Genomic DNA, 1,014,462 nt, shown 5'->3' with positions numbered 1-1,014,462 from the left:
AAAGTGATTTTGTAGTATTTCCGTAGAAGTTTTGTTGTCGTAGACAAAGTGACAATGGGGACAAAGTTTGCACCAAAATACATAACCGCTCTTTGAGACCCCCTAGTGGTCGTGGGACCCTAAGCAGTCGATCAGTTCATTAGGCAAGCCTTATTACAAGGTTTTGGTTTTTTGGGGTTCCCTCAGCGGACAATCATGTCAGCTACCGCTCAGTGAGGATCATGTTATGTAAAATAAATACGAGTTTCTCGACCTATGAGTATTTATAAAAATGCATGTTTGTGTGATAGTTTGTGTATTTTTGCTTATCAATCAATCCAATAATGTTTTTTTTTTGTTTTGTTCTTTTCTTGTCGCACTTGCAGCAGAGATACACACACACACACACACACACAAAAACACACATACTGCACACAAATGTAAATGCAAGCTTCTGTTTTTTTTATTTATATATTTTTCATCACTTGCACGCTTGATTAAGTTATTGTTCATAACAAAATCATCCTTTTAAAAATACTTGAGAGCTACCAGGGTGGGTTTTCTCAGATAAGGAGAAAGCTCAGTACAATAAAACAACATTTCTGAATACGGAAATTGAACAAATTTTTACTATTAATTGGTTTTGATAAGGCAGTCATGCTGAAATGTTACCTTTCTCTTACGTAGTACTGAACATGAGTACAGATGCTGCCTTAATTACGAACTAGGTAGGTTCCGGACGATCTTCATAAGTTGAATTTGTTCGTAAGTTGCTTCAGTGCTATATCTTGTATGTTTAAGGTTTATATAAGTATGTTTAAGGCTGTGTAAGTAACCTGTATTGTTTTGGACTGTAAAATAAACATATCATAAAATAATATGCTCTATAGAGATAAATAAAGTGAAGTTTAACCTACTTTTGGAAGATGAGCTTCAAGAATTAGGCAACTTCCTCCTCCGTGGTAGAAAGTGGACGGAAAAAAAAAGCGATCGGACCATTTTCTCAACCGTTTCAAGCTTTCTTATTCCACTTTCATTACAAAATAAATTTCTCCTCTCTTCTTTAAACTTTACACCAACCATTGTGAATTGATGCACAAGATATTAAACAATAAAAATGTCAAAGTTCTTTACGTACGAACTAGGAAGAGGAAGCGGATTCTTTCTTCGGGGTGGATGCTGGGTGACTTCTGACAGCGCCACCACACGCCGGGGCAGTGGAAAGAAGTACTCCGGTAATGTCCTGTACTTGGAAAAAGATGTACACAATACAAAATCTAACTTACAGCAATGTCCGGGTATTTTTTGACATCCCCTCAAAAAAACGTTCGTATCTACCTTTTTTTGTAAGTCGAATTGGCGTAAAGCAGGGGAGCGTCTGTTCTTGTTGTTTAACTTTAATGACTGAGGTGAAAGCTAATTGGACATTCAGTTAAAAAGAACGATTCAGGTAACTTACTTATAAAGATATATTCTTAGATGGTAGGGCGCCCGCTTTGAGACTGGGAGGTCGTTGGTTCGCGCCTCGGCCGAGTCATACCTAAGACTTATAACATTGGTAAAATGGCGGCGCCCTCTGTTGGCTGCGGCTGCATCGGCTCGCTACAACGGGTCAGGTGTATCGACATTTCGTTCTTACAAAAGAATGACAATACAAAGGAAATTATTATTATTATTATTAAGTGTCATTTATCGATCAGTAAATCAAAAAGAAGTTTAAAACTTAGCACATCAATTACAAAAATGTATTTTTATTTTGGGTAAATTTAAAATAAATTGAAATGTCCCAAAACAATAAGTAAAGAAATAATCCAACAAACAAATACATAAATAAATAACACCAGAATCACGACATAAAGTAACAGGACCTTCCTCTTTCAAGAAAGGAAATCCCCATATATATTTCATAAATTTATTAGAGTTTATTAGAAGTCATTGTGCTCTTATAAGCAGGGTTGGGTAGGGTTACTTTAACTTGATTACTTTCAATTACTTTTGGATTACTCCGATACCAAATACGCTAATAAAAGACAAAATAAACTAAATATGAATAAAATTTATAAATTTTGTGAAGGCTTGGTGAGTAACGGAACACATGGAACGGCAAAACTTATGTTGGCAAGCTGTTTGGATTTATTTTCATTTTGTTGCTGTCGCATTTTATGTTAGTTTTGCCGAAGATCAAAGAGATCAAAGCCAGGAGAGAAAGCTTACCACGTGTTGTGAGTCATAATTGTATTCAAATTTAGTTTCTTTTGTCTTTTATTAGCATATTTGGTATTGGAGAAAGTAATTGAAAGTAACCCAGTTAAAGTAACCCTACCCAACCCTGCTTATAAGCATATCTATGAACTTGTTCTGCGACTGCTGCAGTACCTGGTTACACATTAAACGGCACCAAACATAAAATAAATTTAAAAACACTTTTTTTAAACATGGTTCGCAGTTTGCCTTGTTCCAACCATTAAAAAAAGCAGTTCGACACACATAATTGTAAGGGGAAAAAACTACTAACTCTAGAACAACACCGCCATCGCGTGGCGACAAAATTGCGCAGAAAAATGAGAGCTGTTAGGATTATTTTTAAATAATCAGTTGGAGAGGGGTGAGATCAAATGCATGGGTAGGCACAACTACTATTACCCCAAACATGTTTGTGCTGCTCTAATGCACGTTAAATATAAGCGACTGCACATCCAGCAACAACTAACAACTGGTTCCATGATTTAAAACAAAAGCTGTCTGTCAGCTTTCGTCTGGACGCGTTTTTTTCTCTTGTGATTGGTCAAAGTTTTTTTCTCATATATTTGTAGAATACTGAATATAAATGATTAAAAATTGTATTTGATCTTTTTCTTTTTTATTTGTAAATATTTTGATTTTTGGTTTCAGTGTTTTTCAGAGAAATGTTTCACGATTAGTTTTTTAACTGTTAAGTTTATTATTGTATTTTGTAGTTTATTTTTGCACTAAAAAACACTTTATTTGCCGTTTTGTTGTGCCACTCAGGGATTCTCGTTGCTTGACTTTAAAGTTGGTCAGTGTGGCATGGTTAAAATTTCAATTGGTTAAAGGTTTAGTAGAATGATAGGTTTAAGCAAATCAGTATGAATTCATTTTGTGCATATTATTACATTATTGTTGATAATATACCGACCAACGAGTTTTTTTCCACATGAACTAACATTCTCTTGGGGACTGGAGTAGACGATTAGAGAGAAAGAAAAAAGACAGAAAGGAATAAGAGAGAGCAAAGGAGAGAAAAATTGAGAGGATGGGACAAAGAAAGAGAGAGAAGGACAAAGAAAGAGAGAAAGGGAGAAAGAAAGAGAGAGAGAGCGAATGAGAGAGAGAGAGAGAGAGAGAGAGAGAGAGAGAGAGAGAGAGAGAGAGAGAGAGAGAGAGAGAGAGAGAGAGAGAGAGAGAGAGAGAGAGAGAGAGAGAGAGAGAGAGAGAGAAATGCAAGTAAAGCGTTTGTGAGAGGCACCTGGCTTATGCAACATCAAGTGGACATATTTTAACCTGCAGCTCGTTTTTCTCTTGCGCTTCTCCGAACATTGTCCCGTGGGCCGGATTTAATCCATTCGCGGGCTTAATTCGGCCCACGGGCTGCCTGTTTTATTCCACTGGACTACAGCATAGAGAAAATATCCCTCTGAGCGTATTTTATCTCCTATTATTATGTCGGTAGTGTAATAGTTGCAACGTTATTGACCAACAAAAACAAAAAATAATAACTCATATATTTATCTATTTTACTTCACCTTTCGTGGGAGCTTAAACAAAGTTTGGATTTTAAAATATGTTGATCTGATTTTATAATATGAAGGATATTATAAAATCAGACCAACATATTTTAAACTTCATTGAGGTTATAAAGTCTGTCAGCACCCTCTACTGGTAAAAGGTTAACCCAACAAATGATTGACTACTAGATAAAAGTCGGCATGTAAAACATTAAAAGTTCTACTATTTTCCATGGCATTTTACTGATCAAAGTGCAGTATATGTTCCCTATATTAAAAGCTAAACCCCAAATTATTTTATAACAGGTGTTTTCAGTTAAGATACCGTTTCTAGTTTAATTATTTGAAATTACGGTATTTTTCTTCTCAGTATTTAAAATAAAAAGATGAATCTTGCAGGTTTTATTACAGGCGGCGCTATGGCGCATTTCAGTTGTATATGACTTCTATTTCACTTGGTGCGTTATATTCTCAAAAAACGTCCTCGGAATTGTAGTTTGGCAGGATGATGCCACTCGCCGCGTCCAATAATATTCGGCCGCCGCCGCCAGCCATGTTGACTTGATGACAACCTGATGCTAAAACGTCGCGAGCTGCAGTCGGCAGCGTGCATGCTTCACCTGCACCGACTCTCACATCTCTTTCACGAAAGCAAACGCGGTGAGTCCACTGATGCCGATAGCGACTGCTCGTGATGGCAATCCCATTTTATTTCAAAATTGTATCGATGTTAGCGATGCCAGCGCCAGATAAGCTCTTTAGGCGTGAAGCTACGTTAAATGAAATCAGCATTTCTGCAACCTGGGCTTCCCCTGTCTCGCAGAATCAAAAGGAAAGCGATCATGTCGGGGTTTCGTTCTCAAAATGAAGATGAGTGGTAAATTAAGGCTTGTTGGTTTGTCGTCTTTGTTACGTCGCCGACTGTTCACGCACCATAGATCATTTTTACCTAGCTAAGCGTGCAAGCGTTTGTGCAAGACGTGTTGGTTAGCTTTGTGAGTGCAAGGCTGCAGACGTGAGGGGTGTTCCCGCCACGCTGGGTGGTTCCCATCGTGCTGGAGGCTGAAAGGTGCATTCAGTGCATCTCTTTCACAAATAAATACATGCTTAGCAATAGAGTAGGGGTCTCCAAGCTTTTTCCGAGAGCTACCCCCTTTTCCAAATGAATATAGAATAGAATATACCTTTATTGTCATTGTTACAAAATGGGTTGAACATATCGTGACAACGAAATTGGACGTGGCACTCAAGTTCACATTTAACAGTGAGGATAAAGGAAAACAAAGATGATAAAGGAACAAAGAAGATAAGATAGATAGATAGATACTTTATTCATCCCCGTAGGGAAATTCACACTTCCAGCAGTCTACCCCGTTGTTTATTAACAGATGAACATGATGCCCTAGGGGTGCTTGTAGCGAAGTGGATGACGTCACGCCAGTCCAAAAATTCGACATCCCTGCGGCAGATGGAAAACTTTTCTTTGTGAAAATCCAGGGATACACCACCTCGTGTTAGCAAGTCCGCCTCCTCTCCGATTCCCCCGGCTTTCGTGTCTCTGTTTAGCGGCGTTGAAGCCGGATTGCTCCGGGTGGCTACACGTTAGCGTCCGGAATGCTAAACGTGAGCCACATTTCCGCAAAACACAGCAACTGCGCTCCCTGTGCGCTTCGATGTTTTCCACCAGCACTCGATGATCTTATTTGGTCGTGAGTTCGCATTTACCATGATTACGGATGGTACCGAAGACTTATAACGCCGCTAGCCGCTTCGCTAGCTCCGGCTTTTCTCATCACGCCGGCACGAGAATTTTTCAGGGCAAGGAGTTGAAATTCCTTGAATACACGCATTTCTTGTGCGTTAAAACCCATGTCCATAGGATAGAAGTAATCCATAGTGTAGTTGTCAAAACGGGAAGAAAAAACACCGAAGAATGGGGAAAGAAAGTAAAACAATAGGGCAGCTGCTGGAAAAGGCAGCCGCTCATGGCAGCGCCGCTTTGATCAATTTATAATTTACACAATATAAAGGATCAAAGAAGACAAAAGTTATGATTTACACAATATTTACACAAGAAATGTGGGCATGTAGGATGTTACATACAGTTTTGGGATCGTATTAGTGCAATATGCGTGCAAAAAAAGGCAATATTGTGCAAAGTGAGCATAGGCACGAATGCAATTTTACATCTGTATGAGGTAGTGTGTTTGCAAGAGTTTCAGTTTTTTTGTGCAGTGTGTGTTAAGGGTGGTAATGGCTCTGGGGAAGAAACTGTCTCTGAGTCTGTTTGTTTTGGTTTTGTGTGACTTGTAGCGTCTGCCCAAAGGCAGCTGGTCAAAGAAGTGGTGGCCGGGGTGAGAAAAGTCCTTGATGATGTTTTCTGCTCTGCTGAGGTAGCGAGAGCAGGCAATGTCCTCCAGACTGGGTAGAGAGCAACCAACGATTCTCTGGGCTGTGTCGATGACCCTCTGAAGTTTTCCGGTCTGCTGCCACACCGTAATGCACTATGTTAGGATATGCATCCATCCAGCCATTATCTGCACCGCTTATCCTCAGTAGGGTCACTGGGGTGCTGGAGCCCATCCCAGCCATCTTCGGGCAGTGGGCAGGGGACACCCTGAACTGGTTGCCAGCCAGCAGGGCACACAGGGACAGACAACTCACTTGCTCAATCATACCTAGGGACAATTCAGACCGGCCAATTAACCTGACATGCATGTTTTTGGTAGGTGGGAGGAAACCCACGCAAGCACGGGGAGAACATGCAAACTCCACACAGATGGTTCAATCTCATGACCTCAGAACTGTGCCGCATACGCACTAACCAGTGCGCCGCCATGCTGCCCCCAAATGAATATGCATTTCTAAAATTTCTACTTAGCTTGATGACTTGCTAAATAGTTAAAAAGGAAGGAAACAGTTGCCAGATAGATAGCTTAAAAAATGCACATTTTTATGGCTCTTTCTCTTTTATAAAACCCATAAATTTGAATTTAATTTGTTGTATTTCCTGTAAAATAAATCAATAAAAAGATGAATAAATCTAATGGTTTGTTTTGCACAAATAGATTCTCAATCAATTCTCTTAATTAATTCATTACAAAGAAATATAATTAGAAGATATATTTTTTTGTCCATGAAGCTCATTAACTGTTATTTCTTTATTTAAATACAGACTCTGCCCTACTTACGAACGAGATTCCGGACGATTGTTTGCAAGTTGAATTTGTGGGTGTGTTGCTTCAGCGCTATATTTTGTATGGATTGTATGTTTAAGGTTTATATGAGTATGTTTAAGGCTTGTATAGGTAACCTGTATTGTTTTGAAATGAAAAAAATAAACGTTTAATAAAATAATATGCTCTATAACGTTACAAAGCGGGCTGAATTATAAAGCATTGTACTGAAAAACAATGCTACACATTAGGCGTTGAGATTCTTTGGTTTGTGTTCGTATCTACCATTTTGCATAAGTTAAATGGTCGTGAATAGATGAGCGTCAAGTCGTCATGTTTATTTGTATAGCCCTTAATCTTAAAGAGTCTCAAAGGGCTGCACAGATCAAAGACTACACAGATCAAAGACTATTGTGACCAAGCTGCACCATTATCTTTTCTTTTGCCTAGCAATGCTCAATTATTTATTACTGTAGCAGCAAGATGAGAGACAATTAAGTCAGCGCCCCCTAGTTGAGGTTCATGTTACGCGAAATAAATGCAAATGTCTGGAATTTTGAGTATTTAAAGGGGCGCTGTGTAATGTTTAACCATTAAATGCCGTTGTATTGTGTAGTGCAATGGAAAACAAGTGCTACAAAGCACAAAGAATAGAATAGAATATGCCTTTATTGTCATTGTTACAACATGGATATGCTGTGACAAGGAAATTGGACGACTCCAGGTCCACATTTACAGTGAGGATAAGGAAACAAAGAGATAAAGGAACAAAGAACTAACTGACTTTGTTGTAAGTAGGCTTTGTTTTCCTCCTTGGGGGGTGCTGAGGGGGGTGAGGGTCAAACAGAGTTGCTGGATACAACCGGAATGTTTGATGTTTGATCTTACATTTCACATAGTCCAGTGTTTTTCCGAATTGCTCAGTCCACAATTGAATGAATTTGGGAGTACAGTCCATAAACATGCCCGATTAAAGTCGCCGTCGACGATAAAGCTCCGTTGGGGTGTGCAAGCTGCTGTTTATTGATAGCAGCGGGCAGGAGATTTAGCGCTATGCTAACGTTAGCATCCGGTGAAACGGTTAGCGGTGTAAAGTAAACAGCAAACACATAGAAGAATACCAACTACAGACTAAAAGTGACAATTATGTCAGCTCTCACATGCTAATTTCCTGACCTTGACAAATAATTTCGGTTTACATTACTAATATTTTACCACAAACACTAATTGTTCTTGTCCATCCCTGTACGACACAATTGTGTACAGGTCAGTCCAAACAAAATGTTTTAACCCAGGTGTAAAAAAAAAAAGGTATAACCTAAAAGAGACAGTGTCCAAAATTTGTCTTGTAGATGTCGCTTTATTTGTGTAATGAAACCAAAAACTGGTGCTAAACAATAGAAACTACGATGACTTAAAGTTACCAATTATTTAGCAAGGGTTTTTGCTTTTTGGGGTAACCGTAGCAGCAGCATAATGGTCAATCATGTCAGCTCCCTCTAGGTAAGGTTCTTGTTTGTGAAATGAATGGAAATTTCTCGAACTACAAGTATTTAAAAAACAACATATATATAAAATCATAGTTATATAATCAACGTCTTTTTTAACATTAGAAGGTGCTAAATAACACACTATGCCCCTTAAAGAACAAAGCTATTAAGCTGATAACAATTTCTTTACTATAACTTATCATGTTATTGCTATGTTGTTACTGTTTTATTACCAGGTTAACTATTAAAACTGCGTTAAAAGACTAAGTCAACCAATTAAAAAAAAAAAAAACATTTCAACAGAAAATCATAAAAAATACAGTACTGGTAAGCAATTTTCAGAACAGGTCCGTTGGCACCTCAACTCTCCTTGGGAGGCACTCCGATGGCCGCAGGCTCCACATTGGAGACCCTTGCAATGGAGGGTTCACATTTTTATAAGATGAATGGATTGATGGATTTTAAGGTCCTCACACAAACCGTGCATATAACGTTGCAAACCACATACATTGATTGTGGTGCACACGTAAATTGTTGATCTTCAGCCCAAATTGATTCATCAACAGCATAAATCGCACATTAGAAACTAAAATAAATGAAAACTGATATAACGTTAGTTGTAGTAGTACAGTGTACTCAATATGATATTTTAATATACAGTAGCTTGTGATTTTTTTTATCAAACCATCACGTGCTACAGTTTCCTGAAATAAGTTATGAAGTAGAATTAGGGACTTTAAAATGACACATGGTCCATCAATGCTTCAGATACAGTACCCTGAAAAAGTTTTTGCCTTTTCCTTTTTTCATGTCTTTTTGCATATTTGTCACTCACAAAGATTTTAGATCATCAAACTGATTTCAATATCATACACAGACAACCCAAGGAAATACAAAATGCAGTTGTGAAATGGTGATTTAATTTATTATGGAACCAAAAAATTCTGAATCTATCTGGCCCAATATGAAAATGGACTTGCCCCCTGAACTTAATAGCAGGTTGGGCCACCTTTGACATACATTTACAATAATTGTAATCAATGTTCCCTCTAATCTGCGCGCATGCGCGATCGCGTACTGCCCGCACATTCTCAGCGCACAAGAAAATCTAGCCAGCTCACAAAAATCAGGGCTCGAAATTGCTAATTAAGAAGCGAATTAAGACAAAGTTACAGTGCATGAAGGTAAAAATACACGGGTTCCCCTGACGCCGTTTTCTAAATGCGGTATTTTCAAGTCTATCTCGAAGGAGAACGAAGTTGAGTAAAGTCAGTAGAGTTTTTCAAGAACCGGCTTCTTTGGCTCGGCTCACTAAATAGGAACCGTCTCTTTCAGGTTGTTTTTGCTTTTTTAATCCCTACACAACCAAATATTATGTAAAAATGTGCACAAAATGACTTAAAGGAAGGCGGGGGGGATGGATCAAAAAAGAAAACAATACCAAAATGAAAAAGTAGTGAAAAGCTGAGAAAAAAAGAAACAAAACGAAGAGGAAAGAGGAGGAAAAAATCAGAAAAAAGACAGAAAAAAAGAAGAGAAAGAAACAAAGGGAAAAAAAGGAAAAAGTGAAAAATCTCATTGTGCTTATTTTTTCAAAGGATTTTTTTTAAAAATGGGAAAAAAAAACAGGGAAAAAGAAGAAAAAGTTTGTGTTGCATTCAAATAATTTCCAATTATACCAAGTCAAGCTTGTTGCCAACATTGTACTTCGACTAAAAAATGTGATTAAATAAAGTTCTGTATTGTGCAACCGACTAAATAAGCCCCCAAAAATGTTAGTATTATGCGACAAAAGATACCAGGAAAAAAAAGAAATGGAAATCTTGTGAAAGAAATCTTGTGAAAACAAATGACGTTTGTAAGCCGTACAACCTTTGCAATAATACATTAATCAATTCAATAAGAAGTGAAAAAAAAAATTGCATTGCCGGAAACTCAGCAAAATGTAACTTGATGTCAAGTTTTGGACATGTTTGATAATGGATTAGTTGCCACAGTTAGGATTGCCGTTGCTCACTGTTGTTTCAAGCGTTGCTCACAGACTTTGTGTGAACGCTCAGACCGTTGGAAAATTTGAGGGAACATTGATTGTAAGGACTCTTTTACAATGCTGTGGAGGAATTTTGGGCCCCCCTTTTTTTAATAGTTTCAAATCTGCTGTTGTTGGAGGGTTTTCTAGCATGAAATTCCTGCTTAAGGTCACACCACAGCTTCCCAATCGGATCCAGAACCTGAGCCCTTCAGAGGTGGACTTGCTGGTGTGTTTCTGGTTGTTGTCCTGCTCCTTGATCCAAGAGCGCTAGAGTTTGAGGGCACAAAATGATGGCCGGATGTTCTCCTCCAGGATCTTCTAGTAAACGCCTGAAATCATTATTTCGTGAACCACTAGTCTAGTTGTCTTGATTCTGAGACAGCAAAGCAGCCCCAGAACATCACACTGACACCTGCTGTTGGCATAATGTTATTTTGTAAAAATGCTGTGCCATTTTTACACTAGAAGTCTTGAGGATAGTCAAGATGCTTTTTGGCAAATGTGAGTCGACTCTTTCTGTTCTTTTGAGACAGAAGTGTTTTTGCCGGGAAACTCTTGCATAGATACATCTTTTGGCAAGTGTGTTTCTTATGTATGAACACTGACTTTAACTGGGCTGTATTTATAAGGAGACCCCATGTTCTAAATGTGAATTATTCATAGTTCAGGTTACACAAGGCATGTCAAACATATGGTCTACAGGTTTGGATTCTGCCTGTCGTGCGATCTAATCCGGCCCGCCATTAATTTTTTAGTATGTCCAAAAAGAAAAAAATCCCTTGCTTATTTGTACCTAAGGCTATGATTTTTTTTAAATGAATAAAAACCAAATGCGCCTTCCTGTCACTAAAGGGCAGTAAAGGCGTAAAAGAGCTAAAATCTAGCGTTCAGCTTTTACACAAGGTTATTTCAGGAGATAAACATTTGCAACACTCAGTGTCCAAACTGTCAAACCTTCACCATTTGCCACAAGTTTTGCACTGCCAAAAAAACAACAGTGGACACGGAGTGCCGGATTTTCCAGGAGTAATAGACTGAGTATTGTATATATTGCAAACTACAGGCTATTATTGCACCATCCCCTAATCTAAAACCTTCATGAGGGCAAGGAAAACCTCAGAAACCTCAACATGAGGTAAATGAGAAAGTAACAGTGGTTAGAAAAGTGAACATTTTAAAGTTTTAAATTATTTTACGGTTACCTGAAAATAATTGTGAAGGATTATTATCTTTTCATCAGGTAGATTACTGTTTTAGTGTTAATTTAGTTGGAGAGCGAAGCAAAACTGTGAAATGGTTTTCCAACTCTTTGCACCGTGCTGTCATTTGAAATATTACTTTTCATTATTGTAACACTGAAAAAAAACAGTTTACAATGCATGATAATTCTTCTCATTTTAAATATGTTTTTGAATGATATTTTTTAAGAAGTACCACATTCCAAACAAGCATAATTGTCTGAAATGGCTGAAGGCATATAATTTTGCTTATCTCAAGAATTCTTTCCGACCTTAATACAAAAAATGCTTAAAAATGTGCAGAATTGATTGACGTGGCAGATTGCAGAAAATTGTGTTAATTAAAGTAATATTTTTGAAAAGCAAACTTTTGTAATTGTCTGCATTGCAGACTGCAGATATTTCTTTTTAATTTATTTATGTATTTTTTTTATTTCATTTAATAAATAAAAGTGATAAGGGAAAAATTGTATCTTATTTTATTTGGAGTTCCGTGAAGGGTCATGAGCATGAATGAGACTTCTTGGACAGGTGTACAGTGGTGCAAAATATTGCATTAATTCATAATTTCCAATGTCATCTTTTTAGATAAATGTGTTTTTGTAACATTCTCTCGAAGATCGCACATAATAATATAGAAAACGACATGTATTTTTATTACAATAAACTCAGTCTGTTGCTGTAGCAGTCATCACAATGCAGAACTAATGGCCTGTAATTTGACTGAAATGCTGTGACCTAGTTCACAAATGAGACTGGGGTTTTGGGTTTTTGGGGTTTTTTAAGGGTTATTGTTCTATCTTCGTTATTCATTATCCATTATCGGTCAGTTCATAATACGCTACAAAGCCTAGGAACCGGGACACTTACTCTCAGCCAAATGGCCAAGCTAAGGTCCTAGCCCTAAAGCCTTGCTGCGATCATTGCGAATGCACCGTTCCCGGAGGTACTGCAATACCGGGCCGATGCGTGGAGTGGACAGAGCAAGCTCTTATTCCATCTCCGAAATGCAAAAATCAAAGATCATGGCAAGAGGTACGGCCAAATAAGGCCAAGCTAAGGACCTAGCAAAAGGCCAAACTAAGGACTTAGCATCAAAGCCTTCTCCGCAGTCGCCGCATGGCTTTACTTTTCAGCTAAGTGAACTGATGAGCTCAATGATGGCGAACAGCCTGCAGATGGTAGCCACAACGTAAAAACTATTGTAAGCGCCTTTTACACTGCCAACATGAATCACGCTGATGCGGTATAGCCCTTAAATCCACATCATATTCTAATTTTAATTGCGTTGTAACCAATGGGACAAGCATTGCTAGATTTAGGCCATCTTGACACTTTGGTTACAACAGTCAAAACAAAAATAACAAGATGTTTTTTTTTTTTTTAATGTTTAGAATATTTATATGTGTTTAAAAACATATATAGTCTAGGCTGCTTTGAACCCTGTGTTCTGTTGCGTAACATTTCACTTGTAATCAGAGGTGGGAGGGTCAGAGAGGATTACTTAATTCTCTGCAGCTTTTCCAGATTCCATGAGAATAAAAAAACAAGTTTTTGTTGTTGTTGATTGTTTAGGGAATTGCCAAATGCTCAAGGCACTTTAGAATTGTTCTTGACTTGTATCGACGCAAAAGTAGTATGAGCAAATAGTTGACAAAAGAGGTGCAGGTCAAGTCAAGTCATGTTTATTTGTATAGCCCTTAATCATAGTCTCAAAGGGCTGCACAGACCACAGACTATTGCAAACCACAGACTATTATGATACCATCCCCTGATCTAAAACCTACATGAAGGCAAGGAAAAACTCAAAAATCTCAGGATGAGAAAAATGAAGAAACCTTGAAAAGTGACCGCACATGAGGTAATCCTCCTTTCAGGCTGACCAGGTTGCAATTGATGTTACACAGACATTGTCCTAATGAAGCATACACATAGCTCACTCATAAGATATAGAATAAATGTGTTTTAAATCGAGCTTTAAAGTCAAGTAAATGGTAAATGGTATGCATTTGTATAGCGCATTTCAAGTCAATGAAGACCTCCCTTAGCGCTTTTCAATGTGTTTCACACTTACCCATTCACACACACACTCACACACCAATAGCCAAGTCAAGTCATGTTTATTTGTATAGCCCTTAATCACAAAGAGTTTCAAAGGGCTGCATAGACCACCGAATATTGCTAACCACATACTATTATCACACCATCTCCTGATATAAAAACCATATGAGGGCAAGAAAAAACTCAAAAACCTCAACATGAGGAAAATGAAGAAACAGTTCCACTGAGGTTGTAGATCATATTACCCTTGTTTTTAACCAATGAAGAGTGATGTGTCTCAAAAATATTTACACACGTATTATTCAGATCCACAAATATATTTACAATTTACTCAAAATCTATAAACCATATGTCTTGATAAATTCACACGCAAGATTTAAAATTGCATAAGTAAATTGAAGATGTATTCATACTGGATTTCTTCATTGAATGGTAACGGAGAAAACTGAAAATCTGTTTGGCAATGACAAAAGTATGAAACCTGAATGGGTGGGTGTGATTTTGGGTGCATCCCTTAACCACACGGGTTGTAGGTGCGTCACTTCCTGCCGTGTGTCCTGGACAAGTACAGCCTGGTGGCGCCCATCCCTCCAGTAAATAATTTTGATGACCAGTTTTGCTTGAAGATAAACAAGAATGTCCCCTTCAGATTTTTTTTGCTCTTTTTAAGTTTTATTTTTACCTTTTCTTCAAACATAAGGAAAATATTGTATTTATATTTATTTGTTTAAAATTTTCAATTCAGCTGTCATTATCCGTCTCGACAAATTGATAATTGATTATTATTTTTAAATTGTATTCATTATAAACATATCATTTTAATGTAATAGTTTAACTGCAGTTAAAATAAATGTGTTTTTTTAACTTGTCTCAGGCAAGTGGGCCTCAGAATTTATTCAGTGGGCCCTGGCTCAGAAAGGTAGAGAATTCAACTGAACCAAACAAGTTGTTCTTTAGTACCTCACATAGCCTTGGTAATGTTTAACCTTGTTTCCTAATTTTATGAGTTGAGTTGCAAAACTTGTACTTGTTTTCGAGCAATTTATATTTATTTAGTCACCGATATGCATGACTCAGTTATAATGTCTTTTAACGTTATTTTTTATTTTTTTATTTTAGGTAATAAGTGACAGTGGTGGAACTGTGTTTTAAAGTCCGTAGAAAAGTGAATATGGAAAACATTTAACTCAATTACTGTCCGTTTACTCAAAAGGTGGGGTGCATGGTTTGTGTCCTTACGAAAGTTTAAAGTTGAATCTTTTCTCTTATATGTTTGTGTTAACAATGCCCAAATGAGTTCAAAGACCCTTTATGCTTTATTTTCCCCTCCACTTATATGCTTTAATCTTCTTTTTAACAGATAAATGTGGCTTGAGGGTGCTGGTGACGTTGTAATCGTCGCTGCAAATGGTAAATGGTCTGCATTTATATAGCGCTTATCAAGTCAATGAAGACCTCCCAAAGCTTTTTACAATGTGCTTCACACTTACCCATTCACACACCAATAACGGCCATGCAGCCATGCAAGGCGCCAACCTGCTTATTGGGGGCATTAGGGATTCAGTGTCTTGCCCAAGGACACTTCGACATATAACACGGAGGAGTCGGGAATCAAACCTGCGATCTCTTGTTCCCAAGACGAGCGCTTTACAGGTTTTTCTTTTATTTCTATCTGTCAGTGTGCCATGAAAGGGTTAAATTAAGAAAGGGCTTGCTTTACATATATATATATATATATATATATATATACTGGACTGTCTCAGAAAATTAGAATATTGTGATAAAGTTCTTTATTTTCTGTAATGCAATTAAAAAAACAAAAATGTCATACATTCTGGATTCATTACACATCAACTGAACTATTTCAAGCCTTTTATTATTTTAATATTGCTGAATTTGGCTTACAGCTTAAGAAAACTCAAAAATCTCAAAATATTAGAATATCATGAAAAGTATACAAGTAGGCTATTCAACTAATCACCTGAATCATCTAATTAACTCGAAACACCTTGCGAGGGTTTCCTGAGCCTTAAAAACACTCAGCTTGGTTCAGTAAACTAAACCACAAGTATGGGGAAGACTGCTGATCTGACCGCTGTCCAGAGGACCATCATTGATACCCTCCATCAGGAGGGTAAGACACAAAAAGAAATTTCTCAAAGAGCAGGCTGTTCACAGAGTGCAGTTTCAAAGCATATCCACAAAAAAAGTCTGTTGGAAGGGAAAAATGTGGCCGGAAACGCTGCACAACCAAGAGAGATGACCGCAGCCTTAACAAAATTGTGAAGAAGAGCCGCTTCCAGAATTTGGGGGAGCTTCAAAGACAGTGGGCTGAAGCTGGAGTCCAGGTATCAACAGCCACAGTTCACAGACGTGTCCGGGAAATGGGCTACAATAGCCGTATTCCCATGGTCAAGCCACTTCTGAACTCAAGACAACGGAAGAAGCGTCTGACTTGGGCTATGGAGAAGAAGCACTGGACAGTTGCAGAGTGGTCCAAAGTCCTCTTTTCAGACGAAAGCAAGTTTTGCATTTCATTTGGAAGTCAAGGCGCCAGAGTCTGGAGAAAGGCTGGAGAGGAGCAAAATCCAAGTTGCTTGAAATCCAGTGTGAAGTTCCCACAGTCAGCAATGGTTTGGGGAGCCATGTCAGCTGCTGGTGTTGGTCCACTGTGTTTCATCAAGTCCAGAGTAAATGCAACTGTGTACCGAGAGATTTTAGAGCACTACATGCTTCCATCTGCTGAAAAGCTCTATGGAGATGAGGATTTCATTTTCCAGCATGATCTGGCACCTGCCCACAGTGCCAAAACCACCAGTAACTGGTGCACTGACCATGGCATCACTGTCCTTGATTGGCCTACTAATTCCCCTGACCTGAACCCCATCGAGAATTTGTGGGGTATAGTTAAGAAGAAGATGAAAGACACCAGACCTACAAATGCAAATGAGCTGAAGGCCGCTATCGAAGCATCCTGGGCATCAATAACACCTCAGCAATGCCACAGGCTGATTGCCTCCATGCCACGCCGGATTGATGCAGTAATCCGTGCAAAAGGATTCCCAACCAAGTACTGAGTGCATCAATGGACATTTTCAAATGTTTGATTTAGTTTTGCTGTTATAAAATTATTTTTTTACTTGGTCTGAGGAAGTATTCTAATATTTTGAGATAGGATTTTTGAGTTTTTTTCAGCTGTAAGCCAAAATCAGCAATATTCAAATAATAAAAGGCTTGAAATAGTTCAGTTGACGTGTAATGAATCCAGAATGTATGACATTTTTGTTTTTTTAATTGCATTACAGAAAATAAAGAACTTTATCACAATATTCTAATTTTCTGAGACAGTCCAGTATATATAAACCCAGGAGATGGCGACAGAGAGTAAGAAAGTTTAAATCTCCGTACAGCTCCTTAAATATAAATGCAGGTCTGAAATGGTTATCTACGGCACTAAATGTGTTAAATGTAATTAAAGAGTTTCCAATGCAGGGTTACCTCCCTGTGGGCTGGGTGGGTTTGCCACTTTTTACTATCTTATGCTTTTTATTGTTGAAAGTTGACCTCCCTAAAAACATGATTTTCACAGAGTTAAAATTCAAATATGCTATCATCTCTCTTTTGCAGGATGCCATGAATCCAACCAGCCGTGTTGCCTTATAAAGCAGGAATGGGGATACGCAGAATAGGCTTCTCCAAGTTGATATAAGACCCTGGCTGCATTCTTCTATTCCTGCTTTAGGTTGTTTCATGAGCAGTGTGCATTGTGAAGTCAAAGACGCTCAATGCTCAATGCTGATGCTTCCTTCAGCTCCAGAAAGGAGCTCCTCTACCTTGATGCGCTCCCTCTGAGCAGGGGGCCTTCTGTGGACACGCCCAGCCCCGCTGACCCTCAGGTAGACCGTCTCACAGACTCGGGATCCGCCCACACCAATGGTGCCAATTCACCACGCATTTTTACCGGCGCTTCCACCTTTCCTGGACATTATAGTGCTGGAAGTGTATGTGGAGAATCACAGATCCAATTGAATGAAATCCCAGCAGATTCAGATGAACTGTGCGGATGGGGCGCTCTAACACCCAAAGCGATCCAAGTCTTCAACACTCCCCGCTGGGTGTTGTTTTTCCTATGCGTGGCCTCTTTTCTCCAGGGGCTGATCATCAACGGCTTCATCAACACGGTGGTGACGACCATCGAGAGGCGCTTCGATCTGCGGAGCTACGAAGCGGGCCTCATCGCCAGCTCCTACGACATAGCTGCCTGCATATGCCTGGCTTTCGTCAGCTATTTCGGCGGCACGGGGCACAAACCTCGCTGGCTCGGGTGGGGCGTCCTTCTAATGGCCCTGGGTTCTCTGGTCTTTGCCTTGCCTCACTTCACCACACCACCTTACAAGGCCAGTCTTTCCCAGCTGGGTGGAATGTGTTCTGCCAACCGGACCAACCCCTGCCGGGACCAAGAAGGCGGAGGGTTGTCCAGCTATCGATTTGTGTTCATGCTGGGGCAGTTTCTCCATGGGGTCGGAGCCACGCCCCTCTACACGCTGGGAGTCACGTATCTGGATGAGAATGTCAAGTCAAAATATGGTCCTCTTTACACCGGTGAGTCACATTTTGGAAATTGTTGAAAACAGTGGCTCTCGACTGGTATGACTTTAGTACCTAGAGTCTCACCCTGATTACCATATAATCCATATATCAGGCGCACCTAAAATCCCTAATTTCGCCAGAAATTTGAAGTAAAGTCATGTTTCTTGACTTCATTGTATAGCCCTTTATCACAAGGAGTCTCAAAGGGCTGCACAGACCACAGATTATTGCAAACGACAGAACACATATTTTTTGTTGATGACTAAAATAAAGGTGCTATCTTGCTACTAGCACATACCTTGTGCTTTTTCAAGATGTTCCTATCCACAAACTTTTATGTCAATGGGGTTCTATAAACTGACATAGTATGCTATTCTGCCTCAACAATGCACACACAGCTTGGCTACGTTACACTTGCTTACAAAAACCGAAAGGGTGCTATAGTTGTTGGGTAATAATGGAGTTTAACACAGAGGACAAAAAAGAAAGAAAGTTTTGTATGTATAAAAAGCAGAAAAAAATAATGATATTGATGGGTCTGAAGCAGAATGCATTTAATCGTCCAATCTTAAAGACTTGGCGATCTTACTTTTATTTTTTGATTTATATTTCTTTGTGTGTCTTTCAGAGGATCAGTGTCAAAATTAGTTACAATAGAATTGTAAATACAGTAGTTATTTTGTTATTTTATCTTTATAGCACTGAAGACATTTTTAATTTAGATTTTGTTTTGCATTTTCATGGATTCTTTCGTTTGACTCTAAACCAGTGTAAAAGACTTAAATTGTTGTATATTTTGATTTTTTTGCAGATCTGTAAATATGATAATTTATGTGCTTTTTAGAGATCCCATATTTCACTGTTAATTGAATCAAATAAACACATAAATTGTTTGACTATTGATAATAATCTTGCTTACAGAAAAAAAAATGTCAAGAAAAAAATTGAAGAAATATTCTGAAGTATAGTCACTTTCAGTCTCTGTAGTTTATATTCTTCCTTTTGCCTTACATCACTCATTTTAGGTTGCATGAATGATACAATATAGTAACATCTAGTGATCAAATATTACTCAGTGTGGCTTTAGGTATTTTTTAAACACGATAAAATATAGCAAAGCTTAAAAAAATGTTAAATGTATAGTAGAATAAAAAACTGCAGCAACGTTATTAACCAAAATCAATAACCTTTATTACCTCCTGAGCTACAGTGACCTCAAATGATAAGAAAACCTTTACAGTTTCATTTTAGGCAAATTTAAACCAAAAACTGACACCGATGTTTGCCTTGGCTCAAAAAAGGTTGAGAATGCACTGAGTTATAGATAAAGTTGTCTCACTATGTATGAAAATGACCTTTCTAAAGCCCATCTAGAACATCTTCCTGTGACTCTTGTGTTCCTGAATTCTAATGGCTTGTGCAAACTTCATATTGTGACCTTCCTAAAGAAACGTTATCCATCTTTAAACAAAGAAGCTCTGTAACAAAGAGCAGGGCCATTTTCATCACAAACCAGAAATTCTTGTGAGGGACACAAAGGAGAGAGTACCTGAGGTGACATCTCATTCTTTTAGTTTTTTTTGTCCCCAGGGATCTTCTATACTGCTGCCATTGTGGGTCCAGCAGCAGGATATCTGCTGGGAGGTTTCTTCCTCAACATTCACACCGAGCTCCACCTTACGTGAGTCTGCCTCATGTTCAATATTAAATGAGATATTTCCCTAAAATACGAGAATTCTGATTCCCTTTTGTCAACCAATTGCAGATAAATTCAGTATCTTATACAGATAGCTAGATCTACTTCATTTGCCATACATGTACACATCTGACCCGCATCCTCCAAAAATATATAAAATAATACATATGAAGTTAATATAAGTATCGAGTAAATGGTGAAGTCTCTGAAAAGGGATACTGTACAATTGTGCAAAAGTCATAGTTACGAGTACTGTACAATGGTGCAAAGGTGCAAGAGGAGCAGCTGAACAGATGTGCAAAGTGGGTACTAGGTAAACATGGTTACCATACAGTATTAAAAGAATTTTAAATTTGATGTTTTAGAAAATTCTATTATTTTTAACTAAAACTTTAAAAACAGATATGTGAAGGCATCTGGGTAGGCTTTTCTTCTATTTGCGGGATTGACTGTTTAACCATCTAATGACCAGGAGGACAAAGCTGTTGCAGAACCAGATGGTCCTGCATCGCACACTGCAGTACCTCTTGCTAGAGGCTAGCAGAGTGAACAGTCCGTGATTGGGATGAGAGGGGTCCCTGATGTTTGTGGCTCGGGATAGGCAGCACTTCTGGCCAAAGTCCCTAATGGAGGAGAAAGAAGTGCTGGTTATATTCTCCGCTGTCCTCACTATCCTTCATTCTGCAGCCTCCACACCACACAGAGATACAGTTTGTCAGAATACTCTCTATGGTGCTACTGTAGAATGTGGTGAAGGTGGGTGGGGGCTTGTGGGCTCTCCTCATCCTCTGCAGGAAGTACGGGAGCACTGTGCAGCGTTCACAGACCAGGTGAGTTTGTCCGTGATGCGCACACCTAGGAATTCTGTGCTGCTGACCACCTCCACAGCCTTGTTGTTGAGAGGTTGGTCATGGTTTTGCTGTTTTTTTCATAAGTCAACAATGATCCCTTTAGTTCTGGCAAAATTCAGGACCAGGCTGTTTTCTCTGCTCCATCCCACCAACCGCTCCCCTTCCTCTCTGTAGGGCTGGTCATTATCCTCCTTGATGAGGCCCACCACTGTTGTGTCGTCCACAAACTTAACAATTTGGTTTGTGGCTGACCTTGGAACAGTTTCACGTTTCACAATTGAGTTGTACACACTCATTTAGACTAGTCCTGCTTGTTCGGGTAATTTATTTGCCCGTTTGGACTCATAGGACTTGCTTTCATTTTTATTCAACCCCCAATTGTTTGGCAGTTTTATTCTATGAGTGCAACAAACTATTGTTTTGCTATTCAATCAATCTGTTGATTATTTTGTTGATTAATCAGATCACGTTAAGACCTTATTCCTTATTTTAAATTTAATCTACTATGTACTCAACATTAGTTCTAATTAACAAAGTAGAAAGCATATTCAACTATTGCTTAAGCTAAAAAGACTAAAATATGAATCATTCTTCTTTTAAATCATTATAACACTACTGCGAGGCTGAACCAATATTTTTTTGCAGTATGACACAGCAGTTTTAATAGGCCAGGATATTTTAGCAAATCATTTTATAGTAACATGTCATTTCTCTGTAAGAAGCAGTGGCTAACATCCCAGCACTATGATTTGCTATGATTCAAATACATGTTAACAGGACAGAGATAACTCCGGAGAACCCACTTTGGGTTGGCGCTTGGTGGATTGGCTTCTTGCTGGGAGGAGCAGCAGCTCTTTTGGTGGCGTTCCCCATCCTGGCATACCCAAGACAGTTGCCAGGTGCCCATTCTGCACTTTCACAACTGCATACACGCAAACACATTGTTCTATGTAGACAAGCGTGTTTTGGTTATATCGTGTGACGTTCTTGGTGAGTTTGGTTTAAAACCCTACTTTATCCGGCTCTAGGTTCGGAGGTGCACAAAGCCATGCGGGTGTCCGAGGCCCACCAGCTCAAAGACGGCAGTCACACCACCGCCTCAGACCCCCAGTTTGGCAAATCAGTTAAAGACATGCCAAGGTGGGTGTGATACTGCTGCCCTTTCATAGGTTGAAGGGCACTTCCGCCTCGGTCTTGAGAGTATTGGGACACATTATGCTTACATGTGCACGCGCAAAACCGAATGCTAAGCCAATAACGAGGGAAAATGACGAATGGGACGCATCCTAAGTACGAAAAATCAGAGGGTGCCAACTTCGTTTTAGAAGATGTAGTCTTTGAGTAAGCTACTTGATTCCTTCATAGTATTGTCCCAGGGCCTAGAATATCTCAATTCCATTCGGCTTAGAGCTGCGGGGTTAAATTAAAACAATTTGTATCCACTTGGTCTTCTTTTATGCATTCACACACATTTTACAAGCAGAATTGTAGGATATAGTACCATGTTGAGTCAATACTGCACCATTTTCGAACTGCTTCCATTTCCTCTGCAATTTTTATAGTTAAAGTCACCGTTATTCGAAAAGCACTTTCAAACAGTCGTAGGACTCATAAAGTCACCAAAACATAGCATAAATATGAACGTATATTAAACGGAGTGCCTTATTATTGTGTTGCTATTTGAGTTTTGTTTACTATCTAATGTCACATTATGTTCTCGATTGCAGTGTGATTGTTGTGTCTTGTATTTTTCAGATCCGTCTTGCTCCTCTTGAGAAATCCTACTTTCCTTTTTCTGTGCTTGGCCGGTGCCACGGAAGCCACCCTCATTGCTGGCATGTCTACGTTTGGGCCAAAATTCTTGGAGTCGCAGTTCAGCCTCAGCGCATCTGAAGCTGCCACATGGTTTGGTGAGTGATGAGCAATGAAGGGTTTTTTGGGCTTGATGTTAAAATTGGGGTAGGCATAAATTTTCAGTCGACAGCATTAGGTGCTAACATTGTCCTGAGGGGCCAGCCTAAAAGGAAAAATAATGATTTATTGATTTGATTTCAAAAGACCTGCACGGAATTCAGAACTTTTTCACTTGTGGCCGCCATCTGCTGGCTTGTGTCATCATTGCAGCCTCTGTCAAGCTCCTTATGTTGCGTGTGCAAGTACAGGCATTTCTTAGCCACACTCAGATAAAATCTCATCTTTCTTGGGGTTTAGGTTGGTGTTGAAACAGGCCTTTTTTTTACTTTCACTATTTCGATTACCATTACGTTACACTAACAAATGTACGCCCCTATTTTTTTTTGCTCAAATGTTGTTTTTTTTGTAGAAAAATAAGTAATGTGTTAAAAAAAATAATATAACATAAATAAATTTACAAAACACAGAAAAATGTAACTATGATATTTACATTATACAAACATTGGCCTTGAGCACAGCACACATCAATGTGTGTGGCTAAAATGCTTTATAAAGAGTGTTTTTAATGGGGGAATTGAAGGAAGTTAACAAGGATACCCCAGGGACATGAGTGACTTTTTACATGAAAAAACACAGCCTTGAACATCACGAAACTAACTAAAGGCAACCTATTTATGAGCTTGTTAAATTTCAACAATGGGAACCACGCTTGTGTGTCATAAAATCATTAGCACTTGTTTGAAACTCATTGGAAGCTATGTGCAATGCGCATCACACCTGCTAACTACCGTCATGATCGTTCTGTCACCTCTCCAACCTTGTTGGTTCACCCTCCATTTCTCAGTTTATTTTATCCTCTCATTTTTAATGAAGGGCTTCAACGGAAAAAAACTAAACTAAAAACAGCTTTGATGGTAATATTCCATCCATGGAAGCCTCATTGTAGTTCCGGTTATCAATTGTGCAGCTGTTAATGGACGGTGTAGTTCTAACAACGTTCAATGAGGGTTTAGTGCACCATCTTTTGGTGAAATCTTGGCATAGCCGCAAAAGGTACGAAAACATTTTTAGCAGTACTTTTTCAACATTATATTTATACTATTTTTTGGGGCAGGGTTCAAAAGCCTAAGGGGTGATACTCAGCCCATGCTTGTATTTAAACAAGTAAAGTAAATGGTATACTCTACTCCGGGGTGGCACCTTTTTATTCATTCCTTATTTATGTGATTTTAAGGTTCTGTCCATACAAAATCATGCATGGACTTGCTCACACATAATAATAATAATAATAATAATAATTTCCTTGTATTGTCATTCTGTGTAACAATGTACACAGAACGAAATGTCGATTGCACCTGACCCGTTGTAGCGAGCCGATGCAGCCGCAGCCAACAGAGGGCGCCGCCGACCACTTTTTAAGTCTTAGGAATGACTCGGCCGGGGCGCGAACCACCGACCTCCCAGTCTCAAAGCGGGCGCCTTACCATCTAGGCTACTGAGCTGGTACAATGTCATTCAGATTTAATTTTCTCCTATGTTCCAGTCCGGAGCCTTTGTTCTGAAAATGCTGGTCTACTATTAATCTCAAGAAACAAGGAGAGAACCGCAGGTTCAAGAGCGAACTGTTTAAATCTAGGATTAAAACACACCTCCGTTCAATAGCTTATGAATGACCTATATATCATGTTGACAATATCTGTGTATTGTTTGTTATTGTAACATCCGTTGCAGCCTGGTCATCCTGGAAGGGGGATTCCTTCATGTGCTGTCCCTTCTCAAGGTTTCTTCATTTTCCTCATGTTGAAATTTTTGAATTTTTCCTTGCTCTCATGTAGGTTTTAGATCAGGGGATGGTGTAATAGTAGTTGGTGGTTTGCAATAATCCGTGGTCTGTGCAGCCTCTTTGAGACTCTTTGTGATTAAGGGCTGTACAAAATAAACATGACTTGACTTGACTATTTCTCCAGGTTACATGGTGGTACCCGCAGGAGGCGGCGGCACTTTGCTAGGGGGCTATATCGTCAAGAAACTGAACCTCCGTTGCCGCGGCATCATTCGCTTCTGCATGCTGTGTGCCACGGTCAGTCTATTCGGCATCTTCATCTTTCTCATCCACTGCCCCAACGTGCCCCTCGCCGGAGTTACTGCACCATACCGGTCTGGTGTACAGAGCCCAAAAGAACAGTTCATGACACATGACCAAAATCAACAAGCAAGAAACGGGTAAAATGGTTTTTGTGCTGGATATTTGGCAATGCATTTTATGACGTGTGTTTTTAAGGCACAAAGCGAAGGTATCAACCAATATTTTCTTTTGCTTATCGTTCCATTCCTGCTGAACTGATGTTTTCAGAAGTTCTTCAGTAGCAGAGAGCTTGTTGACTGGCTGCAATGAAGGCTGTGGTTGTGGCTGGGAGCTGTACAACCCCGTCTGTGGTGCCGATGACATCATGTATTATTCGCCCTGCCATGCTGGTTGCACCTCCTTCAACCATACAAACAACAAAAAGGTAACGGCATGTTTATAAAGGAATCAATCGGGATTCGTCTGCACCAATTTCAGTATTTTTGTATTGTGTGAGGCGATAAATGCTTGTGTATTCGAATATACTCTATACATGCCCTTTTAAACTTTTTTACCGTACACCACATTTCAGGCTTAAAGCATAAGGATGGAAAAAACAAATTTGTGTTGACAATCAACTAATATTGGGATACAAAGTGGAATGAAATGGATTTTATTTTTTTATACCTATCTATTGGTTGATTGGCATTTTATTTTGTTCCCTTCTATTCATTAAATACAAGGTTACAATGATTAAAAAATGATCAACTTTAAAGGTGGGGTGTGCGTAGTTTAAGGTGTCCTTAAAAAGTTTAAAATTACATATTTTCTTTATGTAGTATGTGTTTTCAATGCCCAACTGAGTTTAAAGAGCCTTTATTTTATTTCACCGCACTTATATAATTCAATATTATTTTTACTATCGGTGTTCTGGCCATGCCTTGCTGTCTGGTGTCCCATTTCATCTGGAGGGACAAAAGCATGACCAACTTAGGTGCTGAGGTGCCTAACTTGTTTGGGCAATTGGGTTGGCCATGGTCCCAAAAAAATTGTGTGTGTTTTTTGCTATTTTTTTCCCCTTTTATTTTCTTTATTATTGTATGTGTTTGTCTTGCTGTCGGTCACCCCTCTTGAGGGATATGGCTAAGGTAGATAGATGGATAGATAGTTCCTACCACGCAGCGGATTACGCTGGAGGAAAGGAGGTAGGGAGAGTTAATTTACGGTTATGGTCGTGCTTTTTTATTCCAGAATGAAAATGGTGAAAGTAAGAAAAGGACTGTTTCAAATACAGTCAAAATGCTTACTCAAACCCCCAAAAAGATGAAAAAAACAATTATATATATATATTCGAGCATGTCTAAGATTGACACGTACGTGCACTCGCAAAACAAGCAGCTTGATAGAAGCTGCAATGATGATTTCAGCCAGAAGATGGCATCAGCAATTGGAATATTTTGAAGTTACGGACAGCACCTTTAAGAAACAACAGAAATACAGAAAGAAAAAGGAGGTGATTGGAAAGAGCTGGATCTTATCTGTGTATTTTAGAATAATTGAATCATTAAATCAAATTCTTAGAAGTATTATCTGTAAAAGGAGTCACTTCTTATCATAATTGTAAAAAAGTCAACATATGGCTTAATATGAAGGTAGATAATGAATGTAAAGATAATAATTTCTCATCACACTGTCTTGTTCAACTTTATCACACATAAAACTAACCTAAACAATTTCAATATATGGATATGTTTTCCCCCTTTTTTCTTTTACTCCTTCTTCCCCCCCGCTTTGCCGAGACTCAGACTCTGTTTCAATTTTTTCTCTGTTTTTTTTTTTTCCGACCAAAAGAATCAATCATGCTTGGGGGATTCCTGTACAACAAAAATTAAACCAAGAACAATGACAAACGCACAGCAAGCGTGGATAATTATAAAGGCAACCTGAGAGAAGTCCGGCCCTGAGCGAACCTGAAGTCATGATTGACATTTTAGGCCCGACCCGACCCCAATTTTGGTTTGGGCTCGCGCTTAATATCTCACCTCTACTCCCAACACACGTTTCACTCCAACGGGCATTACGTTGAGCAGATAAACTTACTCTGCATCTTCAATATTTACCGAGGCTAAACGCAATTCGCTCCATTTAGCCCTAGCCAAATAAGCCTTTTCATTATAAATTTATAAATTCCATCGAGACTGAGAGAAATTTTCTTCTCAAAAAAAAAAAAATCACAGCAAAAGAAAACTGTTATAATTGTGAGATGATGAAGTGAATACCAGACATCATCCTGTGTTGTGCATCTAGGTGTACTCTGGATGCAGTTGTGTGGTGGCGGTTAACAATACCCGAGTCCTGACCGGATTGGCGACAGGGGGAAAGTGCGGCAGCAGCTGCCACCATATGTCAACCTTCCTCTCGTTTTTCTTCATTCTCATGTTGTTCACCTTCCTGATTAGCATTCCGGCGCTTACTGCTACACTCAGGTGAGGAGGTCAAATTGAGCTTTTCTTTCTGTCGATTTCAATGCTCTTGTTTATTTATAAAATGTTTACAATGTGATTGAAACATTGAGATATTTATAAAGAGTATCCTTATGTTTTAGGTGTGTGCCAGACAGTCAGAGATCCTTTGGTCTTGGCATCCAGTGGATTGTGGTGCGCACTTTTGGTGAGATTGTATGCAGATTTCAGGTTACCTGCTAAATTATGTTGTTTTCTGGACTTTCCTGTATACATTTTTAGCTTTTTTCTCCAGTTTTTCAATATGTGGAGGGCTTGAGACCCCCATTCGTAATCATCTCTGCCTGTTTTGTCACAGGTAGTATCCCGGGACCCATCGCCTTTGGCTCCATGATTGACATTTCCTGCTTGCTGTGGCAAGATCAGTGTGGAGAGAAAGGTTCCTGCTACTTGTATAAAAACTCAGCCATGAGCCAATACATGCTCCTTGCTGGTATCATTTATAAGGTGAGTTCCAACCATGGGCGTAACCAGCCTATTTTGGGGGCTGCTCAAGCACCCCCAAATTCAACCCAAGCACCCCTACAAATCATAGAATTTTTAAAACTCATATCCATTAGAAATGACAGGAAATGCTTAAATAAGATCAAAAATAAGATCACAAACAAAGGAAAACAGATATGGGAACAATACAGCATCAGAAATACTCCACTGCCTTGAAATAATAATTATAATAATACATAATACTTCAAAGCGCCTTTTCGGCCACCCAAGGTCACTGTACATAGAGTAACAAATGTCAATAAAGGAAGAATAAAACAAGCAAGTAATAACTAGGAAAATGAAACCTAGTAGAGTTAAAAGGTGGGAGTGTGTGAGGCAGATGGTCAAGAAAAGGCAAGTCTGAAGAGGTGGGGTTTTGAATCTGGGTTTGGAGGGCTGGCGGAGTTCTGGAGTTCAGGCAGCAATGAGTTCCAGAGCTGGGGGGCAGAGTGGTTGAAAGCTTTGCCCCCCATGGAGTTGAGATGGGAAGCGGATGGAGGAGGATGATCTGAGGGTGCGGGATGGCGTGGCAATGTAAAGGAAGTCGGAGATTTAGAGAGGGGAAAGTTTGTAAAAGACCAAGTAGGTTTAGACAAGGATTTTATAGTTGATTCTTTGGTTGATTGGGAGCCAGGGGAGTTACTGAAGGACAGGGTGGATGTGATGGCAAGAGGGGGTTTTGGTGATGATGCATGCAGAAGAGTTATGGACCAGCTGAAGCTTATGGAGGGAATTGCAGTAACCAGGGCGTGAGGTGACAGGTCTATGGACGAGGATGGTAGTGGTGTGGCGGGTGAGGTAGGGAGGTTTGGAGACGGTTGATGGAGCACAGGTGAAAGTAAGCTTGACCGAGTGATGTTATTTATATGAGTGTTAAAGAAGAGTGTGCTGTCGAGGATGACACCCAGACTCCCGGCCTGGGCTGGGAAATGGTTCAGCCCATTTGATTCCTAGCACTGCTCTCGTCCTCCCCGCTCCTTTTTCGCTCCGATAGTGTCACTTGCAGCATAGAGGCAGAGTCTTACCGTGTGCTTTTAGTGATATGAAAAAAAAGGGTTTAGCCAGCCAGACACTGGGTTTTCAGCACACCCACAGGTCTGAACCTAAAATCGCCCCTGGTTCCAAAACTTTCTGTATAACTTTTAATTTGTGTTCTCTTTGGGAAGTTGTAACATCATAATATACCGGTACCACTAGATGGCAGGTAAGGCTTAATTTCAAAATGATTTTTTTACAGACAACATGCACAGTATAAGTATAGTAATGTGTTATGTACAGTTTTAAAAGCTTAGTTATTTTTGTGATGTTAAGGCTGGTTTTTGTGATTTGTGTTGCTATTTAATTATTAAAAATGTATAAATTTTATGTATTTTGCACATATATATGCTGGCATATTTGTATTTAACCTGGTTAAGATAGAGTGACCAAATATTACAAGTCCTCCATAATATACTACACCAAAATTACAAAATCCACATTTTCTACGAAAGGCAATTTTCCTTTCTAAAAGTAGAAGAAAAATTAAGTTTAACGCCATTTTAACTTACTATAAAACTTGTAGAAAAATACTTAAAATTGACATGTTAAATAGCATTTTTGAATTTTTTTAGTGTGTGATATTGTTTCAAGTTTGCATTTTTGTATTGAAAATGTTGATTGGTACAAATACGTTGATATTAAAAATAATAATACACGGGCCAAATTTGTACAATTAAATTCTGGACTTAGTTTTTTTGCTGTTATTTTTATGTAGTAATAACATTTTCTAAAAACACTTTCTACCCAAGAATTGTGCTTTTACATGCTACTAGGAAATATTTTCTGAATCTGAAAATTATCTTTCTGCATTCAGAAATACATTTTTCAATATTTTGCAGTTCTGTCACTGCCTCTACATGCGTGTTAACCTTTTGAGATTAAAAAGCGATGGATTATATCGTGCACAAAACACAATCACAGAGTATTAAAACCTAAAGTTTTAATAAACCTAAACCTAGAGTAATAAAAACAACCCAACATGTGCTTGTTCAAAACAGGAAGTAGCAAATTTATATCAAAATGGAAATCGAATGTGATCGTTTGAGTAGTTTCAAAATAAAGCAGCTTTAGATTAAAAGACTAGTGTTAGGTCAAGATTTGTTGTTGTTTGAATTTTAAAAAAAGGAGTTTATATTTTATTTCAATCGGTAGATGTTTTTAAGGGGAGAGAAGTGGTAGTCTAGCGCATGTTGGTAAGTATTCTTCTATTGTGAAACAGTACTAGCCCTTAGTAGAGTGTTTGGTAGAGATTTTATGCAAAATTAAGCATTGGAAGTGACAAAGGTTGAATACATGCAGCTATGATTTCACTAATTATTGAAATCATTGAACGCAATCACAGTCAACGTTCCTTATTTTATTTACAGTCATCATGTTGTTAATGGGGTGGCCTAAAATGATCAAAAAAAGCAAGGTGGCCAAAGGGCTACTGCCATCATCTTTCAAAATGGTGATTTAAAAAAATAATAATAATTTGGTACACATTTATTCTCTACTATGGTCAACAATACTGGCAGGTCACATATTATTAATTTTATGACAGAGGCCACGGGCCAGTAATAACTTAAATCCAGCCTGTAATTGGCCCCCGGGACAGACATTGGACTAGGCTGCCTTAACCCCTAAGGGTCGTAGGGGCATTCTACTGTGGTGTGTCTCGGGCAAGTTCAGCCCCACATTCTCAAGGCCGTTTTTTTGGCCAAAGGTTTGGTCCCCCACATGAAACTTCCATTGCTACCAGTACCAAGAGGAGCCTCCTGATCTGACTCAGATGCAGCACATTCATCATTTGGTTGTTTTTTCGGTGAAAAGAGTGATCCTGTTTCAGAGATGAGCCTGACCTCGGCATTGACGGCCAGCGGTGTGTGACAATACTGATCCCAGATCCTAAATCCCTGGGGACAAACATTGTACAATACGCATTGCAATAACACATAACATTTAAAATGTATTTATGTAATGTCCTTGAAAGTCTTCTGATACACAAAAGAGCTCGCTGTATTTTTTGCATTAATTTAAACTTTCAGGACGAATTTCAGTTTTCTTCCATTCTCAAACATTTGTCTCTGGTACTGTGAATACAAATAGTGCGATAATGATATGATCTAATGCGAGTTACAGATAATTACACCATTCCTGCCCGCGTGAACTATACTGATTTTAATTTAAACACACCGACCCGAATCCCTGATTCACTCTTGGAATTCTTAAAATGCGACCCTCCCCAAATCAAAACATTTTCTTCTTGGATCTGTACAATTCATGTAAGTCATCCTTTTTGACCACGGTTGAGAGATTTTAATGCCTAGTTATTTATTGCTTTTAGGTTTTGGGGACAATCTTCTTCTTGCTGGCCAGCATCCTTTATAAGCCTCCTCCGGAGTCGCCTCAAAGCAGCCATGATAGTAGCGACCCCGGAAACTGTGAGAAGAGAAACCTTCCCGTGGATGGAGTCATTGCCAACCTGCATGTCAAGTTTTGACTTTCATCAGGAGCTTTTGTTGTTCATCAACATTCGAGTTAATCAGCTGCACTTTAGATAACCAAATGGGTGAAAAACAAAATAGAAATAAAAGTGTCATCAATTACTGTCATTTCTGGACTACAAACTGAACACGATTGAAATACACAATCAATTTGTATGGTGGCTTGGCTTTCTTATGTCCGTAAGTGTAAACTTGCTCAGAAATATGTGACTTAATTCCTTCATTGCCCTCGACAGCTATAAACATTGAAGATCGGTTCTAACTGCACAGCAAGGCAATGAGTTAATGTGTACTTGTGATGGTCAGAAGTATACATTTACTGAGCCCAGTACATATAACGACACCCTTGAATATTTTGAACATTTTTTTTCAATTGTTCATTTAAAATTGGTTCCAAAACTCACTGACAGAAAATGTCGTAAGGTAAACCCACCCCATAACTGTTTGAGACCAATCTGGTTTGTTTTTGAAGTATTTTCTAAAATAGATATTTATTTTGATTTGTTGTTTAAATAGGATCTAATACATGTGTTCAAATAATAATAATTTTAAAAGAACATTGTTCTTCAAGGAAACTAAGATTTTCTTATCAACATGGTTGGTTGGTTGGTTCCCTTAACCTCTTGGTTGTAGGCGCACCATTTCCTGTGGTGTATTTTGGACAAGTACAGCCTGGTAGCGCCCATCCCTCTCCAGGCCAACAAATGTTTCCACCCAGTGTCGAACCGGGGACCTTTTGCGAGTTAGCCACTATGGATATATACGCATTAATAAGACGCACATATGCTATTTAAAAGAAAACATAAACAAAAAAAACATGCAGTTTTATTAAAAGATCACTTTTTGCTACACTGGCTGAATTGTGGGACATTTCATTTATGTATCTGTATATGAAGGTTTTACGCCTCTGCCAGAAAATGCTGTTGCCAACCTTTGCTTAAAGGGACATTGTGTAATATTTGATCACTAGATGTCACTATATTGTACACTGCTACCAAAAACAAGTGCTACAAAGCACAACTATGGACACTCAAAAGTGACCAAACCATGCCATTTTTCTTGTTTTTTTTTCGCTCAGCTTCTCACAAGGTTTTGGTTTTGATAAGTACCCAGGGAAGCAAGAAGGCAGACAATCATGTTCGCTCCCTCTATATGAGCCTCATGTTATGTAAAATACAATTTTCTCGGCTCACGAGTATTTAAATGCACGTTTTTTTATGGGAGTTGATTTTTTTTTTAGCCGATTTTTCAAATAAATACAGTTTTGTTTTTAGATTAATTACGTTTTATTTCCACTAGTAGGTGCTAATACACAATGTCCCTTTAATCAAGCCATGACTTGTTACCGAGGCTCAAAAACGTTCCAAAACTTTTCTTGACCTTTCGGCTGTACTGTTCAAGAGCAGTTCAAGTTAGTGACAGCAGTTCATTTCACAGGCAAAACACAAAAGCACATTCCCCCAAAACTGCTGTAAAAGGTCTCGAAAATATTTGTACATTTTGAAGCTTCCTGCAAGTCTATAAATACACACATGCCAAAGTGGCTTTATACCTTCCCACTGCTGTAACGTGCAAATAGACGTGTACCTCATTGCCACATTTTGATTCCACATTGTCAAAACTTCAATGGTCAAAAGTAAATTCTGTTGTTGTGGTTTTTTTTTTGTCTGTTATTGATACAATATGTTGTCTCTTCATATGAATCGACTTAACTATGATCATCTGTTGCCAGTGTTGTACTGAAAGTTACTGTGCATTTCAGATTTTTTTGTAATTTTTTTACGAAAGAAACTCAATTGGAATATGCATTTTATGCAAAGTTTTGAATAAGTTGTGTTTTATAAATCAAGCTTATTAAAAAAAAATCCCATCAATGCAATTTGTGTCTGTGTCGGAACTATTCTCAAGAGTGGATAATGTCCCAAAAATTGTAGTTACATTTTCACCATCCAGTTTAACTAAAAGGTTTAAACGCCCTCTCCAGTGACTTTTTTTTTACAAAAGAAGCATACCATTTTTCGAGATGTACAAAATCTGTATTTTCTTGTATTGAAGACAACGGTCTAATGCCATGAGGGTGTGGACGAGTCTGTCCTTTGGGTGGTTGCAAACATGGGAATGAGCCGTGTTTTCTAAAAATTGTAGATCCTGTAGAGCCAATTCCCATGAAGTTATTTAATGTGTATAAATTGCATATGCACGCCCATTTTCTAGGTTTAGAGATGCTTAGGTTGTGTTCTCCAATGCCATGCCCTGTTAAAAGTTTTAACTTCAACTGTTCATTTGATTTTAGAAACTATTACACCGTTCTGTAAAATTAGGACAATATCAATACTGTATATCTGAATGACGAAAGGCGTTGAATGTGTTGTTGGTGTTGTATTGCATTTACTCATTAACTACAGAACAAACCTAGCTTATGTAATTGATGCACGGATGACTTAAAGATCTGAAAATCCTTTTTTTTCTTCAATAAATTCAACAAAGGGATGACTTCAAATCCTCCGCCTAACATGTCTTGGGGCTGCTCAATTTAAGATTTTTTTAAATACAGTGAAAATAAATTAGATTACTTTTGTGGCCGATTTAGTTTGCAGTTGTCAGAGAGACAAAAAATTTTGGTTTGCATACGGCACCTTTCCCCACAAATTTCATAACTTAAGAAAGGACTAATCGTTCCTGAGTTCAAATATGAGTATGAATAGTGGCTAGTCTTCATGAAGCCTATCGTTGGTTGTTGGCCAGTGCAAGGTGCAACCTGCTTCCAGGTAAAAGTCATCGAATTATTAAGTTCATAACCAGTTACCATGAGTAGGGAAGGTAGAATATTTTTCTTTTATCATTTAAAAAAAGCTGTTTTTTTATTTGTCCAGCTGTTTGCACTATATCGTTTTGGTTCCTGAATCGACCCACAATGACATTTTATACTTTGAAATAAGAACATAGTATTAAAGATAAGTCAAATACTGTATTTTCCGGGCTATAAGTTGCAGTTCAATACGTTGGCTTTTCCTAAGACATTAATAATGAAACAATACAACACGTCAAAAATTATAAAAGTCATTTCACAGGTCCTTAAGCCGTGATTATAGTATGTTGGAAAATCATTACATAGATACACGAAAATATTTTGGGATGGACAAACATTTATTTACATACCCTTTATGCCATGCTTTGGTGTAGCTGATCAATTTGCTTTATGTTTGGAACAATTTGTGGCTTTCATCTTAAACAATGCATAATACAGATTTCTTGTACTTGATGAGCATATGAGAAATAAAACGTACTTTTGTCTTTTTGTGCCGTGCTACGTTGTTTTTCAAGCGTGCAGACTAAATACAAGTGTTGTGTTACTTTTCATGCATAGAAAGCTAACAACACCCTTCTGTATCCTGAAAAATATTGTTATCTAGTCTTTTCACTTACCACGAGGATGAAAATCAACATATTTAATGTTTGAGCAGGTGGTGGCACATCATACTTTGAGTATGTTAAGAATAACCCTTGTTTTCTTGTACAGTATACTGAAAACAAGCATCATTTTCTATGTGTGCAAAAAAAACTACATAGTCCAGAAAATAGTATAGTATGTGTCTCTTTGTTCTCTATTGTTTTGTATTTGATATTTTAAGTTTTCCCTGCAAACATATTGTGTTTTTTTGCTAACATATGTATGATTGTAGAGTAGTAAGTGTGGAATTTTGACATACCGAAGAGAAAGGTCATTTTTGTGTAAATGTAGTTTGTGCATTTGTTGTTTCCACATCTAAAAAAACAGGACCAAAACAACGCAGCTGCAAATTTTATAAGGGGGTGAATCAATTTGCTTTGCTTTTTAAAGGGACATATTGTATTATTGGGTGCCTCCTAGTGGCAAAAAGACTTCATTAAAGGTGGGTGCGGCGTTAACACTACTACGTATGTGTTAACAATGCCCAACTGTGTTTTTTTGTTTCCATTTGTTAGTTTAGCATGAAAATGGTGAGAGTAAGAAGAGGTCTGCTTCATCTACACTTCAAACGCCAACCCAAACCCAAGAAAGATGTATAATAAGGGTTTTTATCGAGTGTGTCAAAGAAATGCATGTACTTGCATGCCCTTCACAAACGAGGCTGCAATGATTACACAAGCCAAGAGATTGCAGCAGCTAGTAAAAAAGTTACAAATTCCATTTAGTTACTTGAAAAAAACTAAGATTGAGTAAGCAAAAATACATGAACTATTATATAAACGTGTATTTTTTAATACTCGCAGGTCAAAAAATATGTACACTGCCGTTTGCTCCCTTCACGATTTCTTAGTTTGTTTGTTTTTTTGCATTTTCATCAGTCACAAATGTTTCAGGTCGTCAACCAAATTTTAATCTCACACAGAAAAAAACTAAGGAAATAAAAAAACACAGTTTTGGAATCTTGGATCTATTTATTTGGACACAAAAAAAAAATATCTAGCCCTATGTAAAAAACTAATTGCGCCCTGAACCCGAGCGAGCTAGGCCACCTTTTGCAGCAATAACAGAAAGCAAAAGTTTATGATAATGAGTCATTCACAACGCTGTGGAGGAATTTTGTCCCACTCCTCTTTGCAAAATTGCTTCAAATTGGAAGGTTTTTGAGCCTAACTCCCCATTTAAGGTCACACCACAGCATGTCAATTGGATATAAATTTGTACTTTGACTTTGCCAATGCAGAACATTCATTTTGATTTGTTTATTAGCCATTCAGAGGTGGACCTGATGTTGTGATTTGTATCGTTGTCCTTCTCCATAATCCAAGAGCGCTTGAGTTTCTTCAGAATCTTTTGGTAACAACAGTTTTCATTCCTCCGTCATCCACAGCAAGTTTTCCTGGTTCTGAGGCAGCAAAGCAGCCCTAGGCCCGCACACTGCGACCACAAAGCTTTATTGTTGGCATCATGTTCATCTCTCATCTCATTAGCTGCACCGCTTATCCTCAGTAGGGTCGCGGGGGTGCTGGAGCCCATCCCAGCAATCATCGGGCAGTGGGCAGGGGACACCCTGAACTGGTTGCCAGCCAATCGCAGGGGCATCATGTTCTTTATGTCAAATACCTGTGCCGTTTTAGGACAGATGTAAAGGGCTGCATACCTTCCAGAAAGTTTCATTTTTGACTTATCAGTCCATCGAATGTTTCTCCAAAAGTCCTGATAGTCAAGATTATTTTTTGGCAAATATGAGATGACTTTGTGTTCTCTTGTGCGGTTTTTGCCAAGGAACTCTCCTATTGATGCCATTTTTGGCCAGGGTCTTTAAAATAGTGAACCCGTGAACAATGACCTTAACTGAAGCCAGTGAGGCCTGCAGTTGCAGTTTATTGAATTATTTTAGAGGATGATTATCCCAGTTTTCTCCATTTGTAGATATTGGCTCTGACAGTGGTTTGCTGGAGCCGTACAGTCTTGGAAATGGCTTTGTGACCATTGCAGGACTGATGGATTTAAATAACTTTTTTTCCAATTTTCTCTGGATTTTTTCGGGATCTGGGCATGTCAATTGTGTTCTTGAAGTTTTGTAGCCTACTTTACTTTGTTTAACAGATTAAAAATAAGTGATTTCTTGATTCAACACAGGTGGTGGCAATCAATTTTGGTTGTGATCTCTCTGGAATTAAACTCAGCTTTCCCAAAACTGTGGTTAGTCACAGTGATTTAGCAAGTAGGGGCAATTACTTTTTCACATAGGGCCAGATAGGCCTAGACCTGCCATGATTGTCTGCCATCTTGCTGATAAGGGCACCCCAAAATTCAAAAATCTAATGAAAGTTTGTGCAAGAATAATGAGACGATAAATAGTGCGGTCTTTGAGTCTCCATATTTTCTATCCTTTAATGTGCTTTGTACCACTTGTTCTCATTTGCACTGCACAATACAGCGAGATCTAGTTGTCAAATATTACACTGTGTACTTTTGGGTTGTGAATTAAATCAATATCAGAGGTAAATGCAACAGTTTCATGTTTGCTCCATTCATCCAATGTTTTATAAAATCTGCTTGCAGTGTTTTATCAGTCAAACACAACATTTTCATAGTGTCCCATTTCAGTAGCAAATCATTATCCATGAATCAAAATCTTCATCAAGATTGGCTTCTGTTTTAAGTGACCAATTTGGCCTTTAACAATTTTTTTAAGTAATTAAGTGACCAAACCCCCTCATTCCAACCCTTAATGCCAAGTTCCAAGCATGGAGGAAATGGCTACCAATGTCTTAGGTATGACTCCGCCAAGGATCCAACCTGTGACCTCCCAGTCTCAGGGCAGGCGCTCAACCCTAAGATCACCGAGCTGGCAGGTCTTTTTTCCTACTTGTGTCCAGGCCAGCTTCTTTCTCCACAAGAAACGTCACCAGTGAAGGACAAGGGCGATGGAGCGTAGAGGTCCGAATCCGTATCGGACTCTCCCTCGGCTAGGAAAGGCCTCACTTTAGCACAGAGCGGAGGCGGAGCTCCTGCATCGATCGCCCCCGTGGATCCTGGCCCAGTACCGGAGCCTGGGAGGAAAGACGCTCCGAAAAAGTCTTCCTTGGCCTGAGAGATGCTGAAACCACTGAAGGAGCGCTCCAGCTCTTCGTGGTCCACAGACGGAATGGAAAGGGACGTATCGCTGCTGGCATTAGCGGCATCCTGGGGACGGCGCCTTTGCCGCCGGTGGCGTTTCCTGCTCAGGGAGCCGCTTTCCTGGCTAGAGCGGTCGTGGAGTGGGGCTGGCGGAGGCGGTAGGCGAAATAGTATTGGGGAGTCGCCTGCCCCGACGGGCGAAGGCGTGTTGGCAACGCTGCTGTTCCAGGCCGGCTGGTTGACGGGATGTTGCAATTGGTGCTGCCACGAGGTAGACGGACGGCTGTGACTAAAGGACGGGGAACCAACAGATTCTGATAAAGGCTCTTTCCGCTCCAACGACCCGTCAGTGTCCTTTGGTTCTGTTTTCTTGTCCATTCTCTGCTTTTTCTTGCTCTCCTCCACGCTGTGGTAAGGAGGCGCCGGATAGAGTTCTTTGGAGTTAAAAAAGGCGTCCGTCTCTGAACGAGTGATTCCCATGCGCTGAATATACGCATGGACCAGAAAATCTAGTTTCCTGTCCATGCAAACCACCTGCCGGCACACAGAAACAGGCCCAGTGATGGGAAAAAATGACTGGAGACCATCCATGAGCTCACCTGTTTTTCAACTTTTACCAGACGTCCCATCATACTCGGGTCCTCTGCTGATTCAGCTTCACCCTTGGAACCCTTGCCCACTATTTGGTCAACTCTAACATCAGAAAAGGGTTCTTCTCAGGTTACAAATACACAGCGTATGACATCAAGTAACATAAGAGGTAACTTGTGTGTTTTCTGGTCTTTAAAATACTCTTATCTCAAAATTAGATGTTTTGGTTAAAAATGAAATACTATTGAATATACTGTAAATTCAAAGTTATCTTTATCGTCATTAACATAAAGTGCCAATGAAATGTTCTATGCAGCTTTAGAATACAGTTTTTACAAAGAAAGTTCATAACAGGATATATATATATATATATATATATATATATATATATATATATATATATATATATATATATATATATATATATATATATATATATATATATATATATATGTATACAAGTTGGTAATGCTTTGGTCCTTCCAGATGGAACGGGACACAAGAAAGTGGCCATGTCACTCGGGTCAGGGTGACACAACACACTCTTCTGTTCAACAGCAGGGCCCGACAGCTTTCGCTGGTTTAGCCCTGCCGCATCATACAGGTGCCCTGCCCATCTCTTAGTACGCGTCTAAACAACCCACTATCCTTTCAAAACACCTATCCACCCATTCCTATCACCAACAAGAGCTATAGCTTCCACTACATTTAGACCTCTTTCCTCCAGGTTTTACTCTTTATAGAAAACTTATTCCCAACCTTTGAACGATAATATACATAGATGTTAAGAGATGCTAAAAACGCCTAAAAGTTACCACATTAAACATAATAAAGATAGTTTTGAGTGTTACTTTCTTCATCATTTTACACAGAAAATCCCCCACAAGTCACCTCACAAAAGTACATGTTGACTTCTCTGTGGTAAATGTATGAAAACATTCACTTTGATGTTGTCATGCTGACAATCAATAAACAGAAAAGGTATTTTCAAACTACAGTGGAACCTCTTCAGTCGGATTCCCCGAGTGTTGTGGATTTTTTTTTTTTTAATTTAAGTTCTTCTTTTAGAAAACATGCACTCCTTAATTAGAATTAGAATTAGAATAACAAAAAAAAACAATGCATCATTAGCTTTTCTGTAGTATGACTACTATGAATGTTAAAATTAATGTTTTTTTTAAACATAGAGCGTCAACAGCAATGCCGAATAAATGAATGCAACTTTGAGGTTCCACTGCACAATAAATGAAGTTAGCATTTCCAAAAGAATCACGTTGTGATCTGAGATGTTCTCTGAGTGAATACATGCATGACAAATGTGGCACAAGGTTGTCAAGTTGCACTTGGATCGTGATGAGTAGAAGAACCCAGTCTTGGCACATAACACCATGCATGCAACATGTTCTCACAAAAATTTCCGAGTAAATTATGAAAAAAAAAATATATATATAAAATGACTGCTCTCTGAAAAAAAATATATTCCAGTAGGCAAGGTAAAGCTTCACAAGAAAACACTATTGAAATAAACAACAATACTTTTGAGTCTACTACTTTATAAGTACAGTGGCCCCTTTTTAAACGAGCTACTCTAGATACGAGATATTTTTGACATACGAGAAAAATGCCAAGTTACGAGAATTTCCAGACGCTACCACTAGAGGGCGGAGTGATCAACCGCTTACCACCAGCAATGGCTCGTCCCAGTCAGCTCATTCTTTTCATGCAATAGTTGTGTTTTTTGTTTCTTTTGTATCATTTCTGTATCACTACTATCATGCTACTTCACTCCTCCCGCACCTCTCTCATTCATTCCTTCACCACCACACATACACCTCCATTGGGGGGTTTGTTTGCATACTCTTATTTATCTTTTCACGCTATTTTTATGTTCAATTACAATTTGGATATGTTTTAGTGATCAGAGAGACATGTATTATAGCTATTTAGAGTAACTTTTGGTGATTTTGGGAGGCAGGGAACAAATTAATTGTTTTCCAGTTATTTCTTATGGGGAAAATTTGTTCGAGATACAAGAAACTGTAGATATGAGCTCAATCCGGGAGCGAATCATTCTCACATATAGAGGGGCCACTGTATTTTTATATTTACGCATTTATTTGTTTTAAAGGCTGAAAATTAACATTTTACTGTTTTTGCAAACCATCTAAAATTTACAGTGTTAAAACGTTTCAAATAAAACCATTTGTACAAGGAAATGTGAGAACATGCCCCTGCACTTTGTTTTTTTTTTTTTGTGCCATCATGCATCTTCCACTTTTCGCCGTGACAGTGGGGAGCTTTTGCCATTTGTTTGTTCTTAGACACCAAGCAAAAGATCCCATTTGAGCAATGCCACAGTCAGATGACTTTTATTTCTTATATGTTTATCTGTATTCTCTATCAGAATCAAATCTAAAAGTGGCTTGGTCTCAAAAGGGGGTCTTTTATGTCAAAACTATTAGGCTAATGTCCCTGATTTAACATTTAAGAGACAATTTAGCGGATACAAAAGTCTCTAGACCTAACCTAGAACCATCAGTGGACTTCTTATGGCGAGGTGTTGATGGGGGAGGAGCCCCAACAATCATATCTATCCTGCCAAGGCACACATAGATGATATGAGTGCAATCCATTACCAAACCCATGGTGGAAATCCTTATTTTTGGTATGTTCCTGACACAAAAATACAAATACAAGTTTGCACAAGAAAGGCTGGCATTGGCCTAAACCATAACTTATATGTAATTTCATTTTAAAATTCAATGAACCAAAATTTGAAATTTGTTAATATGTCGGGCTGATCGATTCCTAGCCTTACAGCAAGGTATTAATATTTTTGTAGATATTTTAGAATAGGATATATATATATATATATATATATATATATATATATATATATATATATATATATATATATGAATTAAAAAAACGAAAACATTTCGTATTAAAGCACCGATGTTTTGGGCACTTCGTATCAATATAACAGTAGTTTAGCGCTCCCATTGGTAATGGTCCAAAAAATGTGATAGTGAACATCCCCCAATAGTTCTATTATTATTATTATTATCTCCCAAGGAGACAACCTAACAATGCATAATTGGGAAACATTTCTAACAGGGTGAGGGTTAGTGTGGGTACATACATGTTTTCCTTTTGAAGCACAGTATAGTGAAAGCACTTTATAGGGATGCAAGGATAACTAATACAAAGTATTGGTATTTGCACTAGCCGTTTAAATTTATAAGTACTTGCAACAGGAGCCAGTACAATACATTCTAAAACATTTAAAACTGCCTTCAGCAATGCATTAAATAAATCCAATATTAAGGAAAACCTTTATCTTATGATTTGAAAAGATTATTTAAACAAATCTGCCAATTTTTGGTGAGGGAATTTCATATATTAGCAGGATCAGTACCAGGCACTATATGGATTTACAGTAAGTTTTGATTTAAAGAAATTAAAAAAAAAATTGGTACAGTTCTTTAAAGATTCGCAATGGACAGAAACATACCATTTTTGATGTGTTGGAGTCAGTGATTCTAATTAGTGAATTGCACTTTTACAGTGTCACAAATGTTAAGAAGTGAATACATCACATGTCAATAATGAACCAGGCACAATGGCTCATGCATTCATGTGTGTATACGCAAACATAGCAAATTTCAACTCAAATTTTTGAAAAGTTTGATTACAGAGGCTGAAAGAGTTCACTTTTATACAATGCATTTTGTATTCCAAGTGATTCGCATTCTTTATGAAGACATACAGCTTTTGTAACATGAAAATATATAATTTGGTTGGCAATGTCCAACAAAGGTGTGCTTGCCTGGATTGCAGGTTCTTGATGCGGGTCAGCATGTCCAAGTGACCTGCAGAGTACTGCTCGATCACATCCATCACATCGTATGGTCGAAGGCTCTCTTTGAATCTTCTTTTTGAAACCAGGAATGTCATTATGCTAAAGATAAACATGTTTCATTTCACTGAAAGCATCCAAAAGGTATCTAAATTAATTGGTTATAAAATAGTTGGCTATGAATATGATTGAGCGATTAGTTTTATACAGAGGTGGGTTGTAACGGAGTACATTAACTTGTTTTGCGGTACATTTACTCCGTTACATTTACTTGAGTAAGTTTTGGGAAATGTTGTACCTTGTACGCTACATTAGAAGTTGTTACTACTACTTTATAAATCCCCTCCACGTAAGTACACATCTGTCTAAGGCGCATTTATTTTGACGCAAAACTCCTCCAGGCTCAAACGTAGCAGCCTCGTCACGTGACCATATTCAACTTCTGTGGGGAGGAAAAGTTTTTCACGGATGAAAGAGATCAAAAATGTTGCTTAGCAATACAGACTATGAAAACACAGAAGAAGAGGAGCACCCCCTACAATTTGCTATGTCTCCTTTGTTTGGCTAAACAAATGGAGATTTCTGCATTCAAGAATTCAACCTTGAACTTGAAGAAACACGTAGCAGTTCAAATTTCAATTTTACTTTGGTTTTATTTGCAATTTTTACTTGCTTGTTTTATTGTTGTTTGATATCTGGTTTACAGCAAACGCTCCTGAAAAGTGCTACAAAGTAAAATGTATTATTATTATTGTCCTCAACTATCCAGCGTCTTTGATTTAACCTTCCTGTTTTAACAATTATTTTTACATTAAAAACGTATATAAAACGAAACCAATTTCGTTGTCACAATATGTTAACCCATTTTGTAACAATGACAATAAAGGTATATTCTATTCTATTCTATTCTATTCTAGAAAGGCTTTTCTACTGTGCTGTATGCGCAGTTCATATAAATTTAGCCACACACGCACACACATGTGCTTAATTTATTTATTTGATTTATATATTTTTTTATTAAAGCACTTGAATTTACAATGATTATTTTAATCTACTTTTGAATTAAATGTGTATTTTGTTGATTAGACTTTGATAATTTCATGATCTGATTGGTTGTTTTAAAAAATCAATAACTACGACGTTGCTACAGTTACCGTATTTTCCGCACTATAGGGCGCACCGGGTTATAGGGCGCACCCCCAAAAAATAGTTTTTGGTCCTATATCTTCCATAGATAAGGCGCACCGGATTATAAGGCGCTACAATGGGAACGTCGACAAAACAGTCAGATGATTCAGTCAAACTGATTACCCCCTTAACATTCCCAAAGCTAGCAAAGAAGCAAATACGTGTCGTAGACACGTGCGGATGCGGTGTCCATACGATGTCACTTAAATGCGTCATTTCAAATATCATTCGGAAGGTTGAAGTCTTGGGATTCAAGAAATGCCAAACATTTCTATGTTTCTATTTTCTTTTTCGCTCACAACTTTACTGTGCATATGACAATAAACACTTGGAATTGAGTTTCATTCACTCAACTCATCACAGCAACACCAAGATCGTTCTAAAACAAGATACCGGGAAAATATAAAGCCGCATAACTCACCTAAGTTCTCACGTTCAATAATGATACGCAATCATGGTCTTCTTACAACCGTAAGTGAAGTAAATCCAGGAGAGTAGAATATTTACAAATACAGACTAATGAAACATGTTTCTTTATGGCGTACTTTAGCAAGCTTGCTACGCCATTGCTAAACTCGGCCGATTGCAGGGTTTGTTTTGGCCATCTAGCCAATCCGAGGCTCCGAATAACTTCAGCCAATAGCGATCGATTTAACGGATGATTGACACATTGGTTAGCCAATGAAACGCCGGTATATAAATCCCAGCATACACCGCGGACTTGCTATGCCATTGCTAAACTCCGCCGATTGCAGGGTTTGTTTTGGCCATCTAGCCAATCCGAGGCTCCGAATAACTTCAGCCAATAGTGATCGATTCAAATGATGATTGACACATTGGTTAGCCAATGAAACGCCGGTATATAAATCCCAGCATACACCGCGGACTACTCCACGTTCGGGGTAAAATCGAGTCGGCGGCTGTTGAGTAAGTTGCGAGACCTTGCGAATTTAATATTGAGCCAGATATAAGGCGCACTGTGTTATAAGGAGCATGGTCAGCTTTTGAAAAAAATTAAGACTTTTAGGTGCGCCTTATAGTGCGGAAAATACGGTACTCAGTACTTGTGTAGCTTTTACACCAAGTACTTTTTTACTTTTAATCAAGTAAGCATTTGGATGTCTACTTTTACTTTTACTTGAGTAATATTATTCTGAAGTAACAGTACTTTTACTTGAGTAAGATTTTTGGCTACTCTACCCACCTCTGGAATTATATTGCACAGATTAGCAGACATAAAAAAGTAGGCCTTACCAAATAGCTCGTATTGCAACCCTTAAACCTGGCGGCAATTCTGGAGCGAGTAACTCACAGTGACAACTTTTGTCATCGCCAACATCCTCTCCCAAAAAACTCGCCTCTACATGACAAAGAAAAGGCACTTTTATATATAATAGATAAATAAATAATTCAAAATTGGCTTGCGCACAACCTGCGTGGTAGAAAGAAGCAAAGCAAAGCTAGTGCATCCTTTGTGAGCAATATTTGTTGACTTTTGGAACAGAACAAAAATCAGTGCTGAATCAAAAGATGGTGACAAGAGTTCCGATCCAGGTGCCGTTTAAACAGATTTGACGGAAGTCGGGTAAAGGTCTCGTGACGAAATTGAAAAGATTAGCAGTGAATCAGGAAAGTAAAGACGCCACATGCAAAAATGGCCAATCGGGCAATTTGGAGGCATGTTTTCCTTTCATTTAGACACCACTTGACTTGAACCAAATGTTAACTTATCAACTTTACCTGGACTAATTGACTATTTTCTGGGAAGTTTCACATTCTAGAGTAAACCTAAAGAAAATAAATAAGACAATTGGGTTCATGTCAAGTGAAAAATAAATCTCTTGCAGATTTGATAATGCATGCTTTTTAAATAGATTAAGCTTGTCTGGATGACAACCAGCATATAAGCCAATCAAAAGTACCCTGATGTCTTACTTATTAAACCTTCAATTGCTGCAAGAAAGACAAAAAGGGAAAGAAAAGGGAAATGCATTTGTTATAAATTCTAGTGAAAAAAAAATCAATGATTCAGTAATACAGCGACATCTAGTGGTTAAATATTACACAGTGTCCCTTTAAGCGGTAAAACCAAATCAATATCAGAGATAAATGCAATCATTTTTTGCTCCATTTGTGCAATCTACTATAAATCACAGTCAAAATAGTAAAGACTTATGATTGTGTCCCTTGTCAGTAGAAAGTGTCACTTTAACTTTCACATTAAGGCCTCAGATTATCATCTTGAGGGCTCCGATCGGCCAATGGGCTACGAATTTGAGATCCCTGGCTTAAAATGGTTTCTTTATTTGCATTACAGATTAAACAGTTTGTCTGAGCTGAAGCTGGGTCTTTTTTGTTTAGAGCATTTTGGTCCGTTTTGTGTATGCTGCAGACTACAGTTTTACTGTGAGTACAAAACGAATATTTTAAAAAGCCTTTGGAAACACAGTACTAAATACTGGGGACAAATGACCACACTGCAACGCCTGCATGATGAGGTGCCTGCTGAACTCAAGATGCTTGGTTAGAAAAACTGTATTGTAATTTCATTAGCAAGCTTTGATTACTTATTGACCCACCACAAATGCCTTCAAGCAGGCCCCTTTCTTTTGTTCCGGGAATGGGCCACTGTCACTGGGCTGAGACCACGATTTAGCATCCAGCTCTTGTTGTCTTATACAGTATGGTTTGTTGAATCGTTAATGTTGGATGTATAAGTCTGTGTCATCTGTCCCAAGTGCCAAGACTATTGTATCGTCTCACTGCCATTGAAACATTAACATCCAGGGGTAGAGTCAATAATAACGGTTTTGAAAATAGTTCGATGATAACTTTAGCTTTTTCTTGTAACAATTCAAAAGGCATCAATTCGTTAACTACCGTAAATTCAAGACAAAATACCAACTTATTCCCATCAGTAACTGACGTGATGCACTGTTGGAGTTTGTTTTAAACCAGGAATTACAGATTAAAACTAAAACAAACTATACAATCTCCAGTCAAGAGGTAAGATCTAAAGCCGAAATTCAAGTCCGACCCGAATTTTGGTCCAGGTCGGGCCTGAATAGTCGATCATTAAGTTCCGCTTGGACCGGGTTTCTCTCTCGTTGACTTTTCTAAATATATATATATATATATATATATATATATATATATATATATATATATATATACACAGTATATGTTTATTAACATACATACCGAATGTAGGTGGGGTTACTAAACCAATAAAATGGACGGTCTTAAAATATTCCTGTCAACTTCAAAATAGAAATCTGTCAATGATGGTAATTTGAAGGTTAATTTAAGCTAAAATGTTAATATTGTCTCATTTAACTTAGATTTCGCTGCAAAAGACAGGCTTAAATTTGTTATCATAAATACAGCAAAGCAATAAGTATTGGTACCGATTGCCTCCCTGCTTGGCGCTCGGCATTAGGGGTGGGAATTGGGAGGTTTGGTCACCTAATGACTCCCAACACATCAGTTGGATTCAAATGGACCCTTTTGAATCTCATAGTAAGAATGTGGATACCATTAAAAACTGAAGCACCTCTCCTCCTCCCAAATCCTCACAAATGAATATGACATTAAGGTAAATATATTTCCCTATATCGCTCAGAGTTTTCTACAGGTTTGTCTTTTATTTTGTAAACAAAAAATCGAAACGTTATGTGCACGTAAAGAATAATTTACCTTCCGAGTTTTGGCGTAAGGCGTTACCGCGGACCCGGAAGGAATGTTTAGGCCCTCTGTTCTTCTCTGTGAAGCTCCAGCTTTTTGTGACCTTGCTGGGGCTCGCCTCCGGACCATCTTCTTGTTTTGGGGACTGGTCGTTCACTTTGGCCAATGGAGTCTTGGAAGGACTGGGGAACACCTTGTCCTTCAAGCTCGCCTTACGACTGAAAGGAACAAAGTCATGAGACGGTCACTGGGAGCTTTTGTAAAAATCTTTTTACAAAACAATATAACATTTGATTATAGTTTTTCTCCGCCGTGATTGTTTAAATTTCAACTACTTACCTCATAAGAAACTACAGCAATTGAAGCCATGTCCATTCAAGAAATATTCAGCTGGTCAGGCACGCACCAGGAAGCGACAAGCAAGCATGCATGGGAAGCCAAGTGACATCTTAAAAGATTTTGCTCTGGTGTTTCTATGTGCAAAAATCATGCAATAAAGAAAGAAAGTCATACTCAATATTCAGTGTTAAAAAAAGACCCGAAAAAAAATCACTCAAATAAAAATATGCCGTTGATAAAGGGAGCAAGCAAATACAAAGTTTCGCTTGGAAAAAAAACTAGCTTCAATAAGGCCTAAACAAAGATGTTGTTTAAGTTTGTTTCCTTTTATTTGTAGATAAATCACATTCTGTTTTTTGTTTTGTATGCCCCAATCCACACCTACAGTATAATTCAGTGAAATAGTAGTTTGCAACTGAAGAAAATTGTCCAAAAGACGCAACTGGTTACTGTGCATACCGTATTTTCCGGGGTATAAGACCCACCTAAAAGCCCAAATTCGTCAGAAATGTGAAATTACGCCTTATAATCTTATGCCTTTTGACCAGAAAATATGGAGGATAAAACTGGAAATGCATAACTTCAATTGAATTATAAAACATACGGTAACTGTTCTGTGTTTAAGAAACATATGGAGTGGTCTTAAAGTTCCCTCTTGTGGTTAACATGTTAATTGTTTATGGCTAATAGGAAACATAAAAACAGCGCAGAGCTTTGAGGGCAGCTCAGACGCGACATTTTAAATGACTTTTGTAAATCCTCTTTTATTTTGCTTTTGACAATATTTCTTCATAAACATGAAACGTATTGTGATTACTTCAATGAAGATGTTTTCTGTATGGTATTGTTTTGTACAAAATTATGTAGTATTCTTTTTACAATTTTAGTGGCAAACCAGATGTCATAGTGTTAATTTGTCTTCTATTGAATAAATAATTGAACAAATGTGTATTTATATATTTTGTATGTGACCCTAGCTCTTACTGTACTTTTAGTTCCATTTGATTAATAGAGCAGTGTGCCTCATATATAATATAACTATTTTTAGGGGTTCGTTTTGTAACCTAGTGCGCCGTACAGTGCAGAAATTACGGTAATATGAACAATATAATGTGAATATCACGATCACACAAAAACAAATAGATTAGTTAATAAAAAATAGCATTTTTGTATAATTTGGTGATATATTGAAAATATTTTTTCATGAAGTTGCCTAGGTGGGTAATAAGATGTATAAAACTCCTCCACTGACTCAATCATCACATCTTCAAAAAAAGAAGAAAACAAATTAAAGAAGCTGTGTTGGACGGTGGGATTGGGAGTGAGGTGTAGCAGGTTACTTGCAGTGCAGTAAATAGGTAGTATCTGTGAATAAATATACCTAAAGGTTCTCGGACAGCAACCACAAAGTCTGTCTTTGTGTGCATTCTCAATACTGGAGCAGTAAAGGAGACACAAACAAAGCAGAGGATACAGTGGCGAAAACAGTGCTGTGTGATAGCTAAAATATGACACTTTATTGCAATGAGCATATCTGCACAATTACACTTCAATGCTGCCAGTCACAATAAAGTGTTGATGCCACGTCACTGGGCATATCTTCTTAAAATAAATAAATATATAAACGAGCAAAGCATCAAAAAGTGTTTTAAAAACACTTTTTTTCAATTATTGCTGTCAAATCAGCTTTGTGATGGAATGTATTAGGAAGCTGTGAGCGATCATCCCTCAGCATCACATATGCAAATGCGGCATGGCGATTTTTGAAGAAGGTGTTTAGAATACGCAGCCATACCCTTTGCTGCTAAAAAATCACCCCAGAGAACACACACAACACACGCACACAATCCCTGCCAAGAAAAGTGGCTCAGCAACAGGTAAAAGCAGAGTTGAAAAGGAGGAGAAGATATCGGAATCAATCGTATTACAGACCTGGGAGAAGTTTCGGATTGGGACTCCTTCCTGTGAACAAAACACCAACAGTTCTCAAACACTAGTCCAAAAAAAGTGGAGCTGAAATGTTCATTTATTTCATTCATACAATTAACCTCTGTTCACCTTTGCGGTTTTCCTGACTACTTGAGTCAGCTAGGGGTCAAAAATACACGGGAATAGCCAAAATTGAGGGAAAAGTTACACTGAAGAGTACGTATATACTGTACATGCACATGGACACGCGCGCACACAAATAAAAGAGTGATGTTGCTATGATGAATGGACCCGGATCAGATGCACTGAGGTCCCAAAACAAAAATCGCATAATTGACAAAAGGTGTAATTACTTCACTTGGATTTGGGAATATGAACACATTGGAATCAAAAGTTATACCCTAATTGACTACCCTCCAGGTATCACACACAAGCTCAAAAAATCTCATAAAAATAATAAATAAATGATAGTATAAATGACCTTTTAACAGGGATGTCCAACACCACATTTCAGACCAATACTCAACTCTTTATTAGTAATTAATACCAGAAAATAATACCACCAGTACATATTATCATATTATCAAACCTTTTTGACTTCTGTAACATACTGTATAGTTTATACTAAAAAAAATCTCTTGATATATTACTAATCTTGAGTATATTTATCTAAAATATGTATAGTTTATAACTTCTTTTAATTTATATAATCAGGGATATTTTTAGGTTATCTAAATCATTCTATCTATCTATCTATCTATCTATCTATCTATCTATCTATCTATCTATCTATCTATCTATCTATCTATCTATCTATCTATCTATCTATCTATCTATCTATCTATCTATCTATCTATCCTGGTCATATCCCTCGAGCGGGGTGACCGACCGCAAGACAAACATACACAAAAACAAAGAAAAGAAAAAAAGAAAAAGAAAAAGTAAGTGGAAAGGACATTAAAAAAGGGGGAAAAGTACCAAAAAAACACACACAAAAAAATTTTGTGACCATGGCCAACCGAATTGCCCAAACACCCAAACAAGTTAAGCACCTCGGCACCCAAGTCTTTCGTCCCTCCAGATGAAACGGGACAAAAGAAAGTCAGGGTCACACAACACACTCTTTTGTTCTACAGCAGGGCCCGACAGCTTTCGCTGGTTTACCCCTGCTGCATCATTCCTCAACCTCCATGGCTCCATGCCCGTACAAACTGTCGTATTTTCCCGTACAAAAAACTGAAAAACTCTTGCAAAAACACTACCTCATACGAACGTAAATGGTACTCATATCTATGTTTCTTGCACAATGTTGACTGCACTGTGTTTACTGTTCACCTTGCACAATGTTGACTATCTTTTTTTGCACTATGATGACTATTTTTGCACAAGATGCATATGTTGACCATTTTTTGCACTATGATGACTATTTTTGCACCAAATGCATATTGCACAAACCCTACGATACCAAACTGTATGTAACATCCTATATGCCGACATTTCTTGGGTAAATTTTGTGTAAATTATAACTATAACCTTATCCTCCTTGTTTTATAACCTTATCTTCTCTGTTCCTTTATCTTCTTGGTTTTTTTACCTCACTGTGAATGTGTAAAACTGGAATGTCATGCCCAATTTCGTTGTCACAATATGTTTACCCATTTTGTAAAAATGACAATAAAGGTATATTCTATTCTATTCTAAAATACTAAATAATCGTACACCATATTTTTTTTTAGAATGATGCATGATGGGAAATCCCCAGGCGGCAGACGCATGCACACAGTAGCATCAAACCGCTCGCTTCGTTTGCAACGAAAAAAAAACGATACCGAGATAGAGGCCTCCACAGCGAACTCCTTTGACTTGATTGATTTGCCGTTTCGTGATAGTCGGTGTATACCGGATGGTACCCATCATTGACAAATTTGTGTTTTCCCGTATAGCTTTCCTTGTACGTCGTACTGGTCTTAAAATGCATAAAAAACGTACTTTGTACGGCAAAACCGTACAGGTTGAAAGGTATGCAGGTGCCCTGCCCATCCCTTAGAACGCGTCTAGACATCCCACTATCCTTTTACAACACCTCTCCACTCATTCCTATCACTAACAAGAGCTCTAGCTTCCACTAATTTTACACAATGGCTCTTCATTGTACAAGAATACTGGACCTTGAAGTTATGGATTCCCTTTAAATGATTATTGTCTGCTCTGTAGAGAAACTACTGTTGAATATTTGGTGGAAAATTATGCTTACTTGCTTTGTTTACTAATAATACAGATTCACATTAAGTTTCACGATATTAAAAAAGGGAAAAAAAGAACTGTTTGCATGTTCTTTATACCCAGGGTGACACACAATCTTAGTTGTTTTCTTCTGGATCAAAATACACATTTCTATATTGTGCTTATATGTATTTCCTCAAACTTCTGTAAGATAAACTGGATAAGCCAAAAGGAATGAACTGCACATAATACAAAGTTTAATTGGTCATTGCAAAGTCACTGCAACGTTCTTTGCTGATTTGGATTATATGCTATTTACAGTGGCTTGCGAAACCATTTGTCCACAAGACAATGATCCAAAACATAAAGCAAAAGCTACAATGGAATGGTTCACCAAAAAACAGATCAAGGTGTTAGAAAGGTCAAGTCAAAGTCCAGACCTCAATTCAATTGAGAATCTCTGGAAAGAACTGAAAACTGCTGTTCACAAACGCTTTCCATCCAACCTCAGTGAGCTCAAGCTGTTTTGCAAGGAGGAATGGGCAAAAATATCAGTTGCTCGATGTGCAAAACTGATGGAGACATACCCCAAGCGACTTGAAGCTGTAATCGCAACATAAGGTGGCACTATAAAGTATTAACTCAATGGGGCTGAATAATTTTGCACACCCACTTTTTTGTTTTTCATTTGTTAAAAGAAAGTTTAAAATATCCAATAAAGTGTGTTCCACTTCCTGATTGTGTCCCACTTATTGTTGATGCTTCACAAGAAATTACAGTTTTATATCTTGATATTTGAAGTCTGAAATGTGGCAAAAAGGGGGCCAATTAGTTTCGCAAGCTACTGTATATGGGGTGTCCAGCTAGTATCATAGCTAATAATCACTCCAAGAAACTATTTAACTTCAATTTGATCACTGCCTATCTTTATTTGTATTTTAATGTATTTTGTGGATCTCCCTAAAATAATAACTTTTGTTTTTATACATTTAAATGAGCTATATGGAATTTAGAACTATGATCCTCTGCCGCCACGTCCTGGCTGAAGATCATAATTGCAGCTTTAGTTAGCTCATTTATGATACACGTGCAAGTACGTGCATTTTTGGACGCTCTTGAATAAACTTTTTTCTTTTTTTATCTTTTTGGGGTTTAGGTTGGCATTTTGAATTACCGTACTTGAAGAAGGCCTCTTATTACTTTCACTATTTTAATGTGACTCTTACAAAAAAAAAAAACGGGGACAAGCATAATATCATTCCCCAGAAATTCCTCCCTGCCATAATTCCTCCAACCGTGTTCCGCCCTGAACAGCTCTGATGAGAGTAAGGTAAAAGCAAACAGGCGCATTGGAAAATAAAGTATTAAGGCTCTTTGAACTCAGTTGGACATTGTTAACATATACTTAATAGAGAAAAATTATTTAACTTACAACTTTTTAAGGACACCTCGAAAGACACACCCCACCATTAATGATAGTTTATTCATTATGAAACCATGGTTAAGTGGACATACCTGAATGATCTTCCTTTGAGATTCCTTAACAGGTCCAACTGATTCAGAGGTGGAATTAGTCTAAATGGGAAAAATGAACTTTCGTCACTGAGCGATTTGTGAGAAAAAAATGTACACTGTCCTGCTGGCCAAAGATTGATTTTGCCAGCATGGGCTAATTCTAATCAGTCTGGCAGTTTCACTTTGCACTGCTCATCATGTTTTGCACTTTCATTTACAACTTTGATGGAATAGAATTGTGAGCAGACCAAACAGGCTGCAATATCCTGCTCCTGAAAGGAACAGTAGAATCCCAAGGATATATCCGTACTATCCGCAGTGTACACATTTGACGCTTTATAAATGTGTTTTAAATGCAAATAAATAATTGATTCATTAATGTTGTGAACTGCTTATTTTAGAATTTTTTTTATCATGTCTAGACCTGGATGGTGCATCTACAGTACTCTTTATACATGCTGAATTTGTATCAGGATCATTTGAAAAACAAATTGGCCCATTCCCGACCTCTCTAAAGCACCAAAGTGTTTATAAGGTTTCTTATTGCCTAATAAGGGGAATTGCAACTATTAATAAGGAGAGAAATTGGCGGAGGTTCTTGACAAGTATCAGATCAAGAGACTGTTCATGGTACGTAAGCACTTACTGTGAACTTAGAATTAAAGTTACTGTAACTTTAAATGAATCTACACACACTATTTTACAGCATATCTTGTCATGATTGCTGATTGAGCGCAGCTGCGGCGGCTTAATTGGCGTCAACAGCCCCGACAGCTGATTTGTGGACATATTTAGTAGTTTGCATACACAAACTGGGTCGAACTGATGCTGGCGGTGAGCAGTCTCTTGAGGTAACCTCTGGGAAAGCTCCTGACCTGGATTTTCTGTCGTATGCGGAGCAAAATTTTTGTTCCAAATTAAACTGGCATTTCGAAAATCTCTTGTTTAAAAGTGCTCATATAAAAAGGTACCGCTGTATTGTTACTTTAAGTCATAAAAATCCTCATGGCTTTACAAGGGAACAATTGAATAAATCTTAGCCTACCTGTACATTGGGGTTGCTACTGTCTGCTCATAAAAATCCCAAGTGGATAACAAATCCGTGCGGGAAAGGTTGGTCGCGTAAAACCTCCACGCCGCCTGTAAGAAGAAAATATAGCGACCACGAGATCTGACAAAGTCAAACAGACCAATTCGAAGATCGCTTGGTTTCAGAAGTACCTGGATGAGGCTTGAGGCGGGATTGCGTCTTTTTTCAAAATGTTTCTGCCTGTGCTGCTCTTGGACTTTAAGAGCAAAACCTGAACCAAGGATGCCCTGCACAGAGTCACAGTCTCTTACTTATATGTCTTTTTCTATTCTAGGTGCAAAATTTGGAATCAAATTGATTTAAAATCTATATTATATGTCTGTATAATGTTGACATACTACATAATGTATTTTAAGCTACTTTTGGTTCAAACTAAACTAGTGTATTTAAGCTTGAGTTGAAATAAGTTGGCTTTCACTGAAGTTTTTGGAACGTTTTTCTGTAGTTTTTTTGTATCATTTTTGTAGCACTACTTGTAAAAGAAAATGTAAAAAAAGATAAAAGGGGTTATCAGTGTGCAATGCAAGTAAGTGGAAGTAAGCAGCTTCTCCATGTTGACAATTTTAACTTGCTTCTCTGTGAACTGCTGGCAACCACACTCTGATAACAAAAACAATGGGAAAATACTTCCATCCATCCATTATCTACACCGCTTATCCTCAGTAGGGTCGCTGGGGTGCTGGAGCCCATCCCAGCTACCTTCGGGCAGTGGGCAGGGGACACCCTGAACTGGTTGCCAGCCATTCGCAGGGCACACAGACAGACAGACAACTCACTCCTTCATTCACACTTAGGGACATTTGGACCAGCTAATTAACCTGTCATGCATGTCTTTGGAATGTAGGAGAAAACCGGAGTGCCCGGAGGAAACCCACACAAGCACGGAGAGAAAATGCAAACTCCACACAGGAAGGTTCAATCTCATGACCTCAGAACTGTGCTGCACACGTGCTAACCACTGCTCCACTGTGCGACCCTGGGGATATACTTTATTTAACAAAATAATAATAATAATAATAATTTCCTTGTATTGTCATTCTGTGTAACAATGTACACAGAACGAAATGTCGATTGCATCTGACCCGTTGTAGCGAGCCGATGCAGCCGCAGCCAACAGAGGGCGCCGCCGACCACTTTTTAAAATGAACAAGTGCTGTTATTATTTTTAAGGAACTTAAGTATGACTGATTTTCCTTCTGTTCCTTTTTATTGATCTCATTATTGTCATGAAATAAACCCTAAAGTATAAGTATATTTGAGTGTTTTTATTTTACAGAAAAAAGACTATAATAATGTCACTTAAATAGGAAGGAAAAATAATGAATATTTTAATTATTACTTATGCGCTTTTACAAGAAAAACAAGTAAATCCGTGGTAATATAAAAAAGTTACTTAAGAAAATCATGCTCGGTCAACTGAAAAAGTAAGTATTCATAGTTTTTAAGTATTTTTATTTTACTGTAATACAATCAATACTAATAATAAAATATTAATATTAACTGGTATGTAATGTATTATTGTGCTGAGCGTCTTCAGATGCAGATCGAGGCACACAATTTTCCTACCTCAAGGCAGAAGGCCATAGTGAGGCCAAATATTTTTATTTGGTGCACAAATGGAATTAGTGGTAGTATTAGCAAGCTAATGGCAAGCCAAGCCATCCATTATTTTTATCGTTGCTTGGATTTATTATTTTTTTAGAAAGGAGAAATTAACTATTGAAAAGGAGCAGTGCATAGACTTTATTTTTAATCTAGGGTAAGACCATCAAAATTTTTCTATGCTACAGTTTATATATCGGTTTATTGTTGTGCCAATCAAATGATGAATAAGATGTAGTTGCATTTGTTCGTATATTCAACTGTGCCTCACCGGACGTCACTGGATATACAGTATTTCTGGAACATACCCTTTTCACCTTAATCCAGCGCAACTAGAGAAAGGATATACTGTATTTTGTCCCACTGGCACAACTTCCTGTCAAGCGAGTGCTGACATTACAGTAATGTGTTTTTTTTTTCCCCACAAAGGGTACATCGAAGCCGTTTAACTGCTGACTCTGTCGTCTTTGATTCAGAGGTAAAAAGCTGAGCGCGTAATAATGAGTAACAAATACATCCGCAGTTGGCATTATGACACCACAAGGGAGGTTTGTGAAAGTGACGTGAACAAAGAACTTGGAATTATGAAGCACTTCTGTGGGTTGACCAGAAATTGAAAAGCCTTTTAAACGTCAATAAAATGGATTCAAATTGAAGTAGCTAATGCATACCACTTTCAGCTTATAATTAGATTGTTTTCTCTTCTTTTTGGGGGGTAATAATATAGAGCACAATCAGTACATATATAATATATGATTTAATCAACCGCAAATGCCCGTAAAGCTCAAATTCTCTTACCAAACATTTAAAAAATCATATTTCAGAATGGATAAAATCATTTTCAGATTTTTTTTTTTTTTTTTTTTTTTTTTGGTAGTGGACCATTCCCTCATCTAAAACCTACATCAGGGCAAGGAAAAACTCAAAACCTAAGCATGAGGTTTTATGACATATGTTTGTAATGCACTATAAATAACCATAGAACAAGTAACATTATAAATGTTGGAGCGGCAGTAGCTCAGGAGGTAGAGCGCTTGTCTTGGGATCAAGGGATTCCAGTTCGAATCCCGGCTCCTCCGTGTTACATGTCGAAGTGTCCTTGGGTAAGACACTGAACCCCTACTACCCCCAATAAGCAGGTTAGCGCCTTACATGGCTGCAAGGCCGCTATTGGGAAATGTGGAGCACATTGTAAAGGGCTTTGAGAAGTCATTGACTTGAAAAGCGCTATATAAAATGCAGATCATTTCATTTCATTTCATTTCAAATACAAAAATGAGCACTGCTTGATTTCCCCACCCCTGATTTTTGGAATTTTAAGAGCGAATGTGACTTTCATAATTCGCTATTAACTACAGAAGATTCAAATAGTTTGTAAGCTCAGTTTTGTTAAGCTAAAGGAAAAACGGCAGTAAAAATAATCAAAAACGATTGCAGTAATGAATTTATCATTTGGAGACATTCACTTAAAATAATTCAAATCATTTATCTTTTAATATAAAAGTATAAAACGTTCTTTTAAATGTTGGCTTGATTTTTAATAATATAATTTGAACCAAATTATATTTTTATTGTTGAAACTTGTTTCAAAAGTCAAAGTAAAATGAAAGCCAGCCAAAAATAAATCCAAGTCAAAAGAGCTGGTAATAAGGAAAATCCTGCCATATGTAGAAATAAATGCATGGGTAAATAAATAACTACGAATATATGCCTTATAAATAAATGGACACAAAAATAAATTATGTAATACCTTTATATTTGACTTAATTCATTTATGTATTTTTGCATTATGTCTTCTATTTTGTCATTTATTTACAATTTGGTATTTGGTCAATTTTTTTATCGTGTATTTGTTTCTATATTTTTTCATTTATTTTTTTATGTAATTTGTCACGTATTTTGTCACAAGAAAATGCTATTCTAACAAGAGAGTGGGACAAACGGCTAGACTTTTCACCCATTGGTTAATCGCGGATCAACCAACAGATAAAAATTTTGTATATTTAGTTATTACATGATTTATGTAAGTGTTTATTAATATGCAGGGTTGGGTAGGGTTACTTTAACTTGATTACTTTCAATTACTTTTGGATTACTTCAATACCAAATATGCTAATAAAATACTAAAGAAACTAAATATGGATTAAATTACTAAATTTTCTGCAGGCTTGGGGAGTAACGGAATACATGGAACGGCAAAAATGATGTTGGCAAGCTGTTTGGATTTATTTTCATTTTGTTTCTGTCGCATTTTATGTTAGTTTTGCCGGAGATCAAAGAGATCAAAGCCAGGAGAGAAAGCTTACCACGTGTTGTGAGTCATAATTTTATTCATATTTAGTTTATTTTGTATTTTATTAGCATATTTGGTATTGGAGTAATCCAAAAGCAATTGAAAGTAATCAAGTTAAAGTAACCCTACCCAACCCTGTTTATATGACTTATATTTCTAGATATTTTTTCATTCATACATTTATTTTTATATTTGGCACGAACGGTCCTCCATACAGCATACATTATTTTCTTGCAATGTGACTGCGAAACACAAATTCCTGATTTATTTTATTCGAACCCACACTGCATTCATTAATTTAAGTGGAGAAATACATTTATACAGTATACAATGTGATGTGTATCAATCAATTGTCCTGATAACATTTGACGCTGGCAAACTCACACAACTAGGAAAAATATGCATTCCTTACCGCAGGAAGTGCAAAGAAGGCCACGCCGATCATACTAAAGGTGGCTGCTAGCAAGCGCCCGTTCCAAGTCTTCGGAACCTTATCTCCATAGCCAATGGTGGTAAGAGTTATCTGGGGAAAGATTTGAAAAAAAAAAAAAGGTAATATAGATAATCCTAGATACTCCAGTAAAGAGATTCATGAACAGATTTGATCATGATTTCAACAGTGAAGGATAAATAAATCCTACCAGTCCCCACCAAAGGGCATCTGCATAGGTCTCAAACTCTTTGTTGGACTCCTTCTCCACCGAGTACACTAGAAACGAGGCCAAAATGAGACACAAGAATCCAATGTACCACGCCGTGATGAGCTCCTACACACGAAAAAAATCAACAGAAAAAACATGAAATGAATGTGTTGACAAGGGTGCTAAAATCACAGCACGCAATCGTAATAATCCTGGGTGTCATCTTCAATGTCCTTGACTGTAGTGTTAACGCACCAACCCTCGCTCTCTCTCAATACCACCCATTATTGCATTTGTTTTTGTGGGTTTCTCCTGGCTTTTAGTGCCTGCTAATAGTTCACTTTGAAGACACATTAGCAACTGTCACGTTGCGTGTTAAGTGTGTCGGGCAGGCGGCAGATTGTAATCTGAATCAATGCTGACGATATGAGTTGTGATAATATTATAAATAACAACCCATCCAGTCCTTTTTATGACGACCCGTGTTTTTGGAACATTCCTCAGAAAGTTGTTTTTTCATGAGTGATGGCACTCCTGCAAGATACTAACATACAGCATTCTATGTGATGGTTGTGAAACACTTCCTTCAGCACCTACAAAAAATGTTCTAACATACTAAGTCAAACTCTTAGGATATCTTAATTGTTGCTTTTATTGAGCCTTGAAAGTTTAATCTAATAATAAATAAATTGTAACACAACCAATTTATGGACAAAAACCATGACGACTAAGGATATTTAAGCTCTGACTCTGAGTCATTGTATTTCGGACAACTATGATAGAGATGACTGATACCGTGAAAATCAAAATAATGAAATTAGATTGTGAGGAATAAAAATACTCATCTCCTATCTCCATTATGTAATCATCATTTATTCATGTCTGTATCGACAGAACTCAACATCCGTGACACAAATTGGACTATAAAGAAGTCTGCGCCCCAAAAAGATTGTAAAAAGAAATCTAAAACATTCGTCCGAGTACTGATATGTAAACCTTATCCAATAAGATTAAGTCAGCAATGACACAAATCGCCCCAATTTCTGTTCACATGGTCAGATGAGAATATTCCTAATGACAACGTTGTAAATGTGGTTACGACACATTATTTCCAACAATGGATATAAACATAACGACAGTGTTGCGATAATGCAACAGTAAAATTACCATACTTATATGGACATTATCATGTTTAAATATAAGAAGCAGAAAAACCGTGAGGATATATTCATAGTATTCAGTTTTAGCATTTTTCTGGTTGACATGTAACATGGCCATGCGTTCTTATTCAGCAAACTGTTATGTTAAATAACACAACACCATGAGTGACCATGGGGAGGCAGGTAAGGCTCACAATTTAACTTCAGTTATAATATGAATACCATTAATACAATTAGTATGTATTGTATCACTTTCCTTAACTCTGCATCTGTATTTCTCGTGCCTTGTAGCCATCGGCGATATTGATACCAAGGACTCTGATTGGGCGCTCGTTGCATGGACTTTGTTTTATAACAGAGGATTACCTATCCATTTTCATTTTATCATTTTATTCTAAAGAAGCAGTGCATACACTTGATTCATATGTTAGAGTAAGACAGTTATCATCACTTTATCTATGCTAAAACTTTACATATTGCTTTGTTGCTCTTCCATTCAAATTATGAATAAGATTTAGGTTCATTTATTTGTAAATCTGACCGTGCCTGACCAGACACAAACCTCACTCAATGTCACTGTGTCGTATTTATTTAGTTGGATAATTTAACAAAGGAAAGAATACAAGTAATTTGTACAAAAAAGTGTCTAATATAACTTTAAGATATAATTCATCATAACAAGCTGTGTTTATGTAAAAAATAAAAATAAAATATTTTTTTTCTAATTTAAATTATAAGAATTACAGACAAGACACAAACCGTACCGCACATCACCATATGTTATTTATTGCAATTTTTAAAACATGAATATGTTTTAACTTCCGTACTAAAATATTGATTGTAATATTTATCCCTACATTTGGAGATCATTCCCAACATTGCATGTCTGCCCACCTTGCTATGGGCATACACGACTGATCCGAGCAGCTTCCAGGTGCCCCCGCGGCGATCCATTCGTAGCATGCGAAGGATCTGTAAGAACCTCAGACTCCTGATGGCCGACGTGGCAAAAACGTTGCCTTGGGATCCTGCCGCCAGCACAGACACCGAAGCGACCAGCACCATCATGTCTGAAAGTCACATACAACACATGTGCCAAAACATTCAAATTATTTGACAGTGATAGTTGTCACCTATGACGCAGAAAGGCTTCCTGGCAAATTTCAGTCTTCCTCTCCATCCTCTGTATCGACAGCAGCAGCCTGCCGCCCATATCCTCACAATGTACTCCACCCCGAACACGACGATGGTCACGATTTCCTGTGGCAGGAATAAATTATGATTAATGAGGTTGCACAAAGTCTACTTGTGCTTTAAAATGTGAAATAAATACCCACCAGGATGTACAATGCACTCTCTGAGCTATTTTTGAACTCTCTAATGGTGGCAAAAACTGAGAGAAGGAGGCAGGAAAAGACCAGGAGGAAGCTGGGAAGGACAAGAAAAAGAACAAAAAGAGAACATGAGTATGTGAAGAGTCAAAGTAAAACTGTTTATAGTTACATGGCCCAATAGAGTAAAATCTCTTCAGTAACATGTAATGCTACAAAAGGATGACGAAGGAAATACATTTTGTTAAAAGTATGGGTGGGTCTAAAACTACCAAATCACAATTTTGTTTTGGATCTAATAGCTTGGGTTTAGTTCTGTAGCTTTTGGCAAGGCGGTTCTGAAATTGGTAGGAAACTTAACATGAAGGAACTTAAATGGATTTTTAACATATACTGTACATGAAAAAGCAGCATCAATACAAAATTACTGAATTTGCCCCTCCTTTTTTGACACTGCAAAAAACGTTTGTCCATTTGCATATAATTTTGCTCATTCGAATTCGAAAAATATGTTAAATATGAATGGCTAACAAAATCATAATTTAAAAAATCATTATAATGAGTGAAATGACTCAATATGGCAAATAGTAAATACTTTTGCTCCTTTAAAGAAAAATCAAATGTTCTAAAATGTAAAAATGAAAGACAAATAAATAAAAATATGATTTTTATCATATTAATGTATTGTTTTTTACAATTTATAAGAACTCGTAAAGAACCTCAGTAAATGAACTGTTTGCATAATTTAGAATTTGTAGTCTTAATCATAAAAACATATATACAATATGTCAAGATTTTGTATTTGAATAAATCGCTCTACAGGGATGGACACAGCCAGTTTGTACTTGCCCAAGACACACCACAGGAAGTGGTGCCCCGGCGACCGTAGCGGTTAAGGGATTTGTGAAACGTGAAATAAATAGATATTAAAATGCAAATAAATAAAAATGTTTTCTGCAATCTGCAATAAAAAAAAACAAAAGTAATTATTGTGATTATCATCTTGTATTTTACTATGAAAATAAGTTTAAAATATGGTTAAATAAAATAAATAATTCAAGAATTAACACCTCTATGTTCTGCAGTGTACTAAATCAAACATCATAGGGAGCACTATTTGATTAAAATGGATACTCCAGGAAAAAAACTATGAAAACGAGTTGAGAAACACTGATCACATTTAAATTTGGTTGAAACCAATGATAAAATGAAATAATCATGACTCGCTTGAGCTCTTGTTTAGAGACGTTGGTTAAGTTGCTCAATAAAGCTCCCAAATAAAAGCAGAAGTGGATTAGTAAGAAACAAAGGAAGAGTTTTGATGGCAAAAGAAGAAGATACATTTCACTCTACTGCTGCAGGTTGCAGTTATCGATACAATCTGTCAATGAAACGAATAAAGGCAAATTATGAATTCGGAGAGACTAAAGCGATCGGAAAAAAAGCCTTTCTGCGACCACCACTTCCATCTAAAAATGACTTGCATCTATCATTTCATTGGCTGCAACTTAACTGGATTATCTGAGTGCGAGACGTGGCAGGACATCTTCAGGGACCTTCGATAGGAAAGATTGCCTGGAAAGAATCCAATGCTTAGCTAATGGAGAATGCTAGGTGAAATTTGAAACTGAGGCCAATGCTGCAGATGAAAAACAATCTGGCACGACCTACATTCATTACAGTGAAGACAAATGATGGCGTACGCTAGAGCTTTGAATCAGCATGTAACACTGGGAATAGAGAGTTCAATTTTCATGTAAATAGTTCTATACATCAAGACACTTTTCTAGGAATATATGATGAACTCCATCTCATAGACTATATCTGACTCTGGAGTGTTATTTCCTCTAAAAAGTGTTCCCATCACACAGCTACTACCAGGCAGAGGTGATCCTCTTTGATGAACTAGTGTGTTGTTAGCATCTCATACATGATTGATGGCCGCTGTCGTCAAAGCTTTGCTCAAAAGGCAGTCTCCATGAAGGAGTTGCTTTGTGCAGTTGTGATCTCTTGACGATCAGTGTTTTTGTGTTGTGGTTGGTGCATGTTTGTATCCCTTAACCACTAGGGTTGTAAGGGCACCATTTCCTGTGGTGTGTCTTGGTCAAGTACAGCCTGTTGGCGTCTATCACTCTCAAGACCAACCTAGAGAAGTCTTCACTAATTTTCACTAGTGTAATGTAAATGTGTGTTTAATACACACACACACAAGCAACTCTCCTCGTTCCATCCAGTCCGAAACCCAAACTGTATTATGACCATTAATTTGATCCGTTATCCATCACCAAGTTACAGAATAATGGGCTTTATCTCTAGGAAGGCCAATGAACAGAAAACATTTGATGTGTATTGTGATTTTAAGCCATTCCACACACACACACACAAACAAAACTATAGGCATTAAATCAGGGGTGTACTTTAGTTTTCATCAAGGGCCAAATGAGCACAAACATTTCAATTGCATTTAAAAATGTCACTGCACATATATAATACATTATAAATTAAATACAGTGATACCTCTACATACAAGCTTTAAAAAATTCTGTAAACAAGATGTTTTTTGAGATACAAGACAAATTCCAATGGAGGGGGGCCTTGAGTCATATCAAACCACCTGCAGGGTACAGTCTGAACAAAGGACTGGTGTAAAGCTAGAGCTATGGGAATGTTCCTCTAACTTCTATGTTCTACCCATTTCGTATCTAAATGATTGTCAACCATTTTGAAAACGCACTCATGAAAACATTGCAGCCTAGTTCTGTACTCACAAGCCCAGGTTATTCTGTTTTTTCTTTGTTTTTTGGGTTTATTGTAATAAAAACCTCAAACTGCTCACTTCAGGGCTTGTTTTTATCCAACTTGTCTTGCCAGCCAAATGTTGATCCGAACACGCGGAGAAAGAAAAAGTCTTTCAATCCCTTAATAGAGACCATTCTCACCAGGAAGTCAGGGTTCATGTTCATAAAAACTTTGTTTCTCTAGACAAAGCACCCACTGACAGACTACGCGGTGCGCTCAAAGACCAAACACAGGTCCGAATGTCTGAACATTCAAAGGGAAAAATGGGGGTGTCTGAGATGTTTTACATCTAAATATTTCTTTAAAGATATGTTTTTCAAATGAACTTTACTTCGAAATCAATCACTATTACAAAGGTGTCCAAGAAAACAAAACATACAAAAAAGGGACGCCACACTTGTACATACAAGTTTAACACCCATATAGGAGGAAGTGCTGGCCAGATTTGAATAATTTATTGGAATTGTTGCAGACCGCTGATTGGAGCAAAAATCCACATTGATTGTGTTTCGACTGAGGATTTGCAATGTTAAAATCACAAAAGGCTGCAAAAACTTGATTCCGCGTAGTTGCCTTCCTAAGCATTTTATACTTTGTCCTCATCTACCCTCATCCAAATAATCAACCTCCAAACCATCTTGTAATTGTTACATTTGAGATAGATGACAAACATGGATGATTTGAGGGTAAAGTTTTCAGAATTTGAAAGTTTTTCCAGATATACACAGGTATGAATATTGTTTTATTTTTTACACTGAGGAAGCAGCTGCAACCTCTCGCCTTTTGAATTTGCGAGCCATAATGACTACTACAAACTGGAATACCAAGATTATAGAATAATCAGGTTGACGTGACATCCCAATTCAAACAATCTGTCAGAACAATTGTGTTCTGTACTCTGGTAAAATTATGTCACTGTCATCATACACAATTGTGTTTTTCCTTAAAAAAGGCAGGCCCGACTTTAAACTCGAACATTTTTTTAGTGTTAACCAATTTGTTTGTAGAAGCAAGCAGAAAAACGGTGTGTTCCTTCAGGTCAAGCACTCAGCCTAACATTGCCTCCTCCCTAGACACCTCGTCGAAGCTAAATATATAGACTGCGACAAACTTGAGCTAAAGAAATCAGTAAACTCAGTTGGCCTGGATAATGTTGATGGCATGCATCGTGAAAAGAAACTGGATACAAACAAGATACGAAGGGACGAAATGTGATTCATGTGTTTTAAATTAAACCACACCATTAAACATCTCTATCTATCCCTTAATGCTGCTTATTTGGGGTTGGATCCGGTGCACTTTACCATTGTCGCCAGATACTACGATCATATAGATTTAATAAACTGAAGTACTGTTACGTTGAATGGGTGGACCCAAGAGCAGCGAAGCGGGAACAGAGGCAGGCGTGCTCCAAAACCTTAAAACAAAATAACAACTAAGCAACAACAACAAAAAACAGTGGTCTTAGAACAGCTAACAAAAATGTCAAAACCAGAACCAAGAAACAAAGGTTCCAGTGACTTTTATCACATTTAAGACCTCCTGGGCTACATAGTGCAACCTCTTGGCTTTACAGTCATGTGACAACAAATAAAAAATTATTAGAAAGCATAAGTGATTCAGAAAATGAATGAAAGTGGTTGTGCGGATTAAGTCAAAGCTCAACAAGCTCTCCACCTGCCTGTCTTTGCAGGTTGCATATGTTCGCCACTGTCATTCACCTGCATTTTAGCCTAGCTCAGCAAAAAAAGTTGAAACTGACATGTCCCAAATGTTCTCTTCTTTGGTCCTCCTTGAGCAAACAGCTGACCGCTTATATCATTTAAAAAAAAACAACATAAAAAAGGTTTGAGTTATTCTGGCCTCTGAGTTCAACTTTTGCATGAGACTCCATCACTCAAACGGATGCTTATAAGAGGGCAAGCTGGTATATAATGTTGGAATTAACATCTCTTTTAAAGTTCAAACGTTTCAACCTCAATCATCGATTGTCATGTCTTAGATTTACATCCTGAAGGGTGACCATGACATAACTCCATCAGGTTGGATTCCCTGTTTGCAACAACACCGAATTTAAGTAAAATGCAAAACTTTTGGACCTGTTAGGGTTCACTTGTTTGACACTGGGACAATGACTCCAACATACAGGAGAAAACGAAGGGAAAAGCACTGTCACAAGTACAGATGCAAAACTATGTCATGAGTAGAGTGGTGGGTAGTGAGGCCTTCTTTGCTGGGCTAAAAAATACTGTATCTGTTGATGTGATGTTAATTATATTTTGTCCATCAATACTTGTAATTAATGATTGATGCCAGTTTTTGTGCTTTGCTGAAATAAACCCACAAACGACAAATACAGTGAGTTCCCTTTTATGGATTCTGCTCAGCTTAGCTGCATCCAGACTCGTGCTTTCATATTTAAGCATTTAACCAGGTACATTTCAGGATCACTTGTTGCTAGGCACATGAATCTGCCAAGACGCCTTCAATTTTTTGTGTGCAGGCGTCCTGCAGCACAACATAGCTGTGATATCGATGTAGGTTTGGTCGATCAAATTTAAGATTGTTACAGGTAGATGGGTAGAGTAGCAAAAAAATGTTACTCCAGGAAAAGTACTGTTACTTCAGAATAATAGAATAGAATAGAATAGAATAGAATAGAATAGAATAGAATAGAATAGAATAGAATAGAATAGAATAGAATAGAATAGAATAGAATAGACCTTTATTGTCATTGTTACAAAATGGGTTAACATATTGTGACAACGAAATTGGGCATGACACTCCAGTTTTACACATTCACAGTGAAGTATGAGCCAAGAAGATAAAGGAACAGAGAAGAGAAGATTATAAAACAAGGGGGATAAGGTTATAGTTATCATTTACATGGTATTTACACAAGAAATGTCGGCATGTGGGATGTCACATACAGTGTTATCGTGATACCGTTGGTATCGTATGGGTTGTGCAATGTTGCATTTGGTGCAAGTCATGATAGTGCGAAAAAAATAGTCAGCATGTGCACTGGTGCAAACATAGTCATCATAGTGCAGAAAAAAGAAAGGGTCAGACATTGTGCAAGGTGAGCAGTAAACATAGTGCAGTCTACATGTGCCAGAACATAGACATGAGTACCATTATATTCGTATATTCGTATGTGACTCGAGCACAAGTAAAATGTAGGTCATCTAAATAATAACTTGAGGAAAAGTAAAAAGAAATACCTCAAGTACTGAGTAACTGTAGCAACATCTTTTTTTTGGACTATTTTTTATTTCAGACTGGAATGTAAACCGCACAGTCTGCCACAGTGTCAGACAGACGACTACGTACATACTTAAGTAGCAGCTTTAATAGATAGATAGATAGATAGATAGATAGATAGATAGATAGATAGATAGATAGATAGATAGATAGATAGATAGATAGATAGATAGATAGATAGATAGATAGATAGATAGATAGATAGATAGATAGATAGATAGATAGATAGATAGATAGATAGATAGATAGATAGATAGATAGATAGATAGATAGATACTTTGTTCATCCCCGAAGGGAAATTCACATTTCCAGCAGCATCCCTGAGCTGAGAACAATCGAGAACAATCGAAAATAACACGGGAGCTGCTGGAGTGGCTGCCATTCGTGACGGCGCCGGAAGAAACGATTCAATTTGAATCATGTACAAACAAACAAACAATTGAATCATGTACAAACAAACAAACAAACAAAATATTTATGTTTCAATAAGTGGAGTGTTGATAAAATGGGGGGAAAATAATTTCTGATACTGATATAACCAGGTAAAACAAATTTTAAGTTACCTGTCTGCAACGCTTATCACAGAAACATCGAGTTCAGTCTGAAACAAGATACAGGGATAATATATAGCCGGAGTAGCTCACCGAAGTCGTTGTGTTCATAATAATGTGCAGCCTTGGTCCTCTTATATCCGTGAGTGTAGTAAATCCAGGAGAATAAAATATTTACAAATACAGAAAAGGAAAAAATGCTTTCTGTATGCCGTCAACCACGTGCTATACACATTCATCTTTTTCGGCCAATTGCAGGCTTTGTTTTGTCGTTTAAGCCTATGCCAGCCTGTAAATGATAAAAAGGATCCGCCCCTTGACCTCCGAATACCTTTAGCCAATAGTGATCGATTCAACTGATGATTGATATCTTTTTCGGCCAATTGCAGGCTTTGTTTTGCCGTTTAAGCCTATGCCAGCCTGTAAATGATAAAAAGGATCCGCCCCTTGACCTCCGAATAACTTTAACCACTAGTGATCGATTCAACTGATGATTGACACATATTTTTCGGCCAATTGCAGGCTTTGTTTTGCCGTTTAAGCCTATGCCAGCCTGTAAATGATAAAAAGGATCCGCCCCTTGACCTCCGAATAACTTTAGCCAATAGTGATCGATTCAAATGATGATTGTAGGCTAATGTGGCGGAGTAAGACTACACTTTCTTCTTCACAAACCAACTCAAGAAAAGAAAAGGTATAGTGATTTAAAAATACTCCTAGAAGCTCAAAATGTTCCAAAACTTGCTCCGATAAATGTAACGTACTAAATGTCACTCTTTACTACCCACCGATGGGATTGGTTCAAATCAGCCTGCCCTGCATGAAGGCCTGGAGAACCGTTACCGCTTTCACGACATTAGATGGCAGTAATTCACCAAAATAATCTTGCCAACAGCCCACCATAGCACAAGCAAATACTGTACAACCCCCAGCAAAAAGTATGGTGCAGCTTGCATGTCTTCTGGATTAAATGAGGTGCAGGCTAAAGTTTAGAAAAGCACGATGTTGGCTTTCTGAGTTTTGTTTTTTGCTTCACACACTAAATGGCGTTTTGTACTGAACAAATGTATAGTCAACAATACAGAATCCTTAAAAGAAATGTGTTGTCCAAGGGTAAGATTCAAAGCACGACACTGCATGAGCTATGTTAGGAATAACATGTTACTTTGGTCCTTTTTTTTGTAACGAGTACTGTAATGAACTGTTGATAAAACTTATAACTCAAACGTTACAACATGGTGCGTTACTCCTCTTCTTATCAAAAATGGCTCACGAATTTCAACACTATCTAATTGGTATCTGATCTACCTTACTCAGAACAAGTCAATGGACCCCTAATTTGTCAGCATAATGCCGGTAAGAACATCATTTAAGTAGAGTTGGCATGTGTTTATAGCCCTACAAAGTACCAGTAGCACTAATTAGGCCTGCAAGAATAAGTGCAAAGTATTTCTCTGTACTGACATCTCCCTACGATAAATACTTATAGCTGAGCTGTATTTACAACTATCAAATAAAATACTGAAATTGGGGGTCAGTTTAAATGGTAAAGTTCGGTTGCATGTTACGACTCGCAAGTAGTGAATGGTAGGCAGCGTGTGGGGACGGGGGCGTGGCTTACACAGAGAAAAAAATATGCCAAATCAATGCAGCAAACATGACAACAGAATTTGCAGTAAAAGTTTGCTCAATTTTTTATTTGTAGAATTATTTTGCAATACACCATACCTAGAGAAAAAAGAAAATGGTGTGGACATTACCCGGAAATGGAGGAAATCTTAATGGTTTGAAGACAAAAGACAAAATGGATATGGAGTGTCTCGGGTGTGGTAGTTTGCAAGCTTTCAAGTTTTCACAAGAATATAAATTTAAAGGCTTCAGCGCTTCTACAGGTTGGTCTACACCAGTGGTTCCCTAAGTGGGCGGTACTGCCCCGCTGGGTTGGAAAGATCTGGGGGGGGGCATTGGGGAAGAAGAAGGCGGTAGGGGGGGCGGTATGGGGCGGTAGGGGGGCGGCAGGGGGCGGTAGGGAGGCGGTAGGGGGGCGGTAGGGGGGCGGTAGGGCGGTAGGAGGACGGCAGTCCGAAGTTAAAGTCAGAACGTATTGCGGTTGTGAAACCACAGAGCACTGTGGATTTTTCAAGGTTTTGTAGTGAGTGATGGAGTTTTGGCCAACCACAATTGTTACTGTTCGAATTTTAAAAGAGCCGACCAATCAGAGTCATGTTTTAATACAAGCACTACCCAATAAAGGTGATTCAAAGTTTGCAAGCACCACACTATGCCACACCCACCGTGTGAGCTCATTAAGTGTCATGGCGGACTCCGTAAACATAGTCTCAAAGTCAACAAACGAGAAGGAAACAAAGCTTGCACCGAAGAAAGGCGGTACATCACATGTTTGGATCTATTTTGGTTTTGACGAAACTGACGTGGAACAGAAGAAAACACCCGTTGTAGAATTGACTTTGGCGTAGTCGCTAGATCCAGAGGAAACAGAAGTAATTTGTACCAGCACCTTAAAAATTATCACTGCGTGTCAAAAAAGATTACACTGGGGAGCCAAGCAAAGGTTTGGGAACCATTGCTGTAGATGAAGGGCCCGGGTGTGCACTTCAGGAAAAAAAAAAGGTCTTGTGACAAATGGTGGGTCTTTCATTGTTTTGGCAGTTTCTGTGGTTGGAAAAGGTTAGGGGAAATGGATTTGTGTACGTGTAGTTCCTCTACAATGTCCTCTTCTTATCTACACTCAACACATAGCTGATTGAATAAGAAATGATCTGATTACTTAATATTAATAATGATAAATACATGACAGCATAGTTCATGCACAAATAAATGTTCATTTTAAAGTCTGACACACAAAGAATGTTTATATGTTTCCCTCCTTAGTTTTAATTCTGGGTAGAGTTAGAAAAACATAACTATGTATGCTATTCTTGTGTTCCCATTATGTTTACTTTCTTTAAGTGTTAGTCTTCCATTGTTTTGGTTTCTTAATAACATTCGAGTTAGCATAGATGACCATATTAGGGTGATTACACACTTTGAATACTTGACAAGATAGCTGAGAGACAGTAACTGTAGTAGTTTGAAATGCACGCTCGGGTAGCTGGGAGTCAAACAGGCCCAAGTACTGAAATATTTACAGAGTATAGCAAATTGACTGCCTTGAAAAGAGTAGCAAGATTGCGCTTTCATGGAAAAACACAGACAGACACACACATTCACACACTCACAGATACAGCCAGAAAATATGAACTATTACCCTAATAATTCTAACAGCAGACCATAACATGTATACCATTTAGAAGAATCACAGCCTTCATGTGACCTTAATTGTGTGAGTTTCTGGCAGGAAAGCATTGAAGGCAACATTTGGCTCCTGTCCCAAACAGAACTCTGGAAATATTTTTAGCGAAACTGTCAACTCTGTCCCTGTCACATTTGCAATTAAAGGGTGAGTTTGCACTTTTCAAACTGCTTGGGAGATTTAAATGTCCCCTCACTTCACCTCACAAGTCTCTCAGTATATCTGAGCTATTCTTTGTTGCGCCTGCTACACTGCTAGCATGATTTATTTATGACGGGTTTGAGTTGTTCTCCTTGCTTTGTATGGAAGGCTGTGCAAACTCATTCTTGTTTAGTTGTTGCTAACCAGAGGCCCAATACAAACAATTGAGAAAACTTTTCCGAGCCAATACATTTCTGTTTCTGATTTCAAACACATTTTGTCGATCAATGATAAGAAAAAATCATTGAAGAGAGAGTTTTGATTCTTTAACTTGTCGTCGGAGATCATCTGAACTGAGTGTTACATACAAACTGATAGGAACAGACACAACTAAAAGTCATGCCTCTTTGTAATCATACCTACTAAATGTTTTTTGTTTTATATATTTTGAAGCTTGTTACAGTATTTCACAAAAGTGAGTACACCTCTCACATTTCTGCGGAGAATTCATTATAATGTTTAATAGAACATTGCTGAAGAAACATCACTTTGACACAATGAAAATAGGTATGTAGGAAAAGGCCATGGCTTACTGAAAAAATATCCTTTGTTCTGATGAGACAAAGAATAATGCATTTGGCTCAGATGGTGTGAAAGCATGTGTAGCTGCACACCAGATAGATAGACAAAGAGAGAGAGAGAGAGAGAGAGAGAGAGAGAGAGAGAGAGAGAGAGAGAGAGAGAGCGAGAGAGCGAGATAGATAGATAGATAGATAGATAGATAGATAGATAGATAGATAGATAATTAGATAGATAGATACTTTATTCATCCCCGCAGGGAAATTCACAAGGTAAGGAGTACAAACAAGTTTGCGTCGTGCCTAAAGACAGGCATGGTGTTTGGAATGTCATGGTTTGGGGATGTATGAGTGCAACTGGAATTGGGGAGTTGCAAACACGAACTCAAGCATGTACTGTGAAATACTGGAGCAGAGAATGGTCCACTCCCGCCAGAAACTGGGGGTCATTTTCAGGCAATGTTCCAACCTGACAATGACCCCAAATACACTAGGATGACGAAGGTTTCTCTAAAGAAACTAAGGGTAAATGGGATGGACCGACCAAGCATGTCTCCTGAACTAAATCCAATTGAACATCTTTGGGGCGTACTCAGGTCCAAGGTGGAGAAGGACAAGATCTTGAATATCCCCCAGCTCAGTCATGTTGTCATGGAGGAGCAGAAGAGCATTCCAGTTGCAATTTGTCAGCTCCAGTAAAATCCATTGCCAGGAGGATCAAAGTGGTTCATGCTGGCCTAACAAAATATTGAACTTCAGGTGTACTCACTTTTGTTAGCAGGGTTTAACTACTAATGGCTATATTTTGAGTTTTTGGGAGCAAAAATAAATTGACACTGCTATGTAAACTTTAAACAGAGTACCTTTAATTGTGTCAAAGCAATGTTTATTCAGTGTTGTTCAATTAAACATTATGATGAAATCTCTGCAAAAATATGAATGGTGTGCTCATTTTTGTGAGATACTCTATGTATCTTTAAGGAGGGCCACGGATGTTTGAATTGTTTCCTCAAATATTTCATGGCAAATTTGTTAGGAGGTCAGTGGGTGTTGATTATAATGGGTTTCTGGGTTGTGGTGTGATCAACCTGCATGTCTCTGGGACAGAGGAGTGCTATATTTGGAGTATAATTGTTATATTTCTGTAGTATTTTGTTGTATTTGTTTATTATTTTTAAATTATTAATTTAGTATTTTTTGTAGCACTTCCATAGTAATGTTGCTGTAGTAGTATTTTGTATTATAGTATTAATGTAGCAGTCATTTTGTATTATTTATTCAGTTTTTTTAATATTACTGTAGTTTTATTTTTGTAGCATTTCTATTGTCATAATACTGTAATAGTCTTGTGTATGATAATTTTACTGTAGTTGTATTTTTGTAGTATTTCTAAAATAATATTTGGCCTTTCAAAATGAAATCAAAATAATAAATAAGGTCCCTGTTTTGTCGTATTTTTCTAGTATTCTTTTAGTATTTCTGTAGTAGTATTTTAGTTGTAGTCACACAAAGAGATAATGGGGACAAAGCGTGCACCAAAGAATATTTTTATTTCTAGTACATAACTTATAATTATATATATATTGTCATTATATTTTGACCATTTTAGTTTGGCAGGTTGGATGAATGTGGCCCGCGGACTATAGTTGATTATTATGTGTATTATTTAGCGACTCCTAGTGGTAAAAACAATATTGATTTAACTCTCATGTTGTCTCAGAAATAGGCAAAACCAACCTTTGTTAGCGAGTCAATTTTGACCCGCTGTCTAACGTAGTCCTGACTACCAAAAGGAAAGCGCTAAATATAGGTACCGGTAATATAACATCCTAACGAACATCCATAACCATATATTCCATTCGTAATTTGACTTTATGGCTCCAGAGACACATCAGTTATTACATTTTCTAAGCGTGAAACAGGTCGCTCGAGATATGATACTCGTTTTTTTGAGAAATGTGCATTTATTTGACATAACATGAGGCTTACCGTAATTGTTGGTAATTTTGCTGCTACGGGTACACGAAAAGAAAAAGTTCACGACAGGCTTGGCACAAAATTATAAGAAAAATGTTGTGGTTTGATCACTTTGAGTCTTTTTAGTTTGTATTCTTCCTTGTGCTTTGAGCAACTCATTTTCAGTAGCAGCGACATCTAGTGGTCAATTATTGAACATTGTTACTTGGATGCTTAACTTGCTTCATTTTGGATCAAATACAAAGCGTTTTGCTTCAGTAGACTTGGCTTCAATATCATAATATCCATATCACATTTACAATCTGTTGGATCATCGTTTGGCCATGCGAAACACGTGTAAACAAACTTTGCTGGTCTTTATATGTGGTGTTCAATGACAGGTGCCCACTTGCATAAGCAGGGCATTATCGCCATCTACTTTTAAGAAGTGTTATTGACCATCCCGACCCACTGAAAATGATTCTGCAATCCAAAGTTGGGTTCCGACCCACCAGTTGAGAACCACTGCTCTAATATATTTCTGAATTGTCCTCAAGGTCTAAATCAATCAGTCAATCATGCTCTAAATTTTGTCTTTTCAGTCTTTGAATTTTATGTTCTGAATGAGTGTTCACTTTTCAGACAGGCCGCGTGATATTTTCACAAAAAGTACAGATGCAATCAAAATCCACTTAAAGGAGTTGTATGGATTTGGGAACTGTGCAACTCTCTGCTGCCATCTCCTGGCTTGCGTCATCATTTCAGCCTCAGTACGTTTAGTACGTTTATTCATGATGCATGTGCAAGTACGTGCATGTCTTAAACGCGTTCGAATAAACTCTTCTTTTTTCATCTTTCTTCGGGTTGGCATTTGGACTCTACATGGCCGCTATTGGTGTGTGAGTGTGTGTGTGAATGGGTAAGTGTGAAGCACATTGTAAAGCACTTTGGGAGGTCTTCATTGACTTGAAAAGCACCATATAAATCCAGACCATTTACCATTTACTTTCACAATATTCATGTTAAAAAAATGCATGGAGGGTACATGACATCAATCTCCAGCACAACCCCCAGGCTTCATCTCGCAAACCTAATGTGTTACACCCCAAACAGCCCTGCTTAAAGTAAGATAGTGGAAAAAAGAAGCATTATGGCGCTTTTAACTCAACTGGGCATTGTTAACACATATTCAATGGGGAATATTGAGCTTTCAACTATTTGAGAACAACTCAAAGCGACCCACCTCACAACGTACACGAAAAGATGCTGTGAAGTCGTTTGATGCGCAGCATCAGCACCAACTGAACTTTTGACCACAATGAAAATAAGGGGTGAGAGGGGGTCAATGAAAAACATGCATCCTAAGATAACCCCTAAAACGACTCAGAAACAGCAGTCTGCCTCGCTCCCAAAGTAAAGGGCCAAGAAGAAGCATCACTCACACATAAGCGTGGTAGATGAACGCCCATCCCCGCGGTCTTTCCAGCGCATTGTAGAGGAAATTCTGCAGTTTGCGGTAACTAGCGTTCTTCTTCTTCTTTGGGGGTCGCACTCGCCCCGCGGCCGAGATGCTTCCTCTGGGTCTGGACAGGATGCTGCTGCCCCGCTTAGCGCTGCTGTCCGCGCCGGCGATGAGCAGCGCCCCGTCCCGGCTGGATTCGAGACCCCCCGGCTCCAGACCCACAAAGCCGACTTTGTGCTTCCTCTCGCCGGCCTGCGTTGGGTAGACGCCGCCGTTGAGGGATTTCTGCACCATCCTAAAAACGAAACGAGGAGTGGTCCGCAGCGTCGGGATACATCGCTGAGTGAGACGCGTGCGCGCAAGGTACGCGCGTGGTGTCAGAGCGTGTGCACGCGCGCGCTTAATGCTGAGGGCAATGCGGTCCGCGTGAGAGAGCCAAATGGAATATTCTTTCTCCAACTATCCGCAATTTGACTTTAACCTCGTCGACTTCCGCTCTCCTCGAAAACTGCGGTCAGGAAAAATCCTTCAAATTGGTTTTGCGTTGCCAGCGCCTCGATCAACTGCTGAAAAAGTCATCCATGTTGTCTTAGGTGATTGAATGTGCCAGGGTTTTATTTTATTTATTTTATTTACAACACATTTCACTCTCAACAACCGGGCGTCACCTTTTATTGGGAATGATTCAGAGAGCCAACACAAGAAAAAAAAAATTGAATTAGAAGAAAATAATCCAAAACAAAAGAGATGTGTGAAGTATTCTAATATGGCGGATGGATGACAGTTTTGATTCATTTTAAGAATGTATCAGTTTGTTACCATTGGACGAGTGTAACAGTGATTGTGTGGGGTGTCAAAGCTTTAATCTTATTCTATTGTCAATAAAGGGCATAAAGTAAACCGAAAGAAATGGAAACTGTGTTCACAGATAGCTCTGAGGCCACTGAACATTTTGAGTAGTTGGAAAAATTGACTTCGTTTACAGGAAAAACAACAAACTAAATTCTAATTCATGGCTTATACAAAGTGAATGAGCAACAATGGTGCAGGTTTTTTTCCAGCTAGCTATCTGGCTACTTTTTTTTTAGCTTTGTAACTGGCTATCATCCTACATTTTTAACTATGTAGCAAGCTAGATACCTATCTTTTTTACATTTTTTTTAATGCAATCGAGCTAATATTTTACCTTTTTCTGCTAGTCATCAGGCTAAATTTTGGCCTCCTTTCTAGCTGCTCATCTAGCTTCGGTCTGGCTTTTAGATGGATTTCACTCTTTTATCTAGCTAGCTAGCTAGCTCCCTTGGAGGTTTTGAACTTTACATTACGATATTATTATCATTGATAAAATCATATTTGGCATCTCCGTTCTATGTAAAACAAATTACATATTTACTTTTTCCATATTTAGCTTAAAATATTCCCGTGCCCACAAAAATATTTCTATAGAGTTGATGTTATATTTTAGAAGTTTTTGTTGTTGTGTTCTGTGCAGCCTTTTGAGACTTTTAGTGATAAAGGGCTATACAAACAAACACATTACTTAATTGTCTTTAATGTCAATGATGTATACCTGTCAATCTCAACCACTTGTTTTTCTTGTTAAAGGCAGGGTGCGTCATTTAAAAGTTAGATTTTTTTTCCTATTAGGCGTGTATTAACAAGGCCCTCTGAGTTCAAGGAGACCTTCTAAGTTTCTTCCCCAACCGTACCCATCTGCTTTCATCTTACTTTTAGCAAAGCTGTTCCGGCCGCGCAACACATTAAATAGGAGGAGATGGGGAGGCAGAGGTTTGGAGTTGGAGAAGATTGTTACACTTATTTCCGCAGATTTTTGTTAGTGTAGCATGAAAATAGTGAAAGTAAGTAAAGGCCGGTTCGAACCTCGTAACAACCCCTACGCCCGGGGTTCGGTGTCTTGCCCAAGAACACTTTAACATTTAACTCGAAGGAGCCACCCTCAAACATAAAGTAAAAAGTGTATTTCCTCGTAAAACTTGTTTGAAAACAATGGAGAAATACTTTAATGAGCAAAATAAATAAGTGCTATTATTATTTCTCAGGAATTTATGTATGACTGAATTTATTTCTCTTCTTTTTTATTCATTGTTTTTTCCACTCACAAATACATGAAATAAAGTATAAGTATATTATTTAGGCTTTTATTTTACAGAAAAAAACTATAATTGTATTTGAATGAAGGAAAAATTTGGATTTTTTTTTTAGTATTACTTGTGTTTTCAACTAGAAAAACAAGTAAATCTGTAGTAAAATAAGAAAATTACTTAATAAAACCATGCTAATGCTGTTAACGGAAAAAAATCTCAAAGGTATTTTAAGTAGTCATAGTTTTTAAGTATTTTTACTTTACTGCAATGAAATCAATACGGATTGTAGTAAAAAGGGGAAAAAAATAGTCACACAGTAGTGATTGTTTTTTTTTTTTAATGAAAAAATTGTGAATCTGTAGTATAATGAGAAAATCACCTAATAAAATGCTGCAAATTTAGTTGTTTCTTTTATATATGTAACCGCGGTGTACCTGTCCCAGCAAAGATCCACATTCACGCTGGACTGGATGATGAGGTTCTTATTACAGTTTCTGCAGATGAAATGAGTCACAACATTAGCTTTTCTGCTGGCTTTGATCTCTTTGATCTCTTCTTTTGTGGAGCACCAAAATATGTGTCTTACCGTTGGCAGCTCGCTCTGTAGACTGCGAACAAAACCCCGCCTTCCGGTCACATGTCAAACGCCAAAACAAACCCTACCCCATACCAGCAGGTGGCACTGTTGGACTCATCATTGCAGGACACTTACCAAAAACTATACACATATTTCAGCAGGAATTTCAATAAAACAAAAGTTATTATTACGCCTAGACACACATCTAGAGAAAGAGTGAAAAAAGTAATTTAAGATACCAAGAATCTCAGGATGTATATATGCAAGAATATTTATAAGGTATATTTATGATGCACTTAAGTTTTAAGTGCATCATAAAAAGTGCAATGAAAAACAGTGCAATATTATTTAGCAGCAACCAAAATTCCAAAATATGTTCATAAATAAGATAAGAATACCCCCTTATATTGAAATGCAATATATCTATTTTTTTCACTGTCTTGTGACCTTGTATAGGATAGTCTGTTAGTCCTTGTTCTAAAGGACCTTTAGCGCCTATAATAGAGCAACAGGTCAAAGAGGTGGTGGCCAATACGAGACTCTGCTGCAGTATCGAAAGCTGGCCAGGTCCGCTCAGAGAGAAGTCAAGGATTTTCCGGGCTATATCGATCATTCTCTGTGAGGTTTTTCTCCCTGCTGTCGTGCCGCCGGCATACTGCACCATAACGCCCTATGCCAGGATGCTCTCCACCAAGGACGCTGTTTTTGCATAGACAGGAGGGCTGTGATTGGCTGAGGTTGATAGGTATGAAAGGCCTAAAAGTTCTTCCTGAGGCCATTATTAACGATCGCGATGCTCCCCATTAAGCGATAATAAACCTTACAAACCCAACCTGTTTACTATCATCAAGACGAACCATGTATAATAATGCGACAATATTAGCAATTTACGATGACGCCGTCATCTGCTACCAGTGACCGAGACGATCCGGAATACAGCTGAAATGGCCAAGACGAGATTAGTGAAACCACCCGAACAGAATTTTTTTTTATGCCTTTCATGATTTGAAATGATCAAAAACGTGAAAAGAACGTGGAAGACCTAGAGTTGACAAGTATGCCTTCCCTACTTCCGCTCCTGTGTTGGTAGACAAGGAGAGGTTGTCGGAAACGTGCACGCAGTCTCCATCTAGTGGTGTACAACTGTTTATTTTAAAAAATAATAATTTAAATGATGAATAATTTATGATAAAATAATTTGAATGGTTTGAAGAAGACAAAAGTTACCTACATATTGTATAATTGAAACTCCAGTAATCATTATGATTTCAGGATCGGTGACGATCTTTTTAGTAAAATGACACTTCAAAAACAGTCATTCGAACGCTGCTTTATTCGGGCATGTTTTTGCATTATTCTCCTGCTGTCTTCTCCTGTTAGCTGCCGTGACTAACTTCAGCCCGCTTGCTCCTAAAAATGATTGGTCGTTTTTTTGTAAGTTTGCGAAGAGTGGTTTCAATTTTGCTGCATTCTCTGAGTTGACCACTGGATGTCACTAATTATCAAAACACATTGTGTGCAGAAGTAATGGAAGGAGGGGGCCTTGCTTAGCCCAAGGCAGGGGCGATTTTAGGTTTAGAGCTTTGGGGGTGCTGAGCACCCAGTGTGTTTGGATGGTTATATTTTTTCTCAATTTCACATAAAGTGATTGAAAATCTATCTTTATAACTAAAATTAGTTTTACCTGGTTATATCAGTATCAGGAATTATTTTCCCCCCCATTTTATCTATCTATCTATCTATTGAAAATGGCAAAATGTTAGCTAGGTAGCATACAAAGAAAGATAGGTTGGTAACTTGTTAAATTTCTAAAAGGTAGACAGATATCTAGCTAAAAAAAAACTGCACAATTTTTGCTCATTCGCTTTATAAAGAGTGGCGCTAGCAATCAAATAAACCAAACCATTTCAAGGCAGTGGAGTCTTTCCGATGCTGCGTTGTTCACCTTTTTTTGTTTTATGTATATTTTTTAATTTTGAATTTTTCATCATATTTTAGCCCATCCTGTGCTTTTTTAAGGAAAATAGATTTTGAAATTTATACGATTTTTGGGGCTGATTGGTTGAATTTGGGCGCACTAGAGGATCCCCTGTAAAATGGACTGGTTACGCCAATGGCCCAAGGTTTACCCAACCTTCTTAGAATTTCCCAAAGATTTTAAGGGTTTTCTGTCTTTAAATAAAAGAGAATTCCAATTGGTTATTAATCAATGTTGCTGAATAAGTGATTTAAATATCTCAAGTGAGAGTGAAACAAGATAGTTTTATCGTTGTGTTTGTTGACGCAACTCTGATTGAATCGCATCATTCTGTGTTAAAGGTTAAATCCTTGCCTTAGCTTCTTTTAAAAAATGTGTCAGGTGAATAGGTGTTGGCACTAATCAAACATATAGCTACAAAAAAGGCTTTTATTTGATACTTGATAATATTCATAAAATATTAACAAGTGTGTAGTCATTTCATTTGCAAAAGTATATAGTGTCGTCTCTGTACTGTATTCAAGGGTTGTCACTTGTTAGCCATACCAGATTGAAACGTTTTCATGAGCCTACTTTTTTTGCAACCAAGTTGGACTGCTATGCTTGCTGCAGTCTATTATAGAGCACAACAAATCTTGGACACGTTTGAAAGACAAGGAATGGAGATGCGATGAAATGCCAATGAAATAAATCAACCGTAAAGACTGGGTGGAAACATATGTTGGGCTGGAGAGGGACGGGCGCCACCAGGCTGTACTTGCCCAAGACACACAATAGGAAATTGTGCCCCCACGACTCTGTTTAAGGAATTCAACCAACCAACCAAACTATATCTAAGTAAAACTAAATCCCTATTTTCTCCATGGATAAGAGATTGCCTTGAATTATTAGCATCTAAATGTATTTAGACGGCCACACAGTTTACAAAAACACAACTACATAAAACCACATAAAGTACAAAATTGTCCACTACACACTACACAACACAAGAGAAGTCAAATGTAATACTCAAAACATTTTATTTACTAGCTCGTTAAGATTGCATTTACAGTCATCATTTTAAAAACAAAAATCCTTTTTACAGTTATTTTCAAGCAAAATAAAATGGCAAAGATCATATCTATAAATATACACAGTAAGAAACATTAGAATCATGTAAATACAATGCGTCTGTCACCGATGACATGCAGTTATCGGCAAATTCAAACCAAAAATGGACGTGCGTGAGCTGACGCAGCATGTTGTCGAACCAAACTGAATGTGGTCCGGGTTGGAATTTCGCTCCAATAAATAGTCAGTGTAAAAGAAGCCTTCGTTTAACAGAATGCAGCTTTTTAGGACTACTCGAAATGCATTTCTAACCTTTTTCATCGCAGGAACAACACTGTTGGAAGAGGTTACAATCGCCGTAAACAAAGTGTCAATTAAAAGAAAAAAACTGTAGAAGCATATTTTTGAAATAAAACGGATCCACTTTTGTCTGCTTGCACGCAGAAGCTGTAACAGCTTGAAAAAAATGTCACAGCAATGCCTTTTTTGAAGCGCAAGTTAACATCTCTTTACAGTACTTTTTAGCTACTAACACTGTCACAAGCCCTCATTGAGTCTATTGAAATACCGACAGTCTCATGACCATTTAAAATGTTAAACACCAGTATTAAAAGGCAATCCTTCAAGTAGTACATTTAAACGAATATATTATTAATTTACCAATTATATCTCGCAATCCACTGATTTAGCTTGTCCTGATTCTAGTCAATTTTCCCCAACTTATGCTCCCTGAATAGGGACAAAAGACCTCCTGTCAAACGCTATCATAAATATCACAATAAACAAGCAGGGATGGCAGCTCATTGGTCCTTTAAATACTGTTTGATACTGGAATGCTAATAGATTCTCGCAAACGTGATGCGGTATATGTATTTTTTCAGACACAATAAATAACTTTCCTTCATATAGTGCCGCAATACAGTACTTACACTTAGCCTACAGTAATTGCACAGTAACCACATGCTTGGGGTTGGATCCGCCCCCCTAACCAAAAGCTACACATTCCTCTTGGCTATAACTTTCCACTTCTACCCTGCCAGAATTCAGATAACAACACAGTTCAGTCGGAGTCCAAACATTGAGCCCTGTGGAACACCGGTCTTAATAATGAGACCCACAGAGCTGTGCTGTTGCAGTCCAAAGCAAGAATAGACAAGCTCTGATGTGGGGAAAGGAACTACCTCTAGTTTGGTGAAAACTGGTATCTTAAGATCTATGCAGACAGCTGAAGCAAAGATGGTCTGCATCCCCAAAGGACTTGCCATCAAAGTCTCAAAATGTCAAGTAGAGTTGCCCTCCATAGGAAAAGTCAGATGTTTTCAAGCCTGTCAAGTGTTTTGAGATTGGTTTTGGGATCCGTGGAAACAAAGCACCCAAAGGCTTCTACTCAGAAGTGGAGGTGAGACACTTGATCGCCTCACAATTCCGAAATTGTCCCTTTAGTTGCGTTGCCTGTTTTGTTCTACAGTTCTCCATCCGAGGGCGGCAAACATAGCTTGAAGAGTCTGTTCAAAGGACAAAAGACAGATTTAGGACAGTACATCCAAAAGAAAGCCATACATTAAGAAAGGCATTTAGGCTGCAACCTTGGTGCTGACGGTGGCATCTGGTCCATCACTTTCAGGTTTTTGGCAGAAAGCTCAACTCTGGCCCCCTGGTGGAAGGCAGCGAAAAGAGAGATTTTAGTACCACAGAAGATTATTACTATAAAGTTATGGATTTTACTTTCCATTCATTTTGAGAAAATATGAGAAAAAGAAAACTTGAAATTAGCTAAATCATCTGATATGATGGAAGCAGAAGATTATACTCATTTTAACTCTTGCCCTGCTAATGACGTGTCAATTTGTCAATTATATTTTCTCAACATGGGCTTAACACTAAATTGTTAGACCTTGCAAACTGTAGATGTCTGAGATTGGATGAGAGAAATGGATTTATTTGGTTCAAGTTCCCTGGACTGGACTGGACTGGACTGGACTGCCAACACAAAAGCTCTATGTAGGAAAGGGCAAAGCTGACTTTACTTCCTCAGAAGGCTGGCCTCCTTCAAAATCTGCAAAAAGCTCCTGAAAATATTCTATGAGACAGTTGTGGCAAGCGCCCTCTTCTATGCGGCAGCGTGTTGGGGAGGCAGCGTCAAGAAGAAGGATGCCTCTCGTCTCAATAAACTGGCTAGGAAAGCGAGCTCTGTTGTGGGCACAGAGCTGGACAGCCTGACAACAGTAGCTGAGAGACGGGCACTGGAAAAGCTGCGGTCAATCATGGACAATCCATCGCACCCACTACACAGCATTATCTCCAGACAGAAGAGCAGTTTCAGCGACAGACTGCTGTCACTGTCTTGTACTACGGACAGACTGAAGAGATCTTTTCTTCCTCATGCCATGAGGCTCTTTAACTCTACCCGGCAGAGTAAAAGCCCACATTAAACCACACCCCCTACATTGCATATCACAGAATTTTATTGCAATATGTATTCTGTGTAGCACTATTTAGATATTCTATATAACACGCTACAGTGGGCATTTGCACATCACACTGGGTATCTGTATATTGTATTATTTTTGCTTTATCATTGTATTGTTCTCAGCTCAGGGATGCTGCTGAAAATGTGAATTTCCCTTCGGGGATGAATAAAGTATCTATCTATCTATCTATCTTAGTAATGTTAAGCAAACGGTTACAATAGACCGAGGGTCAGCAACCTGTGGCTATAGAGCTGCGTGTGACTCTTAAGCGCTGCTTTAGTGGCTCCTTGGAGCCTTTGAAATAAAATTTAAAATGGAAAAAGACGAGGGCAATAAACATATGTGCATATATTTTTATGTGATGACTTTCTTCACATTTTCCAATGCTCACAAGATATTATGAATAAATATTGTATATTAAATATTTTTTTTTGTGTATGAATCACCTGTTTCTTTTAATTTATAAATAGGTGAATATGAGGTTTTACATTTTTTGCGGCTCCTTAGATAATAATTATTTATTCTGGATAAATATTGTATATTAAATATTTTTTTTGTGTATGAATCACCGGTTTCTTTTAATTTATTAATAGGTGAATATGAGGTTTTACATTTTTTGCGGCTCCTTAGATAATAATTATTTGTCTTTCGCTAAGGCTGATTCAAAATGTTGGGTTGCCAAACTGTAATAGACGATAGATCTTATTCTGAAATTATTTTGGCGTACACACCATCATTCAATACAGTATCACCTGGGTACTAAAAATGTTATCATTTTCTAAAATGACTGGCAGTGAAAGAGAATTGAAATACCTAAATATTATCATTGATTTTTTTCTCCTTTTATATTTTGTTACGGTTGGAAAGACGCAGTTGCATCCTATTGGCAGAAAACTTTGCTAATTAATTTTAAGTATTCCTTTTTCCATTTTACTAGAAAAACATGTTTAAAATTAAAATACAAAAAAAGTTTTAAGAATTGTGTTTTTTCTCATTTTACTAGTATAAGAATTGAAAATGAGATGAAACAAGATCAAGAAAAATAAGACTGAAAATGAACATAACAGTTTTGTCCAAGCATATGAAATATATGGTAAAATGATAAAAGTAAAAATAAATACAAACAACATTTTCTGTAAGTTGGAAAAGATTTATGATCAATATTTTATGAAATTTATTTACTTTGAGTACGGGTGTACACACATCTTTTTCATCCCTAAATAAATTCCATATTTCCATTTATTTACTGCACAATAGTAGTTCATTGGTGAAGTTAAACAAGTTAAATAAAATAAATCATATTAAAATCAGCTGAATTGAATCAATTAATTAGAAAAAAATTGAAGGAAAATCTGTTTATGCAAAGTATTTATTGTAATCAGTGCATCAAAGTTATTGTTATATATGGCGTTACCTGCTTGCGCATGATGTCCATGGTTTGCATGATGCATCGCGGTATGAGGCCGTGGTTCCTGGCGAGCAGCATTGCCTGTTCCAGTGTCACACTTAGTGTACTTCTGCAAACAACAGAGTGAATTACTTGGATAGGAATCAAGCTCACCACGTGACTGGCGGTCGTGTTGTAATAAGGCCAACCTCTGCATGCCGGTGGCGCACATGGTGATGTGGCAAGCTCCGAGGCGATTGCACAGCTCCGAGGACACGCAGAGCACGCTAACGCCAGAAGGATGCCCATGGGCACCGGGGCGCACGTTCACGTAAGACTGCATCAGTCGGCAGAGGTCGTCCAACGTGTTAAGGGGACGCAGGAGCTGCAGGACGGAAGAGGCATTTAATGAGGGATACCTGTGACAATACATTTTAAGGTCCTTTTTTGGTATATTTTATTGGCGCTGGTGGTTAATGAGTTCATTTTTACACACGAAAAATCAGGGCTGCAACGATTAGTCGACGTTGTGAACAAAATCGATATGAAAATAGTCGACAACTAATTCAACTGTTGTCACCAGAGACGTTTTTCCCAAAAGAGAGAGGCATTTTACATGATTAGAATCTATCGTCTATCGCATCTCTGTCTTGGCTAGGTCAACATCAAGTACGGGTACCACAACTTCTAAATGTTGCGCAATAAGAGGCCACCAGACTATATAATGCACCAAAAAAAAACTGGTGATATTTTTTTCATATATAGGGCTCACCGGATTATAAGGCACATGCTAGGGCTAGTGTTGCACAAAAAAGTGGCATATTTTCACTTTAATTGATCACTAAGAGTATATCACTGATCAAAATTGCACTCCAAGACATGTGATTGGATGCAACAGGAATCAAATCCAGATCACAGCGTGTAGTGCGCCAAATCTTAAGTATGAGACCATTATGCATACGTAAGACTCAAGAAAAGGCAATGGGTCTTATCTCATAATCACACCTATTTTAGTTACAGTACTAAATTGTTGATAATATTGTTAGGGGGAGATTATTGTCAAAAATTTAAATCGTTCCGTGGTACAGTTGACTCGTAAAGTCTTTTTGAAGCGCAAAAGAAGTAATTCGGTCATCGTTAAAGACTTGGCCGCACATATTCAAAATGTTTGTCACTTTAAATGCTTAGTTAGAGCTGGGAAAACCTAAAACAAAATTCTCTTTTATTTTCCTACATATCTGGTACCATGACTAAAAATAGTGTAATAATGAGATGAGGTATAATTCTTTTTTGTATGTCCTCTGTATCCATAGTGGTCTGGTGAATAGGATCCGACGTTTTCTCCACTGCGATTCAGGTCCAATTCCCCTTGTATTCAATTGAGAAATACCATCCAGACTCAAACGGCCTGGTGGTTAGGATACAGTGCATAAGATCAGGGGATGGTGTAATTGTAACCTGTGGAGTCCTCTGAGACATTTTGTGATTAAGGGCTATACAAATAAATGTGCCTTTACTTGACTTGAGTGCTCGTACTCTCGCTATCCTGTTCGGATCTATGTTTTATTTTACATTTTTTATACTAATTGTGGTCAGTGTTATAATGTATCAACTGATTTATAATTACATAAATATGATAACACATTTTCACTTTTCTCCACATATAAGGAAAATCGGATTATAAGGTGCACGTTAAAATTTCTGGCCAGTTTGGGTTTTTTGGTTGCGCCTTATAGTCCATATTGCAAAGCAGACCTTGCGTTTCATGGTAGTACCTCGGTGAATGAAACAGTCTGACTCTCCTGGGTAAGATTTAAGTAATAGTTTTGATACACTCATTGTACCTTCTATACACGTATAATGGTGCCCATGGTGGTTAAGGGAAGCTACTATGTATAAGTTGCTTATAAAACTTACCCCGAATACCCAAATGTGCCTGACAAACGTATTTGAAATTTAATGCATGCAACCAGAAGAACAAATGATGTCAAAATGCTAAAAACGACAAACGCCAGTTCTACTTTTGTAAAAGACTTTGCAGTTCTTTACAAACTGCACATCAAATCAGTTTTTTTCATTGTTCTATTGCTGCTAATGAGCCTGTTTTTGGTTTAATGGGATTGAAACGGTTCTCTTACATTTTAATTTATTATACTTTGCTTTTATTACTTTTATTATACTTTATTTATTGATTTATGTTTTCACTAACCGAGCACTGCGCCTAATTGGTTTGAGATAGGACATTTTTATTTAATTATTGTACTAATCCTCAGTAAAAAAAAAAGATGTATTTTTCATTGCCACAATGTTTCTTGTGTCTATTATCATTTGCAAGAGAATTTAATCAACTTTGAGCTAAACTTGATCTAAATATGAGCTAGTCGACCTAAAATTGCCATTAGTTGCAGCCCTACAATTAAAAAAATAAAATTGTTTGACTAGAAGTTCCATTGTCCTTGACTAAAACTAGACACATCCCCTTTTAATAAATCAGCAAATGGTTAATAAAATCGCAACAAAATAATGTTACATGCTCACACTATGCGCTGAACTATTTCAATATTATGACTGGATATGCGCTATCATCAGTCCGGGGCTCTAAAATCTAATCAGTGCTGATGTCAACAGTAAATGGAGGTGATAGAAGATGCTTAAGTGTTGTTAGTTGGAGTTAATGGAGGGCTCTCAACAAGCTAATGGCGTTCCACTGTCGGAGCGGGACACCAGTTCATCTTACTTTTGCAATGCTTGGTCGGAGATCTCTAACTTCAAGGCCCAGTATCTGTGCTTGCATTTATATATTCGGTCACAACATTGAACACAGCCAGATTGAGGAAGCAGAAACAGCAGAGCAAAGGATATTGGACAAGGACAAATGCAGAGGTTTGAAACTAACTGGAAATTTACCTGATCAATCTTCATCGCTGTGGTATTGGAGTCTGTGGGGAGATTGGACTTCTCCAGATAAAAGGCCCTATTGGGACAGAGAAGGTTCATGTTTCAGCTTGAAAGTTTTTCTATTCTTTCAAGGTGGTAGTAGTACAGTGATTAAACAAGCGATTGACATCTTCTGAAGAATTAAAGATAATTTCTTTCTGAGTAATCCCTCGTTGTATTGCGGTATACTTTTTTGCGCTTTCACTACTACATGGACTTTCATCAAGCATTGTGTTCTACATTCTGATTGGCTGAAAAGTCACTCCGCCCCTTTTCTGTCTGTTCGTCAATAATGTTGCGGTTCAAGCTGTACACATACGAAAACAGCTTGATGAACCTACAATACGTACATGTAAATCTTTTTCAATTTTAAGTTTCTCTAAAATCCATCATGTCAATAAAACGCTCTACCCTCTAAAGTTAGAATTCTTGACATGGTCAAGAAAGGTGAAAGCAATTTTCGAAAATGTCCACATGATTGCGACAAAATATAATATGAAGTTAAGAGGATAGTTTTGTAACATTCAAAACTAATCTTTATTTTTTTTTTAATATGGCCTGACAAACAAAATTGGCAAAAACAATGAGAATATATCTTCGCACTAATAACATGAGTGCATCATTCACTTTTTGGGCCAAAATGAGATTTTTGCATAAACCAGGTTCCCATAGAAAGCTGCGTTATCTGCACAAGTGCTGTGGAATGCTCTTCCCCCTGAGATTGCATCTGCAACCTCAGTGGAGCTGTTTAAATCCGAGCTTAAAACACACTTCTATTCTATAGCATTTGAATAACCTATATTTTTTGTTTACAATATCTGTGTATTATTTGTTAATGCAACAACCATTGCAGCCTGGTCATCCTGGAAAGGGGATTACCTCATGTCCCTTCTCAAGGTTTTTTCATTTTCCTCATGTTGAGGTTTTTGAGTTTTTCCTTGCCCTCATGTAGGTTTTAGATCAGTGGCGTCATAATAGTCTGTGGTTTGCAATAATCTGTGGTCTGTGCAGCCCTTTGAGACTCTTTGTGATTAAGGGCTATACAAATAAACATGACTTGACTTGACTTGACAAGTGTCCAAGCCGGTCAACCAATATCATATTTCAGATAACCAGTCAATAATGCAATAAAGTAGAAAGATTGTTTTTAGACTTATAATTTGACAATACATGAGTTTCATGTAAAAATGATTAGAAATAGCGTTCTTTTATTTGTTGTTTGGAATGTTCTTTTCACGCTATATTTTTTCTCCTCCAATTGATAACAAAATAGCATCTGCAGTACAGTAAAGTGAAATGTGTCCTTATACACTAGTGCAATAAAGCAGCAAGATTATTTTACAGATTTTGTAAGGAAAAAGACGTTTAAAAAGAACTATTTTTGTCAAACAAATGCTTAAAGTTGTAAAATGCGTTTGTTCTTGGGTTTTAGTGTATAAAAGAGTATTTAAATAATAAATGAATTCTACTTTGCGGCTTTTCACTATCTCGGGACGTTTTTGGAACGCAAACCCCAAGAAAAACGAGGGATTATTATATTGGGAATCTGGATAAGATTATATGCGTTTGTGCGTGTGCGCACATGAACATGTGTTTGTTTCTGTGTGAATCAGGGCTGTTGGCAGCCATTCGTCCGCTTTCAAGTGAAGTAAAAGTTGAATGCAAGATTTTCATTTCTGTCAACCATGTGTTCTGTTGTGAAATGCTTTGATATAGGATCTAGGGGATTCCCAGCAATGCGAAATGCAACATGACCTAAAGATGTAAAACATTTCTCAACTTAGCTTGCGGGCAATACTACAAAATGTTATTCAAGCATCATCACAAAGGGCATCCTTGTACCTGAGTCTGCGGTAGTAGGCCTTGACTCTTTCTAGAGAAACAGCATTAGTGCGTTGCTGGAACTCCTCCATGGCGGCGTAGTCTTGTTGAGAAACTCCCTCTGGCCGCTCCAGTGCTGGTAAACACGGCAATGAACAGTCAGGTCTTTGCGGCATAGAGAATCTCAAACCTCCTCCATGAACAAAGAGGTAACCCACTGCTCATTAATACCGCATTATAAGGCCCACTAGATTGTAAGGCACACCACAAAAAGTACTCTTTTATTCGATGCTCTCTGTAAAAAAAGGCCCACCGGACTATAGGGCAAATGGGTTTTAAAATATAATAAGGGCCAGAGTGGCACAAATTAGAAAAAAGTACCATATTTGTGCATTGATTGACCAGGCAGAGTATATCACTAATCTCAATTGCATAACATTGAATGCTACGAGAACCGAACCTGGATCACGGAGTGGAGTGCTGTAAATCCTATCCACTAGACCACTTGGGATGCAGACGGCACTTAAAAAGGCTTTAAGTTTTATGTCATGCTAACAGTTTTTGTAGTCACAGTTCCAAATTGTTGATGTCATTGGGCGGGTTGCAAGAGTATTTTCAGACATTAAACTGGCCCATGGTACAGAAAAGGTGGGGACCACTGAAATACAGAATTGTACTGCCAACTTCCTTAGTCTTTAGGAAGCAAAGAAAGGCATAGTGGCAAGTAATTTAGTTGTTTGAACTGAATGGAGAGGAAGTCATTGTGGGGAGTAATTTGTTTGTCCTGAAAGCAATTTAAAAAATGCATCGCCGCATGTATTCAAATCCTTGCCTCCTTGCAATTGTTTGAGATGAGAAAAAAAGTGAAACAACATTCTCTCTATTTTACAAACATCAGGTAAGAGTAAAAATGAAAATGAGACAAGACCTAAAACCTTTTCATGCATCATAAGTGGTCTAGTGGATAGGATCTGGCGCTCTCCCTGTCGCAATCTGGGTTAGATTCATGTTGCATCCAATATTATGCATTGACTCCATATCCCTAGAAGGCTAGGTTTGGGGATTCGATGCTCTTACTATTGGTATCCTGTTAGATCCCGATGCTACCATGAATATGCAATTTTGGTCAGCAATAAAATGTGTTGACTGATCAATAATTACACAAATGTAGTAATGCATTTCCAATGTTGTCCACATATATTGTACACCAGATTATAAAGCACACCTTTTAATTTCTGGCCAATTTAGAGATTTTCGGTATGCCTTATCGTCCGAAAAATATGGTACATCCAACACAAATTATATTTTTGTATTGGTCTGTTTTAACATCAGAAAACAAAAAAACGTAATGTGCTCTCACTATCATTCATTATTCCACAGTATACAATGCTTAATGGAGAAAAGATCAAATTTAAAATATACTACAAACTGCTCTACAAGTTACGTCTTGTAAAGAGATTCGCATGATTTGACTTGTAAAATCGATTTTTAGAGTTTTCTCTCCGTCATCAATTCATTTAAAAAATCAAAAGTAATGTTTATTCATATCACCAATTTATGAATCTAACACGCTGCACCCTAGACGTTTGTCCAGTAGGGGGCAATGTTTATTCCATTATTCTTTCAATGTGGAGCCTTGCTGATTCTTAACAACGAAGCACGAGAACAACATATGAGCTCACTTTTGGCTAAGTGTTTTAACCAATCACTGTCTGTAAAATGGATGGCTTTCTGACGCTTAGCTTCATAATGCAAAAAGCGAAGTAATCGCACCGAGCTGGCTTGAGTATGGATTAAGCACAGAGCACTTCTGAAGTAAAGCAGAAAAGTTTTCTCTTTGCTGGGGAAGCAAATGGCTTTAAGCAAGTTTTATAAAAGCACTTATGCGTGGAGTGGAATCAGTTGAGAGTTCCACAAATTGAAAAGCACATGTTATAAATGACACTTCCTGAAACCCGTTGTGAATTATTTTTCAAAATATTGAAATAATCTGAAAAGCATGTCTCATGATGAATTAATCTGCAGGAGTGTTACTGAGTTTTAATGGAAACAAGACATTTTCATGGTATACCTTTGGTGAAAAGAATGGTGTGAAGTTTGAGGTTGCCGCCATTTTGCAGTCGACTGGGCAGCTCACTAAAGTGCCAACTGTCCAGGTAGAGCGTCACCTTCAGGGACTGTCTGCTTCCCTCCACCTGGTAGCTCACAGGGGAGTCTGCAACACACACGGGACAAAGCGCTATTAGCCACACATGCATGAAAAACATTTGACATTTTTTAATATCATAACTGGACTGAAATGTGTAAGTCAACTTGCTCAAGAAAATGTCAAATTGTTTAAACCTTTTCATTTTGGAGCATGATGAAATCTCAATGACTGTTAATAAATTCCTGAATTGTGAAAAGCAAATTATATCGTTTAAGACTTGTTTGTTCCCTCAATTGCTCCATCCATCTATACCTGGACCCTTCGAAGTATTTGTCAATCCATAAGCCAGGCATCCATCCATAGATCAGTCCACTTTTTTGACAGTCGACCAATTAATTAATCATCCAAGCCATGGACCAGTCAATCAATCAAATTAATCAATCATCCACATATTTGTCGACCAATCTATTAATCAATAATCCACTTATTTGTCAACCAATGCATAAATCAATCAATCATCTATGTCAATCAATCAGTCCATCCATCTATCTATCCCCGGAGCCATTCACTTATTTGTAAATCAATCAGTCAACCCATCAATCTGTCAATTGCTGGACCCATCCACATATTTGTCAAACAATCAATCAATCACTGGATCTGTTCACTAAATAATCCATCAATCAAATCCTTCAACTCATCCATCCATCAATGGATAGGTCAACTTATTTATCCATCCACTTATTTGTCAATCAATGTATAAATCAATGTACCAATGAATCAATCAATCAAATGAAATCTACCATTCCATGTCAATGAATTAGTCTATCCATCTATCTATCCCTGGAGCTATCCACTTATTTGTCAATCCATCCATCCATCCATAGATCAGTCCTATTTTTTGTCAATCAATCAATTAATCAATCAATCAAGCCATGGACCAGTCAGTCAATCAAATCAATCATCCACTTATTTGTCAACCAATGAATAATTTAATCTATCAAGCAATCATCTATGTCATTCAATCAACCCATCAATCTATGAATTGCTGTACCCGTCCACATATTTGTCAATCAATTAATCAATCAATCAATCCCTGTATCTGTCCACTTATTAATCAATCAATCAAATCCTTCAACTCATCCATCCATTCATCCCTGGATACATCATCTTATTCATCCATCCACTCATCAAAGTACGAATCAACGTATAAATCAATGTATCAATTAATCAAATACAATCTACCATTCCATGTCAATCAATTAGTCCATCTATTTATCTATCTATCTATCTATCCCTGGAGCCATCCACTTATTTGTCATTCAATCAATAAATCCATAAATCTATCCATCGCTGGACCCATCCACACATTTGTCAATCAACCCATCAATCAATCAATCAATCAATATATCAATCAATCTCTGAATCTGTCCACTTAGTCATCAACCAAGCCCATCCCATCTCGCCATTAAATTAAATCACGTAGTTTACCATTCAAAACTACAATGTTGTCCAGCATGAATGAAGCTTGTATTGCTGTTGTACGACAACTAAGAGGAAATCCTTCAGACAAGATTTTCTAAATTACCTTTATTCTGAAAGGTACAAAAAAGGAGACGGAGTGCCCCTTTTCACAAATCATCCATACCATTCCTTATTTTATTACAGCATACACCGTCACTACACAACTTTTTAGCATCTGTGAAAGCAATAATGGGACTTTTATAATCGTGACACGCCGCTCAGAAAAATGAAATGATGACATTTACAGAGTCCCCTCTTAGGTCAGAATGTTTCCTTAAAAAGCCTTGGGGCTGTGAAGCCTGTGAAATTGTCCAAACGACGTCTGGTTGGGACAATCTGGTGATCCCACCCCAGGGATGCTCCTGCAAATTAATTTATGACTGCACTACAGCAAGTCTTTAAGGCCTTCAACGGAATTGAACAAACAGCTATTCTCTATATTTTTTTCTTAATGAAAAAAGGTATCTGTTCGAGTCAAAGAGACCATATGCATACATAACGGAACTTTTTTCTATTTCAGTAAAGGCATACAGCTGCTCATCACCAGCGGCCTGACTGAATACGTCTTTGTAACGTACTTGCAACTAGACATTCATCCTCCATTTGCCTGAAGAACACTGTGACTTTGTCCAAGTCTGACAGAGCTGCCTTGGTGTCTTCTAGCATTGTCCGCTCTTCTTTCTGCAGTAGGAAGGAAGAAAGTTGAATAAATGCACCGGCAGAGAAGTTTTGATACGACAAATTGGAAAAAAATACAATTAAACAAAGCCTTGTTCAATTCATAAGCAGTGTCCTAATAGCTTCATGTATACGGCTTCACAATTATGAAATAGAGTATTGACATATATTCCGCACTAAGGGTTATAAGGCACAACCCCAAAAAACATTCTTTTGTGATACGTTTTTCATATATAAAAGGTGCAGGCACCGAACTATAAGACGCATTAAATAAGTACTTAAAACGTTTGTCACTTACAATGCTTAATGTTTAAGCAGAAAGAAAAGTGAAACTAAATTCTCTAAAAGTAGTGTGATAAGAAAATAAGGCTTAATGCCTATTATTCATGTGTGAAACAAATGGAAATGATTCAGCACTCTCCCCACCTAACCATTGCTTCCCGGTTATATCCCCGTTGCACCATTGTTTTGCAATTATGGTCAGCGATAAAATTCATCGACCAATCAATAACTGCACAAATATGGTAACGCGTTTTTAATTTTGTCCACATGTAAAGCGCATCGGATTATTAGGCCAGTTCGGGGTTTATGGATGCGCTTTATAGTCCAGGAAATAGGGTAAGCTGTAAACTGTCAAATAAAAATTTAAGAGCTCCATACTTTGTTGACTCCAAAATAAAACACTTGGAATTTTACTTGAGAGATTTTACTGTACAGACTCCTCATTTGCCGTTAGTGGGGACCGAAGCACCCTCAAAAAGTGAAAATCCACAAAGTGGCGCAGCACCACTAAAGCTCACAAGGGTCAAACTTCCCTTCAAATGAAGTCATTACTGACTGAGAGTATATGTCTAACAAACAACATACAACTATAGATTTTGCAGTTGAATGAATGTTTTTATTGTCTTTACACAAGGGTAAAACAAAATTGGATAGCTTCTCTTCTCAGTTGTAAGAAAGCAATTTAGAGAGCGACTAGCTGCGCGCTAGTATCGGTTGTCCTTGAATTGAGCTAAGTCTCCATGATAATTAAAATACAAGAATCCCGAATCTAGCAGTTTACCACGGGTTGTAGCTTTAGGTCATTGGTTTAATGGGTAATGGATCTGACATTGGTGGTACAAGCAAGGTAGCTTTGAAAAAGTTGTTAACTTAGCCGTAAAAGTAGGCTGAGCATGCAGCAACGCTAGTGTTTTTTCCCCAACGCCGCACCAGTCGCTTCTCTGTAAATGTGGAACTGGAGTCGTCCAATTTCGTTGTCACAGCATATCCCATGTTGTAACAATGACAATAAAGGCTTTTTCTATTCTATTCTATTCTAATAATAATCCATGGAGCACCTGCTGGTGATCACCATGTCTTTGCACGCTTCTAATTTTCCTTAGGAGTAACATTTAATTGATGAATTTATTTGAAACGCACCATGAAAATCTAGCGGTTGCTCTGCTTCCCGGTTTGTTTTGACTAGGAGGCAGCACCCGCCAGCTGTATGACTGACAGCATACACCATCCTATCACAGTCGTGCACACGGTCACACCCACAGAGTACAGAGCGCCCTCCCTAACTTGCCCCTGCTGTCTGCTGTCTATCAGAACACAATGCACGATACGATGATAACAAAGACAATAAATTCAGTTCAAAATCCACAGTGAACCAGCAATGACCGAAGCGTAAAGTAGTGAGGGGTGTCTAAACATTCAACATGACAGCAACAGCATTCCTTACCACATGCGGGGCTAGCGTGGACTGAAAGTGCAGGAGTACGCCGATGGCAGATATTTGCTCCAGCCATTTGCGACTGGTTTCCTTGCTGTCTTCCTGGTACTCGCCGGCGTTGTTAAAGCGATGTCGCAACGCCGCCAGCAGCTGCTCGGCTAGTGTGCACACGGCAGCCGTGGCCGCCTGGCAGAAGATGACGTCCCGCCGGAGCTGAAGAGCCGTGTCTAGTCAAAGAAAGACAGAAATGATGATTGAAAAAAAAAAAAAAAGAAAATATGAGGGGGGGAAAGTGGAAAGCTCGAGCTGCATTTAGTCATGTAGTCTGATGCGGTATTTTGATTGAAATTGCTAGAGCTAGTAATTGGAAAATTGACTAATTCTATTTGATCCCTCCCGACTGCCAGAGGCGGCGCTTCAAGCACTGACTATTCCCTTCGCGCATGCGCAGTTTGAGATATCCATAACGAAATAGTCACAAATAGTCAGCAAAATAGTCCCTGTGTGGTGCTAAGATGTACAAGTTTCAGTGTCAGTAGAGGTTTATTTTGTACGGAGTATCTTCTCATCAACACAGGGATTCCAAGTGACAAGAAGCTCTGGCGGTAGTTCGAGAGTGATATAGCCATAATCACAAACAAGACTTTTTTTATCTTAAGTTATTTCAATTTCTTATCATCAGTAAAATGCTTCAAATGAGGTTCAAAATATAAGAAAGTCTAATGTGGTTTTGGAATTTCACTTTAACTGGTTATCAGTTAAAAGCTATGGATGTTTAATGCAGTTTTGATGAATTAACTGATTAGAAGGTGTTGATGCATGTCCCAAGGAGTAACCTATATAAATTGTATTTTTTATCAAATAATTTTAATTTAATTGGAACACAATTTTTCAAAAATAGTAAGACCTTAATTGGACAGTATATTTTCCCTAAAAATATCAACTCATAGAAGATTATTTTTTTACTGGTGTGACTTGAAGTTTGTAATTACTGATGTGATACTGCCAAAATTTAAGAAGGGCATGGTATTGATACTTGCACATTCAGATTAAAGATATTGACATGCTGCATTACCTGTGCATTTCAGTAAAGCCAGGAGAAGCTGGTTCTTTCCATCTGCATAAAAGATCAGACAACAGTGTAGTGAGAATTGTCATAATGTACCGTTTTCTTTTATTGATACTGTAAGGATGAATACATGCAGAATAAAATCATAATATGTTATCTTATAACGTGTGCAGAAACTGAATGTGGAAATGTGCTTTGAACAAACCATCCACAAATCTCTGCAGGCTCTCCACCAGAGTTTTAATTGAATTGGGAAGATTCCAAGGGTCCTCCTGAATGTTTTTGTGAATGACATAACGACAACGAACTGTCCAGTCTTCTGTCTGGCGGAACTCTGTCCAAATAAAATCAGTAATATTGGATGTAAGTGTGTATCTGTGGCTGGGGATACTATTAAGCAAACACTCCTATACATACGCATATATAAACCTGGCTGGCTGTGGTCAGAGTAAAAGTGCTTGGTCTCCTCACAGGCCTTGGTCATGACATTTCCCTTGAGGAGGCAGTTGATGGAGTCAACCTGTGACCGACAGAAAAAAACCCTAACTTAAAATAAACTCAACACCCATGGGAGGGAAACACATTTGTAGCACAGAAGAAAAACAAAAGGTATTTATTCCTGAAACAGTTTTCTTTTTAAGCAAGAGCACACAAAATGACTCTTTCAATTGGACTTTTTGTGCAGCTTCACTCTTTTTGTACTACCGTACTGTGTACCACTGGGAAGTACTGAAAAGTAGCAAATCTACATCCACGGTATTTAGATACCCTCCACAAATTGTCACATGAGAAACTAATAAAAACGGGATTAATGTCCAGTCTTATGGATTTCTTTTACATTTGTTTTTCAGACTAATAACGCTGTAAAATTAAATCCATGCGCAATTAATCTAAAGGAAATCTAAATATACACACAACCCCACATTGATATATAAATACAGGATTAGGATATGGTTAGCACTTACTGTATATTTTCAGATGTACTTTAGTAAAGTAATTCTGTATAGTCCGGACTATCCTTATGCTTACATTTAATGCACTTAAATGTATTCAAATCATAAGAAATACACTTTACACTACATTTTTGTAAATTCTATCCAAATATTGTTTACTGGACCCGTCGTTCATTTACAAATTAACAGGTTATATGCGCAGCTGTAAGTAAGACAGTATCTTTAAAACAGTTTACGTTTCACCTTTATTTTATTTGTATTCCAAAATAAACGTACCTGGTTAAAAAGATGCTCAAGACAACCATGCAGCTTGTCCTGTTTGTCTGAGGGTATCCTCATGTCACAAGGCAGCTCATCTCCTAGCAAGTAGAACACATTCCCCCAACAACCAACATTAATGCAGTATATTCAGAATTAGTTTTAAATTATCAATTGTCCAAGTAATCGTTATATGGTTTGTCTGCCTCAGAACATATGAAGGCAAAACCCTGCAGCCGACTTTCCCGACTTTGGAGGATACTTTTTTTAAAGGCTGACCATGTTTTTTTTTTAAGATGCGTCATATACACACTCAGGTCAACGGCTTAGCTAGTTAATCAAAATTATAATGCAATAAAGATGATTGTACAGGATCAGTGGCCACCACAAAAATGTCATAGTTAGAATAGGCATTATCACTCTGAATAGGGAGCTTATTTGCACGGGACAACATGTGTCCTATTTATACTGTGGGGTAAATAGGTATTTGGTCAACCACCAATTGTGCAAGTTCTCCCACTTTGCAAATAATGGTTAAAAATAAGTATTGGGTCAATACCAAAAGTTCATCTCAAGTTTGTTACGTACTTTTTGTTGGCAATATCGGAGGCCATACGTTTTCTCTAACTCACAAGCTTTTCACACACTGTTGCTGGTATTATGGCCCATTTCTCTATGCAGCTTTCTAAAGACAGTGATGGTTTGGGGCTGTCGTTGGGCAACACAGACTCTCTCCACTGATTTTCTTTCGGGTTTAGATCTGAAGACTGGCTAGGCCAGTTCAGGACCTTGAAATGCTTCCTACGAAGCCACTCCTTTGTTGCCCTGGCTGTGTGTTTGGGACCATTGTGATACTGAAAGAACCCAGCCACGTCTAATCTTCAATGTCCTTGCTGATAAAAGTAGATTTGAGTTAAAATATCTTGATACATGGCCCCATTCATTATTTCCTAGACACAGATTGTTCGTCCTGGTCTTAGTGTAGAAAAACAGCCCCACGGCATGATATTTTCACCCCCATACTTCACAGTGGGTATGGTGTTCTTCAGATGCAACTCAGTGTTTTTTCTCTTCCAAACACAAGAACCTGTGTTTCTACCATAAATTTATATTTTGGTTACATCTAACCACAACACATTCTCCCAGTCCTCTTCCAGATCATCCAAATGCTCTCTAGCATACCAAAGATGGGCCTGGCAGAGCAGGATTCAAGTCTTAGTACCCTTTGTTGCTTTGGTCCCAGATCTCTGTGAATCAATGGCTAGGTACCCATGTGTGGTTCTGTTTTTTTGCTCACCATTCTCATCATTTTGACGCCAAGGTGTGAAATCTTGCATGGAACCCAGATCGAGGGAGATTATCAGTGGTCTTGTTTGTCTTCGACTTTTTAAAAATCAGTCCCATGGTTAATTTCTTTACACCAAGCGTTTTACCAATTGAAGATTCAGTCTTCCTAACCCGGTGCAGGTCAATACTTATGTCTCTGGTGACCTTCGACAGCTCTTTGGTCTTGGCCATAGTGGAGTTTGGAGTGTGACTGACTGAGGTTTAGACAGGTGTGTTCTATTCTGATAATGAGTTAAAACAGGTGCCATTAATACAGGTAACGAGTGGAATCTCGTTAGACCTCGTCAGAAGAACATAGACCTCTTTGACAGCCAGAAATCCTGCTTGTTTGTAGGTGAGCAAATACTTATTTTCCACTCTAAGAGGGGAAAAAGAAATCCGTTTTTTCCCCATTCTGTTTCTCATGGTTGAGGTTTACCTATGTTGACAATTACAGATGTCTCTGATATTTTCAAGTGGGAGAACTTGAAAAAATCGTGGTCGACTATAAACATATTTGCCTCACTGTAAACATTTTTACATTTACACATTTCTATTCAATATTGCTGCACAGAGTAAATGTGCTCTAAGACATAGAATATGTTGATGTAGACATGTTTCTTTTGTGTACATGTAAGTAGTTCCATGAATTGACACACTTTCCACTGTTTTGGCTCTCCTGTTTGGATCAGGATGATACACTCCAAAAAAAGCCAGGCAGAAAAGAAATGTGTGAGTGTGTTTTGGCTTAATGTTTTCCCCTTTTTTTTACCTGATCCCATTTCATCACTCCCCAGGTAAGAGCTGTTACTCCTCACACTCGTGTAGGACAGAACTGAATCTCGGTTGCTGTTGCATTCACTGACATAAAAAAGGAAAAACACACAGTTAAAATGTAAATATAAGATAAGCATGTCATCTTACTCTGAAAGAAGTCTGCTAAGCGTTATCTTTGATCATACTACAAAAAAAAACTATTTGACAATAAAAGCAATTGTTGCCATATATCCATCATTAAAGGTTATGAAATCTAACTTCAATGTGGAAACTAGGTTACAGTAAGTGGACAGACCTTTTAGAGTTCGCCATTTAAAGACATATTTTGACATGTTCCGACAGAATTGGCAGAACACGGACAATTTATAAAACGGCATTAATAGTGGCTCAGAGGCTGTGTGAATGATTCACAGAGCTTAGAGTGACGGATGGCCGGGAAGTGAGTCTACCGTGCAACCACAAAACAAAACTGGCTTTGTTTGTTATCCTGCATGTCACAGTAGGGGAGCTAAGGCTAGTTATCACCTGCCAGACTGTTTTGGGGTTCCTAATGTGTGTGTGTGTGTTTGTTAGTGTGTGTGCATGCATGCAAGTGTTGGTGCGCCTCTGCGTGGTGGGGCTAGCCGGGACGGCGGCAATTAAGCAGAGAGTGTTAACATGGCAATCTGTCAATGGGGTGGCACGGGTTCACCTTAATTTACTGGCACACTCTTTCAAGCAGTAAGGGTTCTGAGTGTGTTTGTGCTTTAAACATGAATTGAGGTATTTCACAACTCACACTTCTATATCCAAATTGTTGATTGGAAAACTTGAAATTAATTGCATTTCATTGTCATTGAACGTTACAAAGAAAGGTAAAGGAAATTCAGATTGTATTACCAGATACCAGACTTGAAGCCATAACAGATTATTGAAGTACAGGTACTGTATTTTACGGACTACAGGGTGCACCCAAAAGTCCCCTATTGGCCGGAAATTTAAACCTGCACCATATAATCCAGTGCGCCTTATGTAAAGAGAACATGGATATGCATACTGTTGTATTATATCTGTGCAACTATTTATCGCAGACTAGAATTGCAATGGTGATAACGGGGATCAAATTCGGATAGTGACGGTGAGAGTGCTGAATCCTAACCACCAGGCCTTTAGTTACATTGAAGTCGTAGGAAAAGGAAATGGTTTTAGCTCATGTTCAGACTATTTTTAGTCACTGTACAGGACACAAATGCTAGATGTATGAGAAAAAATAAACTGGTTAAAAATAGGTAAAAAATTCAATTTTTTCTTAGCCCAAACTAAGCATTGTAAGTGACAAACGTTTTTTATTGCGTGTGGCCATGCGTTTATTTTTCAGGACGACTCTTCATTCAGTTCAGAATCTTATGGGCTTCCCGAGTCAGTGACACAACACTGAATTTCAGTGGTTTCGAACCTTTTCTGTACCACAGACCAGTTTAATGTCCACCAATATTCTCGCGGACGGGCCCAATAATAACATTAACAACTTCGTACAGTGTAGTGACAGATATGGGTTTTTAAGGCCGGTTACAAGCGTTAAGAGGAGGCCGATAACCTACATTTGAAGCAGATTCATTTGCTTAAAAACTGGCATCATATTTTCTTAAAAGGTATATAAAAACTTACAACTTTAAACATTCAACAGTAAATACATTAGAATTTCAACACAACTAACATGACTAATCTTTCACTTAAACCAGGAAGGAAATAAAATTGGGCTTAGCAGCAACTCCTATAAAAGGTACATAAAGACCTAAATAGGTCCCTGATCTTTTACAATAAATGAATAAACATGTCAATACAACCAACATGACTTAAGTTAACATAAAACAAAAGTGCATCTGAATTTCAATGGAGCTGGCGAATTGGTAAGTGTGGGCACTCTTGTTTTAGAGCCAGATTAACTAATTAACGAACTAATGTTATGGTAACAGCTTATCACTCAGCCTTCCACTTAAGCATGCTTTTTATGCTCTATCTCATTCACAAACACACACGCTTGATTGACAAACTAACATTATGATAAGAGCTAATATATCATTCTTCACCTCAAAGTGTTTTTTTAAAACCAGTTAATTGCACTTTTTACACCATCTCTTAGTCACAAACTTGCCTTTCTACAATGGACATTTTAAAATCTCAATATTATCAGCAATAATCACAGGCGCGTTGGGACGAGTTAGCAGAGCTGTTGCTCTAACAGTATTGTTCCTGCTTCAATGGCTTTTGCTCCTAGTAACCTATAAAATCATAAAGCGCGGGTCGGTAGGGAGAGAGAGGAGCAGGAGAGAGGAGCAGGAGAGAAGGGAAGTAATGCTCAGCTACACTAGGGCCTAAATAAACCAGTTCTATATATAGTTAATCTGCCCGTCGAATAAATAAAAATGCCGAAGCAGATATCCGTCAAATTCACAGATATTGGTGCTGATAATCGACCCACCCGATAATCAGCCCGCCCGATGATTGGTTGGCCTCTAGTACCGTGAAAAATAGTGTGATGATGCCTTTTTGTGTGTCGTCTGTGCCACAAGAAGTCCAGTGAATAGGATATTACACTCTCCCTGCTGTGATCTTGGTTTGAATCTCGTGGCATCCAAATTTTGGAATTGTCACCAGCGATATATTTCGACTGATCAAACAATGCACAAAAATGCTACTCCTTTATTTTTAGTGCAACCCTCACTCTTGCTCTAGTGTTATTTTGTGGCCCTTATTATAGTGTGCCTTATGAACGAAATAAATATCCCAAAAGACCAATTTTTGGGGGATGCCTAATAGTGCGAAAAATATGGTAATTGATTTATATTTTTGTTGTTTTTTTCTTCCCATTTTCAAAAACACAACCAAAAATAAAGCTTCTATTTTATATAGTCTTTCAAGAAAAAATGAATAGTTTAATAAAACTATTAAACAAAAAAATTAATGTGACAAACGATTAAACAAAAAAAAAAAAATGCTACTGACCAAACCGGTCCTTTAATTATAAATCATTTTTTCTTACACTATAAAACTATAACATGACCTTGCATTTGAAAAAGGGCATGAACAGTCTACCATGCCTTTTTCAAATATAGCATATAATTTGACTAAATATTTAATATAATAAAAAATGTATTGAAACAATTAGTTCTAGCCCTTATTCCCAACATAGACATACTTGTGACAGAAGAGTAAAAATATTTGCACAACTGCACACTGTATTTAGATGTTCCATATTTATAACTACAGGAGCAAGTCATAGAGGAAGTCAATACCGCAACGGGCCGCTGCGTATTTGAATGATTTAAGTATCAGGCAAGCACACAATCCTGTCAAAACAATCTCAGTCCTATGACTTATAAGACTACACCAGTCCAAGCTGGCAATGATGTCACTGGATAATTTCATTTTAACTCAAATCCCAGATCATTCTGAAGCATGTGGAAAAAAGGAGCAGAAGACCAATAAAACAAAACAAATTCAAGATCAAGAAGTTTGAAACTCATGACTCCTTTTCTTGAATAAATCAGGCATCACCAACAACATTTATAACTTGTCGTGCCACAGTTTGGAACAACAACCACTTGATTTGTGATATCTGCTTCACACATCTGTGAGCACAAATCAATTTACCAAACACTATACAGGTTCGATGATGAATCAATATATTTCGCAGACTTGAATTTATTGTCAAAAGAGGGAGTATTCAGAAAAAAAAAACCTTGCCTACATTTTTCATCACCTCCTATTGGGATAAGGTAGTTCTGCACATTGTGGTAGTGCCTTAATGAAAGACTGAGCCTGGGGGCCGCACCCCAAACTTTTGCTCTATTATAGACCGTCCCACCACACCAACAACCAATAACTACTTTGTGTGTGGTGGAGGCCTCAGCAGTCTAGCACGCGCACACACATTTACACACAACTTGAATGAGCTCATAACAAGCAAATTACATAATCGGATCAGGTGAAAACATTTTGAGGCCAATTTTAGCCCTGCAATCCTAAATTTAAATGCCAACATCTGGAATAAATTTTCTCAGGCTCCATCGTGAGGAAATGAGCTGTCTTGTGAAGTGTATAAAGGAGTTTAAACGCTTGCTCACGTTTAATCCAGGTGTGAGACAAGTATCTCCTGTGTCTCCACTTGCAAATTGTATACTGGTAGGACGCTGAACCAGTTAGTAAGCAAAAGGGACAACGATCAGTTGACAAAAAAAAAAAACGATATTAGAAATAATCGACTATGAATTTAATTGTCCATTATTGTCGCCTGACACGTTTTTCCGACAAAGTGAAGCATCCTTACATGAAAAGACACGAGACTCGCTCATAAGCAACAGCGTCTCTGTCTCGGGTGGTAACATACAGAAATGAAAGCTTCAGAAAGTACTTAAAGTTTTGGGGCATTTTAGCCTTGATAAAGCAAATTAAAATACTACTAGCCAAGTTTTCAAAGCAGACTTAACATGGCAGTACCTCGGGCATGCACAAACATTTTAAGAGAAAGCATGTCCGACAGTTGAACAAAACAGACTGCGCCTAATTTGTTTAAAATAGGGCATTTTAATTTCATTTCTGCCCAAATCCACAGTATGCCCAATTTCCTATGTTTATTTATTATCATTTGCCAAATAATTAAAGCCTCTTCAAGCTAAATTTAAGAAAAAAAAATAATTATGTGATTATTCGACTACTAGAATTGACTACTAGAATACTAAAATGGTCCCCAGTTGCATTTAGGGGAGGAAGGTGAAGCTGTGCCTCTTCTGTCATCATTGAAAAATAAAATACAAAATATATAAAATTGTCTTAGTGTCAACGTTGTTTCTCATTTAACCTTTCAATTTTTGGATATTTTTTTTCAAAATCACCACATTTTCACATTATGAAAATTATTCAAACAACTAGTATGTTAAGTATTACTGTGCTGAGGATCTGCAAATGTAGAGTGAGGCATGCAATTCTCTTGCCTCATGGCAGAGGGCAATAGTGAGACTAAGCATTCTAATGTGGAGCAGACTTCACACAGAATAGAATTAGTGAGTGTTAGCAAGCTAAACTGCAAATCAAGCCATGGAGGATTTTTTTTTTGGTCGTTGCAAGGACTTTTTCTCATAATGGAGGATTACCTATCAATTGAAGCTTTTTTTTCAAAAGGAGCAACACATGAACTTTATTTATAGGTTAAGGTAAGATATATTGCTTTCTTGCTCTGGTAAAATTTAATGAATAAGATTTAGTTTCATCTACTTGTAAATCTGACTTTGCCTTGCCAGAAACGAACCTCACCGCACGTCACTGTTGCAATAAGAAGACGTGACGATTTTAAAGTAGGCTTCAGTTACCTGTAAGAGTCCCTGTAGCTCATTGTGTCATGACCAGAGTCCTCCTGGTCCTCCTCGTTGACCTTGAAGCAAACCCTTTTGATGCCTTGCTCCACCTTGTCCTGGTCGCAGTTCTCCTCACAGGGGCTCAATGAGGGCGGCTGGCCAGTTTCATAGATGGGGGCTTCTCCCCCAGCTGTCTGGTTCTGTGTGGGCTCGGTGATCGATGACAAGAGACTAGATCAATACAAAAACAAGTTCAGTTACAAAAAACATAAGAAAAATTGAGGCTTTCAGTAATAAGTAATAATAAGTCCCTATTTGAGTTGAATTATTTAATGAAAATGTATTGCTGTTAACTTGAAAAAGAGGTTTGAATTCTAGGAGGGACAGTGTATATTATTTGACCCCTAAATGTTGCTGTAATGTGTAGTGAAACCGAACAGAATACTAACGTGACAAACTAGTAAGAAGCAATTCTGCCGACAAATCGGCACAAGTTGAGCTGTCTGATTTTTTTAAAAAAATGTTTCATCTCCATAAGTGGGGTAACCCACAGTTGACCAACGTTAGCTTCTTGCATCACTTAGTCATTCACATCAGGACATGAGCTGCAACCATTTACAGGCCAAGCTAAGTGTTGTCCGGCTAAGCCAGAGTATTAGGTGCATTTTCTTTTTCCGCTTTTGTTTTATTACATTAATTGCATAAAAAAATTGCCGGCGTTTATAATTGTCACCAATAATAAAAATAAACACTACATAATGTAATGTGATGATCAAAGATTTCACTCAGCTGTTGCAAGTTACAAACCTTCCGAGGTACAGACTCACAAGGAACACGCATTAGTCTTCTATTTGAGTACTGGCCTGGCTCATAAATATTTTGGGACCAAGGAATGTTCTTTTTAAAAATTCTCAGCCTTTAAGAGGGCTGTGAAAAAAAGCTATAACCATGATGCGGGCTTGACAACTTCCAATTCCCAACTCTTTTCTTTTTTCACTTTTTTAAATATCATTGTGGAGGCGAGACTCATGTAAACGTCTGGGTCAATGTTTGTAGAAGATAAGTAAAGATTTCCTGTTGGATCGGAGATGAGAAAAAAAACAACCAACAGTTCCTACTTACACATCTATCTGAGCCACATATTGCTTCATTTCTCTAACAGCAACGTCCAAGCGGCTGTACAAGTGAAGATACGCGTCCTGCGTCTCCGTGTCCTCCTGCTTGAGCAAAAAGCTCAGGCCCCCTTCTCTGTAACCTCTGGTGTAATTTAAACCTTCACCCTCATTCAGAGAGCCCTCTTCATCAACCCCATCCAAACCCGACGAGTTCCAAGATGGTGCTCCCATGCTTGTAACACAATGCTGGGTGTGAGACATTGGGTTCAGCTGGGCTGGATGTGAAAACATAGAGCAGAATAATTCAGGTTATAGAAGGGCAGAGATAAAAGACAAAAAAAAGCAACAAAAATGGATAAATAAAAAATAATCTGGAAAAATGTATTATTAAGTATTAGGAGTAGAACTGAGTAAATGAGAGTTGAGACTTTTAAAAAAGACCAAGAAAACTGACATTGATATCCACAAGAGAAGATAACATTTGTAAAAGCACTGCTTTCTATTTAATAAAGGGTTAGTTACGATACTCTCCCGCACCTGACATCCACAGCAAAGTCAAATGTTTACTCAAGTTAAGACAAAACAAGCTGCAGTAACCGGAGATATCCTGTTCTGAATCCCAAGTGAGTATTATTAGTAACTTTGCCATAAAGGAGTGCCTTGTGCTCTATTTAAAAAGTGACAAGAATGAGAATATCTGATGAATGAGAACATCTGCTCAATGCAACTGCTGGCCAGATGTCGAATGGAGCATACTTAAGGACTGAGGAACAACCAAGAGATGTTGTCTAGACAGCTGTAATGCATTCACATCTTATGTGCGAGTGGAGGGAAATGTCGCAATATTTACAAAAAAAAGGAACTGACAAGGGGAGATAACTTTCAAATGTCCTGTATTACTTTTGAAAATGAAAGTGGCAAGACTGTACTTTTCGTGTTTATGCAGCGTCGTTTTATTCTCTTCCCATTTGACCGCTATGACGCTTTCACATTCCGAAAAGCAGCAAATAGTCATATCAAGTGCATGATCATGGCCGAGGGCTAATGGGATCCTTACAGCAAAGCACTCTTGACTTTACTATGGGAATGGCTGTAGCCGACTAATGGAATTCCATTCTCTAACACTGTGGGATTTAAACGGCTAGAAAGGTCAATTACCCTGAGTGATTGCCCAGTTGCTACTAAGTGGCCTATTGCAACTTGTACCACAAAAATATTAATGTATTAAAAAAATACTATTCCATTATATTCATCTTGTTTAATACAAATGGAATTTCCTGCATTTCTAACAGTGTGTAGAATTATTTAGGAAAAAACATTGCACTACCTTGATCCGGGTCGACACCATACAGAGAGTTCTTCCGTCCAAACCGAATACTGAAGGTCCTGCCAGCGCAAGTGGCACTTTTGGGGTAGGAAACCTGCATTATATTAACGTGGAAGTTGGTCGGAATAAAGTCCATGCAGCTCAGCGGGTGGATTTGAATGCCCGCTTGCCTGAAGGTGGGCCAGGCCTTATTACGAAGTTCAGAGGAAAACTGCAAAAAAATATGAACAACATAACAATTACTGTACTTGTCTAATATGCTCTAAAATTCTTAATCAGTGTCGTGACTGATAAGCGAAAGAGTAAATGGTCATTTGAACATTAAAAGCAAATTGAAAACAACAGTAAAAAAGAACAATTATCATGAAAAAGTATTTGGCCCATTATCATATCAATACTTTTGCATTTTACAACTACTACATTTAAGACGATGTGTGACAAAGATGGTTTCCTCAAGTGTTAAGAATTTACCTAGAATTAACATGGCTTTCGTAAATGAGAGATACCAACACAAGCATGTGTTTTCATTTCTTTAACAAATGTCCTTTTGCAACTACTACAATATTATTTTTCACAAGTGTTCGTGGGAGGGTTGTGCATGTGTGTGTGTGTGTGTGTGTGTGTGTGTGTTCGTGGGGGATTTCATATTAGCCTTCCCACTCGGGACTCTCGCTATGCCCAGTAAAAGTATCAGGGGCTACTGGTGAGGATTCATTTTGTAAGGATTCATTTTGTAAAGAACCGGCAGATTGAATTCAAAATGCTCAAATTCATTGCGAACGGTTAACTTCAACCCAGTAAAATTTAAAAGGAAAAAAAGGGATGATAGAGAAATGTGAAGAGAAAGTAACGATCACAGTCATTAACTCCAACTCATGCAAAGAGACACGTGTTTCTGTACCTGCTTGTAGCAGCTTATGCGCCGTTGGATGCTCTCCAGCTTGGTGTCACAAATGTGCCTGAACTCATACTGTGGCATAGTAACTACTTTGTCACTCTGTGATATGAGCTGGCTGCAGTTACTAACAAACAACTTGTCATCACTAGAGAGAGCTTCAAGAATCTGCATCAATAGACAGTTGTGATTATAAGCATAATAAATATACCAGATATGTTACCTGCACATAGAGTACAAGGTAAATATATAATAATTTACTTTCTACCTACCTTCGCGGTGAGGCTAAAGCAGCCTTTGGGCTCTATTATCTTCTCCAGGACGTGGCTCTTGATCCCAGCAGTGCTGACGTATTCGTAGAGCACTCCATGTTCCAGGTGTACATTATCCACAGTCAAGTTGACCAGCGGTGTGTTGTCTGAGAGAGATAGGTTTCCCAGTCCATAATCTGCGGGCCATCAAAAACAAATAGAACAAACAAATTAACTTGTGTGTTGTTTATTTGAATTGACTAAAACACTACTGCAGTAACACCTAAAAAATAAAATGTTGAATATATTCAATTATATTGTGTCAAAAAGAAAGACAGACAAAGAGACAGACGGACCGAAACATAGACAGACCAAGACAGAGACAAACAGAGACAGATACAGACAGACAGACAGACAGACTCAGAAAGGGAGAGAAAGAAAGAAAGAAAGAAAGAAAGAAAGAAAGAAAGAAAGAAAGAAAGAAAGAAAGAGGAAAGGAGACAGAGGGAGAAAAAGAAAAATAGAGAGAGGAAGAGAGGGAGGGAAAGAAAGAGACAGCAAAAGATAGAAAGAGAATAAAGAGACAGAGAACCAAACAGAAATAGAAAGAGACAGAAATAGAAAGAGAGAAAGAGAGGGAAATCGAGAGAAAGAGAAAAAGGTTGTTTAGAATCCGGTGGAGTGATCAGTTACCGTTTGTTTCGTTTGTGCCATTTTCCTTATTGTGGTTGGAGCCATTCTCAACGAGGTAAGGCCCGAACGTGCGGTCTTCTTTTTCAATCAAAGTTCCAGGCCCTTGAAGTTCTTCCACGTCTTCAAAAGCACGGTACACCCAATGACACTGAGGAAGCAGTACAGCAAAGTGGGTTGAGGTTAAATATACAGTATATACCGAATCAGAAAGTAGGATTTAAATAATTAACACTTGACAGGACATGAAAACCGATGTGAATTCCCATGAGCAAGAATGAAAGACCAATCGAGCTGGATCAACCCAGGATCTCCTAAAAAAAGAGCGTCTAGCGGGGGTTGGTCTGAACTAAACTCAGCTGAAGTCAGGTGCCAAACATGACTTGCCAGCTACTACAAAGCCCTCTAAAGCCTGCAATCTCAATCCAGAAACTGTCAAACAACAAAAGAAACAGTGTGCAACACCATCAGAGGGCACATTGAACCCTACGAAGAACTGATGTCAACTGTGCGCAGATGAAAACTTCAGTGTTATGGTCACTTCACAAGATCCTCTGGACTAGCCATGATAATTCTCCAGGGCATAGTCCAAGGGGGCAAGAGGAGAGAAAGACAGAAAAAGAACTGGTGCAAACTTTGCCAAGACCCAAGAACAGACCATGGACCGTTAACAGCGGAGAAGGCTGGTAAGAGTTGCGTCCTCTTTGGTGCCTCTTCATTTACTCTATATTAAATTATATGTTTGCTTATTATTTAAATCAATGTTTTTTTGGATGAATTACGTTTTTTAAATCACTGGGGGGCTTTATATAAAAGACACTGGGGCTTTACCCTATGCTTATTACATTTAATATAGTACAGTAAAAGATCTCCCCAGAGTGTAGTTCATGCTCCAGCTCAAACTCAGCAGTGCAATCAGGCACATGAACAACATCCTGATATCAAATGGAGATTCAACCATTTAGTAAAACAAGTCCAAAGAGGATTCACACAGTCTGTGCCAGCTCACTCAGTGCGAGCCAAAAGGATTTAGAAAGAGAATAGCAGGCAGGAATGACAAAAAGAAAACAAAACATTACAGAAAAATCAAAACAGTCAGGAGACATCCCACTCTGTCTGAAGCCTGGTGAAAAGCTGCCCAGCACCACTGGCAAAATGCGAGTGTTTTGGGAAATAGTGTTTAGAAATGCTATACAGTATTTTACGCACTATAAGGCGCACCTAAAAGCCTTTATTTTTTTCAAAAGCTGACCATTTGCTTTATAATACAGTGCGCCTTATATATGGATCAATATTAAGTCGCAAGGTCTCGCAACAAAAGGCAAGCAGCCGCTGACTAGATTTTTCCTCGTAGGCGATGTGTGTTGCGGTGTATGCTGGGATACATATGCCGGCGTTTCATTTCCCGGCCAATGTGTCAATCATCATTTGAATCACTATTGGCTAAACTTATTCGGAGGTAAAGGGGGCGGATCCTTTTTATCATTTACAGGCTCGCATAGGCTAAAGGGGCAAAACAAAGCCTGCAATTGGCCGAAAAAGATGAATGTGAATAGCAAGTTTGCTTGAACTACGGCAGACATGGGGACTTGAGACTTAGTGACTTGGACTCGAGTCGACTCGAGTCGCTGTTTTTATGACTTGTGACTTGACTTGGACTTGGCAATCTAAGACTCGGGACTTGACTTGTGACTTGACTTGCCCAAGAAAAAAATACTTGGGACTTACTTGGGACTTGAAGGTGAAGACTTGAGACTTACTTGAGACTTGCACATGTGTGACTTGGTCCCATGTCTGAACTACGGCATAGACAAAACATGGTTTATTAATCTGTATTTGTAAATATTTTACTCTCCTGGATTTACTACACTCACGGATGTAAGAGGACGATGGTTGCACATTATTATTGAGCGCAACGACTTCGGTGAGCTACTCCGGCTATACATTTTCCCAGTATCTTGTTTCAGACTGATCTCGATGTTTCTGTGATGAGTCTATTTTTAAATTAAACTCAATTCCAAGTGTTTATTGTCATATGCACAGTAAAGTTGCGAGCGAAAAAGAAAATAGAAACTAAGGAATAGTTGGCATTTCTTGAATCCCAAGACTTTAACCTTCTGAATGATATTTGCAACGATGCATTTGAGTGACATCGTAAAGACACGTATTTGCTTCTTTGCAAGTTTTCGGAATGTTAAGGGGGTAATAAGTTTGACTGAACTATCTGACTGTTTTGTTGACGTTCCCATTGTAGCGCCTTAAAATCCGGTGCGCCTTATGTATGGAAGATATAGGACCAAAACCTATTTTTTGGGGGTGCGCCCTATAACCTGGTGCGCCTTATAGTGCGGAAAATACTGTAACTTAATGATGTATCTTAAACACACAAGGATAAAGCTACAACACCAGTGTCAGTAATGGGGTAATCTAACTATTTTTTCCACCGTTAATGACGGTCAAAAGTGTTATGTTACTTTAACTGCAGAACGCCATCGGTGGCGTGTCTCCCATACTTGATGCTGTTCTCAGCGGCGCAGTTTCCCACTTTCGTCTGAGTTGTTTGTGTCACGTCTTTTGGCATCATGTAACCATTCAATATAGAAACTACCATATATCTAGATAGTGATCACAAAATAGTATTTACCAATGTGGCGGAAAAAAAGGCGAATTGGTGAATGCTGCAACCGACTCGTGTCGTTCAAGAACCAAAGGGCTCCATGAGTATTCTCTTGGAAGTGGGAGCCGGCTACCCACCAATCGAGAGTCGAGACGCTATTTTTCTCTTGTAATAGCATTTTTTCAGTCATATTCTGCTGATGACTGATTTTGTTGGAGAATAAGAAAGGTTAAAATTGTTTTGTCTTTACCTTTTTCTTTGTAGATTTATACATACTTTAATTCGTGTTTCCTGTTTTTCAGTGTTAATGTGTTTGTATAAAAATGTAAAGTTTATTATTTTTTTATTTCTCTTTTTCGTTCTGTTATTGTATTAGTTTTTTCTTTTTTATATTTTTCCCCTTTTTTAAGGCATTCCGTGCATAATATGATGTAATAATTAGTAATGTAGGGGTTAAAGCAACAAAAACAACCTAAAGAGCTGTTTGGGGCCCGAGAGAGGCTCTTTTTAGCGAGCCAAGCCAAAATGAAATGAAATGAAATGAAATGATCTGCATTTCTATAGCGCTTTTCAAGTCAAGACTTCCCAAAGCGCTTTACAGTGTGCTTCACATTTCCCAATAGCGGCCATGCAGCCATGTAAGGCGCTAACCTGCTTATTGGGGGCATTAGGGGTTCAGTGTCTTACCCAAGGACACTTCGACATGTAACACGGATCCCATGATCCCAGGACGAGTGCTCTACCTCCTGAGCTACTGCCGCCCCCAAAAAGAAAACAGTTCTCTAAGAATAGTCACGATCTACATCTCTTCAATTAACTCCCATCAAAAGACATCACTGCGGTGTTTCGGATATGCTCAGAAAATTTTAAATTCTTTGTCATAAAACTTTTTAAAGTAACGGAAATAGTTACTTTTCCTGGTTACTAGTTAGTACTATTATGAGGTAATTCAGTTACTTTTTGGAAGAAGTAGTGAGTAATTATAACTAATTACTTTAAGTCACGTGTGGAACACTGTACATAACACAACTTGAGTGGATTCAAAATGGGATTTTCTGTTGGCATGGGTACACCATGGTATCTTGCCAATCTGAGCCGTTTATAACTACAATATACCAAAGCCCAATTTCCCCCAAGAGTATATTGAACAGTACCATATCCATTTTTGTCGTGCACAGGTAAAACTTCTCACCGCATGGGGGAGCTGAAGGTCTGTCTGCTGGGCACTGAAGTGTTCCAGAACTTCTTGGAAGTCGCTGCGGTTGACATTGTTGCCGTTGACTTTCAGGATGACTTGACCGGGCTGGAGACCCGCTCCTGCCGCCTCCCATCCTATGTCGTGTGTCATCAAGAGAAGTCAGGGGAGGGATCAGAGACAAATCAAACAGATTGTTTAAAATATAGAAATTATGGTCACATGTAAACTGAAAATGTATTGGATTTTTGAATAAAGCAAACTAAAGGCATGAATCAACTCTTGAAAGATCAATAAAGTCAGACAGTTATATTCATTAATTCAGTGGTCAGCAACCACCAGGCCGCGGACTGGTACGGGGCTGCACAGAAAGAAAAACAAGTTTCATTATTTTTACCTAATTTGGTTTTATTGACACTGCTACATTTCAGACTGAACTTGAAGTGAAGCTTTGCGGTGGTACGTTTGAATTAAAATCAGTGTGGTTGGCACAGGCGGGTGCAGTTGCCTGTCACATTGGAAACAAGGTTTCCTGCCTGCCAAAGATACATTCAAGGATGAATTAAACCAAACTTTTGCGCTTATAGTAAATCAGCGTGGAGAACTGTCATGCTAGAAACAAACTTGCTGCCATGGAAACATTTTAGGCAATATATTTTGAGGATGCATGGGTTTCAATGTCAGGAACACGACACAGAGACCACATCACACAAAGAGTGAAGGGTTAGTTCATCAGGTAAGTTTGCATTTTCAATTACTTGGCAGGCGGATTGTCATGACCTTTAGCATCAAACGTTATGATTGTGACTATAGTGTGTTGCTATTAGCACGTCCGCATCACAGTTCAGAGGTCCGGTGTTCAATTCCAGCTATAGACCACCTTGTTTAGAGTTTGCATGTTCTCTCTGTGCCTTTGGGATCTCTAGTTTCCCTCCCACATTTCAAAAAGATGGCACCCCGCCGACCCTCATTAGGATAAGTGGCTCGGAAAATGAAATGTGATTTGGTTTCATCTTACAAGGAAATCCAAATGTTCCACGTGACTTTATAGTGGATTTACACTCATTATTATTATTATTATCAATGTTGGTATTATTATTAATGTTAGAAATTTTTATTATTATTATTATTGTTATTATCATTTCATGTAATGTATTAACACATTTAATGCTGCCCATCGGCTGGGCTGTGAAGATATTCAGTCTATGGTACAGAAAAGGTTGCCAACTACTGGATTAAGTCATAAACAACTTAAAAAATTCTGATGTAACCCATGAAAATTGCAAAGCTTTTCATCAGCATCATTACAATTACTCAAGTCAAACTCCAGGAATGAATAATAATATATCTAGGTTTCCTGATTCAGAACAATTGTGACTGAACTATTTTGGCAAAAGGGATTACATGCTTTCCCGTTTCCTTTTTTTCCCCAGCAAGACAACCGACATCCACTTTTCCCACAACATGCTGTTCAAAGCCACTAATGGTTTTACAAAATGGGTGTCCAATCAACACCTCTTATCTGCCTTTCTCCCATCTAAAAATATCACTTGCATCACTTCAGTTACCGAGCCACCAAGAGCCCCAGGACTGGACTGAGCACAGGAAAATTAAATTAGGTGATTAGTGTTTGATAGCAAATCTAAAAATCGCAGTCAGAATGACACATCAGTAATAGGGTTTGTTCTCTATCAAGGTTTGAAGCTTGAACATAATGCAGTGTGTGTGACAGGTGGTAATAAAAGCCCAATAAAGGCTAACTGAAGACAGAATGGAACAGGTGGCTAAAAGCTAGTGTTACCTACTTTGACTTTAGTATTTTGTCTTTCTGACACCATAAACGCTTTCAAAGAATTAAGCAGAACAGATTGCGCCAATTTTGGCCAGAACTAGGTGAACAGATCCCCAAACATGGAAGTTCTGTCTGCATTTAGGTTTCTTTTATGTTTAAGAAACGTAAACTCAATAGCATTACAGCAGCTGCATAGTAGTCATTACAAAAACCTCTTGGCCGGTTAATACACAAGAAAACACGAATACACATCAACAACTCACCTTTCCTTACAGCATAGACATAAGGAGGTGTCGAGCCACAAAGTCGAAAGGAAAGACTTTCTGGGTTGTCGGGGACCTTCACGATCCTTGAAGAAAAATGTAATCGATCAGAACCCATGCGGGTGAGCAAGTGCATATTCACTCACTCTTTAGCTTTCGTGGTGACGAGAAGGCGCAGGGAGCGTCGTATGCAGAAGGCCCGGTTGATAATGGCTTCCACCTCAGACAAAGGCCGGAGAAACAACAGGTCTTCATTGATGGTGTGGATCTTCTTGCCCACCTGCAGTCCTGCCATCTGGACGGACATATGTTCATGAATCCATTTTTTCAATAATGGGACAGTATCCTTACCGCCTGAAATATTTACCAAATTGTGACTTATGTGGCACCTGGCTGACGCTACAAATGTGTTTATTTGTTTGTTTATTAAATACAAAACATTCAAGCAGGCTTAGGTTGTTTACTCCCTGAAACGTGGTTCCTTCACTTGTGAGGCCAAACCTGATTCCATCAAATTGTTACGAATCTATTATCTGAGTTCACATTTTTCTTATCAGGAATGTTGGAAGAGCCAACAACATATAAAATACTCTTATTATCTTATCTTTATCTTTCACCCTTCCACCACCTATTTGACTTGATGCCTTCTAGTAGGCACATCAGATCCCTTAAAACAAGTACTAACAGGCTCAGAAAAGAGCTAAATACCCTACACTGAATAATCTATCTCGACAAGGGTGTCAAACTCAATTGCACAGAGGGCCAAAACTCAAACCACACCACTGTTCGCAGGCCGAACAGGATAAATATTTATTGAATACCCTAAAACAATTTGTTTTATATAAATATGAATTTAAAACAGACAAGAAGATTTATTCAAGAATACACAAATTTAAACATTAAATAACAGAAACAAATTTGCTCTCCATAAAAATATCTTCTGTCAAAACTATACAAAGTCAATAAATGGAAATGTACATTCAATTTGTGCTTTTCACTTTGGGAATTTTGCTTTGGTAAAAACATATGCTGGGTCAGTATGTTCTTCTTTAACTCCCCAACTTACTGTATCTTGTGCTCTGCATTCAGGTCTTTTATCTTACTCTGATGTTTTGTCTCGTAGCGCCATTTTACATTAATTTACCTTAATCTCATAAAGCAGACACACGGGTTTAGCGGCAATGTCAGTTGACAAATATTCAGCTTCTCGGTTTTAAAAAGCTGTTTTCTGAATCAACTTTTTGCTCGGCCATTGTGAGGGTTTAGCATCCACGTAATCTACAACAACAGAAACGTCACCCTGCTCATCTCCGTTTAGCCTTCTGTTACATCGCGATGGATAGAATTTCGTCCCTGGGCTGCCTGACACTAAAGACAATATTAATGCACTTGTCTGTCTTGTTTTTCCCAACTGTTGTTTGTTGGTAATGTTAAGTCGATTAATGCATGCGGGAACATTTTCGGGAAGTCTTGTCACAGCAGCAAAAGCGCTGCATTGTGGGATCTCTAGTTTGAGAGTTATCAGCGTTTCATAGAGCTGGGCTATGATAGTAAATGTATATAAAATGATTTAATGAGCTGGATATAATTGTACGCCGGACCCGATAGGGCCTGCGGCCGTGAGTTTGACACCTATGATCTAGACTAGTCGAGACTATTATAGGACACCCGATTTGCATGTGTGTGTGTGTTTGTGTTTGGATGTGGCTTAGGGCTCAATAACAGCTAAAGTCAATAGTACTTTACGCCTCTGGGAGTTATTAGGAGCTAGTTTTTGTGTCAATTATCCATCCATCCATTATCCGCACCACTTATCCTCAGTAGGGTCGCGGAGGTGCTGGAGCCCATCTCAGCTGATCTCAGGCAGTGGGCAGGGGACCCCCTGAACTGGTTGCCAGCCAGTCACAGGGCACACAGTGACAGACAACTCACTCGCTCATTAACACCTAGGGACAATTTAAACCGGCCAATTAATCTAAAATGCATGCTTTTGGAATGTGGGAGGAAACCGGAGTGCCTGGAGGAAACCCACGCGAGCACGGGCATAACATGCAAACTCCAAACAGGAAGGTTTGATCCCATGACTTCAGAACTGTGCCGTGGACGCGCTAACCATTGCGCTGCCGGGCTGCCCACCCCCAATTATTACTAACAAAATTGATAAACATCTGTTTTCATGTACAAGCAAGTCTGGAGCTACATGTGGTCATACTGCTTTTTGGCACTCCCTAGTGGCTTCCTGAGGCTTTTTCAACAAGCCATAACCCCAACAACCTTGCTCAAGTAGAATGCCTGGCAACAACGACCACTGCAACGTTAAGCCTGGCCCCGGGGCCAATACACTTGTTCCAAATAATCTCATTAAACATGTGTGTATTGTACACGTATAAACTGCAATGATAAATATTAAATATCTTGCATCATTCATTTTCCGTTTCAAAGAATATTTCATGAACCTGATACTAATGATACTCCGTTTTTACAGTTTTACTGATTTTGAAAACAATTTTTTCAAAAATCTTTTAACTATTTTTTGGGGGCAAAATAAGAAAAATAATCCTTAAACCGATCATTGTCTGGTATAACAGATAGTAGTATTTTTTCATGACAAGAATTATTTCCCGCATAGGTGATAAAAATGATACCTAATCTAAAAGAAAATGATCCGCTACCCTCCATGGAACAAAATGGTGCCTTTTTTAAAGGATTTTTAACATTTTGCAGGGAAAAAAAAACCCTTTCGAAAATGACACCTAAAATGACCAAATAATCCCGCAGGGGGATACAATGGATTTTTTGCAGCGTACAAACAACGGGTAACACCTAAACCTTATTATTATTGGTAACACACCAAATAATTCATTGTTGTGGACCCTTCATAACCTGATTTGTAAAATGTTACAAAAGAATTGCGAAATAGTGCTTTTTTTCCTGCCCATTTTCCCCTAAAAATGCATATGCATGCTACTGAGCACACTGCATAGTGACCAAGAAAAAGTGTCACGTTATGAGTCTGTGCCCTGTGTTTTTTTGTGTCAGGTCAGAGTCCAGTGTCCACGAGATACATCCGGAAGAGTGGCCTTTACTAGGTTGGGGGCCCTACTCCGGACAACAGCCCATGATGGATAAATGCCCGGGATGAGCAGTGAAGAACATTTGCCTGACTTGATGCAATAGTATCACAGTCAGTGAATGGGCTGTGCATGTGTGCATGTGAGCGTGCACATTTGAGAACCCCTTTCAGAGCCCCATGGGAATCAGCTGAGCTGCATTCACTGTGCAGGCCGTGTCACAACTACCAATGGCGTTATTGTGGAGAGGAGGGGAACACTGAGGATGATGAATAGAAGACCAAGAGAAAAAGAGTGGAGTGTAGAGCAGAGAATCTAGATTGAGGGTTTACTGGGGGAAAAAAAGTCCGGACAGAAAAGAGATTATCCAGACTCTGAGGAGAGCAATGTGGGAAACAGAAAATGTAATGAGAATTGAAACCAAATGACCTGAATTTCAAATGTTTCGTTTGATATCCAGTAGATCTCCTCATGGTGAGGGGATGTTTTAGATTACAATGCAATAGGTAGGATCCCTTTATATTGTTATAGAAACATGAACTGGTACACTTTTCCAAAGAGCTATTTAAGTGGTTAAAGTTTACGCAAAAAAATGTTAACGTACAATATATTTATTTTCTTTTCTGTTGTTGTTGCTTTTTTTTTTTACTGTTTTAGTTGTTTGTTATCAATGTTTTCCCCTTTTAGCTGAACTCACATTTTTTTTTACTTAGTAAAAGTCTTTATGAAAAGAGGTTTCTGGTTGTAGCATCTGAAAATTCTTTCAAAAGAGAAACAACATTGCAGTCATGGGGAATAGCTTACATTTCAACTCATTCTTCAAAGTCCAGTCTTCATTATTTGTAAGTGGTGTCCATTTTTCCCATTTGTCCATGCATTGGGTTTCTATATTCTTATTCGAAATGTGGTCCTCTTCATTACTTATTTCGTCCACGGTGCATCCCCACCTGCTCTGCGGTGGGGAGTTCTTGTGTGTGTGTACCATAATCTTGTAATTACTTTTTGACTTTTTAGTCATTTTTGGCTTTTCAGTAATTTTTTAACCAGGTACTTTCTCTGTAATATTTCTTCTGTTAGATGGCCCAAATAGAGCACATTTTATGTTTGAGGAATCCCATTTCCAAATATTTTCTTTAAAACAAAACAGTTTTTCCCCCCCAGTAATCCTGTATTCTTGGGCCGAGACAAAAAATATGCATGTGGTCATATTGCTTGTATCTAGAGTAGCTTATATGTAGAGGTATCACTTTAAATTGTCTTAATAATCAAACAGAATAAATGTTATAAAAAATAATACTAAAAAAAGGCAAAAATTAGTTCAGCAAGAAGCATCATCTGCCTATCCAAAGCAGTTTCACGGTTTGTTTTCATCCGCAACCATTAACTTGGCACATTGTATGTGACTTGTTGTGTGTCTTATTTTTGTGATGGAGACATGAGTGGGCCTGCCCAGTGGCGCAACATCCAATCACAACAAAGCTCCTCCGGGGAAACGGGAAGAGACAGACAGTAGCCGTCCAAACATTAGACAGCCATTACCTACAGGAACTAATGCAATGGGGCAGTGGGAAGGAACATTGTGTCGCGTGTGTACACATGAGTGTGTTACCTCAGCATGTGAGCCTCTGGTGACGGACTTCACAACAATGGCTTTGTTTTTCTCCTCAATCTCAAAGCCGTAATCCTCCTCCTCTGGGTGAATCTAGCATAGATGGAAGGGCACACTAGAACTTGTCAAATGTAAAATCTTTTGCCAATTCTAGCTCGATCAAACATTTACCTTCTCAAACATGATACAATCGAATGGTACCTCTTTATACGAGCCTAATTCGTTCAACGATAGTGCTTGTAGCTCAATTTACTTGTGTAACGAGCACATTTTCCCTATATGAAGAGCTTAAAAACTATATGGCTTGTTTCCGACCTCCCAAAAGCATCAAAGTGAACCCCAAAACACATTTTCCTGATCAGTAGAACACATTCAAGATATCAATTACGTTAAGATAAATACGATGAAATAAAATGTGAGTTTATTATGAGCACTTAACCCACAGGCAGCCGCCTAAAAAATTTGCACGCTGTGCTGATGAAGGGGCGGGGGACATTTGCAAGGAAGAGAAAGATTGCATACCTGTCAACTTATACATGTTCCTTGTTTTTTTATACATTTTTTGATCATTTCAAATTGTGAACGCTGTATAATAATTCTACCACTGTAAAAAAAACGATCTCATATTGCTCATTTCACCTCTTATCCGAATCGGTCACTAGTAGCAGACGACAACGTCAACGTAGATTGATAATATTGTCACAGACTTCCACATAATCTTGCTGTGAGTAAGTGCCGCGTTGTGTTTGTAAGATTTGTTACCGCTTAATAAAAATAATTTGCAATCAATAATAAGTGGAGCAATTGGCAGAGGTTGACATGTATGAGATTGAGAAAGTTGATTATACTTAAGTACTAACTGTACACTTAAAATACTTAAGTTGTACTTCTGCTTGTAGTAATTTGCATGTGCTTAAAATGATCAAGATTTTTATTACAAATAAAACTTGTGTACTGAAATTCTCGTGTTTAGAGATGCTCATATGAATAGTTACCACTGTACTAACTTCTATTGTTACTATGACAGCGAGACAATTATGACTTTTGTTACTGGCTGTTCTTCATATATTTTCTTGTTTAGGTAGCTAAAATTAGTAAATGTTTGGTAAATAACAAGAAGTTTTTGAGCCTAAACAATCATTAATGCTCGCTAGCTACTTGCCAAAACTAGGGCCACTTTGACACAAGCCACATTGTACACGAGGCCCTTAAGCCGAAAACATTTACACTGCTCACACGTCCTAAGTGTTTCAAGTCACTCGTGGTTGCGGCCACGTTAGCAGTGCGTTACTAGCTGCATTAGCATGAGATGCAAGCGAGTCATCAGCTTTAGGGGCATAGCATCAACTGAGCTGAATGTGACGACATTAAAAAGGAGTCAAGTTAATGTCATTAACAACTGATATTAGCAGAAACAAGTAAGTAACCAAAATATATGACTCACCACTAGAGCAGCGTTAACAAACATAATTGCAGCATTGAACTTTTTTGCTAACACGATACCAAAACCTTGCATTAAGTGCACTGGTGCACTTTTCACTTATGAGCATATTGTATTATGCTTGTATAATGTACAGCAGCTTACTTTTCTGCTTCATGCACTCTATTCCCAGTTAGCGGGCGTTAGCCATTGTCATTAGAAAACGCATTAGCTGACTTCCATTAACTAAGCATTCAGCTTCATGCTGCACACCCCTGATAAAATGGAGATAGCCATGTCAGATGTGAGGAAGACGTTTCTGGGAAATAAAAGCTTTATGCGGTGGGGCACAGATATCGTGACACAGACACAATGGGGATTTCATGACGTCCAAAGATTTTGCTAAAGTGAAACATTGAAATCTTTACTGCACGTCACTGTAGTAGTATTTATTTAGTACGACAATGTAATAAAGCAGAGGCAACACAAGTAACTTGTTAAAAAATATTATAGCTTTAATTTAGAATTATTTGTGTAAGAATTAAGTGATCAAGTCATCCCCCATGTATTTAAATGTGTTTGACTGTATGGGCGCAAGTGTCACACCTGATTACAAACTCTGGCTAATTCATTTAACTGAAAAAATGATCATATAATAAATAGGATAAAGGATAAAGAATTGATGCTTTTTTTTAAATTTGAAAATCCAAACTATCCCCAATTTGAGAACCACGGGTCTCAAGAACGTGACAGGGTGTCCCCCCCAACATGCCACAATCGTTTAATGTACGGTGTGTCTCCATAGAAACTTAAATTGATGTGTATAGCAAACAGGGGTGGATCAAATAACTAGTTTGAAGCTCTAACTCAACACAGTTAGACTCTCCCACTTTAATTCCAAAATACAAAAATGTACATTTGAGTGAGAACTTTAATGTGTTGATTTAGTGTTCAAATAAACTCATGGAATTTTTTTTCAAGTCTTCTCTGTCATTGATGGCTATGAAACACTTCTTTCTTGTACCGAGTCAGCAATGATTCCTTTTAAAATTAAAAAAAGGAAAAGAATGTTACTCAGAAAGTCAGGTTAGGAAAGGATTGCTACATCCAGTAAGGGAGAGAACAGTTTTTCAGAGGAGAATGCAGATTTTCTCATCCCTATTTTGAAACTGACCACAAGAGACTTGACCAAGATGTTCTCAATGAGCTTGAAGTCGTTGCGCTGGAGCTGTTTGCTCTTTGAGCTGGTTCCTTCCGTTTCCTCGTCTGCGTAGAAGCGGAAGAACTGGGAATCGTCTTTGAACTCGCTCTTCTCCAAAACTGAGGAGGAAAAAAAAAGAATACATCCGTACTTTTGGTGATAAAAAGGTATATATGGGATCATAGAATTAAGAACATTTATACAAATATATCATATTTTTCTGATTATAAATCGCTCCGGATTAAAAATGCATAAGAAGAATGTAGAAGTCGTATTGGAGTATAAGCCACATTTTTGTAAGGAATCCATTTGATAAGGTCCAACACCAAAACATACATGTCATTCATCCATCCATTGTCTGCACCGCTTATCCTCAGTAGGGTCGCGGGGGTGCTGGAGCCCATCCCTGCTGTCTTCGGGCAGTGGGCAGGGGACACCCTGAACTGGTTGCCAGCCAGTCACAGGGCACACAGGGACAGACAACTCACTCGCTCATTAACACCTAGGGGCAATATGGACCGGCCGATTCACCTAACATGCATGTCGTTGGAATGTGGGAGGACACCGGAGTGCCCGGAGGAAACCTACGCGCAAGCACGAGGAGAACACGCAAACTCCAAACAGGAGGTTCGATCTCATGACCTCAGAACTGTGCCGCACACGCCCTAGCCACTGCCGTGCTGCCCCTACATGTCATCTTTAAAGTTAATTTAAATTGAAACGAAATTGGTAAGTGTACGGCGTTAGGGTCTGGTGCGCCTCTGACCACCAGAGGGCACCTAATCGGTTTGTAATTGGCACAGGTGTGTCCAATCACCCCACACCTGTCCCTAATTAGCCTGGCGCTTATAAGCACATTTTGGACAGCACCAAGGGTCGGATGAGTTTCACTTTGCACTTTTATTTTCCACTGTCAAGATCACAATCACCTTTTTCCAGTCATCTTGAAGTGTGTTGTTTTTTGTTTCTGGTTCTTACAGTGTTATTGTTGTTTTGGACCATTTGTTATTTTATTGACCATTAGTTTTTATTGATGAATTTGTCTGCAGATGCAGAGTGTGGCAAGCAATTCTCTTGCCTTATGGCTGAGGGCAAAAGTGAGACAATACGATTCGGATTTGGCACACACCTGAGCCTCAAACAATTCAATGTGATAGTATTAATAAGCTGACAGCAAGTCAAGTCAACTATTATATTTTTCTCATTGTATGGGCCTTTTTCATGATAGAAGAATACCTTTGTATGTTTTTTTTTATTCAAAAGGAGCAGCTGAGACATAATTTGTAAATTAAGATAATAGATTTTTCTATGCCACAGTTTATATTTTGCTTTCTTGGTCTGCCAATAAAATGACGAATAAAGATTTTTTTTATTTGTGCATCTTACTGTGCCTCATCAGACATGAACCTTTACTGCACATCACTGTAGTAGTATTTAACAAATGTAATAAAACAGAGGCAATACAAGTAACTTGCTCAGAAAATATTATGGCTTTAATTTAGAGTTAAACTCATCACAACAAATTGTACTGATCTAAAAAAAGAAACACAAATACTTTAGTTTAAAGTATCAGATTTACAAAACACTCATAAGCAGAGAATAGCCATTGTTTTTGTAATGGACAGAATAAAGTTGGTAGGTTTTTAGTTTAGTGTATACATCTATGTGGTTGCCTTGGCATTAAGTTGTGTTGAGACAAGCATGTTAAACATAAACAAAACATTTTCAAAGTTCACAAGTATTCACCCTAACAAGGCCTTACTTGTCAAATGATGCTGACACTGAAGTGTGTCATAGGAAAAACAGGACATACTGTAGTTTGCAGAACTATTGGGGGCCGAATCATTTGGCAGGTAGTGAGCACACTATACAGCCTGGTATAGTGTGCTCACTACTCTGCTCAGATGCACTCTTAACATTGGACCACTTCAACAAGTGAGCAGGACATTAAAAGCACAGATACAACTGTTTGATATCATGCTGCACATTTTGTGATCATGCATAAGCATTGTTTACCCAATGCTCTAATGTCGGCACTCACACGCGTGCACTATTTTTCATGAGCTCAGCGCACAAAAATGGGCGAATCACAACACTATTTTCCAACTGTTGCCAAAACATGCCGGGCGTGTCTTGAATTGTTAAAGACTCTCAAATTCTTTCAACCACAAAATATAGGCTTTGTACACCTTTTTATAGCCAAATTCAAGCCCCTTTTAGGGACTTTTTAAGTCAATTTTCCAATTTCTCCAGTTACCATCAAAAGACAAAATCCGGTGTAATTCATGTATTTGCGATTTTTGCTATTTGCTATTTTTAATCTTGAGTGTGGATTCATCAAGACATATGATTTTAGATCTTGAGTAAATCGCAAATATATTTGTTTTTGAGACAAATATCTCCCCATATTGGTGTTAGGTAAAAATGACCATGAAAATGTACCACAGGGTAACGCCACCTTATTGTTTGCATGGCCCAGAATAAATGTCCATAATTGATTTGCAATCCTTGTACTAAAACATATTTCACAGTGCTCTGTTTAGGTGTAACATGCACCTATGGGACGATGACGCTTTCATAGGACAATGCTGTACAAACTAATGCCAGCTGCAGTTAATTACAAGGAAAATGCAATGGCAAAGCGAAGCCACGACACCATACAGCACCATCTAGTGTTCAAATATTGGTAAATGGACTGCCATGCAAGGCTGATGTGATTGAATGTTACAGTTGGTTAGCTTATCATTGGAAGAAAGCAAATATACTTTCAGCGTCATTTTCATCGGACCCGTTTAGAAAGACGGCAAATAATAGAATAGAATTTACTTTTATTGTCATTCTTTGTAACCATGCACACAGAACGAAATGTCGATACACCTGACCCGTACAGTTAAACTGTAGCGAGCCGATGCAGCCGCAGCCAAACAGGGCGCCGCCATTTTAGACCCAACTGCAGTGTTGGGAGTCGTTAGGTGACCAAACCCCCCAATTCCAACCCTTAATGCCGAGCGCCAAGCAGGGAGGCAATGAGTACCAATGTTGTAAGTCTTAGGTATGACTCTGCCGAGGCTTGAACCAGCGGCCTCCCAGTCTCGGAGCGGGCGCCCTACCATCTAGGCTACCGAGCTGTTCATATTAATAATCAATAATAATAATAATCAATAATAATCAATCATTCTCAATCTTTGAAAACAAAAGATTAAAATTGAAGCATTTTCAAGAATTTCAAGCACCCGTACGAACCCTGAAAATACTGCATTTGGTATGCTTGTATTTCTGACTTCAGTCAAGGTATTAACTGGAAATATTTATGTTAGTGGAATTATTAATTACATCAGTAGATTAAACAGCTCTTGCATTAAGCGCAACAGAGAGAAACAGTTGAAAAACAATTTTCTGGTAATCTAATGTTTTTTTGGGCATGCATGTATGATGTAAATTTTGGTGAAATACTGTGAAAACTAACGAAAACAACAGGCTACGCACAGCCATTGATACACAGCTGTTGAGCGGTTAAAATAACACCTGGCACACAGAGTCCAATAATGCCTCATAAAGTGATTACAAACACATGCTGATGTTGGTCTTGTGCCACCTCAAACCAATATGTCTTATTTCCTCTGAATCATCGAGGCTGTGGCCTAATTTTGAAAAATATTCAACCACATGGAGTACAGCACCTTGCTAAGACACAAATAGGCAAGCACAGTGATGCTGAACCGCAGCGATACACATGCACACACAAAATGATAGTTTTGAACTACAAAGAATTGAATGTGTATTATCAAATATCTAGCATGAACAAGAGAATGGTTAAGGCAGAATGTTTCAACCAGCATTTTAAATTTTATCTTTGCAACAAAGCCTGCCAATGTTCAGTATATTTGCTTTCTTCCAATGATAAGCTAAGCAACTGTAACATTCAATCACATCAGCCTTGCATGGCAGTCCATTTACCAATATTTGAACACTAGATGGTGCTGTATGGTGTCGTGCAACCAGAAACAAGTACTAAAAAGCACAAGGAAGAATACAAACTACGGAGACCAAAAGGCAACATTTTAATTTTCATTATTTTTCCCAGCCTTTTTGAGGTTTTTGGGTACCTGTAGAAGCAAGATGGCGGACAATTATATCAGTTACCTTTCGGCTTATGTAAAATAAATACACATTTCTTCCTAGAAGGTGCTAAATAATACAAACTGTCCTATTAAGTCGACACAATTTTACTCACTGCAAGGTTTTTGTCATCTAAGACTACTTGACGATGAGTAATTTTATATATGAAAGGTATAATGTAATCAAACTTCTCCCCTTACATTTAGTGAGTTTTGGGTTCACTGTATTTCATTGTGTGTAATGTACTCTTTATTAAAGCTGATTCAACAGTTTTGACACTTTTGAGTAATCATGTGAATTTAACACCATAGAGGAATGTAATGATTCCCTTTGCACATTTTTCAAAATTGTCATCCATCCATTATCTGCACCGCTTATCCTCAGTAAGGTCACGGGGATGCTGGAGCCCATCCTCCTCATCTTCGGGCAGTGGGCAGGGGACACCCTGAACTGGTTGCCAGCCAGTCGCAGGGCACTCAAAAGCATCAGTAAAATGCAAACTTTACAGCCAACTGCTATGAATTACATTGATTAACTTGAAAGAATATGACATTTTGGAATATTTATTTTGATTATTTCCAACATTAAGCATAAATCAAAGCAATTATGAACATATATATAAATGGAAAAATCTGATTATTTGTTAAAACTATCAATTGATTTAAAGTAAGATTTATAAACTAATGACTACATATGTGACTTTTACACTTAGTAAGAGAATCTACTAAATTTTGATGTAATATTAGTGTTGATGTGTGAGCATAGGTAAAACTGACCGTGATGCAAGAATCCATTGTTGCAGAGACCCACACCGAGCGTAACCGCATCCTCTCGTGTTGAACAATCTCCCTGGGAAACAGTGACGCACACTGTCATTCACGAGCATCACCTGCTCACATCTTTACAAGGTGTGACGCACGCTGCATTACAAAAATGTTGGGCCTTCACCTTTTTTTTGCATGATGGGTTTTAATAGACTGTACTTAATATCACATTAGTGGGTGAACAGAAAATAAAATTTATGTTTTTTTACAATGTATGCATTTCTTGAAAATTAGACTTAATGGGATAGGAAATTACAACATTTTTGAATAAATGAAAGGCCTTTATTGTCATTATATAGAGATAACGAAATGAGAGGGCTTCTCCTTTCAGTACAAGTAAAACAAATTAAAAATGGGCAAAATAAAATAAAAAAACATAGAAAAACAATAAATGAATGATATATTGACAAATATTGACCCATTTTGGATGGCGTTACTGTATCATGCATTAGAAACCCTTTGAAAACACCCTCCCTCTATAGGAAGATGTCAAACAAGTATGGCTTTGTGTTACACTGACATTTGTGGACAAAAACATCCTGAAGAAAACAGCCATTGCAATAAGAGGGCAAGAGACCGACTTGCATTTTCACCTCTTCACCCAAAAACTAAATTTGTCAATTTCAGTGTCATATTCAAGAATTTAATGCGTGTAGCAACATGCATGAAGGTTAACTTCTAGGTGTGAGCCCCGGAGAAAGGTATTTAACAATCCTTCATGTCACGACATTTTTATTTTTTTTTCCGAATAAAAGATAGTGACAGTACCTGTGAGAGGAGCCAATCCACAAGTTTGCAAGCTGGCACTACGGATTTAAATGTTTTCAAATGATGGTCTCTGTCCCTAATGAAAAACAAGATAATAACAAAACCATGAACACCAAAAAAAAAACCCCCAAGCAAAACAAAAAGTTTCAGTCACATTTGTCATGTTCATAATGTTTTCAAAAGGATTCTCTATCTTCACTTGATACTTCTATAGACAAATACATTAAAATAATGTAAGTCAAGTCATGTTTATTTGTATAGCCCTTAATCACAAGGAGTCTCAAAGGGCTGCTCAGACCACAGATTATTGCAAACTACAAAATATTATTACACAATGTGATCTTAAACCTACATGAGGGCAAGGAAAAACTCAAAAACCTCAGCCTGAGGAAAATGTAGAAACCTTGAGAAGGTTAAGGATGTGATGCAATTTACAGTTTGACTCCCTGCTGATGAATTATGCCACAAGAACATCATTTAAGACCTCCCCAAAGTAATAAAGTGAACCAACCCTAATTTCAGTTTAATCCTGTATTGTATTTTAAATGTTTGAGCAAACTGCACTAACTTGTACAGCATTCATTGATTTGAGTGGATTTAGCATAGATATTAATGTCCTTCTGTTTGTGCAAATGCAACCCTAATTACTGTAATCAGACAGATGAATGAGTGCTTAACCAAGCAGTCCAAGTTTGATTTGCCTTTTATTTTACTCTGCCGCAGTCTTATGTCTGCAAAATAAGATAAGCTTCCAGAAGAAAGAAAATGTAAGTAAGCAGAGAAAAAGGCAGGTACTTACTTGATGACGGGTGTGTAAAGGCTGTGAAGACGACAGTACAGTCTGACGCCCTGGGGGGAAAAAAATGACAACCAACGATGCAATTGAGTCAGAGAACATTACACACCTTTGATAATCAAGCACACAAACAGCTTTAAGGAGGAAAACTTTTGGCAAAGTTGCCCTAAGGCCAGTCTTTTAGAAATTGGTGCCGGAGGGAATACACAGAAATAATGAACTTGTGTTTGTTTTAAGTACATATCAAAAAGGACATACGAAAGGAGATACCTTTGACATGATATCCTCCATCTCGCTGCGAGCCTTGTAGGTGCCGTCGTCGTAGCGGAAACGGTATAAAACTTGCTCGTTTTTAAACTGATGCTTGTCAGACACTGAAATGACAACGCACAAGGAGAAAATCCTTTGTAAAAAGGTTTTTTTTTTCCGAGTTCAATGGGAACGTGAAAATGTTTTAAAATTTACATTAAATCCGGGATTGTCAAGTACTAATTGATGAAAGCCATCAAAAGAAAAAAGGTGGTTGAAAATAATTAACATGAATAATTTCCATAAACGTCCTTCAAGCTATTCATTTCATTCAAAATAAAATTCTTGTCTTTGGTGAATGATTTACAGAAACGGGGAAATTAATGTTTGGCTAAACAGCTGAAGTCATCACAACAAACCAGCAGTTGTTGTTTGTCACTCAAACATGTTTCCCTTTTAAATCGGAATGTGGAGGGACAACAGTTATGTGTAGGATGTGAGAACTCAAGTCAAGCAAATGAATAAGTTCTTTGTTGTGAATAAAAAAGAAAAAAGTGAAAATTCCCTCCCTTTAACTGCTAAAATTGGGCATGACCCACATTACTTTACCAGGTCAACCTCATTTATTGTCAGCAAGTGTGCTGAGCCAGAATCTGCCCCCAAACCTCAGTGTAAACCCACAGACGCCCTGCATGTCATCACGGTATCTCCCATGGGGGTAGACCACAGTGATGGGAGACTTAAGGAGGATTTTCCATGGGAACCTTAAACATATATATCCCTGGGAGCTTGCGATAGACAAGGGACCCTTTAGGAGCTGTGCGGACCAATGCATTTATACATGGTTTATAACTATTTGTTTGTCTTTCATTGCCTGCTGCATAATTTAGGTATGTGGAGCGTCAAATGTTAGGCTGAGAAACGACAGTATGGAATGGAAATTTCAAAGAAGTCAAGTCTTTGGTGGGATGCTTTTTTTTAGTCTTGAACAGGATCTTGGGAATTATCAGTATAACCAAAAATAGGAAAAAATGCTAAAAAGGTACTTAAAGTGCATTGTACATTAAACACCTCTATTAAGTAGCCACTTCTTCTTTATGCATATGCATTCTGATAATAAGACTCTTGCATGCTCATGTGAAAATAGTCAAGTCATGTTTATTTGTATAGCCCTTAATCACAAGGAGTCTCAAAAGGCTGCACAGATTATTGCAAACCACAGCCTATTATTACACCATCCCCTGATCTAAAACCTACTTGAGGACAAGGAAAAATCAACAGTGCAAGGGCAGATTTTCATACAATACTTACTCCCTGGAATCCAGATACAATCCAGGTTATTTAGATGTAAAATGACGTAATCTAGCAGCCCAAAAAATGTCTCCATTGTTGTGTGGCAGGAACATAAAAATATAAAAACAATAACAACAATGACTATGAAAATGGTATTTGCTTGGTGGTTTTCAGAAAAAAAAGTTTTTTGAATTGCAGTTCTGTTCTTTTCAGCATTTGATTAATATTGCTATCCAGCCTGATTAAATGAAAAGAAAAAAAGAAGTAATTTCATTGCAGCTATTTAAGGCAACAAAATGAAAAAATGAAAGGGACAACACAACACAACAAAATAACAGAGTGTAGGTAAATTTGCGTTGCAGTCTCACCATGATGAATGATACCGTTTTCCAACAAGGCTTGTCCTAAGTTGACTCCTTCATCAGGTTTACTGATCTCGCCACTCTCGATCAGCCACGATACAAACTCACTGCGGACAAAGAGGAATGAGTCAATTGAACTTAGTAACTCACATATCTGTACACTCCTTTGTATTGATTATAGCTGGATCAGAGTTTCATTACAAAAACATGCGGCCAAGGAAAAGCATTCATCAATGCAAAGTGTGTGGGGCTACGACATGCACCACTTTCCATTTATCAGGAGAGTGCAAACAGTTTCCGTGTTGAATAACAGGTTCGGTACAAAACATGGCACCCTGCCATGTCGATGAAGGAAACTGTACAAATATGATTATAGGGATGTTGGTTAGTCATTTTTGTCAAAAAATGTATTCACTATAAAAAGGGCTCAAAAAGGTCAACACAAATTACCTCAATCACCTGGTTACTGAGAGTAAATCAATGTACACATAATTAAAAAAAAGACAGTAAAATATTAAAAGCAGGATTAAATAAGCAAAAGCTAAAACATTTCAACACGTCAGCTGTCAAGACATCCCATCAAACAGAGTTCTGAATTTAGAGTGGGGGGGGTTATCTCCTGGGACAAAATGAAGATAGGGTAGCAGCTGGAGGTGGTTTCAATTCATGAAAAAAAATGTTTCTTTATTAATGTTGCGTCTGCAGTAACAGCAGCAGCACCACTAGCTTTGGCGGTAAAAACTCAACATATTTGTAATATTTTTGCTGCAGTTTGCATCCATCGCCAAAAAAAACGGTACTTACTAAGATCATCTGTTGAGCCAGAGGCGCTTTAACAGACTTAGACGTTCGGAATAGTTAGCATCGTTTTACACGAAACTTTGTCTCCATATGACAAGAAGTGCAGTGCATTATTGACCGTGTTATTGATCTCTAAATGGCTCATATACTAATGGGAACACAGACTACTTGAATCAGCGTTTCTCTTTCATGTAATGACTGGGAAGTGCAAACAAACAAGGAGAAAACTCATAGAGGAAGCATTGGCCCAATATTTGTCACCTATAAATCTAGTCTAAGTTCTCAATGGCTAAATGGAAGTAAAATCTCATGGATCTATATATACTGTAAGTGGAAAACATTTCCACATAAATACAACAACAAAAACATGTTTGCAATGTTAATGTTTGAGACTCAAAATTGGCAATCTATATGAATCTTGGGTGGGTTGTTTTATCAAACATTGTGTGCTCAGTGATTTACATAACTAAAGGTTAATTTAGAATATTTTCTTGATCACTCGTAACTATGCATGAGATAGTCAGTAGAGAGGTCCAAAAATCTGTTTCATGTGGAGAGCAAACCCCAACCTAAAAAACATTGGAGAGTGATTGGCGCCACCAGGCTGTACTTGCCCAAGACACACGAAAGGAAGTGGTGCCCCAACGACCCAAAATGCTGAAAAATTAAAATACATGTCTAGACACAAAAGTCCACAGTGGACCAACTAAGTAATCAACACTAAATAAATACATGTCTTTGGCAGTGTATTGTAGTCCCATTAAACATTTGCATATAAATGTGCATGTGTGTAAGCTTTCTAATGTGCTGTGGTTAACATGGAGGGTGCACTCAACAACACTTTCTGTATCATTCACAAATTCAATGCATTCACATTCAGAATATCTTTTGGGTCATCTGAGTAGTTTTTTGTGTATTATACATGTGTGACGGACACCTTAAAGCATGAACACAATTACACATATGCAAGATCACCCAAAAATACAATAGAAGGGTGCTGACACCTTGAGCCATCTGGCATAGCAACCTTTGTCAACAGCCTGCAGCGCACTTGATCCAAATGAGCTATTCTGACCAGTGAACAAGCGGATGCATCCAATGTCAGCACAGTACGTGCATTTTTGGAGGGTTTAGTTGTGGCAACTCCTCATGCTTTGGCAAGCAAACATACATGTCAAAGCCAATGACAGGCAATTAAAGCGGACAGAAAACTCAAGTGTGTGCTGATGTGACGCAAGACTAATTTTGGTCACAGTGCAGTTAAAGAAATTAGCATGATGACTGTGATTATTGTTGTGTGAGTGCATGCCAAAGACACAAAGCAAACATCCTACTACCTAAGAATTATTTTCATGGGACAACATGGTAAAAGTCGTGGTGGGACCCACACATGCAGCTGTTTATTTTTGCAGCAAACTACCCTCAGTGCTGTGAAAATGTATATGCCCCATTCCTGAATTCTGTGTTTTTTTTTGCATTTTTTTATCACTCACAGAGGTTTCAGATTATCAAACTAGTTTTAACAACAAACAGGGATAACCGAAAGAAATACAAAATACAGTTTTGAAATGTTGATTCCATTTATCGAGGCCTATCTGACCCTATTTTAAAAAGTAATTGCCCCCTTGTTAAATCACAAAGTAACTGACTAATCACAGTTTTAGGAAAGCTAAACTCAGTCCACAGGCCACACCCAAAATTGATTTCCACCACCTGTGTTGAATAAAAAAAAAAAAACCTAAATTGAATCTTTCAGACAAAGTGAAGTAGGCTACAAAATCTCAAGAACACAATTGACATGCCGCAATCCACAGAAATTCTAGAAAAAATTGAGGAAAACAGTGATTGAAATCTATCAGTCGGGAAAAGGTCACAAAGCCATTTCTAAGGCTGTCTACACTCCAGCTAACCTCGGTCAGAGCCATTATCAAAGAGTTGTCAAAACTGAAAACAGTGGCAAACCTTCCTAGTAGTGGTTGACCAACAAAGATTACTCCAAGAGTGGGACAACAACTCATCCAGGAGGTTACAAAAGAATTTCGAAAAACATCCAAGGAACTGTAAGCTTTGCTGGCCTCAGGTATAATGTTCATGACACCACTATAACAAAGACACTGGCCAAAAATTGCATCCATCGGACAGTTCCCTGGCGAAAACCACTCCTGTCACAAAAGAACACAAAGAGTCGTCTCACATTTGCCAAAAAGTATCTTGACTGTCAAGACTTTCGGAGAAACATTCTGTGGACTGTTAATTCAAAAATTTAACTTTTTGGAAGGTTTGCAGCCAGTTACATCTCGTGGAAAAATGTCACAATGTGACAAAAAGAACAAGATGCCAACAGTAAAGCAGAGTGGTGGCTGTGTAATGGTCTGGGGCTGCTTCGCTGCCTCAGAACCAGGACAACTTGTTCCAGATAACAATAATGAATTCAGGTGTTTACAAAAAGATATTGAAGGAGGATGTCCGGCCATAAGTCCGAGGTCTCAAACTCAAGCACTTTTAGATCATGCAGCAGGACAACGATCCGAAACACAACAGTGGGTCCACCTCTGAATGGCTGAAAAAAATAATAAATAAGGTTCTGGAGTGGCCGAGTCAAAGTCCAGATTTAAATCTAATTGAGATGCTGTGGTGCGACCTTAAACGGGCAGTTCATGATAGAAAACTCCCCAATATGGCAGATTCAAAACAATTTCGCAAGAAAGAGTGGGTCGAAATTAATCCACAGCGTTGTGAAAGACTCTTTGCCAACATTTGATTTCTGTTATGGCTGCCAAAAGGTGGCCCAACTGGCTGTTAGGTTTAGGGGGGGCAGTAACTTTTTCACAATTGGCCCAAAAGAGTTTTGATTTGTTTTTGTGTCTTCATAAACAGAATCAGTTGCAGTTAGTAAAATACAATAAAAATATTGCTGGCCTGGGTTTGATCTTTTCAACAAGCCTGTTTTTGCAATCCCACTGCAATAGATAAAGCTGATTTTATTGAAAATTGTATTGTATTTATTTCTTCAGCCAGTATAAACCATAAACATGATATATACAGGAAATCATTTGACATGCGAACCTCTCGACGTGACGCGTCGCCTTCGATCGGCGCCGGGTTTTTAGACCCAACTGCTGTGTTGGGAGTCATTAGGTGACCAAACCCCCAATTCCAACCCTTGATGCCGAGCGCCAAGCAGGGAGGCAATGAGTACCAATGTTGTAAGTCTTAGGCTTGAACCGGCGACCTCCCAGTCTCAGAGCAGGCGCCCTACCATCTAAGCTACCGAGCTGGTCAAAAAGAATAAACATACGTGCTGATCAAATTTAGCTAAACTTAAAAGTGCCTTTACTTGATTTATTTTATTTATTCAAGTTAATGTCTTAGCAAGAAAGAATAAATACAAATTCACATAACTACAAAAACAACTTAATTACTGTAATATTTTAAATGCCCTGGCAGGAAAATTTTTTTTTTACATGAAATGTGATCCGCTAATGTGTAATAATGTTGAGAATAATCAGATAGACGATGGCATTATGCTATCAGGACAACAGGCTCTTGTCAAAGTGGACACTCAAAATAATTAAAAAAACGCGCAAACCTTGACTGTTGCCCATTCACTAAGATAAATGCAAAGAACAAAAAAACAAGTTGCCCCCTTCAACTCCACTTGACAGAGTGATAAGTGAGGACAACGTGGACTGGCAAGAAGCATACTGTATAAAGCACAGCTTGACTAACGTTACCGTTTGAACCCAATTCAAAGCGACTGCTGGAACTGGGCTGTGACATGCAAGTGGCTGGCAGAGCATGATAATTATAATGACTCATGATTTTAAAATAGTGGCCCCTGATGGGAACAAACGGAACGCTGGCATATACAGTTAAAGGGCAGCAATGGTAAAATGCGGGTAGAGGCATGTCACAAGCGAACCACTCATTTAGAACCGTAAGTGGGTTTTTTTTTTTTTAACTTTTTATTTCTCACACCAATTTTGACAGAGGTTTGATTCCTCCATCATACATCAACACAAAATATATACACTTGACACACTCATAAATAACAGAAGAAACAACAAAGAAGAAAAAAAATACTATTAATAGAAAGGAAGAATAAATGTTCATACAATACATCCATACAAAAAGAAATATATATATATATATATATATATATATATATATATATATATATATATACATACATATATATAAAATAATAAATCAAAATATACACCAAAAAAAAAAAAAAAAAAAACAACGGACATAATAAATAGGGGGAGGTGTTTAGACATCAAGTAAAATTTGTGTGATAGGCTTCCATCTTTTCTCAAATTGGTCAAGTTTCAGTTGAAGTCTTGCAGTGATTTTTTCCATAATGTACATTTGCTTTAATTTGTCTCTCCATTGTTTTATGTCAGGAGGTTGTGGTTTCAGCCAGGACACTGTGATCATTTTCTTTGCTACCAGAAGCATTACCCTTAGTATATATTTCTGTTGACCAGATAGTAATTCTTCTGGCAAAATTCCTATTACGTAAGCCTTTGGGTCCAACCGCAACTCCCAGCCCGTGATTAATTTTATTTCTCTCTGGATACTTCTCCAAAAATTTAATATTACAGGGCAATTCCAGAAAATATGCGTAAAGTCACCGACCCCCCCACAGTTACGCCAGCATAGATTTGAGGTATTTTTATATTTTGAAGTGATAGAGGGTGTATAGAAGAATCGCATTTTTACTTTCCATTCAAACTCCCTCCATGTCGGGCTGTTGGTTATTTTGTGTCCCTCTTTCAATGTTTTTTCCCATTCGTTGTCTTTTATCGCTACATTAGTTTCTTGTTCCCATTTTTCCTTAACTGCCATGTCCTCATTACTGAGATCCATTCTCAGGGCTTTATATAGTTTTGATATAACCCCCTTTATTGATTGTCCTTTTGTATACGATATTAATAATTCCTCTACCTTAGTTGGCTCCTTACATATTTTCCCCCATTCCTCGTGTTTCTGGAGGTAATGCCTTAGTTGCAAATATTTGTAAAAATCATTTCTGGGTAGGTCAAACTCTTGTTGGAGTTGTTCGAATGATTTCATTGCCTGTGCTTCCAATACTTGGGTAATCAACATCAGTCCTTTTTGGGCCCATTTTTGAAACCCTACCTCCATACCCCCAGGTTTAAAGTCTGGATTTTTCGCTATTTTGGTAGCCCTATTCACAGATCTTGATATTTTTAATTTTTTTTGTATAGTTGACCAAGTTTTAATAGTTCCCTTAATCCATTCATTCTGGATTTTTAATTTCTTCCACCTCGTGACTGATATGTATGGTAACGATTCCACCAGCATATTTGGACAAGATGGTTGCTCCATGTCCACCCATATCGCATCTTTGTCTGTTGTAATCCACAAGATGAGTGCTTTAATTTGAGCTGCCCAATAGTAATATTTAATATTGGGTAGGTCTAGGCCCCCCTTTTCTTTAGGAGCTAACAGGGTTTTGTATTTTATTCTAGGTTTCTTGTTTTGCCAAAGGAATTTTGCTATTAACTTATTTAACATTTTAAATGTGGATGCCGGGATCAGAATTGGAAGGGATTGAAACAGAAATAATAGTCTTGGTAATATGTTCATTCTGATTGTTTCTATCCTGCCGATAAGACTTAAGGGCAAAATTTCCCATTTTTCCAAATCTTTCCTTATTTCTTTTATCAACATTCCATAATTTGCATCAAACAGCTGTGTGGAATGTGGTGTAATGGTCACCCCCAAATATTTAAACCCTTTATTTGTCCATTTAAAATCAAACCTTTCAATCACATCTGTTGGACATTTTCCTGATATCATCATTGCTATTGATTTGCTCTCGTTATTTGAATACCCAGCTACTTCTCCATATATTTTAAGGCTCTCCAACAGTGGTGGTATTGATAACGAAGGTTCCTTCAGCATTACCAACAGGTCGTCTGCAAACAATGATATTTTATGTTCTGTTCCTCCTTCATCCAATATCCCCCTTATTTGCTCATTTTGTCTAATTGATTCTGCGAGTGGTTCTATGCTTATTGCAAACAAGAGTGGGCTTAAGCAATCCCCTTGCCGGACTCCTCTTTTGATTTCAAAGAAATCTGAACAGTGACCATTTACTCTAAGACGAGATTTCGGATTTTTATAGATAATTTTCACCCATTCAACAAATATTTGAGGGAAGCCAAAAGCTATAAGTGATTGATGTAAGAAGCTCCATTTCACCCTATCGAAAGCTTTTTGTGCATCCAAGCTCAGTAACATCGAGGGTTGGGTCTTAGATTTTGTGCTCGTAATTATGTTTAGTATCCTCCTAATATTGTTTGCACCCTGCCTTCCCGGAATAAACCCTGTTTGATCATTTCTAATTAATTTCGCAATAAATTTCTGCATTCTTTTTGCCAGTATGCTTGTAAGAATTTTTAGATCATTACAAAGTAAACTAACTGGTCTATAGCTTTCACACAATATTGGGTCTTTTCCTTCTTTGTGCAGGACTGTTATGATGGCTTCCGACCATGATTTGGGGGGATCTCCTTTTGTTAGAGCATAGTTAAATACTTTCTGCAGTACTGGTGTTAATTCTTCCTTAAAGCTTTTGTAGAACACCCCCGGGAATCCATCCGTTCCTGGTGATTTATTTATTTTTAAGTTATTTATTGTATCTTGTATTTCCTGTTTTGTAATGGGGCGAATAATTTCTAATGTATCCCCCCCTGTTAGTGTTGGTAAATGTAGTTTTCCTAAAAAGTTTTGTGCCGTGTAGTTATCTAAGTCATTTTCTGAGTCCTTGTATAATTCTTTATAATAATCTGCAAATGCTTCTGCTATACCTTTGGGTTTTACTAAACATTGTTTAGAGATAGGATGTTTTATTTGTGATATAATTCTATCTGTTTGGGCCTTTTTAAGTTGGAAGGCTAGCAGTCGACTGGCTCTATTGCCCATTTCATAGTATCTCTGGTTCACAAAGCGCAGAGCCCCTTCTGCTTTATTTGTCAAAAGTTCATCTAATTTGCTTCTGGTTGTTTTTAATACCTGTAATCTGGATTCATTTGGTGTTTTTTTATGTTCTTCTTCTAGTTCCTTAATCTTATCCTCCAATTCCTTCTGATTCTTTAAGCGTATTCGTTTCAGCCGGGACGATATTTCTATTAATTTCCCCCTTATTACAGCTTTCCCTCCTTCCCATAATATTGTTGGAGAAACCTCATTGTTGTCATTGATTTGGAAATATTCTTTTATACACCGTTTTATTTCCTGTACTACGTTTTTATCTGAGAGGAGAGATACATTCATCCTCCAATACCTAAAATGGGGTTCATTGTCTAAACTTAATTTCAAAGTAATTGGAGAATGGTCACTTATAGTAATATTCTCTATACCACACTCTACTACTGTATGCATATGTTGTCTTGAAATGTAAAAGTAATCAATTCTCGAGTAGCTGCCATGCGGGTTTGAATAGAAAGTATAGTCTTTAGTTTGGGGATTCTTCTCTCTCCATGGATCTATCAATCCCAATTCTTTAGTTATGTTATTTAACATCCTCGACGTCTTTGTATTTGTTCCATGTACTGAAGGATACTTGTCCACTTTGCAATTCTGTACAGTGTTAAAGTCACCTCCTATAAGTAACATTCCCTTCGCACAGTTGGTTATTACTTTAGCTAATACTTGAAAAAAAGTCCCCTTTTCCTCAACTGGTGCATAAACATTCATTATTGATATTTCCCAACCGGCCATTGACCCTATAATCATTATATATCGCCCCAGATTGTCCTTCACTTCTTTTTCGACTTTAAACGCCACCCCTTTTCCAAGTAAAATTGCTACTCCCCTCCTTTTACCATAGGATGCGTAGAACACCTGGTTCACCCATTCTCTTTTTAGCTTCTTATGTTCAATCTCGGTCAAATGTGTCTCTTGTAATAATGCTATTGAGCTCTGCAATGTCTTGAGTTGATTCAATATCTTTTTTCTCTTGATGGGGTGGTTTAGCCCATGTACATTATATGAAACAATATTTAGATTGCTCATGTTTTGTATTGAGTCTCACTGATTTTTGAAGCATACAGAAACACTACATTAATTACTAACACCTCCATTGACAAAACAAACCAAATTACTAACAAACATATTGACAAGCACACATAATTTCCCACCAAAAAGAAAAAAAACACACCCAAAAAACAAAAACCCATGTCTTCCAAGAGTCCAATTGGAGAGTTGTGGCTACCCTCCTGGAAATATGCACTCAGTGCGTGAACAACTTTTGTACTGTCGTCCATAGTTATAACTAACTAAATATTTTAAAGTAGCTCTATGCCAATATATGTACATACATTGTTTTAATTTAAAGATAACAATTTTACTTGGTATTTTACTTACTTCTAACTTATTGAATTTATAATAGAAAGGGCATATATGGTCCTTACTCTTTCTCCCCAAATCCGAATATGGCTTCGTTTTGCTCCATAGGAGCTTGTAAGTCACCTTCTATGATGGGGGTGTTCCCTTGTCTTCCTCTCGATTCCGGTCACTGTGGTCCAAATGTTCTTTGACAACATCTTTTGCAGTGTCTCCGTTTTGTCCTCTTCCACTTCGATCCCCATTTCTTTTAGCAATGTTGCTGCCTCCATCAGTGTAGAGAATGTTCTTATTCCTGAGTCCAAAAACATCTTCAGCTGGGCGGGATATGGTGATTGTGCCTTTACGTTCTTTTCCTTTAACTTTTTGATAACGTCCCTTACTTGTTTCCTCTTTTTTTGGATTTCTGTGGTGTAATCTTGGTTGAAGTAAACGGTCTTGCCTTCGTACGTTGTCTTCTGCTTCCATGCTTCTTTCATTACGGATTCTTTCACTATGTAGTCGGTGAAACGTACGATAATTGCCCGTGGCAGTGCTTTACCTTGAAACTTGTTCCCCAGTGAGCGGTGTGCCCTCTCAATGCGCACATCCTTATGTTCGGTTGTCGGAATGTTTGATTTAATAAAGTTTGTTATGAAGCCGATTGTGTCTTTTCTCTCGGCACCCTCGGGAATCCCATGTATCCTAATGTTGTTCCGTCGTGATCTCGACTCCAAGTCCTCACACTTTGTTGCTAGTTTGGTGGTTTGTTGGAGCAAGGAGACTGTTAATTGCTCTAGTTTTGACGTTCGCTCTTCCGTGTTAGCATGTAGCTCCTCCATGCTTTCCACCCTCCGCTCCAGCAACACAGTGCGCTCCAGAAGTTCTTCGATGCTCTTTTCCAGTCTTGTCATCGTAATCTTGCTGTCCCTTGCTGCTTCAGTGTGTTCTTGCCGTAATTTACGGATTTCGTGGAGGATGGCCGAGTCACGTCCCTCGTCGACCGATGCCATTCCTTCTGCTCCCTCGATCTTTTTCTCCTTAGCGCCCTTTTCCTCGACAAGTTTCCCCTTCTTGACCATGTTTTGTTGAATAATTTGTCTTTAATATGAGTCACAATTTATACCTTTTCTGTCTTTCTCCAAGTAAGTATTACATTACTCTTTAGTGATTTTTGTCAGAGCTACTTTCCTTGCTGCCGTCTACCTCATTGCGCCACCGGAAGTTCCGTCTCCGTAAGTGGGTTTTATTTGATGCATTTATTAGATTCTACTCCTTTATGTCATATCTGAGGTCTGCAAAGACCAAGGTTTTGCTATTTAGAAAGCTCTATGTAACAACTCGATTTGGCCCAGCTCTGCTGGATAAGGTCTGACATTACACTTCACAAACCAGCCAATGCATATTAGTATTTTCTGCACTATAACGCACCAGATTATTAGGCACACCAACAAAAAATTAATCTTTGGTCATAATGTTTTCACATATCATGCGCATCAAATTAATATTACAGGTGCTGTAAACCGATGAGGTTGCACTTAGAATGAATAAGTAACATATTTGTGAATTGATTAAAAATATGTTGCTCCTCTAAATGTGATAAATACAATTAGTTAGACTATTAGCATTTCAAAGCACAGAGAGGTATAGAGGATGGTTTTGTTCTCAAATTGTAATTCTTCCCCCCCAAAAACACAGAAGAGCAATATACATTTTTAAGAGAAAAAAATGTATTTGCAAACCCCCCCCAAAAAAAAACTACAGTTATTAATACTTCTATTTAAAAGGGAAAAAACATCACTGTTAACCGTAACAAAAAAAAATACCATTAACATATTTCGATAATGACAAGTTATACAGACATTTACTAGATTACAGTGGGTTTTGATTGGCTTTGTGCAGATATTTTATTGAAGAAATGACATGTCAACGGCACACAATAGTTCAAACACAACCCATATTAATTTATTTACTTTATGTACCACAAATGAGCAGTTTTATTTGTGGCTCTCCAAAGGACGTCTTGATAAGCCTATTTTGTTAATACACGGTGCAGAAACACGGACAAAAACCAGATTGTAAAAGTCTGGTTCGTGACAGTTATTATTCATGAGGGAGATTGGCCTCCCTTTTCGGGACGCCTTAAACTAAAGATTTGGCTTTAGATGAAAAGCTCCAAGATCGGAAGCCTAGGCAGAGATAGAGGATACAGGGAATGTAGGAAAGAGGGTAGAATGTTTGCCAAGACTTTCCAGGAACACTGAATACAAGCACTGAGACATTCTCGCACTCACTTTCCCATGAAGCACTTTGGTACAATGCTGAGCTTCCTGCGTCGGTCCTTAATGAGGTGCCGGCTCTTGGTCATCATCATGTGATAGAGCTTTTCTCCTTTTTCGGCAATCATCACGTAGGCGTCGCGCTCCATTCCAAGTTTGAGACCTGAACAATAGAGAAAGTACAGAAATCAGAGTTACCACAAGACTAAGACGTATTAATATTTCATAAAATGAGAAATCAGCAATTTGGAAATTTCACATTTTACAGCTTGGGAAGGGAACATTTTTTATGTTTTTGCCAATGGCACAACTACAATCAATCTAAGATACAGATATGTAAATACAAAGGTGTGAATTGCACTTTGTTGGGCCAAGAGCCTACAGCTGCTTTTTTCACAACCCTATTCCAGTCAGTATTAGGGTCAAACAAAAACGTATGGTTCATGAAATTAAAAAAAAAAGAAAAGAGAAGCAAGCTTGTATCTGTCAGATGTTTGAATTGATAACATGCCAAACTAATCTTGAAATGAAAAAAAAGCACAGATTGTAATCTCAAATAAACAAACAATTTCAAGGTATAGGATCTTGTGAACATTTTAACAATTATTTGGCTTGTATACAGCAAACTATGCAGTGGAAGGACCTATTGTCAGTTGCATTGCTGATCTTGTAAATATACTTTTCCTAAACCTGTGGGACTTGGTGAACATCTGACATGTTCCTGACCAGGGCCAGATCCATCGTCCACAAAATGAGTGAATTTGAGCTGCGGATCGCCACCTACAGCTTCCTCTAAAATTGGAGTACTTTTGTCATCACGGAGTCTTGGCTTCCCCGACGCCGCAGTCCAACTAGCAAGACGCACACTTCACCGGCACGAACGAGACGGAGACCCCGGTAAAAACAGGGGTGGGGGACTATGCGCTACAATAACAGCCGAATCATCGACACACACTGCTCACTCGATATAGAGTTTCTTGCAGTATCGTGTAGACCAGACCTGGGCACTCCGGTCCTGGAGGGCCATACGTCCTGCCAGATTTTGAAGTTTGCTCTTCTTTAACTCAGGTGATACAAATTATAACCTCGTTAGCAAGCTGGCAAGTGCTCGTTAACGATACTGGTGATTGGAATCACCTGTATTGGATCAGAGAAACCTCAAAAATCATGCAGAACATACGGCCCTCCAGGACCGGAGAGCCCAGGTCTGGTGTAGACCCTTCTATCTAACAAGAGAGCGAACTGTGGTCATTGTGGTTTCTGTTAACGTTCCACCGGATGCTAACGTTAGCATAGCGCTAAATTTCCTGCCCGCTGCCATCAATAAACAGCAGCTTGCACACCCCGACGGAGCTTTTATCGTCGCCGGCGACTTTAATCAGGCATGCTTAAGGACTGTCCTTCCCAAATTCATTCAATACGTGGAATGAGCAACTAGGGGAAAAAACACTGGACCGTGTGTACAGTAAGATCAAACATCTAGTTGTTTTCTTTATCCTCACTGTAAAATGTGGGCCTGGAGTGCCATGTCTAATTTCGTTGTCACAATATATTCAACCCATGTTGTAACAATGACAATAAAGGTATATTCTATTCTATTCTATTCTATTCTATTAATTATTGAACAAGGATCCTGTGCACACACAAATCCCCCGACTCCCTGTTACCGGCATCCGATCGTTGCGAACCTTTAGCTACAGCTAAGGCAAGCCTTCCGAACCTGACTCCCTGTTTTTTGACTCCCGTACGTTTCCCGGCTTCGACCTGTTTCCGTTTGATCACGTCTCTGCTCCTGCGCCCCGGTGACCCGACCTGCTTTTCCCTCTTCGACACCGCTATCGCTCGCCAGAGAAGTGCCACTTCGGCGTCACGAACAACCTGCTCCCCACAATCAACGATCACTGGATCGTGGGTGCCTGCTTACGTCTCTTTTAAAATAAAACTAACGCAATTGGGTTCCCGTCTCCGTTCCTGGTTCATGACACAGAGCACAGAGAAAAACACAGAACAAAACATGCATCACGTGAAATTTTAAGTTGTATAGAGGATTCCTTGGAATGAAACAAGACGGAAATAAAGAACCTGATAGAAACATATCCTTATATCAATAAGTGTACATTGTGGAAAAGGAAGCATGAGTGGAAATGAGGTGCTGTGACCGATCGGGCATCTGTTGGCCCCAGGTCAGTTTCCGGCAGCTTGTAATTCAACACCACAAGCTGCCGCGCTCTCCTGTGTGCTTATTCATCATACTATCAGATCTGACGTTGTTAAAATCCACTCCGGGCTATTATTTAACAGATGCCCGGATTACAAAGACAAATTCATAGTTTTGTTAAACATGAAACACTTCCTGCACTTCCTACCAAACTGTGTTCTAACAATCCAATTTGGAAAGTTGTTAAGTCATCAATACTATCAGGTGGCCTTTTATGTTGCATAGAAAATTGGATTAAAACTAATTAGAGTGTGTAAAACGCAAACATTATAAGGACAGATGGCCCATGATAGTCAGGTGAAGACACTTTTAAAAGAAGACATGGGATGGAAAGTATAGACTGAAGACAATTTGGGTGACAAAAGAGGGTTACACAGCTTGGCTCCAAATAGCTTTTTGTTCCATTATTAACTCATTCACAAATAGCATAGTTAGATTACCAGGAAAAGCTTGTATTTCCCCCCTATTTTTACTAATTGTCAGAGAAAATGCACATTTAATAATTTGCTATAAAATGGCATAGTAAACTACGGAGGTTTCTTACTATTTGTCAGCTTTGCGCTATAATATATATATATATATATATATATATATATATATATATATATATTCCCAAGGCCCTACTGAGGGTAAGCGGTGCAGCTAATGAGATGAGATATATATATATATATATATATATACATATATATATATATATATATTAGTAAAAATGCATTATTTACTGTAATAAAAGTGTCGTTTCTAACAAAATTAAAAATGCTTTAGCATGTTCTTTGAAACAAAATAAAGCATTTTTATCGGTTAAACATAAAATCTGGAACAAAGTTATGCTTTTGACAAAATTCAAAGTTCAATAATGTCTTCAAAATCATTTGTTAAAATGCTGTCATTTTAGAGTAGACACATCTCATAATTAAATAATTACCTTAGATGAAAATTAACATGCAGGAAAGTTAAATCAAATTGCAAGATGATCTAGGCCAGGGGTCGTCAACCTATGACACGCGTGCCACTGCAGGGGTTAACCAGTGGCAGGCGAGCGCACGGCCAAATAATAATGATTATACTTTAAAAATGCCCATTTTTACCAGAAATTTTAGACATTTTCAGTTGCGCTCCGTGTTTTAACGCAGTCAACGAAACACACGCGCGATAAATGAACGAATCATGACGGCTCCTCGAGCGAAAACATCGCGTTCTTTCCAGCCAGTGTGGACAGATGACTGGGGCTTTGTGCAAAAAATTACCGTGCTGTTTTGTGCATTATACCCCGAGAGTGTTGTACCTCGTACATCAAGTGTTAAATGTTATTATGAGATGAAACATGAACATGAATTTAAGGCGGAGACATTAAAACGCGCTGTGTCCAGGTACGCTCGCGCATATGTGTGCTTGTGTGTGCTCAAGTGTGCGCGCGCGTGCCTTCTGCATTGCTGCCGTTATTTCAAGTTTTGATATTTTCTGCAATAAGATTTCATTGATCAATGGTATGATAGCTGTCCATAGCACTTGTTTTTAAATGGAATTCATTGTTGATGAAAAATGGTTGATTCTGGTATATTCTTGTGGCAAAAAGTTGAAGTCATGGATGGCTACAGGCCTTTCTACTTGTTATTCACATTCATTTTTTAGTTGATTGATGAACAAGAATAGTGGTAAATAAGTAAATATAAATTGGCCAGTTATGCCAGTGTTTTTCAACCAGTGTGCCAGGGCACACTAGTGTGCCATGAGACCTTGTCTAGTGTGGCGCTGGAATTTGCCCAATTTTATCTTACCAAAAAATCAGGCCATTATTCAGTATTTTTGTTATCTTCAGACGAGGAACTGTAATAGTCATCCATATCAGTAGGTGGCAGTAGATTTTTTATATACTTTTTATGTACTAATTATCTGCTCTTGAGGTAGCACAGTACATTTAATAACTTGATTTGTTTAACAAAGCGGTTTTAGATATTAATGTAAAAATAAAAAGATAAAGCACACCATTCTTTTTTATTTTAAGTATTACCTTCTTATTTATATAATAATTATCTGCTCATGAGGTAGTACAGTGAAATATTTGACATAACTTCATTTTGGAACATTTTCGACGGACGGAGTGCCTTTGAACTGGTTTATAAATAAAAGTGTACCTTGGTTCAAAAAGGGTTGGAAAACACTGAGTTGTACAATTAAAATGTATATCCATGTTGTATATTTGGACAGGTGTAAAATGACAGCTTTATTGGATATTGAAAAAATGTTATGCAAGTCATTAATCTTGGTGTGGCACACTGATTTACAAGGAAATTTGAAAGTGGCACTCCACACCGAAAGGGTTGCTGACCCCTGATCTAGGCAAATAGACTAATGTTAAAAACAAAAAACTGCCGTACAAACTACATTGGTTGTGTGATGCAAAGCGCCGCAACCAGTAGCGGAAAAATACATACACTTATGTGTTTTCCTTTTCAGTAGATTATGGTATATAAATCTGAGCAAGGGTGTGGCTCACAAATTGTCTGTTTCATCTTGTCTTAGCCTATTTTGTGCACAAGTGGCACAGTTATACTGGAAGAGCCAAGGGCCTTCCCAAATCTGGTCCAAGAATGAACCCTAATCCCCACAATGAATTTTTTTTAAGAGGAAATCTAGTGTCATAGTTTACTTTTTTCCTTACCCTCAGTGACTTAAAAGTTATAAGTGTTACTCACTCTCTCTTTGCTCTCGTTCCCTCAAGATGGAATCCAGCCACTTCTGCTTATCCTCTGCTGTTTTGGCCATGCAGACAAACCACTTGTTTTTTGCTGTGTTGTGGATTTTCCAGCCGTTGGTCACTGTGTAGTTGTTGCTGTGATAATCCGCTGCATAAAAAGATAAATTATACATATAATATAAATATTATATACATATATTTCATTATAGTCAAAATATTAAAAATGGGAGTATTCTGAAAACAAATAGATGCAAGGAAAATATTACAAATTGTATTTTCATATTTCATAAAAAAACGAGAAACACAGAGTATGGCATTGAAGTAATGTATAAACATTTAGCAGGTGATGAGCTAAATACGAACAATGTACATACATGCTAACTTTCATCGGACTTAACCCTGTTAGGACGTTATCCTCCCCGGGCCATGCCGCAAGTAAGCAGCAGCTGAATAATGAATGGTCTCTGGTAAATGGTAAAGTTAGCTTCATGGTCAATGGGCACGTCCTGCTTGTGATATTTTCTTAGTCCAATGTGGAGTTGCAAATTTTCCAAGCCATTGAGGGAATGTTTATTTGAAAAACAACACTTGGATGTGACTGGGAACTAGATTGCATAGTCTTGGATTTATGTTACACGTTAAGCCCATATACAGTATGTTAAGATCTTTGCAAATAAAATTTAAGCAAAAGCTAGGACTTCAGTGAGTTGAGTTTTTATCTTTGTGGGTTTGAGATTGCAAAATATTAGGGCAGCATATATGAGAACATACAAAAAAAGAGGAAACACGTGATACAGAGGAAGAGGATGTCTTTTGTACTACTGCATGCACATTGACAACAGCGCCTGCTAAAATGCACTGATACGTGAACCATATCTAGCCCACAGACTAGGCCTTGGCCTTTTGCATTTACCAGGATTTAAGTTTCACACTGATGTGAGGTAAGTTTTACACTTCAGAGTTATGGACACACCTTTAACAGATTACTGGTCAAAGTGGTACTCTGCAACGTGTGTGCTACACCTTCTCAAAGTCAACACAACAACACTCCACCCAAATGCCACAAACCTTCAGTGTGTATCAGATTTATATTAACTAGCCCTGAAAAATATAGACTACAAGTCAAGATGACACAAGACACATTTGAAGAATGATTTCTTGTTTGAAAATATATGGATATATTTTGAATGATTAAGAACTAAAAAAAACAGCAACCGAAATTGTGCACTACTTAGTGTCTGAGTATAACTGCATAGTAAAGAGGTGTTTTTCCATAACAGATCATGTATGACCAAAACATAAAAATGATGAGTGAACTAAACCCATGAGCTTGATTTTAATCTTAGGCTAAAACTTAGATTTCTGGACCTTACAACAATAGATAAAAAATATTTGTTATTCTTGAATATCCAGAATCTGCAGTGGAATTTTTTTGGTTTATAAAAAGGAACATGAAACAAGAAGTTCGTTTTCTTCCCTGATTAGACCATTTTTCTTACTTTCAGTTATAGTTTTTCTTATTTTTAGAAGAAAACAAGTAAGTTTGTATTTCTTATTTAATTAAAAATCAAGTACAATAAAATAAGAATCAAAAATCTAAATGTGAAAATTGTGATATGGCTGACAATAAAAAAAGGTTTAAAAAAAGAAAAAGAAAAAAACGAATCCTTACAATTATCTTGCAGTGGATAATAGAGCATGATTTTGGGGGGGGAAAAATTAATTTCGATTTTTCAGACCAGTATTTCAATTTCAATGAGATTTTTTTATTTTAGAAGAAAAAAAGCATTACTTATGCTACTTTTTTTTGGGGAGTACTTGACCACTGGATGAATGACCTACCAGAACATAACCCCTTTCAATTAGTGAGATTGAAAAATAAAAATACTAATGGCATCATGTCATGAACATGTTTTATAAGGAATACCTGGGATATGACAATCTTACATATTTTTATTTATTAAGATTTGAAAGAATAACTACCCATGGGGTCATTATTTTATCTCATGTATGCATTCAATGGTTAACACTAGTGACAGGGTGTTGAGAAGCAAAAAAGGGGCCTGATGATGTCACCAGTCACTGGTCCCTTTGGAGTCTACAAATGGCCACTTTTGGAAATGCCTAGACACACCCTTAGAAAAATGTGTAAAATAGAAATGTTTGGTTTTGCAGAATGTGATCAACTTTGACCTGAGACTAAGTAAGGCTTCATGATATTGTCCCATATTTTTCCATCTAATATGCTTATGCTACATCCACCAGCAGGCATGTGATAGCAAAAAAAAATTGAGGTGAGAATAAATACCTTCTGTTTCTGTGAGTTTCAACTGAGACCACTTCAATGTCAGTAGCACTTGCAGTGATTTTATTCAGCTGAGGACAAAACCGTCCAGATTATCCAAAAGTTCACCAACAGAATTCAATTTACTGGGTATGTCTTGAATTGGGATTTTAGGTGAATTTTACCGGATTGTTAATTGTGTTAAATTTGAGTAAACAGCGCCCTCCTCTAGGGAGCTTTGTTAGGGTTGTTGAAAAAAACGCAGTGTCTCGCAATTACATGAACACACTACGTCACATTGCAGCATCGATTATCCATCCATCCATTATCTGCACTGCTTATCCTCAGTAGGGTCGGGGGGTGCTGGACAGTGGGAAGGGGACACCTTGAACTGGTTGCCAGCCAGTCGCAGGGCACACAGGGACAATTTGCTCGCTCATCCACACTTAGGGACAATTTGGACCAGCCAATTAACCTGACATGCATGTTTTTGGAATGTGGGAGGAAACCGGTGTGCCCGGAGGAAACCCACACAAGCACGAGGAAAACATGCAAACTCCACACAGGAGGTTCGATCTCATGACCTCAGAACTGTCCCCCTACGCGCTAACCACTGCGCTGCCGTGCTGCCAGCAGCATCGATTAGATTTTCGTAAAAGGTGCAGCCCTGGTTGATAAAACTTATCCGTTTCCAATGTTAAGCCTTGGTTGAAATCTATGCTTTATTTCAATTTTAACGTTGTCAGGTGCATGTGCGATGCTAGCCATTTTATGAAGCCATTAGATGCAATATATAATTGTATAATTTCCGTGATCGAAGAACCAAGCATATTCACACAACCCGAGTCTCTTCATGTAATATTGCTGAGTAAACACCAACCAGTTCCATCTTCCACGTTTTCCACCTCCATCACCTCAGTGTTGATTCTGCCCCTGAACACATAGAGAGGACCGTTGATAGACTTGGTCCTCTTGGTGGACTTTTTTCCAGAAACCCTAGGAAATGAGACAGCATTGTGGTTACACTCAGCATGGAAAAACATCCACTGGTGGCAGTGAAACAGTGTTTACAACACTAGCATATTTACACAAACCTGAAGCATGAATCTCCTAAACAGAAACCATTTTGTAGTCTTTTAGTTGCATAGTTGACGATCAATAAACCTCCTAAACTTAAACCATGATTATTTTCTCCAAGCACTGTTTCTCACCTGGACTTCCTCTTACAGTAGACTAAAAGATTATCAAAGAGGAAGAACACTCGTTCTTGAATGTTCCCTGCTGAGATTTTCAAAAGATTTCCATGAAGCAGCAACTCTGTGCAGATATCCGTCAAGTTAGTCCCCTGTAAGAAGTAATATTGAAAATAGAGGAAATCAGCATAAGTCCAACAATTCTAATTGACAACATAACAACCCCAACAAACGTGACTTTTTTTAAATTTCATAGTTTGAACACATGCCGTGTGGCAGTATATTTTCCATGCAACCGGAATTTTACATGGGGAGTTATTATCTCCCCTGCAAAAAATCCGTAATGTGACCATATTCCAGGCCATCCTGCACTTAATGCAAATGTTGCATTTTGGTTGCAGGTGGTATGGAAAGGAAACAGTAAACAATAGTAGATGGTGTTTGCCATGCTTTATATTTTCCTAGGGGAAACATAAATCTCATTTCAGTGGGGGTGAGCAGACTAAGCCTTTATTCTGCACTTGGGGTATACCCTAAGCACGGGGCTATCAGGTAAAAGGAATGAGTTGGCAATCTGAATGATTGATTTATTTTGTTTTATCTCGTTTGTTTTCCTAATATTTTCATGTTAAATGTGAAAACAACTAGTTCAAGCAAGTTCAATAGTCTTAAAGGGATTACCAAATACTGTTTTTTTCAATTAGCCACAGAACGTGTAGTGTTCAATAATACGGTTGGGTTAGCCCCCGTTAGCTGTTCCCTGTTATCTTTGCCAGTTTCATCCCATTTTGGCTGCTTGCCATTTGTTGTACAATTGCTGCACCCACCTGCAACACAACACCTAGGGATTTTCCACATAAATTACAAAAACTTTGCTTAAAAGACTCAAATCCTTTTCAACTATAGTGACTGGCTTGCTAGGGTCCTGGTGTTCTTCACATGACATTACAGCTCAGGAAGTCAAAGACGAGACAGACTGTCTTCAAAATGCATTATCTCAGAAAATAATTGGAATATACCAGGGGTGGCGAACACGTGGCTCTAGAGCCGCATGCGGCTCTTGGCCAATAAGAATGAGGCCCTTTGCCTCATCATATTTTCTATATACTGTGGCTCATTGCCTTGTTTCATGATTAGTTGGTTTTTTTGTGTGTATTGAGGGTGGAGACTTTAGTTGAAATCAACACAAGAACAATACTTGTATTGTAAGGAGAGGAGTGTGTTTTGGGAAATAATGTTTTTAATTATGTGTGTTTGTGTGTGTCTGTTTGTCATGGCAGGTCAGTGCGTGGTGTGGCTCTTTGACTCTCACAGTTAAAAATTCCGTCTTTTTGTGTCAAACTTGTTCGCCACCCCTGGAATATACCAATGACATATATATAGATATTATGCAAAAAACATGTATTATTTTCTCATATTTTGTATGTTTTATAATTTGGGTATTGCTTTGAAGCCATGAGCAGTAATAATATTATACTGTATGTAAAAATATTTCAACAACATAATATAATGTTATGAATTGCTAAACACGAAGATAAAATCCAAGCTCATGAAGAAAGAAGCAGTGGAACTGTTATTATGTGGTGGCAAAAGAGCGAAGTACTTTCCAAGCATCCAAATTACATTGATCTGTTGTCATAAGCACTGCCCACAGGGTGCTTATTTGCATGGTATTTAGAGACTGCTATGGTATTCTCCATGCAAAGCAAACAAATAGTGGTAAAGCATACAGGACAAAACAAGACATACTGAAATTGAAAGCTCATCAGGTCTCATTACTCATTGTTAAACGGCTCGTTCCACTTATTATTATCCAAAACTAAATACACCCATATGTGGTAACCACCGCAGGCACTCACACATTTGACATCAGAATTGGCCCACACTGTGGTCTTAAATGTTTAGAAACCGCGGGAAACTCCTTTCAACAAGCCACACCCATGATCGAGTGTCCCTATTGTTTCCCAGGGGGTTGATTTTATGATGGAAGGTTGCCTGGACCTCAGCATAGAAACATATATCAGACTACAATCAACTTTTCTTCATGTTTACACAACCTAGTAAATATACAAGTGAATGTACATGAGGATTTGCTTATATTGGATCTAAAACAGACTGTGTACCAGTGGATTAGTCTTTCATTAAGTGCTAGAGGTAAGATCTAGCCCTACGACCAAGTCTAATTGACAGCATAAGAACAACCACATCAAATGTGATTTTTCTAATTTCGTAGTTTGAACACATGCCGTAATCAGACTTTTACATAATCTCCCCTGCAAAGAATCCTTAATTTTGTGACCACATTCCAGGCCATCCTGCACTCAATGCAAATGTTGCCTTTTGGTTGAAGGTGTTTTGGAAAGAAAACAGTAAACAATAATAGATGGGGTTTGGCTTGCTCTATATTTTCCTAGGGGAAACATAAATCCCGTTTTAGTGGGGGTGGGCAGACTAAGCCTTTATTCTGCACTTCGGGTATACCCTAAGCACAGAGCTATACAGTAAAAGGGATGAGTTGACAATGTAAACGGAGTGATTTTGTTTTATCTTGTTGGTTTTCATGTGAAATGTGAAAATTATGTTCACACAACCAAGTAAATGTACATGTAAATGCACATGGGGATTTGCATATATTGGATTTAAAACAGACTGTATACTAGTGGATTACACTTTCATTGAGTGCTAGGTGTAAGAGCTAGCCCTAAGACCAAGGCTTTGATCAGAAGGATCAAGCCCAAAGCAGACCCGAAGTTTCCTATTTTGTTTGTGAGGACTCGGGGGGAGAGGTGATTTATAATAACAAATTAAAGCTTGTCTTTTGTAACAAAATCTCAGTTAAACAAGATATTGAAGATTTCCATCTTTTATATTTTTGTGTCTGCAGGGATTACATTAACTGACAATTTTCAATGAATGAATTTTTTTTTAATGTAATTGATGGGCACATATTAAGACCATCTGTCATTTTGACGGGTTGAAAATAAAGCCATTAAACAGAGCAGCAGTTCATCTTTAAGAGAAAAGTGTGGCAATTTATGAAAGCAAGCAAGCAAGAGAGCGAGACAAAGAAGGACAATGACGAGTTATTGATAATTTTTTAAAAGGCAGCGAGTGAGAAGCCCGGCTTGACCTGACCTTAATGATGAACATGTAGGCCTATCCCGAAATTTTGGTCAGGTCCGGCGTGAGCAATGGCTTTAGATCTTACCTCTGATAATCGCTACATGTGAAACGCATAAAAGTAAACCCTGAGCAGTGACTAACAAGGGATAAGATGGTGAGTGGTTTTCAGAATGTATTACACGAACACAAGGTAAGTGTCCAAAAGATGGTACTGATGGTAACCTATTAAGTGACATGGTTGCACATGTAGGTAAAAGCCATTCGTGCAAAAAAAAAAAAGGGTTTGTAAGCGGGCTGGGCAAAAAGGTTGAATGAGTAAGTTGTGAACTTTTAAAATAATTATCATATAAAGTCTCCAGCCATGCTTGACCAGTAGTTGGTGATGTCACGTAATTTTGAGACGTTACGCACAGCAACACATTTTTGGGCTGGCCCTTGATGGAAACATTTTTTTTTTTTTTAACATTTTTGGCCTGCCAGACACGCAAACAGTGAGCAGTGTGACTCTGTTAGATCCAGTGGCAGAGCAGTAAACATTGAGAGGATAAACACCAACGGTGTTGTGTCCTCATATTACCTGCCGTTAAATCTTTACAGCATCCTAAGCACTCTTGTGAATAGTCAGTAATATAACATGATTTATAAAACTGCGAAGCTTGTTATTAAATCTACATTACAACTAGTCAAGTCAAGTCAAGTCATTTTTATTTGTCTAGCCCTTAATCACAAAGCGTCTCAAAGGGCTGAACTACTCAAGAGTATTTATTTACATTCCCTCTATACAGAGCAATTCGTTTTGTTTTGTTTTTTTAGTTATTTTCTGGTGGACTATGACCGTTTTCAAATGTTGACATTTTTCTAGAGGGCAAAATTGAGACCGTGGTTTGGTTTTTGCAAGTAAACAGCAGGATGTAAGAGTGAGGCCCACTCTCAGGGTCTATCCTTCCGTTTTTCTAATACTCCCCTCCCTTCAAAGGTCCCTTAATGGAACCGCCCCGCGCAACAGTTAGTGCTGGTAGGTCGAGAGCTCAGCATCCTCCATTTCTTCTGATTGGGCCGAATGCCTGTTGGCATCCTCATTGGCGCCCTGTGTAGGTGGATTGTCCCTGTGGTGCCTCCTGAGACAAGGCCTCTGTTGTGGTGGGTGAGAGAGGCGTGAAAAATGCACTCGACCCTTCATTCGGCTCCCAAGCCCCATCCGTGCCCCTGTGTTGGCTGTTGTGGTAATTAACTCTTTAAACATTATGGTCACTTTAATGTATGTTGCTTTGATTAAAACATACAAAAATGTGTACCACTGCATATTTCTTTGGCATTCCAATTTCCACACAAAGTTTTTTTTAACTTCAGTGGGCCTATTGCAAGATGGCGGAGAAATACGTACCAAACTAACTATTTTCCTAAATCGTTCTCACTTTCAAAATTCTTTAGTGCACAATCATACTTAATCTCCATTTAATTTTTACATGTGATGTTACAGTACAAATTATCCATTAGGATGCTTACATTCGGTCACTCGAATTGACGTTTTTATTGGCAATTTGTAACTTAAAAAATATACAAAGCCTCCCAGGAAAGTATAGCTATATACATGTCACAGCTGCTTAATTTACCCTCTCCAGTTGTCCAACCCATCAAAGTAATTAATTCTCTTAAAATGTGTGACTTGTTAGCAACACAAATTAGTATGTGGATGTAAAAAAGTCAACGATACGTACTGTATGTCACAGAAGAGGCATACGAAGGGGAATGTATTTCTTTCCACCCCTTCCCCTACATATTTCCCAACCTGATTACAATTGTCACGCTCTCTCTATGCTGTCACTCTGCCCTTGTTCTTACCTCCCAGCCTTCAATGTGAGACTGCAGCTGTTCCAGAGCCTCCAGTTTCTCCATCTGTCGCTTAGTCTCATTGATGTTGGAGCAGACAGCCTTCATGGCCTGCAGAGCTTCTTCCACAGCAGGATAGTCAGCATGCTTTTTAGGAGTCCGCTTCAGTAACTCCTGTGGTGGACAAATAGAAGGGTTGATGTGCTGAAATGTTTAAAACAATTTTAAAACTACAAAAAAGTACGTGCATTAACCAGATATTACATAATTTCTCGACTGAAACCAATGATTAGAGCATAAGATTAAATGTTATAAAATGTTCGGTTTTTGGTGATGTTTTACCTTCAGGAGCAAAGGGTACTTGCAGATCCGCTGGATGGGTGTGAGAAGATAGCCTTCCAATGGAATATCTGTGCTCTTCTTCCCCCCCAGTAGCATACAATGCTGTGGAAGAGACATATTTACTTGCAAATACATAAATTAACTTACACCTGCTATAGAGGAGAACAACTTTGAAAAGCTTTTGTATTTTTACAAAAGAAAGGCTAGATACCCATAAGAACTCTTCTCAGCAGTCAGTTTTTGCGTTTTGGGCATTGCAACTTGTAGAAGCTGATGGGAGGATGTAATTTTCACTTTCATTGTTATTAAAAATGAAGTCTTTGTCAATTTATTTAATTTTCAAGTAATTACTGTTACTGTCATAGGAATTCCATCAGTAATAAATCACTTTTTCTGAGGAACCAACTTCCAGATTCATCACAATTCTGTCTGATGGTGGAAAACAGACATACTCTCTATATTTAAGAGCAAAGAAATATGTATAATTCCTTTTACTAAAGTTTATACTGTATTTCAACCTGGATTCGGCTTGTCCAAAATCAACCTTTATTATTTAAAACCGGCTTGCTTCACATTCAAAAATATGTTATTTGGTCTGGTATTATGGCTATTACTTTTGTATTGTTTTCTTCGATTAATGTCATAACACATTTGCAGCATGGAGGCAATTTATGATGACAGCAAAAATAACAAAAACAAAAGGAGTCAAGTACCACAAATACAGATCAGTAAAGCAAAAGGTCTCATCAAGGAGCCAACAATAAAGTCTGAGATTGCAGGTTATATTTCCATTGCTTTTTATACAATGGAGTTTAAATTAAACACGCTGGATGTATAACAACAACTACCGCATTTGCTATTTCCGTTAGTACTATTGGTTGACATATTGTTAATTTGTCACAATTATGCTACAATCCCGTTGGTGAAGGAAGTCGGCTCTATTAAATGTTTTCCTTTTACTTATTCAAAGTAATTTTGTTTTGTTACATTTTTATACATATGGAGCAACGCTTATATGTAGACAAAAACTCGTACAATGACCAAATGCTGAAAATCTGTACCAGATCATACATCCCAAAAGTGTCAATTGTAGCAAATAATTGGGTCAGGACTTTTGTTTTACAAAAGCAGAACATTAAACAATTAAAGATGAAATATTATTTAACTTTGATGTTTAGGAAATTCAACCCAGGCGAGTTATTTGTGTATGCAAGCTCTCTCTCAATACTAGTGAGTTATTGAAGACCCTATTGCAGCGGTCACCAACCTTCTTGAAGCCGAGAGCTACTTTTTGTTGCTGACTGGCACGGAGAGCTACCATTTTTATGTACATTTATAAAATAACAACTTATGTTATTACTTTGTTGCTACTGTGTTATGACCAGGTTATAATAATAAGAGGTTACGTCAACCACTAAAACATCATGTCAGTTAGAAATCAAATATATTAGAAAATCGCAATGACTCATCAATGGTGAGCTATTTTCAGAAGTTGTCCACAGGCTACTCAGGTGATCTTATTGGGCTACCAGGTTGCCCGTGGGCACCGTGTTTGAGACCCATGGAATAGTGTGTCCTGAGACTGATTTTTGATTGTTAGAGGTATTATTTTAACCTTTTCTCTCTTTTCTATGTTTCTCTTCCCCCCTTTTCCTTTTTTCTTCTTTCCTTTTTTTCTCTTTTGTGTCTGTGCAAAAGGATTTGCAAAAAAATGAGGGGAAAGTAATGTGGTGTTTTGGTCCCTTTGAGTCTTGTGCTTTTTAGCACTAGTTTTCGGTTGGACAACACCATTAAGGGACGTGTAGTGGTCAAATATTACACACTGTACCTTTAAGTTCTAAGGAGTTTCTACATCAAACTTTGTAATGTCTGCCGATCTTTTATCAAAACTGGTGATATAACATTGGTTTTATTGTGTCATGTTTTTCTAGATTGAAACATATTTTTGGGACAATGTTTCTGTAGTGCAAGGTTACACTGCCAAATCATTGAGGCCAACAACATTCTTTTTAGCTAAATCCGACACGCAAATACACAGATGATGTGAAATACTTCAGTTAGCCAAAGCGAAAACTGAACAGTAAGTCAAAAGTCAACAGAACATTGTTACGCTGAACCTGCTGTTTGCAGACATACGGGTGAGAGGGAAGCCACGGACTGCCACAAACATCTGGCAGCAACAAAGGCATGTACATCAGTTCATTCTACCAATCCCATCATGGCTGCCAGCGATTTTGCAGCTGTTTGACCCCCACTGGCCTCCTATATCCCCCAACTCCCTCCAAGTCTGTAGAAAATGTCCTCAGCAAATCCTGGTCACCACTTTGAGCTTATTGTCTGGGGCCCAACGTTTGGGGTGTCAAAACATGGAAACAGCTGGCAGCGGAAACACTACAAGAGTATCACACAAAGGTGACCTTGATGGCAGTTCCATCCTGCCTGGACAGGAAGAACCCCTATGACCCTGTTCTGGGCTTTTTTATGCAAGTGTTTAAACATGGAAATGGGTTTGGCGTAACGAGAGGAAAAAAGAGGAGGCGGGAGATGACTAGAGAAGAAATATTGCGTATGACACAGGGACATTTGGAGAAGCAAATGACGAAGCAAAATAGGTCAAACGTGAGGACATGCAAACTTAACCTGCTCGTAAAATATACAGTCCATAAAGTCAAGCATGATAAAATATTTAATCAACTGATATTAAGCCCACTTCACATCCCACCAAAAAATAATCATCAAAGATAGTAGAGTATTTTTCCTAAATAAAACGCAAAATAATGTGTTTTTATTATTTAAAAAAACTTTTAAAATAGACATTGCGATAGTACACTACCGCATCAATGAGTGCAAAAGAGCTTCTTACCAGGAGGAAGGTCCTTATGTGTGGAATCTTGTTCAGTTCCATAAGGAGCCTCAAAGCCTTCTCATGGTTGCTACAATACTCGCCATACACTGAGAAACTCTCTCTCTGCAGAAAAGAAGAAATAATACACAATTGAGATTTTTTTTCTTGTATTTGTCTTTGCTGATTGCTTTGCAAAACAGTAACAAATTGGGTTGAAAAATGTTGGAAACCCCTGATCTACAGTACAAAATGGGCTACGGTTTGTCAAATTACCTTAGTAAACTACAACTGTTGTTGCATGTATAACTTCCCCTGCCTATGTTTACACCCTGACGTAATATCTATCCCTGACGTCAACAAATAGTCACCTCAAGTTAAGTTGTGTTCTTCTATTCACCGGATCAAACTTAAACATGATGATGGTGAAAGACACCACTTGTGCCCAGAATAGCTCTCAAAGTCTTTGATAAACATAAAGCTTGGTTTAAATTCTTCTTTGCTGGAATGTTATTCCTTACGCTGGATGAGAGGTTTGTGTCACGCTCTGAGAAATGAAAGCATAATGGCTGTAGTTCAGAACGTATAATGATGTGTGTGTTCAAGGACTTACTGAAGAGACGCCCAGATTGAGCAAATATTGACGCCTTTCATTTCTTGTCAAACATGGTATTACGTTAAAGACTTTACAGTTGGACTTAACCTAAGGGCAGTGTCTATGTATGATTTATTGACTCCAATAACGGATTTCATGCAGTTAAAAGGAACCAGCATGTACTATCTATAGTTGTGGGACTTGGTCAATGAAACGCTCAGTCTTTGAATAACAATGATTGACAGTTGACCATCTGGAACAATGTGGGAGGTTAATCAAATCCCAGTCATGGTGTTGACCTCGACCGGGGGTCAAGGGCTACGACAGGAGGGTGCCAGACGTGGCCGACCTGAGAGCTATCTGTGTTGAAGGTGACGAAGGTCACGGGCTGCAAAAGGGAAGTGTAATGGATATGCAGCAACAAAAGGGGTGTCGCTTGGTAAGCATGATACCTCCAAAAGCACAACACATAAACACTGAGCCACAAGTCATTTGAGAAACATACACAGTATGAATACAAAATAAATACTTATTTTCATTATTGATGTTGAAAATATCCAAATACATAATGTTTCTTTTGTTCATTCAAGCTATGCAGTCATCTACTTTTTAAGTAATCGATATATTCCTGAGCAGTTAAGGGACTAACGCATTACAAAGGTATACGTTCCTAAAAGTTTTATCAGCAACAAGTGCTGTAACGTGTTATTACAAAATTTAGTAACTAAACTGTAGTTACCACATAGTGCATTACGCTGTCATTTCTTTAAAAGCAAACAATGTAATACTCTGTCTTCTGTTCTTCTCGGTTCATCTTTTGATCAGCCGGCAACACAATGATAAATTAACAATCAAAGAAATGGTGGACGTGTTTTTATCTACCTGCAAAGTACAACTGAATCAAGTAACAGTGGCGCTGTCTCAAGCCTTTTATTTGATATTCTCCCAACTGTATATGCTCATATCTAAGCCGTATTTACTACTGTAAACTAAAATACTGAAGTTAGGGGGTCAGTTAAACTGCCCATATTTGATTGTGTGTCACCAGTAGCGAATGGTTGGCAGTGTGTGGGCAGGAGCCGTGGCTCATACATGAACAACTAAAACAATGGAGAAAACATGAGTGCAGAATGTATAGTTAAAAGAGTGCGGAATTTTGCAAGATTGCCTTAAGAAAGAAAACATCTTGGACATTGCCCAGAAATGGAAATGGAGAGGCAAAATGAGTATGGAGTATCTCGGCTGTGTTAGTTTGCAAGCCCTCAAGATTGCACAAGGCCAAGCGATATGAAGGCTTCACTGCTTCCATAGATTGGTACACACCAGGGCCCGGGAACCTATGGCTCACGAGCCATATATTGCCCTTTTCATGAGTACGTATGGCTTAGAGACAAAATTGATTGCATGCAAATTTTCTCCATGTCAAATAATTGTAGCCTATTGAAATGCACGCAAATTCCAAAACAACATTAAGGTTGGAGCTGTACTGTCCTGTTTATATAGTGCACATTTTAACCATTGTATAAAGTCAAAATGTCACACCAAAGAAAACTTGTTTTTGTGATGTTTTTACAAATAAATGCTTGCACCTTGTTTTGAAACCATTATTCATGAAAGAAATGAAGGTAAAACTGATCCTCAACGATCTTAAGTCATTGTCAGAGGGAGACAAGTTTAAAGTTGTATATTTATTAATATTTGGGACACAGGCTCTGGCATTATTTTTTTTTTTATAAATTGTACTAACCCATCAAATGTGAAATAAAATGAGCTGTGAAATAAGCTTTTGTCAGGAGAGCGGGTTTAGCGGTTTTGTTGAATTTTGCCTCAAAATATATGGTGCGGCTATTTCCAAAGATAAAATCAAAATATTTTGCTTTTCGGGCTCTTTGAGTCAAAAAGGTTCCCGGCCCCTCATGAACACTTTTACTTCTACAGTATTTATTTTATGATGTGGCTCGTTAAAGCAGTATTAGGTGTCGGCTCCAATGTGAGTATTTACTGTAATCGGTAAGTGGATATATTGTATCAGAGTAACGCGCTACTTCTGGGTGTCAGTAATTCTGGGGGTAACAAAATTACTTTTTAAAAGGAGTAACTCGTAACTGTAAGTCATATTTTTTTCAGAAACCCACCCAACACTGTTTCTGAGGGGCATTTTCTTTGAGGAAAAACTGATTTCAGTTGAAGCAACATTTCTAGGGAGCATTTAATGAAATACTTAATGAAATCTGGAGAGGAAATTTCCTCAGTTGGACTAATTAATGCTGACATAACCTGCTAGTTGTAGTTAAATTTGTCAAAGAAATGGATGTGCCATACTGCACAAAAGAAAAATGCAGAAATCTATACGTTAAAATGTTTAAATCATGTGCATGATTACAAATACGAATGTGCTTCTACCATTTCAAGGTGTGATGCAATAATCTAGCCTAGATGTTTTTGTTGGTATGGTGCAAAAAACATTTAAATACAATATATACTATATTATGAGTGGTTTTGGATTTATTGCTTTGTCCTAGTATCTTTAACAATCTGTTTTATCAAATCCTGCATGTAACTTTGCATCATCCTTTCCTACAATCGAGTCGTTTACTACTATAGTAAACTTCAATTTAAAACTAAGACCCAAATTCATGCACAAAGTCTGACCATTCTATGGCCTGGTATGACAGGAAGGAAACAAAAAAATGCTGTGATCAATTTTTCACTGTGACAGACGGAACGACCTTCGCAACTTAGGCTCAAGTGTGAAGGTCTCAACTGATGGGCCAATTGAAGGAGTCACCCACAAATACTTTTAACGGAAGTCTCGTTGTACAGCAAGTATTGCTTCAGTTGGTTGTGCATACAAGTGTAGTGATATCTAGAATGGTTAAAAAAACAGAACAAATAGAACAACTTTGAAAAGTAATTGTCTTATTTTCTTTTAGAGAGGCCAAATTATATAATATGCATTTCTAGATTAACATGTTATTACCATGTTATCACTATTTTATTGCCAGGTGATATTTATTATATAATTATACTGTGTTTTGTCTTACTTTTATCTTATTACCTTAACTTTTCTTAAGTTAATCTTGTATTCTTATCTTTTGATATTTGAAATATTCTTTTATGGATACATGTATATAGTATCCTAGATTTATTACGCTGGTAACTGTGTGGACAGCAAAGTAAGAATTTCATTGTACAGGGAATTGTGGTTCTTTACTGTGTATATGACAAACACTTTGAATGTCTTTGAATCTTTGAATTAGACGTTAAAAAAAGGCCAGTCAACCACAAACACATCATGCCAGCAAGAGATTAAATGTACTTAAAAATCACAATGACACATGATATATTTCCAGAACCAGTCCGTGGGCTACTCAGGTGGTCTCAGGGGGCATCCTGGTGCAAACGACAACCGCGTTGGAGACCCCTTCTCTGAATATATCCTCTCGTCTATTAGAAGCTAAAATACACTAAAAATACATACCCGTACTTGAAAAAAAAGGGAGGGAAAGACTGTTCAGTTCAGCACCTTCAAACAATTTTCTTCATAACTAAACACTTTACGCAAAGTAGAATGAACTTGCTTGTGTTATTTGACTTAATGATCTCTCTACAGGTTTCCTTTTTCGGTATCACTTTGTTGTCTTTTTTTTTTACCCCCTTAAAGCCTTCTTTGTTGTTTTAAGAGAATGTGATAAATGATACACTTAAAATTAACATCTTGTAATACAAGTCACACCACAGGAAATGGTGCCCCTCGACCCTAATGGTTAAGGGATCCAACCAACCAAAAAATATACCTGTCAGTGATTTATCATTTTATATTGCGCTTTTAAAGCAAATCCGTGCAATATAAGCGGTTTATTTTTTATTTTATTTTTCAGTTTTTAGCCAAGTGTGTCAGATTTTCTGTTTTGGTCCCAAATTTCAATTCTAATGCATACTTCGCTGTTGCACCCTAATGACTCTAAATTCTGAATGCAGCATTATGTTAGTTCAATTAAGGTGAAGTTGCTTGGGCAAATAATTATTTACCCATATTTGGCTGCAGCTTTTTGTCACTTGCTGTCAGCTAAAAAAATACATCTGAGTGGATAGTGAGAGCCAACCACCATAACCACCATAACAAGGCATTAGATCTTACTTAAGATGCCAGAAACACTTATTTGCAAAGTGTATTCTGATAAGTTCAACAGTCTCTCCACATCTATCAAACAAAAGTTAGAGATTGGAGAAAACGAAGTCTTTCAAAAATAAAAACTACGGAAGCTCTTTTACATACACCAGAGACTGTTTAACCTATTGGAAAGCAGAAAAAAAAAATCGCACTATGCAAATCACTGTATCTGGCACCGTGATTAAAAATTGTGTTATAATGTGAGGAGCTATAATGCCTTTTTGTATTTTATCTGTAGCTCTGGTGGTTTAGTGGTAACGTGTCAGTGCTTTCACTGACACTACTCTGGTTTAATTACTGTTCCACATAATGATTTGCGATTTTGGTCAGTGACATTTATCTACTGATCAATCTTTGCATTATTATGTACCGAAAGTTTAAAAATAGCCTAAAGGTTTCATACGAATACACACAGCAGCTCTTACTGTTGTGTCAATTTCATATGCCTTACATGTCAATTGTCTGTAGCTAGGCATGATTGTCAAAGATGTAATTCAAAGTCCGAGAATTACTGCAGCAGACTTTGGCACGGTCCCCATCTGCACTAGTTTAAGGCCTTGGTAAAAGTTGACTTGCAAATAGTTTGTCAAAGAAGGCTAAAATGAGTGAAGCCAAGCTGGAGATGAGTGCGACCAGCAGAAAGTTATTGTCCCCTCGCAGACTGACGCAGCGGCTCTTCCTCCCCGGACACACAGAAGTGTCTTTGTTTGTCCCCACAGGCCATACGAGTTCAAACAGAGGGGAGCGGTGGCAGTGGTGACTGGGGTGCGTAGCAGGATGGATGGGTGGAATGATTACAAAGAAAGAGCCAAGGAAACACTGTTTATTTATATCTTTCAGGACTTTCTGTTTTCTACATTCTTTCACATTTGTATGTGGTAGCATTAAAAAAAAGTTTAATAATTACATAAAATCTGATTATTTTTTTGTATTTCATTTGCAACCCTGGTGGTCTAGTGATTAGGATCCGGCGCTCTCACTGCCATGACCTGGGTTTGATTCCCTTTTTCATTCAAAATTTTGTGATTATGGTTAACATATTTCTCGACTGATCAATGATTGCACAAACACGGTATACTACTGTAAATTTTGGGCATAATCTGCAAGTTCTAAAAAAAAAAAAAAGTAGAAAAAGTTATGAGAGAATAAATATGTTAATTATGTGTAAGGTCTGTTGTTTGTCTAAATAGGTGCCATCTTAGGAATAATATTTAATTTGGAGGTAAAAAAAGAAAAGAAAAAAGCATGTTAAATGTCTGATGACCCATTGCAAGTTGCCAAGTGTGGTGTAACTTAAAAAACAAGAACCATAATGACTTGTTTTAGCCACTAACTTTTTTTGAACCCGCAACATGTAAACATGCTGGAGAGGATGCAAGTTTAAGGAGGAGGTTGATGATACAGGCGCATGTGTTTGTCTTGATGAGTAGGGGGTGCTGGAGGCAAAGTTCAAATTACGGTTATTTTCGAAACGTTTGTGGTTTCGGGTGAAAAGTGTTAGTGTTTTGCATGCCTATCGAGTTTTTGTTTATTTGTTTTTGCACGGTTGCACTTACAAACTGGAGGAACACATGTCCCAGTGCATGATTGGGCTGTGGCTCAGGCTGCAGTATGGTCTCCAAAGAGGACAACACTTTCTGGTGTAATTCCAGGATGTCCTCGATATTGGAAAACAGAATCTGTAAGGTGATTACAAAAGTCAGGATAGAGAGGATTGGAGAGATGAAGTTAAAAGGAAAGGGGTGCGGAAGGATGTGACCAACAGATGGATCAAGACGAGGGGCAGAAATTTTGTAGGAAAAATACAAGAAACATAAATTTAGTGTTTAGGAAAATACTGACTCAACATTTAAAAACATTAATCGTACCTTGACGTGTTCCGGGGAGAGACATTGTTGGTCATCTGCAGTTTGCCGAATTCTGTGCAGAAATGCCTGGCAAAAATATGCAAATACGGTTACTATGCTTATAAAAGCGTAGTAAAGGAAAATAACCAGCCTGTTTTGAAAACATGTCGTTTGTCACATAAGTTCTTTGTATGTGAGTGCATGTGTGTAAATCTTTTCAGTATTTTGCGCTGTTTGTACTTTTTTTTTCCTTTTATGTTTGATGACATGCTTGAAGTTTAAAAAAACTGCAATAAATGATCCCAAATTGCAGAGTTGTCAGGCCTTATGTGTACTCTTTTCATTCCGACATTTCCAAAATGTCCAAAATCTTGGTTTGTGGAGACAAACATTGCCAACTGACAAAACAGATTGATGGCCTTTAAGCATTTAAACTAAATGATTTTTAAGCATTTTTGTTCTTACAATCAATACTTTCATGAATTTAAAAAATCTTGTTGTATAAAATGTAATTGAACGTCTAACAATTTCTGATTTCTGTTTGTATAAGCTATGATAATAATACTTATAATAATAATTATTTTCTATTAATAATAATAAAAATAAACACAATGCTAACAACAATAACAATAACAATAATAATGACTCGCTGACATCTGATCTGCCTTTACATTAGAAAAACATGACCGAATCCCTACCTTCTATAAGTACCTTACGCGAGATTGCATTTACTGGGGGGAAAAAAACAGAATTGGATAATAAGCAACAATGCAGGGAAGTATACTGCCAATACAATGTTATGCATAATTATCTGTATCATTTGAAATCATTGGTACAATACTGAATAATTCCTGAATAATTTTATAGTGACAGTTCTAAAAGCAAGATGCTGATTTTCTTGAAATGTATTTAGCTATTGTATTTTTAAGAACTTTTTCTTTTACCAAAATAGAACAAAATACAAAAAAAGCCCACATTTAAAAAAAACAAAAAACTAACAGCATAATATGGGCTCTTTTTGCCTCGATTCAAGGAAATGGCTACAGGCCAAAGCAGGAAGAATAGTGTGTCAAATTCAAGTCAGAAATCGAACACAGACAGAACGTCAAATTTAAGTATAAAATGTGTCGCTATGGTGACGTGTTTATGCCGTTCTAACATGGAAATACAACACTGTATCTGAAATGAGTTGCTAAACATTAGTAGAACATAACATTTACAATTTATTTTAATACATTTCTACAGAGCCAGCTACTGAACGTTGATGTCAAAGACAGAAACCAAAATAACTATTTCACTGTGGAATTTTACTTCCAATACAACATTCATTTGGACAGGTAACTTAAAATTAGTTTTACCTGGTTATATCAGTATCAGAAATTATTTTTCCCCCATTTTATTAACACTCCACTTATTGAAACATAAATATTTTGTTTGTTTGTTGTACATGATTCAATTGTTTGTTTGTTTGTACATGATTCAGATTGAATCGTTTCTTGTACATGATTCAATTGTTTGTTTGTACATGATTCAAATTGAATCGTTTCTCCGGCGCCGTCACGAATGGCAGCCACTCCAGCAGCTCCCGTGTTATTTTCGATTGTTCTCAGTTATTTTCGATTGTTCTCAGCTTAGGGATGCTGCTGGAAAAGTGAATTTCCCTTCGGGGATGAATAAAGTATCTATCTATCTATTTATCTATGAGCCAATAGAATTGTTTCGATTGGAGTAGTAGGGATGTGATTACATGCTCGTCAGTGGCAACTGTGACGATCCAACAAAGACATCAACAAAAGAGGGATGTGAATATTTTCCTTTCTACAGTGTCCTTTTCTTTTGTCACTTATCTTTCATCTGATCATCTTAAACGACCTACACACCTCTGACTTTAGCTCCTGACAAAAAGAGTCAGTGCGACAAAGCAGACATGTCAATTCAAAAACCACAGAATCAAAATGTTCCATGCACACGCCTCCATGCTCATCCTCCTTCCTTTTCCTGGCAACATAATGAATGGTGTTGCACTATGATTGTTGCTAAGGTCCAGGACCTAGCTATGGAATTGAGCTATTGATCACTTATCCCAGAAAGGAACGGTGTGTAAGGATTAATAATCCTAAAATCAAAGTTCTACAATATTGATTTAATTACATAGTGGATGACTGCATTCGTGTGTTGAAAAGTGTCAATGTACTTTGGGAACAATGTTCTGCAAAAACAATGAAGTTGTGGCCATGTAAGATTTTTTAAATATTTTTCAACATATCAATCACTCAATTTTCTCCACCTCTTATCCCCTCTATGGACGCTGGGTTGCTGGAGCCTATCCCAACCATCTTCTCACAGTGGGCAGGGGACACCCTGAACTAATCGCCAGCCAGTCGCAGGGCACACAGAGGGAGACAACACACTCGATCATTCACACCTAGGGACAATTTGGACCAGCCACTTAACCTGACCGGAGTGCCCGGAGAAAAACCCAGAAGGCACATAGAACATGCATACTCCACACACTAACAGGACATGAACCCTGGACAACAGCAAGTCCACTTTTGAATGGCAAAAAGGAAATAAATAAGAGGGTTCTGGAGTGGCCAAGTCAAAGTTGGGATTTAAATCCAATTGAGATGCTGTGGTGTAACCTTAAATAGGCAGTTCGTGCTACACAACCCTCCAATATGACAGATTTGAAACAATTTTGCAAAGAAGAGTGGGCCAAAATTCCTCCACAGCGTTGTGAAAGACTCATGACCAATTATCGTAAACACCTGATTTCTGTTATCTGCCCAAGGTGGCCATATTCGCCATTAGGTTCAAATGGCAATTACTTTTTTACTTTTTTCACATGGGATAGGTTTTCAAAACTGCATTTTGTATTCCCTTGGGTTATCTCCAGATAATATTAAATTGGTTTGATGATCCGAAACGTTTTTGAGTGATACAAATGTAAAAAAAAAACAGAATTCAGGAAGAGGGCAAATACTTTTTCATGGCACTATAAATCAAAACATATTAAGATGTAATTTTCAGTCATTTAATTTCAGTAAAAGGTAGATTTGAGTGGCACATTTCACTTCAACTGCATGGACTTAATTTATTGATTAACCATAGGTTTAATCTAATTGAAATCAATAAAAAAGGGTAGGTGTCCAGTTCCAATTTATACACTGTTTATAATGGAGAAACAAAACCAAATGACTTTACGTATTTGAACTCTCTTCACCGCTCTTGTAGAAAAAAGGACAAAAAATAGATGCTTTAGCCCTATTATGAGACAAAAAATATTGTGAGGCTGTTTTTAGGTCAAAGTAACTACATATTACAGTTTCAAGTTTCAACCAAAATACGTTTATGCTTGATAAAAATGCACTCCAAGTCAACACCAAGTGTTAGTTACAGTAGCCCCACCTTCGTTAAAAGGCTAACACTTATAATCACACATTTGCTCACAAGAGTAATTATAATTTTACCAGATACCAAAATAGAACTCTACACTGTGAGGTGCTACATCTTTAATTTAAAACTAACAATAAAGAGAATCTGTCATGTGTTTGGGTTGGCAGCCGTTATTTAGGAATGAAGAATGTAGTTTTTTGTGCTTAACGCCTTTTTTCAAATTTGCTCATTTCTATCAAGTTCACACTGAAGGGGTTCATTTAAGCAAATCAATCAGGAAGAGAGTTGCCAGGTGATGTAGATTAAAAAAACAAAAAATACAAAAAAACACATTAATGTACAAGTAATATTAGAACAAGAAATTGTGAGTTCAAAACAAATATATCACAGAACAAATGTGCCACACAGATGTGCTGAAATGATGGATTAAAGGAAAGAGGACGGTGGGCCAAAGCAACAAAGAGATCCTTTCAGGCCAGTTTTCACTCTATTGGCCATCCTTACAGAGGATTGTGTTGGCTGTAGTCATTGTTCCATTACAATGCACACAGGTTTGTTTACAGAGATATTCTTGCTTTCTTCATCCACCCTCACGTGGTGTCAGACACTGATACAGTCTAACACCAGATTTTTAAATCCTTTAACATGTCCGACATGCTTTACAAGAAGCTTCGGTTGCTTTCATGTATGTCCATTGTAATTTTCCCTCCACCCCCATTAACTATCAGCAGAGTGGCAGTTAATGACACCACACAGCACAAAAACAAAATAACTAACTATACTTTTTTATCATAAGGAAAATAAGTTTGAAATATTATTTATACTTACAGTACTTGATTCAGCATTAACCCAGGGTGGGTTGAGTTTGAGATATTGCTGTTAACCAAGACATATAACCAACACGTTTCACTTGGATTGGTGAGGGGGTGGCTGACGAAAGTGAGGAATGTACAGTATATTCTGGACTATAAGGCGCGCACCCGAAAAAAAAAAAACATTACCGTAAATTCCGGACTATAAGCCTCTACTTTTTTCCTAAATGTTCAGCCCTGCGGCTTATTCAGTGAAGCGGCTAATTTATGTAATTTTTCTAACGGCCACCAGCGGCGCAGGAAATTAAAAGATAAGATTAAGACAAGTTGAATATGTGCGCCAAGAAAGACTGCATTCTCTAAGTTTTAGCATATATCTTCTGTAAAGTTAAGGTACGTTCCAATACTGAGGATGATGCCCTCAATGACGATTTTTGGAAGTTGGAAGTTCAAGACGATTTGCCGTGAATTATGCACTTAAAGGGTGCCTTATTTTCACAGGGATGTTTGATACATTGCAAGCGTGATCCTACTAGCGTGTTGGTACCTTTCAAAGGCACGGTTTGGGATGAAAGTTATATCATTATTATTAAAGCTTTGAAAACTCTCTTGGTGTACCGTCTTTCTTCGTAAATATGTGTAACCATGTATAATGTGTATTTGCAACTGTATATTATTGTAATGTATTTATTTTAGAGATTTATTCTGTTATGTGTTCTACGGACGAATCAAAAATAAGGGGCGGAGAAAACGCGGCCTGATTGGAAATGTGCTAAAGCTGAGTTACCGGTAGATCTGTCTGTTGTCGCAGCGGACAATAGTGGATATATATTTTTCCCACCCTTAACTTTGGAAATATACATTTTGTTTCCTTGGATTACTTTCAACAAGACCCCGACTTTAGAAGTCTGCATCATACCTTAATTACCGGTATCATTTGCTGTTTGCGATGTCAACTGAGATTCTGAATTTGTATACTATCTATGAAGTTACAGTTTACGAACCTACAGCGTGGCCTGGGTTAAACTTGTGGTATTGCGGGCGCCCGCGATTAATACATGGGTGTGGCTTGCATAAGTACAAAAGTGTCAAATCACTCAAAAAGTGGAGGGTGCGGCTTATAATCAGGTGCGCTCTATAGTCCGGAATTTACGGTAGCCATATATTTTAATGTGCGTCCTACAATTTGCCGAGCCTTATGAATGAAAAAAAAAACTGGAAAGGCATATGGTGTATTATTATATTTGTGCAACTATTTATCAGTCAATATTTATCGCTGGGGCAATGGTGAAAACAGGGATGAACCCAAACAGCAACGACAAGAGTGCTGAATCCTAACCACTAGGCCACTGGGGACATAGAAGATGTAGGAAAGGCAGCAGGTCTTCTCATTATTACACTATTTGATTCATAATACCAAATACAAATGTCTGAGGAATGAGAAAACAGCAAGTTGATAAAAATCGGTCTGAATGTTTTTCACGTTTTCTAGGTCAAACTAACCATTGTAAGTGACAAACGCTGTTTAATAAGAGCAGCCATACATTCATTTATATCTTTTAGGAGAACTTAATTACTTTCCACAATGCCTTTTTATTCATTCAGTTCTGAATTTCTTGCGCTTTGATAAAACTTTGCGAGTCAGCAATACATAAAAGTATTTCAGTGTCCCCAACCTATTCTGTATCACAGATTAATGTCTGAACATATTCTCCCGGCCCTGCCAAATAATAACATCAACAACCTCAAAATAGTGTGATGATGACATAAAACCAAATGTCTTTAAGCACGTTGTCTGAACCCCTAGGAGTCTAGTGGTTATCAGATTTTTGTTGTATCCAATTTTTGCAATTGTGATCAGGGATATATTTCGACTGATCAATAAGTGCACAAATATGGTACTTAATTCATTTTCACAAACACGAGACAGCACAACACACATTTGTGAAAAAATATGGATAAAACACTGATAGTGGCCTGTGGCCAAGGTAGCTATATAGTAAAGCCAGCTTTATTTACCAGGACCTGAGGCAGAAAAAAACTTGTTTGACTAGCGATTAATCATTTATTGACTAACTTTTTTAATTTCGCAAGAAAAACTGGACATTATTGAGGGGTCCATCATATAACAACCATTACCAGAGGTTTCATGTCAGTAGCAAAGGCCTCCATATTCTGGCACTAAAAGACGCACTAAGCTGAATATTAAAAATGTTACATCCCTGATGCGGACAGCAACTCGACGGCATGTAACTCGATGCTCACGCCTGGAAGTAGTTTTTTAGCTCATTACTACTTAAACAATATACTGAGAGGCAAAAGGAGGCCACTGATAGTTCTTGTTTACTCTCTTCCATTACCATCTTAGATGACCTGTCAGGCTTTTTTTCTCTGGGGACCTCAGGGCTCACGTGATAAGCGAGGTCATCCCATCCGTATATTGTTCATATTAAAAAAGACACGAATACATTTTCAGTACGTACAACAACTACGGTTTTAATTTGTTTTAATTTGATTGCCAGTGAAAAATGATTCCGAAATACCATTTAACAGTAATGAGGGTTTGACTTTAAAAAAAAAATGGACAGACTATAATACGATGATAAAAGATAAAAAAGTTGAGGATCTAAATGAAGTTAATTAAAATTACATTGACTTGATGTACAGTACAAACATAACAATATGACTTAGCTTTTCATTTTATCATTGTGATTAAAAAAAGAAAATAACACAAATCTTTGTATCTTAGGAGTCTATAATAGTAATTATAAATTTACTAATTAAAATGTTATTACTTAAAGGTGGGGTGCATTTTTTGAGGTGTCCTTAAAAGAGTTGAAAGTTGAATATTTTCTCAGTTAACAATGACTAACGGAGTTCTTATGCTTCATTTTGCAGCAACGCCTATCTGCTTTTATCTTACTTTTAGCACTGTTCTGTGCAGAGAACATTAGGTAGGAGGACTGCTGGAGAGTGGTGCCTCCCTCGTTTCCGGTTTTCTTTTTTCTTTCTATTTGTTAGTGAAGGATGGAAATGGTTAATGTTAGAATGGGCCTGCCTCAAGTCGAGTCCAAACGCCAACGAAAATCCTCAAAAAGATGGATAAAGAAGAGTTGCACTTACTTGCCCCTGCATTATGAATGAGCTGACTCAGGCTGCAATAATGACAAAACCCAGTAGATGGCGGCAGCGAGTAAAAAAGTTCCACCTTCCTTACAGCTCCTTTAAAACAATAGTTATTTGAGTAATAATCTAATACAAAAACAGTTTTATATGGACATTTTGAGTGCTGAGCCTGACGATGGATCGTTATTTTAATGGAGACGATATGTCATATAAAGAAAATTTATGGCAAGAAGTTCTTGGCTTGGTTCCCGCTGTATTAGTTTGTACAATAATTTGATTGCATGCAGAATGTGCATGCATAATAAACCACAGTTAAATGACGAGTGACACGACATCCGCAATAGTCTAGTCCCCCTGGCCATTAGACTGTTAAATGGTCAATCTAACATATAGTTAACTTAAATCTAAACGGCTGCTAATTTGACTTTTGCACTAGTGGCAGTTTTTTTATAGCTTGCCACTCCTTGCACATTTGATCTCTGCACTATTGTTACTTACAGTGTTATTACTTACAGTGTTATTGTTTACAATATAATGGTACTGTGTACCTGACTTGTTAACCTGACTGCCCATCTTGCACATCTGGTTAGCGTCTCTTCTTGCACTATCGGCACTATGGTAAATAACACAATACAGCTTTATTTATATCTGTACACTGAAGGACACTGAGGGAAACTGTGGGAGTCAGATCCATCGACATTTCGTTCTGTATACACGTGTACTAGAATGACAATAAAGTAGATCTGAATCTGAATCTGAATCTGAATCAGTCAGTATGTTAACAATAGCTGGTTAGATGGGACGCAAATTAATCTTGTGAACTGTCAGCAAGCACTCCAGAGAGATGCTGCACATGACTGCCTCTTGCCAGAAGCACGGCAGGCCCTAAAGGTAAACTGATGATGATGCAACCCCATTGGAGGCAAATAACAAAACCTTGAAGCACTTTAAAGAGAAGCTGCCAAGTAGATTCCCGGTGCACTTAGAACAATCATGTCAGGAAGATACTGTCCAGTTAATGTCCTCATTCATTAATATCCTGAAGACTGAATGTACTGAAACCCTTTAATGAAACACATCATTTCACATACATATTCACAAGAGACGCTAAGGTCTAAGACATTGAGCTCAATTTTATTCCACATATCAAAAATATAACTAAAATTGGTGTTTATCATCTTAAGAATATAGCCAAAATTTGCCCATTTTTCTCTTAGGCTACCACAGAGGTACTGATGCATGCTATTATATATTCTTGTTTCGATTATTTAAAATCCCAGCTCTCCAGGATTTATACAGTACTCTGAGTGGCAGTGTATAGCCTGAAGTGCTTTATAAATAAATGTGATTTGATTGAGCAATATGAGGCTGATACATTGGAACCTCAGTGATTTGCAGAGGCAGTGTAGTACACGTATTAGTAAATCACCCGTTCAAGAGAATTACATAAAAACCGAGATATGAAAAAGAAAAAAAAATAGTTTAGAAAAGGCCAAGCGCATTTGTAGTAGTTATGATCTTCAATTTAATTAAGAGTCATAACACAGCCCCGGGTTTTTTCCTGAAGTATCATAAATATGTGTTCCCAAACCATGTTCGGTCCACACATTGGAATTAGATTTTTAATAGAAATGTGAATTTATATTCATCTATGGAGGCTTATTTAACAATTTCAAATAAGATTGTGTGACCAAATTTTGAGAAGTGACTAATACAGTACAAATACAACTCGTACTTTTCAAATATTCATTTACATCCGCCCAAAGAATTCCATAATTTTAAAAGTATTTTTTTAATATGACAAAAAATGAAAATAATACCAATTTTAGTGGTTTCAATTCATCTTTCAAGTTCCTAGTGCCAAAACCGCCTCAAGATGGCTTAAAACAAGAAGTGAGACAAACAGAAAATAAAGGCCATTCGATTTTTTTCCCATTTATTTCTTTACAGATTAGATTTGAATTTTACAAAAACAAAACACAAAATTCTGAAAGGATATATATTTGACCTTTTTTTTAGTCTGCACGTATGGATCTTTAACATATTCACTGCCACTCAACAGCAATAGACATCAATGATGGCTATTTACCGAGCGAGCGGTAATACTTTTTAAATGTGTTTAAAACACTTTTAAGGAAGTATCACAGTTGTAGAAAAACGTTTTAGTGGGCATCACATCACTGCCTCAAAGTAACGATGGGTATATCTGCTTTATACAGATATCACCCAACCTCTACTTCAAGGAAGATAAGATGGTAAGGCTTTAAAGGTTTTTACGCTTATTTTAGCTCAGCTTCAAAATGAAAACAATAATTTAATCATTGGATGGCAACATTCTAAATTTAATTAAGAGACATTCAACACAATTTTGAACTTTGGCAACCGGAGCTCGTGACTTTTTGTTTTTTTTTAATCAGGTTGATAAACTCTATCAAAAACTATTTAAGGCATTTAATTACCTGCTCCCGTTAAAGAAAATGTAAAAAAAAAAAAATTATATGGACTTTATTTTTAATGGGGGAGGCAATAATATTTAGAAACTTAGCCATGCTGTTTTTTTACAGTCCTATGGAGATAAAAGTCACGTACACAGTAGCTTTTTAATGTTTTGCTATATCTCACTCTGCATCATTTCCTCTGACCCAAAAGCTGTTAAGCAACAATATTTTCTCCCTTTAAACAGGAACCAGTGTGCCCATGAGATGATTGGTGTGAAGATATGCAGAAAGCAAGTAATGGCACTCACATGATGACAAGCAGCATGTGTATTTACACAACTATGTCACTAGATGTATTTTCATCATACCTGCACGTGGTTTTATCAATCTTCAGGAACAGATGTGGACATTACATTGAATGTCATGAGGTTTAGGAGTGATGTAATTGTCTTTTCAAACTTTTTTCAAAATTGTTGCTGAATGTGCACTTCATGTTAGAAAAAAAAACAGAAAGGAAAAACAAAGTGCAGCAGAGTTGCACAGACACACCTCTGTATGTATCCGTGCAGCCCACAAACAGGAAGAAGTGGAAGGAGAAACAAAACAAGCTCCTTTTCAGACTTGCACAAATATCATTCTCTTCAAGCAGATAAGCGGGTGGCACAAAATGCAGGGACAGGAAAATAAACAGTCTGAATAACGAAGAAGTCCCTGTTGAAGCAGATGTTGTTTCAGGACAGGAAGCGTGGTCTTTGTGAAAAAAGGAAGGACACGATTAACTGCTAATACCACTGAACCTCAAGTCAAGTCACACCATGCTTACTGGCTGTCCATACTTAACTGTCTTGTCAATTGTTTTTTTCTTCTGGCATAATGTCCTTTTCACTAGCAATTACAAAGATATTGATGAAAAGCAAGATGCGATAGTCGTATCTCCATTTCATTTGTCACATAGCCACATACGTTCTGCAAAAAAACACATTTAAGGTCAGCCAGCATCCCTGAACCAACAATATTCAACCTTAGAGGTCATTCATCTGACCTGACATCTTGAGTCATGCCAACATCCATCACCCATGCCAACCGACACATTGCAAAAGTCTTTATCGCAGCCAACTGTGCTTGGTGTCACGTATGATCCATCCAGTACAACTGTATGACCTTCTGTCAAATCGTCGCCTGTGTCATGGGTCTGCAACAGTGAATAGGCAGCAAAAAAAAGAGCCAGACAGTAAGGTGTGAAGAGCCAGAAGGACCATATGCTGGTGTGGCCTTGTGCTCGCTCCAACGGACAGTAAGTAAAGGAGCCTGCTGCCCGAACGTCTGCCATGTCAGCGTCAAGACACTTTTTGACCTCCATCATCAAGTCCTTTAATAACAACACACATAATAAAATGTGTTGATTATTTGGCGCAGTATGACCAAAGTGTGCACTCCTGTTTGGAAGAGCAAGACTGAAGTTGTATTCAGAGTCATTTTTAAGAATTGATTATGAATGTAAGGATCCTAAGTTTCTCATGTCTGTCACAAACCTAGGTATTCCTTAGAAAGCCTGTCTATACACTATACTAGGGGTGGACTAACTTTTGGAGTCGCAAGATACATTGGGTGAAATTTATTGGCAGAAAGGCCAAGGAGAAAAAAATTTAGATTATATTTTTTGTATCTACCAATAGTTTAAAATATGACACATGAGAGAAAAAGATAATGTTGGCTTCTCTTCACTTTTGGGCATTTTGTTAACGTACATATTTATTCATATATTTTTCTTGCATTTTTGCACATTCTATTCAGGCTCAAATGTCAAGTCGAGTCAATTCGTGTTAATTTGTATAGCCCTTTATCACAAGGAGTCTCAAAGGGCTGCACAGACCACAGATTATTGCAAACTGCAGACCACACCATCCCCTGATCTAAAACCTACATGAAGGCAAGGAAAAACTCAAAACCATATCATGAGGTAAATGAAGAAACCTTGAGAAGGGACTGCACGAGTCAAAATTCCTCCACAGTGTGTCGAAAGACTCATTACCAATTATCGTAAATGTTGATTTCTGTTATCGCTGCCAAAAGGTAGCCCAACTCGCTAATAGGTTCAGGGGCAATTACTTTTTCACGTAGAGCAAGATAAGTTTTTTTTTGTGTGCATTAATACATTGAATCAACATTTCAAAACTGTATTTAGGATTTTATTGGGTTGTTTTTGATGTGGTATTAAAATTGGTTTGATGATCTGAAACCTTTGTGAGTTATAAATATGAAAAAGACAGAAATCAGGAAATGGAAAGATACTTTTTCACGGCACTGCATTATCATCATATTTTTAAGACTTTTGTTTGAGGGGTCAAATGAAATAGCCTGACGGGCCGCATGTGCCCACAGTCTGTAGTTAGCCCACCCCTGGCATATACCAACTACAATTTTTTTTCTAGCCATCAAGAAGACAACTTTGTCAATTGGGAGGAAAACCAGGTTATTCATCAAAATAATGGAGGAGCATGAGTAGAGTATGGACATGATCATTTTTAATGAAACTTTCATTTTCAATTTAACTTAAAAGATAGGTGGTTGAGTACTGCCCAATTCAAACCTCTTTTATCTCCACCAGTTCCCACAACATCTGAGAAAAGTGCTCCAGCCAACCTTCTTGCAAGTCCTCTCATCACCAGCAACAAACTCTCCACCTCTTCCCATCACGGAAAAAACAAAAAGCAGTAAAACAATGCCTCCATTAAGGGTCCCTTTTGGGGTAGCCCACAGAAAAAAAGGGGGGGCAGGGCTGTTTTGGAGAGGCTTAGAGGCTTTTTTGGGGTCGAAATGGCATGAAATTGAATAAATAAATTTAAAAGACTCGCGTCAGAGGGCAAAGTGCTGCTGAGCTTGAGAATAGCCCCGGGTGCTGCCACAAAGAAGGACTTTAGCAAACCGAAATTGTAGTCTTTTTCTCCCTGAGGCCCGAGATTATAGCCGTACACAGCACACAGCACAAACTCCCACAATGTCCCAATCAATTATTTGCTGTGTTCCAAGAGAAAGCTGGTTTGCCACATACAATCTCTGAAATACAAAGAACACTTCTTTGAATGTTACCCACTTACTAACCTCAGCCCCTACTAACTTCCACTTTAAAGGACTTTCAATTGCAGGGTTGCTTAAGCAGCTCACTAGGGGATGAAACAGCAGTGGCCCCAAGTTCACATTTGTGAATGGGGGATTGGTCAAATTACCAATGCATAACCATGTCATCATTTGGAATGTCAGTTTCCAGTTAAGTGAGTGTCAATCAATAGAACAAGATACTAATATAAGAAAGCGCTAAATTGTATCGACTGTTCTTTTCGACGCACACACATACTAACCTATATTTATCATCAATTGTGGGAGGCAAAAGTCCATCACTATTGTTCTCATTTCATTCCCGGATGCATTCTGTAGGAAAAAAGCAATTATAGCTCATTGGGAATGTAAATTGTACGTACACCTATGGTGAAGGAAATCTGCAAAACATTTCCTCTTGTAAATCAACACCTTGAACTCTTGCAAAGGAGAGAAGGACAGAACAATTACTAGGATGTACTAAGGCTAAAGCTCTTAATGCTGTGATATTTGCTGGTGAAAATGTCATGTCAGTGAAGAAATGCAAAAAATAAAAACCCTTCAGTATTCATGCTGCAAGAAGGATCGGATTATCACTGAGTGGAGCGTTTAAAGTTTTTGGAGGCATGAGCGTAGATATTTGTTTTCTTAAATAGACAATTTGACAGTGACATTCAAAACAGTGAGTACGATATAAGTCATTTTGAAATTCTAAGTGATAAAGCGTTTTGGATCTAATTGTATATATATATATATATATGTATATATATATATATATACACACACACCGCAGCCATATCCCCCTAGTGGGAGGTGGCTAGAGTCATTTCTGACTTTTTGGGAGATTGATACAGAGGAGGGAATTCCCAGCCCCTTCGATCGACCCAACTGAGGTGTTGGGATAAATTTGGTGACCCAACCCCCCAATTCCAACCCCTAATGCTGAACGCCAAGCAGGGAGGCGACGGGTACCAATGTTTAAGTCTTGGGTATGACTCGGCCGGCTTGAACCACAACCTCCCAGTCTCGGGGCGGGCGCCATACCCCAAAGGCCACCAAGCTGTTTTGTTGAATTGTATATATAAAGCTTAGAAAAAACATTGAAGGAAAATGTTAAAGTTGTCTTAGACGCTAAATAAAGGTTCTTCGTGTAGCTATATTTCTTTATTCAATGATTGAAGAATGGAGACCACAATTATTCCTAAAAGGACCTGTTGGGACTGTCTGGTGAGTGATAAATTTTTGATTGGCAATAACCGAAATGTAGAAGCACATGCAGTAAGTGATTACAAAAAGTAGTTGAGGTCAATAGTCCTTTCCCAACAAAGACAAGAGTTGAATCCGATGCATGTATTGGTGGAACAAATTATAAAGGACAAGACGGCATTTCAGAAAAAGATCAGTGACTGCGCTGATATCATCTTGGCTTTGTTTACATATGGCTAACGTTTTTGTGTAGAAAAACTTTAACATTGTAAAATCTGAAAGTTTGGCAGGAAATTCCCCTTGTTTAAATCCTCATGAGACCAGCACCCTAGCAAGTCAGTCACCATATTGGTTCAGATGTTAATTTGTCAAAAGGTTTTTGAGTGTTTTAAGACAAGTTTTGGTAATTTATGAGGAGATAATGCCTAGGCATTGTGTACAGCAAATGGCAAAGCGGCAAAATTGGGGCTAACAGGCAAAAATAACACACAGTGAAAGGGCTAATCCAGCCGGGACACTATAGAGGTCGAATTGGGACCTTTCGGCGGAAAAATGGGAGACAGGCTGACCAAAAACACGCAGTAAGCAGCCAAGACAACTGGGAGCCAACAGCAAAAAAAATGATTACAGCAACAAACACAAACCCAGCTTGGGAAAAAACAATTAGCACGAAAGACTAGCCAACTAGCCGACTGCTAACGGGGCAAACCTGGAAGCATCCGGGAGCCCTCTGGCCAATATCATATTAATTGCAAGACACGAGGCGAAAAACACAATAAGAAAAGTCACAATCACATACCTAAAAGGAGGCAAAGTTGATAAAGGAACGCACTCCGTACACGATGACAGGTACAATGATAGAAGCACAGAACTCAGACAAAACAGTCAATAGTTCACCTGCGACACGGTAAGCAAAGTTCCAATTACTCCAAGCAGAAGTGATCACTGTGCATTCGCTGATTACTACAATCGCCGTCTGTTTTTCAATGGGACCTGCCATTGTTTTGAGTTTATTTGTCATCCGGTGACATCACAGCTCGAGGGGAAACGACAGGGGTGGCGAACCAGTTTGACACAGAGCCGAAATTTTTAACTGTGGAAGTCAAAGAGCCACACCGCGCACTGACCTTCCATGACAGACAGACACACACAAAAACACAAAATTAAAAACATAATTTTTCCCATAACAAACTCCTCTCCTTACAATACAACAAGTATTGTTCCTCTGTTGATTTCAAGGAAGGTGTCCACCCTCAATAGACACAAAAAAAAACTAGACATGAAACAAGGCAAGGAGCCACAGTATATAGAAAATATGATGAGGCAAAGAGCCACGTTCTGATTGGCCAAGAGCCAAATGCGGCTCTAGAGCCGCGTGTTCGCCACCCCTGGGATATGAGGTCAAACTGTCAACTTTGAGAATTTTTTTCAGGAGTTCCATGGCACGAGGAATATTATTGAACTAATTTAAAGATTTGATAAACAATTTAGCTCAATTTTTTAGGAGACCATGTGACGTTTGCCTTATACTATTCCACTGTAGTAGCATCTCTTGATGGCAGAAGGAGGTGTGAGCGCGGGGTGGGGATTTTAACATCATGCCTCTGGGTATTACAGTGGTTTAGACTTGTTAACTTTTAATTCCTTAAATTCCTGATCAAGCCTAAAGCCTAGAAAAACTTGGCTTTTTAACACACAAAACAAACTGCCACTCAACTTTGTGTTTCAAGACAGTGAAAGTGGTTATATGGGTATATATAAGTTTAAACGTGGGCCCACTGTACATCAGGTTGCAATGTGTGGGGTCTTAAAAAAAATCTAGTGGATTTGTTCTTAAATGTCACAAAATCAAAGATCCAATGTCCAATTTAAAAAATCCCTTTGTTCTACTAGTTTTTTTAAAAATGTGTTTCCTATAACAGCAAGATCAAATACCAAGTCATAGTAGGACTTAATACATACCCCAAACTAATGATTGAATGATTTTGATTCATAAAAACTGGTGTATAAAATATGAGTTTCTTACTAGAACTACAGTCACTTTTGTTGACGTAACAAGCCATAAGCAACACCTTGTACTGCCCATGTTTAAAACTTCCTCTAAGCCTGGGCGTCATACAACATAACATCCACTTTACTTACCCAGAAGCAAACCATTGTCTGACTTCTGTTTTCCCACACTATTCTTTTTCTGAATTTCACAACCAAAACAAATGAAACATGCTGGACGACAGCGCTGTTGTTGGAAAAAAATCTGTATGCGTTTATCTGTCTATCTACCCTGTAACGCCGCGATTGACATGGATGAATGGTATTATGGCAATACAGTACATTCTATCCAACGGGATTACAACCTGGGTCATTGCTCTAAAGCTGCAAACACTTTATCAACAGGACCACCAGCGTTACAGATAACACACAAAGAAACATTAAAGCTTATCTCACTATCACACTATTTTTACTCACGGTACCAGAAACACTGATTTGCATGGTGCAGTCTGATCGGTTTAACAGTCTCTCCACGTCTTCACCTCTGCGTCAATAATGTTGTAAGACAGAAACATAAAACAGAAGTCTTTCAACAAAAAACAAGCTATTTTACATACGTATACATATTAAACTGAGAAGTTATTGACGCACAGGTAAAAGGAGTTAGAGACTGTTTAAACTATACGAATGTGCGATGCAAATCAGTATTTCTGTGACATGTAGTAAAAATAGCGTGATAATGAGATAAGCTTTGATGACTTTACTTATTTAAATTGTACCACTAGTGGTCTTGTGGATGAATGTTAGTGCTCTCAACACCACAACTTGGGTTCTAATGCTGTTGCATACAGTAAATTGCAATTTGGGCCAGGGATCATTATTCAAATACAGAAGTAACTGATCAAGTACGCTCTCCCTGCCAAAATCCAGAGTTGATTCCCATTGCAAACAAAAGATTGTGATTCTAATCAGCTATACTTATTGACTGATTATTCATTGAGCTATTATACGCCATAAGGGTATAAAGAGCCCGACGGTTACAAGGTAGCTCTCACTGTACTTAATTTCAGGCGCCTTATAGTCCGGTGCACCATATGGATGAAAAATATATGACAACAAAAAATATTTTTGGGGGCTGCACCATATAATATGGTGTGCCTTATAGAGCAGAAAATACAGTGGTTACACTTCTGATGTTATATGTCTAGCAGTTAAGGGGTTTGACTTTGTAATATTTGGCAACTAGATGGCACTGTGTTGTTTGGTACGAGTAAGGGCTGGTGATACACGGAAGAGCGTGGCGGCATCCTGACGGAAGAACATAGGCTGATCCAAGAGGGGATTCCACAGTGACCACGAAATACAAATTTCTCAAACCTGTGGTTTTTGTTTAATGAAAATTAACATTGATATGATAGTTCATATATTTTTGCCCAGTATTCGAACCTTTTTTTTCTACTGGATGAAAGATTTTGTACCACTAGGAGGCACTAAATATTACACACTGTCCCTTTAACAAACATATATATTGAAAAAAAATTAAAAACATCGGGCATACAAGTTCTGTTCCAGGATCCACTGTAGGTTTGCTCAATTACCTCAAAAATACATTTAAATATCAGCAATTGCCGATATTTGAAAGCTCGATTAATATGGGTGTGACTCTGTGCCTGTGGGGACCAAATGATCCGTTTAAAGCCCAGTTATAAAAATAAACCCTCGCAAAACCTCAGCAGGCCCCAATCGTAACTGTTCTACCTGCTGTTAAAAAAAACCTCCATTACACTGTGCACTGCAATGACTTAATCTCGGGGTGAGGTTTCAGTGGACTGAAACCACTAGCATTGAAGGCCAAAAAGAGAGTTTAGCTATTTATATTAGACGTCCGTGGAAAAAAAAAATCACAGGGAAATGTATTTCTTGTCTGTGTCACTAAAAGAAAAGAGCTGAGACAAAGAACAGCGAAAGTAAATAAATAAAGTAACAAACCTAAAACAAGCAGACACACTGTGTATATTGGAAAGGAAGTCAAAACGACTTGCTCCGGACAGCCTTTCTGCACTCGCGATGTTGTGTATAAGCACACGTGTGCTTCATCCTGTTTGCTTGCCACTCCAACAACAAACCACCGAAAAAAACGCACACACAAGCCAGAAAAACACATAGCATCTGAGCTCTTACAATTTTAAATGTGTGTGGGCCAAAGGAAAGACGGGATCTCCAAAATCTCCCTCATGATTATCGCACAGCAGTGATGAAGACACTAAATCCCCTGCAGCCCCCAACTCAATCAGCAATTACTTTTTTCAGGGTCAAAACAGGGGGCCGCAACCGTTGTCTATCGCGAACAGGCGTTATAGATAAGGTGAGAAGCTCCGTCACCCAAGGCGAGGAGAGGCTCAGTAGCCACCAAGAACAGAGTTGAGGTGGCAGTTGAATATCAATCAATGCTCCCTATGACGATGTTTACATGCTGTAAATATACAGGTTGAAATTAAATTTCAAGTTTCAAAAACATTCATGACAACCCATTTACATGAGCAGAAACCAGAAGCCATTAGGCATAAAAATAGTCCCAAAACTGTAGACAGACTCTCTGAAATAGATCATACCTAGAGCACCAAAAAATGTCATATTTAAGGATCGTATCCTTAGAAGAATTTATATGTAAAAGCAGAAATACCATGCGATTTTAGGGTCTTTCACAATTAACAGAGGACGTTATTAGTTTTACATATCACCTTTGACATGATGGTGGTTCATTTTCTTATCAAATAAAAATGATTTTGGTGGCGATGATTTCTCTACGAAGTAGGACACTTTGTTCACGAAAACCACGCCTACACACCAGTTGGATCCCTCAAATATTAAATGGAAAAACAGTTGCGTATGATTGTTTTTGTTCTCAATTAAGTTGTAGGTGGATGACGTAAAATGTACTTCTTTAAAATCAAACTTTGAAATAGGTTTCCTTTAATGAAGCATCATACTGGGACTATGGCTAATAATTTGAGAAAACAAAATCACGGTGAAAAATTCCGGCAGAATGCACCCAAGCTGTTTTCATAAGATGGGAGTCCTTTGATAAATATTTGGAAATAAAACAGATAATTTGGACAGTTTTGCTAGTGTTTTAATGGCCTCAGAAAAGGAATGTTTTGAAAGTGTTAGTGACAAGAAATATTGGAAATTATGTTGCTCACTATTGACAATCCAGGAAAGACAAAATATGCGAGCCATCCCGGTAATGGGCAAAATTCTGCTTCTACTTCAACATCACATTACACCTGTTATGTTACCTATGCTCAAACGTTTTTTGTTTTTTTTTTCAAATTGTATAGGTTAGTAATGCAGTCTGAAAACGTATGTGTATATTAGATTCCCTAAGATTGTAAAATAAGCTGCATCAGAGACTTTTAAGGAAGCCAAACTCCCAAAAATAATGTTGTATTTAAGCAAATCATACAGAATCAATTTCATTTTTTTATAGTGACTTTAAGGGAGTAAGTCTTAGCCCTACTGTAGCCTAATCTTCTCCGGTGGAAACGAGTCACAAAGGAAGGCGGACGTTCAGAAAAAGACCAAGCAGCTTTTATTGCTACAAACTCCATTGTTATACTTCTATAGGGAAATCCCTCCCCACAAGTGAACTGGAAGTACTGGAGCCATAGACGGCCTACATTTTGGATCAGAACATGATAAGATTCCACACAAAGATGTCCCATAAAAAACCTCACTAATCAGATACTAACAATGGAATTTTGTATCCGAGAAAAAAAGCTGCTACACCATTTGACTCTGGCTCGTTTGCGAGACGGATTTGGCTTGAGCTGCAAATTCAGATGTGCGATGATAACACCTCAAAAAACAAACACAAAACCAAATCCTTTAATCTCTCTTTTCACACTGAAGAACTGAAGACCCCCACTTCCCTTCTACCATCCCGCTCTGATTGCGTTTAGCTCATAGATAAACTCTTTAGTGCCATCTACTCAAGTTTTTGGCTGATGTGTTACTGCAGCTATGAGGCTTATTTTTCACATTTATAATTCCATAGACCTCTGGTAAGAGTGAAAACGTATTTAAAAATAAGTCAGTGTTAATTAGCAGAGAAAATATTTAATATGCGACTTCTAAAAATAAGAATTGATGAAGATCAAATAAATGCCAATATCAAAGCTTAACGATTGGTTCCTTGACCAAACCAAAAATGTGACAATTTATTGCAGTTTTTCTGATATTTTCATCTTAAAGTTCAGGAGTCCTGCAGTTTTTATTACCAAGCTCTTCCCTTGGTTGTTTTCGTGAATGAATTCCCATTTGACCTCCCAGTGTTTAACTAAGCAGAAACATCTTACAGGTTTGCCATGCAGACGTGTCAAATTGTTCACACAGCCACTTACCTTCCCAACAAACAAACACACTTTGATTTCCTGTCACTTATTTGGCCACTTGACTCTCAAAAGACTGCAACAGCTAAATGCCACAGACTTTTCTCCTCCACCAAACCTTTGCTGTTCGGCTGCATGGTCATGCACTCTTTTCTGATTGGATGTATATGTGGGAACAGTTATATCATGTAACAGGCAATATGATACGCTCGCAGTGTGGTTATGTGTATTTTGAAGCATATTTATTGAAAACCGTCAAACAAAACTAGGTTTAAGGAAGGACCAACAGTAAATTTAAAACAAAAAAGGGGACGGGGGGTGTGCATGAATGGTTCCCTATCATTAGCTAAACCATATGTCCTGAGCACGCACAGCCGGACCCCCCTTATCAACACCCCTGTGAGTTAAGTGGTAACAAAGCCTTCGCTCCCACTGAGGTAAGAGAGAAGGCTCAGCTGGAGTCTGGATGGAGCGCAAGTGAAGGATTAGCTGCAGAGGGGTGGCTCATGTAATGAAGACTTTTTTATGTATTCTATTTTACCATTGGCTAACCAACAGGCTCCGCTTCCATACCCTGATGTACACATGAATGTGTTTCATATAAAAATCTGTGAGCTAGCCAAACTCATCCATAACAAATTTGGGCTGGTTGCGACGTTGGCTGACACTTCAAGGGTTGCGCTGGAGACACTATGAAGGTTGAGATTATCATTTGAGTACTAGAATGGTTCTGTCTCGACCAGACAGGCTTGGCTTTTCTTTCATCTCCAAAGGTTACCATGTAAACAATGTATTTATACTGTGATGCGGTACTACCATTACCAATTACAATTTGTAACTTCAAGCAGTGTGCAATGAGAACTTCCCTATGTCTTTAAACAACAAACTGTCATTTCTGTCAGATTCGCTGGCTCTGCATGGCCTCCTTTGACCGATAAAAAAAATCAAAATGCTATTACTAGCAAAAAGTAATCCATCCATACTTAAATTTCCATTTTTAAACTGAAACCTGATGTGCCTAAAAGAGTTACTTTTAAAGTGACAGTGTGTATTCAGCACAAGAGGTCACTGTATCATAGAATTGGGCTGAAGCTTGTACATTCCCACTAACTTGCTTGAAGTATTAATATATTTATGTAAGGAAAGATTAAATTCAGCGAGCAACAGGACATGAAAGCTTGTATGAATCCCTGTGAGCAAAAACGAAAGACGAAGTGAATTGCATTTAGCCTGAGCTGCTAAATGGAGTGATTTGGTCAGTGCTGTTGTAGGCCGGAAACAACTTGCTAACTCTAAAGTCCAACAAGATTAAATATGAAAAAAGGCCAGGAAAAATTGAAGAATGAAAACAGAAATGGATTGCATGACAAACTTTGGAAGGCGAGTGACACGAAAGACAAGCTTTATTTACATGGAACAGCTAACAATAACTATCGCGGCTAGTGGAGAGGTATAAGCCGCAGCCAAGCGAGGGAGAGTGGCTAGTGAGAGAAACAAGTAAAAAAATTGGAAATGAGAAATAAAAAGTAAATTAATGTGTAACAAAAGTAGATGACGAGCTGCAGATGCCTGATCACGGGATTTAACCACGATCACATGAGGGACCCAGCTGCAGGGCATTAGTAGCCGATAAACTTGCGCTAGAAGCAACACCGGGACGAGCTGACGTCAAAAAATTATCATTAATGCTTCCATAGTAATAAGACGGCGGTCAAACATGGCTACCTCGCCACAAAGAGTATCTAATGTAAGTCGTATAATGACAATTTTCTAGACCAATGAGTATTTAAACAAACTATCATATTAATGCAAATGTCTGTTTCATTTAATTTGATGTTTGTTAGTTTTTAGGTATTTTTGCACCACTATGGCTATAGTACACTCTTGCATTTTGAGGAGATCCCTAAAAATTGCTAATTTTATTCAACTGCTAACATTGCATCTTCAAGACCAAGCCATTTTGCAAACCCTGTTTTCAAAAACAAATGTGAAACCCCTGGCGGATGTTCGTACTTAGCCATTGAAGTTTTTATCGGAGGCGCGATTTGCTTTGACAAAAATTAAACGAGCACAACCGTACATAGGGTACACATGAATAATGAATCGAAGCGGAAGTATCAAAACCAAAATAACAGAGCGACACAAGATGTCCTTAAAGCCATATTTGATCACTGGATGGGACTGTTGTCTAATGGAGACGAAATCCAGTGGCACAGCAGGCAAGAAAATGGCAGACAAACATGGCGGCGACTTAAGTAGGGATTCCACTATGTAAGACATACAAATCTCTCGAAGTATGATTTTTTTCTAATTAAAATTAACATTGGTAAGGTAGTTCACATATTTTTGCATAGTATTCAAATCAATGTTTTGTTTTTTACCACAAGAAGGCACTAAAATTAAAAACTGTCCCTTTAACGAACCGTGCCTGTAAAAATGGGACAATACCAGCTTTCACACGACCATTTACAACTTTGCTAAATCTTTGAGGCTACTCCATTATCACAACGCCCGGAAAGGGGTTTTGGTAAAAGGAGGGGGAAAGAGCCAGGTCACCAGATACTCACAGATACTCTATATAACACGCTACATTGGGAATTAACACGTCACATTGGGTATTTGTGTATTGTATTATTTTTGCTTTATTATTGTTTTGTTCTTCAGCGCAGGGATGCTGCTGGAAATGAATAAAGGGGATGAATAAAGTATCTATCTATCTATCTATCTACCATTTCTTCGGCTGGGACCATTTTGCTACAGGAGAGAAGCACTGACCGTCGCCATAAGGAAGATCATTTTTCAATAAACGGGAGAATAAAACGGAGATCCTTGCATCTCACGGGTGTAATGTTGCCGGCCTTACATAAGGGCTGAACACTCTAACATAAATAAAATGAATACAGAAGTGTTGTAAAGTGGTTGCGATTGAATTAAAAGAACTCTTCCAGGGTGGGGAACTGCAGACAAACATGTGACCTAAATAAAACGAAAGAGGAAACGCTGTGTGACCAACACTTGCCAATGATGAAGTTGGACAAAAAACACTGGAATGTACAGAAAATGATGGCTTGTTTGCTGACAGCTTCATTCAAAAGCTACATGAAACTGAGGCTGGCCTTGGACTTAGTTACAAAAAACATGCTATCTGCTGAAAACCTTATTTTCTAGTTCAGTTCAAGCAGAAGCATGTGACTTCTTGAGGAGAAATACTACAAGCAGAGAATACAAAAATGAGCTAAGTGCTACAAGGAAAGCTCGTTTTGCCCATGAATGACAATTTATCCCCTCGTGTTGTCATCATTTTGAGGACCATCTTTGTACTTTTTATACAACTTAGTTTGAATTAACAACAACTTTTCATTTGTTCTACTGTAGGAACAAATCGAGAAAAAGTCATAACATTTAATTTAAATTACATTTCAGTCAGCGGATTTTTGTCTGTGTTTTTTAACAACTCAATGGCGGGTCGTTCTACAGCGCCACCATCCTAACGTACTGCATCGCGGCATGGTACGCAGGATGCAGTGACAGGAAATCCATAAAAAGGATCTTAATCACAGCACAGAAGATCATCGGCTGCCCCCTGCCCAGCCTGGAGGACATCGCCAGCTCTCAGTATTTCAACAGAGCTAAACACACCCTGAAGGACTCATTACACACCAGCAACCACTTTTAAAACCACCCGGTTGACAGTTCAGATCCCACAAGACCTGAACAAACAGACCGAGTTTTAGCTTCTTCTCCAGAGCTATCGGCAAATGGGGCATTTGAAACAGTTTAAAGTAAAATATCCTGGGTTGTGTCTAGTTTTTATTTTAAATGTAAATATTTCATATTAGAGGTGATTAATTTGTATGTTTCTATTTTTTTCCATTTTCTATTTGTATATTTTACTCATTGGAGAGCAACACAAAGATAACAAAAGTGATTGAATTTCTGATTTTAACCCAAAGACAGTTCGAGCGTTATTGCAACACTGTTGATTCATTGGAACTCGGCATTCAAAGACAATGGAGAGGTGCCAACGATGCCCCCGTTGAGATAACATCACAGCAGCATGTCTGGCTTCACAGACAAAGCATAAGAAACACTCAGCTGTCAAAAGCAAAGATTGTTGACAGATGCAAAACAAAGTATTGTTCGGGTTGAATCAAAACAGGAATTGATCAAATAGAGAACCTGCCATCGTTGATGAATACGCCAAACTCAGTTGAGATATTTCGTGATTTGAAACAGAGGCACACTGTTGCTTCAAGACTAAAACAGATGAACTGGACGTGATGTTTGACAACAAATAGGGTCGTGAATAGCGCCGAATTAAAAACATCGATTGACTTGTACGAGTTATTCACGAGACTGACACTCAGCGAGACTATTTTCTACTTTATCCGGTCACGTCAATTTTGAAGGATTCGTAAACGGAGTGTGGGATAGTAATCGAGTGAAGTGTCGAGGACGTAATAGTGCGAAAGGTGAAGCACAATTTACCGACTGGAGGAAGAGTAAAGTCCGCACATAATCCCGCTCCGTGTTCAACGTTTCGTTGAGGACGCAAAGCCTCAATCGCTGCTGTCGGTCCGACTCCTTGACTGCGTGGACGACATTCACCAGATGTCCGTCTTCTTCTTCCATGGTGGGGAAGCTGCCCCTCAAATACGTTAAGAGCTCGTAGGAGAAAGTTAAGTATTCTAACGTCGGAGTATCCGTTTACAGTCCGTTTAAAGCCCGCTCAGTCCATCTCCGAGCGGGCGGCACAAGGTTGCCCCGGCGGAGATGCTCTCAGGCAGCAGCACGCGTGAAGCTCAACCGGCACGAGAGGAGAAGTCTGCTCGTGTGAGGCCAAAGCAGCTGAGGCGAGCTGCGAGCGCGAAGGAGGAGGAGGGGCCGCTTGATTCCAGGGCTTTAACTTTTCTCTAGTGACACGCAGGGGTCACAGCCATAAAAGACCACCGGGGACATCGTTAGGTTGGTGTGTGTGGGTCGGGGTGAGCATTTTTAGCATTTTTGCCGCGGGGCTTTCACTTTTTGGAAAAATATACCTACTAGTGATGGGAATTCTAGCGCTTTTTAGAGGAGCGACTCTCACTTGATTGAGGCGGCTCCTTCGGCTTCCACTCATCAAGAAAACATTCACACGGGTCCGGAATAATAAATTAATGAAGAGAAAATGTGCCTTCGTTGGAGTGCTGGGGGTCGTTTTGGAGGATCACAATTACCTCATTCAATGCAAGACGTTCCCAAGAACACTTCTGCGAAAATAAGTTTTTTGTGAAAGGATTGCATTCCAAGCAGATGTAGCGACCCTCTTTCATGCACGACACAAGGTTTCACAATCTCTGGGTTTATTGCCTGCATTCAATAAACAAAACAATACAAAAGTCAGGGGCTTCTGTTCACGACTGCAATTATCTTCAACGCTTACAAACTTATTTAAGCTACGGCAAGCGCTGAAGCCCATAAAGTGCCAAACGAAAAAAAACAGTCGCAGACGCCCATGACTTAACAACTGAATGAGGTACCGGAATATTAACAGTAATACAACAAAAACACATATTTTGTGAGAATTCAAAAAAACATTCAAAACAATCAAATTTCAACTCTGTTACACAGAACATTCACTTTTTTCTTTTTGCATGTGATAACTCCAATAATCTAAACATCACTCTCCATAAATACAAGGGCACTTGCCTTCATTTCCACTGTAGTTTATTTAACTCTGGTAAACACATGCAGACTGGAAAGAGACAAAATAGCATACAAAATTGTGTTCATTCTTATTTGCATTAATTTAACGTAGTTAGTGGCTTGGAAATTCCGACGATCTAATAAGTTGCCTATGCTTTAATTCAAGTCAAATAGTGTTTATTTGTATACCCCTTAATCACAGAGTCTCAAAGGGCTACACAGACCATGGATCATTGCAAACTACAGACTATGATTAGACCATCCCCTGATCTAAAACTTCCATGAGGGCAAGGAAAAACTCAAAAACCTCAACACGAAGAAAATGAAGAAAGCTTGAGAAGGGACCGCACATGAGCTAATCCCCCTTCCAGGATGACCGGGCTGCAATAAATGTCGCAATAACAAATAATACACAGTTATTGTCGACGTGAAATATAGGTCATTAATATGCTATAGAATAAAAGCTTGTTTTCAGTCTAGATTCAAACACAGAGGTTGCAGATTGACTCTCAGGGGGAAGAGCGTTCCACAGCTTCAAATAATCCATTTTAATCAATTTTAAATTAGTGTTGCAAATCATAATTAAATGTGTTTTAGTGATTGGAAGATTTTTAAGAGCTATTTAGGGTTTGGTTCACTTTTGTACTTTGGGTAGGCCTGAAATGATATTCTTCTGGCATAATTTAACGGCAGTAAGCCAAACTGTAAATTGCATCACATACTTAACCTTCTCGAGGTTTCTTAATTTCCCTCATGCTGAGTGTTTTGAGTTTTTCCTTGCCCTCGTGTAGGCTTTAGATCAGGGGATGGTGTAATCATAGTCTGTAGTTTGAATTAATCGAGAGAGAAAGAGAAAAAAGAGAGAGAGAGACCTTGAATTTATGGAGAGTGATGTTTAGAGGAGGGAGATGGAGACATGGCTAAGGGAGCCGGTGTGGCACAACACCGGCTCCCGGTGTTCACTTCAAAGAACTGGCTTATTGAATTATGTTTTTAGATCATTATTCGCTTTATCAACTGACTATTCAAAATAAAGTCATTCTTACCTTTTTTTCCACTGTGCTTTGTCAGACACACAAAAATCAATATTGGCAGGCTGCAAATGTTCCACTGGTCTTAATTTGCATTGCTGTTTAATGTGGGGGCGCTCTCGTCAGGCCAAAATGTGACATTACACAAACAAAACCTTGAATCGACACTAGGCAGGCTCGGAAAATGGCGTAACTTGTCTACCATCGATTTCACTTGAACAAGCCCACTTTAAACAGCATATCACAGCAAACGTTCGAAGGCCGAATGATTTATGCCTTTGAGACCGTTTTTTGAAAAGTACACATCAGAAAGTGTAGTTAAGGTGAGACCGAATACTCAGCGCGCAGGAGCCTCTTTGCTGTGACAGTCAGACTGTAGCTGGTGGCAACCTGGCGACTTGTCACATGCGCGCCCATATTTCTTCTTCGCCAACTGGCAACAGTAACTGCCCTATATGCAAGCTACGGCCCGCGGACCACATTCGACCCGCCCAAACTAAAGTGGTAAAATAAAAAAACATCACTTCAAGGTATGTATTTAATAATAAATAAAATATTACAAATAAAATGTATTTTTTCCTCTGTGCTATCTTTGTCCCCATTGTCCCTATGTGAGTCTACTAAAAATACAACAAAAAAATGTTGGGAAAAAAAGCTAAAATACTAAAGATCAAATTTAGTAACTAAAAATGGGGACTCGTGATTTAGCATTTATTCTAAAAAGAAATACTAGACATACAACTATAAAAAGTCGACAATAAAACTATAATTCAAAAATCCTACTAGAGAAATACTTCAATAAGACAAATGCAAATTATTACAAAAATGTTAATCAAAAATATAACTACAGTAATACAAAATATTACAGCAATACTACAGAAATACTACTACAAAAATACTAATACAGAAATATTGCAAAATACGACCGAATTACAAAAAAAATCTGCAAAAATATTACAACAGTACAGTAATACTACAAAATTCCAAATAAATACTACAAAATACACCTATGTAATACTACAAACATTACTACAGAAATTCAACAAAAATCCATCTGCAGAAATGGTAGAAAATTGTACTAGAAAAATACTACTAGAGAAGTACTGTGAAAATATTACTCCATTAGTAATACAAATCCTACAATACTACTACAGAAATTCTACAAAAATTCTATTATATGAATAGTGAAAAAGTATTACTACAGTAATACTACAAAATAGAACTACACTATCACTACAAAATTCCTACTGCAGAAATATTGCAAAAAAGTGCACTACAATATTACTACTGGCAAAATACTGTAAAAATATTACTACATAAATAATACGAAATACCACAGAAATACTACAGAATTCAACCACAGTAATACAAAAGAAATACTACACGAATACTACAACAATGAACCTAGAGAAAAACAAAAAAAATACGACAAAAGTCCTACAGCAAAATTCTACTACAGAAATACTGCAACACTATTACTACAGAATACAAAAATAGTACAGCAAGAATACAAAATACTACACAAATACAAGAAACTTCCATTACAATCCTACAGGAGTACAGTGGGACCTCGCTACTTCGCAGTTCGACGTTCGCGGCTTCAGAGCTTCGTGGTCTGTAATGGTTAAAAAAAAATTAAAAAATATTTTTTTAATTTTTTTTTCTGAAGGGCCGTCGCTGCTTCGCAGATTTTCACTTTTTGCGGGGTTTTTCGGCGGAACGTCAGCGGACACGGGATAATGCGGCCGGCTGGATGGGACGGGGGAGGGGGGAGTCGGCGGAGGTCACTCCTGGGCCACGCGACGGAGCGAGTTTGGCGGACGCGGCGCGACGCGAGAAAACGCGGCGGGCGTGATCGGGCTGCCCCTGTAACTGGGGGGAGCCCGCTCGTCCGACGACCCAGAAGCGCGGCGCGACGACAGGCGGCGGACGTGCGCGGGACCGCCGTAACTGTGTCGGTGTCGTGCGTATCGCGCCCGAAAGTACCTGCGCCGCAGGTTAGGGGCTCGCTCGCGGGAGCAACCGAAAGGCACCCGCGGTGCGGCGCAAAAAAAAACCCTGTCGTGAATTTGTCTCCCATCGTCCCGGTGGACGTAAAATCGCCCAGCTGTACGACTCTTAGCGGTGGATCACTCAGCTCGTGCGTCGATGAAGAACGCAGCAAGCTGCGAGAACTAATGTGATTTGCAGCTGCGATTGGCTGGCAACCAGTTCAGGGTGCCCCCTGCCCAGAGATGGCTGGGATGGGCTCCAGCCCCCCCGTGACCCTAATAAGGATAAGCGGTGCAGATAATGAGATAAGATTTATTTATTTATTTTTTGAAGGGGCATCGCTACTTCGCGGATTTTCACTTTTAGCAGGTGGTTTTGGTCCCCATTAACCGGGTCTAAAAAATATATATATTTTTTTTTTTTTCCTTTTTGAAGGGTCGTCGCTACTTCGCAGATTTTCACTTTTTGCGGGTGGTTTTGTTTCCCATTAACCGGGTCTAAAAGATAATTAAAAAAATAATATTTTATTTTTTTTGAAAGTGCGCCGCTACTTCGCAGATTTTCACTTATCGCGAGTGGTTTTGGTCCCCATTAACCGCGATAACCGAGGTCTTACTGTACTACCAAAATCTACAATAATACTACAAAATACAGCTCCAGTTGAACTACAAAATACAACCTAGAGTGATACTACAGAAATACGACAGCAATACTAAAATGAATACAAAATATATTTACAACTTCAGTAATACAACACTTATGCTACAGTAATGCCACAAAAATACTAAACTACACGATCAAGATGAAACAAATCTATTTAAACACATATCATAAGAAAAATAACACAAAGATGTCTCCATGTATATTTGTTCATAAACACAAATGAGAAAAAAATGGATCTGTCTCCAAGCCCAGGCCCCTGGCCAATTTTTTTAACCCAATGCAGCCCGCAACTGCAAAGGTTTGCCCACCCTGGCCTAAAAAGACCTAGTAAAAAAGGACTTTCTTTAAATCTTAAGTAAATATGCAATACTTTTAAAAACCAAGATTCATGCACCATAAAACCACTTTTGCAAATGGTGCCAAAGAAGTAAGACCTACTTGGCACGGAAAAAACACTTTTATGAAACGTATCCAAAAAAAAACCATGGCAATGAAAGTATCAATAATAGCTTTAATGGGTGTATGTTACATTCGGCACTCCTCCCACACAAAAACATACACAACCCGTCACCCCAGCTGAAGTGAGGAATGCAACAGACAACTTGTAAATGCCTTAATCTACAGTATATTGTATTTACAATTCATCCTTCACTGTACATGATAAAAGTCTTTAAATACCATCAACCAGTGAAGTTGTAACAGAATGCACAAGGGGGCACGTCTCGATTGTGGGCTCACTCGCAAAAATTAAAAGGAAAAGGATTTCTTTACTCCTACCAATAAAAGGCATGTGCATAAAGCACCCTGGTAAAAAGCCAGTCATACACAAATGTGATCAGTGAAAAAAATTGCATGGTGCCACTTCATTTACATTCCCACGAGATAAAACTCTTCCTTCAGCAGGTTCTTATCTGCAAAAACACAATTGCTCAAAAAGGTACAAACAAAGAGAAATGTTCAGGTAACCCAAAAGGAATAAGAAAAACACAAATTTGCTCAGTGCAAAAGGACTTCCAAATAGAACAAAATTGTCTTGCCGTGTTCCACATTCTAACAGACAAGACAGTGAGAGGGGCCTTAAACCAAAATGACAAACCATTGTGGGGGACTCACGCGGAAAAAAAAACTGCATAGGTTGCCTGTTTTATAAAAAAATGCAAATGAGGACACTGAAATATTCTCTCAACAGGATTAAAAGGTAAAAAAAAGACACATTTATGCAGCCAAGAGTTCTCAACTGATATGTATAGAAATAACATTTCAGCCTATAAATGTATCGCCAAAGTCATATTTAGGGAGTGACACTTGAACTGCTGTGGTTGTTGAGAAATGCACATCAAATTTGTTTCTTGAAAAGTCATTATTATTTGTATAAATCAAGAGTGAATTCCCGCATAAGCATGGACGCAGCGGTCAGAGGCTTTGATGCCTCATTCAGACATTCTTTGGGCAGTAACACACTATTTTTCTCAAAAGTTTGGAGTTGCTTAGAAATGTCCATTCTGTGACAAAAGGATATATATATATATTTATATATATATATTTGTAAATCATTATTTCTAACATTATAAATGTCTCAATGATACTTTCAATTTATTTTGAAACACATTTGATTAATGAAAGAAGTGTGACTTTTAATAGTAAACAGACAACTGACTGGGTGACCCCGAACTTTAGAACAGTAGTGTAGGTTTATGACATTGGACACAGTGCGTGCTTGTGAATGCTTACACTCTTAAAAAAAGAGCTTCACTGTGTACTATACATGTAGATACAAAATCTTGGTACACTATTGACTCATTTCCTGCTACTATTTGGCTATTTGACTTTATTAGTTATTCAGATACAAACTCCAAATTGACTGGATTTGTTTTGCTTGGTAAATAAATGATAAAAAAAAACTGGGTAATTTATCTTATTATTACTGTTTGCGTTTGAACAGACTTCATAGCAGGCACTCATTTTAAACAAAGTTTTGTCATTTTAGTAATTCAAGGGACAGTGTTTGCTTTAAATGACTCAGATGGGTTGAAGGGGCGCGTCAGTCGGACTGGCTGGACAAACACGCGTGCACCCAGGTGTGGCCTGTGAGACAAGCCACTTTTTTTGCAGTTAGAAAACCAACATCTCTATACAGTAAAAGAACACTCGTGAAGCCCCGTATCCGTTTAATCAAAATAATTTAAAAACAATGCATGAGCTAGTGAGCTGATGCCAGCGTGCACAAGAAAGACTTTTGAAATGACATGTCAGTAGATTCGTAAACATTTCATGTTTCTTCCTTGGCAAAAATTGCAACGCATGTATGGAAATGTGAGTTTTCAAATTTAAATTTTAAAATGATCTCAGTGCAATAGCTAAGGACATTTTGACGTGGTGTTTTTGAATTGCACTTTAGGAAAAATGACTCATTTGGAGACAAAAGCAGAAACTGGAGTCAGTATAGAAAAAAACTTTTGAAAGGAAAGTGTTTTCAGCACAATATACTTATTTTTGAGCCTAAAAATGTGAAAAAGTTGAAATATATCAAATGTCTTTGGGGACAGTGAAATTTTGTTGATGCTTAAAATTGGCAGTCTGTAAAATATGAAAGACGTGACAGTAAATAAAATTTCAACATGGCAATTCCACAATGAACATATCATTGTAACGTCATTGTAAAGTAGCACTGCCAACTACTGCCTGGGCATGCATACTACAATAATTTTGCCCCTTGCCCAGATTTGTTTTAATAATCCTTAAGAACTGAGACCTTAGTTTTACAGTAGAACTACTATTATGGAGATTTCTTATTACTGAGAAAACCACAATGACACGGAAGCGTCCCTTCCTTTATTGTACATCTAAATCAGTCTCTAGATGCATTCGTTACCACTGGCATAAGATTGCATCGAGGATAAGTGTGATTCCCACCCCGAGTATGAATCACATACTTGTGAATGTGCACTCAGACTGCACACAGATAAAGAAGCCCATGTCCTCGGATTTCCGACTGCCTTTTTTTTTGCTGACACCAACATATCTGGTATTCGGAGAAACTTTCACTTCGGACGTAATTTTGCTAGCTAATTTTCAGGCTCAGACACAAAACAACTTGCAGTTTCTGTATAGGTAAAACAAAAAACAAGAAAAAACTATATCATCTACACGCCTGCTTAGTGAGGCGTCAGTCACAGCTGTTCATCAATGAATTGTTGTGACCTTGAAATGAAGCGTTTCACACATTACTCTCAAAGTCAAAGAGTGTTGATGTATAAATTTATATAAATAACAAGGTTGAACAGTATAAATATAAAGATTCTGTGTCAGGGTTACCTTATGCAAGTTCAGCATAATTGTGTGTGTTGTGTGCACTTATGAGCCAGTGTTAAGACCAGACGGGGCAGGGACCGTTAGATGTGAGGCTTTCCCTCTCCCACCTCTCGGAAAAGGGAGGTGTAAAATTCAGGCTCCAGTTGTTTGTTGCGGTAACGCTGCACAATCTCCGTGATTCTCTGCTTCCGCCTCACATGCGGCGGGTTGTACGAGTCACTTTCTAGACGCTTCCGTCGACACACATTGATAATGGTTTGGCGCACTAAAAAGCCTGCAAGGACACAAAAGGAAGTCAAGCGTCGTTTATTGCCAACAGCTGTTCTAACTCATACTGAATTTGTTCTAATGTCTGATCCGAACTTATTGCATTTCATCTCATTTTAACAAATTCATTATGAAAATAAATAAAGTGAGCAGTTAAATAAGTTACCCAATGCCCTGCGGCTGACCACCATGCCATCCACCAGAGGGATGACCATGCTAAATTTGCCCACAGCTCCAAGTAGTCGGATCCGATACAGGCCCGTTTTGAGAGGGTGGATGAAGATCAGAGGCACGTCCTTCTCAAGCAACCCTGACCTTAGGAATGAGCGACATTGATCATATTGACATCATACATAAGATGTACCAATTTATATTATAATAATAAAAAACATGTACCAAAATTATTGCAGCTTTTTTCTATGAGTGATGTAACAGTCATGAGTTTGCGTTATTAATAACGCAAGTAATTGTGAAAAAAACAATGCCAAACATATAATTAAGAATAGTTTTATAATAATGTTCAGTGCCCCAAAATATAGTAAATCGGATCAGATAATTGGAATCAAAAGATTGAACTGTTCTAATCATAATGTCTCAGGGGAATGATAAGACATTTTAAGCATCAATCACAAACTTTTGTTTTTGAAAGAAATGTTCATTCTTTACAAAAAACCCAAAGTGACCACAGTTCCTTTCTTGATTTGGACTTTTTACATGACCCATATTCCATTTCCTGTTTAAAAGCGATGCATTTACTTGTTAACTGACCAACAACATTTTTATTTCAAATGCAATCAAAGGAGAGGACAAGCTTGTACATCAGTAGCGGCCATAGACCACAAACATTACATATCGAGGACCTGATACAAAGTTCACCGGCGCTGGTTAAGAGGGGCAAGAAAAATATACTAATACAATTAAATTACCGTATTTTCCTCACTATGAGGCGCACCGGGTTATAGGGCGCACCCCGAAAAAATAGTTTTTGGTCCTATTTTTGACATACATAAGACGCACCGGATTATAAGGCGCTACAATGGGAACGTCGACAAAACAGTCAGATAGTTCAGTCCAACTTATTACCCCCTTAACATTCCGAAAGCTTGCAAAGACGCAAATACGTGTCGAGAACACGTGCGGATGCGGTGTCAGTACGATGTCACTCAAATGCATTGTTCCATCATTCGGAAGGTTAAAGTCTTGGGATTCAAGAAATGCCAATCATTCCTTAGTTTCTATTTTCGTTTTCGCTCGCAACTTTACTGTGCATATGACAATAAACACTTGGAATTGAGTTTAATTTAAAAATAGACACTCCATTCCATCCATTATCTGCAACGCTTATCACAGAAACATCGAGTTCAGTCTGAAACAAGATACAGGGACAATATAAAACCCGGAGTAGCTCACCGAAGTCGTTGTGTTCATAATAATGTGCAGCCAATGTCCTCTTATATCCGTGAGGGTAGTAAATCCAGGAGAATAAAATCTTTACAAATACAGAATAGAAAAAAATGCTTTCTCTATGCCGTCAGCCTCGTGCTATACACATTCATCTTTTTCGGCCAATTGCAGGCTTTGTTTTGCCGTTTAAGCCAATGCCAGCCTGTAAATGATAAAAAGGATCCGCCCCTTGACCTCCGAATAACTTTAGCCAATAGTGATCGATTCAAATGATGATTGACACATTGGTTAGCCAATGAAACGCCGGTAAATAAATCCCAGCATACACCGCGTACTACTTGGCGTTCGGGGGAAAATCTAGTCGGCGGCTGCAAGTTAGTTGGAAAACTTAATGTTGATCCATAAATAAGGCACACTGTATTATAAGGCGCATGGTCAGCTTTTGAAAAAAATAAAGGCTTTTAGGTGCGCCTTACAGTGCGGAAAATACGGTAACGCTTTATCTAAACATCCATTTTATTACGCTTATACGGGGACGGGCCGCGCCCAGACCTCCCCATCTCCAGTCACTTCATCCAGCTGATCCGATTGGAATCCCGAGGCGTTCCCTGGCTATCCTGGAGACGTAGTCTCTCCAGCGTGTCCCTGGGCCTCCTGCTAGTGGGACATTTCCGGAACACCCACAGAGGGAGGCTTCTAGCATGCATCCTTTTCAGATGCACGAGCAACATCAACATGCACCATCAACCAGTAAATTGAGATCTTTGCCTTTCAGCTCAGCTCCTTCTTCACCACGGCAGACCAGTATAGGGTCCGCACGACGTAGGATGCTGCACCAATCCGTCTGTCGATGTCCCATTCCATCCTAACCTCACTCGTGAGCAAGACCACGAGATAATTGATCTCCACTTGCGGAAGGTTCTCATCTCCAACCCTGAAGGAGCATGCCACCCTTTTCGAGCCGAGAACCATGGTCTAGGACTTGGAGGTGCTGATCCTCATCCCTGCCGCTTCACACTCAACTGTGAACCGCTCCAATGAGAGCTGCAGGTCATGTCTTGAGAAAGACAACAGCACCGCAACGGCCTGAAAGAAAACCACACTGCTCCTCTTGAATCAGAGATTCGACTTCCTGACAGACACTCTTTTCCAGTACCCCTGAAAGGACCTTATCCAGGAGGCTAAAAAGTGTAATTCCCCTGTAGTTGAAACACACTTTTCAGCCCCCCTTCTTGAAAAGGAGCTACCACCCCAGTCTGCCATTCCAGTGGTACTGTCCCAGATGTCCAGACAACCTTCCAGAGGCCTGTCAACTATCCCACGCCCACCACATCCAGAACCTCAATGAACTCCGGGCAGATTTCATCAACTCTTGGGGCCTTGCCACTTAGAAGCTTTTTGACCACCTGAGTGACTTCAACCCCAGAGATAAGAGAGCCCACTTCAGAGTCCTCAGTCTCTGTATCTTCAGAGGAAGAGATGTTGACGGGATTAAGAAGGTCTTCGAAGTATTCTGCCCACCGCTTCTCAACGTCCCAGGTCAAGGTAGGGAGTGCGTCATCTCCACTATACACAGTGTTTACGGCACACCGTTTTCCACCCCTAGGACTCCAGAATTTTCTCAAAGCCTTGCAGAAGTGCTTTTTCATTGTCTTTCCCATCCAAAAAGTCAGCAAGAGAGAAACCCTGCCCAACCTGAACGTAATGATTGACATTAAAAGCCCGACACAGGCCGGAATTTGTGTCTGGTCGGGCTCAGACTTTAAGATCTTACCTCTACTGCCTATCCCTGTCTTACTTATACAATACACACAGTAAATATGGAAAAACACTTAAACTTGTGTCAATACGTAATAAATGTTGCAGTCCTGGCAGGCGCATCAAAAAAATGTTCATGATGTTTTAATAAGATAACCAAAAAAAAAAAAAAAAGGATTAATCCCTTTTGACGATTGCAATTCTAATTTAGAATTTAAATATTCAGAGTACCTGCAGGAGGTGCTGTTGCTCATGCTTGCTTCTAAACCCGTGCTTGTTTCCCCAAGAAGATCGGACAATGGGAAATTTTCTAAAAACACAAACAATGCTTTTCAAAAAAATATTTAAGACCACACAATTAAGTTTTGTATTCAGTATACAAAAACCTTTAGTGTAGCACTATTTACTAAATAGAATTACTAACCAATTATGGTACTGTAAAAACATGCCTACCGATATCATCAAAGCGCTCCACCCAGACAACAAACACCTTTGTCTCTGGACCCAGTGGTGGAAACGATTTGCCACTCGAAGACCTCTTGGTCTTCACCAAAGGACTCAGCTACAGAAAAAAAAAAAAAAACATACACCTTAAACAGACATTAAAATTGGTCAGAGCATAAAAAGGCGAGAAGGGTGTGGAGGAAAAATTGTTTCTATTTTATCCTTACCGACTGCCAGAGGCAGTGCTTCAAGCACGGAATTTCCCCTTCTCACATGCAGTTTGAGAAACACATACTAAAAATTAGTCACTCCATCGCAACTCTCTCATTAGGAATGTCTATAAATTCCAGTCTCATCACTGGTTCATCACCTTTTTATCTTCTCGTGTGGCAGATGCATACACCCATCTTCTGCTTGAAGGAATTGGAATTTTTTGGCATCTTTACTGCAGTTAGCCTTGTGACCAATTTCGTCAGAGCTCCAAGTTGTCGCTATGGCCTTTGCCGGCGGTGTTTACAATTATTCCCCAGTTTGCCTGCTCGCAAGCCGGGAGTTTTTGTTTGGCTAGCTCCTAGCTAGCATTGGGGCGAACGCATCTAATAAGATCCAGCCCTCCGTTGTCGCTATGGCTGATCCGAGGGGTCAGGTTGAATGAGAAAAAATGAAGCACAGCACTGTTCCCTGCTTTCAGCCTGGATGTTTTAATGGTTACAGCCTCCTCGTGTTGGGTACGGGCTGCTATGTCAGTGTTTGATTCTAACCAGGTTCGCGTTGGCGCTGTGGCTGCCGCAGACACTGTTGCTGACGCTGTAGCCGTGGCCAACGCTGTTTTTGGGGCTTCCCGATTGGCAAGCTTCTGGGCCTAGCAGCTGCTTTCTACTGGTCGTTTTGGTCATCAGGGTTGGTGGCACTTCCTAGTCAGTCTTGTATAACGGCTTTAGGGCGCGCGGGGGCCCGTCATCCATCCGGCCCCGCCGAGTGTGCGCTTCGTGCGGGTTGTGGTTGAACCGCCTCCGGTCTGTTGCGTGAGGCTTCTTTTGCCGACCTGGCAGGGGTCGTAGAGCTGGGGCAGGTGCTGTTCGCCCTCCTGGCCAGCGGTCCAGTTGTGCTGGTTGAACCATTTACGCATCTACTCTGCCCGATTCCCCATGCCCGAGGCGCCCGTGTGTGTAGCCGTTCCACGTGTTGATGGCATCCGTTCTTTTGCATGTGGTCATCCTGGAGTGTGGTTTGCCTCCATGGCTTTTGTGTCCGGTTGGTTGCCTTTTCTTCCAGGGTCTTCCCAAGCGGTGGCACCTTCATCCAGATGTGGTGAGTCTGGTTAGACGCCGCTTCGGCCTGGCTGGCACCAGCCTTTTTCCCTCCGAAGCGACGACTAACCATTCCTAGGTGGTCCCTCGCTCTTGTTGGTGGACGGTCTTTTGAGCCTGGTTGCAACTTTCTCGTCCGCCCTGAAGTGGGTGTCACTGGGGGACATCTGTGCTGCCGCCCCTTGGCCGTCGCCTAGCATTTTCGCCAAGTTCTACAGCGTTTTTGTGGCCTCCCCCACACTGCTAGGCATAGTCTTTGGTCCAGCCGAGGCTTCTCAGTAAAGTTTCTGGGTTACTCGTGACCACACTAACCCATTCCCTGCTTGAAGCACTGCCTCTGGCGGTTGGTAGGGACGAAATAGAAAAGTACAAATGCAACTACGGTTCTATGACTCTCTACCAGCCGCCAGAGCATGTCACTCGGAATCCTCATTTTTACGCGAGAAGATTCTGAACGTAACGCACCAATGGTGAGACTGAAATTTATTGACATTCCTAATCGGTATGCATTTCTCAAACTGCGCATGCGCTAAGGTGAAATTCTGTGCTTAAAGCACCACTTCTGGTGATTGTACGGGACTCAGAAACGTAGTTACACTCGTAACCTTCGATTTATTTGTGTACAATGTGCACTCCTATTTTAAGTCGGTATAAAATTTGGTTTGACTTTCTCAGCTCAAACTAAGCATTGAAAGTGACAAAGGTTTTGGAATACACAGGGCCATGATACAAATCATTTATTGACAGCTATAAACACAACAATTAATTTACAATGAATTAATTCAATGTCCTACAAAGTACGATTCATCATCAGATACATCGAAGAGTTGTTTCCTTTGTCTTGATTTTTGGCATTTATTATTATCTTTCAGGGCGTCTGTGTTTTCTGCATTTTCTAATATTTGTCTCTGGTAACGTAAAGAAAAATGTGTGATAGTGATATAAAATCTGATGCATGTTACACACAAATTAATACAGTACTCCTGCACGTGCAAACTACACTGATTTCATCCTGGAAGGGGGATACCACTTGTGAGGCCCCTTCTCAAGGTTTCTCTTTTTCCACACGCTGAGGTTTTGAGTTGTTCCTTGCCCGCATGTTGGTTTAAGATCAGGTCATTGTAATCCTGTGCAGTCCTTAGAGACATTTTTGTGATTAAAGGCTATATAAATAAATTTGACTTGACTTGATTTTATTTCAAACACACCACCTCAAAGGCCCAATTCACTCTGGCAAATCTTAAACACCCCTCTCTCCACCTCAAAAAATATTCTCCAGTAATCTATACAGTTCACAGGGGTCGTCCTTTTTGACTTCAAAACAGTGAATTTCTCCTAAAGATTAGAGATATTCATGCCTGCATAACTTTACCTTGAAAACAAAGCCAAGTTTACCTTTTTGGCAGACTCTAAGTTGTCAGAGTGATTCGGAAACAGCTCCAGCGTGAGATTGGGCTGTTTAAGTATACTGGGCATAAGGTCCATGTTGGTGTCTCCCTCCAGTGTGGAATCACTTTGAGTTGATGACTCCTCTGGAAGATTAAACAGCTTGTATTCAGACCAAGAAAGGTTTTCAAAATTATTTTCCAGTAATCTTGGACAATTATTAAACAGAACAAAAAGACAAATCCAATTTGTATGATTTCACACCCAAACAGTGATATACTGTAATGCAAACTGTTCAAGAACTTAAATACTGACCAGAATGTTCAGTTAGCGATGGGACAACAAAGGCAATTTCAGTCAGAGCATCAGCGTAGTATAAAACTTTCTTTTCTCCATTGAACACCGAACCTCCTGTATCATCAGGAGTCTGAGCTTGGTCTGCAAAAGAAAATAAACATTTCTCAAATCTCTGATGATGAAAAATATGTACCGCTTAATTTACCATTCTGCGGCACATCATTGTCAGAGGGCGAATTGAGGCTCCAGCTAGTATCAAGGTGTCCTGTCCATCCTGGGTGACTCTTTACATCCACAGGCCAACCTAACGACAAAAGGAACTCCAAGAAGTGGGTCTGAACACTGGCCGATGACTCCACATTCCGCAGAATCTGGAGAAAAGGCCAAAATGGTCAATATTTCTTTTACTTACAATAAAAATTGAGAAAAAAAGAGGCAAAATTAATGAAGTTGAAAAAAAGGATTTTTCAATCATATTTTGCATTGATATTTAATAATATAAAGCGATGTGCATGCTTTAAGATTTTTATGTAAAAGGGATAAAGGAATGTGTGTTATTACAAGAAAAAAGTAATAATAATGGTATAATTTGAGTGTTTAAGAGTCCAAAGTCCTGGCAATAATTTAGGTTTACTATTGCTCAAAAAAACCCTGGCTAATGTTAAAAATTAAATAAGAAATTTAGAAATAGTTTAAATTAGTTATGCTTACTTCATGGCTGCTTTTCTGCCCAGCCTTCATGTAGAAAACAAAGACTGTGTCAAAGGGGCGGCAGGGGAGCAGGTCCAGGTAATTGATATCATCAAAGAATCCTGGCAAGGATGACTCCAAGCCAATAAGATGAGGAGGTAGACGACTGTTGTTGGGCTCCTGTCAGAAAACAATCATATAAATTAAGAAAAACAACTTTTGTGAGGATATTTTTATTCTTAATTTGGGTAACTACATGGGCTATACATACCAGTACTTCAAAACTGTTTATAACTCATGCCACTGACAAGAGTAGGAAAACATTCAGCAAAAGGAGGACTAACCTTGAGGGCTTCCAGAGAAAGAAAACCAAAGTGGGAGAGGAAAAGGCGAGCTGTCTGGAACTCCTGTGAGGGTGGGGGAGGTTTGCAGTCTATCTGTGGGTCAGGGAAAGGCTTGGACTTCCAGATCTCCTCACTGTGCTGCTCCAACGTGTTCTCGTAATCTATTTGCTTGGTCATCAGAATGCGAAGCTTGTCATGTTGAACTTCAAGCTGAATAAGGAGGGTGATAACAGATATGCTTGAAGGAAATTATACAATGTATGATGGCACAACCACAATCCCAGACTATAAGTGTCTTTTCCCTATGTCGAAATGTCTCGAGAGAGAGAGAGCAATCTAGCAAAGATATGGACACGAGTCGATTGACACGAACTTCTCTCACCTCTTTGCTAACAATGTCGTCAAGATCTGGAATGCTAACATCAGCTTTGACGAGAGGGATCTTGTCCACCTCTTCCGGGAACGGCCTCTGCTTTACATTGTATTTGATCCCGACATCATTGTTTGGGGTTGGACGGGCCTCGGGAACAAATACCTGCTGTGGAAGGAGGGTAGAAGGGAAACACAGTGCAGGTTGTCACTAGTTCTGAACATTGTAGAATATTCTTTTTTTTTTTTGTTTATTTGCAATGTCATTGCAAATTGATGTGAACAAATATAACTACATCTATGCATTATTTGAAAATTGCATTCTATGATTTTATTAGGTGTTGATTCAGATTTGTCAAGCAGGGGCTTAGTTTTGGTTTATGTTGTTATTATATCCGTTATTTACTGAAACTAATAAAGTAATTTCCTGTGTGAGCTCACTCTTTGATTAGCCCTAGCTCCTCTGGGTTGGTGGAAAAGCTGCATGGTCCATGCATGTCTGCCAGCAGTTCCTCGGATCAGAACAGTCACTGATGGGCTGGGGTCTATTAAATGAGAAAAAATGAAGCCCATTAAAACTTTCAGCTCACTTGACATACATTTTCTATATCAAATAAAATAAAGAACTCCATTACTAACTCTGCTCATTGCCGAGAGGTTGCTCCAGCATGGCAAGAATGACAGAGTTGTCCAAAACAAAGTAGCGGAAGTTACTAGCCCCAGTGGCGCTGAGTCGTGCATAGCGAATTAGGGTGTCTTCGTTAAGGAGACTGCACGTTGAAGCAGTCCCGCTAGGCGAGGGAAAAGCTCCCAATACCTGCATGATGCTGAATGAGTACACCAAATGGCATTTAAAAAATCCTTCAGAACATTTAATGTTTTAAATGAAAAACAAAGCGAAAATATGATAACTGAAAAGCTAGATAACAGCAGTTGCTCAGCAATATACACATTATTAAAAGGAGAAAGAAGGTGTGTGTAATATTTAATGCCTCCTAGTGGTACAAAAAAACTTTCATTCAGTAAAAAAAGCATTGATTTCAATACTGGGCAAAAATACATTAACTATCATGCCAATGTTATATTTTCTAAAAAAAAAAAAAAAAAATCATACGTCAATAAATTTTGATTTATTTTACGTAGTGGAGTCTCTACCTAGAAATCGCCTCCATGTTTGTATGGCATCTTGCTGCTAAGCTGTGCTTTTGATTTTTGTTCGCACTAGACCAGGGGTGGCCGACCCGGTCATCGAGAGCCGCATGTCTTTCACGTTTTGGAGGGTTCTCTTAGACAACTTAGGTGGTGCAAATTTTGAGCTTGCTAGCAAGCCTTGTGGGAGCTCGATAGTGATCCAGGTGATTGAAATCACCTGGATTGGAGAAGAGAAACTCCAGAAAAATGTAGAACATGCAGCTCTCGAGGACCGGGTTGGTCACCCATGCATTAGGCAATACAGTGCCATTTAGTGCTCAAATATTACCCACTGGGACTTTTGATTTTCCAACTTAGTATTCACTACAACACTTCAGATCAGCTCAGTTCAGTCAACACCAAAATTTAAAAAATAAATGATGCAAAAAATTTCCTCAAATTTGCATTAAAACAACCAAAACCAAAACACATTTACACTTCAATAAATTGAATAACATTTGCAATATAGAAAAGGGTCATTTTTTGCGTTAGATTACTACGGGCAAGTCATCCCTTATTTCAAGATCTTCTTGAAACACTCAAATCAACCAAACAATCATATATATTTTGTATGAACATTGATAATGATTTCACCATGAAAGAGTGGCCTCTGCTGCATCTTTAACTCTCATTGAAGCAGGATTATGCTCCTTCTCCCCTTTGTGCCGCACTTCCAGTTCCTGTCGGGACTTGCTGCCAGAGATTCCCAGTTCCACTATCTCCAAAACCTCTACTAAACAATCCTTGTGCAACACAGTTATGATAAAGGTAAGTCAGACATCACTCAATTCATGTAACTAATTTAATGGATGATCAGAGAATAGTTCAAGTTGGTTTATTTATAGATATACCTTTTCATCCAGCATATCTGGGTGTTCAGTGAGCCACACACAAAGAAACTGGAAGGCAGCTACAATCATGGAGTGAAGGTCCCTGGATTGAAGAGGTGCTGGGCGGCTACACTGATACACAATGTACCCACATATAGAGCTTACTGCCCGTTTACGGTCTGCTGAGTCAACTCCCACCTTGACCTAATGAAAACACAAAATTACTTCTTGTGAGCAGTAACTTACCAATTGTGCTCACGAGTTTCTCACGGAGTAAAACACAATTTTTATGTAGGATTTAAGGAGCAGAATACAAACAAATTGATACCACAATGAACACATTTTTATTTCGATCAGGTCACAATAGCAACCCAAAATATGTTGCAAAAAATTTTAAAAGTGCATGCTTACAATGCATCCTGTAGGGCGGACTAACCCGAAAAAAGGCATTTAAACAAAGAACTGGAAGAAAATTTAAAATTTCTTTCTTGGAAATACAATGCTAATTAACAGTTTCGTTAGACTCTTGTTGAAGTGAAATTAAATATTAACAATTAAAAACGATGCTCTCATGATCAATTTCATACTGCAGATCCACTTTCAACATATTTTAGTGAGGGGGCAGTCCTTTGGGAAACTGACAGTCAATACTCCATTGATCCAAGAATTTACAGATGAATCAACTCACAGGTGAATAGTTTACCACGCCTAAGAATGTCCCTACATTTGAATAACCAATATTCAGCATCAAATAGATGTGAGAGTGTTTTTTTATCTAATGACTGATATTTAATTGCATTGATTAAATAAGTTATTAAAAATATAGTTGTTTCCATGTTAGATTATATTCTGATGTTTACATTTCTTTATATTTTTGTTTCAATATTTAAATGTTGTTTTTCCTTTCGGTTTTATTGCTCTTTTTTTTACTTTGAATTGTATTTCTTCCTTTATTTTGTATTATTCATTTTTTAATTTTGGTGGTTTTAGTCCTCCACAACCCAAACATTTAAATTGAATATGGTCTAACATTGGTGGCCATAAGTCATCACCTTGGCAAGGCCAGCAAGAAGTTCCAGAGCAGCTAGGGAAATGCTCATGTCCTGTCTCCATTGAGAATTAAGCCTCTGAGTGACCAGGTGGATACTACGCACCAACAGGCCTGCCGCAGTATCTGGAAGAGCTAAAACATATAACAGCCCGAAATACCAAATAGAGCACAGCAAAGAAAACACACCACATTTCTCAGTGTTAAAAGTGTGCCTTGAAAGAGTAAAAGACAAAGACGAAGTAGTTGGCAGTAGTTGCAAAATGTAAAACATTCTGCCAATTTTCAAGCAGACCTACTTATATGCAGGTAAATACTACAATATGGGGCAGGGCAATGCTTCACTCATTTTCTCAACTTATTCTCTAACAATACGCCTGATGTCTCGACCAACTTAAGAGTGCTGGTGCCATAACTTTTGCTCAGATATTGCTGCTATGCAAAATTTTCAAAAAGGTGTTGCTAAAAGAATGTTAATACATTTTAGAAAAAATGTCGAGTACATTTTTGTCACAAATATTTGGTTCGTTAACATTTGTCATCCCCACATTGTTTAAAAAAGATGTGAGAAAAAAACATTTTTCATGCCCTCATTTGTTGTTGTAATAAAGCACTGCATCACAGCAAGTTAATTTGCAATCACCTACAGAGGCATTTTATCCAATGCCTCTTAACTCTGCAAACCACTTTCACCATGATAGCTATTAGGGGTAAAAAAGTTCAATTAGTTAAGGGAGCAGACAAACTTCAGCTGTAGCATTTTCGGTACAACACGCAATGATTGCCATTCAAAAATGCCACCAATTTAAAGGCTGTCAATTTCTATTGCAGACTAACACATTTGCAAAATGGGGTGACTACAATACCATCTTTTTTTGTGTGATGATGCCTCCTACCATAGTCTCGCAGTAAGGCTTGGGCAGGGCGCTCAGAATCTGGGCTGGTAGCTTCTGTGCTGCCCCCACTGGTGAAGCTAACACCGCTGTTGTTTCTGCTGTGACTTTGGTTTCTTAGGATTGTGTGGCTACTGTCTACACTCCCCTGGCAACATCAAGCAAGAAAGTATTGGATATCAGGACCAACAGACAACACACATAAAATGCATACGTTGAATTAACTTGTAAGAAAAAAACCTTGATATTACAGATAGCTAAGACTTACGGTTTCAGTCTGTGCACCTATGGACTCCAATAATGCAGAATCTTGAACAATATTAAGCATTGCACCTGAGAAAGAAGATCAAAATGTCAATTTTCTTTTTTACGAGTTGACTTCAAGTAATTTGTAAATAAAATGCACACCCAAGATCAGCTGTGTGTTGCCTGGGTCCGTCTCTGTCTGCAGAGCTCCAATCAAAACATTGACAAGACGCAGCCTCAACGACAAAAAAGAAACAGGCTGATCATGAGGAAATCCATCCTCCTCATTAAACTTGCCCTCCAACAGAACCTTTGAAAAGACACAATTTTTCTTAATAAAGAAGTAGATATATTGAACAGAATATTCCAGATTTTTTTAGTGATTCAAGAATTATATGAGCAACAAGTTACCTCTGATTTGATGTTGCCAAAGTGATGCGGCAATGGAAGCATTGCAAGAAGAATGTTGATGGATGCTCTTCTTAGATCAGTAGGATTTACATACATCTTGAATTTGGACAGCTCTCTATCAGAAATGACCACAATATGTAGACTTAAAGTGATATCCTGAATTCAATGTAAATACCTTGAATTCCGGACTATTAGCCGCGACTTTTGACACAAGCTTTCAACCCCGCGGGTTATGCAATGATGCGGCTAATGTATGCATTTTTTTTAACGGCCACAGTAAAGATAAGAGTGAGAAAGGTGGAATATATGTGTCGAGGAAGACGCAAGTTTGATGTAACCTTGAGCTTTGTGCAGGAATAAAATTAGCATGAACAGACCCTCATCGTAGAAAAGTTGTCAATCGAAAGGGGAGGGCTAACTATCGTTATGTTGGGAATAAGTTTACAAGACAAGAAATAATGTGGCAAAACAAACCGATTACAAGAAGCAAGTCCAACAGAGCAGAAATGTTTTGGAGTAAATATTTTACAGGGTTGGATTCTATGGATTGTCCTTGATGTAATGTAGCCATTTTCAGGGACATTCAGAGAGTTAAAAATGGCCCGGGGGACGTACTGGTGAGTTATGCTGGCTTTATAGTTTTCAGGTATCTTGTTTCAGACTGATAGTGATGTTTCTCTGATGAGTATATTTTGAACGGGTTATCATACCTTGAATCTCAAGAATTTACGCTTTTCAATTATATGTGGCATGTCTTATTTCAGTGACTGGTGACATCGTACAGAAAAGTATTTGTTTATCAAAACTCCAGCGGCCCACCGCCAGGTTTTCGGGACATTGAGGGGTTAAGGTACCATATATTATTAAAGCTTTTTATGTGTACCGTCTTTCTTTGTAAATATCTCATGTTTCAATGTGGGCACATGCCGCTTATAGTCAGAAGAGAATCATGTCGAAAATGGTTTGTCCTTTAAAAATGTACTGGGTGCGGCTTATATTCAGGTGCACTCTACAGTCCGGAATTAACGGCACATGACATTTAGGCCCAGTGGGTAACTGAAAAACGTGTATACATGTATGCAATAATCTTGCAACATGATACCAGCCTGACCTATCTGGTACTATCGTCTCCAAAGCTGCAATGAAGTATGGTACAACCACATTGATGCCCTTCAGGTCAGTGCAGAAGAGAGAGGAAGAGTTAAGAATGATGGAGGCCAAGACAGGTCTACAGATGAAATCAGATATCTGAAGACCTTGAATCAGCACCATGTAGAACCTTTAAACAGTAAAAAAAATACATGAATGAATATTGTTTTTTAATTATTATTACAATTTCAAATAAATAAACAACAGACAGTACGAACATGAATGGGTGAAATTCAAAATTGACTTGAACATTTCATACAGAGTATTGTAAAACTGAAAATTTGTTCAAATTAACACTGAAGTAATCATGATTTATAATTATTTAGTCATAGGGTGGAACAATATAATTTGCAAAAAATACATATATATATATATATCTTCCAAGTTATAAATTATTTATCTATAATAGACCTTTAGATTTTTACTGTCATTGGTATCCAAAGCAAAAAAAAATAAAATAATCGTTCTATCTCCAAAATAATCACTACAAATCAAGCCCCTATTATACATGAATGCTTTTTCAAACATTAACAGAGCATTTTCACCCGTTAGAGTCGTCAATATGTTACAATTACTTATAAATAAAATAACACGGGGCTTAACAATATCACAGATTTCCTTAAAAATATTTCATTCAACAAATTGTGACCTGAAGTCTTGTTATACAGTGGGACCTCGGTTATCGCGGTTAATGGGGACCAAAACCACCCGCGATAAGTGAAATCCGCGAAGTAGCGGCGCACCTTGAAAAAAAAAAAGATATATATATATATTTATTATTATTATGTTTTAGACCTGCGAAGCTCTGAACCTGCGAACATGGAACCACGAAGTAGCGACGCCCCTTATAAAATGCTTTAAAAAAAAAAATTATATATATATATATTATATATATATATATATATTATATATATATATATAATGTCGAAACGCGAAGTAGCGAGGTCCCACTGTATTAGCAAAATATTGTATTTTGATTAAACACAATTTCAGAAAATCTTTGAATAGGGTAGAAGATGTTACCTTGATAGGTAAACAGATAGAATTTCTTCACCGGTTTTCTTGCTACAGAAGATGCGACACAAAGTTCCGCAAGCCTCAGCTCGGCCTGCTTCGTAACTCTCAGGGAACTCATTTGCATCAAACATGGGGTTGGAGACCATTGAGTCGGTGGACATTTGGGAATCTTTTCTTCTTAGCTCCAGTCCTACTTGTGTGGCTATTGCTGCATTCGGAGGGAGGAGACATAATGAAAGCAGCCTGAACTGTAGCTGTGTGGCTATTCATGTACATGAAAAGTGCTCATGCACATACTGCACAGGCAAAATAAGATGTTAGCACAAAATAAGTCAACAATAAAATGATTCAAAATTTCTATCACATTCACATAAACTGAATACGCCATGCCAATCCACATCCACACTATTACGTAATTCAACAGCATACACTAGGGGGAATTCTGACACAAAGAGTTTGCCATAAAGTCCTGCCACCCAGGGACAGAAAACATAACTAAGTAAATGGAACATTGAATGTGACTGTTGCAAGACCCCGAACAAAATCCGTGTGTCAGCTCTCTGGCTATTGCAATTAAATGGCTGGCTACCACTATGGGCACAGATCATTCACTTCATGCATTTAGCCACTAGACCAGTAAACCAGAATCAAACAGACATTACAAAATGAACTAAATGAAGCTGAAATTGAGATGATCTGAAACTAAATAGAGGAATTAATGTAATGTTATGGTTGGGACAAGTGGTCAGTTGGTGAAAACCATTCCATCACCAGTCGAATATGCTGAAATAAAGATGATGCTTTCTGTTTTCTTTGTTTTGAGGGGGAATGATGAGAAGTAAAAACATAAAATAATGGGAGTAATGAAAGCGAGGATGGGTCAACTCAACTTAAAAGAAAACAAAAAAATTGTCAAGAAACGCAAACCAAGTGAGGGAAAACAAAGCCGCCGCTCCTACTTACAAGATTTATAAGAAAGGAGAATTTGGATAAAAGAGGCTGCAAGATAACAGAAATAGTGGAGAGACAAAATCAAAGCACAGCCAATTCATTTCAGGCATGAATTGTGTTTTTTGTTGTTATGTCTTTACAAAGAACATTGACTCACTACAATCAGACACCGGAAAAGCGTATAAGAAGAGAAAAAGATGGTGGAGGGAACGGAATAAGCAAGTGCCAGGAATGCTGTTACTTTTCCAATTACTGTCATTGTAAATTTTTTAAACATCGTTTTTAATTTTAATGTCGCCCTGACATCACATGTGACGAAGACCATGGAGCGGCTGCTGCTGCACCACCTGAGGCTACAGGTCTGTCACGCCATCGACCCACTGCAATTTGCTTACCAGGAGAAGGTGGGAGTGGAGGATGCTATAGTATACATGTTACACCGATCCCTCTCTCACCTGGATAGGGCGAAGGGGGCTGTGAGGATTACATTTTTGGACTTCTCCAGTGCCTTCAATACCATACAGCCTCTGCTACTGAGTAGGAAACTGACAGAGATGGGAGTTAGCTCACACCTTGTAGAATGGATTACTGACTACCTGACAGGCAGACCCCGGTATGTGAAACAGGGGGGGCTGTACATCGGACACTGTGGTTGGCAGCACAGGATCTCCGCAGGGGACCGTTCTCTCTCCGTTCCTATTCACTCTATATACATCGGACTTTAAGTACAACTCTGAGTCCTGCCATGTGCAAAAGTTTGCCGACGACACTGCGATCGTGGGATGTATCAGAAATGGGCAGGAGGAGGAGTACAGGAAATTGATTCAGGACTTTGTCCGATGGAGCGACGCAAACCACCTGCACCTAAACACCACCAAGACCAGAGAGATGGGGGTGGACTTCAGGAGAACCAGAACTCACCCGGTTCCTGTAACCATCAAGGGAGAATGTGTAGAATTTGTCCAGACCTACAAATACCTGGGTGTGCAGCTGGACAACAAACTGGACTGGACTGCCAACACAGAAGCTCTATGTAGGAAAGGGCAAAGCCGACTTTACTTCCTCAGAAGGCTGGCCTCCTTCAACATCTGCAAAAAGCTCCTGAAAATATTCTATGAGACAGTAGTGGCAAACGCCCTCTTCTATGCGGCAGCGTGTTGGGGAGGCAGCGTCAAGAAGAAGGATGCCTCTCGTCTCAATAAACTGGCTAGGAAAGCGAGCTCTGTTGTGGGCAAAGAGCTGGACAGCCTAACAACAGTAGCTGAGAGACGAGCACTGAAAAAGCTGAGGTCAATCGTGGACAATCCATCGCATCCACTACACAGCATTATCTCCAGACAGAAGAGCAGTTTCAGCGACAGACTGCTGTCACTGTCTTGTACTACGGACAGACTGAAGAGATCTTTTCTTCCTCATGCCATGAGGCTCTTTAACTCCACCTGGCAGAGTAAAGGCCCACATTAAACCACACCACCTACATTGGATATTACCGAATCTTACTGCAATATGTATTCTGTGTAGCACTATTTAGTTACTCTATATAACACGCTACAGTGGGCATTTGCACGTCACACTGGGTATTTGTATATTGTATTCTTTTGGCTTTATTATTGTACTGTTCTCAGCTCAGGGATGCTGCTGGAAATGTGAATTTCCCTTCGGGGATGAATAAAGTATCTATCTATCTATCTAATTTAAAGAATATCGTGCTGCACTTGATTGCGAGGTGCGTCATGACTACATGGTAAATGGTCTGTATTTATATAGCGCTTTTCAAGTCAATCTTTGTCAATAAAAACTGTTGGGCAGCCAAACATGAACGCCCACCTGGACTTAGAATATTGTGAATTACTTTGCCAACTGCAAGAAGCTTGCAGTTTGCGTCACCTGGTTGAATGTGGGCAAGTAAGTGGGAACAAATCGGGTCATAGAGAATAGGTTCTTTAGTCCAACAGATATTTAACTTTAATCAATTGTTTTTACAAAAAGGTTGCGATGCGATCCATTGCATCACATCTAATCATTAGGTTGAAGTTAAATTTATATTTTCAAGTAATGTAAATGGCTTAAAACGATAATGTTCAAGCCAAGCCCTACACGCACAGAAAAACACAAACATTTTCTAAATCAATGGTCGAGAAAGAAAAAGGAAAGAACATCCAACAAACAATCCAAAAGAAGGCACCAAAAACACACAAAAAAACTACAAAAAAGGCATATTGATGGGCCAGCAGCAAAACACCCAGCTGCCCATGCATGGAATGGAGAAGATAGGAGAGGAACGTATAGTCTCATGCCTTACCAGTCATGCTGGGGTCTCGACTGAGGCCGCTGTGGAGTTTACAGTGGACCAATGCAGCGTCAAACAACCACTGGCCAAACAGATTGAGGATGCTGTTGACTTTTGGTCGCGCAGTTGCAGGAAGTGGCCGTGACTCCCAAGTACTTTGACATGGGCTTGACAACAGAGTCGGTGATGAGGTTTGCTGCTGCTGCTGCTGTTGCGATGCTTTTGTTGGTTGACTTCCGCTGCTCTTTATGGGGAGGTTGTCATATTCAAAACATTAAAGTAAAATCTTCATGTCAAACAAATGACACTGCAAAAGATGGACTCACAGTAGAACTCTTGCTTGTGGTTTTGGTAACAACTGTGTGCCGCTGCTTACGGCTGTGAGGGGGCGTGGTGTTAGCAACAGAGGGGGGCGGAGACATGCTCATTCTATTGACTGGTGTGGGCGGGGCACTGTCAGCTCTAGGACGGGATATGCCTGAAGGGACAGAATGTTTAAATAACTAAGTGTTTTTCTCTGATAGCTGGAATGGGAAGACAAGGGTCACAATCACTTCAGTTTCTTGATGTTATTATAGAGTGAAATGAGGCGACAATGAATCTGTGAGTTGATTTCTGGCTGGATTAATTTGTTAACATGCAAGACAAGTGGTTAGAACCAAATCACAGGTACTTAAAATACATTTTTCTGAATCAACATTTTCCTGCTCATATATGACTGTTACTCCTTCCCCTCCAGTTGTTAATATGATCACCACCGATAGACACAGCATTTTATTATTATGCAACATGGTAGCTGGTGTCTGTACCATGGGAGAGCCGCACTGGACAAAAAGAGAACACCCTCTCCTGCACATGTTTCTTTTCAACTGAGACACCTAAAGTGTAGAGGAAAAACACTGACATGTAGAAATTTCCATGATAAACTGAAATCTGAACTCGAATTTGGGTATAGCTTAAGTAATGGCCATTATGCACATTTACCCAAAAAAATAACATTTTTCCATAATGGTTAAAGTTAATGTTTCATTTGAGTTTTGAGTATTTTTGCACTTTTTTGCATTCATGCAACAAGTTACAAGTTTAAACGAATAAAGTTAACATTTCATGCAACTGTGTGGTTTTAAAAGACTTATTCCCATCTTCTTACCAAGGAAGGCATCAACAAGGCAGCTAACACCCCTCATTGCTCTGAAGAAAATCTGGGGTAGTTGTTTGAGACAGGGATGCAGAACCACCTCGTGGGGGATGCTGCTGGAGTTGAGAAATTGCTCTTGAAACTTGGGAGTGGTACTAACAATCGCTGGGTTGCTCAGGTCCACTGGGTTGCTACAGACAAAAAGATATATACAGTGGATTTTTTTTCACTAGAGTCTGCAATTAAAAGTAACATCAGGCATAAAAAAAAATCTTACCTCTACCTGCAATAAAACTGGACAATAACGGACAAAATGTGAGTGGTGCATGCATGCATGCATGCATGCATACACTACATGCTGAATAATTGGGGCAAACAATTAAGTTTTGTGGTTAAGTGGTCTTGGATGGGGGCATTGGTTATCTTATCTTTTTTATTTGTGCGAATTAAATTTGTTTACAAAACGCAATGCAAGTTAAAAAAATACAAGTTTTGACTCTGAAAGTGTCCTTACAAAGATAACAATTAGAATGCATTGGCTACCGAGAAGAAAGTTTTGAAAGATTTACTAAGTCCACAAATTAATAATTTAGCTATTACTTTATCGCTTTGACTCAAAGTAAAACCTTTAAGGATGTGAGTATATTTTTCATTAAGGAGCATCAACACACTTTTCCCAGATTTAAATCTTTGCCGCTTTAACTTTTGTGAGCACAAATACCTATGAGAAGCTTTTAGTTTGGGAAAACCCTTATGTACCTGAGCATGTGAAGAAAACGATACCACGCCTGTGCCACACAGTCATTGTCCATCTCTAAAGGTATAATGTTTGCATCCTCATCAGGAACTTTAAAAGCTGGGAAGGAAGGTCCATGACTAAAGCGCAAAAGCCTGAACACAGAATGACAAACAAACAATGTATATTTTATATTCAAAAGCTGTGAAAAGAACCTCATCCAATCAATGACCATTGCGCTTGTTAACATAAATTCTTATATACTACACAAAAAATGACAAGGTAATGAGTTTTCTTGCATGAGTGTAAATCCAATTTGCACAAATGTTTCTTTTAAAAAAAGTCCATCTGAATTTCTTTTATTTTGTGTGTTTGCTGAAAATGGAAAATAGCTCATAAAAGCCTACAAGTTGCTGCTAAATGATTGAGAAGTGTAAAAAAAAGGATGAAAAAAAGTTGTATTTTCTTATTGTTGATTCCCCCCATCTGCACGTCACAAATTTAAGTGAATCTTCATCCATGAAAGGTTGCAGTGTGTCATGTATAGCATTAGAACGTGACTTGTTTTTTTACTGACTTGGAGGTGAGAGCACAGGCTACTCGGCTCCACTGTTCTACAACAGGAGGATGATGTCTCCAGTTGGCCAGCATCTCCCTTGCTGTCTTCCAGTATGGCGGAGTAGGAAAGCAGCGGGCGCATGCCAGAAGCCACACCTCAAATAGCACGGCCATTAATTTTTCTGCTAGTTTCTCTGCGACGCCCACTGGTAAAACACAGATCAGGTTTGAGCAGCAGTTAATGAGGTGATTCAAGTTAAGACCTCAGATAAGAAGGATGAGTTTTATTTGTGCAATTTCTCGATAGGAAATATATACGGGTCTCCTATGAATGGTGGATGCAATTTAGTAGGAAAGCAAATCATACTGTACATAGGGAATAAAGGAATTACCTCCGATGGTTGGTGGGGCAAGCAAGGTGTCATTGATGCGAAGTAAGAAAAGCAGAAGCACTTCCCAGGTCTCCCTTGCCATGGAAAAAGATTCCCGTGCCAGTTTTTGGACAGCAGTGAGGACCTGCTGGCATAGCCTTATGTGATTCAGGCTGTGCGGCTCAGGCCTGAAAGTGGATAAAAAGCCATTTGAGTTCAAAATTCACGATTAACGTATTTCTTGCACTACTTGGCACAACAGAATAGCCTTTTTATCATGTTTTGTTTATATACAAGGTGCACTAGACTGAATTAAAACTGCAGCAAGAGCTACCATATTTAAGAATAACTGTTGCGCGCCTATACACTTATGGTTAGGCCTGGGTCATAAAACGGTAACGATAGTTTTCGCCATACAATTTTTGCCACGATATATAACGAAAACGTTTGATAAAAGTCGATATTTTGAACTGTGAATAGACCACCGGAACACCGGAGAAAATAGGAGCGCTGATGCAATGAAAACGCAAGTTCAAGACAAACATTCAGGAGACGTAGAAGTTGACGAGGACCAACCAATCATTTCGCAGGAAAAGCCACTCACACAGTGAAAGCAGATGAACTACAGCGCATTGAAATGAGCCAAAAAAAAGCAAAGGACACCCAGCAGACCCACTCAAAGGATGCTTAAAAAGTCATTCAAAGGAGAGGCCACTAGTCTTCAGATGATTGGAGGTATTTTGGCTACAGGTCTACCTCACATTAGGTGCAAAGTTCTGCGTTTTGATAACCTCATTTTGATAACTTTTATTTTGTTTAATATTTCTATTTGTGAAATAGTGTAGTAGTTTGTTACCACGTGTATTTGTTCTGACATTAAAGACTGTTTTAAGCAGAATCTGGTATTGTCAAATTTCACACATGGGCAATTATTAGACTTAAAATGAGAAAAAAAAGAATAATCAATATCGACTAATAAAATGTTTTATTGTGATAACAACTTTTGTCATATCGCCCAGGCCTACTAAGGGCATATACTAGTGCAATGATTAATCAGTCAAAAATGTTGCTGACCTAACTTTGAGAGCACTAGTGGTACGGATGACAATGTGAAACACATTAAATTGTATCTCATTATCACATTATTTTCACTCAAGGGGCCAGAAACGAATAATGGAGAAAGGAGAAAAAAGAAAGTACACCTGAAAGATATAAATAAACGCAAAAAAGCACAACAGGAGAAATAACTATTTGGTGTATCTGATGATGAATTTGTCTTTTTTTTTCTCTGTTCTGGCACTTTATCCAAAACTAGTGTGATAATGAGATAAAATCTAATGCCTTTCCCTATGTCGTCGGTATTACTGGTGGTCTAGTGGTTAGATTTCGGGGCTCTTCCTGCCGCAACCCGGGTTGGATTCCTGTTGCATACAGTGTTTTGTGATTTTGGTCAACAATGTCTTTACGAATAATCAATGATTCCACAAATGCACATAACCTCGAGTAGTAACGCACACGAATAAATACTGTATGCTTTTCCAATTTTATACACCAGTATTTTGAGGGAATAAGGTTCACATTATAATTCCTGGCCAAATTGGGCTTTTTAGGTGCGCCTGACAATCCGGAAAATGGTACACAATATCTGTATCAATTATGTCTACTTAATTATTATTAGACTTCATCTTAGTGGTTATCTAACTTAAGTACCATGTCAAAAACAATTGTGTCACCACAATAACCAAAACGTTATTATTGATGCATGACGTGATTAAAAACAGACCGTCTCTAAACAAACAGCTATTGCAAAAGGAAACATATTCAAAGCCCACCTTGGTACAAAGACATTGTGGAGATGTTTCAGGATGGTTTGCACATAAATATTTGGTTCTTTAACAATAGGCTGAGGCATCGAGTCTCTGGGTGACACAAGGGCCATCATCCAGTCTGTGTATACATCCACGCACAGTTTGACAGTGTCCCCCTCAAGAGGAAGGGTCAGGCCATAACACAACACCTCCATGGTCCATTTCACCTAGGGAGAAATTATCACAAGTCTAAAACACACCAAACTCCTAAAAAAAGGTGCAGGAATTGAGGGTAAGGCTCAATACAATATTGTCCATGCAAAGCTCACTTTATCTTTATTTAATCAATTGAAACCTTTAACTGTACATGTGCAAAATAATGACCTCAACAGGACAAGTCATGCCAGGTATAGGAGATGTGATTAAACTCAATCACATCAATCAGTTCAACTTCATTACTAAGCAATATATAAAAAATAACCACATCTGTGTTTGAATGCTGTAAATGGTAACTTCAAAACGTATTACTGTAAAACAACACACGCCCAAAAAAAAAAAACAGTTGTAAAGATACAAAATAAACCAAAACACAGCTTGAGAACTTTTTTCTCTCTTCTTTTTTTCCCTTCTCACCTCTTTGTCTGTCTTGAGGATGTTCTCAGTGGCTACAGGGCTGACTGACGTGCAGAGCGGCTTAACCACAGCATTGGCAACCTCGGTGCCCACATTGGTGGGATAGGAGTGCAAAACACTGAGATGGCCTTGGTCGCTTTGCACCACCAGTTGCAGAGAGCGCCACTCAGAGTACATGGTGCCGGCGACTACTGATCTTCTACTTGCACCTCATGCCCACACCTGCAAAAACAAGGTTCACTTCTTTAGTTTTGTTCAAAATAATTGATGGTCAATGTAGCTGCAGCTCCAACAAAAACGCTTCCATGTTGTTTTTGCATATTGTGCACAATCAACACTGCTTGGGAACTTTGAATGTAAGCAAAACGGTATGAGCAAAATAGGAACAGAGCCCAAAAAAGAGTTGCTGCAAAACAGAAATTTTTGCTTTACTTTGGTTTTAAAATGTCAGACAACAGGTTAATACAACATCAAAGTATTTGTAAATATAAACAATAGATAGTGTCATGTTTTTCATTCATTTTCTCATCGCTTATACTCACTAAACATCTTTTGTACAAAGACACACAATAAAACAGGTTTTTATGTGGCACAACAAAGTGGTAGTTGCCGTTTCTCACTTTTCATTGTTTTAGTGTTTTTCACACAAATAGGCACAGTAATCAAGACTTCAACTCACAAAAGATTTTTACTGTTAAATTTCAAATATGATTGTATTAAATTTGACGAAATGTAATCTTTCCATGAAGAAACGTGTGGCACTGTGACAAAAGAAATTGGCCCTATTGGTCAAAATACCTCATTGGATCAATGTCAAAAGTAAGGATATTTAATAACACATTTTTCTGATGATACCAACGCCCATGTCTGGAGAAGCTAATTATACCAATGCCACATACAAATACTATTAGTACATAAAATTCCGTTCTTATTGCAATAAAATAATGTTATTTTTCAAGAAATGCTTACCTTGAAATATCAAAACAATTTATATTGTATTATTTATTGTTGGTTTATCCAACCCTCCATACCGCTTATCCTCAGTAAGGTCGCAGGGGGGCTGGAGCCCATCCCAGCCATCTTCGGGCAGTGGGCAGGGGACACCCAGAGCCACTTGCCAGCCAGTCGCAGGGCATACAGAGACAGACAACTCACTCATTCAGTAACGCCTAGGAACAATCTGGACTAGCCAATTAACCTGACATGCATGTTTTTGCAATGCAATGCATGGAAACCGGAGAGCCCAGAGGAAACCCACACAAGCATGGGGAGATCATGCAAACTCCACACAGGAAGGTTCGATCTCATGACCTCAGGACTGTGCTGCGGATGCGCTAACCACTCAACCGCAGTGCTGCCATGTTGGTTTACCATTCCTTAAATTTCAGGTCCATGCTCTTAAAATGGCCACTCAAAGACAGCAGATACTGGTATTGGCTACCATTGCAAGTACTGATGCCCCTAAAAAGGCTGGTGTCAGCACCAATAATTGGTATCAGTACCCACCCATTCCTAGTGAATAGGTAATAGAACATGATCATTCAGAATATGGGAAATTAAATGTAAGAAAGAGTGATATTGAAGGAACACAGACTTTTTCTTCCTCATCATGTTTGTTTAACTTCTAGGTTGTGCTAGGACAAAAATGAAACACAAGTCAGTGGAAAAGTCTTTTGTCCAGACTGTATCCTGCAGGTGGTTTGATCAGACTCAACGCCGTCCTCCCAACAGTAAATCAGAACACCACTTAATACAATGCAGGGACTGTAAAACGACTACATTAATGTATACACTGAAACAAAGTGGGTTGGTAAATAACTGTTCATATGAATGGTGCATTAATTACAACTTAATGATTAACTGGATTAAAATGATATAACTGGAAAACTCACATTATGATTTTAAATGCAGTGAGACAAATCAATATTATAGCAACATAATATCATTACAACGGAAGTTTAGTTTCTGGAATACAGTCTGTCGTACTTTTGGAGCTTGGTTCCTCAATAGCTGCTTTTAAAACATTCGGTGAATGGGGAGCGGGCTCTGAATCTGCTTTCCCGAGATCAGTCTCTACTTTTGATCTATGTTCCATAACCACATCTGTTAACTAGTCATACAGTATATTGTATGGATGTGTTCAGCCCCCATTAAACCGTCTAAACATCTTCAGCAAGTGTTTTGCACTGTGCAAAATCATAAATGTTAACCAAAGTAGCATGTGTTCATGGTTTAACGCTGCATTTCCATTTCCAAGACAGAATGCGAATTAATATTTGGTGTAACAACGAGCCACAAAAGGCAATTATCATACGCCACGCAAGCATAATTGTTTATTTATTCGGTGGTCAAAGGAAACAATCATAAGACTTTTATTTTCAGTATATGTTCAGCTTCAGGTTAGATTCTAAACCAGGAAACGGTACCCTTAGCCTACTGATGCTAGCTAGCCAAAACATCCCCAAATTTATGATTAACTTGTTTACATTAACTGCCATTTGACATCTGCAAGACGCTACAAAAGAAGAGCAGATGTAGACTGGCGCGTCTACTAAAAACACAGTAAACTAAAGCAAGACTGTCATCTATTCTACTTGCAAGCTAGCTTCGCCGAGTTAGCGCCACCGTTGACATTAGCCCTGTTATCAGCGCTCAATAATAACGCAACCGAAATGCTTCTGTCGGACTCGTCACGCCACAAATGTTTTCTCCTCACCTGGACCAAATGGGGGTGTCATAACAGGTCTGGGGAAACGCGCAGTTGGTTTTGTAGGTTACAAGCAGGGTTTATAGCCTAACAGACTCCATATTCGCAATGTCAAGTCTTGAAGAGTGTCGCTTGACACGGGAAACGGGACGTGGTCCTGACGCCTCCAACTGGTTGCTAGAATAACAGCAGGCTTTACTTCGTGGTCCTCGGGTTACGACAAGGTAGTTACGAACGCGATAACACGGTACAATCAATGTTGTTACCGTGGGCGTATCCAGCCCGTTTTGGGGGGTGTTCAAGCACCCCCAAATTCAAACCGAGCAAAATTTTTAAAACTCTCTTTTCCTTCATAAAGGACAGGATATGTTCAAATATGATGAAAAATGCTACAGATTCTTTTTTAAGTAAAACAAAAAAAATGTACAACGCAGCATTGCAATCTATCTATCTATCTATCTATCTATCTATCTATCTATCTATCTATCTACCCTGATCAAATCCCTCGAGAGGGGTGGTCAGCAGCAAGACAAACACATACAAAAACAAAGAAAATTAAAAAAAGGGACAAGTACCAAAAAACACACACACATATTTTGGGACCATGGCCAACCCAAATGCCCAAACAAGCAAACAAGTTAAGCACCTCGGCACCTGAGTCGATCCTTCTTTCGTCCCTCCAGATGAAACGGGAGACAAAAAGCGGCCATGTCACTCGGGTCAGGGTGACACAACACACTCTTCTGTTCAACAGCAGGGCCCGGCAGCTTTCACTGGTTTACCCCTGCCGCATCACACGGGTGCCCTGCCCAACCCTTAGAAAGCGTCTCAAAATCCCACTATCATTTTGCAACACCCATCCACTCATTTTTTAATCACCAACAAGAGCTCTATCTTCCACTAGATTTAGACCTCTTTCCTGCAGTGCACTCGTAACACCATTTTTTGTAGTATTTCTGTAGTCATAACGTTGTAGTACTGTAGTTTTATTTGTGTGATATTTTTATTATTATTTCTGCATTTGTATTTTTGTAGTGTTCCCATAGTAGTATAGTGTGTCATTTTGTGTGGGTAATGGATTGCTCCTCGTTATTGGAAAAAAATATTCACACAGCTACGGTTTCTTTGGAGAGCGACAATTGTCAGCACTCGTTTACTAAACACTCTGAACACCCAAAACAAAACTCTGGCGCTCACGCACACTCTCGCACAAATTCTCGAGACATTCGTCGCCCTATCGACGACAATCATGCACACCTTACTTGCCACTCTATAGACTTACAAAGACAAAACACCCTATACAGTAGCCTCTTTGTAGTGTACCGGTAGTATTTTTGTAGTATCACTTGAAGCGTATTTTTGTGGTCGTTTTGTAGTATTTGTGCAGTTAGATTTTTGAAGAGTTTTTATCGTGTTACTGTTCTTTAATTTGGAAGTATTTGTAGTGCTTCTACGGTAGTATTTTTGTAGTATTTCTATCGTATATTTTTGTAGTTTATCTGAATTGGTTTTGGAGTTTTAGTGTAGTTGTATTTTGTAGTATTTGTGTCTTAATATTTCTCTAGAGGTGTTTTTGTAGTATTTCTGTCGAAATATCTATGTAGCAGTATTTCTATATTATAGTGTTACTGTGGTGTTGTTTGTAGTATTCACGTAGGAGTATTTTGAAGTATTTCCCTACTAGTATTTTTGTAGTATTTTGAAGCATTTTTAATATTTCTGTAGTCGCATTTTTTAGTATTTCTGTTGTAATGTTTCTGTAATAATATCTTTGTAGTGTACTTTACTGTAGTATTTTTTTGTAGTATTTCTATAGTTTTTTGTTTTTCTCAATAGAATGTAGAGGAAATAATGTTAGACTCGGTTTTAAGCTATAAATTTGATCTTTAGTTTTGTTGTGTTTTTCTAGCAGACACACACAGGAACAATGGGGACAAAGTTGGCACCTCAAAAACATGTTTTATTATTAGTGTCATTTTCAATAGTATTATTTTTATTGATTGCACCTACACTAACGATGTATTTAAGGTGAGTGCAAGCCAGCGCAGACTACAAGGCGAAAAAGTCTCAGACAAAAGCTCCACCATGTGGCTCGCAAAATATATGTGTTCTACGGATCAAAAGAATGATTTTTTTTCTGACTTTGATCGCCATCTTGCTGCTTGCACGTATACTTTGCGCTAATTTAAGATGTTACCATTTACGATCGACCATCACTTCTGGTCAATTGGCTACTGTCAACTGACTTGAAATCCGCCACTCTGCCTCGAAAATGTGCTCGCAGCTTGCATACGTCACACTTGGAAAGGGAAAGGGGTCCATACCTGTCAACTTAGACGATTTGGTCGTTTTATTGTACGATTCTATGCTAAAATATTTCAGTATGGACGTATTTATAAATTGAAACACTTTTTATGTGTCAAATGATCTTTTTGTCCAATGTGCAGATTTTCCTGCATTAAACGCCTTTTTTTCTGAGTCATTAGGATTAGGTATTTATGTATAGTGATCTTACGTACTGTATAGTAAACCACATTTGGCTCATTTGGCGCCAACAGCCGCAGGTCCTGATTGGCTCCCGGTCAGTATTTGAACCCAATCCTCTCTGTCCCCTTTTGTCAGTCCGTCTGCGAACCTCAGTGAACAATAGGCAAGCCTTTTTCGACCCCGACTCCCACCTGTCCAGTTTTTTTGCTCCCGTCTGTCCCCGGCTTCGACCCGTTTGATTCTGACCACGTCTGCTCTCCCGTCCCAGCTTACGACCTCTTTATGTCCCCGACTACGTCTACTCTCCCGTTCTGGCTTGTGACCTCTTTTTGTCCCCGACTACGTCCACTCTCCCGTTCTGGCTTACGACTCGCTCCCGACCCCGCCTTGCACTCCAGTCCCAGCTACCAACCCGTTTTCTCCAGCCCTGACACCGCCATCGCTCGCTACGGAAGATCCACTTCCACGTTTGGAGCACCATCCGAGTACAAGAGCGACTTGCTTCCCGCATCCAGCGAACACCGGATCGTGGGCGCAGCGCTCTCTCTTTCGTTCTCTAATAAAACTTGTGAGAAACGTAACACAATTGGGTCCTATTTCCGTTCTTGTCCTCACAGAGCGAGGCACGCAATTCTCTTGCCTCATGGCAAAGAGCAATAGTGAGACTAAAGATTCTGATTTGGCGTACACCTAGGCTTCAAACAATAAATTAAATGATAATATTAGTAAGCTAAGTTGAAATCAACCTAGTATTTCTTTCTCATTGTATTAACTTTTTATGTTGGAATATTACCTATCAAATCTTTTATTCAAAAAGAGCACTCCATAGAATACATTTATAAGTTTAGGTAATATTTTGTTTCCATGTTATATTTTGTATATTGCTTTCTTGCTTTTAAAATCAAATCATGAATTTATTTGTAAACCTGACTGTGCCTCACCATACAAGAACCTCGCCGCACATCACTGTTACAGACCAATTTTTGGTATAATATTTTGATGTTGTTTTAGAATACACTGATGGAAACGAAAGCACTTTGTCCTCAAAATGATTAATGGATTAACCCAAGGGAATGCCAGATTAATCAATACATTTAAAAATATTTTTGCAATCCTTGTTTCATTCACTCAAAAGCGAAATAAATGCACAAAATTGCACAAAAGTCAACGTTTAAAACTTTATTTCCGATAAATCTGTATATATCAGCTAGTCTCTTTTGCTTGCTTTCATGATATTAAGATTTGTGTTGCCAACAGCAAAACGCTTTAAAACTGTGAAATAAAAAACTTTCAGTAACAGACTTGTTGAAAAAAAAACACAATTTGTGAATCCATCCGAAAAAAATCGAAAGTGGTATAAATGTAACTGGGTAAATTTAGAGAAAAATACATCGTTGACTTAATTACAATAACCAAAAGAGGAACTGACAGTAGAGGGCGCCAAAGACTTATTGAGTAACAGCCTGTGATCATTAAACCCCAGTGTTTTCTGAGAAATAAAATGCTACTAAAATAAAAATTGTAATCTTATTACATAAATCTTGACCTTTCCGAAGTGCAATTCTTTCTCCAAAACAAGCTACATTAGTCACCCGTGAATTCTCACCTTCCCCAAATAGTCTTTAAAGAAGACGTATTGTTTAAAATACATACTTTTAAATATTAATAATAATAATAATAACCAGGCCTTTAATAGGTTAGCTGTGCATTCCATTCTATAATAAAAATACAATAACATGAAAATATATTTCTAAATTGCAAATTTTCTTAGATTTAAGTGAACAGGAGGAACATGAACACTTCAACTTAATGCATCTAGCTGAAAAAAAACACTTAATGTTTTAACTTTGGAAGCTAAAAATAATATAAGCACAAATAGTCCTTAGTGTTCCATATTTGGGCAGACAGCATTCTCCACACTGAACCAGAACACTCCTCAGTGCCTATGGTTATCACTCATCTTGGATCCAGAGCACGTCGAGTAACCAGCGATAGAATCATCTATAAAAAGTAAACATTTTTCTTCTTGCTGTGCGCCTCCATTTTGGGTTATGATCGGTAGCCATACGTTGACGCATCTAGAAAGGCAGAGGGAAGACAACATAGTTGGCCACTATAATCATACTGAATAAAAAAAGCAGCTCCAATAGCACATTATGCCACCACAGAAGTAAAAACAGTATTATTTTTTTCAATAAATCTTAATATTTCATGATGTTAAAGTAGTTCCTATCTAAGTCGATTAGTCTGACTTACCAAGACAAAACACCCTATACCATACCCGTCAACCTCCACTGCGCCATGCCCTTACAAACTGTTGTATTTTCCCTGACAAAATACAAAATAATCTTACACCATATTTTTTTTTTCAAACGTGTTAATTTATGTAGTTTAATATGTTGTATTGTACATGTGTTTCGTTATATCATATATATTCTTAATTAACATTTTGTTCCGAGATACTGAGTTGCTCGACATTAATAAGGTTTATTATAAAAAAAGTTCAAAAATTAAGTAGCTTGGACGTTCACTGTAGAAGGAAAAATACAAGAAAATGTAGGTAGAATTTTCTTATTCAAATTTTTAATTCATTTTCTGCATTAAATTATTGTTGGTAATATATTAATTAAAGGGATAACCACAAACCTGTCTTTTTTCATTTTCTCCTTTTATACTTCCTTTTTTCCTAACTTCCTTATACAACATAATAATTCGTGATATAATACATCAAAGCAAATGAGCCATTCGAGTTGAGCCGAAAAAGCTGGTTCTCTAAAAAGAGACGGACTTCCTTTCACTACACAACTACCACAGAATGATGCATGATGGGAAATCCCCAGGCGGCAGACGCATGCGCACAGTGGCATCAAAGGGCTCGCTTCGTTCGCAACGAAAAAAAACGTTATAGAGATAGAGGCTACTATAGAGGACATGATTTATTTGCCGTTTCATGATAGTCTGTGTATACCGGATGGTAACCATAATTGACAAATTTGCGTTTTTCCGTACAGATTTTCTTGTACGTTCTACACGTCTTAAAATGCATAATAAACGTACTTGGTACGGCAAAAACGTATAGGTCGACAGGTATGCTATACTGTAGATGTTTCTGGATCCAAAGTAGGCCTTTGTAATATTTAAAATACAAAAATACTTAAAGGGATATTTGCCCACTTGATTTTTTCCATATTGTGACGTGCAAACAAAACAAGTGCTTAACAGCACAAAGAGGAATACAATCTTTGGACAGTAAAGGCAACCAAACTCTACCATTCCACTCCCCATTTTTTGGCACAGCCTATTGCAAGGTTTTTGTTTTTTGCGTAACTATTGCAGAAAGCATGGCATACATTCATGTCAGCTCTGTCTAAGTGAGGCTAATAATATTTAAATTGTTTGCACATTTTCAATCTATCAGTATTGTAAAAAATGCACATTTATATGAAAGTTCATGTATTTTTGCTTATTATTTAAATCAATACCAGTAAAATTGCCTGAGATAGAAGATTTTATCTGGTTGTTTGGAATGGTTGGCGGCCGTGAAATGCAGTCCCCAATTTGTCCGCCAAAAGGGCGTTGGTGACCCAACACAGGCAGACCACAAAACAAATGTTTATTGATTTTGTTGGTATTTATTTGGGTTGCCTTGACACAAAACCTAGCTCAAGACACTCGCTGAGGCCTAAAGTACAACTGTGTACATTTTCATGAAAATTGGTTCAGTCGTTTAAGAGCCTATAAATCACATACAAACACACACACAAACATTTCGGTATTCGGTATGTGTTGTTTTCCCTGCCCTTTTTCCAGCTTGGTACTGAATTTTACAAAACACGACAGCCAGGTAAAATGCATAAACATCATTGCAACTAAAACAGCATTCCAGCAAGCTGCTATTTGTGATGGAGAAAATAATGATTTTTTTTTTTTTGTAGCTCTGTTTGAAAGGCCGATTGTTACCAGGCCAACTTGATGGGGAAATATAATGAGCCTTAAGACTGACAAAAGGTCTGGGAGATTCAACATGAGAACAGTGGGGTAAACAAAATAATTATTGAAGAAAAAAACTGCACTCTGACACCCTGAGAACATTTAAAGACTTAGATCAACTGTTCCCCTTCAACCTCAACCTCTGACCCATCTCCACCCCTTGTTGAGGGGGCTATGATGCAGACCACCCAAGCTGTGACATTAAATTCATGTCATAACATTTAAATGCTAAAATTCCCATAGGAATGTTTTTAATGACATTTATGTATGCTTGCTTTTTTTAAAAGACTAGATGTTAAAGTACTTAACAGATCAATAACTGTATTATCAAACAAAATAAAATCTTCTTAGTCTTTGCTCTATTTGTATAAATATTATTAACTTTCACAGGATGTGCATTTTTACCATACAGCCATTGTATTTTCAGTAAGAGTCAAACTGTAGAGGATGAGAACTGAGCCATTAAATAATCCTTTTTCAAAATACTACAAAAATAGAATAATCTCAATATCATTACGGTTCTTTTTTTTCATTTGAAAGAGCTAAAAAGTAATTTTCAGCCACTGAGTGGACCAAACTTGAATTAAACCCAGAGCTGGGCAAAATTCCCCCGCCCCCCTAAAATGCTTTTTTTCTCATGTTATTCTGGACATTTATGGTTTTATTTGATTTTAAGCTAAATAAAGCCTATCAAAAAAAAAAACATTTTAAATGAAAATTTAATTTGAAAAAGGAATCCTGTGCAAAAAAAGCAAGATCAAAACTAATTTTGAACATTCATAGATTTTCATTCAATCCTTGTGCCTAATTGAGAAGTAGTAAATCATTTTGTAAATTTATTGTTAAAGAGAAACCATGTAGTATTCCCCAGTAGACGTAGCTGTATTGTGTAGTGCAACCAAAAATAACTGATACAAAGCACAAGGAGGAATACAAACTACGGAGACTCAAAGTGACCAGACCGCACAACGCCTAGTAATAGCACCAACTTTAAGTAATTCACATTAAAACTCTTATATTTACTCGATACAACAATTTAGCAATTTTAAAAAAAGTTAACTTTCAAAACTGCAAACTACATAGGAAATACTGTAACACCACTTTTTTTCCAAGCTTAAATAAGACCTAAACACCAGTAATATGGACTTCAGGGTGGAAAACCAGAATAACTTTGAAATTACAAAGGCAGATGAACTATTCCGTGTTTATATTGTCACCACTAAACATAAAAAATGTATTGCTCACCAGAGGAGAATTTTGCTGTGCAACACAGTCCCTCTCCCCGTGCTGTCTTATAAATGGGTGACACACACACTCTTGCAGCCGGAGGGACGTTGGTGAGGCGTGTAGACAGAGAGTTGGGTGGCAGGTAGAAAGAAGAACGCTGGTCGACTCTTTGTTTATCTTCCCATGTGAGCCAGTAACCCTTCAATCCATCAAAGCTTCCCCTCCAGTCTACCTGCAGGGAGTGGCTGTCCACTGTTGTCAGCTGCAGGTCAGCAAGTGCTGGAGTCACTGCAATATCCATCCAGAATTAGGAGAAATACAAGATCATCATATCATCCCAGTATCTATATGCACAGATTGGAAGCAAGATACACAAAATAAATCCCCAAATAATTAATAGAAATTACCTTTGGGAAACCATTTATTACAATTGTATCAAATAAACCAAGGGTTGAGAATGTATAGCTCTTTTCATGAGTACATCTGGCTCGGAGATAAAATTGGAGGTGCAGAAATATTTTCTGAATGTTCCAATTTTTGTATACACAAGGCCAAATGGACATATTACACTGAAAGTTCAGAATAAATGGGGCAAAGTTTCAACTAGTTTATAGTGTTACACCGACAGACCAGTTTTAGCTGTACATCTCTAAGGAATCTTTTTTTATATAGCTCAAAACACAATCTATGTTTACTGTTGAGACTCTTTAAGATGAAAACACCCAAAAATACCAGCAAAGCACTCAGAGGAATTTGATTAGGCGAGCGGTAGTTGATACAGCCGCCACTTCTGCAACGTTAGCCTCTATTCTAATCGTGAAGCCACTAATTATGATATTGTTGGCGTAGTTAGCTGCTATAGATAGTAGGCATGTTAAAAAAAGAAAACAACAGAAAAAAGAAAACAAAGGTTGTAGGCATGTTTTGCAGCCACATAGAGAACGATAGTTGCTAATGTTGCTAATGGCTACATCGGTTCAAATATGCACTGCATTCAAGCTAGCAAATGCTAAAAGCATTTTGCACTCTTAGCCAAAGCCATGCTACAATAGCGTGAGTAAACATGAGGCGAGGACAGAAGATAAGGAACTTCAGAACGGCTTAGCTACAAAGTTTAATTAGCAGGAATAATGATTCACACCAAAAAAAAAGGGAGAAAAAAAAATTGTTAAAAAAATAAATAAAATTAATCCAAAATATCCATTCATCGCCTATGTGTTATACCTCACCTTCCTTCGTGCAGACTTTGACTGACATTGCCCTCTCCTTGCCCGATAAATGCCGCGCAGTAATTGTGACCAAATATGTGCTATCTGGTTGGAGGTTTTTAAGGAGCGTGGAGTTTTGTCGTTTGTCCACTGTGACAGTATGTAACTTTCCAGTGGGCAGAACAGAGTATTCTATGTAGTAACTTGTGATGGTCTCCGGCTGGAGAGGACCCCAGCTCACACGAACGCTGGTCGAACCTGATTCTGAGACTGTGACCATAGCTGGACTTTGTGCCTCTGATGGGACAAAAGAAAGACAAACAAAAAATAATATAAGGTTCCTGGTCGAAGTCATATGTCGAAGCATAAAATATTCAAAGTCATACCTGATTGTGTCATAAAAGTGACCGAAAGAGTGTTAAAAGCTTGTTCATTGGACTCTGGTGTCAAAGTGGCAGTGTAGGAGGTGTCAGGCTTCAGACCTGTCAACCTGACAGTGCTGGAATCTGACGATTGGATCAATCTCTGGTACTGACTACCACCAGTGCTTGGACTGGTCCCAGTTCCAGTTCCTCCAGTGCCGGTCCCACCAGATGGAAGTGGACCAAAACGGATCTCATAGTAGCCCGCCAAACCGGACAGAACAGGTCGCCAATGAAGCGTGGCTGCATTGGTGGATATGTCACGGACATTGATACGCTCAGCACGGATAATTTCTGTAGGAAGGACACAATTTAAAAATATTAATTAAAGAAAAAAGAAAAGAAACAAAGGTAGCCTACACACCAACATATCTCTACTAAAATTGTTACACACGGACTTTTGAGGTTCAGTATGTTGATTTGGACAATTGCATAGCATAAGGAGTGACAGCAGAAGAAAATCAGTGTGTTATTAAACCTAAAAATAATGACATTCTTGCTTTAATAACCAGTGCACTAATAGACATTATTTATGCATTCCGCTTTGTACTTACCCCGTGTCCAAAAACTATCATGCACAAAAATATCTCTCAGCGTTCAAGGCCAGATTAAGGAGAGACGATTGAGTAAGAGAGAGTGCTAAAAGTGTCTGAGCATGAGACAGAAACCAAAGCACAGAGCAGCTAGAGTTTCTCAATACATTCATGACCCTTTCAATAATACCTTGATTTAGCCCACCCGGTAGCCAAACAATAAAAACACACTGATGTTTTTATCTTGATAGGGAAAATTATTTGTAAGTCAGTGTTGAGCACATATGACCTTTTCATTTTTAACATGGCTTAAAAAAGAACAATAACGCAAAAATGTAGAGAAGGCCCTAGGGGGTGTCATGGCAGCTTCCAAATCTGGCAAAGAATAACTGGTCAATTTCTTAAGTCTATATATACAAACAAATCTATTCATCTATATGTGTCTTGTCTGTCACAGTGCCGTGGGATCTAACAACTCATTAATCCATGAATAGATCATGCTATCTCATTACACATTCGTTCAGCCATGCTCTGGATTACTTTCCAGTGTCTATGTCTGCAGCAGCACACATGGAACTTGAGTCAAGTACAGCCACTCGTTTTGCAACTTGGAGGAAAAGAATCATGTCCCTTCAAGAGCAATGATTTTCCCCTATTGAGGCCTAATTAGGCCTCTGTGTTTTAGATAACCTAAGAAAAAATGCGTTGGTTTGTAAAGCACATGCCAATCCCCACAATTGTGTCATTAGTTTGACACAACATAAAACTTAAAAACACTATCATATTTATTTGTGTGTAACTTTACTTTCCTTTTTTTTTTTTTTACAAAAAAAAACTGAAAGTTTGGGAGCATGTTATACACAAGGCTTTACAGTAATGGTGATATATCACCGTAGTTGTGCAATCATTGATCAGTTGAAAAATTTAGTTTACCACAATCGCAAAATATCGAAAGCAATGGGGATTAAACCCAGGTTGCGTCAGTTAGAGCGCTTACATCTGGATATTCTGTTATTGATAAGTCAAACTCACCAATGATGGCATCCCGCAGATCTTCTAAGATGATGCTCATGTCATCAATGTCCACAAAGTACAGGTGGTTCTCAGCAGGTGGTGACACAACTTTCCTCAACACCTGATAGTTACCATGGCCAGTTGAGACAACCAGTACCGCCACTCCCTCCTCCCTCAGTTCAGCCATCGGGCCAATCACATCACCGGGTTTTACACCATCTGTCAGCCACACCAGGACCCGAGGCACTCCCTGGCGGGTCCCTTCGATTGCTCCCGGTCGCATCACTCGATCCTTTGCGATCTTCAGAGCCTCCACAGTGTTGGTGTCTCCTCTGAGGGGTTTGGTGCCCTTCAAAGCACCCTGCAGGCCACTTTGAGTGCGGAAGGTGTTGAAGCCGAACTCAAGGCGTGGTTGTGTGCCCACTTGGAGAAGTCCGATTCTTACCTGGTCCTCCCCCAGTGAAAAAGGCAGGAGGAGCTCAGAAAGGAAATCGAGGATGCGGGCGTGTTCATAGGTCGACACGCTGCCAGAGGAATCCAACAGGAACAGAACGTCACCCTCACAGCAGTTAAGAACTGTGGAGAAAAATTATGCAAAACTGACAAAAGTTTACATTAACACATTGTGTTGTTGGGCATTTTTAGATTGGGTTAAAGGAGCTGTATGGAAATTGGAACTGTTTTAACCGTGCCCGCCATCTCCTAGCTTGGGTCATCATTGCAGCCTCTCTGAAGCTCCTTGTGTTGCGAGTGCAAGTAGGAGCATTTGTTCGACACACTTGAATAAACTCTTCTTTTTTCATCTTACATGGGGTTTGGTTTGGCGTTCTGACTGTACTTGAAACAGGCCTTTTTTTACTTTCACCATTTTCATTCTGCACTAAAAGGTGTTAACAAAAAGAGCCTCTTTTGTCAGATGTGATCTGTTGTTACCTGAATCCTATGGAGCTATGATGTTCTTTTTTGTAGCAAAATCCTAAGCATAATATACCTTATATCATTTTGTCTGGAAACCATTACCATAAGACATTTACATTACAGTCAAAATTGTGCATATTATAAATATAACTTTTACTTTACAATATTGTACTGAGGTATAATGCTGACATTCAAAGGGATTGAAGTTGATTAAAGATGTGTCAGGTGAGTGATGAAAGATGTTTGGGCAAGAGAACAGAGAAAGTGGAAAATCAGAAGAAGAGCGGTCGGGGGGTGCTCCAAGAGAGAGACGTGAAGGAATGTTTGGACGGTCATGCACAACGTTGCAATAAGTGACAGCAATAGAAGGAGGTAAGTAAGCAAGTACTGTAGGCGTAAAACACAGGAGAGCGTATCTGTTTTGCACGACATTCTTGGAAGTCAACCAAACCTACAAAAACACCTAGAATGTGGCATCAGGCCGATCCTGATCATGTTCATAACCTCTTGTCTTTTCATCGTGGATAAATCTTCACAGAAAGGCTCATTATTTGGACTTTGGAGCGAGAGGGGATTCTTCATAACCCAACAAGTGCCTCCTTTCACATTATTTGTACCTTTTGCACAGGTATGCTGTTATCTGAAACATCTGTAGATAACGGCTGGATGTATGGCCTTGTCATGCTTAGCAGTTTTGCTAGAGGAACTGAAACTAGGAAATGCTATGGATACAATCAGAAAGAAGACCTCATGTCTTAAGTTAATTATGTTTTGATGGGTTTAAAGATCACGGGTTGTTAGTTCGTTCTACACCAACAACATTCAGGGAAATCTTTTACAGACTGTAGGTTGGGGGGTGGTTATCGTCCTAAATGTTAAGTATTAACAATTTAAAAGAGGGGCTTAGACCTTTGCATCTTCTAACAGGTGCACCATCAAAGCAAATTCTTTACAGATTCGGGGGAAGAAAGTTGTCCTAAATGTTAAGCATTAACAATTTACCATCAAGGTAGATCTCCAATAAGTTGCACCGAGTTCCCCATAAATGCAATACTTGGCAATTTCAATTTCCATCAAGCGAGTAAGCCAACTTGTTCCATTTGCGAAAATAATAACATTGCTACTTAGTGCAAAAAATGTCACTGTACTTAAATATAGGAAATATGTTTGACAGAAGTTAAAGTTTGGTGACATGAGGATTGAAAAATGAGGCTTCTCATGTCAGCACAACTGCATGCCATGATTTCACAACTATCAGAGCACATGGGATGAATTTTAACAGTAAAGCCATATGGTTTTAATGTACTACAGAAAAAAAAGGTTCTGGATGTGCATTTTCAGTTCACACACTAAGACCATTGTGTACAAATTTCATCTACAACTGCGGTAATGGGATCCTCTTTACATGATAGGTTGAGTAGAAGACATGCACAAATTAACGGGTGGACTAATATATATATATAAATACACAACATTCTTTAAACTCTATGCGGCCATCCCTGTTAATGGACATAACACAGTGGCAGCATCTCACTAACAACTACTAAATTAACTCTCAATGACAAACTCAGCAGTAATACCACTAAGTATAGCCTCCTGGATGCTTGAACATTTTTAATGAAGGAACTGTTTACTTTTTTCAAAATACGATTTAGTTAAATCTGACAGACGGACTGACAAATGTCTAGTTTTTGCTTTGTTTTTAAACATATAAAAATAAAAAAACAATACTTAACTCTTTTTGGCACAATTCCGTGCAAAACAATTTTTTTTTCAAAATACATATATACATAGAAAAATACATATACATGCAATTACATATCAAACTATTAGATAGCAACATCTCTCGTGAAATATACATATGGATTACAACCATTTCTAATGAATGTACAACTTTGATATTATTGAAATTGTAACGTTTTCCTGGTCGTTTCCGTTTGTCACTAAAACAACTGAAATACATTTTTTAGGCTAATCAAAAATAATGTTGATAAATATGTATAATGATACATGGCTTAAATTGAATACACTCACAAGTGTGGCCTATTGTCTTGTTAACCAAAATTGTAAATCGAAAATTATGTTCCAGTTCAGGAAATGAAAACGGCCAAATCCTCATCGTTGATCTTCTATTACAGGCATATATGTTCCTTTTTACCTTTCTGCATAGGACTTCCCCGTTAGGACAAGCCCATGCTTTAAGTTAAATTTCAATTTTTCTCACCTGCCTCAGGTGCACCAGCCTGTGCGTCCGAAATTCTCGGGAGCAAACCCACGAGCAAGCATTTCAGCAGGAGCAAGCGGCTCTCCATGTCTCCAAAGGTATTGGTCTACCACCCGATTACATGAGAATTAAGCGCGTATTTGTTTAGCGGCGTTTGACTGTAAATCCAAAATATCAACAAGGGGCGTCAAACTCCAAATTATGAAAGCAGAAATACAATTCAGAGCATGGTTGGATATTTCTTTCTTTTTTCTTTCCTGTTTGATTAATTTTGTTCAAAGTTGAGGCTCTGCAAACTCAAAATAAAATCAGACGCAAAGTTCTCACTCAGAGTTGCCTCGCAGTCCCCCACATCCAAATCAGTCCGAGATAGGATTGTCAAGTCAATGTAATAACAAGCAGTAGTTCCGGTAATTTCAGAATTTCAAAATAAAGCTTTTACACGTTTATCCTACTAGCTATTAAAAGTCTTGATATACAGAAATAAACTCAATCCTATACTGGATATGTTCAACATCAAATGCCTGAATTTATAATGATTGATTCAATTGACTAAATTTTAATAATACTTCCTGCATCATTAGTGAGGAGTGGGCGATACTGGCAGTGTTGGGAACGTTACTTTTATAAAGTAATTAGTTATAGTTGCTCATTACTTCTTCCAAAAGGTGACTGAGGTAGGAACTGAATTACTCTATAGTAAAAGCAACTCATACCTGTCAACCTGTACGGTTTTGCGGTACAAAGTACGTTTATTATGCATTTTAAGACGTGTATGACGTGCGAGAAAATCTGTAAGGAAAGGCGCAACTTTGTCAATGATGGGTACCATCTGGTGTACACCGACTATCACGAAACGGCAAATTAATCAAGTCAAACGAGTTCGCCGCGGAAGCCTCTATCTCTGTATCGTTTTTTTCCCCGTTGCAAACGAAGCGAGCGGTTTGATGTAGTGATAGGAAGTCCGTCTCTTTTTAGAGAACCGGCTTTTTCGGCTCAACTCGTTAAAGAGAGCCGGCTCTCAAAAAGCTCACTTGCTTTGATGCATTATATTACGAATTATTATGTTGTACAAAGAAGTTAAAAAAAAAAAGGAAGTATAAAATGAAAAAAGACGGGTTTGTGATAATCCCTTTAATCAGTATATTACCAACAACAATTTAATGCAGAAAATGAATTCATAATTTGAATAAGAAAATGTGTTATTCTACTTAATTATATTTGCATGTATTTTTTCCTTCTACGGTGAACGTCCAAGCTTTTTTTTTTATAATAAACCTCATTCATGTTGAGCAACCCAGGATCTCACAACAAAATGTTAATTAACAATATATATGATATAACAAAACACATGTACAATATAACATGTTAAACTACATAAATAAACACGTTTGAAAAAATATATATATGGTGTAAGATTATTTTGTATTTTGTAAGGGAAAATACAACAGTTTGTCAGGGCATGGAGCCGTGGAGGTTGACAGGTATTGTAACTAGTTCCCAGGGTAAGTAACTATTCTGTTTCTTTAAAAAGAAGCTCCATGTCAAAGAATTTAAATTTTCCTGAGCAAATTAAACACCGCGGTGACATCTTTGACCGGAGTTAACTTGAAGAGATGGGAATTATGATTTTTTTTTTTTTTTTGTGAACCGTTTTTTGGGGGGACTAAAAAGAGCCGGCTCATTGGGGTCCCAAACGTCTCTTAAGGTTGTTTTTCTTGCTTTAATCCATACATTACCAATTATTATGAAACAGTATGCATTGAATGACTTAAAAAGGGGGGGGGTTAAGAAAAAGTGGCAAAAAGGGAAAAAAGAAATAAAAGGATAAATAGAATAACAAAAGGAAAAAGAGAGATACAAGGAAAAAAAGGATAAATTACATTTTTGTATAAACACGTCAATACTGAAAAACACTGGAAATATAAATTAAAATATTCATAAATCTACAAAAAAAAAAGATAAAATACAAACAATTTTAACCTATTCATGCTCAACAAATTCAAAGTCAACAACACAGAATCCCCCAAAACGTTTATTGACCAATCTTAAGAAAAAAAAATGTATCCTGGAGGGAACCAGCTGTTGATGGGTGGGTATTCGGCTTCCTTCGTTCGCTTCCAAGAGCCGGCTCGTAGAGACGTTTCGTTCATGAACGACACGAGTCGGGTGCTGTCAATTCTCAGCCTTCTTTCGCCCTTTCTTTCAGCGCATTAGTCAATACTAGATTCGTAATTGCTATCTAACTATATGGCAGTCGTTATTTTGAATGGTGACATGATCGAAAAAGACGTGACGTAAACAACTCTGAGGAGAGCGGAAAACCGCACCCCTGAAAACAGCGTCAGGTATGCAAAGGGGTACACGCCGCCATTGGCGTTCTGCAGCTGAAGTATTGCACCGCTTTCGAATGTCAGTAACAATAATGACATTGTAATTAGTTGGATTACTACGTTCCTGAAAAAAAAAAGCCATTACATAACCGCATTATTCAGAGCACTGGATACTGGGAATTTTGATAATGATCCTATCCAAGTAAATACATGGATGTACTGATCAATACTGACCCGATTCTAGCACTGGTTGCTTGGAAAGGTCATGATCATTGAATAATGGAACCCTTCCCCCCTGGGTTTAAACATAATTACGATGAAGACAATGTAATCATGGGCCTTGGGGTTGCTTCTCTAATTAGTTTTCTCCTTGTTTGGCCTGAAATGTTTGGAGGGACGGCCAGGTTTTGGTAGGTTAACAGTCGTTTTATGCTCTCCCTAATTTGATATTAATGCTCACACAGGGCCCTGGGAGATATGTAAATACTGTGAAACATTCTCGTCAAGTCAGGTCATGTTTATTTGTACAGCCCTTACAGTATCCCATTCCTGCTTTGAATTTTTCCACAAGGTTATCCTGCACCTGCCTGGTGTGTTCTTTGATCTTCATAATGCTGCTTGTTCTCCAGTGTGTCCTTCCACAGCTCTCTGAGCCTATCACAGAGCAGGTGCATTTAAACTGTGACTTAATGACACACACGTGCACTCTGCCATTGTTAGTCATTTAGGTCGACAGTGGCTCATTCTAAAGTCGGAACATCTGGAGTCAGTTGGACGAGCAGAGAGGGGCAATATTTTTGCAACACCTACACTTCGGTTTGTTGGTTGCAAATACAAAATATTGAAATAATTTGGTCCCACTTAATGATTGTGTCTCACATGTTGTTGATTCTTAGAAAATATTCACGGTTTTTAGCTTTAATTCTGATGCCCGAAATTTGGCAATATGCAAAAAAGTTATTGAAAGGGCAATACTTTCGTTAGGCACTGTAGACTAATATGAAACAGAATTTTAAAAAAACACAGGTGTCTTCTACACAACATGTCTTACCTTACTTCCGTTTTGTCAGTTTTCTCCAACCAGTAAGAGTGAACAGACTTGCAATCACCATCCAGGTATCAACATTTAGAATGTGAGAAAGAAAGGTTTTTCCTCTAGCAAGTACAGAAATACTTTTTAATACTGGCACATCTTCTCTACGCTTCAATAAATACTGTATATATACAATCATAAACAAGGGGGGGGTGAGCCATACCTGTCAAAATTACCCAGGGTGATGTCGAAGCAGAATACAGAATCACAGATAGTACCGTGGTTTTTATTACAAGCAGGGTTTGGCTCACGGGGAATTAGGCATCGTGTCATGATTACTGATGCGGGGTACCTGAGGTTGCCCCGTTGGCGCCAACAGCCACGGACCCTGATTGGCTGTTGGACTCTTTTTAAACACCCGTTTTCCTGAAAGAACCCGTCAGATCATCTGCGAACCTATGCTCCCATCTACGCAAGCTTTTGTGACTCTCCGATTCTATTCTGCCCTGTTTTCTGTCTGATACGTGTTGCCGACCTCTTTTCTGGACCCATTTACGTTTTTGCTCCTCCGCCCCGGCCATCGACCTGTTTTTCTCGCTGTCAACGTCCCGTCTCCGTTCCTGGTCTATGACACATCGTGGCAGCAGTATCTTGGTCAGAGGCAGTAGTCAAGGCGGCAAAGAAGACAAAGATTTGGTGAACTGGCAACAAACCAAACTATGACAAGAAGTCTTAGAACATGGCAAAAGAGGCAACGAGCTAACACAGAGCTCAAAAACAGAGTACTTAAACAGTGAGCAGGAGAGGTGATTAGGGAGCAATAAGGGCAAGTAACACCAGGAGTTAATGGAAATTTGAAGTGTAGTCGATATTTACACATTGAAAGAAAAGTCAGTTTACTAACAGTCGGTGTTGAGCTACAAAGAGTTGTACCATTTTGATAGGGAGCATTAAGTCTTTACTTACTAAGTTACTATTACAGCATGATACGCATAGTATTCTGGAATGGCCACTCTTTGGCTAATTGCAAACTTCATATAAGTACAAGCTCATCGGCCCAAGTAAATTTACCATTATGTTTTTTTGGGGAGCTTTGATATGCTAAAGCAAGTGGATTGGTCTGTTGGTTGGATCCTTTAACCACTAGGGTCATAGGAACATCATTTCCTGTTGTGTGTCTAGGGCAAATCCAGCCTGGTGGCGCCCATCCCTTTGCAGAACAACATGTACGAATTACTCGTGGTAAGTGGTAGATGGTTTGCATTTATAAAACCACTTTTCAAGTCACTGAAGACCTCCCAAAGCGCTTTACAATGTGCTTCACACCATTTCCTACACACATTCCCACACTGATAGCAGCGTCAGCCATGCAAGGCACCATGAATAACTTCACATGTTTTCCTCATTTTTGTTTTGTGTCTTTACTCGCTATCGTTTTTTTAAAAGTCACAGTGTTTTGTTATTTCAAGCTGAATCTCATCGATGTAAAAAATGTTCAGCCATTGAAACATTTGGAGAACTTAAGCAGAGAAAGGCACCACTTACTGTCAGTGTATGTACTGTGTATATGTTTTGTGTGTCAGAAGTCAAGTGGAAACAAAAGCAGTAGGAGGGCCAGTGGGATAAATGGACTGAGAGGATGCCGGATTTCAAGTAAAATTGAACAAAGGTCTGGATTCTTTGCTGACACTTTGGATTCAAAAACATCTTTGTTCTAGTAAAGATACTGTCTATGAACACAAACCCCCTCTTTGACACACTCACCTTTTAACGGGACACTACACTAAATCAAGTATTTGAGAAATTTCTGGGGAATCTTAGCACTTCTTCCAATTGTATCCTGCACGGTCAATCATAGCAAGTGCGATGGTCTTAAACGGCCATATGATAAATGTATGGAATGTTACGACAATAACACTCAAATGAAGTATCTTCATGCTGCTAAGCTCTAAAATACTGACACTAAGCCCTCAGTCACTTATGACTTCTAAAAACCTGAACAGGTCTTCACAAGTATATTTGCAGTGCACTGCCAATAACTGTGTTATTACCTCACATGGAAGTTCCAATGTAGTCTTCTGACGGTAAAATTCACTTCATTCATATTTATTTTATTTCCTCTTTCTTACTCATGTGCGTACATGCATGACATGTATTAAAACACACATACAGGGCTGACTCTATGTACATAGCTTACAACCACACAACCTCGTGCCAGCACGCCCAAGCATTTTAGTCTGCGTGATGGATTGATAATTTTCATCCATTGTCACGTACCATCTTTGCTTGAAGTGGACACATAGTGATTAAAAAAAAATGCTCCAATCCTTTCCTGAAAACTAAAGCTCAGTTTCTAGCTCTATTGCAAAACATGTGGAATGTTCAGGAAGGAAAGGCAAAAAAAGTTAAATCACGATACAGGAAAACTTTTTGACATTTTGTTCATCTAATTATGGAAGGAAAATAATAGAAATTTAGCAGCACATGTTTTGGGGGAGGAAGAGGCCAAAACCTTAAACAGCCCTCCGCCTCAGTAAAAAAATCCCTTACATATCCTACTCATAATAACTTACAAGGCATGTGTCTTTACACTGTTTTGGAAGGGAGGTTACTTCATGTGCGGCACCTTAATCAAGGTCTCTTCATTTTCCTCATCACGAGGTTTTTTAGTTTTTTTCCTGCACTCATGTAGGTTTCAAATCAGGGGATGTTGAAATGGTGGTCCGGGCCACCCTTTGATGCTTTTTGTGATTAAGGGATGTACAAATAAACATGTCTTGATTTGACTTGACTTGAAAGTAGATTCAAGGGGTGTGAGCATGCAATAAATAGAAGTTTAGACTCTACAATGAGTATTAGTGAACCCACATCAAAAAAATGAAAAGAAAATGATGTTTACCTGTATTCAGATCCTTGTCAAAATGTATATTTTTCACTTCTTCTAGATAAGGTAGTTGTACTTATTTCAAGGATGTTTTATCCATCCATCCATTATCTGCACCGCTTATCTTCTGTAGGGTCACGAGGGTGCTGGAGCCCATCCCAGCTGTCTTCGGGCATTGGGCAGGGGACACCCTAAACTGGTTGCCAGACAGTTGCAGGGCACACAGGGACAGACAATTGGCTCGCTCATTCACACCTAGGGACAATTTGGACAGGCTAATTAACCTGACATGCAGGTTTTTGGAATGTGGGAGAAAACTGGAGTGCCCGGAGGAAACCCACGCAAGCATGGGGAGAACATACAAACTCCACACAGGAGGTTCAATCCCATGACCTCAGAACTGTGCCACACACGAGCTAACCACTGCCCCGCCGTGCTGCCCAAGGATGTTTTATTCTTATATTATTCAAAAACAAGATAAATATTCTTAAACTAAGAGCAATTATACTTAAAACAAAAAAAAAATCTTCTGCCAACCAGGTAAGATTTTTTTTTTTGGTTGGGGATACACTATAGAATGAATTTCCTCTTCAATAAATCATACAGCAGATCACAACTAACAAACCAAAAATAGATGTAGGGAATTTGGTGGTACTTCCTCTCAGTGGGGTTTGAAGAGGATCAAAAACACAGACAAGTGGCCTCTACCTTCCTGAGAAGCAGTGATAGGGTGGTACCTCCCAAAATGCGTCAGTGGTACTTTCCTGCCCTCGTTAAACAGCATCCTGTCTATGTTCACATTAAGTATTTATTTGGTGTCCTCCATTTGTTAGGACATATCTCATTTAACCGTTCTTGTATTTTCCCTATGGAAATGAGCGCATAAGGGAAATCCCAAATAAAAGATTCCAGGAACACGACAAAAATACTTTCTTACACTATTCACAGAATGTTTTGCTCATTTTAAGCCACATTTGTCCTGTTTCAATGTATTGTATAATGTTCCATGTGGAATTTGGCTGTTGTATGCTACGGACACAAATAGCTAATTCTTTAAAATCCCAAATGGGTGAAAAACACCTGAGATTACACTTTTTCTAACACACCGATAACTGCCGTGTACCCTGTTGGTATCAAACAGCAAAAACCTGTCTCAAAATATATTTTCCTGCCAAGATTTTGAAGTGCTCAATCTTAGACACGTCCAAAAAATATGAAAAATTATCTTAAACACAGGCCAAGGTTAAAGAATCTGAGACGCATTTTCCTAGAGTAGTTCAAAGTATATTTTCAAGTTTCCACACGCCGGCTAGCTTCTTTGGAGTTAACCTTAGTACTACTGCTTCCAACCGACTGTATTTTGCACATCTGTTACATGATAAACACACCCATGAGTTTCCACTGTAAAACACCTCATTCTTTGGTTTTGCCGTGTTGCGTCAGTGCAGGTTCACTCTTCAGGAGTATTGGTGCCTCTTGATAATTCAGAACATACAATTGGGTCTATTGTCCAGAAGATGTTTGGATGAATGTATTCATAGGAAAAACACCGATTGAACGAAAAAAAAAACATATAATTTGCCACAAGGAAGAAGATTATACTGTGTGTGACTACATATAACTCATTCCTATATGGATAAAATTGTCACGGTTGCCATGGCGCCCAATTGGTCCCCGCGGTGTGGCGCCAGGTTCTGTCACGGTTGCCGATTGGCTCCGCCCATTGACACCAGCTGAAACGCGTTGACGATTGCTGACGGACTACTTAAAAGCTGTCTTGTGAGTCGCCTGTTGTGAAATGAAATAAAATGATCTGCATTTATACAGCGCTTTTCAAGTCAATGACTTCCCAAAGCGCTTTACAATGTGCTCCACATTTCCCAATAGCGGCCTTGTATTGCAGCCATGTAAGACGCTAACCTACTTATTGGGGGTATTAGGGGTTCAGTGTCTTACCCAAGGACACTTCGACATGTAACACGGACGAGCCAGGATTCGAACTGGGATCCCTTGATCCAAGACAAGCGCTCTACCTCCTGAGCTACTGCCGCCCAAAAGTTCAGCAACTTAACCGGTTAACCAGATCCATATTATTGTGACATGTCCATTGAGAGAAGAAACAGTCATGGAATTGCTTGTGTTGGTATTGAGACTGGAGCCTAAAACCAACACCTAAGGGCCCAGTCACACAGCCGTTTGCGTCTGTATCGCAGGTAAAATTTTGCGGGTTTTTTTTGCCCGTGGTTGCCCGCGATGGAAAATGCGCAAAATTGGCCAACCCGCTGTTCATCGGTGGTATGCCCGCAAAACAGACGCCGGCGACTGTTCCGCTTCCTCATCGCGTCATTTCCGCATCATTTTCTCGTGTGGACCACGGGTATAAAAGCTGCCGAGCCGGCGGTATGCCGAGAAATGCATCCTTGCCGAGATTTGCATCCCCTCGCTACTACAACCACTTTTACCTCGTTTTATCTCACTTTTATATCACTTTTAGGGAATTTAATGGCGAACATATAACCAAAACCACTTCGTCTTGCATTTGTTGGTAATGTAATACAACTTAAACCATTCTGTCTTTGTATTTGTTGTGAATGTAATCGAACGGTAATGCACGCCGTATACAAATCACTTTTGAGCAGGTAACATGTTTATTTTGCCTTTTTCTATTCAAATCGCTCGTATTGAAACTGTTATGCACTCTACCATAAAGCTTATTTCTGCATAATAAGCTTTACGGTAGAGTGCATAACGGTTCTCAAAAGTGATTTATATACGGTGTGCATTACCATTCGATTACGTTCACAACAAAAACAAAGACGGAATGGTTTATGTTGTATTACATTCCCAACAAATGCAAGACAAAGTGGATTTGGTTATATGTTCGCCATTACATTCCCTAAAAGTGAGATAAAACGAGGTAAAAGTGGTTGTAGTAGCGAGGGGATGCAAATCTCAACAGGGATGCATTTCTCGGCATAACACCGGGCTGTAGAAATCATAACCGCTCAAGACACAGTCCCGTGAAGATCAAGATTTCAAGCTATGGCACCAAAGAAGCCAATATGTTATTATTGTAATAGTTTTTCATTTTTATTTTATTTTCTTGTTATGAAATGAAAAGAAATGTCAAGAAATAAAAATGGATTAAGACGAGGTCACTACGGTGACGGGGATCCATGTCCACCCCTTGACGTCTCGAGCACAACTGACGTGTGCTCGGCAAATCGTGCTGTATATACACGGAGAAAGGCGTTTGACCGTCACACGCGTAACACGCTAATTTCACGTAATAACACCGTGATACAGGCGCAGAACATGCTATAACCGTGCTCCACCCACGATTACCTGCTGAAATTTAGCATCCTACCCATGTGTAACCACACCCTGGCCGCGGCCAGAGCACGTCGTTCCGCGTCATTTCTGCGTCAATACCTCGTGTGCCGCCCGCGGTTAACACGTGGTCTAAAGTTTTGAGCAGCGCAAAACTTTTTCGCACGGCCAACCGCGTGTGAATTTCCGACCGCGTGTAAAGCACTGCTGTATCTCGTCTATATGGCGATCTCAAAGCGTCCAACATCGTCTGCTTCACGGGCAGAAATTTCTGGCCGTGATTCAGCCTCGATATGCCCATGAAAGGCTTGGTGACCGGGCCCTAAAGTTTTGAGCATCGCAAAACTTTTTCGCGCTGCCAACCGCGTGTGAATTTCCGACCGACCGCGTATAAAGCACTGCTGTATCTCGTCTGTGCCTTCTGCTTCACAGGCAGAAATTTCTGGCCGTGATTCAGACGCAAACGGCTGTGTGACCGGGCCCTTAGACCACTCTTCCTGTGAGAACATCTGCGAAACTCCTGCTAGACTCTGTGTGATATGCCAAGTCCTGTGAATCTCTGTTTTTGCCTGTGTTTTGATCCTGTTTTATTTTGGGCCGATCTGTTGGATTTTGAACACTCCTTAGTTCTGATTTCAATCAACTTCCGCGACCATCGATCCCCGGATCGAGCGCGCGCTCATTCTTCCTCTCACCAATAAACTGTGAGTAACGTTACGCGATTTGGTTCTCATTCCTGTTTCCTGTCCTGGTTCGTGACAAAAACGATAACATACAGATGCACAATTATTCCTGGCAGTGTGGGAGAAACATGACCTCAACTGAGTTGCAAGTCTCATGGAAGCATGTCACTTGTTTTTTCAAAAATCCTCCACAGAGTAACTACTGATTCCTCTGGCTGTCTGTATTTCAACGTTATGTATGGAAATCGAATTCCATTCAAGCCTTCTATATGCCTCAAGCATTCCCTTGTACTCAGTAACACAAAGGACTTTCACCCTTGAAATAATGAAGTCCCGCTTAGCCAGAAACCACAGAAGAAAGGTCGGCAGCGGTGACTCATCTACTTGAGCCTGCTGCCTGTGGAATACACCAGAAACTGAATACACTTGGTGGGAATGAAAAGGACAATCACACACACATAATAGGCTGGTATTGTGCTGAATGTCACACAAGATAGATAGATAACTTCTCAAATCACAAATACATTTTGTGAAATGTTTTTTTTTCACTTTCTTTCTTCGTTTGTAACGGGCAAAACATTGTTTGGGCCTCTACTGGTTCAAACACAGAACTTAATATCCATAGACTATAACTTGAGAAGCAATGTCCACCTGTTATTATGTATCTCTGGGGGTGGCCATTTTAAGACTCCCTGAAAGATAAAGTTGACATCACTGTTGCCCGGCTTCAGCAAAAGACCAAACGTGGATGTGCTTCAGAAAGCAGGTGAACTGTGATCTGTTGCTGGTTAGATTTTGAGTGTTTGTGATATTAGCTTCAGGGGTATCGAAGTCAAACGGGTGGAAAAGTCAAATTAAAAAATCAAGCTACAAGCCTAAGGCCGGATTGATCGACAATTGAAAATGTTTCAAATGACGCAAATAGTCTAGTAAACCTCATTGAACCTACTGAAACTTAACAAAATATTCCAATATGATAACTTAAATGAAGCAATATTTTCGGGGCTGTCAGTGATCTTTAATTTTCAATCGGCACAGAAGACCAATTCCCCTATATAAAAATCCCCATTACATAGATAGAGATAGATAGATAGATACTTTATTCATCCCCGAAGAGAAATTCACATTTCCAGCAGCATCCCTGAGTTGAGAACAATACAATAATAAAGCAAAAAGAATACAATATACAAATACCCAATGTGACGTGCAAATGCCCACTGTAGCGTGTTATATAGAATATCTAAATAGTGCTACACAGAATACATATTGCAATAAAATTCGGTAATATGCAATGTAGGTGGTGTGGTTTAATGTGGGCTTTTACTCTGCCGGTTAGAGTTAAAGAGCCTGATGGCACGAGGAAGAAAAGATCTCTTCAGTCTGTCCGTAGTACAAGACAGTGACAGCAGTCTGTCGCTGAAACTGCTCTTCTGTCTGGAGATAATGCTGTGTAGTGGATGCGATGGATTGTCCATGATTGACCGCAGCTTTTCCAGTGCCCGTCTCTCAGCTACTGTTGTTAGGCTGTCCAGCTCTTTGCCCACAACAGAGCTCTCTTTCCTAGCCAGTTTTTTGAGACGAGAGGCATCCTTCTTCTTGACGCTGCCTCCCCAACACGCTGTCGCATAGAAGAGGGCGCTTGTCACAACTGTCTCATAGAATATTTTCAGGAGCTTTTTGCAGATTTTGAAGGAGGCCAGCCTTTTGAGGAAGTAAAGTCGGCTTTGCCCTTTCCTACATAAAGCTTCTGTGTTGGCAGTCCAGTCCAGTTTGTTGGGCAGCTGCACACCCAGGTATTTGAAGGTCTGGGCAAATTCTACACATTCTCCTTTGATGGTTACAGGAACCGGGTGAGTTCTGGTTCTCCTGAAGTCCACCACCATCTCTCTGGTCTTGGTGGTGTTCAGGTGCAGGTGGTTTGCGTCGCTCCATCGGACAAAGTCCTGAATCAATTTCCTGTACTCCTCCTCCTGCCCATTTCTGATACATCCCACGATCGCAGTGTCGTCGGCAAACTTTTGCACATGGCAGGACTCAGAGTTGTACTTAAAGTCCGATGTATACAGAGTGAATAGGAACGGAGAGAGCACTGTCCCCTGCGGAGATCCTGTGCTGCTAACCACAGTGTCCGATGTACAGCCTCCCTGTTTCACATACTGGGGTCTGCCTGTCAGGTAGTCAGTAATCCATTCTACAAGGTGTGAGCTAACTTCCATCTCTGTCAGTTTCCTACTCAGTAGTAGAGGCTGTATGGTATTGAAGGCATTTGAGAAGTCCAAAAATGTAATCCTCACAGCCCCCTTAGCCCTATCCAGGTGAGAGAGGGATCGGTGTAACATGTATACTATAGCATCCTCCACTCCCACCTTCTCCTGGTAAGCAAATTGCAGAGGGTCGACGGCGTGACGGACCTGTAGCCTCAGGTGGTGCAGCAGCAACCGCATGAACACAAATGAAAGAAGCCTGTATTATTTAGGCACCATCAGTACCCTATATTTCATATTTTAGCAAAAGTGGGCTAACGTCACTTAAAAAAAGAAATAATGGCAATTTTCTGTCAAGAAACCTCTTGGGGTGTTGTGGAAGTACAATGAAGAAAGACAGAGAGAGGGAACCTACAGAGATTCAGGAACCAGAGTAAAGGAACGTGACATGAATTAAACTGAAATATTTTTTTAATATAATTTGATTGAAATGTAATCAAATACAGTGTATATATTCATTAACCAAAAGCAACACTTTTTTCAAGGAGAAGAAAAATACAAATATGATTTCTGATGTCTAATTTTACCATGACTCAAGATCAGCTGTGGGGCTGAAGTAAACGTTCTCGGTGCCTGATGTGGCCACAGGTCTCCACTTTGACATATGTGCTTATCAGCATTCTCAAAATGTCTTACCAAAAGAATGGATCAGACTTTGTTCAATTTACCATCATAAATCGTCTTCTACAAATATAATATATAAATTAAAACAGACCAAATTTGATTAATGTAGGCCCATACTACATAATTTGGGTTTACTTCAGCTTTTTTTGACAATTCTTAATCCGTATAGACAGCATTAAATCAACTGAGCCAATTTCCATGAACAAATGTTTGCCATGTAATATCAAAACTGTAAGCGATGGATAATAAGTAATAATATATACTAAAAAAATAATAATAACGAATGATTGCCAATGACAATATGTTGTAGTTATAGGCGCCATCTTGTTTAAATTTGGTTCAGCATTTTTATCATATTTTTCACAATTGATAGTTTTCACATGAAGTCACATGCAATACCGAACAGTTCATGGGAGATGTGTCATGAACCAGAACAGAATCAGGACCCAAACGTGTGACGTCACTCACACAATCCTTTTATTTTACGGCAAATGGGGAGTCATGCACGTTAGGCAGCAGTCTGGCGTTAAATGATAGGAAGCCAGAGGCTGACGAGATCATTACCAATTGCCCGAGTTGATATCGGACAAATGGGGTCGATTACAGACACGACGGGACAGACAGTATAGATAATGAAACAGGATATCGAACATAAACAGGACAAACTAGACGAGAACGAAAACTGGAGAAAATAATAAACAGGACAAAAGTAGACGCAAAGAAAACTGGAAACCGAAATTAAACAGGACAAAATAAACGGGAACAATACCAGACAGGAAATACCAAGAGGAACAGGAACGAGTCGAAACCCACGTCTTGCGGGGCAGAAGTTTTTTGACAGACTGACAAAAGAAAAATGAGAGCACTGAGCTTAAATAGACAGAAAGCCAATCTGTTATAGAGCCACAGCTGGTTCCACACGGGCCGGGCCAGTTGGACGCCATGGCAACCATGACAAGATGGGCTTGATGTTGTCACAGGTCTACACTAATTTTGTTGGATGTTCAAATGAAAGGAGAATGTGTAAGGCCTTAATTGTTGTCACTCCAACATTTATTTCTAAGTTTTTTTCTCATTGATTTAAAATCCAGTATCAATATTGTCACACTAACGCCGCTGCTCGTCCTTGCCAATATCCAGCTCATCTTTGAAGAGCTGGAAGACGCTTTACACTGAAAAACAACAGTGACCAGATGATGAAGGAGCTGTTTTTCAGTCAGATCAGGAGGCCTTTCCTGCCACTAGTGACCGTGGAAATCAGTAATATCTGTTTCATGTAGGAGAGCAAACCCCTACCCAAAAAACTGTCCCAAAGAAGGATGGGCGCAGCCAGGTTGTATTTGCCCAAGACACACCAAAGGAAAATGTGCCCCTCCACCCTCAGTGGTTAAGGGATTCGTTAACCCTCAGGTCTCATGAAAACAACTCTTTTACAGTTGAGCAATCAAACTGGTTAATGTCAGGTGGAGGTCAGCCATCAACTCAATGCATTTAAAATGTCTTGTTGAAAAGGCTTGTTTACTTTATACTCCATTTTTTAAACAACAATTCATCAAAACGTAGGAAGGGAAACAGCTGTAGCAAGCGTTTCCATGTAACATCTCGAACTAAAACTCGAAATGATATCAGTTGTTTTCGGATAAACTGGGGTCCTTTTGACTTAATTTACTCCTTTTAATACTCACCTAATCATATTAGTGCGTGTTTTCTCTGTGATAGTCCATTATACTTTTAGTTTTGGGCAAGATATTTGATTTCATTACGTATAATGTTTATTGGATTATTATGATGTCATTTGTTTTAATTGATGGTTTTGTGGGCTGCGACTCATTTTTTGACTGCTATAGAAATATTTTTTATCATTACTGTTAATAATGTGATTGTTGACCAAACTGCAAACCTCATAGTTGGTGTAGTAATTCAATCCACAAAGGATGTCAGCTGGATTGTGCATTCATACTTCCTCTTGTGATTCATCCCGCCCTCACTTCTGCTTCACATCCTGCGCACTCCCTCCACGGAAACTCCAGCTGCCTTCCACCCTGAGAGACACTCCATTCAGAATGCGCTCATGCAAGCACCCCTGCACAAGCCCTCACATGTACCATGACAAGTACACTAGTGGAATAAATCCTCTCATCAACCAACACATGCACACAAAAGGTAGCTGTAGTAACGTTTGAGGTATGTGGGTCCAATTATTAAAAAAAAAAAGAAAAAAAGAGGGAGCGCTTGGCAATATGTTTTTACATTCACATTTAGAGTGGGATTTATCTAGGCCTTCTGAGTTAAAGGCGGGGCTTGTAAATGATCACACAAACAATCTCTGTTTGAAACTAAACTATAAAAAAGGAGGAATTGAGACCAAGGGTGGGTAATACCGGGAATTTTGGTATTGATCCAATCCAAGGGAATACATGTTAATATAGATCGAAACCCATAGGATATCACGCACAAGGTCGTGGTTTTCTTTTATTCAGGGATAAAAACGGTGAAAGTAAAAAAAGTACTGTTTAAAATATAACCCAAATCCCAACCCAAACCCCAAAAATTATGAAAAGGAAGAGTTTATCCGAGCATGTCAAAGAATTTCACATACCTCTACAAGCAACAAAAGGAGCTGCAAGGATTATTTCAGCCAGAAGAAGGCGTCAGCAAGTAGAATACAGTATTTGGAAGTTACATACACCACCTTTAAACAGAATAAAAATAAATACAAATATTTCTATTTTAATAGCATCAGAAAAAAAGCCAAGAGATTCAAACCAAAAAATGCACTAATGTAACAAAAATAAAATATAACATTGTCAACAGGACAATTATACCTTCCATTGCACATTATTTTGAAAATAATGTCATAAAGAACAAATAGTAAAAATAAAAATACCTCTACTACAACAACTATTTCAGAACACAAGTCAAAAGGGTCAAACCCCAAAAATCAGCACTATAACCAAGAAGCCCTTTTTAATCTGTTGCCATAGTGACAATGGATTTACATGTTTTTGTTCAGGAACAGTAACAGGTTTACATTTTTGGTTGCAACTTGTTGTCCTCTTTTTTCATGTGTTTATGTAAATGTGCCACACTAGCAGACCACTATACCACAAAAATTACTCTTGGAATTGTCCCTTTCTGTTTTTGAAAAAAAAGTCCACACAGCGCTGCGCTTCCTGTTTTCCTGCATCATTTCTAGCTTCTGGTATGGGTCGGCACTTATATTTTGCCCTCTATTCTATCTGGCAGGCAGCATGCAGCATAAGGCCATGTAGGGAGGGCTCTAAAGTGTGCCTGTCAGTCACTTACTCATGCATAAACCTGGAGAGTGACAGAGAGCACTGGGTGAGAGAGAAGGGCTGCGCTATCCACAAAGAAAAGCGGTGCTTTGAGAAAATTGATCGATAAATGAAGTATCAATAGCAGGACAATTGTATCCAGGTCTATTACCCTCTTAGTATCGATTATATGAATATTTGTATTGATCCCTCCAGCCCCAATTGAGTTTAAATGCAGCAAAACCCACTATCTACCCACCTGGTCAAATTTTGGCTGACATACCAGAGCAGAAGCTACCGGTAAGGCTGAAACTCAAACTTGAACCAGGTGTTTCGAACATCCTGACGTCCTTCACACTGGCGGAAAGACGATAAACTTTCTTTTGAGCATGTTTACACCGTCCCTCGTCAAAGTCCGCCAATCAAGTCTCTGGTGCATTTCACTTCCGGTAATTTAGTTGTCTTTTAGCTGGCCTCTGTCATTTGCTGCTTAACGTTCTGCTTTGACCTGACATAGTAACACACATGCTCCAGGAGTGCCGTCAATGTTAAGGAGACCACTAAGTGTTGGTTTGAACTTTTGCCGATTGACAGGGTGACAGATGGTAGAAAAGGCTTTTCTTTGTCGAAAAGTGGTGAGCTAGGAAAAAAGGTGGGGGGATTTGTTTGAACGTGTCTGTTTTGAGCCAAGCCTGTCTACTTGACTGTTCAGAAATGAGTAATCCATTGTGAGGCTAAGCACACACAGGCAGAGATTATATGCAGGGGAGGAAGTAGGAGGTTTTGGTTGGAAGGTGGATTGATGGCTAACGTGTGGGAGCATCTGTCTTGTAATAAGAATGTTTGCTACACTTAAAGGGTGAAAGTAGGAACCGATGCAAATCCAAATTACTATATAATTTTTGACCTATTTCATTTTTGGTTTGTTTTTTTTTAAATCTTTTTACGTGGAGTCATACTCATTTGCAACTGTATTATTTGAACATTTTTAACAGTACTTATCCTGGGGATGTCCAAACTTTTTCCTCGAGAGGCAACACATTAAAAAAATTGAAGGCCACAAACGTTGTTCCCTCCAAGCTGCGCGCCTGCGCAATTGCGCACTATCCAGGCCTTTTCAGCACACAAGAAAATCTATATGGCGCATAAAAACTAGGGCTTGAAATTGCCATATTAATTCCCCTAGAAAATTCGGGCCAGTGCATGCGGGTAAAAACAACGCAGGTTGCCTCTGTAAAGATAGGTAAGTGCACATGTGAGCAGGAGCAAAATAGAGGAGGGTATGGGTTAGGGGGACTGGAGAGGCGGGAGCAGAGAAGATCGTCCACACTGTTGAAATGTTGGATGCACCTTGTATGTAACTTTCAGTATGTTTCTCCCTTTGCAAAGTTCGTGTTTCTTTCTGCCTGACAATGGTTGTAAAGAACTTGACATTTTTTGCTTCTGTTGTGTTGTCAAACATCACATGAGTCTGACTGTTCACATTTATAATAACATACACTAGCGGGAGATAGCTAAAGTCAAGAACACATTCACATTTTTGACTCTTTCTGGGAAATTGATACAGAGGAGGGGATTCCCTCACTCAACCGCACTGATGTGTTGGGAGTCATTAGGTGACTAAACCCCCCAATTCCAACCCCTAAAGCTGAGTGCCACGCAGGGAGGCAACAGGTACCAATGTTGTAAGTCTTAGGTATGACTTGGCCGAGGCTTGAACCAGCAACCTCCCAGTCTCGGGGCGGGCGCCCTACCCTCAAGGTCACCGAGCTGGTTCATTTACATGTTAAAAATATTCTCATTTCTTGGGTTTTAGGTTGCTGAAAAATCTGGTTTTACATTCAAATAATTTTCCAAAATATTCAGTCAATATTTTTGCAAACACTTGTTCCACTGAAAAGTGTGATTAAATACAGTGGGCACTGTATTGTGCGACCATCTAAATAAATCTGCAAAATGTTAGTATAATGTGACAAAAATTACAGTTATTTTAAGCGATGTTCCCCGACTTTTTGTGATTGCTCAGACCTGTGGAAGCGTAGAGGGAACATCGTATACAAAGCCTCCTTGGATTGTTTTCCCCACCATAACATATCAACACTAAAACTACCAAGTCACAGTGGCGTGCCGTAGAATTTACAGCTACGCCTTCACTCCAGTCTGAATTAGTGGTGTATCGTTTACGGACGAACCCGCTCTAAGAGACGATTCTTGGAGGTAAAATTTCCTATTCTATTTGTCAGGACTTGGGTGGAGTAGAAGTGATTTGGGTCAACCCCGCCTCCTGCCGCACGCCAGGTTCTGTGTCCAAAGGCACCGCTCTCGCCAAATCAATCTTGCTGTGGTGCAGTCCGCTTGCCGGTGCAAAAAACTAGCAGGACTGTGCGAGAGGGGGGTAGTATGGGAAGGCAGGAGGAAATGGATGCAAAACATGTCCTTTGAAATAAAATCTAAGTTAAACAAGACGGTATAAATGGTCAAGCTCAAGATCTTATCCCAAGGCTGAAAGTTGCGGACAAAACCTTTTCATGCTTGCGCAAGGCTTGCTCAATTCCTAATCAACACAACAGTGTATTTTCTTGTTTAACGGTTTCTCTAGGCCTTCATGAATCCAAATTTGAACCAACTTGGGATCTGATTGGCTAAATCTACAGTTTCAGTCTCACTTGTTCAGTCTCATGAGAGACTTCAGATCCTGTTCTGCCGGCCCCAGGGTAGATTCCTAAGCCTAGCAACAAGTAACGGCTGAAATGTATTGGTTAAATGTTTCAATATGAAATCACACATTTGGGAGCAGAGTAACCAGGAGAAAAAAACAAAGAAATAAAGCTGAGAGACAATATGGAATTATTTAACAATTATTGATGTCACGGTTGCCATGGTGCCCAATTGGCCCCCGCCGTGTGGCTCCAGCGTCTGTCACGGTTGCCAGGGCGCCCAATTGGCCCCGCCCATGGGCAACCGCAGAAACTCGTGGACAGATTGCTCCCTGTCACTACTTAAACGCTGTCCTCTGAGTCGCCTTGCGTCGGAGCGTCTGCAAAACTCTGTTTGGACACGTCAAGCCCTGAGAATCTCCGTTTTTCTTGTGTTTTTGCTCTTGTTTTGCCAAGCCCTGTGAATCTCCGTTTTTTTCCTGGGTTTTTGCTCCTGTTTTGCTCTCGTCACGATCTGTTTGATTTTGACCGATTACGCATTCTGAGAAATCTCCTCCCCGCAACCAACAATCTCCAGATCGAGTGTACGCTCCTTTCTCTTCACCCCAATAAACCGCAAGTCGGTTCTGCTTCCTGACTTCGTGTCCTGGTCCTGACAATTGATGGACAAAATATAACTAACATCACATTAGTCTGATATTTTCAAGGCCAGTAGAGAACGCCTTACAGGCCCTCAAAGCCCGGGACTGCCAAAATATATAGTTTGATTTGTTTTTAATAGAAACCCACAATTTATTTTTTAATGAAGTTAGATTTGAATCTTAAAAATCTTTTAAGACCCAAAACACACATAATGCAGTTTTACCAAAGCCAGTGCCTATCTTCTGAAGAAAATTAAAAAAGGAATGAGAATGAAGTGAGCATTGACAGATTGTAAACCACAAACACCGGTATCTACCGTCTGAAATGATTTGAATAATCTTATGGGGATTATTCTTCCGAATCGTGATACATGCTGGTGTGGTGGTAGAGCTGAACATGCAAAAAAAACAAACAAAAAACCCCATCAAAATTTAAAAAGGGAGTGGGGCCCAACTGGGCACAAACCCCTCCCATCCCCATACCCAACGTTTCGGAAAGATGATTAGATATAAGTGTGAAGACTTGACTCTCATTTGCCACTTTTGTCTATTTGTCATCCCATGTTAGTAGGGTGTTTATACAATCCTTAAGCCAACACAGGATATATTCCATTACATAAACCTTTTGTGTACTGTTGTTGTAATTTTACACGAGAAGCCATTGAGCTGCTCAAATGCTGATGTCAGCCTTTTGCAGATTGGTCACCTGTAACATAAACAGGATGGCTTTCTGAGTTACACAAACTGCACCCATTTTTATTTTTATTTTTTTAATTCCTCACTGACAAGGTCGGGATATCATTTTGACAAAGTGCTCTCACTGCAAAATTTTCTCGTAGCAAAGTTTTCTCGTATGGGCCTTGCACAGACCTAATACAGAATCTTCAGGGAATACAGTTGTTAGTACTTTTGAACACGGTGTTACTAAAACTCCCTTCGGAGCAAAAATATTAAAAAATGTCAAAGTTCAAATTGTAAACCATTTTAGGTAGAAGCATTTCTTTTCCTTTTTTTTTCTTTTTTTGGTGTTGTTTCCCTTCACCTCCAGCTGAACGCCTATTATGAATAATAATTATATATTGTACAGTGTACACTGTAAACCTGATGCCAATCCAGATCATAGGGAGAGAAAAAATACTTGTTGTGTTGAGAGTGTTTACTTCATTCAACCAGCAGACGGCGTTAGAGCTTAATCTGAGATAGATAGATAGATAGATAGATAGATAGATAGATAGATAGATAGATAGATAGATAGATAGATAGATAGATAGATAGATAGATAGATAGATAGATAGATAGATAGATAGATAGATAGATAGATAGATAGATAGATAGATAGATAGATAGATAGATAGATAGATAGATAGATAGATAGATAGATAGATAGATAGATAGATAGATGGGAGGATGGGCGGATGAAAGAATGGGCAAGCCTGTCAATATACCTAAACAAAATGCGTTTCTTCTGATGATCTTCTAAACACTTTTCAAAACAGTTTTGAGTTGCATGAGAAAAACACACTACACTACGCTACACTGAACGGAACGCAAAATCAGGAAAACCGAGTGGGAATCGCATTGACTTAACAGATTCTTCTTTGAAAGCCCCTCCCTGTTAATGCTACGTGGACTAAACGTCACTGTAAACTTTGCCAACATGAGCTACCATGAAGTTTAAACCAACTTAAAAAAAAAATCACGACTTATTTTTGCATTTTAAAAAAAATGGCTCGTTCTTATACTTCTGTTTTTTATCGAACATTTTAAAAAGTGGGTTATCGTGCTTCGTATGCAGGCGTACTTACTTTGTAGAAAAACACCAGTTTGGTCGGAAGACATGATGGCAGAAAGTTCAATGGTGTGAAATGTGACATCTCAACCCAATGGACGCCAAACACGGCTGTGCAGACATACATTTTACCACCGGTATGTAAAATAATGTGATCCTGTCCATGTCACGACCGATTAGGGAGTTACATACTTATATACTCTCATGTTTGTTTGTGAATCATCAGAATATCAAGTGATAAGAACTGCGCGCATCTGTTTTGTTGTTTGCTTACTTGCGGTGTAGCACTTCTCTACATCTTTCTTACGTTCTTTTCAATTCTGCTTGTAGAACTTCCACTTTTATAAATTTGCTAAGTCTGTGGTTTACAATAATCTGTGGTCTTTGCAGGCCTTTGAGACTCTTTGTGATTAAGGGCTATACCAATAAACATGACTTGACTAAGCTCATTGGAGAAATACTAACCCAGCGTGAGCCTGTAAAGTTCAGAAACTTAAGGTCTTTACCTCTATATAATCGCGCTCGTATGTGTGGATCAGTGTTTTTCAACCAGTGTGCCGGGGCACACTAGTGTGCCGTGAGACCTTGCCTAGTGTGCTGCTGGAATTTGCCTTATTGTATCTTTCCAAAAAATCAGGCCATTATTCAGTACTTTGCTATCTTCAGACGAGGAACTGTAATAGTCATCTATATCAGTAGGTGGCAGTAGATTTTTCTATACTTTTTATAGACTAATTATCTGCTCATGAGGTAGCACACTACATTTAAAAACTTAATTTGTTTAGCAAAGCGGTTTAAGAATGCACTGTGAAAAATAAAAACCTAAATAAAGCACATCATTCTTTTTTATTTTAAGCATTATTATTTTTCTTTTTATATACTAATTATGTGCTTATGAGGTAGTACAGTGAAATATTTGACATAACTACATTTTCGACGGACGGTGTGCCTCGGAACTTTTTTATTAATAAAAGTGTACCTTGGTTAAAAAAGGGTTGAAAAATGTATTTATTTACTGTCCTTCAAAGTCTGATTCATACAGCACAGAGTTGTTTCCCTCGTCATGCTTATTTTACGTTTACTTATATTTTTTAGGACGACTTTCCATTTACTGCATTTTTAACAATTGTTTCTGGTACCGTGAATGAAAATAGTGTTATAATGACATAAAATCAAATGTGCGCATTACATTGTTAATTACAGTACTCCTGCTTTAGCAAACTACACTGGTTTTAATTCAAACACACCTCCTCAAAGACCCAATTCACTCTGGGAAATTTCACATTAGCCACTCCCCCACCTTAAAACATTATCTCCTGGGATGTATACAATTCGCCATTTTTGTTGAAACGGTAAATTTATCCTAAAATTGGGCGATGTCTATTTAATACAACTATGATATTTTTGCAGTGCAATTCTAAACACTTTTATCCAACAAAATGTTTTCAAAATATTTTCCTATACTATAACTCATGAGCTGATAATCATATAAAAAGTATATTAAAATAAAACTAGTTATCTGCTTTCACTTACTGATATGGATGAATGTTAAAGTTACTTGGTTGATCACTGGAAGAAAACAAAGGCATGCTTATTTGCAAACTCAAAATTGGGCATTTTCCTGCAGCGCACTAGACAACGTCTCACGACACATTTATGTGCCCCGGTACAGTTGTTAAAAAACACTGGTGTAAATTAAGCATTAGGAATGTTAAAATAACTTGAATTAAATATATGATCTAGTTAGCGTGTTCCCTTAATAATATAATGCCTCAACACTAGTCCCAACATGAAAAGTATTCACTTTAACCTGGTTAATAAAACACTACAGTTGTGGCATTGTGTTTATCTCCTTAGATCCAGGGGCGGCTCAACCAACACAAGATGTGTCCTGTGACCAATACCCGAAGAAAATCATTTGCAGGCAGATGAGTGAACAGGGGCGATTTGCCTATGCTGCTCTGTGCGGTGTCTCACTGGGGCAGTTGTTTGCAGGAAATGAAAACAGGTACCAACTGGACAGAGACATTTAAAAGCAAACAGGTGTTTTGTACGTTTGTGTTTTTTTGTCTTGTGTTAGTGAGTTCAGGAAACAGTACCTGCATGGGATGGTCCTCTGGCTGGACTTGGATGAGTCTGTGATGCCCGTCATGGAGGCTTTCCTGTCAGGTCTAGGCTTTGAGGGCACTGAAACATTTTTGTCTATCTTGCAAGCTGAGGCGCTTATGGCCACAGGCGCCACCCCTATCATACAGGTATAAATGCAAATGAGCTGACATGTTTATTGCACCACTTAGCAGTTTGCCGCTCTACTGATGAAAAACGTACCGGTAAACATCATTACAACAAGAATGAGTAATACCAGTTTTTCAAAACAATGGCAGATGGACACAACTCCTGAGTAGTCGGGCGATAGATAAATCAAATCGATTGGCACTTTTTAAGCACCATATCTCAAATGTCTGTTTTTCTTTTGTGTTGTTATTTACAACATTTTCATGTTGAAGGTTGTAAAACGGCTACCAGTGAATAGCCTAGCATTGCAAGTTTTCCACAAGATAACATTTTGTTATTCTCTAATGTCTGAAAAACAAAACAAAACAAAAATAATAACACTCATTCTCTTATTGCAACATGTTTTTTTCTGTTTTTTATTTTTTTAATGACTTGTTTCTGAATTGCAGGACTTGGTGACATTCTCTGTCAAAGATGGTAAGATACTTGAATTACAAGTACACTGTGTTTACAGGAAAAATACTATAATTATGTAAGAAATTGAATGTATTTTAAATATTCGTAAAAGCATATTACAAGTGAATTATATACTTAGATTATTTTTGGGTTTTTGTAATAAACTCTCTTTTTGACTGTCACCAAAACAAAAAGTATCTGCATACTCTCAGGCCACTACGATGCCAGAGCGAGGGTGCTCATTCGGCACATCGGCTGCTTACTCCGAGTTTCACCACAAGAGCTTGAAGAATTTGAGGAGACGCTTGGAGAAAAGTTGACTGAAGGAGGAGAAGAGAGCGAGTAAGATGCCACACACAAAAGTCTCCCCCCAACACATGTTATATGTTTGACAAATGTAATATTGATGCAAAACACTGTATATTTTATACCAGGGGTCACAAACCTTTTTGAACCTGAGAGCCATTTTTGTTAGTGATTATCACAAAGGGCTACCAGTCGTAAATGCTTTTCTAAAATAGCAATTTATGTTATTACTATGTTATTACAAAGTTGTCATGTCATTACCAGGTTGCAATAATTCAAAGTATGGTTAAGATAGTCACAGTCAACCACTAAAACATTGTTCAAAGACACTGATCATGTCAATTTTTTTTTCATGCCATTTTAAATTTCCTTAAAAAATCACTACGGCCCATCACTGGTGAGCTGTTTTTAGAACCGGTTTGCAGGCAACTCAGGTGATTTGAGGGGGCTACATAGTGCCCTTGGCACACTATGTTGGAGACCCCTGACTTAGACGATTTCAATTCTTTGTTGACAAGAGAGGAATCATCCCGGCGGAGGAAAAGGGAAAGGGGTCGAAAAATTAGACGTTACCTTCTCATCGGACTGGCAACAGTTGGTGGTGGAACTTTAATAGGTGAATATTCATCCATTTTTTATGTTTATAATGTTGCTATAGCAAAATTGGGATGGATTTATGAGAGTAAATTGGGTACATAAAGCAAGATTTGTCAATCATTGCCTTCATCCATGTAGAAAGACAACTTTATCCTTTGATTCAGAACTCTTGGTTATTTTCTCTAAACTAGACCAAAATTTGATATTCCGTCCATCAATTGCCTCTAATAAAAGGTGTTATAAGGAATTATCAACTTTTCTACTCACTGACGCCATTACTGGATTCAGTGTAGCTTCTCTGTAATTCCTTATGTTGAAGCGTGCAAGTACGTGCATTTCCAAGAAGCTTGAATTGACTTTTCTTATTTCATCTTTTTTGGCAGTTTGGGTTGGTGTTTAGACTGTACTTGAATTAGGCCTTTTCTTACTTTCGCCATTTTCATGCTACACTAACAAAAAAAACGGCGGTGACGGGCAATTCACTCTGAAACCCCCTCTTTCCTCCTACCCAAGGTCTTTTGCAGCCCGAACAGCTTTGCTAAGAGTAATATAAAAGCAAATGGGCATGGTGTAAGGTAGCACGGCAGCACAGTGGTTAGCGCGTCCGTGAAACAGTTCTGAGTTCATGAGATCAGATCTTCCTGTGTGGAGTTTGCATGTTCTCCCTGCGCTTGCGTGGGTTTCCTCCAGGCACTAAATTGTCCCTAGGTGTGAATGAGCGAGTGTATTGTCTGTCTCTGTGTGCTATGCGATTGGCTGGCCACCAGTTCAGGGTGTCCCCTGCCCACTGCCCGAAGACGGCTGGGATGGGCTCCAGCACACCCGCGACCCTACTGAGGATAAATGGTGCAGATAATTGGATAGATAGATGGTGTAAACAAAACAATAAGGGCTCATTTAACTCATTTGGGCATTGTTAACTCATAAAATATTCTACTTTCAGCTTTTCAAGGACACATCAAATGGCATACTCCACCTTTAAATAGATGCATCAATTAAATAAATGTAATTTTCCACTTCATTCATTCCGAATAGAAACCTCTTTTTCGTTCACTGTAGAATGATTAGCAATTACAATTTTATAGACTAAAGTTAACTGATCCAAACAGCAAAACTTAAGAAACGATGTCAATTTAAAATGTGTTGTTGTTAGATTCCAATGTACATGCCTCTTAGCTATGGCATTTTTTGTATGGCATCTATTTTTGCATGCAATAGAACACTTTTTTTGTTTGTCAGGTGTGACTGGAGGGCTGGCAGCCCCCTTAGTAGCAGCGGGGGCCGGCGCCGTAATTGGGGCCGGTGGGGCTGCTGCTCTTGGTTCAGCCACCGGCATTGCAATCATGGCATCTCTGTTTGGAGCAGCTGGCGCTGGGCTAACGGGTCAGTGCAATGAGGAGTACACATTTTTTAAATGCCTCATATTGCTCTTATAATTGTTTATTTATACCCTTTTTTGACTTCACCTGCTCTCGTTGAAGTGTGGTCGTTACAATTAAAACATGTTTTTCCATCAGGGTACAAGATGAACAAGTGTGTCGGTGCAATCGAAGAGTTTGAATTTCTGCCGCTCAGCACTGGGAAACATCTTCACCTTACGATAACGGTGACAGGTTGGCTCTGCACTGGTAAATACAGTAAGTTGATTATTGTTTTTTGGGAATTTTGTCTAATTACCAGTGGTGAAAAACAGTAATTGGTTATACTAAGTCATTACTTTATTTCAAAAGTATTTCATGTACCACCAGATTACTGACACCAAAAGTAGCATGTTACTCTGGAAGTCACTAATACGAGTTACAGACAGGCTTGGGGAATAACGGAATGCGTGCAACGGCATTACGTAATCAGGAGACGGGAGAAAAAAATGTAATTGTATTCCGTTACAGTTACATAAAAAAGATGGGATCAAATTACAGTTACATGTAAAAATCAGGGTTACTTTGCAGGATTACCATTATATCTGAAAGCATTTTTATGTTGCACACTGCAAGCGACAATATAGAAGTCCGGTGTGTGTTAGTTTTAACTCTTTTTTTTTAATTGGTTCCTCGTTTGCATTAGCTTTGTTTACATTCACCAGGTCCGGTCGCTCTTCTCTCTTTCCGCTGTTTCATTCAGATTACACACACGCAACCCACTTTAGAAAAGTGAACAGTTTGTGTGTTTAAAACAATATTGGGTCATTGGTTTGCTCTTAACTTAAACAAAACAAAACAGAACATATCTTACCTGCCATCCAAAAGAGAATGTTTTATTTTTGCTCAGTACACTATACTACGCGGTTAAAATGTGAGTACTTTTTTGTTGTACTACTACCTGATCTTGGTTTCCTTTATTTCACTGCTTTGCTGACAAGAGAGGAATCTCTTATTTCGTTTTCAAGGTTACTTTGTTTATTTATTTTAAACAAAATTGAATGATTTTAGTTACATTTAGTTTACTGTAAATTCCGGACTATAAGCCGCTACTTTTTTCCCAAATGTTCAGCCCTGCGGCTTATTCAGTGAAGCGGCCAATTTATGTAATTTTTCTAATGGCCACTAGCGGCACTCGAGTACAAAAGGTAAGATTAAGACCAGTGGAATACGTGCGCCGAGGTAGACTGCATCCTCTTAGTTTATATTCAAAAAGTCCGTATGACAAAGGATCTTTCCGATAATAAGGAAGACGCCCTTGATGGCGACAGTTATGAGGAGAAGATGAGGACGGGTTACCGTGAACTTCGCTATTGCGGTTCGGCTTTTTTTAACAGATATGCTTGATGCAATGCGAGCGTGTTAGTAGTAGCGTGTTGGTACCTTTCACAGGCACGGTTTGGGATGAAAGTTATATTATTATTATTAAAGCTTTGAAATACCTCTCGGTGTACCGTATTTCTTTGTAAATATGTGTAACCATGTATAATATGTATTTGCAACTGTACGTTTTTGTAATGTATTTATTTTAGAGACTTATTGTGATATGTTTTCTACGGGCGAATCAAAAAGGGGCGGAGCAAACGCGGGCTGACGGGAAGTGGGGTAAAGCTGAGTTAAATCTGTTTGATGTTGCAGCGGACAATAGTGGATATATATTTTTCCCACCCTTAACTTTGGAAATATACATTTTTTTCATTGGATTACTTTCAACGGGACCCGGACTTTGAAGGTCTGCATTAAATTCTAACTACCGGTATCATTTTCAGTTCATGTTGCTGATTGTGGTGTATGGATTGTGTACTATATATATATATATAGTTACAGTCGCGGCACCTAAAGTCAGGTTCGGGATAAACTTGTGACTGTGTTACATGTTTTAATGTGGGGCGCATGCGGCTTATATACAGGTGCGGCTTGTGTATGAACAAAACCGGCAATAACTCCAAAATATGGTGCGTGCGGCTTATAATCGGGTGCGCTCTATAGTCCGGATTTTACGGTATTTTATCTTTTAATAGGATTTTTGGTCCTGGTTTAATGCAAAAGTAAACTAAATTAATCAGGTTACATGACTCTAATAAAATATTATTCGGACGATGTTACGGATTACATTTTTCAAGAGGCAATTAGTAACGATAACAGATTATTTTTAAAGTAACCCTCCCACCCTGGTTGCTAATAACTGTATATACTCACACTGTAGCTGACTGCCTGAATGTGCTTTGAAATAGCCAGCAGCAAAAGTGATGATGCGCCAGAGTCCATTGCCTGTAGGAGAGCATTGGTTACCTTAATCAGAGCTGTCTCAGTAGAGTGGTTAGCCCTGAATCCTGATTGCATTGATTCAAAGAGATTGTTCTCGGACATGAAATCATTCAGCTGCTGTGCCACTACTTTTTTAAGTATTTTAGAAAGAAACGGTAGGTTTGACACAGGTCTATAATTACATAAGTTTTCTGGATCAAGGTTGGGTCGTTTCAGTGTGGGTTTAATGACGGCGGACTTAAAAGCCGCTGGAACTACACCTGAGGAGAGTGATATGTTTAAAATATTTAGAACTGAAGGTGCAAGAACGCCAAAGAGACCTTTAATAAGTGAACCTGGAAGCAGGTCAAACTGGCAAGTCGTCGGTTTGGCCGTATTCACCATCTGTTTAAGATTATCGAGTGACAGTTCACTAAAACGGGGCAAAATCCCTGGACAGCCACCATGTCGTGCATCTATAGATTTGAGTGCTTTAGTATGTGTTGAATTAATACTGTCTTTAGCGATTTTTTTTCCTGTATGCTTTGGATCTTCTTAGTAAAGAAGACCATTATGTTGTGGGCAGAATGAGTGGAGCTATCTGGGATAGTCTGTTGCCTTGTAAGTGATGCTACAGTGTCGAAAAGGACCTTGGGATTGTTCTTTTGTGACGCAATCACCTTCGAAAGGTAGGCTGATTTTGCAGAGGCCAGGGCCGCTTTATACTTCAACAAACTATGACACCAGATTTGATGGAAAACTTCAAGCTTGGTAGCGCGCCATTTTCTTTCAGATTTCCTGTATTCTCGTTTAAGGGATCTAGTTTCATCATTAAACCAAGGCGTGCGTCTTTTAGGTCGTGATTTAAGCCGGATGGGCGCTACTGAATCCAGGGCACTAGCCAGGGTAGCATTGAATTCATTTATGAGTGATTCGATAGAGCCTATGCAGGAAGGAAAGGACGCAACTGCTCCTGGAAGAATATCGGAGAGCTCAGAAACTGCTCGTGCTTACATTGCGTCCATTGAATCCTTCAGTTTTTTTGGTACTACATTTAGCTAGCACCTCAAATGTAACTAAATAATGATCCGAGATAACTGTAGTACACGGTAACACCATCATGTTTGAGGTTGAAACTCCTCGAGTCAGAACCAAGTCGAGCGTGTTTCCGTCTTTATGGGTTGGCAAATCAACCAGTTGATTAAAACCAAATGCATCAATTAGAGACTGAAACGCAACAGTGAGTGAACTGAGTGGGGAGTTCATATGAATGTTAAAGTCCCCCATATTTATAATTGTTGGAAACCGGACTGTTGGGTATTGTTAACACATACTTAATGGAGAAAATATTTTACTTTCAATTTTTTAAGGACACCGCGAACAACAGACCCCACATTTATGAGAGATAGCATTAGGCTTTCATTCTTGTGCCAATACTTTGAAAAATGCAGTATTCAAAGTAACATAAATCATTTTAGAGGTTATTTTTTTTCTTTAACACTACGCTCGGGGATTTTAACATTGCATTGTACTACATTGCAATTTGGGGATAACGCTTTATTTAGCACTTTGCTCAATTGTACTTAAAATATAGCTTGCCATTTCACTCGAATGTTACTTTATCATTTAACTATAGACACATCATTTTAGCTAATGTTACCAAAATTATAACATTGCGAAGTTTCTGTTCTGACACTCATGGATTGGCAATGTGATCTTGACCCACAGTCACTCTTTTACAGGTAATAGCTACTTGCAATTTACGCACTGTCAATAATCGTGCTCATTCAGGCTCGTTTCAGGCCCCTTGGTGCAGCCTGGGAGAGTGCGGAGAGCAGTACTGCTTAGTGTGGGAGTCGCGTTTCCTCAGGGACTTGGGCTCAGCCATGACCTCGCTGTTGGACGGGCTGGTCAGCATGATGGCTCAGGAGGCTCTGAAGTACACCGTTCTTTCAGGTGAAGCGAAGAAGACTGACAAGATCATAAGTTGTCTGACATCTTGAAGTGTACTTCAGTGTAGTCTACTGAACTCGTTGAATTTACTTCATTTTAATGTGTCAAGTGCTTTCACACATCTAAATCCATATACAGTGGCCCCTCTAACGACAAGCTACTCAAGATACGAGAAATTGGATACATGAGATCAAGCAAATATCTTGCATTACAAGCTTTAGAAAGACTTTCATTCAGTGTTGTTCCATTGAACATTAAGATGAAATCTGCAGAAATGTGAGGGGTGTACTCAGCAGTGTGACATACTGTACATTTTATTTTCTGTATCTGCTTGACAATTCATAGCAATAGCAACCGAAAGTCTCACTGACCTTACTTTAACTCCTAAAGAGATTTAATTACTGTAAATATATTAAAATTCACATTACACGAAGGAACTGGGATTTGAAATAGAAGTTAAACTGTATTCAACATTTGCTTGATAAGACATCAAATGCAAAACAAATTCTTCTCGCTTCTTGTATTGTGACATTTTATCTTAACGTGCTTTTTTTTCTCGCTTTTTTCTAAGTCTTTTATTACGTTTTAAACAAGTATTACCACGTCTAATCTCGTTGTAAACAATGTTCACTGCATTGTCATCAGTCACAATTAAGACTGTTCTATATGTTTTTTGATGACTTTTTCCAGGTATCGTCACAGCTCTGACATGGCCCGCCTCTTTGCTCGCTGCGGCCAGCGTCATTGACAACCCTTGGTGTGTTTGTCTGAATCGCTCGGCAGAAGTGGGGAAACATCTCGCCCAGGTTTTGAGAAGCAGACAACAGGTAAGAAGACGTGATCTTCAACCATTCCAGGCTTGTCAAGTCTTTGAGTTCAAATGACAGGCACATTATTTTTTGATAAAATGGGTTGTCTTCTTTATTTAAAGGGGAAGAGGCCAGTCAGTCTTATAGGTTTCAGTTTGGGGGCCAGGGTTATCTACTTTTGTCTTCAAGAGCTTGCTAAGGATCAAGGTATGGATATATCTTCTTACATTTAACCTCTTCTGCATTTATACTACTTGTGTCTATAATTGTCCTGTGCCTTGTACGAAACCAAGTACTGTACAACTAATTGGTATACAGTGTAATTTGTATGTGGTTACATTGCCCTGCACAGCAAAGTACAAATCTTGACCTATTGGCAGAAAATATTGTGCTTATTTTAATTGTATTTATTGTAGTTTGAAGTATTTTAACTTTATTCTATTACTAATGCCTTGTAGCATAGTTTGGATTTGATTCCATGGACATGACAATTTTTTTGCATATTAGATGAGTTAAGGTGTCATCAACCAGGGAGTGTTACCCCTTTTTTCAGACATCGGAGTGACTTGTCCATGCATTTTAACAAGGACTACAATGAACAATGAGTTTATATTTAGTTAATCAAGTAGGATTTTATAAAATTTGCTGCAGCAAATCATGTGTTTTTACTCTTAATGCTGACTAACAATTAGGTAAAATATTCATATTCGAGTGTTGTTGATGTGGTCTGTTTTAAGCGCTTGCTGAACTTGCAAATGTGATTTTATCTTGAAAATGACGGCTTTTATTAAAATGGCGTCTAAGTTTTCTAACAATGTAGAACATGTTTGCTATTGTAATGAATGATGTTACAAAATGGCACAACCTATATAAAACTATTGATGTCTGTGCTATCACTTTTCCTCTTGGAGTCAATATGCTTGTCATAAAAAATATTGCTGGAGTTGGTTTGTTAACCAGTATTCAAGCAAAGAGCCACTTGTGGATAACTTCCTCAAAAAATAAAACGATCAAACCACAGAAAGGATCTTTTTTGTTTCAATATTGTAGGTTCTGAAGGTGTTGTGGAGGATGTGTTTCTACTGGGAGCTCCTGTAGATGGCTCAGCAAAGGCTTGGGAAAAAATGACCCAGGTGGTGGCTGGAAAAATAGTCAATGGGTACTGCAGGTAACCTGTTTTTGCATGTCAGAGAAAATGCTGGGTGTTTAGTTGCAATTTATTTTGACCATTTAGCAATTGCTGTTTTGTCAAGGTTGTGAGCCAGACTTTTGTCTTAATTGAAGCCCTCTTACTTACATTTTCCCTTTTGTACACATTTTAGAGGTGATTGGCTCCTGGGGTTTTTGTACCGAAGCTCAGCTGCTCAGCTCTGTGTTGCCGGGCTACAACCACTCAGTGTCGTGGATCGCCGTGTCATTAATGTAGACCTCTCATCTGTGGTGAGTCAATCGGGTTTCTGAAGTGTTAGTAGATTTGTTATGTACATAAAAGTAATTGGGACATGGTAGGAGTTGAACATTAAACCCTAATATGTCATATTTCTTAAAGTTTGTTGAGTAATATATATACCGTTAATTCCGGACTATAAAGCGCACCTGATTATAAGCCGCACCCATCAGATTTTAAGGGGAAAATCGATTTTGTCCATACACAAGCCGCACCTGTATATAAGCCGCATGCACATACATAAAAAAAACACGAAATTAATCCAAACCAAACTTCAAGTACCGCGAATGAAACTAAAAGTCCTTCAATGAAGCACACAGTTCAAACATCACAGCCGCCAAAATGAACGCAAAATGATATGGGTACTTAAAATTTGTTGCAGACTTACCGATTCTAGGTGCCCGTTGATAGTAATCCAAGGAAAAAAAAGTGTATATTTCCAAAGGTAAGGGTGGGACTAATATATATCCATTATTGTCCGCCGTGTCCACAAAAACTCACCTTTACCGGTCCCCACTTTCCCATCAGCCAGCGTTTGCTCCGCCCCTCTTTTTTTAATTTGCTCGTGCAGAATAAGTGTCTCAAATAAATACTAATAAATACATTACGAAAATATACAGTTGCAAATACATATTACACATACAGTATTTACAAAGAAAGACGGTACATCGAGAGAGTTTTCAAAGCTTTAATAATAATAATATAACTTTCATCCTAAACCGTGCCTTTGGGAGGTAGCCTCACGCTACTAAGAACACGCTCGCATGCCATCAAATTAGTCTGTTATGTAATTAAATGACGTATTCGATAGAGTCACGGCTGATAACGGATAATGGATAATTAACAAAGAAAATAGAACAATAACCCTTATAGTCCGGAATTTACGGTAATTTAAGGTGGTGGGGTTTATGGTTTGAGGTGTCCTTCGAAATGTTAAAGATAGAATATTTTCTCTCATGTCATTGTTAATAATGCACTAAAGAGTCCCAATGCTTTTTTCCACAGCGCCTATTTGCTTTTATCATGCTTTTAGCAAAGCTGTTCACATTAGGTAGAAGGAATAGGGGGTAGAGGGAGTGTTTGAGTGCAATGTCATGTTCGACCCGGCAGGGTTTTTTTTTTATTACTATTTGTTAGTTTAGCAAAATGGTTAAAGTAAGAAGAGGCCTTCTTCAAGTACAGTCAAAATGCCAACCCAAGACCGATGAAAACAAAAAGGATTTATTTCACGACCGTACGGCGCAGTCTCCTTAGCTGGTTCTATTTCTGTATTCAACACTACACAGGGCACAGCGCACGTTCGGGCACGGGGGTGCTGGGGCACTTTTTGGAGGAAAACGGTGCGGCGGCTGTGGCGCCAAGAATCACATATGTTTGATATTTTTGGCACTCAGTCACATAATTCTTCAAGTGTGAGGGGCAGGGGGGAAAACCACGACTTGAGGCATGTTCTCCAAATACGAAACTTGCGTGGATCTGAGTTTACTTTTTATCCTCAAGGAAGCGAATGGTCCGCTGGCGAGATGGAAATTCCACCTGTTTTTAGAGAACCGGCTTTTTAAGCTCGCCTCGCTAAAAAGAGCTGACTCTTTTGGCTCCCTGGCCGCTTTTCGGGATTTTTTTGTCTTTTAATTCATATATTACCAATTATTATGTGTTATTATGAATGACGTAAAAGGGGGAAAATAAAGCAAAATTAACTCTCAAACATTAACAGTGGAAAAACACAGGAAATATGAAACAAATATTTATAAATCTATAATGAAAAAGATAAATCCAAAATAATTTTTACCTTTTCATACTCAATAGATTTAAGTCAACAGCATAGAATCCCTGAAAAAAATCACAAGGTAATAAAAGCGTCTCGAAGAGAGGCAGCTCTTGATAGCCGCCGGCCCCCTTTATTCACTTCGAAGTGCCGGCTCATAGAGCCGTTTTGTTCGCAAATTACACGAGTCTGTTAAGAGCACTGTCAAATGTGGGGCTCACATACTTTTTTTCAACGCCGCCTTCATTTGCCTTTTCTTTCGGCACATTAGTAAATACTGTAGTCCTAATTGCTATCTATCAATATGCTATTTTTAATGGTAACATGATCCGAAAATACGTTACGTAAACATCTCGGAGGAGGGAGGACAACCGTGCCACTGAAAACATTGTTAGGTGTGCCATTGGCATTCTGCAACCCAAGGCGTCTACACCCAACTCTGTTGACGTCAGGTATGCGCGGGGCCTGCCCACCTGTCATCCTTTAGCGGTGACGCCCACACTTCCCTCTTTACAGTTTCATCATGTCCTCAGCTTCATCCACCGCTTTACATGACACACAATGGTGCACTGCACGATAGGGCTTGTCGCACAATTTAAAGAAAATCTGAGACTTTTATGTGCGCCGTATGGTCGTGAAAATACGGGACTTGCAAGCGCATTATAAACAAGCTGACAGAGAGTCCATTGTTGACACAAGCCAGGAGATGGCGGCAGCGAGTAAAAAAGTTCTGAATACAGTAGAGCTCCTGTAAAGTTGTCTTGTTAGCAATATAATTAAGGGGCTTTTTGTTTCCTAATTTAATGAGCGAAAGTCTGGAACATACTTGCCAGTCAAAGAAGTACATTTTATTATTTTGTATTTCAGTTGACATAATTATGTTTATATAGTTCAAATTTCTATTTGAGGTTATTCCAGTTTTACATCTTTCGAGTACACCCGACAGCAAAAAAAAACATTTACAGCAGTCTCAAGGTTTCTGCTGTTGGTTAAACAAACATTGTATTTAACCCTGACTCTTAGTCATGTCGACCTGATTTGAAAGAAAAAAACCTCTGAGTTATCAGTTCCAGAACCACATATTTGAGAAAGTTACATTAAGCTAATGAGCATGTTTGCATGCATGCAGTAGTCAGATTGAGATCGAAATGTGGGTTTTTTGACCAATGGTGACAAGAGTTAATCTTGTATATGTGGCGTTTGGTAAAAAACCCAACTGGAAGGGGCGAGGAACGAGAGACGTCATTACGCCGATAGACATTCTTTCCACTTTTAACGTTTTACATTAAACAAAAGATTATTGTATTTATGTCAGTCGACACAGTAGATGAAATACTGTTGTTGGGTACTCCTCGCTCTTTCTTGTTGCTTCTCGTTTGTTTACAAATTGTGCTCATAGATTGTCAGAAGCATAACCTTACACTGATTTGTAGGCATACAGCTGATGCATTTTTTTCGCAGTAGTGAGAGAAAATAACATGTAATCTGAATCGGTGAACATTCGAATTAATGTGCATGTTTACAAGGCTTTACAAAGGCTTAAATATTAGCAATACGGTTTGAATTCAAACCTCACATATGAACGTTGCTGGCTGCAGTATTACCTGGCTCACCGGCGCACTAAACAGCGTTTATGGAGCCACGATTTGAAAAGTCACCATGGTTACGGGATGCAGAGGGCGGTATTTTTGACACCTCCTGAACTTGTGCGCTCATATGATGCTTTGAATTATTATATAAAATAAATAAATAATGAATTAATGCAGAAAGAAACAATGGTCTCACCTGCTAAGCACATGAAGTTTTAACAACATTTTTGAAAAAAATGTTCCGAATACTTTCACGGACCCAGTCCCCCATATGCAGAAATGTGCTGTGCTCTCCCTCGTTTTTCATCCAGAACATGAGTGTCGCATCTAAACTTCCAGGCTCCCACCCCTGCCAGTTGTTCAGACTTTTTTAGTATTAACGTTTTTATGCAGTTTGATTATGCTTTATATCTTTTATATTTTATTATTCATCTCATAATTTATATCTGAATTGTCTATTGCATATAATGTTTCACAACGTTGATATCAATGGGATTTTTTTTAATGGGAATACAGAGTCTGCCCTACTTACAAACGAGATGGACGATTCTAAGTTGAATTTGTTCCTAAGTTGCTTCAACGCTATATTTTGTATGTTTAAGGTTTATATAAATATGTTTAAGGCTTGTATAAGTAACCTGTATTGTTTTGTAATAAGAAAATAAACAGTTGATAAAATAATGTGCTCTATAAAGATAAATAAAGTGAAGTTCAACTTACTTGTGGAAGATGGGCTTCAAGAGTTAAGCTACTTCCTCCTCCGTGGTAGAAAGTGGGCGAAAAAATCGATCCAACCATTTTCTCAACTGCATCAAGCTTTCTTATTCCACTTTCACGGCTTGCCTCTTGTTTACATTTTACACCAACCATATCAAATGGATGCACAAGATATTAAACAATAAAAACGCCAAAGTTCTTAGCGCGCTAGAAATACAGTACACGTCGTATTTTTACACACGAACTAGGAAATTTGTTCTTCGTGGTGGATGCTGGATGACCTCTCAGCGCCAAGCGGCGGAAAGAAACACTACAGTACTGTCCTGTACTCGGAAAAAGGTGCACACAATACAAAATCTAACTTACAGCAATGTCTGGAAATTTTTGAACGTCCCGAGATAAATGTTCGTCATGTACCATTTTTTTGTAAGTTGAATGGTCTTAAGTAGGGGAGCGTCTGTACAAGTGAATTACCAATCCCAGAAATGAAAACACTGGTGAAGAAATTATACATTCTCTGCAGGAAACTTCTGTGTGTCCTCATTAGTCTAAACATGATTCTCTCTTTCATACCATATCGAACGGGTTTACATCCCGTTGTAGATTGCAGAGGTGGTATCAAACACCGCTTTATTCTCATTCCACCATTGTTTGATGCCAAGACTAATGGAACACAATGTTTAAAATATTTATTTTATTCAAATTCCTTTTTAAGGAAATGTTTTTCCATATATGAAAAGTAACATATATCACAATGAAAAAAAAAGCTGTGTGTGGTGTATGTGTATATGTGTGTGTTTATAGATGTATAATTGAAATGAAATTTAGAGGGATGTCTTTGTTTCCCAGGTGAAAGGTCACCTAGACTACATGCGTCAAATGGACACCATTTTAGTGGCTGTGGGAGTTCCCACTAAAGAGGTACCAGGATCCTCCCTCATGATTTCAGAACCCGTGACGGTTTGTAACGACCCATTGGATCAAAGCCAAATTAAGTTACAGCTCCAGGAACCCCAAAGCCGGGTCCGGGAGGTCGAGACTTGTATGTCAGACACTAGTGAGGACTCAACAAGGACAATGGATTTGGCTGTTGGCTGGGACTTCCCTGATATATCAGACCTGTTGAACGACCTCAACAGTGATGACGAAGAATCAGATGATACACCCAGAAAAAGGAACAATGAAGCAGTCCCTCAGGAAAGTGTCACTGACCAATCTGCTATGAATGTAAGTGAAGATCAGGCTGAGGCAGATGATGAACACATGTCATGGAGCTGGGATGACACAAATTGGACTACATGAAGCAGTCAAAAACTCAATGGACCTTAAATTTAAGAAGTTTAGTCAGTCTTTTGTAATCACTTTTAGAAAAAATGTGATTGACAAAGGAATTTTGACTAACGACAGGTGAGAGTAATTGAATCTGTAAATGAAGGAACTTGGCATAGGGATTCACAATATGATGATATTAGAGCATAAAGGAATTCTACAAGATTGGTTCGAGCCTGGGGCAGCACGGCGGCGGGTGTGTGGCACAGTTCTGAGGTCGATCGAACCTCCTGTGTGGAGTTTGCGTGTTCCCCCCGTGCTTGCGTGGGTTTCCTCCGGCCACTACAGTTTCCTCCCTCATTCCAAAAGCATGCATGTCAGGGTTATTGGCCGGTCCAAATTGTCCCGAGGTGTGAATGGAGATTGAGTTGTCTCTCTGTGTGCCCTGCGATTGCCTGGCAACTAGTTTAGGGAGTCCCCGGCCCAATGCCCAAATATAGCTGGGATGGGCTCCAGCACCCCCGTGATCCTACTGAGTATAAGCGGTGCAGATAATGGATGGATGGTTCGAGCCTTTTTTTAGTTTTTTCTTGTTAATAATTCACATTCTACTCAGCAAACTTGATTCATTCATCTGTTTTACATTTGTGGGTTTCGTTTTCTTTTAATTGCATCCATTTCAAAATTAAAAATGGCTGTGAAAGAGCAGCTCCATATATAGTTCACGTTTGCACACACTATGCTGTTGTTTGCTAAGGTCTGGAAATGTATACTGTACATCGGCAAAGCCTATGAATCCCTAAAAGTACAGTGTTGTAATATTGAAATGTCTGCCTATCTTAGGAATCATTGTATGATTAATTCATTTATGATGTTTTCATTTTTTTTGTCAGAATCCTATAACTTCAGTTGAAGTGTATATTTTTAATTCACCTTAATTCTTAGAATATAATTCATAATGAGGGACAGGGAAGCGTCAATATCAACTCACAAGGATATGTGATCAGCTCATATCCCTATTATAATCAGGCCAGCTTTTTGACACCCCCACTTCTTGATTTTAAATAATTCCAACACATTTAGGGGAAGAGGTCTCTTAGACTTAAAGGGGACACAATGGCAAGCTGGGTGTGTAAATAGGCAGATTCTTGAAGGCCAGCGGCTGTAGAAGATCATATCAAGCAAACTCATTTGATCCCCACAGGCAAAGTTTGAGTGGCTTGAGAAAGGGTGATAAGGCCATCTTAAGTAGGCCAGTGCTCTATTTAATTGTGCGATCCCTTTAATTTTTGACTTTGTAGAAAATGCATGGACTCACACTCAGTTTAAGCAGCTTAAAATAGGGAGTCTTTATTTTTGTCCATTTTTTTTTCTTGAAATGTGTTTTATCCAACATTATTAAGCCGTGGCATTGGGGCACAGCAGGCGATAGGGCATAACACTAACATGTCACTGTTGGTAACAACATTTTTAAGAAAAATATTCTGAATACTGGGGCAGCACGGCGGCGCAGTGGTTGGCGCATGCCGCACAGTTCTAAGGTCCTAGGAACCTCCTGTGTGGGTTCAAATCCAGCTACCGGACTTACTGTGCGGAGTTTGTATGTGCTCCCCGTGCTTTCGTGGGTTTCCTCCGGGCACTCCGGTTCCCTCCCACATTCCAAAGACGTGCATTTCAGGTGGATTGGCCGGTCCAAATTGTCCCTAGGTGTGAATGAGCGAGCGAGTTGCCTGTCCCTGTGTGCCCTGCGATTGGCTGGCAACCAGTTCAGGGTGTCCCCTGCCCACTGCCCGATGATTGCAGGGATGGGCTCCAGCATCCCCGCGACCCTACTGAGGATAAGCGGTGCAGCTAATGAGATGAGATGAGATTCTGAATACTTTCACTGAGCCCAGTCCCCCATATACAGAAATGTGCTGTGCTCCCTCCTCGTTTTTCATCCAGAACATGAGTGTCATGGTAGCTTATTTGACCTTGTTTACATCTTTCAAAATAATGTAAAATATTATGTTGCAGTATGCAGCTTCAGCTTGTTTGAAAAGTGTAGACCAGGGGTCTCCAATGTGGTGCCTCTAGGCACAAGGGTGCCCTCCTGAAGGAGGCCCGTTCTGAATATAGTTCACCGGTACTGGGTCATTGGGATTTTCCAGTAAAATGAATGTAGTTGTTGACCGAGCCTATCTTACTTACAATAAATAACCTAGTAACAACATAGCAATAACATGGTAAGTTGCTATTTTAGAAACTAGTAGCCCTCTGTGCTAATTTGTCAGAAAAAGTAGCTCTCAGCTTGAAAAAGGTTAGAGACTCTTGGTGTAGACAAATGAAGTAATGTTAACATCTTTCAGCGTTTTATTTACAATTGATGCCATAATTAATTGTTTACATATTATATGAATTTTCAAGTCAGTCGTTTTACAAGAGTTTATGAAGTAAATGTGTGGGTTTTTTTGTTACCAATTCATGGCTTTTGTTCTTTCTGATATCTCTTGCATTTACATTATCCAAATCCATGTTATTTCCCCCCTTCATGTATAAATAGGGATCAGAATTTTCCGCGGATTTCCGCTGTTTTTGAACCCCAAAGGTCATTCCCGTAAATCGTCTAAATTCGATGAGAAAATATTTTGGGGGGGTGAGGTATGATACGTGACTGTTTCATCACCCCAAGTTAGCAGTTAGAGATCGCGAGAAAAATCGGCAAAAAGAAGCGCAGCGCATTAGATCTATAATACACAACAAATAGATCGACTCCTACCATTGGTCGATAGGTTCGCTGATAACCAATCAGCGGAGCTTTTGTTCAGAGCATTGGCTTTCTCAAACATGGCGCTCCTTCCGGTCTTTTAAAACGGTGAAATGAGTGTTTGAAAAAGTAAATATGAAAATACTAAGAAAAGAAGACGAGGCTTTTGTCTCCGAGATTGATAAAGGAATCAAGAATAAATTTAAGTGGTCATGGCTGGAGAAGACTGTCACAGACTGACATGTATTTTCTTTAAGCATGTTCAGTTTTTGCATTCTATTTTCAAATTAATGATGAATGGTTATTAATGTATATATTTTCATATATATTGTTGATTAGTAGCTAAATGCAAGGTCCATCTTCATCATCAAAACACAACAACAATGGTGATGGTTGTAACATTGTAATCCCCCAATTGTTTTAAACATCTTAAAACTGAAAAAAATACATGGTTTCTGTTTTGTTGGATTTAATTCATTCTAGTGCAATTTTCACATAGCAAATAAGATAAATGCCGTTGGCTTCGGGTGGGTTTGCCCCCCTGAGCCCCCCACCGGGCTCCGCCCTGGACCTGGCCGGGACCTGCGGCCCCTGGACCCTGGCTATTTCAGCTGAAAATGAAAATCTCCATTCTGATACCTGTATAAATGTGGTATCAAACATCTACATCTGTATTACAGTATTTGTGCTTTACTGTTATCCCAGGTGTCATCTGCCAATTTCTTGGCAAAAAAAAAAAAAAAACGCTTGCACATAAACAATTTACAGGTACAGATCACAGAAGAAGATCAACTGGCTCACAACAGCATAACACTCAATATAGGGAACAATTAACTAATTAATAATTCCGATGTAGCCGCTAGCTGGTAAAATTCACGAGTGTCCCCTAAACCAAGCTAGCAAGTGGTTCAGCGTGCAATGGAGATAGTCATCGAGCAGCTTAATCTGATGCTATGGCGAGTTTTGAAATCTGCTCTGCTAGCGTTGCTAATGCTAGAACTCATGGCGAGTTCTCCGCAGCTGCGTGCCCTTTGCATTCCTTTTTTTTGGCAGTTTAATTTGGTTTGATGTCCAGTTGTCTAACATACTTGTTTCTGTTGCTCATTGATTTCTACAAATGAGATACATAGGTAGAAAACTTGCGTTACTCAAATGGACTGTCTACGATTGCTCTGTTGCAGAGGTAGGATAAGGCCTTAAAAGCATCCAACCCAGGCCTGACAAATTAATTTGATTTGCAGGACCTGGTCCAAAGCAAACCCAAAATCTTATATTTACTTTGTGAAGACTCCGGAGAAAGAGGAGAGTCAATTTAAAATAACAAATTAAAGCCTGTAACAAAGTCCAAGTTGGACAAGACTGAATGAAATTGTACAGAAACTAACAATTTTCCATTATTGACGCATTTTTTTTCAAGAGTTTACAAAAACATTTTAGGATTGTTCTGCCAAACCGTCCTATCGTCTAGTGACGTCCTACTTTGGGCTGACCTGACAGCTGCAACTTTGTTTTCTTTATAATTAAGTAAAACCAGCATCACTGAAACTCGGAGTTGCAGACATAACCTTTATTGATGATTTAAAACGAGGGTAGTTTTGCATACATACACCCTGTGAATACCTTGGTCAACAAACACTGTGCTAGAAAGCTACCACAGAAAAACACACATCAGAAAGCTGTATTTTGAAGCAGTGTAAGAGTCAAATGAGACTGAATAAAACGAAAATCGTAAGTACTCACTGCTTTCTAAGGCACAAATTGCTATCACCGTTGTGCCTGCGTATGCACACTGGCTATTGCTACTATGTCTATATGGGTAGCAAGGCATTTGAGATCACCGTCCATCGTTTTGACGGGTTAAAAATTGGGCCATGGTGCACAGCAAAACTACATACTTAAGAATCTAGTGCAGTACTTAGAGAAGCAGGGAGACAGAACAATAACTGGTGGGTATTTTTTTTTTTAAAAGGGGAGGGGGCCGAAAGATGCCCGGCTGCACCCGAACGGAATGATTGACAATTTTAGGCCAGACCCAGCTTGAAATTCGGGCCGGGCTTGGGCTTAAGATCTTAACTATGCACTGTTGAACCCCTTCTGGTTCATGCATGCATCAGTCTAAAGACAATACTTAAACTCGAAAATATTCTAAACCACGATCAGGTCTCAAGATCAGTGGTTTAAGATGACTACCTGATTAGGAAGATTAATGGGCAGTTCCATTCCAGCATGCTCGACATCCAGCAAATTGACCGCGTCTGTACCAGTGGCAGGTGGCGCTGTGGCGTCGGAGGCCAAGGGAGATGGTGGCCCGCTGCAGATGTTAGGGTCTCCCGAGTTGCGTAGGGACAGGGAGAGAGCCAACGATGGTTGCCTTTGCACCCTCGAGGAAGAACAGGGCAAGAGCTTGCCGAGTGCTCGCTTGAAGTCTCTCATGAAGAGAGGGTAGATGATGGGATTCATGGTGCTGTTGCAGTAGCCCAGCCATGTGAGTGCATCGAAAAGCGCCAGTGGCACACACTCGCACACTGCCTGATTGAATACAAACATTTAGTTCACTTTGAGTTACAACGGTCTTAACTATGCCTCTAATTCAACAGTTGTGATGTTGTTTATTTTAGCTTTTGTGCTGTATGGCTTGTAGGTACTTCTGGAAAAGACAATCAACTTTTCAATCAGTACAGCTACATGGTTGCAACTTGTGCCGGTAAAAGTACCAACTATAATGCACACCTGAAAAATTGAAATAATTTGATAGTGCGCCTTATAATCCGGTTCGCCATATGTGCCATTAGTATACGGTGGATACAATTGAAAAGGCAGTTACAATTAAATATAACTGTATAAACTAACTGTTCTGCCTTTGAGAAACAGAGGTGTCTTTGAGTCCCCTCTTGTTATTAACAAGTTAACTGTTCGTTGCTAAAAGGAAAAGGAGGGCAGAACTTTGACAGCAGCCCAACTTTTTTGTGTTACTTTGGACAGTAAATGTCTGCAAGAATGAAATATATTGTGATTACTTGAAGATTTTAGTTTAGGGTAACAGTTTCTACAAAATTACTTACTCTGGTTTCATTTGTGAAATAGTACTGCATTTAGTAACTGTTCTGCCTTTAAGAAACATATAGAGTGGTCTTCGAGTGCCCTCTTGTGGTTAACATATTGCTGCTAAAATTAGTTAAAGTAGGGAAAACAGATGTAATCATATTGTTTATGTTCTAAAAATAAATGATTTATGTTTAAATGTATTTATTTTTTATGCAATACTGGTTCTTACTGTAGTTTAAACTCCACACGCCTTGTAGTCGTTTGCGCCTTATATATGCAAACTATATAATAAGATATTTCTTGTGGGGTGCGCCTTGTAAACCAGTTTACCTTACATTGTGGAAAATATAGTAGATTTAGCTGTCAGCGTTAATGAAAATTTTCAACATTTTAACATATCTATATAAAGTTTCAGTAAAACCTAAAGATGAAACTGTGATCCATAGTAGTGTGAGAGCTTTTCAAAAGGCTTTGTAGTTAAAATATAGAACAGGGAAAAGCAAATTTGATTCCTGAAGTCTTCTTTTCAGCATACTCTGGAGGTTTTTTTCCTAAACAGTAGATTCATGCTCATCACTCAACTCTGAAGGAGCTTGGTAGGCCAATTTAAATGAACTGGTTATCAAGGACTATGTTTGCCAATTCCTGCTTTAGAAAAAAAACTCCCACGCACGCTACAGTGATGTGCAGTGAGGTTTGTGTCTGGTGAGGCACAGTCAGATTTACAAATACATGAACCTACAGCTTATTCATTTGATTGGCAGAGCTTGAAAGTAATATATAAACCATAACATAGAAAACATTTTATGGTCTTACCTTGACTTCTTAATGAAGTCTCTGCGCTCTTCCTTTTGAACAAAAGTATCAATAGATAATCCACCACTATTAAAATAAAGTCCATGCGACATGAACAAAATTACTGTATGGCTTGGCTTGCAATTAGCTTGCTAAATTATCACAGATTCTATTGGTTGGGGCTTAGTTGGGCACCAAATCTGAATCCTAAGTCTCTCTGCCATGAAGCAAGAGAATTGCATGTCCCACTCTGCATCTACAGATGCTCAGTTAAGAGTTACATACTTATCACAAAATAATAATGTGAAAATTTAACGACTTTAAAAAATATCCGAATTTTGTGAAGTTAAGAAATTTAACACAGAGTAAAAATTATATAAAGATTCTGATGTAAACATATTTACCTATGTACAGTATCACTCTTTTGAAATCAAAATTGCATTTGCCTTCCCAACAGATTGTTAAACTTTCCACTAGACTCTCACAACTCTTTTGAAGTAGCATTACTACACCAATTTGAAGTCGGCTATACTTAAAACATCAAAATCCTCCTAAGCAAAGCACTGGCCATGATATTACATATTGTTTTTGTTGCTTTAGCCCATATATTACCGATCTGCAGAGCCGTTTGGGCCCCGAGCCGCTTCTCGAAAAAGACACAGAATTCCCATCACAACGAGCTTATTTGAGTGAGAGTAGCTACTGGGTAAAGAAAATAACCTGGTGAGTTCTCCAAACACGTAGCACAACACACAACTGGGTACACACAGATGACAGACAAAAAGTTGAGATGAGTAAATTGAATAATAGCAGTCCTTCTGTTAATACGTTTTCCTGTCCGAGCTTTTTCGGCTCCACCCATCACCTTTCTGTCCTCCATTTTAATCTGACTCACATTATTAGCGCTGTTCTGAGTTAATTTTACCGTTAGAGAAATGAAGAATGGTGTTGGGCCAAACCAATTTTTAATTAGAGAGGAGAGTACTCACCAGATGATAAAACACACCTCATTTTCTACAATGTTAGCTGCGCTGAATGTGGCCAAATAGCTGACTAAAGAATGAAACCACGAGTAAGGTTAGATAGTGCAAGTGACAGATACATGTTAAAATTGTTTATCTTATCCAGGCAATCCAAACTTGACTTTGACATAAGCCAGCCCTTGAGAAATCTCCTGCTCTTCCCAAATAGTCACTCCGGCACTGGACCTAGGTTTGCCACATCCCTATGCAATTCTTGGAAAACTATTCATACTTGAGTTTCCTGGTAATTTTTCTTGATCGAGCATGTTTGTAATGGATCGATCTTTTATTAACAGATGAAGAGTAAAAGACGGAAACAGCCGTTTGAGAACAGCATACATTAATACCGAAATGAAACGATGGTTGGAGGGGGCAGAAAAAAAAAATGAAAAAAGGAGTGTGTGCGTTTAACACAACACCTTGAATGTGAGATAGAAGAGGAGTGCAGTCACAGACTGCTCTGTGGGATGCAGTTTTGGACCAGGGAGACTAGATTTGGAGGGTTGCTTGTGAAAGGGCACAGATGGGGAATCTGGAGCTTGAAAAACACCATAAGTATCATTAACACTCATTGAGATGGGGAGCTTTTGGATGGCTTTTAGGATAAAAATCAGCAAGCTAAGATGAATAACAAACACAAGTGATGATGACAAAATGCTGTTTTTTTGTTTGGTAACATCAATCTACAATTTGATTTTAGCCTTTGCTGGTTTGTATAGACCAGTGATTCACAACATTTTTTTCATCAAAAAATCTTGAGGCACACAATCCATCGAAAATGTTTAAAAAATAGATATATAATTATTAAATTCATGATCTTTAAAAAAACCTTATATGACTAATGAGTTTTGAAAAAAATATATAGTTTGTGATCACCTTGGCCCAGGTTATTCGTTTTGATTTTTATTTGCTGTAATTTTTGGATTTGGCTACATTTTTTTCAAGTTTTATGATTTATATATTTTGATTTTTTTTTTTTAGAAAAATAACTTAAAATGACCACAAATAATCCACAAATGAACATTTTCTTTACTACAATTTTACTTCCAACTTTTTATAAGTCAAAATAATCATTAAAATCAGCAAAATATGCTCAAGATCTTTACTTCATTGGATGTATTTTATTATTGTTCCTAGTGCCATCTTAAACAGCCTCATCAAACAAAAGTAGTTATTGTATATACTGTACTATTTTATAAGTAGATAGTTTGTGTATATATATTTTCTTTTTTAAAGTAGTCTTTTGCCGCCTACTGATATGGATGAATTTTACAGTTACTCAGTTGATCATTGGATGAAAGCTAAAAGAGGGATCAATGGCATGCTCTCGCAAAGATGAAATTGGACAATTTACTGCAGCACACTAGACAAGGTCTCAAAGCACACTAGTGTGCCCTGGTACAGTGGTTTAGAATATATGCAACAGCTTACAAATACAAAATTAGATTTGTATCTACACTACCGTTAAAAAGTTTGGGGTCACGAAGACAATTTTGTTCCCATGATAAAGTCACTCTTTCATTTATCAAATGAGCTGTCCAAAGTCTTTTGCCCATTTAATTGCTTCCTTTTTTTGGCCAGTCTCAGATATGGCATTTTCTTTGCTAGTCTGCATTAAAGGCCAGCATCTCAGAGTTGTCTCATCACTGTAAATGTTGACACTGGTATTTTGCAGCCACTATTTAACCAAGCTGTTAGTTAAAAATCTTTAAGGAAGGCATCTACTTTGCAAACTAAAGAATCTAATGTACTTGTTATATTGTCACTTATCTTTCTACTCTGGTTAGAGCTTGTTTGTGCTGTTCACAAAGTGAGTAGTACACGCTGCCGTCTTTAGCTTCTTGGCAATTTCTTGTGTGGAATAGCCTTAATTTTTTAGACACAAGAATAGAATATCGAGTTTGACAAAAAAGTTCCCTTTTTCTAGACATTCAGCGAGTTGATGCTCAAGATACTCTATTAGCTCAAAATAATGTCAATTTTATAGCATCTTTAACCCGCAAACTGTGTTCAGCTGTGCTGACATATATGCACCACAGTTTTCTAATTATTCATTAGCCTTCCAACACAATTAGCAAATACAATGTACTAATAGAACACTAGAGTGCTGGTTGCTGGAAATCGGCCTTTATACACAGAGGAAGTTACAAGCATAATGGCCCAGGGTTGCTGGGCTTAGCATTGCCAAGCCTGGCGTTGCGGGCTTGGTGTTGCCGGGGATTCTCCTTGTGCAAGGTTGTTAGGGCCATGGTTTGTTGAAAAATCCACTAGGAAGTATCAAAGAGCAGTACGACCGCATGCAGCTCCAGAGGCGCTTGTACACAAAGGCAGATGTTTATCGATTTTGTTTGTATTCATTGGGGTAGCCTTGACACGAAACATGGTTCAAGACACTCCCAGTGGCCTTAAGTATTACTTTTTAAATTTTCATGAAAATTGTTTCAGCCTATAAGCCACATACAAGCACAGGCACTTCCACACAAATCAGGACTTATATAATAGTCTAGATGGATTGCGCTAAAAAGCAGACATTTGCAGCTAAAATAGTCATTTGCCACATTGACAATGTATGTGATGTAGTTCTGATTGGATTTATGTATAATAATAAAAAAACAGGGCTTCTTCCTTAAATGCCCCCAATAGGCAGGTAGGCGCCTTGCATGGATAATGCCACTATCGGTGTGTGAGTGTGTGTGTGAACCACATTGTAAAGCATTTGCAAAAGGCTAAATAAATGCAGACCATTTACCTCGTAAAATGTGAAGTCTATATATATATATATATATATATATATTTATATATATATATATATATATATTTATATATATATATATATATATATATTGTGTATTTCTCTAAACATTCCCCTAATATTCACTGTCTATATGTCTTTTGCTGTTTTAGTCTCATGACTACCCAATGTTGTGTCAGTCTAATGTCTACCCAATGATGTGTCAGTCTAAAGTCCACCATACTTGTACTAAATAAAGCCGGCTGCGGAGGGGAAGCGGGAGAAGGACGATTGTGAAGCCGAGAACACATCCGCTGTGTTTCTCCCCGATTCTCCCCCGCTGCAGCGGAACAAAAATGTACATTGTCTCTGCCTGAATTTCCTTTTATATCTGATGACCAGCCACACGGGGTTTACCCACAATTTGGACCCCACATAAAATAAGAACATCTTTAAGTGGCCCCTTACTTTTGGACGGTAGTGTACACTCTTTTTTACATAAACCATCATACATACATATTCATTTTGGAAAAATGACAAAACAACCTCTGACTCAGTAGGACACCTCGACAGGGAGAGAGAATAGATAGGGGGAGGTATCTTGCTATTTTGGTGTTAGATATTTAGGAGACACGAGATCAAATATGATATATACCGAGGGATATTATGCTGGGAGATGAGCATTAAAATATTGTTTCTCTTGACTAACCTGAGCCATGTTGATGATGAAAAAAGGTAGCCATGTGCAGAAAAAGAGTCCGAGAAGAACTCCAAGTGTCAGGCTGGCCTTCAGTGCTCTCCGACCTTGCCTGTGAGCCAGATGGCGCTCGCTGTTCCCTGATGGCTACAGTCAAAAAGAAAATGTCTTCTGATCCATTTGAACGAAACATAGGACTTAGCCTTGTGCACAATAACAATCACTAATAAACACATTGGATGCTAAAATATTGCTATCATTTGATTGATTTGATTGATATTTGTCTCGAATGCACAAATTTAAGTGATGACGATGACCTGAAAAGAGACACTATGTAATAAAATCTAACCACTAGATGATGATGTATTTTCTAGTGCAACTGAAAACGAGTGCTGCTAAGCATAAAGAAGCATACTATACAAACTACCGAGACTCAAAGTGACCAGACCGCACCATTTCTCTTCTCTCGGTCTTGCCCAGCCTTTTTTTTTTTTTGTGGCAAAATGGCCGTCAATCTTGTCAGCTTCCTTTCAGATGAGCCTCATGTTATTTGAAATAAATACAGTAATCCCTTTATATAATGCGTTTCACCCTTCACGGTCTTGCTGCTTCGTGATTTTTCATCAGGCATGGTGTTCTGCTTTGTGATTCGCGAAAGCGTCCCTAAGAGAGGTATTGGTAAAACATGAAAATACATGATTAAGCATGTGAAAAGTGTTTCTTGTTTGAATGTATATTAAATTTTAAAATAATTGTAAAAAAAAAAAAAAAAAGGTTTCTACTTCACGGATTTTTTTTCTCTAAATATACGTTTATATGATAATTCAGAGGGCGGCAAGGCGACTGGGGGGTTAGCGCGCAACCCCACGGTGTAGAGGTTCAGGATTAAAGTCCAGCTACCGCAGCCTCCCTGAGTGGAGTTTGCATGTTCTCCCCGTGCCTACATGGGTTTCCTCTGGGCACTTCGGTTTCCTCGCACATTCCAAAAACATGCATGTCAGGTTAATTGGCTGGTTCAAATTGTCCCTAGGTGCGAATGAGCGAGTGAGTTGTCTGTCTCTGTGTGCCCTGCGACTGGCTGGCAACCAATTCAGGATGTCCCCTGCCCAGAGCCCGAAGGTGGCTGGACTCCAGCACCCCTGTGACCCTACTGAGGATAAGCAGTCCAGAAGATGGATGGATAATATATTCAGCCACAATTTGCATGCAGGATTTATTGTAGTGTTGAGCTACAAGCATTGAGGAATATGATAGTAAAACATACATCAAATAATTCTTAATGAGCAATATTATCTTCAAATATAAAGAGAACATTTTACTCCAACATTTTTTTATTTACTTCTGTTTCCATACATTTTTTTCAAGATCATTAGTTTTTCTACTACTATATTTTATGAATATGAAACACTGCCTATCACTAAACACCATGGTAGGACCTAGAGTTGGGCTCAGTGCTTCAAGTGTACGTGTTTGGTTAATAGCAACAAAATGATTCTAGATGGATTTATCATTGAGTTTTAATAGTTGGAGCTCGAGCCTCTTTTCCTGTTAAATTACTGTCAAGCTGTCACAATTTCTACATTAGTAACAAATATTTTGATTCTAACTCTACAGTGAAAAGCTGAAGTTAGAAATGCCTGCAATGAAAAGATTTTTCCACACAATGCATTCTCCAACAATACCCAGTACAACTAGTCCTAACTCTTTAACTGTGATTTTTCCTGTCGCTTGTCTCATCCCTTTATTTCAATGTGGAGGTTGAACACTAAGGGCGACACGGCAGATGAGTGGTTAGCCTGTTCAAATCCAGCTACCAGCCTTCCTGTGCAGAGTTTGCATGTTCTCCTTGTGCCTGTGTGGGTTTCCTCTGGCACGGTTTGCTCTCACCTTGCAAACAAATGCATGGCAGGTTAATTGCTGACTCCAAATTGTCCCTAGGTGTAAATGAGTGGTTGAATTGTCTGTCTTTGTGTTCTCTGCAACTGGCTGGCCACCAGTTCAGGATGTCCCCTGCCCGCTGTCCAATGACCCTTCTGCGGATAGGCGGTGCAGATAATACATAGATGGATGGGTTGGAGGCAGCACGGCGGCGCAGTGGTTAGCGCGTGTGCGGCACAGTTCCCCGTGCTTGCGTGGGTTTCCTCCGGGCACTCCGGTTTCCTCCCACATTCCAAAAACATGCATTTCAGGTTAATTGGCTGGTCCAAATTGTTCTTAGGTGTGAATGAGCGAGTGAGTTCTGTCTCCGTGTGCCCGGCGACTGGCTGGCAACCAGTTCAGGGTGTCCCCTGCCCACTGCCCGAAGATAGCTGGGATGGGCTCCAGCGCCCCTGCGACCCTACTGAGGATAAGAGGTGCAGATAATGGATGGATGGGTTGGGTAAGGGAAGTGGTGCAGTTCCATAATGCACATTGATAGAGAGGCTTAAGTTACCCTTGAGACCAGAGACGACAGTAGTAGTAGTAATTAAAAAGTGACAACCAGCAAATGTTTAACCATGCTCTGTTGTTAAATTGTTATGTTGCGAAGACATTGTATTTTGGCACGCAAAGACGGTTCAATTTACGTACGTATTAAGCAAGAACATATGGAGGAACTGGATCTGGTTAGTTTAAACAAAACGGTTTAAAAAAGCCCAATGGGCCACATGTGCCCCCCAAGACCGTATTTTGCCAAACATAGGCAGGGTTGGGTAGAGTTACTTTAACTGGATTACTTTCAATTACTTTTGGATTACTCCAATACCAAATATGCTAATAAAAGACAAAAAAAAACAACTAAATATGAATAAAATTATGACTCACAACACGTGGTAAGCTTTCTCTCATGGCTTTGATCTCTTTGATCTCCAGCAAAACTAACATAAAATGCGACAGAAACAAAATGAAAATAAATCCAAACATCATTTTTGCCGTTCCATGTATTCTGTTACTCCCCAAGCCTGCACAAAATTTAGTAATTTTATTCATATTTAGCTTCTTTTGTCTTTTATTAGCATATTTGGTATTGGAGTAATCCAAAAGTAATTGAAAGTAATCCAGTTAAAGTAACCCTACCCAACCCTGAACATAGGTTTAATCTAATTGAGGATCACACAATTTATAGTTTGAAAAAACATTTTGTGTTGACTTAATTATTTTCAAAACAAAACTAACATTTTCAAAAAGTGGAAGCCAGAGCCCTGGCATCACCTTGTATCAAAACTTGCACATCACCAGATTGGCATTCATACTTACCGGTACATTCTGTAACACTGCGGCCTCCTGATGACTACAGTCCTCTCCATATTGGTGGGTTCCATCCCCAAAAGAGGGAGGCCGAGACGGTTCCCCCAGAGAGGGATGAGGGTGAGGTTGGTGACTTAAGGCCGCAACCCTCCTGGCTTGCCTACGAGCTGCCAGAAGAATTCGACAGTACGTAAAGCAGATGGCACTAGATGGCAAAAAGAACGTGAGCACGGATGCCACTAGAGCAAATGGCAAGGTGACCTGTAGGCGGCACTGAAAGTAAAGGCCATGGAGCTGGAAGTATGATGTTGGGTACAACAAGTCCGAGTAGGAACTGATGTTGCTGCTTTGACCTTCCAGGTCTGAGGGGAGCTCGCTGAAGTGGCCTAAGCTGTGCCACTTCATCTCGATGGGCAGGAAAGAAGCGAGCGCTGCCAAGCCCCACGCCGCTCCGACTAGGAGCAGTGCCCGAGGCAGGGTCATCCTCTGCTTGTAGCGCAACGGTGAGATGATAAAAAGATACCGATCCAGGCTGATCACGCACAGGTTGAGGATGGAGGCGCTACAGCACATGACGTCAAAGCAGAGCCAGACAGGGCAGAAGGCCGGCCAAAGCACCCAGGCCCCACACAGCACATTGAGCATGGCGGGCGGCATAACCACCAACGCCACCATCAGGTCCGACAGGAACAAGGACACTAAAAAACAGTTGGAGGTGCATCGCAAGGAGCGATGGGCAAAAACTAAGACAATGAGCACCACATTGCCGCACACGGTGACAAAGATGATGATGGTCAGGAGGAAGGCAAGCAGCCAGGGACCGCTGCCGTCGATGCTCAAGAAGCTGCAGTTGTAGCTTCCGACGGAACCCGAGTCAGGCATAGTCTTTGGGAAAACAAGCTCCAGCCTTCCCACTCACAAACCTGGTTAACTGAATGAAGCTCCAGAAAATTTCTGTCCAACTCCAATGGGTCTTGACGTTATCAGAAAATTCCAAACACTCTCTTCAATCCATCACAAAAACCTTTTTTTTGGAGTGCCAAAATGAGTTATCCAACAATATGAAGCATCACAAGAAATTCTTCAAAATTTAATCTGTCCCCACTCTGTGTTCTTGTTTTCACAAGTCTTTGCTGGGCTCTTCCTTCACTTCTATTCTGAAGGCGGAGAAACAAAAAGCCACACTATGATCATCTTTAACGAGGCGCATAGGTATCATGGTCCTTGTAATGCTGCCTTCAAAGTCTCTCGCTCCGTTTAATCCCCGCGTCGTCCACTCTAGCGCGCCTCCCCTCCGAGGAGCACAGATTCTGAGAAGGAGTGTGTCGAAGCGTTGGGCTGTTAATGCATAACCATGCACAATCACAGCCAAGTCATTCTAATTCGACAGCCATCGGTGCTGGTGTGGGCGATGGCACTCCATGTTTGGTCACGGTGTTTTGTACCAAAAGGAGAAGTTGGGATGCTTTATGAAAAGAAATGACTTGTTTTAAGAAGTATTTTCCACCTACATTAGAAAACACCTTTCAAATTAGCAAAATAATATAACACTTAAAGTAGAAATGATGTATCTCATAAAACAGGGTCGTCAAACTCATTTTAGCTTGGGAATCACATTGTAGAAAAAACCGAGGGACGGACGAGTAAATTACTGGCATAAAAAGTGTGCCTAAGCTGGAGGGCTGGGGGTCTTTTGGTGGCTCACAATTAAATGGTTATTTGGGGATGTAAGATTTGATGATCAAACGATTATTGAGGGGTTTTTGTTCACAAGATTTTCTTTTCTTTACTAAGATTTTATCTCTTTTAGAGTTTTGATTCACCATACGTTTGTTAGAAAAAAAGTAAATACATCAATCTTATTCATTTCCACTACAGTTGGTTTAACTCACGGAAACTTATCCAGACTGGAAAATGACAAAATAACATACCAACACAAATTTTAATGATTTAAAAGTATTTTCTGCTTTTTGTTTTAATTTTCTTATCATAATGTCTACCTAAATATGGGAGGTTCAGAACACATTAGTGGCAATGGGGTCTTACTTTTCTCATACTCTGACGGATTCATTATCTACAATTCATAGTCCGACATGTTTTCTTGAATAAGTAAAACCATTTGAGCTGATAAAGGTGAAAACTAAACTCTGAGAATGGGTAAGTGTAAAGAAAAATTGTGGAGCACTTTGGGATGTCTTCAGTGACTTGAAAAGCGACCCATTAATACAGACCATTTACCATTTAGCTTTGCTTTGAGATTTCATATCTATAACCCTTCCATCCATCCATAATCTGCACTGCTTATCCTCAGTAGGGTCGCGGGGGTGCTGGAGCCCAACCCAGCTATCTTCGGGCAGGGGACACCCTGAACTGGTTCTATTATAACCAATAACCTAAAATTGTGAATTAAATAACTGCCATAATGAAGTAACTAAGTCATAGAGAAATCCTTAATTTTGGAATATTTACATTTATAAAAATATTTTTTTTGCACAGCAAAGGGAGGTCAGTGGTTTTGGGATGTGCCATTGGTATAAATGGCCACTTGGGATTTGTCTCTCTGTATATGTCTGCAAAAAAATGTAATAATGAGCTTTGCAAAATCTATGCGTCCATTTTCTGAAGAGGACAGTTTTTCGGCTTGTTATTATAAATGTGGAATGAAATAGAACCTTATCATATTGTGGAGAGTAGTGTAATGGTCCTATAGAGGCAATCATCTAGCCTGGAAAGCCAGACTAACTTTCAGGATAAAGTTGGTTGGTGCGTCAAAGAGTTTGGTCATGTGAATCACCAAAAAAAAGATACAAGTGAAAACCTATATTGTGGAAATTGGCGTGTCGTTTTCAGTCACCAACTAGCAAAAAAGAAAAACCATAAAAGCAATTTGATTTCCCCTTTTGAAATAAATTTACTTGCACATATTTGTTTTCCTTGCATTTGTGTAGGACTCAATCAACAATCCCATTGGGTTGTTTTCATATCATTTTATTACATAAACAGACTGTCCTGATCAAGCATATGTGATACAAAGCCACACTGGGGGAGGGTCTTCCAATAAGCAGACATTGGTGTCTAATAATAGGGGTACAGTGCAAAAGCTGACTCCATCCGCCCATGCATCATTCCAAACGGCTTTCATAGAAGCAAAGCAAATCAATCTTAGGAAAAAAAACAGTCCTTTGACGGCTTGAGACAACTAGTCCTGTTGAAAAACAAAACACAACACTCATTTTAGAAACCTGGGAAAGTTCGTGAGTGAGGGATTTAGAAAAACACAACAATCCACAATGGCTTCGATGAGCAGGTAGTTAGTTGCCTTGCATGGCTCACGCTGCTATCGGTTAGTTAGTGTGTATAAAATGGGAAAGTGTGAAGCACATTGTAAAGCGCTTTGGGAGGTCTTCATTGACTTGAAAATTGCTATACAAATGCAGAACATTTACATTTACAACGGGTGTGGAATAATCTTAACCCAGAATAAGTTAATACTAAACCATAGTGTAGAATCGTCTTGATTGTCATTGATAACAGTGTAGTCAACATTGTTTGCAACGAGATTAGACATGGTTTTTAAGGATAAACAGCTTAAAAACACAATGATTCCAGAAACTCAAAAAAGGAAAATGAGATAAAATAATGTCAGGAGATATAGACAAAAATATTGATACGGTAGTGCTTGGAGACTGGCCTAAGTTGCAAGGGCAATTGCCTTTTTCAATATTAGTGTAATGAAAAATAATGCATCCTAACAATAGTGCAAAGACAAGTAGTGCAATAACATTTAGGAGCAACAAAATATATGTATATGATGTATTGATGTTCATTGACTTTAATAATGTTTATTTTCTATGTGGAAGCCCAAAAAATATTGGAAAAGCTAAAAGCTTAGTTTTACGTTTTTTTTTTCATTTGTGTGCGTCATTGTATAATGGCAAATAATTATAGGAAAATCAAAGACGTTTGACCATGAGTGATACTGGACAGATTGATTGCTCACAGAATAATAGAATGTCTATACATTACAAAATGTGGTCAAATCCTTGTTTTTTGACCAAAACCCTGCATCGTCAGTTTTGTTTCAAACGATTGGATATCAAATAATATTTCGAGCTGGAGCGACAAAGTAACCATGTCATATTTACAGTACATGTTATTATTGAAATTATATAGTTTGGCGTGCTCAGTGCGGTTCAACACTGCAGTCAACAACTAACGTTTTAAACATTTAATAAACAATCCAAATTAAATGGGACATAGGGAAATTGCCAAAGTACATTTGATTGTGTCAGTGTTCTTCCTGTTGTGATTTTCTTTTGTATATGAAATTTGTAGTTACCTTTTTATAAAGCAAGTAATGTAACCTCAGGTCATTCTGACAGTTAGCATATGCCATGCCGAGGCCCATCCCAGAGCCAAGCGTAATAGGCCATGTGTGTCCTAGAATCGGAAAAACCCCAAAAAATGCAGCATTACATGTTAGTTAGTTCATCAGGTAGAGAAGCAAAAAAAAAAGAAAGAAATGTTGAAAAATGCATTAACTTACGCTTGAAGAAGAGGACAGAAAACACAATTCCCAAGCCCAGACCTGTGCCTACAAAATAAAAAAATGAACACACATTGTATCACTGATGACGTCACGGTATGCTGGCTGCGTTTGAAAATTGTTACACTGTGAAAGTTGAAAATGTAAGTCTAAGACTGTTTGTGTACATTGTTTAATATCTGATGGGGTTTTATGTTAACTACCACTGCACCTCCTTTCATTATTTGTCCAAACTTTTTGTGAATTTTGGGTATATGTAAAAGCAAAATGATTAAACATTTATGTCAGCTCCCTCCAGGTGAGGATCATGTTATGTCGGATAAATACAAAGGTCTCGACCTATGAGTAATTTAAAGTCGCATGGGATAGTTCATGCATTTTTGCTTATTATTCAAATCATTATTTTTTATCATCAGGATGCGTTAAATGATACACACTGTCCCTCAAAGTACAAATCCATACATACCAGGAAGAAAAATAATGCTGTGGTTGGTTGGCCAAAATATATGACGAAATGCACAAATAAATGAATACATTTTATGTATGTCATATATTTAGGTAATATTCATGTTCATAAATAAACATGGCATATATTTGAAGCCATTTATTTATTCGTACGTTTATTTATGCATGCAGCAGAAACAGTTCTCCACGATGTGTTCTTATATGTATATGGAAAATATGCAAATGTATATCTACATATGGCAAGACTGGTCATCGATTTCTAACCGTAAAAAATACCAAATAACAAAAATGCTGAAATGAAATGCATTTTAAATTACACCATTATCTACGAACATTTATAATGAAGGTTATTTGATTATATCGATGACCTAAGTACTGAGTTGTGTTTGAGTGCAAGGGGAAATCAATGTTTTTCCCCTGGTCATTGACTTGCCCTTTGCTAGCTAGTTAGCTAACTCGCTACTCAATGACAAATCCTTCTAAAATAGGTCTCTCACTCGTCCTCTCCACATTTGTAACAAATACGGATAAATTTGTAATTATTTACCGAGCTTAATGACTCCGTCGGCAAGGCATCGATCCCACTTTTTCCCCAGCTCTTTCTCAGACATGCTGAGCTTTTAGCATCAAGCTGGCTCCAAGTGTCAAATGCAGGCTTGTGCTGCGTTCATGTACAATCGGATATTTCATCAATCAAAAACCAGAATTTATTTCAAGGAAATCAAAGAGTGGGATACACAAAGGCTAAAATTTGGATAATAATGCAAAAATAAAATAAAAAAGAAAGTGCTTCATCATATTGAGCTCGATTGAATTAGTAATTTATCCTTGATTTACGTAAATGCAGCACGTGGTTCTCGCGATATCAGTGTAGTGTAACGCTGGAAACTCACGAAGAATTCAATGCAGCCAACAAAATAAACCATTTTAGTTTTATCAGTACAATTCTATTTACAATTTTCTAGACAGGACATGATGACAAAAAAGCAAATTTATCATAATATTTCTGAGTTCATGGGACAACTAAAAACAATGTATCAATTGTCAATCCACTAATTTTAAAATAATATAAAATAACCAAATATTTTGGATGACGATTAAAATAAAGTTTTGATCATCTAGTGAAGGGGTCCATTTGCAGAATCTTGCGTTTCACACAAGGCAAATTTGCAAAACTGTAAATATGTGCGTGAAAGTTGAGGTGGTAGATTCCATATTTTCTAGAGAAAATATAATTTTCATCAAACAACAAAATTCTACTTGCCTCATACTATACAATTGCTTCTTTAAAAAAAAAAACTAAATTTACATAATCTTGGCAATTAACCCCGTAATGAAAAGAGGACATCAAAACATCCCCCACAACATAAAAAAGATGTGGTTAAACAAAACATCTGGTGAAGATTATTAACACATTTCACAAGGCCTAGAAAAGACTCGTACATTTTGAATTAATCGTCGGAATTTTCGTGTTTGTTTTCTGGAGTTAATGTCGCTGGCTTGGTGCTTTCCTCTCTTGTCATTGAGTCCTTACTGATGGCCAGGAGGTCTCGAAGCTCCTTGTTCTCAATCTGGTCAACAAAAAGTGAGGGAAATATTGTAATAAAAAATGAAATCAAAAACGCAGCAAAAATGTAACGGTAGTTATATATATATATATATATATATATATATATATTTGTACAAATATAGCTGTTATTTTGAGGCATTGTATTATCCAATAACATTTTCAAGTTTAGGTTAGGCATCCTAAATGACGATTTCCCCATTTTTCCCTGCATAAAATTCTACAATATGCAGACTTTGCAAATCACTCATGGCAACACTACTCTAATAATAGAATCTTTATTGTGGCAAGTCCCCCAAATCACCCAATTTCCAGTGTCCAGTGGATAAAGATTTTCAAACTACATTATTATTGTATGTATTCATGTCAAGTGATAAGTTTTGTAAACTACAACCTGTAACATTTCATATGTTAACAGTTGTAATAAATCATTAAGAAACATAATAGAAAGTTGAAGGACATTCGTTTGAAGTTACGAAAAACCCTACTTACTGCCGTGTCCTGTTGTTAGAATCAAGTATTGCATGTCTGAATTGCAGTTCAGTGCATCTTTTACTAAAAAACATCGATACCACCGACTTTTAATAGTGCTTGTAAATTTTCATCAGACAGATGCTTAGCATATCATATGTGTGATGCTGATTCATTTTTAACTGAAACCATATGTTTTAAGAAAATGTATTCTCGGTACAAGTGCAGGTATGTTGGCTGTGCCCAAACTTGTCAGTAACCCTAACCCTAACACAGGGTGATCATTTATTAAATATTCCCGTTGTATAGCTTACTGTCAATTGAAAATAACAGCGGAAAACAATAAGGGTTGAGGTGATGACTATTACTACTCATCTTTTTTCTGGATTTCATCATCCATCCACCCATTATCTGCACCGCTTATCCTCAGTAGGGTGGCGGGGGTGCTAGATCCCATCCCAGCTATCTTCGGGCAGTGGGCAGGGGACACTCTGAACTGGTTGCCGGCCAGTCACAGGGCACAAAGAGACAGACTACTCGCTCATTCCCACCTAGGGACAATTTGGACTGGCCAATTAACCTGACATGCATGTTTTTGGAATGTGGGAGGAAACCGGAATGCCCAGAGCAAACCCACGCAAGCACAGGGAGAACATGCAAACTCCACACAGGAGGTTCGATCTCATGACCTCAGAACTGTGCCGCACACGCGCTAACCACTTGCAAAAAATATCATTCCTTCAGTTTTATATGTTTGGGATGGCATATACTTAAACTGGGAGAGGCAAACAGTCTGAATAGCAGACGCTCTACATTCACAACAAGAGGTTAAGAACGCATGAAAGATGTGTGCATGTAGACAAATGTTGCACGCTCCATCAAATTCTAAGCCACTAAACTCCTTACCACTGGTAGAGTTCAATAAAACGTAGACATTTTTGTCTGTGTTATAAAGTCCAAACAAAAAAGGGTGTAACAATACAGAAAAGTTAGACAACCGATATTTGTTGGCATATATGACAAAAAAAATAGTTACCTCTAGTTGGGCAAGTTTCTGTCTGATGGAGCAATAACGTTGATCATCCACTTGCATTGCTTGTCTCATAACCTGGCCCATCTCGCATATTCGCTCCACTTGGGTCTGCACTTCCTGGATAAGAGCCAATGCCAGATTAAATCTATATACATTTGCATTCTCTTGTAGTTATAAGTGGATACCACAAAAAAGAAAAGAAAAAAAAGGTAGCTCTACTTTTGCATGGTCTTCATGGAGGGTAAGGACGGGTTTGGTGTCTAGTTCTTCTTCAGCCTTCATCATCTGGAGCATATGCTTACGATAACGTTTCATGATCAATTCTAACGTATCCTGATGCTCCTCAAGAGATAACAAGAGCTCTGCAGACATTGCATGTCAAAATATCACATTGAAAGTACAGTCAGAACTGGGGAATTTAGGTTTTCATTTCCAAACCTTTATTCTCCTGCTGGAGTTCCTTGATTTGTGTATTCTCCTGAGTTAAAAGTATGTGAGGCTTGAATTTCATCATCTCCTGGATCTCTGAAGAGTCATCTGCTTGCTAAAGAGAATATAATGCAATGTAAAGCCATCTGTACATGAATCATCAACAACTAACAATAAATTACTGAAAACTTAGATAACATAGATAATACTGGCCAACATTTTTTGTATTACTTGCATATTTTTTCTATATGTTTGCACTGCTGAATCAGGATTTGCATTTGATTGTCTCCATCAAGTCCAGCTTTTGCTTTTTAAGTTGATTTGAAAAAAAATCAAACCGTGTGACAAAACGTATAACATTTTTGTGTCACCTGCAACTCCTTTTTGTAAATACACATCATCCTTTATCACCCTAAGTAGGGAACTTCAGAAGGAAAATGTCTGCAAAAATATATTGATACCTGAGAAAATATTGATTGAGAATGATACACTGATTTGTGCTTTTGGAGAATGTTCTAAAGTAGAACCCTTTTGGGAAAATATTATTGCATGTGTGGAAAAACGGTTGAATTGTACACTTCTTAAATCACCAAGACTGTCTTCTTTGACCCACTTGGACTTTCAAAATTCTCAAGACTAGATTGTGAATTTCCCTGCGGGGATGAATAAAGTATCTATCTATCTATCTATCATCACCTGCACTTGGACAATTTTGAGACACTGTAAGATCCCGGATAGCTCAGCCAGAAAGATTTGGAAAACACTAAGTATGGATGTAATTTTGGGTGAAAAAAATGCTGGGAACAGCAAATGGGACTAATTAGCACCAAGACTTTAGGAACTTTTTATCCACAACCACAATCTGTTACACCTCATAGTGCATAACACCACACTCCTCGGTAAGTATACTGTTTATCTATTTTATTTTTTCCACATGACTAACTGTTCTTTAGCTTGTCGGTCTTTGGGTTTGTTCGGGGTGGGATTTTTTTTCCCTTTTGTATGGTAAGACACTGAACCCCTAATACACCCAATATGCAGGTTAGCGCCTTACATGGCTGCACGGCCGCTATTGGGAAATGTGAAGCACACTGTAAAGCGCTTTGGGAAGTCTTGACTTGAAAAGCGCTATATAAATGCAGATCATTTCATTTAATTTCATTTAAAATCGAATTAAAATTGTGAAATAAAAATAAATTTCTCACGCTGAGGTTTTTGAAGTTGTTATTAAATCACTCAGGTAGATTTCAGATCAAGTGACGCTGTAAAGCCCCTTGATACTTATTTATTAAGGACAGTACAAATAAATGTGATTTGACTACACTAACGACAACATAATTGCTATTTACCAAAACATTGTACTCCCTCGTGTATCAGTTTCTTCCAATGGCTGCTCTATTCATTCGCCTCACAATATATTCCATTCTCACATTTGGTGATATGACAATTCGAGCTCACATCAGACAAGAAGTAGATCCTGTACTTGTCAGATACAGTAGATATACATATAAAAAAATAACCAATGCAATTATGTCTGACAAGAGTTCATAAACAATAAAGGTTAATCTTTATGGACCAGTTCGTGTTGTGTTTACAGTAAATGAATACCATACCTTGTCTGGAAGAGCATTTCCAACCTCCTTCATGCTCTGCACCTTCTGACTTAGGGCATCGGACTGCTCGATAAGGCCCTCGGCTGCAGTGTCGTGCTCTTTTAGCCTCTCCAACAGTGTCCGCGCGTCACCCATCACTTTCTCTAAAGTGCACGCCATCTCCCTTCAAATATACCGCATATAGGGTACGCTGTCACCCTACTAGCGTTCCCCACTTCCCGTTAGCTAAATCGACCTCGATGTTCAGCCGTCACTTGCGTATTTCTCTTTATGCATCGAATGTAGAGAATAACTCCAAGTTTGCTGAATCTATTTGTTATATATTACACATGCCATTAAATGATAGTCCAATATAGTACAAAACAGAAAAAATGAAGAACGGGAGTTCGATAAACAGGAATGATGAGATCAGTTGAACAGTCAAAACTGGGTTCATGCGATGCACTCTGATGACGTCACTTCCGTATTTACGTTCTCTTTAAGTAGTATCCAGAAATAAAATATCCAGCATTCATGATTCTTATTTGTTTAGTTTATAAATCTTTCCTGAAAATAAGTTAACAGGACACTTACACGCTTTGGCATATTCCCCCTGGGCACACATTTAAGTATTGTCTTATTGTTTATCATTATCTAAAACACAATAAATTGTACAGCTGTTTTTGTACAAATGGTTTGTTTCCTTTTGTTAATTCATGATTGATGCTGTTTTTGTGCCGTGCCTTGAAAAAGCGAAAGGAGCAACTTATTACATATGTAAAATATTTGAATTAATATTATATTTAATACTATTATTTTGTATGGGCAGCACGGCGACACAGTTCTAAGGTCTCTGGTGGGTTCAAATCCAGCTACCAGACTTCCTGTGCGGAGTTTGTATTAACCCCGTGCTTGCGTGGGTTTCCTCCGGGCACTCCGGTTTCCTCCCACATTCCAAAGACATGCATTTCAGGTGGATTGGCCGGTCCAAATTGTCTCTAGTTGTGAATGAGCAAGCGAGTTGTCTGTCCCTGTGCGCCCTGCGATTGGCTGGCAACCAGTTCAGGGTGTCCCCTGCCCACTGCTGGGATAGGCTGCAGCACCCCGCGACCCTACTGAGGATAAGCAGTGCAGCTGATGAGATGAATTGTTTTGTCGGTTCAAACAGAACACAGAATCTAATACAAATTTGTTCAAGCCTTGTGTCTTATCATTTTCTTAAAGGGGATTAGTTTCCTCATGATGAGGTTTTTTAGTTTTTCCTTGCCCTCGTAGGTAGTGGTCTGTTCAGCCCTTTGAGACTTGTGGTTGGGGGCTATGCAAATAAACATGACTTGAATGGACCTAACTTAATCGCACATGAGGTAATCCCCGTTCCAGGATCATTTAAAAGGCAGGACTGCATTCCTGTCAATTTTCATACAACCCCCCATTTTTAATAAGTTCTTTTTTCATGATTTCTACGCCGTAAATTATTTTTTAGTTCGGAAATTTGCATTTAAATATATTATTACGTTTAATAACTACGTGGAGAAACACTTTGAAAGACGCTAAATAAAATAAACGTATTTACACTGTAAGTGAATATGTGTTGTGTTTGTAATGAGCAATTGGCTGAGATTGAAAGGTATGGGACTGTTCGGTCGTAAAGAAAAGCAACCACGACATTGGAGGGTGGTGCAATCTCTCTCTCCTCTTCAAACTCTTTGGTTCTCAAACTTGGAGCAAATATCGCGATAGTGACCGCCGGACTCACTACGTAATGTGCCGTGCTGCTTCTAGCGGCGCTGGTGACAGTGCTGAAAGCTGTTGGGGTAAGTTTTACAAATGTTTTGAAGTCCATGTTTGAATTTGAACACATGTATGGAAATGTCTGGTTTTATACAAAACTTATAGTGTCAACTAATTTAAAAATGACTCGTTTAATTTCGTTTTGTCGTGTGGTTGGGCCTGGGTGGGAGCAGACGTTTTCCCCTTAGCATAAAATCACCCCTCACAAGGACCCGCCAGGGCTAGCATAGCGTGCTAGCTTTAGCCGCTAGCACTGGCTACGGCCTGACTTCGTTCCTCCGGCCAAAACACACTGTTGAAAATATATGAACGTCGTATTATGATATCACTACGACAAGTCTATCATAATTTATTCCCGGAACGATGAACAGGTAAGGCAAGAAATGTAATCAAACTTGGTCTGGAATTCCAATATCTGTTTCTTTGTTGTCCAGTCCTCGTCTGGTTATTTTTTTAATAGTTCCGGTTAACAGAAGTCTCATCCAAAGTGTGCCCGGTTGAGCCCTAATATTTATGTTCCATTCTTGCTTCTATAATATTCCACACGTTTACTGTTTGAATAGGTGATATACCAATAAATTAATCTTCAAACGTAAATCTTATTCAAAAGTTTGGGCAGAGAAGCAAATGACACATTTAGGTGCGTAACTATGGTGAGTATGGTACTGTACATTAGTTTTCGACAATTCCATAATCTGAAAGGAGTAAACGAGCAAAGAGAATGTGTGATGCGAACTTTGCCGTTTTATTCGGTCGGTAACGCCCAGGACACCACTACCAAAAGTTAGCTAAATGCTAATCTGTGTGGTTCCGCTCGTCCAGGCAAGGTCATTGAAATAAGACGGGTCAGCTACAGGCTGTTCGCGCTGTTCAGCTGACCCAATTGAAACGACTGACAGCCGATCGCGATTGCTTGAAGCATGGCGCACGTATTCCTCGAAATGCTGCTGCGTGATGCAACGTGTTTGCCCAGGCTGTTCCCAGCTCCAACTGAGCATGGCGACTGCCGGGGAAGTCACATGGCGACTTCTGTCAGTACGCTTGTTGTTCTCCACCATGTGTGGGGCCCACTGAGTGGCTTGAAGCTTTTGCATTGTAAAATAAAATGTACTTTGAAGACCGTTCAAAGAAATAAATAGCACTGAGGTGTACACGTTTTCTTCTTAATGGTTTATATATGACTTCTCAAATCGATTCATGTTGCCACACTCCCAATTGCGAGACAAAATATATGTAAACAAGTAGTGAATACATAATTTGTATGGACAATATTATTGCAGTTTTTGCACGTTGCATAATAGTTGTCCCAGAACTGCCCACAGCAACAAATCAGTCAGCAGCTGCAGCTAATATGTTTTGGAAAGTCTCAACACTATCTGGACTTTTGCATTGTCGCCTTTTACCTGAAAGGAACCCTCTCATTGGAATCAAAAGAAATAAAACAATCTTATTACAGCAGTGTGTCGCAACCTTTTGAGCAGATTCCCACTTTTTTCATCATAAAAAAATCTTGAGATGCACTGTCTGCATACATGCCAACCTTTTGATATAAACAATACACTGGACAGTCCTGGATGTAACCAGTCCATATTTTCGGGGAATCTTGTCATCAGCGGACCCCTAGGAGACCCGTTATAGGTAAACTATATAGTTTTGGGGTATCTTGTTTTAAACTTAGAGATGTTTTTGCAATGAGTCATCATTTCTTGAATCCCAAAAGTTAAAGCTTTCCAATGATATGTCGCATGACATATTTCAGTAACTGGTGACATCGTAAGATTTCGTCTGTTGATCTTCAAAGGGTTATTTGATCCTGCCAGAGTCTCAAATTTGTTATAAGTCAAGTCATGTTTATTTGTATAGCGCTAAATCGCAAGAATTCGCAAAGGAATGCACAGACCAGATAGGTATATTTAGAATGCAAATATGTTAGATTTCCAGATGCGATAAAAATCCAGGCAGCACCCACTGGTGATCAGCTTTTTTGTGTACTTTTCTGACTTTCCTCAGAGTCCGATTTAGATAATGAATTTATTTTCAATGTAATGAGCCACTAAAGATACGAGCCGGGGCATTTGTTTTGGTGGCCACTTGTGCCCGGTCTTCATTGGCTAGTGCCATTTAAACCTGCTTCTGATAGGCCGGTGCTGTCAAACCACGAAACGTGACAATTCTTGTTGGCCAAACACACCTTCACTCAAATAAACAAACTGAAACTATGAATCCTTGAAAAAAAACAATGTTTTGGGGATGCCCTATCGCACTACGTCACATCGCGATATCGATTTGATTTCGGTGAATCGTGCAGCCCTAATTGATTCTACCATGTATTTCCTTGAATCAGATCAATATGAACTCTCAACTAATCGCCCACCCCTACTACAAACCATCCAAAAATTGTTTCTCAGTCAAAGCAACAATTACAAATGCAGCGCTACTGCTATTTAGGTAGATACTTTATTCATCCCCGCAGGGAAATTTACACTTCCAGTAGTCTCCTTTGTTGTTTATTAACAGATTTAAGGATGCCCTTAGGGTCCTTTGTTGTAGTTTAGCCACAGCGAAGTGGATGACATCACACGCTAGTCAAGTCATTTTTATTTGTATAGCCCTTAATCACAAAGAGTTTCAAAGGGCTTCACAGGTTATTACACAGACTATTTTTTTCAGACTATTATTACACCATCCCCTGATCTGGAACCAACACGAGGGCAAGGAAAAACTCCAAAAACCTCAACATGAGGAAAATGAAGAAACCTTGAGAAGGGACCGCACATGTGGTATCCCCCTTCCAGGATTACCAGACAGCAAAGGATGTTGCAATCACAAATAATACAGAGATATTGTCCACGAAAAGTATAGGTTATTCATATGCTATAGCGTAGAAGTGAGTCTTAAGCTTAGATTTAAACATTTCCACTGAGGTTGCAGATCGGATCTCCGGAGGAAGAGCATTTCACAGCACCGGTGCCTGGATGGAGAACGCTCTCGAACCAGCGGAACACTTCTTGGCTCTTTGGATCACCAGAAGACCGGCACTCTCAGAACGAAGGCTTCGGACTGGAACATAGGGGGAAATCAGATCTGAAAGATATGAGGGAGCAAGTCCATGTATGATTTTGTATAATACTAAGAGAACCTTGAAATCACATCTTAGGCTAACAGGGAGCCATTGCAGGTTAGCCAAAATTGGCGTGATGTGATCGGACTTTTTTGTCCTAGTTAAAAGCCTCGCTGCGGCATTTTGTACCAGCTGAAGACTCTTGATTCTGGACTTCGGGAGACCGGAGAGTAGTGCATTACAGTAATCGAGATGGGAGGTTACAAACACGTGAATTATAATCTCCGCATCCAACTGAGACCGTATAGGACGAATTTTAGCAATGTTACGAAGATGGAAGAAAGCGGTTTTAGTAATTTTCTTCACATGTGTTTGAAAGGACAGATCGGGGTCAAATATGACACCTACATTTTTAACTGAGTCACTCTGTGTGATGTGACATTTGTCAATGTTCACAGCAGTTTTTGAGAATAAGTCGCAGCATTTAGATGGACCAACAACTAACATTTTGGTCTTCCAAATGTTCGACCTCCCTGCAGCAGATGGAGTGCCCAGGGATACACTACTTCGTGTTAGCAAGTCCACCTCCTCTCCGCTTCCTGCAGGCTTTCGTGTCTCTAACAGCGCTGAAGCTCCGGGTAGCGTCCGGGATGCTAGACATGAGCCACGTTTCCGTAAAACACAGCAAACCGCACTCCCTGTGCGCTTTGATGTTTTTCACCAGCACAGCCAGTTCGTCTGTCTTATCTGGTAGAGAGTTCACATTTACCATGATTACGGATGGTACTGAAGATTTATAACGCCGCTTAGCTAGCTCCGGCTCTCCATCCAGGATTTCTTCAGGGCAATGAGGTGATTCCTCGAATACACACATTTTTGTGCGTTAAAACCCATAACGATAGGATGGACAGTAATCCAAAGTGTAGTTGTCAAACGGGACGAAAAACACCGAAGATGGAAGCAGACACTTAAAACAGTAAATCACAAAAAGTGCGAAACAACGCGGAGCTGCTGGAAAGGCTGCCGCTTGCAGCGGCACCGCTTTGATCTTTGAATACGGTAGTTTACCAAATGTCCGATATGATTTTTTTTTTTTTAAAGAATGAGTCATTTATTAATCACAAAAAGAAAATCAAAAAAGTCCCCCTTGTTTGGCCATTCTCTCCTCTCTGCTCCTTTTACTTCACTTATCTTAAGTGATAGTTCAAAAAAGTTATTTTCCTCTGTGAGACAAAGGCAAACATTGCCTTCGCTACACATTACATTTAATTAAATGTTAAACTCATAAGTGATTTGGTCAGTATTCTTCCTTTTACATTAAACTCCTGTCTTACCATTCTTTGTGGGGTGTGAACTGTTTGCTGTGTCATAGACCCCTTTCCAACCTATGTCATCACAGGATCACCACAAGATGTGTGCGCATCGTTGACCCAAAACAATGGGATTAGAATTTAGGGTTTGAATGAAGTGAGAAAAGATTAGTATGTCGCGTTTTTAGAGTCCCAATTTACAAAAACAACATGTCCAGCTGTTCTGTGTACGGCTGCACAAATGACTATTTTTGGGAACACCATTTTCTTGTGGGCAATTTGTAGAGTGAACAGACCTTTTAAAAAGCACTGTTGGAGCCCATGGCTTTCAAGCCTTTGAAATAACTGACAGGACTGATGTCATCATTCGGAATGAGTGGGTTTGCGGTGCCCATTTGATATCTGGTAAGTCTTTGTGGCTTTCTGGCTTAGATTTACTTTAAGGCCAAAGAAAGTCAGAGAAGTGTTGGGGAATGTAATTGTTTGCTAGCAATGGCCACTATAGACTAAGTTTGCTACTAGTGGTGCCAGCAATGGGATCTTTAATAATTTTAATTACAATAATAATAACATCAATTATCAATGCATAACTGTGTCAATGAGTTTTTTGGTTAAAGAGGACCAGAACAAACTGCGAAAAGTTAAAAATCTAAGTTTCGCCACGTCTTCATTAAAGCCCCCATGGTGGAAACTTGAGATGCAACATTACTGACTGTGACTCAAACGACTGTGACAAAATAACAACCATAGGTCTACAAATAACACACTAAACATAGAGTTGAATGAATGGTTCTTTCATCATTTTACAAAATTAAAACGAAATTGGAGGACATTTGTCAAAAGCACGCGCTGCTTCAGGTATGCCAAAGAGCCTCCACTTCTTCACACACACCCTGTCCACCACCGTGGGGTCCGGTCTTTATTACCACCGACCACTACGCGGAAATCTGAAAAATGATATCAATGACCAAAAAGACTAAATCAATCCAATTCAAAATCAACAAAGAGGTTAGCCACAGATAACCGAATCGCGAATTGGCAAGTGGTCTCTGTTAAAATATTGTTGATACAATTATTTGTCGTTATCATTCTCTATATAAGGTGGGTGCAAGCCTAAGAAACTCAATTCTTCTAAAGTTTAAGTTATGTGTGAATTAAGCTACTGTAATTATGAACTGGTCATCTGAAACACTATTTTCGTCCATTTAACTTGCCGTCATAAAAAGGTATTTTACCCGTAACATACATTATATTGACCAGCGTTGTGTCCTAGGTGAAAAAGTTAAATAGAAAAGCTCCACAAAGTGGCTTTCACAAACTATCTCCTATCAAAAGAACGCTTTTTTTTTTTAAAGATTGATTACTAAAATGAAGGCGCTATCTTTCTGCTTGCACATATACTTTGTGCTTATTTGAGATGTAACTATCTACGATCCATGATCTTTTTTTGTCACGCTTCTGTTTTAAGCTGACACGAATTATAATAGAAATAATAGATCTAGCTTCTTTTATTTTGCTCTAAAAATGCACCTGATTGATATGTTGAAATTAAAATGTTCAAAATTTCCTTTTCTGCGGCATACCTCCCGGACACCCCAAGACTGTCTACCACCCACCAGGGTCTCACAAAATTTGATTGGAAACACTGGACAAACTGTCTTTTTTGTTGGAATTCCATTTAGAAATTCTTCATTCTCGTCAAAATCGTAAAAAAATCCACTCACTGAAATCATAAGTGTTTCACGCTGCTCTTTGATGGCCTTAATTGCAGCATGTAAGCAAGGCATGCATGTACTAGTAATACAATATTTTGCGCCACATATTTGATTGGGAAAAAAATATGACCAGTGTATTTGGCCTTGCCCGTCAACTTGTTTTTGAAGCTGCGCTAAGTATTTAGGTCACAAAGTCTCATGTCTAGCCCATTGTTGGAATGCTTTTCCTGGTAGAAGGCTTACTTTGTTCTCTGACTCAGCATGTCCTCTTTGGTACATAAAAACACGGTTGTGGTAAAAACTGATGCGCTAGTTCACATAAGAAGAATGCAGCCATAAATATCTTGACTTCATCTGGAGGTATATTTGAGCACTTGTTGCTCCAGGCTACTTGTGTTCTATTTAGTGAGCTGCAATCACAGGAATCCGAGGAGCATCTATTTTTATACACTGAACTCGGAATCCCCAAAACACTTAATGGCGCAACTATTTTGCATACACAGTCTTGATTTTGTCGAGAGTGGGACTCCCAAATGCTGGATTTATACTTGAGTGTCCTATTCTCTAAAAGTTGTCAACCCTCAACAATTACAATTGTGATTTTCTTACTATTATCGTTATTATTGTTCTAAGGTCATCTTCTATTGAAAGTTAACTACACTTTTCATTACATTTTATTTACAGATTATTGCCGTATGGTAAGAACTAGGAAGAAAATCAGTCATTAAATCGGGTAACCCATATGACCTCACTTGTATTCTTTAAAAGAGGAAGCCAGCGCCCAAAGCTTTTTTACAAGTATGATTTAAATCACAACACTGCATTACGATTATAATTTGCTCCCGTAATATGAGTTAAGCGGAGAGTTGCAGCTGCTTTTATCCATCTCGTATGCCTATTGGTCGACTGAAATTTATATTGTCCAAGTTGGACAGGTAGTGAACAATCGCAGCTCTGTTCCTGAAGGCGGGTGAGTTGTGTTTGTCTACACACTTTTAGTCAAATAAAAGCATTTGGGAGATATTGACACATTTAATCAAATATTTATGAAATTTAAAAGATATATTTAAATACTTCAATGCCATCCTCATGTCTCAAAATGGAGTGCTGTTTGCGTGCTGTTCTCCACTAATTTGACTAACAAAAGATCAAACCCTTTTCTTTTACGAGAGAAAAAGTACACTGCCACCTTTTTACAAATTCTTGAGTTAATCATAGTTGTATATGTATAAGGATTGTGAAATGGTTGTTAAAAGGAGAAGGATGTATTTCAACCAGAATTTTTGTCAATTGATATATTTTAAATATGTGACATCTCAAAGGGCAAAAACAATTTTTTGCCATAATTCAATCCAAATATGTACTTAAGGGGAAGTTGTTTCATAGAAGTAAACATCACTGAATATAAACTTTACAAACTTTTGCAGAACTGATTATGTATGACTCTTTTTTTCAGATCAATTGCGAGGCAAAAGATGTGTAAACAAATCAGATTAATTATTTCAAAAACTACAATAATATTGTATTCATTTTTTTTATGTTTCATAATAGATTGTCCCTGAGCATCCCAGAGCAGCAAATTAGCCAGAAGCAGCAGTCAGCTGGTAGATTTTGGGAGGTCTTAACTTTCTGTACTTGTTTCATGCTGCGGAGATTATGGACATTCATTGCGCTGCTTGGAATGACAATGTTGTGATCTCCTAGAATAGGCTGCATTGACAGACATTGCAGAATTACTCATTTTATATCATTTAATTTGATTCTACACCGATAGTTGATGTTTCCACTAATTTGCATTAAAATAGTTTCAATGCTGGATCGACGAAAAACTGGGTTTTATGGCAAAACACAGTCATCATCATTGTGGTCACATATCTGCAGACGTTCACTTGGTGTCTTTCTTTGTTTAAATGGCTAATAAATGTTGGCCAACTCGCCATGTATTGTAGGGGGTGCCCTGGAGACCTGAAGCAAGCTGTTTGGACTAAGCCCACTCACTCCCTTCATCTATTTGTCATAAATTAATTCAAAAAATAATTTCTATAGCTACGAGACTGTTAGGAGCTGGGTAAAACGTTTTTCTACGTTATAAAAACCAAACGTCTTTTTTGACGACGTGCAAACGTCTTTCAACATATTTGGCACTGAATGAGTTACGCTGTTTTTTATTTTATTTACTTTTTACTTTTATTCACAGTTCAAACCTACAACAACACATAAGATACCACAATGGATATACAGAAATATTGCACATTGAAGGAAATTAATGTAACACCCTTGTCATTGTGCTTCTATCTCAACAGTATGAAGTGAAACGGGACTGAATTTTTTTTGTACCATCCGCAACTGCTTCAAAGTTCAGATCACAAGAAACCGAAGCAAAACTTCCAAAACAAATAAGCAACGTTGCAAATCCCAAACTCGAAGATACGCTGGATCCAGGATCACTTCTACCAACCATTGTAACCAAATCCTGAATTGACCAAAGATCAACATCAGGCCAATCGTCACATTCAGAAGAGAAACAATCCTACGCCCCAATTTATCGTGAGAAGACATCTGATCTGAAACCAGAAGTTTGTGCCTACTCAACAGCTTTGACAAAGCACACGTCCCAACGCTGCTCCTAGCTCTCCTCATCCTCGCCTCACCACCTACTCAACCCCGGTGTGTGGAGTGAGCTGCTGTCTGTTTATTTTCCCCACCACAATTCCACATACTTTACCCTCTTACCCATGGTCTTCACCTAGCATCTTTACAAATCTTTACTTGATTTTTCAAATTTTTGAGCGACTTTTTCTTGCTTTTGCTTAATGCAAGCATCTACAACTTGTACCCCAAGCCTGTAACACGAGTGTGTGCACATGAGTGTGTGTTGGATTGTGAATGAAGAGATCTTCAAAAACTTCTTAAACATCAAGAATCTGCAAAATACCTTTTGAGGCAACTTCTGAAGGTGGGTCTGAAGCATATTTATATCACATGTCAATTTTTATTAAATCGGGCATAAAATGTTCGTCATTTATTGAGCTTTTTATTTTGTTGAGAAATTGAGGGTGGAACAGTAGTTGTCTTCAATCCTGTACGGGTAACTCGTACAATAACTCTTCAAGGTAACCAGTGACAGAGCTTTAGCAACAATTCTCGTTATTTGTGTATACATGCCTAGTTTTCAATATTGCAGTACTGTTACGGTCCAAAATGAGGCTGCATACCAGAGTGTATTTTACATCTGAATGGCATTCTGCCACTAGTGCCCCTTTAGCCAGGCTTAAAATCGCACTCAATTGCATGAGCCATCTTTCTAACTTTAAAGAGCAAAATTATTTTGTTAAATTATTACAGTAAACAAGAAAATATTGAGCTGGGTAAAGCCTTTTTGAAGGTTTTTGCACCACCCATTGGCTTCCATTATGCTCCTTGGGTTGGTGCTTTTGGGGTAGCAGCAACTCTTGAAGATAGCAAAAAGAAAATAAACATTGTTATATGTTGTATGAGCTACTTTATTTGCTCCATGGTTGCCTTGAATAATTTTGAACAAACTTGATTTCCACTGACATATAGTGAACCCAAAGGGTGTTTCAAAGAAGCAGACTTTGCCGAGTTTGTTTGCTTTAGTTTATCTTTTTTTTTTTTTTTGTTTCAACGTTTGCTCATTTTTATGTATTATGTTTGACCTTTCCATACGGATACTTAACCATATCTACCTTACCCCTTTTTCTGAAGTTGTAGACATCTTATTTACTTGCCTCACTCAACTTGTATGTTCCTCTCTTCACCCCTGCAGAAATCCAGCGTTGTATCATTGGGAGGTTTCATTAGAAACTAATAGTTTAACATCAAGCCAAAAGAAATTGCGTTCAAAAACTAATCAAAAACAGCAAAAGTGCTCAAACAGGTGTAATTTGAGGTCATATGAAAATATGGGCAGCCCCTGGAAAGGCTTTGTTGAATTTACCATGCCTGCGTCGCCACCCACCACGTTTGTTAGCGCTGACCTGAGCAACACCTCCCCTGTCGGACTCAGCCTGTCGCCATATGGCCGTTCTGTAAGTTACACCTTTCCACCTCTTTTCGCTAATGCCCCAGCGCCCTTCCATCGAATGCTCATCTACTCTTACCACCGAGTCCCATCAATCAGCCTGCTTTGCCCTGCATCACTTTGCTGTAAATGGCCTACAACCTCCCATCCCTCCCGGGTTCCAGTGACTAGCCTCTGCTCAGGAATTTTTTTTCCCAAGGTGGCCTTTCCAAGAAGTGTATCAGACTTGTCACATTGATATTCTGGCCTCACTTTTTTTCTCCCATATCAATGCAGGTTTCATTTGTTTAATCTCTTGGGCAAATATCTACCTGAAAATAAAGGCAAAGACGATTAAAACATTTTTGTCCATAAGTAGTTGAGAGGAAAATCATTAATAATAATCATTTATTACTGGGCCAAATAAAGAGGCTGATCTTGGACCCTTCCTGTCTTCATAAGTCATCTCTCACGTTACTCCACGGTAGATGCACTGATACTTGCCCTATAATTTGATGATCTCTTTATAATATTTTCAAGTAGGACACGTTTGTGATGTGAACTGATATTGTACTGTTTATTTATTTTTTTTAAAGTACAAGGGAAATTCTAAAGTGATTTGAGGTCTTCCTTTTTGTCTGTGTTTTGTTTTTTTAATCTGGATTGTGTTTTTTATGATTTAGATGTAATTAACCATTTCATTGAGCCTTAGTGTAGCAGAGGTGTTATAGCAGTCTTGGAAAATAAAAAATATTTGGGTGGAGATTAGATAATGTGAGTATGTAAAATGTTGCATTTTGGTACCTCACAACATTTTAAACTTGCGTGTGTATACAAGTACTTGAATGCTAAACACTCCTCTCCCGGCAGCACACCCAATCAAAAGTTACAATGTCAAGATTGGATAGGGGTACTTCTGAGCCACCAGTGGCTCGCAGCACTGGTCCATCCACCTCCACAGCTCCCATGTCTATTCCACGGTCCTCCTCAGTCTCTTGCCACCCCCAATCAGGAAGTAAAAAACACAGACGGACTGCCCTGTATCAGAGATCAGTAAGAGGGCTTGCTAAATGCGCTAATAAATTTGACAGTACTGTCCCATGTAACTTAACAGCATGTGGTTTTCTAGAACTGTTTAACCAAGGTGTGTAGTGTTTTTCTGTTAATGTTAAATTATTGTTTGGTTCAGGAACAAAACCTTTGACTATTATAGGTGTATCATGTAAAATAAATGCTCCATTGTAAAAGTCCCAAATATTTAATGTTCACCAATTAACCTTTAATCGATGGATGACGATCAAGTGTATCTTTTTTTTTTTTTTTTTTGCGATCCGCTAAGTTTAATGCATTATTGTATTTGGTTTTGCATTTTTGCAATGCGAGATAAAAAGCAGCAGCAAACGACAAAAAAATGCGTCAACTGAAAATTACACCATGGTTACTCAATGTTCAGGTTCCAAAAGCTTCTATAACTGGTGAGCTGTAATTTGATTGGTCATATCCCTGAACCGCTGTGACTTCACTCGCAGAGCAGGTCAAAGGCTACATTCGTTACTTATTACAGGACTAATAGAATGCAACTGAATCCGACCAGGATAATTCAAGTGCTACATGGTAGAGTAATTAAAAAAAGTATTTTTCTGTGTCAAAGCTGTGTGCGTTTGCCATTTGGTTTGGAATAGTGGTTAGAAATTTATATTAAAAAATAGACATGAAAATCTAGCCATGGGCTGAGAAATCATGTTTATGAAACTACAGTCGTGTCCACACCCTTTTTGTCTTCACCTTCCAGGGATGAAAAAAATTACGTTGCCGTTTTTGGTCAATTTTCTAATAAAACCTTGGAGAAATGTAAGCGGTCAACAAAGTGTGGTCAAATGCCGGCGTATGTGACTTGCATTGATTTTAGGCTTTTATCAGAGAATTTTGAAAAATTTGTATTTTCATGAGATACCAGATCGAACTGCAGCTGTTGTTATTCATATTTTTTTATACCAGTGATCGTTGTAGTTGGTTCTGTACTTCTAATTTACATCAAGTCAAGCCAAGTCACATTTATATAGCCCTTAATCACAAAAATGTCTCAAAGGACTGCACAGGATTATAATTACACAATTACCTGATCTTAAACCAACATGCGGGCAAGGAACAACTCAAAACCTCAGCATGAGGGAAAAGAGAAACCATGAGAAGGGACCTCACAATTGGTTATCCCCCTTTCAGGATGACCAGGGTGAATTAGATCTAGCATTACAGTACACAAACATAGTAAACACTAGGTAACATGTTGAAAATTTGAAAATGCGACACATGATTTGGTACAAAACATCCTACTTAAACATGTATGAGTCAAATGGCCCTAAATTTCAGTTATCAATGGATCGTTTCTTTTCCTTTCACTACGTTTTTAGTTTATTTTTTGCGGGCGTTGCTGTATGCATGTGCCTGGTGATGTTTTTCTCATTTACTATTGTTTGTCATCAAAGTTGATAGAAAACTAACTGCTTTTCACTTTGTAAATTGTGGCGTTTTTAATGTATTCACCTCAAACTTTCCTCTTCTACAGATGAGTTTTGACCCAGGGATGCTCCATAACAACGGGCACACTGCATATGCTAACGGCACAGGCCCTAGCATTAGAGAGATGGGTGTCATCGAGAAGCTTCTGACATCCTATGGTTTCATCCAGTGCTCTGAACGCCAGGCTCGTCTTTTTTTCCACTGTTCCCAATATTGCGGCAACCTGGAGGACCTCAAAATAGGAGGTGAGATATTTTGGACTTAGATATCTGCATTTTTCGATACTAAATAGTTTTCTTCTGTTTTTCACATCAGATGATGTTGAGTTTGAGGTGTCCTCTGACAGGCGCACTGGCAAGCCCATAGCAGTGAAGCTGCTAAAGATAAAGCCAGAAGTGCTGCCAGAGGAGCGCATTTCAGGCCAGGTGGGGCCAGACCTGCACGTCTATCCCTTTACTGTGCTGCATGGTTATATTCATCCAGTTAAGGAACACCGTTTTATCTTTTGATTTTGTCCTTGTCTGTCGCCTGAAACTGCCCCGAGTTATAATTTTTGTAAAGGTAACGGTATGACTGAGGTAAATCTTCAATGAGAAGCCAAACTCAAGACCATAGCCACTTGTTTATTAAGAACCACAATACTTGAGCTGTATCTACTATTCCGCGGTTAAATTTTTTTGTAATTGGATGTTAGAGTGTGTGGAGGTGAAACACTGGCCTCTTTGCACAAATTAATCTTTTCCATTCCCTCAACATTTCAAACCAGCACAGAATGCCGTTAAATTGGATGAGAGGGTTTTACTTGAATACAAATTAAATTTTTATAGATCTTATTGTCACTTGTCGATTGCATACATTACATTATATTACATGACATCAAAGGCAATAACCGGTCATTCACAAAAGGCCAATTATGGTGCGATTATAATCAAACCATAAATGCTATGTTTCATCAAGTAGTTATTCCCCCCCAACCATTAGTCAAAAATATTGCAAGCATACAGGACTGTCTCAGAAAATTAGAATATTGTGATAAAGTTCTTTATTTTCTGTAATGCAATTAAAAAAACAAAAATGTCATACATTCTGGATTCATTACACATCAACTGAACTATTTCAAGCCTTTTATTATTTGAATATTGCTGATTTTGGCTTACAGCTGAAAAAAACTCAAAAATCCTATCTCAAAATATTAGAATACTTCCTCAGACCAAGTAAAAAAATAATTTTATAACAGCAAAACTAAATCAAACATTTGAAAATGTCCATTGATGCACTCAGTACCTGGTTGGGAATCCTTTTGCACGGATTACTGCATCAATCCGGCGTGGCATGGAGGCAATCAGCCTGTGACATTGCTGAGGTGTTATTGATGCCCAGGATGCTTCGATAGCAGCCTTCAGCTCATTTGCATTTGTAGGTCTGGTGTCTTTCATCTTCTTCTTAACTATACCCCACAAATTCTCGATGGGGTTCAGGTCAGGGGAATTAGTAGGCCAATCAAGGACAGTGATGCCATGGTCAGTGCACCAGTTACTGGTGGTTTTGGCACTGTGGGCAGGTGCCAGATCATGCTGGAAAATGAAATCCTCATCTCCATAGAGCTTTTCAGTAGATGGAAGCATGTAGTGCTCTAAAATCTCTTGGTACACAGTTGCATTTACTCTGGACTTGATGAAACACAGTGGACCAACACCAGCAGCTGACATGGCTCCCCAAACCATTGCTGACTGTGGGAACTTCACACTGGATTTCAAGCAACTTGGATTTTGCTCCTCTCCAGCCTTTCTCCAGACTCTGGCGCCTTGACTTCGAAATGAAATGAAAAACTTGCTTTCGTCTGAAAAGAGGACTTTAGACCACTCTGCAACTGTCCAGTGCTTCTTCTCCATAGCCCAAGTCAGACGCTTCTTCCGTTGTCTTGAGTTCAGAAGTGGCTTGACCATGGGAATACGGCTATTGTAGCCCATTTCCTGGACACGTCTGTGAACTGTGGCTTTTGATACCTGGACTCCAGCTTCAGCCCACTGTCTTTGAAGCTCCCCCAAATTCTGGAAGCGGCTCTTCTTCACAATTTTGTTAAGGCTGCGGTCATCTCTCTTGGTTGTTGAGCGTTTCCGGCCACATTTTTCCCTTCCAACAGACTTTTTGTGGATATGCTTTGAAACTGCACTCTGTGAACAGCCTGCTCTTTGAGAAATTTCTTTTTGTGGGAGGGTATCAATGATGGTCCTCCGGACAGCAGTCAGATCAGCAGTCTTCCCCATACTTGTGATTTAGTTTACTGAACCAAGCTGAGTGTTTTTAAGGCTCAGGAAACCCTCGCAAGGTGTTTCGAGTTAATTAGATGATTCAGGTGATTAGTTGAATAGCCTACTTGTATACTTTTTCATGATATTCTAATATTTTGAGATAGGATTTTTGAGTTTTCTTAAGCTGTAAGCAAAATTCAGCAATATTAAAATAATAAAAGGCTTGAAATAGTTCAGTTGATGTGTAATGAATCCAGTATGTATGACATTTTTGTTTTTTTTATTGCATTACAGAAAATAAAGAACTTTATCACATTCTAATTTTCTGAGACAGTCCTGTAGATCTTATGTGGGTCGTCATTCGTGCAAATGACAAACTAGCAATGATGTGATGCATCTCTGGCAATCAAAATTGGAGCTTTAACCTTACAGTTTAAAGGCAGGCATTTTCATACACTCGTTTGATCATTTTGGGCATAATTTACACTCTTAATACAAAATCTTTTTTGGGTGTGGGCTGTCTATTTAAATTGCCATGCTCAAGTGGTCTGTGATTGTTGGTTAATGCTGTTAATTACTGCTGCTAGTAACATGAATGAATCAAGCAAAATCATTATTAATAAGATACATTTGGGATATACAATACCACTCTGACATTTTTACGATTTCAGAAACAGCCGTATATTTTGTAGGATTAAGTTTCTGTGATAAAATGGCATCAAATACTACAGAACACCGCCTTACATTCCCTGCCTTCTTACCCCTTGAACAAGGCATTTAAATTTGTATTTGTTGTCTTGCTGTTTTTTTTGGAGACTACTGTTGCCAATGCGTCACTAATGGTTTGCACATGTTTTGTTTAGTGACTGGTGGCAGTCAATGTATTGTCCTTCAGTTTGTGTTAGTTTTTTTTTTACCTTAAATCCACAATCAAAACAATAAGAATAGCAAATATTTTTGTTTTATAATCCGTCTGGTGTGAATCTGTGAATCCATTGAAATTGTAGTCACCGAAGTGTTTGTCTCTAAAACAGTTGTACATAAATAAAATGTATTATTAATATTGTCCTTGTCCTGTGTATAGGTTGTGGCTTCGATTCCTGGAACTTCAGATGGGAAATCTGCTCCCAGTGGAAGTGTTTGTTATGAACGAAATGGGGTAATGTGTCATGATTTTATTTCTGGTTTATCAAAGGGTTAAAAGATATCCAGATTTATTTATTTTTGAGTCGATCTGAGTACAGAAATTTATCTGCAGCTTGTATTTTACAGGACAAATATTTTTCAAACGACTGAGCTCTATTAATTTATCTATTTAGCTCAATTAGGACACAGCCAGTAAAGGTTTAAAGCTTTAAATACCTTTTCATATTTGGGTTCTTGTCTTGAAGCTCCTTTCTACTCAGTTCCTAAAAAAAAAAAGATAGTTATACTGACTAATCCTCCTTTTAGAAAACAAGTTTTATCTTTTGTGACTCCAAATGTTGTGCCATTCATTTGACAAAAAGTGGCAAATCAATTTTATTTTGGAAACAGCAGATTTTGACAATTTAATGCATATAATTAGTGTAAGTAGTCCACATCCCATTCCTTTATGCAAAGTTTGACAGTGGCTTGATTTTTCACAGGAAGTATTCTATCTTACCTACACCACTGATGATGTGGAGAGCAATACCCACCTGGAAACCGGTGACAAAGTCAGCTTTTATATGGACACCAACAAGCAGTGAGTTGTAGCTCTGGCTTTGCCAAGTGTTATCGTTTCACGATATATTTTGAACTATATCCACCCCCTGTTTTTCAGCACTGGGGCAGTCAGTGCTCATAATATCCAACTTGTGACAAAAAAGCAAATGAGATGCCAGGGTGTGGTGTGCGCTACCAAGGTAATTTTCTATATTGGCCAGTATCCTACAGTTTCCAGCATTTTAATACATCATGTTTTGTCAACTTGTAAATGTTGCCCACTATGAATTAAAGTTCTGAAATCATGGGCATTTTTAAAAAACAATCTTACTAACTATATGCTGTCTTTTCAGGAAGCATTTGGGTTCATCGAAAGGGCTGATGTGGTGAAGGAGATCTTTTTTCACTACAGTGAATTTAAGGGTGATCTTGATGCCCTGCAAGCAGGAGACGATGTTGAGTTCACGATCAAGGACAGAAATGTAGGCTTCTTCCTGATCTTTACAGGATATAAACAGAAAATTATTAAATGACCATCTCGACATCATTAAGATTGTGTATTTGTGGTCATAGGGTAAGGAAGTTGCCACGGAAGTCAAACTTCTCCCTCAAGGAACTGTCATATTTGAGGATATCAGCATTGAAAGCTTTGAAGGGACAGTCGTCAAGGTCATTCCAAAGGTTCCCAACAAAAATCAGGCAAGTCACTCATCAGTCAAAATTGGTTTTAGTTTTTAAAATTATATCGTTTTTTACTGTTGGATTTTTATCGTTGCTCAGAGTGACCCGCTCCCAGGCCGTATTAGTGCTCAAATTGGATTCGTTGACAAAGAAATGCCATTTGGTGAAAAGGACACAAAGTCAAAGGTGACTCTGTTGGAGGGTGACCATGTACAATTCAATATTTCTACTGACCGCAGAGACAAACTGGAAAGGGCTACAAACATTGACATCCTTCCAGACTCGTTTGATATCACTAAGGAGACTCGTGAAATGGTGAGTGAAATGAAGGTTGGCTGGGGTGGAGTTTGTAGTTGCCTCAAAGTGTTTTCAATCAGCTTCTTTCAAATTAAATTTAAAAATGACTAACATCGAGTCTTATTTCAGGGCGTTATTGCTGCTATACGTGACGGTTTTGGCTTCATTAAATGTGTGGATCGTGATGCACGGATGTTCTTCCACTTCAGTGAAGTTCTAGAAGACAGCCAACTGCATATCTCTGACGAAGTGGAGTTTACTGTTTTGCCTGTATGTTGCTTTTTTCCATTTATTACAGTTAGGGCAGTGTTTGAATACAATTTGTAAATAATAATAATCTTGTCTTTGCAAGGATATGCTTTCTGCTCAGAGGAACCATGCTGTACGCATCAAGAAGCTACCAAAAGGAACTGTGTCTTTTCATACACAGTCTGAGCAGCGCTTTATAGGGGTGGTGCAGAAGGAAGTTGTGTCAGCCTCTTCTAATAATGCCAGTCCCAGCAAGGGCAAGGAGAAGGTACACATTAACTTGAATAAATATTTACCAATGTCAATTTAGCAGTGATTTATTTAGTGTTTAAAAGAATGATACTCGGTAGTTTATCTTTTTCTTTCACCATTTTCCCTTATCCAATGACTACTTCCTCTTCCGCTCAGAAAAAAGAAAAGGTAGGACTCAGGCCCCTGCATGCAGGAAGTAATGATTTTAGAAATTAAAAGATAAAATTCCTTTCGCCAACCATACCCCTTTTTTGCAAGGCTCTAAACATTTTTAGGGAAAAATGCAAATATACTTTCTCAATTTCAAATTTTATGGGCAAAATGGGTACAATTAGATGCAGTCTCTGAGCCATGTTGAGTTTTGAGTAATCTTTCTACTAAGTGCTTGTTCTCTGTTTAAGGGTAAACTGGTAGACAAGGTAATTTAGTGTAATTTTTTGCAGTTGAAGGCATGCATTTGGTCATCTCCATTAACCCTCATTTGCATGTGGAAAAAAGCTATTACACCATTTGATAAAAAAAAAAAAAACTGCTCATACTGCGAAGTATCCAAATTTTGTTTGGTTGTGTGCCACCACAATAATACGTCAGAGCTAGAAGTTTGCAATGAAAATGTAGATGGAGGTGGCAGACTAGCAAAGGAATAGCAAGTGTACAGATTGTTTTGATGTAGTTTTCCTTCAGGGAAAATAGTATGAATTGTGTCCTCAGTGCTGCCAATAAAAACTGAAAGTTATTGGTACAACTTATTAACAGGCGAGCCATTAACCAATCGATATACAAACTTTCTGTAGTGTCCTGCTTAGAGTTGCATTCTGCTTCATCAGTGAAACAGATATTTTATCTACTTATCGTTCTCCATAGCTCTTCAACGCTACGCTGAATTGGTAGAATTTTTACGAAATAGGAAAGTTAAATATAATGTCACTTAGTGATTGGGAAAACGGGCCAAAGGAGGAAAATATTATTTACTTTGCAAAAACCAGTTGTTCTCTTTGTGCAGCCATGTAGTTGAAGCCAGTTACACGGGTTTTCTGGGACCTTTGAGCTCTGCAAACCAGTAAAAACTGTCAAGTTTCAATTATCCAATTATTACTCAGCCCAAGGAAATGGTGTAAACTCTGAAAATACCTGGCAAAGAGATGTGAAAAGTTGATTGCCAAGGCTCCTTAATGGAACATTTTCGAAATACAAATATAGATGGTGATGCCATGAATGAGTTGATGTTAAACATATAAAAATACACCATATTATGTTGTTGTTGTTTTTTTTTTTTTTTTTTTTTTAAATCAAATGGGGATACTCGACCTGCAATAGTGCATTATCACTCCCCCTGTCATTCAGACATCTTTAACAAGCTCATAAACATTTGATCCACTTACCTGTGTTTGTTGTGGCTTAATTATATTTTTCATTAGAAGTTATGTTTGGCATTACGATTTACGTTGTGGTATACTTATGGACTTAGTTCTCATTAATTACCTTATTGTATTCAGCCTTCATTGAATCCGATTTCTACCACAGGAACCAGAAGACGGAGTCATTGCATATGAAGACTGCGGAGTGAAGCTAACTGTTACATACCATACAAAAGATTTGGAAGGAGGATATCGTCCACAAGTTGGAGACAAGGTATCATTTTGTCTTATAACTCAAAGAGCATAATTTTTTGCATTGCAAATTTTTATCTTTCTATAGTGTTGTTGTCCATAAAGAGAAGCCCAAGTACAATTCTTAAATACGTTTTAAATGGTCCAACTTCAAACATGCAACAAGTGTGTGTGTATTCTAGCCCACACATTCCTGTCTAATTTTTAAAGCGATGTCCCTAAATAACCTTCTAATTGCGCCTATTTGTAATGTGTTTGCCTTTTCAGTCAGGTGTGTTTTCAGGAATAAATGTTAGACAACAAAAAGTTATGCTAACAAAATAATTACCATCATTATTGACGTGTCCATTCTCTAATTTTGTGCACTGTCCGTTTTTCCTTTTTTTTTGGTCCGCTAATTTTTACTGATGGGCCTGAATGCCAAATTGAAACTGAGTGAAAAAAAAAGGTAATCAAGAGAAGCTTCGCTGGTTAAAACTGTTTCAACTGCTCAAATGGGTCTGAAGATTTGCAAAAGCCTCACTGCTGACATTTTTTTTTTTTTTGGTCCAGTGGGTCAGATTTAAGACTAACTGGCCATGAGTGGCATGTGGGTCGAAGTTTTCCCATACTTGTTTGTAATCTGCGAACTGTAAGACATAAAGCATTTTAACCTCTAGGTGGAGTTCTCTATCAACGAAGTGAAAAGAAGTGGCCAGCAGAGCGCAGTTTCCATCAGGGTTGTGAACCGTAACACAGGCGGTGGCAAGAGACTGCTAGGATTCATTGCCACATTGAAGGACAACTTCGGCTTCATCGAGACTGCAAATCACGACCAGGAAATCTTCTTTCACTACAGGTTTAACTGAAAATATTTATTCTTTGGAATTGTTTTTGTAGTTTACAAGTGAACTGGCAAATGTTTTGTTAAAGTACTTGTTTGCTTTTAATGTCAGTGAAATGTGTGGGGACTTGGATGATCTGGATTTGGGTGACACAGTGGAGTATTCTCTCTCCAAGGGAAAAGGAAATAAAGTTAGTGCTGAAAAAGTCACCAAAGTGGCTGCTGGTATGAGTTTGATTTTATTTATTTGCTTGTTTGTGTGTCAGTGTATTGATGAATAATAATCTGTATTCTTGCATAAAATTATGTATAATGTAATAATGTTTTCTTTAGTTAATGGGATTGGAGATGATGTTAGCACAACTCTGATGGTGGGGAAAGTCATCCGTCCGATACGCAGTGTGGACCCGTCTCAAACAGAATATCAAGGTCTTATTGAGGTCATAGAGGAAGGTAGGGATAATTTTGCAGTTCTCTTTAAGACAAAATTCTTCTCTTTACCTGATTTTATTTTAAATTTTTGGTCGTTTCAGGTGAGGGTAAAGGCCAGACATATCCATTTGGTATTATGGGTATGGCTAACAAGAGCGTCTGTCTGCAAAAAGGTGAACATGTGAAATTCCAGATTTGCACAATATCCCACACTGGGCAAAAGATGGCCTGTATTGTGGTACCTCAGCGTCGTGCCATGGTGGAGTGTGTCAAAGACCAGGTTGTTATCATGCATCAACTCTGTATCGCATGATTTTTGTTCAAGGAAAACTCAAATTGTTTTTTTCCCCCCGTTTATGTAGTTTGGTTTCATAACATATGAAGTTGGTGAGAGCAAGAAGCTTTTCTTCCATGTTAAAGAAGTCCAGGACGGCTTAGAGCTCCAGACTGGCGATGAAGTGGAGTTCTCTGTTGTCTTCAATCAACGCACAGGAAAATGTAGTGCCTGCAATGTGCGCCGAGTCAGGTAGGACCACTATATTGCATAAATATACCAAAATTAATGGTTGCAGTGATTTTTGTCCTTATGTTGATCCAGAATTTTTGGGGGGGAAGTATTTCGGAAGCCAAATAATTTTTTGTACCCGTAAGTTTGGTAAATCATTAAACTTTAAACACCGAAAATTAATTAGACCAGAGAAACTGTTGTAACTCAGGTGACTTAATTCTTAAAAACGAAATCTTGGATTGCCGATTTACATGTTATAATGTGTCATATTTGCATCTTCCCAGGTATTTAACTTAAGACTAGTCTCCTTTTTAAAAGAAAATATTTGTTCTGAACGACTAATAAAAATGCAACGGCTTATTTTAAGTTTTTAATGCAACCTGCTCATGGTGTCCTCTGCCAACGGCTCAAAGACTGCTAGGAATGGCTCCAACTCCTCTGGTCCCTAGTTAGGACCAGAAAATGAATGGAATGGTAGTTTTCAGTGTTTTGATGTATTTTCGTTACTCTTATTGTAATTTTTTCTTTAACCGCATTTGAGTACCAAGAACTTTATACGTATGTGTTTATATACTGAATGTGGAGGCATGAAGCTAATCCCCCATTGTTTATAAAATTGCCAATGTAGTGAGGGGCCGAAACCAGTGGCTACTCCACGTCCTGACCGTCTGGTCAACAGACTGAAGAGTATCACTCTGGACGATGCCAGCGCCCCTCGTCTTGTCATCATTCGACAGCCACGTGGTCCAGATAATTCAAAGGTACTACAATTTGAAACATGGAGCTCATCTTTCTCCAATTTTGCCTTAATCAAATACCAGATCACTATTTTTTTATGTCTTGTTTTTAGCAAAACAAGTCTTATAACGGAACCCCTCTTTTAACAATTTCAAACCAGAAAAATTGATAAAAGTTACGGTAACTTTGTATTTGTCAAATAAAAATATATATGTTGATAGTATGCATATGTCCTGTATTTTGCGGACTACAGATCACACCTAAAACCCCAGATTGGCCACAGAATTTAAAGTGTGCCTTATGCAGCATAATAATGCTAAAGATTGGAAATGCATACAGTATTAATGTGTGTTACTGCACGAGGTTTTACGGTATACTTTCCGGTTTGAGCAATGATTGATCCTTCTATAATCATGGTAAAAACAAGAAAGGGCATTTTTTTAATACGCCAACCCAAACCTCAAAAAAGGTTGAAAAAGCCCCTTTAAACAGTCTCACCACTTCTGATGATGGATAAAACAAAGTATTTCAACAAACAACTATACAAGCTCTTTTACATATGTATACATGTTATTGACGCACAGGCGAAGAATATGAGAAACCGTTAAATGCAGAAAAAAGTGCTCCATACAAATCCGTGTTTTGGCACCACAAGTACAAATGGCGTGATAATAAGATGAGCTCTAATGCCTTTTCGTATGTCATCTGTACCTCTAGTGGTACAATGTCAGTTCAATTTCCCCAAACCATATTTTGGAGATTTTAATTGGCAACACTTATCGCCTGATCAATCTGCACTATTAACTGCTGTCAATGATTACACATATATTCACAGTAACTCTTATGGTAGTCCCAATGTCATGCACCTTGTAGTCTGGTGCGGCTTATCTATGGAAAAAAAAACTATTACATGACTAATTTTGGGGGTGCACCCATTAGTGTGGAAAATATGGTACTTACAAATTCTCAAACTATGTTTGGGCTGATCAATTTTGTATAACACACAACCGGTCTTAATAGTTTAAGCAGCATATTGTGTAGACGGTGCTAAGTTAATTATTTTCATGATGTATACCATAACACAAAATCCAATTTATCCATTACAGGGCTTCAATGTGGAGCGCAAGTTACGCATCCCCGGTGTCATCGACTGAGCAATACTGTTTGGTGCTGGTAGAAGTGAGGAGAGTTGTTCCATGTCGGGGGAAGACTAGTGAAACCTGATCAGTCACCATATGCTTCTAACCCCAAACGTGCGCAAACAATGCAGCGAATGTCTCACTTAATCCTGGAGCCATCGATAAAAGCGGGGCAAGTTTACCCCAACCACCTCACACCGCCTCGCCTCCATTATATAACGTTGATAAGTGCACATGAGATCTCTGAGTGTGTGTGCATGTGTGATGTATGTAGCTGTGAGTAGGGACAGAGCCTCTAAATCTGACTCTGTGGCCATTTGTGCCCCCATTTTGTTTTTTGTTTTTAATTAGCTTTCTTTGGAATTCTGCACCTATGAACGTGTCCACTTATTGAGTTGGAGTGAATGAACGCATGTCTATGAGTATCTTTTCCACATATTTTCCAGTATTGTTTTGGATCTGTACCTGCATACATTTGAAATGTGAGATTTCTGCTATTGTTTGCTTTCCTACAAAATGCATAAAGCTAAGTTTCCTCAACAAGGAGGATCATATTTCTCACTTGCAAGCTTCAACCGAGGATTTTTCTGTGCTCGTTTTTTTTTGAGCATTTTTAAAATTATCAACTTGAAAGCATGGGGGGGGGTGTATGTGTTATGGGGCGTCCAATGCGAATGAATTTTACCAAATTGGAGCTTTTAAATGCTTTTTGGGAGTATTTTCAAGTTTCACTAAAGCAATTTTTCCCAGGTGTGGAATTCCTTGTCAACCTATAGCTGCGTTTGTTCCTCCGTTTCCGTATTCCGTTATTTTTTCGCACATCTTTCTCTTTCTTCCATTGAAACTCCGTCTACGATGTAAAACAAGGTGCCTAAAAAAGAACTACAAAAGGGGTGGGTGATGTGGCTTGTTTGGTTCTTGGCCAGCCACTGAAACTAAAGAGAACAATCTTTGAATGGCTATGTTAAGTAGAAATGAGATGCATCCAAAACCTGTGGGTTAAGAATACTGTATGTAACGTGTGCGTTTTCCCCTTAAAGCCCGGCTTCATATGCATATATAAGAACAAATTTAATGAGGGACAAATAAAGTATTAGAAAATAAATAAAAGAAATCGGGTTTAATCAATCTGCCGATCACACGGTATCAGTTGAACTGCGTACGGATGTTCTTAAGTACGTTAATGGTCTTGAATGAATACGCAAATTAAAATTTTATGACAACTGAACTGTGTGTTTCACTCAATGGAATTGCAATTTGTTTTACTTTCAACCCATACATTTAGTAAAACAAGAAAAAACATCTTGCAAGTGCGGACCCTCTATCCGTCTGCCTTGGTGAAGAGGGAGCTGAGCATAAAGGAAATGCTCTGGATTTACTGGTCGATCTATGTTTCTACCCTCACCTAAGGTCATGCACTGTGGGTGGTGACTGAATGACCACGATCTGGGGTACAAGTGGCTGAAAAAAGTTTCTTCCCCTGGGTTGCAGGGCTTTCCCTTTGAGAAAAGGTGAGAAGCTCAGTCACCAGGGAGGGACTCAGTGTAGAGCTGCTTCGCCTCCGCTTTAAGAGGAGCCAGTCCAGGCATTTTTATCAGATGCCTCCTGGAAGTCTCCCTTAGGAGGTGATCCCGGCATGTCTCACCAGCTGGAGGTCCCTGGAACGACAAAGGACACACCGGAAAGACTACATCTCTGGGCTGGCCTGGGAATGCCTCGGGATCTCGTCAGATGAGCTGGTTGAAGTGGCTTGAGATAGGGAGGTTTGGGCTTCCTTGCTGATGCTCTTACCCCATCGACCAGACCCAGGATATGCGGAAGATATTGTATGGATGGGGATTTTGCAAGTAGTGGGTAATCAAACACATGTCTGTTAATCTCCCCATGTCAGGAGTTACATGAGAACCCAAATATTCCCTTTCTGAATCCACTTCGCATATCTCCCATGGAGCTCCAAAAGGGTTTGTCCAGTCAAGTCAATACTTTATACCAAAGCCTGTTTAAATAATCCTTCCCAGAGAGTTGGTTGTTCAAAGCACATCCCCGAGACACTTGAGCTAGCCATTAAGTCGGAAATGATTCCATAATTAGTGCCAAATTTGTAAAGGTCACCTGGCATCATTCCTAACCAAGTCCACAGTTAAGATATTTTTTAATTCTATTACACTGATTTGGCAGTCAAAAACTCCACTTATGCAGCTATCGGAAATAAAGACTGATTTGGGTAGCCACAATATTCAGTAAATGTACCATCGTTCTGCAAGATTAAAGGACACACTACTTGTCGGAAAGCCTACAGATGCAAAAACAGTCAACTAATGCAGTGTTTTTGAGCATGTGTGCTGTGAGACCTGCTCTCAGTCCTGCTGGAAAAGTATTTATCTTCCCTAGATCAGCTGGCTAAAATCCAGATTAGTAGGTGGCAGAAGATTATAATAGTGTAATAATAGTCTGTGGTTTGCAATAATCTGTGGCACTTTTGAGACTCTTTGTGATTAAGGGCTATACAAATAAACATTTGTAGGGTTAGGGTTAGCTAACTTTTAACTTAACTTTTGTATTTTAATGTTTCTGTTAATGATGTAGTAAAATATAACATATTTGTATTCACTGTAAACATTGTTTTTACTAAAACCAAGAATGAAGTATAAATTAATCCACTGCCTGATAACTTGCTTATCTTATTTTTGTGTTTTTTTCCTGGCAAAATAATACATCAGCGGGTTAAAATGTAGTGAAAAACAAATTATCAGAAAAACGTTATACTGTCAATTTAGGCAACATTATCAAATTTAAGCTACTATAACTGAAAACTTAAAAGTGGTGCCAGGAATGTATTTTTAAACATTTTGAAGGATCATGTGCCTCTAGATGGTTTCATAAGTGAAGCACATTGTAAAGCGCTTTGGGAAGTCTTCATTGACTTGAAAATCGCTATATAAATACAAACCATCATTAGTTTTTTTTCTCAGAAAAATCAGTTCAATTTATAGTAAAACTTGAAAAGAATGGGCAGGGAAATCTCACCTTTAGGAGAAAAAAAGCATGAGGGAAAGAACTCCGGTGTATTTGATGCTAAATATGACAAAGACATGTAATAAATACATTCTAAATGTTATGTTATTGTGTTCACAATTGTCAAATGTTTTTTATCATTGCTACGTATACTCGACAGCGTTTGTCACTTTCGATTAGAGTGAGCTGACAAAGTAAGCGAAACTTGACAGCAATTTTGAATAAAAAAATGAGGGGTCTGCGATTCACACAAATAAATACTGTATTTTATCTCACCCTTTTAAGCCCTGACCAATATTCATGCCTGCAAACGGGAGAAAAATATAGTAAAATCCTAAATAACAGCAAAACTGATTACCATAATGAATAACGGGTACAGTAATCCCTCGGCTATCGCGGTTAATGGGGACCGAAACCCCCCGCGAAAAGTGAAAATCCGCGAAGTAGCGACGCCCCTTCAAAAATGCTTCATTTTAAAAAATATATATATATTTTTTAATTATTTTATTATTATTATTATTGTTTAGACCTGCGAAGCTCTGAACCCGCGAACGTGGAACTGCGAAGTAGCGAGGTCCCACTGTATTACCTCTGGAGCAACGGTGAACACAAATGACTAGAAAAACTCGATACATCAATTTAAGCTACCTAATTTAAGCTTCAAAGAAAAACATGAAAATGGTGCCAAGAATTAATTTTCAAACATTTTAAATAAGTTATTTTTTTGAATGAAAAGTGTGCCTTCGCATCAAAAAGGTTGTAAAACGCTGAACTGATAGGCTGAGGCCATTTTCCCTTCACGTAATTATCCAAAAGCGCATATCTAACGCCAAGGCAGAAGTGAACCACCTGGTGCGCTGTAACTGAAGTCTTATATGTTATCTCAAGGTTGACTGTAATTTTTATTGATGTTTGTTTTATAATGCATTCAGATATCAGCAAACATTCCAGGTTTAATTTTGCAATAATTGCATGCAATACATTTTTATGAAAACATATGGTCTGCAACCTCAGTGGAGCTGTTTAAATCTAGGCTTAAAACCCACTTATATTCTATAGCTTATGAATAACCTATATTTCATGTCGACAATATCTGTGTATTATTTGTTATTGCAACATCCGTTGTAGCCTCGTCATCCGGGAAGGGGGATTACATCATGTGCGGTTTTCTTCGTTTTCCTCATGCTGAGGTTTTTCAGTTTTTCCTTGCCCTCATGTAGGTTTTAGATCAGGGGATGGTGTAATAATAGTCTGGTCTGTGCAGCCCTTTGAGACTCCTTGTGATTAAGGGCTATCAGATAAACGTGACGTGACTTGACCTATAAAACGACCTTACGTAGACTATTCCATTAGAAACATGACACGACGTCACTATTGTTTTGCAAACATGAAACTGGTCTGAGAAACAAACCAGAGTAACTGAAGTGTCCTCTTAAAAGACGAACAATCTCTGACTCACTCAAATTAACCTTTTGCACCACCCAAAAAAATGGTAAGCTCCGAGCGGTGTACTTCAGTCTTTTTGTTGGATTTGGACTTATGGACTTCAGACCAGCGTGCCCACCACTCCCTGAGCTCAGCCGGTCCCGTGGGCCGGCGCTGCCTTATCTGACTCGGAGGAAAAAAATCAGCCGAAGGTTTGACATTTATGGGCGTCCACTTCCCGTCATTACTTACATCTAATTTTGTCTCAGATCGCCGTCCGTTGGATTTCGCGGTTGGATTGTCGTCGCCAGTGTGGGGACATTCGACATTTCTTGCTCTGCAGAAGTCTAATTTTTGTATTTCGGTCTTGTAGTCGTCCAGTTTGGCTTTGCATTCCAAAACCTTTGCTTTCATGTCACGGAAGTGATCCTGCAAATCTTTTTCAAAGTCTTGCTCTGCCTTTAATTCGTTTTGCCAGAACCTGATCTTCTCCATGTCTTCCTCGGTGTTCTCGTAATCTTCCTTGTTGCTCTTGCGTTCCTCCATCTTTAAAATCTCATTGTCTATGCAGTCAGTCTTAACTTGAAGTTTTTGAAGGTAACCGAGCTGGCATACGATAGTTTCTCTTAATCGATTCCTCTCAGCTTCATTGTCATAGCTGGAGAAGCTCATAAGTTTTGCCACACGTGCTTTCTTGGAGTGTTTTTGTTTATCCCTTGGCTGCGGTGCCATGCAGCAAGATGTCTGTTCCAAGTCGGGCTTTGAATATCTGTAACCATGTTCTTTGTTCTGTTCACTTGAACTGTTTCTCTCAGAAGAAAGTGTGACACTCAGAAAAGCCTGTTTATTTTTTTCTGTATTCTTGCTGCTGTTCTTATCACTTGACGTACTATATACTTTGGCTTTACCCAGATTCTCCAACCATTCCCAGGCCTCCTCGATAAGGGTCAGAGACTTTCTTTTTGGTCTTTTCAGGTGCTCATAGTTCTGGTCTGTGTCTCCACGAAAGCAGGACAGTTGTAAGCTCTGTCGATGCAGGTTCAGAGACCCACTGCGACGCCAACTTTTAGCAACAGTTTCCTTCTTCCGCAGAGGCGGACAAGGCTGGTGCCGGCCCACTTCAGACCGGCTCATTTTGTCGTGAACTGACGGGCCACTGTGGAGCAATGTGAACTGGACTTCCTTGGCGTGTTCTCCATACTTCTTTAGAATCTCCAGAGGGTGCTCATCTGGTCTCACGCATCTTTCGAAGTCTTTAAATCCCTCGCGTAACATGTAGCGTCCAGGCTGGCCTACAAGAAAATGACAACAGGGATTTTGTTTTCAACTTTATGGGACTCATAAAAATGATACCCCATTGTGTGGTCACATACCCATGGCTTGAGCCAACACTGTGACCACCTCCTGGCATGTTGTTTGGTTTGTAACGCCACAAACCCATCGTGGCAAGCTGTCAACAGACACTTTGATTTCCATCGAAAACAATCTGACAACAAGAAAAGTTTTTAACAAAAGGCAAATGATAAAATGAGTTTTTAAATATGAACAATTTCTAAATTATAATAAATGAGTTTTCATTTTTTTAAATAGAAAGGGATATACTGTATTGTTTGAGTCTGTAAACATTATTTTTTGGTAAATTTCCAATTGCCCATGAATCTGCATGTTTTTGGGAAGTGGGAGGAAACTGGAGTGCCTGAAAAAAAACACTGTCTGGCACAAAGGCCGGTAGTGCGAATTGGAGCTGGGACGTATGAATTGATGTGTTATAAACCAATCCATTATGCCCCTAAATAATTTAAGGCACCAACTTTTCCAAAAGACCTGGAACGGTCATGTTCACCCACTTAACAACGTTGAATTTTTCACCTTATTGTCATTATTTCTCATTGCCCTCACCTTTGCCCGGTCATTTGGCGCCAGCTGCTGCTCGTTGCCTGACCGATTCACCTCCTATTTAAACTCAGTACTCCGGTCACTCCCTGTTAGTCCGTCAGCAAACCTCCGCATACGCAAGGCAAGCACTTTGACTCTGGCTCCCGTCTGTCCCATCTTCATCCGTAACCTACTTGTCTGCTCCTGATTTCCCGAGCGTCTCTGGCTATTGACCCGTTTTTGCCCACCGACCACGCTCCGATCTCCCGCTCCGGCTATCGACCCGTTTTGCCCCTGACCACGCTCCAATCTCCCCGGCGAATCCACTCACTTATGGATTCCGATCACGCTCCGATCCCGTGAGCTGCTTGCTCCTCCTGTCCAGCGATTACTGGATAGGTGGCGTTTGTTTCCTCGCACCTGACTTCCTCGATATCCCAATAAACTTTTGTGTGAAGTGTTACGCGTTTGGTTCTATCATCTGTTTCAGTTCTGACATAAATATTGCTTTTGAAAAAGTGCATTAAGTGCCACCCATGTAAACGTATGATTTGTTTATTGAAAAGAAAGTGTTACACATAGTTTGTTGCAGCTCTTCACCAACTCTCAAGGGAATAATTTCCCTATGAAATATGGATAGAAGGACTGTCTTTAACAAAGTTTTGGTCCATTCACTTTCAAGTCAGTTCACATTCATTTTATCACAAAAAGTCTCAAAGGGTTGCACTGAGCACAACAAAAACAAGTGAAATATAACATCAGCCATATAAAATATTTTTATGGGCACGGGAATATTTTAAGCTAAATATGGAAAAAGTAAATATGTAATTTGGTTTACATAGAATCGAAATGCCAAATGATTATATCAATGATAATAATATTGTAATGTAAAGTTCATACTCAGGTAAAAAAAATATAGACGGGAGTTAGCTTGCTAAAAGAGTGAAATACATCTAAATAGCCAGACTAATACTAGATGACTAGCTAGAAAGGAGGCCAAAATTTAGCTTGATGACGAGCATTAGCTCGATTGCATGCAAAAAAAAATGTAAAAAGATAGGTATCTAGATCGCTGAATAGCTAAAAATGTAGAATGTCATTTGAGAAAAATGACAACATACCATGAACTTTTGGAAACAAACGAACTAAAGCATATGACATGCCACTCACTTCCAATCTGGGATGCGTTAGGCAAGTCTATGAACCACACTCTTTTGTTACAAAGATACATTTTTAAAATGTTTTAGGATTGTCATCATGTATCATAGTTAATGTGTTGTATGGATGGCAGCATGTTTCTCCAAAACCTGCGTGCAACATTTAGCATTAATAGTACCGTATTTTCCGCACTATAAGGCGCACCTAAAAGTCTTGTTTTTTTTTTCAAAAGCTGACCATGCGCCTTATAACACAGTGCGCCTTATATATGGCTCAATATTAAATTCGCAAGGTCTCGCAACTACGAGAAACAGCCGCCGACTCCATTTTTCGCGCTGTGCATACTGGGAAATATTAAACGATTGGTAGTTGCCGGGGCTCGTGTTGTATTTGTTTACTAAGTGGCAAAATGGCTACCCCATTAAACTGCTTAATTCATATTCAACAAATACAGTATTTGTCTGAATCCAGGGTTATGACTGGTGAAGATGTAAAGCACAATTTACCTTAAACAAACGCAGAATTATTCAGAATGTCACGTTTGAGAGAGAGCGAGAGAGAGAGAGAGAGAGAGCGAGATTCTCTTTCATACGTGCATTTGTATAAGAAAATGGCTCCTGTTAAGAGACACGCGTACAACGCCGAGTTTAAACTCAAAGCGATCAGTCACGCAGCACAACACGGCAATAGAGCGGCAGCGAGAGAGTTAAACTTAAATGAATCGATGGTACGGAAGTGGAGAAAGGATGAAGATAAGCTCCGCCAAATAAGGAAAACTCAACAAAGTTTCCGTGGCAATAAAGCAAGATGGCCAGAGTTAGAGAAGACACTTGAACAGTGGGTTGTTCAATAAAGAGCGGCAAGCAGAAGTGTCAGTACGATAACTATACGTATGAAGGCAACAGCGCTGGCACAAAAACACCGGACGTGTTGGATGGCCCATTCACTGAAATATGGTCAATTCGAACACAGCAGAAGAAGAATTCGAGGGATTCGTCGATGAGGAGCTTATAGAGTGATCTTTGTTTTTCTTTTGTGTGTTTACGTTTTACATTTTACAGTTATTATGTTATTGCTTTGCACTCGTTGTTTTTGCACATTACGAGTGTCACTTTATTGCGATTGCACTAACGTTTCATTTAAAATAACAGTATCAGACGTTTTTTTCTTTGCGTGTTGACTAAATGGACAAAAAATAAAATGATATGTCGATGTTGTTCAAAGATGTGTCACGAAAATGCTTTACCTCAGAGAAAATAATAAAACGGCTGTTTATTTATTTTGGGAGTGAATGGAGTTGTGGAAAGCTTGTTTGTTAATAAAGTTTGACCTTTTTGAATATTTTGTTGACATTCCCTTGAGCGTGGCAACATCTAGAGGTTGCATGAAGTAACTACATTCTCTACTGTAGTCAAGTCGTCACATTTATTTACCGTAAATAGCCCTTAATCCCAAAAATGTCTCGAAGGACTGCACAGGATTACAATTACAAAATTGCACAATTACCTGATCTTAAACCAGCATGCACTTATAGCGCCTTATAATGGGGTGCGTCTTATGTATGGCATAAGTTTTAAAATATATCATTCATTGAAGGTGCGCCTTATAACATGGTGCGCCATATAGTGCGGAAAATACGGTAGCTTGATAAAGTGGCTATAACACAACCTACCTCTATCGAAGGTCCATGGCTTAAGCTTTGCCTTAAGTTTTTATTGCTATGAGTTTTCTGAAGTGCTCTAGAGCAAGGTGCCACTGGACTTGCTCTAAAAATAGCTCACCAGTATTGGGTCTTTGTTATTTTCTGGGTGAGTATATTTAACCCTATTTCCATCAATTTGCCTGGTAATAACAGTAATAACCCGAGGAGTTGTTGTTTTAGAAATGCATATCACTAATATTAACAAAATGTAGCTCTCGGCTTCAAAAAGGATGGAGACTGCTGCTTAAACCTAATTGGTGCAAACCTTTACTCATTGATCTCATTTTTGGATGCAGTGCCGCCTAAGAGAGGACCACACTAAAATAATTCAACAAATATATACACAGAACATAAACAAACCGTGTTTTTGGTCTTAAATTCTAAAGTATAAGACATTTAAAAGCGGGACTTACTGTTTTGTGCTCCTCGTACGAAAGATGATTGAAACTGTCTGCCAATGTAAGCGCACAGCTAGAGAGGAAAAAACACAACAATTAGGAGTAATGAGAATTCCCAAAGGCATTTAAACAACCTATTTGCTTTATGAGATCCCCCCCATACTCCCACTGACTTATCTTCCATAGTCGTTTTGCACGCATTTGTTTCATTAACAAATGGAGTTTAGAATTTTTTACCATCGAAATGTTTTGATATGTTCTCTTATGCTCCATTGGTTGACCTTTTCTTGGTCTTTTTTTCTGTTTAATTTTGTATCGTGTGTATTTGAGAGGGGCAGTACAGCGGCTGAGTGGTAAATGCGTCTGTGGCACAGGTCTGAGGTCATGGGATCGAATCCTCCTACGCGGAGTTTTCATGTTCTCCCCGTACTTGCGTGGGTTTCCTCCGAGCACTCCGGTTTCCTCCTACATTCCAAAAACATGCATGTCAGGTTAATTGGCCAGTCCAAATTGTCCCTAGGTGTGAATGAGCGAGTGAGTTGTCTGTCTCTATGTACCCTGTGACTGGCTGGCAACCAGTTCAGGGTGTCCCATGCCCACTGCCCGAAGATAGCTGGGATGGGCTCCAGCAACCCAGCGACCCTTCTCAGGATAAGTGGTGCAGATAATGGATGGATGGATGGCTGGTCCAAATTGTTTCTAGGTGTGAATGAGCGAGGGAGTTATCTGTCTCTGTGTGCCCTGCGACCGGCTGGCAACCAGTTCAGGGTGTCTCGTGCCCACTGCCCGAAGACAGCTGGGATAGGCTACAGCACCCCCAGGACCCGACTGAGGATAAACGGTGCAGATAATGGATGGATGTATTTGAGTTTGGTCTTTGCTCCGAGATGAGTGTGCCAAAGTGTCCTTGAGCAAGATGCTGACTGAGTTGATGCTCCTTTATCCCTAAGGAATGGGGGGAACATGTTACGTGGATTTTGTCAGGTCGATGCGCTTGCTGTGGTTCAGTTCAGATACATGCACAATTTTAAATCAAGTCAAGTCATGTTTATTTGTATAACCCTTAATCACAGGGAGTGTTAAGGGGCTGCACAGACCACACATTATTGCAAACGACAGACTATTATGACACCATCCCCTGATCTTAAATCTACATGAGGGCAAGGAAAAATTCAAAAACCTCAACTTGAGGAAAATGAAGACACCTTGAGAAGGGACCGCACATGAGGTAACATGAGGTCCAGGATGACCAGGCTGCAATGGATGTTGCAATAAGAAATATTACACAGATATCATCAACAGGAAATACAGGTCATTCATAAGCTATGGAATCGAAGTGTGTTTTAAGCTAAGATTTAAACATTTCCACTGAGGTTGCAGATCGAATCTCAGGGAGAAGAGCATTCCACAGCACAGGGGCCCGAATGGAGAACGCTCTCGAACCTGCGGATCTCTTCTTGGCTCTTGGGATCACTAGTAGGCCTGCATTTTCAGAGCAAAGGCTCCGGATCGCAACATAGGGGGAAATTATATCTGAAAGATATGAGGGAGCAAATCCATGCACGATTTTGTATATTACCAACAGAACCTTAAAATCACATCTTAAGCTAACGGGGAGCCAATGCAAGTTAGCTTAAATTGGGGTAGTGTGATCAAACTTTCTTGGCTTAGTTAAAAGCCACGCTGCAGCATTTTGTACCAGCTGAAGGCTCTTGATTTTGGACTTTGGGAGACAAAAGAGTAGTGCATCACAGTAATCGAGACGGGAGGCAACAAACGCATGAATTATCATCTCTGCATCCGACTGAGACGGCATAGGGCGAATTTTAGCAATGTTGCGAAGATGAAAAAAAGCTGTTTTAGTAATATTCTTAATGTGTGTTTGAAAGGACAGATCGGGGTTGTTGTGGAATGTGGATAATAAGTAATGATAAGTATGTAGGCACCCCGTGAAGGTCGTGGGATGACGTTTTTGCAAGAGGTCACAAGCTGATATGCTGAGGATGCCGGGACGGACGACCTTTATGAGATATCTTAACTTTATTTGAGAACACTATAAAAGCCAATGTTGAACGTCTGGAACTTGGAACGTGTCTCGAATGCAATAAAGCGCGTTCCCTTTTTGTCATATCTCCTCTCCGCATATTTTTTGGGCCGACGCCCAACAACGTTTCTCTCCAAAAGGGTCAAATACAACACCTACATTTTGGACTGCGTCACTCTGGGTGATATTACATTTGTCAATGTTCAGAACAGTTTTTTGAGAACAAGTCACGGCATTTAGATGGAGCAATAACTAACATTTCGATCTTTTCAGAATTAAGGCGCAAGAAATTGAATGACATCCACTCTTTTATCTCCGTGAGGCAGGCTTCCAAATTTCCACAATTTAGTGTGGCAGATTCCTCCAACGGAAGATATAGTTTTGTGTCATGTGCGTAGCAATGGAAACTGATATTTTACTTGCGAATACTCAAAACCCAGGGATGCACAATGTCCCTTCAAGTGTTTTGAAATAAATAATAATATTTCTCTAATTTATGGTTCTGATTGTAAAATGGGGGCAGCACGGCGACGCAGTGGATAGCGCTTGTGCGGCACAGTTCATGTCATGGGAACCTGTCGTGGGTTCAAATCCAGCTCCAGACTTCCTGTGCTGAGTTTGTATGTTCTCCCCGTGCTTGCGTGGGTTTTCCTCCGGGCACTCCGGTTTCCTCCCACTTTCCAAAAACATGCTTTTCAGGTGAATTGGCCGGTCCAAATTGTCCCTAGGTGTGAATGAGCGAATGAGGTGTCTGTCCCTGTGTGCCCTGCGATTGGCTGGCAACCAGTTCAGGGTGTCCCCCTGCCCACTGCTGGGATGGGCTCCAGCCCCCCCGCGACCCTAATGAGGATAAGCGGTACGGCTGATGAGATGGGATGAGATTCTAAAATGGTGAACTGGTATTAGCCCCGACATGATTGCTGATTTCAAAATTCACACAGTTCTCATCCTCATGATGGTAGTGCCTTCACCAGCAAGAACTCTATGACAGAGCATCTTGTGTTGTAATTTATTTAGCCATTTAGTTAAAAATGTTTGAGAAGCATTTAGTGTAGTTTTGATAATACACAAAAGCCTAACTAAAAAATACACTGAGCAGGTGTTGTTGCCTAAAAGGGGTGATGGTAACTTGATAAGGATCTTTGGATCCCTCCATGTGAACCAGAAGTCCTGAAGCTCCCCGTCAACCCGTTAGATCTTAATCGCAAACTGGCTCTCAGTTCTTTTTTTTTAAAACGCTCACCGTTTGCCTTTAAAGAAGCACCCTTAGATTTAGGCTCACGTTGCAACCCCGATCATGACCCCCCAAGTTCCAGCCCTTTCACACTTCCAGGTGTCAGTATCATGAGAAGCCCTTAAGATCTGATGTACGACAACCACAATTTGTTCTTGTTGAATGAGAATGTTTATGGAGCGGGTTAACAGGCAAGTTTTGAACCCCTAAGGCCTATCTCAAGTGTTTAAAGATCGTTACATCATACGAGCCGCTTAATAAATAAATAAAAATAAAGTTCAACTTGATCTCTTACTCATTCAGCTGTAAAATGAACTCTGACATTTAAGTCATGTCTTCTAAAAATAAATGTCTTATAGACTTTCTTCAAGCTGCAATGCCGTATGATAGATGCTTTTAAATGGGTATGTCAAAGTGTAAAAGCAAGTTTCACCAAAAACTGTTGGCTGGGTAATCATCAATCTTTCGGTCACCCATTCTCCAGGGACCATAGAATTGACAAAATGGAGGTTAATACAAAATGATCCAAACGACTTTGAAATTATCTTCCTCCATCGATGATTTAGAAAATCAAATTTATCCGTTGCCATGCCTTCTTTTTTATTTAAAGATTAAAGCTACACTGGTCTACCAACCTGTCAATATTTTATTTGCATTTTTGAGAGTTCCAACTGCACTTGTGATCTTTGAACACACCCTGAGTTTGTTTGTTTCAAAGGAGGCTTCCGAAAAAGGTCTAAAATTCTCACAACTCGGTATAAAGTTACGACATACTCCTTCCGGCAAAAAACAAAATAAAACAAAAACAAAAACTTGGAACAATATCATACTGTTAATTTTAAAAAAAGCTAATGAAGTATGTACTTTGAATTAATTACCTTAGAAACTAGCTACATTGTTGAAACAATTTGGGTGTGGTCGTATTGGAATTCTAGTTCTAAAGGGACACTGTGTAATATTTGGCCACAAGATAGAGCTGTATTGCATGGCTGAGTACTATTGGTGTGTGAGTGTGTGTGTGAATGGGTGTGAAGCACATTGTAATGCGCTTTGGGAGGTCTTCATTGACTTGAAAAGCGCTATATAAATGCAGATGATTTACCCTTTACCATTTATTGTGGACTGCAACCAAAAATGGGTGCTACAAGCCACAAGGAAGAATCTAAACTACAGAGACTCAAAGTGATCCAATCGCACCATTTTTTGAAATTCTCTTGCACAGCCATTCACCAGGTTTTTGATCTTTGTGCGTACCCTTAGCTGCAAGATGGCGGGGTGAATGTGTTCTAGGTGGGCCTCATGTTATGTCAAATGAATACACATTTTTTTAGCCCTCAAGTATTCTAAAATAAATACAATTTATATGATGGTTCATGCATTTTTGTTTGTCATTCAAATCTTTTTTTTTAGTTCAGTCATCCCAAAACAGGCCACACCCCTTTCCCCCTCCATCTTATTTACCAAGTCTTGATAAAATATTTTGAACCACAGCAAGTTAAAAAACATCATTTATTCGTGAGTTTCGATGCATGACGGGGGACCAAAATAGGATTAAAAATAAAGTATTCCTGTGTTTGATACTTTTCTAAACCAGTCCAAGTGAAGTACTCAACTTTGAGTCGTTACCAATGCTAACGTACTAATCCTGTTTCTGGGAATTTTGACGACGTCCATAACGTCCCCCCCTCTATACAATCACAGGTTATTGTTAAGTATAAGATAGACTGATGTACTTGAAGCTCAGGAGGTAAAATGCTTGTCTTGGGATCAAGTTTGATTCCTGGCTCCTCTGCGTTATATGTTAAGTGTGCTTAGGCAAGACACTGAATATCCCGATAAGCAGGTAGTTGTCTTGCATGGCTGACATGCTATCGGTGTGTGAGTGTCTGTGTGAATGGGTAAGTGTGAAGCACATTGTAAAGCTCTTTGGGAGGTCTTCAGTGACTTGTAAAGCGCTAAATAAATGCAGACCATTTTAATGAATTAGGCTAGGAGGCGCTAAACAATAAACAATGTTGCTTTAAGGAATTGGTTTAAGGTTTTGGCACATGAAGGTTGCCAATTAGGCATTGTTCACAAATCACCCGTTTTTTAATCTATTTTTTAATTTCCTGCTCTTTTTTTCATTATTTAAAAAAAAAAATGAAATAGTTACTTTCCAACATGAGAAGCATTTTCCCAGAACGGGTGTCAGTTATTTATATATTTACATTTCATATGCCGAATGGCCTGGCAGACTCGGCTTCCTTTGCCTACTTGCTCTTTTTAACTTGGTGATTAAAATATAGAGTTAATTAATTTATTCAATAAAATAAGTACTTACTGTCTGCCTGTTGTTCAAAGTTTTGTGTCATCGTTTTATTGCAAAAAAGGATTTTTGTAATAATAAAAATAATTATTCAGTCTTTAGTCTTTGGAGTCTCACGAGAAAGGACGCTTCTCACCAGAATTTTTCCTTTTCCACTGACTTCTACTTCTTACAGGTTTTACACATTTCAGTGTTATTCGAAGGAGAAGGATGGGGAAAAAACCCTCAGAAACTGTCCAATGATTGTTATAATAATATGATTTTGTTTGTTTAAAGGATTGATAGATTTATTCTGGGGACGGGTTTCTTATAAGCCTTCGGGATTAACCTGTTTTCATTTTCAGTTTATGGGTTCATTTTATGATGTGATGTTTTTTGCAACATGATTGAAAATAAAAAATAAACAATAAAACAAATACAATATATGCTGTAACATACGTCTCAAGTAGAGGTAATTCCTCAGTCAGGCATCTCTCTCGCTGACTTTTACCTTTTAATTATCAACCTGTCATTGTTTATTGTTTCTTTTCCTTTGTTAAGGATGCGCACAATAGAGCATGCACGCTCAGCGGCACTGTCGTGTCAAGAACCGGAACAGGAAGAGGACCCAAATGCGTAACGTTTCTCACAGAAGCTTTATTTTACGGGAAATGGGGCAGTCCTGCACGTTAACCCAAACGCCATTGATTCGGCGATCGCTGGGCGGAAGACGTAAGGCAGCAGACTGGCGTGGAACGACAGGAAGACAGAGGCCGACGAGATCGATACCAATTACACGAGCAGAGATCTGACAGATGGGGTCGATACCGGACAGGACGGGACAGACAGGATTTATATCAGACACTGGAGACTGGAGTCCGATAACAAGCAGGACAAGATAGACGGGAACGATACCAGACACTGGAGATCGATATCAAACAAGACAAAATAGACGGGAACACTACCAGACACTGGAGATCGATATTAAACAGGACAAACTAGACGGGAACGATACCAGACAGGAATCACATGCAGGAAACCGGACAGACTCAAAACACACGTCTTGCGGGTGCAGAGGTTCGTTGACGGACTGACAAAGGGTGAGTGTGAGCACTGAGCTTAAATAGGAGGGAAGCCAATCAGTCAACGAGCCGCAGCTGGCGCCAAACGGGCGGGACCAGTAGGCAACGGTGACAGTCGGACCCTGAGAAACGGGCGTGTGGATGGGGACGAAGTCGTCCAAAATCAAGCTTCCTCCTCCAGAGTCCTCACTAATAAAATATGAAAATTCGGGTTTGCTGTGGGCTCGGCCCCTCAAATCAAGTTAACTGGTCTGGCTTGGGCTGGTTCGGGTTTTTATATTTTAGGCCCCATCTTACCTTTACTGTCAACTTAGATGTTTCACCTGTATTTTATTGTATATGTTTTTGATCATTTCAATTTGTACACGCCATGTAAACAATTTTTGCATGGGGAATTTTTTTCAGACTCCCTTCTTATTAGACCAATCTCGTCTTACCCATTCCGCTCTATTCTGGATTGTCTTGGTCATTGATAACAAAACACATCATCATTGTAAATGTCTTATAGTTTTGCGGTATTCTATACACAGGTAAAGGCGGCAGGGCGGCCGGGTGGTTAGCGCGTAGCCCGACGGTGCGGAAGTTCAGGGTTCAAGTCCAGCTACCGCAGCCTTGCGGAGTTTGCATGTTCCCCCCGTGCTTTCGTGGGTTTCCCCGCGGCATTCCTCCCACATTCCCCAAAACATGAATGTTAGGTTAATTGGCCAGTCCAAAGTGTACCTAGGTGGGGATGAGCAAGTGATTTGTTTGGATATGTTTGCCCAGTTCAGGGTTTCCCCTGCTCACTGCCCAGAGATAGCAGGGATGGGCTCCAGCACCCCCGCGACCCTACTGAGGATATGTGGTGCAGATAATGGATGGCTATATACAGGTAGTCTGTCTTTCTGTGTGTAGATAGTTTTTGTATTGGGTTTGGAAGCTTAATCATTGCTTGATTAGGGAAATTGCGATAATTAATTAGGGAAGCAATTGACTGAGGTTGACAGTTAGACAATTTGCTTATATTTGCAGAAAACACCATCAACCTACATTTTTGGGTTTGAACAAATCCATTGACACTAATAACAGCAAACAAATAATGTGAGGTTTGAACAACCCTTCTCGACAATCTTAACAGCAATCAAGCATATTCACAATTTCGTTATGAAACATCTTTGTTAGTGTCAAAAGATACGTCCCGGCCAAAGTCGATTGTTTTTTGGTCTGAAAAAATCCACCGACACCAACAGCAGCGAACAATCAATGTGAGGTTCGGACAACCCATCTTGACAATCTCAACAGCAAACAAGCATATTCACAATTTTGTTATAGCTGACATTATGACGTGACAGTATGTCGTTTTGCGTTTTAAAGCAATCTTTTTTGACATTTGTGTTGATTTTCTTCTCTTTCATTTTGAATGCAGCCCTAAACTTAAAGCGTATGATGATCCTTCCCCTTAAACGCTCGCGCTGCTACGCGTGCCTTTGTAACGCACGCAGGGTCTGTTTGTGCGTCGTCCACGCAATTTAAAATAGAGGCGCACACCTCTGAGCGCGTGTGCCTTTGGGGTGGGTGCAATACATGGGGAGTGCAAACTTTTTGGGCTTGGCAGATTCTGGTTTCACTTGCGACCCCAAGAGTGGGAGCTTCTTAAATTGCCGTGAGCTTCCACCCGGACTGCGCATTCCCACCGCCACAGCAGCGGTCCTTCTTGGTTTATTCTCGAGGAGACGTGTACAGAGCGAGTCACCATGCCGAAAGTTCTGGTGCCGGGTGAGTAGCCAATGTGCATCAAGCGCTGAGGCAAAAAAAAAAAAAAATTGGAAGTGAACGCTTTGTAATCTCGTGAATGCATATGTCAGAGGTCACGCCTTCGCTGTGTTGAAGCCTATATCATCAACAGCAGGTCGGATAACAGACTGGAGGATCTAACTTTAGAAGGCTTGTTCATTCGTGAGCAATGTTGCTTGTCGACCATTTAAAATATCATGCGGCAAACTTTTCTTACCCTTCTAAATAAATAAGAGGGAGAATTTCATTTACATGCCTGAACAATTGAGAGATCAACAACAGAAATTTGATTTAGAGCAGTGGTGAGCAACTACAGGGCCACGGAACGGTAGCGGGCCGTGGGTAGTCTGGTACCAAGCTGCACAGGGAAATTGTTTTTTTTTTGCTTGTACCTTATTTATTCTTGTACACACGTTTTTTTTTACCCAAAATAACACGAGGAATGGGGGAAAATATGTAAGGAGCCAACTAAGGTAGAGGAATTATTAATATCGTATACAAAAGGACAATCAATAAAGGGGGTTATATCAAAACTATATAAAGCCCTGAGAATGGATCTCAGTAATGAGGACATGGCAGTTAAGGAAAAATGGGAACAAGAAACTAATGTAGCGATAAAAGACAACGAATGGGAAAAAACATTGAAAGAGGGACACAAAATAACCAACAGCCCGACATGGAGGGAGTTTGAATGGAAAGTAAAAATGCGATTCTTCTATACACCCTCTATCACTTCAAAATATAAAAATACCTCAAATCTATGCTGGCGTAACTGTGGGGGGGTCGGTGACTTTACGCATATTTTCTGGAATTGCCCTGTAATATTAAATTTTTGGAGAAGTATCCAGAGAGAAATAAAATTAATCACGGGCTGGGAGTTGCGGTTGGACCCAAAGGCTTACGTAATAGGAATTTTGCCAGAAGAATTACTATCTGGTCAACAGAAATATATACTAAGGGTAATGCTTCTGGTAGCAAAGAAAATGATCACAGTGTCCTGGCTGAAACCACAACCTCCTGACATAAAACAATGGAGAGACAAATTAAAGCAAATGTACATTATGGAAAAAATCACTGCAAGACTTCAACTGAAACTTGACCAATTTGAGAAAAGATGGAAGCCTATCACACAAATTTTACTTGATGTCTAAACACCTCCCCCTATTTATTATGTCCGTTGTTTTTTTTTTTTTTTTTTTTTTTTTTTTTTTTTTTTTGGGTGTATATTTTGATTTATTATTTTATATATATGTATGTATATATATATATATATATATATATATATATATATATACATATATATATATATATATTTCTTTTTGTATGGATGTATTGTATGAACATTTATTCTTCCTTTCTATTAATAGTATTTTTTTTCTTCTTTGTTGTTTCTTCTGTTATTTATGAGTGTGTCAAGTGTATATATTTTGTGTTGATGTATGATGGAGGAATCAAACCTCTGTCAAAATTGGTGTGAGAAATAAAAAGTTAAAAAAAAAAAAAAACTCAGTTTGGGTGCGCATTATACACAAGGTTTAACAGTACTGCAGTACCATATCTGAATGATGTTTGCGCGATGATTGATTTTTGGACAGAGATAGCATTGGATGCAACGGTAATCGAACCAGGATCGCAGCGGTGAGAGTGTACAATGTAATACTGGGAGAAAAAAATAGTGTGATGATTAGATAAAATTAAATGCCTTTTCCTATGTTATCCAGTTACTTAGTGATTGCACGGAGGATTTAGGGTTATTATTATTATTATTATTATTACTACTAGAGGTCTTTTTTAGCCAGGCCGCTAGAACATTGTCAGACATTAAACCGGTCCGCGAGGTCCGTGATACAGAAAAGGTTGCAGACCAATCATTTAGAGGGCTTATTTTTATCAGGTCACACAAGATCAGGAAGTTTCATGAATATCGATGGCAGAGTACTGATACCAATACTTGGTTAAGATGTCGATACTAGCAATGGTGGTCGATACCACTATCGGCCTTCTAGTGGCCATTTAATGGAAATCTGGAATCAAAGGAATGGTAAATTACTGATAAACAAATGCAACATTAAAGAAAATGTATGAGGAAAAGGAAAGTGGACTTAATTCCTGAATAAACAATTCTGATTTGAATGATAACTAAAAAAATGCATGAACTATCCTACAAATAGGCAGTTTTTTAAATCACTTGCATTGCTTTCACATAACATGAGCCTCACCTTGAAGTAGCTGACTTCGCTGTTTGCCATATTGCTGCTACAGGTACTAAAAATGATAAAAACCCAGCAAAATTCAGAGCAAAAATAATGACGAAATATTGTGGGGTTTTGTCACTTTGAGTCCCTGTAGTTTGTATTATTCTTTGTGCCTTTTAGCACTCTTTTTTGTGGCACAATCAATATAATAATTTCTAGTGGTCAAATAATAAGTGTTGCCCCTTTAAAGTTGTTTCTTCAAAAATATCATCCATTTTTTCGGAGGGAAGAACATTTTATTTTATGGTATTCGTATTGGTATTAGTAAAAAAAAAAAAGGTATAAAACATCCCTGCTATGACACTTTTGTTCTGTGTGCATAAAAAATGCTACATTGCCAGATTGGTTTTGTTTTTCCTAGGCAATGATGTTTGCACAGTAGCTTTTAATTTCATTGAAATTAAGTACAACAAAGGAAAAACCCAGCCCCTGCTCCCATAATTGCCTTAAGTGAGTATACAGACACTCACACCAACCAAGTAATGCTGTCGAAAACAAGGGAGGCAAAGAGTAACCAAGTGAGGAAAATCGTATGTGTTCAAATGTTGCTAAGCATTATGCATCCATGGCCAGTCCTCAGCACTTATTATTTGAGCACTTGATATCACTATATTAGTTTGTGCAATAAAAAATGAGTGCTCAAAACAACGAGGAATAATACAAACTACAGAGACTCAAAGTGACAAATCCCAACAATTTTTCATCATTTTTTTCCCTGATACTGGACGAAGAGCCCTGACTTTCTAACTACAACCCCACCATCACCTTTTTATCCTTCCTTGGTTCAAAACATTTGAATCTAACAATCTACCTTTTCTTGGAGTTGTTCAAGACACGATGGGCATGATGTATACAAATTAAAAAGTGGAAACATCCACAATGCCACTATTTTGAAAAATATGCAGAAGGTAAAAGGACACAAGAAGAAATAATTGTAAGGATGTTCTAGAGCACTGGTGACTCTCTTGTTTGGACATAAAGAAGAAGAAAAAAAAAAAAGGGGGGGGGGGTGCTCAACACACCTGTGTACCACCTTAGAAAAAAGTGAATTAGGATTGCTTTGCCACCTCGGGAGTCAAGACCTTCACTCATTGCTGTCAGCAATAAAAACAATTCCTTTTGCATTTTCTTAAAAGACTCCGGACTACCGACAACTTAAGTCTGGCAAAATTGCCTCTGCGAGTGGACAGCTCCACAAAAAAAACAAGAATTAACTTCAAACTCAACCAGATGCTGGCTTTACCTGCAAACACTATGTCAAGTCATGTTTATTTGTATAGCCCTTAATCACAGTCTCGAAGGGCTGCACAGACCACAGATTATTGCAAACTACAGAATATTATTACACCATCCCCTGATCTAAAACCTACATGAGGGCAAGGAAAAACTCAAAAACCTCAACATGAGGCAAATGAAGAAACCTGAGAAGGGACCGCACATGAGGTAATCCCCCTTTCCAGGATGACCAGGCTGCAATTGATGATGCAATAAATAATACACAGATATTGTCAACATAAAATATAGGTTAACTATTTCCAAATCCAAATGTTTACATACATTTTTTTTATATTTTTCAAACATTTTCTCGGCTTTAACAGATCAATACCAATGTTCATAAAACCCAATCACACTGAATTAATGTTTTATCTACTCCACTGCTTTACATTATGTTTAATGAACCTTTAGAAGTAGCTGAATGCAAATTAGGAAGCTGATCTATTTTAATTCATTTAAGTTGGCGGCCATTTTGACGGTTTCTGAAGGGTAAAAATGACACGCACATGGCTGGTCTTTAGATGTATAAAAACATGGATTTGCTGCTTATTAATGTTGGTTTAATTAACAATGACTGTGTTTATTTTCGGTTTAATTCCATTTATTATTTGAAACTCTTGTTCTATCTAACACTTTCTTTTTTTTCACCTTGGGTGGCGCTACTATCTTGCTGGTCACGATCAGGTCATCATAGTAAGTACGGAGGGTGAGACATGGTCCCTTAAGGGACCCATCTCGCGGAATGGTTGTCTTTGGAGTAGATAGATGAAAGCATGTAGGCCAAGCTTCATCGGTAGAGGCCATCACGCATCATCTTTCTCTTGGCTTTTTAGATACCATTACGGCCACAGATTGACGGAGTATGAGAAGCATCTGTTTAGATTTTTGCTTGGCAGAAATTGAAATGAACTTGCCCTTTTGCTCTATTGCTGCATGAGATATGCGGAACCTGCATCGTTTCCACAAGCTCAACATCGATTCTGTCCCCAGAGACCGACGACAAGATGCGGGCATTTGCCGAGCAGATCTTTGCCTCGGAGACCAAAGGCGAGGACATCCGAGATGAGATCTCTGTCTTTGACGTGCCCGAGGACTGCCCTATCCTCCACCACGAAATGGCGCACCACTTGCAAGTCGATGACGATCTGGAGAAGCGGTGAGTGCTGGAGACTCTCTGAAGGTGCAGTGCAGCCTTTATCCGCGATGTACTGCAATAAGACAATGCCTTTATTCATACTCAAAACATCTGTCAGATGAACAATGCAAGGTTTTCACATACAGCTACCTATGTTTCCCCGCGTTTTCCATGTTTTAAGATAATTTCAAATTGTTTATGCCGCACAACAATTTTAAACAAAAGTATAAAAGGCGACACTAAAAGAAAAAACTGTTTGTGTTTATTTGGTGAGTAGAATATACTTTTTCCTCCCATTTATTTTGTTCTTATTTTACATAGTCTGTTTTATTGTTACTTCTACTAGTGATGTGCACAGAGGTTCATATCTGGCAAGGCACAGTCACATTTACAAATAAATGAACCTACATCTTCATCATTTGATTTGCAGAGCAAGAAAGCAATACATAAACGATAGCATAAGTTAAAAAAAAAATGTTTTATCCTAAAGGTCGTTTAGGGTGTCCTTAAAAAATATGAAAGTCAAACATTTTTCTCTATTACTTATGTGTTAAAAATGCCCATTTAAGTTTAGGGAGCCCATATGCTTTCCACTGTGCCTATTTTGATTTATCTTACTTTTTGCAAAGCTGTTTGGGGCGGAACACATTTGGTAGGAAGAACAGGGGTTGGGGGAGTGCTGGAGACTGACGTAATGCTCTTCCCTGCTGTGTTCTTTTCATTTCTATTTGTTAGTGTAGCATGAAAATGGTGTAAGTAAAGAATGCCTGCTTCTGGTAGCCGAAAGGCTAAGTAATATGTTTTATCCTAATTGTATTCATATTATGTTGAATTCAGTAGTTTTGAAATATAAAATAACAAAAATGTCAAGTTAAATGAAAAATAACTTAGCACTGATTAAATACAACATTTCATATTTTTGGACTTTTATATTTCCATGATGCCAAGTGAGGCTGTGCCTCCCCCCTTCCCCTGACTACACCTCATTACTACTCATACTAATACTACCCCTAATACTGATAATCCTATTAATAGTACTACTACTACTTCTACTTCTACTACTACTACTATTACTACTACTGATAATAATCATAATTAAAAAAAAAAAATGGAGATTGAATTTGAACCAAGTAAAGCTTGGACACCAGTTATTAGTCGGAGTTCCCCGAGCGATCAGGTTAAAGCTGAATTTCTCGTGCATGCTGCACAAAATTAGAATAAACTGCCAAGCAAAAGTTGATCCAGTCCCGTAGTAATTTTTTTTAAATATGCTTCTTAGCCGGCTGTGGCCAGTACTGTAGCTCCCATAATATAGGAATAGGAGCCCAAAGACTTCAATGTAATTTCCCTAAACTAGGCTACGGCTGGTACAGAAGCTTCTATAGGAACTCACTGGTGCCGTTGGAATGAATGGGGATCCCATTGACTTCAAAGTTATCTCTCCAAGTAATACACCGCCTGGCAAGCTGCAACCAACTGCAGCTCCCATTATGAGTCAATGGGGGCCCATAGACTTCCATGTCCATCCATCCATCCATCCATCCATCCATTTTCTGCACCGTGTATCATCACTAGGGTCGCAGGGGTGCTTAAGCCCATGTCAGTCAACTTTGGGCAGGGGGAAGGGGACACGCTGAAATGGTCGCTAGCCAGTCGCAGGACTTCAATGCTATTTCCCTAAACAATACGCCCCTGGGAGGCCGTGTCCAGCCACCATTGATAATAAACACCTTTTACATTAACTTCTATTTAATATTGAATATTTGAAAATATCTGTACAAAAGGAGAAAACATTTTGAGCTGGGACTTTTTGACACTTACAGAAAGAAGCGCTTTCGCACCATGGCTGTGCCGAGGGCTGCTTCCAACCAGCAAGCGGCGGCCCCTGTTGTGTCTTTAGAAGTGGACACACCCACCTACCTGGAAGTGCCTGACTTCCAAAGAGTGGCTATCATCGGGGACTACGCTTCTGGGGTATTGTACTCTTTATTTACCTTTATTCAATTGCGCTGCTCAAATTTAAATCAAATCGTCCTGACTTGAGGGAATAATTGCAGTCTAAGATCTTATACTTTTGCGTCTCTATCAATTTATTACTTTGTGTGTTGGGTTTTTCCAGCAAAATGTAACCAGAATGTCAATAAAAATCCATCCATTTTCTGCACCGTTTATCCTCAATAGGGTCACGGGGGTGCTGGAGCCCATCTAAGCTGTCTTCGGGCACTGGGCAGGCGACACCCTGGACTGGTTGCAAGCCAGTTACAGAGAACACTGAGACAGACAACCTTTCACACACGCTTACTTATACATTGGGACAATTTGGACCCCACTTATTTGGAAAGTGGGAGTAAACCACAGTGCCCAGAGAAACCGACGCAGGCACGAGGAGAACATACAAACACCACACAGGGAGGCCAGTAGCTGGAATTGAAACAGGGACTTCAGAACTGTGAGGCAGACGCGCTAACTAGATGAAATACAATCACAAAATAAAAGGCCAATTAAAGCACAGCATTTAAAAAAAATCCACCCCATGCAGATCTGTGAAATTCAAGGCCACATTAAAAAATGGCTTTAAGCCAAGGGGCAAACTGATCGAATTTTGAAAATATTGAAAATGACGCATATAGTCTAGTGATCCTAATTGAACCTATGGAAAACCTAACAAATATATTCAACTATGATCCGATAGATATTTTTCTTATGGCTTTGTCAAGTGATATTCAATTTTCAACAGGCAAAAAAGATAAAAGCATTTGGTATAAAAAAACCCTCTTCAAAGTGAAAGAAGCCATTTATTTATATTCAGGGACCATCAGTAGCCTTTAGTTTGTATTTTAGCAAAAGTGGGCTAAAATAACTTCAACAGTAATCTGTCACTCACTCAATTGAAAAACTTTTAAAAACATAATTGGATTGAAAGTGCAAAAATCTATGAACCAAATACTTTTTTGAAGTGGAAGTAATGTACAGAAAAAATGCACACTGATTCCTGTTGTATACTAAAAAAGTGAATCAAGATCTACAAAAGTGAATCAAGATCATCTCATGAGCTGTAGAAAATTTCCCACTGGCAAGATTTGTCCTTGACTTAACTTTATATGTTTTAATTATATTCTAATATGCTTAACTAAGAATGCTCCTGATGTATTTGAAGGTTACCTGAGGGCTGAGCATTTGTGATGTCATGCTCCCCGGAACACAACTGTCAAATTGTCCGCCCCTCAAGATGGATAAACCTGCAAAGTTTAAAAGAGGCTTTAATGACATACTTTGACAGAACCGATACGTCTCTTTGTTGTGTTCAGGTGACGATGGACGACTTTGAACTGTCCTGCAAAGGCCTCTACCGCGCTCTAAGTATCAGAGAGAAGTACATGCGGCTGGCCTATCAGCGCTTTCCATGCACCGCCTCCGAGTACCTCCGTGACATCGAGGGCGAGACCTTCAAGGTGGAGGACCAAATGCAGCCCGGTGAGGACAACGTTTGGTCCATTTTCAGCACCTACAATTTCAATCAATCTGACCTCAAAATAATTGGGCAGAACTTCAAGACTAATTGAAGATCAATGTTTGGTTTTCGTCAGTCTTTACTGCCCCTCCGAAAGATGGCGAAGACCCGTTTGATGCAGCGAGCCTGCCGGAGGACCTGGGTTATGTTGCCCGGATGAAGGATGGCGTCATCTACGTTTATGACGACGCCGAAGCTGCGGACAAACATCAACCCCGAGATCTGCCGTGCGCAGACTACGCCACCTTCATTGATGACATGAACTTCCTCATTGCTCTTATTGCACAGGGTCCCACGTGAGTTCTGCGCACCATCAATAACAGTTATCCAATAACACTTAAGTTCCTATGAAGTAAGAGTCAGAAAACGATCCGCATCACATAAAGTGCCTATGATTTGCTCCGATTTAACTTTGGTTTTTGAGTTTAAGTAAAAGTCAAAAAAAGAAACTATTATTCAGAGGTGTTCTGAGGTGTTTTCCGATATCTGGTTTTCATCAAAATTAACAATTACATTTCATTTTGGATTAAATGGGATTCAAATGACAACTGCCATCTTTTAAAGGGCTTATAATTAACTTCACATTAAGTGTATGGTGCCTTTTTAGGGGGTTTTGACAACAGTTTTACATTTGAATAATTTGGTTGTCTTTCGAATCAACCAATGACATTCAGACGGGTATATTAAATTTTATGTGTGTTTTTGAATAACCTGTGTTCAGATTTAATAAATCGCATACAAGATTTGATAAAGTTAAAATCAAATCACAACTGCCTTTGCAAAATAGGCCATTAATAAATTCTGATTTTTAGGAGGCTATCTTTTAAGACTTATGTATGCATTTAAATGTGGTTGTGTTCAGATTCAGCCATTTAAATTCAAACTTGTACTAAATAAAAATCAGAAGATAACTGCCAGGATTTAAAGGGCCTGTCATTGGTACCAAATAAAGTTTTTTGATGGTTTTGTTTGCATTTGAATGATCTGTTTCTGTATAGAATTACCGTATTTTCTGCACTCTTTAAAAGAAAAATCCCAAAATTAAAAGTGTGCCTTAGAATCCATTGCACCCTGTGGTCCAGAAAATACAGTAACTACCATTAGTTCTGGACTACAAGCCGCTACTTTTTAGCTACCTTTTAGCTACATTTTGAACAGTGCAGCTTAATTTTTTTTTTCATGGCAGCAACAATGTCGAGCTGCTCTTTTTTACAACACGTGCGCTCTAAATGCAAAACACGGTTGTGACGTCTGGAATCATATATGACACCATTGAAATAAGTTCATGTTTTTGCCAAAATGATTTATATAATACATAACTGTAGCAAGAACGGAGGTTTGACTACTTTATTTACAATGTACTCACGATATTTAAACTTTTTCACCCACAAATCAAGTCATGAACTTATCAATCCGAATCCAACAGCAGTGGAAATCATCAATCAAAAATGCTACGGTTTTTTCTTCTGTATACACACAGGATTCATTTTTATGGCTATTTAAGCTTGCGGCTTAACATCCAGCGGCGCTTGAAACTCAATGACGAAATTGAGTTTCGTTTTTAAACTTGAGCATGCCCCTCAGGTGTACTCTGTAGTCCGGAATTTACAGTAATTGCATTCAAACTTAAATGAAATGAGACTTAGCCTTTATTTGAAGGGCCTTAGTTTAACAGTATATAAGGTTCAGTTGCTGTATTTGGCATTTCCTTACATTTTTGATAATGTATTGTATGAGAATGGTGCTGTATTTTCAGCAAGACCTACACTCATCGCCGTCTGAAGTTCCTCCTGTCCAAGTTCAATGTGCATGAGATGCTGAATGAGATGATGGAGATGAAGGAGCTGAAGAAGAACCCTCACAGAGATTTCTACAACTGCAGGAAGGTCGCCAGAAACCCAATCTATCTGCTCCCTTTTATTCCCGATCCTAGTCTTGACAATTTCAATGTGGGTCACTTCAGGTGGACACTCACATCCATGCTGCTGCGTGCATGAACCAGAAACATCTCCTGCGCTTCATCAAGAAGTCATATCGGGTGGACGCCGACCGAGTTGTGCACAACGTTCAAGGCAAAGAGGTTACCTTGAAGGAGCTATTTGAGTACCTCCACCTGCATCCGTACGACCTCACCGTGGACTCTCTGGACGTGCATGCTGTAGGTTCATTGTATGATTAATCATTGGGGGTAGGATTTTATTATAAATTCATCATACCACAAACGGTTAAAAAGTATTGTTGTTGCCTCACTGTTGAAGCAAAATTTGCTGCCGTCACAGAAATAACGTGTAAAAACATGTTTATTTGGCATCTAATTAGGCTTATTTAATTTTTCTTTTTCTTATTTTACTATTTTTTTTTTATTAAACTTAATTTAAAAGTGTAGAGCTACAAGTATTAAGAAATAAATATTGTTAAATTAGTACATTAAATTTGAAAAAGTATTAAATGAGCTTAAATTTTGCCCTTAATTTTCTACCTAAAATTTTGCATTGTGCCTAAAAAGTTGTAATCATTTACAGCTTTACAGATAACGCTAGAAAAGTCAATACAATGTCTGGCATTCTATTCTATTTCTTTTCCAGTATATTCTAGTATATTGTAGTATATTATTATACGATGACAGTAATATGTTTTTGCTTACAGTATTTTGTTCTTAATTCTTTACTTGAATTTTTGCAATGTGTCTTAGAAAAAAAAAAAAATATTTAACTGGCTTTACAGGGACCTCGAAAAAGTGTATGTAGTCTCTTGCATTTTATTCTATTCTATTGTATTCTATTCTATCTCAGTATATTTTTCTAGATTACAAGATAACGACATATATATATATATTTGCTTTTTATTGCATTTTGGGGGTGGACTACCAAGATTGGGTTCTCAGTGTTTCAACTTTTTACAGAAATGTAATTGTTTTTTTCTCTGATAGGGAAGACAAACCTTTCAGCGTTTTGACAAGTTCAATGCCAAGTACAATCCCGTGGGAGCTAGCGAACTGCGAGACCTCTACCTCAAGACAGAGAATCACATCAATGGGGAATACTTTGCAACCATTATTAAGGTCAGCTATAAAATAAATTCAGCGAACAGAATACATGACACATTTCAAAAAAATGATTTAATAACGACAGAAAACATGAAAATAGCCTGTTTAGCACTGATCAGTAAATTCACCTTTACCACATTGCATCAATCCCTAATATATAAAGCTTTTTAACTATAATACAACATGCGCACTGTAAGGTTCATAGCACTTAAATTATTGTTAAAAATATATATTTGTTGAAATGTCCATTCATTTTTTTACAATCAATCTGAAGTGTCTCAAGCACAATGATTACACTGTATTTTTGTCAGGTTTTGAAACGGTGATTGCAGTTAAAGATTAGGCTTAAAATTTGAAAAACAGAAAAATACAGACTTATTTTCTTTTGCACTACACAATACAGCGACATATAATGAACAAATACTACACAGTGTCCCTTTAGAGCCGCGGTCTCAAAGTGCGCTATTTTGTTACAAATTGTCGCTCTCAACTTGAAAAAGGTTGGAGACCTCTGCTTTACAGCGTCAACTTCTGACACCAATAGTTATAGTTCATTTGAGCCCTTTAACTAGGTAACGTGTAATACTATCTCAGCCATTTTTTTCATCTCACTCAATCATGAATTCCAGAGTAATTTGTCAAAGATTCATATTGTTTTAATGTATTATAATAGTAAAACAAGGATATTGGAAGAGAATGAGAGTATAATAATCATACCGGAAAAAATGTAGTAACATTGTTAATAGATGTATGTATGCATGGCATTTTTGTTTATGAAAAATGAGCAGCCTTCTAGATTCCTGTCTCCCTTATAGGTTGAAATTTTGTTTCCATAGGAAGTCGCCACCGACCTGGAAGATGCCAAATACCAATACGCGGAACCTCGCCTGTCAATCTACGGTTGCACGACCAATGAGTGGAACAAACTGTCTAGTTGGTTCGTCAAGCACCGGGTCTACTCCCCTCATCTCAAGTGGATGATTCAAATTCCAAGAATCTAGTGAGCCCCTTCTCTCTTCTTTTTTGTCACCAGCCACAAACCCTCACGACAGCCGTGTCTAAATCCTCTTTTCTATCCTAATGTTTTGGTGCCCCTTCCCCTCTAGTGACATTTTCAGAGGCAGGGACTTCGTCCCTCACTTTGGCAAAATGTTGGAGAACATTTTTCTGCCAGTATTCCAGGCCACCATCGACCCAAAATCTAACCCCGAGCTCAGCCTCTTCCTCAAGCATGTGAGGAACAAAACTGATGGCGATGACTAAAAATAGGAAATGCAATTATTACATGAGTTTTGTTACACAGGTAACCGGTTTTGACAGCGTTGATGATGAGTCCAAGCACAGCGGCCACATGTTCTCCACAAAGAGCCCCAAACCAGAAGAGTGGGACATTGCCAAGAACCCATCCTACACATACTACATCTACTACATGTATGCCAACATCACAGTGCTCAACCAACTACGCAGGTCAGTAAGCTTGACAGTAAGACAGTTTTTTCATCCTGAGGGCCGGGGAAAACACTAGGGTGCTGTGTGAACTTGTCTAATGTGCCACAGGAAATCGCCCAATTTTATCTTTGGAAAAAAACACGCCATTGTTCAGTATCTTGGCTTTCTACCATTGATCAGCTCGATAACTGTAACATTCATCCACATCAGTAGGTGGCAGCGGATTGCTATTTTTTTTCCACGTATAAACAAATGTTCGACTCATGAAGTAGTATAGCAGGGGTGTCAAACTCATTTTAGCTCGGGGACCACATGGTAGTAAAACAATTCTCATGAAAAGTGTGCTTTAGCTGGAGGGCTAGAGGTCTTTTCAGAGGCTAACAATTAATTTCCTATTCAGGGATGTAGATTTGTTGATAAAACAATTATTGAGGATTTTTTTTCCCACAATATTTTTTTTCGTTCACTAAGGTTAAATCTCTCGTGGGACCTAAAAGAACAACAGGATAGATTTTCCCAATGTTCTCTGGTTGATTAAAGGTAGACAGCAAATATAGCAACAGTGGGTAATTTGCGAGTGGCACCTGGCTTTGGCAACATCCCGTGGATATTTTTAAAACTGGCTGTTTTTCTTGTGCTTCTTTCAGCAATGTCTTGCGGGTCACATAAAATGATGTAGCGGGCAACATTTGGCCCTTGGGTCATGAGTTTGACACATGTGAAGTATAGGGATGTCACAAGCCAGAAACTGAGACAGGACCCAATAGCGTTCGTTTTACTCAGTTTTATTGAGAAAGAGAGCAGCGCTTGCTTCCACAATCCGATAATTGTCGGACATGGGTAGCTGATGGCAGGAACGCAGATGTGGCACTTCCATGTCGAGCACGGATAGTCGTGGGCGGCAGGAAAGCTGGTCGATAGCCGGGACGGGGGAGCAAGGGCGGTGAGGAATCCAGAAAAAAGGTCGGCAACAAGTATCAGGCAGGAAACAGGGCAAAACAGGACGATTGCCGGGACGGAACCGCAGGGCAGACACGGGTCCAGAAACAGGTCGGCAACAGGTATCAGGCAAGAGAAAACAGGGCAGGACATTGTCGGAAGGTACAGAGCTTGCCCAGCTGAAAGCATAAGTTCGCAGGACGGTCTGACGGCTTCCTCTTGGAAGCCGGGGGTTTAAAAAGAGTCAGGGAACCAATCAATGACCAGGGCTGTTGGCGCCAACGGGTCATTCGCAGGTGCCCCGGATCAGCAATCTTGACAAGGGAAATATATTCAATAACCTATTTTTTTTACAAAGCTGTTTCAATTTTCATTCCAAAGGTAACAATACATCAAATAAAGTAAAATCCTAGCACAGTTTTGCTGAGTAGAAGGGTTATTTTCTTAGTTTACAAAAAAGAACGTGGTCAAAATTATTTTGTCCAACTAGCTGATAATTTGTGCTAATTTTCTATTTATATATACATATATATTATATATAAACATATATTATATATAGATACATATCATATAATATATATTTATATACAGTATGTCACAGAAGGGAGAACCCCTGTCACATTTCTGCAGAGATTTCATTATAACGCTAAAAATAACATCAGTGAAGAAACATCGTTTAGACACAATGAAAGAAAGTATTTAAACAATGGCCATGGCTTCTTAGAAAGATATCCTTTGGTCTGATGAGACTAAGATGAATTTATTTGGCTCAGATGTTGTGAAGCATGTGTGCTGGCAACCAAGTGAGGTGTACAAACATGTTTGTCTCATGCCTAAAGTTAAGCATAGTGTTAGAAATGTCATGGTTTGGGGCTGCATGAGTGCAATTGGAAATGGGGAGTTGCATTTCAAGAAGGAAAACACAAACTCAGGGATATACCGTAAAATACTGGCGCAGAGAATAATCCCCTCCCTCCAGATACTGGGTGGCAGGGCAATAACCCCAAGTACACTTCTAAGATGACCAAGGCTTTTCTAAAGGGACTAAGGATAAAGGGGATGAATTGGCCAAGCATATCTCCCAATCTAAATCCATTAGAACATCTTTGGGGCATCCTCAAGCAGAAGTTAAGGAAGCACAATATCTTGAATATCCCCTTGAAAAGTTGTCATGGAGGGGTGAAAGGACATTCCTGTGGCTATTTGTGAGGCTCTAGTGAAATCCATGGCTAGGATGATTAAAGTGGTTCTGGAAAATCATGCTGGCCACACAAAATATTGAACTTCAGGAACTTTTTTTTAGGGTGTACTCACTTTTGTTAGCAGGGGTTTAGCAACTAATATACTACTAATATTTTTAGTTTTTGGAGGGGGGAAATAAATTTACACTGCTATTTAAGCTTTACACATACTACCTTTCATTGTTTCATAGCGATGTTTCTTCAGTGCTGTTTAATTAAACATTATGATGAAATATCTGCAGAAATGTGAGAGGTGTACTCACTTTTGTGACATTCTGTAAATATTATTGTTTTTTTCCCCTCCCTTTACATTTCAGGCAGCGGGGAATGAACACATTCATGTTCAGGCCTCATTGTGGGGAAGCTGGCGCCATCACTCATTTGCTGGCAGCCTTCATGACAGCCGATAACATCTCGCACGGCCTCAATCTCAAAAAGGTTTGTGGGTGGAACGTTCGTTAAACAAATAATTTTGTTGCAAAATCATATCCACTCAATTCAAAACATTTCTCAAATTGGTTCATTATTCTTTGCCACTATATGGTGGCCTAGAAGTCTACATCTCAAAAACGTTCACTCAATCTCATTCAAGAAACGATTGTGTGAGTTATCAAGTGTAAACACTGTATCTAAAAAAATTGCATTTTTGATGAGAGTCACTGTGCCCAAAATTGGCATTTCTCACACCTACCAATTATAAATCACTACGCCCCTTTGGCATAAACTTAAAATGAACCTTTACGCCCTTTCAAACCTTAGCATGTTTTAAAAAATGACAGATATTTCAGCTCACTAGTTTGATAAAATGCTTTCACAATTATTCAACACCTCTCAAAAGTGTGATGAACAAAAAGCAGAAATGGCAAATGAAACATAAAAAACACATTGATGGATGCAATCACATCAAATTGAAATGAAATTGAAACAAACTTGCAAAAAGATTTAGTAAGTTACCGTAATATTAATATCAGCCCAAACTTTCATCTACAGTTATTCTTAGCACCAAAATAGGGGACATGTCCTCTACCACTAAATTAGCCTCATGGGATGTGAAATAAATACAAATTTCTTAGCCAAGGAATATTAAAAACAATAAACGCTTACTGTGTATGAAAGTACGTGTATTTTAGCTTATTATTCAAAACAATATTGTTGATATTTAATAAAACAAGGTTATTTTTTTTAACCACTTGGAGGTGCTAAATAATAAACAATGTCATTTTAAAGCTATTCCACGTGTTTACAGCCATACCACCCTGAGAACACCTGATCTCGAGAAGCTAAGCAGGGTTGGGCCTGGTTAGTTCTCAAACAGGAGACAATCTGGGAACACCAGGTGCTGTAAATAGATCATTTGGCGCACGCTCTGCTGCGACAGAACTGACTGTAAACCCAGTTACAGTCGGGGAAAATGAATTTTCCTAAATGGAGCAAATAAATTAAATAAAATGTATTAATATTACTCGAGATATTATTCAATAGACAACGATTTGCCAATTTGAATCAAACACACCTGATTATGATACGTGTAAATGGACTCAGGCCAGGGTTTGCTTAGTTCTGAAACTATTCCTCAACCATCAGAGTCCAGTGCTGCAGTACCTCTACTACCTGACCCAGATACCCATTGCCATGTCCCCACTGAGCAACAATAGCCTGTTCCTGGAGTACGCCAAGAACCCGCTGCTGGAGTTCCAAAAGAAAGGCCTGGTGGTCTCCCTGTCAACTGACGACCCCATGCAGTTCCATTATACCAAGGTCTTTGCCACGTAAAGTGCTGATGGACTGTTTGCTCCTCTTGTTGACCCGTCTTGCCCGCAGGAGCCTCTGATGGAGGAGTACGCCATCGCAGCCCAAGTCTTCAAGTTGAGCACGTGCGACATGTGCGAGATCTCTAGAAACAGCGTCTTGCAAAGCGCCATGTCTGATGAGGTGCGTGAATGAGTGATTGCCACAATACAAACTATCTCTAGCACCTATGCTGTTAGCCAGAGGGAAGAAAAGCCACTAGACTGGTTCTAGGTTTGGTAAGTGGTAAAATAATAAAGGAAACGCCCAAGTCTAAATCAATTTAAAACAAAAGCCAGCAATTCAACAAACAATGAGCAAGGAAATTGACAAAATTGAATCTAATTTATAATAAAATAACACTATTATTTGGTTAAACGTGTTAGATGAGAAATCAAACCTTTTTATAATCTTGGTTTGTTAACCCTCTTTTATTTCTATTTCGGTATGATGACCGGTCATCCACTCTAATTTTGGTTGATAAAACTATTAATAATCACAAAAGGGACATTTATAGGGTTTAAGATTCAACCTAAATCTGTTTTGTGTCAAAATTGAATGTCACACATTAATGCAGTTCAAGCTTCAATGACAAACTGAATGAGGAGACCCTTCTTCATATGAGCAAAGGAAGACAAGAACGATCTTTAAATAAGCAAATAAAACACCATTCTGATGTTTTCCAATTCAGGGAATCTCAAATCCATTGGTATTGCTGCTTTCTCAAGGTTCATGAGTCTAGAGTCAAGATCAAAGCAAAAATCCAATTCCAACCGCAACCTTGGTGCAGAGCTCTATGATGAATAGGATCCTGGCTGGATTCCTGGTCTGGAGTAATCTGTTACCACAAACAATGTTTTCTTAGTGCATCAAAGCAACATTCAATTGGATCAAAGAGAACAGAAACAAATTCACTAAAACTTCTCAAGTTAAATGTCAATGGTCTGCATTTATATAGCACTTTTCAAGTCAATGAAGACCTTCCAAAGCGCTTTACAATGTGCTTCACACTTTTCCCTTTTACACACAAACTAACCGATAGCAGCGTCAGCCATGCAAGGCAATTACCTGCTATCTAGGGCATTAGGGAATCGAACCTATGACCTCTTGATCCAAAGACGAGCGCTCCACCTCCTGAGGCTATTGCCCAGGTTTTTCATCCCTTGCGATTCACACCGTCACAGTTCGAGTTCAACAAAGAAAACGAGAGATCTGTTTTTTTAATTCCAGGCAATGTTGTGCTTGGGATTGCTACCATAATCGCAGGTTATGTCTGTCGTCTACTCATGCATGCATGTTCTGCCCACAGTAAGAAATGACACAAGCACTCGTTATAATGTATTTGATGTATTTTCCTAGAAAGCTTTGTTGAAACAGGGAATAAAAAATCACTTTTGGCTCATTAAAATCATGTATTTTGTTTGGTAATTTAGTTAAATGATCAGATATTTACCACACTGTGGTTCCTATCAATTTTAATAATTGATTTAAAGGTTGAAGATCATTGCAGCTCTCTTAATAGATCCCATTATAAGCATTTCATTATAATCATTCAAATTATAATCATTCAAATGTTTGGTTGACTCAAATGACATGATATAGATTAGGGATGTCAAAGTCAAAAAGGATGCAAAGGCCCCCCAAAAAAACATAGTACAGCCTGGTGGCGCCCATTCCTTTCTAGGCCCACAAAAGTTCCCAGCTATTATAGCAATCGCAATACAATTCATGCAGTGGTGGGCCGTCAGGGCCAGCAAGGCCTTCTCTGCTGGCCTAACATAACCAGACATCATTATCATAATTCAAAAAAGGTAAATTTCATTTTAAATGTATTCGTCAAAAGTGGTAACCATGTTTGGAGTTATTTTCCATATTTTGTACTTGTCGTGATATCCATTTGATTACATCCCTTCCAGTAGTTTTAGGTCCAATCAGAATTCAGCTATGAGCTACAAATGCCCTGCCCGCCACTGAAATTAAAAGAAACAAATCAGTAAAACACAGAAATAGCATAGGGAACGTTTGTTCGATTGAAGCTCTCATCTCTCATCTCTCATCTCTCATTAGCCGTACCGCTTATCCTCATTAGGGTCGCGGGAGGCTGGGGCCCATCCCAGCCATCTCCGGGCAGTGGGCAGGGGACACCCTGAACTGGTTGCCAGCCAATCGCAGGGCACACAGGGACAGACACCTAGGGACAATTTGGACCGGCCAATTCACCTGAAATGCATGTTTTTGGAATGTGGGAGGAAACCGGATTGCCCGGAGGAAACCCACGCAAGCACGGGGAGAACATACAAACTCCGCACAGGAAGTCTGGAGCTGAACCCATGACAGGTTCCCATGACATGAACTGTGCCGCACAAGCGCTAACCACTGCGCCGCCGTGCTGCCCCTATTGAAGCTCATAATTTCAAATTATTTTGCACCAAATTCCAAATTGTAAATGAATATGAATTTATTAAAACCACTGGGTGAAACTTGGACTGTTTTCAACCTTGACATGCACTTTACGTTAGTTGACTGATGATCCGTCCAGGCTGTACCAGCTATTTTCCTAAATTTGCGGGGACTTTTGCTTTCTATTCGTGGTCTTTAGGGCAGATAAATTCAAAACATATAATAATCCAAAGGGTCAAAAGTCAAAATATTTTGCAGCACGTAGAGGAGCAAGTCAACACTAACCATCATCATCCTTTCTCTATTGTCTTTCCTCAGGAGAAATGTCACTTTTTGGGTCAGAACTACTTGAAAGAAGGTCCGGAGGGAAATGACATCCGCAAAACAAATGTGGCCCAGATCCGAATGGCCTACCGCTATGAGACCATCTGCTATGAGCTCAACCTCATCAAGGAGGGTGTCAAGGCAGAATAAACTCATAAATTGGAGGCATGAAGATCAATCAAATGGGGAAAAAATAGCTCACGTTTTGACATAAATGTTTGATCTTAAACAAAAAGCACTGTTGTAATGTACTACAAATGCATACTTGTTTTTCTTCAGGTAGACCTGAATTCAAAGCATTAAAGTGGGATTAAGACTGGGACAAACAAATGTCTCACTATGATGTTTGCAGTGGATCCCTGCCCAAGGATAACACGATGACGTTATTTGCTTTACAGTAGGATCTTGTCCAGGATTAACGTGGTTACTTATTGACTTCATTTTTGGGACACTGACCCAATATATTTTTTTAATGTATGACCTGACAATCCGTCATGTTAATTTTTTTTAGTGATAAATCATGCATTGAGTTTTTTTCTAATAGGTTACAGTAACATTCACTCTGTAACTACAAAATAAAGGCAGCATATTTGCCTTATAAAAAAGATTACTGTCTGCACCGATGCCATATGCAATATGTGATATTGTTAAGGAATGTCAGTGACAGTTGTATTGTTGTATGAAAGGATTGTTATTCTTCTTCAGTTTCTGTAGTGCAGTGGTTATGGTAAATGGTCTGCATTTATACAGCGCTTTTCAAGTCAATGAAGACCTCCCAGATCGCCTTACAATGTGCTTCACATTCACCCATTCACACACACACTCACACACCAATAGGGAGTCAGCCATGCAAGGCGCCTACCTGCTTAGATACTTTATTCCTTACCTGCACAGAGCTTCGGCGTTGGCATTCCAGTCCAGTTTATTGTCCAGCTGCACACCCAGGTATTTGGAGATCTGACAAACTCTACACATTCTCCTTTGATAGTCACAGGTTCGGGGTGAGGTCCAGTCCTCCTGAAGTCCACCACCATCTCCCTGGTCTTGGTGGTGTTCAGGTTCAGGTGGTTAGCTCCATTGGACAAAGTCCTGGATCAATTTAGGGCCATTAGGGATTCAGTGTCTTGCCCAAGGACACTTCGACATATAACACGGAGAATCGACCTCTTGATCCCAAGACGAGCGCTCTACCTCCTGAGCTAATGCCGCCCCGTTAGCACATTTGCCTAGTTTGTTGGCCTGGAGAGGAATGGGTGCCACCAGGTTGTACTATCCCAAGACACCACAGAAAATGGTGCCCCTATAACCATAGTGTTTAAGGGATCCATCACCATACTGAATAAACTATAAAGGTCCAGTGTCCAGGCCTACCATTTTACCACTAGATGTCACACTTTTTTTTAAAAAAAAATCAGTGCTAAAATGCACAAGGAAGATACAAACTACGGATACTCAAAATGACCAGAGGAGTATTTTTAAAAATTGCATGATAAATCGTATGTTTGCTTCAATCAAATCAGTATTGCTACAGTGAGTAATATTTGACCACCAGAGGGCAGTGTGTTGTCTGGTGCATGCGAAGGCCAGCGGCATGGATACAAATACCGGTACATGGCGGCGACCTAAGCGGGAATTCCACTGTGTAAAAGAAATACAAATTATTCGACCTATGATTTTTTTTTTTTTTTATAAAAAAATCATTAGTAAAATAGCTTATGTATTTTGCCCCAGATTCAAATACTTTTTTTTGTTTGCTATTTTTCATTAAATAAAAGTTTTTTGTTCGCTAAAAGCTACAAAATATTAGACACTGTTCCTTTAAAGAAATAGGGTTTTTGTCACTAGTTTGCGCTAAATGCACACAATTCAATTGTAGCTGCCATTGACATCTTTAGAAAGTTAAAAACTATGACGTCAACAAAAGACGTGGCTCAACTTTGTCATTTCATTTTGTCAAGTTAGAGAAAGTACACGTAAAACTAGGAGTGTTAGAATGTTGTACTATTTGTGCACACCTACGGATAGCCACAAGCGTTAACATGCTCAAAAATAAGCTGTGGATATTTATGTTAATGTAGTTAGTATACCTTATGTATGAGCAGTTACTTACAGATTTACTCACATCTGATCGGCAATGTTTATTAATAGTATTTATTTTGTAGGACACAACCGGATCTGATCAATATAGTACCTTAAACAATGTTAACCGTCTGCACTAGGAGGCGAGAGCTAGATGTAAAACTCTACACCCCTCTCTCTCTTTTTGCTCCACTTTCTTTGTTGTTGTTGAACTGCACTGTTATAAGTAACACGCTTTGACCAAAACGTTTCAAGTTTAACTTTGAGCACCATCAAATCCAAGTTTACGCGTCGCAAAACTTCATTGAACGACGGAGACTCAATCAAAGACATGTTATCTCCAACATGTTATCGCTGAAGAGGAAGATGAGTTCAGTCCTCCAGCTAAACGGTAAGTCACGATGAATATTTCATTTCTGAATAAGTCCATTAAAGTATTATTTACTCCTTATGAATATGTGAGTCGACAATGAATTTGCCGTTCTAGTCTAATGCTTGTAATTTGTTGCATTTTTTTCGGAATCTAATGGATGTTTGCACCGATTTTGATTCAAAATGCAATTTACCTACTACGTGCCCTTACAATATTTTAAGTCTTTATCAAGAACTGTGTTGTGTTTTGTTGTATAAGCACAAAATTCACCCCGAAGGGCTGTTTTTAAAGGGGCAGTTTGTATTATTTGACCATTAGATGTCACTACTGTGTAGTGCAACAGAAAAACGAGTGCTAAAATGAACAAGGAATGATAAAAACTATGGAGACTCAGTGACCAAACCAAATATTTTTTTATCTAGTTTTTTATGTTCCGTCTTTGGCACGGTTATTTTTTTATTTTTATTTTTTTTGTGGTTCCCGTAGCAGCATGATTGTGAAGAATTATAACAGCCTTTTCTTGGTGAGGCTTGTGTTATGTAAAATACATTTCGCAACCTATGTATATTTTAAGAAAGTGCACCTCTACATGATAGTACATGGATTTTTGTTTATTATTTAAATATAGTTTTTTAATAAATATCTTGTTTTTTTTACCTCTAAGAGGTGGCCAACAATACACATTGTTACTTTAAAAGGAAAAAAAAAGTTTTTAGCTGTAGGTCTCAACCAAAACATCTGTTTATTACCTAAGTCCATGTTTTTGTGTTTTTTTAGTTGTGCCTGTGAAGAAATACAATAGTACTGATTCTCAAATATCTAACCATAGTACAACAACAAATGATTGCTGCCCAACAGGAAACCATTTTACGCACAAATTCTGGTCTCGTGGAAAAAAACGCAAGTGGGTGGTGTTCCATTTCAAAGGCGCATGATTACTAAATTGTGTATCTTTAACAGCATCATCAAATCAATGTTTTTTTATTTATTTTTTGTATTGTATGTTGATCTCAAAACAACAAAATTTCTGTAAGGAATGAATATTGCAGGATAATTAAAGATGTAAGATCAGAAGTTTAAGACACTCAAGGGCCATATTTGCAGCAAATTTTGCAACAACACCAAAGGGAGGTGATCATTGTGAGACGACCAGGTTGACAAGACAAGACTTGCTTTGGAAAATCCTTTTTGGCAACCCACTCGACACAAAAAAACTATATTGGTTAAGACACGTTTTTTTTTTAATTTACCGCCACTTCCGCATTCATTAGTTAGCATGCATTTTCGATTGGCTACTTTGTCACGTCACGACCTTTACCACACCCACAAGGATTTTCTGTTGAAAATAATAACTCAGGCAAGTGTGACTGATTTGTTTTGGTTTTTTATAGGGATACATTTCTTCTTTACCACACAAAAAACAACATTCTTTTAAGGGACAAAAGATAACGAAGAAAAAAAAGAAAATATTCAAACATCACATTCTCTATCTTTACTAGTTAAAATCTGCTTTAACATGGCTCACTTTTCTCTGTGCACAGTGTGGCAGAATAATTTGCAAGGCTCGACATTTCTTCATGAACTTTGTCAAATTCTTAAAAGAAAGACATACACTTTTTGCTACCTAAAACACATACCATCAGTCCTTTGTTTGTACTATACATATACACTCCCCTCAAGGTAGAGGTGCATTTTGTATGTGACTTGGCATTACTGTCCCTTGTAATCAACATACAAAACAAGAATGATCGTCCTAATTTCTTAATTTAAAAACTATGCTTAGCTCAATTCAAAAGCCTAGCAAATGGATTTCAAGGGTAAAAATATGCAAGACTATTTTTTACCCTTGCTCATAAAGGCTGGTGTCATTTGAATGAAAATGTACAAATTTTAAATAGTTTGGCAGCAAAACACTTAGTACAGCCATGGTTGTTGCTAAAATGTTATCACTTTTGTGTTACTTCGGCTATAAGTGTGACATTTTTTTGGATCGGATCAAATAAAACATTTTACAGGACAATTTTCTTGATCCAAGCTCGATTAGCAAAACTACAAAAGTGAGAAAGTACCCTTTTATTAATTATAAATAATTTTGTCACGTTTCTTATTTCAGACCAAGCTCAATCAAGCTTAGCTTTTGTCTATAATGTGAATCTTGCGGCATAAATATGCATCTTGAGCCTGGAAGCCCACTGTTGTTCAGAATGTCCAGAGACCAATGCTGGGAAAACCAGCCCGCAGTCTTCTGAATGGTGAAGTGTGATTAATCAGCGTGTACAGCTCCACAGTCTAATGGTGGGGTGCTCCACGCTCCTCATTTGCACTCTTGGCAATGTGACACTCACTTTCAGCTGTTCAGCCAGAGAAAATCAGTTCCAAGAACATTTTTAGAGGCAGTCCCAATGCAAATGTTTGGAGTTCTGCAGATTTCCTACACAGTGATAATCACAGTAGGTCCATAACTAACTGCATGGACAATTACCTAACAATATGGTACACACAGTAAGTTACAGGTTCTGGGAAAATGTCAGTCTTTGAGAGAAACAACATCATTCATTTTAATTCGTTGGAGAACAATTCTCTTATTTTTCACCTTTTTAAAAGTGTTTATCTTTTTATTTCCATTACATCATCCAAGGGCATCTCATCCCAACACATATCAATAATATTTTAAAACTTTTGCACCACAATCATGGCTATTCTCCTGATGTGTCTTCTTTTAGCACAGCAAACACAATTTAGACCTTCCTGTGAAAATGTGCAAATAATCCATCCAAGTGGGCCAGTTTGAGGGACGCATTGTCATTGCACGCCACTTGAAGCGCATTCCAGTCCAAGCACACATTCGATTGAGGTCAGGCCAAAACAAAGGCGACACTTGACTGACAGAATGGTTCTGGTTAAGTGTATTCCCTAAATTCCTTCATTATAGCACCAAAGGAATTTGGCACATATCATTATGAAGATTCCGTGAGCTGTGTTGTGGAATTTGACAAGACCCCGCCTTATTCCAAGCTAACACTGACTACATTGATGTCCAGTTAGGTCAAATGCTGCTAACGAATATATTTATCAAGAGTGAGGAATGGTCATTATTACAATTTCCCTTCATTGAGTGTTTGCGAAGACCAAAAAAATATTTTGTATAGTCTTACTGACATTGTGTTTTGAGCCCCAGAGCTGAGATAATTGTTCTTTGGTTGCTTCACATGCATCTTTAAAATAGGGATTACCATCTCCTGTGTGTGTGTAACATAAGAGAAATATGTAATGTTTGCTCGAGTACCTTTAAATATTTGGTATTTGTAGCCAGTAATCACTGTACAAAAGAGTGGCACAGATAAATGGCCAAGAAACCTGAAAACAAGTTTTAAATTCCTGTTTGATTTTAAACATTAAAAAGTTTTCCCTCTACAAATCAAAATTACAGGTTCAGTGCAAACACAATAATTGGGAGCTTCCAAAGTTTTACCTTGATAGATAGACTTTATAATTTATTGTCAGAGTGCCCGTTGCCTCCAAGCAACATTTATCTAATGATGAGTATTGAGTGTTATAACAAACTGAAACAATTATATATATATATATATATATATATATATATATATATATATATATATATATATATATATATATGATGTATTTTTTTGATCCTACCTGTATGCTAATCATAAATGGAACCTTTACTGTTGCGTTCTTTATTTTTTAGGGCATAGTGTTAATGGTATAAAATGTGTTGGTCGTACAGTATGGCTTGTCTGTTAATTCTGGCGCTATTTTGTTGAAAATCTGATGTCATATTTATTGCAGTCAAATGTAATAGAGACAACTGAAGAATACCACTGAGAAGATCATTTCAATTTATGCCGTTGGATGACAACAAAATAGTCAAGTTCACTTGTTTGTATACTGTGTATGTTTAAAAGGCAGTGCTGCACACTGTAAGTAAAGCGTGAATAAATGGATCATGTGCATTGGGACTATTCCAGCTGACCTTGGCCAATGGAGAGAATGCACTTGTACGGTTGCCAGTCAATTGCCAGACAGATGTAAATAAACATTTTATATTCTCAATTTCACAGCCTTTATTTGACCTAGCTTTCTTATTATCTAGAAAAAAGGAAGAGGCGCATAAAGCCCCCTAAAACCTCTTGATGACTTTTCTATAGAAAACTGATCTTATCATTGATGTCATCGCTGAGCCCTGAGCAAGAGTCATATCAGATTTTCTTGCTTAACTAATGTTCCTAATCATAACATCCATCCATCAGTATGCCCTTTTTACTTCAGTGGGGGCATACGCAACATATCAATGTAGTCTCTTCCTGTTTAAGCTTACTCGGTTTACACAATTCTATAACATTAAAAAAACATTTGCCTCATATCCCTCTCGACAGGCTTTTAAACTATGATTAGATTACACTGTTCTTGCTAAAATAATTCTGTAGGCCAATCTGACCAAATTAAGTTGTTTTCATTCTATTCAAATTCTGTTTATGTATATTAGTGGTAAATAAATAAGATCCCAGCACTGGGGACTTGCAAGATGGATACCGCCATACTTTTCTTTGTGTGCTCAAAATGTTTCCCTCCGTCACCCTATCTGTGAATTATTTTTAAACTGCATTTGCAACTTGTTTTTAGTAAAGTACTTCAAAACACCTATGAATTACAATAAATAATTTGAAGCCACTACATATTAAATCAAGCACTGATTAAATTGAATCAAAGGAAATAATTCTTTGTGTCACTAAGAATGCAGAATATGACATTAATGAATAAGAATCCTGCTGATGACTTGGGGGTGGGCTCAGCTCAAGACATTACCCATTAACCCCGTTTTTGTCAATTTCCTTATTCTTACTGGTTGTATTTTTTGAAAGAAGCATTGACAGTGGTCTGTCTGTACTACCCCCTTTCTAACTCACCCATCAGTGATAAAGGCTTGTTGTTTTTGTGTTCTAGGTTTACAAACAGGATGCGGCGACAAACATAAGAACAAGCACATTAAAACTTGCTTTTTGCGCACTCCGATGGAGAGCCGGAGGCTAGTTGACTTTTCACCACTCTAAAGATGCTGGTTGTGGGTGTGACACAGGGCAGACGAGGGGCTGCCAACATTGATCTTCTGCAGAAGAGAGCTGCTGTAGGATGTCAGGGCCGGCAGTCTCCTGAGCAGGTGCGTAACATCAGGGAGAGGATCTCCGAATGGGAAGGTCGCAGCCAGGATGCGTCAAAAACGATCGTCGCCCCAATGGCCCCTGAGGGGGTCCTTAGCAATGGGTGCTCCAAAAAGATGATTCATCCTAAAGAGCTTCCCAAAGCTCAGAGTTCTGCACTAGATTTTCGGGAGACACAGTTAGGGAACTTCACGACTGGTAGAAAGTCTTCGATGCTGTCAGACAAAAGTTGCACAAAAAAATTAACTTCTAGACCAGAAACCAAACGGACGTCTTTAATGGAATACAACACGGACAAAATTCCAGTCAATGGGGAGCTCAAATCAGGCTGTTTGATGACAGAACATCTGACGCAGTTAGTAGAGGACAACGAAGACAATATTCCTGCTGGGAATTTTTATACTTCTCGAGGTTTTTGGCGGAATCTTGAAGGAGACCGATCTCTTTGGGAGAAAGGCAGAACTTCTTTTGGTGAAGCTCCCCCTAAACCACTGCGGACATTCAAGTATCGGGCAGCTGAAAAGGATTTAATAGTGTGGAACAGCAGGCCAAATGGGAGGGCTCGCAGGGTAGCCCCCCCGCCAACCTTCCCACCACCTCCATGCCCCATTGTCATGACCAACGGACTTTCAAGGCATAAGAATAACAGGTAGGTTGATATGCTATTTATTTGGAGGGATTATATGTTACGTTTCCACTGTAATACCGCGTAAGGCAGATACTTTCCTGGGATATTATCAATCAAGGTTTTTTTTTTTTCAACTAATCTTTTTTTGGAGTCAATACTAGATTACATTGTTGATGTTTCAAGGCTTGCTTGAAACACGCCATCTGCTCGCATTGTGCTGTTATAATCAAAACCAAACTTCAATGGATTATTAGTCATTTTCTTGATTGAGCGGTTGCTGTTAGTCCTTATGTAACTATTGATGGAGCGTACACAATGACAAGTTTAGACTTGTTGGCAAATATGACATCAAGCTCAAAACATCTAGAAACAGCCATGCCCATAAAATTGTATGACAGAACTATTGTTGACTATCAGATTGTTGAGAATTATATCCTCCTCTAAATCAGATATCCTCTTCACAGTATAAACACTGTTGATTATGACTTGACTGCGGAAAATTACTTGACTATAAATGATGTCATTATCTATGTAACACAGTTCAACATACGTATATAGTTGTTATATCTTGCAAATGTCATGCTAACCATAATTTAAATGGATGTAGCTTCCCAATTATTTTCAAGCTGTAGCCATAATGATTCAAGAAGTAAACTTTATTTATACCTTATTGTACAGAGCTATCTTTTGTAGCACTTTGTACCCAACTAATTTCGAATCAATAGTTACAAAATGCCTCCAAAGTCAGAAAATAGACTAAAACAACAAGTGTATTGTAAATACACATGAAATGCACTAGATGTATTCATCGATCCATTAGCAACCTGGGTCATCGGGGCATCAATGAGGACGCAACTCTGGACAGCTTTCTCCACTGTTGATGGTTCCTGTTCTGTTTCTGGGTCGTGGCAAAGGTGGCACCAGTCCAGTCCCTAAAGTTGTCAGCACAGTTTTTTTTTTGGTCGACCTCTCCTCCTGCCCCCTTGGACTATGCCCAGGAGAATTCTCTTGGCCAGTTCTGAGAATCTTGTGAAGTGACCATACCACTGAAGTTTTTGCGCACAGTTGACAACAGTTCTTTGTAGGGTCAAATGTGCGGTCTTGATGGTGTTGCGCACCGTTTTGTGTCACATGGGCTATGGAGCCTAAACGTTTTCTAAAGCATTGCATCTCCATGGCCTGTTTTGCTTTAAGAGTCATGTCTAGCAAGCATAGAGTAAAAGGGAAGTAACCAGAGCTTGCATGAGTCTGATCTTTGATTTCACTGCTATGTTCCTGTCCGTCCAGGAAGGTTTAAGTCTGGCAAAAGCAGCAATGGCTAAAGCTATCCTGGCCATGATTTCCCATACAACTGTTCAATGTTCTGAACTAGTTTCTTACCCATGTTGTACTTCCGCATGGTGGCCCATAAACTGGCTTGCCATACTCTGTCAACTGCGTTCTTGAAATCTACAAAGATACGATAGAGGTTTCTCTGGTGTTGTTGAACTTTCTTGGATAGGATGCACTGATTTAAAATCTGTTCTGTGGTGCTCCTTCTCTCCCTGAAACCTGTCTGTTCTTCAGCTTGGATGTTTTCAGCCTGTCCTTTCAGTCTGTTCAGTAGGACCTTTAGCATAACTTTACTTTATGACTTTGCATGAATAATGAGACTGATGGTTCTGTAATTGGAAGTTTCATTTCTTTCATTGGTAGCATTATTAATAGTGATTTTGTTCATGCAAAAGGCGACTGTCATGTTGGCCAGATCTTGTTGCAAATCTTTCTCAAGATGTCTATGGTTAGTTCACCAGGTATTACAAAATGTAAAAAGTGGAAACATCATAATAAAAGAAAATGGAATTAAAGATCAGGTTGCATTTTTGTATTACTTCATTCTTGTTTTATTCTTTTAACTCTTGTTTGATCATAAACAGTAATATATTCTTTCTGCCATAGTTATTCCTTAAGCTCTAGATACGATAAATGTGTTGGCTGGGTTTACCTGGATGGTTTATGATTTTGTATTCGATAATATTATCTAAGTCTCACTGTAATGAACATTGAGTGGAAAATGCAATTTTGGTAACAATTTTAAGTATTTTTTTTAACTACACTTCCATCCCATTTTTTCACAGGAGGTCATTCGAGTATGAAGACGCGCTGCGTCCCACGGTGAAGCAAGTCACACTCAGAAGCCAAGCTCGGCAATGCGGCCTTCATCATGCGTATTCGGATGATAATATTTATGAAGACATCATTTGTAAGTTGAGCTTGAGTGTTTCCCTTTTGCGATAAGGATTTTGTGGATTGAATTCAGAGTTATCCACCACAGAAATATTTGCAATGCACAATACAGGAACTAAAGATAATCTGTACTATACACATACAGTGCCAAACCAATTATTTATACTTGAACCTTCTCTCAGCATGCAGACTGACATCTGATTATTCCTTGCAATTACAGCTTTGTATTTTACACATAACCAATAACACATTCATTTGGGTTTATAGCATTTCATGCAACTGTTTACACTTTCACCCACTCCTTGGTTTCTCTTCAGGTGAGGTGACCAGAGAAAACCCGTATGAGGATGTCAGATCACCAACGAGGTGTCTTCCTATCGCCAGGCCTTATGGTACAAAGGTACAATTAATACACATTTTCATAGATTTGTTTTGGAACCTATCCCTTAGGGTTTCCTCCATTGCTTTAAAAGCTTGCCGGGACACTATTAAAAAAGAATTACACCACCTTCTGGTGTCTTTTAGTCTAATATTTATGAAGTTGGCGGAAGGATTTGGTCTCCACCCCCCCCCTCTGTTTCACTGTATAGTATTAGTCATCTGCAGATTCAAGACATGAACATTGTACAAACTGTTTTACAGCTCCACACAAAACCCCAGACATTTAATGGAAACACCTGCAAAGTGGAGAGGAGGACAATGCCACTACTAAGATCCACTACTGTCGATGCGCCCAAGTGTGCAACCCCCCGACGCATAAGCGTTCACAAAATTCACAAGACACCACAGGTAATAAATGGCTTTACTTTGTCAGCCAATGACGAACACAGTTGTTCTGCTGCAATGTGGTCGAGCAAGTGACGTAATTTGTTGAAGGAGCAGAATATAAATGGAGGCTGTGTTGCTACTAAAAGGAAGTAGGAGACACTAAACTGAGGATATAAGAGTAGAGCAACCTAAAAGCCATTTATGCGAATTAACACAGAGCACATGAGCCATGGCAGTTGAAAGCCACTTGTCAGATACCGTCTTTAACAATAAGGTACAGTAAAATCTTTTTATAATTAATGTATGCTAAAACCCTCTAAACCACTCTATCGAATAATGGTCATACGGAGTTTTACCTTTAAAATTGGTGAGTTGTAATGCTAGGTTACAGTCAAGAAAACAAAGTTAAGTCTAATGTTGCTTTTCTGAACAACTACTTCAAATGTTCCATAATAATGGGGCACCTGAAATGACTCATGTCGCTTGAAATAACTTTCAAGCGACAAGCTGGCTCGAGACAGGTTGTTCGCCTTAACATATTCTGTAGAATAAGAATTTGAATTATTTACCTTTGTTGTGTTGGGTCCAAAATTTTCAATTTTTTTTCGACAAAGTGCTAAGCTTTTCTTAGCAAATCATGCACAAACTCATGATATTTAATAACATTTTTGTGTTTTTCCCTATCTAACAGTACATCAGTAAGATAGAGACGATATTTGATGACAAACGAGGGCGAAAACGAGTGAAAAACCAAGGACTTTCTGTGAGAGGTGAGAACTTCTTTGGTTATTCTAAAACATTGTAAGCCATCTATAGAACTGAGGAGCTTTGTCCAAGTGAGGACGCTTCGTGTGAGGTTTTTGGACAAAGCTTGCTGTCGCTAATCTCTACATTTTTTTTTGGTTTTTTTTTTTTCCCAACTGACCAGGGGAGACCAGTGGGACTGAGAGCGACCCCGACGACAATGGCAGAGGTGTGTCACTCAAAAGTATACTTTACGATTCCATATTATCCATTCAAACCACAGATGAAGTTACAATTGGCAGCAGTACGGCTTCATTTGGAAAGAGAGTTAAAAAAATGCCCCCCCCTACAAATTAGACAAATTAGAATTTCAAATTGAGTAAAAATGCAGTAAAACAGGATTAAAGTATTAAAGAAAAAGTATCGTGTTCCATATTTTAAGTAGTATATTCCTATTTTAAGAACTATTTTAGTACAATGTGAAGTAATAAAATGTATACACTTTGGGGTTGCTTGCAAAATTATAGTTTTTGACGAAAGCAAAGTTTGAAGGATGACAGTTTTAAAAATAGAAATCTTTATTTTTAATATTTTCAATGCCTCAAGTCTCGACTATAATTTCTATTCATTTTCCATTCATTCGATTAATAAAAAAGTGTGACTTTTTGTGGTGTTTAACTTATGGAGTGAGCACAGAATAACTATATATGCATAGTGTTTCTTAAAATTCCCTCACAGTCAGCTATCTTTGGACCCAACTGCTCAAATTATTTGCAAAAACAAGAATATCAGTGTGTGGTGTCAACAGGTCTAAGGAGATCCGTTTACAAGCTGTCGACACTGAAGCGTAGGCCGGGATACCGCACCCTTGAGAAGGACCTGATCCAAGCGCAGGAGCAGCAACTCTTCCAAATCTTTGTGGTGGTGTCTCTGAGGAAAGGCTCCTCAGCCAACACCTATACACCAGAAATTACACAGCAGTTCCCAAAAATGGTTGGTAGCTTCAGATTCAGATTTTCTTTTGTTATTATTTGTACAAAAATAGACGATCCGATCTTGTCCTGCTAAGATCAGAACCATCAGGTAGATTTCTACTGAATTTCAAAATGAATTAATCTGTTTCAGTTTGAAAAGTCATCCAGACTGTCCAAGGAAGCTGAAGATCAACTAAAAGTCATTCCTAAATTTTGCTTCCCAGACATACGTGACTGGAAACCCTCTTCTCACACACCAAGGTCAGACGCAATTCATCTTGATTCTCCTATGAGGACTTTGCTCTACAATCCAACCCTTTTTTGTTTTGTTACATTTCCTTATGTTTATAAAACACATTAAATTAAATATGCCCCATGCTAAATGTAATCAGTATAATATTTGCTGTCAAAAGCCTAATGCATAACCAAATAAAATAATACTTGTAATAGAAGTAAATCTGTCACACAGTTGCTGAGAGAACTTAAACACACTAAAACTAGCTATTACAAATGTTGGCATTTGATTAATACACAAGTGGTTTAATAAATCCTCAAGTACTCTCCGCTGCAATGTGATGCAGAGGAATCTGCTACTGCTTCATTTATTGTACAGTCACAGTAATGAACATATTTGTTAATAGTGCCTTCTGTTTTGATCATATGAACTCTGTAATAAAATCTAAATTATATATATATTTTTAACATTTTATTATTTCTCTGGTTTTATAATAAAAATAATCACTTATCTTTTATGACTGAAATTGGCTTAAAAACATTAAAAATAATACAAGCAAATGGTACAAACAAGAAAAACAATCTGCCAGTAGAACATTTTTTTAAATGGAAACATGACTGCTTCCATAACTTACTAATACCTGATATTAGTAATGGGCCGATACTCGCCCAAATTTGAAAGAATCAGATCGATAATCGATCAATACTGGTATCAGCCGACTTGCGACTGTATGATCTGAAACTGAAGGCAGGTATTATGCAGAGGCTTCCCATCAAGATTTATTTTATTGATTATTCTACACAAAGTAGGTCTTTTATAATCAGATTGGGAAACTACTCGAATATTTCCTATGATACAGACAATTTTTGGGCAATTTGACATACGGATAAAAAGGTATTTTTTGAGCATTTTTTCAAAATTAAATGATAGTGAAAATTGGTACAGTATTAGTGAGCAGTGTTGGGAATACGTTGCGGCATTATTTCTTTCAGTAACGGGGTAATCTAACTAAATTATGTTTCTGACGTTATTACCCCATTACTGGTACTGCCGTTCAAAATTGGTGGGTTATTTTTGCTGCAGAACGCCAATAGCGGGTGCCCTCGCAAACTTGAAGCCATTTTCAGCTACATGATTTTTTACGTGTCTTTTTGGACCATGTCACCTTTCAAAATAGAGACGACCATATATTTGTATTGCGATTAAGAATATACAGTAGTACAAACTAATGCGCCAAATGTGTCACAAAAATGTGAGCCCTATATCTCTAAGCACCAGTGAATGCAGCTGCAACCAACCTGTGTCGTTCGCAAACGAAACGTCTCTATGAGATCGTGGAAGTGAACGAAGGGAGCCTACTTCCTACCAATCAATAGCTGGTTCCCTCCGAGCCTTTTTTTTCTTATGAATGGTCAATATGCATTATTTTTAAGATTCTTTGTTGACTTTAAATCTGTTGATTGTAACAAAAAAAGGTTAAAGTTGTTTTGTATTTTATCTTTTTTTGGTAGTCAAGTCACATTTATTTGTATAGCCCTTAATCACAAGATGTCACAAAGGACTGCACAGGATTACAATCACACCATCCCCTGATCTTAAACCAACATGCGGACAGGGAAAAACTCAAAACCTCAGCACAAGGAAAAAAAAAACCTTTGGAAGGGGCCTCACAAGTGGCAATCCCCCTTCCTGGATGACCAGGGTGCAATAGATTTAGATAGATAGATAGATAGATAGATAGATAGATACTTTGTTCATCCCCGAAGGGAAATTCACATTTCCAGCAGCATCCCTGAAGCATTGGGTAACAGTACACAAAACACAGTGAGCATCAATAAAAGAAAGCAAATAGATAGATAAATACTTTATTCATCCCCGTAGGGAAATTCACGTTTCCAGCAGTATCCTTGTTTTGAAAAATAAAATAATAAAATAAAAGAAATAGAAAACAGGAATACCCAATATAACGTGTTGATATAGAGTATTTAAATAGTGCTACATAAAATACACACTGTAATAAAAATAGGGTAATATGCAAATGTGGGGGTGGGGTTTAATGTGGGCTTTTACTCCCCTGGGTGGAGTAGTTAGATATTGAAATTTGTCCAGAAAGTGCATGACAGCAACAAGGCCTCAAGCCTGTAAAAAAGTCCAAAAAGTACATTTAGATTTATCCATTCATCCATTCAACCATCCATTATCTGCACCGCTTATCCTCAGTAGGGGTGCTGGGCCCATCCCACCTATCTTCGGGCAGTGGGCATGGGGACACCCTGAACTGGTTGCCAGCCAATTGTAGGGCAAGATTTAGATTTATAAACATTGTAATTCTATTTTCTGCGTTTTTCAGTGTTAATGGGTTTAACTAAACATGTGTATTCTTTTTTCTTTTATCTCTTTATTCCATTTGTTATTCTATTTTTGCTTTTGTTTTTTTCCCCTTCATTTTCCCATTCAATTGAATAAACTTACTCTATATTGTTTACTGCTGCTTGTTATTTTATTATATTGCTCACTGTTATATTTGTTGCAAATCAAGAGCAGGATAAATCTGTTGCTGGTGTTGTGCAATAAATATTACAAGGTTCTCTAACACAACTACTGACTCAGACAATTTCCAATTCTTTGACAGACAACAACTTATTTATAAAGTAACAGAAATACTTTCACTGGTCTATAGAGTAATGCAGTTACTAACTCAATTACACTCAGTTTTAAAGTAACATGCCCAACACTGTTAGAGAGTATTGAAGAGTTTAAGACTTGTTTCAGTCTGCATAAAATGATATGACATTTTTTTTAATTCGGTTGAAAAAAATAAATTATTGAATCTCAGTAAATTTGAATCTATGTTTTTATATGTTTATCCAGTGAGACCTTTTCTTTCGTCCTGACCGGAGAAGACGGCAGCCGCTTCTTCTGTTACTGCCGTAAGATCCTGGTGAGTCACTTTCGCATGACGTTACTGAGATGACATGGCAGTCAGCCAAACGTTTCCTCAACTCTGGAGGCCCCGTGCGTGTGAATAGTTGACCAAAATCCTCATGAAAGTGAGAAGAATTCCCAGTCTTGCCACGGGCCCTCAAAACACTTCCTTCCAGGCACGGTCCTTTTTGGTTTGAAATAACGTGACCTTGCTGTTTGTGTTGTTTGGCCTGGCCCATTGTATGCATGTGAGGGTTTTCTTTTCACAATTACATAAGTTTGCCGAGCACTTGTGTGTTTCCTATCTATATACAGTAGACCGGGTTTAAGTTGTTTTCCCCCCTGTGGCTGTAAATGCCTCCAAAACTGTCTTTGTTTGCTGTAAAGTCTCATGTTGTGTATCTGTCGAAGTGTTGACAATCAAGCATTGATGTCATAGGTGTGTCTGATATCTGAAACGTTTGTGTTCTTTAAGCCCCACGGAAAGGGCAAAAGGCTCCCTGAGGTCCATTGTGTCGTCAGCAAGTGGGGCTGTTTCAACCTGTTTGCCAAGGTAAAGCAAACACACTGCAGTTTTGGACATGTCTTATTCAAATAATAACGTGAAAGATACAATTCAAGGGCAGCGCCCATTCTTTTGCATTTGCATTATCATGGATGTGTATTCACACAGATTTTGGAGGAGGTGGAGCGGCGGCGAGAAATCTCCCCGGCATTAGTTTACCCTTTCATGCGTAGTGTGATGGAAGCGCCGTTTCCAGCACCAGGCCGCACAGTCACGGTCAAGAGTTTCTTGCCTGGCGCTGGGAATGAGGTAAGCCAGAGGAGGGGAAGTGTTAATTAGCAGTTTTCTTCCTTTCCGTCTGAGTGATGTGAGGCTGTCAATGCGAGGCGACAGACACGGTCCGAAGCTGGATTCTGTTTTATTGAAATGTAGTGTGCTGTAGGATTTCCTTTACTGTAATTTAGATCGGTCGGACACAAACATGCTTGATATATTGTTAAAATATTTTAGCCAATTCTGATTTATGATCCTAAACCAGCCACAAGAGGTCGCCATTGTGAATACTTATAATTAATTAATTAACTTATAATTAGGACATTATTTTTCTGGGGATGTGTTATTTATTTAAAAAAAACTGTTAAAACAAATGTGAACCTTAAATTCTGCAAAAGACAATTAAGAGTGTTTGTTAGTTTTAAATGTAGAGTCTATTACTTTATATAAATTATTGCCTCGTTGCTCTTTTCTGTTGTAACACTAACCACGGCCCGACCGAAATGTATTTTTTTTTAGGCCCAAAGCCAGGAAAATTTAGGTAACCAGAATTTAAAATTGTAAAATCTATTTAGTAATATTGATTTTTTTTTCTTTACACACCATTTACATGTGTTCTAAAGAGTTATAAAGCTGTGAATTGATTTTTTTATTACATTTTTCTTCTCCATTTTTTAGATGATAACTACATTTCAAAAGCCTGTTTGTTTTGCTATTTCAAAGAAAAATATTATTTAAAAAATATTTCTCACTTTGTGAGGTTTCAAAGTTTCTAATTGTTGTTATGTTTTTATATGGAATACAATTACCTAATAAGAGTCCCATTCGGCAAAAATAACACAAATATTTTGAGCAGCAACTCTTTGTACATAATTATATTTAGTTTAAAGAATGTTTTTTCCCATTAACACATTTGTATAACTGATACAGGGTTCAATAATATCTATCCATCCATTTTCTGGACCGCTTATTCTCACCACAGTTGCAGTGGGTGCTGAAGCCAATCCCAGCCGTCTTCAGGCAGTGTGCAGGGAACACCCTGAGCTGGTTGTCAGCCAGTCGCAGTATACAGAGACATATATCTCACTTGCTCATTCACACCTAGGGACCTGCCAAATTATTGTTTTTAGAATGTGGGAGGAAACCGGAGTGCCTGGAGGAAACCCAACATGCAAACTCTGCACGGGGAGCTGAACTTGAGCCCTGGACCTCCGCACTCTGGGGCTGTGTGCTAACCGTGCTGCCCAATTAAAAAAAAAAAACTTTATATTAATTAGTCTTTATTATCATCAATATCAACATTGTGAAACATTGTATGCAACGAGATGATGGCACCTTTAATATATTTGAAACGTAAAAATATAAATCATTAATTTGTGAAGTGAAATCCCATTTTTTTACGAGATTTTATATCAAAACCCAAGCTTAGTAAAATTGAGCATCTTACACATACAAGGGTTTGTTACAGTTTAGGAAAAACAACTTGAATTTAAGGTTCCACTTTGATCGCAGGTCCTGACTCTGTGTCGTCCGGTGGACTCCAGATTAGAGCACGTAGACTTTGACACGCTGCTCCAAAATCTCTGCGTGGAGAAACTCCTGCAGGTGTTCGCTTCACTTCTACTTGAACGGAGGGTCATCTTTGTTGCTGAAAAACTCAGGTGTGCTCTCTACACAAATGTATAGTTTTCAAACCTTTTTTGACCACATCTACACGTCACTCTAAAATGAATCCCGATTGTGTCGTGCGCTCCGCCAGCGTGCTGTCCCGTTGCGCCCACGCAGCGCTGGCGCTGCTGTACCCCTTCACTTGGCAGCACACATTCGTGCCCGTGCTTCCTACTAGCATGTTAGACATCAGCTGCTCCCCCACACCTTTCCTCATTGGGGTGCTGGCCCCTAGCCTACCACAAGTTCTCGATCTACCCATTGAGGAGGTTGGTCACCGCTCTCTTATTACTTTTCAGACCCTTTTTTAATCAAACGATTTTGAAAACTTTTCCTTTGTGAATGTGAATGTTGCCTAAGTCATGCTTACTCTGACTGTCTTTGCAGGTACTCATTGTGGATTTAGGTGCAGATGATTTTGTTACTCAGGTATGTTGGAAGGAATTTATTTAATGGCCAATGAAATAAGGTTCTCTGTTGTGTCAAATACGCTACAAGTGAAATGCGAATGTATTTCACTGTAATTGTGGCCTTTGTGGCTCTCTGTGATGAAGAAATGTGACTTGACTTGACCTGACTTGATTGGTTTGCAGCTGGGAGATGAGGACTGCATCCTACCTAGCAAACTGCAAGCAGCATTGCAGCAGATTCTGGAGGAGCGAGATGAAATTCTCAAGCAGGAGGATGGAGATGCATCTGAAGGTTTGTGTGAATGACATTGCAATGTAATGATCACTTGTTGTATTTATTAGTCACATTAAAACCTGGTCACAACCTTCAGTATTGCCGCAACGATTTTCCAAATGGGTCTACTTGATCCTGCGACGAACTAGTAGTAGCACTTCAGTCCAGAAAATGATTCAAAGACACTGCTTTTACTCAAAAAAACCTACCTATTTGCAGGTGTTTAGCACACACTTGTATATATTTTTGCTTACAGTTAAGCTATTGGACAAACAATTGGATTTTGTTGTTGTTTCACATTATAGAATATTTTGTTTAACTCAAGTCACATTTATTTGTACAGCCCTTAATCACAAAATGTCTCAAAGGAATTCACAGGCCACAATTACACCAAATGCTGATCTGTAATCAACATAATGGCAAGGAAAAACTCAAAACCTCAACATGTTAAATTAAAAGTGTTTTTTTTGTATTCCCCAATTCATTGATTAATGAACAAATTAATCGACCAATTCATCGATTGTTAAGATAACTGTTAGTCAAGCCCTGTTTGATACAAGCTTGTCCCTCACAGATCATTCTCAACACATGTAAAAATCAGCCTGCTGTTTAAAATCTAGTTTTTTTCTCCACAGGCCAGTCGGTGGACCTGTGTTCCTTGGTGTCGGAGGCGTTTGTTCGCTTTTTCGTGGAGCTGGTGGGCCACTATCCTCTCCACATGCTGGAGTCGGCCAACGGCAGCAGGGAGCTTCAGCGCGACGCCTTTCGCAAGTCGCACCCGTCGCGCGGCGTGCGCCAGTTCTTGCAGCTTTTCATGGAATCGCAGATGTTCGCAGGCTTCGTCCAGGACAGAGAACTGCGCAAGGGCGCCGGACGAGGCAAGCATAAGGGCAGGAAGGGAAACATTAGTAGAAAGAATTAAGCACTCGGTTGCTTAAAGCCGGGATGTCAAATAATGGGACCGATTTCAGAAAAATGAACTTAAGATTTGCCAAGTGAGCTAAATCATTCATTCTGAGCCTGCGAAGGTCTCCAACTTTGGAAACCTGAAACGGTCAGCCAACCTGAAAACAAGGGATTTTTATAACCACTGGGGGCAATCATGCCATACTTTGATCAGGCTTGCCTCTTTCACTTGTGGGGATTAGTTCGCAAACTAGTTTTCATGACTGGCTGAGCATCGGTTGCTAGTTTCGCTCCCGATCCAACCACGAATCATGGACGTCAGTGCAACCACACAGACTTCGAAATAACATAATTTTGTCTGGATATGCATCTTGCCTCATTGGGCAAAAACTTTGCTAATATTATTGTGAGAATAATTTTCCATAACATTTAGAAAACAATACTCAAAACTATTCGCCATAGAAAATTTTTAAGTAGGATTCGGCGACTTGTGGTGAAGTTCAGGTCTGGTAAAACACAAGTCAGATTTACAAATAAATGAACTTCCATCTTATTCATCATTTGAATGGCAGAGAAAGCAAGTAATGTATAAACTCTAGAAAAACATATTTTATTGTCTTACCTCATCTTTTAAATCAAGTTTATGGAAAAAAAGTCATGCAACAATTAGTGCATCTGCCGACGCTGAGCACAATAATATGATACATACTAATTGTATTAATAAGATAATATAATGTGAAAACTCGGCAATCTGAAAAAGAAAATCCCAAAATTGTGAACTTTAACACTGAATAAATATGACCATTTAATTCCTCACCTGCCGCCCCAAATTGCACTAACTGGTAGGATTGTAATTATTTTCTGAGAAAGATCAAGTTTAAAAAACTGTTGGCAAGCGACCTTATGCTCGTCATCGCAGGTTTTTGTTAGTGCAACATGAAAATGGTGAAAGTAAAAAATTTACTGTTTCATGTAAAGTCCAAAAGCCAACCCATACCGGAAAAAGATAAAAAAAGAAGATTTTATTTGAGAGTGTCCAAGAAATGCACGTAGTGGCACATGTCACACAAGCACCTCTACTGAGGCTGCATTGATGATTTCAGCCAGAGGATGGCGTCAGCAAGTAGAACCTTTTCAAATTCCGGACACCACCTTTAATCATTTAATAGGCTAAAAAATTCTTCGTTTAAAATTTTTACAAACATAGATTTTTTTTTACTAAAGAAAAAACATTAAGCGACCTAGGAGAGGATAAGCAGTAAAGAAAATGGATGGATGAATGGAACAATACACATAGACTGCCAATATCCGTAATGTTTGTCTCCTCTGCAGGGTTGTTTGAAACGCGAGTGGCTGAATATTTGGACTCTTCTCATGACCCGGAACCAAGCGGCGTAAACAGGTTTCTTAAAGGACTTGGTGAGTATTTTTCCAGAAATTCTTGTTATTACTATAATGATAATTTCAACAGTTATTATTATGATCATATTCATCATCACAATATCTGATGTTATTTCAAAATTGGTTGGTTACTAAGTGTTCCAGTTTTCTTATTTCAGGTCACAAGATGAAGCTCCTGCAGTTAAAATGAGAAGGACCAATAAGCGTTTTTTTTGCAAAGTGAATTTTTCTTGAGCGGTTTACTCAAACAGAAATGTCTTCTATCTTGTTTTGTGAGTTTATGAGCGTTAATGTTCTCGTGTTGAAATACTGGAATCTTTAAAGTACAAGATGTGAGTTTTATTTCACTTTTAAGTTTCATACAGATTACAAAATTTCATGTTTAGACTAACCACATGAATTGGTTTGTGTATAGTATGTAAAGTACATAGTGTAGAAAGATTTAAGTTTGTTTATTTGCAACTTCTGTTAAATGTGTCTGATTAAAACATTTCAGTTAGATTAACTCTTTATTTTTGCATAAACCAAGTTTGTAAATATTTATTTTTTAAATACATTTTGCACTTTTTAAGAATCTGTGAACACTTTCTTTTTGTAATAAAAACAAAAATAATTCATTCCGCAAAAGCGGGGAAAAACTGTATTGCATTCATGCATGTCTTTGTTAGTGCAGGATGCTGCGACAAGGTCAAGTCTGGTTCGGGTTATAAGTAAGGATCAATCAATCAATTTCAAAGTCTATAGATTCCAGTTATCCAATCTATTACAATATCTTCTCAGATGTAATCATTAATATGTATGGAAGTGGAATGCATGAAAACGGCACACCTGCAAAACCCTCTTCTGGCAGAACATTTGTTTTTTTTCCCTAAAAGTTTTGTTTTTCATCACCATTTAAAAAAAAACTGAACTAAAATCAAATATGATTTTTTTTTAAATTTAATTTATTTGGTCCCCTTAAGGAAATTACTTTTTACCAACTTTACCGGGGAGGTAGAGTCAGTGCTGTCGCAGCAGAAGGTGCGCCAATGACCCATTTACAGCACCTGGTATTCCATGGCGGTCTCCCATTTAAGTACCAATCAGGCCCGAGCCTGCTTAGCTTCCTGAGATCAGGCGTTATGAATCGTGCTATTTTCACCCACATTTGATGTGCTTGTCTCCTCTTCATTAAAAATAAAATACAGAATGTACAAAAGAATGAGTGCATTCAGGCACTTCAAGAACGTTTTTGTCATCGTTCCCTAACATATTACGCAACTCTTTCACGCCAAGTACCACCTACTGACTAATTTAGTGGACAGGGGACACCCTGAACTGGTTGCTTACCAGTCGCAGGGCAGACAGAGATGGACAATTTGCTCCCTCATTCAAAGCTAGGGACAATTTGGAACGGGCAATTAACCTGACATGCATGTTTTTGGAATGTGGGAGAAAACCGGAATGCCCAGAGGAAACCCAAGGCAAGCACGAGGAGAACATGCAAACTCCAGACAGGAGGTTCGATCTCATGACCCTAGAACTGTGCCGCACTTGCGCTAACCACTGCGCCGCCATGCTGCCCATGAGTCAAGTCAAGTCATTTTTATGTGGAAAGCCCTTAATCACAGAGTTCAAAGGGCTGCACAGACTATTATTTCAGACTATTATTACACCATCCCCTGATCTGAAACCAACATGAGGGCAAGGAAAAACCTCAACATGAGGAAAATGAAGAAACTTTGAGAAGGGACCACACATGTGGTAATCCCCCTTTCAGGATGACCAGGCTGCAATGGATGTTGCAATACAAATAGCACAGAGATATTTTCAACAAATAATATAGGTTATTGATATGCTACAGAGTAGAAGTGTGGGTCCATTGTGAATAATATCTCTTTGTAGGGGTACCATACAGTAGATTGTTTACAGTGCGGGAAGGGGACACAAAGAGCATGCCGGGATTCACACATATGCACAGGATTGCCAAGTTGAACTCTTGGAGCGGCGAATGGCAGTGCGTGCTGTACTTCGGTTTTGAATTTGTATCCTGAAACGCCTTTGTAACTAGAGGCAATATTTTACAGTTCAGACACTTTGTAACCTGAAAATTTTATATATAGAGACATTTGTAAGTAGAGGGACAACTGTATTTATTTATTCCTTCCTTCCTTGTCTGGACGGCTGTTAGCAAATAGAAGGCTAACATTGTTTTTTTGATGACAACCGTGACTATATTGCACAGTTATAAAGATAAGACGATGGCGTATGGCAATATTCTGTGAACGGAACACTCCATATTCGATTGCTCGTAAACGCCAACCATATTCAGATGTTGATGTACCAGAACATTGTTTCTAGGACAAAGTTCCTGTTGTGTTTACATTCTACAGTTTTATAGACTAGTGTCAAACTTAAGAGAGGTTTCGCAGAGACAATCAATTTTTACTTGACCTTTTTAACCAAGGTTTCTATGTGAGCACATAGTCATGAATAAGGTTCTTGATTGATTGAAAAGTAGGAGTGACTATATAGTGTAAGTTCCTGCAATTCCTTTTTGATAGCATTTGCCCTCAATATTCTCTCACTAATTTGATGGGATGACAAAAAGATTTGGCGGTCCGCCCTTCTCTTTCTGATAACGTGAAACGTTATCGTGACAGTCAGGAAGGCGTCACAAATCGAAGGTGGTAATGTTCCAGGAAGAAAATTTGACTTGCTGGTTCCTCAAAGCGCCTGTGATTCAGCACATCACCAAATAAATGACTCGCCTGATATGACATTGCATTATGTGAAAGGATCTTAATAAGTAACCTTACCGTTGTATTAAACGTGAATATTTTTGTCATTAGTGGTTCCACTTGTTAAAAGCTTCCATTGTTTTTATGAATCATTTGAGGATTGTAATTTTGAAGAATCAATAACAAAGATCTTTGATAACTTCCATGTGGATTGAAATAACTTTTTGATGACCCTCACTATGTTATGCCCGATATGTGTTGACTCCGCCGGACAAGACCATACATGTTACCCGACAATTGTGATAAACGTGTTTTCGTGTCCATGTGATTTACAATCGCCCTTTTAGACTGAAACCATGTAAATACGGTAATTGTTTGACCTTGAGACAAATAGTAAATGGTCTGCATTTATAGCGTGCTTTTCAAGTCACCGAAGACCTCCCAAAGCGCTTTACTATGTGCTTCACACTTACCCATTCACACACACACTCATCCAACTAAATATTAACACAAGAGCGTTTGGGTAACGCTCTGCCCACCCAAAGAAAACTGTATGTAGTGGTGAGAATTGTCTGTAAAAACAATCAAACAACAGGAAAAAAACGAGGAAAAAAGAAGAATTTCAGATTCATCAGGTTTATTGGAAATCATTATTAAAAGCTGCAGTTACTCCATTGGCCACTTAGATGAGTAACTACAGTAATTTCCTGTCAAGAATCAAAGGGAAAATTCAGAACAGGCAATCCAGTGGTCAAAATTGAAAGCCTTCTAGTTTAACTCTTTATTGACGAAGTAACATACAGGTTGCTTGGATTTCTTTTGTTATTTTGGCCATTAAAAAGGCAGAAATTATGTTATGAGTGAAGACTTCTGGACCTTTTTTTAAGAACAACCCAAACTTTTGATATCTGGCGATATCTATCATAAATATGTGTTACAACATCGTAATAGTATTTTAAAATGAAGAACGAATCAAAAAGCGGACTTGGATGTTTTTTAGGAATACGATGAAGTAGAGACAGGAACTGAACATGAACACATTGTAAGACAACATAAACACGAAATATGAACTGCTGTAAATATATACAAAATAGCTTTTGAGTCTTGCTCTCTCAAAATGTCCATATATTGTCAACTATTTTTCACTATTAACAGGCGTTATATGGACATGTATGGTAGACATTGAAGCAATTCCTGGAGACAGACACCCACGTCACACATGACCCATCAGTACTCTAATTCATTGCTCCTTTGACAATCAATCAAAACTAATAAAGTAATGTTCAAAGGATTGATTCAAAGATCTTTATATATATATATATATATATATATATATATATATATTTTTTTTTTTATTGGTTACAGATAACAAAAGAGTGCTTTACATGCAATACTTATTAGGCACCGTCTGTGTCATTTCTTGCCTATGATTACTCCGTTGCCACACGTGGATGGCTGTGATATACGATTGTGGGAAGTTGCTGCCACCCTGTGGGAGTCTTGGAGAACTGAACTTTTTTTATATCAGTTACGGTTATTTAAATTTATTTAAAACAATTGTAAAATAAGAATCGAACCTCCTGTTTGGAGTTTGGAGGTTCTCCCCGTGCTTGTGTGGGTTTCCTCCAGTTTCCTCCCACATTCCCAAAACATGCATGTCAGGTTAATTGACTGGTCTAAATTGTCCCTAGGTGTGAATGAGCGAGCGAATTATCTGTCCCCGTGTGCCCTGCGACTGGCTGGCAACCAGGTCAGGGTGGCCCCTGCCCACTGCCTGAAGATGGCTGGGATGGGCTCCAGCACCCCCGCGACCCTACTGAGGATAAGCGGTGCAGATAATGGATGGATGGGTGTAAAATAAGAGGGTTGAGCACTTTATTCTTAATGGAAACAAACAAGTTTGCTATTTTGATCGGACCTCTACTCCTTTGTGTTCTCCATTCAAGGTGGGGTAGACTTTATTTGGTCAAACTTTAAACTTTGTTTCCTCAATGCCTTCCTGTGTTGCTGCGAGTCGGCAGCTCAAGGACGGGACACACTTGGGAAACATTTGCATAAAGCGCTAAGAGGGGGGGACACTCAAGGTGATACAGATGAACAAGCACATGCCGGAGGGAGGACAACACTAAAGCAGGCGAGCACAAACACACTCTGTCACACCCACACAGACACACACAAGGTGGACCTGTGCAGCAGACACAAACAGAAGAGGCCGTGAGCCAAAGACTAAGCTGGTTGGCACAAATTTGTTTCTTCACTTTCTTTGAGAGGACGCGAGGACAATTTTCTTTTAGGTAAGATATTCTTCTTCACTTATTTGAGTTCTCAGTTTTCACAGATGGTGTCAAAAAAAGGACAACAATGTTTTCCTGTTTCTGAATCCTAATTAAGAATAGCCTGTAAAGTGGCACAGTTAGGAGACATTTTATAAATGCAACCTTTTTATTTAGTCTTATTTTTTTGCAAAGCCAACGCAGAAGGCCCAAACTACAGCAAAGCAGGAAATTGTGACTTCAACTTTAAATAACATACTCTTATTTTACAACAAGTTTTTTATACTAAAATGAAAAATATATATATTTAAAATGAAAAATATCTGAAAAGGCCACTGGCATATAATTTTGTTATTTTCCACTTTTATTTAACAAAATAAGAAACTGCAAATAGAAAAATTGAAATGTCTGTAGAAATCCAGACTGAAATAAAATAATTTACGGTAATCCAAATTATTTTACATGGTATATTTTTGTAAATTAAATATGGGAAATTGCATTTAAAAACAATTAAAAAAATAATCCAAAAATTATGAATGCTAACGTTACAATGACAAATATTTTCAGTGAATCTCTCGTTACGGGGGAACTGCATTGGAGAATTGTACAAATACTATATGGATTGTATAAGAAATGCACAATAGTCAGTTAAACATTATAATAGATTGAAAGTTCAACATAATACATATGAAAACTAGACGCAGCGCTATTTTATGACATAAAATAGACCAACATCAATACAACATTTTGGCGACTATTGAAGTGCTAAAGTCATTGACTCTAAATGTATAAAAATGAGCTCATACACCCACATTTCTGTGTTCATTTACCTTACAGGAGATCAGATGTACTGCGTTGTTGAAAACTAGCAAAAAAAAGTAAACAGGGATGTGTAGACTTCATTCGCTCTTGAAGTTAATACGTAGAAATTAAAATGGCTATACTATTAAAAAGTGTTTACAATTACCGTATACATATTAAAAATTCATTCAGATGACTTTTGAGGCTTCTTAAATCATCTTCTTAACTGTTCCAACCGTGTTCAAACCGCTCTTGCCACCGTTTGTCATGAGGTGACCACTCGAAAGTTTTTCTGCACACTCAGCCGACATGTTCTACTCCACTAACTGGTTTGTGTTTACTTTTTGCACACTGTGCAAACTCCGCTTCCATTTTACTCCAGCCGTCCCTGCGAGCTCCCCCAATTAAGGCTGTTAAAACAATTGGGAGGGATCAGGTTCCAACGGCCCTGACAACTGGCTGGTGGAGTACCTACCGTCAACTTAAACAAGCTGATGTTGTGACAGTTAAACAGGTTCAGACAACGTGAAGGAAAAAAAAGAACAGATTTGAAGTGCGTGTCTTTGGGTCAGTGGCACAGGGAGAAATCTACAACGCCACGTGCAAGTGATAAGACAAATCATTATCACTCAAAAGGATTAAACGTTGCTGCCGCAGTGTCTTGGGAGTTAATATTTGACTGTGCTGTATACAGGTCGACACTTTGGCCCAGATGAAAACAAAGTCTGTCTTTTCCAGTGTACCTTATTGATTTGTTTAATATTACTGTTCTCAAAGAAGCCAACAGTATGGTATAGGTCCCTGGTTACCTTTTGTTGTGGTCAGGAAGTGTATGACGTCCTTTGCTAAAGAGAATGGCATCAAAGGTCAGACTGTGTTGCTATCACAACTGCCTTCACTTCACTTGGGGACGACACGAGCCGGCGTTGTTATTTACTTAGCACTCGGCGTTGGGACAGTTTGTGAAAGCCGCTGCACTATTTGAATCATTTTGATTTTGAAAAGGATTCAAGTAATTTTGCATATTGTTTAAAATAGCCAAGCTGAAGATAATGCTGCGTGCAATGTTCAAAAAGGGGTGGTAAGGCTCCAGGGAAAAGGGAGTAATGCAGTGGTTAGAACAGTCGCCTAACACGCTAAAGGTTCCTGGTTCGAGACCTGGTGGAAACTTTTGTTGGCCTGTAGCGGAATGGGCGTCACCGGGCTGTGTTTGCCCGAGACACACCACAGGAAATGCTGCCTCTAAGACCCTGGTGGTTAAGGGGTCCACTATTCCACACACACTAAAAAGTTAATGCATTTATTTTACAAATTAGTTTGACATTGTTCTCTTTGACATTAGTAGTAGTAGAACTTTACAACTCTGCCTTGGAGAAATATAAATGGTCTGCATTTATATAGCGCTTTTCAAGTCTCTCAAAACCTCCCAAAGCGCTTTACAATGTGCTTCACACTTACTCATTCACACACACACACCGATAGCGGCACAAGTCGGGCACAGAAACAAAAACAAACAAAAAAATGGCTTTGATCTTTATTGTTGACGAGTTTAGATGTCCAATTTCTGGGGCAAAAATGATGGTTTGTTGATTTCAGTGGTGACATAAAAAAACTACAAACATGGCTGATGTTCGCACCATGGAGCTTTATCTTCTTTATAACAAAAAGACTGGAAAGCCTCATAATACAACCCACCACAAATTGCAGATTTTGGGAGTTTTATCCTCTCCAAAAGTGAGCCTTTACTTTTACACAATTTATGTTTTATTATTGCATAGCTAATAATTATTAAGGAGAAAAAAGTGGCCAACCACCTCAAAAGAGAGTCGATATAATGTAAGGCTGCTGTAAGGCTCTTGTTTCAATTTTTGTGTTTTATGCAGTATATTACTGTTTTGTGTAAAAGGATAATAGAGACATTTTGAGGTCCAGAAACGTAATGTCCTTTACCAGACAAAGCCACTTAGAGCCTTCATTATGGAACAAAAGCAAAGGACACAGCGTCATTAATCCAAAGTTTGTTTTTCAACAAAAATAGGAAATTCATAAATGATGCAATGCAAATTGTACTATGTAAAACCTTTCGCCATTGATTTAGGAACTAGTATCAGTATTGTTAAACGCCGCTACCTATCAAAGCCGAGGTCCGGCTCATCTCTGAAGAGCGGAATGATGTTTTACGCCAAAAAAATCAGGACAATTAGATGATGAAGGTGCAGTATCTGAGTCAGATGAGGATTTTTTGTCCTGCTAGTGGTAACTATGGAAGCATCTTCTTTATATAAATAATGACTTGAGTAAAAGTAAGTGCAAGCTGTGCAGATCCTCCGTGAAGAGAAAAAACAAACAAACAAAAAAACGGCGAGAGAGAGAGAGAGAGAGAAGCCCGGCCGGCCCGACTTAATGATTGACATTTTAAACCCGGAACCAAGCTCTTACCTCTATCAATGTTGTGGAACATTGTATGCAACAAGATTAAACATGGCACTCCAATGAAGACATTAAAGAGAAAATAAAAGTAAAAGACTATCAGGATTAAAAAAAATATTTACAACATTGTGCTTAAAGACTTGCCTAAGTAATAATAATAGTGCAACGTTTGTGAATAAAAAAAGAATAGCGCATCGTAACAATAGTGCAATAAAAATTGGTGCAGTAACATTTAGCAGCAACAAGCAACAAAAACAAAAATGGTCACCACATATGTTTTCACAGTTTTGTGCACTGGTTTAGGCTGGTGATAATGGCCCTGGGAGAGAAGTTGTCGCTGAGCCTGTTACAGTCAAAAAGGAGAATTTGTGCATTCATCTATTTGCTTAACGATTTTTGTTTCTAAATTTCTTCCTTAAAGTTCTTATAGTCAGGTTAGTTATAGTCCCTTGTTGTTGTAAGGCTCAAGTGGTTCAGTCCTCCTCAACCACTCGTGCTACAACCTTGGTTAAATATTTGTTTGACACACTTCCATTAGTTATTCTTTGCCCAAAACAATTTGCATTTTGTGCTTATTGTGTGAAGCCATGAGTGAATCTGAATTTTCTCAGGCTGCGAGGGGCTCACCCGAGATGATAAAAGAGGTGAGATTTTGTATCCACATGCCATAAAAAAGGAGACATTGAAACAAAAGGAATTGTTGAGGAGGAATTTGCAAGGTCATATTGTAGCGATTGCAAGCCAGAAAAAGTTCAGACTTGGTTGAGGCTACAAAAATGATCACCTGCTAAGTGCACCTATCATGAAGTCAAGTCATGTTTATTTGTATAGCCCAAGGAGTATCAGAGGGCTGCACAGACCACAGACTATTGCAAAATACAGACTGTTATTACACCATACGCTGATTTAAAACATACACGAGAGCAAGGAAAAACTCAAAACCTCAACATTAGGAAAATGAAGCGACCTTGAGAAGGAACCCCCTCATGAGGTAATTCCCCCCTTCCAGGATGACCAGGCTGCAACGGATGTTGCAATAACAAACAACACACTGATATTGTCAACAAGAAATTCAGGTCATTCATCAGCTATGGAATAGAAATGTGTTTTAAGCCTAGATTTAAACAGTCCTACTAAGGTTGCAGATCGAATTTCAGGAGACAGAGCATTCCACAGCATTCCTAAATTTCTCAATATAAGTAAAACAATATTTTCCTGTAAAAACAAAAAACTTAACAAACTCTATTGGCAAGTCATTTCCCTCAGTTTTATTTTGATGTTTTTATTAAAATCATTCCTAAAAAATAATAAATAAGGAAAACATTTAAATGTGCAGAAATATCTGTCAGTTTAAGAAAAACACTTTAAAGAGATTACAAAATTATATATATATATATATATATATATATATATATATATATACTTACTTACTTATTGCTCCAGCGAAGGTCGGGGGGTCCCGTCCCTGTGCGTTGAGCCGACCAGATGAACCAGGTTTTTCCAATGCTGGCGGTCTTGTGCCAGCTGTTCTGCATCCTCTACGGCAACTCCGTGTTGTTGGAGGTCGCCCGCAACGACGTCGAGCCATCGAGTGCGGGGTTTCCCTCGTGGTCGTCTCCAGCCTGCGGCCTTTGGGTCAAACTGGAGAATGGCTCGTGTCGGATGGTCTGGTGGTAGACGAAGGACATGGCCAAACCAGCGGGTGCGGCGTTGTGCGACCAAGGAAGATGCTTGGGGCTGGCACGTGCGGGCTCTGAGCTCTTTATTGGAGACTCGCTGGGGCCACCTGATGTTCTCGATGGTTCTGAGAGCCCTGCTATCAAAACCATCGATTCTTGTGGCCAGGGTGTCGTTCAGGGGCCATGTTTCTGAGCCATAAAGCAGGATAGGGAGTACGGCGAGGTTGTAAATGCGGAGCTTCGTCTTGCGTGCGATGGTCTGGTGCCGCCAGAGTGGTTTCCAGAGAGACTGCAGAGCAGATGCTGCCAGGGCTCTTCTGCGGAGAATCTCTGGTTTTAGGTCCCCATTGTCTGTCACCATGGACCCCAGATATACAAAGCTCTTGACAGGCTCTACGATGTCGCTACCAATTTGGATGGGAGGTGGATCTGGTCCATCACCGACATACATGAACTTGGTTTTCGTCCAACTCACTTGCAGGCCAAGCCGCGCTGCCTCTTCGCTGTAAATGCCCAGAGCGTCTCTCAGCTGGCTGTAGGAAGTGCTGAGAATGATGGTGTCGTCAGCATACTCCAGGTCAGTCAGGTGGTAGTTGCCGAAAGACACTCCGGGGATGCGCTCACTAACCCTGAACATCAGATGGTCGATGATGCAATTAAAAAGGTCGGGAGCAGCCACACAGCCTTGGCGAACGCCGCTGGAGATAGCAAACCAGTCGGAGTCAATGCCGTTGATACGGACACAGCTCTCTGTGTTGCTGTAGAGCAGCTTGAACAGGGCTATGATCTTGGGTGGTGCTCTGAGAGCTTGGAGGATGTTCCACAGTGAAGAGTGGCAGACGGTGTCAAAGGCGGCCTTCAGATCAATGAATCCGATATATAGATGGCGATCTTTACGGAATTCACGGGTCTTTTCTATCAGCAAACGGACGGCAGAGATGTGGTCCGTTGTGGAGCGGTTGGGCATAAAGCCAGCCTGCTGGGGACGGCGGCAGCTTCTGATTGCTGGAAGGGCACGGCTGAGCAAGATCCTGGTAAAGACCTTGCCCGGGATGGAGAGTAAGGTTATGCCTCTGTGGTTTCCACAGACAAGCCTGTCGCCCTTGCATTTCCAGAAGGGCAAGATGACTCCTCTGGTCCAGTCGGTGGGCAGCTGCTCCGATTCCCACACCTGGTTGAATAGGCGGGTTAGCCACTCCACCATGCCATCACCGCCGGCCTTGAGCATCTCGCCGGTAATGGCACAGATGCCGGGGGCTTTCTTGGTGTTCAGCTTCTTCAGAGCAGCTCTCACTTCCTTGGGTGTTACGGGGTCTGTGCAGCAGGTGTCGTTAGGAGGTGCTGTGCTCGCAGCCCGTAGGAGGGTGGGATCAGCCGGGATGGTGCTGTGCTGCAAGAGGAGGCTAAAGTGCTCCTTCCAGCGCTCGAGGCAGTTGGCTTCTGTCATGATGAGGTTGCCGTCTGAGTCCTTTACCAGGGCTGTCTTTATGTGTGGGCCGCTACGGGCTTGGCGTAGTAGACTGAATACGCGGCTCATGTTGTTGTTGTTGGCCGCGGACTCAAGCTGTTGGGCTTCTGCCTGCCAAAACCTCTCCCTATCTTCAGCAATGGCCACATTGCGCAGGCGATTCAGTCTCCGATACTCTGTGAGGTCGCCTCGGAGTCGGGCCTCACGCCGCTGGTCTATGATGTTTAGTGTCCTCTCTGATATCCAGGGCTTTCTCGGGGAGGATCGCGGGCGTCCGAGGACATTGTGAGCAGACTGGAGGACACTTTCCTTGAAGGCCGCCCAGTCTGTCAGCTTGTCAGGAGCCAGGGTATCAAGAGAGCGGCGGATGGAGCAACTGAAGTCTCTGGCGATGTTGGGGTCGCTGAGTCGGGAGGAGTCGGGGCGAGGCAGAGTCTTGTGCTGGTTGGCTCGGAGCTTTAGCTTGAGCTGGGCCACCAGCAGACGATGGTCTGTGTTGCCAAGCTGTGCTCCTCTGAACACCCGGCAGTTGGTTACAAACGACTTCCAGCGTCGTGATATCAGGATGTGGTCCAATCCCTTCCTGGTTCTGCCATCTGGGCTGTACCACGTCCAGTGATGGATGCATTTCCGGGGAAACCAGGTGTCAGCAACACAAAGGTTGTTTTGGTGGCAGAGGAGGAGGAGGCGGTTGCCATTGTCGTTTGTTGTGCTGTCAACGAAGGTGGTGCCGACAGGTGAGCCGGGGGACCGATCAATGCTGGATAGAGTGGCGTTGGCATCAGTGAGGATGATGGTGACGTCGTGTGGTGGGGCTTGGTTGACAGCCTGGTGGAGTTGGTCAAAGAACGCGTCCTTCGCATCCTCATCAGCGACATCGGTGGGGGCGTAGGCGACGATCACTGTCATCTTGCCGTGATGGTGGAGGAATCGAGCAGACAGTAGTCTGTCACTTATTGGTGTCCAGCTGATGAGGGACCTCCGGAGGGCTTTTGGAATGGCAAGAGCCACACCGTAAAGGCCGGTCCGACTCTCGGGGCCACTCCAGATGTAGCAATGGTTGCCAGCTGTTGTTTCACCATTGCCTTGCCATCGTACTTCACAGAGCCCTGCCATGGTGATGTTATAGCGACAGAGCTCTCGGGACAGCAGGGTGGCAGCTCCGGGGCGAAGGAGTGTCTGGACATTCCAGGTGGCGACACGGGTCTTATGACGAAGATCGATCCGTACTCGTTGGTCGGGGGCAGGCTGGGGTCCGTTACCGTGTTGGTCAGTCCGGCTTCTTTCTCTGGTCAGTTTCGTAACAAAGTGTGTTTCTCCTGGGTGAGTTGTTAGCCCTCCGCAGGATAGTCGGTTGGTGGGGCTGCCACCTCACAGCGTACCGACACGCTGGGGTCTTTGTTTGTCTGGAACCTACCCCGGAGACCGGCCCGCCATGGGTGACCCTACCAGGAGCAAGCTCCCGACGGTATCGCTCTCCAGGGTCACTGGAACACGCAAGCCCCCTCGCCGCATCAAGGCCAGACCCATCCGAGGGGGAATATATATATATATATATATATATGATAAATCTTGTACAACTTATCTGACATTTTATTTCAGTTAATTTTAATCATTTCAATAATAATTATTGATAACAATGAAATATTTCTCATTAAATGCATTAAAATGATTCTATAAAAAATATACTGTAAAATAAGAATATAGAAAATAGAAATAAACAGCAGATGGGAGTGGATTAAAGAAAACATAACTTGAAATAATGATTATTACTAAACTGCTTGAGTATACATTTCATGATAAAATATGAAGAATAAATATAACATTTAAATGACCAAACATGAAAAATATAATTACTTACTTGTAATAAACAATCCTTATAAAAAAATAAGGTAAGAAAGTTATTCTCTATAACACAAAAATGTTCCTAAATCAGATCATGTTGCGCGTTTTTTTTCTTTTATTATAGATAAAAAAAGTTAAAAAAATATAAAACGGAAAAATTGTTCTTAAGGGAACACTGTAATATTTAACCACTAGATGTCACTGTATCGTATCGCACCGAAAAACGAGTGCTGAGCACAAGGACGAATACAAACTGAGTAGTGTAAACACAATTGGATCCAATTTGAAAGTTATAATGCAAATATCAAATCTTATAATCCACTAACAATGTTATTATTGTGGTACTTAAAATAGGGAAGACTGTATCAATCGAAGGACAATGGCAATGATTCAATTCAACTACATGTTTAGTGTGTCATGATTACTGATTCGGGGCACCTGCGGCTGCCCTGTTGGCGCCAACAGCCGTGGGACGTAATTGGCTGTTGGACTCTTTTTAAACTCCCGTCTTCCGAAAGGAAGCCGTCAGACCGTCTGCGAACCTATGGTCTCAGCTAAGCAAGCCTTTGTACTCTCTGACATTATCCTGCCCTGTTTTCCTGCCTGATACCTGTTGCCGACCTTTTTCTGGACCTGTTTCTGCTTTTGCTCCTTCGTCCCGGCCATCGACCTGTTTTGCCCTGTTTCCTGCCTGATACCTGTTGCCGATCTCGTTTCTGGAACCATTTTTGTTTTGCTCCTACGTCCTGGCCATCGACCTGTTTTCTTGCTGTCAAAGACTACCCTCGCCTTCACGGAATTGCCACTTCCGCATTCCTGCCATCTGCTACCCGTGACAGACGATCATCGGATCGTGGATGCAAGCACTGCTGTTATTCTTAATAAAAACGAACGCTATTGGGTCCTGTCTCCGTTCCTGGCTTGTGACAGACCTTTCTGAAGACGGGAGTTTAAAAAGAGTCCAACAGCCAATCAGGTCTCGCGGCTGTTGGCGCCAACGGGGCAGCCGCAGGTGCCCCGAATCAGTGATCATGACACAATATCGATAATATTGATATTTGGATCGATCTGCCCACTCTTACTTGCAGCGCAATGTTATTACATTTGAAGCTCAGAGGGCACCTAGACATTATGATGTTTAGAACAGCAGTGTGGAAAGGGTTTGCCTGCAGAGGTAGGATCGGGAGTAAAAAATCCAGTCGGACACAGGCCTGCGGTGTCAAAGCCCGACCCAGCCTGAGCCCGACCAATTACCTTGATTTACAGAACTCGAAGCAAACTCGAAATTTAGTATTTTATATGATTTATGATGACAAATGAAAGCTTGTCTTTTGCAACAAAATCTAAGTTAAACAGGACTGTAATAGATTTACATCTTTGATATTTCTCTCTACAGAGGTCACACTAGTCAACAACTTTCCATCATCCAAAAGTTGACGGGAACATTTTAAAATTGTCATTTTGACGGGTTGAAAATCGGGCCATTAATGACAGCTGCAATACGTCGTTAAGAATCTAGTGCGGCACTTTAAGAAAGGGAGCGGTAAAGAGACAAAGAAGAACAATGATCAGTGGAAAATAAGTAAAATGGCTCAGGGAGAGAGTAAGCCCGGCCTGACCTGAATGTAATGACTGACATTAGAGGCCCGACCCGGGCCAAATTTTGGTCGGGTCGGGCTCGATCTCAGGCATAAGATCCTACTTTTGGTGGGAAAATCGTCCAATTTTTTTTTCTCAATGATAGCTGGATATTATTGGGACACGTTCCCTCTGTCTATAACAAAACTACAGCCTTGGTTCAGAGTGTACCTAAGTGATACGATGGTAACAATTGCAGTAGGAAAAGGGGTTTTCAAATGGCAAATGTGTAATGTCAATTTAACAAGCGTTACCTTCTTTTTCAGGGTGATTGAAAAGCAGCAGGGAGGTTGTGGAGGTAGTGCAAAAGAGGAAACACCCCCGCAGTTTGTCCTGCACTGACAAGGATGGAGCTGTTGGGTAAGGTTTGGCACACGCAGGCAGACCACCTGGAAGCTGCCAGTGAGCATCGAAAAACGTCAGCCCAGGTGGAATGCTCCATCTGTTACAACACCCACGACAACATCTTCAAGACGCCCAAGATGCTGGACTGCGGCCACACTTTCTGCCTGGAGTGCCTCTCCCGTCTCATGGTCATCTCGCCCAACGAGTACGAGGGCGTGCCCGAGAGCCGCGCCCACCTCCTCTGTCCCTTCTGCCGCCACAGCACCTCCTTACCGGACGGCGGCCCCCCGGCCCTGCCCAGCAACCTGGACGTGCTGCAAAGGCTGCCAGGCCACCAACAGCAGGTGCAGCCCGTGTGGCTGGACGGGGAGAAGCTTTGTTACAAAAGCAACCGTCCGGCTTCCGACAGCCCCTCGGCTCTTTGCATCTGCATCGACATCGGCGCAGATAAAAGGGGCGCGGTCCCCGTCCACGCCCCGCCTCAGAGTTCAGGCCTGCTGGTCCGGCTTGCGGACTGGAAAAGGATGATGCTCTTTGTGGTGCTGATGGTGCTGCTAGTGGTGGTGGTTTTGTGGCCTTTGCAGTGTATTTTTAGCACCGGGAACATGCGCTGCATGCAAATGGAGCGTCCCAACCGCACCGCCGTCATCGGCACCGTCGCCACGCCCGGTTTTGACCCCATGAGCAGGCCTGCTCGGTTGCTGAACTCCACATAAACACTGAGCGGTTTTGCATGTATATGTGTACCGTAAATTCCGGACTATAGAGCGCACCTGATTATAATACATTTTAAGAGGAAAAGCAATTTTGTACTTACACAAGCCGCACCTGTATATAAGCCGCATGCGCCCACATTAAAAAATGTAACACAAACACAAAATTAACCCAAACCCGACTTTAAGTCCCGCGATTGAAACTAAATGTCCTTCATTAAAGTACACAGTCCAAAAATCACAGCCGGCAAAATGAACGGAAAATGATACCGGTACTTAAGGTTTGATGCAGGTCCCGTTGAAAGTAATCCAAGGAAAAAAGTGTATATTTCCAAAGGTAAGGGTGGGAAAAATATATATCCACTATTGTCCGCCGCGTCCACAAACAGGTCTGCCTGTTCCTCATCTTTACCGGTCCCCACTTCCCGTCACCCCGCGTTTGTACCACCCCTCCTTTTTCATTCGCCCGTGCAAAACATATCAGAATAAGTGTCTAAAATAAATACAAATAAATACATTACAAAAATATACAGTTGCAAATACATATTACATATGGGTTACACATATATACAAAGAAAGACGGTATACCGAGAGAGTTTTTATAGCTTTAATAATAATAATATAACTTTCATCCCAAACGGTGCCTGTGACAGGGCAGTTAATGGTAGCAACACGCTCGCAACACAGTAAACGGGTCTGGTAAAAAAAACATACCGTACTTGTAAAAATCACGGTAAACCGTCCTCATCTTCCTCCTTAGAACTGAAGCCATCAAAGTCGTCTTCCTCAGTGTCGGAAAGAAACTTTGTCATATAGACGTCGTCCCACGCTCCCTTATTCCAAAACACGCTAGCAACACGCTCGCAACACAGTAAACGGGTCTGGTAAAAAAAGCATACCGTACTTGTAAAAATCACGGTAAACCGTCCGGACTGCTCAATTGCTTTTAGCTTGAAAGCTGCGTCATGTGCCTTTCTTTTTGCATTTTGCATGATGAGGGTATGTTTACGCTAATTTAATTTATGCACAAGCCAAGAAGTTGCAGTCTTCCTCGGCACATATATTCCACCGGTCTAAATCTTACCTTTTGTACTCGAGCGCCGCTGGCGGCCGTTAGAAAGATTACATAAATTGGCCACATCACTGAATAAGCCGCAGGGTTGAAAGTTTGGGGAAAAAGTAGCGGCTTATAGTCCGGAATTTACGGTATATACATATATATATATATATATATATATATATACTGTATATATATTATATGTTGGCGATCCCTGGCTTCGATGAGGCCTTTGAGGATGAAAATGAAATGTTTGCAAAAAGAAATCATCTTTTGTAAGGTTTTAAAACATTATTATACTTACTATACTTTGTTAGGAAGGTAACGACGTGTTTTGCAGATTGTGACGGTTCTTCCCACTTAGAATAACCGTGAGTCTCAGCAATAGCACCCAATGGCTATGTTAATGTGAAGAAAGTCAACAACAAATAACATTTCTACCACTCTTTGAAGAAAAATTAAAGTATAATTTTGCAACGCTGGGTGTTACAGGGTTAATGTTTGATTTTCACCAGGTAACAGTCTGCTTCCCAGATCATTTTTTTTACTTGACACCACCTAGTGGTAGCATGAAATAATACTGTGTATTATTTACTGTACTTTTCTGTCCTTGTTAATGCGACAAATTTTGTGAATTAAAAAATGAATAATAATTCCACATATTTTACCAAACCCAAGGTAGCATTTTTATGATTTTTTTTTTAATTCTAGCAACTCGAATAACCAACGCTTTTGAATGAATTCTTTCTGCGTACACTCCGTTAAAAACGCGGGTCTGTTGCACTAGCTTCGGCATTTGTGTACAATGAAATTGGGATATTTTTGACAATTTTTATTTTATTTTTTCATATCATAAATAAATTGATAAATTATATAGTTTTTGGTTGTCATACCATCATTAACAGCAAAATGTTGTTGCTTATTCTTTAGAAAATGTGTAAGGAGATGATTTGTTTTCCCTCTATATGTAGCGGTACATACTTGTATCAGGAAATCTGTATAGATTTGTCTGATTTTCACGTGCACTAACATGACTTATATGACAGATTTTGGAGAGATCAAGTTTGGTGATCTTCAATTGTCCCCTTTGGTCATAGGATTCCGTTGTGAAAAGGCAAATCTGAGATCCAACTTCAATAGTCAAGTAGAAGCAGTGAGTATGCTGGTGATATCTAGCTCCTTACGTAGATGGAAACGTTCGTCCCGTAAAACATTCATTTAGTCCAATACACTGCCAAAACCTTGAACATTGGACTCTTATGCTTCAACACAACACAAGTTCTTTTCAGGAAGTACTTGACATCAATTCCTGCATTTAACAAGATGGGGTTTCTGTAGACCTCGTCATGATGACAGCCAGCAGATAAGATCTTTTTATAGGCCTCACGAGGGGATGGTAATAAAAGATTGCTTCCTGGATGTTCCATTAGAGAAATATAAACATGGTTAAATGCTAACTGCAGATGAGATGACAAAATAGCCGAGTCAGAAATCGCTTCAGGTGAAGAAATAGGGTATCGCGTCAAGGAAAATTTGACAAAGATGCGAATGAATATGTATGACTCTCCTAGCAAGGAATTTATTAACCTACCTTTCTTTTTCCCCCCACACTTTTAGTTTAATGAACACCTGATAAACAATTATTCACATCATCATATGGGAATCGCTGCCACGAGCGGCTGCCTTTTCCAGCAGCTGCCCTATTGTTTTATTGTCTGCTCCTATCTTCTGTGTTTTTTTTCTTCCCGTTTTGACAACTACACTATGGATTACTTCTTTCCAATGGACATGGGTTTTAACGCACAAGAAATGCGTGTATTCAAGGAATTTCAACTCCTTGCCCTGAAAAATTCTCGTGCCGGCGTGATGAAGGGGCCTATCGTGGAAGAAAAGCCGGAGCTAGCGAAGCGGCTAGCGGCATTATAAGTCTTCGGTAGCATCCGTAATCATGGTGAATGCGAACTCACGACCAAATAAGATCATCGAGTGCTGGTGGAAAACATCGAAGTGCACAGGGAGCGCAGTTGCTGTTTTGCGGAAACGTGGCTCACGTTTAGCATTCCGGACGCTAACGTGTAGCCACCCGGAGCTACCCGGAACAATCCGGCTTCAACGCCGCTAAACAGAGACACGAAAGCCGGGGGGAATCGGAGAGGAGGCGGACTTGCTAACACGAGGTGGTGTATCCCTGGATTTTCACAAAGAAAAGTTTTCCATCTGCCGCAGGAATGCCGAACTTTTGGACTGGCGTGACGTCATCCGCTCCGCTACAAGCACCCCTAGGGCATCATGTTCATCTGTTAATAAACAACGGGGTAGACTGCTGGAAGTGTGAATTTCCCTACGGGGATAAATAAAGTATCTATCTATCTATCTAATACATCCTACTCCCAGTCATGGGCGTAACCAGCTCGTTTTAGGAGTAATAAGGGTTTATTGTTCAAAGTACTGATACTGTACAAAGGTAAATCTCGTTTTATCCTTATCAGGCTCTTTAGATAATTTTCCTTTGAATTAAAACTGTAACGTGTTTTCTGCTAACTTATCAACATATACCTGAATTTCTTCCCAATAAAACGGCATCATAAGGGCTCGCTGCTCTTTTATTCAATCAAATTTCTCCTCTATTGATGAGTATGTAGGCTCCCCGGCTGAAAAAGGGGTCCACTCCGACACTGGCAATACCTGTTTAGAGCAAATAAATGCCCCATGGTCATTGAACAACTAACACGTACTCCAGTAATAGACTGACACCTCTGGTCTAAATCATAACTGCAGATTATTTGGAAAGCTCCCATTAGAGGCCTTTATCACCCCTCCCGCCGCCAGATTGTCCTAACGAAACCATTTGGACTGAAACAAGTCCGCAAATGCCCCCTTGGATATGATGCTCAAACATAATAGTCAAGATCATTTACTGTATACAATATATTTATTGTAACAAACCCAGATCGATGTACAGTTTGCCCAAAGAGCGAGAAGGCATCTGAGCAAAAGACAGTGCAAGTACAAAACATAGAACGCACTTCAAACAATCAAGAGGACCAAAAAGAAAAATCTTCAAGTAAGTATACAGTCACAAGCAGAAAATGATCTCCTTGTGTGCCAACTAAAAACCAAGTCAGAGAAACCCAAACATTATGTATACATTCTTAAAACAAACACAATCGACTTAAAAACATGAACATTTGAAAAATAACATCGAAAATAAAATAAAACACTAATTCGTGAATTCAGCAGTTCCATCCTTTCAAGTATCGATGTTGCGACGAATCGTAAAAAGAGGCAGAGTGAAAGAAAAAAAAAAATCAGATATATTGGAACAAAACAAAGCATTTTACAATTGAGTCAGGAAATAATAGGAAACAAAGACTTTCACACCTGTCTGTGAGTTAATCTTAAAATATAGCTTACAAACATATTGAATACACACGTATACACACACACACGCAAAATTGCAAATGAAATTTTGTGACGTTGAGCCGGGTCATGTTTCACTAACACGCTCGCCTCTGGTGAGGATTTTTTAGGCGAGACCTAAGAATAGCTCGCAGGGCTCCTTATCGCATCAGTGACGCGGACTTTGCGAGCCGGGCTATCATCAAGCCGGGATTATGGCCGTCGTCTAAATTGCTTTTTGGAGACAAATCTATTCTTCAATCTCAGGCAGATGGCCATCTGGTGCGGCGTAATCGCATAAAGTCAAACCAAGTCAGTGGAATGCCGGCTTCTCAGGAATACGCTCATCCCTTCTTACAAGTACAGTGGTACCTCTTCTTACGAGCTTAATTTGTACCAGCATTGTGCTCCCAGCTCGATTTACTTGTGTAACGAGTGAATTTTCCTTATATGAAGTCAATAAAAATGAATCCTCCCAAATGTATACACATGAACTTTAAAAAGCTATAAAACATATCTTCCTGATCCCTCAAAACGCGTTCAAATAGTAAAGAAATATGAAAAAAATAAACAGTAATAGGATAAATAGGGGCATCACGGCGGCGCAGTGGTTAGCGCGTGTGCGGCACAGTTCTGAGGTCGTGAGATCGAACCTTCCTGTGTAGAGTTTGCATGTTCTCTCCGTGCTTGCGTGGGTTTCCTCTGGGGACTCCGGTTTCCTCCCACATTCAAAAAAATCAAGCATGTCAGGTTAATTGGCTGGTCCGAATTTTCCCTAGGTGGGAATGAGCGGGTGAATTGTCTGTCTGCTCATGTGTAATAACCTGTGAAGCCCTTTGAGACTCTTTGTGATTAAGGGCTATACAAATAAAAATGACTTGACTTGTCTCTGTGGCTGGCAACTGGTTCAGGGTGTCCCCTGCCCACTGCCCGGAGATAATCGGAAGGGCTCCAGCACCCCTGCGACCCTACTGAGGATAAGATGTCCAGATAAAGGATGGATGGATGGAGGATAAATAGGATGATATTAACAAGATAAAAGGCAAGTCTTTTATGAGCGCCGTAACATAAGTGTGGAAGCTTCGGCAGAAGAAGGGGAAGGGAGGTTGCAAGGAAGAATTACTGAGATCGCATACCTGTCCATTTACATGTTTTTCCAGTATTTAATACTTTTTTCCACAATTTCACATTTCCACAATTATTATACTGTTACCCGTTGATGCATAAGTGGGGTCAAAAATGACTGGTGGGTTTTTGTTCTTCAAAGGATTTAAAAATAGAAAATATGGTAATTTTGTCATTTATTTAGGGATTCATTGTAATTAAACATGTTTATGACATGATGCCATGAGTATTTTTACCCCCCTCCCCCACCATGTTTCACGCAAGATTGTATAAATTGTAGGTCATGCATCCAAGGGTTAAAAAGACTGATTTTGTCTCGCCTATTTAGGCTATAATCTGGATCTTCTATGTTACAGGTAGAAGATGAAGATGCGTGAGTAATATTGTTGCAGTTTTTTTTTTGCTGGGAGAAAATAGGTGCCGCGTTGTGTTTGTAAGGTTTTTAAAGAATATTTGTAATCAATAATAAGGGGAGAAATTAGTGGAGGTTTGCAATAATCTGTGGTCTGTGCAGCCCTTTGAGACTCTTTGTGATTAAGGGCGATACAAATTAACATGACTTGAGTTGACTTACTGTACTTTTAAAATTAGTTAAGTTACTGCAACGTTAAACGTACATACCTGTACACACAAAATATGTTTACAGCACATTTTTTATTTTTTTGCCAGTAGTAGTTTAAATGCACAAATTAGATGAGCGGATGAGGTGAGCAGTCTGAGGCGGTCTCTAGTGGTAGCCTCTGGGATTGCTCATAAACTGCATTTTCCTACGTATAGCGTGCAAAATTTTTGTTAAAATTGTTTTCGTGTTTAGAGGTGCTCGTATAAAAAGGTACCACTGTATTGCAAATAACTCAGTTATGCCGAAACTGTTATCGGTGACTATACGTCTACTTGCAGGCAATATTCATTTAATATTGATATATTTGCCAATATTGGCTGAAATCTGAATATGCTCTTATTTGGACATCTAATAAAAAAGTTAAGAGGATGCAGTTACTCCTTTCATTTAGTCTTTTTATTGCTTTTGGGCATATCACATTCTTTGTCAGGTATTTCTCACGACTTGTCGAATAGAAAAGATTAAACACACTAACTCTGTTTCTTAACTTAATGTCACTCTGTCGAAAATGCCACGGTTGTATTTATACGTGTATTGTGTAAGTCCGTGGTTCTTGCAAGCGAGCAGTGACTCACAGTCAGGTGGAGGCAAGGGAGGCTGTCATCATGGAAATATACAATTATAAATATATCAAATGGTTATATCTGTTAGCTGTAAATTTTCTTTTTCAATAAACGTAATAATTTGTGGATATTACTTTACAGAATCGCTAAATGAATATTATCAAGACAATTAGCATTACATTACTGTGTTAAGCGTCTGCAGATCAAAGTGAGGCATGCAATTCTCTGGTCTCATGGCAGAGGGCGATAATGAGACTATTCTCATTTGGCGGATACCTCAGCCCCAAACAATAGAATTTATGACACTATTAGCAAGCTAACAGCAAGTCAAGTCATTCAGTCATTTTTTTACTTGTTGCATGGACCTTTTTTCATCTTAGAGGATGACTACAGTATTCTATTGATGCTTTTATACAAATAAAGCATCAGACTCATTTTAAGTTGAGGTTAGACAACAAAACGTATTTTTCTATGCTACAGTCTATATATTGCCTTCTTAGTCTGCCAATCAAATGCTGATTATGGAGATTTATTTGTAAATCTGACTATGCCTCACCAGACACAAACATCATAGCACGTCACTGCGAGCAACGTACGAGCACAACTTGTAAACACACGAGACGGACCAACAAAGAAATACTTTTGAAGCGAGGAGGAACCAACCGTATTACTTAATTGAGAGTGAGTACAATTTTATTTTATTTAATGTAAAAGTTCAAATTCAGAAACAACATCTAATTACATCATGATGTGGTTCCTTTTTTGCCTATTTCAACCACATCAATTCCAAACGCCAAGGTAAGGAATAACAGAATAACTCCTGTCATGTAATCGGATAAGTCAATAAAAGAGAATTAAGGCCATTGAAGTAAAGAAAAACGATTAGAAAGACTCCTACTTTTATCTCAAAATTCTGACTTCAATCTTAGAATTTTAAAGTAAGAATTCTGAGAGACAAAAGGTAAAATCCTAATCAGTCGTTTTCTTCTTCACTGGCCACAATCCTGTTCCTGTTTTGATTAGTCAAGAAACTTATACTCATATCTGAAAACAAACATTGCCTGCACGTCAACATAGTCAATGGCTGCTGCTGGATGTCCCTAAGAAAGTGGTGGCACCTTGGTCACACTTTGCGCTTCGACCATCTCTAACTGAAATGAATTGCAGAGGTGCTTAAAAAAATAATTGCATTCTTCAGAAGATTATTTGATAAAATATTTTGGTAAAAAAAATGTTTCTTCAGCTTCCTTCTCTTGATGTGATTATATAAAATTACATAATATATGGACCTATATTTATCTTTTCTGATAAAACTACATCTTTTTTAATAAATTCGTAATAATTTCATTCTAACCAACGTCCCTTGGATGGTTTTACTTAACCAAATGTCTCTTGTCCTATTAAGACATTTCCTATATCGTTTTTCTCCCCCAAGCAGTATTGCAAATGTTATTCTTGTTAAATTGATATTTCTATATTGTTAGAACAGTGGTTAGCGCGTGTGCAGCACAGTTCTGAGGTCATGAGATCGAACCTCCTGTGTGGAGTTTGCATGTTCTCCCCGCGCTTGCGTGGGTTTTCTCCGGGCACTCCGGTTTCCTCCCACATTCCAAAGAATGCATGTCAGGTTAATTGGTCCAAATTATCCCTAATGAGCAAGTGAGTTGTCTGTCTCTGTGTGCCATTCGACTGGCTGGCAACCAGTTCAGGGTGTCCCCTGCTCGAAGATAGCTGGGATGGGCTCCAGCACCCCCGCGACCCTACTGAAGATAAGCGGTGCAGATAATGGATGGATGGATGGATATTGTTAGAACATTTACTTTTATTGGACATTTTTCGATTGCATTATTTTTTCTTATAATTCAATTAATTTTGATTATTATTTCATTATGTTATATTACAGTTTCAATCTTGTATAATTATTATTTTTCATTCAAGTTAATCAAACCTGATAATATTATAATATTATACTTAAATCAAATGAAATGATAACTTCTCATTGTTTTTTTTCAACATCAGTTTTATATATTAATTTTGTTATCACATTACATAGCAAAATATTAGACCCTTGGTAATACTAATATTTTATTTGAAAAATATAATACACACTTTCTAAAAAGATCATATCTAAACTCTAATCTTATAAAAACAAGTTCTTAAATGTACTAATACATTCCTTGAGTGCATCCATAATAGTACTTTGTAAATGACAGTACTGTACATTAAATTATGTGAGCTTATATTTTTCTGGGTACCATGTTTGGGCCTTGCTGAGATAAGATAAAAAAAGAGTAATTTGTGGAAACTCTTGCTGAGCAAACACAAAATCACTGTCAATGGATACTAATGACATACAAAAGAGGAATACATAAACAAAACTCGTCTCTTTGAAAGAACAAAATCACAATAAAACCTTCAGACAACAGCAAATGTCCTTTTCCTTGCAAAAAGGGATGAAAACAAAATAGTAATAGCCTCAGTTAGGATGTCTGAGATTTGACCTAAACCTTTTCTTTGCTCCAAACAGATATTTTAGTGGCAGCACATCTCCTGTTGAAATCTTCAGAGTATGCAAAGCGGTGTGACAGCTTGAAATGTGACAAACAGGCACTTAAGTCAGTTAAGCTAAGGAACAACTACGGCTGCAGCGACAGAGCAAGATCCGTACGACCCGTGACCAGTTCGGAGCGGAGATCCACCTTGAGAAGGTCCGCTCACTGCAGGTGGCCATCACGCAATATTCTGTACCGCACTTGCGCATCCCCCAATGTGGGGCAGCGGATGAAGCCTCTGCTGATGCTGAAGTGAACAAACAAGACAGACATGAAGTGTTCAAGTTCGTCTCTTTGGATGAGAAAAACCTGAATTGGACTGGAGGAAAAATGTGATCTACTCAGCATCTTCTCTGCTTTACAATGAGCCAACATTGAACAAATGAAGCCCATTTTATGTCTTTGGCATTTTGTAGTCACCGAAAACACAGGTTTTGTAGATAATTACTAACTTAATTTATCTGGTCCCCTAAGAAAATTTCATTTTCACCCACTGTACGAGGGGGGTACAACCAGTGCTTTCGCAGCACCGTGTGCGCCAAATGACTGATTTACAGCACCTGTTATTCCAAGGCAGTCTCCCATCCAAATACTCATGCGACAAATCTAACTTGAATTGGGTGAAAAATTCAGTTCTAGGATAATACTGGACATGACATGTTTTGAGAGAATTCAGGCTAAAAAACATGTGAACCCCGCACTACAGTAGAATCATGTCACCTAATAAAATCTACCACTCAAAAAACTAAGAAATGGTTGGCATTTCTTGAATCACAAGAGTTTAACCTTCCTAATGATATGTTGAATGACGCATTTTAGTTATTGGTGACATTGTACAGACACCGTGTCCGTACGTGTCTGAAACAAGCATTTGCTTCTTTGCGAGCCGTCGGAATGTTAAGGGGTTAATAAGTTTAACTGAACTATCTGACGTTCCCACTGTAGCGCCTTATAGTCCGGTGCGCCTTATGTATGGAAAATATAAGACAAAAAAACTATGTTTTGGGGGTGCACCTTAAGTCGTGAAAATGAGGTATTTTGAAATCATGCTGAAAAAATCCTGAAATTATGAAAGCTGCTACACAGACTAAAAGCTATTTCAATCTTTAATTAGTTTTGCTTCCTTTGACATTTGACTAAGGTCTTCCTGACTTGTTCAAAGTAAGTAATAATATTTTGGTACTTCTAATGAGATATATTGTTGGGTTTTGAATAAACACAAAGCAGAGAGGGACGGTTTTAATGACTCTTGTGTGTAGAAAAGCCAAAATCACAAACAATACTCACAGAGAAGCTTGCAGACATGTGTGGCGATCCATCCAAAACTCGTTTTATCTTCTGGTGTTACTGTTGAAGGACGTCTGTGGGCTTTTAAAGTTGATGTTTTCGTACACACTAGAAGAATCGTTGGTCAATCTACAAAGAAAAGGCAATATGTTGCTACAAGCGCCTCTAATAAATTAATGCCCAGTTTAAACTTTTAGTACCAAGTGTGTTTGTATTTTCCCCTCTCTTTGTGCATGTCTTAGAGAAGTGACACAAAATCAATGTTGTACTTACACAGACGAAGAGCGTGACGAGGCCATGTTGAGTTTGGACCTAGAATTGGCCAAAGGCGGATATTTGATGTTGGAGTACTCTCTTTCCTTCATTTTATTCCTCTGCAAAAAAGATCTTTGTTATGATGCAGTCTGACTTCATCATCTCTGATTTGAATTAAGTGAAAAATATACAAGATGAGTTGACGACTTTAAACGCAGAGAGGAATATTTAACGTGGTGAGTCCATTTAAGCATCATTCATAACATATGTAATTCTGTTGTGAATTTATAAAAGGTGACGATTTTCAGGCCAGTTTTCGAGTACCTGCTCTTCCTCCAGTCTCTTCTGAGCTGTGTCTATGTACTGCTGCACCGCCATGTAGATGAACTTGTACTGGGCCTCTGTCTGCACCATGCCGGACCTTTGCTGCCGTACCCTTTGGATGGTCTTTGGGATGTCGATATCACAATCAAGGCCTGGTGTGCATAGGCAAGATTTATTTCATTTTGTGTACAACAACAATATTCAGTTGCATTTATACAAATCATTGGATTTGATTAAAACATGAAAGTTATGTTAAATTGTGGAGTTACTTCAATTTATGGAACATACTTTGAAAATAAATGTACAAGAATAGAGGTTAGAATACTAAAAAGTATGAACAACATATGCTAAAAGAACTATGTTAACAGGATGGAAAGCAAGTACATTTTCTTCAAGTACCACATATTTAAAGGAACACTGTGTAATTTTTGACCACCACATTTCACTTTACTGTGTAGTGCAACTGAAAATGAGTGCTAAAAAGCACAATGAATAATACAAGCGAAAACTCAGAGTGACAAAATTGCACAATATTTCTTGTATTTATTTTGCCCAGCCTTTCAATTGTTTATGGTTTTATGGGGTAATGTTAGGAGCAAGATGGCAGACAATCATATGAGCTCCATTTGTGTGAACCACATGTTATTTCAAATATAGTAAATACAAATTTCTCGACCTACAAGTAATTAAAAAAAATGCACGTTCATATGATAGTTCATGTACTTTTGTTTAGTATTCAAATCAATATTCATATTTTCTAATGAATGAAGTTTTTTTTTACCTCTAGGAGTCACTAAATAACATATACTGCCCTTTTAAAATGAATGAATTTTCCGTAAAACACATCCATCTCCAACAAATCCTACCTTGGCGGTTAATAATATCAATGAGGATGTCAATGACAATAATGGTGCCAGTCCTTCCAATTCCGGCACTGTGGAAGAAAATAAAGAAAAGTTAAAAAATATCCATAAAACATTAGTGTTAACACAGCCTTTAAACATATTTGTGTGATTTTGTCGTCTTGGAAATATTTTTATAAAGACCCTTCTGCTAGTTTCAGTAAGGAATTAAAATTCTAATCTCATTTTTTTAAGATTTTATTTTTAAGTGTAGGTAAGAAATGTGGTGTTTGCCCAACCACCTGTGTAGAAAAGTCCAACCGTACACAAGAAAGGACAGTGAACAATGGGTGGCATTGCATGCAGCCCACCGCTTGTCACGGTGAACCCAAACCATGCACCTGCAATGGACGACAATGGGTCCGGATTGTGGAATGGTCCTCTGGGTTCTGTTGATCTCCTCAAGAAACCAAAGAACACCCCCGGGCTCGTTTGGAACTCCATGGTCTGGCCAACTCAGGTACTGGTAGTGCCAGATGTATCTCAAGGGTTCCCTCTAGGGGGGAAAAGTCAAAGGCAAAAATTAGGCTAATGCCATTTGATGTACTGCATCTATATGTGTTCACTGCAGTGGTTTTTAACCAGTGAGGTGGGGCACACTAGCGTGCCGTGAGACTTTGTCTAGTGTGCCGCAGGAAATTGCCATATTTCATCTTTACAGAAAAAAGCACTCGTTGTTCAGGTTAAATAGCACATCTTCACCCATAAGAATGCTGAACAAGATGCACTATGCAAATCTGTTTCTGGCACTGTTTGTCTAGTGATAAAGTCTCGGCATCTGCAACTCGGTTTCGATTCCCCTTGCAAGCAATCTTTTGCAATTTCAATCGACACCTATCGTCAGATCAATTATGAAATAGACCCACCTATTTTAGGGGATGCGCCTTATAACCCTGTGTGCCTTATAGTGCGGAAAATACACGATAAATTGTAGAGTTGTTGTGGAATTTCCCACGTATTGGAGACTTTTATCCATATATGTACGAAACTGAGATTTAAAAAAATATTTCACATATACTTCATCCATTAAAAGCTTGGTTTGGATCCGTTGACCGAATCCTTAGGAGAAAGCGGGAAAATTGTCCGTAAGAACAAGCACGTGCTGAAGGATTTGGTTTACCGGGTTAGATAATCTGACCCCGAGTCAGTGTGTCAGCGGTGATTGAGGGCAAAGCTCTCCCTACCCGGTCCAGACGGGTCACTTCCAACTTTCTCAGGATGTAGTCTTGGGCTGGTCGCTCGTCCACGTTTCTCACCAGCACCTTTCCGTACTCCACCGTTGCGTGAAGGTCAGGCCAGTAACGGACACATTTGTTCTACAGAGAGAAAATCGGAATGCTGTAATATAAGAAAGGGGCTGGTAGAGTTGGCATCTGTTCGTAGGAATTACACAAACTCAAGAACTACATCCACTCAAGCAGATTTTGCAATCAGCTTAACTGTCATACAATCCTTGTTAGCTGTCTCACAGGCATACACCAGGGTTCCTTCAGCTTAAGGTAAATTTAATTCAATACTTTTTAAGACTTTTAATGCATTTTGAAATCAAATTTAAGACAATCTCCACCCAAAAAACCATAGCTGAAAAAAAAAATTTTTTTTTGCACACAATTCATTGTGATTTGTTTACGTTACCTGGCACAGTTTTTGAACCATGGCAAAAAAAAAGTTCAACCCACAGCCACTTCAATAAATTTACTTTCCCATGATCCAAAGAAAACGTCTCTGTCAGTAGTTGCTATGTGTATTGTAATGCCTTTCAAGACTTTTCCACAATCCGCGGAAACTCTGAAATACATAATCTCCATACAAATTAGACGGGTAACAATATAGCTGATGCCATAATCAGTGGCTTTATGCTTTTTTAGGAGTTTAATTGCAGAATTTTAAAAGGAATTTTAACTATATTCAGTGCCTTCTCGTAGTAAAAAAAAACTTTAATTCATTACAAAAATCAATATTGATTTAAATTATAAGCCAAAATACATAAATTATAATTTTTTTTAAATACTTGTCGGTCAAATTTTTAAAAAATGTATTTTAAATAACATAACCAAAATAGAGCTGACATGATTGTTCGCCATCCTGCTGCTACTTGTAACACCAAGTAAAACCCAAAAACTTTTGAAATGCTGGGCAAAAAATAAAAAAAACACCGGTGCAGTTTTAGAGTTTAAGTCTCCGAAGTTTATATTCTTCCTTGTGCTTTGTAGCGCTTGTTTTAGTTGCAAAAAACACAATACAGTGACATCTAGTGGTCAAATTTCACAGTGTCTTTTTAACTAAATGCTGAAAAGACATGGAAAAGTTTGCAAATACAGCAATACTGTATGTTATCCGGTAATACTGTCCAGTAATACAAAATATCACAATATCAATTGAACATTCTTTTTAAGTAGATTTTTCTATATTTTAACCAACTTTTTTTAGTAAAATAAGAAAAAAAAAATCACACATACTAAATAACCATAAATGTCTACTATGGCGGAGTCAAATATTTTTGATCACTTTTACTTCTCTTGTTGTAGTAGTGGGGATCATATTTCTCAAAATTGGTCAAAAAATATACCATCTTCTTTGTTAGACAGATTTGTACTGTACAGTATCACAACTCAAATTTCATTGTTGTTTTGGTGTCACTCTTGTCAATGTTTCTTTGTGCCCCCCTTCTCCATTCAAAATAGATTTTTTAATATTTTTAAAACATTCGATACTTCATTGTGAATATTCAAATAGCATAAATATCATTTTCAAAAACACTCTTTTAAAATTGTGGATTTTTCAGTGAATGTGTTTTTATCTTGTTTTTTATTTATCAATGTATTTATAAAATTTCATGGAAAAAGAAACACTTGTTAATGCATGTTATCCCTTTTTTTTAAATAGGGGCATAATATATAATGTTTCTCTCATTCTTAGTTTTCCAAAGCCAATTTGATTAAATTGTCTATTAATAAACAAATATAAAACAATACATAATACACATAAATAGATATGAGAAAAACAGGAAATATTTTTCCTCGTACATTAACAAGTTATTAGACGAAAACTCTGTTTCTTCCAAATTGTTCAATTTAACTCAAAAGGTTTTCCCATCCTTGCACTGGAGAAACAACTTAAACATTACTTACAATATGAAACAATGGATGCCTAAAATTAGCTTTTTTTCATCAATGGGGTAAAATGTAACAAAAAAATAAGCAAAATACCCGTCCTCTCTCCATCTCCTTTGTTGTCATGACGATGACGTGTGTGTTTTCCTGATGAACCATCTTCCAGAAGTCAACAACTGTATTTTGTAGGCAACCTTGGGTGGCAATGAAGAATTTTTCCTCCTCCAACTTGCGTCCTTCTTCACGCGAGCCCTGTAGAAAAGTATTAAAAAGAGTGACTTGATCAACTCCTGCATTTGTAATTAATTTGAGTCTCAAAAAGATGACGTTCATTTATTACACCTAAAACCACTAGGGGGAAGCATATCATCAAAATTATTTTGTATCAAGGATGACCAAAATGTTTTTAATATAAAATGAACTTCAATCTATTTATCGCGTGAGGCGTCACAAAGCAGACTGACTCGAATGTAGTTGGCGTTGATGTAGTCTGAACCAGGAACTTCTAGGTCTGCATCTCGGATTTCAACACGAGTCGTGTCGACTGTAAAAAAAGAAAAAAAAAGAAACCTCATTAATCCAGGGCGCAACTCTCTGTGACCCGACTGATGTTTTCTGGCTGTGTCTGCAAGTTATCGCAGCCGCAACAGAGGCTTTGTCTGCTTTGTCTATTTGTGTCACTCTGTCTTTCCACAGGAAGCCGCTGAGGCAGGAAACGGCAACGAGCTGTGCGACTCACAGGGGAGGATATTCTTGTATCTGTTTTTACTCTTGTTTTCTGGTTTCATGCCTTCCTTCCGGGGATACAGCAGTTTACACTCTTGTTGTTGAAGTACCTGTGGGGAATCGGAGAAAGGGGAGATTGCTGTTTCTGTGTAAAGACGAGCCGCGTACAGGATTAAACCTGACAAAAAAGTCAAGTATGACATCTGGGCAAAAGTTGAAAACTGCAAAACGGGAACTTTGTATCAATCCAAACAAACCAAGTGTGAATAGAAGAAAACCTTTCGTTTGATTAATGAAAGCATGTCATTAAATTAATTTACTGCCCGCCCAGTAAAAATGTTTGACATCTATAGCCATCAATGAGAACGAATGAGTTAAGAAACTAAATGACCAAGATACTGATAATGTTTTAATCTCTGCTAGCTATAGAAGCAAATTATCTTGAGGACTGGACATGCAATGCCGATAAAGTTTCTTGTAATACCTTTCAAAGTGACATACCTCAAACTCTTCCCAAAACCCTTGTTTGGGCTTCTCTGAATTATCTGCTACCTTGTTTAGCTCTTGTACACGATTCTCAATGTTGGCTGCGTTTATCCTTGTTGCATTGAACGGCTGTTGAATAAGAGGATAGGACGGTTATAAACAGAGCAAAGCAAGTAGCAAACACATACATTCTAGCAAGCATGCCAAGTTAGCTGAAAATGGTTGGAGTGATGGTTATTAATTTTGTGTATTTGGTTATTCAAAATATGAGTGTTTTTCAACCAGTGAGCTAGTGTGCTCTCAGACTTTGTCCAGTGTGCTTCAGGAATATCCCAATTTCATTGGAGCAAAAAACCATGCCATTGTTCACGATCTCTCCTTTCTTCCAGGAATTAGCCAGTAACTGTAACCTTCAACCATATCAGTGGGTGGCAGCAGATTACCAAGTTTTTTATTTTTAAAAACTAATTATCTGCCCATAAGGTAGTACGGTACATGGTGTTTGAAAGTGTTTAAGATTGCACTGCAAAAATAATGAAATAAATCGAATAAGAACCAAATTACAAGGTAGTAAAACAAATTCCAATAGCAGAAAATTCTGGCTAACTTTAAAGCATTATTTTTATTTTTTTTTCTCAAACAACAAGATAGAAATATAGTAAAACTTAAAAAACAGATTTAAAAATTGATAAGCTTATCCTTTTTTAATAATGTACACTGCAAATGAGATTTCATTGGATGGCAGCTTGTTATTTTGATTATTATACCTCACTGTTGTTCATTATTTTGACTAATATGCACAATTCTACTGTCACATTTGGCCAATAATGTTGATATTCTTTGATTTTCACACCCTTTAGAACGGATCTGTTTTCTTACCAATGAGATTTAATATAAAGAAAGAGCTCAGAGGAGGACTTTTGGATCAGATTTTGAATTGGGCATTGTGAGAGTTTGGTTTACAGTCCGCTGATGTTCTCTTTGCAAGTTCAAAGTTTATTCATGTCTTCTCTTCTTATTTTGAGCGCCTACTACTAAACTAGAAACTTATCAAAAATACAATCAACTCCAAAAACAACAGCAGAATTATTAACTCAAATAAATAACCTGTAACTACTGTGACCACAAATGATAAGACATTTTTCAAACCGTCATTTTAGGTAACAAGATAACTCAAGATTTAAAAAAGCCGATCAAACTGGTACTAGCAATTTTTTTTTTTTTACTTTTTTGCGGCATGATGTGCCTTGAGATTTTTAAATAAAGAATCGTGCCTTGACTCATAAAAGGTTGAAAAACACTGCAATACATTACATTATTCAACAGTCCGAAACTTGAAGAAATTAATGAAGCACCTGTATGTGTACTGTACGATGTATATGTTTTGTGTGGACCGATGTTTTCAAATTAAGCACATTTAAAACCCCAGCGTTTAAGATCCGACAACTAAATGGCACTGTTGTATGGTGGGTACAAGGGCCAGTGCCACATAGCAGAGCGTACGGGCACTGGACAAACATGGTGGCGCCCTAAATGTGGAATCCACTGTGTAAAAGAAATACAATATTCTCCACTTATGATTTTTTTTTAAAAGCAACAGTGTTGTGATAGTTTATATATTAATGTCTAGTATTTAATTCAGCTCGGTGGCCTTGGGTGGGGGTATGGCGCCCGCCCCGAGACTGGGAGGTTGTGGTTCAAGCCTCGGCCGAGTCATACCTAAGACTTAAACATTGGTACCCGTTGCCTCCCTGCTTGCGTTCAGCATTAGGGGTTGGAATTGGGGGGTTTTGTCACCTAATGACTCCCAACACCTCAGTTGGGTCAATCGAGGGGGCTGGGAATCCCCTCCTCTGTATCAATCTCCCAAAAAGAGTCAGAAAGGACTCTAGCCACCTCCCACTAGAGGGGTATGGCTGTGGTATATATATATTTAATTCAATGCTTTTTTTAATGAATATATTTGTTGCACTAAATATTACACACTGTCTTATGAAGGGGCAATAGATTTTAGATCTAAGACAAATGATTACTTTCCCGCCTACAGTACGTCAATAGTCTTTGACTGCTGGATACTGAAGCATTGTCATGATAAAGCGTACGATGGAGTAAAGAACGAGAGCATGTGACTTTCTTTTTCATCAGACCTGTTTGAGGTGCACTACAATGCCGCTTTTCTCCACCATCGGATTCTTCTTGTAGTGATCTACCAGATCTGCCAGGGTATCGAAGCGCTCGCCTCCACCGACGTCGTATTTGCCGTCCTGCTCGACAACATTAACCAAAGCTTAAATGCTAAAAACGGCGACGATGCTGATGATGGTAAAAGAATATGTTATGAACTACCTGGTTCCGGATCATCACGTGGGTGACTTTGGTCCTACGGTCCACGTTCTCGTGTTTCTCCTCATGAGTGAGAACTGAGAGCACAAAGTCGCCCGGTTTGCTTTGGCTCTCTCGGACCAGAAAGCTGCCCGTCTTGCCTTTTTCGGTGAGCAGTTTCTCAGCATCTCGGCCAGAGAGGTGGCCATGATACCACCTGGGAGACAGATAGATCGTCTGATTTAAAATCTTCAAAAAGGAATGATAAAAGACAATACAATTTTGAGGACATTTTTAATTTTATTTTTTTCTGTATAATTGATTTTTCAAATTTATTTTAAACAATATAATGATTGATTTATAATGTGGAAATTGTTCAGAAAACAAACTGATATGAAGTCTCATAGATCATGCAAAAATAACCCTTTGCGCTTAATTTGCCACCAATACGTAGTATTGTAAACAGTAAACGTCTGTAATCACAACTTGTACAGCAACCAATTAAGCATTTTGGCAACCAAATATTTAGATGTAACACATGATATAAACGCTTAGTATAAGTTTTCAATGATTGAAATCAAGTTCCTAGATTACATACGTGGACTTTGCTTTAGTACATTTTAAAACGGTTAATTTTTAAAATGATTAATTAATTAAATTAATTCAATGTATTGCCTAGCCTGAGGCAACACTCACAATTATGATCAATTGACAGTCTCCAGTTCAACAAAAACAGGTTTTTGCAATGTTGTAGAATTGAGATGTTTTACCCCCTGTTAAAATTGATTTTGGAGTTTCCCACATGAAGGAAAGGAAGGACAGGAAGTGATGTCACATTGGGAGCATTATTTGTTCAGCCTAGTTAGACGCCGTTAAACTTTACGAAGATGAAGAAGGAAAAGAAGTAAAAGGAGAAGAAGAAAATGAATGAGGAGAAGGAGGGGGATGAGAATGAAGAAGAGAAGCAGAAGGAGAAGGGGGAGGAGGAAAAGAAGAAGAAGGAGACTTGGGAGAAAGAGAAGGAAGAGGAGAAAGAGGAGAAGCAGAAGAAGAAGAAAAAGAAGACATTCTCATTGACACATGGCATCATCACCATCAGCAGCCATATCTGCCGTTGTTGTTTCTTCGACCCCATCGTCTGTACGATTCTAAGGGTTTCCTTTTGTTGATTAATATTTTCGATGTACTGTATTTTATTTGTATTGTACATTTTGTCGATCGCTTGTGGTGTTGTTACAGACTCAATGTATTTGGATTGTAAGTTTCAGTTTTACTCTATTTTGGATTAAAGTGGAGCTTGGACACTAATCTTGACTCAATACTTTAAGAGGAGTTAAGCTACTGCTAAATTATGTACCACACACACACACAGGGAAAGCAGAACATGAGTTAATGCATGAAAAAATACAACACATGTCAAACATGTGTTCATTTTTAGTGTAGTTCAACAAAATTTTACTTGAATTATACGCACCTTTAAAACAAAGCCATTTTTATTACCGTCCACATCTTTACATTTCTCAAGGGGACTTTCTCAAAAAAGAGCAAGAACAAAAATCAAAATGGCTCAGCCCGAGGGGAGAAGGTGTTTTTGGTGAAGACAAACTATCAAAACGAGCGGGAGGATTGGAGATGAGGAAGGCTTAACAATGTTCTTCCTTCCCGTGAGAGAAATGGCCTTGTGATGCTGCTGCGGGGTGTCACAAGTCCTGCAAGCAGATTCCTACTCGAACTTCAAGATAAATTGGAGCTGGAAAGTATTCCAAATGGAATAAGGCTGCAAGGACAAAATGTAGGACAAGCGAAGTCACTCTGTGTGGTGTGTGATGATTCAAGCAACACTTCAACCCTCAAGACACATTATTGTCACGTTTGGGGATTAAATGGATCATTACAGGGGGTTGAAATGGAACACGTATTCCCTTAGAATCTTCAATAATCTCTTTTATTTGAATATGTTTTGGAAATTGAAAGATTAGTTTGGTGGTGTTCCAAAATTAAAAAGAATGGAGATGGTGATTCACACTGTTTAACTCAGGTCCACCATCAGAGACCAATGACCTTCACGAACATTCATTATATTAATGTTAAATAGACACAGTGTAATAACTGACCACTAAATATTTCTGTATTGTGTAGTGTAACCTAAAGGCATCAGAAGAGAATGAAGAAGCCGGATCACTACTACAAAAATTTGTGCAATGCAGGTGAGCCAAGGCGGGACGACTATAATATAATGTGGTTTGTGCCATTAGTCTGCCTTATCCATATTCCTTGATCATCGCAAGCTTTGTTTCCATGGTTATTATGTTTTTGCAAATTCCTTGATCATTAAGGCAAGCCTTGGACCCATACCAATATATACAGTACAAAAATAGAATAATGTATCACCAACTCGCAAAGTCTTTACAAAGCACACAAAACTCTGAACTGAACGAAGAGGGAGAGAAAAGCAATGTCGGAGGGTGATCAGCCTTTCAGCATCTTCATGATTCCAAGATGCAAACCAATTATAGACCAGCATTTAATATGACGTCGGCCAACATCAGACATGTATCTCAGGGACTCCTCTTTTGCACAAACATCCCAAATTTTGAATGTCAAACGTTTTTGGGCATGGGATTTTTTTTTTAATGTGATATAACCACGGTCTGGGATGACTCTTTACACTGTAAAACAACAGCGACCAGTACTATTTGTTTCACCTTTGGGAGCAAACACCCTACCCCAAAAAATTTCCTGGAGAGGGATGGGCAACGCCAGGCTGAACCGCAGGAAGTGATTCTCTTACAATCCTAGCGGTTGAGGGATCTGTGAACCAAAACCGAGTGCTACAAAGCACAAGTAAAAAGACGAACTACCGAGACTCACAGTGACCAAACTGACACTTTTTCCTTTTAATTTTTCCCACAGCCTTTGACTAGGTTTTAAGGCAGACCTGGGCACTTCGGTCCTGGAGGGCCGTATGTTCTGCATGATTTTTGAGGTTTCTCTGATCCAATACAGGTGATTCCAATCACCAGTATCGTTAACGAGCACTTGCTAGCTTGCTAACGAGGTTATAATTTGTATCACCTGAGTTAAAGAAGAGCAAACTTCAAAATCTGGCAGGACGTATGGCCCTCCAGGACCGGAGTGCCCCGGTCTGTTTTAAGGTGTACTCTAACATTACATAAAATTAATACAAATTTCTTGACCCACGAGTATTAAACAAAAACTATTTATTAGATCATTAAGTAAGTAAGTTCATATATTTTCTCTCCACTCTCATCCTCTCTCTCTTAATTGTAAAATATGCTGAGAAAATTGTTTTACTTAAACGCAAATTAAAAACTTTCACTCACAGAAAGACACTTCTGTGGAGTTTGATTGTGGTCATATTTGCAACACTGACTCTGTGCATGTTTGTACAATTTTCAATTTGTCAGTGTGTCCATGAAATTGTAACCTTTCAGATGTTGGATCTCTGCAGTTGAGCGGATATTTGAGTTCAATGACGTGGCCGTTCTTTTCGCGCAGCAAGTCCTGCTGTTCCGTGTAGTACTGCACCAGCTCGGCCAGAGTGGCAAACTTCTCGCCCCCGTACAGGTCATAGTAGTCCCCGGAGTTCTGGATCTTGATGTGAGTCACCTCGTCGTGGCGCCTTAGTAGTGAAAGAGACATTCAATACTTATTTATTCGATGTCCAGATACACGTTTTTACTAGCAGGCGTGTGAAAGTAACGCCTACATGTGTGCTTGCATATGTAAAATATAGATTACGTTTGTTTGCCAGCACCCACACATACAATATGACTGGATGAGCTTATCAAGCCATCTGCTGCATTTTGAGAAAATAAAAGGAGAAATGTGTCAATTGGTAAATATTTCTACCCTTTTTCATACAAAATAACATTTGATCATTTGTGCACATGCATACACTTATACGTATAAAGTATAGTAATGTGTGATCAGGGCCAGCGTAGAAGGAACCGGATACATATTCACACGCACTATATATGGTATTGTATATGGAAAATATTTGTGAGCACAAAACACATTCGTGTATTTAAAAAAAATGTTTCCCATTACATCACACAATAGTTGCACAAAACTAAGACCATACACAAATGTTTTAAAACTACAGTGTAGCAGTGTTTGTTACAATTATTGCAGTTTCAGTTTTGTCAGAGCCTCATTCGTTTCTTTTTTAAAATAACTAAAGAAAATATGAAAATATGCCTAAAAGTAACCTGAAGTCATTTTACTCTTTTTTTTCTCTCCAAAAGCACATTCACCGATGTGTGCACAAAGAAATCACAACCAGCGCTGCAAATAAAGCCAGGGCCATGTAATAAGAAATTCATTAGCATAGTAACATTTCTTTCTCGGAGCATTTTTAATAGTTAAAGAGAACTCAAGGAAAAACACTTGGAGGAAAAACTTTAGAACAAGGAGCAGATGAAACCAGACGGAAATTGAGTCCAATATTTACAATATTTAATCCTTTCATATCCATTGTTCCGATGAATACTACATGAGTGCATGAATATAAGATACAAGATTATAAGCCTTGTGGGCAAGATGATTGTTCTTTGTGTTTATATAAAAAAAAAATAGAGTTAGGTGCTTCATTTGAACTCGTCTTGCTATTTAAACTAAAATGTATTCCCTTGCTTAAACTTTTCTGAGCCCTTGATGGCTGCAAATGGTCTAAAAGCAGAATTTATTTTTCAATCTATAAACTGGGAATCAGAGTCAGAAAATATAAAGCGAAAACCTTTTTTTTTAACTGAGTAAATCACATAATATTACACACACGTTGGTCTATGTGCAAACGTGCACAATGGCTCTCTTGGTTAGATTTTGAGTGGAAGTGACTAAGACGAGAACAACTGCTAATTGGTTGATTGATTGGTATCACTGTGAAGCGAAGCAATACTTCCGGTTTGCATGCTTGTTCTATCCTTTTATGAGCCAATGCATTCTCTTTGCATTTCCTGTTAATGGCTTAATAGCATTAGCATTGACTCTTGGCTAAGTGCCAGAGATCCATAGTCATGTCTAAGGCCCAGATCAACAGTCAGGCATTTGAGACTGCTTTTACTTCACAGGTAACTTGTTCTCAGGGGAATGCTAAGCTCAAATGTATAAATTATTTACAGTGAAATTCGGGCCATAAGCTGCAACCTTTTCCGTAAGCTTTCAACACTGCGGCTAACTTATGCATTTTTCTAAAAGCCGCCATGGGCTCCGGAGCAGTAAAGGGAAAAGTGAGACACGTGGAATATATGTGTCGAGTAAGACGCAAGTTTACTGTAACTGTGCTTTGTGCATGAATAAGACTAGCATGCACAGGCTCTCATAATGGAAAATGTGTCAGTCGGAAGGGGAGTGCTAACTACCATTTTGGGAACAATTTTACGAGTGCTTTTATTTATAAACTGAAATAACGTGGCGAAACGATTACAAGAAGCAACGTCCCAAAAAAGCAGAAATGCTTTAGGTGGATTACTATTTATCTTTCGGCATTATCGTATGTTTTGGAGTAAATATTTTTGGGATTCTATGGATTGTCCTTGACATAACGAAGCCATTTTCGCAGACATTCAAAGACGTTGAAGACGGCCAGGGGACATAATAGTGAGTTATACCGGCTTTCTAGTTTTTGGGCATATTGTTTCAAACTGAATGGGATATTTCTCTGATGAGTATATTTTGGTCATCATATCTCAAATTCCAAGAGTTTAAGCTTTCCAATGATATGTGGCATGACATATTTTAGTGACTGGTGACATTGTAGAGACACATATTTGTTTATCAAAAGTCCTGCGGCCCACCGGTAGGCTGTCAGAACGTCAAGGGGTTAAGGTACAATATACTATTAAAAGTCTTTCTGTGTACAGTCATTCTTTGTAAATATCTCAAGTTTCAAAATGGGCACATGCGGCACATAATCGGGTGCGGCTTATGTATGTACAAAATGTTTTTTCCTTTAAAATTGTGCTGTGTACGGCTTATGATCTGGTGCGCTCTATAGTCTGGAATTTATGATACTCGTGTTATTACTTTTTTTGCTTATTGTGATATAAAATTAAACAAGGTAGGCTACAGGAAAGTTTTTCATAGAGAATGAAACTGTGCACTGTATAGATACCAACCAGACAACATGTGAAAACGGAAATATCATTACATCAATGCAGGCACAGAAGCTTTACTGTATTATCAGCTCCAAGCACAAGGAGGAAGGGGAAAGTGGAAAATTTCACACACACAGACACACATACACGCTCATTCAGTAACTATGGCAAGTGTCTAATTTTACTCACATCTTGCCATCTCAATAAAATGAGTTGGAAACATAACTGTTGTGGTTCAGAGTACTGAGTAATTTCAAGTAAAGCAGCCGTGGCAAGGTACCCAAGATGGTTGTTAATGTGCTGTGTGATTCCTTCAGAAAAGCCAACTTTTCACAAGCATTTTTAAACAGGCAAATTGTTGCATGGAATCAATCCAAGCATTCTTGCCACAGAGAGGGGCTGGATAGAGCTAAATACATCGTTTTTTTTTCTATTACATATACCGTATATCAATGGTGTCTACAACTAGCTAGCTAGCATCTGCAAGAAAATACATCTAGACAAGCAAGACATGAAACCAAGTTTGTAAAGTATACAATGTTGGACCTGAAAGACAAATTTGCATATTATTAGCTCGTAGCAATAGTGTGGATGAAACTAGATTAAGGTTGTGAGCGATTCCATAAACATTAATCAAATACTTAATTTCTTTCAAATAACATTGTAAACGTGTTGGACACCACACACATAATAAACCCAGCAGAACTATTTGTGTGGGCTTTATTGTAGTTTTGTAGGGAAAATAATACCCCTCCCCTTTCGTTTATCTACACTTGTTGTGTTAAAAAACAAACACATAAAACAAACAAACAAATAAATAAACAAGATGACAGACCTGGAGATAGAATAAAGGGGATGTTTTTCCACAAATATGACTCAAATATTAACTGTTTAATGTATAGTGATTATATAAAACATTGTGTTAAAACTAATAGAAACCCCATTTACAGAAAAGTGCAAGTAGAACTATTTGTGTGAGCTTTTTGATATACTTTTGTAGGAATATATTTACCAATCACGCGGTGTGAATGAGGCGTAATAAAGTAAAGATTTTGTGAGGACCCCAAGGTAGATTATTTAAAAACCTTTCCATGTATTGGTATGGTGCATCAAAAGCCAGTTTAGGCTTTGACAAATTAATTTCTGTATGGTATGTCAGTCTCAGTAAATCTAAAATGTAGATAAGGCACAACTTTATTGTATTGCATTTGCAATTTTATATTCTGATGTGTTTATATTTGCAAATGTTTTTGCACGCATTTATGCATATGCATGTTTATTGATGCAGGCTATCTATCTATCTATCTATCTAATGTCATTATCAGTAACTTTAAAACAGCTAAACAGCTTCAAAATCAGAGGCTTCTCTGCACTCACAACTGTACTTTGTACTTTTTGGGAACAGTAGAGTAGAAATAAATTGCTGGTGACTAATGATAAGACGTACAGAGAAGTAGATTAAAGAGCATAAACACCTGACTGAAAGGGTGAAATCCCCTGGATTGCTCTTGCTGGGCCGAGCAAGGAAACTGCCGTGGACACCCCGGGTCAACAGAAGTTGTTCTGCTTCGATTCCGGTGATGTTAGGGTGGAACCACCTGAAAGCAAAACAAAACGGAGTGACTGTTTTTATTTGGGAATGTGTTTTGGCACTGAAAGAATCACAACCCACACCCAAAAAATAGAAAATACAGTACACATCTCTTTGAGTAGGATATATCAAAATTAGAGGTAAGATCGGGCCTAAACTGTGGAAATTTGGAGGCCTGCCTCATTGAGATAAAAGAGTGGATGTCACTCAATTTCTTGCGTCTTAACTCTGAAAAGACCGAAATGTTAGTCATTGGTCCATCTAAATGCCGTGACTTATTCTCAAAAACTGCTGTGAACATTGACAAATGTCACATCACACAGAGTGACTGGTGTCATATTTGACCCTGATCTATCCTTTGAAATGCATGTAAAGAAAATTACAAGAACCGCTTTCTTCCATCTTCGTAACATTGCTAAAATCCGTTCAATACTGTCTCAGTCGGATGCGGAAATTATAATTCATGCGTTTGTTACCTCCCGTCTTGATTACTGTAATGCACTACTCTCTGGTCTCCCGAAGTCTAGAATCAAGTGTCTTCAGCTGGTACAAAATGCCGCAGCGAGGCTTTTAACTAGGACAAAAAAGTACGATCACATAACACCGATTTTGGCTAACCTGCATTGGCTCCCAGTTAGCCTTAGATGTGATTTCAAGGTTCTCTTAGTATAATACAAAATCATACATGGACTTGCTCCCTCTCATCTTTCAGATCTGATTTGCCCCTATGTCCCGGTCCGAAGCCTACGATCTGAGAGTGCCGGTCTTCTGGTGATCCCAAGAGCAAAGAAGTGTTCTGCTGGTTCGAGAGCGTTCTCCATCTGGGCACCGGTGCTGTGGAATGCTCTTCCCCCTGAGATCTGATCTGCAAGCTCAGTGGAAATGTTTAAATCTAAGCTTAAAACTCACTTCTACTCCATAGCATATGAATAACCTACTCTTCTCGTCGGCTGAAAAATAGTCTGTGTAATATAGTGTAATAATCTGTGAAGCCCTTTGAGACTCTTCGTGATTTAGGGCTATACAAATAAAAATGACTTGACTTGACAAAAAAAATAGTCTGAATCATAAACTCTTAACTCTCTTAGCAATTACAGTACTGATGCTCCCCTACTTAAGACCATTCGACTTACTAAAACGGTAGATACGATCATTTTTTTGGGATGTGTAAAAATATCCGGACATTGCTGTAAATTAGATTTTGTATTGTGTGCACCTTTTTCAGAGTACAGGACATTACTGTAGTTCTTCTTCCCACTACTACTGGCGTGTGGTGCTGTGAGAGGTGACCCAGCATCCACCCCGAAGAAGAAAAATCCGCTTCCTCTTCCTAGTTCGTGTGTAAACATTCTATACTGTATCTCCAGCGCACTAAGAACTTTTTATTGTTTAATATCTTGTGCATCCATTCAATATGGTCGGTGTAAAGTGTAAAGAAGAGGCGAGCCGTTTTTCTTTTTTAAATGAAAGTGGAATATCGACGCTTGATACTGTTGAGTAAATGGCTGGATCGCTTTTTGTCGACCACTTTCTACCGCAGAGGAGAAGGTCGCCTAACTCCTAAAGCTCATCTTCCAAAAGTAAGTTAACTTTATTTATATTTATAGAGCATATTTCTATGAAATGTTTATTTTTTAGGACAAAAAAATGTTTTTATTTTATGTTGTACATTCACCTTGAGCGTCTTAATTTGACAAATAAAGAGAGTATTTGATATTTGTAATTTACAACAGCTGAACATTACAACATGAGGATTGATGAAACATGTAGTTTAGGTTCTAGGTTCTGATGAAATTGTGACAAAGCCACAAAGTGGATCATCTCTCATCAAAGACCATACAGCTGTTCCAAAATGCACCAGACCTGCATCCCCACTAGGCTGCATTAAGTGGTCTGAAAATGGGAGATGAGTAAAGAGGTGGAACTTCTATTCATTGAAACTCAAAAAGCACATACTGTAACGGCAATAATACATTTTACAATAATGAAGGTTTTAATTGTGGCTACAAAATGATATTGACACTGATTCAATGATTAAATGTAATGTCATTTACATTTATTTAGTGAAGATCTACTGTGCTGAGGAACCACTGAGAGGTCATGTATGTCATCTGGTGAACAGATTACTCATTGTCGTTTTTAATCCTTCACAGATACATACAGAGAAATAATAACTGTGGGGCAAATTAAAAATTGTGGTCTGTCACTAATCTATTTTTAATCCCTCCATCCTAGCACTGCTGTCACTAAAGAAACCACGAAAACAATGGGCATGTGCTTGAGGCGGTGACATGGGATTCTAGTACAAAAAAAATGAATCTCACACAATTGTACACAAATCCAGGTCAATCAAACTTAAGCTCAATTTAACATTTTGAAAGAAATACAGTCACACTAACAGGGAATGCAATTCATAATCATTATTTGGATTAAGCGTTACACAAATTTGACAGACTTGACATCAGTACAATACGATACTAACAAGGACAAATCAGCAATATATTGAAGGCTCATAGACTGTTACTGGATATTCATTCTTAAATAAAATTACAAAACTACCAAATGCCTTAAATAATTTATTCAAGCAAGGGTTAAATAATTAATCATTGCAAAACTTGTAACGCATGGTGGGTTCTGCCAAGGAGAGTTATGGACGATCATCCCTGGACAGGATAGCTAAAGCAGAGAGCCTATAAAGTGTGTGACAAAAGTTGCAGCTTGTCGTCCGGAAATTACAGAACTCATTACTACCACAGTGGTATCCCTACTTACAAATGTCTCCACATAAGAAAGTTTCAAGTTACAATGTACCTGAACGGAAAAATATTGCCTCTAGTTACAAAGGCGTTTCTGGATGCAAAGTCAAAATACAATACAGTCCGTGCTACAGTTCGCCGCTCTCCAGAGTTCTACCTGGCAACCGGTGCGTAGGCCTGAATCCATACATGCTCTTCGTGTCTCCTTCCCGGCATACTCTTCATGTTCCCTTTTCGCTCTGTAAACAGTCGACTGTATGGTACCGCTACAAAGAGTTATCATTTACAATGGACCCCACGGAAGACATGCAGAAAAGTGGACAAAGAGACTTTTTCTGGCCATCAAAACAAAATAAGAAATAATAGAAAGGTATGAAAACACACACTTTGCAGGTGGAGTTCAGAAACGGCAAGGAAGAGGACACCGCCATAATTCCATCAGCCCAAATTACAGATATTTTGGCAAAATTCCATAAAATCTTGGAATTTGTGGAAAGAAATCACCTGGAAAAAAAAAGTGTTGACAAGTTGGGCTATAGTCCTTATGATGTCTGCCTCGCGCATTTCCGAAGGATTGTCAAAAGCTGGCAACAGCAGACGTCATTTGATCAGTTCTTCAAGAAACCCGAGGCAAAAAACACTGTTGAGGGCCAGTAAACAAAAAGGCCAGTAAAGAGGTAAATTAATATTTTCATCATTTCCTTTATTCTTTGTTTTTTTACATTATGTGCTTCTCATTTTATGTTTATTGTCCGGTAAAATCTAATTCATTTAACATGTATTTGTTTCATGTTATGATGCTCATTTATGATTTATAAAAATAAATATCAGACTTTTCAGGGTTTCAAACAGATACGTGCATTTACATTCAAAAGGCGTCTCTCCTTACAAATGTTTCAGGAAACAAAGCTACTTTCAGAACGAATTAAATTCGGAACTAGAGGTACCACAGCACTGAAGTTGAAGCTGAAGTAAGAAGTCAAAGGTGTCTTCCAGCATTTAAAAGAGGTCACATTGTGTGGGGTGGTGCTGTACTACGAAGTGTTACAAACTTTGGCCAAAGCCACAAGTAATTTCAGTTGAGTTGAATTGTGATGAAAGGTAAAAAAATACTCCCAATAGAAATCATCTACTTGTCAAATGGTCACTATTCATATTTAACACATGCCCGTAATGGCGAGGTCTGGTTTACCTTTAAAGAGAGGGAAGACGCTATACACCGGAAAAAACAATAACAAACGTCAACCAGATGTTGAAGCTACTGTATTTGAGTCGGATCAGGAGGCTCCTCATGCTACTGGTAAGCATGCAAACAAGTACCATCTGTTTCATGTAGGAGAGCAAACCCCTACCTTGAAAAACGGCCACAAGAAATGGGCCCTGACGACCATAGTAGTTAAGGGATCCATGAACCATAAGGAGAAATTAGTCAAACTAAACAGTATTTTTGAAATTGAGACTGTGGTCAAAGGTTGAAAAGGAGGATTCATTGCCTACCTCACCATCCTGGTCAAAGCCTTCCACAACTCATTCCTTCTCATCAGATTTTAATCAAGTTCTATTACACAAGTGAGGCCAGTAGGGAGTCAGGACAATACAGAGACAAAATGAGGTTGGAGGGCATCATGGTAGCTTCAAAGAAAGGTGCCAGTATTTAAGTGTCAGGTTAGCTCCATGGACAATGGAAGCATTGGTGCTTTACACAAATGTACAAGGAGAGGGAGTGTGCAGGGTCAGGAGAGGGGCGGAGGATTTCTAATCCGGGATTTGGACGAACGTGAGTGAGTCTGATAGTGCAAACAATCAGCAATATCAGCGCCCTCCCTCTTTTTCCCACTTTAAGCGAATGTGGCGAACTTAGGCTGACTGGTCTCACCAACTTTCTCCAGACTGGTCAACAACAAACAAAGCCAAGCCTGTGATGCCAAAGCCAAAAGAGCTTATTACGGTCATGATGCCGGGCAGACTCTGCCAGAACTGCAAAAGACCTGGCTTGATCATGTCGGGAGAGCAAACACGACAGCTGTGTCACCCGTGCCTGGAGATTACATCAAATCGTGTATAGCGTAGTTACACCACATCATAGTTGGCCCGCACCAAGATAACCTCCCACCCCCACAATCCAGCCAATTCAGTAATATGCCATGAGGCTATTTAATTTTTGCCCTATGGTTGAAAACACACTATAACAAAACGTTTCAGACTGTACAGAGGATGACCGTGCAATGACCCTGGATTTTAAATGGATTATGGGTAACTTTATTAACAATTAAAATTTTAATTTGAGTTTTCATGCATGTATAGCTAAATATGAGGGGGTGTAAATCTCTCCACAAGGACAATTATATTACAATGTGGAAAGAGATAATCTGTTTTTTTTTTTCAATGTACTTCAAAAAAAAAAAAAAATACCATGGGGGGAAAAATATATCTACAAATCTACAATTGTCGGTTGATGTAACCTCTGCAGACACAACATTATAAAATACGTAAATGTTTATAAAATATTGTTTAACTATGATTAATATAAAAGAGATCATTCATTTGTTACCATAAAAAAAACTTCTCCTCCACCTAAGTCCTCACAGATCAAATGTGAAATTTCTGGCTTGTGTCAGGCTCGGTCCTGCAAATCAAATTAATTGGTCGGGCTCGGGCTGGGTCAGGCTTGAATACAGACGGGCCTTGGTCAGGATGGGCTAGATTTCTTTTCAGGCCTGATCTTACCTCTAATTTTTTGGTTTTAAACATTGCTGTTGTTGAGAAAAGCACCAAAGCAGAAACTCTTACAGACAACATAAAACAACAACAAACAACTCCTAAACTTTGTGGTACAGGCAATAGAGAGTAAATAGGATACAGTTACATGCAATGGAGTAAAAGCACAAATTCTTTTGAGCACATACTGTACACTTGTGTAAACTGTGGAGTGGGTTAAGTTAGACCATTAGATGTCCAATATAGTTCTAGTTTGTTTGACGCTATCACTCCTCCTCCTCTGAACATGACTTCAGGAGCTGAATGAGTCAGGGCTTTCCAAGAATAGGATTTCCTTTGACAGCCACCATGTGACCCACTTTCCTAAATGAAGCCTCAAGCAACAAACCAGATGAACACAAATGAGTGGTTGATATTTCAAATAACCTTGTTTGGCCTGATAAGACGTCAACAGAAGAAAGAGGGCTGGAAAAAATGTTTCACAAGATAGATATACTGTAGGCAGCTGACAGCTTCTGGGCCTCAAGTTGGTTCAGGGGAAAAAGGGGCAATGTGCGCATCCAGCTGCTGCTTAGCTTCTTATGTAATGTCTCTAGTCTTGACCGTCTATTTACAGCATGCCGGTCTAGCCCCGCCACCAAAAGGTGATATACTTAGACGCCCAGGCCCAGCTTCAAGGTCCCCGCAAGGGCTATATTGGTGGCAGACAAGTTTGGAGTGTGGATTTTGGTAATGTTGTGACGTTGATATTTTTAGCCCAGCTGACGAGCTCTGGTATTTACACGCATGCTGACGGGATGCTTCTCACTCTAAAACCACACATGACTTCATCAACATTTTGCCATCAAGCTACTTGGTAGTTAAGAAATGTTTACGACGTTGACATTTTCATTCCATAATTGAGCAGTTTCAGTAATTTCCAGTTTTAATTTTTAAATAACAGAAACTTCTATTGTATGTGCTGGGATATATGGCTTTCGAGCCAGATCTTTTCATTAGTACATCTTATTCGGAGATGAAACAATGCAATCATAATCTTCTCTGTGCCGTCCATGTTGAGTGTATGCGAAGCCAAAGCTCCACAGAATCCCTTGGTCTAAAATATATGGGGAAATATTTCAACTACATTTTACACTCACTGTGTTACACCTACAGACCCCGTTTGTACTGTAAGTCTCAAAGAAATCCTATGTATGGAAGCTCATTAAAAAAAAATCAATTTTACTGTTGAGACATTTTGTGACGAAAACCTACAGAACAAACTGTTAACACCCAAAAACGCCAGCCAAGCACCCAGAGCAAATTGATTGGGTGGGTGGTAGAGAAGGGCAATCCCCTAAATACATCCGTATAATTCTCGTTTGCAGTATTTGGTGAATTCTTTACAAGTAACTCAACTCAAACCTTGTTTTGAAACCATTATTTAAGACCAAAAACGATGGTCAAAATAAGCCTCAACACTCTAAGTAACTGCGAGAGTGACAAATTTTAAGTAGTATATTTGTTGATATGGGACACAGGTTCTGGCATTATTATTATTATTAGCTTTTGTTGAAAGAGCCTGTTTGGGTAGTTTTGATGAATTTTGTCCTAAAATATATGGTGTGGCTGTCCAATCTAAAAATAAACCTAAATATTTTATTTTCATCGCTCTTTGAGTCAAAACATTTCCCGACCCTTTTTATTGTATTGCTTTTCATGCACCAACAAGAATCCTGGTGCATTCCAACTAAGCAATATGTGTGCACAAATCATGGCTGTACTGGAGATTTTGCCAGTGTTATCTTATTCATACAGACGGTCAGTTGTTTTCCTGCAGCCCTTGACAGAAAAATGACTCACTCGTCTCAAATGAGTCTCAATGACAGATGCAGTTGCTCCATTAACAAAGTGGGCTATAACGGTGCCTTAATAATGAAAACGAAGCAAAACATGGCATTACTTCATTTTACAGTCGGGATTTAATGTGGTGTGTGAGAAAACCAATTTCATTAAGATTGAGTCACACATTGTCTGTTGTAACTGTGAGATTTCATATCAGAAAGCCCAGAGGCAACACTCATGGATGTTTGAGCCACTGCCACAAACCATGAGCAAGGCATGAAATCTCACACTTGGTGTGTTGTGTGCTATATTGTATTGAAACCTTTCGAATGAACACAAAATAAATTAAAATTAAATAAGTCAGACGGCAATGCGGCTGGGTGGTTATCACGCAGCCCCATAGGGCAGAAGACTAAGGTTCAAGTCCAGCTACTGCAGCCTCCCGGTGTGAAGTTTACATGTTCTCCCTATACAATGGGTTTTCTACGGGTACTTTGGTTTCCTCCCATATTCCAAAAAGGTTAATTGGCCGGCTCTAATTGTCTGTCTGTGTGTCCTGCAACTGGGTGGCTTAGTGTCCCCTGCCAAAAAATAGCTGGGATGGTCTCCAGCACCTCCATGTCTATACTGAAGATAAGCGGTGCAGATAATGGATGGATGGATTGCATAAGTCTCTTTGGGACATCTAGCCCCAAAAGACTGCCATACTGTTTTCTGCTATCTCAGGACAATTCACTCTTTCCGTCCTCCCCTTAGACAATTTAGGAGACTCCAATTAACCTAAATTCATGCATGTGTTTGCTATTGTATATACACGGAAAAAGCCAATTCAGGCACAACGAGATCATGCAAATAGCATTCAGGAAGATTGTTTTGTGGAATCAAACCAGGCACATCAAAACTTTGATACTGTTGAGCTAACCAGTCGTTTTATGTTATGATGCATTCCAAAATCCTTCTGTCGTCGTTTCAGAACCTAACAGTCAGTGACATTGATTTTCATGACTTTAAACACCAACAACAACCCTTGGATGAAGACCTGGGGTCAGAAAATGACCCCATTGGGTTGTTATTCTCCAAATTCTTGACACAATGCCATTAGTATTATTGCCCCCCCCCCCACTAATTTTCGACCCTACTCATGGAAGAGTGTATGTACTGGTAGGTCATGCATTCCAAGGGTTAATGAAGCACCTCGGTTCCACTGACCTGTTTAGAACCTCTACAGTGATTTTGTTTTTTTGTGTCAACTATAAACTCCGGAAATGCAAAGAAAGCAATTTTCTGAAGCGCATGATGCACGGAACTATCCCAAGAGCAGGCATCTCCTGGCGTCAACATTTCCCAGGTGACCTTGCTGCGGGACGAAATGCTGATGCACGTTGATAAGTCATTAGTCTATAGTTTAAGAGCATGTGCTGAGTGTTTGCAACCACAGCTAAGCTTTGCCACAGAACATTATCTAAGTATTTAGGGCATCATTTTAGAAACCTTGTCTTAAATCTAAATACAAATATGTCGCTGATATCAGGAAAACGTTTGGGTAACAATTTGGCAAATTGAAGAAATGTATGGAACCCGCATACATTTCATTTAATTGTTAGTAATTACAAAAAAAACAAAAACAAAAAATGTGAACTTTATGTTTGAAAAAGCATGCAGGTTTATGTAAGGTGACTCTTTTGGAGGCACAAGGTTACAGACCCACGCTGGTAATTGAATCCCCTATACTTTAGAGTATAGTGATCATTTATGCATATTTCCCTGGCCAAACAACTAACAGAAAAATCTAAATGTGTCAAAACCCGAACAGACGGTGGACCCAAACGCGTAATGTTTTCACACCAAGCTTTGTTTTACGAAAACGGGTCAGTCATGCGCAGGAACACAAACACCAGCGATTCGGGGATCGCTGGGCAGAAGAAGTGAGACAGAGAAGTCAGGCGCAGAAAAACAGGTAACCAGGGGCACACGAGATCGAAACTGGACAGGACGGACGGGATCAATTCCAGATCGGGATACACGAGCAGATACTGGACAGACGGGATCGATACCTGATACAGGATGAACAAGCAAGACACCAAACAGGATGGGACAGGCACTGGATACTGAATACACGAGCAGGATACCGGACAGACGGGATTGATACTGGATACAAGATGCACCAGCAAGATACCGGACAGGACGGGACAGGCGGGATCGATACCGGATACAGGTGCACGAGCAAGATACTGGACAAGACGGGACATCCGGATTGATACCGGATACAGGATGCACAAGCAAGATACCGGACAGGACGGGATCGATATCATATACTGGATACACGAGCAAGATATCGGGCAGGACGGGACTGACGGGATCGATACGGGATACAGGATGCACGAGAAAGATACCGGACAGGACAGGACAGAATCGATACCGGGTACTGTATACAACAGCAAGATACCGGACAGGACGGGACAGACAGGATTGATACTGGATACTGGATACACGAGCAAGATATCGGACAGGACAGATGGGATCGATACCGGATACTGGATACACAAGCAGGATACCAGACAGATTCAAAATGAATGTCTTGCAAGTGCAGAGGTTTGTTGACGGACAAACCAAGAGTGGATGAGAGCACAGAGTTTAAATAGGAGGGGAAGCAATCAGGCAATGAACAGCAGCTGGCGCCAAACGAGCGGACCCAGGTGAGGGCAACGGGCAATCGTGACAAAATGTTGCTTTCATTTTAATATTTATCATGAATAAAGGGTTTGAAATTAAAAAAAAAAACAGTCTTAGTTTATCAGCTTAATCAACAAATCAATTGAATTTCAAAATAATTGATTTTTACAGGCTGCTCTTTCTTTGTTAAAGTGACAGACTGTATTATTTAAAATCAGAAATGATCATCTTTATCATCATTGTATAGCTACAACAAAAGTACGGTTGCACTCCAGTTGACAAAATATACAATATAAAGACTAATAAATAGAGAACTATACAGTATTCATGTCTAACATTAAGTACTGACATTGAAAACAAAACTTTATACAATTGGGATATTGCACTTCAAACTGTAACAAAGTCAAAATGACAATGAAAATGCCTTCTATTTGCACATTTTTTGGGAAATGAAGTCAAAGTGGAAATAGAGTAAACAAACAATACAACATCAGAACATTTAACAGTACGAAATAAACAAAAAAGGAGAAGAAAAATACAGTATCTAAGCGTCCACTGCTTCTGTCAAACGGACATTTTTTAAACCTAAATCGATTCAAAACTTGTGCCAGAAATACAAAAGGACAGGCTTGACTTTCAGCATTAACTTCGATGGCGATAGAAAAGTAAAAGTAATTTTTGGTGAGTAAAGTGTGGCATCTGGAGGGACGAAAGCATGACCAACTTGAGTGCTGAGGTGCTTAACTTGCTTGGGTGTTAGGGCATTTGGGTTGGCCATGGTCAAATGTGTTGTGTTTTTTGGTACTTTTTCATTTTTTCTACTTTCTTTGTTTTGGTGTTTGTTTGTCTTGCTGTCTGTCACCCCTTTCGGGGGATACGACCAGGGTAGGTAGGTAGACAGACAGACAAACGGACGGATAAAAAATGTGGCAATAAGCCTTAATAATAGTGAGGTCAGTCTTGGTGTATTTGTATAAGTGTCGCAGCAGTAAATGTTTTACAGCCATTGAAAAGTTATTGAGGGTTGGGTGGATTCAGACGTTGTACTACTGAAGACCTAGGTGTGAAACACACGGCACACCACTGTTAGAACATGATTACAACGAGATATAACAGAGCCAACGCGCCCACATTAATGCCAATTTGTCAGTTCTGTAGCCAGAATATTTACGCAAAACTTGAAAGGTTTTATAACTCGAACCGCTCTCTGAACTTCAGTCGACTTTCAGCCTCTGTAAATTTAGCGAGGCTCGATCGTCTCCCGTACAAAGTGAGGCAGGTGTCAAACATTTCGGCCACGGCACTTAATACTTTAAATAGACCGAAGCAAAGTCAATTTACCTGCGAGATGTCATCGCAGTCTTAGATGAATGTTATCCAAAAATGTTGCTCTTGCTCTCGCTCTTGCAAGAGTCAGTTTTTAACGGCAGAGACACTGGCAGCGAGCTCCGGCTGCTGCTTCAGGCTGTTTGGCTGAAATGTTCTCATCAATTCTCACAACACGAAAGTATCACCTGGTACTTCCGGCGTTTACCTTCAAAACAAAACACAAATGTAGCTCAATTCTGGGGGGGGATGTTCGTTAGTTATACTGTACCTCAAAAAGACACTGGAGCTGAAATAACAGCTAATAAATATGGAATATCAAACTCCTGTGCGTGGTATTTGAACAGTCCTGTAGACAAACTATACATCACTACCTAGAACAACTTCCTGCGCTTACCTCCATAACAAAAGCTTATAGTTTGTTTCGCGTCTGCAGTATATATACTGTACTGTACAGTCATCTACATCCTTTTGACTACCAGCAGGGTTGGGAGGGCTACTTTAAATATGTAATCAGATACAGTTAACAGTTACCTGTTGAAAAATGTAATTAGTGACGCAATTCGAATACTATGATATTGAAGTCAAATAACTGATTTTTTGGGGGCATAACTATTTGATAACACAAATACCAATAATATAACTACAATAAATACATTACGTTTAACGTATACAAACCTTGTAATAGAATTTGGGGAAAGCAAGGTCAGGTAGTTTCGTGTAGCATTGCAAAAAAAGTGCTCAAAATGTAACCACATAGTAAAGTTTGTGAAGCAAAAATAAAATGTTTTCTTTCACATGGCAGACAAGATATGCTTGGTTTTAGTTTTCAAACCTCTCAAAAGATTTATATTTATTAGGCTGAAACAATTATTCTCACAACATAACAATAAAGTGAGAAAATAGTGGATTTTAAACAACAATTACCTGGAAAATACAAAAAGAAGATAATCGTCCAATGTACTAAATGTCACTCAACGCATCACTGGCGAGAAACTTTTCTGCTTATCTGCCTCGCGCGTGTCGTGTGTAAACCTCCCGTAAGCTCTCTCTCGTGTCAATGATTGAAATGATTACATGATTCGTCTTTCAGTGCATTATCTGTATGTAAATATAGTTCGAAATAAACTTCTTTTGAATAAATGTACCTGTAAATTGATTACGTCTTTTTTTCTTTAACTGTAACGGGATATATTTACATTTTCTGTATCCTGATTACGTAACGCCATTACACGTATTCTGTTCTTCCCGAATCAAGTACTGTGGTTCAAATTTGTGTTTGTTTGAGGATATTTCTAAACTCAATATCTCCCACCCAATGTTCCCTCTAATCTTTCACGGGTCAGAGCGTTCACACAAAGTAGGTGATCAACGCTTGAAACAACAGTGAGCAACAGCAACCCTAAGTGTGGCAACTAAATCATTATCGAACATGTCCAAAACTTGACATCAAGTTACATTTTGCTGAGTTTCCGGAAATGCAAAATTATTTTTCACTTTCGAAGGAATTGACTAATGTACTATTGCAATGTTTGTATGGCCTACAAACGTGATTTGTTTTTACAACAATTCTTTCACAAGATTTCCATTTCGTTTTCTTTTCCTGGTATCCTTTGTCGTATAATACTAATATTTTTGGGGGCTTATTTAGTCGGTTGCACGATACAGAACTGTATTTGATCACATTTTGTAGTGGAAGTACAATGTTGGCAACAAGATTGACTTGATAGAATTGGAAATTATTTAAATGCAACACAAACTTTATTTTATTTTTACCTGTTTTTTCTCCTTTTTTAAAATTCCTTTAAAAAAAAGATCTCATTGTGTTTATTTTTTCCCAACTGTTACATTTTTTCTTTTTTTTTTTGTTCTGTATTGCCTTTTTTCCTTTATTTGTTTCTTTCTTTTTTTCTGGCTTTTTTTCTGAAATTTTCCTGCTGTTTTTTCTCTTTTTCTATCCTTTTGTTTCTTCTCTGCTTTTCACTACTTTTTCATTTTGGTATTTTTTTCTTTTTTGCTCTTTTTCTTCCCCTTTGTCATTTTGTGCATAATTTTTACATATTGTTTGGTCATGTAGGGATTAAAGAAGCAAAGACAACCTGAAGAGCCGTTTGGGACCTGAAAGAGCCGGTCCTTTTTAGTGAGCCGAGCCGAAAAAGCCGGTTCTCGAAAAACTCTGCTGACTTTACTCAACTTCGTTCTACTTCGACATTGACTTCAAAATACCGCATTTAGAGGGGGTGAGGGACAGTCAGAGATGGGCGGATCCAACTAAATGTTTGATCTTACTTAACACATGGTCCAGTGTTTTTTCCCTAATTGGTCAGTCCACGTGTTAAATGGATTTGGGAAGTACAGTCCTTAAACATGCCCGATTAAAATCGCCGGCGACGATAAAAGCTCCGTTGGGGTGTGCAAGCTGCTATTTATTGATAGCAGTGGGCAGGTTATTTAGCACTGTGCTAACGTTAGCATCTGGTGGAACGTTAGCATCCGGTGAAACGTAAACAGCAAGCACAATGACCACAGTTAACTCTCTCGGTAGATAGAAGGGTCTACATGATACTGCTAGAAACTCTATATCGAGTGAACAGTGTGTGTCAATTATTCGGCTGTTATTGTAGCGCATGGTCCCCCACCCCTGTTTTTACTGGAGTCTCCGTCTCGTTCGTGCCGGTGAAGCGTGCGTCCTGCTAGTTGGACTGCGGCGTCGGGTAAGCCAAGTCTTCGTGATGACAAAAATACTCCATTTTCGGACGCTGTTGGTGGCGATCCGCAGCTCAAATTCACTCATTTTGTGGACGATGGATCTGGCCTTGGTTAGGAACATGCTTGGGAGCGCTGGTCTGTGTGGTCGCCTTCTTAGCCCAGGCCCGACTGGCAGCCTTTTTCTTTTGCTCCGTTGTTGTCGGCAGGCAGATCACCCAGGGAGATCCGGTGGTCTCAGTATATCCCTCGGGATGTTGTGGATGTTATTGTAGTTGCGTAAAGAGTCGAAGGGAAAATATGAGGGATAAACATACACGGAAAAACAAAAGACCAACTGGAGCCCGTGAAGCCGCTGCACTTGCGCGCGCCGCTAAGGCAAGACTGCACAGCTACAGGACATTGGGGAAAAACTGTTCTTCAATTGACAAAGTATTTTCCCCAAGGCCCTTACCTGTTCTTTTACAGGTACTTCACAACAATCAGCCTCTTTGACACCATGATGACAAACGGAATGACAGTGACACAGTGGCGTCATCTGCCTATGGGATTGAACTGCAGGTCACACGCAGAAGATGATCCAAGAAACACAAAATATATATCCAAGAGTCAAGGCGTTTGGCAATTGTGGAGTACAACACCAACATGGGTGGTGTGGACCTGGTTGATCGAATGTTACCTTTCTACAGGACAGCCCCAATAAAGTTTTCTACTTCATTGAACTGGTAATCACCAACTTGTAGCCTCAGTACCAGAGTGACTGCTAGTGTCTGGGGAAGAAACTACACAAGCTCCTTGACTTCTCAATCAAGTCAAGTCACATTTATTTGTATAGCCCTTAATCGCAAAATGTCTCAAAGAACTGCACAGGTTACAATTACACCATCCCCTCATCTGAAACCAACACGCAGGTATGAAAAGCTCAAAAACCTCAGGATGAGGAAAATAAGAAACCTTGAGAAGGGTCCTCACAAGTGTTATTAATCTCAATACCAGGATGACCAGACTGCAATACATTTTGTATTGGGTAACAATACACAAAACATAGTGAGCCTAAATACGAATACCATAGGTAATATGTAAGAAATGTCCTGAAAGTCCATGCCAGCAAAATTACTTCGAGCCAGCTGGTCGATGCAACCATTGACATGCTTCAGGTGCAGGCGCTGGTCGGCTGACATCTCGAAATGTCCTTCTCCCCTATTTCACCACCAGCCAGGCAGCCAGATAGGACAGGAAATAAAATCATGTGGTGGGTATCAATCTTAAGCTATAGAATAAAGGTTTCATCTCATCAGCTGCACAGCTTATCCTCAGTAGGGTCGCGGGGGTGCTGGAGCCCATCCCAGCAATCATCGGGCAGTGGGCAGGGGACACACTGAACTGGTTGCCAGCCAATTGCAGGGCACACAGGGACAGACAACTCGCTCACTCATTCACACCTAGGGACAATATGGGCCGGCCAATCCACCTGAAATGCATGTCTTTGGAATGTGGGAGGAAACCGGAGTGCCCGAAGGAAACCCACGCAAGCACGGGGAAAACATACAAACTCCGCTCAGGAAGTCTGGTAGCTGGATTCGAACCCACGCAGGAGGTTCCCAAGACGTAGGAAGAAATCAAATCAGAGAAATAAGAGGGGGCAAGTCCATGTTAAATAATAAATAAATAAATAATTTCCTTGTATTGTCATTCTGTGTAACAATGTACACAGAACGAAATGTCGATTGCACCTGACCCGTTGTAGCGAGCCGATGCAGCCGCAGCCAACAGAGGGCGCCGCCGACCACTTTTTAAGTCTTAGGAATGACTCGGCCGGGGCGCGAACCCGAACCTCCCAGTCTCAAAGCGGGCGCCTTACCATCTAGGCTATTAACATTTGTATGTTAGTAAGAGAACCTTAAAGTGGACTGAAGTTAGCTGATATAAGAATGATATGGACAAACTTTCTTGTCTTAGTCAAATGTAATCGAGAGACCAGAGACCAATGCATTACAGTAATGAAGCCGAGAAGTAATAAACGCATGAATTATAAGCTCAGCATCTGATTGAGACTGCATCGGGCGAATCTTCGCAATATTAGGAGGCTTTTTGTAACATTTTTTTTTCGTAACATTATTCACTTGTAACTGAAACGACAGATTAGTTACATTTGTCAAGGTTCAGAACAGAGTGTGAGAACAAATCACGACAGCGGGAAATAAACAATAAATCTAGACACATTTTATGAATATTTGCGGTGCAATATGCAAGTGTACTAGTGTTACTCTAAAGATGTCCCAGCTCAGGATGTTAACCACAAGACAAGCGGTCCCAAAAACGTATTCTCAGAAACTAATTGGGATGTACAGTGGAAATATATATAGCTTTTATGCAAAATAGCGTGTTCTATTTCCTCACATTTTGCATGTTTAAGAATTCTGGATCACTTTTAATTGTCAACACAGACATAGAACACTGCACAAACATTTTGAAATGCCTTCTCATAGCTTTTTGACCTTTACACCAATTATCATTTGTGACATCGTTTTGATTTAAAAATGTTGGTTTTCTGAAGGATGGCGCTTGCCTTGATGCGCAGCTTTGACGTCAGCAGCCAATCATCATGGCTTAATCTAGTGGGGGATGGACAGGCTTATGCAATTGTCTGTGAGCCCGAAGGCTTCACGACTATGGATTTATCGGCCACCCCACAGCTTGACCCCGTGTGCTGCCACAGCCCACACACGAGTGCTGACAGGACAGAGATGGAACACCTCCTCCTTGATTTTTTTTTCTCCCTCTCATCAAGACATGCTCTTGGCTGAAAGGATTTGCTCCCATTGAGCGTTTGTTGTTTAAGTGTGTCCAACAGTTAAAAAGGATCCTGGCACACAATGGGAGGACATTACAGTCTGATCAATATGTGATGGAAATGGATGCTGAAAGAGAATAGCGCTAGCCACAGATTTGCTTTCTAATGCTAAATGTGATGGATGCAAAGTCATGGCAATGTATCAAGGGATTGAAATCCATACTGTGGATCTCATCTTTATTTTCAAGAGGATGTATTTCACCTGCGTAGGCAAATACTTCCCAATATCACGTATGCAGCAGTATGCTTTAAAACAGCGCATACTGTATGCTTATTTAGTTTTTTAAAAATAAAAGAAATATTTGTCACGCAATAATTCATGCAGAATGAGCCAAGTGTTTCAGAAAAGAGGCAGGTAGCAACTGCATCATCAATTAATCAATCAATCACATACTTGCCAAGTACATTTATAGCCGTCAGTGCGTCTATCTGCGTACTGCTGTCATTGAGATTCAGTAACGCTTGTTAGGCTTTTTATTAAACAGCAATAGTTGAGTGTGTATTAAGTACTTTAACTTTTAAGTACGTTGCATTTAAATATGAGTACTTTTGTACAGTATGTTTACTTACATTTTCCCATAATTACTTTGCCAGTGACGTGCAGTGGTGTTTGTGTCTGGTGAGGCAGCCGTATTTACAAATAATTGCACATACGTCTTGATTTTCCTTTGATTGTCAGAAAACAAAAACCTAATCAGAAAAAATATGTTACTGTCTTATATTTACTTATAAAGTCCATGCGCTGATCCTTTTGAATAAAAGCATCAATAGATTATAGGTTATCCTCTGTTATGAAAAGAAAGTCCATGCAACAAGAAGCAAATTACTGGATGGCTTGACTTAAGTTGTTAATACTATCATTAAGTACATTGCACGAGGCTAAAGTGAGCATCAAATCAAAATCCTTAGTCTCACTATATCGCCCTCTTCAATGAGGCAAGAAAATTGAGTGCCTCACTCTGCATCAGCAAGTTATCAACACAGTGTTAGTTACTCATTGATCCTTTTGAATGAAACCATCAATGGATAGTTAAATAGTTAAACTTCTATTTTAAGAAAAAAAAGTCAATGCTGTTAGTTTGCTAATACTATCACAAATACTACTGTTTGGGGCTGAGGTGTGTGCCAAATCAAAATCCTATGTCTCACTATCGCTATCTGCCAAGAGGCAAAAAAATCGCACAGAATTACATTACATACATAATGTGAAAAGTCTGAAAACGAAAATCCCAAACTTGTGAAATGAAATGACAGAGCATTTAATAAGTCAACCATTTAACAGGTAAGACCTCACCTGCCTCCCCAAATTGCACATCACTGCTTTTGAAATGTATTGATTTTTTGAAAAACTTGTATTTCAAATTTTAAAGGTGCTTAAAATAAACAACGACAAGAACAAATCCCATTTTGGTTGACATTTTATTTCAAGATGGTAGGAACACAAGACAACGCTCATAAAGTTAGTAATGTTCAGGTCATGCCAGTTTTACTTGGTTCACTGCCTTTTGAGGAGAATTGTGATCAGACGGTAGTTTACATCCACTTTTAGATATAAATAAGGAACAGAAAAGATCAAATTAACAATATGTTTGTATAGATTTAAAAAAAATCTGTATTTACGGTTTCTATGATAAGGGGATGGAGCCAATCTATTTGCTGGATCATACTTAGAGTCAAGGTGACTGGTGGCTATCAACACGATTCCAAGTCGACAATAAAGTGGCTTTATTGTTTAGTGTCACATACAAATGCACATCCTTATTTTAGGAGTCGCCACCTTAATTGCTCAAAGAACACCACGGCTACAAGCAGATCAAAATTGACACACTAAAAAAGGGCTTCCTGGTTTCACCTGATATTATGCATGACAGTTAAATCACAAAATTTAGTGATATCCCTCACCCATGTACATTTATCAAAGCGTCGTAGAAGGGACATGGCTCCAGTGTAAATTACCTCCACATATAACACATTTGGTTAAATTTACATTTAAAACAAGAGGGCTGTACAAAGAAAATAAATGGTTGCCAGGTCAACAGGGGAAAGATAACAAACAAACAAGACCGTTTGCTACTCAACCACAAAACAGGCATGATTTTGTTGGAGAATATATTGCCAAAAATCTCATATCAAAATAAGATATCAGTCATCACAGCTTATTGTGGTTTAGCCGCAACGCCTCATTGCATCACTGAATGTTACAAACCCATGCTCTACTACAGTTGGTTAGTTAACATGTAATAATCCTTTATTGGTGGCTGTTATGGCTTCAACAAGGGTCACACAGTCTCTCAACAGCTTTATACGATTTTTTTGTGGACTACATATAAAAAAAAGAAAAAAAAAGAAACAGAGTCTTTATTTGTTCTTGGTAGGTTGCCAGGCTGGATACATCCCAAGATAATCGTCTCTTTCTCTTTGCAATGCTCCTTTTTTCCACGTTTTCCCCCTTATTGACTACAGGAAGTGAGCTAATACTTATGAGAAGAATCAACAATGCATATGTCCATGCATAAAAAAGTGGAATTTGTTGACTGCTACCCTCCAAAAAAGGAAGAAAAAAAAGCAGTCCTCAATTATATAATCACATTCTCTGGAATTATTATAAAATCTAGATTCATTTATATGGTTTTAAAGAATGTCTTGATGTGTTAGAATCAAATATCAGTTAGATTTATTTGTCATTTATGTCATTTTTTTGGTCCAGTGAATTGAAGCGTGACATGAGTTGATGAGTGTTTTGTACGTTCTCACTATAGCAGCTTACTCGATTTGAAAAGGTCACCCAAAAAAGAAATAGCATGAACTGGAAGGTGGTCAGGGAATGTAGTGTTAAATAACTTAATATATTGTATGGATAATGTATAGAAAAACAATGTAGTGACAGATATGGCACCGTAAGAAGGGTTGAAGTAAAAATCAAAACCGGAGTTCAAGTCATGAGCAGAGTCAAAAAGACATTGGCGACCGTTATAAAAACATGGGCTGGTGAATAGAGCTGCAAATTAAAAGAAATGATGACTCAAACAAGACATTTAAAAACATGTTTCCCCATATAAAAAGCGATGAAAAGTATACAAAAATAGAAAATAATTACAGCAGGAGACATGAAGGGAATGAATTGGGTGGGGTGGATTTCTTGAGTATTTGCCGATATCTTTCCTCATTTCTCTCAGTGTTTGTTTTTTCTCTACGTTTGTTTTCCCCCATTTCTTGCGCCTGCTTATTTTGCGGCGGGGCAGTGTAAGATTTGGGGGCTGTTCAAGGCATCCTCCACCAGATGGAGATCTACGCCGTCCACTAGCACGTCCTTGATGCAGCCTACAAAGCCGGTGCTGTAGGCCTTAGGCAGCCGGCGGGCCACCGACACTTCTTCCAGGCCGCCTGCATAAGTAAGATACACACAAAACACGTCTGGCATAAGCAATTGAACGTAAAATACTCTTACTTAGAACAAAGACACAATTAGTAGGGAATAATAGCATACCTGTCATTCCCAGTCAACTGATCCCCTTGTTAATGATTTCAATTCCCCTTATTAAGTGAGAATAAAGATAATAACATAATAAAGGACTCCTACCACCCAGCACACGGACTGTTTGCCTTCCTGCCCTCTGTGAGGCGCTACAGGAGCCTACAAACTAGAACTACCAGGTGAACTCTGCCCCCCCAGTACCACACCTCCTTCCTCCGTCCACAATCCCTCTGCTGAACTCAGCCCAATTTATGAACCCCGCCCCCCACCCCCACATACCTGTCCACCCTCCTCAGTACATATTATATATATATATATATATATATATATATATATATATATATATATATATATATATATATATATATATATATATATATATATACACATATATTGAACCCATGACCTCAGAACTGTGCTGCATCTTGTTGACTTGTATTTGGGACTTGTGCAATAACAATAAAATTGAAACTAATCTAATCCAATCTAATAATACACCTTGAAAACACAACTCAGAGCAAGACGGACTATATAGAACAGGGTTTCCTGCCTATGGGCACGAGGTAGCCCCACCAGAAGACCTGAGTAGCCTGCGGACAAGTTGTCAAAGTACCTCATTTGTGGTAGACAAAGTGCGATTTTCTAAAAAATCTCTTTCTTACCAACATGACGTTTTGGTGGTTGACTCAACTTATTACAATTACAACCTGGTAATAATATACGTTGTTATTTTAAAAATGTAAATCACATTGGTAGTCGTTTGTGCCAATCAGTCACAAAAAGCAGCTCTCAGATCAAAATAGGTTGGTGACCCCTGATGTGGAATAAAAACAAAGATATGATCTATTCAAACAAGTATATTTTATCTACCAAATAAATGCTTGATCAAGGATAACATTTGCTAGTGTAGCGCTCCAATTCGATGACTCTAGACGACTTTGTCGTCTGCTACCAAGTGAACAAGTGGCTCCTAATTAGAACCAGAATGGACAAAGGATTTCAACGTTTATTTCTAAAAAAAAAACCTTACAAAATTTGTATTACGGCGTACACAATTTCAGATGATCAAAAAGGGTATAAAATTCAGTGAAAATGTATTAGTTGACAGGAATGTAATTGTTTTTGAGCTGTAGATAAGGGGGTAGATTTAGTTTTTAGGCAGCACGGCAGGGCAGTGGTGCGTGTGCGGCACAGTTCTGAGGTCATGAGATCGAACCTTTCTGTGGAGTTTGTATGTTCTCCCCGTGCTTGCGTGGGTTTCCTCACACATTCCAAAAACATGCATGTCTGCTTAATTGGCCGGTCCAAATGGTCCCTAGGTGTGAATGAGCGAGTGAGTTGTCTGTCCCTGTGTGCCCCGTGACTTGCTGGCAAACAGTTCAGGGTGTCCCCTGCCCACTGCCCGAAGATAGCTGGGATGGGCTTCAGCACCCCCGCGACCCTACTGAGGATATGCGGTGCAGATAAGAGATGGAATGGATGGATTTAGTCTTTAACGGTGATTTATACTGTGTAGTATTTGTTTTCTGAACATTATGAATGGATGAATGAAACTTTCTTTCAAACATTAAAAAAAACAACAACAATTAAAAAAACAAAGAAAACAATGTTATCGTAACATGTCCAAAAAGGAAAAGGAAGAAACATGCTTATTTAACTCTACCTCTCGGCTTCCCTAATAATTGTGTCTTACAGCTAGATATCTTCTGTTAGTAAACATATTTTATAGTTGATTTTTGACTAGTAACCCTATCCTCATACACTGTAAAGGCTAGCAGGTAGTCAAAAATATCACAAACCAATAATCCACTAACGTTTGCAAATTCCATAATATTTGTAAAGCTATTGTCAATTAGTGTTGCACTGTGTGAAGTAATTCTACTAGGTCTTACAATAGTTGGGTATAAACTTAGGGTGTACATTCTGGTAATATAGTCATCAGTGGTTTTATGGTTGTTTGGATTGATCAGGTCAATGTTGAAATTACCACAGTGGCGAAATTGGACTTTTAACTTTGAATGTGTTTTTTAAGTAGAGGATTTCAAATATGGCTTTTAAGCTAGATTTAAGGTTTCCGTGTAAAGCTTCACATTTGGGTTACAATTTAGGGGTTTAACACTTTTCTTTTCAAAAGTAGGATCGGAGTTCCAATTAAACAAGTATTGCTATAGTCTTTATCGCTTCATCGTCCTTTTCTTTGAGGAAGCATTGTAGTAATTGCTATAGAACTGTCATAATCACCGACGTGAATCACCTGTGCCCGCTCATATGGCGCCAACCGCTGCGGGCTCTGATTGGCTCCCTGTCCCTATTGAAACCCAGTACTGTCAATCCCCTGCTGTCAGTCCGTCTGCAAACCTATGTTTATACAGGACAAGCCTTTTTTGACCCTGACCCCCGCCCGTCCCGTTTTTGCTCCCGTTTGTGCTATGACCACTTTTAATCGCGACCACGTCTGCTCTCCTGTCCCGGCTTACGACCCAATTTTGATCCCGACTACGTCTACTCTTCCGTCCTGGCTTACAACTCGTTTCCGACCCGACCACGCTTTGCTCTCCAAGTCCCGGCTACCGACCAGTTTTTCCGTCCCTGACATCGCCATCGCTCACTACGGAAGATCCACTTCCGTGTTCGGATCACAATCCGAGTGTGAGAGCGACTTGCTTCCCATGTCCAGCGAACACCGGATCGTGGGCTCAGCCCTTCCTCTTTCGTTCAATAAAACTTGTGTTAAACGTACGCAATTGGGTCCTGTTTCCGTTCTGGTCCTGACAATAACACGTGACTACATGTAAGAAATGGCTCTCAGTACGGCGTTACACACTGCAAATTGCAAACACAAAGATTGTTTTTTTTACTATATTAACTTGTAAGCAATGTTCGCTAAATTTCCCTTGGGTCTGAGCGTTCACACAAAGTCGGTGAGCAGCGCTTGAAACAACAGTGAGCAACCATAATCCCAAGTGTGGCAAGATAATTGATGATCAAACATGTCCAAAACTTGACATAAAGTTACATTTGGATGAGTTTCCGGCAATGCAAAATTATTTTTCTCTTTTGGATGAATTGACTCGTGTACTATTGCAAAGGGTGTACGGCCTACAAACGTCGTTTTTTTTCTGACAATTCTTTCACAAGATATCCATTTCTTTTTATTTCCTGATATATTTTGTCGCATAATATTAACATTTTTGGGGGCTTATTTAGTTGGTTGTAAGATACAGAACTGTACATTTTTTAGTGGAAGTACAATGTTGGCGACAAGATTCACTTGATATAATTGGAAATTATTTGAATGCAACACAAACTTTTCTTCTTTTTTCCGTGTTTTTTTTTCTACTATTTTTTTTAATTCCTTTAAAAAAAATCTCATTGTGTTTATTTTTTTCCGAGCTGTTACTTTTTTCTTTTTGTTCTCTATTTACTTTTTTCCCACATTTCTTTCTTTTCTTTTTTTTTAAATTTTTCCTTCTTTTTTCTCTTCCTTTTGTTTCTTTTTTTCTTAGCTTTTCACTACTTTTTCATTTTGGTATTTTTTTCTTTTTTGTTCTATTCCCCCTTCCTTTAAGTCATTTTGTGCATAATTTTACATTATATTTGGTCATGTTGGGATTCAAGAAGCAAAAACAACCCGAAGAGCCGTTCAGGACACGAAAGAGCCGGTTCCTTTTAGTGAGCCGAGCCGAAGAAGCCGATTCCCCGACAAACTTTACTAACTTTACTCAACTTCGTTCTCCTTCGACTCGACTTCAAAATACCGCATTTAGGACACAACGTCAGGGGAACCCGTGTATTTTTACCTTCATGCACTGTAACTTTGACTCGAGTCGCTTTTTAATTAGTAATTTTGAGCCCTCATTTTTGTGCGCTGGCTAGATTTTCTTGAGCGCTGAGAATGTGCGAGCAGTGCGCAATTGCGCACGCGCGCAGCTTAGAGGGAACACTGCTTGTAAGTCAATATAAGTTGTCCTTATTGTCTATTAATGAAGTCAAACTTTTCAATTTAGATGACTAATTGGAAGATACCGTTCTTGAAGAAAGATCTATTTTAATCTCGGCGCAAACAGACTGTCAGGTTCTTTTCTAATATTCACTGAACATTTTTGTCCTTGAAGTAACTGATTGAGTCCATTGTGCTTTCTATTCGAGCACCTCCATAATTGAAATCAAATTTTAAATGACACATTGTATCCTTTGCGGAGTGACCTAATTGGCAAACTTGTCCACTTTCTCAAGATATGAGCAGGATTTGATTGAATTATTCATGATGTCCTCCCGGATCAGTGCCTATATGTTGTAGTCAGCGATGCCCCCTCCCAACACTTAACTGCCGGGTTTAGAGGTCACTTTCCCGTCAAAAGCTCTTTACCTCCTCCGCCCCACCCGGCTTAATCGGATTGTGCACCTAAGAAATCGAGGATCGACGGGCCTAATTTCACGCGCATTACCGCAGAATTAATGGCGGATGTTGGCAAGGGGATTTCAAAAGAATGGCACTGGATGGAGGATTATGCACAGATTCATGCTTCGGAGCTCACTTTTCTCAAATGACTTCATGGTGGCACTTAAGTGCAACTGCACATCTCCATTGCTTCTAGCAGGCTATGAGATTTAGCTGCATTGCTACTTATGGAAAAAGCACCAAATATTCAATGGTTAACCCTAAAAATACTGGCGGTGAGAAGTCTCGATTGGTATCTAATGGATCTTTGAATACAAATCGTAAAATGAGAAACAAATCAGTAAAATTACAAATATAATATATAAATAAATCATGCATCTGCCACAAATAGTTTAAAAATACACACAACTCCACTCCTAGATAAATATTACATACTGTCCAGTAAAATTCACATATAATCGAGTCTTGGTTACGATCGGGTGATAAATGACTGAGACCACAGGGTTCATTCACCTTTTTCATGGCCAAATTCAAGCTTTTTAAAGAACTTTTAAAGCCAGTTTTCCAATTTCTCCAGTTCATCAAAGGAATAAATTGGGTGTGAACCGTGTATGTTGCAGAACCAAAATTATATCTGCGATTGCATGCGATTTTAAATCTTGCATTTATCCAAACATATGATTTTTTGATCTTAAGTGAATCCGAATACATTTGTGGATCTGAACAGAATGCGTGTAAATATTTTTTAGACAAATCTCTCTCCATATCGGTATTCGGTAAAAATATGTAGCTGACATTGTCAGTCGCAGGAGGTTCTTCCCGTTCCAATATACGACTGGGAAATGCTACATTAATTTCTTGAATTGTCCATAATAAATGTCTGTAATTAATACGTAATCCTATCACATAGTTCCCGGTTTACAGGGTACGTACACCTTTTTCATGACCAAATTCAAACACTTTTTAAGGATTTTTAACGCCAATTTTTATTTTTTTCAGTACCATTAAAAGAAAAAAAAAATCGGACATTCATAAATGTATCTGCCATTTACATATGCGATTTTAAATCTTGCAGATTTATCACGACATATGATGTAGAGTAAATTGTTGATCTAAACAATAAGTGCGCAAATATAAATCTCTCCCCAAATCGGTGTTGGGTAAAACTATCTCATATATAGCTTATATTTTCAGTTGCAGGAAGTTCTTTCCAATACACTTTACTACCGGGAAACGCTACCTTAATTTATTGCATGGCCAATAATAAATCTTTATAATTGAAACATAATCCTGCACTAATACCCATTTCATAGTGCCTTGTTTAGGTGTAGCATTCCCCTGTCCTTTTGGGCACGACCCATAGGGAATCGCGACAGAAATGCAAAACCATTTGAGTGCAGTGTCTGCATGATTTTTAGACAGATTTGTTGTGAAAAATGGCAATCATTTTAAGCATTCACATGCACTTAACCCAACATTCAAGTATTTTTAAATAACATTAAAATTCAATGATTTCAAGCACCTGTACGAACCTTGTGTTTAGGTATAGAATGCACTTGTCCTCTTACTCTTAGGCGTGGCCTATAGGGGTGATGATGTCTAACAGGACAATGCCATACAAACTAATGCCAGCTGCCGTTAATCACGAGTGTAGAAGAAATGCAATGTTGAAGCAAACCCACCAGAAAGCGGTGTCTGCATCATTTTTTAAAGCAAACTAGTTGTGAAACATGGCAAAAGTCTTAAGCTTTTACAAGCACTTCATCCAAAATGTAAGCACTTTTCAAATTTTGAAAACACAACATTAAAAATAAAGCGTTTTGAAGAACCCATAAAAAAAGGAACGTAACAAAGCAGATAATATCTTTGTCCATTTCCTACATGTGCGCCGCCACCTACCCAACCAAAGGGCTCCGTCCGTGTCCAGTTGAGTGGCTGCCAAAGGCGACGATCCCGTCACTGCTGCCTCGTTGCCGACTTGAAGCGTTCCATCTCTCAGGGCTCTGAGGAGGAGATTATTGTTGTTCAGAAGCATGCGTGTTGTACTGAATAGTTGCCAAATATTCTTTAATTATATGTACGACGACTACGGCTCCACCAGCAGCCCACGAAGCAACCCCATAAACGCTTTCGGCAAGTAGCTTTGGAAATGTGCCCACCTTCCAGCTAACAGATGCCACAGGGGTTAGCGCTGATGCAAGGTGGGCCCCGTGCTAAGCAGTAGCACATACTCAAGAATTGTGACGACGGGGACCGTTTGAACCCGCTAAAGTGCCATTCCGACAGAGGGGGCGTCATTAAAACGACGAGAGACACAGATTGAGGCACTATAATAACTACACTTGCAGTGATTTACACCGCCCTCCACATTTAAATGAGACACCAACCGATACTTGGCTCGGTTGAGACGTCTGAACGATCTGTTATTGCTGCTTTCTTCCTTGCACAATGTAAGCTATGTAATTATCCTGCGCTCTTGAATTACCATCCATGTTGAAAACGAATGTCCAGCAGGCTAAAGGTGATGAATTGGTCAGGCTGAAGTTTCAAGCAGTCAATTTGTTTCTAATGACAGACTTATTTAATGTGAAATGGCCATGCTCAATAATTACAGCACTCTTTCATTCTCTTGTAAAGTCTGGGACTATCTGATGTGCATTTTGGCCTTTGCCAAGGATATTTGGAAACATTTTCTGTAATATGAAGTTATGACAAATTTGAGCCCAACCTTGTGAATAGTTGCATTTGTTTTCTTTGATTGAAATTGATATTTTAGAAAAAAAGACTGTGCTCTTACCATGTGCTACAAACTGTTATTCAATATACTTTATAATAAGTCTACACTATGACGAGGTAAGGTGCATCGTTTGAAGTGTTCCTTTATAGAAAATGTTCCAGCGCGTCAATATGCTTTTATCTTACTTTTAGCAACCATGTTCAGGACACGCAACGCATTAGGTAGATGGGTGGGGTTGGAGGATGACTTTATCCTCGTCATCACAGTTTTTTGTTTGTGAAGCATGGAAATGTTAAAAGTAAAAACGCCCTGTTACGAGTACAGTCCAAATACCTACTCAAACCCCCAAAAATATGAAAAAAAAAGAGTTGATTTGAGCGCATCTAAGTTGCTTGATAGAAAGTCTAAGTCAAAGTCTACCCAACCCAGAAGATGGCGTCAGCTTTTACATTTAGTTACATTAGTAAAGACTCATTTTATTATTTATGAAGCATATTTCTGTTTACCATATTTTTATTTCTTCTTTAATATGCAGTCAGTAAACACAAGGTTGGGGCCCGGATTAGAAAAAAAGTAGGGCTAGGTGTTCCTAAAAAAACATGTACTCATTTTTGATATTTAATTGATGTATGAATATTTAATCACGACTCACACAACCTTTATTAATGATAAAATTCATGTGCGAATGCTTAAAAGGGCAGTGTGTATGATTTGACCACTGGATGTCACTGTGCGGTGTCGTGCAACAGAAAAAACAAGGAAGAATTCAAACTGCGGAGACTCAAATGGACCAAACCGTGACGTTTTTCTTCTTTTTTTGCCCAGCATTTAGTACGGATTTTGTTTTTAGGGTACCCTTAGCAGCTAGATGCCAATTTTTTCGTCAGCTCCCTCGAATTTCAGCTCATGTTATGTAAAATAAATTTCACAAAATGTACGTTTATATGATAGTTCATGTATTTAACCTTTATACATACACACACATATATATATATATATATATATATATATATATATATATATATAATATATATAATATATATACACCACTTTTTCTCCACTTTTTCTCTTTTTACCACTAATACATGCTGTCCTTACAAAAATGCAAAAATTATAACATTGCAAACTTCCCGCAGTGTTGGGGATGAAAACCTTAGAATTCAATTTCTTCTGACCAGTTTTTGTGATAGGTCAAAACAAAATTTTGAAAAATGTGGACAAGTGTTTGCATCCTCTAATTAGCTTTAAGTATTGTGTAAAATATACTGCCTTTACTGAACCACTTCAATGGATTGGCGCAGATGGAAACAAGTTACAAACAAAGTACAAAATGTACTAATTATAAAGAGGTTATTGTAAAAAAGTATTCACATTTTGTCAGCTGTGGATTTCAGGATTCAACTCCATAATGCCAAACAAAATTGATTGGGGATTAAATCCAAATCACTTAAAAGGAGTTCATACTTGACACCATGTTGGCAGTAATTGTCATATTCGTTTGAATGTGTGTGCTAATTTCGAGTTGTTGGTTCAAATACTAAAAGGTCTCAGTCTTAGTCTAGAACAGGGGTGGGCACTAAGATGCGGAGGCCATATACTACGATGCGTGAGCCATATACGACCCTTTTAAGCTTGTTATTCCGCCCCGGCAAACAAAAATGGTAAAAATGTATTGACAGTACGCAGTATGTTAAATAAAGTATCAATAATAATTTTTGGTTGGTGTTTTGATGCCACTCTTGTCCCCAGAGTACCTTTGTTTGTCTATGTATTGCTGAGGTATCTGATTCAAAAAAATCTATTATTTTCTACCTTTTAGCCCAGTTCACCTGGTAGATTTTTTTTAAACTTAATGCCGCCCACAACTAAAATATGTGCCTACCTCTGGTAGAGAATCCAACTATCTTAGCATTTACTAGAATTAAGTAAAGAATGGTGGCCAGTGTAGTATCATGATGGGGTTGACCGTTTCATGGAGGATGAATGCCTAATATCTGAAAACAAATTATTTTCATTTTTTTAAATGCCTTGCTTATTGTATTTTTTTTTATCATTAGGTAATATTCTGTTTATTTGAGTCAATGAGAAAAGATTTATGATTTGAGAAAATATTATAGGCATACTTGATATACATGTGTCTCCTGGGGTGCTCTGCTCAGCTTTCTTTCATGTACAATACATTACACATACGCATATGAAGTGATCCAGCACAATGAACAATATTCTTTGACGGAAATTGATTACCCGAGGGGGGGTTTAAGAAGCCGACTCAGAGGTAATAAAAAGCGTCAGGTTTTCCTTACTTCATCTCATTTGTTTAATCTGATTAATTGCAAATGTAATTTAAAACCCAATTCCCAAAGAGTGTCCCCAGCTGTCATGCAAAGAGCGTGATCTTCAAGATACGTTTGTGAACGCTGGGATTCACTTTCATGCAATTTTAATGAGATTATTATTTAATTTTCCCATGTGAACCTTAAGTGCTGATGCATGTTCATTCTTCCACGACACTCATGAAATCGTCAGTTGAATTTAATGTGCAGCATGAATCGCACTCATGCATGACCAGGCGTGTAAATAACCTTAATCTGAGACTAATCTGTCAAATCGCAATGCATCGAAGGATTGATGCAAGGGATCGCAGTGACAGGAATAGATGATGGATGAAGTGTAATCCCATCATGGCATGCTCCTTCCAGGTTGCGGATGAGATCCTGTTTCAGGTGGAGGAGTTCATTTATCTCGGGGTCTTGTTCAGGGGTGAGGGTCGGATGGAACGGGAGCTCGACAGACGGATCGGAGCAGCGTATGCAGTCATGCGGACCTTGTACCAGTCCGTTGTGGGTTAAGGGGGACCTGAGCCGAAAGGCAAAGCTCTCAATTTATTGGTCGTTCTACGTTCCTACCCACACCTATAGTCATGAACTGTGCGTCATAACTGAAAGATTAGAGATAAGGTGAGGTGGCTCGGCATCCTGGATGCCTCCCTCGGTAGGTGTTCCGGGGATGTCCCACCGGCAGGATTCCCGCGGAACACCCAGGACACGCTGGAGAGGCTAAGTCTCTAGGCTGGCCTGGGAACGCCTCGGGATCCCGCCGGGTGACCTGGATGAAGTGGCTGGGGATAGGGAGGTCCGGGATTCCCTGCTGAGGTTGCTGCCACCACGACCCAAGCCCAGATAAGCGTAAGATAATGGATGGATGAATGGATGGAATCTCAGAAAAAGTGGGGATAGAAACGCAGGGCTCGCTGGCAAGGCACGACTCACCTGCTAGCTTTGATGCGTATCCAGCGGTTGGTGTCGACGCGCACTGAAGAGCGCAAAACCACAGGTTTGGAGCCCAGATCGTACGTCATCTGAACGCGGCCGTCCACGATGGCCAGGGCCATGTAGTCGGAGCGCTCCACGCCCTTCCCGCTCCACAACACCAGGCCTTGAGTCGCCTCTGTGCGGATGCTGAGCTCGAATTTGTTCACCAGCAGAGCTTTTTCGCTGGGCAGGGGGAAAAACGGTGGAGACCTGAGTCACATAACTTGATGAAAACAGAAAACCAAGAAAATTGAAATGCAGGTACATTAGAGTGTGCAATGAGGTAGCTTGACACATCTGCATATGATTGATTTCCAGGAAGTCATTCAAATCAAAGAGCTTATCGTTCATCAATGACCTGTTTGAGTTGAACAATTTCCTGAACTTACTGCTGCCTCTTGTTTACTGATTTTCTTTAATTGGCAAATTGATCATTCAGTTGTGTAAAGATACTGAGGTGGGGCACACCTAGATTCATCAGTTTGTGAGACATTTTGGTGAGCATTACCTAATGATGTTAAACTACTGTAACTACCAGCTGCAATTGTTTGGACAGCGTGGTGTTATTTTTAATACCAGCAGGTTTTAAACCAGCAATGTCAAGCTCAGTTTGGCTTGGTGGCCAGTACCAGGCTTTATGTTCCCAGGTGGGCTGGATCAGTAAAAAATGTATACGCAAAATACTTAGCACTGCTTTACAGAACTATGCTTTATCACTCAGTCTATAGTTGTAGCCGACCCGTCAAATAATAATCGCGGATGAAATATCACAGTTTTTACATCACATTCATTTACAAACAATGGAAATTAAATTATTTTCATGTTTACCATTGGATGTCTTAACAATTTGTACATTTTAACATTTGATTGAATGCATAAACAAACTCGAGTGCGAGTTATGAATAAAATATGCTTGCCTCAATCGTCTTACTGCTTTAAAATAAATAAAAAAGAAATAAAAGACAAGAGTTTTGGCAGCGAACTGGCAATACCATCAGATAAAACTAGGCTGGGCCTACTGAAGTTGAGAAAATACTGTACAATATTGTCTTTGACATGAAACCAGACTAGACATCCACTCTTTAACACCTTTATTGACCTCTTGTGATGGGAAGGAGCATTTGCTTTGTATTTATTAGAAAAAAATTACAACTTTTGATAGAAATAAGCAGAGGTACACAGAAATGTATGGCAGGCTTAATGTGCAACATTTATAACTACTATCAGACTTCAGTAAACTGTTTATGAACTAAAATAAAAACAATTCTTAATATATTATACTTTCAAATAGGTGACTTTTTGTGGGCAAAGTGGCAAGAACTCTTGCAGCACCTAGGGTTAGTCCGATCATGAAAGACCAGAAATAGAGGAAACAAAGTCCAGGAAGTAGTGGAATTTTGCATAAAGCCTACCGGTTTAAAATAGAAAAACTGAAAGCATAAAAGTGTCATGTAAAATTAGTCATTGGAAACATTGTTTTTTTGTTAATGGACATGTTTTTTGTTTCTTCTTTTCTTTTAAGAAACATATTCGACAGAAGAAGGAACATCTAACACATACATTTAGGGTTCACTTTGCACAGAACATTTGGCTGTGTTGCTGTGATCTCATTTGGAAAATGATCTGTTTTATGCTTTGAGGGCAAAAAATTACAGATTTTTTTCTCTCCAATCTCTTTCTTTCACATAATTTGGTCACAATAAATTTGGAACCATACTATGAATTGTTCAAGTGAGTTGGGGCAACTAACTAATTCTAATTAATAATGAATTATTTACTTGCGTGAGCTCCCGCTGAAATATTTTATCCGTGTTGTGTTTGTTGACGTGATAACTATCAGAATGCAAACCTCTTTTTGAGTGCTACAGGGGGTTGTTTGTCTACTGAGCGAAGAGTTGTTCACAACATCTCTTCTCGTGTCTATTGATGTGTCTTCAGTTGTTTGATTTTCAGTCTTGGCTACTCACACTCTGGGAGTGTTAAGATAAGATTTCATCCTCTAGGCACAGCATGGAAGAAGCAAGTGCGCACACATAATCACCACGCTACTTTGAAAAATAAAAGTTAAGAAAATAAATGTGCCGGCTTGTGTTTTTTTATGTAGTTTTCCCCCCAGATGGAGCAACAATGGAAACCCCACCATTAAAAAAACCATCTGATCTACCATTTACTGACATGTGTGTGCCTCCATACTAGTTTGTGTGCATGTCATCAATCAGCATCTGTGCCATTTTTAGCACATCTGGCAAGCAGCTATAATCCACATTCCTCAAAGGGTATTTAAACACAAAGACAAGGTGAGGACAATAATCAACTGACGACACTTGGAAGAAAAAACACAAAACCGTTGAGGAGCTGGGTTACAAAAGAAAGATTAGACGAGAAGGATGACACGGCACAGGAGTCGCCATTGAAAAAGGAAAGACTTATGGAATGAATAAACAAAAATGACGCATTGTTTTGCAGTTTGACAGAAAACGGCAACGATTCGATTTACCTAAGTACGACACTTTTGATGATTGTTTACAATGATCAACGGCACACTACGGCATGGCTGTCAGCTTATACTGTTCTCCAGTATTTTGTACATTTTGTGATCATTTTAAAATTGAGTACGCCATGTAACATATTTTGGATGAGGGGAAAACAACAACAACAACACATAAAGAAAAAAAACAATCCCTCCTTTTTTTTCTTAGAGAGATCTCACCTTGCCCGTTTCAACTCTAATTCGGATAGTCTCGGTCACTGTTAGCATTATATTGCAAATATAATAAGCAACACTAAATTTACTGCAGGTGGGGGGAAAACTAATAAAGATGCAGAAATAATTGTAGTATCTTGGTTTTTATTTTACATTCTCTCAAGCTGTGAGTAAACAAGTGCCACATTCGGTTTGTAATGTTTGCCTAATAAGGAAAATTACAATGAATAACAAGGGGAGCAATCTTCTGACGTTGACATGTATGCAATGGTGATATTTGTATTCATTTACTTCCTCCCATATCTTTATTTAATCATATTGTCCCAGAAGTAAAGCATTTTCATGATATTAACTTGCTAGGGTTAAAAAAATCACCAACATAAAGATTGACTGATTAAAATATTAATTTTTTCAGCACGAGGAGAAAAAAACAAAACAAAAGCATTAAAAACAAAGCTTAGTGAATCATCTTCTGGCAAAACCTCGAAGAAATCACAGGACCAATAAATCTCCTTCCAAGCAGCTTGTCTGTGATAAGTTCAAGGTTATTTAACACACTGAATAGCTTAAATAAAACAGGGCTGGCTTTGGAAATCTCGTATACGTCGCTGACTTCTAGGACTGAGCTGTCGTCTCTGGTTTTATAAATGGCTGGATTATTATCTACTTTTAACACGTGTTTGAATTCTCTTCAAGATTCTCCCTCAGTGACTCGCTTTCAGTCTGACTCTAGATGGCAGCAGAGTGTAAAGTACACCTCGGCTTGGACCTGGGAATGCTGTCAGGTGAATGACGAGTAGTGATGGGAATTCCGTCTCTTTTCGGTAACTGGCTTTTTCGGCACAGCTCACTGAAAAGAGCCGCCTTATTCGGCTCCCAGGGGGTTCTTCATATTTTTATTTTGACTAATATATCCCCCGTAATAACAAAACTTTATGAACCAAACCAATTAATGTTGAAAAGGCATTATGCTTCTATGTTATTCAGCCTTTGTTTCTTCAAAATGCAGTGAACTTTGACCAATTTAAACTTTCAAATTGTTTATATTAAGCAAACAACAAATAAGTAATAAGCACCTTGAAAAGAGTGAGAAAGTGACAGAGAGAGTGATATGAGAGGGTGAGTGAATGAGAAAGGGAGAGAGAAAGACAGCAAAAGAGAGTAAAGAAAGAAAAATAGAACCAGATAAAGAGATAGGAAGAGAGACAAAGAGAAAGAAATATAGAAAGAGACAGAAAGAGAGAAGGAGAGAGAAAGAGAGAGAGAGGGAGAGAGAACAGCAGGAGAGAAGAGATAGAATAGGAAAGAGAGAGAGAAATATAGATAGTAAGAGAGAGAAAGATATAGAGAAGGAGAGAAAGACAGCAAATGATAGGAAGAGAGAGAGAGAAAGAGATAAAGACAAAATAAAGAAAGATAGAAAGAGATAGAGAGATACATAAATACAGACAAAAAGAGACCAAGAAAGCAAGAGAGAGAGAGAGAGATGGAGAGGAGAGAAATAGTGACAGAGAGAAAGAGATAGAGAAATAGCAAAAGAGTGAGTGAGAGAGTGAGGGAGAGAGAAAGGACAAACATAAACAGAAATAAAGAAAGATACAAAGAGATACAGAGAAAGAGATATAAAAAAAGACAAAAGGAGCGCGGGAAAGAAAGAGAGGGGAGAGAGAAAAATGGGTGACAGTAAACCTGTTTTTTGCTCCCGTCTGTCCCCCGGCTTCGACCCTTTTTTTATCCTGACCACGTCTACTCCCCCTTCCCAGCTCTCGACCTCTTTTGTACCCGACCACGTCTACTCTCCTTTCCAATCTTACGACTTGCTTCTGACCCAGTTTTTGCTCTCCTGACCCGTTTTTCCATTCCCGACACCACCATCGCTCGCGACGGAAGATCTACTTCTGCGTTCAGAGCGACCTGCTTCCCGCGTCCAGATTGGATCGTAGGCGCAACCCTCTCCCTTTCTTCCAATTAAACTTGTGAGAAACGCATCGCAAATGGGTCCTGTCTCGGTTCCGGTCGTGACAAAACACCTTGTTGTAAATGCTACTTAAACAAAGTCACAGGAATGGAATGGAGAGAGTTTGGCGGTTAAATATATGCACTTAATTGAATTGGACTTCAAACGACAAGATAAACTCTATTTCACTCAAACTAATTTGATGCAATTCCTTTATCTTATTACAGATGATTATGCAACGAAATTAAAAAAAAAATTAGTTGACAGTCTCAAGGGTCTCTTTCCTCTGCTTTGGATACAGCTTTGGAACTACTCAAGATGTCTAGTTGCGTAACTAGAATTACCTTATTGAAATATAGTGCATCGCAAGAAAAAAGCCGCTTTGATGCACATTTCCTGCAACATGTAATCATGGTGTCCATTTTTCTTTAAGGGATTCGATAACGGGAAAGTTCAGCCCTTCAGTAGTTCAATCACTTTGCAACCAGGACTAGAGGCACTCGGGGGCACTGCTATTAGATCAAAGGAGCTAATGTGCCCAAACGCCCAGGCAACAAGCACGGAGGACATCAAGATTAAGCGTGTTAGCGGCCAACGCCCGCACCTAACAGAAAGGCCAGCTAACAGCGAATTTCCAGAACAACTGAATGATATACAGTAAATGAAGAAAGTATGCCAGAGTATCATCAATTAACTTGAGCAGTGAATGAGGCACAATGGTCCAAAAAATGGGTTCAATAGTCACAGCAGCAGGGAATCATCAACAGATATGATTCGTCATTGAAGTAATGGGCCTGGAGCCAAATGGAGTTCTGTTTTTCCACGCGGAGCGAGAGAGTGTAGCGCCATTAACCCGAGCTGAACGTTTGACTCCGAGCCCTCGCCGAGCACTTAATGGCTTTGGGTGAGAAACGCATTCGCTGTGATTGCAAAATCAAATCAAGCTGAATTGATCCTCACACCCACAGAGCACGTTTTCTTTGACTCCAATTCATTGCGGTTCTTTGCTAAATGCGACATCCGTTAAACTTTTGACTCAGTCTTAGTTACAAGAGCCACTGAGCAGCCCACACCCCCAGCTCCTGTTAAACCAGATTGATGTCTGTGGGCACACACTGCAGGAGCTCCCAACCGAGGGAAGGCCACAGGGGTTCTTTGCGATTAACATGTTGCCGCCTCCATCCATGGCTGTCGGTGGAATGAATCATTCTTCACAAAACAAAGATAGAAAATCCGGTCTGATCCGAGTAATCGGTTTGTTAAATGGGGCTAACTTACCAGGCTAATGATCAGTAATAATTTACTGTATGAGCAGCAGAAACAAGGTCGGTCCATCTTCCTTCCTTCATATATTCTAGTTTTTATCATTGTGTGCAAAAACACGTGGAGGTTTTTGTGTGCGTGTGAACCATGCATAAATATTCCACATTTCCAATACAGCAATTCATATTCTCTGGGGTATGGACACAATGCTTATCATGCACACATTCATGCTTCTCTTCCGCAATGGGCAAAGATGAGAACACAAAAATGATTTGACGACGCTGCAAAATGCCCTGAAATATGGAGTTGAAATTGGACAAATGCAATCTGATGATTATAATCTACATGTAAATGAAAATATAAATGATAACTGTATCTTTTTTCTTCACTCTGTAAGTATGTTATTTACACAAAAAATGGGTTTTTAATCTGCTGTTAGTTGAACTTAGTTTGAAGCTGGGCAATCTCCCCAATAGACATATGGTCTACTTACTCTGGGATCTCATTGGTCAGTTGGCTTTGGTGAAAGAGGAAAGACAGTGAGGGACATTTAATGTGGGAACAGACACACAAAGACAGAAGAGGTCAAGACCAATACTGTACAAAACAAGCAAGACAGAGACAATGTGAGCACATTTTAAGAGATTACTTGGTTTGTGGGGTTTGTGTTGACAAAGCTATCAAGCCGTTTGCTCTTTGTTCAGACATTGTTTTGTATCTTCACTCAGGCAAACTTCGGGAGTAATACAAATGTCAAGAGTCTTGCGGGACACAACCTTTTGTTTTATTCTTGAATAACACCTCCTCCAAAAAGCTCTATTCTGTTGGTGTCATCTGCTTTCTCTTTGTAAAATGTCAGAAATTGCTAACTCGAGGCAGCACTTTGGTTATTGAATGTCTTGGCAATTAGTGAAATTGTGTTAAAAGACAGCCTATTAGCAGGCTGCTAGTCCCCTTGAAGCATGTGAGCTGATGATATCATCAAGCTTGTCATCACAGCTTAGCAAGGGAGAAGCGAGAACCATAGACGAAGGGTTTATTTGCTTGATACAAGAGCAACGAGGAGGGAATTGGAGAATCTGTCCGGTCTTGTCTCATTTCTTACCTCTTTGTGACAGCATTGTGGTATTCGATGAACGTCCTCCCGTCAAAGGCGATGGCCTCGGTCTCTGTCCCAGCGGACTTCTCATAAATGGCTAAGAAGGAGGGGAAAGATGGAAGCAGTGGGTGAGTGTGACCTCACACCGATCAATATGAGGGAAGATACAGCCATCAGGGCCGACATGGGAGTGCTGGCTCATTTCTAATTAACGTAAAAGGGACAGACGGCCATGTGTGCAAGGTTAATGGCAGAAGCTGCAATTTTTTTGTAAGCTACATTAAGCAAAAAGTTCACTCCAAATTGTCAAGAGAGAAAATGAGAAAACTTGTTTAGTAAACTGACACTTCATTCACTTTGTCCTTTCCCTACGTGTTAATTTTGTTCGAGATTAGAGAATGTTCATGCTGGCTGGTCAGGATTAACTTCTTGTGATACTTATACTGCTTTATTACTACTATGTTTGAATAAATCTGCTCATTTAAAGGAACTAAAGTTTAAAATAATTACATTGCGCATTAAACTCGATATAAGACCCTCACGCATCATTCAGCTTTTTTCGTGTACATTTAGGATTGTCCAAAAATATCAAGCATGAGAGGCCACTTCTACATTTTTTAGTAAATTAAAAAGGTAAAATATTGTCGTACTCGTTCAAAAATGGCAAACACTCTTTTGCCAAAAACATATCAATTAAAATGACAATAGTAAGGGTGACCACTATAATAATAGTAACAGTGATAATAATACTGGGGCAGCACGGCAGCGCAGTGGTAAGCGGATACCTAGCCACTCCTTTGCACATCTGTTCTCCTCTGCACTATCGTACTCCAGTGTTATTGTTATTGTATACTGACTTGTTTACCTGACTGCCCATTTTGCACATCTGGTTAGCTGCTCCTCTTGCACTCTTTGCACTACTGTATAATACTATACATAGCTATAATTATTCAGTATATTTTTAGTACTTCAATACTCCAACTCAATACAACATTTTATTTATATCTGTACAATCAAGGAAACTGTGCGGGTCAGATGTATTGACATTTCGTTCTGTATACACGTGTACAAGAATGACAATAAAGTATATCTGAATCTGAATGTGCGGCAGAGTTCTGAGGTCATGAGATCGGACCTTCCTGTGCGGAGTTTGCATGTTCTCCCCGTGCTTACGTGGGTTTTCTACGGGAACTCCGGTTTCTCCCACATTCCAAAAACATCCATGTCAGATTAATTGGCTGGTCCAAATTGTCCCTAGGTGTGAATGAGCGGGTGAGTTGTCTATCTTTGTGTGTCCTGCGACCGGCTGGCAACCAGTTCAGGATGTCCCCAGCCCACTGCCTGAAGACAGCTGGGATGGGCTCCAGCACCCCCGCGACCCTACTGAGGATAAGCGGTGCAGATAATGTATGGATAAAGAATAATACTATTTTTACACTGGGATGTTTTATTACCACTTTTTCCTGTCTCATGTGCAGTGTAAGATGGTTGATATTAATATGATATAATTGATGATATAATTTTCCTTTATTTTTTTGCATTTGTAAGCCATTATTTGAATCAAATTGATCAGATATGGAATAAGTGATACATTGTGAAACATCAACAAACCAATTAATGTATTTGCCCTTTAAACTTATGTATTACAATTATAGCTTGCAATACTTTGGTCTAACGTGTTCCATGTTAAATCACTATCCATAATAACCGCAAGTTTGATTAAGTTTGATCAAACGTTACTTACTGTTCTGACAGTGGCCCCCGGAATATCCACTGAGGCATACGCACTCATAAGTGTCCAGCTGGGCGTTGCAGCGCCCCCCATTGTGGCAAGGTTCCCGAGAACAGGCGTGCTCCTGGAACATGGCCAAATTTTGGGAACGCAGGGCATTCTCTTCTCCGAGAATGGACGTGCCCATCAAGATGATCTAGTGCCAAGATGCAATCAGGTCGGTCAGAAAGTGCAGAGTAAAATTGAGTTTTCAGCAATCTTTGTGCTTGATACACAAATATATGCTCAACTTAAATCATATGCATTAGCAAAGGACATACTTACATCTACAGTAATGTTGGCATTAGATGTTAATGCAACTCGAAGTACTCGTGAAACCCGACAAAACACTGAACTCAGCTAATTTTCTACACAATTGACTTCTCTCTAGTGGTCACATAAGACAAATGCCGCAGTTAGCTTATGATTTTCTCTAAAGTGTCAAGGGAAGCTTTGTACAAGGCAACTTATGACAAGTGTATGCAAACAGTCATATCCTTCCTTTGTTCTTTGGGCTATTTTTGTCATTTTTCTGGAAACTGAGGCAAGAGAGATTGAACAATATTTATAGAAAAAAAGGAACAGAATATCGCAGCTGGAAGATCTAAGTGAAGCCAATAAGGAAGGGGACTTCAAAATGTGCCGTCTATTATTGTGTTTTACATAAAGATCCAAATGAAGAATGTAACTTTTGGTCAAATAAAAAGTGTGAAAATAATAATTCATGTTTTAATGAAAATAACGTAAAAATAGATGACAATTAGACAGTGGAGTGAGGCCAAAACAATGTAGAATTACATTCAGTCGAACGTTACAGTATATGCTTCCGACATGCAATATTCTTGATGAAAAAAACAAAAGGAAGTGGAGCTTTTATTTGGCAAGGTTAAAGATAATAATCATAGTACTATTTTGTTGGAAGCGCAGCAGAATGCGCGTTCACGCGAGGGGGGGAGGATTTTATATACGGTGTGCATTACCGTTTGATTACGTTCACAAAAAAAAAAAAACGGAATGGTTTAAGTTGTATTACATTCCCAACAAATGCAAGACAAAGTGGTTTTGGTTATATGTTCGCCATTACATTCCCTAAAAGTGATATAAAAGTGAGATAAAACGAGGTAAAAGTGGTTGTAGTAGCGAGGGGATGCAAATCTCGGCAGGGATGTATTTCTCGGCCTAACACCGGGCTGTAGAAATCATAAGCGCTCAAGACACAGTCCCGTGAAGATCAAGATTTCAAGCTATGGCACCGAAGAAGCCAATATGTTATTATTGTAATAGTTTTTCATTTTTATTTTATTATCTTGTTATGAAATGAAAAGAAATGTCAAGAAATAAAAATGGATTAAGACGAGGTCACTACGGTGACGGGGATCTATTTTCACCCCTTGACGTCTCGAGCACAACTGACGTGTGCTCGGCAAATCGCGCTGTATATACGCGGAGAAAGGCGTTTGACCGTCACACGCGTAACACGCTAATTTCACGTAATAACACCGCGATACAGGCGCAGAACATGCTATTACCATGCTCCACCCACGATTACCCGCTGAAATTTCCCGTCCTACCCATGTGTAACCACGCCCTGGCCGCGACCAGAGCACGTCGTTCCGCGTCATTACCTCGTGTGCCGCCCGCGGTTAACACGTGCTCAAAGTTTTGAGCAGCTCAAAAGTTTTGAGCAGCTCAAAACTTTTTCGCGCGGCCAACCGCGTATGAATTTCCGACCGCGAGTAAAGCACTGCTGTATCTCGTCTATATGGCGGTCTCAAAGCGTCCAACAGCGCCCTACAGCGTCTGCTTCACGGCCTGAAATTTTTGGCCGCGATTCAGCCTCGATACGCCCGTGAAAGGCTGTGCACCCGTGCTCTAAAGTATTGAGCAGCGCAAAACATTTTCGCGCTGCCAACCGCGCGTGAATTTCCGACCGTGTGTTAAGCACTGCTGTATCTCGTCTGTATGGCAACCTCAAAGCGTCCAATAGCGTCCGCCTCACAGGCAGAAATTTCTGGCCGTGATTCAGCCGCAAACGGCTGTGTGACCGGCCCCTTACATGCGTTTTTACAATACTTGTAGGTCGAGAAATGAGAATTTATTTGACATAACATTGGCCTCACCTATACGGGTCTGACATCATTGTCCGCCATCATGAGGGTTATGAGTACCCAAAGCCCTCAAAAAGGCTGATCAAAATAATGAGAAATAAAATGGTGTGTTTCAGTCACTTTTGAGTCTTTGTATCTAGGATTCTTCCTTGTGCTTTTTAGCACTCATTTTCATTTTCATTACAGCATAAAGCGAAATCTAGTGGTCAAAATATACACACTGTCTCTTTAAAATGAAAGATGGTATGTATTTCGATGATGTGAAAGCCAAGTTTGCCATAGTGTAGAAGACAGCTATCATGTATTTTTTTCTCGTAGATTTTTTTGATACGTAAATGGTGCAGTTTACACAAGGAGTTTTAACTTTGGATTTGTATTTTATTTTAGTGGGCAAGTGATGTCACTACCATCCCTCAGAAAATGAAGGGCTGTATCAAATCAAATAATTTAAAGGTTTACCTTTTGGATGGTTCCCTTGAAGCCCTCGGTAAGTGCGGCACTTCGTGCCAGTCGACTGTAGTCAGGAGCCCCGCCCACAAAAAGGGACTCTTTTAGATTAAGGTCCACATGGAGGTTCTGAAGACACAAGGCAACAAATAAGGTTCGAACTCCGACAAGAAAAAAAAAAAATCATCATATATGAAAAACAAGACAAACAACAAAAAAATACGTAAGTTTGTTTTAAAGTGTCATCTGTTATGTAATGCTTTTTCATTCAGAATTTGACCATTGACGGCAGGTATGTCCAACTTAGTTAGGCTCTGGGGCCAATCCAGACTTTCTGTTCTCAGACCGGCTGTATAAAAAAAAAAAAGGAATGTCAACTTCAAATTTTTTAGCTTTGCTTTTCAGTATTATACTTTATCATTCAGCCTGCATCATCCATCCGTGTATCCATCCATTATCTGCACCGCTTATCCTCAATAGGGTCACGGGGGTGCTAAAGCCAATCCCAGCTATCTTCGGGCAGTGGGCAAGGGGCACCCTAAATTGGTTCCCAGCCAGTCGCAGGGCACACAGAGACAGACAATTTACTCGCTTATTCACTCCTACGGACAATTTGGACTGGCCAATTAACCTGACATGCATGTTTTTGGAATGTGGGAGAAAACAAGAGTATCCGGAGGAAACCCATGCAAACACGGGGAGAACATGCAAACTCCACATGGGGAGGCTGCGGTAGCTGGACTTGAACCTTGAACCACCACACCGTGGGGCTGCGTGCTAACCACCTATCCGCCGTGCCACCTAGCCTGCAACATCCTACATATTATAGTCATATTTCACAAGGGATCTTTTCTAAACACAATACATTTACATACCTCCAACACTGCCGCTTTCCTCATTGCATTACCGATTTTCACCTATTAAAAACAGCTACCGCTTTGAAAAAAACCAAACAAAAAACAACATCCTCCAGTTTTTGAAATAAAAAAAAAAAACAACGAAAATATCTTGAATTGAGACTATCATTTTTGTCTATGACTGCTTTATTTTGTCTTTTTGCGCCTAACGATCACATAAAACTTCCATTTTGGTAAAAGTTTGTCACTTCCAGTTTAAACAAATCCCGTTTTTTATTTTACCTGCTAGAGACAAATTGCGTTTCGCGCATAACCATAGAGTAAACAACAAAATCTACTGCTTTTCAGTGCGAAAAAGTTGGCACGTATGCATTTATTCACAGACAATGGAGAAAAATATTTTCAAGTCTGGGATTGAAGGGGTTAACTGCCAAAATGTAACAGTTGAGTTAAAACTGTTTTACACATGAACCAACTCATCACTCCTTAAAAATTCAACAGTGGTTAGAGAGATAATTTGGTTTGCATGTATTTAAAAAATTCACAACTTTATATAGAAATTACCTGGGGACTCAGAAATTCACGGCAGGACGGATTCAATCATGCAACTTGCGCTGCTTGTTTTACTTGCGTGGTTTATGGACTTATACGCATTGTGTCCAGCAAGCCAGAAATAAATTTTATTCTTTCAGTTGATATTAGTAAAGGGGGAGATTAATGTAGCATACTGGCACATATGCCACATGAATAAATATATATTTCAATTAAAATGAAACATACTCCTTTTAGAGCCCAGCGAGGCTATAACCGCGCTTCCTCGCCCTCAACCCACATCAACGCAGTTGATGTAATAAAACATAATTAATTTCTATGTCTCCTGAGAGGCTGGTCAATTATCCTGGAGATGTGAGGCCTTGAAAACATGTTCAAAAGAGAATCGTCCAGCGATATGACCGTCTCTTCAAGACAATTCAAACGTCAGCAACATTAAGTAGACCGCATACCTAGAACCAGTGTTGGGAGTAACGCATTACTTTTCTTAGTCACAAGTTCAGTAACACGTTATTATTAACATTTTGTACCTCAGGTTGTTATAAAATGGTCTGTTACTCTGGCACTTTTTAAAAGCAGATCATGAATCACAATGTAATTTATTCTTTGATGGTTTCCTCTTCGCAAGTTTAAGAAGGATGGGCGTTTTTATAACTACCTACCAAATACAACGAAATAAAGTTACACTGGCGCTGTCTAAAGCACAGAGTGCGAGACCACGTAATTTCTCCCGACTGATATTCTGATATTCTTCCTACCATATATACGCACATCTTGTCACGGTTGCCATGGCGCCCAATTGGCCCGCCCGTGTTTCGCCAGCTGCGACTCGCTAAAAGATTGGCTTTCCGTCTATGTAAGGGCCCAGTCACACAGCCGTTTGCGTCTGTATCGCGGGTAAAATTTTGCGTTTTTTTTTTCCCCGTGGTTGCCCGCGGTAGAAAATGCGCAAAATTGGCTAACCCGCTGTTTATCCGTGGTATGCCCGCAAAACAGACGCCGGCGACTGTTCCGCTTCCTCATCGCGTCAGTTCCATGTCCTTTCCGCGTGTGGACAACGGGTATAAAAGCTGCCGAGCCGGGCTGTAGAAATCATAACCGCTCAAGACACAGTCCCGTGAAGATCAATATTTCAAGCTATGGCACCGAAGAAGAAACCAATATGTTATTATTGTAATAGTTTTTCATTTTTATTTTATTATCTTGTTATGAAATGAAAAGAAATGTCAAGAAATAAAAATGGATTAAGACGAGGTCACTACGGTGACGGGGATCCATGTTCACCCCTTGACGTCTCGAGCACAACTGACGTGTGCTCGGCAAATCGCGCTGTATATACGCGGAGAAAGGCGTTTGACCGTCACACGTGTTACACACGCTAATTCACGTGATAACACCGCGATCCAGGCGCAGAACAAACGTGGAATGACCGTGCTCCACCTGCGATTACCCGCTAAAATTTCGGGAACACACACGAAATAGTGTTTTTCAGTCGCGTCCAACACTGTCTTATACAGTATACTATGTGAGTAGAATACTGTAAACTGAAGGGGGGCACTGAAGGACAACACCACCGAATTCAAATCTGAATGAAATGTTGATTGTAGGTGCTCACAAATGGGAAAACTCTTCTGCATATTGATTCAAATATGACTATGACGACTATGCTCTCTAACCGTTTATTGTCAGTGGAATACTAATTGCCAGAGGAGAAACACAGAGGTAATTGCTGGAAAAACGAAGAGACCGGCCAACTAGAGGGGCTTTGTGATGGCGAGTCTGCTTTTATTTTGGCAGGGAATTTGGAGTGCAGGAGGCAGAGATGCTTGGCTAAAGCTGAGATTGTGTTGTCGCATCCAACAGAGAGCGATCGGCAGCTTAGGCCAAGGTGGCTGGACCCAGATGTGAGTGAATTCGCTCTGCCTGGCCAATTTTGTCCTGTACTGCGGGACCGCAACCCTGCCAAGCTTCGAATTTTGTCACACAATGAAAATGCTACACCTGCACACATACAAAGCGGCTGCAGCCACGGCTGGAAAAATAGGAAATCAGTGATTCATCATCTGTGTAAAAATTGTTTCAGTTTTTTTGTGAAATCGCATTACATGATATACCTGATAAAAATGAGCATACCGTTTTCTATAAATCCATACAATGGTAATTAATCAAACATTTTTCTTTGCAGGATAAAATAAACTCATGGCAAATCCCGAAGCATTCATTAGCGCAGTGTTTCTCAACTTCTGGGTTTGGGACCCAAAAGTGGGTCGCAGATCCATTTTCAGAGGTTCATGGGCCTTCGTCTTGCCAAAATAATGCCAAAAGGCTAAGAAACTGAGAGTTGATTACACTTCTTATCTGTAGACAGCATTAAGGCCCCGCAAGTGCTAGTTGACACCCACCATTTCTACACATGTTGAGCCTGATGAAGCCCAGATCTTTTTATCGGGGTTAATGGGCGACCAGATGACTATGAATATTTGTGTAAAATATTTTAGAAGCAGGAAGCAGCCAAACAACACATATGTATGTGATATTTAATAAATAACACATTATTTAAATAATAGCATTAAGAAAATGTTCTAATTGTAATAAGGATGAAAAAATATATTCTTGTCATTATGTAATGAAAGAGCTGTAAATGTACTTTTTATTGACAATGTGCTTAAAGCAATTTATTATTTGACCTTTTTCAAATCAAGTAGTGCTTCAAGTAGCTATTTTCTTTTGTGCAGTGAATTGGGACTTGATTGATACTTGATATTAATAACTGGAAACTCACATTAACTTTCAAATATAAAACTCTTTCCCACAGCTAAATTATTTTTACTCTTTAATAACTTTAACAAAATTATTAAATACACTAAAAATAGTCATGTAAAAACAGGGGGATCTATGATCCTAAGAAAAAGAACCTTTCCAACTTTGAGTAAAATATCCGTGTTAATTTTCTCATTTTAAGCATTTTTTCTTATTTTGCTCTTTTCCTGAACACTTAGATTCATACTGCAAAATATTTTGTAAATAATCAGAGAAATACTGCAAAATGAAAAAAGAAATACTCAAAATTTACAAAACAATATATCAAACGAAATATATTGATGTATAAAATTGTAAGAACGATATTTCAAAATATTTTAAATTATATTATGATAACTAACCCCTCTGATATACGACAACCAATGAAAAAAAATGGAATGGGGGCTCTGGGGGCAGACAGGATAAACACACATTTTGTTTTGTCGGACAGTCCACTATGATCATAGAAACGAGTTAGTAAATTCTACTGACCAACTCAAGAACCAAAACCCATTTCAGGTAGTACATTAAATTCATGATTATTTCAATGTCTGTGTTCCATTATCCCACTGCAAACTATTTGAGCCGGATAAATGGGGAACAGTTCTCCATTCTATTTTGGTCTGAAAAGTTCGTTTTTTGTTTCTTGACTCATGAGTATTTAAATATCAGCCGAATAATTTGCGAGGTAGTATGACGTATTTGATATATATACTATATTTTGTGTAGTCTTCTTTTTCGCAGTCACCTTCACTACTAAAAACACTCAAGTGAGATATCAAGCAGTGAAATTGCAGCGTTTAGTTTCCTCTTGTGAGAGGAAACGATGGGCTTCATGGAGTGTTTGTAGCCTGTTGTATTTTTTTCAGGAGCATGCTGTGTGGCGGAACGGGAGTTTGTGACTTGATGCCGTATAGTTCCGTTTATAAATAAAGTGGACGACAAAATAAGTCGGCGGAACTGCTCGTCAACGACCACAAAACTCTCTTTTCACATCGTTCAATTTAATCCCGACACCTACTTGAGTCCAATTTTCGGAGTAACTAGTTAAAAAGGAATTCGTACCAGGGTAGCAATTACTTTTCTCCGCAACGGGTACTGTAACATGTTATTCATATAACTTGCAACTCAACTCTCGATAAGACATGGTGTGGTCCTCTGCTACTTTCTAAAAGCGGATCACATTCTCTACTGCAATTTAGGGCTGCAACAATGAATCAATTATTATGAGCGTTATCATCGGCAACAAATTTTAGCATTGATTTGTTGTGTCATGCAATTTATGCACCACGCAGCATGTTTATTCAATGCAAATTAGAGCGCATTGAATTTTGATAAAGGGACATGCTTGTAGTACCACTTTGGTTCAGGAGTGGGCAACTATACACTGTTTTTATATAAAAAAATGATCTTCCATACATTTGTAAGTACAGTATTTTTGTTTTTTGTTAAGCTAGGATTTTATATTGTTTTGTGTTATAAAATATTCTATTGTTATGTGTAATATTTCCCTTACATGTCCAAAATGTCATGGTTGCCGTGGTGCCCAATTGGCCCAGGCCGTGTGTGTGTGTGTGTGTGTCACGGTTGCCATGGTGCCCAATTGGCCCTGCCCGTGTAGTGCCAGCTGCGGCTCGTTGAGAGATTGACTTTCTGTTTATATAAAGCTCAGCGCTCTCTTGGTTCAGTGTCAGCCCGTCAAACAAACTTCTGCCCCACAAAACGTGGGTTCTGACTCTGTCCTTTTCTGATTTCCTGTTGATTTCTTCAGCCCGGTGTTGTTCCCGTTTATTTTTGTCCTGTTTTTTTTCGGGTTCCAGTTTTGTTTCCGTCTAATTTTGTCCTGTTCAGTATTTTCTCTAGTTTCTCCTGTTAGTTATCGATATCCTGATTTGTTGTCATTACTGTCTGTCCCTTCCTGTCCGATACCAACTCGGGCAATTGGAATCGGTCTCGTCGGTCTCTGGCTTCCTGTCCTTCCATGCCAGACCGGCTTCCTAACGTGCATTACTCCCCATTTCCCATTGTGTGAGAACATCACGCGATTGGGTCCTGTATCTGTTCTGGTTCTTATACAGAAACAATGCTACCAATGGGGAAAACATGTGCACAGAATTTAGGGTAAAAGAATGCAGAATTTTGGTCTTTTTATTCGTAAAATTATTTTTGCAATACACTATGTCTTTGGGGAGAAAAAGAAAACATCTCAGATATTAACCATAAATTGAGGAAGAAATGTTTGCCAATTTGAACATGAAAGACACAATGGATACGGAGTGTCTAAACTGTAAGTTCACAAGCTCTCAAGACTGCACAGTGCAACCAATATGAAGAATTCACTGCTTCCACAGGTTGGTATACTGTACTCGTTTTCTTCAATCAATTTTACTATGTAGCTGTTTTTAATCAATTTCAGAGGGGAGGCTTGAATGTAGGGCTGCAACCATAAATCGATAAAATTGATTATTTGAAGTGTTGGCAACGAATTTCATCATCGATTTGTTGAGACCCGTGGTTGCAGCACTCAGCACATTAATTCAGCATTGAATTTAATCCTGCGACAAATTTGTAATAGCACTTTGGTTCAGCAGGGGGCGCTTTGAGACCGTATTTTGATGCACAAGGTCACCTTGATCCCAAAAATGTATTTATATAGCAATTTCAGGCATTGAAATGCAACTCAAAGTGCTATATAAAATTAATTGCACAAAAAGATGACATACTGTATACAAAAATGCCTGCCAAGCCAGGAGTGAAGTAAACAGTTTTGAAGAGAGGCAATTTTGGTATAGAGGTTTGTTTGTGGCTTTTCATTCTGACAGAGCAGGCAAAAATAGCATCAACCATGAACTAACAAAAGGAAACAATAAACTATTTGCACATATGCGATGAAGTACTCACATTCTCCTCTGATGTTGCCTACTTTTTTTTTGCACTTTAGAACAAAAGTACATATTTGCAGGTGTATAGCATACATTTGTCTGATTCTTTTGGTTTATTGTTAGGCTATTTGACAAACACTTGTGTTTTGTATTGTTTTGTATTATAGATTATTATGTCATTTTGTGCATTATATTTCCTATCGGTCCAAAACTTCAATATTGGAATAAGGAGGAGGAAATTTAAAATGTTCAATATTTCTAATATGAAATATCCGTTAGTTGAAGCCCTACTTCTATGTGAGAATGTGAGTATTTATAGTAATCTGTAACTAGATCGTTTCTTTGACAACAAGTTCAGGTTGTCCCCTGCCCACTGCCCGAAGATGGCTGGTATGGGCTCCAGCACCCCCGTGACCCTAAAGAGGATAAGCAGCACAGAAAATGGATGGACAGATAGTTACTCTGAGAGTAAAACGCTACTTTTGGGTGTCAGTAATCTGGGGAGTAAGGCAATGCCTTTTTAAATGAAAACTCGTAACTGAATCTTATTACAGATACCCCTCGTTACTTCTTGCTAAGAAATGGTGATCACAAGCAGGTGCTCTTTCAGTTCTGGAGGCGACTGAAGCTGCGTCGGAAGAGAGAGCAATCACGAGGATGCAGGTCCAGCCCACTGGTATCGCTAGACTAACTCTCTTAAGCCACCCCTGCCGAGCCTGTATTGCAAATCCATTACCCATGAAAGCCGTGGGAAACCGCTACTATCAAGCCGGTTGTGTTTAAATTGTCAGAGGCCTGGCTCTATTCGGGGATACCTGATGTTTGCGCGTAGCTCTCCAGCCGCTCTCTAAATCGCTTTCTTACACTGTAAGGAGAAGCCTTTCAATTTTCTTGTACTTTTGTATTATGGTGATGAAGTAATTATGTGTTCTGTGTTTTTATTTGTAAATATATTGGTGTTATTTGATTGGATTTGTCAAATTTCTATGAAGGTGCAATGCTTTTTTTGCGGATTTTCATTTCCCATGGGGAGAAAACTGCAGGGTTACTGTACTATTTTTCTCTAACATGTCCCACACTGCTCAAGGCTAATGAAGACGTTTGTTGCCGCTTAAAAACAACGGCCACCGGAACTCGAGCTGCCGCTGCTTCTTTCTTCCCTCCCACCTTCACACCCCGTCCGCCCCCGCAGCAGATGGACTGAGGTGAAAGCCAAAGAGTGTTTTTATAGAGCACCCTGTCTCAGTGCAGTGAGTGTGAGTGTACAGGCTTATAAAATGACACGTTTTTTTTACAAAGCTGCCCATTGCCGACATAAATTGTTTTTTTTTCTTTTCATTGCACAAAAGAGAGGTGGGAGTGAAAGGACATCGTGAAAAGCTCAAAATGAAGCATTGGCTAAGGTGTGACTTGTCACATTACCTTGCGTGATTTCTTATATCCAGACAGCACATCATAGGGAAAAAACACAAAATAAGGAGGAATAGAGTTATTAGTAAACTGTGAAGTGTGCGGAGTGAGAAACATGCCGGAACTTGCAGAAACATGCACACATGAGGCGCTTGCATGCACACAGCCATGCCAAACATTTACCTATGTGAAATTTTATTTTGGCAACTTAAACTCGAACTCAGCGGAGCCAAACTCAATTTAACTCAGGGGACACTTGCTAAAAAAATATTTTCACGGGGGCCGGACTACCAAATAAATGGAATAAGAAATTGTGCCTTAGCTTGATGGCTGCGGGTCTTTTTGGAGGCTCACTATTAAATTAATTGATTTGACTATAAAACGATTACTGAAGTTTTTCCTTTCTCAATATTTTTTTTGTCTTTCACTCAAATTCAATCTTGCAATGTTTATCAACTGTGCATTTGTTAGAAAAACAACGATTGAATTCATTTTGACTACAAGTTATTTAATTTACGGTAATTTAACCTCGTGCATACCGGAAAGTGACAAAAATAGCATACAGACACTAAATCAAATGATAGATCTAATGATTTAAAAAGTCTTTCTGCTTTTTATTTTTTACAAACACGTTTATATTTCATAACTCACAAAAAGGAGGTAAAGTGTGAGGTTCCTGTATGCCATGGCAACTGATTGACAGATTTGATAGACTTTGTGCTCACTAGCACTTTAGTGTGTGTATTTAGGGAAAGCTTTGACGAACTTTCCTCAAGAAAGCCCTATTTTTGTGCTTCTTTAGTAAGACTTTGTATTTATTCCAGCCTTGCTTTTTATTATTTCTTTGTACTTTTATTGATTTTTTTTTTTTAGGGGGGACATTTTCCCTCCACAATTTATACAGTCTACCACCACGAATTGTTCTCCTGCACAGGGTGCCTCAATTAATGCTGGAACCCCTGTCTGCTGTAAAATAATACAACATAATACGTAAAGACCACCTTCATGGGCAATAGAACAGGTGTTGCTTCAAGGTGGCTGTAATTACCTTTTAATATGATGTCCGACACCGCCATGTGTCAGGTAACGTAGGTAAGTGAACAACAGATGTGGCCATGTAAAGCTGATGCTTACAGTCTACAGTTGAGAGAGAAAGTCCTGCAGCATACTATGCAGGGCAAACGCTGCTAAAGAATTAGCTGTTACTCCCCTTACTGTGCATAAAAAGATAAGGATACCACTATAAAATTACAAAATAAATTTGTGATAGACATTTTACATTTGAACATGTACATGTATTAGGTGTAATGTACATTACATGTAAGTGCACATGATTACAGGTACAGTAATCCCTTGTTTATCATGGGGGTTATATTCCAAAGAGAGCTCATGATAGACAAAATCCCTGATGTTGTACAAACCTTCTTTTTTTCATGTGATCAATTTAAATACTTCATTATATACTGAAATAAAAACATTTTAAAGGATCAAGCAATTGTGTAATGGGACACTATAATATTAGACAACTAGATGTCGTGGTATTGTGTAGTGCAACCAAAAATGAGTATTAAAAAGCACAAAAAAGAATGAAGACTACAGAATCTCCTCACTTAGAAAAAAAAAATGCCCAGCCTTTCACAAGTTTTCAAGGTTTCCCTTAGCAGCAAGATGGAGGACACTCAGGAGGTAGAGCGCTCGTCTTGGGCTCAAGGGATCCCAGTTCGAATCCCGGCACACCCGAATTACATGTCGAAGTGTCCTTGGGTAAGACACTGAACCCCTAATACCCCCAATAAGCAGGTTAGCGCCTTACATGGCTGCAAGGCCGCTATTGGGAAATGTGGAGCATATTGTAAAGCGCTTTGGGAAGTCATTGACTTGAAAAGCGCTATATAAAATGCAGATCATTTCATTTCATTTCATTTCATTTCATGTCAAAACCCTTTACATGAGCCTCATGTTAAGTGAAACAAACACATTTCTTGACCAAGGAGTATTTAAAAAAATGTCTTTATATGATAGTTCATGCAATATTGCTTATTATTTAAATCAATATTGGTTTATTTTAATGAAAATGATTTTCTTACAACTTGCAGGCTTTGAATAACACAACGTCCCTTTAAAAAAATGAAGGTCCTTTATAACGTTTATACAATGAACTACGTACCGTCAAATTATAATAATAGGTGGGGGCCCCTTGCCAAGTTTTTGAACCCAATGTGGCCCCTGACTCCAAATACTTGCCTACCTCTGGTGTAATGGTAGTCTGTACAGCGAACTGATAGTGATTTCCCAAAAAATTTGCATGTTTTCGTACAACACGTAATATGTGCCTTTGAAAATTATGAGGGATTCAATTGAAAGCAGTGAGTACTTATAATTTGTGTTTTTATTTTTTTTATTTTTTTGACTCTTAGTGCTTTTGATATAGTTTTTAAGCCTGCTGTGTTTTTCTATGGTAGCTTTCTAGCAAAAAGGTTGGCCTGTATGCGTTTATTTACAAACAACTTTGGCAGGAATGTGTTAACTGGTTTATTTTAAGAGTTGAGTGAATGCAGTTTTACACCTGAACCAAGTCAACACTGCCCTTTAACGGCCGGAGAAGGTAGTTGGTTTGCATTAAAAAAAAAAATCATGACTTGCTTTTTTTTTTGACATACTGAGAAATGTATGGCAGACCAGATAAAATCATGCAACGGGTCAGATCTATGACAGGCCTGGTCTAGCCCAAAGACATAACCTGGCAAATAAGAACGTGAGATTGAATCGTGCAATATACCAGACGTGAGTGACATAAGCATTATTATTATTAGTTTTTGCTTTGCATACAGAAAAAAAACTAAAATCCTTGTTAGAATATCATGCAAGAAGAGAGAGCGTCATTGCGAAAAGAGATCGCTCAAAGATGGCAAACTGTAAAAGTTGGCTCTCAATAAGCCTTATTTGAGGACGTGTAGCAGTGATGTTATAAGTGAAACCAAGAGGTTGTTTTTTCCTCTGTCTGAAAGTATGCATTCATGATGCCGCCGCTCTAAGCTGTCCTTGATATGATGAACAGACCCAGCAAACCATATTTCCCCCCTGTGTATAAATATATAATTCCATTCCAGCATGTGCGTCCATTTTAATTGAAGAGTGGGCTCTAAAGCTCTTTAACCATCTTCAGCCCCTCCCTTACAGACTATCGCCCCCTCCACCACAGATTTTGTTTTTTTCCTGTCCGTATTTTAAGGATGATTTTCTCTCCTCTATTGCCAGTGTAAGGCTCAATTACCATACGATGATGAAAGAAGGCGGCGGCCGGGAAGCAGCCAGGAGGAAAATTTGCTGTGCTGATTGTGAAGCGATGACGGTAGCTAACAAAATGCATGTTCATAATCGCAAATTACACAGTTTAACGTAATTGGACGGCTTATCAGGCAGAGGCTCACTGCCGCTTGAAACTTGCTCGCTCAGACTAAACTTTTATGTGATGCTGCTCTCAACCCCCTCGTCTGTCATTTGAAAAGAGTGTACACCCGAGGCCATCATTCTTCCAGGTGTCTATAATACCTCAGCGAAATGAAATGGTGACGAAAGAAAAGTGGAATTACAGAAAGTCCAGAATCAAGACGGCTTGTCAAAACTGTTCCCTGATATTGCAGTTGTACCGTATTTTCCGCACTATAGGGCGCACCGGGTTATAGGGCGCACCCCCAAAAAAATAGTTTTTGGTCCTATATCTTCCATAGATAAGGCGCACCGGATTATAAGGCGCTACAATGGGAACGTCGACAAAACAGTCAGATGATTCAGTCAAACTGATTACCCCCTTAACATTCCCAAAGCTTGCAAAGAAGCAAATACGTGTCGTAGACACGTGCGGATGCGGTGTCCGTACGATGTCACTCAAATGCATCATTTCAAATATCATTCGGAAGGTTTAAGTCTTGGGATTCAAGAAATGCCAAACATTCCTTAGTTTCTATTTTCTTTTTCGCTCGCAACTTTACTGTGCATATGACAATAAACACTTGGAATTGAGTTTAATTCACTCAACTCATCACAGCAACATCAAGATTGTTCTAAAACAAGATACCGGGAAAATATAAAGCCGCATAGCTCACCTAAGTTCTCACGTTCAATAATAATAATAATAATAATAATTTCCTTTGTATTGTCATTCTTTGTAACAATGTACACAGAACGAAATGTCGATACACCTGACGTTGTAGCGAGCCGATGCAGCCGCAGCCAACAGAGGGCGCCGCCATTTTACCAATGTTATAAGTCTTAGGTATGACTCGGCCGAGGCGCGAACCAGCGACCTCCCAGTCTCAAAGCGGGCGCCCTACCATCTAGGCTACTGAGCTGGTACGCAATCATGGTCTTCTTACAACCGTGAGTGTAGTAAATCAGGGAGAGTAAAATATTTACAAATACAGACTAATGAAACATGTTTCTTTATGACGTAGTTTAGCAAGCTTGCCTCTTGACCTCCGAATAACTTTAGCCAATAGTGATTGATTCAACTGATGATTGACACATTGGTTAGCCAATGAAACGCCGGTAAATAAATCCCACCATCCACCGCGTACTACTTGGCGTTCGGGGGAAAATCGAGTCGGCGGCTGCAAGTTAGTTGGAAAACTTAATGTTGATCCATAAATAAGGCGCATTGTATTATAAGGCGCATGGTCAGCTTTTGAAAAAAATAAAGGCTTTTAGGTGCGCCTTATAGTGCGGAAAATACGGTACTTGTTTATTATCAGTGTAACCCGAGCTCTTAATGTACTTTTAATTCTATGAGCCTTGCAGTCTGATGCGCCCTATATATGAAAAACATATCACAAAAGACAATTGTTTAGGGGTACACTTTAAAATACGGTAAACCTTTCAGTGCGAAATACCATAAATCTTATACTATTGTGCAGAAAAAAATGACGATGCAATGCACTAATCACTTTGTTAATGTGATGTAACAGACCAACTGGAGCCTCTCTCGCATAAAGAGCAAGATGAGGGCTTTTTGGCCCATGTTGTGAAAGTCCTGGGTATGATCAAAAAGTATGTACAAGGAGAACACAAACAAAAATGATGGCGATATTTTTTGCAGAAGTGGGAGGAGCAGCTGACGGACAACAGGAAGTTTGACAAAGCAAACCACACAGGCTCAAGAAGCTCAGCATGCTAAAAGCAAGAAAGCATGAGCAGTAGTAGGTTGGCGGGTTATGCATTTACCGGTGCCTCTCCTCGCACGGCGTCCTTCTTGTTCACCATGATCTCTCCTTTGCGATTAGAGCGCTCCAAGCTGATGGTGTTCCACACATTGAGTTTGATTGGCTCCCTACTCCTGCATCACAAACACACTCAAGGGTGTAAGGAACTGCAGGAACATCACCAGGAACAATTCTCTAGTCGGGTCAAATTCAATCCAGTAATATAAAAGAATTCATACCTTAAGAACACCCATACCTTGTCTATTATATTGTCCTCTGCACTATGCTATTTGTCGTTAAGCATAAAAATACATAAATAAATGGGTAAATTAAAAACACACAACCTAATGTATTTGAAAAAATTAAAATCAGGGTATTCATTCGTGCAATTTTTTTTAGACGAAAAATAACTGAAAATTTGTGTGCTGTTTATGCAGGACAAAAATTGAACCGTTTACGGCCATAGCACCCTGAGAACTTCCAAAGCAATGCACGTTCAGGCCTGGTTAGTACTCAAATGGGAGACCGCCTAAATACCCAGTAATGTAAATTGGTCTTTTGGCACTTTGCTGCAACAGTGCGGATCGTATCCCCGGTAGAGTATGTGAAGTTAATTTTTTTTATTTAAATCAAACAAAAAGGCATTCAGCCTTATCTCGTCATCACACTATTTTTAGTTACGGTACTAGAGACCTATGATAACTTTGGGCATTTAACATGCTACATTGACAAAGAAAATATACCACTTACAATGCTTTTAACACAATAGAAGAATAGAATAGAATTTGTCATTGTATCATGTACCAACACTGGAACAGAATTAACATTTGTCTCTGGTACAGTGTCTGAAAATAGTGTGACAATAGGTCAAAATTCAATGTCATTTTGTAGGTCATCTATACCACAGGTAGTACAGTGAATTGGATTAGGCTCTTTTAAAATCGTGACATTGGTTCTATTTCTGTTGCATGAACTGCAAGGTTTGATTTGAGAAAAAGAAGAAGAAACATTTTATAATGAATGAAAACGGCTGTTACATGTTAATGCCAATATTTCACGCACTACCTTAATTTCCCTTCTGGTTGAACAGACCAACAGCTTTTAACTTAACTGCATCATACACTTTTAACTAGTCTAGTTTTCTTCAATACTGAAAACAACTGTTGTCTGCCAAAACGACAACAGGTGTGTTCTGAGATGAAAATAAACATCTTCTTTGTTGTGATAATAAAACATCATCATTTAGAAATTTAGCACTGCATAGGCTGCAAAAAAAATTGAGCTATACACCAGTGCGACTTATGTTTTCTTCTAGTTATAGTACACACTGTACAATCACTGGAATCACTGAATTTTTAACTGCTAGTCAAATTTGCCTTGTTACTTTGCCAATGTAAGAACTTAATTGGTAAATCTAAATTTCTCTCCCAAGACTCGAATGGAATTAAAATCAGGATAGAACTGAAAAGAACTGACATGCACGAGTAACAAATGGGTCAGAATATAATCATGCCACTTTTTAATATATCAGGATATGTATGGTGGTACGACTATTTTCGAATGTACCGGTAGATTTACTACGTTGGTAAATTTGTTAGCATACATGCAAAATGGCAAAAAAAAGGACCATTACGTTGCAAATGAACCATACCACAATGAATCAAATTGTAATCCAATTGAGTCAGATAAATCAGACAGTACTTCTTTAACATTGATCTATCCTTAAAGTCTTTGGGATCCTATGTATCTATGACACATAAAACCGCCTTTTGTGGATGGATTTACTAAAATTGTGAGAAATTGAGATGCAAAACCAATAGAACAAAATGTTTCGTCATAAAAACTCATTGACAGTAACTAAATTATGCTATAGCAATTGTTTTAAAAAGGTTTCTTTGTATGCCAACCTGATGGTAGCAGGCCCCTTTCCAAGGTCATAACGGAACTCCAGGATCCCTTCATTGAGGGACAACGAGATGAAGTCTCCTTTTCCGTCAGATTTTTGCCCGTTGTAGAAAATCAGGCCATTGGAGTCATTGGCCAAAAGAACCACTGTCATGCTGACCTTTTGGCTGTGCACAAAGTACATACACAGAGGTCAAGACAATAGTAATGTATGGACAACGTTTTCTCGCAGGCTTGTTTGTGTGTACAAATCACATCTTAGAAGACTCACCGGAGATCATGGCCATAAAGATGTAGACCCTTGAGCTCCAGGTAAGAGTCCCCATTAAATAGTGGCATGTATGGGCCTATCCTCTCAGCAACTGGAAGCACATACATTGTTTTCATTCTTTAACAAAAAACACAAATGTGGACGCACAAAATGTACAAGTTGAATTGTCGAACTTTGAATTAGAAAGATGGCAGACACATTAAATCATATTCTTTGGATCAGGGGTCGCCAACCCCGTGCCTGCGCCGACATTATCACGTGCTTGTGGGCTTGTTCTAAAAATAGACTTAATCACGAAATATAAAGGTCTTAAATGTGAATAAATTGTGTTGCGATTTTAAAATAAAATTGCATTTACAGTTATGTAAATTAAAAGCAAAAAATATAAAGAATATACAAAAACCTCAATAAAGAATAAAAGTAGCAGAGTTCGATACTCTCAGTACAGAGGTGAGTGGTCATGACAATCGCAGCCTCGATCTTGAGGGTCGCGAAGGAGTCTAAATCGATTTCTACATACATGAACATGACGGAAAAAAGGGAGACACCATATAATTTTCGTAGTGAATGGGAGGAGGAATTCTTTTTTTATTAATGTGGAAGAAAACTGTGTGTGCCTTATTTCCGGAGCTAATGTTGCCGCGACAAAGTGGCACAACGTCAAGTGCCACTACAGCACTTGTCACAAGGAATCCATGCTAAAGACTGGCCTGGCAGCACATGGCGGACAAACAAATGACAATGTCGTTGGCAAAAATGGAGTAAAAATATTAGAAAACTGTTAAAATGTGTTAAGTTTAAAAAACTGCTTTGTTTTAATGGCTATACAGTTAGTGATTAGTAGAAATGTGATATTTTATTTTTTATGTAATTTAAAAATATTATGCATAGTTCATGAAACTGATGATAGCAGAGAGTGTCTTCCCCCCATAACATATATATATATATATATGTTAAATATGATTTTCACCAGGCATCAATGTGTACTGAGCTCAAGGCCAACATTTAAATACCTGACTACATTTTTATTTGCTTGATATTTGTGTTTTTTTATTTCTTTAATTATTAAGACATTTCTTGAATTTCATGAAAAAGAAATCCAAGGTAGCCCTTGTTTGAGTTAATAAACGCATATGGTCAAATTTAGTGCATTAAAAGTGACATACTGTATATCACTTTGCCTTAATTATGAGTGATTCAAAACCAGAACAAAAGGTCTATTCATAGAAAAACAACAATTAAAAAATTAGTTGTACATGCAGATGTCTGCATTCATTCCAAACAAACCTTCAATTGTTGTCTTTTTTTTGCAAGAATGGAATGTTTAAAAAAATTTCATAAAATAGATACAGAATGATTGCTCTATTATCTATTATCTGTAAAGAATTGTTTGAATGTAACCCTAATATCCTTTTGTAGCAATCCACAAAAGTAAATGGAACCTCCCTGTCTCATAGAAAAAAGATCGACATTTTGCACAAAAAATGCAAATACTGGCTGAGGTAAACATTTTCTCTGTAGCCGAATAACAAGAAAAAAAAAGAAAGAAGACAAGATACTGGAGCTTGCTATGGTGTCACAGTGAGGCAAACAAAACAACCTCTGATCGCAGGTTGGGAAAAAAATTGAATGCCACCATTGTTATTTTTTTCTAGTAATAAATGCATAACACTGCTTGCGAAACGTGTCTCTGGCTCCAAAATAAGGAGAAAGGAAAGAATTGAAAGTGGTTTGACATTAGCTAAGCAATCAAGTACAACCCAAGAGTACATATTTCTGCAACTTCAGGCATCCTTACCAGGCTTGGGGAGTAAAGGAATACATATTACAGCATTACGAAATCATGATACAATAAACTGTAATTGTATTCTGTTACAGTTACAGAGATAAATGTGTGATCATTTTACAAGTATATTTAGTTAAAATAAGGATTACTTTGCAGGATTACAATTCTATTTAAATTATACAGTATTGGTATATACATAATGCGTCGATAAACGATTTGTGTCTATCATCACGAAACAGTGAAAGATGAGCAGCGCACACATATCGTAGTAATTCTGTACGTACGGACAACTCATCTACCAAAACATGTTCATCACACTGTGTTGCAGGTAAAATAACTTTTCTTTTTCTCTGTATTTCATTTCTCCTTCATTTTGCCACTCAATTGGTAAATTGGCGCGAGCCTGCAGTTCGTGAGTGCGCTCAGGGAAATTTTGTAAATTTGAATTGTCATCTTTTTATTTTATTTTGCAGTTTATTGTCGTTTGAAATCTACTACGCATTTATGTATTTTTTATTTTATGTTTATAATTGTTGTACATAAACATCCAAGAAGCTTACATCAGACTGAGAAGACACCAGTCAATCTGAGATGAATGGACAGCCTAGTAAATCTGAATATTGTCAAGAGGTTTGGCATTCCAACTTTGACTCAAGACATATCCCAGAGTTTGCTGAAAATTTAGAAAGTTAACACTTGGTGTGTTTAACACAATATTGGGCTCTTTTTGTGCGCTTAATGTGGACTATTACGGAGCATATTCTTGTCAGTCAAGTGAAAGAGAAAGTTTTATTTTGCTCAATAAACTATATTACTTGGTTAAGATTTGAGCACTTTTTTGTAGGACTACAAACAACTACCTTGGTTTCCCCTTTATTTCGAGGAGATGTAGTTCATTCATCTTAAACAAAATTCAGAAATTGTATTTGTATGATGTTTAAGTTGTTATTAATTAGCATATTTGGTACGACAGTAATCCAAAAGTAATCAAGACTAATCCACTTATCTTAGTGGTATATTATTCTGGTTACATTTTTTTAACAAGTATCTAGTCACTGTATTGGATTACATTTCCAAAGATCCCCTTCCAATCGTGATCCTTATACACCTACAATTTGATTCGTGCCGGGCTAAAATTAGTAACTGTGTTGGGTCAGGCATGCTGAGATGCAAAAGAAAATGAGATGTTGTTCCAAAGACCGAGTCTTGTTGATGCAGGCCAGCTGGAAATGTACAGAGAATGTTCATGCATGAAATGTACATCTAATATTGGAAAACTGAGCTGCTTGAAGCTTAATTTCTGAGGGAGTAGATAAGCTTTTAAAGGTATTATCTTTTATGTATGGAGATTACGGTCAATTATAACCCGCTGAGTAGTTATGAATGATAATTTTACTACGTCAACAAAGAAGAGCAAATTTACAGCAAAAATAAACCTTAAAAACGAACAACGATTTGAAAAATAGTCGATTTACTTAAAAAAGAATCTTGGCTTTTTTACTCTACTTGTTCCAGTGTTAAAGGTACAGTGTATTAGCGACCACAAATTGTTTTTCAGTGATCAATAGCAGACAGATAGCAACAAAACATGTAATTTCCTGTGACGTATATACTATAACTAGTAAACCATGCAGCCTCAATTTTGGAACTGATATTGCCTAACCAGAAACAGATACTGTACATCTTCTGGATGACCTAGTACCATATTCAAATCATTTTTGCAAAAATCTGCACCTTTATTGAATTTTATGTATTTTAGTCTTCAAAATAAGGTAGGCCTGGCCAAGGCCATCAATGGTGAACAATTTTTGGGCATGTTATGAAAATCAATCGCCTTGTGATTTCCTATTTTTTGACAACTGGTCCTAATCCCCAAAATGCGCCACAGAAAAATTTAAGGGACATTGAGTTTTATTTTAGCGCCTCGAAGTGGTAAAAAAATAATCTTCATTCATTAAAAAAACAACACAGTATATATTTGAATAATTAACAAAATACACAAAATACCATAAAAACGTGTATTTTATAAAATACTTGTAGGTCAAGAAATGTGTATTCATTTTAATTAACATGAGAGGGAGCTCATATGGTTGTCCACCATCTTGCTGCTAAGGGATCCCAAAAAACGCAAAACCTTGTGAAACATTGAGCAAAAATATTAGAAGAAAAATGTTTGGTCACTTTAAGTCTCTGTAACCTGTTTGTCTGTTTGTGTGTCTGTCCTCCCAAGACAAGGGGGAAGGAGTTTAGATATGACCAACATCTTTCACAGGCAGTCAGGTAGGTTACCCTAGATTTGAAAAATGCCCCCAAAAAAGCAGACTCAATGCTTTTGGCTTTGTTGACTCAGCATTTTTTCCCAGAAAGACATTCCACTGCCCCAGGCAGAATTACATTGAATACCTACACCATTTTTTACAAACAGTCAGGTAGGTTACCCTAGATTCGAAAAATGCAAAAAACAAAAACAAAAAGCAGACTCACTGCTTTTGGTTTTGTTGACTTAGCTTTTTTTTTTCCCAAAGAGACATTCCACTCTACCAGGAAAGAAGACAATTGAATATCAATGCCAACTTTTAAAGAAAGATCAGGTAAGCTACCCCAGATGTGAAAACTGCCCACAAAACCTGATGGTTCTGTTTTATTCACTCTGAAGCTTTATTAGAAATACATTCTACTATCTTAGAACAAAACACGTTTTGTCAGGATCACAATCTTTTACAAGCAATCAGGTAGGTCAATCTAGCGGTTAATGACGCACGGCCATTCTACTTTGGAGTCTTTTTGAAAGCTCTTTTACATTCCAAAATTGTTGGACTACATTTTTGTGTTAATAGGCTAATTTTCCTTTTTTGAAATTGCAAAGTACAAATGAGCTGCTGATTCCTCTCTAGTTGAAGGTTTTACACTTCAAGATATTTTAAAAGATGTAGCAGTCTCAGGGGACCTATGAAGAATAACAAATCAAGACTTATGTAGGATAATGAAATGAAATGATCTGCATTTATGTAGCGCTTTTCAAGTCAATGACTTCCCAAAGCGCTTTACATTGTGCTTCACATTTCCCAATAGCGGCCGTGATCTGTGCAGCCATGTAAGGCGCTAACCTGCTTATTGGGAGTAATTGGGGGTTCAGTGTCTTACCCAAGGACACTTCAACAAGTAACACGGACAAGCCGGGATTCGAACTGGGATCCCTTAATCCTAAAACGATCGCTCTACCTCCTGAGCTACTGCCGCCCCCATAACTATACTATTTTACATCTTAATATTTATATTTAATGCCTTATTTATGTCTTATTATAAACACTTGCTAAAATTAAGTTATACAAGTAATGCAATGGCTAGACTTGAGTCAGTTACGTACAGCTACGAGAAATCGTGAACACAGACAAACAAATCAATTCCTTAATTTTGACAATAAAAGAACAGCTCTCCACAAATTCTGTTTTATTTAGGTACCTCAACATCAAAATTTACTTTTAGACAAGGATCGGATTGAATTAATCTCAGAGACTAAACTCTCTGCAATCAAAAAATAAATCTTTACACGTAAGATGTGATCGTAATGAGCTTATACGACTTAACTCTTATTTATGTGTAAACCGGTTTCCTTTTTAACCGCTGTCAGTGCGGCTCTTGCAAGCTTTATCCACCTAGCCTACTCTTTATCTGCGAGCTCCCGTCGGGGGCTGACTGACGCCCCCATTAATCACAGCAGTCTGGAAGGACTGATGCGATTATTCATCTCATTGATCCCGTGTAAAATAATTTAAATCACCTTTTGGAAAGGGAGACACTCTCAATGGGACGGCATCGATTTAGTTTCGACTCCATCTGTTGGATTTGATTCACTGGCTAACACGTATTCCCTTTTGGCTCTCGTGGATTCTCTAGGGGATTTAGGTGCCGGGGTTCATGCTTGTCTTTTGATAGTAATAAGCACAAAAACATGGTGTAGAGCGCCGGTGATGGAAAATAGAAACATGGCATGGATGAATTTGACCGCCATCATGACAGAAAGGATACAATGTACTGTGTTTTCTGTACTAATAGGCACATTGGATTATAAAGTGCACCCTCCAAAAATAGTCTTTAGTGATATTTTTTCATGTATAAGGCACACCATAAATAAAGATACATGGAATTTAAACTACAGTAAGGGTTAGGGTTACACAGAAATAAAATAAATTACAGCATTTGTGCATCGATGGGTCAGTCAGAATATATGAGTGATTAAAATGTCTTAACGTTGGATGTGACAGGAATGGAACCCGGATCACGTCGGGAAGCTCACAAGAAACCATCTAATACGCCATTATGGATACAGATGACACATGAAAAGGCATTAGGTTTCTCAACATCACACTATTTTTATTCACGGTACCAAATTGTAGATTTTATTATTGGGCCGGGCAATGATTACCTTGTCAGATATTAAACTAGTCCGTAGTACAGAAAATGTTGGGGACCACTAAAATACAGTATTGTATCGCAGACTCACAAAATATTTACGATTCTGAAATGAATAAGTAGAATGGCATTGTGGGAAGTAATTAAGTCATTGTGAACTGAATAAAGAGAAAGGTATTGTCAGAAGTAATTCAGTCTGCATGTAAAACATGTGGTTAAAAGCATGGCCAAATGTAAAACATTCTTCACTTACAATGTTTAGTTTGAGTTTAAAAAAGTTAAACAGAAATGTACACTGATTTTTAACCACTTTCTCTAACAAACATATCTGGTGCCGTGATGAGAAATAGTGTGTTAATGAGATAAAACGTAATGCCGTTCACGTCTGTATCTCTGTTAGTCGCAGGGGTGGCCAACTCGGTCCTTGAAAACTGCATGTGCTGCATGTTTTTGGAGTTTCTCTGCTTCAATACAAGTGATTCCAACCACCTGGATCATTATCAAGCTGCCACACGGCTTGCTAACAAGCTGGAAATTTGCATTACCTGAGTTGGTAAAGAGAAACCTCTAATACATGTAGGACATGCGGCTCTCGAGGAACGGGTTAGCCACTGCCTGGTCTAGTGCATAGGATCTGACCATTCATATTCCTAGCAGCCTGGTGGTAAGGCTGAAGTTGCAATGACCATTTCTTCCAGTTTGTCCCCGTCACAACTGTTATGCAATGATGTTCAGAGATAAAAAGTATTGACTGATGAATAATTGCACAAATATGATAATGCATTTTTATCTTGTCTGCATGTTCAAATTTCTGGCCAATCTAGGTTTTTAGAGTGTACCTAGCATTTGATTTGAATTCTTCTGATGTCACACTCCTTAGAAACACCTTTAAATTTTCCATTTGGAGTGAGCAGGCAGAGAGAAAATGCTGGTTTTCACTTAAAACCGTTGCAGTGGATGTAGCAGATGGCCCAATGGGGCCAATCATCTGCTGTAGGCCTTCCTCAGTTTTAACATGGCAGACCTCTGATGCGCATCAACCCGGAGGGCTCACAGCATTTCCCCTATATGCTCTCTGTGTTTGATATCCCTTTTTGATTTAAAATGGATGGAAATATCACAAGGTAGGAGGACCAAGAGGCACTACTGGCAGAGGATAAAGAACACAACTTAGCAATTGTTTAGAATTGCAGAGTGCAAATGTATAATGACTACTCATCAATCGATCCATCTCAGTTTGGAAACAGGGTTTTGTCTTCGTGAGTGTAGGCAGGATGGTAATAAACACGTCAGTTATGCAAATGTATTCGCAGAGTGTCAACATGCGTGAGCCCAAAGTAAATTCAAAGCAGCAAACAAAAGTCAAGTGTGAATAAGAAACACACTTGCCTGGTAGATTTGTGTTTTTGGTTTTTATTCTAAGCTTATAGCGCAACCTTTAACATTTGAATTGACAATTAACAAATGCAACGAGTGGGTGCAACATCTAATCAAGAAATCAACAAATCATCATTTATGAACCTAATTACCGATTAGTTTTTACAATCTATTCATAATTTACATAGCTTTTGGATAGGAAAGTGTCTTACAATTCAAGCTTTGCAAGAGTAAATAGTCGCTGACATTTCTTGATTGTATAAAAGTCTTTTGTGTTGAATTAGGATAAACATTTCAAAACTGAACTTTATTGCTCAAGTACATTATTGAATCCTTAAAAGAGCTGTATGGAATTTGGAACTTTTATACTTTAAGTCGTAATCTCCTGGCCTGTCTCATCATTGCGTGATGCACGTGCAAGTACGTACAATTCTCAGACGCACTTAAATAAACCCTCCATTTCTTATCTTTTTTCGGGGGTTTGGAATGGGTTTTGGACTCTACTTGGAGCAGGTCTGACTGTCACCATTTTCATGCTTAACAAACAAATAAACACTAACACTAGAATGTGCACCACCCATCCCCAACCGCCCATTCCTACTACCTAATGTGATCTGCATTGAGCAGCTTGCCTAAAACAAAGACAAAATGCAAATATTGCGCGGTGACAAAAAAGCATATGGGCTCTTTGACTCAGTTGGGCATTGATAGCACGTAGTAGAGAAAATATTAAACTTTCAACTTTTCTAAGGGCACCTCAAATGATGCACTCCACCTTTAACAATGGTCGCCCCTTAGGTGCATTTCCTACATAATATTTTGAATGCATTTATTGTAAGAGAAAGATAGTTTAAGCCCGAGTCCCGCGATTGGAAGATACTCAAAACCAGTTTTGGAATACAATTATTCAAATGTAAACCTTTTTAATGTATAAGATTAATCAGTGTAATGACAAAACAATGATCCAAGTCATCGAATATCAAAATAATCATTTGTCGCTGTCGTATTACTTAATACCACATCTTCGGAAACTAAAAGAATATAATTACGACGGACGGTAATAACTTCAATCCATAACAGGAAATAGGTAATAACTTAAATAATCGGATAAAGTCTTTAAAATTTCAATAATTGAAAGTATGCTGAATCATGAAATTGAGGGTAGAAATTTGAAAGTTGATTATATTTATTCAAACTTGGTACTGGGTATTAAAGCATAGTTTACTAAGTACTAAATCATGGCCTGTAAGCAAGTTAAGTAGCAAATTATTATGTTTTTGACCTCACAAACTAGATATAGAAAAAGGTAAAAAAAATACAACTTATTCCTATCCAAACATCCTGCATAGGATGTTTTTTTTTAAATCACTATTTTATTTTCACCAATAAATAAAGAAATGAGTGTTGGTTGGGGTTGATTTTTTTAAAATATATTAGAATGGAAATCGACTAACTGGTGAAACTTGGATTTTACTCATTTGGACAAGAATCCAAATACTTAGTTTCTACAATGATAAGTACGAATTGAAACTTGAAAATGAATGAGTGTAAACATTACCTATTTCACAGTGCCTCCCTTCACGGCCCATCGGACATTCACACTTGTAGCCTCCCTCTGGAAGCGCCTGGCACTGCGAGGAAGGATGGCATCTGCTGGGCTCACACGGGTCATGGACATCAGCACAAGTTGGACCTAAAGATACAAATAAATTCAATATGACTTGCTTTCAAAGAGGGAATTTGGTGGGGAGAGATTGAGGTAAAATGTGGGCCATAACAGTGGGGTGGAATTCATCTGCGAAAGAAGTAGACTCATATATTGGGAAAAATATGAATATAGTTTAAAGAGGAGTAGTCGTTTCTATGATAGCCGGCCATTTTAGATGACGGTTTTGCACTCTACTCAATCTCAAAGGGTTTTTTCTCTATGTTGTCTTCACAATGCTTTGACCCGCTGTTCTACACACAGGCTTTTTCGCAGCAGACAAACAATTGCAAGTGATTTCCCTCATGAAGTACATGCAAGCTATGCGTGACCTTGACGGAATGAAAAGAACTCCTACAAGGTCTACTGACAAAGCCTTGTGGTGAGAGGCTAAAAATAGACATTGATATGCCTCAACTGAAAATTAACACATACAACCTCCGACCCTATAGTAAACAGCAGCACAGAAGACATTTTTCTCACCTGAGAAGCGAATTTAAGAATTGATCAACGAGTTTGGACCATAAAAAGAACTCTACAGCAGTCTACATATCTCGGACATTTGCTTCAATGCAAAGTTAATTTTTTTTCAAAGACAGAAGGACAATATTGTGCAGGTGAGAAATTCATCAGTTTACATGCACTTCCTCCAAAGTGGGTTGAACCCCCCACCCACCCTCTTTTTTTTTTAAATTAAGAAACAGAAGTTTTCCCTAACAATTAACTTGGCCCAAACTTTGTGCTGAGCCGCAGAGCAACCAGTAAGAGGCACGCGTGATTAGGCTGCACTGCTGTCTACTCTTTACTGCAAGCTCTCTGAGCTGCTTGTTAGTTGGCATCAGCTGCAGGGAGGAAAACAACAAGCAGGGATGTTGAAGCACGGATAGGCCAAAGGCCAATTACTGAGCATTTGGTGGACGTTTTCCCTTTTCTGGCCAGCCTGGGTATTTAATCTCCTACGCCTTCCCGACTTGATGCCGTGGACAAACAGTGATCGGGCGATGGACTGGGGGTGCTTTCGAGGATTTAGTGGCGTGACGTGATCACAGTGCAACCCTTGAGTAAAAGAAAATTGTCAGTAGGAATTCTTTTGGACAGTATATTACATTCCTCTGGGAGCTTTTTGTCAGCACAATGACTGACGTGCTGTCCCATCCCAGAGTTGATTTGTTAACTGTCCAGGATAATTAATAGGTGTTTCGCAGTATGGAGGCTGAACATTTAACATATCTGCCTTAAAATTTAGAGTTTGCATAATTAACGTGTTCCTGAGTGCGTTTTCTATGGGACTGTGGTTTCATCCTACGTCCTCGCCCAAAACAGTTGGGATGAATTTGTGTCGAGTTTGTGATAAGGAAAACATCCTCAGAAAATTGTTGAATGCTTGTCTTAGTATTCAGTCTTTCAGTATCTCACACAGGACAAGCTTATTCGAAACACCCTTCATGATATTGCCCCCAATATAAGATAACAGCTCTCACTTTGCTCGCTGAGATTAAGATGACTGATTTGATGGTGATTACATTTATCAGATGCATAGTTTTTGAGGGATGGGGTCTTATTCACGTTTGGCTTTCTACCTTCAGCCCATATTTCTTTCTTTTTTTTTTACATTTCCAGTACATTCTACTTTTCACAGCTTCACGGATCTACATTGTGTTCTGCATTAGCATTGGCTATATAGTCACTCCACGTCTTCTCTACTCTGACAGAACAGAAGTTTTACGCAAAAAGGAAAAAAACATTTTATTAAGTTCTTATGTAATTGTGAAAAAAATGCTTGAGACTGTAAAATGGTTTCCTATTTTGTTTCAATGGACAATAGTATTTGATTGTATAATAATTGTAAAGGTTTCTACCCCACGGATTTAGCTTATCCCAGTTCTTTTTGGACATAACCCATTGAAAAAAAAACCCAATGATTTACTGTAAATACTGCATATAATATAAAACAGGTCTATCCAAACAATTTTCCAACTATAATATGCTGTGTATGCCCCAAATTGTCGTACAAGGTATTCAACATTTCTTAACCAAGAAAATTTGAAAAATATTTGAGTTTTTAACTAATATTCACCAATTTCCATCCATCTGAGGAGGCAGCTATTTTGGCATCTGCTGTTGACTAAGAATGACATCACTATAGCGATGAGCCAATCCAGTCTCCAGATTGGTCAGACTCAGAGTCTATTTTCCCTAACAGTGTTGTAAAGAACCTGGGATAGTGTTTGTAATTTTCAAATGACAGATAACTGAGGCGAAAAAAACCTTTATTTTATTAAATGCTATAATTCTACTTCCCCTAATAGATGGAACTTAAAAAGTAACACGTCCATTTTCTGCCACCAACTCACCCCAGAATCCTTTGCGGCACTGGCAATGGAACATCTCAGCCTCTTTGACCTGGCACGTGCCGCCATTCTTGCAAGGATTTGGCAAGCAGGGGTTATTGCCACATTCGCCCACGCCGCTGCCATAGAGATTATCAACGCCATTCTCTTGTAGGTTGAGCACCCGATTGTTGACATCTAGCAGGCGGATGCAGCCCACGAGACCCGCCGCCACAGCAGTTCGTTCCTTTACGCTGTAAAAATGGTTTCAATTTCAAATGACTACTGTAGAATTAATGACGCAACTGTTAGGAATCACATTCATTTTCAATCCAGAACCTGTAAAGAGAAATGACTTTGCTCTGTCACATAAAACAAACATGGAAATGTAAACGATGTGTGCTGGGATAGATTGTTTTTTTTTCTTCTTTTGGGGGTGGTATAAACATCTTACTATTACTCGACTGACATGATTACTAGCCTATCCAGAAGGGCCTTTTATGTCAAACGGTATTTTGCAAAGCAAATGTCAAAATTGATTTCTTTTCACAGCATTAGCATACATTTCCAATAATTGCCCCCGGCTTTTGAATAAAGATATATGACTGAATATGCCATATTGGATTAAAATGTCAGAATCCATTAGTGAAATTGACAAGGCTGAAGAAATTGGATCAGATGAGTTATTTGGAAAGAGATGTTATGATGCTAAATTCAATAGCAAAACCTCTCAAATGAAAAATTCCTTGCAATTGACAGATTGTTTCTGAAGAGTGTTGTTTTTTGAGGAAACTACAGTGGCCCCTCTATTTACAGGCTACCCTAGTCATGAGAAATTCAACATTCAAGGTGTATTAAGAGCAAAAGTCTTGCCTGACATACATTCTGAGAGAAATTCCGGATGTTAGCACTAGTGCTCGACACTGCTTGCTGCCAGCATTAGCTCATCACAGTTAGCATGTGCGTTTTGTGCCATGTAGATCTAATCCTTCAGTGCTGTTGCAATTTTTTTTCTCGTGTTTTCTCCTTTGGCAACTTCTGACTTTCTCTATGAAAAAAGTTCATAAGAAAATCAGATTTTATTCCATTAACATAATTTTATTTATCGTTTTACTGTATTTTGGGGTTCAATTACTCTATGAATGTGATCATAGTGATCAGAAAAGAAGTATTTTTCAAATTTGTAGGGTTAACTTGACTTAACATGATTTTGGGAAGCCGGGAACGGTTTAGTTGGTTTTCAGTTATTTCTTACGAGGAAAGTTCGTTCGAGATACAAGAAATTCTGGATATGAGCTTGATCTGGGAACAAATTAATCTCGTATATGAAGGGGCCACTGTATACAAAGACTTACTCCTGCTTCATTTCTTCGGGGACCCCTCCAATGAAAAGATTGGTGTCAAGGTTGAGGCCGTCAGTTCCTCGCGGACTTTCGCCCTCCACGTGCGGTTCGTTGTCTACGCTGAGCATGGCAAGGCGACGATTGCGGGTCACCACCAACTGGTGCCAGCGGCCTGGAGTGATTTCAATGTTGCTACCCACGATGCCTGTTCCCGAACCCGTGTTGAACCTGAAAAACACAAAGCGTGTTACACTTTATAAATACATTTCTTTGGGAAGATCTTGAATTACTGTAACAAAAAGAAAAAAAATCTATATGTGTTTTTTTAATTATAGAGATGGTCAGAGGTAAATATGTCTTGCCATGAGACCTGATCTACAGAGATATTATAATGTGTAATAAAACATCACTGAAGAAACATCACTTTGCGGATTGAAAAGACGTCTGTCAACAAAGGCTGTGGATTACTGGTCTGATGAGATGAATATGAATTTATTTGCCTCAGATGGTGTGAAACATGTGTGAGGGCAACCAGGTGAGGAGTACAAAATGTTTGTGTCGTGCCTATAGTCAAGCATGGTGTTGGGAATGTAATGGTTTGGGGCTGCATGAGTGCAACTGGAATTGGGGAGTTGCATTTCATTGAGGAAAACATGAACTCAAGCATATACTGTGAGGTATTGGAGAAAGGAATGAACCCCTTCCCCCAGAAACTGGGTCGCAGGGCAATGTTCCAGCCCGACAATGACCCCAAATACGCCTCTTTGATGATCAAGGCTTTTCTAAAGGGGATAGACTGGCCAAGTATATTACAGATCTAAACCCAACTGAACATATTTGGGGCATCCCCAAGTGGAAGGTGGAGAAGCACAAGATCTCAAATCTGTGACATTCTCGTGGAGGAGTGGAAGAGCATTCCTGTGGTGAAATTAAGGTGGTTCTGCAAAATCATATTGACCTCATAAAATATTGAACTCCAGGAACTCTTACTTTAGAGTGTACTCACTTTTGTTACCAGGGGTTTAGCTACTAATGGCTATACTTTAAGTTTTTTGAGGGGAAAGATACATTTACACTGAGTTTTAAGCTTCACACAGACTTCCCTTCATTGAGTCAAAGCAACGTTTCTTCAGTGATGTTTTATTAAACATAAAAATAAAAACTCTGCAGAAATGTGAGGGGTGGACTCACATTAGTGACATACTGTACAGTATGCATAATGATTATGCTTATACCCTCAAACATGATGATGAACAGCTTTGCTTTCATAGCTTTAACCTATAAATCTGCCCACAACCGTCTTTGGCAATATTTAGCTCCACAGAAATCATTTGGTCCTAGCTTCATCAGTGTCTTGCATTAGTTTTTAAAAGCAAAAGCTGTTGTGACCACCCGCGTTTCCATACTTCACTGAAATTTGCAGGTACCAAATCTCACACACACACACACACACACACACACACACACACACACACACACACACACACACACACACACACACACACACACACACACACACACACACACACACACACACACACACACACACACACACACACACGCACAAACACACACACAATTCTTCCCCATAGGCGCAATACCCACTGATCTTAAAAAAATGGCGACATTATTAACAGATGTTTACAGATCATATATGTGTATGTGCCACTTGAATATTTTTAAGCTATTGTTAACATTGTTAGAAGGGATGTAGTGCATTTTCAGCACCGACATTTTGGGCCGCTAAAAAGAGAACCAAAATCAAATAAAGGCTTCCAAAAGAACTATTGTGATGATCTTACACCTAGGGCAGTTTTTGTATGTCACAACTGGTTTTCATTTTGCACCAACAAGGCATTTTCTCAAACGTTCGTATGACCCTCAGCTTTCACTTTTAGTCAGCTGCTAGCCAGACTTTGGCCAATGTTTACTTGCGGACACTACAGAGCTAACTGTCCACAGTTGAGCAGTTTTATTTCATAGACGCATACTTTGTGTGTGACATTCAATTGGTTGGTCCCTGAAGTGGATTGCCTAACGCTAAGCCTCTTCCCAGTACAATTGAATTTTACTATCATTATCATTTTAATATGGTAAATATGCAAGTGTGACTCGTTTTATTTTCATTAGACCTGCATGGACTACAGCACCATCATTGTGATCATTGACATTTTCTTGACACTATTCAACTAGCTGTCAATTAAAAGCTGAATGCCCCAAAGTATGTGTTAAGAAAAAGAGGGAGATTTTTCATTGCAGCTCCTGCAAGCTAATTATTTTTCATCACGATCCACCACTTTAATCAAAGTACTAAAGAAGAAATTGCTTGTATTATTTGCATTTTAAATCTTTCAGCAGTTTTACTTCATGTGTCGCACTTTGTTGTCGTCCAACAGGTTCTTTTTCAAAAGCACTTTTTTTTACATGATAAAGTAATAAAAGTATTTAAAATCATCAGCTAGTAAAATGCTGGTTACTACCTGGGAGCAAAGCAAGGTTGGTAGGGATGTTTTTGCCCTGGATCTAAGTATATATGTTTGCTACTCTGTTAGCGTGCTTGTCCACACAAGAAAAGAGGTGAGGAGTTTAGATATGTCTATCATCGTTCACAGACACTAAAGTAGATGTGAAAAAAGAAAAAAAAAAGAAAAAAAGCACTCTGCCCCAGAAAGACATTCCCCTCTCCCTGTCTCGAATGACATTGAATATCAACAATATCTTTCAGAGGAAGTCAGGTTGGTTACCCAATAGGTGAAAACTGCCCAAAAAGCTGTCTTAGTGTTTTTGGTTTTGCTGGCTAAGGCAGATTTCTCAGAAAAAAACATTCTACTCTACCAGGACAGAAAAGGGGAATGCCTCCCAAAAATGGTTTTGCGTCTAATGGCGCACAGCCATTCTAGTCAGATATATATCATTTTATTTTAGGCCTTATAAGCAACTCAATGCAAAATATATGTTTTTGATTTTAATTTTACTTTATTTGTTTCGGAGTGGCAGTTTTGGTCTTTAGCTCAAACGTTACACATTTTTGGCTTGGCCCCAAATTTTCACTTCCTCTGCATTCCTAATTATCAGTAAGCTACAGACCATCCTCAAAACTTCAAATATGAAAATCAAATTAAGCTTTTTAAGGGTGTTCACTATATTTAATGTGGAATTACTATAGTAATGAAGATAATTGGTGTGAGGGCCACTTGCACATTCTTTCAACTTAACTCCTCCCTACATGTAATGTTCAAAGGAACCATCTTGACCTTTCCAATTTCACATGGTATTAACATTTGAGATAACATGATTAAAAAATGTCCCTCCTAGACATCATTACCATTATTACTCCACGTACCTAAGCTCCACTCTGCCATTGACCACAGCCAACGAAATGAAGTCCTTCTTGTTCTCCTGGCCGTTATAGAGCAGGATGCCTGTCATCTCGGATGCCCTGAACTCCATGGCGATGCGCACAGTGTGGTATGCACTCATGGTTTGGAAAGCCAAGTAAGAGTGGCCTCCAAATGATGGTATGAAGTACTTGATCACTGAAAGGGAACAAGATCAACATTGTCAAGTGTTTCACTCATGCAGGAATTTGATGTTACGTCATAAGCGAGAAAGAGTGGCATCCAATCAATCAATTATGGGGAAGGATCATTTTTCTGGTCGAATGATGATTTGAAAAAGGAGGAACTGAACCTTATATTTTCACACTCGAGATGTAAATTGAAAAGCTTTTGTTTTTCTGATTCTTGGCAATTATGAATGTCCTCATTAATCATTTTAGTCCTGAACGTCTTTTCTCTCTTCCAGCTGTCCTGCTGTTTCTTTGTTTACAAGAGCAGCAGATTTTAATAAATTGAAACATGGGGCAGATAATTGTGTGTGGGCTCACTTAAACATGTAATATCGAAGTTTTATCATAGGCAATTGTGCATCAAAACAATTAGTTTGGATCAGAGATTTCCTGTTAGGACCACAACAAATTAAATATACTATTATTTTTTTGTAAATGTATCAATATATTTACTTACAACAAAATGTATCTATTAATTCATTGAACACAATTCTTTATTTATAAATCTACTTATTGATTTTTTTACACAAACATTTATAGATTTTTTTTCTCCCCATTAATTTATTTACTGAACCGCTTAAACTCACCAGGGTTGTGGGGATACTAGAGACTCATACACTTGTTTCCAGCCAATCACAGGGCACATAAAGACATAAGATCATTTACACGTTCAACCATATAATTCCTATGAACAAACCGATAAAACCTGCATGCATGTCTTTAGAAAATGGGAGGAAACTGCTAATCAGTCGTCAACTGTAAAGTGATTGCATGCTTGTCGTCTAAGTTTGTTTATATTTGTTAGTGTAGGATGAAAATTGTAAAGTAAGCAAGTGTTTATTGTCTGTCACTCAGCCCTTTGACTGGTCAGTAAACAGTCAAAAGTATCCCCTGCCCACTAGATGGGTTCCAGCGACTCTGTAACCAATGTTCCCTCTAAGGGCCCGGTCACACAGCCGTTTGCGATTTTTTTTTTTTCCCGTGGTTGCCCGCGGTAGAAAATGCGCAAAATTGGCCAACCCGCTGTTCATCGGTGGTATGCCCGCAAAACAGACGCTGGCGACTGTTCCACTTCACCATCGCGTCAGTTCCACGTCCTTTCCGCGTGTGGACCACGGGTATAAAAGCTGCCGAGCCGGGCTTTAGAAATCATAACCGCTCAAGACACAGTCCCGTGAAGATCAAGATTTCAAGCTATGGCACCGAAGAAGAAGCCAATATGTTATTATTGTAATAGTTTTTCATTTTTATTTTATCATCTTGTTATGAAATGAAAAGAAATGTCAAGAAATAAAAATGGATTAAGACGAGGTCACTACAGTGAGGGGGATCCATGTTCACCCCTTGACGTCTCGAGCACAACTGACGTGTGCTCGGCAAATCGCGCTGTATATACGCGGAGAAAGGGGTTTGACCGTCACACGCGTTACACACGCTAATTCACGTGATAACACCGCGATACAGGCGCCGGACGAGCGGGCTCCCCCCAGTTACGGGGGGTAGCCTGATCACGCCCGCCGCCTTTTCTCGCGTCGCGCCGTGTGACGCCGCGTCCGCCGAACTCGCTCCGTCGCGCGGGTATTAAAAACGTAAATCTCACGTAATAGTTGTTGTAAAAACAACTGATGTGTGTCGGCTGTACAACATATCCAAAAGTATCAGCCAATTCATTCAAATTTGTAAAACTAGTGTCGCAGGTAACTCCGCAAAATATCACTTGATTCACGTTTTAGACATGTTTGATAATGATTTGTTTGCCACACTTGGGATTGGCTCGCCGTTGTTTCAAGCGATGCTCACAGACTAAGGTTGAAGGCTCAGACCCGTAAAAGATTAGAGGGAACATTGCCTGCAACCCTAGTAAGGATAAGCGGTTTGGAAAATGAATGAACAGTATGTGCTTCGGGCTGCTGAATTATATCAGTGAGCTGAAAATGGTTGTGGTTGGACCTAACTTTTAAAATAAACGGTTTGGATAAAATGTAAAATCGGAAAAAACATTTGAATTTGGAATGTAGGGTAAAATGAATTCAAACACAAAACTAAACCAACCTTTTTCACAAACAGAGCCTCCTCTCCCAGCGGGACATTTGCAGCTGAATTCATTCCCCTCTTCCTCACAGGTTCCCCCATGGAGGCAGGGGTGAGAATCACAGGGTCTTTGGTGCTTATGCAGTCTTTCGCGAACGTGCCCATTGGTGGTGGTTAGCGGCATTGCCGTGGTGGTGACGATTGGCTGTGCTGTGGCAGTGACCGGGATCCGATTAGTGATGGGTCCAGATACTGTGGTTGTCCGTCTGCCAGTGCTGGGCCTGCGGGTTGTACCCGGGGGCCGGCGGGTTATATACGGGGAGGTTATCAGACGCCTGGTGTTGGTGGCGGGAGCGTGGGTGGTGAATGAAGCGGTGGTAGTGGTAAAGAAGGGCATGGAGGATAAGCCTGTCAAAATAAAAGAGGAGAAATATTTCAAATGTATTGAACCAAGCACCCTCTATTTGGTGCCTTTTTATGCATGCACTGCATTTGACAAGAAATGGTGGTTACTAAAAGGGGAAACTGATATCCCAAGTGGATATTTGAACACTCTTCAAGCAGTACTTGATATTTTAACAATTCATAAAGAAGTAGTATCAGTGCAACTATGATACTACTGCAAATATTTTTGTCCTGATTTTGAGTATTATTTTTTGAGGGTATATATTACAGTTATGCTTTTTTTTGGGTCCTTTTCTAAAATGTGCTGATATAACACTGAACTACCATTTAAAGGATCCACGAGCACAATGTACTGTACAACTGTCACTGTGAAAATGCACATATGTATTATACATCATTAAGATAATATTTTTAACGTTTTCTATCCTTTTGCATATTTCAACCATTTTAGTTTGTCTTACTTGCACTAAAAGGAGAAGCCATTCAACTTTTAAGACACTTAATGATAAAAATAAAAGTAATTCATTCATTAATTAATTAATTCATTCATTCATTCAAAATAAAGATTATTTTTCACATTTAATATCAAGATTTACAAATTTATTTTTGTCACTTAAAATTATAAGAAATATCTGATGTGGCAGAAATCGGAAGACTTAGCTAATTTTAGGTACATTTTTCAAAAATAGGAAACATAAATTATAAAACCAAAAATCCACATATCTATCAAATACACAAAAGAAAATATTATCAGAAAATGTAGGTAAAATGAGCACACCCTTCTGATTTGTGAATAATGTTGCTCATTTTCGGTATTATAATAGATTTTTTTTTTTTTGGAAGGGGCGCCGCTTCTTTGCGGATTTTCACTAATCGCGGGTGGTTTTGGTCCCCATTAACCGTGATAACCGAAGTCTTACTGTACTTCAATAAGCTGTCGCACCAGTTCTGACAGAAAACTTCAAGCTTGGTATCCTGCCGCCCCACCAAAAACAAGCTTGTTATAAAAAATGAGGCCAAATGAAGACTCATTTATTCTACAATTGACAGCCAAATACGTCAAACATTCATTTGAACAAGGCCAATAATTGACAAATGATTGAATTACTTTTCTTTGCATTTTAAATTTATTTTCGGAAACAAAATAACTAACACATGAGTGTTAGTTTACACTGTCAAAAATGACTTAAAATAAGTCCTCTATGTAGAAACTATTTATAGACATTTCTCAAACACAACCATATTGTAATGTGAAGCCCCCGCAAAAAAAAGGACATCACCTCATGAATAACTCCACTATTCATTAACTGCGACACACTCCTTGATCAATTACCATAGTTGTTGAAGCGAATATTTTCATCCACTGGCTTTTTCACTGCAATGCTTGTTTCCTTGGAGACCTTTAGCTGTTTAAGCAGGGCTCCCTCGATGTCCTCTACTGTGTATCTTGTATCTGTAATAAACAACGGGCACATCCACTCAGGGCAGGACCTCGAAGGAGCGCCACAATATAAACACTTGTGCTTCTTTAGCGTGACAGCGTATATAGCAGAGACAAACCATGCTGTGACAGGAGGAGAGTCTCAGGGGACCACTTGTCCTCCACCTGCATGTCGGCATGTTTTTTTTCATGTTCCGAATGAATTGGTCTCATAATGTTTGACACAGATGTTCGCTTTACAGGCCATGGAGGACAAGTCGTTTTAACGACGACCGTCAGCCCGCACGATGGGGATGAAGGGCGTTAAACGCAGTTCATGAAAAAATTAAATATAGGACAGTCAAAGTTGCTGAGGAATGACTATAATTGGGAATTTCATCCTGTGACACTTTTTGTGAAATTATTCAGATTCATAGTTTCTTAGAAAAGGAAGTACAGTGGTACTTCTACATACAAGCTCAATTCGTTAGGATCGTGCTAGCAGCTTGAATTGCTAGCGTAATGAGTGTATTTTGCATATATGAAATAAAAAACGAATTGGCCCATTCCTGACCTCCTAAAACGATCAAAGTGATACCTAAAAAGCTAAAAAAGAACATCTCTATGATCACTAAAACCACATTCAAATAGTGATTAAACATAAAAATATACTGTGCTAAGATAAATAAGATGACTTTAACGAAATAGTTTATTATAAGTCTATGTTTATCCTAAGATGCCTCCCCATATAAAATGTAACCCAAATGCGTAAGGAAAAAGTCATTAATGAGAGCTGCGAAAGACCAGTTGCCATTTTCTCTGGATGTTTTCTTTTTTTTTTTTAACAAAGCAGCAACTTCTTCCTACTCTAATCTCCTTTGTAAACGCCAGCTCTCTGATTTGTCCTCCTATTCACAGTTTTTTTTTTTTTTTTTGGGGGGGGAGACAGGAATATAACCTCCCCCGGAAATGATTGCAGTGAAGCGCTGCGTTGCTTTTTTTCAGTATCTTTGTGATCAGGGTTCGCTGCTTTCCGGTTGTACTCCTCGGATTGGTCTGCGCTTGTGTTTTTCTATTATTTTTTTGCTTGGTTTCAATTGTTACCGTTTCCCCCCAGACACATTACAAAAGGTCACAAAAAGGAAGAACTATAAAATGTGGTTAAAGAAATGCGATAAAAGCGAACTTTTGGCGGAATACAGGTAGTCTGCAGGTACAACCAGGTACATCGATCCCTCTCTCACCTGGATAGGGCGAAGGGGGCTGTGAGGATTACATTTTTGGACTTCTCCAGTGCCTTCAATACCATACAGCCTCTGCTACTGAGTAGGAAACTGACAGAGATGGGAGTTAGCTCACACCTTGTAGAATGGATTACTGACTACCTGACAGGCAGACCCCAGTATGTGAAACAGGGGGGCTGTACATCGGACACTGTGGTTAGCAGCACAGGATCTCCGCAGGTGACGGTGCTCTCTCCGTTCCTATTCACTCTATATACATCGGACTTTAAGTACAACTCTGAGTCCTGCCATGTGCAAAAGTTTGCCGACGACACTGCGATCGTGGGATGTATCAGAAACGGGCAGGAGGAGGAGTACAGGAAATTGATTCAGGACTTTGTCCGATGGAGCGACGCAAACCACCTGCACCTAAACACCACCAAGACCAGAGAGATGGTGGTGGACTTCAGGAGAACCAGAACTCACCCGGTTCCTGTAACCATCAAGGGAGAATGTGTAGAATTTGTCCAGACCTACAAATACCTGGGTGTGCAGCTGGACAACAAACTGGACTGGACTGCCAACACAGAAGCTCTATGTAGGAAAGGGCAAAGCCGACTTTACTTCCTCAGAAGGCTGGCCTCCTTCAAAATCTGCAAAAAGCTCCTGAAAATATTCTATGAGACAGTAGTGGCAAGCGCCCTCTTCTATGCGGCAGCGTGTCAAGAAGAAGGATGCCTCTCGTCTCAATAAACTGGCTAGGAAAGCGAGCTCTGTTGTGGGCAAAGAGATGGACAGCCTAACAACAGTAGCTGAGAGACGGGCACTGAAAAAGCTGCGGTCAATCATGGACAATCCAGCGCATCCACAACACAGCATTATCTCCAGACAGAAGAGCAGTTTCAGCGACAGACTGCTGTCACTGTCTTGTACTACGGACAGACTGAAGAGATCTTTTCTTCCTCATGCCATGAGGCTCTTTAACTCCACCCGGCAGAGTAAAGGCCCACAATAAAACAACACCACCTACATTGGATATTACCGAATCTTACTGCAATATGTATTCTGTGTAGCACTATTTAGTTATTCTATATAACACGCTACAGTGGGCATTTGCACGTCACACTGGGTATTTGTATATTGTATTCTTTTGGCTTTATTATTGTACTGTTCTCAGCTCAGGGATGCTGCTGGAAATGTGAATTTCCCTTCGGGGATGAATAAAGTATCTATCTATCTATCTATCTATCTATCTGACAATAGGAGGCACATTTGCAAACTGAACCAGGCTTATGGCAGTAAGTGGTCATAGGCTTTGCGCAGTCTCGAGCAGGCTCTAGTTGTAGCTTCTGGGATTGAGCCGAAACTGTTTTTTCTTTCGTAAAGCGAGGTAAATTTTGGTAAAAAAAAAAACAAAACCCGGATAATAAAATTATTGCGTGTAGAGGCGCTCGTATAAAGTGGTACCACTGGATAAATTATATAAATCCAGCTCAGTAACGGTATTTCAACGCAACTAGTAAGGTAACATAGAAAGTAATATAAAAATATACAAAAAATGGATACAGTGAAGGATATGCAATACACATCTGGAGTAGGAACTGACACTCGGTTTTAACTGAAGGATAAAGAACCACCTGTTATGCTAATTTTAAATCCAGTTGGAATCTCACCTGGTTTGAAATTAGCTTCCACAAAGGCCAGGATGGAGTTGCTGGGCGCCAGGTTACGGACACGAACACTCGTAAAGTCTCTGCGTACCTCCGACTTCCTGAAGAGGTCGTTTAGCTGAATAAAAGAAGGTGGGGGACAGAAAGCATGAAAAAGAGAATATTGGACATGGAGAAAGGATAAAAAATGAGGCTGCTGGCAACTAGAGCCAACCTATCACTAAGCCAATTTTATTTCTCAACAACTGTACTCGATCTACTTCTAGAAAATGTGTGCATGTGTGTGTGGATGAAAAAAAAACCCTGACATTTTTGCTCAAGCCATGACAGGGGCTAAGCTTGAAGATGAATGTTGTGCTTCTGATTAGTTTTACCCCAATATGTGAAGGCAACATTCAAAGAAGCTTCAAAGTTCCAAGTTTATTCAAGGCCAGTTTATAAACTTTAAGTCCTGGAAGCTGTTTCTGGTCAATGAAAAAAAAAAAACTAGGACAAAAATTATTCTTATAATTGGAGATTCAGAAGCGCAATACAAAAATCTAAACACACAAATTTTACTTTATTCTTTAATCTTGTTCTTTTTGCAGTAGATTTGTCACATTGGCCTATCTACTAAATACACACCATGTTTTTGTTGAGGCTGCCGCGTGGCTAGCTACCCCAATAATCTCACTGAAATATGCACAGCGCTGCTTTGACTGAGGCGTTATATGCTCCATTTACCGCAATTGTCAAAGAAACATCAAAGGCGATTTATTTGCTCTATAAGCTGGGTCAAAAACACCAAAAGAAGAATGCCAATGACAGATCAGCAGAGGGCCTAAAAGGGCTTGTGCCAGTTACATTGAAAAAGAGCTGGATTTTTTTGGAAAAGGTTTCTTTTAGTACCACTTGACTCAAAATGGCCAGCTCTACACTCTCGTTTGCTGTGTCCAGGGTTGGGTAGGGTTACTTTAACTGGATTACTTTCAATTACTTTTGGATTACTCCAATACCAAATATGCTAATAAAAGACAAAAGAAACTAAAAAAATTACTAAATTTTGTGCAGGTTTGGGGAGTAATGGAACACATGAAACGGCAAAAATGATGTTGGCAAGCTGTTTGGATTTATTTTCATTTTGTTTCTGTCGCATTTCATGTTAGTCTTGCCGGAGATCAAAGAAATCAAAGCCAGGAGAGAAAGCTTTCCACATGTTATTTTATTCATATTTAGTTTCTTTTGTCTTTTATTAGCATATTTGGTATTTGAGTAATCCAAAAGTAATTGAAAGTAATCGAGTTAAAGTAACCCTACCCAACCCTGGCTGTGTCCAACGACAATCAAGGCCTTCAAGAACTGTTGTTATACAAATTCAAAAACGCTTACATTTTGGAAATCAAAACATGTCACTGCATAGTCAAAATTATATACATTTTTCCGTGCCTTCCATTTCATGATTTGAAGCACCACATTCTTATCTCAGTCATTTTATTTAACCATCCTTCCATTGTCTGCACCGCTTATTCTCAGTAGGGTCGCAAGGGTGCTGGAGCCCATTCCAGCTGTCCTCAGGCATTGGGCAGGGTACACCTTGAACTGGTTGCCAGTCAGTCGCAGGGCACACAGAGAAATACAACTAACTCACTCACTCATTCACACCTAGGGACAATTCGGACCGGATAATTAACCTGGCATGCATGTTTTCGGGAATGTGGGAGGAAACCGGAGTGCCCGGAGGAAACCTAGGCAGGCACGGGGAGAACATGCAAACTCCACACAAGGATGCTGCTATAGCTGGACTATAACCCTGAACCTTTGCACTGTTACCTGCGCGTTAACTACCAAGACTCCGTGCCGCCCATTTTTTTCATTTAGTTGTAATTAACGAACCCTATGATTGTCCGTGTATTTGAGAGAAGTTTTACTTGTGGTCACTTGGCGTCTTATTCAGTCTTACATTGTTCCAAGCTATCTGTTTTGTGGAGGTGTGCCAAGTGTAAATCTTGCCAGACCATTTTTGAATGCTTTTAATAATTCCGAGGCTTCTTTCTTTAAAACCATGCCCATTTTCTATATGAATCCCGGTCGCCATTTTGTGACACGCACACATAGATTGTTCTGCATTTCACAGATCTATAATATAGTCATTTTTTGTTTTTGTTTAATTTTATATATTCAAATTCAAAATGTTTAATGTCGTATGCACAGTAAAGAACCACAAGTCTCTGCACAATGAAATTCTTACTTTGCTGTCCACACAGTTGTTAGCGTAATAAAACTAAGAACCTATATACATGTACACATAAAGAAATATTATAAATATTAAAAAGATAAAAATACAAGATTAACTCAAGTAATAAATTGTAATAAAAACCTCAATTGCTATTCTCACGTTCTTCTTACTTAAGTCTTTTGAAATCCAAATGTTGACTTGAGCATGCAGAGGGGAAACAGTGCTCGCTTAATTTCAATAACTACCATGAATGTGGAGTTTGGTAAATCAAAGGAAGGACGAATGTCTTTATGTTTTGTTCCTGCTTTTGCTGCAAATTGAGAGTATTGGCCCTGGACACTTTACTTAATCTGCTTTAATACTGCATTAGCGATAGCAAGGGCTATTACTGTGTCCATGAGTCATCTGGCATGAATCTTCACCATCTGTAGCTGGTGAATTGTTATACTTACATTTTAAAATTTGTACATGAGGAATAAAAGCATATGTTCGACACCAAAGATCATTTGAGTAGCTTGTGACGATGTTATATAAAGAGGCTTGCCAAGAAAGGGACAGTTGGATTAGTGATAATGTTAAAAGTGATCATATTGAAGAATGAGAGCTGACACTCAGATTATTAGAACTAATATTGCATTTTCATGCTAGTCTGTTTGCTAATCATTTTGCTGATAGTTGATCATAAATTTGAACAATCATTTGCATGACTAGTGTCTTCACATACTGGAAAAGAATATGCACACATCCATCTAAGTAGCCATGAACACATTCATTTTCAGAAGCAATCACATTCAGATCATAGCATGAATTATTAATGATAACATATGATTAAAGTTAATTGAGGTGCATTTATTATTTCATATGTGTTTGACAATTTGATATTTCTTCATATTCATTCGGAAATCAGGTCTCATTCTCATACAAATTGTGTATAATTAGCATCCTATGACGTGAATCAAAAAGTCATTTGCTATTTCATGCACAAAGGATGGCATGTTCACAGGTTGTTTTTTTTAAGTGAGTGTTGAAATTCTGAATACTCCAAATATAGCTCAACAGAAAAATCATCTTGTTGGTTGTCTTTTTTTTTTTGAGAAAACGAAACTGTAGCTTTTTCCACTACACCTATTTTTCATCCAAGAATCTTGCAAATATGTAAACTGTGTGGCATGTCGCTGGTGGCAGTAGTGACAAAAAGCTAAGTTGAACAATAGTATGCACACACACAAACACACAACTATACACACATTTTACTTTGAGGTATGATAGATAGGGTCCCATTGGACGTTTGTGACACGGGTACAACAGCCGGTATAGATGATGCGCAGCACACAAACACACATCCACACGGGAAGGCATCGTTTTTTCATGGATGTAAGGCTTGACTATTTTAACACTTATATAGGAAGAGCTAATAATGGCGGAGAGCAAAATGTGGGACTTCATCACACACATTTTGAAAAACGTTTGTATTTAAAAAAAAACATGTTCACATGCTCTTTGTTGTGCCACTTTTTTTAAGAAAAGACTTTTTCAGTTGTTCCTTTTATATTTTTTTCATTGAATCTTGCCGCCAGTACCGGGCAGGAGGCATTTGTCTTCGACTCAGGATGCGGCCATCATAATAACTATTGCGTGCAGCACATTGAAATAAAGGAATAAGGCTCAATGAGCAAATCCTTCATTGGACACTCATAAGACTATCCTTTATAGCAACCCATCTTAGAGGGTGCACAAAATCACAGTATGGTTTTCTTTCAAATACAGTTGCTTCTCTCATTTATGTCTGCAAATAAATTATCTCTCTCTCTCTCTCTCTCTCTCTCTCTCTCTCTCTATATATATATATATATATATATATATATATATATATATATATATATATCCATCCATTATCTGTACCGCTTATCCTAAGTAGGGTCGCGGGGGTGCTGGAGCACATCCCAGCTATCTTCGGGCAGTGGGCAGGGGACACCCTGAACTGGTTGCCAGCCAGTCGCAGGGCACACTGAGACAGATAACTCACTCGCTCAGTCACACCTAAGGACAATTTGGAGCGTCCAGTCAACCTGACATGCATGTCTTTGGAATGTGGAAGGAAACCGGAGTGCCCGGAGGAAACCCACACAGGCACGGGGAGAACATGCAAATTCCACACAGGGAGGCCGCGGTAGCTGGACTTGAAACCTGAACTTGCCCACTAACCACCCCGTCGCAGGGCACACAGACGGGCAACTTAGACGCTCGTTCTCACCTAGGGACAATTGTATTAATAATGTTCATAATGTAATGTGAAAATTCAGCAATTTTGAAAAAGAAAATCCAAATATTGTGAAGTTGATTGAGAAAAAAAAACACTGAATAAATATTACAATTTAATATATGTTCAATGCTCTGAGTGCATGTCACTGCCAAACAGCTACTAATGTAAAGACAAATTATCTTTTCATCCACATGCCTTAAAAAACTGGAGAAAACAGATAGTTCAAAATATGATCATACCAAGGTTTTGCAACAACTCCAGGTCTATGTTTTATCTGAATGCGTGTGGAAAAATTACACACAAACAAGAAACGACGAACCCGTCCTATTTTGTGTTTTTCTTAGAATAATATACAAACATGCCTTCGATCCAACTTCAAGTATTGAAGAGGCATGGCTGGAATAATTTGATTTGAACGCATCCCCAACTCGGGGAGCCAGCAAACTTGTTTTATTTCGCTCCCAATAATTTTCATGCACCTGAAAAGCATTAAGCAACCTCAATATTGACAACACCTACAATGAAACCTGCCTGAAAGGACATCAAATGGTGGAAAATGATCAGTCCGACTTTGACTGGATATTTTTCAAATGGCATTTTAAAAGTAAAGTTTGGCTTTATTTAATTCAAAAGTTCTGTGAAGGGAAACTTTGAAGTCGGTGTAGTGGCAAAATGGAGGGAAAGGTTTCACATGCCAGCAATCTTCAACGTCAATTTAAACTATTCTCCAAGTCCTTAAAAGCACCAATGGGACACTTGAATCAAACGCTGAGTGAGTTCCAAATACAACTTCAGAAGATGATGCTATTAAGCTTTATGGCAGCACAGCAAAAATGTTTGCAAGCTTCACTATCAACCACCCATAAACACTGTTTTTTCAATGTATTTTTTTGAAGAAGCAACACTTATAAATAAAAGCGCACAGCATTGGCAGGGAATTTTGTATATTTGAAATATTAAATTCCTTATTTTTACTTGATTTCAAAACCTGTCTTTCTTATAGAAGAAATACAATATTTGATGTGGCAGGTTGTTGCATATTTTGCACATTTGAAGTATTATAAAATATAAAACTAAACTATCTGCCAAAGGGTTTTTTTTTCTGAATTTTGTTATTATTTGCTGATTTATTCGAGATATATGTGTTTGATTTTTTTTTTTCACCAGCTCAATGTCAAACGGACGGAAGAGCAAAAATTAAGCTACAAGCTAAGGGTCGGCTTGATCGAATGCTGAAGAATAAAAACATCACGCATATAGTCTAGTAAACCTGATTAAACCAACTACAAAGTTGACAACTATATTCAAATTCTATCAGGTATAAATAAAGCAAAATTTTCAATGGCACTGTCAGTAATCTTTAATTTTCAACATGCACAAAAGACGAATATTTTAGATATAAAATCCCTGTTACGTGAACATTAAATGAAAGAAACTTTAGGCACCATCACTAGCCTATATTTTGTATTTTTGCAAAAGTAGGATAAAATAACTTCAAAGAAAAAAACTATAATTTTTTTTACATTTACTAAACTGCAATAAACTAAAATGCAAGGAAAATTACAATCCAGTGAAAACAAATACACAACTATTTCTGATGTCTAATAAGATAATGATCAGCAATAAATCAACATTAAATAATAATAAATAGAGATCATCTTACTGGCCCTAAAATCACCTTCTAAGGGGCCGGATGTGGCCCGCAGCATTGACTTTTACATAAATGTTGTCGCGCGTCCACCCAAAGCTGGGAGAGTCGTTTTTCAATTTCTCGACCATGTCACATGAATCACTGAACAAAAATAGAAGTTAGTCCTCTAGTTGATACTAAGCATTAAGTGTTGGAATTGGGAGGGTTTGGTCTCTTTATGACTTCGAGCATGGTACGGCACCAACGTACCACTCCCCCATTAGAATAGGTAAAATTTGGAGGACAAATTCACCCGACCTGGGTGAATGTGTGATATTAGAGTTTTATTTCCTGGAAAACCAAAATGGTCCATTAGGAAAATATAATTTTGTTTATAGGTCCGTTTTGTAGTTAAGAGATACATTTGAGGTCATTATTTCCCCCCATTATCTGTCTATTGCGAATCTCTCCGATAGTTTCAGCGCATCCTTAATGGAAAAAAAAAGAAAAAAAAAAAAAAAGCATAGCATGAAATCATGCATTAGGACAGCGACTTACAGCATTCTCGATGCTACGGGCCGTCTCTCCGAAAAGTTCAGATTTGGGATCCTCCATTTCAGGGGTGTAGACGATTTCTTGTCCTTCTACCTGGTCCAAATGCAGGAAACCGCTGAACTTCATGGTGGCTACAGGGAGAAAAGATCCAGTACTGAAACATATGCATTGAGAATGTGCAAATCTCTTGTTACCGTCACACAGTTCATTTACACCTTTAGTGCCAGTTACATGTTAGTGATGGATTGTGTTTTGGGCTTGGTCCTGACCAGGGAAAATTAGTGTGTGCTACTGATCGGGTATTTCACAAGACTGGAAGTAATACTGGGGGAGGGAAATACTTGGTGGAGAATGCTGTGGATTTGGAAGTGGTGGACGGTGAAATGTGAGAGGGAGATGGTGAAAATTTAGACCATTTTCTTTTCTTTTACCAGACAGTGAATCATCCCAAAAACTGGCTGAGGCATGGAGGGCTGGGTAAAAAGACAACATGTTATACACATGAAGGAAAAATATGTTTTTTCCACAGTAAGCATAGACTCAACTATTCAGAACAGATATGTCAACATATTTTTTTATGAGAGCCATATAAAGAAAATTTGAAGAATGGTTTCTGTTATTCTTTCTTTTTTTTTTTTTTAAACAGGCTAGTGTAAACTGTTGAGATGTTATTTTGGCTTATGAGAAAAATTTGGAGAGGTTAAAGATCCTTTCCTACCTACTGTAAAATAATTTTAAAGCAAATACTTAGTACCTTGAATTCCTGACTATAAGCCGTGACATTTGTCATAAGCTTTCAACCCTGTGGCTTATGCAATGCTACGGCTAATTAATGCATTTTTTTCTAACGGCTGCCAGGGCCGCCCTAGCAGTAAAAGTAAGAGTGAGACACGAGGAATTTATTTGTCAAGGAAGGCGCAAATCTTATGTACCGTATTTTCCGCACTAAAAGGCGCACCTAAAAGCCTTTATTTTTTTCAAAAGCTGACCATGCGCCCTATAATACAATGCGCCTTATTTATGGATCAACATTAAGTTTTCCAACTAACTTGCAGCGGCCGACTCGATTTTCCCCCGAACGCCAAGTAGTACGCGGTGGATGGTGGGATTTATTTACCGGCGTTTCATTGGCTAACCAATGTGTCAATCATCAGTTGAATCGATCACTATTGGCTAAAGTTATTCGGAGGTCAAGAGGCGGATCCTTCTTATCATTTACAAACTGCCATTGGCTCAAACGGCAAACAAAGCCTGCAATTGGCCGAAAAAGATGTGTCAATCATCAGTTGAATCGATCACTATTGGCTAAAGTTATTCGGAGGTCAAGCGGCGGATCCTTTTTATCATTTACAGACTGCCATTGGCTCAAACGGCAAACAAAGCCTGCAATTGGCCGAAAAAGATGTGTCAATCATCAGTTGAATCGATCACTATTGGCTAAAGTTATTCGGAGGTCAAGAGGCGGATCCTTTTTATAATGTACAGGCTGCCATTGGCTTAAACAGCGAAACAAAGCCTGCAATTGGCCGAAAAAGATGAATGCGTATAGCATGTGGCCGATGGCATAGAGAAAGCATTTTTTTCTATTCTGTATTTGTAAATATTGTATTCTCCTGGATTTACTACCCTCACGGATATAAGAGGACATTGCCTGCACATTATTATGAACACAATGACTTCGGTGAGCTATTCCCGGTTTTATATTGTCTTGTTTCAGACTGAACTCGATGTTTCTGTGATAAGCGGTGCAGATAATGGATGGAATGGAGTGTCTATTTTTAAATTAAACTCAATTCCAAGTGTTTATTGTCATATGCACAGTAAAGTTGCGAGCGAAAAAGAAAATAGATACGAAGGAATGGTTATCATTTCTTGAATCCCAAGACTTTAACCTTCCGAATGATGGAACGATGCATTTGAGTGACATCTTACGGACACCGCATTCGCACGTGTTCTCGACACTTATTTGCGTCTTTGCAAGCTTTCGGAATGTTAAGGGGGTAATAAGTTGGACTGAACTATCTGACTGTTTTGTCCACGTTCCCATTGTAGCGCCTTATAATCCGGTGCGTCTTATATATGTCAAAAATAGGACCAAAAACCATTTTTTCGGGGTGCGCCCTATAACCCGGTGCGCCTTATAGTGCGGAAAATACGGTAACTTCGCGCTTTGTGCATTAATCCAACTAGCATGAACATATCCTCACAATGGAAAAGGTGTCAATTGAAATAGGAGGATAACAAGCATATTGGGAATAATTTTCTGAGTCTGTTTATTTGTAAACGGAAATGATCTGGCAAAACAATGACAAGAAGCAACGTCCAACAAAGCAGAAATGTTTAGGCGGATTTCTATTGATCTGTCGGCATTGTCATGTGTTTTGTAGTAAATATTTCACACAGTTGGATTCTATGGTTTGTCTTTGATGTAACATAGCCATTTTCGCGGACATTCAAAGAAGTTGAAAACTGCCAAGGGATGCAATGGTGGGTTACGGCGGCTTTATAATTTTTGGGTATCTTGATAGTGATATTTCTCTGATTAGTAGATTTTATGTTTCAATGTGGGCACATGCGGCTTATAGTCAAGTGAGGCTTATGTATCCACAAGTTTTTTTTTCCCTTTAAAAATGTACTGTTTGCGGCTTATAATGAGGTTTGCTATAGTCCGGAATTTACGGTATTCATTCATCTGGTAACTTTACAATTTCAACATTGACGGTGCAGAACGTCGAGAAAAACATTTTGGTGTGTCAAATTATTTCTACATTTAATATCACTAATATGTATATTATTTATCATTATTATAACCAGATTTATCATTTATATTATAATAGCAATCTATTTTTTTAAACTGTGGTATTTTATCTTTTTGTACATTCATTGTACATTTTATAATGTATAATAACAATAAATTCTATTATTTTCTATCTTATTCTAAATGACCATTTTGATATAAAAATAAAATTATTGCAAACACTTAATAAGCATATTTGTACCTTGAAAATGTTCTCCAGAGCTTGTAAAACACTTTTTTTCCCCAGTGCTGATTATTATCATCTCTCTTATGCGGTTGGCCGCAGAAAAAACATTTGGCGGGCTACAACTGCCATAGTTTGAAAATCTTGGAGTTAGAATATGAAATACATCCAAAATGAAACCTTTTATTGCAGCACACTTTCACTTTAATGATGTCAGTCTTTTTGGCGAGTACTGTAGACTTTGGCAAGTACTGTAGACTATGACAACCAACACATGTATTTAAATAGTGTTTATCAAAAAGTGAGGTCAAGTCACATTTATCCGTGTAGCACTAGATGAGTCTCAATAGTTATGTAATGCACTGAAGCAGACTTTGATTTCGGTTCAGCCAGAGATGTTAATTTTCTTTTGTCGAATCTTTTGTGCTGCTGATTTAAACTCAGGCAATCGCGATGCACGAAAGACAAAATGGTTTTTGAAATAGCGACAACTACGCAGCCAAGGTACGTTAGCTTAAGTGGCCTCCTCAGCAAGAGATGATTCTCTGAACGCAACTTTGGAGGTTACATCGTGCAGCATCAATCAGCCCTCTGTGGGGTTTTCCTTTGGAGTGAAGCGAGGACGTGTGAGATTGTGAGCTTCCACGCTGCTGGTAATCAACAGAGCAAATTGCCCAAATCAATCATGGTTGCCCCTGTCTGAGCTTTGGCAAGGGGGGAGATGGGAGGAGCACTTGTATGATTATCTTGAAAGATAGTCTTAATTGTCTCTTAAGAGCAGCGGGGCTGTGACTGATGCTGCCTAAAACACACACACATAAAAAAAAAAAAAGGGGGACAAGAGACACCGCATCCTTCCCTCTGCAGTACTTTTACAGGTAGTGACTCATTGACTTGCATTTAATGGTGTCTATAAAACAGAAACAAAATGAACAAAGTTTGTCTGGTAAAATACGGAAAGCACAGGGGCTGAAAGTTTGAAAGGAAACATTCAAGAGGGTGATGTACCAGGCTATTTCTGTGATGAAGAACGGGAGTAAAAGAAGACGGACAGAGGCGTTGGAACATCAGCTTCTATTGGACTGTGTAGAATAATGGATGTGAACTGTCCAGCAGCATACATGGAAGAGTTGAAGAGAAGACTTAGCGCATCATTAATGCTCACACGAGCAATTGGCCGTTATCTTTGGTGTCATAGTGGTGCGACCGCCTTGTTCAAGCCTTTACATGCCGAGATCGATTATGTTTCCCTGCAGGGAAACCAATTAGGGCAAAAGTATTCTCACATATCAGACCGGTTCCTGCTAATGAGATATAGCAATCGTCTTCTTCACAAATAGAAGTGTCAATAGAGTGGTGCAATTACGAAAAGGGATACAAGTTGGTCTGAATTTAAAGCACAGGACTCGGTACCAAAACCTGATTTAGTGCTAAGTGTACTGTCCAATTGTACAATGCGTACCCCTTTTTTTCATTCAGCTTAAGATAATTTGCAGAATTGTGTAGGTTGATATTTTAAACTTAAAATTGAAATAGTTAACAAGAAATCTCTATTCAAAATACACCAAATATGGTCATGACGCAGCAACAGTGCGGGTATGTACTTGCAAACTTCACCTAAAAAAAATTGTGTTTCCTATGCTCTTGTGTTTTACACATTGGTATGTTTTAAAAATGTCATACTTTCCAACAAATGTGCAGTACTTTCTAATACCAAGGCAATATATTTACTGAACATCCCAAATCTGCAAAAATCCTAGACCCCCAAAGCAGAGAAAAATAATCGAATCAAGATCAACACCAGGAAATGGCATCAAAAAAGTAAATACTCTAATGATGTATTGGTACCAATATTAATATATGGATATTGTCTTTTTGGTCTGACTTCCTTCCACGCAATTTTTATACTGCTTAGAGTACCCCAACTCTGCAGTTGTTTTCCCTTAAATTCTCATGTTTTTTTTTGATTGCTCAATATTGTGTTACAATTAAAGTATAACTCAGGGATTTTACTGTATTACCATTCTTCCCAACTGCTAATTTTCTAACACTGCATTTTGTGTTTGTAGAATAAGAGCTAAGAAGAAAAATGCACTGCTATTTATTCATCTATGGAGGTGGCTGTTATGATTTTTTTGGTTGGTTTCAGCCAATGAGGAGTCGTGTGTCGTCTTCAGAAGGCAGATGAACCCTAGTTGGTCGTTACCTGAGCTCTGGGCAACTTTTGTGTTCATTTTACCGAGCAACCAGTCTCAAAAAGGTCATCCCAAGAAAGAGATAGAACAGGTGGAATGTGCTTCTTAACCATTGCTTAAATAACTTATATTACAAAGATTATTTATCAAAATGATTTATGGACTAGTGAAAGCCCACACAACATATCGAGAAAATACTTTTGGGTTGACTTCCACATTGTGTCTCCCACAGAATCCACAGAAAAAAAATTGTGAACACCCAAAAACACTTGCGAAGCACCCAGAGAAATTTGGTTGGGTGAGAAGTAAGGATTTTTCTCAGAGTTCTGCACACAAAGCACGCTGCTCTCAATACATTGGTATTCTTGTTGTTTGCAGTATTTTGTGACATTTTTACAAAAATACTCTGCTTTCATCTTGTTTGAAACCATTGTTTACAAGAAAATCGACAATCAAAATGAGCCTCAACGATCTTAAGAAATTGCAGGAGAGAGACAATATTTATGTGATCCATTTCTTTGTATGGGAAATAGGCTTTGGCATTATTGTTGTGTCATATATTTTTCAAATAATCAAATGTCACACAGTGAAATTAAATATGCAGCAGACTTAGCTTTTGTCTGGGGCGGATTTTGTCTTAAAATATATGGTGTGGCATTCAAAATTAAGAAATTAAAATGTTTTGTTTTCATGGCTCAGTAAGTCAAAAAGGTTCCCGACTCCTGCTTTAGATGTTTTTCACTATCTGGGAATGTAATTATAGCATCAAAACGTTTTTTAGAAGACAACATGTTTACACTAACAGGATATCTGATATACTTTTGTTGCCTTTAAGGTTGAGGTGTCATAAAGATAATCTGTACAGTGACTGTTCACAACCGCCTTCTTTTTGGCACGTTGCAGATTGGTGCTCTGACGTCAGTCATTAGAAATAGCTTAAAAGGACATAAACATTACACGTACACAACGGCATAATACGTTTCCCATTATGTTGCAAACACAATCAAACTAAATTCTTACATAAAGATTATGTCTAGAAAATAACCATGTTCTCAAAAGACATGTTGTAATTGGTCATTTTATTGGATGAGTTCACTCAAGACCAGACCCGGAAATACCAGGCCTTGCTTGTTACTGATCCTGGTGACTGGGATCACCTGTATTGGAGCAGAAAAACCTCAAAAATCAGGCAGGACATGTGGCCCTCAAGGACCGGAGTTCCGAGGTCTGCTCAACGTTGACAGCAAATAATTCTTCTAACCAGAGTTTCAGGTTGCGTAGTTTTGTTAACCACAGGACGTAGACACTGCTCAAAAAAATCTGTGATATTAACACAGGCGAAGAGCATGAAAACAATATATGATTCAGCTCAAGTGATAGAGAAGGCATTAAGTATTTTATCTCTTTGAAACTATCTATCAGAAAGCACTGATTGCACTGAAAGCCCTTCAGCAGACGATCCACTCGCTACCCGAGTCTAGTCCGCAGAGAAATAGTGTTACAAAGCTGGATTGACACTGGCCCAGTTCATCCAGAGACAAAAGTGAGATGTAGCACGCCAGGGAGTTATTAAAGAGTGTCCCCGACGAAAAAGAAGCTGTGGTGAGTGTAGCCAAGATTAAAACTGAAGAACAAAAATGTGAAGGATATCGTGATTGACCACAGATAGAGACAGTGACTGTTACTTCAAAACACAGCAGCCTTAAAATAAATTCACTTGAGGATCAGTGGTTTAGATGATTGTTAGAGACTATAAATACTCCATGTTGTCAGACTGAGGTCATGTGGCCCTTTGCCACGCACACGAAATACAAGTGTGGGTGCCAGCCAGACCGGTCCATGACATGGACAGCAGAACAATTATAAAGCAATGATCACCTAATTAACGCTTGCCGTTTTAAGTATTGCATCAAAAGGCCAGACGAGAATTTATGAATGGCAGTCCTGGTAATTGAAATTGCTAGTTTGTAAGAAACAACTTACACATGTGTACACACAAGTATATTATCTGCTTGTCCTCCAATGCTACAACAAAGTGCAATGAATTTTCGTTTCCTTCAAAATTGATTTCAAAGTAACCAGTCATTAATTATGTAAACATGTAAGGTAAACGTCTATAAATAAATTCAGATTTCAAACAAGTGCAATAATTACTGTATTTTTGGGACCACGGCGCACTGGATTATAAACTGTTCCTCCAAAAATAGCCTTTTGCAAAAAATATTTCACATACAGAATAAGGTGTACCTATAAGTCACATGGAATTGAAGCTACTTTGAGAGTTAGGGCTGCTTTAAAAAATGATGAAATAAAAACATCTTTCAAAACTGGTTTCTCCACTAAAATGAAATGATTCATCAATTCATAAATGGTAACAATAATTCGTAGCATTTCAGTTTAAGGGTGCATTTTTTTATTTTTTTCACTGAACCTTTCGGTATATAAGGCGCAATGGACTATGAGGCATACTTAAAACTCTTGCAAAATTTTGTTTTTTTATGTGCACTTTATAGTCCAGAAAAAACGGTACAATTTACGGGTAACATGTTTGTTTGCGAGAAGACATCTATCGTCCTGGCTCTAGGATTTCCTATACATTGGTACCTCTACATAAAAATGTCTCTTCATACAAAAGTTTCAAATTACTAAGTAACTGAAGGAGAAAACATTGCCTATAATTACAAAGGCGTTTTAGGATACAAAGTCAAAAACACAGTACAGAACCTGTTGCTATTTGCTACTCTTAATGTAAACAAACTGACAAGTGCGCATGCAATTTGTGTCACCGTCACATTTCAGAGTTTGGAGACGGCAAGGAGGAAGGGTTCCGGCAAGCAGCTATCATTCAATCAGCCAAAACTAAAGACATTTTAGAAAAATTCCACAAAGTCTCGGAATTTGTGGAAAGGAATCATCAAAAGTGTTGACAAGTCAGGCTATCGCTACACTGCCTTGCACATTTTCGACAGATTGTCAAATGCCAGGAAAACCAGATGTCATTGGATCAGTTTTTCAATAAATGCGAGACAAAAAGGTAATAGAACCTTTTTATTTTTTCTTTATTCTTTTTTTTTTCTCAAAATATGTACCTCTCCCCTTATGCTAATTGTGCAGTAATCAGATTCTAACATGTATTAAAACATATTTAGACTTACAAAGTTTGCAGATTACGAAGCTACTCCCAGGACAAAGTCGTAAGTAGAGGTACCACTGTACCTACAATTTTTTATTTCATCTTGAATTGAGCATAAGTTTGGTGTAATGATGATTTTCTCACTCATGACAAACTTTTGTCCCACGTAAGATTTGTTGACTTCCAATCCATCTGCCTAACTTAGAGGGAGATGATTCATGAAAGCAGAAAAGTTACCAGCTGTTCAGGCTGTTTGTTTACTGCAGATGGCAGAATATTAGTAACCTCCAAATAAACATGGGAAATGAACAGATCATCTCTTGAATGCATAAACTGATTGCAAAAAAAGCATAAAAACAACACATGCAAAGACATATTGTGGAGATGTTTGAAGGGAAACTAAAACTAACTAACTAATAAGGTATTCTTTGCTTTTTAATAGGACACAGAATGACCCGGAATATCATACCTTATACCCGCATGTATGGTTTCAGAATAATAACAGAATTTCAAATGAATTAAGAAACTTACGTGGACAGTTGGCGCCATCCGAGGTACTGGCGGGAGTCTTACTGTCAGGGCAGCATCCAAATTCAGTGTTGTCACAGGATGACTTGTGGTCAGCGATGGGTATTCCAGTGTTTTCCAATGTGGGTCCTGGGTGGCGAGGTGGGGGTCAAATATTAAAACCAATTCACAAAAATAATATAAACTAAAACGAGTAGCAAAATAAGTATAAGTATCGTTTTTTTGGTGGTAAATATTTCTTATTTGACAATTCTAATAAAGTATTTTTCGCTCCAATATAAATATTACGAAATGTTATTTATTTACAATTTAAAATAAATTGAATGTCTTGTAAAAGAGGGCAAGATAATATGAGCTATATTATTTGCTGTCAGCAAAGTCAGGCAATTGTGCTGCTGTTCAAATCTTCTTCTTACTTTACCCCAACAATAATCTAAAATACAGTTTTTAATATAAAAAATATCAAAAATGTAACAGTTGTCTTTGTTACCCATACGAGAAGCTTACCACTTGTCATTTGCAAAATTTGTATATTCAAATGATTAATGAATTTATCTGATTGGGAGAAATTATAATAATACTAAAAGCAATTAAGATGAACTCAAATTACATCCATCCATCCAATATCTGCACCGCTTATCCCCAGTAGGGTCGCGGGAACTCAACTTACAATTTACAAAAATAATAATTGAATACAATATTACAAGACTGTGACATCTTTTAATGACTCAGGTAAACTACCGTTTTTTACGGACCATAAGGCGCACCTACAAACCACAAATTGGACAGAAATTTAAAAGTGCAGCTTGTATACCACGGAATGGATAATATTAGAAATGCATACAGTATTTATAGTTGATCGGTCTACATGAGATTTGACTGTATATTAACGTATTTGAGCAGTAATTGATCAATTGATAATTATCGCTGACATAAAATCACCATACATTGTATGCACCGTGTTTCCAACTTAAGTCGTGCAGGGGAATGGTGCCGAAACTGAAAGACTAGACCACCAGTGGTACAAATGACATACGATAAAGCATTAGAATTTATCTCACTATCACAATATTTCTACTCACAGTGCCAGAAACACTGATTTGCCTAGTTCATTTTGTTCTGCTCTCTGATGCGTAATACTGTTTCTCCACTTCTTCTCCTGTGCTGCAATCAACAAAATACTGTACAAGCTCTTTTAAGTACATATACATATTAAACCGCAACATTATTGATGCACATGTAAAGAAGTAGAGAGACTTGTTTAAGCAACCAGAATGCAGAACAGAGTGCACTATGCAAAACAGTGTTTACTGTCTTGTGAGTAAAAATATTGCGCTAAAGCGATAAGCTATAAAGCGTCTGATGTGTCGCCGGCCTGGTTTTATTCCCGTTGCAATCAATGATTTGCCATTTTAAACAGATTGAAAGTGTATATACCAGGGGTCAGCAACCTTTTTAGTGTGGAGTGCCACTTTCAAATGTCCTTGTAAATCAGTGTGCCACACTAAGATCAATGACTCGCACAACATTTTTTTAATATTCAACAGAGCTGTAATTTTGCACCAGTCCAAATGTACAACATGGATATACATTTTAATCATATAACTCAGTGTTTTTCAACCCTTTTTGAACAAAGGTACACTTGTATTTATAAAAAAGTTCCGTGGCACACCCGTCCGTCGAAATAGTTTGAAAATGAAGTTATGTCAAATATACTACCTCATAAGCCGATAAATAATTTTTGAAAGGAAGAAAATAATACTTAAAATAAAAAAGAATAATGTGCTTTATGTTTTTATTTTTACAGTGCAATCTTAAACCGCTTTGTTTAACAAATTAAGTTATTAAATGTACTGTGCTACCTCAAGAGCAGATAATTAGTCCATACAAAGTATATAAAAATCTGCTGGCACTTACTGATATGGATGACTATTACAGTTCCTCGTCTGAAAATTGCATAAATACTGAATAATGGCCTGATTTTTTTGAAAGATAAAAGTCTCACAGCGCACGAGTGTGCCCTGGCACACTGGTTGAAAAACACTAGTATAACTGACCAATTTATCTTCCACTATTCTTGTTCATCAATCAACTAAAAAATGAATGTGAATAACTAGTGGAAAGGCCTGTAGCCATCCATGACTTCAACTTTTTGCCAAAAGAATTAACCAGAATCAACCATTCTTCATCAAAAATGAACTACAATAAAAAACAAGTGATATGGACAGCTACCATACCATTTATCAATAATATCGTGTTGCAGAAAATATCAAAACTTGAAATAACAGCAGCAAAGCAGAAGGCACGTGCGCACACACCCACACACACACGCTTCTTAAAAATATTAGCCATCAGTAAATGGTTTGCTGTGCTTTGCTATGCAAGTGAACAATGTGATAGCTTGTGTTTTTAGCAGTGACAAAACGTTTTCAGGGTCTGTGTTTGTTTGCCGCCCATTTTAATGTCTCCGCCTTGAATTTATGTTCATGCTTCGTCTCGTAATAAATTTTAACACTTGCAGTGCGAGGTACAACGCTTTCGAGGCATAATGCAATCAGCACGGTCATTTTTGGCACAAAGCCCCATTCGTCTGTCCACGCTGGCTGGAAAGAACGAGATGTTTTCGCTCGAGGAGCCATCATGATTCGTTCATTTATAGCGCGCGTGGTTCGTTGGCTGCGTTAAAACAAGGAGCTCTCCTCTGCGAGGCGCAGAGCAGACACGCACTCACACACAGAACAGAAAAAGAGGTGCGCGCCGTGTTCTAAATTTCAGGTAAAAATGCACTTTAAACAATAAACATTATTATTTGTATTATTTTGCCGTGCGCTCGCGTGCCATTGGTTAACTCCTGCTGGCACGCGTGTCATAGGTTGCCGACCCCTGGTATATACCAATAATTACGGTTGCTCTTATTACTGCTTTGATTTTGTGGCCCTATGTATGAAAAATGTATGACAAAAGACTATTGTTTAGGGGTGCGCCTTATAATGCAGAAAATTTGGTATTTGTTGACAATTTGAAAGGACTAAGACCCTTGACATACAGTAAATTAGTGTCCTGTCAAATTTAGCACATTTGATACAAAAACACAGCTTGTCTTTCTGCAAAAAAGAGGTCTGACTGAGCGCTCACCTTTTTGTTATCACTATCCCTCTCACCAAAATAAATATTATGCATGAACGCTTTCTAGACAGTAGAAGCAACTGTCTTAAAACATGGCTAAATCATAAGTGTGTAGTCCCGCAAACTAACCAAGTGCGTAAAACACAGCAAAAGTAGCGATCCTCCATCTTCTCTAATGACGGTGTCGGCGGCTGGGGCGACTAGGCCGAAGCGTCGCACTTTATGGCCCCTCGGCGATCAGAAATAATCATGGAGGCAAACAGCTAACGGCTAAACAAGTCGTAAATACGTCAAGAGAGGGGGGGGTCATTCTGTTCAAGGACTCACGGTCAAAGGAAGGAGGGAGGAGAAAAATGAGGGTGCTTATAGGGCATCTGTTGGAGTGTGGTCTGTAGATTTATAAATGCTGGGCTGAGGGGAGTGGGGGGCTTGGGGAGTAGGGCAATGTTAAGTGGCAAGGAGGCTGTACCGTAACTCCGTGGGGAGTCATAGCGATAAATGCCACATAAACATGTGCTAACAAACGCACAGACGTTAAGCGCAGATTTCATTATACATGTACAACTTATGCACACACCCCACCACCTGCTTGATTTATATAGTGTGCTGTATAAGTACACAAATGGTGCTCACTTAGCTGTTACGTTATAGCAGCAGGGAGGAGCAGTAATGGAGCATTATTGGAAAGAGTTCAGTCAAGAAATCGTAGTACACAGGGTTTGTACACCTTTTTCAGGCCCAAATTCACGCACTTTTTAAGGCCTTTCAAAGCGAATTTTTCAATTTTTCCAGTACTATTAAAAAAACAAACGGTATGATTCAAATACAAGTTTGATTTAAATATGTGATTTGTAGATCTCAAGTAAATTGTAAATATATTTGTGGCTTTGTGTGAATATCTTTGAGACTTTTGCCGTAATTTTCAGACTATAAATTGCATTTTTTTAAGAGTTTGGCTGGGAATTATAATCCATAGCTTATGGTCAGAAAAAGCCTGGAGAAAAACAGAAAACGCAAAGTCCACACTCCATGCAACGCCTGAGCAGAGATGTTGAAATATTCGACCGTGCTGATGTTTTGTATGGTTGGAAACATATGAATTGCTGTAGTCTTATCCGATCAAGCAACCTTCTACCAAGAGACTATAAAATGTTGTATATTCCCAACAGAGCAGCATTCCATTGCAAAAGTCTGCTCTTCAAAAGACACTCAAAGCTTTTGTATAAAATGTAAAAAGAAACAGTCAGGCTAGATAGATACACTTTCATTTACATGGAGGCGCAAGACAGAAGGTTTCCTCGGTAGACAGACTACGAGCTTCTTGCGTCAGTGATCATTGGTTTGCCTCTGACAGAAGAGTAAATCTAAAAGCTGGCAGGCGAGTAGGAGAAAGAAGAAGACCACAACGTGGGTCACGCTGTCTCAACCACCCTCTATGTTTGTTGCCAGCCAACAAACCCAGAAGGCTCGATGGAGGGAAAACAAGAGAGGACCTGATGGGACGATGCTGTCATCCGAAGGCAACGGGGCATGTGTGAAAAGATTTGGGTCGACTCGTCATGTGATTGAAGGCAGCCCGGACCGACACCTCGAATCCGCACAGTGGTATCATCCTCTCCATTCAGGTTGCAAAGAGACTCTGTTACGGGCCAACGCTTTCATCTGAGCAAAGCTCAGAATGTATTCTTTTGCAAGCTGTTTGAGCATTGGAGGGATGTCAGCTTGTACAATGAACCATGCAGATTGCCTTCTTACTGAAATTGAGATATACGGTAAAACCAAAGGCCACAACATTAAGCACACCCGAATAATGTCAACAATATCTAGTTTTTTTAATTACAAAGTGCTGTGTCAAGAAAAGGGCAGCACGGCGGCACAGTGGTTAGCGCGTGTGCGGCACAGTTCTGAGGTCATGAGATCCAACCTTCTGTGCGGATTTTGAATGTTCTCCCCGTGCTTGCGTGGGTTTCCTCCGGGCACTCCAGTTTCCTCTGACATTCCAAAAACATGCATGTCAGGTTAATTGGCCGGTCCAAATTGTCCATAGTGAGTTGTCTGTCCCTGTGTGCCCTGCGACTGGCTGGCAACCAGTTCAAGGTGTCCCCTGCCCACTGCTCAAAGAAAGCTGGGATAGGCGCCAGCACCCCCGTGACCCTACTGAGGATAAGCGGTGCAGATAATGGATGGATGGATGGATGTGTCAAGAAATTTTTATAGCTTTATGTTTGAGTTTGGAAAATCTGTTGTAATGGCAATAGCAGCGTCACTTGCTGATGAATGTCATCGCTTTCTGGTAGACCGATATCAGAAAAAACAAACAAATTTAATATGTTTCAAAGACAAAATGACTAATGCTGACACTGGGGATGCAAAATATCCCATTAGGAAGGTAAGTTCACTACAGTCATGCTTAAGTGTTCTTTAACCCCTCAACCGTGTAAAATCTTAGGCTAATGCAGGCTCTGGTCCGGGGAACAAAGCAATTCGATGTCAATCACAAGTTCAGAGGCCAACGACCTATAGAAAATAGTTCCCTAGTCTTGTTTATTTGTAAACGGGAAGTATGGGGCTAAACAGATGCCTAGAAACAAGGAACATCCACCGATGCAGAGCTGCTTTTTGGCAGATTTTTCTTTTTCATCTCTAGGCACTATCGTGTATTTTGGAGTAAATATTTTACACAGTGAGATCCACTAGACTCTTGTGGATAGAAGGGAGCCATAGTTGCTGTATTCAACGTCATGGCTGCAAGACAATGTTTCTGGTGATTTATGTCGGATTTATGGTTTTCGGGTATCTTGTTTCAGACTGATTGTGGTGTTTCTGGAATGAGTAATTTTTAAATGCAAATTTTGAATCCCAAAGTTTTAAGCTTTCCCATGGGATGAGGCATTACATAGATAGATAGATAGATAGATAGATAGATAGATAGATAGATAGATAGATAGATAGATAGATAGATAGATAGATAGATAGATAGATAGATAGATAGATAGATAGATAGATAGATAGATAGATAGATAGATAGATAGATAGATAGATAGATAGATAGATACTCTATTCATCCCCGTAGGGAAATTTACACTTCCAGCAGTATCCTTGTGTTGACTGGTGACATCGTACGGACGCATATTTGCTTCTCAACAGCGGGGCCTCAAAATATTAAGAGGTAAATACATATATGACTTAGATCAATCAGTCACATTTTAGAACTACTTAATGTAGTTTATTTGAAATTTAAAAGTTGATTTTGACAATAATGCATGTAACACATTCCCAAAAGTATGAAAAAAGAACATTGCTTGAAAAACTGAAAATCCAGAAAAGCTCAGTTTTTAGGGTTAGTAAGAGTGGGGGAGGCTAACCACTTAAAAACTAGTCAAACCATTCCTTCTTCAGTTTACTATTCAGTGATTACATTATCTTAAGTCTTATAACCAAAGAGTATGCACAAATCTCTGCACATGACACTTATCCCTGTCACCTTTAATCCCTCGAGCGGCACTGCATTAGAAACATTAAATTTGCATTAATAAGACTGATGTGGTCTGTGGAATCCACAGTTCCATCTCTAACATGAAAGTACCAATCTCCCTACAAAGTTCAGGGTCACACTTTTAACCCAAACAAATTGTTTGGAGCATGATGAAACATCAGCTACAACAACGAAGACACCAACTGGAGCTGTACATCTAACAAGTATAGGACATATTTTGGCCACCAAAACAACAATTAATGCTCTCACTTTCAAACACACATTGATGGTCTTAAAAAAAGGGATAATGACTTATCACAATAGTAAAAATGCCCTTCTTCTGGATATTCTTACACACTGCAGTTTTGTATTTAAATAATACAGGTGAATATGAAAATCTGTAGTTTTTTAAACTGGCAATGTTGTTGGGATAGGCAAGTAAGAATTCCTCAAATCCCTTCCCCTTAGATTTTATTTTAATGGCTGTTTCCAACATCTCAATACTACAAAAAAGGTAAGAATAATTCAATAAAATATATATATTGCTGTTGTGATGATTCTCCCATTCATTCCTAATAGCGAAAATAATTTATGAGCATTTACTATATTACTTTGACCTTCTTATTTGGCTCTAGAATAATAGTGCAAATTCTAATCACTATAATACAGAGAACACACACATAATGAGAAATATTCTGTGTTTACATTCCTTCATAGTGCCAACTTGAAAATAAAAGACAAATCGTAATTTTCAGCTAAACCTCACATTTTGCTTTCCTTTTTGGATTATTGATTGATTCATTGATTCAAATACATAAAAAAAAAAAAATCTTTTCGGCACTATAAGGCACACCGGAGTGTAAAATTCAATGTAATAGTGTAATAAAATTACAGTCTAGGCTAGGGTTACAATAATAAAAAAGTTCCTTGATTGATGAGTCGGAAAAGAGCTCACATAGTTTTCGTGGTTAATGGGGACCAAAACCACCCGCAAAAAGTGAAAATTTGCAAATAGTGCCACAAATTGAAAACCAGCACTAATTTATACAAGTCTATTTTTTCTTTTGGGGGGGTGCAATTTGATAAAAGCCCAAGCCCTGCCAACTGGCAGAAAGAGAGAAAGCGAGCCAGAGGGAGAGCGAGGCATTGCATCGGTGGCATGGTGAAAGCGCGATAGACATTCTTCTCTGGGAGATGCAGAAGTACGGTAGAGCAGGTGCCTGTTCACAATTCAGTATGAAAGACGCTATGATGTGAATCAGCATCAAATATCTCTAGTCAAAGGGGCTGCCCGATAGGCATGAATCTTGATTGCACCAGCACCAACTACTCCCACAGTCGAGCCGGCAAACAAACACAGCGAGCGATCACACGAGAGCGGTGCAGTGTTGTTGCGGGAAGCATTTGTTGTAGAGGTGAGAGTGAGCCTAAAATTCCAGCCAGACCCGTCCCGAGTCCGACTGTTTAACTTAATTTGAGGTACTAAGCACGTAGTAAACCAGAAGCTGAACTTCGGCAGCAAGCAAAGTTCGGCGCTGCACATACTTGTGAGCCGCGCGTACTTTGGCACTGCATGTACTTTGGCACCGAAGTGCACGCTTGGGCACTGAAGTGCTCGATTTGGCTCTGGTACACGTGGCGCCAAAGTGCAGCTTCGGGTTTTCTTCGGGCTCAGTCCCTCAGATCAAGTGCAGTCCTGTAGTGCAGCACCAAAGTGTGTCAACCTACTGTTACTTCAGAATAATGATAAGAGTGCACGGGCCCAAGGTCTTACCTCCAATCATTTTTCTATAAATATTTATTTTTTTAATTGAATGGCATATCGGCTTGAATCATGGCTGTCCAAAATGTCCCTCAATGGTGTGGGAAGCATTTTTTTTATTTGTTTATTTCCTATTTTCAATTAAATATTTTTTTTCCCACAAATAAGTGAACCAGCGATAACCAAGCACAAAGTAGCAAAGGGTATATGATTTATCAAAATTGCATACAATTGCATAATACTTTCATGCAACAGGAATCAAACCTAGATTGCGGCGTGGAGAGCACCGGACCTTATCCACTAGACCACTAGGGATATAGATGGCACATGAAAAAGCATAAGTTATTTCCTTATTATCACACTGTATTTAGTCATTGTACCGAATTGATGATATTATTATTGGGCAGGGAGAATATTGTCAGACATTAAACTAGTCCGTGGTACAGCTGACTCTCAAAGTCATTACGAAGCGCATGAGATTCTGAACCGAATGAAAATAAGGCCATTGTTGGAAGTAGTTCAGTCATTCTGAACTGAATGAAAAGAATGGCATTGTGAGAAATAATTCAGTCATCCTCTAACAGTGTTTTTCAACCCTTTTGAGCCAGGAAACGTTTTTTTTACATTGGAAAAATTTTGCGGCTCACCACTAACCAAATTACCAATATCATTTATAATACCCCCAGCACAGACACTTGACAATGACATAATATTTGCAGAAAATGATTAATAAATGTTTTATAAAATTTTGAATTTTAAAAAGTGACATTGGATAATTTTTCACGGCACACCTGACGCACACTAGTGTGCAGCGACACAGTGGTTGAAAATCACTGCTCTAATATATGTTGTACCATGACTAAAAAAGTGTGATAATGAGATAAGACCTGATGCCTTTTCATGTGTCATCCGTATCACTAGTGGTCTAGCGGATAGGATCCAGTGTTCCCCCCACCAGAATCTGGGTTTGATGTTCATTGTGTTCAATGTTATGCAATTGTGAACAACCATTCTTTTTAATTTGCTGTTACTATTTGGTGCTCCTACCATTACTATCCTGGTTGATTCCCATTGCCAACATATGATGCAATTGTGGTTGGCGATGAATTATTGATTGATCAATACTTGCTTGAGTACGGTGACGAACTTTTGTCCACATATAAGGCGCATGGATTATAAGGTACATGTTCAAATTTCTGGCCAATACGGGCTTTTTGGGGGTGCCTTATAGTCAGGTTTAATACAGTAATTATAATGCAGCATTCTGCCTGGTTAAAGTATTTGAGGGCATGAATATGTTATGGTATGACATTAAATATTAGGTTGACATTGACAATAATGCAAAGCAGTGAAAGCATTATGGGCATGATAATGAAAGCAAAGATTTACCATAAGACTCGTCCGCCCCACTGGCCTCCGTCGGGACGCCGCTACCTGCTTCCTCTTCTCGCTCCTCCTCTTCCTCAGCTTGGTCATCTCCACTTGGCTCCCCGCTGCCCGAACCCTCGAAAGAATTTGAAGCGGCCGAGGAACCGTGTCTACCAGCGGGCGTTGACCGCGGTCGCATGTGGATGGAGTGGTGGTGGTGGTGGTTTTTTTGCGCACTGTGGTGGGTGAGGGTGGGTGTGGGCGCTGCGGCACCGGGCTGCGCCGTGGTCTCAGCAGTCTCGCCCGGTGGCGGAGGCGGGATGGCCCAAACCCGGTTATGATTTAAGGGGGCTGGCGTTGTGATGGTTGTGGCGGCGAAGGGGGTTGAAGTGGGTCGCTCTGCCGGCTCGGTGATGGTTTCTGGTGAAGGGAAGTGCAGGAGGCAAGGAATGGATGAATGATTGAGCCAAGATGGAAATGTTTGAAACTTGTGACAGTTATTGTTATCAAAACTTATATCAAAATTCATATCAAAAGAAACAAAATCAACATTGTGAAATTTAATTGATGATTAGCACTGTGACCTTTAAACATACATAAATAATCTGAATAAATATAAACAATACAAAAAACAAAGTCATTCAACAAACAAAGAACATTTAATATGTCACAAAAGCAAAGGATGGATTTTCATTGCCCCAGGTTGGTTTTTCGACAAAATAATGAAAACCACTAGTGATTCAATGCGTATTGCGCGATGTGCTACTCAAAATTTCAGAACAATTGTTTTCCCCCAGTGTTTAATGATGCTTTTGGATCTAACGTCAGTAATGTCACACTTCGCTTCCTGACAAAGTTGAGGTCCTCTGAAAAGTGGAATGATGCGTTACACTGAAAAACAACGGTGACCAGATGATGAAGGCGCTGTATCTGAGTAAGATCAGGAGGCTTCTCCTGCTACAGTAACTATGGAAATCATTACTTTCTGTTTCATGTGGATAAGCAAACCCCTATCACAAAAAAACGGCTTTGAGAGGTATGGGCACCACCAGGCTGTACTTGCCCAAGACACAATACACGAAGTGGTGTCCCAACAACCCCGGCGGTCAAGGGATCCATGGTCAGTATTGTCGCATGTGTAACTGTAGTCTTTGGGAGCAAAGCATGCTACAACATCACTGGGGCGAGGTTCGGCTCATCTCTGAAGAGCGGAATGGCACTTTACACAGAAAAACAACAGAAACCAGATGATGAAGGTACTGTATCTGAATCAGATCAGAGGGCTTCTCCTGCCATTGGTAATGATGGGAAACAGTACTATCTTTTAATGTGGGGGGTGAAACACCACCCCCTGGAGAAATGTGGGTGACGCCGAGCTGTACTTGACCGAAACACAGAACACAAAGTGGAACCTCAACGACCCAGGCAGTTAAGGGATTCTTGAACCGTGAACCGAACAACTAATTGATTCAAATTTAAATCAAAATTGCAATACCAAAATTACAAAATCAACATCTGTATATATAGAGTGGAAAGTAAAATACGATTGTTTAAATCTGGTTGTATGTGGTATCTGAATAAATTGAACATTACCTGATCCAAGCAAATTAAAGAAAATGCAAGATCACATTAAACATCCGTGCAATTTTATTACGTATTTTTTGCACCATAAGGTACACCGGATTATGTGACACACCCCAGAAAATAGTCTTTTGGGTTTTTTTAACATAAGGGCACCTGACTATAAGGCGCATATAATTATAACTACGGTAAGAGCTAGGGTTGCAAAAAAAATAACAAGTAACATATTTGTTCATTGATCGATCAGTCGGAATAAATCACTGATCACAATTGCATGACAATTGATATAACTGGAATAGAACCCTGATCGCTGCGAGGAAAGTGATGGATCCTATATAGGAAAATATCTGTTACCAACACTGGCGTACAACAACTAGTACCAAGATTCATTAAGCTATTTGACACCCCCTTAGGCTAACCTTGAATAAATCAACCAAAATAAGACAATTTACTGTGACATCCGACATGAATTATAATAAAATCTCTAAAACAAACAAACATCTCTTACATCTCTAAATGACGACTTCCAATAATGTGTGAAATTATACAGTGGCTTGCGAAACAATTTGGCCCCCTTGAACTTTGTGATCTTCTGCCACAGATCAGACTTCGAACATCAAGATATAAAACTGTAATTTGTGTAAAGCATCAACACTAAGTGGGACACAATCATGAAGTGGAACAAACTTTATTGGATATTTTAAACTTTTTTAACAAATAAAAAACGAAAAAGTGGGTGTGCAAAATTATTCAGCCCCTTTATTTTCAGTGCAGCAAACTCTGTCCAGAAGTTCAGTGAGGATTTCTGAATGATTCAATGTTGATCTAAATGACTAACACTGATAAATGGAATCCACCGGTGTGTAATCAAGTCTCTGTATGATTGCAACTACACTGTGATAGTCTCAGAGGTCTTTTTAAAGCGCAGAGAGCACCATGAAAAACGAGGAACACACCAGGCAGGTCCGAGATACTGTTGTGGAGAAGTTTAAAGCTGGATTTGGATACAAAACGATTTCCCAAGCTTTGAACATCCCAAGGAGCACTGTGCAAGCGATAATATTAAAATGGAAGGAGTATCAGACCACTGCAAATCTACAAAGATCAGGCCGTCCCCCTAAACTTTCAGCTCATACAAGGAGAAAACTGATCAGGGATGCAGCCAAGAGGCTCATGATCACCCTGGATGAACTGCAGAGGTCTACAGCTGAGGTGGGAGAACCTGTCTATAGGACAGCAATCAGTCGTATACTGCACAAATCTGGCCTTTATGAAAGGGTGGCAGGAAGGAAGATATCCATAAAAAGTGTCGTTTAAAGTTTGGCACAAGCTACCAGTGAGACACACCAAACATGTGGAAGAAGGTTCTCTGGCCAGATGAGACCTAAATCGAACTTTTTGGCAACAATGCAAGACCTTATGTTTGGCGTAAAGCAGCACAGCTCATCAACCTCAACACACCAAACCCCACAGTCAAACATGGTTGTGGCAGCATCATGGTTTGGGCCGGCTTCTCTTCAGCGGGGACAGGGAAGATGGTTGAAATTGATAGGAAGATGGATGGAGCCAAATACAGGACCATTCTGGGAGAAAACCTGATGGAGTCTGCAAAAGACCTGAGTCTGGGACGGAGATTTGACTTCCAACAAGACAATAATCCATAACATAAAGAAAAACCTACAATGGAATTGTTCACCAAAAAACATATCAATGTGTTGGAATGGGCAAGTCAAAGTCCAGACCTCAATCCAATTGAGAATCTGTGGAAAGAACTGAAAACTGCTGTTCACTAACGCTTTCCATCCAACCTCACTGAGCTCGAGGTGTTTTGCAAGGAGGAATGGGCCAAAATATCAGTTTCTTGATGTGCAAAAATGATAGAGACATACCCCAAGTGTTTTTAATTTTTTTTTAAAGTTTAAAATATCCAATACAGTGTGTTCCATTTCATGATTGTGTCCCACTTATTGTTGATGCTTCACAAGAAATTACAGTTTTATATGTTTATGTTTGAATTCTGAAATGTGGCAAAAGGTCACAAAGTTCAAGGAGGCCAAATAGTTTCACAAGCCACTGTACATGTCGAAATAACATCAGTTGTATTGGGGTTCAGAATATATAAAAAGAGTTAAACCAGATAAAATAAGTTGATGCATATTTTACTGTTGAGAGAAGTAGGCATCTTTTATTCAAGTTAACGACTGACTGCTCGCTCAAAGAGTAATAAGTTGATCAGGGATGTCAAACTCAGTTATGCTCAGGGGCAAGATACAGAGTCTCTGTTCTCAAGCGGACCGGATCAGTAAAAGAACGTCAACCCCAAAGTTTTAGCTTTATTTTATCAGTATTATGCTTTGTAATTCACCCTATATTGGTAACCTACCCAACATATTATAATCACAGATAACAAGGGATCTTTTTTTATACTCATTTATTCACAGACAATGGGCAAACAGATTTTCCTGTTTGGCATTGGATGTGCTAACTGGTTTATTTCATCAGTTCAGTAAATACATTTTTACACCTGAACCAACTCACCACACTATACTAACTAAACACGAGCCTCTACCAGCTGCGGAGAAAATTTGGTTGCATTTGTTTGAAAAATTATACGTTTTGATAAAAATGGCCTAGGGACTCGCTTTTTTTTGACATACTGTAATTTCTGGACTTTAAGTCGCACCATCCAAAAAATGCATAATTAAGAAGGAAAAAACATATATAAGTCGCACGCCCGGCCAAACTGTGAAATTTTTTTTTATTTATATTCTGGAAAATACGGTACTCATAAATTTACGGCAAGACAGATCAAATCATATAAGGGCCTGGGGGCATTCCTGTTGAATCAACATTAAAGGTTTATTTCTAACAACTCCCTTTTTTGAACATATATATAAGAATAGGATTTATTTTTGTTCCTTTTTCTATATTTTTTAAATTTTTGATCGTGTTTTTTGCTGTGTAATACATGTTTGAAATAAAAATTCATAGCTAGCAGTGATACTGTACTACATAAAGTATGACTTTATTGTGATATATACAAGAAAGCGTGGAATAGACATGTTCACAATTGTTTTTTGTCTTCAGTTTTCATGCAAAAAGGCTTTTAGTAACTCATTTTATTCACTCTTTTATGTCTTTGACTACCAATACTACAAGTATAATGACAAATACCGGTGCAATACGCACCGTGAGGCTTGAAACAAGGCGTGCCAATTAATGCATGGTTACGGGTCTTTTCGCATACTAAGTATTCATGTTTGCTTACTGCATGTACGCCGTGCCAATGCCTTTGAATTTTCCATCCATATTCACATGACGCCTTGCAAGTATAAAGCTTTAATCACCAACAGCCAGTGCCGCTGGTAATGCATGATTGATAGAAATAGGACGTGGGAAAAAAAGCTGCATTAACTCTGGGCTTCAAAAGCAGCGCTCTGCTTGTCGGCGCCAACTTTGACAACGCCACCACAAACACATGAGCAGCAAACAAGCACTCGCTCGGCAAAGAATCACTCACAAAATAGAGGGGAGGGAGCCTCGCTGCAGAGAGACCATCATTACCCATAAGGGGGGAAAAAAGGACATCGCTGTGTGAGATGAAAGAACGATAAATAGGACATGAAGACCCCCCTGAAGAAAAGTGAGTAGCGTTAAATAAGGAGAGGCTACTTAAGTGAATATGCCAAGACATACAGGCTTTCTTTGCTTCCTCCCTTCCTGCCCTTGGGAACAATTGCATATAGGTGACAAACCCCCTCCTCATTCGGATTTGCTAAACATCAAGTGTAGCACCTAATCACACTGCTATTATCACCCCCATGACTGACAGTTGTTTGCCAAGGTGTGAAACGCGACATCACTGGGAAGGCTGAGGACCATTGGAGGACTGTCAGCTTCGAGCTCGGAACATTTTTGAATGGGGACGGATTTGAAGTAGATCGCAAAAAAAAGTCCAGATTGTATCGTAGACGCTCTACCGGTATGCACTCCTGTCTCCCTCGGCAACACCTGTCACTCTGCGAGCAGGCTTAGTGTCTGGTAGCCAGATGGATGTACAGATAATGACCGAGGGGAAGGTATGAGATGTCCAAAAAGGCAGAGGAAGTCCCACAAACACTGCGAACGGAGACAAACTTCCTTATGGAAAACTGTGAGATTAGATTTAGAAACAGTGAAAGAGAAGAACTATTTTTACAGGGTTTACATTTTTTATGGCCATATTCAAGCATTTTTAAGTACTGTTAAAACAAGAAATCCGGTGTGAAGCATGTTGTTTACAGAACCACGATTAAATTTGTGATCTGCATATGCAATTTTAATCTTGGGTGTGCACTCAACAAGCTGTATGATTTTTAGTTATGAGCTATTTGTAAATATATTGGTTTTCAAGACAAATCACTCTTCATATAGGTGTTGGGTAAAAATGACTATTTACCACAGTGAATTGTTACCTTTTTTCGCATGGCCCTTAACAAATGTCCATAATTGATACATAACCCTTGCACTAATACGCATTTCATAGTGGCCTGTTTAGGTGCAGCTTGCAGCTGTCCGGCAGGGGGCAATGAGGTTTTATAAGACAACGCCGTTAAAACTAATGTCGGTCGTCTTTAATTAAAGGGAAGAAGAAATGCAATGGCATAGCGAAGCCAATGGAGACTAGTGTCTGCGACTTGTTGAGAAACAATTTCAAGCTTTAACACACATTTCACCCAAAATTCTAAAACTATTCAATCCTAGAAAACACAATATTAAAATTCAAGCATTTTCAAGGGTTTTAGCACCTGTATCAACCCTGTATTTATCCAGAGAGATGTTTGACTTACAGCAGACAATGAACTAAAGCAGTGGTTCGGTATCCTGACCAGCTGTATCTGTATCTGTATCTCTGTGTGGTGTGGAGGCTGCAGCGCTTCCGACTGGGGTAGTGTGAGGAGGGTGACGAAGACAGCAGAGAAAATCATCGGGACATCTCTCCCTTCCATTCAGGACATTGGCCAGAATCGCTGCCTATCCCAAGCTAAGAACATTATCACAGACCCCTCTCACCCCCATCATGACTGTTCACTCTGCTAGCCTCTGGGAAGAGGTACTGCAGTGTGCGGTGCAGGACCACCAGGTTCCACAATAGTCTTGTCCCCCTGGCCATTAGACTGTTAAATGGTAAATCAAACACATAGTAAATCTAACTGCTGCTAATCTGTACATCTGTTGGTTTTGTTTGACTTTTTGCACTACTGGCAGTTCTTTATAGCTAGCCACTCCTTGCACATCTGTTTCTCTGCACTATTGTACTTACAGCGTTATTGTTACAGTGTTATTGTTACTGTTTACCTGACTGCCCTTTTTGCACATCTGGTTAGCTGCTCCTCTTGCACTATTTGCGCTACTGTAAAATACTATACATAGCCATAATTATTAGTATATTATTAGTACTCAATACTCCAACTCAATACAACATTTTATTTATATCTGTACATTCAAGGAAACTGTGCGGGTCAGATGTATCGACATTTCGTTCTGAATACACGTGTACTAGAATGACAATAAAGTAGATCTGAGTCTGAATCTGAATCTGGTACTGGGATGCAAGGAAAGAATAAAAAGTTGCCCTTGCTCTTTGCTATTAACATATTTATTCGTGCATACACGGAATTTCTACCTTGGGAACAATCTCAAAGTTTTTGCTGTTTTACAGAGGATAATTGTCATACTTGAGGAATGGGTGAGCAGTCGTCAAATACCCCTGATAACATTCGCTCAACATTGGCTGGAACGGGACTTAAACCTGGGTTGCAGCAGTGCCATTAAAGACAGGAAAACGCATGAGATTTAATTTCCGTATCATAGTATTTTTTACTTATGGTACCATGTTTTCTGGTCTTTTTTTATCTTGAAGGCGCACGTGTCAATCATTATACAACATTGTTTTGGCTGAATCATTCTCGTAATGTTCCATTATAACATTGTGCAATATGGCACCGTGTGATGAGGGGATCACATTGAATACATTTTCCCATGTCATCTAGATCCCTATTAGTGTAGTAAAAACAGCCTGGATTTAGGCTTATTATTATTATTGTTTCTATAATAAATTTTATTGTTGTTATTACTAATGCCAATTAGTGAACCAGGCCCTGGGAATATTGTCATTAAACTGGTCAGCGGTACAAAAATTGTTCCCGACCAGTTGACTAAAGAAATAGCAAAATGACATACAAATATATATTAATATTTTTTATTGTGATTGGTATTTAGGCAGACGCTATAACATATTGCAGTCATACTTGTAGGCCAGCCGTTATGTTTGCTTATTGGAAGCCTGAGCGTAACTGACTCTTAAAATGGCATTTATTTTACAAACCTTATTCCTAAATCAAAAGAAGTAGTAGGGTTAATCTTAAATTATATCACATTTCCAGAGAAACACTTTGGATGTCCTATCTTTTGGGCGAAAGTTATAGGGGCAATTTCTGTAATTTTGCGAGAGAAAAAGGTGTCTTTTGCAGCATTTTCAAAATGGATCAATTCACAGTTAGTATAAATGTGGGATGCGATGCAGAATGGAAAACAATGTGTTGCTAAGCATGAGATAGATATTTATGATGAAAAATAGCAAGTCCAATGACAATTTTTGGTTCTAAAAATCAAATTTCTTGGTTTATACTTTTGGGAGTTTGATCAACCCTATATTTACATAGGTCTATTGATCCTTTGTGGTGAGAACCGGTAATTGTATCAAAGCCAGCGATTGAAATCTCAATCAGGTGATGTCCTTTTTTTCTTGAAATAATAATAGATAAACAGGACTAATTGACAGACTTGCAATCCAGAAAGGCCCCGAAATGGCGACAAATACTAAAATGAGCAGGCCAAAATGTTTTGGCAATATGTGTTATAACAAGATGGGATTCATTCTGGGAATTAAAAAATGTCTTTTTTAGCAGTAACAGACATTTACTAAGACAGAACTGGGCAGCAAAATCTCTTAAAAACCAAGCAATGTATATTACAGACACAAATTAAATATACAATGTTACATTGATATATATATACATCGGTTACTTTGCATTTAGGTAGAAAGTAATGGTCCCCGACATGAAGCCATTATGTGTACAAAGATGCTGTCATATTGCCAACTTTGTGAAATAGATTTTATAAATTGCCTTTGTCACCCAGAAATGAACTGCATGGGAAGGGGGTCACTGATTCAAATTGATGGTGAGTCACTACTCAGTCTTCTGTTATATTTCTGTGTTTTACCAAGGTCATTGACTAAATGGCTGAACTGAAACATGTCCCCTGAATTGGGTACATATTTTATTGAGCATAATGTTCAAGAACATACAGCTCAGTATTTTTTTCGGGTCAATCAGATTTAACACCTCATTTGCATCCCTAAAAAGAAATATCACCAGTCAAGGAGAAAGAGAAATCATTGTTTTAATGGTTTGTCTCCAACCATGTATTTATGGTTGAAACACAGTTATTAAAATTGTTTGGCTGTCAGCCGCGAATAGTTGTGAGGTGAAAAGTGAAGGGAAAAGACAGTGGCCATAGGAAGAAGGGGTGACAGAGTGACAGAGTAAACATGTTCACAAAGGCAGCAGTTGGAGAGAGAATGGCAAAGCATACAATGGGAGGAAGAATGATGGATCGAACAGAGAGGGAAAAAAAAGCTTTGAACGCAACCTGGTATATGCAACAGAAGCCTGTGTCGTGCACAGGCTGACAATGCCATATGCTAGCATTACTTGCCGATTTGCTGTTAACTAACAGGTGATGACACCATATGGGAGGAGGCCATATTATGGCCAAGTACAAGCCACTCCTTAATAGGGGGAGGATGGCTCACTGCCGCTAAGTCGTATTTTTCACAATTTGTAAAAAAAAAAACGCTCCATCATATATTCGTCTCAATACCACCCTTACCATTTAAAGAGATAGTGTGTATTAATTGACCATTAGTTGTCACTACATTGTGTCATGCAACTGAAACCGAGTGCTTAAAAGCACAAACAAGATTACAAACTACGAAGACTCAAAGTGACCAAACTGCATCATTTTTACTTTCATTGTTTTCTGGCTTTTTGCAAGTTTTTGGGTACTCGTAGCAGCAACATGGGGGACAATCATGTCAGCTTCCTCCAGGTGAGGATCATGTTATGTAAGATAAATATAAAGTTTTCAACCAATGAGTAATTTAAACAATGCACATTTATATTAAATTAATGGTTTTTTTTTTTGTTAAAGTTTTTCTACCACTAGGAGGCACAAAATAATACACACTGTTCTTTTAACAACTTTCACAGAGAACTCCAAAATAGATTTTGGATGACTGATGAAGTCTTTAACAAAGAGACGTTTCGGGTGTATGCTCTTGCTTTGCTTCCGACACTATATATTATTGTAACCAAAGGAATGCATCAGAATACAACAGTGGCATATTAATTCTTGTTACCAACAACAATAATAACAATTTTAATTATGGTTATTATTCTTATAATTATAATCATCATTAAATCAAAGAATAAAATAAAACAATTGTATATAATTATACAATAATACAACAAAGGATTTTTTTAAACCCCAAAAATGAAGTGAAAAGTGTTTTTTTTTCAGATAATGGTTTATTATTATTATTTTGACATGTGTACTACTAGGTGAAAATTAGTGTCTTAATAAATTCTGAAAATTATTGTTCAAAATTAAAAGCTAGCATTGCCAATGTCATTTGGTGCACTGAAAGGCAGTGTCTTTAAAAAAACATCCAATAAATCCAACCATATCATAAAAATCTGCTAAATATGTAATTTGTACTCTAGTGTGACTTATGCACATATCTTTTAAAACCTAGTTTATTTTATTTTTGCCTAGTGCTTCTCCAGAGTGACTTATAGACTGAGAAATATGTTAAAGGAGCTGCGCAAAATATGAAACTTTTAAACTACCTGCTGCCATCTCCTGGCTTAATGTCACGACTGCAGCCTTTGTCAGCTTGTTCATTATGTACATGTACTTTTTAGATGCACTTCCCCGATCCTCCTCCATAATGTGTTTTGCGACACGAACAGCTTTACTAAAAGAAAGATTAAAGCAGATTGGCTTGGTGAAAAAAATATAAGGGCTCTTTAAACTCAGTTAGGTGTTGTTAACACATAGTGAAAAGAGAAAAAGAGATATCCCTCTTTTAGCTTTGGTCGGATAGAATTCAAAACTACTAATAATCACTTAATAGTGAATATTTTATGATGGTGGAAGCTTGTAATATGTCCCACAAGAACATTTTGGGAACATATTCTTTCTGATCATAGAGCCTCCACCTCACCTCAATACTCACTCAAATCATATGCCCTCAATGTTACATCAGTGACATATGCAAGACGCAAAGCATTTGCAAAACTCTGCATGTGCACAGCAGGGTGGATTGAAGAGGGCTGGAGCACAGCAAGGGGAAGGAGGCAAAGCTAATGCTAATTTGCACCCAGCCATACGTGAAATGAGCTTCAGATCGAACCCCTGGAGCCTACGGTAGCGGCGGAGATGCTTCCCGCTAAGCAACTGCATCCGGGGGAAAAGAATGAAAAGATCCTTCGTCAGGGCGCCTGACTTTTCCTTCCCACAGGGCTACATTGAAGGAGTCAGGAAGAATAAAAAATCTGCTCCGAGGCGTCTTCTGGCCTACCTTGCATGTGCAGCAACACTAGGCAGGGGATTACACACCCGCCTCTCAAGTTCCAGGCAATAGAAGCATGGAAAAAAAAAAGATACTTTTTGGCAGCCTATTATTGATAATGACACATCAGAGATGAGTGTGGCCTGATTACCCATTCCCAGCATATTTTTGCTTCACCCAACGTCCTTTGAATTCAAATATAAACTCATTGGCTCGTAAAATGGAAGACAAAATAGTTTGGCTAGGACTTGGTCACCTGTCAAAGGGTGCAAGACATCTGGCGGTGGCTGACATCCAGAATCACACAGGTGGCCCTCCTCTTTTTCACTGCAACACTTTCATACCTTGGTAATGAGGCCAAAACCAGCGGTCACTGTGACATTTCCAGACACGGAAGTCATGACCTTGGCTCTTGTTTGTCTTTCCTAAACACAACGACCCACACAGTGTGCTTAGGCATCCTGGCCAAAATAGCTCTGCCTTTTACAGAACACGTAGGCACTCTAAATTAGCAGTCGGAGAAAAAAAAAGTCAGCAAAGTCATGCTTTTCTCTAGTGCGTATGGGTCTTGTTGGTCCATCAGTAAACGTTTTTTGTCATAACTTAGTCCGGTACGTTTGACTACGGCCAAACTAGAGCTTAGATTGCCGTATTTCAACTGTCCATCTTAATATAAATGAGATAAACATCACCCATTTGGGTTTATATTTGATGATAATGGCTAGCAAGTAAATGCTAAATGCTACCGTAGGCTAATCTTGTTGGTGTGAAATATTATTAATTTTAAAAATAGGTAATTAGTAGTTCATAAGTTTATCTTGTTTTTATATTGGACAAATGCAAATGAGATTTCATAGGATGCCAGTTCCTTATTGTGATTGCTATTGCGCTCTATTGTTCGTTGTTTTGACATCATGTTGCTATCGGCCAATCATGTTGCTGCTCTTTGATTCCCACACCTCTTACGGCTGGTCTGTTTTTGTACACTTGAAAGTTTGATAAAAAGGGGAGCCTTAGGGGTCAGGGCAGCACTTAAAAAACTCAAATTGGCCTTATACACAACAAAATACGGTGAATGAGATTTGAAATGCATACAGTATTAATACGTGAGCATTACCACACAAAGTTTTACAGTATACTACCATATTTGTGCAATGATTAATCGATCGAATAACATCGCTGACCAAGGTTATGCATCATGTATGAAACGGCAATTGAAGCCGAGTTGTGGCAGTGAGAGTGCCGACAATTAACCTCTAGAACACCAACAGTCGGCATTAAATTTTAGGTCATCATCAGACTGTTTAGAGGTGACGATGACTCTGACGTAAGTGATGTAATAAGAGGAGGAGGAAGCAGCGCATCGTCTGCCTCCAGAGTTAGGCAATTGTTTACCGGTAAAAGTGACACACCCAAGATTCCATTGGAATTAGTTATTTGGAGTGAACAATGATAGTTGCTTAAGCATAATTACCTCCATCAATAGGCATGTCAATCATGTAATGTTAGTATATTGTACAATTATTTGGCCTGTTGTTCTTTATTTTACATTTAATTTTAGGTTGCCTTGGTGACATTTATGTTTTTGGTGTTGGATTTTGTCAAATACATTTCCATATTAAAATGTGATTTAAACTCCAGGTGCCACTTATATGTTTTTCCCTTCTTAATTATGCATTTTATGGCCTGTGTGACTCATACCCCGAAGAGACATATAATGCAGGAAATGCGGTACTTGATTTCAAATTCTGTTTTTGGGCAATTTCAATGTGTGGTTGAGGTAAAAAGATTGTGGTAAGGCGACTGAGGCTGTGGGTGATGCAATGGTGTCTTATTGGAGCTCACCTGTGCATTGTCCAAAGTGTTGCACTGTGACATCCTTGTCCTGCCTGCAGGCAATCGTCCTCAGCTGGCACTGGTCCGCATATGTCACCCCATCAGAACCGCACACCTGCGCCACAGAAAACATGGAAACTTCACTTTATTCCCAGTTGACCCGCACTAGTTATCCCTCTCTTTTAAGGTATCATTGTTTTTTGACACATCCAAGCAGACATACCTTAGTTTTGTTCTGCTCGTCACAGTCGGGTGAAGGGCACTCACAATGGGCCTGACCGTTCACTTCAATGCAAGACGCTCCATGATTACAAACCAGCTCGTCACATGAATTGGGGGCCTCTGGACCTGAAAGGAAAATAAAGCAATATTATTTTTATATATGGCTGCAGGACAAGTGGCAAAATACACAGTTTTAGATACGTAATGTTTACATGAAAAATCATGCACTGAACTTTGCAGTCCTCAAAAATCTCAAATAGAGAAAATAACATATCAATACACAATGATTCTTTGTTAAAACGTGGTTCACCCTTCAGTCTCGCTGCTTTGTGAATTTTAATAGTAAATTGTTGATAAGTTTATTCTGTTTTTAATACATGACAAATGTAAATGAGATTTCATATGATGCCATATGTTGACTATTACTATTATTGCACACAGTTGTTTGTTGTTTTGACTATTACATCATTGTCGCTATCGGCCAATAATGTTGTTGTTCTCTGATTTCTACAACCCTAAAGGCTGATCTGTCTTTGTAACCTTGGAGATTTAATTAAAAAGGAGACCCAGGAGAGGGCATCGGAAATGGGGAATGTAATTCTCCTATCTGAAGGCTTCTTTCACTCTCTCTCAAACTCCATTGATTTCTTCTCTCCATATTTTGAGTGTGTACTAAAGTTTACACTGAACAAATGTATTCTGGATTCTGACTGGATTACAGTCCCTAAGAGAGTAGATATTGGTAAATGAATAAATAAAGACATGTTCACAGGTACAATAAACAGTACTTTTTTGTTGAACAAATTATTGGTCCTAAAAACAGGGCTTTTTCTATAGATTGAGAAATGAGGATTTATTGCGGGCGGCAGTAGCTCAGGAGGTCGATCGACCGTTTTAGGATTAAGGGATCCCAGTTCGAATACCGGCTTGTCCGTGTTACATGCCGAAGTGTCCTTGGGTAAGACACTGAACCCCCAATACCCCCAATAAGTAGGTTAGCGCCTTACATGGCTGCACAGATCACGGCCGCTATTGGGAAATGTGAAGCACAATGTAAAGCGCTTTGGGAAGTCATTGACTTGAAAAGCGCTATATAAATGCAGATCATTTCATTGTATTTCCCTTAACCACTAGGGTCGTAGGGGCACTATTTCCTGTGGTGTGCCTTGCGCAAGTACAGCCTAGCGGCTCCCATCCCTCTCCAGGCCAACAAGGTTTACTTAATAAATATATAACCTATTGTCATATCACGATCCCACCCAACAAAAACTAGTTGGTAAGAATTTGAAATTACTTCCCCTTTGTGTATTCCATAAAATGTCCGTATTGGATTAAAAGTGAAAGTGAAAAAGAAACGTCTTCTTCTAGTTCAGGGGTTGTTGACCTATGGCTTGTGAGACATATATGGCTCTTTTTATGAGTACATCTGGCTCTGAGACAAAATGGACATTGTTTGTACCACTAGGGGTTGCTAAATAATACACAATGTCCCTTTAAAGAAACAGACAAGGTTCAGCCCAAAATCCAACATCCAAAATACACCTGGTGCTTGCTTGGTTAACAGTGACAAAGGCTTCTGAAGAGTGTTTTTATAAACACACAAATAGAAGAATTCTGCATTATTGATAGGACATGTTATCTGTGCATTATAAATCCATTAAAACGTATGTTCTCCTGTAGAACACTATTTCTTCCAAGCTCCCACAGTGGTTCCAAAAATTGTTATATTGTGAAAACATACTCTTCTCTGCAATTTACTAGATAGACTCTTTCATGTTACCATTAGGTATGCATTATTCGATACTTCAGCAGGTTTGAAAGTTCTTTCTGCACGCGCTTAGGGAGCCTGGCGTGCACCCACCAGACCAGAAGTAAAATGCCTTTGCATCATTGCTACATCACAGTAGCTTAAAGTACCCCCCGTCCTTGGTTCTTGCTTCCGTGCAACTTCGCCTCCCAGTGCCTTGTCTTTTCATCTGACATGGTGAGCAGGGAGGGGAGCACCACAAGCGGGCCCGGCTGCTGGCTTGATTAAGCCTTGACTTCCAGCCAATAGCTGATAGAGCATCTTAATCAAGGAACTACTCGCCCCTCCCCAACCGGAGCTAACCTTTCTATCAACCTGCTTAAACTCAGCCTGCTTTCATTATTCATCTGGGGAATCAATAGTCCTTATGCAGTAACAAACAAATGGCTTACTTTAAATATATTTTAGAAGTGGAGCATTCGAATTGTGGCTTCACCTAGGTTTAATTATTGGTCAATCTCATGACTAAATAGAGTTCATTGCATGGAAGACAAGGTGTTTGTCAATCTAACCAATTTTTTTTCTCGATGTTATGCCTCTATGATGATGTCAGTTATTCTACCATTGCTATATCCTTGTGATCATCAAGTTATTAGTTGCTACTAAATGTACCGAACATGTTTGAAATTTAAGAAATGGCTCATAATTTCAGAGGCTATGAAGAATTTAAAATACCTAAAAATACTGAAAATATGAACAATGCAAAAAGGCATGGTGTATCTCTGTGTGATTTGAAACCATGGAACAGTTTGAAGTTACAACTTAAACAATGCAAAAATATTTACAGGTTTAAACTACTCTACAAACAGTCGGTCTGGTCACAGTATGCACTGCAAGTCTCAGTGTGCTCTGTAATGTATGTCTGTTCTCCTGCCATGCTGTTTTTTACATTATTGATATATTACTGCAATCAAATTGTTTGTTTGTCCTTTTTGCCAGTGGTGGTATTGAATTCCTTTACCACTGCTGAAAGTATGCTGAAGATAGGCGACATCATTGATACACCATTCACAGGAAGACAGGGCCTTGGGACTTCCCACTACCAGCAATGGACGAAGGCAGGAACCAAGTACCAAAGAGCCATGATCCATGAGGGTGGAAGCAGTGGATCTTGCGTCCCAGGTAGCATGGACCAAGAGAAAGATTACATTGGGAGAGCCCATTTTGCAGGCTTTGTGGAAAAAAAAGCACCATGGTGGTGCCACGATAAAGGTGCTCATGTCCTGTGCTTACACCTTGGAGCAGGAACGAAGCAAGAAACGACACATGAGAAAACAATGCCATCTATCAAATTTGTTCGAGAAGGACAAAAGCCATCAACCACCATTACAACAAGTAACAACCTACTACAGAAGGCCACATCATGAGAAATGAAGGTAGACCTGAGGGGAAGACTGGAATTTCATTCGGTCGTCCAGACGACCCAAAGGCCACATGTGGTAATGTGGTCAGAAGAGGCAAAGATCATCCTCATAGAACTGACAGTCCCACCAGTGTGGAGGATGCTCCCAGCCATGGGAGTAACATAGAGGGAAAGGAAAATAGCACCTCGCAGAATGGGGGAGGCAGGAGAAAGAGCCTCTTGCTGGTTATGGAGCTTGAGGAAGGAGCTTTGCTGGAAGGAGGAGTGATGGGGCCACCACTGCTGGCCCGCCAATGGGAGGGTGTTGTGGTTCAGGGCCGAAATACTTGATCATCTTGATAACCACCTGATGACATCAATTCCTCCGGGCCAAAGCCACATTCACCAAAACGGATATTTTCTTTGTTGCAAGACATTTATTTGTTGTCTCAAGTGGATTTTGAACTGTACAGCTTGTTTTGCACCGGCTGTGAATGTTAGCCTAATGGGGGTTGCAGGAAATTTGCGGTATGAGGTAAGGGGTGGGATTGAATAGGTTTTCCTCGTACCACTCCCTTACAGGCACTCTGTCATTATTTAATTTATATTTACCTGTGTCACAAGGAATGTAACTGCTTGAAATAAATACTGTAGCTTTCGGTTCTTATTTGCTTTTACTGTTAGATTTTGCGAGTGGTGTTTTTCCTTACCTTTATCACAGCCGTTCATGCCCATCTTGCTTCCATCTGGGCATACATTACACTTCATGCCCTTCACTCCGGCCTTACAAGAGCACAGACCCGACATCTGCTCACAGTCATCTCGCACAGAGCCGCTGGCATCACAGTTGCACGCTGCCCGAGGACAAGGACAGAAGAAAATGATCGATTAACGGTGAGGACTGGACCTGTCCTGTAAATCTACATTCCTAGGGGCCACAGAAGAAGACACATGTCCAAGAAAAAAACAAAGTAAGACATCCACAAGGAACAAGAATAATCCAGTTGTGTTGTAGGAATCAATGATGTGTGTTTTTCTTTGTCTTTAGGGATGTAGTATTGGCATAATTCCCTCTGCAATGCTTGCTGGGGGCAATTCTTGTTAAGGGAGCTTAGCTTGTTGAAATGCAGTGCAGTTATGGGAGCGTCTGAACTTTGGTTGCAGGAAACAAGGAGATGAGGCAGACAACTTGAATACAAATAGATGCTGATCGAAGAATACATAAAGAGGTGATTTGTGACAGTATACTTTCTTGTTTGAGAGTACAGATCTAAATGTAATATGACATTTTAGGTACCATTTTCTCTGTATTATATTAGAAAAAAAGGTCCAGGCACTATTTAAAAATCTGTGTTTTATTAAGCTATATAAAAAAAGGTTTGAACTGTTTATTCTGTTTTTAACGTTGGACATGTGCAAAAAAAGACTGCAGATGATGCCAGATCGCAATTTTTAGAAGAATGAAGAAGAATTTACTTTTATTGTCATTCTTTGTAACCATGTACACAGAACGAAATGTCGATACACCTGACCCGTACAGTTAAACTATAGCGAGCCGATGCAGCCGCAGCCAAACAGGGCGCAGCCATTTTAGACCCAACTGCTTGTTAGGAGTCATTAGGTGACCAAACCCCCCAATTCCAACCCTTAATGCCGAGCGCCAAGCAGTGAGGCAATGAGTACCAATGTTGTAAGGCTTAGGTATGACTCGGCCGAGGCTTGAACCAGCGACCTCCCGGTCTCGGAGCGGGCGCCCTACCATCTTTACCGAGCTGGTAAAAATCTCAATACCGGCCGTGCAGCCATGTGAGGCACTAACCTGCTTATTAGGGGTATTAGGGGTTCAGTGTCTTACCCAAGGACACTTCGACATGTAACACGGAGGAGCCGGGATTCGAACTGCGATCTCTTGATCCCAAGACGAGCACTCTACCTCCTGAGCCACTGCCGCCCCATATTTTGGCTCTTAACCTGCACTGTTGTTTGTTGTTTTGACAATTATGAACTGTTGACATCTTTGTCATTATCGGCCAATCATGTAGCTTTTCCTATGATACCCACAGCCTTTCGGGCAAATCTTTGTAACAGGACATCGAATTTTAAAAAAAGTTCTCAGGAGAGAGCCTTTAAAACAGGTTGGAATTTCTTAGAGGTTTGGTCTCCGCTGTACTCCTTGCAATTATGAAAATCTAATTATGTCTTTACTCCTTTGAATGTCTGCTTAACTTGAAACTCATCCATGGTGTGGCATTCATTAGTTATGTTAATTTCAAATTCATCAGTCGTCTTACGAGCAATCCCTCTTGAAGCAGTAAGAGTATCTCATTTAATGCAGCGCACACTGTACAGCAAAATGAGTTATGAGTGGAAGTTTGTTACCATGAAAAGTGAGGTGTACCTTGTGCATTAAGTTAAAGAGAGAATATTTTCTTAGTCTCACATCACAGGCGGAAAGAATTGCTGCAGCAGTTTTGCTGTATACTGTCTTCATTTGAGTATAACGTGCACAAGTGTAAAACGCGAATCCCTAATCTGTATAAAATACTGTTTCACTTTATCTCAGGTCAGACTAAGCATTGAAAGGGACAAATATGTGTGTTTAAGATTTGAATCATTTATTGACAACATCAAACTTACAATAAATTTTTAAATATACTTTAAAGTATGATTTATCATCAGATACCCCAGAGTTGTTTTCCCCATGTGTTTTTTTTTTGCGTTTATTTCTATCTTTCAGGACGACTCACTGTTTCCTTCATTCTCCATTCATATCGATGCCGGTTAAACATCGAGTGATAATGTGGTAAAATATAATGCCTTTTCTAGTTAGTTTTGCGATTGTGACCAGCAATATTTTTGAGTGATCAATCATTTCACAAATATGGTCATATACGACCGTGTATAACGTGCACACAAACTTAAAGTTATTTTTCATGTGAAAAAATGCACGCTATAAATGAATAAAAACGATAATTTAACAACATTTTAATGATTTAAAAACAAAGTTGTTAAGAAAGACTAAACTAAAAAAATAAAATTCAAGAAATAATAAAAAACTTATATTGCTTATTAGCAATCAGTCGACTTAATCAAATATGTCTGATCCCCCCTCATAAAAAACAAGACTTACGTGTGCAGCCACTCATGTTCTCCGTCACAATTCCGCGGAAGTTCCAGAAGCCGGGCTCACAACGGTCACATTTCTGCCCGCCAACACCCGGCTTACAAGAGCACTGGCCGGTGGTCGGGTCACATGTACCTTTGTAGGATCCGTAGCCATTACATTGGCAGGTGCCTGAGGACATCACAGCAACAAGGACAAAATAAATGCCTCAACAATATGTTGTTTATTTCAGGTACTCGTCCTACAATGAAAGGGAAAAAAGGGGACTTTATGGGTTTAGTAAGGATCAGTGCTTCACAAATAGATGGTGTAAAGAAAGAGCTAAATCTCGACTAAATCCGTCTACATCCGTATTTCAAATTGTGTTTTACAGCCACACTCTACACCCAAATTGAGATTTTCCAAAAGGGACTTAGTGCCTCGTTTTAAAAATTAAAAGATCTTATGCACAGCATTGCTTTTAACAGTTGCGGTGAATAGGTCACATGGCAGAAGTGGTTCCAAATGTTACAAGAGTGAAAAAAAATAATGTTATATTTTATAGGTACTAATCTTTTTCGATGATAAAGTGATATTAAGATGATTTGGTTATCCACTTAGGGTAATATGTTTAACAGTGTGTGGAATTTTAAGTCACTTTCTCATGTTGTAACTATGGGTTCAAATGCTGACTGGAAGTTAACATGCCATATTAGGCTGAATATCACAATACTATCCACAGAATTAAATTTTTACTGGCTGCAAAAGCTGTTCAAAACTAATTAACTAACTAACTAACTAACTAACTAACTAACTAACTAACTAACTAACTAACTAACTGACTGACTAACTAACTAACTAATGACGAAGAACAACTTTTTCCTTTATGAGACGAGGGGTCGGTCATAATAAGAGCTGGAGATGAGCTATTCTATTGAGGTTTTTATTAGAAAATATTCTGGGTACAAATAAGCCAGAGAACAATGGCTGTAGGAATTATATAGTGTAAAGAGTAACATGGTTGACAATATATTTTATTGAATTTGTTTGTAAGTTGCTTCAGGTTTATATAAGTATGTATAAGTAACCCGTATTGTCTATATATATATATATATATATAGATAGATATATCTATATATATATATATATATATCTATATATATATATATATATATATATACACACATACATACATACATACATACATACATACATACATACATATATATATATATATATATATATATATATATATATATATATATATATATATATATATATATATATATATATATATATATATATATATATATATATATATATATATATATATATATACTCACACATTTTTTTAGGGAGCGAGCAACACAATATATTTTAAGACAAAACACAACAGAACTGCCAAACCTGCTCTCCGGACAAAGTATTAGTCTTCAGCGCATTTTATTTCACTGTGTGCTGTTAGATGATGTTAAAATCTTTGAAATAATATATATTTCAATATCTGCCCTAATTAATGGTTTTAAAACAAAGTGCAAGCAAAGTCATTTTGTAAAAATGTCACAAAATACTGCAATTGAGGATAACAATGTCATTACCTTTAGTGCAGACAGCGCTGGGCAAAGGAAATAACATTTGCCCGCTATGTATAGCTCCGCCCATTCTTACTGCTCAACCAGTCAAATTGCTCTATATTCTTTACTAGAGCTTCTTGGTAAAACTTGTGTTTTGGGTTAAAGCTTGTTATGTGGCTTTTCAGTATAAAGTGTCTAAACAATGAACATGGATTTTTTAATGAGCTTCCATATAGAGGATTATTTAGCGATTTACAGCCACAATAAGGTCTGTTGGTTTGACATCCTGACTTTAAACTGTAGTTAGATCTGTGTCTTAAATATATACTGAACCGAACGCTTCGCCCACCAGTATTGTCTTGGATTCGCATGTGTGACGATTGATTCTGCATGAAGTGATACATGGAACAATTGCACGGTCCATATTTTATCTCTGAGTCATATATACTCATGAAAAGAGCCGTAAATAGCTCACGAGCCATAGGTTCCCCGACCCCTGACTCTGAAAAACATTGTTTTTGTCCTTTTTCATTTTGCATTTGTGCTAATTTCTTTTCTTTTTCAATTTTTGTGTGCTTTTCTTATCCTGGGTTTCTTTTGGGTTTCTTATCATTAGCCTTTTCTTGTCTGTTTGGTTTCATAGTGTTCGTGTTTTCCTTTTTGTGTTTACGATAACCTCTACTTGTTTGTCTGGTTATTTGTTTTCTGTTTGAGGTTTACTATAGATGTTATTTTTTTGGTGCTGGGGTTTGCTTGTATCCTGCATTTTTCGTACTGTTCAGTTAAATGCTCTTGTATAATAGTCGACCGTCTGACTGACTACATCACTCAGCAAAAGAACCCGTAATAAATTAATTTGATTTGATGGCATAATATAGTTTCTTACATTGAGAACAAAAAAAAGAAACATGTGCGATTTGAGAAAATGGAGATGGACTCACTTGGACAACCAGCTAGACCGACTCCCAAGGCGGTGGTAAAGTTGTCGGCACAGCATCCGTACACAGACAGAGAGCAATGATGGGACACGGTGGGCCCTGGCGGCGATGGGGCTGAAATTACAGATGGGAAACAACAGGTGAGAAAAGGATGAGGGATATCAACGTGAGCAAAAGAAGAAAAAAAAAAAACAATATTTTTGCTGTCTGTTGTCTTTAAAAAAAACAGCAGGGTAACACAATCGTGTCAGTAAATTCGGTAATCAGATAGCCTGAAGGGATGGACGTGGTGTGGGGGGCTTTTGTCTGACTTACAGATAAAAAAGTACCAAAAAAAAAATCCATAACAAGATAAAAAAAACAATCCATATGTAGCTTCTCCAATAACTTCTCCAAACACTTGCTCACAATCGGGGAAAATAATGCTATTACCTTCAGTGAAGACAAAAAAAACCCCCACTTCAACTGGCATTTACTGCCTACTTGGAGGCATCTTCATTTTATTTGTTCCTGTCAGAATTAACAGAATTGAAAATGCTGCCCTTCAGCAATCTCTACAATGTAGTCTACATCCTCAAAAATCTCTGAGACAGATTCCTTGTATGTTCAGGTTTTGAAATGCTTATTTGTAGAAGCATGTGGTAGCCTTCACCAGACCAGATGGTTGCTTTGAAAACAGACATCAGAGAATATAAAATAATAACTTATGCCCATATAGTTATGATTAGTTCATTTTGCGGTATGTGACAGACACAAAACAGATCTATACATTGCAATTGCTGCATAAAAAATGTATATACAGTAATCTCTAGTTTTCGCGGGTTTGCGTTCCAAAAACGTCTAGCAATAGTCAAAAGTACGAACCTTTAATAGATTATGTAGTTATGTATTCATCACTCAAAAACAACCCCAATTTACAGGCTCAAGTATTTGTTTAACAACTGAAAAAAAAATGTACTTTATAGCCTTTTTTTAAACATATAACTTCTGTATTGTCAAATCATAATTTTGCAGTTTTATTGCACAAGGACCAACGCCACTTTACCTTACATGATATTTTGCCACCATTATGTGTCTGTTAGGGAAAACTGCATTTAGGTTCTGTCCCACAGAAACTATATATTTTTTCATTTCAAACATTTTTGAAGAAGCACCAAGGAGCCACTAAGGGGTGCCAAAGAGCCGTATGTGGCTCTAGAGCAAGTTTAGCAGGTGGAGAGTTTCAAATTGTTGTTTTATGCTTAGTCAATCAGAATGTAGAACACAATGCACAATAAAAATCCCAAAGTAGGAAAACCGCGATAAGTATACCGCAATACAGCATTGGATTGTATTACAAAACAAAAAAATCTTGTGTCATAATATCACGCACACCCAAGAAAACTCCTTTTTATTTCAAACCCGCATTGGTTACTGTCATTATTTGTATACGGGGTGAATCTGCTTAAGATGGACGGATTTCTGCCAAGCAACAAAAAGCTGGGAAAAGTGGTACAAATAACTCCGGTTGGAGTTATCTGTCTCTGTGTACCCTGCAACTGGCTGGCAACCAGTTCAGGGTTCCCCCTGCCCACTGTCAGAAGATAGCTGGGATGGGCTGCGGCACTCCCGTGACCCTAATGAGGATAAACGGAGCAGATAATAGATGGATGGATGGATGAATGATTAATAATTGTGGATTGTAACAATCGTGCAAAAGTTTTTGCAACAATATTAAGCAGCAACACAAAAATCCTAAATACGTTTATAAAAAAGATTTGAGTCACCATTTTTGAATGGAACTGCCAAGATATATATTTTTTACAGCTTTGCGTAGGATTGTAATGGCCCTGGGGAATAGACTGTCTATGAGCCTGTTAGCCCTTTATTAAGGGACCTGTAGTGCCTACCAGAGGGCAACAGGTCAGAGGAGGTGGCCGCGGTGAGAAAGGTCCTTGAAAATGTTGATGGCTCTGCTGCGCTATTCCGAGCTGGCAATGTCCTCCAGACTGGCCAAATAGAAGCCAATTATTTTACGGGCTGTGTTGACTACTCTCTGTTTGCCCCATTGGAAGTTGCCCGGTGCCAAGCAATGTTATTACGCATCCTCTGTACTGACTAGTTTCACAAATTTAAAGACAAATAGGCTGAACGACGTGGATTAGTTTCTCAAACACTTGCTGGTTTGCTTGTTTAAAAAAATCTAAATGAGTAAAAAAAGCTTTGGTACGGATTTTCAAGCGTCAGTTGAAACGAATAAGAAATACTAACTTACATAAAAAACCCTTGATATCGTGTGAAAAGGAAGCTTTCTTTGAAGTAACAGAAAATGTATAAAAATACATAAAAACATAATACAAGAAAGCTCAGCTATCATTGCTCTTCCAAGCATGTCTTAATGCTCCCTTAGCGGTTGAGGTCAAGTAAAGTTTCTCTGAACATGGCTAATGCAAAGACTGGAGAAATTTGGTTCACAAAATTGGCCAATCGAAATGGAGAGCCTGGCGCTCATATGCCTATTGAGGGTTCTTTGGAAAAGGGATTGATTATCCACGGAGGGAAGAGAAGCGTGACAGTCAGAGCCCAAAGAGGCCAGCTTAGGAAGCAGAACAATCTCGAGGGATGGGTGAAAAAACACCGGCAATACTTCCCCTCTTTCTCTTATTCTCTTTTGTTACCAGGGGGAATCAAACACGCTGAAATGATCACAAGAGATCCCGTAAGTGGTTTTTGCTGTGCTCCCAGTCACACGCTAAATGGTGCACTTAATTCAACTTTGGAAGGAAGGTGACAGCAACCTATGCGGTTGAGCAAATAATCTGAATCATCAAACCTAAGTTGCAGAAAACTGTAAGTATTGGAGCTAGAACCTGTAAACTAAGCAAGTTGGAAAATTGTTTTTTCCCATTCCCTTTCACCAAAAGTCCTGCAAATTCATTTAGCCCATTTCAAACCTATTTTGTAGGAGGCAACCTTTATGTCTGAAAACATTCTCACGGCCCGGCCCACTATAATAATTAGTCAAAACAACAATACCAATAATAATAATAATAATAAGCCTTATTTCACTGTGTTATTACTAGACCACTGGGGCTGTAGATTAAATGGGGAAAAAAATATTAAATTTGATTTTATCTTTACACTGTTTTAATCACAGTACGATGTTGTCTCGTCTTTTTATAGTGAAGGTACACGTGATTGGTCAATTTTAGTACAATTCTGTTTCGGCTGAACTCATTCCCATAATGCTTCATTATGGTGACACGTTGTACAATGATGTAATAGCATATTAGGGAAATAAGTTCGGCCAAAACAACGTTGTACAACGATTGATGAATCACATGTGCCTTCAAGATAAAAAAGGCAAGACAACGTGGTACCGTGAGTAAAAATAGTGTGATGATGGGATAAAACCTAATGCATTTTCCCAAGTCTGCAACAAAACACCCACTTCTGTGAGAAGGTTCTAACCCGGGGCATCTAGGCTTTGTAGCGTATTATGAACTGACCGATAACGGATAATGGATAATGAATAACGAAGATAGATCAATAACCCTTAAAAACCCCATCTAATGCATAACATATGTAGTCAGTGTTATTAGTTGGCTTACAAGCTGATACTTAAGTATGGAAGTTTACCACTGTAAAACCTAAAAAAGTTGAGGTTTAGTTAGGTAGATAAATTGCACGGAGACTTGAAAAAACACGGAATAAGTGAAAGGTAAAGGGTATGAGACCGCCTGTGGCCCCGTGGATGCTGACCAACACATTAGGCTACATTTCAAATGCAGAATAGACATTCATTAATCCTTTCCCATTAATGGATGACATGAGAGAGATAGATATGCTGGATGTTCTGAGACAATGAGTATTTTTCATGCACGGAGTGGATAAACAGACCTGCACACGATCCCAGGTGCTGAACCGTCAACTGCTCTTGTTTTTCACATCTGGCTTTTTTCAGCTCACACTCATTGCTATATGTTTTTCCATCAGAGCCACAAACCTGCACATTAGACACAGATTTTTCACAATCTCTTATGAATCAATAACATCTATAGTTATAACAATAAAAAGGATAACATTGTATCTTTTATTCTGAATGATAATTTCAGAAGGTGTTTCTAAACCATTTGAAAAAAGAAGGGTAAAATGACTGCACTAATGCTACTAAGGCTACTATGTTAATCCACAGCTGCTAGACATTAAAAATCATATTTCATATGGATACAAAGAATTGCAAGTCTTTGAAAAGTTTTGATTGTAGCAATAAAAGATTAGATTAGATAATGTTATAAATTAAAAAGAAACCACACAAAACCTGCTGTTACAGCAAGTGTCCAGTATATAGCATTAGTTTACTATAAATAACCAAGGAAAAAGCGAAACTTTTAATACAAAATTGAGCCCTGACTTTCATAGTTTTAATAGAGACGGTGTATTGCGTAATTCGCTATATATGGCGTAGTAGAATATATTCACAATATTTGCTAGCACTCTTAATCCTTGTCACCTACTTATAATTGATCGGTATTTGTTTTCTTCGTAGGTTTGAAACGAGAATAATTCACAGTTAATTTTAATAAAGCAATCCTCACCTCGAGGTGGGGCACAGTGTGGCAAGAAAAGTCACAGACACATCGGTCTTCTTCTGCATCTTCGTCCAAGGAGCCTCCAAACATGCGGCAGCGGTCCTGTTCACAGCTCTCAGAGCCTGACCCGGAGCCTCCTGAGCCACAGTCTGTAATACAACCAAAGACTGGTGTTGAATAAAAATATAAGGCTGAGACAGAAGAGAGAACAACCAATGTTGGATTCCTGTTTTGGGATTTATAAGATAGTAAAGATAAAGTACTTTAGGTAGATCCGATAATTGTTACTGTGTTACTAGTCAAACTTGGAATCCTCTCAAGGACATTCATTATGAAGGTTATACCTCAAGGTATAGTCGTTAAAAGTTTCCTCGCTGCCTCTATTCAACCCCCTGAGGGGATGTACTTGTTTTCTAGTTGGGAAATTAATTTGAAACAAATTGAGCACTCTGCCACTGATGGTCTTTGAGTTCAGAGAGTGCCAAAAAAAGCTTACCACCAACTGTGCAGAAAAAAAAGTTGTCATTTACTGCTGCCTGCTTTCAGATACGAGAATTTAACTAAATACAACGTTGTGGAAATAAGGTCCCAATCCCTAAATTAATCACCCAAGACGCCAGAAAAATGTCACTAAGCAGATCTTTCACAGTGACCTTGGAAGCCATTTTATTGGTTCACTCCTTTAAGTAAACGAGGTGTTCAGGTTAGCCATATGTTGAACAACGGCCCATAATTCAGAGCATGACCACAACCGGTGGGATCACAAAACTGCTGTTGCAGCTGCCGTATAAACTTTAGCACACGGTGATAAATCCGAGTCTTAAAAACGGCAGCGAAGAGGAAAGAAAGAGCAGCCACAGGATTGTTGGGGGACTAGTTTCAGGGAAACAACAAACTTCAAGTCAAACTCCTTAGGGAGAACAGTTAAGGACATGAAAGTAGGCAGCTTGGAAAAGAAGGATGGATTTCAGATGCATAGTGTACAAAAGAGAAGAACCCACGGGGGGCACAAAATGTTCATTTGAAAAAAAAAAAAAAGAAAAAAAAAGGGAAACATTCGACTAAAACCTCGCTTTGTAGATGGAATCACAACTGTAAGTGAAGTATGTAGTTTGTTTTGAACAAGATTTGCACAGTCACCTTGCAAATGGGATACATATATAATAATTCTATCATACTTTAAATTGTTTATCTAGCAAAGTAAGAAAAAAAACAGAAATTGCAGGGTTAATACACCTTCTCCAGGCCATATCCAAGCACTTTTTAAGGATTTTCAAAGCCAGTTTTCCAAATCCTCCAGTAACGTTAGAATAAAAAATCTGTTGTAGATGATGTATTATTTTACAGAGCCATATTGATTGTGCGTGTGCGTTTATCAAGATGATTTTTATATCTTGAGAGAATCAAGATGTTTGTGGATCAGAGCAAAACGTGAATAAATATTTCTTAGACAAATCTCTTCTGATATAGGTCTTTGATAAAGATAACAGTAATAATTAGCTTACATTTTCAGTTGCAGGAAGTTCTTCCCATGACACTGGGAAATGCTACCTTAGTTTTTTTGCATGGCCCATAATAAATGTCGATAATTGATACGTAATGCTCGCACCAATACAAATTTTCATAGTGCCCTGTTTAGGTGTAGCAACTTGTAGGGGGTGATGACGCCTATATAAACTTAGAACAGCTTCATTTAATCAAGAGGAAAACATGGAATGTCAAAGCAACGCCACCAGGGAGCCAATGTCAGCATCATTTTGAGACTTGTTGAGAAACATGGCAACAGTTTTAAACATTTACAAGCCCTTCACATAAAATTCAAGCACTTTTCAATCCTTGAGGACACAATATTTAAATTAAAGCATTTTCAAAGATTTCAAGAACCCATGGATATGAAAGTTCATAAGACGTGCAGCCCTAAGAGACTTTTTGTGATAAAGGGCTATACAAATGAATATGACTTGACTTGACTCATTTCAAGTATGACTTTTCTGGTCTTTCATAAAAGGGGTTAACCAGTGGCACGCGAGCAAAATAATAAATGAAATGAAATGATCTGCATTTATACAGCGCTTTTCAAGTCAATGAAGACTTACCAAAGCGCTTTACAATGTGCTTCACATTTACCCATTCACACACCAATAGCGGCCGTGCAGCAATGCAAGGCGCCAACCTGCTTATTGGGGGCATTAGGGGTTCAGTGTCTTACCCAAGGACACTTCGACATGTAACACGGAGGAGCCGGGAATCGAACCTGCGATCTCTTGATCCCAAGAAGAGCGCTCTACCTCCTGAGCTACTGCCGCCCCAACAATAATGATTATACTTTAAAAATGCGCATTTTTACCTGACATTTAGACATTTACATTTGCGCGCCGTGTTATTTAGAGGCTTAACGTTAGGCTTTACGTGGGTTTGGGTCAGTGTGTGTTTGCGCGGCGCCTCGCAGAGGAGAGATCCGTGTTTTAAACCAGCGAAAGAAACACACGCGCGCGTTAAATGAACGAATCATGAAGGCTCCTCGAGCCAAAATATCGCGTTCTTTCCAGCCAGCGTGGACAGATGACTGGGGCTTTGTGCAGAAAATGACCGTGCTGTTTCGTGCATTATCCCCCGAGAGCGTTGTACCTCGCGCATCAAGTATTAAACGTTATTACGAGACGAAACATGAACATGAATTCAAGGCGGAGACGTTAAAACATGCTGTGTCCAGGTACGATAAACAAACACAGACCCTGAAAACCTTTATCATTGCTAAAAACATGACCACTGAAGTAAGCTATCACATTGCTCACTGCATAACAAAGCACAGAAAACCATTTACTGATTTCGAATATTTTAAAAAAGCGTGTGTGTGCGTGTATGCGTGTGTGCATGCGCGTGCCTTCTGCATTGCTGCTGTTATTTCAAGTTTTGATATTTTCTGCAACAAGATATCATTGATGAATGGTAGCTTTCCATAGCACTTGTTTTTTATTGTAGTTCATTGTTGATCAAAAATGGTTGATTCTGGTTAATTCTTGTGGCAAAAAGTTTCCACTTGTTATTCACATTCCTTTTTTAGTCGATTGATGAACAAGAATAGTGGAAGATAAATTGGTCAGTTATACCAGTGTTTTTCAACCAGTGTGCCGGGGCACACTAGTGTGCCGTGAGACCTGGAATTTTTATAAATACAAGTGTACCTTTGTTCAAAAAGGGTTGAAAAACACTGAGTTATACGATTAAAATGTATATCCATGATGTATATTTGGACTGGTGTAAAAGGACAGCTCTGTTGGATTTTGAAAAAATGTTATGCGAGTCATCAATTTTGGTGTGGCACACTGATTTACAAGGAAATTTGAAAGTGGCACTGCACACCAAAAAGATTGCTGACCCATGCCACAAAGTCATGGTTAAAAACACTGCATATGTGCAACATTGTGCAGGAAAGAACCAACCAGATAAAATAAAGATAATCACATACTCTACTTATCTCCAGAGACATTTAGTATTAGCTTAGGCAACCTCGATTTAAGCTTTTTTTGCACAATGCAAACGTTCACGCCAGTTTGACCTTCTAAATTGTGGCAACATCCTTCAATGCACATTTCTCAACGAGTCTGAGAGAATAACAGCAAAAGTACTGCAGGGTTGGCCACTTGGCCCTGTGTGGGAGTACGCAACCTCAGCAGTACACAATAAAAGAGAAATGCAGACGAAGCCAATTGGTATTCTGCTCAAGCCTCCTCCTTCCAGCCAAATAAATAGAAGAGATAAGACACAGGAATGGAATATAGAAAAGTGAAAGGCAAACGGGGGAGTCCTAATTAGCTTTTGCTCTTTGATGTGCCCACCATGCAGCTGCAAAACCTTTCAATTAATGTGTAACCGGACAAAATGACTACATCAGCTCCCTGCATTACCCATCCACTCACTATTACTCAATCCAGTCGAAACGCTCTGTCTATTTAGCAAGTGGTAAGGAGGGGAAAGGGAAACAGCTTACAAAATAAGCAGATGGAGAACAAACACATAACCCTTTGAGAATGCCAATAATAAAGGATGTTTTTGACATTCATGTCCCAAAGAGAGTCCAAGCGATAGACAAGAAAATAATCAAATCTACAGTGTTTGCATGACAGGTCATTGAAGTCTTCAAATCACGGCAGGTTAAACACTTTGAGGTTGTTTTGTCAATGAAAGGCAAGCCCATCTAATTACTAGTTGCATTCTAGATCCATATTGACTAGTAAACTGAAGCGCTACTTTACATAGTCAATAATGCTTAGGTATACGCAAAGATTCCCATTATTTTGTTACTTTCAGACCCTGCATTTTAACCAGAACCAATTGCCTCACTTTCCGAACCAGCCTCCAAAGACCTTGATGGACTCCCTACCCTTATTAGACACAACACAAAAATCCCTAACCATAATACCTCAATTTTTAAAAGTAATCCAACTCAACTGTTTAAGGTCTGTCTGGGACCAGGATCTAAATTTCTGATAAGAAATGCGATCAAATACTAAATCTGGTTCACTCATCATCTATTTGCACGAGACTCCTCCAGTTTAAGATCCTGCACAGAAACCGTCTGACCAACGTGAGACTAGCAAATATTTTCCGAGACAGGCCAGACTCTTGCAACAGATGTAAACAGTTACTGGCCGATTACTTAGATACACTATGGTTTTGTCCCAAGCTAAATTACTTTTGGATTCAATTCTTTAAATTGTTAAGTAACATCCTTGGCTTTCCAATGAACCAAGACCCACTTATTGCCTTTTTTTGGAGTACCGCCACCACAGTTCCAATTTAGACCTGCACAAACTGTCATTTCCTTTACCACTCTACTTGCGAAGAGGCTTATCCTCCTAAAGTGGACACATACATCCTCTCTAGACACACAGAAGCTAGATCCAGGAAATATTGCAAAATGTGAAGCTTGAGAAAATCAGATTCTGCCTGAAAGGTTATCTACAGGCCTTCCAAGATAATTTTTTGATTACACATTGAGACTCTGCAGGTTGCTAGATATAATTAAGAGCACTGAGCTACCCATGCCACCCCTTTTTTATTTATGTATTAATTTCTCATTCTTATTATTATCATTACTAATGTATTTTGTTATTACTGTTGATATTGAATTTATACATTTTATTTTAATTAAACATCTATCTCCCTTTGCCTCTATTTATTTACCTAATCAGTGACTTTAGTGGCTGAATGTGTTGTTTTGGTGGGAAATGCGATTGCTTACGTTTTTTTCAATGAAGGCAGCTGTGTTTACTAACTGCAACCTGTTCAATGTAAGTCATGTGTCTTCCCAGTTGTCTGTAATACTGTTCAATAGAAAATGTAAGTAAAAATATTTTGGAAGAAAAAAAGGGGAAGAATTCCCAGGACCTCTAATTTTGGTATCACCTCTGGTCTTCTACATGAGAAGCAAATGTATTTTCAACTACGCAAAAACGTTTAACAGCAAGTATTAAAGTAAAGTGTGATCTTAAGAATATTGTGTTAATATTCTGTTCATGATTTCTGTTGGCAATTTCATGTCACAAATGCCTTTTAACCAGCAGCTTAGGTTGCACACTGCTGTCATGATCCCCTTTTCCTCAATCGTGAAAAGACGCAAAAGCCAGGCCAGCCCGAGTGTGAAATTAAACAGGTGATAAATTCTCCTGCAAGGCAGACAAAAGGGATGCGCTGTCATTTTTCATTATTGCTAAATTAGAGCTGAGCGAAAATAAGGTCCATTTTATACCGTTGGTTCTGTCAATCAAAAATAAAGTTTTTGAGGGGGGGTTGAAGAACCAATTCACTGTTTTTATTCTTGATTAAAAATCAGTAAAACGCCAAGTTAATATATACAAAACAACCTCAAAGTGTTTAACCTGCCGTGATTTGAATATAGAATCACCAGTCTTGGGCAAGCCCTCTCTGACATTTTAATGTGTAGAAAAAACTCAGATCACAAACATGAAACAATCGCAAGGTCATTTCAAAATGCAACATATTGACATTCAGAAACACTAAAAGAAATTAATAAAATATGAAATTACTCCATTTTGAGGGAAAATAATGTAATTAAGAAAAACAGACAAAAAAATAACAATCAAAACATATCACTAGTATTTAGTTGCACCACCTTTGGCTTTTATGACAGCTTGCAGTCTCTGAGGCACGGACTCGATAAGTGACAAACAGTATTCTTGGTCAATCTGGTGCCAACTCTCTTTGATTGCAGTTGCCAGCTGATCTTTGTAGGTCGGAGCCTTGCTGTGGACCATTTTTTTTCAATTCAAACCACAGGTTTTCTTTTGGGTTGAGATCTGGGCTATCTGCAGGCCATGACATTGACTGGATTCTTCTTTCTGCAAGGATTTCTTTCACTGTTTTTGCTCTGTGGCATGATGCATTGTCATCTAGCAAAATGAGTTCATCATCCCCAAACATTTTTTCAATTGAAGGAATAAGAAAGCTGTCTAAAATGTCAATGCAAACCTGTGCATTAATTGCAGATTTGACCCAAGCCATCTCCCCAGTGCCTTTGCCTGACATGCATCCCCATATCATGCAGTCATTCACAGTCCATGATTTCCTCTCCTAAGCCCATTGCAGTCTTGTTCTTTTGTGTTTGCGTTTCAACGATGGTTTCCTTTTAGTTTTCCTAAATAAAAATCCCATTTCCTTCAGGCGATTTTGCACAGTTATGTCACATACATTGACTCCAACTTCCACCCATTTCCTCTTCATTTGTCTTGTTGTGCATTTTCTGTTTTCAAGAGATATGGCCTGTAGTTGTTTGTCTTGATGCCTACATGTCTTCCTTGGCCAAACAGTAAGCTTGACTTTAACAACCTTCCCATGCTGTTTGTATTTGATCCAAAGCTTCGATACAGCTGACTGTGAACAGCCCGCATCTTTGACATACATACAAGTTACTTTCTTCAAGAAGTTTGACAATTCTGTCTTTGGTCTCAAGAGACATCTCTCTTGTTGAAACCATAATTCTTGCCAATCCACTTCGTCCAGGAGCCCTCCAAGGTGTGATAACTGCACTGTTTTTATCTGCTGACTAATGAGTAGAATTATTCTAAGCCAGGTTCCCAATTAAAGAAAGGAAATTGAAATGAAACTTCCCAAAGTGCTTTACAATGTGCTTCACATTTACCCATTCACCCACACTCACACACCAATAGCAGCCATGCAGCCATGCAAGGCCCCAACCTGCTTATTGGGGGAATTAGGGGTTCAGTGTCTTACCCAAGGACATTTTGACATGTAACACAGAGGAGCCGGGATTCGAACTGCTATCTCTTGCTCACAAGACGAGCGCTCTACCTCCTGAGCTACTCCCACCCAGTAGCTGGGTGTGACTGGGTGCAATAATTCAATGTTTTCCCTCATAATTGAGTGATTCCATGTTTATTTCCTTGCACTTGCTCTATAAACGTAACATGTACTGACTATTGCGATTTGTTTTCTTAATTTAGTTTCGTGTATCTGAATGCCAATATGTTGCACTTAAGAATGACCTCACGATTGTTTAATGTTTGTGATCCGAGTTTTTTTCGACAGAATAAAATGTCTGAGTGAGGGCTTGACTAGTGATTCCATACTTTTGGCTAGGGGTTGTATATACATACAGTATATAATAAAGAAAGAAAAATAATGGCAATTTAATGGGGTAGCTTCTATGCAAGTATATACGGTGATTTGTAACTAAATAGTTACTTTCAGAGCGATGTGCTACTTTTTGGTGTCAGTAATCTGGTGAGTAAATTAGTTTTTACATTGAGTAACTAGTAACAAGTAACAGGGTATATATTCTTTTTACAGTAGCATGTCCAAAACTGATGCTTATAGCTCTATACTTTAAAACGTCATTTTAAATATTCCACAAAAATACTTGAATGTAGCTGAACTGGCAGATAACAAAACGCAATTTTGTTATTTGTTTTTTTAGTTTGTTATTAAGTGTAACTGTGGGTCGTTTCGTAGAATACGAGAAGTTATGCTGTCTATAGCAAATAGAGCACATAGACATTTTGGGATAAAATTATGTCAAAAAGACCAAAGGAAATACAATAAAAAACATACAACCAGCAGCTAAAGTATTACCATGTGTAAAAATTTGAATGAACACCGTTATACCCTCTTAGCTGTTAGATTGATAGGGGATTAAGTTAACATTCAACAAACCAATACATGTAACAAGCACATTTCAGTGTAAAAACTTTTAACATGATCTTGTTACATTCACGACAGTCTGGTAATTCTAACCATGTAAAATATTTACTCAAAAACAAATAATATTTCCAACAGATAATAAAAATCAGTCTTAAAGCATTTCTGCATTGTTTGTTCTGCTTCATAATTTCCTTTTAAAAGTAAACAAACGCGTAAGATGTTTTACAGTATGGCCGGTTTTGACCTTTCAATTGACAGTACTCTGGACCAATTGCAGTGGTCTGTGCAGCTCTTTGAGACCTCTTGTGATTAAGGGCTATACAAATAAACATGCTCTGCTCATGACCGACCGACCGAACGGACGAACAACCAAAGGGTCATCAACTTTAAATGTTTAATATCCTAAAAAATTAGGAAAGGAAATGTAACAGTTCTCTTTATTGTAAATTATTTGTATGAGAAATTCCTCTGCTGGTTTTCATGAAGTTTGGCTACACCCTGTGAACTGGATGAATGACAATGCCTACTTTCTAACGTTTCTAAATAGATCTGGTTGGAGAAAGGTTGGGTAAGAAATTCAGAACATATGTAACATGTATACTGTATTCACATCTTAATTGCCCTCTCTGACAGAAGTTTGGGCAGCACTAATTATTATGTTGAGTGGCCAAAATACTTCACTTGTTAAAAGGACATGCCCTGTACTTCTCTCGGTAAAACCTTAATCAATCACCCCCGATTCAGTACCATTTTTCTCTCCCAAGTGGCCTTATTTTTTTATAGAAGAGTGAGAAAAAGAGAGAGATGAGAGTGGAATACATGGCAGGCAACGGCAGCGAGGGAACACAAAAACGAGACAAGATTCTATTGTGTAAGCCTCTGAATGAAAATGAGCAAGTGATGGAAAGTGGCGAATGCTCGCGGACAGTACGAAGTAGGCGAAGAATGAAATAGAAAAAACAACCCATCAGGCAGCGCGACCTAGTGAGAGGGCCCTGGGGGGAGACAAAGGTCTGTCTGCCTGATGCAGGGCCACTACCAGACAATGTGGATGAAACAAGAGATGAATGCCAGAGTTTGATGTGGGGGGACACACTTGAACATTTCTTCATGCTCTACATACAAGAAAGGTCACTCTCTCAGTCAATGAAGTGATGTTAAATCTGCCACAGGAGGGTTAGGCGTCATTAGTAGCCGTGCAGGCCCCCGGCAAATGTCGTAGACAATGGCAATGAAGAAACCAAAGGGTGTCAGGGGAAGAGTGGGAGGAAAGCAAAAGAAAAAAACACCCATGGCAAGCTGAAGAAATGGAAGTGGATTCATCTTGTGTGTATTTGGACCATCTTCCACCTGCCCCCTTTTTTCTTCTCTGCGGCTACCAGCCAACCATCCTGCTGGCAGGAGTAATCTGCTCCCCTTCACACGTTGTCTGCTTGCTGTGATCACCCGCAAGCCACAAGGGGAATGGCGTCCCACCATCTGCATGACAGCCAGAGGACAGCTTGCTGCTCCCCGCAGAGCTGCGATTGAGGAAGGGAATGCGATATCGCTGCCTGCCTCTGTCAGCGCTGATCCACATATGATTTGCTCACTGAATTAGATCTAATTTGTTCAAAATGGGAAACGACAGTGCAAGCTTCACGACTAAAAACTGCACTAAGTAAGAGTAAGTGGAGTGTAGGGCTTCTAAAATAATTCTGTAAAGCACCCATTTTATTAGACACAGTACAAACAAATGACTGGTCACCTATTATTGACTTGGAGTCGATAGTGAAATCCAAGGAACAGCATTTAAAAAGATACGGTCGCTGACATTATTAGGATTTGCTTAAATATTTTAAACAAAAGACTGGGAACGTATGGCTCGCGAGCCGGATATGGCTTGTTTAATGAGTACCAGAACATTTGGCTCTGAGGTTAAAATAAGGTCCATAGCAATCTTTACTATGCCTTTCTAATTAGTGTACGCTAAGCCAAAGCAACACAGTAAGTCTTTTGTTCAGTCCAAGATATATAAGAGTTTACATTCACCATGGTTTGGCTGTATGTCTGTAAGGAATCATTTATATATAAAATCATGAACCAATCTATGTTCTATATCAGGGGTTGCACAATTAATTGAAATTCCCTTCATTTATGGGCATACACTATCAACCCATTCTCCTTACTTTAATTCATTAGTATTAGGTAGGTGGCATGCGAAACTGATTAGCAAAAATGGCACAAATGACTGAATACTGTACATCAGGTCAGTTTATGGTGATTGCACAACTTCAGTGGCCATAATTGGCTATTTCAAGTTAAGTCAAGTCACATTTATTTGTATAGCCCTTAATCGCAAGGTGTCTCAAAGGACTGCACATGATTACACTTACACCATCCCCTGATCTTAAACCAACATGCAGGCAAGAAAAAACTAAAAAAACTCCGGATGTGGAAAATAAGAAACCTTGAGAAGGGGCCTAACAAGTGGTTATCACCCTTCCAGGATGACCAGGGTGGAATAGATCCAGCATTGGGTAACAGTACACCAAACATGGTGAATATCAATTAAAAAAAGGTAATATGTAGGAATTTGTCCAGAAAGTCCAGGACAGCAACGACACAGCTTTTTTCAAAGTCAATTTCTTACCTTCATCGCAGTTGCTGGCCTTGGCCACCTCCACTTGTTTCTTCTGCATGCACGAGGACAACCGGAGTTCACACTCATTCTCGTAAGTAGTGCCGTCACTGCCGCAAACCGGAGAGAACGTTTGGCCTGAGCACTCGGGGCACACGCATTTACTTTGGACGCAGCGGGCACCCCAGGCACAGACAGAGTTGCCACACGTTTCTGAAAATAAGGATGAAATAAAATGAAACTCATTATTACGTATTCCAGTGCATGAGCAAAACTTTTAACAGCGACCGTCATTCAGTTAAAAATTCCCCTAACAACTAAATCGCGTATGATTGTTTCACAGCTTGACATAGCAAGCAAAATCATGCACTACTTACTGCACTCTCCTTGGCTGACCACTCGCAGGTCCATCTGTTTTTTGCAAGCCCGCACGTGCAGCTCGCACTCGCTGGTGTAGGTCGTGCCATCGCTCCCGCATACGGGCTGGTTTGACTCTACACACTCTGTTGCGCAAACACACTCTCCACTTTGAGTGTCACAGATTGCTCCAAAGGAGCAATTGGCACAAGCCTCATCTGCAAGAGAATCACAACGGATTCAGTTAAAAGGTTATTCTGCTCGTTTCTGCTTTTAATATTGGACAGATGAAAAGAAGATTGCATAGGATATCAGTTCATTAATATGACTATTAATTCCTGTCATTCATTATTTTTAAGAGTCGTACACCTATTTAATGGCCAAATTTAAGGACCTTTTAAGCACTTTCGAAGCCAATTTTTTAAATTTCATCAGTACCATTAAAAGAAGGAATTTGGTATGCATTTTTTCCAATCCACATATAAATCTCCAAATAACAAAAGTTATTTTTTAATCTTACCTGTGCATTTAACAAATCATATGATTTTTAAATCTTGAATGAATTGCGAATATGTTTGTGGATCTGAACAACACGCGTGTGTAAATAGGCAAATCTCTCTCCATATAGGTGTTGGGTAAAATGACAATAGTCTCATCTCTCATCTCATTAGCCGTACCGCTTATCCTCATTAGGGTCGCGGGGGCACTGGAGCCCATCCCAGCCATCTCCAGGCAGTAGGCAGGGGACACCCTGAACTGGTTGCCAGCCAATCGCAGGGTACACGGGGACAGACAACTCACTCGCTCATTCACACCTAGGGACAGTTTGGACTGGCCAATTCATTCATTAATTAAGGTAAGACAGTAAAACGTTTTTTTTTTTCCTATGATACAATGTATACATTATTTTCTTGCTCTGTCAATCAAATGATGAAACAGATGTAGGTTAATTTAATTGCAAATCTGACTGAGCCTCACCAGACAAGAACCTCACCGCACATCACTGCTGCTCCCACTTAACAAATAAATTAATTGGAAAATAGGCCTCCCTACCACAATTATTTGCAAAAGCAAAGCCCTGGTAACACTTTCCCATACGCACAATAATTCATGTCTCTTACTCCCCAATAAAACAAACCTAACAAAAAATTCTCTACTGTTTGCTACTCTTCGTTTTCTATCAATCCACCTACAGTATATTCTCCTATGCTGTTGTGACCTATTGTCCTTTGCGCATCATTTGAAAAGCCAGTGGGAGGGGTAAAAAAATCTCATATGGTACAGGTTATGTTTTCCTATTTTCACATCATTCAGGAATCCCAGCTCTATCTGTTTGGCTAAAGCCAGACGAATGACCCCCGATCCTGAGGTGACTGCTGTATCCAGCTGAGGTGTCTATTAACCAAGCCCGTCTGTCTCAGCCCTCCGAGACAAGGTCGCTAGGTCACTCACCGCTGAAAAAGCCAGCAGGGGTTGGATTTGAAGGCGGTTGAAATCTAAAGGATGATATCAGTCTTATTGCTTTAGGATTGTTCCTATACAGATAAGACTTTTTTAAAAATACAATCAGAACATTTCCACACTTAAGCAAACAAGAACGACAAATCGGAATGGTGGATTTTCTCACATTGTGCAACGTTGAATTCTGTTGTTTTGGCTGAATGCTTTCCCCTAATGCTCCATTACAACAGTCAAAACAACATTGTATAACCGTTGACCAATCATGTGCATGTCAAGATAAGAAAGACGAGACAACGAGGTGAGTATCAATTGTGTGATGATGAGATAAAATAGAACGCCTTTTTTCATGTAGCTTATATCTCTAATGGTCAAGGTATTTGGGCTTATTGTTATTGTTGTTATTATTTTAATAGCTATAACCAATGTTCCCTCTAATTTTCCACGGGTCTGAGCGTTCACACAAAGTCAGTGAGCAACGCTTAAAACAACAGTGAGCAACAGCAACCCCCGGTGTGGCAACTAAATCATTATCAAACATGTCTAAAACTTGACATCACGTTACATTTTGCTGAGTTTCCGCCAATGCAAAAAAAATAAATTCACAATACACAACAGTATTTAATCACATTTTTTAGTGGAAGTACAATGTTGGCAACAATATTGACTTGGTATAATTGGAAATTATTTGAATGCAACACAAACTTTTTCTTCTTTTTCCCTGTTTTTTTTCCATTTTTTTAATTCCTTTAAAAAAATCTCATTGTGTTTATTTTTTCCTAGCTGTTACTTTTTTCTTTTTGTTCTCTATTTACTTTTTTTCCTTTGTTTGTTTCTTTTCTTTTTTCTGACTTTTTTTCTGAATTTTTCCTTCGATTTTCTCTTCCTTTTGTTTTTTTTTTTCTCAGCTTTTTACTACTTTTTCATTTTGGCATTTTTTCTATTTTATTCTATTTCCCCTTCCTTTAAGTCATTTTGTGCATAATTTTACATAACCTTTGGTCATATAGGGATGAAAGACACAATTACCTGATCTTAAACCAGCATGTGGGCAAGGAACAACTCAAAAACCTCAGTGTGAGGAGAAAAGAGAAACCTTGAGAAAGGACCTCACATGTGGTAATCCCCCTTCCAGGATTGACCAGGGTGAATTACAATTAGCATTACTGTACACATAATAGTAAACATTAGGTGAGATGTTGAAAAAGCCGAAGAAGCCGGTTTTCGAAAAACTCTACTGACTTTACTCAACTTCGTTCTACTTCGACCTTGACTTACAAATACCGCATTTAGAACACAACATCAGGGGAACCCTTGTATTTGTACCTTCATGCACTGTCACTTTGATTTAATTCGCTTCTTAATTAGCAATTTCGAGCCCTGATTTTTGTGAGCTGGCTAGATTTTCTTGAGCACGGAAAAGCTCTGGATATTGCGCAATTGCACACACACGCAGCTTAGAGGGAACATTGCGCTGGATAGATTTTCTTGTGCGCTGAGAATGAGCGGGCAGTGCGCGATTCCGCACGCGCGCAGCTTAGAGGGAACGTTGGCTATAACTATTTTAATTAATATTATTACTAAGATCATTAAGGCCATTAGAATATTGTTATACATCAAAAGTTGCCGACCAGCAATAAATTCATGCTTCCCACTAAAACAAATGGAAATATATATAATTGGTTCCTGGGGCAGAATAAAGAAAAATCAAAAACAATAATAATAATAATAATAATTTCCTTGTATTGTCATTCTGTGTAACAATGTACACAGAACGAAATGTCGATTGCACCTGACCCGTTGTAGCGAGCCGATGCAGCCGCAGCCAACAGAGGGCGCCGCCGACCACTTTTTAAGTCTTAGGAATGACTCGGAGTAACGCAGAATCTAACATTTTCATTATTAAAACATATCACAATGTTTTTGCGGGCATTCAGCTTGAGAAAAACTTGGATAAAATATAAATCAGATATTAAATACAATTACGTAAATAATATGAATACAATTGTTGAAGGAATCACTGCAATCAAAAGCAATATGCCAATTGTGGAACTTGTATAAACGTTTATCTTCTTTAAGTCGACAGTTTGCTTCTCCCCTAATTTCCCTGCTGAACCCAAACATCTTTTTCCTCGTTTGTGATGAAATGAAATGATGAAATGAAATGATCTGCATTTATATAGCGCTTTTCAAGTCAATGACTTCCCAAAGGGCTTTACAGTGTGCTTCACATTTCCCAATAGCGGCCGTGATCTGTGCAGCCATGTAAGGCCCTAACCTGCTTATTGGGGGTAATCCGGGGTTCAATGTCTTACCCAAGGACACTTCGACATGTAACACGGACAAGCCGGGATTCGAACTGGGATCCCTTAATCCTAAGACGATCGCTCTACCTCCTGAGCTACTGCCGTTTGTGTCATGATTATTGATGCGAGGCACCTGTGGCCCCTCCTTTGGCTCAACTGCCTCGGGCTCTTGATTGGCTCCCTCTCACTCTTCAAACCCCGTCGCTCTGTCACCTGTTGTCAGTCCGTCTGCGAACCTCAGGTTATGCTAGGCAAGCTTTTTGACCCTGACTCACTCTAGCTCCCATCTGTTTCCCGGCTTCGACCCATTTTCTAATCTCGACCACGTTTTTTGCTCTCCTGTCCCGGCTACTGACCCGTTTTTTTCCGCTCCCGACACCGACTTTCGCGTTTAGAGCAACCTGCTCCTCACGACCAGCGATCACCGGATCGTGTGTGCAAACCTTTCCCTTCTTTCCAATAAAGAGAGAAACATATGCAAGTGGGTCCTTTTTCTGTTCTGGTCTTGACAGTTTGTTAGTGTCGAAACATTTGTGTGCCGACAACAGTGTAACTAAATGTAATCAAAAGTTGGAATAAGAAAAACAGTCCTCTGAGTGCTATATATTGTGAAATGAATTTTTTGTGAGGGGAAAAAATGACATTTGAATTTTCTGTGACTCAGCCTAGATGAATATGAAAAAAGTTAGTGCGTGAAGTTAATTTGCAAACATTTGCTTGGGAAAGTCAACTCTTTTTCAACAGAGCAATTTGCAAGCAATGCTCCACTTTATATTTATTTTCCTCCTCCCTTTCTGCCTCATAAACACTGTTAGTAGAGGAAATAGCCTGTAATAATTAGCGGGGATTACAGGGAATCATTTGTGATTGCGCTGAATAAAGCTGCGCAAACAGCCCAGAAATAACCTCGCATGATCACGGCCATCGTTCCACAGATGGCTAATTCCTGGCAAACCAACCGCTCAGCACTTTTTATGGCTGTGCCGCGAGAACGCGGAGGAACAACCATACCCTGAGCTAGATCCCTTACCAGGGTGTTACTTTGCTGACTAAAAATTATTTAGCCATTCGTGTGAGTGCAGGATTATGGTGCTTACAAGTAAGGTCCGTGGCAACGTTTGTGTTATCCTGCCATCCAGTCGTGAGAGCTACCTTTTGTTGCCAGAGTATCAGAAAAACATTTCAATTTTTGAGAAACATCAATAGGATGTGAAAGATACTCTCTACCCGTAGGCATACAGGGAGTAATCAGTGGTAAACCTGAGCCGCAGGAGTCCTCCATTATCTACTCAATGCAGGGAAAACACCAAACTTGTCCTTGTGTTGCAAATCAGGCAGTCTCACAAGCAATCACACAAAGTGGTTTAAAATCTAAGGTGAATGCAACAGCACACCAAAGAGAATAAGTGAGAATAACTCTGCCATATTGATCACTCCGCTCTGATCTCTAAAGCCGGAAGATTTGTTTCAAAATATGCAGGGCGAAAATCCATCCTCATTGAACGTGTGCGGCGGGGTGCGGTGCACCACATGATAACCCCCGTACTCTCGTTTATTGTGTGTGTGAAGTGTGAGGAGAAAATACTCAATCACCAATGCAGCCTGTGGGATAATTGGCCTGCCAAGATGGCATCGAGAGTATTCACTGAGTGGCTTTAACAAGCTGTAAATCTCTTTTTGGGACCGTGTGCCTGTAAAGTGGATCTGTAGATATTTGCTCTACTTGAAGCTCCATTGTCCCCTGTGTGCTAATGATTAGCTGATGGCCGACACAGCTACATAATGCCAAGTGACTCATGTTGCCAATTACACACACGTACGCTCTATGTTCTCTTTGATTAGAGCAAAAGTGCAATCCGGCACTTAAAGGTCAGAGTAGAAATTAAGTCGAGAGAAACGCCGAGAGGCGAGACTTTGGCCCTGATAGAGAACATTGCGCTATCATCTGTGATTGAGCTTGTAACTTTTAAACCAAATAATTTAAAGAAACATGATGTGTGAGTCGAGCAGAAGGAATTTGCTTGTGTAGCAGGTATTTATCTGAATATGTAGCCATATGAGGCTGATTTTTTGATTGCTTGGGTTTGTTTAGTTTCTCTTAAATGATGTTAATGTTTTTGGTGGGTTTTGTGAATTAATTCAATTTCAAGTAGAGTATTTCCATTATTTATATTGAAAAGGTTAACTTGGAAAATATTAGAGTGTCGGGTATATTTAATTTCAATTCAGCAAGTTATTTCTAGAAATACATCATCCAATTACTGGTCTTACCTAGCTTATTACGATTATCTTAATAATCACTACCTTAATTGTAGGAAATAATTATTTGATAAAATAAGCCGGACTTCTTTGACAGTTGTTAAACTGAAACCTTTACTTTCATGCACACTTGGCGCCGACCACAACTGTCACCACTGGTGATCATCATTTTGCTTTTGGCGGCTGGTGTGCTTGGGCTCTTTGAGGAGAAAAGCATTACAGCACCAAAGGCAGTGATGTCGGAAAACAGTACAGATGCCTTTCTGGAGGATAAATAAGTTTGATAAATTATAAAACTTAGTCGATTATATTGATTCTTCTGTAATGATTAAAAACGTCTCACTAACAAGTGCACGGTCTGTCCGTTACAGTGGCAAACATCAGCAACAGTCAAAGAGCTGGTGTTGCAATCACTACTCTACTTTACAGTACAGTTTCTTTCACATCCTCAGGCTGTCTTTTTTGAGAGTGAATTAGTTTTCAAGTACATTGGTCTTTGCTGTATTAACACAGTAAAGAAGCAATACAGTATACAGGGATCAGAATTGAGATTTTCATTTTCAACTGAAATAGCCAGAGTCCAGGGGCCGTCGGCCCCGGCCAGGCTCGGTGGGGCAAAGCCCCCCTGAAGCCAACAGCATTTATCTTATTTGCTATGTGAAAATTGCACTAGAATGAATTAAATCCAACAAAACAGAAACCATGTATTTTATATATATATATATATATATATATATATATATATATATATATATATAAATTAAAAAAATAATAATATATTGACATTAAAAGCATTTGTAATATTGAACATGATCATGATGATACAAAATAATTTATTTTAAACATGTTTATAACAAATTTTAAATTTTGTTTATCCTGTTCTAAATATTAAACACAAAAGATAAAATCATTTCATAAATAAATAGATTTATAAATACCTCAGATTGGGATTTTCTGTCACACAGGGGAACCAGTGGTTGACTGCTGCTAGTATTTGAAGTGGAAGGATTTGGAACGGCCAATAATGTTGAACCGGTGGTGTTACTGTTAGTTTCACTGCCGATTTTAAATGCGGATCCGAGTGCATAATTTGATCGCCGGCAAGCTATTTTTGCTTTGTGCTTGTTCATTTTAGCCTGATCGATCCGTGCCACACAACCTCGCGTACCATAATTGATCAGATCGACACAGTATAGACACTTTGCTTTCCCTGGAACATCACACTTTGCGATGAACTGGCTCAAAGTTTCTGTAACTTCCTCGATCTTTGCGCCGATTTTAACGTTTACTGTGACAGTCTTCTCCAGCCATGACCACTTAAATTTATTCTTCATTCCTTTATCAATCTCGGAGACAAAAGCCTCGTCTTCTTTTCTTAGTATTTTCATATTTAATTTTTCAAACACTCATTTCACCGTTTGAAAAGACCGGAAGGAGCGCCATGTTTGAGAAAGCCAATGCTCTGAACAAAAGCTCCGCTGATTGGTTATCAGCGAACCTATCGACCAATGGTCTAAATGCTAACTTGGGGTGACGAAACAGTCACGTATCATACCTCACCCCCCCCAAAATATTTTCTCATCGAATTTAGACGATTTACGGGAATGACCTTTGGGGTTCAAAAACAGCGGAAATCCGCGGATCCGCGGAAAATTCTGATCCCTGAGTATAAACCATTGTTGCCATCCTGAATGGTCACATGATGCCAAACGTGACTCAACCAAATTCAAAGCATCTCATAAAACTGTTTCTTGTGTCAAGGGTCAGCGCTGCCTAGCAATGGCGCTGATCGCTAGTCTGTGCGGGGCTCAAGGGCAAAGTTGGTTGTTTATATGTTCTTTTTATGTAATAAGATCATCTATATGTATAGGTTTATAGACATATTGGCTCCAAAAGTGAAACTATCATATCTTTCGCATATGATGAAATGGTCTTTCAATTAATTTTAATGTAATTCAGTGTTCAGTCTTGTTGATCATTGGACAATTTAGAACACGGAACTAAAAATAAATGATACCCCGTTCCTTTTTAAGGAATGACAGCTATTTAAGCCACTTCACCAAAGGTGCTAGAATTACAGCACCCCCACCCCACAAGAAATTTAAACTATTCATACCATGTGCCTGATCACAATTAATCTTGTAAACTTTCCAGACCAGTCATCATTGTGGCATTCGTGTACAAGCACCATGTATGAGGAGATCAAATTCAACTCTAAAATTCCTTCCCTTCCTCTTTTTGCAATATTTACTATTTACGTTTTTTAGAAATAGATTAGACTTATAAAAGTAACCTTTGGCTGTTTTCACTTTTCACTTTTTTGTTGAGCTCGATCATAATCCGTACATGATCGGTACTCAACCACCGAATTGTATGAATAACGAAACAAAAAAATGGAATTTATTTATATATGATCCTTTGCATTCAAAAATACCCAAATCAATAATAAAATGTGGAGCTAAACAACAGTAATTACTATAACTATTTATTGCAGCGGTTTGATAGCAGACACTCGTACATCGTTCTTATATTTGGAAATCATTTTCTTCTTCAACTTGATCATTGTTCTCAGTGTTGTATTTTTTTCCTTCTAGTTATCAGTAATTTTTTTGGTACCCATTATTATTGACAGAAAAGAGCAAGTAAATGCACAAAATTACCAAAAAACATTCTTAACACTATCTCAAAATGATGCTACCCGACCGGACGAGAGTAGCCAAAATGGCCGATCATCTTACTTGGCCAAGCTTTCGGCTACCTTCGGCTGCATACCGGTGTTTAAGTTCAGATTTTTAATTCAAACCTCGAACCCCAAAAAATACTCAAATTTTTGGGTCGAACACTGATTTGTTTTGAACATGAGTCCCTCCGTTACCGAGGTATCAATGCGTAGTACAGTATATAAATAGTGTATCCTCACTCCAGTACATGGTTTATCAACATAAAATACAATTCATTTTTTTTCATAGACAACATATTTTATGTTTGTCTAAACTTGAGCCTCTTTAGCCACATCACTCAAACTTGCAGAAACTCACCACAAGGTCCTTTGTGTTGAATGTGGATGGATTTTTGGAGAGCGCATCCCATGACACGCATCTCACAGGGGCTGCCATAACTGCTGCCATCAGAACCGCACACCGGTTCTGACGTTTGCGGGCAGGCTTCCAGGCATTCGCAGACAGGTTCGTTGTTTTTCACCACGCACACTGCGCCGTGATGGCAAACGATATCGAGGCAGGGGCTTGGTGTGTTGAGATCTGAAAACCAACCCAAAAGTCACAATGTTATTACGGAGCTGTGATCAGGATTATTACAGGCAGAGGTTGGAGAACTGTCTTAGAACAGGAAAAAATGACAACATAAATACTTAGAGGGGATTGAGGGTTCATCAATAGGAATTGGCCATACCAGTCTTTTCTGTGACACCACTTTAAACTGTCATTTGTTGTATCTTTAATCTTTGAACACTTGTGGTGTTGAGAACACCCTGAACAAAGTGTATAAATAAATGGAAGAAAAGGCAAATAATGGCTGTGATAGCAAATAGGGGTGATCCAGATCATACCTTCCATTATCTTACCAGTATATTTTGTCAGGTGATGTGAAATTTAACAATTTAAGGCTATTTAACATTGAGCAAGAAAAGATGATGAATTTTGTGATGCCATATCTCATAACGTTCCTTTCAATGTACAAGCTCTGGAATGTCTGAGAACACTTCTCCCATCTTGAGCTCGTCAAATCTGCGCAATTGAAATGGTCTCTAAGGTTCACAGAGATGTCGAGTGTTCAGTGAGAGTCTAACTTGGCCCGTCGTAATGCTAACAAACGTCCACATCGCACAGTGCAGAATTCATATTCATTGGACAAAAGGATGCTAAAATCTTACAACTCTTCTACTGTGTATTCCAGTGATATATTACAACTCTGGCAGATAATGGCAGTGTATACAAATCTGACAACATTGGGCAAATTGTCAGAAGTCTAAAAAAAGCACGCAAAAAAAGGTTGACACACAAGATGTCAAGAAAAATGATGGAGTAAAAGCATTGAGCAGTTTTAATTCATAACAATTAAAATGCAAAATAAATAAATGTGAGCATGCCTTTGTTATTATGATTTTGTATCATTTTCGATAATAAACTGGAGCAGCAATATATGAGTTTCCTTTAAACGGACATAAAACAAAATACTAAATACGAATACTATTAATCGTCTAAGTATAACCTCCCGTGATGTGTTCACATATTTCTTGTTGGGAATAACATGGTGTCAGGGAGGCTAGGAAGCTTTTACAATCCTAATAAATTTACAGGATTATGTATACATTTTATATAAAAAAACATCTAGTAAATATTGTTTTATTAAAAATGTTAGGATTCCCAAGCAACAATCACAAATATATTGTTCTGTATTTTCCCCGTATATTGTTAGTGATCGTAAATTTCATCAAACCATAATGATAGAATTTGAAGCCTGTATAGCGCACCCCTACTAGCAACTAAACATCAGGATAAATCGACAGTCACACTGTGCCCCTTTAAAAGCTGATGTTTGCACCCAGGCAAGGGCTACAACTTTCACTGAAGAGAGTAAATTATGTAGAGAACAGACAGAAATAATAACAAAAATTATATGAGGAAAAGAAAGAAGAAAGCTCTCCACTTAATAATTTAAAAACAGCAAGCTCCTGGGCAGAGGCAGATATAAATTGTGAACATCACAGGGAGGCGTCTGCTCCAGTCTCTCTACTTTCCAGCATTCATTAAAACCCAGGCTGGATTTTGCACCGCCGGCTCTCGCACGACGGGCGTAGGCGGGGAAGACACGACCCGAGTTGATCAGGAGAGTGAAGAATGAAAAACATTGCTTGATTGAAGCCTGCCTGACAGACTCCATCAATTCTTTCAAACCTTACGAGTCAATGGAAGTTTTAAGTTGAGGGCTGCATTACAAGCATATGATCTTCATCAGAGTCTTCAGCTATGAAGAATGGATCTCCCTGCCAAAGGTTGTGCATCTACAGGTCAGCAGCAAATAAATCCTGATGAAAAAATCCCCAAAACGGCGCAGAACAAATTAAGTTTTTCTTTCCGGCAATTCCAGGGGCGGCAACAGCTCAGGAGGTAGAGCGCTCGTCTTGGGATCAAAGGATCCCGGTTCGAATCCCGGCTCGTCCGTGTTACATGTCGAAGTGTCCTTGGGTAAGACACTGAACCCCTAATACCCCCAATAAGCAGGTTAGCGCCTTTACATGGCTGCAAGGCCGCTATTGGGAAATGTGGAGCACATTGTAAAGCGCTTTGGGAAGTCATTGACTTGAAAAGCGCTATATAAATGCAGATCATTTCATTTCATTTCATTTTCAGTCTTTTTTTCTTTAGTTTAAATGTGCCTAAGTAATGCAGGCAATGGTCAATGAATAATAGAGTGGCCATGAATGGATACATAGCATCATTACTAAGCATAGTTGAAGATTGATTTGTTCTACGTCAGGCGTTACGTACATTCACAAGATTAAGGCCAAGTTATATTAACATCTGACAGACAAAATGAGTTACATATCTTGTGAAGAAGAAGCATCATTGTCATCAGACAATACGTTTTCAGAATAATTTATGTGGATTCTGTGAAAACAAATGTAATAGCATCGAAAACAGGCATTATTTAGTCGAAATGAAAAAAGGTCACTCGTCAAGAGAAAACATTTGCAATCTTGGGTTACCGAAGTGAGCAATATAATCTAAATGGAAATTGTCAGGCAATGTTCTCTTGTACATTGATTGAAAATGTAATTGTATTGTGTTTTCTGACAGCTCATACAAACGTGTTCTACAGGATACTAAAAATGGGAAATACAGGAGGTCCACATAAACACCAAGCCATTTAGCACAATTACAATTCAGGCAAGCTTTGAAAACGAATTACTCCTTTTAAAACCTTATCAAAGCGTGTAAGCTTGAACTTCAACCATGCAAAAGTTCAGCAGTTTAAGTGGCATGCAACTAGTCAGTGATAATGCTTTTGGTGCCCTATTTGCTGTTTTTTCCCATCTCATATAAAATGAATAGAGAGTGATCTAAAAAGAACTTTCATTCCAAACTGTTTTTATCACACAATATTCCTCCCAGGGCAAAATTTCAGCACAATTTATTAATAGGGGAGCATGTCATGGACATAAAATAAAACAAAACAAGAGAGGACTCCCCAAGCGTAAAAATGTGCACTACATTGTACGAAATTGAAGAATTATGTTATGTTTCTCTCAGATGGAGGAAGATGCTCTTTGACTACGCTCGACATAATCCAATAAGGTCCAATTCTTTATAGCTTTTCTCTTTTGAACCCTTACTTCCAAAATCTCATGCATGTATCTGTTTTTTTAGTGACAGACTGAATCAAAGCAGCATGTTATTTATTCATGAACGTGACAGCTGAATAGGAACATCTGCACAGTCAAATACTTTGGCAGTCCACCCAAAGCATTGTTGTTGTCACTGTAGGCTGTAAGCAAGAATTGAGCAACCCGGTCTATGTAGTTTCCAGCTCTGTGTCTAGCTGAATAAAGGTAGGAATTATTATTATTTGAATTTGTTGATTTGTAGACCCCCGGTTCCATTGACGCTACTTTAAGACGCATTCATGTTACGTTGTGGAATATGATGTTTTTTCGCCCATCAACAATAAATTATTGTACGCACCTCAAAACTTAAAATTAAAACTTTGTGATTTTTGTACATATGACATATGGCGAAATGTGTGCTTTAAACGTTTCTAAGATACATGTCTGCTATTGGTCAACGTCATATGAGATGCTGATTTGCATCACGGTATTATGAAAATGCTAATATGTTATTAGCTGAACTTCCTCTTAAACTGCCATTCTGTCTTAGTTCAGTTGAGAATAATGTGTGTTTCGTAAAGACTGCGATTCAATACTGTTCATGTGCTAGTTATGGGCTTCAAGACTTGAAGTGATGCTTAAAGCAAAAACATGATAGTAAAATAAATAAAATAAAATTGCTAGCTTAATTTCCATGGTATATAATATATATATACATACAGTGAAGAAAATAAGTATTTGAACACCCTGCTATTTTGCTACTTCTCCCACTTAGAAATCATGGATGGGTCTGAAATTTTCATCATAGGTGCATGTCGACTGTGAGCGAGATAAACTAAAAAGAAAAATTCAAAAATCAAAATCCATGATTTTTAACTATTTATTTATGTGATATAGCTGTAAATAAGTATTTGAACACCTGAGAGAATGGATGTTAATATTTGGTACAGTACCCTCTTTTTGCTATTACAGAGGTCAAACGTTTCCTGTAGTCTTTCACCAGGCTTGCACACACTGCTGGAGTGATCTTGGCCCACTCCTCCACACAGATCTTCTCTATATCAGTCAGGTTTTTGGGCTTTTCGCTCCCTCCAAAGCTTTGAAAAAGCATTTTTCATTTCAGTTTTACTACAGCAGTTAGGTCATTTGTCCACTTCTCAAATTGCTGGTGCAAAAAAATTCCCATACAGTTAAAGCCAAGCGTGAAGCAACACTTGGGAAATTTCTGTGTAAGGCTTAAAGAATTATGAAGCGCGGTGCAACTATTCAAGCTGAAAAACACAAACCAGGCGAGTGGGTATTGTACTCCTATTAAACTCCAGTAACATGCTGCCTGCCAAATTGCTGGGGGAATATTTAGGTAAGTGCTGCTCAATTCATGCATAGGTAATCTGAGTACAACCTCAACCCTGAGGGTCCAGGTCCAATTCTGAACGGTTCTTGTTCGTATTATGCTGTCCATGGAATTGGCGCATTCCAGGTGACGCTTGCAGCGGCCAACTGGCTGAGTGGAATATCTCACAAGCCCATTACAAACTAGCATACCAGTGGGACGCAGCCTACGCCAAGCACCACCTTGCTGGCTTTTTTCCCCCTCAACCGGCCTTTGATCGCAATCCCTCAGCACCTTTTTGCATTAACCGACATTCGTTTGAGATATCTCTGAAGGGGAAGGCTCCATTAACATAAAGGAGAAGACAGACCCCGCGGGCAGTGTCTGTCTTTTCCTGAATACTTATGAAGGCCGAACGAAAACCATAGTGCGATGTAGAAGTCAAACAAAGGAAACTTTATAAATGCTTATCAAAAGTTTAGATTTTGCTTATTGAGTGAAAACCTTCATTTTCTGCTGTTGTGATAAAAATGTGTTTGACTCAATGTCATTAACAGTGTTCAGAGAAGCAAAGAGTGAAACTGCAATCAAATTAAACCAGTATTATAAATGTGTCTCTTCTTATGATTTCATCACAGCCCAGCCGCGCTGAGCCACTTCAAGTCGCTTCTAACACCCCGTTGACCTAAATCATCCCTACAATTTTTGCTTGCGGACGATCGCCTGGAGCCAAAGTTAAGTGGATGGGCAGTCAGCTCACTGTCAATCTGCTCCCGGCGCTCTCCCTCAAATTAACTCGATTAGGAAAAACAGCACTTAGGCTCAAAGTTAGACGACTGATAGAGTCCGATCTACTTGGGATGAGCGGATCGATTCACATATCGATATTATGGATAATAGGCTAAGTACTAAGTACTTGAATCGGATCAATACTATTGTCCTTGGATAAATACTTCACCCCTCCACCAATGTCCTTAAACAGCTGCTTGTTTATGTACATAGCACAGTCATTTTCTCTCTCACCCAGCGCTTTTGGCCACTGACTAAGCTTATACCTGTTTATATGTCTTACAGGCATACTTTTAGCACCTCTCGCTACCTGACCTGCTGTTGCAGCTTGTCTGCCGGGCGGAAGAGGGGGCAAACATACCTGCATACCCCTTTCAGAATTTAATTATGACAGCAAAGGGCAATGCTAGGCGTCATTTGTGTAGTAATGTTGTCTGCTACTATGGCACATTTTCACAAACACATGACAACATACAAATTACTTTTCCTGAACAAAAACCAGTAAAATAATTGTCACTATGGTAACAGAGCCAAAAGGGCTTGATTGTAACATTTTTTGTTCGATTCGCTTGTTTTTTTTTTGCTCTGCAACGGTTGTTGTCGAAGTATTTTATTTCTTACACGGTTAAAGATTTAAGATTGTGCTGTTAAATCGATTTGCACTTTCTGACATTTAAAAAAAAAAATGGTGCAATAGAGGGTATAGTTGTCTAGATAGATAGATAGATAGATAGATAGATAGATAGATAGATAGATAGATAGATAGATACTTTATTCATCCCCGAAGGGAAATTCACTTTTCCAGCATCATCCCTGAGCTGAGAACAATCGAAAAATAACACGGGAGCTGCTGGAGTGGCTGCCATTCGTGACGGCGCCGGAGAAACGATTCAATTTGAATCATGTACAAACAAACAAACAATTGAATCATGTACAAGAAACGATTCAATTTGAATCATGTACAAACAAACAAACAATTGAATCATGTACAAACAAACAAACAAAATATTTATGTTTCAATAAGTGGAGTGTTAATAAAATGGGGGGAAAATAATTTCTGATACTGATATAACCAGGTAAAACTAATTTTAAGTTACCTGTCCAAATGAATGTTGTGCCATCTCACCTTTCCCACTCTCTCTCCTGCAGTTGACTTACCCTCTTGATGAGTGACCTCTTACCCCTCTTCACACCAGGCAGACTAATATCTATGCCATCTTTGTCGCCGTCTCCCTCGTCTACTGCAAAACTCGACTCATCGTGACATATTTATATTTTTGTTACATTTTTGCTTTTTTAATTGAGCCTCCTGGGTTTTGTTCTGAAACATTGGCAATAGAAATATGCCCATATATTTTTTAAACTATTAAAGTTGTAATTGTAGGTTTTCATTGAAAAATGAAACATTTAAAGTGCCTAAAATTTTCAAGCGGTGTTTATCGTAAATATAAACTAAATCAATGATCATGACATGTTTTTGGAACCCGGAGTGCCCGGTAGGAAATCCACGCGTGCACGGGTAAAACATGCAAAGTCCGCACAGGAAGGTTAGATCCCATGACCTCAGAACTGTGCTGCACATGCGCAAACCACTGTGCTGTCGTGCTGCCCATCAGGATGTATCAATTGAAAGATCTTTGTCGTATGAATCCTGATAGTTTCTCATTTGAAATATAATGATATAAATCAATTCGGCTCCTCAAAATGAGTGGAGCTGCAAAGAAATATATTGATAAAGAGTGTTGGCGGGGGGTTTTAAAATACATTAGTCTTTATTAAAGAGTAATTATTCCTGAGGAAGGAGAAAGGGATTTTTTGAAAAATAGGTGAGTGAAACTAAGGTAAGTAAAAACCACGTCAGTCAATTGGCTTGAAAAGAATCCCTCAGGTAAAAAAAACCACTCTTTCCCTACCACTTAAACTGTAATTGATTGATATCCTAATTGTATTGTAACCCTTTTTGTTAAATCTGGAGAAGTTCGCCATCTCCTTAATTTCACTTTCTGCCAATCAGATGGGAGTCAATATCAGCTCTAAGTGGCATTAAAAGCTTTCCTTTGACACAAAGTGTCATAATGCAGATCCAAACACCCTTTTACCAAACTGTTAGCGGTACAGGACCATCCTTTTTCCCAAAAAAAAGCCCGTTTGGCAGAGTACATTGCATGCAGGTACAAAAACATTTGGGGGACCCACTGAGCCGTTTTAATTGTTAAGGGATATGGCCCACTTATTGTATTTCTAGTGCCAAATCCAGACATTTGCCATTTTCCATATTAGTAAGATATTGCATTAATTCATATTGATTATATTGTTGATATAACTGGGTAATTTTAGATACAAAGTAATTATGGGACAGATATTTGGAAACACAAGGTGTGACTACTGTATTAAGCTCTTTATTTTCATTTTTGCAGTTCGTAAGTAGTTGTTATTCCGACTGCACCAAATAATATTAAATCCACGCCTTATTGCTCATATGATGAGAATACATTTTTAATGTGTAGTACAAGCAAGTACTGTGCACAAATGCTTTTATGCGAATGTACATTTTGTGTTTGTCGGTTTTAATTTTACTTGTGGTCATTTTTTATTTATTTTCTTTTGCTAGGACTTAAAATATTAGACAAGGATGATTTTATTTATTAAATAAAATACCTTAAATAAAGTGCAAGACTTAAAGAGACAGTGTGTAATATTTAGTGCCTCCTGGTGGTACAAAAAACTTAAAAATAGGCAAACATACGTGATCTATTATACAAATGGTAATTATTACTATTGTATATTCATAGGTCAAGAAATTCGTGATTATTTTCCATAGCGGAATTCATACCTAGTAGACGGCACCACGTTTGTCTGGCATGTTGCTGCTCATTTGCTCATTTGTCACTGGTTTTCGTTAACATTAAACATTACAGTGCCATCCTTTGGTCAAATATTACACAATGTACCCTTAAAGACATGTACATGTGCCTTTATTATGTCACAAAAGCAAAGGAAATACTGTCATCCCCACAACTTTATTTTTGGACAAAAATATGAAAGCCACAACTGATACAATGCGCATGTACAATGTGATACTCCAAATTTTGGACGCAAAGGGTTCCGTGACCCAAATGTAGAAAAATATTACTTTATTAAACAATCTGGAAACAAGTTTAAATGCGGAGGTTTGTGTTGAGCAATTTGGCTTCCTCGTACATTATCTAACATATTATCGTTGCCCCGAAAAGAACAGTTTTCCTTTGGTGTCCTCATACGCATGGCTTATTTTACCCCCAAAAAAACAAAAATGTTTTTTCTTTTGTTTAACAAACTGTTCAATAAAAAAAAAACTTTTAAAATTCTAAATACCGCAGGAAGGAGCAGGGGCGGTGTCGGGAGTAAAAACAATAGCGAATCTATAGGTCTGCTCCCGACTCCCCCCGCCATTAACCTCGATAAACCACGGTTATAATGCACTAAAGAAAAGTTCCTGGAACATCTCTCAACCAATTAATGGCTATGTAAGAACAGCTGAACATTTGTCACAATTCATTATTGTCTTGTTTCCCCCAACCAAACTGTTCAGACAAGAGGATTGGAGAGGGGGTGGGGGGTGGGGGTGTTGTACCATCAATTTATTAGCGTAAAATAAATTTAATCTTTGTGTTCTGCACAGTGAAACAACTAACAACGCCATCTGCAAGGATTTACCATCCTTTTTCCATAAATTAAACACAATAGATATGTCTGCTTTGTATTGAGACAAATGGGGAAGAAGGTTTGCCGGTTGGAATGCTTTCATCGATTTGACTTGGGTCTGCCTTTTATTGAACTGCACTGTGACAGAGCACTCAGTTGACATGATTCAATAACACAGGAAAGTCTTAAAAATGAGGACGGCGGATGGGTGGTTAGCGCGCAGCGGAGGTTCAGGGTTCAATTCCAGCTACCGCTTGCATGTCAGGTTAATTGGCTGTTCCAAATTGCCCCTAGGTGTGATGAGCCCTGCGACTGGTTGGCAACCAGTACAGGGTGTCCCCTGCCCACTGCCCAAAGATGAGTGGTGTGGGCTCCAGCACTCCCGCGACCCTAGTGAGGATAAGCAGTGCAGATAATGGATGGATGGAAATCATCTAAATGAACTGTTATTTTAATTATCTACCGGGAAAAAGTGTTCAATGTAGGCTTGGAGAATAAGATCATCAGAAAAAGTTGAAGGAATATTTCGCTAACAATTAAAACGTATCTAAAAAATATTGCCCCATTGGCAGATCATTTTCCTTAATTTTGGTAAGATTTTTTATATTATACTTTATTTAACCTATTTTTTAGCAAGACAAAACATATTTAAAATGAACTAACGTGAATTAGATATGGGAGATAGTTCTGATAGTTTTTAACTTTCGTGAGTCTGTTATTGACCCTGTTCATTTTTTTAATACATACTGTATATCTTGGAAGAAATTGTAAATACAAATTGTATGTATTCTAATGGGTAATCGTGTTCAAAATATAGAATTAAATAGAATAAATGTTACCAGACTTTCCTCCCATATTTGACATAGAACCTGTTCAGTTACTTTTTTTAACCTTGTAAAAAATCTTAAAATGCAAGAATGAAAGTCCGATACGTTTGCTTGTTATGGACTTTTTGGACTAGTTTACAGGCTTGAGGCGTCGTTGATGCCATTCACTTTCCAGACAGATTTCAACATGTTTTTCTTTTTTATTGATGTTTACGATGTTTGTGTACTGTGACTCAATGCTAAATCTATTCCACCCTGGTCATCCTGGAAGGGGGTTACCACTTGTGAGGCCCCTTCTCAAGGTTTCTTTTTTCCTCACACTGAGGTTTTGAGTTTTTCCTTGCCCGCATGTTGATTTAAGATCAGGCGATGGTGTAATTGTAACCCTGTGCAGTCCTTTGAGACATTTTTGTGTTTAAGGGCTATACAAATAAATGTGACTTGACTTGACTAATTTTAAAGACAAATCTAATGTCATCTATTGGGAGAAAATGCTCAAAATTCTGCCAATGGAACCAATTTTTACATTCAGAATTCAATATTGACCATGTCCAGTTAATTTTATACGTTTATTAATATTTTGCAGATTTAAGATTTTGAGTAAGTCGGAAATATATTTGTAGGTCTGAACAATATGTGTGTAAATATTTGTGAGACAAATCTCTCCCCATGAAAGTGATGTGGGTAAAATGACTGTATTATGTAGCTTACATTTTCAGTTGCAGAAAGTTCTTCCCATTACAATTTACCACTAAGAAATGCAACCTTTATTTAATGCATGGCCTATTATAAATGTCCATATGTAATCCCTGCACTAATACACATTTCATAATGACCCATTTAGGAGTAACATGTTTTTGTTAGGGGGCGATGACACTTCATAGGACAATGCCATACAAACTAATGATAGCTGCCTTTAATCACGAGGGAAGAAATTGAATGGCAAAGTGAAGCCACCAGAGAGCAGTGTTGGCGTCATTTTTAAGCAGACGTTTTGCAAAACATTACAACAATTTCAAGCATTTACAAGCACTTCACCCAAAACGCAAGCACTTTTCAATACTTGAAAGCACAACATTAAAAGCCAAGCATTTTCAAGGATTTCAGGAACCGGTACGAAACCTGCAATGTAGTTGGTTCCAACGCAAACATTTTACACTTTTTTTTTACATTTTTTTCTAAAAATATTTTTTAATAAGTATTGAAAAGGTAAAAAGAGTCTAAAGGGGCCATGACTCATCATCAAGTGAATCTGTATTAGTCTAAAATTGACTGTTCATTAATTGAGGTTTGTTGGCCACGGTAGATCTGGAAAACAGGACTTCGGCTTCTGAGAACAACAGTGATTTTGGCTCTTGATGATTTCATATTTTAGGGTGTAAACACATCAAATTAAATTAGTCTTGTCATGCTTTTGTTGACTTAGAAAATGTCATGCAAACTTAATATTAAGAAAGTAGCATACGACCACAATGAATGACAGGCATCCATCACTGCGCAACGAATGCCAAAACCAACTAAAATGTTCCCTCTTAGAGACAAAAGAGAAGGCCGGAGGCAATGATTGTGTTTGCGCACCAGGTTGATATTTTCTGACACAGCCGCTGAACTGTCGAGGTGCCAGCTTCAAAGAGAAAACCTCACACCGCGTCGTGCTTCCAGGGCCCTTTGCGCGTTGGAAGGATCACGCATGCTTGGCTTTTTTCCAAGGCTGTTAATCTCTGCATTGTTTTTTAAAAGCCAGCAAGTAACCTAAGCTCTTCTCAGTTCTATAACGGTGTAGACAAAAAATAAATAAAAAAAGTCGTGCAAAAAAAACAACAAAAAAAACGGGTGTGACTGGCACTCTGACGACGCAAACTGTCTCAGTGGGCTTTCCTTTTGATGTTTAATTAAACAACAAAATCAAGTTTTGACATTTGTTGTGCAGTGTTTTGAACACTATGCAAATTTCAGTAAGAATATACACACACACCAAGTAGGGGCACAATGTGCTTGGAGAAAAATGATATAGAAAATGGTAAAATAATATGACAAAACTATGGGTGGAGATGTTTGAAGAAACAATCCATGTCACTACTGTTTCATTTATGCAAAGCGCAGGCGAGCAAGGCATGATAATGAGAGAAACCGCCTGCTGATGATTGACTTTGGTATTCAGCTATGCTCCAATGCAGAGCAGGATGCATGAGCATCTGAATGGAGTGGTTTTGACCAGTGTGCCGCGAGACCTTGTCTGGTATGCTGTCCAATTCTATCTAATTAGTGTCATTTCGTCATTACATTTCAATATGAGAGGAGTGCAAATGTCCATATTGCTGGTTCAATCTTGAACAACATGGGTCTGTTGCCGCGATACCCTTTTTTGCTTTTTCTTTTGGCAGATTAGAAAATACTGTACTCGTAATCGCTATCCAACAATATGGTAGTCGATATTTTGAACGGTGTAATGATCGGAAAAGACGTGACATAAACAAATTGAGGGATAGAGGAAAACCACACTGCTGAAAATGGCGTCAGGTGCAGCCAAAGGCGTCGACACCAATTTCCCAATGCAGTTGGTGTCAGGTGTGCGTAGGGATTAAAACTATTTTTGGGATAGCAACAAGACAAAAAAAAAACACGCACAATGTTGACTGGATCAGGTCACATCATAAAGATCTAGGTAATGATAAGACAAAGTTCAGATTAAAAGGATAGTGTCAAAAAACTTCATTCATGAAGAAACGATATTGAATTCAAATATAAACAGAAAAAAAAACAAACGTACAAACGTGCAATTTAAAAAAATACTCATAGACCAAGAAATTTGTATTTATTTTACATGACCTGCTGCTCACGCAGAGGTAGCTGACATGATAGTCTGCCAACTTGCTCCTCTGAGTACCCCAAAGAAAACCAAAAACCTTGTGAAAGTCTTGGCAAAAAATGAGAAGAAAAAATTGTGTTGTTTGGTCACCTTTAGTCTTCATGGCACTTGTTTTCAGTTGAAATTACACAAAGTCACTGTGTGGTATGGAGCATCCACAGCGTTTTGCCGAAAGATTGCCCCTCCTGGACATCTGAAACTCTGATGAATCAATTTCATCTGTGCTTTATGTAGTGCATATAGCATATTTAAAAATTAAGTTTAAAAGTTGAACAATACAGCATCATCTCGTGGTCAAATATTTGCAGTGTCCCTTCAAGCAAGTAGTGGTAGATTCAGCACTTAAATTAGTAATTCTCAAAGTCAGTCACAGAAGAAAAACAGCCAACCGGTTAATAAATTGCCAAGGACACTGCAGAGTTAAACATAAAAAACAATTTCTCTGCCAATGACAAGTTTGTGCCATTCCACGCGAGACAGGGTCTTTTCTCGAATGGGGTTCTGGTTGACCCATTCTGCAAAAAATTCCGGAAACAAGAGAGGCAAAATCAAGACTGTGCTAAATTGTTCTTGAAACCCTTTCTGAAAATACCAATGGATCGTAATCGACTTTGGTGGTCTTCCAAATTCACCTGCAGATTTCAGTCAATAATTTTTAAAAACAAGTTTGTTTGGATGATTTTAAACCCAGGGCCAGGTGTGTAGAAAAAAATAAAAACAGGACAGATTTCTCCAACCTCATGAATTATATCAGTGCAGTAAGAGAGAAACAAAGAGACAGCAAGAAGAGCCGTCGTACGAGACCCCTCCTGTTTGATCCGCTTGGTGCAAAGGGAAAAGCTCCGCTCCCCGGCATCCATCTGATGAGGTAGCCTAATGGCTGACCCACCTGCGGCCTGACAGCCGGGGAAACACAGCTGGGATGGACAAAGACAGACAGACGGACAGACACACTGAAACACTGTAAAAAGAAAGAACAGCTTTCCTTTAAGGTAACAAGACAAAGACAGATTGAGACACGGGTTCCGCCAATGAAACATGCATGTGAGATGGAAGGATGAGTTCTGGAGATGAACAAGTGAGGTGAAGGCACAGTATTGAATCCCCACCTCCCTGAAGCCCTTTAACATGTCAGTTATTAAACTTTAAGAGATAACAAAGACAATCCCGTCCTCTTCACTTGTGTCTACTCACCACAGGGTCCGGCGTGCTTGACGGCGATGAAGGTCTTGCTCAGGCACTCGGCTTTGCGCCGCATGCAGTCGTTGATGTACGTGTGTCCGTCTTTGCCGCAAACGGGTTTGTATGTGCCGTCGCATTCGATTGGGTCGCATGAACAGCGAGCACTCAGCTGCTCCAGCAGACATACGGCGTTGAAACGACATTCTTCCTTGCATTCTTCTGCAAAACCAAAACATGATAAATGAGTAAGTCCAAATATTTGCGGGGGTAAATGATCACAATTGTATTACATTTAATGGTGGGGTTCATTTTTTCATGTGTCCTTAAAAATTTGAATGTTAAATACTGTCTCTGTTATGTACATGTGAACAATGTCCAACTGAGTTCAAAGAACCCTTATACCTTTATTTCCCACTGCGCCTACAGTATATGCTTTTATTGTATTTTTTCAGAGCTGTTCATGTTATAAGACATTAGGTCCTTGGAATGAGGGCTGGGGGAAATGCTGGAGAGTGACGTTATGCTTGTCCCTGCATTTTTTTCCAATTTGTAAGTGTAGCATGAAATCGGTCAAAAAAGGAAAAGGCCTGCTTCTGGAGTCCAAACGGGTTTATGTATATATATATATATATATATATATATATATATATATATATATATATAATTTTATTATTATTATTTTTTAGGCCTGCGAAGCTCTGAATCCGCGAACGTCAAAGCGCGAAGTAGCGAGGTCCCACTGTAGTTATTCTAATCATCATCATTGTTTTTATCAATAATATTATTACTGGCACGGGCCGAGAGAATATTTTCACACATCACACTAGTCATTGGGACAGAAAAGGTTGAGGACCACTGTTCTGCCTGAACTATGGTACTGTCCCCTTCATTTCCTGGGTTTACTGGAACACCGAACCCATGGCTGCCTCTTGGATGACGATTGTGGCTTCTGGTATTCTAGCAACTGTTGCCTCGTTACCTGACTTTCCGTGTACCAGACCCTGCCCGAATAAAACACCACCATTTATTGTATTCATCCGTGTTTCTGCACTGTGCTTCCGCACCACCAGGAGTAGGTTCTTGAGACTCAGAAATATTTATATTAATCAGAACTTAATTAAAATATGTTCACTGACTTGTTCTTGACGAGCCGTGAATTTGAATAAAGACTGACTAAGTAAGTACACATGGATTACATGCTATTAAATGTGTGAATTGTATTTCTTATTTTACATTTTACATATGGAGTATTGATTAGAATGCAATGGGCTGCATTTAAAACATTTTTATAAAGACATTTCTCCCCTCCCTTGACTCTAAACATTGCTTTTTATTTATAGCCAGGATGGCCAAACTAAAGCCCGTGATCCACATACTGTCACGGTTGCCATGGCGCCCAATTGGCCCGCCCATGTGGCATCTGTCTGTCCCGTCCTGTCCGGTATCGACACCATCTCTCCGATATCTGCTCAGGCAATGGGTGTCAATCTCGTCGGTCTCTGGCTTCCTGTCTTTCCACGCCAGATCGCTGCCTAACGTGCATGACTCACCATGTCCCGTAAAATAAAAGCTTGCTTGAGAACGTCATGCATTTGGGTCCTGATCCTGTTCCGGTTCTTGACACATACAGCTTGCCAGGCTTTTTAATCTGGTTTTCCCAATAAAATGGTAAAAAGAGAATAGCAATGTATTTGGTAAATACGTATGACTAATAAAAAAATGTTGTTTTGGTGCCAATCTTGTTCCCAGTTTTCCGTGGAGTTTTTATTTCATTTTACAAATCATGTAGTATTTTATTTATCAATGTATTTATCAAATCCTGTGCAAAGAAAAAAAAACACCCCACGAATGCATTTTGAGTAATTTAATGCATTACATCAAATTCAGTACTTAAAAGAGGGCTTTACTACATTACTTTTCTATCATTCTGGATGTTTCAAAACCAATTTTATTAAAATAAATGATTTATGAAAAAATATAAAATGAAATATAACACATAACTTTAGATGTCTGCATGTATTTTTATTCATAATTGCATGAGAAAAATTGGATAGGCCTACATTAACTTTTCCCTGATTTCTATCTGCCAATACAATCATTTTTTTCTTCCTGGTCGCTCTGCCAAATGTACTAATTGAATGCGGCCTGCAGCTCAAAATTTTGCCTACAATTGATCTACAGCATGTAAACTGCAAAAACCCTGGTTAAATAATTGCTTTATTTAACGAAAATTGTGTTTTTCACACATAATTACATTTTCAACAATATTTTCTTACGTTACAATTTGTTTTGCTTTTTCCTAATAAGAAAAAACACACCTGACCTTTACAGACTAAAATAGGACAGTTATAAAATAAGATTTTTTTTTCTTATTATTCTTTATTTTTTGTTTTTGTTCTTATTGAAATAGGAAAATAATCAAATGAGTAAAACAATTTGCCTTCTGCCCTTAGAGATCATGTTGCCCACTTGACATGTTACTTCATAAAATATACCCAAAATGCTAGGCTTAATTTTTATATGTCGTATTTTAATGGGGGAAAAAAATGAAAACAAAAGTTTACATGACTACATTTATTTGCTAGTGAACCAAAATTTCTTCTTCTTCCTATTATTATTATTGCTAAATGATGGTGACTGTAGGTCCACAATGTTTCCTATTATGTGCCCTGTTGCATGTTAATTATAAAAGTAAGTGTTTGATTGGGAAAAGAATGAATTTACATGGTACTTTGTTACTTTGATTCAAATTTTTTATTCAAAAACGATTATAATAATCATTTGGATATGTTTTGTCCTGCATTACAAAACATTTTGTGAAAAGAATGTTTTAATCTGTCAGTAAACTTAACATGAATTATTTTTTTTTAATTTCTGATTGGACACTACATTTGATTGTTTAGGAGTTTTTATAGCAGTAATTCACTGTAAAATCTCAGTCGTAGACTCAGTTTAACATGAACTGTAACTCTGCAGCCCCACTTTAACAACAATGTAAATTATAAAAGTTTAATTTTACAGTCAAGTGAAAGTCTAAACGATCCCGGTCATTAATTTACGACTTGATAAGCAGAAATTCATTTGGAAAATAAGAAAAAGGACAACCGGTTGTATTAAATAGCAAATATGGTCGTGAAGTGAGAAAATCCAATTTGAGGCCTCAAAATGATTTCATTGCCGATCGCTGGATCAAATTAGTAGAGCGATCCAATTCACTTGCTCGTGTTCTTTAAAAGCAGGTCATGACAAACTTAATTACATTGCCGCTTAGTCTGAAGGAATGGACGAAGAGGATGCACACTAACATGTTGAAATGGTGATTTTGATTAGTTGACATTGTGTAATTTTCATCGGGATATGATTTTGTGGATTAGCTATTTAAAGTGAATTGTTCTTTAGTTTGGAATTGACATAGCATAAAGGTCTAATAATTGATTCTGAAGATCCACAGTCTGTCCACGCCGCTTTGCTAAATCTGCACCGCTGTTCCTATGCTTGGCTCTGATGAAAACACAGCGGAAAAAACGTTCCTCTTCAGAGGGCTAGCAGGCAAACAGTACAAGCTGACAGCTATTTGCTATGACTTCCTCCTCTAGTGTTAGTCAAACTGATCATCTGCCAGAAGGCTGTGTCAGGGGGAGGAAGCTAATGTTGTAATCACTGGTTTTTATCTGGTTTGACTTCAGGACCCAACATTCCACCCAAATGACAAGTTGCGTCCCAGAAAAAAAAAAAAAAATTCTCAAATGTCCGACCATCATTATTAGCACAGCTTATCCTCAGTAAGGTCACGACGGTGCTGGCGCCCATTACAGCCATATCTTCAGTTAGTGGGCAGGGGACACCCTGAAATGGTAGCCAGCCAGTTGCAGGGCACGTTGAAACAGACAACTCACCCATTTACACCTAGGGACAATTTGGACCAGCCAGTTTACCTGGCATGCATGTTTTTGGAATGTAGGAGGAATCCGGAGCGCCCAGAGGAAACCCACGCAAGCCCTGGGAAAACATGCTAACACATGAAGGCAGGTAGCTGATTTGCACCGGCAGTAGCTCAGGAGGTAGAGCGCTCGTCTTGGGATCAAGGGATCCCAGTTCGAATCCCGGCTCCTCCGTGTTACATGTCGAAGTGTCCTTGGGTAAGACACTGAACCCCTACTACCCCCAATAAGCAGGTTAGCGCCTTACATGGCTGCAAGGCCGCTATTGGGAAATGTGGAGCACATTGTAAAGCGCTTTGAGAAGTCATTGACTTGAAAAGCGCTATATAAAATGCAGATCATTTCATTTCAGATCAACTGTACTGCAGAGGCATTAACCACTCAGCTGCCGAGCGGCTTTCTTCTCAAATATATCCAATGAAATAATTGTGTGGAGTAAAGCAGAGATAGTAGCACATATTTATCCTTTTATATATATATATATACTGGACTGTCTCAGAAAATTTGAATATTGTGATAAAGTTCTTTATTTTCTGTAATGCAATTAAAAAAACAAAAATGTCATACATTCTGGATTCATTACACATCAACTGAACTATTTCAAGCCTTTTATTATTTGAATATTGCTGATTTTGGCTTACAGCTGAAAAAAACTCAAAAATCCCATCTCAAAATATTAGAATACTTCCTCAGACCAAGTAAAAAAAATAATTTTATAACAGCAAAACTAAATCAAACATTTGAAAATGTCCATTGATGCACTCAGTACTTGGTTGGGAATCCTTTTGCACGGATTACTGCATCAATCCGGCGTGGCATGGAGGCAATCAGCCTGTGGCATTGCTGAGGTGTTATTGATGCCCAGGATGCTTCGATAGCGGCCTTCAGCTCATTTGCATTTGTAGGTCTGGTGTCTTTCATCTTCTTCTTAACTATACCCCACAAATTCTCGATGGGGTTCAGGTCAGGGGAATTAGCAGGCCAATCAAGGACAGTGATGCCATGGTCAGTGCACCAGTTACTGGTGGTTTTGGCACTGTGAGCAGGTGCCAGATCATGCTGGAAAATGAAATACTCATCTCCATAGAGCTTTTCAGCAGATGGAAGCATGTAGTGCTCTAAAATCTCTTGGTACACAGTTGCATTTACTCTGGACTTGATGAAACACAGTGGACCAACACCAGCAGCTGACATGGCTCCCCAAACCATTGCTGACTGTGGGAACTTCACACTGGATTTCAAGCAACTTGGATTTTGCTCTTCTCCAGCCTTTCTCCAGACTCTGGCGCCTTGACTTCCAAATGAAATGCAAAACTTGCTTTCGTCTGAAAAGAGGACTTTGGACCACTCTGCAACTGTCCAGTGCTTCTTCTCCATAGCCCAAGTCAGACGCTTCTTCCGTTGTCTTGAGTTCAGAAGTGGCTTGACCATGGGAATACGGCTATTGTAGCCCATTTCCCGGACACGTCTGTGAACTGTGGCTTTTGATACCTGGACTCCAGCTTCAGCCCACTGTCTTTGAAGCTCCCCCAAATTCTAGAAGCGGCTCTTCTTCACAATTTTGTTAAGGCTGCGGTCATCTCTCTTGGTTGTGCAGCGTTTACGGCCACATTTTTCCCTTCCAACAGACTTTTTGTGGATATGCTTTGAAACTGCACTCTGTGAACAGCCTGCTCTTTGAGAAATTTCTTTTTGTGTCTTACCCTCCTGATGGAGGGTATCAATGATGGTCCTCTGGACAGCAGACGGATCAGCAGTCTTCCCCATACTTGTGATTTAGTTTACTGAACCAAGCTGAGTGTTTTTAAGGCTCAGGAAACTCTCGCAAGGTGTTTCAAGTTAATTAGATGATTCAGGTGATTAGTTGAATAGCCTACTTGTATACTTTTTCATACTATTCTAATATTTTGAGATAGGATTTTTGAGTTTTCTTAAGCTGTAAGCCAAATTCAGCAATATTCAAATAATAAAAGGCTTGAAATAGTTCAGTTGATGTGTAATGAATCCAGAATGTATGACATTTTTGTTTTTTTAATTGCATTACAGAAAATAAAGAACTTTATCACAATATTCTAATTTTCTGAGACAGTCCAGTATATATATATATATATATATATATATATATATATATATATATATATATATATATATATATATATATATATATATATATAAGTGACCCCCTAAAACTGCTTTAAAATAGCCACATACTAAAAGTATGTACCTAAAAACCGATAATTACTTATTGATATAGTTAAGAAAGTTTCATTGATTTCGGTATGATGAACCCCTCCTAGATGGCAGAAGTGGCTTTGATCAGATATTTGTCCACCCACTCAGTCCTGTTGCTTCCTGTATTCAGCAATTGAGAGTGTGTGGGTGGCCCCCGAGTGACCGAAATTGTGTGATCACATCACCGAAAACATTGGGTGCTGACAAGTTCTTGCAAAGTTCATGCATTGTTCAGTGTTCTTCCGATAAGATGTTATTTTGCAAGCAAAGTGTCCTCGTGTTTATGGTAAGCATTCTTTAAATAAGTTGTAAAAGTGAAAGTTCTTGGAAACGAGTTGTTTCCATGAACCAGGCAATGTTCAACTGTTGTTTACTGAACAATGGTAAGGGCTGGGAAAACAAACTTTTTTCAAATTAAAGATGAAGGTTGAAGCTTTCCTTTGATATGTCCTATGCCTATATAGCTACAGAACTACATTTTCTGTAGACCTTAAAAAAAGGGTCAAAATGGCAAAGATTGGCTGGCACCGGCACTTCCCGTTTAAGAGAAACGTATGGCATTGAATGAGATCATCTATTTATCCCAGTGTGTCATATTTGGTTTACAGCTATGCCTTTCATATTTTCGGTTTTGATACCAAATCTTCATTTAAATGCATGCTTACTAAGGACTGAAGGCTTCTTCTAGAGGTGAGGTTCTAATATTATACAAAAATAGATCTGTACAAGGTGGATCAAATGGAGGAGGTAAAAACGTTCAAGGTTAAGTGGGGGCTTACCCAGTCCTCTGCAGCGTCCCCCGTGAATCTTCCAGAGTTTCACGCCTTTCTGCAGGCCCGTGGCTCTCATGGCACACTCGCTGGGGTAGCTTTCACCGTCGCTGGCACATAACGGCTCGCTTGCCGGAGGGCACGACTCGGGCAGGCCAAAGACAAGCGGCTGGCGGGTGAGGGCCTCCACGCGGCACATCGTGTTGAAGCTGTTCTCGTTGTTTTTGCAAGGGTCTGTGAGGAGACACACATGCCAGTGTATGAACAGAACTGTACAACTTAGCAAGAGAAAAACACAGTATTCGTACATGCAAAAAAATGAAGAGGGAAACTTATTATTACATAATTAACATTTTACATTGACAACTGCAACAAATATAATCTTACTCCATTTAAAGCTGGAATGTCAAACTCAGTTTGGCTCTTGGGCCGGATCCAGACTTTCTGTTCTGAGGCGGGCCGGATCAGTAAAAGAATGTCAACTACAAACTTTAAGCTTTAATTTTCAGTATCATGCATTATTTTTCAGCCTACATTCGTAAAGTTACCCAATGGATCTTTTCCAAACACAACACATTCATACATAGACAATGGGGGGAAAATATTTTCATGTTTGGCATTGAATGTGTTAACTGGTTTTACACTTGAACCAACTCACGATGCTATACAAATTCAACACTTCCCCTTAAGCAGCCAAAGTTGCCATTTAGTTCTGATTAAAAGAAAATCATAACTTTTGATAGAAGTTACTGCTTATTTTTTGGAAATTTATGGCGAACCAGATGAAATTATCCAAAACACTTGCCCACAGACTGATTGACATTACTGATTTATAGTATGCTTTTTCTCATTTTAAGATATTTTATTTTGAGTTCTGGGGAAAACACCAACTTTACGTAAAAAGCAAATCTCCTATGTATCATTTGGTAGATCATCTAGCTTGTTAAGTTTTGTTTTGGGTAGAATTTTTTTAGTCAACTGATAAATATCTCCCTTCTTCTAGAAAATACAAGTTTTCTCATTTTAAGAATGATTTTTCTTTTCTTTTAATAAGATTAATTAAATTCACAATCACGACATAAGTAAAATTGTACCGAAAATGAGTAGACATAGCTTGTTTTGTGCAGTATTAAAATTTCATCATCATATTTCTTCCGTTGCAGAGCATAACAATACATCTTGCTATAGTGGCAGAAAATGTGATCATTCATTAATTCATTAATTCATTCATTTTCTGCACTGCTTGTCCTCAGTAAGGTCACGGGAAAAATGTGAGCATTTTAAATTTATTTTTTCCTATTTTAGGATATTTTATCTTGTTTTTATTGTGAAATTAGCAAATGTATTCATAAATCAGCCAATTTTTCCCATGTAGCAAATTGTCTTATTTGAGGTCTTTTCTTCTCTAATCTTGTCAAAAATATTTCATAAATTAAGAAAAATGATCTGCCATCACTTAGATAAGATCATTTTGCTTATTTTTGAGAATGACTTTTCTAATTTGATTTGAGGCCTGATATAACATATTCTAAATACAATAACTGAACAATATAAAAATTATATACAGGTAATGCCCATATTGAAACGCATAGATGACAGAAAAGCGGAAATTAGAAGTAAAAATGTGGGGAATTGTAGAAAAACTCATTCTTTACTCTTGTTCCACAGTTACACACCTTATATTACTCTTGTCCTAGCAACTTAGAGCACTTCTGTGTGAGCTTTTGATCGTAAAGGAGACAAGAACTGCGATAAAGAAGCAGTTTGTTTGATTCGCTCCCCAACAGTGTTCTTTTTTTTCTGGCTGGCTATTCTGTTTGGCCTTATCAGCCTTGGATCATAATAGGATTGGTTCGTGGATGAGCAAGAGGACGCTTTTACGCATCAAAACAAGACTCCGGGCTTTATCCTGCTCGACACATTTTCAGAATGAAGCTGGTCAAAGGATTTATGATACAGCATAACATTAAAACGCACCGGGCCGTAAATCGTACAACGAATATTACGTGATTCAATTATTTCTATAGGCAAGAGCATTGTAGACTGGTAAACTAAATGTAGTCACTTAGCCTTTCATCTATTGGGGTCAATTACTCTAAATCGGACATTGTGTATTATTCAGCGCTTTTCACTGGCTAAAAAAAAAAAACAACAAAAAAACTTTCATTCGTTCCAAAAAAAAACCCAACAATACTGAATTGAATTCCAGGAAAAAAAAATACATGGACTATCGGTGATAAATGCATATTTTTCAATACCTGGAAGTTACAGAATTTGAATATATTTTACATAACATAAGGCTCACATAAAGGGAGCTGACATGATTGTCCGCCGAATTGCTGCTAAGAGTAACCCCAAAACCCAATTTTTTTGCAAGGATGCATGAATACATCTAAAAAAAAGGGTGGTTTGGTAACTCTGAGTCTTCGTAGTTTGTATTCTTCCTTGTGTTTAGTAGCACTCATTCCTGGTTGCACTACATCGGGGGTCAACAACAGGCAGCTCTGGAGACGCATGGAGCTCTTTGGAGCTCAATAGTGGCTCTCTTGTGCTTTTTTAGAAATGTTTGATACTGGAAAATTATACAGTTTATGTAAAAGAACAGATATGACACAAACTTTTTCAAGTTTTTCCAATGAAAATTCATATAAATGCATGCCTTCTAAGGACTGAACGCCTTCCTTATTATGGCCTTACTATGGCTTATTTAAGGCTTTTAATTCTTTGCTGCTCCAAACATTTTTTTTTTGTTCAATGCGGCTCTTTCAAAATTTTGGGTGGCCAAACAATATACTACCCAATACAGTGACATCTAATGGTCAAATATTACACAGTGTCCCTTTTGGGTAAAAACAACAACAACAAAGCATTTGCACAAACGCGCGGTAAATACATCGAGAAAAAATAGTGATATATACTGTATCTAGATGGACAGCACGGCGGCACAGTAGTTAGCGCGTGTGCGGCACAGTTCTGAGGTCACGAGATCGAACCTCCTGTGTAGAGATTGCATGTTCTCCCCGTGCTTGCGTGGGTTTTCTCCGGGCACTCCAGTTTCCTCCCACACTCCAAAGACTTGCATGTTAGGTGAATTGGCCGGTCCAGTTTGTCCCTAGGTGTGAATGAGCGAGTGAATTGTCTGACCCTGTGAATCCTGCGACTGGCTGGGAACCATTTCAGGGTGTCCCCTGCCCACTGCCTGAAGATAGCTGGGATGGGCTAATGTCGTGACCCTGGGTATGAGTTTTAGTGGTTAATGGGGCCTGTCTGCAACAGCTTTGTCCCCCTGGCCATTAGACTGTTAAATGGTCAATCACACACACAGTAAGCCTACACAGCTTCTAATCTTTACATCTGTTTGTTTTGTTTTCGTGCACTACTGGCAGTTCTCTTATACCTAGTCACTCCTTTGCACATCTGTTCTCCTCTGCACTATCGTGTTATTGTTATTGTATAGTGACTTGTTTACCTGACTGCCCATTTTGCACATCTGGTTAGCTGCTCCTCTTGCACTCTTTGCACTACTGTACAATACTATACATAGCTATAATTATTTAGCATATTATTAGTACTTCAATACTCTTACTCAGTACAACATTTATTTATATCTGTACATTTAAGGAAACTGTGCGGGTCAGATGTATCGACATTTCGTTCTATATACACGTGTACAAGAATGACAATAAAGTATGTCTGAATCTGAATCTGTTGTACCCCTACTTTTAAGTACAACCTGGTAATAAATTAGTAATAACTTACTAACACAATATTAACATCATGCGATGTTGTTATTTTAGAAATGATTATCAAAATGGTAGCCCTTTGCCCAAAACGGTCACACAAAGTAGATTTCAGTTTAGAAAAGTTTGGAGAAAAACTGAAAATGATAACTGGTTGCCAGATAAGTTTTCTATGGGTAGTTGTCTGAAGGGCAAGAGGATGGAGCGGTCCAGCTTTTCAAAGTTGGAGGATAACTGACATGTAGCAAAATACTGCAGTTTTAGACGGATGTCAAGGTGAGTGGAACGCGGGCATCTCCACGCCAGCTGAGCCACTACTTGGGAGCAACACCATTACCTCCTATTAAAGTGAGAAAAACAGCTTCCAGGAACCCTGCTTTTTCTAGTTGAGCAAGGAGAGGAATCACAAAAAGAATAGCCTGCTTGCTGCAGAAATCAGAGGTGCGGATAAATCCGGGAAGCGCCGCTCCCCATAGGCCGACTCGGCCCGGATTTATGCGACCAACCTTCTGTTTGAGGACCCGCGTATCCGTCTCTGGTTGCCCACCATCAGACTCTGCCTCTGAGAGGGAAACGGCTGCGCTCTTTTTCCATCTGGTTTCCAACAACAAAAGCGGGGAGGAAAAAAAAAAAGATTGCCTTGGGAGTAAACAACCAATGCGAGATGAAAACGAGTATGCGTGGTAGGGAGGGTTGAGGGGGAGAGGGTTGGTGTGGGGAGGCCGGGCAGTGCTGAAAAGACAAGTGCTACTTAGTAGAACAACAGTTTCCACTACAATACTGTTCTAAAGAGGCAAAAACAGAATACAAAATGAGAAGTACAGGCAGCACATTGAGTAATTTGCCAGAGGCTGATAATAAAGTCAGGAAAAAAAACAGCAAAGGGTTTCTGCTTTAAAACTGAACATCTGATTAATACTTTGGAGCTTGTCAAAAAGGAAAACAGTATACCCCTTAGTCTTTCAACTCATATTTATTTTCGCATAACCCTTAATCACAAGACGTGTTGAAGGCCTGTAGAGACTATATACAAGTATTACACCATCCCCTGACCCTCAGCATCTTGTTTGTTATAATAGGAGTTGGGTTTATTGTGCGTAAAGCTACTTCAATTTGGGTACACTTCGTTCTTTTCTTTTTCCAAACAAGACAAATGGTTTTCTTGATATTCAAAAAAAGAAAAAAACTATAATGCGTCACTATTTGATTTCTGATTACGTCCACTAATGTTTAATTGAATCAACGCATAAGAAGCGCAAGTTGGCCAATTTATCTTTTTTTGGTATTGTCACTTGCCACTAGTTGTGTAACCTAATTATTTTCAAAACAAAAGAACAAAATACACTCAGCTTACTTTACTCATTGGAATATTTCCAAAGCTATTTGTTGCCTTAGTGAAACTGTCACGGTTGCCATGGTGCCCAATAGGCCCCCGCCCGTATGGCGCCAGCTGCGGCTCATTGACAGATTGGCTTTCCGTCTTTTTAAGCCCAGTGCACTCATTTTTCCTTTGTCAGTCCCTCAACGAACCCCTGCCCCGAGACGTGGGTTTTGACTCGGTCCTGTTTTCCTGTCGGTATTCCCTGTCCAGTATTGTTCCCGTTTATTCTTGTCCTGTTTAATATCGGTTTCCAGGTTTGTTCCCGTCTAGTTTGTCCTGTTTCTTTTCGATATCCTGTTTCATTATCTATCCTGTCTGTCCCTTCCTGTCCGGTATCGACCCCATCTGTCCGATATCAACCCGGGCAATTGGTATCGATCTCGTCGACCTGTCCTATAATTTCACGCCAGACTGCTGCCTAACGTGCATAACTCCCCATTTCCCGTGAAATAAAAGGCTTGTGTGAGTAACGTCACGCGTTTGGGTCCTGATCCATTTCTGGTTTTTGACAGAAACATCCAGTGTAAAAAAAAAAAAAAAATAGTTACTGAAAAAAGTGGCAAATTTGCAAATATATTGTCACATATGTGTACTTAATGGGTTCATATTTAAAACAAATCCTTCAAAATGCAATGAAGCATATTTGTAATGTTTTTGGAAAGTATAATCATCATTGATCAAAAACCTATATCTCGATATAAACTCAAAATGGTTTCAAGTGGTTTCAATTGTCACCGTTGCTGATTATCGATTTATTATGGAGTTGCTGCTAAAAGTTACTGGCCTACTTTTAATAGTACGATTGTTTAAGATGCACCTACAGCTTAGGCTAGTCACCAAGCACTATTTTAGAATTTTTCGTCCGACACTCTTTTAATCATAGTTTTCTAGTGTAAGTGTTTATTGTGTGTTTATCATGAAGTGCAACGTCTAACCTCATTAAAAACAATGTCAATGATAATAAAGAAAGTTGCCTCCCACCTGAAGTCATCTATAAATTCAAGCTGTGCTAAAATGAATGGACGGTCGTCGAAAACTAAAGTCAAGACTAAAAACTTTACTGACTGAGGTCACAAAAGATATATTAAACTACAAACCACAAGTTTCCCCCTTCAAGGTATCTCCCTTGGGTCTAAAAGACTCTCAGTCTTCCCTGGAAAGCCTTGATTGACTTCTGAAAGGAATCTTCAAGGATCTTCCACAACTCTCCTGTGACCTTGATGTTGTCCATGTTTTAAAATGGGTGTCCCAGATCATACCCTTGAGCTTATTTTTTGTTTAACTCATCTCATCTCATTAGCTGCACCGCTTATCCTCAGTAGGGTCGCGGGGGTGCCGGAGCCCTTCCCAGCAATCAGTGGGCAGGGGACACCCTGAACTGGTTGCCAGCCAATCGCAGGGCACACAGGGACAGACAACTCGCTCATTCACACCTAGGGACAGTTTAGACCGGCCAATCCACCTGAAATGAATGTCTTTGGAATGTGGGAGGAAACCCACGCAAGCACGGGGAGAACATACAAACTCCGCACATGAAGTCCGGTAGCTGGATTTGAACCCACACAGAAGGTTCCCAAGACCTTACAAATGTGGTGCACACGCGCTAACCACTGCACCGCCGTGCTGCCCTCATTTTTTGTTATTAGTTTTAATTTTGATTGAAAAGGAAAAGCCAAAACAAACTACATGAAATCATTTCTTTTTTACATTTACACAATTTGCATAACTATGACAAACAAAAATATTTAACTTGTGCTGCTAACTACTAGCTCACTATGCTTAGGAAGCGCAACTTTATTGTAAACATTCACGAACAAAAGACCGCCGTGTAAGGCGAAGGCTAACTTGCTGGCCCTGTTTTTGACGATAAGTAGCATCCAGGCAAAATAGCAGAAAAACTAATTTTGGTTATACGTGACATTAATTAACTTATTTGAGATGAATATCCTTTTGAATCGAACTAAACATGCTGCACCAAAAATTTAATCCTACAACATTTATACACTTCTAATTCAATATATTTTACTAATATTGAAGAAGGGCTTAAAAATTCCACTCACGAAAACATTAGCAATAGGATCGCAATTTTTACCTAGGAGGTAATTATTTCAAACTTCAGATGTTTATGGAGTCAAATATGTAACTTTGTCAGAGCATTATTTGTGTTGAAACGCAAAACATTTTTGGATGGAATTTCCTCTTTTCCTAGGGTGTGTCATGGATGCCATGGCGCCCAATTGGTCCCCGCCGTGTCGCGTCAGGTTCCGTCACAGTTGCCACAGCGCCCAATTGGCCCCACCCATGGACACCAGCTGAAACGCGTTGACAGATTGCACCCTGACTTCTTAAACGCTGTCTTGTGAGTCGCCTGGGGTCGGAGCGTCTGCGAAACTGTTGTGATACGTCAAGCCCTTTGAAACCCTGTTTTTGCCTGTGTTTTTGTTCTTGTTTTGCCAAACCTGTGAATCCCCGTTTTCCCTGTGTTTTTTGCTCTTGTTTTGCCAAGCCCTGTGAATCCCTGTTTTGCCCGTTTTTTTTGCCCTTGTTTTGCCAAGCCCAGTGAATCTCTGTTTTTGCCTGTGTTTTCCTACTGTTTTGTTATCACCCTGATTTGTTTTGATTTTGACCACTACCTCGTTCCAATCAATCTACTTCCGCGACCAACGATCCGCGGATCGAGTGTGCGCTCATTCCTCTTCTCCCCAAAGAATTGTGAGTAACGTTATGCGATTGGGTTCTGCTTCCTGTTTTACTGTTCTGGGTCCTGACACATTGGAACGTGAGAATGAAAAACCCAAAGAGTAAGACTGAGTCCAGATCCAGACTGAAATCCTAACATGATGGTATGAACAGCCCAAAATATATATATATATATATACATATATATCATAGTTTTTAGTAAATGTCCTGCAATGATGAGTCCAACAGTGCCATCTGCTGGTATGGGTGGGGTTTGGTTTTGGCTTCTGACATGTGACCGGGAGGCGGGCTTTGATGGCAGTCTTACCAGAGAGAACTGCAATGGTAAGAATCATTTTTTGGTGCTCCACAAAAGAAGTTAATTTTAAACGTTATAACCCCAGCTGACAAATCTCTCAACATGCACAGTAATGTGATTGATATTGTCAAGCTGTTTAGGTTTATTTTCGTTTTGTTTCTGTTTTACTAAATATTAATTCCCCTTGTAGAGATCAAAGAGATCAAAGCCAGCAGAAAAGCTAATGTTGTGACTCATCCATTTGCAGGTAAATTGTACCCATTTTAGTACTCATTATTGTTTTTATTTCTATTTTCTCATATACATTAAAAAAGGATGATGTTGGTTAAAATTCAGACTAAAAAAAACATGTTGAATTCATTGTAAACGTTAAAAATCCACTATACGATCTCTTGTTAAAAGTATCTTGTTAATATGTAAAAATGTATTGTGACATTCTAAAATGTATTTTATGTAAAGTGAAAAGAAAGCTCTTTGATATGCTTTGTTGGCAGTCTTACCAGAGAGAACTGCAATGAGATCAAAGAGATCAAAGCCAGCAGAAAAGCTAATGTTGTGACTCATCCATTTGCAGAAACTGTAATAATAAAAACCTCATCATCCAGTCCAGCGTGAATGTGGATCTTTGGTGGGACACATACACCGCGGTTACATAGGCATCATTGGAAATTTGTGCAATATAATTATTTGGATGATCAAATGAAAATAATTATTCAAAAGACCACCAGTAATGCACAATAATTCCCTAATCTTACCGCAAGGTCTCCAATAATGCACCCTGTTGACATAATCGAAAATTAACAGGTTTTGATAATCAAATGAAGAAGGAATCTTGTGCTAAATGCTACAAAAAAAATTAAAAGGACAGTGTGTAACATTTAGTGCCTCCTAGCTAGGAAAAAAACATTCATTCAGTAAAAAAGACAACAACATTGATTTGAATTATAGACAAAAATACTTAAAATATCATCGCATTGTTAATTTGTATTAAAAATATCATAGGACGAGCAATCTGTATTACTTTTAGATGGTGGAATCCCTACTTATGGTTGCTGCCATGTTTTTTTTAGAAAATTACTGCTACAATGTGCTCTGTGGCACCGGTTTTCGTTCCCATTAGAAAATCCAGTGCCATCAAGTGGTCAAATATTACACACCGGGGATTCAATCTTACCGCATGGTCCCTGATGTTGCACCCTGATGTTCTTGTGGTGCTTGCAGGCGTACTGATGCAGCTCGCACTGGTTGCGATAGTCCTTCCCGTCACTGCCACACACGGTGTGTTGTGGTTTTCCCTCGCAGCCCAGCGGGCACATGCATTTTGCAGACAAACCGTCAGTAGACTGGACACAAGTGCTACCATAGCTGCAGGTCACATCAGTGCAAGGGTCTTTGAGAACTGAAAGAATATGAAGACATAAAAACTGTTTTAGTTCAAAATTGTTGCGTAGTTGAAGGCACATGCTGCATAATAATAGCAGGTTTGATAGCATACAGTCCATTCTGTTTAAATGGCGGCTCGTGCACTTTGGATAGCACATTGCAGTCATTCTGAATGTCAAGAAGCACTTGACATCTCCCGGAGGGTACGTACCATGACTCCCGTTTTTTTGGTCTGATTTAGGAGCTTTGAATTCCAAACAGGGCCAGCGAGCTTTAATCTCCCTCCATACACAATATACGGTTCCCCAAATAAGTGTAAGAAAAGTGAGAAAGCCATTCTCCCCGAGGACTATGTTCTCAGTGTAATAAAACAGTGCTTCGTTTGTCACTGTGTGACTCGTTGATTGAAACTTCTACATTTGCCTCTGCTTGCCGCCATCTACAGTGGCTGTTCCAGAAGTTCCAACGTTCTGAGAGAACACAATCGTCATTCTGCTATGTCATTATGATTGCACATAAGTGATGCGGAAGAGATGAGAGGTGAAACGCCCCAACTATTCTCACTTCAAAGCAATCACAAAAAGGCTGTTTGAAATTCTCTTTGTTGAAAACAATTGCTGAAATTATGTGGTGCATCCACACAGCCATATATTAGGTAGAAAAAAACACTCTCTTCACTTCTATGGGAGTCCTCCGCAAAGCATTGAATAAAATCTGCTAACCAGCCATTGAAGTGGAGGTTCTATTAGCGTCTGGTAAGCCTCCTTCAACCAGAGGGCGCCAACTGGTTTTGCAACTTGGCAAACTGTGCCTAATCATCCTATTCTTATATATATATATATATATATATATATATATATATATATATATATATATATATAAATATATATGTTATTTTTATTTCCACCTCCATGTCAGGTTATTATCTGTTTTGGGTTTCTTTGTTCCTTTACTCCCTGCAATTTCCAGTTCCAGGTTTAGTTTTTGTCTCTGGTTTCATGTCTGTGCATTGTGTCATGTGCTTTGGGCCCACTTGTATGATTGGTATTTTGGTTCTGGTTTTTGGTAATAAATATCGTGCATGTTTTGAGACCCCGTGGTTTCAGTTCCTTTCTCCTCCACATGGGTCCATCATCCTCTAAAAACTTAACGAAGCCAAGAATAGTTCAGATACGGATAACCAGTATTTATACCCTCCAGTAATTGGATATTTATCTAAACTCCTTTAGAAATAATATATGCTGGTGTGTGTGTGTGTGTGTGTGTGTGTGTGTCTGTGGGTTTACCTAGGTGGTAATTATTTCAAACTTCAGATGTTTATGAAGTCGAATATATAACTTGAATTTAAACGACAAACCACAAGTTCTCCCCTGTGAGTGAATTGTAGACTCGAAAACAGCTGAACCAATTTTTGTGAAAATTTACACAGTTGTACTTTAGGTCTCCGCAATTAGCTAGGTTTTGTGTCAAGGCAGCCAACATGATACCATCATAATCGATAAACATCTGCTTTGTGGGGTCTCCAATGCCCTCTGGCCGCCATATCGGGTACTGCAGCTTCTGACCACCAACCACAGTCCAATACAATCTTCTATCGGCCCAGAAATGCAGGCGATTTTGATTTTGAATAATAAACACATAATTAGACGCCTGGTAGACTCTGTCGTGTTCGTATGCCCCTCCTCCCATACTGTAAAAAATAATGTAATTTAGGTCATATTTTCAGTCCTGCTTTTAAAAAAAAGTTCTTTTTGAAAACGTGATCCCCTGCTTCATGCCTCCAGACTAAACTGACACCACTTTTTTTTTTAATAAGTGCCGTAGATGTGAACTGAGATACTTTATGGATGTGTAAGAAGAAAGGACTGCTATGAAGACTGCTCTTAATCAAAGCATATCCCCACATTTTTCCCCACTCTCTATCTCCTTATACTCAAGACACATTTTCTTCCCTTTTATTTTTCTGCTCCTGTCAAGTCCTTTAGAGGTTCGGAGAGCACTAAGATTTGCTAACGAATCCATCCCCCCATTTTTTTCCCTGTATGTAATCCCCAGTATCTCAAAAGAAACTCCAGGCCTAATTTAAACCATTCAAAAGCAATGTTCAAATCATGCATTAAATTACAGCTCTGACTTTGGAAGAGTGATGGAGATCAAAGTCATTGAGAGCTTTCAGCGGTAACAATCTAATTGGGTCGGAACAATGAAGCGCTGATGAACGTCAGGTCTTTAGTTGGAACCCAGATACTAGCAGAGCTCGAAGGTCAACCCTGATCCTTCATTAGTTTTCTGTTCTCAGATTTGGAAACCACAGTCATAGCTTTTCATACGAGCTTAATTTGTCCCAGGATTGCGCTCGTAGCTCGGATTGCTCTGTCAGAACCAGAACAGAAACAGGACCCAATCATGTGACGTTCTCACACAAGCTTTTTATTTTACGGGTAATGGGGAGCCATGCACGTTAGGAAGCCGGTCTGGCGTGGAAGGACAGGAAGCCAGAGACCGACGAGACCGATTCCAATTGCCCGAGTTGATATCAGAAGATGGGGTCGATACCGGACAGGAAGGGGACAACAGGATTGACAACAAATCAGGATATCCGTCACGGTTGCCATGGCGCCCAATTGGTCCCAGCCGGGTGGCGCCGGGTCCTTTCGCGGTAGCGACGGCGCCCAATTGGCCCCGCCCATGGACACCGGCTGAGACGCATTGACTGATTGCTCCTTGGGAGTACTTAAACGCGGTCCTTTGAGCCGTTAGTTGTCTGAGCGTCTGTGATACTTCTGTGATACTTCTGCAAGACTCCTGTTAAACTCTGTAAAATACCTAGTTCTGTGAATTTGCCTGTGTTTGATCCTGTTTTATTTTTGACCTGATTTGTTTGATTTTGACCACTCTTTTGTTTGGAATTCACTCCTCTTCCGCGACCATCGAGCCCTGGATCGAGTGTGCATGCATTCCTCCTTTCCCTAATAAATTGTGAGTATGTTACGCTATTGGGTTCTAAATCCTTTTTCCTGCCCTGGTCCGTGACAATATCAATAGTTAACAGGAGAAACTAGACGTGAACGAAAACTGGAGAAAAAAAAGAACAGGACCAAAATAGACCTAAACAAAACTGGAACCCTAAATTAAACAGGACAAAAATAAATGGGAACAATACCGAACTGAAGATATCAACAGGAAAACAGGACCAAGTCAGAACCCACGTCTTGTGGGGCAGAAGTTCGTTTGACGGGCTGACAATGTAGCAAGAGAGCGCTGAGCTTTATATAAGCAGAAAGACAATCTCTCAACGAGCCGCAGCTGGCACCACACGGGCGGGGCCAATTGGGCACCATAGCAACCGTGACACACACGGGCGGGGCCAATTGGGCACCACGGCAACCGTGACACACACGGGCGTGGCCAATTGGGCGCCATGGCAACCTTGACATGCTCGTTTAACGAGCGCATTTTCCCGACATGCAATACATGAAAACATTGGTCTGTTCCCCGTCCTCCCAAAAGCATCCACGTGAACTCTAAACAGCTATAATACTCAAGCATAAGCCCATTATGCATCATTCTTACTTATTTAAAACCAAAACTGAAATAGAAAACCAACGGCTATTTCATGGGTATTTAAAGGGACAGTATATAATATTGAGTGCCTCCTACTAGTACGTGAAACCACTCAAACATCAATTTGAATAATAGGCAAAAATCGACTATCATACAAACTTAATTTTCATAAATATTCATAGGTCAAGAAATGTTTGTTTCTTTTATATTGCGGAATCCATACCAGTAGTGGCCGACATGTTTGTCTGGCATCTTGTGCTCACTTGGCACTGGTGTTCAGTCGCATTAGACTATACAGTGGCATCTGTTGGTCAAATATAACACAGTGTGTATATATTTTTTGCGACACCTAGTGTATATGAACTGTGAAATATAATAAAACAATAATGACAAATAAAAAATAATCTCTAAAATGAGCAACATTTTCTTCCAATTGGATCAAATTGTTCCTCAATATTATTATTATTTTTTTATACATTTTTAATTAATTGTGTGTTAATTAATGTTTTAATTATCAGGATATTGCATACATAATTGCAACTCTGATTATATATTTGCAGCTATTTTAGAGGATGACTTTGATTAATCTCTATAAATAAGTGTCACAGTTTCTCTTTTTTACAAATCAAATTAACAATTTTCAAATTTAGCTGTAATCTAATGCCATGATTGCAAGCATTTACACACAATTATGTCAGTAATTTTATCACCAGTGGGTGAAATCAGCTCAATCAGAGCCCACATTTTCAGTCAGCGGTGGCCATGGTGATTATGTGTGCTGAGACAACTGTGTTGTTAAAAAGCGGAAAAGAAATAGTTGATTGTAGCAATCCTGTGTTGATGATCTAACCACATTTTTTTTAACCTTTACGATTCACACTGGCTAACTTGACATGATAACATGGTGTATATTTGCCAGTTTCTTACAGTTTGATTTGCAGTTGGCTTCATCTTACTCTTGTGCCTGTTAACTCATTCAATGCCATAATGTATAAATATGTTTTCAGAAGCATGTGCCAAAATGCAATGAATTTATATATGTTTGTTTTATTTTAAAAACGATTCTAAAGGGTTTGGTGCAACTCATCGGTACAAATCAAACCTTCAGGAATGATTTCAAGGAAGCCCTTTCCTTTCTCGCGTTGCTTCCTGTATCCAGCGATTGATAGTGTGTAGGCGGCTCCGGCTGGCCAGTATGTGTAATAAAGAAATGTGGAGTGAGAAGCCAAGACATTGATAAGTACAGACAGTTACCGCTTTAACTGAGCTTTTTTTTTTCTAAAAAAAAAAAGGTAAGACAAAGTCCACCTCATCATTGTCTGGTCAGAGAGGGATGATGTCTGCAGGAACCGATAACCATGGTGACTTAAATTGTGTGATCACATCACCGGAAAAATCGGGCATTTAATGTTGTTCGTGCATTTCTCATGCATAACTTCTGTGTTCTTGCAATAAAATGTTATTTTGAAATCTAAAAGCTTTGGCGCTGCTAATCAATCCTCTGGAAATGATTTAAGTACAATAAATCACCACTAAATGGCAGGAGTGTGTTTGATCAGATCTATGTCCACACATCGAGGAGCCACCACAGCCTAGTCTTGCTTTCTGTATCCAGCGATTGAGATTTTGTGGGCGGCCCCTGTTTGACCGAAATTGAAAAAGGTTTTCTTGGAAACAAGTATTTTGAAGAAACTTATCAATGTTAAACTGTTTGTTCAACAATAGTAAAAACGAGACAAATACCTATTTTTCTAGTGAAAGATGAGGGTCCAAGCTTTCTTTCGATATGTTCTATGCCTACAAAACTACAAAACAATTTTTTTGTAGGCCTTTAATAAAGAGTACAATGAAAATAAATGCTTTCTCTTCCCATTTGAGGGAAACGTTTTGCATTGAATGAAAAGGATTGCTGCATGAATACCAAACTCATCACAATACCATCATAAAATCTTGAGGTAATGGCGTGTCATCAAATCTTTATGTGGCAGCCTAATGATGAGGAGGAAATTGTTTCCAAATCCGAACAAATAGGGCCAGTCTTCTGGAACAGATTACGACCCACCTTGGAGATTGTGTTAAGATGAGGCCTGTTACTGCTGCTTTATGGCTTCCGTGAACATGTTTTGATCAAAACATCTTAAAGGAACTACGGGTTGCAAACCGTATTCTGGATAAGGGGAGGAAATACACTTCAAAGCTCTTTGCAGCAATTTCGCGCAGGACTTAGTTACTTCTGGGGAAACCCGTGGCTGGAAGAAGGGTTTTGCAATACGGGGGTGATTAGTGTGATCCTCTCCCACCTATCCAAATCGCGTCCATCCGAAGCCAGGTGAGTTGTGGCGGGTAGCAAGGGGCTCAGCTCGGCTCTTTGAACCATTGTTTGCTACTGCAAGTTTATAAATGCTTCATTGAGGACAGGAAGTTATCAGCAGCACTCTGGTAAGAGCTGGGCCCCTGTTGAGATGGCATTAACAACAGAAAACTTGTGTGTGTCTGGGTTCTTTGGGTGGGCGAATAGATCCCAATACTGATAGTATCCATACTGAGCTTGTACTTGGATCGATACTATTGTCTTAAGATATATACTGTCTTCCCATTTTAAGTATTACCGTAATAATGTTGTCACTGTGTTGTAAAATTATACATACATTATAACTTTTAAATTTCATCCAGTTGTGGTTATTTTTTATCAGCACAACTCATTTAATTTTCAAAATATTGTGCAATAAATGATACCATATTTTCCAGACTATAAGGAGCTCAGGGATTCCTTGACTGCCAGGATCATTAACAGATGGTTTCCATGGTTACGAGTAACAAAAAAGCTTATAAATCTGAATCGGATACAGCACGTTCATCATCTAACGGTGTACATCGTCATCCCGCTCTTCAGAGATGAGCCAGACCTCTGCAGTGACTGGCAGCGTTTGTGTGACAATACTGATACTAGGTTATGTGATTATAGGAGTGATTACAAAGACGCACCTTTAAAAATACTCTCTTGTGAAATAATCTCATTATTTATTATATACATATGTATATACAGTGCATCCGGAAAGTATTCACAGCGCTTCACTTTTTCCACATTTTGTTATGTTACAGCCTCATTCCAAATTGTATTAATTTAATCTCTTATCTCAAAATTCTACACAAAATACTCCATTATGACAATTTGAAAAAAATTTTCTTTTACTTTTTTTGACTTTATTAAAAATAGAAAACGAAGGAATCACATTTACATAAGTATTCACAGCCTTTGCCATGAAGCTCAAAATTGAGCTTTTTCCACTGATCATCCTTGAGATCTTTCTACAGCTTATTTGGAGTGCACCTGCAGTAAATTCAGTTGATTGGACATGATTTGGAAAGGCACACACCTGTCTATATAAGGTCCCATAGTTGAGTGTGCATGTCAGAGCACAAACACCAAGCATGAAGTCAAAAGAACTGTCTGTAGACCTGCGAGACAGGATTGTCTTGAGGCACAAATCTGGGGAAGGATACAGAAAAAAATCTGCTGCTTTGAAGGTCCCAATGAGCACAGTGGCCTCCATTATTCGTAAATTGAAGACATTTGGAACCACCAGGACTCTTCCTAGAGCTTGCCGGCCTTCTAGTCAGGGAGGTGACCAAGAACCCGATGGTCACTCTGTCAGAGCTCCAGTGTTCCTCTGTGGAGAGAGGAGACCCTTCCAGAAGGACAACCATCTCTGCAGCAATCCACCAATCAGGCCTGTATGGTAGAGTGGCCAGACAAAAGCCATTCCTGAGTAAAAGGAATATGGAAGCCCGTCTGGAATTTGCCAAAAAGCACCTGAATGACTCTCAGACCATGAGAAACAAAATTCTCTGGTCTGATGAGACAAAGATTGAACTCTTTGGTGTGAATGCCAGGCGCCATGTTTGGAGGAAACCAGGCACCGCTCATCACCAGGCCAATACCATCCCTACAGTGAAGCATGGTAGTGGCAGCATTATGCTGTGGGGATGATTTTCTGCAGCAGGAACTGGCAGACTAGTCAGGATAGAAGGAAAAATGAATGCAGCAATATATAGAGATATCCTGGATGAAAACCTGCTCCAGAGCGCTCTTGACCTCAGGCTGGGGCGAAGGTTCATTTTTCAGCAGGACAACGACCCAAAGCACACAGCTAAGATCTCAAAAAATTGGCTTCAGAACCACTCCGTAAATGTCCAGGAGTGGTCCAGCCAGAGTCCAGACTTGAATCCGATCGAACATCTCTGGAGAGATCTGAAAATGGCTGTGCACAAACGTCTCCCATCCAACCTGATTGAGCTTGAGACTTATTGCAAAGAAGAATGGGCAAAACTGCCTAAAGATAGGTGTGCTAAACTTGTGAGATCATATTCAAAAAGACTTGAGGCTGTATTTGCTGCCAAAGGTGGATCAACAAAGTATTAAGCAAAGGCTGTGAATACTTATGTAAATGTGATTTCTTAGTTTTCTATTTTTAATAAATTCAAAAAAGTAAAAAAAAATAAAAAATTCACATTGTCATAATGGAGTATTTTGTGTAGAATTTAGAGTTTAGAGATTAAATTAATACAATTTGGAATGAGGCTGCAACATATCAAAATGTGGAAAAAGTGAAGCGCTGTGAATACTTTCCGGATGCACTGTATATATTGTTTTGTTTTGCTCCCTTGACTTTTACTCTGAATAAGTTGCAATGAAAATATTATAATTTATGTCTTTCTATTTTTAAAGTTTTGCGTTCCAGTTAATAACTAAGAAAATACAAATTTTTTAGGCTGATTTTATCATAATCGTAAACTAACTCAAGGGGCCATTAGCTTGGATAGGATCAATACCAAAAGTCCCAGTACCGCGCACCCCTTCTGTGTTGAAAGCATGTGACATGCAATTTAAAGATGTACAAATTTGAGTTGGCCATCCCCCAAAAATATTCTTGTGCACACAGGCTGCCCGTGATGATGATGTGGGTGCAGGGGGTTGAAGGGAGGAGGTGGGGGAGACTGGAGCTAATCAAATGCAATGATGCAATGTGGGAGAACTTGGCAGTGTGAGTTGTAATCAAGAACCCCCGACCTCCAAACAGCATGAGAAGAAGAGGAGAGGAAATGACAACAGACGTGACAGTGACATGAAAGCGAGTGAAGCGTTTGAGAAACACAGCGGGAAAGGAAAAGGACAAGTCAATAAGATTTGGGGGAAGAATAGTTGCACACCTTGCAAATGTATTGATTACAAAATGATAGATTTATAGTTTCAATTCAGGATGATGAAATATAAACTAGTACCCGGTGGCAATTAAAAAAAATACAACAGTAGTTTCCTATTTGAATTTCAAAAACAAGTCATAAGTTAAATATTTTCTGGAATATTACATCCTGCTCACAGGAAACAATATTGATTTCAAAAACATAACATAAAATATTTACATGTTGAAGAAGAAAAACCTCTTTTCCCCTCCGCATGTCTGTTTACATCCAAGTTGTGAAACTTGGTAAAACAACAGCTGGAGCTGAGATGAATGAAATTGAATTCAATTGAATTGTCTTTATTGTCAGTTAAATTAACGTTGTAAATCATTGTATGCAATGAGATTTAACATGGCACTCCAACATGCAATACAGATTTCAAAGAGAAAAAAGATAAACAGACTATCACAATAAAAGGGAGAAAAAACATAATGCTTGGAGACTGGCCCAAGTTGTCATAATAGTGCAGTATTCACAAATTAGAAAGAGTAGTGCATCATAACAATGGAGCAATGAGAAGAAGAGTAATAACATTTATCAGCAAAAAAAAAAAGAAAATAGGTCAGAAAGTATTCATTTTTACAGTTTTGTGCAAGGGTATATATTTGCACAGTTGCATTTTACAGAAACAAAAAAGAGAAAAACCAAAAAAAGCCTCTAAATATGTTATTCACAAATTTGTGCGCTCGTTTAGGGGGGTGATGGCCCTGGGGAAGAAGCTGTCTCTGAGCCTGTTTGTGCTTGTTTTAAGGACTTGTAGCCATAGCCCAAAGGCTGGTGGCCGGGGTGGGAAGTGTTTTTCATAATGTTGATGGCTCTGCTACAGTATTACAAGCCGTCAATGTCCTCTAGACTGGGCAGAGAGCAACCAATGATCTTTTGGGCACTGTTGATTAATCTCTGTGTTTTTCCTGTCTGCTGTCCTGCTCCCAGCATATCCCACGGTGATGCTGTATGCCAGAGTGCTCTCCATTGTGGCTTTGCTGTGCTTAAATAAACTTATTATTTTATTATTTTTTTTATCTTTCTTTGGGTTTGTGTTGGCATTTTTGTTGGTGTATTTGAATGTTTTGATTGTACTTGACGCAGAGGCCTTTTCTTACTTTCACGATACACTAACTAATTCTCCTACCTAGTGCATACCTGCCAACTTTTGAAAGTGAGAAAGCCTAGTCGCTAGGGGTCAGGTCAGGTGAGGTGGTGTTGTTCATCTTAGAAATTCTCCATTTCACTTAACTGACTTCAGCACATATTTAAGCAATAAACAAACTAAATTTTTATTCGCTGAATGGCAGTTTCGTTCTCCCACAAGTATATTTTTAGTGATCTTAGAATCAGGAAACATTCTCCTGAATAGCGGTCCCATGTGGTCAGCCATACCGATTGGAACACCATGTTCAATGATCGCTTCAGTAAATAACACTTCAGCATGTATGACGTCCAAAGAATCGGTTGGGGTGACAAAAAAGTGAAGATTTTGCCGCTGGACTTACTGTCATTTGAATTTTATTTGTGTTTTTTCGTTTTCACTTGGTCTTTAACATCGCTAATACCTCCATGACCCACAGAAAAGTCTTGTCTACACCGTGTGCAGTTGGCGTAATTTTCACCTTTTCTCGATGTGATAATTACTCCAGGGAAAGCTTTGGAATATTCTTCACGAAAGCACTGTAATTTTCGTTTCGGTTTCACAATTTTCTGCACTTCTCCGGTAGACTCCATGACCTCTATTCCCGCTGCCAATTATGGTGCTACAATTGAGCTAAAAATAAACCTCGCGCAGTGATATATCAGCACTGCCAGACGACTTGCGGTGCTGATAAAGCTGTTGTTTGAAATGGTACTTTGTCTCCATCTTGCGGTGGAATGTTTTTACGATTTTATTTTTTTTAAAGGGAAAACCGTAGTTTATGTGACCCCAACCGTAACACCGTAGTGGGTTAAAGAAAACCGTACTCATTACGGCAAAACCGGAGTACTTGGCAGGTATGCTAGTGTGTTCCACCCTAAACAGCTTTTCTAAAAGTAAGATAAAACCAGATAGGCACAGCGTTAAAATACATAATAGGTTTTTTTTTAACTAAGAGGGGCATTGTTAACACATACTTAATAGAGAAAAGATTTAAGTTCCAACTTTTTTAGGGAGACCTGAAATGATACACCCCATCTTTAAATTGAACACTTAGAAAAAATCTTGCTCACAATGATACATTTTGAATTATTTGTCCTGAGGTTGATTAGATGCCTCAAAGCACATACATGAACGGACAACCATCATTTCTAAATGGATTATAAGGTTTGTTTCCATTTGTTACTAGAAATGTTATGATGTAATAGTCAATGTTTAATTAATATTATCATTCAAAGGTATAAAGCTTTAATTCATGCGATTTATCGTAATCCATAAACGTAATCCTTGCCAAGTCCTGAAGAAAAAAAAAGACATATTTATTTGTTTAACAACTAAAATGTATGATGTAAATACTCAAATCCACCAGTGTAATTCAAATTAAATAAAGAATGAAATTGTTATATAATTGGTATTCTAGTGGACATCTGCTGCTATGACAACAGTAAGACCAGTTTTGATCCAGCAAATCTAATTAAACTTAAATAATTTGACTGACATAAAAGGGAAAATGAAATTATGTCAACGTTAGGATAAAGCAAGCAAATTAAATTCTGAGGCAGAAGGTAAAAAATGTGGTGGGAGGATGTAGAGCAATCTGAGTGCTAAGAGGAGTGAAAGGTGCAGAATTGAGATAAGGGAAAAGGGTCAGTGTGGCATTGGAGCGGACACATTCTGAAGATATTAACGAGATTGGTATAAAAAAAAATACAGACGTTGAAAACACAGAACTGAGAGCAGGTTAAATGAGGTCAAAAGGTCTCATCTTTAACCTGTCTCCAATAGAGTATGATTGCCCATGTTAGATGCTGTCCTTAAAATGTGTGATTGAACTGACACCCTTTTATTAGTATTGTTATTATTATTACTCTCTTGCTGCCCTGCCCTTGAGAATGTAAAGTTGACCTTTTTGCAAAGCCGAAAAGAAAGGATGTGATTATGATTTGGCTACGAAACCAACAACACATTATGGCTTCAACAGCTTAGTGCAGCATTCTGACTCAATTCTGAGATACAATACCATTAAGAGTGACCCTTTCAAAATGGCAGCTGTTAAAATAACAACATGTCTAAGACCCTACATCCCACAGAGAGCCATTAGCTTGTGCAGAGTGTTAAATCATATGTGTTTTCTTGAAAAAAATATGAACAGTAAGTACTATAATCATTATTAAGCTTTTTTCCATGAGTTAATGTTTAGTTTGTGTGTTATCAAAACTTTATATATAACTTGCATTTCAGAATACAGAGGGCACGTGATTAAAAGCTCCCTGCTCAAAATTAAAAGTAAAACTTTTGTTTTCGTACAAGCCACACAGGATTTGAAGCCATAGACTTGAAATGCTATTAAAACAAACGAACTCACATCCATTTCTTACATATGGCTTAAGGGCTGAAGTTTACACATTCTCGTTTTAGTGGCATGTAACGGATAAACTGGGACGTAAATATAGGGTATATCCATCCACCATCTGCACCGCTTATCCTCAGTAGGGTCACGGGGGGGCTGGAGCCCATCCCAGCTATCTTCGGGCAGTGGGCAGCGGACACCCTGAACTGGTTGCCAGCCAGTCGCAGGGCACACAGAGACAGACAACTCACTCCCTCATTCACACCTAGGGAAAATTTGTACCGACCAATTAACCTGCCATGCATGTTTTTGGAATGTGGGAGGAAACCAGAGTGCCTCCGCACAGGAGGTTCGATCTCATGACCTCAGAATTGTGCCATTCACGCGCTAACCACTGCGCCACCGTGCTGCCCATATACGGTACATAATCTCATCTCATCAGCTGCACCGCTTATCCTCAGTAGGGTCGCGTAGGTGCTGGAGCCCATCCCAGCAATCATCGGGCAGTGGGCAGGGGACACCCTGAACTGGTTGCCAGCCAATCGCAGGGCACACGGGGACAGACAACTCACTCGCTCAGTCACACCTAGGGACAATTTGGACCGGCCAATTCACCTGAAATGCATGTCTTTGGAATGTGGGAGGAAACCGGAGTGCCCGGAGGAAACCCACGCAAGCACGGGGAGAACATACAAACTCCGCACAGTAAGGCCGGGAGCTGGATTTGAACCCACGCAGGAGGTTCCCACGACCTCAGAACTGTGCCGCACACGCGCTAACCACTGCGCCGCCGTGCTGCCCTTACGGTATATAATATATAAAAAAATATTACATAATGATAATATGTATAAAATGGTAAAAAATAAGTACTACACATAAAAATGTGTTGATTTGGTGCCACTCTTGTTTCCACTTTCCCCAACTTTTAATTAGCCGGCTATTTTTTCTTTACTGTTTTTCTAATGTATTTATTTTATTTATCAAGGTATTCATCAAATTTAATGGAAAAAACTATGTGCTACCTTTATTTAGTTTTTGATGTTTTCAATACTGTACATAATTATCATATTCAAAGCTTTAAATTTATATAATTTATTACCTAAATTTAATCCTGAGTTTTTCCAAACCAACTTGGTTAAATGGTTTATTAATGGATAAAAATAAATAAATAGAACATTTTAATTCATAAATGCATATTGTCGCTGTTAGTCTAAAAAACTTGTATTTTGTCATTTTTTGTTTTTGTCTAAATGGAATGCTCAGAAAATGCAAAATATATTTATAAAATGCCACTAAATATAAATCAGCCTACATTATCATTTTCCCTCATGTATTTCCAAGGTATCGAATTTGGGACTTTATCGTAAGATACAAATAACAAAATAAAAATCCACCAAACGCTCCCCCCCTCCCTTCCTATCCTTCTAGCCTTTCTGCCAATTGTTCTAACCAAATGGGGCCGGGAACTGTCTCTGCACTAAAAGTTACTACAAACTTATGTGAACAAATAGTGTTTGGATATATATACAAAGTATACAAATTTCATGTTTCATCTGTGCGCGTGTTCCCACATTCATGTGAGTGTGACTATAAGGCTAGTTGCGATTAGGAATATCAAGCAAAACCATACCTTGGGGAAACGAGAGCAGGGAAATTGAGTTATATACCATGACCTGGCGCCCTTCTTGTGTTTGTGTGAGCGTGCATAAATGAGTTAAATAATCCCCCATGAGAAATTTGATTAGTCTGTGTTTGTGTATATCTGTGCATGCACGTTCCTGCTTATGACAGCAGCTGCAAGGAGTGAGAAGATGTTATCATTGAGAGGGAAAAAAAAGGAGGAGGATGGGGGGGAAGAATGGAGATAAAACAGCTCAGCGCTAATCTGCATGGGTAATTTCTGCTATCATGTTTTTTTCCCCCAGTTTTGTGCAGTTTCAGGTCACAGGGTAAAGACTGACCTTTTGAAGACCTTTCATGATATTAGGAAATGCCTTTTGTTAACTGACATCATAACACAACATAAAAGCGTTTTATTACCTTACTAATACCTTTTATTTATCTAAACTATAATGTGACATTTGGCGTTGAGAGTTCCGTTACATTTTGGGGATTTTCATAAATTTGTTGAATCCTGTTGTATTTGTTTTTAAAAAAATCTATATGTTAAACTATTTTGAAATCAACCCAGGTAATCGAATAAATCACGTTCGTGTTTTTCAAACTAGTGTGTCGCAAGAAATTGCCAATTTTCTTAGCTGTAAAAAACAAATGCCACTGTTCAGTATCTTTGCTTTTTTTCAGTGCTCATCTAAATAACTGTAACATTCACCCAAACTTGTAGGTGGCAACCATTTATTTCCTCTTTTTTTCATTTTATAAACTAATTATTACAAGTTATCAGCTCATGAGGTATTACAGGCAAATATATTTAGCAACTCTTTTTTGTTTACTAAGCTATTTAACGTTGCCCTTCGAAAAAATAACAAAATTAAACAGATAAAGTGAGTAGTCATAATAATAATTATTAAAAAGTTGAATAATCAATATCTTCTTTTACAAAAAAACAGAAAGAATTAAGGAATAGTAAACTATTTTTGCTCCATTCACAGATTATTTTTGCTGTTTTTAGGTTTGTATTTTTATTTTTTTGGACAAAAACAAGATAAGAAATAATAAAACACGAAAAAAGTTTAAAGATCTATCTATCTATCTATCTATCTATCTATCTATCTATCTATCTACCCTGGTCATATCCCTTGAGAGGGGTGACCGACAGCAAGACAAACACACACACACAAAAAAAAAAAAAAAAAAGAAAGAGTAGCAAAAAAAAAAAAAATCAAACACACATTTTATGGACCATGCCCAACCCAAATGCCCAAACACCCAAACAAGTTGGGCACCTCTGCACCCAAGTTGGTCATGCTTTCGTCCCTCCAGATGAAACAGGACACAAGAAAGCGGCCATGTCACTCAAGTCAGAGTGACACAACACATTTCTGTTCAACAGCAGGGCCCGACAGCTTTCACTGGTTTACCCCTGCCGCATCATACGGGTGCCCTGCCCATCCCTTAGAAAAGGTACAAACATCTCACTATCCTTTTACAATACCAATTTAAGATTAAAAACAACAGAAACTGGTTCCGGGAATCAATGTCTAAACCTTTTTGACGGCCAGTGTGCCTCGAGAATTGGAAACGGTGTACCTTGGCTCAAAAAGGTTGAGAAACACTGCAATATGTTAAATCATGTGGACCTGGGTGCTCTGTAAAACTCCAAACTGCTCATTAAACAAAATCTTTTTTAAGTCGCTTTGTCGACACTCACATACAGTAACCGGAGCAATTTGGCAATAATTTATTCTTGCAATTTGACGTCCGTAAATGTAATCACCCTTTGCTGTTCTAAGAGATGACCCTATGACTGTTTTTGTTATTTGCATCATGAATCACACTAAAGTGCCAAAGCGCAAACAAATGTAAAGTCTGTTTCCTTCAAAAGGTAATGATCAATTCTCTTAACCAGAAATTCCTCAATGAATAGAATAATGCCGGACTCAGGGACAGCAAAAGATAAAAGATAAAAGAATGAAGGAAAATACATGGCTGTAGTGTATGAATGAGGTTAAAATAACATGCATTTCTGCCATTGAGCAGAAGGTGTTACAAAACCAATATCACAAGTCAGAGCAGAAAATGGAGAGGAAAAATACAAGATGCGAACCTGAGAAATAATCTTGTTTGGAGGTTCACTAACCTTTGCACTCTTCTCTGTACCCAGTTAAGACAGTTAGAGGATAAATCTGCACTTTTTACAGCCCAGTTAAAAAATACCACAAAAAAAGAACAAAACCTAAAACAAGAAAAGCAAGCGAGTGACAACAGCTTGATTTAAGGCTCTTCACTTTACAAGTGCCAAAGGAAGACTTTTTTGTTTCTCCTTGGGAGCATTTCCAGTCTTTGAGGAAGCTATTGAATACATCCCCCTGCTTGTTTGTTTGTCTGCAGGTAGAGGACATTGTGCCATTCTTTAATATTCTATCTGCATGCTCTCTATAGGGTGGGATTGGTAGAATATGAAAATCACAATCTTTAGGCTGCATCAAAGGCAGTGTACTAAACCTAACTTAAACAAATGGCTAGGTGTTGAAGATTGGTTTTGCTACCAGTCCAAATATAAATTGCGGGTAAATGCAGTTGCAGTCAATCTACCAAATAATAACAACATTTTTCACAGCAAAATTTACATTTTCCAGAAATACAGTACAGAAATGAAGCCTCATTGGTAACATTACAGTATATGCTCCTTTTGTGTAAGGATGATTACAAGGCATTGCCCCCTTCCCCAAAATTGATTTGATAATTGGTTATACTTGAGCCACTCGGTAATATCCAATTAGCCAACAATACTTGTTAGATGGATTTTAAGTACTCTATTTCCATTCCTTGTTGTAATATTTTGATTTTCTGAAGTAGTATGCAGTGTCAAAACTTGGTTGAGTCTCCTTTCTAACTTTCCCCAAAGTTGCAAACAAGAGCTCAGCCAATATATTGTTGAAAATGACTTGGGATTTATGGCCTTGTGAACTTTAGTGAGCACAATTTTTGAGTGTTTTTTGTATCGATTTGTATTTTTCAGTATATTGTTGAGAATGACCTGGGATTTATGGGATTGTGAACTTTAGTGAGTACAGTTTTTGAGTGTGTTTTTTGTATGGATTTGTATTTTTCATTCCTGCGTCTGGGTTTTTAAAGTCCGCCAAAAGAATGTCTTTTTTCGAAACAATGTCTTACTTTTCAGGACTCAACATCTGTATAAAGACGAAGAAAATATGTTGTGTACATATTTTGATGGTCTGTACACCTTTTGCAAGCCATCACCTATATTAGTAATGACTGTACATACAAAGTAGACATGTTTACCAGAGTTGTGCAAGGTAATTGTAAAGTAAATGAAACTATACACGACATAAAAGAATGAATTTTGTATGTTTACGTTTCTATGATCTTTTAGGAATATATCACGTATTAGAATATATGTAAAAAAAAGTTTTCCGGTTATTGCTACTGGTCTCTAGAAGCAGGAGTTTATTACCGGTATCAGTAGAACAGTTATAGTGCATATTTAACTTTCTTAGTCCTCCAGAAGATCATGTGACACCAAACAGTGCTATATCACAATAAAATGTGCTACATCTACTGCGTAAGAGTACATTGATGGTCATTTGGAAACTATTGTTTTACAATTCTCGCTGCTGTCAACTTGCCCACTATAATCTTTTATTATCACCGCATGCTATAGTCTGGATTTGATAAACAATGGATGCTGTCCATAGTTCTCATTGTGCTGCTAGCAAAGGTAGCAGATGAATCAGCAGGCAAAGGAGCTTTATGTCTTTCTCCATTCACTATGTGGACGTACAGTAAGTGAGCTTCTTCTCCTGAGATGCATTGTTACTGCTCAGGTGTTGAGTGGAAGACATAAACACAGACACATAACAATCACAGAGCGAGTTACAGTCCAATACACCCACATGCACACTTGCATTCTGCCCTGCCTGCTGTGCTTACACAAAGCAAAAGTAAGAATGAAAATCCATGTTCCGCTACAGTGGATGCACAAGATGAGTTCCAACAATTTCCAGTTTTTCCCTGGGAGGGGGCGCATAGGCCTATACAGGCCGAGAGGGAGAATACTATTAACTTATGGTTGTTGTTTTCCCAAAAGTAACGTGAGCCCATTTTTAGGATGCCACAGGGTTCTTACACCCTTTTTTAAGGCCAAAACTCAAGCACTTTCTCAGGACTTTCAAAGCCGCTTTTCCAATTTCTCCAGTACCATTAAAAGAAGAAATCCAGAGTATCATGTATTTCGCAGAGCCACAAATGTATTTGCGGTTTACATGTGTTTTTTTAATCTTGTGTTTGCATTTATCATGACGTATGAGTCTTAGATTTGAGTAAATCTCCAAAATATTTGTTGGGTAAAAATTACAGTAAATTACAGTAATGCGTAGCTTACATTTTCAGAAGCAGGAAGATTTTAAATTACAATTTACCACTGGGAAACACTGATAAGAAATGTTTGCACTAACACACATTTCATAGTGCCCTGTTTGGAGGTAGCATGTACTTGTCCTCTTGGGCGTGACTCGTAAAGGGTGATCAGGCTTCATAGGAAAACACCATACAAATTGAAGTCAGCTGCCGTTATTCACGAGGGAAGGAGAAATGCAATGGCAGAACAAAGCCACCATAAAGCAGTGTCAGCAACCATTTCAAGCATTTACAAGCAATTAAAGGTTAAGCTCTTTTCAAACCTTGACAATACATCATTATTCAAGCTGAATTCCAGAATTTTCAAGGATTTCAAACAACCGTACTGACCCTGATGCCATTAATTCCAGCAAAACAATATTAAAAAAATGAATTAAATAATTCTGAAAAAGGCAGTCAACTTTCAATATATTAACATTTTAATATTCAATCATATGGACAGTAAACCCCCACCCCCAAATATACAGCATCGGTCGGGGGCATTTCATTTTTGATGTTTTAATCGATTATTTTCCCATGTGCCATTTTTTTTCTTTTTTTCTCACTGCCATTCCCCATTTATTGCAGTTATCAGGCATTCACTCTGAAAAAGGCCTTTCCTTTTCATTTGTATCACATCTTAGGTCATTTATCGTTTTACAGCTTGACCAACACAAAATGTATCCATTAAAACGGGAATGAAGATAATGAAAAAGCTGGCCCGGGGCCATTAATATAAATATTACACAGCAACAAAAGCCCTCAACATGTGGCCTGCGGGAAAGGACTAACATTATAACATTGATACACTAAATGTCTGTTTTGCTGGCCTCTTTGGTGAGATGCTACTCAGTGAATGTGGTCATTTGTCCACTATTCATCTAAACGCTAGAGTTGTTGTTTGTAACACACAAAAGCCTTGCGAAGGGCGACAGATGGCCTAAAGCTGAAATGTAAGAGAGAAAAAAATCATAATAAACGATCAATAAAATAATATGCTATATAACATTACAAAGCAGACTGAATGATAAAGCATAGTACTGAAAAACAAAGCTACACCTTAGGTGTTGACATTCTGTGGTTTGTGACGCCCTTCAAGACTCCTTGTGATTATGGGCAATACACATAAACATGACCTGATTTGATTATAAAGATAAATAAAGTTAAGTTTAACTTACTTTTGAAAGAGTTAGGCGTCTTCCTTCTCCGTGGTAAAAAGTGGATAAAAAAAACAAAACGATCCTACCCTTTTCTCAACCACATCAACCTTTCTTATTCCACTTTCATTTCGAATGAAACATCTTGCCTCTTCTTTACACCTTACAATAGCCATATTGAATGGATGGACGAGATATTAAACCGTAAAAATGACTAAGTTCCTAGCATGCTAGAGATACAGTGCAGTGTGTTTAAACACGAACTAGGAAGTAGAAAGCAGATTTTTTCTTCGGGGTGGATGCTGGGTGACCTCTCACAGCGCCACGTGGCGGAAAGAAGTACTGCAGTTCTGTCCTCTACTCGGCAAAAGGTGCACACGATAAAAAAATCTAACTTACAGCAATGTCCGGATATTTTTCGACATCCCGAAAAAAATGTTTGTCTACGGTTTTGCGTAAGTCGAATGGTCGAAAGGAGGGGAGCGTCTGTATTTTGTTTAGTTGATCCTGTCATTGTTATTTCTTTCAGTTTTATTCAAAACGAAAAGATCATTTGTATTTGCTTGAAATTTGTTAATGAAAAAAAAGCATCATTTTAAAGCTTCCGATTTATAGGTGAATTGAAAAATAGAAGACAAATATTTCAGGGGTGACTTTATTTTTCGATGAATCAAATAGCCAGGATGGATATCAAGCTCCTGCAGAGCTTATTTAAATCACCTTTAGTGGAAGAAGGCATCCTCCAAAACATGCTGGACAGTCTCCCCCTAAAGATCGGATTTGCTTACCCCTTGGGTAAAACAAAACAGTTGGATAACGACTGCAACGTTGGACAAACCTTAAAGAGAAATCAATGTTTGTGAACTAACAATAATTTGCAAATGTTTGCCCATCAATAAGATTGGCAAGGTGTGAGCATTAAAGATGATTTTAACAAGTGATTTCTGCATCCTGCATTTTATCAATTACCGTATTTTCCGCACTATAAGGCGCACCGGGTTATAGGGCGCACCCCGAAAAAATAGTTTTTGGTCCTATTTTTGACATACATAAGACGCACCGGATTATAAGGCGCTAGAATGGGAACGTCGACAAAACAGTCAGATAGTTCACTCAAACTTATTACCCCCTTAACATTCCCAAAGCTTGCAAAGACGCAAATACGTGTCGAGAACACGTGCGGATGCGGTGTCCGTACGATGTCACTCAAATGCATCGTTCCATCATTCGGAAGGTTAAAGTCTTGGGATTCAAGAAATTCCAACCATTCCTTAGTTTCTATTTTCTTTTTCGCTCGCAACTTTACTGTGCATATGACAATAAACACTTGGAATTGAGTTTAATTTAAAAATAGACACTCCATTCCATCCATTATCTGAACCGCTCACAGAAACATCGAGTTCAGTCTGAAACAAGATACAGGGACAATATAAAACCCGGAGTAGCTCACCGAAGTAGTTGTGTTCATAATAATGTGCAGCCAATGTCCTCTTATATCCGTGAGGGTAGTAAATCCAGGAGAATAAAATATTTACAATTCATCTTTTTCGGCCAATTGCAGGCTTTGTTTTGCCGTTTAAGCCAATGCCAGCCTGTACATGATAAAAAGGATCCGCCCCTTGACCTCCGAATAACTTTAGCCAATAGTGATCGATTCAACTGATGATTGACACATCTTTTTCGGCCAATTGCAGGCTTTGTTTTGCCGTTCAAGCCAATGCCAGCCTGTAAATGATAAAAAGGATCCGCCCCTTGACCTCCGAATAATTTAAGCCAATAGTGATCGATTCAAATGATGATTGACACATTGGTTAGCCAATGAAACGCCGGTAAATAAATCCCAGCATACACCGCGTACTACTTGGCGTTCGGGGGAAAATCTAGTCGGCGGGTGCAAGTTAGTTGGAAAACTTTGCGATTTAATATTGATCCATAAATAAGGCGCACTGTATTATAAGGCGCTTGGTCAGCTTTTGAAAAAAATAAAGGCTTTTAGGTGCGCCTTATAGTGCGGAAAATACGGTAGTCAACAAATACAAATTCAACTTTTTTTTACCGTGAATCATTTTGCTAAAAAACAAGCCATGATTTGAAATTCGCTGTTCAATGCACAATCAAATTAAATATTAAAAAAAAAGTAAAAAAAGGTTTTCACTGTTTTCCAAAACAGAAGTGGATCTTATAAAAAAGCTTGTCGAAATTACATTTAAGGGGCCGGTCACACAGACATTTGTGGCTGAATCACGGCCAGAAATTTCTGCCTGTGAGGCGGACGCTATTGGACGCTTTGAGATCGCCATACAGACGAGATACAGCGGTGCTTAACACGCAGTCGGAAATGCGCTGCTCAATTCTTCAGAGCGCGGGTACACAGCCTTTCACGAGCGTATCGAGGCTGAACCACGGCCAGAAATTTCTGGACGTGAATAATAATAATAATAATAATAATAATTTCCTTTGTATTGTCATTCTTTGTAACAATGTACACAGAACGAAATGTCGATACATCTGACCCGTTGTAGCGAGTCGATGCAGCCGCAGCCAGAGGGCGCCGCCATTATACCAATTAGGTATGTCTCGGTCGAGGCGCGAACCAGCGACCTCCCAGTCTCAAAGCGGGCACACTACCATCTAGGCTACTGAGCTGGTGAAGCAGACACTGTTGGGCGCTCTTGGACGTTTTGAGACTGCCATATAGACGAGATACAGCAGTGCTTTACTCAAGGTCGGAAATTCACACGCGGTTGGCCGCGCGAAAAAGTTTTGAGCTGCTCAAAAGTTTTGAGCTGCTCAATAGTTTGAGCACGTGTTAAACCGCGTGCCGCACACGTGGTCAACACGAGGTAATGACGCGGAAATGACGCGGAACGACGTGCTCTGGCCGCGGCCAGGGCGTGGTTACACATGGGTAGGACGGGAAATTTCAGCGGGTAATCGTGGGTGGAGCATGGTAATAGCATGTTCTGCGCCTGTATCGCGGTGTTATTACGTGAAATTAGCCTTTCTCCGCATATATACAGCGCGATTTGCCGAGCACACGTCAGTTGTGCTCGGGACGTCAAGGGGGTGAACATGGATCCCCGTCAGCGTAGTGACCTCGTCTTAATCCATTTTTATTTCTTGACATTTCTTTTCAAGATAATAAAATAAAAATGATGCCATAGCTTGAAATCTTGATCTTCACGGGACTGTGTCTTGAGTGGTTATGATTTCTACAGCCCGGTGTTATCCGAGAAATGCATCCCTGCCGAGATTTGCATCCCCTCGCTACTACAACCACTTTTACCTCGTTTTATCTCACTTTTAGGGAATGTAATGGCGAACATATAACCAAAACCACTTCGTCTTGCATTTGTTGGGAATGTAATACAACTTAAACCATTCCGTCTTTGTTTTTGTTGTGAACGTAATCGAACGGTAAATCCTCCCCCCCTCGCGTGAACGCGCATTCTGCTGCGCTTCCAACAAAAGCGATCGTATTCTATATAAAACGCTTATTAAAACAATAAAGCGAGCTAATTATAACAATTGGGAGATCCTAGTCTATATAACGCTTTATTTAAACAATAAAGTGCGATCGTATTCTACAAAATGCGTTTGTTAACGCGGATGAAAAAGTCAAAAGCGATCGCAGCAGAATGCGCGTTCACGCGAGGGGGTGGGGGGTGGGGGTGTTGCGTAGGAGTCGGATTTGGGCACAACACCGGTTTGGGAGCTTTTATACCCGTGGTCCACACGAGAAAATGACAAAGAAATGACGCGACGAGGAAGCGGAACAGTTGCCGGCGTCTGTTTTGCGGGCATACCACCGATGAACAGCGGGTTGGCCAATTTTGCGCATTTTCCATCGCGGGCAACCACGGGCAAAAAAAACCCGCACAATTTTAGCCGTGATTCAGCCGCAAACGGCTGTGTCACCGGCCCCTAAAAAAATACACAAATGTTAGAACTGATATAATGACAAACCCACAATATCTAATGTTTACTGTTGAGACGTAATTCTTTGACACAACTACATCAAAATCGTAAGTTTTTAATGAACTAATTAATCACAATATTAAATAGATTGTGTTTATAAAATCGTAAGTTATCAGTTTAAGCCAAACACAGCTGCTTACAAATGGGAAAGTTGTTTATGTGAGGGGGAAAAATGCAGATGTTTTTTCGTGAAGGCAACCGTTTTCAAACCAATCGATGTGGCCATTCTCAAATAATCCAATGCTTCAATTGCAGTGCCTTCAAAATCTGTAAAGAGTTATGAATGGTAAATTCAATATTTAATTAACTGTATTATACTTTCCAAATTATTATCATGGGTTGTCCTGCATACAATTCTGATGAAAAGGTATATGGATTCCATTTTCAAATAAGTCTGTGACATAACATAACCAAAATAAAATTCCTGTACTTTCCAGTTGCACTGTCCAGCTCAGTCTGCCCAATGTGCATACTTTCTCTTCTGATCCACGCTGACCAGAAACTCTTTAATCTCTGGTAGATCGACCTAGGTAGACCTGTCATTGCGGCTTGAATTTAGAAAGTGAATAAGAGATGCTTGGCTTCACATCACACATATCACTTGTTTTACTCGCACACACTGATACACAATGACAAACAGCTACAGTATGTATGTTGTTGTATCTATGCCATTTGATCAGCAAACAAAGCAGGGCTTCTGCCATAAAACTTGGTGGTTAGAGACAGGGACACTGATTGACAGTGGCAAATACTAAATAAATAATTATGACAATTTACCAAGTATTTTTTGTTGCTTAGAAGAATGGCTTACAATGATGTCATAATTTCAGAGAAACACACAATATGGTGTGGGAGTGGCGTGGTTGTCAATGGAAGATAGTTTGTTATGCCATGCCCCAACCAATATCCCTGTCCCTTCTCCTCATTCCTGGGCCAGCCTTAAACCTCGACCAGCACAGGTGGGGAGATTTCCCATCAGCTTTCAGACATGGTGGAAACCTTCAAACGCTGCTGGAGGCGAGCGACCGGTGCTGGAACGTTGTCCACTGGGTTTTGTAGAAGCTAATACATGTTATACTCACATTTGAATTTAGAAATTTAGAAAACTGTTCTTGACTGGTTGCCTACGTCTCCTGTTAACTCTACGCTCCTCTCATTCGTTTCCAGACTCCCTCGCACTAAAAGTCGGTGTCTCCAGCTCCACGCTCACCCAACCCCCTTGTCGGATTCAACAAGACGTCCTTCTGATTCTGGTCCCCCACACTCACTCGCTTCAATAATATTAATAAATCCTGTCATGTAACACTGAAGTCTGTGATTCTGTTCCTTGGGTACCTGGCACATTTAGCTACTTGTATCGGTCAGCCTAAAAGAGTTGAAATGGTGCTAGACCAATAATATTTACCAATACACTAGTTGGAGGATGAGCAAAGTAACCTTAAAGCACTCAAAACTTGAATTGAGACTAAATCAAGTCAATCGCTTTCTTTTCCATGAGGTTATCTAGGGTATTTAACTTAATTTGACTTTAAAACACATTATATGCACAGGTCAAACACAAAATGTAAAATATAATTCACTGTTAGCTAAATTACCTTCTCAGAAGACTAACTTTATTTACATTTTCCTGTATTATGTTGTATTAATGATTTCAAAAAACATTGTTTTCCTTTTCAATGAAACTAATAAGACACACTTCTTATTTCTGATGGATGGATCGGAGAGGCATAAGAAAATATGAATTAATTTCAAAGACATAAAGGGACCTCGGACTGTTAAGAGAATCATTAACCGGCTAATGGTCATTTAATAAGACAATCTTGTAGGGACAGCCAATTAAATCTTACTATAAAAAAAATATATGTATATGTTTATTTATTTATTTACTCATAAATGTTATTTTTTCTCCTGGAATTCTACAGGTGACGTGAAGCCAACTGAAAGAAATATGTGTGACTTGGAGGAAAACATTTTCGGAATTATTGATAGACAACCACTCAACATAATTGATTCTACTGTTTGCATTCTGAGGCAAAAAAAACGTTTCTAAACGGAAGGTAATGTCACAAGTCAAGTCTTACCTCACTGGAGAAAGTAATTTAACCAAATAACTAATTTTATATGTAATAAATGCAACATTACCCAGAATTACTCAAGAATTCACCTGTCCAATTTGATCTTAAGCTATTGTTTTAAGTGCACGTTAAGAATATTAATACAAAAGATTTTTTTCCATTTTAACAACATTGCAAAAATTCACTCTTTGCTGTCCCAGTCTGATCTTACCTCTCGTTTCGATTAAGGCTATGTAATACTCGGTCTCTCCCAATATCTAGCATGTATTTGCCCCCTCATAGCTTTCCGATTTAATTTCCCCCTATGTTCCTGCTCGGAGACTTTGCTCGGGTCTACGAATGATTACAAGAGCCAAGAAAAAATCTGCAAGTTTGAGCGCGTTCTCTATTCAGGCCCCAATCCTGTGGAATAACTCTGCCTCTGAGATAAAATCTGCAATTATATTCAATAGCTTATGAGTGACGTTGATGTTATCCTCTTGTCTTCTTGTCCTTGAGGGAGAAGGATGAGCCGGGTTGTTGCACAGTGCATGCATTTCGAGCCGTCGTACTGGCACTTGGACCTGATGTACGCTATCATCTCGAACCTGCTGCATCGGTCAAGATTTTGAAGAGAAAGCTGTCAACTGGAATTTCTGTTATTTTCTATCTTTTATATTGATGCTGTCTGTATTGTCTTTTGATGCCCTTGCAACATCTATTGCAGCCTGGTCATCCTAGAATAGGGATTCCTCATTTGCAGCCCCTTTTCAATGTTTCTTTATTTTCCTAATGCTGAGGTTTTTTAATGTGTATCCTTGCCATCAGTAAAGGTATTAGATCAGGAGATGGTGTAATGGTAGTCTGTGCAGCTCTTTGAGACCTCTCGTGAATAAAAGATAAACATGACTTGAGATCATATAAAGTGAGTTGTTAAGGTAACCTGCCATACAACTTACAACCGGATAAAAACAAAGTTGCGAGAAAAACAAGTATATACCCCCAGCTAAGTGCCCTCTACACAACAACTGTGAGGGGATTGCATTTTTAGGTGCCAATTGTATTCCCCACGGTCTAATTGTGACCTTTTAAAAACAATTATTTTCATCCCTAAGTGAAATTCAGCAAGACAAACACAGTCATTGCCATCATTAGGATTGTTGTGCTTATTTATGTGGTTTTGGCATCGACCACATGTTGTGATTGCCTGCAGTAATTGCACTGCTTCTGCTGCGAGGTGGACACAAGCAGGTTTGGCTTCTTTTTATTACTGTTTTTCCTCCCTCAGTCATTTTTTGCCTCTTCCGTCCTTATCCACAGCAAATGTATTAGCACACACCTATTTCAGTTATTGCTACCCTCCCTCTTCAGCTACTCTTTTTGCCACTTTATCCCCACATTTTCTCCCTGCCTACGGTGAGCACTCACCAAGCCTGTTATTGGTTGCAGAAGCCAAGCTGCAATGCAATAACATTTGGAATAACCACACTGGCTACGATACCTGAGGCCGACCCATTTTTTAATAGAAGTCTCGGTATGTGAGGATTAATGTGGTATTCAGGCAAAATATAGCTGTATCGAAACAACATGGGACATAATTGAGATGTTTGTTTGGTTGCCTTAGAAAGAAGAGTGACTTTAAAATGTTTGCTTTGTGATATTAGATCATTAGATGAGTTTATTAGAATGGCAAAAAACACTCTGAAAGAGTCTAGGAGTTTGGAGGAGATCTAATATTTTAAATCCCAGTATAAATCTGTTGTCATCAAAGTCTTCAGGTATGACAGTCATTCAATGTGTCAATGATGAGACTGGGATTTCAACAGTTGACGACAAACATTCAAATAGATCAAGTGTGGTAGTCTATCATTTGAGGATATTTATTCTGCATTCAGAACAGAGTAGACCTACATCAGTGATAACTATGGTATAGGCAAATGAGCAAAACTTCAGACTCTTATTAGGCAGGGATGTCAAACTCAGTTTGGCATTGAATGTGTTAACCGGTTCATTTTTATCAGTAGAGTGATTACAGTTTTAGACCATACAAAATAACCTAGAGCAGTGTTTTTCAACCTTTTTTGATCCAGGGCACGTTTTTTTTACATTTTTACAAATTTTGCGGCACACCAATAACAAAAATGTTTAAAAAATGACACTGATCAGTATGTTTAATTACAATATAATTTATAATACCCCCAGTTTTTACAGCACAGACACCTGACAATGACATAATATTTGAAGAAAATGATTAATAAATGTGTTATTAAATTTTAAATTTCAAAAAGTGACATTGGATAATTTCTCACGGCACAGCTGACGATCTCTCACGGCACACTAGTGTGCCACGGGACAGTTGTTGAAATTCACTGACCTAGAGATTCACTTCTTTTTTGACATACTCGGAAATTTATGGTGGGCCTGATAAAAACATCTAACGGGTCTGATCCAGCCTCCGGCCCAAATGTTTTACATACCTGCATTAAGAGATAACTAGGACTGACCTGCTGAGGAAATGCGCTTTAAGCTTCTTTTTTATTATATATTGAATTAATATGACGACCACTATAATGACTAGTGTTACTGGTAAAGACAGTAACCCAAGTTGTTAGAAACAGCTTTCCTTATGATTCATGATCTATGGCTTTGTAGTCACCATAATGACCAACATAAAGGAATAATTCTTTTAATTTTGTCTGATGGACCAGTCAGATTATCCGTTTGTATAAATAGTAATCATTAGGTAACTCAGTTTACATGGTGTTCAGGAATAACTTGATTGGAAGGGGCGCAGGACTCGAGATACCATTGGTTCTTTTACTTTTTATCCGAAAAAAAAAAAGTGTAGTTTTTTTTCTTCCGCCCTACAGAAGTGTTTTTTAGTGCTATGTCTAATGTGTTTACAAGTTGTGCTTGTGCTTTGCTTGCCAAAGGTATGAACTTACACTGCATTATCTACAACCCTGAGACAACGTATAAATACGACTGTGGCATTTTCAGCATAGAAAACAAAACTTAAATGTCAAATAGGAATCAAAAAATTCACATGTGGCCTGTTGAGCAACTTGGCAAGAGTTGACAAGTATAATTTGTGTACTGTAAAACAAAGAGGAATTGTGGAACCATGAGAAAGAAAAAAGGTGTAGAAAAAAAGTGGGCATTATAGTAAAGCTTTGGATGAACTGAATTACATAAGAGAGAATAAAAGAAAATTCAGCTGATGAAAGGGGTAGTTCAGACCATTATCTGAGACATTACAATCCAAATGATAGAACATTTGGGTTTCTGAACGTGGTAACCTGACTTTACAAAACCTGTATATTGCCAATAATGTTATCTTATTCAACTACTGTATTTGCTGCCATTTTTAGTGTCTGCACAACTAAAAAGGCAGTCAAGCACCGGTTCATGAATGTGCATTTGAATGGTTGAATGTGAGTCATTTTAAAGCACACTTCAGTGTGGTAAAATAGGTACTATATACATAAGGTCAATTTACATTCTATTCAAACCTAGTACAATACTTGATTTCAGGGAATAACTGTTCTCTTTTCTTCTGCAACCCAGTATCACCTAATGCACTGGTTCTCATCTGGTCTGACTGCAAGACCCACGGATCCACTCTAATGACAAGAAAGACATTTCACTTCTCAATTGTAGCCAATGAAAGGATTGTTCAGTGTGAAGCAGAGATAGTAGATTAGTGTATATTTATTATGTTTTCAAAAAACAAAATGATTAGCCGTATAAACTCGAATATACATCACGCCCTATAACTACTTTAAAATAGCCACATACAAAAATAAATTCAAAATATGAATAAATTGGGTACCTAAACATCAATTATTATTTAAATATGTAGCTAATATAGCTTATTTTACTTTAAAAAGCTAAAAATATAGCATTTTTAAACCATTTACTGTACCCTCCAGCACCGCTACAATGGCAGACATTTGTACGACATTTATATCTTTTGCTTCGACTCGATCCTTGTGATCACTGTTTTCCACTTTTCCGTTCCCTCATCACTTACTTTCTTGGGACCCATAATTATGGGCAGAAAAAATAAATAAAATCACAGAAAAATTAGATGTGGTCCTTGTCAAATGTACCGATTGACTGAACAGAAATAAGAGATTGAGCAAGGCATTGCCCTCGACTGTTGATAAGTGTAGATGGCCCTCCATTTTTTCTTCTTCTTAACATTATTTTGCCAAGGAGAAGGCCCACGACCCACTGAAAATGGGTCTGCGACTGATTCTAGGGTTCTGACCCACCAGTTCAGAAACACTGACCTTGTGTAATTGCTTATGTCTACACAATTAGTATCCCCACAACATTACATCCATTAAGTAATTGATTTTGCTTGTACTTACAGCACGGACCCTTACGCAGCACCTTGATGCGTCGCTGGGTGTGGCATTGTGCTTTTTCAAGCTCACACTCGTTGGTGTAGGTGGACGAATCGGAACCGCACACCGGAGCGACCAGGGATGGACATTCGCCCCTCTTGCACACGCACTCTCCGTTAGAGGGGTCGTTCGGATCTCGCTCACACACGGCGCCAAATCCGCACAACTTTCCTCGGCAGCCTGAACAGGAAGAATAAATGATAAATAAAACAGAATTTGACTTGCCTTTATTGTCATTGATGACAACCTGGTGCAGTGTATACACTACAAAATACTTTGGAGAATATCGGAAATGCATATAGTACATTACTACATGAGGGTACTGTATTTGTGCAAAGATTGATTAATCGAAAAACATCGCTGACCAAAATCGCAAAACATTCTATACAACAGTAATCAAACCCAGGTCGGAGCAGTGAGAGTTTTTTTTTCCGGTTTGAACAAATTTATTGACACTAATAACAAAAAACAGTGTGAGGTTTGAACAACCCCTCTTGACAATCTCAACAGCAATCAAGCACATTCACAACATTATATTTCAATATGACGTTTAACAGCAAACACAATGTGAGGTTTGAACAACCCTTCTCGAAAATCTTAACAGCAATCAAGCATATTTACAATTTCGTTATATAACATCTTTGTTAGTGTCAATAGATCCGTCCAGGCCACTAGACCACTAGTAACACAGTTAACATTTGAAATGGCATTAGATTTTATCTCATTATCTCACTATTTTTACTCACGATGCCAGAAATGAATGTCAGACGATGGAAAAAACTGAAAAACGGACTGAAAGATCAAAATAAACATTAAGTCCAATTCATCATCGGATAAACCAAAGAGTTATTTCCCTTGTCGCGATGTTTGCATTTATTTATATCTTTCGGGACAACTTTCTGTTTTCTCCATCCGCTAACAATTGTTTGTGGTGTGATAATTAGATACATTTGAATGTCTTTTGGTATGTCATCTTTATTAATAGTGGTCTATTTGTATGTTGGTTTTGGTGCTCCCTCTGTCGCAAGATGTGTTCAATTCCCGTTACATACAATGTTTTGTGATAGTGGTAATAAGTTTCGACTGATTAATTAATTTACTGATATATACTGTAAGTGTATAAAAGGTAGATCTTACTATAGTTTAATTCAATTCGCCTTATATCCAGTGCGCCTTATACAGTATATGAGAAATACATGTCCCCAAAAATATTTTGGGGGGTGCGCTTTTGGGAAATGCAGCTTATAGTGTGAAAATGAAAGTACACGTAACACAAGAATTCAAATATGCCAATATTTGCAGGGTAGTTCTTAAAGACTTGCCTAAGTTGTAAGGGTATCAGAAAATTAAGAGTCAAGAAATAAACATGAAATAATCATTTTATATCAAATATACACAGCCAATATATAAACTTTTTCAAAGTACGGTGTGCTCGTTTAGGGTGGTGATGGCCCTGGAGTCTGAGTCTGTTCCCCTTTGTTTAGAAGGGACCTGCAGCGTCTGCCAGACACAGACACTCAATTATTATTCAACTTTTCGTATTGTTCAAATTTTGTTCATGTTAATATAATGCCTGAATGAGGTTGGTGAAGAGCAAAAGACAGAAGTAATAAGGGTTTAAAAAAACACAAAAGAACGCATATTCATATCAATGTGATGATTCTCAACTCTAAAAAGAATGGGGCCATTTCAAATTTGTCCTTCACATTAAGACAGGAAATAAAAGTGACACACTGCTGCAAGAATAAATTGAACAGGCAGAAAATAATATGTGCATACGCTTGTCCGTGTCTCTACTTCGTGTGGACATAAAACATCAAGTTAGAACCTAATTGACCCGTGTTGTGGCAGCTCCAGCTGGTGCCGTGCTGCACTCACTTTGAGGGCCGCTTGCGGGCCAGCTGGCAGTACGTCCCAGCGAAATACAAAAAAATGAAAACACTCTCCAAGGTACCTAACCTGATCATAACTCAGTGGACAAATTCACACTTGTGAGAGTTTGTAAAGCTGCATGTGCTGATGAGAAACACGTCCCATTAACAGTCACTTGCACACGCATAGACACTTCTTATCGCTGGCTAGCAGGCCGAGACTTTAAGCAGTCCAGCATGTCCGCATAGTTTGGACTGCGGGTTTTCGCTGAAGTAGATCGACAATGTGATACACACAAAATACACACAATGTTTGTGCAACCTGTCCAACATAACCTCAAGGCATCTCATTCTATCCAGAGAGAGAGAAATCCACACAGTAGTGTGTGTGCATGTGCCTGAGAGAGAAACATGCCCACTAATCCCAGTGGGAGAATGCCTGACAGCTACCTGAGCTCAGACTCTTTTGTGCCTTGGGAAAATAGGTCTGCGAGCACATGCAGCCAAGCCCATTCGTGTCCAAGTACGTGCTTGCGTGTACGGGTTTCACTCACACACTCACGCAGACCAAAGGTGATAAAACGACTTGCAAACAAATGACTCTGAACTATGCCGTCAACGATAGGTCAACATGGTTGACAAAAACCAATAAAAAATATTATTGGCCTTGCTTTTCCATTGTCGCCAGATATGTTTTTACGACAGGATGAGCCATCTCTACATGTGGAGTTCATAAACATTTCTTCATTGCAAACTTTAAGCACGTTTTAAGCACTTCCAAAGCCATTTTTTAAATTTCTTTAGTACCAACCCCTATTTTGATCTTCACCTATCCCCTTGGGTGTGACACGTAGGGAGCAATGACGCTTCACATGATAATTCCAAACGGACTAATACCAGCTGCTGTCCTGTAGCGTCAGGTGTCATTATTAAGCAGATTTGATTTCTTTTTTTCTTCATTTATGTGTGGTGTATTAAGTCAAACTGCGGGGAAACACAGACATGATTTCAAGCATTTCAAGTCAAGTCACATTTATTTGTATTGCCCTTAATCACAAAATGTCTCAAAGGACTACACAGGTTACAATGACACCATTCCCTGAGCTTAATTTCACCCAAAATTCAAGTACTTATCAAACATTAAAAACACAAAATGAAAATATCAAGCAAGGATTTCAAGCACTCGTTCAAACCCTGTACATGAATAATATCTCTGCTGAGAGTTGCCCATGCGCAATAGCGTCTCTGTCTGGAACGTTAACATGAACTTATGGAAATGGTGGCATCAACATAAACTACATACACCAGAACTTCTAAAGTTTGGAAGCATTTTAGCCTGGATAAAAAGACTACTTGCAAAGTTTGCAAAGCAGACTTTGTGGATGATGGAGGTAGGTCAAAGAGAACAGTCGTACAGTTGAACGAAACAAAGTTTGACTCGCCTGGGTAAGATTCAAGTAACGTTCAAGGTATTTGGATTTGATGGCGTGCATTTTACATTTTATACGTGTATATTTCGCTATAGAAGAGAGCTTGCGTGTTATGCTAGACTGTGCTTGAAATTAAATCCATGCAGTCTGAAGAACAAACATCAGTTGTAAAAACCCTGTTGATGTCAAACTATTGAAATTCATGAAGTACTTTTGTTACAGACTTTGTGATTGACCATGTGATGTTCTTCACAAAATAGACTTCATATTTGTTTTAATTATTGTTCTACTGCTTCCAATGAGCTTGTTCTTGGTTTACAGGGGAAAAATATTGACTAGGGTTAAAATGATCACAAATTGCATGTCCCTAAAAAATGTACAGTTTTTTGGTCTTTACTGACCAAGCAGACTGCCTAATTGGTGATCGATCCATCCCAGCCATCTTTGGACAGTGGGCAGAGGAACATCCCTAACTGGCTGCCAGCTCTGTCAGGGCTTGGTTTTGAAATGTTTTAATTAAGTTTTGTACAAATACAGAGTATGTTCTAGAAAAGATGTGTTTAATAATTTAATAATAATATTGACAAATAACTAAGCAATCTGTTGGAAATGTCAAGGCCAGCAACCATGACCAATTTTTATGATTGGATGTGATACAGTAATCTGAAAACATTTCTTGTTGTGTGTCTTGGCTTCTCAGCTTTTGCATGTGTGTATTAGACCTACACGACTCATTGCTATTATTGTATTACTGTATTTATTTGTGTATAACGCACATTTTTTTCACCTAAAAAAGAACTCAGAATTTGAGTGCACGTTATATACAAGGTTTTATGGTAGTATATTACCGCATTTGTGTTATGATTGATCATTCAAAAAATATTGCTGACCATAATCACATAACACGGGATGCAACAGGAATCGAATCCGGTTCCAGAGTGCTGAATCCTAAACACTAGATCACCAGTAATCCAGATAGCATATTAAAAGGCATTCTTTTTTATATTACTATTACATGATTTTTAATCACAGTACCAGAGATTGAGAATTGATAAAACATGAAGTAGTATTGAGAGACATCAAAAAAACTGTTACTACAGCTCAAAATGAAAGCTCCTTGCAAAAACCAGGCTCATCCTTCTCTCTCAAGGACAAGAAGACTACAGTATGAAGGCAAAATCACTCATAAGCTATAGGTTAAGAACAGTAACACTTCCACTGAGGTTGCAGATTGCATCTCAGAGAGTTTTCCACAGGACAGAGTCACGAATGGAGAACGGTATCGAACCTGCTGATCTCGTCTTGGTTCATGGAATGACGAATAGACCAGCATTTCCTGAGTGAAGACTCCGAACAGGAACATAGGGGGCAATTAAATCAGAAAGATATGAGGAGAGCAAGTCTATGCAACATTTTGAATGATACCAGAAAACCTTATAATCCCATCTTGAACTGACAGGGAGCCAGTGCAGGTCAGCTAAGATCGAGGTAATTTGATCGAACTTTCTTGTCCTAGTTAAAAGCCTTGTTGAAGCAGTTTGCACTAGCTGCGAACTTCTGATGCTAGACTCCGGGAGACCTGGAAGAACGAAGTGATATAAACACAATTGTGCATTATACTGAGATCCGATCTGCAACCTCGGTGGAAATGTTTAAATCTAGGCTTAAAACTCACTTCTACTCTATAGCATACGAGTAACCTAATCTTATATGTAATAACTTGTGAAGCCCTTAGAGACTAATTGTGATTAAGGGCTATACAAATAAAAATGACTTGACTTGACTTGACTTGACTACAGGTATACATATGAAAGATTGTTTCATTTTAATTTTGTTTTGTTATTATATATTTCTCTTTTTTTTTAACCCCCAAAAAAATGATTTCCCCCATTATGAAGTGCTGTGTGTTTCCACTTGTTGGCAACTCATCTCTTGTGAACCTCTGTATTTTCTGCCCACAATTATTTTCACTCAGGCGAGCGCATCAAGGCGACGGCCAGCGGTGGGCGGTATGTTTAGAGTTTCTGTCAGCCATAAGCATAGGTTTAACACTTACCTATGACAACACTTTCACTGTGCATTTTCGCTGAAACGGCAACTTGCATTAATGGCAGGCGTGAAGGACTCTAGCATTAGCAGTGAGAATCAAGGACAATAGCAAAGGCAGCTAACCTCCTGGAAAATAGGATAGGAGTAAATTCATAGAAAACTATTGGAAGCTAGGCTTAGAGGGAATTCATACAAAGTAGATTACTCAATTGTGGCAACATTTTGGCTAATTGATGTCTATCTAAAAAAGAGGTAGCTTGGCTACCGCTGGGTGATTCTGTATTTTTCAGACGGCCCTGGGTTGGAATTTGTACATATTTACACAAATCCGTATTGGCAAACATTTTTTGTTGATGTACCAGATTTTATTAAATGCTAGAGTTGCAAATGCTAACTTAAAGGCTATGTGCACAGGTGTTAGCATTGTCTAAAATGTATACAAAGATTCACCTTCAGAGGTGCTGATTTGTTGGCAATATTTTGTTGATCTAAAATTGAATCCCAGGGCTCATTATCAAGAAAAAGCTATTTAAATACTATAAATATTTGACATTGACTTTAAATCAGACATGTAAAACTCAGTTCAACTCAAGGGACCAGATCCACACTTAATGATCTCTGGTCAGTAAAAAAATGTCAATGCCAAATACTTAGCCTTGTTTTTCCAGTGTTATACATTATAATTCAGCCTTTGTTTGAAGCCTGACTTACAAATTATAATTATAGATGACAAAGGATCTCTTCTCATTCAAAAACATTCTAAAAATATAATTATTGTTTGGCATTGAATGTTTCAACAATGTGTTTATTTCATCCATTGAGTAAATGCAACTTTACATCAGAATCAACTCACCACAAACTTAAACAAACTCATGTGAGAGCTATGAATCAAATCATGTTTGCCTCAATTGACATACTGATTTGAAATAAATAAAAAAAGAAATACCAAATAAAAGTCACACCACAGTGGGTCCCCGATAACCTAAGTAGCTAAGGGATCTGTGAACTGTTACAAAATGACAAATTGGGATATAATCTGCTCACCAACAACTTGGGTAGAAGGAAGGCAAATAAAACAAAGGTTGTAACAATTATCCTAGTAAAAATCTTCTTTTACATAGCTAACATGCCAACTGGAGAGTTTAAAACCATATATTTTCTGCAATGTTTTTCTCTGAAACCTGACTGTAGCCTCGAGCTAAGCCGCGTAAAGGCAGACTGACATTGAAGCAGCAGGCATGGTCAAAGCAAATGCACAGTATCAGGTGAATGCAATGCACACTTGGGTTCTCCTTTCCTGGGGAAATACGTATATTTGATGATGGTGTTTACTAAAGATTTTTTTACTAAAGATTTACAAAGCACACGTCCTAGTTAGCAGCAACACCCCAGCAAAAGCATTAAAAAGTCTGTAGACAATAAATGAGGAATGTGTTCACTCATCTTCAGTTTAAATGAAAGGTGATATTGGGAATGTGGGAAAAATGTGAACAAACTGTTTCAAAAAATCCATGAATAAGAGATCATGTTACAAACCTTCATTCAATTATGCTGTACCACATATGAATTGAAGTCTAAGCTTGTCCCAGCTAAATTTGGGCAAGAAAAAAAATAAACAAGACTTACGTTGAGCAGTACTTAACAAACCCAAAATAAAATGAAAACAATAAACTATTTGGCTAGGAATGATTTTCTGGCCAATAACAAACCGCAAAGAATAAAGCTGTTTTTTTTCATTAGCTTAGTATGTGCAATTGTTGTTTTTGTTTTGTTGTTGTTTGTTTATATGATCCATTTGTGGATGTGATTACCCATGTTTTCTTTTTGATTTCATCTTTTTTAATTTTGTCTTTTCCCATAATTTTTCTTAGCCTTGAAGTTTTTCTTTTGATGATGCATTGGAAATTTTTTGTTTCATGTTTTGGTTTTGTGATTTTTTGTCAGCCCTTCAATTTTCTTGTTTTTATCTGTGCTTTCTATTTTTGTTTGTAAATTCCTTTTTTGTCAATTTTGTGAGCATTTCACTTTTTCTCATTGTTTGTGTTTGCCTTTTTTGATTTACTTTTTCTGCTTGTGTATTTGCTTTAATTTCTTGTTTTTGTTATCATGCCCTGCACATAACGCATCTTGTCTCGAAAGAGCAAATACAGTTGAAAGTCACTGTATTAAATATCTACGGACACCAAGATTAGAGCAAGTAGTGTAAATGTGTCAAAAAGGCTTGCCAAAATATGCTAATGTTCCACGCAAAATGTTGATGATCATAAAAGGAAGCCCGGTTGGTTGCTTATTATTAAGTAAAATAGGTCTGTTAGGTTTGTGTCAAAAATATATTTTCCTATTGATAATCTGAATGGGCAGCAAGGCGGCGCAATGGTTAGCGTGTGTGCGGCACATTTCTGAGGTCATGAGATCGACCTAAATGACAAAATACTGGATAGCTTTAGCTTTATTCAATACAATGTATGATCTTAGCAGCATTTAAAAAAATCTGCCTTTACCAAAGTGCCATTCCTGGTTATCTATGTTTACTTAGCACCTTAGTAGTAGAGTTTATTATCTAATTCGGTCTTTTCTCCTGAAAAAGAAAAGAACAAGTGTAAAAAGTTAAAATGTATAACAAAAATAATAATCATCTTGTTTCCTTTGTTGGGTATTCAGTATCATGAGGCATTTAATCTTGTGCGGTAAATGTGTAATGCCAATTACCATTTTTATATATTTTTGCAGATTTTTACTATAGATTAACAACATTAAAGGAAAATTGGCAGAGAAGTAAAAATATAATGTAGAAAATGAATCACAATAACATGATCAACATGAATGTTTTTTTATTTCATTCAGATTTTTATTTTATTTGGGATATGATGTGATTAAACATACACCTACCAAAACTTTTGCTGATCATGGATAAATTACTATCTGGTCAGACACTTACATATCTTTCATCTTGTCTTCTCCACCAGATGATAACTTAAAGTTGTCTCCTTGAGACTTAACTTCACTGTAACGCATACACACAGAATCCTGCTTGTCACTCTTTATGATCCGACAATTATTCCTCGTGATGTCACCCACATTATACATGCCACCACAAAGGAGAGTATGTTTGAAAAAATAATTTTAGGGCCAAAGGAAAACCCTTACACTCAAAATTGTGATTATGCTTGATGGTTGTTGAGATTGTCGTGTTTGTTTTGCTGCTGTTGGTGTCGGTGGATTTGTTCAGAACAAAATAAAAATCGACTTTGGCCTGGACGGATCTATTGACACTAACAAAGATGTTATACAACGAAATTGTGAATACGCTTGATTGCTATTAAGATTTTCGAGAGGGGTTGTTCAAACCTCACATTGTGTTTGCTGTTAAACGTCATATTGAAATATAATATTGTGAATGTGCTTGATTGCTGTTGAGATTGTCAAGATTGTTTTCTGTTATTAGTGTCAATAAATTTGTTCAAACCATTGGGTTTTTTTGTTCCAGGTCCAGCAGATATTATGGAAACAATATGTTGCCAGTGTCGAGAAAAAATGTTCAAACCTCACATTGTTTATTTGCTGTTAATAGTGTCAATAAAATTGTTCAAACCAAAAAAAATGTTGCCAGTGGTTTAACTAACTACTCCCCTGGGGTGTTGATCATTTGATAAAAATACATCTTAAATGCTTTCTACATTCAAAAAAATGTTTCAAGTAGAAAGGTCCAATCACGGCTGGTATAAACTGATTGCTGCTAAACGTTCATGTGAACAGGTTCAACAAGAATCACTATTCAAATAGTATACATAATTTATAAAAGTTATTCAGCAATTTCTACTTCTACAGCAAATCCACTTGATTAATGGTAGGGAGTTCCCAAAGTTTAACAGCTTTGTCCACTCAACCAGTGCAAATCACAAGGATTTCAATTTAGAGTAACTCGCAAGATGATTGGAGCATGCCCTCATTGCACTCAATGACCAATTATTAATCAGAGACAAAAAAAGTGAGGCGAGCCTGGATTTTTTTTTTTTTTTTTTTTTACTGTAGTTAGCTGCAATATGAGGTGTTATTCACGGATCAGTAAAATGGACACCTAACAATGCTGAAAGAAGGGTCCATAACAAGTTTCTGTGTTCTCCTGGTGGATGTTATTTTGCAAACACATTCAGTTCCATAAAAAAAGTATCCGCACCCTTCCAGATTTCTGTGGAGATCGGAAACAAAGGTTTAAACAAAGGTTTCAGATCAGAAAACTAATATCAATATCACACAGAGAGAGCACAAAAAATACCAAATGCAGTTTTGTTGATTCCATTTATTAAGGCACAAAAAAATCGAAACCTATCTGGCCCAATGCGAAAAAGGAAATGCCCTCTGAACCTAAAATTTTCGACTCATCAGGCCACAGAATATTTCTCCAAACGTCCTGAGGATAATCAAGATGTTTTTTGGCAAATATGAGATGACTCTGTGTTCTTCTGTGACAGCTGTGGTTTTTGCCTGGGAAACCACCCATGGATGCAATTTTGGGCCAGTGTCTTTCCTTTAGTGGAGTTATGAACACTGACCTTAACTGAGGCCAGCGAGGCCTGTAGTTCCTTGGATGTCTTTTGACGTTCTTTTGTAACCTCCTGGATGAGCTGTTGTCCCACTTTTGGCGTAATTTTTGTTGGTCGACCAGGAAGGTTTGCCACTGTTCCCAGTGTTCTAATGGCTCTGACCGTGGTTTGCTGGAGCCCTACATCCTTGGAAATGGCTTAGTGACCTTTTATGGAATGATCAATTTCTACACTTTTTTCAAATTGATTTTCGAATTTCTTTGGTATGTGGCAGTTAAATTGTGTTCTTGAGATTTGTATTCTCTTTCACTTCATCTAACAGATTCAATATAAGTGATTTCTTGATTCAACACAGGGTGTGGCAATCAATTTTGGGTGTGGCCTGTGGAATTTAACCCAGCTTTCCCAAAACTGTGGTTACACACAGTTACTTCGACAAGGGAGAGCAATTCCTTTTTCACAAAGGGCCAGACAGGTTGAGATTTGTTTGTGCGTAAGAAAATGGAGTCAACATTTCAAAACTGCATTTTTTATTTCCTTGGGTTGTCTCTGTGTGATATCAAAATTGGTTTAATGATCCGAAACCCATGTGAGAGATAAATACGCAAAAAACAAGAATTCAAGAATGGGGCAAATTAATTTCCAATGTATTGCATGCAAGAGGGTACTCGAATGATCGAAATATATGCAAAGTTGCATGAAATGTACTTTTCAATTTTCATTTTCTTTAGATTTTCATATGTGTTTGACAAGCGTGTACCAGTGACGACAGCATCTGCTGTAAAGGATGTTGACTGCACGGCTGCACCAAGCGAGGTTTACCCTTTGCTCTCCATTGATTAATAATACAAACTCTTTCCGTTTCCAGTGTAAATACAAGCTTTGCAATTCTTTGTCCAAAGGTCTTCCAGTACAAAAATGAATGTGCGTATGCATGTTTGCTCTTCCATGCACTCACACAGTGTAAGGTAAGCTCCCTTGAGCCCTGCAGCATGACAAGCTTCACTCTCACACAGACACCCCCCCCCCCTCCCCCTCCCGTTCTATTGGACGCTGAGGAAGAAAATCTCATTGCAGAGAAAGACAGCATGTCCAGTTTGTACCTGTTAGAGCAAACAAGTTTTCCGGCTAGCGCTTCATCCTTGTTGAAGCTCATCCATTATACATGATGGCTTGACGGCGCCTTAAGTAGCGACAGAGTGGGACTTGAAAGGAAAGAAGGGGATGGTACGGTTGTGATTGAAACACGACAGCAGGAAAGATGTCGTGTGATTTAACATAAAAATAGCAAGCCCTGATTTAGTAAGACTCTAATTTTACCATTCCTGCTTCATATAACACTAATAAGCATTGTTTTATTTTAGTGTGGAAACTTATTTGCACTTTATTACACAATTATAAGTTTGCAGCAATGAAGTGTGTTCACACTGACATTTTAGACGAAATAATAGGTTGCAGCTCACTTGTGCTACTTGTGGCTAAAATTGAAATCAGTGCAATCCCTTTGCACTGGTTGGAACTCAAATAAAGTCTGAAGCATAATGGCCTAAGTCTTGCAGTAAGGACTACCCAAGTCAAACTGCTTGAGTGTCAATCCACAGATTAATAATTTATTTTAAATCCAGGGATGGTCAGAAGATGCTCAGTATGTCACATTCTTTTGAAATGTAACATTTTGGCCCTCATCCCTCGCCCTGCTGCTTGTTCTTCACCAAATATTAACAAACACGGCAGCTTTAATAAACTGTTTCGTTCATTGGTTTTCTCCACACGATGATTAAGCGACCATCTACTCCAATTTAAGGCATACATTTCATGCCTTCCTGTAGTGCAGGGGTGTCAGAGTCAATTGGAGGGGGCCAAGAATAAAAACTGGTTACAAGTGGAGGGAGAGACTGATCAAATGTTTAAGATTTTTAGAATGAGGCCTCTAGTCGAGGGAATCTAATTAAACCTACTGAAAAGCTACCAAATATACTCCAATATGATCTGATGAATAAAGCAATATTTTCTTATGGCTCTGTCAGTTATTTTTAATTTTCTACAGGGACAAAAGGCGAATGTCCTTGATATGAAAATCCCCCTTAAATGAACATTAAATGAAATAAGGCGGTATAATCCAGGCACCATTAATAGCTAATAAGTAACATTTTAGCTAAAGTGGGCTAAAATTACTTCAAGAAAAAAAAAATTGCATTTTTCTATCATTCACTAAATACAGTTGTATGCAAAAGTTTGGGCACCCCTGATCATTTTCAAAATTATCCTTTATAAATTATTGGTTGTTCGGATAAGCAATTTCAGTTAAATCAATCAAATAGCAGACAAACACAGTGATATCTGAGAAGTGAAATGATATTTACAGGATTTACAGAAAATGTGCAATCATTGCTTAAACAAAAAAAGGCAGGTGCATAAATCTGGGCAACCCAACAGAAAAATTACATCAATATTTAGTAGCTCCTCCTTTTGCAGAAATAACAGCCTCTAAACCTTTCCTATTGCATCCAATGACGGTCTGGATTCTGGTTGAAGGTATTTTTGACCATTCTTCTTTACAAAACATCTCCACTTCAGTCAGGTTTGGTGGTTTTCGAGCATGGACAGCCCGCTTTAAATCACACCACAGACTTTCAATAATATTCAGGTCTGGGGACTGAGATGGCCATTCCAGAACATTATACTTGTTCCTCTGCATGAATGCCTTAGTAGAATTTGAGCAGTGTTTGGGGTTGTTGTCTTGTTAAAGTATCCAGCCCCGGCGCAACTTCAGCTTTGTCACTAATTCTAGAACATAGTTTGCAAGAATCTGCTGATAATAACTGGAATCCATGCAACCTTCAACTTTAATAAGATTGCCAGTACTTGCACTGGCCACACAGCCCTACAGCATGATGGAACCACCACCAAATTTTACTGTAGGTAGCAAGTGTTTGTCTTGGAATGTTGTGTTCTTCTTCCGCCATGCATACCGTCCCTTTTTAAGTCCAAATAACTCAATTTTGGTTTCATCAGTCCACAGCACCTTATTCCAAAACGAAGCTGCCTTGTCCAAATGGGCATTAGCATACCTCAAGCAACTCTGTTTGTGGCATGTGCGCAGAAAAGGCTTCTGCCCATTACTCTCCCATACAGCATCTCCTTGTGCAAGTAAAAATACTTGACTGTGTTAAAAGAGCATTTATGATTTACGTTCCACTGTGGCTTTATGTTTTTTCTTACATTTAACAGAGCTTTTTCGGGCAGAAACAAATTAGGTTCGAGGAATGGGGGTTGGCGGTATGGCTGGACAGTGATGTCATGCAAGTTTTTTTTCTTCATTACATATGTTACTAGAAAATGGTAAAGGTTTGTAGAACCATATTTCATGTATAGTGCAAACACCAAGCCAAATCCCAAGAAAGATGAAAAAGAAGAGTTCATTCGAGCGCATCTAGGAAATGCAACTACTTGCATGCGTATCATGAGCTAACAGAGGCTGCAATGATGACACAAGCCAGAAAATGGCGGCAGAGAGCAACAAAAGCCTAAATTCTAGACAGCTACTTTAACACGAGTTTGTTTACAAACAAATGTTGCCTTACTAAGTCGATTCATTAAGATCCATTGTGGATGTGTTGATTATGCCTTTGAGGTGAACACCTCATATTTGATAAGTGATCAAACTCAAAGTAGTAAGCTGACAAATCACAGGAGATCAGAGAATTAAATCACAGAGTGTTTCTGTGGGAAACGCAGCATCACATCCATGTCGCATGAGTGTAAAAAGATTACACTCCAGCACTCCTCAGATTTCTTCCCCTTACTGCCCAATAGATAAAGTTGCTCATTTTTTCCACAGCTGTAGTTAAGTAATATAGAGGAGCTCCTTTAATGACCCTCTTTGTTGGCCCTTCTATTCATAAGCAGCGTTCTTATTAGCAGCCGTGCTTGAAAACTTGAGGCACTGAGGATGGGGTTGCCATGACAACAGCCGATGATGCAATTAGAGTGACTTGCATCACACAGTAGGGATGTTCAAACTCTCTGCCGCGCATATAAGTGGTTTAGATCGCACAATCATCACTCAAGTTCAATTCCTAGTGCACCTTCACAGCAATGTACGCCTTTTATTTGCACTAATAATACATCACTACATGGTAAATTGCTTTGGCTCGCTACTCAGGTGTGAAATTTCAAAATGTAGTTCCAGGCACGGAGGTTTTTAATATATCGCAGGATAAACAATAAAAGGCTTAGCGCGGCGGAAGGTTCCATCAATTGCAAACCTGGAGCTTTTTGGAGCGTTTCTAAAAATGCTAATTCTTAACTAAAACACCGTCAAGGTGGTGTTTTGCTCCAATCGCTCATTTGTGAGGATTCCAACACATTATTGCGGCCAGAGCAGTGCCCCCTTTAAACTCTTGAAAACGTGTGGACGTATACTTTTGTACGTCCAAACAGAGGGGCCCTTCTTTGTGAGTTTGTTTTCTTAGCTAAGCTTGTGATTGTTATGTAATTAGCGTTATCACTGTGGTTAGCAGCACAGGATCTCCGCAGGGGACCGTTCTCTCTCCGTTCCTATTCACTCTATATACATCGGACTTTAAGTACAACTCTGAGTCCTGCCATGTGCAAAAGTTTGCCGACGACACTGCGATCGTGGGATGTATCAGAAACGGGCAGGAGGAGGAGTACAGGAAATTGATTCAGGACTTTGTCCGATGGAGCGACGCAAACCACCTGCACCTAAACACCACCAAGACCAGAGAGATGGTGGTGGACTTCAGGAGAACCAGAACTCACCCGGTTCCTGTAACCATCAAGGGAGAATGTGTAGAATTTGTCCAGACCTACAAATACCTGGGTGTGCAGCTGGACAACAAACTGGACTGGACTGCCAACACAGAAGCTCTATGTAGGAAAGGGCAAAGCCGACTTTACTTCCTCAGAAGGCTGGCCTCCTTCAACATCTGCAAAAAGCTCCTGAAAATATTCTACGAGACAGTAGTGGCAAGCGCCCTCTTCTATGCGGCAGCGTGTTGGGGAGGCAGCGTCAAGAAGAAGGATGCCTCTCGTCTCAATAAACTGGCTAGGAAAGCGAGCTCTGTTGTGGGCAAAGAGCTGGACAGCCTAACAACAGTAGCTGAGAGACGAGCACTGAAAAAGCTGAGGTCAATCATGGACAATCCATCGCATCCACTACACAGCATTATCTCCAGACAGAAGAGCAGTTTCAGCGACAGACTGCTGTCACTGTCTTGTACTACGGACAGACTGAAGAGATCTTTTCTTCCTCATGCCATGAGGCTCTTTAACTCCACCCGGCAGAGTAAAGGCCCACATTAAACCACACCACCTACATTGGATATTACCGAATCTTACTGCAATATGTATTCTGTGTAGCACTATTTAGTTACTCTATATAACACGCTACAGTGAGCATTTGCACGTCACACTGGGTATTTGTATATTGTATTCTTTTGGCTTTATTATTGTACTGTTCTCAGCTCAGGGATGCTGCTGGAAATGTGAATTTCCCTTAGGGGATGAATAAAGTATCCATCTATCTATCTATCTATCTATCTATCTATCTATCTATCTATCTATCTATCTATCTATCTATCTATCTATCTATCAAGTAAAACTCATTTCTCTCTGTCCTCTCTCGCTCGGATTTATCTTTATTAGGTCATTCACTTCGAGTTCTATTTTCCTCCAAACAGCCTTTGTCACTTGTCTTGATTTTCCTGAAATTTTTCCTCCTATGACAACTCGTCCTCTTTCCTTTATGAGTACTCCATTCCCTTGGTGCCTTGCTAGTTTGTTGCCTTTTTTGTCACATTCCAAGCAGCCCTGTCACGGTGCTCTTATCCGTGTACCAAACCCCTGCCTGACACCCCCATACCACGAAATATCAATTGATGAACTTTTGGACTGTTGACTTCGCTGCTCAGACCCACTGGATCCCCGAAGATGTTGCCTGTCTATTTGGTAACGCTTGTTTACCTCTGATGCTCTGAGACTATTGCCTCCCTGCCTGCCTTTCCTTGTGATGAACACTGCCATAATATAGAACAACCGTTTGATTGAACTTACTGTAAGTCTATTTGAAAATGGTATTTGTTGACCTACCTTACTTCCCGGTGAGAGGTATATCAACATAAAGAAAATGTAAGAGAATGTATTGTCATTATGTCAGAGATATATAGTAGTGGTTTATCGCATTTATTATTGTGAAATATCATACAATCACAGTACATTTTCTCCTTTAAATTGGTCTTTTAAACACTTCACGAGACAATTACGAGGTTTTTTTGCTGGTAGTTATATTCATGAATTCTGTATTGCCTGAATAAAAGTATACAGACATTATATTTGGCACACTTGACTTAATGATAATTAAACATCCAACCATTTATTTTCAGGGTGTTGTTGAAAAATGAATTAAGAATGCTACTCTGTATTTTATATGGTATCTTAAGGCATGGTTAGGATTTAACTTTTAATATAGTCCATTACAAGAGTGGCAGTTTTTTACTGTTCAATTGAACGGTCGGCATTCGTATGGGTTCCATTTAAGCAATTTCCCCTGCGTACCTGACTACAACACCCACTTTCACAAATGAGCCATCTGGCTCGCCCTCATCTAAATTGCAGAATGAACACATTTCTCAACCAAACACTCTGAAAAAAAAACTTTTATTGTACAAGCATTAACTGAAGTCTGTAAGGATATTAAGGGGAATGGGATACAATCTTGTAGATGGAGGAGACAGAAGAGGGGTTGTTAACTAGCTTCATTAGAAGTATTATGAGAATATTGTATACGAGATTAGAGAAAGGTGGCTGAGAAAATGACTTTCCAAAAAAATGCGTCTCAATGTAATCAACCTTCAATAGCAAAACGCTGTTTAGGTTCACTCTGGCAGAGCATGCATCTCTGCTTCAATACCTCTAAGTTTTTTTCTGGAATACACACAAATCATGCTTGTTAGTATAGTGTGTACTATGAGTGACAAACTCTGATGTGTCATTTCCCCATGCAGCATTGTTTTCTATTGTTGATCCTTTCCTGGGATTCAGTCGTTGCTATTTCTAGATTCCCTTGGCTATGCTACTTCTTTTCTTTTAATTATGTCCCACTGGCAAAGGAGTGCAGCTGAACACATGAGACAAAGAAATAAGAAGAATACTAAAAGGTTGGGTATAATTGTATGTGGAACCATATTGTAAGAAATGGCCAAATGTTATTGTTCCAACTTGAGCAGTGAAACGGTAGAAATGACTCACTAAAATAAATGTAATCATGTCTATTAAAATAATTTACCAACAATCTCTAAAATTAAGATTATGTCATTACAATTAAAACATTTCCTGCAAACCATACTTTCTCAAACAGGTTATTGCTACATTAAAAACGACAAATTATTTATAACCTTGAAACCTAATCTAAAAAGAAAAAAATCAAGTAGTCAACTACCGTAAAATTCCGACAATAAGACGTGACTTTTTTCCCAAGGTTTCAACCCTGCGGCTTATGCAACCATGCGGCCAGATTATGCAATTTTTCTAACGGCCGCCAGGGGGGCCCGGGCAGTTGTCACAATCCAGAAATGGAGAAATGGAGCCAAATACCCTTTGTTTTATTCAGTTTTATTGAGAAAGAGAGCAGTGCTTGCTTCCACGATCCGATGATTGTCGGTCACGGGTAGCTGATGGCAAACTTGTTGTAGAAGGGTAGCGACGTCACTCGTGACTTGTTGGACCGCGCCCTCGGCCCATTGCAAGCGTTGCAAGGCAGGGGGAGTATCCGAGTTGCCTCGATCTCCGCTCAGAGAAACATTCGCTGGATCCATTTCAGGTCAGACCGTTCTGTCACAAGCCAGAAACGGAGACCCAATAGTGTTCGTTTTACTCAGTCTTATAGAGAAAGAAAGCAGTGCTTGCTTCCACGATCCGATGATCGTCGGTCACAGGTAGCTGATGGCAGGAACGCAGAAGTGGCACTTCCGTGTCGTGCGAGGGTAGTCGTAAGCAGCGGGAAAACAGGTCAATGGTCGATAGACCAGAAAAGAGGTCAGCAACAGGTATCAGGCAGGAAACAGGGCAAAACAGATCGATGGCCGGGACGGAGGAGCAAGGCAGAAACGGGTCCAGAAACAGGTCGGCAACAGATATCAGGCAGGAGAAAACAGGGCAGGGGAATGTCGGATAGTACAGAGCTTGCCTAGCTGAAAGCATAGGTTCGAAGAAAGGCCTGACAGCTTCCTCTTGGAAGACAGGGGTTTAAAAAGAGTCAGGGAGCCAATCAGCGACCAGGGCTGTTGGCGCCAACTGGGCAGTCACAGGTGCCCTGAATCAGCAATCCTGACAGCAGTAAAAGTAATAATGAGACGTGCAGAATATATGTGTCGAGGAAGATGCAAGATTAATGTCACTTCATGCTTAGCTCATGAATAAAACTAGCATGAACAGAACCTCATCATGGAAAAGGTTTCAATGGAAAGGGGAGCGCTAACTACCATATTGGGAATACTTTTACAAGTCTGTTTTTTGTAAACAGGAAATAAATAATAAAAAGCACCGTCCAACAAAGCAGAATTGTTTAATGCGGATTCCTATTTTTCTGTCGGTATTTATCTGTCAGTGTGTTTTGGAATAAATATTTTACACGGTTAGATTCTATGGATTGTCCTTGATGCAACAAAGCCAGACATCTAAATAAGATAAAGACGGCCAGGGGACGTAATGGTGGGTTACGCCGGCTTTATAGTTATTGGGTATGTGGTTTCAGACTCATTGTGATGAATATATTTTGAAATGGTCATCATATCTTGAATCCCAAAAGTTTAAGCTTTCCAATGTTCTGTGGCATGACGTATTTCAGAGACTGGTTACATTGTACAGACATGTATTTGTTTATCAAAAGTGCGGCGACCTGCCAAAAGCCGTTAAGGGGTTAAGGTACCGTATTTAATTAAAAACTCTTTCCGTGCACCATCTTTCTTAGTAAATATCTCCTGTTTCAATGTGGGAACATGCGGCCTATAGTCAGGTGCACCTTATATATGTACAAATAGTTTTTTCCTTTGAACTTGTACTGGGTACGGTTATAATCAGGTCCGCCATATAGTCCAAATTTTACGGCAAGTAAATGTCCGACAGCAACACCAATCTCTCTAATTTGTCTTTATAATTCAGTGTTTCAGTCCTTTAATTACTTAAGCACGACCACAACAAAATAAGGGAAAATGCATCAATTGCTCTTCTTTTTTATGATGCAGATAAAAATAGTAGAAAATTAAAGGTGGCTTGAAATGATGTACAGATGATTGAGATCATATCATACTAAATTGGACTGTTTTTTTTCATTCCATTTCATTTCACAGTTCTAATTCATAACGTGCATGATTTAACTCAAACAAAAAGGGGGATATTGGTGCCACACTGATGGCTTACCTCCATTGTTTTCCTGTTCTATCTTCTTTATTTCCACAGTGCCATCAATGCATGAAACACAACCCAATTTTGTCACATCCAATCTCCTGCTCCAAGTCGGCAGCATTTAGCCACCGAACTGATTTCTCTGGGTCTGCAATATGCATGAAGGAAGCCAGCACTGCTGCCGGCACACTGTTGGATTCAATTATTCAGCCAAGCTGGTATTATGAGAAGAAAGACCGTGGCTTTGTTCACATCACTGAGGGTGACATCACTTCGCAAAGACCTCTGATGGACTTTCTGGGGAAAATATTTTCTCAACTTTCGCTCCAGCTATTTTTTCTTAGCCTTTCCAATTACATGCAGGTAGTGTGAAGGAGTGCAAGGGACGCTTTTTAATGAGTAACGACCTGCTCAGAGACGTGCGGTGAATAGACACGAACAAAGATAATGATGCAGATGCATGCAGAAATCGGAACAAAATTCCAGAACGCAAACTGTTTTCCTACTTTTGGAACTTGGAGGAAGTTGCTACATGGTACAGACTGAATATTTTAACAACTTTGAATGTGTTACTGCAGGTAAATCCTGCCCAGTCCGAGCTTGGCAGAGGGAATCAATGCTATGAGAACTCTTCTGAAAAAAGTTAGAGAGGAATATAGCCCTACAAGCCAACTCACGTGTTGTGTATATCAGGGTTCTGTTTTCATCCTTTCAATTTTTTATTTATTTCCCTGGAATTTTGGAGGACGCCCAAATCAACAGCAGATGGTGGCAGGATGCATCTCACAGGCAACCAGAAGAGGGCTTAGATGGTGAGCCAGGAAGTATCCGCCTTCCTAGATGAGTAGCAAGCCTCGCCCATATGGTCCTCATCGCCAAGCCTCAGCACCACAAAGTAAGCTCAGACTCATTACCGCTCAATGCAGTGACGAGTGGAAACGAATCGATCTTGTGCATTAGTGCTACCGTATGGAAAAATAAAAATTAGGACAGGGTTGAATCTTGAGGGCTCTATTAGGAAAACATTTTGAGAACCAGAGGGTAATGGATATCATCTTGCACAAAACGAGTCTGCTTAGTCAAAGGATCCTGTAGGCTAAAATCCCATGTGATTTGCACAGAGGGTCAAGAGGCAACTTAGTGTGCTATTAGAGATGTGCCATGAACAATTACTCAATTTCACCTAATTGATGTGAAAATAATTATATTAACACTATAACAAAAAGACCGTCGTTCATTGCTCTACCTGACAGAATAGCTAGGAACATTTCCGAAATCAGTCATCCGAACACTTCACCCATCCACACCTACAGCTGTTGTAGCAATTTAGCTATTTTGAGTGAAACTTAAAACATTATGAACACTTGGCGCACATGTCATTAAAAACACATAGAGCAGATAAAAGATGTTTGCACGTCCTGGTAGATGGAAGAGAAATCAACAAACCAGTCTGCTTAAGAGAAAATATATACTTGAAAAAAAATGTACAGACACGTCTTGTCTGTGGAATACAACTGTTAGAAATAGAAGATTGTTACGGAATGCATCATTATTAATGATGTGGAGTGGGGCGAGGGGGGCATATCAAATGCATGGGGGGCACAACTATTATTACCCCACAAAATGTTTTGCTCATTAATGATGCACTTTAACCATTAGCACTTCCAGCAACGTCTTACTACAGGCTTCGTCATTTAAATCCATTGACAGCCGTCTCTCTTCCAGACACTTTTTCTCCTCCTATAATTGGTCAATATGTAATTTCCCATGAATTGGTATGTGCTGTTGAACTGAAATTTGTTGAGTATTTAAAAGTTTTTTTTTTCTACAATTTCTAAATATTTTATATTTTAATTTTTGTTTTGAGTGTTTTTCACGGATGTGTTTCATAGTTGGCATTGACTGTGTCGTTTATTCTTGCATTTCGTAGTTTTATTGTTGCACCGAAAAGTCAATATTTTTAATTTTCATTGTTTTGCCTTTTTTCAGAGTTGCTTGACTCTAAAATGTTTAATATTTTTCAAAAAAAGCTGAAATGAGTTAAAAAAATGGACTGGTGAGGAAAAAAAATACAACTATAACTGTGTAGGATAATATGTTTTTTGAAAATGATTAATTCATTTTGCACATAATGTTATGTTATTATTACCTTATTATTACCTGTGTTCTCTATAACTATTTGTTGTTTAATTTTTTCTTTTTTGTCCTTTTTTTGCCTTAGTTTCCCCTTCTTAAGTCAATTTTTGCACAACGTTACATAAATAAATAAATGAAAGAACTAGTATATAAATAGTAACATGGATTAAAACAACAAAAACAATCTGAAGAGCCGTTTGGCAGCCGAAAGAGCCAGTCTTTTTTTTCGTGAGCCAAGCCGATGGGGCCGACTGTCTAAAAGAGACGGAATTCCCATCACTAAAATAGATGCGTATGCAGTTCTACTACTGACAGTTTCTACACTGAGCTGACAGTGTGTGTTGTAGGACGCGGGAGTGTCCACGCGAGTGGAGTGTCCGCTGACATACACACTATTTTAAGAATGGGCTAGCATATGCATTGCTCAGATGCCCTCGGTGCTACATCCACTTTTACATCCACATCCCCATCGGTAACGCCCTTGGACAAACATGGGCATGGTCAACGACAGCCTGCATTTTCCAAGACTAGTGACATTACAATGACGGTATATTACATCAATTTCAACACTGCAATTTCCCCCTTATCGTTACGTCGCCAATATCCCATCAGAATTGTACCATAAACCAGTTTACAACTATGTTGTTAATGTGAACGACCAGATCTGGATGACCTGTGGCTGGCCCAGTTGAGGAGGCACATCCAATGAGGCCTATAATTCACCTCCCTTCTGTGCACCTCCTCATTCAATTGCTTTAGGTCTGTGATCAATAGCCCCAACCACCGCGGCTACAAATCACTTCATTTGGTGCGCCTCCTCCTCTCTTTCACCGGCTTCTCTTGGGGAAAATAAAAAGGGTATCGAGGGGATGAGCAGATGTGAAAAATTGACCTCTTCTTTAAACCCAGTTCAACTTTAGGAGTCCAAAGAGACCAATAGAGAGTGTTGTTGAAACTAACTAAGTGATTTTCATCGGCGCAAAACCTCACTGGTGAAACTGTCACTGTTTGCAAACTTTTATCTTTAGCAATCTGTCCATTAATAGCCCTGAAAGTTGAATGTGGCATAAAATTGTATTTTCCCCCCAAAAATCAGAAACTGACGTGGCTTGCAGACCTTGAGAGCCTCTAGCATCGCATCATTTAAACAAACACACCCGTTTGAAAGGGATAAAATGGAGAACGGGTGAAAATTTCAATTTATTGGCATAGCAGCACACGCACTGCTGGTTTTAAGCGTACTATCGGAGCAATATGAGACGGTACCGGCGGCCACAGTGGAATTAATTGAGGTTGACTCCAAAAATGGTCACACTAGTGTGCTTTTTATTAGCAATCTGGGAGTGCTTGTTGTCATATTTTTTCCACAAAACTGAGAGGAATATAGAACTTGGAGTTTTGTGTGTATCTATATATCGCACCAAACAGGAGACTGGCACATCCTTTGTCTTCATTTTCTCCCTTATGAGCACTTAGCTCGTCCTGACATGCAACATTTTGCCTGTGCTACGTTAACAAATGCAAGGGCTAACAAGCATAAGTAATCAAATATAACACATAAGAAATGATCCGAGGCAAGAAAAAATTCAGCTGCGCTGTCTCAGGAGGTTCAAAAAGAATAAGAAACTTGGCAACATTCCAATGTTAATAAAGCAGTTTTTATAGACATTGTCTGAAATATTATTAGCCAATAAAATTTAACATATTGGTTGTACACAGGTGGTGTAACACCGCACCGCCCTGTCCTGAAGTTGTTTGTAATATTTTGTTCCATCCGCCTTGCTAAGTTAGGTTGCTAACGCTGGTCAGACCAGATTGCTTGGATAGAAACCAATGGCAGACCAGAACGGATACATCCTAACAGAAGTTAAAAGGCCTCAAAACAGCATGAAGCCGGATGACAATACCATAAGACACCACGGCCGCACACCAGCTAAAATGTTTTGATTGAGAATATCCATTTGGCTTGTCCTTGTTCTGGTTTTGGGTGCGTGGAGAATTTCCAACATAGCTTGCAACATCAGACAATTGCTCGTCTCATTAATAATTACAATTCCCCTTATCAAGAGATATTTATTGATAGCATTTACTAGTGTATCCCAACAATATTAGCAATGTACAATGGCGTTGTCATTTGCTACTAGTGACAATCCGGATTAGAGCTGAAATCAACAAGTCAAAAACGATTTACCCACCCGGCAAATAAATAAAACAAAACAATATTTTCTTCCAAAAATTACTATACAGCTTACACAATTTGAGATGATCTTAAATGTATAAAATATTGTAAAAACGTCTAAGTTGACAGGTATGTTTCAACCAGTGCTTCTTTGTTCCACCATAAACAATACAATAAAATGTCAGCAAATAAAGTTATGCTTGAGTTAAAAAATCATTATGTAGTATTTAGTGCCTTTAGTGGTACAAAAAAAAACTTAATTTAGTAAAAAGAATACATCGATTTGTATAACAGGCAAAAATACATAGACAATCATACCAATGTTAATTTTTAGAAACATTCCTAGATTGAGAAATTTGCATTTGTTTTACATAACCGATGCCATACCGAGGAGTTGCCGCCATGTTTGTCTGTCATCTTGCTGCTACGCTGTGCTCATTTGCCATTGGTTTTCATTCACATTAGACTAAGCAGTGCAACCAAGTGGTCAAAAATTAGACAACGTACCTTTAAGTTCAGGTTTAGATAATTAAGAATAAACAGTTTTATTGAAGATTTAAAAGCACTTCTGAGGCAAAAAGCCAGCATAAATGTGTGTCTGTTTTATTTGTATATAAACAACAATAAATACAACAAATTACTAAAATCAGGTGTTTAAATTAATTCTATTTAACCTGCCTGGGATTGCACCAAAATGTATTTTCAATGAAGCCAATCAGAGAAGATTGTTTTTCAAAACTGTTGTTTGTATCAAAGCCAGAACAGATGATAGACCCAAACTCAAAAGTTTATTGGGATATTGAGAAAACAAACGCCAGCGATCCGGTGCTCGCTGGACGAGGGAAGCAAGCCGTTCACGGGATCGGAGTGTGATCGGAATGCGGAAGTAGATTTCCCGGGGCGGGAGATTGGCGCGTGGTCAAATGGGCAAAACGGGTCGTTAGCCGGAGGGAGAGATCAGAGAGTGGTCAGAGAACAAAACAGGTCGATAGCCAGAGACAAACGGGGAATCAGGAACAGACGAGTGGTATACGAATGAAAACGGAACCGACGAGAGCCAGGGTCAAAGTTCTTGCCTTGCGTATGCAGAGGTTCGCTGACGGACTGACAAGGAGTGACTGGAGTACTGGGTATAAATAGAGGGGGAACCAATCAGGCAACTAGCAGCAGCTGGCGCCAAACGAGCGGGCACAGGTGAGTGCAACGAGTAATCAAGACAGTTTGGTTACCATTGGCAACAAGTTATTGTTTTTTTTAAGTCCACACATAAATGTCCTTGCCATTAGGCATTGTCTTTGATTGTGTCTCTGTAACAGTCCTTGTTAATTATCTACTCCCAATATATCGGCTACCCTCAGGAATGCTCCAACACATGGCAGCTCGTCTGCTGTTCGAAAATAATTCTCCAAACACATTCTGCCACTCTTCTTTTGAGGGTTTTAAACCGAAGTTTGGAATCTTGGCCTCAAGTCTTTATTTTGACTAATATGGGTGTGTCACTTTAAAGTAATAAGCTGACTTGTTTTTTCAAGAATGTGAAAAAAGCAGAGAATAAAACTGAGGGTTAAAGAAAATTTGTTTTTTGATATTGGGTAGCTATGCACGATGACCGTAAATTCCAGACTATAAGCCTCTACTTTTTTCCCAAATGTTCAGCCCTGCGGCTTATTCAGTGAAGCGGCTATTTTGTGGCACAGGAATTTAAAAGGTAAGATTAAGAACAGTTAAATATATGCATTAAGAAAGACTGCAATCTTTATGTTTTGGCATATATTTACTGTTAAATCAAGGCATGTTCCAAAACTGAGGAAGATGCTCTTGATGGCTATAGTTGTGGGAAGGAAGTTCAAGACAATTTGCCTGGAATTTCACATTTAAAAGGTGTTTTGTCTTCACAGGTTTGTTTGATACATTGCGAGCGTGATCCTATTAGCGTGTTGGTACCTTTCAAAGGCACGGTTTGGGATGAAAGTTATATTATTATTATTAAAGCTTTGAAAACTCCCTCGGTGTACCGTCTTTCTTCGTAAATATGTGTAACCATGTATAATATGTATTTGCAACTGTATATTTTTGTGATGTATTTATTTTAAAGATTTGTTCTGTTATGTGTTCTACGGACGAATCAAAAACAAGGGGCGGAGAAAACGCGGCCTGATGGAAAATGTGGTAAAGCTGAGTTACCGGTAGATCTGTCTGTTGTCGCAGCAGACAATAGTGGATATATATATTTTCCCACCCTTAACTTTGGAAATATACATTATGTTTCCTTGGATTACTTTCAACGGGACCCCGACTTTAGAAGTCTGCATCATACCTTAATTACGGGTATCGTTTGCTGTTAGTGATGTCAGCTGTGGTTCTGGTATTGCGTATATCCTATGAAGTTGGGCCTGGACGGATCTATTGACACTAACAAAGATGTTATACAACGAAATTGTGAATACGCTTGATTGCTATTAAGATTTTCGAGAAGGGTTGTTCAAACCTCACATTGTGTTTGCTGTTAAAAACGTCATATTGTAATATAATATTGTGAATGTGCTTAATTGCTGTCGAGATTGTCATGATTTTTTTCTGTTATTAGTGTCAATAAATTTGTTCAAACCAAAAAAGTTACAATTGAGGTATTTACATCATGACTTGAGTTAAATTGGCGACTGAGGTGCAAGATTTAATGCGTGCGCCTGCGGCTTGTACATGGGTGTGGCTTGTATGAGTACAAAAATGCCATTTCACTAAAAAAATGGTGGGCGCAGCTTATAGTCAAGTGCGCTCTATGGTCTGAAGTTCATGGTACTGTGTTTATTCCTACTAGAACAGAAACAGTCATACTTCGTTTTCAACAAAGGTTAAGTTCAATAAAGGGCCCGCGATAGTCAAAAACCTCAAGGTAGAAACTTAATTATTAATTAATTCATTACATTCTGTATTTTACATTGAAACCAAAGAACAAACCCCATTTACAGACATTTGTTTAACAAAAACATTACAATACTTGCTAAAGGTTATTTTTTCTTTTTAATAAATAATATCTGTCAAATTATAAATTTCAAAATTAAACTTGTTGCTATACTGTATTGAGGGGCAGAAATGATTTCTGGACACTACTTCAGATGATACTTTGTCGCTATCATTTGGACATTATGGAAATTTGTTTTTACCTCCCTTTAGCGTGTCGAGAAGTTCATATTTGTTGGTGATATAAAACATTTTCATCTGCCTTACTATGCTTTTGTCAGTACAGTGTGTTTTGTTGCTTTTAGAGAAACTTGAAAGATTTGCACGTGCCTAATGTAGAATCGGCTAGCCGATTTACATACGTGTACAACTTAGACCGCAACGTTATTGACCCAAAGGCAGACACAGGCAGAAAAGGGGCAGGGCGACTGTTCAGCCAATCAAAATGCAGAACACAATGCACAATTAAAATCTGCAAAGTAGCTAAATCACGAAAAGTAAACAGCGAGTGATTACTGTAACTCATAATGTCCTGCTTCTCCTGATTGATACTAATTTAAAGACTGTATTGTATATGTTTATGCGTGTGCGTGTATTGTATACCTAATGCTATCCAAGCAAATATCAAAAATAAAAAATATACACCAGTGCAAATCTTATTTTTCAGTTTTACGTCAAAATTGTACATTTTCCTACATAAAGAACATTTAGTAAATTAGAAAATGGGCAAAACTGTCTGCTAATGGATAAAGAATTCATTTTCTTGCAGTGTATGAAATAATAACACATACTGTACACAATTATTTAATTATTGTTATGTCCGTCCATATTTTTGTGTACATTTTCAACTCTATAACATAACATTTACAACACATCACTGGAAGGTAATGTCACTTGGAAGATCAAAAAGACTTTGTGCAAAAAATAGTGTTATATGGTCACTTTGAATCAGAAAGCTTCAGATACAGTGTCCAATAAAGAAACATCTCGTTGTCAAATATTACACAGTGCCTCTTTAAGGAGTGGTTCTAATTGAACAATCTTCGTCAGGGATGTCAAACTAAGTTTGGCTCGGTGGCTGAATCCGTACTTTCTATTCTAAGGCAGGCCAGATTTGTAAAAGAATGTCAACTTAAACTTTTAAGCTTACTGTAGTTTTTGAGTATTATGCTTTATCATTCAGCTTACTTTAGTAGACTACTACATAATATAATCATGGGATCTTTTCCAAACATAATACATTTTTTTACAAATATTAGCGGCCAGAAAGAACATATGGTTTGGATTTATTATATAAATGATAACTTTTGATAGAAATGACCTAGAAACTCAGAAATTTATGGCGGAACGATAACTGTAAAATATTTTTTGCCAACATCTGCTCAACAAATATCTGTGGCCTACAATACTACTTTGGCGAAAACCTAGCCATCACAACACTCACTTTCATCTTCAAAACATAAAGTCAATTGATAACAAAATATGTAAATTATATGGCCGATTTTACCTAGTTTTTAATCATAATTTCCAGTCCTTTAGCAGCTAAGCGTACCACCGTGAAACAGAAAGTGGCTCATTTAGCAGTTCCCTCCATCTTCCCATTCAGTGTGTTTTTGCTTTAGAGCTTATCTCTCATACCTTACGTTGAGCAATTTATACGGGAACTACTTTTAATGTGCGGAAAACGCTTGGAAACGAGACATCCGTTTAAAATACACGTCAGCAATGTCTCATCTATCGGCGGCTTTTTTGGCTGAATGATTCCGCACCTCTCCGTGTTCAACATATGGAGATGCAGATAAATGCTACTCATTGTCTCTACAGCTGCACACTCTTTGTCTATGGTCGTCTCCTGCTTGAAGGAAATCGAGTAGAAATGGAAAGTAATTGTGCTTTTTTTTTCCTACCATGGGATGTTACCAATGACGCATCCTTGAGGCTGATTAGGACACGGCCTCCTCATGTCAGGTTGAATTTGCTAACCCAAATACAGTAATCCCTCGCTCTATTGACATTTACTTTTCGCTGTTTCGATACTTCTAAGATTTTCATCATGCATTGTTTTCTGCAGCAAACACACAGCAAGAGTATCTGTTTGCGTGACTTTGATAGGCTGGTATATGCTGTCAGTCAAAGTGCAGGGCGGGCACACCAGTCAAAAGGGGCACCCAAGACAAACTGCAAAGCAAGACGGAGGCTACAGTACTTTAGCAGCTCGTTATATTGAACCAAAATGCATCAATGAAACTCAAAGAAAAGTCAGGACAATAAAATACTGATCACCAGCAGGTGCTCCTTGGATTATTTTCTGGTCCAGGAAGAGACTGGGGCAGCGTCGGTAGAAAAAGCAATAGTTGCACTGCAGGTTTAGCCTACAGCAGCTAGGCTCAATAACCATCTATTATCTGCACCGCTTACCCTAAGTAGGGTTGCCGGGGTGCTGGAGCCCATCCTAGCTTTCTTCGGGCAGTGGGTAGGGGGCACCCTGAACCGTTTGCCAGCCAGTCGCAGGTTACACAGAGACAGACTACTCACTCATTCACACATAGGGACAATTTGGACTGGCAAATTAACCTGCCCTGCATGTTTTTGGAATGTGGGATAAAACTAGAGTGCCCGGAGGAAACCCACGCGAGCACGGAGAGAACATGCAAACTCCACACAGGAAGGTTCAATGTCATGACCTCAGAACTATGCCGCACATGCGCGAACCACTGTGCTGCCGTGACGCTAGGCTACATAACAACTCGCACAAAAGCCATCTCATAAAACAGATGACCTGGAGCTACAACTCCCGGGAAATCATTACATTCTTGGCTCTTATATTTTACTCAAAATGAAGATCTGGGCCAAACCGAGTATCCTTACACTGAAAAGATAAGCCCTCTAGTTTTCTTGTAGTATTGTATCAATGAAATTAAGGACCATTTATTCAACTGCAATTCTCTGTTCTGTGTTTTTATTTGTAGATCTATGGTTATTTACTAACAGTCGTATATATTTAATTACTGATATCCAATAAACAATGTTTCTAATTTTCTTGTTATTACTTGATTTTTTGGAATACAACCCTCTACGAAAATAAGGGATTAGTGTATTGGTTGCTTCAACAAATTTAGCGGCCGAGTGGGACCCTTTGGACTCCAACTGAACCGTACTGTGAAACCATCATTTTGCAAACCCACGTTATGTTTCTGAGTCATAAAAAAATAGAATGTCAGTCTGCTTCTATGCGAACCTTTTGTTGGCTTCATACACAAAACGCTTTTTTGACACAATTTGAATTGCCGCCGCCTCTAAAGCTTTACCTTCCTCGTTCAAATTGCAAACACAGACTAATCAGTAGGATATGGCACATAACAAAAGGGCGTTGCAAATGTGGCCAAGCTACTTAGAAATGTAGCAAGACAACAGTGACAACATGCATTCACTATTATACAAATATATAACTGCTTCACTGATTTCTTCAATTCATACTTTCCATACATTCAGAGATAAAGGCAACAAAGAGTGCCAAATGTATCTTGAGAATGTATTCCAGGTTGAACCTGTATTACTGAGCACTGCTGTAATTTCTAACTCAATGATGAATGCAATCGGAATCTGTTCACAATGTCAGGTATTTTATGTAACCTAGCATCTAAAAGTAAATGTGCTCTCTTGCTCAATGAAGCAAGCATATAGAGTGATCTGTGTGACATACCGCAAAGGATCACATGATTAGGGATGCAACTAACAAATATTCTAATAATAGATGATTCTTTTTTTTTAATTACAGACGCTGCCCTACTTACGTAAATCCGGAAATTGTATGTTTAAGGTTTATATAAATTTGTTTAAGGCTTGTATAATTAACCTTTATGGTTTTGTACTAAAAAATAAACGTTTCATAAAATATTATGCTCGACTCAGATAAATAAAGTTAAGTGTAACTAAATTTTGGAAAGAGGTCCGGGTTAGAGAATGGCCGAAATAAAGCAATCCGACCATTTTCTCAACCGCATCAAGCTTTCTTATTCCACTTTCTTTTCAAATGAAAATGGCTCGCCTCGTCTTTACACCAACCTTATTGAATGGATGCACGAGATATCAAACAATAAAAATGTCAAAGTTCTGGGGATAGTATAGACATTGTGTGGATAGTAAAGACCATAATAATAATAATAATAAAAATAATAATAATATCTCTGTATTATTTGTAATTGCACCATCTTTTGCCTGGTAATCCTGAAAAGGGGATACCACATGTGCGGCCTCTTCTCAAGGTTTCTTCATTTTCCTCAAGTTGAGGTTTTTGAGTTTTTCCTTGCTCTCATGTTGTTTCCAGATCAGGGGACGGTCTAATATAGTCTGAAATAATAGTTTGTGCAATAACCTGTGCAGCCCTTTGAGAATCTTTGTGATTAAGGGCTATACAAATAAATAAAAACATAAATTTAAAAAGGCAGCACGGCGGCGCGGTGGTTAGCGCTTGTGCGGCACAGTTCATGTCATGGGAACCTGTCGTGGGTTCAAATCCAGCTCCAGACTTCCTGTGCGGAGTTTGTATGTTCTCCCCGTGCTTGCGTGAACCTGTCGTGGGTTCAAATCCAGCTCCAGACTTCCGGTGCGGAGTTTGTATGTTCTCCCGTGCTTGCGTGGGTTTCCTCCGGGCACTCCGGTTTCCTCCCACATTCCAAAAACATGCATTTCAGGTGAATTGGCCGGTCCGAATTGTCCCTAGGTGTGAATGAGCAAGTGAGTTGTCTGTCCCCGTGTGCCCTGCGATTGGCTGGCAACCAGTTCAGGGTGTCCCCTGCCCACTGCCCGATGATTGCTGGGATGGGCTCCAGCACCCCCGTGACCCTAATGAGGATAAGCGGTATGGCTAATGAGATGAGATGAGATAAATTTAAAAAATGACTTAAATATTGTTAACACACGAACTAGAGGAAGTGGGTTTTTCGTCTTCGGGGTGGCTGGGTGACCTCTCACAGCGCCACACACTGGTAGCGGCGGAAAGAAGCACTACAGTAAAGTTCTGTACTCGGAAAAAGGTGCGCACAATACAAAATCGAACTTACAGCAATGTCCGGATATTTTCCGCCAGCCCGAAAAAAATGTTCGTATCTACCGTTTATCGTTAGTCGAAGGGTTGTAAGTAGGGGAACGTCTGTAATTGATTAATACAGTTCAGGGTGTCCCCCTGCCCACCAACTGAACATTTCCTAGGTGGGCTCCAGCGCACCCACAACCTTACTTAGGATAAGCGGCACAGTTAATGGATAGATGCCTAGATGCCTGATGAATCAAATTCTTAAAAACACATTTTTAATATCCTCATCTTTTTTCAAATGTGCAAGTTTTAGACGGATAGAAAATAATGCAAGAACAAAGGATTATTATATAATACAGAACAATAAAAAAAAATCAAAGTGTTTGTCAAATAACTCAACAAACAAAAATACACTCAAATGTATGCTATACGCCTGCAAGCATGTGACCTTGTCCAAAGATCATTTTCTATAAAATACAAAAAATATAAACCCACTTTTCACAATGTTTTTGATTAAATCGTTTAGTATGATAAACATTTCCAATGTGCAAATGATATATAACATGCTTAAGAACCTGCGCCTTGTGTTGAGTTATTACTATTACATTACTATTTTTGGTTTTACTTTATGTATTTGGTTTGATTATTTTCATATTATTTTTCTCTGTATTTCTGCAGAACTTTCCATTTCAATGACAATTGTTAACTGTAGTGTTCGACTGTTTCATGACAATTTTGTTTATAGTGATGCGATGTTCAATAAAAAAGGATTTATATAAAAAAAAAGCAAATACTTTTTTTAATGAAAACGACTATGAAGCGCCCTCTTGGCAGACCAAAGTGGTAGTACAACCCTAAAACTTTAAGAGGAAATTCAATGTAATTATTTGTATTGACTTAACGTGTTTAGCGGCTCATAAATTGCGCGACACAACAGAGGGGGGGTTTATGTTTGCAAACTTTTTTGAGCATTGGCCCAAAATTTAATAAATCGTGGTTCACTGATAGATGATTTTGATATTGATACTATGATAATATGAGTTTTGATATTCGTTATCAGTATTGGTGCCGATAGTTACCTATTGAGTTATCAGTACACATGATGGTAGTCAATAAAACTATGGGGTGCCTTTCACAGGTCATTTTAAATTTAAGAACCAAATATTAAGGAAATAAAATCCACTATCTAAATATAATATGGAATATTAGTATCAGCCTGACGAATCAAACATCCATAATATTGATGTCTTTATAGTTGTTTTGTTTTTACTCCAAATATTTCTTGAAATAAATAGCGACCACTTCCACCCTTCTTTCTTTTTAACCAAAATATGTTTTAATACATTCCAAAACGAGATAATGAGAAATGACATCTAAATAACATCTAAAAAATATATCTACCTACTGCACAAGAATATTTTCACTTGAGCAACATTTTTTTTAAATGACAAATGACAAAATCACAAATTATAAAAGAAGTAATTCAAAGGACGGTCATACACACTCGTTTAGTGAAAGCATTTTGAGCTGATAGAAATCCTAATGCTCGATAGCTTATCAGAGGAGCTATATTACCTGGCATTGAGGTAACCTCTTAAAAGCCTTTGGGGCTCAACTAATAGGACCTTAGTGATTCTTGTGTGTTGAGTGTTTGTCATGTCACAGCTAAGCAGAGTGCCCCTAAAGAAAAGATTGCATCACTTTCGATTTCCATTTACTAGAGTGCCGGAATGCATTAAGCCCCATTATTTATGTACTAAATATAAACCAATTGAAATTGTGGGATACCTTTTCTGTATATGTGAGGAGAAGTACAGTATGACCGGAAATAACATTTATAAGGAACATATAGAGAAAAAAGTACTGTATTTTCCAGGCATTTAGGCACACCCCAAACCTCCAAATTCACTGGAAATTTGAACGTGGACCTATAATTCGGTGTGCCTTGTGTATGGATTATTAATATATTTGATCTTTTATTAACTAGACACTGATCACAATTGCAAACTGGCAACTGGGATTAAACCCAGATAGCGATGGTATCTAGGCAATATGTCTTTCTTAGTAACGGTGCCAAATACGAATATTATAAAAATTAGAAAATTAAAAAGTGATTAAAAAACTGTATGATTTTTGTTTTCACCTTTTCTAAGCTCAAACTAAGCGTTGTGACAAACGTTGTTGAATACATGCAGGCATGTGTTTATCTTTATCTTTCAGGATGACTGAATTCCTTCCCACAATGTAGTCTTTGACCTTTTCTGTACCAAGGATCGGTGTAATGTATAAATATTTCCGTGAACCGACTCAAAAATAACATCAACAATGAGATACTGTGACTAAAAACAGTGTGACAATAGCATTAAAACTAATATGCAATTATAGTTTTCTAATGGATAGGATCCATCATTCACCCCGATGTGATCAAGGTTTGATTCCAGCTGCTCCAATTTTGCATTGTCAACAGCAAGCAATGCACAGATATAGTATATTTGTTGATTATTAGTGCAACCATCGCTAATGCTGAACTATAATTTATATGCGTCTGATAGTTCAATGTGCTTTATATATATATATATATATATATATATATATATATATATATATATATATATATATATATATATATATATATATATATGTATATGTAAAAAATACCACAAAATATTTGGTTTGGGGGGTGCACCTTAAAATCCAGTACAAATTATAATGCGAAAAATACAGTTCACTACCACAAAACTGAAAAAATATGCTGGGGCAATACAAGGCTTGATTTGATGATGCGATCCAACCGACCAACTGGAACTATGTTCCCATAAAGAGATAGATGAGGGATTTTTGGCCCCTTTGATATGATCAAAAAATATATGTACAATGATAACATAAATTCGATTACAGTGAATGGAATTGATTTGCAATGTTGTTCGAGGAGCAGCTGATGAACAACAGGAAGTACAGTAAAGCAAACCGCACAAGTTTGTGGGTGGACCTTATAATCAATTAACGGTTAATGTGAAAAGAGTTTAGACTGACAAAGAGACGGGACCTAATTAAGATCCGGCTTTTTGTTATCAGCCCCTGTTTCCCTTTTGTTTTTTCTACTGTTTATCTGGAACCTATTATGTCTGACAGTATCAATTTAGTAGGGTGTTTTTTAAATGTCGATCTGGTATTATTGAATAACCGTCAGATCTGTGTACCTGCGATCATTTAATTAACGCTCAATCGATCAATGGATCAATCACAGCCAAAATAGTCTGACCACTCAATCTATGAGACTTATAGTGTGTGCATACCTTCCAGGGTACAATACCAACAAGGGCAAATAGAAAGGGCATCATGAATAGTGCATCAGGGTAGATGGGGTCAGGGACCTTTAATGTCCGTAACCCTTCAGCAGACGATCTCCAGCTGGTTTCGGCGGGGGTCTTTGACTGGTCAGACATTGGTAAGTTTGTGTTAGTGTTGGAGTGTGAGGACTGTTCCATATTCATGCTTCAACTATATCTGGAGTAGTAGGCCACGAGCAAGGTCATTAACATCAGCGGAATTCGGCTTCAAATTACAGGTGGTCCGACTTTTGAACCTTCCTTAAGTCTGGGTGTTGTGTTCAATTTCAGAGCTTGAATAAGGACTTTGCTCAATAACACAAACGCTGACTGAGATTGTTTTAATAATGCCTTTCCTGGATCACATTTCAATCTTCCATCAGTCTGTTTATGAATGGTTGAATGGACACATATCACACTCTATTGTCAGACTGATCTATTCATCTTGTGTTATTATTATAGCTGATGTCGAATAGTATTTAATATCAGTGCAGGCAGACAGGTAAACATCTTCGACCGAATTATTCCTTCTCCGAAATGAGACCAATCTGAAGCGGGTCAGGGTTGTCGCTGATGGAAAATATACGCGGGAAATGACCGCGTTGAATGAAGCACAAGCGAATAATTTCAAAATTGCTAAACTCAAATACAGACTAGGCTGTTTCCATTGTACAAATGCTCAGGGACAAGCAATTCTGTTCTTTTATTGTAGAAGTAATACCATTCCTTTCTAAAAGAAAAAGCAACGCATTTTGAAAAAACAGAATATGTTATGTGCAGACTAAAAGATAATTTAAGTGCTATTGTTCAAATACTGAGTCTATTCATGAATATTGAACTTTTACAAATATTTGGCAACCAAATTTGTACTATTGTACCTCACACTTTTAATTTAGTTGGGGGTGGACACCAGCCAATGGTTGGGTTGACCATTAACACTCACCTTTACCTCTAATCAAAGGATAATTTTACATCTTATATGCACATACTTTGCACAATCTTGAAAACATAAGCCCTCAAACAGATGCCACCAACCTATTTTTTGGAATCGAGAGTTAATTATTGGTTAGATATGACTCAATACTGCGTTTTTCCTATTTAATACCTGCAGCTTGTGGACCAGCAGTTATCAACCTTTTACTGATTTGATTGTTTTTGTGAAACGGAAACTCTGTGTATACATTTCGATGTAATGTAATTGTTATAGACTTTTAATTTTAGATTTAACAAAGTCAACCTGCCGAGCAGTGCCCATTTCTTCTTTGTGTTGCAAGTTGTTTTTCATGTGTGAAGGCAAAAAAATGAGATAAAGGAAGTTATATCGATGGTTCATTGAAAGATAAACTGCAACATGGCAACAATCAAATCTGAATGAGAATGTACGAGAACAAATTTTACGTTGAGGATATAAAGTCACCTTTTCAATTTCAAGATTTTCTGTATTGAATCTTTTTTTATAATAAAAATAATCTATGATTGACATTTTTGTTTGGATAAGACTCGATGCTTATTCTTGGCTGCCAAGTCGTGAAAAGGGCTACTTTTTAAATATGTGCACCACTTCTATGATAACCATTCCTCTGATTTTTTTTTTTTTATTGCCTAAAAGCAAAGATACATTTCAAATAGTCAAATATAAAAAAAATCATTACTGGTATTCTTTAAATAGCTCATTAATAAATGCTTGGGGGACAATTTAGATATCAAACAAATAAACATTTCAGAGAGAAGTGTATTTTTCACATGACATTGACGTTATGTTGGTATTATTATTTTACTATTATGATTTATGTGTCACGTGTCAAATGATTTCTTGTACAGTATATATCAAGTTTATGGTTTATACTGGCTGAATAAATAAATACAATACAATAAATACAATTATGTGTGCCATTTCTATATTGATTGTGGGTAACCAAATAGGTTGTCAGATTTAAAAGAAATAGTTCGTTGCTATCACGTCCAGAACGGAATCAGGACCCAAATGAGTAGCGTTAACCACAAGTAGTGTTAACCGCAAGTTTATTGATGGAAAGAGGAAGGGGAGCGCCCGCAATCCGGTGCTCGCTGGACGCAGGAAGCAAGCCGCTCATACAATCGGATCGTGATCCGAATACAGAAGTGGATTTTCCGTAGCAGGGGATGGCGGTGTCAAGGACGGAAAACAGGTCGATAGCCAGGACAGGAGAGCAAAAACGTGGTCGGGATCGAAAAATGGTCATAAGGTGGGACGGGAGAGCAGACGTGGTCAGGATAAAAAAACAGGTCGTAGCCGGGGAAAAACAGGGAGATCATGAATGGAAAGGTGGAAAAACAGGTGCAGAAACGGGACAGGCGGGAGTCAGGGTCAAAAATACTTGCCTTGTAACAACAGAGGTTCGCTGACGGATTGACAACAGGAGAGTGAAAGGACTGGGTTTAAAAAAGGACAGGGAACCAATCAGGTAGCCCGCAGCGGCTGGCGCCAAATGATGTGCCAGGTGATGCTAATCAGTAATCATGACAGTTGCTACTTTCAAGTGCACCTAACTCAACCAATTAACAGTTTTTTTATATTTCAAATTCATTCAGTGCAAAGCGTGCGTGTGCCAGCCAATTTCTCCATTTTGACTTATTTTTGAAGGCCTACAGATAATGTAGTTCTTTAGCAATAAGAATGAATTTGATGTATATTTGTTGGTTGGCAGGTTTTTATTTAGGCACAGCACAAAAAAACTGCATCAAGCGTTTATGTACAAGAGGAAACAATAAAATATTTGCTAAAGTACAATTCTTGGAAAACGTGTTCTTTTAATAGAATTTAATCGCTACTGACCCGTTTTCCTGAATAACTGGTAGACATGAGGTTGTCGTTACATGCTTGCAAATTTGCCCCAAAAAAACAAAAGGGAGTGAAAATTATTAATGGTTCAGAAATCACAAAGTCAGATGCCCTTTTTGGTTGCTGTTTCTCTCATATAAGTCTTAGTTGTAGTCTGTGCAGCTTCTGTGAGCCTTCTTGTGATTAAGGGCTATACAAATAAACATGACTTGAATTGTCTATATTATTATCATGTAACTGTGTGGTTAGAGTTTTAAGAGGAGTAATGGATACAATTTAGATTTTTTTTTAGGTAAATCGACAAGAAAAATAAGCAGAAAAGTAGGGATCTAACGAGAAATAATTGATGGTAACAGCACCTTGTTATTATAACCACATTGGTGAGCCCTGCACCAGATGAACACACTTCACACATGAAGGCCAGAGCCCGTAATCAAACCACCAACCTCATGCCTTTGTATTTACATAACCTCTGGCATAGTTCTGCATATCATTCGAGCCGTCTCTTTTCAAAGTTTCACCCAAAAATCTTTTAAGGGGAACACTTCTTTTGTAAAGTAGAAAATAGTTTTACTTTTCACAGTGCTGTATGATATGGTACACTCTCATGCATAAACATACCCAAAGAGTTCTTTCTTCACTTTTCTTTGACACCTCAGTGTTTTATTATTAATCTTTACATGGATTCTCTCTGCACTCAGAAGTCCTCCAGTTTCAAATACAGACACATACACACACCGGCTTCAATTATTGATATATTTGCCAGCTCCCCTCACTAAAAATAGTCTGATCGTTGTTGCTTTATTCAGGATGCTTTTCCCCTCACAAAGTACCGAATTCAGACTGCACAGAATGAAATAATGCGCACACGCATCCACAAACAACACCCACACCCACACAATAATCCTTTCCACGGTGGTGTGAGAGATACAAGTCCTGAGGACAGGAATACTAATAGCAAAATGTTTCCCAAGCACACCGAGCTCCTGTAGAGCCCTCGGGCAGGAACCCCGAGAATGCACCACCCGGTCCAAACGCTCACATGCAGCCAATCAGACGTGATATTGGCTTACGCAAGGCACGGGCAACCTTTCATAATCCATCACTATCCTTGAGCCGCTGTCCACCGAGGTTTAATAATGAGCATAAAAACACAAACAGTGGGGAATATTTTAGAGGACGCACTTTTGTTTTGGAATTAGTGAAGGTGAGAGGTACTGTTTGTCAGTGCTTTTGCAAAGACTATTTCTCCCCAAAAAATGGAAAATGAGGCAGATTTATAATTCATCTTAGAGGGCAATGAGGCGGTTTCTCACGTATCGAGTTTTATGAATCAAATCACCTACTAAAACAACCAACAGCATGCAAATGAATTTTAACAGAATTTTCTCCCTGCAGTTTTTGCACAGACTCAGATATGGAAATCTATAAAAAGCTTAGTGTAGAGATGAAAAATAAAATGTTTTTCATATACAGTGATCCCTCATTTTGCGCAGGGTCTACGTTCCAAAAAAGGCTCACAATAGTCAAAACCTTGAGGTAATCTGTATTTATTTATTAATTTAATACTCATGGGAAAAAATAAATTACATGCTGAAGTATTTGTTTTACAAATAAAAGCACTGTGTTTCATGAACTTTTTTCCTACAAATAGCTCCTGTAATTTCAAATTATAATTTTAAAAATAATGTTGCTATTTGTATTGCATAACTCTATAGAGTAAAGAAACGGTCCACTTTTCATGATACATTGCTGCCATTATGTGGATGTTATGGAAAACTTTATTTACCCTTTAGTTTTTTCCTACAGTCCCCATATATTTTATCAAACATTTTTGAAAAAGCAACAGGGAGCAACCAAAGAACCACGTGTGGCTCCAGAGCAAGTTTAGCATGAGAATTCCAACTTTGTTGGCGATAAAAAGCATCTTCTTATGTTTAGCTAACCAGCATGTAGAACACAATGTATGTATATATATATGTATATATGCATGTGTGTGTGTATATATATATATATATATATATATATATATATATATATATATATATATATATATATATATCAATGCAATAACATTTATTAGCAAATACATAAATAAATAATTTTCAAGATATGTTACTGAATTTGAAGATTTTGCAGTAATTGCAATAAAAAAAATACAGTTATCTTCGTTCACACAAAAATGTTGAGTTGACCACTTCAACGCTGAAAAGTGTGTGGAGTTTTCTATGGTGAAATATTAAGCATTATCTTGTTGTAAGTCAAAAACTAATGTTACACATTTCTTTGTTATAGTCGTTAATCACAAAATTTCTCAAAGGACTGCAAAGGTTACAATTACACCATCCCCTGGTCTCCAACGTGGAACCAGGGTGCTCCCTAAAGACAGCTAAGGTGCCTGCAGACTATTCTGAGAAAAGATCGCCAGTGCTGGGTCTTAGTGATTTTCAAGTGAAATGTTATTTTTAGCGGTTGACTGAGTCTCTTTAACCCTATTTCCAATAATTAACCCAGTAATGACCAACTAACAACATTTTAATAACATGCAAAAAATTTATTTTAGAAATGCATAAAAAGTGGTTGCCCTCTGTGCTAATAACTAACAAAAGGTAGTTCTCAGGTTGATACATTTTGAAGTCCCCTGGTCAAGAGCATGTGAGCACGGTAATGGCTTTTGGACTAGACAATTTTATACTTTTACCCTCAGTTTATACAGATCTGTATCTTATTATACTGCATATAGTTACTAGTCAAGTCACATTTATTTATATAGCCCTTAATCACAAAAATCTCTCAAAGGACTGCACAGGATTACAATTACAAAATTGCACAATTACCTGATCTTAAACCAGCTGAATATGTTTCATTATTAGGAACCAAGTAGGACCAAATGTGAAGATGTCAATGACTAGATGATGTACCAGCACACTCTATCCTCTTATAGTTGATGTTATTTTGTGAGTTCCTCCGATCGGTTTACATTGGCCTACATGCGCAGTGCATGTTCCCCCCATGAAAAAAATTCTCTATGGCGTTAACCATGAATTCCATTAGTAGAATCACTTTGTGATACGTTCCTCAATTAGGTATACTACTTTTCTATTGAAAAACATTTATTTGTTTCTTCCATTCAGTAATGAAAGGCAAACATTAATTCGGATAAGTTGATTATATTTAGTTACTTGTGTCAAGGAAATTAAGTAATCCAAACAAAGAAGTGTGGTATTTAAAAAAGAGAATAATTTTTCTTGCCAAATAGTTTTTATCCCCCAGTCTGTATATATGCTGCACTTTTATCTGTAACACGTTGAAGCTGTATTGCAAAAACCCATATTCATGCACTCTAAACCGAACAATGTTTAGTGGATACAAAGAAACCCAACATAAAGTGGTCACTGTCAAATCTGTTGTGGCAAATCTTCTACTTCTTTCTTTGCATCTGAAACATCTCTGGAATAAGAATGAAGAAATATAGTCCAGTTTGAGGTCTCTCTCATGCACCTAATGGGCCATGTGTCATGAAGGCAAGTGCTGACTTCTCTCCTTGCTCATTAAAACTCACTGAAACTAAAACACATCCTTAAAAAGACATTGACATTTGGGAGAGCGTTGACTTTGACCCCTTACCCTTGTGTCTTCTTAGTAGATTTAAATGGCGGAACTCTGCATGCCACATGACAAGTACTCGGTATTGATTTCTTGTTTGGTTTCAAGAGGCTGTTTTGTAGAATTTGGAACCGCATTCTGGTCCTACAAGCAATACATAGCTCCGTTTTGAGTTATTGTGTCATAGAAGGTCAAATAAATTGACTTTCTGATCTACCCCTGTAAAGCTTTTTACATTCCTCATTTCTAGTCTGAAAGAATCCTGCTGATTTGAGAGGACTGCTGAAACTCGGGGTAAGAAAGGGACGGATCAGTTTATCCCTTTTTTTTTTTGCTAGTCACTTAACAGGAGTTGTGTGCCCAAGTAGGGACAAGGGTTCATTGTGGCTCATTACTGCAGAGAGACAAAATAAGTCATACATCTGGCAGCATGTGTGTGAGTGTTGCATTCTTTATTAATATGCAGAATTAGAAAACAGTCCTCCACTTCACCAGAAGTCATTTCCTTGCATTTCTCCACAAAAACACGGCTAGTGTGAAGTGGATGGGTTGGAAAATTGTGGCGTTTCTGTATTGTGCAGAGTTGTGTAATGATTAAAAAAAGGTTTGATTCAAAAGAAAACAATTGTATTTAATTTAATACAGTTCAAATTTGATTCAAGATGCTCACCATTCAGTTTGCCAGGGGGTAAGATGCAAATACTTGTCAGGACCAGAACGGAAACAGGACCCACTCGCGTAATGTTTCTCACAAGTTTTATTAGAAGAAAGGGAAAGGGTTGCGCCCACGATCCGGAGATTGCTGGACACAGGAAGCAGGTTGCTCTGAACGGGGAAGTGGGACTTCCGTGGCGAGCGATGGCGGTGTCGGAAACGGAAAAAAGTCGAAAGCCAGGAGAGGAGAGTAGACGTGGTCGAGATTCAAGTAATTGGCAGATATATATATATATATTGTCGCTTCATATAAGGAATGGTCGACTATATGGCTGAAACTAATTGTTTTAATAATCGATGAATTTGTCGATTATTTTGGGGGGATTGATTGAAATATTTGATCTAAAAAAACATTTTTATTTTCCTCCTCTATTTAAATGTTCAAGTTTTGGATATAAATGTATTGATGACCGCTTTTGTTACCAATGTTTTTTTATATAACTTTTTATTTCTCACACATATTTTGACAGTGGTTTGATTTCTCCATCATACAGCAACACAAACACAAAATATATACAATTGACAATGTTGTTAATAATCAATTTAAATCGATTTTATCGATATTTTGTTGCAGCCCTAGTCAACTATAAGAATCTTAATCCGAATCTGTCATGGATAACATGGCGCCCAATTGGCCCCGCCCGTGTGGCGCCAGCTGCAGCTTGTTGACGGATTGGCTTCCCCACTATTTAAACCCTGTCCTGTCAATCCCCGGTTGTCGGCCCATCTGCGAATCTCCGTTTTTACACGGCAAGCCCTTTTTCGACCCTGACTCACGCCTGTCCCGTTTTTTTTTTTGCTCCTGTTTGTCTCCCAAATACATGATGAAGAAAATGGGATATGAGGGAGATTGGAAATACTGCATTTAAAACTATGGTTAACTTGTTGTTATTGTTGCTATTATTATATACGAACTGTTATTACAAATATTATGTTTAGTTTTATTGTTGTTATTATCATTGGTGCCGCAGTGACATATGGTAACTAGGCGCATTATGACGTTGAGGGATGGGTATTACGAAGATTAGTGTATAAAATATGTGATTATTGTAATTATTATAATTATTGATATCTGACCTATGTAATAAGTATATCCATGAGATTTTGTTATATTAGATATAATAGGAAAGGATGATTTGTAAAATGTATTTAATAGGGAAGACAAAGGGGTAGGGAAAATAGGCATCTGCTTCTGACTACCCCTTTTTGAACATGTTATGTGACATTATTTTGTTGTTGACTCATTGTTTTTGTCCTGTTTTTATTTTAATGTTCGAAAGAAAGTTTTCATTCATTCTCCCGCTACGACCTGTTTTGATCTCGACCACGTCTGCTCTCCCGTCCCAGCTTACGACTCGTTTCCGATCCTGACCACATCTTGCTCTGCCAGTCCCGGCTACTGTCCCGTTTTTTCTGTTCCCGACACCGCCATCGCTCGCTACGGAAGACCTGCTTCCCGCGTCCAGCAATCCCCGGATCGTGGGCGCAACCCTTTCCCTTTCTTCTCATAAAGCTTGTGAGAAACGTTACGCGAGTGGGTCCTGTTTTCGTTCTGGTCTCGACAGGTACATTAGTTCAAATGGTATTAGTTTAAATAACCATAAGCAAAAACTAAATAATGGATAATTCCGTTAATGTTTTGGCCTATCCTGTCTCAGATGTTGATCAATATTTTCCAGTATAAAGTAAATCGCTAGCATCTAGCAAAAACCATATACCTCCAAAACAATTATTTATTCAATGATTTATAAATAATTAATAGAAATGATATGTAAAATGTGTGTGCAGCATTGTAATTATTTTGATAATATATTCAATTTACCATATTGTGACCAATGAGTGTAATTCCTGCATGTGCCAAAAAAATAATTATGATTTGGTATGATTGATTCTTTGTGAATTGTGAACCGTTTATTTTTATTGTTGCCCCACCAAAATACTTTTGCTAACATATTCCAGTCCAATATATGACCATTTTATTTTTATTCGAGATTGTTTAAATGGCCAATGCACTCATACTTTCATCAAAAGAAAAATACTCAAAAAGAGTTTTATCATATGCTTAATAGCGCATGTTCTCCTGGAGCACTATCATTTCATCATATTTTTAAATCACAGACTACCACTGAAAAAATATTTATAAGCAAATGTAATGAGTACACCTAAAGATTAGGGAATGAAATGAGAGGAATGCTATTTTCTGACTCTTCATAATGTATTACCGTAACTGAATCAACTCAAATGCATTTTTCCAATACTAAATAAAATCATAGCACATATCGTGCAGTCATATCCACACAAGCGATTCAACATTGTTAGTGTGAAAGGGGAAAAAAACAAGTGCCAATTGCAATTAAATGAGGAAAGAAAATCAAATCTGAAACGTCAAAATAAGCAACTTGTTACTGTAATCACTGGATATCAGTGGCAGGAAGCAGGTGTGGTGAAATAGGAGTCTCCTGACACGAGGGGCTAATGTCACAGTTAATAAATCAAGAGCACAACTGTAATTCTGTACCTCGTGTATGTTTGCTAGTATGCATACAAATAAGTTGTCCTCGAAAATCCAACCACAGTAATCTAGAAACGCCACCTGAACAACACAAGGCTGCCAAGGCTGGTCCAGAAATACAAATGTATGTGAACTGGTGTCCCCATAGCAACGACAGGGCGACTGTGCATCCTTACGACAAACCTGGGAAACAAGATTATTCCAAAGGTGTTAGTCCAAGTTATCCCCTTCTGTAGCTTTAAAGCCATTTTACAGTCCAGATCTAGCAGTGGCATATTTCCCAAGTTACGCTATATCTCTATAATGAACCTCGACAAAATATTCAGCTTCATTAATGGAGTTGCTTTCTCTTCTTTAGAATAGTACATACATTTGCACTGTTGGCATTAACTCTTAATTATGAAGACATAAAGCTAGTTGGGGGACCTAGGCTGTAGGAGTTTTGCACTAGCCTTTTTACTTACCTTGCAAGAAGTGCATTTTATTTCTCGCGACTTGTTTTTCTACCTGTCACATTAGACCACGGGCTGCTAACTCTTGGCAGAGTGAAGCACAGTTAAAATGAGACTGTCGGGGTTTCAGCGCTGCCATTTCATTGAGTGTACTTAGTAGCGTCATCCGTCGTGCCGCTTGTATTGTTTTTGGAGTGACTGGTGCTGCGGCGACCACGGCATCGGAAAAAGATTGCTGACATCGTCTTGTGTTATTTCTCCGTTCCTCGGAACGTTGGCAAGCACTTGGTAATGTGCACTTCCAAATGACGTATGCCACGTTCAGCAGTTTGTTAGTCCTTTTCTAACTAGCTCACTGTCAAAAACTAACCAAAGGACAGTCAGACGGCGCATCCAGATTAGTTTTATGGGAGCATCGTTTTAGAGCCCAGGTTTGTAAGTCATATTAAGGTGTCATAAGTCCTATGCATGTACTAAATAAGTCACTTGGTTGTTTATTTAAGCCATTTTATGCGTGGGCATGCTGGTAAACAACATCATGTGTCTTGATCATCTGCTTTGCTTCGAGCTGCCTGATCCAAAATCAATATGTAGACGCTACATGAATAACAAATATATCATATTTTTGTTGATGTGTTTTTGTACTCTTACAAGAAATGACAAAAAAAAACATTATACTGATGAATGACCAGTTCTCGATTTAAATAATATTATTAGATAGGGAGACATTTAGTATCTACCTTAGCTCATATGTGCACCAACTCATGTGTTATGCACAGGTTAAAACACAAATGTGTCTGTAACATGCTTCTGAACCATGTGTTGTTGTCTTATTGTAGCATGAAGTTAAACAGCCCATATGAAAGGACTAAAAAAAATAGTATACAATAGGAACAAAAGTAGTAGATTGAGCAGGGTTCAACAATCAGTAAGCAATTCAATGGGTATGTTACCATGGAGGGATTAGTTGGATTGAGATGAGAATTTGGATTTTCAAACCCATCAGAGTAATCCGTTTTAAGTCATTACACAAATGGTTGTTGTTTCCACATTTTCCTTTTTTGAATGAATAAATTACTATTTTATACTTTTGACTCCCTACACCCAATGAAATACTGTAGCTGTTTCTTGCTTGTTTCAACATAAATGAATAAATGAATGAATGAATAAATGAATTAATAAATGGCCTCTCTCGCCATTACTAAAGTATAACAATATTTTAGGGCTTCTCCAAAACAATTTAAAATAGTAAGCATATGCAAAAGGATAAACACGTTAAACAACGATATACTAATAATACATAATAAATATGTGCATATTCACAGGAGCAGTTGTAAAGAACATTATTCTCATGACCACTTTAGATGGGAGTTCAGGGTCGTAATTCAGGGTGGCTTTCCTGGAAGAAGCTGTTCCTTATTCTGTAGGTCCTTGCTCTGATGGACCTGCAGCACCTTTTAGAGGGCAGCAGGTCAAAGAGCTGGGCACCTGGATGTCCATCAGGGAGGGCATGGAGCACAGTCCTCTGCAGCCAAATTCTGCTTCGTTGCCACGTCATGTGTGTTTGCAAGTTGTGCTCGTATTTTGCTCGCATAGACTTAAATTATTTATGTGTGGATGTTACTGTGGCATTTGTGATGACTTGTTTAGCAAGTTCATTCATCCCAGCAACTTGGCCATGCTAGCGAGGTGGAGCCCATCCCAGCTAACAACTCAGACTGGTCAACCTGGCAGTTCCAGGGCACAGGAGAGAGACAAGAGTCTTTACACACACCCATACCTAGGGATAATTTGGACCTGACAATGAACCTTTTTGGAATGTGTCTGAGAACATGCAAACTCCAAATTAGGAAGGCCAGTAGCTGGAATTAACCTGGGACCTTGTAACAAGGAGGCAGACATGCAACCAGTCATTAGCCATGGTTTGTAATTAGGTTTGGAACTACAAAACCAAAGTTCATTGCGGCACTATTAAAAAAGTAGACAAGCAATTGTTCAAAGTCGTTTGTATGAACGAGAATTCTGCAACAATAAAACTGATTAAAGCAAAGTAGTATAAGTCCAGTACATTAACTTTGTACATTCACTATCCGGACGGGACTACGAAGGAGAAAAATCCTGCCCCAATCTCCCAGTTATAAAACCTGGCCTACTACTTATGAAATTGAAACTAATTTGATGCCAACCAGCGACTGGAAATGGATATTGAGATCAAAGTGCCTATAAATTAAAAATAAATGGGTGTCCTGACACCCTGTCAAAAAGTGTCGCTTCCAAATATGAAAGATTTTAGAATGTCGTCACATACTGCAGCTTGCAAAATGCATGTAATCCTTGCATACAGTATCCAATGAACCCCTAACGTCAGTGTGTCACAAGGCCACCTACAAAGAATTTGATTTTTTATTTTGTCGTCGTTGTATCTAGGCAACAACTGTTGGTACATACATGTGTACAGTAATCCCTCGGATATCGCGGTTAATGGGGACCAAAACCACCCGCGAAAAGTGAAAATCCGCGAAGTAGCAACGCCCCTTCAAAAATGCTCACAAAAATAAAAAATAAATAAATAAATAAATTTTTAAAATATATTTTATTTTATTATTATTATTTTTTAGGCCAGCGAAGCCCCTTCAAAAATGCTTAAAAAAAATAATTATATATCATCTCATTAGCTGTACCGCTTATCCTCATTAGGGTCGCCGGGGGGCTGGAGCCCATCCCAGCCATCTCCGGGCAGTGGGCAGGGGACACCCTGAACTGGTTGCCAGCCGATCGCAGGGCACACAGGGACGGACAACTCATTCGCTCATTCACACCTAGGGACAATTTGGACCGGCCAATTTACCTAAAATGCATGTTTTTGGAACGTGGGAGGAAACCGGAGTGCCCGGAGGAAACCCACGCAGGCACAGGAAGAACATACAAACTCCGCACAGGAAGTCTGAGCTGGATTTGAACCCACGCTAACCACTGCGCCGCCGTGCTGCCCTATATATATATATATATATATATATATATATATATATATATGCCGTATTTTCCGCACTATAGGGCGCACCGGGTTATAGGGCGCACCCCCAAAAAATAGTTTTTAGGTCCTATATCTTCCATAGATAAGGCGCACCGGATTATAAGGCGCTACAATGGGAACGTCGACAAAACAGTCAGATGATTCAGTCAAACTGATTACCCCCTTAACATTCCCAAAGCTTGCAAAGAACCAAATTCGTGTCGTAGACATGTGCGGATGCGGTGTCCGTACGATGTCACTCAAATGCATCATTTCAAATATCTTTCGGGAGGTTAAAGTCTTGGGATTCAAGAAATGCCAACCATTCCTTAGTTTCTATTTTCTTTTTCGCTCGCAACTTTACTGTGCATATGACAATAAACACTTGGAATTGAGTTTAATTCACTCAACTCATCACAGCAACATCAAGATCGTTCTAAAACAAGATACCGGGAAAATATAAAGCCGCATAGCTCACCTAAGTTCTCACGTTCAATAATGATACACAATCATGGTCTTCTTACAAGCGTAAGTGTAGTAAATCCAGGAGAGTAAAATGTTTACAAACAGACTAATGAAACATGTTTCTTTATGGCGTAGTTTAGCAAGCTTGCTATTCAGTCATCTTTTTCGGCCAATTGCAGGGTTTGTTTTGGCCCTCTAGCCTATCCGAGGCTCTGAATAACTTCAGCCAATAGCGATCGATTTAACGGATGATTGACACATATTTTTCGGCCAATTGCAGGGTTTGTTCTGGCGCTCTAGCCAATCCGAGGCTTCAAATAACTTCAGCCAATAGCGATCAATTTAACGGATGATTGACACATCTTTTTTGGCCAATTGCAGAGTTTGTTTCGGCCCTCTAGCCTATCTGAGGCTCAGAATAACTTTAGCCAATACTGATCGATTCAAATGATGATTGACACATTGGTTAGCCAATGAAACGCCGGTATATAAATCCCAGCATACACCGCGGACTACTCCACGTTCGGGGAAAATCGAGTCGGCCGCTGTTGCGTAAGTTGCGAGACCTTGCAATTTAATGTTGAGCCACATATAAGGCGCACTGTATTATAAGGCGCATGGTCAGCTTTTGAAAAAAATTAAGACTTTTAGGTGCGCCTTATAGTGCGGAAAATACGGTGTATATATATATATATATATATATATATATATATATATATATATATATATATATATATATATTATTTTTTTTTTTTAATTATTTTATTTTATTATTTTTTTTTTTTTAGACCCGCAAAGCTCTGAACCCGCGAACGTGGAACCGCAAAGTAGCGAGGTCCCACTGTATGTACATTACTGTACTTTCCCCCCTCTTTGTTTTTACACTCTTTACGCTTAAATAACTTTACACAGCCTCATTACAGAAGACAACGACTGTGATGGAGGACTCTGCTAACAGGAAATCGGAGAATGATGTTGTTCAGCCACACATTGACATTGCAAGACATTTCGTTCAATCTAATTACCATATCTTAGCGTAATTACTATATTGACAATGACATCCGTCGCTCTCCTTATGCTTCCGTGCTTGAGTGTGCATGTGCATATGCTTTTATTTTAATACCTTTGTCTACACCACCCAACAATTTATTTAGACGCATTAATGGCTGAAAAAAAACTAATTTTAATGTAAGAATTCATCATGGTTGTGAAAGAAAGAAGGCAAAACAAGGCAACATGAGAACATCAGTGAAAGATAACATCCACTGCATATTTATACATGTTAGTTACAGGGGGCAAAGTGAATGGGTTCCTTGAATTCTACACAAATTGAGTTGTAAAGGTTTTCACAGCATATAAAATTATAAACGACTCTACCGGCTTTTTGGATGATTTATTTCGGACCACCATACATTTCTGAGCATGTCAAAAAAGAAGCCTGTCATTTCTCTCAAAAGTTAATATTTTTTTAAATGCATCCAAAGGAAATACTCATTCCCGCCTCTACAGGGCAGTAATTGTGTAAAATCACTCATATCCAGCATGAGGACAAACGAGTTAGGAGCAGACGGACGGGATGCGGGGAGTATACTCTCAGCATTAGTATGCCCACCCTAGTACTTTGATCTGATGATGTCTAATGTTATTGCTCTTGCACTTTCATTTTGTCTTTCTTTTTATTACTTTCTAACCAGAACAAATATTAGGGGGAAAAGTGATATATCTAATATATATCACTTGAGTATTGCATTGCATGGTGAGTTGGTGCAGGTGAAAAACTGTGTTCACTCAAGTGTTAAAATAAACCCTTTAACACATTCAAACCCAAACATGAAAATCTTTCCCCACCCCCATTGTTCGTGAATAAATGTGTTGTGATATGTAGGGTAGGTTACAAATGTAGGCTAACTGATAACGCATAACACTGAAAACAAAGCAAGAAATTTGAAGTCAATATTTGTTTACCCATCCTGCCTGCCTGAAAACAGAAAGTATTTTTCTGGTCCCAGAGCCACACTGAGTTGGACATCCCAGTTTTAGGGCATGGACTAAACCTAAAGGGTCATTGTGTTGGACTTAGTGCAATGTAATGAGGAACTAGTGTTGAACTAATGGCGAGTCAAAACAGTGATATCACACGCACACCTTTACTTCCCAATATTTGCAAAGTTTTCTTTTGGCTACTCGTATTAGAAAAATAGTGTCGGAAAATATCAGCCTTCTGCAAGCAACAGCACAAACAAAATAATAAAATCAAGGATTATGAAACCAACACTAAGCCATTTTTTGTTTTAAAAAGTAAATAAATATAAAGTATGTAATTATTAGTTTTCAATAATTGTCCTGTCCGGAAATGTATTTTGCAGTGATGTGTTTCCCCCTGATGGAACATCACAAAACACATTAAGAAAAGTCTGTAGTTGGCCTGCTCAAATGTGTTTAGGGTTAATCAGAGGCATTTGGAATGGTGGCAGATGTGAGCTGACTTTCAATTAAGATTAGATTGTATGTAATTGGTTCATTCTAAATGGAAAAACATCCTAGTTAAAAGGCTGTGAGCACAGATTTACTGATGTTTATTTTTGCTTTCTCTTTTAATGTTTTTACGGTCTCAAAAAAGATGTAAAGTTATCCATAGGTTAATTGGTTGCGATTTACCAAAACATGTACGGTTAACAAACATTTTCAAAGTTCATGCGTTATTTGTTTTTTTCATATCACAGAAACTTGTATTTTTACGGTACATAAAATTTGAAGTTTACGAAGCAAAACTAGCCGATAAAAGACTGGATTCAGCTGCTTGGAGTTGTCAGTGTTCTAGAGCCGCAGTACCCAATTTGGCCGCCAAAGGGCATTAGAGACCACACAAAAGCAGAACACACAAAAGCAGATGTTCATCAATTTTGTTGTATTTATTGAGGGTGCCTTGACACAAAACCTACCTAAAAAACTCACGGAGGCTTCAAGTACAACTGTTCCAAAGGCCTAAAGTGTAAGTGCAGAGCCTATAAGTCACATGCAAACACACACTCACGCACAAACAATCACACAAAAGTTGGGATTTATAACGTGGGACGGACAGACAGACATACAGACAGAACGACAGACACACAGACAGACAGACAGACAGACAGATTGATTATCTGGGATTATTTCTAAATATTAACGAATATACTTTGACCTATTCAAGGTCCAGAGCCCAAAAATGAGCCACATTTAACAGACTGAAACAATAACTTCAACTACGATATAAGAACATAATTTGGGTAAACATAACAATAACCTTTTCTTAAAGCATTTGTAAATGTATTTACAAAAAGAAAAAAAGGAAGGATGAGCATTTACATGCATGTATATTGTTGTTTTTTTCCACTGTATTATAAAACCCTAAAAGATGAGACTCATGATGGGTCAGGAAATTAAACAAAGAACCCCGACCGAGAGTTTTGTGTACTTTTGAAGGGCATTGAACTTTGTTTTGGTGAGGCGAAGGCCACGGATGCAAAAACACTCCCGTGAATGTTGATTTGTGGTCAGGCAACTTTAACAGCATGCATTTGCCAGCTTAATGTGAGACCTTCTCAGTAAGTGAAGCCACCCCGCTTCTGAGATGCGGAAGATATTTTGTCTCTTTGGTGAGAAATCTATGATGTGAAAAGATTTAATTAAGATAGGCTCAGCAGTCATAATTAATTCCGCTCCTCTTTGAGTCAGACATATTGCCAAGATCACAGAAAAGGCTCTGCCAGTAGAATATATAGCAAATGTGTTTGTTAAAATATAGGTTTCAACCTCGTGGCTTGACTGTGGTCTTTTCATGTTGTAAATTGTTTGGTTGCAGTACTGTACTCTCCCTGAACTGACAAGATGTTTATCTGGAAACAGTGTCGTGTAAAAATTGTAAGTGAACATGCAGAGATGTTTTTGGGCAGGTGACGTACTGCCTGTAATCAAATACAATGTCAGTCCTACAGTGTATACTTGTCCGTCACTCCAAAAAGAACTCTGCAGAACTTTCCACCAAAACTGGACGCTGTCCGGAGTGTTGATGTAAAAAAAGATTGCACACCTCAGACAAGGCCTCCTATATGTAGATTGACTAAACTGAGTATCCTCTGTAGACTTTAAAACCGTGCAAATCATTCAAAAGTTGTTGTATAACTGCTCATTTAAGTTCAATGAAAAGATTACATTTCTTTAACACACAAAGGGTAAATTATTCGTTAAGATCCAGCACGCCATTATCCTCCAGAGGGTGCCACAGCAGAAAGACAGGAGGACCCCACATCCGTTTATCATTGCCGAAACCTAATAAGGATGCCGATAGCACAAGCTGTTGGATTGTTGCTTGTACTTTTGATGTTACAGCCTGTTTATGTTCATCAATCCCTTGATACCTGTCTTTGATTGATCTTGGAGATCCAGAACTTTGACAGACGGGAGGTTTTTACGGAATGTCTTTTGTTAATATTGTGTTTTTTCCTTCCTCCTATATGCAGAAAACTTCTTGTTAATTACTTTTGCCTCCAACTTTTGTCATTCAGCCCATGTGTCTGCACTTGGGTCAGTTTCCCAAGATGTAAGATTAAGTGCTTGTTTTTCTTCTCATGCAAACACTGGAGCAACACAAAACAGAAAACCAAAGTGGCTTAAGAAAGATATGCGCAGTGAAAGAAAAACAATATCATGAGATCGAACCTTCCTGTGTGGAGTTTGCATGTTCTCTCCGTGCTTGTGTTGGTTTCCTCCAGGCACTTCCCACATTCCAAAAACATGTATGTCAGGTTAATTGGCCGGTCCAAATTGTCCCTAGGTGTGAATGAGCGAGTGAGTTGTCTGTTCCTGTGTGCCCTGCAACTTGGCTGGCAACCAGTTCAGGGTGTCCCCTGCCCACTGCCCGAAGATAGCTGGGATGGGCTCAAGCACCCCTGCGATGCTACTGAGGATAAGCGGTGCAGATAATGGATGGATGGATGGATAGATGGGTTTCTAATTAAGTTTAGTACTTTGTTTTGTTATAAGGATTTTGTTTGATTCTAATACAAATCATTCTAATAAAGTTATATCTTTCAATACCTATTCCAATGTTGATGGCTTTTATTATAGAGTTGCTCAGTAAGGGTTATGTTTAAAGTGCTATAGTCCTCTTAAGTTGCTTTTTATAAAAAAAATTCCAGGCACACCACAAAGAAAATAAATCATTTGAGTTAGCATTTGTTTTTTGGGGACTTCACGACACAAATTTTCATGAAGCTTAAGATATTCAAAGTTTTCATTACAATTAATTTAAATGCAAACTTAGAAGTTTCTGATCGGTATCAGATAGGTATTTGGTCAAAATAAATTGTCTCAGACTCTAATTCAGGACCTTATAATTGTGATATTTGGTGTCCCAATGGCCTAAAGTGTGCAGCGCCAATGACAACCTTTCGCTCCTCTCAAAAATCGTGAAATGTTTAACCCAAAATGCTCTAAACATAGGGGAGTCATATTATAGAAAACAAAATTATTTAGTGCTAATTAATTTTCCCTTATAATGAAAAACAAAAACAACTAGATGACCACAAATTCATATTTGGTTACAAAAGGACGGAGGCAGAGTTGGAGCACAAAGCCACATACAAGCTGCCCCTTTAGTTGGGTACGGCCTACAAAGTACAAATTGTAAGGTAGCTGCAGGTACCAGGGAGGCCTTTGCGCTAATTAGTAACAAAAAGTAGCTATCAGCATAAAAAAGGTTGAAGACCCGTGACCTAAGCCAATCACCTTCCTTGGATATTGTCCAAACACGCCTGGTGACCGATCAGTAGGATCACAACAAAAAAAAACAATATATTCCTATAAAGCTCTGCTCAATATAACCAGCACTTTTTGAGTCCCTCTTTTTATTAGTTAGGCGATGCTACATACAAAAATGAAATTGGAAAAGCTTTAAAAAAATATAAGCTATAACAAAAAAGATCCAGATGCGGTATCAAAAGTTATTGCCTGGAAGTTGCACAAAAACGAGCCCATGGAAAGAGGACAAAAGGCATATGATTATATAAACACCGGCTATTATCTCCACTGAACCACTAGCTCAAGTTTGGCCATTTGTTGTCCTCTATAAATAATTTGCTAAAGTACACTTCTGATATCTAAAACAACCTATTAGTAGAGTCTTGCGGCTTTGCCATAACATCTAACAACTGTCTTATCATTAAGAGACAACAGGCCGTAAAGAACGTAGCTGAGCCTGGCTAATTAAACGCTGTTTTGTGACTTTTATCTTTGTTGCGACTGGTGATTATAGGTCGTTTGACTCCACATTCTTTCGTTGATGGTACACAACAAAAATCTAGGAACTGTGGTAATATGTCCTCCAAGACCCAGGACACTATCTCTATAATTTACAAAATAATCCTTTTATAATTTGTAAATCGAACTGTTAACCTCCTCTAAAGCGGTTCAAAAACAAACGGCTGTTCAAATAAGCTGGCTACTCTTTGGTATCCTTGTCTGTGTTTTTATGTAATTAAAAAGCAGGCAGTGGAGTGTCCTTGGTTTGGAGGACGGGTTCATAGAAGACCCGCTCGTGCTCTTCGGGCCTGATTTGACTAATGGCATGGTTCTATTAGCCCTGGAGTGCCAGGTAGAATCTCTTAAATCACCCCAACATAACTACTAAACCGCGAACCAGTGGTCAACACTTCTATTGAGGCAGACTGTAATTGTCTCACTAATCTCCCCGCTGCTAAATGACCCGCAGAAACAACATCCCACCAGACATGCTTAATCCACTGATTGCAGATCGGCGTTTTTGTTTTGCTTGGCATGTAAGGTAAACAAAACAAAAAATATATGGGCCGCTAATAAAAAGCCTGAAGAACTATTGGGAAGCTAATTAAGAGCTAGCAGCGCTTTTTAAGCTCTGCCCCCAGGCACGAAAAAACAAACGTCGACCGCGGGGCCAAGGCCATCAGTGGGATCAGTTGGTAAAATTAGATTAGTGCACAACAGACTTCCCAAAAGGCAATCTGTCACAATCTGCTTTTCAAATTTGTGATATCGTTTGTCAAGGGTCAAGTTTATTGTTTTGATAAAATCAAAGCTTGAATAAATCACAGCTTGAAATTGTGCTGTCAAATCTGTTTTGCTATGCTCTTGGCGAGCAGCATTACATAAAGCAGATATAGGTGGAAGGCAAAGAAAGAGAGTGATCAATTAATCAAAATGAGTAAGCTCTCAAGACAAGTAGCAGCCTATTAGCCCCCAAGAGCAAAACATCCCTCTGATGGACACCATGAAGTTGCTAACATGAGGCTGGATGAAGAAGCAATTGGTGTATAAAAAAAGAACTGAGCATCAACCGAATGGCTCGATTCGTTATACTCGTTGGCCCTTCAGGCGCCCAGCTTTGGTGCCTACCAATAAGCAGGATGATCCATTACTTTAAGAGCTTGCAAAAGCCCGGCCCAGGGCGTTGAGAAACTACACAACTTAAATCTATCAAGCACTATCAAACTGTGATACGGATGATAAATATTCATGCCCATGCTTGAGACAGAGATGTGATGGCTTGTCTTGAAGGTTGCAAAATAAGCAGGAGACATGATCAGGGAAGTAATTCAAATTCACAAATGAATATTCATCTCGGATGCAGTGAGAGACATATTGAAAAGAAAAGCAAAGATATGTATGTGGATATTATTTTCACATTTCCTATGAATTCATAGAACTGCTATTTTCATGAAATGAAAACAGGAGCACTGAAGATATAGTATTGGAACGTCTACTGTGCGTAAGATAATTGATTGACCAATGATGAGCAACTTAAATAGGCCACCACTAAGCAGAGTGTCTCGTTTTTTTTGCAGTATTTAATATCCTCAAGACAAAAGTCGTCAAGATTGAGAAGACAATGAGCAGACTTACCATCAGGAGGCTGAGCAGGAGTGAAGTGAGGAGGCTTGTCTGAAAGAAATAAAAGGCAAGATTTAGTTTACTTTTTGAAACCTTGCAGTGAAGAAAATATCAAGACACATTATGCAGATCACGAAATTGGGATTGTGATTGTTATCCGTACCATGCTTTTTTGTATTGTCAAAGAGGAAGAAGAATAGTATTTAGATCATGTGTTCTATCCACTTCCAAATGTGTACAAGAATACATTTTATTTAATTAAACAGCAAAACTCAGATTCAGATAACGAACTATCAATGCTCTGTTTTTAGAGTTCTATTTTTCTTGCTAAACCCAAGTAACTGTGACGTCATTTTTACTTATCAGCCTATTTCAAAATGGCCACCCCCAGAAATGACTAAACTGATAGGATTTTGAAGGTTGAATTAATATGGTTACACGAGCGGGGATTGTCAAAAATGTGTTTAACTTGAGCTTCACGTTATCATTCATTATCACTGCGGTGTGGGTCCAATAAATCCCATTTTAAACTCATGGATCTCTCACTTATCAGAAACAACCATGGCCAAAAGAGGTATTAAATTTGTTTGACCTATATTACTTTTTTTACCACTTATATTTCAAAATATATTTAAATCAATCAATCAATCAATTAAAATTTATCTGTTAAGCACTTTTCAGCCAATGAACTGCATCCAGTGTAAATGAAAAATAATATCCCCCTCCTTTATCCCCACCCAATAATCCAACTCAAACTCTTGGGGCCATGAACACATGAGGCCATGGTTTAAATCATATATTGACAACTACGAACACAATATTGACATAAAATATACAATGTGTTTATTTCATGTCCTTCAGAGACCGATTACACCAAAGAGTTGTTTCACTCGTCATGCTTTTTTTATGCTTATCTATATCTTTCAGGACAACTTTCTGTTTTCCCTACCCTGTAACATTTGTCTTTGGTACTGTGAATAAAAATAATGTGTTAATGAGAAAACAACAAATGTGCGTTACACACAATTAACTTCAGTACTCCTGCTGTCGCGAACTTCACCGATTGGAATGCACCACTTTAAACTTCCGATTCACTCTGGGAAACTTCACAAGACCCCTCCCCTCCCCACCACAGAACATTTTCTCCTCAGATTTATACAATTAAAATGAGTTAGACTTTTTGACTTCAAAATGGTGAATTTCTCCTTAAGATGGGAGATTGTTATGCTTGCTAACATATTTGTGCTGTGTTAATTGAAATTATAAACTCAAGGAGGGAAGGGTTCAATTATTCAATGATCATGACATTTCCAAGCAAAGAGTAGCGGGTTGGTATTGATCAATCCTACCCTGTATTTACTTGGATCGGATTGATACCAAAATTCTTAGTATCATCCACCCCTATTTCTTGTCAATGACGCAAGGATCGCAGAGCAGCAGCAATCTGGAGTGCTGAAGCTTAATCAAAACCTCTGCCAGGAACTAGTGTGTCTCACTAAACAGAGCCCCCTGGTGGTCTGGGCTCCCATTTCAAGCCTTGACATCATTTTACATGACTCCGCACCTCAAGGGATAATGAGAAAGAGGGATAGCATCAATTAAGCCACCAAAACAACACATGTAGGTGGGGTCCATAAGTCTTTCTTCACACTTTCAGGAATTCTGACTTTTACGCGGAGACTGACAGGGAAGTGTTCAGCAGCAGCTGGGGGACGAAAGAGAGCGGGGACAACAAGAGAGTGGAAAGACGAGGTCGGGGCTTGAAGTGAATAATGAAGTGTCTGCTGAAGCTGTGTCCCAGTCACTCATGACGCGAGCCTATTTCCATCGGGAGAAGCTTTCTAGTCAAAGGCAGACAGAGGCAGTGTTGGGAGAACTCGTTACATAGGAACACATTCCTGAAATGCAATTACTTTTCTCTGTAACGGATGCTGTAACCTATCATTAAAAAACGTTTTAACTAAACTGTCTTCACAACATGGTGCGTTACTCTGCTAGTTTTGTAGCGCGGATCATGAACTACTATGTCTTTTGCTCTATGACAGATCCTAATTTGCAAAGTGTTGCAACCCTAAATCCGCCAGCAACACAAGGCTAAATATAAGGACAGGTCTATTCTCCGTCCTGATATTCAAATTTTTTCCCTACTGTATACACTCACATATAAGCCATATTTACAACTATAAAATAAAACACTAAGATCAACGGTTAGTTTATATGCTCTCATTAGGTTGTGTGTCACCAGAAGTGAATGGTAGGCAGCGCTTGGGGAGAGGGCGTGGATAATATAGAAACAATGAAACGTGAGTACAGAATTTGCGGTAAAAGAAAACAAATATTTTCAAAACACTTTAAGCCGTAAGAAAAAAAGTTTTAAACACTACCCAGAATTGGAGAAGGAAATATTCCTGTTAGTGAGTTAGTGTGCAAGCTCTTAATAACACAAGCCAAGAATTATAAAGGATTCACCGCTTCCACAAGTCAGTGTACACATTTACTGCTATTTTTTATTATGTGGCTATATTTGTGCAGTTTTAGTGGCTTGGTCTTAATGTGAGTATGTACAGTAATTTGGTTGAGTTACTTTCAGTGTCACATCAACTTTTAGGTGTAAGTAATCTGGGGGAGGCGTGATTACTTCTTAAATTAGGTAACTAGTCACTGTATATATAAATGAATACTTTTTCAGGAATGCGCCCAACACTGGAGCAAGGAGTAAGATAAATATAAAACACAGATGTAAACTTTGCTTCAAACTCTCAGGACACACCTTTTCATTAATTGAATGCAAATTAGCAACTCGAATATTGTCTCTGAACCGTTTGTTGATTATAATTATACAGACGCTTTATGAAAAACGGACATTGCTGTAAGTTAGATTTTGTCCTGTGTTCACCTTTATCAGAGTACAGGACATTACTGTAGTGCTTCTTTCCGTTGCTACCGGCGTGTGGTGCTGTGAGGGGTCACCCAGCATGCACCCGGAAGGAAAAAAAAACAAAAAAATGCTTCCCCTTCCTAGTTTGTGTGTAAACATTCTATACTGTCTATGTCTATGCAATATCTAGTGCGCTAAGAACTTTGATATTTTTACTGTTTTATTGTTTAATATCTCATGCATCCATTCAATATGGTTGGCGTGAAGTGTAAAGAAGAGGCCAGCCGTTTCTTTTGAAATGAAAGTGGAATAAGAAAGCTTGATGCAGTTGAGAAAATTGTCGGAACATTTTTTTTTCGGGCACTTTTTATCAGAGGAGGCAGACCTCTTGAAGTGCATCTTCCAAGAGTAAGTTAATCTCAACTTTATTTATCTTTATAGAACATATTATTCTATGAAATGTTTATTTTTTAGTACAAAACGATACAGGTTACTTAGACAAGCCTTAAACATACTTATATAAACCTTAAACATACAAAATGTAGCATTGAAGCAACTTACGAACAAATCTAACTTACGAACGTCCCGAACCTTTCTTGTTTGTAAGTCGGGCAGTGTCTGTATTCTGGGATCACAAGTCTACACAGGCCTACAGCGCACCGATACGCCAGCACTCAAAAAGAAAGGCGACATACAGCAAGAAGCGAAAATAAACTATTTCTCCCATTTTCTCTTACATGATAAGGTCTTTTGAAAACATATTACCCTTCCGCCACCTCACTTTCCTGACACAGTGGCTGCCTGTGCGAATGTCAACGCATGAACATCATTCAGCCAATATCTTAACTCAATCAATAAATGTCTGAGTGTGACATTTAGCCACGTGCAGGAAGAAGCATGGTTTTGTGTGTCACTTGCCTTTTCATTTATTATCGAACACCTTGACAGATCCCGTGCTTTTGTGCACACAATACTCACATACACAAACACCGTTGTTGCTTATAATAAATGTGGCATTTTGCCATCGTGGTGTGACATTGTTTTCAATAAATGATCAGCCCTATTGCAATTTCACATACGAACCAGGATCCAGACACCATTTAACATCACAGAAACCCGAGTCAGAGTCACAGGCAGCAAACACTTAAATACTGTAGTCTTACAGAAGTGTGTGCAGTTTGTGTGCAGTTTTGTAACAGCAATTGTTTACATTCTTTATGTCATCTAAAGATTTTTTTCATCATACTGGAAATAGAGCTACTGGTCTCGGATAATTGTACAAAAATGACCTGTTAGAGTATCATGGGAATGTAGTTGGACTAGCCACAATCTCTGGTCCAACCCAACCCAAGATGCGCTTTTCTGGCTGCATATTTCCAATGTTACAATGAAGGACCGGCGTGATGAGAACGGTTTGCGTTAAACTGTTTAATGAGATGTAAAGTAACATTGTCTGAAGTTAAACTTGGTATAAATAGTTCCCCTTTTTGTGTTATTTTGAAAATCTGGCAACCTATTCTCGCACCATGTCAGACCATATGTTCAAAACAACGACTGTTTTAATCCACATAAATCCTTTAAATACCACGCCATTGTCAATGCTTTGAGCCATACTAGGAGAGTGCAAGATCCACTGTCCCCCTTTCCATAGGCGGCACGATACTGTATTTGATACCTTCAAAATAGAAGCCAAATAGTAAGACATATAAAATCATCTACAAGGAAAGCAGAACAGTCTGCCATTATAGCAGAGGAAACTTTAAAGTTCAGAAGATGTCGGCTGCTTGCGTCGGCAAAAGCACAGCAAGTGAGGAATTTAAAGATTAGAAACCTACAGTTGTTGAGAAATAGGAGCACCGCGAAGCCCAGCGTCGACGTGGCCAGCAGGATCAGGCAGATGTTGCAAGGGATCATGAAGTAGCGCACCACCAGAGACACTTTATGCTGGTAACGCCGCTCTCGCTCTGGCGGAGTCGGCGATGGATAATGGCACCCGGCCATGGTCCAATCCATTGACCCTCTTCCCTCCAGGGCGGCTGAGGAGATCACAGGCCGAGGGGGGCGTCGAGAGGCGCCCAGAGTACCGTTGGAGAAAATGATGGCGGTTGGGTGATTGACACCAAATGAAGAAAGATCCCAAAACAAAAACACTAACGGTCCGCTTTTCAGTTGTGTTTTTGGCTCTGGGGCATGATAAGATGACTTTCAGCAGAGACTGATACCTGCAAACTTTTAGACGTATCCAGGCAATGCATTTTTAAAACAATAATATCCAAGAGAGGACAAGTTTGGACTGAGGGTGACTTCTTAGACTCAGCCTACCACCTGTCCATATCACCCCTTACTTCCTACATCCTGTTGTGGCTCCGTGGGAAACTCCGAAAGGTCTTTCACTCTGGATAATGTATGAGAATGTATTGCTAACAGTGTAAATACGAATAGTGGGAGGTGATAATGCAGTTGTAAATAGGTATAACAAAGTGTTGAGCTGTTATGCCTCTGAGGTATGAAAATAAATTGGTCTAAACTGTTGATATATCCAGACAGAAAATGTAAACTCCGGCAGGAATCTTCCTCTGTCCTCAAAGTCCCCCAGACTGCTGATTTGTAGGTTGATAGGGGGATTTCCTTCTCTTAAGAGCCCTTTGCCTCCATGTCAAAAGCCCTCAGCAACCACGCCATGGTCTGGTGCTCACCGGCAACATTTCAAGGATCTCCCTAAGAGCTGAGCATATTATTCCAGCTCGCAAGCCGCTGATCTCATGAACAACAATTTGCTCCTCTAACTCGACACAGCTGTTTCCTTGTATCCTGCGGACAAGCCGGTCACGGCAGAGAGATATACGAGTGTGGCACATGCGAACCTGACACTGGCTCGGGAGAGGATCTGCTATAGCAGATTAGCAGCAGGGAACCTTGAAAAAAGATTATAATTCTTCCACTTTTGTGATTCACAAAGTCTGAAAAAGTTTTGAAAGTATAAAAGTTGAAGAATTTGATCTACACAACCAGTCCAAGGACTTCAATCAGTCTAAAACTAGTGCAGCCAGTGATGAACATGTGTGGCGCTCTCCTCCATGTTACCACCTAGACCTGAAAATCCTGATAGCATAAACTGGTTAAAAAAAATTCTGACGTCCTACTTAATATCACGTCCTCTGGCGGTTCCAGACTGGAAACTTCTTTCTCTACTCTTTGCCCTGCTTTCATCAGTTTATTGTCAGCTGTTTTTAACGCTTCACTGAGCACATATGCATTCAGATTGTCCAGATCCGTGCTTGCTGTCTTGGCCACGTGGATTTACGCGTCTCTTCGCAGACAGCAGCCCATGCGCAGCAAAGCAGACTCCGGCGTTTCCATGCACGCTTAATCCCTGGCAGTAGGTAGCGGTCCTGGTGTCAACAACCCTCAGCCAACTGAAGCAGATGCGAGTGAGCAGAGTGAGCGTACAGATGTGGCAGACCAGAGAAGCTATTGGTAGTCAGTAAATGATAGGGGAACAAGAGTGATGCCAAAAAGTACAAATCCGTTTCGCCAGTTTATTTTCTGAGGAAAGCAAGAGAAGAGTGTTGCTGATTTTCCAAACCCACTCCTCCAGTACGATGGGTGTAAATGAGAGCAAACGAAAGAGAGAAGGAGAGGGAGAGACAGAGAGGGTAAGAGAGAGCGAAAAGAGCGCAAGAGAGAGAGCGCGAGAGAGAGAGATGAGGCACATTGGACGCAACAAAAGGGAGAAAGGAGGAGGGGTTGGGAATCGAACAAGCAAGCATAAAGGCTTTGCAGAACAGCGCTGTCTTGCTTAGGAGGGGAGGGCAACAACAGTGCAGCGGCTAAACAATAGAGCTTGGAGGTCTCGGGAGATGTCAGCCAACTCCATTTGTTTGGAATCTCATCAAAAGAATCTGGCGTACAAAAGTGCTTTTACAAACCATTAGGGAGGGGTTGTCCAACACATTTGGATTAGCCGAACTGAAGGGGTCAAAGGTATCGTTTGCATTCAGCTGCACTTTTGATATTGTATTCAACACATTGCATTGAAGTCTATGGATATAGATAGGAAACATAAGATAGTTGTATCTACACTTTTAGATAACTGTAGACCACCTGCTATCTCAAAAACTCTATATCCACAAACTCTTTTTATTTTGGGGATATCTTATCATGTTGGGAATTTTGAAAATACAATCCAGTAAACAAAAATAAAACATATTTTGTCTCATCTCATCTCATTTCATTAGCTGCACCGCTTATCCTCAGTAGGGTCGCGGGGGTGCTGGAGCCCATCCCAGAAATCATCGGGCAGTGGGCAGGGGACACACTGAACTGGTTGCCAGCCAATCACAGGGCACACGGGGACAGACAACTCACTCGCTCATTCGCACATAGAGACAATTTGGACCGGCCAATTCACCTGAAATGCATGTTTTTGGAATGTGGGAGGAAACCGGAGTGCCCGGAGGAAACCCACGCAAGCACGGGAAGAACATACAAACTCCGCACAGGAAGTCTGGAGCTGGATTTGAACCCACGCAGGAGGTTCCCATGACTTGAACTGTGCCGCACATGCGCTAACCACTGCACCGCCGTGCTGCCCACATATTTTGTTTCACTGGCAAATATTTTTTATATTAGGCACTGTTAGCATTTTTTCTTTTTCCTTGTTTATTTTACCTAAAACAATTCAATTCAAAACAGTCCATGTTTTCTTATGTTGCAGATAGTTGTACAATTTTCAAGAATATCTTTTTACCCCTTTTACCAAAAAAAAGGTCCCTTTTTTCTTAATTTAACAGACAAAAAGTTTAAAATGTAGTTCAAGGACCCTGAAGAAAAAAAATATTATTGTATTGTTTGATAGTTTTGCCCACTGCAACCACTGTTTTTATTTTATTTTACAATACAGTCATTTATTGTGTAGAAATCTTTTTATAGTTTTTTTACAATTAATATTCAATTAAATAATATGTTATACAATAAAACCATAGAACCAACCTTTTTTTACATGTACAAGCATTTGTTTGATGAAAACAAATACAATGTAAACATTTTTATACAAATAACTACTATACTGTCAAAAAATAATAATAATCGGAGATGCTGTTGAGCCAATCAGAATGCGAAATACAATGCAGGCTGCAAATCGAACAATATCGTAAAAGGTGAACCACATTACGGTGAGGGTATTCTTTATTGGACGCTCCTTTCCAGCAAAACAAGAAAATAATACTCATGTTTGAAAATGAAAATCACAATTATAAATTAAGAGATACGAGAGAGATACGAGAGAGATACTGAGATACACCTACCAACTACCTTTATACGTGGCTGCGAAGCATTGCAGTGAGAGCTGAAGATCATGGATTGAGAAAGCTAACAGAACACCATTTTCTGCAAATAGTAGAGATGAAATGCTGAGGCTCACAAACCTGACCCTTCTCTGCCAAGGCTGTGCCTAGAAATACTGTCCATTAAAGTTATGGAAATAAATCAGTAACAAAGGGCAGCCTAGCGGAGTCCAACTTCCCCATTGTAGATGGAACACACTCTCCGGTCCCACTTCTTGAAGAGGGGGACCACTACCCCAGTTTGCCAGTCGAGAGTTACTGTCCACGATGTTGCGGATGCATGTCAACCATGACAAGCCTACAACATCCAGAGCCCTAATGAACTCCGGGCAAATCTCACCCCTGTGTCACCTAATGCTCTGCCACCGAAGAGCTTTTTGACCACCTCAGAATCTTCAACATCAGAGATATGAGAGCCCACCTCAGAGTCCCCAGGCTCTGCTTCATCTGGGGAAACTGTGTTGGTGGTATTCAGGAGTATTATGCCCACAGCTTCACAACGTCACGGGTCGAGCTCAGCAGCGCTCCACCTTCACTACATAAAATGTTGATGGCACATCACTCCCCCCCCTGAGACGCTGGATGGTGGACCAGAATTTCCTTGAAACATTTTAAAAGTTGTCTCCCGGGCCCTCGTTAAACTCCTCCCAAGCCCCAGTTTTTGCCTTGGTAACTGCTGAAGCCGTATTGTGTCTGGCTAGCCGATACCTGCCAACTGCTTCCAGGGTCCCACAGGCCAGAAGGGCTAGATAAGACACCTTCCTAAGCATGACGGCATCCCTTACTGCCGGTGACCACCAACGAGTCTGAGGGTTCCCACCACAAGGCAGGCACTGAGTACCCTTTGGGAGACATTGTGTGTTATTAAAAACAATGTATGTGATTTGAAGCAAAGTAGTGCAGGTTGTTTTTTAAAACGGTCCACAAATGACCTTACTTAGCACAAAATCTTCATACTCGCCATTTTGCCTCTACCAAAATTCCTAGCAGTGTAGAGGCATTTGCATCCATATCATAGCATTAAATTATTAAATAGATATTTTTAAAAAACCATTCATCGCCACTTCCTTAATGCGATAATGAGGCCATGTTACGTTTCGGCTTGGAAATAAACTCAATGACAGCAGGCGGCAGATGCATGGCGGGATAGAGAATCAATTATTTATGTTCCCTGCTCTCTCATGTTCATGTCTTCTCCAGCTCCATCGCTGCCTCCGTCTTCATCTCTGCTAGTCGCTTCCCCACCAACACTTCCTCATCACAAAGCGTGTCTTGCCGGCCCTTTTGCTTTGCACCGAGCCAAACTGTTCACCTGCATGACAAAATGTCATTGCTCTGTTCCCCTCGGCGTTTACAACTAATTGCGTGCAAGATAAAGCAGGGAAAAGGTCGAGCACCCGCCAATGGTCATTGAAATGCCACATCCTTCCAGCAGAGGGTGACAAGGTTCTGGCGGGAGAAGCAGGTCTGCATCAAAGGCGAGCCGCTTTGATCCATTTTTAATGCCACCGGTACCATGCAAGGTTAACATCTCTTTCATGAAGCCTTTGAAATTACAAATATGATTAAAGGAGCTGGTCGCCCTGTTTAATGGTGAGGATGGTGAGATGGGGGCGAAGAGAAAAAAAGATGCGCTTGTTAAAGTTCGTGGGCCGAGAGAGACGTTTGTCGAGTTCACCAAGTGATTGGCAGTGATGGGTCAATAAGGCGTGAGGCTTGTGTGTCCACATGTGTGCGTGTGTCGATTTTCACAGGCTGCTGCAGGATGATGGACACAGCAGTTATTCATGTTGCATGATGATTTAGGTTTATCAGGAATCTTATTTTACACATTCACTTTGAAGAACACATCAGTAGATTTATTACATCATTTGCATCCATTGTTTTTGCAGGGGTTGCATTCCTATATACATAGAGAAAGAGAGAAAGAGGCAGAGAGAGAGAGTTTTGAGAAAAATCTGAAAAGTCTGTTTATTTTTAAAGGGGAATGATGAAGCCAAACAGACGGACACAACAAAGATAGTCAAACAATGCATGCATGCTTTTAGGCATATTTTTTATCCGTCGGCATTATCGTGTGTTTTCGAGTATATATTTTACATGGTTGGAAAGTGGTGCAGATAATGGATGGGTAGATTCAGTCAATTTTCGTCAATGTAACCACACCATATTTACAGGGAATCGTATCATGAGCTGAGTTCCAGGAGACGTTACAGATGAGCTATGCCAGCATTCTAATTTTTGGGTATCTTGTTTCGGGTTGATCGTAATGTTTCTGTGATGAGTGTATTTTAAAAAGAGTTTAAGCTTTCCAATTACATTACGTATTTCAGTGACTGTCAACATTGTGAAGACACGACTTTAGGTCGTCGGAACGTTAAGGGGTTAAATCGGACTTTGTGGAAATTCGGAAGACCACAAATAAATTGTGATCACCACCGCTTGGTCCTTGGATTGTTATCGGGTCCGGGAAGCAACTGAGGCAGCGGCGGGAAAGAAGGCAAGAGCTGCGCTGCAGGTCCGGGAAACTGCTGAAGCTAGACTAACAACTCTCTCCCATGTTGAGCTTATAGCTCACAAACAATAGATTCATTACCCACAAAACGGATGACCAGAAGCTACAACTCGGACACCGCTTCATTTGTGACTTGTATTTTAATCATCGCTGAAACCAAATTCAATTTGGGCTTACCCGATGATAGCCTGCAGAGAAAATGACCAAGAGTGCTAAAAGAAAAAAAAACAAGAACAAAACTGGAAGCAAAAAAGTACGTTTTGATGACATCACGTCAAACATGAGACAAGCCTTACAAAGCTTGCTTTCATCCAGGGGGAATTTGTGCTGCACATTTTTCATTTTGCGCAGGAGGAGGAAGAAGATGGGGAGCGCCGTCAAAACGGGAGCTCTGGCAAGCTTTTATCAATAACAAATGTTCTCTAAAGTTCATGCGTCTCTCTGCTCTCGTGTTTTTTTGTAGCCGCTCGCCGGGGAAGAGGAAGTTACAAGCTATTTATTTGTCATCATAACTTTACTTTTAAAACATTCAGAAGATTTACATTTTAAGCACCTAATTACACTTTTTGTTTTATGAAAATATAATAATTTAATAAAAAACTAAGTACTTCTAATCAATCTAGTAATATGCTGTTCAGTTTTTTTCTCATTTTATTGTCACTATTGCCCATTGCCCTCACCTGTGCCCTCTTCTTTGGCTGCTCGTTGCCTGATTGGCTCTCCTCCTATTCACACTTAGTGCTCTCATTCGCTCATGGTCAGTCCGCCAACAAAACTCTGCACTTGCAAGGCAAGCATTTTGACTCTGTCCGGTATCATGCTTGTGTATCCAGTATCCGGTATTGATCCCGTCTGTCCGGTATCCTGCTCGTGTATCCAGTCTCCGGTATCGATCTAGTCTGTCCCGTCCTGTCCGGAATCTTCATCGTACATCCTGTATCTGGTATCGATCCCGTCTGTCCCATCCTGTCCGATATCCTGCTCGTGTATCCTGTATCTGGTATCGATCCCGTCTGTCCTGTCCTGTCCTGTATCCTGTTCGTCTGCCCCTGGCTTCCTGTTTTCCCGCGCCTGACTTCTCTGCCCAGCGATTGCCATATTGCTGGCATTTGTGTTCCCGCGCTTGACTGCCCCGCTTCCGTAAAATAAAGCTTTGTGTGAAAACGTTACGCGCTTGGGTCCACCGTCTGTTCGGGTTCTGATATTTATATCATAATTCTTTTAGCAGTTTAGTGCATAATACATGTTTAAAATGTAATATTATTACTAATAATATTTGTGTGTGTCATTTATTTCTGCGTTTCAATTTTGGTTCTTTAGCCAAGCGTTTTACAGTTTTTATTTTCGGTTCCGGACAAAAATTTAATTTGTGTGCACCTCTAACCCATCTAGATGCATGTAGAAATGTAGCCAGCTGTATACATAAGATGAGAAAGGAGTGTTGGTTGGAATCCAAGATTGTGCTGGAACTCTCAGAGACCAGTGATTGGAGCAAAACAGTATGTTGACTGGGTCTTTAGTGAGGAATTTGAATTTTAAAGTGGCCACAACAAAAAAATCAGATGATGATATTGTCTCCTTCAAATGTTAGATGGTTCTTGCATGCTTCTGTATTTGTACTGTCTTGGGTATTAGCTACGTTGACATTCATTGATTTACAAGCCGAACCCGAACCCTAACCCGTGTTATTCATCAAATCAATGTTATTCATTTAAACTAAGTTTAAACGTTGTAAGCATACGTTTTGATCATAAAAGCGATGCACAGTTAGAACATTAAACCGAATATTATTAAAAGCGCTAAGGTATGCTGTTTTCCTTACAGTCAAACTTCATATGAGCAGAATTTGCAAAATTCTACCCTAAAAGAAAATAAAAAAAGTTTAAAAATAAGTCTACAAAGACACAGCACAAAAAATAATTTATATTGAGGGCTGTGCCTGTTTGAAGCTTTATTAAAAGTATGTAGTAAGAACATATTTTGATTGATTTACAGGCTTTGTAGAGTATGATTGTTCCCCTCGATATTTGGTATATTAAACGTGAAATGTCCTATAATAGGTCATAAACTCGCATGAGTCTTACATTTTAAGACAGCAATCAAAAGAGTAATGTTATCAATGTATAAATGCTTGACGAATGATACTCTCGGGCTCATTAGTTTGAAACGACTTCGACACCTCCTGTGCGAAGCTGCGTACAGTTGAGCTAGCAGAGGGAAGGCTCGCTGCAGGTGGGCCACTTGTCCCACTCAGCTATTCATTGCAATCATCATTTATAAGCTTTGCAACCGCTGTGCCGCTCTATATTTATGTGCCCTTTGCTTCGGCCAACAAGCATGCTAGATCAGCCGACACTCTATTAGCTACTGCATTTTTCCAGTCACAACAGGCACATTTCTGATGAATGAGTGAGAATGGGGTGCAGATATCTGGAATTAAATTGATCCGTTTTCTTAATCAATTTAATTAGGTAAGTATTACAATTTATTCTGATTATGTAGACTAGAGGTCGACAGATTATCGGCACCGATGTTTGGGACAAAAAATTGATTCATGTACTTTTTGTGATTTCATTTTTGGCTATTTTTAAAATTTACGTTTCTCCGTGGAAATCAATTTTTGTTTATGTTATAGCCGGTACGGGAAAATGTGGGAAAGTAATGAGAAATGAAAAATGGAGGACTATGCCTACGCCCGTACATTTTCAATCCAAAGTATGGACGTTGTTTGGATTTCATACAGTTCCAAGAAAGACGGCGCTAGACATGACCAAAACTGTCTCTAAACTTTGTTGCAGGCCATATGTAAAGGCCTCCCAGGTCGCATGAGGCCCCCGGGCCGTTGTTCGCCCACCTCTGACATAAACAAATCACATGATGTACATTGTTTGAACATCATTCATAGTTTATTGTCCCAAAAGTGTATGGTTTGGGTTTTCTTGTTTTAGGAAAAACAAAATAAAAATAATCATCACTTATATCGAATCACAATACTTCTGTAAACGCAATTATCGAGAATCGTGACATAAATCGAATCAGCACCTTGGCATTGTGATACAGTCAAATTGTGACCTAAGCATATCGTCCCACCCCAATATTTATTCCAAAACCTTTATACAAGTTGCTGCACAAGTTGATGTACTTTTAACAAAAAAAATTGCATTGGTCAACTGCGGAAAAAAATGGAAAAAAAGCCTCGTAGCCAAGATAGGAAACCGCAAAGTTTGGAAAGTTTGACATTGAAAAAGGAGGCTAAAGGATGAGACAGATTCAAAGATTAGGCATAGTAGTCATTAAAAATTGGTTTTCCTGGCAAGAACAAAGGCGCTAATTTACCTGCTATGGTAACGCAATAGCTTTGAATTGTTTGTGCTTGCATGAGTTGTTCTTTCCGCAGAACGAAAACACGGATAGAATGTTAAGTCCATTAGAGACTAAAGTCTTCGCAAGTCACATTAATAATTTATTGAACAACTTCGTATTTTTACTTTCTGACACAACCAAAGAAATGAAAAGGATGGCCTTAATCCCTTTTACATTCTAATATAATACATTGGCCATAAACTGTAATCAATGTTTAATAAGTTTGTATTTCCTTGGCATCCAAAAGCATTTTGTGGCACCCAGAATTCATAATAAGCATGACACAAAATGGTGGCTCCGAAAGAGCGGGTTAAAGAACACAACGTTCTTGGAGTGGAACGTACTGCAAGTAGGACCGTTGGATGGTTTCAAAGCAATTTTGAAAAAAATATTTCATGAATGAACTTGAGGTTTACATTATTTGCAGCATAACAATGTGAGTTAACAAATAAAGATATTTCAGTTAATAACAAGCATTAGCTGAGATTACCCTAAAAAAGCAATATTTTTAGTGATATATTTCCAGCCTGCCTTCACTAACTGGGCCTTGGACTCATCTCATCTCATCAGCCGTACCGCTTATCCTCATTAGGGTCGCGGGGGGGCTGGAGCCCATCCCAGCCATCTCCGGGCAGTGGGCAGGGGACACCCTGAACTGGTTGCCAGCCAATCGCAGGGCACACAGGGACAGACAACTCATTCGCTCATTCACACCTAGGGACAATTTGGACCGGCCAATTCACCTGAAATGCATGTTTTTGGACTCGTTTTATATAATTAAGTTGATTTTTTTTTTTCATTACTATTACTTTAAAATGTCCTATTTATTATATTACTTTGGCTCATTTTAATGGGCCACAGTGCATGACAACACTCAATTTGACCAACAGGCCTCAGAGATACCTTCTTCCCCAGGGCAAATACCACCCTAAACAAGCGCACAAAACTGTGAAAACATATCTTGAAACGTATTTAGTTTTTTTTTTTTTCCTTTTTGTTGGGCTGAATGTTTTATTCTACGAAACAGTAGAAATATATACCTTGTGATGTTTTATTCATTATTTATTTTTGGGGCTCCCGCTTTATGTTATTGCACTTCTTTCCATTGCACTATTGTTACAATGCACTATTCTTTTTCATTCATGAACACTGCACTATTACAATAATTTAGGCCAGTCCCTAGGGACTATGTTATAAATATTCTTTTCTGCCTTTATGTCCTGATAGTCTTTTTCTTTTCTCTTTAATGTCTTTAATACATGTTTAGTGCCATGTCCAATATAGTTGCATACATTGTTTACACAACGTTGATATCAATGACAATAAAGACAATACAATTTAACTGTATCCGTTGACCATCTTTCTAATGTTCAGATAAAATATGAATGTTGTCGTTTTCATCCAATAATAGGACATTAGTAATTGTGTTGAAAAGAAAAATGAATTATGATCCATTTAATGCTTAGGCTCATAACGTAGGAAAACATATCGATTGTTATTTTCCAGGGGAAAAGGAAATCAAGTTTTGGGCCAAAACCTTTTGACTCCCAAAAATGGTCACTTTTAGATTTTACCTTTCAAATTTGAATTGCATTTGAAACACTTTTTGTAGGTCTGCAAAATGTAAAAAATATAAAAAAAATTAAAAAATATATATATATATATTTCGGACTTATCAATATTAAATTATCAAAATATAACTATAAATATTTCCATTTGGTGTAATAATAGTCTGTGGTTTGCAATAATTTGTGGTCTCTGCAGCCCTTTTAGACTCTTTGTGATTAAGGGCTATACAAATAAACATGACTAGACTTGACTTATGTTTAATCTTTTAAAGATAATTGGGGTTATCGTGGACATCAAACACTTACAAACATTTACTGATGACAGCTTTTGAGCATTTGGAGAAGCTTAAAAAAAACACCAAGGGATCTAAATGATTATTTGATCGTAAAAATATTTAGCGAGTAAACTGATAATTTATCATTAATTTTGTGACTGAAAGTTGCAAACTGTATAGCATAGGAGTCGTGATTATAAGGTTTCCTCTGCTGTTCCAGAAGCAATGAAATAGTCAAGGTGTGTGCTCCTATTCACAGACGACAATCAGTGCCCATGCACAAAGTGAACAATTCTTCCATCCACAGCTCCAGATTTATTTTAATGAGTGTCAAGTCACGCTGGTAAAAATTTTCCATTTTCCATACCAATTCCATCAAAACCCCTGATGTGCTCTTTTTTTGAACGTCAATTCCCATGTTTTTCAGGGTTGGCACTTTTTCATTGCATGCATGCTTGGAACTTTCGTTAAACAGTGCAAAACAACATACAGATGTAAAACAAACAAGTTGTAGAGCTGATCATGGTTTGGTGGAAGCGATTTGCTAGCAGTTCCAATTAATTTGCATGTACAGAACGGAGCCTGCTGCATTTGTCTTTTCAGTCTCAGTCACCGGTTGCTAGCTGCCTGTCGATTCGGATCCTTTCTAATCGAGAGACAGGGGCATTATTCATTGGCCAGCTATGTCGAGACTTACGTAGTTCTTAAGATTTTTCCATCAATCTGCCTCTCATAATTCTAGCTCGCTTTAAATAGTGCTGCAGTCTGACAGCATGCAGTCATTTTTCTAAAATGAGCCAAAACAAGATTATTATAGAGGCAATCAAACTGTTCAGGAGATAAATGGGCCGTTTAGCTTGATTTATTTAAACTTGACAGGTGTTGGAAAGTTCTACAGATGTAGTACAGTCAAAGTACAAAATTAAACAACAATTCCTGGTCACAACTTGGCAAATTTTACATATGTTACAGAACACAAAGTAAACAGTACGACTGGTGATTGAGGTCCTCTAATAAACTGATTTTATGAACGTGGTATGATGTTAAAATGTTCATTTTGCTGTGAGATTTTGATAGGAAAAAAAACTATTTTAAAGTCCTGAAAAATGTTGACCAACAGATCAAAATTACTTAAAGGTTAACCATCATTTAAACACATTAACAGTGTTGGGACTATCGCGTTACAAAGGAACGCTTCTTGAAAGGCAATTACTTTTTACAGTCACGAGTAAGTAATAAAATGTTGTAACTCGACTGTCAACTCATTAAAAGCATATTGTAAATGATAACCTCCTCTGATCGCTAACTGGTACTCATTTGCTCATGAGGTAACATAAACCCTCAATCCACCAACATGAATACAACGTGTGGTATGATAGTATTTACCTACAAAGTATAACTGAATACAGTTATGTTGCCACAGTATCAAGCACAGAGTACGAGAAAATCCTAAATTTCTCCTTACTGATATTTTAATATTCTCCCTACCGTATATACTTGCATCCAAACCGTATTCACAACTATGAACGGACTGACCATGAGCAAATGAGAGCACTGAGTTTAAATAGGAGGAGAGCCATTAGTTATGCCGTTTCTATGTCACCAGTTGTGAATGGTAGGTAGTGCATGGGTATTGCGCTTGGCCTATGTAACCATTAATGGTGAAAAAAACATATATGAGAGCAACCAGAAATGGAGGAGATCTTCGAGTTGTTTGAAGCCCAGAGACAAAATGGATATGAAGTGTCTTGGCTAAGTCTTTGTTTGCAAGCTCTCAATACTGCACAAGTCCCTTATGGTGTGTCAGTAACCTGACCCAAAACTGGTTGGCAATGTTGAAAACTTTTTCTTTTTGTTCCCCCAGTTGACTCGAGCTAAATTTCAAACATTCCACAACACCATATGGCTTGTGTGTTGTATATGTCTGTCTGACTCTTGACAGCTATTGAGGGGATTTTTATTGCATTCTGTTGCTGCTATCAATCACTACAGTGCAAACCCCTAACAATGCTCTCTATTAATCATGTTTATGTTGTCAAATATTGTGATAATTAAACTGCATATTATGTTTCACATATAAAAGTCACCGTTTTATGCAGCACACTAGAATTTTGTTGGCATGGAAATCAATAAGGCTCAACACTGCAATTACAGTAAGACGTAAACCTAAAACTAACAAGAGACCCGTAAAATGTAGTTACACGTCAAACCCAACAACAACATATACACTATATACATATGTACACAAACATTTCAGAATTGTTAAAGATAATTTTTCAGATTTTTTGGGGGGGTAAAAGGATTTAAGATGTATTATTTTTTAAGTCGTTAGTGCTTCTCAAATAAATATAAACCAACCATCATACCTGCTTTGACTGCAAGTGTCTAGCATATGGCACTAATGCACCATAAATAACTAAGGAACTATAAACGTTTTCACTACATAAATGAGCATAGCTTGTTTCATCCAATTTTCTTAGTTTTCATTGAAAATTTATATTTCATAATTTACTATAAACTGACGTAGTAAACTACGGACAATCCATAGTATTTGGTAGCACTGTGAACCTTTGGAGCAAAAGCTGCAATACCACATACTATACCTAACATAAATTTTCGGAAAGGTAATGTTCTGGGGGAAAAACGGAAACTGCATTGAAAATATTCTTGCATGTTGTATCAGGATTCTTGTTTAGGAAATATTAGTCAATCCAGTGGTGTGATTAGAAGGTGTTATTTTCAGACTCAGTCTTGCAAAGGTCCCTTACAACCCCATTTCAATTTATGTCCACTTGACTTGGTTGTTGGCTGAGACATTACTAAGTGGGTGATGCTCATGACTGAAGTTGGTATATTGGCTGTCTAGCGAGTTAATTCCACATGACTGTAAATAGCCCATAATAAGGTGATTAGCCTGTGTAATCATAAGCAGTTCGAAATAGGAATGAATGAATGAATGAATGAATGAATGAATGAACCTGGTTAAATGACTGACAATATAATTCTAAATTTGTTATTAATCATAAAGTAAATATAAAATGAAACTAACCTACTTCCTTCCCATGTTCAGGGTTTTTTATCATGTGGTGTCATCAGCATAGAACGGTTGTGCCAATATGTGGGACGGATAGATTTATCAATAAACAGTGAATATTTCTTTTCTACATTTAAGATAAAACCTAAAAAATAAATGAATACCACTCGAAGATGAAGATAGCACAAAAGAAAAAAGGCTGTTTCTTAAGCAGGTAAACTCAAGACTATTTTCTCATCAAGGAAGTAAGATGTTGTCAACTTTTTGAAACAAACTCAATATTAGTTCAAGTTTGTTCTTGGTAATATTGGATTTATATACTGACTGTTTGGAATCGTGTATAAAGCTATGCAAATCTTATTTTACTTATGTGCACTTCCAATTCCATTAAGACCTTTGAGTGATTAATAAAGTGTGATCTCTTTAAATGCAGTGTTGAAAAATGTCATTTTCGTAAAGAGCAACACAATTGCGACAAATAAATAGCAATGTGTCGCTCATGGAGCTCTCTGGAAACAGTCGGAAGATTTACATCCTTGATGACAGATTCTAAAAAATTCTAAACAGCCTTTTTATTAATTCAAAGTGACACTCACCAAGAGCGGGAGCCCATGCATCATCTCGTGTGTCATACACAAGTGTCCGGAAAGGAGACAAAGAGAAGTGGCAGGGAGTTCAGTGGGTTTATTTCCTGTTTATTTTCTTTCTTTATTTTACGAGATAACACATCACAGCACTGTGCTTGGCTTCAACACACCTTATCAATTACTGGTCTGACTAACCCACTCATAAAATAGAGTAAACCGTAAGAAAGAACCACACAGTGGAAAGTATAGCTATGAAGACATCTAACACTTTCAAGCTTCATGAAATGTGCACTCGCAAGGACACGCAAAACTTCTATAGTATTTCATTTTCCAGATATCAAGATAAAGCACCATTGTATGGAAAATTGGTAAATATTGTGGATTCATTTGAGTTGACCCAAAGAAAATGAAATGAAACGTAAGACATTCTTGATTTTATAACACAATATCAGGAAAACAAAAGTAGTTATTTATTCAGTACATTTGCCTCTGGCTAATTACAAACATTTACATAATCAGCTCACTGATAGAGAGACAGTTTGCATTATTTAGTGCCTCTTAGTGGGAGACAATGAAAAAGAAAAAACATTCAAACATATTAATTCAAAAAAAAAAAAGCAAAACACATGACTTATTACTTAAACTTGCATGTTTTTAAATACTCGGAGATTAGGAACTTTCATTTATTTTAAATTTAGCTTCCATTTAATTATTTATATAATCCTCACCTAGATGGAGCTGACATGTGTCTGCCGTTTATTTGTCTGCTACGAGAACCCAAAAACCTTCCAAAAGGTATTGGCAAAAAATGAGAAGAAAAATTGTACGTTTTGGTGACATTGAGTTTCCGTAGTTTCTTACTTGTGCCTTTTAGCACTTGTTTTTGGTTGCACAACCACATACAGTGACATCTTGATGTCACCAGCTCGGTAGCCTAGATGGTAGGGCGCCAGCTCTGAGACTGGGAGATCGCTGGTTCAAGCCTCGGCCGAGTCATACCTAAGACTTACAACATTGGTACTCATTGCCTCCCTGCTTGGCGCTCAGCATTAAGGGTTGGAATTGGGGAGGGTTGGTCACATCATGACTAAAATGGCTGCGCCCAATTTGGCTGTTTAACTGTACGGGTCAGGTGTATCGACATTTCGTTCTGTGTGCATTGTTACAAAGAATGACAATAAAAGTCAATTCAATTCAATCTTGAGCTCATAAAATATAGACAAAAAATAAAATTATCATACGTAAGTTAAATTAGTGTGGACTATTTGAATTTAATAGAAAGAAAATATAAATATTAAATCAAATGTTTTTTTATCATATTATATTTGAATGTTGAACAACTTAAATTAAACAAAAGTATTTTGATTAATTGTGTTTTTTAAAACGTAACAAGAGTAAAAGAGGAAATTATATTTCAATTGTATATATTTAAAATGTAATTTGCTTTTGAGAAAAAAACATTGCAGTACTTTAAAGAAAATATGTGAGTTATTTCTAAGTCAATCTTACTGGATATCTTGCATTGTACACCATGTCTGGATGTTTTTGTTCTAATTTGGAGTAAAATAAAGAAACAATTTAAAAATATGTGACCTCAAGAAAATGACAGATGATTTGTTCTGATTGTGTATTGCTAGAGAATTTAAGACTTCTTGATATTATTTAACTTTGAGAGCAAAATGAAGCTAGTCACTCAAAGAGATCTAAATTTTCATAACCCTGTAAATTAAGTAAACACAAATAGATTTCCTTGTCCCTCAGCGAATGCAGAACAGATCTCTATAATACATTTTTAAAGGCAGCCAACTCCCGTGTATCTGGATTGTGTAACTGAGAGTAAAAAAATGAAATAAGCGAAAAGTTGAAAGTAAGAAAGATGAGGGTTCCCAAGTCTATAATTGCATTCAAATCTCCAGCAAAATGTAATGGTTTCACTCTTGGTCCATGCCCCCGTGTCCTCATCAAAGTTTCATGAAATTCAGATCAGCCTTATTTTTGCATAATCCCGCAAAGTAATAAACCTTCCATGAAAACATAACCTCCTTGCCTCTAGTAGAAAAGTGAAGTTTCCCAGATTTTTCAAGTGACAAAACCTACGAGGTCCTCCTTAAATCAACCTTTATTGAGAGGATGCTTTTCACACGAGTCCATCCCCGTCATCTCACATGCAGCGTGCACACCTGACCTGTCGCCTTGACCCTCTCCAGCCCCCACAAAGCGCAAAATCAATCACTTTTCCGCAGGCGGAGACCACATGTTACAGACAGCCTGAACAATATTTCATATTGCACAAATCGGGGCAAATCCATGCATCCATGATCTTTAAAAGACAGCAGGGAGGGATGAATTATGGCCCCGTTGCCACGGCAACACCTCATATGGAGAAAACACTGAGCTGCTGCCTGAAAAATGGCGATTTGCGAGATTTCATTTTGAATACCATCCTAAAGATGAAAAGAGGCAAGGAGACACAAAAGGGGGGGAACGGAATTGGTTAAAACGAGGGAATAGAAGCACGGCTAGACTCCGCTTGCAGCAATTTGTGAGAGTACGTTGCACAATTTGGCTCACTGTGTTTTCCTATGAGGCGAGCTGGAACCCCTCTTTTGACATTCATTTCCTTTCAATTCCGACACCTGCAAACTATTCCTCCACAAACGGAATGATAACTACCTTGCTGAAACCCGACACCTCGCATCTAAAACTAAACGAATTCATGTGACCTTTTTTATGTGCATCGACTGTCCCAGGGCTCCTCAGATTTCCACTTATAACCGCCCCCCCCACCACAAGCCCATCACCTCTTGATCCAAACCAGATCTTTACTGTGTGACCCTTACAAGCCCCCGCAGAGCCCAGTGCTCCCTGGAGAGCTGAGACCAGCTCGTATGTCTCGACTCACCACGGCAACAAATGAAGCAGGCGCTCAATCGCTGCCTCGAATGGCCTGTCGTGGGTCATCATTCCGCCAGAAAAGGACTTGGCTTTTGTCACAATAGTGCACTGGAAGAGAATGCTTTGATGGATCAAATTTTAGTAACAATCAAACTAATATTGATACTTGTGATGAAAAGACTGTTGTGTTTTAGAAAATATAGAAAGCCCAATATCAAGCAGGATTACAGTCTACATGGCTTTTGAAACTGTATTTTCGATTGTTTCTGCTGTCAGGACATTTTTCTCACTAGTAATCAGCTTGTCATTTTTCTCTGGTTCCCTGGCTTTGTTGACATAGGTCAGTGGGAAGAAAACAACACATTTCAGCAAAAGACACAAAAGGAGAAACACAAAAAAGACAGGGATTCAGGACCATGGATAGCTGCGCAATTTTATAATCGATCCAAACAGTTTCTGTTGTGTTGGTCCAGCTGGTTTTACAAGGGTAACGAATATCGGTGGTTTCAAAATATAGATGTATGGATTGTTATTAGCTTAAATTCTGTGAAGGAATTTCACATAATAAAAGATATATTTGCATAATCTTGATAAAGAACAATTAACATTTATCTAGGGATACTCGTCATAATCATGCGAGGTTAACGAGCAGAAGACAAAAGTACCATTTGATTGTTCCAATTCAAAGTCCTTAGTCACCATGCTGCCATGCTGCTATTTGAAAAACAAGAGAGAGAGGATTGCAAGTTTAATGGGCATATGTTTTAATTTGTTTTCATTTAAGTATTAAAAATTGTATAAATTCTCATCCAGATAATTAATACTTAATAAAGGCTTGATTTGAATTCCCACACTGATCGGGCTGGGTCACATAATAAAAAATTTTTATAAACCTAATGAGAACTAACTATTTGGCAGTTTTTTTAATTTGCTTTAATGGAAAACAGGAGTAATGAAGACACACTCAATTGATACTACAATCGGTACCTTGACTCATTGTTTTTGTCCTGTTTTTATTTTAATGTTTGAAATAAAAGTTTTCATTCATTCATTCAGTCATTCATACCTTATCAATATTCTACTTCAAAGCGTCAATCCAATTAGCCTCCACCACACCAACTATTACCAGGCACCTCACCAGGTATCAACCCCACAGCAAACCAAGAGCTACTTTTCTTTTTTAGCACGTTTTACAAACACAAGCTATGATCAAAAGCAACTTATAATCAATAATTTAGAGGAGTAAGGCATAGACACCAGGAACATGTGACCCAGCTGTAGAGCCGAAGAATATGCTGGCTGCAATTCCGGTATGCGCCAAAAATTGTCACGTTTGACAAAGAAAACCTTCCTTTAAAAAAAATGGTGTGAAACAGTATCGCTGTAAAATTGTATTGTGATAATTCAAGACTGCATATCAACAGGTTCATAAAGATACCCATCGAAGGTAAAGACAGCGGCATGGGCAAAATACTTCTCATCCCATCAATTTTATGATGGAATTATGATTTGAAACAGTGTTTGGATGGAAACTAAACATACAATTAAGACCTGCTCAGTGTTTCACACTTTTCATTAAATCAAAGCCATATGTTTTTTTCTGATTTCTAAATGTTTCTTTATTTGTTTGTTTGTTTATTTTAATTTGACATGTGGGGTTTGACTAAATAAGTGTATACTGAAAATAAGAGTAGGAGATGTTGTACAATGTGACTGAAAACAATCACTTTCTCCTGGGAAAACAAAGTAGCAGTTCTGAGCTTTGCACAATGACGCCGTTTAAAAAATATTGTTTTTGTCTTCCTCTGTAAAAGTTTCTCTTTGCTTTGTCCCATATAAGTCCCAAAGTCGATAATGTTGACTTAGTGATTGTCTGTTCGTCTGCCGTCAATAGAGCACTATTTAGCGTGCAAGATAACACTCCCGCTAAATAACGGGTAAAAGAGAAGACCTCCAAGTCCTGGACAAAAACAAAACAAACAGAAAATTAAAAAAATAAACGATGTATTTGCAGTTTTTGAGCTTCAAATAGTGCCCGTGTAAGGCACTCGCTTGTGATGATTGTTGGACCTTTCACAATCCACTGTTAGCTGTTGACACAAATGTAAAGGGAAGGAACAACACATAGGGAAAAGGGAACTATAGGACATGACAACAATATGATAAAATTACAAATGGCAATTAAAGTCAAGTCATGTTATTTGTATAGCCCTTAATCACAAGACACAGATTATTGCAAACTACAGACTAGTAAAAACTCAAAAACCATAACATGAGTACAATGAAGAAACCTTGAGAAAGGACCGCACATGAGGTAATCCCCATTCCAGGATGACCAGGCTGCAACAGATGTTGCAATAACAAATAATACACAGATATTGTCATCGTGAAGTATAGGTAATTGACAGGCTATAGAATAGAAGTGTGTTTTAAGCCTAGATTTAAACAGTTCCACTGAGGTTGCAAGCCAAATCTCAGGAGGAGGACCATTCCACAACACCATGGAGAACGTTCTCGAACCTGCGGTTTTCTTTTTGGCTCTTGGGATGACTAACAATTCAGATCCACTGCAAGATAGTAATTTTTATCTGTCAGAAATGAGGCTAAAAATGTAAATCTGTAGGCAGGGTTGCATATCACAAAAGAAGCAAAATGTTGATTTTGCCTTTTTCATCAACTTTTTACACAAAGTCTATTGTTAGAAAATGTTTGCATTTGGGCTTACACAGAAATGGTTCAAATTATTTATTTGGTTTAATTTTATCTTTTATTTATTTTTCCTGTCAAGTCAATTAAAATGAATTTGAACAATCCGCCTAAATTATTGATGGATAAGTAATAATGCATTTTTATTGCGGTGGGGGACTTTAACCAGGCCAATATGAAAACAGTTCTCCCGCATTTCCATCAGCATGTAAACTTTGCTACAAGAGGTAGGAACACATTAGACCTGGCCTACACAAACATCAAAGGTGCATATAAAGCAGCCCCCCGCCCCCACCTTGGCTCATCAGATCACCTTTCTGTTATGCTAATTCCAGCATACAAGCCCCTGCTGACCAGAGAAAAACCTACAGTGAAGCAGGTGAGGGTGTGGTCTGAGGGGGCAATGGAGGCACTACAGGACTGCTTTGATTGCACTGATTGGGACATGTTTAAATCGGCTGCCACTTACAACAACAAAATAAATATAGATGAGTACGCCATTTCTGTGTCAGCCTACATCAGTAAATGCGCAGAAGACGTCAGCAATACCAAAACTATATGCACCCGTGCCAATCAGAAGCCCTGGATGACTGCTGAGATACGCAAACAACTAAAAGTACGGAACCTTGCCTTTAAATCTGGTGACAAGGAGGCGCTGAGATCAGCGAGGGCTAACCTGAACCGTGCTATCAGACTAGCAAAGCGAACGCACAGTCAAAAAATCCAGGAACGTTTCCTCAGTACAACTAACACCAGGGATATGTGGAAAGGCATTCAGGCCATCACCAAATACAAGCCAACCACCGCCCCAGTGCAGGACACTAGCATGGACTTTCTGAATGACCTCAACAAATTCTTTGGAAGGTTCGAGGCACAAAACGGCACCCCTGCAGCGAAAGCGGTTCCAAATCAGGACGAAAGAGCACTCCACCTGGACTCAACTGACGTGAGAAAGACCCTGAGAGGGGTCAACACAAGGAAGGCTCCAGGCCCGGACAACATTCCGGGGCGGATACTTAGGGAGTGCGCCGATCAGCTGGCTTGTGTACTAACAGACATTTTCAACACCTCGCTAGACCAAGCCAAAGTACCATCATGCTTCAAAATTGCCAACATCATCCCAGTGCCAAAGAAACCCCAGATCTTATCATTCAACGATTACCGGCCCGTTGCACTGACTCCTATCATAATGAAGTGCTTTGAGAGACTGGTTAAAGAGCACATCACCTCCAGTCTCCCCTCCTCATTCGACCCCTTTCAGTTTGCCTACCGGACAAACCGCTCCACCAGGGATGCCATCTCCTCTGCGCTTCACCTGAGCCTGACACACCTAGAGGAGAAGAACACCCATGTGCGGATGCTGTTCCTGGACTTCAGTTCAGCATTCAACACCATCATCCCACAACATCTGGTAGACAAAATGAGACTCCTGGGTTTCAACACCCCCCTGCGGAACTGGCTGCTGGACTTCCTCAGTGACAGACCCCAATCAGTGCGGATAGGTCAGAACATCTCAGATGTCATCTACCTCAGCACGGGCTCCCCCCAAGGCTGTGTCCTGAGCCCATTGCTGTTCACCTTGATGACACACGACTGCGTCCCTAGGTCCGCCACAAACCACATCGTGAAGTATGCTGACGACACAACAGTGGTGGGCCTCATCAGGGACGACAACGACCTGGCCTACAGAGAGGAGGTGGAGCAGTTGGTGGGCTGGTGCAGGGACAACAGCCTGGTCCTGAATGTTGACAAAACTAAAGAGATCATTGTCGACTTTAGGAAAAACCAGCCCAACCATGCCCCACTTTGCATCAACAACAAGGCTGTGGAGGTTGTCAGCAGTATCAAGTTCCTAGGGGTGCACATTACAAACAAACTCACCTGGTCCGTGAACACTGCATCACTGGTTAAGAGGGCACAGCAGCGCCTGTACTTCCAGCGGAGGATGAGGAGAGCCCACCTGCCCCGACCTTCCCTCATCGCATTCTACAGGGGCACCATAGAGAGTATCCTGACCGGCTGTATCTCTGTGTGGTGTGGAGGCTGCAGCGCTACCGACTGGGGTAGTGTGAGGAGGGTAACGAGGACAGCAGAGAAAATAATCGGGACTACACTTCCCTCCATTCAGGACATTGGCCAGAAGCGCTGCCTATCCCATGCTAAGAACATTATCGGGGACCCCTCTCACCCCCATCATGGACTGTTCACTCTGCTAGCCTCTGGGAAGAGGTACTGCAGTGTGCGGTGCAGGACCACCAGGTTCCGCAGTAGTCTAGTCCCCCTGGCCATTAGACTGTTAAATGGTCAATCTAACATATAGTTAACCTAAATCTAAACGGCTGCTAATCTGACTTTTTGCACTACTGGCAGTTCTTTATAGCTTGCCACTCCTTGCACATTTGCTCTCTGCACTATTGTACTTACAGCGTTATTGTTACAGTGTTAATGTTACTGTTTACCTGACTTGTTAACCTGACTGCCCATTTTGCACATCTGGTTAGCTACTCCTCTTGCACTATCGGCACTATGGTAAAATACTATACGTAGCCATTATACAATACAACTTTTACTTATATCTGTACATTCAAGGAAACTGTGCGGGTCAGATGTATCGACATTTCGTTCTGTATACACGTGTACTAGAATGACAATAAAGTAGATCTGAATCTGAATCTGAATAAGCGATATCGTCTTCTGACTAAGACATTGCAGTTAAGGGGACATTGTGTCTTTTTAGCGCCTTCTAGTGGTAAAACAAAACGTCATTCATAAAAATAAAACAATATTAATTAAATAATAAATAAAAATACATGAAATACTATACAAATTTACATTTGTTTAAATAGTCCTAGGTTAAGAAATGTATATTTATTGAACATCATATGAGGTTCACAAAGACGGAGCTGACATGATTGTTCACCATCTTGCTGTTACGGGTACCCCTCAAACCGTAAACCTTGTAAAAGGCTAAACACAAAAATGAGAATAAATGGTGTGGATTATTCACTTTGACTCTACATAGTTTGTATTCTTCTTTGTGCTCTTATTTGGTTGCACTATACACGACAGCAACATCTAGTGGTCAAATATTACAGTACTGTTAGGTTTTCTTGGATTTATCAGAAAGTGAAGCATATTTTTTGTCTATTTTTACATTTAACGTTTATCCAGCATCACCTGTGCATTATCTACAGATAGCGCATGACACAGATGGTTTCACTTTACGTTATAAATTATGGAAGGATCCAAGCTGTAAGACAACGAGCGTGAGCTGTGAAAAATAACAGGAACAAATGTATAGCTTCAATTTGGAAAATATGGTAACAGTCAAGTATGTGGGTTGTAATAAAATAAAAAAACACATATTTGATATCCTGGCTAATAACCCACTGTTTAACTGCATATCCTAGGGCGATAACTAAGCTTTGTCTAATTTAATTTGAAAAAATGTCCACGATTCCTATGCTGAAACTTCCCCTTGTGCAATTGAGTATGTACAGCGTGTGGTGAAAGGAAAATGGCAGCATGAGAAATGAAACACAAAGAAAAGAGATGGTTGTGAGTGAAAAAAGACTGTCAGCATTTGTAGGTCAGTGTAAATGTTTAATGCTTTATGCAAATGAGACAGCGCTCTCTATCTGCCTCTAAAAGGTGCATTCAGTCATTCTCCACAAACACTTTCTCCCTTAGCATATTTTCCAGGGTTCCCTCCTCACCAATTAAGTGGCCGAAAGGTGCCAATTAGGCTAATGGACCTCAGCGACACGGGACCTCTCATGTTGGCATTACTCATTTCCCTGGAAAGATGTCTCATATTCGTCTTTTTTAAATCTTAATGTATCTTTCAATTCTCCAGTAAACCCTGCTCACGTCACAAGCGCGTCCAAATAATCTAATTTTAAACAGAGACGTTCACATTCATCTCTCGCTCTCGGCGTTGCATATCCATTTTCTTTTTTTTTCTGTGTTCAAGAAATGACTTCAGCCGTGTTGTGAAAAAGCCTCGTTATGTGCACTCCTTTAGAGGAGCCGGGGATGGATTAGTATAATGAGACAAGGAGGACACGACTGGAGGTGTACACTCAAGGTGGAGCAAATAAATCCCATAATGGACTTCTTATCTTATCAATTAGCCAACAATAAAACGTGTTTTTGTTGTTTTTAATGAGAAACTACCAGGGTTTGCCAACAGCTACAATTAAATATGAAATTAATTTCATTTCGTGTGTCTCATCTCAAAGGAATGTAATGGAATTTAAATCAGGGTGGTGTACTTGGTTGAGTGGACAATTTACATTTTTAGGCAGTAGGGAGTTATAGGAAATTACTGTTTAATTAATCTTTTTTTCCCAAGCAACATCCCAACTCTATGAATAACTTCCTTAACAGTTCATTATCCATCCATCCATTTTCTGCACCGCGTATCCTCAGTAGGGTTGCGGGAGTGCTGGAGCATATCCCGGCTATGTTGGGGCAGTGGGCAGGGGACAACTCTGAACACGCCAGTTGCAGGGCACACAGAGTAAGCTCCTTCACACCTAGGGGCGATTTGGACTGGCCAATTAACCTGACATGCATGTGTTAGGAATGAGGGAGGAAACCCACGCAAGCATGGGGAACACATGCAAACTCTGCACAAGTTGGATTTGAACCCATGATCTGAGAACTGTGCCGCAGACGTGCTAACCACTCAGCTGCCGTGCCGCCCTCAGTTTCATATACTTAGTAAAAACATTGTTTTGTTTTTGATAGGGAATAAAGCTCAAAGTTATCTAAATTGGAATGGACCAACATTTAGCATCTCTGTACCGGTCTTCACATTGTAGAGTGTATGAAAGTTTTTTTCCAACTGACACCGTTTAAATAAACATTGTAATATTTCTGTGATGGTGCAATAGTAGTGGTAGACATATTCCATACATGCAGTTGAGATGTGTCATTTGAGGTATAATTAAAACGTTGAAAGTCAAATATTTTCACTATTGAACATGTAACAACAATGCCCAACTGGGTTTCGAGCCCTCACATTTTTTTGGGAATAGCGCCGATCTGCTTTCATATTACTTTTAGTCAGACATGGGGACTTGAGACTTAGTGACTTGGACTCGAGTCGACTCGAGTCGCTGTTTTTATGACTTGTGACTTGACTTGGACTTGGCAATCTAAGACTCGGGACTTGACTTGTGACATGACTTGCCCAAGAAAAAAATACTTGGGACTTACTTGGGACTTGAAGGTGAAGACTTGAGACTTACTTGAGACTTGCACATGTGTGACTTGGTCCCATGTCTGCTTTTAGTGCAGCTGTTTTGTCCGCAGAACACATTAGGTAGACGAAACGGGGGATGGGAGGGATTTTAAGAGTCACTTTGTGCACGTCGCTGCAATTTTTATTGGTGTAGCATGCAAAAAAGTAAAGGTAAGAAAAGGCATGAGATGAGACAACTATTTGCTTGCAATTGCCTTTCATTTAACATATTTCAGAAGTGTAAATGTTTTATCAATTTGGGGAAGAGCTTGTAATAAGGGTCTGATGGTCGGTCCTCAAGTCAGACCAGTTGAAAACCACTGCCTTAGCTTATGCAGGTCGCTAAAAATCTTTTATAGACTCAATAGCATTGATCGTTTGGAAAGAATAGTGAATAATGCCATAAACAATTAAATGTGAAAAAATATATATTTTCCAAACTTTTCTTCTCTTTTTTAATTGTTTGTATCTAGAGTGTGAAAGCAACAACAAGAACAATACGCTAAAGGGCACAACACGATCGGTATGAAGCCTTTTTTTCCCCTCTGTCAGTTTTCTACACCTGGTGAGCATTCAGTGAAATTTGGGCCGCTAATGACTTTTAGGTGTTGGATGCTGCCTCCCACACGCATGCTTTCTAACACAGCCTAGGAATGTTGCAGGCTCACACTGGTTTCATCAGTCCCTTATGTAGTGTGATTGTGCCAGAAATGAGACCGCATGTCACCACGCGACAGCTAGTGTGTCAAAATCCAAACCACCTGTGATGGGGTCTGGTTGCGGGGGAAAAAAGGAAAAACCATGACGCACAGAATGACTAAATAACTTCAGGGATTTCAAAGACGTTGGACAGAAAATAGCTGGATGATTTTTGTTTAAAACTTTGCTTTGCATTGATTGATTGATTGATTGATTGCTTGGCTTTTTTAAAACGGTTGTTCTCAACGGGTCTTACTTAAGCACCCTGCACCCCACACTAATGACAAACTTGTATTCAAATCAAGGTAAAAAAAATTCCACTTAAATAAAAAAAAAAGACTGACATCGTTGCCGGCCATCTGGTACAGGTACACAAAAACCTGTCTTCATCCGCCTTTTCTTTTTTATTTGTCACTTTTTTAAATATTTGTTCCGTTTTCATTTTGCCCTTCTTTTTTTCTATTCAGCCGCTCTTTTTTCTGTCTTCTTTCTTTTATTCTTATTATTTTGTTATTTCTTCTTTCTTTTTCTCTCTTTCTTTTTATCTTTATTTTTTGGCTCTCAGGTTTTCTTTTTCTCTTGTCACATTTACATTTACACTGATTTTACTCGTATTTCTTTTCCCCTCTCTCTTTTTTTTCTTTATTCTTCTTTTTTACTTTCACTGTGGAAAACAGGGAAAACATTAAAAAAAATGGTTGTTTTTGAGTTTCCCTAGTTTGTATTCTGTTCTTGAGTTCACTTTTTAACACTTGTTTTTGGTTGTACTATGTAACACAACATCTAGTGGCAAATTAATACACACATATATTTTTAATGAAATCCAAAATATTTCACTTTGTCTTCACTATAATAAATTCATATCTCATATTGTCTCAGCTGTATCTGCGTTTGACAATGCATTACATGTGTAAACAAGTTTAACCGATATTTTCCTATGGTATGAAATAGCAGTTGTAAAGTTGTTTGCAAGACATTATCCCTTGCTACTATTAAGGAGTGTCATTGACTATTGTTTTATTGTCTTGGCTTTATTTTTCCAAGGCAAAGGCCTGCGACCCCATTTTGGGTCCTGGCCCGCCAGTTGAGAACCTTAGTTTTATTGAATATTGTGTCTTATTTAGCACCTCCTAGTGGTTAAAAATGTTTCATTCATTAAAAAACGTATGGATTTGGAGAAAGAGCAAAAATACGTGAACTATCATATAAACATGCATGTTCTAAACGCTGGTAAGTCAAAAATGTTTTTATTTATTTTACATAACATAGGAGATGGCATCTTGCTGCTACGAGTACCCCCCAAAAAATAAAATGAAATGTGTAAAAAAAATAAAATTTAAAAAATGGTTTGGGTCACTTTGAGTCACCGTAGTTAGTATTCTTCCTTGAGCTTTGTAGCACTTGTTTTCGGTTGCACTACACAGTACAGCGACATATTACAAAAAGCCAGAATAACCAGAATGCTTTGTTTAATCTAAAAATGCCCTGGCTATAAAAACAATCCGCCAAAACTAAAGCAATAAATAAAAAATCATCACACAATGAAAAATTGTGTCCATTTTCACTTGGTTACGCGTTAACCGCAAAAACCGAGGGATCTCTGTATTCATGTGTTCACATTAATAGTATTCTATTCCAGTCCATTTAAAATGCCTAAAACGCTTTAATATATTCAGATATCGGGAATTTCGCCCTTAAATGTTCCTGTGTCGTCCATGCAGTCACAGTATCTTATTTGGGTCGTCGAAGCATAACAAGATCCTGAATCTCCAACCCATCAGCAGACCAACAACACAAAATGGGTTTCTCAGCAAAGGGTGTGGCCTGAATTTAAACAAAGGCAACCCCCCTGACGGGCCAGCGCCTTGTGCCTTGTGCATGGACTGCACGGACGAGTGAATCGGGGCCAGCGGAAGGCATCCAGGGCAAGTCTGGTACGTGGTCGGGAATCCGGAGGGAGAGGGATAAAGGTCCTCGAATATGCAAGGGGGGAGGGGATACTCGGGTGAGGAGGATCTGGATTATCGTTCAATTAAATGCGGTCTCTGGGCAGGAGTAGGAGCAATCATCAATTGATGCTTATCATTTTATCCTAAGGTTGCTATCAGTATCACCATACACTGCTTTCTAAATGTTACCCTTGAAGTGATAATACATCAGAAAGCTTTACAACTTCAATGAAAAAGGAAGCTCTTGATATTGATTTTATTTTGGATTATTTCTCAACTGGCTGCAGCTATTTCTTTCCCTCAATTCCCACACCACTGTCGCTATATCTCGTAAATCCTTTTTGAGTTTTTTTTTCCAATGGGGGGTTGGTGTGGGGTTTCCGCTAATGGAGACCTCACCCCGAGTCTGTCCCCTGAGCTTGTCCGTCCAAACTGCAAAATGAGGATGACAGTTGGGGGCATTTAGTGAAGGAGTAAGTGGGGGAGGGATGCTGCACATTCTGGGTCAGACACTCGCCTCTTAATCCGGAGATGCTAACATGCACGCACACATCTAGACTGCGCACCCCATTTTTCATTTCATTTACCTTACTTTTTGTGCAGGACTCTTTTAATTATCACATATTGAGCTCAATAATTGATATATGAAATCATAACAAAATAGCCTAGATACTACAAACCCACCAATTTACACCCCTATTGGATTTCAATAGGAGACAACGCCCTGCCTATGCAATAAACCCAGAGCAATGAAGATTCTTTACTGTAAGGCTCACATGACATATTAAATATGAATGAACATGAACCCCGCACTCTCCTTTGTTAGAGTTCTGGCTCCTCGACTGCTCTGGTTAAATGATCTTGGTTGTGACGTGTTAGTAAAAACAAAAGTCGTATGAACAAACGGGCCAGAATTGGTTCACACAACAACAAAAAGAAATAATGTTTGACCTTTTGAAATCGTAACCTGCTCATCACAAGAATTTCTAAACTGATCCAGACGCTGCCCAACTTACCAACGAGATTAAGGTAACATAAAAGGCTCTATAAACTCAGTTCGACATTGTTATCCATCCATATTTTACTTTTAATGTTTTAATTACACCTCAAATGACACATCTCACTTGTATGCATGGAATACAGACGCTGCCCTACTTACGAACGAGGTTCCTGAGGATCGTTCGTAAGTTTAATTTGTTTGTGAGTTGCTTCGGTGCTATATTTTGTATGTTTGAGGCTGGTATAAGTAACGTGTATTGTTTTGAACTAAAACAAATATTTCATAACATATATTATGCTATGAAATATTTGTTTTCTATAAAGAAAAATAAATTTAAGTGTAAATTAAAGCGATTCAACCCTTTTCTCAACTGCATCAAGCTTTCTTATTCCATTTTTAATTAAAAAGAAATAGCTCACCTCTTCTTTACACTCTACACCAACCATATAGAATGGATGCACGAGATATTAAACAATAAAAACCTCTTAGCGCGCTAGAGATACAGTACACGTAGTATGTTTACACACCAACTAGGCAGTAAGCGCCGGATTTCTTCTTCGGGGTGGATGCTGGGTGACCTCTCACAGCGCCAGACACTGGTAGTGGCGGAAAGAACCACTACAGTACAGTCCTGTACTCAGAAAAAGGTGCACACAATACAAAATCTAACTGACAGCAATGTCCGGATATTTTTAGACATCCCCCCCAAAAAAATGTGTATCTACCGTTTTGCGTAAGTCGAATGGCCTTAAGTATGGGAGCGTCTGTATTCGGTATTGGTATCCATTTTGGGCCTGCCACGCTTATTACTATCAATTCAGCCAAAGTGGCAGAAAATGTTATTTAAACTGCTTTAAGTTTTGCATATGAGAGAAAAGGGGTGGGATTTAATAAGTTTTCTTCATTCCACTCCCTTTCAGGTTATAATTTAGGTTATATTTACATGTGCACACAAATAATATAGCTGCCTGAATTGAACGAATAAAATGAAATGATAGAAAATAACTGCCGGACTCATATGCTATTCTGCTGATGAACACCAAGGTATCTTTTTTGGGGGAATAACTATTTTTATGTGATTAAAAATGTTTTGATGATCAAACAAGTAAACGATTACGTGCAATTGCTGTAAACGAAGAGCCCTAATTAGATTGGCACATACAAAAAAAAACAAGGCGGCAAAACTATGACAGAGATATTTGAGATTACAGAAAATGTACCACATCAAAATTGCAACCAGCTCAAGAAGATAATAGTAAATATTTTCTAATGCAGGGGTATCGAACTCAATTTCCTCTGGGACCCCACCAGACCTAGAGTCTGAGTGAGGTTGGGTCGCATTAAGTTGCCACCAACAAAGGCTGATAACGTTCCATTGTTTTGAAATACATTTTTGTACATAAAATATGTTCCAAATAAAAGAAACTACTACAACAATTAGTAAAATAATAAAACAATCAGTAATAATCAAATAAAACAGTCAACTAGTAAATAAGAAAATTAGGAACCTAAATGTGAGAAGAAAAAATTAATTATTGAGATTCTAATGTATGCATAAGTTAAATTTTACTTTCTGAACGTAAAGTGTTCTGAGCATGGCTTCTTGCTAAATTATTGTAAAATTCAATTTTATCGGTGGCTTAAAAAAGCTGTACAAAATTAGCTTGCGTCATCATGTCACTGGTTACATGTATTTGCATAGCCTTTCAAAAAACCTTTTAAAGGATTGCACAGGCCACAAATTGTCCATTGCAGCCTTAGTTGGATTGTTCATGATGTGCGTGCAAGTATGTGCCTTTTTCAGATGCATTCAAATCAACTCTTCTATTTGCATCTTTCTTGGGGTTTGGATGGATTCCATGCCACACAGAATAAAAACCAGCAGGACAAGCGGGAGGTCAGTCTCCAGCACTCCGCCATCCACACAAGTCCTGCTACCTAATTATGTTCGGACCGAACAGCTTTGCTAAAAGTAAGATGAAATGAGAACGATGCAGTGGAAAGTTAGGCATAAGGGCTCTTTGAACTCAGTTAGGCATTGTCAACACGATACCTAATAACCATTTTACCTAACTTTCAATTTTTTTTAAGGACACCCAAACAACGCACCCCATCTTTAATGTCTGAAAATGGTTAAAAGAGATAAATGGTGACACACGAGAAGCAGATACAGAAAAGCTGTGTTTGATAACCATGGTCAAGCAGATAAAGACATGTTTAACCCACTTGAAAGGAACTTGTGAAAATTTAGTTACAAACGATATAAGCTACATGTAAACAGCTGTGACTATCTCTTCTTACCTGCAACATAACCCTTTCCACTTGTTCCACATTTCAATTTGAATTAATATTTTGCGATTATTTTGAAAAAATGCTGAAGAAGTTCATTAAAGATAATTTGTTACAAATTACAATTGATGATGCGCATATGTTAATATATGCCATGGGACCAACCAGGAAGTAGCTTGCCAATGATATCACAGGGCGTTTGTTCAACAAACTCAAATGTTTTTGGGTCAGATTAGGGTTGAGAGTGGATTGGTCCCAAATTCCGCGTCCTGCTTAACTTATTAGCACAAAGTTAGCCTTGATATGAATGAATGAATGAATGAAAGAATGAATGAATGACTAAATGAATGAATGAATGGCGAAATAATACTAAAAAATAGATAATGGCAAGTCATTTACACTTCTTAACAGTATATGGCAATAATACCCTGCAAACTGATTTGAGACACAGTGGTTTGTTTACACATTTTGAGCAAGGCAAAACGCAGATACAATGATGAATGTATAAGGTATGGATTTTATTATCTTTTAGAAAAAGAGGACAAAAACCTCAGTGTATTTTGTGCAGGTGGTGGCCCCTCAATGCTAAGAGAGTATTTCCCTTTTGAAAGGCTAATAAGAAGAAACATATTCCTGCCTAATTTTGAATTGCCTTTTTTGTTGGTTTTATTTTGAGTTTGTGGATAAAAAGTGTAAGTATTTTCCCCTCATTGTCTTGATTGTTTGGGTTCGGTGAGTGACGTCTATCCACTGAAAGTACACAGTTTGAGTTAAAAAAAATGACATGTATATTTCTTATCAGTTAAAATTGACCGAAGCTAATAGAGTGAAGCATTCGAAGGTCGTTAAAATGCTGCTTTTAATGTATTAAAAGTAATATTAAAACTTGAATTGGTTTTGATTTTGCTGGACATAGTTTTTTTTAATTAGTACATTATTTCTGTAGTTTAAACTGCAAAAATCCACCACTTAATACATTTGGGAAGTGAAATTTTTATCTTGATCTGGATCGCTGCTTGTAATTGGGTGTTGATGGTGGGTCCTCAAGTCAGACCAGTTGAGAACCACTGCTTTAAACAACGAGCTGGAGCAACAGAGCTCTCTAGCGGTCATACGAGCGAATGCAGCTGTCCTGTGTTTAATTGCTGTCAAAAATGTCGGGAAAATTGTGAATATGCTAAATTGCTGTTGAGATTGTCGAGAAAAATTGTTCAAACCTCACATTGTTTATTTGCTACCCCCCCCCCCCCCCCCCAAAAAAAAAAAAAAACAAGAAGTATTTAATTGCTGTTAAAAGTGTCGATAAAAACTCATATTGTTGGGATATGATATAATGAAATTGTGTGTTTAATTGCTGTTAAAAATGTCGAAAAAATGTTAAAACGTCATATTGTCAGCTACAACGAAATTGTGAAAAACAAAATTGTGAATATGCTTAATTGCTGTTAAGATTGTTGAGAAAAAAATGTTCAAACCTCACATTGCTTATTTGCTGTTAATAGTGTCAATAAAATTGTTCAAACCCAAAAAAAACGTGTTTCCCTTCATATTGTTAGAATATCTCATCTCATCAGCCGTACCGCTTATTAGGGTCGCGGGGGGGCTGGAGCCCATCCCAGATGTCTTCGGGCAGTGGGCAGGGGACACCCTGAACTGGTTGCCAGCCAATCGCAGGGCACACAGGGACAGACAACTCATTCGCTCATTCACACCTAGGGACAATTTGGACCGGCCAATTCACCTGAAATGCATGTTTTTGGAACGTGGGAGGAAACCGGAGTGCCCGGAGGAAACCCACGCAAGCACGGGGAGAACATACAAACTCCGCACAGGAAGTCTGGAGCTGGATTTGAACCCACGACAGGTTCCCATGACATGAACTGTGCCGCACAAGCGCTAACCACTGCGCCGCCGTGCTGCCCTTGTTAGAATATGATATAATGAAATTGTGAATGTGTTTAATTGCTGTTAAAAGCGTCAATAAAATTGTTCAAACCCATCTCTAGGGTTTAAATGCCTAAACTTGTAACGGGTGGTGGTTATAAAAAATACACTAAATAAATCTCTAGGGGCACAAAAGAAACAATGTAAAAGAGGAAAGGTCCGCCTGTGTTGTGGGATCATAAGAGGTTCATAGAATAGTCTGCTTTCTTACAAAGCTAACGCCCAACAATAAGCTTAAACATGGATACGGGTGACTTGTAAAGTGGCCTTCTTTAGGGCGATTTGGTTTTGTTTTGAGTCAGTCAGTCTTGGATTATTTCAATTCCCAGTGCTGTGCATGCAGACTTGGAGCCAAGAGATGGCAGCAGTTGCAAAGTGAAGAGCACAATTCTGAGCCACGACCGGATTTTTTAGACAATAACTATCACCTTTATATTATGGAAATCACTTTTAATCCCTTTAGAGACCTTCCATTTTGAATTCTGAGTCAGCACAATACACACAGTAAGAGATAAAAAGGAGGTTTATCAGCGTGCTGCATTAAAGGCCTGCACATTTTCAGCATTTATTGTCTAGTAAAATAAAAGACTGGAAGCAAGTTCACTAAAACTCGACCGCAATTTAGAAATTAAGTATTAACAGTGAAGTTGAAGGTGCTGTAGGACCAGTGGCAGGCCAAGGCTAGTCAGAGACAAGAGCAGACATTGAAGGAATCTTTCACCGAGATTGATGAGACCTTGCAGATAAGAATATGGAGCTTGAATCAACAGCCACGACGCTTCTTTCTACTGCTGTTGCCGCTATATAAACCCGAGGAGAACGTGCATTCAACCGTCTTAGAGCAGTGTTTCTCAACTGATGGGTCAGAACCCAAAAGTAGGTTGTAGACCCGTTTTCAGTGGGTCCCAGGCTTTTGCCCTGGCAAAATAATGCTAAGAAAAGAACCGAAGGCCAATTACACAATTACACGGATGACGATAATGCCCAACTCGATCTCTTTACCTGTTCAGTCAATCGGCGTGTTTCTGAGGGACCACATCTGATTTTATTGTAACTTTGTTGATTTATTTCCATTTTCTGCCCATAATAACAGGTCCAAAGAAAGTTAGTTTTAAGGGGAAGGAAAAGTGGAAAAGAAGGACAACAAAGATTGAGTCACAGAAGAACACAATTGTAAATGGTAAATGGTCTGCATTTATATATTGTGAACTATGAAAATGATGTACGAGTGTCTGCCAGGAAATGGTTTGAAAATGTTTTACTTCAAGCACAGGTTGGATTTCTGGCTCCTCCGAGGTAAATGTTGAAGTGTCCTGGGGCACGAAACTAAACCTCTAATGCCCCCGATTGGCAGATAGGTGCCTTGCGTGGCTGCCTCTGGCCATCGATGTGTGAGTGTGTATGTGAATGGTGTGAAGCACATTGTAAAGCGCTTTGAGAGGTCGTCAGTGAATTGAAAAGCGCTATATAAATACAGACTGTTTGCCAGTTCTCACGATCTTTATTGACGTCATAATTAAATAATTAACAATGTACAGATACACACTTTAGTACAGTGGAACCTCGGTTTTCGAACGCCTCTCAGTTTGAACAAATCGGAGTCTGACCAAAAATTTCGAGAAATTCTTGCTCTGCTGTTCGGTCAAAAAATCAGAGTTCGAACGCCGGTTATGCGTGAGTGCGTACGCTAGGGTGCGATGCTGAGCGACATACGGGTGTTTTAGCCCCGTATAATGCCTCCGAAGAAAGTCAGTGCAAGCAGCAAAGTTGCTACAGGTGAAAAAAGAAAAGTAGTGCGTACATATTGCATTTAAGAAAGAAATAATAGCAAAATATGAAGGAGGTGTGCGAGTGTCTGATCTTGCTAGAGAATACAGCATGGCTAAATCTACGATCAGTACGATATTAAAGAATAAGGAGACTGTGAAATCTTGTGATGTGGCTAAGGGAGTGAGTGCTATAAGCAAGCAACGACCGCAAGTTTTGGAAGAGGTTGAAAAACTTTTGATGATTTTCCTCTCCCCACCGTCCACCTGCGCCTTCTGCTGACCACCACAAAGGTAAGAAATCCTATTTATAATTATCTTCATTATCCTTTTTTAAATTTTTACACGTTCATGTTTGCGTAATCTTTCGTACGGAAGATTACGATAATGCGAACGTATGAATAGCCTGGATTAGCTTTACGTTAAACATTCAAGGTCAACATTCAGGGTGTTGGAACGGAATTAAACAATTTACATTATTTTTAATGGAAAAAATGATTTCGGTGATCGAGCAAATCGGTTTTCGAAGAGGGTTCTGGAACGGATTATGGTCGAGAACCGAGGTTCCACTGTATTACTTTAAATCTATTTTAGTATGTGGCTATTTTAAAGCAGTTTAAGGGGGTCATTAGGGTGGAATGATGTTTCCTGAAGTCAAACCAGTCAAGAAACAATGTCTTAGAGCATATCTAACAACCTGCGCTAGTTCCCCCTCTTATTAATGATTGCAATTCCCCACAGTAAGTGATACAAACACATTTACTCACAGCAACACAGACAACGTAGAATAAAATCAAAGATAACTTATGTAAACAAGTTGGTTTTATCTACCATAAAATCAACCAAGGGCGTCGGTTTGATATTGGCATTGGAATTACATAGCCCAAATTTTTTAAGTGATCACGTAACATTGGCGGGGACAAAACAATGATTGCTCGATATTGGTGGGGACACTTCCCTTACATCCAAACCAAAAGATGCCATTGTAAACAACACAAACTATTATTTCAACAACTTTCTTCGTTCTTTCCCCACTTGCAGTAAATTTAGTATTGTTAATGAGACATAGCAGTGCAGGATTTTGCAGACTTCCTCCAGCAATATACTATGACGTTGTCGTCTGCTACCAATGACCGAGATTTTAAGTGAGTGAGTGAGTGGGTGGGTGAGTGGGTGAGTGAGTGAGTCTTAATGGGCATTAGTTTGTTGTGCTCTATGTTGCAGCTTAGAGCCTCAGCTTGGAAAGTGCAAGAACCAAGAAGAAATACACAGTTTTGAGAGCATTCGCCATTTGGGCCCCGGTGCTGTGGAATGCTCTGGCTTCAAAGATACCATTTGCAATCTCAGTGGAATCGTTTTAATCTAGACTTACTGGACTGTCTCAGAAAATTAGAATATTGTGATAAAGTTCTTTATTTTATGTAATGCAATTAAAAAAACAAAAATGTCATACATTCTGGATTCATTACACATCAACTGAACTATTTCAAGCCTTTTATTATTTGAATATTGCTGATTTTGGCTTACAGCTGAAAAAAACTCAAAAATCCTATCCCAAAATATTAGAATACTTCCTCAGACCAAGTAAAAAAATAATTTTATAACAGCAAAACTAAATCAAACATTTGAAAATGTCCATTGATGCATTCAGTACTTGGTTGGGAATCCTTTTGCACGGATTACTGCATCAATCCGGCGTGGCATGGAGGCAATCAGCCTGTGGCATTGCTGAGGTGTTATTGATGCCCAGGATGCTTCGATAGCGGCCTTCAGCTCATTTGCATTTGTAGGTCTGGTGTCTTTCATCTTCTTCTTAACTATACCCCACAAATTCTCAATGGGGTTCAGGTCAGGGGAATTAGCAGGCCAATCAAGGACAGTGATGCCATGGTCAGTGCACCAGTTACTGGTGGTTTTGGCACTGTGTGCAGGTGCCAGATCATGCTGGAAAATGAAATCCTCCTCTCCATAGAGCTTTTCAGCAGAAAATCTCTTGGTACACAGTTGCATTTACTCTGGACTTGATGAAACACAGTGGACCAACACCAGCAGCTGACATGGCTCCCCAAACCATTGCTGACTGTGGGAACTTCACACTGGATTTCAAGCAACTTGGATTTTGCTCCTCTCCAGCCTTTCTCCAGACTCTGGCGCCTTGACTTCCAAATGAAATGCAAAACTTGCTTTCGTCTGAAAAGAGGACTTTGGACCACTCTGCAACTGTCCAGTGCTTCTTCTCCATAGCCCAAGTCAGACGCTTCTTCCGTTGTCTTGAGTTCAGAAGTGGCTTGACCATGGGAATACGGCTATTGTAGCCCATTTCCCGGACACGTCTGTGAACTGTGGCTTTTGATACCTGGACTCCAGCTTCAGCCCACTGTCTTTGAAGCTCCCTCAAATTCTGGAAGCGGCTCTTCTTCACAATTTTGTTAAGGCTGCGGTCATCTCTCTTGGTTGTGCAGCGTTTCCGGCCACATTTTTCGATTCCAACAGACTTTTTGTGGATATGCTTTGAAACTGCACTCTGTGAACAGCCTGCTCTTTGAGAAATTTCTTTTTGTGTCTTACCCTCCTGATGGAGGGTATCAATGATGGTCCTCTGGACAGCAGACAGATCAGCAGTCTTCCCCATACTTGTGATTTAGTTTACTGAACCAAGCTGAGTGTTTTTAAGGCTCAGGAAACCCTCGCAAGGTGTTTCGAGTTAATTAGATGATTCAGGTGATTAGTTGAATAGCCTACTTGTATACTTTTTCATGATATTCTAATATTTTGAGATAGGATTTTTGAGTTTTCTTAAGCTGTAAGCCAAATTCAGCAATATTCAAATAATAAAAGGCTTGAAATAGTTCAGTTGATGTGTAATGAATCCAGAATGTATGACATTTTTGTTTTTTTTATTGCATTACAGAAAATAAAGAACTTTATCACAATATTCTAATTTTCTGAGACAGTCCAGTAAAACAACTATACAGTTTATGCAACTTATGATTGATATCAACCACATACTATCAGTTTCTCGTCCTTTCCTGCTGCCTGGCAGGTGGCTGAGCAAGGGAGAAGGATGTTTATGCACAATGCACGCATTCTGAGTCAGTGGACAAGCAAGTGGACCTGATGCAAGCAATCATCAGGAACTTACTGTATCGGCAGGCTAATTGTGATGAGAAGATTGTTTTTGCTGTCGACTTTTTGCAGAATTTCATTTATTACTTGTGTTTATAGTTGATATTGACATTGTTTTGTCTATTGGTGGCCATGCAACATCAATTGCAGCCTGGTCATCCAGTAAGTGGGATTAGTTTATGTCCGACCCCTTCTGAAGATTTGTTTATTTTCCTCATGCTGGGTTTTTTGATTTTTCCTTGCCCTCATTTAGGTTTATGATCGGGATATATTGTAATTTTGGCTTGTTCAGCCCTTTGAAACTTTCTGTGATTAAGGACAATAGACAAAAAAAACAATTGACTTAAATTGAATCGGGACAATACTTGAAATACAGTCATGTCCAAAGTCTGGCCCAAGGGCCCGTTACGGCCCACGATCAAATTTTTACTGGCCCTCGGCCTCTGTCCTAAAGTTAATAATATGTGGCTCGCCAGTAATTTTGACAGCTGTATAAAATACATTTGTACACACAAAAAAAAAAAAATACACCAGATGATGGCAGTGGCCCTTTAGCCACATTGCCTTTCCTTGGCTTTCTGTGAGTGTTTAGCCCACCCTAATTCTGACATGACTGTAAATAATTAAAAATAAAAAAGTTGACTGCGAGGGCCACAGCTTGTAATTTTTTTTTTATCATATTCCGAAATACTTGCGTTTGCCTTACTTGCCAAGAGACTGTGTCTGTTTACAAAGAATTTAATATCAAGCACTGCCAGATAAAACATGCTGACTACAAAAAGCCAACAGGAAACTAACCGTATTGAAAAGGTGAAGCAACTGGAAGCTGTTTTAACGGTTCAACAGCACTTATTCACGAGACCGTGCGGGTCAAATGAAACTGCTACGAAGGTGAGCTACGAGGTTGTGGCGCTAAACGCCAAGCACTGCAAAAACATTTCACAAAGGGTGAATTTATTAAAGACGGTTCAAAGAATGCCAGGCTAAATAGTCGGCCCTCAGATATTTTCAGCTTGCCAAATGTGGCCCGCTTTCTGAAAAGTTTGGACACCTCTGCTTTATTAGATAGAAAAAAAACACTCAAATGCAATGTCACCTTCAAATAAAAAGGTTCTCATTTGTTCTACTATTATTATAATTTTATACTAAACAAATGGGTTACATGCTACTTTAATTTTGTGATTTTCAGGGGGCAGAAATGTCTTGAAAATTCTGCCAAATGCATTTATTTCCCAAATGACAATAACCTGCACTGAGAGGAAAATTTGCTCCTGAAACCAAAATTGTGAAGTATTTTCAATAAAAGGGTCAGATTATTTTCATGTGTCCTAGAAATGGCCAAAGAAAAAGCCACAATCTCTTTTATTTGTCTCATTTAGATACACTTTAAAATCCAACCATTATTCATGGTCATTTCTATATATTTTGGGGGGTAAAATTTTAAAACTATGTCACCCATAATCTTTGTTACTCCTCCCCCCAAAACACACAAAAACCCCAGATTAGTGCTAATCTAAATGTGATCTAAATGCACAAATCCTTTCAAGGCTGCACCGAATTGCCACAAGTGACAGCCTTCGACAGAGCTCATCTGCTTCAAGACATCTTTGGAAATAAACGCTCAAGTTCAGACTCATAGACCGAGAAACTAGTCCTGTGCAAAAAAAAGTACTCGCACATATCAGTCTGCAAGAACTAACATGTTTATATTCCAAGGCTATGACACCTTGAAAAGGACACAAATGAGGCAAAGAGGATGCTTGTAATGACTGACATACAGTCGTCACACAGGACATGAGATAACAACCAAGGAATAACAAAGAAAAATTTAAAAGGTAAACATTGTCAAAATGGAACAAGACTCAATTATGTGATCTTTGAAGGGATTCTAAAATGCTTTCTTTTTTTTCTATTAGGCAGAGAACGTAGAATGTTTCTACCCACAATCATGCAAATATGTTCCAAAATATCCCACATGCAATGGAACTCAAAAAAAGAATTCTTAAAGTTGACAGATAGATCTCATATCCCTTAAAGCTTGGACGTCACCGGATAACAACAAAGACTTATAACATCGGCCAGTACCATTGAAAAACAGACGGCGATTGGAGTATTTAGCAATGGCACAGCGCTCATTGCCGCTCGGAGTAATTAGAACTTTTTTTACCATGTCGCCGGGGGACTTCTAACTGTTTTGTCCTAGTTGTGTACTTCGATCATCAAAAGCTGCATGTAGTAATTTTACCTGCTTTTTTATATTTGCCTCCCTTTAGGTATGTGATTGTGACCTTTCCTTTGTGTTTTTCGCCACGTGTCTTGCAATTAATATAATGTTGTCCAGATAGTTCCCCGGGCTGAGGCTTCCAGTTTTGTTTAGTCCAAGTTAGCTGGCTAGCCTACCTAGTTCCCATTGTTTTGTTTCCTGGCTGTGTTTGTGTTTGTTGCCGTGGCTGATTTTTGTTCCCGTGTAACCAGGCTGCTCATTGTATGTTTTCCTGTTTTTCCCACCAATCAGTGCCGGTTTACCTTCCATAGCATCCGACAAGCCTGCCGTGATCATTTAGTATATTTCGTCTGTTGCCGTGGTCATTTTTTTTGTTGTTGGCTCCCGGTTATACTTGCTGCCTTGTGCATGCAGTACTAACAGTATATTTTTAGTGATCCAACCAACATACCCCAGATTCAATTGAAAATAAATAATCCTCAATGCAATTCATTCTATTTTGTATTGTTAAATATCCTTTAGAAATAAAAAAATCAACAACTCAGTTCAATTTGAGAATTACTTTGCAAAGTGTCAAGACAGCCCAGTGCCAGGTTTCCAGCCTTCACTATCATCACCATACATAAACAGAAAACAATCCATAGTTATATATATATATGTATATATATATATGTATATATGACCCTACTGAGGATAAGCGGTGTAGCTAATGAGATGAGATGAGATATATATACCAGAACCATATCCCCCTAGTGGGAGGTGGCTAGAGTCATTTCTGACTCGTTTTGGGAGATTGATTCAGAGGAGGGGATTCCCAGCCCCCTCGCTCAACCCAACTGAGGTGTTGGGAGTCATTAGGTGACCAAAGCCCCCAATTCCAACCCCTAATGCTGAACGCCAAGCAGGGAGGCAACGGGTACCAATGTTTAAGTCTTAGGTATGACTCGGCCGAGGCTTGAACCACAACCTCCCAGTCTCGGGGCGGGCGCCATACCCCCAAGGCCACCAAGCACCATAGTTAGTTGATTAAAAAAGGTCAAATAGCATGCCAAAAGGATGGCCATGTTGGCTGGGGCGATTTTCTCAGGTCAAGTAATGCATAGTCAGTAATTACTGGATATTTAGCCGATAAAAAAAACACAAAACAATAACTTCATTTTTTGTTGTTGTCTGGCGGAAAAGGGTTGCATGAAAAAAGTACTGCAGACAAACGTTTGATTGGTCAGTCTGTGATGAGCTTTCCAGTCCAAAAAATAATAATATGGGATTAAACTGTATTTATAATTTTAAGAATCACCAAATATCTTCATCACTATAAACTGGAAGACCTTTAAGTGCCTGACCCTCAAGTGAGCAAGTGTGGTAGCAAAGACAAATCCAGTCCTTAAAAAGTTTGGTTGGTGAGTGAGTCACTTCATTATCATCCTACTCTTATCAGAACAATGACAGAAAAACAAGGTCAGGATGGCCCTGGCTACTAGGATACTGTCCAGATAGACGAAGAAGAATCCCATCCAAGGCTGAATCTCCTGGGTGGCCTGTAATGTGAACTCAAGGATAGGAGGAGGATGGGATGCCAAAAAGAAGGTGAGATAACTTGAGTGTGATAAGTCGTTGCTTGCTTGGCCTAAAATGGGCAAAGCAAAACTGTGCGCACTAAATGGAAAAGGGTTATTTTACATAAAAAAAAAAATCAGAGACAATACCATTTGAGATGGTCTTACTCGAAACAAATAAAGGGTACTACCATCTGATCTGATCAGTCAAAGCGTGGATAGTAACAGTGCTGATTAGAATTAGGATTGTTTTAATTGTCATTGATAACAATGTAGTCAGCATTGTTTACAATGAGATTAGACATGACACTCCAGGATAAACACATAATAAACACTTAGAAGAAAAAAATAAAATAAATGGAATGTCATGATAAATAGGTGTTTCCAAAAATGATACATTATTTGATAAGTAAATATGGCAAAAATTACATGTTTAATTGAATTAAAACAAAAGCTATAAGTGTTGAAGATCATAAGACGTATTCTTCCAATTCAGAATGAGAAATTCAAAATCATGTGGATTATGTGTACGATTTCACTAATGTTCAATATGTGCAACGCCTAAAACACGCCATACATCATGTCGGTAGTCCAGCTCCACCCCAACACGCTGAAGCATATCTTGGGTAACAGTATTCAACAGATCACTATTTTGTGGAATACACAAATTGTTGGCTTATGAGTTAGTATAAGTATTTGTATTTATTTATTTATTTATTATAATCATCATGATTGATATTCATATATACATATATACAGTGTACATATATGCATATACATATATTTATATAGTTTTTTAAACACCTTGTATTTACAAGGTAAGAAGTTAAAAAAGTAGTTCCTGAAGACTATATGCATGATTGGCCAAGCATTTATCCAACAGATGAGAGAAAGATAAGAAAACAGTAAGAAATAAAAAAAATAGTTGGAGAGCCACTAGTCACTGCACCCGCACCGTATGTGCTGCTTTATTGTTGAAAGTGTGTGACGTGAGTATTGGTGTTGAAAAAAGGGCTGGAATCTTCACATGTATGTTACTTTGTTTTTTTTTAGTCCTGATTAAAAGAGTAAGTTCTACCTTTCATGTGTTTTGGAAATACATATTCCAGATAGTTACTCTTCAAATAATTGTTTTACAATTAAGTTTTATGATAAGTAAACTACCTTTGCACTTTGAGATTTTCAACTATATGCTGGGCTCTGTAATAATTGCAGCACAACATGCTGTTATGAGATATAAAACGTGTCTACACATGAGGAAATTCATTGCCTGGAGTTTTATTGAGTTCAAAAAAGTAACAGGAAGTAGTGAAACTCCAGTTTGGCAGGTATCAAAGGCATTTTTTTTTTCTTTTGTGGCTTTAAAACAAAGATCGGTAACTTTCATGAATATTAACTTATACAGGGAGTGCAGAATTATTAGGCAAGTTGTATTTTTGAGGATTAATTTTATTATTGAACAACAACCATGTTCTTAATGAACCCAAAAGTCTCATTAATATCAAAGCTGAATATTTTGGAAGTTGGAGTGGGGCTTTTTTAGTTTTAGCTATTTTAGGAGGATATCTGTGTGTGCAGGTGACTATTACTGTGCATAATTATTAGGCAACTTAACAAAAAACAAATGTATACCCATTTCAATTATTCATTTTCATCAGGGAAACCAATATAACAGCTCAACATTCACAAATATACATTTCTGACATTCAAAAACAAAACAAAAACAAATCAGTGACCAATATAGCCACCTTTCTTTGCAAGGACACTCAAAAGCCTGCCATCCATGGATTCTGTCAGTGCTTTGATCTGTTCACGATCAACATTGCGTGCAGCAGCAACCACAGCCTCCCAGACACTGTTCAGAGAGGTGTACTGTTTTCCCTCCTTGTAAATCTCACATTTGATGAGGGACCACAGGTTCTCTATGGGGTTCAGATCAGGTGAACAAGGAGGCCATGTCATTAGTTTTTCTTCTTTTAGACCCTTTCTTGCCAGCCACGCTGTGGAGTACTTGGATGCGTGTGATGGAGCGTTGTCCTGCATGAAAATCATGTTTTTCTTGAAGGATGCGGACTTCTTCCTGTACCACTGCTTGAAGAAGGAGTCTTCCAGAAACTGGCAGTAGGACTGGGAGTTGAGCTTGAGTCCATCCTCAACCCGAAAAGGCCCCACAAGCTCATCTTTGATGATACCAGCCCATACCAGTACCCCACCTCCACCTTGCTGGCGTCTGAGGCGGACTGGAGCTCTCTGCCCTTTACCGATCCAGCCACGGGCCCATCCATCTGGCCCATCAAGACTCACTCTCATTTCATCAGTCCATAAAACCTTAGAAAAATCCGTCTTGAGATTTTTCTTGGCCCAGTCTTGACGTTTCAGCTTGTGTGTCTTGTTCAGTGGTGGTCGTTTTTCAGCCTTTCTTACCTTGGCCATGTCTCTGAGTATTGCACACCTTGTGCTTTTGGGCACTCCAGTGATGTTGCAGCTCTGAAATATGGCAAAACTGGTGGCAAGTGGCATCTTGGCAGCTGTACGCTTGACTTTTCTCAGTTCACGGGCAGTTATTTTGCGCCTTGGTTTTTCTACACGCTTCTTGCGACCCTGTTGACTATTTTGAATGTAACGCTTGATTGTTCGATGATCACGCTTCAGAAGCTTGGCAATTTTAAGAGTGCTGCATCCCTCTGCAAGATATCTCACTATTTTTGACTTTTCAGAGCCTGTCAAGTCCCTCTTCTGACCCATTTTGCCAAAGGAAAGGAAGTTGCCTAATAATTATGCACACCTGATATAGGGTGTTGATGTCATTAGACCACACCCCTTCTCATTACAGAGATGCACATCATCTGATATGCTTAATTGGTAGTAGGCTTTCGAGCCTATACAGCTTGGAGTAAGACAACATGCATAAAGAGGATGATGTGGTCAAAATACTCATTTGCCTAATAATTCTGCACTCCCTGTATAATTTACAGAATATAGTATATTCTTTATCTTGATTTTAAGAGTGGAAAACATTTTAATTGTATGATGTGGATAAAAAGTATTGCTATATTTTTTTATTGTGAGGTGAGACTTCTGTGTTGGTAAATGCAGCAGAAGTATAAGTGGCAACAAAATCCGTCTGCACGTTGGTAAGAGGCAGATACATAGTCACAAAGCTGATTGTTTGTCTGGACCTCCATAGTTGAGCTTAATGAGATCCCCAGGGGAAGCAATTATGGAGCATTTTCAATAAGCAAAAGTTTCAGTACTCAGCTGCACATGATCTTTGACCTTGACCTCACTTGCATCCTTCCCTGCAAGTACTGTGACTGTTTAAAGCCTCACTTGAGGGTCACTACCACACACAGAGGCATAACCAGGCTGAACATTAAGGATACAATATTTATAAATTTCCCTTGTACATAAAGGGTTTTATAAACAAGTAAGCAAATGAGGGAAAGTTCTTACCTGCAACAATATACTTGCGCGCTTCCGTAGGCAAAAGAGGAAAAGTAACAGCAGTTATTTTAAGTCAGCTTGAAGTAAAAGAGTGAACAACATATCACAGATATAAATGAAGGTGAGCAAGATGAAAACTTGGATAAGTCAGAAAGTAGCATGCAAACACAAACTATAGATTTTGCCACTGGTTTTAAATTCTAATAATGTGTTTAAACTTAGTGTGTTAGCTTTTAATAGCTTTTCGTCAAAGTGCACCTAAAACTGTAACTCATCTTCTCAGCCAATTTAATTAAGTGAGAGAAACACAAATTAAAATACCGACAAGCAGACAATGTATTTTCTTTAAAGTAGCTTGGGAAAATTCTCAATTTTCAGTGACAAAATATCACTTTACCAAACATAAGTTTCATGTGAGCAATATAAGACAGTAACTAACAGGCTCAGAGGGACAGTTTCTTCATAACCAAGCAAGACTGTGAGAAGAAAATATTTATATACATATATATATATATATATATATATATATATATATATATATACGGTGGGTGTTGGTGTATCCCTTAACCTCTAGGGTTATAGGGGGCACCATTTACTGTGGTGTGTCTTCGGCAAGCAGAGCCTGATGGCGCCCATCCCTCTCCAGGTCAACAAATGGCGTATGTGTTAACCACTGCACTTCAACACCTTACCTGCTCCTTTGGCGTGGTATCCACTCATTTTGGAATTATGTTTCTCCTAAATATCCTTGGACCCTTTTTTCATTGTACTCCTTGTACTAATGACCTTCCAACTTGGGCAAGTCTCCAACCAATAACTTGATTTTTTTTGCGTTTATATTCTGACATTTCTTTTTTGTTATTGTTTTCCTCTTTCAAGTCTTTATTATGTGTCTATCCTTACGTGATAAGTTTAATTTTGTAAACTGTGTTCACTATGTTGGTATAGCGGGGGTGCTAGAGCCCATCCCAGCCGTCTTCGGGCAGTGGGCATGGGACACCCTAAACTGGTTGCAAGCCAGCCACAGGCCACACAGAGATAGACAACTCACTCGCTCATTAACACCTAGGGACAATTTGTACTGGCCAATTACCCTGTCAAGCATTTTTTTGGAATGTGGTGGGAAACCAAAGTGCTCGGAGGAATTCCACGCAAGCACGGGGAGAACATGCAAACTCCACACCGGAAGGCTGCGGTAGCTGGACTTGAACCCTGAACCTCTGCACTGTGGGGATGTGCGCTTAACCACCCATCCGCGAATGACAAGTTCAAATCAAATTCTTGCTTGAATGCAACTGAGATTGTAATAACTAAGTAAGTCTAAAGGGTGTGAACGTACCATATCTTAGACTCCAATCATCACTGGGTGAACTGTGTAGTTTGCTTTTTTGTTGATTTTATTATGGCATGATCAAATGTTTTATGTACGCAGTGACATAAACACATGACACAAACAGCACAGTCACCAATCCAACATATCTAACTCATGCAGTTTTATTTGAATGAGGTTTTAACACAACCGACTTACTTGTCCAACAACATCCGACATATGAGTGATCTAAGTCCACGAGTGGCAAGTTACAAAAATTACAACTACAAAAATGTCCATAGTTTCTTGTTCTCTGACTAAATATTTGTCCTAAAACAACCAGAGCAATATCAATCTTAGTCATTGAAAACAGAACATGTGAATTACTGTGATTTTTTTTTTGTGTGTATGTTAGCCCCTGTGACAATACTAAGGAAACACATGAGCCTGTAATCCAGGCAACTGTGATGTCAATTTTAGATTAGAGCAAAAAGGACAAGTGAACAATTAACTTTTTTTTCACCTGAACTTTCTAAAAAATATTTTTTAAAGAATTTAATCGTTAAAGGAGCTGTACTGAATTTGGAACTGTGTTGCTCTCTGCCGTCATCTCCTGGCTTCTGTCATCTTTGCAGCCTCAGTCAGCTCATTTCTTAGGTGCGCTCAAATAAATTATTTTTTTACTTTACTTAAAACAGGCATTTTTTTTTTAAATTCACATTTTTTATGCTACACTAAAAAATACATGACATCACTCTACAGCATTCCCCACAGCCCCCTTTCCGTGAACCTAATGTGTTCCGCCCCAGACAGATCTGTTGAAGATAAAAGCAGATAGGCATTGTGAAAAATAAAGGATAAGGCCTCCTTGAACTCTGTTGGGCATTGTTAACACAATAATAATAGAAAAAATATTCTACTTTCAACTTTTTAAGGATACCTAAAAGGACGCTCCACACCTTTAACTGTCACAGTTTGTGTTATTTGTACGGTTCTGAACAATGATTTTGTTTTCTAAAACTTGTGGATCTCCCTCAATCCAAAGGAAGCCATACAGCCTCCCAAAAAACTAAATGAAGTTTGCCCCTCGGTGTGTATTAGCACAGGGTCCTCTCTCGTTCTCTGTTCACCCTCTTCACTCTCTCACGTTTTGCTTTCTCTGCTCTCATCTTGATCCTCATTATTCCAAACTGGGGTCTCCGAGGGAGCAAACAGTCTATTATCCAAAGATGGAGCTTAAAACAACTTAAATCTCCAGAGGAGTGGCTATTTAGTCAAGTTGAAAGAGTGCAAGAGAAGGAGGGAGTGTGTGTCTGGCCTGCCGTTCCCATATCACTTAGGCTAATGTGATTAAGAGGGGTGGGCGCGGAGTCGAGGTGGGAAGTGGGGGTGCTCCATTTAGCTCAAAGTGTGTTGGTTCGAAGTGATTCATGTCAGGGAGAGTTGTGGCTATAGATTGAGAGGAGTGAATGCTCTTTGGACTTCCTTCAGCTTAATCAAAGCAAATAAACTCACAGAAACAGTAACTAACGCTCAAAAACTAACATGATTTTGTCAGTTACATTTTGAAGGCATGGATATGTGCAAAGATATCTTGGGGCTGTAGGCAAAGTTTTGGGGGGAGATATTTTTCTTTTTTTTTTTCATCACATGTGTTTCAAACAAGGTGGTATATTTTGAGATTTATATATCACCGAAAGTACATGATTAGTTCAGGTGAATGAAATTAAAAAGTATTAATGTTGAAGAGAATAAGATATGTTCTTCCAAATCTGAATGAAAATTCAAAAGCATGTGGATTATGTAAACAAATTCACAACATAGTAAACAATAAGTCGGTAATCTAGCTCCTGCTAAAAACGCTATCGCAGAAGTCGGGAACGTTTTTGACCCAAAGAACCATGAAAACAAATACATTTGAATTTCTTTTGAGAGAGAGAGAGAGAGAGACACAATAAATTGTAAGACCAAATTCAAGAAAACCTCCAAACCCGCTCTCCAGACAAAAGCTAATTCTTCAGCACATTTTACTTCACTGTGTGATGTCTGATGGTTTGATAACATTTATGAAATAATAATAAATAAATAACAATAATTCGATAGCCATATGAATAAAAATATACCACTTAAAACGTGTCTCCCCCTGAAGTTACTTAAGAGTGTTGAGGCTCAGTTTTGTCTTAAATAATTGTTACAAAATAAGGTGCAAGCAAAGTTTTTCGGTAAAAATGGCAGAAAATATTGCAAACGAGGATATCAACGTAGAGCATATACTGTACCTTTAGTTCAGACGGCGCTCGGCGAGGAGTGTGTACGCTCTAAGTATAGCTCTGCCCATTCCTACCGCTCATCAAATAAAAATTGCTCTGGGTGCTTGGCTAGAGTTTGTTATGTTGCTTTTTATCATAAAGTGCCTCAACAATGGACATAGATTGCTTCCATATAAAGGATTATTTTGTGAGTAACAGACACAATTGGGTCTGTTGGTGTAGCACCTTGACTGTAAACTGTAGTTAAAATTGTGTCCCATATATACTGGACCCAACCCTTAAAGCAGTCAGTATTGTCTTGTCCCCAATCATGTGACAATCAACACCACTTGTAAAAATAAATTAAATAATTGCGTGAATTCCATTTTATCTCAGAGCCATATATACTCATGAAAAGAGACATATATGGCTCGCGAGCCATATGTACTTATGAAAAGAGACATATATGGCTCGCGAGCCATAGGTTCCTAACACCTGCGCTAAAGCATATATTGGGTTACAGTCTCCAGCAGATTACTTTTTTTTATATAAAAAATATCTGCTTGTGAGTAAGCACAGTGAAATACGTACATTTAAGAGAATATTTTTTAATATTCAAAGGATATCAGTTTATTTGAAACACAAGTACTTAAAGACTCAAAACAAAACATGACCATACACATAACACATTACTGTTGTCATTTTGTTTTTTTTCATCCATGTTTCAAAGAAGGATAAGCATTGCATTGACCCCAAGGATGGCCCTTACAGAAAATATAAACAAACGCTGGATTCAAAACCCCAAAATGAATCAATCTTCTCTATTAGCTGGCTAAAAGCCCAGTGAGCACTTATTAAGCTGTGCAAAAAGTATTGGCATTTCCCAACATCAGCAGACACAAACATGTACTACTCCACCAGGACTTTGGATGTAATTTTTAAACATTTTCCCCCACCATGACAAATGAAAGTTGGGTTATTCCAAACCAAGGTCGAACTTCTGCAATCACATTAAACGTTTAATAGGGTTCAGTGAGTACCAATTCCAGGTATTGGTATCAGTGCCTGTAGACACTTTTCTCCCTGCATTGGTGCTAAACACGGTAGCTAATACGAGTTACTGATGAATGAAATGGTAAATAACCATTAAATAAATGCAATAGTTAAGAAAAATATTAGGTTTGGTATCAAATAAATTTCCTAAAAATAGCAAGATGTGTTATTCAAAGTTCTTTTTTTAAATGGACTGTATTAGATGGTTTGGAATCCAAATTTAGGCTTAAAGTTTCCCCCAATTCCTTTGGAACGCCAATGACATTTCCGTCAAAATGTTTTTGTTGAAACTTTTGTTTCACCGAGGAAGGTGCTCTTTGTTTCCAACTCCTGATTCAAGTTCACCACATGGAGTGAGCACACTCAATACTGTCCCCTTCTCAAAAATACGCCCTCACCCTCTTTCAAGGCAGGAAGAAGAATTTGTCATCCGTCCCTTTCTTGTTTTATTCCATTGTACTCTTCCAAAACCTCTCTCACCTCACACTGGTCAAGGGGAAATGGTTTCTTGGCAGAGGTAATCTACCGTAAACTGCATAACAAGGTTACCACAGACCAAATAAGACCAAAGTAGCTTCCGAAATGTGCATGAGTCAATGGGGCCAAGCTAAAAACAAGACAATAACTCTGAAGTCTGAGACACTACATTTTGCAAAAGGTCCGATCAATTTCTACTTATGAAGTCAAGACAAGCCGTTTACAATGACCCCTGTTTCTCACAGAGATAGAAAAGCTGAGAAAAAGGCAAAAATTGAAAAAATAAGGAGATGTGGGAGTTTTTGTTGTCTTTGTTTACTTCATCTAGTACGTTTAGTCAAAATAGCCTTTGCCAAACATGACTTGCAAGTAGGGAAGGAGTTTCTTGATGGCTTTTTCCACAATTAATGGGAAGTAAGGAGTGAGGCGCTTTAATGCACTATTCTGGTACTATTTTGTCTTACGTAAATGTTGGTTTCTTTTTCTCTGTTGTTTTTGTTGTTGTTGGTATTTTAAAGTCAGATCACCCTGGCCTTGAGTATGTACAATGGTCAGCCCAGTGTGATCATGTATAAGTAGCTGTTTTCAAACATCTTATCTAAAGAACTGAAGCATGCCAGGGAGAATTATGAGTTTTCGCAATCTGCTCGGAGGAATTAATCTCCTCACTAGGGAGTGAGAGTTTCCCCAGATTTAACAAGAGTTCAAGAAAACTTCCTCCCACAAAAATTACAGCTTGATGACGAGTATACTACTCCTCCTTCCATCTGCTTCCACAGTGTTGATGAGTTGAAAGGAAGGAGATCCTAAGATTATGAAACAGCCCAAAGGTGGGGCAGGGATGTGAAGTGATAACACAACCCTTTTTTTACAATATGTTCCTGTCAAACATTTATCTAAGTAATCTTGATCTGGAGATGCTGTGACATTTTGGTTGGTCACTGTGTACACAAATTAAATATCTGTGATAATATGTATGAGTGTCACAGTACATTGAAATGACCTTTCACAGTATATTGATGGTACAAAAATGAAGTGAAAGATTTTCTAAAGGGTATTTTGGTAAATTAAAATCAATATAATAAATTAAAGGCAGCACGGCGGAGCAGTGGTTAGCGTGTGTGCGGCACAGTTCTGAGGTCATGAGATCGAACCTCCCGTGTGGAGTTTGCATGTTCTCCCCGCGCTTGCGTGGGTTTCCTCCGGGCACTCGGGTTTCCCCCCACATTCCAAACACATGCATCTTGGGTTAATTGGCCTATCCAAATTGTCCCTAGGTGTGAATGAACGAGTGAGTTGTCTGTCTCTGTGTGCCCTGCGACTGGCTGGCAACCAGTTCATGGTGTCCCCTGCCCACTGCCCAAAGACTGCTGGGATGGGCGCCAGCACCCCCGCGACCCTACTGAGGATAAGCGGTGCAGATAATGGATGGATGGATAATAAATAAAAGCACTATCAAAATTGGAATACAAAATACACAAACTATTGCACTTAAGTCTCTTAACACAACAACATTTACAATTAGACACAAATATTTATGTGTGTCTAATTGTAAATATGTATTTTAAGGACTACATGACAGTTTTACAAGCCACCACAAATCTATATATACAGATGTGCATTCTATACACTATGTCATATATACATTATTATACTGGAAATTTTTTTATTTCTGTGTACCAATCTTTCACACACAGCAATTTGCCTGCTAGCTGAACAGATCGATAACCTTTAACTTAAAAGCTGCATCGTTTATTAGTACTTAGCTGATGAGTGTAAAAAATAAACAGTATTTTGCATTCACAGGCCAAGTGGCTTTGGAAGTGTCGAAAAAACATTGTTGTTTTCTTCAAGTCTGACTACTAGCCTCTTCAACTGTGCTAAAAACGACTGTCACAAATTGATATTCGTATTGTATTTGTTTGCACATTGTTGCTGCTGCATCTCATAGCAGTCTTTTTCTGTTGTAAGTTATAGGTTGCACTTACAATCTAGAAAATTCTACAAACAATACCTTGTTAATACTGTCTATCAATCCTAATGTACTTTTATGTTGTCTTTCTTTCTTTTAAGTTTTTTTTTTAATTTAATTTCTAATATCTAATATCCTTTTAAACAATGTCCCCTATGTCAACGACAACAAAGCCAATTTTATTTTTTCTTCAAACCAAAAGGATGCGTTGCCTTCTTTTAAGCAAAAAAAAGTTTGTATTTTTCACCCAAAAGTATCGGGTTATTGTTCTGCGCAAAGCTAATAAATTGGACTTTATCCGTCGGAAATGTTATGGTAAAGCAAAATGATGAAACCGTGTTGCTTCCATTTTCAACATTCACCACCCTATGCATAACAACTCATTAATTGAAGACCTAAAAAGAAAATAAGTGCAACTTTACCAAAGAAAACGTATGACACCCCTAGTGATACAGAGATACATGGCAAAAGTTACAGCTGTCAAAACCCGAACAGACGGAGGACCCAGACGCGTAATATTTTCACACAAGCTTTATCTTACGGGAAATAGGGCAGTCATGCACGTGAACACAAACGCCAGTGTTTCGGCGAACGCTGGGCGGAAGAAGTGAAACAGAGAAGTCAGGCATGAGAAAACAGGAAGCCAGAGGCAGATGAGATCGATACCAGAAACGGGATACAAGAGCAGATACCAGACAGGACAGGACAGAAGGGATCGATACCGGATACTTGAGCTAGATACCGGAAAGGACGGGACAGATGGGATCAATACTGGAGACTGGAGCAAGATTCCAGACTGGAAAAGACAAGCGGGATCAATACCGGATACTGGAGCAAGATAGCAAACAGGATAAGACAGACGGGGTCGATACCGGATACTTGAGACTGAGCAAGATACCGAACAGGACGAGACAGGCGGGATCAATATCGGATACTGTATACACGAGCAGGATACCGGAAATACAAAATACAAGTCTTGCAAGTGCAGAAGTTTGTTGACGGACTGACAAGGAGAATGAGAGCACTGAGTTTAAATAGGAGGGAAGCCAATCAGGCAACGAGCAGCAGCTGGCGACAAACAGGCGGGCCCAAGTGAGGGGAATGGGCAACCATGACAACAACAACTCTGGACAACATGATAAAGTCAAAATCAGGTATACAGAACAACCTGTTTTACAGCCTTAACATGTTTAAATTACGTGATTTCCATCGCAAAATACCTAGACATTTAAGATTTTGTTTTTGACTCAGTAAAAAATTTAGGTGTTTGACCCCGATCTGTCCTTTCAAACACACGTGAAGAATATTACTAGAACAGCTTTCTTCCATCTTCGCAACATTGCTAAATTTCGTCCTATGCCGTCTCAGTCAGATGCGGAGATTATAATTCATGCTTTTGTTACTTCCCGTCTCGATTACTGTAATGCACTACTCTCCAGTCTCCCGAAGTCCAAAATCAAGAGCCTTCAGCTGGTACAAAATGCTGCAGCGAGGCTTTTAACTAAGACAAGAAAGTTTGATCAAATTACCCTAATTTTAGCTAACCTGCACTAGCTTCCTGTTAGCCTAAAATGTGACTTTAAAGTTCTCTTAATATGATACAAAATCATGCATGGACTTGCTCCCTCATATCTTTCAGATTTAATTTCCCCCTATGTTCCGGTCCGGAGCCTTTGCTCTGAAAACGCTGGTCTATTAGTGATCCCAAGAGCCAAGAAGAGATCCACAGGTTCGAGAGCTTCTCCATTCGGGCCCCTGTACTGTGGAATGCTCGTCCCCCTGAGATTCGATCGGCAACCCCAGTGGAAATGTTTCAATCTTAGCTTAAAACACACTTCTATTCTATAGCATATGAATAACTTATACTTTATGTTGATAATATGTGTATCATTTGCCCTCGTGTAGGTTTTAGATGAGGGGATGCTGTCATAATAGTCTGTAATAATAGTTTGCAATAGTCTTTGATCTGTGCAGCCCTTTGAGACTCTTTGTGATAAGGGCTATATAAATAAACATGACTTGACTTTTTGATCAGCAGGGAAAAAGGGGGAATTGAACACAAAAATAATATTTCAAATCACGAATTGGACTTTGAATAGTTTCAGTGAGTGATTCACTCCAAATATTTTAGGTAATATGTATACTTAGCAATACAAAATAAAATGTATTATTGGCATACAAGGCTGCAAATGAATGCCTTGGGAATGGAAGTTGTTCCGATCCATTGGCCACAGATCAATTGATCCATTCAGACAGGTTCACTACATGCTTCTTCCATATATTCCATCTTCCAATAAATGCTTGACACGACACCACTAGGGCTGAACTTTTTGCATTAACCTATTCAAGCGGTCGGTGAGGCAGCAAAAGCATTGAACGGCTTCAAACGGGATTCATTCTTCAAAAACAGTAGTCCAGCATTAAATGCTGACTCGTCAAGAAAAGCCTTCCCAGAAGGTTCTGCTGCATAATTAAATCTAGCAGATGTCATCAACATGTTCAAAGTCAAACGGGCACAGGCAAAGTCAATCGTCTTTGATATTGAAAGAGGTACAGCATGAAGGCAACAGTGACATCACTGTCTGACCTTTGTAGGTATATACACTGATTCTCACTATCGTGCAGTTTACTTATAATGGTCTTGCTGCTTCTCAGATTTGCATTGTGCATTATGTTTTGCATTCTGATTAGGCAAACTATCTCCAAGAAGTTTGTTTAAAAAAACTTTACAGGTACAGTACACCTATTTTCTATTTGTTTCAATCTATTGTAGCGCAGGGGTTTTCAAACTCAAATTATGTAGGGGCGAGAGGAAACGGTCATGACCGGTACAAGCAGTGGACCCAAATGAGTAACGTTTAACACAATGCTTTATTGAGGGATCGAGGAAGTCAGGGCAAGAGGAAAAAGACAGCCAAATCGTGCTCTTTCTGCCCAGCGAGCAAGAAGCCCTCGCGAACGAAGCGTGGTCGAAGCGTGGTTGGAGATCGGAAAAACTCGGGTAGTCGGGATGGGAGGCTGAGCGTGGTCGGAGATCGGAACAAGTCGGGTAGCCGAGACGGGAGACAGAGCGTGGATCAGGAATCGGAAACAAATCGGGCAGCCGGGACGGGAGACGGAGTGTGGTTGGAGATCGGAACAAGTCAGGTAACCGGGACGGGAGGCGGAGCGTGGTCGGAGATCGGAAAAGGTCGGGCAGCCGGGACGGGAAGCGGAGCAAGGTCAGAGATTGGAACAAGGCAGGTAACCGAAGAAGATCGGGAATCAAGGGACAGGAGATCGAAACAGGAAACAGGGGACGAAATCGAGCAGGATACAGGAACAGATCAGTAACAGAACGGGAGCCATAGTCAAAAGTGCTTGCCTTGCATGTGCGAAAGTTCGCTGACAGACTGAACAGGAGTGAACAAGATTGACGTGCGTAAATAGGGGGAGAAAAAATTAGGGAACGGGTGGCAGCTGGGGCTGAAAGAGTGAGCGCAGGTAAGGACAGTTGACAAATCATTACAGTAACAGAGCCTGGGTGAGGCTTGGCCGAATCGGATTTTTCACAGGGAAAGCTGTGATTAAAAAAAAACATTGCTATGTTCACAAATATATCTATTATTCACACAAAATAAGATTAAAACATAAATTAATATGTTTTTTAAAAATCAACCAGGAATAATTAAAAAAGATCCACTCATCCATTATTTGCACCACTTATCCTCATTAGGGTCACAGGGGTGCTGGATCCCATCCCAGCTATCTTCGGGCAGTGGGCATGGGACACCCTGAACTGGTTGCCAGCCAGTCACAGAGACACAGAACTCATTCACCCATTAGGGACAATTTGAACAGGCCAATTAACCTGACATGCATGTTTTTGGAACGGGGAGAACATGCAGACTCCGTACAGGAAGGCCATGACTTCAGAACTTTGCCGCGGAGGCGCTAACCACTCATCTGCCGTGCCGCAAATAAATAAGTTAATAATGTTAATAATTATAATACAGGTGATAAAAAACACTATCTGCTGCTGACTAGTGGAATGTTATTACTTTTATTGAGATTTCAGTCACCTGTATTAAAAGTTATTTCACTTGAAACAAAACGGAACAGTAAACATGAAATGTTCTGAACATGGCTTCTAATGCCTACTTCTACCTGCTTGAGGACTAGCAGGACTTCTTTTCACATTTAGCCTGAGAGAGGAAGTAGTTGAGACCTCTTGAAGGTGCTCATCAGTAAGTCTGGAACTGTATTTGTCCTGGGACTGATCAAAGAAATATTTCATTTCCGACCTTTCCTGAATCTGTCTGTGCTCCTCACCAACGTTTCAAAGCCCCATCTTCACTGTGGGCTTTGAAAAAGAAACGTTGCCCCGCCCTCGAGAGCCATATACACCACCAGGATTAGTAAGCAATGTAAAGTATCATTCGTGTCAAACTTTCAGACTGTATGTCCTATTATTTCTTGCTATTGTAAGTTTCTACTTCTTCCCAGAACATTTTACTCTGTTAATTTCCCTCTAAGAGGAAACAGTTTTAAATCTAAGTAATTAGCAAGCTCATAAATTTGCCAATGAATCAAGAAGAGGAAGGAAAAACGATTATTTTGACTGTCATCATCTATTAAGGTTTAATGATGAATAGTACATTTGGAGGGGGCTGAAACACTTAGCTTAAATCAAAGCAAAGACTTTGATCGCATTGGCGGCTTGAGACAGTTAATGATAATGTCCTTGGTTGACGGCCTGCACTTGCTTTTTACAGATGAGGTATATTATGATTTTAGGCACGCCTGCACACTAAAAGATCCTTACAGTGTCTCAAGATAAAAGAGATAAAAGAACAACGTCAAGTGGTGACACAGTCAGGAGGCATCAGGATGAAGGTCAGGTAAAGAAGATAAAAAAAGGGGAAGGCAACTAGGAATCATCATGAGATAAGACAAAAGTGGGTGGTTTGCACAAAAGTGCAGTGCAAGTTCCAGCTGCACAAGCAGACCTTTGTCAGTTCATCGCGTCTTGCAGTTGATGTAACTTGAACTTCTTCTTTACACCTCAAATTGGGTCTGAAATATGCATGTGCATGAAAAATAACACAGGTACAGTTTAAATGAATTCAAAGAAGCCGAGTCTGGTGCCATTAATATCCATAAATGTCACTGTCCTTCCACCCGTTTTCTAGATGGCGAAAGAGAGTGACAATTGTACAATGCTGCCGTTTTTGGTCGTATTTTTTGTTTGGCTCGTGGAAGCTAACATAAAGAGTCTTGTGGAAAGGATGCCATCCATCTTCATCCGCCTGGCATGTGCTTTGGTTTATTCTGCCCTCGAAATGTCTTTTTGTCTACTGCTTGCGAGAAACTGTGAGTGTATGTGTGCGCGAAGAGTGTGTTTGTGTTGCATGTGACATTGAGGTTAATGAAGTGTATCCAACTCTTCCTGCGGGAATGAACCATGTTTTATGAACAGACTACTGCGATTCGGATGAAGTAATACATTCTGTGACACATGCACAAACACGCACACACACACGGTACTTGAGGAAGGGATTATTGTGCTCATATGACAGGCCATTTTCCTGCTTTATCCAGTAAAATGACTTAATTTGTTCCAGGCTCAAAGTCTTACCTAGGGCTGGGCAAAACATCAAGTTCACTCGATTAACTCACCCTTTTCAAATCAACAATTTGAAAATCTTCTACATTATGTTTTTAGTTTAATATTATTCACTCAAAGCTGGTGTCGATTATTAAGGTATTTTGCACAATTGGATAAATCCTGGATTAGGTGGTTCAAAAGATGTGTTTTTGAAAACTTTGTTACTCCTTGGCGCCATTTACTGGCTTTAAGTCATGATCGCAGCCTCAGTCAGCTCATTCATCAAGTACGAGCATTTCTTAGACGCAGTCGAATAAACTCCCTTTTTCATCTTTTTGGAGTTTGTGTTAAAGTTTAAACTGTATTGGAAACAAGGCCTTTTCCTAATTTAACATTTTCATGCTACACTAACAAAAAACTGCAATGACAAGCATCAAGTCACTCTCTAACCTACCCACCCTTTTCCTTCTATCTAATTCATTACCAAAAGAAAGATAGAAGCAGATAGGCTCTTTGAACTCAGTTCAACACATACTTATAAGAGAAAGTACTCTACTTTAAACGTTTAAGGACACCTCAGATGCCACATCCCACCTTTTAGTTACCCTTGAAAACTGTTTAAAAAAATCCTGAGCACAGATTTAATGGTTATCATTCAGAATGATTCAAATCAATTTAATTGTTACTTATTAGGCATATCAACCAGCTCTACTTTCACCAGAATAAAACTTTGATAAACTACTCGCCTGATACTCTTGCAACATCCATTGTCTAGTCATCCTGGATGGGGGATTACCTCATGTGCGGAACCTTTAAGATTTTTTAAATGTTCCTCATGCAGGTTTTTTTCTAGGTTTTTCTAACCATAATGTAGGTTTCAGATCAGGGGACATTGTACTGCTTTTTGAGACTTTTTGTGATTAAGGCCTGTAAAAATAATAATTACTTGACTGTAATTTAATACATCAAGATAAAGTTTTTTTCAAACCAAACGTTTGCTTTATTCCGATTTTGAATTATCCGTTCGGTTTGGCAATTTGCATACTCGGCAGCCGATCAGACGCCTGCATCGAATAACTTCGTGCTACCGGACTTTCTCGAGCCTTATAATGTCATGCATTTGCATATTTTTTTCCAAAGATGACGCACAGAGATCACAAGAAAAATGGATAAGTGGTTAGGAATCAAGCCAAAACCTTAGCCCTAGAAGAAATATTCAAAAGAAGCTAACAAAATTTATTACGATACAAAACGTAAACGTGCATTAAAAAGAATTGTGGAAAGAGGAGTTCACGTGGCCTGTAGCAGACGACACAACATGAAACATTGCATGAATGAAGATGAGTAAGTGAATACTGGTACCTACTGATAGCAGATGGAAAACATGCAATGAATAATATAAGTAGATTTATAATAAACTTAATTTTAAAGTGTTGTTCTGTTATATATTGTGATTACCAATCCTTAATACTGTCACAAAACCAGCCGGGGAGCAGGAAGTCTGGGCGCCATGACAACCGTGCAGATAATGACAAATACTTACAATAAAATGGGTTTACAATAGGTTTTTATGCGATTAGTCCTCTTATTGTGTTTCAAGTTGTGAAAAATGGGGCAGGCAACTTTATGGCTGGGCAGGCTACTTTTCAGAGTTGTCTGCCCTGGTGTCCGGTAACATTTTATCATTAGTTTCAGACACTGACAGGACCTGGTAAACAAATTAACACACATGGTAATGTAACTAAAGTCCATCACCTGATTTGCTCCAGAAAAGCGATATTGTCCGGAAAGCACCTTTCGCATAATTGATGACGTAATTTCTGTTTTTCCATTGCATCGTATTACAGCAATGGTGCCAACCTTTCCTATCACTTTCCACTAAACCTTCTGCACAATTTAATTGTCTTAAGTGTTCTGTCGGTCAAGCGCTGACGAGAAGCTGGCTGCGGCGGGGTCAATGGGAAAAACGCTGTGCATTATGTAATGAAGCCTTTTTGGAGCAGCTATCATGATTGGTCAGAGTTCTACAATGGATTAATGTATTTCAAATGCTTCAGTATGGCATATTTAAGGTGACACCACTAAAAATGGTAAATGGATCCACCCACATGTTATCCTGACTAAGTTTACTTAATACACAGAAAGTGTTCCCACCTATCAGTCGAATCACGCGTTTCATTTTGTGTTTGAATTTCCTATTCATCCGTCACATTTCCAAACAGTTAGTGCCTTGACCCAAAAGCTCAGGACAAGCCCCACCAATATCAAGATGAACAAACTTGAAGACCTTGCAGTGCCATGCCTGAAGTATAACGTCACAGAGAGGATGTGACAACAACATCACTAACCACACTCAGAATGATTGAGGTGGCATACTTTCATAGTGTGTGGTCAAAACAGCAAAAATAAAACTTGTCACAAGCCAGAAACGGAGACAGGACCCAGTAGTGTTCGTTCACTCAGTTTTATTGCTAAAGAGAGAGGGCAGTGCTTGCGTCCACGATCCGATGATCGACGGACACGGGTAGCAGGTGGCTGGAACTTCCGTGTCGAGTGAAGATAATCGTAGGCTGCAGGGATACTGGTCACTAGCCGGGACAGGAGAGCAAGGGCGATATCGAGTTCAGAAAAGAGGTCGGCAACAGGTATCAGGCAGGAAACAGGGCAAAACAGGACGGTGGTCAGGACGGCAGATCAGAGCAGAAACGGGTCCAGAAACAGGTTGGCAACAGGTATCAGGCAGAAAAAAACAGGGCAGGAAAATGTCAGAAGGTATGAGCTTGCCTAGCTGGGCGCATAGCTTCGCAAACGATCTGACGGCTTCCTCTTGGAAGCCGGGGGTTTAAAAAGAGTCTCTGAACCAATCAGCGCTCAGGGCTGTTGGCGCCAACGGGGCAGCTGCAGGTTCCCCGAATCAGTAATCATGACACAACTGGAGTTATCTACAAAGATAGAAATATCTGAATCTTTATTCATCCTTTGTGCAAATGTTTTTAATGTCAAGTTATTTTTGCTTGTTCGTTGTTTTAAATGACAATACAAACAAAATATTCATTAAGAAGTTTAATTTTTAAACTTGACTGCAGAATCTGGTCTACAAGGTAACTGCAGTCTTTGTGCCACGCCTGGGCATATTGCCACTCAACATTCGCCCCAAAAACTGAATGAAATGACCCCTCTACATATGAGATTAATTTGTTCCCGGATCGAGCTCATATCTGGAATTTCTTTAATCTCAAACGAATTATCCACATAAGAAATAACTAAAAAACGATTAATTTGTTCTGGGACTCCCAGAAATCATCCAAGGTAACCCTAAATAGCTATATACACATATTTCTGATCACTAAAATCACATTGAAATAGAAATAGTAATTGAAAAGAAAAAAATAAGACGATACTAACAAGATAAAATGTGAGTTTATTTTGAGCACTTACGATGAAGCAAGCTGGCGTGCTTACAGACATGTATCCATAGTGGTGTGGTATTAAGGAAGAGAGGTTTGGGGGTAGTGAGGGAGCACAAGAGACTGTTGACGAGAAAGGCACGTGCTAACTGGGATGAGTGGATGGCGCCAAGCGGTTTTGAGCAATCAGCCCTCTGGTGGTAGCATCTGGAACTTCTCATAACTTTTTTTCTCTCGTCTGGTAAGGTTTTTTCCCGAGAGACATCTCCAATCTTAAATTTCTTGCAACTAGAGTAGCACGTATTGAGAGCGGCAAACTTTATGTGCAGCTATAAAGATTTACCTTCAAATTTAAATACACATTGCATTTTCAAATTACAAAAAAAAAACAATTACATTGAATTAGTATATTGAAATAGGAGGTCACATCCTTCCTTCTTTCGTTAATCACTATTCCTCTACAACAAAATCCAAACAGCACAGCCAGAAACAAAAAGGTTAGTTGTTTAAGTGCATGTTTGCAGAGAGACCACAGACCTATTTAACATCGCTCAAGTTCCCACGACATTTGGGCCAGATCTCACACAAACCAAATACTCCTAACACCCCCCACGGATATTTATTTTCAGCAGGAACATCTGTACAAGAGCCATTGTAACTTACACAAAGTAAACCAACAATTTTATGGTGACAAATATGATATCAGGGTGTAATTACCGAAACAGCAATCCTGACGGATGTATGGTAACAACTGTTACATTTGTCAGCAATGACATAAACACTGAATAACACAAAAACTGCTACTAAAGGTAACATTCGAGCCAAACAGGGCAGCTTTCAGGGCTATCTTTCCTAAACCTCCACTCTAGATTGGTCGGAGGTCCAAAACAGCTTTCTGCTGCATGCCTACTGGAGCTCATCTGCATATGTTGCATACAGATAATTGGACCGAAGCTAAAATGGAGGATGGGTCCAGCACCCGGCTGCCCCAGTATTTGTGGGCTTCCCTCCATATTTACGTCAGCGACTCCCAACCCAATAGGGCCTCCCTGCTCGAAGACATGTGTGGGACCAACAACGGCCACTTATGTTCCCACATGAGGAGCAAAATATGCACTAAACAAAAATGACTAAAACAGGCTTTGATACACACACGCACAAACCCGCTTGTGTATCATCCACACCATTAAAGAAGAGATACAGTTTGATAGCCACAGAAGACAGTGAGTTGTGACGATTCAAAAAAATAGTAGGAGGTTTAAATCTTAGATAGGTGAAATGAAAGTGAAATTTAAAATAGTGGAATTTAAAGTGGGAACACAATTTCAGAAGCGAAAATGTACAATCTGCAGAAAGAGATGCTACGTAACAACGATGACTGATTATTCAGACTTTTTGCAACTACAAAGTAATCCTGCATTTTCCTAAAAGTAATGCCTGATATCTTTTAATAAGAGACTATTTATATCCAACAAAACCCTGTTTAGCACTTCAAAGAACTGCAAAGAACAAAGAGGTGATGGTTAAGAACTCTATTGTACAAACATGGGATGACAAAAGTCAAGTCAAGTCATGTTTATTTGTATAGCCCTTAATCATAAAGAGTCTCAAAGGGCTGCACAGACCACAGATGATTGCAAACCACAGACTATTATGACACCATCCCCTGATCTAAAACCTACATGGACTGTTTAATACTAGTAACAAGCAGCATATTTGTAAAGAATCAAGATTTCCAACACAAACATAACTTGATATCCTTGAATGATTTTCATTGTTTTCATTGTGAATAAATAATAAGATATTTTTCATCAACTGTCATTATAGTCAACTGAAGATTCTTAGAATTTGGTTTCTGAGGAAGCCAGAAGAGTCAGTCTCCAATACCAAATATGGACCAAAATTAAGTCAAGTCACAATTATATGCATATCCCTATATCACAATTTATACAATCCTAAATCACAACAAAAGTCTCAAACGTTTTTTTAAAAAGACAAATGCAGTAAAACAAAACTAGTTGAAACAAAACCAAAATATGATATAGGTATAAAGAATTTTCATTGTAATCGTTAGGAAAATTTTTCGTTAAAATCATTAAAAATTGTATTGTTTATTTAGAAAAACAAAACTAAAATATTTGAAAATATCATTTATTTATAGGATTCTTTCTAATTATTAGTTTTTCTTGTTTTTTTTAAAGTGTGCATAACCATAAACACATGCCTATAAAAAAATTTATTACATAGGTGTAGTTAAACAGGTAGAATATTTCAAATTTGCTTTGAAACAAGATCAATAGCTACTATTACAAGTAGATAGACACTCTGAGCATTCTGTAATTATCACAGTCTCACAAATGCTCCTCATTTAGGTGTCTCTTGATTAAGATGATGTTCCCTGCCCCTCAGCAAAGTGTTCCCATTGAAAATCGTCTGATGGAGCGATAGACGGAGATAACGATGGACAAAGAGATCTAGAGCGCGTGCAAGAATGTTATTGCAGGCTGACACAAGATCATTCAGAGACAGGCCTGAACTTGTCTTCTCTCGAGCTGCATCATTCCTTCCTGATGTCTCCACTCTTTGCTTAGGTGTGCCTCCCTCCCTTCCTCTTTAAAGTCTCTAAAGTCTCTCTGAGCATCATGTTCTTGCTTTGCTGCGAACCACAAAAGAGGGGTCCGGGAAATATCGCGTTCTGAGAGTTTGCTTAAGCTGTCATGGTGCAAGTGCTTTTTTAAGGTTGTGTGTGAATGTGTCTCCAAGCTCCTGCTCCTGAGAACAGCTAGGAAAGAACTGGAGCAATTGTCACATGGAGGAGCTTGAGCTGATGTTAAAGAGACCTCTCCTCACAAAAAAAAACCAAGTGATGGGTGTCCTCAGTGCATGCCACTGGTTGAGATTGTTATGCCCCGGCTTTACGCTGGTACACAGGCATGTAATTGACATAAATGCTTGCAAATTAAAACACAGTGAGGCCCGCAGCACTCATGACACTGCCTAACTTTGTGAAATTCATTATAGGATGTTTCAAAGATTTTATGCACAGCAAGTGATAACTCAATTACCGTTTCTTTCCACACTATAAAGCACACCGGATTATAGGGCGGACCAAAATTAAACTGTCTTTCGCCCCCCCCAAAAAATCATACACAAGGCATATTGGTGACTGAACTATAAGGTGCATGACATTGAAACTACAGTAAGAGCTTCTATATCTTATATTATATATATATATATATATATATATATATATATATATATATATATATGATGCAAATAAAGGACATTTTCAAGGTCATCATCTAAATCGGTCCATAAAAATAGCTTTTGAGGTGGCACAATTACTTTTCAATGTCGTGCGAGAATATAGAACCTTAGAGTTCTAGGCAAGAAAAAGGGAAATTAGATTAAAGGTATTTTTGTGCGCTAAGATCAAAACAGCCCAGCGTATCTGGTGTACCACCCAGATACAGCAAGAGTACAAAAACACAGACTAGTGAAATTCACAACCAAAACTGCCAATTAAAAGGGAACACAGGCATCTGAGTTGTTTATATATTATGGCGAGAGAGATATTTAACAAGAAATTTATGACAGTAAAATAAATGACACTGATGTCAAAATACAAAATGTATTAGGTCAATTACTTGAGGGTTTTCACCTAAAAAGAGAGAGTTCACACGCAGGTATGGTGGACACAGTGAGTGTGAAAAGAAAGAACCCACAGAGGAGCAGAATAAAACCAGCATATTTGAAGGACTTTGAAACTGACTTTGAAACTAAGGAGGCAGAGAACAGATAACAGACATCTATAAACTGTTGTTACAGAGCAATATGTGACATTCCCCATTCTTACCAAGATGCCATTCCATCGACCAAATCAAGGCAGTGGAAAAAGGCAATTAACGAAGAGATACAATATTTGGAAGAAAATGATACCTTTAACCTCACCAAATTACCACCAGGCAAACAGACAGTGGGGGCTAGATGGGTTTGTGCACTAAAATGTGACACTGATGGATCAGAAAAATATAAAGCGAGATTTGCTGGCTACAGTCCAAAACTTGGAAGTGACTACGAGGAAACATTTTCACCCTCAGCAAGTGTGAGGGTGATAATGCAATAGGCGCGACAGGAAAACTTAATCCTGCACCAGATGGATGTGAAAACAGCAAATTATTAACATGCACCAATCAACTGTATATAGAGCAACCACAATGTTATGAGAAAAGATCAGAAAATGGTGAGAAACGTGTGTGTAAACTGAACAAATCTCTTTACGGTATAAAACAATCAGGTCGAAACTGGAATGCCATGTGACATACATGTGTGACTGAAAATGTTTTTGTTCAGAATTCAGCAGACCACTGTGTGCATACAAGGGAGAAAAAGAACGAAAAAAGTGATCTTATTTGTATGGGTTGATAATCTCATCATTAAAGCCAGTAATAGGAGTGTACTTAACAGTGTAAAGATGATGTAGACAGAAACATTCAAAATGAAAGATCTGGGAAAATTAAAACATTTTCTGGGAATTGATTTCAGCCCAAAATAGGGTCAGAATGTCTCAAAAGAAACATGTTCCCAAAATATTGGAAACATTTGAAATGCAAAATTGTAAGTCCAGAGAGACCCCGTGTGTCAAGACCAGAACGGAGACAGAACCCACTTGCGTGTGTTTCTCTTAGTTTTATTGGGAAGAAGGGAAAGGATAGTACACACAATCCGGAGATCAAATCCAGCTACCAGCCTTCCTGTGCGGAGTTTGCATGTTCTCCCAGGTATTGTGTGGGTTTCCTCCGGGCACTCCGGTTTTCTCCCACATTCCAAAAACATGCATGGCAGGTTAATTGGCCCGTCCTAATTGTAAATTGGTTGCATGTCTTTGTGTGCCCTGCGACTGGCCGGCAACCAGTTCAGGGTGTCCCCTGCCCATCGCCAGAAGATTCCTGGGATGGGCTCCAGCTCCCCCGCTACCCTTGAAAGGATAAGTGGTGCATTAATGGATGGATGGATGGTCGACTACCATGTTTATTTATCAGGAATTAATTACCTTTTAATGCTTCCAGTAGCATTTTAGAATACATTTCCTTTCTTTAAAGTCAAGTCTGGTTGCCATCACTAGGTCCAATGGGTTCAGAGAAAATAATTGAGTAACCGGATGCAAAAATGTGTGTACGTTTTTGGGACACCCAGTATTGTTGTTGATGAATAATTGAATTCTGATTAGTTAACAAATTTAAGATTAAAAGTCCAATTTCAGTGACACTAATTTGCATAGTCAGAGCACAGGAATACAATGGGAATAACTTAAATTCTTTCCTGATATGGTATGAACCTAATCTTATTATCTGGAAGGATATGAAAACTGCATTCCAACCAACCTTCTCTCACTTTCTCTCCCTCTCTCTCTCTTTCAGCTCTCACATTCTTTCGCATGCACAAAAACGTTTAAATGTCATCCCAAAGATGTTCTCAATGATATGCGGCATTATGAAAAAGTGTTTTTCTCAAATCAATTAAAGTCATATTTATTTGTAAAGTTCTTAATCACAAAAACACTTTAAGTACAGACCAGCATTAACACATCACCTGATCTGAAACCTAGACAGTTGTTTTAACATGTAACATTGACACTGCAGTATACTTTGTTCAAAACATTCCCTGAACATAAAAGGGACACTCTCAAATATTTGACCACTAAATATCTCTATCTTGTGTATTGCTACCTAAAACGAGTGCTACAATACACAAGGAAGAATTCAAACTATCTGAACAAACCAAAGAGACCAAACTGCACCATTTATCTTCCTATACTTTTGCTCAAGCTTTCACAAGGTTTTTCTTTTTTGGGGGGAGCAGGCAAGATGGCGGACGGTCATGTAAACTCCCTTTTGGTGAGCCTCATGTTATCTATCTATCCAATTGTATATCTAATCTAAACTGATTTATAAATCCTGATTTGTTTGTGTTTGTTCGTGACTTATGGGCTTTGAAACGGCTGAACCAATTTTGTTGAAAATTTACACTGTTGTACTTTAGGCCTCAATGAGTTTCTATAGTTAGGATTTGTGTCAAGGCACGCTCATAGGTACCCCAAACATTTTAAAATAACTGTCCACTCTAGGTCAAATTGGGGTACAGCAGTTACAGACCACTGACCACTCCAAGCAGCTGAATGCAATGTTCTATTAGCCTGGCAATACATATATTATATATATATATATATATATATATATATATATATATATATATATAGAATATACAGTATATACACTATATGGCTCATATATTCCTGCTTGTTTTCATTAATTTCTTTTTTTTATTAAATAAGGGTTTTTCTACCACGAGGTGGCACTAAATAATACACAGTGTCCCTTTGAATAAAGAGTTTTAGGCTGATGACAGTTCGTTCACCTTGGATTCGATTTTGAGGTTTATTGGATATTATATTGTTTCAACAAACATCATTGAACTGTGTTCGACCTTAGTGTTACCATATAAAAATGTTATCCTATACAAAGAGGAAACCGAGGGTGATCTTGAGGGCGAAGTTCAATGTAAAAAAAAGAAAAACTCCCTGCTTCCTCCTCTGAGGAAATTCTCGGTTGGAAGTGATGGGGGCACCACCCGGAGTGACAAGAGAACCTCCCACTTAAAAGAGGCACAGCGATGAGGCGTGACCGTTCTGCTGACATGTGTTTTGTCTCTCTCATTGCAATGGACTATGGCCACTTCCACTCAAACAAACATTTAAAAAAAGAGAAGGAAAGCCTTACGCGATTTGGAAAACAATCTCCCACGCAAAAAACGAACCTCAATCTATAAGCTAGTGTAGAAATGATAATAACAACATTGAAATCTCTAACATCACATCAAAGCTGGGCGGGTTAAACTCAGTGTTTTTACTTTTTAGGGTTTCAGGTGTTTTTGTTCGGCGAAAGAAAACGCATTAAATAGCCTCTTTCCATTTTTCAGATCAGCCTGGAATTTAATCAACAAAAATCTGCTGTAAGCCACAAAGGGAAGGTATTGAAATCCTATTACAAGGTACAAAGCCCCCTACTGTTGTGTAGGATTGCAGTGTCAAATATTTGGTGTTTAACTAGCAGGCTTGCCACAGTATCAAAGATCTGAGATAATTCAACATGAAAAACTGTAAGGAATCTGAGTCCTGAACTCCAAGTGTCCTCTTTTGAGTAGATTTTGATTTTTTTTTTTTTTTTTTTTTAATGAATTGATTACAGAATGGCCTTTATACTAGTGTAACGAGTTTACATATATGTGTATTATTGGCAATTCTTATATCAACCTTTCTCCTCTGAATCGTTTTTTTGTGACGTCATGTCCGGTAGTTAAAAATGCAGGAAAGCAAACAGAAGTGGAAAATGGAGGAAAATAGCAAGCAACTCCAACTAAGGTTGGCGCCCATAAATTTTAAATGCAAAGAATGGACACAATTTAGTTTTTGTACTGGTCCCGAGAAGACGGAGCTAGACATGACCAAAACTGTCTGCAAACCCTGTCGCAGACCCGTGTCCCACTGCGGAAACACGATGTACATGACCACACATCTTCTGCGTCATCACATTACACATGAACACCTTAACCAACCCAAACGACCTGCAGAGGCATGTCAGCGGATCACTGACCAAACCTCCGTGCAGCTCGGACAGAGCAAGACGAATCGAATTACGTCATTTGCAAATTTTATGAGCAGAGACCTTCGCCCATGGAAAATGTCAGATTTCGGAATACATCTAAAATTTGGAACCGCGTTATATAATACCATATAGGAACGTATTTTTTTCGAGACTACCCTTCGTCAAATCTACGAGGAAGTGAAGTCGGGCGTCAAAGAGAAGCTGAGCAGAGCTGAATGAATCACTCTTACGTGTGACGCCTGGACCTCACGGGCCACCAAGTTGCATGTCACGCTAACCGCCCACTACATTACAGAAGATTGGTCATTGTCTTTTAACGTCCTCCAAACAAGAACCATGTCAGAGTGTTATACAGGGCCAAATGTTGGAGAGTTGCTTCGTGACGTAGCAGCTAAGTGGTACATTTCAGGGAAAGGCGCTACTTTAGTCACAGACAATGCAGCTAATATGTCCATTGCTGCACAGTTAGCCGACTTTCTCCACATCATCGTCTATGCACACACCCTCGACCTTGGCTCCCAGCATGCGCTGTGGCTGTCGGCTGTAGCGAGTCTACTAGGATGAGTGTGACGTGTGACAGGTGTTTTTCAAAGAAGCACTACAGAGCGCCATGCTTTGGAGCAAAAACAAAGGTTGCTGGAGCTCCCTTGACTGGACTGGTGACCTATGTAGAAACATGTTGGAATAGCGCTTTTGACATGGTTGCGCATTTCCTCAAGGTAACAGCTAGCAGTCGCAGCTGCACTGCTTTCACCAGAGATAAGAAAGAAAATTAAGAAAATCAGCACCCTCACCGAGTCTGACATTGGAAATGCAAATGCTTTTATCCAACAGCATATTAAGGTCGCTACATGTGCCATGCCACATGAAACTCACCCAATGATCTCCGTCTCTGTGTATAATGTAAGTTGCTATTTTTTTTAGAAAAAATAAATAAATTGCAATCATTATTTATATTGAATCGCAAAGCATATTTTCCCACCCCTAATCTTCACAGTGGCAGTTGTAAAGAATATTATGCTCATGAACGCTGTAGATGGGAATTCAGGGTGGTAATGGCTTTCTGGAAGAAGCTGTTCCCCGTTGATTGACTTTTTATATTTATTTCTCTAATCATCATATACAAGGTTATAATGCATTCAAGATAATTTTCGAGCGTGGTTGTCTGATTAGCAATCTTTTTTGCCCGGATGGCATCACGGGGTTTTAGTAAGAGCTCAGTTGCACTGGTCTGATCTCTGAGCAGCTGGTCATACATTTTCCTCGACCGTTTCAACAAGCTGCAAATAGCAACTTCAACAAATATTGCTCCGATGAGCATGAAAAGGTTCTAATGGTTCTCGCTCTGATGCACCTGTAGCGCCTTCGAGAGGAAAGCAGGTCAAAGAGCTGGCCAGAACCTGGATGTAACCTGTCCTTTATAATATTCTGCGCTCTGTTATGGCACCGGATGGAGAAGATGTCCAGCAGGAAAGGGAGAGCGCTTTTTTATTTTGTCATATTTTTTTGTCTGCCTCACCCTGTCTTGCATTGTTTTAAAGCTCTGTTTTGGAAGGGCAAATCCCAATTACAAACAAGAGAAGGAAGTAGATCAATCATCTGTAATTAATTTTAGAACTTATCCGATACTTAAAAGCTTGCTCATAAACGTACATGTACTCTCTGATTTAATGAACATTAAAAAGAAAATAGTTTGAAAAAAACGGTATGGTGAAATGGGAAAAGTTGTCATCTACCCAAATGTTCTGTTCATGATTTTTGTCAATTTATTATTATTTTTTAATTTTATGGTTTTCATTATCAATGATTTCTTGATCACCAATGTTTACTCAACATTTGCAGGGCCACACATAGAAAAATATCTTTTGGAAAAAAAGGGTAAAATGAATAGAATAATAAATCAAATGAGAACATTATGAGCTGAGACAACAGGTTTTGTTGGGGAAGTGAAAGTTCTGGTTTTCCATTTTGGGGGCACTCTCTGAATAACTAAACAACACATTTAAAAGCATTCTTTTTGCATGAACTTGTCTTTTATAATATTTCCCACAAAAATAATCTTTTTTTTATTGCTCCAGCTTAGAAAAGGGACAAATTGCAAGAAAGCCCACAAGATAACTAGTTAAGTCACAAATGAAAACCCTGAGGGAATGGATTCCCAATAAGCTAACTGCAAAGCAGTGAGATAACACATCCATACCCGTGGAGGGTTATTCATCGCATTGCTGAATATAGCTGAAGAACAGCTTTGCTTGGACTGGTAAAGAAACACATGAAAGCACATGTCTGTCATCTGGAAGCTTTAATGACAGACCCAAAAGTCTTGTTTTGACTGACGAGCTCTTTGAATATGCATGACAAAAGACATCCCTCCTAGACCTTGCCTTGCAACAACGTTCCGGACTGAGACTTGTTAGGGTGTGTCGCTACCTTTCATCATGTCATTATCCAGGGTGTTCAAAGGCCCTACGAAAGTGGTTGAGCCTTCAACCCCTGTGACGGCATCTTCTCTAACTTGCCCATTCACAGAGCTAGAATCAGTGTGCTTCATGCGCAATGAGTTTCAAACAAAAGGGGCGCAGAGTTAGACTCCGAGGCCTGCTCAATTTGGGAAATAAACCAACCTTACTCAATCATCGTAAGCTTTGAGGGATTCTTCAGCCATGGTTTCAATCATACAAACCAACACGCTATCGCGCAATTACGCAATCAGAATTGTGTGAGGCCAGCAGTAGAAGCTGTATTGATCTGGGGTAGCTGTTATAGGTCTGCTATAACTTTAAAGATGCAATAATGGCAAATGTGTTGCCCCTATTTTATATAAGGCCAAAGCATTCATCATTAATATGTCCATCAAACATGAACCTGGTCCCTAAAATATAATTTACATTACCCTCACCATTTATTTATTCCTACATCTCAGATCACCTCAAAAGAAATGTCAAGTTGCTGGGGTTCAATTAAGGCAATAGTGTACATGTTTGTTTGATGCATATGTAGCCCCTATAAGATTTAATCAGTTAGTCAAGGGAGAGGTCTTACCTGGAGGGGCGTTGGCAGGACAAGAAGGAACCAGCACATGAAAGAAAGAAGACACATTAGCTAACGTTTGTCAAGACTTTAGGCACCTAATAATATTGCTAAACAAGTACAAGGCTATCCTGTCTAGACTTGCGGTTCATTTAGGTTCATGAACTCCAAACCAAAAAATAGCAATGGTGGAAAGAGTACTTTGAAAGAAACAAAAAATTGTATTCCAGAGAATCAAATATAAAAATACAGTCAGGCTGCGGTAGTTTAAGGAACAATCTAGTATAGAGGCACTCACACTTGTGAACTTCTAACAAAATGACCAAATCAAAGTGATCAACCCACTAGAAAAAATCAAAACATATAATTATTTTTAAATGCGTAAATAACCTCTAGCCCTATTATTTTTCCAAGAAAATAACTTTATTTTTCTAACTAATTTAATCTCAAAAGTCTACTTCCGGTTTTCACAAAAATGTTTAGTGCTTACCTCCTTGTAGTTCAACATGAGGTAACTTCATCTAACAAGATGGCAGAATGTTTGCTACAGAGCAATTCATTTGTTTACTGGGGCCTCTTCTGAGAGGCAATTGTAATATTTTGTGTAAGTCTGTATAATTAAAATTTTCAAACATAAGCAAGGTTCAATTGTTTTAGCTTAAATGCATATTGACTACTTCAGTGCTTAGCATTATCGTGACATTTTCTTCAGTCTACTTCCGACTGGTTGCTCTGTAAGTCGTTGTTTGTAGCACTTTATTGGTGACAGGAATGTCAAATTCAATTGCCATCTTACTAGCTGCCCTTCGTATTGGTCGAATGGCAGGATTTAATGATCGCTTGATTATTTTTAACGTCAGGCATTGATCCACCAGTATGACAGCCGCTATTGACCGGTAGATCTTGATCAACGTAATGAGCACCACTTTTCTTGCTGAGTTTATCCAATTCAACTTGCTGTGAAGTTTAAATGAGAAAGAGATGACGGACACGTTCTTGAAACTGATTTGTATTTAGCAATCACTGCAAGTGAGTCTGAGTACGAGGGCAGAGAATGAGCAGAAAAATGGTGTGGATACCAAAAGAAGGTCTTAGTTTATCACTTGAGATGGTGCCTTGATTGAGAGATAACGTGCAGTGGGAAAAAGCTATAGACAAAACAGAAGCACTATCGACCCTTCTCCATCTTGTCAGAGTCACAAGACAACCAGGTGAACCGAACAGCAGCAAAAAAGCTATTTTGACCCATAACAATTTCAAGGAGTTGAGATGGACTGAAAGACAATTTTTACACACAGAAATATGGTTGATGTTCACAGTATGGCTTTAAAATAAGTAAAAGTGGGTGTGGACAAGTGGGCGTAAATGGGTGCGAGAAAAATACCAGAGAGGGATCAAACACAATTGGTGACAAATAAAACTGGCTCGGGATTCTTTGCTTATTCTTTGGCCGTCTCTTTAGGGGTATTGTGTTTCACTAAAAAAAGCACCGAATGACAGAAATACAATTTTTAAATATGAGGACTAAATGTTCCATACACTTTTTACAGCCGTGTTGCAGGTTTTGGGCGGCTAAAGATGGATGGACACAGCACAAAATAGAGCATGTGAAAGGAGCACCTTAAGTCGGAGGGCACTAAACGAAATCAAGTTCATGAGCGATCTTCATTACTCTGAAAGCACTCAGCTTTATTAAGATTTGGAGACGAGGGGAGGTTACAAGAGCACAAAAAGGATTTATTGATTGCACTTAATGCAAAAGGCATAAAGGCTCCACAGCAACCATTTCATTATGGGCCTGCTTCAGCAGAACAATGACGCTGACTTTGAGAGGAGAATCACTGAGTAAGGACGAGGGAAAAAGCTGACGCAACAAATTCTATCATAGGAACCTGTGGGCCTTAAATGGGTTGCATAGAGCTTGGCTTACATTATCTGCCTTACTCTAAATTGGTGGAGGGCACAAAAACGTTTCTGATTTATGTTGTGTATCTTAAGGAATCAATAATAATGCCTACACAAACTGCCTTAGGCTTAGGGTTGATTTAAAGAAATGAACAAATCAGTTTGACCAAACGAGTTCACAAATCCATCAAGCATTAGAATGTGTACTTTCAGAATAAACTCCAAAGCTGGAGTCATCTCAAAAACAACATACTCCCTCCAGAAAAAAGGCCTCAACATGAATGATTATAAACAAGTTTGATGAGTCTTTTTTTTCTTTTTGAAGTAGTCTAAATTTTCCCATTCAAATTATTTCCCTTCTCATTTACGGACATCTGGATCTTCTTTGTTCATAAACAGAGTGAGGGCGATGAAATAAACCAAACTGGAAGAGAGCGGGTCAGGAGCGACGGCCCGCAACAGTCAACCATGTGTTTCAGCTGTTTGGTTTCCCCCCGATTGAAAAGGAAAGCCAGACGACCCCCAGCTGAAACTCCCATCAACTCTTCCTTTAACTTTCCCTCTCATTTCTACTAACCCCGTCCCCCTTCCCCTGCTGACCCCTTAGGTATTGGGTCAGGGCAATAAACATTGCGCGTTACTCTATGGATGTGTGTTGTCAATTCAGCCACTGACACCTGTACAAAGACTGAGGAAAGTTGAGCAAATGAAGACGGCAAGCTCGACGCAGACGTCGTAAATCTTCGCTTCCTTCTAGGGGAATTCTGCCGGTTTCATGTTTTACAGAGATTTCACGTTGCTGGCTCTGCTAGTGTCAAGTAGGGCTGCAACTAACGACTATTTAAATAGTCGACGAGCGGTGTGCCCAAGCACATAACTTTAAAAAGTAATTTGTTCTAGTGACTTGGTACTTCTTCCAAAAAGTAACTGAGTAAGTAACTGAATTACTCTATAGGAAAGGTAACTAATTACCAGGGAAAGTAACAACTCCAGTTACTTTAAAGAAGTTGTATGTCAAAGAATTTTCTGAACAAATACGAAACAGAAATATAAGATGTGTTTGACTGGAGTTTACTTGAAATACTACAAAAACATTACCATGGGAATGTTGCAAAAATCCCACAGCAGAAACTCTACAAAATACTACAAAAAGACAACTACAGTAATACTACTGAACGAAATATTCAGACGGGGACGTAATATATTTTTGCCAAGGCGTATAAAATGTACAATGCATGTCATCGGGGATGAAAGAAGTATCTATCTATCTATCTATTTATCTATCTATTAATCTATTAATCTATTAATCTAATCTATCCCCTTTAGATGATGAGTGTCTGTGTCCAAAGAAAACTGCTGTTGAATATTTGTTGGAGGTTGATATTTACTTGCTCTATATACTAATAATGGAGATTTTAGTTTAACTATATCTTAAAGTTTTAACTTTTTTGATATAAAAAACGATGTTATTTGTACGCAGCATTATACACAATCCAAGTAGATTTCTTCTATAGTCGAATAAGCGTTGATATATTGCTTTGAATATGAGATGTGGGAAATCATTACAGTTGTAAGTAAAACTGAAAAAATGATCTGCCCACTGAAATTCGATCTGCAACCTCAGTGGAACTGTTTAAAACTAGGCTTAGAACACACTTCTATTTTTTTCTCTTCCTTTTGTTTCTTTTTTTCTCAGCTTTTCACTGCTTTTTCATTTTGGTATGTTTTCTTTTTTTGTTGTATTCGTTACCATGCTTTGTGGGTGTTACTATTTTGCTGGGTCATTGCCTTTCATAACTAGTGTATTTTTGATTCAATAGTTTGCTTAGGCTATGCACGCACCAATCTTGACTTTGAGATTATCAGAATTTGGAACACTACAGAGGAAATTTGCACGTGTTTGTTTGTTTGTACATGATTCAAATTGAATCGTTTCTCCGGCGCCGTCACGAATGGCAGCCACTCCAGCAGCTCCCGTGTTATTTTCGATTGTTCTCAGTTATTTTTGATTGTTCTCAGCTTAGGGATGCTGCTGGAAAAGTGAATTTCCCTTCGGGGATGAATAAAGTATCTATCTATCTATCTATCTATCTATCAAAACCGTATCCGCTCGAACGGTACTTGAATTTTACAGACAACGGTTCGCATTTGTTCAAAGGGGATTTTTAAATGTTCTTGTGTCACCAATCTATTGCCATGATTCACAAGGTAATTTTTGCAAACTTGGCTGGTAGTCTTTTAATTGGCAGTATCCAGTCTAAAATGCTTTCAAATATTTTAAAGATTTGGTACGCATTCCTTGATGTTGACGCCGCCATTTCGGTATGCTTATGTTACCGCTCGAGACAGAGATGTTCTTGGCTCAGCAGAGGTTATTTTCTTGTTGAGATGCCTCTTTCTGTTGGAAAAACATGTCTGGCGACAATACTTTGTAATATAAATTTTTGGCGACAACTTCGATTAATCGTCGCAGCCGTAGTCTCTAGTTGCCGTGCTGGGTTTAAAAGGTTAAGACGATGTCCAAAAAGGAGAAAAGGCGGAACATTTTTATGGCGCCCTTATTCAAAGATGTTTAAATTCCTGGCGACAGGGCAGAAACGGGTGTTCATGAGGAATTAGCTACGGACATAAAGGGTTACAGAGGCTGAAACGGGAGCTCAAAATGGCAACCGCAACTTTCAACAGGCAATCTATCAATTCCTTATTGCAACTCTTGCCTGCTGGGAAGTTGTTACTGGATGGTGCATGCTGGCCAACTAGTTCTGACTTATAAGAATTCACGCTCCATCAGTTCAGCACTTGTTTGCCAAGTTAATAAGCAAAACTCCGGTTGGGCTTGTAGAAACAACGTCAGAGAGCATTGTCGGTTCAAAATGAATATTTTGCGGGCTGGTAAGCCATTTGTTTTATTGTCAACTATAACTTATATATATATATTTCTTCCTCTTTTTTTGAGTGAAGAAAAGTGCTCTCTGGATGGCCGTACATCACAAAAAAACAAAGCAAAACACTATAGTAATCTTAATATTTTCTTATGTTTTTTTTCATCATGAGTTATTATGAATGTGAATAAATACGCTCGCCACATGCAAGTGTTTCCCATACAATATAAGAATCTTAGCGGCCCAGCACGGTCTCATTGGTCCACGCCAGGGTCTTAAACTTGTAAACAGCATCACGTTGAACACAGGAACAGTTCAAGAGAGATTACAATATGGAGGACAAAAAGGAAATTTAAAAAAATGAGTCAAAGGAGGATAATTATCCTAATTTGGACTCATTCTAATTATATTAATGGCTCCAAAACATTGTGCATTGTCCATCACTGACAGAAGAATCAGAATCAGTCCCTCATAGCTTAGCACTTTGTCTTCCTAAATACCAGTATTCGGTAGAGACTAACGATATTTTTGTTTTTGTTATACATATTTTAATTGTTATTGTTGCATGTTTTTCAGAGCTTCTATGTTGTTTCAGTCAACAATGGTTAGGAGTTGAATTGTAAATAATTAAAAGTTATTGTATTTAATATTTTTTTGATAGCATTGAAGAGGTAATATTTCTAGTTTTTATTGTGTTGTTTATATTGCTTTTCAGGCATTCTATGTTGCTTGACTTTAAAAATACTCAATTATAAAAAAGTTGAGGTTTTTAATTGCTAGTTTAAAGTACCTTTACTCTAAGGTTAAGTTTTAAGCTTTAACAGTATCCTGTGGTGTCCAAAAGTTGAAATTGTTTTTTGAAAGACATATATCAACATCAATATATCAATACCAATGAAAACATATTTGAAGGATGTTCACATCATATGATTGTGTATTATTATTGCAACTCTCATCAGCACATGTTATACATGTGTAATTCTGTGTTTTCAAAATGAAATCTGCTAGGACTTTAAATTTATGAAGCATTACTTTGAGAACTAAAATAGAAAGTCCAACTTTAGGTTTTTTTTTTTTGTTTTTTTTTTTTTACTCTTCCAAAATAAAGTGCAATTGCACACCTTCACTACACTACACAAGGATTTCTTCTTCCGAGGGTGACAAAAAAATTATTGAGAAGCACTGTTTTAGGTGCAATACTGTGATTTTCAAACTAAACCCTTAAAAGTTAAATAAAACACAAGGATATTTCATGATAGCTTCTGGAGCTACCTAATTATTAATAACTGAACTATAGATTATGAAGAGCTACTTTTCCCTTTGCTGTTTTACACTCGACACAACCTAAAAACATGACCAAAGGCACATTTTCAAAAACTCTCATTTTCATTGGTTTTCCTGCAGAGGACTTGTTGCATGTACACGTGTCGACATTCATCAGCCCTGATTGGACTACCAGCAGAGTATTGACCTTCACTTGACACGCCTAATACATATATGGCAGGCAAAAAGAATTGAGCGACTGTGGGCTGCCTTCCATAAGATGGATGGACATGCTACACACCCACCAAGTTTGTTACCCTTCTACCGCAAAGCTGACAGGTATGAATAAATATGCTCGTGTCCGAGCTTGTCAGCATTAGAATTTACTGTATTTTCCGCACTATAAGGCCCACTGGATTATCAGGCGCACCCTCAAATAATTGTCTTTTGTTTCATTACGAAGGCACGCTGGACCAGAAAGTGCATGTAATTGAGACTACAGTAACAGCTTCCATGTGTACAGATACAATGCATTAAAATTGCCGAAGAGCAAAACCGTAAAACATTGTACATAAGGGGAATCAAATGTGAATAGTGGTAATAAAAGTCAACTAGACCACTAGTGGTACATATGACTTAGGAAATGGCATTAGACCTTATCCCATAATCACGCTATTTTCACTCCCGGTGCCACGACATTGATTTGCTTAGTGTACTTTGAAAACAGTCTCTACTTCTTCACCTGTGGGTCAATAACCTCTCGGTTTAATAGATAGATAGATAGATAGATAGATACTTTGTTCATCCCCGAAGGGAAATTCACATTTCCAGCAGCATCCCTGAGCTGAGAACAATCGAGAACAATCGAAAATAACAATATGTATGCTTATGGTAAGAACTTGTATAGTATTTTGTTGAAAGTCTTTCTGTTTTCGTCATGATTTTACATTTGTTGGTGAAGAAGTGGAAAAATAAAAATAAAAAAATGAATAGTGTGATAAAGTGTCAGCCCCGTTACCACTACCACTACTTGGGTTTATCTCCTGTTGAACTTGATGTTTTGCAATTTAGGTCAGCGATGTTTATTTGATCATTAATTGCACAATCATTGCTCAAATGCGGTATAGTGTATGCCCTAAAACCTTGCATGGTTGGTAACACACACCTGCAATTATGTTATACATATCCAATCTTATCTGCTGTATTCTGCGGTATATACTGCGCACCCGGGCTTTAGAGTGGGCTGTCGAATTTCTGGCCTAATTGGGGTTTTTATGTACGCCTTTTAGTCCGTAAAATATGGTAGATGCTTTTGGATGACAATATATTGTACAAAAAGGGATAGGTTCTACTCTAGAATGTATGCTATACCAACAATTACCAAATATATACTTGCTGTGTCACATAAACTACCTGACCTTATACATAACTAATCCCCCTCACCACTGCAGCCCTATGCACCACATTAAGGTTTCGACCTTTGACCGATGGCGGTAAGAACTTGCATGGCTCTGTGATCTTTCCTTCATACTTTTCTGTTTCCGACCTTCTTTTGGCGCATACTTTCCCCTATCTGACTCCTCCCACCCAGCCCCACACCCCTTGCCCTCCAGCCTAGCTACAATGCATGTTTGCGTGTGAAAGGGCTTTCCCTAAAGATTAAAGGTCTGATTTCTGGGACAGATCTGGAGTTAAATGACAGGTAATTGAATCTAAGAAAAGCATGTCAGAGCCATGACTGACTGATAAAAGTTAATTTAATAATAAAAATCTTCATTGTATCAAGACTATTCAATGACTGAATGAATATAATTTAATGGACAGACAAAAAGCCTGAATTGGGTCAAGTAGGGGTAACTGGGATAGCGTAAACACACATAAACAGCTATGTACATTATTCAGACTCCATCACCTTTCTCTCATCAAAGCAAGATTTAAGATTGAATGAAGATTCTAAATAATCTTAGTTAAATTTAAAAGAAGACGTATCTGGGATTTGTATTTATGTGCTTATTAGTTTCTGTATTAAATTATTTATTTTTTTCATATTCATGATCACAGCAAACAAATGTCTACAACTTCTTGTTCTATATGCAAACCAGTTTGCGCAATGTTTTTTATGTATTTTATTTTATGTTTTAAACTTGTTTTCTTGTAAAATAAGCAATGTAAAACATATAATGGGCAAAATTACCTGAAAAGAGTCAGCAAAACTCTTCCTCTCATTTCGAATACTTATAAAATACGTATTTTTTTTGTTTAAGGATATTTTTCAACACTTTTAAAAAATAATACTTGAATTGAGTGTATACAGAAATATGATTATAAAACATATTTTTGTTATTGTGATTGTTTGAAAATTAGTTTTTATTTTTTGTTATTTCTAATAATTTTTTCTAATAAATATAATATTTAGAATACAATTCTACAAGAATGTCTTTGGTGAGGAATAATGACAACAATTTTATAACCAGACTGGAGAGTGTTATACAAGTTTATTCCAATTGCAGGCCATTCCTGCAACTAACTACCATACTGACTATAATTACCGTATTTTCCGCACTATAGGGCGCACCGGGTTATAGGGCGCACCCCCCAAAAATAGTTTTTGGTCCTATATATTCCATACATAAGGCGCACCGGATTATAAGCAGGGATGTGATTTGACCAAAGTGAAATTATCTGAAAATTAGCGGGGGGGGGGGGGGTGATTGCTAGCTGGGGGGGGGGGGGGAAACCAGGTAGGACCAGGGCAGTGCCCTGGTGGGGGGAAAAGTGGGGCGAAGCCCCCCCCCGGAGCTCATGGTTTTTTTTAAGTACTTTCAATGCACTCAGATGACAAAGAAATAGACAAGACAACAGCATAAATTTTCAATGTATATTGAACTATCCCATATAAAATTACAGTTTAAGTCAACTCAAAATCAGTCACATTAAAAAACATTTCCCCAACGCCACTATCTTAATTGTAAAGAAGATGGTTCCAGTGGCAAGGGAGACCCTAGACGACCGGCATCTTTCTACAACTGCAGGCGGCTAACGGGATCCAGGTCTGTAGGAAACCGCCTCAAAGCGTGCCGCCACCAGCTTTTGGGATCACTCTTAGTCTGGACTCTACCCTTCGACCTGTTCGGCTTGGGTAACCCTACCAGGAGTACGAGACTCCCGCCGACATAGCTCTGGGGGTCATGGAGACGCGCAAAGTGCCCCACCACGATAAGGTGGTGATCCGTCGGGACACAGCTAAATCCATTCACATGACCCAAACACTACTTCCTCCTAGACTTCATTGCTTTGGAATGGGTCTTTCTAGCCTGCTTCTGTGCAGCTTTGATGGTTCTTCTTGAGGCAGCCTTGCTCATTTGGGTGTCCTGTTTCACAGCAAGTTCTGTTCGTTTTGCAGACAACATAGCTGCTTCTGCATCCTTCTCCTCCCTGTACCTTTTGGAGGATGTCCTCAGATTTAGGCACAGTATGGACTGCACAGGATCCATCAGAATGTCTTTCCTTCCAAAATGGCTGACAGAGGTGGTATTTCTTGCTCTTAGGGCATATTTTACAGTCTGGATAGAACTGTATGTGGCTATGTCCATTCTGCATGCTTTGGGGTTCAGGACATCACCCATGACACTAAAAGCCCCCTCTACTTGCGGCCCATGGAAGCAACTAATGAGAGCCTTCACCATCTTGGCCAGGGTTGGGTATCTTCCAACAGCAAAGACTTGGGCCCACCAACGATCCAGTGCAATTGCCTTCCCCTCTGAGTCCAAAGGTGTTGGCAACTCACTGTCCAACTGGTATTCTCTCACCTCGAGATCATAGTTCCCCAGCTCTGACTCATCAAGGACATTGGTGACCAACGACGACAGCTTCTTCAGTTGGTTTAAAGTTGAGCTGTGTCCTCTGGCAAGTGGGTCAATGGCAGAGGCTGCTCTCAGAAGCTTGCTGTTCATGGGCAACTTTTTCTGAAGGTACAGACCACATGCCAGATATGCTGCCTTGGCTTTGGCTTTGAACTTGAACACAACTGACGACTTGTTAGAAGAATCCATCAGTTTGCTGGTGACACCACCATAGAAAATATCATTTTCTCGGAGTTGGTTGGCTTTGTTGTTCAGTTCAATTTCTGTCAGTTTACAGCCTTGAAGGGACTCTGGCTTTAGGAAACAGGACAAGAACTTCTTGAAGAAGGACACTTGCTTGTCGTTCAGCTTGTGGATCATTGGCGTTTTCGTCTCAAAGGTGATCACATAGTTCTTCAGCAAGGGCAGAACTGCTGTGTACAGGTTGAGGGTGAGAAGCGTATCCAATCTTGTGAAGAATATCTTCTCATAGATCCTCTGCTTCCTCTTCCTTCCTTCCTCAGTCATGTTCTTTTGGCCTAAAGCTGATTGTATGTCTTTGAGTTTGGCTTTGACTTCTCTTGAAAGATCCTTCTTGTGGTAGATGGCCATGATGGTGGGAAGATAGAGTTCTTTATCTCCTCTGCCAAGAAATGCATAGTAGAAGATGGTAAAGACATCCATGAGGCGTAAGGTGGACATTGAAACATTATAGTTTGAAAGCCATCGATGGCTGACAAATCTCTCTGGCATGGTGAAGGTGATGCCTGTCAGAAAGCAAATTTCTTGAAGAGCTTCCTTCAGATCGGTTGACCACTTGAAATCGTTGAAGAGATCATTATGGAGTCCTTCAATCTTGTACTCAAATGGCTTGCAAAAATGCTTAGAGGCGTTGTGGATGTGGTGGCAGGTATCCCCATCTATGTCAAGGAGATGTGGTGCTGGTCCCTCTCGCAAACGCGTCTCAACTCCAGATTTGGAACCCCGCATCACTGCACATGAGTCCATCAACACAGACACCAAATTGCTCCAGGGAATATTGTTCTTGGTCATGAGGGCTGAGAGTTCATCAAAGAGAGATTTGCCGTCAACTTTAACAACACTCAAAGATGCTAAATGTTCCACCACAACAGACTTTGTCGACGGGGAGAAATAGCTGACGAGAACACACAGGACACGGTGTAGATTGTTGCTGGTGGACTCATCAATGTTCATTGAAAAGTGGGAGGATCTTAAGTTTGTTAAAGTCTCATCAAGCATAGTATGGGCAAGGCCATACTTTGTTTTGTAGGATGCACTGGTTCTATCCATGGACAGTCCATTCAGAGCTTTTGGATCCCTTGCCAGTTCCTTTGACAGTGTGATGAGCTTTGGGGCCATGGTGAACGGAAGAGAATTTTCGGCCAGCACTCCCAACAGCATTGCCTGAAGAATAAAAGAAATTTAACAATAATCAGTAAACAATTAAATAATTTAAATAATTATTTGAATTATAATCCAAAATGTCATGCGACCAAAGTAAATAAAAAAGGATTTAGTCTAAACTTTCATGCACATTCACATGTCAGAGTATTTATTATGGTGACAAAAAAATGTTGAAAATTAGCTACAAACCATTGGAAATAATATTTACCATGCAATAAATCATTTAATCAATCATTCTTAATACATAATGGATAACAAAAACATAAAATACCTCATGCAGCAAGCTCTGATAAAAACACAATCATGCATTCGACTAAGATCATCTCTGTAACTGCATACATCAAGACACTCAACATCTTGAAACCTAAAAAGTGCAAACATGCAGCATTCATTTGAGTTTGTGTCAATGATTAACCATGTTATTAATATTAAGTAAATTATGTACCATAATAATATCGTGGCCATTAAGAAAATCAATGGTAGAATATCATACAAGTACTTAATTTAAAAAATATAAATACTGACAATAGTTTTGATTACTATTAGGCTTAATAATATTTTTAAATTTCCTAAATCATATTTTAAATGTAATAATTTATTTCTTTAATAGCAGCGTATCCAAGTATTTGATAAATGAAAGTACAATAAGTATAGGCCCTACAGTAAAGTGTTGGTGTAATGTACACATGAAAATCTATTATTGTAATTGTTAAATATTTATGGCCATTTTTATTACGTTATAATATTTTCGAAAAAAATGGGAAAACTGTCAAATAAATTTGAAAAGTTTACCACCTACCTCAAAATTCACGACTCTATCAGCAACTGGTACAGGTTGTTGGGGTGGATCACGTCTCTTTATTACCGCTTCCGATTGTGATGTCAATAAGGGATGGAGGCCGTAAAGTTTTGGAGTTTTCGTTTGGGCACCGAAACTTCCAGCGATGGAATAATTTGTCGTTCTTGACTGGAGTTCTTTCACGTGTTTTTTGCTCTTTGCGTGACTTTCAAGAGCTTTGAAACCTCTCCCACCATAGTCGATGGTATCATGACACCAAATGCAAAGTGCTTTCCCGGCACGATCGATCTTCCGAATAAAGTCATTGAACAAATTCGTCACAGTCTTCTTTCCAACATTCGTAGATAATTCCTTCTCCAACCAGTCCCATCGAAACTTGTTTTTTACAATCTTATCAATTTCTTTAGCTCGCGGAGCATCTTTGCGTTCGATCACGGACATCTTTCTTTAAACACCCGGCAAAAACGTGTGAGAAATGAACAATGGCACACTCCTATAACAAGCGCGTTTATTGGTCAACACGAGACTTCAACCAATCGCAAGTACGTTTCATTTCAGTTACGGAAACACTCAAATGGCATGCTGTCGAGACGAAATCGTTTTTTTTTACCAATTAAAACACCGGAAATTTTAAAATTTTATTTTTGGAGATAAAAAAAGCGGAATTCCGCGAATTAGCGGAAAAATCACATCCCTGTATAAGGCGCTACAATGGGAACGTCGACAAAACAGTCAGATGGTTCAGTCAAACCTTTTACCACCTTAACATTCCGAAAGCTTGCAAGAAGCCAATACGTGTCGAGAACACGTGCGGATGTGGTGTCCGTACGATGTCACTCAAATGCATCGTTCCAAATATCATTCGGAAGGTTAAAGTCTTGGGATTCAAGAAATGCCAACCATTCCTTAGTTTCTATTTTCTTTTTCGCTCGCAACTTTACTGTGAATATGACAATAAACACTTGGAATTGAGTTTAATTTAAAAAAAAGAACCATCACAGCAACATCGATATCACTCTGAAACAAAATACTGGGAAAATATATAGCAGGAGTAGCTCACCGAAGTCGTTGTGTTCAATAATAATGTGCAAAGATGGTCCTCTTATATCCGTGAGTGTAGTAAATCCAGGAGAGTAAAATATTTACAAATACAGTACAGAAAAGTAAAATACTGTTTTCTCTATGACGTCAACCCAACATGCTATTCACATTCATCTTTTTCGGCCAATTGCAGGCTTTGTTTTGCCCCTTTAGCATATGCCAGCCTGTAAATGATAAAAAGGATCTGCCCTCTTTACCTCCGAATAACTTTAGCCAATCGATCACTATTGGCTAAAGTTATTCGGTGATGATTGACACATCTTTTTTGGCCAATTGAAGGCTTTGTTTTGTCCCTTTAGCCTATGCCAGCCTGTAAATGATAAAAAGGATCCGCCTCCTTTACCTCCGAATAACTTAAGCCAATAGTGATCGATTCAACTGATGATTGACATCATTTTCGGCCAATTGCAGGGTTTGTTTTGCCCCTTTAGCCTTTACCTCCGAATAACTTTAGCCAATAGTGATGGATTCAAATGATGATTGACACATTGGTTAGCCAATGAAACGCCGGTATATAAATCCCAGCATACACCGCGGACTACTTTCGCGTTCGGGGGAAAATCTAGTCGGCGGCTGCTTTCATTAATTGCAAGACTTTGCGACTTAATATTGATCCATATATAAGGCGCATGGTCAGCTTTTGAAAAAAATTGAGACTTTTAGGTGCGCCTTATAGTGCGGAAAATATGGTACAAATAATTTGGGGTTACAGTTTTTACAATACACTACTTTGAAACAATAGTAGTATTTCAGGTTAGGACAAGCATGGCCTCCAATTTTATATTTCCAGTAGTACTCTTCCTTGCTTTACTTTACAGATTGTCCTCAGGGTCAGGGCAACCCTTTAAAAACCTTGTCTCCATAATGATGGCTGTCAATTGGATATTCCTATTGTACCAAACCTGCTTATGCTGGTATTTTAGCTATTCCACTAGAGGACCTTCATCTGCTCTGTCTTGGGCAACATTTGGTCTCATGAGAGACAAATTTGACCTGAGAGCACTGCCCCGTGAAGGTTAAAGCCAGTAATCTAATATCTAATTATGGGAAACAAGCTCAGACAAGGGACCGTTTATAAAGAAACAAAAGCGCGCTGCAGGAATTATGACAGCACTCGCAGGCGGGTTAGGGCATTCGTGTTAATCCAACATATCTGGGGAGAAAAGTGAGTATAGAGTTCATATTTCTAAAGTTATACATTTTCATATTCTCATGTGACGTGAAATAACACTGGAGAAATTACACTTTGAAACCAGTAAAAGTAGTTATTGTCACAGTGCCAATTATTTAGCAATAACTTATTCCCTTGTAATAACTTTTCAGAAAAGCTATTTAAAGCTTCCCTCCTTAAGAATATGTCATCGTAGAGAAGTGGAAGAAGTTTTAATTGGAAACTCATGAGGCAAGGGAACTTAATGGCTAAGTGAGTTAAAAAAAATAACTCGCAAATAATGGCAACCAGCCAAATTATACTGGGCTTTTTAACCTACGTGTGTATTTGGTTGCAAGGGCAGCATTTTTTTTATTCTGAGAGGAAAATACATTTACACTGTTATATACAAAATTATGTCACCTCTTCAATGATGTCCCATAAAAAGTTGTTTTTAAGTATTTGCAGTAACGAGAGGTGCGAACTCATTTTCGTAAAGAGGTCTTATTGTGTCATTTTTAAAAAGTACTTGAGTCCCTGCCTGCTTGTGTCTCTATGGTAGAAAAAAAATAAAACATTGAACTAAGGAAAAATAAAGAATCCCATTGTTGGACCAAAGAGTACGCCATGACACAGGTATTTTGCTCAAGAAGGCCCAGCTTTGTACTTTACAGAGAGAACCAAAATATTATAGAAGGTTGAAGGGGGGAGCTCTTTGGACTAAAACATGATTAAATAACATGGATTAAAACCATCATTTGGAAAACGTTTAAGAAGTGAAAAAGATGTTTCTTTTTGTAAAAAAACCATTCTGTCCTTATTGAAAATACACACCTTTTTGTAAAACACTGCGCATCAACACAAGTGTATCATTGCTGTTTCTCAAGTAGAATTGCATTCAATTCAAAATGCTTGAAATCTCCAGACAAAAAAAAAGCAAAACCAAAATCAAATTTAATGTAAATCATTTGGTCTTAGTGGCCACAAGGATAACAACACAGATGGATGCTTTTATGAAAGGAAGGAAGGAAGGAAGGAAGGAAGGAAGGAAGGAAGGAAGGAAGGAAGGAAGGAAGGAAGGAAGGAAGGAAGGGAGGAAGGAAGGAAGGAAGGAAGGAAGGAAGGAAGGAAGGAAGGAAGGAGTGTGATATACTAAATTGGTGAGCCAATCAGAACATGTATTAGATAGATAGATAGATAGATAGATACTTTATTCATCCCCGAAGGGAAATTCACTTTTCCAGCAGCATCCCTAAGCTGAGAACAATCGAAAATAACTGAGAACAATCGAAAATAACACGGGAGCTGCTGGAGTGGCTGCCATTCGTGACGGCGCCGGAGAAACGATTCAATTTGAATCATGTACAAACAAACAAACAATTGAATCATGTACAAGAAACGATTCAATCTGAATCATGTACAAACAAACAAACAATTGAATCATGTACAACAAACAAACAAAATATTTATGTTTCAATAAGTGGAGTGTTAATAAAATGGGGGGAAAATAATTTCTGATACTGATATAACCAGGTAAAACTAATTTTAAGTTACCTGTCCAAATGAATGTTGTGCCATCTCACCTTTCCCACTCTCTCTGCTCGCTCCTGAAACATTATCAAATAGTCCAAAATTTTACCTCATCTTCTCCGCTCACCTCGTCGTCCTCTTCTCCTTCCACTTCGCACTACAGAGACTTTTTAGCTGAGCCGTCTCTTATGACACCTACTGTAGAATAATATTTAATGCTTAGTAAAATAAGGTTTTATCTATGTATTATCGCATATTATGACCCTTTTTCTTTCCGCCGTGATAATGTTTAGTTAAAAATGTAATGTGTGAGCCTCACACACATCACAGACTTTACAGTAGTACACACTGAAACCTCGACGTACTACAAGTTTGAAAAGTTTGCAATTTTTTGATATGTCAGTGTCAGTTTCCTGTTTCGGGATACCAAAGTGTTCACTATATTACACAACAGGATTTGAAGTGAAGTCTGAAAAACAAAACTCTGAGATCCAGAATAAATTTGTATAATACAAAAAAATGTCTCACCATACATGCAGGAATGACTGAAGTTGAATAAAAGTTACACTTCTCATATTTTATGACATTGAAACCGAACCCAGAATTTGCTAGAAGAGCATCAAAATATTGCAGCAAAAGTTACTCCTTTCTTCCCATTTCCTGGCTCATCCCAGAAACTCAGAAACAGCAGACTATTCTATTTCTGAATCCATTCCATTGCTCTGTCCAAGCAAGGGCAGACAAAGATTTATCCACTGCATTTCGTAGCTGACATGCTTTTCTCTGGCTTCTCCGCAAGCAGTGACTGTGATGTAATTACCAGAAGAAAAATTAAGTTGTCTCCCCCAAGCCTAGGAGACCATTGTTCTTGCGAATAGGAAAGAAAGCTGCATTTCACATCGTCATCGTACCAAAATAAGGAATAATTATTCTTTACTAATATATAATACAAGAATATATTAGTAAAGACCATGGTACATTGATTAAAGCTCAGTTTCAAGTAAGCTATAGGTTTTATGTTAGCTCATTATGTGATGTTTTTCCGAGGCTTTCTCCTTTCTCTTCTTACATTTTTTAAAAGGCCAAAAAATATAAAAAAAGTAGAAATATTACTAGTCCATCCATCCATTATCTGCACCGCTTATCCTCAGTAGGGTCGCGGGGGAATATAACTAGTGACTTGCCAAACTATGTATTACATCAGGCCCTGACATCTGACACCAATGAGCTTGTAGAGCTAACGACACAGCTGAAAACAAACTGAACAAAAATATAAAAGTGTTACAAATTATATTTTAAGTAAACAAAACAAAATATACTGGTATCTGACATTACACACCATCAGTTTTATTAGTGTTCAACGATTTCTAGATTTTGAATAGTATGCCCGAGTAAAAATATTTTTGAGCAGGGGTAAATAGCGTGGTCCCTGGAGGCACCAAAAAATCCCCCCCCCCAAAACACATAGGTAACCAGTGGACCGGGTTTGTAAATAGTTGACCCGTGATGGATCAGAATAATTTTGTAGGGAATTTGAAAATTAAAGCTTTTATGTTGGTAGTTGTTAAGTTTAACTTTAATAGACACTCAAATAAGGAGAACATACATATGAGGATTTTGAACATCCTTGGAGGACCAGGAGAGGCACTTTAATATAAGAAAATTCCATCCCATCCAATAATCAGGACTAAACTCTTTTCATAAAAGTTTCCATCCATCCATCCATTAACTTCCGTTTACCCGAGCTCAGGTCGCAAGGGTAGGGGTATCAGCAGGGAAGCCCAGGCATGTCTATCCCCAGCCACTTCCGCCAGCTCATTTAAGAGGATCCCGAGGCATTCCCAGGCCAACCAAGAGACGTAGTCTCTCCAGTGTGTTCTGGGTCGTACCCGGGGCTTTCTGCCAGTAGGGCACGTCTGAAACACCAAGGAAGGCGTGCAAAATAGTCTTCCTGATGACGTCAGACAGGCGTCTACTCAGACAATGTTTAAGTCCAGGCTGAAAACAGCTATATTCAACTGTGCATACAACTGAAAGGGTTCTATCTGCACTCTTCACTTTTACCTTATTTTAATTCATTGATTTTATTATGTTTTATCTATGATTTTAATGCATTTTCAAAACCACATTTTAAATTTTCAATGTCTTTTATTGTGTGTTTTTAACCTGTCTGCCATTTCTGTAAAGCACTTTGAATTGCCTTGTGTATGAATTGTGCTATACAAATAAACTTGCCTTGCCTTGCCTTGCCAAAAGGCTTCCTTATCAGATGCCCAAGCCACCTGAGCTGGCTCCTCTCAATCCAGAGGTGCCGCAGCTCTACACTGAGCCCCTCCTGGATGGCTGTGATTCTGACGTTATCTCTAAGGGAGAGCCAACCCACGTTACAGAGAAAACTCATTTGAGGCGCTTGTATCCCGGATCTTGTTCTTTTGGTCAGGACCCACAGTTCATGACCATAGGTGAATGGGTAAATCAAGAGTTTGGCCTTTCGGCTCAGCGCCTTCCTTATCTCGACTGACCGGGGAAGGGTGAACATGACGGCAGACGCTGCACCGATCTGTGTGTCAATCTACCATTCCATCCTACCCTTGCTTGTGAACAATACCCCAAAATACCTGAACTCCTCCACTTGGGGTAGGATCTCATCCCCAACCCAGAAAAAGCATGCCAACATTTCCTAGGTTACAAAAACAGTTCACCCCTAACGGGTGTGGAAATAAAAAAAAACAGCTACATGATTGGCATATAGTGACAAATTAAGTAAATGGGCAAAAGAATGGACAACACTGCTCGATAATGTTCAAATTAAGGAACAGAAAGCCTGTAAGTGTCATGATTACCCAAGTGGAGTCACCTGGGGTAATCATCTGGCGCGCTGGAGTGCGCCTTCTGATTGGGTTATGTTCGCTATTTAAGCATTCTACACCGAGACATGGGTGTCTGAGGATTACTCCTGTATTCGTAAGACACTCCCGATTACCTGCCTTGTTGTTTACTTGATTCTGCCTGTCTGCCTTCGATCCGACCAGCTTTCGTCCCACGCTACGATCTTCTCTTCAGTCCTGGTAAACTCGACCTGCCTTCGTCCCACGCTACGATTGATCACGTCTCCCGCTAACCCTTACGCTCCCCCAAATAAAAGTATTGTACGAACGCTCTGGGGTCTCTTGCTCTGTTCTGGTAATCCTCGTGACAGAATCCTCAGACCAGAATGGACCCCGCGTTCGTATATCTGCCCCCTGACGACAACGAAAGCCAGGACCAGCAGCCCAATCCCCCTTTAGAATGTACAGTTCGGCAAGTAATTTCCGACATGGCGAAATTGGCTAAGCAAGTGAGTCAGTTACGGCTCGAGTGGGATCAGTTGGGTCAGGACTGGTCCTATCTCTCCAAAGTAATTACCCATCAAGCCACTTCATCGGTGCCCAACACTGACAGCCCACCTTTGGCCTTTCCCAGTTCATTCAGCGCAGGTTTTGCTGAGCCGCGAGTGGGCACGCCAGAAAAGTTTGGGGGAGATCCCGCTCAGATCCGCCCATTCATAGTAAATTGTAGATTAATATTTGATCTCCAGCCCCGCAATTTTGCTACAGAAGCGGCTAAGGTAGCGTTTGCTATTAATCACCTCACAGGAAGAGCGCGTCTTTGGGGAACAGCCGCCTACGAGAGAGGTGCTACGGCTTGCAAGTCATTCAACCTCTTGGCTCAAGAGCTGATTAAGGTATTTGACTCTGGTTCCTCATCGGTTGACGCCGCCCGTTCAATCATGAACATCCGCCAGGGGAGACGTTCCATTGCCGACTATGCTGTTGACTTTCGTACGCTAGCAGCACAAAGTGATTGGAATGAAGAGGCGCTGGTCGATGCTTACCTCCACAGTTTGTCTGGTTATCTCAAGGATGAATTAGTGTCCCACGCTCCTCCGACAACACTAGACGAAGCTATTGACTTGACCGCCCGGATCGACCGTAGGGTTCAGGCGAGACGCCGAGAGAGGGAGGGTCCCAGCCAATCCGTCACCAGGCAAGTTCAAGAAGCTAATAATGTACCAAACCCCCGGGTTCTGTTCAGCCCCATCGTAGAAAGGATGGAGGTGGACCAGGTCCCGGTCATCCCCAACGAAGAAAGGATGGAGGTGGACCGGGTCTCTCTTTCCCCCGAGGAACGCTGGCGAAGATTTGTCAATCAATTATGTTTATACTGCGGTGGTAAGGGACATCGCGTGGCCACCTGTCCGGTAAAAGGCCAACGCTCGTCGGACGTAAGGGGCGTCCGTTTGAACTCAGTCCTTGTATCTGCTCCCAAAGACGCTAGACCCGTTATCCAGGCTTCCCTCTTCCTCCCCAATTCTACGCAGACGTTCCCGGCCCTGATTGACTGTGGCGCTGAAGTAAATATCCTCGATCTGTCTCTCGCACGCAAAATGGGGATACCTGTTAAACCCCTTCCTAATCCGGTATCTGCTCGGGCTTTAGATGGTCACCTGTTAGGCACAGTGTCTCAAACAACTGAACCCATAGAATTACAGTTGTCTGGAAATCACCAAGAGAAGATCCGATTCCATTTACTCCACTCCCCGAGCCAACCTCTCATTTTGGGTCATCCATGGTTGGTCCAACACAACCCCCATTTCGACTGGCGCACTGGGTCAATACTGGAATGGGGCAGGGACTGTCACCAAACCTGTCTGCGAGCCGCTCCTTACCCAGGTCACTCCACTTCCATAAGAGCTTCACCCAATCTGTCCAAGGTCCCAGTTCGTTACAACCACCTACGGGAAGTCTTCAGTAAAGCTAAGGCCCCTTCCCTGTCACCCAATCGGCCTTATGACTGCGCAATGAGTCTCAGGCCTGCCTGTTCGACTCCCATGCCTGCCTGTTCGACTCCCAAGCCTGCCTGTTCATCTCCCATGCCTGCCTGTTCGACTCCCAAGCCTGCCTGTTCGACTCCCATGCCTGCCTGTTCGACTCCCATGCCTGCCTGTTCGACTCCCATGCCTGCCTGTTCGACTCCCATGCCTGCCTTGAGTCTGCCTGTACTGATTTTGTCCCGTCTTTCCTCTCCTGTCTTGTCTGTTCCCTTTCCGCTCCCCTGAGTCTGGACTCTTCTGAATCTGACCCCCCCCTGAGTCTGGACTCTTCTGAATCTGACCCCCCCCTGAGTCTGGACTCTTCTGATTCTGCCTGTCCTGTCTGATTCTGCCTGTGTTTCCCTGTGACGTGTCTTGGGTTAAATTTATTTTTATTTTTTTTCCTGGGGAACTTCTGGAGCCGTTCCTTGAGGGGGGGGTTCTGTCATGATTACCCAAGTGGAGTCACCTGGGGTAATCATGTGGCGCGCTGGAATGTGCTTCCTGATTGGTCAATGCTCCCCTTTTAAACGCGTTACGCGGAGAACTCCTTGTCGGAGGATTCACATCTGTACCCCGTATGACGCTCCCGATTACCTGTGCCTTGTTTACCTGATTCTGCCTGCCTCCGATCCGACCTGCTTCCGTCCCAAGCTACGATCTTCTCTTCAGTCCCGGTAAAGTCAACCTGCTTCCGTCCACGCTACGATTGGCTACGTCGTCCGAAGTTGTCTTCACAACGTTGCTGCTGAGTTCGACGGTCATCGTGTTTCCCGCTAACCCTTACTCTTTCCCCAAATAAAAGACTTGTAACGAACGCTCTGGGGTCCCCTGCTCTGTTCTGGTAATCCTCGTGACAGTAAGAGGTGTCCAATATTAAAAACAGAATAAATCAATAGTATCCGTTTTCCCACTGTCATAAGAAATCATTGACATGATTAGTGTCTTCAGATATTCTAAATAACAATTTGGAAAACATCATTTTAGAATTTGCTATGAATTATGAACACCTGGTGTTCTTTTTCAAGGAATATATTTTTACAGTTGACTATCGCATTTTAGTAATAACAAAGTAATAATAATTATTGGTTTTTATTTCAGAAATGTGTGTCGTACTAATAGCCTTTCACACTTATTATTAACCAAGAAGTATCTCTCGGCTTACAAAAGGATGGTTTTAAAATATTCAGTTGTTAAAAAAGCACATGTGTTTTTATTACAATGTTTGTCAATTTCATTAAACCGTCTCATTGGATTTTCACCTAGAAATACAACCTTACTGAATTTTCACACGTTACTATTGACATTACTCTTCATCTCCTGAAGAGGATGCCAAGGGTTCAATCAAATGCATGTCAATGAATCCATAACAAAGCTTCCCTGCGGTTGCATTCCTCCAGCTTGTCCCTCGACGAGCAAGTGTGCTTGCTTCGGGAAAACGGCTTGACAGCCAATATGCAGACTTGCCAGGCGCTTTGTTCCATTCTCTTTACGACCGAGACAAGACCACACACACACAAGCATGTACAATGTCTATGACCTGGGCTAGTATTGTTTCAAATGGTTGCTAAGGTGTCTTTGAGGAAAGACAGACAGTTGTTTCAGAGTAATGAATAGTTTGTATTTATGCGGCCATCAATACCGGCAGTAACTTTGCACCCTGATGCATGTTTACAGGGAACAGAGTTAGGTTTTGCCACAAAGCCAGGCATGTTTGTTTTTAAAACCAGACTCAATAATCCTTCAGAGTTCGATTTTGTCGCAGACTTTAAATTCATTCGCTAGGCAGTGGTAACCAGTGTTGGGCATGTTACAGAAAAAAATATGTATTTATAGTTACTAGTTATTTTATTTTAAAAGTAATTAAGATAATTCTGTGCTGATGTCAGACCCATTGATATTGTTGTTGCTGTATAAGCCACGACCCTCTCCATGCGCTGCCTAACATTTGCTACTGGTGACACATAACCCAATATGAGAATATGAACTGACCCGCTGATTTTGATATTTTATTATAAAGGTTAAAATACAGCTTAGATGAGCTTACATGCGGTAGGAAGAATATCAGAAAACATGAGAAATATGTGCCATCGTACAATCAACTTGAGACGGCCCCACTGTAACTGTATTTATTTATATTTTGTAGGTGGGTGTGCACATCCCAGCTTTGCACACTTGTATGCAGCATTGCGTTGCTGGCAGAAAGAGGGTTTTATGTTATTTCATGAGCAGGAGAACCAGGCAATTTGCAGAAGACTTTGTGATTCAGGTTCTGCTTTTGGAAACTGGCGAAGTAATGCTGTCACAAGCCAGAAATGGAGACAGGACCCAGTAGTGTTCGTTTACTCAGTTTTATTGATAAAAAGAGGGAGCAGTGCTTGCTTCCACGATCCGATGATCGACGGACACGGGTAGCAGGTGGCAGGAACGCGGAAGTGGCACTTCCGTGTCGAGCTAGGATAATCGTAGGCAGCAGGGATACTGTTCGATACCCGGGACGGGAGAGCAAGGGCAGTATCGAGTCCAGAAATAAGGTTGGCAACAGGTATCAGGCAGGAAACAGGGCAAAACAGGTCGATGGTCAGGATGGAAGAGCAGGGCAGAAACGGGTCCAGAAACAGGTCGGCAACAGGTATCAGGCAGGAGAAAATAGGGCAGGAAAATGTCAGAAGGTATGGAGCTTGCATACCTGGGAGCATAGGTTCGCAAACGATCTGACAGCTACCTCTTGGAAGCCGGGAGTTTAAAAAGAGTCTTTGGACCAATCAGGGTTTAGGGCTGTTGGCGCCAATTAGGCAGTCACAGGTGCCCTGAATCAGCAATCATGACAAATGCACCATGTTATAACGGCAGTAGAGTAGCAATATTTGATCAATAATATATTACAATACTTGTTACCAAGATAAGTAATTGTGTTCCAGGAGTGTGTTCTTTTTAAACGTGTTACTCCCAAAACTGGTGGTTAACAAAAAAGATCTTAGACCAATTCTTATAATGAATGAATGCAGACACAAAAGTGTTTCGGAAACCTCGAGTCAATCTCATTCATTTGTACGATGAAATAATACCCCAACAGGGCTAACAATTTAATTTGTTTCAGTTTTTAATTGGTTCAATGTCTGCTGGTGTCATGTTAATCAGAGTTTAGCATGACAATCGAGTTACCAGAGTGAACCAGGCAGAGAGGGGAAACGTTACTAAGTATTGTTCAGCAATCATGGTCATACCTTAATGTAGTGGATATTAACACTCTAAAAAATACATGAAATATGATAAGATCAAATAGTATGACCTTATCAACTTTGCATTTCAACATTGTTGTCTTTTTTTGCTTAGTAAATGAAATTTCCTCTGTTGAAGAATTACAACACGACATTTTTATTGATTGAATATGTAGATGCCTGTTGGATTAGAAATGTTTCCAAATCCTCAAAATATCAGCTTCTGAATATCAAACATCCAACTAAACCCAATAAAAATGTTGCTTTCATTACTGAAAAGTTAGTCACAGGATGTTATTTACTGGAGATCATTATAAATGCCAATGAGATTGACATGAACCATGACACTTTGGACATTGTTGCACTTTTCAACCTTTTGAGCGAAAGAGGTATCAAAAGATTTGTTTTTTTTTCTCTACCAGGAGACAATGACAACGGGAGATGACTGGAGCCACGATGGATTGAGCCACATTAGAACCAAAACCATGCCTAATTAGACTCAAACATAAAGTTGTTTTTTTTCATAACAATTATGCCTCAATTCCATAAAGTTGCCTTAAGTTAGAAAGGAGTTCAAAAAATGGCATCATTTGTATAAAAATGTTATGAGGTAGTTTCCTTGAACTGTGCAGATTTTTTACAAGATGCATCAGGATGTACTAAATAAAACAGCACTGCAAATTACAGACTCAATGTCATATCCAGAAAACGAGGAGAAGCGATTTGCACAAGTGAGGGAAGAGACATTTCACGTTTAGTCTCTTTAATTACCAAACCACCGTGGTAACCTCGGAACACTGGAAGCAAACCAAAGAGGCAAGAGAAAGCAAAGATAAGTGTCTGTTGGTGTGTCATTTAGTTCTTCATATCGCACCGGTCCCAATTAATAGACATAATTTCTAGAATAGGTTATAAAATACAAAATCACAGTTCTTTTTTTTAATCGTCTAACCCACCAAATACCAATTTGAACAACAATAAGTATTGACATTTATTGCATTTGAGCTTACTGCTCTTTGTGGCTGTGTCGCTTTAAAGGAAACTGCTTTAAAAAACGTAAATGTAAAGGTTAGCTCAAGCAGCTACCTGCCCTAATAACAATTGTGAAAGTTTTAGGGGAGGATCAACCGCAACACCTGTTTCACGAGCTGAAAACTACAACGCTTCCTAAAAATTTTGTAATGGTGCTTTAATTGAATAGGACCATGTTTTGGAAATCTGCTCCTGATTGGGTGTAATAACTACAGCCCTCAATTCGGCTCTCGTGTGTTGTGTTTATAACCACAGCACGTATGGATTTGAAACAGGAAACATCTGTTGGGAGTGAATTAAATTGAGCTGCCAAACATTAAGACACCACAGAAGGTTACGTTTTGGCAACACCCTTGTAGTTACCCGGTGGACAAAACAAGGATGCCTTTCGCAAAAAAATGTGTTATATTTTACTTTTCTTTTTAAAATGGTAATCTCATTCCTGGTTATGTCCTGATTAATTCAGAAAAGGGGGCACCAATTCCAAATTTCTTTATATGAGATATGTTTGCAAGGTCTGATAGTAAAACAAATGGCAATCGAGACTGAATGAATCTAAAGGGACATTGAGGTTTTTGAGGTTTCCTCTTGCCGGCTTTATAAGTCATACTACTGAGTAGTCTGCTTTTGCAGCTGCAAAGCAGGCTGGACAGCTGTCCACTCGACTGTCTGGGCTTGAGTCCAAACTAGAGTGCAGGAAGATGCATTGGCTTTGGGATTTATTCCGTTTCGCTCAAACCTGAGATGTGTAGTCGCTCATTTCTATGCTCGATGAGTATGATGATTGCTTTATGAGCCTGAAGAAAAGCCTACAGGCAAAGTTAACCAACTGCATACTCTACGGGAAAGCATCCTCTTGCATCATACACGTGCTCTGGGGTGCATTACTAAAATAAATAATCTGAATATCTAACTAAAAGTGTTGGGGGATATTAGCGCTTTGGGAGCCATATTGTTTTTAAATAGCTTCAGGCACATGGTGTTGCTTGAAAATACATAAGTAAATACTAAAATAATCCTATACTGTTGTATTTTACTATTAGTTGTTCTTAACTTAGTTGGAGATGTAAAAACCCTACAGTTTTCTAGGAGCATTTACTGAACCCATTTTTTCTTAAAAATAAAATTATTCTCTTCACACTACCCAAATTTGCAACATTGGTGTAAAGTTTACAGATTAACAGAACTCTTGTTTTTAGAAGATTTTAACCATTTTTTGACTGTTGTGAAGCTTGCCATTGCAAAAGCAGTGTACAGTAATTTCTCCCTACTACGTGCATCGGTTATCACTGGTTCACTGCTTCGCAAATTTTGAATTGAACTGTCTTTACTGTCATAGATAACAAAGTACTGTAAATTGTGTTCTGAGCAGACAGCACACAACAAATACTATTACGAGAAGTACATCGAGTGTGTTTGTATTGGGTGGGCATGACTGAGTGTGCGACTGCGGTAGACTGGTGTATACTGTCAGTCAGACAGCTGTGGTAGGCGCACAAGTCAATGTGTCCACCAAAACAAACTGGGAACTACGGTGACACCTAGCCTTTAGCGTCTTGTTACATTAAAAAAAATTAATCAATTAAATCGGACATTGAGGAAAGTCAAAAGAGCACAAAAATGGTGATCACCAGCAGGTTCTCCTTAAATTGTTATCGGATCCGCAAAGAGACTGAGGAGGCATCGGGAGAGAAGGCAGTAGCGATCCTCCAGGTTTGGCCTACTGCTATGGCTAAGCTGCAAAATATCTCTCAAAAGCTACCCCTGCACAACCTGTCTCTCACCAACGCCGGATCCATTATTCATGAAACGGATGACCCGGAGCGACAACTCATGGGAAACTGCTAGATTTGGGACGTTTAGATTTCAATCATTGCGGGGAGCTGGCTCAATCGGAGCATACTTGATGCTAGCATACAGCAAGCCAGCTGCTCTCTAAATCGCTTTCTTACACTGAAAAGAAAAACGTGTTTTGTTGTAGGTTTGTAAAATGACAATAAAGACCATTGATACAACTGCAATTCTGTGTTTTGTGTTTTTATTTGTACATTTATAGCTGTCATTTTGTTACAGTCGTATCATCTCAGCTGGTAAAGACGTCGGCTTGAGATATGTTTGACCTTCACAGGTTTTTATGATGGTGTCTACATCACAGATTTTTTACTACTGATCCCCATTGATCGCAAAATCTGAGGGATCACTGAAGATGAGTCATCCTCATCTCCTAACCTGTCCCCAGAACTCTTCTCGGTGCATTTGTCACACTCATGTAAATTATTAGCAAACCGTTTAAATAAAGCGGCTAATAGCTCTTCTCTAGCTCCATCTTTCTCTATCGCACTGTTTCCCTCTTGCTTACTTGATATCCTTTGCCCCCTCTTAGACAGCATTTACAAAATGACACATGCATGCAACAAGCACCCAGTCATTCAGCATTACAGTGCTTGAAATTCAGTCACGACCAAGTCACACAGGAATATTAACACTTATTAGCTATAAATTACAGATTATATTAATTTAATTAATGAATTTAATTTAGGGCAAATCAACTCAAAACATATCTATTAATATATGTTATACTAAATGTTGGAGCTTGGAGAAATTTACTGGAATATTTGAGGGAGGGGGGGTTGACTTTAAAAATGTTTATTTTTTTAAATTAGCAAATAAGAAAATGATCATGAATGAGAGGATTTACATACGTTTTGAGTGTATAATGCTGGACCAAAGTTATGGGCAATATGGTTACCTAAAATGTAATCAATAAAACTGTAGTTTCAAAAATGTTCCAATGAAAACAATAAGAACATTGAAACACTTAAGGATGCATAACTAAACCTAGTTAGAGGAACAAGCACCGGTACAAAGTTGGTCACCTTGCAGAAGATTACTTAAATAAAACATATAAAATATATAACATTTTTGGTACATCCATACCTAAAGTAATCCCACAAAAGTTAAAAGAAAAGTTCATCCCGACACAAAGACACAAGATTTTTTGATGGTTAAGGCAAGAAAGCTATTGAATCGCATACCTTATTTGACTTATTTTTCCACAGGCTAAAATTTATTGGAACAAGACAATTATTTACAAAGCAAGGAGTTAGTGTGAAAGCCTATCAATTCCCCTCGCATGGCCCCTATAACAAGCCCAATTAACACCTTCACAAAGGGATCAAGCGGAATTTGGATTCAAGTATGTTCTTATCTACTTGCTTTGGCTATGAATCCTTAAAATGACAAGACCTCATCTCATCTCATTAGCTGCACCGCTTATCCTCAGTAGGGTCGCGGGGGTGCTGGAGCCCATCCCAGCAATCATCAGGCAGTGGGCAGGGGACACCTGAACTGCTTGCCAGCCAATCGCAGGGCACACAGGGACAGACAACTCGCTCGCTCATTCACACCTAGGGACCGGCCAATCCACCTGAAATGCATGTCTTTGGAATGTGGGAGGAAACTGGAGCGCCCGGAGGGGGGCGCACGCAAGCACGGGGAGAACATTCACGCGCTAACCACTGCGCCGCAGTGCCCCATGACAAGACCTGATTTTGTGAAAGTTAAAAAAGCTTGAAAATTGTGCAGTTCATGATATTGCTGCACATAGCAACATGTGTTGAACAATGAAGTAAAAAATATAATAAATACTATGCAACTGAAATGTACATTACTTCAGCCATTCTACCCTGCAATCAATTGACTTCCATAACATTTCTTTCTATCGCCCTGCATAATAAACTCTACAACTGGAGACGGACGCACAGACTGATCAAATTGATAAATCAGTACACTCACATTAGAGATTGAAAATTAAAACCTATGAGTCAGTTGTAATATTTTAATAGATAAAACGTTATTTTAGTATTTTTTATTCTGATAATCTTTAAATATAACCAACTTAGACTCAACTGATCCAATATTACAGGTTAGTAATCTAGTTCTTCAATCAACCAACACATCAATCAAGTGCTGATCACAATACAGGGTTAAAAGTTACACTGTAGCAAGACCGTTGGTGCGGTGGCAGGAGACGACAAAAGAACAAAAGCCATCAATAGAGGAAGGAATTTGAGAAATGTTGAAAAGTCAACAGAGGTGCACACGCACAACTAAATTGCATCCTTAGGTTTCCATGCTAACCTGGAAGGCTTATTATAGCGTGACCTTGCAGCATGATCAAGCGTCCTAGAAAGACATAAAGAACACTCTTGTCTGGAAACGGTGGAGGGCGGGGGGTTGTTTGTTGTCGAAGACGGCCCAAACCAGCCTTCTTCCTCACAAATAAAATATGAAAATTCGGGTTTACTTCAGTCTCGGGCCCCTCGAATCAAGTCAATCGGTCGGGCTCGGGGTGGTTTGGGCTTTTATACCCTCGTGCCAAGTCGGATCCGGCTGGATTTTTGAGGCCTGATGTTACCTCTAATCAGAATGCACTATGGAAATCAGTGTTTCTGGCACCGTACATTAGTGTGATAAAGAGATAAGCTCTAATGCCTTTTTGTATGTCGTCTGTGCCATGGGTGGAGGAGTTGTAAAGTGTCAGCGCGCTCACTGCCGCAATTCGAGTTCGATTTTAATCAGTAATTGATTGCTCAATGCACTTTTATAAAAAGCTAATTTATAAAATGCCCAATAGTTACGTTAGGTAGCTCTTACTTAAGTTTTAATTTATTTCGCCTTTATAGTCCGGTATGACTTATGTATGAAAAACATATGACTGAAGACTATTTTTGGGGGGTGCGCCTCACAATTCAGTGCGAAAAAAAAACAAATAAAACAACATCCGAACACTAAAACAAGGCACAATGTCCAAAAAAGAGGTCCTAGTGCAATATTTCTTTCCGTTGGTGGAATGCAATTCGTCACTAAAACTGTAACCGTCCGAAATCCAGAAAGCAACAAAATACATTTTATGTGCTATTTATTTGCTCGTAAACAATGTCCCAAAAGGCCCGAACTCAGCTGATGGATAGGTGCCAACTCCACCCCCAGTCTATTTTGCTGCAATTCTGTGCAATGTGCTTAGTGTTCACTTTGGCTGATTCCCAGCTCTTGCCACTTTGCTCCAGTTCCCATTCCCCTTTCGCTTGGCCCCGCTCTCAGTCTCAGCACAATCAAGCACCCCCGGCAGCTATGGGCATTTCATTATCTAAGTTCCAATTTCTTAGCAATTGGGCAGGTATAGCACTTGACCGCAAGCTAAATGTTGAATTCAAATGGAGGCCTGCGCCTGTACCTAGTACTCATGCAAACAAAGACAAAAAACAAACAAGCAAATTAAGATCACGCGGTGTTTTATGAAAAGAATGGACAAAAATGTGATCACTTGTCCCAAGTTTTGAGATATTAACTTATTGTTGGACTTGATCCAGCCAAAGACAAATAATCATTGACGTTAGTGACTGTCTTTTCATGCTGTGTTAAACGCATTCCCAAACAGTTTTCTTTTTCAATTAGGCACAGAATATGTAGTATTCCTCCCTAAAAATATGCAAATAAGTTGTAAAATATTCAGCGCGCCAGGAGACTTTATACATTTAGTTTAGAGTTAACACTTTCACAATGGCGGATCCCATTAACGCTACATGTGAGGTGACCTTGTAGTTAATAGTGATTACATACCACTCGTTTCTTGCTTGGTTGTAGGTGACTGTTGCTTTAATTTTTGTTTTTCGCTTGTTTGTCATGATTACCGATGTGAATCACCGGGGCCCGCTCCTTTGGCGCCAACTGCCTCGGACTCTGATTGGCTCCCTGTCCCTATTTAAACCCACTCCTTTCTGTCCGCTTTGGTCAGTTGGTTTGCCAACCTCAGTTAACACTAGGCAAGCCTTTTTCGACCCTGACTCCCACCTGTTTTTTGATCCCGTCTGTTCCCCTGCCTCGACCCGTTTTTGATCCTGACACCGTCTACTCTACCGTCCCGGCTTTCGACCTCTTTTTGTCCCCGACAACGTCTACACTCCTTTCCTGGCTAATGACTCGCTTCCGACCCCGACCACGTTTTTGCTCTCCTGTTCCGGCTACTGACCCGTCTATCCGTTCCCGACACCGCCATCGCTCGCCACGGAAGATCCACTTCCGCGTTCAGAGCGACCTGCTTCCCGCGTCCAGCAATCACCGAATCGTTGGCGCAACCATTTATTTTTCTTCCAATAAAACTTGTGAGAAACGCAACGCAAGGGGGTCCTGTCTCCGTTCTGGTCCTGACATTGTTAGCATGGGGGCTGCCGGTTGGCGCTCGTTGGCTGCACACTATATGTTGTTGGCTAGCACCAGTTTTGCTCTGTCACTTGGTTTATTCCCAGCTCAATTCACATTTTTGCCATATTAGTTTTTCAGTGTTGGTTTCCGTTTCTTTTGATTGTCTAACCTGGTGTTGGCGTAATTTTGCCATGTTTCTTGGTTTGTTTATTCCTGACTGGATTATTGTTTGTCGCCATAGCCATTACCGCTTATCATTGTTAGCCTGGCTGCTCACTTGGGTTTTTTTGCCGAGGCTGCAGCCGCCTTCCGTTGATCGTCCTGATCGTCCAGTGGGTTGGCAGCTCTCTGTGTGTTTTTTTTTGCCAATTAGCCCTTTTTTGCTGTTCACCCTTTGTTGTACTATTACTGTATCTACCTGCAACAACAAGCCTAAGCATTCTCGACACAAACACTTTGACTCAGCTTAAAACACGTGTAACTTATTTGACTAATTAACACGTAAAACAATATGGTGAATGGCTTGCTAGGGTGCAGCTCAGGACGTCGTCGGGGAAAAATATATAGTCCATGCTAAAAAGCGTATACTATTTCATCACATTTTGCATATTTAAGAATTCAAGAATACCTTTACGTTTGAACTATCTGTTTCAAGTAGTATTACATATTCAAATGCATAAAAAGCAAGAGTTATTTCACACATTTTAAATTTTAACTGAAAAAACATGTTTGAAAGTGCGACACATGATGTGTATAAAAACACAGTGGGGTATTTATTGCCATACAAAAAAAAATGTCTCCACGAAATCCAAGGGTAATTTCTGTACTACAAAGACCAAGCTTCCTTGCCAATAAATAGGCTACAAAGCAGAAGACAAATAATGAAATAGAGCATGAGTACAAGGCAAAACAATACTTTGGTTCAAACGAGGACAAAAATACTGGGTAAAATCTGAATAAAAATACAGAATAGTGCCACTATTTGGGTTTTTAAATGGGTTATTGTCTTCATATATAACTAGTAGGTTTGACAGAGTGTAATATTTCACCACGATAAAATGTATCAAAGAAACACAATTAGAGCAATTTTGGTTTCTGTGTGCATAAGCATGTGCCAAAAAAAAATATCAGCTACGTCTTGATCTAAAATCGCATATTGCTTGTAAAAGTAACTAGTTACAGTGAATGAGTTGAATCACTTTTCTGACACACTTCTCCACACTTACAAACATAAAACCTGTTTTTTCAAAGGCGTATGTAGCATTTTATTCCATGTAATTTTACCTGTCTCCGTAGTTCGACCTGAATAAACATAAATGATATTTGCTTTCCCCAAATCAGAGACTCCCTTAATGTAATATGTGACCACTAGATGTCATTGTATCGTGTAGTGTTCTACACAAGTACACAATACAAACTATGGAAACTCAATGTGACCAAAACACACAATTTTTCTTAACATTTCTAACTCATTTTTTGCACGGCCTTTTATAAGGTTTTTGGCTTTGGGAGGCATGAGTAGCAGAAAGGTGGCGGGCGGTCATGTCAGCTCCCTCCAGGTAAGCCTCGTGTTATGTAAAAATAAATACAAATTCATTGACCTAAGACTATTAAAAAATGCACATTACATGATAGTTCATATACTTTTACTTATTATTTATTTCAATATATAAACAAATGTGTAGCACAAGTTTTTAACTTAAAAAAAACTATTATTTTCCGCAGTGATAATCATATGAAATGTAGTCAAAATAGTGGCAATCCAAAAGTATGGTACAGCATATGCTGGCATGTTCATATTTGTCACGAGTGGTTTGAATAATTGAATATGTAATTTCTATTTACCTATTTTTGGTTCAAATGTCCTTGTCTGATTAAACAGTGTAAACCACCATCAAATTTAGTAAGACTGGTAACTCTGCTGCTGTTAAAACAGAACTCAAATTACCAATTGTTTGCAACATCATGTGACTTTTGGAAGACAATATAAGACCTAAGAGCTGGGAAAAGCACAATATTTTTTCAGTCGAGGGGAACTATCTCCCTTCCACAGGCCATTGAACAGGAAGGAATCAGCCTCTGTCAGGTAAACTGACCCATAATGTGATCTGAATGGAGTGGCTAACTTTACAAGCCAAAAGAACAGGCCAAACAGCGAGACCACCATGGCCCTTTTTAGCAGTTTGTGGGTACTTTTTAACAAATGCTCCACAAGATTTCCCTAACACATCATTCTCACATGAGCAACAGAGCAAAACCTTCCCAAGTTGGAAAAGGTGAGGTAGATAAAAGCGGAATGGAAAAATATTAACTCGGGTGTTTGCATTTGGCTCGCGTTCAGGAGAAGTAGTCCGGATGGCTGACGATGTATTAAAACTGCCTTTTGGGAGAGGCTGGCCATTGCATAGACTGTCCTAACAATGTTTGCAGATGGCTAAAAGGCCAGCAGGGAACATTGACAATAACCTTGTGTTTGTGCGCATATCCTGCTGGTACTCTACAAGCACACAGAGAGCACTCATGCGGCAGAGTTTATTCATATCTCACTTGACTACCTTGAAATACAGAAAAAATATCTCGCTCAGACATCAAAGTCATGATGACTTCCCAAAATGTAATGTGTGACAGTAGATGGTAGCATCAACTTAATCTCCTGAGAAAGAATATTGAAGGTCAGTGCTAAGTTGTACAAACTGCAAGATGTCATATTATCATTGGTATTTCTTTTTCAAAATAATAACACCAAACTCGCTGGGTCTTAGTTTATTTGTTGAATATTAAGGGGAACTACAGTGGAACTCACTGGCCAACCTTTATTGGTAAAACTATATGTAATGCATTCGTTTTCACAACAGCACAACGTAACACATAATTTATGTTGCAAATTTTGGACTTCAAAGTGCTTTTTAGGACACGCAAGGTCACTATACACAGAATACCAAACATCAATGAAAAAAAATAAAAAAAATAAAAACAGTAAGTAATAAAAAGCAAATAAAAAGTGTGTGAGGCAGATGATCACAAAAAAGGCAAATCTGAAGAGGTGGTTTTTAAGTGAGGATTTGAAGGTGGACAGTTTGTTGGAATTCCAGAGGTCAGGCGGCACTGAGTTCCAGAGTAGGAGGGTAGAGCGGCTGAAAGCTTTGCTCCCCAAGGAGCTGAGACGGGCAGCAGGTATAGTGAGATGGAGAAAGGAGGATGATCTGAGGGTGCGGAGATGGCGTGGCGATGTGAAGGACGTCGGGAGGCTGGAGGGGGCAAAGTTATGACTGGCCATGTCGGTGTAGAGATGGAGGGCAGGTGAAAATACGCTGACCGGATGATGTTATTATATATGACAGTTGAAGGAGAGTGTACAGTCAAGGATGACACTTAAGACTCTTGACCAGAAGGGAGGGAAAGACAGAGGAATTATCAATGAAAAGAGAGGAGTTTGATTTGGTGCCAATGAGAAGTAGTTCAGTTTTATTGCTGTTTAGTTTTAGGAAGTTGATGGTGAACCATGATTTTATCTCAGAAAGGCAGGAGTTGAGGTTTTGTGCACAAAATCCATCCTCCTTTCCTTCCTCAAGATTATTTCAACTACTGTTGTGTCATACAGCTTATCTGTGCATTTCAGTTACATCAAGAATTTGTGCAGGCGTCTGGGTAGATTTCTGACCCTTGTAACAAGTAATGACTAAAATGTAATTGGTTAAATGCTTAAATATGAAGCACACATCTGAAAGCAGAGCCTCCAGGGAATTTTCTAAGCCAGCAGAGAAGGCTTCGCAGGCCCTGAGGGTCCACCGCAGATATATCTTAAATGACTGTTCAACCGCGCTAAACTGTTGAACGCACCTCTAGTTATCCATCTCTTTTTCTGTGCCCCATCAGCTAAAGTCACATTTTTGTCATTTACCTTACGGTATTCAACTGTTACAGGTATATGTACCTCATGTTATATGTACCTCATTATATATATCATGATAACTGTAAGTTATCATGATATATATAATGAGGTACATCATTGAAGGTGAATTTACCTTCACCCGGGACTTTTTTTAACAATGAAATTCCCTTTTAAAGTACTTTAGCATACCTCTCGTGACAAAACATAGCATTAAAGTTTAAATTTCCTCTGGGAAAGCAAAACATTTATATTGCAAACACACTCCATTGCCATCAGAATTCTGTTCTAGTGGAGCTGCTTTGTTCATGGGGGGAAAGAACCTACCACCTCCTGGGTCATGTTACACTGCAAGAGCGAACAAAAGGGAAGCGCATCCAACAAAAAGCGGCTCATAATGTGGACTTCTGAAAGTGACTTCTGAAAAACTGTCTGGAATGAGAAAAAAATCATTTCACCTTGTTTGGAAGGAAATCCCTGTAGGTACTCTGCCTGACTTCATAACCCAGAATGCTCTGGATTAAGTATGCTCCGATGAGTGTGGGTTTTATAAACTTCTCAGAGGACATTTTCTGACTTCTTAGATGACTCATAGGAGTACAGTTCTTATGGAAGATTTTGAATAACTATTTTAAAAATTGACAGACTAATGGTTCAACCAGTGTTTTTAATCCGTCAACACTTGGGGAAAATCTTCTTAAACGGACAATTAAATGACTCGAAAAGCGCACAGCAGAGATTACATCATATATTCACATTTTGATTACGCTGTGGGTGGAATTTTTTGCAACATCAACACAATCAAGTAAAAAGCTGAGAACACCAAACCACCCATACTAATTAGAATTGTCTTTATGGTCAACAACATAGTGATCATTGTTTACGAGATTAGACGTAAATATGAAATTAAAATTTAAAAGAGAAAAGTAAGATTGAAAAAAAGAACTTTTAGGATAAATAGGCAAATTTACAAGGTAATGCTTGTAGAATGGCTTGAGTTGTAAGTGCAACAGAACAATAGTGCAGTGAATAATACTGTATTGACATTAGCAGCAAATATATCCAAAATAAGGGTATAGAAATAAAATATATATATCTGTTATTCTATATGTCCCTCAATCCAGCGTAACTGTCACATCGGGGCCATAAATCCTCATTCAAACGTAAAAGTAGAAATAATTTCATGCTTTACATGGATCTGTGTATTTTGCATGTAAAAACTATATACCAACACCACGATTTTATGCGTTAGATTTGCACCTTTTTCCCTTCAAAATCGCCTACCAAATGTTTTAAATCTGCCATTTATATACATATATTTATATAGATATAAAAGAATGCTATGTTTTGTCACAAGATGTATACTGAAGTAATTTAAAAGGGGATTTCATTGTTAAAAAAAGTCACAGATGCAGAGTTCAGGGGAAAAGCACAGACCCCTCTTATTACCAAGAGACTGTGTAGAGAGCTCACTCATTCAAACTCCTTCATCTCTGATGACCTCTTCCAGTGTGGCAACACCCTAGCTGTTGTAGGAAGGACCAACAGAAACTCAACTTCCTCAGAAAAACCTGAAACTGAAGCTGCTGGTGTCATTCTACAGACCCAAAGTGGAGAGCATACAGCATCACAAAGTGGTATCCTGGGAGCACAGCTGAAGACAGAAAAACCTAAGAGTCTTCAGCACAGGCCAGAAAGCCATATGCTTCTCTCTGCCTAGACTGGAGGACATTGCTGACTCACAATACCGCAGCAAAGCCAACAAATTTATATACACGTATATATATATATATATATATATATATATATATATATATATATATATATATATATATATATATATATATATGCAGGTTTTTCTGTCTGCAGCCGTGCTCCCAGGGTACCACTTTGTGATGCTGTATGCTATACAGTCTTTTGGTAATAGGAGGGGTCTTTACTTTCCCCCTGAACTCCAGTATCCAACTTTCTTTCAATTTGTAAAGAATGCCAAGCAACAGAAAGATCCCAGTAATACATCAGCCTACAGCAGCAGTTTCCTCTCAAAAGATGCACGCAAGAGAGGCTTAATCCAACAGTGTGATGGAGCAAGAATGCTGGTGTAAACCATGCCACCCACTTCACTCTTACTGCCTTAATGAGTGAACAAGTTCTTTACATCTGTCACTATCCCTGGTAACTTACCCACTCCACATTCCTTGAATTTGAGGCTATGCTGTGGTTACCTTAAGCTTTTTGTTACCCCACCCAGTGTGAGCGCTCAGAGCTGCCCAGTATTCCAAAGGCTGAGGGGTTTTGAGGCCCGATGGAAGACAGGTGTATGGGAGGGAATACTTTCAAAAAGACAAGAAGTCAACAAAAAAGGCGAGTGGCCTCCTAATCCTACCACCCCCACAAGAAAGTGGCCCCAAAGCTTTTGTAGATGCTCATCTGTAAAGGGAGATGCCGAGTGTGGGTAATAATTTACAATACAACTGCAAGTGCTTCTTAAGCATGCTCTGCCCATTAACTGCACTAGCAGATACCAAGATAAAGCTTCTCATGTTAGCAGAGTTACTTGTACATAAGCCCGGGTAATGTAACGATAACGATAAATATCAATATATAATTTATGCCACTATTAATAATAAAAATGTTCAATAAAAGGAAACAATTTTAACCCAACCACCGATTAAAATAGGGTCGCTAATCCAATAATAATGCAAGTTCCAAACCAACATTCAGGAGACGAAGAAGGTGACGAGGACTTACCATTCATTTCTCAGGAATAGCAGCTCGCAGGGTGAAAGCGGAAGGACTACAATGCGGTAAAAATGAGGGATAAAGAGACAAAGGACACCCAGCAGACCTCAAAGCATGCTGAAAAATATTCACTTCAGTTGTAGTCACCAATACAATTATGAATAATGTTGATACACTCACCCATCAACACCCCAAAAATTACAAAATTATTGACAAAAAAGCATCCTTTTAAATTAAACAATATATTGGGAATTTGCAATTCAAAATTAACCTACTAGCTAGTTCTTGCTCATTAAAGGTGGTAAGGTCATTCCTGTTAATGGTCAGGTACAGTTGCCCAGTTTCCTCTATTGTCCTTCCAGTCAAAAAACAGTTGAAGAATATTGGCATGATTCATTTTAATTTAGAAGGTTTGGATTTTAAACAACAGCTGTGTCGCTTGCTAGAATTATAGTTGTATGTGAGTTATACAGCTGAACGTGTTTCAATACAACATCAAGCAGAACAAAATCCCATGTTGCCACCATTGCGCAAGCATCCCAATCTATAGAGAAAACGAACTTTTAAATGATTTAAACGGGAACATATTTCCCCTGTCCTTTTTTGCAAAAATTACAGTTATTAAAACTGACACTAAGTACAGATTTTGAAAAGTATAAGAATCCTTTGACAGGCTGTTGACATTTACAATATGTGATAACAGGCTGTGAACATTTTAGTTTTGAGTGCTTCACCCTAATCTGAAACGCACTAGAGCATGACATGGGGCCGTCTTGTCAAACAAAATCAGGGTACTTATCACAGGTATTTGTATGTCACATGCCGTTATCAGTATTGTCACACGCCGCTGCCCATCAATGCTGAGGTCTAGTTCATTGCCGACCATCGAGATGACGCTTTACGTTGAAAAACAACAGCGACCAAGTGATGAAAGTCCTGAAAGTCAGATTTAGCTCAGGAGGCTTCTCCTGCTACTGGTATTCATTGAAACCAGTACTATCTGTTTCATGTGAGGGAACTAAGTCCTCGCCAACAAAATGCCTGGAGAGGAATGGGCGCCGCCAGGTTGTACTTGCCCAAGACACACCACAGGAAGAGTTCCCAATACAGCCCTAGCGGTTCAGGGAACCGTGAACGCAAATGTAATATTTGGGTCTTATACTCGTGGCCATGTAAAGAAGCGTGTGCAGTCCATTAGCAGAAAAGCATTGCTTTGGTGATCACGGATGAAGTTCAGTTTAGTCTACTGCTTTCCTCTTTTGTGTCGCTTCGTTCAGACGTTGTTTTACCGACACAACAAAGAAAGAGGAGGGGCTGCTCAGGACAAGCTAACAGAAGAAGGACAAGCAACAGGAACAGGAGGTTCAAGAAGGGCAAATGAGACCATGCAATGAGGGCTGCCTTTCCACTCAAGTCATTGTCTTCATGTAAATTTGAGCTGATTAACATTCTGTCGGTGTCACAAATGGTAACTTCAACCTTTACCAACTTCACGGCAAGAGGCTAGCCACCCTGCTCATAAAACACTGGCTAAATTATTATTTTTTTTGCAAGCATGAACTTACAAAGTGATTAGATTTTAGCAATGAAATCCGACACTATATGACTTGACTTTATCACAACTTACTTTTCAGCTTTGTGAAAAACGAATGGGCGGCACGGCGGGTATGAGGTTAGCACGCAGGGTGCGTAGGTCCAGGGTTCAATTCCAGCTACCGCGGCCTCCTCCGTGCGGAGTTTACATGTTTTCCCCGTGCTTGTGTGGGTTTCCTCCCTCATTCCAAACACATTCATGTCAGGTTAATTTGCCAGTCCAAATTGTCCTTAGGTGTGAATTAGCGAGCGAGTTGTCCATCTTTGTGGGCTGTGCAACTGGCTGGCATTCGGTTTAGGGTGTTCCCTGCCCACTGCAACCATAGTGAAGATGAGCGGCGCAGACAATAGATGGATGAATGAAAAAATGAATGCGCTATTAACAGGGTTTGTACACCTTTTTATGGCCAAATTCAAGCACTTTTTAGGGACTTTCAAAACCATTTTTTTAATTTGTGTAGTACAATTTTAAGAATAAATCCAACGTGAATCATGTATATTGCAGATCCACAAATATAGATGTGATTTTTATATGTATTTTTTTTTTTATCAAACATTTAAGATTAGAACAACACGTGTGTAAATGTGTTTTGGACAAATCTCTCTCTATAAAGGTGTTGGGTAAAACGACAGTAATATGTATCTTACATTTTCAGTTGCAGAAATTTCTTCCCAAGAAAATTTACCACTGGAAAACGCAACCATTTTTTTTTTTGCATGGCCTATAATAAATGTCCAAACATATAGGTAATCCTCGAACTAATACTGAACACTATTCATATTGTCCTGTTTAGGTAAAGCATACACCTGTCATCTTAGGTGTGACCCGTAGGGGGCGCTAACGCCTCATAGGACAAACTAAACCAGCTGTTGTTAATCACGATGGGAAGAAAGTAATGCCAAAACAAAGCCACCAGAGAGCAGCGTCATTTTTAAGCAGACTTGTGAAACATGGGAACAATGTCAAGCATCTGAAAGCACTTCAACCAAAATTCAAGAACATTTCAATCCTTGAAAACATAACATAAATTTCAAACATGTTCATGGATTTTAAGCACCTGTAAAAATAAAAGAAGACAATTAATTATTGATATGCACACTATTGTTTTGTGATGATGATGACAGAAATAAACACTTTTTTTTTTCAGTCACTCTCTGGAGTTTTTCTGCAATCAGGGTTCCTACAGCTTAAGGCAAGCTAAATTCAAACGTTTTTAAGACATTTGTAATACCTTTAGAATCAAATTTAAGACCAAGTCCACAAAAAAAGCATAATTGAAAGCAAAATATATATATATATATTTCTTGCACACTATACATCGTGCCTCGTACAAATTACCTGGCACAGCTTTTAGCTTTGGCGAAAATCATTTGTTAGACAGTCACTTCTCATTAAATTAACACTTTTCAATATTCTAAAAAATAATGTCTTTGTCTGAAGTTTCTATGCCTATTGTGGGTAGACCAAAGACATGTGTCTGCACGACTGAAACAACATCACGGTTTTGATAGTTCCGTTATTGCGGTCATGCACTGTTGCCACGAAAGTGAATCGGTGAAATATTCAAAAAGACGATTGATAAATCTTACCATTTTTTTTTTGTTCAAAAAAATATAAATATAAATAAAGTGTTCACATTTTCAAGACTCTTGAAAATTGGATTTAAGACATTTTAATGCCAATAAATGCCTTATTTGTAGAATAATGCATCCAATGCCTTTTAAGACCTTTCTAGGAACCGCGGTTACCCTGTGCAATGTTTTTTTTCTTGAACCATCACCATGCACCACATCATGTTGAATGTCAGAAACTTGTACGAGCCCCATAGACCACGTAAAAACTCAGTTCAGTGGGCAAAGCAACAAATCTGTCTCTGAGTTATGTTGAGTAAAGAGTTTTATATTCAACGTTTGGTGTAATTAAGTGCAGTGCCACTTAAACAGTATCTACAATTAGCAAAGACCAACCACATGATTTCAGCTCAATTACATTTGGCTGTGAAACAGGATAAAGTGAAAAACCATGTCACGTTTGTGTTTTAGGTGGAAAAGTCATTAGCAGAAACCGCATGGGACCATCAAAGTCTCATGGATAACCAAACAAAGGAAGGTTCATATCATTTTTGGATGATTTACACTCAATCTGTATCACATCTTTTTCTGCACACATCTAAAAAACTTCATTCACCACACGTTGCATTTACCCTTCTGCTCACAGCGTCCTATTTTGTCTTTATTATATTGTAATGGAGATGTGTGGTGAAACTTTAAGGACCTCACAATGCGGTAAGAGGAGCGGCCGATGTACCAAACAAACACACCTTTGGTTACAATTGCTGGTCTATGGTACGACTTCTGCCCTCAGGGTAAAACCTTTGTTTGTTCAGCAGATGTTAAATGCTGCTTTTATTCACTAGGGAAACAAGATCTAATCACTATTTGTAGTAACATACTAAACCACTAATACAAGCATTGTTTAATATTGCACTTAGTTCAGACTTGAGACGTATGTCGAGAAAATTCCTTCCTCCACCAAAAAAAAAACGTTTTTTTTTAAATGATTATTTTGAGTGGGTCTCACAAAAAATGACCAGTTTCAGCAAGTAGTTTAAAAATAAAGAAGAATACTATCAAAAATATTAAAGAAGAAAATTGTCCCAAATGGTTAACCAACAACAAAAATATGTATTTCCCCTTTAATATTGTGTCTGTACAATGTTAAGAAGCACTATTCATCTGTTATTTTCAGAAAGTTGTCATTTTGTTGCTTGTTATCCACTGAAACTGACATCAAAGTTGGCTAGATCTCGGACAATGACCAATCACTGCATGTCTGTTTTTTGCTGAAAAGCAGTGATTGGTCCACACCAAAAGCAACTTCAATCCCAATTTCAGTGAATAGTAGTTGTCAAAAAGGCTGCCCCAAGATAAATTAAAAACGGGTAGATTTGTCTTCTTTATTTGTGTCCTACAAATGCAATGATAACACTCAGCATTTTAAAAAAATTGTTATCATGTTAATAATAACAATAGTGATATATTTTTGGGGTGGGGTGTTTTTCAGAAAGAATATTGGTGTATGGCAGTTAAAAGTTTCTTTAATTTTCCATCCATCCATCCATTTTCTGCACCGCTTATCTTCAGTGGGGTCGCGGGGGTACTGGCGCCCATCCCAGCCATCCTCGGTCAGTGGGCAGGGGACACCCTGAACTGGTTGCCAGCCAGTCGCAGGGCACACAGGGACAGACAATTCACACCTAGGGACAATTTGAACCGGCCGTTTAACCTGACATGCATGTTTTTGGAATCTGGTAGAAAAACGGGGTGCCCGGAGAAAATCCACGCAAGCACGGGGAGAACATGCAAACTACACACAGGAGGTTTGATTGAACTGTTGTTTCGGTTTGGCTTTGCGTGTAACTTAATAGGATAGACGAATCAAGTTTTGGACAAGATGGAGAAATTTTGCATGCAATCAAATCTGTCTCTGAGCCACAGATACTCGTAGAAAGAGCCATATATGGCTCGCGAGCCATAGGTTCCCGACCCCTGGAATAAATGCTCAACATGGAGGAGTTTTGCTCATGATTTCTCATGGTATATCTGTGTTTTCTGTCGCTAATTATCAATTTGATAGAATTGAGTTATTGAGTTGTGATATTCTTATTTCTGGGGTGAAGCTGAGAATAGTGCTTGTATATCGCTCTGGTCTGAGCTCTTTTCAGGCCAACGTCGCTATGTTTGAACATGTGAATTCTATTTTTGATACTAAATTGCAAATTCTACTTATGGGGGATTTTAACTTTCCTGACCTTCACCACAGTTTTCTTCAAAATTCTGATACTAATCTAACTTCAATGTTCAAAAACTTGGTTTCAAATGCAGGTTTCTTTCAGCATGTCGATAAACCAACCAGGGGGCCCAACGTATTAGACCTTGTGTTTTCTACTGACAGATATCTGATTAAAAACATTGACGTTGGGCTGAGTTTCTCTACCAGTGATCACGATTCTGTTACTTTCCAACTTAACCTGGCTCTTAAAAAAGACCCCACTGCTCAGAATTACATACATTTTAAAGACTGTGATCTTCATGGCATGAGATACTTTCTGTCCAGTGTCAACTGGTATCTCTTATTTGATAATTGTGGGAATATTGAAGAAATGTGGGCAATATTTAAATCTGTTGTGTACACTTTGTTATCTGTATACGTACCCTCAGTTGCTGTTACACCTCACGTCAACCGGGATATAGCTGAATTGCATAGGCGAAACCAGTTTATTCACAAGCTTTATAAACGTGATCAGTTGGCATACTTGGAAAGTTATCAAGATGCTTCAAGGGAACTGCGGAGGGCCATCAGGCAGGAAAGGGTGGCTGAGGAAAATAAAGTTTTAGAGGCTAATAATACTTGTAAATTCTTTTCATACATCAACCGTAAACTAATTTCTAGGGCATCTATTCCCAACCTGAAGGCATCTGACGGTACCATTGCTACTGATAATGCTGATAATGTCCGTATATTAAATGATCAGTATGCCAGTGTTTTTGGTCGTGACAATGGTGTTTCACCCGACTTTCCCACCAGAACTTCAGCTATTCTGAATTCTGTGGAACTTTCAAAGGAGTTAATTCATAAATACTCGATAAAACTTCCCAGCAAATTTTCAGCCGGCCCTGACAAAATTCCAAATTTCTTGCTTAAAAAGCTAGCTGACTTTTTATGTGGACCATTATTTTATCTGTTTTCTAGATCTTTTGAGGATTCACAGCAGCCTGAGGACTGGCTCAGTGCTATTGTCATACCGATTTTTAAAGGGGGGAGCACAACAAGTGCAGCCAACTATAGACCAGTTAGCTTGACTAGCTGCGTCTGTAAAGTGTTTGAGAAAATTATCTCAGATGCCATATGGAAATTTATACAGGAGCACAATCTTTTTACGTTTAAGCAACATGGGTTTAGGTCCGTACATTCTACCATGACTAACTTGATAGCTCATTTGAATAATATTACCAGTATGTTTTTTGTTCACAATATGGCTGGTCATGTTGTTTACTTAGACTTTTGCAAGGCTTTTGATAAAGTGTCTCATGACAAGCTTTTACAAAAACTGAAATGCTACGGTATTAGTGGAAAACTGCTTGAATGGATAACTGCATATTTGTCAAATCGTAAACAATGCGTAAAAATTGATGATGTTCTTTCAGCGTGGTCGGAAGTTTGTAGTGGGGTACCGCAGGGCTCAGTACTAGGACCATTATTATTTCTGTTTTTTGTGAACGACCTACCTGAGGCCATTCAAAGTAGTGACATCTCAATTTTTGCCGATGATGCTAAACTGTCGGAATTCTTACCAAAAACCCAGGTTGCAGGAACAATTGATTCTCTCCAAAATGACATTAAATCAGTTTTTCTTTGGTCCGAACAGTGGCAACTGCAACTGTCATCTCATAAATGCTTAGCACAGTCGTTTTTTCATGGTTCTATTCCGCTGTATAACATTAATGATCATGATTTGCATGTTGTTACTGAACATAAGGATCTGGGTGTCACTCTTACTTCAAACCTAAAGTTTATCACGCATATCGCCAAAATTACCAACAAAGCCAATAACATAGCATCAAACATTTACAGACACTTTTACAACAAGAACCCAGCATTCTTAGTTCGAATGTTTTGCGTTTATGTTAGACCCGGGTTAGAATATAATAGCGTTGTGTGGAACCCTTACTTACTCAAGGACATTAACCTACTGGAAGGAGTTCAACGTCGGTATACGAAGCGGATATCTGGGATGCGCAACTTGTCATATCCGGAAAGACTACAAAGACTGAACTTGGACTTTTTGGAGCTCCGCAGAATTCGATTTGATTTAATTTTTGTGTTCAAAGTACTGCATGGAATGATCGATGTGCCTTTTGATCAATTTTTTGAGTTCTGTCGTGTTGATGGTTTACGTGGTCACCGATATAAGTTACGGGTGCCTAGACCGACCAGCAACTTGCATGGAAACTTTATTTCTTTCAGGATCCCAAAAATTTGGAATTTTTTGCCTGACCGGGTTATTAGTGCAAATACGGTGCAAACCTTTAAGCTAAGGTTGTCAGAAATAGATTTGTCAAATTTTCTTAGGGGAGGGGGCGTAAGGTGACCATATTTGGCCATGCTCACTCTCAGCATTAGTTTTTTTTTTGTGTCATGTTTTGATTAATGTATACAACAATAATATCGTGCACTTTCGGTCAACATCAAATGACCATTTGATTGGACAAACTTGCTACAAATGTTTTTGGGGCGGGACTAACAGTATATATCAATTGTCGTGTGTATGAAGACTGGTCTGACTTGACTGCAGATATGTTTGGCTTGGAATCTCAAATAACTTACAGACGCTCCCCTTCTTACGAATATTTAACTTACGTAAAACGATGGATACGAAAAAAAATTTGGGATGTCGAAAAATATCCTGACATTGCTGTAAGTTAGATTTTGTATTGTATGCACCTTTTTTCCGAGTACAGGACATTACTGTACTGCTTCTTTCCACGGCTACCGGTGTGTGGTGGCGCTGTGAGAGCTCACCCAGCACCCACCCTGAAGAAGAAATCCGGCTTCCTCCTCCTAATTTGTGTGTAAACATTCTATACTGTCTATACGATGTCTATACTATCTCCAGTGTGCTAAGAACTTTGACATTTTTATTGTTTAATATCTAGTGCATCCATTAAATATTGGTGTCAAGTGTATAGAAGAGGCGAGAAAGTGGAATAGGAGAGCTTGATGCGGTTGGCCACTTTTTACCACGGAGGAGGACCTCCTGAAGTGCATCTTCCAAAAGTAAGTTAAACTCAACTTTCTTAATCTTTATAGAGCATATTATTTTATGAAATGATTATTTTTTAGTACAAAACAATACAGGTTACTTATACAAGCCTTAAACATACTTGTATAAATCTTAAACATACAAAATGTAGCACCGAAGCAACTTATGAACAAATTCAACTTACGAACGATCGTCCAGAACTTATGTCGTTTGTAAGTAGGGCAGGGTCTGTACATGACTGAGTGGAAGAGATTGCTTACTACAAAAAAGTTGAGCAGGGCATAATAACTTCTGAGCTAAACGCCATGGTAAGAGCTTAAGTGGGAAAATGTCGACAAAAAAGTATGACTATTTCATGCATTTTGTGAATGTGTTATTTTAGGAAACACTCACTTACTGTGACCCTGCAGGCCTAAAGCATGTGTTTCAAGTACATTTTGTACTAAGCTATGCCTATGTGTGTGCGAGTACAAAAACGCATTGTCACAAACAGACGCATGTTCACGTCTGTGAGACATCCTTCCTCACTTATCTCTGTTTGACTCAGAAAGCCATCATGTCCATGCCTTTGTTAGCTAAAATAACACAAACGTGCGGGATATTCTACAGCCATGAGTATGAAAGGCACTGACCCTGTTAAAAGAAGTTTCTACCCCTTTATACAAGCAGCGTTACACAAGAATTTCAGTATACGTTTTTTAACAACCTTACCTCACTGTATGAAAGAAAAAACAGTTCTCGAGCAGATGGCTCCAGATGGCTTGTTACTGCTTAGCGCCAGCTGGTCCAGTTTGCGCATGCAAACTACTACAGCCCCCCCTAAAAGTTGTGCTGTATTTTTTTTTTAATGTATGTTTATTTAAAGTAACTGTAATTTAATTTAAGTGTACCGTAAGTTGATGTGTATTATCAACAGTCTCTCAATAACATACTTGGGAACCTCCGCCAATTGGGCCTAAAAAATCCAGCCCGACCCTACCCGGCCTACGGGTATATAAGCCGGACCCGACCGATTAACTTGATATGGAGCCTGGAGTAAACCCGAAGCTTTACTTCGGCGCCATGATGGCGAGAATGACAATTCATTTGGATTTAGTTATTTGGAGTTAAACTGATAGTTTGGTACGCATGTTCTTTATGATAGAGTTATATGAATAATATAACTTTGGCTCCAAAGTGCACGTGTCTGCGGCAAACCGCAGCGCCTAAGTGTGTTGCACAAGTAAAAGTACTATTACTTTGGAAAAATAGTACTCAAGTAGAAAGAAAAAAGTAGTCATCTAAACAATGACTTGAGAGAAAGAAAGTGTATACTGTGCAGATTATCCACAGACAAAACATAAATAAATCAATCAATTTTAAAAACAGCAAGAGAGAAGCCCGGCTCAGCCTGGCCTGACCTAATGATTGACGTTTTGGGCCCGAAACCGAATTTCAGGCCGGTTCGGACCCGGGCCCAAGATCATACCTCTATAGCGTACACAATATATGATCAAAAAACGCATAAAATATGGGGAAAACTTTCAAGTTGATAGGTATGCGATTACCGTGACTCCTACTTTTAAAGCGCTTTGGGAAGTCATTGACTTGAAAAGCGCTATATAAATGCAGATCATTTCATTTTCATTTTCATACTTGCAACTGCCCCCCAAAGCCTTCCTCCGTAGTATGTGAACACATTTGTTACGAAGCTCATTCTAAATTCCCATTTTATTTCGTGAATATCATTCTATTTATCTTATTATTGTATTTTTTATGGCAAATTATTATTTAAATGTTTTTTTAGAAAACCGGAATATGTATTTCGTAGGTGTTTGCGGTTCACTGGAATGCTTTACGGAGAACGGGAGCGGACCAATTAGTTTTTCATCATTTCGTATTGTGAAAATTCGCTACTTACACGAGCAATTCAAGCTAGTAGCATGATTCTGGAATAAAGTATAGTCATAACAACTTATAAAGAATATGTTCACTTAAAAGTTGGAACATAAAAATATCATGAAGCTGCTATTGCAAATACTACAATATTTCTATAACAACTACCTTTTTTGACATTTTTTGTCGAAAACTTACAGTACATTCTTTTTAGTTGTAGTAGTATTATAACTTTCATTATTCATCACTATTTCTGTTGACACCCACGTGTTTTATCCCAAAAAAAATCACAAGAATGATGAAGATTCTAAGTATTGTTTATGAGCAGGTCATCTGAAGAATGTGAGGGCGTCTGAAGATAGCTAATCAAAAGTTGGAAGCAAGGCAAAGTGATAAGCGAGGAAAACATAGATAGATAGATAGATAGATAGATAGATAGATACTTTGTTCATCCCCGAAGGGAAATTCACATTTCCAGCAGCATCCCTGAGCTGATGACATTCAAAGTGGGTTCACCATGACAACTCATCTATAGAGGAATGGAGGAGTGGGCGGGAACAAAGTCACAAATACTGACTGAGGTGTTGTCCGGAAGGTTGAAAACCAGCCAGCCTGTCAAGTCTGCTCTGCTTCCTGTATGTGATCCAATGTGTTTGTGTTGAAAATAAGTAATCAAAGCAATTGATTTGATGTGAGACTAGTATTAGTATTTTCACATATTTTGGCAATATTTTTAAAGGCTGCTGTCTTGTGCATTAAAATGTACGTATTTTCCGCACTTTAAGGAGCCCCTAATAACCCCAAAGTGGCCAGAAATTTGGAAGTGCGCTTTATTACCCGGTGCGCCTTATATGCTGCAAAATACAGTGGATACAATTGGAAATGAATCTCAAAGCATTGTATACAAGAGGAATCAAACCCAGGTGGAAGATGTGAGAGTGCCAAAACATAACCACAAGACGACTAGTAATACAGGTGACATTTGAAAAGGCATTAGGTTTCATTTTTTTATTACACTTTTTTTCACCCGGTTCCAAAAACGAATGTTATTGAATGGAGAATTTATAAGAGTTGCCCTGAAGGATATAAATAAACGCAAAATCCGATTTAATCATCAGATATGACAGTTGTATCTTTCAGGACGACTTTCTGTTTTCTACATTCACGAACATTTGTTTGTGGCATCTAGAGTAAAAATAGTGTGATGATGAGATAAAATCGAGTGTGTTTTTACATGTCATCTGTATCACTAGTGGTCTAGTGGTTTGGTGTTGGCACTCTCAATGCCACGACCTAGGTTCAAGTGACAACCAATCATCAGATATGACAGTTGTATCTTTCAGGACGACTTTCTGTTTTCTACATTCACGAACATTTGTTTGTGGCATCTAGAGTAAAAATAGTGTGATGATGAGATAAAATCGAGTGTGTTTTTACATGTCATCTGTATCACTAGTGGTCTAGTGGTTAGGTGTTGGCACTCTCAATGCCACGACCTAGGTTCAAGTGACAACCAATCAATACCATACGCAACAGTTATACACAAATAAATACAGGAGCTCTGACTGTAGTTTTAATTCCAAGTGATTTATATATGAGAAATATATGCCAAAAGACTATTTTGGGAGGCACGCCTTATACACCGGTGCGCCTTATAGTGCACAAAATACAGTAATCAGGGTGTCTACTATTTGTTGGGTGGCCCAACTTGATTCCCGTAAATCCGATGGGTCTAGCGTGATGACAATGAAGAGCGGCACTTGTAACAGTAGCAGCCCCACATTAGTAATGTAACCCGGGAAAAGGAATTCAGTTGCCCAGAGGGAGCCCAAATCTTGTACAGACTGCTGCTCTGATTTCTTTAAGCCACAAACACAAGAGGGAATTTTCCGGGTCACTGTACATCCAAGTGACTGCTCAGACGGGCTCTGGGCATTTCAACTTGTCTTTTCTTCCATTTTAAAGGATTAAATAGGGAAATAGGGACATTGGCAGCAAGTAACTTTGCACCTTGCAGGGCAGTAGTCAAAGGATGAAATGAATTTATTGACATGTATTGCTTATACAGATTCTAATAATCGTTTGATGTGCTTTAATGACGCCTTTCAGTGCAAGACATTGGAATGATAAAAGCAGTTAAATGGTTAAAGGGTAAATTTAAGAGAATTAAAGAAATAAAAACCACTGTGCTCCCGAGTCCCTTAAATAAGAGGCGTGTCCTTGTAAGTTACACCATTAGGTAGGTTGTCTAGACTCCAGTTTTAGCTTCATTTAGTAACACGTTTATTTTATCTTATTGTTATTCACACTAAGGCTCTTTAAGGGGACGAGGGGGGAGGAATCCCAGTGCACATTAGAACATTTTATTTTTCTGTTAATACACAAACAAGTAAGGTTACCAAGTTAGTTGGGCAACAGAAGAAAAAAAACACAGTAAAGGGTAGGGGGTTGCCCAGAACTGAATATTAAAAACAAATAAAGAAAACAGCTGAAAAGTGCAACTTCTTGATTACATTGTATTTTCCTTACATCAAATTTAACCAAGTTACAAGGTGACGTGAAAACAGTACAAAAATAACATTCAAACTCTTACTAAAAGCTTGTTGAAATGGTACTGTGTTTTCCCCATGCCATTCTCAACATAAGATCTGCACATGTAGTCATAAATGGCATTTTGACAAATATCACGTTCTTAGAAACCACATTTTCCTCTAAAATCTGCCATAAATGTGACCTTATTCCATTAGATGCATCGGATAGAATAAATAAGTCCATAAAGTTGCCTTTTACTCTTCTTCTATGGGAAAATGGCACCCAGGTGGTTTGAGCAGGTTGGAGCATTCCTGACAATTCTGTGCCTCCACCTTGCACAAACAGTGGGAAGAAGCTAAGACTTATTCACAGAAGGAACAGCAGAGGGAAAAAGAAGAAATAAGAGAATAAAGAGAAGGGGGGCTTGACTCACATAGTTATCTATCTATCCCACCCACCCTGAGAAGAATTCCTGTGTGGTTGCACGTCATTAAGCAGGACCTCCTGCTGGTAAATCAGGACCCCGGACATGATCTCAGCAAGCCCAGCTAACCCAATCGCTATGGAGCCCAAACACTGTTATTAAATGACTGAGCAGGAAAACGCCCGACACAGAAGGTGTGTTTCGATTAATTTCAGTTAAGCACAAGTGTGGGAATGGAAATTGAAGAATTTCATTTTTTTTTAAAACTGTTGGCTATCACAAAAAGTATTTGTGTGTGCATGATGTAAGGGTCTTCTGTTGTTGTTTGCTTTAGATAGATACCTTTTTTTAAAATAGTGAAACATTTTTTTCCACAATTCCAGTCAGAGGTCACAATGACATGTCATAGTTTGATTAATACTTTCTTGAATATCAGTAAGTTACCACCTAAAAAGTGGCAATATTTTAACTAAAATAAAACATAAAACTAGGACCCTCTTCTGCACGTTTTATGACTTATGTACGGACTATAAACTTTGCATTACAACAATCAAACTGTAATTTTGTCTGTATAAAAATGTCAAAGCTGCAGCAGTAAACGCAAACAAAGTGTGAAAAGACTGCGGATAATTTGCAACAAGGTTTGCTGCCAATCATTGGAAATGCAATATATATTGTTGGGATTGTTGTTTATCCTCTGCTCAATCTTTAAACCTTGCGTGATAAATATTCTTTTTGTGTCGAATGTTGTTTGATGAAAACTTTAATGGAAAAGCAACTGTAGACTGTCCGTTTTAATCATGTAGACTCCCTTTTTTTGTTTTTATATGGCATTAGAAATACCGAATGAAAAAGTAATCATGACATAAGACAGGGGTTTAAGTACGACACCAAACACCTGCCCGACTTCTTGTGCTATTTGTTGGGGTCTTGTGCGCCTCTATCCAGCAAAGGGAGCCTAATGGGTTTGGAATTAGGACAGCTGTGTCCAATCATCTCACACCTTTCCCTAATAAGCCTGAACCCTCATAAAGACACTTTGGGCAGCACCCTTAATCGGGTCATTCTGTAGTGATTTAGCGGTGCACCCAAACGCAGGAAGCCAGAAGCATGGCATGGTCGTCAAAAATGATAGTATTTATTTACAAAATACTCAACAAGGTGACAAATAAATGGTCCAAAGAAAAAAAAAAACTAAACTGTCTGAACCGGAAAACAAAAACCAAACTTAAAAAAATCACAATAAAACTGGAAAAGGTAAGGGTTATCTTGATGCTTGAAAAATGGATGATGACCCGGCAACAAGTGCTGTCCAAAGTGTGTTGATTTAACCCTCAATGGACTTGGGATTGTGATACTGTAGGTAACTAGGTCGGGGTTTGATTCTGGTCAGAACGGAGTACAGTTTAATCACATCATAACATATTGCACAAAAACCATCCCACATGTTCGGCACTCTTTTGTTGGTGGTAGCGTCCTTCACTTCAGGAGTATTTCCTCGTACTTCTCCCAAATTCTCAAATTCCCTGTGTCAAGTATCTCACACAAAGCCCTTTTCTTGAGAGCCTGTCCTCCAGTCGAGGTCCCTGCCAGGCATTCCTGAGTCTTTTTGACATGTCGAAAAGGAAGGAAGAAAAGGAATGGGAGCTTACAATGACCTCAGCGGCAGGTAGGGTCTTGTCTCCTTGCAAACATGCAAATACTGAGAAGTGGTACTTGGGGACAGTCTTTATTTTACATAGATATTTTGATTTAATAGGACTGTTTGAATATCAAAAGCTCCAAAGTTAACATCCAGATAATTTGTAAGCTAAGCGGGGACAGGTTAACAACCATTTAAACAAGTACAAAAGCATTGCCGCAAACTAAAATGTTTATTCAAGTAAGTAAAATAGGTTTCGTACTTATGGACAATTATTCTCCAAAGCGACAACAAAATTTGAAATGAGAGGGCGTCTGAGGTGCAGTTGAAGTTTTGCACTTCACTTTTTTTCCTTTAAGCAAACTACAATTAACATGTTAACCATAAAAGGGTACTCAAAGACCACTCTATTTGCTTCTCAAAGGCAGAACACTTACTGTGTACAGTATCATTTAATTGTAAATATGCATTTGCAATTATATCCACGTTTATCCAGTATATAAACCTGTGAAACCATCTACCCCTTTACAACAGGAGTAATTACATGTATTACTTTAAAAATGTACTCTATGTTTCTGAAAGAAATCAACTCATGCAATAATTGAAGTGTATATATCAGCTCTTCATTTCTCCTCTAAAACGTTCCAGATAAGGAGGGAAATTGATGCAGAGCGCTACGGGTGGCCTAAAATTGTTGGTGACTGAGACACCTCCTATATCTGTTTGGAAGTTCAGGAAGACAGATACTCATTGGCTGAGCTTCTTTTAACAGAAAAAATAAAATCGCTTAAAATCTTATGAATTATTTTTTTCCCACCTCATATTTACTACTGTACAGTCTTTAGTTAACCCAAAAGATCATACCCACGTTCCAAAGTTGGAAAGTGTCAATCATAGATATATGTTTTTTATTCTGTAAGGAAGAATGAAAACCTGACTTGTTCATTAATTTATGAACGCTCATCTCCCGAAACAGAGTGTAAAAAAAGTGGTCAAATACTGTACTATTGGCCACCCTAGTTGTCTACAGGGCCTTTCCTTTTAACCAAAAACATCTTGCAATTCCTCAAAAATTAGAGTTACTCTCTTTAAAACAGTAATGAGAAGAAAACTGAGGGTAGAGGATGATTAAGACAACTTTTGAAACAGTAACACTTACTGTACATAAAACAAAACATATTTGTAGTGACCCTTATTTACCAACACCTACTATGATCTTACCTACTGTTCCCAGACCCTCTAAATAAGATTGTTCTAAACTTTGAACACACATCTGCTAACACTACAAGTTAAACAGCGGTTTGCTGTTTCACCCTGCACTACAAATATTCACGACCATGGTGTTCCTCTCATAAAGATAGAGATTTACTTCAAATCAACCAGTGGCACTGTAAACTAATGCATAATTTATTAAATTGCAAATGGTACAAACTGCCGTTAAAAGAGGTATTCCGCAGATTAGTCCATTACAAGGCTGCAAATGGTAAACTCTTTAACCTCTGCCTTAAAATAGCAGAGCAATTGAGTATAAAGGTCAGGAATCACTCTTTGACCACTAACGGTTGATCCTTCAGGTGTTTGTCAGGCACACCCACCATTGGGCAAGGCTAAAGCGTCACTATAGTGACAAAGCTACTAAAATGACTCAGGTGTCCTTGAGTCATGGAATTCTAGAAAACAGACTCTGCAAGCCTTGGGCTATACAGTAGTACTTCTTTATACAATCACCCTTAACCACAAGAATTTTGATACACAAATATCTTCCTCACTTTACGAAGGAAAATCCAGTCTGCGAGCAGTCCCCGAGGCTACCACTAGAGACCGCTAAACCCTCTTGACCGCTCGAAACTATGAGCTCAGTTCAGTTTGTATATGGCCCTCCAAGCATCCGATTCCGCGCCCTTCGTTATACCTGTAGAGTACTCTGCAGCAAGTTTGTTTTGATCTCATCTCTTGAATTCCATTTTATAGGATATTATTCGTGTAAGGTTTCTGAGAAAAAAAGAATAATGCTGAGAATTTTAAAAAAGCAAGAGAAAGAAATAGGAAAACATAAGAGAAAATTGCTTTAGTTACCAAGCCAACCAGGAAGAAGCAAGTGCCGATCACAGGGCTGCGAAAGAATGTACACAGTGCTCCGATGCAATAATTTCAGAGAGTTTATTTTCCTGTTCCAAAAAAAAACAGCAAAGTGGAGGACGAACCAGAGAAGATGGCGTCTACAAAGGAGTAGAGAGGTGTTGTTTCGTTGAAAAATATAACATCCAGAAAAAGTGGCAACTGGTTGGCCAACAGCTCTCTTAAATGACAATTGCTTTACTCATTTCCGTAACATTTTGAAGGGGAGGTAGAGGCAAATCATAAATATTCATGATTTTTTTTTTTTTTTTTTTTTTTCCAAAAGACCTGCTGAAAGTGATAATGTAGTGAGTCCAGCTAAAAGAACTAAGCAAGTGATGATTTTTTTTTTCAAAGTATTTCCAATTATTGTCTGAACCGTCTATCGTCACAATGGTCGCTCTTAGTAAATTTAAAAAAGTTCTGAAGCTTGAAGTTACAGGAGCATTTTTCAAATGTAGCGTTTCATTAAAACTTCTCCTTACCTTCAACACAGTGTTCCACATCCTCCAAGTTCCGCAGCGTAATCCTCATCAGGCTCGAGTTGAGCATCAGTTCATTCTTGTGTTCAGACTCGGGGGCAGGGTTAAGGAAGAATATGCGAGTGTCGCCCGTGGCAACCTGATTGTCGCAGATTCCTGTGTTGCCAAAGCCGCCGATCATCACCTTATTGCCACCGTCCAAAAGAATTTTGCGGTTTACGCTGGTTTTTCCTTTTAAGTAGCGCCACACCCTGACCTATGAGCCAAAGGATGACAGAAAAACACAACATAACTATCGAGCTAACCTCAGCAATGACATTATTTCATACCAAAAAAAAATCTAAACAAAGAATTATGATATGGTCATAAATAAGGGGTCTCAAACTGCCGCAAATGGCCCCCGGGCCACAACTATGAGACCCCCGCCTTAATAAGAATGCTAATGGGACAGTGTGTATTATTTGACCACTAGATCTTGTATTATTCTGTCAAGGAACCGAAAAATGCCCAAAATCACAAGTAAGAGAGAAAATTACGTGTCCATAAAGCACCATTCTTCCTTTATTTTTTTCTCAGCCTTTTGCTGGGTGTTTTTTGGGGGGTTACCTGTTGCAGCAAGATGGCAGACAATCATGTTAGCGCCTTCTGGGTGAGGCTCATGTTATGTAAAATAAAAATAAATGTCTCAAACCTAGGAGTATTTAAAAAAGATATTTACATTTATATGATAGTCCATGTATTTTTGCTAATTGTTATCTAAATATTCTTTTTTTTAAGTGCAGCCCTTTCTGATGATGGATTAGTTTATTCAGGGATCAGAATGGAGATTTTCATTTTCAGCTGAAATAGCCAGGGTCCAGGAATAAAGCCCCCCCAGACCCCCCCCCCCCCCCCCCCCCCCCCCAATTTTTCTGACGGCCGCCAGGGTGCGCCAGAGCAATAAAGGAAAGAGTGAGACAGTCGGATTTTGAATTTGTTTGCTACGCAAGAGAAAATGTGAAAAAGTCGGAATGCCTTTGGGGTTCAAAAACAGCGGAAATCCGCGGATCCGCGGAAAATTCTGATCCCTGTTTATTACCGAGTGAGTTCTTAATTGGGTTTGTTTTACGTTTAATCTTATAATGTGTAAGAATTTTTTTTAAATATACCATATTTGAAAACGGTGGAATGTTTTAAGCGAACTCACAATGTGGCCCAACCTCACGCAGACCCTAGCTCCAGCGGCCCCCAAGTAAATTGAGTCTGAGACCACTATTCTGTCTAATGCTGTATGTAGAAACAACAATGTAAAGCTCCACCAAGCCTCCTTTTGCCTATTTTTCTGAGCAAAATGTATGAAAAGTCAAAAATGTGTTGAGCAGACAGTTATGTTTGCTACTTTTTTATTATACGTTTAGTTCAGACTGGTTTTGATTATACAATTCAGTAAATTATTACTTAATATTCCTTTGGAAATTACACTTAATTTGAGTATGTAAATGGTCTGCAGTTATATAGTGCTTTTTAAGTCAATAAAGACCTCCCAAAGCACTTAACACTTACCCACATACTGATAGCAGCGTGAGCTATTCAAGGCAACTACCTGCTTATCGGGGTCATAAGGGATTCAGTGTCTTGCCCAAGGACACTTGGATATATAACACAGAGGAGCCGGGACTCAAACCTGCGATCTCTTGATCCCAAAATGAACCGATACCTCCTGAGCTACTGCCGCCCCAACATTTAATTTTAGTACCTAGGAAAACCCAAAACCTGATTTCCTGACATGTAGTTTCCCATCAGAAATGGGGATCGTAGATTCCTGTGTTGCGTCTTTTGTGTTTGTAGAAAATGAGTAAGAAGGCAATATTCACATGTTTTAACCATTCAAGGAAGCATGCAGTTATCTACGGTATTTGCTGTTCACTGATAATAAATTTTTTACGGTTCAGTGACGACCAATCACAGTTTATGTTTCCTGAAGCCGAGCTTTGACTGGGCATTACCTGAACTCCAAACTGTGACGTCATCTTCAGTCGACAGCGAGTGTGGAAATAGCTGAGATAGATACAACTTCTGGATTTATCTTAATTTCTATTCCACAAATCCAATATTATTAGAATGCTGAAACATATTGTAAACAAAATACTTAGTTGACTTTCACTTTAATGAAAAAGAAGCAGCAATTTGTCAGTGGTTGTAATTACAATATATTAACATATGTTGTTCAAATAATCAAATTCCTACTCCAAGATCATTTTAAAATTGAACAAAAGAAAAAAATCAAGGAAGATGCAGTTTCAAACATAAAAAATGTATTGTGTTCCATTTTCAACTTTGCTTTGTGTTGGTTGTACAAAGTATCACAGTGGTTTCTTAAGGGTGACACAATAACAAATCTTATCTGAAACCGCAAGGGATCTAACCACTCAAGTCAAAAATTGCTCAACTCTACAGGAAGTGGCAATGGGGCTGATATATGCATTGCCATGGCAGAGTTTCATTTACATTTTAAATGAGTAAGAATATGTTTACATTTAGAAATCTCAAAATGGATTCTCTCCCATTCACTCATGCTATATGCCTATACTCGACCCCGCTCATTCACTTGGAGACAGAAAGCCAGTTGACCAAACATGGTTGTTTATTTTGACAGATTATAGAGTGGTCTACCACACTTTGATTGCATTGCAGAAGTTTCACAATGAGTGCTGGTAAAATGGCAAGAGAGGACGACTCCTTTCGAAGCAAAGAATAAGGAACAATAGTTATTTTTTTCCTATAGCTATTTTGAGGACCACATTTAAATCTTGCAGAATATGTTCTGAAACACTTGCATGTGCTCTAGCATCGATTTAAACATTTTGTATTATATTTGCGAGTGCTAAATGATCATTTTTGGGGTCATTGTGAGTTGAAACTACACAGTTCATTTTCGATTAGAGTTGTATTTTTAATAATTGTTCATGCACCAAGAAAAAATATATAATTTGGAATTTTATCAGTTTTATTTAAATTTACAAATGGCAATATGAAGAAGTGAAAGAAGAGATCAGACATCTGACAAAATAGGTGGCCTTGTCATTGACCATTCTGTTCATTTTTCGGTGTGCGGGTGATTGCCCCATTGCCAGTGGCCACACGCACACTACCTAATTTTCACTTTGATAAGCGGGAATCAGTAATGGCAGAATGTCAGTCGAACCACTGACCCACAGAGTAACCTTGGGCCAACATGATTAATTCTTTACCGTCAAAAGAAGCTAAGATTGAGACATTCTGAAATGCTCACAGGCCAAAACACAAATTTTCTCACTGAGTAATATTCAAAATCCATGAAATGAAAATGTGAGTTTAAGGGGCATAACCTGGACAGAAATGAGCACAAGTTTGGGAAAAATATACAATAGCGCAAAAAAAGTGATTTGAACCAAATGTAAATGTGTGAGGAAACTGTGCTAATTTATTGGTCACTGTGAGTAATAGTTTATAACGAATATTTTGGGGCATACAACCCCCTGCACAATAAATCATATTCAAGCTCTTTTGTATCACTTTAAATTCCACTAGTTTCAGTTGTTCAGTTTTAGTTGTGAATAAATGGATAAACCTGTTCAATACAAAGTACAGTGTAGATCAGGGGTCAGGAACCTATGGTTCACGAGCCATATATGGCTCTTCTCATGAGTACATATGGCTCGGAGATAAATTTGTACTGATGCAAATCTCATTTATAGTGTTCCAATTCTGATGAGTGCGGAGAAGAGTCTAGCACACATAGCCCTAAAAGTGTCAACGCTTCAGTCCAGTAGAAAGTGCATACTCCCCACTACACTTTACAGTCCAGGTGTCACACCAACAGACCCCGTTTTGGCTGTACGTCAGTAAGGAATCCTTTACATCGAAGCTTATTAAATAATTTAGGTTTATTGTTGAGACACTTTATGATGAAAACCCAGAGAAACTCTAAACACCCAGAACCTCCAGCCAAGCCTACAAAGCAATTTGTTTGCATGAGAGGTAGGGGTTGGCAGAGTTATACACAGCGCACTTCTCTCTGCCCAGCGCCGTCTGCATCGAAAGTAAATACGTCACTATCTCCGTTTGCAGTATTTTGTGACGTTGTTATAAAAGATCTCTTCTTGCACCTTGTTTTGAAACCACTATTTATGAAAAAAAATGGTGAAAATAAGCCTCAATGAGTTACTGGGGAAGGGAGACAAGTTTCATGTGGTATATTTGTTGATATGGGACACAGGCCCTGGCTTTATTCTTATTTCATTAATTTTATTAAACGATCTAATGTCACACAATGAAACAAAATGTGTTGAAAATCTCAATTTTGTCTGAGGAGGGTGTTTGGTAGTTTGGACAAAATTTGTCTTCAAATATATTGTATGGCTTTCTCTCAAAAAATGGTTCCTGACCCCTGGTGTAGATTATTCAAAACATATATATTTATAGATAGATAGATAGATAGATACTTTATTCATCCCCGAAGGGAAATTCACATTTCCAACAGCATCCTTGAGCTGAGAACAATACAATAATAAAGCAAAAAGAATACAATATAAAAATACCCAGTGTGACGTGCAAATGCCCACTGTAGCGTGTTATATAGAATAAAGTATCCATCTATCTATCTATCTATCTATCTAAATAGTGCTACACAGAATACATATTGCAATAAGATTCGGTAATATGCAATGTAGGTGGTGTGGTTTACTGTGGGCTTTTACTCTGCCGGGTAGAGTTAAAGAGCCTCATGGCATGAGGAAGAAAAGATCTCTTCAGTCTGTCCGAAGTACAAGACAGTGACAGCAGTCTGTCGCTGAAACTGCTCTTCTGTCGGGAGATAATGCTGTGTAGCGGATGCGATGGATTGTCCATGATTGACCGCAGCTTTTCCAGTGCCCGTTTCTCAGCTACTGTTGTTAGGCTGTCCAGCTCTTTGCCCACAACAGAGCTCGCTTTCCTAGCCAGTTTATTGAGACGAGAGACATCCTTCTTCTTGACGCTGCCTCCCCAACACGCTGTCGCAAAGAAGAGGGCGCTTGCCACAACTGTCTCATAGAATATTTTCAGGAGCTTTTTGCAGATTTTGAAGGAGGCCAGATTTATGAAGTGAAAAAAACTACATTTTTGTAACAGGCAGTTAATTGGCAGCAGAATATCTGCTTAAATAAAACTGTACTTCCTGATAGAAATCTATTTTATTATATATAGCTCAGGAGGTAGAGCGCTCGTCTTGGGATCAAGAAACCGGAGGTTCGATTCCCGGCTCCTCCGTGTAATATGTCGGAGTGTCCTTGGGCAAGACACTGAATCCCCAATGCCCCAATAAGCAGGTCGGCGCCTTGCATGGCTGCATGGCCGCTATTGGTGTGTGGGTGTGTGTGTGTGAAAGGGTAAGTGTGAAGCACATTGTAAAGCGCTTTGGAAGGTCTTCATTGACTTGAAAAGCGCTATATAAATGCAGACCATTTACCATTTTATTTGACTTTTTTAATTTGATTATAAAACTGAATGACATCATTTACTTTATCTTACCGTTAGATTTGATTCTGCACACGTCATGGAAAACTGTGTGATCAGCACTATAGCCTACTTATAGAAATTATTAGATCAATCACCTGCTGCAGTCTGTTGCTCGCAGAAAAGTAAACCACACTTAAACAAAACTGCATGTGCGTTGCAAGCAACGTTTATCTTGTATAGTTGCATTCGTTCCAAAGTTTTTGTTCATGCAGCAGGTGCGCTACTTTGATCGTTGCAACAAAACAAAAATTGTGAACCGAATGGAGACGCACTCACCTTGCAAGAGTAGGTGTTATGTACCGGGTCCATGTTTATGATTTCGTCCACAGTGCCCGTCAAAACTATGTTGGCTTCTTCTTCGCGGTCCTCCAAGTCCCTTTCCGGGCAACTGGCCGCGCAGGACCACAACAGGACTGCCAGCATCCCGGCGAGGAGCAGCGTCGCCCGGCAAGCCCCGAGTCTCCGCTGCGAACTCATGACTTCCGTACCAAATTTCTTGAATTAGCTTTTCTTGGGGAAAGGTCAGTTCGTTCCAAAGTGTTTACTACCGGGAATATGCAACACTCTAAGTGGGTTTGAATTTTGGACGGAAGCTCTCTGCAACTTCTCTAGTGGCTCCCCGCGACTCTTTCACTCTGCAGCCTACTGTCGCACATTCGAGGCCGGGTTGGAGTTCTGCTTTCCACCGCCGCCGGCTGGACGAGAGGAAAGAGGAGAAAGGGGAGAGGGTTCTTGCACGCGATCGCTTCCTCTCTCTCTCTCACGCTCTCTCTCTCTCTCTCTCTCTCTCTCTCTCTCTCTCTCTCTCTCTCTCTCTCTCTCTCTCTCTCTCTCTCTCTCTCTCTCTCTCTCTCTCTCTCTCTCTCTCTCTCTCTCTCTCTCTTTCTCTCTGCAGGAATGCGACTGCACCCCCCCTTGCACTCTGATTTGCATGCAATCTGAATAGCTGATCCCACAAGTGTGTCTGTGTGTGTCCCCAGTGTATGAGGGGGTGTTGCAGAGATGACCGAGCCAAGTGCCTGATCAAGGGCGCCCCCAATCGCACAAACCACGTGCTTATCCTTCTCACAAACAGAATGAGTACTGCAATACCATGATCCAGTGGTTGGCCGTCAGGGCCAGCAAGGCCTACTATACTGGCCTAAAAAATGAAAAAATATTAAAGCTCTGTTTCAGAAAACATAAACTGTGATTAGTTGAAAAAAATATCAGAATAATGTCATTTTAATTATATTTTGTCCATGATTGATTATTAAATAAATTCCAAATTGTCAGCTTCCTCTCATTGCTGTTTCCCTAGTTGTGCCAATTCCAGATGTGTATTTTCATATTCAAGCATTCAACCAATGAGATTTCAGCTATTGCCAGGGTTGGAAATCTCCGTAGAGATCTTCACAATAAATGTCCAACATTTTGAGAAAGCTGTTGCTTTAACCCAATTGATCCCAAACTTTTGCAGGGTGGTGCACTCTTTGGCTCCCCAGTGAATTCCTAGCGCAGTTAATTTTGATTTTGTTAACATCCAACCATATTGAAATGCTAAACCTAGATAAAAACAACACCATCACCGGGAAAGCTTTGTTAGGGTTGCTTTCTGCTGACCATTTTTTACTTTTCAATTCTTCAATCTATAGACCACCTATGAAATGCCCTAGATAGCACTTCAAGCTCATTAAAATAGTGGTCTGGATAATTTTCAAAATAAACATCACAAAATAACATTCCAATTATTTATTTTGACATGTCTTCATAACCAAACAAAGACAACATAATTTAAAAAAAATAAAAATAACTAAGTCTTAAAAAATCAAGAACATTTGCACAGTATACAAGATAAAATGTACACACTTAAAATAACCCACAGCAAACAAAGTAAAAAACAGCAAAAATAAATAGTGCACACTATTAAAAGGTAAACATTGCATACTAAAAATAATCCACAAACTTTTAAGGCTGTAAACATGACATATGATATCTGAAATTAGTCTCATCTCATTTCATCTCATTAGCTGTACCGCTTATCCTTATTAGGGTCGCGGGGGTCTGCAATTAGTGTAATATAAAATTAACCATGTGCTACTACAACATGTTCATCAGTGCAAGAAATGTATTCAATTATCAGTTCAAACCCACCATTATCACGAAATCAGAACAGACCAGTGGACCCCAGAGCATTCGTTTTAGTTCTTTTATTAAGGAAGCGTTCAGGGCTTGCTGGAGACGTGATGGCCGTCAGACGTCAGCAGCGGCGCCGGGGAGATAGCTTTGGATCGAGTGGGCAATCGGAGTGCGGAAATTAGGCAGGTCATGTTTACCGGGGCTTGAGAGGAGATCGAAGAGTGGGACGGAAACAGGTCGGATCGGACGCAGGCGGAAACGGGTAAGCAGAGTTCTTAAATGAACGGGATATCAGGAGAAACACACAGAGTTACAAATGTACACTCTGACACTGAACTCTGGGCGCAGCGCGCTTAGGAGAGAAGTGCCAGCCAATCAGAAGGCGCCCACATGATTGCTCCAGGTGATCAGCGTTAGTAATCATGACAACCATTCCTGTTAACTTATTAACACTACTGCTACAACTATTTATTACTCTTATTTTAACATTTCACTTATTAACTTGCATAAATAAAAAGTGTTACCTCTAATCGATAATGAAGTTTTGGGGTAGGACGCTATTAGACATTTTTAGCTAGAGTCATAACATTGGTTATTTATTTGTGCCTTTGCAAACTTTTTTCGTACAGCGTGTAGGTCGCAAATGCTGCTTTGATGGAGGTTTGTTCACCTCTCAGTCCACTTGTAGATGCACCTTGTTCGTCTTTTACTTGTAATCCTTTTTGACATGCCGTGTATTTTAATATGTGATCATTTTTGAGGTGCTGGTACAAACTACTTGTGTTTCCCCTGGACCGAGGGACTACGCAAAAGCAAATTCTGCAACGGGCACTTTCTTCTGTTCCACGTCCGCTTTGTCAAAACCAAAATAGGTCCAAACAGGTGATGCACCTCCCTTCTTTGGCGCAAGCTTTGTTTCTTTCTCGTTTGTTGACTCTGGGACCATTTTTACAGAGTCCACCATGACACTTAATGAGCTCACATGGTGGGTGTGGCATAGTGTGGTGCTTGAGAACTTTGAATGGCCTTTATTGGCTATCGCTACTCTTAAAACTTGCTTCTGATTGGTCGGTGCTTTTAAAACTCAAACAGTAACAATTGTGGTTGGTCAAAACTCCATCACTCACTACAAAACCTTAAATAAACCTCAATGCTTTGCGGTTTCACAACCGCACGACGTCACATCGCTATGTCGATTCGATTTCGGTTAATCGTGCAGCCCTAACGTGTTGTGTACAAATCGTCAAACAAACGTTCAAACTTGTGACTTCGACTTCGGACTGCCGCCCCCCTACTGCCACTTCTAGTTCCAAAAACCTTTCAAAACACCCTTTTAACTTTCCAAAGTATGAAGTTCAATATCACCTCCACTACTCTATGGAGCAGTGGCGCTCTTATTGGCAGCGACAGAAAATAATTGACTACTTACTTTGTAACGCATTAGTCCTAACACTCCTTATGGCATTAGTTGTTCAGTGGCTCAATTACAAGCAAAGCAAAAAAATTGAGAGTGCTCTCAAATTTAATTTAAAGTATCAAACTGACTTTGCAAATTTGAATTGGAAACATAGGGTGGAGTTTCTTTTTCAAATCCTCAAAAATATTCTGTAAATATTTAATTGCTCACTTACAGGAAAGTTTTACCTCATGTACAATTTATTGTGGCAGGACATTGACAAAGCAAATTGTTATGCTGCACGGACCAATGCTAAATAAACATTGCATCATAGATTATTTAAGATCCTAGCTTATGTCATATACCTTGTATAAATGTATAAATTATATCATATGGCTATATTCTTAAGGCCCCATTTGAGAACAGACAGTGCGTCAATTTCTAGTCACTAAAAGCTGTAATTTAACAAGGCGTCTATTCCGGAGCGAAAATGACAGGCTTACTCCTGCACAGTTTCCAGAGAAGATATTTGTAGAAATTTGTTCCTAAACCTCACATTTGACAACTGGTTTGATGGAAGCAAACACATTTTGGGGGTGAAAGGAGAGGAAATTTATACTAGGTGAAATGATATGATGGGTGGAAAAAATGTCCATTGATCTTGACACTCTAAATTACCTATTGTTAATCATCAAGCTATGAAGGATGACAAAGCATAATCAGAGATATACGGTAATTAAAGTATCAAAAAAGAAACACCTGCAACATGTAAGGCCTATATCTGACCTAGTAATGCAATTTTGTCCCTCAATCCAGCCTGGCTCTCACTTCAGAGTCGTAAATGCTCATTCAAACATAAAAAAAGAAATAATTTCATGCTTTGCATGGATCTCTGTATTTTTGCATGTAAAAACCACATACCAACACCACGATTTTATGCGTTAAGACTACCACTTTTCTTCCCTCGAAAAAGCCTACCTACTTTTTTTAATCTGCCATTTATACACATATATATACATATGTATATATATATATACTGTATATATTTATTTCATCTCATCTCATCAGCTGCACCGCTTATCCTCAGTAGGGTCGCGGGGATGCTGGAGCCCATCCCAGCAATCATCGGGCAGTGGGCAGGGGACACCCTGGACTGGTTGCCAGCCAATCACAGGGCAATTTATATATATATATATATATATATATATATATATATATATATATATACAGCGGCTTGCAAAACTATCTGGCGCCCTTGAAATTTTGCCAGATTTCACACTTCAAACAACAAGAAAAAACTAATTTCTTGCTAAGCATTAACAAGAAGTGGGACACAATCATGAAGTGAAACACACTTTATTGGATATTTTAAACTTTTTTAACAAATAAAAAACGAAAAAGGGGGTGTGTAAAATTTTATATATAAACCACTCCAACAATCAAATTTGATTTCTGTTTTGGTAAAAGTTTGCCACTTATGATTTTAAACAAGCAGGTGTTGTTTTTTTAATATTCTGGAACCATATTTTGTTTCAGGTGTAAAAACAGAGTATGCGATAACATCTTTTTCATGCCATAAGGTTGGCATGTATGAATGTGTCTTTAATGGATTATGTTGTATTTGAACTATGTCCATATCATGTTAAGATATCGTGATCATTTTATATAGCTCACATTCAAACAGTATATCAATTTTTTTCTGACTTCTAATGAGTTATCTTAACTAACATTTGATGAATTGGTATTTTTCCATAACTCACCCCCAAACTATAACCGCAACATTTTAGATTTTCTGATATTGAGTAATTTCAATTTTAACAACTTCGTTAAATTATTAGAATAGAGTTTTTACCATTTCACCACCAGTTCACCAAAAAAATAATCCACTGATTTTCGAATAGAACTTTCCATACAAAAAATGCATTCGAAAGTGCTGTATAAAATCACCCGGTGCGCGAGACAAAGCAAAACATTAAATCCCCAAACAATATCCTGTCGAATAGACACACGCACACACACACCCGCACAACAACACAGTCACACAATTATTAAACAGGGTGCTCCAAAGGTTTTGAGCACATTTTGATATTGAATGTCTTGGAAACTAGTAAGGTTATGAAACACATTTGGTATATCCAGACAGCCTACATGAAATGTTCAAAAAATGACCAATGTATCCTCTAAGCTTCCATAAGTCTTAGCAATCACAAACTTAGGATGCAACTGGGACGCATCATAAGTAATGTATCCTGGGTTTATCGAATGTTTCGGGTCTCGCAACATCAGACAATCTCGCCCAGGTGACCCAGCCAAGGTTGATCAGGCCTTCTCTTGCGTCCCAGTAGCAGTCCACAGATCTGCCCTTCTGAGCCAAAACCACCTGGTGGCTTTTTCTGCAGCTTCACTAGCGGATTTAATGGCTTTCTTCTTGGCTGTCCCTGTCACACCCAACCGTCCGAGGACTTTGCAGTAGGATCGCCCGGCAAAACCCCTGCAGCCGACCTCTATTGGCTCAAAGAAAACTTTCCAGCCCCTGCCCCTGCACTCCTCCACCAGCTCCTGGTACTTTGCGCGTTTCCTTTCTTTGGCTTCCTCAATGCGCTCTTCCCACGGGACTGTGAGTTCCAGCATGATCAGGTGTTTTGAAGTCTCAGAGGTGATTATCATGTCTGGTCGGAGCAATGTTGGTAATATGTGCTGGGGGAACCTTAGTTGTTTCCCAAGGTCGACCTGCAACTGCCAATCAGAGGCAATGTGGAGGAGTCCTGATGTTGTCTGTGCACAAGCCCTGGGTTTCTCTCCTGCCTTGATGGAATTGACCGTCTTGCTTGGGGCTTGATGGTGTTTTCCCCTGTTGATTGCTAGGGCAACTACTTTCAGAACCTGGTCATGGCGCCAGCGATAGCGACCATCAGCCAGGGCCTATGGGCAGCTGCTGAGGAGGCGTTCCAAGGAGCCTCTTCCAGAGCAAAGGGGGCAGGAGGGTGTCTCGCTCTTTCCCCACACATGAAGGTTCACCGGGCTTGGTAGGACATCGTAAACTGCCTGCACAAGATGGTGTCCCTCCTTCCCTTGGGCTCGACTCACGTTGGTCTTTGGAAAGGAGCCCAGACCTGTTCTCCCCAATGCCAGGACCCCAACCAGTGTCTTCTGCCTCAGTTGTGACTCTGCCACCTCCACTTCCTTCTGAGCTCTCCACTTCCTTACGGTTCTCACTTCAACCCCAGCTGATGACACCTTGCTGTTTTTGGATTCCCTATACTGAAAAGCCTCTCTTGTACGTGCCACCTTGAACTCCTCAGTGAGCCCACTGAAGGGTAGCTGGACGTTATTGCTTGTCCCGTACAAAGCAACGCTGGTAAGGCTGCGGGGAAGTCCCAGCCACTTCCGGAGAAAGCCAGTGTTCTTCCTTTCGAGGATCTCCACAGTTGATACCGGAGTTGCATAGACCAAGAGAGGCCACAAGACTCTGGGAAGAATAGAGTGCTGGTAGATCCAGGCTTTAAATCTACCAGGCAGGCCGGACTTGTCCACCTTGGTGAGCCACATTGTAGTTGATTAACAGACTCTTGAATCGCAGCAGAGTCTTTCAGAGTTGAGTCAAAGAGTTTCCCCAGGCTCTTAACTGGTTGTTGCAAAATGGTTGGGATCTCAATTCCAGAGATCGAAAATCTGAACTTATGCACCGCCTTCCCACTCCTCAGAACCATGGATCTTGACTTTGAGGGCTTGAAGCTCATCCTCGCCCAATCTCTCCAAACCCTGCAGGACCCATCTACTCCCAGGGACAGATGTTGTGGTGATGGTAATAATAATAATAATAATAATAATAATTTCCTTTGTATTGTCATTCTTTGTAACAATGTACACAGAACGAAATGTCGATACACCTGACCCGTTGTAGCGAGCCGATGCAGCCGCAGCCAACAGAGGGCGCCGCCATTTTACCAATTAAGTATGACTCGGCCGAGGCGCGACCTCCCAGTCTCAAAGCGGGCACACTACCATCTAAGGTCATCCATATATGCTCTTATGGGAGGCTGGCAAACACCTGATCTGGATATTGGCCTTCTGCATTCCACTTATGCAACTTTGACTACCATGTATGTAACGGATATGGTACAACCCGTTATTATGCCTTTCCCAAGGTGATGCCAGTCTGATGTTACTGACCCGTAAGTGAACCTAAGCCTGAAGTAGTCATAATAATCCAGGATCAGGTGCTTGATCTTATTAGGAACGTGGTGGAATTGTAATGCAAGCTCATCTATTTTGTGTGGAATGGACCCGTAGGCGTTAGTCAGGTCCAACCACAACACAGCAAGGTCTCCTTTGTTCTCGTGGGCTTCTCTGATAAACTGTGTGACTACCCCAGTGTGCTCCAGGCAGCCAGGAGCTCCAGGAATCCCACCCTTCTGGACAGAAGTGTCGATGTAGTCGTTCTTGAGGAGGAACTCTGTCAGTCTACGGGAGACGATGCTAAAGAACACCTTCTCTTCCACACTCAATAGTGAGATTGTCCAAAACTGGTTGATATTTTTCGAGTCCTCTTTCTTGGGAATCCAAACTCCCTCAGCACACCTCCACTGGTTGGCCACTCTCCCTCTACGCCAGATCACTTTCAGAGTCTTCCACAGGTGCCGGAGAAGCAGTGGGCAACGCTTGTAGACAAGGTAGGGTACACAAATGGGGCCTGGTGCAGATGCTGACCTGGCTGCCTTGATGACATATTCAACCTCCTTCAGGCTTGGTTTCGACACCTTGAAGTCCTCTGTAGGTGGGGCTGGGGTGATGAGAGCTTTGTTGGGACTTAGCTCTTCTTCCCTCATTGGGTCGGTCAATGTGTTCTTGAGGAAGCGGTTCAACTCCTCTCTTGAGCACTTGAGTCGGCCACTTCGCTTGTCCCCAAGCAACCGCTTAGCAAAACGGAAGGGATTGGCAATAAAGGAGGCCCGCTTTCTTGCCCTTTCCGTTCCTCGTCTCCTCTGCCCCTCTGCTCTGAGTAGAGTTGTCAGCTTCTTCCGCAGGTAAAAGTCAATCATTATCAAAGATGTCCAAATCCTGAAATCACATCAGGTTACATTCAACTGGCTCTCTGGCAAAACTGGTTAGTTTTACAAATTTATTGAATTGGCTAATGTAGTATTGGAAAGGTTGCACGACCCACACGTCAGTTGTTTTTACAGCTTCTCTATGAGATTTTCGTTTAAAAATAAATGAATCTTTTTTACATAATGCTAAGATTCTGTAAACTTATTTAGTTGGTTGCAGAACACGTTCTGAAACTGTATTTTATCACACTTTCTTGGTGGGAGTACAATGTTGGCTAGAAAATTAACTGTTACATTCAAATGATTTGCAAATGATTTAGATCTGAATAAAATTTGATCGTGATTATTCTGCACGGTCCAATCCAAAAGGATTTGCAAATAATTTGAATGTAACACAAGGGCAATTAAAGAAACCCCAAAAACTGTGTCCTACTTTTTTTTCTTTTTTCTTTTTTACCCCTTTTTCTTTACATTTTTTCCTTTTTCCCAGCTTTTTACTTCTTTTTTTCTTGCTTTTCTTCTTTTGTTCTTTTTTCCTTGCTTTTTAATTATTATTCTCTTTCTTTTCTCTTTAGTCTTCCATTTTTTTTCTCTCTCCTTTTAATTTTTTTTAACTTTTGTTTCTTTTTCCATTTTTGTCTCGTCTATTATTGTTGTGTGCTTTTTTTCCAATCTTAAGTTATTTTGTTCACAATGTAACATAACAATTGGTCATATATGAATTAGAGCAACAAAACAATCAAAAGAGTCGTTTGGGTTCCGAAAGACCCACCAGTCTTTTTTAGTGATCCAAGCCGAGCCGAAAAAGCCGCTTCTCCAAAAAAGATTTAAACTTGCACAGCAAGTTTGACGTAGCTACGTTGTCTATCAGTACAGACGACCATTAGAGTAAATCACACTTGTCTCTCTCTTTTTCAATGTCTTAGGGAGGGAAGATTACACACAACATACCAATACAAACCAATGGTCAAATTCTTGCCAAACATGTCCCAGCATTGTATTGTCACTGGTTAAAACAGCTTCTGTTATTCGTCCACTCAGTTCATCCACGTCTCTTGGAATAGTGGGCACATAAAACAATCATTTCAAAATCCCCACCCAAAAAATCACATGGTTGGGGTTCTGGGTGACCAGGACATGAGATCGTGATTATTCTGCACGGACGGTCCAATCCATCTCTCTGGCAGTGTTGTATTCATAAACTGTCTGATGCCCGAGGATCCAGTGGGGTGGTGCTCCATCCTGTTGGAAAATAAGGTCACCAGACTCTTTCACACTCCATTTATACATTAATCAGTTTTCCAGTATGTCCAGGTATTTTTGGGGAATCTCCCAAGAAGTTCATGTGGGGTCTCAGTACCCCATATGCGAGTGTTATGCTTGTTAACTTTTTCATTTACGTAGAAAGTTGCCACATTGCTAAAAACAAACCGATCATCAAATTCGTTATCTTACATCTTCTGTTACATCGCAATGCCAAAGTCACGCCGAGCTGGTTTCTCAGTGTCTTTTAACTGTAGGACCAACTTGTTGTAGGACACTGAAGTTACCTATTGGCTCTTCTGGTCGATTAATGAAGGGTCTGCTGGTAAGCAGTTCAAACTTGTTCATTCACATCTTTTGAGGTTGAAGGTCGTCCCGTTCTTTTAGTTGGTAAAAGCACCCATCCGTTATGAATGTACCATGCTATCTCACTATTGACTTCTTTCTGGTGGATCCTTTCCAAATTTTTTGCTAAATGCATGTTGAACAACAGTCCATGATTCCTTTTTTGCAAATTCCAGCAGACAAAATGCCTTTTCTGTTTGAGTGAACACTGTTAAAGATTAACGTGACAAAAAACTTATTTTATTAGCTTTAAAATGGCACAACTTTTATGTGACCATTCATAGTTAAGGAGATAGGGGGACTTCAAATGTGCCAGACTTTTGGAACAGCCTGGATCCGAAAACCCATAAATACCATTTGAATACTGACATGCGTCTTAGCATTGTGTATACAGAACACCGAGTGTTGTAACTCAACTAGTAAAATTGTATTCAGATCTAATGGCAATGCTAGTGATGAGAAGCAGCTGGACTACTACACGCCAGTTGCTCACCACATCAATTGATGTCAGGCAAATAGTGTGCAGAGCCACGCCAAAAGATTCAGTACGTACATTAATCATGAGGTGATTGATTTTGCAACCAATGTTAAACGTGAATAAATGAGCACACCTGCTGAAGTCGGGATTATTCTCTCCCCTCAGCTTTCTTAGTTTTTGGATTGGCTTCGCAATATGTAACTGAGAAATCCCCGCGGATGTTTGCACAACACATTTCTGACAAGTGGAAAATTATTTACAAAACTTGGCGGGCAAACTGTGACATCATTGTTTTAAAATTAGTCCAACCAATATGCTCGAAATCTAGTGTTTAAAGAATTGTTACTCTAATTGGAACATTTGATGTTTAGATCTTTGAGTAATTTATATGTTTGGAAAAAAAAAAGAAAGATCAAAATATAGAACACGGGCAAGTCTCAGTGATTACTTTATCAGAGGGAACTTTTAAAGAACAAAGAAAATGATCAATTCTACACATAACATATGTAGTGTAAGTTGATCACGACAGAAATCACAAATACTGTAAACTATATTGTGGTGATTTTATTTTAAACAACAAAAAAATACATGCATTTCTTTTGGTATGTTTTTTACTAGTTTTCCAAATGAGACTGTCACGGACAGATAAATGTTTTGGACATGGCCACGGCTGCAGTTATAATTATTTCATGTGGCACAAATTCAAGTGGTTGCTGCTTTGATAAGATGTGAAAAAATACGGAATCAAATAATTACTAGGGTTATTTTATACGTCTTGCAAATGTACTGTACATGGAAATCTGATAAGTCTTGGATATCAACCGTTGAGACTGCTAACATAGGGTTAATCCTAGCTTCAAAGGGATTTTGAGTACTATTTAGTGGTTAAGAAAAAGACTTCATTCCTTAAAAGAACAAAACATTATTAATTTAAAAATTAAAGGTGCTGTCTAGAATGTGTATATTTTCAACTCGCTGAATCTATCTTCTTCTTAAGTGATCATTGCAGCCTCTGTCAAATTCCTTTTGTGACGGCTGCAAACATGTGCATTTCTCATGCGTGCTTAAATAAACTCTTCTTTTTGCATCATTTTTTTAAACAGGCCTTTTCTTACTTTCACCATTTCAATGCTACACTAAAATAAATGCGGGGAGGAACTTGAAATCACTCTCCACTTCTCCCCACCTCCCCCCACCTGTCCCCCAATTACTACTTCCTAATGTGTTGCGTATTCCAGAACGGCATTGCTAAAAGTAAAATAATTGCATAATAATGACGTTTTTTGGAAGCCTATTGATTTTTAAAATTTATTTCAGACCAATTAATGGCATTCACTTAACCAGAATAGGCATTTAGTGTGCTTGTATTTCAAAAACTCAATCATGGACCGTTGGAAAGGAGCCACCAGGAAGTAAGATAGTAAGATGGCATGGTAAATTTATAACGGAAGGGTGCTTATACCTAGCTAAAATTATGGGACACCCCTAATTTCTGATTATCAAACAATCTCAAGCTGCTTTTAATGATCAGGAGAACCAGTAAGGAACTTCAGTGTCCTACAACAACTGTTTGAAATGACTGGCCTATGTGCCCCCTATTCCAAGATACGTGGATGAGCTGAAGGTACAAACAACAGAGCGGTTGCAACCATTGACAATGCAATGCAAGGATGCTTTTGGCATGAATTTGACCATCAGCTTAATGTCTGTCATGTGGCATATTTAAAACTTTTTGATAATATTAAGAAATGTATGAGATTACAAGCTTGCTGAAATACCAGATGTGTTTTTATGTCCTCAAAGGTTTCTGAGATATTTAATGTCAAAATGTTCCCAAGACTTTTGTAATAATTGCTGAAGTTAAGTTGGAGAAAGCAACAGTGACTGTGTTTGTCTGTTTGCAGCACAACTTTGTTTTGTTTTGAAGACAGGCAGCAATTGCTGTTTTTTTAGCTATCTGGCAATTTACCAGGTGTCTGTCTGCTTTGGGATGTCAAGTCCAAGCACGAGAGCAGGATTCACACCTGGTTTTATTACTGTGGATTTAACTGGAATGCAAAATACCTTTATTTTTCAATTTGTGTCCAATTACTGCTTCCCGACTTGCCCTTTCTTGTATTCCATATGTGTGCCGTTGGGTGCTGAAGTTTAGGGGCATGTGGACAGGGGTTTCAACAAAGGAGATGGATAGAGGTCTAGTCGATGTTTTAAATGTAGGCAAATTAGTGTGTTCTGAGAATGGGAATGCAAAGAACACTGGATGCCTGAAATGTGTTTTGGCCCCATCATACAGAAAAAGGAAATACAACTAAACTACAATGCTGGTGCATTATGGCCACAAATAACTTAGACTCTGTATTTGAATTAAGTGTTTCTTCTTAATAACTGTTGTTTTTAAGTCCCGTGGCCATCGTGTCTGACACAGTGCAAACATGAACCCGTTTTGCTGGCCACTTTTAGGGCACAGCTCCGCGGTTAATAACATTACCCTTGACCATGGAAGCAGAACCGCTACATTTTTCTCATTCATCAATCTCTGTAAGAGGACTCAAATACAATTTATGCTGGCCTTCTTCTGTAATGAATTCCCCGCTTCATCTTTGGCCATCGGTTTTGAAAGTCCATTAGAAAATGAGTCTACACAAAAAAACAAAAAAACAAAAAAAAAATGGATCTACTGCAAATAGAACAACATTGGCAAAAATGTGCAACCACATTTTCGCCAATGTTGTTCTAATTGTCTGGTTTTAAACAGTTCAGTTTGTAACTGGACAGTTTACAATTATTTATTGGAATTATTTAAGATACAATATTAAATGGTGTCACTATTTCATTAAATTAAAAGTATTTTTCATTAAATAATTGTGAATCAAAAAAGGCATTTTTAAATTTCAACTTAATCACTCCTTTATGTTTCATCCCAAAGGTAAACATTCAATTTGATACTGTTTGGTATTCATAGCAAAATCAATTATTCTTGTGTTTTACTAGACCTCGGTATTCTTCTGGGGAAATTCAATTTGTTCTCGAATAAATAGTGCAGGAAATAATGATGACAATCAGCAAATGTATACAATATGGAAGAGGGTCTATAATTTGGCCTGTTTTAGATCATTTAAATAAATCTTCAATCATAAAACAGGAAAAAAAGTATTAAAGGTGAGTACCCCATACTCCCGAAGCACCCCCCACAGGGCCTCCTGCGGAACACGGTCAAATGCCTTCTCCAAGTCCACAAAAAACATGTAGACCGAGGCAAACTCCCATGCACCCTCAAGGACCCTGCAGAGTGTGTAGAGCTGGTCCAGTGTTCCACGAAAACCACACTGTTCCTCCTAAATCAGAGATTCGACCTCCCGGCGGACCCTCCTCTCCAGTACCCCTTACCAGGGAGGCTGAGAAGTGTGATTCCCCTGTAGTTGGAACACACTCTCCGGTCCCCTTCTTAGCGAGGGGAACCACCACCCCAGTCTGCCAGTCCAGAGGCACTGTCCCCGATGTACACGCGATGTTGCAGAGGCGTGTCAACTATGACACGCCCACAACATCCAGAGTCTTCGTGAACTTCGGGCGGATCTCATCAACCCCCGGGGCCCTGCCACCGAGGAGCTTTTTGACCACGTCTGTGACTTCAACCCCAGAGATACAAGAGCCCAGCTCAGAGTCCTCCGGCACTGTTTCCCAAGAGGAAGACGTGTCGGTGGGATTGAGGAGGTCTTCGAAGTACTCCACTCACCGATTCACAACGTCCCGGGTCGAGGTCAGCGGCGCCCCATCGCCACCATACACAGTGTCAATGGCACACCGCTTCCCCCCCTAAGACGCCGAATAGTGGACCAGAATTTCCTCGAAGCTGTTCGGAAGTCAGCTTCCATGGCCTCGCCAAACTCCTCCCATGCCTGAGTTATTGCCTCAGCAACCATCGAAGCCACATTCCGCTTGGCCAGCCGATACATGCCAGCTTCTTCCAGAGTCCCACAGGCCAGGAAGGCCTGATAAGACTCTTTCTTCAGCGTGACGGCATCCCTCACCGCCGGGGACCACCAACGGGTCTGAGCGTTGCCGCCGCGGCAGGCACCGACTACCTTACGGCCACAGCTCCGATCAGCCGCCTCGACAATGGAGGCGCGGAACATGGTCCACTCGGACTCAATGTCCCCCGCCTCCCTCGGGACATGGGCAAAGTTCTGCTGGACGTGTGAATTGAAACTTCTTCTGACAGGAGATTCTGCTAGCCGTTCCCAACAGACCCTCACAACACGCTTGGGTCTGCGGGGTTGGACCGGCATCTTCCACCACCATCAGAGCCAACTCACCACCAGGTGGTGATCAGTTGATAGCTCCTCCCCTCTCTTCGCCCGAGTGCCCAGAACATGCAGCCGCATCACCGACGAAACGACGACAGAGTCGATCATCGAACTACGGCCTAGGGTGTCCTGGTGCCAAGTGCACATATGGACACCCTTATGTCTGAACCTGGTGTTCGTTATGAACAAACCACGATGGGCATGGAAGTCCAATAACGAAACACCACTCGGGTTCAGGTCAGGGGGGCCGATCTTCCCAATCACGCCCCTCCATGTCTCACTGTCATTGCCCACGTGAGCACTGAAGTCTCCCAGTAGTACGAGGGAGTCCCCAGGGGGCGCTCTCTCAAGCACATCCTCCAAGGATTCCAAGAAGGGTGGGTACTCTGAACTGCTTTTTGGTGCATAAGCAAAAACAACAGTCAGTACCCGTCCCCCGACCCGAAGGTGGAGGGCGGCTACCCTCTCGTCTACCGGGCTCTGCGCCTCTCACCACGGGCAACTCCAGAGTGGAAGAGAGTCCAACCCCTCTCGAGAGGACTGGTACCGGAGCCCAAGCCGTGCGTGGAGGTGAGTCCGACTATATCTAGTCGGAACTTCTTAACCTCACACAACAACTCGGGCTCCTTCCCTGCCAGAGAGGTAACATCCCATGTCCCAAAAGCCAGTTTCTGTAGCCAGGGATTGTCGCGCCAAGAACCCCTCCCTTGGCCGCTACCCAGCTCTCTACACACCCGACCCCTTTGGCCCCTCCTACAGGTGGTGAGCCCATGGAAAGAAGGTCCCACATCGTTCCTTCGGGCTGTGCCCGGCCGGGCCCCGTGAGCAAAGGTCCGGCCACCAGGCGCTCGCCAGCGGACCTCACCTCCAGGCCTGGCTCCAGAAGGGGGCCTCGGTAACCCACGTCCGGGCGAGGGGGGTTGTAGACCAACGTTTTTTATCGTCATAAGGGGGCTTCTGATCTGCGTTTTGTCTGGCCACTCACCTAGAACCTGTTTGCCATGGGTGACCCTACCAGGGGCTTAAAGCCCCCGACAACATAGCTCCCAGGATCATTGGGACACACAAATTCCTTCACCATGGTAAGGTAGCAGGTCATGGAGGACCTTAGATTAATATATTTTTTTTGTACAAAAATAAAAATAGAAATAAAAATTTAAAAAAGACTTAGATTAACAATTTTTTTGTAATCATTTACTTTTAAAATATCTCTAACAATAGTGTTTGGGTTCTTGGGGAACAAATCATTTATCAAGGGAAAATGTTGAGAATCAATTCTGTAGATGAACAGTACAGTGCTTGATTTCTCACCAAACGAAGAAAGATACTTCCACCCAAGGACTTCATTTCCGTCTTTAAGACTGCACTTTAGGTCAGCCCACTGATATCTGTTTTTCTGCCAGGGATAAACTAAAGTAGGGAAGGAGAAAAAAAGTGCACCATCATCATGCATATCTCCTTTACATCTGTGGTTTTGGCTCCTTAAGCGTTCCAGTTGCATTAGCTAATTGGACACCCCCGTGTCATTGAACCACTTTATGTCCTGTCATTACAAGGTTGTGCTGACTCAGTTCATAATCACAGAACCTAGGCTGAATTGCAAGCTTGCTTCATATTTAACTAAAGTGGAAATAAAATGTAATTGTCAGGGCTGTGATGGAATGAGATATGCTTTGAAAAGAAAGCAGCAAATAGAGCAAAGGGAAATAGCGCTTGTGCGTATAAATGTCACTGAAAGATTTAGCGCTGGACTATACCGCTGGTCACAGGTGTGCCTGGTGCAGCCCGAACTATCATTCACTCACTCATCAAGGGAACAGACAAACACCCTTTCATATTGACACCTATAGCCAGTTTGGAGTCTTTCATTAACCTGCCATGCAATGTTTTGGAATGTGGACATGAGTTGCAGTTCCAGAATTGATCTGCAAAAAAGTAGCAACCAAGAGCATAACCAAGAGTGTTCCAACTTTGAGGCAGATGTGCTACTTTTCACTCCACCTTTGCAAGCCCGTGATACCGCGGCAGAGTAAACAACTTAATCAAGGACTCCTCTCACCGCGACCACCACCTCTTTGAACGCTGCCATCTGGCAGACGCTACAGGTCTCGAAGACAGGTTTTTCCCAGTATCTTCACCGACCTAAAGAGAGACTGTGAGAAAAACCTATATATAAACAACTGTCTCGGAAAATTGATATAAAGTTCTTAATTTTATGTCATGCAATTATCCATCCATCCATTTCATGAGCCGCTTATCCTCACGGGGATGCTGGAGCCCATCCCAGCCATCTACGGGCAGTGGGCAAGGGACACCCAGAACTGGTTGCCAGCCAGTCGCAGGGCACCCAGAGAGTGACAACTCACTCGCTCATACACACCTAGGGAATATTGGAGTCACCAATTAACCTGAAATGCATGTTTTTGAAATGTGGGAGGAAATTTGGGAGTGCCCGGTGGAAACCCACGCAAACAAGGGGAGAACATGCAAACTCCACACAGGAAGGCTGGTAGCTGAATTTAAACCCATTACCTTGTAGGTATTTGCCTATTTATACTAATACTATTTTTGTATTATTTTATTAGTGTTTTATTACATGTTTATTCTGCAGTGCCATGTCTAATAGGTAAACAATGTTCACTATTTCGTTATCAATTACAATGAAAACAATTGTAATTCCAACCTTGCTGCCAATGTTGTGGTATTGCTTCAAAGTGAATAAGGTATTTTTATTGCTACTGAATATATAGTTTGACTTTCTAAATGTCATCAGAATGGGAATGAATGAATGAAAACTTTATTTCGAACATTAAAATAAAAACAGGACAAAAACAATGAGTCAACAAGAAAATAATGTCACGTAACATGTTCGAAAAGGGGTAGTCAGTAGCAGATGCTTATTTTCCCTACCCCTTTATCTTCCCTATTAAATACATTTTACAAATCCTCCTTCCTCTTGTGTCTAATATAACAAAATCTCATGGATATAATTATTACATAGGACAGATATCAATAATTATAATAATTACAATAATCACATATTCTATACACTAATCTTCGTAATACCCATCCCTCAACGTCATAATGCGCCTAGTTCAAAATGTCATTGCGGCACCAATGATAATAACAACAATAAAAATAAACATAGTATTTATAATAACAGTTATGATATAATAATAGCAACAATAACAACAAGTTACCCATAGTTTTAAACGCAGTATTTCCAATCTCACTCATATCACATTTTCTTCATCCCTGTATTTCGCCAGTAATGTTTTTCGTATTTAAATTTGAACACTTGAATATTTGGACATTATTTGATCCCATGTTGTAAATTATTCCAAAGTTTGACTCCACACACAGACACACACATACTTTTCCTGGTTGTTCTCACCTTTGGGATTTTGAATTTACTACTAAAGTTATAATTTCCCTCTTTCCGAGTGACTAATTTTTGGATGTTTTTGTTGACCATAAACAACAGTTGTGAAGTGAAAAATTGTATGAAATCATCCAATTTTAATAATTTGGACTGCATGAATAAAATATTAGTATGATCCCGATATCCTACCCTGTGTATGGTTCTTATTGCACGTTTTTGAAGAATAAAAAGGGGCTGTAGTGAACTTTTGTAATTATTGCCCCAGACTTCTGCACAATATGTTAAATATGGCAGAACTAGAGAACAATATAATAAATACAATGCATTATAATTTAAAAGAAATTTGGCTTTATCAATCATTGAAATGCTTTTAGATACCTTAGTTTGTATGTGTCTGATGTGTGATTTCCAACTTAATTTATTGTCTATCATGACCCCTAAAAACTTAATTTCTGATACAATGTCTATTGCAGCACCATCCATTTTTACTTCTAAATCTTGACTTGCTTGCGATTACCAAAGAATATTACTTTTACTTAAATCTAAAGATAATTTATTTATATCCATCCATACTTTTAGGTTAATTAGTTCACGATTAATACAGGTTACCAAATCAATATAATATATCATTTGAATAGAAAATATTAGTGTCGTCTGCAAATATTACTATTTTTAATAGTTTTAAAACATTAAAAATATCGTTAATAAATAAATTAAATAAATTTGGGCCCAAGATAGAACCCTGTGGTACTCCACAAATGTCCAAGTATTCAGATTACAACTCTCCCATTTTTACATATTGCTTCCTCCCCGTCAAATAACTTTGAATCCATTGCAAAGCCACTCCCCTGATGCCATATCTTTTCAGATTTTTAATTGTATATTATGATTAATGGTATGAAATGCTTTTTTTAAGTCAATAAATACCCCGACTGCGTATCTCTTCTTTTCTATGCTATGGGTGATTTCTTCTACTGCATCAATAATAGCCATTGTTGCTGATCTGTTTGCTCCAAAACGATATTGACTTTCATTAATCAATTTATGTTTATCTACAAATTGTTCTAGTCTATTATTGTAAAGTTTCTCTAATATTTTAGAACCGAGGAAGCAGAGATGCCGGTCTATAGTTTGTAAAAATGTGCTTGGTTCCATTTTTGTATATTGGTATAACTTTTGCTATTTTCATTTGATTTGGAAATTTGCCTGTTAGAAATGATAGATTACATATGTGGGTCAATGGTTTCACAATGCTATTTATAATTTGCTTAACTAGTACCATATCGATGTCAAAACAATCCATAGACGTTTTGTTTTTACAGTTGTTAACCACGTCTAAGATTTCAGATTCCGTAACCCCAGATAAAAACATGGTCTTGGAGTTCATTTTTATCAGTGACTGAAATTGCTTACTGCTGCACTCTGGGATATTTGCAGCGAGCTCTAGTCCAACATTTACAAAATAACTATTGAAATTCTCCACAACTTGATTTAAATTATAAGTTTCACTGTTCTTATCAATAAAATAGTTTGGATATGCAGTACTTACATTCTTTCCTTTTAATATCCTATTTAAATTATCCCAAATACCTTTAATATTACTTTTGTTATTATGTAGATAGATAGACAGACAGACAGACAGACAGACAGACAGACAGACAGACAGACAGACAGACAGACAGACAGACAGACAGACAGACAGACAGACAGACAGACAGACAGACAGACAGACAGATAGATAGATAGATAGATAGATAGATAGATAGATAGATAGATAGATAGATAGATAGATAGATAGATAGATAGATAGATAGATAGATAGATAGATAGATAGATAGATAGATAGATAGATAGATAGATAGATAGATAGATAGATACTTTATTCATCCCCGCAGGGAAATTCACATTTCCAGCAGCATCCCTGAGCTGAGAACAATACAATAATAAAGCAAAAAGAATACAATATACAATACCCAATGTGAGGTGCAAATGCCCACTGTAGCGTGTTATATAGAATATCTAAATAGTGCTACACAGAATACATATTGCAATAAAATTTGGTAATATGCAATGTAGTGGGTGTGGTTTAATGTGGGCTTTTACTCTGCCGGGTAGAGTTAAAGAGCCTCATGGCATGAGCAAGAAAAGATCTCTTCAGTCTGTCCGTAGTACAAGACAGTGACAGCAGTCTGTCACTGAAACTGCTCTTCTGTCTGGAGATAATGCTGTGTAGTGGATGCGATGGATTGTCCATGATTGACCGCAGCTTTTCCAGTGCCCGTCTCTCAGCTACTGTTGTCAGGCTGTCCAGCTCTGTGCCCACAACAGAACTTGTTTTCCAACTGTCTCGTAGAATATTTTCAGGAGCTGCACACCCAGGTATTTGTAGGTCTGGACAAATTCTACACATTCTCCTTTGATGGTTACAGGAACCGGGTGAGTTCTAGTTCTCCTGAAGTCCACCACCATCTCCCTGGTCTTGATGGTGTTCAGGTGCAGGTGGTTTGCGTCGCTCCATTGGACAAAGTCCTGAATCAATTTCCTGTACTCCTCCTCCTGCCAATTTCTGATACATCCCACGATCGCAGTGTCATCGGCAAACTTTTGCACATGGCAGGACTCAGAGTTATGTAATAAATTGGTATAGTATAATTTCTTGCTCGCTCTTAATATTCCTGTCAATTTGTTTCTATACGTTTTATATCGGGATTCAGCTTCCTCAGTTCTTAGTTTAATAAATTTTCTATACAATGTGTTTTTTTCTTACAAGCATTATATAATCCCTTAGTTATCCATGGATGCTTTACAGATTTATTCTTAATATTAGTTTGTCTCATTGGACAGTTTTTGTTATACTTGTTGGTGAATATTTCCAAAAATATGTCAAACGCACGATCCACATCATCTGTACCATATATAATAATTAATTTCCTTTGTATTGTCATTCTTTGTAACAATGTACACAGAACGAAATGTCGATACACCTGCAGCCGCAGCCAACAGAGGGCGCCGCCATTTTTACCAATGTTATAAGTCTTAGGTATGACTCGGCCGAGGCGCGAACCAGCGACCTCCCAGTCTCAAAGCGGGCGCCTTACCATCTAGGCTACTGAGCTGGTAACATTCCAGTTTTGATTAACTAAGTCCTCATAGAGTGATATAATAGTCTCTTCAGTTCTAACTCTTTTGTAAACATATTCCATAGTTGATTCTTGTCGAGTAACCTTTTCATCATACACTGTAAATACTGGTAGGTGATCAGAAATATCACAAACCAGTAATCCACTAACGTTTGTAAATTCAATATTATTTGTAAATATATTGTCAATGAGTGTTGCAATGTGTGAAGTAATCCTACTAGGCCTTAATATAGTTGGGTACAAACTCATACTGTACATTATATTAATATAGTCATCAATGTTTTTATGTTTGTTTGGATTCATTAGATCTATGTTGAAATCCCCACCGATGAATAGTTTTTTTTGTTGCCGATTGTTGAATTTTTTTTTTCAGCAAGGTTTGTAAAGGTTTCAAGATTTGAGCCCAGTGATCTATATAGACAACTGACGATAATATGTCTCCGTTTTTCATTTGAATGAATTGAATGAATTGCATATATTATACATGGAGATGGACAGTTGGTGTGTTTCCCTCTTACTTCTTGCCCAGAGTCAATTAGGATAACATTCAGCTTTCATAGTAAAAGGATGAACATATACTTCAGATTTACACTGTACTGGCAACACAAATAAAATAATCTAGTCTTCAAAGATGTCAATGTAATTAATATTGATACATTTTGAGTGTAAATACCTGATGAGAATGAGCACCGTCAGTTCTTGTGATTATATTATCACATCAAATACAATTCATGGCTGTATCCAGGTGCTTGATAAGTGCCGCCTTGCAGCTGGAAAAAACAGATGTTGCCATGTGAATCCTCACTCTGGAATCTGTGACTCACGCAATATACCTTCATTCACTGAGAAAAACTCCTAAAATAATAAATTACATCAATTCTTACTTCCCCCCAAAATGGGCTAGTTATGCCCATGTACTGTACATAGGTAAATATGTTTTCATCTAGATCAGAAACTTTTAAACTTTCCATTTGAATTAAAATGGTAACATGTTTTCTGTTACCTTATAGACATATAACTGAATTTCTTCCTAATAAAAAGGCATCATAAGAGGTCGCTGTTGTTCCATTCATTCAAATTCTTCCTCTATAGCTAAGTGAGCTGGCTTTAGGTAGAAAACTTCAGGACAAAAAAGGGGCCCTGGCAGAGTGTGCCCATCAGTGGGCATTTTTTGTATTTCTTTTTTCCCTCCCTTTTCAGTCATGTTGCAACAAACAGGAATCACCTATAAAAACAAACATGGCCGACATGGTTTCTTTTTCCATGTTTTGCTTTAAATATTCCTGTTCCCACAAAAGTATTGTATACAGCTGATGTTATATTTTACTAGTTATCATGTTGTTGTGGTTGTGCTCTGTACAGCCCTTTGAGACTTTGTATGATAAAGGGCTGTACAAATAAATATGACTTGATTTGACTTGACTTATATGAGACCCATGCCCGAAATAACATCGGTTGCTTCACCTATTATACAAACAAATGATCATATCCTACATCATTATAACAATCATTTCTTGATTGAGACGAGCAACCTTGTTTAAAATCATCTGCCTTATGTCGAACAAATTTAATCTGCTCTTCCATTTCTTTGTGTAGTTGTTGATGATCTGTCATTATGGCTTGATTACCTCTTTGATTTTCTCAATTTCTTTTCCCATTTTCACCGCGTCCCATGAAGTCTTTGTTGATATGTCATTTCTTTCTACACACCCTCCAGCTCTGTTTTTATTTTCATCAGTTCATTCAGCATTTTCTATATTTTCTCAGCATTTTCTACATTTTCTCAACATTTTTCTTTTTTTTTGCAGTCCATTCTTTTAAATCCTTCTTTTATAGCTGATTTTATCGAGTCCACGTTGTCTACTATCCTTGCTTTGGACGTTTTCCGTTTTGATTTAAACACAAGTTTGTATGAAAAACAAAACAGCAGCAGAAAAAAAAAAGAAATAAAAGGAGTCAAGAAGATACAATTCTGGAGTAAGTATGAAAAGTGTCCTTACGTCTGTGCTGAGAATTGCACAGACCACAGAAAATGGACCTGCAGACTTTCAAAGTTTGCCTGGAATCCAACTGCTCCCACTGCAAGTCACTGCTGACAAAATGGAATTTCTTACTTGGGCAACCAGTGGATTGTATAGGATGTAGTTTACTAGGAGAGCTGCAGGTAATGAAAGACCTTGCCCAAAGGGCACAAACCATAGCCGATAGAATTTGTATTCCTGGGATAATTGAGATCACTGTGTCTGACACAACTGGACATTGAAAAAGTTGAGGAGGTATTTATTGCTCATCATTTTCATCGGAGGAATTTCTGCTGGTGTTTTATGTGGAGTTTGTCGACACGGCTGAGGAAAATGTCTGACCTACTGTTCATAGATCAGACCAGCGCAACGCCCTGATGCCATCCTGGCCAACAGCCTCACCGAACAGACCACCGCACTCGAAAACGCCTTGGAGAAGCTGAAAGTTGACCTCTACACCAAAACCAACGTCAAGTTCGAGGTCTCAACGTCAAAATGGAAACTATTGACCGGGAGACCAGCTAGACTGGTTCGATGGATCAAGATGGACTTTTGGCTCTTCTCAAAGAAATTAAACAAATACCAAATTAAAATAAAAACGAACAGAAATGATGGGGAGATGTCAAGAAGAACATGAAATTTACATTTTATGCTGAATCTGATTATGCTGATCTAGATTTTACCTATATGATTATTTCTCTTGAGTGGTAATGAGATTTGATTTGTGTTACTCAAAATGCCTTGATATACAAATCTGATGACATAACAAGAGTAATGTAAAAAGTGTTTTGGTTGTCAAGGGGACAGAACTAAGCTAAGTTCCAGATTTTCCCGGTCTACCCTTCTTTCCTTCTGTTTTGTCAATTATTTATTAAAGCTGTTGATTTTCAATTTATTGTCACTTTGTTTTGATGACCAGTGGGGAAATAAATGTCAAAAACCAACTAACTCACACACTCACTCACTAACTGTATATTTACAAATAATAATATAAATACAAATGGGTTTTTTGTGAACCCCAATTGTTCTGAAATCTACTTGACTGTGTCCTAAACATTGAAATTGTGATTCCGATATTTGTTTACAGCCTGCTCGTATAATTTTTGATTATATTCAAATATTTCGAGATGAGATACTTGTTTTGCCTTAGTGAGCAATATTGAAAAAAAAAAAAAAGACTTGAAATATATCAGCTGATTTGTAATTAATCCAGAATTTATTACATTTTTATTTTTAAACTGCATTAAAGAAAATAAAGAACTGTCTCAGCATTCTAATTTGCTGAGACAGTCCTGCAAAGATGTGTAAATGATGAAAGAAATGAATAAACTATACAAATAAACTATACAAATAAGACTCCACTTCCCAAAAGTGCTCAGAGTCACGGTGGAAAGCATTCTTGCATACTGCATCATGATGTGATATTTTGGACGCACGACTTTCGACAAATCTTCCATAGTCATCAACATTGCCCAAAAAAATAATCGGTTCCTTTCTTACTGTTACTGTTATTATTGTAATGCCCCTCGAAGTAATCAATGATGCACTTGGTCCCTGGTTAAGTCTTGTTCCCAATTTAATAACAAAAATAAGGCCGTATAACCTTCACACAAGAGCTACTGTTGGACATAACTCACACCGTTTGTGTGCACACCCAGAGCGACTTCAAAGCACACAACTTCAAAGCCCAAAGCTTCAGAATCTGTCGTCTCCCACCTACCTCGCGTCACATCCTCTCTTAAAGGGACCATGAGTGAACACAAACAACAACAACAAAAGTAACAGACATTAGGGTATTTACTGTAGATGTAAAGGTGGATGTTTCAGCACGGTAGATAAATGGTTAGTGCATCTGTGGCGCAGTTCTAAGATCATGAATTCAAATCCAGCTACTAAACCTCCTGTGCGGAGTTTGAATGTTCTCCCCGGTACTTGCGTGGATTTCCTCCGACCACTTTTCTCCCACATTCCAAAAACATGTAGTGTTAATTGGCTTGTCCCAAATTCTCCCAAGGAGTGAAAGGGTGAGTTATCTGTCTCTGTGTGCTCTGCGACTGGCAGGCAACCAGTTCAGGGCGTCCGATGCCCACTGCCCGAAGATAGTTCGGATGGGCTCCAGAACCCCCCGCGACCTTACTGAGTATAAATTGTGCAGATAATGGATTGGTGGATGTTTCCATCTAGAGGTCATTGAGTGAAGTACTGAAGCGCTGTCATTTTTTAGAAAAAAATACTTTAAGATGTATTACCTGTAAAATTGCTTTCAATCCATTATGAATCTTGAAAAGTAAAAAAAGAAAAATAAATACAAACAAAATCACGCCTAAAGCCTTTATTGCTAATCTTTGTTGCGAAGACTGCGCAACTGGCACGCAGCATGATTCTCATCAAACACCCGTAGGAATTCTGCGATGCGTTAGCTGTCCTTAGCATTAGCCTGCAAACCTTGCACCCAGTTTCTGCCCGAGTGTCTTATTATGTCGCATTGGCTGCAAAACTTGAGCATTTTAAAAGTTATGAACCTATAATTACGTAAGTAAGCTTGAATGTGATTGTACTTGATGCTGTAGTGTTTGTGGTAGTTTAGGCTAACGTTAGCTAAACACAAACATAGCTCAACAAATAGTTACAGCTGCTTCTAAAAAATTAAAGGTGCTTTTGATCTATGATTGTCTCTTGAGACTTTCAACAGTTGTACGTACGAAAATGTGTTTTTTTCTGGACGAACTATTTTTGCTAAAATGAACTGAGTGACACTAGCTACAAGCATTGCTTCCTACTGTCAGCAGGTGAAGCACCCATTCAAACGTGAAAATCGTCCACATCAAGCACGTTTTGATATACTTTGACCATCAAACTGTCGCCCTTTTGTGCATTTTAGATCAGGCCATCAAAATGGTGATCCTGTCAGGTACAACAACTGTGCTGCAGCAGTTTATCAGTGGGCTCAAAAGTCGAAATGAAGACACCAGAGCCAAATCAGCCAAGGATCTACAGCACTATGTGACAACGGAGTTGAGAGAGGTAGGCTATCAACCTACCTGTCAGTAAAACAATGTATGCACTCAAGGATATTGTGATTGTTATGCAAACACTCGTTTGTGTTGATCGTCCACAGTTAAGTCAAGACGAAGCCACAACATTCTACGATGAGTTAAACCACCACATATTTGAGCTGGTCTCCAGCTCGGATGTAAACGAAAAGAAAGGAGGGATTCTTGCAATAGGTATACTTTGTCCTAGTAATTGTTTTATTATTAGTATTTCCTATCAACAGTGCTTAAGTGATGTGTAATCATGCACAACATTGCGTGTAAGAAGTGGAAGTCCACAGACTCCACAGAGCAGCAACACTAAAGTACACTAGCAACAGTGCACCCGCTACCCGCATTAGTATCAAAGAGAATATGTGTGTGTGTGTGTGTATATATATATATATATAAAATTTAATATCAGTAGATGAGACAAGACAAATTTAATGATTTAATGATTGAAGCTCACATGCAGACATTTTTCAGGGGCATGAAGAGGTGACGTAGTAGCATCTCTTTGTCACTAAATGGGAATTGCAGAACATTTTCCAAGTCATAATAAACATTTTTTCACCACATAAGATTATTACTTCATAATTACTTAATCCTGTCCTGAATTAGAAAACAAGTCGTTGTACATGTTCAGGGTTTCCCTGAGGTCTTTAAAAGTTGAAAATGTCTTCAAATCATAAGTGCAATTCAAGGCCTTGAAAAGGTCTTAAGTTTTGTATACAAGTCTTAAATTTAACACTCAAATGTGTTAATTTTTCCCTGTCTCATCTGAGTGATAGTTATTAAATGTATAACAAGTAAACCGAACAAACCAAACCTCAGCCACTGCTCCTTTGGCGCAGGGAGGGACTAAAAAGTGCCCGCCATCACGCCAGGGTCTGTCACGAACTGGCGCCGGCCTTTCCCTTCTGTATGCTAGGGGCAAAATTGGTCTTAAATTACACTGCACATGGTCTTGAAAATGTCTTAAATTTAAACTGAAAAATTCTGGGGTAACCCTGATGATGTTTGAAACACAATATCTGAATATCTTTTTCACAGTCAGTCTTATAGGAGTTGAGGGAGGCAATGCCACCAGGATCAGCCGTTTTGCCAACTACCTGCGCAACCTGCTACCCTCCAGTGACCCAGTGGTGATGGAAATGGCTTCCAAAGCCATGGGTCACTTGTCTATGGCAGGGGACACTTTTACAGCTGAGTATGTTGAGTTTGAGGTGAAGAGGGCCTTGGAGTGGCTTGGCGCAGACAGGAATGAAGGCAGACGTCATGCTTCAGTAAGTGGCCATACTGGGCACTGTTTTGTTGGTAAAGTACCCATGCATGTTTTAAATTTGTGTTTGTATAGCACACTGAGAATAAATCTGTGATAGGTTAAATAAGGGATGCAACCATCAACTGTAAACAGGGACAGAATGTGCACACAGGTTTGGCCAGAACCAAAACCACTCTTTGGGCTAGGTGGTTGTATTTAATGAAAATAACAATTTCATAGTGTTTTAAATCGGTGTTGTTTTATCAGCACATACAGTACAAACTGCTAAATGCCAATAGTTCCCCTTTTAGTGAAATTAAACTAAATAGAGACCAATTTCATTTTTTGAGAATTAAACAGTACATTGGATAGTTTAATGAGCATAATGCGACAGTGCAATTGAAGTAGCATACTTGAAGACTAACGGAGTAATGCCTATTAATTTACACTGAAAAACAAATTAAAAGTGGTGACAATAGCCTTTTATTTTTCCCCCTCTATATTTCAGGTATTGGTGCTGAGGGAACTGGCTGTGAGTGCACCAACCTTCTTTTTCCAGCAAGTGCAGCCCTTCTTTGACAACATCTTCTACGCCGTTTGGGACCCCAAGCAGGCCATCCGAGAGGGGGCTGTGTCTGCTTTGCGGGCCTGTCTCATCCTAACCACACAAAGGGAGACAAAAGAAATGCAAAAACCACAGTGGTACAAGGTATGGCTTTTTTGTTGCATTCTCTAAAAGCACTTTTAATGGAAATGCTTTAAAGTTATTGGGTTCTTCTCTGTGAAAGCAAACCTTTGACGAGGCAGAAAAGGGATTTGATGAAACGTTGGCAAAGGAGAAAGGCATGAATCGGGACGACAGGATACATGGGGCTCTTCTCATCTTGAATGAGCTGGTTCGCATAAGCAGCATGGAAGGAGAAGTGAGGCCCACTTTATGTTTAATCAGTTTATTGGGTGCATCACAGTAAAACATGAAACCTTTTGTTTTGAGATAGTTTTTTTGATGGGTTTGGCTGAATGTCATATATGTGCTTTACTGTAATTATTCATCAGCGAATGCGTGAGGAAATGGAGGAGATCACACAACAGCAGCTAGTACATGATAAGTACTGCAAGGAGCTTATGGGCTTCGGGACGAAGCCGCGCCACATCACCCCGTTCACCAGCTTCCAGTCGGTGCAACCACAGCAATCCAACGCTCTCCTAGGCCTGCTGGGATACAGCACGCCACAGGGCTTCCTCAGCTTTGGGGCTACTCCAGTGCCTACGAAGAGCTCGCTGGTGGAGAGCAGATACTGCCGTGAGCTCATGGAAGAACGTTTTGATCAGGTCAGTTCTATTGAAAATGTTTCGAGAGTATTTTGCTTTTGCTGCTTTTGCCTATGTTCACAGTCTAGGGAATTTGCCATGAATTATTTGTTTTGTTCAAAACAGTTTTAGTGCCACTGCTTAAAATGATGCAATTTTTCAAATGTGATAACTTTCCAGAACTTAGATCACACTTCAATTCAAGTTATTGTAACTTTAGTTGAACAAAGTTTTTGGTGCATAGTGTAATAACAATATAATAGTTTAAACACTAGACTTAATATATTTACTGAACTTAATCTGTAGAAGTGTGTTATAAGGGTGGGTTTCTTTGCGAACCCGATACGATATGCACCTCGGTACACGAGCCACTGTGGTACAAAGAGCCACTTTATGTATGTGCCTTGATTCAATTCAATACTATTATACAATATACAATACAGTACAAAAATATTCAGTAGGGTTTTTGTGCTCATTATTTTCTGTTTTACACATTCGAGGTACACATACTTAAATCTTAAATTTATGGAAGGAAAAAAGTACGGTAACTCACTGAACACACTATACTTTTATTATTTATACTTTGTACTGAAACTAACTCATAGCACTTTTTATAATTTACAATTTTATAAACATGATCAATTGTTATTTTCATTTTTGTAATCATAACTTACATCAGAGGGTGTTTTAAAAAGCTCAAAAGGGTATAAAAATTCCAGAGTAAATATTTTTATCGGCTGCAGACTACTGAAAATCGTTTTGACACCACAAATCATATTTCAATAGAACAATCAAACTTATCAGGGTTTGTAAAAAGATCTGAGCCAAAATGCCAACATTTCACCTTAAATCCACCATCTCACCTAAAGGCCCGGTCACACAGCCTTTCGCGTCTGTATCGCGGGTAAAATTTTGCGATTTTTTTTTTTTTTTTGCCGGTGGTTGCCCGCGGTGGAAAATGTGCAAAATTGGCCGGCGACTGTTCTGCGTCCTTATCGCGGGTAACCGCGGCTGCATCGCTGTGCCGCCCGCGGTTACCCGTGGTTTAAATTTTTGAGCAGGGCAAAACTTTTTCGCGCAACCAACCGCGTGTGAATTTCTTACCGCGTGTAAAGCACGGCTGTATCGCGTCTGTATCGCGATCTCAAAGCGTCCAACAGCGGGCAGAAATTTCTGGCCGTGATTCAGGCTCGATACGCCCGTGAAAGGCTGTGTGACCGGGCCTTTAAATCCCCCATCTTACCTTAAATCCACCATCTCCGAAAAGGATGATGGTTAATTACAAAGACAAAACCCTGGCTTTTCCTAAAAAAAACAGCTTCAACACAGGCAAGTTAGGTAAATTGTGCTAAAATAAAAATTCAATTGTGCTGAAATTGAACCATTTGACCTCGTAGTTTGCCTAATTATGCTACTTGCTAGCATGGAAGCGGTTAATGGCTCGCGTAGCTCAATCCAATTGCTAACACTGTGGAAACTAATTTTTATCCAATTCTTTTAACTACAATATAGAAACAACAGCATTTTAAGTGATATTGATAAATGTGTATCAATATTTTGAACCCACCCTTGTGTACTACCTTTTGGTTCTGCCTTCTCAATTTTGTTTAAAGTTTGTAGAGTCTCGAATCGGTACTTAGAAAAAGAAGGTTCAGTATTTTGTTTGGAAATCATCAGATTTCAGAGTTCTCTTCTGAAAACGTATTAGTTGTTTACTGATGTCCTCAATACAAGTAGATATACAGGACTGTCTCACAAAATGAGTTTATTTTCTGTAATGCAGTTAAAAAAACAAAAATGTCACCTTTTGGATTCTTTACAAATCAACAGAAATATTGCACAAATTAATTATTTTTACATTTACAATTATGGCTCACAGCCTACTGGTCTACTTTTAACGATATTATAGTATTTTATACGGGACATTTGAGTTTTTTTCCCCATAATCAGTATAATTAAAACAATAATAGAATCACAATATTTTAGAATTCACAAAAAAAAATAACTATCACAATGTTTCAATTTTCTAAAAAGGTCCTGTAATTGAAAATGCAGGATAGTCTTTTTTTTTTCCTGTAAATAAATATTTTTGAGTCACTAATGAACTGGTCTTTCCGTTTTATCGAGGATAAATTCTTCATAAAAACTGTTCGTATTATTAATATAATTTGCTTTATGTGTTTTCCCACAGGTTTGTCGATGGGTACTCAAGTACAGGACCAGTAAGAATCCTCTCATCCAGATGACCATTCTAAATCTTCTGCCCCGGCTTGGTGCCTTTCAGCCGCATAATTTTACTGGTAAGTCAAGATCACATTGAAATTAAACATTTGAAGCAATAAATATAACAAAACATTTGTATTGACCATTTTGGTGTCGAGTTCTTTTAGCCAGAGCTTGAAAAAGTCCACTTTTATCTATCTGACATTAATTGCCTAAAGTGGATATGGCCAAAATACTAATATAATTTATATGTGCATTACAGACCATTACCTGTCGGACACAATGGGATACCTACTGGGTTGTCTCAAGAAAGAAAAGGAGCGGACAGCAGCTTTCCAGGCTCTCGGCTTACTAGTTGTGGCAGTCAGAGCTGAAATACAGCCATATCTTTCCAAGATTCTAGAGATTATCAAAGCTGCTTTGCCACCTAAAGACTTTGCTCACAAGTCAGTAGAAGGACTTCAAGCTAACTTTTTTTCCCCAAAACATTTTGGGTTCATAAACGTTTTGCAATGAAATGTGTTTTTGCCTCAGTGTTAAACTGGTTATTTGTCACAATTAATCACATTTCCATGTTTTTGTGCAGGCGGCAGAAGTCCATACAGGTAGATGCTACTGTATTCACTTGTATCAGCATGCTTTCCAGAGCTATGGGCCCCAGCATCCAACCAGACATCAAGGAGTTGCTGGAACCTATGCTAGCTGTGGGTCTCAGGTATAAATGCTGCAATAAATAAATTAGTTATAGTTGTATTTTCTAGTTGGTCTAGTTGGTTTAGATTATTTATTTATTTTCATTTGTGGCAAAATGCTAATTCATATGATATATTTGACTGAAATTGCTGATCTTAAAACCAATGATTTATAAAAGAAATACATCTTAAAAATGATCAGGGTTGCTTAGACCTTTTAATTAAAATGTATTTAGTTCAAAACTTTAATGTCTCCTTTTAATTTTCCAGCCCCGCGCTGACTGCAGTGCTGTACGACCTGAGCCGTCAGATCCCCCAGCTCAAAAAGGACATACAAGATGGGCTTCTGAAAATGCTTTCTCTGGTATTGATGCACAAGCCATTACGTCATCCTGGGATGCCTAAAGGTTTGGCTCATCAGCTTGCTTCACCAAGTCTTACCAACATCCCAGAGGCCAGTGATGTTGGCAGCATAACACTGGCGTTGCGTACTCTTGGAAGCTTTGAATTTGAAGGTAAGCCTTGACAGGGTCATCAGCAGAAGCGTGTGACATGGTTTTGACAAAGAACTTTACATAGCATTGATAAATGGCATTAATGAGGGATGCCGCGTAAAAAGTCAATGAACATGAGTATTACCATTTGGTACATATATTTTTCTATTCACAAAAATCTGATGCCATTAATAAAAAAAAATGGGGGAGTTTTTAGAGATGTAATTCATCTTTAAAATTTTGTAATATATTGGCGTCAAAATCACTGATTTGCTTTGAATTTTTCTTTCCAAGCAAAAAGCGCATTGCCTTCATTATAGGATAAATGATCAAATTGTCAATTTTTTAATTATTATTTTGTTTATACAGCAGAACAATAAAGCTTACACTGTGATCTTTCATCAGGACACTCCCTCACTCAGTTTGTGCGACATTGTGCCGACCACTTCCTAAACAGTGAGCACAAAGAGATCCGAATGGAGGCCGCACGCACATGCTCGCGCCTACTTACCCCTTCCATACATCCGATTAGTGGCCATGTTGTCAGCCAGACGGCAGTTCAGGTTGTTGCAGATGTGCTGAGTAAACTTCTGGTGGTTGGCATCACAGACCCAGGTAATCTCTCAGTATGACCATGATCGTAAAATTTGCTCTAACAGTTGTCCTCTTATATTTTCAGATCCAGACATTCGATATTGTGTGCTGGCATCATTGGACGAGCGCTTTGATGCCCACCTTGCTCAAGCGGAAAACCTGCAGGCACTTTTTGTGGCCTTGAACGATGAGGTCTTTGAGATACGTGAACTGGCTATCTGCACAATCGGACGTCTCAGCAGCATGAACCCCGCTTTTGTCATGCCCTTTTTACGCAAGATGCTCATTCAGGTGCTAAACCTCTAGAGAAGTGTGTGAATTATGTAATTGGCACGAAAAATACTTTTTCTATTATTTTTTTCTATATAATATACTCTAATTCTGAAATTTTGAGCATCACTTAATACTAGAGGTAAGATCGAGCCTTAAAAAAATCAAGCCTGACGCGACCCAGCACGTGCTTATTAAAGCCCGACCTAGCCAGAGCCCGACAAATTAACTTGATTTGAGGGATCTACCACAAAAACAAACCTGAATTTTTATATTTATATTTATTATTATATTTATTTGTGAGGACTCTGAAGGAGGAGGAAGAATCGGGGGTTTCGGCCGACTCCGGACCCAGATTTTGTGTTCAGCGCGGCTGCGCCAATATCCGTGCATGCTGTGGTGGCCAAATCCTCCACAAAGAAAATGAAACAGAACAAATGCAAGTGGATAATTTAAAAGAAAAAAAGGTAGCAAGAGAGAAGCTCAGGCCAAACCCAAACTTATGATTGACATTTTAGGCCCCATCAGAATTTAGGGTTGGGTTCGTTCCGGGTTCGGGCCTTGGTGAACCTCTACCTCATTCTGTTTAGGATCAGCTTTTGTGTTGTGCTTACTCAGCATTGTTAGAGGGCAGGTAACATATAACTACTGCAAAGAGGAAGTTTGGCTACAGGATCTTAGAGAGAACGTTTCAACCCAGAGCTCAAGAGTACAAGGATATTGTTATTGGGGGAAAATAAATATGTAGACATAAAACAAAAAACTAATCGTGTCCCAAATCTGCATACACTGTACCCAGCTAAAGCATACAAGCCTGGTATAGAACTAGAAGAACTGAAGTAGTAAAAGCTTCTCGCTAAGGTCTTGTACTATAAACTTTAAAGTACAAAACCTTGATAACACAATTACCAAAATATTACTAAAGTCAGGATTACTTTGCACTGATACATCAGTTAATAATACCCCCAAAATTATTTTGTTGATGATTTTGTCTTGCAGATCCTAACAGAGCTTGAGCATAGCGGTGTTGGTAGGAACAAAGAACAGAGTGCTCGCATGCTCGGTCATCTGGTGTCTAACGCGCCCCGCCTCATACGGCCCTACATGGAACCTATCCTGAAGGTAAAGCTGACCTACCATTAATTCCAGACTATAGAGCGCACCTGATTAAAAGCCGCACCCAGTACATTTTCAAAGGAAAAAACATGTTGTACATACATAAGTCACACCTAACAATAAGCGCCATGTGCCCACATTGAAACATGAGATATCAACAAATAAAGATGGTACACAGAACGATTAATTATATCCGGTACCTTAACTGGCCGCTGGACTGTTGATTAACAAATACGTGCCTGTACAATGTCACCAGTCACTGAAAATGTCATGCATATCATTGGAAAGCTTAAACTCTTGGGGTTTAAGATATAACGAGCATTTCAAAATATACTCATTAGAAAAACATCACGATCAGTCTGAAACAAGATACCCAAAAACTATAAAGCTGGTGTAACTCACAATTGAGTCTCTTGCCGTCATCAATTTTTTTTTCTATGTCTGAAAAAATGGCTTTGTTACATCAAGGACAATCCATAGAAACCAACCGTGTAAAACATTTCTGCCAAAACACACAATAATGATGACAGATAAATAGAAATTCCCTAAAACATTTCTGCTTCGTTTGGCGTTGCTTCTTGTAATCCGTTCGTTTTTCCACGTTATTATAGATTACAAATAAACAGAATCGCAAAATAATTCTTAACATGGTAGTTAGCGCTTTCCTTTTGATTGATACCTTTTCCATGATGAGTGCCTGATCCCGCCAGTTTGATTCATGCACAAACCACGAAGTTACATTACACTTGCGTCTTCCTCGACACATATATACCACCTGTCTTACTCCTTACTTACATCTTTACTGCTCGGGCACCCCTGGCGGCCACTAGAAAAAAAAGCATAAATTAGCCGCATCGTTGCATAAATCACAGGGTTAAAAGCTTGTGACAAAAGTTGCGTCTTATAGTCCAGAATTTACGGGAATTTTGTACGATGAGGTGCATACTGCTATGAATTTAAGAATATATTTTAAAGCAAGATGATTCATATATACTTAATAACTATAATTAACGTCTTTTCAGGCTCTCATCCTTAAATTGAAGGACCCAGACCCTAATCCTGGAGTTGTTATTAGTGTCTTAGCCACTATTGGCGAGTTGGCTCAGGTATGGGTTGCTTACTCTACAAATCTTGAACCAAATTTGGGGTTAAAAAACATGACTATAAAATGTGTTTTCGCCATGTAGGTGAGCGGTCTGGAAATGAGGAAGTGGATGGATGAACTTTTTCCAATTATCATGGACATGCTGCAAGATTCTTCGTCATTGGCCAAGCGACAGGTATTTCAAAGCTATTGCCATTCATTTCTATTTGTTTTTTAACAAATATCTAACTGTACAGAATATTAATTAGAAATGAACATGTACTTGAGCTAAAATTCAACTCATATTGACAGAATTAAAAACAAAACAAATGCATGTTAGTGTGGCAGACTTTTACTTGTTTTTTAAATTTTATTAATGATTTCCTTTCAGTAAATGTACCATAGAAAGTTACATCTTTGCATATTCCGTTGTATTTGACTCAAAAGAAACAAACCAGCGAATCAGTGGAAACTTGTTACTAATGTCTTTTTCCTTGTGCTAAACCCTTTCACTGTTTCTGTATCTCCACTAGGTGGCGTTGTGGACCCTGGGCCAACAGGTTGCCAGCACTGGCTATGTGGTGGAACCCTATCGTAAATACCCTTCCCTTCTCGAGGTGCTGCTCAACTTTCTGAAGACAGAGCAGAATCAGGGCATCAGGAGAGAGGTATTCACCTGGGTTGCCTCTTGTGTTTCTCTTGCTTTCCTTTGCAGCCTTATAAGCGTATTTTAGGACTTGAATGACTTGTAATGAATCCTGACTGTTCACATATGCTAAACTAATTAAAACTTGTTGGTTTTATTTCAACCACAGAAGGGAGTTTGGAACATATCAGGGGTTTTTGTGCAATGTGAACAGAATATCTGCATTTTTTTCTCATATGGGTGTAAACCAGCTCTCCTGGTGTGCAATGTGAACACCCTCAATACACATCTGACCTACAAAGAATCGACTTCAAAACGTCAAATTGGTGTTTCTTTGCACTTTGTTTTAAACCTTATCCAACTTAAAACAAATAATAATAAAGGACACCTTGATAGTCTTAGTTAATTCATGCATATGTTTTATTGTATTTGGCAATCTAAGGACTTGACGTGTCTGAACTGCCGTTTTCATCGTTAACCTTGCGTGGGCTCTGGTCTCTGTGTATATTATTGCATGACTTGTTGTTTTCTTTTGTTTGTTTTTTTTGCAATATATATCTTTATGAAAAATTGCAGATTTGAACTATTTAGAAAATGCCCCATAGTCATTCTATGTTGTCCCCATAGGCTATTCGTGTTCTAGGACTGCTTGGAGCCCTGGACCCCTACAAGCACAAGGTTAACATCGGCATGATTGACCAGTCTCGAGACGCCTCAGCAGTCAGCCTCTCTGAGTCCAAGTCCAGTCAGGATTCAGGTAAACTAATCTCCACGTAGGTAGCACTTTTATTGTGCTCGTTATTGATTAGTTTCACATTTGTTGCTCGTAATTTTTTTTTATATCAAACTCTCAGCAGCTGCAAAGTTAGTTCTGTGCATCCACATCTAGGTTTTTTCTTAAATGTTTTTCTATTAGTTTACTCGAGGGGAAAGTCCGTCATCCTAATGTGTGCATACTGTCTAAATGAATTGGAATAAATGCTGCTTTACATTCTCTGATGGGAATAAATCATTTCTGCCAGGTCATAACACAGAGGCAGACAAGTAGATAACAGTATCCATATCAGATTATGATTTGACATACATTTGAAAAAGAAAATATATATAAGGCACAGTGGTTTCAAAGCATTTGAAATCTATAATCCTGTTGTGCACGGTGAAATGCTTCAGGTACACTTCTTAATTGCAACAAAAAGGGGAGAGCATCTAATCTTTTTTAGCTTTCTGCTTTCAAAATAGTTTTTATAGTATTGACTGAATGCTGGAACAGCTGAAAGTTATGTTTGTTGTTCACGTGATGTGTCTTTACTCAACTGTACGCTTATCCAGGTGTATATAGAAGTGAACATAGAAAAGCTACTTACTTTTCTTTAATTTGGTAATTTATGATCTTTGTTTCAATGCATTTGTTAAATTTAAATATTAGTGGATTCAGAGAAAAGGTGCAATCTCTAAAAAGAGCCTACATTTCAAAATGTTAAAGCACACGGTCTGTTATCGACATTTCGTTCTGTGTACAATGTTACAAAGAATGACAATACAAAGGAAATTATTATTATTATTATTATTAAAGATCACCTATGGTTCACGAGCCATATATTGATTGCTCTTTTCATGAGTATATATGGCTCTGAGATAAAATATAATTCGTTCAATTATTTATTGTATTTCTTTTTACATGCGGAGCCAATTGTCACACATGCAAAGACGAGACAATACTGACTACTCTAAGGGTTCGTTCCAGTATATACATATATATATATATATATATATATATATATATATATATATATATATATATATATATATAAAAACATAATTTTAACTACAGTTTACAGTCAAGATGTCACACCAAAAGAACCTGTTTTGGCTGTAAATCGCTAAATAATTCTATATAGGGATGCTAATTAAACAATCTATGTTCATTGTTGAGACACATTATGATGAAAAGCCACAGAACAAACTTTAAACACCTAAAAGCTCTAGTAAAGCATTTAGAGCAATTTGATTAGATGAGCGTTAGGAAAGGGCGGAGCTTCTCATCCAGTGCTCTCTGCACTAAAGGTAAATATGTTGGTATGCTCGCTTGCAGTATTTTGTAACATTTTTTACAAATAACTGTTTTCACTTTGCTTCGAAATTATTATTTAGGACAAAAATGACTTTTAGAGGTCAATATCAGCCTCAACACATTTTATGTGGTATATTTATATTGATACGTGACACTGGCTCTGGCATTATCATCCAATCATTAAACATCTTACAGTGAAATAGAATTTGCTTAAGAATTAGCTTTTGTCTGGAGAGCGGGTTTGGCTGTTTAGTTGAATTTTGTCTTAAAATATAGCGTGGCCGTCTATAAGACAAAAAAATCCAAATATTTTTTCTTTTATGTCTCTTTGGGTCAAAAGGGTTCCCAACCCCTGGACGCCAGGCTCACTAATAAGATGTGACCTGGCCTGCTCTTGTGTACCCTGTCGTAAAAGGCTTAAAAGCTTTACTGTAGTCTAATCGTGCCAATTATTCTCATATAAATTTGCATATATTTGATTTATTAGCTGATATATTAAAAAAATATTTCATAATTGCAAAAATGATTTAATAAGGGATAGATTTGGACCCCCATGTAACCACACACACCTTATAGGCATTTTCTGCCTCCTCCTCATATTGTATCTTGATTTAACAGTATATTATGGTTGTTATCTTACCTGATTGATGTTCAAGTGAATCGAGTCCAGCCAGACTTGAAGTATCGGGTTGTATGTGTTGGCAGATTTATTGGGTCATTTTGTGGGTTGCAGGTTTACAGGGATTACGAAGTTATTTCGCTTGATACATTCTTCATTGCTTCTTCCCATCTTTTTTGCTATTGCTCTGGCTTAAACTTATTTTTTATGTTAATTCTGTGTTTTCATTCACACCATGATAAAAAACGAATTTTAGACTCCATAATCAGACCTTTATCTTCTATGAACAAATTGTTGGTTTGAGTAAAGCTTCTGTCCTTAGTCTTTAGGCCGAGTTGACAGTCTGTTTTGTCTACAACCTTAAGGCTTCAGGGAAACGAGCTGTCTGGCAGAAAGAAGCTCTCTGAGACCCTGAATAGCAGACGTTTGTCTAGTATAAGATGTCTGTCTACTTCTCCACATGTAATGGACATACTAACACTCCAGTGGAACAATACACACAAAACCTCCAAAGACACAGGGTTGAATAGTCATATGACAGCTGTGCTTTAAACAATAAAATTACAGCAGGTCAAGGGAAAGACTTATTAGAATGGTTACAATTGCTGTAAAATATTGAATTATAAGCACAATAATTTTTGCACACATTTTTGAAGGGTCAAAAATTCACGATTGACAATTAATTTCCCAGATGCATTTTGTTCTCAATAGTAATGGCCTCTCAATTCAGTATTTATTCATTTATATTTTTAAAGATCCTAAATAGTCGTATTTTTCTCTGCAATTAATGTTCATTGTATATGAAAACAGCATTTCAGAAGTTAATACAGACTGTCTTTTGTGTGTCTGCATATCCATTGAAAATATACAGCAAATCCCCATAATATTAAGCATTATTCAAAGAAGCATGCAGTGGAAGAAAATAATGAAACAAATATTTGCCTTGGCAACCACCCACTGGACCTCAAATAAATTTAAGCTGATGAAACCTACAAGTTATACTCATGATCAAACAGAAAAGCTACTTGCTTCAATTAAAGTTCTTTTTGTTTGGTTTGGGTTTAGTGCTATGACTAAACCCTCCCTATTTGACCAGTATGTGTGGGTCATAGATTGCCATGGATCAATGAATGCCATGACCAGGTAAACAGTTAATCCGTCACCATCCACTATGATACAACTTCAAAACTAAACATACTTGCCATGCTTAAATTGTTTTTTTTTGAGAAGCAAACTTGTGTGCAATCCTTGGCATATGCAAGCTGTTCTGGGGTCAGTTTCCATTCAATTCACTCACAAAATGTGATGTTCACTGTGTAGATCAAAAGTGTCACATTGATTATCTTAATACATCTTTTACTTCCTGATACTTTTATACCTTTTGATAACTGTAGTTTTCTCTTCCTCCCAGCTGACTACAGCACCAGTGAGATGCTAGTCAATATGGGAAACCTTCCACTGGATGAGTTTTACCCTGCCGTGGCCATTGTTACCCTGATGCGCATCCTAAGGGATCCATCGCTGTCAAACCACCACACCATGGTCGTCCAGGCTGTTACTTTTATTTTCAAGTCTCTTGGCCTCAAGTGTGTCCAGTTTCTACCGCAAGTCATGCCCACCTTTCTCAATGTGATCCGTGTGTGTGATGCCAGTATACGAGAGGTAGGCATCGCTACAAATGTACAACAATATTGAGTTATTTCCCTTTCATAATTTTAGTATTCACATAACCAGCCTGGTCTAATTGCATTTCCTCTTTGTGCTTCTCCAGTTCCTTTTTCAGCAGATGGGAATGGTCGTATGCTTTGTAAAGATCCACATCCGCCCCTACATGGATGACATATTCACCCTCATCAGAGTGAGTAATTATGTTTACTTTCCAATCTTCTAATTACACTCCCCTTTACCTCATCACAGAGGATGTTCCAATGATTTAAGGCCATGGATGAGGTGAGCAATGGGAGGATAGAAGACCCCAAGAGAAGCTTAGAGCGAAAAACTGGCAGATGTTTTTAGAAAGCCTCCCTTGGCGCATGTTTATTGATTAGTCAGCCGGCCCGACTGTAATTTCTTTTCAGAGTAGCCTGGAAGAAAATACATTTTGGGATTCATTTCATGTATTTCCATTCTAGCAACTTTGGTATATTAGGAAAGGCCTGCTTTTTAATAAAAAGCTTGCAAACGTTTTGCCTAACTAATTTCGTTGTTGCATTGTGCAAAATTATTGAAGGACACACTTTTGGGTCTTTGGGCCCTTTCATAATAAACTATAAGCATTAAATAATTATAACTACCTTGACACAATGGTGATGTTTTTTCTGCTTTTCGGTGGAGAGGATCCTTACTAGAAAGTAGGATGCCTTGTTCCCCAAAACCACGCTTCTCCTGAAAACCTTCCGGACACAGCGCAGACTCGCATTTCGCTCTGGACGTGGTGCTTTCAATGACCAAACATGCAGTCAAAACTTTTAATATTAAAAGAAAAAGCCTTGGTGTTTTAATCCGTTTGATGTCTCAGTTCATTTTTCAAATGAACTCCACTTGATAAACCTGAATTTTATCACTATACTCTTGAGAATTTCTGCAAAACACACTCACAGTGACGGGTCCTCTGTATGCAATTAGCCATTTTCAGGAGATGGGATGGGATACTGGTTGGAGTAAAAGATTGTGCTTCATTTCTTAGAAGGGTGAACTGAGTAAAAAAAAAAAAAAAAAAACGTTTTTTTTTTTTAGTACTCAATTGGCATTATAAAATTGCCAAAAGCTCTCAAATGTTTATTGAGTCAAATGTGTATTTCTTTGAAAGTAATGGTCCATGTCATTACTTTAGGTTTTTGCAATCATATTTCTCACTTATCTTTTTAGTTCTCATATTTTTTTACAAAGAGGTTTCTAGGGTTACGTCATTTGACATAAAATTTCCGATTCTGAAAAACGTGTACAGAGTGTCTTGACCACATTTCAAACAGTGATCACTCATTTTATCACTCACTATAAACAACTGGAAACTTCGAAATGGATTTTTACCTCTCTGCTTGACCGTTTTGCAACACACTCTGAATGACGTCTGAAGCCTCAACCCACCTTATGTAGCGGCACATAAGTATTTCTCTAAGCAGGTCCTAAAGAATCATTTCACATATAGTAAAAAAAAAGTTTCACTGACACTTTTATCACATAAGTGCTGAATCCATGTGAGTGTTGTGCAATTGTAAACCCATTTGCGAGGCACTTTGATGGAATGGCACAACATATGATCTTACTGTGTTAGTGTGGAACTTGAAAAGCACTTTCAGTGCTGATAAATCTTTGTGAGAAATAATTGAGAGAACCGTGCTCCTGGGTTTCAAGTCCCAGTGAGTTAATAAAAGGCGAGTCAAACAAAGAATCTATTCAATTTTTCCCTCCTCCTGCCAACTGCTGTATCCAGATGAGAGGGCTGGAATAACTATTCAGTACATGCTCTGCTCAGTAGAAAGAAGCCACGTGCAAGAACGTCAGGAAGTCGCTATTTGCCTCCTGGCCATTTGATCAAACACACCTTCCACTAGTTATTCATTTTTCAGATGGTCGCGATTGATACCAGAGGATTGTATTTTTCAGTAACAAAGCTAATCCGGAAATGGTGTCATTGTCCTGGGTGCGCATCTCTAACATCATCTTAATTCTTACAAAGTTTCTGATCCCTTCGCCCTCCTTAAAACTCAAAATGGGACAACACTCATTGTTCCTTGATCTAGCGCATGAAAACTTCTCAGCCTTAAAGTAATTACAGTTTGTCCTATTTTTTTTCCTGATTCCGGCAAATCCTCAAGATGAGGCAACAGCCGCATAAATGCTTTGCAATCCATACTCTGAATATTATGAACGGCACATCAAAAAACTATGAAGGCCATAATTGCAATAACATTTAATAAGGTCAACCATATATTTTTATAATAATGTGCAACTTGGTCCCTCTGCTTTTTCACTTAACCTCATGGATCTTTGTGAGGCTGGATTTTGAGAAGAGGCCCTGATCTGATATAATGGAACATTTTCTTAGTGCCTTTATCAACCCACCTGCGCACGTATGGAAACCACTCGTCAGCATTAGACAGAGACAACACATAAGTAAACAAAAAAATAGTAAATAAATGAGGAAAATGATCAAGTTTATGTACACCTAATACTTTGTAACACTTGAAAGCAATTAATTGAGGACCTTCAGTTTCTGTTTTATAACAACTTTTTCAAAATAACACTCCGCCATGAAATGTTTTGTTTTGTTATTTAACTATATTTAATGAGAAGATGAATTTATAAAGTGGCTTACTCAATTTAAATCTTGCTTACCTATTTTTTTTAGAAAGAAACTTTAAATTTGCTTAAAATTTAAAAAAAAACATTTTTTCCCATATTACTGTCGAATGTCTGAAGTTCTTTGAATACATATAATTGTTACATATAATTGTTATATATTTGAATCAATCCAATAAAAACATCATTGACCTTTAGGTGTGTTGTTTGGCTTTTACTGAGCAGACTGCATTTTCCTTATGCTGAGGTTTTTTCTTGCCCTCGTGTAGGTGTTAGATCAGGGGATGGTGTAATAATATTCCGTAGTGTGCAATAGTCTGTGGTCTGTGCAGCCCTTTGAGACTCCTTGTGATTAAGGGTTGTACAAATAAACATGACTTGAATTGAATAAAGTTGTTATTGTTTTGCAGGAGTACTGGACCCCCAACAACCCCATGCAGAACACAATTATCCTTCTGATAGAACAGATTGTGGTGGCCCTGGGTGGAGAGTTCAAACTTTACCTGCCTCAGCTCATCCCACATATGTTACGCGTCTTCATGCATGACAACAGCACTGGGCGCAGTGTTACTATAAAGGTAATATGCAACTTGCTTCTTCTAAACAAAACATCTATTTTTTCAAATACTTAAGATGAGGACACAATATATTTTTTTCTAACATTTGCAAAAGTCTATGTTCTTGCACATGTCGACTGCACTACGTTTACTGCTCACCTTGCACAATGTCTGACCATTTCTTTTTTCTGCACTATGATGTCTATGTTTGCACCAATGCTTATGCTGACTATTTTTTTGCACTATGATGACTTTGCACCAAATGCAATATTGCACAACCCTTACGATACCAACGGTATCACGATAACACTGTATGTAACATCCCACATGCCGACATTTCTTGTGTAAATACCATGTAAATTATAACTATAGCCTTATCCCCCTTGTTTTATAACCTTATCTTCTCTGTTCCATTATCTTCTTGGCTCATACCTCACTGTGAATGTGTAAAACTGGAGTGTCATGCCCAATTTCGTTGTCACAATATGTTAACCCATTTTGTAACAATGACAATAAAGGTATATTCTATCTATCTATCTTAAAATCCTGCTCGAGTCTAAAAGGGTATTGCATATCAAGTTAGAAAAATATCTGACTCGAAACAATCAGAATTACAATGTATGCTATAATTTTTGTATGCATGCATAATTCCAGCTTTTTTCAAAGTTAAGTCCGCTTAAGTGTTGCATTCTCCTTAACGTGATTTTTTTAATATAGGTCATCATTTTTCAACCTATCGATGTGTTTGAATTATTTCGAACTACAATTGAATACAAATTGTGTCTTTGAGGTTCAAACTACTACTCTCATTCTTCCATCCTTTATCTGCACCACTTATCTTCAGTAGGGTTGTGGGGTGCTCTATCCCATCCCGGCTGTCTTTGGGCAGTGGGCAAGGGACATCCTGAACTGGTTGCCAGCCAGTCACAGGGCAACTACTACTCTGATAATTTTTAAAAACCTATACTTAAAGGTGGTGTACGTAACTTGGAAAATATTCCAACTACTGATGCCATCTCCTGGTTGAAATCATCATTTCATCTTTTGTCAAGCTGCCTGTCTGCCGTGTGCACGTTTCTGTCTCTCTTAGATGCGCTCAGGGATCTGGTTTGGTATTTGAACTTTATTCTTAACAGTCCTTTTTTCAGTTTGACTATTTTCATCCTCGAATAAATGAAAACAACCAACATGCGTGTGAAACCACTATCAACTCCCCTACCCGCCCTCCCCCTGCCTCCTTTCGGCCAGCCAAGTGCGCTGAGTGGCCGGAAATCTGATTATAAAAGTAAGATAAAAGCAGATAGGTGCAGTGAAAAAAATATAAAGGCTCTTTGAATTAAGTTGGGCATTGTTCACACATACCTAATAAAGAAAACATTTAATTTTAAGCTTTTTAAAGACATCTCAAATTACGCACCCCACCTTTGAATGTTCACATTAAATTTCTAGTTGGAAAAACAAGTAAGACAAAGGTATTTGGTAAAAACAACAAACCAGTATTTTAGATATTAAATGAAAACACAGCTGCTGTCTGACTGCTTTGAACCAAGTCTTGTAAGTCAAGTAACATCTGGTATACATTTTTCTTGTACCATGTTCTTTAGGTAGAGGCTGGTCCTCTTTGTAGGTATTTTATTTTTAAATTACAAACAAAAAAGCAACTCATAGATGCTTCTCCTGTGAATGTCATGCATTACAATGATTCAATCTTCTCAATGTTGCACTGATTAATATTAATTGATATTTTTTTCTAAAATGGTTTTAGTCAAATTCCAGTATTATTTTCTTGAAATATCATATACTATTCAAGTTCTATTTTTTTTTGTCGTCATTAAACTCATTCCTTGCTAAACCGTTTTAGTTTATCCTGTAATATAACAAATACCCCTGCATCCGGGCCTGTTTGTGTTTTTCATTGAAATTCTAAATCGTAGTTCAGGGTCCACAAGGATTTTATCATACGTCAACTAGCCATAGACCCAGCTCCAGGTTAGTCTCTGAGGCGTTTATATTAGATAACCACAGCCTATTGAATACAGAATGGGTAATCTGTGAGTCAGATATTGATTTGGATTTAATTTTTGATAATTGGGGGTTGCACACAATTTAGATGAATTACATTCCAGTGACTGCTACTCAAAGGAGAGAAAGAGAAAAACATACCACCTTTTTTCCAAGAGACTGTTTTTTCTATCTGCAGCTATCCCGCTTGCAGCTTCTTGATGTTGTTGCTTGTGCACATTAAACAGGGGCACTGACGTGTCCATGTGCTAGGCTACTTAACGTTTTGGGACTGCTGCTAATGAATATACAGTGGGACCTCGCTACTTCGCGGTCTGCAACATAAAAATAAACACAAGTTGCCATAGTTGGGCAATGCAAATGCTGTCTTATTTTAACAATGTATTGTTGTAAGCTTTTTATTTCGTTAACCAATTTTTGGGTCAATTTAACCCTACCAACAAACACAAGCACTGCAACACATCATTTTATGTTCGACCATCCACTGCTTTCATACAGGATTATACATTCCTCTATCAAACTATGGAAAGAGTAAATCAGCAAAATAAAAATAAAAATCTTAAATGCAGCATCTCCTTTAAGCTTTGTATAATATTTATATGGTGATGCTGAGGCCCACTGTGATGTTTGTAGTTTTCATCTTTCATCTGCAGCTGCTAAATGCTATCCAGCTTTTTGGCGCCAACCTCGACGACTACCTCCATCTGTTGCTGCCTCCGATGGTCAAGCTGTTTGACGCACCTGACGTACCTCTTCCGTCCCGCAAGTGTGTACCATACATTTTTGCATGTAGTGTTGCATTGTCCTGAAATGTGATTTTTATCAAACTGTACTTAATAATCTGTATTTGCTTAAGAACAGATGGTGTTTACTTTTATTTCTATTGAGGATTTCTAAATGTCACATTATAATATCGCATTATGACCAAGACAGTACACCTCTGGGATACAAAATTAATCCATTCTAAGGTGTGGATTTATAGGGAAAATCGTCACATGGATGGATATAGAAAGCCATGGCAATCTGCAAATGTGTTCCAAACCTCCTGTACCCTTCACCGCTTAAGGCTAAGGTGTGGGCGTGTATATAAAGGAACGGGCGTTATGCAAAAGATAATGTTTTAACAGCACTGAATATGGCAGAGACACGCCTACAAAGCACAAATTAAACTGGCGGCCATCACCTATGTGGAAGAAAATTGAAGACGAGCAGCCAGGAGATCATTTTAAATTGATGAATCAATGGTTTGCAAGTGAACAAAGCTGAAAACGAACTCCAACTAGTAAAGAAAACTCAGCTTAGCTTCACTTGAAATAAAGTGAGGTGGGCTGAGTTGGAGGAAAGACTTGAGCGGTCGATCATTGAGAAAAGAATGAGTGGGAGCAGTGTTCCCTCTAAGCTGCGCGCGTGCGCAATTGCGTACTGCTCGCACATTCTCAGCGCACAAGAAAATCTAGCCAGCGCACAAAAATGAGGGCTCAAAATTACTATTTAAGAAGCAACTCGAGTCAAAGTTACAGTGCATGAAGGTAAAAATACACGGGTTCCCCTGACGTTGTGTCCTAAATGCGGTATTTTGAAGTCGAGTCGAAGGAGAACGAAGTTGAGTTAAAGTTAGTAGAGTTTGTTGGGGAACCAACTTCTTCGGCTCGGCTCACTAAAAGGAACCGGCTCTTTCAGGTCCTAAACGGCTCTTCGGGTTGTTTTTGCTTCTTTAATCCCAACATGATGAAATATTATGTAAAATTATGCACAAAATGACTTAAAGGAAGGGGGGTGGAACAAAAAAGAAAAAAAATACCAAAATGAAATAGTCAAAAGCTGAGAAAAAAAGAAACAAAAGGAAGAGAAAAAAGAAGGAACATTTTAGAAAAAAAGCCAGAAAAAAGAAAAAGAAATGTAAGAAAAAAGTAACAGCTCGGAAAAAAAAAACACAATGAGATTTTTTTTTAAAGGAATTTGAAAAAAAGTAGAAATAAAACACGGAAAAAAGACGAAAAAGTTTGTGTTGCATTCAAATAATTTCCAATTATATCAAGTGAATCTTGTTGCCAACATTGTACTTCCACTAAAAAATGTGATTAAGTACAGTTCTGTATCTTACAACCGACTAAATAAGCCCCCAAAAATGTTAGTATTATGTGACAAAATATATCAGGACATAAAAAGAAATGGATATCTTGTGAAAGAATTGTAAGAACAAACGACGTTTGTAGGCCGTACAACCTTTGCAATAGTACATGAGCCAATTCATTCAAAAGAGAAAAATAATTTTGCATTGCCGGAAACTCAGCAAAATGTAACTTGATGTCAAGTTTTGGACATGTTTGATAATTAATTATCTTGCCACACTTGGGATTATGGTTGCTCACTGTGGTTTCAAGCGCTGCTCACCGACTTTGTGTGAACGCTCAGACCCGTGGAAAATTAGAGGGAACATTGAGTGGGAGCAATGTTTCGTCGATCGCCGTTCGGTTAAAAGCACTAACGCTAGCAGAAAAAAATGAGAATTGAACATTTCCAAAGAAGCATGGCTTGGTGCTTTTGTTTTATGAGAGGGTGTCATTTTTCCATTCGGACCAGGACTACGATGGCGCAAAAACCTTCAGTCGATTATAATAAAAATAAAAATTTGAGGTCCAAACCCAGTTTTGCTCCTGCTCTTTTTTTTTTCTTTTTTTAAATGTTTTTTTTTAGCCATTCGTTTTACTTTTTAATCAATACTTGAATAAACCACATCAAAACTCAGTTCTGCTCCCGCTCTATTTTAAATACACACACTTGTTTGCTTATCTGTGTTGTTGTAAGGCGGCTGCGGCAGAGGGCACCTGTGCCCTGTCGAGTGGTGCGCCCTGTGTATGTGTTGAATACAGAAATAGAACCACCGATGGAACACGGTGCGCCCTATGGTCGTGAAAATACAGTATTAAGAGTTATTCAGATAACTCTTGCATAAAGAACATGCTTACCAAATTATCAGTATTACTCCAAATCACTTAATCCAATGAAGTATATTCATTCTCAGTGTCACCTTTTACAACTGGAGGCAGTAAGCCGCTTTCTCCTCCCGCTTCGAAAAATGCATAACGGCATCATCATGATGCCCTGACACAAAACTAAAGTAGACCAGCCTCTTGTGTGACGTTGACCTTTAGCATCTTAGAGACATATTAGGCACGTAACTCCCACAGTCCTTCGGGTGGGTTATCGATTATATTTTTACGTGTACTAGTATATATAATTTTTGAAAAGAATATTAATTAATTATTCTATTACTTTGTAATCCAGAGTTGCCTTAGAGACACTGGACAGACTGACAGAATCCCTGGACTTCACAGACTACGCTTCTCGCATTATCCACCCGATCGTGCGGACACTTGACAGTACGCCTGATTTGCGCTCCACGTCAATGGACACCCTGTCTTCGCTTGTGTTCCAGTTAGGCAAAAAGGTAACTTATTGCGGTCTTCATGGCTATCAGATGGTGCCTACAGTCAGTAGAACACTTCTCTCCTTTCTACCACAATCAGACAAATTTCAGTTGTTATTTTACCCCCTGCACTAACGATTAGACTGCTTGGGTCATGGTCTGTTTTTCAGTGGGAGGTTCTTTTTATAAGTGTGAATAAGGTCACAATTGCTTTGCCTTAGCCCTCCCTATTCATCAACAGTATCGTTAGCATTCCTTATGTAGCCACGTCTGGCAGCATGTGAAAAAGAAGCTTTTGATGTTGCCCTATAAGTAGTTTGATCCTCATTTATTTGGCTTATGGAAAAAGGATTTTAGTGTAACCTAAACCAAGTATATAATTAAGCGCACATAAACCCTTTTACTTAACTTTGCTTCACCTTCCTCCCATCTGTAGTACCAGATCTTCATCCCCATGGTAAATAAAGTAATGCTGAAGCACCGGATTAACCACCAACGCTATGACATACTTATATGTCGTATTGTTAAGGTAAGCCCTTTCTTGATTGATAAATTAGATTCTTAAATGTATTAGATTATAGCTTTAAATTCCAAGCATTTTTGAAGAGGAAATGGTCATAAACAACTTATATTTATAATGAGCACAACTAAATAAGTTTTTAGTTTTCCTGTTCGGACATATACTTGTTAACTAACAAAATCTTTTTGGACACATTTAAGATTTAGTCTTCGTGTTGCCTTTTTAAAAACAAAATTATACTGTCCTACATGTCGCTGCTCATACAGGGCTATACTCTGGCAGAAGAAGAGGAAAATCCTCTGATCTTTCAGCACCGCCATCTTCGTAGTAACCAAGGTGATGCATTGGTCAGTGGACCTGTGGAAGCGGGGCCAATGAAGAAACTTCATGTCAGCACAACTGCACTTCAGAAGGTCTGAAAGGAAATCTTTGAAAATGTGTATATTTGGTTTCGTAATTGAACTGAAGATTTAAATATTTTAGCAACCATTCGTATGAAATACATAAAACTATTTAAGTTGACAGCTATATGTCTAAGACCAACCCCAGTCTTGTGTGCAAGGCATTTACATTTACTTGGGGTGGTTACAAAAAACAGTCACAAAATAGAGGGAAAACACTCAGGAAATTTAATGAGTGCAGATTTACACTAATGATAAAAAAATGTCTATGGAAATGAAATGTTAAAAAATGTTTAAAGGACAGACCTGTATCTGGGCGCAATAATATAGTACAATATATAGCTCAGATGAGCTGTAGCAGGATGTATGTAGTCTCCTACTTATCAAAAGTCATACAAGGGTAATTTGAAATCGTCAAGGTTGTTGCTGCAGTGGTTAGTCAGGCCATTATTACGTCACATTCATGGTTATTGCATAAACTGTCGTTTGAAAAATGATGTATTTGCACAATGTACAATGAAGCTTTTTATTCATAGCACACCTAATTTCAACAGAAAAAAAGTTGCTGAGTTAGGCTTTTAACATAACGTTCCATGACAGAAACAGACTTCCCCCACATACTGTATTTCTCTAAAACCTTCAAAAACGATCTGTTGCGCACAGGCGTGGGGCGCCGCAAGAAAGGTTTCCAAGGATGACTGGCTGGAGTGGTTAAGACGTTTAAGTGTCGTCCTCCTGAAGGAGTCGTCCTCCCCGGCGCTGCGATCGTGTTGGTCATTGGCTCAAACCTACATCCCATTGGCCAGGTACACCACCAACTCTTAAACAGACTCAAGTATTAGGACACCTGGACCCTTATAAGTATAAACAATTATATGGAAAAATAATGGTGATTAACCCAGCTTGAGTTGATCATTTTAGCGTTTCTGTTGAACTAGAAAAAAAAAATCTTTTTGCAAGACTTACCACAAATGGAACTGTTCAAAGCGTTTTTTTAGCCAACAGAAAAGCTTACATCTGGACTGATGTATGGTACTCAAGCCAAACCAACCCATGTCAATATAATACTATATATTTCATCGGACCTGTCAAAACTTGAAATGTTCGAGTTCTTTGTGTATCCTTCACAGTGAGGAAAAAAATATCAATTTGTAGAAATTGCAATATGAATAGGTCACACCCTGAGCGAAAAACAGTGTGAATGTTGTTGTGAATCTGTGTACTGGTTGCAAATACTAGTAGCTTCCAGATGTGATCATAAGACTGTAAATTTGAAGCAGATTGCACTAGTTTGATCAGTGTGTGTGTGTGCAAGAGGCACGCAGTTGAAACATTGTGTCTTCCCCCAAAACACCATATGTGCTTTTAACATTTGCCTACGTCTGTCCTCAGGGACCTTTTCAATGCGGCTTTCCTTTCCTGTTGGTCAGAGCTAAGTGAGGACCAGCAGGATGAGCTCATCCGCAGCATAGAGTTGGCACTTACATCGCAGGACATTGCAGAGGTCACACAGACGTTACTTAACCTGGCAGAGTTCATGGAGCACAGTGACAAGGTTGGCATTGAGCAATGAACGACCAAAAATGCCCTGTCCAAATACAAAGTGGGATTGTGGGTGTCACTTTTTTTTTTGAGGAAACAAACAAGTGTAAATAATCCCATCATTTAAACTGATTGCCTTGATTTTTTAAAGCTGAAATAGGTAAGTTGAAGTATGGAGTGGATAGTGGGCAGAGGGCGTCACAGTTTGTCATAAATGCAGAGGAAAAAGGTACAAATGTGCAAAGTAATGCCCTCCCATTTCATTTTTCAAGATGCACAAATAATGTTAAAAATCCAACAATATGAAATTTAGAAAACAAAAATAATGTACGGCGAATTCCCCTTACTTCAAAGGACTGGTTTGTGTAACATTATGATTCAAGGATGACATAAAACTGACCAAGTACCTTGGTTATAGAGGTAGCATTACAACTTAAAGCTAAAGTTGAGAGACTCGACACATGTCCAAAGTTAAGCACTCCCAAAGCAATATCCGCAAGAAAAAAATATAAAATATTCGTCAGTTTTTCCAATCATATATTGTTTGTGTTAAATGTTATACATATATATGTTATACAAATACTGTAAAATTCTCTCCAAGAAAAAGATTTAACTTGCTCTTTACATTATGGTCTGGTGAAAAATGAAGTTAATATTTCTCTCATTAAATGCCATACTTTTCTCTTAAATGGAAACAGCCAGCTGATTTTTGCCATTTTAACTCATTTTTGAAGGCCAACAGAAAAAATGAAAAGAGGAAAAAGAAGAGTTTATACGAGTGCTAAGAAACGCACGTACTTACACACAGATCATGAACGAGCTGATTAAGGCTGCATTCATGACTTTAAGCAAGGAGATGGTGGCAGAGAGATCAAAGTTTCAAATTCTGTAGAGCTTCATTAAAAGGGGATATTTGATTGTGTTGTTTCAATCTGAAATATGAACGTGAAAAGGTATTTCCAGCTCATTTAATTTGTCAATGCAATACTGGGATAACCAAGGCACAATGCTCTTGGTCTGGGCACTAAAAATGTCAGCCTATGCTAACTTGTGCTGAATTGTGCCACACTGAGGAACTTCTTTGGGATTTGCTGCTGTAGATGAATTTCCTCTGTGGAGAGATTATAATCTGTTCTCCTTTTCAGGGCCCTCTACCATTGAGAGATGATAACGGCATTGTGCTTCTTGGTGAGAGAGCTGCCAAATGCCGTGCTTACGCCAAAGCTTTACATTACAAAGAGCTGGAGTTTCAAAAAGGTCCCTCGCCCCTTATTCTGGAGTCTCTTATCAGGTAGGAAATTGAATTGAATTTCTTAATTAAACCTGCATGTGCATGCTGATGCGTGCTGTGGCTTGGTTGAAAAGCCAGGACATTTGAATTGAGGAGTGGTTAATATACACATATCATGTTTAAACAACTATAACAGTAAAGATTTATACTAAAACTTGAAATCTATTACTGCAACTGCCTCAGATCTGATATATTGATTTCATTAATTTCCTCTATTTAATTAGCAAAGCACATCGATCAAATTGCAAAGGAGGTATCAAGTCATAAGGAGTGTTATACTCTTCCGGAGCTATGAAAACAAAATGTAATAAGATCTAAACCAAGCAGAACTAATTACCACCATAAGTAATGAAATCGTATAGCAGTAGAAGACTCACTCTGATTTCTCAGATGTTTTTTCCCCTTCTGTTACTATTCTTTGATTCTTAATTTGGAAATATGTTTCTGCTAATTTCATTGCACTATTTTCCACTGCACTCTTTGGTCTTTAGCACTGACAGCATAGGCCAGTCACCAAGAACTACCTTGTAAATACTTTTTTATTAATCCTAAAATATTTTTTTACTCATTTTACACTTTAATGTCTTTGAGTACAATATTTATCCTGAGAGCCTCGTCTTACTTTTATTGTGAACAATGTTCACTATTTTGTCATCGATGACTATAAAGACAATTCTAATTTTAATCTCAATTCCTGAAGGAAAGGGTTCGTAAACTTTTAGAAGAATAAACAGTTTGTCAACGAGGACAATAAAAATCTAGAGATTAAATATCTTTCTCTTTGTAGCAGCTCTATATTATAAAGATGTTTTTCTTTTAAAAAATATTTTTAAATATTTTACAGTTTGATATGCCAGTATGCTACCACTAGTTAAACTGCTTTATTATAAATCTCTCTCAAGATTACTGTTGCCAGTTTAGGTCAATTTCATGCCTCTGTTAATTGTTCCTGGTAGCACAACTATTGTCACAGAAATCTAGTCAGACAGGTAACAGAGATACAAGCCAACATTCAATTAAAATTCTTGTAACTTAAACTTACAATGCACGAGCCATTACTGTTGTTCATTCATCACATTTTTACTTATTTTTACTGTTTTTATTAATTCTCTGTTTTCCGAATGGTGTACATCAAGTAGTTTTCCAGGCATCTAATTGGAAATTTTCCCCTTTTTCATCTCAGAGTGCCTGGATTTGTTTTTCATGAGCCTGTTCTCAATTTCTCAGTAGCCTTGATGATGATGAATGATGGGAACAGGCACTTTAGCGTTTTCAATATCCCATCTGTTTTTTTACATCTGCAGAATTTCCCATTTGAAAAGAAAACAAACAATAAATAATTGTTGCACCAATGCATCTGTAAAAAGGAAAACGGATACTTCATTAGTCATCATGTTAGCATTTTAACAATATTTAAGACATGCTGGACTTTGAATTATTTAATAGCTGTTGCGTTATTAATGACTATCTAATGATTTTGAGATTCTTTTGGACTTCTATTTTGTTAAATCTAAACAAAATTATTATTTCCTAATGAATATTATTGCAGCTTTCCACTTTTCTCTAAATTGTAGTGGAATGTTTCCATGACTAAATCTAGGCTCACTATTAAGTGTCGGAATTTTTGGGTACCTCGTGGTTCAATTACGATTTAGGGGTACGTTTATGATTAGGAAACAATTTTTGAATTTTTTTTCAACATTTACGCCCTTTATTAAGTAAAATATATGTCCTTTTAAATAATTTCTCATCTGTAACAAAACAATAACAAGTCTCAACATAACTTCTACTACAGTTTATGCGAACTGCCAGAAAGAGCACACAAACACTAGGTCCAAATAATTACTTCAGCTCTTCAAAAGTGCCTTGCGGCTTTTTAATTCTTGAGTTTCACCTTCAGATGTCACGTGTATCATAGAAAGAAACTAAAGTATAAGAAAACTCGGGTGGGTTTTTTCCTAATCTTTTTCCTGATCTAGTTTCAAACCTTCATTTTTCCATCACAAATAATAAAACGCGCAGTTTCAATAACAAATGATTCAGTGAAGAAAGTTCTTTACGCACCACATCCCATCAAATGCAATCATTGTTGCCTTTAACAGAGGTTCTATTACTTAGATTTTAAGTGAATGTGAGTGGTATCACCTACGTGAGATTACACACTTTTGCACAAAAACTTTTTTGTCTGTTACATGTTAGCCGACACTTCAGCAAGTACAGTCTTGCCAGCCATCACTTGAACCCCTCCGTGGGGCTTTCAGCGCAACACGACAAGCATATAATGTCTCGTGTTCTGCTGTAGACATTGCATAAAGTAAACTACCTCGACACTTTTGCGTTTGAATAATATGTTTGTTTGCATCAGCCAGTGCCAAAGCGGAAATAGAATCTCGTTTGTTTGTTCGGCCTTCCATATAGCCGTCGATTACTATATTATTAGACTTATATTAATCATTAAAACTTAAACTTGGACGGTAAGTAATCGATTCTGTTTCGTTCACGTCAGAATCCCAATGCAAATTTTTCCCCACCCCTACTCAGTATGTCAAGTCAAGTCATGTTTATTTGTATAGCCCTTAATCACAAAGAGTCTCAAAGGGCCGCACAGACCACAGATTATTGCAAACCACATACTATTATGACACCATCCTCTGATCTAAAACTTACATATGGGCAAATAATACACAGATATTGTCAACATAAAATATATGTTATAGATGTGTGTTTTAGAGCATTCCACAGCACCGGAGCCAAAATGGAGAACGCTCTTGAACCTGCGGATATCTTCTTGGCTCTTGGGATCACTAGTAGACCAGCGTTTTCAGAGCGAAGGCTCCGGACCAGAACATAGGGGGGAATTAAATCTGAAAGATATGAGGGAGCAAGTCCATGCATGATTTTGTATACTCTGCCTACCTTTTTCCCCAACTGGAGGTACTGTATGCTTTTCACTGAGCATGTTCCATCGTCATTATAAATGATTAAAGTAGGCAATGTTATGTGGTGTAATTTGCTGCAGGATCGAAACCACATGCCAGTAAATTATTTGTGCCTGTGGGTACCATACAAATACTTGGAATGTACACTGTGAAGGACTTTGAGTTTAAATTTAGGATGATCTGATTCAGTTAGAGGGCTGCCTTTTATATCATTCAACCCTACCATATTTGATTTTTTTTTATAAATCAATAGCCTAAACATGTTGTGTCTCATGGCACAAAAAGTGTTGTTGTAGGAAACAGCTCAGACGGGATTCAATATTGCAAACTTCTCTGAGTGCACGTTCAGTGTGAATGAACACACAAGAATCGATGGCTGCAGCAATCCATGGAAAGCACCATTGTGCCATGTCCTCTTACATTCAGTTTTTCTCATAAAAGTTCTTAAATTCACTCGTTAGCTGTCAATGTTGACTTAGTTCAAGGTTGGATTTGTTGTTTATAATGTCTACTGTGCCAAGTGTGTCTTGATGTGTGTATAAAAGGGTATAAAATCCGATATTTGAGGTTATCTGATTTATTTTGGAACAAGTCGACATAGTGGAAATTGGCCAGCGTTATTGAACAGACTGTTTAACCTTAGAACATCAACATTATGAAAACCCAAATTGGTTCACAGTACATCACCTTTGGAATTGAGAACTTGCACATTCCAAGTGGAAATTTTAAATGTCAACATATTTTGCTTATAACAGAACTTTATTAGTAAAAGCCAAAACACTGATTGATCCCCGTCATACTTTCTACTTTATGACTCAGCAGCGGCTAATTATTGCTTTAAGCTTTAACCAGATCTGTTCTGTTGTGCAGGTATAACTGTATGCAACTCTTATAGCCTGCATGTTTTCAAAATGAGGACGTTTGCGTTCGGCTTTTGTTTTAATGTTACTTTAGTCCACTGATAAGCAGGTTGAAGGAACTGCCATACTCTGGATAGAAGTTCATATACAGTAGAAAATGCATCTTTCGTCTGATCTGCTCTAGCTCATTCATCGTTATATGACTTATAACTGTTCCAAACAAAAGTAATGTTTTTACAGTTTCCGTTGTTTCCACTGTGATGATTACATGTATAGACTTGAAGGAATGAGTCTTCTGACACATTCCAAAAGGCTTTCGGTATATTGTCTGGTAATTTCTTCTAAAATGGAAGGGATACCATAACAGCCCCTTAATTATATGTTTATTGTAGATTAATGTGGCACCTTGTAAAATCTGTCTACAGTGAGCATTCCTGCCTGAAGCTACTTTTTTCAAAGATATTGTTAAACAAATTAAGAGAGCCTGGACAAAATTAATTTAAACAAAGCCCATGATGCTGTCTTGTTTCTTATTGCGTGGATGGAACATTTTGCGTGTGGTCTTCATTCCTGTGGTCACAACCCTAAGTCAGCTCAGTCAAGAGGTCAGCAACTCAAAGCAAATGGGCTTTGTATGAATAGTGAGAATACATTGGTATGTACTAGGTGAGTCAAGTTTTAAATCTAGTTAGCATCAGAAGTGTAAGGTTAAGAGGCATTTTTCTTTAAAAATATGTTTATTTTATCATATTAAAACAACATACTCACAGCTCTGTACACATTTTACAAGAGAGACATTTCTGACATTAATAGTGATTTTAAAAATAGAATGCAGCATAATTAGACATATATATTTTTTCTCATTCCAGCAAATAAAGAAATACATTGAATTAAGTTTTATTAAAACATTAAAAATATTTTTGTCTTACTAAAGGTGCTACCCTCCATTAATTAAGCTGAAAAAAATCAAAATTTAATCAATCTTCATTTGCGCTGTAAAAGAGTCACGATGCAGCCACTCATGGAAAAAAGAGAGTGATGAGAAACATATTCACATTCATTTTACAATCACAATACCAACCAAAAATGTAACTGAGCTGTACCTAATCAGACCAATAACAAACAAATTGACTTTCGTTGACAACTGATAGCAAGTTGTCATGCAGTTAATTGTTATTAAGTGAGAGCTATTATGATCTTGATCCAAAATGCATAGCTGTCAAGCTTATGGTTGGAAATTTACTGGCCTGACCTTCATTTCCACCTTTTTGAGTGAATAATTGGGGCCATGCCAGCCGTACCAAGTGATCCCATCTGTGCTCTTCGTGTGTTCACCATATCGGTAAAAAACTCCATTCAAGTTTGAGTCTGTGCAGCAGTTGTACCAGTAACCACCTGCAAAGAGACAATTAAGTTGAAAGAATTTGCCCAAGTATTGTATAACAGTATCTTTGTCGTTATTCCTTTTTTTTTATGCGTTACCTTTGCGAAGTGAAGCACAGTTATCCACACACTTGTCGTTGTCTTTATTGAAGGTGCTAAAGTTGGTGTTGTTGTGGTATCGCAAGGAATTGCCAGCATTGCCCCTGTACTGGCCAAGAAAGAGCCTGTAGCTGTTGAGTTCATTGGCCAAAGTGAAAAATCCATACTCAGCGTAACGATTTTCTCCTTCCCAGTCCTGTAATCGTACATTTTAATTGAGGCATAATCATTTCTGTGCACTCATAACATTGGTCATAAAGATATTTCATGCACAGCTTATGCATTTTTTTTTGCTGAGTGTCTAGACTTGTCTTTGCCAACACTTACCTCCATCTCAATCCTGAGCACACTGGGCTGCCTTGTTAGGCGGAATATGTGATCGTTGCCAAGCCAAAAGTCTCCACGGATGGATCCAAATCCACTCTTGTACTGTTTCCAGTCCCGGTTAAAAGACGTTAGACCAACTTTACGTCTTTGAATCAGAGTCCAGCCACCTCCGTTTGTCTTCATATCACAGAACACCTTTAAAGGATTTTCAAAATATTTATCAGAGGTGAAACTCTTATTAACAAGGTTATTACAATAAAGTGGTGCATAATTTAAAGAGGGCTTTATTTTTACTCACACTGAGCTCAGGCGTTCCCAGGAATTCATCTTTTGGAAGTTTGTACTCGCCAGAGATCTTGTAATTTTTGGTGAAGAGTGATGCACAGTCATAGATGGCATCTGGATAACGGAATATGGTCAATCAATTTAAAGTATGTTAATGTACTGATTGAACTATTACCATCCCAATGAATTGTCAGAAAAAAATGTCCAATAGTTGATTTTCTTTATTTTTAGATGTTATCAGGATTTCTCTTAAAATGTATTTTTAAATGTGTCCTGCTGTCTACTTGTGTGTCCAAGTGTAGTGTGTCCTAGCACAGTGGTGTTTCTTTTAATCTTTTAGACACTGAGTGTTGAGAGTAACGTAATTTCAATTATCCGTTTATGCTGCAGAATTGATAATAAAGGTGACTTTGACTTTGACTAAATTCTTAGCCCATCTAAGTTGCATCCTTCTTTGGTCTCCTGTCCATGTTTTTCAAAAGTCTGTCTTATATTTTCAATTGACATTTACGTTACTATGTGAGACTACACAATCAAGTTACTGAAATGTTAAATGGCGTCATGCCTGGTTTACTTGACTGTGGCAGGCAGCAGTGGTTAGTGTTGTTTTAATGCTGAAATGATATGGCTTTGACAGATGGTCACTTTGGCAGTTCTGTAGCTTAGATTTACAGTTCTTCATAAAAAAATGTCCAAATCCAAACAAGACTTTTGTTCTCCTATTTTGGCTCACAATTTTATAGAATGGACAAGAAACAGATACTTGAAGATATTCCAAAAAAATAGTACCAGTTGGGCTTTTGTTAACATCGGATAAATTTGTTTGAAACTCACCAGATGTTGTCTGAGGAGCAGACTGCAGGGTCTGAAGCTGCATGATCTCCACGCGGTTATTAATTTCAGAGTACCTGCTCTCAGCCTCGGTGACCCTTGCTTCCTGCTGCCGGTTTTGCTTGTCTAGGTCCATGATTTGCCTCACAACATTTATCAAGTCTGCTTCCTGTTTGCGACTCAGTTCCCCGAGAAGACTCGTTAAATTGGCCACTTGGACCTTTAAAGAACGCACCTCATCACAGCACTGAGTCTTTGTTGGCTTTGGTGTTTTCGGAATCTTCCTTGGAGTCTGAGCCCATGTCCCTGCAACTAAAAGAATGGTGACCGCTACAATGCTGAGATTTAATTTTGACATATTGCTTTCTACTTTCACCCTAAATAGCTCACTGTTTCCTTCCTCAATGAAGACCCCCGCTCTTACAGCATCTTAAGTATTTGCACGTGAATCCCCTCCCCCTTTCCTCCTAAATGCTCAACCCTCTGAGTGGAAGTCCTTTTTCTTCCTTTGACATTTCCCTGTAATTACCTTTCACCAATTACACTCTTTTTACATTGTCTTTGGGCTTTTTCCCCTGAAACAAAATGTGTTCCTCAAAATATATACATCTATTTTATGGAAGACTCTTAAGGTTGTCGCTCGATGTTCCAAAGGCATTTGGAATCATAGCTTAGCCCAGGGGTCGGCAACATATGGCGCGAGAGCCAGATAGAGCTCTTTTCATGTTTACATCTGGCTTGGAAGTAAACCAAGGACTGTAGTATTCTTTCTGTGACAACAATTTAGTGTTGGGAAGTCAGAGAAATACAGTGAGTAGAATGTACAGTTGGGGAGAAGTTTCAACTACAGTTCGCACCTGCAAATTCCTGTAGCAGACTCTCAAGTTAACCCTATGAAAAAAAACTTTAACACGTATAAGGAGACAAGAGAAGAAAGACTGGATAATGAAAAAAAAGCTATTTCTCGAATCTTAAGACAAGGAATTTTGACAAAGCGTACCATAGCGCTTCATTGCAACCATGGAGGTGGAGACCAGGAGAGACTAGATTACTTGCTATGTTAAAACTGTTGGCAGCGCTCAGCATGAAGCCAAATGGATTTAGGATGTCGATTTCAAGACATTACTTCACACTGGAGGTTTTTTTCCAGCGAAAATCCCGAAAAAGGGCAAGGTTTTGGCATGGACGGACGTGACGTGTGCCCACTAATATTGAACTATTCTTGTTTTTTTTTCCCACCAACATTATTTGCCCACATAAAAGGAAATTGATCAAAGCAGCGCAGAAAGGGCTGAATCACGTTCTCTCTTGAAGCACTGACACGTAATGTATTGGCAGTGCCGTTCCCTCATTTCAAATGAGACTTATGTTTGGGTATGATTTGGTCCCCACTGATATCATCCCCAAAACTACGCCCTTGGTGCTGTTCATGCCGAATATTGCTGTCTATCATCCTGCTTTGTGACTTCAACGTCAGTAAACAATCATTGTTTGCATCACAGAATTGATCGGAGCGGAGAGTTACTTGCTTCTACTTTAAAAAGATGTCTATTGAACAACATGTGAATTAATTCACATAATGTTCAATGTAAAAAAACAAATTATATATATATATATATATATATATATATATAGGCGGCAATTCTGATTAAAATACAATGACTTGATACTCTCAATCCGATTGAGTTTTATTAGCGCAAATTTATGTTGTATAAATGTATTTCTCAATCAAGTGAACTATTTTTTGTGACTCAACTACAAACTAATACCAGTGAAAGTTACTTAACTCTAGGTAGATGTTTATTCTATTACATCACAGATATACAGTACTTACTTTGGAAAAACTGAATCAATTTGCTTTCCTGCATGTTCCCATTAGCTGGAATTAGTGTGAGCACCTTTTCACTTGCCAGCAGCGAATCCCAGCAACATCACTTTCATTTATACTTTCTTTGGACGTTGTCATTGGGTACTAGCTTAGAAAGAACCAGCTGGTTGTTTTTGTATGTTTACATATGCACGACTTTTCCGTAGAAACAGCACAAATTAACAGAGCTACCCTTAAACCAACGCTAAAGGCTCAACAAAGTGCCCTACCCACTTTGTCCTTAGTCTAGTCTCCTTGTTCCATCCGTCGAGCGAGTTTCATTTGCCTTAATATGAATTCTGACATAACATTGTAGTCACAAAATGCTCACTGGAGATTTGTCTGTCACTAAGCATCCTGAAATATGTTTTGGTATTAAACAGTGACCACTGGGCTAAACTGTAAGCAGAACACTCATGGGTTCAATTACGCCGAGTGAAAATAAAACCAGATTCTTTCTGAAAATGTTTTATTACATAACTTCTGACGGTAACCATTTTCTTCCTACTCTTACAATTAGATAGATAGATAGATAGATACTTTATTCATCCCAGAAGGAAAATTCACATTTCCAGCAGCATCCCTGAGCTAAGAACAATACAATAATAAAGCAAAAAGAATACAATATACAAATACCCATTGTGACGTGCAAATGCCCACTGTAGCGTGTTATATAGAATAACTAAATAGTGCTACACAGAATACATATTGCAATAAGATTTGGTAATATGCAATGTAGGTGGTGTGGTTTACTGTGGGCTTTTACTCTGCCGGGTAGAGTTAAAGAGCCTCATGGCATGAGGAAGAAAAGATCTCTTCAGTCTGTCCGTAGTACAAGACAGTGACAGCAGTCTGTCGCTGAAACTGCTCTTTTGTCTGGAGATAATGCTGTGTAGTGGGTGCGATGGATTGTCCATGATTGACCGCAGCTTTTCCAGTGCCGTCTCTCAGCTACTGTTGTCAGGCTGTCCAGTTTTGTGCCCACAACAGAGCTCGCTTTCCTAGCCAGTTTATTGAGACGAGAGGCATCCTTCTTCTTGACGCTGCCTCCCCAACACGCTGTCGCATAGAAGAGGGCGCTTGCCACAACTGTCTCATAGAATATTTTCAGGAGCTTTTTGCAGATTTTGAAGGAGGCCAGCCTTCTGAGGAAGTAAAGTCGGCTTTGCCCTTTCCTACATAGAGCTTCTGTGTTGGCAGTCCAGTCCAGTTTGTTGTCCAGCTGCACACCCAGGTATTTGTAGGTCTGGACAAATTCTACACATTCTCCTTTAATGGAACCGGGTTCTGGTTCTCCTGAAGTCCACCACCATCTCCCTGGTCTTGGTGGTGTTCAGGTGCAGGTGGTTTGCGTCGCTCCATCGGACAAAGTCCTGAATCAATTTCCTGTGCTTCTCCTCCTGCCCATTTCTGATACATCCCACGATCGCAGCGTTGTCGGCCAACTTTTGCACATGGCAGGACTCAGAGTTGTACTTAAAGTCCGATGTATATAGAGTGAATAGGAACGGAGAGAGCACGGTCCCCTGCGGAGATCCTGTGCTGCTAACCACAGTGTCCAATGTACAGCCCCCCCTGTTTCACATACTGGGGTCTGCCTGTCAGGTAGTCAGTAATCCATTCTACAAGGTGTGAGCTAACTCCCATCTCTGTCAGTTTCTTACTCAGTAGCAGAGGCTGTATGGTATTGAAGGCACTGGAGAAGTCCAAAAATGTAATCCTCACAGCCCCCTTAGCCCTATCCAGGTGAGAGAGGGATCGGTGTAACATGTATACTATAGCATCCTCCACTCCCACCTTCTCCTGGTAAGCAAATTGCAGTGGGTCGATGGCGTGTGACGGACCTGTAGCCTCAGGTTGTGCAGCAGCAACCACTCCATGGTTTTCATCACATGTGATGTCATGGCGACCGGCCTGAAGTCATTGAGTTCCTCAGGTCTTGATTTCTTTGGGACTGGGATGATGCAGGATGTTTTCCACAGCTGAGGGACCCTCCCCTGTTCAAGGCTTAGGTTGAAGATGCGCTGTAGAGGGTCTCCCAGCTCAGACGCACAGGCTTTCAGCAGTCGGGGGGATACTCCATCTGGACCAGCTGCCTTGCTGGTTCGCAGCCTCCTCAGCTCTCCACACACCTGGGCTGCAGTTATTTTTAGTGGGGGGATGTCTTCCATGCTAGTGTCAGGAGGGGGAGGGGGAAGGACAGCTGCTGTACTCAGGGGTGAGGATGAGGCGGAGTGGTCAAACCTGTTGAAAAAGTTGTTCAACTGGTTGACTCGCCCCACATCTACATCCACAGCCACACCCTGCTTGGTGCTGCAGCCAGTAATTATTTTCATCCCTTCCCACACCTCCTTCATGTTGTTGTTCTGCAGCTTTTTCTCCAACTTCCTCCTGTACTGCTCCTTCCCTTTCCGGAGCTGGACTTTGAGCTCCTTCTGTACTCCTGCTGATCACCATTTTTAAAGGCCCTCTTCTTTTGGTTCAGAAGGCACTTGATGTAGCTCGTAATCCAGGGCTTGTTGTTGGCATAGCAGCGTACAGTCTTTATAGGAACAACATTGTCCATGCAGAAGTTAATGTAGTCAGTAGTGCAGTTTGCCATCTCCTCAATGTCCCAACTGCTGGACCCTAGCAGGACATCCCAGTCCGTACGTCCAAAGCAGTCTCTCAGAGCCTGCTCTGCCTCGGTGGACCATTTTCTAAAAGAGCGTGTGGTTGTTGGTAGCCTCCTCACTTTTGGTTTGTACTGTGGTTTAAGCAGAATGAGGTTGTGGTGTCCTTTTCCAAGGGCAGGCAGTGGTTTTGCACTGTATGCATTTTTGATATTTGCATACAGAAGGTCAATAGTCCTATTTCCCCTGGTCTTGCAGTCCACATACTGGACGAAAGAGGGCAGTGTCTTATCAAGAGTCACGTGGTTGAAGTCCCCAGAGATTAACATTGCAGCCTCCGGGTGTTGTGTTTGTAGCTTTGCCACCGCGGAGTGGATGACGTCACACGCTACTTCCGCATCAGCGCGCGGTGGGATGTAAACAATGACAGCAATGGCGTGTCCAAACTCTCTGGGCATGTAATAGGGACGCAGACTTACGGCCAAAAGTTCGACATCACGGCAGCAGATAGAAAACTTTGTTTTTACATGCCCGGGGTTACACCACCTCGTGTTCACGTAGATAGCCAGTCCCCCTCCTTTGCGCTTCCCACTGACTTTTGTGCCTCTGTCAGCCCGAACAGCGCAGAAGCCGGTTAGCGCGATGTTAGCGTCCGGGATGCTAGACGTGAGCCACGTTTCCGTAAAGCAAAGCAAGCTGCCCTCCCTGTATGCTTTGATGTCTTTCACAAGCACAGCCAGTTCGTCGATCTTATTTGGTAGGGAGTTGACATTCCCCATGATTATGGACGGTACCGTGGGCTTATACCGCCGCTAGCCGCTTAGCCTTTACCTTAGCACCGGCTCTGCACCCCCGGTAGGGTCGCCTCACCTCGTTAGGTAAAAGGGGGACCGCGCCGGCTCGAGAATTCTTCAGGTCGAGGAGTTGATTTCTTGAATGTACGCATTTTTGCGCGATAAAACCCATATCCATAGGATAGAAAGTAATCCAAAGTGCTACAAGTGTTGCAAGGCAGCCACTGAAAAAGTAAGCAAAAAAACAAAAACAATAAATCACAAAAGTAGCGAAAATAACACGGGAGCTGCTGGAGTGGCTGCCATTCGCGACGGCACTTGTGGGGTCAAGTTTTATTCTTGAATCTTTAATTTATATCCAGAAACCATAAATGTATTTGTTCAGTTTCAATCAACTTTTTAGTATACAGTAGTCTTAGACAGTACAATGACTAAGCCCTTTTTACATATACAGTATTTTGTGTGGTATATTTCTTCAGAACACATTTTTAGTTTAGATTACTACTACTGTGCAACCAGGTGAATTATGTTAGTTACGTTTGCATTCACTTTCATCTCCTTGATATTCCAAACACCTTCTTTCTTATGACTGGCCATATATGCTTCTTCTGACCACTCAGAAACTCTAACTAGTTTCTCCATTGTGTGTGCTTTCACTAACTGGCAAGCCTTAGCTGACTGGCAGACTCTGACATACCCCAACCAATGTTCCCTCTAATTTTCCACGGGTCTGAGCGTTCACACAAAGTCGGTGAGCAACGCTTGAAACAACAGTGAGCAACCATAATCCCAAGTGTGGCAAGATAAATAATTATCAAACATGTCCAAAACTTGACATCAAGTTACATTTTGCGGAGTTTTCGGCAATGCAAAATTATTTTTCTCTTTTGAATGAATTGACTCGTGTACTATTGCAAAGGTTGTACAGCCTACAAACATCGTTTGTTCTTACAATTCTTTCACAAGATATCCATTTCTTTTTTTTTTCCCTGATATATTTTGTCGCATAATATTAACATTTTTGGGGGCTTATTTAGTCGGTTGCAAGATACAGAACTGTACTTAGTCACATTTTTAGTGGAAGTACAATGTTGGCAACAAGATTCACTTGATACAATTGGAAATTATTTGAATGCAACACAAACTTTTTCTTCTTTTTTTCCGTTGTTTTTTTCTACTTTTTCAAAAGTTCCTTTAAAAAAAAGTCTCATTGTGTTTATTTTTTCGGAGCCATTACTTTTTTCTTTTTGTTCTCCATTTACTTTTTTCCTACGTTTCTTTCTTTTCTTTTTTTTTGGCTTTTCTAAAGTTTTCCTTCTTTTTTTCCCAGCTTTTCACTACTTTTTCATTTTGGTATTTTTTAATTTTTTTGTTCTATTCCCCCCTTCTTTCAAGTCATTTTGTGCATAATTTTACATTATATTTGGTCATTTTGGGATTAAAGAAGCAAAAACAACCTGAAGAGCCGTTTAGGACCCGAAAGAGCCGGTTCCTTTTAGTGAGCCGAGCCGAAGAAGCCGGTTCTCGACGAACTCTACTAGCTTTACTTTTCAACTTCGTTCGACATTGACTTCAAAATACCGCATTTAGGACACAACGTCAGAGGAACCCGTGTATTTTTACCTTTATGCACTGTAACCTTGACTTAAGTCGCTTCTTAATTAGTAATTTTGAGCCCTCATTTTTGTGCGCTGGCTAGATTTTCTTGTGCGCTAAGAATGTGCGAGCAGTGCGCAATTGCGCACGCGCGCAGCTTAGAGGGAACACTGACCCCAACCCTTGTGAAATAACACCTAGGCTAGCTTCCATATTCTTTTGACCCTGTATGGGCTAAGCTGTATCAATATTGGATGGATATCAAAGCTAAACATAATATTTTTGCAATATGGTTTTCATAAGACCTAAGGTTGGACATTGAGCTTGTCCTTTTTTTGCAAAACTGCCAGTAGATATGAACATTGATAGTAATTTAAAACACCAATCCAAAAATTGTTTTTGTAACAATAGTGAACATTAAGAAGAATAGAATCTAAGAATTTACACCATCTACCAAAGTTTGCTTAACTTTTGCTGTTATGATAAGACATTTTTTACTGGTTAATAAAACCATTCTACTAGAACAGTCTGCAGCACAAATTCAAGTCATCAGGAGAGCTTATTATTCTCAACTGTCCAGTGGCCAACCAAAATACATTTTATTGGAGACTGTACTTATACATACTGCACTTTTGACTTTTTGTTACTATTTCCTGAAAAGTGACACTCTTAAACAATGCTTAGTGCACTGGTTGTCATCCATTTTTGGAGAAGTACCCTTTGCAAGATCATTTTCATGTCAATTACTCTAAACCAGCAGAAAAAGTCTTGAGTTTCATTAAATTAGATTTTCTTTTTTTTGGGGGGGGTAAAATGATAAAAATTAGTATTTGGTATTTTAATCAATGGTGTAATAAACAACACTTTAATACATTTGTCATACATATCAAACCATTAATGCTTTTTCATCATATCTTTTTTTTGTGTTTTGTGAAATCACACGTACCTCCATTTGAGAAATCTTTGTTTTGAGCATAGACAGGGCAGGGGTTGGGGTCAAATTCATATTTTTATCAGTAATTCTAAAACGCAGACAAACTTCATGGAGAACCAAATAAATGAATTGTTAACTTTGCTGTTGGGTGTCGTAACTAATTGAATACACAGGGTATATTGTGCAGCCCTGTTTGGCTGACCTCATATGTTGGCAGACTTTCAAGTGTCCTGGTGGCTTCAGATGGTGATGACTGCCAGGTGGTATATGTTACACAGAAAACATTGGCCATTTAATCAGCTAGCAGTTTGCAGCCCTTAAAACCAGTAGCCCAAACAAACATACTGAAAAAAATGAAGCATAATATTATTTATTTTATTTTTCTCTTTTAAGTATTTTATTAAATGTTCATCCTGAATTGCAGCATCTAACCTCGCTGTAAACATTGTTCACTACGTTCTCCTTATCTAGAATTCTCAACCAATTCTTAGTAATTTGAAGGGGACATTTACTATGTGCTTTAACGTATAGAGAAATGTTAACCGTTGGAATCAAAACAATTTTAGTCAAATACATTTTTTTCTTTAATAATTTTAGTACTGTTAGTTTTTCATGTAATTTCATAAGCAGCACATAAAGAACATTTTTGCAAACACCCTACCAAGAATATTGGTAAAATTGCTCCATGTCCAGACTCCTCTCTTCATACAGTAACAACAGCATTCCAATGAGGTCACTTCCACTTTTTCAGTGGTGGGGGCACCGGAGACACTTTGTTCTGCTTGCCTTTTAACCTGCAGGTGACAAAACCAGGAAACACGTTCTGCTCCGGTCTCCCAGTTGGTGATAGTGTTTCGATAATTTTCTACAGCTGACAACCAAACATGCTTGAGGCAACAACAAAAAGGAAAACAGAAACTGTTGCCTGTTTTCCATTCGTTTTATGAAAGTCTTGATGCTTTCACTTACTAATCTATAGTAGAAGTAAAACAATCTACAAGCTTTATAGTGTCAGAGGTCTAACCTGACCTCAGTCATGCCTATTCAGAACAGTTTTAGAATATGTACCAACCAGTTGCTGCAGTAATGTGGTTTTTTTCACATGTTTCTCACATCTAACTATGCAGAAATTGAGTTACTGGTCTATGCGCTTCTTAAAAACTGAAATCTCTGGGTTTGATTTCTTCTGAGTCCAAATGTGCTTGTTAAAAAATGAAAAGTAATCGTGTTTGATTTAAAATGATTCAAAATGTTGTACTAATTTGCATGCCCTCTCAAACTGTTGCGATGTGTGGGTAGTGTGTGTTTGTTTTTGAGATTTGATAATTTTTTTGTAAAATATTTGATCCAATTTTGCATTTTGTAATCTTCACTGTAGAACATTTGGGCATGCCTTATTTCTTAATCTTCCTTTCAGGTGGCAGTCTGAATATTTTGCTTGGTAAGGAAATAAAATAACTATGATGTAAAAAATGTAGGCATATAATCAGTCAAGGTTGTGGAATTGAAAAAACCTGTGTGGTCCTTATCAACATCAAAGTTGCTAATCCCTGATCATCATGTCCAAATATGTATCCGTCAATTCAAAAACACTGCTCTCTTTACACGAGAATAATGGTACGCACTCAAACGTCTGCCAGACGATCTTGAAAGGAAATATATATCGGCATTATTAAGCGTGTTCTGAAGCAATATCTGTACGGTACATCTGAAATACCCATATTCGTTTCTGAACTCTGCATTTCCTGTACCCCCGTGCTAGATCTATCCAGCAACAAGTGGATTTTTTTTTTTAAGTTAAGGTCGATTATGTGTTTTACTGATATTTATTTTTGTATCTTATTTTAAATAGATTTATTGTTGTGGATATGTTATTAAGTTACCACTCAGTAATCTTTCTCAGGAAATATAGACTATAACTCAACATATACAGGACTGTCCCAGGACATTGTAATATTGTGACAGTTTTTTTATTTTCTGTATTACAACAACAAAAAAATCATACATTTGGGACTTTGGAAGTATTGCAAGTCTCATATTGTTGCTGATTATAGAAAAAACTCAACATATCATGAGGGCTGTAAGCTATAATCAATAATAATCATTGTCATCATAATCATTCATTTGTAATAATATAAGGCTTGCAATATTTCAGTTGATTTGTTGTCAACTCAGAATGTATGAAATTTTGGTTTTCTAAGTACATTCGAGAAAATAAACGACTTTATCAAAATATTCTAGTTTTGTGAGACAGTCCTGTGTAATGGTAAATAGGTGTATTAGGTGATGCTCAAATGTCTGTAATTTGAAATAAACTAATTAATTCTAAATATGTCTATTCAAAAACCAGTATTTGTAGCTGGTCTGTGTCGATTTTATTTGTTTTGCTCTCTCAAGTCCATTATCTTGTCAGTGATCATTAGTTTTCTGAATTTAAGCGAAAGATGCACATGCTTGTAATCCTAACTCATCATAATTTTCTAAATAAGCCTTAGTTAATTATTTGACGTTTTGACTGGACAACCATTGTTCTCACCACTCAAAGCTTTAATGTTTGAGCAAGAGACATTCTTGACCCTCGTCTTGAAGTTTTATCCTAGCTCAAAGGTAAGATGGAAAACATAATGTTTGAGCCTTGTCATATGAAAGCGTTTAGACCGTATGTGTCCTGGAAGCTGGCAGACAAATGGGTTTTAGCTGAGGCACAGTTAAATCTCAAGGGACTATAGGAAAGAAGACTCATATTCACAGTTGTCTTTCCTAATGAAAACCCCATCTAAGCAACTTTAACTTACTATAGCTGCTTCTGTGCTTCAAGACATGTATTCCAAGCTGCTCTTAGAAATATAATTATTTTAGTTATCATTCTAAAATCAACCACACCTGTGAATGATGATCATTTCAGAGCTCAGCATCAAGTGGTTACATTGTACATTGCTTCCAGAGGCAACATTTGGTTTCTATTTAAGTCAATTCCAAGTGTTAATACTAATTGTACCTGCCACACATTTCAATTTGCAGAAACACCTTTCTATCATGTTTAGTGGTCACTTGTTGGCCCAATCCATCATGCAAAACCTTAACTATGTGTCAAAAGTAATTCCTCACAAAAATCCTCAGGTATTCCTGATCGTTCGTCCTCAGGAACTTCACTGCATACCAGCATTTATCTCACGATTCGGTTTACAGACCTATTGGCTGGCCACTCTTGGCTTTTGCCTTTAAGGAAGTACAGTAGAGCTGGCCTTCACAGGAGTCTTTCCAGATGTTCCAGAGTTCAGGGTATTTCAGCAGAATCTGTGATGAAAGATAACACATCTATGAAAAATTTGGCGAATTTCAGTCTTTGTGTTTGTTTCATTAAACTATTATTGACAGAACACTGCCAATAGGCATTGCTCAAGATTCTAGGTAGCCAGTGAATGTTGAGTGTGTTGTGGATTCCAACATTCTTAATCACAATAATTGTAGCATAATTATCCAATTTATTTGTTGGATCTCTCTGTAGTGATAGTTTTCATAACAAACCTTGCATAACAAACCATGTAATACTCTCTGGTATTTTAATAAGCACAGGAATCGGGACTAAATCCTAGATTTTATCAATTTTAATTCCTTTTAACAGCTCCTAATTTCCCAAAGCCAACCTGCAGTCTTATTAATCAAAGAAATTTTAACTATTTAAAGAACAGATCAAATTTAGGCAATCATAGCCATAGTCAATTATTTCAACATTTTTATCTGAAAGGGCATATTTTCAATTTTGTGTAAAATTATATTGTCCGGCGAAGATTGAATGTTCAAAAACACTGACAAATGCTCAGCAAACCCACTGTAATTTCAACATAATAAACTTTCTATGTATTTTTGGATTTCTCTCCTGTTTTTACCACATGAACTTGTCTAAATAGTGATTCAGTGATTCTTCAAGAACTAATTAATGAAGTTACTATTATTTTATATAAAAACACTTAAGTCTGCCATTTGTTTGAAGTTTCCCCATAATTTCTCAATTGATGGAACCTAATTGCATAACACCTCATAAATCATGAGGCAGTTATTTCACTTGCGTTTTCAAAATATGTATCGTACCTGTTCTGTTAATAGGATAAACGGCACGCTGAACAAGGACAATTGAATTTGAAGTCAATACATAATGACGAAATTTGCATTCTTATGTAAAATTAACAACCTTATTAAACGTATTTAAATTTGGTATTAATAGGCAATTTGTATAAGTATATAATAGTATAAGACCTATATATATATATATATATATATATATATATATACAGTATATATATACCGGTAAGTATGAGTTTAAATACGTTTTCAATGACCGTATTTATAAAATTCAAGTGTCTGCTCTTATTTTCCTGCACAAACACATTTGTGGAGATATTTATTGAAAAGCTTTTTTATTTCTTAATTTTCAGTATCAACAATAAACTGCAGCAGCCAGAGGCTGCCTCAGGGGTGCTGGAGTACGCTATGAAACATTTTGGCGAATTGGTATGTGTTCTTCCCTCTAATCCTACAGTTAATTTTACTAATGTTGTTTTGAAGAAGTTTCAATACCACATTTTTTCTGAACGATATCCATATTTTGAGTAATTGTTGATACCAATACCACATAGCAGGAGTATCAATAGACACATTCCCTTTTCTATGCAAAAATATAAAAGATAGTACTGTTTGTATACTAACTGGTATCAGCACAGATGACCGTACATGGTATTGCTACTCACTAATCCCTACCTCCTGGTCTTTTATTAATCTGTGAATATATTCTCTACTCATTAGTCTAATCACTAAATAAATTATGATCAATGTGAATGTTGCAGATGCGCAGCTCTTCAATTATTTCAATCCTTCAATTCTTTATTCAAAATTTACTTAGAAATGATTGCCAGTGTTTAAGTTGTCATATTCACCTTTGACTGATGGACACCACCGTTCATTCTCATAATGGTGTACGTCAAAGCACATCTAACAAGGGCTAAAATCTTGAGGCTACAACAAAAGTCAATCAAAATACAGTTTCTCTACAACAATGAGTCTAAAACGTTCACACTATTCTGATCGCAGATTCCTGGCATTTTTGCTATTTGCTATCCACTGAAAAATGCATCTCTGTTGGTCAGGCCTCATGGTTACTTTTTTAAAGTAATGTAACTGGAAATTATGTACGCCTTGTCACTAGACAGACAGAAAATGGCAAAATAACCACAATCTGAGAGGAATAAAAAAAGATACATATGGTACACAACAATAATTCAAATGCCATATTATACTGGTGGGGACCCATACAACATATTAATTTCAGGAAATCCTTCCGGTTGACCTCCGCTTTAAATCACCACAGTGGGTGGTCCAGTGTCAACTCACACCTTTTGCAGGGGTATCCTTGGTCATTCCAGCCGCTTACCCACAGAACACCTTGTTCTAAAAATGCAGCATGTGAGAAAATCATTTACTTGTCTCGCTTGTCTTGGGGTGGAATTTTCCCAGTTGTACGGAGAATAAAAATGATTGAATACGCATTACACACACACTACCAAATTAACCTTGACTTTTACTGAAAACATGTGTATTACCTCATGATGCATATTTTTGTTCATGTACATGCTAGGTTGATTTGGTTATTGTTTAAAAAAAACACATTCACACAATGTTGTATAGTCTACTCCAGGTAGCTTTTCGGAAGTTACAATGGCGTCCTAATCCATGGATTTAAATGAACAAACAATTAGAGGTAAAAGCTCCAATTGAGATCCCCAAAAATTATACAAATTTTTTTAAAGCCAAATTTGTATATTGTTTTTCAATGCATGCTTTAAGAAAAAAAAGTACATTTGAAGCGACACAGAGAATCTAAAAAATTAATCTATTCAAACAAAGCTGTTTTGTGTCCTCTTTTTAAAAGGAAATCCAAGCCACTTGGTATGAAAAGCTCCATGAGTGGGAAGATGCTCTGGTGGCATATGACAAGAAAATTGACATGAACAAAGAGGATCCAGAGCTCATTCTAGGCAGAATGCGCTGCTTAGAAGCCCTGGGAGAATGGTATGTTATTTATAACTTGTATTTTGAAATCTGAGGTGCCATTATCTCACTACTCTGGCATTTTAACCGAGCACATAAACACTAATGGTAGATTCGTCAATTATGTCTAGTAATGACTGCTATTTTATTTCAATTAGTTGTTTTTTTTAGTCCTGCGTATGACAGCGAGGAAGTCGATGTGTTCTGCATTAGTAGACTTTTCCAAATCTGTCCTGACAAAATTCCCTTTGATGGGGGTAAAAACAATAAAACAAGGTAAATATTCCTTTGACTTGACTGAAGTAATTCAATCCAGAAAGAGTGAACAGCCAGCCAACACTGCTTGGAGGTGAAGCCACTCTGAAAGCTTCCCATAGCGGCGTTTTGCCCCCAGAGAGCATTCTTAGGGAAAAAGATGGTCATGTCAAAGAGTTCCAAACGCTCTATGTAGACAGTCATTGAAATTCTGACACTGAACAGATGAGCTGTTACATCACCTTATGTAACTGTTCAGTGTTATTTTTGTCAATTGTTTCTTTTTGGGGTAAAAGATATGATATTTATCTTGCAAGAAAATGATTTTTCTAATGTTACTTTAATTATGTGTGGAGCCAGTAGGTGAACGTGCATATGTGTTCACTGTATAGTCTGAAGATTATATAACATTTGACAAGGTCTTGAGACAATTAAGATAAAATTATTGAGAACACTGAGTTGCATGTCTGGGTAAGGGATATCATTTTTATATCCTCACTATTCAATCCAAAACCTGAATCCAACATCATGTTTACAGTCTCGGTAAAATTTATATTTGTAATCCTTCGCACTCAATCCAAATGTATCAACACCAAATGGTGTGACAATCTGTCACTCTAATTTGTTCTTAGTTGTTGGAACAATTAGTAAATGTGTTAAATCCAAACAAACAAGGAGATAACACGTTCATGTTTGTTTTATCAAATTCATGATTTTGGAGTGGCCATGCCCCCTTCCAGGATGACCAGGTAAAAATGGATGATGCACGGGCATCAAGAGACAATCTACAGACATCATCAACATTAATTATAGTTAATAACAGAGTCAACATCATTCGTAAGCTATTAAATAAAAGCAGAGGTGGGTAAGAACGTGTTACATTTACTGCGTTCCATTGGGTATGTTTTGGGACATTTTGTACTTCTGGGAGTATTTTTAAGTCACTATACTTGTGTGAATTTGAGAAGAAGAAACGGTACTCTTACTCGCTACATTAGGCTAAATTTACGCTGTTACTTAGTAACTTTAATCCCCTCCACGTAAGCAAGAGCATTTCTCCGAGTCCTTTGCTTTTTTTCTCCCCGGTGAGAGCCACTGTGCCGCCCAAGCCCCGCCCCTTTCATAAAATCATCAGAATTCATCAGTCAACAATAAAGTGCATTTAATTCAAAAATAAGATAAAATAATCAAGTTAATTAAATTATTTTAATAAACAATTGAATTATAACAGTATAAATCAAAGAAATAAATGAAGCACAATTAGCACCATAAGCCCCAGTACTACTTTTAACAGGCTCTGCAGGCAGAACAAGAAGCTAGCACTGGGGTCGGCAACCCAAAATGTTTATAGTGTTGTATCGGCCCCCAAAAAAAAATTCGGGAGCTGCAAAAAAAAACCTTATATATGCCCCAAAATGAACGCAACACATGCTGTGTGTTTCAATATTAGCCTAGTGTCAACATAACTAAGTTGGATGCAGCACATCCTGTGAAGAATGACGTTACTACTCTGTTGTAAGATACTACCGCAAGTTTATTAATGAATTACGGAATATTCAACAAAAGTGCATAATGTGCCCCTTTGATGGCCAACAAAAAGAGTGCAATAAAACGTAGCATGCATTTATAAAAAATAAAATAGCAACCTTTCTAAGAGGTTACGTACATAAGATCGCATTAATACAGTTAAAGTTTAATTTCTTTTGAGTCATTTTAAAACAGCCACCTGCTTGGCATGTGACGCTGGCCCTCATATGCGGCTCCTTATAAAGGTTTCTTCATTTACTCATTCTGAGGTTTTTGAGTTTTTCCTTGGCCTCATGTAGGTTTTGGATCAGGGTATGGTGTAATGGTAGTCTGTAGTCTGTACAGTCCTTTGAGACTTCTTGTGATGTAGGGCTATACAAATAAACATGACTTGACTTGACTTTAACTCCATTTAGCAAAATAATGAATGACATGCATCAGAAAAAAGGTGTTATTTTACTTCACACACTTTACTTCACTCATTTTATTGTACATTTTAGCCAATGAATAACACAAACTCAGACACTTCCTGGCCTACACTATTTTACAATGTTTCTCAGCTGCATATAGTCGTATCTTGAACTCATTATGCAGCACCTTGATGTACAATATGTCTAGTCAAGTCATGTTTATTTGTATAGTCCTTGATCACAAAAAGTCTCAAAAGACTGCACTGACTTCCATTGTACCTAATGAGGGCTAGGAAAAAATCAAAAACCTCAAAAAGAATGAAAATGAAGAAACCTTGAGAAGAGGCCGCACATGAGTCAATGCCCTTTCCAGAATGACCGGGCTGCAATGGATGTTGCAAGGGCATCAACAGACGATACACAGACTTCATCAACATGAAAAATAGGAAATAACAGAATGTCCAGTTGACAGTTTCTTGACCGATGCAGCAGGTTTTAGATCAGAGGTCTCCAACCCTTTTCAAGCCGAGAGCCACTTTTTCTTACGAACTGGCTCAAAGGGCACCCAGTTTGATATGCATTTCTACAATTCCAACTTGCTATGTTATTTCTACCGTAACATTCGGATTATAGAGCGAACCTGATTATAAGCCACACCCAGTACATTTTTAAAGGAAAAAACATTTTCTACATTCATAAGCCGCACCCGACTATAAGCCGCATGTGCCCACATTGAAACATGACATTTTTACAATTTTATTAGAAATTAAATCCTTTATTCGTGTCTATCTTAGCGGGCTAGGTGCTGTGTCACTTGCTGTCTGCAATAAACTGGTGCGCTACTAAAATTTTATTTCAATCAACATAAATATTTCATTTCGGGACTTTGACTTTCATTATGATTGGCCATTGCCCTTTTCCCTGACCTTTTAATAAAGTTTCGTACAAATTTAATTATTCATTTTGTTTTGGATTAATCTGATAAACTAGCCCGTGGTAATGTGGTTCTTGTGATATTGGATACTGTACTTTACATTACTGAAGCCTATTTTTTTGCTACAACTATTTAAAGCGTAGCGTTTTTTTCCCCTCTCCATTTTCCAAATTACGTGACTTTGGAGCTATTATAGATGTTAAGCATCTATTGTGTTTTTGTATATGCTCACTTGTAGTCCATTCTGATTTTGATGTTTTTTAAAGGGGTCAGTTGCACCAGCAGTGCTGTGAGGAGTGGACTCTTGTCAGTGAAGAAACGCAGGCCAAGATGGCTCGTATGGCTGCGGCAGCCGCTTGGGGTCTAGGTAACTAATCACATCCACATAAAAAAATGAGCAGTTTTGTATACCTTATGCATTTAAAGTCGTAAATATTTTAACATGGGTTACTTGATGATGCGATGAAATATATAACGTACCTCTACTTACGAGCTTAATTCCTTACAGGATCTTGCTCGTATCTCGAATCGCTCATGCAACGAGCACATTTTTCAGATATAAAATGATAAATCACAAATTGGTCCGCTCCTGTCCTCCCAAAAGCATCCAAGTCAACAGCTGTTAAACACATCCTTCTGATCACTACATCACACATTTAAATAGTAATTAAACACCAAAAATAAATTGATCAGATAATAAATTAAAGGGGAGTTTCTTATGAGCACCAACAAATGTTACACATTTGTGTGTGTGCTGCAGAGGGTGGATAGTGACAGAGATCGCATACCTCTCAACTTGTGTCTTCCCTGTATCTTATTCTTTTTGGGATCATTTAACATTGTCTACATCGTATAAGAATTTTTATACGGAGGTGAAGAATTTGAAAAAAGACCAATCTCAACTTGCCCATTTTGGCTCTAATCCCGACTGTCCGTGTCACTTGTAGGAAACGGCAATGTCATCTTAGATTGCTTATTATGTCATTTGTGCATTGTAATAAGTGATACTCAAAACTTTGAAACAGAATAGTTATTTCCACAGTGATTTAGGATCTAGTGTGAGTATTGTCACACACACGCCACTGCCCGTCAATGCCAAGATCCAGCACATCTATTAGGAGTTGGATTGCGCCTTACATTGAAAAACAACGGCAACCAGATGATAAAGGTACTGTATCTGTTTCAGACCAGTTTGCTTCTCCTGCTAATAGTTACCATGGAAACCGGTAACATCTGTTTCATGTAAGTGAGCAAACCCCTACCCCAAAAAACAGCATCGCGAGGGATAGGCTCTGCCAGACTGTATTTGCCCAAGATACACAACAAGAAGTGGTGCCCCACTTCTACATGATGTGTCTTGCTGTGAGTAAATAGGTGCCATGTTGTGTTTGTAAGGTTTATTATTGCTTGATAAAGGGGATTAGCAATCATTGTTAAGGAGAGCAATTGGTGGAAGCTGGTGGAAGATATGAGATCAAGAGAATGTTGATGATACGTAAGCACTTACTGTACACAAAATTTTAGCTTTTTTGGCCTGTAGTAGTTTGCATGCGCAAAGTGCAAGCTGATGCTGGCGGTAAACAGTCACAAGTGGTGAGCGATCTCCATTGACAGCTCTTGGGACTGCTCGTTAACTGGATTTTCCTTTGTGAAGGGAGAAAGAATTTTGTTAAGAAAACTTGTATAAGTTATCGTGCTTAGAGGTACACATAAAAAAAGATACCACTCTACTGTTGCTACCACAAATTACATGGTGTGGCCAACAAAACCATTGAATTGATATGAGTGGAGGAAAAAAATTTGCCACTGTCGAAGCGTATCTCTTGAGGTTTGTGGACCGAGGCTTTTCCATGGAGTATTAATAATTTCTGTATGAAGGCTGTCTTGACCACACATAAATTGTAAATAATGTTTGGTCAGCTAAGGTGATCTTATCATCCGGTCTATAAGCCTTTTATGTTGTATTTGATTGTTTCTTTCAGGACACTGGGACAGCATGGAGGAATACACGTGCATGATCCCAAGAGACACACACGATGGGGCCTTCTATAGGGCAGTGCTCGCCCTGCACCAGGACCTGTTCTCATTGGCCCAACAGGTACTTTACCTCATCATGTTTGAAGTAAACCAAATGGAGCGACCTTCCATCCCCCATTTTCTGTACATTGCATTATTGCTGTATTTTTAGAAAATCCAAAAGCTGGCCATGGGAATGCAAAATAGCCTCACCGTTTCTGGAATTTCCATTAGTCTTTTGAGCAAAGTAAACCTCATAGGGTAAACTATTTTGAAGGAACCAAAAAAAAACATCTTGTATTCCAGACTTGATCAAATTCCTCTACTGCCTCGTTCTATTCACAACGGGTTTGGTTAATAATGTGATATCTATGTGGTGATGAAACATTATGTAACTCACTTTTGAAGCATTTAAAATTATGATAATCAGATTTACGGTATTTCCCATACTTAAAGACTCACCAGATTATAAAGCACACACCCCAACAAATAGTCTTGTCATATATTTTTCATACACAAGTAGCACTATAATATAAGGCGCATTAAACTGAGACTTTAAAGTAAGAGCTTTCGAGTGTACGGGTGCATATTAATGCTAAATATGCAAACTCGAATAAAAAACATTGAATGAAATGGTAATTAAACTCAAGTACAGTGGAACCTCGGTTTTCGAACGCCTCTCAGTTCGAACAAATCGGTTCTCGACCCAAAATTTCGAGAAATTCTTGCTTCGCTTTTCATTCAAAAAATCTGAGTTTGAACGCCGGTACGCTAGGGGCAATGCTGAGCGGCGTACGGGTGTAGATTGCCCCCACCCCTCGTAAAGAACTGTTGTCACGTGAGCGCGCACTTCTTTTTGCTTTCGTTTTTAATATCAGTGAACGGAGTGTTTTAACCCCTACTTATGCCTCGGAAGAAGGTCGGTGCAAGCAGCAAAGTTGCTACAGGTGAAAAAAGAAGAGTAGTGCGTACAACTATTGCATTTAAGAAAGAAATAATAGCAAAATATGAAGAAAATGTGCGAGTTTCCCTTCTTTCGAGGGAATAGAGCATGGCTTCTGCAGACCACCACAAAGGTAAGAAATCCTATTCATAAATCTTTTCTTTATCCTTTAATTGCTCACCACTTGTTGTGGAGACCCGGGTGCTAAATGACGTGTAAACGACCTGATTTTTTTATTTTTACACGTTCATGTTAGCGCGAACGTACGATTAGCCTGGGTTAGCTTCATGTTTACGTTCGTGGTAAACATTCAAGTTGTTGGAACGGATTAAAACGATTTTACATTATTTTTAATGGGAAAAACAATTTTCGGTGATCGACCAAATCGGTTTTCGAACAGGGTTCTGGAACGGATTATGGTCGAGAACCGAGGTTCCACTGTAGTTGGTGGGAGCGCTGACCCATTACCACTAGAGTTCGAGTGGTACAGATGACAAACGAGAAGGCATTGGAGTGTGTCTCATCATCGCACTTTTACTCACGGCGCCACAACACTGATATTGGCACAGTGCATTCTGTCTTTCCACTTATTTACCTAATTTGTTTACTTACATACAAAAGCCTGTATATTTTTAGTTGACTGTTTCCTCCATTCTTTAACAGTCATTGTTGAAGAAGTGTAGATATTGTTTACATTTTCACAACGCACTTTATTTGAGAATGGGGAAAACAAAATATTTCAACAAAATACTATACAAGCTTTCTTCATATGCAAACATTTTAAACGGAGAGGTAATTGACGCGTAGGTGAATAAGTGTGGAGACTGTTTAACCTATCAGAATGCACTAAGCAAATCAGTGTTTTGTTTAAAATATTGTGCTAAGGAGATTCCTTGTCGTATATCATTTGTACCACTGTTGGTCAAGTGGTAACGGGTAAGTTCTTTCGTCACCATTACTCCGGTTCGATTCCTGTTGCATACATTGTTTTGCAATTTAGGTCAGCGATGCTCAGCAATTTGATCAACTACTGCTCAAAAATGGTATTACTTTAAAACATTGTATGATAACGCATACCAATAATTACTGTATGCATTTTCAATCTTATCTGCCGTATTCTGTTGTAAGGCGCACCGGGCTATAAATGGCACTTTCTGGACGAATTTGGGTTTTTTAGGAGCGCCTTACAGTTTGGAAAGTACAATACAAATTGCATTGATCCCACCTTGGCTAAAACTTCCCAGTATTCATCAGCTCCTACCTTAATCAAGTGTAACTTAAGATTGTTTTGTAATATGGTCGACAGTAAACCATGCTCTAGTAGTCTTTGATGATACTCCGTATCAGAGTCAAAGTCAGCTTTATTGTCAATTCTGCAGAAAAACAGATAATTGAAATTGTGTTTCTCTCAGCCTTAGGTGTCAAGAAAATAAAAAATACTACACTAGGACCCACTACACTAAGACACACATGTAGACAGCACGTATCAACTATTTGCATGAAGCTTTTAAATTTCTATGATTCTATATGCAATAGTGTTGTATCCTAAATGACAAGACTCCGCTGCAAATGAGAGGAGCTCATTTGAATAGGTTGCCAACAGATCTAATGAAAACAAGCTTGGCCACTGACATGGTAAGCACCTGCTCCTCAGATATCCTGGGATTCTGCCACTTATTTACTTTTTAAATGCAAAGCCCTTAGATGTGCTCTTTGTGCTCCCACTTCCCTCCTTTGAGGCAGAGATTAGATCCAGGTGTGGCCTATGAGATGCAACGTCCGATGAACCAGGAAAGCCGTCATTTGACTTTTACCGACACCAAGACAATCAAAGAGAATATCATTCAATTAAAAGCAGATGGAGCACGGCTCAAAACTGAAATGTTAACATGGGCTTAGTCGAGTCTTTGGATGGGTTTAGTCGAGTCTTTGTATGTAGTACTTCTATTTTTTTTTATTCCTAATGGGCACATTGTTTAGCTGCTAAAACAGACACATTTTCTCATCAGTGTCCGTGAATAGTTTTAGGTTACTATGAGTTTTCTGTTCCAGTAATGATGCATAGAAATAGCAATTCCAGGAAAGCAGTATTCATCCGTTCGTTTTTATTTAATTTGATTTTTTTTTTTTATCAACCTGCGGTCTGATTTCATTCCAATGTTTGTCTTTCCAGAAGTCGATTTGTCCTATACTATTCCCAAATTTCCATTATATGCTAGGCTTCAATGGTACAGTAATGTCATGAACCACATAAGTCCATTGAAGCAAGGAAGAGAAAGGATTAGGTCATACGTATATTTTTTATAACCTAAAACCAGACACTGCATTTATCAGGAGCCGTCTGGACTGCATACGTCCAGTGGGGGCCCCAGTGCAGGAATTCTATGTGAGCCTATAAAGAAAAAACGTCATTGTCACCTCTTGGTAATTTCTCCCCCATAGTTTTTGCTCTTGTTGTACATGCCTGCACAGGTGTTTTGGCACAACTACCTTTTTTTCTTTCCTGTGATATATAATTACTGGTAGTTGCTCTTAAACAGCTGTTTTTCCTGACATTTGACTTCAATAATTTTACCTGTTTTCTATTGAGAACTTCATAAAAGATGACTTGTAAAGAAAACAAATATGTATAAGTTCAAGTGATGACTGATGCTTCAGGCATCAATAGTTTTCGATGACTTGAATGATCTGATTTAAAAGCTGACATTTTTGTATCACTGTTAATTTGTTTTCTTGTTCATAAAGTTCATAACACAGCATCTTTTCTTTATTTATTTTTTTAAACTTTTCACCGGTAGTCACACTCTTGTGCCACTATTGGCTGAGCTGGCTCACAACGATGCATTACGCCAGTGCATTCCGTAATTCTTTGAGAATTTCTCATCAAGCTCTGGTCCAATACGAGCTGCTTTGGATTTGATATTGTGTTTAGTAGCATGATGCAGAATCAGTAGCCAGCAGTAAAAATGTTTCAATGAATTTCAAAGCCCGTTTTTTGATAGCATCAGCCGTGCTTGCTTTTCATTGACTGTGCAGATCTAGGCTTACAGGTCATATTTTATTTGTAAACATACTAGTACAAACCAGCAGGGTACATTTGTTATGAATGAAAGCATCTTTGTCGACATCCAATCTGTAATTGCATTTGATTTGTTTTGCAGTGCATTGACAAAGCTCGAGACCTACTTGATGCCGAACTGACAGCCATGGCTGGAGAAAGCTACAGTCGAGCCTATGGTGTACGATAACCCTCTTTACACAACTTGCCTCACAGGATATTTTCAGAATTCAGGCTCACTAATAAAATTTGGCAGTATAATTCTCTCCATATAGATTTGGTTGGTGAAATAAGTGTTGAACAATAGATTTCCAAATAACACAAAATAGCAACACAGATTTATTTTTTTTGCTATTCTTTTATTATGCATAGGATGTATGAAGACTGTCTCGGTAATTCATATATTTATTCACTTTTCGATATTGGAATTATTAATTTTAAAACTAATTAAGAATTCATAATTTAACTGTTAGCTTGCGATAATGGAATTAACTCCTTAGTACCCGCTAATGGCCGTACTTATGTACTGTAAGGCCATTATAACATACAATATCATTTTGGTATTCTGCAAATTCATCAGATAGTATCGCCAGTAATTATTTATTCTCATCAATATAAAGATATTTTATAAACAAATCATCATTTAAATATTAAGTAACATACAATTGTTTAAAGGTCATGGTCGAGCGGCAATGAGAAATCTGAAAACGGTAAGACCACTATCGCATGGAAAAAATATTTCAATTCATTATTTGCTAACTGATTATGTGGTATCAATACTAATTATTTAGCGATTAAAAAAAATGACTATTAAATGCAACTTATATTCAAAAAGTAAGAATATCATGTTTTTTTCGAAAACCAAATAGTGTCAGTAAATGCCATTTTCACACGAGGTTAAATAGTTCAATATTTTTAGGGATGTGACTTTCTTAAATTAATAATTAACAATTAAATTGTCACAGATTATTCAGTATTGGGTGAATCTTGTGTCAAACCTTTTTTGCAAGATTTTTATGACATTACACAACACATAACTACAGGGGTTCTCTAAATGTTCCACAGTATCATTTGCATTTCTAGAAAGCTGACATGTGAAAAACCCTGTTCCTGCAACAGCCAGACATGGTCTTGTGCCAATGCTGTTGAGTGTACATTTGCTATATTTTGTCCCCATAAATTTTAAGACTTAAAACTAAATGCGCTGATGTGTTTTCCAGGCCATGGTATCATGCCAGATGCTGTCTGAGCTAGAGGAGGTGATCCAGTACAAGCTGGTGCCCGAGAGGAGGGACATCATTAGAGAGACATGGTGGGAGAGGCTACAGGTAATATCAGCCTTTCAACATGATGTATTAGACCACATACACATATGAACTCACGTGCGCAAGCTCAAGTGCAGCTTAGAGCAAATGTTGAAAAGGCTACTGTTGCTCAAGGGCAGCATTGCATGCCCGATACAATACAGTTTGTGAATGCAAGATTTGAGCAAAATTTTATTGTGACCTGTGAAAGTACAAGAAAGCATTAAAAAAGTCTTATCTTTAATTCCGGTTACTGTTGCTCAAAGGCCGCATTGCATGCCTGATAAAATACAGTTTGTGAATACAAGATTCAGGCAAAGCTTTTTAGTGACTTGTGAAAGTATGAGATTTTAAAAAGTCCTTTCTCTTAATTCTGAGATATGTACAACACGTTTTTTTTATTTCTTTGTGTCGTCCTCAGTTAATTTATTATTTACACTTGCTAGCAGAGTATTTATATTTACATTGATATCCCTACAATTGAATCCAATTACGTTTTATTTTCATCTTTAAACGTAACATGAGATAAATAAAGGCCTAACTCAAACATGAATTGTGCAAGCCACTAACAGTGAATAATTACCTGTCGCACACTTGCCCAGACTTGTACAGATGTTTGATCACATTATCCTGAACAAAGTCCAGTGGCACTTGAAAAATTACTCACAGTGAAATGATGCAGACATGTGATGGCGTTACCTCGACAAGTTTAGACGAACTCAGTATTAACCAAGTGTCAAAGTTCAGGGTTGCAACTGAGAGATGGAAATGTTTTCATCTGAATATTACTTGTTTTGATGTCAACATTGTGTTTAAAAATTAACTGCCCATATTATCGTTGAACAGACTTATTGGTAACCAACAGTTCAGTGATATTAAGCTTACAGTTACCTTCATATCAACAAACCTTTGCAGCAGGCCAAACATTAATGTCTTTTTAAAATGTGCTGTAAAATATTATTTGAATAATATTCAGTTTTCAATATGTCATTTAAAATGCTAATCCAGCAAACACTGCTGAATGATGTCAGGTCATTTTTGCCATGGCAGATTGACCGTCTCTGTTGAATCAATAGACGTTTTGAGTCGTCAAGTTTATTTTTATCAGTGTTTATTTTTCTTTTAAGTTTTTCTGTTTTTCTGATGTGCGCTCATTAATCATAGCATCATAGCTCCCTTTATTTCTAAGAATTTCAAGTAAAATTTGGTTATAAAGCCCGGTTACATGAAAAATAATCTTTAAAAGCTTCACTTCCCCTCATTATAGACATTTTGGAAACAAATTCCCCTCTATTATAACCCCGCAGATGAGCAAAAGGGCTGAAAATTATGAGTTGGCTATTTTGTAAATATCAAGTACTGATAGCATGAGTCATTTTGATACAGAAATACTTTTCATACAAAACATCTTAACATATATTTTTTATTTTTTTCGTAAAATCATAAACTTAATGGCAATTTAATGTTATTGTAATAATTGCAATTTTTTGTAGTTATAATTTGTTGTTCCTTTCAATAAACAAAAGAATGAACAAAATTTGAGTTCCTGATCATTAGAAGGACAAAAACTGGTACCATGTCCAAATACCAATACTGTATGTTGAAATGAGTTGGGGTATTGACATACACTGATACCTCTTATTAGTACTTGCCCGTGCCAAATTAAAAAGGTTTTTTAATGTGTTTAAAGAAGCTGTCCGAAATTTGGAACTTAGTTACTTTCTGCCCCCATCTACTGGCTTGAAGTCGTAATTGCAGCCTTAATCAGCTCATTCGTGAGCCTTGCCTGGTCCCATTTTTCTAAGGATAGGTCTAGGCATTTACAGAAGTTGCCATTTGGTGAAGACCAGTGTACAGTTTTGAAACCTCTGCAACTGTGTACTTAACTTTGGCCAATTTTTTAGACGTTTTGAAAGAGTTGTAAATGTTTGACTTCTTTTCCCACGTCACTTTTATGCACGTTTGCGTGTAATGATGGTGCGGTAATATGAATAGCGAGTAGCCTTAAGCATGTTGATTTTGGGGTCGTTCTTCTTAGAATTTCATTGGCTGACCAATGTGTCAATCATCATTTGAATTAATCCCTACTGGCTATTAGGAGCTAAAAGAGGCAGTCAGTTTATCAAGATATGCCCTCTTAGGCTAATGCGGGCTGTGGATTTTGAAGAAAAAAAAAAAAAAAAAAACTAAAACCTGCAATTGGTCGAGAGTGGTTTTACTCAAAAGGCCAGACGCGAACGGCCATGTTGGATATAATTTTATGTGTCTGTTTATTTGTAATCGGGTATTATGGGGAGTAACCGACAGATTGCAACAAGAAACCATCCAACGATGCAGAGATGCGTTTAGGCGGATTTTTTGTTTTTGGGGCATTATTGTGTGTTTTGGTGTAAATATATTACACGGTTGGATTCACTGGTTGGTCCTGGATGTAACGAGTCCATGTTTGCAGAGAATCATCACATTAGCTGTCTACCAAAGGGACGTTATTGGTAAGCTATGCTGGCATAAAGCTTTTCAGTTGTCCTGTTTTAGACTGATCTGATCTTGTATATTTTGAAATTGTCAGCATATCTTAAGCTTTCCAATGATATGTCACATTACGTGTTTCAGTGACTGATGACATCGCACAGGCACTTATTTGCTTCTCAACAGTCCGTTAGCAATGTTAGGAGTTAACCGTCTATTTAATGTACAATTCCCTAAACCGTAATCACCTTTTTTAGAAAAAATAAATAAAATCCTTCATTATAGGCATTGCCAAGAAACACCTTTACTGTCTTTTTTTGAACAATATTGGCAGCTGTTTTGTACCTCAATTTTCTTCTCATAGTTTGGAATGGCACATGGCAAATTCCTTTCCTTGGCTTTTCAAAGCCCTTAGATTTGACAATTTAAAATACAGCATTTCCAGATGCACTGAATTATTGCCAATGCAGAGTGGAAGTACTTTTGATTGGACTGATTTTTTGGTCTTTCTTTTTTTTTTTTTCAATCATAAAAGACGATTCGGGATTCTTGGAGGGCCGTGCTAAGCAAAACACATAGACCTCTGTAACTCCAGAACTGTACTGGACATTCGGCCTTTTTCCTATCATAATAATTCACTTGGTGCTGATTGATCTCACCCATCTGTCGAATAGTCTCAGTTTTAGTACGCTACTACGCCTTCTATTTTATTGTATTTTCAAGTAGCGCATGCTCTAACTTGGAGGCGACTATCATGCACTATTGGTTTTCCAGACGTTTGCCTCTCTCATGTAGACTCAAAACGGTAAAATATACAGTAAGAAGCTTGGCCACTAAAATATTTTTCCCAGCTTTAAAATCAATTGAGATGTGGTCACTTTTTGAAAGACTTAAAAATATCAAGTTACACTATTCTGCTCTTTCAAACAAAAAGAAGAAGTTATAATATTGCCTTCTTTGTGTAAATCACATCAGCGCAAAGCATGTCAACTATTATTTCTTGAAAATACATAAAAGTTGACCCTCAATATCTGATTTTTTTTCTGGCACGTGGAATTAGATGCACGTGCGGGGGTGTTTAAAAACTGGAATAATGGTTTCTAGGATTTTAACGATACAATTCTCCTGTGTACAATATCACATTTGACAACCTCACATTAAAGACTGGAACCACAAAAGGACTGTATAGCAAATGATTTGTGCTTTTATTTTCTTACACGTGTGTTTGTCTTCCCTCTCAGGGTTGTCAGCGTATTGTGGAAGATTGGCAAAGGATCCTGATGGTCAGGTCACTGGTGATCAGTCCCCATGAGGATATGAGGACCTGGCTGAAATATGCCAGCTTGTGTGGCAAGAGTGGCCGTCTGGTGAGTATGCTTCTCGTATACATTGAAAAATATTTTCAAGGTGTTCAACAAACATAATTGGCTGTGCTCATAAGTTTGATTTATGAGCTAATGCCTATTAAGTCAGTGCAAGAGTATAACGCACCAGCATCCCATGCTGGCTTTATCAGTGGCAGTTTTCCACTCTAATCTGAGTTGTTTACATTATGTGTTTTCAGATCATGTCACCATTCAACATAGCGACTACTATATAGTTAGATTACGAATAACTAAAAGAAAAAAAAAAGAAAAGGCGAATCCGGGCTGAGTTGCGGAAAATGTTAGCCCTATATTTGACAGTGCTGTGGTCATTGGTGCGGCAACCGCCTCATGTCGTTCGCGAACAAATCGTGTCTATAAGCAGGGATCAGAATTTTCCGCGGATCCGCGGATTTCCGCTGTTTTTGAACCCCAAAGGTCATTCCCGTAAATCGTCTAAATTCGATGAGAAAATATTTTGGGGGGGGGTGAGGTATGATACGTGACTGTTTCATCACCCCAAGTTAGCATTTAGACCATTGGTCGATAGGTTCGCTGATAACCAATCAGCGGAGCTTTTGTTCAGAGCATTGGCTTTCTCAAAAATTGCGCTCCTTCCGGTCTTTTCAAACGGTGAAATGAGTGTTTGAAAAAGTAAATATGAAAATACTAAGAAAAGAAGACAAGGCTTTTGTCTCCGAGATTGATAAAGGAATCAAGAATAAATTTAAGTGGTCATGGCTGGAGAAGACTGTCACAGTAAACGTTAAAATCGGCGCAAAGATCGAGGAAGTTACAGAAACTTTGAGCCAGTTCATCGCAAAGTGTGATGTTCCAGGGAAAGCAAAGTGTCTATACTGTGTCGATCTGATCAATTATGGTACGCGAGGTTGTGTGGCACTGATCGATCATGCTAAAATGAACAAGCACAAAGCAAAAATAGCTTGCCGGCGATCAAATTATGCACTCGGATCCGCATTTAAAATCGGCAGCCACCGGTTCAACATTATTGGCCGTTTCAAATCCTTCCACTTGAAATACTAGCAGCAGTCAACCACTGGTTCCCCTGTGTGACAGAAAATCCCAATCTGAGGTATTTATAAATCTATTTATTTATGAAATGATTTTATCTTTTGTGTTTATACAATATTTAGAACAGGATAAACAAAATTTAAAATTTGTTATAAACATGATTAAAATAGATTATTTTGTATCATCATGATCATGTTCAATATTACGAATGCTTTTAATGTCAAGTCAAGTCATTTTTATTTGTATAGCCCTTAATCACAATAAGTCTCTAAGGGCTTCACAGATTAGTATACTATGTTACACAGACTATTTTTCAGTCGACAAGAAGAGTAGGTTATTATTCATAAGCAATGGAGTAGAAGTGAGTTTTAAGTTTAGATTTAAACATTTCCACTGAGGTTGCGGATCGGATCTCAGGGGGAAGAGCATTCCACAGCACCGGTGCCCGAATGGAGAACGCTCTCGAACCAGCAGAACACTTCTTTGCTCTCGGGATCACCCAAAGACCGGCACTCTCAGATCGTAGGCTTCGGACCGGGACATAGGGGCAGATCAGATCTGAAAGATAAGAGGGAGCAAGTCCATGTATGATTTTGTACAATACTAAGAGAACTTTGAAGTCACATCTTTGGCTAACTGGGAGCCAGTGCAAGTTAGCCAAAATCGGTGTTATGTGATCGTACTTTTTTGTCCTAGTTAAAAGCCTCGCTGCGGCGTTTTGTACTAGCTGAAGAGACTTGATTCTGGACTTCGGGAGACCGGAGAGTAGTGCATTACAGTAATCGAGACGGGAGGTAACAAATGCATGAATTATAGTTTCCGCATCAGACTGAGACAGTATTGAACGGATTTTGGCAATGTTACGAAGATGGAAGAAAGCGGTTCTAGTAATTTTCTTTACATGCATCTCAAAGGTTAGATCAGGGTCAAATATGACACCTAAATTTTTAACTGAGTCACTCTGTGTGATGTGACATTTGTCAATGTTCACAGCAGTTTTTGAGAATAAGTCACGGCATTTAGATGGACCAATGACTAACATTTCGGTCTTTTCAGAGTTAAGACGCAAGAAATTGAGTGACATCCACTCTTTTATCTCAGTGAGGCAGGCCTCCAAATTTCCACAGTTTAGTGTGGAAGATTCTTCCAACGGAAGATAGAGTTGAGTGTCGTCTGCGTAGCAGTGGAAGCTGATATTGTACTTGCGAATAATGTCACCTAATGGAAGCATGTAAATGTTGAAAAGAAGGGGGCCAAGCACTGAACCCTGCGGAACACCGCAGGTAACATTAAAGGGCTCAGATGTCATTTCACCATATTTTACACAGTGCGTCCTATCTGAGAGGTAGGATCTGAACCACGAGAGGACGGTTCCTGAGAGACCAATCCATTTTTCCAACCGTTCTAGTAGGATATTGTGGTGCACTGTGTCAAAAGCAGCACTAAGATCCAGCAGCAGCAAAAGTGATGAAGCGCCAGAATCCATTGACATTAGGAGATCATTTGTTACCTTGATCAGAACTGTCTCAGTAGAGTGGTTAGCCCTGAATCCTGATTGCATGGATTCAAAAAGGTTATTCTCGGATATGAAAGCATTCAGCTGCTGTGCCACTACTTTTTCGAGTACTTTAGAGAGGAAAGGTAGGTTTGACACAGGTCTGTAATTACTTAATATTTCTGGATCAAGGTTGGGTCGTTTCAGTGTGGGTTTAATAACGGCGGACTTAAAAGCTGCTGGAACTACACCTGAGGAGAGTGATATGTTTATAATATTTAGAACTGAAGGTCCAAGGACGCCAAAAAGACTTTTAATAAGTGAACCTGGGAGCGGGTCGAACTGGCAAGTTGTCGGTTTGGCCGCATTTACCACCTGTTTGAGATCATCAAGTGACAGTTCACTAAAACCGGACATTTTCCCAAGGCAGCCACCCTGTCGTGCATCTGTAAATTTCAGTCCTTTAATATGTGTGGTATTAATAATTTCTTTAGCAATTTCTTCCTGTATGCATTGAATCTTCTTAGTAAAGAAGACCATTAAGTCCTGAGCAGAGTGTGTCGAACTATCTGCGATAGTCTGTTGCCTTGTAAGCGATGCTACAGTGTCAAAAAGGGCTTTGGGGTTGTTCTTTTGAGACGCAATCACCTTCGAAAGGTAGGCCGATTTTGCAGAGGCAAGGGCCGCTTTATACTTTAACAAGCTGTCACACCAGGTTTGATGGAAAACCTCAAGCTTGGTAGCGCGCCATTTTCTTTCCAATTTCCTGCATTCTTGTTTAATGTCAATATATTATTATTTTTTTAATATATATATATATATATATATATATATATATATATATATATAATACATGGTTTCTGTTTTGTTGGATTTAATTCATTCTAGTGCAATTTTCACATAGCAAATAAGATAAATGCTGTTGACTTCAGGGGGGCTTCGCCCCCCTGAGCCCCCCACCGGGCTCCGCCCTGGACCCTGGCTATTTCAGCTGAAAATGAAAATCTCCATTCTGATCCCTGTATAAGCCGGCTCCCTCCGTTCACTTCTAATCAACAGCTGGTTCTCCCCGAGACGCCTTTTGTCTCTTGTGATTGAGCATTATGCATTTTTTGAGATTCTGTGTTGTTGAGCATAAAAAGATTAAAATAGTTTTGCATGTCTTCTTTTTTGTAGATTTCAGTCTATTTGTGTTTATATAAAATTAACGGCTTTTTTCCTATTTTTTTTTCTCTTTTTTTCCTTTAATTGTATTTTTTATTTTGTTTTTTATTTTCATTTTTGTTTTCATTTCATTTTTTAAACTTAGTTTATACTGTTTACTGCTGATTGTGATTTGTTGCACTTCAAGTGCAGGATATATTTGTTGCTGGTGAGGTGCAATAAATATCACAAGGTTCTATAACACAGCTACTTGTCTGTTCATCTCTATTGAACAGAATCAAATACTGCTCAGAAAATTTCAAATTATTTTATATACAACAACTTATTTTTAAATTAACGGAAATAGTTACTTTCCCTGGTAACTAGTTAGTCTTACTATGGAAGTAATTCAGTTACTAACTCAGTTAGTTTTTGGAAGAAGTGGTGAGTAACTGTAACTAATTACCCTTTTAAAGTAACATGCCCAACACTGTCCTTAGAGTTCATGGGCTATCTGTTGAAAACAGTCACCTCCCTGGCTGTGACGCTGCGCCTTTAAAAGGGGCAGAGCTTGGGCAGTGTGCTAGGTCCGGACAGTAGAGAGAGGAAAGCATAAGAACTATGCACAAGTTTTTAATCATATTAGCTCCTCGTTGAAATGTAACATTTATTCTACACATTTTACCGCATTGGAAAATGTTAAGTGTTTGTCCTCCTACAGAAAATATTTTAAAATAAATTGTAAGGGTTATTGTTCTATCTTCTTTATTCATTATCCATTATCCGTTATCGGTCAGTTCATAATATGCTACGAAGCCTAGGAGCAGGGACACTTACTCTAAGCCAAAATGCCAAGCTAAGGTCCTAACCCTAAAGCCTTGCTGCAATCATTGCAAATGCACTGTTCCCGGGGATACTGCAATACCGGGCCGATGCGTGGAGTGGACAGAGCAAGCTCTGTCCGTAATTGTGGCACGCCTTTTATAAACAGCTACCATTGTCCGTTATAGTTCACAAATCCAGAATAATGATTGACAACACATGTAGAAAACGATACCCTTAATTAAGGTATGTTGCAGACTTGTAAAGTCGGGGTCCCGTTGAAAGTTATCCAAGGAAACAAAATGTATATTTCCAAAGTTAACGGTGGAAAAATATATATATCCACTATTGTCCGCTGCGACAACAGACAGATCTACAGGTAACTCAGCTTTACCACATTTCCCATCAGGCTGCGTTTTCTCCGCCCCTTATTTTTGATTCGTCCGTAGAACACATAACAGAATAAATCTCCAAAATAAATACATTAAAAAATATACAGTTGCAAATACATATTATCCATGGTTACACATATTTACGAAGAAAGACGGTACACCGAGAGTTTTCAAAGCTTTAATAATAATATAACCTTCACCCCAAACCATGCCTTTGAAAAAGGTACCAACATGCTAGTAGGATCACGCTCGCATTGTATCAAACATACTTGTAAAGGAAAAGCACCCCGTGAAAGTGAAATTCACGGTGGATCGTTTCCGACTCCCTTCTTATAACTATCGGCGTCAAGGGCATCTTCCTCAGTAGCGGAACGTACCTTAACTTTATAGAAAATATATGCTAAAACTTAGAGATTGCAGTCTTTCTTGGTGCACATGTTCAACTGGTCTTTATCTTACCTTTTAAATTCCTGCGCCGCTGGTGGCCGTTAGAAAAATTCCATAAATTAGCCGCTTCACTGAATAAAGCGCAGGGCTGAACATTTGGGAAAAAAGTAGCGGCTTATAGTCCGGAATTTACGGTAACTGTTTTTACAATGAGGTTTTCTTTCTTTTTTCAATCTTCTTTTTTCCCTGTTGAGTATTTGTACTACAGAGTTTATGGTTCAATCTGAAGGTAACATAATCCCAAAAGCAGATATGTCAAACCTTTAGCAGCTCTTGTAAAAAAGGATAGTGAGTGTATAACACACACTTGGCCATGGAACGTCTAAGAAGTGAGTGTAAGACATGTGCATTTTGCAAACATTTGTAATTATTCCAACATTTTTGTGGTGCGAACTGATATTTAGTTTCTTGATCAGCTACCGATACTGTATTGCCTTTTTATGAGATCGAGCTTTTAGGTTGTTATTATGTCTTAGATTTTTGTTTTTGTTGCATCATCGCGCATGCTGGCTGTAATTTATCAGCGCCAACCTGTATCTTCTACGGGATATTTCCCTACAACAATATGATGGTCAAACAGCCAGCTGCAATTGGTATAAACAAGCTGTTGCTTGTCGAGGCTCTAGCAGAGCTCATTTTAACATTTGCATGTTTTGCTGCCTGGAAAAGGTGAAAAGTTCTGTCGAATTACAGGTGAAGTTTTTTATTGCTATAAACATTACAAACTTTTCTTCGTCAAGACCCATAGTATGTCGTTTTAGAAAGAGCAATACATCGAATTGGATATGATGCCAAAAAGACTTAATCTGCAATTTAGATATCCTAAAACTATAGCTATGTGTCATTATTAAAAATGGATCCTGTTTCTTTTATAATTGTGTTGTTGCTTGGGTCCTAAAAAATTCCAAATCAAATGGGGACCGTGGAACAAAAAAAAATCATTACCTTCCCCAGGTCAGTTACATGGCTTAAACCTAGGGCCAGGCAAAATAACTTATAACTTGAAATGTCAATGTTATCAATCTGTCTGGATGATTACGGTTACACAAAAAATATAATTATAAATAATGATTTTATAAAAAGAATAATAATCCTGAACACCCATGTATTGAAATTGTGTCAAAATGTATTTTATTAGTTTAAAAATACATCCTGTGCAAAATGTTAAGACAAATATTTTTGACTTCAAATTTGTTTAAACTGAATGTTAACACTTTATTGCTTGTGCAGAAAAATAATACTTTCCTCTTAACTTGTTGCCAACCTGCTTAAATGCCTCAATTATCTAATCAGAAACAATGGTTTGAATTCAGCATCAGCTTTGACTAATTCAAACCAAACCCTTAAATTTTTGCTCTATTAGGCAATTTTGGTATTATTGATTTTTAAAGTGATGAATTAATCAAATCCACACACATGTTCATAAATACCAACATGACATAAGAAGAATTTCTACACAAAACTATGTGTCTGACAACCTCCAATGTCATTTCCTCTGCTCCATCTGATCAATTAGGAAATATGAAATTTAAATTTGAGACCTTTTTGGACCATTAATAGATGTGTTAAAAGGATATTGGCAGCCTACTCATTTCAAGTATTTTTCCATCTTTGGCCACACTCTTATCCTCAGTCACGCGTATGCACACACACACACACACACACACCTAATAAAACAATCAACATGCTTAAATGACTAACTGTGGTGTAACTAAAGGTGAAAGCAATGGCAAGCCTGATGGGGAATGTGAATACTCAGTGTTGGAAAAACTGAGGCCTCTACAACTGGTCTTATATGTTCCTTTTTTACTTCCCAAAAGCTTTCTAATAACATTTTCTTTCCCCACTTTCCTTAAATTCTGTCATGGCCATTATATAATAAAGGTCTGTAAAGGCCCATTATGTTTTTCCAAAAAGGTGTGTGCCTTTGTGGTTTCCGCAATTCCTAAAACTGTGGTTCACATCCTTCTGTGATGCATTCACCCATCATGATTTTTTTTGCCACCTTGCCTCCAGGCTTTGGCCCATAAGACCCTGGTGCTGCTTTTGGGTGTTGACCCCTCCAAGCAGCTTGATCACCCTCTCCCTACTGCTCATCCTCACGTCACCTATGCTTATATGAAGTATATGTGGAAGAGTGCCCGCAAGGTAAGCACAGATAAACCCTTATACTTTCTGTTCATCGATCTTGATGAAAACAAACTAATACTTAACAAATTAAATCAGCATTGCAATTTATCAATCTCTAAGGCCGCTTAATATTATTTTCGCACGTCCTGTCCTGTGCCTGGACAGTTTGACTCAGCTTGTCGGCCTTTTGTCACATGTATTTATATTGCCATCACAAGTGAATTTGACCGTAAGTTAGCCTGTAACATAAGATATGCAAACATACTTCGCTCAAGAGCAGCGGACAGTGATTTATGGCATTGAAACTGGTAAAAGAAAATTGTTTCCAATAAATTTTCTTTATTTGAAGTCCTGCAGGAAAACGTTTTATTTGAAATTCGAGATTCCATTTTTTCCCCGTGCAATTTTAAAAGAATTCACAAAAATGAGCCTCAGTGGTAATTGTTTTGATGTTGGCAAGTTAAAAGATATTTAGAACCCATGTACTCTAGTTTGGGTTTGCAACAGGGAAGTTAAACTAATTTTATTTGTCGGCCAATTTGAGGTTTGTAATTGCCTCCTTCAGAGGACCCTTATAAATTTACAAACTTTACAAGTGCATTTACCTTAGCGTTGTACACATAATAAAAAAAACAGTTTCCCAATCAGATATATAAGATAATATTTCATAAGATATTGTTGAAAATACAGCAAACATGGAAGTCCTGCTGTAAAGTTAAATTTAGTAACAAGAAAAACTGAATTTTTCAGTGGCATAAATAATTAAATGATTGGTTACATCTATAAAAACATACTGAATAGTATGATTTAGGAATAAAATTAATTTAAATTATCTACTAACGGTTTAAAATCAGTGGTTTTAGGAATGAGATTAAAAAAGGTACAACTTCACCTTTTCCAGCTTTATTAATTGAAAGGCATTATAATAGTACTTATAATAACAATGTGATAAATATCTGATACGGAGAGAAGTAATCTGTAGTACTTCTAAATTTACAATAACCGTCAGGGCCAAACTTATGTAAATCAAGTGCCATTCACCTTTTATTCCAGATTTGGAGGACATGTATCCAGCATTTTTGTATATTGTCCTTCTCCAGCTGGCCTGACTCAAATGATCAGCGAGCTCTGCAGACGTCTAATAATGATCACTTAGATTGTTTTAGAGTAGGGAAACATCTGAATCCTGCTGGATAGGTGCTCTCCAGGGCTGAAACAGATAACGCCTCATATAGAGGACATCAAAAATACATTGCCGGTTATCACCGGGTATCAAATAATGTCTAAATAGCAAGAGTAAAAACTTATCATGGTTTACAGCAAACAAATTGCACAGCCTTCTGCAACTGAATATCATCAGACACACTTGCAATTCCCGTAACATATACAATTAATGTTGTGCCTTTTTAGATTGATGCCTTCCAGCACATGCAGCATTTTGTGCAAGGGATGCAGCAGCAAGCGCAGCATGCTATTGCAGCAGAAGACCAAAAACACAAACAGGAGCTTCACATATTGATGGCAAGGTTTGTCAAACAAAGCAGTGTTTTTTTGTCATAATCAAATTTTTGAACACATATCTTTTGTACTACAATACCTTCCTTAAAGGTATTTTTGGCTTGAATTTTGCTTTAAGTGTATTTTTTAAAGATACTGAGGAAAGACATTTAAGATAGTAACTGAATTATCTGTTACTAATTTTGTTGTGTCCATCTAAATGTATTAATGCTGCTTTGTGTGCTGACTGCTTAACAGCTACATCAGGGGGTTTTGGGGTTTTTAAGGGTTATTGTTCTATCTTCGTTATTCATTATCCATTATCCGTTATCGGTCAGTTCATAATACGCTACAAAGCCTAGGAGCCGGGACACTTACTCTCAGCCAAAAGGCCAAGCTAAGGTCCTAGCTCTAAAGCCTTGCTGCGATCATTGCGAATGCACCGTTCCCGGAGGTACTGCAATACCGGGCCGATGCGTGGAGTGGACAGAGTAAGCTCTTATTAAAATTCCTCCTAAAACAAGGAAAATATAACCTAAAATTTGTCTAGAGAAGCACTTTTACTTTAAATTCTAAGGTGTTATTGTAGGTTAAAAGTAATGTTGGCATCAGAAAAATTTGCCCCCTTTTTCACTCTGTGACACAACTATTTAAACTACCCAAACACGGCACTTTGTCATCAAATGTCTCAAATTAGACGTGTCCTCCACAGTGCTGCTGGATTTTCACCTTCATACCTCCCACTAAATGCTTGACTGGCAGCTCTTGACTGAGATGTTTGGCTCGCTGTGGGAAACCATGCATAGCATGAAATTGCTTTCACAAGGTTTTCAACACCTGCTCTTCTGTAGAAGCTTTAGATTTCATGTGTCAGATATCGATTAAAGATATTTTATAATGAATCAGAGAAGTGGAAAAGATGGAACAATTTATCTTCTATTGTCTAAGAAGTGGTATGGTTACATGAAAAAATAAAAATAAAACCAGCCTCTGTATAGAGACATGTTTATCTAATTCTAGTTGACATTTTGCTACTATGGTTTTGCAGGATTTAGAAGCTTAAAATGGTTTTCAATTAGGCATTAGCACAATCTTTATTTTTCAATTTCTTAAATTAGAAAGGTACTCAAATAAGTGGAGCAGAATACATCTGAGTCAGTTGTTCTCCAATAGTCTCAATTTGCTTTTTTAATGCCATAGAAAACGTATAACTCAAATCCCACTACTGTAGGTGGCAGTTTCCCTCATGCTGGGGTCAGCAACCTGTGGCTCTAGAGCTCTTTAGCACTGCCTTAGTGGCTCCATAGAGATTTCTTTAGAAACGTTTGGAAATGGAAAAAGATGGGTGAGTGAAATTTGATGTTGTGACAGAAAAAATATTTTTGCTTGGTGAGGCAGACCAAAGAGCTGACTTGCTAGAGTTTAGTTCGAGGCAAAGGGAATTACTAAAAGGCGTTTGTGTGAGGTAGGAGAAAACAAATAACAAACTAGACAATTCCCGCGGCAATTGTAAGAGTTGTGATGGATCTGGAAGATGATCCCGGCATGTATATATAACCCCGGTTGTTAGCATTATGAGTTAGCATAAAGTTTTTAACTCGAAGAGCTGTTTCTGTCATTTTTTACTTGGTTCTGTGGGGGGACTTCCCCCCTCCACACACCCCCGGTACCGGCAAATTCATTTGTGATGGGCCCACAACCGTTAGCAACAAGGATATGCCTTGGGGAGGTTTAAAAAAAACACATTCATGGTAATAACATAGTAATAACACTGTTATTACACATTAAGAAATTTAAAATGTACATGTTCGAAAGGAATGAGCCATTCTATTTGAATTGGCCCATCCGGAATGCATTGAGCCCATTCAATTTGCTGAGTCGTTAGCATGTTAGCATTAGAATAATTTTCCAGCATGAAAAAGTTAGCATTTAGCTGTTAGTATCAGTTTTTAGCATATATCGTTAGGATAACTCATCAACATGAGGCCATTAGCATAATTTGTATAAATGAAGTCGTTACAATATTGCCATTACCAAACTTTTTTAGCATGAAGAAGTTAGCATTTGGCCGTTAGCATCACTTTTTAGCATGTAACCATTAGCATAACTCATCAACATGAGGCCATTAGCATAATTTGTAAATATGAAGTCTTTAAAATATTGCCATTACCTAATTTTTTTAGCGTAAAGAAGTTAGCATTTAGCCGTTAGCATTACTTTTTAGCATGTACCCATTAGCATAACTCATCAACATGAGGCCATTAGCATAATTTGTAAATATAAAGTCTTTAAAATATTGCCATTACTTAATTTTTTTAGCGTGAAGAAGTTAGCATTTAGTCGTTAGCATCACTTTTTAGCATGTACTCGTTAGCATATCTCATCAACATGAACCCATTAGCATAATTTGTAAATATGAAGTCGTTAAAATAAAGCATTACCAACTTTTTTTAGCATGAAGGAGTTAGCATATAGCCATTAGCATCACTTTTTAGCATGTATCAATTAGCATAACTCATTTACATGAATCCATTAGCATAATTTGTAGCTATGAAGTTGTTAGAATATAGCCATTACCAAAAGGTTTATGCATGAAGAAGTTAGCATTACCGTCAGTGTTTACAGCTAGCTTGCGCTAATATTTGGGCTGGCAGCCCAACACTTTGCTTAGCAGTGCACATAGCTGTTTGCATCCTCTTGCTAGCATCCACTCTTTGAAATTCACCATTTACCCATGGTTAAAGGTAATGTGGGTCGGGCCCCCTCAAGCCACCCTGGACAGTCCCTGATTACTATGACTACCCTCAGGAAAGCCCTGGTTTTCATGGCTACCCATTGATTTGTATTCATTTCGGATGGACTCTTTTTTTGGTCTCCGGGGCCCCGCAAAGGAAAGCACGAAGAAGTTACCATTTAGCCGTTAACATCACTTTTTAGCATGGAACCATTAGCATAACTCATTAACATGAGACTATTAGCATAATTTGTAACCTTGAAGTTGTTAAAATATAGCCACTACCAAATTTTTTTAGCATGAAGAAGTTAGCATTGCCGACAGTGTTTACAGCTAGCTTGTAGTGTTTACAGCTAGCTTGCGCTTATACTTGGGCTGGCGCCAAGTATAAGTTATAAGTTAAGTATAAGTTGGTGATGTAACTCGTCACCAACAGTTTTTACAGCTAGCATGAGTAAGCATAGCATCAACCTCTCTTTGCTAATACTTGGGCTGGCTGTGCCAGCCCAACTAATCACCAACAGTGTTTACAGTTAGCTTGCGCTAATATTTGCTATAGGCGCACATAACTGTTAGCATCCTCTCGCTAGCATCCACTCTTTGGAATTCACCATTTACCCATGGCTAAAGGTAATGTGGGTCGGGCCCCCTCAAGCCACCCTGGACAGTCCCTGATTACTATGATTACCTCTGGTAAAGCCCTCGTTTCCATGGCTACCCATTGAATTGAATTGGCCAATGTATTCCGGATGGGAGATTCTCAAAATACATTGGTCCGGATGGGGACTTTCTTTTCCCGGATGGGGACTTTTTTTTATCTCGTATCGCTTATCCATATTGTCGCTCAAGAGTCCTGGTCGGGCCGGAATTTTTGGTACATGAATCGTTGGGCTAGTCCAAAAGCTCTGGGAGGAGTTACCCGACAAACTTTTTTGTCAGAAGATAGATATAATAATAAAAAGATCTCGGGGGATTAAATTAGTTGTGCTTGCTTCGCACTTGGCAATGTCGTCGTGTAGTCGTTCCACTTCATAATAATAATAATAATAATAATTTCCTTGTATTGTCATTCTGTGTAACAATGTACACAGAACGAAATGTCGATTGCACCTGACCCGTTGTAGCGAGCCGATGCAGCCGCAGCCAACAGAGGGCGCCGCCGACCACTTTTTAAGTCTTAGGAATGACTCGGCCGGGGCGCGAACCACCGACCTCCCAGTCTCAAATGATTGTGTCCCACGTATTGTTGATGCTTAACAAGAAATTACAGTTTTATATCTTTATGTTTGAAGTCTGATATGTGGCAAAAGGTCACAAAGTTCAAGGGGACCAAACAATTTCACAAGCCACTGTGTACTTAAGTAGGAGAACAGCAACACCAAGGGCAAGCAACGATCCAACAGCCTTTGCTGTTGGCACAGTCTTCTAATACTGTGTGCCTGATTAGAGTCAGGTGATGATTCATGTGCCTGGAGGACAATTGTGTGGTCTATCCTGAGAATGCCAATGATTTAAACAGTTTTAGAATAAATGTTTAAATACCGTATTTTCCGCACTATAAGGCGCACCTAAAAGCCTTTATTTTTTTCAAAAGCTGACCATGCGCCTTATAACACAGTGCGCCTTATTTATGGATCAATTTTAAAATTGCAAAGTTTTCCAACTAACTTGCAGCCGCCGACTAGATTTTCACCCGAACGCCAAAAAGTACGCGGTGTATGCTGGGATTTATTTACCGGCGTTTCATTGGCTAACCGATGTGTCAATCATCATTTGAATCGATCACTATTGGCTAAAGTTATTCGGAGGTCAAGGGGCGGATCCTTTTTATCATTTACAGGCTGGCATTGGCTTAAACGGCAAAACAAAGCCTGCAATTGGCCGAAAAAGATGAATTGTAAATATTTTATTCTCCTGGATTTACTACCCTCACGGATATAAGAGGACATTGGCTGCACATTATTATGAACACAACGACTTCGGTGAGCTACTCCGGGTTTTATATTGTCCCTGTATCTTGTTTCAGACTGAACTCGATGTTTCTGTGATAAGCGGTGAAGATAATGGATGGAATGAAGTGTCTATTTTTAAATTAAACTCAATTCCAAGTGTTTATTGTCATATGCACAGTAAAGTTGCGAGCGAAAAAGAAAATAGATACTAAGGAATGGTTGGCATTTCTTGAATCCCAAGACTTTAACCTTCCGAATGATGGAACGATGCATTTGAGTGACATCGTACGGACACCGCATCCGCACGTGTTCTCGACACGTATTTGCGTCTTTGCAAGCTTTCGGAATGTTAAGGGGGTAATAAGTTGGACTGAACTATCTGACTGTTCTGTCGAAGTTCCCATTGTAGCGCCTTATAATCCGGTGCGTCTTATGTATGTCAAAAATAGGACCAAAAACTATTTTTTCGGGGTGCGCCCTATAACCCGGTGCGCCTTATAGTGCGGAAAATACGGTACTAACTTTTGTGTATAAATCTCCTTTTTCTGTTGATTTAAAAATAGGTTTATATAATGCTCTTAATTGATTGTGGGTTGTTTTGTTTTTTTTTGCTTTTTATTTTTGGAACCGTGATTACTCTTCCAAATCCATGCTTGGCACACATTAAGCTATATAAAGTAGATCGAATGGTCCGTCAGCCTGGATGATTAAGATTTTAACTGATTTTAAGCAACAAAATTAAGTTAACTGATTAAGAGATGCATCCATTTGATTAGATAACTAATTTAAAATCAATCGATAGTTGTAAACCATAGCTTATCTTAACATACACCTCCCCATAACTCAAGACTACAATGCACTGGCTTTAAGTATTAAGAATTAAACTCTTAAATTCCTTCCCACCATTTCACAATTTAGAAAATGTTCGAATTGAAAATTTTCTAAATGACAAAATTAATTTTAACCCAAATTAAAAATAAAAGGTTGAAAAAAAATTCTGAACCCCTTTTCCTCTTAAAATTTGGTGCAACTGTAGAATGAAATTGCACATCAATAACAAAATATATATTACACAATCATGTTTTTTCTTTTTTTTTTAACTGTTAATTGGATGTCCTACTTTAATAACATCAGGTAAAGCTTGAGTGGAAAGGAAGTCCATTGCTTATTCTGTTTTGGTCGAAATCTGCTTCGAGTTCCTTTCTGACTCAGATTACTTACAATCACATACAAAAGAAAAATTTTTGTTAGTTAGCCACACATCACTGCTGAGGAGTGGCAACTTGAAAAGAAAACCCTTGGGTTGTTTTGGAAAACTCATTCCACCCTCACACAACATTATAATGATTATATAAGGAATTCAGGTAGGTCATGGACTACCTTCGTCGAGATGAGCTGACACACTTTAAAGACTCGAGCCTGGCACACCTGATTCAGCTCGGCCCAAAACTGTTCACAAAATTACAGGGATTTCCATTTCCAGAGGAAATCCACCAAGCATGACTAATCTTTGTAATCTGGTATCTTCTGTCCAAAGCACACACAGTCCAGTCATGCCCTGATGTCCGCGCACCACTTGCTATTTTCTTTAAAGTCAACCAGTTGGACATTTGCTGCAGTTTTAGGAAACCGTTTGACGTTGACACGTGAAGCTGGATCGCATAACTTCATGGAAAAGTGCTCAGGAGAAATTACATAATCTGGGTAAAAACCATTTAGTTTAGGTATTCTGCAAATGGGCCTTAGTCTGTCTGCCGGCTGTTGATTGAAGAGATGACAACACCATGTGTATTCAGTGCTCAGTCGGACATATGTGAGTGTTTTATTCAGCTTTTGCCAGGCCCCCAATCGTTTGTTTGTAAGCGTCTTTGCATCCCGGGCTTGATTGATAGGAAAAGAAAATAGCACAGCTTCTCGGAACAGAAGTAAAAGTAATTTGGATAATTAATTCACTCCTAGAAACTTTAAGCACATGTGTGAAGTACTTCAACAAATACCCCTTTCGCTTCTACCAAAGTCTAAACAGACACCCATTTTCGATCAAGAGTCCTGCAAATGCTGATTTGTTTTTTTTGAGAGTCAGTGACATATTCAAGATTGAATTACTGAGTGAGAATGTTTAACTGCAAATGTGGTCATGTAATCGTGTTGTCATAAAAATAAAAATGTCGATTGTAAAACAGCACATTAGGAGAAAACTGATTTTTTCAATCTTTTTTGTAATTAAGTACGACCATGATTTATGGGACCTTCCTCTTTTAAATTTTACCCTACAGATGCTTCTTGAAGCTTGGAGAGTGGCAGCTTAGTCTACAGGGTATCAATGAGAGCACCATCCCCAAAGTCCTGCAGTATTACAGCCATTCTACTGAGCACGACCGCAACTGGTACAAGGTCAGCTCCATCCCAGCACTTTACACTCTAACCTTTTACTCTTCAAACGTCTGGCTACAATAAAAAATAAAATCATCTGCCTTCGCGTGAGCTTTCACACAAGAGGTAGTCAACAATATTTAGGTACAAGTACACGGCTCATTTATACAGATAATTGGATGGTTATATTCAAGAGTGCATTCTCCAGCACATCAAAGATTTCACCAAACTGTGATGCTGGGAAAGAGAACAGTTGTTTTTTGGGATCCAATCCGGCATTAGAGACTGAAGCAATGTGTGTTTTATTCACCTATGCAGCTTCCTCACCGTATCTCCTTGCCAACTCCCTAAAGCTGTTAACCTTTTGCGGAACCCAGGAAGTCACGCATTATTTGGTTCACCGCTGGAAGACTAATTATTTTGTCCCACACTTAACTGGAACAGTTATGTCATGAGCCAAAATGTGGCGTAATATCCACATTTTGTCCACTTCCTCTGACTCAGCTTTTATCATCTTTTGACAGGCCTGGCATGCCTGGGCGGTCATGAATTTCGAGGCGGTGCTGCACTACAAGCACCAGAGTCAAGCCAGAGATGAAAAGAAGAAGCTGCGGCACGCCAGCGGTGCCAGTGCCAACAGTGAGGCCAGCAACAGTGACAGTGAGGTTGACAGTCATGATCACAGTCCAGCTCCATCGCCAGGACAAAAAAAGGTCAATGAGGTGAGATTAATATCTAATGAATATGGTACATTTGATTAGCCTGCAACCGACCAAAAAAATGTTTTGTAATTTCAACCACTTAGTTTTTCTAAAAGTTAACAAATGAAGATCTATTATAGGTAGATTGAAAATCATATAAAATGTATGTAAATTATAATTCCTAAACACCATATACAAAATGTATACCGTAAATTCCGCACTATTGAGCGCACCTGATTATAAGCCGCACCCACCACATTTTAAGAGGAAAACCGATTTTGTACTTACACAAGCCGCACCTGTATATAAGCCGCATGCGCCCACATTAAAAAAATGTAACCCAAACCCGACTTTAAGTCCCGCGATTGTAACTGAATATCCTTCATTAAATTACACAGTCCAAAAATCACAGCCGGCAAAATGAACGGAAAATGAAACCGGTACTTAAGGTTTGATGCAGACCTGCAGAGTCCGGGTCCCGTTGAAAGTATTTCAAGGAAAAAAGTGTATATTTCCAAAGGTAAGGGTGGGAAAAATTTATATCCACTATTGTCCGCCGTGTCCACAAACACTTACCTTTACCGGTCCCCACTTCCTGTCAGCCCGCGTTTGTTACGCCCCTTCTTTTTAATTCGCCCGTCCAAAACATATCAGAAAGAGTGTCCAAAATAAATACAAATAAATACATTACAAAAATATACAGTTGCAAATACATATTATACATGGTTACACATATTTACAAAGAAAGACGGTACACCGAGAAAGTTTTCAAAGCTTTAATAATAATAATCTAACTTTCATCCGGGCAGTTAATGGTAGCAACACGCTAGCAACACGCTCGCAACACAGTAAACTGGTCTGTTAAAAAAACATGAATGAATGAATGAATGAATGAAAACTTTATTTCGAACATAAAAATAAAAACAGGACAAAAACAATGAATCAACAACGAAATAATGTCACACATGTTCGAAAAGGGGTAGTCAGAAGCAGATGCTTATTTTTCCTACCCCTTTATCTTCCCTATAAAACACATTTTATATATAGCTCCTCTTATGTCCAATACAACAAAATCTCATGGATATACTTATTAAATAGGTCAGATATCAATAATTATAATAGTTACAATAATCACATACTTTATACACTAATCTTCGCAATACCCATCCCTCAACGTCATAATGCGCATAATGTCACTGCGGCACCAGTGATAATATCAATAAAAATAAACACAATACTTATAACAGTTCTGATGTGATAATAGAACAATAACAACAAGTTAGCCATAGTTTGAAGTGCAGTATTTCCAGTCTCCCTCATATCCCATTTTCTTCATCTCTGTATTTCGCCAGTAATGCTTTTTTATATTTAAATTTGAACACATGTATATTTGGACATTGTTTGATTTCATTTTGCAAATTATTCCAAAGTCTGACTCCACACACAGACACACACATACTTCTCCTGGTGGTTCTCACCTTTGGGATTTTGAATTCACCACAGCCCCTCAAGTTATAATTTCCCTCTTTCCGAGTGAATAATCTTTGTATGTTTTCTGGCACTATGTTTTTGTTGACCTTAAATAACAGTTGTGAAGTGAAAAATTTTATTAAATCATCCAATTTCAATAAATTGGACTGCATGAATAAAATATTGGTATGATCCCGATATCCTACCCTGTGTATGGTTCTTATTGCACGTTTTTGAAGGATAAAAAGGGGCTGTAGTGAACTTTTGTAATTATTGCCCCAGACTTCTGCACCATAGGTTAAATATGGCAGAACTAGAGAACAATATAATAAATACAATGCATTATAATGTAAAAGAACTTTGGTTTTATTAATTATTGAAATGCTTTTAGATACCTTTGTTTGTATGTGTCTGATGTGTGTTTTCCAACTTAATTTATTGTCTATTATGACCCCTAAAAACTTAATTTCTGATACAATGTCTATCGTGACACCATCCATTTTTACTTCTAAATCTTGATTTGCCTTACGATTACCAAAGAATATTACTTTGGTTTTATTTAAATTTAAAGATAATTTATTTATATCCATCCATACTTTTAGGTTAATTAGTTCACGATTAATACAGGTTACCAAATCCATATAGTTATCATTTGAATAGAAAATGTTAGTGTCGTCTGCAAATACTACTATTTTCAATAGTTTTGAAACATTAAAAATATCGTTAATATATAAATTAAATAGCTTTGGTCCCAGGATAGAACCCTGTGGTACTCCACAACAGATGTCCAAATATTCAGATGAAAACTCTTCCATTTTTACATATTGCTTCCTCCCCGTCAAATAACTTTGAATCCATTTCAAAGCCACTCCCCTGATGCCATATCTTTCCAGTTTTTTTAATAGTATATTATGATTAATGGTATCAAATGCTTTTTTTAAGTCAATAAATACCCCGACTGCGTATCTCTTCTTTTCTATACTGTGGGTGATTTCTTCTACTGCATCAATAATTGCCATTGTTGCTGATCTGTTTGCTCTAAAACCATATTGACTTTCATTAATCAATTTATGTTTATCTACAAATTGTTCCAGTCTATTATTGTAAAGTCTCTCTAATATTTTAGAGAACTGAGGAAGCAGAGATACCGGTCTATAGTTTGTAAAAATGTGCTTGTTCCCATTTTTGTATATTGGTATAACTTTTGCTATTTTCATTTGATTTGGAAATGTGCCTGTTAGAAATGATAGATTACAGATGTAGGTCAATGGTTTCACAATGCTGTTTATAATTTGCTTAATTAGTACCATATCGATGTCAAAACAATCCATAGACGTTTTGTTTTTACAGTTGTTAACCACGTCTAAGATTTCTGATTCCGTAACCCCGGATAAAAACATGGTCTTGGAGTTCATTTTTATCAGTGACTCAAATTGTTTACCACTGCACTCTGGGATATTTGCAGCGAGCTCTGGTCCAACATTTACAAAATAACTATTAAAATTCTCCACAACTTGATTTAAATTATAATTTTCACTGTTCTTATCAATAAAATAGTTTGGATATGCATTGCTTACATTCTTTCCTTTTATTATACTATTTAATATATCCCAAATACCTTTGATATTACTTTTGTTATGATGTAATAAATTGGTATAGTATAATTTCTTGCTTGCTCTTAATATTCCTGTCAATTTGTTTTTATACGTTTTATACCGGGTTTCGGCTTCCTTAGTTCTTAGTTTAATAAATTTTCTATATAAGTAGTTTTTTTTCTTACAAGCATTATGTAAACCCTTAGTTATCCATGGATGGTTTACAGATTTATTCTTAATATTAATTTGTCTCATTGGGCAATTTGTGTTGTACTTGTTGGTGAATATTTCCAAAAATATGTCAAACGCACAATCCACATCATCTGTACCATATATATCATTCCAGTTTTGTTTAACTAAGTCATCATACAGTGATGTAATAGTCGCTTCAGTTCTAACTCGTTTGTAAACATAATCCTTAATTGATTCTTGTCTAGTAACCTTTTCATCATACACTGTAAATACTGGTAGGTGATCAGAAATATCACAAACCATTAACCCGCTGACGTTTGTAAATTCCATATTATTTGTAAATATATTGTCAATGAGTGTTGCACTGTGTGAAGTGAATCTACTAGGCCTTAATATAGTTGGGTACAAACTCATACTGTACATCATATTAATATAGTCATCAATGTTTTTATATTAACATAACATACTAACATACCGTTAACACCGTTAACCGTTAACATACCGTACTTGTAAAAATAGCGGTAAACCGTCTTCATCTTCCTCCTTAAAACTGAAGTTATCAAAGTCGTCTTCCTCAGTGTCGGAAAGAAACTTTGTCATATAGACGTCGTCCCACGCTCCCATCCACTCCTGATTCTGTGCCCTCCTCTCCGTCACGCAGGAGACCGGCTTTTTGGAACCCGTTGGGTATGGTGGATTTTTTTGATGCTGCCCCACGCTGTCAGGATCCACTGGCAGACTTGCGAAAAAGTTGCCTTTCGCATGCGGCCAGTTTTAGTGAAAGATTTCTCGCCGCTAGTCAAGCCAAGAAGTTGCAGTGTTCCTCGGCGCATATATTCCACCGGTCTAAATCTTACCTTTTGTACTGGCGGCCGTTAGAAAAATTACATAAATTGACCGCTTCACTGAATAAGCCGCAGGGTCGAAAGTTTGGGGAAAAAGTAGCAGCTTATAGTCCGGAATTTACGGTATTTGGACAATAGAAACGCCCGCCTCCCGCGTCTGTATGTCAGAATGCGAGATTGGTCTTACATTTTTTTGGATGTGGTCTTCAAAAGGTCTTAAAAAGTCTCAAATTTGAATGGAAAAGGGGGAACCCCGAGATTAGACATGGCACTCCAGGGTAAACATGTAATCAATACTTTAAAGTGTTAAAAAATCATGACATGAGTCTAGAAATATTAAAAAAAGTGTGTCTTGGATAAAAACTTGTAATCCCTTCAGCCGGACTGTGGAAAAACCTGTATTTAAGGCTACAAAATTTGCAAAACACTTAAGATAATGCACTACAACAGCTATATACAGGGGGAGGTATTATAATAATTATTATTTTTTTAATATACACAATGTTCCTCAACGTTATTTTTTATCCCCTCTATCCAAGACATTACTCCTCTACACAGTTCCTGCTGTTCAAGGGTTCTTCCGCTCCATTTCTTTGTCCAGAGGAAACAACTTGCAAGACACGCTCAGGTAAGCCCAGCAAACGTTCCCATTTTGTGGGTTAAAGAGGACCTCTAGTGGTTGGCTATTTCCACTTTTGGTTTGGGATTATTAACTAGGGGAGCTCTTGCTTATTTAAACATATATTTTTTGCACTGCTCATTTTCAAAATGTTTTTTTTTTGTGCTTAGAGTCCTGACTTTGTGGTTTGACTATGGTCATTGGCCTGAAGTAAATGAGGCGCTGGTGGAGGGCATTAAGACCATCCAAATAGATACCTGGTTACAGGTAAACCTTGGACACATACTTCTGTCTTCAAACATTGGTCAACGAGGATTTTTATCACCAATGTACTGTATGTTGTTTTTTTTATATAAACTTATAAGTATATATGTTATATTTTCGCGCATTGACATCTATAAGTATCGGTTGTTGAAAGTAAACTGATCTCATGCACGTGCTTGCAGTTTTCTTTTATTCTAGGATGAAATTGGTGAAAGTAATCAAAGGACTGGTGCTGCAGAAACAGAATGTTACCTTCGTGCATGAGCAGTTAGAGAAATACCTACCAAAATTAGTCACTCCGTCAGACTTGTGTCATCGGGAATGTCTATAAATTCTAGTCTCATTGCAGGCACGCCACTTTTTATCTTCTCGCGTGGCGGATGCATACTGCTATCTTCCACTTGAAGGAATTGGTATTTTTGCTTCTAGCCATGTAACTTTTTTCGTCTTAGCTGTATGTTTTATTACCCTAGAGAGCTGCGTAGGGTTTGTTTACGTGCCACCGTTGCGGCTCACTTTCTTGCTCGCTTTCGCCTCCCTTCGGGTTGGCGAAGTGCGGCTTTTAGTTTATTTCCCCACATATCGCAGTGGTTTTTATTTAGTCCGGCGTAGCTTCCCGGTGTTCTACCTGGTCTGATTTCAGCTTGCCCCGCGTTGTTTCCGACTATTCCTCGGTTTGTTTGCTTGCAAGCCAAGTGGTTTTTATTTGGCTAGTTTCCCTTTAACATCATGGCTACCGCGTCTGATTTCAGCTGGCCACGCGTTGTTGCTATGGCCAATGTCGACGCTGTTTCCGATTATTCCCCAGTTTGCCTACTTGCTAGCCGGGTATCTTTTGTTCAGCTGGCTTTCCGTTGGCATCGGGAATGCCGTGTCTGATTCTGGCTGACCTCGCGTTGTTACAACAGCCATTGCAGACGCTGTTTCCAATTATTTCCCTGTTAACTTGCTTGGAGCCCGTGTTTTTTTTTGTGTGGTTTGCTATCTTTTACCTTCTCGGCTACCTTGTCCAGGTCTAGGTCCAGTCTGCCCCGCGTTGTCGCTATGGCCAATGCCGACAGCGTTTCCGATTATTTCCCAATTTGCATGGTTGCAAAACTCTTGTTTTTTCTTTGGCTACCTCCCTGTTGGCTTCGGGCTGCCGTATCTGTGTTTGCCAGCCGGGTATTTTTTTCGGCTAACTTCCTGTTGGCATTGGGGCTGCAGTGTCTGATTCCGGCCAGCTTCGCCTTGTTGCTACTGCCGATGCCGACACTGTTTCCAATTATTTTCCGGTTTGCCTGCTTGCAGGTTGGGTGTTGTATGGCTGGCTTCCCGTTAGCTTCAAGGCTACTGTGTCTAGTTCCGGCTTGCCTCGAGTTGGCACTATGGCAGCTGCCTGACACTGTTTTCGATTATTTTCCCGTTTGCCTGCTTGCAAACTTTGTGGGTTTTTGGCTGGCTCCCTGTTAGCATCGGAACTGCCATGTCCATGTTTATTCCGGCCTGCCTCATGTTGTCGCTGTGGCTGCAGCCGACGCAGTATTTTTAACTTCCGGCTGGCCTTGAGTTTTTTTCCTTGTGTCCGTTGCCCCCTTTAGTTTCTCCTGGTTGATATGCTAGCCGTGTATCTCTTGATCGGCTAGCTTTGGGGCTGCCGTGTCCTTGTGTTTATTCCTGGCCAGCCTCGCGTTGTCGCTGTAGCAGTTTCTGTTTTCAGGGTTTTTTGATTGGCCTACTAGCTGAACCCTGCAGCTGGGATCAAACAGAATGAAAGTTATGAATATAACTAAGGTTCTATAAGTCCCCTACAATATCCAAACCATTGTGTAACTTGGAATCCTTGTGGTCACGCAAGATTATTCTGAAGGTGGCGTACCGGTGATAATGCCAGAATTTTGGGGATATTCCTGATGACACAAATGTGATGGAGTGACTGAATTTTGGTATGCACTTCACTAATTGCGCATGCGCAAAGGTAACATTCAGTGGGTGTAGCGCCGCCTCTGGCGATCTTACGAGACTCATTGAACCATGGTTACATTCGTAACTTTCGTCTCAAGTAGAGTAGAAATGCCATCCCAACCTGAAACAAGATAAAAATGGAAGAGTTTGTTCAAGTGCGTGTGAGAATTTCACGCGCACCAAAAGGATGTTGAAAGAGGCTGCAATGATGATTTCAACCAGAAGATGGTGTCAGTAAGCAGAATATTTAAAAGTTACAGACAATACCTCTAATATCCCTACAATACCTTTTCCACTTCCCCCAAAAAGTAATTATCAACTACAAACAAATTGTTCACTTTTTTAATGTGGAAATGAAGTATGCAAATTATCAAGTGGTGAAGAGCTCTTGTAATGTTTTGGATGTATATTGAAATTTTACTAAAATTAATTTACTGAAGAAAATGAGATATTCATTTGCTAAATATTTTCATGTACCTTTATATTGCACACTTCTGCGCTTGTGGCTGGCGCCATGAAATTTTTCTATTGATTTGAGATTATTTTTTTATTATTCATAATCTCTCTCTACCTATCTTTTTCTATATAGAACACGCTCTAGAATACGTTTCTTCCTTATATCAACTCAAAACTGCATTTTTTTCTAAAGCTATTGATGGTGCATGGCTATCACCCCAGAAAAAAAATGTTTGTTTATCAATTACTTAAAACGATGTTTATCCTGAAATGACTGCTGTGGAACACTTATAAAAATGTTTTCTTGGCACATTTCCCCGTATAAATTCTCAGAGCAATGTATTTATTTTCATAACATCTAAATTGAAATTTATTTCAACCATGATAGAGAGCTGCCATTGTTTTTCTCTTTTCTGCATTTGCTGTAGGTGATCCCACAGCTCATTGCTCGAATTGACACTCCTCGTCCTCTGGTGGGGCGCCTCATCCACCAGTTACTAACAGACATAGGGCGGTATCATCCGCAGGTAAACTTAAAATTCTCCCCCCATAAAGTCTTTTAAGCAATTGGCAACTGTGAATCTCTGTTCCATAGGCATTGATCTATCCACTCACTGTGGCCTCAAAGTCTACAACAACTGCTCGCCACAACGCTGCAAACAAAATCCTGAAAAATATGTGTGAACACTGCAACACTCTGGTTCAGCAAGCCATAATGGTACTGACATAATTGTCATGCTTAAAATCTACCATATGTCGAAACATTTGTAAGGGGACACTGTTCATGAGACGACACTTGTTGTTTGTCCAGGTCAGTGAGGAACTCATCAGAGTGGCCATCTTGTGGCACGAGATGTGGCACGAGGGCCTCGAGGAGGCGTCACGTCTTTACTTTGGGGAGCGTAACGTCAAGGGCATGTTTGCTGTGCTGGAACCTTTACATGCTATGATGGAGAGGGGGCCACAGACCCTGAAGGAAACATCTTTTAATCAAGTGTGTGGAGTCCATATTTCATATTTTCTTTTCATTTCAACACCCAAAAGTAAACCTAGGTAACATCCTGGATTTTTTTCTAGGCTTACGGCAGAGATCTAATGGAGGCTCAGGATTGGTGCAGAAAGTACATGCGCTCTGGAAATGTGAAGGACTTGACCCAAGCGTGGGACCTTTACTATCACGTGTTCAGACGTATCTCGAAACAATTGCCGCAGGTTAGACTGACAACACCAACACAAATATCTTTTGACCGTGGGTCACAAGCTAGGTATCGCACTTTAGATGATTAAATCTGGATTGGAGATAAAACAAAGTATTCAATATTTTAACCCATTTTGGCCAGGAGTGAAATTCTGCATGCAATGTTTTTTTTTTTAACTTTAAGGCCAGTAAGCAGATATGTCTTAATATTATTTTTTTTATGTTTTTTTGTGTTCCTTAACCAGTAAGATCAGAATACACAAGCATGTGTGACTTAAGCCTTGTAGCCTTTCCTGGGTATTTTTTTTGAATGCTTAGCGACGCAAATTCGTGTGAGTTGAAAAAATGACAAGTGATCAATGGTGCGCTTGAGAAGTTTTGGGTCGAATGTTTGTTGATAATAAAGATAATAAAAAGTCACAGCATCAAAATGGAATGGAGGACAAACAAATACATTTTAATATCCAAGTTTAGAACTGTAATCACGTCCCAGAGCTAAAGGGAGATACAAGGTTATCTTACTTGGTTGCAGTATTAGGTCAAATTGTTACCAAAGATTGCTTGTTTTTAAACCAATACTTATGATAAAAATAAATGTCAGAGATCTTCGATGACTGTGGAAGGGAGACAAAAAGGAACTGAGACATTTGTTGATACGAGACAGAGGGTCAGACATAATTTTTATTTCACATATTTTACTCATTCTATATAAATAGATAGATACTTTATTCATCCCCGCAGGGAAATTCACACTTCCAGCAGTGTCCCTGCACTGTAGAACAAAACAATAATAAAGCAAAAAGAATACAATACACAAATAGCCAATGTGACGTGTTGAAACCCATGCAGCGTGTTATATAGAGTATCTAGGTAGTGCTACATAGAATACACACTGCAATAAAAATACGGTAATATGCTATGTGGGGGGGTGTGGTTTATTGTAGGCCTTTACTCTACCGGGTGGAGTTAAAGAGCCTCATTGCATGAGGAAGAAAAGATCTCCTCAGTCTGTCCGTGGTACAAGACTGTGACAGCAATCTGTCGCTGAAGCTGCTCTTCTGTCTGGAGATAATGCTGTGTAGTGGATGTGATGAATTGTCCATGATTGACTGCAGCTTTTCTAGTGCCCGTCTCTCAGCTACTGTTGTCAGGCTCTCCAGCTCTGTGCCCACAACAGAGCTCGCTTTCCTCGCCAGTTTATTGAGACGAGAGGCATCCTTCTTCTTGACGCTGCCTCCCCAACACGCTGCCGCATAGAAGAGGGCGCTTGCCACAACAGTCTCATAGAATATTTTCAGGAGCTTTTTGCAGAAGTTTATTGTCCAGCTGCACACCCAGGTATTTGTAGGTCAGGACAAATTCTACACATTCTCCTTTGATGGTTACAGGAACCGGGTGAGTTCTTGTTCTCCTGAAGTCCACCATCATCTCCCTGGTCTTGGTGGTGTTCAGGTGCAGGTGGTTTGCATAGCTCCATTGGACAAAGTCCTGAATCAATTTCCTGTACTCCTCCTCCTGCCCACTTCTGATAAATCCAACGATCGCAGTGTCATCAGCAAACTTTTGCACGTGGCAGGACTCAGAGTTGTACTGAAAGTCCGATGTATACAGAGTAAATAGGAACGGAGAGAGCACGGTCCCCTGCGGAGATCCTGTGCTGCTAACCACAGTGTCCGATGTACAGCCCCCCTGTTTCACATACTGGGGTCTGCCTGTCAGGTAGTCCGTAATCCATTCTACAAGGTGTGAGCTAACTCCCATCTCTGTCAGTTTCCTACTAAGTAGCAGAGGCTGTATGGTATTGAAGGCACTGGAGAAGTCCAAAAATGTAATCCTCACAGCCCCCTTAGCCCCATCCAGATGAGAGGGATCTGTGTAGCATGTAGACTATAGCATCCTTGACTCCCACCTTCTCCTGGTAAGCAAATTGCAGAGGGTCAATGGCGTGACAGACCTGTAGCCTCAGGTGGTGCAGCAGCAAACGCTCCATGGTTTTCATCACATGTGATGTCAGGGCGACCGGCCTGAAGTCGTTGCGTTCCTCAGGTTTTGATTTCTTTGGGACTGGGATGATGCTGGATGTTTTCCACAGCTGAGGGACCCTCCCCTGTAAAAGATGCCCCCTGTTCAGGTTGAAGATGCGCTGTAGAGGGTCTCCCAGCTCCAACGCACAGGCCTTCAGCAGTCGGGGGGATACTCCATCTTGCTGGTTCGCAGCCTCCTCAGGGATGTCCTCTGGCTAGTGTCCAGAGGGGGAGGGACAGCTGCAGTACTCTGGGGTGAGGATGAGTTGGGGTGGTCAAACTTGTTGAAAAAGTTGTTTAACTGGTTGACACTCCCCACATCTACGTCCACAGCCACACCCTGCTTGGTGCTGCAGCCAGAATGGTTTTCATCCCTTCCCACACCTCCTTCATGCTGTTGTTCTGCAGCTTTTTCTCCAACTTCCTCCTGTACTGCTCCTTCCCTTCCCAGAGCTGGACTTTGAGCTCCTTCTGTACTACTGCTGATCACCATTTTTAAATCCCCTTTTTTTTTGGTTCAGAAGGCACTTGATGTCGCTCGTGATCCAGGGCTTGTTGTCGGCATAGCAGCGTACAGTTTTTATAGGAACAACATTGTCCATACAGATGTTAATGTAGTCAGTAGTGCAGTTTGCCACCTCCTCAATGTCCCCACTGCTGGACCCTAGCAGGACATCCCAGTCCGTACGTCCAAAGCAGTCTCTTAGAGCCTGCTCTGCCTCAGTAGATAATTTCCTGAAAAAGCATGTGGTTGTTGGTAGCCTCCTCACTTTTGGTTTGTAATGAGGTTCAAGCAGAATGAGGTTGTGGTCTCCTTTCCCAAAGGCAGGCAGTGGCGTAGCACTGTATGTGTCCTGAATGTTTGCATACAGTAGGTAGATAGTCCTATTTCCCCTGGTCTTGCAGTCCACATACTGGACGAAAGAGGGCAGTGTTGTATCAAGAGTCACGTGATTGAAGTCCCAGAGATTAACATGGCGGCCTCTGGGTGTTGTGTTTGGAGCTTGGCCACAGCGGAGTGGATGACATCACACGCTACTTCCTCATCAGCGCGTGGTGGGTTGTAAACGATAACAGCAATGGCGTGTCCAAACTCTCTGGGCAAGTAATAGGGACGCAGACTTACGGCCAAAAGTTCGACATCACAGCAGCAGATAGAAATCTTACACCACCCCGTGTTCACGTAGATATATATGTTACTCTTTCGTCAAACATCACTCAGGGAAATGTAACAGACAAAATAATTAGCTGTTGTGTAGTGAGCAGTTTTAAATTGTTTTGGGTTTTTGTTTCGAAATATTTGATATGGCTTGCCGTAAAGAATAGTTTGCCCTCATGACTCTCTGAATCAAAAGGGTTCCTGACCTCTGCTTTGGATTATACCAACTTCCTTAGCTATTATAGATGCTTACACAGTGTGTAAATTGAGGTGCAATTCCATCTAGCATGCCCCACCTCTCTGATGTCACAATAGAGTTCTGACTTGGGTGATAGCACGATTGCTATCCCACTCAAAGTTTACATACAATCTCAATCAGGAGCTGTTTTTCTAGTCATTCTGTATAATTGTAACCTGATATCTGTAAGTCCTAAAAGCCATAAACTTATTTTGATAAGGCGACTAAATAACCCTCTGTCAGCATCCAGAACTGTGCCTTGAAATAACTAATGCATACATAAATAAGCACAGTGGCAGTGCCATTTACAGTGACCTTTGTTGGTAAATGCTGACACAGTAGGTGTATTTTTGTTGTGAATGTTTCAAGATTATTTTCAGTCAAACGTTACACAAAAAGCCAGAGGACTGGATTTGAACTGAACACATTTGCCCTCTGAGGCAAATGTGCCAATCAGTTCTGATTCCAACCAATCCTCCTCAGACAAAGGTGAAGCTGCACAATTAGCCCATTAACTTTTCTGATCAAAATTCTGCGCAGCTCACTTCTTTGGAGCTGCAGTATGTTTCCCCTAAATTGCTGATGTGCCGTGACCTGGAGCTAGCTGTTCCGGGCACCTATGACCCCAACCAGCCAATCATTCGCATCCAGTCCATTGCACCCTCCCTGCAGGTCATCACTTCCAAGCAGCGCCCACGCAAACTCACCATCATGGGTAAGCAATTTTGAAACTTTGCTATCATCTACTTACAGGTTAGGAAAGCTGTTTTGCAATATTTGACCGTACTGTGATTTGAATTATCTTCCCACCAAAGTCTCATGAGAAAAGGATGTTTCTCACGCACTGTAAGTGAAACCATGGTGATTGTTTCGGAAATTGAGTTTTGGGGTTTTTAAGGGTTATTATTCTATCTTCGTTATTCATTATCCATTATCCGTTATCGGTCATTTCATAATGTCTTTTATAATGATGTAAATGGTCATTGGCAGTATAAGCATCCTATAAACTTTGGCATCAACCAGTCAACTTTTTGTCTTTTTGATGATTAGTTATCTTTATGATGTGATGTTTGTTGCAACATGGCTGAAAATAAAAAATATGTGCGATCAAATCATATCAATTTTAAAGTGTTGTATTAACCCAGAGGTCAAACAAGACATGTTTTTTTTCCCTTTGTAAAAAGAAGTGCATTAAAATTTGTATTCACACACAAGCCAAACTTTGTCTTCAAAACCGTTTTTTTGATAACCATTTGTAAGCATAAATAGATGCAAGTTGACCGTGGTGTTTGGTATTAGATATAAACCTGGGATGCCTTTAAAATGCCTCTTTTCTGTTCGGTCACCTTGTCTTGTAGCAAATCCTGTTGCTATTAATCATAAACATTTCACTTTACCTCCTCCTTTACACTAGGCAGTGTCACACCTTGTTCTCATGTTTCGCCGTTGGTGATACACAATATGGGCTGTAAAAATGAAAGGCAATAAATCAACTGACCTCTGCAGCAAGACATCCGATTAAGACCTGTCACCTACAACGGGGCCTTTTCCTTTCTTTTTTTTGGACTGGAAATGTGTTTCATTGAGGTGGTCTTGAGAAGGAAACAAGATCTTTTCAAAATGAACGTCCTCCTATTCCATTTAGGGAACAAATACACTGTCCTTAAAGTTGAAAAGTCCTGAAAAATTGACTTGTCATTGTGTTTGTCATTGTTGTTCTGTGGCTTTCCTTGCAGGAAGCAACGGCCACGAGTTCATGTTTTTGTTAAAGGGCCACGAGGACCTCAGGCAGGATGAGAGAGTCATGCAACTCTTTGGACTGGTTAACACACTGCTGGCAAACGACCCCGCATCTTTGCGCAAAAACCTTAGGTAGAATTAATGATTTTCATCTTAATGTTTGTCATCGAGATTAAAATATTTATTTTGTACACTCAATAGCATCCAGCGCTATGCTGTGATCCCTTTGTCGACCAACTCCGGCTTGATTGGCTGGGTTCCCCACTGCGACACCCTTCATGCTCTCATTAGGGACTACAGAGAAAAGAAAAAGATCCTGCTGAACATTGAACACCGTATCATGCTAAGGGTATGTAAACAATGACTGCAGTCATCCTTTTTCAAGACAAAGTCAAAACGTAAAAATCCTATAGTCTGTTTCAAGTTTGCTGACCTTGGCAGGATTTTCAGCCTTTATTTAAATAATTAACAAATATGGGGGAAAATGAAGCATATAAGGATGTAATTCAACCCTTTGCGACTGTAGTAGTTTTTTTAATGCATGTTTCTTATCAAAAATATTCTAAACACACTCTGATTTATAATGTTATAATCTTTTATGGTTTTCACTTATTTGCAGTATCAAAATGTTTTGTTAAAGGACCAAATACAGATACAAATGTAAGGATATGAAGGCTTCTTTATATTTTACTTTGCTGTTTATTTTATTGTTTATTTTTGTCTAGCTTAGGATTCTATTTTATCAAAAAAGCTTTTTTTTTTTTTTTTTTACAAAAACTATTTTATGATGATCTTACTTTCTATCGCAATTTTAATTAGATGCTGCTAGCATCGGGAATATAGCCAGACGCAAATGGCCCATGTCGTAGTTTTTGTTCTCCATTCCACTTTATATAAGGATTAATTTGGGATCTGCTGATTCGATTCAGTGTGTATACATCAGGCCTTCCCAATCAAGAAAGGTGTAGCAATCATATTGATGACTGCAATGCAACACAGCCTGATCTTGATGTCATTTTTAAAACTTGACCGTAACATTTTGTTTTTGTTCATGACAATATCAACGTTCACGTATCTCTTGACCACTCGGGTCGCTGGGGCACCACATTTTGTGGCGTGTCTTGGAAAAATACAGCCTGGCGGCGCTTGTTCGCTGCTGGCCATTTTTTTTTCGGTTAGGGTTTTGCTTCACCAGATGAAACAGAGAGTACTGGTTTCCATGGTTACCAGTAGCAGGAGAAGCCTCCTGATCTGACTCGGATACAGCACCTCCATCATCTGGTCACATACAAATGTATGCTGTAGTGTAAGATTACATTTAGACTTTTCACACAAAAATAAAATAAAGAAAGTGCAATAAATGTGATTTTAATGTGTAGCGGAATTTTTATCCACCCAGAAATATCAAAAATATAAACCCAACTGTCATCAATAAAAACAAATCTTGGGTTAAATCTTTGCATATGATCAACATATCCAATGTCCACATAATATAAATTATGCTTAAGATGCTGCCTCTTAAACATGCCATCATTATTGTTTTTCTTTTTGCTTTATATATTTTTGTATTTATTTTCATATTCTTTTCTGCATTTCTCAGCTTTTTCTGTTCTCTCCTTGACTTGGACTGTTTAAGGCCAATTTTGTTTGCAATAAATCAATGTTCAATAAAAAAAAAAAGATCTTTCAAAGATGGAAAATACTTTTAGGGAAACTGTCCCAAGGAGCCCCCTATAGACAAAAGTGGTACTACAACTTTACAACTGCACTTATTTGCATTGATTAACGTGGCTCATAAATCGTGCAACACGATGAATCGATTTGGTAATATTTTGCCAATGCCATTAATAATTGATTTTATCAATTCCTTGTTGCAGCCCTAATATACCACATGTCAATAATAAAATATTAATATTTAGAATATACATTATTCAATTGTAATCTAAAGTCATTTTTGTTTTTCTAATGCAATTGGGTTTTTTCCTCCAGATGGCGCCTGATTATGACCACCTTACCCTGATGGAGAAAGTAGAGGTTTTTGAACACGCTGTCAACAACACAGCCGGAGACGATCTGGCAAAACTTTTGTGGCTGAAGAGCCCCAGTTCAGAGGTGAAGATGCTCGTCTTTGCTGCTTCATTTGCCAGACTGGCAGGAATAAATGGGTGTATGTGGTCTATTTGGCATCCATCTTCTCACTTCAGTGCTTCATGGGGGAAATGTCAAGGACTCTGGACAAAAAAAGAAAAATAAATACAATAAAATATTACAAATTTAGAAACGGAGGTCTCATAGAAGGAATTGCATTACCGACAACTTTTCAAACCCATATATATATATATATATATATATATATATATATATATATATACTAGCTTGCTAAAAAAATGTATAATCATGTTTAAGGTTTTATCTCATTTCCTTATTTCCTGCCTTTGATTATCGAATAAAATATGTATATAAAATAAGTGCCCTATATCACGTTTGCATTCTCGTTTGTATATATTTGGGAGTCACGTGAAATCCCTGACTGGTGCTTTTTTGTCACCATGTTTGACTGAATACTGGTTTTAAAACAAGGTGTGTCCAGAGTTCTTAATAAAAATCTAATTTAACCTAGTGTATTTGCCTGCAGTGCTAAAACATGGTTGTTATTATAACCTTAGGACTCAAGTGGTCATTTTTGTCCTCCAAAGCTGTCAATCTTCAACATCTTTCAAGTCCATAATCATCTCATCTTGAAAACAAGTTTTCCAAGAACTTGGTTATGTAATACATTTTCATAGCTTTTGGGAATATACATCACATACTGGCTCCCAAGAATACCAGAAACTATACAAGGACTATGGCACTGAAATTACACTTTATATCGTTTGAAAAAAAAGGTGAAAAAAAAAGTGGGGAAATAGCAGTGTACCGAAAAGAAACGTGCCGAAACCAGAATACGAAAATCTGAACCACTTAGCAGTAATAACGAAATGGCAACAAAGAAATAAATTACCCCCATAAAACTCAATATTTAAAATTAAAAACATTTTTCTGCACTGACTTACTTAAAAAAGGTACAAATATAAATTACTCCTACTTTAGTGTTAGCATGTAAACATTAGCCAAAGAGTAGTCAGGGGCCACCCAAAACGCGACAGAGATACTTTGTAAATAAGGACTTGTAAGTAAAAGCTTTGAGACTGTAGTCCATCGTCTTCTTTCTTATTTCCTCTATGCAGCCACATTGTCCACAAACTCTCTTCAGGTTAAAGCCATGTTAGAAAGGTGCTCACATTCAACGTGACATCATTATGACATAGTTTTTCAGTTGTATTTTTCTTTCCAAAACCGAAAATTCACTTTTGGGGTATTTTCGGGTAAATAATAATAATAATAATAATTTCCTTTGTATTGTCATTCTTTGTAACAATGTACACAGAACGAAATGTCGATACACCTGACCCGTTGTAGCGAGTCGATGCAGCCGCAGCCAACAGAGGGCGCCGCCATTATACCAATTAGGTATGACTCGGCCGAGGCGCGAACCAGCGACCTCCCAGTCTCAAAGCGGGCACACTACCATCTAGGCTACTGAGCTGGTCATTTTCAGTGTTGAAGAATAATCGTATCCCACAAAGAAAAAACCCCAAATAACAATCGCATGCTCTCGGCCTTAATGGTGCAAATGCTGAACAGCGATCCTGGCTTTAATAGTAGAACAAGGTCAGAAATCTACCCTTGCACTCCCAGCCGAACAGCTAATTTAGTTAGTATTAGAATGTGCAGGTACTCAGTGTTAAGTGTTTTGCCCTTCTATCTTATTTCCTTGCGTTATTTCTTTTCAAGGTTTGGTTCGACAGAAGGACAAATTATACTCGCTCCTTGGCTGTCATGTCAATGGTTGGCTACATCCTGGGACTGGGCGACAGGTGAAACCATTGTTTAAAATTTTATGTAACATTGCTTACAAGGAGCTTATACTTTATCTCTTCGCAGACATCCTTCTAATTTGATGCTGGATCGCTTAAGTGGAAAGATCCTCCATATTGACTTTGGAGATTGTTTTGAGGTGAGTGGAAAGGATTGATGTGAAACACACACATCATGCTGTTATTTGGCCTGTGATTAACCAATATTGGATTATTGATCAGGTCGCCATGACGAGGGAAAAATTTCCTGAAAAGATTCCCTTCAGATTGACAAGGATGCTGACCAATGCCATGGAGGTAACTGGCCCTTCATCTTGTACTGTGTTCACTGCAATTTCAAGCCTCTAGTTTTCTCAATATAGTGGTAACTCTACATACGAGCCTAATCTGTTCAAGGATCGTGCTCTTTCCTCTGATTACTCGTGTAAATAAACTAATTTTACCGATATCAAATATTTAAAATCGGATCGATCCATTCCTTACCTCCCAAAAGCATCCAAGTTAACTTTCATAGCTATTATAAACATCTTCCTGATCACTAAAAACACATTCAAATAGTAAATAAAAATAAACAATAAAAACAGTAAAACATAAATAGGATGATAGTAACAAAAAAAATCAGAGTTTACTATGAGAGCATTTACCTTATTGGAGGGAGTCGTAACAGAGATGAATGTGTTGTGCAGGCGGGAGGTTTACTGAGAGTGAGAGAGCGCGAGAGACTTTGATACGAAAGCACTTACTTTATACTTACAATTAAAGTTATTGCATATTCAAATTACATACACATTTATTACAGTAGAGGTTGTTTTTTTTTGCCTGATTCAGTTAAAGGTCTTTTGAAGTAAAACGTATCTAAGGAGATTTGTCTCTGCCTGCCCTTCAAATGTTACGGAAATGCGTCACGCAAGTGCTGTTGCCGTTTTTTCTGGATATTTTTTGTCAACAAAAGCAGCACCTTCCTCCCACTTAACAAACTTTTTTCTAATTTGTCGTCCACTTCTTTGCTGAGTTCTTTTGCAACACCTCCATTATGTCCTGACATCTATAGTTCTATCAAATCCTCTTTGCTAAGTTCTTCCTCATGCCAGAATGAGCTGATGCTAGCGGTGAGTGGTCTTGAGCAGTTTCAAGTGGTATCCTCTGGGAATGCTCATTTATTGACTTTTCCTTCGTATGACGAGCAAGATTTTTGCTCCAAACAAATCTTGTATATTGAAATTCTAATGTATAGGGGGGCTCGTATATAGAGTTATAACACTATTAGACATAACATGACTGTATCCGTTTTGACTGTGAAAACTCATCATTTTTATTTGACTGTCTATAAGGTGACTGGCTTGGACGGTAATTATCGTATCACGTGCCACACGGTGATGGAAGTGCTAAGGGAGCACCGAGACAGTGTCATGGCTGTGCTGGAGGCTTTTGTCTATGACCCGCTGCTCAACTGGAGACTTATGGACAGTAAGGATGACTGATAACTTACTAGTAAAGTAAACACTCAAAAGAAGGAGAAAATACATCAATTAATTTTGAACGCGCAGTAGAGGACTATACAAAAACTCAAGCTGCAAAATTAGAATCTGCTCACCCGATTTTTTATTTGTATTAAATTCCCCTTGGTTATAAAACGCACACCTTCTCTTTTGAGTGTGTCAATCAAAAAAACAGCAATATGATTTGGCAAATAGTGCCAATGACGTAAATATTGCATAGTAGTCAAAATTAGAAACAACCTTTGCAATCCTCTTTGTAAGTGTCCAATAGTGAAAACAAAATGACATTCTTAATTGTAAGCAAGCAGAAGAAACTTCTCAAGAACAATTTAGCAATGTCTTAAAAAAACACAATTGTTCATTATTGTTCTTTGTGAATATATATATATATATATATATATATATATATATATACTGAGGATAAGCGGTGCAGCTGATGAGATGAGATATATATATATATGGGGTTTTTTTTTTTTCGATTCTTCATTCAAAATATCAAAATATATAGTTTTTTTTTAATCCTTAAAAACATATACAATATACCTAATCAGAAAGTCATGAGCGGTCAGCAAGTAGGGAGAATTGTGTAGTCATCCAGCCTGCATGAGCCGATGTCTCTCAAGTGACGTTTTTCCCTTCTGTGATGAAATTATATTTAATTACATTGTGAAAAATATTTTTTAAATTGCATGCCTGGACAAAAGGAACAGAAAGTAGGCACCCATGTGGTTTCACAGAAAGCCAGCAGGCATTTTCATCACAAAAAAAAACATTTAAATTATGATTCCTTGCTTTTATATTTTCCAGGTAGTTATAGGCAGTTGAACAGATGGTGAAACATAATTATGGTATTTCAATTCATCCGTCAGTACAAAATTACGTAGCATCACTGTTGTTAGCGGTCACATTCAATGGGGGGGGGCGGCTATCCGGGACTGTTCAAACAAAAGCGGCCGCTGTTTTGGCAGGAAAATGCGAGGCTTACCAACCAAAAAACACCTAATGAGCAGCCAGCATAACCGGGGACCAATAACGAAAAGTGACAACGACTATGGCGATAAACCTGAAGCCTGCTGCGAATAAATCAAGGAACACTGCAAAACTGGTGCCAGGCTAGCCGGCCAAACAACACATGGTGGGAAGCCAACAAACGCAAACCGAGAGCAAACAAAACAGGAAAACCCTCGGCAGCCCCCGATGGTAACGGGAAGCTGGCCTGACAATTTTTACCAACCGTGACAAATGTTGCGAAAAACTCAAACTAATAGGCACAATCGCCTACTTCCAAGCAGAAATGAGCGGTATGCAACCACTTGTTCACCAAAATAGCTGTCTGTTTTTGAGCTGGCCTCAAATTTAGTGTTTGTTAATAGCCATATTTTGTGAGTTTTTTTTTTCAGCAGGTTTTTTTGTTTCAAGGGACACAAACATAAATCTATTTCAGGGTGAACAATAATGTTACAGCATCCAAAGTAACGTCATAACATAAAGATAGACTCCCCTAATATATGCACCACAACATCAACAAAATAACTAAGAGAACAGAACAAAAACAGACCCAACAAAAATGTACCTCGACATACCCAAAAAGATAAAATGAAGTTAAGTCGACCTGCTGCAATGGGTGGCTCCCCACACGTGAGACACCTGGACCAGGGTTCCAGTGGAACCTTGAAAAATCTTAAAAGGCATTGAATTCATTATTCAATAAATAAGGCCTTAATTGGCATTAAAATGTCTTAAATCTAATTTTCAAAAGTCTTAAATATGTGAACCCTATAATAATTAGAGATAATAAGGGAGATTAGCTGAAAGGCAAAGTTCTCGATCTTCTGGTCGATCTACGTTCCTACCCTCACCTATGGTCATGAACTGTGGGTTATGACCGAAAGAACACGATCCCGGATACAAATGGCTGAAATGAGTTTCCTCCGCAGGCTGTCTGGGTTCTCCCTTAGAGTTAAGGTGAGAAGCTCAGTCATCCGGGAGGGACTGCTCCTCCGCATTGAGAGGAGCCAGTTGAGGTGGCTCAGGCATCTAATAAGCATGCCTCCTGGACGCCTCCCCTGGTAGGTGTTCCGGGCATGTCCCACCATCAGGAGGCCCCGGGGGGGACCCAGGACACATTGGAGAGACTATGTCTCTAGGCTGGCCTGGGAACGCCTTGGGATCCCGTCAGATGAGCTGGAGGAAGTGGCTGGGGATAGGGACGTCTGGGCTTCCCTGTTAAGGCTGCTGCCCCCGAGACCCGACCCTGGATATGCGGAAGGCAATGGATGGATGGATACAATAATAAGATTTATATTTGTTTGGACAAAAAAAAGGAAATTATGCATCATGATAAAAATGCATCATGAATGTAGCAGAAGAATTCTTTGGAAGTTATTTCCCTGCTGTGACTGAGGATCCATTATGTAATGTGAATATCCTGTGTTTATTTTTTTCCAAGACTCAAGCTTTGGATAGCGCTATGTTTTCAGGTGCAAAGGTTTTCAACTGGATAAAGATACGATTTAAAATTTTAAAAAAAGAATGTTTAAAATTGCCTCTAATTTGGGGTTTTTATCTTGTTTGTTTCAATTGCGTTTTTTGTCGACTTGCTCTTAAATTAAATTTCAAAAGGCATTGAAATGGTCTCAAAACTTAAAACTTGCTGTAAGAAAAAAAATAAATAGATAAATAAATAACTTTGCGCAGAAAATAACACATGTAAAAAAGTTAGAAATTCGATGAGGTGGGTGGAACTGGCAACAGCTACCTGGTAGAATAATTTTTCTGGGATATCAGTGAAATACATTCCCTAAAACATTTTAGAAACTAGACCATCTTGAGTAAAACAAAATCCTTAAGTGTATATCTAATTTTTGCCCCCCATCTGTTCGCCATTTTGAAAGTGTTGTGTTCCTTCAATGACATCACAACAAGATGGGTCAACTTTGAGACTAGTTTTCTCAAGTACCCTGGTGCATGGAATATTTTGCAACAAATTGTGGGGAGGAACACTACACGTCCGGTGCCTAATTGTGAAAAATAAATGTTTGGGAATACCTTTAAGCAATTACAGCTCTTTCCTGAACTTCAAAAGCAAAATGACAAGTCATTGCCGTCATCACCAATAAACTTGACGTTATTTTTTCCCCTCAGCAAATACAAAAGGCAACAAGCGCTCACGCACCAGGACAGACTCATATACAGCGGGTCAGTCTGTGGGTGAGTCATCTGTGTTTCTTGATGTAGTACACAGCTGAATTCCATACAACATCGCTCCCTCCCTCAGAAGACAGCCCCTAACTATTTTCTTTCGTCTTACACAGAAGCCCTTGAGGGGATCGATATGGGTGAGACCACACACAAGAAAGCGGGGACCACAGTACCAGAATCCATTCACTCTTTCAGTAAGTTCCCCTCTTCAGTTGCTTGTGAATTCTGCTGAACAAAAGTAAAGCAGCCGTAGTAGCTTACAAACTACTCCCACTGACAACTAATCGACCCAACTGCAGCATAATAAAAATAAAACACCGTAGAACAAATAACTTTGTTTCGGTTCCCATTGATCTTATGCAAGTTGAGATGGTGAAGCTGCTAGTATGCCATGAATTGTGTGTGATACAAAAAGGGCAGGGCTGTCGTCTGTCTCGAATTCTGATTGACTGAGAACAGCGCTGTCGGATATATTATTTCTGTCCGCTTCATAGACCCGACATAGTCGACTCTAATATGTGTTTAATCGTTTGAGATTTTTTTCTGTTTCAGTTGGAGATGGCTTGGTTCAACCTGAAGCTCTCAACAAGAAAGCCATTCAAATCATCAACAGAGTGCGAGATAAACTAACAGGTAAATTCTACCGTCTTCAAAATGTTTCCACATCTCTCTCTCTATAAATGGAAGGCACACAAATCATATCACCAGAGATTCTTTTGGTATCCGTTTATCAAGGTTTCACAATCTTGAAAAAGATGAGTATCCTCCTTGACACCGTTAATTTGCTCAGTCACCAAATAACAGTGTATATCATCACCTCAAATTATATCATTTCATTCAAGGGAGACCCTTTTGAACTAGGAAATACACAATTATCCCATTTATGAGACAGACATTCCAACATCATCACAAATTGAGGCCAGTGTTTGATCAATTCAAGTCGGATTGCATGTTCTTTCGTGCTGCTGTACTGACTTTATAACTCGATTCGAAGGAAAAAAAGCCCCCGGAAGCAAACCTAAATTCTAATATTATGTTTGTGGGCAATCGGGAGGCGGGGGATTTTTTTCCGAAAAAAGCCAGTAAGCGCACCGCCAGCCCTTATATACCTTTGTACATATTTCGTAGCTTATGTGTCACACTTACTTGCTTACGTACATGTTTGTACTTACTCGCGTGCACACTTATTCATGTGTGTGCTTACATACATACTTAATTACTTGCTTGAAAATAAATATTGATTATTTATTTAGTTACCTACTTACTTATATAGGTACTTGTTTATGTATGTACTTATGCAACTACTTACAGACATATGCAGGATTGAAATAGACATCAAAGGTTGCATTTACTTAGCAAGTTGAAAAACTTTTTGTCCCACTTTTGCTTCTTATCATATAATCATATAACTTCCGTTATGCGACATTTCCCAAACGTAGTGCAACTATGTCCACACAACAATTATACCATCAGCATAGGCAGTGCAAACATAAAAAACTACTGACCTGCAGTTTTTTGTTATGTCATTCAATTTTTGTCTTATGTGCATTGTTTTTTTTATTTGCTTTTTTATTTTACAATTTATTGTAGATACAACTGTCATAATTGTGGTTGCAAATTGGTACGCTTTTTGAGTGTTTTAGGGGGGCAATAAATCCACTTTTCTATCTTAATGGCATTTGCATTGTTGATACGCACACAAACACATAGTGTGCAATTTGTCTGAACAAAATGAAACCATTACTGTAACAACATTATTTTTTCTATTCAACCCACCTTACATACAACTTCTGTACTTGCACCGGTAAGCGTGCGATTACCTTGAAACCCGTAAAGCCTCTTAACGAGCCTGTGGTCCCACAGGTCGAGATTTCTCTCACGATGAAACTCTAGATGTGGCGACCCAAGTGGAGCTGTTGATAAAGCAGGCCACGTCCCATGAGAATCTGTGCCAATGTTACATCGGATGGTCAGTACCAACCACAAAATAATCATAATCTGCATAAGGCAATGTGATATCTTTATTCACTCCTAACTGCTTTTCTTTCTTTCATTAGGTGTCCATTTTGGTGAAGAACTATTTTTGAAATCATTTTGGCGCGCATTATTTTTGAAGTTCAATCACCAAGACACAATTACTAATTCAATAAACAGTGTTACATAAAATGAAATTTTATAATGGGGTTTGTTGGAAGTTGATCAGGATCTGTCCTGTAACACTAAATAGCAATTCATTCTACTTTTAATGCCACTGAGAGGACATCAGGAACTGTATATTTCAGCCTCTTACATTATCATCAGCAAATCTTGGTTGCAAATGTTCTTTTTATAACTAATAGATTATGAATTATCATGTATTTAAAAGCTTAAGCTTTCTTAACGTTTTGCTTTCAAATATGTCAATCTTTAAGAATTTAAGACATTTTCTTACTGCGTGGAGAAGTACTAATTGACTCTCATTTATGTACCGACGCCACCTTGTTAACTGTAACTAGGCGGTTCTTTTTTTGTATTGACTAGAACTATGCTGGGTTAAATCTGTGAATCTCGCTCAGAAATTCGTGTTTAAAAGATGTGTGACTTTGTTTAACCCCCTTACACTTGATAGGTGGGCAAATATGCAAACAGTTATACAGTTGAGTCTCACATACGGTGAAAATCTGACTTCCCTGCATCCCACCATAGAAGAAAGGATAAACACCCTAGGTGTTCTCACGTGAGGTTGTGGGAGATAGGAAATTAAGAGTAAATTCTCCATTTATTCCTCTTTGGTAACATTTAACTGCAGTCATCGTACACATATAATCTGTTCACCATTTTGATATGACATTACAAACATTTCAACTCTTTTCAAACGAATATGACAGCTAGCCAGTGAGCACTCGAAGCTAAATGGCCATACCAACTTTGCAAGTCCCTTTTTTCCTCTTTTTAACGCAGTGTAGATTTTGTTTTCGAGTCTTTTCTTTCTCTCAGTTGTGGTGCAGTCTGATGTATTTCCATGCCGGTTTATAGAAATAAGATTTCTTCCAAGCTGCGCTTTTTTTCTACCTGAGTATACTAATTGAAGTCGACTGGCTGCGTGCCCCCCAGCTACAACACAACTCGAGGCTAAGAGCTTTAACACAATTTAAGTTTGCACGCTGGATGCTTCTTAGACACTAGGCTGACTCAGTAGTGTCGTACTGTATTACGGGGATGTTTCACTAACATGGTAAAGCTTTTACTCATCTAAACTCTGTGTATAATCAATGACATGCTACGAACTGAATTTGAAGTCATGAAGACACACTGTATCGGCATCGTGTGCCAATAAAAATGTACAGACAGTCTTTTCTTCGGTTCAGTTTGTGATCTTTATTAAATGTATTTCTAAATTCTAAAACATGCATAATGCGAGGAAAAAATACTCATTACTCAAGGGTTTTGCATAAAATCTCTGCATATTTCGTCGGTATATTCCGATTATTTTCCTGAAAAATTGCATTTTGAAGACAGCCCTCCTCATCTTTGACATCCTGAGCCGTGATGTCATGTGAAGAACAACAGCCAAATGCAAGCCAGTCACCATATTAGTTTACGTGTTATTTCGTGCAAGAGGTTATGAATGTTTTTAAGCAAAGTTTTTGGTAGTTTTTGTGGAGAATGCTTCGGCGTTGTTGCAGGTAGATCCAGTAATGGTATAGCAAAGGGCGAGCAGCCAGAAACAGGCTAACTGGAAAAAAATAACACACTGAGAGATAACGGGATTTATAGTCTTCTCAGGAAACACTTTAGCTGTACCAAGTACTCTGCTGTCCCTTTAGCTGACTTTTTTTCAACCTTGCCCAAAGACCAGGAAGACCCCTATGACCTCTGGCTGAGACTAAACAGAGCAGCTGACCTTGCCTCTGACTGCTTGAGTGAGCAGGGCAAAACATTTGACAACCCTGAAATTGAGGTTACTCGCATGTTTATTAGGAACTGCCCTCGCAAAGATCTTGCACTTACTTACAGATCTTTTCTAGGCATGGTGATGTATTACCAAAGTTTCATTGAAGCATGTTTGCGAAGGCAAAACCTGTCACAGCTGCCACCTGGTGGAAAAGTAGCCAGACCAGTCGCCTTTGCAAGTAAAACGCTCTCTCGCTCCCAGCTCAACTACCCTGCACACAGGCTCGAATTTCTTGCCTTGAAATGGGCGGTATGTAATAAATTCAGCCATTGGTTGAAAGGAAGACACTTTACCACGTGGACCGACAATAACCCGCTGACATACATTTTGACCAAACCAAGACGATGCGTGTGAACAGCGGTAGGTAGCGAAGCTAGCTGCATACAATTTTGACCTGAAGTACATTCCCGGCCCAAAGAACATCGTAGCCGACGCTCTGAGCCGTGAGCCATTTGTACGGTCATGTGTGGGTCATTGCCTTGTTACTGAGCCCTATACCTCACTGTTGGACCAGGTCAACGGAGTGAACAACAGTACTGTGCAGGAGGTGTTCAGAGTATCCAACAATTGTCCGATGTTGTAGACGAGAGTGCTGAGACAATTATTTTCCCCCCATTTTATTAACACTCCACTTATTGAAACATAAATATTTTGTTTGTTTGTTGTACATGATTCAATTGTTTGTTTGTTTGTACATGATTCAGATTGAATCGTTTCTTGTACATGATTCAATTGTTTGTTTGTTTGTACATGATTCAAATTGAATCGTTTCTCCGGCGCCGTCACGAATGGCAGCCACTCCAGCAGCTCCCGTGTTATTTTCGATTGTTCTCAGTTATTTTCGATTGTTCTCAGCTTAGGGATGCTGCTGGAAAAGTGAATTTCCCTTCGGGGATGAATAAAGTATCTATCTATCTATCTATCTATCAGATGAGTCAGTGAAAAGGGCAGTTCCACCAGGCACGAATGGTTCTGTGACATCAGAAGAAGTTGCTGCTGTCCTCAGTGCTCAGTCCACTGGCGGCGTGGGTCAAGTGATGGGAATGGATGCTAACTTCAATCTTCTGCAGAAGGAAGATCAGTCAACGGCACTCCCACAGAGTCAGCTTGTTGGTTTACAAGAACAGGACAACACAATAAGCAGAACCATGTACTTTGTGCATAGACACAAGAGACCTACCAGGCGTGAGAGAGCTGTCGAGTCGCCAAGTGTGATGAAACTACTGAAGCATTGGAGCAGACTCACCATACAGAATGGCATGCTCTACAAAATAAGGAAAGATCCTCGCATGGCCAAGAAAATCTTCCAGTTTGTGGTGCCTGACTAATTGAAGCAGAAAGTCCTCCACGGTTTACATGACTCAGCAGGTCACCAAGGCCAGAACCGTACTTTTTCTCTGGTGAGGCAACGATTCTTCTGGAATGGCATGGAACGTGATGTTGTGAACTATGTCAAATCCTGTCAGCGTTGTATAGTAGGGAAAACACCGGAACCACACAACTGTGCACCACTCAAGAACATAGTCACCTCTGAGCCTATGGAGGTGGTCTGTATAGACTTTTGAACTGCTGAGCAAGAGAACAAGTCTGTAGATGTCCTGGTCGTAACTGATCATTTCTCCAAGATGGCGCACGCCTTCCCTTGCAGGAATCAAACCGCCAAACAAGTTGCTCTCCGTCTGTGGCAGGATTTCTTTCTTGTCTATGGTTTCCCTCGGCGTATCCACTCTGATCAGGGAGCCAATTTTGAGAGCAAACTGATCAAAGAGCTTCTAGAGATGGCTCGGGTGCAGAAATCCCATACGACTCCGTACCACCCCATGGGAAATGGTATCACAGAACGATTTAACCGAACATTGGGAGATATGATCAGAACCCTTCCCCCTCAGCCCAAAGCAAAGTGGCCACAAATGCTGCAGCAGCTCACCTTCTGCTATAACTGCACAGAGCATGAGACAACAGGGTTTGCACCGTTCTACCTAGTGTTTGGTAGGATCCCTCGTCTCTCTGTCGATGTCATGTTTCAACATGCTAGTACCAATGATGCTGTTGTCAGCTACTCTGAATTTGTAACCCATCTGAAGAAGATTCTAAATGAAGCTGCTCAGATTGTACAGAGGAATACTCTGAGAGAACAGACTCGCCATGCCAAGCTGTACAACCGTAGGGCCAAAGGATCACCCCTCGTCGTGGGAGACCGGGTGTTGATCGCCAACAGAGGTGTCCCAGGGAAACGCAAGGTTGCAGATAAGTGGGAGTCGACCCCGTATGAAGTCATATCAGTCAAGCCTGATCTCAATGTCTATAGAGTCAATGATTTCCTGACGGGCAAAGAGAAGGTAGTTCACAGGAATTTGCTGCTCTCTGTTAGCTTCTTGCCCTGTGAGGGAGATATGGCAAACAAATCTGAACACTCAGGGTGTGACGCTGCTACGCATGGAAGTGATGTATGTCCTGATTTACCTGACGTGGTCGAAGGCAGTGATGTCCGTACAGTAAACTGGGTGATACAGTCAGGTGAAGAGCAAGTTCATTCAGAGATGTAGGATAACTCACTAGACAGCAGATCTGATGTCCAGTCTGACTCTCTCACAGTCGATACATCCAGTCAAGGAAGTCAGCAAATCCCCGAACAAGATGATGATCATACTGCAAGTGACAATACGGAAAGCCCACCTCGGTGCTCTGAAAACATGATCCCTTTGGATATGGGCCCACCAGACACTGTCCTCCCAGACGAGACCCCATTGAACACTGACCATGCGGACACTTGTCTCCCCTTATACTGACTGTTTAGACTTGACTGTCCCAGACCCTCAAGCTCAGGTTATTTGTACTCAACCTAGCCGTTATGATCTTAGGGTCCGCCAGTCCATCAGGCCTCCCAGTCGTCTTATTTGTCAGATGAATGACCAGTTTGTAGGTGACAACTCTGTGTCCGCAATATCTGCTAGTTCCTTGTTTAGGTTCTTTAGAGATGCACTTTCAGTTTGAGTAACAAAGCTTGAGCAAGAAACAATAATTGTGCCTATGTGAGCACTTGAAACAACAGGAACAATGTTTGATATTTCAGAGATGTAACAGGCATCTTTGAGTCTTTGCTTAGTTAGGAGTTTGATCGCCTCCTTTCTTTTCACACTCCTTTTTGGGAGAGTTTTAGAACTGACATGCACTTCAGTTTGTTCCTTGTAATACTGTACCAGTTTTTGTGTCTTTTTTTTTTATCAGTATGGTCATGGCACCAATGTAAGCGCAGTGTACTTGTCCCACCAAAGATCCACATTCACGCTGGACTGGATGATGAGGTTTTTATTACAGTTACTGCAAATGAATTAGTCACAACATTAGCTTTTCTGCTGGCTTTGATCTCTTTGATCTCAGTAGCAGTTCCCTCTGAAAACTGCCCAACAAAGTATATCAAAGAGCCTTCTTTTCAATTTACATAAAATAGATTTTAAAATATCACAATACATTTTTACATCCATTTTAACAAGATACTTTTAACAAGAGATCGTATAGTGGATTTTTAACGTTTACAATGAATTCAACATATTTTTCTTTAGTCTGAATTTTAACCAACATCATCCTTTTTAATGTATATGAGAAAATAGAAATAAAAACAATAATGAGTATAAAAACTGGTACAATTTACCTGCAAATGAATGAGTCACAACATTAGCCTTTCTGCTGGCTTTGATCTCTACAAGGGGAATTACATTTTAGTAAAACAGAAACAAAACAAAAATAAATCCAAACAGCTTGACAATATCAATCACATTACTGTGCATGTTGAGAGATTTGTCAGCTGGGGTTATAATGTTTGAAATTAACTTATTTTGTGGAGCACCAAAAAATTTGTCTTACCAGTAGCAGTTCCCTCTGAAAACTGCCAACAAACCCCGCCTCCCGGTCACATGTCAGAAGCCAAAACCAAACTCCACCCCATACCAGCAGGTGCCACTGTTGGACTCATCCTTGCAGGACACCTACCAAAAACTATACACATATTTCAGCAGGAATTTCAATAAAACAAAAGTTATTATTACACCCGTTACACATCAGGGTCTGCAGAGCTTGTGAAGGCCTTCGGGTAGACTTCTGACCCTGGCAAGAGGTAATGGCTGAAATGTCTCTGAGTAAATGCTTTGATTTAAAAGCACGCATATGGAGGCAGTGCGAGCAGAGGAAAATCAATGAAAGAAAGCTGAGAGACCATTTGGAATTATTGAATTATTGAATTACCCACCACTGGGTCTTTGGGAAAGTCAAGAAACGGGAAGGTTTGCATACTTTTGATTCAGGCAGGTTTGTTTCTTTTACCGACCACAGATGGCACTCTAGCTCCTACTAAGAGTGACACCCCCCCCTTCCCCTGCAATGCACTTATCAGGCCGCAGACAGAAGACACAATGTTCCAAGGGAAGCTTTGCAGTCATCATTTGCGTTTGTTTTTGAACATTTGGCCCAGAAACAAGATTAGATGACTTGTTTTTACTGAGACGTTGCAGTGATGACACTCATTCCCAAGCAAAATTGCAGTCCCCCTCATTGTTATTCCCTCTTTATCGCTCACGTTCTCCTTTGAAGGTTAATTACTTATAGAGGGTTAAGGATTACAGATCAACAAAAAGAAGCTCATTGATCTCTTCCCTCACCTTTGCAATGTCACACTGCACGTTGGAACAGAGCGCCGGTGGTTATCTGTTCCCATCGATCCATTCTTTTTTTTTCTTTCTTACCTCTCACAGCGATCACTCTTTCTTCCCCAGCGGCTGCCAAAACCTCATTACTGAAAATGTGTCTTTTCATATGGCAACTGCTGCTGCTTCTCTTGCTCTTTGGCCCCCTCTAATTTGTTTATTTTTTGTCAGTACCTGAGCCCGTTGAGGGGCAGGTGAGACAATAGCACTGGGTAAACCGGCTCCATTAATTTAACTGGGGATTTAGCTTGTGTTTTTGGCCCACGGTCGCAGCAAAACAACGCTGGCTATAATGGGAAGTCGTTCAATGGAGACAAACAAGATTAAGGACGGTAGATGATACCTCTTCATTGCGGCGAATTGAAAATGCAGCGAATGCATGAGCCACTTTCCAATCGTTTAAGCTTCACTTTAACTAGCATGCTGAAAGCAATCTACAAGGATCGTTAGGGTGCTTGAAATTATCGAAAATGCTTGAATGTTAATGTGTTTTCAAGGGTTGATAAGTGCTTTAATTTTGGGTGAAGTGCTTGAAACTTTAAAAAACTGTTGCCGTGTTTCACAAGACTGCATAAAAAATCCCACCTCTGCTTTCTAGTGGGTACGCTTTGCCATTGCATTTCTTCTTCATTCAAGATTAACGGCAGCAGCCATTAATTTGTATAACTTTGTCCTATAATGCTCCTACTTGTGGTCAAAGATGCTCAAAGTCGCTGATAAGGTCTGATTGCCGATTTAACAAACAAATAACAATGGTAAAAACAATTTAACAAGGAGCTACTGATGACCGTAACTCATGCCCATTGGCACACACACACAAACTACCTCACAGAGACAAACGTCGACCCAGTCACCTCACTCCTGCCTGACGTCACGTCTCTCGTAAAGGGACCTTACACAAAAATAAAGTGACAAAAGTAACGCACATTACACTGCCTTTCCCTTTATGAAGCAGCTTTATGAAGTGGTAAAAATAACAAAAACCCTCTAAACGCCCTAGTATTTGCCTCAGTCTCTGGAGTGAGCCAAGTTCATCCTCAAACAATTGAATGTCCCTGGAAAAAACCTGTTGAACCCCGATCGCTAGCCTGTCTCAAAACGTTGGGCAAAGCAGTGTTCTAGTAGGGAGCCAGTCTGTTCAGATGCAATGCAACCTGCCTGCGCCTAGAGCGGAAATTCAGTCCCAATGATTGTCTTTCTCTTGGGGTGTAGACCCAAACCTGCTAATCGATTTGTGAGTTCCACCCTTTCTAACGCACATCATAGTTCATACCATAAGCCGGGCAAACACATGTGCCGGCTCCAACCTATTGTGCAGTTTCCAGGCATACCCCAGCCCGAGCCTCTGCACAGCCAGGTGGTCTCCCGAATGCAAGTTCCACTGGTGTCCGGAGCACCCGTGCCGACTTCAGCAGGTCAGTTGTGTAGCTGGTGGGACTTTGCATCGCTGATCAATATGCCATTAGCACCAGCAGAATGTGCTGGTCCCAATCCCGCCAGAGGTCAGGATTGCGAGCTGTTGCTTCATGGTGCGGTTGAATCGTTTCACCATACCATCGCCCTGCAGTTACTGTATAAGGGGTTGGTGTGTGTCTTCTGCATGTCCAAGTGTTCACAAAGGGATGGAAAAACGTTGGATCAAAATTCCTGCCCTAGTCACTGTGGAGAGTGTCTGAAGTCCCAAACCAGCTAAATATGCCCTCCTATAGGTCACCTGCTACTGTCTCCGCCTCCTGGTCCGGCAGCGCGTATGCCTCAGGCCACTGGCTCTTAGTCTCATGAGTGAGGCAACAGGGCATTTCCCCTGGCTGTTAATAACACAGCAAGTCTTTCAAATTAAGCTCTCCATAGCGCCTTTGCATCGCCCCCACCAGTACAGAGTAATCATGTCTCATTGATTAAGGAGAAGCTAAAAGGATGTGGCGTCATCAGTCAACAACAGCGCCAATTGCACGGCTTTTGTTTCTTCTGATCCCCTTGCAGCCTCAGAAGCTAATTCAAATTGTGCTCTATAAGCCTTCCAATTCCCCATACCGGAGAACTTGGGCGCTTTAATGGCAGGCAATGTGAGCGGCTGGGTGCTGTCATGCATGTTTTCACCCAGCCGAGACATCTCGCGGGATGTTGTCACACAGTCCGCTAATGGCGGACTCAACGAGCCAGACAATTTTGGCGGGCTGAGGCACACTATGTTGCGAAATACGGGACAGTAAGGGACGGCAAATCCAAAACTTCTGACACAACGTTCGGTCAAAGATACACAAAATCGCTGATGAGGTCAGATCGCCGATTTAATAAACGAATAACAGTGCTAAAAAAAATTCAACAAGGAAATACTGTCTGCCGTAACTCTGTTCTTCCACACATAGACTGCCTCACAGAGGCAAACTTCAGCACGGTCACCTCCCTTTTCCCAGATGTCACGTCTACCATAAAGGGTCCATAAAGGGAAAAAAAAAAAAAAGTAACCGACATTACAATCTAGGGCCGCGATTAACCGCAATCTAATCAAAATTGCGATGTAACGTAATGCGATTGTTCAATTGTAAGACACTGTGGTTTTTTTTCAAGGATTTAGTTTGTTATTTGATTGATGGAGTGTTAGGTCAACTAGAACTGCACTATATAATAGAAACTTTGCTACTCTCTGCTCCCATCTTCTGGCTTGTGTCATTATTGCAGCCTCAGTCAGCTCATTCATGATGCACGTGCAAGTATGTGCATTTCTTAGATGTGTTCGAATAAAGTTTTCGTTTTTCATCTTTCTTGGGGTCTGGGATGGTGTTTGGACTCTACTTGAAGCAGGCCTTTTCTTAATTTCACCATTTTCATGCTACACTATCAAAGAGAAAAAAAATACCCCGCGGGACAAACATGACGTCACTCCCCAGCAGTCCTGCTTTCCTCCTACCTGATGTGTTTCTACTCGAACAGCTTCGCTAAAAGAAAGATAAAAGAAAAAAGACGCAGTGGAGAATAAAGCATAAAGGCTGTTTAAAATATTTAACTTTCAATTTTTAAGGACACTTTAAACCACACACCCCACCTTTAAAGTCACTTTTGTTGCGTTTCATACAAATTTGTAATTGTAATATGTTAAAAAAAAGTAATGACTCTATGGAATACTTCATCAAGTGGAAGCCAGTGGAGACACAGCATTCCTACAAACATGATTCCAGCATTTTGCTTTTATTGTGTATATTGATGACGCAGTATTTCAGACACAGCTCAGGTACTTTCTTGTTCTAGATTAGTCTGAGGTTTCTTAAAATACGGACTTAAGTTAATTGTGCAAACAATAAGTGGACTCAACAATGGGAAATTCAACTGTTGTATGAAAAGCAGTTCTTTTCATTTTAGGGATCTCAGGTGAAATAAGAGAGTGCAGACCATTTTCCTGCAGCATGAAGTCTACATATTAGATGTAATTAAGATGTCATGAAATGTGTTATGCTCTTCCGAAAAAGGCAATAAATCAGGCGTAAAAGTGCCAAGCAGCAAGAGAAAATGGCATTTAATTGCTGCTTTGAAAGTTGCTCACAAAGAACTTGAAAACAGCAATGCCCTTCAATCTTCAAAACTCACGTTCCTTTCTGGCGGCCAGATTGACGGCCGGATCAAGGAGTTCCTTAGCATGCTGGTAGGTTGTTAGGAAGTGGTTGCTCGCAGCCGTTCGCCAGCTCAGCCTTTGTTCACTGGGCTGGAAAGCCTGTTATCGATGAAGCTGACAGCACTTTAGACCACCAGAGATCGGCTGTTCTCAATGGAAGCTTTTGAACGTGCTCTATCCCTTCCCACTGTCCTTTCCACACCCAGCTTGTTAGTGTTCTCTGCTACGTGGAATCTTTGATCCGACATGTTTTCTATTTCTAACAGTCAGCTGTGGAATTCCGGTGAAAGTAGGAAGAAAACAATGGCTACAATCTTGTGAATCGGGTCCGTCAAATGCTATTAAGGCTGTACATTAATTGGTATGTAACTGGAATGGTGCAGCCGTTTCTAATGTGGTGCAAATACGCCCAGCACAAAAATGACTTCAACTTTCTTTGTTTCGGGTGGCTCGCTTTGCGATGGATGAAATGACGCCCCTTTTTGGACTGTTACCGAACGTACCAATTCAACGGGTACCATAATGAAATCTGATAACAGGAAGTTTTGAATGTAATTAAAATGTTCAAGGCTATGTAGTGATAAAATAATGTTTACACTATACGAAATTATGTTGATTGGAGAGCATTCACAAGTACAGAACATTTCTTATTTCTTTGGCTTTCTAACAAGTTTAGCAACTTCAAGCACCGTCACCCGATACTGCGAGTATCAGATATCTAAGAACACACCCATAGAGGCATGTTCTGGTCAAAATAATTGGCTGAGCAATAGCCGTTCTTTTATTCCTCCCTACCTCATCGCAAGTCGACCTCTTGACGCGGTCGTACGGGTCTGCTCTGCAGCCTTAAGATCAGCACGTGGGCCTTACGTCGTGACCATACAGAGCACAAGACCAAATCTCTCCGCAACAACAAGTAAATGGATGGTTTTAGATTTAACACCATGTTTGCTGGTTCTTGGGAATGAACTCTTTTTTTCTGTACAAGGAAATCTCCCCAAATCGACTAGCATTATAGCGGGAAACTTTCTTTTCGTGTGGGTAACTTCGGCGAAAATGCCCATCTTTTTAAATAGATTAGTTTCATCAAATTGGTTTAGAAACTGCAGACGCCTCCCGACTTGCGTATATTCGACTTAAGGGTTCTGACACGATCCTTTTTTTCGGGATGTCTAAAAACAGTACCGTAGTGTTTCTTTCTGCCGCCTGGCGCTGTGAGAGGGCACCCAGCATCCACACCGAAGAAGAATTCCGGCTTCTACTTTCTGGTTCTTGTGTAATCATAAAAACGTGAACCGTATTGCTAGCGCGCTAAAAAATTTGACGTTTTTATTGTTTAATATCTCATGTATCCGTTCAATATGGTTGGTGTAAAGTGTAAGGAAGAGGCGAGGCGTTTCTTTTGAAATGAAAGTGGAGTAAGAAAGCTTGATGCTGTTAAGAAAATGGTCGGAACACTTTTTTTCGGCCACTACAGTATTTACCACAGAGAGGACCTCTAGAAGCGCAAGTACCAAAAGTAAAACCTCACTTTATTTATCTATATAGAGCATATTATTTTATGAAATGTTTACTTTTTAGTACAAAACAATACAGGTTACCTATACAAGCCTTAAACATATAAACCTTAAACATACAAAATATAGCATATATATATATATATAGCGTATATATTGTGTATCTGTAGTATTTCTGCAGTATTTTTGTAGTACAGTGTTACTGTAGTTTTAGTTTTTGTAGTGTATTTGTGATATTTCCATAATATAAACTTTGTAGTACCTCTATAGGTGTAATTTGCAGGGTTTCTGTTGTCAACCTCTTGTAGTAATATTTCTCTAGTAATTTTTTTTTATATTACAGTATTATGCATTGGTATCTTTTTAGTTTTTCAGTAGAAGTACAGTCGATGTATTTTGAAAGCAGTATTTTATTAGTATTTTTGTAGTACAAAAGTCAATTCCATTGAAGTTGGGAAAAAGTTTAAAATGTCAGTAAAATTAGAATAGAATGACTTGCAAACCTTTTCTAACCCATATTTAAATGAATACACCACAAAGACAAGATTATCCATGTTCAAACTCATAAACTTTATTTCCATAAGCAAATAATGATAAACTTAGAATTTTATAATTGCAACAAGTGCCAAAGTAGTTGGGAAAGGGGCTTCTTCACCATTGTGTTACATCACCTTTCCTTTTAATAACACTCAATAAACGTTTAGGAAGTGAGGAGACTAGTTGTTGAATCGTTGATAGTGGAATCCTTTCCCATTCTTGCTTTATGTACAGCTTCAGCTGTTCAACAGTCCGGGGTCTCCTTTGTCTTATTCTGCGCTTTATAATGCGCCACACATTTTCAATGGGAGACAGGTCAGGACTGCAGGCAGGCCAGTCAAGCACCCGCACCCTCTTACTACGAAGCCACGCTGTCGTGAGACGTGCAGTGTGTGGCTTGGCATTATCCTGCTGGAAGAAGCAAGGGCGCCCATGGTAAAGATTCTGTTTGGATGGCAACATACTTTGTTCCAAAACCTGAATGTACTTTTCTGCATTAATGGTGCCTTCACAGATGTGCAGGTTACCCATTCCTTGGCCACTCATGCACCCCCATACCATCACAGATGCTGGCTTTTGCACTTTGCGTGCATAACAGTCTGGGTGGTTCTGTTCTTCTTTGGACCGGAGGACACGACGTCCACAATTTCCAAACACAATTTGGAAAACTGACTCATCAGACCACAGAACACTTTTCCACTTTGTATCAGTCCATTTTAGATGGGCTCGGGCCCAGAGAACCCTGCGGCGTTTCTGGATGTTGTTGATGAATGGCTTACGCTTTGCAACATAAAGTTTTAACCCACACTTACGGATATAGCGTCGAACTGTATTGACTGACAGTGGTTTTCCAAAGTGTTCCTGAGCCCATGTGGTGATGTCCTTTACACATTGATGTCGGTTCTTAATGCAGTACCGCTTGAGGGCTCGGAGGTCACGGGCATTCAATAATGGTTTACGGCCATGCCGTTTACGCACAGTGATTTCTCCAGATTCCCTGAACCTTTTCACAATATTATGGACGGTAGATGATGATATCCCTAAATTCCTTGCAATTGTACTTTGAGGAATGTTGTTTTTAAACTGTTCAACAATTTGCTCACGCAGTTGTTCACAAAGAGGTGAACCTCGCCCCATCCTTGCATGTGAATGACTTAGCTTGTTCGGGTCTCCCTTTTTTATACCCAGTAACAACTCTCACCTGTTGCTAATTCATCTGTTCACCTGCAAATAGTTGGTTGATTTCCATTCATCCACTTTCTGAGTAGTTATTGACACCTGTCCCAACTATTTTGGCACGTGTTGCTGTCATCAAATTACAGAGTTGATGATTTTCTCCCAAAACAATAAAGTTTATGAGTGAAGACAATAAATATGTTGTCTTTGCTGTGCATTCATTTAAATATGGGTTGAAAAGAATTTGCAATTTACTTGGATCAATTTTTATTTGCAATTAACACACTTTCCCAACTTCATTGGAATTGAGTTTTGTATTTCCATAGTAGTATTTGTCATAATTCTTTTGTATTTTTGTAATATTACTCTAGTTGTCTTTTTTGTAGTATTTATAGAGTAAATAATTCTGTAGTAGTATTTTGTAATATCGTGTTACAGTAGTAGTTTTTTTGCAGTAATTCTATACTATTTTTGTATTTTCAGAATGAAAGCAAAATAATATATGAGGTCCCTGTTTTAAGCACTATATTTGACATTTAGTTTTGTAGTTATTGTATAGTATCTTTATTGCATTTCCTTAGAAGTATTTTTGGGTGAACACACAGTTAGTGACTTTGGGGACAATGTTTGTACCCAAAAAGTTAACCACTCTTGGGGGCCCCCCTCGTTGTTGCAGGGCCCTAAGCCGCCGCTTAGCTTGCTTATGTCTGCATCACATTGACTGTTTCTATAGTGAGCATTTTGTATTTTAAAATGTCCAAATGATTCAAAAGGTTGACTCATCTGAACATGTCTCATTTAATAAATGAATATTCACACCCAGAGTTACACATGTTGAGATAATCTAATTTATTTTGCCTCCAAGGCATTAGTTCGGTCTTCTGAGATATGCTAAATATTTTGGCATCTTAATGAGCAGAGTTGGGAATAACACCATTATAAATAACGCCGTTACGTAATGGCGTCATTTTTTTTAGGGGTACTCTAACTAGTTACTCTTTCAGCTTTTTCTACGCTATTATTGTGTGGCTTGTCCCTAAACTCCTGACACTGTTTTTAGCAGCGCGGTTTTCTGCTCTCAGATTTCTTTTTGTGTCACGTCAACATTCAAAATAGCGACTACCACATAGATGGCTATTACGAGTACGGTATTTACTGATGCGCCAAAAGAAGGCAAAAAAGGGGTGATTCGCGAAAAATTCGAGCACCCCAATTTGTGTCGTTCGCGGACGATTTGTCCATGAGCCTACTTTTAGAAGTTGTAGCTCGCATCTTGTAAAAACAGCTACAACCCGGTACTACGTCTGAACCCTTCACTGTAAATGTAAATGTTCTGCATTTATAGCGCTTTTTATGTCAATGAAGACCTCCCAAAGCGCTTTACAATGTGCTTCACACTTTCCTTTTTACACACACTAACTAACTGACAGCAGCGTCAGCCATGCAAAGGTAACTATTTGCTCATCAGGGGCATTAGGGATTCAGTGTCTTGCCCAAGGGCACCTCAACATATAACTCTCAGGAGCCGGGCGGGAATCGAGCCTGCGACCTCTTGATCCCAAGACGAGCGCTTTAGCTCCTGAGATACTGCCGCCCATAAATCCATTTTCTAAGCCATGCTTGTGGTAGTGATATCATTTTTCAAGTGACCCTCATTTGAGAAACACGATCAAAATAGAGAACTTAGCTGTAGTAATAGTATTATCACACACCTCTGCCTGTTAATGCAGAGGTCCGGCTCATCTCTGAAGACAGTGAAAACCAACGCCGACCAAATGATGAAGGTGCTGTATCTGGGTCAGATCAAGGAGGCTTCTCCTGCGAATGGCAACCATGGAAACCAGTACTATCTGTTCCATGTGAGGGCAAAAATCGCATACCCAAAAAACCTTCAGGAGAGGGATGGCTGCCACCAGGCTGCACTTGTTCAAGACACCACAAATTTTACAGGTAACTGAAATAATAACATTCAGAAGCCAGAGTTTTTTCCATGAATATCTAAGTCCTGACTATGACGCCGGTCTTTGATCATACTGGCCACAATACACAGAAATCTTTACAAAAAACAATCAGTTTTAAGGTGTGCTGTGATTCATGTGTGCAGCCATGCTGACGCGATCCGACCTTTTCTTTCATGGTCATGTCTTAACCCGGCGGACACCTACGTGGTGCTAGGCTAGGTCTGGGGGAGGTAAAGGTCTCCCTTAGCCAAGAGACTTTAACCTTTTGCATCATGGACGTTGGACTGTTGCAGTGAAGGACAAAATTATTCTGGTGTTCCATCACATGTGACCTTGGGATTTTCGCATGTGACTGCTTAGGTGTCATTTTTCTTTTCTTATTTTATTGTAGTCTCTGAAAAACCACTTGTTTTCACATGGATGTCGGATAACTTTTTTCCTACAGATAAATGCCAGCATGTGAAGACCGCTAACTTGTTTTGCTTCTCAACTGCATGTTATATTTTGAAACTCAAACAAAAACAGACGAACGATAGTCTTTATTTTTACAGTATTTAAAATTTCAATAACATAACATAAATATTTGGTAAACACATCTTTTAAAAACGTCATGATGGAGACTGGAGTTTGACTATCAGTTTGCCAATACTTTGTCAATAATAACTCTATTTTAATGCCTTTAATATCAATAGATTGTTATGAGCAACATAACACTGACATAAACTGTTGCAAGTGACTAAATATTCGGTGTTTTGTATTCTGTTCAGTGGCTTACTGTGACATCATATTTTTCCATTATCAGTCCGGCAACTATTGTCCTGATAATTATTTTGCACCCCACCCCTACTTCATTATAACCGATATTGTCATGTGTGTCTTTGTAACCCTCTGACATTGTCAAAGGCACTTGCTACTTTGTCATCTGAAGTGTGTCACGCACTTATTGGATTGCAGAAAAGCATTAGGCGACTCCACTCATTTTCTCTTACGGGCTAAGGAGACAAAGGTTTGGAATTGGATCAAAATTCTCTTTGGTGTTGTGTTACTGTCTTAAACAGCTTCGAAAAGTAACCTTTTCCTGGCTTTGTGTGCATCTGTGGGGCTTACAGGATTGCAGTTTCTCACTCTTAACCAAAAGACTAGAAGGGGAACCTAGTCACTTGTTATCAGCATTAGAGGCAGTTAGCAGTCAACTTTAACTAAATGGAAGCTAAACTTGATCAGTGATCAATTTGCATCGATTAGTTAGAGATGCTTGGAGTGATCAAAGGTTGTGTCCTCACTTGAAATTTTGCTACCCTTAACCGCCACCCCCTGGTTTAAAGTCATGATCGCAGCCTCAGTCAGCTCATGCTTCGGGTACTAATAAACTCTTCTTTTTCAAATATTTGGGGTTTGGATGGGCGTATGAACTGTATTTGAAACATGACTTTTCTTACTTTGACCATTTTCACACTAGACTAGCAAAAAACAAACAAACCTGGGAACAAGCAAGAAATCACTCTCCTCTCCTCCTCCACATTCCCTGCTTCCTAATGTGTTGCCAGTCCTGGAACACATGTGCTAAACGTAAGATGAAAGGAGAAATGTGTGGTGGATACAATTTGTAAAGGTTCTGTCAGTTGGGCTGTTAACACATACCTAATATAGACAATATTCTACTATCAACTTTTTAAAGAAACCTCCAGCGACGCACCCTACTTTCAAGGAAATCTCGTCTTCCCTGTAAATGTAATTGGTGTAGACTATACCAAAACAAAGCCAGTTGAAGAGGTCACACTCTCATCCTGCACATGACCATAAAGGGACAGCGTGCATTATTTAGCTCCTTCTAGTCATTCATTCAAAAGACCTACATTGGCCTAAGAAATAAACAAAAATACATGACTTATTTTACATGCATACATTTTATTTCATTTAATAATCCTTGGTCGAGATATTTGCATTCATTTTGCGTAACAAGAACCTGACATAATTGTCTGCCATCTTGCTGCAAAAGGTACCTAAAATAACAAAAACCTCACCAAAGGCTGGGCATTAACAATAACAAGAAAATGGTGATTCTTGGTCTCTTTGATTCTGCGTAGTTGGTATTCTTCCTTGTGTTTTTAGCACTCGTTCTAAATTGCAATAAGAAAGTACTGCGAGATATTTTGGTTAAATACTACACGTTGTTTAAGAAAGTCAAAGCAACCCTCATTTATGGCCATAAATCGGGACTCTTAAAAATGCAAGCAAAATAGAAACACATGATAAATTGTTGGAATCTGTAAAGGCAACTGTGCCTGTTTATAATCAGTAACCCGTTTTGCATAATTTTGCATAGTGCGCTCCCACATCACAAAGAAAACACAGCACGCCAAATCGTTTGAAGTACCAGGATTCCTGTATTTAAATCGTGCGTTTTTGTTTTTCATTCTATTCTTGCCTGTAACGATTTTTTTTTTACGTCTGCTTTGGGGTCCAAATCGCACAATACGCAGCAGAGAAGGCTTTTTCGATTTTTTTTGTGACCTTTTCCAGTTTCATGCAAGTTGACGAGTGTTAACTGATGGTGTTCTAAATACTGTTTTGCAAATTGCGTGCTTCACATCAGGTAATGATTCTTGAGCAAGCACAATTATTAACCGAGCTGTGTTTTCATCGGTCCGAAAGGATTTGACCTAACTGTCCAACCTTTGCCAGAGTTCCCGCCAATCCTTAAAAAGTTTTCAGGCCTTAATTGGCATTAAAATGTCTCAAATCCAATTTTAAGTCCTAAAATTGTGATCACATAAGATTTATATTTGTTTGAACAAAATAGATTTAGTAAAAACGTCCTTTTTTTCATGATTCATGATAAAAAAGGTCATCAATGTGGCAGAAGAGTTCTGGGGAATTAGTAGTTATCTGCCAGTTTTGACTGAGATCCATGATGTACTGTAAACATCCGTTTTATTTATTGTTTTCCATGTCTAAAATTTTGGAGACAGCTATGTTTTCAATTAGACCAAAATGTGATTTCCAAAACAAATGTAAATAAAAATTGGTTTAAATTGCCTCTAATTCATGTGAGGATATTTGGTGTGTTTGTTTTAATTGTGTGTGTGTTTTTTTTTTTGTCGACTTGGTCTTAAATGGCATTAAAAAAAGTCTTAAAAAGCCTTGACTGTACTTCTACTGAATTTAACTCGCTTGCAGCTGTAGGAACCCCGTTTGCTTTGTTTATTGGTGACAGTAATATCTGGCATTGTGTGGTTTGTCGATTTCATTTCCATTTCACAATTGTATTTGCTCCTTTTTCTCCTCTTGTGTTAGTCACTGGCTTAAGTAGCTGGTTGCAAATTATTTTAAGTTTAAGTTTGCTTAATATTTGGTATTCTATTATCAAAAAAAATCTATCTTCTATGCATCTCAATTGACATCACTTCATAGTTTTTGCTGTTCCTTGCCAGCCCCCATCCACTCTACTCTTGAGTAAATAGTTGTTCACAATGATTTGCGAAAAGTGATTGCCCGTTTAAATAGATAGCACTACTCTCCAGCCGAATCGAGAATTTGTTATTGCTACATTTCCAACCTCGTTCAGCTAAAACTCCTGATGCTTTGAAACAGATTTTGTTCAACACATGTGCCAGGGCACACTAGTGTTTCTTTAGACCTTATCTAGTGTGCCTCAGAAAAATGCCCAATCTTGTTTTGCAATGAAAAAGCATGCCATGATTATGTGGCAGAAGATACCTTTATTGTTTCGATATACTCATCTGCTTAAGAGGTAGTAGAGTATATTTGATAGTTTTTTTGAAGAAGCTGAACTGCAAAGGGTAATTAAATATATCAAATCAAGTAAAAATCTTGCACATAGTTTTGCTGAGTCAAGCTGACAGATAAATTGGGTGTAAAGGGAATAACAAAAAGCGCTTCACGTGTGGGGGGCGGGAGAAAACAGGAAATACAAACTCAGTCCAAATTACTTACGGTTGGAAAAATATGAGAAATCTTTGTTAAAGCACAATACAAGCACCAATGAGTCAGGAAAAAGGCACGGCCAATCATGAATGACAAAAAATCTAAAAGCTCAGACGTGTTACATGATGTGTGGTTGATGAGCGCCAGGTGCGGGTAATTATTTAATAGTTCACTGGCGCCCTCTAGAGGGCGGTGACATGCTGGATCCTCACACTTTTTACAAAGTAAAAGATTGTTCACCAGCCAGATAAATTTTGCTTTATTTAGATATTATTATTTTTATTTTTATGAAAAACAAACAAGAAAAAATGCATAGTTATATTTGAAAAAACAGGATAATTATATAATAAAATCCCAAATGACAGCAAAATTATCAACCAAAATTAATAACTTGTATTACCTCCTGAGTCACACAAGAAAAACTTTATACTGTCATTTGAGGCAACATGACAATTTAAACTTTTAAAAAAAACACTTAAAACTGGAAATTAATTTTCAATGGAACGTGTGCCTTGAGATGTTTTTAATGAAAAAAGTAAGCTTCAGTTAAAAATAGGTTGTGAAACACTGCCCTACAACTTCACAATCTTGATTTTGTAATGTTTCATATTAGAAGTGTCCTGCGCTTCCAGCGAGTATGGGTAATTATGAAAAGTGCCAATCACTTGGTTGCAATTTCTGTGTATATTATGTGTAGCCAGGAACAGTCTCCAGCTCTCAAAACCATCAGCTGTCATGGATTGCCCACTAGCAACAGCAGGCCGGATGTTTGTAAAAATAGTTGAGCATCGTTTGATAGCACAAGCTTGGCATCACTTCAGATTCTGCTGACTCTTCCGAGCTCCTCAGCTCCTTGAACCCGATGCTTCAGGCTAAATAACTTGTTAACGCGGGCCTGTCTCCCATTTGTCTCAGAACGGCCATCGACGACCAGATTTACGCATCGCGTGGGTGCAGCGATTACATCTCCTGTTATTTGTCATAAAAAAAGCACTGAACGGTGACCAAGTCTGAGACTGCGATAAAACCTGGCCGCCTGTGTGATGGCACTCGTGCGTCATCAATCAGACACAGTGGTAAAACAGTAGGGCCTCCGCTAGCGTGGTGGGAATAGATTTTTCTTTCAAGTCTCACCGATTAGGGTGACAAAAAGGCAGCGAGGGGGAATGGGCTGAAATGAGAACAAGGGGAAGGTGCATCTTTGCGAAAACGCAGCAAGTACTGATGATTCCTCATATGTTTGTAGTTTATAGCCTGACCCATCTGAACATTTAGCATGTCATCTCAAATACTCGTGATTATTTTTCCAAAATGATAGAGACGGTGTCCGATATTGTCGTAAATCCTGACATGCAGGCAATGTAGCTTCCCATAAAGTGAGGGAGAGAATGGAATTATTGGAACAGTTGTCCTAACTTGAGCCCATTTTCTATTTTGTATGTCTTGTGTATTCGTAGTCTTAAGTATAAATCTTTATGGATTTAGGCCATTCCAGCGTATTTTTGACTCCTAACTGACTCAAGTATTCAGGAATCTAACTAAGGTGAAAAGTAGATTTAACCTTACTATAGCTTAATCAACTCAAAAGGATTAAGGGTTGAGGTGGTGGGTCTGTTTTGTCTTACCCTGGTTTGCCAAACCAATTTTACTTCACAAGTAAAGTTTCACAAGCTCAGTGCCTATCTTCATAAACTCGGAGAGAAATAAGAATGAGATTAGCAGGACTACGGACATCAGTACCAATCATCTAAATCAGGGGTCCCAAAACCTTTTCCTGTGAGGGCCACATAACTTTTTCCTTCTCAGATGAGGGTCAGTTGTCACGATTGCAGGGTGTGCCTAAACGTAAAAATGCCGCCCTGAATAATACCACTAGCAATTCAATAAGTAAAGGTCAAACATCACTCTGTGGGGGGCAGCACGGCGGATGAGTGGATAGCACGTCCGCAGCACAGGATTGAGTTCATGGGTTCAAATCAAGCTACCAGCCTTCCTGTGCAGAGTTTGCATGTTCTCCCTGTGCTGCGTGGGTTTCCTTTGTGCACTCCGGTTTCTTCCCACACTCCAAAAACATGCATGTCAGGTCAAAATTTTCCCTTGGTGTGAATGAGTAGTCTGTCTCTGTGTGCCCTACGACTGGCGGGCAACCAGTTCAGGGTGTGCCCGAAGATGGCTGGGATGGGCTCCAGCATCCCTGCGACCCTACTGAGAAAAAGTGGTGCAGATAATGGATACCTGGATGGGTATCACTCTGAGGGGTCATCACACACAAAAAAAGTACATGGAACATTAACTTTCTGTTGTGCCGCGCACAGTCTTAGCAGGCCCAAGGTCAGCTTAGTTGTCGAAGCACTGGACCACCAATGATATCAAGAACATGAGAAACGGCAGTCGATTTTACCTCATAATAACACTATTTTTAGTAATGGTACCAGAGATGAAAGTTAATCATGTTGTGCGTTTCACATTTTACAGTGACGGTAAATTCTATTCTATACTTCTAAGTTTTGTAAGTGACATGGCACAGTAACTTACCCCTTGTTGTGCTGTGGGCTTAATGTTCTGTGTCATGTTGGGAAGAGCGAAGAGGAATGAGTGTTTGGTAAATGTGAATATTTTCTTGACTCTATCCACCTTCCACTAAGGGGATATGGCTTCAGGCCCTGGAGAGGGATAAGCGCTACCGGGCTGTACTTGCCAAAGACACACCATAGGAAATGGGGCATTTACGCCATTAGTGGTTAAGGGGTACTTGTAGGGATAGATAGCTATATGATACAGTGACTGAAGATTGTGTAATAATGACATAAAACCTAATGCATTCTCATATGCCATCTGTATCACTGGTAGACCAATGGTAGGGCTCTCCCCTCCACAACCTGGGTTTAAATCCCGTTCCAACCATACATGCACACCCAGCCTTTGAATTATTTTTTAGCGTCATATTGTCCAGGGAGCCGGACCAAATGTAGAGGCAGGCCGTATTTTGGGGACCGCTGCTCTAAATATTCTTGGGGGAATGATCCTCCTTTACCTATTTATTACATTGTTCTTCTATTGCTTTCCACGAGCACACGTGAGTCTCATGCTGAGTGAACAAGAAACACGTGTGTCACATATTACAAAGATGTGAAGCTGTGCATAACCCATCCACTTTCTTGTGATTATCTTCAATTCATTCAGCACGCGGTGAAGTGCAAAACTGAAATCTAATTCAGTGCACTATTGTAGCCCAGGCGTGGACATGTTCCGAGGCATGCTGGTGAAGTGACCTCCGCACCCCGTCTCCCATATACCCAATAAGCATAACCATATGTGACAAGGTTACAGCTACTGAAGGAAAAGAGTGGGTTGGGGGGGGGCTAGCTTCTATGAAATATAGCTGACCTCTTTTCCTTATAGTGTTTGTAAATCCTTCCTCTTCACTGCACCCCATTTCAAAATGCATTTAGCATGTACGTTAAATCCACGAACCATGTACACTGGCTCATGATGGAAAAATAGTGTTGACTGTATTTCCACCTGGCTGCTGGGGATATTATTGTGTAAAATGTGTTAAGCATCAGTTAAAAATTGATAAGAGAGGGAATTCCAACCTTCTATTTACGATTCAGCTGCAACATTTTATTAAGATTAGACCTTTAGTTATCCAGATTAGCGGCTCAACCGTGCTCTGCTAAGTAGTGAACAAAACAGCACTAAGTTGCTTCGTTTCATCTTAGGCAAATCTCGCCCTAAAAACAATATTTGCTTGTGATTGGTCTGAACAACCGATAACATAGCCAAAATCAATGCAAGATTTAGCCTCAATCCTATTACATCCTCTTTTAACCTACCCAATTGGTCCTGTTTATGGTTCCACTTCTTTTGTGAATGCAAGAGGACTAATACTCTAAAAATTTGGGACGTACTTCCTGCTGAACCACATCATCAGCATGTTTGTTGTGGCATAACATGTGACAATTGTTACTTATTTTTTTGGGATTTTCTTTTCATTAAACTAACTTTGAAACAGTAACAATAAAACCAGTTACAAGTTTCACTTGCAAAAGAAAAAGGTATGCTAGCACACAAGTAGTGCACAAGACACTGAATCCCTAATCCCCCCAATAAGCAGGTCGGCACCTTGCATGGCTGCATGGCCCCTATTGGTGTGTGAGTGTGTGTGAGTGTGTGAATCGGTTAGTGTGAAGCACATTGTAAAGCGCTTTGGGAGCTCCTCATTGACTTGAAAAGCACTATGTAAATGTAGACCGTTTACCATTTACACACTTGATTCTTCGTCGTCTTTATCGCATCCTCTTCTCCTGCACTTTTCCCACAGCGCCCTCTGTAGGAATTTACGTTCCATGATACAACACACCGTAAACTCATATCCTTGGTTTGGTTCCTCACAAAATGGTTTCCAGCTGGTCAATTATGGCGAGGGGGCATCATTATGGAGGCGGGAGGGTGTGTCCCTCACTATTCCACTGCAGGCTTCTACAGAATTTTGACCTTCTTAACTTGATTGTGAAAGTGCTTTGCCAAAGTACGGAGCAGAATTATGGGGAAGTAATTAAAGAGCATTTGTGAATTCACCAATAACGTGAAAAGCCATCTTGCAGTGAAAGGTTATTATGACATTTTAAACATTCAAAGTTCTGATGTTCATGAGGATAAAGCTACGGTTGCTCAGGAAAGAACCTGTAATGGCTCAGCTTCATAAACCTCATCTTTCATTCCTGTGAAGATAATGCAAATAGGCCACACCTTCAGTTTTCCCTTTTGTTCTGAGTCGGTCATGTGTCTGCAGAACCAGCCATTATATGAAGCTTGAGGACCGTCCTTTGCCTGACTGGCTTTCATTTTTCAAAGTAGCCGTGTTACTTTTGTGCAGGAAAATGAGATAGTAACCGCAGCTACATTGTTCTTTCTCTCAAGCCCCTTTTATCAGCAGCCAACACCGCGCCCAATCCCCCCACTTACATTGTTCAGGGGCCCTCGATACAACCCCAACTCCTGTCTCCCAGGATCAATTAGTCATTTGCAGTGCACGGTGAAGCCGGAGAGACAAAAGTCTCGCTGTAATGGCGCTAAAGCAATATCAGGTAGTAGCATGAACCTGGCTTTAGGCTATTCACTTGACAAGCAGGCTGTGTGCGAACGAGGAACTTGACAGTACCACATAGACATCAACAAGTGGCTCAGTTGATGTACTTTTGAATTATTACATTTGAACATACAGTTCTTTGCAAAAGTATTTTAACTTTTCCATAACTTTATCCTGGACCTACCTGCTGTGTTCCCTGGTCTTCATAATGGTGTCTGTCCTCTTAGCCTTTCACAGAGCAGGTGCATTTTAACTGAGACTTAATGTACTCTGTTTGCCATTGTTAGTCATTAAGGTCGACATTAGATATCTCAAAGGTCATCCAGTAATTTCTGGAGTCAGTTGGCTGAGCTGAGAGAACAGCGGGCCAATACTTTTCTCCTTTTTTTTAAAATGTGATCAAATACTGAATTTGTTTCCTCTTCATGATAGTGTCCTACACGTTGTTGGTTATTAGAGAATATATTTCCGTTTTTTAGCTTTAAGTTTGAAGCCTGAATCGGTTAAGGTAGAGGTTGATGACCAACTGCTTGTATTTGCAGTACACATTAAAATTCACAAATATATAAAACCTGCTGGGTTATTTTGGAACAAATTGAGTAAATTACCACAATAATGGTTAAATTTCTGTATTTTTACCAATCAGTTTGGGTTGAAGATTTGAATTGCTTGATGACATTTTGGCTGAATTTGTTTAGATGACGTTTGCAATGTTAGTCGTAAATTGTTGGGCCCGTAACATTTCCAATAGGCAGAAAAAGGCAACAAGGATTGTTGATTTTAATACTACAGTGGAACCTTGGTTTTCGAACGCCTCTCAGTTCGAACAAATAGGAGTTCGACCAAAAATTTTGAGAAATTCTTGCTTCGCTGTTCGGTCAAAAATTCGGAGTTCGAACGCTGGTAATGCCTGAGTGCGTACGCTAGAGTTCGATGCTGAGCGGCGTACGGGTGTACATCGTGTAGATCGCCCCCACCCCTCGTGACCAACTGTTATCACGTGCGCACTTGCCTCTTTTTGCTTTCGCTTTTAATATAGGTGAACGGAGTGTTTTAGCCCCTAAGTATGCCTCCGAAGAAGGTCGGTGCAAGCAGGACAGGTGAAAAAAGAAGAGTTGTTCGTACATCTATTGCCTTTAAGAAAGACATAATAGCTCAATATGAAAGAGGTGTGCGAGTTTCCGATCTTGCAAGGGAATACAGCATGCGCCTTCTGCTGACCACCACAAAGGTAAGAAATCCTATTCATAATTCTTTTCTTTATCTTTTTTTTTTTACCCGAAAAAAAATGTTTGTATGTACCATTCTTCGTAACTCGAACGTTCATAAGTAGGGGAGCATCTGTTTTTATTCATTTGTTAGTTCATACAGTCAAGGCTCATTGTCCACAAACATACCGCTGATAGTGTGTTGATTATTGTTGCAATTTTGTTTCTCTGCTCAAGTGGTTTTACTTGAAGCTAGCCAAAGGGACAAAGGCCATGCAGAACAGTGAGTCACAGGAGGACACAAAAATTGCACTATTTTTAGTATTTGCTATGACTATTCAAGCAATGCCTAGGTCGAAAGAAGCCGTGTGAAATGTGTAGCGAGCTGTGAATTTAGTCTTTTTACCCATTTTTTTAAATGTTATCAAATAATGAATTTGTTTCCTCTTCATGATTGTGTCAGCATTTAACCTGCTGTTAAATTTACAAAGTAAGGAAAACTTCAATTTCACCTCGTTCTCTCAATTACTGTTAGATTCTTCCCTGAAAAAACATAACCACAGTGTTTTTATCTCTTGTTTTGGGAACTTTGTATAATGAACTATAGAGTAATATCTTGTTACAAATACATTTTCCCTAGCCATTTTCAACCAAAAACCTTAATTTATAAATTTTGCAGTTCATTGATATTGATAATGATTGATCAATCCAAAGGAAGAAATATCGACACACAAATAAATAATGCGATATGTTTTTTTCTAAACAAACTATGATTTATTTACATCGCAAGGAAAATAAGATCAAAAAACCAATAGATATGATTGACAAGATGAAATTGTGCGCTTCTAATGAACAGAAGAAAACAAACCGTGCGGGGAAGGGGACGGGATTCTCTAGTGGTGGAGAGTACCAACAAATAAGCCCAATTTTAAGATAATCAATTTATTTCAAGGATCAGGGGTTACTTCATAGCGTGTCAGAATGATATGTATACCTATAGACACCAAGAACAGTTTGTTGTGTTATCTTTTCTTGCATTACCTTTGGAACGAAAGCTTTTCATGTGGTTGGGAAGGCCACATGGTTAACAGAGAAAGTCGTGTCTTACGGACTTCTCAGCCGATTGAACAGGAGAGACTGATACACGGATGTTCTGAGCCTCGGGGTTTGCATGCACCAGGCTTCCTCGTCGAGGAGCCACAGCTCTGGGTTTCGACCTTCTTTGTCACCAATGCCCAAGGATGCAAAGGCCAGGCAGGGCCCCCCTCCGGGCTGCTGTCCTGGTAGTGCAAGGAAAAAGAGGGGGAACGTGCATTTCCGCCTGCGCTTTTGAATGCAGCTGATGTTATCAGCCACCAGATGCGAGTTCCGTGACCGGTTGGAGTTCCTGTTAATTTTTTTCGAAATAAAGTCCACCAATCGGTTGATTAATGGATAATGGGCAAAATTTCATTCAGACACACAATGAAATAAATCTCTGGCATGAAACATGACAAACATATGCAAATGAAATGAAATGAAATGATCTGCATTTATATAGCGCTTTTCGAGTCAATGACTTCCCAAAGCGCTTTACAATGTGCTCCACATTTACCAATAGCGGCCTTGCAGCCATGTAAGGCGCTAACCTGCTTATTGGGGGTATTAGGGGTTCAGTGTCTTACCCAAGGACACTTCGACATGTAACACGGACGAGCCGGGATTCGAACTGGGATCCCTTGATCCCAAGACGAGCGCTCTACCTCCTGAGCTACTGCCGCAAATCAGATTAATGCAAATCAATATTATTTCTATTACAAATGAACACCTTAGGGTTTCAAATCTTTAATACACGAAGGGGAGTCAGGTGACTTCCTGTAGGACTGGTGTTCATCGGCATGTTGGTTTGTGAATCTTTTGCGGTTCTGGTTTGTTCCGGCAAAATTTGTGGTTGAAAACAGCGAGGGGAAATATATTTGTAGCAAGGTAGCACTCTACATGATGGAGATGAGTTGACAATTTTATCGGGGGGATCATGGGAGGAGGGTAGAAAAAAAATAAAATAAAATAAAATCACTCCTGGCTGAATACTAGAAGTATCTGGCACAAACCAATGTCATTGGATTTTAGGCAAGACATCAACAGGTAAAGTAACAGACAGCCTCTGCTATCTGCACAGTCATTATACATGTGCATATTGGTTAATGAGTGTCAGGTGTAGGTGATTAGAGGCAGGCGTGGTCCTCATCCAATCATTAACATATAATAAGTGAACCTGGAAGTGGGTCGAACTGGCAAGTCGTCAGTTTGGCCGTATTCACCATCTGTTTAAGATTATCGAGTGACAGTTCACTAAAACGGGACAAAATACTTAGACAGCCACCATGTCGTGCATCTAGAGATTTGAGTGCTTTAGTATTTGTTGAATTAATACTGTCTTTAGCAATTTCTTCCTGTATGCTTTGGATCTTCTTAGTAAAGAAGACCATTATGTCGTGGGCAGAATGGGTGGAGCTATCTGGGATAGTCTGTTGCCATTAGTCCACCGGCACCCTCTGAAGGATGATAAGATGCTGGATTCTAACAAGTTAACGTTAGCAGTTTTTTCTGAAATGATGCAGTGTAGGGCTCACATACAATCCTGACAAAAATCTGGAATTTACTATGACTTTCTTTTCCAAAAATGTTGTTGGTGAGTTAAAAACTCAATGTGATTATAGCCGAGTGGATAGACTCGATGTTAAATTTCTTGGGCCGTTGTGACAATGTGAGAGACGACCTAAGATGCATTTTTTGGTAAACGGGAATATACTTTTAAGTAAAACAGCACACACATTGTGGAGAATTGGTGTGTTTCAAACAAAATCCAGCTACAAGAGAAATAGAGGGGAGAACTTTTTGTTTTTTATCTCTTGTTGTGTTCATTCCAAAGAAAACAGAGGCCAGGACAACCACTTTCCACTGCATGTTATCGTTGTTGTTTCTCTTGGATAAACAATGCTCCCGAAAATCTCTATGAAATTTCAGGATGAGATGAAAATGTTGTCTTACCATTCCAGGTGAACTTGATATGCCCTTGTCTAAATGTCCCCTTACCCCATTTTTCCGTCCCCTGCCCATAGCTTAATGTGTGAAAATAAAAAGCTGCACAGTCATTCTGTAATGGTTGTAAAGTGCTCCCTCCTGTCTTCTCCTCTTTCACCTCCTCCACACTCTCCGATGTTAACATTCCGATCCCATCCAGATCTCCCTCCTTTTCATTCTACATTGCCTTTCTTTTCCCTCCTCAAGGTTTTTCTTCTAAATGGCTTTGAAGACAAATGCCCCATCATTCTCTCCTCTTCACTATATTCTTCTCAACCAACCTGCCTAGTATCTCATTGGATGAAAACTCCTTATTTTCTTATAGTGATTTGTTTTGCATACCATATTGTTTCGCACTATAAGGTACACTGTTTCATAAGGCGCAACTCCAAAAATAGTCTTTCGACATATATTTTTTTATACATAGGGCGCACCAGATTACAAGATGCATGAAATTGAGACTTCACCTGGGGTCAGCAACCTTTTCGGTGTGGAGTGCCACTTTCAAATGTCCTTGTAAATTAGTGTGCCACACCAAGACTTGCACATTTCTTTAATATCCAACAGAGCATTAATTTTACACCAGTCCAAATATACAACATGGATATACATTTAAATCGTTTAACTCAATGTTTTTCAACCCTATTTGAACCAAGGTACACTTTTATTGATTAAAAAGTTCAGAGGCACACCGTCTGTCGAAAATGTTTGAAAATGAAGTTATGTCAAATATTTCACTGTACTACCTCATAAGCAGATAATTAATATATAAAAAGAAGAAAATAATACTTCAAATAAAAAAGAATGATGTGCTTTATGTTTTTATTTTTTACAGTGCAATCTTAAACCACTTTGTTAAACAAATTATGTTATTAAATGTACTGTTCTACCTCAAGAACAGATAATTAGTACATAAAAAGTATATAAAAATCCACTGCCACCTACTATATGGATGACTATTACAGTTCCTCGTCTGAAGATTGCAAAACTACCGAATAATGGCCAGATTTTTTGAAAAGATAAAATTGGGCAAATTCCAGCAGCACACTAGACAAGGTCAGACGGCACACTAGCGTGCCCCGGCACGCTGGTTGAAAAACACTGGTATAACTGACCAATTTATCTTCCACTATTCTTGTTAATCAATCAACTGAAAAATGAATGTGAATAATAAGTGGAAAGGCCCGTAGCCATCCATGACTTCAACATTTTGCCACAAGAATTAACCAGAATCAACCATTCTTCATTAACAATGAACTACATTCAAAAAACAAGTGCTATTGACAGCTACCATATCATTCATCAATAATATCTTGTTGCAGAAAATATCAAAACTTGAAATAACAGCAGCAACGCAGAAGGCACGCGCTTGACACACACACACACACACATATGCACGCACACATACACGCACACACACGCGTCTTAAAAATATTCGCCATCAGTAATCGGTTTTCTCTGCTTTGCTATGCAGTGAGCAATGTGATAGTGTTGGTGTTTTAGCGGTGACAAAGGTTTTCAGGGTCTTGTCAGAATCATCCTTGAATTCGTGTTCATGTTTCGTCTCGTAACGACGTTTAACACTTGCTGTGCGAGGTACAACGCTCTCGAGGCATAATGCACAAAACAGCACGGTCATTTTTTGCACAAAGCCTCATTCGTCTGTCCACGCTGGCTGAAAAGAACAAGATCTTTTCGCTCGAGGAGCCATCATGAATCGTTCATTTATCGGTGTGTTTCGTTGGCTGCGTTAAAACACGGAGCTCTCCTCTGCGAGGCGCGGCGCAGACACGCGCTCACACACGAAACAGAAAAGGAGGGGCGCTAAACACGGAGCGCAACTGAAAATGTCTAAATTTCAGGTAAAAATGCGCAAAAAAAAATAATTATTATTTGTATTATTTTGCCGTGCGCTCGCGTGCCACTGGTTAAGCCCTCGCGTGCCACTGCTGGCACGCGTGTCATAGGTTGCCGACTCCTGGACTACACTAAGAGCTAAGATCTACTATGTTAACTCGTGTATAATCGTTGAGATCCTTGTACACCTACAATTTACAGTATAAATTTGTGCAATGAATGATGAGTCGATAAGAGTGGCGGACCAAACTCGCAAAACATTGTATGCAAGGCAATCGAACTCAGGCCACGGCAGTGAGATCACTGACACTTACTGTAACCACTAGACCACTAGTAGTACAGAGGACATACGAAAGAACAATAGATTTTATCTCATTATCACCCTATTTTTTATGTTACCAAAAACACTGATTTGCCTGATTGGCACTCCATAGCTTCACCTGTGCGTCAAAAACATTGTAGTTTAACAGGTACATTGACATAAGAGAGCCTGTGTAATAAATTATTGAAAGACTTTCAGTTTTCTCTATTTTCTAACTTATATTTTGGGCAACGTAAAGATATTGTGATAATGAAACAACATCTAACGTCTATTCATGTGTCAACTGTGCCACTGGTGGTCTAGTGATAAAGTGTTAGGGTTAGGGCTTAATTCCCATTGCATGCAATCTCTTGCTATTTTGGTCACCAATGTGATTCCATTAATCATTTGTCGCTCTATTTCTGTAGTATACCATAAAACCTCTGTGGTGTATATGTCATGATTACCCAAGTGGAGCCACCTGGGGTAATCATGTGGCGCGCTGGAATGTGCTTCCTGATTGGTTAATGCTCCCTTTTTAAACGCGTTACGCGGAGAACTCTTTGTCGGAGGATTACTTTTTACCCCGTTTGACTCGCTTGATTTTCCTGTGTCTTTTTGACTTGTTTACCTGATTCTGCCTGCCTCCGATCCGACCTGCTTCCGTTCCACGCTACGATCTTCTCTCAAGTCCCGGTAAACTCGACCTGCTTCCGTCCCACGCTACGATTGGCTACGTGTCCCGAAGTTGTCTTCACGGCGTTGCTGCTGACGTTCGACGGTCATCGCGTTTCCCGCTAACCCTTACGTTTCCCAAATAAAAGACTTGTAACGAACGCTCTGGGGTCCCCTGCTCTGTTCTGGTCCTTCCTGACAGCATAAGGCGCACCAGTTTAAAAGAAGCACTATTAAATTTCTGGCCATTTAAAAAAAAAATTGGTATTATAGTTCTACTTATTAATGTGATCATATTGAGAAAATTTCCTATACTCTGTCTTAAATCCAGACCTAGACTTTAATCAAATGAGTTTATTCTTACTTATTATAATGCCACAATGCTTGCTAGTCTTTTGAATAATGATAATCAATCAAGCTTAGCATTTCAAGTTCACTTGACAACTTGAGGTTAAACATTTTTCCGTTAAAAAGCAATTCATCTTAAAACGGCAACTTTTTGAGACCGTGAATGACAGATTTTTTAAATGGATATCGAACAAGTGTCAGCCCGCCATTGCCTTTTGTTGTCTACCTTTTCTTCCAAGTTTCTCTCCAACCCGGCAGGCACATTTTGTTGCCTGGAAAAAACAATCTTGTGATTTATTTGAGAGGGTTTTTGTGCAACATGACAGATATAAAATTATTTTTGTGCGTGTGAGTGCATGGATGATTCCTGCACAGATATTCTGTGGGGCAAGTACTTTTAGGATAAAAATAGATTAAAGGTTTGCACAATTCTTATGAACAATTACGATTTCATATCCAAAATGAATAATATCCGCATATATTTAAAGCAATTTGACATTTATTTGTCAAATTCTCTGAATAAGATCTTTATTTTTATTTTTTTTTACACAAAAATCAGAAAGTATAAGTTACAATTGGACTCTATGTCACAAAACCCTAAATTTCTCTGAAAATAATTTACTCCAAGTCTTAGTAAATTAAGAAGGCCATTATGAGCCATTAAACATCAGTTATAAGTAAACAATTCAAGCAAATTTCAGCTTCCTAATGTGTGTGTTTTGCTTTATTTCTTTCTCTTAAAAAATAATTGAAATATTATTAGTTCACGTGGACAGGGTTATTTATTTTTAATAACTTTACAAAAGTTCACTTTGGTGAGTGGATAGAAGGGCAGGAACTCTGGTTCCATCTTGTGTATGGTTTTAATATTGATTGATATTGTGTCACTGCATATTGAAGGCTGCACTATTCAAAGACTTGTATCAGCTTCAGCCATATATTCATATTGTTGTGCTAACTGGAAAAGCGCCAAAAATGAAAAAGTCCAACGTCCACAAGACAATAGGGTGCCGGAACTAGATGTCGAATTAGCTTATAGCAGGATATTGGTCAAACCATAAAAATAACCTGCAGCTTCAACAGCAGTTTTGTAACACCTCCAAAAAGCTTAGTTCAGATATCATTTGAACACTAGTGCGAGAATCTAGCCTTTGTATACATCACAATGCTGTCCAGGTTATGCTGCCAATTAAGTGGTTCATCTCCAGCCTCTGATTCAACCAACATTTTCATCACCTGAAATTCAACAGCTAAAAGGATAATACTGTTACTGTTTTGATCACTAAAACTTGTAAGAAATAGATTTTGTGGCACCTCTGTAATGCATAGAGCTCGACCAAAAATGCACACACCTGGGTTTACTGGAGAGAGAAAAAAAAAGGAACCGGTGGATCACTTAGACAATGCAAAGGGATTATTTTGACTGCGCATATTACTTTTTCAGTACTCCCATGACCAGAAAATATGGTGTTTATCGATAGTGTTATTGTAATTAAATCTCAACGGAACTGGTGAACTCCAGCGTTTATTTTATCCGTCTCGTTTCTCAACTGAGCAAGCTTGTGGATAAGCGAGTACCGTATTTTCCGCACTATAAGGCGCACCAGGTTATAGGGCGCACCTCCAAAAAATAGTTTTTGGTCCTATATTTTCCATACATAAGGCGCACGGGATCATAAGGCGCTACAATGGGAACGTCGGCAAAACAGTCAAATAGTTCAGTCAAACTTATTACCCACTTAACATTCCGAAAGCTTGCAAAGAAGCTAATACGTGTCGTAGACACGTGCGGATGCGGTGTCCGTACGATGTCACCTAACAAACATTTCTTAGTTTCCATTTTATTTTTTGCTGGCAACTGTGTGGACAGCAAATTAAGAATTTTATTGTGCAGGGAAACGGGGTTCTTTACTGTGCATATGACAATCAACACTTTGAATTGAATTTAGTTTAAAAATATCACAGAAACATCAAGATCGTTTCAAAACAAGATACTGGGAAAATATAAACCCTGCAAGTTCTCTTGCAGCCTTCACGTAACCATGGTCTTCTTAATACCGTGAGTGTAGTAAATCCAGAAGAATAAAATATTTAAAAATACAGAATAGTAAAACATGTTTTTTCTATGCCGTAGTGCAACCCAACATGTGATTCACATTCATCTTTTTCGGCCAATTGCAGGCTTTGTTTCGCCCCTTTAGCCAATGCGAGCCTGTAAATGATAAAAAGGATCCGCCCCCTTTACCTCCCAATAACTTTAGCCAATAGTGACTGATTCAAATGATGATTGACACATTGGTTAGGAAATTAAACGCCGGTATATGAATCCTAGCATACACCGGGGACAACTTCGCCTTCGGGGGAAAATCTAGTTGGTGGCTGCTTGCTTTAGTTGCAAGACTTTGCGACTTAATATTGTTCCATATATAAGAAACACTGTATTACAAGGCGCATGGTCAGCTTTTGAAATAAATAAAGGCTTTTAGGTGCGCCTTATAGTGCGGAAAATGCGGTACTCGGTTTGTTTGGACACATGGAGAGGATGGATGAGGAACGAATGTTGAAGAGGATCTACAGAGCAGAAGTAAATGGAAGGAGACCAAGACGAAAGCCGCGATTGACGTGTATGGATGGTGTTTTGAGCGCAGTGGAGGAAAGAGGTCTAAATATAGTGGAAGCTCGAGCTCGTGTTGGTGATAGGAATGATTGGAGAGGTGTTGTAAAAGGATAGTGGTATGTTTAGACGTGTCCTAAGGGATGGGCAGGGCACTCATATGATGCGGCACGGGTAAACCAGTGAAAGCTGTCGGGCCCTGCTGTTGAACAGAAGATTGTGTTGTGTTACCCTGACCTGAGTGACATAGCCACTTTCTTGTGTCCCGTTTTCATCAGAAGGGACGAAAGCATGACCAACTTGGGTGTCGAGGTGCTTATCTTGTTTGTGTTTTTGGGCATTTGGGTTCGCCGTGGTTAATTTTTTTTTTTTTTTTTTTGCTACTGTTTCCTTTTCTTCTTTTCTTTGTTTTGGTGTATGTGTTGTCTTACTGTTGCTCACCCCTCTCCAGGGATATGACCAGGGTAGATAGATAGATAGATAGATAGATAGATAGATAAACATGCCATAGAAGATCTCTAATCATTATCTTTGTTAATTACCTTTGCTTCCTCTGCGTATCCACAACTTTACTAATCTTTACAGAATTCCCTCTCGCTTCACACGTGTTAGCTGTTTTCATTAGAAATGACCTGAGTAAGTCTTGTTGAAATTGTTTTATTGTTTTTTGACTTTTTGTGTAAATAAACTTAAGACTAACCAAACCGACAACTTGCCAGTTCGACCCGCTCCCAGGTTCACTTATTAAAGGTCTTTTTGGCGTCCTTGGACCTTCAGTTCTAAATATTATAAACATATCACTCTCCTCAGGTGTAGTTCCAGCAGCTTTTAAGTCCACCATTATTAAACCCACACTGAAACGACCCAACCTTGATCCAGAAATCTTATGTAATTATAGACCTGTGTCAAACCTACCTTTCCTTTCTAAAGTACTTGAAAAGGTAGTGGCACAGCAGCTGAATGATTTCATATCCGAGAACAACCTTTTTGAATCTATGTAATCAGGATTCAGAGCTAACCACTCTACTGAGACAGCACTGATCAAGGTAACAAATGATCTCCTACTGGCAATGGATTCTGGCGCTTCATCACTTTTGCTGCTGCTGGATCTTAGTGCTGCTTTTGACACAGTGCACCACAATTTCCTACTAGAACGGTTGGAAAAATGGATTGGTCTCTCAGGAACCGTCCTCTCGTGGTTCAGATCCTACCTCTCAGATAGGACGCACTGTGTTAAATATGGCGAAATGACATCTGAGCCCTTTAATGTTACCTGTGGTGTTCCGCAGGGTTCAGTGCTTGGCCCCCTTCTTTTCAGCATTTACTTGCTTCCATTAGGTGATATTATTCGCAAGTACAATATCAGCTTCCACTGCTACGCAGACGACACTCAACTCTATCTTCCGTTGGAGGAATCTCCCACACTAAACTGTGGAAATTTGGAGCCCTGCCTCATTGAGATAAAAGAGTGGATGTCACTCAATTTCTTGCGTCATAACTCTGAAAAGACCGAAATGTTAGTCATTGGTCCATCTAAATGCCGTGACTTATTCTCAAAAACTGCTGTGAACATTGACAAATGTCACATCACACAGAGTGACTCAGTTAAAAATTTAGGTGTCATATTTGACCCTGATCTATCCTTTGAAACGCATGTAAAGAAAATTACTAGAACCGCTTTCTTCCATCTTCGTAACATTGCTAAAATCCGTTCAATACTGTCTCAGTCGGATGCGGAAATTATAATTCATGTATTTGTTACCTCCCGTCTCGATTACTGTAATGCACTACTCTCTGGTCTCCCGAAGTCTACAATCAAGTCTCTTCAGCTGGTACAAAATGCCGCAGCGAGACTTTTAACTAGGACAAAAAAGTCCGATCACATAACACCGATTTTGGCTAACCTGCATTGGCTCCCAGTTAGCCTTAGATGTGATTTCAAGGTTCTCTTTGTATTATACAAAATCATACATGGACTTGCTCCCTCTTATCTTTCAGATCTGATTTCCCCCTATGTCCCGGTCCGAAGCCTACGATCTGAGAGTGCCGAGAGTGACTTTCGGACGAAAAACAAAAACCAGAAGGAATTTTTACTTATCAATGGCAAAAGAGTCGAGCAGGTGGAACATTTCAAACTTCTCGGGACTTTTATTTCAGAGGATCTAAGCTGGGCACTGAACTCTGAGAAAATTCTAAAGAAGGCACGCCAAAGAACTTTCTTCCTAAGGAAGTTGAACTCCAACGATGTTCATCAGGAAGTCCTAGTCAATTTTTATCGTGCGATTATTGAAAGTGTTTTAGCAAATTCTATTATTGTTTGGTTTGGTCGAATCACAAAGAAAGATCTGTCGAAGTTCAATTCTGTAATCCGCACAGCGGAAAAGATTGTGGGCACCGGTCTGCTATCCCTGGAATCTTTATATAGTGATAGAGTTTTGAAACGTACCTCAAATACTCTTAAGGATGAGAGTCATCCTGGTAATGATCATTTTCATCTGTTATGGAGCGGTAGACGCTTGAAGTCATTCAAGGGTACTAAAAGGTTTACAAACAGTTTTTACCCGAGTGCTGTCCGAAATTTTAATAATTGTAAATTGTAATTTCTGTTTTTCATTTTATATCCGGAATGTTGAATGTTGTTAAATTTTAAAATTCTCACTGAGCCGAGACAACGAGACAATTTCCGATGATTTTTATGGGAAGATTATTGGTTGAATAAACTAACAAACAAACAAACAAACAAACAAACAATCAATTTATGATTTCCTTCAAAAACAGCAGCGCATAGACCTAATTTATAATGATAAATAAGGTGTTAATTTCTTTGTAATTCTGACTGTGCCTCAGCAGACACGTACCTCACAGCAGGTCACTGATCCGCACAGGTACTTTGTGTCCTGTCCAGTTATTTTTTTGGGTGGAAATGAGACCCCAAAATATCGCAACACTCACATAGTGTTTGCGAGGTGAAGCGGGCCTTCCATCACGAATCCCTTATCATGAATATTTCATACAGTTCAAGGCCTCCTTGTAATGTGCAGGCCCAGCACTTTTTGGAACTCCATTTGAATGAAGTGCCTGATGGCCATCGTTTGATCCAGACAGAAAGCACAAGTTTCCAAAGAAGGAAATGGGGTTCCTTTTAACCGGTTGTATTCAACGAATGGTAAGAGGACCTTTTTAGCGAGGGTAACTCATCATAATTAACGTGTAACTCACAGGATGCTGCCATTCGGCATTTAAGCAGACAGCACCATGATTTTGACAATAATAGAGGCTCCCGAGGGAAGCAAATGGCAACTTTCTGAAGAGGAAACACGAAATGCTAAGTTCAGTCCTTGTTTTTATTAGATTTTTGTCGTTATGTCATGTAAAACAGATTAAAAAAAATAATGTATATGGAGCTTAGAGCAAATTGAGCAAAATTACTGTTCCATAACCCGGAAATCGCATTGCTTCTGACATGGTTGATCCTGTATCCTGATATGCAATTGAGCATGCTGTTATTTTTCCTGAACCACGAAACCAAAGCATCATCGTCAAGGAAGAAGCTACAGAAAAGGAGGATGTTTGGATATTGGTGGGTAATTTATCACTCCTGCATTTCAACAACAAAAACTTTCCATGCTTTGCTTCTACCCACAGGTACATATTGAATTATTGAACGACAACAAAGCTCCAGGCCGGCGGTCATCCACTCATGACATCCTGCTGCATGGGGTTCAAAAATGTGCGGGGGTTCAGCCAAGCTATTTAGAAATGGCAATCATGAGTATTGATATGTATTTTTCAAGAGATTGATCTCATGAGGAATGAAGCTGAAAAAAAGTTCACAACCCGAGACATAGCACGTGGGGAGGAAAGCATGGCTTATACAGGAACAACCAACTAATGGGAAGTCAAGGGGAATGTAAGTAAAGAATTTATGGTAAAAGTGTGCTAAATTTGTCATTTTATTTGTGAAATTATTCTTGGTATACTCCATGCGTGGAAACAAAATAAATCCTCTTGGAAAGGATCCAAAAATGGAAAACAAGAATTCGCTTCACACTCTAACTTCCACTACGGCCAAGACCACAGAGCTGTCAATAGACACCAGATACAAAATTCTAAACCACCACCAGGCTGGGAAAACAAAATCTGCAATTATGAAATTATAAAAAAATCAACTGTTAGAGCAATTATTAGAGACCTACAAGACCTGGGCCTGTTTTTCTGCAAAGGGAGCAGGATGACTGATCTGTGTAAAGGAAACAATGCATGAGGCCATGTATCGAGAGATCCATCCATCCATCCATTATCTGCACCGCTTGTCCTCAGTAGGGTCGCGGCGGTGCTGGAGACACTCCCAGCTGTCTTCGGGCAGAGGGCAGGGGACACCCTGAACTGGTTGCCAGCCAGTCGCAGGGCACACAGGGACAGACAATTCGCTCGCTCATTCACACCTAGGGACAATTTGGACCGGCCAATTAACCGAACATGCATTTTTTTGGAATGTGGGAGGAAACTTATGCAAGCACGGGAAGAACATGCAAACTCCACACAGGAGTTTCGATCTCATGACCTGAGAAATGTGTCGCTGTGCTGTATCGAGAAATTGTGTGAAAATTTACTTCCAGTAGCAACAGCATTGACAATGAGACATGCCAGGGTCTTTCAGCATGACAAGGATCTCAAAGACGCAGCCAGGTCAACAAAGGAGTGGCATGGTAAGAAGTATTTGGAGGTCCTGGTGTGGCCTTGCTAGTCTCCAGATCTAAACCCCAGAGAAATTCTGTGGAAGTAGTTGAAAGAGAGTGTTACATGATGACAGTCCCAAAACATCGCTGCTCTAGAGGAGATCTGCATCGAGGATTCGGCCAAAACACCAACAACATTGTGTAAATAGCTGGTGAAGAGTTACAAAAATGTTTAGCCTCTGTTTTTGCCGACAGAGGGTACATAAAAAAGTATTAAAATAAAATTTTGGTATTTATCAAACACTTATTTTTAACCATGATTTGTGAATAAATTATTAAAAAACAAAACATGTGAATTTTTTTTATTCCCCTCATTCTGTTTCTCGTGATTGAGGTTTACTCATGTTGGTAATTACAGGCAATGTTCCCTCTAATTTTCCAACGGTCTGAGCGTTCACACAAATTCGGTGAGCAACGCTTGAAACAACAGTGAGCAACAGCAATCCCAAGTGTGGCAACTAAGTCAGACATGTCCAAAACTTGAAATCACGTTACATTTTGCTGAGTTTCCGGCAATGCAAAAAAAAATTTCACTTTTGAATGAATTGACCAATGTATTATTGCAAAGGTGGGACGGCCTACAAACGTTTGTTTTTACAACAATTCTTTCAAAAAAATGTCATTTCTTTTATTCCTGGTATCTTTTGTCGTATAATACTAACATCTTTGGGGGCTTATTTAGTCAGTTGCACGATAGACAACTGTATTTAATCACATTTTTGAGTGGAAGTACAATGTTGGCAACAAGATTGACTTGGTATAATTGGATTTTATTTGAATGCAACACAAACTTTTGCCTCTTTTCCCTATTTTTTTTTCTATTTTTTTAAAATTCCTTTAAAAAAAATCTCATTGTTTATTTTTTCCTAGCTGTTACTTTTTTCTTTTTGTTCTCTATCTACTTTTTTCCTTTGTTTCTTTCTTTTTTTTCTGGCTTTTTTCAGAATTTTTCCTTCGTTTTTTTCTTCCTTTTGTTTCTTTTTTTCTCAGCTTTTCACTACTTTTTCCTTTTTTTTGTTCTATTCCCCCTTCCTTTAAGTCATTTTGTGCATAATTTTACATAATATTTGGTCATATAGGGATGAAAGAAGCAAAAACAACCTGAAGGGCCGTTTAGGACCCGAAAGAGCCGGTTCCTTTTAGTGAGCCGATAGGAAGAAGCCGGTTCTCGAAAATCTGCGCTGGATAGATTTTCTTGTGCGCTGAGAATGTGTGGGCTTAGAGGGAACATTGATTACAGGCTTCTCTAATATTTTCAAGACAGGGATTCTGGACAATTAGTGGTTCACTAAATACTTGCTTGCCTCACTAAATTGTCTATAAGCGACCCGCTAAAACTGCTTCAAAATAGCCACATACTAAAAGAAATTCAAAATATGAATAAAATGTGTACCTTAACATAAATCATTTTTAAATGATTTGAATAAGAAAGAAAAATAAACTGGTCAAAAGCTTCATATATAACATTTTAAAACCATTTAAGGTACCTTCTAGTTGCGCTTCATTATCATTTGTACACCATTTTCATATTTTGCAATCATTCCTTCTTTGACCTTATGTTGTGTGTTTTTCCATTTTTCCTTCCCCTTACTACTAACTTTCTTGGGACCCATTATTTCAGGGGGATAAAAGAATTAAAGCCAAAGAAATCACATTAAAACAAGATGTGTTCCCTCTCAAAACACAATTAAGATGGCACAAATTGACTAAACAGAAAACCCAGATCATGCGAGGAAGTATCGCCATCGACTGTTAAGGAGTGTAATTGACCCTCTGTTTTTTTTTCTTCTTCTTAGCATTATTATTCGCAAAAAAAGGCTTGCGACCCACTCAAAACAGGTCCACAACCCACCTTTGGTGCCGACTCACCAGTTGGGAAACGCTGCTCTAGACACGCCACTTGATTTGCAGTTTTATATACTTAGTATTTTACAGGACATATGTTTACTTTCTTCTCAAAATGTCTCAACACACATCCATACTACTAACAATAAAAATGCTTTAAATTGTGCTTCAGAACAAGAAACTATTCTTTAAAAACTCATGAGTGAACTGTTATCTTTAATTTTGATTATGCTCAAGATAAAAGTTAACACAAACGATTTGAATTGCCAAATGTGCAAAACTGAGCTCTAGAGTGCTTGTCTTCTGGGCAGTAGTGATGCCATCGCACAATCTCCTAAAGCTTGACAAAAACAAGCCCATTTGCACTGTATGTTTTTGTATTCATAATCTGTTGCCACTAAATAGATTCAATTCGACAGCTGTTTGCTGCAAGGTATACCATACGTGAAGAAGATCCACCTTCTCAATTCCTCGCCATAAAACTTCCTGGCTCTGCACCTTTCTCTGTGCACAATGTTTGCATTCAAAGGCCTACACAGCTGGAGGACAAGCCAAGTCGCTTGGCGGATAAAGTATTGCGCCTTCAGCTGCTTCTCCCTCTTTTCATTTCCGTCTGTCTGCCCGAGTGTCGGAGGCTCCTGGCCACAGCTAGAAGATGAATTGTACCCCACCATTCTACTTTGTCATGGTGTCCAGGAAGGTCTTAAATGGCATAGAAAGACTCTGCAACCTCGTGTAACCTTGTGAGGATGGAACTATTTTGGCTGGAAGCAACTTTTTGAACAGAGAGGCGTTGTCATTTGACTATGAAATATTATCTCCAGCGTTATTTAGTGTCAATTCTCTGGCTTGGTAGGAGTATAATTGACTTCCATCAAAATGAAACATACCACAAACTAACGCATGAAAGAACTAACAAACGAACGAACATACTGGTTTGTCTTTCTGAAAAATGTAATGATAGATAGATAGATAGATAGATAGATAGATAGATAGATAGATAGATAGATAGATAGATAGATAGATAGATAGATACTTAATTCATCCCCGTAGGGAAATTCACACTTCCAGCAGTCTACCCCGTTGTTTATTAACAGATTAACATGATGCCCTAGGGGTGCTTGTAGCGGAGTGGATGACGTCACGCTAGTCCAAAAGTTCGACATCCCTGCGGCAGATGGAAATCTTTTCTTTGTGAAAATCCAGGGATACACCACCTCATGTTAGCAAGTCCGCCTCCTCTCCGATTCCCCCTGGCTTTCGTGTCTCTGTATAGCGGCGTTGAAGCCGGATAGCTCCGGGTGGCTACACGTTAGCGTCCGGAATGCTAAACGTGAGCCACGTTTCCGCAAAACACAGCAACTGCGCTCCCTGTGCGCTTCGTTGTTTTCCATACCATATAAAGCCTTCTCAAAGAAATCTAAATAGGAAGCTACTTAAAATAATAACATCTGAGTCAGATCTATTGTTTTTTTCTTTTTTTTTTTTTTTTTTTTTTTTTTTTTTTTTACTAAATTGTTCTTTCTCAAGTCAACCAGAAAAACAATTCACAAAGGTAGAAAATGGTTTACTTTGTAACCATTCGCATGCTGTCAGAATGTGCCTCCATCTTTTCAGACGACTGTAAAAAGATACTGTCTTAAGGAGGATCTGTGATACTAAATGTATTACTCAATATACTTGATTAATTAAATGAGTGTATACTGAGATTACTGTAATGTGAATACTCAATGAACCCATCCAGCAAGACAAAAATAAATCTGTATTGTATATTTATTTCAAGGGAATAAAACTGCTCCAGTGGTGGTAAGTATCAAGGATCTGTATAGTGTTTAGAACTTTTCACTCTCTGCCACCATCTCTTGGCCTAACATCAAAAATGCAGCACATTCATGATGCGCATGCAAGAATGTGCATTTTTTGGACACGCTTGAATAAACTCTTTTTGTTTTCATCGTTCTAGGGGTTTGGATTGTAATTAAAGAAGCCTCTCATTACTTTCACTATTTTCATGCTATATTCACAGTAAAAATAAAACAAATCCCGTCAGGCCATGCATGATGTCACATAGCAGCTCTTCCCCCAGCCTCCATGCCTCAGACCAAATGTGTTCGACCCCGAACATATTTGACAAACGAAAGATGAAAGCACATAGACACAGAGGAAAATTAAGCATAAGGGCTCTTTGAACTCAGTTGGGCATTGTTAACACATACTCAATAGATAAAATGTTTAACTTTCAACTTTTAAAGAAAAACCCCACCATTAATTAGTCAGAAGATTCTGGTAATTACATCAAATTAACCCAAACTTGATTTACATTATTTCATGACACAAATGAACAAATTACCACTGTATTTGTGATCTATATGCAAACAGATCATAAACTTATCAGCCTATTCTGTTGAGATTTATTTGACAGGTTTGTCTGTGTGTTTGTGTTCCCTGCCTTCTTTGATGTCCCAAAGTCCAACTGGCTGCCGGTGTTTGAGATGGTAGGACGAACATAACAAAAAATAAATCTTCCAGTAGTGTTTTTGTCCCTCTACCATTTGTGTTTCACCTACCATCTCTTGGAAAAACATCAGAAGAGCTGTGAGGAAAATCTTAACCACCGTAGGAAGATAAATTGTAATGTTGGACTCCACTATGAGTCTCCACTATCTTTTTGCCAGCGGGCTGATAATATCAACCATCCCGTGTTACCCCCCTTTTCAATTCAGTTGTTGCAAATGTTTCTCCTAATGCATGACTTCAAAATACAGCGGTGACATACAAAAGTTAAGGGGAAAGGAAGAATTTAGAACCAAGATTAAACTGTATATGCCTTAAGGCCACGGGCAATGATAACACCAGCTCCCATTTTAGGAAACCTTGATGGAGATCCTAAGTGGCATGTGTGTATGGAGAGGAGGCTTTTTCTTCCTTTTTCAGTATAAGCAAAATGAACAATAACTGCCTGATTGGGAGGGTTATAATTTGTATGTTTTTGACATTGACAAGAGGCAATTTATGGTACGATGCGGTATGTTGATGCTGTCGTGCCATTGCAGCTTAGCAAACTGTGCCCTGACATTTAGAGCAGATTTAAGTGGGACACTAAAGACACTAAAAAACACCCCTGTGAATCCTGTCCTTCAAGTGCTTTGAGGGAAGGGTTTTATTTCCTGCACGGAAATAAAAGGACGCTGGCAGTGCACTAATTCTGCCTGTGAGGACTCTGGAGCACAATGGCTCCTATCGGCATGAGTGATGTGGCACATGAAGACGGTAAGGCGAGCTTTTCTTCTTTGCTGCTAAGGCAAACGTTGCGCTCAGTTATGCTGCATCTCTGTAATATGTGTGAATTTAATAAAACTGTTTTCCCTAACGGATGATAAAATACATTCTTTCTTTTTAAAAAATTGCACAGAAAGGTTGTGTGAGCCACATGCCACAGCAGCAGCAGGTGCTGTCTCAACCACAACGTCATTGTAGCCAATCATAAGCTTTGGGTCTGAAATATTTAAAATTGAGTAGACATTCAAAATAAATGGAGTATACATCAGTGCATTCTGAAATGGCAAGGCGGACAGGGGAGAGAAGCCTTCATGTATGAAAGTCCCACATTTTCTAACGGCCCTCCCCTAAGTCCTTTCTTTTTATTACATCTCTCAGGGGTGGCCAACCCGGTCCTCGAGAGCTGCATGTCCTGCATATTTTGGAGGTTTCTCTGCTCCAACACAGGTGATGCGAATTTTCAGCTTGTAAGCAAGCTTTGTGAGAGCTTGATAACGATCCAGGTGATTGAATCACCTGTATTGGAGCAGAGAAACTTCAAACACATGCAGAACATGCGGCTCTCGAGGACAGTGTTGACCACCCCTGTTAGATTATAAATGCAGATCCGCCTTATTAATGAGTGTGGGAACATCAACATGGTTGGTCAATAGAGACAATGATGTAAGAGTCAAAACAGACCAAAAGTGCAATAATAGTAATGAATAAGCAACCTATGAAATCTCCTCTACAGGCATCCGATATTAAACTAAACATTTGTTGAACTGCCTCTTTTCGGGATCCAAACCACACTATTACCCACTGCAAGGTTGGTGACGGCACTAGACGTCCTGCTTGGATTTTTCTAGTACACATCAGATGCCTTCAACGAAGTTAGCAGTTAACTTTTGTTATAGTTTTATTTAACTACCACCTCAATGTTGATTTAAAAAAGACACCAATAAGGCTCCGTGGCAAAACCTTTTAATCGAAACCATGTGTTCAATTCTTTGCATGTCGGATGACATTTGTTTTGACACATGTAACTGAGTAAAGTCTCAACTTTTGCAAATATTACTTCTCAATTAGTTTGCAATCCTTACAATGCATAATCTCATCAACATTATCACAACTACGAGTAAAAAAACTGTAAAGTGGACCAATCCCAAGCAACATGACAGTAGCACTTCGCCTGCGTCCACCAATTTAGGTACTCTGGACCACAAGCTTTGCTGAGTTTTTGACAATTTTACACTTTTCCTATGACCACATTTTAATTGCTGGTGATTTTAATGTACACGTAGACAACACTTTGGATGAACTGTCCAGAGATTTTTTATCTATCTATCTATCTATCTATCTATCTATCTATCTATCTATCTATCTATCTATCTATCTATCTATCTATCTATCTATCTATCTATCTATCTATCTATCTATCTATCTATCTATCTATCTATCTATCTATCTATCTATCTACTCTCTTATCCACACGGATACTCAGTTCCACTACTACTCCAGTTCTGTCTCTCACAATTTCATTTCTCAATCTATCCAATCATGTCACTCCTAACATACTCCTCAAACACTTCATCTCAAAAACATTTAATTTCCTTCTCAAATCTGCATTCAGGCTCCAAGTCTCTGCACCATACATTACAATTGGCACAATCACACTCTCATACAGTCCCCTCTTAACATCCATACTCATACTCTTGTTGCTTTTCACTCTCCTCTGACCACCCAAAACCTTTCTTCCTTGATGCACTCCGTGCAATACTTCACACTCCATTCCACCAACTGCAGCCACATCAGAACCCGAGTACCTAAAGCTTTCAACTTCTTCCAGCACCTGTCTATGCAACCTGATTTCTAACGTCATGCCCACTCCATCACGTGAACACTTCATCACCTTACTCTTCCCAACATTGATACATAACTTACGCCTATCACATACTCTTCCAAACTCCGTTACCAACCTTCTCAATGTTTCCTCAGAATCAGCCACGAGCGCTGTGTCGTCTGCAAACAACAAATGACTTACCTTACAAACTGTTCCACTGTTATCCATCATCTCTACACCTTTGCCAAATACTCTTGCATTCACCTCTCTCACCACACCATCCATGTACACATTAAACAGCCATGATGACATCATACACCCCAGTCTCACACCAGTCAACACAGGGAACCACTCACTTGTCTCACTCCCTACTCTTACACATGCTCTGCTGTTCACATAAAAACTCTTCAATGCTTCCAACATCATCTGCCACAACGCCGCTCTATCAACTCTGTCATACGCCTTTTGCAAGTCCATGAAAGCCAAATAAATATCCTTACCTTTTGCAAAATATTTCTCACACACCTGTCGTGCTGCAAACACCTGATCCACACATCCTCTTGTTTTCTTGAAACCACTCTGCTCCTCCATCACCACCTAATCCGAATTTAAGTGTTAAAATTAGTGTCCATGTGGAAAAGGTTCTAAAATAACGCTGTCATTAGATCTTTACGGCCCGAAAACGAAAAATAAAAAAGCTAACATCTAGGACTTGGAGTGGGCGCTGGGGTACAAAACCGGTTTTAGTAGAGTTTGGATTTGCGCCAATGCAGAAGGAAATTGTGGTGTTGATGTCAACACCAGAGAACAAAAATAACATAATCATTACAATAAGTTTTCTGCTCGTCTCTACCATCATCCTCTAATAGCACAAAGACAAGTCTCAAGAAACGTGAAGAAAAGCAGACGTTATTGACACCAAAAGCTAAGGTATGTTTAGGATTCTCCCAATCCAAGAGTTCTCATCGAAGGGAGCTTTTATGTAGTGCCAGCTGGCGAACCAACCCATCAACAGGCCCCAACAATCTCCTTTTCAGCTCATATTTAATGGAAGGATCTAGCACTTGTTTGAGGATGTCACGGTTTAGCTAGAGTATATGTACACTCCACAAATTGTCATGTTTGATGTAATTTTCTTCATCTCCTTGAGTGTTTTCTTTTGGCTGCTGTTTTGCATAGTTTTCATAATTGGGGTTCATCGCTTCATATGACATAACCTCACTGTTTCCATTTCAAACTAATTAGTCAAAAGGCAAAGAATTGTGCAATCCTTTTTTAAGTAAGCAAGAAAGTGGCTCAGGGGTGGAATCATAGGTATTAGAAGCTGCCAAAATTGTAGGGCTTCTCTTGTTAACCTTGCACAAAGAAAACATTAGTTGGGCATCTCATCAGATGTAAGCTGCATGGAAATTTCTTCCTCAGGCTATATTGAATATTCTGTTTTGTTTATCATCAGTTTATATAAATGTTTCACCTGTTTTAATTATTGATATATACAAGAAGCTTTGTGTTTTATTAAAGCCTTCCTTTTGTATTTTATCAACAACTATGCACTGTTTCTTCTGTCCATTCATGTTGAGCGCAATTACTGTATAGTGTGAAAGTAGATTACTTTAATTTCAATCATAGTTAGCGTGTTTCAGGTGCGTAGAAGGAGGAAGAGAATTAGCCAATCGCTCACTGAAGTTAATATTATCTAAATGGCATTGGACCTTCATTTTGATATGATTAATTTAGGATATTCATTCGTACGGGCAATTCAGTTAAGTTTAAACCATCCATGAACCAAAACAGCACGAGCTTGAAAACTGAAACAGTCACCTCGTGAAGTTCTTCTCAAAATACAGGTCGAATGGACAGATAAGGTCGAATGGACTTGCAAAATAATCAAAAAAAGACACCTAAATTCGAACAGCTGTGCGCCATTAGAGCATCACCCGCATTGAGATGCAAAACTGCAAAACCATGTTTTGGATGTTGTTTCTCTTTAGGGCAGGGTCATTGGGGCATGACAATGGAAAATAAAAAGACTGAGACGGACTCCAGATGAATATTAAAGTCCTGAAATGAGGGTACAGATAGATTAATTGGTTGGGGAGGCGGGGTGGATTGGGTTAGGTCCTGTAAAGTATTAACATTTCTTAAACTGCAATCTGACTCAAAGACACTTCACATATCTTGTCCAAACCCTTACAGTTGGAGCATGTCCAGAAGCCGGAGAAGTTATTGAGCTGAGTATACTCCACATATTAATTTATTTAGCCGAATCACATATTTTAACAGGCAGCACGGCGGCGCAGTGGTTAGCGCTTGTGCGGCACAGTTCATGTCATGGGAACCTGTCGTGGGTTCAAATCCAGCTCCAGACTTCCTGTGCGGAGTTTGTATGTTCTCCCCGTGCTTGCGTAGGTTTCCTCCGGGCACTCCGGTTTCCTCCCACGTTCCAAAAACATGCATTTCAGGTGAATTGGCCGGTCCAGATTGTCCCTAGGTGTGAATGAGCGAATGAGTTGTCTGTCCCTGTGTGCCCTGCGATTGGCTGGCAACCAATTCAGGGTGTCCCCTGCCCACTGCCCGGAGATGGCTGGGATGGGCTCCAGCCCCCCCCGCGACCCTAATGAGGATAAGCGGTACGGCTGATGAGATGAGATGAGACATATTTTAACAAATCA

At 38.9% G+C, this 1,014,462-nt stretch overlaps 19 protein-coding genes and 2 pseudogenes across 55 annotated transcripts; 7 read left to right on the top strand and 14 right to left on the bottom strand.

The window, feature by feature from the left end:
- The first annotated feature begins 4,219 nt into the window (after window positions 1–4,219).
- slco4a1 (solute carrier organic anion transporter family, member 4A1) lies at window positions 4,220–33,246 on the top strand. Of its 3 annotated transcripts, XM_088331589.1 has the most exons (13): window positions 4,224–4,385; window positions 15,083–15,132; window positions 17,350–18,324; window positions 19,903–19,993; window positions 21,637–21,758; window positions 21,888–21,999; window positions 22,615–22,769; window positions 24,741–24,996; window positions 25,127–25,283; window positions 27,146–27,324; window positions 27,444–27,508; window positions 27,659–27,807; window positions 31,208–33,246. In XM_088331589.1, the coding sequence occupies exons 3-13, from the start codon at window positions 17,508–17,510 to the stop codon at window positions 31,361–31,363; spliced, it is 2,259 nt and encodes a 752-aa protein (XP_088187715.1). In that variant the 5' UTR covers window positions 4,224–4,385; window positions 15,083–15,132; window positions 17,350–17,507; the 3' UTR covers window positions 31,364–33,246. The 3 variants fall into 3 exon arrangements, with proteins under 3 accessions (XP_088187714.1, XP_088187715.1, XP_088187716.1); XM_088331588.1 differs by lacking the exon at window positions 15,083–15,132 and having other exon boundaries at window positions 4,220–4,385; XM_088331590.1 differs by lacking the exons at window positions 4,224–4,385; window positions 15,083–15,132 and adding an exon at window positions 15,290–15,375.
- On the bottom strand, window positions 12,586–12,721 carry LOC148369525 (U2 spliceosomal RNA; annotated as a pseudogene).
- Window positions 33,247–35,591: 2,345 nt separating the features above from the next.
- Window positions 35,592–75,868, bottom strand: kcnq2a (potassium voltage-gated channel, KQT-like subfamily, member 2a). Of its 4 annotated transcripts, XM_088331583.1 has the most exons (17): window positions 75,431–75,868; window positions 61,393–61,483; window positions 61,189–61,315; window positions 60,950–61,125; window positions 58,896–59,021; window positions 58,667–58,777; window positions 54,491–54,586; window positions 54,315–54,409; window positions 53,270–53,329; window positions 49,535–49,564; window positions 47,276–47,481; window positions 45,515–45,532; window positions 44,834–44,939; window positions 42,362–42,493; window positions 41,059–41,127; window positions 38,541–38,634; window positions 35,592–38,475 (listed from the first exon to the last, which is right to left on the bottom strand). In XM_088331583.1, exons 1-17 carry the CDS (start codon window positions 75,742–75,744, stop codon window positions 37,687–37,689), a joined length of 2,640 nt encoding a protein of 879 aa, XP_088187709.1. In that variant the 5' UTR covers window positions 75,745–75,868; the 3' UTR covers window positions 35,592–37,686. The 4 variants fall into 4 exon arrangements, with proteins under 4 accessions (XP_088187709.1, XP_088187711.1, XP_088187710.1 ...); XM_088331585.1 differs by lacking the exon at window positions 41,059–41,127; XM_088331584.1 differs by lacking the exon at window positions 45,515–45,532.
- A 5,244-nt stretch (window positions 75,869–81,112) lies between these two features.
- On the bottom strand, window positions 81,113–191,292 carry prex1 (phosphatidylinositol-3,4,5-trisphosphate-dependent Rac exchange factor 1). 3 transcript variants are annotated; one of them, XM_088331579.1, is made up of 41 exons: window positions 190,941–191,292; window positions 166,020–166,085; window positions 165,708–165,830; window positions 159,404–159,508; window positions 156,541–156,642; window positions 156,211–156,372; window positions 151,264–151,397; window positions 150,933–151,048; window positions 147,767–147,916; window positions 142,868–143,015; window positions 131,421–131,521; window positions 129,781–129,884; window positions 129,514–129,563; window positions 128,715–128,790; window positions 127,899–127,971; window positions 122,977–123,122; window positions 120,383–120,475; window positions 115,849–115,997; window positions 115,703–115,788; window positions 113,645–113,784; window positions 109,839–109,986; window positions 109,167–109,342; window positions 108,901–109,062; window positions 108,000–108,210; window positions 106,680–106,947; window positions 105,573–105,788; window positions 100,220–100,308; window positions 98,140–98,222; window positions 97,328–97,430; window positions 97,116–97,244; window positions 96,917–96,958; window positions 95,851–96,068; window positions 94,025–94,127; window positions 91,848–91,991; window positions 89,798–89,912; window positions 87,926–87,992; window positions 87,756–87,800; window positions 85,228–85,403; window positions 85,046–85,148; window positions 82,747–82,814; window positions 81,113–82,665 (listed from the first exon to the last, which is right to left on the bottom strand). In XM_088331579.1, the coding sequence occupies exons 1-41, from the start codon at window positions 191,082–191,084 to the stop codon at window positions 82,623–82,625; spliced, it is 4,977 nt and encodes a 1,658-aa protein (XP_088187705.1). In that variant the 5' UTR covers window positions 191,085–191,292; the 3' UTR covers window positions 81,113–82,622. The 3 variants fall into 3 exon arrangements, with proteins under 3 accessions (XP_088187705.1, XP_088187706.1, XP_088187708.1); XM_088331580.1 differs by having other exon boundaries at window positions 109,167–109,343; window positions 109,849–109,986; XM_088331582.1 differs by lacking the exon at window positions 87,756–87,800 and having other exon boundaries at window positions 190,941–191,291.
- Window positions 191,293–196,314: 5,022 nt separating this feature from the next.
- On the bottom strand, window positions 196,315–225,544 carry ralgapb (Ral GTPase activating protein non-catalytic subunit beta). 11 transcript variants are annotated; one of them, XM_088331568.1, is made up of 32 exons: window positions 225,391–225,544; window positions 222,675–222,896; window positions 222,066–222,268; window positions 220,255–220,421; window positions 219,882–220,068; window positions 219,328–219,459; window positions 218,581–218,759; window positions 218,240–218,308; window positions 217,757–217,908; window positions 217,443–217,674; window positions 215,153–215,188; window positions 214,196–214,397; window positions 213,135–213,302; window positions 212,024–212,138; window positions 211,775–211,922; window positions 211,635–211,699; window positions 211,370–211,514; window positions 210,478–210,608; window positions 209,447–209,629; window positions 209,190–209,338; window positions 208,044–208,231; window positions 207,846–207,949; window positions 207,418–207,573; window positions 207,036–207,245; window positions 206,713–206,871; window positions 206,207–206,372; window positions 206,020–206,142; window positions 205,714–205,850; window positions 203,018–203,126; window positions 202,796–202,874; window positions 199,569–199,717; window positions 196,315–199,409 (listed from the first exon to the last, which is right to left on the bottom strand). In XM_088331568.1, the coding sequence occupies exons 2-32, from the start codon at window positions 222,849–222,851 to the stop codon at window positions 199,216–199,218; spliced, it is 4,614 nt and encodes a 1,537-aa protein (XP_088187694.1). In that variant the 5' UTR covers window positions 222,852–222,896; window positions 225,391–225,544; the 3' UTR covers window positions 196,315–199,215. The 11 variants fall into 11 exon arrangements, with proteins under 11 accessions (XP_088187694.1, XP_088187695.1, XP_088187696.1 ...); XM_088331569.1 differs by having other exon boundaries at window positions 207,418–207,570; XM_088331570.1 differs by having other exon boundaries at window positions 210,478–210,599.
- A 3,488-nt stretch (window positions 225,545–229,032) lies between these two features.
- vwa1 (von Willebrand factor A domain containing 1) lies at window positions 229,033–239,771 on the bottom strand. The gene is made up of 6 exons (XM_088331567.1): window positions 239,405–239,771; window positions 236,281–236,838; window positions 234,680–235,009; window positions 234,315–234,590; window positions 233,104–233,373; window positions 229,033–229,946 (listed from the first exon to the last, which is right to left on the bottom strand). The coding sequence occupies exons 1-6, from the start codon at window positions 239,490–239,492 to the stop codon at window positions 229,918–229,920; spliced, it is 1,551 nt and encodes a 516-aa protein (XP_088187693.1). The 5' UTR covers window positions 239,493–239,771; the 3' UTR covers window positions 229,033–229,917.
- A 21,004-nt stretch (window positions 239,772–260,775) lies between these two features.
- Window positions 260,776–278,348, top strand: tmco4 (transmembrane and coiled-coil domains 4). Its single transcript, XM_088331587.1, has 14 exons — window positions 260,776–261,054; window positions 262,775–262,925; window positions 262,998–263,172; window positions 263,602–263,629; window positions 263,821–263,950; window positions 264,433–264,530; window positions 265,751–265,894; window positions 266,029–266,148; window positions 269,968–270,132; window positions 270,820–270,956; window positions 271,061–271,145; window positions 271,989–272,106; window positions 272,261–272,378; window positions 277,309–278,348. Exons 1-14 carry the CDS (start codon window positions 261,012–261,014, stop codon window positions 277,759–277,761), a joined length of 1,965 nt encoding a protein of 654 aa, XP_088187713.1. The 5' UTR covers window positions 260,776–261,011; the 3' UTR covers window positions 277,762–278,348.
- A 3,678-nt stretch (window positions 278,349–282,026) lies between these two features.
- On the bottom strand, window positions 282,027–293,318 carry htr6 (5-hydroxytryptamine (serotonin) receptor 6). The gene is made up of 3 exons (XM_088331566.1): window positions 292,002–293,318; window positions 288,777–288,911; window positions 282,027–283,003 (listed from the first exon to the last, which is right to left on the bottom strand). The coding sequence occupies exons 1-3, from the start codon at window positions 292,872–292,874 to the stop codon at window positions 282,644–282,646; spliced, it is 1,368 nt and encodes a 455-aa protein (XP_088187692.1). The 5' UTR covers window positions 292,875–293,318; the 3' UTR covers window positions 282,027–282,643.
- Window positions 293,319–294,964: 1,646 nt separating this feature from the next.
- Window positions 294,965–297,713, bottom strand: micos10 (mitochondrial contact site and cristae organizing system subunit 10). The gene is made up of 4 exons (XM_088329963.1): window positions 297,551–297,713; window positions 296,539–296,586; window positions 296,332–296,432; window positions 294,965–295,197 (listed from the first exon to the last, which is right to left on the bottom strand). The coding sequence occupies exons 1-4, from the start codon at window positions 297,612–297,614 to the stop codon at window positions 295,192–295,194; spliced, it is 219 nt and encodes a 72-aa protein (XP_088186089.1). The 5' UTR covers window positions 297,615–297,713; the 3' UTR covers window positions 294,965–295,191.
- A 208-nt stretch (window positions 297,714–297,921) lies between these two features.
- Window positions 297,922–302,560, bottom strand: sike1 (suppressor of IKBKE 1). Its single transcript, XM_088329962.1, has 5 exons — window positions 302,117–302,560; window positions 300,513–300,618; window positions 300,294–300,436; window positions 300,078–300,191; window positions 297,922–298,574 (listed from the first exon to the last, which is right to left on the bottom strand). The coding sequence occupies exons 1-5, from the start codon at window positions 302,273–302,275 to the stop codon at window positions 298,455–298,457; spliced, it is 642 nt and encodes a 213-aa protein (XP_088186088.1). The 5' UTR covers window positions 302,276–302,560; the 3' UTR covers window positions 297,922–298,454.
- Window positions 302,561–303,764: 1,204 nt separating this feature from the next.
- On the top strand, window positions 303,765–328,408 carry csde1 (cold shock domain containing E1, RNA-binding). 5 transcript variants are annotated; one of them, XM_088331563.1, is made up of 21 exons: window positions 303,765–303,909; window positions 312,276–312,928; window positions 313,760–314,021; window positions 316,560–316,758; window positions 316,829–316,938; window positions 319,850–319,924; window positions 320,394–320,491; window positions 320,570–320,651; window positions 320,805–320,933; window positions 321,025–321,150; window positions 321,232–321,447; window positions 321,559–321,699; window positions 321,782–321,946; window positions 323,455–323,562; window positions 324,200–324,378; window positions 324,476–324,588; window positions 324,697–324,816; window positions 324,897–325,075; window positions 325,158–325,321; window positions 325,932–326,064; window positions 327,148–328,408. In XM_088331563.1, the coding sequence occupies exons 3-21, from the start codon at window positions 313,896–313,898 to the stop codon at window positions 327,193–327,195; spliced, it is 2,511 nt and encodes an 836-aa protein (XP_088187689.1). In that variant the 5' UTR covers window positions 303,765–303,909; window positions 312,276–312,928; window positions 313,760–313,895; the 3' UTR covers window positions 327,196–328,408. The 5 variants fall into 5 exon arrangements, with proteins under 5 accessions (XP_088187689.1, XP_088187690.1, XP_088187687.1 ...); XM_088331564.1 differs by having other exon boundaries at window positions 316,829–316,995; window positions 324,969–325,075; XM_088331561.1 differs by having other exon boundaries at window positions 316,829–316,995.
- Window positions 328,409–331,062: 2,654 nt separating this feature from the next.
- Window positions 331,063–336,888, bottom strand: rassf11 (Ras association domain family member 11). 4 transcript variants are annotated; one of them, XM_088329959.1, is made up of 4 exons: window positions 336,769–336,888; window positions 332,994–333,106; window positions 331,873–332,912; window positions 331,063–331,803 (listed from the first exon to the last, which is right to left on the bottom strand). In XM_088329959.1, exons 1-4 carry the CDS (start codon window positions 336,876–336,878, stop codon window positions 331,660–331,662), a joined length of 1,407 nt encoding a protein of 468 aa, XP_088186085.1. In that variant the 5' UTR covers window positions 336,879–336,888; the 3' UTR covers window positions 331,063–331,659. The 4 variants fall into 4 exon arrangements, with proteins under 4 accessions (XP_088186085.1, XP_088186084.1, XP_088186087.1 ...); XM_088329958.1 differs by having other exon boundaries at window positions 331,063–332,912; XM_088329961.1 differs by lacking the exon at window positions 336,769–336,888 and adding an exon at window positions 335,160–335,496 and having other exon boundaries at window positions 331,063–332,912.
- An 8,010-nt stretch (window positions 336,889–344,898) lies between these two features.
- ampd1 (adenosine monophosphate deaminase 1 (isoform M)) lies at window positions 344,899–364,866 on the top strand. The gene is made up of 15 exons (XM_088331560.1): window positions 344,899–345,155; window positions 349,694–349,859; window positions 351,662–351,812; window positions 353,147–353,312; window positions 353,426–353,645; window positions 355,106–355,235; window positions 355,313–355,507; window positions 356,279–356,410; window positions 357,232–357,395; window positions 357,502–357,628; window positions 357,699–357,862; window positions 360,342–360,462; window positions 361,609–361,782; window positions 361,846–361,956; window positions 364,531–364,866. Exons 1-15 carry the CDS (start codon window positions 345,134–345,136, stop codon window positions 364,684–364,686), a joined length of 2,199 nt encoding a protein of 732 aa, XP_088187686.1. The 5' UTR covers window positions 344,899–345,133; the 3' UTR covers window positions 364,687–364,866.
- Window positions 364,867–366,752: 1,886 nt separating this feature from the next.
- Window positions 366,753–386,606, top strand: dennd2c (DENN/MADD domain containing 2C). The gene is made up of 19 exons (XM_088331559.1): window positions 366,753–367,006; window positions 371,954–372,817; window positions 374,914–375,038; window positions 375,340–375,422; window positions 375,665–375,811; window positions 376,482–376,560; window positions 376,719–376,763; window positions 377,343–377,527; window positions 377,660–377,769; window positions 380,615–380,684; window positions 381,144–381,221; window positions 381,342–381,482; window positions 382,959–383,107; window positions 383,206–383,383; window positions 383,502–383,543; window positions 383,708–383,816; window positions 384,434–384,676; window positions 386,037–386,123; window positions 386,264–386,606. Exons 2-19 carry the CDS (start codon window positions 372,063–372,065, stop codon window positions 386,293–386,295), a joined length of 2,658 nt encoding a protein of 885 aa, XP_088187685.1. The 5' UTR covers window positions 366,753–367,006; window positions 371,954–372,062; the 3' UTR covers window positions 386,296–386,606.
- A 4,298-nt stretch (window positions 386,607–390,904) lies between these two features.
- rnf223 (ring finger protein 223) lies at window positions 390,905–405,664 on the top strand. Its single transcript, XM_088331557.1, has 2 exons — window positions 390,905–391,119; window positions 401,226–405,664. The coding sequence occupies exon 2, from the start codon at window positions 401,307–401,309 to the stop codon at window positions 402,018–402,020; it is 714 nt and encodes a 237-aa protein (XP_088187683.1). The 5' UTR covers window positions 390,905–391,119; window positions 401,226–401,306; the 3' UTR covers window positions 402,021–405,664.
- Window positions 405,665–410,830: 5,166 nt separating this feature from the next.
- On the bottom strand, window positions 410,831–439,930 carry ptpn11b (protein tyrosine phosphatase non-receptor type 11b). Of its 2 annotated transcripts, none has more exons than XM_088331556.1 (16): window positions 439,773–439,930; window positions 428,345–428,467; window positions 424,199–424,393; window positions 420,775–420,967; window positions 420,576–420,692; window positions 418,444–418,557; window positions 417,956–418,052; window positions 417,681–417,760; window positions 417,313–417,468; window positions 415,288–415,419; window positions 414,445–414,599; window positions 414,068–414,135; window positions 413,202–413,353; window positions 412,896–412,996; window positions 412,623–412,751; window positions 410,831–411,582 (listed from the first exon to the last, which is right to left on the bottom strand). In XM_088331556.1, exons 1-15 carry the CDS (start codon window positions 439,784–439,786, stop codon window positions 412,667–412,669), a joined length of 1,782 nt encoding a protein of 593 aa, XP_088187682.1. In that variant the 5' UTR covers window positions 439,787–439,930; the 3' UTR covers window positions 410,831–411,582; window positions 412,623–412,666. The 2 variants fall into 2 exon arrangements, with proteins under 2 accessions (XP_088187682.1, XP_088187681.1); XM_088331555.1 differs by lacking the exon at window positions 439,773–439,930 and adding an exon at window positions 432,714–432,914.
- Window positions 439,931–446,717: 6,787 nt separating this feature from the next.
- Window positions 446,718–837,390, bottom strand: agrn (agrin). Of its 11 annotated transcripts, XM_088331544.1 has the most exons (39): window positions 836,928–837,390; window positions 831,138–831,390; window positions 749,069–749,089; window positions 698,661–698,699; window positions 642,168–642,383; window positions 612,068–612,292; window positions 602,784–603,008; window positions 595,844–596,050; window positions 581,840–582,061; window positions 572,799–572,996; window positions 572,434–572,634; window positions 561,627–561,769; window positions 560,929–561,034; window positions 557,053–557,163; window positions 554,565–554,729; window positions 552,145–552,288; window positions 548,287–548,411; window positions 548,073–548,178; window positions 534,989–535,387; window positions 525,240–525,365; window positions 516,831–516,872; window positions 516,403–516,530; window positions 509,740–509,854; window positions 506,757–506,876; window positions 505,040–505,426; window positions 502,763–502,955; window positions 499,432–499,647; window positions 498,101–498,330; window positions 495,600–495,734; window positions 486,466–486,556; window positions 486,197–486,361; window positions 484,312–484,423; window positions 470,604–470,720; window positions 468,010–468,193; window positions 466,272–466,362; window positions 465,660–465,683; window positions 459,201–459,425; window positions 455,094–455,197; window positions 446,718–448,701 (listed from the first exon to the last, which is right to left on the bottom strand). In XM_088331544.1, the coding sequence occupies exons 1-39, from the start codon at window positions 837,126–837,128 to the stop codon at window positions 448,541–448,543; spliced, it is 6,273 nt and encodes a 2,090-aa protein (XP_088187670.1). In that variant the 5' UTR covers window positions 837,129–837,390; the 3' UTR covers window positions 446,718–448,540. The 11 variants fall into 11 exon arrangements, with proteins under 11 accessions (XP_088187670.1, XP_088187678.1, XP_088187671.1 ...); XM_088331552.1 differs by lacking the exon at window positions 534,989–535,387; XM_088331545.1 differs by lacking the exon at window positions 749,069–749,089.
- Window positions 784,591–788,621, bottom strand: LOC148369509 (uncharacterized). The gene is made up of 2 exons (XM_088331542.1): window positions 787,924–788,621; window positions 784,591–787,124 (listed from the first exon to the last, which is right to left on the bottom strand). The coding sequence occupies exons 1-2, from the start codon at window positions 788,362–788,364 to the stop codon at window positions 785,127–785,129; spliced, it is 2,439 nt and encodes an 812-aa protein (XP_088187668.1). The 5' UTR covers window positions 788,365–788,621; the 3' UTR covers window positions 784,591–785,126.
- A 5,057-nt stretch (window positions 837,391–842,447) lies between the features above and the next one.
- LOC148369507 (uncharacterized) lies at window positions 842,448–861,780 on the bottom strand (annotated as a pseudogene). Its single transcript, XR_015849868.1, has 5 exons — window positions 861,653–861,780; window positions 858,805–858,901; window positions 846,168–846,458; window positions 844,174–845,226; window positions 842,448–843,970 (listed from the first exon to the last, which is right to left on the bottom strand). The product of XR_015849868.1 is annotated as an uncharacterized LOC148369507 (transcript).
- A 741-nt stretch (window positions 861,781–862,521) lies between these two features.
- mtor (mechanistic target of rapamycin kinase) lies at window positions 862,522–966,896 on the top strand. The gene is made up of 58 exons (XM_088331541.1): window positions 862,522–862,684; window positions 863,034–863,176; window positions 863,271–863,379; window positions 864,238–864,470; window positions 864,957–865,157; window positions 865,237–865,371; window positions 865,505–865,780; window positions 867,951–868,059; window positions 868,245–868,428; window positions 868,569–868,697; window positions 868,945–869,189; window positions 869,574–869,783; window positions 869,848–870,053; window positions 871,032–871,154; window positions 872,171–872,254; window positions 872,336–872,428; window positions 872,766–872,900; window positions 873,506–873,635; window positions 876,980–877,230; window positions 877,340–877,426; window positions 880,281–880,448; window positions 883,103–883,215; window positions 885,738–885,900; window positions 886,316–886,408; window positions 886,666–886,812; window positions 887,464–887,606; window positions 888,193–888,355; window positions 889,488–889,633; window positions 908,597–908,672; window positions 910,087–910,226; window positions 913,598–913,698; window positions 915,314–915,429; window positions 919,452–919,529; window positions 920,569–920,676; window positions 924,363–924,488; window positions 931,833–931,964; window positions 933,357–933,472; window positions 940,406–940,523; window positions 941,027–941,224; window positions 945,845–945,933; window positions 946,095–946,191; window positions 949,017–949,115; window positions 949,184–949,306; window positions 949,400–949,582; window positions 949,666–949,800; window positions 953,748–953,922; window positions 954,944–955,079; window positions 955,149–955,296; window positions 956,937–957,059; window positions 958,782–958,864; window positions 958,932–959,004; window positions 959,087–959,161; window positions 960,196–960,331; window positions 963,508–963,573; window positions 963,678–963,758; window positions 964,117–964,197; window positions 965,428–965,533; window positions 965,622–966,896. The coding sequence occupies exons 2-58, from the start codon at window positions 863,048–863,050 to the stop codon at window positions 965,635–965,637; spliced, it is 7,539 nt and encodes a 2,512-aa protein (XP_088187667.1). The 5' UTR covers window positions 862,522–862,684; window positions 863,034–863,047; the 3' UTR covers window positions 965,638–966,896.
- On the bottom strand, window positions 894,151–896,748 carry angptl7 (angiopoietin like 7). Its single transcript, XM_088329957.1, has 5 exons — window positions 896,361–896,748; window positions 895,540–895,640; window positions 895,242–895,436; window positions 894,915–895,110; window positions 894,151–894,827 (listed from the first exon to the last, which is right to left on the bottom strand). The coding sequence occupies exons 1-5, from the start codon at window positions 896,713–896,715 to the stop codon at window positions 894,658–894,660; spliced, it is 1,017 nt and encodes a 338-aa protein (XP_088186083.1). The 5' UTR covers window positions 896,716–896,748; the 3' UTR covers window positions 894,151–894,657.
- Window positions 966,897–1,014,462: the final 47,566 nt, after the last annotated feature.

The sequence above is a fragment of the Urocampus carinirostris genome, chromosome 3 (assembly GCF_059441175.1).
Source record: "Urocampus carinirostris isolate Australia breed hairy pipefish chromosome 3, RoL_Ucar_1.0, whole genome shotgun sequence".
Lineage (NCBI taxonomy): Eukaryota > Metazoa > Chordata > Actinopteri > Syngnathiformes > Syngnathidae > Urocampus > Urocampus carinirostris.
The sequence above is the reverse complement of the archived record's forward strand: the minus strand, read 5'-3'. Positions and strand labels throughout refer to the sequence as shown.

What these genes read in the sequence shown, in the direction of transcription:
- slco4a1 (XM_088331588.1), top strand. Translation starts at nt 17,508, where the DNA reads ATGCTCAATGCTGATGCTTCCTTCAGCTCCAGAAAGGAGCTCCTCTAC. An exon ending in ACCATACAAACAACAAAAAG is followed by an intron (nt 25,284 to 27,145) that starts GTAACGGCATGT and finishes TTGTGCATCTAG; the next exon opens with GTGTACTCTGGATGCAGTTG. An exon ending in GATTGTGGTGCGCACTTTTG is followed by an intron (nt 27,509 to 27,658) that starts GTGAGATTGTAT and finishes GTTTTGTCACAG; the next exon opens with GTAGTATCCCGGGACCCATC.
- kcnq2a (XM_088331583.1), bottom strand. Translation starts at nt 75,744, where the DNA reads ATGGTGCAGAAATCCCTCAACGGCGGCGTCTACCCAACGCAGGCCGGC. An exon ending in GTAGCAACCCCAATGTACAG is followed by an intron (nt 53,330 to 54,314) that starts GTAGGCTAAGAT and finishes TTTCCCATTTAG; the next exon opens with ACTAATTCCACCTCTGAATC. An exon ending in CTCAAAGGAAGATCATTCAG is followed by an intron (nt 49,565 to 53,269) that starts GTATGTCCACTT and finishes TTTTGTTCACAG; the next exon opens with GAAGGAGTCCCAATCCGAAA.
- prex1 (XM_088331579.1), bottom strand. Translation starts at nt 191,084, where the DNA reads ATGGAAGAAGAAGACGGACATCTGGTGAATGTCGTCCACGCAGTCAAG. An exon ending in CCAAAGTGCTTCATGGGAAA is followed by an intron (nt 131,522 to 142,867) that starts GTGAGTGCGAGA and finishes CTTTGTCCGCAG; the next exon opens with TGAGTTTGTATCGTGGCTGA. An exon ending in TGGTGTCGACCCGGATCAAG is followed by an intron (nt 106,948 to 107,999) that starts GTAGTGCAATGT and finishes TTTCACATCCAG; the next exon opens with CCCAGCTGAACCCAATGTCT.
- ralgapb (XM_088331568.1), bottom strand. Translation starts at nt 222,851, where the DNA reads ATGTACTCTGAGTGGCGCTCTCTGCAACTGGTGGTGCAAAGCGACCAA. An exon ending in TGCCCCACCAACCATCGGAG is followed by an intron (nt 220,069 to 220,254) that starts GTAATTCCTTTA and finishes GTGTTTTACCAG; the next exon opens with TGGGCGTCGCAGAGAAACTA. An exon ending in GCAGAGGCCACTCTTTCATG is followed by an intron (nt 208,232 to 209,189) that starts GTGAAATCATTA and finishes GTACTCATTCAG; the next exon opens with CATCATGCAGGTATTGGGAG.
- vwa1 (XM_088331567.1), bottom strand. Translation starts at nt 239,492, where the DNA reads ATGGAGAGCCGCTTGCTCCTGCTGAAATGCTTGCTCGTGGGTTTGCTC. An exon ending in CACTTTTATGACACAATCAG is followed by an intron (nt 234,591 to 234,679) that starts GTATGACTTTGA and finishes TTGTCCCATCAG; the next exon opens with AGGCACAAAGTCCAGCTATG. An exon ending in CAAAGTCTGCACGAAGGAAG is followed by an intron (nt 233,374 to 234,314) that starts GTGAGGTATAAC and finishes TGGATATTGCAG; the next exon opens with TGACTCCAGCACTTGCTGAC.
- tmco4 (XM_088331587.1), top strand. Translation starts at nt 261,012, where the DNA reads ATGGACGCCAAACACGGCTGTGCAGACATACATTTTACCACCG. An exon ending in GACATTCTCTGTCAAAGATG is followed by an intron (nt 263,630 to 263,820) that starts GTAAGATACTTG and finishes GCATACTCTCAG; the next exon opens with GCCACTACGATGCCAGAGCG. An exon ending in AGCTGGCGCTGGGCTAACGG is followed by an intron (nt 265,895 to 266,028) that starts GTCAGTGCAATG and finishes TTTTTCCATCAG; the next exon opens with GGTACAAGATGAACAAGTGT.
- htr6 (XM_088331566.1), bottom strand. Translation starts at nt 292,874, where the DNA reads ATGCCTGACTCGGGTTCCGTCGGAAGCTACAACTGCAGCTTCTTGAGC. An exon ending in CAGTGTTACAGAATGTACCG is followed by an intron (nt 288,912 to 292,001) that starts GTAAGTATGAAT and finishes TTTTGACTGTAG; the next exon opens with CCATCAGGGAACAGCGAGCG. An exon ending in TCATCATCAACATGGCTCAG is followed by an intron (nt 283,004 to 288,776) that starts GTTAGTCAAGAG and finishes GTATTCAATCAG; the next exon opens with GCAGTGTGCGAGTGTGTGCC.
- micos10 (XM_088329963.1), bottom strand. Translation starts at nt 297,614, where the DNA reads ATGTCTGAGAAAGAGCTGGGGAAAAAGTGGGATCGATGCCTTGCCGAC. An exon ending in CGACGGAGTCATTAAGCTCG is followed by an intron (nt 296,587 to 297,550) that starts GTAAATAATTAC and finishes TTTATTTTGTAG; the next exon opens with GCACAGGTCTGGGCTTGGGA. An exon ending in TTCTGTCCTCTTCTTCAAGC is followed by an intron (nt 296,433 to 296,538) that starts GTAAGTTAATGC and finishes TTCCGATTCTAG; the next exon opens with GACACACATGGCCTATTACG.
- sike1 (XM_088329962.1), bottom strand. Translation starts at nt 302,275, where the DNA reads ATGGCGTGCACTTTAGAGAAAGTGATGGGTGACGCGCGGACACTGTTG. An exon ending in TCCATGAAGACCATGCAAAA is followed by an intron (nt 300,192 to 300,293) that starts GTAGAGCTACCT and finishes GCTCTTATCCAG; the next exon opens with GAAGTGCAGACCCAAGTGGA. An exon ending in AGAAACTTGCCCAACTAGAG is followed by an intron (nt 298,575 to 300,077) that starts GTAACTATTTTT and finishes TTTGTTGACCAG; the next exon opens with ATTGAGAACAAGGAGCTTCG.
- csde1 (XM_088331561.1), top strand. Translation starts at nt 313,896, where the DNA reads ATGGGCAGCCCCTGGAAAGGCTTTGTTGAATTTACCATGCCTGCGTCG. An exon ending in GTGTGGTGTGCGCTACCAAG is followed by an intron (nt 320,652 to 320,804) that starts GTAATTTTCTAT and finishes CTGTCTTTTCAG; the next exon opens with GAAGCATTTGGGTTCATCGA. An exon ending in GAAATCTTCTTTCACTACAG is followed by an intron (nt 324,379 to 324,475) that starts GTTTAACTGAAA and finishes TTTTAATGTCAG; the next exon opens with TGAAATGTGTGGGGACTTGG.
- rassf11 (XM_088329958.1), bottom strand. Translation starts at nt 336,878, where the DNA reads ATGCCTTTGGGAATTCTCATTACTCCTAATTGTTGTGTTTTTTCCTCT. An exon ending in CGTACGAGGAGCACAAAACA is followed by an intron (nt 333,107 to 336,768) that starts GTAAGTCCCGCT and finishes TCTTGTTGTCAG; the next exon opens with ATTGTTTTCGATGGAAATCA. An exon ending in AGTGTTGGCTCAAGCCATGG is followed by an intron (nt 332,913 to 332,993) that starts GTATGTGACCAC and finishes ATTTTCTTGTAG; the next exon opens with GCCAGCCTGGACGCTACATG.
- ampd1 (XM_088331560.1), top strand. Translation starts at nt 345,134, where the DNA reads ATGCCGAAAGTTCTGGTGCCGG. An exon ending in ACTCTCTGGACGTGCATGCT is followed by an intron (nt 355,508 to 356,278) that starts GTAGGTTCATTG and finishes TTTCTCTGATAG; the next exon opens with GGAAGACAAACCTTTCAGCG. An exon ending in TGCAGTTCCATTATACCAAG is followed by an intron (nt 361,783 to 361,845) that starts GTCTTTGCCACG and finishes TCTTGCCCGCAG; the next exon opens with GAGCCTCTGATGGAGGAGTA.
- dennd2c (XM_088331559.1), top strand. Translation starts at nt 372,063, where the DNA reads ATGCTGGTTGTGGGTGTGACACAGGGCAGACGAGGGGCTGCCAACATT. An exon ending in AAATTCACAAGACACCACAG is followed by an intron (nt 375,812 to 376,481) that starts GTAATAAATGGC and finishes CCTATCTAACAG; the next exon opens with TACATCAGTAAGATAGAGAC. An exon ending in CCAAGGACTTTCTGTGAGAG is followed by an intron (nt 376,561 to 376,718) that starts GTGAGAACTTCT and finishes CCAACTGACCAG; the next exon opens with GGGAGACCAGTGGGACTGAG.
- rnf223 (XM_088331557.1), top strand. Translation starts at nt 401,307, where the DNA reads ATGGAGCTGTTGGGTAAGGTTTGGCACACGCAGGCAGACCACCTGGAA.
- ptpn11b (XM_088331555.1), bottom strand. Translation starts at nt 432,757, where the DNA reads ATGAGAAGGAATGAGTTGTGGAAGGCTTTGACCAGGATGGTGAG. An exon ending in GGTTTTGGGAAGAGTTTGAG is followed by an intron (nt 418,053 to 418,443) that starts GTATGTCACTTT and finishes GATTCCCCACAG; the next exon opens with GTACTTCAACAACAAGAGTG. An exon ending in ATACAAGAATATCCTCCCCT is followed by an intron (nt 417,761 to 417,955) that starts GTGAGTCGCACA and finishes CTTTTTTTACAG; the next exon opens with TCGACACGACTCGTGTTGAA.
- LOC148369509 (XM_088331542.1), bottom strand. Translation starts at nt 788,364, where the DNA reads ATGTCCGTGATCGAACGCAAAGATGCTCCGCGAGCTAAAGAAATTGAT. An exon ending in ATAGAGTCGTGAATTTTGAG is followed by an intron (nt 787,125 to 787,923) that starts GTAGGTGGTAAA and finishes TTTATTCTTCAG; the next exon opens with GCAATGCTGTTGGGAGTGCT.
- agrn (XM_088331544.1), bottom strand. Translation starts at nt 837,128, where the DNA reads ATGAGTTCGCAGCGGAGACTCGGGGCTTGCCGGGCGACGCTGCTCCTC. An exon ending in ATAACACCTACTCTTGCAAG is followed by an intron (nt 831,391 to 836,927) that starts GTGAGTGCGTCT and finishes TTTGGCTCATAG; the next exon opens with GTCAGGGTGTGGCGCTACTT. An exon ending in GGATGGCGCCAACTGTCCAC is followed by an intron (nt 516,873 to 525,239) that starts GTAAGTTTCTTA and finishes CTTTTTACCCAG; the next exon opens with CCCTCCATGCCTCAGCCAGT.
- mtor (XM_088331541.1), top strand. Translation starts at nt 863,048, where the DNA reads ATGGTGATCCTGTCAGGTACAACAACTGTGCTGCAGCAGTTTATCAGT. An exon ending in TGTTCTCATTGGCCCAACAG is followed by an intron (nt 915,430 to 919,451) that starts GTACTTTACCTC and finishes TTTGTTTTGCAG; the next exon opens with TGCATTGACAAAGCTCGAGA. An exon ending in TCTTTGCGCAAAAACCTTAG is followed by an intron (nt 955,080 to 955,148) that starts GTAGAATTAATG and finishes TACACTCAATAG; the next exon opens with CATCCAGCGCTATGCTGTGA.
- angptl7 (XM_088329957.1), bottom strand. Translation starts at nt 896,715, where the DNA reads ATGTCAAAATTAAATCTCAGCATTGTAGCGGTCACCATTCTTTTAGTT. An exon ending in TGCTCCTCAGACAACATCTG is followed by an intron (nt 895,641 to 896,360) that starts GTGAGTTTCAAA and finishes TCCGTTATCCAG; the next exon opens with ATGCCATCTATGACTGTGCA. An exon ending in TGCTCAGGATTGAGATGGAG is followed by an intron (nt 895,111 to 895,241) that starts GTAAGTGTTGGC and finishes GTACGATTACAG; the next exon opens with GACTGGGAAGGAGAAAATCG.